This window comes from Mustela putorius, unplaced genomic scaffold (assembly GCF_011764305.1).
Source record: "Mustela putorius furo isolate JIRA1106 unplaced genomic scaffold, ASM1176430v1.1 tig00003853_pilon_pilon_pilon, whole genome shotgun sequence".
In the NCBI taxonomy this organism is placed as follows: Eukaryota; Metazoa; Chordata; class Mammalia; order Carnivora; family Mustelidae; genus Mustela; species Mustela putorius.
In genome coordinates, this window is record NW_025422005.1 from 82123417 (window position 1) to 83276849 (window position 1153433).

Genomic DNA, 1153433 nt, shown 5'->3' on the forward strand with positions numbered 1-1153433 from the left:
CATAAATTGAGTTGAAATGTTCTTATCTTCCGCCCAGGTTCTTATGCCTCCATGAAAAATATGCAGATGCAAACTTTTCAGTAAGTGTGTGTGTGTGTGTGTGTGTGTGTGAGAGAGAGAGTGTGTGTGTGTGTCTGGCATTTTCTCTTGCTCAAATACCTACATTCATGCAGACAGATACCATAGAAGGCCAGAAAGATTAATAAACCCACACTATTCATAGACAGGTAGATCTTATTTTCAATGGAAACACATAAAAAAAGATATTGGTAAGCAAAGAGGTCTTGAGCCACATGCTGACTAATACAAATCTTCAAAACCTGCCAGCAGTCTATAAACTTGAATTTATCGATAGCAGTTGAATGAAGAAGGCACGGAAGTAGAAAGGCAGGAGTACACAGAAGGCCGTTTGTCCACGCAGAACACAGCATAGGGAAGAGCACCATATACATCCTGTACATAAATAACTGCACAGGTGCATTGCCCCATATGACTCCCCACTATAGACCATTTACCAGTGGCAAAGTGGCTTCTTTATGGCACTGCAGTCTATGCTGCATATTAGGAGAAAAGTAAATATGAACGTAATGATAGCCAGTATCAGTTTATAAATGCACCGGATTGGTTAATGGAAGGCTAACACAAAGGGAGAATCAGCAATGCATGTTTCCAACCCAAATGCAACCTTTCAGTTTAAAGACATCATCTGTAGTTTTAAAAAATTTAAGCAGAAAATCCATGTTAATTAATAAAAGGGGTACCATATTAGTGTTACCACATTAATGAATAAAAGAGAGAGGTAGACTTCACAAACCTCACAGAATCATTAAGGATTTGGTCCAAATTTTCACTCTGCAGGCTGTTTGCTGAATTGTGTGCATCTGTGGTAAGAGGAAAAGTTACAGCTCTGGGTAGATAATAGTGTGTCTAATGGCTTTCCTGTTAATTGAATTAACTTCATAGGACAAAAGTAGATCAGATCCTGCCAGGTAATAAGCTTGTTTCTAAGGGCAGTATCTTAACCCTTTCTTACAGCAGTTACTGCTGGATTTCTTTAGGCCATTTACTGTTACATGAAGATTACCAAAAGTGAATAATTTGGAGAATTTCTCCAAATATCTATATTTTAGAAAATTACAGAATACTTGCTTAGCAGAATGATGTAGAAGAGAGAGCACTGTCTGAAAATCGAGTTAGCTGGGCTTCATTTCTGAATATGATACTAATTAAATATATCAATTTATGTACGTCACTTATCTACTTTTCCTTTAAATTTCCTCTTTAAAAAATATAAAGAAAATACTTCTGCTATATCCAGCTCATAGAATTGAGAAGTAAAATTAGACAGCTATACATATAATGAGATATTTATATATAGATAGAGATAATTTTATTTATATATATGTTAAATTTTATTTCTGGGTCTCTTATTCTTGTTTGAATTGATTATCCTACTTTTTTTTTTTTTTAACCTTGATCTTCCAACTGCATGGAATATCTTTTTCTAGATTGGTACAGATGATGAGAGTTAATTTAGGAAGTCATATCATTGGTCACGACTATGACAGTCTGATTTTGAATCTAGCAAACATTGATTTTTGTTAGTAGACTTTTATTTCTTTAAAGTGTGTTTAAAATTTCTGTGTCCATAAATAATAGCAACAGAAATTATGATTATATCTAATGTACTAAATATTAGGCTATGTCTTCTCCATTTTACAGATAAGGAAATTGAGGTTAATCGCTTATGCTTTTAGTCCACGGTTCCTACAGATTTTAGGCATTGTCTTCTATTACCCTTCCTTGATTTATCTTTCTAGTAGTTTGAATAACTCAGTTTATTTTCAACTCAGGGTCTTTCCACCAGCCTTTTCTACTTCTAGAACACGAACACTCTTCTGTATTCTTTATATGGTTTGCTCCTTCCCATGAATTAGGACTTCCCTGCCCCACTCTTTGAAGAGGTAAGTGTGTGTCCTCCTCATCCCTATCCCAGGCCCTTGCTGTCATTGCCAAAGTACTTACCATAATTTGCAGTTTATTTATTTTTGCTTTTGGTATTCTCTACTAAGATGTAAGCTCAGTAAGGCAGGAATCATATCTGTCTGGTTCATGGTTGAATCGCCATCAACTAGCTTGATATTAGGGAGGTACTTAATGTTTTTGAATGAATGAATAAATGAATGGACAGAATGCTGGTTATGATTCCCTGAGGGATTCTGAGATGATTCAAACCTCTCTCTCTGCCTTATATCCCACATGTTCCTTTCGTTCTGTCTAACCCCAAGCTCTTAGAGCTTTCTGGACAGTCCAGACTTTTCATACCTCTGTGTTTTCCTTGTTTTCCTTTTCCTTCTTGTTTCCTGTTTAGAAAATGCTTTTGTGAGCTAAAAATGTGGCTTAACTTATCTTGTCCAAGGAGTAGCCTGTAGATGTCCCTTCTCTATTGTTTTCCTAGCACTGGCCGCCCATTCTGTAGCATGTGTGACATGCCCACTTCCCTGTGGATTGTAAGTGGGTGGAATTTAGGAAACCTTCATCCTTTGAGTTCACAACCTCAGCCCAACCCGTGCTTGGCACATGGTAGTTGTTTGATAAATATTTGTTAAATGAATGGATGGCTGGATGAACACAAGGAAAAACAGAGGGTTTATTAGATATAACCAACACACTTAGAAACATACCTAATTAGCTGTGTGACCTGTAACACATTACTTGGACCCTTTAAGCACCCATGTCCTCCTTTGCTAAGTAAGAAAAAACAATACAATCTACCTTTGATCATTTTAATAGTAAAATAAGATAATATATGTTATATTCAAAAGGGTTCTTTAGAGAAACAAAGCCAATACAGTGTGTGTGTGTGTGTGTGTGTGTGTGTGTATAAAAAGATTTACTTTAAGGAATTGGCTTGTGTGATTGTGGAGGCTTGATGAGCCAAAATCTGACAGGGGAGTCTGGCCAGCTGATGTTGCAAAGGAGGTCCAAAAAGCCAAATGCTGGATAATTTCCTCTTGCTGAGGAGGTAGGGGGAGTCAGCTTTTTGTTCCATCTGGGTCTTCAACTGAGTATGAGGTCCACCTTCATTATGGAGAGCAATTGCTTAACTCAGAGTTTACTGGTTTAAATGTAAACCTCATCCAAAATCACCTCCCAGAAACATCCAGAATAATTCTTGACCAAGTATCTGGGTATTATAGTCCTGCAAAGTTGACACATAAAATTAACTATCACATATGTATCACATTGAGTATAGTTTCTTAGATATAGGAAACGCTCAAAACCAGACTCCTTGGTCTGATCCTATGTCTTCACTCATGTCTGAAGGTAAGGAACCATGGGAACGTGTGTATTAGGGCCAATGGCTTGTGGTCTCTTTCGGGATGGAATGACATAATTTTCACTCTTCCCCTATTCTAGAGTCTCTCTGCAAGCCACACATTGTAAGATTAAAGTATGTTTCCCATAAACAGCATAGATAAGAAGTGCTTCTTTGTGTTCAGCAGAAAAAGGACACAACAGAAATATGTGTGAGGAACATCCTAGTGTAAAATCACAGATTGCCACAGCCTAACTCAAAAGCCCGGTGACTTGCAGTTCCCCAAAGTAGTTCAAGTAAAGAGCCACAGCACTACGTTCACTCTTTCTGAGAGAAGAATGCAAAAGTCATGAACTATTCTTTTCTTTAGTCTCTGTTAAGGGAATTTCTTCCTGGCAATCAGAGTCTTGAAGAGGACTCAGGCATATATGCGTGGGATGTACTTTAAAAAAACTCCCAGAATGAAAAACCCTCATCAGATTGAGGTGAGGGTAATACATTGTGATGGTATCCACATGGTGCTGGTAAATTTATTTTCTGGACAACTTGACCCCTTCTCTAAGGTGTTATCAAGTGCAAAGGGTAAAATGCCCCCACCATGAAAGGAACAAAAAAGTGAGTCTATTATTTGAGTCCTTAATATTTTACAACTATCTAAGGAATACCTATTAAGTGACATTGATTTTTCTTATAGTGAAGATGGCACTTTAATGGTAGGTTGCCATTTTCTCATTTATCTCTGCCCATGAACCCTTGCAAGAAATCTGGCCTGTGCCCAGTGAAAGACGCATTTTGGCAGAATGGAATTAAATTCAGTAGGACAACCTGGGTAAGAGGGACTAGAAGTGAAACATTAAAATAACTGTACTGTCATTACCCTCATTAGATCTGAACTAGCATCATATATACATTTGGATGGAATGCACTATAGGATTAATCAAAACTTCACCCCGAAATCTAAATCGTTGACATAATGTTGTACTTGCAAGAAAGGCAGCCAAAAACCATGTTGTTTAAAATGCTTTATGAAATTTTATTTGATATCATTCAATCATGAAGATTTTCTGGTAAATGTGCATTTCTAAAAGTGCATAAACAAACATTTTATTTGTCTAGATCTTGCATTTTTCATAGAAATATACCACAGGTTGTTACTTAAAGATTTGCTACTTATGGATTCATATTAAAATATGCCACAAAGAGATAAATGAATTTATGTGATGCTATGTGCTGATTATGAAAAGAGAGAAATATAAAAGTATTATTTGGCAGTAACAGAAAATATATATTTCTTATTATTTGATTACTTTTAAAATTAAACAAAGAAACACTAAAATAAAGAGTAGTCAAGTTAGTTTTGCACACTTAATATATATTACCAATACTATATTTTTCATTCTTGAATAATGAAGCACGTGACCCACTGCCATATAATTTGGTCTTTGTTCAAACATTAATTGCTATAATCACGAAAGCTACTATTAGAAGCAGACAGAGCAGATCTGTGCACAGCAAAAGAGTGGCTTTAACCAGGGCTCCATCCTAATATCTTATTTTGTTAGGAACATAGTTTAAATATTTAAAGAAGAATGTCATGTTGATTCATTGGTAGAGTTTGACTACTCATCTCAGGCATGAGTGGGGACCAGCCGAGTGATACGAATGATTACCAAATACTTCCACTTGAGTATCTAGCCTCCCACAAAGAAGCTATTTTGACAAAGGGGCCTTAAAAAAGTTTTGCAAACCCTCTTTGGCTTTCTTTTCCTGTCACAGTAAATAAGTATTTGACTTTCTTCATTTGTGCTTTATGGAGCTAATTACATTTGCTTAGAAACAGTGTTAAAATTAAATGTAATTTTTAATTATAAAATGTTTCCTAGGAAACATTTTCTTGTAAGTTAAATGGTACTTTGTTCTAAAATACTTAATTTCACTTACAATTAGAAATCAAAGACAGAGCATGGCATAGGGCAATTTGGAAACTATTGCATTAATTGCCACAAAAATGTTAATATTTTTCAGAATGGACAGCTAATGGTGAATATCCAATTAATGGCTACACAGTTATTTAACAACTATCCTCACAAAATAATCATTCCATTTTATGACCATTAATTGAATGGTCACTGGCAGGAGACTTTTTTTTTTTAATTTGGAAATTTATTTAGAAATTTATAGTTTTCATTTAGAAATTTAAAAATTATCTATTTGTTTCAATTTAGCAAAAGCTGAACATAATGGTCACAATTAAAAAGATCGGCACAGGTAGGTGGCCTCAAAGTTCATAGCAACAGTTTCACAAATCACCTTAACACACCAGATTATTCACAGCCAAGGGCAAGCCTCTCTTTGGTTCATAAGGTGTTGTCCTGGAAACCATTTTGATGCAGTCGATAATAGGGCAGACGCTGAGACACAGAGTACAGCCGGTGCAGGAGTCAGTAATGGTGGGCAGGTGGGTGTCGGGATCAAACCGGATAGCCTGCAAACAAAGGGTATTGCTGTCACTGACCAGAAAGGTCAAGGACGCCACCATTTTAGTGGGAACGTTTTCCTCCACTGCAATAGAGAGACACTCCGAGAGGACAGAGGATGCCCAGCCCTGGGGGTCAGCTAGAGCAACAGTTGAGCTGCCAGAGGTGCCAGAGGGGAGGGAAAAAAAAAAAAAAGAAAGAAAGAAAGAAAGGAAAAGAAAACAAACCAGAGAGAAAAAACCATGAGAGACTATGGACTATGAAAAACAATCTGAGGGTTTTGAAGGGGCGTGGGGAGGGAGGTCAGGGGAGCCAGGTGGTGGGTATTATGGAGGGAAACTATTGCATGGAGCACTGGGTGTGGTGCATAAACAATGAATTCTGTTACACTGAAAAGAAATTAAAAAAAAAAAAAAAGAAATACATTGTTTAAAATTCCTTAAAGGTATTTTTCTTGTGTGGTCCGAAGAAAAGATTGCAGAACAGTAACTCTCTCGTTTGCTTTGTTCTGAGCAGAGCAAAGCGCAGGTCCTTCCCCTCCTATCAGGATGGGGTGTCTGCTGCCTGAGGATGCTGGGGTGCTTTCTCTTCAAATGTGCCTCATTCTCAAGGATGAGAACGTGTCACAGTCAGCTGAGGCAATGAATGTATTTGCTTGGATTTCAAATTAGAAGAAAACAGGAGTTAAAAAAAAAAAAAAAGTTGGCTTTAGTGCCAGTTTTGAGGTGTGAGGATTTTCAGTGAAATAAATCCTTGATTCTGACTTTTATCCTCTGTCATATAAAATATGTCATAATCCAATTGAAAATAATTTTTTGGTTAAAAAAGTTGCCCTCTCTCAATTGAAGCTACTTGTAACTATAATTCTTTCCTCTTTTATGCACATAAAAATGAAGATGGTTTTATTAGATTATATTATGTCAGACTGCTTAATATACAAAAAGTCTGATCTTCAAGGAAACAACCATATTCTAACTGAACAAGAACTGTAGATATGACAAACCATAAGAAACTTCATCCACATAAATTGTTGCCATTTTTTAAAAATAAAACAACATCTTGGATGGCTGTTTGAATGAGTAAAAACTATTTCTCTTCCTTATGTACCCTTTTATAAATAGAAATCCAAGAAGCAACTGAAAATAAAATAATGCCTATATCTTAAAAATTTTATGCTTTATAAACTTGCAGACATATAAAATTTTATATTCAGTTGAAGAATTTGGTTTTCTATTTTTTATCTTTTTTTGAGACAGAAGAGTCAAAGGAGGACTTTTTAAATCTTTTAAAATGTATAATTATTGTTATTTTCCTCATTAATATGGGTTTTTATTTGGTTGGTTTGTTTGTTTTGTTTTTCACTGACATTGTACTAAGGCTAGAATTCTAAGGTAGGATTCATAACTTTTAAGATTTGAGCTATTAGAGTCCCGCCGCTATGATTTTAGTGACAGGACTTCTTAACTCATCACAAATTGGTTAATTAGAGGAAAGACGAAAGTGAGTGTGATGGGATTAGCATTTCCAAAATAACTGTTAGAGACACCTTTCAGCTACAAAAAAAAAAAAAAAAAAAAAAAGTGACACACTAGGTAAAAAAAAATCTGGTATGGAACTAATGTCAAAGAGGAAGAGATTTTTTTTTTTTTAAGTTAAAATATGTCTGTTATATTTCTATTAGGTGGTCAGAAGAATACGCAAAATCCCACCACGAGCAACATGGGACCTTCCTTCAGGCTGCATAAGCTAAAGGAACTTCAATTTTTAAAAACGGGCCATTTTATCTACCTTGAAAATTTCATTAATCGTCTCAAAAGGTGTTGCTTTATTCTACTTCTTCATAGCTTGTAAAGTTTAATGAGAATAACATGAGTCTGTAGTTTTGAGACTGAAGACAGCTGAATCCCTGCATCTTCTGTGTGGTCCCCTGGCAGCCTCTCTGCAGAAGTGTGAGGCCCTGGGAAGAACCCACAGCTCACTTCATGTGATAAAGAATACAACGTGCTGGCTTCTCCAGTCACAAAGGAATTCTGGGTCCCAACACTTTCCCTGGTAGGAAGGTGCTTTTTTCTTTCTTACTGTAGTAGAAGCCCAGTCAATAACTGAATGGAAGAGAATTCTCTTGCTGTAGAAAGACTCAAGTCCTTTCAGGGTCATAGCAAGACGTGGTAGTTCTCCTCCCTCCTCTCTGTATTAAAGCCTAATGCTTCCTAACATCCATAATTGGGTGGATTTCTCTTTCTGGTTGGATTTCTCCCTCCAGTGTTCTGGGTGATACAGTGATATTAAAATAACACCATTCACTGGATAGTGGCACAGTTAGGACAAGTTATGGCTCTCCTTCGAAAAAAAATTCCCATGCTTAGAGAATGAGAGAACAGATAAGCCCCTGCTGAGGGGCAATACTGGGCACGTCCGGTCGCCATCGTGCCCTCAGCAACACAAGATTCTTTCTGCTACGAAAGCCAGAAGAAACATGCCTCACAGCATCCCACTTACCGCAGAATCCTTACCTGGTAGCCAGAGTCGTTACAGGTCATGTAGCATTTGCCACAGTTGATACACATTTCTTCATCGATCATGGCCACGACTTGCTCTAGGTTGCTCAGTTCACCGAAGGCTCCAAGGTACTGCAGCGCTTTTCCAATGACATCCTACAAGGTAGGCACTGAATGACTGACAGGGTTTGTTGTAAAACATTGTCATGGTAATAATTAGGATCAGTCTAGATTTCTCTGTTTTGTTTTTTTTTTTTTTAAATATAATGTTGCATTATGTAACTCAGGAAGTTTCCAGGAGTATAGTTCTCATAGATCTACTTTTCATAATTGTAGCTTGAAATTTTGTCTTCTGAAAGATGGGCAAATTGTGTGTGTGTGCGCGCACGTGTGTGTGTCTATTTCCAGCTTAGAAACGCAAGACCTAATTGACTGTATTCCATAGGTTCTCCACTAGATGATCTAAAGCTGTTTCTGTGGATGAAGAAATGAAACCTTTTCAGTGATCGTGGCTTCCTTTTTTTTTTCCCCCCAATTTTGAACTTTGAAGGATGCAAAAGTAATAAAAACTGACAAAGGGTGATACACTTAAACTAGAAAACTTTAGATTGCCAGGAATGAGGGGAATAAAAACACAAATGATATGCATTTTATCACTGCATTTGGATTCTAGATTTTCATTTCAAAAAAGTGCTTTGATAGCATGCCCACCTGTCATGTGTTGAAGAGTATTTTTCATTACTTAAAAATTCTAATTTATGTTAATTAATTAGGTTCACCTAATATCTAGAAGAAGATGCTCTGTTTCTTTTAAAGAACTAGGATTTTCTTCATTCACCCCTGAAGAGTTTTCATGCACTTACACATTGCTTTGTTCTTCATATTAATTGGAAGTGTGTTTAATATGTGAAGCACAGAAGATGTTTCATCAACAATAAGAAATACTTTGTTGCATAAAACAAAAACAGAAGGATGTAACAATGTTTGTCAAATTAGTATGCTGTTAAGATTGTCTGCTTTTGTTTTTAACTTTTAACAAGAGAATTTTTTGTTTGAATTCAAGGTCTGCATTCAAGGAGGTTTGACTCTTGCTTAACGCTATCTTCCTGTATTTTCTTCAGCATTTTATTTTCTTCTCTTCTTTTTATGACCTTCATTACCCCCTTTTTATTTTTTTCTCTATTTAAACTCTAAATGACAGTATGCTGAGACTTGGAGCTTTCAGACTGAAACAAAGTTTATGTTTATTTGTGCATCTCTCAAGGAGTAAGAAGATAGAAACTTTACAAGACTGTCTTCACAATTTTCTTTTCCATGTGTTGGTGATAGAGATTCAACCATACTATAGTCTGTAGGTGGGCACTTGATATCCAAATTAATATCTCTGTTCCAAATCACTCTCATGATCTCAAGATCTACATTTGTCAGCTGCATGAAGAACACTGTCACTAGACATTGGTACCTTGAATTCTCCACTCACTAAACTTATCATCAACATCACAAAACTGGGTCTTCTTTCTGATTTCCTTCTTCTTGTGAACAAGAGTAGGGATTTTCCAATCACTGAAGCTTGACATTTCTGAGCTTGAGTCTACTCCAACTTCTCCCTCCTCCAGCATTTCACCTGTCTATGGTCAAGTCCTGTGAGTTCTGGATCTGCAATATCTTTTGAATCCTCTGTGTCTACTACATGTCTACTACAGTCTGTAACCATGACTAATTAGCTTCCCATTACTTCTAATGCAGTTAAGAGCCCACATGATAAGTCTCATTCTCATATTCTTTCTTTCCCCACTCCAACCTAAGTAATGTTGTCATCCTAATCTAGGCTGTATAGGACAGACTAAATTTCTTGCTACCTTACTCAAAAATCTGTTAAATTACATATTATCTCACATTTAAGGCTCTCTAACAATATATTTTTTTGGTCACTTCCAAATACCATGTGCTTCGGTTAGACTGAACACATGCTCCACAATGAACTACACCTGTCAGCTGAGTCCTCGGATGCCTAAATTTATGTTGAATGCTCTGTCCAGAATACCCTTCCTTCTTATGTCCACTTATGTCCTTCCCATCCTTCAAAGACATCTCACATGCCACTGCTTCATGAAGATGGCCTCAATTCTTCTACCACCTTTCCTAACCAGATTGAAGATGTGATCTCTTTGTCTCTTTATCTTCTTCATTTCTTCAATTTCCCCCCACCTGTTTTTCTCCCCTCCCCATTTTCTCTTCTATTCCCCCAGTGACCTATATAGTATTTTATCTATTATGCGGGAGCAATGATAACAAACAGCTTTAGAGTTCTTACTATGTATTAGACCAATGCCATGATTTTAAAGTGTTGTCTTACTTAAACCTCAACACATGAGGAGGTGAATGAGATTTAAGGTACAAAATTAAGTAAATGATGAAGCAGGGATTCAGTCAGTGCCACCTGATTTCAAATTCTATGGTCATAAGCACTGCTGTGCTGACTCATCTGTTATTTCTCTACTTCAAGTTGTAGATATTTTCTATCTTTAGCTTCCTATATGCAGTTTCCTAGCAGGCTTTATTTATCTTTGTGTCTCCTGTGGCATATCTTGCTCCTGCAGATCACTGAAACATAATGGGTGCTCAAATATTTGTTAAAGTAAACATACATTCATTTATTCATGTACTAAATAGTGTAATATTAGGCACAGAGTTGTATGGGCTAATAGCTACTTGTTGATTTACTGAACAGTTTTATTAATATGAGAATTATAAAAATATTCGAGCCCTTCTTTAAATACAAAATAATCACAGTCAAAGTATCTAGACATGCTTAATATCTCTAATAATATTTTAAGATAAGTCCATGAGGTAGCTATAAAGCTATTTATATGTGATAAAAAATAATTTTTTCAATCCAGGAAATCAATCAGTTAAAGCAGTTGTTTTGTTGAATCAGATCATGGCTTGACTGAAATCACCAGAAAATATTCAGATAATGATTAAACAAGAAACTCCCTAGACAGTCATCAAGGCTTATTCAAAAGACACAATGTATATTTCAAGACATTTTATTGTAAGAGGCAAGTTCACATTCTGTGTATATTAAATATGCCTTCTGCTCTGTATTAGAGATTTTCTGTTGTTATTTATTAAAATATTATTGTTTAATGTAGAAACTAAATAAAACAAGGTGCTCTTAGCCTCTAAAACTTATTAGGACATGGTGTTAAAAAGTTATCGTAGTTCTTAAGATAGTATAGTTTTTTAATCTGGAAAAGGTTAAAAGAATGGTAACCATTTTAAATTATTTTAGGAAAGAGTATCAGAGAAAATGAATTACTATTTTCTGTGCCTAAAAACGTGGACATTTGTTTAAAACCCAAAGCTTCCACTTAGTACTATAGGCTTATGAATACCCCTGAGAAGTCATCTGGAATTTGGAGTTCACTGAAAGACACATATAATCAGTAAAGGACAGATGGCTGGTCTAGTCCTTCTTGGACACATATTTGTGGATATTAGGGAGCCTACATTCTTCCAAGGAGGGTGTGGATATACACCCTGATTATAGCCATCCTTGATTACTGGAAATGTTCATTTGTGCATGTGTATGGAGAAAGTGATGCTAAAGTCTTTAAAGAGACACATCTGATTTAAATATAAATGTTCCTCAAAATTATCATCGCAAAGGACCACAGAATCCAAGAGTTACATATTCGTCAGTTAATTATATCTTTGGGATGATCAAAAATACTTTTTAAAAACTGGATCAGTCAATATTTCTGTTTAATATGAAGTTTAGGACCAAAGAGTGAGGAACTTGGGGGCCCCCAGCCCCATCCCTGTTGTATTATAATTTATTATGCTTAGTATGAATTTATTAGTTTTGGCCTTTTTTTTTTTTAATTGGTGATTGAAGTATTTTCAACTTGTGACTATTGTCTGGCACGTTAACTGTTCTTCCTAGCTTGAAGTCTTCTACACATCTGATCAGTGTACTTTCTCTAAACCGGTCAATAAAAGTGCTAGTCAAAGGCCAGGACCAAGGACAGTGTGCTGTGGGCAATCCCTGTGACTTGTGGGTGAAAGGGATCCAATATTTAAATTATTTGGACATAGCTATTTATCTATTTATCTATTATTTATCCTTATTTGTACCATTACCAATTTGTCACACATTTTATCTTTTGCTCCAAGTTCACTACTTTCCTAATAAACCTATCAAAATAGGAAATGAGATCATTTGCTTAGTTCTCACTAAATTATGCTGATTCTTTTTTTTTTTTTTAAGATTTTATTTATTTGACAGAGATAACAAATGGGCAGAGAGGCAGGCAGAGAGAGAGAGAGAGAGAGAGGAGGAAGCAGGCTCCCTGCCGAGCGGAGAGCCCGATGCGGGCCTCGATCCCAGGGTTCTGGGATCATGACCTGAGCTGAAGGCAGAGGCTTTAACCCACTGAGCCACCCAATTTATGCTGATTCTTAATAACATCTTTCTTCATTAATGCTCTCAAGTCAAAGGTCTTGGGAATTTCACTGGGGTCAGACCTCAGGCTTGCAGCTCTCTTCTACCAAAAAGGTCCTTTTCTAAAGAACCCGAGGCAACATTTATTTTTCAGCAGTGTGATACAGCAATATCATACAAAGATACTTTCAAAAATACAGAATATAATTTATTTTTGATATCCTCTGTGCTAGGAGGCAGGGAGGGGGTCTGTACAGTGAGAAAAGGAAATCTGGAGTTTACATTTAGTAGAACTATGATAACTGAGGACTCAGCATGAATATGCTGAAAGGGAGGGCAGAGACAAAGCACCAGCCTGGAAATAAAGTAGTAGATTGGCAGGGAAGGTGAGAGAAACAAGTAAACCAAAAGATGGGAAGGAAGCAAGAGAAAATCTGGGAACTGAAGTGAGGGAGAGAAGAATGGGAGGGACTCACAAGTGGGAGAGACAGATGAGGTCTGGGTATGACTATGGTTGGCTCAGCACAGTTTTGTGCTCTGATTATTACATTCTCTTAAAGTAGGTAGCTCAGACTTTAAAGGGGCAAGTTCTTGCCAGGCTCTACGGATATAAGAGGAAGCATTTTTTTTTTTTAAGATTTTATTTATTTATTTGACAGACAGATCACAAGTAGGCAGAGAGGCAGGCAGAGAGAGAGAAGAGGAAGCAGGCTCCCCGCTGAGCAGAGAGCCCGATGCGGGGCTCGATCCCAGGACCCCGAGATCATGACCTGAGCTGAAGGCAGAGGCCTTAACCCACTGAGCCACCCAGGTGCCCCGGCAATATGGATTTAAATTCAGTGAAGCTGATGTGATATGTTTCTACTATATCCTTACCTATCTTGGGCTTCAACTCTCAAATATGTTTTCCCTACCCTTTTCAGTTATAAGAGCATTCTCTATGGATGCTAGAAAGATAATAGATATTGAACAGTTCTCACGAATTATAAGTTAACAATATACCATCTGCCCTAAGTAGTCGGTGTATTTCCTTTTCCTTTTTTCTTCTTTTTTTGTTAACTTTTAACAGACAAAATACATTTTCATTTTCCCTAATATTTTTTTCCAAATTCAGATAATTTGAGGCTTTGGAACTTCTCAAACATTCTTAATCCCTGATACCGCTCTTTTCTGATCATCATTGGTAATGTTGTCTTTATTTTCTAATATGACCATTGACTGCTGACCCTTTTCTTACTCCTTGGGAAACGGAGTGATTAGGTTATCAAATTTCTATTTGACAGCTTCTCATTCTTCTTTTCTAAAAGACCTTTTATTTATTTTCGAGAGAGAGAACACAGAGAGAGAGAGTGAGAGGTAGAAGCAGATTCTCCACTGAGCAGAGAGCATGATGTGGGACTTGATCCTAGACCCTGAGATCATGACCTGACCAAAGGCAGACACTCAACTGATTGAGCCTTCCAGGCACCCTGCTTCTCTTTCTTCGTGATCTGTCTTCAGGTCAGAGTCACTGACTATGGGATTGTTTTCTATTGTTTTGTCTGAACTTCCTGAAATGAGATTTACTAAAGGTAGAGGATACTTGTACATCCAAGCTCAGAGTTCCTTTCTGTGACCTCGTGAACTCACAGATGATATGGAATGTTACTTTCCTTTAAGATGCTTTAAGCTGCCACTTTTCCCAAACAGATTTTTATAAGGAGCCAGAAACAAGCCAATGCAGCCAGACCCCTCGTTGCTTCACTCTCTTCTGTGAGACTAAGTTTACAACAAGGCAATTCAATAATTTTTCAGATGTTTTGCCTTTAGTGGAGTGGGATTTTCATCTGCAGTCTGTAAAGGCTTACATCACTCCTCTATCTTGCCTGTCCCTATTAACCATCTGGTTATGAGGTCTGTGACATAGTCCCAGGGTAACATTTCTGTATTTCATTCATTTCACTCTGCTGCAGCTGCTTCCTCCATGCTTCACCTTCAGGTGTGTGATTTCCGTGCATGTGTACATCTTTTTGACATATACTGCTCCTCCCCGAGCCCTTCCATTAGACCTGTTTATTCCAAAGAAGATACACCTTTCCATGGCCGTATTCCAGGCAGGAATCACATCACAACACATCCCCGTAAGATGTAAGAGATGATATTTACCAAATTCTGTTCATTTCTTTTAAAGTTCAGTTTAATATTTTTTTCATCACTGTTTGTTGGTATAGAAGACAACTGAGAATGTTAATGTAGCCCCAGCCCATTTCTCTGGTATCTTCTGAAAATTGCTGGGATAGTCCTCCACTATTTTTCTTTCTGTGCCATCTCTTTTATGCTCTGTAGTATCTAATATGGTCTTACAGTTTTATCTGAGTACTTTTCTCCTTTCTCTCACAATTCAATTGAAATAATAAACCACTCGATCAGGCTGACTGGTCTCCTGCCAACACTGTCTTGCCAGTCTTATGAGATGCAGTCCATCTCTTACTCGAAGCAGCAGGAAGAAGAGATGAAAACATCACTAGTGCCCCTAAACCATTCATTTTCCTACCCAGAAATTCAAAGACGTTAGAGATACATTCCTGGCTTCATAAAGAGAATGAGAATTCATTCTCATATATATCAACAGAAGTGGGAAGCATTCGGGGGACTTTATAAGTCTTGGCAGACTCTCAAATCTCTGTTATATGCTGCCTGGGAATAAAGCACGTTTCTCATTTAGCCGGGCCAAATGTGCACACTGTCACTTCAGTTCTCAGTGAGGAGACAAAACTGTCTCCTATTCAGTTTCTTTTCTCTAGCACAAGTGAACCTGTGGAATGTCAGGGGCGTCTTCAGAAAGTCCTGGTTCATCTTGCAGAAGGAGACCTCTACACCTACTGTAGGAGGACAGCCCTCTTTTTCTTCCTTTATCTCAATCTTCTACCACTATTTCTGATTACTGTTTTCTTCCTCAGAATCCTTTCATTTCTGTTTCTTTCATAAAATTGGCAGCTACATAAAAGGGATATATGTATATACACACACACACATACACACACACACACACACATATACACACACATACATGCATACATATATATGTACACTATGAAATGGAAGTCAAGATGTGGGCTTGCTGAAAAGGAAATCAGCTGGGTGCCAAGTTGACCTGAGGGCCTCAGACCATCCCTGATACAGGACTGAGGGCCTTGAGGCTATTTTTAGCTTCCAAGGGGGCAGGGATAGCATGCAGGACCCTGTAGTCCTAGTTTAACACTGGGAATAACCACTCGATGCTCTAGCTCACATGGCCAACACCTTAATCAGTACTTCCCTTTGCCCTTTTATATCATTAAGACTGATGAAGAAAACTGGATTATCTTCCTCATTATTGCCTCTCAGTTGGGTCCTTTCTATAAGTTCCTACTGAGAAAAGATGGGTTTACCAGTCAGACCCTACTACCTGGTTGATATCCATGGATGGTGTATTAGATTTAAGGTCTCATGGCTGCATTTCTTTCCCAGCATGTATAAAAACTATGCTTTTCAAACATACTGATTTGCTTGAAATACTGTCTTCCTTCTTTTTCATTTTCTTTTGTGAGATATGCAGAAGATAGTGCAGGGCCCAGGTTCTAGAGCCGGACTTTGGAATCAAATCTTAGTTTTGATGTCTTCTTAGCTGTGTGACTTTGGGCAAGTTATTTAACCTGCTTATCAATTCCTTAATCAGTAAAATAGGAAAAATAAGGTACCTGATAGGGTTACTGTGAGAATTAAATGAGTCAATTCACAAGCATGTAGAACCGTGCCTGAAACCTCATAAGTACTCAATAAATATTAGCTTTTATTATTAATTCTCTGCTTAATTAACACTAATTTATTAAACTCCATGTTAAATATCACCATCTCTGTGAAGCTTTCCACAATTACCCAAGGCAGAACTAATCCCTTTCACTCCTCTGTGTTCCCAGAGCATTTTGTACATATTTGATTGAACTGTAAATAATTTTTAACATGTGTCTTTCTCCCTTGCTAGACTATGAGCTCCATAAGGATAGATGTCTTTCTTTTTAAAATTCATGTTGTATTCCTAGTTTCTAGCACAGTTCCTGGATTGCAGTGAGTGCATAGTAAATACATTTTAGTGCTGTATCTCCACCGAGATCGAGAAAATTCCTGTGCCTTTGACGGTTTAGATCTTTGGATCTAAACCCGGTCCTTAGCACGCTCTGGTCACATAGCAAATACTCAATAAATACTTACTGATGGACTGATATTGAAACTGCCTACCTTCGAGGCAACAGACCATTAAATCTTATCTGAGGCATTTGAAGGAAAAAAGAACAAAAGATGAGATCTATTGAGCATAGCTTGCTTAGAAATAATATTGTCACACTCCTAACCAGGGAAGATGGGGTAGATTAGAAACTTGAATGCATGACTGAAAAACTTGTTCAGACAAGAAGGGCTTAGTTAACTTTGTGGGGCACTGGGGCTCTTTCCGTAGCAGATGGGGAATAATATACTACGCTAGCTGAGAGGATAAACAAAGCAGTGGCATGGAGTTTAAACTATCGAACAAAGGAATCTATAAAGAGGCCAGCAGACAGGGGGGAAGAAACAAGCTCAAATAAACAGATGGGTGGACAGAGAAAATATTAAGCATGAAAACAGACAATCCAGGCCCTCCATGAAAAAGGGAAGAAGGAAAAATCGTATGCCGAGAACAGAAGAAACACCATAGGGAAAACATAAAAGCAATGAAAGCAACAGAGGGCAGCACATGGCGTGCCTGGGTATGTGTGGTATGTGTGGTGGGGGAAAACAAAAAGCATGAGAAGCAATGTCTGATTCACACTCACAGAGATGGCCCTTAAAGGGCATGCAGCTATTCATTTCAGTGAGGCCTGAACAACCACACAGCCACGCCATCCAGACGGGGTCTGAAATAATGGGCCAAGGGATGGGGGACTTGTATGAAAATAACAAAACCCATGGCCCCTCACCCTGGAACAGAACTATGCTGTGTACAATACTTTCACACACATCATTTCACTCGAAACAATGGCGTCGAGGCCTTCTGACATTATCTTGTATTTATTCTCCCTTCTCCCAATCTCTTGCCTGGGTTGTTACCACAGCCTTCTAACCAGTCTCTCTGCTTCTGTCCTTGCCTGTGTAGGATCTTATATCAACATTACAGCCAGTAGGATCCTCTGAAAAATTACATCAGATCATGTCTTTCTTCCTTCAATGGTTTCCTGCCAAAAACTTTCCTATTACAGGTTTTCTGCACTTTCTGTTGCTTCTGAATGGGATGCAGTCCCCCAAAGTATCTATCCATATCATTCATTCCCTCTATTCTTTAAAGTGTTTACTCAAATGCCATTTAATCAGGCAGGCCTCTCCTGACCAACCTCCCTAGCAATTCCTATTCTCCTAATCCTGCTATATTTTCTTCCCAGCACTGAGACCATCTGACATGGTATGCATTCACTTGTTTACTTGTTTGTCTCTTTCTCCTTACTAACATGTAAGAGTCAATAGAGCAGGGTTTTTGTTTTGTTCACTACTGAATTCCTACTGACTACATCAGTGTTGGAACATGGTGGGTGTACACTCATGATTGCTGGATGAATGACAAAGTGAACGTAGGGTGAATATGACAATGTTTGCCCACTAGAGGTTGGAATCTCAGTGGTTACATGTGAAAGAGAAAAGGAAACAATACAAGGTGTCGTTGCCAAGATGAGCAGCTTTCAGACCTGTGGACACTTCTACATTAAGACTTCCTTCCTCCACATTATCATTTCCTTCTGGTTATTCTCCTATTTTTCCTCCCTTGGTTCTTCTCACTGCTTCCCCAGAACTTCCTTCTCCCATGTAGGGTATTAGGCTAAGTAAAAATTATAAATAGATGTGAAGCTTCTATCTTAGGTCTAGCATGTAGTAGGTAGTCAAAGTGTCCTTTATATCCTCCAGCATGGGTCCCTAATTTGGTTGAGTTCTTTAATTTCAACATGCTCAAATTTACATTTTCATCCTACATCAAAAAAGGGCATTCAATCTAAAAACACAAAGAGCAAATCCTGGCTCATTATCTTTTCTTTATTTCACTTAGTGGGACCATAGAAAACCTAATTGTTTTTGGTCTCCTTATTCTTAACTCCTTACTGGTCCTTGTCCCTCAATGTCTAATGAGAATCACCAAGTTCTAAAAGGAGAATTAACATGACTCCATCAATTTCATCCCTTCCTCTGTCTCCATAACCATGGCCACCCACCAAATCCAGGACCATATTTTGGATCTCCTGAAACATTCCAGATCATAGGGCTCCCTTAATTCCAGTTCCTCAGAGAAGACCTTCTTTGCTTTTTTGGTTTAAATTAAGGTCTTCCTATGAAAGAGACTGCATACATCCTGTATTTTTCCATATAGTTTGTATCACAAATATGATTTTATATTATTAGTGTAATACTTTGCTTAATATGTTTCTTTCTCGAGTCTGTTTCTACTTCATGAGGACAGAGGCTGTGTCTCCTTTATTTATTATACTATAGATGCCCAATTCTTACCACATTGCTTGTCTCATGGTACGTATGCAAGAAAGATTTCCTGGAAAATATATGGGCTTCTTCAAAACTTCCAACTTGATTGGCCTCCAGAGCTTTATGTACTCTTACTTTCATTCTTGAGTTAATTTTATTGAAGAAAATGGGAATGGAGAGTCACCTTAACCTATTATCTCCTTCAACCTGTCCATTCTTGACATAATAACTAATAGTAGGTAATATTTATTTAGGATATATTTGATGCTGGCTAAAAGCATTTCATACTTGCCTAATTTATAACCCCATGAGGAAGACTTTTATTTTCCCTGTCTCACAGGTAAGTTAACTGAGGAAAGTTCATGCAGCTACAAAATGGTAGTGCCATAATTTGAACCTAGGCAGTGGGACAGAGCAGTTCCATGCTTAATGCAGGAAACTCATCCTCCATATAGGTAATCTGTTAAAATCTTATGAACTTCACTATGTATTTCAGTGAAAGAAAATAGATGAAGGCTTCTTATGGTTGCTTTCTTTAAACATGGCTACTTACTAAAATGATACTAGTAAGCCCAAATTCAGTTTCATTAAATGCATATGGCATGGCACGCAGTAGGTAGAAAATCATAAGAGATGTCCTTTCCCTAATGCCAGATTACTTAATGTATTATCTGAACTCCATCCTCAACCTACTTGCCACAGATATAGGTTCCATAATCACACTCTTTCTGATAGCTTTAGCTATTTTCTCAGAGGAGACAAGCTCATGCAAGCCTTGATTATCCTAACATATAAACAAACCAACCCTTCGCTCTACCTGATTTTTATCTTCCTGTCACTTTCCTTCTGATCAAGTTCAAGTCTAGAAAAGAGTATTCCATTAACCTTGTTCTTATTTTCTCAACCTGCATTAATTCTTCAATTTACCATTCCATTGAAGCTGCTCAGGCCAAGACAAGCTAAAATATGAAGGGTGTGAATGTTAGCTGAGGAGTTTACCTTAAGATGTGGGAATCTTAAGGAAGGGGTTAAAAAAATCAGATTTGCATTTTTGAAAGAATTTTCCATAATTGTTGGAGAATGTATTAGGCAACAATGACAAAAGAAGGTGGGAGTGGTAGAATATTTCAAAATTCCGTGAAAGAATATATAAAGAACTGTATTAAGGTCTCCTTGGAAGGAGAGGACAGAGGAGGAGGGAGACATGAGAGATAAAAATGACAGACATTGGTGAATGTACCCTGATCCCATTCACGAGTGGGATGAGCAATAGAATAGAATCTAGGCTGAATTTCAGGTTTCTGGCTTAGGAAAGAGAGTGGTCCTCAATGTTCACTAAGACGCACAACTCAGGGTGGAGAGCAGTTTGGTTGGAATGATAATCAATTTAGTTTTAAGTATGATGGCCCTTGTGCTCCTTTTTTAGACTGGAGGTATCCAGAAGATAGTGGCCTGCAAACATCTGAAGCATAGAAAAGAGAATGTGATAGAGAATAGTTGAGATGACATGTAAGAAAAGTCTAGATTAATTGTAAAAGGAGATGATATAGAAATTAGGAAACAGAGAGATGAATATCGACATCATTATCGTTTAGCCAGTTATGAGAGTTAAAAAACTTGAATGTAAAGCAAGTCATGCAATTTAAGATACATTTTGTCACTGAGTCACAATTTGAAAGATGAGGGGCCACATGGAAGTGCAGATATTGAGATCTTGGGATGATTGTCTATTTGGGGGGGAAGTCTATAACCATACTTGATACTTTAAAGCAACAAAAAGTTTAGATTAGTCAAATGTAAATACTAAAATTCTAAAAGAATGAGATGGGGTGAATATTTATGATCTTACACTGGAATAAAGCTAAACTAAGTATATAAAGAGAGAAATCACAAGATACACTTTTGCCTGATATAACTACATAAAGTTAAAGCTGCTCTACATATGTATAAAAACACTACAATACAAATTATGAGACAAATGGCAATATATAAAAAGTTTATAAAAAATATGAGCAAAGATAAAGATTCCAACAGAAAACTGGTCTAAAGAATGAGTAGTAAATTCACAAAAGAAGAAATGGTCCAAAAATTTATAAAAACATGCCAATCTCACTACTATTTAAACATTCAAAATTAAAGAAAAGAAATGAAACACTTTTTTGACTATTACATTGGTTAAAATTAAACATAAATTCATTTTTGATGGGTGCCTAAGAAATGGGCCTTCCTGTATTTTTTTTTTTTAAGATTTTATTTATTTATTTGACAGACAGAGATCACAAGTAGGCAGAGACTTCCTGTATTTTTTGGTGGCATGTAAATTTTCACACTCTTCCTGCAGAGAAATTTGGCAATATGTATTAAAAGACCTAAAATTTCACCTCTGATTTCTCTTGAGAAAACAATAAGACCTCTATGCAAAGATTTTGATACAATGATAATTATAATAGCCTTATTTGTATACAATTCTGGAAACAACGTAAAGGTTTAGCAATGGGTTACTTATTTCTTTCTCCATGTTTTTATTTAAATTTCAATTAGTTAACACACAGTATAATGTTAGTTTTAGCTGTAGAATATAGTGATTTAACACGTGCATACAAACCCCAGTACTTCTCATCACAATAACTGCCCTCCTCAATCCTCATCACCGACTTAACCCATACTCCCCGCCCACCTCCCCTCATCAGTTTGTTCTCTATAGTTAAGAAACTGTTTCTTGGTTTTCCTCTCTCTGTTTCCCTCTCACATTCATTTGTTTTGTTTCTTAAATTCCACATATGAGTAAAATCATATGGTATTTGCCTTTCTCTGACTGACTTATGTTGCTTAGCATAATATTCTCTAGGTCCATCCATACCATTGAAAATGGCAAAATTTCCTCCTTTTGTGATGGCTGAGTAATATTTCGTTATATATATATATATATATGCCACTTCTTCTTTATACATTCATCAGTCAGTGGACATTGGGCTATTTCCATAATTTGGCTATTGTTAATGCTGCTATAAATATTGTGGTGTATGTGCCCCTCTGAATCTGTATTTTTGTTTATTTTGCTTTACAGTGAAATGTTCTGAGTATATCTGTTAAGTCCATCTGACCCAATGTGTTATTCAAAGCCACTGTTTCCTTGTTGATTTTCTGCTTAGATAATCTTTCCATTGCTATAAGTGGAGTGTTTAAGTCCCCTACTATTGCTGTATTATTACCAATGAGTTTCTTTATGTTTGTTATTCATTGCTTTATATACTTGGGTGCTCCTATGTTGGGAGCATACATACTTAAAAGACCTTCTTGGATATGCCCTTTTTAAAATGATATACTGCTCTTCTTCATCTCTTGTTAACAGTCTTTGGTTTAAAATCTAGTTTGATATAAGTATGGCTACTCTGGCTTTCTTTTGACATTCATTTGCATAGTAAATATTTCTCCACCTCTCACTTTCAATCTGTAGGTGTTTTTAGGTTTAAAATGAATCTCTTATAGGCAGCATATAGATGGGTCTTATTTTTGTGTTTTTTTTTTTAAATCTATTCTGACACCCTATGTCTTTTGATTAGAGTATTTAGTCCATTTACATCCAGAGTAATTAATTACAGATATGCATTTAGTGCTATTTTATTGTTTGTTTTGTCACTGGTTCTGGAGATTTTGTTTGTTCCTTTCTTGTCTTTGTCACTTTTGGTCTCTCCTTTGCACTCCAAGAATTCCCTTTAATATTTCTTGCAGGGGTGGCTTAGTTGTCATGAACTTCTTTAGGTTTTTGTTTGTCTGGGAAACTTTATCTCTCCTTCTTTTCTAAATAATAGCCTTACTAGATAGAGTATGCATAGCTGCAGATTTCTCCCATTCAGCACATTGAATATGTCATGGCACTTTCTTCTGGTCTGTCAAGTTACTTTGGAGAGATCTGCTGCTAACTTTGTCTTCCCTTGTAAGTTAGGAACTTCTTTTCTTCTGTCTTCCTTCTTTCAAGATTTTTTTTTTTATTGCTATATTTTCAAATTGAATTACAATATGTCTTGGCGTTGGTCTGCTTTTGTTGATCTTGATGGGTGCTCTCTGTGCCTCCTAGATCGAGACATCTGTTTCTTCCCCCTGGTGAGCAAACTTTTCAGCCATCATTTTTTCAAATAAATTTTCTAACCCCTTTTCTCTCTCTCCTTTTTCTGGGACTCCTATTATACAAATCTTATTACAGTCCATGGAGTCACTGAGTTCCCCAAGTTTATTCTCATTTTCCATAATTATTCTTTCTCTCCTCTGTTCAGCTTCATTAGTTTATCTTCTATATCACCTATTCATTTCCCTCTTTCTTCCATCTTTGTGTTCATTGAATTCAGTCTGTTTTAAATCTCAGTTATTGCATTTTTCATTTCTGATTTTTTTTTTTAACTCTTTTACCTCTGCAGTAAGGGTGTCCCTGAAGTCTTTCATTCTTTTCTCAAGCCCAGCAAGTATCTTTGTGATTTTTTGCTTTAAATCTCCACCAGGCATATTATATCTGTTTCAACTAGGTCTCTGGCCATTACCTTCTCTAGGTGTTTCATTTGGGATGAATTCCTCCATCTTGGCATTTTGTCTAAGTTTCTGTCCTTTTCTCTGTGTTGGAAAAGCCCATTATGTTTCCTGCTCCTGAGAGTAATGGCTTTATGAAGAAGAGGTCATATGGTGTCCAGGGCCTGGTGCTCCAGGAAGTGTCTCTGGTGTTGTGCTGTGTGCACTCTGCTGCTGTGTTTTGGGTGCTCTATTCTTTAGGCCAGTCTTCTGCAGAGCCTTCCCTTGCTGCAGTGGGCAGTGTTTGGTCCTTGGCCAGAGTTGGGGAGTTATAACTAGGTGTGCTCTGTTCTGCTTGTTTTTTGTTTTTTTTTTAAAAAGATTTTATTTATTTATTTGACAGACATCACAAGTAGGCAGAAAGGCAGGCAGAGAGAGAGGGAGGAAAGCAGGCTACCTGCTGAGCTGAGAGCCCGATGCAGGGCTCAATCCCAGGACCCTGAGATCATGACCTGAGCCGAAGGCAGAGGCTTTAATCCACTGAGCCATCCAGGTGTCCCTATTCTACTTGTTAAATGAGATCTGATACTACTTCCATTAGAAGTGAAGCCCAGCAGAATTCTCTGTTTGGGTATGGATAGGAATTTCTGCTTGTCTTCTGGGGAAGGGGCCTGCCATGCTGAGACTGAGGCAAACTTGACCAACATGGGCAGTACTGCCAGAGCACAGGGGTATGGGACCTGGTACAAGCAGGGTAGGCAGCCAGCATTGGACCTGTGCTGTTTACTGCAGGTCGTTCTGTGTTCATGCTAAGGGGGTGTGGAAGACCATGGCACCAGCTAGCTCCTTTGTCCTCAGAGAGGGGTCTCTGTGCTTGCTCTCAGGGAAGCACTCTGAGGAAAGCAAATAGTCTCCCCCACTGTGTGTCCCAGGCATTTTTCAGATCACTGTTTCCACACTGTCTGCCTCTGTGTTGTTTGCCTGCCTTCTCTCTGGGAGCAGCACAGTGCCCTCCAGGCTCTAATAAGTTACTTTTAAAAAGTTAATAATAAATTCATATTATAAAATCCTATGAAACCATTATTTTGATATAAAAGTGATATATAAATTATTGTGAAGTTTTTATGTAGCAAATGTAAGAATATTCTAGGTTTATTTTAATATATGATATTTAGATATAAAAATGACTAGAATTTTATAAATCTAAGTTTTTATAGTGGTTGCATAAGATCATGGGTAATTTTTACACTAATCTTTGCACTTTTAACATTAGGAAAAAAACAAATGAAACTATGGAATGTTGGAGAGAAGTATTTAACTTTGCCCAGTAGTCTCATTTTACAGGTTTCTTACTTGATATTTGCCCCAAATCAAGTGATTAGTAGTACAACTGAGACAAAACCCATGTGTTAAAATTCCCTTATTAAATGTTCTTGTATTCCATGTTGATGTCTTCATCTTCCATGGCCTATCTCTAGATGTATTTCATACACTTTCTAGAATGGATCCAAATTTTTATAGCTCCTATTGTGAGTCAATCTTTTGAATCTCTTAAGTCAGCAATTCCCAATTTCATTTCCATCCCTCATTCTACCACTGATGACTATGTGACTAATTAAATTATTTAATCTTCACTTTTACTTAGTTTTCTCATCTGGAAAATGAATATAAAGATAGTACCTATCCCAGGTATTGTGAAGATCACATGAGATAAAACATGGATAGCACTTGGAACAGCAGAGGCACATTAGATGTACTCGTTGCCATGTATTTCCATGCTTCCAGGAGATGAACTTTCTTTCCTACTCTTTCTTTCTTTCCTACTCTGGTAAGAATGTGAATAAATGTGGGTCTATTAGAGAATAACTGATCTAATTAAAAATGCAATCATATGGGGCACCTGGGTGGCTTAGTGGGTTAAAGTCTCTGCCTTTGGCTCAGGTCATGATCTCAGGGTCCTGGGTTCAAGCCCTGCATGGGGCTCTCTGCTCAGCAGGGAGCCTGCTTCTCCCTCTCTCTCTTCCTGCCTCTCTGCCTACTTGTGATCTCTGTCTGTCAAATAAATAAATAAAATCTTTTAACAAATGCAATCATACATGCACACACACACATCATGGATCTAGAAATCAGGAGTCATCTGAAACTGGGGTTCTCTGAGGAGACAGGAAGAGATCTCTATATTTTCTTTCTTCCTCTAAAACATATGCTCCCCCTACCCTATAGAAAGCATTATAGAAAGCAAGATAAAGTGAGCAGTCATTCTTTTAACAAATGTAATTCCTCATTTTCCAAAGACATAGTTGCATTTATAACCATTATTGCACTAATAATTAAAAGTTGTTCTTATAACTATTTATAAGTGAAAATGCTAACCCGAAGAAAACAAATAAGCAGAAAACAGTCAAACAAACAAAAAATTCAACCCACAATTACCAGCTACCATTACGTTTTTTGACAGGGCATACCATCTCCCTAGAAATGACAACAGATAGAATGGGTATGACATCCTGGAGAGAAGCCAAAGGAGTGGAAAATCCACTAGACACTGGGAAAATCTACCATAGAAGTCCTTTAGTATATCAGCACTATTATTGTTTTTGGTGCTGGGAAGATGGTATCTACAATGTCATGAGGCTCATGCAATGTAACACCAGGGATACTTTAATTTGGATAACCTTAAATGAGGAGGCTGAGGAGAGGAATGTAAGTTTGCATTCTTTTAAAAGACTTTCTCTCCTTCCTTTCTTATATTTTCCTTTCTTTCTTTCATTCTTTCTGGGAGAAGGAGAGGGAGAGGGAGAAGCAGACTCCTAGCTAAATGCAGAGCCTGATGCAGGGGTCAGTCCCACAAACCTGAGATCACGATCTAAGCCAAGATCAAGAGTCGGATACTTAACTGACTGAGCCACTCAGGTGTCCCTAATTTGCACTATTTTTTTTTTTTAATAAGACTTATCCATCCTTGATACTTTAAAAAAAATGTTTACTTACTTTCCTTGACTTCACATTTCTTTGGTTTATTTAATTCTGCTGAGTTTGATATTTTACTTGGATTAGTGACTGACCAGCTTGAATTCAACTCTAGTAGGCTTTTTCTTTGTTCTGTTTTTGTCTTGCTTCTAGGTTATCAATATATTCCCTGAAGGAACAGAAGACTAGAAAAGGTCAAATGCTTTTATAATCACCTTGCACTTTTCTTTCAAATATAAATAATAGCTTTCTTTCTATTTTTTACATGTCAGGAAAAGATAAGATCTTACATTTAATTCAAGTTAATTTAGAAGAGGCATGGAAGTGGGACAATGCTCACTTAACCTCAAATCATATAATAATTATAGCCAAACACAGGGCTTGTGAAGAGCTGAAGGATCTGGTCTTCTCTTTATCATCAGTGTCTAGTTCATTCTTCTGGTAACAAATAATGCTGGGAAGATGGTATTCGGGGCTATTATGCTGTTAAAAGTCCCAAGTGTTCACTTTATTTAGAATTATGGTATTGAAATACTGGTAGAATTTGTGTTCAACTACTTCTATATTTCCTTTCAGAAGTCTGAATCACTTAAATTTTGCAACAGCAAGTGTAAACCCCACTGTTTTTGACATAGGACACATCTTTTTTTCTCTCACAGGCAGAGGGAATTTTGAAGGTTCTAGTTCCCAGGTGACCGATAAAGATGAATTTCTGAGGGGTTCCCCTGAGAGGTCTTAAGAGCAAGATTTTCAGCTGATGCTTCAAACAGAAAATGGAAATGCAGGAGTAGATTGTCATTAAATAGGGAAGAGTAAGTTTCGGTAACTGAAACCATATTAAGTGATGGTGATTTCAGGGATAATGGAGTTCTAGAAGTCCTATAACACCTCCCTTTTCTCTCATTAAGACAATTCTATTTTGGGGAAGGTGGGCAGGAAGGAGGTAGGTGTGGTTATGACAGGGCAACCCAAGGATCTTTGTAGTGATGGAAGTCTTGTATCTCAACTGTGGTGGTAGAAAAAAACCTACACGTGTGGTGGGATTGCACAGAAGTAAACACAAATGTATGCGCATATACAGATATGTGCACAAAAATAAAAAAAATTAAAAATCTGAATAAGATCAGTATATTGTATCGGTGTCATTATTCTGGTTGTGATATTTGGAAGAAGTTACACTGGGGAAACTGAGTAAAGGGTTCACAAGACCTTTCTGTATTATTTCTTAACTGTATGTGAATCTGCCACTCTTTCAAAATAAAAAATGCAAGAAAAAAATCAAGAAATATAACACATCCACCATTCCATCTTCATGATAATTCTTGCTATTACCCAGCAAATCAAAGTCTCCTGATTCCCCAATTCATAAGGCTTTCTAGAGACTCAATCATACAGAGTTTGTTCAAATTGATGCTGTTGGATATTAATCATTTAGTTGTATTATATGACTAACATATCTCTTGGATTTAATTGTATATGAATATAACTTTAAAATGACTACGAGAAGACAAAGAATTCACCTTAATATTTCCTGGCCCATTTAATACATACAGAAATTTCCATGAAACACATACTTGACTATATTCTAAAAAGTATAAAATATGCAAATAAAAGAGGCTAATCCTTATCACCATACAGATTTTTTTTAACTTTTATTATATTTTTAAACAAAATAAATTATATACTTACCCAGTAAATAAATAGTTAATCTATATTGAGTTATATTGTATATTTACACAGCAATATAGTATATATATATATTTATATAACTTAATTTTTACCTTGATGGTAGGTATAGGCTTTTTGGGGATAAAATGCTTCCTCTCAAATGGTGGCAAAGCTGCATTTTGTTCTTTCTGTCTAATCTTGTTCTCTGCTATGATTTCCTTGCGCTGCTCCAGATAAGGTCCAAAACTTGGTAGTTTCTAAAAGGTAAATGCACAAATAAGAAAGTGTGTTAGCTCACAGAAGAGAAAAATGTGGGGATATTAATACATAAGTATTATCAACACACAAATGTGTGTTTTGAAATTGTTCTTATATACTGTAACAATGTCTTCATTTATTTGAGACTCATTAGGTATCAGATTCCATTAATTATTAAAAAGAATTAAAGAGTGCAATACTTTGGCCAAATATATACATATTAAATATACAGACATTGGGAGAAGGAGAGAAGTGAGTTGGGGGAAATTGGAGAGGGAGACAAACCATGAGAGACTGTGAACACTGAGAAACAAACAGGGTTTTGGGGGGAGAAGGGGTTGGGTGAATCTGGTGGTGGGTATTAAGGAGGACCTATACTGCATGGAGCACTGGGTGTGGTGCATAAACAATGAATCTTGGAACACTGAAAAAAAATAAAATTTTAAAAAATACACAGATGTTAATTAAATATATTTCTAAATGGAATAAAGTTCACAATGGTAAACTAAATCCATTCACTTAAAATGGTAGCTATTAGACCATTTGTTTGGTTCGTATAGACAGAAGGTAAAACCTATTGATGCTTTTTTTCCTCTTCATCAGGTTTTTAGCACAATATAGACACAGCCATAGTCCCTGACAAATGCTTTTGTCAATAGCAAAGGTACTTTGCCAAAGTTCTAATCTGTATCTCTATTTTATTGTGTTCAAATTCTTACTACATCTCTTTAAAGACTGTAACTAATGTTGATTGCAATTTACTGGAGTAATTGAAAAACAAAATGGTAAAAATATTGATTTCTCCGTACAGAAAATAAATTTTATTTTGCATGAAGGAGGCAAAAATAGAAATGAAAAGCAGAGGAAATATCACAGGGCTTAAACAAACTCCATCAGTATTCAAAATCACATCATGGAGCTTTAAATCTCAAGGTTATTCAACTGTACTTTACAAAGTTCATTTAGAAAGATACCTGGGTGTAATGGAAAAATGCTAAGTGGTTTCAAGTTAACACGAATATGCCCTCATACTATTCATTATCCCACAATTATTCCCTCTTCACTTTTGTCCTTCTCCTCTTCTAGAACCTTTGATCTTCACTTTTACTGACACATGAAGCTGGTGATAAACACCACTAAATTCCAAATGTTCTGTGTCCGCCTATAACCTGGAATTGCTGGGTCTCTTTTCTAAGACTGCAGAAACACCCTTTCTTCTCTCTCTCTCTCTCTCTCCTACAAAATAAAGCCCATTTATCTAGCTGATAGAGGCTTGGAAAACTACAGCACTCCAAGGTCATCCTGATCTCTGACCTAGCAAATACTTCGGTGAAAAATCACACTTGTTTTGAAACATTGGCCTCCACCTGCCAGGTTGCATAACGTCCCAGGAAAATGAGTTCTCTAGTTCTTTAGAGATGTTAGCAGGGTACGTAAGTGAAACTTAACCCACACTCCAATTCAGCCAAACTGTCCCTGAAAATTTATATTAGCAGAACATATTTATGTGGAAATATCTAAGATTGTTACTTCCATTCTCAATTTACTATAATTATGTCAGGAAGTTGAGCAAATGGAAGCAATGTTATGAATGCCAAATTATTTATATACAATTAAACTATAACTCTATACTTCATTCCTATACCTCAATGCTTTCCTAAATTACAATATGTAATGATTTCAGTAATATGAAATAATATGATGAAGGGACAGAATATATTGTATCTATTTTACCATAAAATAGATGATGCTATCTTGTTAGAAAACATCAAATCAATGAGTATAAAACAGATCCTCAACATTTATCACATAGGCAAGCCCTTTTAATGTAGAATAGATAATGCTTGTTTGAAATATCCTCTTATTAAATAACCTTTTCTTGGGGCAGATGAGGGTGTTAGGGATTATATGTGATGTCAAAGTTCAGATAATATGGGGTTCAGAGAACATCTCATAAGGTGGTAAACGCATGTCCACATGACATCACTCTTGTCAGAGTATCACTGTTTCCACACTTCGCTTCTATACCAAGGGCACTAAATCCTAAACTTATATTATTGAAGGTTATAAAAAGTCATTAAATGTTGAAACAATTGACCTCTGGCTCTAGTAGATTCCTCATGGTGGCAAGCTCAATGAAATGCCGAACCACTATCCAGATTCCCTGAGTCTTACCAACTGAGCACTCTGATTCCATCCAAGAGTTCTATAAATGTTATTCAAAAGAAATCATTCCTGGAACTTTTTGATCTATCTTCTTTTAAATATAAACCAGAGGAGACTTTTTTTCCCCATTTAGAATATTCTTTATCCAAAGGGAAATAAAATAATTAAGTTTAAATTGTGATATTTTCAAATAGTTCCAGTGATTATAATAATAATAATAGCAATAATAATTATAGTATTTGAAAACCCCTTGGTGCTGAACAGAACACAGCCTGGGTAAACATCTAGCATCCTGATATTTTCTGTAGTTTTTTTTGGGCAGTGATTGACCACATTTGCCTTATTTAAATTATATTGCCTTTCTATGGCTAACAGAGCTATGAGTATAATGTGATAATCTTTTCTAATTAGTCCTAAGGAGGAGTTCTCAATTTAACATAAAGATTCCTACAGGATTTTCTTTGTGTGTTAGTTAGAGCAGTCAATGGAAAAGAAGGAAATCTCTTGCCAATATTTTTTCTTTAAATCGAAAGCAACTCACACATGATACCAGTGACTGCCCTCTCTAAGCTTCTACCATTCATTCATGTCCAAGTCAAATAGGCTCATTTGTGTGTAGTTTCTCACTGGTATATGGAGGTCCCAGAGACCAGGTGTAGTGCCAACTTCCAAAACATCAAGGCTGCCATAGATTTTGCTTTCTGCAAATTAGTATAAGAAAGTTTAGTGCTTTTTAAGAAATTTTACTTTGTTACAGAGGAGCCTGGGTGGCAAAGCTGGTTAAGCAACAGTCTTGATTTTGGCTCAGGTCAAGATTTCAGGGTCGGGGTCTGGAGATCGAGTCCCATGCATCTGATTCTCTAGTCAGTGCAGTTTGTCTGAGATTCTCTCTCTCCCTCTCCCTCTTTCTTCTTTCCCTGCTCATGCTGTCTCTGTCTCTCTCTAAAGTAAATAAATAAAATCTCTTTAAAAATTCCTTTATTATGTATTAAGAGGGCTCTACCATATCTGAGTTCTGAATATTTTAAAAGTTAAGTTTTCTGAAAATACAAAAGATCAATTCTCTCTTGCACCAGACGACCACCTTTACACACACTACACTTGGCCTCACGTTTGTGTTCAGACCTTGCCAAAAAAAAAAAAAAAAAAAAAAAAAGAAAGAAAGAAACAAACAAAAAGCAAAATAAAACTGAGAATGAGTGAAGACAAATGCATAGTTGGCTGGTGTGTATGTGTGCAATCAGTGATGATTAATAAAGCATTTAGTTCAAATCTCTGCCTGAACATATAGTTAATTGATTTCCTATTGCAGAAGGAGAAGCAGCAGAGCCTGACAGAGCCAGCAGCAGGAGCTTTTCCTCTTCATTCATTATTTTCTTACAGAAAAAGTTGTAGCCCGCGGTAACTCAAAGCAAGGGGTTTTGAGCGTCATGCTATATTTCTTAAACAAAGAAAAAAGTTCTTTACGACTATCAAAAGCTGCTTTGTAACTGATGAACTCAACAAAGCTCTGAAATGGTATGATTTTTGTTTCAATACTTTCTCCAGGGATTCATCATTGATGAATTTGTTCTCACCAGAAAAGCTAAATCCTACTCATTTAAAGATAACAGTATCTCACACTAAAACTGTCTCTATCCAGATATAAAAAGCATTACATTGCCGATAGAAAAGTGACAACATAATGAATCAACAATGATATCTTAAGCCAGCAAAGCTTTAAGGTAAAGCAGTCCATTTGGATTATAATTTATTCATGGATCAATCTAAAGGTAATTGAGCATATTATGAAGTAGAAAAGCATTCTTGTTTCTAATAGAAGCAGGTACTGGTATCTTCCAGTTTAAATTGCATAATTTTTATGAGAATGGCAGCAAGTTGGCTAATAGCAATGGTGTACAGTGCTATAATGGATCAACTCTATTTTCCTAATCATACTGCCTTATCTGATTGGAAACAATAACAACAAGAAAAGTAATTACTTGACAGTCAAATGGTAATAAGTTAAAAGAGGATTTCAGGTTTATACTGAGTGTAATCTACCTACATAGGTATACACACGCATATATAAAACCACACATATACACTAAGTACAATACATATTTATATATATATATATAATACTCAATATAAACCTGAAATCCAAATATATATATATATATATAATTGTGTGTGCATGTGTGTGTATAATATACTTGTGCATGTGTATATGTATAAATATATACACTGACAAAGAAATAAGTTCAAGGATATATGTCTCACAGCTATCCAAGAATTGCTTTTTTTTAATACAAATCCAAGAATTGCCTTTTTTTTTACAAAAGTCCACATATGACTTAGTTATACTATTTGTATTCTGCCATTTATTCAACAAATACAGTATCAAACACTAGCTCTGGATCAGAAACTGTCCTGTACTACATTAAAGGTTAAATAAATTCTGTATAATATGTGTACATTTAACAATGTTACACATTTTCTATGTATCCCTTGCCATACATTAAGGGTACTGTCAGCTTGAATTATATATTAAATATTTCTGGTTATTGCAGTTGTCTAAAGGAATGATAAACCAAACTTCTTGGAAAACTGTTTGATCTCAATTAAATGACCATTAATTGGAGATTAAAAAATGAAGAAAATAAAAGAGTTACTCTTTAAAAATAAAACAACTCAGGAAGGCAAAGGAATACTTTTTAGATACTCAAAATATACAGTTTGGACCCCAATGGCTGGGAACATGGGTTCTCTGAGTGTGTTTCTAGCATACCTTAATTTCAACCACTGTGTGCTCAGCATGACATACGTAAGGGAAACAGAGGTGAGAAGTCTCAATTCTGCTCTATCCAAATTCAGTTACTTTTCTTCTTCCTTTCTCTGAATTATTAGAGTAGTGAACTGCTTACATTTGATCCTGATTTTTATTTCAAAATCCATTTTAGCATGGCTTAGATTCAGAAACTCAGATTTTTCCTGTAACTGACATGTAATGCTTAATCACTGACATAACAATAAGCAGTTTTTCATGATATTATCAAATTTGGACAGTGGAAAACAGTAAAAGACAAAGAGGAAAGGACCATCTACATATTTCATAATACTACATGGTGCCCAGTGGATAAATGGGGACAAAGAAGTCGGACATGCAAAATACCTGAAATTAATGAAATACAACTGTTAGTTGAATCTGGCAAATTGAAGAGGACAACTTTTGATAAACTATCTGATGTCTGAGTCAGTCAAAAGCGATGACAGTTCGTGCTTCTCAGTGACAGTAGAAAGCCAACATTTGCATAGCGGTTAGGGTACTGATTTAGAAGTAAAATTTGCATTAAAATCACAGTTTTACACTCATTAGCTGTGTGACTATGAGCCAATTACTTAACCATTCTGCTACTAATTTTCCTTATCAATGAAATGAGAATGACAGTATCTAACACACGATGTTGATATAAGCATTAAATGGAATAATATTTGTAAAGTGCATGCCTGCCAATTTATTCCCATAAGCCTTAACTGCTTATATTGCATTGTGTACCATGCTCCATATTTCCATGTTGGCTATTACATCCCCTTTGCTAGGCAAGCCCCTGCCAGTCTTTTTCATCTGGTACATGCCCATTTGGCATTGTAGTCTCAGCTTGGTTTTCATAGCATCTAAGTAATCTTAACTGGCTCCCCTCCCCACAGTGTTAGGGTCCCTCACGGTGCTCCAGAGCACACCTTAACCCCTGTACTCCCCACACTGCCTTACCCTGGTAGTCTATGCCTCCACGGTCCCTGCTTGAGGTCCTAGAGAGTTACTTTTGATCGAGCAGATACTAGGTATACAAGATTTTTTTGAAGCTTAACAAATGAATGAATGAATATCTTGAATGTATTTTAAAAACCCAGCTGGTTTTTCGAAATGTCAGATAACCTGAAACATGACTTTCAGAAAAAAATGAATTTAAACGAATACGTCCATTTAACATTAAAATCAAATGCAGTAAAAAAAAAAAAAAAAAAAAAAAAAACCCACCATATTTATACATACATAAGAGCTGTGATTCATAAACTCAAAAACATTTACAAAGTGCCAGACACTTGAGATGTATTTATAAAAGACAATCTGCGACCTTATAGAGAACCTATAGTTAATCTATAGAACCTATGTGTTAATCACAACTGCAGTCCTCCGGGACAAAGGCTGGGGCATAGGTGACACAGAGTGCTAGATAAGCAATGACAATGCAAACCTAACCCAGGCTGAGGGGTCAGAGTGTTTTTTTAGAAGAGCTGACATCTGAGCTAAATTCTGAAGGATAGGTTGGCAAATGGTGAAGATGGAGGTGTGAGGGCCAGGAAAGGGGAAGAAAATCCTCCCAGTGGAAGAAACACCAGAGGGAGAAGGGGTGCACTTTGGAAGAGGTGCTGGAGAGCCAGCGGACTGCTAACCCAGTGCTCTCTGTTTAATAAGATAGAAGAGGGCGAGCAGTTTCCTCTGTGAAGGGAACCACACAGAACATACGTAAGGAAGAATGTCAATCAAGAGAAGAAAATCTAACATGGATAGAATGCTAAAAGAGGATGACAGAGGGAAGACCTGCTTTTGGTCAAGCACTGGGGAGGTGGTGGAGCCACAGAAACTAGAAGGAGGAGGTTCTTTTTAAAAGCAGCACATGGCTTTGGGAGGAAGACTGACTCATATTGTTTGAAACTGAGTTGAGAAAATTATTATTTATACTAAAATATTATTTAAATGATGCCTATCAGGTTCCTCTAAAGAAACAAATTTATGAGATACCACCTCATAGCAGTCAGATGGGCTAAAATTAACAGGCCTGGAAACAACAGATGTTGGTGAGGATGTGGAGAAAGGGGAACCCTCTTACACTGTTGGTGGGAATGCAAGCTGGTGCAGCCACTCTGGGAAACAGCATGGAGTTTCCTCAAGACGTTAAGAATAGAGCTACCCTTAATGACTCAGCAATTGTGCTCCTGGGTATTGACCCCAATGATACAGATGTAGTGAAAAGAAGGGGCACCCTCATTACAGGGTTCATATCAGCAATGTCCACAGTAGCCAAATGTGGAAAGAACTCAGATGTCCATTGACAGACGAATGGATAAGGAAGATGTGGGGTGTGTGTGTGCGTATGTGGGTGTGCATATATACATACAATGGAATATTACTCAGCCATCAGAAAGGATGGATACTTATCATTTACATCGACATGGATGGAACTGGAGGGTATTATGCTGAGCAAAATAAGTCAATTAGAGAAAGACAATTATCATATGGTTTCACTCATATGTGGAATATAAGAAACAGTGCAGAGGACCATAGGGGAAGGGAGGGAAAACAGAATGGGAAGTTATCAGAGAGGGAGAAAAAACACGAGAGACTCTTAACTATAGGAAACAATCTGAGAGTTCTTGGAGGGGAGGTGGATTGGGAGATGGGTAACTGGATGATGGGCATTTAGGAGGGCACGTGATGGGATGAGCACTGGGGGTTTTACACAACTGACGAACTGTTGAACACTACATCTTAAACTACGTTGGCTAACTGAATTTAAATTAAAAAAGATAAAAATATAAATAAATTCCCACCTGAACCCTCTCCCCAAAACAATACCTTTAGCTTGGAGTTTGGGAGGTGAAGCCTTGTGCATGATTTAGGAGGAACAAAAGCAATGAGATGGCCAAACCACTGTGCCTGAGGAAGGCAAAATTCTGAAACAGGGGGAGAAGAGAGAAGAGAGAGAGAGAGAAAAAGAAAGAGCAAAAAGCGAAGGAAGAGAGAAGGGATAGACGGGAGCAGAGCCTGGTAGTATGCGGGCTGGGGGACTTTAAAAAAGAGGAAGGGCTCATATTCAATTTGAAGCTGTTTGCGTTGCTGCGATTGAAATCCTCTTCTCTGACCCTTAAAACTTAAATAAGTCTCCTACGTACTTATATGCCTTAGAGAGAAATTTGGAAGAAAATCAGCAAAAATAGGCTTGAGTTTCATGGTTGGGTGGGCATATAGCTCAAAGAATAGGAACCAACAAGAAGTAAGATTGAGGGAGATGCAGAACTCGGCAAGAAGGAGAATTTATAGCCGGAAGTGACCTAGAGAACATAATCTCCAGGGATTTTACAGCAATTTCCAGAAGGATGGACTGGCTGATTTCAGCTGACATTGGTTCCATAGGCAGTTTTCAGGAAGAATAGGATAAGTAGAGGAAGAGATGCACAAACAGTTTGATGTAACTCTGACCCAAATGAGCACTTAATTCCAACTAAGAGATTAAGGGAGATGTCTAGTGAAAGGGGAATTTAAAGTGTGACAAAGGGTTATAAAAGGGAGAAATAGTATGTGGTGCTGAAAAGAGATGAGACAGATAAAGGAATGATGAGGAGAGGAATGAGAAAAAAAAAAAACAGGATAAACTCATTCTTACAGAGCTAAAATATAGTACAATATAGTACATGACTGGGGAATAACAGCGGTAAAAGCTGGGAAATTTAGGGAGGGCTCTGAATTCCGGGCAAAGCAGCTTGGATATTTGTTCTTCAGGGTATAGGGAAACAACAGTTATTTGAAAATATGCGATTGGATGCCTTTGGTGGCCGAAAGAAGGGTGGGTTGAGGGAGTGAGGATGTTTGTGGCAGAAAGAAGATAATGATCCAGCATGGCGGAGATGAGATTTTGGTAGAAGCATAAAAGTGACATAGACGGCCTACGAGATTTTTTTGTTTGTTTCTTTCAAAAGTCTATGGTACTCTGGAAAATAGAGAACATATATTGACTAACCACCTCAACTCCAACAGCCTCCCATTGATCTTCACCCCCACACTGCCCACGGACTGCTTCACCCCTAGTCTCAGTGATTTCTGCCTGACACCACCCAGTTTTCACTCTCTGTGACACAGAATCCTTCTCATCATGATGGACCTCTCTCTTTGCTGCATCTTTCTGCAAATGACCCCTCCTCTCTCACCATCCCCTGCTCAGTCAGAATCTCAAATGCTATCAAAATCACACAAGAGCTTGTGGTTAACCGGTGGCCGCAGAGGTTACAATTTGCAGAAGAGTTCCTTCTCAGTCAAAAAGAACGGGAATTCACGCTGTGGGGAAGCTGGGATTAGTTTTTCTTTCCTGGCACTCTGGAGGACCCTTGCTTATATTCTGTAGTAATGATGAGGTGGGGAGAAGACTCAGGAACATCAGCCTCCTCGACAACAGCTGGGGTGGGAGGTGATTATAAGTTCGACGAGGGAAGGAAATGCATTGTCAGCACCATCTTCATCAAAATCAGCACATTAACTGAGCTTTGCTGTACACCGGGCCCTCTGCAAAGCACGGGAGGACATTATCCGTTCTTTCTTGCAACCCTATGAAGTGGGTATTATCCTCGACCCTGCTGCAGACCAGATCACAGTTTCCGAAAGGCTAAGCAACCTGCTCCAGCTCTCGGTGTTAACAAATGGCAGAGCTAGGATTCACATCCCAGTCCGCCAGATGCCAGACCCTGTGCTATGCTGTCGCTCACGTTTCTTTATAGTGTTTACAAAGCTCTGTATTAGATAAGTGTACAATATATTTTTGATTGATATAAAGACACATACTACACATATAATCCATTCTTTGAAATCTACCCTTCCCATTTTTACTCATTCCACAAACTAAGGGGGGAAAAGTGTTTCATACAGTATAGTGTTTAAAAAAAAAAGCTGAACACATACCATGCAAAATATCTGTATTATTTCAGTCCTGTTTATTATTGGCCTCAAGTTTAATGAGCTCAAGTTAATACAGGTGAAAGGCCAGAGTGTTACATGCAGCAGTTAATGAAATACCATAGAGCTGCTGAGAAAATGATTAGCAGCCAAATGTGAATTTAATATACTTCATTCTCAAGAAGCAATGCCCGCATGGGAGGCTTCTTTCCGTGGGAGGTAATATTGGAAAGAGCACTTGAGCGTTAGAAGATGGGGTTGTGTTCTTAGCCTCGATATCCCCTCATCTTGTGACCCATGGGAGCCAGTGACTCCTTTGGGTCTCAGTTTTCTCATCTGTAAAATGAGTGGGTCAGAGCAGATAATTTATGTAACTTCCAGCAATGTTTTGTTTTGGTTTTCAAATTCACAGTTAGAAATCCTCAGGGTTTACAGGACGCCTGGGTGGCTTGGTCAGTTAGGCGTCCAACTCGATTGCAGTTCAGGTCATAATCTTGGGGTTGTGGAATCAAGCTCTGCATTGGACTCTGCACTCAGTGGGGAGTCCGCTTAAGATTCTCTCTTTCTCTCTCCCTCTCTCTCTCCCCCACTGCTCTCTCTCTAAAATAAATAGATAAATCTTAAAAAAAAAAAAAAAAAAGGAAAGAAAGAAATCCTCAGAGTTTATGACCAGGTGGTATCGCATACATAGTCTTAACCACATCACATCCACAGTTTGTGGATGAAGTATTTGACTGAGTCACAAATTATAACTCTTTTCCTTCTATTTACAGAACATTTCAAGTCTTTTGAAACTGGAAGTATGAATAATATGGACAATGTTTATCAAACTCCCAAGGTTGGATGAGTTCATAAACTGTTCTAGGCTTTAATGGTGGAAGGTACAACCAAAGATATCTTCTCTATTTTCTAATTATGAAATAATAAAACCTGTATAAATAATTAAGATAAATAAAAGTTTTTAAAATGAAGGCTAATATAACCTGTATACATTGAGAAATTCATTTACCACCAACGCTGCACCATAATTATCTTTATACAGTTTGGTTTATAGTTACAACTCACCTGGATACGTTCTATACAAATGAAGCACATGAATATTAGAAGTGGATATAAGTGATACCAGACATGAAATTGCCAAGTCAGTAAGAATAAAACATACACACACATGTGGTTGCATTTGATATGCAGTTACAGGATGTTACAGGATGGGAGAAAATGGAAACTTTTACTGAAGCAGTGCAATACAGAGCGATCACTGGATTTTGGGATCAGAGACCAAGATACTTGGTCTCTAAGACAAGTCACTTGCCCTATGTGGACCTTGGTTTTCACCTGCATAAAATGGAGATAGCAATGACCATTCTGCCTACTTGCTCTTCAAAACGACTGTTTGAAATAGGAAGGCACTAATAGATTATTAAAATACAGCTGTTACCATTTTGAAAACTATAAAGCAGTACAGAAGCAAAGTGTTATTTTATTACAGTGAATGTGATTTGTATTTGTGTACAATTTTTTTAACATCTTTACAATGTAAAGATGAAGTGAGTATTCTGCATTATAAAAGTGTCACAAAATATTAGCCTCACATAAAGAAAGACTTCCTAAGCTATAGTCCTTCCAGTGCCTTTGGAGAACTTTGGATGAAATAATTTGCTTTGGAAATCCACCTTCAAAATGCTACTGCTTTCATGGCTAAATGTTGCATAGAATGTCAAGGGCAAAAACCAATGAGGGAAAATGGAATAAAAATTACCCCATACAATGGGATAGAAGCAAAGAAAAGCAGAAAAATGGGGTGATGAGGAAAATGGGACTGCTATAAATATGAAAAGAGCATTCCAGGGTCAGGCTATGTTTGGAGCAAGAGTGGAAGATTAATCAATCTTTTCCATATTTATTCAATATGATACTTAATATTTTCACTACACAGAAACACCGGGATGACTGCGTTAAGCTTTTTTTACCTGAAAGTGTGGCATAGGGCATAAAATATCACATTTTGATCCAATCAAAAACCCTATTTGGAGTTACAGTTCAGGACATATTGGAAAAAATGATCATCACTTTGATGAAAGTCCATTTTTAGGGCTTCTATGTTAAGCAGGAGATTTATATTGGAGAGAAAATAAAAGGAAGTCCAAGTTTTTAGTTGAAAGGAAAGAAATTTAGTAGGATGTGTTTAACACGGGACAGAACCTTTTGTATGTGTGGCAAAATTCTCCATAAACCACAGCTTTTGCATGCAGACATGGAGATAGTAGCAAGCATCCATAAGATAAAATTCATCTCTGTACCTGGGTCATTACTGAAGGCAATCATTGCCCCACAGATTTTGGATTTTCCTCTCTTTTTCTTTTTCATTACTATCTAAATGATACTATGATTATTTATGCATCTCTATTTTTCTGAGTAGATCATAAACATTTTGAGGACAGGATACTTTTTGAAAATATTTTATCTTCACCTTAGTTCTTCGTACGTAGTTGTCCTTAATTAACTGTTTGATGAATGAATGAGGGATTAACACCAACAAAAAGCTATACTGACAAGAAATTTCAACAACCTCAATGTGTGTGTAGTCACAGCTTAATGCTGATAACTGAACACTTTTCATATAAAACATCTAGACAGGTTATCTCTATACACAAGGCTTGGCAAGAATGAGAATCATCTAATGCTTAATGACCAAACAACTAATTTTTGGCCTCATCCAAAATATTACTTAAACCAATCCCCGATAATAACATTTGCTTTAAATTGTAAAACATCCTCTACAGCCTGACAGATTTGGAGTGATAAGGTATTGTAAGGTATAGTTCCAAGAAATTAATTTATATTCAACGGTAGAGCACAACACAAATAATTTCTTTGTATTTTCCTAATTCTTTGCTTAAAGTATTCTATCAAGAAAATAATAACGACCAATTATTTCACTCTCCTGTTCATAAAAATCAAACAACCAAGTCAAATAGAAACAACAAAAAAAATTAAACAACAAAAGAATTTGTAAGCCAGAGTTCTTAAAAACCCATTATTTTATTGAAAATATACTTTGAACAGTTGTGAATCTAGGCAACCATTGCATTAAACATTAAGCTTCTAGAAACAATAATTCACTTGACATCTGTGTGTTTCGTGTAGGCCCTATGGCCACGTAGGCCACACTGCTCGTCTTTAGACCTTCCTGTTCTTGAGTCTATTATAAAGATGAACCTCATGTTTGGCAAAGCTAATACCACAAAATGAAAACAGTTGTCAGAGAGACCCGCCATTAGGCTTGGAGAAGAATGATCTGTACATAATTTTCTGAGCTTCATCAGATATCAGCCAGTGGATGAACATCACATGTCCCTAGAGTCATTAGGACCAAATTCTAAAACTGAATAACACAGTGACAGTACTTCCAGCTATAGAAATTATTTGTGTATATTATCCATTTAATTTTTACAATAACGGAATTATCATAATATTGATGAAACCTAAGGGCCACCAATGTGGCAAGCACACAAAGCCCAGTGCCACATAACAGTAATGGTAGGGCACAACCAAACCTAGGTCTCTCACCTCCAAGCCATGAATCTTCTTTAAATTGAGTGCCAGTGTCCTTTCTCAGCTGTTTGGCTGCCGTGTCTCCTAAAATTACTGTATGGCCTATGTTTTAGGAGAAGATACCAAGGGTAAGAGCTAATCAGAAGACATAATAGGGGGGTGCCTGGGTGGCTCAGGGGGTTAAGCCTCTGATTTCGGCTCAGGTCATGATCCCAGAGTCCTGGGATCGAGCCCCGCATTGGGCTCTCTGTTCAGTAGAGAGCTTGCTTCCTCCTCTCTCTCTCTGTGCCTGCCTCTCTGCCTACTTGTGATCTCTCCCTCTCTGTCAAATAAATAAATAAAATCTTAAAAAAAAAAAAAAGAAGAAGAAGAAGAAGACATAATAGGTGCCAAAACAGAGATGATGTCTATCCTCAGGGAGTTTATGGTAGTTTGTAATGGAATGGAATTAAACATAAATAATCCTTAAAACATATACAATGTGTGCCACAGTTTTCAATGATACACATTTATCTGATCATTTAAGGTCAAGTCCTATCAGACAACAACCTCTAACCCTTTCTTGTATCCACCAGGCAAAATCTTTGCCCATATTATCTCAATCATCCCATCGTTTCGTTATTTACAGTTGAAAACCGAAGATGGCTACAGAGTATGACTGCTCCCCCCACAACCTCGTGACTATAATCACAAGTGAGCACGCAGTAGGGCCTCACTGTGTTACTACCGATTGCTCTTCAGCTTCCTCTCTCTACCACGTGACATTTTTTTGCATCCTCTTCTTGCTTCTAAAGCTTGAACTGCCACTCCTTTTCCTTCTCAATTGAGGACCTGCCCTCACATTATCAAGTAAAAATACCGAAGTAGTATTTCTATTCTGCATTTTGTAAATCCCCCTTATCTGTACTATCAACCTTCATCTTTTCTTCTGTTATGATGGGAGGTACCCTTGCTTTTACAGGATCCACCGAGGGTTCTGTCCTGCATACGTTTGATCACCGGAAGAAATCGAAATCGGCTTCTTTAATTTTTATCTCTGACCATCCCATGATTCACTCTCATTTTCTTATTATTTCTGTTAACATACAAATGTGCTTTAATCCCTCCCCTCCTCAAAACAAATACACAAAACGAATAAAAGAACTCTGTCTCTGCAGCCACTTCCAGGCTTCCTCATTTGCCTAGTTCCCTTCAAACCTGCCTGCAGCCCTGGTAATTGCAGTGTCTGATCTCCCAGACTCAAAACCCATTCAACTCCTCAGTTACTTGGTCCTGGAGCTGGTCCTCCATCCCCAGACACAGAAATGCTGTGGTGATGGGGCCAAAGACAACCTTTATTTTGCAGATTGGATGGCCACACTTTCGTGCTCATTTTACTTTCTGCCTCAGCAGCATTCAATCAGGATGACCCCCTCTCTCCTTCCTAAAATACTGTACTACTTTTTTTTTTCTACCTCACTTCTGTTTCTCTGTAATTTTTTTTTTCTTTTCTTTTTCTCTGAAACTCGTAGGTTGGAACATCCAAGTCTCAGTCCTAGATGCTCTTTTTTCCCCTCTGCCAGTGACCCTTTCCAAGTGATCTGATCCTATGGCTTTAAATATCGTTTAAGCTATGGCTTTCAGATTTAGAGTTCCAGTTCTGTTCTTTATACTGAGCTCCAGACTCTTATATCCAATGACTTAATTAACATTTAATTAGATGTAGAGTGATCTCAAACTTAACGTGTCTTAAGCAGATCCTTTGTTATTTCACTCCGAACATTCTTTCCTCAATCTTCTCTATTTCAGTTAATGAAATGACTGCTGACCCATTTGCTCAAGTCAAAAACCTAGGGCTATTCTGGATTTATTTTTCCCTGTATCCTCCCCTCTAGAACAACTCCTTCAGCAAAACTACACTCAAAACAACCTAATTCTCTCCACTTCCCACCATCTCCATTGATATGGGTCTAGTCCAAGGCTCCAATATCCCTCACCAAGAACACTGCAGTCAGTAGCTTCCTAACTGATCTGTCTACTTTCTCTTTTGACTTGCTATAATGTATTCTCCAGATAGTAGCCAGAGCAATTGTCTTAAATAGAAACGAGAACATGTCACTCCTCTGCTTAAAACTCTCCAGTGATTTCCCAAAATACTTAAAATAAAATCTAAAAGCTTTGCACTGACTGAAGGCTTATCTGGCTCCTACCTTCCCCTTCAATTTTATTTTTTTTTAATTTTATTTTTTTAAAAGATTTTATTTATTTATTTGGCAGAGAGAGATCATAAGTAAGCAGAGAGGCAGGCAGAGAGAGAGAGAGGAGGAAGCAGTCTCCCTACAGAGCAGAGAGCCTGATGCGGGGCTCGATCCCAGGACCCTGAGATCATGACCTGAGCCGAAGGCAGAGGCTTAACCCCCTGAGCCACCCAGGCGCCCCCAATTTTATTTTTTAACCACTCTCCTCTTAATTTGCTACCTTGCAACCACACTCGTGTACTTTTTGCTGTTCTTAAAAAGTCTTAGGGCCTTTATGTTGGAGAGGAGGTCCTCTAAATTATACTCTGTATATCTTCCTTTTGATAATGATCATATTTTTTATTCCTTTACTTTATATCTCCATCCTTTGTAGAAGATACAAGCTACCAAATAGGATGTTCATAAATTTTGTTTAGTGATGTTCCCCTAGAATTTTGAACAATACCTGGCCCAGTATACATTCTCAAATGAATAAATGTATGGTTAGTAGTATATATAGGATAAACAGTACAGTACTTCATGTTGGCTTTCAATCTTGGTTCCATTATGTACTATTTAACCTGGTCAAATTTTGTTTTATCTTTATAAGATTTCAGGTGCCTCATTCATAAAATGGGAATAACATTTCATAAGGTTGTAGTAGGGATTATATAACTTACATAAAATGTATACAATGAAGCCAGAGCTTGGTAAACAGTAGGCACTTATTCCAAGTTAGTCTTTATCATCCACATCATATTATTATAGAAATCCTCGCAACACATTCTAGTTTTCTTTCTAGTATTAACTTTGCTTTAGCACATTTTTCTATGTGCTTAATATGCTAAAGTAAACATTCCCTCTCCCTCGTGTAAATCCCCTTTTCCAGCTTTTATAAGGTAAATCAATGGCTTAAGCATGTTTTACACGATGGAGAATTGCTTATATCACATTTAGACTGCATACACTCTATAAAGTAAGGATTACTCACATAGTTATATAATTTTATGCTCCACATGTTGAAATAAGTAAAATTAAGAAAATGAAGATTTGATAGTTGCAAAGTAAATATAAACATGAGTTCTTAAAGAATGAAAGCAAGACCATTCCGTAGCCTAAAGTAAATGCTGTCATCTGTGGGGGCTGGGGAAAGATGCTACGATCTGAGCCCATTACCGTGCTACTTCAGGAACATCTGGCAGTCTGTCACTTCACAGGCAACAACATCTTCTCTAAACAGAATAGACTCGAATTCATCAGGGATTCCCATAGTACAGTATATGCTTAACTTAAGTACCTGCTTTCCGTGATTTCCATAGATTATCATATTCATGACACTGTGGAGTGAAAGCATTCTTCTCACTCTCTAACCAGAACATGAAAAAGAAATTAAAACATTGGCAGGCACTTTGTCTCCAGTTTGTTGGACAAGTAAGAAACGGATTTTCCACCCATTTATGTAAATGAAATTCTGTCAACTTAGAGCATTTTAACAAAGATGACAGCCGCCTGTCTATTAATAAATACTTGACAGGATAACAATTACAATTGTAGTTGACTGTTTTTCTTTCAATAAATGTAGGTCAGTGGGTATTTTAAAAGAATTTATTTAAAATAAATTTGCAAACCCCAATAACTTTTCCCCTCATCTCTATTAACCCAGAAAGAAATGTTAACATGTGCATTCTTGCCTTCTTGATAGTGGTTTTAGAACATTATGGCCAAAGCCTTTTAAATACACATGACTATGTAATTAAATATATGCGTGCTTACTCTGTGTACACACACACACACACACACACACACACATATAAATACATGTAAGGCATCTATCCTTGGGTCCAATATTTTGAATTCTATAGAAAGACTTAAAGCCTAGTAGGCTCTCTGCTGTCCAGAAGTGGTTATTCAGATTAGGGATTATCTTTGTGCTGCTTCTTCTCTCTGACTTTGGATTTTATTCATTGTTGACTATCAGAAAGGAAGAGTAAGGATATGTAACAAATTAATTAATCTGGTTACCGATCAAGCTTTGGGAATACATTTAGTAGAGAAAGAACTGAATTCAATGAATAAATTGAGTTTTGAGGGATTATCTATGGAATTCATTAATCCACTCTGGCCCAATGCCCCATTAGTTAGATTTCAGAAAGCGACTTTCTGAACAGAATGAGGATGAAATTTTGAATTTTTTTTGTGAAATAACTTTCCAAGACAATTTGTTTTTCTCTATCTAGTGGAGTTTGGGAGAAAGTCTATGTTGATGAATTAGAATGTCAGTTACAAGTACTCCCCAAACAGTGAATAATTTTATCTTTATCTACTACAAATTGAAAACACAATATTGTATTTCATCACATTTAAGATGTTATCATACATTGCTTTTATTCATATAGTAAGAAGAAAATCATAAGCAAAATAAATTTTTCAAAATATTACTAAAACTTCTAAACATTCAGTCTGTTAGTTTAAAGAGAAGTTAATTGTAAGACACTCCGAAAAAAGTTCATGTCTTAGAATGGATGAAATGCATTATGTTCCTCAAATACTGACTGGTTCATTTTTAAGTTTCTTTCTCATCACTGTCAGTAGCTATAATGTGCTATCTCATTATTCTGAGAGCAATGTTATGTGAAAATTACATCAACATTCCTAAAATCCTATTTGTAAATAAAAGTCCAAATTTTAGAAGTATAAAACAACAACAACAAAATTATTGTCAGACAAAAGCAGGAATAAACAATGTTCTACTTCCAGCTTTATCCCAGAAAACAATGTGAATATTTGAAGGAAAAAGGCAGGGAGGGGTAGTTACTAGATATTTCTGATTTGGATTGAGTCTAGATTTAAATGCTTCTGAGATAGATGTCTGTTGTTTTTTGAATTCCATTCTTCCCATATGTTCTCTATAATAGATAATGCCAATTTTTTTAAACTGAAGATTATATAAAATATGTCTTTGTATTTATGTCTTCAAAGGTGATTTCTAGGAGAAAATATCACAAATAACACTTTTCCTTCAAAGAAAACCATAATGTTTGACTATTTTATTTTGTATATTTTTTAAGAGCACAATTTACCTCTTGGATTCCTGTATGATGGTCTCTCCATGAACTAAATACCTGAGCAGTTGACAGACTTAGTTATTTCTAGGAAAAATTTCTGTTGATCACTGTCCAGGGGTTAATCCAAGCACTGCTCCTTAGGGATACTTTTTCTAGGACAGAATGAACCACAGAGAGAAAGATGTACAGACAACGTCAAAAGATACAGAATCATTATGCCATTTAATGGTTGCTGTGGGTTACATCAGCCAAGTCCTAGGAAAGTATGTTTTCCCTAAATAAGAATGATTCAAAGAGGTAATGTCATATTTTATTAGAAACTATAAAATCATAAGCAAATACCATATATTCTTGTTAGTCATCCAATGATGGGATTATGTATAGGATGGCACTAATAGATTACTTAAATATAAATTACTGCCAAAATTGTCCCCCACTTCAGAGACATTATAATTAATCCATCTCTTATGTCGGATGAACTGGGAAACTTATCCTTCTGATCACATAGGATTTACTGATTTTCTTCATCTCTCTCACTCAGTAATCCTTTTACTTCTCCTTTCTAAGTTTATAATTTAAATGCAATTTATTCATTATTGAAAAAAAGACCCTAGAATAAAGAGGATGTCTTTGAGTTATGGCTAAAGAAGCCATTACTGGTTATACAATGGTCTGAATTCTATTACACATATGATAATCTGGGGAGCCTCACTCCCTACTTGCCTTCATCAATGTTTTGTGTCAACACACAGAATTAAGGCAGTGTACTGGATTTGGGGTCCTCCCCTGCTCAGACTTCTTTCATATAGTCTGGCATTTCCTGTTTGAGAGAAAAATTCTTGAGGACCAGAACTGGCTGCAGTTAAGTTCTCTGGTTTTTCATCAAAATGGATTTTGATTTTATTATTTAAAAATTTCAAAATAGCAGATTGGATAAATTGACATTAATTTCTCAAAATCCTACATGGCCACTAAAAAGAAAATCATATTTCAGGGTTTTATAAGAAATATATAAAACTCTTACATATATATTTTTTGGACAGAGAAGTAATTAGAGCAGTATACGCAGTATTATTAATTATTGTTTTTTATGTATACATATACATATATATGTATATGTATGTATGTGTATATATATGCGTATATGTATACATATACATATATAATCGTGCATACACAATTGGGATCGGTTCATAGTGAGATTAGAGATGATCTTTTTTTTAAAGATTTTATTTATTTGAGAGAAAGAGAAAGAACAAGTGGGGAGGTGGGGTGCAGAGGGAGAGGGAGAAGCCAACTCCCAGCTTAGTAGGAAGCCTGACCTGGGGTTCCATCCCAGGACCCCAGTATCATGGCCTGAGCCGAGGGCAGATGCTTAACAACTGAACCACCCACGTGTCTCTAGAGATGATGTTTTTTACACTTTTGTATTTTGCTAATTTTCTTCAGTAAGCACATTTATTGTATAATCAGAAAACTGTTATTAAAACAGATTTTCTTTGGAAAAATATTTATTTATTTATTTAGTTGAGAGAGAGAGAGGGAGAAAAATGGTCGGGGGGCAGGCAAGGGGAGAGAACCTTTCAAGCAGACTCTCCACTGAGTATGGAACCTGACATGAGGTTCCATCCCAGGATCCATGGGATCACAAACTGAGCCAAAATCAAGAGTCAGATACTTAACCGCCTAAGCTACCCAGGCATCCCTAAAATAAATATTGTCTTAAAGGCACACTAATGGGAAATATTATAAAAATCTCATGGGAATAAAATCATAATTACTATTATGGCCCAAATCATTATCCTGTTGTTATTTTATAATATCTTTTAAAATTTTTATATATTTTAAAGAGAAAGAGAGAGAGAGCACATACGCTCATGGGCAAGGGTAGGGCAGAGGGACTCTCAAGCAGAACTCAAGACCGTGAGACCACCACCGGAACAGAATGAGTCGGATGCTTAACTGACTGAGCCCCCCAGGCACCCTTATTGTTGTTTTTTAATAAGATCTTCCAATTATAATTTAGAACGGTAGCTACCAAATGAATCTAAGCTGTGGGAGAGTACACATGTAATGGCTACACAGACAGAAATACTTTAAGCAGACCTTCTGTCTAATTCTAAAATATGGTTCAGTATATATTAAATCAGAAATGTTCAGTCACTTTACCATTCTATATGTTTACATTACAGATTTTTATTTCTGAAGATATGACTAAATTTCCATCCTATATGGAGTGGTGGTAAATTAATGTACCTCAAATAATTAAACTGTAATGTGAACTTTCCAAGAATTAAAACTCTAATGCTAGTTTTTATAAGAGTGAGTTATTTCTCATTTATATTTCTCAAAGAAGATATACATTTAGATAGATATATACATGAAAATATTCATATGCAAATACACAGAATAAAACTTTGCCCCTCCAAAGCTGATCTACCCAAACAACTGTAGATTTCTGAATATGCCTGAGCCTAAAAATACTGCATCTCTAGAAAGATATTTGGTGGCAAGTATCATCTGCACTTCCAGACAGAATGAACAGAGCTGAGAAGGGCTATAGTCCTAAGTGTTACCCTCACACCGAGTTCCGACTGGTCCATTTGTGGATTAAATAAGAACATTTTTGATGGGCTGGTGAGATCTTTTGTAGGCCAGTCCTTTTAAGCAGAAGTCAGTGAGTATGGGAGAAACTTCACTAGAATAATGAAACCAGATTGTAAAAATATGAAACAAAGACTATATATAGATTAGAGATGGTAGCGGCAAATAAGCTGACGTTGGAAAAATAAGTTGTCAGTAAGGGAGTTAGAAGATCTGTAAACAACAGTTGGTGAGAGAGAATGAAAGCTGTGATTTTATAAGCTTTTAAGACCCATAAAGGTAATATCTACTTTACAAGCATTTAAAAATGGGCACCGATGTGAGTGATTTGCATTATCCAACCTCCTCCTCCCGACAGTCTTTCAAGGCCAGACTCATCAGCCCCTGTTTAGCAGGGAGAAAACCAGGGCTGGGGAGTTGTATTCAGAAGACAGAAGAGTTTAATGACACAGATCACTAAATGTCTTTGGAGTCCACATTATGAACCCATTCTGGAGCATGTCTAGCTCTGTATGCAAATGATCTGATGGTGAAGAAAAGACATTCACAGGTGATATGATAATTCGTCCTCCATGTGCTCCCCCAAAGACTCAGCTGCCTTCTAGTCCCCCAAATGCACTGCTCATAACTAAGCTGAGATCTCCTGCTCCAGCAATACAGTCAGCACGTGGCACACATGCTTCGTACGAACCTTCTCCCTGGAATACACTTTTCTTGACAGAATTTACCTTGCTTGTGAAGCAGAAGTTACCCGGTCTCTATACGGAGTCACCTTATTGCTCTGCATTAATGTGGTTTGGAGTCCTATTCAGACAGCATGGACTTCATCAAGATGACGTATTTAAGTTTACATCCCCGATAACTACCCAGATGGTGAATGTCCATGCTGGGTGCTTGATATGCCCATCTTTCACCTGCTAGTTGATCCCACCTCACACCAGCTGGATGTAAAGAGAACATCTGCAAACTGGAAGCGGAACCATAATCCTATCTGGCAGGTGTGAATGTATGCAAGGTCAGTCTCCTGCAAGATTGATACACAGGCCCCCTGAACCCAGAGGCTGCAGGACCATATGAAAAAGATGTTCAGCTTTTTCAAAGGAGAGTGGTAGGCACCACTTCTTTGTTTGACCAATCTAAAATATAAGACCCCTATGCAACTAGCCTTTCTCCATGGAACCTTTCTGTGTATGATGAAGCCAGAGAGAAGATGCTGAGTCAGAAGAAGCCTGGAAAGCAGCATGATAGAATTTCATGTTGCTGGCCTGTCATGGGTAAAGCCTGGTTCGGTACAACATTTCATTAAAGAAGAGAAAACAGTAAGCAACTTAAAGCGCTGGCAAATCTCGTGCCCTGTGTGCTTTCCTACAGAGTGGGTACTGGTTGAAGCTGACCAATGATAAAGGACTGCCTGAAGAGTAAAACTGTGTGAATGAGAACTGGTATCGTGTTGTCTGTGGATGCTTAGGCTCTAACAGACAGTTCTGGAAGCCTCTCTTTAGGTAAAGCATTACTTCTGTCAGCATGTCTTTAGGGTGGTTATCGAATTCTGTACTCTACATTACTGGGGGTCTTGAGGCTTAAAAATTATGTATGTATGTATGTATGTATGTATGTATGTATGTATTTGAGAGGGAGGGGGAGGGGCAGAGGAAGAAGGAGATAGAGAATGATAAGGTACATTCATTTAAGCTAATAGAGTAGACAGCACTATCTAATGATTTTTAAATCAGTGGCTTAAGTTGTACATATGTTTGTATATGGAGAGGAGAAATAAAGTGATTTGGAAGCCTGGATAATCTTCTGTCTGAGTGATTCAATTAAGTTAAAACAATCTTTACTGAGCACCAACAAGTTTTTAGGCATTGATCTCTCTCACTGACTCACTATTCAGGGAGGAGACTCAAACTCAGCGCATCTGGGATACCTTCTAAAGGGTGGCTATGGTATGTCTTACCAAGACACCATTTTAGGATTTTAAGATATCTATATCTTATCTATCTATCTAGTCAGTGTAAAATGAGAGAAATGGGTAGCTTTTATTATAGATTTCATTTCAGTATACAGTCTCTTTCCTGCAATGTTTTGTAGTGAAGATGAACTACTGATTTTGGTTAGTGTCTTCTAATATCTACCCTAGCAGACGCTTGAATAAGAACCTCAAGTCCCCCCAAGATAAAAAGCATAATGACAGGTTGAATGTGCTAACACTACAGGTTTCCCAAATAAAACCTTTATTGATTGAATGCCTAATCATCGTCAAGAGTTACTCATTTATTTGATGCTTTCAAGTACTGTGTATATGAATGTATGGATGAACAAAGCCTATTTTCCTGAACAATCTTCCCTAAAAGATTACTTCAGAATCATAGGTGAAAGCTTTATTATTGCTGTATAATTGCAGAGGACACCTAGAGGAAGCTAGGTCAAGCACTGTTATCATCTTTCTCATATGCTGATTCAACCTACTACATCCTGGGGTTTATCCACATTCTATCAAGTTAATAAAGAGAAGATCAGAAGACAGACTTAATCCATTATCTGAACCTACAGAGTGGAGCTTTTAGTTTCATTATAACATCAAAGATTTAATTTTTAATATTGCTTGGTTTACAATTTTGCATCTTTATTCGTAAGTAGAAAATGATCTCTATTTTTTTACTCTAGTATTACCTGGTTTTGGGTAGTAAAGTTGATTAAGGCTCATAAGTTTATTAGGGAATTTTCTATATCTTCTTATCTATTTATTTATTACGTTATGTTAGTCACCATACAGTACATCATTAGTTTTTGATGTGGAGGGCATGTGTTCTTTATCTTTTTAAAAGCTGGAATTATTTAAATAGCATAGAAACTCTGACAAAACTATCAGCCATTCAGTGGCAGAACTACTTGCTCCTAAGATCTTCTGAATGGTAAACTTAAAAATTTGCTTTCTAATTCTATGGATGATTATTGGTTATATAGTATTTTTCCCACCTAAAGACTGATTGATTGATTTGAACGAGAGAGAGACCACAAGTGGTGGGGAGAGGCAGAGGGGGAGGGAGATCAACCCAGAGCTGGATCCCAGGACACTCAGATCATGACCTTGAGCGGAAGGCAGACTAAGTGACTGAGCCACCCAGGCACCCCTGATTGTACCTGAGGTTACAGTTCTTTTTTCGTTCTTCTACAGAATATATTCTTACTGCTCCTTTTTTGAGCTCCAATGATAGTTTTATCCATTCATTGGTCTTTTCAAATTTCACTTTTTAAAGTTTTATTCTTCCTTTTCTATTATCTTTGTGGTTATTCCTAAACAGATCTTGCTGACAACCAGGAAAAGGAGATGCTGCTGGGGGATCTGCTGCATCTCCTCCCAGTCCAGGCTGACCTTCCTTTCTCTCGGCATCCTGAGCTTTCTTTATAATCTTCAGGTTCTATTGTGAAAACGCCTTCTTTCTTTTCCCTTCTATTCCCCCCTGCCCTTAACCTTCTGCCTGGGTGATTTTTCCATTTCTTTTTCTTTTTAACATTTTTTTTTTTCAAGCCAGAGACTTTGGCTTCCTAGCGTATAGACCTCTTAAATATACATGTGTAGGAAATGATAGATGATTATACAATACAATCTGCATTTCTTGGCTTCTGTAAAGGGGCAGAGATGGGGGGAATACATTAAAAATTAGGTCCAGCAATAATGAGCTATATTATTGAATTTCTCTGTTTGCTTGAGTACCAGGAAATAGTGATGTCCATTGAAAAGAGTCCCAGAAAAGAAAGAAAAGAAAAGGAAAGAGTAAAGAAAAGAAAAGGGTACCAAGTCTGGAAACAGAAGATCAGGAGATGAAGGTTCTAGGTCTTTATTTACATCATTTTTTTTTTTCCTGCCAGATTCAAAAATTGGGTCTTTTCCAAGGGAATATTTCACTAAATATCCCTTTTGTTATTTACTCAAAAGATGAGAGAAATACGTAGAGCCAAACTGAAAAAAAATCAAATTTTAAGTTCTATAGTTACTTAAATTTGTTTCAAAACTTTTAAAAAGCATGTTTGTTTGTTTGTTTTTAATGATTTACATTTCAGTGGTTTAGACCAGGTCACTTGAAGATGGAAATTTAGTGAGAAAATGACTGGGCTAGGTGCAAATGGAAAAGGAGTTTCTAAATTGAGGTGCACGGCTTTGGGATCCCAGACCCGAGGATGACCCCCAGATCTGCATGTTCACCTGAGCAAGGAGCACAGCTCCCATAACGGACATCTCAGAACAGAAGACAGACTCTATCATCATATAAAACATTTTCAACAGGAGGATGAGTAACAGAATATTTTTTAGTGATGAAGGCAAAAAAAACCCCTCATTGTTTTTCACAGGCCTTGGAGACAACTGGTTGTCGCCTTCAGATACGGGCAGTTTTGAACAAAGAGCCTTCAGTAGGAAGCACACTAGGTGCATTATTTTTGGCTATTTCAGGTGACATAAGAGATGCCAGAGAGAACAGTATTTGAGAAGAAAGCCTTGCCCGTGCCCTCTATAACTCTGGCTCACAAACACTAAGTAGTGCATTTTGTGCCACCGACAACACACCTCAGTCCTTCAGCGTCCGAGTCCCCAAAAGTCAAGTAAGAGTTCCGTGTCACACCTCTGCGCCAGAACACCATTCAGGGCAATGACATGGAAATCAGCCCACGGGGTGTCCTGCGCGGCTGCCGAGTCCCTCGACTTCCCTGATCTGACAGGAAGATGATATCAAAGGCGGCAGAAAGGTGTTAAGGGAGAGCTCGAATGCTCGTGCGTGTGCTGGAGCAGGTGAGCAGTTAGGATCGCGTGTCACGGGCTGACAGGAGAGGGAGTGTCAGGCTACCCTGTGAGTGAAGCGTTGGACACGGGCCCTATCATAGAAAATATGCTTTTTGTTCAAACTCTCAATATCTAGAGGGAGGGGCAACCTTTCTGGCATGAATGCTCCACCGCTGTGAGGACGCAGTAAAAGGTCGTCTCAGGGTTTGTTTAAAAAGGTCAGCTCAGGAACTACTGACCCCCACGACTCCATCCTGACAGTTTCAGCCCTCTCTCAGAATCCCTCTTGTCACTTCTAGCCTCCTGTGCTTTTCTGAAAACAAAACCCTCTACCACCTGCCGTCCATTATTCCGTCAGGGAGCAACATGCGCTCTCTGGAGCTGATATTTCAATTTATTTGTGGTTAGATGTGCAATAATCCTCTGACTGAAGCCGAGGGAACAGTTTAAAGATTTAAAACAAAACAAAGCCAGTGCTTCAAACGTCTCTTCATGCAAAGCTTACCAGACACAAAAATGTGGCTAATTCTCAGCCGCACAAAAGCAAAACTAAGACACGCAGATGGTCAGTGCCTGCCCTCTGCAGAGGGAGAAGCAGGGTTGGCTCCAAGTAACAAATAATTATCCAGGTCCTTTGTAAATCAAGTTGTACCACTTCTCCTGTGAGCATCCACAAAGGCGGCTGCATATATTTGCTATTAGCTTCTCCTTTGTCTGGGGATTTTGTTAATGCCCTTTCTTCATATAAGTTTGTGTCGCCTTGTTCTCACATTTGACACCAACTGAAATAGCCTTGCAGAACCTTTGTTTCTATTTTCTTCGAAATGTGTATTCCTCAATGAGGTTTCATCTTAATCTCTTCTTTTCAAAAGGATATGAATTGAACATGCAGAGAATCAGCCTAACAGGACCGATTATCAATTTCCATTTCCTTTCAGTGCCTCTGCCACCCGTGGGCCTCCTAGACAGCTTTCCTTGGAGACAAAGGGTGTCTGAAATGGACAACTTTATTTTATACACTGGTCTCTCTTAGTGAACGACAGAGACTCATCGCCCATAATAAATCCTTCCTCTGACCCTTTTATATAATGCACAGCTGAGCTAAAAAGGAAATCAATGTTGCAATTTTAATTTAGCACTTTCATTCTGTTAATTTATCTAAAAAATCCTATGCCATGACTTTCCCTTGTCAAAACAGCCAATTCCTGTCAATGTGGAAATGTGAAAATGCTTTGAGTTTCTTCCCTTTTTTTAATAGTGTGGCTGTAAAAACCATGGGTCACACGCTAAGCCCTCTGTGTTTTTCTTGTGAGTGCAAAGCTCCTTTTGAAATCAATGTGAACACAGCAAGTTGGAGAAATGTGTAGCGTCTCTAGGGAGAAAGAAATCTGGGCCTCCATTGTTAGCTTTGCTAAAGATGCTTGTGAAACACCACAAAAATGGGATGCCAAGTGTGTGGCGTGTGTATCTGGTGGTGAAACCTGGTCATTTTTAGTAAACCGGGGCTATTTAATCATGCTTAATCCCTGAGGAGAGTTCTAAGTAATGAACATCAGGGTGTTTTCTGTCAGTGCACCAAAAAATGACTCTCTGGTTTCACTCTTTTCTCTCTGTATTTCAGAACTTGAGAATAACCTGCAGACAGAGCCTTACCCTGCTTTGGGCACTGTGCTTTCACAGGAGTGGGAGGCCAGATCAATACCATCCAGCAAACAGTGCCACGGTGGGAAGGGTACGGAAGATTCCCACAAGGGAGGTGAATCTGCTGCCTTTTCAGCAGGAAGCTCCTGTCAAAGGAATTGTTTCTGAAAGTCTTCATTCAAATATCGCCTTGCCTACCCATCCTGTTTAAACGGAAAATTCTTTCCTGCCTCCTGCCATGTCCCTCCTGTCCCTGCACTCCTTCCACGCCTTCATTTTTCCTGTTTAGCACTTCTGATTTTCACCCTTACTTTATAATGTATTTATTTTGTTTATTGTCCATCTCCATCCCCAGTAAAATGGAAATGACAATTTGTTCACTAAATTATCCTCGTGGCACAGTGTTTGACACAGGGTAGGTGCTCAATAAATATGCTTCCCCAAGAAATGTAATGAGGTCACACATCTTGTGTGCGGAAACGGCAGGATTGCACCCCAGAACTACGGCTTCATGTAGAGGGGTTCTGATCAGAGAGGCCAATCTACATAATGACTGCGTTTGGGAAGAAAACCACCGTTAGCTCAAAGGGGCGCCTTGTGGCTTAGTCAGTTAATTGTCTGACTCTTGATTTCGGCTCAGGTCATGATCTCAGGGTGGTGAGATCTGGCGCTGCTGTTGGGCTCTGTGCTCAGCATGGAGTCCGCTTGTCTTCTTCTGCTCCTCTTCCTCTCTCCTATCTCTTTCTCTCTCTAGAATAAGTAAATAAAATCTTTAACAAGAGAAAGGAAAAGAAAACTACCTATTACTCTGAGAACCCTTGAGTTTGGTGTTAAGAGAGGAAGCTCAACTCCAAACCCAGGACAAGAAATTAGCCGAAGTGTGGGCTTGTAAATAGAGCTGTGGACTTGGGTGTTGCAGAGACACATCTAGCTGGTTTGAGTTTGACGCAAGCCTTCAGCTACCAGTTCAGCCTACGTCAGGTAGAGTAATTGAGCGAGGGCCATGATGGCATGGGTACCTAGCCAGGCACCCCAGGGGAGACAGCACCCTGGCCTATGCCTTCGGGTAGATTATGATCTAGGGAGGTTAGTTTATATGTTTTCAGTCCAAAGCAGGACATAGCATATACTATCTTGAATCTTGAAAGACAATGCTTTCAGCAGCAGAGATGAGATAAATGGAGTTAAAAGCATGGGGAGTGGTGTCAAGAGAAGCAGGACGCACGGGAGAAAAAGCAATCAGCCTCATGTAGTCCACTTACCTTATAGACATGCTTTCTAGAAGGAAGGTTAAAAGTGACATAATTCTAAAATCATAGGTGGCTAATCATATTGGAGATTGGGCTTAACAGGTCATATTATTTTATGTGGGAAACACCTATAGCTAGTAAGGAGAGGACAGATTCCTTCAGAAGTCTACGCTTTAGGAAATATGTTTTATTTTATTTTGTTTCTGTGGGAGTAACTGGTGTTGGTGAATATAAATAGTCAAGTAAATAAATATTTATAAGTACTGGACTATAAAACTTAATAACTATGGAATTCATCTGATTTCCAATTATTAAGAGATAAAAGTTGAAAATTCCAGAATAGGGTCATGTACTTGCTTTTCAAAAGACCTCCCGGACAGAGATTTTGCAACTTGGCTCATCAATCTTTCGAGTATTCTGACTGATTAAGGAATTCTTCCTTCTTTCCAAAGCAAGCTTTTTAACCTTCATTAGAATCAACTTTATTTGATATTATCCTCTGTGGGCACAGAGAATGATCATATGGCATTACCAAAAGTCAGCTTGACGAGAGTAAGCAAGGAAATTTTGCTGAAATACTATTCTCTAGAAATCCCACTGCTTTCATCTTTCCTTATTTAACTCATTCAGTCCTTCAGTTTTAAAAAAGTAGCTCTTAGCTATCTTTGCTCTCTTTATATTTCTGAAAACTGACAATAAAATCCAGTGACTAGTGGATCATCATTTTGTGACTCTTTTATGCCATTGATTGACTTTTGATTTTAAAGATTTTTTTAGAATTTATTTGACGAAGAGACAGTGTGAGAGAGTACAAGTATGGGGAGCAGCAGAGGGAGAGGAAGGAGCAGGCTCCTCACTGAGCAAGGAATCTGATGCGAGGCTCGGTCCCAGGACCCTGAGCCGAGGGCAGCTGCTTAACTGACTGAGTCACCCAGGTGCCTCTGATGGACTTTTTAGTCCTTGGTTGTAACTGCTCTGATTAGTCAAATTAAATACAAGGTGGCCTTTTCCCTCAGATATTTTTCTTCTATATTTGGATCTAATTAGCCCAGCCTCTGTTATCTTGAAAGTCGAAGTTAACTACCATGTGGCCAGGATTTAGTGAAACATGGTCCTGACACATTTATTTAAGTTTTAAAGCTATAACTTCAGTTTTCAGTTGATGAACTAGAGACTGAAAATTTTAATGCTAACAATAACATTATAAGTCCTCACTTGAATTCTGAAAATTGGGTATTTTTATATATTAGAAACTGATGCTTTACATACCAGCCAGTACAAAGATATACACACAAAGCGTTTACCACACTTCCTGTAGTTAAAATTTATTTTTCTAATAAATTCTGCTTCTAATATTGAGGCTGGGGTTTGACCAGTTCATCGAGACTTGGTCCTTTATTATCCTCTGAAATTGGTACTTTCCAATGAGTTTAGGAAAACCAGTAAAAATTCAATTGAATAGGGTTTGAAATATAGTACCTTCAATAGCCCAGAGGACTCTCTTATTTTCTAAATCCGATCAGCAAAGTAAATATATGAAGAAAAATGCATATACTCCTTGACATCACATTTATATACTAGCTTACTTATGAAATTTTTCTTTATTGGCCCTTTGAATGTAAGAGAATCAACAATTTAGATGCTTTAAGAATGGATGGATGAGAGCATTTATTGGCCAAGAAAACATACATGAATGCATAGCAACATTTACTTTTGTGTTTTTATTCCTTCATTCATCTTTCCTTAATTTTTGTCTTTTCTATCTAATCTTTAACAGATTTTTTGAAAGCTTTATTACAATACCCTAAGCATCCTCTTTTCTCTTTCGCCACTTTAGCTGTGTTTGGACAGACACCTTTCCCGAGTTGTCAGGATGGTGCAGGTTCGAGCCCCACAGCATAGAGAGGTAGCCTAGGTGATTTGGGGCAATGTGCAAGAACAGATCTGGGTCCCTGCCAAGTTTGGTCTGCCACTTGTGAAGTTCCAGCCCGCATTATAAATCATGATGGAGTTGCTTGGATTTTGCTTTTGCTCTGATTTTGTTTCATTAAAAACTTTGGAAGAAGCATCATGCATTCTTGATTTCTGTATGAAATCAACTGGTGGATTTATGGTTTGGAATGACAAAGCCTGATGTATAGAAACCAGAGGAAATCTTCATAATGAACTTCTTCTTTATCACTTTGCAAAGCAAATGGCTCCCCTGCTTTGCTCCAAATAACATAGATTTCTGGAATTTTAATGTATCAATAGATTGACTAGCTTTTAGTCCCTAATAAAATAATACTCCTAATCTTTAGTTTATTTATTTCTCTTAATACTTTGTTATGAGAAAAGGCAAAAAGTCATGTTAACTGGGTCACAATGCTTTAACAAGGCAATTTTGGTAACTTTTCTGAGTAATTTTAAAAACACAGAAAGGCACAATTTCCCAAGGGGACAGTGCTGGGAAACCAAAGAACTAGATTTATTCCAAGCACAGATTCAAGAGGTCAGTGTCCACCTAAGATTTTGTGGTTTGCATTTTATATTATTTCCTTCAACATGCTTCATTGTCTACCAAGGATGAAAAAATATGGCTGCCATGGTCCATTTGGAGTTTATCCCTCCAGATACAGGGATAAAATATTTGACTTCAATGAATATAAGTTCACCAAGAGAAGTTAGATGCTACTAAAATTTGCCTGCATCTTTGAACACCCTGGGTGATCTGTTCCCACTCTCCTGCTTCAAATATTTGTGCATCCGCACAGATAATTGTTTTTCTGATAATCTCTTAGTGATTAGTGAGGTGGCCTTTGCCTTGTGAATTTAGGAAAGCCACTTACTCCTTTAATCTTCTGACTATGGGACCATACATGCTCTCTAAAAACCTGTGGGGCCTCACATAGGAAGGGAGAGAGTATTTAACTTTTCTACAGTGCATGAAAGAGAAACTCTAACCTCACCTGAATAACATTTGGAGGAAATGAATTAGTAATGTAAAACCACAACTTGAATATAATTTTGTTTTAACCTTAATTTTGGAATATTTTACAAAGGATTATTTGTAACAATAACAATGAACTACCTAGTGAGAAAGAAATAAACCAGTTTTTTGTTTGTTTGTTTGCCTGTGTAAGGTGAATGGAAACTGACTACATATGACTATGTCTCCTATTGTGTTGATGAATACCTTTTTCAAAAAACTATCTTAGTTACATGACAAAATTTTGTTTTAACAAACAAACAAACCAAAAATGTATCACATCTTAGGCATTCTGATTCTCTAATCACTCAGACAAAGCACCTTACTTGTTATAGAAAATTAAGCAGATTTAAAAAAAAAAACTCAGACTACCTACCCAGTTGTCAAAGAAAAATTCTAGTTTTATAACGTTCGAGTAGATAGAATTGTTAGAACTATGCTAAATATTTGCATAGGCCTGGGGTTTAAGAGACTCAGTTTACTGAACAGGACAGAATAAACTATGATAAGCAATAACTTATTTTTATATAAATGGATGCCTTTAATATGCTTGGTTTAGTTAATTCAGTTTCGTAAGTAAATAATATATATCATTCTTTTGGGGGGACTATTAAAGGCTTATCAATCCCTTTGAGGACATAATAGTTCAATGATTAACTTTAGTTTTGCTCTTGTCCAACTTGTCATAGATTCTCAATATTCAGGATAAAAATGAGTGAAACTTACTGTATCGATGAGACAAAAGAACTGTTCTTTGGCTGTAATCTGAACAGATATGGTATTAAATGATAAACAGCTGGAAAAATTGAGGGGCAATGGTCATTTCTTCACTTTCAGCACAAAGTTCCCAATTGCTTTAGCTTGGGATATCGTGTCTTTAGATTGTAACTTCTAAATATGAGTATCAGATAAATACCCTTCAGTAGAACTTGGACAATCTTGATTCCATCCTAATAATTTTTATCATCTATAGATTTTAAGACATTTCCATTTAAATGTCTTTTTGAAAGCTCTCAAGTACTTGCTTTGGCTTGCCTCCCTGGCCGCTTCTTCCACTTGCCCACACTTCATCTCCAACCAAACTAAACTCCTTGCAGTCCCTAAGTGCTCCATAACATTTCATGCTTCATAGTCTATGCACATGCTGTTCTCTGGGTCTTATCTACCTTCCCTCTATTTTTTTTTTTTTTTTTCCCAGATTTTATTTATTTGAGAGACAGAGTGAGCACACAAGTGAGCATAAGGGCAGAAGGAGAGGGAGAAACTGACTCCCTGCCAAGCAGGAGGCCTGACAACTCAGGGCTTGATCCCAAGACTTTGCAATCATAAATGCTTAACCATCTGAGCCACCAAGGCAACCCCCTTCCCTCTGGTCTTAATATGGCATATTCCTACTACTTCTCCAGGTCTCAACTTTGAGATTGTCGTCTCTGGGAAGCACTCCCTGCTAACGTGTACTTCCTTCCGTAACACATGGGGTTAACCCATTCCTAGCATTTATTCCATTATGTCAGGAACTGAATTCCCCTCTGGGCTATTCCTGAAAGGAATGCCTCTCATATAGAGGTGCTAAATGCATTTGTTGAGTAAATAAATGAATGAATGGGTAGTAAAAACTGTATTTTTTTTATGTGCTTTCTGCACATGATTTTCCCATTTCAGTTCTTTTTAAATCCCTGAAAAATAGTACCTTGGAATAGTACCTTCAAATCCTATGTTTTCTTTGGGACTTTTCTGCCTTGCTCTGCCTGGACAGTCACTGACTCATTTGACCAATATTTCTGGGTTTTGTTTATGTACAAGGCACTCTGCAAGACTGTGGAAAGAACTCCTAGAAAGGTCATACCTGAGTGTTGCTGTCAAGGGGTTTACAGTCTAACAGAAAAGGGACAACAGACTTAAAGAACATGATCATCAAAGTAGAAAATGGTGTCATGGTAGGGAAATAATATATGCGATTGGAGAGACAAGACAGGTCTTCTTAAATAGGAAAAAGGCCTTAATGCATGTGTAGAGTCTGGACAGCATGGCATGAAGAGAAAAGACATTCTAAGCCACAAGATAAGGTGTAAAAAGAAGAAAGGAAAACAGAAAATATAGAACCCATAGAGTAAAGCTTGACTGGAGCTCAGGGTTTGTGATAAATTGTAGAATTGTTGATGGTTTACTGAAAAGGAGCCTGGGTCTCAGCAGTGGAGAGCCTTGAATACCAGGCTGCAGGATTAGATTTTTGGTAGACACAGGATACTACTGATGATTATGAGCAGAGCTATGAATCTCTCATTGCCATGTCTGAGCCGTGCTTCATCTTCCTACACAATATTTCTGCATGTAACTCTTTTTTTCTACAAAGCTATAGAAACACCTCTCATCCCTTACTAGTTTTCTTTTTTAAAAAAATTATTTTATGACATACTAAATGATTCTTCTAAAAAGCTCAACTTGAAGGCTGCTAAAAAGGTCATTGTCCCACCATTTTCCCCATCCTCATTAAGCTTTATTACTCACATCAGGTTCAAAATCCCAATAATTGGCCTCTACTGTACTTTCCTACTGGCATCCTTCCAATTTCAATTTACCTGCTACACATTTTTCTAGTCCTTTTGAGACCCCAACCTCCAATTTTCCATTTTTAGAGTCATTTCCTTATCTTGCACGCCTCTCTGTTGTCTTTCTTTTTCTAAACCAACTCACGACCGAACTCCTTTAGATATCCTCTTGGATTATAGAAAAAGTGTATCAAACAGAAGCCAACCCCACACATGCCGTTAGAACCTGCAATACTAAGCCTTGTAAGTATTGCTGATCTTGCACGAACCACACACACAGTACTATGTACTTAGTGATGCTTAATGAATAAAGGAATGAATGAATAAATGAAGGTTGGTATATGTTGGAATACATGTTCCTCGGTAATAAAAATTATCTTTTGTATTCTACATCCTCAACCACTCTCACTGGCACAGACACTCCATAAATGCTAATCAAATAAATGTAGTTAATCCCTTCAGAAAAAGGGACGCCTGTAGAAAAATCCCAAAGGAGTAAAAAAAATTTTTTTTCTCATCTCAAAAAACACAGAGCCTCATATATGGTATTTGAGATAATAAGCTCTCATTTACTGATGACTGGCCTATAAGCTTTCAATAAAGTACAGCCACTGCTGATTTCCTTTTTAAAGCCCAACTCAAAGGCTTCAAATCTTTGAACTAAACAAGAGTTCTGGGTTTTATGATTTGCACAAACAAACAGAAGCTGAATGTGCTTAGAGTTATCCGTGCCTAATATTTTAATTCCATTGTTCAATAATTCCCATTCCTTTGCATTATTTTTGCTTTATTATACTCTTATAATACTCTCAAATATATCTATAAAACTTTACAACCCCTTTCCAATGGCATATGGTGTGTGTTCTGAAGAGAAACATGTTTATGAGCTGAAAGATGGGAAGAAATTGTGAAGTGCTCTTACGGGACCTGGGGAGGGATTGCTGTCTGCCTGTGTGGCAGAACACTGCAGTATATCAGGCTCTCGCGACCTCCCTCAGAGCCCTTCTGCTTCAGCAAGAGATACAAGTCTGGGAACGTACTATGCCAACTTTGATGCTTTTAGGTGTGTGTGTGTGTGTGTGTGTGTGTGTGTGTGTGTGTTTTTCCCCTTGCTGAAGACTAAAGTCAATAGTTCCTAAAACAATATTAATTCTGTCTGCTGTAGAGTAATATCTGTTAGGAAAGAGAAAATTTAGGTGGGATGCCAAATACAATGGTAATGTTCTCTCCCCTTGGAGCCCACCAGACTTTGCCCAGGACAGAGTTACCAACCGTGCTCCTTGGGGGAACTTGTCCTTCCACAAGCATTCTTAAAAGTCTATAGATCCTGGTTCTGCAAGATCCTGCTATGTTCTTAAAATGCTTCAGTTCTTCAGCTCTATTCAGATTTCCAGCTGCCTCCCATATATACCTCTTATTTGTCTTCCTTGTCACAATCACGGACCTAATCACACAGACAAAGACTGAAAACCTTAGCATGATCTCTACCCCCCCCCCTTTTTTTTTTGCCCCCTAGTTGGTGATCAAGTGTAGCGCAGGCATTTCTCCTCTGTTCTCTTCCACCCGCATCCGCCTTTCCTCTTCGTTCCTCTTCCCTAGCTTCAGCCTTGACCTTTTCTTGCATGGCCTTTTCCCATAATTTCTTAATCCGTATATTCTGACTGTAGCCTTTCTCACTCAAATTACCCTCCAACATGCCATCCACAAGATCATGATGCCTTTTAAGAAAGACTTAAATAGTCATTAAATAAATAACCCCTTTCTGTCCTGTCTACTAAGTCCCATATTGTTTGCTTATAGCTAACATCCCTTCAACATCTCAACCTAGTTCACCTCTGCAGCTTGTCCCCCTCCACACTGCTCCACACACCCTTTGCGTCAGCTTCTTTGGATGAACTAATGGTCTTCTGTACAGTCTGCTTACCCTCGAATCCTCTAGAACTTCTTCACCCTCTGAAATACGGGTCTCCTGTCAAATTGTGGCTCATTGGCTCTTGTATGTATTCCTGGATTTCTCCATTTGGAAACAACCCCCCTTCCCTGCCCTGAGACACTACTGTGACTGCATCCCCACTGTAGCATTTTTACTCCACTTTTTATTATAGTTTGCAATTTCAGCTTCTGTAGTACCCAGTGACTGTAAGTTGCATCTTTAAGTCTTCGTCAGCATCTCCATTACTCATTTGATAGCAAGTTTTAAGTGAACCCAGAATTATCTTTGCACAAAATACTGGCTCTACTCCTGAGCATTCTTCTGGTAAATATCCTCACATTTCTAAATGTATAGCCTTTCCTGTAGATATTCTATTAAAAGAAAAAATAAAAAGGCGTGAATCTGCCATGCTTGGCAACACGGGGATACTTCACTAGAAGTCAGATAGGGTACTGCCATGCTGGCTGCCACTCAGCGATGATCAAACTCAGACTTGAAAATAAAGTATGTAAGAAGGGTCTGAAGACTTCATTTTTCTGGATTCTCTACATTTTATTTCTAGGTGCTCTAAATTTAAGCTTCAGAGATCTACATAACTGGATGGCCATTTGTAAAATTCTTGTCACCATCAACAATGAAGTACCAAGTAGTGTGCTATGAAACCCACTATTACATTTGTATCAGAGTTACAGCTTTAGAATACATCTTCTCTGTAAGTAGATATTAGACATTTCTTGAGGGATTCTTACCAGGAAAAGATGTGCTTCTCTTCCACTGGTGAATTGCATATAGGACTACTCCACTTTTTATATTAGTTATTAGGCAGCTCAGTCTTATTTTCAACCTTCTTATATTAGAGTATATAGAACTATTGATATATACCACTAACTCCATTCCCTCTCTATTTTATTCTTCTTGTCTTAATGTCTACCCTCTGATTTCTTTTTCTATCTATCTATCATCTACTTAGCCAGTTATTATATTTTTACTGAAAACTGTTGAAGTTTTAAACATGAAAAAGTTTGGGGTATAAATATTCTAGTAATTTCTATTTCATATAAAGTACATAAAATAGTGCTTTGTACATAGAAGCTACTCAGGGTCTCCTGTTTAAATCCAAAGAATTTCAAAGTACTGAAAGGTCCCAGTTTAAAACGGCTATAGGTCAGATGTAAACAGTCACTTGAAGGAACCCACATAGGCTTTTGGTCAAACTTGAACACAATAATGGTATTCATCATTATTGGTTTTCACTGATCCTTTTTGATTTTTTTAAAGATTTTATTTATTTATTTGACAGAGAGAGAAAGTGAGAGAGGAAACACAAGCAGGAGGAGTGGGTGAGGGAGAAGCAGGCTTCTCCCTGAGCTGAGCAGGAAGCCTGATGCAGGGCTCAATCCCAGCACCCTGGGATCATGACCTGAGCTGAAGGAAGTTGCTCAATGACTGAGCCACCCAGGCGCCCACTCACTGATTGTTCTTAGTGGGCTCATACTTCATAACCTCAGGTAGAGACTGAGGCAACATGTGCAGTATTTTCCCCTACTATAGTTCTCATACGGAGGATTTGAAAGAGAATGGTACTTTTTATGCATGTAATAATATCCAGACACCACTTTATAAACTAACTCTGTTAGACAGCAGTCACAAAAAAGAACATCAATATCTCTCTTAGCTCCACCTGAGAAAGGTTAGTGTTATGGGATGTGCACAAGAAGAAGGGCAAGGAGCATAGATTGCTGGTCCCTGCTATATGTCAGAGCAAGACAAGTGAAATACACTGAGAAGGTCAAGTGCAGTGGAAGCTGAAGAGACAACTATTTGTGTGTGTGTGAATGTTCATAGGATCTGAAGAAACCTGAGTATAAATGTCAGTCTTCATGACCTGATCACAGATGACTCAATACCGAGGTGAAATCAAGATGCCCCTACTGAGAAGGTAAAAGTACACAGTCCTGACGAATGAGACCGCAGCAAGCCAAGAGATCCAGGCCTAACACGAAGGAAAGCCATGAACAACCTTTTCATGTTATGCTCGGATTGACTAGCAATGAGGAAAGATCATTTAAGACTGAATAATTTTAGTTTCTAAAGTTATCATACTTTTTTACATAAGGACAATTTTTTGGTCACTTAGCTTCCTTTGCCTAAATGCCTTTTAAATGAATATATATGGTTGCTAAGGTGCCTACAATATAAAACACGTTTGAAAATATTTCCGTGACCTTCATGGTTACTGTGCTATTAAAAGTGAACACAACAAAATTGGGAGGGACACGTAGAAAGAAGCTGAGGAAAAGTGTTTTGTAAAAAAAAAAAAGATATTTAAAGACACAAAAACGTAATCGCTTCATTATCCTCATTGGACTTTTTTACAGCTCAGCATTCTTTAGGTCAGTTAGTCAAATTGCTGCTAAATGCTTCCATCAACAGGAACTTCTTGACTGAGGTTACTTTCAATGCAAAAACTGTTATTAATAATAAAAATTTATAATGTTAAGAATTTTTTCCCTTAAGTGATAAAGAAATGCCCTTATAGATATATAAAATGCTCTATCATTCCTCTAATCTATTCCACATTCATGTATTTGGCTGTAGGAGAGTTTACTAGGATAGGAAATGAATAAGATGGAGGAAATTTTCACAGCTTCATATTTCTTATTTCATATATTCCATATGGAATTTTGTCTCTATATTTTTCAATTATAAAGGTAAAATAGTAATATAGAAAAATTTGACACATGAAGAAAAGTAAAAGAAGTCACACATAAACCCAGCATGCTCAAAATTCTTATCATTCTTATGGGTCCCCCTTCCATCTTTTTCATGTGCAAGTCATCATGATGTAAAACGACTCTTAAAATATGTTTGCTCATTTTGCATTTTATCATGTGGAGTGTGCCAGATAGCTGCCTAGAAATTGAAATATTCTATCCAATAATGTACCATAATTTAATCAACTTTTCTCTATACTGCTTCCAAGTTTTTACAGTTAGTACTGTTTGATTATTAAATAATGATGAAGTGAACTTTTGTGTGCGCCTTGAAAAATATAGTTTGGAATATTTCCTTAGAATTAATTTAAAGGCTTTAGATTATAGGATTTCTTTTCCAAAGAGTTAAAGCCATTTCCACACTCATCAATATGTATGAGATCACCAGTTCCAAACCAATACTTGATATTCTTAATATACATAATTGTATTTTTTTGTTTATTATGTGATCTCAAAACGAGACCTTATTTTTCCTTTAAAATAAAGTATTTAAAAAACGAGTGGGCTTGCAGTTTTTTCTGTTCTTTATTAGTTGTGTTTCTTGTTTTTGAACTGACTATAGAGATGTCAAGATATTTTTAAAATTTTTTAATTTAATCTCTTATTAAATAAAAACATTAACTCTGTCACATTTATTAAACTTTCCCTAAATGTGTTGCTGGCCTTTTCAAATTTGGGCTATATATTATGTACACCGGTTTTAAAATTTAGGCAGCTAAGTATATAATTTATAATTTATATTTACATAAATAAATAGATTTCATAATTCTCAGCCTTTATTTTATTTTTATATTACTTTTTGTTAGTGATAACCTATAGTGATATTATAGTTTTAATTCCTTATAGATTTCTTTAAGGTTTATATCTAACATGCAGAGAGATCTATTTCTTGGTATCATTTTCCTTTCTGTTGCTTTTAAAAAAATTGATTATCTACTGAAGTTTGATAAACATTTAGTTTAATTTCTTCTACCTCTTCTTTAGTTTGTTTTTATACTTAACTATTTCACCCTTTTGAAATTTGTTTTGGTGTGTGGTATGAGGTTAATTTTTCTCTGTAATTGCTATGCATTATCATATACTACATTTTAATTTAAAAAGTCCTCTCAGGGGTAATATCACCAAGATGATGATATATGTTGCTCCTGACATTGCTGCCACTCACAAGAAGAACAAATAACAACTGACTATTCAAGAATAAGACACCACTGCAAGAATCCAAGGGCATGGGGGTAAGGCTAGAACACCTCTCTGTACAACAAAGACCAAAACAGATGGTATTAGAAGGGTTAGAGGAGCAGGTACACATTGACCACATTGTCCCTTCCCCAGGCCAGCACAGTACATGTGGAGAGGTGCCCCTTGAGACTCTAGCTCCTCCAGTGGGAAAAAGAATCCAGAAAGGACAATCAGCATTTCTCCCAGCATTACAGCTTGCTTTGTGGGAGTCTCTACTCTGATCTCACCCAGGGTTGCAGGGAATCTGTGGGGCTCAACACTGGAAATCTGACCATGACGGAGAAAGGAGAGGCATCCAACAACCAGTGTATGGATCTTGGCAAACAAAACTCATACCTGCAGTGCCCAAGTAGTAATTGCAGTCAGCAGTTTTGCTCATCTGCAGAACTAAGTCAGTGATGCTCTCTGACCAGGGAAGTTGGCAGGGTGCAGATCTGCTTGATTCAAATCCTCAAACAAGGAGTTATGCCAGCCCTCAAGCCTGGTTTGCCCCCAGCCAGGCAAGGAGCTGAATCATAGCTCCACCTGCTATGAAGACCATTTCCTGGCCACATCTGACCAGAGGAAAGAGTGGGAAGCCCTGGAAGCTGCATAGCCCAGCAATACTTGAGCTGAGAGCTGGGCAAACAGAGCTGAGTGTCACAAGAGCAAAGCCAGTTCAGGACATGGACACACAGACGGGGATTAATTTATAGCCAAGGCTCAGGGTACCTCCTAGCCCCTCCAAACCAAAGAGCCTGTCTGGGAAATTGAAAGTTGTGAGCAGTCCCACTCCTTTCCTCCCAGGCAAGAAAGCCAGACAAAGATCTGCCTACCCACTGTGGTTCCTGGTCCTATCTCACCAGAAGGGCTGGCTGTAAGCTATGTGGTCCAGTGTAGAGTCAAGAGAAGGGCAGGAAGAGCCCATGATTGTCAGAGCAAGCCAGTGTTAAGACAACAAAGAGCTTTACCAGCCTTAGAGCTATTTCTCTCACTGCACCTGGCAGGAAAACTAATTCTTAGTCCTGCTCATTAATAAACACATAATGATGATACAAGGTCTGAACCAGAACACCCAACATTGGAGCTCCTGAGTATATAAACCAAAAACTAATAGAGCTAAAAGGAGGAATAAACCACAACACAGTAAGAGTTAAGGAATTTATTACTCCTTCTCAACAATGGACAGATTGTCCAGATAGAGAATCATTAAGGAAATGGCACATCTGAGCAAAACTATAGACCAACAGACATATACAGAATATTCTATCCAACCAGCAGAATAGAATACTCATTCTTTTCAAGTGGAACATGGAACAAGTGTATGTGGAACACTGAACAAGTGTACATGGAACATTTTCTAGGATAACCCTTAGGTTAGGTTACAAAACAAGTTTTAGCAAATTTAAAAGATTGAAATCTCTTCTCCGATCACAATGGCCTTAAAAGAGAAATCAAGAGCAAGAAGGATTCACTAATACATAAAAATTAAACAGCACTCTACTCAACAAACAATAGATCAAATTAGTAAGTAAATCAAGGGAAGTAAAAAAGTATATTGAAACATATGAAAATGGAAACACAAAACAGCAGAATTTATGAAATGCAGCAAAAGCAGTTCTAAGAGGGAAGTTATTAACAGCAGTAAATACCTTCATTAAGAAAAAAGAAATATTTCAAAAAGGCAGCCTAACCCTATGCCTTAAGGATCTAGGAAAGAAAGAAAAAAACTGAGTCCAGAATTGGCGTTAGGAAATTAACAATAAAGATTAGAGGAAAAATAAATGAAACAGAAAACAGGAAAACAGCTGAAAAGATTAACTAAACTAAAAATTGTTTCTTTGAAAAGATAAATAAAATTGATAAATCTTTATTTCTTTTTATTTTTTAATTTGAATTCAATTACTTAACACAATGTATTATTAGTTTCAGATGTAGAGTTCAGTGGTTCATCAGTCGTATATAATACCCAGTGCTCATTATATCATGTGCTAAAATTCATAAACATTTAGATATACAAACCAAGGAAAAAGAAGACCCAAGTCAACAAAATGATAAAAAAGGAGACATTACAATGAATACCAGAGAAATGCAAAGGATTATAAGAGGCTACTAGGAACAACAAACTGCATGATCTAGAAAAAAATGGAAAAATTCTTAGAAAAATACAAACCATGAAAACTGAATCATGAAAAAAATAGAAAATCTGAGTAGATAAATTGCTAATAAGGAGACTGAATTAGTAATCAAAACTTTTTCAAAGAAGTAAAGCCCAGGACATGTTGGCTTCACTAATGAATTTTATCAAACATTTAAAGAATTAATGTCAATCCTTCTCAAACTCTTCTAAAAGTTTAAAGAGAAAGGAATGCTTCCAGAGTTATTTCATAAAGCCAGCACTGCTGATACCAAAGCCAGAAACGGATTATAATAAACAAACACCACAGGCCAATATCCCAGATGAAGATCTATGTAAAACTTCTCAATAAAATACAAGCAGGTCAAATTCAGAAGCACATTAAAAGGATCATTTACCATGATTAAGTGGGATTTATCCTTGGAATGCAAAGATGGTTCAATATAACCAAATCAATTACCGTTATATACGACATCAGTGGAATGAAGGAAAAAACCCACACATCACTTCACTAGATGCAGAAAAAGCATTTGATAAAATTCAATATTTGTTCCTGATGAAAACTCAATAAATTAAGTATAGAAGAAATGTACCTTAGCATAATAAAGGCTATATATGATAGGCCTACAGATAACATACAAGGGAAAATGGTTGAACATTTTTCCTCTAAGATGAGTAACATGACAAGGGTGCCCACTCTCACCACTCCTTTTCAACATAGTACTGGAGGTCTTAGCCAGAGCAGTCAGGCAAGAAAAATAAATAAAAGGCTTCAGAATTGGAAAGGAAGACTACAGTTATCTCTACTGGCAGATGACAAGATTTTATAAATAGATAATCCTAAGGACTCCTGTTAGAATCCAGGAGAATGTAAATAATCTAAAACAAAAACAAAACAAAACCCTGTTAGATCAAATGAAAAAACCCAGTCAAGTTGTAGGAAGCAAAATTAGCATACAAAAATCAGTAGCATTTCTATCCACTAATAATGAATTACCTAAAAAAGGAAATAAAGAAAACGGTCCCATTTACAATAACATCAAAAACAATAAAACACTTAACAATACATTAAACCAAGCTGGTAAAAGATCTCTGCTCTGAAATTTACAAGATGCTGATGAAAAAAACTGAAGACTCAAATAAATGGAAAGATGTCCCATGGTCATAGGTTGGAAGAATCAATATTGTTTAAAGGTCAATACTTCTAAAAGCCATCCATGGATTCAATGCAATCTCTATCAACATTCCAACTGCAATATTTACAGAAGTAGGAAAGGTGATCTTTCTTCAGGATAGCCAAAGCAATCCTGAGAATGAATAAAGCTGAGGGCATCACAATTCCTGATTTCAAACTATTCTCTAAAGCTAGAGTAGCAAAACAATGTGGTATCCACATAAAAATAGGCACATGAACCAGTAGAACAGAATGAACAGCTCAGAAATAAACCCAATATTTTACGGTCACCTAATATTTGAAAATGGAGCCAAGAACATTCAATGGAAAAAAAGACATTCTCTTCAACAAATGGTGGTGGGAAAATTGGATACCTTTATGTAAAAGACCTTTATCTTACTCTGCTCACAAAAATTACCTTAAAAATCAAAGACAGACTTAAATTTAAGACTAGGAACACAAAAATTCTAGAAGAAAACATAGGAATAAATCTCCTTGGCATGGACTTTAGTAATAGATTTTTTGGATATGACACCTAAAACACAAGCAACAACAACAACAAAAATAAACCAATAGGACTACCTCAAGCTAAAAGAAACCTTCTGTACAGTAAAAGAAACCATCAACAAAATGAGAAGACAACCTACGGAGTAGGAGAAATATCCATGAACTATCTATTGGATAAGGGGTTAATATCTAAAATGCAGGAAGAACTCATACAGCTCAATAACAAAACCATAAACACCCAAATTAAAAAAAAAAATGGGCAAAGGACCTGAATAGACATTTTTTCCCAAGAAGATACACAAAAGGGCAAAAGGTACATGAAAAGTTGTTCAACAATTATAGTCACTAGAGAAATGCAAATCAAAACTAAAATGAGATATCACCTCACTCCTGTTAGAATGGCCATCGCCAAAAAGGCAAGAGATAACAATAGCTGGACTGGATTTGGACAAGAGGGAATCCTTAATGCACTGCTGGTGGGATTGTAAACTGGTACAATTTACTATGTTTACTATGGAAAACAGTATGAAGTTTCCTCAAAAACAAAAACAAAAACAAAACAAAACAAAACAAAAACAAAAGAACCATCACACGATGCAGCAATTCCACTTATGGAAATGTGTCCAAAAAAAGCGAAAACACTACCTTGCAGAGATAACTGCACCTTGTCCTCATAACAGCATTATTGATGAAAGCCAAGACAGGGAACCAATCTAAGTGTCTTATAAATAGATGAATGGGTAAAGAAGTTTGGTATACATAGATTCGGTGGAGTATTATTCAGCTATAAAAAAAATGAGGAAATCCTACCATTTACAACAACATGAATGGACCCTGAAAGCATTATGCTAAGTGAAATAAGTCAGACAGAGAAACACAAACACTGTCTGATCTTACTTATATGTGGGATCTAATAAAAAGGCAAAAAAAAAAAATCACAAAACCAAACTCCTAGAAAAAGAGATCAGGTCAGACATGTGGTTACCAGAGGCAGAGGGTTAGGGGAGGAGGAATTAGAGGATGGTGGTTGAGAGGTACAAACTTCTAGTTAGAAGATAGATAAGTTCTAGGGATATGATGTACGACATGATGACTATAGCTAACACTGCTGTTCGATATACAGGGAAGTTGTTAGAGCTTAAATCGTAAAAGTTCTTGTTACAAGGAGAAAATGTTTTTTTCTTTTCTTCTTTCTTTTTAAAAAATGGTGTATCTGGGGCGCCTGGGTGGCTCAACTGTTAAGCGACAGCCTTTGGCTCAGGTCATGATCCCAGGGTCCTGGGAAAGAGCCCCTCCTTGGGCTCCCTACTCCACGGGGAGCCTCTTTCTCTCTCTCCCACTTCCCCTGCTTGTGTTCCCTCTCTCTCTCTCTCTGTCTCTCTCTCCATCAAATAAATAAATAAAATCTTAAAAAAATATTGTATCTATACGAGATGATGGATGTTAGTTGAACATTTTGCAAAAACCATTTCACAAGGCATGTATAAACCAAACCATTATGTTGTATACCTTAAGCTTGTATACTGATGTATATCAATTATTTCTCAACAAAACAGGAAAAAGAATCCTTTCCCCACTGTTTTGTATGAAATCTTCTATGATATATATTGAATTATTATGCACATTAGATACTATTTTTATTTAAAATTATATTCTAATTACATTAATGGAGAAGATGGGAAATAACACTTCACTGATAATAATTTATCTTCTAGGTAATGACTTCTGACCAAGCTGGGACTTTATGGAACTGGCTCTGAGCTGATCCTAAATTTTCAAGAAATGGGAAGAATATCACATTCAATTGTTGGAGCTATTATTCTATCTCTAAAATGAAAATGACCGTTTTCATTAAGTCTGAGTGTACATGTTTTTTTTTCCTTTGGTAAGCATCCAGTTTAAAATAAGACTGAGTTTCATATCATCACAAAGTATTTGTGAGGCTGAATTCCAAAGCCAGACTGCCTGAGTGCAATTCTCTCGTCTGCTACCGACAGATTGGAGAGTTTGGCTATCCTAGGCTGGACAGGGCAAATTTCTTAACCTCCTCATGCACTACTTTCCTCATATGCAAAATGGCAAGAATAAGTCATTGTCTCCTGATGTTGTTACAGGGGTTAAATGAATATTTGTATTATTCTACCTAATTTTGGAGGAAGACCGTAAAGTGTGTCAACTTTTTAGAGAAGTTTACCATTGGGCTAAATTATACAGCTTAAGTAGATGTTCGCTATTTGGATTTCCCAGTTTGACATGAGTTTCTGAAGTTAGTGATTGGCTATTTAGCAGAGAAATTTTACTGCATACTTTCAGAAGGCTCTACCCACCTCTGTTAGGGCATGTAGGACCTTGTTTTTTCCAAGTAGCCCTAGAACTAATGGTGAAGTATGTCAGTATTGCTTTTGTCACTTACCTACTCTTGAGGAAGTAGGATGCTGCTAACAGTATCCCAGTGTTGGGAATAAAATGGTAAAGGATCTTGTAAAACAATTTACTCAAAGGTGAACAGTATCTACTGGGTTATTCCTTCTAGGCAGGATCTTACCTTTTTTTTTTTTTTTTTTTTTTTTTTTTAATTTAAAAAGTGTCTCCGAGGGGCACCTGGGTGGCTCAGTGGGTTAAGCCTCTGCCTTCGGCTAAGATCATGGTCCCAGGGTCCTGGGATAGAGCCCCGCATCGGGCTCTCTGCTCAGCGGGGAGCCTGCTTCCTCCTCTCTCTCTCTGCCTGTCTCTCTGCCTGCTTGTGATCTGTCAAATAAATAAATAAAATCTTAAAAAAAAAATAAAAAGTGTCTGAGATGACTGATATTTTTAAAAAGTCAGACTAAAGGGTAACCATTCCATCATTGATTTGGTTTCTCTAAGCATTAAATTTGGTTACCCAGAAGAAAAATTCCTGGAAATTATTTACTTGGCTTTGCTCAGACATACTTCTATTGAGTTGATTTAGCTGATCCTCGGGTTCCACTAAGAACTGACATGGTATAGTTATCTGAAGGATCTTTTTTCGTATCTTTTGCAAAGCAATAACTATAGACATTGCACAATCTATTAATAAAGTCTTCTTGAATATAGATCCATGCAATAACATTTTCCTAGTATTTGGTGCCAAGAAAAAATGTTATTATTTTTTAAAGATTTTATTTATTTATTTGATAGAGAAAGAGAGAGAGAGAGAGAGCAGAGAACACAAGCAGGGGAAATAGCAGGCAGAGGGACAGGGAGAAATAGGCTTCCAATTGAGTGGGGAGCCCAATGCTGGGCTCCATCCCAGGACCCTGGGATCATGACCTGAGCCTACTGAGCCAACCAGGCACCTCCAAATGTTGTCTCTTAAGACAAACCTAGACAGCAGTCTTTTCTCAGACCACAAAGGTTGTAAAGCCCATGGGGTTCTTTAGTTTCTTCACTACCAATAAGTTTAGAGCTAAATTTGATGTCTTGTTTTCACAGCATAGTTTATCTTTGGTTTCTGATACAAGTTTTTCTTACTTCTTAAGTGATTCCCCATTTCTTTTAAATTTAGAAAACTGTATTGTCCTAAATGCCTTAAATCTGTAAGCTGTTTTAAAAGGCATATATGTACAAAAAAAGGCATATATGGGCATGAATGAAATAGTTATTGTCTGTGTTCCTCCTCTGACTCTTACTAAATGTTGATTTAAAAAAAAATAGTGGTAACTTCTTTTCTTCCAAGTGAATTTCAAGGTCTCATCACAAGAGAGGATTTCTTGTTTTGTACCATCTTTACCCCTCACTTAGAGGTACCCAATGAAAAACTTGACTCATTGATGGATGTCTTTTAAAGGTGACCAGAGAGGATTTTAGTGATAGATTTTAATTTAAAATGATGCTTATAGCAGGAAATTGAGCTAAGAGAGGCTTTCTGTTATTTTCAAATTACCACGCAATGGAGTGTGGCTACTTTCTATACGGGAAGGGAGAGGATATTCAGGATCACCATTCTTCACTTAGAAGGGACTTTGATAGAGCCTAGTTCCCTCATTTCTGAGATTTGGAAAACAAGGTCCAGAGAGTTAATATCATTTGCAAAGGTAACATGTTAAATCATTAAAAAGTCGAGACTGGAACTAAGGCTTCCCATTATCCAGCCGTGGCACCGAAGGTCAATCCATTTACTCAGTTTCTGTATGCATCCACACAATAAGAATGACCTGAATAATTTCCAAGGCTGGAAATCCAACATGACCCTAATCAGAATCTCTATTCATAAACCCCTGTTTTAAAAGTGCTAGGAATTATGAGAGAAATAACAAAATCCTAAGCACTCTCTGTTTCAGGCTCCGTGCTAAGCATGTTTCATTATTTCATATAATCTTTACAATAACCTGTTGAGGCAAGTATTATTATTTTCCCAGCTTTACAGGCAGGAAAATGAACAGCAGGTTAGCACCAGGATTCAGTTGAGCTCTCATTCACTGTGTGTACTGCCTTACAGATCCATTAGTGTACAAACACTGACATGCTTTCCTTCTTCGATACACAAGGTAATTTCTTCTCCCAAGCCAGACTGATTTACCCTAATAATTCTCTAACAGAAATCTTAATTCCTACCCCCTTAGATCTTTTTCCTAGAAACGTCCTGCCATCAAAACTGGAATTCATACTCCGTGCTTCAGGGCTGAAAAGTCACAAATAGGGCTAGAACACAGGAGAACACCATGTATGTGGATAAATCGGGGAAGAATAGTCTGCACCTTCCCAAAGGAATGTCAGTGAAAATAAGGTGCCACAAAGACTTTCTTGGAAAAAATGTAGGAATGCAAATTTATGATAAGAAGAAGGTAAATATGTACCAAAAGCAACTGGATTCATCCATTCTTCCTTCCTTCTTTCCTTTCTTTCTTTTCCTTCCTTCCTTCCTTTCTTTTTCTTTTATGCCACAAAACTGGTTAAGAACAGCATGTTAGATGATATTGGATTAGAAAGGATAGCTAAAATGGACAACCAACAGGATCATTTCTCAAAGTGACATAAATCGGAGAAAAAGTCTCAGCCAACAAATCCCCTCTTTCCATAACCGTGGTATTTGCTACAGGTAACAACCTGTCATTTTTTCTGATGAAGACTAAGGAATGATATGGCAAACGCCAACTAAATAGTTCAATTCGAATCAGATTCACTGTTCGGTGTGGGTACCACAGTACTGTGTCTTGCTTGTGAGTCTTGTGTAGCTGGAGACTAGCTGTGGGCCAGATTCTTCTGAAAATGCTGAGTCTAGTGGCTCCCCAGAGCTGATTATACTGGGATGCCAGCCTCACTGATGCATGTCCCAGTGAACACCATGCCACACAGCCCCAGAACTCTTGCAGCATGTTCAGTCATCTGCTTTGGAGAGACTGAAAATATTACTATTGATTCTGCTTGGTGTTTAATGTGGTTGTTAAATTTTAAATCACTGTACAATGACCGATACTTTGGGTAGTAATGTAATTCTTCCAGATTTATCATTTCTCTTGAAGCTTGACTATTTAGTACATTGTGTAGCATAAAATTCCAGATGGGGGAGCAGGTTTTAATAACACAAACACTTAACAGAACAACTTTTCTGTAAGCTTTCTCGTATGGTATTAACAGGAAAAGACGATTTCTCTCATTGTGCTTCTTTGCAGACATTTCATCGGCTCTATATCTCTATCAGTTTTTCCATAATGTGTTCTTGGCACCCTTACTTTAGGATGGCTGGTTTGAGAGCACTTTTTCATTCTTGTCGCCAAATGTGATACTTTGAGAACTCAAGATATGCCGCAAGCACAGGTACACTGATTTGTGTTGAGACTACAATGCCGGAACACATAGGATCATCTCCCTCTTCAAAATGAGCCTTTAGGAAATGACTTCATCTTGGGCATATGTTTGGCTATTCTGTATATTTTTTAAAGAGCTAGTATTTAATGTACTGGGTAACCCTTCTTTCATATTTACCGCGTACAAGTGGAGTAATCTTGACCGCTACACACCTTCACCAAAGTGGGTAACACCTACATCTTGCCTTTGCCAAAAAGAGAGACTAATGATTCCACTGTGTATACATCCCTGCTCCAAACTGTTGGTGGAACACATTTCTTATTGGCAGTGGGTCTCTCAAACATTTTTTTTTTCAGCATCCACCAACCACTCTCCAGTCTGGATGAAGGATGTTAGCTAGGTTGGGGACTAAGCACAGTTGCAGTCTGGATATGCATGCTGACCCTACTGGTAGATGTTGGCTGCACACTGAATGTGGCCCGGCGGAAACCTGTTCCTATGTGAGTGTGGCATGTGGAAACTGAGACAGATGGCAGGGTCAGTAATAAGGAACTTGTTTGTTGTCACTGATTGGAGGCCATTTCTCCTGCCAGCATGACTCCGCAGATTTATCCTGGCATTGGTGACCAAGGGGACTCAAACAACATTGTTCAACAAGCATTCTGAAAGATAGCATATGGCCAGAAATAAATCTCTGGAGAATACCAGGATGTGTTGTGTTGTGCTACACTGTGGCAGTATTGCTCCTAAGCAGTAGGGGGCATGGTGAGTTCATCCGGTTAGAAGTATAAATAGAAGTAACTGAAAACAGCAGGAAATAGAATCTGGTGAGCTCGTGAGCCGGTGAGCGGTTGGGTTGTATGTTGCTTCTACTCACTTAATAAACTGCATTATTTTCATTCTTTCACATTTTACTCCCAGGAAATATTCACATAGGTTTGGTTTTGGGTGACAAAGTGTTGAGAATTTTTGTTGAAAAAAATTATATATGTGTGTGTATATATGTGTATATATAAAGTGTATGTATATATACATATATATAAACTAATAATAGGGAAGTATTAATGACATTATTCTAGAAGCTTAGTTAATTGGGAGTCTCTGGGGGAGTCACTCAAGTTGGTGTCTGCTAATTAAGGAAATTCATTTTCCAGGGATTTAGAGAGCCAAGAGTTCGTCTGGCTTTATGATCGGTTGTAGGTTATTATGTGGCAGCAGAGACCAGCTTTCACGGATTCTAGTCACACGGCTGACTTGTTGTACATGGCACATTCGACTCTCATAACAAAGAACTGTGAGCAGAAATATCACATTAGTTGTTGAATAAAACACCAAGGTGATTCCCTTTAACTTTTTTTTCAGGAACTTGTCAATCTTTTACTTCAGTGGTCCTTCTGAAGAATAAGAAATCTGCTACCATTATATATTTCTCTTTAAGCTTGGTGGATTCATGGGTATTATTCAAAATGTAGATTAATTTCCTGGGATTTCCAAATTGGAAATCTTGGAATTCTGTTGGTCCTGTTCTGATCCATGCCTGTCCTGGTTACTTAGATGCTTCCCCTTCATTTCTGATGCTACAGTAGGATCTTCCCAAATTACAAATGGATCAAGTAAATGGAATTGTTAGAAAACTGTATATTACTTGTCATTCTTTTGAGATACAAGTCATGAAAATAAAAATATTTATTCCCAATGTGGTTTCACAGATGAATCTTTTAAAGAAAAATCAAAACATTATGAAAAACCTAAAAATACAACTTCCAGATACGCAATAGAACAATGAAACAGTGCCAAACCCAAAGACTTGGTTCTATTCATGGATTTAAAAAATCTTGGACTTCTAGTACTTAAAACTTCTTATAATTTGGGTTTAACCAACTGACGCATCACTATATCCTTAGTTGAAAGTTACTACCATACTACCTGATATTTTTAGCCTGGAAAGATTTTTTTTATGTTTATAAACAACAGATTAAAAGCAAAAGCAGAGATTGAAAACAAACTTAATAGCACTACTGTATTAGGATGTTATGAGACGTTTCTTAGTCTTAGACGAGGCCCCAAAGATGAATGAAATATTGGCAAATTTCCTTCTTTCGAAAGAGGATTGGGCAGGACGTGGTAAGATATGACTGAAACTTCTTCTGTAGGTCTGGGATCTTCCCCCATCACCTAAACCTAGCCTACCTCTAATGAGACTGAGAGAAGAAACTGTAGAAAAGATATTTTATTATACACCTAGAAAAGTGCTATACTTTTCTTTCCCCTCTCTTATAGAATCTGTGTGATGTCAAGCCAAGTGACAGGGCCTCTAGAAAATAACTCAAGAATGGGGTGCTTGTCCAAAGAAGCAACTGACATTTTTGACTATGGGGCTATACATTTGCTACTCACAAAAATCTGCTTTCATGAGATAGCTACTGATTATTAAAAGTGATTTTGGCAAATAGGACCTGGACATGCCCCTAGGTTTTGGGATAGACAGCTGTAGGATGGTGAAAATAAGAAGACTGATTACTGACTATTGCCTAGAAAGATCTATATATTAGCATTTGACTCTTTGGGTTCCCCGCTAGTGGGGGATCTGCATTAGTAGTAAGTAAACATTAGTAAGCTCTGCTACCTCAGTGGTCAGGGACTCTGTGCTCTGTGCTCACTGTGGGGACACTGAGGAAGGCTGCTGTGATAGAATTATCTTGAAAGTCTTGCCAAGGAGAAGTGATCTCAGTAGAGAGTGACTGTGGGCTGAAAATGTTGACACACAGGAAGAGGTTATCACCAGGGCTACAGACTGCAAAGGGAATCATTCTTTGAAGATCCCTCAAAGGTATTCCTGCCCTGCCAGGTTGGCATCAATACCAAACCCATGTCTTTTAGCCTGGTATGTTCCTCTGATCCCAGCACACTGGAGGAGTCAGAGTTGATACTAAGAAGAGGAGAGCGGGTGTACAAGACGGAGGTGAGAACATCACAGAAGACCTAAGCATGTCTAACCTCTTCCCTACTGCTGGTAGAGGATTCAAGGGTGAAGTGCAGGTTGAAGCAGAGATATGTAAATAGAAGGAGAGCTAGAAGTTTCCTGGCTGGACTCTTCACTACCCAAGAGTGTTCACCATCTGAAAGTGACAAGAAAAGCCCTGCGTGAGATGGGCCCACGGTTTTAACCAAAGGCAAGAAGAGGAACCTAGTGGGTTTGAGAGAGAGTAAGGATGGTTCTGGCTTATTCTGAAGATACAGCTCAGTCAATAATCTGCAGTATGTATTTTTTCCCAATAATCAAGTAATTCCATTTGGGGTTATACCACAAAGCTGAATGTAAGTACGAGCTGAGAATGGACTTTATGTCTTACAAGTTTGCAGACATCGCAAGGGTAGGGAAAGTTCTCTTCTGAGTACACACTGTACTTTCACATATTTTTGTTATAATCCAAAATAAGGTAGAATGGGAAGTACTCGTACGGTGATTTGGCTTCTTACAAGGTCACGGTTGCATTTTTCTAGCAGTTTCTGGCACATAAGGAAAGACTGTTAAATGCATGTAAGACTGAACTGGGAATCTTGGGAGAAAACTGGACGGAGGTGCACAGGAAACGGCCAACAACTTCTTGAGTTAGAAGGGAGCCACATTAGGGTGTGAGGATGGACACCCTTGCTTCACCTGGCATTACCTCCCTGCCTTCATTACCATTACTCTCACTTCCCTTACCCATTCTACTCCCACACACTGGTCCTTGTTGTTCCTTAGAGCTTTTGCACCCACTGTTCCTTCTACCAAAAAATCTCTTCTCACAGACATCTGCGTGACTTACTCCTCGTTCCTTTTATATCTGTCCCTACATGTCGCCTTCTCAATTGAGTCTGCACTCACCGCCCCCCCCAACACTTACATGACAACCTGTTTCCTAGCTCCCATACTTTTGACTCCTTTGCTTGCTTCACTTTTCCATCTTACATAGCCCTGTCACCTAACATACTGTCATCCCTTGTCATTATTATTCATTTTTAAGTTTCCTTACTCGATATAAGTTCTGCAAGAGTGGGATTTTTTTTTTTTTCATTGATGTATCCTAAGTGTCTAGAACAGTTTCTGGCTGAGAGTAGGGATTTAATAGTTATCTTAGTTGAATGAAAAATGACTATACATGATCAGAGGTTTCTGTGCTATGTAAACTGAATTCCCTTTGAGGAACATATGCTGGGGCAAGTGACAGTCATTGACTCCTTTGCCAAATAATTGCAGTATATATCCAGTAGTTCCTACCAAAACTCCTACTCTAAACATATATTCAAGACCTACTCGGGACCACTCGAACAGATCCATGTACATCCATGTTCATTGCTACATTATTCACAGTAGCAAAATACAGAAACAACCTAAGAGCCTGTCAACAGATGAATGGACCAAGAATGAATGAATGAATGAATCAATTAATCAATCAATATGTATATATATGATATTTATATATACATTATATATATGATGGAATATCATTCAGATTTAAAAAGGAAGGAAATCCTGTCACTTGTGATAAACCCAGAAAGCATTATGCTAAGTGAAATAAGCCAGACAGAGAAAGACAAATATTGCATGGTATCACTTATTTGTGACATTAAAACAAAACAAAACAAAACAAAAAACAGAAAAGAAGTATAAAAGAAAAAGGAAAAGTTGAACTTATAGAAAAACAACAGAAAATTGACTCTGAGGTGCTGGGGGCTGGGAAATAAAGGTTGATAAAAGGGCACAAACTTTCAATTATAAGATAAGCAAGGTGTGAGGATCTAAAATATAACATGGTGACTCAGGCTGATAAAACTATTGTATAATTGAAATTTGCTAAGAGACTAGAACTTAAAAATGTTTTCACAAAAACAAAAAAGGTAAATATGTAGGTGATGCATGTGTTAATTAACTCTTAGGGAACCATTTATAATGTCTACATATAACAAATTATCATATTGTATATTTTAAATACCTTCCAATTTTGTCAACTGTACTTCATTAAAGCTGGAAAAAATGACTCAGGGACTCTTGAGTCAAATGGCAGGTCAGAGAGCTCCCTTTGATTCCTTTCTGGCTGTTCGGAAGCAGAAAAATTATATTTGGAAACCCTAAAATTTTATATCTTGAGAACTATCCCTATGTAATGCAGAGGAGATAGGAACTTAGATATTGATGGAAATTAAAATAAATTGGAATGCAATCAGTTTAGATTAACTAGTTCTTCAAATCAACTTGCACTCAAAGAACACTGGACTGTGGCAAAAAATAGACATAGTTCACATTGAGGATAAATAAATCTATCTTCAGTAGGACTTTACCGTTTATCAGGTTTAACTTCTTTACGTTCAGTTATTTCTCATCCTCGGTAGTGGACTTAGGAAACTTATTTCCTTTCAAAGTTTTAGGTAATACCATTCTTACAAATGCAACTAGCAAAAAAAAAAGCAACTAGCATTTTTTTTTCTCAGCCTTTCATTGTTAGTTAATTTTAATTTATTCCACAAACTAAATCATGCTAGTTCCTTATGCACTTCTTGGCTTTACTTTTTGACACTTGAATAGTCTTGATTATTTTAAATTTGGCTCTTCTGGGGCTATTTTGATGAAATATTTGATCAATATTCTTTAGAGACTCATACAAAACTTTTGAAAGTTACTTTCATTTTTAGTCTTTCTCACAATACAAAAATATATGTTCATTACAAGAAATTGAGGAAATACAGAGAAAAAGAAGGAAACCCAAAGCACCCAGAATGTCTGCTCGGAAATGCTTGTTAATATCTGGATGTCATTATAGGTTTTTTTTTTTTTGGTCCACATACACATATTTTTTTTTAACAAAACTGGAATTATATTTATATATAATTTGGTTTCTTGCATTTTTTCTGACTTAATAATATGAGTATTTTCTAGGGCCAGTATATATTATTTTCTAAGTGTGAGATTTATTTAAGAAATTACTTTCTTTCTTTCTACCAGGGATGTTTGCAACAGGTATATTTTTAAAAATTTTTATTTATTTATTTGACAGAGAGAAATCACAAGTAGATGGAGAGGCAGGCAGAGAGAGAGAGAGGGAAGCAGGCTCCCTGCTGAGCAGAGAGCCCGATGCGGGACTCGATCCCAGGACCCCGAGATCATGACCTGAGCCAAAGGCAGCGGCCTAACCCACTGAGCCACCCAGGCGTCCCAACAACAGGTATATTTTTGAAATCCTCTTGGTAGAACAGTTATGTAAGAATTGGAATATTTCAGCATCTGCTTTAAATACACTGGAATGTCTAATGGCCAGAGTATTTGGGACTGAGCACTCTTGACCAGTTAGCATAAATTCTTTGAACGACAAAGTGAATAAACCTAGAAATGTGATTTGATAGCCACTAACTACTACTGATTGAGAAGTCTGAACCCCTTGTTCTTGGGTGGAAATAAACCTCAGGGATGAATGGTGACTCCCCCCTCCCTTTTTAAGATTTTATTTATTTAGGAGAGAAAAGGAGAGAGAGAGAGAGAGAGAATGAAAGAGAGAGAGAAAGCACAAGCAGGGTGAGGGTCAGAGGGAGAAGTGGACTCCCTGCTAAGCAGTCTGATTCAAGACTCAGCTCCAGGACTCCAGGACCATGACCTGAGCCAAAGGCAGATGCTTAATTTACTGAACCACCCAGGTGCCCCGAATGAAGACTCTTGAGTAAGGAATTTTAGTATTTTCCAGTGACTAAGCCAATTAGATAGACACTTCCATCTAATGACTCATTGTCAACATCTATAAAATAGTAAATACAATCTTTATCTATATTCCACAAGGGCTTTCTTAGAATTTAAGCTTGGCAAGAATTTAGAGATAAAAGTACAGTTCTTTTTAATCATAGGAAACTCTTAACCATTCCATATTACCAGGCTACGCAGCTATTCATTACCTCACCATTTTAGTTTCTGAGATAAGTAAAATTTTAAATCAAAAGGCATGAATTTCACAACCCATTTTTGTAAGGCTATTTCTTATATGTTCTCTTGTAAATTTCACCCTACCAGACTTTGGGCAAAGAGAATTATTTTTAATAAACACATAGTGGCTGCTTTTCTGTGTTATCAAGAAGAGTTATCCACCAGGACATGCTGAGGGATTCCTCTGGTGTAGGCTTTTCCCCAGTTCCAGACATTCTTTACATGGTAATTATTACCCTGCTAGGCTTCTCTGGTCATAGACCCCAATATGTATTGCCATGAAACAAATGTCCAATAAAAGATTGTCTCAGGATGATCCCAGAGCTGAATATTGACTCTCAGACCATGAAAAAATATTCTCTGACTTTGAGGCTTTTGCTAATTCATGTGACTTCAAAGCAAAAGAAAAAGAAATAGGTGTGTTTCCTTAATTCAGATACATGGGCAAATGCTTTTTTTTCCTGCTTTACACAAGGATAGAAGAAGAATTTTTACATTGTGGGTAACCAACTAGAACTCTATTAACTGGTAGATGAGGTAAACTAAACTATATGTTCCACATGTAACAGGGAACAATTACACTCAATCAGGGAAAAGTAAAGTCACAGCCCCCAAACAGAAAGAACTAAAAGTTATCAGGTCATTCTCATGAAAAGTCCATTTCGACATTTCTGTTGTATTAACAATCTGTTCTTGCTCTGGTGGCCTTGAAAAATGAACAGCAATATTCATAATCTTTCCTTTTGTCCTTGTTATTTTCTTGAAGACCATTGGATATTTATTACCCTACAACTTGCACTTTTTATAGTGCAAGATATAAGTGTTCTCATTTCTGTAACAAATAAATTAAAATCATTGGAGAGAAGTCCCAAAGAGTAACAGGATTATTGGAAGATTGTTGTGATTACTTCTTGACAAACAGGTCATCTGAGTCACAGTAAGACAACTATTCAGAGTCTGCGTTGTGCCTTTGGTAGATCAGAAAGACAGAGAACTTGTGTCCATCACTCTAATCTGATGCAGCAAGGATGGGTGACAACTGATATATTCTTAAATGAGTTATCACCTTCTTACAAATCACATTCTTCTTCATTCCACGGAGGCACCAAAATAGCGTTAGTTCTCTCACTACATTCAACCAATAAAAGAGGATAACTTTCAATGTGATAGCTAAGATTGGGTGATACTAAGGAGAGGATGATATGTAGAGAGATGTTAGCATGGCACAGTAGAGAGATGTTAGCATGGCACAGGGTGTCAGTGGTGGTGGGGGGCAAGTGTGCACCATTAATAGGAGAAGATGTCAAAAAAATGAAGCATAATAATAGTGCAACTTATCCTTGCTAAACGTACTGCAGTGTGCTATAATTAAATATGAAAACCTAAATTTATCTCTATGTTCGGTTGTCATTAATTTAACAGGGAGTGCACATGTTCTAATCTAATGGCTGATTTTTTTTTTCTCCATGTGCAGCATATTAAAATGTATATTAGCCTCAAGGTGCATAAACACAAAATAATAGACCAAAGGTTTTGGCCTGTGGAGAAAAAAATCCATGCTCAAAGGCCGTCAAGTAGCTGTGATGCAGGAGAGACACTCACTTAGCCTCATTAAGCCAAAGCTCTCTTTTGCTTGTCTTTTGTTCTGCATGACAGCAGCCTCTTTGTTGTATAATAATTCATTCCAAGTTCGTTCCAAGCTACCGAAACTGGTGAACTGTGGCCATTTTAATGAGAAGTATTGGTGGTATGCATAATCTGGAAGCCACGTGGGCCAGACAATCACAGAGCACTGCAGCCAGCAAAATGAGATATTGTCGAAATCACAAATTTGTCAAGTTGTTTTTGGACAGGGTATTATAATAAGCACTAAAATATGCATCCTATTACTCTGCATCTGCCAGTCAAAGATCACTGTAATGAATGCGTGCTGCGGGGTAAAACCAGGCCGTTTTCCTAAGCAAAACAAACCACAGAGTACAGAAAAAAATGATGTGGGGTTTTGTTGTTGTTGTTGTTGTTGTTGTTTGTTTTGTTTTTGGCATTGCTTGATTTTTTTTTTTTTTTTTAAATCCTTTTGCACCAGGAGTCAGGTTCTCCTGGCATGATGTCCACTGCTAGCGGTGAATACACAGAGCCTGCTGGTGCCAGGGAGTTAATGTGAATACATTGCTTTTTAATAGGTGTGCTTACCAACTGAGAATACAAAACCTCAAACTCAAGGCTTAAATTGAGTCTAATGAAGAATTCCTTGGAGACAAAAGAAATAAAGGAGGATAAGAAAATCTCTCCCAATGATACTGAGCCGTATGTTTTATCCTTTCCTACTTCAAATGGCTTAGCGTGGGGGCTTTGTTGTTGTTGTTGTTCTGTATTGTTCTGTTTTCTCTTTTCTCGCTTTTTTATCTGTCAGTTGGTTTGCTTTTTAGACTGACCTGAAGCTTTGAGAAGAAATAGATGGGATGGTAACCCATCTTACTTCTATTATTACCTTGTTTAAGAAAACTAATACAATAATGGTATGTAAGGTGAGTCATCTCACCTGTCAACGAAAATAGTCTTTAGGGAGAGTGACCTTATAATTTACCATTTAAACCAGAACTCTTCTGAGAATGAAAGGGAGAGGGGTATCAAAAATTACAGGCATGAACACCAGGTCTGATACGGGCAAACGGGCCTATGTGATTATCCCAATCATTGGTTCTTGGATTGGCAAATACAAAAGAAGCTTATCATGACCTAAGGCAGTAGAATGTACTCTATTATTTTAGGCACTCCGTATCAAAGATTTGGGGTGGGTTTTGTTTTGTTTTGTGGTCTTTTTGTCTTATTTTGTTTTTGATTTTTTGGCTTTGCCTTAACTCAATGGGCTTTCCATAAGGTCTGACTAGAATTATAATGATTGTGGAGGACAATTTCAGAATAGGGAGAAGAATCCACTCTTCTACTCTTTTCTAGCCACCCATTATTAAACCTTTGTTTTATGATCAGTATGCACTACGAGGAAAAGAGAGATATAAAAGTGTGGTCCTTGAGGTGTTTATAACCAGGGATGGGGTCAGAAAGATGGTTAAAGACAGGTATCAAGATGGTATATAACATAGTATATGTTAAAATAGGTGTGAACTAGATGATCTCTTAGTTCAGAGGAGAGAAATATCCTACCTGATGGTGGAAAATAAACAAAACTCCCTTGGAGTAGGTAGTGACTAATTCCTTCAACAATCAGTAGAATTCCACTGGACCGGGAGGATAGAGTCAGAAGAATTATTTGAATGTCAGAAGCCAAGATGTTGAGCTCATAAGAAAAAGGAGCGGGGCACATTTAGGGACCACTTGACCCTGAGGTAATGTAAGTGCAGAGGAATAACAAAAATAAGATTGGTAAAATAGGCTCCAGTGACATTACAATGAGCCTCAAATGTCAGCTGAAAGATGTCCTTACGTTTGTTGATCAAGTAGTGTCATTGAAGGCTCTGAACAGGAAAATGAGTTTTGGAAAGTAAATTGGCTGTGACACAGAGGAGGGCTGGAGAGGGAGAAGGTAGAAGGAGAAGGCCTATAAAGAGTAAGAGAGAGGTCCTGAAAGCTGACATGGGATACTGATATTTCAGTGGCTAGATGGGGCTGCTCAAGTGCTCCTATCCTTTCTTACTAGAAATAGTCCTACTAGAACACTTACACCTATGTCCCAGGTTATATCACATCTTCTCAGTGTCTTCCATGTCTTCGACCCACCAGTTCATCTTCTTTTCCTGTCTTCTGTGTTCTTCGGTGTAATGTCTCAGGCTCAATGAGTGAAGAGCAGGTGATAAATTTAGGGCTCTACTTTGAGAATGTCCAGGGCCAAGACGATGAGTCCACTGACATGCCTTGGTATGGCCTAAGCTAGTAGCCATTTTCTTTTGCCTTAATGTTTAAAAGTGAGCACTTGGAGGACATAACTACTTTATCCTACAGGTGCAGGTTTGAAAAAGAAGGTAAGTGCAGGGCAAACCAGAGCCTTGAGTTTATCTCAGGAGATACAAGGTAGAGGTTATACCCACGGTCGAATCATGGAAGTCTGAAAGTGTAACAAATGTCCTGGGATGTAATGTCTGGGCTCTTAAGGCTGTGATGCATGACAAGGGAAACTCTTTAGAGCCAGAGACTGCCCCAGTCTCTGGGGCACTGATACATCCTTCCACTGCCCAAGAGTCTTCTGTTTGGGGGGTACATGTGTGTGTGTTCTCCTCTGGAACATTCTCTTTGAATGCTGGTCAACAAACTCGGCTTTTCTCTGGTGAGAGCTCCATACTGTACAGAAAATACCCACATTTGCCTGCAGTTTGTGTAGCTTGTTAAACTTAAGACAAATCTGGCTGTACAGTAACCAGAATGCCTTCATTTATCTCTTAATTCTATTAGCTTTCTATCTCTTGGTCAAAATTCTGGGTTTATTTTTCAACTCTAATGATGACTACTAAGAATTATTTTACTTAGAGTTCTACTCTATTTCATATGGAATACAGAGAGGTGTTTTGAATTTTTTTCCCCTAGAGACCTCAATAATATTTGACTTTTATATATATATTTTTTTAATTTATTAATTAATTAATTAATTTATTTAGAGAACAGGAGGAGGAGCAGTGGGAGAGGGACAAGCAGACTCCCCACTGAATGCAGAGCCCGCTGGGGGATTACATCCCAGGACCTGGAGATCATGACTTGAGCCAAAATCAAGCTTCAGTTTTTTAACCTACTGAGCCATCCAGGTGCCCCAATAATATTTATCTTTTACATGGAATCCTCAATAAGATCAGGATATCTTATTTGCTTACTACTTTTTGGAAGATATCTCCTATGAAATCTCTGAAATTACCTGGTTTTAATTAAAATTAAATGTCACAATAATGTCATTCCACATTCTGATGTCATGACAAAAAGCACTGAACTCCTGTTAAATAAGCAGAGCACTGGAAACAACTTCTAATGATCCTTCTGAACAGATGCACTCCCTTACAGTACATTGCTTTTGCCTCCTCTGTGTTATTCCTGTATACTCCTCCTTGTGCTATAGCTATTGAGTCTCACCTTTCAACTAAATTACAAATTCTTTATTTTATTTTTTTTTATTCTATTGTGTTCAGTTAGCCAACATTTTATTTTTTTTAATTTTTTTTATTAATTTTTATTTTTTATAAACATATATTTTTATCCCCAGGGGTACAGGTCTGTGAATCACCAGGTTTACACACTTCACAGCACTCACCAAAGCACATACCCTCCCCAATGTCCATAATCCCACCCCCTTCTCCCAAACCCCCTCCCCCCAGCAACCCTCAGTTTGTTTTGTGAGATTAAGAGTCACTTATGGTTTGTCTCCCTCCCAATCCCATCTTGTTTCATTGATTCTTCTTCTACCCACTTAAGCCCCCATGTTGCATCACTACTTCCTCATATCAGGGAGATCATATGATAGTTGTCTTTCTCTGCTTGACTTATTTCGCTAAGCATGATACGCTCTAGTTCCATCCATGTTGTCGCAAATGGCAAGATTTCATTTCTTTTGATGGCTGCATAGTATTCCATTGTGTATATATACCACATCTTCTTGATCCATTCATCTGTTGATGGACATCTAGGTTCTTTCCATAGTTTGGCTATTGTGGACATTGCTGCTATAAACATTCGGGTGCATGTGGGTGGCTCAGTGTGTTAAAGCCTCTGCCTTCAGCTCAGGTCATGATCCCAGAATCCTGGGATCAAGCCCTGCATTAGGCTCTCTGCTCAGCGGGGAGCCTGCTTCCTCCTTTCTCTCTGCCTGCCTCTCTGCCTACTTGTGATCTCTGTCTGTTAAATAAATAAAATCTTTAAAAAAATAACAAATAAATCAAAAATAAAAAGATTTTATTTATTTATTTATTTATGAGAGAGAGCACAAGCCAGGGGAGGGGCAGAGGTAGAGAAAGAAACAGACTCTCTACTAAGCGTGGAGCCTGGCATGGGGCTTGATCCCAGGACCCTGAGATCTGGACCCCAGGACCTGAGCCAAAGTCAGATAACTAACTGAGTTACCCAGGTGCCCCTAAATTCCAAATTCTTAATTGATAACAATGCATCACTCTTGTTCACAGCACAGTCTTTCATGTGCTTTGGAGCTTTGGACTCAACAGGTATTAGTGAAACGGAAAGATAAATCTAAATGTTTGACACTCTTTAGAGTTCACTCTATCATAGATACATGATATGCAGATGTACTAACATAAGGATGACAAAAATAGTTATCTTTTGAAAACTAGTGTTTATTAAATGGATGGGACATGTATTGATTCTGTAAGTTAAGGCTGCACAAACAATTAGAATGTTCTACACGGCCCAAGCCTAAAGTTCATATTGATGGCAATCTGATACTGGATTCTAATTGTATTTCATCTGCAAAACAGAGATCACCTTTCTCCACTCCCAGCACCATCATCCTAGTGTACAGCAACATCATCTTGCAACTAGATTTCTGTAACAGTCAGCACCCACTTACATAATTTAGGAGTCCCAGGCAAAATTAAAAGGTAAGGCCCCTTGTTTACAAATTATTAAGAACTTCAAGATGGAGTCAGCAGAGCATTAAACAAAGAGCAGAACCCTTTTGGAAAAGGGAGTCTTGTGAGACTTGATAGGTCATGCACCCATGAAGCTGGGCGGGATAAGAATCTCCTAATTATCTCTTTGGTTTTGATTTTGCACATTTCCCTATCTATTTTCACATAGCAGCATAAAGATGTATTTAAAATGAAATCTGGATAATATCATTGTTTCTGTGCAAAACCATTTTGACAGCTTCCCTTTGCATGCTTAATTTAATCTAAATTCTTCATCACGGCAAATAGGCTCTACATGGGGGCGCCTGGGTGGCTCAGTGGGTTAAGCCGCTGCCTTCGGCTCAGGTCATGATCTCAGGGTCCTGGGATCGAGTCCCGCATCGGGCTCTCTGCTCAGCAGGGAGCCTGCTTCCTCCTCTCTCTCTCTGCCTGCCTCTCTGCCTACTTGTAATCTCTGTCTGTCAAATAAAATAAATAAAATCTTTAAAAAAAATAATAAAAAATTAAAAAAAAATAGGCTCTACATGATGTAGCCACTGTCAACTTTTCTAATCTTTACCCTTTTCCTCTAACTTTGACCATACAGGCCTTCTTTCAGTTTATTGTACACATTCACAAATGCTATTCCCTCCCAGTGGAATGCTGTTCCCTGGTTCCTTCTCAGGCCTCAGATCTCATTTCAAATGTCACTCCCTCAAAGAGCCCTTTCCCAAAACTAAAGTGGCTACACATTCCACATTATTTTCGGAAGCATGTCTTTTTCTCTTTCATGCTAGTTATCAGAAACTGTAATTTACAAAAAAAAAAAATTGAAACAGTTCTCTCCATTACCTCACTGTAACCTCTGAGAACCCAGTTTAGCATACTGCCTAGCTTATAATTGGTGCTTAATGATAGATATTTGTTGATGACTGGATTTGTCAACTGAATGAGTGAATGAATGAATGAGCCACTCCAGTGCTCAAAGACATTTTTCTTATTATTATTCTTTTCATGAAATTAAGATATAATTTGCTTGGGCAACCAGAAATAAAACATCCTCACTCAGACATTTTTGAGGGGAGACTAGGTTCTGTTCTATACCCATGAAAAAGCTATTTTCTTAGGATAATGAGTATTTATTAATATTTATTTCTCTTATACAAAACAGAACCGGAGAACTAAGTACATTCCCACATCATCTGCTTTCATGGCTTCTGTATGAGCTGAAATGTAATACTTCTTTCTAGGGCCTTCTCTTTTATATTTTCTATTCTATTTAAGAAGAATGAGCTATTAGGTATTTTTCACTAGCCACCTTGTTCTTTGGCTTCAAACAGAACTAAGGCTGCTCATAAGAAACTACAGACAAAAGAAGTTTATTGCATCTTCCTGGGATTCTAATTCATTATTATGACAAATGTTTTTCATAACAATATTCATTGCATTATGTTCAACTGTTTTTGTTGTTCGTGTGGAAAAACTAGAAGTATAATTACTAACTTCAATAAAGTAATAAAGTCTATGGAAAAAACTATGTTCCGATTAAGGCTTCTTGTTATAAGATAAACAGCAAAGCTAAATCAGTATGAATACGGAAAATGAATATTGATATCAAATCCAGCTATCTTATGCTCAAAATGAAAAATCAATATATTTTTATAATATTCTTCTGTGAAATGTATTCCTTTTATAACTTGAACACTATTGAAAATATTAAAATACTTATATAGCTCCTTACTGCATTTAGGAGGTTTTTATTATATATATATATATATATATATATATATATATATATAACATATATACACATATATCAAAATGTACTATATATACATATGTATATACATACCTGTGTGCATATTATACATATATATATATAATATATTTTGATTCTTTATAACAGTTCTGTGAAATCAGCAGGGTAAGATTTAATTACCTACACTCTCTGGATGAGAAAACTAAGCTTAGAAACATTATCTGTGACCATGCAATCAACTAACAGTAGAGTCAGAATTCAGATCTTCAGGTTCCTGTTCTTCCTATTTTACAGTTCTGTGTTTAACAAATATTAGAGACATAAAATGCATTTTAAATTAAAAAAATAAAAGATTCTCTTTAATTTTGCAAGAAAGAGAGAGAGAAGAGAAAGAGATAGAGACATTGAGAGAGCACAAGCACGAGTCGGGGGAGGGGTCGAGGAAGAAACAGACTCCCTGCTGAGCAGGAAGCCTGATGCTAGACTCCATCCCTGGACCCTGGGATCATGACCTGAGCAGAAGGCAGCCCCTGCCCAACTGAGCCACCCAGGGGCTCTAAAATGCATTTTAGATTAAAAACAATCTAACATATTCTACTATGCCATGAAAGAACTTAATAGAAAAACTTAATTAATGAAAAAGTTTTATAATAGTACATTATCTGAATCTGTCCAGTATTATTTACTAAGTCCTCTTCAGCCTTTCACTATCAAAAGGTGATTATATTAATACTACAGTTACTTAAAAATGTTTTCTAGACCAATTTTATGGATAAAGTAATTTTATGGATAAAGTATTAATTATCATGACTTCTTAGTTTCCTATTAAAATGCAATTGAGAATATTTATATTGGTATTTTCAAGAAATTCCTTCTACTAACTTTGTAAAGCACTTATTATACATCTAGGAAACATTTTAAATACTTCTGGTGGAAAAATATACTATGCAGTTTCGGCCAAAGTTTCCAGGGATGTGGCTGATTTATTTCCTGCCCTACACCATCTCTAAATGAGATTTAAGAGTTTAAAAGCTGGGAGTGAATGTACAGTTGGGTTACATTTTAATCAGAAGAATGAGATTTTCAAGGTCAATGTCAGTGTTAAATTTAGGTGTAAAATGTAAAGGTAGGAAGTTTAAATGATGCTTCCACTTTGTTAGGTGTTGACTGATTCACATATACACCTACTTGCACATATTCAGATGAACATTTAATATCTATCAATATATCTATTAAATTATGGTATGATATCACATGTACATACACAGATACCCATATTTAATAGATATCTATCTATATGTTGTATGTTATAATGGATATTTATATATTGCACTTACATAATATATACACATAGGCATACATATGAGACATTGATATATATATAATATATAATGTATTTATATATAACTATCTGTATGGTATTAATAGTATCCTTTTTTGGTCAAAGTTGTTACTCTCTCAGGTATAGCATGAGAAATGGATACCGTTTCTCAAGTTTATATTGAAATGATTTTTATTGTTATTTTCCCACTGATAAAACAGAATTTTAAATATAACTTGTCTTATATTTAACTGCCCTCAATTTGAGTGCTTCCTAGTTCATTAAATTTAGAAATCCCTTCTCATTGCCCCTCTGCCATGTACTTAATGATCTGTAAAACACTTAAAAACACTAGAGGAGTTCATTTTTAAAAGGAACCCTACGGAGAAGCCTTCTGAAATGTGAGAAAATCTTTTGTGATAAGCAATTTATTTATTTGTGCTCTAACCACTGATTTTCATAGAGTAGAGGTACTCTTTTGCAGGATGAACCTGAAGCATGTTCTGTAGCTTAATCTGGTGATAGCTTAGAAAAACCCCAATTTTTTCATTTTCTGGGTTTTTTGCATTTCTGCTGTTATAAGACTAGTCCAGAGCCTAATGAGAAGAACTGTCATCCAAAACAGGATTTCCATCCAGATGTGGGAAAAGAAGGTAACAGCCATACTACACCCATACTCCTCTCCCATCACTACTGTACCTACAGACAATGTGGTGACAGAGGATGACAGGTGAGTTTAGGCCAGGCTGTATGGCACAGGACATGGTGAGGACAGTATTATGAATATGTACTTAGATAATTTACACAGTAGGTAGCCTCATCCTGGTTAAGTTAGCATTTTGCTTGTGTCACACGTAGAAGTGGAGCAAGACAGAGTATTAGGCTGAGCTTTTCTCAAGACCGGCGAAAGGAGGGGGGCATTAGCAGCAACTGGTTATCTTGTCTCGGGGAGATGCTCGTCTAGCCTGAGTAGCTGAGCATGTAGACTGGGACCGGGTACTCTTAAATATGTGGGATGTGTATTAATATTTGGGACTTATTTTTATGCTTGACTTCACTACTATGCTTCAGGTTTCAAGCTTCCTAAAAACAAAGGCTTTCACAATTCCTATTTCCACAAGTTGCCAGATGTCTTACCTTGGAATCATCGTTTAAACTACTCAGACTTCTTTGTAGCTCTCAAATTTTATAACCTGTTGTTCTCTGGATCCTGTATGAAGCCTGTGCTTTTCTGCTTTTGTGTCTCTTTGAATTTTCACCTGAGTCATTAAAAAAGAAACATTATCTGCCTCTTCCATGATTCGTCTCTGGGTAGGAGGCCCCAAATTGCATTAGTTGTTTTTATTATCCTAATACACTGAAAGCCTGATTTGACTATAATTTGTTCTTCACTTTCATCCCAGCTCCAGGTCTCTTGATAATACTGCTTTCTAAATTGTGTCTATTAAGTGTCTTATTTGGCATTATTATTTCACGGATTCATATCTTACATTTGCCCAGGTTTCATTTCATTTCTTCTTTCTTCTTTGTAACCTCTTTAGAGTCTTTTGTGTGAGTTATCTTTTTCTGAGAAGTAAAAGGACCTCCCAAGTTATAACCATCTACACATTTCCTGAATGTTCTTTTGACCTCACTTTCCAATGACGTCACTAAATAAGACAAAAGAGGTGCTTCTGGTATTGAGATTTTACTGTAGTATGTATCCCAGGAGTGCTTAAACTATAATATACATATCAGTGACCCAGGGATCTTGCTGAAATGCAGATAGATCTCAACAGATCTGGGGTTGGACCTGAGACTGTACGATTCAAACAATCTCTAGGTGATGCTGACGTTGCTGATTTGGACACCATGCTCCCAGCAGCACTCATCTAGACAATTCCAGTTCATACAAACAACATAAATAACCTAATTGGGTTCAGATGAAGTTTTAAGGAAAATGTTCATGTTTTTATATATGGAATTTTCTTGAAGCGGTGGCTATTTGAAATGAATGAATTTCTTTGACTTCGGCTTAGGGAAAGGATCTCACTTCTAAATATGAACTAAGAGAGGAATATAACTTGGCTTTCCCTTCTTCAGACTACGGTTCTGTTCTTGGATAAGAAAATGCTTAATGGTTCTTTTCTTTTCTTTTCTTTTTTATTTGACAGACAGAGATCACAAGTAGGCAGAGAGGCAGGCGGAGAGAGAGAGGAGGAAGCAGGAGCCCGATGCGGGCCTCGATCCCAGGACCCTGAGATCATGACCTGAGCCGAAGGCAGCGGCTTAACCCACTGAGCCACCCAGGCGCCCTTAATGGTTCTTTTCAAATCCTTCTTGATACTAATCTATATTACCTTGTATTTGCTTATATCCAAACACATTTCAACTTTTCTGTCCATTCATACAACTTTCGAGACCCCTTTTCAGTGTATTACCATCATTTCGCCTTTTGCTGATTGTGAAGACTTACCTACTTATGTGGAATTTTATTCCTCAGATGAGATAAGGTTTATTACTGACCCCAAAGTAACACAAGTCCTGGTTATCCCCATCCGTGGTTTCCTATTAAGTCAGTTCTCTATAGAGGACAGCAAAGTCCTCTCATTTCCATGGTGACTGATTTGAAGGAGCAATGATTATAGTCAGCTAAAGCATATGAGACAGAAAAAAAGGAGGCTTGGAATCTCTCCAGACTCAGGAAATATGTATTCTATGGCACAGGTTGGAGTAACACTTCTGAAATATTTCACTTTCTGTGAAAACTGCCCACACCTCTTGATGGATATATTTTCAAGTTGTACAAGCATTCCCATACCTGTAATATGTGTACAAGCTCTCCTTTACTTTTGACACTTTTATTCACCCTTAATGGTACACGGAGCTAAAAGTGATATATTTTCTAGACATGGCTTGATTTCAGGTGATGTATATCTGCAACTAGAGAATAAGATTCTTTACAATGAGCAGTGTTGAATAGGTGCTTCTGTAATCATCAGACATCACGTATTTGGACCTGACTGCTCAGGGTAACCATATATATTCTTATTGAAGTCCTGGGTGCTTAAAAATGTTTTACTTCATTCTGCAGTTAACAAAAATGACCCTGAAAAGTACACTGATAGCAAGCAGTATTGCACCAATTATACCCTTCACTGCATTTGATTGTAGGGTTTTCTCTTTATTAGCTTAAAAGTGAGCAATACCAAGTCCAATTCCCCAGGGCCTTTTGTGCTTCTACAAATCATGTCAAGTTGCTCAGAACCACTGAATTCATTGCTCTGATTTAGAGATGCCAGTACATGGGATGAGAATTTAAAAACAACAGCAGCAGAAAACATTTAAGTCTTCAAATTGTACAAATTTGCAATTTCAGAGAGTTTAATGCGTCAGTGAATGTTTTTTCTTTGAGGAGTCTTCATGTTCCTTATTTATGACAGATGATTTGTACAGAGCTCCCCCTCTTGTAATGGCAGGGGACCTTGTGTTGGACTTCTCCTGCAGATAGAGTCACCAGGCACACAGATAGAAGCCATCCAAAGGCACTGAAGAACCGGAGGCGAGTTGACACTCAGAAGAAGGGAAAGACACCATTCTTCTGCCCGAGGACAGGCCCGGGGGTACCAAGCAGGGAGGTAAAAATTCAAAGAGAAATGCAGTCTTACGCCATCAAAGCAAACTTGGGGGTGGGGGTCGGCCCATCTAGGAAGGGGGAAAGCTACAGAGGGAGCATACTGGATTTAGCATATGTACCCTATGCAACCAAATCTCTGGCTGACTACTGCGCTAGAGCTACGTTCCTGCTTGGCAGACTGCAAGCAGCCCAGCTGAGGCTGAAGTAACTGAAAAGATATTTCAGTTGCTTCTAAGCACAGAGGGAACAGAGTCTGGGGTTTGCACTGAGAAGTTAACTGTTTGCTAAAACAACAGAAATCAGTACTAGGTAGCAAATAATAGGGTCCAGGGTCTTGCTACAATGTGTTACTGACACAGTTCGGATACAATAAAAAATCACCAGCCATATGAAAAAGCAGGAAGTTGTGACAATTCTCAAGAGAAAGAGCAACCAATGGCGATCAGTCTTGAGATGATCCAGGTGTTAGGACCAGAGGTCGTGGATTTTAAGGCAGCTATGCTCAGGATAGAAGGAGAAATACGCCTGATAATGAATGATAAGAAACCTGGCAAAAAAGGAAAGCTTTGAAAGTGAATCAGAAAAACATTCATTCTAAAGCTGTAAAATGTGGTATCTGAAGTAAAAAATTCATTGAGTAGGTTTATAATGGCATAATGGAGATGGTAAAAGAAGAAAACTTTGTAAACTTGGAGAGCAATAGAAATTATCCAGTCTGAAAAATAGACAATTGGGGAAAAAAGCTCTTTTGCTTAGAGACCTGTGGAACAATATCAAAAAGTCTAATGGACATTTAACTGGGGTCCAAGGAAAGAGAAAAGAAGAACAGACCACAATTATTTAAAGAAATAATAACTGGGGAGCCTGGGCGGCTCAGACAGTTAACCAGTGACTCTTGGTTTTAGCTCAGGTCCTGATCTCAGGGTCCTGGGATCCAGCCCCCATGCAGAGCCAGCTTGGGGTCGGTCCATCTGCCCCTCCCCCACCCCCACTGTGTGGGCTCTTGCACTGACATAAATAAATAAATCTTAAAAAGAAAAAGAAATAATAACAATATTTTCCACATTTGGTAAGGCACATGCATTTATAATACTCAAAAGATCCTGAGAAGCTTAAGCTGAATAAAAACTATAGATGTGGGGCGCCTGGGTGGCTCAGTGGGTTAAGCCTCTGCCTTCGGCTCAGGTCATGATCTCAGGGTCCTGGGATGGAGTCCTGCATCGGGCTCTGTGCTCAGCAGGGAGCCTGCTTCTCTCTCTCTCTCTCTCTCTCTCTCTCTCTGCCTGCCTCTCTGCCTACTTGTGATCTCTCCCTCTCTGTCAAATAAAAAAAAAAAAAAAAAAACACAAAACGAAACCACACACACACACACACACAAAACTATAGATGAATTTCAAAGGTTTATAACATTTTAATATCATGCAGAGGGCAAGAAGGTAAAAAGATTTGGGACTCTGCATTTGTGATACGTTTAGAGAAAGCTGTAGCAAGGAGGATGTGGAAAAGGGAAATATTACAAAAAGGAAGTTGAGATGCATTCTGTTCCTTTTAAATCTACTGCTAGAATGTTAAATAGAAGTATAGACGGAACCTATCCAGGAGGTAATTAAACAAAAATAATATTATTCAGTTGCTCTGTCACTTATATCACTAAGATTTCCTTTCATTTTCTTCCTCTCCCCTCCCTTTCTTCTAGTCTTTTATCCTGGAGACAGGCCAAGGATACTATTTCTAACTGATACCATTAGTTGGAGAAGAAGTGACATTTTATGACTTTGGTCAAGAGTTATTGTGATAACCAATATTTTAATATTTATAATGTTGCATATTTAACCCATTTCTCCACAATTACTATACGGTAGGGTGCTGGACTTTCCAAGATGATTTAGTAGAATTTCTATTTAAAAGATATGAAATTAAAACAGAAAATTATTTTACAAAAATGGGCAAAAAAGAAAAAACAACAACAAAGACAGTTATTCTCCTTTATCCATTCAGAATACTAGAATAGGGTGACTGGGAAGTCACACTGGAAATGCGAGATAGAAGGTTCTCTTTAAGCTACTCATAATAGAATGTTAGTCATACATCCTCAACTGAACTAACACTCTGTATCTTCTCTATAATATTGGTAAGAGAGTTAAAAATGATGCCTCTTTATTATACCACCTGACACATGTGTGATTGGAGAGTCTGGCAGAACTATGAAGGCCAAGTAGCGGGGTGTATGATTCTGAGAGATAAGCTAACTCCTTAACTAGAATAGAAAGATTGTGTGAGATTTACCCCCTCCTGTAAAGCCCCCTCTAGTTCCCAAGGATTAAACTCAATTATAATTTCATTGGTACTTGAATTTTCCCTTATTGTCACCTACAGAGTATCTGACTTTCAGAAAGAATACGTCAGCCTTACACATAGAATCAATAAGAGCTGGAAAGCTACCACCCAAATTGTTTAATGTATCCACAAGAGACCACAGTATTACTGGGATTCGGTAATGTGATATCTGAATAAAAGCCTTACTTTAATTACTGCTTTCATTTTTTTTTTTTCAAAGCCCAGTTCATACCAAATTTTGAAAACAGAAATTTGGACTTGGTCACTGTTTGTTTTCCAGTTAATTCTTCAAATAGCTTCAGGATAGCTTTCGTTAATTTGGCAAAATGCCCTCAGAAGTAAATTAGCATGTTTAACAACTTGGCCAGTCTCCCCCTCACCCCCACCCCAAGCAAAGCCTGCTTAATTTCAAGCAGACATTTTAACATATAGTTGGTCTAAATTCCGTCCTGTGTTCATCTCTTGAATTGGCTGCTTTGGAGGCAGGCAGACTTCCTTCTGTACCTCATGCAATTTAGAAACAACAGCAGATTAGTGATTAAATTGGCTGAACAACTTCTGGCTCATATCAATTAATTTCTCCAAGGATTTTTCCTTAAATAAAGCATCTTTTCTACACAGCTGCAGGGAACGTCTCAAATAGCCAGACTATATAATACAGCACTATCTTTGAATTCTTTCATTTTTAATGTTAGAGGCTCAGTCACAGAAAACAGCCTGGAAACTCTGTGGGGGCAGCCCACCGTTATTCTGCCACACTGACATAAGCCTACGAAATACGAGTACTCCGATAAATTAAGACTATAAAGAAGAACTCTCGCCATCCGAAAGCAACTGCAGTCATGAAGGATTTGAGGGTATTCCTAAGCCAGCCAATAGCCAGCAATGTATTTGGAAGCTATAGAGGTGTCCTCCTCCATTTTTCATTCCACATGAAGTCTACACCATGTGAAAAATGATTTTCCAAATGGAAAGACAACAGCCAAACAGACGCATCATATACGGAGTCTGGTGAACAAGAGCAGAAGAAGGTGGGATGACCCCAAACAAGCGGGGAAGGGACAAGCTGACAATACTCACTTCCTTCTGATCCAGAGAGTTCGCGTCTTAAGAAAGAGCGGCAGATTACAAAGGTAAAACTGACGTCTCATGCAAATGGGAAAAAGTTCCCTTTCCTTTGAGGGTTTCCTTAAGATGATTGGTGGTTTACTTGTACGCTCGGCTCTTGGCAGCTGACCAACCCAGGAACCTGCTCCTTCCAAACTTCCCTCTTCTCTCAGTTCATAGGGAGCAGAAACTACCTGCCAGAATTTACAGTTTGAGTTGAGAACTCTCCAGACATAAGAAAGAAAATCCAGAGATTTGCCGTATGGACCAAAACTTGTGTTTTAAAAAGTTTAAAAACTCAGAATTTAATGCAGGTACAGGAATATTATTTAGGCATTGTATTATTTGAATGTTTTGGAAAGTTTCCTTATATTTTATTTTTATTACCACAATGTTTTCAATCACTTTGTAGGGTATATTTGTGTGAAATTAGGAAATGGAAAGATTTCTGATAGCAAAAGTTTGAATTTATAAAAATATAGAATTATGCTTCAGATGAGGCTGTTTATGAACAGATTTATACATTAAGGCTTTATACTGGAAAATCTTTTATTTTTTTAATTTCACAAGATGTCCAATGGAAAGTCTATTTTTATCAAAAGTTTTAGAACAGATTAAAAGTTAAAAATCATTTGGTCACAGGAAGAGCACAATATATACTTCTGTGGAATATCAACTTGATATTTATATACTCCCTGGGTTTATTTAGTGTCCTAGTATTAGATTTAAAAAAATTAAAGCGCCATTTCCTGTAAGTCACCATGTTTTGACACTGTACAATTCTTGGACATAATTACTTCAAGCCTCTAGAGTAAGATCAGCAAGCAACTAATGAAAGATTTCTGGTAGCAGATAGAATGAGACAATGACTATATAACAGAGATCAAATTATATCCACAGTGAATATGGTGCTTTCTCTATTCTGTGAAAGTCTACAGTTAATTTGGATGAATTATGTGAAGGGTTCTTTTGACTCAGTGAATAGTCTGATTTATAGATTATTAGGAAAGAAACCCATTTTCAGGTACATCCACTGGAAGGAATTGCTACCAAATGCTCATTTAAAATAGCACATTCATTGTTGGTTTTATATGAATTTTGATAGCATACTCGAAAGCTGTTAATTATCTTAAGTAGGTTAAACAGTTTCTTGAAATATGTTTCTACTAACGATTTGTTTAGCAAAGCAAGCCTTTTCATATTATAATATAAAGGTATATTACAGTTTCTAATGACTAAACATGCTGCACTTTATTTTTTTAAGATTTTATGTATTTATTTGACAGAGAGAGAGAGAACACATGTGTACAAGCAGGCAGAGCAGCAGGCAGAGGGAGAAGCAGACTTCCCATGGAGCAGAGAGCCTGACGTGGAGCTGACTGAGCCATCCAGGCACCCCAACATCCCGCATTTTAACTTAGCTAAACCTAAAGTGTTCAAGTTTATAGCTTTTCATATTACTAGTCTCTGGAAAAATTCTAGGCCTTTTTTTTTTCAGAGGGGCTGTGCTCTCATTGACTATTCATAAATATATTATTTTAATTAATTATCATATCCTGATGGAGTAATGTTTTCAAGTTTGGGTGACAGATTTCTACAGTGGATATCACATATCCACAGATTCTAATTGTAAATCTGAGGGACTGAGAACATGAACTCTTTTTCTAAGTGTGGTATGTCCCAAACAGCGAGTTGAGCTTTTCATAGGGAAATGAGAATATTATGAGGCCTAATACCTATCTAGCTCTGTGACTGCCTTCCTCACAGCATCCAACAGGCTAGTGCAGTCATCTGTCAGACATCCTCTGGAAATCAAGGTACACTGTATCAGCCACAGCTTCTTGTGCTTTTCAGAAGGATGTGGAACGGTCTGGGGTTCGGGTTCTGATTTACTCTTTGGTCCAAATTCCAGCTCAGTGATGTGCTAGCCTTGCTCCGTTTTTCTCATCTGAAGAGTAGGTATATCCGTAAGACTTAATATCACAGGTTGCTCTAAGGGTTCAATGAGGAAACTTAAGCCCAGCACATGGTATTTAGTAAAAGCCAAGAGAAAGTTAGCAATTGTTATCTATTGCCTAGAAATGCATCAAAAGGAAATTGGGTTCATTTGGCATGAATTGTTTAGATTGGGTTTTCATTCCCCTCTCCACCTGCCCATGTGCATTGTTTTAGACAAATCCTACTGCCAAAGGAACAGGGTTTCCTTTACCTTTTTTATAATTATATGTTTTTAAAACAATGAGTTTAATATTTTCTAGGTCTCCTACCTAGATTCCCCTACCACATTCAACTTCAACATTCAGAAATTTTCAGAAGTCACACTTTTTCCCTTCATTTTCAAGATTTTGGCATTTCTCCTGTGTGTGATGGTTTCACAGGGATAACCAGTAGCTGGGTTTTGACATTTGTGTGGGGCTGGAGACTTGAATCTGAAGTGGCTAAGTATTATCTGACTAAATTAATGCACAGAGAGCTAGGGCTTCAGTTCTGATGTAGTGATTTGTGTTCTTCTCTTTCCAGATTGAGATTATTCATTTTAGTGGGGGGAAAAAAAAATGGAAAGAAAATAGGAGTTGAACAGTTCTGCCAACTTTGTTGTCACCAGTAAACATTTTAAAATTCAAAATTAACTCTTCTAAGGAATGGTCTAATCACCACAATTTTCATTTGGTAGCTCTAAAGAGTCAATATTTGCTGATGGGAACAGTATCATCCATAATTTACTGTTCTTTCCAACTCAAAATGTGTACATATTGGCATCTGTACTACAATTCTGTCTCGGATGAAGCATCCACTTCTTTTGAAGGCAAAACATTTGGGGGAAATACCATTAATATAAAGATGTGCTTACAGATGTCTGTGGTAATGATCAGATATATGCTTTTTTTTTTAATGAATTGGGTTAAATCTTGAAGCACTGCCACTTTCCTCTTGTAATACACTCTTCTCACCTTATAGCAAGTAATCATCACTCAGAGATTATACTGTTTTAACCTACATTCTGTATCTATTTGGTATCACAAATGAAAACTTCAAAAATACATTCTGATGTTGACTGGGGGTATAACCCTTTGCACAACTGTGCTCTGGCTTGGACTGTCGTTTGACTTTATATACTCACTACACCAACATCTCCTCTAAGTCAACCTTGGAGCTCTCCACTCCACACCCAACTGCTGCCACTTCCTCACCTCACCCCATCACAGCTCTGGCATGTTGTACCTTATGACACTCAATAAAAACTAAACAGTGGAAAAAATTTAAATAACTGTTCTGGGAATTTTTCTGTGGCCCAAGAATGTGAGGCTAGGTATGCTCTAGAAACTTCCAGAGGGGAACATAGAGGGGTACATACAGGAAATATACAAGCATTTTAAGTCAGGAGAGAGTACCCATATCCAGAGCTAGAATACTTTCAGATACCACTTACAGGTTTGCTTTTAGTTCTCTACAGACCTGCATACACCACGATGTTTATATTACAAGTACTGTATGAATGGAAGCTTTGCCTGGATAGCAACAAAAAGCTCTAACATCCTTGGCAGGTGTACCTAGGCATTTGCTTGCCATTAAGTATAAACCACCGCCTGGTACCCTGGGCAGTAAAGGCCACTAGACGCCCACAGGAGGCTACTTAACACAGAAGAATCTAAAGTCCATTTGAATACCTAGCTTCTGCCTACATGGCTGATTTTATATGAAACTGAGGTGACTTAAGAGAAGAACAAGGCATCAAAACTTTGGCTGGGCATACAGCCAGACATCTAAACATATCTAGATAGACCCTGCAGCTGCTAAAGGGGAGGCCCAATGCGGGGGAGGACGAAGCAGTCGGGGGGAGCACAACGCAGACCTTGGGATCCAGGCTTCTCCTCATGCTCTTCTCCATTACTCTCTGGCTCTCTTTATCTCACTTTCAAAGACATAAATCAGCAGACCAGAAGGGCTAGGCTCATTAAGGTAACTGGTGGGGGAAATTTATGCATATAAATAAATACATGAATTCATAACCCAAACTGGATTTGTTGTATAGGAGCTAAAACTCAAGTAAACCAGAATAAAGGGACGGAACAGAAGGAAGAAGAGACGAGCCCACGACCTTCGCCAAGAAACAGAGTGTGAGCAGTGTGTGGGGAGGATCAGCCCAGCTAGCGGGATGGCAATGCATCTAATGCTCTTGATGTCAGTGGCTAAGGGCCTGAGGAAAGGGGGTGACATGCCTGCAAAAACACTGATTCATCCTGAGTCCCCCGAATGCAAGTGAGCAAGCAGGTTTCGTGTAATTCCAAGTACAATCGACTGCCACAGGTCACTGCAAGAGAGGTGGAAAGTTCAACATTCTTGCCCAAAGATTAATAGAATCTTAATCTGCTATCTGTCAACCAAGAATCAAATCTAAAGCCTCAGAACCAATGATCCTCTGCACAGGATAATAAGTGGAGGCAGTGAAGTGTAGGAGGCAAGCGTGCAGGCTTTGTGAACACGTAGACCTGGGATAGAATGTTGTCTCTGCTCCTACCAGCAAGGGAACTTGAACAACTTTCCTAACCTTCCCAAGTTTGTCTTCTCTCAACAGGAAAAAGAGAATAGTGATTCAAACCTGATATGAATTGTTGCAAGGATTCAAGTAGGTGACATAAAAAGCCCTCGAAAGAGTATAACATCACAGCCCTTTGAATGTACCTTGTTTTTATTATCATATCTTAGTGATCAATTCTACATTTCTTCGGGCACCTAACCTTGAAGTCAAGAACTGAATCTGACAGCTCTGTCTGTTTCACAAGAGGGACACTTGCATCACTGAATGGTAGAAGCAAAACATCCTGGCTCTGCATTCAATGGGTGCACCCATGGCCCCCTGCAATCCACGAACAATCCCAATGCCAAGACATGGAAAGATGAGATCCTGTGAGCTAAAGTTCACTGGAAAAAAGGAATTCTTGAAATGGCAATATATACACAAGTTTTTAAATTAAAGAATCATTTTTACAACTATGGCACAGAGTTAAAGAATGAGGGGAAAGTAGATTTGTGCCCCATAGAATCTGAAGCACCCTCATTGTCACGATCCCACATGGACGGTGTTGTTACTTTCCTTGGTAGCCCTTAGAGTCTAGCAGGGGCATGAGAAGGGGATACATGTTTTATAAACCTCAGAGGACCTTTATTAATGAGTAAAAAGTGTTTCTTAGTCTGGTTAACAGTTTTTTGGTTTTTTTTTTACATTCTCCAAGTAAAAAAATATTTGAAACTTATTGTATTAAGTTCTGATGAACCTAGAAATGCTAAGAAGAAGAGGGAAAGAAATGATTTGATACAGAGTTATAGATCTGACTTCTGTGTAAGGAAAGTCATATATATTTGTTCTTTTTGCACTGGTTCTGATAACCTGCCATAAAACTTTTGTTAATGCTAAGAGGAAAGACATAGCTAACGCTATAAATTCACTTAGATATCTCTGCCTTACATATTTTGGTAGCAAATTAAATTTATCACTTCATTATCCCTTCCTGGCAGTTGGAAGTTGTAGACTTTAATGGAAGGTGCCAGGGTTGTTAATAGAATCTTCCCGTCACAGATGAAGGAAATGTAAAGGCAAAACTCACAAAGATTTGATGGGATGTATGCTAAAAGACAACAGCTCCCAAAAGCACAAACTAAGAACGAAACCTGTGCCCTATCAGGGAATGGGATTAATTACTTAACAGATTTTATAACTCTTTTACCACCGTAAATAAAAATGTAGCAATTTTTACAAGTGATCACTTGGTCACAGCCATTTGCTTATAGATTGGAATTAATGAGGACATTTACATAAAACTTATACTGTTTCATCCCTCAAGACACAGCTCATTTGTCCCTTTATACTTGCTCCTGATGCCCCAGGTTGAGAAGAACACTTGTTCCTTTTAGCTTCCATAAATCTGATATCATAATAGCAGTTATGTTGAGATGAACAGTAGTTAAGTAGTTAACGGTACAGTTTTTGCAATAAACAGAATGGGGTTTGTATCCTGTTTCCACTGCAATAATGAAACCTCTTTAAGCCTGTTTCTACCTTTGTAAAATGGGGAAATACACACACACAAACACACATGCAGGCACCCACGTAAATGTATGTATACATGTATAAGCATACATAATTGTGTAAAGCATGATTTTTTTAGTAACACGATTTTTTGCAGTTGACTGTCCCTCAGTGATAAAGGGTTTATCTTTATTCATCACTCAATCTCAATTATCTATCAAAATGCCTGGCATGTAACATATACTCGATGTTTGTTGAATGACTAGATTATATATTTAAAGTACTACCATCCAAACTCAAAGTTTTACGCTAGGCAGAGATATGTAAAATAAATTCAATTAGTACCAAAAATCAAATCTTTCACAAAAATTATGTGAGTTCAAAAAAGATATGTGATATTTGTTTCCAGCCATAATTTTGTAGGAGATGCATCTTAGGTAATAGAAAGTAAAAAGCAGAAACTTGAAGGAAAAAAAATACCAGAATCAAAATATAGTTTTGGAGTTTTTACAACTTTGCAATAGTAGTGCCTCAGAAAATGAACAAAATGTACCTGAGTGAATGGAAACTCAGCCTAAAGAGTTTGTCTTTATTTCCATAGTTGTAATGTTATTACCAAATAATAAGAGAGCTATTGCAAGAGAAGATGTCAGTGCATATGTTAAAGCATTAGAAATGTATATGACTTAAGGCTTCCAGACAAATGCCCCACTGGGTTTGTTTGCATGAGGGTAGGTAGACCAGTAGGGTGAAAACACCTAGACCTACAATGCAACACCCTATCAGCAATCAACTTAGGCTTCCGTTCTGGGAGCTGTGGCCTCAGGCAAGGCTAGCTTTTGTTAACAGAGGCTGCAGGCACCGGCTGATCCTACAAAGCAAAGCAAGCTGAAAGCCTACCAAAGGACCTAATCAAATTTTCCATCTTTAAGAAGCAGCTTCTCATTTGCATTGTGATGCCACCTCCCTTACCTTTGTCATTTCTCAAGAAGCCAGATGTTCCCCTTCTTGATTTCTAAGTCCCAGCCAGTCTCCCTGATGCGCAAGGCCTAAACTACTTCAATTCCACATCCAGCTGCCCGCAAGTTGGCAGAGGAAAATACATTTGTTTATGCCCCCAGCCATCCATTTTCTTTAAGCTGGTTTCCAGCCAAGATTTTTATCAAGGTACCAGTTATTCTCTTCCAGTGGTTAAATTCACAAGATTTTTAGTTCCCAAAGGCTACCTGATTAAAAGTAATTTGGACATAAAAAAATGTCTTTAGTATTTCCTATATGACATGTCTCACTTTGTCCCTAAAAGTATGCTGAATGCTTGTCCTCTAATTTCTGTCAGAGTTTGATGTATGCTTTAAAAAATAAAATTAATTTAATTGATATATTTATACATACACACACAGTACAGCTACACAGACTGCAAGCACACAGTTGGAGGAATTTGGACAAATAGATCTATCCATGAAACTGTCACCCCAACCAAGGTATAGGACATATCTACCACTCTGGAAAATTCCCTTGTATTTTATCCCGGTTAAGCTCTACTTAGCACTGTTGTAATTTCTTTTCTTTTTAAAATTTTTTAAATTAAATTTAATTTTTGTGTGTGTGTCCCAGAATTCATTGTTTATGTACCACACCCAGTGCTCCATGCAATATGTGCTCTCCATAATATCCACCACCAGGCTCACCCAACCCCCCACCCCTCTCCCCTCCAAAACCCTCAGTTTATTTCTCAGAGTCCACAGTCTCTCACGGTTCACCCGCCGTTCCAAACTCCCCCAAATTACTTCTCTCCATCTCCCAATGCCCTCTGTATTATTCCTTATGCTCCACAAGTAAGTGAGACCATATGATAACTGACTTTGTCTGCTTGACTTATTTCACTCAGTATAATCTATCTCCTCCAGTCCCATCCATGTTGATACAAAAGTTGGGTTTTCGTCCTTTCTGATGAAGGCATAATACTCTGTAGTATATATGGACCATATCTTCTTTATCCATGCGTCCAGTTGAAGGGAATCTTGGTTCTTTCTACAGTTTGGTGACTGTGGCCATTGCTGCTATGAACATTGAGATACAGACGGCCCTTCTTATCACTACATCAGTATATTTGGGGTAAATACCCAGTAGTGCAATTGCAGGGTCATAGCTCTAGCTCTACTTTTAATTTCTTAAGGAATCTCCACACTGTTTTCCAAAGTGGCTGCACCAATTTGCATTCCCACCAACAGTGTAAGAGTGTTCCCCTTTCTCCACATCCTCTCCAACACTTGTTTACTGTCTTATTGATTTGGGCCATTCTAACTAGTATAAGGTGGTATCTCAATGTGGTTTTGATTTGAGTCTCTCTGATAGCTAATGATGATGAATATTTTTTCATGTGTCTGTTAGCCATTTGTATGTCTTCTTTGGAGAAGAGTCTGTTCATGTCTTCTGCCTATTTTCTGACATGATTATCTGGTTTGTGTGTGTTGAGCTTTAGGAGTTCTTCATAGATCTTGGATATCAGCCCTTTGTCTGTAGTGTCACTTGCGGATATTTTTTCCCATTCCGAGGGTTGCCTCTTTGCTTTGTTGACTGTTTCCTTTGTTGCGCAGAAGTTTTCGATCTTGATGAAGTCCCAAAAGTTCATTTTTGCTTTTGTTTCCTTTGCCTTTGGGGACATGTCTTGAAAGAAGTTGCTGTGGCTGATGTCGAAGAGGTTACTGCCTATGTTCTCCTCTATGATTCCGATAGATTCCTGCCTCATGTTGAGGTCTTTTATCCATTTCAAGTTTATCTTTGTTTATGGTGTAGGAGAATGGTTGAGTTTCATTCTTCTGTACATAGCTGTCCAATTTTCCCAGCACCATTATTGAAGAGACTGTCTTTTTTCCACTGTATATTTTTTCCTGCTTTGTTGAAGATTATTTGACCATAGAGTTGAGGGTCCATATCTGGGCTCTCCACTCTGTTAGATATGGACCACTGTTGTAATTTCTAATGATATAATTTTTTTCTTCCTACCCTTAAACTTCACATAAATGGTATGAGTTGGTAAGTATTCTTTTGTGTCTGGCTTCCTTCTCTTAACATACTGTTTTTAAAATTCATCTATTTCAGATGTTATGGAAATGTGTTCTTGTTTCTCTTGGATAAATACCTGAGAATGGAACTGTTGGGCTTTTTTATAAGAAAATGTTGAGTTTTGCCAAGTCATGGTAGCATTTTATATTCCCACTGGCAAAGTACAAGAGTTCTAGTTGCTCCGTATTCTTGCCAACATTTGATATTGTCAATCCTTTTAAATTTTGGCCATTATACAGGTTGTGGGGTGGTATCTCATGGTGCTGTCTTACTGCACTTTCTAATGTCACTTAACCATTTTCTGTTTTTTCTTAATGGGTTTATTGGTTCTTACCTTGTGCTACCCTTCACTTAGGACAGTATCGCCCCTAATCATAGGCCAGACTATCCAAACTATGGTGAAATGCAAGACCGCCTGTGTGATGAATATAAGCTGGTGACAACAAAAAGATGCATCTGTCAGAATACTTCCTTGACCTACTCCTGCTAAGCTTCCTTTAGGTTGCCCAGGAGGAAGAGAATGAACCACTGTCAACACAGTGGTAAACACAGGTTTATCAGGATATTGGTGAATTAAACAGAGGTTTGCTCAATTTGGGTGCCAAGGGGATAAAGGAGGAATAAAGGCAAGAAAGTGGGGCTATGGAATGTCTGTCCTTAGACTCTAATTTGTTTCCCTTATTCCACTGCCCCCCCTTCTAGGTTTTGACTCCTCCCTAACCAGTTAATACATTCCTGTTAGCACAAGAATATTATCCTTGAAGCTCATTAGGATCAAGAGCATCTCTTATTAATTGATTCAAAGTGAAAAAAAAAGCCACCAGATTTCATATAATTTAGTCTAAATAAAACTTTAAAACAGTGCAAATCAATTGAACTGTCCTTTCATGTTGCATCCTTCAATTGCTGAATATTCTATATGGCATTTCACAGAAATATGATTTGATTTGAGAACATCTGCAGCAGTCTGGAACACATTTTCCCCTGTACTTGACTTTTAGCTCATTATAGCTCTCAGATGTTCTCTCAGCAATCCTGTGACATATTGGAGTGTTGCTGAACAAACATCAGTGAAGCCGATGTCTTGAGTAGTGTCAATCTCAGTTGAAAATGTTTCAGCTTTCTTAGCATCAACACTAGAAGAATTTAATTAACCCACTGAAACTTTCAAAATGATAGTTAATGCATGTAAGAAATAAGAAATCAGAAAAGTGGGGGAGAGTGGATAAGCGCTTAACCTCCCACAAGCTGATGCCTGCCATCTTCAGCCTGCACTGAGGCAGCTCACGAGAAGCCTGGTTGCTCCGTGCAGCCCCCCACGTTTTGCCACGAAACCTCTGGATTGCTCTATTGCCCCTACGGAGATGGAGAAGGTGGAGGTGGCAACTGCTGCTGTCATACTCCCCTGGTCCCCAGACAAGGTCAGCTTCCAGCCTCTAATCAGCTCCCATCCAGCTGCTCTCATGTTTTTAGTAGGTGGGGCTGGGAGACCAAGGTCAGAAAAGCGCTGTTGGCAGTGACACGGTTTTTTGCCCACTGCTGCTATTACATTAAGGAAGCAGCTGGTGAGATAATGTATGCCAAAGTGCTTTGTAAATTATAAAGTGCTTATATAATTGTCATGGATAATCACTACTGTTGTTTTATTCCTAGGTTGCAGGAAGAGCACTGAGCAGGGCTATTGCATGGCAAAGTCCACCAGAAAGCTGAAGAGATGGGTGTGTAGGGTCCAGAGGGAGGTCTTTGGTGAGAGCACGACTGTGGATGATGACAACAAGGAGAGTAAAATTGGCTTCATGGGTCTGAGAAGCACATATAGTAACATGAGAGCCATGAATAGGGGAAATATTAGTATTTAAGGGCCAAAAAAAAAAAGAGAGGAGGGGTCCTAAAGATCAAGTCCAAGATGGTTGTCTCCACACAGAAATGTTATTTATGTCCAGGACTTTGCCATGCTTTCTGCCTTAGCCTGAGGTATTCTTCCTACACTTACAGATCTTAAGTTTCACACTGGTCTGGAAAATGTTCTCAAACACCCCACCACCCCTACTATCCTGTGCATATCTATCACTGTAATTATCACTATGTTATAAATAACTCTTAAGTTGTCTAATTCCACGGTAGTCTGTGATCCTTTTAAGGGAGGGCAGTTACATTATTATTAATATTTGCCTCCACGATGCCTGGCACATGCTAGGTGCTAACAACTGTCTGCTTGAAAAAAGTAAAGGAGGAACCAGGAATAAAAGAGTATTTAAAAATCAAAGAAGAAATTTCAAATATGAAGGAGTGGTCAACTGTAGAATATAACAAGACCTAGTAAAGACTTGGAAACTACTGGTGAGAACTAAATCACTGACAACTTCAGCAAGAGCAGTTCTAGTGATTTGGGGAGTGGGGATAGGTAGAGATCTAATTTTGATGGGTTGAAGATAGAAAAACCAGTAAGGAATGAGAGACAGTGAGTGGAGATGACGTTTTCCAGAACCCAACTTTTCTTTCAGAAGAAATTTAGACTTGTTTTTCTCAACAATCCTATGAGATATATATTATTATCCCAAGTTTTTGGATGAGAAAATGGTGGCTAAGAGAAAGCACATAAGGTGCTCACGTCCTTATTACTAACAAGAAAGATGTTATGTAAGGTACATGCTATGCTCTGTTTCCTCAATTGGATTAGCCTGGCTGTTGGATGTCAGAATAAATGTTTTCACTGTATGGTTTAGAAAGAAAGGCTCTCTGCTATCATGAGAGAAATTGGACACCGGTTGGAGTGACATAATGGAAAACTGCATTATGGAATTGGTTTCCAGCATGTGGAACCACACGCAGAAAGGAAGGTGAAGATCACTAAAGATGAGCGTTTCCATTTTATAATTTTTCAAAGGGTTGCTTCTGTAGCCATCAGTGCCTCTGGTGGCAGGTACAAGTTATATGGAACTCTGTGTAATACTTACCAACTGATAGTATTGTGGTAACAATCAACTCCCAAATCTCTGTGACTTAACAGAGTTAAAGTTGGTTTCTCAGTCACAAAAAGTCTGCTATCTCAGATGTCCTAGAAGTGGTGCCTCAGAAATTAGGTCATCCATTTTATGTTGCCACCTTCTCAACATGAGACTGTGGTGTTCACTGAGGCAAGGGAAGCAAATATGGAGAATCGAGTGCCAGCTTCCATGTTTCCACTCAGAATCACATACCATCACATTTCATTAACTAAAGAAAGTCACCCAGTCACATGCAATAGCCAAGAGGCAAGGAGTTTGCTTCTCCTACAGAAACAGAAAATGTTAGTGGACACCACCAATGCCTACCACCATCACCAAACATGTGAACAGAGTAAGAGAATATTTAAAGCAGGCTTCTTCTGTATCTCAATAAAGACTGTATAGAGTAGTACTGAATTATCTTCCTAGGAGGCCTGGATTACCACAAATGCTATGTTTACTGTCATAAGTTTCACTCAGGATCTATTTTAAATGGAAACAAAGACTTGGCTATATTTAGGTTCTGAAAGATCACTAGCTTGATGGGTGACACTGTACAGCTCAGATGGCCTGGGTGCATGCTGAAATGAACTGCCAGAAGAGGATCTAGAGAAGGTTCTATAGTTTGAGATGACATGGGATGAAACTGAGAAGCAGGGAAGACAAGCAAAATGCTTTAAAGATGTATACTAACAAATCTTCAAAAGGCATAATCTTGACGGTGTTTGCCATGAACAATCTATAGCACATCGGCCAGCAGGCATGAGGGACTGGGAGTGAGGTCTTCAAGGCATTTCCATCAGTGAGACAACTTTACAAAGGTGCCTGAAGCTGCAAACCAAAGGATTCTCTGAGCAGCATTTGCACATTTTTCTGTGTAGGCTGTAGTCGTATCTCAAACACATTTCTAGGCGTCACCTGTGACCACAAAGCACACACTATTATAGGGTATGGATCTGAGTCATGTAATAAAATCACTTCTAGTAGCTATACAACACAAAATATATTGAGATTGAGATATTAGGTGGTTAACTAGATTGATTATGGGCAACCTAACAGAGTGATCATGTTTCTAAGGAGAAGAGGAAAGGGATGGATATTTCATCTGGATATATGAACTGATTTGGCTAACTACAAGACTGATAATCATTCAGTGCAATTAAAGATATCTTGGCCTATCCTTCCTAAGCTTCTAAGGTTTTGGTAAATCTCTTCAATAGCAGTTATGATCCGTATAATTTGAAAGCTAAAACAAACAACAACACTAACTAACTTATTATGTTTTTAAAATTTATTTATTTATTTATTTTGGGGGGTAAATCAGATCCCCCTTTTAATTTCGAAATGTAGACACTTAATTTTTCCTCCCTCAAATCTTAGAACAAATTGGCATAAAGCTGACTTAATTAGAATTTCTGTTGACTCTTTACATTACCAAAGTGACTCTTTGACCCCTTTAATTAGCAGAAAATTATATCTTTTATCTAATGCTCCCTTTATTCAAGTGGGCAGATGAGCTTAAACAGAGATAAAACAAATATATATTTTTTCTCAGGGAGAATCTCAAGGTCATAGCTCAGCATTACACCAGAGATATTTTGCCTTACTCCATAAAATCAGGATTAGGAAGAAAGCTAACTGGTTTGCAATAAATGTGCACTGATTTTGTAGAGTTCTTAGGAGGAAGTGTAGGGGATGGGTTCGAGGGTAGTATTTGAATTCAAATTTCATCTTACATGCTGATAGTAATGCTTTCTTTATAAATCCTCAATCTCCACCCAGAACAAGAAAAATCCTAAGTTTTCTTTTTTCCTGGTGTAAAAGTAACATCAAAATTAATGTGGCTAAGTATGTTGAAGATGGAAAGTACTTTTACACAAGTTCTATGTGTATAATTAATATCAATAAGGTGCATTCTGATTAAAGTAGTATATTTGATGGAATATGAGGAATTACACTTAACTGTATATTTTCATGAAAGTGACAAAAGAATAATCACATTTGTGTTTGGCAATTAGATACCTGTTTATGAATGAGGAGAAATAAGAAATCATGATTTTTAAAAGCATGATGGATGAAGCAAAGCATGGTGGGATGATGCAGAACAGTAAAAATGTTTGGTTTACACTTTATTTCAGACATACAGTGGAGCATTGCAAAGAAGCAGCTGCAGTGGTTATGGAGACTGCAAAGCTCAGTGCTGTGCAATTCCTAGATTGGCCAGTGGGCAAGTGGTCAGTGCGCCACACTCAGGGAAGTGAGAAGCTATATCCTGTCAGGTCTTGTCTTGTGTCCATGCGGATGGGGGCATTGCCACCTGATCACACAACTCTGCTGGACTTGGCTTTGGATCATAGTCTTCTTCTATATATTGTTGCCAGCCACCACTACCAACTGATCGTGGAGTTGCCCTGTGAAATAGACCCACTTACCCCAGAGATGGGAGAGAGACCATTATGAGAAGGCTGATAGCGGCACAAACTATTTTGGCTATAAGAAATGCAAAACTACCTCATTCTACAACATGAGAGACTCCTACCAGCATATCCCCTAATGGTTCACTTTAAATTCTGGTATTGCTACTGGGATTTGGCAACAGTAATAGACTCGGCCCTTCTACCTATTTTAGGAGAAGGAAGGACCACTCATGCTATATTACTGCCCAAACTCCAAATTAACAAATTTTACCTGGAAAGTGAACACTTCTGAATTTTTAGAAGCTTTTTTTTTTTTTTTCAAAAGGGAGTGTTTCAAAGGACAAAGATGCAAGCTTTTGACCAGATCAAACCAAAGTAAGCTAGCAAAATCATGTTATCAGTAAACAGTCAAAAGAAACTATACAAATAACGTGTAAGTATCACATATACAAATTACCCCAATATTTCTCTATGTCTATTTGTGTTCTATTTATGTATCTATGTGGCTCTGTAGCTACCTCTCCATCATCTATTTTAGAATGAACAATAACAATAATAGGCATGTGCTGAATGTCTGCTTGCTATGTGTTATGCACTTCATATATGTGATTTCTAATCCTCACAAAGTACTAGTGAAACTGATATCATTATCTCAATTTGCCAGTACAGGAATAGAGGATTGTGTGATTCATTAAGCTGGCCCAGGTTCACCCAGAAGTAAGCCATTAAGCCTGAATTCTAGACCTACTAGACTCTAACACTGTGCTCTTTTCACTACAGCACACGGACTTCTTTGTGATTAGAAACTCAGAACTACAAGAAGGGACTATCAAATCTTATTCAACATTTTTTTTTCCTTCTAAGTGGGACTAATCACCATTTACAAACAGGTGTCTACCCTATTGTTAAAGGATACTTGGCATTTCAGCATTCTACCTAAGATACTACTCAAACCATCTAATGATATTTAGAGATGTAATTAAGTCCCCATAATATCTATGCAGTAGACTCTGATTTGGTAATTCTTGAATCTGAACCCCCAGGAACTGGTGCTTTTGTTTTTTTTGTTTGTTTGTTTGCTTTGTTTTTGTTTTTTGACATGTCTTATGAAGTGAGCTCCATCAATAAAAATATTTATCCCCACACAACCTGGCTAGTCAAAGAAAAAGATCTTAATAATACTGCTTCCTGTTTCAATCAGTACCCAAGTAACTGATAGAAATGTAAAATGTCATCTGGAAGTTTTCTAATAATATAAAGTACACAACTGAAAGCCTCAAAAAGAAGAACTACAGTGATTCAAAGCTGCACTGGGAAAAAATAACATGGACGAGAATCACAGGCCTATAAGATAAACCTGAAGGAAAGTGGCTTTCATCTCCCTCACTTCCTCTTTTCTGGGCTAGCTCTGCAAGTTGTATCAGAGAAAAGAGAAAAAAAAATGTTATCATAGATGGATGAGGGTTAGTTGCAAGAGCCTACAGGTGTGTCCCTCATCATGGACTTTTTATTTTAAGATTTCCAGATACTTCTGATGAAATTAAATTATTTCATATTATTCCAGTTTACATGTTTTAAGTATTATATATACATTTACTGTGTTCACAAGTTCTTCGTGAGATGTGAATACTATGAATATTTTCTCTCATTCTGTGACTTGAATTTTTATTTATTTAACTGTATCTTTTGATGGCCAGAAGTTAATCTTGATGAAATGTTATCAATTTTTTTTTCCTGTTGGTTAGTGCTTTTGGCATCCTATCTAAGAAATTTTTCCTTATCCTAAGATAATGAAGCTATTTACTTACGTTTTCTTTAAAATTTTTATACTTTTATGTCTATGATATATTTAAAACTACTCTTATGTCCTGTGTGAGGAAAATATGAGGTTCCATTAATTTTAGCACCGTTTATTGAAAGGACTTTCCTTTTTCCACTGAATTGCTTTGGCACCTTTGTGAAAAATCAATTGAGTATATGTGTGTGGGTCTATTTCTGGATTTTCTATCTGTTCCATTGATCTATTTGTCTATCCTGACACTAAAACATGCTTATTTGATGACTGTAGGTTTATAGAAAAACTTAAAGGCAGATAGTTCAAATCCTCTTTGTTCTTTTTCTAGACCATATTGGTTATTCTAGCTCTTTTAAATACCAATGAAAATTTTAGAATCAGCTTGTCAGCTTCTACAAAAACATGTGTTGGGATTTTGAGTGGGATTGTGCTATATATCTACAGATTAATTTGGAGAGAACGTTATCTCTCCATTGATTTTTTTTCTCATTATTTTTTCTCAGCAATCCCTTATAGTTTTCAGTGTGTGGATATTGCATACATTTTAATTTGTTGCTAAGTATTTCATGGTTTTTAAATGCTATTGTAAATGAAATTTTAAAATTTAATTTTCTGGTTGTTCATTGTTTCTATTGTTCATCTAGAAATACGACTGACTTTGTATATTGTCTTCATATCATGAAACTTTCCAAAGTTCACTTACTGATTTTCAATGGTGTTTTTACAGTTTTTTGAGGATTTTTGATGTATTCAATATTACCATCTGCAAATGACAGTTTTAGTAGGTTTCCAATCTGGATGCCATTTATTTCAGGTCTTCACTACACTAGTTAGGACCTCCAGTACAATACTGGATAGAAGGGATGAAGGTGGACATGCCAGCCTAGTTCTGGGTCTTAGAAAAGTAAGTTTATTTATTCACCATTTAAATATGATTTGTGTTGTATAGTTTTTTATACATATCCTTTATCAGACTGAGCATGTTACCTTCTATAACTGGGTTTTTAGTATGAATGGATGTTGAATTTTTGTTAAATGCTTTTTCTGCATCTAAAGACTTGAACCTGGAATACGTAAAGAAAATTCAGTAAAAAAATAAACCCAATTTTTAGCAGGCAAAAGATTTGAATAAGTACTTAACAGAAAAGGTATATGGATGGCCAATAAAAAAATAAGGAAGTGTTTAATATCATTAGTTTTCAAGAAAATGGAAATTCAAATCACAATGAAATACCAATGGACATGTACTATAATGGTTCAAATGGAGAAGGCAGAGAATGCCAAATGTTGGCTGGAGTGTGAAAGAACTGAAACACCCACCCACGCAGTTGGCAGGAGTATAAAATGGTACAACCACTATGAAATCTGTTGGCAAATTTCTTCTAAAGCTCTTACATCCCGTTAGGACCGAGACACTACACTCCTAAGTCTTAGTCAAGAGAAATGAAAATAGGTATTCACAAAAACAGTTATGCCTGAATGCTTATTTTGAACATACTCCTAATACTGGAAAAGTGAAAACAGCTCAAATGGCATTTTGAATGAATAGCCAAACTGTGATATATTTATTCAATGGAATATTATTCACCCACAAAAAGAAATGAGTTACTTGACATCCACAACAACAGGGATGAATCTCCAAACCACTGTGCTGAGTGAAACTAACCACACACACAAAAACATACATCTTCTAGAATTCTAATTATATGACGCTACAGAAGATGAACAAACTAATCTATGACGATATAAACTAAATTATCTTTACTTCTGCTGGTGGAGAGGTGGGAGAGATAATGACTGGGAAGGGGCAGAAGGAAGTCTTCCGAGATGTTGGTAATGTTTGCTATCTTGACAGAAGTGAGGACTGCATGGATGTATGCTTTTGTCAAAACTCATCAAATGGTTCATTTAAGACCTGTGCATTTTTCTTCTTGCAAATTGTATCACAATTTGGAAAAAGGAAAAGCATGAAAAAATAAATAGCATGGAAGACAGAAAACTTTTAAAGTTGTGAAGAGGAGGTACTACTGCTCTTTTGCCTCTAAGACTGGGATTATTAGGCCTCTAGTAAAGGTCATGCTCATGACGTCATATGGTCCTTTTGGACAGTTCTTTGTTCTCTGTGTTGGATAACATGTCAGAAACAAATAAATAGATGGTTATACATTTACATATAAAATAGCACAATCAGGGGGCACTTGGGTGGTTCAGTCAACTAAGTGTTTGCCTTGGGCTCAGGTCATGGTCCCAAGGTCCTGGGATCAAGCCCCACGTCAGGCTCTCTGCTCTATGGGGAGCCTGCTTCCCCTCTCCTTCTGCCTGCTGCTCCCCCTCCTTGTGCCCATTCTCTCTCTCTCTCTCTGTCAAGTAAAGAAATAAAATATCAAAAAAATAAAATATTACAATCAGAGAGCAATAGTTTTATAAAATCACATCACTTGTGGCTTTAAAATGACATGAGAATGATGTATCTGGTCAAATGGATGTACATATTTTTGTTTCTGTCATCAAAATAAAGCCTTATTTCAAGGGGTGCTATACAAACACAATGACAGTTTTCCTGATTTTATCCTAATGAAAGCCTTTTAATGAGCACAGACTATATTCACTGGTTAAAGCACTGATGTATATTTCACCATGTTTTAATACCTACTGAAAGTAATCTGGCATATTTGTTGTTTCTTTCTACAATCTCTGCTGTTCTTAAAAGGGACTGGCTGGAATTTTAGTAATAAATTGCCTTTCTTTTTTCCTTCCAAATAAGGACACTGCAGATAGTTTGTGCAGTTTAATCCTATAACCATGCAGCATTGTACTAGGTGCTTGAAAAGCTCAAGTATAAATACGACATCGTCTCTGTTTTCAAGATGCTCATAATAACTCCGGTGATGAACAAGAAGACATATAACCAGAAGGTAATATAATAACTGCAATACTAGTTGAGAAATGAGGGACTCAATTTTCCCAGACAGAGAAGAGGGTCGTAGATGACTTCACCAAGGAAGTGACATTTACAGTACACCTTACAATAAATAAGCGATGGATCAATATATTTATTCAGCAACTCAGCTACCATGCCACTGCTCCTAGTGGTACATGTCGTGTCAGACCCGGGCACACAGTGTGTGGTCTGAGTCCTCAAGAAGCTTAGACTCGAGGTATTTTGCTAAGTTACGAAGGAATAAATGTTGTTGACCTGCCCACCTCACTCCACTCTGACTTCTTTCCAACTCCTTTTACAAAACTAGGCTCACACATGAACTAGGACTTTAAGCTCAAAGTTATTTTTTCCTTCTTACACTCATTTCATTTCTGCTGCGATGGGGGAAGCAATGGCTTGGCAAGTCAAATGACTACTGGCTTTTAATGCTACCACTTCGCTGTTTTCTTACAGAGTTCATTCATTGACAAAAGCGGCGTTTACTGAGTCCTTACTGTGTATCAGTAGGTGTCGAAGGAATTGGGAAGTGGGCTTGCTGTCTGGTAGAGGAAAAAGACATTTAAAAATCCAAATGCTGTGTGATACTTGTTACAACTAAGGCTGAAGAAAAGGAGAAATTAATTCTGGTGTAGAGCTCAAAGAATAACTCAAAGAAAAGGGGGTTCTTGCGAATTTCTCTTCAGTGAGCAGGAAAGACATTCCAGATATAGGAAACAGAAAGTGAAAATGCATGCAGATCCCAACCAATCAGTAGTTTTGGCCTGTACTGTTTCCCTTTCGAGGGCTCTTGTTTAGGAATCCTACTCTCCTCTTAAGCACCAAAAAAAAAAAAAAAAAAAAAAAGGTGAAATCATTTCCTTCCATGTTTTTTGATTGCAAAATTTCTGTTCTAATTTTGGAGCATCCAATTTCTTTCATATTTCCCAAGCAAATAATCTCAACATACTGTGATTTGCCACATCTAAAAATTCCAAATACTAATATCTCATTTTCTGATATCACTAAAATAGATATTTTGCCTCCAACTCTAAAGAAGAATTTGTGGATAAAGTTATAGTTGCAGTGATAGTCTCAATTAAATATTCTTCACAACCCCTTAACCAAAACCCTTGGGGCCAAAAACAGCTCGGAATTCAGAATTTTCAGGGGGTGCTTTAGAAAAGTAAAATGGTGAGTGCGCCACATTTTACTCAATACCCCAGCAAGATGTGGGTTAGCAACCTGGAATCAAACACATTAGTCTCTCTGCAGTAAACACGTAAATGTTCACTCTAAAAAGAATTAAACAAAAATTAGTAATAGTCTCATATCAGTTCAGGTCATCTTTGCTGGCAAATGAAACACCTGGTTTCAGGACTTTTTGATTTGAGAATTATTAATGAGGGACTCTGGACTTAGATTGTGATTATCTTCCTTTGATAGTTTTAGAAAGAGATTTGGAGAGATTAATTAACTTGTCCAACTTGCTCACCTAGTTAAGTAACAAAACATCATGCAAACCCACCAGTCTGACTTTGGTCTCTGCTAGGAACCTCTGTCCAGTGTGTGGCAAATGACCACTTCACTTTCACTGAGCTGCCTAGATTGTTACGAGGGGTAAGGAGGCCTTGAGATTACCGAGTACAAACCAAGTGGGCACTCTGCTTCAGAGACCCCTCCTTTCCGAAGATCCTGGGAATAGCCTCTGCTTCCTTATCCTCCCAGATTTCCTTACTGCTGACTGTTTGCATGGACTGAGGATGTTCCATCTTTGATGGCAAAGCATCTCTGTCCTCATGATTCTTTTTGCCTTGGACCTAACTGCTGCACTAATTCCCTGCCCCAGTTTCCTCATCAGGTAATTTCAGAGCACTGGCCATTCAGATCTTAGTTCACTGCTTCTCTGGACTTCCTTGCCTGATTTTCTATTTCACTTCTTCTCTAGCTCAACATCATTTAGTGCCGGCTTCCTCCACTAAGAAAAGCTTGTGTTGTGCTCACAGCTCACTTCTCAGTCTCTAACGCTATTCTGTTGCTATTCTCTTCTTTGTTACTTTTGGCAATGTGGGTCCTTGGATCTGTCCATCAGAACAAGATGGGTTCTGGGACCCACCTCTGATCCACTGAGTCAGCATCTCTGGGAGTGGGGCCAGAGAATCTGCATTTTTCACAAGTGTGCCACATGGTTTTTAAGCACCAGCAGTTTGAGACCCACTGCTCTGTGGTGTGCAAAGCTCTTCGTATGGGGTCTGCTCTCATGTTTGCAGGTACAGATTTATACACCTTGCACCATAAGAGCAGAGCAAACTATAAATGCCTGACTTCTTGCCTTTTCAAAGCCACCTAAAGAAACATCGCTTGGGAAGTTTCAAGAATTAATAAGTGAGGGTATGCAAAGGGAGAGTATATTAAAGATACTAATTACTTAAAAGATAACACAACTAATTTGGCCAAATCCTTGTTTCCATAGCTAACATCTCATTTCTCTCCATCTTCAAACACTGTACTGTAATTGGTTTCTTCTAAATTTCTACTCTAATTTATTCTAGCCTGACCTCTGAGTGAAAGATTAAGTAGAGTCGCAATTGTACTTGCCGAACAAATCTTTTCCTGCCTAAAGAAGCCAGCTACTTCTAGCAGGTCCTTCTGAAAAGGGTCTACACTATCTTGTTTTCCCTGTAACATGAAAACACTGCAAAGAACGGAATCCTATTCTTCAGCTAATGAGAGAACAATCCCAGCTGTTTTCGAAGATAGGCGCCCCACACCGGCAGCACCATGAAGGAACAGTTAAGAAGCACCCCCCCCCCCCGACCCTGGATCCAGTGTGCTTTGATTCACTGTTAGGGACATTAAGCTCAAGGGGACCATCCTCTGTTGTTTTGATCACATCAGCCCACACTGGGGTATCCAGGAGCATATCTCTACAACCAGACCAACTGCTATTTCCTCAACTTGGGGTTGAGCACTGAATCGCCAATATAATCACACAGGCAAAATCTATGTGAAAAAAAAAAAACCTTTTTAAAATGATAATGCTGAAAATGACACGATTTTGATGAAGTCTGGGCTCACCAAAAAAAAAAAAAAAAAGAAAGTCAGAATCTAGATTCCATCTATCAGAAAATCAATTTCCACTTATGTCATTGACACAAGTGTCTCCACCATTATTCATCTTTTATTTGAATATGTAAGTTTTGAGATGAGCATGGAAGTCTTTTAAAGACAAAACAGCACAGTACAATGTGCCTACTTAACATTTCAGCTTACACGGTGACCGCTCGAATTTGAGACGATGCTTTTATGGAATGGTCATAAACCATCAAAACTACTGTGTCAGAACCAATTTACTTGGGATATTTACACTGAATGAGTGTAAAGTTATTTGTGAGAAAAAAAATTTTTTTTTTTTTTACACTGTGAACAACCTCCAGATATGGATGGTCATTGATAAAGGCAAGAGCACTCACTGTCTAAATACTGCAGACTCAGTTTATGATAATATGATTAGTTACATTAATAATGCTGCTTAGGCGCAGTCTTGCTAATTACAATATTATAAATATTAATGCCACCCACTCTCTTTTCTGTTTGATTGCCACTCATGGAGTCATTCATCACGATATTTTCTAGGAATTCTCTCACTGTAAGATTTTCTTTCTTTCTCCCTTTTGTTTCTCATTCCTGGACTTGCAATCACGTACATTATTTTTCAAGAAGCCTTTGTTTTTGGCTATCTGGGAGGGGAGTCATAGTTTGCATTAGAAGTAGCCAAATCCAAGTCAGTTATATGATGTTTCCCTCATTCTTTCAGAGTCTCTACTCCTGCCATCCAAAGCAGGGTAGCCAGGGTTTTTGTTTTCCATTCTTTTTCATGTGACCTGTTTCAAGTTAAGATTCATTTGAATTATTAAATGCTTCCTTAAAGAATCTTTTTATACTTGCCTTTCTTTTTTTTTAATGTTAATTATTGATGTAGTGACAGGCTGAAAAGACTCAGAATTATAATTTTTTCCTCCCCTCATTCAGGACTCAAGAAACGTCTTCTGACAATGGTTGTCTATTTAGAATAACACAAAGGAAATACAAAGGCAAAATGCTGAATGTTGTTTTAGAAAAGATTTGCTAAAATCACTATATTATACAAAATGTAAATGTAGTATATATTTCTCTGAAAATAGCAGTTAGTGAGAAAGTTGGGACATAACCTTTTGAGCCCAGGTTTAACCACATAGCGGAAGCAGTTACAAAAGATACTGATTAGATTTTAATTTTAAAAACTTCATCATATTATTCAGGGCTCCAGTGATTTGATTGTCTTGAAAATAAAAGGTAATGTTATAATTTCCAGAGCTTGTTAAAGAATAAAGAAATCCCCAGCCTCCCACTGGAGAGAATGCCAGTCATCACCACAGTAAGCAAGAATCTGGAGGCACTTCACACTACAAACTTCAATCTTTTTTCCTTTACATGACCTTGTGTTATATTGGTTTTATAAAAATGTAACTCAAAGACCTATCATATAGCTGTAATCAAGCCTCCTTCAGAACGATTCCACTACAGAAATAACATCCAAAAGGCACTGTGTTTCCTCTGTTAATGAGATAGTGGGAAGGAAAACAAGACCTGATGTAGAAAGCACCCGAGGTAGAGTTCTTAAGGACAAGAGGAGAAGTGAGCCCATACCTTTCCCATGAGTTCCGCAATACGGGGAACTGGTTTCCCTTTCTGGTGACTCACGGTAGCTGGACTCTGCCCATCCCAGTCTTCTAGTTCTTCAATGCTTTTCAGATACAGCAGGGCTCTGAGGCCAGTGCAGTAGTCTTGGATGACAGTGAAATCCTGATTCTGAACAGCACTGCATACCTAGAAAAGATGGAGCAATCAACCAAATGTCAATCTAAGAGCTAATTCTCCAAATGGACTCACTTTGCATCTATTCAAGGAAAGCGATTTACGTTCCAGGCACTGTTCCAAGCACGGCATACCCATCATTTTGTGGAGATGGGAGTGGTGGGGAGGGAGGGGTTATAAAGAGGCACAAGGAAACTTCTAGGGACAGCGACTACTTCCATAAACTCGATGTGGTGATGGCCTCACAGGTATACATGTATTTCAAAAATGGCCAGATTGGACACGTTAGATATGTGCAGTTCACTGTACATCAGGCAAACCTTAGTACAGCTGTAAAAAATCAGATCCAGTCAGTTGGATTTACAAAGAATCCAATGTAGCATAGCATAAGAAACAACCTTTTAACTCTCTCGTTTTCTGTCCTTTGGGATGTACTGCCGGGAGGTAGTTCTCACGCCCAGAGGTGGTCATGCCAAGGCTGGAATGCTGTTCATCACTAACTCGAACACCACTGACCCGTCTCCCTTTTCATCTTTGTCTACTGGTGTTCTCCTTTTTGTTCACTATGCTCCAGTCACCAGGTCTTTGCTCTCTTCTTCACATCTGCCATGTTCGTTCTTTGCCTTAAGACTTTTTCATAAAATCTTGCTGTCTAGAAAATTTTTCCCTTCTACCCATGGTTGACTACTGGCCCTTTCCCTTATCATGGTAAATATAACTTCTTTGAGGAGGCCTCAGAGAGCCCAGAATAGGTTAAGGCCTTCAATTACTACTACATTTTTTTCCTTATATCCTATCGCATTTGATGTACAGCTCACTCCCCAACAGGCTGAAGCTTCAGGAGGGAAGAACCTGTTACTTATCTTGGTCACCATATTATCCCCAGTGTCGAGTACAGTGTTTGTCACTTATTCTGCTCTTAATAAATCTATGTGGAGTGCCTGGATAATTTAGAAGAGGTATTTTGATTTGAGTGACCATATGTTAGAAAATAAAGAATTAAAAAAATTCCAGAGTAAAGGAAGGCTGAATCTGAAAAATTAGGATACTTCCAATAAAAATAAACTTGAAAGTCTGTGTTGGGCTTTGAGTTAGAGCTTGAATTTAATGGATTTAGAAAAACACTTCTAGGTTAATTATTACCAAAGACACCTCCAAAAGCAGGCACAAAAAATCCTTCATTTCGTATTCTGAAGTGCTGTATGTTACTACAATGTAGAGAAGAGAACTGAATAAATACTGAGAAGAATATTTTCTAGGAAGCACATTATATTACATTAAAAAAATTGTTTCTTAGGAAGAACAATTTGAGTATTAATTAGGCCTCTTAAAACTTACTGAGAGTTGTTTTTTTTAGAACAATGATGAAAAACATTATTATAATTTCCTCCACAGGATTTTTTTAAACTGTAAGTCAACTGATGCCTTACTTTACCTTCTTCGTTCACAAGGAGATTCCAATTTTTTGTAGTACATGCTTATGGTATAATTTACTCTAGTCTTAAAATAGTTCCCCATATGACCATAAGACATCAAATTTTGAAAACACACCATATCATGTTCTTTATGGGATGTTCATGATTGTTGTAAAAACTTGCTTGCTAAAAGGTATCTAATTTGTAACATACGAATGGTAATGTTAAATCTCATTTATCCTGAGTTGTCCAATGAGAAGACACAAAAGCCTCTAATTCTCTTAATCCACAAACATGGCACAATTTGTATATGGTAGACTAAGCTCCATGGTGCTGGAGTGGTCAAGAGCAGATTCGATGTATTTCATTTTATATTTCATTTCATTTCATTATTTTTTAACTGAAGTAAGTTAACATAGACTTGGTGTATTTTTAACTATGGAAGAACATGGTGGGCCTCAAGACTGGGAAGACTACCTTTTTCCTACCCTCTCCCACGTTTCCATCCTAAAGTGTTACTGTGTCACATATTAGGGAGCTATTCTGAGTAGGTGAAGGGAAATAAAACCTCAAGAGGGAGAAGAGACTACAACATGGCAACTGAACATGGCTGGGATGGTGTGCTATGCTGGAAACACTGGAAGCCGCCATCAGACATAGGTGTTTAAAGGGATCACTTCAGGTACGTTTCATCATAAGGCAAATGCCAGACTATTTGTATACCTTCCTAAAATGAGTAATTTAATTTCTACTTTCTGATAAGATTAAACTTGTTAATTTTCCTGACAGAACGCCTGATCGTAGGAGCTCTGCATGCTGATATCTTCTTTTAAACTTTCAATACACATATAAATTATCTGAGGATCTTATTGAAATGCAGATTCTGTTGCCACAGGTTTGGAATGAGACCCAAGATCCTGTATTTGTGACAAGCTCCCAAGTGGTACTCATGCTGCTGGGCCACCCTCGGAATAGCAAGATCTGAAGCACCAGTAGGGATGAATCTTATCTTAACCTGAAATGTTGTCTGCAAAGTGAATTTCTTACAACTAACAATTTCTTGATTTTTACCATTACACTGTAGCAACATATTCATGGCCTTTAAAGAAGCACTACTTCTTAATAATAATAAGTCCCATTTGAGAGACGAGTAATTTTCTGATGAAATAGTAATAAGACCCAAAATAAATCTTAGGATGCAAACACAGCTTTGGGAACAGAGCTCCGGCCATGGGATCTGATGCTCAGAGAATGGATTTGCTCAGAAAGGTATCTTGTTCTTGCCTAACCTTTACACTCCACTGAGGCCTTTATCTCTATCTTCAAGGTAAATGGCGCCTTTTAAAACTCCAAACATGTAGCTGCTATTCCTAAATGGGTATATTTTATATGACATCTCTTTGTTTGTTTAACAGCTCTGATTAGGACTCTTAATAGGTGTTAACATGTTTGCTCAGTATAATTTGTAAGTTCTTTATGGTGAAGGCTGGTTTATCTTTCTTCCCAGCAGGATATCAGGTGCCGTTATAAGGATCATTGCCACCATTAATTATTTCCATAACCGTGAATATCCCTATAGTGAGCTGTTTTAAATAGGGGCCCCTGGATTCTCAGCAGGATGAGCCCCGTGCAGGGCCTGAGTAGGTGGTGGCCCCCTGTGCAGCAGGAGTTGAGGAGTGTCATGAAGTTCCTATTGCCACTGAAGAGCCTCCTCCAGAGGTCTGACACAGTGCCCTGAATTCTTAGTTTAGGCAGGCACATTTAGTAAAAGCCTGCCTATGCAAAGTGAGTGTGCAAACACCTGCAAGGTGACAGAGGGTTGTGGGGTGTTATTCCTTTCTCATTATTTCTCATTAAGTGAGATTAAGCACATTAACAGTAAATTACCTATTTATGGTGGATTTACATCTTTAAAAAATCTCCTTTACCTACATCATTTCTTTCAGTACTCAGAACAAACCTGCAAGTTAAGCAGGAGAGAGGATAATGCTTTTCCTTTCAAAATGTAAGAGCTTGGGCGCCTGGGTGGCTCAGTGGGTTAAGCCTCTGCCTTTGGCTCAGGTCATGATCTCAGGGTCCTGGGATGGAGTCCTGCATCAGGCTCTCTGCTTGGCAGGGAGCCTGCTTCTCCCTCTCTCTCTGCCTGCCTCTCTGCCTACTTGTGATCTCTCTCTCTGTCAAATAAATAAATAAAATCTTTTTTTAAAAAATGGTAAGAGCTTGAATTTGAAAAACTATTTCTTCAAGTCCAATCTAGTGGTTTTTTAATGCCATATCAAGTCCTATAGCCCAGAGGCAAAGAGCATGCACACAGAAGTCAAGCAGAATCAGGTTTAAACTACATCATAGTTGCATAAGTATGAGCAACTTTCTTTACTTAAAAATGGGAATAGTGCATAGGAAACTAAAAGGAAACATGCTTGAACCTTAAAATAGTAGCTAGTACTTAGTAAGCTAGATTGGCACAAAAATAAATTTTGTAACATGAATAAATCATTAGAGCATGAATTAGGCACGATATAATTTTTTAAGCCTAATACTTTTTTGGTCTAATGCAGTAAAAGAAGGTTGTGGACATTGTGTTTATTTGTGGTAAGCAGAGATCTCAAAAAAAGTTCTGGTCTGGTTGCCAGAAACCACGTCTGAGACTCGGCTCTGTCATTCAACCGTTGTGACTGGGGTTAATCAGGCTTGAGTCTCCCTCTCCCACCTCCAAATCTGAAAAAAAAGTGTATGATAATAAATACCTAATTTCTTGTTGTGGGGATCAAACTGTACTATGTAGGTGGCAGTGCTGTGGAAATTACAAAGCTCAGAAAGGACAGGAATTGTACTAAACCACATAGTTATTACTGGGTAATTTAAAGCTGAAGGTGTCTTTGAGCCCAAAATGGAAAGAAAAGGCCAACTTTGCCTAGAAAGAAAAAAAACAACTTCCTTGAAATGTAAAAGACAATTTACTAGGAAGATAGCAAATTGAATCCAAATTGGATTACCAATATTAATCCCAGGTAAATAATTTGGCAAGGAAGAGTTCTACAGAATCAGAACACTGTAGACTGGCCCATGTCTTTGTGTAATAGAGCAGCAATCTCTCATCTGATATTTCAAAATGTAACAAGGTTCTTAAATAGGAATGTTAAACTACCAGACGCAATACAGAAGAATTCATGATCATTAACTACCGCTTTTCATTTCTTATCACATAGGTGGAAAAACTACACTCCAGGTGTTAGAAATATGTGCCACCAGGCTATATGCAAGTAAAATATGTTTCTGATTTAATCCAAAGTAGCCTTTAAGTTGCTATAAGTTTATTAGTAAAAGGAGCATTGGAGGGTACCTGGATTTAAGTAAAAAAGGAAATTTTTCTGCAGTGTTTATCACATTACAAACTATACTAGTAACAGAGTCTCGTGTAGCTGGAAGAAGTTCAAGAAGGGCCATATGCACCCCAATGTTCATAACAGTAATGTTCACAATAGCCAAACTGTGGAAAGAGCCGAGATGCCCTTCAACAGATGAATGGATAAAGAAGATATGGTCCATATATATGATGGAATATTACTCAGCCATCAGACATGATGAATACCAACTTTTGCCATCAACATGGATGGGACTGGAAGAGATTATGCTGAGTGAAATAAGTCAAGCAGAGAAAGTCAATTATCATATGGTTTCACTTACTTCTGGAACATAAGGAATAGCACAGAAGACATTAGGAGAAGGAAGGGAAAAATGAAGGGCGGGAAATCAGACGGAGAGACAAACCATTAAAGACTGGATTCTGAGAAACAAAGTGAGGGTTTTAGAGGGGAGAGGGACAGGGTGACGGGTTAGCCTGGCGATGGGTATTAAGGATGGCGTGTATTGCATGGAGCATTATGTACGGTACATAAACAATGAATCTTGGAACACTATATCAAAAACTAATGAGTGACTGTATGGTGACTAACATAACAAAATAAAAAAATTTTTAAAAAAGTTCACGAGTATTTCTGTGAACACAGTCTGTAGATAAAAGATTGAATAAGAAGGATTATCCATCCAATTCCTAAAGAGTTCCCAGAAAAAGAAAAAAAAAAATCCAATGCACTCCCCTTACTAATTTATTTTGATAAAGCGTTAAACTGTTTCAACAATGCAAAACACCTGCAATATTTTATCTGGTGCTTTATAGTTTTCAAAGAATGCTATCAAAAATTCAGAAATACTTACATAGTGATTTATAGTTTTCAAAGCATGCCAACAAATAAGGCACAAGGGAATCTAGAATGTTTTCAGACCAACCTACTTATTTCACAGAGTAGGAGTCCAGAAAGGCTAAATGATCGATCTGTGGTCACACAGCTAGTTAGAGGCGATGCTGGTCTCCCCATCTGGCCTGACGCTCTCTTCAGTATAGCACTGCCTCCCCAGTATCATCTTCCTTGGTCAGAGAAGGTGCCAGTAAGTGTTTAGTAAGTGAGGAAATCAAAACCAAATATTGAATGCTTTGCCCCAACTCAAAAGATTAGTAGGTGGTAGAGCCAACAGTGTAATGAAGATCTTTAGAAGTCAGAAGATCCTTAAGAGCTTCTCCCTTCTGTAAGTTTCACAATCTTAAATTTGATGTCTCACAGAATTAAAGAAGCACATATTTATAATTTCCATAAGAAGAAGCACATTACTAAAAATGATTTCAAGTTTATTATTAATGAATTATGGCAGAAATCCACAGATTTTTTAAATGCCAGGATTTTAATAATGGGGCGATCACTTGAAGGTTTATGACGAAAACTGGAAAACAGACCTCTGCTGTTGTTGGATGGAAACGCAGTTTCTAATTTCATCTGTCCACACCCACTGAGCAAAAACATCAGATGTTCTAAAGGCACCGAATCAGTCATCCCTCACTGAGTTGATTTCTGTCCAGTACTTCTAAGCAGACATACGAAACCATATTATAATTTTGAAACTGCTGTACAATACATATTGTTAAGATAATATCAGAATAACAATATCTCCCTATGAGTTTTTGGTGCTACATAAACATGGCACTTACTAGAATTCATGAATAAAACACCAAAATTATAATTTTATAAAGCTATAGGTGAAAAGACAGCCCCTGGAGATACATAGTGCATAAGGAACCAGACGGGTATATATTTGTATATCCACATAAAACCACCAATCTTAGTTGTTCTATCATATTAGTTTCCATTTGTTGAAGGTGTACAACATCAAAGTCGCGATGTCCCTATATATTGTATTTAGCAGTAATGTAACAGACTCCGTGAAGAAATCAAAGTGAGAGTTTCTAAGTAGTTTCCTGGCAATTGAGACAGCAGGTTCTTTCATCTGCTCTGTAACTGTGGCAGCGCATTGATTTAAACTCCTTCTGAGATCTCAAATGCTTTTATACTCTTAGGTCTCTCAAGCAGCTCTTTTTTTTTTTTTTCCCCCAAAGTGATAAAATTCTAGCATCCAGCAAAATACCATCTTGTTTCCCCCAAAAGGAGAGAGCTTATTTCAGCTTTGCTACTAACCTGTACAGGATCACTAAGTAAAATAGCTGTCCAAATACCATGCTATCAAGAAACCTGGCTTTCAGTTTTCTATGTTCTGACTGTACCAAATTGGGCTGGGGTAAAAAAAAGAACAACAGAATAGTCCCACAGATGTTGTTTTTTTTAAGGGTTCAGGTTAAAAAAAAAAAAAAAACGAATAAGCACTTCTGCTTATTAATTACATTTTAATGTTGTCCTTTAATTGCTACTCACTGATAAATGCTAAAGGTAGAGAAGTCACTTAGTTTGTTTTGTATATCCTATATTTCATTGTCAATCACATTACTTATCCTCTTATCTGGTCTTTTAAATTATATATTCTCTGACAAATTCTATGTATATGTATAACCCCTTGGTCCCCCAGTCAAGAAGGAATTTTATGGTGTTTGAAAGGTTATTTTTAAATGTCCCATCTGTGGTCATTCTGTATCTGATTAATTTCTTAACCCAAATTCAGCTGAAGATGGGCTAGAGAGAATAAAATGTTTCCAACAGATTTGGTACTGGGATCCAAACCAATTCTGCCAACTGGAATATGGAGTCTAAGTGTCAGTTCTCTAAGTATTTTCTCCAATGTGGCATAGATGACGGGCCACCCACCTGACTGTTATTCAGAACATGGTGGGGCTGATCTTCTCTGCTGTCTTTGTTCATGATACAACTTGACTGGGGACAGCCTAGGCTGAGGAGTCAAAGGGATATGCTGTGCCCTGCAGGCGAGATCGCCTCTGTCCCCTTCCTTGTGGCTGCCCTTTGCAAAGTCAGCTTCAACCGGATTCAGATCTCAGGGATGACCTGAACCAAGAAATCATAATGAAAAAGAACCACACAGAGACACAGCCCCTCTCTCTGCCTTTTATGAAGGGACAGAGATAAAATGGGTGAGTCAGGCACAACCCAGAGGGCCAAAGAGTGGGGACTGCTGTCCTGCGTCTTCAAAGATGTCGCTGTTGACGGCCCTGCTTCCCCACAGACACAAATGGAAGTATAAAAAGACTCGGGCGAGATCTGGAGCCCTCCGCACTCCGACTGGGACCGCGCTCCCCTATGCAGCCCAGTCTTTGGGGAGGGGCTGCGGTTACAGTCTGGGGAAGCTCGGCCACTCTGCCTCGGGAGAAGGGGCATTTTTCTTCTACGATGGAGTCTCTTTATCTGAGGCTACTGCTGTGGGGCCGCATCAGTTAGCACCGTAATTTTCAATTATTCTGTAGTAACACAGGTGGTGGTGTCAGGGTTCGCGTGTGGCATCGTGCAAGCTCAGCACCTCCCATGATAAAAGTGGGGCAAGAAGAGGAAACTGAATATCCAAACAATGGCTGTCAGAGGACTAAAATCCATAATTTTAGGCAATCTCTCTTTTTCAGCAGTGTCAACACAGCTGGCAAAATCTGACTTACAATATCATTTACTAAAATAACCACGTGGGGTTGGGGTGATAGGAGAATAAGTCGTAATGCCTAGAGAGGAAAAGTCTACTGAGCAAATTCACCCATGGGAATTATTTTCTGGACTCTGAAGACAGATAAAGCCACTTGGTTACTCAACAACATAAGCAGACACTCAACATTCCAAGAAATGGGGATTATCCGTCAGAAATGAGAATGTTAACATGGAAAGAGGACCTCAAATCACACTGTCTGCCTCTTAAAGCACTCACAGTTCAGAAGTTGATTTTATGGTTAATCTATCATTGATAAAAACACAAATTTGTGAGCATAGTGTGTGGCTATTATCAGTGAGTCCATGATCTTGATTGAGTTGCCAATACAGAAAAAAAATACACAAAAATTAGACAAAGTTCAGATGACTGAGAGTGAATCATCTATTTATGAGTTAAGGGCTACAGAAAACAACAAAAACAAAACTTACTTTCAATTCATATACTGAAAGCACAGTGCTTTGGAGAGCTGGAGAAGCAAAGCCAAAGGTTTGAATTTTTTAAAAGGAGATTTAAAAAAAAAATTAAAAACGTGCTCATAATTTCTTTACTACACAAGTGGAAAATATGAGGCTTATAAAGTTTGTGATTACGTGGAAAAAACAGAGAAATAAATTGTATGCTAAGTTCTGTCTGATTTTTTACTTTTTGTTTTTTGTTTGTTTTAGTTTTGCTTTTAATAAGCAAAGACCAAGAACCTAAAAATAAAATGCCTGTTATTGTATTATCTTTTTATGAGTTGCTTTATGAAAAATATTGGGGACACTGCTATCTTACATACTACTGATGTTGTCACTGGCACTAGTTGAAGAATTGTACAATGTTAGCATAAATTGCTATCACATTTTGAAACTGACCAAATGCAGTCTATTCTAGTTAAAAAATTATCTGTACATGTAATGACACATTTCCGATATAAATAATTAACCTGCAGTGAATAAATAAAATGTTATTGAAATAATTAAAAAATGCCTGCCTTTCAGCCTCCAGAGCTGGGTTGGTGCAATATGGTTAGATATGAATGAGTGTAATGACCATATGAACACTTTTATCTGCGCATTTCTCACTAGAAGGGCACATATGTTATGATTTGTGAGTGTGACGATTAACCTGAAGAAAGATGACAAAGACTAGCAATCTAGGCTGAGGGTTTTAGAATGATGCTTAGAGGTGACTGCATAATTTACCATCCAGACACTTGAGAGTAAGAGGGAAACTGTTAATGAAAATACCAGGACAGTGAGCACACACTAAAACTGTCCTGAACAAACCTGCATCCCTGAGTCCCTTACTTATTAAAGGGGTTTTTCCCCTCTCTAGATTGGAGGGAGATTTTGACTTACCCTCATGGAACACATTCTAGAATGCTCGGTCACTTCTTGTTTGGTTTAACATTCACTCCTTCAGGTAGTTTACGCAGGCCTCAGCTCATTGGGTTGGAGTCACAGGGCTTTTATTGTTTACCTGTGGATTTGGGATCTCAGAGACCTAACCTGATCCAGAGGATCCTAGGGCTCTCCCCTCTTGACCTCCAAGTATCTTTTGGCATATGAAAAACTCAAGAAGGATAAGAAGGGTAAAGGACTGCCCAAACTGAATCCTGTAAGCTAAACAGAAACACCCTAAGGGTAGAAGATTTTTATGTACTTTACATTCTTCTCAGTCTGTTCTTTCGTAACTGTCATTTCTTTATGCTTTACTCAAATTCCTCTGACTGAAATTCACTTGGTGTTATTACTTTCCAGGCACTGTGCTAAATATGTTCAATGTAGCATCACACTTAAACCTCACAATAACACCACAGAGTAGTAGTATTATTTTCTTCAGTTTAGCAGATGGGTAAACAGAGGGTCAGAGATTAAGGGCCCTAACACCAAATGGCTAATAAACAGCAGAACAAGGGTTCAAGTCCTGGATCAATCTGTCCCTAGGATCCATTCTCATAGCAGCTAATCTTGATTTTTTTTTTTTTTTAAACCACTACAAAGGCACCTGGCTCTCCTGTGAAAACAGAAATAAATATACATACATACATACATACATATATATAATTTATATATACACACATATGTCTTCCTATCTTATTTATCTTTTTATCTATCTATGTATCTATCTTTCTATCTATCCAAAGTAGAATTCTTGAGGGGAATATATTAAATAAAAAGATATATAAGTACCTAGAACATACCTAAAATACATGTAAGGATTACAATATAGATCTCATTCTCCAGCTTTCAAAGACACAGTAAAAGGGTACAGACTATATCTGTTTTGTTCATCATGGCACTCTCACTGTGTTTAGCACATAAAGATCTGTGCCTGGTAAATGATTTGTTCAAATTAATAAATGAATGAATGAATTAATGATATATTAATACCATCCAAGGACAAGCAAAACTCTTTAATTTCCTGTCAATGATATATTTTCATCTCCCTCTACTTATACAAATTTATCATAATTCAGAATTCACACCAACCCACAATAAAATATTTTTATCTCAACTTCTACTGCTTTTAAAGTCTATGCCCCTATTGCACCATTAAACATGAATACCTTTGCATTATTACTTAACTATTTTGGGGATTTACCAGTGTCCTTTCCAGGATAGAGAGAAGTAGATCTACTTCAGCATTCTTCTTGATACTCAGAGTACTATTTGTTACAGCCAAACTTGACAGAGTTTATATATGGCTTATTGCTTATCTCATATTTCCAGTTTGGATACCTGAATCTTTTTTTTTTTTTTAAGATTTTATTTATTTGTTTGACAGAGAGAGACACAGCAAGAGAGGGTATGCAAGCGGGGGTGGGGGTGGGTGGGCAAGGGAGAAGCAGTCTTCCGGCTGAGCAGGGAGACTGATGCAGTGCTCAAACCCAGGACCCTGGGACCATGACTGCGCTGAAGGCAAACACTTAATGACTGAGCCACCCAGGTACCCCTGGATACCTGAATCTTGACAGCAGCCACCATTTGATTCTCTCCTGGGAGTCCCCTTTAAAGGTTTTTTTTTTTTTAATTTATTTATTTGACAGACAGAAATCACAAGTAGGCAGAGAAGCAGGCAGAGAGAGAGGGAGGCAGGCTCCCCACTGAGCAGAGAGCCCGATGCGGGACTCGATCCCAGGACCCTGAGATCATGACCTGAGCTGAAGGCAGAGGCTTTAATCCACTGAGCCACCCAGGCGCCCCTGGAAGTCCCCTTTAAAAAGAACTGAAGAACTATGTAATTCAGAACTCTATGAAGACATTTGTTTAACAAAGATTGAACTCATGTCCAGTGTATATGATGTTCTAAACAACTCCTTTTCACATGTCTGTACATATATTGAAGTTTTCATATACAACAATCTAGATTCTAGCTACACTGAAGGAAGATAAAACAGAGCCAGGAAAAGTTTAAGGGAAAGGTCTCTATTCTTGTTGTGTGTCTGGATTCTCTTATTTAATGTTTTAATTTCTGCATCATATGCCCAGGTAAATCTAGTGTCTCCTTGGATCTGAAATGACATTTTCATTTTAAAGAATTCTTTCTCTATCTTTAATTATTTCAAGTTCATATTTTAAATTTGAAGTTCAGAAATTCATCAACTTACACTAAGAAGATCAAGGTAAATAATCAAATTTACTACAGAACAGATTTGTGCAAACACTGGCATTTAAAATAATTTGCTCTACTCTAATATATGTCCTGTAAAATTGCCTCATCTTCCCGGGAAAGGCCTTCTCTATTTGCTGGAGATATATAGCCAGAAGTATTTAATAGATTGTTCTGGATTTTATCATAAGAGAGCAATTTTAAGACATCATTTCTTCAAAAAGTCTTTCTCTATTAGTCAAAAATTACCCACTCATTCATTTATTCTTTCATTCTGCAGATACTAATTTATAACCCAGTCCTCTGGTTCTTTTCAAATTCTATTATCAAACAAAACTTCTGACTGCAAAAGCCTGGGGTTATACTGTTCGTTTTAGATTTGTCAGAATAAACCTTCCTTGAAAAGCTGTTGTGAGGACCAAATGAGATAAGAATTATGAAGTGCTATTTACCAGGAAGTCTCTCTCAGGGGATGTGTGACACAATGGGTCTCATTCAGAGGGGAAAGAAATAACTGTTCAAGTTCTTAATTATACGTCTTCATGTGAAACTAGTGCCTTTTGAGTTCTCTCCCCATATTAACTAGTTTCTCAGGTAAGTTACTAGCTGAGCCCCTGGACTAAAATGATCACTTGTATGTTGTAAACAACTGGCCTATGACACACAGATGAACATACAAGATAGACTGTTACAAACAAAAAATGACAGAATGTCACTTGTCATATTTCAAGAGCATAAACTAAATTCTGATTACTGTCCCCCTCCCCACAAATCAATATACTATAGGCTCTAAATGAATTATTGAGTATGAGTTAGAATATGAATATGAATGAAAGAACAGATAAATAAGGTAAATGCAGGTAAGTGAACTTTATCTGTTTTACCCTTCAGTCTTGTCTATAACATGTCACATTGTAAATTAAACTGTTGCTTATATTCTGAGGTTGTTAAAAGGAACATTAGCTAATTATATAATCCCTTAAAATGCCACAGAACTGATTTTTTAAAAAGTCTCTATATTACTCATATTTATTTTGTGTGTTTTAGAGACATCAGGCACTATGAATATGTAACATTATTCTTAATTTAGTTCTGTAAGACTAGGCATGTGCAGTGCACGCTGTATTTGGCCGTATTGAATTTCCCAGTGATTAAGCTGAGTTTTAGTTTGCATCACTGTTTTTGGGCCCAATGATGAGTCATAGAACTTGTCTCTCACCTCATATACATTACTGCATCTGGTGTCATTAGGACAGAGTTAATATCCAGGATGTAGTGATTGATTTAGGGAGATGATAATGAGATTATGGCTCATGCCCTTAAAGCATGACAACTGAAATCCTATCATTTTCCACATGAGGAAATATGCTAAATATTATAATATCTGACGTGTCTATCACTGTGGGATTAAGCCAGCTCTCTGAAACAGAAGTTTGATATTTAGATCCTTGGGTATATTAGTTTCTTTTGTCTTACAAACACAGCATAATTGATTTGAGGATAATGAAGGTTTATATTTGCATGCCCAAATTTTTAATTCCAGAAGTCCTTAGGTCCTCTTGGTTCAGATCTGTCCACTTATATAAAAGAAGCCAACAGCAATCATTGTCTTTCTCTCTTCAGATTTTGTGGGGTGTGATCAGTGAACAGAGTAAGGAGGTGTTTAACTAGAAATATGTATATTTCAACGAGGAGAATCTGGTTTGAGTTTTCAGAGATTCATCAGTCATAAAAACATTGAACGTGTGAGAAATCTGACCACAGCAGAAAAGCAGTATTTCCTGGATATTTGAAGAAAATGGGTTAGGGAAAAGGACAAAAGTGTTTTTAAAGATTAATAAATTTAGGTTTTTATTCCTTTGAAGGGAAATATTTTCTAGACTTTTTATTTACTTTATTTGAACATCTGCACTTGATGGGAATTATACTTCTTGTAATCTTTTCCTTTAACACTCATGATCCTCTTAAGCTCAGCTTCAGGAATATGTATCTGAGAATGATACGAGATAAATGAAATTGGCCTCTGAAATATTCAATACCCAGATGCCTACTGTCTCTTTCTAAATGTTCATGGATCTAGACATCCACCCAGTCATCTCTCAGCATCTACTCACGAGCACGTATCCATGTATCTACTTTGTGCTGGGTTCTTCTAGTCACTGTGAGGCATTCATAAGAAGCGGGAAGGAATGGGGGAAGACATGGGTTCATTTAACAGCATTAGGTGATAGGTGCCTCTGAAGCCTTGGTACATCTCTGGATAATAGGATAGGAAAAAAGGAGGGCAAGTGCCCACCTGACATCCCCAGTGGTGTCTCCTGGGCATCCTGACTGTGGCCAGAAGAGCATTCCTAATTTCCCCACTTCCTGCGAGCTACTTCTCCAATAGTCCACAAGCTAAAAATCATTCCTCATTCCTTAATTTTTCTGGCTCAGAAAACTATAATCTCTCAGTTGCCTCGTTGTACTACTTCGAATCTCCATTGAGAATCTATCCATTCTCTCCACATCCACTGCTTTTTGTTATTCAAATCCTGGACTATTGCCACAGTTTCCATTTTTACTATCAGCCATCCCTGGATTCGTTAAGCATACGACAGCTAGAATGATTATTTTAAAATATAAATTAGATATCTCACCACTGCTTAAAACCAATAATGTCTTACCTTGCTTTGAAAGAAAGTAGGAACACCTGGTATAAAGCACTGCATGATCTGGTCCCTGCTTACCTCTCTTACTCACCCCCACTCTGCTGTAGCCACAATGGCCTTTTCTGAGCATGTCCCCCCTCCCTCAAAGACATGGCTTTTATTTTATCATTCATGCCTTCGTTTTTTCGGTCAGGGTTTTTCCCTGTCTGCCTGTAATGCTCTTTTCCCTATTTTCACTTGGCTGGGTGAATCTTATACAGTTCCCTGCTTAAATATCACCTCTCCAAAGAACTTCTCCAGCCAGCCAGTCACTAACACATTTGCTAATTTACATTCTCTGCATAGCACTTATCACTATTTGACATTTTTCTTACATGTTTGTTTCTCACTATTGTGCCTGTATCTATTAGACACTCAATAACCATTAATGCAATAGTAAATGGACATTATGACCATTACATAATATGGCTTGATAATATTGAACCTCATGAATGAAGTTCTCAACAGATGTTAGTTGTTGATACCATCAAAGCCAATCTCCCTCTGGTCTATTTAATTCTTCCTAAATGATATGTAATTTTAAAAATTAAAATACTTATATCAGATATAAGCATGTATACCAAGTATGATCAATGTTTATTTGTAAGAAAATAGTCTAATTTTAATACTTAAATGCATAAAACACATTTGAAATCCAGGAAGGCCTCTACCAAGGATGCCTTAATCAGGCAGACTTATTTGAATGTGCTTACTTTTAAATTAGGCAGGGTTCATAAACATTTATTTAATTTGATACATTTGAGATACTAATAATACTATAAATATTAATGGATCCTTATAAAAGGTATTATGTCATTTTCAAGTAAGATTGAAGAGACAGATTAAAAAAAAAAAAAAAAAGAAACAACTGTTAAGCACCATTACCCTTCAGGTTTTTCACTATGAATCCCTCAACCCAAATTTCAAACTTTCATATTAAATAATTTTGTTACATGCAGTACATAAGCTATCTCTAATTATGTGGGTTTTTTTAAAAGCAGCATTATTAAGACATAATTTAATACCATAAAATTTATCTATTATAAGTATGCAAGTCAATGATTTTTAGTAAATATATAGAGTTGTGAAATGATCACCACAACCCTGTTTAAAATATTTCCATTGGGGCACCTGGGTGGCTCAGTTGGTTAAGCATCTACCTTCAGCTCAGGTCAAGATCCCAGGGTCCTGGGATTGAGCCCCACATCAGGCTCCCTGCTCAGCAGGGAGTCTGCTTCTTTTCCTTCTTCCTGCTTATGCTCTCTCTCACTATCTCTGCCCTCTCACATAAATAAAATATTAAAAAAAAAATAAAATATCACTATCACCTCAAAGTTGCCTGTGCCTTTTACGGCCACTCTTTCAGTCTCCCAAGTTGCAGGCAACTATTGGTCTGTCTTCTGTCTTTCTAGATTTGCCACTTCTCATCACTTCATATAAATGGAATTATACAATACAAATATTAGTATTTTGTATCTGCTTGTTTTCACTTAGCATCATGTTTTTTACACATGCTAAGGCAATCTATTTTATTATGGTAACAGTCCATTTTATTGCCGAATACTGTCACATTGTATGTATGAACTACGTGTGCCATATTTTGTTTATCCACTCATCAGCTGATGGGGATCTGTATTGTCTTCAGTTTGGGGTAGTAGGAACAATGTTGCATGACTGTGTTCAAGACTTTTTGTGGACATGTTTTTACTTATCTGGGTAGATACCCAGGGATGAAGTTTCTGGATTGTATGGTAAATTTATGCTTAACTTCTTAAGGAACTGCCAAACTGTTTTCCAAAGTAGTTATATCACTTTGCAATTCCACAAGCAATACAAAAGGATTCCAGTCTCTCCCCATCCTCACCAGCACTTATCACTGTCTGTTGATAATAGTCATTCTAGTGGGCAAAATGTCAGTATAGTGGTTAAAATCAGATGCTAGGCCAAACTGTCTGAGTTTAGATCACAGCCTTGCCATTTATCATCTTATAATTTAACATTCTTGGCTACAGAAGGGGGTAATACTAATATCTTTCTTATAGGATTAATGGAGGATAAATAAACACATATAATTATTAGCTTACACAGTACCTGGCCTGTAGTAAAGTCTATGTAAGCATTAGCCATTATAACAGTTTTGGCATTATGATTTGCAAAGTTATAATGTACTTGTAACCTGGATCTGGATTACATTTTAGCTTTGAGAAAAAGTATATTTTCTTAATTATCAGTTCCTTATATGTGTTGGACTAAGCTAGGCATCACTTGGTGTCCAGACACTAGGCGTCCAGGCACTAGAATGCCAGATGCTATAAAAATCTACAAAATCTATAAAAATCTATTATAAAAAACTACAGATCCCACAAATAATTAGAATGGGCAATATTCCAACTGGCCAGAATGACCTACAAGGCAACTTCAGTTAAAATGGGAATTAGACTGATTTAAATAGTGATTTCAGGGGCACCTGGGTGGCTCAGTGGGTTAAAGCCTCTGCCTTCAGCTCAGGTCATGATCTCAGGGTCCCAGGAGCGAGCCCCACGTTGCGCTCTCTGCTCGGCAGGGATCCTGCTTCCTCCTCTCTCTCTCTGCCTGCCTCTCTGCCTACTTGTGATCTCTATCTGTCAAATAAATAAATAAAATCTTTAAAAAAATAAATAAATAGTAATTTCATTTATTAATAAAATGTATCTGTCCATGAAAAAACTGAAAGCTGCTATAAACAAGTCGTTTTCCCTTATAAAGTTTCATTCTGTTCTCAATTACTTGACAAGTAAGGACCTTCTTTCTCCCTTTTTCTTCACTTCGTTTATTTGTTTCTTAGTCTCTTTTTCCTTTTACTTATTTGGATGATTAATGGATCACTGCTGCTTCTGACCAAGGAATGAATGGAGAGGCAGCCAAAGGATAGCATACCCCCTTCTCAAATCACCACAATGACCACTTTAGATACTTCTCTAGAGAGGCACAAGTCCCATCTGCTTATCAGATATACTTCTGATTAATAACTTTAAAAGATGTTTTGCCTACATGCTATTCAGTATTTAAAGAACATTATGAAAGCTTCTCAGAGCACTTCTCCTGAATTTTCAGATACACACAGGGCACCCTTCTATATGTTGAGGTCATTGTTGTCCTAATTTCTCCAGGTTTCAGGAAGTACTGGGATACCCATTTAATTCTCTATCACAAGCCAATTTTTGAAATCACTCATCTTCTTAGACTTCTGTCTCATTCTGGGAATGAAGCAACTTAGGTTGTAGCATACTAAGAATAATATTATTATAAAATTATTATAAAATTGCTGGTATTTTCACTTACCTGGTTACTACGACTAGTCATAAACACAGATAATAAGGATAATATAAATATAATATTTAACTGTCTCTGCACTAACAAGGTTTTATTCATTTCTGAAATTCTATGCTTTTATAAAAATAACATGGATATATTCTTCTCTCTAGCTTTAAAAAGAAGTAGGAACAATGGATAAAACATATCTGGAGGTAGGTTTTTCACAGTATGAGACAGAATTTACCTATAATTTTAACTAGATAACTTATAAGATAATAAGTTATCTGTCATTATGAGTCTAAAGGCTAGATAACCAGACACATAGAAAAGATCTGGATCCTGTATGAAGCGCCAGAATGAGCCACACAGCAGGTTGTGGGAGCAGGCTTTTACAGGATAATCAGATCCAGAAGGATGAACTCAAACCAATGGGAGAAGGAAGGCTGAAAGTAATGGTGGATAAATTTTCTTTCCCTTTTCCTGTACTGCATCATCCTGAGGCACTATTTTCTATCTAGTCTCGCCGGAGATGTACCATGTGGCCAACTAACTGGCTCTCTTGCAGCTTGTGAAGCAGTGGACTACCCAGTAATGCATGACCTTGTATTCAAATCCCATCTTTGTCTGTCTCTTCTATTTCCTCTTATTCTAGCTATGGCAGACTTTACTGATTTTACCTTCCAACAAGACATTACCACTCAGCCCTTTCCTTGGGTTCTGGTTTCAGTCAGCCTGAGCCAAGACACATGCCAGTCCAAAGCTAGAATAGGGGGGTGTAAATTTTGTTTGAAAATTCTATGTCAGTGAATAAAAATCCTAGCGGATGATGATGATGATGATGATGATGATGATAATTAATATCTAACATCTCTGGGCACTGTGTTACAGGTACTGTTTGAAATGCTTTACAGATGATAACATTTAATCCTCACAACTATCTTATGAAACCCTAATTTTCAGAAAAGAAACCTGAAGTATACAAAGGTCACATATCTCATAAAGCCGAGGTCACAGATCTAAAGAGCAGCACTGCCCCTCCAAGCAACTTGATGCATTTTCATTTGTGTTGAAGCATGTATCAGTAAGATGCAGTCCTGTCAGGCTTCCTGTACCTAGCTGGCAATTCCCTGCTTGTGTAGCAGACTCTGGACAGGGCCATGGGGGTTCCTGCCACATTGTTTATGATTGGAATACGGTCTCTAGAGAGCCAAGGTCTGCTTTCTTTCAAGAATGTGTCATTGTTGGGGCATCAGACTCTCCACCTCCAAGGCGACCCAGCTTGCTTCGAAACAAAGCATTACAAAACACCTATTTCATTGAACCAACTTCTCTCAATCTTCCCTTATTTGTAGAGGTTTATCAAAGGTCTACTTTATTTTATACTTAATTCAGGGCATTTGTAGCTTTGCCTTGAATCATATTTACCCACCACCATACAGTGCATGTTATATCCCTCCTGTATGCAAACAGACATATCTGTGCTCAAGCTCATTATACTCTGTAACGTGACTATTCAGGGCTACACTACAAAGGTTTCCATTTTGTGTAATGTAAGACACTTACACCTGAAAGTGACCTATACTTTCCTTTTGCTTTTCTGTTGCTCTATTTAAAATAATGACTGCAGAATCTCTTTCAACAAAAGGTCATTTGTGTCAATGGACAGAACACAGAGGATCAGATCACCTGTGGTAATTGCAAATTAATGCTCTCCTGGTAATGCATTAAATACAGACTATTGATCTACAATTGAATCATAGAAGCTACTGAGAAGGGATTTTACTTTCCTATTTTTTTGTGCTTTTATTGCTTTTTCCATAATGCATTTTTCTTTCAACTGGAATTTTCCCTAATTATCTCCATTTTTAATTTCCCACAGTGAGATGACTTCTAACTTGTAATTAGAATCTGTAAAAATTCATGTCTCTGTCTCAAAAGCCTTTTAGAAATATACTGAACTATAACTTTGATGCCATAAAATACATACATGATGCACAGATATGTATTTCTAGAGAGCCAAGTTCTTGAATGATTTTTTTTCCACTTAGATAAGACAGAGAACCATTTGGTCCTCTATCTGAAATAGTAATTTGTTGAGTAGTCTGCAACAAAACATTCAAAATTTCCCCTAAAAGCATTTTCTTCAGGAGCAATGATGGTAAGATTTTCTTTCCTAGAACAAACTTTTCACATATAAATAAACAGCTTGTTTCAGAGATGATTTTTTTAAAGATTTTATTCATTATTTGAGAGAGAGAAAGAGCAGTACACATGCACATAGGCACACACCAGGCGGGGGGAGAGGCAGCGAGGGAGAAGCAGACTCCCCACTGAGCAGGGAGCACAACCCAGGGCTTGATTCCAGGACCCTGAGATCATGACCTGAGCCTAAGGCAGACACTTAATGAACTGTGCCACCCAGGTGCCCCTAACGATTTTTTTAAAGAGTGTAAGTGTGAAAGGAAGATGCAACAATCCAGTAAAGATTTATCCGCACAGAATATTTCTGACAAAGTTTATCTTTCCTCATGTTGTGTCAAACTCTTAAGTGATATTAATTCTATCTGCGGGAACTAATCATAAGCTTGTTTTTCAATGTTAAACTTGATTATACTCCTAGGCTAGACAGGTCATCTGGCCTAAGGCTGGTTTCTGAATTTGGGAGTTAGGAGTCATTGAACTAAAGAGATTTCCTGACAGTAACTGCCTTTACAACTTCTCATAAACCTTAAAAAATTTATCACTGATTTTCGAAACTAAACAGAGACAGAGTTGTGATTTCTAACGAAAGTCTTCCTAAAATGTTTTTAGGCCTGTAAGGACTTTGATATTTTACTATAATTTCTTTCACAATCATTATTTGCATCAAGACTCACAATTAATACTGCAAACATAAATGTGCACTCAAATTGTTTGCTTATTCTTTATTTTTCAGTAAATCATTATCATCTGCACCAAAGAAGCCCTTAATAAATGTCAATTGTCTGACTGAAATTACATAATCCTATTATTCTTTTTTTCTAGGAGTTTATAATTAGAGACAGAGACAATCACCGTTGATACTCATTTCACAGTGAACCTTAAGAGCTGAACCAGGGTGCTGACGTCTCCCTGATGTGTTAGGCATTGATGGACGGCGAGAAAGCAGCTGAGCCAGGGAGGCTGGAGCAAGGAGACACTCCAGTACTGGGACTCTCACTTGTGGTATTCCCTTTAACATATTAAATATCACTTCCTCCTTGTAACCACCTAATGAGATAGCTATCATAACTTCCATTTTATAGATGAATACACAAAAATTTACAGAAATCAAATAATTAGTTCAAACTTATCGAGCCATTAAATGGCAATACAACCACATCTGGATATATAAGAATGGCACACAATACTGTTGAGAATATTCAAAACTAGAAAGAACCAACAATAGGGTTTATTAAAGAAAAGTGTAAGAACAAGGAAGTTGAGAACCTCAGGTTGCAAGATCAGCAAAACCAAAGCTGTGAATTAGGCTATGATATGGCAGACTAGTGAGCTTCCATTGTACCTTAGTAAGAAGAGATACCACTAGCCTTTCTCAAGTCCTTCTCAAGAGATCAGTTACCGGTGTGGTTCAGAGCCCCAGGCATTCTGTGGTGCAGCTATTTCTAGCAGGGTCTCCCTCCCTTCTCGGTTCTACTCTCTCACAGCCTTAGACACATCCCACATCAAGATCAGAAAGCGAACAAATTAACCTTCACAGTTTCTAATCTTTGAAGATGGTTAGAAATCAGAACAAAATCTCTCCACTAGAAATGAGCTAGCAAGAAAATCAAGAGTATCTAAACAGGAAGAAAAAGAGGAAAACTGGAGTAAAATCAGAATGCACTACAACTAAAATGATGTCTGGATCTTTCCAGAAGAAAGTAACTCCAGGGAACCTAGTTTGCTGTGAATATATTGTGGGGATTATGACCAAGCATGAGGCTTACTATAAGATTTACATGAACCTTGGACACACATGTATGTAGGTGTCAGAAGGATAAAAGTTTTTAAGGTTTGGTTTGTTATGATTATAAAAAAACAAACAAAACCGCTGGGATCCCAAACATAAAAATGTATTCAAAATTCAAAGGAACCAGTCTTAAAATAGCTTGGAAAAATATCTAAATCTGTTTTGTTCCCATTAAAATAAGGATAGTAAGTATAAGGCAGACAGAGTCATTTAAAAAGAAGAGTGGCCATAACTCAGGAACATCATTATTATAATAAGCTAATAATTCAGTGTCATTTCAAAAATGAAACTAAGAAAAGTGATAAGGAAGTGGGACAGTACCTATAAAACAAAATAGTGGGGCACAAAATTGAAAGTCATAATTAGAAACTCGTAGGAAGGTAGGTATTTATGAGGAATCAACTGTGAAATGTCTTTTCGTGGCCTGGATTTTTATTCTTTTCTTGCAAGAGAAAACTCAGAATGGCACAGAAAATCTATTCTAATCTGAATCCTTGTGGAAAAAATTCATACATATGAAGTATATGACAGAACTGAACATTTCTAGAAATGGATTTGTGTTGGTCTGATTTTTAGATTAATATTTAATAGTCTTTTTGTGTAGAAAGTTGATGATGATGTTCTACCATTAACAAAACAGGAACTCTGAGATAAGTTTCCTCTAGAAGCGAGTGGTTTGTATTAATAAAGTCACATTTTGGGGACCACTGTCCTTGGGAATAATCAAAAAAACTATCTACGGGCAACTAACCAAGGATGAAAGAGGCTGCCAGTATTCTTAGAAGAAGAGGGAACTAAAATCTTGGGAAGATAAAAACCATTCCTTAGGAAGTGAACAAAATACCATGGAAGTACAATGTGGAAAGGGCCCATTGGGCATTTATTTGCTCCTGGATCTGAGGAGATAGAGGGAAAAGGGGTGTGGTGTCAGCCTGTGGGATCATAAAGACTGTCACTCTTCAATAGTTTTCCATTAAACATAAAAAATCATCTAAATATCATGGCCTACAATGCCCTATGAGATTCTCCACAGCCTATGCACCTTTATCTTCTACCATCCTTAAATCTGCTGTGCCCCTTGCCAGTCCTGAAACAGGGCATAACTGCTCTCACCCTAACATCATACGAACTTTGTATGTATGTTCTTGCTCTTCCTTTTGCCAGAAGGACACTGTTCCCCAGACTTTTGATTATCTTTTTTTTTTTAAATATTTTATTTATTTATTTGGCAGACAGAGATCACAAACAGGCAGAGGCAGACAGAGAGAAAAAGGGAAGCAGGCTCCCTGCTGAGCAGAGAGCCCGATGCGGGGCTCAATCCCAGGACCCTGGGATTATGACCTGAGCCAAAGGCAGAGGCTTTAACCCACTGAGCCACCCAGGAGCCCCTGGACTTGATTATCTTATCACCCTTGGAAGAAGGTTACAGCATGTGAGGTTGATGAGAGCATTCTCCGTTGTCTGAGAACATCCTTGATTTTTTCATGGCTAAAACCATGCCTGGCAAATTGTGGGTACCCATCATGTGATGAATGAAGATGTCATCTGAAGAGAGTTCGATGGGGACATCATTTACCTTTTTCTAGTCTAGATATCCTATTTCAGATGCAACCAAGTTCATATAAGCTTTTGGGGGGAAGCTATATCACTGTGCTGTTTGTATTGACCTTATTGTTAAGTAAACCCCTCTATAATTTTTCCACAAAATTTTCTCTCTTCCATGGTCATCCCCATTTTAAGTGTATAATTATGTTTCTACACCCTAGGATTACTCTTATATTTGTCATTAATCAACTTTGCCATCTCATATTGCATACAGTCATGCATATATCATTTGCTTGTGCTGAATCTACTTTGTAAGCTACTCTGCCTCCATATTTCATGTTACTTAAGAATGTGGATTTTTAGATTGTCCCAAAACAGAACGCAGAAACTCCTGGGTTCCCAGTCTTTAGAAAACTGAGAATGTCCTTTGCTCAGCATGTGGAAATTTATCAGAATTCAAAGGATTCTGAAGGATTCAGAGATAAATTATTTAGCAAAGAGTAAATGTGGGACCTGCAACTATAAAAATCCTTAAGCAGAACACTGGCAGTAATTTCTCTGACATTGGTCATAGCAACATTTTTCTAACTATGTCTCCTGAGGCAAGGGAAATGCAAGCAAAAATAAACTATTGGGATTACATCAAAATAAAAAGTTTCCACACAGTGAAGAAAACAATCAATAAAACTAAAAGACAACCTACTGAAGGGAAAAGACACTTGCAAATGACATATCCATTAGTATTCAAAATATATAAAGAATTGATACAACTCAAAATCCAAAAAAACAAATAACCCAGTAAAAAACGTGAAGACATGAAATCTATTTCTCCAAAGAAGACATAGAGATGGAGAACAGACCATGAAAAGATGTTCAACATCACTCATCATCAGGGAAATGCAAATTAAAACTACAAAAAGAATATGGAATTTCTGAATCACCATACTGTATTCTGAAACTAATATAAGAGTTTATGTTAACTATCTGGAATTAAAATAAAAAACAAACTACAATGAGATGTCACCTCACAACTGTCAGAATTGCTAAAATCAAAAATGTAAGAAACAAATGTTGGTAACGATGTGGAGAAAAAAGAAGCCTCTTGCAGTGTTGGTGGGAATGCAAACTGGGCAGCCACTGTGGAAAACAGTACGGACATTCCTCAAAAAATTAAAAATGGAGCTACTCTATGATCCAGTAATTACACTACTGGGTATTTACCCCAAAATACAAAAAAACACTAATTCAAACGGATACATGCATCCCTTTGTTTATTGCAGCATTTTTTATAATAACCCAACCAGGGAAGCAGCCCAAGTGTCCAACAATAGATGAATGGATTAAGAAGAGGTATATACATACAATGGGATATTATTCAGCCATAAAAAGATGAAATCTGGCCATCTGCAACCCATGGGTAGAACTAGAAAGTATAATGTTAAGCAAAATGTCAGTCAGAGAAAGACAAATGCCATATGATTTCACTCTTATATGGAATTTAAGAAACAAAACAAGTGAGCAAAGGAAAAAGAGAGAAAGACAAACCAAAAAACAGACTTTTAACTACAGAGAACAAACTTATGGTTATCGGGGTGGGGGGAGTGGGGGGAATGAGTGAAATGGGTGATGGGGATTAAAGACTACACTTATCATGATGAAAACAATTATTTAACAAAGAACAAGGAGTTCGCCTGTAAAATGTAAGATTGGGGTAAACTCTGCACAGGAGTAGTATAAGGATTGAGAATGAATCATCTGTTAATAAGTCAAGGACAGAGTGAGCATTCACATGTTTATGATGAATTTCTCTTTTACTCTGCTAGCATGTTTCTTAAGCACAGTAACATGGATGGTAGGGGATGCAGAGACAAATGATGGAGCAGAAATCAGGAAACATGGCTTCTAATCCTACTGAGTTAGCTAAATGATGAAATAAACTCAAGGAAATTGCCAACTTGCAAATGTGTAAAATGGGGTTTAAAATGCTTACTGATAGGCCTACAGCTTTGTAAGAGTCAAATGAATTAATAACTGGAAGAGACTTTTTCAAAAACAGAAGGTAATATTCATTAGATCATTAATATTCTTTACCATAAACTTGCTATAGCATAGATCTTTCTAGATCTTTATACAGTCTGAATTCTGAACCCTAACTTAGTAGAGAGTCTATACAATATTGAAGTAGATTTTTTAACAAATATACAATAATACATATCCAATTGAGTGTGGCTTTTTCAAAATAATCACCTTGGTAGATGTTGGCATTGCTCAGAATTTTGTAACACCTCTCTTTGAACTGTTTATTAATTGCCAGAAAAAGAGACCCATGACTTTGTATCTCTCAATTCAAAAGCCAACTTTGTTCACTCAACTTGGCTGTCTTTAGTTTTGTCTACAGGAAATCAAATCCACTCTCAAAGTATGAAGAGTTGTTACCAATGGTATTCAAAATACATTACCTCCCAAAATGACTATTTCTAGTAGTCATCTGGATGGACAAGCTATGGGATGGTTATTAAAAAATCAGTTACATCCAATCACAACTCATTTCAAATGATACTGATAAATTTGAAAGGTTGAAAGAAAAGCAACAAAGAAAACACAATGTTTGGAAAATAATATGTAACATAAGAATATCTATACAACTGGGATTTTTTTTTTTAAACTCACAAAAGGATAAATAGCAGTTTAAAACTTTGGTCAGGAATATGAAGGTTTTTTTGATGAAGAAATGTAACTAGTAGTTTACTATATCTTTGCATACAGTGCATAAGGGCGCAGACAACATGAAGGATCGAGTCAGTCAGGAAAAAAACTTTAGCCAAAGAAGTTTACACAAGATTAGAAATTTCATATGGCTATATCTGCAAACATCTTGGTTAACACATGGTTATTTTCTCACAAAAAACAGTTACTGTGTGTTACTGTTACTTTTTCTTATGGTAAAACTGTCTTTCAAAAAAACTAGACTTAATTTCAATTAATTTTCATTGAATTTAGATATTAATCTTTCTATCCAGTGGAGAGTGTATAATCATTCAAAGGCCTAACAGGTTTCCATTTAATTTCCTTTACTTGCTTATAAACAACATTGTTGCACTGAAATCAGGATGCTTTTCAAAAATTAAAACCTCTTCCATTAAAAGTAACCATCCATTAAAGTAATTTAAATTAATGTAATAATTGACACGGTAATTGGAATTTCACTGAAGGGATACTAAGAGCATATTTTTTCTTATATATTACTCTGAGGATACAGAGTTCCTAATTTTTTTTAATGTCCACTTGCATATTGTTCTTAAAATTGCACATGCAATACTCATTAAAGCTAGGAAACAAGAAATTGCATAGTGGAAAGAAAAATATGTCTATTTTTCTAATATGTGAAACAGTTCCAATGCCATTTAAAATAACTTTGAATGGCATCAACTATTCTTCCTTCACATATCACACCCTGACTTTAAAGTGCATGAAGGTGGAAGAAAAAAATAGGAAATCATTGAATAACTCTTGCCCACCTACCCAATAAAATTTAGGAGTATAGTGTGCTAAATTTTTATCACCTCAAGAACCCCCCATCAATAGAGCTGAAGCACCAAAGTCTTCCTGGGTTTTATGACCACAAGAAAATGGCGGTAATGCATCTGCTCTCGTGAGGAAACAGTGTCATTATCTGCTTCAATTACTTCTTTTTCCCTAGTTTTAGTAAAATTATACATTACGTGGTCACATTAAAAATTCCACATTAAAAAAAATTTATCTTGGACTACTTCCATTAAAGCAGCTTGATTATTGTTAAGGATTGATTTGGTCATCCATGTTTAGTGAGTGTCTATCACATGACTGTGACTCTTCACAGTAAATGCCCACTGAGCTCCCTCTTCCTGTTGTATTTCAGGATTTTCTATTAAGTTCAGTGACATACCCCAACAAAAGAAATGGGATTAAGAATACCCACCTGTACAATCTCAGTGAAGGCACAGGTCATAATTGTACATGAATGAACGGATGGCTTTCTATAATTTGTGATGTCCTGAATCAAAGTCCTTGACAGATTAAATTGTAATGGCAATATCACTAAATTAAACTACAGACACCCAAAGTCATTCAGTGAAAAAAAAAAAAAGGGTAGTGTCATTCTTATATTCTCTATCTATATCCAACAGAGGAGATTGAACATTTTGTGATGAAACCTTTCCCTAAAAGCAACTGACTCAGTCTGGGGTTTGTTTGCAACAGAAAATCTCTATGTAGTTTTTTTCATTAACAGAAACTTCAATCTAGTACTTAAATCAGAGGAAAGAGATTTGGGCTCACCAGGAAGGTAGGTCTGGGACTCAAAAAACTAAAATTAACTGTAAAAAAAATAACAACAACAAAAAAAACCAACCCAGTTTTAATTTATTAAAGTCTTCTCTTCAAACTATGTCAAAGGGCAATTATACAAGTTATTTATTTGCTATCCTCTTCATGAATAAACAATTGGCAGCCGGAAGTCGACTTCTTTTCCTCAGAGTAACCCCCAAAAGATTTTTAAGACCTTAAGAGTCCACAAAACATAATTTACCAAGGAGGTATTTATAAATTTCAGTAGTTGAAATTTACTAATAATTTTCATCTGTCCTTTTTAGAGCTCTAAATTTCATATTCTAACTAATGAAAGCCTATCAAGTAAGAACAAAAATCATATTTCAAATACACTGGAGTTTGCATAAATAAATTAGAAGTCAGTTTAGTTGACTGACAAAGTTATAAGAGCAGTTACACAAGAACACAAACCTATAATTGGTTTTGAACCTTATTTCTTGGCCACAGAACTATATCTGGTTCTGTTTTAATAGTCATTTTCACTCCAAAAATGTACTAGGGAAATGATCTGGAACCAAAATTACTCTCTAATTCCTTAGTTTTTCTTTTCAACATCCACTGAAGCATTTTGAAGGGAGAGTTATTGGATGTTTCAGCCTGAAATGTTAACATCCTTGTCAAAGCAAGTTACAGAGTAAGATAATAGAAATAAACAGTGCCACAGAGAAATGGTACATTCCTAGAAATGGCAAGAAGACTTCAAAAATTACCCGTTAAATGCAACCTGAAACCATAAAAGGCATTTCTATCTATAAACTGCAAGGTGACCTCCAATATTTTGTAATTTTTATATTTCAGATAGCTCTCAATTAAATATTTAAGCAAGTGGGACGCCTGGGTGGCTCAGTTGGTTGGACGACTGCCTTCGGCTCAGGTCATGATCCCGGAGTTCCGGGATCGAGTCCCACATCGGTCTCCCAGCTCCACGGGGAGTCTGCTTCTCTCTCTGACCTTCTCCTCACTCATGTTCTCTCTCACTGTCTCTCTCTCAAATAAATAAATAAATAAAATCTTTAAAAAAAAAAAATTTAAGCAAGTGATGCTACGATGTATTTTCCTTCCCTGATTCACCATCCCCAATTATTCATATAAGTGCTACCTTTTCAATAAGGCCTCTTTTTCTTTCATAGCACTTACCATCTTACATACCAAATATACTTACAGTTCATATTTATTATATACTATGTTTCTTCCCATACTAAAATGTAAGCCCCAGAGGTAATGAATGGACTTTTGCCTGTTCTATTCCCAAAAGAATTCCAAATTCCTAAAACAATACCAGGCATGTAGTAGGTCCTCAATAAATACTTTTTGAATGAAAAAATGTATGTATGATTCTCTGTGATGCATTATGATTAACAAAAAAGGCATGTTCTATCGCACTTACCCAACTATGAAAATATTTTAGCTTTCCATTTTGAAATGTCAGTACTTTCTCTAAAGTCACATAGAAGGTCTGACTCATTTAAAATGGCATTTGAAACTACTGACTAAATCCTTATTCCAAGAGTGAACTCACCTATTTACGCAGTCTATGTATGTGTATCAAGAAGATCAGGATCAAAATATTTATGTCACTATTTCTGTACCCACTACTTCTCTTTCTACACCCCAATGTATCAGCGCCACCCTGATATTTAAATACATTTCATTTGTCTGATCATATCTTGCAAAAATGCATTTTGTCAGTATGTACTTTACTTCTGATTGGAAATAATTGGAAAGATAGATTTGACAGTACTCCACCCAAAGATATATAAGTGGATGAGCTCTTCAAGAGAAATATTATAGAACCAGAGAAGGGTATAGAATTGGTGATAAGAGCCAGAAAACAAATGGTATCAGAGAAACAGAGGGTGATGATGGAGGGTAATCTACCTTGAGGTATATGAAAAAAATATGAACTAACTACTGGGGAGAATCTGATGTGGATTTTTTTTTTTATAAAGATAAATAAAAACAGATGCTGACTAGCACCCAAGGCCCAGCTGACATTAAACACTGTGAATTTGCAGTAAATCCAATTGGCAGAGTTACCTGAATTTCTCTAATAATATTCAGCAGCCCAGAAGCATAGAAAATGAAAGGCTAGATTAACCCAGGACTAGAAAGGCCAAGGGAACAGAATGGGGTGAAATTCGGTTACTATGGAAGAGACACAGAAATACTGCACATTCTCCACCTCATTTAAATGGGAAGCCAGAATTCTAAATTCAAGGGTTTTCCCCTCTCATAATCATCCCAAGTGTATCTTAATACTGATTTTAGTTCAGTTCAGACTTCAGTTAAAATTGGTCTAAAAATATGTTCCGGCTAAATAAAACTCTGACTCAAGCTAATGGTGTGGAATTGATACATAATCTGTAATCTTCTACCAGTAGAAGCCTATGTGTGGAACTTCACATTTTTAACCATATCATTTGGGAACCAGTATCTTACATAGCTGGAAAGTCTCCCTGCAGTTCCTAGCTGGAACAGAAGGGCAAGTCCTTTGGCAACCACCACCTAGACCATGTTAACCCTTTCATCTCCTCTTCACAATCAGGTTTTAACAAACAAACAAACAAACAAACAAAAGCTCAACTCCAACACATTCATTTAACAAATTCATTCAACAAATACTTAGTGTGTTTCTGCTATCTACCAAGCAGTCAATACACTGGATGACTAGTGTTTTAAAATGGGGCCTGGCATGAAAAGATAATTGAACAAAACAAATTTCCTCTTTTGAAATCTGAGCTAAGAGATACTAAGCCTATGAAGCATTTCACTTGGAAGTTGGAGCTGAAAACCACCATGTAGAGGGGGCCCAGGTGTCATGTGGCAGAAGTTGAGAGGAGGCAGAAGAAGGAGGAAGCTATGAAGAGAGAAGGAGTGAATGGAACTCTAGATTCCTCTGAGGGAGAAATCCCATGGACCATAAAAGAGAGATGGAGGAGATTTCTCCTGAGAACTGCCCCACCGGTTTTTAAAGTTCTTGTTCCAGGGTCCCCTGATTCAGAGAATACAACTGACTACATTTTCTTAAGGAACTTTGAGTGATTCTCTACTTCTTGATCCAAAATGGGGCTAAGCAGAAACCATAACATGAATGATTATTTTAACCACACATACACATTTCTATAAGGACACATGGTATTCTACATATATTCACATACTATGGTCCACACACTAAGTACACCTCTTCTTGGAATGCATGTTGACTTATTTTTTATGTTTTCACATTTCTTCTCTTCTTTGCACCCTTTCTGTAAGGAAGAAGCTGTAGCCTGAATATGTAAGCCTTGAGTAGGTAGGGAAGATCTACCTATTGCTGATATTCTCACCTTAGAGGTTCTAGGAGGGGACAGGCAACATAAGCCATTGGAAGAGCACTGGCTTCACAGTTGTGAAACCTGCTGCTTTTTGAGCTCCAGCTCCAGCACTAGTCATGTGACTGGCTACATTCCTTTCATCCTCCAAGCCTCACAAAATGTCGATCAAAGCACAGGCAAACTTCAAAGATATTGTGGATTCGATTCCAGACCACCACGATAAAGCAAATAATGCATTAAAGTAAGTCAAATGAATGTTTTTGGTTTCTCAGTGCATATAAAAGTTGTGTTTATACTATGCTGTATTAAGTGTGCAATAGCATTATGTCTTAAAAAGTACATACTTTAATTTATAGAGATTATTACTAATAAATGCTAATAAGAACCTAAGCTTTTAGTAAGTCATAATTACTGATCCTAGATCATCATAACAGATATAATACTTTTTAAAATATGAAATACTGTGAGAATTACCAAAAATGTGCCACAAAGACACAAAGTGAGCAAATGTTTTTGGAAAAATGGTGACAGTGGACTGAGGCAGTGTTGCCACAAACCTTCAATTCATTGTTGTTGTTGTTGTTGTTTTTTAAAGATTTTATTTATTTATCTGAGAGAGAGTAGGAGAGAGAGAAAAAATGCACAAGCAGGAGAAGGAGCAGAGGGAGAAGCAGATTTTCCACTGAGCAAGGAGCCCAACGTGGGGCTCAATCCTAGGACCTTGGTATTATGACCTGAGCTGAAGTCAGACGCTTAACCAATGAGCCACCCAAGCACCCTCAAAAACCTTCAATTTGTAAAAAATGCAATATCTATAAAGTACAATAAAGTGAAGCATGATAAAACTATTTCACTCTCAGGTAGGTGTATAAAGACTATCTGTAGTAGAGCTAAAAGCAACACTTGTTAGTCTTAACAGTCTTCACCCCCATCTATGACCTGCCAAAAATCACATGTTGGGAAATGAGCAAGCATCTTTTCTGGGACCTACTCACAACCCACTCATATCTTCCAGTCCCTACATTTCTCCTTGTTCATGAATGTAAATTCAGGTGATATTCAAGCCTAGATTTATCCTCAGATTTTTCTTGACGTTGTTGTTCCCTGTTCTTTATTCCTTCCTTCCTGATGTCTCCAGATACTTTCTTTAATATTTCCTTTCTAAGGAACTTCCTTTAGCCATTCTTTTAGTTCTGGTCTCCTGGCAACAAATTCTTCTAGCTTTTCTTCAGTCAAGAATGTGTTGCTTTCTCCTTCATTCCTGAAGGATACAAGGTTCTGGGTTGATAGTTCTTTTCCATCAACAATTGAAAAATATTGTCCCACTTCCTGGACTTTTACACTTTCTGGTGAGAAATCTATTTCCATTAAAACTATTTGCTCCTTCCAGGTAAAATGTGTGTGTGTGTGTGTGTGTGTGTGTGTGTGTGTGTGTGTGTTTTCCTTGCTTCCAAGGTCCTTTTTTAATCTTTAGTTTTCAGAAGTTTGACTATGATGTGCTTTGGTATGGATTTCTTTTTTTTTTTTTTTTAAGACTTTATTTATTTGATGGAGAGAAAGAAAGTAAGAGAGAGAGAGCACAAGCAGGGTGAGTGGCAGGCAGAAGGAAAGGGAGAAGCAGTCTCCCCGCTGAGCAGGGAGCCCCAAGTGGGGCTCAATCTCAGGCCCCTAGTATTATGACCTGAGCTGAAGGCAGAAGCTTAACCTACTAAGTCAACTGGGTGCCCCAGTATGGATTTGTTTAGATATATCATATTTGAGGTTCATTCAACTTCTTAAATCTATAGGATTTTTCTCTTTTGCGAAAAGGCTGGGGAAGTTTTCAAACATTATTTCTTTGTCATCTTTTCCTTCTGTGACCTCTCCTCTGAATGTTTGATCTTTTGTTATAGTCTCACAGATCTCTGAAGCTCTGCTTATTTTTTCAGTCTTTTTCCTCTGTGTTGTTCAGATTGGTTAATTCCTATTGTTCTGTCTTCTACTTCACTGATTCTTTCTTCTGCTTTCTCCATTCTGCTCTTGAGCCCATTAACTGAGTTTTAAATTTCAGTTATAATTTTCATTGAAATATTTCATTTGGAAGTAATAGTCTAGTCATCATATGAAAAAGTTTATCCCTGGGTCAAGCCAGACCATCCAAATCTGCATATCTGGCCTCAGAGAAATGTTTATGCTATAATGTGGCAAGGCAATGTACTGGGCCTTTGTTGAGAAACATAATAAGAAGCAAGTATATAAGTAATAAGTAAAGATTATCGGTAGGAATGCTATTAAGAGTATAATGTACTACATCTCAAAGTATCCCTTTATGACAGTATTGGAAGAATATCTCTCAGCTCTGTATCACAAGAAGTTGAATAATCAATTTATATCTATATTTCAAAAGCTATGAAACCAATAATTTCCTTGCTTTGACTGCCAGGAAGTTCAGTCAAATTTGGTAATCCCCCCAGTACATTATGGCATAGGTTTTGTGTATTGGCTTTACCCATGACTTCATTTTATTTCTCAAAGAAAATTTTACTTTTACCCAGATGTCTTCATGTATTTATTCTTCTTCCCAGTTCTAGAGTATGCATTTTGTTATCTAATTTCATTTCTTTTGGAAACAGGGAGGTAAGCAAATATATTTTTACAAGATAGAGGGCTTGTAAGCCCTAACTAGGACAGAAAATAAACCTCAAGTATGTTCTCAACTCATAATAGGAACTTAATGAGAGCTGCCATTTTAATCCCACACTGTCTCTTTCTCAGGAGATCCTACAAGAATATATTTGTTGTCACATAATTTACACTAGATGTATTAGATGGAGCTTTTTGAAGGGGAGAATACAGGTACTACCTGGAGGACCGAGGCTCCACTGTGGAGAAACTGAAGACCACTCTCAGCTGAGTCAATTCCACCAGTGGCCAAAATGGGAAATCCAGGCAAGGCACGAGCAATAGAGGTCACAGCTCTCAAAGCAATGGGTCTGATTGCTGTGCCTACAGAAAATGAGAATAATCAATGGTTAGCATATTGACCATTTAAACATACTGCCTTATAATCATTATATGCAATGGTGTGCTATACTAGACAAAAGTCAATTTTCTTTATTGTTACTTAAGATATGCGTGTGTGTATGTGTGATACATATACATTGCCATGTTTTAAAGTATGTTAATTTGTAAATGGATGTGTATTTAAAGAATTTTGATGCTATTATTGCAAGCAAACGTGTTATGCAAGTGGATATAGCAACTTCAGAACTCCTGCATAAAATACATACATAATACAATTTGATATACAGTAATGTGTAAAAGATTATATGGAACGCTCAAGCATCTGTTTTAAAAAGAACAAGGAACAGCAGATTTTGAAAAAGAAAAACAATCACATACAGTGCATAAATAGACATACAGCTCTGTTATGTTTCCACTAAGTATAAAGCAGCTGGTGTGAATAGAGATACTGTGAAAACAAGCAAGGTGCTGATGAACTTACAGATTCCATATTGCTTTTTACATGCATTACTTGCAATTTGATGAAATATAGTGAGCCTAATCGAATTTTTCATACATTAGGTTTCCACCAAAGTAAGGACAATTTACTCGAATTCAGTAATTAAAGAGTATGTGCTTAATTTTTATACTTCACTCAACCAGGCATTACAAATATATTATTCCCTAATCATAATGAAAACTTCGTAGATGGACAGAACATTTGACGGTCATTTTTTAAATGATTATATTGGATTAAAGATGCTTTCAACTCTCAAGGTTAACATATGCAAAGTAAATTAATGCTTTTATCACACTGGACTATAATTTGGTATTTCTGGTGCAGATTCATAAGTCATTGTTCTTTAAAGGTATTTTCTGAACTAAAAATAGTTCTAGTTGACATTGCCTCAAAAACACAAATAAGCAACTGGTAAAATCAGCCTCATGTGGTGAGTACTTTAATCATTACCTCTACCACCACAAGCATCTTCAAGACCAATATGTATTTATGGGAGGACTCACCCTCAGGAAGCACAAAGAATTTTCCTTAAAAATTAGTGGATTTCTTTTTATCTTGTTCATATCCATTTCTGATGATATTAAATTTATGTGTAACTCATGCTTTGCATTTAACACCAAAAATGTTTGTTGGAAATATCTGTTCCTATTGCTCCCACACCTTAAAATCCTCCTCTAGATATTAATGTTTCTTAGTCAAGAATGTTCAAGGCTGACACTTCAGAATTCCATAATGGACACTGAAATACAAGGCAGTAAGTTAGGGTGAATTAGAAACTGAATATCAAGATCCTATTTCTACTTCAAAGTGTTTATCTGTGACTTCTTCATCTGTCTGATAAGGTAGAGAAGGTAAAAGACAGAAGAATGCATAACAAGAATGTACACCAACACCTACACCAACACCCACATACACATTTAAATGTACAAATCTTTAGCTGTACTAAAAAGAAATCTGAGTAAGAATAAAAGTTAAAGAAAAGCATTTTAAAGGACATCTGTAATTTAAATAAATCTTTTGGATTGACATATATCTATTTGCATAATATAACAGATATGTTCAATACATACTAAGCTGATGGCTTCTTTATATACATGTTACTTTGAAGTAGTAACACTGGGATTCCTTTTTTTTTTTTTTTTTTTCTTATTTAGTTCACCCTAGAGAGTTAAGGAAATTTGAGCTAAGCAGATAAATAATTTATTTCTAACTGCACTGTTAGAAGACTATCATTAATACTAAGGAATAAAATTTCAAAGTGGTACACAGGGATTTGGCCACATATTCCAATTGATATTAATGGACATCAAATGGCAAAATCCCAGAACACAGCTTTGAAAATTTAACCAGTTACATTTAAAGGGCAACATTATTACACAGGTGTTAAAAAACACCAGCAAATCCTCAGTGGCATTTGAAAATGTTCAATTAGGTCAATAAGACATTTTCTATTTCATGTTTTTCTTTCTTTCCTAAAACTTTCTAATCTACTTAATGAACATGAAAACCTTTCAAACTAATAAAGGTATCTTCTTAAAAATTAAGAGTAATTATGTTCTCTCAGGAAATGTGATCCAAAAATGAAGAAATGGATCCTTCTGTTACTGGGTTATAGTAAATTCAGTTTTTATTTCCATTATGAATTCCATTTGATTAGTTTTCTTTGTGACTCAACTGGTTTAATATGAAATATAATCTATCTGTTCTCGGAGAGCATTTTTATGGGGAATAGGTTTTAAAAATGACTTTTATCTACCATGAAAGGTTTCTAGAAGGAAATCTTTTGAAAGTATATAAAAGGATCTTTCTAAATTGTTATATAGAAATTTCTTTTTAGTTTTAAAATTACAGGGATGAAGAAATAATAGGTTCAAGATAAAAATAAAAGTTTCAGTATAAGTAAAACACATATATCTATACTATACAGAGTTGTACACGTGTCAATTAAAACACATACATATTTCCAGGATCACAGCAGGTATCAGATAAGGACTTTTTACGATTTTGTCTCTTGTGTAGTAATTAACGATTTTAGACCAAAGACCAGGGAGGAAGAAGCCAGTTTGAGAGGCTTAAGGCATTGAATATGGACTCCATCTATAAGAAAATGACAAGGTTCAAAAATCAAGAAGTTGAAATCCTATAAGCTTAAGTGAACTCATAGGCAACATGCAATTTAAATTAAGCCCTCATCCACATGGGATGGCCAGATGAGCCTGATGCCTAATGGGAAATTCAGTTATATCAAGCCATTCTGTTCCAGCTGTGTGGAATGCTCCAATCAAGGTCAAGCCATTCTGAATTCCCCAATTTCAAAACAAGCTGAAGGTTTGAACAACCAACCAAACAACCAAACAAACAAAAAATGAAGTGCAGCCCCAACACTGCTACCAAGAGTCTGACTGGTTCGAAAGCAGCCTACTAGAAAAGCTGGTAGACTAGACTGAAATGTAACTTTTGACATCTAATCAGTCTAGGCCTTCCTTAGGGTCAAAACTTAAAATGCCAATTAATATGCTGAAGTCATAGATCTTCTCTGAAGAAACTTCACAGAACATTTTTGGATTCATTCCTATTCTAGAAGAAAAAATTTTATAAGTCAGAGATTTTTTAATTAAAATTTAATCAATCTGATTTGGATGAGGTTTTTTCCTAAGAAGATGATAGCATCACTTGCCAATATCACTTCAACAATTTTTAAATGCTACCATTAACAATAGTGTTATGTACTGATATGTAAATATTAAGGTATTATGACTTAATCAGTTTCCTTATGCAGGCCTCATTTGTCCACTCATCTGTCCATCTGTCTATCTGAGAAATGTCTATTAAGCACCTATACCTTTAAAAAAAAATTGTACTAAAGCTGAAAATCTTTCAAGAGCGATCCCATTTAATCAATTTGTGTCCCACCTTGTCACCAATGCAGATACCCAAAATACTAATCCCTGTGATTTTAGAAAGTGGTTTTAAGGCAAATAATATGAATCCAATTATTTATTCTGTATAGATGTTCCATTAGAAAAAATTCATAGTCATTTAAACATATACATTTTATAAATACTATTAATATGAATTTTAGAAAGAAAGCAATTGGACAGCATCAGAGACACAACAGGGCCAACAGCTTAGGCTAAAATTCTAGCTCCACCACCAGCAAGCTGTGTGACTTTGTGAAAACTTCTTCATTTCATGTACCTCCATTTTTTTCAACATTAAAATAATAAAATTACAATCACAACTTCACAGGGTTTTTTTTTTTTTTTTTTTGAGGATTAAGTGATTTAATATATATAAAGGGCTAGCATAGGATAAAAACTATACAGGTGTTTGCTATTCTGATCTGCACTATCCACAAGGACAATTGATTTCAGGGGGAGCATTTATTCAGTTTACTTTGACAGTGCCTGTTGTGGTTCTGCTGTATATTTAGTAATGCTATTAAACCATTTTTTTTTAATAGAGAAAAAAAAGCATGATGCCTCTGATGGTAGAACTCGATATCCCCTGAAACCTTACAAGGACCACACATCCACAGTCCTTTCCCCTCTCCTAACAGCTCTCATTCAGCAGTGTCATAACGTTGTTGGTAAGATTACTTTCACTGATTCCAAAGGCAAAAGTCTCAGAGGCAAAAATCAATATATTTTAAAAAAATTCTTTTTTTTTTTTTTAAGAATCCAAAGGTCCAAGCACTAAACCAATATACAGGATTTTAATGACAGCTTCAGAACTCAAGTTTATTGGTGAAAAGGAGGTAGAGCTTTACTCTGCAAGACTAAATCCTTGAAGAGAAAGGAATTTTTAATGGGCAAGACAGTGTGGAACATATGCTAATTTTGGATAACTGGAATTTTGAATAATTGAGTTTAATTCTGTTTGTTTTTTCCCTAATCATTTGACTCCTAGGACAGCTACTGTTGCACAATTAATTGTTAGAGCTAAGTCCACAATAAACTCCCTGATAATAGCCCTAGCTGGCAATAAAACAGAAAGTGGGTTATAATACTCACTCATGCTCACTGTGTATACAAAAAGAAAATGTACTTTTAATTTGCTTACATTAATTAAAATATAAGGAATTAAGTAGATAATAAATTCATTAGAAATTGAACTTTGCCTACCTAATTGTTAATAATTTTAACATCATCGAGAAGAAAGAAAATATTAACAAATCAAGAATTTCAAGGATTTAGGAGTTGAGAAACTGATTTTAAAAAATACTAAAATACACCTAAGTCAAGCACCAAAAAATTTATGCTTTACTAAAACAAGCTTAATATGTTAATGAACCTAATATACTAATAAATATGTGAAACATAGCTAGTTAAAAATACAGCTTTACACATGGATTAAAGCCCTCTGAGAAAATTAGCATAATTCAACCAGAAATTGAAGTACTAAAAGGATCCAGGGTTATATGTAGAGATATGAAATTTAAAGAGGAGAAATGGGGGAAAGAAAATCAATTGTTTTATGTTGTTGTTATTTTACTTTTATTGGAAAAAATGAAAATTACCTTGGGAAAATGTTTTAATTTCAGTTGACTATTTCAAGAATTTTTTCCTAAGTCTTTATATCTTTGTGGCTATATTTATTTTCTTCATAACATATTCAGTATGTTAATAGTCAATTCACATTCAGTCGCTTGGTACCTAGCATGTGCCAAGCATTTTATCTTAAAACAAAAGAATTAAGACAATTCATCAAAGAAGGGGCCATTTTCCTTTCTGAAAGTATCAGCTGCTGGTAGTGGAAGGATTAGGAGCACCCGTTCACGGGGTAACTTCCACGCGCCAGACCTGAGGTTGAGGACTCAAACAGATTGTGCAATGTAACCCTCACGATGCTGTGAAGGTAGATGCTGTCATCTCTATTTCGTATATGAAGAAAGGGAAGCTCAAACTGAATAAATAAACTGTTTGATGTCACACAGTTTAAAAGGGATAGACTGAAATCAAACACCAAGTCTCTATGACATGAAAGGCTGTACTCTTCAGCTGTTACTGAGAAATGACAGTGCAGCATTTATGAAGAAGATCACCTTCATATTGTCTTTGCCCAAGAAAACCAGTATCAGTATGGCCAATGGCCTAGTGCTAAGAGCATAGGTTCTAATGTCCAACCAATGAGGTGTAAGTCTCAGCTTGCTTACTTCATGTAAGTATGACTTTGAGCAAACTCCTTAACTTCCTAAAGCATCCGTCTTCCCTATCTGTGAAACAGGGTCATTAATAACAATATCAGAGCAAACTGAGGAGAATTAAATGATAGAATTCACCGAAAACATTTGGCATACTGCCTGGTTTCTAGTATACATAGGCTAATATTACTGTCAAAGCTAGAGTAAACTAAGCAGAAAAATAAACATTCAGCTACAAACATGTGGGGATAAACACTTAATACTTAAGGGGTATTTAATTAACCTCTTAGATCTCAAATTTGGAGATTTGCTTGTAATTCATATGTCATTTAATTTGTAAAAAAATACTTTGAGTCTATGATTATAAATGCACGTATTTGTGTAAACGTATCTTTATTAGATTTATAAGGCAATGGCAATATCTAAATGTATATGTCTTTTCATCCAGAAACTCCAGTTTGAGGAATCCATTCCATTAGTACATAGACACAAAGTTACATGTACAAAGATCTTCCTTGAAGTATTTCTTTTCATAGCAAAATAGTGAAAACAACATAAATGATCACCAATAGTTTATGCTATTAAATATAGTTCATCTACATACAATATCCTAGAAATTTTTACAAAAGATTTTATTTCTTTCAAAGCACAAGCAAGGGGGAGGGGCCGAGGTAGAGGGAAAAGCAGAGGAACCTGCTCTCCATCCCAGGACCCTGGGATCATGACCGGAGCAGAAGGTAGATGCTTAACTGACTGAGCCACCCAGGCATCCAATATCCTAGAACATTTTTAAAACTAACATGGATAGGGCACCTGGATTGCTCAGTCGGTTTATTGTCCAACTCTTGGTTTCAGTTCAGGTCATGATCTCATGGGATCGTGGGATCAAAGCACTCTCTCACACATGCATCAAGCTCTACACTGAGAGGGAAGTCTACCTGATTCTCTCCCTATGCCTATCTTCTCCCATTCTCTCTCATAAATTAAATCTTTTTTTAAAAAAACAAATAAATAGAAAAAAGGAAAACTAACATGGAAGTATCTCTAGTACAAATGCTGAAATGTTAATAACAAGTAGCAAAATAATATATATGATGTGGTTCCATTTTGGGTTAAAAAAAAAGTATGATTACATTTAGTACATGGCATGTAAATGCATAGAATGTTGAGTTTTAAACTATTAACAGTTAACTCTGGGGATGGTGCTGAAGAAGTCTCAGGTTGATATCTAAACTTCCATACTTGATTCCTTTAGATAAAAAGTGTTTATAATTTACTTCTGCAATAAAAAGTGACTAGTTTTTACAATGCTCCAAAAAGTTACAATAGAGAAATACGCACTATCAGATTTTCTGTTGTGCAACTTTTATAGAGAGGATGTGCAAGGATTGTATATTTTGCATATTTAAGAGAGTACACTTAGTCCTTTATCCAACATTTTAAGCAAAATATTAACAAATTCAGAATATATCCTGAACATAATGATCTCTCCCTCCCTACACATACACACACAAACACACACACACCATAGTGTATGAAATGGCTGTAAGGAATCCCAATAGTTGTCTTCAAATATTGAAGGTAACCATAGAGGAAAGGTTTCATCTATGCTTTTCTTAAAAGATAACTAGAACTAATGGTTAAGCACACATTAATTTTTTTTTAATTTTATCTATTTATTTGACAGAGAGAGAGACACAGTGAGAGAGGAGACACAAGCAGGGGGAGTGGGAGAGGGAGAAGCAGGCTTCCCACTGAGCAGGGAGCCCCAGGTGGGGCTCGATCCCAGGATCCTGGGATCATGATCTGAGCTGAAGGTAGACATTTAATGACTGAGCCACCCAGGAGCCCCAAATAGTTTTATTATTACCATGATTTCATCACTTTTTTGCAAATCCAGCAGCACAAGTAGTTACACTGGGACATCCTTATTCCTTGAACCTAGATGGATACTTGGCAGGTAGAATACAATAAAATGACCTCTCTACTATAGCAAATATTAGATTAGACGATATCTTCGAATTCAAAATTCAAGGACACTATGAACTTTCCCATGGTAGTTTAGGAGAAATTTTACATGCTCTGTGCTTTCTAATAGATACCTGTGATGAAGCTAACTTAGAAAGAACCAGATACAAGTTAAAATAAAATTTTAACATTAAATACAATCACACTCAATATAGAGACTCTTCTTTTGAGTGCTTTTTAATTGCCAGGGATTTTCTTAAGTGTTTTTTGTATACATTGTGTCAATGACATTACCATAGATTTTTTTGGTCTCCATTTTTATAGATGCATAAACAAGACTCAGCAGAAATAAATATCTCACCCTCAAGAGATCACTCAGTAGAAAGCATGGGTTCAGTATTTGAATGGAGGTCAACCTGATTGCCAATATCATGCTCTTAGCCATAATGTTATACTTATTCTTTATATTATTTTATTTTATTAAAGATTTTACTTATTTATTTGAGACAGAGAGAGAGAGCACAAGCAGTGGGGAGGACAGAGGGAGAGGGAGAAGCAGGCTTCCCACTGAGCCGGGAGCCGGATGCAGGGCTCAATCCCAAGACCCTGGGATCATGATCTGAGCCCCAGGCAGATGCTTAACCAACTGAGCCACGCAGGCATCCCTTCTTCCTTATTTTAAATGTTTGGATCTGAATTAAGTTACAGAAAGAGTAGTCACTGATTTTGTAGCTCATAAAGATATATTGTCCAAGTATGAGAAAACCAAAAATATTAGCATTATATTAAAGGTTGGCTAGGAATTAGAGTCCCAGTTTATTATACCTGTATTTATTTGTAATTACCTGATGTAATTATAAGTAGCATCTTCTTTCAGTCTAAAAGTATCTCAGTTTGGATGATTATATTATATGCATGAATTACAGCACAAAGATAATTATGAAAGCAAAGTGAAATTGATTTAGACTAAAACCATAACCTATGAAGAACTCAGAAACTGACTAAAAGAATGGCATGAAGAGATAAATGTCTTTAAATCTGATACTCGAGGGAGAAATATATGGCATTCATATGTGATAGCTAGGCATAATTAGTCTATAAGTTCTTTCTATTTTCAACCTGTAGGTGGCCACCACAAGCTACACTTACTAAACAACTCATTAGTAGCATTTTCAATACTGTCATCTTCAGATAATTAGCAATTTATTTAAATAACCAATTTCTGTAGAAATAATTGCCATGAAATGCCCTGAACCTACTTTTTTATAAACTATAATAAAAGTGTTAAGATAATCCCTGACATTTGCAAATGCCATTAGTTCACCTTTCCTTTTGATAGTCCTATGGCATTATGTTTAAACAATTACCCGATAACACAGCAGTTTAATGAAACAGTACAGTAAGCACATTCTTCAATATGGCCAGTGAGGACATTCAGATTTAGAAACAAATCCAGTGTGCAGACATGTTTACACAAAGAAGAGACACACAGCCAGAAGAAAAAACGTTAATGAAATAAGTACATTATTGGTATTTCCAACTTGGTTTAGTTTTCACAGTAGATGCTGCAACATATGCACTCTCTTCGGAAATAAGAATGGAGAGTTCTGTAAATTGATTCGTGTAATGGGTGTGTGTAAATTAAAATCATATGAATCTATGAGTAAAATACACTCATCATATTATTTGTTCAGTAACCTCCACACGGGAGAAAACAAGCAGGGAATTTTTCTTACTTTCATTTTAAAATGTTTAAGTATGTTTTTGCTTACAAAATGGTGCAAATTTTCAAAGCTGACATATCATGAAAAACTGCAAATGGTTTTTTAGATCTCAGCTGGTATTTAACATTTAAAATGGGCCAGAGTTCTTCCTTGCAATTCAGCTCTCTATTCCACTAAGAGGGGGCAGACAATGTTTCTGAGTTGCCAGTGACAAAACTCTTTGAGGCTTTCATAATTTTTAAGCTGTTGCCTTTCATATGATAAAAGGGAATTAGAATTCAAAGCCAATGGTGATATCATTTTATGGCTAAAACGAAATAATCTGAGAGTCTAATGAGTACTAGTTGCTATATTATTCATACATTATGTATATCCTCACAGTAAGCCACAGAGGCATTATCCCCATTGTACAGATGAGGAAATTCAGGCTCCAAGAGGCTAAATTGTATGAGGCAGGGGTGTGTGGTAAAATAATGTATTACAACAATAAAACAATCAGGATGTAATAGGACAGTAAAATTCAATGCTACATTTGAATTTGAGGGCTTTTCTTTATTTCCAAATTACCGTATGCCTCAGTCCTTCCCAAATAAGTACTTCTGGCTGTGCTTTTAGCATATAAATATAATGAGTTTACCTACAAATACAAATATATGGACTACTTTTAGAAATACACATATTTCCTTAGCCAAGAAATTCAGAACCATGATAGATTTGGTGAACATAAACATTTCTCATGGAATTCTGCCTATGGGATGTGCAGGGCAAATGTTATCAGACCAGATAAAAATCTCCCCGGTCAATGTCTACTCAAAATGGTTATCTGAGGGGGAGGAAAAGGAAGAGAAATATTATAATGAAGATGCTAACGCTGATGACCAGAACTACATTTTATCCATGGAGAATCCAGAATCATTCCGAAGTGAGCATTTTTCCGAAGACATTAAAAAAAAAAAAAAAAAGTTTCTGCATCCACTAGGATCATATTATTTCTTTCTTTGGAAATCCATGAATTCTTTTCTCTCTGAAATTCTGTACTCTTTTCACTCTGTGGGTGGTTCCCTGGCCAGGGTGTCCATGGTAGCACTTGCCTTACTGTAAAACCTTTGCTTTCATTCTTGGGAATACATTCTCTTTTCGCTTGACAATGAATTACATGTGTAAATCTCTGTGCCCTGTGATCAGGCTGCATTCCTCAGAGTCTGCTGAAACCCAGGCTGTACAGCAGGCAATAAGGTTTTGTTCTCTTCAAAGGTAGTAATGTGGACAAAGACATCTCCAGCTGGACCCCATCTGAACCCTGAGAACCAATGCTTTCTATGGACTGCCTGGGCACTTTGCAAAGGAGGGGCTCTGCCCATTCATATTTGCTCTACTGATTAGTAATTGCTCCCTTAATTACTCAACAATAAAATTTCTTCGTAAATTTCAATAGGACAAAAAATGAGAAATCACTTTCAGTCAAAATTATTTATCATAACCAGTTGCAAAAAAGCAGCAAGAGAAGTGCCTCCTCTCAGTGAGCTTATGAGGCTGAGCAGAGGAGATAAAAACATGATTGATGGATATCCTCGGCCTGATTGTGGGGCGGCAGAAGAGTCATAGGACAGGATGAGTGAAAGACTAACTAAAGAGGTCCAGGAAGGCTTTATGGCACATGCAGGACTCCAACTGGGCTCCTGAAAGATGGTCTGGGTGGGTCTGGGGTTGAGAACTAGGCTATTTCAAACCTGGCAGGAGTTGGGGACAAGGTGAGCAAAGTTGCAGATATACTCCTGAACAAATCAGGTTCATGAAACACATTAATAGCAAAACTGAAGTGGCCTTGCAGTTTGGGAAATGGTATACAAAGCATTTAGATAGGGAGAAGGGTTGCCTGGTGAACAGAGGGAACAGCCCTTCCCTGACCCCCTAGCTATAACCACGATACTTTCTTTTAAAAAGGCTTTTTAAAATACTGATATGGCATAAGAAAAAAAAAGGGGGGGGGTTGAATTTCAACAGTGTCTTGAATAAAAGATATTATAGTATGAAGTAAGTCTAGATTTATTTTATTGTTAATAAAAAAAATTATTAGGGAAAACTAAGAAGAATATAAGCTCTATGTACATGTCCCTGGCTATAGCCTTCCTATAGATTATAAGGACCTTTCTAGTTTGATTAAAAAAGTAATAGGATTTTTATCTGTCAGAGGAGACAAGGGTTAGGACTAAAATAGTAAGATTTCTTTTTCACGGTGTAGAGGACTCATGTAATGAAAAAGAATACAAGTTCTACTCCATTTTACATTCAACAAGTGCTGCCAGTCCTGTAATTTGTATTATCATAGATGCATTTATACTTTTAATAAACATCACAGATATTGTAGGAATCTGTAGCATGTATAAAATAGACTGCATGATCAAGCACTAAGGAAAGGGAAAAGATTTTTTTTTTTTTTTAAAGATTTTATTTATTTGACAGAGAGAGATCACAAGTAGGCAGAGAGGCAGGCAGAGAGAGAGGAGGAAGCAGGCACCCTGCTGAGCAGAGAGCCCGATGCGGGACTCGATCCCAGGACCCTGAGATCATGACCTGAGCCGAAGGCAGCGGCTTAACCCACTGAGCCACCCAGGCGCCCCAAGGGAAAAGATTTTAATACTACATTACTTCAGAAAGGATCTCCCAAAGTATTCCCTAAAGGAGCTCTCCTGTGCCCCTACATCATGAGGATATGCCTCAGTCTGGAAACCTCTCCTAGCATGTCATACAGCTGCTCATTCCTTCTCAAGCTGTGCATATCAGTGAGGCCCCCAGGACCCTTGATATTTTGGGGCTTTGAATGGTAAATTAGGACACTCCTCAGGCAAATGAGTGGTTAGAAATCAGTCTCTATGTGGGTAACTATGGAGTAAGAAAGCACTTTTAATGGACCTAAATAAAACCAGGTAAAATCAATCATCTGTATAAAGCAGGTAACACATTGACAAGAACATACCAAGTGCTTAATACAGATTCTAAAAACAATAAAAATATAATGAGAACAACAAGAACAACTTTATGAAATAAATCCAGTAACTGAAATGAAATGGACAAATTCCATGCAAAACACAACTAACCAAACTGACAACAAAACCCAGAAAATCAAAATAAAAAATAGCCCCATAACTCTTACAGAAATTGAATTCATAATAAAAAGGCATTTTTATCAAGCAAACTGCAGGCCTAGATGGCTTCACTGGTATATTCTATCAAATTCAAAGAAGAAATAATACTAGTCTATATACTTGCGGAAGATAGAAGAAACAGATCCCAACTCATTTTATGAGGCTAGCATGATCCTGATACCAAACCCTGACAAATATACTAAAAGAAAATAACATTATTGGCCAATATCCTTCACTAACATAGAACCAAATATCTTTAATAAAATTTAAGAAAAATGAGTATAGCAATATATAAAAGGAGCAAAGCATTGTGATCAACGGAGCTTATCCCAGGAATGGGAGGATGGCTTAACATTTGGAAATCAATTAATGTAATTTGCCATATTAACATTAAATAAAAGAAAAAAATGCGAAGAAACATGTTAGCATTTCAAAAGACTGCAGAAAGTGCACTTAAGAAAATTCAAAATCTATCCATAATGAATACTCTCAGCAAACATGAATAAAAGAGATCAATCTCTGACAAAGGGTATCTAACCAAAAGTGTAGAGCTAATATCATGCTTGTTGGTTGAACATTATCTTTCTCTGTATACTTTACATACTCCCTATGTACTATGTACTCTTATCTTTTTCTGTACACTAGCATGAGCAGTCAGAAAATTAAAATTTAACTTTACAATGGCACAAAAAAGTAACAAATAAGAATAAAGCTGTGAAAGATATGTAACATCTCTGCACCAAAAACTATAAAATATTTCTGAAAAAAATCAAAGATGTTTAAGATAAAGAAGAGATACATTCATAGGCTGGAAGGTTCAATGCTGTTAAGATGTAAAATTTCTCCAAATTTATCTACAGAGTCAACAAAACCCAAATCACATTTCCAGTAAGCTTTATATGAAGAAACTAAGCTGACTATAAAATTTATATGGAAATACAAACATCCTAGAATAAACCAAAACAATCATGAAAAAAAAACCAGAATTCAAGGACACTTTTACACATCAGGACTTACTATAAATCTACAGTATTGAGACAATAGTTTAAGAATATAGAACAGGGGGCACCTGGGTGGCTCAGTGGGTTAAAGCCTCTGCTTTTGGCTCAGGTCATGGTCCCAGGGTCCTGGGATCGAGCCCCGCATCGGGCTCTCTGCTCAGCAGGGAGCCTGCTTCCTTTCCTCTCTCTGCCTGCCTCTCTGCCTACTTGTGATCTGTCAAATAAATAAATAAAATCTTAAAAAAAAAAAAAAAGAATATAGAACAGGATGAAGTTCAGAAATAGTCCACACATATATAAAGGTCATTTGATTTTTGACCAAGTTACCAAGTCAGTTGAGTGGGGGAAAGAAAAGTCATTTTAACAAATGGTGCTAGGATAGATATTAGTAAGAAGAAAAAAAAATCTTGACTGCCACGTCACTTCATACAAAAAAATTTTCTTTTTAAGATTCAAGCTGGATTGAAAATCTAAACGTGAAACCCCAAACTATAAAGTTCCTAAGGAAATAAAAAATAGGACACTATCTTTGTAAACTTGAGTTAGGCAATGATTTCTTAGAAAGGAAATTAAAAGCACTAACTAAAATTTTTAAAAAATTGATAAACTGGGCTTTATCAAAAATCAGTAAAGAAGCCAAAGCCTAGGAAAAATACTATATTTATACACATTTATTTGAGAAAGAACTCATATCTAAAATGTATAAAGAACTCCTATAAAATAATAATTACAAGATGAATAACTCAATTCAAATGGGCAAAACTTGAGCAGAAATTTCAAAAAAGACAAGATACAAAGGGGCAATGAATACATGAAAAGTCACACCATCCCACAGCCATTAGAAAAATCAAGAAAACTGGAGCACCTGGAGGCTCTGTAAGTTGAGCATCTGCCTTTGGCTCAGGTCATGATCCCAGGGATTGGTTTTTGTGACCAGTCTTGGGATGAGCCCAGGTAGGAAAACCTGCTCAGTGGGGAGTCTACTTCTCCCTCTGCTCCTCTCCCACACACATTTGTGTTCTCTCTCTCCTTCTCTCTCTCTCCTTCTCTCTCTTTCAAATAAATAAATATAATCTTTAAAAGAAATCAAGAAGACTGATAAAACCAAACACTGACAAGGATGTGGGAAAAGTGGAACTTTCATACATTGTCGATAAGAGCATAAATTATAAAAACACTGTGGATAATTGTTGGAAAATTTCTTTAAAAATTCAGTATACATCTAGCCTATGATTCAGCAAATTCATTCCTAGATTTTCACTCAGGAAGGATGAAAACAAGGCTAAAAAATTGTATGCACAAAAATGTTCACAGCACCTTTACTTTATAGCAGCCTCAAACTAGAAACCATCCAAAGGTTCATCAATAGAGAGTGGAAATACAGCTTTTGGTCAGTTAATTTAATGAAAACTACCAGCAATATAAAAGACTCACTAACTGGTACCTACAACAATACAGATGGATTAAAACAAAACAAAACAAAACAAAACAAAACAAAACAAAAACAAACAACTATGTTGAACAAATGAAGCCAAATGCATGCGTATGTGTGCACCCACGTATTCAAGATCCTGTTTCAGATTGTAGTTACTACAGATGTATAAAATTTTCAGAGCTACTTTAGACAAACACTTAATACCTATGCATTGTATTATATGTAAAATATACTTCATTCGAGAAATTTAAAAATATGTAAATACATGTAAGAAGTAGCAAAAAAAAGTCCATGACAAAAGTGAGCATTTCCTATTTGGATCCACTTCTAAGAAATCTCTGAATGATCAGATCATTCAAAGGTTCAGATTATAAAATATGAGACCACTTTCCCATTTGCAGATATAAGCTAAACCTGTGAGAAAGTGAATCTTGTATTTTAAAGGGAAATAGGACTAAAGATCATCATCTGCAATACCTCATAAAAGTCATTTATGGTGGTGTTGGCCTTTCCAATGTTTGTAATTTCCATGAAATTTTCTAGAGAGCAATGCTTTAAAAGAAGCCACATGTATCACATGCAAGGATGTACACACACACACACACACACACACACACACATACACACACACAGTCAGGGATAAATCACTAATTGTTAAGAATAGGACACATGGAGTAATAAAAAAAAAAATGATGCAAATATAAAGACAGGTATCATGGCTAGACCACAGATCTAAATCACAACTCCTGAATTAGGCAGGCACATTAAGCACCACTCTGTAGAAAGGCACAGATCCAGGAAGCCACAAAGGCAGTTTGGCCCTTTGCTGACTGTTGTACTAAGTAAGACCCCAGAGCCAAATTTCAAAAATGTCATCGACTGATCACAAATATTATTAACACATAATGGGAGTTTCTGTTTCTGCACTTTATGCCCAAATTGCTATTTGAGTATATCTTTACCTCTCCAAAACAAGAAAGCAAGCACTCGAGGGTGTTATTCCTATTAAAACCTTGTAATCATAAACTTATCTTCCCAGCTGAATCTTTAAAAAGTATTTGGCTTATAGTTTACGTCAAGTCTGTGATGGGTTTGCAATGAAATATCCTCTCTCTATTTGTTACTTTTCCAATCTTTTATCTTTTCTGATGAAATTTCAAGCTCTTGTCAAATCAAGGTCGTTACTTTGTCAATTGGCATGGATATTTAGGCTGAATTGGCAAGAGTGCAACCCCGGATGACTCAACTCCTTGCCAAATGGCATTTAGCTAACTTCTGCATGCATGAAAAGGAGACAGCCTATTATCAGGACCAACTTGGTGGAAAAAGGATATACAGTCAGTATGTAATGCACATATCTAAGCAGAAATGTGATGCATATGTTTTTCCTCATTCATAGACGCTCATTCAATTTATATTGTTGCCATAAGTGTTTCATCATCCAAATGCTTAAATTGTGCATAATGATTCCAAATAGCATTGGGCCATTCAGAATTGAGCACTGGGGCTTCGCAGATGTGCTAAATTCAGTTACAGAGGCATGACTAGAACATGGTTTCCATGCCTCAAGGGGATAGATTTTTTTAGTAACCTTTGCCAGAACTGCTATATACTGTTTTCTCAACAGAGCTCAGAGACTCTTTGTAATTGTGTAGAAGCTGACAGAAATCATATTAGACTATACCAGTCTTTCAAATCTTTTCAAGTATATCTGCAACGGGTGTAAATAGGGCCAGCAGTCACAATGTATATCTTTTTTCTAACACTAATATTTGTTTTACCCTAGGCAATAAGAATGAAGGTGTGAGAAATGGCATGCTCACAGGCAGTAAGTGGCTTTAAAAAAAGGTCTCCTGTTTACATTCTAGAAGATAATTTATTTATAAACTCCAGAATACAAATCATAAGACTCCCAGAGTTCTTATGTGCTAGACGCGGAATTGTTATAGGGCAGCTCTTGAAATTTGAAATTTAAAAATGGCAAGGTATTAAAAAATTTCAGGAAAAATGAAATATGCCCCATATCTAGCACAAACTGAACTAGAGAAACATATTTGTGATTGCCAAAAAGGGCTAGCACTCTAAAGACTGTAGGCAAACAAAATGCTAACAAGTTTAATTATTCACAATGGCACATTTATGGAGAGTATAATGTTGCAATCAATAATTACAAGTCCACACAAACAGCATTGTAATAATTCTACAAGGCATGTTCAGAAGTGAAATAATTTGGAATTTGAAATCAATAGCATTTATAGACATTGGAAAATGTCAAATGGAAAATGGAAAATGAATGCCAGTATTTGTATTCTTTCTAGAGCATTCTTACTACCAGGATTTTAATTATTCCTTAAAAGATTTGCTAGTACCTGAAAGCAAAAGCTAACATTTGCCCTCTCATGTCTCAATTAACTCTTTCAACAGATTTAGGTTTGTCAGAGATATGCTTTATTTTTATTTCCAGTTTCAAGTTTTTATTTAAATTCCAGTTAGTTAATATACAATACAATGTAAGTTTCAGGAGTAGAATTTGGTGATTCATCACTTCCATACAACACCCAGGAGGGAGCTGCTTTATATACAGGAAATGACAAGTCTTCCTGTGAACTAATGTTTTTCTAAACTCTGCCCTTTAGTCAATGTGCCTTCCTCTGGCTTCTTCCCTCTATGTACTTCTTGGTCTCCTACCCTCTCGTTAGTTCCCTCCACTTCCTGTCAGTCTTCATTAGCCTTCAAACTAAAGGTTTTGGCATAAATACTTCCTACCACATGATACTACTTTGTAACTTCTTAAATTAAAATACTTCTCATAATTAAAAATAGGAGAAATTGGGTGAGGGGTATGTGGAAACTCTATGTACTATGCTTTTGACTTTTTTATAAATCTAAAATCATTCCAAAACAAAAAGTTTATTTAAAAAAAATTACTCTTTATACAACACTTGGATTCTTCCTGTTTTTATGAGAATATCCATTTGTCTATATTATTTAAAAATATTATATTAAAAAATATTATATAAACACAGTAACAAACTTGTGAATATTAATACTTTTTCAACATAGCATTTAGAGTTATTTTTATTTTTTTATTTTTTTAAAGATTTTATTTATTTATTTGACAGATGGAGATCACAAGTAGGCAGAGAGAGGGGGAAGCAGGCTCCCTGCTGAGCAGAGAGCCCAATGTGGGGCTCGATACCAGGACCCTGAGATCATGACCTGAGCCAAAGGCAGTGGCTTAACCCACTGAGACACCCAGGCGGCCCTATAGTTATTTTTATTAATTGTCATTTCTTATTAAGAAATAATAGCAAATATAATAGCTATATTTTATTGAACTGCCTAACATGTGCACAGAGATCTATTAAGGTTTTTACTTATTTCATTTAAATCTCATAAAAATCCCCAAAGCTATTACTTTTCAATGTCAAAAATGGCAAAATATCTTGCCTTTGTATTAGTAACTGGAAGACTTTAGATGAGTTCACTCAATGAGTGCTGCTTTTCACACTACCTTGCTTCAAAAAGTTAGTATGTATTTCTGTTCATACGAATACAGTTCCAGGCACTGTACTAAGTTATAGATTTGTAAGAGTGCTCAAAAACAGCCTTGTAAACAAGATGTTATGAGTCCTAAAAAGTAAAGAAAAGATCCTGCTACTTTCTAGTGAAAGTTGTTCTAGTTATGAAAGCATTTATTTCACTGTCAGCTCTAGTCTTTGCTGACATTTCTTCAGGTTTTGGGGAGAAAAAGATGTATTTAACTATTTCTCTATTAATAGAGTGATGTCCACTCACCTTATGTTTTGTCAAATCACCTATCAACTGAAAAAGAAAGAGTAGAAAATTTAATTTCGGGTTACTCCAGAAACTATGGCAACCTGGCTGTTTTGGCAGTCAAAGGGTTTAAAATCTAGATTAGATAGATGGATATATTTACATATTCACTTTTACATTAAACAGAGTAGATGACACCCCTGTATAAAACCTATTATTTAAACACTTCAAGTGCAAAGTGTTAAAATAAATGGCTCATGACTTATGAAGTGTTAAAATAAACGTTTATTTCAACGCCATACATGTCATAACCCATTTATTTCAACACTTTCTACTTCAGAAAGCTCACTCAGACAAAAAGGAAGGATTCCATTTGCTAAGATTCTGTCAAGAGACCAAGACACAGAGGGTAAAATAGAAGTTGTGATGCTAGAGTACTTGGTTTAGGGAGGCTGGATCAGAAAGTATTACGGGGAGGTTGAGGCTTCACACCTGGTGAAAGCTCTGTAGCTGTGGTAAGCTCCTCGTCCACACCACCTACCATGGCTCCGTTTAGATGTCACCATTATCTTAACCAACTGTGAGGCGTCAGGGCATACCTGAGCATCAAACTGCAAATGAAATGTACTGGTTGGGGTATTTCTACAAAGAAAACATGCATTTTATCTTATGTCTCCGTTTATGTGAAGAGCCTGATGTAACCCAAACTCATTAGGAAACAAAAGCTTCTAAGAATAAAGTCCAAGTTTCATAAGCACAATGAGTGCATGTGCTTACACAGCACTTCTTACACACACAGCTCTGTTCTAAGTGCTGTACAAATATTAACGAATTAAATCCCCCAAACAACTGAGAGAGGTAGGTACTCTTATTTCTGCCATTTTTTTCCAGATGAGAAAACTGATGTATAGGATGCCCGAGTAACTTGTGTAAGGGGAACTGGTAAGTAGTGGCACCAGGATTTTAACCCAAGCAGTTAGCCCCAGAGTCTCCACAGTTCCTCCCTGTGCTAGGCTGCAGTCTTTTAGAAATAGAATAGCAGACTATTTTGTCATGGACTCTAGAAGTTATGTCAAGTTGAGAAGTTGTGAAATGCCTCACTTCATTTTCCAGGCAGGATCAGCCCATATGGGTGAAAATTTCTTTCCTTTGTAAACAAAATCACCAAATAAAAAGTGTTAGTGATGTTTCTACATGAAATTAGTATTGACCGATTGTAAATGACAGTTGATTATGCATTCTTTCACTTTTGCCTATTTTAAGATTTTATTTTCCTAAAAAGGTTGAATGTTCACAATTAAAATGAGAATGTTTAATAGGGACTAAATTCCCTCCAGGGTGTCCCTGTGGCCTTCTGACAAAAATTCTGGTAAATGTTTCCATTTTCAAGAAAACCCAGTAGCAGTCTACTTGATTATCCAAAGCTCTTTCGGGGGTCTCTTTTATGAGATCACTATTTCCATCCACCATGGCTCTACCTTCATGACCTAATTACTTACCCAAGGCCCCACCTACACATACCGCTGGGTGTTGGGATCTCTATATACAAATTTTGGGAGGACACAAACATTCAATCCAATAACAGCAACCAACCCCTTTGGTAATCTCAAGGCCAAAAACTGGTAAAAAGTAGGAGATTGAGGCCACTTTGACATATGAAGAACATACTTTTAACATATTATAACGAAAAGGAAAACTCTGAGATAATTAATTATAGGGCTATTTGGCATTTCAAAAGAGGAAACTGAAGTGTGGCAAAATTGTTAAATGTACTAAACAAAAAAGAGGCACAGAATTTTTTTCAAGTAATTGGTTGGATAATATTAAAATATGTACTCATAGAATTGTAAAATTTCTGTATCTGATATTTTGTTATTAGAATACAAATTACTTCAAACAATATAATTTAGATAATTATCATATATCACCTATATTAAATAAATGAGATCTTTTATCTTCTAATAAATGAGGCCTGAGATTTAAGGATTATTATTAAGAGTGAAGTTTCATATATATATATATATATATATATATATATGTTTATATATATTATGAGTATGAATATTTTTCTAGCTTCTTTTCAATTTAAGGGAAGTTCTATACAATCAATTGGAAAATAAAATCTGAATTAATGAATTTAATCTTTACATTTAAAGTATTCAAGTATTTTCATCTATTAAATCAATAGGCATTTGTTGAATGCTAACTATAAAGCAGCTACTATGTTTAGAGGTAGTGATATAATTTATTTTAATACCTGCTAATGGCTTCAATAAAACCTAGGCAAGTGACCATCACAGCTCAGAGGAAGGTGCAATTTACTTTTTGGTTGGGTCACCTTTAACAGAAGATGATGAGCTAAGTCTTAAAGGATAAACAGCATTTTATTGAGTATTTTCGCATCTGTGTTCATCAAGGATATTGGTCTATAGCTCTCTTTTTTGGTGGGATCCTTGCCTGGTTTTGGGATCAACGTGATGCTGGCCTCATAAAATGAGTTTGGAAGTTTTCCTTCCATTTCTATTTTTTGGAACAGTTTTAGGAGAATAGGAATTAGTTCTTCTTTAAATGTTTGGTAGAATTTTAGAAGGCAGGGATAGGAATCACAGAACTGTATGAGCAAAAGAAAAAAGATTGGGAAATAACTGGAAAATCAGGTGTGTAACAAGGCCTAAAAGTAAAGGACAAATTAGGAAAGACAAGAAGGGGACAATTCTGGGTAGATAATACGGCGGTAACTTTGTGACCCACATCTCATTCTACTTTTGCCCCAGAACATCTGCTGGCACAGCAAGGACCTACTAGGCCTAGGCAAGTATAAGGTCTCGGACGAAGTCAAGACTGCAGAGATAAGAAATGAGGTTAAAAGGTTCAGGCACATTCAGAGCTAGATTCATCAGAAACTTGTCATTAATTAGATGTGCAGAGTAAGAGGGTGGGAGGTATCAGGAAGGCTCAGAGGTTAATGTCATTAACTATAATGATTCGTAAGGTTTGTAGAGGATAATACATTTGACTTTGGGCAAGCACCTGAGGTTATCTAGGTGGAAAATATCTGAGCTACTTAAGAAGATAGAATATAGCCCATTATTTACACTTAGCTTTGCCGAACATAGTGTCCTGTATAACTGGTATTCTGTAAATGTCTTATTTATGTACAATAGCCTAGATCTGAAAAGGTTGAGACAGTGTTGACTACTGGAAAGTGTCTGCTAAAATGCTGTCCAACTGAAAAAACCACGTAGGGCCTTCAAGAGTCAAAAAACCTTGGTATAAATTCTGCTTTCCTCTTTTATTTTTTTTTTTTTTTAAAGATTTTATTTATTTATTCGACAGAGAGAGATCACAAGTAGGCAGAGAGGCAGGCAGAGAGAGAGGAGGAAGCAGGCTCCCTGCTGAGCCGGGAGCCCGATGCGGGACTTGATCCCAGGACCCTGAGATCATGACCTGAGCCGAAGGCAGCAGCTTAACCCACTGAGCCACCCAGGCGCCCTCTGCTTTCCTCTTTTAATAGCAACTGTGAACTGGATTTTACTCAATCTAAAAACAAAGCTAACAACACCTATCTCATAAGGTTGTTGTAAGAATCAAATAAAATTCTGAAAATGCTTTGATATAGTATAGGAGTTACACAAATAGTAGTTACCACATCTGAAAAATAGTTTTGGAAATTGATGGAAATATAGCAGCATGGATTATGAAGTTTCTGATGATGAGGATGACGGAAATGATGAAAGTTAACATTCATGACCTTACTATGTGCTAGGTAGATCTTTAAATATTTCTGCAATTATCTCTTAATGATGATGGCAGAAGCTGAGTGATAGAAAGACCAGTGAACCAAAGCAGTCAATCAAGGTAGGGTAGTGACTTAAGGTCAGTAGATGAGGATCAGGTGGCATGACTGAGGCAAAGCCAGTGTACAAAGCCAAGGTGGTAAAATGAAGGCAAGAACTTCAAAGAACAGTGATGGACGACTATGAAACAGTAATTTGGAAGAAGTCGTGAAATAGTAAAACCATTATATTAACAGCATTCATTTTTGCTCACATTAAAAGTCAACAAGAATTTTAATTCTTATTTTCTCTCCTCCTCTTTCCCTCATCTCTGTTCAAGATAGGCTAGCCAGACCAAAATAGGTAAATGATACCCAACCCGGCATGTACAGATGGGTATGTACACATATTTCTAATACATATAAAGTTACCTTTCACCACTATCATTCTTGGCAAATCAAACACTATAATCATTTTGTAAGTTGAATGGTATATAATGCAAGGAAAGGTCTTCACGGGGAAAAAAGTATTATGTTCTCACCCTTTTACTTGCTTTAGCAGAGATTAGTTCCAGAAATACAAGGTATCATCACTTCTCAAAAAATGCTGTAGGTTATAAGATTGCTCCTCTGCAGTTGGCAACATGTAATAAATGTACTTTATTCCTAAACATCAATCAGTTTCAAGAACGGCAGCTACTTGTAGAATGGTAATAACAGAAATAGCTAATAAGTACTATAGGCATTAAAACACCGGATGACAGATGTGAAGACTTCTTGTTATAAAAGAACATTCTCTTATATAATTATGGTTTTATAACTAGTTACATCAATTTCTAAATATTTGGTTTTTAAGATTTCTGTATCTCTTTTGTGAGCACACTTATACGGCAGTGTTCTTTACTGACATAAGAAATAAGATATAGAAATATATTAAAAACTATATGAAAGTATTTATGATAGGTGTGGTGGCACTAGATCATATAATGTAAAGATACCCCCATTTAAAGAATTATGAAAAGTTTGGTTTGAGAGCATTTTAATTGCATTAATTTAATTAGCAAAATTAAGAACTCAGCATAAAGATATTTGTGACACAAATTACTCTGAAGTTAAAATGTTTAAGCAACTTATGAAATAGCTATGTGAATATATATATGTATATATGTACACACACACACACACAGACATATATATATATAAAATACAAAAACACTTTATTGTGTGTGCAGTTTGGTAAAAACAAAAAAAAAGAAAAAGCAATGATGCTTTTCATTTTCAAAAGCAAAACTTCATTTTGCGTCAGATACATAGAGAAATTAGGTCCCTAACCCAAATGGAATTATATTTTGCTGGAGAGAAGGTCTGTAGACTATATAACTATATCATGTAACATATATAAAAGTCTGAGAAACATAGTGGACAGTTCCAGAGGAATTCAGGGAGTGGGTGAGTTTCAGGCATACTTGAAGAAGGTGATCATCAAAAGAACAAAATCAGATAAGTGGACCTCAGGCGTTCCCAACTTCAGAATGTTTTGAAAGAAGGCTTATAACTGAGAATACATATACTGCTTTTAAGGAACAAGGAGAAAAGTCTTCACCGTGAGTAGACAACCTGTAAAACAGTTACTGAAATGCAGGATGCATTATAAGTAGATGGTTGTTGTTGCTAGATCGTGGAGAGTTAGTCTAGAATGACTGTGAAGTTTAGCAGGCCCTTTACAAAATGCACAGTGTTTTCTTCCTGTATAGCCCTCAATGGATTTTGAAGGGGGTATTAATATAAAGGTGAAGGGAGAGAAAGGGAAGGGGTACTCATAGGGTGCTTCTCCATGTTGGGCACTGTGATGGACTATTTTGACTTTATGTATGTCATCCTTATGATTAAACTTTATTATTAACATATGTATTTGAAATCACAGTTCAAAATTATTTTAGAAAACCAACTGCACAAATATGGGAAGATTTAGCACCAAATGGCACTTACTAGTGGGGATCAAGTTATGACAACCCTCTCTGAGAAAGAGATAAAAGAAGAACATACATAACAACAAAGAGCCAGCTTGTATCTCTCACCTATCTTGCCACAGGAAGGAGAGAAATTAGAAGGGAAATTGTGCCAAATGGCTATTTTATTTAAATAAATTAGTTTCATAAGGTAGCTCCAGAGTCGCTTTTTTTTTTTTTTTTAGGTTTTATTCATTTCTTTATTTGAGAGAGAGAGAGAGAGAGAGAGAGAAGATGAGAGGGGGAAGGGTGAGAGGGAGAACCAGACTCCCCACTGAGCCAGGAGCCCAATGTGGGACTAAATCCTGGGACTCCAAATCATGACCTGAGCTGAAAGTAGCCGCTTAACCAACTGAGCCAACCAGGTGCGCCAGCGTTACTTCTGAAGGTTACAATGGGTATAAATTTACTGGAGAAAATAAAATGGTATTCTTAGAATTGAGAAGCAGACCAGACAGGGCAACTGGCTTGCATTTTTCTCCTTGATCCTCATAATAGCTCTGGGAGGCCTGATTTGGGGTATTATCTTCAGTTCACAGTGAAGATACAGATGCCATCTGCTGGTAAGTATAGTTTTGACCTTTAAATTCAGTAAATTCTTTGCATCATTCATGAGGCCTCCATCCAGTAACCCCCGAAACACTGAACTAATGGCAGTTTCTTGAGATCACATGTATTCACACCTGTGTCATCGTTCTTCCTATTCTCAAGGCCTTAAATGTTCTTCATCTTCTTCTCCTATTCATCCTTGAAGGCCCATACAAAATACTGCAACCTCTGGGGACCCTTCCAGATCATCTGCAACACCACATTCCCCCTTTTTTGCTCCCTCTAATACTAGGAGAAAATCACCTTTAATGATAAAAATACATGTATGCCTCTTCTTCCATAGTTTGGGTTCTTTAAGGGTGGAGGAAATATCTAGTGACTACCTCAATTGTGGGTAGAGCCACAGGAAAGAAAGTAAGAGCAAGTTTTAGGAAACATTGAGCATGGGCAGACACATTCCTAAACCTTTCTTGAGTCTGTTTCTTTATATGTTAAACTGGGACAATGAAAGTACCTACCTCGCAGAATGAAATAAGAAACTGCATGAAAATGCTCCACACAGAGGCTGTGAGACCTCAATGAATGCTACTTCTTACCACCTCTACAAGCCTCGTCCTTATAGAATTCATTCCTCAACTTCCTGATAGACTGAAAAGGGTTATATTTTGCTCTAAACCTAAACCCAATTAATTTTAATTTTTAAAAATACTATTGTCATGGGAAGATTGCCATGTGAGATTCAGGAGTCATGATGAAAAATAATCTTTTTTTTATGATTTATATTTGGCTTAACTTTTTATCAAAGCCTCTAAAGAACTAGCAATGTGGGGATACATTTCCTTTTACCTGGAAAATACATAAAGGACAATAACATTCTTGTTTCTTTTTGCCTTTTAGGAGGTAGAAATTATAAGACATTTTCTGGTAGAAAAGATAATATCAGCCTTAGGTATATAGTCAGTTTTATTCTAGATCCATGCTGAGAAAGAAAACAATGGATGTTACACTTCATTTATAATTTCCACTGTGAACATGATAAGAAGTAGTATATTCTGAAATCAAATTAATCCACAGTTGCAGCATTTAAGATACAGTGAAAATCCCTAATTCAAGTGTACAGTATCACCTATAAAGCCAAAATAAATGGGGTAAGATAAGAGTTCTCAATCTTGGGTTATAGTGTCAATGCAAGACTTGAGCTGTGTTAATTCAACAAGCTTGATCTTGATTGCCAAAGCATGCTTGTCAATATTTAGCTCCCAGGGGGCATGTCAGGGGCCTTTATAGAAACTAGCTTAAATACAAAATACCATAGCAGGATTTGTGATCCTTTTCCTAACACTCAGATTAAACTGCTGATTTTTTTTTCTTTTAGCTTTTTAAAGCAGGAACGTGTTTTCCATACTTCTATAGTAACAAGAAGAGGAGAAATTGCATAGAAGAATTGTAAATGCTGTTATTAGGATTTCTTGAAACTCAGATAAAATTCTGTCATATGAAATCACTGTAAGGTTTTTATCAGAGGTTTGAAATAACCATTTCTCTACCATGATTATAATATTGAAAAAAATTTTGGAAAAAATGTTAATCTGTATTCAGAAACAAATGTAATACAGAAGAGATGATGGGTAACAATTCCCATAAACTTAAAAACAAATAGTCTGCAAGTTTCATAACTCTACACTTAGAATCTTTTGCTACAATGATGCTCTGAGGTTTTGTTAAAAGTTTCTGTAACCACTTTTCTGTACAAGTAAGAAAATGCAGTGAGGACCAATCTTATGATGAAGAAAACCTATACACTCAATGCTGATTAAGAATAAAATGATATGAAAAATAATATTTTTGTCTAAATACATTTCTCATTGCCTTCTGGCTTTTCTGGCTTAATAGAGATGGATTAGAAATGTACGTCTACCTTTTTATTGAGCCTGACAAAGCACTCTATGAGACTGGGTATGACGAAGATGACAAAAATAAAAACAAAAACAAAATGTTAAACATGTATCTCATAATTGAAAAATTATCCCTTTCACTTGGTGATCAAAATTTTCATACATCTGAAGACCTTATAACATAACTGAACATGCCCTTGATTTTACCAACCTTAGTTTTTTATCCAAAATAAAGGCTAAAGATGAAATTGGACTGACAATGAGTCAATGAGACTGGGCTGAAACCACCAGAAGAACCAGAACCACGATCCAGCTATTTTTGGTTAGCTACAGATAGCTGTGACTGGTAATTCTGATTTTTTAATACATCAATGGCAAATTTCTCTTCTCAGTCTATACATTTCTGAATTGGAAATGTCAGTGATTCATTGAAACGGTACCAGTTTTGATTTATCATACTGGTTTTACTAAGGTAAGACAAATGTACAAGGTATGTTCTTAAATTCTATTTAAACTTCTATGTAGTGAGAAAATTTCTCATCATTGTTCCTAACTTAAACTTCCTAAATGTCAACTGGCCTTCACAATATGATAATAATCATAATTTTACATATAAGAAACAAGGCTCCGATGGATCAAGTGAGCACAATGCAACACCACAAAGCTAACATATATTCAAATCAGGACTTGAACCTGGGTCTACTGAAAACAACCGGGGTGCTCTATCAACATATCGGAGATTTCCTGATCAAGGCAAAGCCTAGATACAAAATGCTGACACTTCTGGACCTATAAAAATGTTTCTATTTTTAGAGAATTGTTACCTTCTAGCATATGTCAACAATTAGTAATGGAAAAGACAAAGCCATAGTTTTCAGTTATATTTTGCCTTGTCTATTCTTAGAAAACCACTTCAATTTCCCCACCATGGATAATAAGGGACAACCGGTTTTTACTCATTATCTCTTCCACCCTTGGACCCTGCCTTATCAGATGCTGGGAGTCCTAATTATAAGTACATTATCCTAATCTTGCCATTGTTCATCACACTCTGGCCTCATTAGAATGTAAAGTTTCTGGGGCACCTGGGTGGCTCAGTGGGTTAAAGCCTCTGCCTTCAGCTCAGGCCTTTATCTCAGGGTGCTGGGATGGAGCCCTGCTTCCGGCTCTCTGCTCGGCTTTCCTTCCTCTCTCTCTGCCTGCCTCTCTGCCTACTTGTGATCTCTGTCTGTCAAATAAATAAATAAAATCTTTAAAGAAAAAAAAAGAATGTAAAGTTTCTAAAATTCCCACATCATGGTAGTAGATCCTTTGCATACCCTTTCCCACTGTCTGGCACTCTAAGTACTGATATTATTGCATGACTGGCATATTTTTATCGTACAAGTCTCGGCTCAAATGTTATTTCTCCAAAACACTTATCTGAGCTCCAGTCTAAAGTTCCACTCCTTTCTTCCTCTATCACAATGATATCAGCTAGTTTTGCTATTTTCACAACCATTAGAAGTATCTGAGATTATTCCTATTTATCTCCCTGCCCTCACCTCCAATCCTGCTCATTGCTCTATGCTCAGAAGTCTAGAACAGTACCTGGCATATGGTAGACTCTCTTATAAGTATGTTTTTAATGGATATATAATTGAATCATTCTCTTTAACATCCAGATATAATATATCCTACAAAAATTGTTTTAAGAATAACATTTGTCTTTCTCAAGCTTATCTCTGGGGATCTGAATGTAACAGAATTTGTGTCACTATGATGTATAAACAACCTCATATCTATTTTCTGTTATGTAGCGTAGGTTGTTTATATTAATACTATTATGAGATAAACACAATATTTAACCTTCTCATTAAACTTTTAAACGTAATTTTTCTTTAATTATTCTAGGTCTCCTACTGACTTGCTCAGTTTCAAACATGGAACCTATCTACTCAGAAGTCAGAACATTTTGTTAATCTCCCCTTAAATGATCAATTTTCTAAGAAAACCCCATTTCTTTATTGTAGTATAAATTTGATTCCTCTATCCAGAATTTTATAAATTAAACATTCCATATCAAATGTATTCTGTAACATTTTTATTGAGGAAAAGTTATATATTGTGCCTTGAGTAAAAGTAAAAATTACTTCTAAGTCCTGTGAATTTAGACAAATAGTACTATTGAATAAAGTTATTACCAATTATCAGATTTTTTAGATAAAAGATGGAGATATCCAGAAATAAAGAAGTTAATCTAAGTTTTCCAAGTATTAGCTCATAATAATTTTAATAGAATATGAATTTCAGAGAAATACTGTGCTATAAAATCTGTATGAGCCATTCCTCTGAGTTCAGAAGGGTATTAATAAATGTCCCTAGGCAGCAACATCCACTTGGCTTAGCATGTCAAGGGAAAATACCAGCCAGGGAATGAAAAATAGTGCAATTCTGCTTAGAATGCTCAGCTGTTAGGAGAAGAACGCTTTGCATCAAAGAGAGAGTGCTTAGGGAACATGAAGGCAGAATCTAGGAGGGCTACCCAATACCCAAATAAATATTACTGTGGCCTGCAGTTCAGGGTAACTGGATCTTTGGTCTTCCCATGGAATTCAGTTCAATACTCCATCACCAAGTGACCTCTGGTGGGTTTGTAATTTTCTTCATATCTTATGTGAATATTTCAAATGAATGCTACATCATCTAGTTCTGTCCCTCCCTTTCGCAGACTAGTGAGAAACAAGAATCTTATTTAGGTCAGAGTAATTTATCTGACCCACAGCAGAAAGTTCCTGAAGAGCTCAGCATCTTAGCCCAAATGCTGATTTAAAAAGAGAGTACGGGAGTTGGGAACACAATTTTTTCTCTTTGATCTGGGATAAGCCTTCAAGGCAGCCTGAAGTTGTAGGTTGCTGAGGATTATATTCCAGCTCATTCTTCAATTTTGGTGAGGATAAGAAGGCTTAAGATCTGATTTCGTGTCTGTCAGTTTTGAGGAAGTGTAGAGTTAGAATCCAACTTCACAAAACTCCATAGCTAGTCTGAAAGATCAGGTGGTATATTCTTTTTTCAGCTGTGTGCTTTCTGCTAAGCTACTGAGGAGAAGCTCTATTGTTAGTGGGAGAGTATTGTACTTAAATCACATGAGAGTTCTTTTATTCTGACCCTCATTAAGTGAGTGTACGTGGACAATCATCTCTCTTCTCTGAATCTTGGTTCTCTTATCTTGAAATGTTCACCATGATTCTTCAGAGAATTAAATGAGAGAAGCAACATGAAAGCAAGAAAGCTCTGAGTACCACATGGGGGCACATCATTTGGCTTTTCTGGCAGTGTAGTTAGCAGAGCACAGGATCCCTACTAGCTGTTGGGGTAGCTCAAAATTTATGCCTAGGGCAATGATGACACCAAGCAGAGACCTGACTCAGCAGTCAGCTTTCCTTGGGAATAGCCGCCTTTAGCCCCTCAAGAAGAATATACTTGTCAACAGATCCAGCTGCCCCCAAAGGCTAGATCTCTCAGAGGCTAATGATAACTTTGAATTTGTGTGCTTTTTAAAGATATTCTAGGAAACCTAGGCATATTATGCAACTATTATAATTAACAATCACGAAGAATTTCTAATGGCATGACAAAATACTTATGATGGTATAATTTTAAGTGAAAAAGAATGAGAATAAAAATGAATATTCAGTGTTTTTCCATGATGATAAAATATAAATTTTTTGTGTATGCACGCACACACATATACTAAAGGTGAATAGGGATTAGACCCAGATGACAGAGTTAATTGGTGATTTTTATCTTCTTTTTTATGTTCCTCTATTATCCAGGTAAAAATTTTCAATAGTAATTTGTTTAGATAACAATTTAGATGTGTCAACTCCATGGAGTTTGAGATTATTATAATGTGGGAAGATGTGGTATGAGTGCTATTTATTATACTACTGGTGGCCTTGTCACTCACTGTCTAAATCTCTTCCCTTTTCCCAGCCTTGAACAGGACCAATGTGTGAATGTAATTTCTGCCATCCAAGGGTACTATACCTATGCAGAGAAAGGAGGAACATTTTATGTCTTTCCACTGATGCTTGCTTTTTACCATGAATACCTGCCTGCTGTGATACTATTTATTTATTGTATTAAACAGCTTGGGCTGCCATAACAAAATGCCACTGGGGGTAAAAAATGCCATGGGCTGGGTGACCTCAATAGGCCTAAACAATAGGAATTTATTTTTCATAGCTCTGGAGACTGAGAAATTCAAGATCAAGGTGCCAGGTGATTCAGTTCCTTGGAAGGGCTCTCTTTAGATATCAGTTAGAAGTCTTCTATGTCCTAACACAGAGAGAGAGCTCCCCTATCTCTTCTTAGAAGGGCACCACCTTTATGATCTCATTTGACTTTTATTACCTCTTCATAGGCCCTATCTCTAAAAGCATTAGGGGTTAGAACTTCATCATGTGAATTTTGGGGCAGACGTAATTCAGTCTGTAGCTGAATAATTCACTCAAAATGAGCTATAAATACTCAAACTTAAGATGAACTGTAACTCCTAAAAATTATCCCTCTGAAAGGAGAGTCACCATATAGTCAAGATCTTAAAGTCTTTCAATTATAGTATTCTCCCAACAAATTTATATTTTAAATAAAACTACTTCATATGATATTTTGGGTACTTAGGTAATTATCTGATAGAATTCTTTCAAATAATTAGGTAAATAAATCTAAAACTGGTTTAAAAATTATTCCTGTATAATGGGAAATGACCTCACAACTGAAAAGGCTGGTTATTAGAATAAAAATCCATTTAAAATTTAAAAGTTGTCAAAATCATGAATATATTCTTCTTTGATTAATAAGGAAAAAAAGTCCAAAATTGAGGTGAATTGGCATTTGTAGCTTGATATAAAATTTTCACTGACAGAATCATATATGATTTCACAAGCTGTATTATCTCAAATAAAATTAACAACTCAGGAAACAATAGATGTTGGCGAGGATGCAGAGAAAGGGAAGTTCTCTCACACGGTTGGTTGGAATGCAAACTGGTATAAGCATTCTGAAAAACAGTATGGAGTTTCCTCAAAAAATTAAAAAAAGAACTACCCTCTGATCCAACAATTGCACTACTAAGTATTTACCCCAATGATACAAATGTAGTGATCTGAAGAGGCACATGTGCCCCACTGTTTATAGTAGCAATGTCCACAATAGCCAAACTATGGAAAAACCCCAGATGTCCCTTGACAGATGAATAGATAAAGAAGATGTAGCCATCAAAAAGAATGAAATCTTGCGGGCGCCTGGGTGGCTCAGTGGGTTAAGCCGCTGCCTTCGGCTCAGGTCATGATCTCAGGATCCTGGGATCAAGTCCCGCATTGGGCTCTCTGCTCAGCAGGGAGCCTGCTTCCTCCTCTCTCTCTCTGCCTGCCTCTCTGCCTACTTGTGATCTCTCTCTGTCAAATAAGTAAATAAAATCTTTAAAAAAAAAAAAAGAATGAAATCTTGCCATTTTCAATGACATGGATAGAACTAGAGGGTATCATGCTAAGTGAAATATGTCAGTCAGAGAAAGACAAATATATGATTCACTCATGTAGACTTTAAGAAACAAAACAGATGAACAGAGGGGAAGAGAAAGAAAAATAAGATGAAAACAGAGAGGGAAACAAACCATAAGCAATTCTTAACTATAGGAAACAAACTGAGGGTTGCTAGAGGAAAGGTTAATGGAGGGATGGGGTAACAGGGTGATGGACATTAAGGAGGGCATATGATGTAATGAACATGGGCATTATATAAGACTGATGAATCACAGGCCTGTACCTCTGAAATCAATAATACATTTCATGTTAATTAATTGAATTTAATTAAAAAATGTTTTTTCAAAAAAAAAGATAAAAACAGAGACAGGTGAACCATAGAGACTCTTAAACCCAGGAAACAAACTGAGGGTTGCTGGAGGGGAGGTGGGTAGGGGATGGGGTAACTGGGTCTCAGGCCTTAAGGAGGGCACATGATGTAATGAGCACTGGGTGTTGTATGCAACTGATGAATCACTAAGTTCTACCTCTGAAACTAATAATACAGTACATGTTAATTAAATTTAATTTAAATAAAAATAAATTAATAACAATAAATAAAAGAAATTAAGATATTAAATATTAGTAGGTGTTTAAAAACTGCCTTCACATTCATAACATTTATTCATTCAAATTGGCTGAAAACTGTTTTTTCTCAATCTTCCCACTGGAAAATGGAGGGCTGTCTTATAATCAAAGGCACCTTGTATTTGGACATGAACTGCCATTATCGGACACTCAATCCACAAAAAGTGTAGTATATAAAGTATCTACAAACTAGTGTTTACTTGGAAGCTAAAGACCATCCTGCTCAATAATGGGTCAACCAGGAAATCAAAGAAGAATCTAAAGAATTCATGAAAACCAATGAGAACGAAGACACATTGGCCAAAACCTATGGTATATGGCAAAGGTGGTTCTAAGGGGGAAATATATAGCCATCCAAGCCTCAATCAAAAAAATAGAAGAATCCTGAATACACAAACTGTTTTTACACCTTAAAGATCTGGAGAATCAACAACAAATTAAACCTAACCCACGCACAAGAAGGGAAATAATTAAGATTAGAGCAGAGATCAATGAATTAGAAACCAGAAATACAGTAGAACACATCAATGAAACTAGAAGCTGGTTCTTTGAAAGAATTAATAAGATTGATAAATCACTGGCCAGACTTATCCAAAAGAAAAGAGAAAGGACCCAAATTAATAAAATTATGAATGACAGAGGAGAGATCATGACAAACACCAAGGAAATAAAAACAATTATCAGACATTATTATCAACAGCTATATGCAAATAAATTAAGCAACATGGAGGAAATGGTTTCATTCCTGGACACCTATAAACTACCAAGACTGAAACAGGAAGAAACTGACAATCTGAATATACCAATAACCAGTAATGAGACTGAGGCAGTGATCAAACACCTCCCAGAAAATAAGAGCCCACGACCTGATGAATTCCCTGGGGAATTTCACCAATTTCACATTCAAAGAAGAAATAATACTTATTCTCCTGAAGTTGTTTCAAAAAATAGAAATGGAAAGAAAACTTCCAAACTATTTTTTTTTTAAGATTTTATTTATTCATTCGACAGAGAGAGATCACAGTTAGATGGAAAGGCAGGCAGAGAGAGAGGAAGGGAGGCAGGCTCCCAACTGAGCAGAGAGCCCCATGCGGGGCTGGATCCCAGGACCCTGGGATCATGACCTGAGCCGAAGGCAGAGGCTTTAACCCACTGAGTCACCCAGGCACCCCCCCCCCAACCCCGCAAACTATTTTTTATGAGGCCTGCATTACCTTGATCCCAAAACTAGACAAAAACCCAACCAAAAAGGAGAATTACAGACCAGTATCCCTGATGAATATGGATGCCAAAATTCTCAACAAGATTCTAGCTTATAGGATTAAACAGTACATTAAAAGGATTATCCACCATGACCAGGTGGAATTTATCCCTGGAATCCAAGGGTGGTTCAACATTCACAAATCAATCAATGTGATAGAACACATAAATAGAGAAGAGACCAGAACCACATGGTCCGGGTGCCTGGGTGGCTGTCTTTGAGCAGCTGCCTTCAGCTCAGGTCATGATCTAAGGCTCCCAGGATTGAGCCCCACATTGGGCTCTCTGCTCAGCAAAAAGCCTGCTTCTCCCTTCCCTTCTCCCACTGCTCGTGCTTGTGTTCCCTCTCTTACTATGTTTCTCTCTGTCAAATAAATAAAATCCTTAAAAACAAACAAACAAAAAAAGAACCACATGGTCCTCTTATGCAGAAAAAGCATTTGATGAAATACAGCATCCTTTCCTGACTAAAATTCTTTAGAGTATAGGGAGAGAGGAAACATTCCTCAATTTCATAAAATCCATCTATGAAAATTCCTCAGTGAATATAATTCTCAATGGGGAAAAGCTGAGACCCTTTTTCTTAAGATCAGGAACATGACAGGGATACCCATTCTTGACACCATTGTTTAACATAGTACTAGAAGTCCTAGCAACAGCAATCACAATAAAAAGAAATAAAAGGTATTCAAATTGGCAAAGAAGAAGTCAAACTCTCTCTTCACAGAAGACATGATACTTTATGTGGAAACCCCAAAAGACAACACCCTCAAATTATTACAACTCATAAAGCAATTCAGCAATGTGGCAGGATACAAAATCAATGCACAGAAATCAGTTCCTTTCTTACATACTAACAATGTAACTGTATAAAGCGAAATTGAAGAATCGATTCCATTTACAATACACCAAAAACCACAAGATACCTTGGAATAAACCTAACCAAAAAGGTAAAGGATCTACATGATAGGAACTATAGAACACTTATGAAGAAAACTGAACAAGACCAAAAAAAAAAAAAAAAAAAAAAAAAAAAAAAAAAAAAAAACATTCCATGCTCATGGATCAAAACAATAAACATTGTTAAAATGTCTATGCTGCCTAGAGCAATCTATATGTTCAATGCCATCCCGATCAATACCAAGGGTATTTTTCAGAGTGCTGGAACAAACAATCCGAAAACTTTTATGGAACCAGAAATGACCCCAAATTGCCAAGGAAATGTCAAAAAAGAAAAATAAAGCTGGGGGCATTATGTTGCCTGATTTCAAGCTATATTGCAAAGCTGTGATCACCAAGACAGCATGATACTGGCACATAACCAGACACATAGGCCAGTGGAATAGAATAGAGAGCCCAAATATGGACCCTCAACTCTATGGTCAAATAACCTTTGGCAAAGCAGGAAAAAATATACAGTGGAAAAAAGATAGTCTCTTCAATAGATGGTGCTGGGAAAATTGGACAGCTATGTATAAAAGAATGAAACTCAACCATTCCCTTATCCTATACACAAAGGTAAACTCATAATCGATGAAAGACTTCAAAGTGAGGCAGGAATCTATCAAAATCCTAGAGGAGAACATAGGCAGTAACCTCTTCCACATCAGCCACAGCAACTTCTTTCAAGATACATCTCCAAAGACAAGGGAAACAAAAGCAAAAATGAACTTTTTGGACTTCATCAAAATAAAAAGCTTCTGCACAGCAAAGGAAACAGTCAACAAAACAAAAAGGCAACCCACGGTATAGGAGAAGATATTTGCAAATGACACTACAGACAAAGGGCTAATATCCAAGATCTGCAAAGAACTTGTCAAACTCAAGACCCAAAAAACAAATAATCAAGTCAAAAAATGGGCAGAAGACATGAACAGACATGTCTCAAAAGAAGACATACAAATGGCTAACAGACACACAGAAAAATGTTTATCATCATTAGCCATCACAGTGATTCAAATCAAAACTACACTGAGATACGACCTTATACCTGTTAGAATGGCAAAAATTGACAAGGCAAGAAACAACAAATGTTGGAGAGGTTGTGGAGAAAGGGGAACCCTCTTACACCATTGGTGGGAAGGCAAATTGGTGTAGCCTCTTTGGAAAACAGTGTGAAGCTTCCTCAAAAGGTTAAAGAAAGAGCTACCATATGACCCGGCAATTGCACTACTGGGTATTTACCCCAAAGATAAAGATGTAGTGAAAAGAAGGGCCACTTGCACCCCAATATTCATAGCAGCAATGTTCTCAATAGCCAAACTGTGGAAAGAGCTGAGATGCCCTCTGACAGATGAATGGGTAAAGAAGATGTGGTCCATATACACAATGGAATATTACACAGCCATCAGAAAGGATGAATACCCAACTTTTGCGTCAACAGGGATGGGACTGGAGAAGATTATACTAAGTGAAATGAGGCAAGCAGAGAAAGTCAATTATCATATGGCTTCACTTATTTGTGGAACATAAGGAATAGCATGGAGGACATTAGGAGGAGGAAGGAAAAAATGAAGCGGGGACATCGGAGGTGAAGATGAACCATGAGAGACTATGGACTCCCAAGAAACAAACGGAGGGTTTTAGAGGAGGTGGTGGGGGGGAATGGGTGAGCCCGGTGATGGGTATTAAGCAGGGCATATATTGCATGGAAGACTGGATGTTATACGCAAACAATGAATCATGGAACACTACATCAAAAACTAATGATGTACTCCATGGTGACTAACATAACATAATAATAGAAAAAAAATAAAATAAACTGGTCAATAACACTAACTCTGTGGATATTGCACTGAAATACTGGAGATATATGTTCATCTAATTGGTAGTTCTCTTCATACCACTTAGCACAGTTGCTATTATCTACTATGTTTAAGAGTTATTCCTTTACTAGGTTATAAGCACCTCAAGGTCCAGGGCCATATATGTTTCTTCATCACTTCACTCCAACAGACTGTCTGGCATACATAGACACTCAGTATTTGTAAAGGAAAGAAGCAAGGAGAAAAGTAGGCAGGGAGACAACAGAAATCACTGAACAACCTAACAATCTCCCGTTAGGAGTCTGAATTCATAAACAATGGGAGAAAGGGTTTAGCTTTCCTGAAGAAAGGATCTGTTCCACTACGGTGTTAAAAGGCATCAGGTAAACATATCAAAAAATGGGCAGAAGATATGAACAGACACTTCTCCAATCAAGACATACCAATGGCTATCAGACACATAAAAAAATGTTCATCATCACTAGCCCTCAGGGAGATTAAAATTAAAACCACATTGAGATATCACCTTACACCAGTTAGAATGGCCAAAATTAGCAAGACAGGAAACAACATGTGTTGGAGAGGATGTGGAGAAAGGGGGGCCCTCTTACACTGTTGGTGGGAATGCAAGTTGGTGCAGCCACTTTGGAGAACAGTGTGGAGATTCCTTAAGAAATTAAAAATAGAGCTTCCCTCTGACCCTGCCATTGCACTCCTGGGTATTTACCCCAAAGATACAGATGTCGTGAAAAGAAGGGCCATCTGTACCCCAATGTTTATAGCAGCAATGGCCACGGTCGCCAAACTATGGAAAGAACCCAGATGCCCTTCAATGGACGAATGGATAAGGAAGATGTGGTCCATATACACTATGGAGTATTATGCCTCCATCAGAAAGGACGAATACCCAACTTTTGTAGCAACATGGTCGGGACTTGAAGAGATTATGCTGAGTGAAATAATTCAAGCAGAGAGAGTCAATTATCATATGGTCTCACTTATTTGTGGAGCATAACAAATAACATGGAGGACGGGGTGTTAGAGAGGAGAAGGGGGTTGGGGGAAATTGGAAGGGGAGGTGAATCACGAGAGACTATGGACTCTGAAAAACAATCTGAGGGGTTTGAAGTGGCGGGGGGGTGGGAGGGTGGGGTACCAGGTGGTGGGTATTATAGAGGGCACGGATTGCATGGAGCACTGGGTGTGGTGAAAAAATAATGAATACTGTTTTTCTGAAAATAAATTAATTTATTAAACAAACAAACAAACAAACAAACAAAAGGCATCGTACTGCAGGATACTGTCTGTAAACCCTGTACTCCTTGACCCTTCTCCTTCCCCAAATCTGCCTCCTTGCATATCTGAACCAAGTGCTAACATTCCTCATATTCTAACTACTCCTATGGGTTACATCATAGATCTCCAGAAGAATCTAATTAAAAAATATATACATTATCTGTGGGAGTTAATTAGCTATGCCATTTACACCATTTCTTGTTCACATGGACTTGGACTATGAAGGTTGTGAGGAGACAAAACAGAACAGTTAAATTCTGCTGCGAGTGTGAGGCCAAAAATAGAATACAAGCAATCACTACCTTAGCGTGGGCTTGGGCAATAAATGTTTGTTTCAACTACGGAAAGGCAGGGACTCTTGGAATCTGTCCTCTAAGAGGAAGTAAAAGTGCAAGGGACAAAGAAAGATAAATTTTGTCTAGTTCAGTTCTTCAAGAGCCAGCCCTGCCTATGCTGAATATTTTTGAAGCAAGTTAGTTACCAAAATTCTGTCATAAACTCCTTTATACATTTTGAGCAACTTTAGTCAGGAAGATTTCTGTTCTTCCTCCTGTGTTGGTTCCCCAAGTATTTTTTTTTTTTAAAGGTTTTTTTTATTTATTTATTTGACAGAGAGAAATCACAAGCAGGCAGAGAGGTAGGCAGAGAGAGAGGAGGAAGCAGGCTCCCAGCTGAGCAGAGAGCCTGATGCGGGGCTCGATCCCAGGACCCTGGGATCATGACCTGAGCCGAAGGCAGCGGCTTAACCCACTGAGCCACCCAGGCGCCCCTCCCCAAGTATTTATTAAGCACCTAGTACTATATCCCAGGGACTTTGCTAATGGTTTTGTTTTTGTTTTTTTTTTTTTTAAATGACTTACAGAGCATTTCTGGGCTGAAAGAACCTCCAGACTCATAAGAGGCAGAGATGTAAACAAATAATAACCACACAAATGGCAAGTGCTTTGACAGAAGGACCCTGAAAGTGTGTGGAAGCCCTTGAAGGGAACATCTAATTTTTCCAGAGTGTTCACAGAGAAGATGTGCTTGCATATGGAAGGAAAACTGGGATCTCCCCAGACACCGGGAAAGCTAGAGAGAAGAAACCTGGTGCACAGCAGAGGAGAGTGGTTCCCTGAGCCTAGAGTCTAGCTGGGTCTGCGAAGGGGAGCAGACAGGGTAAACAGCTGGAGAGGTGGTTGGGGTGAATTTGTGCACATAGGAATTTGAAATTTAGAGAAAATTGGGTATAGCGTAGAGAATAGACAGGAGATGAGAGAGAAATGAAGTAAAAAAAAACAGGTAGGAGTTTATTTCAATGTTCCCAGTCAAATAAAATGGGGGTGGGGGTGAGGAGGGTCAGAAGAAAAAGACCAGCTAAGAGAAGCATCAGGCAAGCAGGGTTTTTTTAGGCTTTTGAGATCAGTAAGATCTGGTAATACTTATCATAGCCTCCCCTTAAGATCTTAGAAGAGGTAATGTATGTTGAAGGTTAAATTGTAATACAAATCAAAGAGACTGTCATTTTAAATTCAATGTTTTTCAAGAAATCTGCATATTATCCACACTCTGCTGATACCATATTTTGAAAGCCCTACAAAAGCATCAATTATATTAGCTCAGATTAAAACAATGTGCAGAACTAGCTACTAGGGCATAAATACACAGACTGTTTTCAATTTATTGTCTGTTCACCACATCCCCCAAATATCTGTATTCTCCATTCTCCCACTGGGTAAACCATTTGAATGGAAAGACTTCTACACCTTGAATAATTGATCTCGAGCATGCTCCCTTATGATTTAACATTCACTGTGTTCTTCTCTCTGAAGTATATTTATATCAATAACCTTAGCTTCCTTTGCCCTTCTATCACAGTGCTCCTTTTCAAGAGCAAACTAACACCCTGAGATAATTGTGAGCATTTTTCCAAAACAAAACAAAACAAAACCCCAAAACCAAAACAACAAACTTTTTTTCCTGCAATTTGAACTTAGGGCAACAGATTTTGTCAAAGGCAAACAAACATATTTTTCTCTTTTAAAAAACCCAGGTTTTGAACACCTGTGAAAGGTTTCCATTCGATTTGACACAGCCAATTTCTAGGAAATCACGACTCACAGTCATGTTTACTTTTTTCTCTACTTTTTCTCCAACTTTCACTACATTTTAAAATTATTTCTTGGTTAAACTAGTAAAAACAAACAAAAACAGGGCTACAAGCACAGGCAAAGACGCTTATTTTTTTTAAAGGGCTACATTTAGCTAGAAGCTCTTCTGTTGCTTCTAGCTGGAATCTTTATTTACACAACAATTAATCAGCTACGGTATGTCTTTTATCTGAGTAAATGATCAACAACCCTTTCTAAATATGTTAAGGAGTTCATTTCCATCTGAATTCTCCTGACAAATACTAAAATAGATAACCTTAATAAGGCACTAATGAGATCATTATAACTAGTTTTGTCTGTATTTAAAGCACAGATTTAAGATCTTCATTAATGATTAATTACTGGAAAACTTTGTTCAATCCCTTGAGTTATTTTTAAATCTTCATATACTATAATTACATATATTCAATCATAAAACTTTCCATGGTGCTGAACACAAGTGAGATTTGAATAAGAGCAAGCATGTTACAAATCTTGGCTGTTTAAAAGGTTAATCTTTAAGTAGATTAATGATATAGTGATCTTTACCCATTTCAACCTTTTTTTTTTTCTACCTTTTTTTTTTTTTTTGACTGAGGAGAAGATACTACAAGCTATCTCTCTGACCAGACTTATGGGGATAGTTTCTCTAAAATATTTAACAACCAGCACCTTGAACTTTCTGATTATAAAGTGTCTCTGAGATCTAGTAAGTAGCATGTGGCTTATCACTAGTTTTTATTTTCCGTTGTATTATTATGGAGGGCACGTATTGCATGGAGCACTGGGTGTGGTGCATAAACAATGAATTTTGGAACACTGAAAAAAAATTAAATTAAATAAAATTTAAAGGAATAAACAAATTGCACTTTCCTCATGGGCTTTAGAGGAGAATGCCAATTAATTGAAAAGTTATATTTGAGCTGAAATCAATGTGCAAAACTCTCAACCCTAAAGTTACTTGGGAGAATAGGAAATAAAGGGTACTTTACATGTGATATCCACAAAATCAAAAAGACAGAAACATGGACATATTTCCTTTCAATAAACACGAAATAGTTATTTCAAGAAACAGCCCGTAGGTGACTATATTTTCATTTCCTGATGTACAATTTTCAGAATTAAATTCAGTTTTAAGGCAAATTAGCTAACAGTCTATAGCAAAGAGATAAATCTTAGAAATGGAATTTTCTAACCTGTCCAAGGCTTTCAAAATATAGTTTGCATGGGCCCAACAAGGCCAAAGGGAAAACTGTATCTTGGAACCACTGAAATCCTCCCCCCACCAAAAAAGGAATGCAAAAATTTATAAACTATGCTAAAAGGAAACACTAATATTCATCTATACTCTAACTGAATTACCCCCTCCTAAGTTATCACTTTCAATATGGTATAATTACCTCCACGGTGACTGCAAATTGGCAGTTAAACCTTTAAGTAGTAAATCTTGGTTTTTGTATGTTTACCAGCCAAGGCTTTTGAAGTGCTGGAGAGGTCTGGAGAAGGTGGTAAACTATTTATAAATTGGAAGGTCTTTTGCATTTATCTAGGAATATAGATATTGTTGGTATGTGATTAAATTACTGCACCAGTTTTCCTGGAGGATTTCTGTGTTTATTGCTTTTTTGTAAGACATTTATCCAGCTCTCTCAATCCCATTCTCTTTCTTGCATGAATTCACACATTTTAAAATGCAGGTGTCTTGCTTGTCTGATAGATGTCATTTGCATTATTCGAGAGCCTGCAGCCCCAAAATTTCTCAATGTCTGTAAAATTCAGGAGCAAAATTATTTAGTAATAATATTCTGGGAATAAGATAATGTTTAATGAAACATATATACAATAACAAGTTCACAAGCCACCTTTTCAATTTTCCCGTTGAATTTTAGGGGTAAAGTGGAAGAACATATCTATCTAAAGGAAGCACAAGACTCTAAATTATTATCATCATAGCCTGTGAATTATTATTTGATGCCCATTTTGCCCAAAGGATACTTTATACACCATAAAGTTAAAGTAATCTTTACTTTAGAAGCTTAGACTTTGAAGAATAAAGAATAAACTTTAAATAAACCAAATATTAGCTCAAATACATACATCGAAGGACAAGGAATTTAGAACAGTATGAACCAAAGTATATATACTCATTAAAATCGAAACCATTAATAATGAAAAGATTCACTGAGCATTTACTAAGTGCTGCTACACTAGAAAAGTCCAGGGGGTGAGGAATAACCTGATGACCACTATATCCTAGCATGTGGGAATAGCACAGATTAAATGGCAGGAAAGTTCCTTCTCTCCTGAAGTTCACAGTCTAAGGAAGAGAGGCAAGAAGTTAATAGAATACCATACAGGCATGACAAAGAAAGGTACAGGCTGCGTGCACTCGGGGGGGGGGGCAGGTTTCCAAGTGGTTTGAGGAATGTTAAGGAAAATACTGATCCTCATCTTGAAGAGAATATGGAGGGCCACCTGGGTGGCTCAGCCAACCCCATTGAGTTACTTACAAAACACACTCTGAACACAACATTCACACCCCTCCACTGCCTCCATGCTACAACACTGACAAAGCCAACATCATTTCTTGCCTGGATTCCCACATTAGCCTTCAGAATGATCACCCTGTCTCCATTCTCATGCCTTATAATCTGTCTGCCACACACATTTGACCTTTCATTTAAAAACAGAAGTCAGATCCTACAACTATTTTAAAAATTAGGATAAAATCCAAAATCCATACAGGATTTACGTGACCTCTGGTTACCCTTCTAAGCTCATAACCAACCACTCTCTTTTCTGTTCATCTTACTTCATATGACCTCATCATTGCTAGTCCTGAGCATTCTGCCATCACAGAGCCTGTGCATAGCTTCCTTCTGCAGGGATAGGTATGACTCATGCCCACACTTTATTCAGGATTTTCTTGACCGTATTTACTAAACCAGTGATCACATTCCTCCCTTGTTCCTTACCCAACCTTTCCTTTATAGGACTTATTACTATTTTTATTAGGTATATTTAGTTATTTAGTTCCTATCTCCTCCATTAGAACATTTCCCTCCATAAATGGCTGAGTGTTTATCTACCTTGTTCAGTCGTACTGAATATAGCAAAGACTTACTGGATATTCAGTTGATAAATATACACTTTTTAAAGATCTATTTATTTATTTAGAGAGGGAGAGTCTGTGTTTGAACCAGGGGAAGGGCAGAGGGAGAGGAAGAGAGAATCTCAAGCAGACTCCCCACTGAGAATGGGGTCTGATGCGGGGCTCACTCCCATGACCTGAGCCAAAATCATAACCCAGCTGCTTTGAGGGGTGAGCCACCCAAGTATCCCTCAATTGATAAATTTTTAATGAAATACTAAATTAAATATATTTGAATAACTGATTTTAAGTAATGGATCTGTTTAGCATTCAGATGTATCTTAATCAAGATCATGGTCAGTTTGTCTCCAATCCACTAATCTTTTCTCCGTAATTTAACTGAACATTCATGGGTAATAGTTTGCCGTCACATTTTCCACCGTAAGGCACTATCTTTAACCTGTTTTCTTTGGTGGTGCTGATTTACATATTTTGTTTGTGGTCGCCTTGCTCACCTTTATATAACTAACTCTAATGGGCCATGTAAGTGCTCATGGTCATTCGTCTCGTGATTCAGCCCGTTCCAGGAATGCCAAGATCAAAATTAAAACAACAACAACAACAAATTATTAATTTCTCTTCAGTTGCATCTTCACATTTTTCGTATTCAGAGGTGTTCCCTCTTTTGTCTTCAACAGCACCTAATGAGCAGTAATGTCAACAAAAGTTTACCTACTTGGGGACTTCATCTCTGATAAGAAAGCACCAGAAAAGCCAAAAGTAATGTGTCAGTCTATGACAGAGAAGTGCTCTTGGGAGCTCCAAATTTTAAAAGTTATATATATTACCTGACTGCCCTTTATCACACTACAATTTAGAGCAGGACTGTCAGAAACTCAAGAATGTGAGTGAAGAAGGAAAGAGATGTGCAATTGTTGATAATATGCTAGCCTATGACTAAGCTCTACTAGTTAAACGTTCCTCAGTGTTCTTAACTCAATGCCTAGATTTAGAAAGTCACAGACCAATGCTCCAATTATGCTGAATTACCTGGTGGTATTACAAACCCCCAAGCAGACTTCCTGCTGCTGCTCCCTTCAAAAAGTTTCAAAAGTGTATAGAGGAAAATGAGGACAACCAAATGAGGTTAATTTGATGTGTGTAATTGGAAAGAAGGCATCATTTAAGACAGAAGCAATGTTTCCTGTCATGTGGCAATGATGCAAAGGGCTAGAGAAATCTCAAATCCTGAATTCTGATAGTGCAGGAAATATTGTCCTTGCATAAGGAGATGTACTATTAGCTTATCATTTTTAATTGTGTGTACATGTGTACACACAGACACACAAACACACACCTATACATGCATTTATATTACACCCTAAGGCAATGGTATTTCATAAAAAATACTTTTTCCATAGCTCTTCATGGACACTGAACTTGAATTTATGAATGGCAAGAACTTACTTTTAAAATAATATATAACATGTTGAATCTCTAAAATATCAAGGCTCTTATATTGAAATGTGTCAAAGTATTGTTTTTCATTTATACTCAATGTAACACATACTTTGGTTACATATTGCAGATTTATCACACCTATACACTCCTTGATGAAAACTCCACTTGGATGACAGACAGTAAGTAAATATTAAAAGAAAATAAGCAAAAGTGTCTGAAGACAAAGGGGGTGAGGAAGGCATCAACAGCGGATGAGAAACTTGAAAGTGAAAGTGGACTGTGGATTGGAGGATGGAAAATGGACTGAGAAGGAGTAACTGACTTAGCAGAGACCCATGAATATTCCCCATGCAGAACTCCCAAAAAGGTAAAGGGACCTTGGAACACAGCAGGGTGGTGGGAGTCAGGGATCACAAGGGACTGAAAATGGGAACATTGTTTGAAGATTGATATGTGGAGGCGACTGGACCAGGAGGTCCCCTCTCTCACTCTGCAGTCAGGTTTTTAGTGGTTCACTAAAGACCAAAGATTTATTTTCATGGAAGAAATGTAGCAGAGATACACTGGATACAAAAACTAGTGGAAGGCTGTGTTTGAGATGATGATGAAAAGTATGGTCATAAAATGAAAGTCTGCATATTAACACTGACACCACCACTCACCCTCCATCCCTTTTACATAGGAAGACAGGTGCTCACATGATAGAAGACATGATGATTCTTCTTCTGAGAAAATACTTACTCCCAGAGAAAAGATTTCAAGATACTCAAATTTGTGAGCCTGGGAAAAAGTACAGCTTATCATTTAACCACCCTACGTTTAAAATATTTAGCAGATAAACTGCACTCACATACTCTGAGCTTTCAATCAGCTTCTTAGTGTCTCACATTTGAAACTGAGCAGAGAAGAAGAGCCCCAAATCCCCAGACCTTTTGGAAGGCCTCCTGCATGAAGCAGAGAACCCAAACTAAATCATCAAAATAAATAAGTCAGAGGAAACAGAGAATAAATAAAAAAGAAGGAAAACTGAAAGATGAGAACTAAAATAGGTAATAGCTTTAGAAAGTGTAAGACAATGAATTGCATTTAAAAGATCATGAAGTAGGCTCCATAGCTCAGGGGTTAGAGCACTGGTCTTGTAAAAGATCATGAAGCCATCATAAAGAAACTATTGGAAAACAAGACAGAATTGTAAGAAAATGTAACAACCAGGGCACCTGGGTGGCTCAGTTGGTTAGGTGTCCAACTCTTGATTTTAGCTCAGGTCAAGATCTCATGAGTCGTAAGAGTGGGGAGTCTGCCTGACAGTCTGTCACTCTGCCCCTCCCTGCCACACGCTCTCTCTTCTCTAAAGTGAACAATTCTTTAAAAAAAAAAAAAGAAAGAAAGAAAATACAACAACCAATAAAAAGTTAGATGGCTGAACATGATATCAGAAAAACTCTCAAAAGAAACAATAATAAATCTCCCAAAAGACAGAACAATAAGATTGAAACCAAAAAAAAAATTAGAGCAAAGAATAACTTTTAAAAAGAATGGGAAAAAAATGAAGAAGCAAACAAAATAACATCAGAAAATTTGTTAAAGGTATACATTTCCAGATGGAAAAGGGCTGAGAACTCAATAATCAATTAAGGGAAATCCTTGTTTTGAAAACCAGATCACCAAGAACAACAGTAGATACTACTAAAAGGATCTAAAGGGGGAAAATATGTATAAATATAACTCTTTAGCAAATACCAGTTAGGAGGAAATCTCTCAACAACTGATAGAATAAATTAGAAAATGATCTAAAATGTTTTTTAAAAACAGTTTTTAAAAAAGATTTTATTTATTTATTTAACAGATAGAGATCACAAGTAGGCAGAGAAGCAGGTAGAGAGAGAGGGAGGAGGAAGCAGGCTTCCTGCTGACCAGAGACCCCAGGACCCTGGGACCATGGCCTGAGCCGAAGGCAGAGGCTTTAACCCACTGAGCCACCCAGGCACCCCTAAAAACAATTTTAATGTAGAGTTTTATACATAAATTATTACACATAAAGATAGAATAAAGATATTTTCAAATTGTATGAACTGATAATTTTACTGCTACTTCTCGGAATGCTTAGAATATCCCAAGATACTCTTAAGCTTGAATCAGAAAGCTATACCAAGAATAAGGAATACATGGGATCCAGAAATAGAGACTCCAACATAAGCAGTAAGTCAAGGGATATCCCTGACAACAGACATAGAGGGCATATTTTTGTTGTTGTTGTCTAAGGTAGATCAAATTATAATTCTTTCAATAAGGAGTATAAAAGTCTACTTCATCACCATCTTTTGGATTAAATATTACTTTTAAAACATTTTATCAATTTGATACTCAAAACAAAGCTTACCCCTGTTTTATTTTACATGTCTCTGCAAACAGTTTTAAGAGTGTTTTCCTTGTAGTTACTGTTGATTTTCCACCCTTTGCTCAAAGAGCTTTAAAAATCTACCTGTATTATAAGCCAGATCAGCAAAAAGATGCTTTTATTGACCTAACCCTTAATATTGTGCTATTAACTGAGGGATGTCATAAGAAAGCCAACTCAATTGTGTTAGTATATTGATTGCGAATCTTTTGTTTAGGATATAAGTAGTATATTATATGGTATTCTCCTAATGAGATAACTTGTACCTTGGTTCTGATGCAACTTCATTATTATCTTATGAAAACAGTTTTACATTCATCTTTTAACTTTGCTCATTTTTTTATATAGAGTAATTTAAAAGTTACATGCAGCTACACTGAACATCTTAACTGTGATATTTTCTCTTTCCAACTTTAGAAAGCTTATCTTTTCCATTTTCTTTTTCTTTTTTTTTTTTTAAAGATTTTATTTATTTGTTTGACAGACAGAGATCACAAATAGGCAGAGAGGCAGGCAGGGAGAGAGAGAGGAAGGGAAGCAAGCTCCCTGCTGAGCAGAGAGCCCCATTTGGGCCTTGATCCCAGGGCCCTGGGATCATGACCTGAGCCAAAGGCAGTGGCTTTAACCCACTGAGCCACCCAGGCTCCCTTCTTTTCCATTTTCAAATAGCATGAATATCCATCTTTCTTTTTTATTTAATAGTTTAGTACAGTAGTTCTTTAAGTTTTTAATATATAATTTATTTTGTTATATATTATGGGGAAAGGGTACACTTAGATCTTTTTTTCCCTGAACAGTTAATATATTGATTCATTCACAAAACATCTTTTCCCAATTCACCAGAGAGCCTTCTTTTATAATATGTTCTTTGGAATACAGAGTTTATTTCAGGGTTCTCTATTCTCTTCCTTGGTTTGTCTGTTGATCTGTGCACCAGCAAACATCTTTTAATTAGCATAATTTGAAATTACTTTGAATTGTTGGCTGTATATATCTTTTCCACCTTTCTTCTGGTTGAAAAAAACTACTTAATTTTTTTGCCTGTTTATTCTTTCTTCTAAACTTAAAAGTGGTTTGTATATCCTGGGGAAAAAACCCTACTGTAATTTTATAATCGTATTAAAATACAACTTAGTTTAAAATAAATGTCATATTTATAATAATGAGTCTTTTACTATAAGAACATACTATATGTTTTGTCATTTATTCAAAGCTGTTTTTCTATGCTACATTAGGTTGTTTCTTTCAGTCCCATATATTGTTTGTTAAGGATGGATATTTGTGCTTTTCATTGTTGCTTGTGTGAGTACACAATTGTGTACTCAATTGTGTGAGTACAGGAAAGCAACTTAAGTTTGTATGTTTGCTGTATAGTTCATGCGCTGCTGTCTGAGGAATTTAATACAATTTTCCTAAATGATTCTTGTAAAGATTAGCTTAGTGTCAGGTACTCAGGGGCCCTTTGATAGGAAGTCACTGTTATGAGACCTTAGTGCCACCACTGTCATTGCACTATCCTAGACTTACTTTCATTCTGAGCTTCAATGTTTTGTTTTATATTTCTCAGGTCTATAAGCAGAACATATCCAGGTAACTAAGTATATTTTCCAAAAACTTGGGCCTTTTCTTTCATGTTACATGTGACTTCCAGAATGATATTAAATAACAATGCTGATGATATTACATAAATAATATTCGTAATATTAAGTCATCCTCACACTCCTGGAGTACCCTTCTTTGGTCAACTTGGACAATGATTTTCATATATTATTGAATTTAATTTCTTAGCAATTACTATATATTCAGATTCATAACTTTCATTTCATGCTTTTTAAAAAAATCAACTTTCAGTGGGCTAACTTCATAATGACTTTTCCATTATAGAAATATTCTGGGACTATTTTTGTAATATGGGCATAGAGGAAGCACTACATAACTATTACCCAGATTTCCTACGTCATCTCTCATTTTGCATAAGCATTGCAAAAGCTCTCTTTAGTAGGTATTACTCATATTCCTGTTATACAGATGAGAAAACTCAGGCAGACAAATGTTAAGTTTTCCAGTTTCAAAATGCATTAATTCACAGGTCTATGCCTGCAACCACTATCCTGCTTACCACAACTTTCAAAAAGACTATGTCCACATTGTATTACGAGATGACCATTCTTTATGTCAGGCCCCAATTTTGAAAATTCATTCATTCAGCAATGTTTATTCAGCACCTATTATGTGCCAGCTACTATTCTAGCAACAGAGGATGTAACAGTGAGTGAAAAAGCAAGGCAACTCTGTTCTTGGGAAGTTTACATTTGAATGAATAGTAGCAGGTCACAAACATAATAATTGATTTGTAGGTTATGCTTAAAACAATACTTGGATGGAAATTTACAGCTTTATGCATATATATTAAGAAAGAACACAACTTTTTATGGCCCTTCAAATTATCTTTTCCTCAAGGAGGAATGAGGAGAAAGACCACCCATTTTGTTGAAGTTGGAGATGTTAACAACAGGGAAGACCAGATCAATAGATTTATTAGAAGAATGAACAAGGTATCTACCATGATTATTTTTGAAATCGAGTTAATTACTAAATGACTCTTTCAAATTGAAAAAGAGGAAAGAAAACAGAAAAGGCCTAAGTCAATAATCTATATGTCTACTTTTCATTCTAAGAATCTGGGAAGAGGAGCAAATTAAATATAAAACAAGTGGAAAAAAAGAAACAATAGAGGTAAGAAATGAAAAAAGAAAATGAACAAAAGCCAGAGAAAATCAGACAGCCAAAGGTGGTTCTTTGAAAATATCAATAAAATCAGTAACTTCTAATGAGACCAAAGAAAAAAGTAAGAAAGAAAGAATGCACCAATTACCAGCATCAGAAATGAAAGCGTGTCATAATTATAACACTCCTATGACCATAAAAAGACCGAGAATTATAAAAAAGTATATAGTATAAATCCTTTTATAATTTTTAGTCTTTAAATAATACTTATTCTTAAGTTCCTCAAAAGGCTGTTTCAACATATTTTTGAAAATTATCTAAGTCAAGAGTGAAACTTAAAAAAAAATCTCCTATTTAGGATAAGAAATTTTGCACACCTGAATCCCCTACTCACTGACTTTTGGTGTTTCTTATAAATTGCTCCTTATTAAAAGAATCTAGGATTTAAATCTAAATGATTCCATTTTAAAATTTTGTTAATATTTGTGACTTCTTTTTCAGGGATTAATTTTCAACATAGACATTCAGTTTTAAAACTCAATTTCTAATAATTCTGGCATAAATATAAAGTTAATTCGTTTTAAAAAAGCTTAACATTTATGGAATGCCTTCTAATTCTTGAATCCATTAATTTAATACAGTGGTTCTCATACTTTTGCATGCATCAGAATCACCTGGAGGGCTTGTTAAAACAGACTGCTGGGCTACACATTATATAGTTTCTGATTTAGTAAGTCTGGGGTTGGCCCTGAAAAATTTGTGCTTCTAATAAGTTCCCAGGTGATGCTTGCTGCTGGTCCAGAGACCATAATTTGAAAACCACTGCTGTAATTTATTACTCAGTTATTTAGTACATATATCTTCAATAATATTTTTAAAAAATATGTTGTATTTTCTGAGCCCCTGTATATCTGAGAATTTTCATCCTGAAATGACACACTAATTATCAACTTGGATGTGTGATTACCCTTCCTCCTAAAAATATGTACCACTCTGTTTCCTTTTGGAATTTAGTGTTGCTGAGACTATATCTGTGGCTAGCTAATTTTATCTATATCATCTTATAATTCAAAATATTTTGTAGAATGTACTAGGTAAAGTTCTCTCTGTTGTTCTTGTGATCAGTCGCTACTTTCTAATTGAATTTCATTTCAATTCAGTAAAGTTAAAAATGTTTTAAAACCTATGTCTTTCATTATTAATTAACATAAGGAAAATGCCTATTAAAGCAGTTAAGTTATAGGAAGTGAGCTAAAATAGGGACTGCTAACATGGTAAGTGTTCAGTAATGCTAGGTGTTACTATTTTTTCTTTTATTATGTGCTGCCCCACTCCTATCCTGCTACCTTCATCATGAATTCCTTTTTGGGTTGTCTACATATGTCCATCACTTTCCCTTTCATGATATTAATTGCTCTGTCCTTTTTCTGTATATTTTTGGAGAGATTCTTAAGGCTATCTTTCGCAACACTGATTCAAGTTTCCACGGTTTCAGTTTTGCTCTGTCACAACAGCAATGTGGATTTTATTTGTGCTACTGTATTTTTGCTTCTTCACTGCTTTTCTTTTTCTCTTTTTTCTTTCTTTTCTTTTTCTTTCCTTTTTTTCCCCCCACCATTTCCCTATCCATTCTGTATCTTCTCATCTCAGTCCAGTGTGAATTGCCCCTTACTTTTAATGTCTGCTTGGTTAGGCAAATCCCCTCTTCAGGCCTGAAGGTAGACATAATGTTCATGTTCAAATTTCAAAGCCAAATTGGCAGAATCTAGCAGACCATGGGACTTTGTGAGATTAAAGTGGGAAAAATTTATCCTTTTCTCCTTGCTTTGATCTGACACTCGGTACAGATAGAATACATGTAAAACTACATAATTCCCAGGGAACAGGTACTAGGAATCTTGGAGTCTCTAATTTTACTTGAAGATCTTAGCTTATGAGGATTAGAGCTCTTAAACATTAGGCATTGCCTCTAGCTACCCCTTGCTAACCCTCACAGAGAAAGAAAGATATAAAGTCTTCATTCATTCTAGAGTCCATCCTGTGGCAATGGAACAATAGCAATTCTGCTTGCCTTAAAACAGGTATAAAAGTGTTTAAGTGCTTCTTGGCTCTGTTTTTATCTACTCCTGGTGTAGGAAAAAGAAACTGGACCACTTATCAAAAAATATCTTATAATAACAGCTCTTTTGATATATTCAGTTATATACACATTCTCAAAAATACCTGGTCAGGAACTAGGAGTTGCAACGAAAAGCTATTTTTTTTTAACATTATTTATTTGGGATAGAGAGGAAGGGCAGAGAGAGAGGAAGAGAGAGAGAGAGAGAGAGAGAGAATCCTCAGCAGACTTACCCCACTGAGCATGGAGCCTGAGGTGGGGCTGATCCCGCAACCCTAAGATCATGACTTGCGCCAAAATCTAGACTCTAGTATGCAACAGATTGGGCCTTCCAGGAGCCCCACGAAGAGCTTTTAATGATATATCCCATCACCCAAAGTTTAATGCCCATCAATAAAGAGCATGAAATAGAAAGTTAGTGAAAATTGCTTGATAAGTCATGACAACTGACTAAACATGAAGTAAGCATTTTGCGGTTTCTTTGAATTGGTGGCACTCCTTATATCTTCATATATTTTAGTGAGGATTTTAGAGAATCCACCTGAGGTTCTACACATTTAAAATCTAAGTTATTACATTTCAACTACTAAAACGAGAATGATCACTGAATACATTTACCTATAAAAGATAAATTGGTTCATTTCATTCTCAAAAAACAAACATCTCAGATTTTTATTATATAAACTGTATTTTGTAATGGTGGCATTCCCCATATTAGAATTTTCTCTTCCACCTTAAGATGGGAACTGAAGATTAAAGATCAATGGGTATCAGAATCCTCTGAGATTCTTAAAACAAAAAACATTATATATAATCCTGGTCTCATCTCTGATCTACCAAATTAGATACTCTCTGAGCCCAGGATCAGCTATCTCAATAATCTCCTTAGGTGACTATTATCACACTAAAGACCTTGGTGATCCCTACTACATCACAAACCTATAAAAATGGTAAAACTAAAGAAAAGCCTTTGGGAATGATTTAGAATAATTTATAAGGAACAAATATAAATACACACACACACAATTTCAACAAAGAAGTCACCATATTCTCATTTACTATAAACTTGCTATTAAAACAAGGCTTTAGGGAGCTAGACAGGCTAAGGCAAAAGATATTTCACTCAAACTATTATTGTTAGCCCAAGTCACTTCTATTAGTACATACATTTCTTTGTGCTATTTCTTAGTATATTAATATGAGAAATGCATGAAATCCAGAGGTTAATAGGAATATCGAGAGGTTTACTAGACCACTTACAGTGTAATTGTGACCTGTTGTGATTTTTTCAATTTTTTTTTATTAACGTATAATATATTACTTATTTTGGGGGTACAGGTCTGTGATTCATCAGTCTTACACAATTCACAGCACTCTGCTGTGAATTTTTTTTAAACAATGATTAATCTTAGTGCTATATTCATAGATTATTTTTAGTCTATTATTTTTGTTTAAGAAATACAAAAGTGGGTCTCTAGATATTTTCATCCCACAATATGCTGAGGATATTACAAGAGCATAATAGAGTAAATTAATACAAAATGAACAGGGGTGGGAAAGTAACTGTACCATAGTGGTTAAGTTCATAATATTAAAAGCCAGATAGCAAGAATCCCAATACATCTGGATATAAGCTGTGTGACATTATAGAATTACTTGACTTCTCTGTACATACGTCAGTTTCTTTTTCAGTAAAATTGGAAAATAATTGTAACCACAGGTTGTTGTAATGATTAAATAAAATAAAGCATTAAAAACTCTTAGCATCTAGTACCTAGTAAGATGGCCTATATTCTTTTTTATTAAATACTTAGTTTCAATTCCAGTAGAGTAAACATACAGTATTGTTTCTATTAGTTCTAGTGATTCAACAATTCTACACATTACTCCATCACAACAAATGTACTCTTAATCCCCTTCATCTATTTCACCCATCTTCCCACCCACCTGCCCTCTGGTAACCACCTATTTGTTCTCTGTAGTAAGTCTGTTTTTTGGTGTTTATCTATTTCTCTTTCTTCCCCTTCGTTCATTTGTTTTGTTTCTTAAATTCCACATGTGAGTGAAATCATATGGCATTTGTCTTTCTGAATGACTTATTTTGCTTAGCATAATACTCTCTAGCTCCATCCATGTTGGTGCAAATGGCAAGATTTCATTCTTTTTATGGCTAAATATTCCCCCCACACATACACACATCCCACATCTTCTGTATCCTTTCATCTATTGATGGACACCTGGGCTGCTTCCATAGTTTGGCTATTGTAAATAATGCTGCAATAAACATAGGGGTGCATGTATCCCTTTGAATTTGTGTTTTTGTATTTATTGGGTAATACCCAGTAGTGTGATTACTGGATCATAGGGTAATTCTATTTTTAATTTTTTGAGACATCTCTATACTCTTTTCCACAGTGGCTGCACCTGTTTGTATTCCCACTAACAGTGCAGGAGGGTTCTTTTTACTCCACATCCTTGCCAACACTTGTTTCCTGTGTTTTTGATTATAGCCATTCTGACAGGTGTGAAGTGATATCTCATTGTAGTTTTTATTTCCATTTCCCCAATTATGAGTGATGTTGAGCATCTTTTCATGTGTCTGTTGGCCATCTGCATGTCTTTTTTTTTTTTTTTTGAAAAACCTCTGTTCATGTCTTCTGCCCATTTTTAAATTGGATTAGTTGGTTTGGTGGTATTGAGTTGTATCAGTTCTTTATATATTTTTAATACTAAACCTCTATCAGATATGTCATTTGCAACTCTCTTCTTCCATTCAGTAGGTTGCCTTATAATTTCCTTGAAAGTTTTCTTTGCTGTACAGAAAATTTTTATTTTGATCTAGTCCCAACAGTTTATTTTTGCTTTTGTTTCCCTAGCCTAAGGAGACAAACCTAGAAAAATATCGCTACAGCCAATGTAAGTACTGCCTGTGCTCTCTTCTAGAATTTTAAGGTTTCACATCTCACATTTAGGTTTTTAATCCACTTTGAATTTATTTTTATGTATGGTGTTAGAAAGTGGTCTAATTTTATTCTTTTGCATGTAGCAGTATAGTTTTCCCAACACCACTTGTTGAAGAGACTGTCTTTTTCACATGGTTTGCTCTTTCCTCCTTTGTCAAAGATTAATGAGGGTTTATTTCTGGGTTTTCTATTGTGTTCCATTGCTTTATGTGTCTCTGTGCCAGTACCATACTGTTTTGATTATTACAGCTTTGGAGTAAAACTTGAAATCTGGAGTGTGATTGATTTGTAATACAAATCAAGCTTTGCTTTTTCATTTTCAAGACTATTTTGACTATTCCATATACATTTTAGGACTGTCTGTTCTAGTTCTGTGAAAAATGCTGTTGGTATTCTAATAAGGACTTCATTAGATCTGAAGATTGCTTTGGGTAGTATGGGCATTTTAACAATTTTTGTTCTTCCAATCCATGAGCATCAATATTTCTGTTTGTAAGCATTGTCTTCAATTTCTTTCATTGATATTTCATAGTTTTCAGAGTACATCTCTTTGGTTAGGTTTATTCCTAAGTAGTTTATCATTTTTGGTGTAATTATAAATGGGATTGCTTTCCTAACTTCTCTTTCTATTGCTTCATTATTAGTGTATAGAAATGCAATGGATCTCTGTATCTTAATTTTGTATCCTGCAACCTTACCAAATTCATTTATCAGTTCTAGTAGGTTTTTGGTGGAATCTATAGGGTTTTCTATATATAGTATCATGTCATCTGTGAATAGTGAAAGTTTTATGTTTTCCTTGTCAATATAGATGGCTTTTATTCCTTTTTCTTCTCTGATTGCTGTGGCTAGAACTTCCAGTGCTGCACTGAATATATAAGTGGTGAGAGTGGATGTCCTTGTCTTGTTCATGACTTTAGGGGGAAAGCTCTCAGTTTTTCCCCATTGAGGGTGATATTAGCTGTGGGCTTATCACCTATGGCTTTTATTATGTTGATTTTTGTTCCCTGTCAACCTACTTTTTGATGGTTTTCATCATAAATGGATGTTGCACTTTTTCAAATGCTTTTACTGTGTCTACTGAAATGATTATATAGCTTTTATCTTTTCTCTTATTGATGTGCTGTATCATTTGATTGATTTGTGCACATTTGTATCCTGGGAATATATCTCACTTGACTATGGTGAATGATCTTTTTAATGTATTACTAGATTTGGTTTGCTAATACTTTGTTGAGGATTTTTGCATCTATGTTCATAAGCTTACTGGCCTGTAGTTCTCTTTTTTTGTAGTGTCTTTATGTGGTTTTGGTATCAGGATAATGCCAGCCTTACAGAATGAATTTGGGTTTTCCTTCCTCTATTTTTTGTTATACTTTGAGAAGAATAGGTATTAACTCTTCCTTGAATGTTTGTAGAATTTACCTATGAAGCTAACTGGTCATGAACTGTTTGTTGGAAGTTTTTTGATGACTGCTTCAATTCTATTGTTAGTAATTGGTCTGTTCAGATTTTCTTTCTTCCTGACTTGGTTTTGGGAGGTTATATGCTTCTAGGAATTATCCATTTCTTCTAGGTTGTTCACTATGTTTACATATAATGTTTCATAATATTCTCTTATAATTGTTTGTATTTCTGCAGTGCTAGTTATTATTTCTCCTCTTTCATTTCTAATTTTGTTTGAGTTATCTCTCTCTCCCTCTCTCTTTTTGAAAGTCTAGCTAAAGGTTTATCAATTTTTTTTATCTTTTTAAAGAACAACCTCCTGGTTTCATTGATGGCTCTATTGTTTTTGTTTTAGTTTCTATTTCATTTTTTTCTGGCCTAATCTTTACTAATTTCTTCCTTCTATTGGTTTTAGGTTTTGTTTGTTCTTTTTTTTAGCTCCTTTAGGTGTAAGGTTAGGTTGTTAATTTGAAATTTTTCCTGCTTCTTGAAGTAGGCCTGTATTGATATGAGCTTACCTCTTCAAACTACTTTTGCTGCATCATAAAGATTTTGGACTGTTGTGCTTTCATCTTCATTTGTCTCCATGTACTTTTTGATTTCCTCCTTGACTTCCTGGTTGACCCATTCATTTTTTAGTAGCATGCTACTGAAACCATTTCCATATTTTTTCTTTGTAGTTGATTTCTAGTTTCACAGCACTGCAGTCAGAAAAGCTGCATGATATGACTTCGATCTTTTTGAATTTGTTGGGACTTATTTTGTGGTGTAATATGTGATCTGTTCTAGAGAATGTTTGATGTACATCTGAAAAGAATGTTTATTCTGCTGTTTTTGGATGGAATGTTCTGAATCTATCTGTTAAATCTATCTGTTCTAGTGTGTCATTCAAAGCCACTATTTCCTTGTAGATTTTGTTTGGATGCTCTATCAATGTGAGTGGGTATTAAATTCCCTACTATTATTATATACTATTGATTACTTCCTTTATGTTTATTATTAACTGTTCTAAGTACTTGGTCTCTCCTATGCTCGGTGCATAAATATTTACAATTGTTATCTTTTTTTTTTTTTTGGACTATCCCCTTAATGATATAGTGTCCTTCTTTGTTTCTTATTACAGTCTTTGTTTAAAGTCTATTATGTCTAATATAAGTGTTGCTACCTTGGCTTTCTTTTCACATTCATTTGAATGATAAATGCTTTTCCATCCATTCACTTTCAATCTTCTGGCATCTTTAGGTTTGAAATGAGTCTCTTGTAGGTAGCATAGAGAGAGGTCTTGTTTTTTTACCCATTCTGTCATCCTATGTTTTTGATTGGAGCACTTAGTCCATTTACATTCAAAGTAATTACTGATAGATATATATTTACTGCCACTTTGTTATTTGTTTTAAGGTTGTTTTTATAGTTTTTCTCCATTTCTTTCTTCTTTTGCTCTCTTCTGTCATGCTTAGTTGGCTTTTTTTTTTTTTTAGTGATCTATCTGGATTCCTTTCTCTTTATTTTTTTGCATATCTATTATTGGTTTTTGATTCGTGGCTACTATTCAGTTTTATATAACATCTGCTGTATATAGCAGTCTATATTAAGTTGATGGTTGCTTAAGTTTAAACCCATTCTTTACTCCCCTCCTCCTGACATTTTAGGCATATGGTGTCATACTTTACACTGCTTTATTTTGTGAGTCCCTTGACTGATTTTTACAGATATACTTATTTTTACTGCTTCTGTGCTTCCAACTTTCACTACCTCTTGCTTATGGTCTTTCCTTTTCACTGAGAGTCCCCTTTAACATGGCTTGTAGGGCTGGCTAAGTGGTCATAAATTCCTTTAACTTTTGTTTGTCTGGGAAACTCTTTCTCCTTCTATTTTGAATGATAGCCTTGCAGAATAGAGTATTCTTGGCTGCAAATTTTTTTTTCCTTTCAGATCTTTGAATATATCGTAAGATGGCCTATATTCTGTTAGTTAAAACTTCTTACTCAGTTACTAAAAGCTCATCAGCAAGTCAAGATGGATGTCAGAAATTAAGAGGCAGTCATTTCCCCAAAGCCTCTCAGTTACACATAGAAGAATATTAAGGATCAAATGGTGTGTCTTTTTTAAGTCTACAATGTGCCTATGCCTTTCTTGGGCCTTGGAGGAAATCATAAAGAAGCAGGAATGGCTCCTGCTTTTAAGAAGTTTATAATCCAAACAGGTCTGTTATTAACCACATGTGTTAAATGAACTGACGGCAATTTAGAAGCATTCCTTTAACTCTTTGACTTCTGATCTATATACTTTTCAAATTTATTTATACAGATTAAATTCTTCATATCATATCATGCCAGATGTGTACTAAAAGAGTTTCATCTTCTTATTTTATTTTATTTATATTCTATCTTGTTTTGTTTTAAATGAGGGAAAGTGAGAAATGGTGCAGTTCCTTTTTTTTTTTCCCCCTTTCAGAAGGGGCTTCACAAGTTTTTTGGTCCAATTTCTTTCTCACTTCACCACCTTCAAAATGTCCTTCTCTCTCCCCACCTAATGAAAAAGTAGCATCTGTGAATCACTTAGTGGTGCTTTTTGCAAGCTCAGTTGAAATTATAAAGGAGATGATACTGCTGCTGGGGAAAAAGATGGATCTGTCCAAAAAGAAGGTGAGACAGTTGCAGGAACACATGGTCATTTGTAACTGACTGAAGATTAGAAAGAAGAAATTAAAAAGGACACCCAAAGTTTTTTCTCAGTATCACAGTTGGACCAAGCGCTCACACAGTTTATCTAAGTCACTAAGAAATAAGGTTATTTATTGCTATATTGATGACAGCTTCACTTCAAGCAAACGTTGCATGTTTACACTTTAAGAAAAATGCCTGAATGCTTCCTGTCATTTTTTGTTTTGTTTTGTTTTTTGGAAGGAATTAAAGACTTTTTCTCTAATTCACCTACTTGCTCAATTTTCCAATATGGTGATGGAGTGATACAGATAATAAGGCCATGATTTTGACAATGGCCACAGAAGAGGACATTCATAGATTTTCAAATCCAGATAGTATAAATGTTGCATTAGGAAATGACATTTGTAGCCTCTTAGAATTTAATGAGTGTATTACATGTAGAAAGAGACTTATCATGGAAGATACTGGATTAAGACATTCATGAAAATGCCTAGCAATTCATCTTTGGAGACAGATCTGAGTTTGAATCCAAACTATGACATGTCCTGGCTATGTAAACTTTGGCAAGTTGCTTAACCATCTGGAGTTTGAGTTTCTAAAGCTATAAAATGGGGCCAGTGATGTCTGCATCATAGAGTTATTTATATAAGAATGCATATAAAGTGTTCATTATGGTGCTGGGCAAATAAAGATCATATTATTCAAACGCCTTGATATTCCCATGATGTTGCTACCTATCTCTGAATAGCCAGCACTGAGGAGTGTAGAAATGCTGATTGATTTTGCCAATAACACAAAAGCCTGCCAATATAAAATTTCAAATGCTACCACTAGCACATATTAAATTATATACTGAGATTTATTACCCCACTCATGAAAATGTTCTTAATTTTACTGGTGCAGTTTTAAGAAATATGGTCAAATTGATATAAAAAGGAAAACCAAGGTATTGCTTTGTTAGCATAAAGTTGTGTGAAGATTAGATGAAATAAGCTAGTGGTTTCTCAAAGAAGGATGTAAACATAGTGTTGCCCTTCCTATGGAGTGAACTAATCATAGGGAATCATTTTCTAGATCCTTGATTTCCATAGGTATTATATCTTAAATTTTATATGCCTGAGAAAGAGTACAGTCAAAATATCATGCTAGTTCTCCTATTCCCAACTCCTATGTCTTAACAGTCCTTTCTACCTTGGAAAAAAGCTTACCTCTCAATGACCTCAAATTTTATTTATTTTTTAAAAGATTTTATTTATTTATTTGACAGACAGAGATCACCAGTAGGCAGAGAGGCAGGCAGAGAGAGAGAGAGAGAGAGATAGAGAGGAGGAAGCAGGCTCCCTGCTGAGCAGAGAGCCTGATGTGGGGCTTGATCCCAGATTCCTGGGATCATGACCCGAGCTGAAAGCAGAGGCTTTAACCCACTGAGCCACCCAAGTGCCCCAGATCTCAAATTTTATAATGACATATTGCTCAACAATAAAAACACTGAAGTATCAAACAAAATGATGATTCAAACTATTGGTATTCATTTTAAAGAACTGATACATGATTGGGTAACAAATATTTTTTAAAGTCAGGTGACTTCCAAGTTACTTCTTCAACAAAACTGAAAGAGGAGCTCATCAGATTGCCTAATTATGCTTAACTTGTAATGCAGAAGATGTTCAAAGATTTGGGTTAAGTGACTATAATAAAACTCTTTGTAGTCCCCTTTAATTATTTAGATGAAAAAGGATTTTTAATATTCATATCTAGAAAATAATAATAGAATAGAATAATGCCAACTCTGATATTTTTAGGAAAAATGTGGATGAATAGTAAATATATGATCTAATTGTTTTAATAAGCCATATTTTCCTCTTTAAGAAGTGTAGTTCTGGGAGCGCCTGGGTGGCTCAGTGGGTTAAGCCACTGCCTTCGGCTCAGGTTATGATCTTAGGGTCCTGGGATCGAGCCCCACGTCGGGCTCTCTGCTCAGCGGGGAGCCTCTTCCCTCTCTCTCTGCCTGCCTCTCTGCCTACTTGTGATCTCTGTCTGTCAAATAAATAAATAAAATCTTTAAAAAAAAATAAAAGAAGTGTAGTTCCAATAAAATTTACTTTTATGTTGAATAATTATCACTATTTATAACATATTTATATTATTATGACAAAGTATAAATTGTCACTTAGAACAATACAGAAGAAAAATTATCATTAAAGCCTTAGCCCAGGAATTTTAAAAATGTAAATGTCATATTGTTAGGCATATATTTTGTTAAAGAGAAATTCTATAGGGCAATCCATAAGAAATGTTCAAACTTAAAAATAGATGAACACAGCAAAAAATCTGGTGAGGAAGTTGACTGGAAATACTAGTTCAAAGGAAAACATTATTCAAAGTCTGTTTATGTATTTTTAAATGAGTTATGTTGAGTATAAAATCACTGTTTATTGAGACTCTATTAGGTGTATTTAAAAAAATGGTGTAGCCGTTTCATCTTAAGAATTAATATCTGCAGAATGTGGGAGATTATGTCTTTTATTATCACTTAGACTTACAGCTAAATTTGTAAGGGTGACTTAAAATGGGTGAGGAGTACATAGTTTCTATATATACGTTTTTTAAAGATTTTATTTATTGATTGATTTGACAGAGACACAGCATGAAAGGAAAACAAGTAGAGGGAGTGGGAGAGGGAGAAGCAGGCCTCTGGCCAAGCAGGGAGCCGGGGAGAGACTCGATCCCAGGACCCTGGGATCATGACCTGAGCTGAAAGCAGATGCTTAATGACTGAGCCACGCAGGAGCCCCAGTTTATATAATTTTTGAATGTGGGCCATTTGTGGGCATACAAATTTGAAGAAAACTAGAATAATGAGTGTAGAATCCTTACACACATTGAGTCAAAGTATTAGATTCTACGAAAGCCTGGTGAGTGAAGTTAAGCTGCCCTGACCAGATTCCTTTACCTTCTCTTACGATCCTTCTTTTATAATCCGTCCTCTATCATCTGGACAGTCTGTACCTTTGAGCATCAGATACTGTGAGGGTCTCTTGAGGATGCACTATGCCCCACACTTATAGACCTTTTAAAATTTGGGGTATAATATGCTCTCAGGGATTCAGATGGTACTAGATTGTTGGAGCTGTACACCAGGACCCTCCTTCAACTGGGAAAACCGCTGGAAGCTTCCAGGATTGACAAACAGTATCACCAACAGTCTATAGACACGACTTTGGAAGACTCTCAGTGCATAGTATAACTGTGTTGACGGGAGGGATACTGCATTCAAACAGCTTCTCCTTACGACCTTGGTTATCCCTTCCCTTCTACTGATAAAAAGGATGCAACTGTATGGTGATAACAGGCAAAACGTAAAGGAAGAGAGAAAAGCAAGAGGCTATCAATACTTTTCCTCCTACAGTTTAAGTCTGAGGAAATAACTACATTTATTGATATGTGGGTGCTTTTTCAGGGAGAGAACTGTTACTATTCAATATGTTAGTATCTACACAAAATAAAAAAGAAAAACATGGTATTTCACAATCTTGAGCTTAATTTTACCCTTGCCTGCCTCTGATACCTGTTTCCTTTGCAAAGGACTACTAACTGGCACTTAGAATGGATTATCTTTGCATAACAATGGTTTGTATTCAACAATTAATCCTTAATTTTTTTTATTATTGAAGTATAGTTGCTATACGATGTTATATTAGTTTCAGAGGTACAACAGTGATTTGACAACTCTATATATTACTCAATGCTCACCACCATAAGTATACTCACCATCTGTCACTATATAATGTTATTACGATATTACTGAATATATTCCCTATGCTGTACTTTTCATCTCCATGACTTACTTATTTTATAACTGGAAACATTTCATTTCAAATGGAGTGACATATTCTTTCTATCCTAACCCCTCAAATTCTCTTCTTACTTCTCTCTCTCTCTTTTAAAGATTTTGTTTATTTATTTGTTAGAGAGAGAGAGAGAGGACAATAGGGGACAAGCAGGGGGAGAAGCAGAGGGAGGAGAAGCAGACTCTCTGCTGAGCAGGGAGCTCTGATGTGGGGCTCAATGCCAGGACGCTGGGATCATGACCTGAGCCGAAGGCAGACCCTTAAGTGTGTGAGCCACCAAGGAACCTCTTCTAGTACTTTTCTTAAGAATGAATTCTGATCCTGTTTACTATTACTTGTTTCAGATACTTAGCCGTGGGCAGATTCTAAATTTATGTATGAAATACCAAGATTCTTGAGTTTTACCACTGATTTAAACCTTTGACACTATTTTGGAGATAAGATCTCAATTCAAAATGTTCAACAACACTAACCTTCCTTCATCTACTGTTCAGTGAGGATTCTGAGGCCCTCAGAAGGAGGGAGCCCAGCCATCTGTATTATAATGAGTCCTCCAGGGTCTGGAGCACACCGAAGTTTGAGAACCACTGATCTACTGGAATCTCAGCTCACTATGGGGCTTCCGTAAGTCAAAACTGTCTCCAAATTAGAAGTTAAATAAGAATATTTTCCTTGCTAACATACATAAATCCTTATGCATAAAATAATATACATATAAATCTTAAGTCCAAAAATTCAGGGTTAATCTAATTTTGATTATGTAATCAGGCATTTGCTTCCAGCAGGTTTTAAGATCTTCAGCTACAGAGAGCCAATGACATTTTGATACTTCTCTCGATGTTAGGGATAAGCGTGTTGGCTTTATAGTCTGAGCAATGCTGGAGAGTTTGGTCGAATGCTTGGGGATTTAAGCCAACGAATGGATAAGGATGGTGAGGAATCTCATTCTAGTCATGCCTCCTTTCCTAATTTCCCTTTTCACTGTTTGGTCTTCTTCCCTTTTTCCTTAGGGAGCTGAGTGATTGATAGCCTAATCCAATGACTGTATTACAGCTGCCTCAACTAGGACTCTTTTCCTTATCATTAGCAGTTAGCCTATGGTTAAATTCACAGCTCACTGCTTGGTACAGCCCCTGAGATTTAAGGGTCTGGCCTTTAGAAAATATTTAACATAAAACTGAAATCTTGACATACTGAGAACTCAGTTCTCTGCAAGGCTTCTTTAATTAATCCAACGTACTGTACCATTGTTCTGTATGAGACTGTGACATGGTGAACTGTTTCTGAAGCTTACAGAGATGTGTAGTTCTAAATTAAACAGTCACTGACGTGTACCTACACTGATTTTTTAGTACAGTAGATATGCATGAATCTGTGAATATTTAAATTCAAGCTCAAACAGTGACACAATACTCCTTAGTTTTACTTTCATAATAGAACATTTTTTGATTAATTTCAAGCTTCAAGTCATTCTTTATGGAAAACACACACACACACACACACACACAGAGGAAAGAAATTTAATAATTCATTACCACTGCTGCAAAGGTAAGTTTTCTTAATATGCTTGTCAGAGTCCTTTGGTTTACAAAGTCTATCGAATATTCTCTTAGGAGGTGATACAGACATTATTTTCCTAATTTTGAATAAAAGAAAACATATATAATATCCACGTGGCCATGAATGTGTTGGTTCTTATATACGTTCTGATTTTACCATCTATCTGCAGGACAATAGTTATTTTAAAATAACTAAGGAAAGGATGTAGACCTTGATCTATGCTTTAAACCTTCGCCCTTGCTCTAGTCCGTCGATGAGCTGTAAGGGTCTATGAATATGGCAGCTGAGTCCCAGATGAAAAATTATGCATCTCATAAACTGCTATTCTGCTGAAATGTCAAGCCAAGGCAAGGCTGTACCTCAAACTCAGCACTTGGCATTTTCCTTCTGTCTGCTTTGTTGCCATGAAGCAAACATGAACAGTGAGGATTTGTGTAGGGCAGGTAGCAGGCGAGCTCACCGTCAAAAATCTATTATTAGGGCTCTGATCTCCTGCACAGACCAACGACAGCCAAACAGTGTGAAATTCAGGCTCCAGGAAAGGCAATATAATGCAAAGGGGGATTCTTTGTCAATGTGTACATGAATATATTCAAATGAGCATGATTTAAATGAGAATAGTTCTAATGGGGAGCTTCCCTCAACCAAACTGATAATTTATAATGAAAATTGTAATTCAGCATCTTTATTTGATATGCCTACTTTGACTGTTCTGCAAATACCGTACATATATTTATATAACAAGGTCTTTAATAATTTGATCAGTTAAACTTGTGATGGCCTCAGAATATTTATGTAGATAATAGACTATATTCTTTTTGCATTATTTTGTACACACACACACAAAAGAAAATAGATGAGTGAGTATAAAGTGAAAGGTTCTTTTAATTATTCTTTTTGGCATAATTTATCAGTGTTTTTATTCATTTAAATGTTACCTTTATTTTTCAGGTTATTTTAGACATTTCAGGATTAAAATCTAAGCTCCTATTGATAAAGGTGGTTACAATAGATAGTTGAAATTTTATGACAGTGAGTTGGCGTGTTTTTCTAAAAGGATTTTATGCATCAGTAATTATGTGATTGGCAATAAAAAAAAGTCCAACCCATTAACAACTACTCCCTATAAAAAAATATCAATACTGCATTTTATGATATAATTGAAATGGATGGTGTAAGAACTTAAAGCCATCTTGCCCAGATCTTCAGTTGCTTGCATGTGTGTAACAGCTATTCAAAGCAAATTATAACTTTTGGGTTTTCAATCTACTATGCGTTTTGTCATCTTCCTCATTTTACAAAAATAAACTAATAAATACATCAAAATAGGTTTAAGTTCATGACTGGAATGGATTACATTGCATTTGCATTCATGTGATGCCCAGTACCTGAGCTCAATGCTGCTAAGTCACTGTACGGTCCTGATAATCTTGCCTCTTAAAAATATGAACATGAAATATGTAGTATAGAGTTAAGATTATGTTAAGCCATTATGTTGGTTCATGTTTGTGCAAGTTTTCTGAGCTATACAACTTTGAACCCACTTCTAACCCATACACTGGCATAGAGTTACAAATTATTAGCAAATTTCTAACTTATACCTTCTTCTTTCTTTCTTTTTTTTTTATTTACTTCTTTTTTTTTTTTTAATTTTTTATTTTTTATAAACATATATTTTTATCCCCAGGGGTACAGGTCTGTGAATCACCAGGTTTACACACTTCACAGCACTCATACCTTCTTTTATTGCTGTTTCCCTGGTTGGTTTCACAATAAAACACCTTTAGGAGGTTTGTAACTATAAGAACCCAGAGTTCAGTGCCAAAGAGTCCAAGTAGCTGGATTTCAAATCATCCATTATTTATTTGAGAATGTAAGGGCATTTATGGAGTATGCCATTGTCATTTGTTAAGAAATACACAACCATCTCTTAAAACTGTAATATCCTATATGTAACTAATTAGTAAGTTTGGGTTCCTGAAACAGAGATCAAATCTTGAAGGCCAACTTTGATAAATTATTCAGAAATCAGTTTTAGAATTTATAGGTATTAATTTCAAATAAAATGTGTTCTATTGTTTTAACTAAGCAGATTGGTACAGACAATAATTTCAAAAAGCCATCCAAAATTGAAATTGAGAACAAGAATTTCCTTTTTGGGTAGACAGAACAAATGTAGTAAATAAAATAATGTAAAACAATGACTTAATTTTCCAAGCTTGTAGGAAGTGGATTAATGAAGCCTAAAGCATCCCCCATTGTTTCAAAGTGACTTCTGCAGAGAAATTTCGTATCTTTTCCCTATGTGTGGGTATGTGTGTGTGTCCTTTTGTAACAACAAACAAAATATATACAGAATAATGGAATTACGTAACAAACCTAAAAAATATGCCCATCCCCCATCAATAGAAAGAAGCACTTAAAACACAACAAGGAATAATTCCTTCAAGTGACTTCACCTCACTGAAAAATACTTGATTATTGTTTCTCCTAAAGCAGCTACAAAATAATAAATACCATCCTCACGAAGTCATTTGCAGGAAAGATGTATCTTTGGTTATATCATGCAGGACTCATTCTTAACCATGTCTTAAAGAACCTTATCCACAGGGAAGACTGTGAAAATGTCACACCACAGCTGGGTGACACCATTTACCTAGGTGATAGTAATCACGGACTTAAGGGCTATCTTAACATTCCTTCATTATTTGTGGATAAGGCCAGGAAAAATGTCAAAATTTGAAACTAAAACAAGAAAAAAAAAAGAAGTGAACTGAAACTAGGAAAAATCATCAGCAATTCACTCAAGGATGGGATCGTAAATAATGTTACTGATGAGACCAGTGGTTCTTCTGGTGAAATAAATGAAGGCACAGAACGCCCACTGCCAGAAACAAAACAAAACAAAACAAAACAAAACAATACCCTGCTCAACTGTTTGGTGACATATGAACTAACTGTTGTTTGATATTAAAAAACAAAAGTTTTCTTTTAGATTTTAGAAAAAAGGAAAGTGAGGTGGTAACAACTTGCAGTATAAAGTCTCTATGGCCCAAAGAAAAGTAGGGAATCCAGAGTCAGTAATTTAGACAGATGTATTTGTATGGTGGAGAGCTCAATTAACCATCTCCGTTTCACGAAAGTTTTCCTTATGCACACTGACTAAACTTTCTTTTGATACTGTTCTCACTATGAAATCACTTTTAATTTTATAATTCAACCTCTAATGGACTCAGAGAGCATGAGTCTTGCAAGGTATTTCTGGAATTGAAATTCAGGTTTATAAATCATTCCATTATGAATTTGCTTCATAGGTTTTGTTCCCTCCAACCCCTGCTCCCAGATTCTAATCACCTATAGGCGGTCGGAAAAAGGCAGTTTCTAAAATAACAAAGCTGAGGATGAGACCTTGGAATCAGACTCTTGCTCCTGATAAAAGATTTTAAACTGCAACAAATAGAAGTAACCTTGTTTAATGACTTCTAGAGGCTTAGTGACTTCTTTTATTAAATAAAGAGACCTCCCTCTAATCAGTAGCTTTCCAAATTTTTGAAGTTAACCATAATAAAAACTCATTTTACATCATGACCCAGGACAGAAAGACACACACGTAGTGTGTGTATTATCTGTAAAACTGATAAAAAAAAAAAAAAGTTTGACCAATGTTTATCCCATCTGTGTGCAAAGTATTCAGACTTTTGTTTCTGTTCTATTTGATTTTTTAAACTGTTGACTATAGTTCTTTAACTTGGCTCCATAGTACATTCATGAGTTGGGAAACAAAGTTTGAAAAACATTGCTTTAAAGTACTCTAGAATCCAGACTAATCATGTTTGAAATAATCCAACCGACATTCCTTGGGTGAGGTTCTGTCTTCACTACGCTAGTCACTGCTCCTTATTAGCTAATGTGTTTTAGACAGACATTACAGAATGTGACCATTTTTCTATAGCATGTGTAGTACCCCAAGTATCTCATTATTTCCCTATTTACACAAAACAAAACCTTCATGTCAAACAGCAACAATCTTACTCTGAGAAAAAAAATAATAAAGACTGAATAGAGAGCTGGAGAATATTAAAGAAAAACACTCCTGCCTGGCAATGGAAGAAAGTATGTGGTGTATTTCAGGTGGCTATCCAAAACTGAAGACTTTTCAGCTTTCCCTTAAAAAAAAAGAAAGAAAAAAAAAATCTGCAATTCAAGCTGCTCTTCTTTTTTTTTTTTTTTAAGGTTTTATTTATTTATTTGACAGACAGAGATCACAATAGGCAGAGGAGCAGGCAGAAGGAAAGGGGGAAACAGGTTCCCTGCTGAGCAGAAAGCCCAATGCAGGGCTCCATCCCAAGTCCCTGAGATCATGACCTGAGCCAGAGGCAGAGGCTTAACCCACTGAGCCACTCAGGCACCCCTCAAGTTGCTCTTCTAAAAGCAGACATTCCAGTGCTCTGAGAGAATACTTGGGAAAATATTAGCACTGCATTATGGTAATTGTTTTAATCTTGTGAAAATAAGAGGCATATTTTGTATGATATTCTACACTGAAGCAGCATTTGAAGTCTTGACAGCCATGTTTGATAAAGGTAGGAATGGGATTTAGCCATTTTGATATTTCCACCACTCTTAAAATTTGCAGCCATTATTATTTAACACAGTAGGCTAGGTTTTGTTATAACTCACTCTGAAGGTACTTTGTTATAGAACTTGCTTCTGTCCTCAAATATATTATTATTGCCTGTTTAAACTGCTTTTCAGATTCTATTACCTTTAAATTAAAGCCAACACTGCTTTAAAGGAGAAAAATTCTATCAATTTTGTCAATATGGAGAGAGGCTGTTTTCAAAACAGACTGTTTAATGTGAAGGGACTTAATATAGAACCTATTAGAAATGAGGTACAAGCCCTTAAAAATGTTAGGGACTTTTTGTGGTTTAAAATGAAAGTTCCACCCAGGCTTAGCTGAGCTTATAGCCCAAGTGAATATTTATATATGAATTTATAAATCTTAGAAATAGAGTTTCACGGAAATGTTAACAGGCCCTGAGGTATAGCTGAACTTGTTTTCAGGTAGCACTATAATTTCCAGTGTGTGTATGCTTAAAGACTACAACACAAAAGACTTTTTCTAATGCTGTAATTTTGTAGTTTTATTAGACTGAGTTATAGTATGGGAGAATATTCAGAAATTGCAGCTTAAATGAGAAAACGTGAATGGTGTTACTTATATAAAATACTACTGCAATAGTTCTTTTATTAATTTTTAATGTTCAGCACCCTCTGTGACCTCCTTTATTCTCTTGCTGTCAACATGGCAGGCTGGAAAAATTGAAATGGGCTGACAGAAAACATAGTGCATGTTACAGCCCAACTCTGGAGTCTCTTACTCTCTTTCTGCGGCACATGCTAACGCAGTCCACGTTATTCTGCATTACAATAATATTTAAGGCTCTGTTTGATAGCTCCTGATAAAAGAGACTTGTGTCTGGACCCTGTGCAGGTGCTTCTCGTCAGCTTTCCTCTTTCTGACATTGCGGGGATGGGAATGGCATTCAATTATCAGCAGAATATAATTTTTAAAAAAATCATGGCTTATAGACACACTTCATGCTCTCAAAATATAATACCTCAGCATGGATAGTGTTTTATTTGTGTCTACCCGGCCTCTTCCAAAAGCATATTTTGGTCTGATTCAGCAATGCTTTTCTCGAACAGTGGGACACTGCTATATTATGTATATTTACCACTGTCTCTATCACCAAGGAGACTAATCCCCATACCAGTACAGTCAAGAACCTTACAGCATTGTCTTTGCAAGACCAAGTTCATGTTGTCACAGCAACAGAGTGCACAGGGCAAAGATACTGAACCGACACACTGGGATTAAAACTTCTGTTTCTGTTTTATATGCAAGTGTTTGATGATGATGAGAAAAGATATGCAAAGGTGTGAGGTCTGAAATGTCTTCTCAGCTGATGCCACAAATGCAGTTTTAAGAATTCATCTGGGACAGTAATGAAAGCAAGGTTTTTTGAAGAAGGTACATTTTAAAATTCTAGGAAAAGTGAAACAAATTCAGACTCTGAAAAAGATATCATCAGGGTGCTTGTGTTTTTCTCTGCGATGGCGCTGGTATTAGCTCTTGCTAGTAAGTGACAAGACATTCGTGACAATGAGAAATTCTGAAGAGAGCGCAGACCATGAGAGAATCAAATTTACACACAACCCTATCTTGGTATTCTCTCATCTTTGGCCATCAGTCACTTGAGCCTTCACACTCAGCATGTTCCATCTGTCATAACTATTAGGAATTTTGACTAGCAATTAGTTATCAGAATTAGGGATCAAAAAGACATGATATACTTGCTTGCAACATGACTTCTGATTTTTTAGCAACCTCCAAGAAAGCAAATCGCAAAGAGAGCGCAACACCTACCAGACACTCCTCCGTAGGTAGTTCGCTTCCCAAAGCCCACTGCTGGCCAAGGCGTGCCATCGGCTCTTAATCCCATTAGACCTGAGACAGTGTTGGTGGCTGTAACGCCATCTGCGCCACCTATGAGAAACACTTCATCATTTACCTGAGGTTTTTTAAAAGGGACGATGGTCAAAAGCCATTCAAGCCCACACGACCCAGGAACACACTCTTTCCCTTGAGAACATTTCCTTCCCTCAAGTGACTTTACTAATTTTACTCCTACCATTTTGCTTAAAATGCTAGACATAAACATTTTTAATTCCCATAAATTCATTTTTCCATTTATTATACAGATTTATAGATGCCAAATATTTTGTAATTGGTGTTACTTCCGAGGTAGTTTTCAATACCTTTGCAAATCAAGATGCAATTTCCATTGGATAGGGCATGGCATGTATGATTTATAAAAGCATTCACTGCTTGCATGATTTATGTGTTTAATAGATATTTATTGGGCATATGTTTAAGGCAGTATACTATCAAATACAAAGGGAACTCACAAGAAATTTCATATTGTGGAAGCTGGTATCTTTTTGTTTTGTGCTTCATTAAAGGTTCAAATGCTACTATTGGATTGTTACATCACGAGGTCATTTATTCTGCAGTGGGTCACTGTGATCACGGTTTTGTTTCATAATCTTTTGTGCGCAAAGCAAATGTTTATCAAGAAAGATTATAAATGTCCTTGTTTAGACTCCATTTACTAGCTCGGGTCCAGGTGTGAACCTACTGCATTTGTGAGATCAAGTGCTTTAGTACTTTTCCTAAACTCTAAGCAAAGATATACACATATATGTGTGGATAAAGATATACTTTGGAATGGCACATACTTCAGGCAAATAGTTCAGTGACTAGAAAACCGACACAAGTTTAGTTCTTACCTTCCTTTGCAGCTCTTGCGATGCTTGCGATATCAGTGACATTTGGGGTCAACTTGGCAAAGAAAGGAATCTGAACAGCTTGCCTCACCCAGCGACAGATGTTCCGTACCAGCTCTGGATCCTGTTCAAATAGGTCAGTTAAATATAGAACATAATTAAAGAATTGTGATCAAAATGTGTACTGGAACAACAGCAAAGCTGGATATGTGCAAGACAAATCCAACCTGACAATGAGCTACATGATATATTTCTCAATTCCGCCTCAGTATTACACCTAGACTCATTAGGGAACTAAGGTTAACACACTTCCAGTGAACTGCAAATTCATCACATAAAGGTTAAATTCCTCAAGGGAGCCTTTGGAAAATAAAATTACGAAGAACCAAATGGAAGAAACTGTTTTCTACTACCAGTTAAATAATACTGGGAGTAAAGCATAAACTTCTGGTGGCATTTTTGGTAAATATTACAGAATTTCCAGCAACCTCATTGGCTTAACCCTAATAAAAAATACTTAAGCTGCTGATTCCTGGGTGGATTATATTCTATCTGAAGCCTGTTGTTTCCATTATTAGAAGACTTAGTCTTGATGAAGTGTGTTCAAAAGAAAATCCATGACTTCCTAATCAATCTAATTATGATATATAGTGTATGCTAATACGGAATAATTCAGCCTTGGATTATACATGAGCTGATCAGTAACTTAGTTTACTTTTGTAAATGTTATTAAGATCTGTGAAGCACTTTTCAACATTCATCTACTTGAAAGGATTGATCAAAATGACAAAAATGAAATAAAATATCAAATGCTCATCTTTAAAAGCAAGGAATAGACATTTTCCTGTGCCTGTTTCCTGTGATTTTTCAGGCTTCTATTTTCTCATGGGACAAGTATCATTTAGAGGGCAATCACCTATCCTTTCCATTGAAAATAACTTAGCTGTAGCAATGTTCTTTGATTTCAACACATACAATAGTCCTTTTTTTTTATTACTTTTAGTACAAAATTTATTCTGACAGGTACTGATAATGCACTTTGATAAATTACCTTAAAATATGCAATAGCAATTCATTATTGAACTTGGTAATATTATCTTAGCAAGTTAAAATGTTTTTTGAATAAAAGAAAAACCCAGAAAAATACAGACATATATTTAAACTATGAAACAGCAGGCAAGTATATCATTTGTAATTAATATTTTTATATGTAAGGAAGTTGCTCTTTGCATTTTAACCTTTCAAATTCTTTTAAGATGAGATTTCTAATGTTATAACCTTTAGAAAGAACCTTTTCACTTACGTTTAATGTGTCTTGATCTGTCATCTTGTATTACTCTAAAAGTTGTGCATTTATGTGCTAAGATACAGCAATGAGGTAATTTCTGTTGATTGTTACCATCTCTATTCAGCAAGCTCATAATTTTAACAAAAAAATCTTTGATTTGGTTTGTTCTCTTTTCAGAACAGTAATTTCTTCATTAAACATAAATATTAAAAAAGCACTATATGGAATGCTCTACAGGGCATACTGTGCATTATGAATAGTAAAATCTGGAGACTTAGCTGTACAAATTCTAACTCATGAAAATGGAGATCTGCCCCTGCCCATGCAATGTTCATGAAATATTTATAACCACTGCATTGGCATTATGAAGGCAGTTGCATCTTTGTGACTTTCATTTTTAAGTTATGAATTTCCATGGGACTTAGCCTAGAAATGACAGTAACTCTAGATGATATGAATTGCATGTCCTTTGTGAAAGCTCTCTTTAAGATAGAATTTGACAATAATTTAAAGATCACTTGAATTGCATAATACGTGGAAGGAAGCCTGATAAGAATTACTGAAACACATACAAAATAGGATTTGGTTCCGATAGAGTAAACACTAATAATCTGATATAGGCTTCTAAGTTGGCTTTCGATACTATTGACGACCATGTCTTAATAATTTACTTTGAACATTTATCACACTTTTTTTTTCTGTTCACTCTCACTAGTTGACTACTTTAAGTGAATGTCCTTTACATGTTGTTTAACAATTTGGAATTTGCTCAAAGGTTTTAAGTCTAAAAAAAAAAAAAAAAAAAAAAAAATTAAATAAATAAATAAATATATACACACACACACACACACACACATATATATATATGTATATATATATGTATATATATAATATTTACTTGAATCATCTGTCTTTATTTTGAGATGCCATGATTTGACCACCCTATACTTCTGTAAGCTTCCTGGTGTTCAGATAATATTTTTTTCTCATCTTCATACTCAGCCAAGCCACTTGCTAACTAATCTTTATACCCAGCTGAAACAGAATTTGATTACCTGGGAATTAAAAAAAAAAACAACAAACTTCTGACTAATATTATTGTAAAATTAATGACTATTCTTTAAATTGTAAAGTTTTGCTTGACAGACATAATAGGGAATATTCTAACACAACCAGAAATGTGGTAAGGCTAGTAACATGATAAAATGGATCTGTATACTTTGGGAAATCAAAGGACACTCTGAATCTATTCACACTTTCCTGGTTTCCTCACACTTTTGATATTAATGTTTGAGATCTAAAAGCAATTAATAGTGTTTCTGCAACTTGACCTTAAGAATTTCCTAGTGATAGCATCAGATGGTGTTACCCATGAAAGCCAATTTTTAAAATCTTATGGAAACAAATAAATTTTTGACAATTCCTAATGCCTCCCCCTTCCAAATCTTCAAGATGGGAAATACACGGGGCGCCTGGGTGGCTCAGTGGGTTGAAGCCTCTGCCTTTGGCTCTGGTCATGATCCCAGGGTCCTGGGATTGAGCCCCATATTGGGCTCTCTGCTCAGTGGGGAGCCTGCTTCCTCCTCTCTCTCTGCCTGCCTCTCTGCCTACTTGTGATCTCTGTCTGTCAAATAAATAAATAAAATCTTAAAAAAAAAAAAAGATGGGAAATACACAAAGGTATTATTATTTCTGACAAATTGACACTTGAACATTAACCACACCAACAAAAAGTAAATAAAACCAAACAATTCTGGACTGCTTTTCTATTTTTAGGCACAAAGCATTATAAACACTCAAAAAGTAGTTGTGTCGGGGCGCCTGGGTGGCTCAGTGGGTTAAAGCCTCTGCCTTCGGCTCAGGTCGTGAAGCCAGGGTTCTGGGATTGAGCCCCGCATGGGGCTCTCTGCTCAGCAGGGAGCCTGCTTCCCCTCCTTTCTCTCTCTCTGCCTGCCTCTCTGCCTACTTGTGATCTTTGTCAAATAAATAAATAAAATCTTTAAAAAAAAAAAAGTAGTTGTGTCAAAGAAAGAAGAATAAATAAGAACTCAGTATTTTCCATTGATTTCTTTACAGATTCATCAAAATACAGACGATGCGTACGTTTAAGAAAAACCTGAGTATACTTTTTTTATTTTTAAAAAGGTTTTATTTATTTATTGGAGAGAGAGAGGGAGATATCATGAGCAGAGGGGAGCGACAGAGGGAGAAGCAGACTCCTCACTGTGCAGGGATCCAGGCTCAAGGCCCCATTCCAGCACCCTGAGATTATGACCTGTGCTGAAGGCAGAGATAACTGACTGAGCCACCTAAGGTGTCGCAACCCTGAGTAAATTTTATGACAAAGAATATCTAAAATCATGAAATCCAAGACTTCCTTACAAATCTGGGATAATTCTGGGAAAAAAAAAAAAAGAGTGGGTAATGATGGGGAAAAAACCCAAACAGCTTAACAAGACTCTTAAAGTGTGTGACTCACAAAGTCTACCTAGATCTTAAAGTCTTTAGTGGCTCTTCCTACAGGTATTAATAATGCCTATCTCTGACCATGATTTGTGATCTCTCCCATAGCAACTGTGTGTGTGTAGGTGTGTATACTTCTTTGTAAAGCAACATGTTAAACACCTGTTAACCTTTTTGTTATTCATGTGATCACCAAAGAAAACTCTGAGACAACTGAATGAGTTTTTCTGCCCTGTGTGATAAGATAAGCAAGAAATTGCTGAAGCACTTAAAGGTGTGAGTGATGGGGCTGGGGAACCACATGGTGGTCTTGAGAGTACTGCATTGAGGGGAAGCTACCAGACCAGACCTGCGAGGTGCTGACAAGAAGATGAAAGTGAGCCAGACACAATTTTGTTCTCTCTGACAACTGTAATGGGCAGACTCTCTGTGTCTGCCTGCAATTAATACACTTGGAATCGATCTCTATGAAAACCAAACAATAACAACAAAAACTAGAAAATGTAGCTCTTAATGATTGCTGGCTACAGTAGTTTCGACTGTCCAAAACTGTTTGTAAAGCCATATTTTGGGGGCCCCTGGCAGGCTCAGTCATTAAGCATCTGCCTTTGGCTCAGGTCATGACCTGGGATGGAGCCCCACATAGGGCTCCCTGCTCAGTGGGGAGCCCGCTTCTCCTTCTCCTGCTGCCCCTGCTTGTGTTCCCTCTCTCACTGTGTCTCTCTCTATCAAATAAATAAGTAAAATCTTCAAAACATAAAAATAAATAAATAAATAAAGCTTTATTTTCTATCTGGGCCATAAGATAACAATTTCTAACTCTTAGTACACTTAAAACTTAAAATTTTTTTTAAAACATACTTTTCTGCCTGGACTGTAAAATAATAATACATTAATCTAGTAACTAGTATGTCTCTAGTTACATATTAAAGGGGTTTTGAAAATGATATACCCTGCTGCGTCTGAGACCCTAAGATGACCTCTCCATTGTAGGACAGGCATTTCCACCAATTTCCTAGGGCATCAAATCTCATTGGTTTCATGCCCTGTACAAAAGAACAAGCATTAGAGAATGAGACTGTGAGAATTTCTTGATAAGCTAAATTACAAGTGAAATTTTTGACTTTAAGAAACATTTCTCTCCAATTTACCTGGTAATTTTCACTTCGTACAGTTCTTTTCAAAATGGCTTTCTTAGAAGGTGGCATTTCAATGAATCCACTGAAAAATTTTACCAGCAATAAATGTTTTTCCACTAAGGAACTCCTAAGTCTTAATTCACATAAATGCCAGGAAGTAGCTAGCATTTTTTATTATGTCCACTTCTCTGACAGAGAGAACCAGGGCCCAGAAGATCAATCTGAGTACCTATTTCACCTTCTTAATTTTCTTTCCCATTATCATGTCCTAAACCACCATCTTCTTTAGCAAAATTGCTCCCTAAAGTGAAATTCAGCCATCAATTGTAAACCAGAACTACAAAGTCTTCATTTATAGTTGTAAGACTAAATGCAGCTTCAGAATAATAGGCAAATGTGATGTATTTATCCTTCCATGTCAATAAAATAGAACAGAAAGAGTTAACTACTTCAGGTAGAATCGTTAGTAAACGCAAAGATTGGGAATGTTCTAAATTAACTTATGGTTTAGCATGTGTTCTTTTGAAATTGGTTTTCCTGATTTAAGAATGCTAACGATGATACAGTCACCTTGGAAAATCACCTGGTAGTTTCCTAAAAAGGTAAACATGCACTTACCAATCCACCCACCAATCTCCCTTTTATTAATATATCTAAGAGACATGAAAACATGTATCTACACAAAGACTTGTACATGAACATTCAGAGCAACTCTTTCAAAAAAAAAAAATCCAAATTGGAAATGACCCAAATATTCACTAATATATGAATGAATAAACAAACAATAACTTATCTGGAATATTATTCAGTGATAAAGAGAAAAGCATCTACTGGATCTTGCAACAATTTGGGATCAATTAAAAAATTTAGCTAAAGAAGTTTAGCTAAAGAAGTACACAAGAGTTTAAATGCTGTATGTTTATTTCTATGAAATCACAAACACATACACACACACACACACACACGATGCTAACGAAAGCAGAGGAGTGGTTGCTGAGGTTAGCTGGGGTAACGGAGTGATTAAGTGGGAAGAGGCATAAGAGAATTTTTGAGTGTAATGGAAACACTGTGTAACTGGATTGTAGTAATGTTTACATAGATGTAGACATCTGCCGAAATACATCAAACCCTACACCTAAATGTGTTCTTTTTATTAAAGGTAAATCATACAGCCACATATTTCTTATAAAATATACAAAGAGAAACAATTCAAAGGGTATTTAAATATAAATTAAAAATGAATGCTGGTGGTATTCTAGGCAATGTGGGTTCTATTTTTTCAACAAATATTCCTTGACCACAAGGCATTGAACTTGTCTGTGCTGGAGACTCAGAGGAGTGGAACAAGGAAGGCACAGCCTATTAGAAAATAGAACATCAGACACATACATGAACTTCATGTGGGAGGTTTAGTATAAAAAAGGAGATTTTAATAATGCTCTCTCATTTCAGATTATTTCAGAGCACATAGCAAAGGGTTGGCACACAGTAGGCTCCAAAAAATACCGTTGAATTGATAGAGCTCACACTGCATAAATTAACATGGGCTTTCTTATTTCAATTTTCTCAGAAGAAAATGCACTGTAAAATTACTGGGTCCCAGATAACCTAATAAACAACTGTTTTAGGCATTATGCCTTCTGTTAGACAATGGTGATTTTAAAGTGTAGAATACACTATCCTATTCTTCAAAACAAATCAAACTTTATGATCCAAGGGGGTAATGCATATAACAAACATCAAATGTGAAAAACACAATGTTGTAAGTATATACACCTGAAATGTATGAAATATTTTATGTTATATATATATTCTTTCTTCTCTACTTCCTCTGTGCCTTAATTTGAAGATGACATGGAACTGCTTTTGTGTTCTCTCCTTCCCAGGCACTACAACCTTCTCCATTCTGTTTCTCACCTCAGCCTCTCTTTCTCCCTGTCTCCTCATCCAGAGTGTCCTTATCCTTTTGTCCCTTGGATGAACACTTTCAGGGGAGTTGTCCATGACCAACCCTCCATCCTACGTCAGAGGAGTGGAATGAGTAAAGGACTGTTAAATACTTCCATAATATTTCCTTATTCCTTCCTTTATTACAGTATTTAATCATCACCCATTTATGTTTTTTTTTCTTTTTAATATTTTATTTATTTATTTGACAGAGAGAAATCACAAGTAAGCAGAGAGGCAGGCAGAGAGAGAGAGGGAAGCAGGCTCCCTGCTGAGCAGAGAGCCCGATGCTGGACTCAATCCCAGGACCCTGAGATCATGACCTGAGCCAAAGGCAATGGCTTAACCCACTGAGCCACCCAGGCGCCCCTTATGGTTTGTTTTGATTTTTTTTTCCTCTCAGCTAGACTATTAGTCTTTTAGGGGATGTATCCTACACTTGTATCCTGGTCCCCTAACACAGTGTCTGAGAGACTAAAGATAATAAATACTGTGCTGAATTTTAAAAAATGAAGAATTCCTAGATGTATGCCAGCTTTCCACATTGACCAAGAAACATTTGCTTCTTCTCTTCCACCGAGCCACAATAAGCTGGAGATATAAGTTCTTGCCCCACCAGCCGGTGAGTGTTTGGAAAGTCTTCTGATGCTTTCTCTCATGGGTTAAAGTGCTTTAGAGGTCAGCTGTCCCCTCCTGTGGCCTGGCAGTTCATGAAGACTTCCTGAGGTCCCAGGCCCTTTCTGCCTGAATCCTGAGGGTACTGAGGCTTCTCTAGAATTTGTGCCCCTAACCCTACCTCAGCTCCCAGTCCTTGGTCCTTGGGGCCTGGTGGCGGAATCAGCTCATATTTTTGCCAGCTAAAGGGAACTTGCATTCCTTTTTTATTCCTTTAAATAACATTTCCTGTTACATAGTTTATATAGTGGTTTCCTCCTTGCAGACGGCGTTTCCTTGGTATACCATTAAAAATGTCAGAGTTCCTATTACCATACACTTAGTCTCAGAAACAAATGGACAAGAATTGTCATGCACTGTTTAGACAATACTTGATGGCCAGATACTCTTGGAGTCATTCTTTTTATCCTCTCTGAAGTCCCTCTGATTCTCTGGCTACCTCTCCATGAGTTCACTTCTTTACTCTCAATTGGCAATGCTGATGATGGAGGTCAGTTCCTGAAACTTTTCAAATTTCAAACCTCCCTCCTCCACTCACAATTTTCCCCACAGAATTAGATTCAGATGTCCTCAAATTATCTTCATCTTATCAGCTAATCCAAACTAGAATCCACTGTCTTACCTGACATGGTAATGAAGTTGGATAAAATATACATGCCCCCCAAAACGGGTCTGTGAACATTTCCTGCCCAGCTCCATGTACTAGTCTAGTAGTGCCTGTCATAGGAAGACTTCCTCATAGCACTATTGCTGTCTTATGAGATAAATGTCTCGTGTCTCTCTTTCAGAAATCCCATATTATACCAAGGAAAGAAGAAGGAAGAAGAGGAGTTGAAGGAAGGGGAGGGGGAGTAGGATGAGAGGAAGAAGAAGCTGAACTCAGGTTAAGTTAAAGAGTGAAGGTTTTGAGAATCAAAGTGTTTTTATCCAATACACGAAGAAACACAAAGTCACAGACATGCACCACTCAGATCCTCCAGCTTGAGAAGACTCAAGCCCCACCACAACAGTGTGGTAAGCTGACATCCTCAAATTGCTTATACCTTCAGGTCAGCCTTAGCTGAGGTCAGGTTCCTCTTGAGGAGTCCCTACCCTGTGACAGCAAAGCTGTGGTACAAGGGTTTAGCCATTTCTATCCAATGCACGATTCCTCTAACAGCGATCTTTGCCCTTGAGCCCTCATTGGGCTGGCAAAGTTTTTTCTCGTATCTCCATCAGAGTCTGTCTGTTCCCCTTGTCCAGTCCTATTTCCTCCCCTTTCCTTAGGCATTCCTCAATAAGCCTTTTACACCTTCCCAATGACATCTATGTCTCTGATCCCTGGAGGCCTCAACTAATACAGCAAAGACCTACTTGGGTTTGGAAGTCTCCATGTGATAGGATTAGGCTATATTCTGAGAAAGTGAAGGAAGAAAAATAAATTTGTCTAAATACCCCATGGTATCACATTGAGAGAAACTCAAGAAAGTTAACCTGAATCCAAGAAAATCTCTTAATTCCAATTTTCCTTGAAAGAGTCAAGACTAGTACAGCCAACATTGGCCAAGATGCAGGTCTAATTTTTTCTCCTGGACAATGATGAGTGTCTTTTGTCTAGAGATAGTTCAGAATATTCTTTTATTTTTAAAGATTTTATTTATTTATTTGACAGAGAGAAATCATAAGTAGACAGAGAGGCAGGCACACAGAGAGAGCGGGAAGCAGGCTCCCTGCTGAGCAGAGAGCCTGATGCGGGACTCGATCCCAGGACCCTGAGATCATGACCTGAGCCGAAGGCAGCGGCTTAACCCACTGAGCCACCCAGGCGCCCCAGTTCAGAATATTCTTAAAGAGTTTAAGCATCTACTTTCAGAACCTGCTGAAAGAGTCACCGCTGTGAATACGGGTCATTGAAAATGATTGTGCAGAAGTCCACGGATAAAGAAGTTCCTATCTTTGTGTCTGAAAACTGGTCTACTCAGCAAGGGAGTATGGCCAGTGAAGTCAGTGTATATCCTGATACTTACCCTAGTCTCATGTCTCTTGTTGATAAAGCCAATTAATGACAACCTCCTTAATAACAACATGAAGAAGTCATCTGGAAATTTCTTCTAGGTGTGTTGGGTCTCTAATACTATATTCTAAATGCTTTTGCTTTCATAATCCAACCTGTTTGCCTGCATTCTTTATTTCTGTATTTTATCCCTTGCCCATTTCCCTCTGGATTAGGCCTCTTTGAGTCTTGACCCCTGCCTGAACTGACCAGCAGTTCAGATGGATGTTTACATCCATCCTTGAACCAGGACTTGCTGATCACATTGAGGCTTCACAGTGATTTTCCTTTGTTTCTGCTGGACATTTCATCTCCATTTCCCTTGTCTTAGTTTTTATTATGCTCTTTTTCCACCAAATCGAGATTGACACAGACTCCACAGGCCTATCTTCACAGGCAAACAAATACTTTTTGAGAACCATACATAGGCCATAGTATAAAGAAATTAAGATACTTTAAAATCCTTTTTATTAAAGATTATTTACTAAAAATCCTTAAAATATTTTTGAGAATAGCTTATTCTTTTTAGAATTATTTATACTAAGCTCCCGCCAGAAGACCTTCATCTTCCCTCATATGTGAGTTGCTATTTATCTGTGAATTCAAAGACTAGTATCACACAAAAAGTGTTGTTCCCAGTTTGTTTATTAATGCGGTTATACAGTGCAACCTGGAAAATCTTAATATATGGAGAAATGGGCTATGCACATCCTTTGCGGATACCACCAGTAGGAGTTCAAAATTGTGGACCAGCTGAACCAAACCGAAACTCTGCTGGCCTCCCAATCACTGCTCAGAGCACACTAAAAAGACTTCCGCAGGGAATGAAGTGCAGGCAGTCGCTTGGACTACTGTGTATGGATTCATTTTAGATAAGGGCAAGTGAGTATTTAAGTGTATGACAAGGAGCTTTTATTCTTTGCAGACTTCAGGCAGCTTGTCATTTGTTTTCGTAATGCAAAGCATTAGTGTAAACAGTGTAACAATTGATATTTTATACATCTGTTGGTCTACTCACTTAGCCCATGTTTTCCAATGCTGGAGTTGGAAAACAACCACAAGCACAAAACCTCACTATCTTTATAATCCCATATTGGTGTGAATGATTAACTTCGCAGGAAGGAGGCTAGTGTAAACAGCCTTCTGCCCTGAAGCACCCACAATGCTGATACATTTAGGATGAAGAGAGTCTAGGGAAGTTCTGTTTCTGTCCTGGGAACTTTATGAAATCTAAGCAAGAAGGAATTACTGCTGAGGCAATTTTAAATAATGTAGTAGAGAAAACCTCAATCCCTTGGCAATGAATGGTTTCAGCTAAGGGGAACTCATCCATAACAAGTTGGTACAGCTCCTTGAGGGATTTCTTCCTACTGCTGCTGTAAGAGCTAGAAAGAAATATCTAGGCCTTTGTTTGTTTTGCCAGCTCTGTGGACTGATTTCCCTCTTTGAGCTGGAAAGGATTTGGAGATACTAAAAGGGGGGTGACTTTACTGAAAAGTCTCTGTGCGAAAATATGGGATGGGGAAGATACTAAACATGACCTTGGCAAGTGTGGTATTTATAAACTCTTGATATAAACTAGATTTACCCAAAATTTTGAGCAATCTGAACCTAACTTAATCATTACCAATATATTTATTTATAAGAGTACATGGTTTATAAGAATATATACCTTAAGATGTGTGTGTGTGTGTGTGTGTGTGTGTGTGTTTAAGCGGGTTCTCAATTTTAAAAGTTTTTCTGATGTTGAGAAAAGGAACCATGAGAAGGTAACCCCCCATTGCCAGGGTGTTATAACAAATGTACATGGAGATGTCAGAAAGTAAGTGAAGTATTTTGGGTAAAGGAAAAGCCAGGCTTCTAGGGTTTGGGATTCCTTTCGTTATCTTAAAGCATACAAGGCAGCTCTGGTGACTCATCAGGGAAGCCAGTGACTAAGAGCAGCTCTTACTTTCTTATTGTTTAAGAGTTGCTTTAAGGATTAGAAACTTTGGTAGTAATAAATCTGCTTTTATTTCTCAGCATGTTTCCATTTCTACTTTTCTTTCTTTCTTTCTTTCTTTCTTTTTAAGATTTATTTATTTGAGAGAGAGAGAATGTTCATCCCTATGCAGCGAATGAGAGGGGAGGAGGGCATTGGGAAAGAGGCTCAAATAGACTCCCCACCAGTGAGAGGAGGGGAGGGTTGGATCCCATGTCAGGCTTCCATCCCATGACCCAAAATCATGATCTGAGCTGAAATCAAGAGTGGGATGATTAACCGACTGAGTCACCCAGGTGGCCCTCCATTTCTATCTTAATCACTTCATATATATATATATATATATATATATATATATATACACGCACACATACATATGCACACATGTATATATACAACATATATGTGTGTGTGTGCATAAATATATATATTGCTTTTTGGTTCTCCAATTCTTCTTCTTCTTCTTCTTCTTCTTCTTCTTTTAAAGATTTTACTTATTTATTTAACAGAGAGACAATGAGAGAGGAACACAAGCAGGGGGTATGCTGGGGGACTAGAGAGGGAAAAGCAGGCTCTCCGCTGAGCAGGGAGCTGGATCCCAAGATGCTGGGATCATGACCTGAGTGGAAGGCAGACACTTAATCACTAAGCCACCCAGGTGATCCTAATTCAATTCTTCTAACATGTACTATAGAAGCTATATGTTTCAAAATCAAGCCCACAGACGAGAAGAGGCAATACAAACAGAATAATTCTATTTTTTTTTTTTTTTGGCTGTCCTTCCTATTTCATACACTTCTTATTTTGTGGGAAATTCATATTTTTGTATGAAGTATTGGCGGGACACAGAAGCTATCCTCACTATGTAATCATTGAGGAGACAGTTTTTCTCTCTCTACTCTCTGGCAACCAAAAAACAAGTACATGATTTAGGTGTGGCCAACTGAAGTTCCCACCAAAAATTTTAAAATCTGACAATCAGAAAAGGAGTTAAAGTTGACTTGTGGTGGTATATGGCACTGTGTCTCCTGATAGTATCCAACAACGGCAGTAGTGGGAGATATCAGCACTGGTAGAGGCTGCATTTAAACTGGACAATTCTAGTTCACCATTGTCTACACCTCTTTGATTTAAGTCCCTTTTCAAAGCCTATTGTTCCTGCCTTCCCTGATTATCTAAGACATCTTATATCCCACTGATAAATCATTTTTTCACTTCTGGTAGCCAGTATGTTTCTGTTGATTGCAATTAAGAGTGCTAAATTGTACAGTCAGCCACTATCCACTACAGAGTGACCTTATTGCCCAACTTACAGCACCACACTTCCTGATGGCTGCTGACCTCTTTGTACTGAGTCTCTTTTTTTTTTTATTTTTTTGTCCTGCTCAGGTTATATCTGGTCCAGTGAATTGTGGTACAGGTAGCTAGGATACATGCTTTTATGGAAATTTGCATACGATATGCTGTCTCTAACCACTTTCCTTTAGAAAGGTATGATAGGCCCTTAACATGTGCAGTAAGAAAATGCCAATTTTTATTTAGCACCTAATCATTAAACTGAAACTTTCCATGAAACATGGGAATTACAGAAGAGTAAGGCATCAACTTTGTCCTCAACGAACTTACAATCAAGTTATAACCACTTAGGGCATGAAAATTTGTCAGATTCAATAGAATATATAAGTGGCCTTGGGATTAAAATATGTCTGTATTCCTCTATAAATCATTTAGCATTTGAATCTGACACAATGAACGAGTTTTCATAATTCAAGAGACCCTTTGCAGAACGAAGTGATAAATATATATATATATATATCACCCAGAACTAGGAAAGCTTGATTTGAAATGTATTAAGAGTAGCTATGATTTCCTAAAAGTTGGATATGTAAACAGAGAATGGTAACATAGCCCATAAGAAAAAATATCTTGAGGCACTGAAATTAAATTAAAATATGATCTCCCCTTTCTCTCTGAATACCTGCATGATTACCAATTCGACAAGGATCTTTCATTTATCCCAACTCAACTTTACAAAACTGCCTGAAGCCTACACTGTTGATAAAACAGCTGATGAAGCTTGCATGGGGGAAAAAATCTTCAAACTGCTTGATATACAGAATCATATTAGTACTATAAACAGATGGGTGTTTACTTTTACAATATTCAACAAATGTAAAGTACCCAAAGGACTGCTAAATTTAGAGAGTTTAAAATTTTGCCATTTTTCTCCCCCATTTAGAAACAAGCATACTAGGGTGAATTTTATTGGGTTCTGTAATTAACAACTAGATGCAGCAGCACCTAATCAGGTCTTCAGATGTTGGGCAAAGGCAGCATCCAGCATTACAAAGATGACTTTATACATACCCTTTCAGTTACTAAAGTACCCAGATTTTAACATGCAAGAGCTGATATCACAAACATGACATACATATTCCTTATTACTTTACCCTTTCTCTGATAAGTAAGGGATTTGTAGGATGACCAAAAGCTATTGAATCTGGACTGATGCCTTTAACTGAACATTTGCAATCACCCTGCAACTAACCATGAAGGCTGTATGAATAGTTTCATTCTGGTATAAGAAACAGACATAACGATAACCTCGAACAATTTGCTTTACTTGAATACAAAGTGAATGGAAACTTAATGGTGGCATGATTACTTTTATTTGCTTCTAATGTGTGTATGCTTGTGTATATGTAGGAAGGGGGAGATAATAGTGAAGGTGATTACAGTCTGAAATCCTAAAAGATTCTCAAATGACACTGGCTAGAGGAGGGTCCGTGAAACAATATGTGAATGAGGAATACATAGGAAAACACTAAAAAATGGGAATGCATGGCATGATGGAAAATAGAAAAAAAATTACTACCTATGAAAGGAGCAGGCAGGAGACACAGTTAAATGGTTCAGTTAGAGTTTTGGGTCAGCTTCCTAAAGATTCTGTGCCTTTTCCTTTAGGCAGGAGAAAACATGGAAGGCCATATGTTTAGATCCATGTTTTAGAAACATAATTTCATATATGTCTATGGGGTAAGTAGGATAAGGCTATGCAAGCAAGAAGACCCACGTGAAAGAGAAGGAACTAAAGAAAAGGAGTACAAGTATAAATCAAGAACTTCAAGGAGACTGGAATATCATTTTAAGGAAGAATATTAAAAATTTTCAAGACTAAAAGAAACTGGAGTTGGGGAATGAAAATCAAGAATAATTCTGTGCTTTGACATTGTTGGGGGATAGCAATTTCATCAACCGAGTGAGGAAATACAAGAGAAGCTGGGTTTTGGAGAAATGACGAATGAGCTTCAGATGTATTGAGTTTGAGGTGCTTTAGGACATCTAGCTGAAAGAATCTGGTTGAGAGCTAACAGGAATCTGGATCTTAAGGCAGATTTTAGAAGTATATATTTTAGGAGTTGTTCACATGCAGATAGACGGTGGTTGGAGTCTTGTGAATGGATGAGAGGATACAAAGCAAAGGACTTACCCCTTGAGATCATTAGTACTAAGTGTAGAAATCTCTGAAATGGTCAAAGAAAAAAAGAGACCAATCAGGAAAAATACAAGGGAAAAGAGAAACTTAGATAAAAGAGATGTAGATATAGATCTTGATACAAAATACCACAAAGAAATCTAACAGGAAGAGAACTAAAATGTAGGCAATAGATTATACTACTTAGAGTCACTGGCAATATAGGAGTACATATAGCCAGACATAATAGGAATGGAAGGAAGATTGTAATGGATTAAGAAGTTAATATTTACAGACACATAAAGCCAAAGAAAATAAACAATAAAATTAACTGGAACTACCAGAACTGAGAACTCTGCTTGATACAACAAGGTGTAGGCAACAAATATATGTTAAGTAATTACCATTTTATAGTTACCACAATTATAGCTAATTGACAGTAAAACAGATTATTTGCTATTTTATGAGGTAATGCTTATATGTGACAGTGAAGAGACTGAAATTTTTAAAGGAATTGGTTGTAGCTTAAACAATATTTCTGAATTCTTACAATGGAGAGTCAATAACAGTCGGAGACTTAAAGAATGAACTTTGTTAAATAAATCTGCAACTGAACCTATAAGCACAGCAGGACCCAAAGAAGTTATTTAGGTCATATAAACATACTCAGTGATTTACCAAGTGCTCTCACAATACTAACTTAATTGTGCTTACATTATTCTAGTTTTTTATTTTATGTCAGTTTGTCCTTAGTGAAGAAGGGGAACCTCCTACACTGTTGGTAGGAATGCAAGCTGGTGCAGCCTCTCCAGAAAACAGTATGAAGTTTCCTCCAAAATTAGAGCTACCCACAATCCAGCATTTGCACTACTAAGTATTTACCCCAGTGATACAAATGTAATGATCTGAAGAGGCTCCTGCACCCTAATGTTTATAGCAGCAATGTCCACAATAACCAAACTACGGAAAGAACCCAGATGTCCACCAAAAGATGAATGGATAAAGAAGCTGTGGGGTGTTTGTGTGTGTATAAAATGTAATATTAATCAGCCATCAAAAAAAAAAATGAAATCTTGCCATTTGCAATGACATGGATGAAACTAGAGGATATTGTGCTAAGTTGAGTAAGTCAATCAGAGAAAGACAATTATCATATGATCTCACTTAATTGTGGAATTTAAGAAACAAAACCGAGGATCATAAGGGAGGAGACAAAAAAATAAAACAAGGTGAAACCAGAGAGGGAGACAAACCATAAGAGACTCTTAATCATAGGAAACAAACTGAGGGTTGCTGGAGGGGAGCCAGTGTGGAGGGATGGGGCAGTTGGGTGATGGACATAAAGGAGGCCATGTGATTAAATGAGCATTGGGTATTATATAAGACTGATGAATCACAGACCTCTACCTCTGAAATCAATAATATGGCATATGTTAATTAATTGAACTTAGTTTTAAAAAAGAAAGAAAAAGAAAAAACAAATCATCCCTATTGAAGAATACAATAGACCTTGCTTCTCACAGTATTTGAAATCAACAGATTCACACAAATCTCTTTCCCATCCTGGTACAGATTAAAATCGATATTTTTGTTTTACCTTGGAAGAGAAAAAGAACACCATGTTATATAATTTATATAATATCCTTATAATAAATCTTTCTTCAAATGTTATTTTTAAGAATTATTTTCCCAATTATAAAAATATATCATAATTATTATGGAATACTTTTCAATAAATATTTTGCAAAATTACTGAATAAAGAAGAAAAATTAAAATTACTCATAATAAAACAACCAAACAGCATTATTAAAAAGGATTATTTCCTTCTATTTTCTTTGCGTAAGCATATACTTCCTTCAATATTTGCTTCTTTTTTTTCAGTTTTATATCCTTCATTTGTACATTATATCATGTGCATTCCCAATGTCATTAGACTTCTTTAAAAATTCCATTTTAATATTTATAAAGTATTTCATTATATATTTCCTAATTTTTTCACTTTGAAATTATTTCCAGGTTTAATTATAAATAACATTGGGTTAAATCTCTTCTGGCAATTGGTGCTCATAATGCTCTTGCTATTATTCCTAGGTGCTGTTTTTATGGGTAAAATGTAATTTTTTTTTTAAAGCAAACCAACAAAAAAAGGCATTAAGAAGATACAGCTACCTTGGTAGTCAAGAGCCCTGGGCCTGGCACTAGTGGAAACTTATGCTGCTGTATGTTATTATGGGGGCAAGAGACAGGATTGAGTCTGTCATGGACACAAAATAGACCAGAGACCATTTCCAGTTCAACAATCAGCCTTTAACGTCCCCTCCGCTCTCTCCAAAGCATAGAGCTCCCACAGGTAAGATCCTGAGCCTCACTCATAGATAAGATCTTCCTCAGATAGCACATGTATAACTGATCCCCCCAGGAGGTTTAACTTAAGCCAATATTATTCATAATGGGATTTTCCTGAACCTTCTACACTATAGAGATCCTTAATAAGGAATAAAATGATAATGTTATTACACTGTAGCCATACTTGTTTCTAAATAATCAAGAAGTAGACAATAACCTATATTATACATATAAACTGTGACATGCAGTCAAAATCAGTCACTATGGAATATTAGAACAGTCATACTAGCCCACTTATGTGTAACTGTTTTACCAGAATTTATTATATTATTCCCTTCATCCACAATATCCTTCCCCACTCAAATCATACACATTTGCTCCAGCCCTTAAGAGAAATGATTTGTTCATTTAAATTTACTTAAGATTTCATATATATTTCTGTTTTCACTGTTCCATGGAACCTTACTAAATAAATGAACAAATGGATATTATTTATTATATAACTGAATCACATGATACAAATTTTTTGAAAAATATCAGTATAGTTATACCTTTCCAGAGACACATTACTTAGAAAAGATAACAGAACCTATATACTACTAAGTAGAAAAAAAAATGGCCAGATTACATAAAATACATATTTGTTTTTGTAAAGCATCCATAATGTAATTTCTTGGTAATCATATGAAAATTATATATTTATTAAATTCATTTAAAGTTTGCTGAAATTTTACTGTGATTATGTCACAATCATTGCAGGAAAAAGTTATCATTTGTGAATTTCAAGCTATTTTTATTGTATCTGTTCTTCATATAGGGTTGTTTAGTTTATGTGTTTGTTTTGTTTCATATTTAGCTAAAGTTGGCAATTTGTTTTAAAGTGTGATAAATTAAAGAAAATGTTTCCTAAAGTGAATAAAACACAACTTCTAAATGTTACTTCCTAGATTTGGGGGCAATTTGGTAGGCTGAACTTAAGAGCCTAAAAACAGCTATTAAAGAAGAAGGGAAAAGAAGTATAGTTGTAAATGTGAATTTTGTTAAGACTGCATGAATAGGAATGAGCATTAACCAGAATATATTTTAGGATATGGAATTGCTACCAATTTGAATCCTGCATAAGTTCATTTTTATGATTATGTCAGTAACTTGAATTATCCATTTTAGTCATTTATATTATAAGCACATTCAAAATAAAATGTATGTCTCTTTGGATGTAATCAGGGTTACAAATATACACTTTTAACCTTGTTTATTTCCAGTATTTATCCTGGCTTAAAGTGATGCTTGATGAGCATTCTGCTGGCTACTAAAGGGTAAAGGTATAAAATATTTTTGAGTCACCATGCATAAATGGCACACTAGATAAATATCTTATTCTACATTTAAAACACAAATAGCACAAAAAAAGAATGACTACCATAATGTCTTATGCCGCATTTGTAAGTTTTGATATTTTTATTTCTATGATACTTCCATAACTTCTATAATACCAAAACCAATACATTGTATTTAGACTTTTTGAAAATTGGAAATCCAAACTTCAGTATGATTTTTATTATTTATGCTTATAAAATCTTAATATACAAGGAACATTTTATTTATGTTTCTTCTTAATTAGGGAATAGACAACTGTTTGAAATTAAACACTAATTCATCTTGATGTAATATAAAACAAAGCCATAAAGAGATGCTGATTTTCTTGGCAATAAAAGAAATCAGGGTGAATTCCATGGCAATGAGTTAGAAGTAGCTCTGAAGAAACTGTAAAAATGATCAGTCTATTTTCTTTTATATCATTTTATTCTTGTGTTCATTGTCATAGTTGTTGCTTACAAAAGATCTGAATTTGTATAATAATTTAAATCTGTGCCATGGTAAGTAATAGGGCATCATCAGCCATATTCATCTTATTTTCATAATAGCAGGCCACATGTTGCACAACCTGTCCTCAATGATCTTTTCCTTATTTGATGATACTCACTCACTCATTCATTCATTCAACAAATGTTTATTCAACTACTCCCTTAGCTGCTGGATTTTTAACAGTAAATAAGAAAAAGTTACTATTCTCATGGAATAAGAAAAAGTTACTATTCTCATGGAGTTCTCATTCAAGTAGAAAATACAATAAGGAAAAATGAATAAATATGTAATACAGTTTCAAGTAGGTAATAAAAATATACAGCAGGGTAAGAGGAGAAAGAAAGAAAGAAAGAAAGAAAAACAGTCTGACTGAGGGGTGGGTATACACTAGAGATGGGTTGTTTAAGTGAATCTGAGGAAGGAAGGAAGGAAGGCAGGCAGGCAGGCTAAAGAAGACTGGACTAAAGAAATTGAATTTACTCCTCCAAATCACTATGGCATTTGGTTTTTGTTACAAATTAAATAATAGTGCCATCTGTTTAGAGTGGCTTAAGAATAATGGGTAGTTTTTCTTTTTCAGACAGAGATATAGGATAATATAAGATTAATTGAATGTCTGCGCTTTCATTAAGAAAATAACTTTGATTAAATTTCTACTTAAAGCTATAAAATGCTTATGCTAGAGCAAGAATTCAGGGAAATACAACTCCACAGTACTAATGGACTATTCTTGTTACTATCTATCTATTATCTAGGAACTTTTACATTAGTAGAAAGAATGCTTTATTTCTCTCATCTTCAAGTTTTGTATTTCCAGGTCCCTTTTTTGCATCTGAGATGCTTCTGAGATAAGCACTGTTAATTATCTTCTTATTGTGTACCTAGGAACACTGAGAACGCACTTGGTGTTTCTGGGCCTCCATCAACTGTCCAGAGACATATGCCCCTCTTATCTAGCTCTGCTATCTGGAGCTCTGCGGTCTGAGCTGCCTCTTTAAAATGATGGCACATCCTGTCTGTACCTGAGGTCTTTGAGGCAGTTCTCCTGTTTCCATTTTATAATTGATTTCCTCTAAAGGGCCAGAAGGCTCCAAAAAAAATTTTAAACAGCTAAATAGAAATTAACATATACAAAATAAAATTACTTGGAATTTCTCATGCATGCAGTTTTTACTGAAGATATACACATATGTGTGTATGTGTGTGCATATATATGTCTATACACACAGGTATGTAAAAATATACATACATACACTCATAGTTAATATACTAACACATTAGTGGTACCACTAATACCAAAGTAAGACTGAAAAATAGCACCACTATAGGTACATTTTGAACTAGGAATTCTGTCTTTGACAGTCTGACCATTTTGCTTGGTTCTCTTTCTTAAAGGCAGCCTCATTTGCTCCAACCCAAATGTCTTCATGCTTGAGCATGAACACAATTCAGAATAGCTATCAACAGATGATGGTGGCGCTGCATCACGTGACAGAGACTAAATATTTACCATTTACTGGGTTCCTTGCATTGTACAGGTAATAACACAAATTATACACTCTGGGAAAATAAATTGTAAATGAACAGTGGATGATTAAATTCTTTATTACTGATGGATATACTAAAAAACAAAAGAAGAAATAAAGAAGACAACTATGTAATACAGTAAATATTTGCAGTTTCAACAATTTGTGAATGATTCCATAGTACATGTATTAATACATAATTTTATAAGAAATGTGGATCATAGAGTAAGGGTGGTGTGAGTGAGTCACTTGGCTAAGAATGAGCTGAGCCTTCAAGAGCTTTTCTAGCAAACACCTACCTACCTTGCAGTGAAGCCTTTTCCTTCTTCTTCTTTTATTCTTATCTAAGAAGTACAAAATAATTTTTTGAACTTTGATCAAAAAACTTCTGTGTAAAGTGACCCCTGTAGAAAGCTAATGGCTAACTCTCATTATGGAAATTAAGAAAAAGTGAAAAACCTTTTAAAAATTGATGAATCTTAGGAAATAGAAGTTCTGGATAAATTCGGTGGTGACTCAGACAAAAACGAGCACACCATATGCTCTATATGGGAAACAAGAAAAAGTGATGTTTGAAAATGTTTCAGCCAGTGCTCAATTCAGAATTTATGTTAATAGCATTATAAATGACTGTAGTTCCATTTCTATAGAATCATTAGGGGTCTACAGGGATCATTTAAATATTTCAGTTATACTTTACTGCCTTTTATGAGGAAAATTATATATTATAGTGATACTTAGGGATTTGAGAAGGTCTTGGGACATATCCCTCATTAATATCTAAGTCTCAGCGCTTGTAGATTTACTTTTCCCCTACAATTTCTTGTTAATTCTTCAGTAATCACTAAAATTGGCTTATTCAGCTTATTAGGGAACTCTTCCCCCCCACCCCCCCACCTTTTTTTTTTTTTTTTTTTTTTTTTTTGGAAGATGAAGAGTTTTCCTGCTAGGTATTGCTAAATTTGACTGTTTAATGACTAGACACTTAGAACTTACGATGCTTTAAGAACTGGAACTTCTCCAGATGTCTGAGTGCTAGCATGTGCCAAGGTTAAAGTTATGCCCCCAGCTGCTGCTAATTCCTGCTGCTTGGTCATTGTTTGACTCATTTTTAAAAACTATGGCAGACATTATGGAATTGCTAATGTGCACATGATATGGTCTGTGGCCATAACTAGCTTATAGTCTAGGAGGGAAGCAAAGGCCCAAGTAATCATAGTTCAGGGTGGTATGGGGTAGGAGAGGCAGCATGCATAGCATGATGAAAAGAGTATGGGATTGGGATCAGCATAAGGAAAACTTATGTTTTCCTGGCTCTGTCACTTACAAGCTATATGACAGGTACATAGCACATAGAGAAGGGAAAGGTCACTTTGGGCCCCAGTGATCAATAGAGAGATTTGAACCCATCTTTGGAGAACAAATAGGCTTGACTGGGCAGATGTTGGAAGGAAATCTGAGCCATGAACAAAAGCACTACAGGGAAGAAGAAAGCCTGGTGTATAGTGGGGAAAGCAAGAATATGTAAATGTTGTAACATGAAGGTTCTGCGCAGGGGTGGGAAGAAATCAGAGCCAACTGTAGGTTTTTAAAGAAAGGCAGGTTGCCTGTTTCTGTTGATAAGCTTCTAGAGAGGGCAGCTCCTTTGTTTTTCATCATGTTTTCCTTTGCAGCAGGTATAGGAAGCTTTGCTGTCAGCTTTTGTAGAGGCTGCTTCCTCAATTTAATTAGAAGTTGCTTCCTAACAAGTAAGCAGAGCCTCCCCTCTTCTTTCCATGGTTGCAGTTTATCTAATCAAGCTCAGCTTATCATATTTCCAGCTTAGTTCTTCTCAACACTGGCTGTGCATTAGAATCACTTGTGGAATTAAACACACACACACACGTACACAAAAAGGCATGCACACATGCACGCAAATGCCTAGGGCCCCAAATTCCTGAAGAATCTCAGGGAAAAGGAATCCATGTATCACTTTAAAAGACCTCCACAGGTGATTCAAACCTTCAGAAATTATTGAGGGAGAAGTTTTATCAATTATTTTTTAGGAATTATTTAAAATATGGGTTGAAGATAGTTACCTGTTTAGATATGATAGCACATTTGTTTCTCCTTGGGATAAGTGTACATTTCTCCTTAAATTAAGGGAATATGTCACCATATTAATTGTATTAATTGTAGAGAGGTCACTACCGAAGAACCTGTTCCATTTACTACAGCTCTCCCTGACTCCACTGGGTCTCCACAATCCTCTGCATTACCTCCTAGACAGGCCAAGTCAACAGGTAGGACCAAGGATTACTCTAAATTTCTTACATTTAATATAACAGCAGAGAATACAAGAGTACAAAATTGTTGCAATCCTAAAAGTAACCCACATGCCCTTTGAGACAAGACACAACTCAACTTACTCTTTCTAACTTTATTCTTCCATTTCTCTACCTTCATCACCAGGATCCATCACCAGACCTCTTTTAACTCCCACAGGCTATTTTCTTTTCTCGGTGCCATATGTACTGTCCTAGATCTCACTGACTCCATTTTCAAGGAAACTGGTTTCATAATTTATTAGGTTACAAACAGCTTAATGATTTTTTATTACAAAGACCATTCCCATTTTTAAAAAGAACTCCAGGAAAAAAAATGTAACAATGTCTCCACCTAATGTAACAATGTCTCTACCTCAGAGAATGACTCAATAATGGGGGATAATTCAGATATTGTGGCACATAGTAGAAAAGGCAGATTTGAGCAATTAAGCCTTTACATAGAGCTTCTTAAATCACATCTTGTAAACTATTCAAAGCTTGTCAGTGAACAGGTGGAAGCAGTATCAATCAGTTCAAATCAAATTTTAAAAATTTTGCAGCAGTGTTTTAAAAATAATCACACAAATTATTTAAGAAACCAAGTATACTAAAACCACCAGTAATTAAACCTGATGGTGTCTATACCTAGTGGGCTCAATAAGTATTTGCAGAATGAACGAGTGTGGCAATATATTTAGATACTGTCAAGCAAAGAGAATTTAACCAGGAGCCAGGAAACCTGAGTTCTAGTCCCAACTCAGGACAAGATGAAAATGGACCAGAAAAAAGGGGGAAACAAGTGCTCAGAGAACTGGGAAATGAAGAAGAAGAGTACAATTTTTAAAGAGATGGGAAATAATTTCAAGGAGAGATTGTAATTAAGGTCAAATTCTGGGCAGGAGATGAGAGGACAGAAGACCGTGAAAATGTTACTGGTGACATTTCTGACAAGGCTGGGAAAAACAAGAGACACAGGAAATTTGACAGTATGAATGGTGAAGAAGTGAAGACAGTTTCTACATGAATAGAAGTGAAGGGATGATGAAACATGGACAGGTGTACAGAGAAGGCAGTAGGATTTGAGCCAGGTGTATCACAGGACATTTGTCATGCATGTAGAAGAACAGTTAGGGATCTAAAAAAGAGAGAAATGAAAAATATGAATGGTGGAAAAGAGAGTAAGACATTGAAGAAGGATACAGGACTGGGGTTAAGAGCGTTAGCAGAAGAGGCTGTCTTGGGAAGGAGGATCGCTCTTCTGATGTTGAGGTTAAAAGAGACTGCCCACTAGAAGGAGGTTTTTTCCAGGAGAGTTGGAGCAATGAGGAAGCAGAATTCCTAAGGCTCTATCAATACCCCTTTTGTACTCACTGCCCAAAGTAAAATACTAATTACCCCCTTCCCAATCACCACACACAAACCCAACTCTGTAGTACAATGTATCCATTCATTTAGGTCTCCCAGGACAGAGTTGTACTGTCTCTCACTGTTCTAAGACAAAGATCTTCAAAAGACATCTTAGATGATGGGCCAAACTCCTAGGCTTTTTGCTAAGAGACAAAAAAGGGCAGGTTTAAATGGAAGACTCATGACTCACACATGTTTTGTAATTGGTTTCTAGCTACAAGAGTACCCAAATGAAATTAGCAAGAAGCTCAGTAGGATTTTAAAGAAGCTCTATTGCCCAAGACCTCTAAGTCTGGCAGGATGGCATGGGATTGTTTAATATCTAAACATTGCTTAACTATGTTAATAGGCTTGACTTGTGTCAACACTGGGCAAAAGCTAGGCCCCCAGCAGCAAAAGCTGACCCTTTGGCAGCCAGATTGGTTAAATCAAAAATTTGGTTTACTTCATGGGAAGTGAGTTAGCACGAAGCCTGCAAGCAGCATATGGTCTATATGGTACCACCAGCAGCTATATCTTGATTCTCTCTTTTTCCTTTTCTAAATGGGCAGTTCCTTCCTTATTGCTTATTAAGTATGTCTATCATTATGCAGTCCATATGTTATAGAATTTTGGAAATGAAGTAGCAGGAGACTATAATCTCATTGCTTTGACCTGCCATTTTAACCCCAAAGATAGTTGAGTGAGACAATGGGGAAAATTAGATTTGATAGAAATAACCCAAACAAAATAAAGGTGAAAATGAAAAACAGTGTAAGATTAAATCTTTACACTTGATGGCAACATTTAAAATAATGTAAATGGATTCTGGGAAGATAGGAAGTTGCCAGAATAACTCCATAACTACATAAGCCAACTAGTACCTCCAAAGCTTTGGGTTCTGAGAGGAGAGAACAAGCATGAGGCTTCATTCACTTTAGGGCAGTGAGAAGAGCAGGGGTCCCAGCAGGTCTGAAGTTAATGCAGCAGACTCCTTGGCCACTGGCGAAGGCTCAGCCAACATAAGCCAACAGAGCTCCAATCATGCAAAAAGAGCATATCTGCCAATGTTTCACAGGACCCGCTGGGAGGCTACCTAATCCTGCTAAGGCAAGCAGACTGGAAGGGTTGGAGGGTGGTGAAAGAATGAGATAAATTGTTCCAAGTATGCAGATTTGGGGAGGAATGGACTTTCTCCCACTTGCACCAATTGAGTCTTAGCAGTGGGTCTCACACCCTTTCCAGTGAAGTGATTTGTTTATGTTGTGTGTCATCACTAGCTTCCTAGATGAAACCACTGTATCATCCACAATGGTCCATTGTACTACTGCTGAGGAGAACCTCAAATCCTGACCTGTTCTTGTGTGACAAAACCTGCATTACGTGGAAGTTAAAGAAAAATTACTACCTATTTCAAGGACTCTGTAGGTTGTGGGAAGGAGGTCAGGCTGACCAGGTGCCTACTATTAAGAAAGAGCTAATGAATGAGATAGAAAAGAGTGTTAATTTAAATGTAATGAGTATTCTCAAGGAGATGTAATTAGAAAATAAAAATAATAATTACTTGAATGGACAACAGTGATTTTCAGAGTTCTAAAATCAAATAGAAGAATGGAAAAATAGAGTAGCCACTGCTGAGAACTGAATTAGTTGTCTGGATATTCAAATGAAAAGGAGGAGGAGGAAAAGAAAATTAGCAATAAAATAAGATATTTAGAAGAAGATTTAGGTGACATGATATGCAAAAATGAGGAGTTCCAGATGGGGAAAAATTGATCATGGAATTGAAGCGACAGTCAAGGAAATAATAGAATAAAAATTCTCTGAGTCAAAGACTTGTGCCTTCTAACTGAATGCGCTCACTAAGACTCAGACAGGATTAATTTTAGAAAAAAGCCACACACCTAGACATAATCAGAGGAAATGTCTGACCTCCAATGCTAATGAAAAAATTCTTTCTTCTACCCAGAACAAAACATAGTTTTCTTACAAAAGAAAGATTATCTGACTATACTATTAAAAGAAAAGGACTATGATCCAAGAATCTTTATACCAGCTAATATAATACTCAAATGTTAAGGGAAAGCACAATGGTTTTCAACATTCAAGGATTCAGAAAATATGCCACCCATGTACTGATATCTTATCTGAAGAAAATACTCAAGGAAGTACTCCCAACCTCATGAAAATTCAATCAGAAGCAAATCTCTCGTTTCTGAGAAGAGGGAAGAAGAACAGTAAGATATACAATATTAAGCAACTTGTTTTAATTTATAGGATGATGGTTCTATAACTAAAACTTAAAATATAAATTCCAATACAAGGTCTTAAAATTAAATATATATTATACACATTATCTATCTATCTATCTATCTATATATCTATAAAAACCTACAACTACATTTTTTCACCTACTCAGTAAAACCCAGAAATTGTGGAGGGAAGAAAGTAGAGAGAGGATGGCAGGAATTTGTCAAGAGTCTCTAAAAGAATTAGAGGAAAGAGGTGTTCAGGAGTTAGGAGTTAATAGGCTGTCTTATTAGGGACTTATCATTACTGAACTTGAAATACTAATTGAGTCATATTGTTTATATATTATTGTGAACAGAAGAATAAAATTCCATACTGTGGTAAAAAGAAAAACAAAAACAAAGACAAGAAATAAAGGGGGAAGAAACCAACAAAGAAAATAAATAGTAAACACAAAGTAATATAAAATAATGAATCAAGCAGATCAGTTACCACTGTATGTGTGCATATGCTGAATTGCCTATCAAAATTTTAAAAAATATAACTTGGTTTAAAAAAATCAAATAGCTAAAATAGGAAAAAAAATATTGGATGGATGGCAATTTACTGTTGAGTGTGCAAATCCAGACCCAAAGTATTATGAAGGTAAATCACGATATTATATGATGATAACATGTATGGTTCCCCAAACTAAATGCATATACTATATACCAAGCAAGATAAGGCATATAATGTAACTTTAAGGTTTAGTCTAAGGCTTATAACTCTACGACACAAATGGGAAAATATATAAAAACAATGATAATTGGATATTTTAATAGGTCTGTTTTAGATTCTGACCAATTGACCAGACTGAAAAATAAGAGAGGATATAGATAATTTGAATGACACAATTAACAAACTTGATTTAATAGAACTACATAGCACACACAGGACATGTATTTTTCTCATATACCCATGTAAATACTCTGGACATATGATTGGCCACAAGAACAGCTCAGCAGTTTTCCCCACATAGTGGTTTTATTCAGTGGGTTCTTTGACTAGAATCTGATAAATCTATGCATTAACACCAATAGATGACTGTCATATTCCTTTGTCCACTGCTGATATTTGCAGGACAGTGACAATAAAGGTGAGTTACAGAGAAAACTGGCTCAGTACATAGAAAAGGTGCTGAGGCATCCAGATATCTTCACCCTTCCTGAATCAGCTGTACTACCATTCCCGTAGTTTGGCTCAAGTCAAAAATTTGCTTCAATTGGCATAAGCTAGTTGGTCTTCCAGAATAAAAAAAAAAAAAAATAGCCAACTAATTCAACATTCTCTTTCTGTTTTTGTGTCCACATAGTTATGCAGCCATGTATATTGGATTTATACAGACACCTTCAATTATCTCATGTTAAGTTGCAAAGACCACAAATTGGTTTTCAACATATATTCTGAGATTTGTGTATCTATGCAACAAGCCTTGACAAGTTAGATTTTTCTCATTAGCCCTTCTTTTTTTCCAGAATAGCAAAATGTAAGAAAAAAAGATCTGTTGAGTATAGGATATACCAAGGAAACCAGAGGATTTTCAAATTCCCAGATCTTTTCACTGAACATAGACAACTCTATTAAAGATGAACATTTTGACTCTCTGCCTTAGCATTTAAAAAGGTGAAATTTACCTTAAAAATGTTTCAATTTTACCTACAAAATTAATGGTTCTCATTTCCTTTATTTCAAAGCAGGTAAGCATGATGATCTAATATGAACAGCTGGTATTTCGGTCAGCCAGTATCACTTCATATTTCTCTCCTTCATGAAGACTGACATGCCATTTTTCTGCCCTTAGGATTCTAGCAGTGCTAAGAGGGGCCCTAGAAGTTAAATTTCCACAGGTGAAGCCTAACCATTCTAGTGGTAGGCTGGAGACAGCTCTACATTTAGTAACATCAGGTTGTAGCTTGAAACTGCGTATGATAAAGAATTTATACCACAGAAACCAGCAGTTGTTACATACAAATCAAAGGTTGGTTTTCCCATAGACCCAGTTTACCCACCACACTATTGATTTTTTGTCCCTGGGGGGGTTGATTAAACAAATTTGGAATCTCATAGTCTCATAGAGGAAAGAATGTAGAGAAAAGGCATATTTCCTCTTAAATAAATAAATTTATTTCTGAGAAGTCAAATTTTTTTAAGTCATGCATGGATCCTTAAACTAATAATTTTGGTGAATGTTAAGTCTAAAAAAATCATTTTATAAAATTATAAGCAGAGAAAAAAAATAGTACTTTTGCCCAGGCAAGTTAAAAACATGATCTACTTTTTTCTTTTTAATCTCTTATACTCTTGTAGTATCAAATCTTTCTAGTTTCTACTTCCAAGAACAACTAATTTAATTCTTCAAAGGATGGTTGGAATGGCATTTCAGTGAATAAGAATTTTTCATAGTATGCCTTAATAAAATTTGGAGACCTGTTATTATTATATGGGAAAAAATTACTAAAGCTTTTTCTTTCTGATAAAGCCCTGAAACATTCTTATTACTCCATACAACTTAACAATGCTAAGCAGAAGTAGACTTATGTTCTTAATAGAATTAATCAATGTGCAGGTGATTATAACCAGGTTTGGGTTCAGAGCTGGCAAATACGCTTATCAAAGTCTTGTGTGGGAGCATGAGCTGAAATCTCTTAATTTGCATCCACAAAATGTCCAGAAAAATAAGAAAGGTAAAGACAAGGTCAAAGCTGAGCACTGAAAGTTTAACACTGATGAATGTGCAGAAGTCTAAAAGATGGGTTTATGGTGGGAGTTGAAGTCATGATAAGAGGGTTGTCAGAAGCAGGCAGAACTCTGGCTCTAAGGGTTTTGAGCTGTTTTTATTTGGAGGCCTTTGTAATTTCTGCTCATGAAGGGGCTTATCATCAGTTCCACCGCCCCCCCCCCCACGCCACCACCACCACTATCACCACCACGCCAAGTGAGACAATTCAATTTATTTTTATGACAGAAACCAGTTTTTGAGGTCTAGATGAAGTCTGCTAACTGTCCTATGTTTGACTTACAGTTTCAGGTATTTTTAAAAACACCATTAAAACAAACAAGCAAGAAAGAAAAGAAAAGATAACAATAAAACCCCACAAAAACCTTGCACAAATCCCAAGAATCAGTACATTTCCTCAATGTTTTAAAGGTCTTCTGAGATTCCTGCGTGTGTTTGTGTGTTTAATTGTTTCAGCTATCTTCTATGAACTGAGAAAGGCCTTCTTTTGTTTGAATGTGACAGATCAGTTAGAACTGTGGCAACTACCATTTACAGCTATTGATTTCAATGTGACATTAAAGGCCCTAAATTCAACCATTATTCTCTTCAATTGTCACAAACAAAGGTTAATAATAGTTGAGTTTGGACTGAAGGAATCAAGTAAAGATTGCCAACTGAAATTAGCACATTGTTTCTCTCTGAGTCACAAGTCAGTATGAGGGTCTGCGTTCCCCAGATTACATGTATATTATCATCACTGTGAAAATGTGCCCTTTTCCCAGAAGTAATATTTGAAATATAGAAGAGGGAAATGTAGTTTCATAAGAAATCATGTCATTTAAAATAATAAATAATTTAAAAATATATTTCTCCTTGCACGGAGTAAAAACATTTTGTTTTGTTGCTTCCACTGCAGCAAAATAATGTTTCTCATAACTGTAAAAAGTGGTATGTAGCATGATTAAACAATATTTCAACCCTTTAGTTCATGCAGAGGTTACCAGCTAGAGGGGAGAAAGGTTTGATTAGGTTTATGTCTTCCATGAGAAATTTTAAAAGAAAGCATACAACTTCTTTAATATATGAGTGCTGAAGCTACAAATGGCTTTCTCTCTTGGGCAGGTGTGAAAGAACAAAATCCCTTTACTATAATAAATAGGCAGATAATAGCTGGTAAGATATTATAAATCTTCACAAAAGCAATGGCAAATTTAAAAAGTCTACAAGTCTTTAGAATTTCAAGTTGGTTATATTTGTATCATGATTCACTACCTATTTGTCCTTTTAGTAAATGTTCAATGCAATTTCATGTTCTGTGGCCATTATTAATATTTTTTAACAAGCATCTTATTTTTAAAAATTACTTCAATAATTTTAATTATTGATTAAATATTTATAGAGCACTATAAAATTATACTTCTCTTTGGATGGAAACTAGACATTTTTGTATTGTTTCATAGGAAGGAATCCTAGATTGAGTAAATGAGTTTAGGACAATTTATTTTTGGTCATTATTTCTTTAAAAAAAAAAACCCAAAACAAAACAAAAACCAACACTCTTCCCAAAGTTAACCTGTACTTGTTAATTACTATTCTAAAGAATTTTGGAAATGGGGCAATATAATTTCATATATACCTGGTTTATTCTTTGGGTGGACAGACTAGCATTTGGGCCTCAGTTAATGCCACATAATAGCATTCCCTAGCATAATTACAATAATGGTGGTGAAATTATTTTAACTACAGAGTCACATCCTGTGTACTCAAACATAAAACTGTCCTTTTAAAACCTGACTTATTGAGATAGTTATATTTCAAAACACAAGAATTAACAATTGTTCCTATTTAGACAATTGTACAAAATAAGGAATAAAAGTCCCCCTTCCTAATCTTAGAGTTTTTATCCACTAGGAGCATTAATGTGCACACTTTTCATTCTCTACCCATGTTTATGTAGGCATAACTATACATATTTATATATTATTACTGAACGAAAATTCAACTGCTTCTATATATGTATATATATATACACAATACACATTGATACATGTGAAACTTGTTTTTCATTTATTTCCCTGGTTAAGACTTATAGACCTACCTGTTTATGTAATGATCTACATTAATTTATTGGGGGGGGTTGTTTATATCAACCTTGCTTTATTGAAGTAAGCCCACATGGTCATGCCGTGTTCACCTTTTCTACACATTGCTGGACTCAACATGTTAACATTTTTTGGTGTTTCATATCAATATGTAGGAGTGAGAGTGGCCCATAATTTCCTTTCTAAAACTGACAGTTCAGTCCAAAGGTTATGTCTGCCTTATAATAAGAGTCAAGAGAGTATTCTTTTTTTTTTTGCTACAGTTTCTAATAGTTTAAAATCTTTGCTCCAAGCACTTTTCGTTTTTTAAGGCACTTCTGGAAGGTTTGCTTTTTCCTGTGTACTAATGACCCATCAGACCAGAATGCTGGTCAGCCATCCTAGAGTTAAAATGGAAATTAGGAATCTTTTTGACTAATTAGGTTTCAAACAGCTTTTGCAGTACAGTATATTCATGGATGTTAAGAAGGCATTGTCACAATTAAGATTTTTGAAAAAAATCCTTTCCAAGAGGATGTTTTCCATCAACAAACAGAAGCAAAATTAAATGCCCGATTAACAAACATAATGTCCTCTTTAATAATTCTCAGCACTCTGGTAATTCTGCTCATATTACTGTGCTATGTACAATTCTTTCCTTTTGTTTCATGTTTTGAATAATTCAATTAAAAGTCTGACAAAGCAATAACAAGGGATTAAATGTTGTCAAATTGTAATTCAAAATAAAAACATAAGCTCTTTCGGAGTATTTATTGAAAATTCTACAAAACCTTTTCAAGTATATGTGATTGTTGGGTTCTACCAAATAAACAGTTAACTGCTTAGCCAAGTCACTCTGCTTCCTCGTGCGTACTCTATTCCAGTGAATGAGGAAAATAAAAATGTGTAAAACTGAAGAAAGTTCTTGCAAAACAGACCACTTGGGAAAGGCTTTAACATGTCTCTACTCAACCTACACCAAAGAAGGGTATGCTTTGTCTTTTTTTCTCCTATAATATGAGGGAAAACACAGAACAGGAGCACTGAACAGCAGAAGCACCTGAGGATGGTCATCTGCCAGGGTTTATAATTGTGGCCCTTTATCTGGACCAAAATGTTAACAGCATAGGATTCCATCTCCTCCACTCCTCCTACTCCGCACTATAGCTATGGCTGATCTCCTTAGAATTAATGATGAAGAAAGATACAGTAGGGAAATCACCGATTCTTACATCAAGATTAAAAGCAAATTAACGGGGGCGCCTGGGTGGCTCAGTGGGTTAAAGCCTCTGCCTTCCGCTCAGGTCATGATCCCAGGGTCCTGGGATCGAGCCCCACATCGGGCTCTCTGCTCAGTGGGGAACCTGCTTCCTCCTCTCTCTCTCTGCCTGCCTCTCTGCCTACTTGTGACCTCTGTCTGTCAAAAAAAATAAATGAAATCTTAAAAAAAAAATAAAAAATAAAGCAAAATAACGTAGCCTGGCATCACTTTACAAGAGGAGCTATAAAGTAATGGTAAAGGGTGCAAGCTTGCAGTCAGATACTCTGACCCTGAATACTGGCTTGGCCATTTCCTGCCTGTAGGATTTTGAACAAGTTACTTAACCTTTCTATGCTTTGGTTTCTTTATCTGCAAAAATAGGGATAATGTTAGTAGTAGCTCAGAGGGTTGGTTGACAATTAAATAATATAATCTACCTAACAAGTATAATAAACTCTCAAAAAATGAAAGCTATTTATTGTTAGGAATGTAAACCAATCCTGCAAATTCTTATCAGAAACAGTAGTGATGATTCTAAAAGAATCAGAAACCATAAGGCAGATTCAAACAAGAAAAATTCCAGGTAAGAAAACGAGAAGAAAAATATCATTGAAGAAAAGATAAAGTTAAATATGGGAAGAAAATTAAAACGAGTACCACCCGTTATTGAGGGCTGGGAGAGAGAGAGGTGAGAAGGACTGGGGAGGGTGACCAAATAAAAAGAAAGTCACAAGGATACTGAAACCTTTTTAACTAAGCAAAATGAAACTCTATTATGATACTGGCTAGGCTACTGGGGGTGAGAAGGAAGGAATTAAATACTCAAGTCATTAGATTTAGTCCAAAATGCCAGACTCAAAAGCTTCTTAAATTGAAGATTAGTACTATATTCAGCCACATGTGTGTGTGTGTGTAATGTTGTATTTAATTATATATATATATATATATATATATATATATATATATATTTAATAATCTAGCCCTCCAAATTGATCTACTTTCTTCCTTTTTATGTTCACAATTTATACTGGAGTGTGGGTTGCCCGTAATATTTTTATATTTGGTCATCTATATACAAAACTGGGCTACTTTAGTAGGCAGCTATCCCTTTTGACAAATCCAAGGTTATCTAAAAAAATTTTGAGTAGAGGGGTCAGAAAAATAAATTAACTGATAAATTAATAGCTTATTTTTAGAGGAGCTGTTTTTAAAGATGACAAGTTTTGTTTTAAATTGGCACTAGTGGGAGGGTATGTGCTATGGTGCATGCTGTGAAGTGTGTAAACCTGGCAATTCACAGACCTGTACCCCTGGGGCTAATAATGCATTATATGTTTATTAAACAATTTAAAAAATCATTAAAAATAAACAAAAATAAAATTGGCACTAGTCAAGGCACAGGAAGAACTGAGCTTCTCTTATTAACATGACTAGAGGTCACAAAATCAGAATAAAAATAAAAAGGTATGACAAGATTATTTTATATACTGATTTCAAAATATTATCACTGAAGTGTTCAAGTCATAAGTGGAATCTGGCTAATAAAAAATGCAATAGCTGATTCAAAAGAGACTAATACTGTTAATTTTAACAATTAGAGCATGATATCAAAGGCATACAAACTAGCAATATCACCTTGTAAAGGCAAAGCCATTTAGTAATGACATGGATGAAATTCTGCAGGGTGAACTGGATGCACTTCATGCAAAAGCCAGGGATGTTTGGTGGAATTAGCTGTAACAGGCCTGGCCCATTGGAATGAACCTGTGAGAGGTTCCTGATCTTCTCATCTTGTATCCTGCCGCCAAAAGTATTTTCCCCACAACATCCTTTAGGGATGCAAGTGTCCTAAATATCAAATTCACTTATTTACTTTCAGTCTTTTGTCTCCCTTTTCCTCTTATTATTTCATAGCTCTTCATAAGTATTTCATTAATACTGTATAACTATTTCATAGCTCTTCCTATCTGTCCCCCCTTCTACTTTCTCCCAACTATGAAGAAAATAATTAAAAACTGGAAGTGTGAATTACATGAGACTCTAATATGAGCATTTCACTGCATCTGGAAGCTAACAGGACAACTGACTTGTTGTGGGTGCATAGAATGGACTATATTACATATTCGGGATTACTCTGAAATGCCAATTAATAAAAAACAAAATCAGAGAAGTCATCCCCATGCATTTGCAGAGTGATGTTAAAGGGACTAGTGTTTCTTAAAAAGGGTGGAGGGGAAACTGATACAGAAAAAGTTAAGGGATAGAATTCAAAGTGGCAAGAAAGAGAAAAAGAAAGTATAGAATAAAGAAAATCTGAAAACACTTAGCTGAAAATTTGGAGACATGAGGAAGGGTAAAGAGATTACTATAAAGGAAACCAGTACAGAGATAGAAGAAATCATTTCAGCTATAGAAAACAATAAGCTAACTTTTTTGAACTATCATAGCAATTCGTATTTAAAATAACAACTACAGGGGCACCTGGGGGGCTCAGTGGGTTAAGCATCTGATTCTTGATTTCAGCTCAGGTCATGATCTCAAGTTCGTGAGATGGAGCCTATGTCATACTCCACAGTGGGAGTGGAGCCTGTTTAAGATTGTCTCTCTTCCAGTCCCTCTGCTCCTCATTCTTTCTCTAAAAAAATCAATCAATCAAATAACAACTACAGCAGAAGTTAATCATAACCCTGGAATAAAACACAGTAAAAAAAAAAAAGAGAGAGAGAGAGAGAGAGAGAGAGAGATGAAATCTAAAAACACAACAGAGGTAGACCAAACTGAATATCGGTGGTGATTCAGAAGAAACGGGTTAGAAGATAGTAAATTTACAAAATGACAAGTAAGCATGTAAAAGCAAATAGAGAGAAAAACGTTTAAAAGGAAAAAGGAACTAGGTACTGTGAAACGAAGAACTTAATTGTAGTTGTTTATTTAATTCACTGATACTTAATAAGTACATATACTGGCATAATTAAATTCAGCTACTGCCAATATTATAAAAATCTATAGCCGCATCAGAGGTCAGGTTACCATTTCTGTTTATTTATTTATTTTTTAACTGCAACACAAAAATGGGTTTGAAGAATCTGGCACATTCTCAGGTGTTCACTGCCAAGAAGATTTGGGCTTTCTAATCCAATCATTTCTAAATCCACTGAATTTAGGTAGAAAAATCATAAGTTCTTTGAAAATAAATCTACATATAAGAAATGTTAGTTCCAAAGGAGTCAATGAAGAGAAAGTGGAGAAGGCAGGATGACAAATGACAGTATGTGACGTGTCCACAGAAAGAAGTTAGGGATAAGGGACATGAGCAAATAAAGAATGTAAAAAGAACAAAATTGATGGTGTTCAATGTCCACAGCACCTGCACCATCCCTGACACAGTATAGCTGCTCAATTAATGACTGATGGATTAACTGAATCAGTGGGTGTTCCAACTACCAGAATTAGCTTTTCAGACTGTGTTCATCAACAGAAAAACAATTACAGAAATAGCGAGTAGGTAGATTTGCAAGAAAGAGTGTCAAAACAATTGCCATGTTGGACTAAATCTACTCGGAGAAGGAGAAAGAGATTGAATAATCTAAAATTAGGAACAAAACTTACAGATTCTGTGACTTGATCTACAGGGAAGAAATAGGTCTGCGCTGTTCCCAGAGAACTATTCTCCTGGTTGCTTTGATTGTGTTTTATTGCCATCAGCCTTGGCACTCCTCTGGACATGTGTTTTGGATTCTTGGAACCCAAATGAATAGTACATACAGTAAAGTGCATCTATCCTGAAGGGAAAATGACAACCACATAACACCATGTAAAAGAATGCCGACAAAAAGAGAATTTGTTTTTCTGCATTATATGAGACAATAAGGCAGAAAGAGAAAGAAAAGTAAAGCAAATGACTGCATGACAGAAAAGGAGAATGAGGCTCACAACACACAAGACCAAGGGAGGGGGGGTGGGAGAGCCCACGAAGGCAGAAACAAGGTAACAAAAAGGACAAAACCAGCAGCAGAAAAGAACTGTCAGACACAAAACCCTCAAAACAATAGATAGGAAAAAAAGGAACAAGATGACAGGAAAAGAACAGCATGGAATCTAGTAAGAAAAAGAAACAAAAATTTCAAATAATGGATTTTCTAACACCCCCGCTGTTCCGGCAGTGCATTGTGTCACAGTCTCACAGAGCAGTGCATAATTTATTATGGTCACTCACTGCCAGGCTGTTATAAAGGGCAACAGCTATACGAAAATACTCCCCACCGCTGGATGGCTTAATGATCTACCCTTTGTAAAGAGGCAGGGCTGTGGAATGGCAGGCGAGGGCAGAACCACGCATGGGGCTGGACGGCGTTCTGCCTACTTAGTGCTCTCCACCCTTTGAAGAAGGGGTGAATTCCCTCTTGGGCACTTCTGTGGGGGTTCTTTACCCCTCTTCAGCTGCTCCCGAATAATCACCAACTAGCGGGAGTAGTTTCTTAATGCCTGATACCACAGACAGTCTCCTTTATGGGAGGGGTGGTGTCAAATTTAAACAGCAAAAAAAAAGATTTTTAAAAATAAAAACAGACGTTGACAATTAACATTCATGACTGTGAAACCACTAGGTTTTAATCATGCCCGGAAATTGAAAAAAAAAAAAAAAGAAAAAAGAAACATTAGGGTTTCCCTTTAAAACTGAATTTAGACACAGAAAAAATTAGTAACACATAAAAATAAAGGTAGTTAAAAAAAAATTTTTTTTTTACCGATTATTTTGAGGAAACTAGTCTTTTCAGTAGTATTTATCCAGAGGAGCTTCCATTACTCCCACAAACAGCACTATTTTCAAAGAGAGATGTATCATTAAGATATGCATCAATAATTTGTGTGCTTAGTAAAGCCAGGAATTTTCTTTCTGGAGAGGAAGTGGTGCCCAAGGTTAGGAACACAGGCTCTTGAGCTAGAGTCCAGGATTTGAATACTGAGGTGGTCATTTGCTTGCTGTGCGACCTGTCACACTACTTATTCCTTTTGTCTTTAGGTTCTCCCATCTATAAAATGGGTGTAATAATAGTAAATAAATCATAGAGTTGTGAGGATTATAGGAGTTAGACCTTGTATCAGAGCCTGGCAAGTAGCACAGCAGGATCATATCTGCTCTCAAATAATGTATGAGGCAACATTCAGGGAGCATTTGTAATTCAGAACTGGGAATGGAAACAGGTGAAAATAAAGTTCTTAATTTCCTAGAGGCCAGGCTAAGGAAGTTTATTTTCTTTCTCTCCTTTCAACCTCAGATAGTGGCCTTGTTTATATAGGATAGATAGCAAGTTTGAAAAAGGAACAGAGTAAGTCATTTTGATGTCTTTCATCCTCCAAACTCCTCCAATAACGTGTAAAAAATGTTCATTCTTAACAACGATAACAACAACAAAAAACAAAAGATTACTAAGTTCCAAAGACAGAGTATTTGAAAAGGAGACAGACTCCTGTCCAGGGCACAGGGAACTGTAAATAATATGTATAAGTGAGTAGTATGTACCTCTGGATAAACATATTTAGAATGGATCTGAGACACAAACTGGAGAAATCAGACACATGACACCTAACACGATTGAGGCGGAAAGATGACCAAAAACCAGAGCAATGTATTGACACTGGTTTTAGAGAAAAGTAAAATGACTTGAAATATAAGTCTTAACTTAAAAAAAAACAAGAACTGCTATACTGAGTCATATTCATAAACCACTCTGCTCAGGATCTTCTCATTGCCAATGGCACACACACACACACACACCACATTTTGTATGAAGACTTAATTCAATTATTCATTCATTCAAACCTTCATTAATCTTTCCAAAAATTATTTATGGAACCTACCAGGTACCATAATAACATTAATTCTTGGGGATTCAATGTGGAGCAAGTCACTCCACCTCAGGTCCTCTGTCTGTAAATATGGAAAATGTTTTATCTTCCCCCTCAAAGTTGACTAAGGAGTGGGTATGATCCCATGGGTGGAAACAGCTAGCACAAGGCTTGGAATACAAGGCATACTAAGTGAACAAATTCAATTTTTATAATCTTCTATGAATTTATTCTCTTGGGATATATCTATATCATAGTAACTATACTTGTATTGTTGCCATCTCAAAAATATAATTCCTTATTTATTATATACCAGGAAAATTGTGTTTCACTTTATCCTACTTTATTCACTTTATCCATCATCTCTATGAGAGAGTGATATGTTTAATAGTCAAGATGTTTTATGGGTAAGCTTTTACTTGTTTAAAATAAGGATGGATTCATTTAAAAGAAAGTTTTTGCTAAGGGCTTAATAGTGGAGATTGGAGAGAGTATACAGAAAATACCAGAATCACAGATATCAGAAAATGCTCTCGGAGTGGAAAGGTGAAGAACCCCTGGGAACTGGAATGAGGAACCATAGATTTATCTGAGACTAGGTCATTAGATGGTTTAAAAATGCTTATCTGTCATGGGGGAGAATGAGTCATTCACTAAACCATGGAGCAAAGAAGAGAAAGTAAGAGAGAGTAAGAATGCTAAGGACATCTGCTTTCCTGGATCCAGACAATCATGAAGTCAACTTCAACCTCACACCATCAGTTATATCAGTTAATACATCGGTCTTAGTTCATAATACCAGAACTCCTCCATCTGCATACAACAGAAAGCTAAGAACTATCTTGCTACTTGTTTTTCCTTCAAAATTCATATCCAACCCATCCTCAAATGCTGTTGGATAGACTCCTTATCTCTGGCATATCCATTTCTCCTTCTCTACAATCACTTTCTAAGCTAAGCTGTAAACCTCCATTATATTTTACATGAACAACTGCCTGGTTATTCCAGACCGCCTTTGTAGGTCCATTCTCATGCTCCTCTAATTCTCTTCTTAAAATGAAAACACAATCGTATCACCCCACATTGTCACCATCTCACCCACCAAACACATGCACAGGCTTATACACACACACACACACACACACACACACACACACATCCACACCCACACCAAACCTTTTTATAACCTCCTACTGCTGTCTGTTGGGATAGGATCAAAAGGCTTAACAAGGCAGGACTTAGGGGCTTCTATATAGTCTGGCCTCTATTTTCCCTTTTCCAGCATCATCTTGTGCCCACAGGTGTGTGCTTTAAGCACCCTATTCTTCTTTTGCCCTTCAACATGCCTTGTTTCAACCACAGGGCTTTGCTCATGCTGTTCCCATGGCCTGGAATGCTCTAACCCACCCCAATCATTCCACTTAGTTAAAAATTCTCTAATACTTCAGTTATCAGATGTAACATCATTTTCTTATAAAGCCGTTCCTTACCCTTCCAAGTAGTCCAGAAATTTCACATTATAAGTTTTTCACGTATCAAGGACCACTACTTCATGGTACTATGCCAGTTGTACTTTATTGTTTGTGGGGTTATTTGTGCAATATATGTCTCCTCTACTAAATGGGAAGATCCCTGATAACAGAAAACATATCTGGTTTTGCTCATTATTATACTCTCAGCTTTTCATACAATTCTTGGTACATAGCAGAAATCCTAAATACTTGCTGAATGAATAAAAGTAGAGACGTATTTGATGATTTGGGGAGCACAGTGAATACTCTGGGGTCTGTATAGCCTTTATCTCCTAAATAGAAAGTCTGTTTTCCGAAAGTCTGAGACTGAGGTGACAGAATGTAGAAAAATAATCAAGACTGAACATGGGATAGAGGAATAGAGAACAAGACAGGAGAAGTGAAGGGATTCAATTGTTCCTTCATGTACTAAGTTCTCCACATTTGGAAAACATGGTTATAGGAGAAACAGGAATGACATGCCTACTATGTTGCCATATGATCTCAGGTATTGTCAAGGAAAAAAAACATTGATGAACAAAAACTGGCAATAGAGTCTCCATTCATTTGAAAAACAGCTGAAAGTTTCGCAAATAAGAGAAAAAAATCTGTATGCTACTCTCTGATGAGTCATTAACATACATTAAGTAGAACTGATTTTGTCACTTGATCTATGAGGACTTTTACAACTGAGTACACTCAGTAACAGCAGATAGGGAGAGAAAACACTCCAACTAGAAAACATAAACAACAGATAACATGAGGAAAGAAAGACATTCAGAACATCTCAAAGTATCTAAAATTGATTCTCATGCTTTACATTATTATCTCCTTAAACAAAGCTTTTTTTGTAGAGCCTATATTTATTAATCATAATGCAACTTAATGAAGTGATTTTTTTGGTGAAGGAACAAAAACAAAGTTAGCTATAAAACATGACTGTCATTAAGATTTCTTCAATGTAATCAACAAGACAGACTTCATATTTGTATAAAATCTATTATTATCAGTAAGTGCCACTCTTGTGTATCTGGCGGGGGAGTAATAGTTCTCCGGGAATGGGGCTGCTAAATGATAGTTAACAAAAGCCCTAGAGTCTTCCATCTTGAACCAAGACTCCTGGATTGTAAAAATGTCATGATTTTAATAAATCTACTTCCCTTGACTTACTTTTTCTTTGGGGGGGGGGGCACTAGTTCCTTCAGTAGTCAGGCAAACCCACATGCTTTCTTCCTGACATTGCTCACATTCTCCCAGCTCACAGCTTTAAAGTGATTGTACTCTAAAAGGCTGCTTCAATCCCAGTGGGAAATGTATAAAAACTTTATAGCTGAGGCACAAGTTGCCTTAATTTTAAGGTCTTCTTGAAAGTGGTGGCTCTTATGCCTTTCGTTGATTTGTCTTACTCATTATCCTTTCTCTTGCCTTATTGTAAACTCGGCTGCCTCTGAATCTCTCAGCTTCCAAGTGCTTCCTAGGTTTTGGTCCAATCTTGGTTTTTTAGCCTAATATGCAGTGTCCTTTACTCCTGAGTCTGTTGTGCCTTTTAATAAATGACTCAGTCGTATTTTCCAGTTTTTCCAAATATTCTAGACTAGTTGGTTCCATGACTAGACCCTTCATTTCACTGCCAGCAGTTCTGGTTTCCAATGTTGTTTCTACTCTGCACTGCTAATGCCTGTTATTCTGTGTGACATTATGCTATGCAAACTCTCCATGGTACCATTGATAAGATCATAGCCTCTCCCTACCCTACTCCTGTGTCTCTCTCTTTGGGTCAAAGACATTTCTGGTTTATCTTTATGCTATAAGTCAGCAGGCTTATAAAAAACTCTGCTATGCTTCTCAAAGTCACTATGATGTGATCGTTTGAGGGTGATTTTAAAAAAAAACACTTTAAAATACTACTGCTGCTATATTTTGGGAATATAACAAGTGATGAGTACAATAAAAGCCACATTAAGTTAAAAAAAAGATACACACATTTAAAATGTTTTTCCTGTAACCACTCACCAGTGATCCACTTATTTGTACTACATGTAATTTTTTTAAACTGCCACATGATTGTTGTCCTAGACATTTATGTGATCGCTCCCCCCACCTACAACTGGTATTTCAGTAAGATTTAAATGGCACTGCTTTCTGCTGAAAATTTAAAATTTTTGAGAGGAAGCAATCATTTTATATCACTAACCAACATTAATAACTTAAACTGAAAACTCATAGAGAATCAGCTTAAGGCAAAATATTGGCAGTTACAGAAATGCCTCTTACAGATCTCCTGTAGTTATCTACTTATTTAAGCACCCATGTCTATGCAAATGGTTGAGAATCAAGCTCAAATAAAAGTTGGGCAACAGAATACAGCATAAAGCAAATATTTCTGTTTGATCAGAGATACTTTTTCTCACAAACAAGTTGATAATTTATTTTAAAGCACTTCTAAAATTATAATGCTGCAAAGAAAATAAGAGAATAGGATATTTTGAATGTATATGGAGAATGTCAGATTTCAGTCACTTTTGCAGTCATTTGTCATAGCTCTCCATGAAATGATGTTACTTTGTGACATAATGATTTCCAAACCTGTGAATGTGATGTTTCGGGGACTCAATCCACTGAAGCCAACCTAGGCTATCCCATATTTATCCATTCAACTTACAGACCTTAGTTCCAACTCCCGAACCTTAAGTTATATTCACCCAGGCTAAGTAGAGCAAGAATAACATCACTTTCAGGATGATGTAGCACTTTGTCATACATGTATTTTATAGGGGCTGGAGTTAAAAGGAGTCTGAGGAAATCAAGAACTTGAAACAGAGGACATCTCATGGGCATGTACCAGACCAGTATCACAAAAAATCTAACTCAGCAGTGATCCCTCCCCTTGAGGTCCTCAAAAAGAGTCCAGGGAGGTCACTGTCACTTCAGCTGTATTATACTACTGATAGGGCTTCCATATTCTTTTCTCTAGCCTTTGGGGTATCTTATCCTCCTGAGTTCCTGAATTTCATTCCTCTGGGAAATATAGGTAGTACTATGAATTTTCAGTTGTGTTGGCTTTAAAACCCATATCTTTTATACTGTCTCATGCACAAACATCTTATGGGGACCTGATCCAGGCAGATTGTGGTCATTGTTCATGGACCCTGTATTACATATGAGATGGGGGTCTGTTAACCCAGCTGCTGGAAGAAGATTTTATTTCCCAAGGGAGATGCTAACACATCTGGGGCAATGTGGTCTTCACACTTAGTTTTGGATTCTCTTTCTGCTGACAGACGTCTGCTCCCTGGCAAGGGTAAGAGTAATAATCTGTGGTTAATGTTTTATGAAAAATGTTGGCATGTTGTAATAAAAACAAAGCCCTTCTCTCTCTCTTTTTTAATAGGCATACAGAGTTTGTGTAAATTAAATTGGACATAGAACAGATCCTGAGGGAAATACCGAAGTGTTGTTTGGGTGATCTTAATTTAAGTCAATAATTATTTAAGATCAGTAAACATTTTAAGATTTACCACTTTATATCTGTTTGCTCTTACTTAGTTGGATCACCATGAAAGCAGGACTGCATATGTATTTCCTGATGATGAAATTAATGTTAAGACTGAGTTAAGCATCTCAGTGTTTAGAAATTCTATGTGGAGGATGTGCGTAAATCAATGAGGGGGCTGTGAGAGAGCAAGACTTACCAGGTAATAACCGTGGCACTGCCATCTTTCTTTAGGACATTGTTTTAAGTGAGAAGCTAGAGTAGTCTTCCCTCTGATTACACTATCATTTTGGAATTTTCCATCTAAAAGCATCCTTACTGAAATAGGTGTACGTTCTATGGCAATCACACCTACAAGGAAGGCATCCAAACTACCAAAAAATGGGAATCCTATAAGGGCCAGGGAAATAAGATCTTTGTAGTGTCTTAAAATTGTTAGGCAAAGAAATTCAAATTCATTGACAGTGATTCAATCTCTAGGTCTCCAGAGATTCTAACAAGAGTGTACTTCTAGTTTCCACCTTTAAACTTGTTCATGTACAATATATTCTTTTTTCTTTCTCATGGAAAGTTTGGTTGACTGATAAGATATACTCAGTTAATAGATTAGATGTCATTTAAAATAGAATTAGACAGGTGATTTCTATTTGGATAATTTCAGTTGAAAAGTTGTGAATTCTAGGCAGAAAGCTATGGAGTCAGGAGTTCCCAGGGCACTATACTGGCTTATTCAGCTTAACTAGAGATTTGGATACACCGAAATGACCTGGAGGGAAATACTGAATAGAGCGCCAGATGCGGGTCAGTGACAAGGGCATCAGAGGTTATGGACCTTACTGGTTGGTTTCTTCAGGAGAAGACAACTTAAGTATCTTCCCAGTCCCTGATTCCTTTCCTGTGAATAAGGGGGTCAAACTGGAGAATCCTTCAGGTTCCTCTCAGTTCTAGAAATCGGTACTTCACTATGTCACATCATTGACACAAGGCAAAAAAGTAAACAACTTGTGTGAAAGATAAGAAAAAGCTTTAAAACTTCTGGTTTTTTGATAACAGAAAAAAAAAATCATTTCAAGAGGGCTTACAACTAGTACTGCAACATCCTGAGGAGCACACTGCCTCTTGCTCTTCCTTTTTGCCTTGTGGATGATAAAACAGGAAGGTGGGAAGACAAGGCATCTTAGCCCATACCTTCCATCCACAACCTCCATCAACTCCTTTTTCTTTTCGTAGCTGATGGAGGGTCTAAGAATTAAAGGCACTGCTGGCTAAAGAATGCAGCTTAGAGACTCTTCAATGTCAGGAACCTAGAAAGTAGGCAAAAATTCTGGGAAGGGTTGGTTTGGATATTTAAGGGTGGAATTGGAGAGGCATGTATGGATCAAATCCATGTTTGGGAACAAGCATTTACCCTCGGTGAAACATTTGCTGCTATTTGCATGAACCACATAGAGTGTTAAAGGAGAGCACTTAAGCTCTAGCTCCTCATTGCTGCATGGTAATGCAGGCCACCATAGCCGTATCTTCCATAATTCAAGAGAGTAAGAAATAGGATCTTCCTTTCAAATCCACCGATTTTTCAAATATTGTTAATAATTTCAGAAACAAGATAAACACAACAACAACAACAACAACAGAAAGCTATTCGAGTTTCCTCAACTCTTGCCTGAATTCACATTAGAACTTCTGCAGGATGAAATTAAAAATAGTCAATTATTCAAGGACAAAAGAGGGGTATTCACCCAATGCCGTCAGAATACTTTGTATTTAGGAAAAGGAGAAGACCTCCAAGAGCTGACATTTTATCTGAACTTTATAGAATTGACTATAGTTTAATTATATTTATAAAGTAATATGCCAGCACAGGAATTTGGCTCACACAGACTGCATGAAGACAGTTTTTTGTTGTTGTTGTTGTTGTTTTAAGATTTTACTTATTTGATGGGGGCGGGGGTGGGGTGCACCAGTAGGCAAAGTGGCAGGCAGAGGGAGAGGAAGAAGGCTCTCCGCTGAGCAGGGAGCCCAATGTGGGGCTCAATCCCAGGACCCTGGGATCATGACCTGAGCTGAAGGCAGCTGCTTAACCGACTGAGCCACCCAGGTGCCCCACAAGGACAACTTTAAATCTGAATGTTAAGACATTGGGGAGGCTCCGTTATTCAGAGAGATGCAACATCTACTTAGTAGATGTGTGTGTGTGTGTTTAAGGATTTTATTTTTATTTTTTTGACAGAGAGATAAAGAGAGAGAGAGCACAAGCAGGGGGAGTGGAAGAGGGAAAGGAGGCTCCCTACTGAACAGGGAGCCCGATGTAGGGCTAGATCCCATCATGATGTGAGCCAAAGGCAGACTCCCAACCAACTGAGCCATCCAGGCACCCCTTGCTTGTGTTTTCATATATTCAGAGAAATGTAAATTTAGAACTACAAGAGACTTTAGAGATAACTTAGTCCTGTACTGCACTTTCAGTTAATAATAATAATATTTAATGCTTATGCTAGAATACCAATTTATTAAGAACTATTCTCGGTGACTTATCTACTTATCTATATTCAGGCTTCCATGCTAATGAAAGCTCAGGCCTTGGCAACTGCTGACCAGACTTGTGACATGGGAAGCATGGAGGCTTCAGTTTTTGTCGCTGTTTTGTTTGTTTTTATTTTATTGTTGTTCTTGTACAGTAGGATAAAAACTCAACCTATTCAGAGGGTTATTGTGAGGACAAGAAAACTAATTTTTTTTTCCACGTTGTAATATACCTCCGACTCTTCAGAGTATACACAACTAAAGCTAGAGAATATTTTCACTTTCGCTTGATCATCAAAGTTATCAGGGATTTTCCATTTCACTTCGTAGGAAATATACAATTCAAATTCCCAAGGTCAGTTTGAGATTTTCTTTATTTCTATAAATTCCATAAATATATGATTTCTATATATTGTGGAGTAGAGGTTATAGCCTTCTCTGTTCAAAAATTTCACAATATTTGGTCACTTACAGGTACATTCATAGAGAGTTTAAATATCTAAATATATATTTAAATATATACATATGTAGTTAATATAGAATGACTTAGATACAAAGGCAGTATTTTTCCCTTATGAAATATTGGTGAGAAAATATATGACATAATGGCAGAAAAAACATGTTTAGAAAGGAAACTGTACCATACTGTGATACTCTGCCTCTTCTTAAGGAGCTAAAATTATGATGATTTCTAGAAACACCAGTGGAAAAAGTACAAGAGAGTTTTTCCAATAGATAAATGCTCTAGGCATAGAACTAATGTCAGTTTGTTTCATTCATGAAGCAAACACTTATCAGGCTCTGGCGATGCTCATAGATCTGTGCTCTGCACACACGGATTTTCCAAGAGATGGAACATGGGATCCCACTGCAATGGGGAAGAGGAACTGGAATGGCTTCTCAGTTCCCCACACTGAGTACAAATTTCCCATCCCAGCAGCTTACAAGTATTCAAGACTATGAAGCTCAAAGAGAAAGGAAGAGGCAATGGAAACAGGAGGTAGAGAAATTGAAAAAAAAAAAAATAGGAAGTAAAGGGAAAGATGAATAAGACCCAGATATATCTGTGTCTACTCTAAAGAGTCAGATTTACAGTAAAGTTTTTTTTTTAATGAACTAATATTCTTCCTGCCCTCCTTTTAAAATATTGAACATTCCTGTGTCCTGAGGCAGAGTAATCTTTTAAAATATGTTGGAGCAAACACGACTACATTTGTTTTATTTTTCAACTGTATGACTTAAACGAGAATATAATTCAAAAGAAAAATTCTAAATGTGGCTGATAAGACTGGTTTCAGTTTTAGAAATTATAACAAGTAAAGCAGCAATGTTCTCAAGTTTCCTTCAGCCTAAGGTATCATGGTTTTTGGAACATATGTTCTCCAAGAGTTTTAGAAATCTTAATACTAACTCTACTGCAAAATTTTACTGCTTGGTATCCTCATTCAGCCAAAGGCTATGCAAAAATTTATGTAGCTAAATAACTCTCTGGAGAGGATATACCTAAGACACTTAACAGCTGGGTAAGTTCAGATGTGTTCACAGAGTCAAAGCTTACTCTAAAAAAATAAGCTCAAGGTTGGGCAACATTTTCAGAATAATTGTCATTTCTGTGGCAAGAAATACTTATTAAAATGTATCCTTCTTTAAAACATTAGTCAACAGATCTAAATGTTTCCATAGCTGTTTTTATCCACTTAACTAAAAAAATATCTTGGGTCTAAGTTTCAGACACTGTGCAAGGGTTATAAAGAGAGAACCTTGACTACCTCAGGCCCTGTTCCAGCTGTGATTTTAGAAGCCTTCCTATTTTCAGTCAAGGTACACATGTTGACATACTGTCAACCAAGGCTTGGTCTGTCATCACACTGACTGATTCTCTGTGTAACCTGTTGTGAGTGGAACAGAGGATATACTTGAAAAACATTTGACTAGGCCTTCTCCCACTGCTACATGAGAATGGTTTCTTCCTAAGTCACAAATCTATTTTGAATGTTAATTAAATATTTACAAAGTACTTTAAAATCCTCCCTGAATGCTAATATGAAAATAGAAACCTAGGTTCATTTGAATAAGCAGAAATTTTTGCCCTTCCAAATGAAGGGTCTCTGGCCTCTGAGTTTAATTCAAATAATCCAAGGATTTGGAAAAAAGAAAAAAAAAAAAAAAGAATTGAACACCTACTATGTACAAGACCCCGTGCCAGATGTCAAGACAAAAGTAAACTTTCCAAGACTAGAAAATTTGTCATAAATGACAACATTTCATATTATTTAATTCACACCATTTCCCTCTGGGCTTAAAAGCCAAATTAGATGCAAAACACTCACCTTTTTAGCATGAAGCTTTTACATTGCTCCTTAACACATAACACTGTATCCTAGTTACATAAAGATGCAGTATTTTCTACATATTAACATATATTTCCACATTTTATTCATTAGGTTTTTGAAAGTATTTTAGCATGAAGGTTCCATTTATTGTATCCCAAAATAAAAATAGCATCAAAGTCTTTTTGCAACTCCCAAAACACAGTTAGGGAATAATGATCGTATGCTAAAAAATGTAAAATGCAATTTATGCTGTGCCCCATTTACTACAAAATCACTACGAACAATGCATTTTGTACAGTATATTGCTCCAGGGAAACTGGATCAGCATCAGGAATGAATAAAGAACATTGCATTTGAAATCAGCTAATTCTGCTTCAGTGCTTTTAAAAACTATTTGTTATGATATTACTTCCTGTCAAGCACATAATGTGATATTTTCCTCAATAAAACTAAACAGTTGCTGTAATTTCAGTTTCCCTCATTTTCCACTTTTTAAGCACTAAATATTTAAACAATGCAGACCTGGAAGTTTCAAGCCAGTTATCTGATCCACACATCTTGTGGCCTAAGGTACAGTTCCTATCCATACGGGGATATGTTCTTGTCCCCCAGAAATACACAATGGCAGCTGTTGAGGTCCTTACCTGCCCGCACGCCAGGCCCATTCCTCTTTCTCCCATGCCATGTGGACATGATAAATTTAACTCCAGCGCATCTGCTCCAGAAGCCTTGAGGACGTGGAAGGAAAATGCAAGAAAAGGCAAAGCTTTATTTGTGTCCCGATACACTTTTGCCATTAGTAACTGAACATAGGTCACATTTGTTAAATTTAACCTTATAGCTATCTTGTGAGGTGAGTTATGACTCTCAAGTGAGACTGTCTGTAACAATAACAATGATAACAACAGCAAATATTCCTTCGGTGCTGCTAAGTGCTCTATGTGCTTTATACTTATTATCTCTGATTCTCATAGTCCTTGGATTAGCAGGACACAAATTTTGCAGACAAGGAAACCGAAGCATATAGTTCATGACAAACCTGGTATATTAAGAACACAGCAGAGATTTCAACCCAGATCTGTTTGACATCACACTTAGTCTTCCCTACACAGCTTCTATTTTTATAAAAACAAATCTTACCGATTCTGGACAATTGGTATGGAAGTCGTAGTGCAACGCAAAATGGAGTAGGTTACGTGGAATGCATACAAGTAAAATTTTAAATGTTTTTAACTGAGAATCAATTGTAATGCATTAGAAATAAGTTCATGGTAAGAAACATGAAGTGCAGACAATTTTGTCTTTAATAATTAAATAGGATTCATTCTAATTTAGCTCATTAATTCATTAATATACAAATAAATCCTGCAAAATTGAACACAACAGTTCATTCGAAGTATTCTTAGATTACATGAAGAATCATAGAATTTGTGACCAGTCTTTGTGAAAAACTCTCAAAAACAAGCAAAATGCTTTTTTTAATAGTTTAATATGGTAACTGGAGGGATGCAGGATAAACTATAAATGAGTCACATTTGTATATTATTTTACCTAACTTCTAGAATTTCTCCAATGCCACAATTTCTTATTAAGTAAGGTCAACTAGAAGCTTGAGTCTGTTTCTGTAACATTAAACAAGTCTGTCGCTTTGCTTACTTTGTAAGTGTACCACAAATCCTACTTTAGGCCAACAGCTGTTTCTTCAAGGGCTTGCTTTTTTCCCTGATTGTTCAAGATTTTAGCCCATTTTTTCCTGTTTTATAAATTTTAAGTAGGATCTCAAAATTGAAGAATTCTAGTTAGCTATTCTTCAGTTGACAATCTTCCCAATCCTATTCATTAGTGAGTCTGCTCTTTCTTTTGCATATTTGTGAGAATTCATTTGATTATTGAGCCTATTTTCTAATATGGTTTCATTATGGATTTTGATTCCCTAATTCAGTTTTTAATGCTCCACATTATCTGAATATTACCATGAATCATGCCACTTTTTTTCCCCTGCTGATTTAGTGGTAGGCATGAACAAAGCACAGCCTGGGTTCTAATCCCAGATCTGCTAAGGAATAGGGGATGCTTTAGGAAGTTAGTTAATCTTCTTTGTTTCCAACCACTCAAGTATAAACTGTATATAATAGAACCTATCTAAAAACCATGTCATGTGGGAATTAGCAGTTCAATCAAAAGATTGTACACTGCGATTATATACAGTATTTCCCATTTTCTTACTCTTAGTTATTTCAAATATTTCATTTAGATCTCTTTCTTTAGCCGGAATTCAATAATTAACAGAAATCAGTTCAATAACATTTTGGATTAGATAAACTTTAAGTGGCATCTGTAAACATATATACATTATACATCTTTCTTAAAATGTAAGTTGAAGCTTACAATTAGCCATGATAGTAGATGATAATAACTAACATTTATTGAGTACTTACGATATGCCAGATACTTTACTAGGCTCTTTGTAGTGGGATATAAATTTATTCCCATTTTATAAATGACAAAATAGAGGTTACAAAGAGTTCAAGGGACGTGGTTAATATTTCACATCTTGTAAATGAGAATGGGGTCTTGAAACCAAGCATTCTGAGTCCAGAGCCTGTATTCTTACTATCAAAACTTATTAGAAATCACTAATTACAAGGCTGGAGTTGGTACAGTGTGTTAAGACATAACATTTGACATCCTTAAAGCTTCTAAACTTAAAGTAAAATTAAAATCTTGTAAAACCACTTATCCCCCTTAAAGGCTCTTCAGTGACTAATTAATAAATATTTCCCCAGCATTATATACATCTACAAACATTGACCGACCAAACACATCTGAAAAGGCCTTTGATTATCTCAAAACTGAGATAATCCTGCTCAAGGTGACACCAAGAGACAGAGAATATTCATTTGGCCTCTGCTTGAATATTCTCCTCACAGGATGTACACCACCTTAAAAGGCAGTTAATTCCATTTTCAAGCAACTATATGCATTCAAAAAGCCTTAATTGCTGAATTAGCATGAAATGTTAAATTAACTGAAACTGGGCATGCATTCTGACTCCTGTTAGTCACAGCTTTTTAGTTTACTCACTTAGCCCAGAGTTTATTCTACCTCACCTAAATGATTACACAATAAAGTAATCTAGAGAAGGCCATGACATAGAAAATCTGCTGTTTCTAATCTCATACATTATCTACTTATCACCCATTTATTTATATGAAGGAGAATGTCTCTGTTAATAGCCAGAACTCTGGAGGCAGATTTCATGGGTTTGAATCCCACTTTTACTACATACTACCTGTGTGGTGTTGGGCATATTATTTGACTTTCCTTCGCTTCATCTTCCTTGTCTCCGAAAAGTGGAAAACCATCGAAGTAACTCGTACGTTGTTTAGTAAGCTATAAATCAGCTTAATAAAAGTGAATGACTTAGAACAGTGCCAATGGACTCTAGTAAATATTATGCAAGTATAAGCTATTACTGTCTAACTAGGGTTTCTCTGTCTGTCTTTCCATCCATCCATCCATCTACCAATCATACAGCCATCCAATGACAATCTCCAGCCTGCCTTTCCCCAGTCTTCATCTGTAAAAGGATTTAAAGTAATTATTTATACTTCAGTGGGGGAGGGAGAAAGAAAAGGGGGAAAAAAAACAATACTGAGTAATTATCAGAATAGTGATAGCAGTGTAGTTTCTAAAATTCTCTGAGTCACTTAATAAAAACTCTCAGAAAAACTAAGGTAGTAAAATCACAAACCTTTGTACGATATATACAACAAAATCAGATACAAAGTTCTTCCTCTTCTCCCTTTCTTACTCCTCCCTTCCTCCCTGATCATGTAGTTTTTAAAGTCATTGGGTAGGACACACAAAGGTAGCTGACCAAGAGGATATAGAAGGAGCTATGAGAGCCCGGCATGGGGTATCAGAGCCCAAGAACAATAGGATGGATGTCCACATAGAGGGCGGCTTGCTGTAGTACATCAGGGCCCAGGTAGGAAGGAAGGTGTCCATGGGTGGTGGGGACTGGCAAAAAGCATCAGAGCCCCAAAGGGTCAGGAGGGTGTTCCCTTGGTGGGACACAAAAGGTACACTTCTTGAATGTTCTTTTAATTTCATCTGTTAATAGAATATAAAATGTGTAATGTTGACTTTCTACATAGCAACACTGTCATCTAGTCTCAACTACCCAAAACTAGAGACACAAGTTTGTGATCTTAAACCACTCTGAATTGGATTTGGCATAGATTAACCCTGAACGGGCCTAGGCTCCATGGATTCTAAGTCAGTGACTATCTGTTGTATGCAAGGAGGGGTCCACCTTTCTTGATTCCATCCTGTCCTGCTAACTGTCACTCTGCAGGGACTTATATCCACCTGCTGCAACACATTTCTGTAATGTACCTGTCTACTTTCTACTTCAGCCTACTTGAGATCTCCTAACTCTAACATCAATTCAATTTCACAACACACTGCTAGCCCAAATTCAGGTTAAAAAATGGTAAGAACCTGGCTTTTAAGTGGTTTGTTTGGTCCCTCTGCTAGGAATGGTGTGGTCACCTGGTTTTGATACCTGTCTTTCCCCTGAACCTTCCTTGTGTCATCCTACCAATCGCGGTCAGACCTTTGGCAATCCTTCCTCAGATCCCTGACTGAAAATCTTCTACTTTGTATCTTAATCACCTCAAGCTCATGGGTACCAAATGAAGTACCCTGCTTCTCATTTATCCTGTAATTGCTTCCTTTTCCTTGGTCACATGTCAGGACACCAACTCCGTACCCTTATTTCACTTCAACAAATATTTGACAGGTACCCACTGGTAAGCAAAGCCCTGTGCTTGGATCGGACATTAAGCAGTAAACCAGTCAGGAGTCTCCGCCCCCAAGGAGCTTGCTTTGTAATAAGCAGGACAGACATTAAAGAGCTAATGACACCATTGCTTATTACTTCATTAAATGTCACAAAGGAAAAGAAAAGGCAGAGGGACACCGAGATTCTGGGGAACCTGAAACTTAAACAAACTGGGAAAACTTCCTTAAGAAAAAAATTAATTAAAAGTACAAACACAGGGTGCCTGGGTGGCTCAGTGGGTTAAAGCCTCTGCCTTCGGCTCAGGTCATGATCTCAGGGTCCTGGGATTGAGCCCCGCATCAGGCTCTCTGCTCAGCGGGGAGACTGTGTCCTCCTCTCTCTCTCTCTGCCTACCTCTCTGCCTGCTTGTGATCTCTCTCTCTCTCTGTCAAAAAAAATAGGTAAAAACTTTTTTAAAAAATTACAAATACAAAATTTAGGTACAGGGCCTTGGAAGTGACTTGGGCAAGTAAGGGCCCTGAAGCTTATGTTTCACTAGTTTTAATGGTAAATTGGCTTCTGAGGACAGGAGCTCAGAAGGAGCAAGACAGAGGATTTAACCCACTAGTCAGGGCACTCAGAGTTGAGAAAGAGAGAACATACTGTGAGCAAGAGAGAAAATTCCAGGCCAAGGAAACACCAAAGGCTCTCAGTTGGGAGCATGTCAGAGGAGTAACAAAAGACCAGTGGGTGTCAACCCGTCCGTGGACAGCAAACTGAGGATGGCATTGGGGAGGCAGGCAGGGGCCAGACTATGTAGTAATTCCAGGTCAAGTTAAGTATTTCACCTCTTAGGAGAAATAGTGGGAAGATTTTGAAGGGACTGAGAACAAGGAGATAAGTAGCACTGTCTCAGTTCAACTGGGATTAGGGTGGCAGTGATACCTATGGAGACACATTCAATGTATACGCTGCTTCAAATTTGAAGCACAAACTTGACACACAAACTTTGGTCACTAGCTTAAAAAGGGACGTCAGTCCCTGTGACTGTCCTGGCAACTCCTATATTGCCAGCTCTCACAGCTCCCTCAGCATGAAAGCTGCGCTTTGCCACAGCCGCCAGCATACTAGTCCCCGTGACAGCTCCAGGAATGCCAATGGCCAGCCAGCCCTGACTAGGGGGCTCAGACTTTTCCCCTCCATTCTGGGTTTAGATCTCACAACATCTCACAAGAAACAGCACACAGGAAACACTTCACAACACGGTGTGGCATTTCACTTTCTTAGCAGCGGCCCCCAAAGGGGCAGGATACATAACCCTCCAGATGGGTGGAGGAAAGGACAGCTCTGGGGTGTGAAATTTGACCAGTCCAAGTAAGTAGACAGAAAGGAAGCAGTAGGTGCATCTCTCACCCTTCTTCTCCTCTCAACTGTTGAGAGGCAGGATGATTTCACAGGGCACTCTCTGTCCCATGTGACTGAACCATCAGCTCCATTTCCTTGGGAAGTGGGAGCCAGCTCTGTCATGTACCACAAAGGCTCTGCTTTCCCTTCTTCCTATCCCATTTCCCTTTTCTTCCCACTCATACTGATCTGGGGTTATAGCCTTCAATCAAGCATCTTCACGTGAACTTTGACATGGGCTATGTCTTCTAAGCTAATGTACATTAAGCAAGAAATGGCTCTGAGATCTATTAAAATGAGCTCAAATCTATGCAAGACCTGATATTGTGAGTGTTCAGTATGGTTCAGTTTGGTGTCTTTCTGATCTTTTTAAATGGTATTGTTTGATACAGCAGAGGCTATATCTTATTCACCTTTGTTTTTTGGCAAGAAACCATGCATGCAGTAGGTGCTTCATAGATCTTCCTTTGCGTGGAATTGGAATAGGTTATCTATGACCCAGAAAAGGAAGAAATCCTGTGATCAGATACTGAAAATTGAGCAGACCCTATAATGCTACTGATTTGACACTAAACTGTAAAAACTTTTCCAGAGGCCACTTCTTTTTCCTGGTGTTTATAAAACAACAAATTCAAACCAGGTTGAAAAATGTGTAAAAGATGACATTAAAAGTGTGGTCATTTGGGGCACCTGGGTGGCTCCTCAGGTTAAGCCTCTGTCTTCGGCTCAAGTCATGATCTCAGGGTCCTGGGATCGAGTCCCACATGGGGCTCTCTGCTCAGCGGGGAGCCTGCTTCCCCCCCCCCCGCCGCCCTTTGCTTGTCTCTCTGCCTACTTGTGATCTCTCTCTGTCAAATAAATAAATAAAATCTTTAAAAAAAAAAAAAAGTGTGGTCATTCCTGGGTTAGAGTGAAAAGGAAGGGTTGGTTCAGTATGGTTCTATTTCTAGAAGAAAACAAAACTTTCTAAAAAATATGCACATGATGAAGATACACTGGATAGACATTTAAAAAAACGGCATTCAGTTGAATTTACCATATTTTAAGAATGTACCTAGCTTCTATTTTTTTTTAACCTCACTCACATGGTCTTAAATGTTTATTCAGAATAATAAAATACAGTGGTAGCCATTTGCAAAATAAACAAATAATAATGATTGTTCTTAGGCAAATTTTCATTCTGACACAGTTTCTCTGTCTTTACTTTTTCGTGTCCTGGTAGGGATCTGGATCTGTCCTGCTGGTACATGTGTCATTTCTGTTTTCAGATATAATAGTAAAGAGCTCATAACAGATTTCCTCAGTTCCCTATCACGTAATTCAAAAATCAATCTACGATAAGGAGAGGAACTTCATGAATTTAAAGTCTATTCATCATCACATTAAGTCATTTGCTGAACTTAAAATGGGTGCTAGAACAGCTGGTGTGATATCTCTGATTTCTTACCACCCATTATCACAACCCCCAAAGAAATGTACATTGTAAGCGGTACAGTAACTTTGGCTTGAATACTTTTGTTTTTCTTGGTTTCTTTTAATATGGGCTCTTTCTTTCTTTCTTTCTTTCTTTCTCTTTTTATTTTTCTGTTTAAGATTTTATTTATTTATTTGACAGACAGAGATCACAAGTAGGCAGAGAGGCAGGCAGAGAGAGACAGAGAAAGGAGGAAGCAGGGTCCCTGCTGAGCAGAGAGCCCGATATGGGGCTCCATCCCAAGACCCTGAGATCACGACCTGAGCCAAAGGCAGAGGCTTTAACCCACTGAGCTCCCCCCGCCCCCCACCCCGGCGCCCCTAATGTGGACTCTTTCATTGTAAAAATGTTCTGAAGCATGCATTCAGAAAGACAAAACCAGCTACTGACTCTACAAAGTGCTACTGCGTACCTAGTACCTACCACAGGAGCTAAGATGAATCCTGCTACCTACTGTTGCCCTCCAGTGGAACATGGAGGCCTGGGGAGAGCTCCTTCAGGTGATACGCCCTGGGACAGCCCATATTTTTAAGATTATAGTGAAGATTTTTTTAAATTGACATTATCTATAGATTGACCTTCTTGATATGTAGATTGCTTTCCTGGGAAAAGATTCTACAGACTGGTTAAAAGTATAACTTTTTCTTTTTAAAGAAAAAAAAATTAAAAAAAATTTTTTTAATAAAAAAGAATGATTTTCCCCCGGGATGCCTGGGTAGCTAAGTCCTTAAGCCTCTGCCTTGGGTTCAGGTCATTCTCTGTGGGAAGCCTGCTTCTCTCCCACTGACCCTGCTTGTGTTCCCTCTTTCATTGTGTCTCTCTCTGTGAAATAAAATCTTTAAAAAAATAAATAAAATTTTAGAATTTCCCTTCTTTTCTCCTTTTTTCTTTCCTTTCATTTTTGTTGTCCTTTTTCATTCTTTTTTGGTTTTGCTACCCGTACTTAGAAAATGATATTAAATAAAACTGAAATTCAAGAAATAGATAGATACAAAATGTGAGAAATGTGAAAAGTATCCTTAAGTGGGTTAGTATGTTACTCATTAAAGTTTTTAAAAGCAAAATGCGGTTATTTAAAAGTTGATGCTCATTTCTGAAGAAAATATTTATTTAAAGTATTTTATTCTACAGAAAGGCAGAAAGGCAAGCAGCGTGATAAAGCCATTCATCATCGTCAGCTTAAAATCGGCAAAGCTCATGCCAAGCACAGGTTCTGTGGAAGATTTCATGGCCAATTAGGTAAATACACTTGTAAAGTGACCTCGGCACCAAAGATCATGAAGCCAATTACTGACCATGTTTAATTTTACCCCCTTAAGAGCCAGAAGTCATTTTTTTTCCCTTGCAGTTTTAAGATAGTCAAATAAAATGTATAATTTTTGAACACCAGAGAAGGCTTTATAATATTTTATAATGAAGAGTCATTAGTATATAAGTATTGTTAGATATAGTCTTCTACATCTCTGAAAGGTTTTTAAGAAAACTCAGCTAAAGCTGTCTAGAAGATTTTTCATGACAGTGTGATGGACATAAGTGTACAAATTTAAGTATGTATTTTTCTATTTGAAATACAAATTTGAGGCACATGGTTAGTTGTTTGCATTTATGCAAGATTCAATTTATATTATGGAAAACCTGCTGACTAGTGTTCCATTCCGGAGCATTCTGTCCTACCATTTTATGCATGTCTGTATTCAAACTAGAATAGTATTAAATGAACATTTTATATTTTAAATATTCAAGAGTTTTATATTCAAAATTTCTTCTTGCTGTCAAACTAGTTTGCCTAAAGGCAAGGTAAGATCCTGTTACACTCTCAAAGGTAGAATTAAATTTTATCATGGCATCCATCATAATATACAGTTTGCTTAATATGCAAATAAAGAGTATATGGATTCCAGGAGTAAAGGACTTTTAGGTAGTGTGTGAAATCCAAGGGACCACTTTTATAGAATAGATTCCTTTTAAATTTACATTTCCATCATTTTAATGAAAACACAGGGTAAACAAATTATAATAGAAATGCTTTAAGTTACCATTTTCCATTCAATTTTACTTCTACGGGGCTATTTTTCATGGCAGGTCTTTATTTAAAACTAATAAAAATGGAAGAGAAGAAATAAAACAAATATATACTAAAGAAATCATTACCTCAGCCATTTTGGAGAGTTCCATCCAGTCGTTCTTGCTGTAACTGCACATGATGCTAGCAATCACAATCTTCAAGAAGAAAAAAAGGAAAGAATGTCAGTTCCAATAGTTGTACGTAAGGGTGCTTTTGCACAATAAGGGTATATTCATATTTACACACATATGATTATAATGGCAAACTGTATCATAAAAATTAGTTTTTGATTTGTTGAAAGACAAATTATTTAAAAACAGCAGTATATTACGGTGAGGCAAAGGGTAAGATTCAAGGCTTCAGACTTATGTTAAAGACTTTCTCATTTATTATCTTTGAATTTTTTTAAATTTTTGAATGTTTTATTGAACAAATTTGACACATAATACATTGTTTAAATTTAATGTGTATACTTGAGTTACTTTGATACTTTTATATACTGTAATATGATTACTATTATAGTGATATTTATCACATTACAAAACTGTGATGTAGTATCATTGTTTATATTAAAGACCCATTATTCTTCATAAATAATGGAATCTCTATTCAAAGTCCAAATTTTACTGAAAATCGTTTTAGTTTGGCATCACAATCATAATACATTAAAATACACTGATTAATATCACTCTATTCTATCATGAGTTGTATACCGACTTTTAATTGTGTAAATACTATCACTTATTTTTTATGTGTTCTTTTTTTAAATTAAATTAAAATAAATTTTATTGTCAGTGTTCCAAAATTCATTGTTTATGCACTTTATTACCTTTGAATTCTTATGTAAGTTACTTTTCTGATCCCCAGCATTCTCATTTTAAAATGGAGATAATGATACTGACTTTGCCAACCTCAGCAAGTGATAGTGGGAATTAAATAAATTTGTGTATGTGAAAGGGTTGTCTGAATTATACAATGACATGGAAATCTTCATTAATATAATTACTGGTATAGCTAAAAGTTTCAGGATATGGAAAAGAAATAAATTAGTGTCTTCTTCAATCATATCTTATTACAGCACAGATAATAATACCTTACATATTCATAGTGCATTATATTTTTAAACTTGGTTAAATGTTGATTATTTAACTATAGTATTACAGTAAGTCTGTAATAGAGGCTATACAGAGTAGTAGTTACCTGCTCTGAAGCTGGAATGTCCAGATTAGAACTCTGACTCTATCACTCACTGTGTGGCCCCAGGCAAATTATTCAATTTCTTCATTGGTTAAATATGGATAATTGTACTACTCGTTCAGAAAAATAATAACAGAAATTACTAAAAACCTATATAGCTCTTATAATGAGCTAGGTACTGTTTTAACGGTTTTTACTTCACTTACTTAATCATTCCCGATATTAGTCCTCCCATTTCACAGATGAAGGTGCTGAGGCACTGTGATGAAAAAGTCACATAACTACTAAGAAGCAGAGCCAAGACTCAGACCCAGGCAATTTGACTGAGAGTCTGTGCTTTTAGCCACTAGATTTTGCTGGCCCAAAATAAATAATTAATACACATCAGCAATTTTTTTAATTATTAATATTTAAAGACTGAGATTGAGACAGGAAGAGTTTGTGCCAAGCCTAAAGTCACAGATTCTAGTGGAAGAGTCCAGCATAAGAGTCCTTATGCTCTCACCACATGCAGCTTTTTTTACTTATGTGTAGAAAACAAAACAAAACAAAGGTATGTTGGAAAAGTCGGATGAATGCATTTGATTAAGAGAAACAGAAAATACGTTGTGATCATCTTGGAGAGAGTTCTGAAGACCAAAAAGACAACGAGCTTGTCTGTAACACTGAGTTAATTTTTTCTCTCCTGAGAGACTATCATCTCCTTGGGAGCTGGAACTGCCCTGCGTCATTCATCATCTTATCTACAGTAACCAGCACAGTGTTTGGCACACAATAAGACTGAGTGAATAAAGGAAGGAGGTTGCCAAAGGTTTAGGGAGTTGTTTTATCAGCTCACCTTTTAAAAGGAAGCAAAAATGAATATCATGAGTCAGAGAAGGGAAAAATAAACAGCTAATGAAAACTGTTGGCAAACAATTACTATGAGTCAGATTGAACAGTGAGCAAGGCTAATGCGGGTGTTGGTCTTGGTGATGGGAAAAAGGGTCAGATGTTAAAATACACAGGACTTGTATTCTAGAAGGAGCAACCGAAAGAGAGGAACCAAAAGATCTGAGTCTGAATCTGAGGGATAGAGAGAAATCTCAGAACATGAGTCAGATAAAGGTGGGGCAATGATGAGAAATAAAAAGCCAGGATCAGATAGATTCCTCTTTGGAGAGGAGGAAAAAAGGGAAGAAAGTAAATGATGAACAAAGGAGGAAAATGGAGAATGCCTAATTATTTGGGGATGAGTTCAGGATTCAACTTGTGTCTAATGGGAATGCAGCTTCTAAGAATTTGTAGAAAAATGTAATAATGATCCATGGCCTTTTCTCTAGTGACTAAAAGAAAGGGCGTGGGGGAGTCAAATTCCACGCTTGTCCATTTGCAAACTAAAAAAGGGTCACCAGCATAAATTAACCTTCAGTTAAGACATGATCTTTCTGCCCTTTCCACATGATCTGTAATCTCAGGGATACTCTGCCCCATGGCCCAGTCTGAAACAGACCAGCGAGAAATACCACAGGGTACACCAGATCTTCCATGACCAAACTAATACCTCCTGGTGAATATCCCTTGCATGAAATAATAAGGAACTCCATTTGAGAGGAAAATCTCCTGGGGGCAGGTGGGACAGATTCCTATTGTCTTCAGTGGCTTCAAGGTCAAAGAAAAACAAAACAAATTTTAAAAACAAAACAGTTAAAACAGGTGCCTGGATGGCTCACTTAGTTAAGCATCTGTCTTCAGCTCAGTTCATGATCCCAGAGTCCTGGGATTGAGCCCCACATCTAGGCTCCCTGCTTAGTGGGAAGCCTGTTTCTCCCTCTCCCTCTGCCTGCCACTCCCCTGCTTATGCTTTCTCTCTGTCAAATAAATAAAAATCTTGAAAAAAAATTAATACAAAGACGTAGGAAATGGGTGGAGTCCCCAAGCTTGATGCTAAAACATTAAAGGCAGGGGTAGATCCAAAGATAGAAAATAAAAAAAAGATTTTAGCCTTAGATACCAGTTCTTCTATGGTTAAAGTGACAAACAACAGACCACAGTTTTTAGGGAGTTTTAGTACTTAAATCAAGATAAGACAAAAAAAAAAAAAAAACCGCCTCCAGTGATGACAAAGTAATCCCCAAGTTCACATTCCCATGCAAATAAGAAGTGGGTGTGAAATCAGCACAATGTCCTCCACTCCAGTGCCACTCTTGGGCAGCCATGGGGGACAACAGGGGAGATGGTTCTAATGGGCAGGACCCAACTAGGCAGACAGGCTGATCAAAGAAATCCACAGCCAGGGAACTAATGTTTACTAGCACTGAGAACAAGATATACTATATGCTCTCAACTAGTGTCTACCTGTTGCCACTTTACTAAATAGCCATTGGCATTGGTTAAACTCATCATTTGCCCTATAAGTCCTAAAAATCATGAGAAGCCACATTGGGCTTGAGAAATAAATATTGCCTAGAGAATTCTCCTGAACATCAAGAGTATTGGTGCCACCAAATGCCTGGGAATGCAATCACTGAGTATGATTGTGGGTGGCCTGTCACTGAATAGGGGTGACCACATGTGGGAAAGAAACATGATGTGAAGCAGAGGTTGGTTTTATTTGTGTGCTCTGAGCAGCCAAGCTCAGCCTGAAAGCCAGCCTGCTCTTCTTTCCTCATCGAAACAGACTCTACATTCTTGTCCCCCAGACTGATGAAGTACCTCCAATAGGGCTAATCATAGTGAACAGCTTCTCTGCTCTCACCAAAGTCCTGTCCAGGAGCTGGGAAGGAAAATGACTCTTTCCCTCTTTGGTTCCTAAACTAGAATGAAGTGTGTTCAGAGCAACTGGTGACCACTGACTGACTCCTCACTTCACCCACCCTGCCACCTCCACCCAAAGCTAGTTGCACTAGGGGAAAATAAAGCAGAGACAGGAACGTAGAGAATGCGCGATGGGAAGAGACCCACTATTAAGCCAGGTGTACCACTAACGTGTCTGTATATGTAAATTAATACCACTTTTGACTTAAGAAAATTCACGTTCTGTTTTGGTTTCTTTCACATAGCATCTTGACAACTATTACATGCAAAACTTAAATTGGCACTTTTGAAATAACTTCCTAAGACTTTTTTTTTTTAAGATTTTATTTATTTGTTTGACAAAGAGAGAGAGAGATCACAGGTAGGCAGAGAGGGAGGGGGAAGCAGGCTCCCCACTGAGCAGAGAGCCCAATGCGGGGCTCGATCCCAGGACTCTGAGATCATGACCTGAGCCGAAGGCAGAGGCTTTAACCCACTGAGCTACCCAGGCACCCCACTAAGCCTTTTTTTTATTTTTTTGATAGTCAAATATATTTAAGGGAAAAAATAACTTTATACATTATTTTTAAAATGCTAAATTGTCTTCGTAGTTTAAATATCCTTAATCTAAAAACAAGGGATGTTTGGGGAAAATATATGATGACATTCTATTTCACTGGAATAAAGATGACCCCCAAATCACTTGATTCTTTATTAAAAGACATTAAGCTTTTTAGAAGAGTCAGGAAATTAGATATTAACACTAAAAGGATACTGAGCATGATTTAATCTTTCTTTGATAATTAAAAAGTCCTTCAGTGTTCTATTGTGCTTGGTTTTTAGTCAAGAACTGGGTTTCTTTTCCTATAAAAAAAGAGGATTGACAGATTTTGTACTGTGAAACATCATGCAATATTACTAGAAATAAATATCCAGAGAAATTTCTTTTTAAATTGAGTAACTTTTGCCTATATTTAACATAAATTATACCATTTTAGTGCTCCATTTTTTAAAGATTTACTGGCTTATTTTAGAGAAAGGTGGGGAGCACAAGTCGGAGGGGCAAAGGGAGAGGTAGAGAGTATCTCAAGCAGACTCTGCACTGAACACGGAGCCCAACACGGGGCTCAATCTCATGACCCTGAGGTCATGACCTGAGCTGAAACCAAGAGGTGGATATTCAAATAACTGCACCATGCAGGTGCTCCGGTGCTCCATTTTTTATAACTCATATTTTTAAAACATTATTGGAAGAGTTCATATGTAAAAGCCAAATGCTATGTAGTTTTGAACAATATCCTACATTTTATGATATACAGTCCAGTTGGAGATTCAAACAATGTCATTTAGTCAATTAATAAGCATACTGAGCATGTACTATGAGGTAGATAGCAAATGACCTACATAGGAATTTAAGACATGGACTTAGAGTCTTTTCTATTGAACATTCAACAAGTGTTTCTTGTACTATATACCTGAAACTGTTCTATCTCAAAAGTGATAAACAAACAAACAAACAAAAACCCCCCAAACCCCTACTTTCCTGAAGCTTACATTTTAGGGAGGGAAAATAATCATAACAAGTTAAAAAAAACCACACAATTATTGGGACTCTTTTCAAGTCAAGATTATTGTTAGGAAGGCATAATAGGGGCACCTGGGTGGCTCAGTGGGTTAAAGCCTCTGCCTTTGGCTCAGGTCATGGTCCCAGGGTTCTGGGATAGAGCCCCGCATCAGGCTCTCTGCTCAGCAGGGAGCCTGCTTCCTCCCCTCTCTCTGCCTGCCTTTCTGCCTACTTGTGATCTCTGTCTGTCAAATAAATAAATAAATAAAGTCTTAAAAAAAAAAAAAGGAAGGCATAATAGAAGACATCATGAGGGTGCATAGTGCCATATCAGACAACAGTCAGTAAAGGGCTCTGTAAGTTGAGTCATGAATGATAAGAAGGTACCTTATGCAGAAGAATGGTATGGAGAATTGGGTGACAACTGGCATTCTAAGTAGAGGAAAGTACCTGAGCAAAGACACTGAGGTGGAAATGAACATAGCATATTTAAGAAAAATCGAAGGCCATGTGAATGGAGTTTCATGCTAGGGCAAGAAGAATGTAAGAGAAAGTGAGAAAAGCAGGCAGAAGTCATATCTCTGGGAGCTGAACCCTGTGGGAGTTTAGGTTTTATTACAGGTGCAACAGAGGCCAGTGAAAGATTTAAAGGAGAGTGATAAAATAATCTCATCTACATTTGCAAAAGATGCTTTTCACTAACTTAGAGGGAATGGAGTGAAGGTGTTTTAGAATGAAAGCCGAGACAAGTTAGGTTGCAATAATGCTCCTTGCATCATATCCATGGAGACGCAGAGAAGTGGATGGTCCTGAGCTGGAACCAATCAATCAGACTGGTCACTGGTCAGATTCAGGAGAGGAGAGAAAAGGAAAGATGAAGGATGACTCTTGGTTACTGAGATGGAAGAAGGCCTATGAAAATAACTAGTGGGGGAGTATTAAGAAGTTTTATTTTAATATAAGAACATAAAATGTGGGGCGCCTGGGTGGCTCAGTGGGTTAAGCCGCTGCCTTCGGCTCGGGTCATGATCTCGGAGTCCTGGGATCGAGTCCCGCATCAGGTTCTCTGCTTAGCAGGGAGCCTGCTTCCCTCTCTCTCTCTCTGCCTGCCTCTCTGCCTCCTTGTGATCTCTGCCTGTCAAATAAATAAATAAATATTTTAAAAAAAGAACATAAAATGTCTAGTAAGCATCATTAGTGAGGACGTAACTTGTATCACTGTATACATGAATCTAGAATTCCCCAAAGAGTACCCTCTTTAGGGTGTACTGTTCAGAAACTTCGACATATAATGGTATTTAAAGCTACCTGGTTAGGTAACTTCTGAGGGAAGATATGCCACCTGAGAATTTGATGTCACAAGGCCAAGAGGGGGAAGTGTTCCAAAAATTATAAAAGCAATCCATTCTGGTGATACTTCTGAGAGTCTGCATAAGAGAACAGAGAATTGACCGTGTGATTTGGCAATACAGAAACCACTGGTAACTTTTACAAGATGGGCTTCAGTGAAGCAGGGGGACAGCAGTCAGACTGGAATCGTCTGCGTGAAAAGAATATGAAGTGGAGAGAAGTGATAATACATAACCCTCCCAAGAGTTGGGTGGATAGCTAAAAGATAAATGGTGCAGCGGATGAAGAGTTATGGGAGGTCTAGTGAGAGATGGTTTTTTTAATAGGCCATATGTGAATATGCTTTTATGCTTGTGGGAATGATCTGGAAAAGAGGAAGAACCTGTTGAGAAGGCAAAAGGTGATGATGAATCCGTCACGTAAATAGAGGAAGTGACCGTTGACAGGCGTAGATGCACTGTTTCCAGTTTAATGGAGAGGAAAAGATGAGTAGGAATAAAAAATAGGTATGGATACACCTCAGTTTATGGATTTGGTGTAGAAACGGTGAAATTATCTTTCCTGGTGTTTGACATTTTCTTAAATAGTAGATGAGGTCTCTTGACAGGAAGGAGAATGGGGGAGAGAGGTTTAGAAATCTGGGGGAGAGGTGGCAGTACTGAAGTTGCCATCCAAGAAAATGGGAAAGCAAATTTACCAAAAGCTCATGGTAAGATTCCTAGTCCATGAAAACACATGTCATTAATCAAGATTAGCAATATTTTTGGAAAGGGAGATTAGTAATTAGTAATTAGTAAAAGCAAAAGGATACTATGATTTAGAACACTGCAACACAGATCAGAGCCCCTGTTTTACAGAATGTTTTGTAATTGAGACCCATCTTATCAAGACTGGTTTTTGGTGCTTTGGTCATTAAAATGTGATGTGTTCCCATGAAAGGGCATTCTTATATGTAATTCTGCTTTACACAGAACATTTTTAAATTGCATTTTTAATTAGCTTGACTTTAATTTTGATTCCTGATTACTGAAAATAAAATGTGTACTCTTTGTGTAGACATCTAATTGCTATGAGACATTAATGTTCTAAAGCATATGAAATACCAACTATAATAATTTATGAATCAAATTTTGCAGTTTCTCTTAGAAAAATGCCTCAAGAGTAAAAAACAGGACACTTATTCTGGAAAAAAAAAAAAAAGGTGAAACAAAAAACAGTATTAAATGGCTTCTATTGTCTTCCTTCCTAACTTTTAAATTAAAGGACCATCATTCATTATTAAATTATTCTTTAAAATTACTCTTATGGAAAAAATGAAATGATTTTATTAAGCATTTTTTTCAAGCTGAATTATAATAAAGTGTGCACATCAGAAATTAAGGTGAAGAACAACATAAAACTTCAAATTGGTTACAAGCTGGCTATCTCCCCAAACTCCCATTTACTTAAAGTGTATGCTGAAAACACATACGTTGGACGGGGCGCCTGGTGGCTCAGGCAGTTAAGCGCCTGCCTTCGGATTGGGTCACGATCCCAGCGTCCTGGGATTGAGCCCTATGCCAAGCTCCCTGTTTGGCAGGGAGCCTTGTTCTCCCTCTGCCCCCTGCTCATGCGTTCTCTCTCTCGCGCGCGCGCGCTCTCTCTCTCAAATAAATAAATAAAATCTTAAAAAAAAAAAAAAACCCACATACGTTGGCAACACTGTTTTGGTATTCTGTAACTATACTATGAACTACATTGGAAATCCAGTCAACAATTCAGCTTCAAGACAACTTAAATTTTTTAGTAGGGAAAAACTGTGAAGTGACAAAGGTGAACAACTGTAAATTACAAGTAGCTGAGTTAGGTTTTGTCAAACAATCAAACAGTTTTATCCCTTAACACTACTGGGAAAAACAGCATGGGATGTGTGATTTTCAAAGACATTTAAGCTATGAAAATGTTTATTAAATATTAATTAACTGTACAACATTCAAATTTTAACTGTTCCTTATACTGTAGTATAAATAAAGCAAAAGTGAGATTGGCACAATTTTCCTAAAATGTACACATTGAGAATAGGACATTAAAAGTGAAATTCATAAGTTCTTTAAATTTTATGTGGGTACTACTTATTTAATGTTGGCAGAAAGAAGAATATTCTTAAAGTTTTCTTTTTATATTATTTAAAAATTCATCATTTTCTTTGTTTATTTTGGGACTAAGAAATGTGTTGTTGATAACAACTATTCCTAACACAGAAAAATCAGATTTCAGTTAAACAAATATGCACATAGTTTCCGTAGAAAATCAAATGTTTCCACTAGAATAGGAAAAGCAAAACAAAACACTGGACTACTCAGGAACTACAATAATGGCTGCTTATTGCTCTCCCTTTGATCACTTCTTTATATATTTTATCTAGTTTCTGTCCCTATTGTTTCTAGGAACTCATCCCCCCAAGGTCACCAGTGACCTTGGCAAATATATTAGATACTTTCCACCCAAATCTTTACTAGAACTCTCTCAGCACTTAGATAGTGAACCACTCCAGCTTGCTGAATCCCTCCTCCATGTGAGCTTTGGAGATACCTACTTCCCTTGTATTTTTGTTGTACCTTCTCAGGCTCTTCTACCTCTGGCCACCTTTTACATGATGATGCCCCCAGGTTCTACTCATATTCCTTTTTTAGTATCACTTTATACACCTTCTCAAACATCACAATCACCATGATTTCAGATAACATCTATATGTAGAAAATTTATAAAGCGTACACCTCCAACGTCTAATCTTTCTCCTAAGTTCAAGGATAGCATATCCAACTACCTTCTAACCCCTACATAGATTCAGTTTGCCCAAAAGCAACTATACTTCTCTGCCCTGAATTTGCTTATTTCTTCATGTTAAATATACTCCACCCCCACCAAGTTAGAAAACTAGATTTATTTTCTCTCTTCCTTTCTCATTGCCTACACCAAGTACTCTAGTCCACTGGTTCTCAAACTTAGCTAAACTGTGAAATCCCCTGGAGAATAATAACAATAATAATTATAATAACAATAATAACATTAATAATAACAGTAATAATCCTAAGGATTCTCAGGTCATTTGTATGTAGTTAGGCCCAGTATCAAGGCCTTTAAAAGATCTCCAGGTAATTCTAATGCACAAGGAAGTTTGAGAAGCACTGCTCTAGTTCACCTCCCAATGATCTAAGTATTTCTGACTCTTCATCATGACTTGTCTTAGTTAAGATCTTCACCACTGTTCCCCTGGATTATTAAAGTAGCTTCCTTATTACTCTCCCTATCTTTCTTTTCAGCCTATGCCATCTGGCAGATCCTTCTAAAGACACAAACCTGATCATATCACTCTCCTTTTTCAACTCCAAATTCAGGATAAAGTCCAATTCTATGATAGGTTATACAAGACCACAATGCTACTTTTACTCCAACCACACTGAATTACTGTTCTTTCTGAATGTAACATGTCTTCTGCATTCTCCTGACCATATGTCTATTCCTTTTGTCTGAATGAATAAGGAATGGTCCCTGTGCTCTAGCAGCATATGGTATAATAAAGTAGACATATGTAAATTGATACAAAAATAATTATAGTGTATGAACCAGGATATAATGAGAGCAGAAAGGAATGGTGATTATTTATACCTGTGTAAATCAGGAAAGATATCCTAGAAAAGCAACTCTTAACTAGATTCAGAAATCATCCATGGGTGTTTATTGGAAATTGACTAGAAATAAAAGAGGCAAGAATACTCTAAGTGGAGTGAGCAACAGAAGCAAAGGCTTGGGATGCCATGTTTAAGGAATACAGTCTAAGAAATCTCAAGTGGTTCAATTTAGTGTTGGGGGAGATGAATGGATATACTTCATGGGGAATGGAGCTGATGCATAGGTATGAATGAATCATACCTATCCAGGCAAGTGTCTAAAACAATGGTATCCAACCAGCTGGGCATTTGGATCTGAATTTCAGATTATTCTATCCAGTACATTCGTTCTTCTCATTTGAACATTACCTTCTCTAGGAAGCCATTCCTGTGTAACCTTCCCACCTGAATATGTCCCTCTTCTGAGATCCCACAGCATCCTTTGCATTTCTGTCATATTGCATTAAATTGTTATTTGTGTATTTTTCAAAAGATGACTGAAGTTTTGGGGGACAGGGCATTTTTCATCTTCTATATTTCTAGCAGCTAAGATTATACCTTGTACATAGAAGGATTCGATAAATATTTGCTTCAAAGGAATACTGGCAAAGGTAGCTGAGAAATGGAATTCTAAGTAATGCACATTTTTATTACCAATCCCAGTATCTAAATGTAAATAAATTTCTACATTCTACAGAGATAATGAAAAGAATAGATAGGTGGTATAAGGTAAGAGCTTTGGAAATCTCTTATAAAGTATATTTTATATCAAAGAATAGTAATCCATTATATATACTTATATATGTACACTTAATGCACATTTACCCACACATTATCTCATTTATTCCATGCAATAATTTTGAATTTAGAAAACTTTATGCTGAGAATAATGAGTACAGATCATTTATTTTACCAGGGTCAAGTTAATCAATAACAGAAGCAAGGATTAAGTTCAGGTCTTTTGCCTCCAACTTCCTCTCTACTACATTAAGACTGTATCATATTGATTTCCTATCCTTTCAATTTACACTAGAGATTACAGTTGATTTTGCATCCAAAACCCTCTTGTGGTAGAGTATTTGGGGGAAAAAAAAAAGTGTCCCTCTCCCTGTATTCATGTTCCTTTGCAATGTCACTATGCAGCTAGCCATCAAGTGGGGATTTATTTACCCACCCCTGGAATTTGGATTGGCTTCATGACTTGTTTTGATCAACAGAACATGGCAGAACTAATGTTGTGCAAGTGCCATGCCAAGGCTTGAAGAGGTCTTGTCCTCTTCTGCTTACTCTGCTGAAATCCTGCGTAGCTATGGGATCAAGCTGGCACTGCCTGCTATAGGACCAGAGCACATGGAACAGGGATGAGCCATCCAGCTGAGGCCACCTAAGACCAGCCCGCCCACAGACCACCTGGAAGATGACTACAGATAATGTGACATGAGCCGAGACAAGAAGAACCATCCAGCTTCACCCAGTCCAAACTGTTAACACACAGAATTCTGAACTAAATTAATGGTAGCTCTATCCACTAAATTTGGGGTGAAGCACAAGCTATGTATTTGTAGGTACCAAGCCTGATGACAATATAGAAATTATCAGTCCCACTTTACAGATAAGAGAAAAACAATTTTGAGAGGTTAAATAAATACTCATGCTTGTTCAGCTAATAAGAGTAAATTCAAGTCTTGAATTGTCTGGCTATAATATTTTTTCTCTGAATAATTTTTCTATGTTCCTTAATCATACATTTATAGAAAACCTGTGGGTTTATTTTTACACATGGTGGATTTCATTCAATCCATGACAGTGTTTATTACTTTCATTCTCAGAGGATGACCTTATTTTGATGTTCTTGGCCAATGCATGATTTCAGTGTAACTATATGAATACCATCTAAGCTTGATAGGCAGATGGAATTGCCTAGGAAATCATAACGTCAGAGGGAAGACCAAGCGAGCAAGACCTAATGAGTGATTCACTGTTTCCTAAGAACTTAAACGTGTTAAGGAATGAAGAGAGGGTACCGTAGGCCCTTTATAACCTTGCCCCAAATCCACTGCTGTCGTGTATCCTGACACACCAAACTGAGCCTCCTGTTTACACTGCTCACCAGATGTCCTTCTGGGGCATCCCTCATGCTAATCTTTCTTCTTAAGAGTCTCACCCTATTCTTCTGACAGTATATCTCCTATTCATTCTTCAAAGTCTAAGTCAGAGCTAATTTCTATCATACCATCTCAATGATCTCAGAGATAGATCATCAGGTGTTTTTTATTGGGTATTTGCAATGCACCTACCTCTACTCTAGTTTCTGCCATGGTGCATCACAGAGGTGTGTTTATTTATACCAGTGTCTTCTCTTACACCATTCAGTGGAAGAACATGCTAATTTTTATTCACCTTTGCTATCCTATCATTTGGTTCAGCATTACATTACACCTAATGTACTTTATATGAAATAGCTATCTATAAAAGGAGGGATGGCCTCTTGTTATTTTAACATTAGTTTTAAAATTTTTTCTGGTTCACCCCTATCAAGATTATTCTATTTGCTGCAATCATGGATAATAAACACATATATGAAACTGCTATGACTACCACATATTTTGATATCTGTAAGCCATTTACTGACTTGATACCATGACTTTGTCACTGATTTTAATCTAAGATGATTAACTGGATTTGAGTTGTTCTATCACTGTTGACCCTTCACTGAGGTTGCAGTAAGTCAACTGAAACCATGAGATTTGAATTCACTGTACACACACAAAAAAGGTGTGTTTCCTACATAAAACTGTGTATGAGATTTCATTTTGCTTCTACTTAAAAGGTCATGAAACACTGCCTGTTTTAAAGTGGTTCATTCAGGAATACAGACTTTCAAAGGCACCTAAAAGGGCTGATTTGAAAAATGTTCTGAAGTATCTATATTCCAATTTAAAACTTTTTCTATTTAGAGGCTATAACAAATCAGCATTTAATGAACTGCTTTTATAAATTAATAAGGCTAATAATTAATACAGTGCTAACATGTAATATAGGGAATTTGAAAAAAAAAGGTTAAAAAGAAAGTAATGAAGACTCTCGATAATTACATGGAATGATGCGCTGCATTAAATAGTTTGGGCATTTCATCTAAGACCATACATATAGCACATGGGTGTTGTAAAGATTATTGAAACATTCTCTGTAAAGATTTTAAATTCCCAAATGAAAATTTTATGTAAATACTAAGTGTTATTGTAATTATTTTTGAGTTGTAGCTCTTTTGCTCTCATTAACTATGATTGCATGTTTAATGCACATTCAATTAGATAATTCTGTTGTGTGAGTTAGTGGTATTGTGACTTAAGTACTGGATGGTAAGCTTCTGGAGGACAGAGGCTGGGTCTTCTATCTCAGCATATATCTCTCTTGTGGGCTGGGACTGCCTGTTCTGTGTACCAAAGTACTTGACACCTTTTAGGGACTTGCAAAATATTTGTTGAATGAAGAAATAAATAACATACTCGATGTGCAATATATGTTTGTTAAATGCAATGCTTTTAAGAAGTCAAGGACTTCTAAAAACACATAATTTGCTCTTTTCCAAATATATGTTACTATTTTCCAGAAATTCTGCAGGATGGCTTAAATTCAATTCACTGTGGAACGTGCTGTAGTGCATTGGAAGACTGTGCCCTGGCTGTTTCCTCAATACCACATATTCCTTCCCACACTTGCTTCTAGTCTCTGCTCAAATGGCATTGCCTCAGTGACACTCTTAGTTAAGATTGCAAACCATCCCTTCCTAGCCCTATTTTCTTTGCCACTGCACTTTCTATCATTTTCTTATTTACTATATTTAATGTCTTTCTCCCCCTCAGCTGGAATGTAAACTCCACTAGAGTAAGGACTGTTGTTTTGGATACAAAACAGTACCAGCATGTTGTAGATATCCCCTACTTGTGAAATGAATAATTGAATACTAACATATTATTTGTCTTTCTGCATCAGCTACCTGATCTATAAAATGGGGGTGATTTGGTCTGCCACACTTATTTCATAGTGATTATTCTGAGAATAACATGGTATTATATATTATTTGACATTAAATATTTTCAGTGAAATCTGATGATAATTTATATGACTAAGAATAATGTCATATTCAGATTTGCCATTTTCTACAATTTAGAGTGCAAACAATGACATTTTGAAGTAGTGTAATACTTTGGTTTTAAAAACCACAGATAAGACTTTTAAAAATATGTCCTTGGAAAGGGTAGAAAGCATCTTTATATGCTCCTTTGATCTTTCCATAGTGTCACATTGTAGGCATTTTATATTTGTAAATTAACATATTTTTAAAAAAGGAATGGATCCATTGAATGAAATTTTATAGACAGATTCACATTTTACGGATATGTAAGAATTTCTTACATTTCACTAAAATGCTAGGAAATTCACTAATATCTAGGATACCTTTTTATTAAATTATGTTTCTTGGCTCACACGGCTTTATCAGAACTGAGATTAAACTTATTTACCCAGAAAAAATCTAGGAAGTGTGATCCCCAAACATGGATATAGATATATCCCTGATTTGACAGATCAAAGAGGGCCACTATTCTAAAGAGATACCATGTTAAGAATAGAAAGCATACTGGGATCAGCTGCTCAATGTTGGGGGAGGAAGGGTTGGGGAGTGGGGCAGGAGTTAAGAATCATGCCCTTTACCTGAGAGGTCTAAAGGGCGTGCATTCTAAACCACCAAGCTGTAAGCCTTTCTTACATACTTACATACATACATATTCTTACATACTTACATACATACATACATACAATACTTAGAGACCTAAGTGTTTCCATTGCACCTGTGGTTTGGCTAGGTTTGGCTAGGCACTTCTGTAAATATTCACTCATCACCTTTCCTCCCCCTGAGGCCACCTTCTTCAGCAGAGAAGGAGGGAAAGCTGGCTGAATAAATAAACTAATGATGCGGTGTACTCTTCCTACACAAATGATCCCATTTTCACTTTTTTTCTTCTCTCCTTCTCCCTGTTCAACGTGTCCCATCCCCCCACTCCCCACCCGATTCCCTCACCTTCATCTGGCTTTTCCGTACAGGGAGCTATGTATGGATTCATATGATTCCACCTCCTCCATTTTAAGCAGCCACATCTGCCAACATTGGGCACCTCAGTGAACAGCAACAGAAGCAAAACCTCTAACATGTTTTGCTTTTCAGGATAATGATTAATAATACTCCATTAATAAAACATTCATTGTATTACTGAATATTGATAAATGATTCCCTTGCCTTAATATGCTGTTGACACTTAAGAATCAACCAAAGATAATTCACACACTTTGTAAACATCTTAGGATTTCCTCTACACTCCATATTTCAGTTCAAAATGTTCCTTCTCAGAAGCCTGGCATACTGATTTACAATAGAAATGATGACAGGACCTTTTTCAAAGTGATTGGAACCTTTCTGGTATAAACTTTATACAGAATAATGAATGTGTTGGCATTTGGTCCTTATTTGCATACTATAAAAATAAAACAGAGTGTACAACAAAGTCCCTGTTAAATTCACATTACCTGTTAAATGAAGATACTCAAAAGGCAATGTAACCTAATTAAAATCAAGAAATGGTATTCAAGCCTACGTATATACTTCTAAGATAATACCTACGCACTAATATTTGCAAGGCACGCAAAGTGTATACACCTCATTAATCACATTGGGAAAAAAATCCCCAAATTTCTTTGCTCTAGTTAGTCATTTCATAAATTTTTTTAATTCCAGTATTAGCTATTTCAAATGCTGGGTGAATGTCACTTTTGTCTCTAATCAATGCATTAGCAATTCTAATGCAAAGCAAACTCTGAAGGATCTTTGCAGAGTTTAAAATTTGATGTTTTTCACAATATATTGCAAGTTTAAAAATAAGAAAGTTTTTTTTTTTCTCTTAAATCTTCCTTTTTCTCATTGTTCATCCTTTCTGGCTTGCTTGTGAATGCACAGATGTGGATATCAGTACTGTTTTTAAGGAACAACAATGAGATGTTTGTTTTGTAATCTCTTCCTCCTGTCTCCCACATATAATTTACATGATCTTGGAAACTTTCAAAATACATAGGAGAAAAGTAGCCTTTTAAAACCAAGTAATTGTATGGCTGGGGTTTGTAGTCCTCCAAATTAAGGGTAGATTATACATTTTTCCTACTATCTGTAAGATTTGCCAAATTGAACGTTTCTTTAAAAAATAAATTTATAAGCATACACTTGTCTTAGGAATTATTGCATACAGATAAACACAAGAGTTGAGGAAAAGGTATAAGCCTGCAATTTTGGGTCATCAAATACTTTCTTTTTAAATGTTTTCTATGTATTTTCAAGACATATTATAAAAACTATAGCACTGATTGTTTTAATTACTTACAATTAAGGCAAAGAACAGCCTCTAGAATAATTCAATTTAAAAGACAAAGTCTGGTTCAGAACCTTTTGAATAATTCACAACCACCGCCAATTGTCCTATCATTTAACGAAGGAAAAGAGAAGAATCCTTCCCTCCCCCACCATCAAGTCATCATAGTAAAACCCTATAAAAGCTTGTGATGAGGATTTTAGTCTCAGATGCAGCCCATGTCCCCACATGTCTCATAAATTCTTCTAATGCATTTTCACATGCATGATCGTGAATGCCTATTCAGTGAAAAGGTTTACCATATGCTACATTTTTCAACTACCAAGAACAAAGGGCAAATGGTTCCTGGCCTTGTGTTTGGAACAAAAAGTATAAAAGCAAAAGAAAGACCTCTTACATTTTTACTAAATAAAAGAATGAATACAGATTGTAAAGGCCCAGGGGAAGCTTCTTTTGGCACCATGCTGTTCCTTCTTGAGACAAAAGTATTCAATGAGGGACAGACATGAAGAGAGATACAAATGTAGGAGTCCTCCTGCTCACCTAATCCATCTTCTTAGTAAAAAACTTTCTGTGCTCTAGTATAGCATAAAGTGTTTCCTTTGGAATACTTTCAGAGTGATATGGATTTCTGCTCTTTCTTTAGGAAGAATTCATAATACAGTAGGTGGTTACTGTCAAGAGTTCTTTTTTCTTTTCTTTTCTTTTCTTTTCTTTCCTTTCCCCTCTCAAGGTACTCTTAGGTATGCCTCCTGAATCAGGCTAAGCAATCCCTTTTTAAATATATTTAAATAACTTGGAGTATTAGTTCTCAGTAAAAATTATTCAGCCAAGCCAGAGAGATTTACACATCTGCTAAAAGTATAATATGTTCCTCCAAATTATTTATGTGAATAATATATACATATGTATACACAGAAAACATATTTGGATTATATACACACATACACATAATACATTTTCTCCTCAATTAACTACCCCGTAACTCTACAATGAAACAGCCACCTATAAGCCCAAATTACTCAGCCAAAACACAGAGATACAGACACAGACACACACAAGGACCACCACACAGACACAGACACACACACACATTAGGAATCCTATAAATTGGAAGAAAAAAATTTTAGTATACAAATTTTACCTTAAATTTTTGTCCTTACTAGGCAAAGTCCTTCTTTTCAAATTGTAACGCACTACAATTAATCTTTCTATCAGTTGGTTACCAGCCTTGGTTGAGTGCACAAGTAATTTCTGGTAAAGGACTCACTATATCAAAATTCCATAGCAAATATGCTATAGGTGCTATGAAGCTCATTATATGGGATGCTCTCTCTATCTTATACTTAGTCTCTAAGAAATGCCAGGAAAAATTCATTCAAAGCAAATTAGTGACCACATTTCATGTGTTAAAGGACATGTAGAGTTTCGGCATGGTGTCAGTTTCATAGCACCATTTTTCTGATGTACATCAGAAGGGGCCCATAGTGGAAAATGAACTTGACTTTCTAACTAGCAGCACAAGATGTTCACCTAAAACTACTTGTACCTTAATAGTGTTTTTCTTCACATATAAAATTACTCTACCCTACTCCATTTCTTACTCTCCAATACGTTGTAACTATAAAATTTCTAAGAGTCAAGTCATTCTATGTGTGAAGGATTTTAGTCCACAACCTATATCTTACTAAGTTTGCTAACAGAAAGCTGTACTGAATCATTTCTATTGTCCGCCTTGACTTTTGGTCTGGTTTGAAGGGTTAGCTTCTTCAAATGGTCAATTCATCTTAAATAATTTTGTCAATGAATCTTTTTTTAGGCCAGTCTAAAGAATCATTTTTTTTTAAAGGAACATTTCCTTTCCTAGGAAGAAGGAAAACATTCTTTAAGGAGAAAAAACAAACTCCAGGAGATTTTTGAGGCAAAAAGATGGGAAAACTATTAATCTACATATTTTTCTGGGACTTCCTTACTGAAGCAAGTGTCAAAGCAGTGATTGATTGATTCTAATTTAATCAGTTGAGTTTTCCATACACTCCACCCTGGAAATAAGAGTTCATTTAAAATCATAAAAACTACTAAGCATCCTGAGTTTTCCACATTTAAATGAGATACTTATCAATAATATGGAGTCATGCATATCTTAACACTGATGATGTTTATCCTGACATCCCTGTACCCCTTCTCTGTGATATATTAACAAGCACATGTACATATGTATGTGTATGTGTGTTTACTCCTGTGACATGTACAGCATGTAAAGATATGGATTTTATGATTTTTTTTTTTTTAAGAGAGAGAGAGAGAAAGGAGGAAGCAGGCTCCCTGCTGAGCAGATAGCCCAATGCGATGCTCGACCCCAGGACCCTGGCTGGCATCATGACCTGAACCGAAAACAGAGGCTTTAACCCACTGAGCCATCCAGGCGCCCCTGAAGTAATGTATTTTTTAGTTAATTGTTATTTTATCTGTTTGTCTATCTGCCCAGCAGATTCATACTCCTTTGATGGTGGGGAGTCTTTCTTACCTACCTTATTTTCCCATGTATAGTGTCTTACGTATATTAGCTACACTCCTGATTAGCAGGTATGACAGCTATTTGATACCATCTTATTATAAAAAAGATGAAGAAAATGATTAGTATAGCAACAGCAATCCAGTAATCCTGATGCTTAAGGAACATTGACTTTTTCAGTTCTCAATTTGCCAGATTTTGGTATTAAATCCGTTTTTGTTGAGAACCTGAAAAACATGTCACAGCATAGGATGCTTAACAAAGAGGGTAATCTAGTTCCTTACGGCTTTGAAAGGATTTCAAACTGTGTCATTCCATTTACCTACAAGGACTAAATTCACATGAATTACTCTCTCACTCATGTAATGTGGTACAGAAACTTATTGTCTTGTCAATGGCTCATGTAGAGCTACAGATTGGAATAGGAGAAGGAAGTGTATCCAGTGACAGTGGTAGATAGTGACAGTGCTAGATCCTTCCAGAATCACTGACTGAGTAAAGCTTTGTTGTCTGATTTATCTTATCCATAAGTTTGATCCATGATCATTCTTAACTTTGAAAATACTATTTTGTTTTAGCTCCTAGGATCCATTTAAGATGGATCCCAGAATACTCTGAAGCCACTGGCATAGCACTTTTCTTGAAGAACTTCTTGTGATAGTTAGCAGTTGTCAAAATATCATATTATTATTGGTAAAACAGAAAAAAAAAAACAACCCAAGAACAAAAAGCAAAAACAACCAAACTTCTACCTAGAAATTATTAGGGACTTATGTCCTATAAAGCTATCTGCTAACACAAAATAATTTAAACAAATATGAAAGTGTTCCATTCATATTGGGATGATAGAATTAATCTAAATCTTCTCAGATATCCCTAACTTAGAGGTGCTCATCAAATACCTCTTTAATTAGGCCCTGAGTTCATCTCCAGCCTAAAGGATTTCTTATTGACCCATATTTTCATACCACTGGCTCTCAGTATTAATCCTGAAATATAATATAGCCACACCAATATTAATCAATAATGTTGAATTTTCTAAGCAATGTATGGAAGGATCTGGACTACTTACTAACTCTCCTGCTTGCTAGCTATTTGGCTACTGACGAGAAACATAGTTCCCCAAACTCTACGAGGGAGGTCAAATGGTAGAGTGAAAGGACTATGGGCTTCCACACTTACTGGCTGTGGACCATAGGTAAGTTTCATAATCTCTTGAATAAATTTTTAGTGTCTGTGAGCCTCAGTCTCCTTATCTGTAATACTGGGTTAATCATGCTGCCTTAGTGAACTGTTGAGTTATTTTTTTTTTTAAGCATTTCTATTTATCTGTAAAGAAACAGATTGCTGTCTCAATCTCTGTTGCTATTTCTAACCCTATCTCCATCTCTACTTCTGTATCTGTATTTCTAAGAAATAAACATAAATCACTCAACAAGTATTAGCTAGTTCCTCTGCCTTTGTAATGATCTAAAATTAGCATATATTTCTTACATACAAATACTGAACCAAATATGTAAATTTCAATTTCAACAAATAACATTATACATTATACAATAACATTATACAATACATTGTATTACATTGTATAATGTAAAATACATTATACAATAACAAATAACATTACAACACATGTCTCCGAACAGCACAATTGTGTAAGATGAATGATTGAGGGAAGTAGAAGAAATACATTTCTTTTAAATACAGCTATATATAGAGAAGAGAATATTCTTTGAATAGATATATTCTGTTGTCTGGTCCATCTGATTTTGATTTTATTTTACTATGTTGTTTTCACTTCAAATTTTTTCATTATTGAAATACAAATATGCTTCTTATTAAAAACTACCTAGAACATCAAATCCCATGCAATAAGAGTGTTAACCATTGTAAACCCTGTCATGTCTCTGAGAAGCAGAGGAATTATCTTGTTATCAATTTAATAATGGAACATTGAAGTAAATGATGCCATCCACTGACACCAGTAACACAGTCTCTCTGGGGAAATTCATGTCTGTGGGAACTGTCAATCTAGATGGATATGGACATATTAAACATACTCCCCTCAATCCATAAATCTACCCTTTCTGGGATGCCTTAATAAAAAGATTCCTTATTTTGATAAAGACAAGCTATGTTGGATATCTTGACATTACTACCTATAATCTCTTTGTTTAAAAAAATTTTTTTGGAAGAGGTTAGTAAATAATTTAATATTTTCTCCTCCTTTCTTTTTTTTTCTTTAGCATAACCCATATGTAAATATGTTTCTGAGGTTTTAGATGAATAAAGTATTAATAATTACAAAGAGATGTAGAAGTAGATTAAAGGTATTGTTTCAGCTATTTGCTCTGGCAAGCTTCCTACAAAATACAGTTTACTTTTGCTGTTTTGCATTGAAATTGCCTCTAGTTCTAATTCAGATAGATATAAGACAATTCCTTATATTAAAAATGTCATACATTTTCCCATGAGAAAATATGACAAGAAAAGTAAAAATTACAAATATAAATATATCAATCAAATATATAGTAGTAGAAAAGAATGAAAATATTCTCAGTATAAAATACACTGTAACAAGTCAAAAGCAACAAATCAGTTCAGTTGCATTATTAAATTACCAAGATGCTTTGGTATCTAAGACTGCTGGTGCAGGTTAAATTGCATTAGTGGACACAAACTTTAGCTGAAGCCAAGAAGCAGGGACATCTTCAACTCCTAAGACTGAAAAAGGAAGAGCAGGTATTGAAAAAAAGAGAAGAATTTCAAGGTGGAAGTAGGGATTCTAGAAAAGCTCTTGAAACTGCCAACTACTCTGGAACTCTTACTCCCCTCTCCCCAACCCCAGATGATTCTATTCTAGTGTGAAGAGAGGGCCAATTTGTCATGAGTTCATTCGATTTGCTCTGGTCCAAATAAATGCCTTCTGGGCAACCCAACCAGATACTGCCATACACCAGAAATCTATTTATCTAAAACCAAACCCATAAACTCCCTCCCTAGATCTTTCTCCTACTGCATTCTGTTCACTGAATGAGGCCACTGCACACACAGTTGCTTGAGTAAGAACTGAGAACCATTCAATAGGACTTTGCTACCCTTGCTCCTTGAATAGTCAGTCACCATCTCTGGAAATTCTAATTCCTATACCATTTGAAAACTCATCACCTCTTCTGTGTCCACTACCTTTGTTCAGGCTTTTCTGATTTATCCACTGCTTCACATCCCACTACACCCCTGGTATAAAGAGCTACTTAATATATACTATGACTTTAATTATCAAAATATTTTTATAAGACAGGCATCAATCTTCCCATTTTAAAGATTTTTTTAAATTAAAAATAACCTTTATTAAAGGTTAGAGAATTAAAAGTTTAGAAAATGCAATATGGAGAATAAAAACCTATTTCCAACTCTATCATTTGACTTTAGGCAGTTTTCACAAATATAGCCACTATTAATGTAGTTTGTCTATATAAAATATATTTTTATACCAAATAGGTCATATTATGCACAACTGTTCTACAACTTAATTCCAAAACTTATCGTGGGTATTCATTAAACCAGCCTCTGTGGATATATTTTTCCTAATTTTTTAAACCATTAAATGATATCATAATAAACATTTTTCTGCACATATGTTAGAATAAATTCTTAATCAGAGATTTCTGTGTCAAAAGGCACATGCATTCAAAAATTTTGTTGCTATGCTCAAATTATTCTGTAGAAAGGGTAGAGATAATCCCACTAACAGTGTATGAAAATGCCTATTTTCCCATATTCTATTATATTAATCAGAGTCCTGGCAAGAAACAGATGGTATACCCAATTTGGGTAATTTGAGTAAGATTAATGAAGGGGCTATTTGCAAAAGTGTAGGCTTGTGTAGGAAAAACACAAAAGACAATGCAGGTTATGAGAGGAGTCAAGAAGGAACCCTTATCACCCCAAGACCTGAAGGTAGATGAAGAGGGCCACAGGGGCTGAGACTTCAGTAACACGCAAAATGAGTCTGCAGGGAAAGGTCCCCTTCTGCTTCCGTCTCTCTGGTCTCCCCTGACTGAGCCCAGCTGAAAGTAAGAGAACAAGGTGGCCTGTTGTTGTAGGTCAGCCTTCTAGGTAAAGACACTGCACGGAAGGGAGGAGAGTAGATATGAGCAGCAAATTGAAAAGGTCAACCCTACCTTCTAATTTTCCATAGTTGGAAATTAAAAAGTCTGTGTAAAAAAAAAAAAAAAGAGTCTGTGCATAATGCTAAAGCATGTAGATATTTTTATTCTGTCATCTTGGTTTCTGAACTATTATATCCTCCTTTGCTAACTGGTTTTGCTATCTCTATTCTTGCTCTGCTTCCATCAAGTTTCTAGAGAACCACTCAGGGATCTTTCCAAAATGCAAGGAGGGTCCTATCATTTCTCTGCATATAAAATCTCAGTAGCTCTTCAGATTTCCAGGCTAAAGTTGAAATTCCTGAGCAAGAATAAATGACCCTTCATAATTGGGCTCCTATGGTCTCGGAGCATCTCACCAACTATCTCACATGCTACCCATGCCTGCTACCCCAAATTGCCTATTTGTATTCAGCATTCAAGCAGTCCTAACCCATTCACAGTTCCCAGCTATAAAACATTTTCTTACACTTGTATGTGACTGCATTAGTCTGCCAGCAGTGCCCGCTCCTCCTCTGCAGACATGTTGACCTCCTAATCATTTTTCAAGATACTACTCAAGAGTCCCCTTCTCTGGAAGGCTTGTCCTAACCAACTCTTTTCCTGCAGAGGTAGGCACTTGGTACTCTCAATCTGTATGTGACATGGTGCATTTCTCACCTGAACACAATTTTTTGAACCTGTTTACTTGCTTATCTCCTGCTTTAGGTTGTGAACAACTTGAGTTTGTTGCTTGCTCACATTCATCTTTCTGTTCAGTATCCAGCACAGACTCTGATGTCTGATGACACAGGTGTGAGTCTGGGAGCCTTCGGAGCCTGGAGGCATGTATTCACAGCCTAATTTGCTGTGAATACATGGCAAAGTCTCTGAATTTCTCCACATTTCTTAGTTATAAATGGATATAATCACAGTGTCTTCCTCCTAGGGTTGTTGTGAGAGTCAGAAGAGTTCTAACTTTACCAGCTCTTGGCACTATGTCTAGCATAGGAGCTCTCAGTAAAGGTTAAGTCATTAATTTTGTTAGCTCAAGAATGTTTATGTATCATCTGAAGCCACCAAGGATCCTATTTCCAAGAGACTCAGAGTGACTATTTGTATGAAAACCCACTACATTTCCCTGGAGACATGTGAAAAGGTTTTGGGCTTGACACTAAAACTCTAGAGGATATCAGGTTAAAGATTTCTGACCAAAGAAAAGAAACTAATGGCTGCCCAAATCTCTGGGTAACTGAGAGACGTGAGGATAGATACTGTCATTGTCCAGGTATTGTTCATGGCATCATCCAGAACACGTGAGAGTGTCTAGCACAGAAACAAGTGGCAATAAATATTTGATGGAAAAATATATATGCCATAGATTGGGGGACACACTGCTTATCAGTATGGACCACTTGCTGTGGCCTGAGGTGACAAACAAGCCCTTCTTTTCACAATGCCAAGGGAAATAATTGCAACTCCTCATGGGAAAGGAAACACATCATTCAAAGAGCATGGTGACAATCTGATGGTCTCAAAACTGTTACCTCTGGTGGGAGAATCTCCCTCAGCTTTGAAGAACGCATGGCAGCAGCAATAGAAAGAATGCTTTTAAGAGCAGAGGCAGGAAGAATTTCTATATGAAATGAGGTTCTGAAATAGTAAGAATGAAATAGTAAGACCTGTGAAGTACTAGCCTCTGAGGACGGGAGCAAGGAGATTCAGAACAGGAGAAACAGGGATTAGAAGTCTGGATTAATACTGAGTACTGCTGCTTAGTCAAATACTCCTGAAATTGTGATTCATTCCTACTCCTGGTTGCCCCCCCCCCCGCTGGGAAAAGCAAATGTAGAATTATTCTCACTATTAATTATAAGTGGTATCACAAATAAATGTTTAAAAAGCAAAAATCTAAATTTTACATTATTATATTAACAAGTATCAATATTTGGATATGGAACTGTTTGTGGAGTTTAGAAAATGCACATTTCAAACAAATAATACATTCATTAGGATGAAGTGTACAATTAAAGAGAGAGACTTTACAATTTGATTGTTTAGTCCTTACCAAGGGTCTTTGAAAATGACTGGTAGGGCCTCTAAGGGCAAATAACTTTGAGTGAGGAGGTTAATGTCACATTGGGAGACTTCCTCTGATAATATGTCCACTGCTGACCAGAGATTGTGTTAGGATGGCCTGGGAGAAGACTATGAAGGCAGCAGATTGATGGGGAGATAATATACAGTAAACTTTATTTTAATTTAGATCTAGGGGCACGCAGATGGCTCGGTCAGTGAAGCATCCAACTCTTGGTTTTGGTTCAGGTCATGATCTCTGGGTGGTGAGACTGAGCTCCATGCCGGGCTCTGTGTTGCGCATGGAATCTACTTTGGAATCTCTCTCTCCTTCTCTCTGCCCCTCCCTGCTCATGCTCTAAACAAACAAACAGATAAATAAATAAAGTATAAACCCTTTATTTTTTTAAAAAAAATTAGATCTGGGTCTGAGATTTCTCATTTCCAATTCCATGGTGTTACTGGGTGTGTGGCATTTCCCTCAGATCCTGCAAGTCAGAATAGAGACCTTGAGCATATGACAGGGAGGTGGGGCTCTGGTGCTTTATTCACTAAATATCTGCTATGTGCCAGGAACTGTGCTAAGTTCTAGGTGTACAATAGGGAAGAAAATAGATGTGATGCTAGCATATGTATCTCAAGATTATGGTCTGGTGGGGAACAGAAACATTCAAAGAACCTAACAAAATGGTGTAGGACTGTGAACAGTTATTAGTGCTGCAAATAGTATGCTATGCTAAATAAAGAAGCTTATAAATAAATAAAGGGGATTTAAAATAGATCATCCTTTCTGGTAATACTTCCTCACAGAAGTGACCTGCAAGTGGGAATCTGACAGATGGGTTGGAATTTGTTGCATCATGAATGGCCAAGTTCAAGTAACAGGGATATCATGTACCAAGGCCCAGAGGCAGTATGAAATAGTCATGTATAAATACATAAAAGAAGACTAGTTTTGCTGGATGGTAGTAACTAAGGGAGGAAATGAAATGAGATGCTGTCAGAGAAGCAGACAGTAGTCACAGTAAAATGTTGATCCTAGCAAGAGAAACCATATTGAGATGATTTCAGTGGGGATGACTAAAAAACTCTCTAGCTCTCCTATGCTGGCTGTATGTCCATTTTATTTGACTCGAGGACGGAGTTAAACAGAACTGAATTCTTGATTTTATTCAAGTGGGTAGGTAACCACACATCCATCCTCTAAGGTCATTTTCTGTCTGGTTTGTAGTCTGGCCAAGTGGGAGGAGGGGTGTGATTATGGCTAAGCAGAGTGGGTGGAAGGAAAGCAGCAACTTCTTTTGTTCCTTTCCTTTCAGACCTGATATTATCCTAAAGAAGAGAGTACAAAATGACATTGCATCCCTCCTGCTGGGAAGAGTGCAGAATTGGTCATGGGCAATTGTGAGCGCTGAGCTGACATAGTACCCTGGTGACCTGAACGAGTTAATGCATTGTCCAGAAGCTCTAATTTACAACCAGGAAGAATCTGGAGCATTGAGAGGCAGATTGAATAGGTCCATTTTTACCCATTGTGATTTCAGTGACAGGTCCGGTTTGCTCTAGTCTAAACTGACTCACCAAATCATGCATTCAGACAATTAAATCACTGACCCTTTGACATATTGTAGAATCTCTGCAATGTAACACAGCACTGTCACTTCAGGCTCCGGCTTAATGTGCCCTTTACTTTCCAGTCCTCTTCTCTTTTCAGGCATTTTGCACATAAAGTCTTTGACACTCATTTTAAAATAAGATATTAATATTGTTTCTTATCTATTAGCCTATGAATGCAACACCTAGCCTATAAGCTTGCGATGAAAACAGATACACAACCAGAAATTCAGTTAATCCTTTTGATTCTAAGATTTGTACCTCTTTAACACACCAGTACTATGTCAAATCTGTTTGTCTTCTTTGTGTATAACTTTCTTAATGTATAATAATTGTAATTGTAGCAATTATTACATTTTTTTACCTACTGATGATAAAACACAACTCCAATCAAATATAGTCAAAAACAATTAGAAGAAAATGATTCTAGAGAAGCTCATAAAACTAATGAAAATTACATCTAGAAAAACTTGGTACTCTTTTAATAGAAGGACATGTGAAAAAGTAGTCCTTGTAATAAAAGGTATTCAGGGGTTACATGGGAAAGCTCCAGAACTTCTGCGAGGGTGGTTCATGCAGAAACAGCCATGACAGTGCTGGATGGAAGCAAGATGGAAATGTGTCTACAGGAGTAGAGGTGACAACTGAGAAGTTAGAATACCCTTGGCAAAAAAAAAAAAAAAAAAAAAAAACAAAGACAAGCTACAGATAAGAAAGAGAAACCTAGTTAGGAAACAAGAGCTGCCAGACTCTGAGAGAAGAATTCTTTGGCCCCACAGATTAAACTGTTCACCAGAATCATAGTACAGAGAAAATGGAAATTGGTTATAGTACTATATATACCTTTTATTATTTTTCATGCAAATATTTACAATGAAATTCTCTATAACACTCATTACAGAGTTTGGGCTCATAATTCTGACAGGATCTTTCTACCACCTTCATTAAGATCAATTCTAAAAAGCCTTCCTCCCCTTCTCCAGACACTAATGTTAATATATGATCTAGTGGGCCTGTGTTCTAGATTTTAATGCCCACAGTGAACAAAGCCCTTTTCCAAATGCTGTTTCATTGAAGGATAAATCTTTCTTAGAGATTTCTATAACATACAAGCCTGAACAATTAAGAGTTCCAGGCTGGCCATTGGAACTTCCCATAAGATCTTCATTCTAATGTGTTCCAAATGCGTTGACTAACCAATTTGGTTTTTCAGATTTGAAGTATTTTTGTGTTTAAAAATATATAAGGCTGTGACAATAGAATCACATTTATTGAATATAAATTACATAGAAAATGAGTCTGCCTTGGAGTTTTAGGGTATGTGATAACTATGCTTATGGTAGTATATTATAAAAAATTGACAAAATTTTTTGGAGAGTGTTTTCATTAATTAAAAATCCCCAGACAATAAATATGTGTTCATTTGGCATACATAATTAATTTTGTTTTATTAAGTATAGATTAAAACCAGCAGGATAACTAGATGTTACCCAAATATTTCAACTTAAGAAAAACAAATGCAAAATAACTGGTCTCCTCCTTACAACAATACAATACAATAGATTACTAAGCTGATTTCTTTATTAAACTGATGATTTGCCTATTTAGAACCTTTTGGTAGAACACAATTAGGCAAATCAAGATATTCCACTGTAACATGAGAATTCTATAAAAGCAACAGTTATCAAAGTAGACAGCAGAATTATTGTATTGTCTTATTAATTAAATATTAGCCAGGAATATTTATTATCAAAACTATAAAGATATCAGAAGAAAAGAAAAAATTAGAAATTTCTACTCTCCTTTTATGACCACAACTTTTTGAAGACTGTAATCTCCTGAAATGATCCAACTCTCTGTTACTCCAGAGGAAAATTTAGAAAAGACATTTTATAGAAACAGATGTCTATGATTAGTAATTTCATATGTGGTTGTACTTCTACATTACAGATAAACTTCTGTGTAGATAAAAGTGTATATGGCATTTTACAAAACAGACGTCATCCAAGCGTGCAATGGCTTCATTCCAATCCCCTCACTCTGGTCAAATCCTTCTGCATAAGATCCTAAAAACATTGAACATTTGACAGAATTCTTTTAATTATTCCCTTTTTCACAAGTTTCTTTCCTTGATTGCACTTTAAATGCACAGTTTCATACATACACATACTGGTTGTAATTCACTAAAAAATAAATCTACATCTTCTGAATTCTTTTCAAAGAACCTAGTAAAGCAAACATAAAAAATTATAACATGTTACCTATGAGTAGTGCACATAGATGTTTGTTATGATTTTTTTTTAATTTTCACTATTTTTTTCAAAATTAAAAGCATTAATTGTAATTAGTGTTTATTGAATATGGGCTATAAAACAAGGTTTGTAGAACCAGGAGTGGGCTGAGAGTTGGAGAGAACAGAGAGGAATTAAGAGGCAAGAGCTCATGGAAAGTCAAAAAGCACATGCGGTGGGGAGACAGAAAGCAGGGGCTTTAGTCAGGTAACAGGATCTCAGCTTCAAGATGGTAGAGGTGGGATTTCTACTTGGGAAAATAAGGCCGGAAGCTATCTATGGAAGAAAACTAGTGAGACATGATGGCAAAAGTAACCAGGGGATAAAAAGTCAAGACGTGGTAACAAAAAACATAAGGGTTGATGTTAAAGTTGCCTAGGATGATTGTAGATAAAGATCAAAAGTCATATGATAAAGTTCTCATGGATATGTGGAGGTGAGAAATAAGAAGAGAAGGCAATGCAGAGCAAAGACCTACATGTGGCTGTAGGACAGGCAGAGTGCGGCTAAATTTCATGGCATATGGCTCAATGGTAGGGCATAATTTACTACATATCTAGAAGTGGAAATGGGAATCCAAAAGGGTGCTGGATGCAACTACTGGCTTAAGAACAGATACATGGATATGTACGGGTGGGGAGGGGAAGGGGAGGCAGGCAGAATGGGAAAAAAATGACTTCAGTTTGAGAGAGGTTTGAAGAATGTTCCCTTTTTTCAGAGGGAATAGGTATTTTATGGAGGTAGATACTAAGAATCCAGGAAAGTATTAAGGTTATCAGGAAATGTCAAAAGGATACAGGTTTCAGAGGGAAGAGTAAATAGAAGGCATCTCCTCTAGGAAAGAGCAAATTTAAGTCCTAGCAGGTGATAACTGATTAGAGGGAATTAATCTGCAGCAATGGTGTAGGACTCTTAGGACAACATAAGGGGTGCAAATAAATGAGTACCTGTCCATATTCAGGCCATTTAAGACTATTTAGGCTTTTGTTTTATAAATGTTCCTGCAAATGCCTATGACATGGGCAATTTCAGATTCACACTTGGCAGTAGGACTTTATCATTAATGTAGCATAGAATATGCAAATTAAGTTTTTTTGATCCTGCATTATTTCATATTTAATCTTCAAACATGTTCTTTGGGAAAATTCTTATTAACAACCACTGACTTTGGACACTATGGCACAAAAGGAGAGGCAGAGAGCCAAGGATTTGCTCTGTATTTGCTTGTTTTTGAAATTAATTATCTAATTGTCAGTATATCCATCTGAAAGAAAAGCTTTCTGATATTGCAAGCATTGAGAATTAGACAAAAATGACCTTACCCCCGCCCCTCATTATTACCTCAAGACCTAACATAAAACAATTCCTATTTCTGCTTGGCCAAATGACTGACATTTCTGTGTGCCCAAAGAGCTATACCTTCATCACGGACAAGCTATAATACAAAACTCCTGTTTGTCTATTCTAGGAAATTACTAAGAAAACATAACCCCAATCCTTCACTCTACACTAGGTACCAAAATAATTTCACAGCTGATTTAAAACTCTTACCCTCATCTTCATGCCCCAAGTACAATGTGACCTGTCTAGCCAGGAAGCTAACAAACCATTCTCTCTCTTCCTCTTTCTGCAGTGTGTTCCCCAGCTCCCAGCAGTGGTCTGTTCCCATAGTTAACCTCACAGACAAGATAAAGCTTTCTTGCCCAATGAAGCAAGAAGAAAAAAAATCTCTCTCTGAAAATGTACCTCTGTCTCAAATTTTTTTTCCAGAAATAGATATTAATCCTGCCCCTTTGCCCACTCAGCCAATAGTCAAAGAACCTCAGAATATAAAAATTCTCAGTAATTTTCTATGTTGCTCCCATCAAACCATTTCATTACATATGACTAAAATGGAGTAGGGAATAGAAAATAGTATGTATTCACCTCTGGAATGATCTCATATATTTCCTGAGCCAGAGATCCCACTGGCTTCTCTTATGTGCAATTCAAAGATGCCTAAAGAAATGACTAAGTATTTATGGTTCAGTTAAAATGTGAAAGCTTTTTCTTCTACTATTCAATACCTACTGCAAGAATACTACTGCAATGTAAGTTACATATTACAAAAGTGATATCTCAGCCATGGGGAGAGATCCATTTAATCAAATCATTGTCAGAAATGTAGCATTTTCAGAGCCACAGCCTGATAAAATGGCCCAGCCTCTTTGTTTAGGATGGGCTTACCCAAGTCCATATAGGATGGACTTGCCCAAGTCCATTTAGTTGGCAACAGAACTGTGAAAGGCTGTAGGTTTCCCAGACCCTGGTCCAGCTTTTATTCATTTATTCCCTTATCTCCATGATGTTCCCCCATATCCATCCTTCCCTTCCCCCAGCCAACCATGGGCTTCCTAATCCATGATCTAGTTGCTTGAAATTCTTTTGGAGAGAAAGCCAGTTCTTTGAATTCTGAACATGAAAAATGAACAAAAAAACACTCCAAAAGTTAATAGTCACAAAATAATTATTTATGTGATTATAATGTACCAGGCACTGTATAACAAAATTAATAAGATGGAAGCAGTGGAGGTAGGATGGCAGATTTGGTTCAAGAGAGGTTTCAGAGTTTGAGCTCATTACTTATAAGTAACCAGCGGATTATGTGCTAATACGTAGCTTAGACTGAAAAGTCCAATCGACCAACCAAGAAACAACAACTAAAAGCAAAACAACAAACTCTATCTGAGGTCTTCAAAAGAGTAACTTAATAACATCTCTTACACAAATAAATAATTCATGTAATTTGAAAATAAACATGTTCAAAGTCTAATGAGCCCTTAATTTTTTTTTCAGGGTGTGTAGGTGTTTTTAAATTAACATGTGAGTACCAATAAGGAAAATCTCTTTTCAAAATGTGCATATGGTTATGATAAAACTGCTGTATTAATTTGAATTGAGAAAATGGCTTGCTTTGTTAATATTGGGTAAGGAAGGTATTACAATTTTTAAAGCATTTAGAAAATTTTACAAGGATACAAATGACAATAAAATATCATCTCAGGAAAATTTAAAAGCGTAAGTGGTAACAGAGTGCATTTTTAGAACTGGATATGAGACATAAATTTGGATTTTGATAGAATTAATACAAATTATCATGAAGCTTTTATAACTATGCAGTGAAATGTTAAATGTTTAGCTCAAAGTATTAATCGTGTAACATGATATACATTTTAGCAAATTTGAATTAATGAAGACAATAAAATTGTACTGTGAGTATGACTGGAAAGATGAATATGCTTTATAACATTTTATTTCACATAATTTCATTTTCTATTTTATGTAATGAACTTGTATCCTCAAATTTTTAGTAAAGCAGTAACACATTGTTAAAATATCTTTATATAAAAAATAAAGTTAGCATAAATTTTTCTGCCTTAATCCTAAATAGAAAGAAATAGTTATCATAGGTTGCAATTTATTCCTTTTTTCCTTCCTCTTTCTTCTTCATTTTTTTGCTTTTTGCTTTTTTGGGTCAGAAGGTATGATTACATAGATACTGTCACAGGTGACTGTTTTCTACTGGAGAGACTAAAAACTTTGGAGTTTGATTCCTGGCTTTGCCCGTTCACATGTTTTTATCTTGGGTAAGTTACTTTTTAGTTTTCAGGATTAGTTTTCCACATTTGTAAAGTGAGGAAAATAATACCTTCCATTTAAAATTGTGATGAGTCTTAGCGATCAAGTGTGTCTGTTACTCAGCATCGCAACTGGCACATGAAGGATAGTTATTACTCATTAATTTAGTCATCATTAATTATTATACCCTGATTAATAGATATCTGCAACATATAATTCTAAAGGATGTGCACCTGAGCTTTAATGCTATTCTCTTTGGTGTGTTTTATTTGATGGCGGGAGAAGGAAAAGGGAGGATAGCAATAACCAAAAATGTAGATCTACAAAAAGAGGCATGGAGACCTTAATAAATGTGGACAAACTGAGTGTTAATTTGCATAACTTTGGGACAAATATCTCTAACCTTCATTTTTTTCCTTAATAAACAAACAGATTGAACCAGATGATGCTGATATTAAAAAAAATTAATGATTCAAAGATACTCTGGCATTCAAGGACTCTGATTAACAATACTGTTATGTTTATTGAGAATGCTAAAGAATGGCAACTCCAGTTTTTTCTACCAATATCAGATTTTCCTCTAAGATTAGAAGGCTGTTCTAGTGATAATTGGGAGTAAATTTTAATATAAATCAGAAAATCAGGAGTTGCATAGAAGTTCGTCGGTTAGAATTATTCACATCAAATACTGCCCTTGGGGAATTCTAATGTGTGATTTGATATATTCTATGTAATCAATTACTGATAGACTTTGACAGATTTGGTCGTCTCTTTCCTAGACTCAGCCAGCATGGCCTAGTGGACATGGATTTTAAATAAGAATAATAATTTAGGGGCGCCTGGGTGGCTCAGTGGGTTAAGCCTCTGCCTTTGGCTCAGGTCATGGTCCCAGGGGCCTGGGATTGAGTCCCGCATGGGGCTCTCTGCTCAGCAGGGAGCCTGCTTCTCCTCATCTCTCTCTCTGTCTGTCTCTCTGCCTCTTTGTGATCTCTCTCTCTGTCAAATAAATAAATAAATAAATCTTTAAAAAAAAATAATTTAAACAAAGTATTCTGACAGTTGCCTTAAAAAAAAACACAATCTTTTATGACAAGTGTCCTTTATGTTGCTGATTTTTATAGATTATTGAAAATTTTAAGAAATGTCCACTTTTATATAAAATTTAATAAATGTTATAATGTATATGAAAGAGAAGCCATTGAACTGGGCTGGGCATAGGGCATAGTCATATGAACACCAAGACCACTGTCTTCAGGGAACAGAGACCTACATGATAGAATGACAAGACAGTGATAATACACATTGATAGAAGTATGATTGTCCTTCCCCACATCTGGTTCCCCTTATCAAAGTTTTAGTTTACATCTATCTACCATCTACCTACCTTTTTATATCTGTAAAAATTGCCTATAGGTGAATCAAGCCTTTTCAGAATGTAGAAAAAGTGGAGCCTGAGAGTCTAAGAGAAAAAATACATAGCAGACAAGGCTTAGGAGTTTTTGCTAGATAATCCTGGGAAAGACAATGTAAAATGGAATGTAAGAACTAGAACTGATCCCTAGAAAAACTCAATCATTCATTTATCCTAAGAAATATTAATTGAAAAAAAAAGATCTACTAATTGAGCTTCTACTATGCATTAGCTACCATTCTAGGAGGTTGAGATTTGGGAACAAAAGAGAAAAAATTAAAAAGATATCTAATATGATGAAACTTATACTCTAGAGAAGGAATAAGTTTCATAAGAAAGGAGACCCTGTTTTTCTAGTTCAGTACTCTGTTCTAAAATAGTGTCTAATACTTAGTACATATTAAAAAAATATTGGTAATATAAACAAAGTCAAGATGGCAGAAGAGTAGCAGACTAAGATGACACCAGGTTGCAGGAGCTTAGTTAGATAGTTATCAAACCATTCCAAACACCTACAAATCCAACAAGAGATCAAAGAGAAGAGCAGCAACTCTAGAAACAGAAAATTGACCACTTTCTGAAAGGTAGGATGTGTGGAGAAGTGAATCTGAAGCAATGGGAAGATAGACTGCGGAGGGAGGAGCTAGCTCCCAGCAAGCAGTGGAGCAACGGAGCACATAATCAGAACTTTTAAAAGTCTGCTCCACTGAAGGACATCGTTCTAGAGGCTAAGCAGGGATGGAGCCCTCATGAGGACAATGTGGTTTCAGGTCCTGTGGGGTCACAGAAGGATTGGGGGTGTCTGAGTGTAGCAGAGCTCGTAGGTATTAGAGCAGGGAAGCAGGCTATAGAGACAGATCCAAGGAGTGAGCTCTCAACTTGGGGTTACCTTAAACTGTGATCTATGGCACTCAGACCACTGCTCTTTGAGCAGGGACTCCACAAGTGGCAGATCTGGGGAGACCCATCAGAAGAGCAGAGTGACAGGAATCTGCTGGGTTTGGAGACTACAAATGGGACTGTGTGCCAGTGACAGAAATGCTCGGCGCAGCCTGGGTGAGCTCAGAGCATGGCCAGACATCAGGGAGATGGGAGTGATTGAGTGCTTTTCTTCGAGGGTGCACTGAGGAGTGGGGCCCCAAGCTCTCAACTCCTCTGGGCCAGAGACTGGGAGGGTGCCATTTTCATTCCCATCCTCCAGAGCTCTATGGAAAGCATTCAGGGAACAAAAGCTCCCAAGAGCGAACATGAGCAGATTACTTAGGCTGGCCCCTGGCAAGGGCAGTGCAATTCCACCTTGGGCAAAGACACTTGAGAATCACTACAACAGACCCCTCCCCCAGAAGATCAGCAAGAACATCCAGCCAAGACCAAGCTCACTGATCAAGGAGAACAGCGGAATTCCAGAGGAGAGGAAAGCAAAGTATGGAACTCATGACTTTCTCCCCATGATTCTTTAGTCTTGCAAAGTTAATTAAATTAAAAATTTTTTTTTTCTTGGGCGCCTGGGTGGCTCAGTGGGTTAAGCTGCTGCGTTCGGCTCAGGTCATGATCCCAGGGTCCTGGGATCGAGTCCCACATCGGGCTCTCTGCTCAGCAGGGAGCCTGCTTCCTCCTCTCTCTCTCTCTCTCTCTCTCTCTGCCTGCCTCTCTGTCTACTTGTGATCTCTCTCTCTGTCAAATAAATAAATAAAAAATCTTTAAAAAAAATTTTTTTTTTCTCAAAAATCTCCTAACAAACAAGAGCCCAGGGCCAGATGGCTTCCCAGAGGAATTCTACGAAGCATTTAAAGAAGAATTAATTCCTATTCTCCTGAAACTGTTCCAAAAAATAGAAATGAAAGGAAAACTTCCAAACTCATTGTATGAGGCCAGCATTGCCTTGATCCCAAAACCAGACAAAGACCCCATCAAAAAAGAGAATTACAGACCAATATCTTTGATGAACACAGATGCAAAAATTCTCACTAAAATACTAAAATACTCAGTCACAGCAACTTCTTCCTAGAATATTGCCAAAGGCAAGGGAAGCAAGGGCAAAGTGAACTGTTGGGATTTCATCAAGATCAAAACCTTTAACACAGGAAAGGAAACAGTCAATAAAACCAAAAGACAACTAATGGAATGGGAGAAGATATATGCAAACAACATATCAGATAAAAGGCTAGTATCCAAAATCTATAAAGAACTAATCAAGGGCGCCTGGGTGGCTCAGTGGGTTAAGCCACTGCCTTCGGCTCAGGTCATGATCTCAGGGTCCTGGGATCGAGTCCCGCATCGGGCTCTCTGCTCAGCAGGGAGCCTGCTTCCATCTCTCTCTCTCTCTGCCTGCCTCTCCATCTACTTGCGATCTCTCTCTATCAAATAAATAAATAAAATCTTAAAAAAATAAAAAGAACTAATCAAACTTAACACCCAAAGAACAAATAATCCAATCAAAAAATGAGCAGAGGACATGAACAGACTTTTCTGCAAAGAATATATCCAGATGGCCAACAGATAAATGAAAAAGTGCTCCACATCACTCAGCATCAAGGAAATACAAATCAAAACCACAATGAGATACCACTCACACCAGTCAGAATGGCTAAAATTTAAAAGTCAGGAAATGACAGATGTTGGAGAGGATGTGGAGAAAGGGGAACCCTCTTACACTGTTGGTGTGAATGCAAGCTGGTACAACCTCTCTGGAAAACAGCATGGAGGTTCCCCAAAAAATTGAAAACAGAGCTACCCTACGACCCAGCAATCACACTACTGGGTATTTACCCTAAACATACAAATGTATTCAAAGGAGCATGTGCACCCAAATGTTCATACTGCTGAAACTTTTCATAGCCAAACTATGGAAAGAACCAAGATATTCATCAACAGATGAATGGATAAAGAAGAGGTGGTATATATGTATAATGGGATACTATGCATCCATCAAAAGAAATGAAATCTTGCCATTTGCAATGACGTGGATAGAATTAGAGGGTATTACGCTGAGTGAAATAAGTCAATCAGAGAAAGACAATTATCATATGATCTCCCTGGTATGAGGAGTTTGAGAAGCAACGTGGAGGGGTTGGGGGTTAGCGAAAGAAAAAATGAAACAAGATGGGATCAGGAGGGAGACAAACCATAAGAGACTCTTAATCTCACAAAACAAACTGAGGGTTGCCAGGGGGAGGGGCGTAGGGAGACGGTGGTTGGGTTTGGACATTGGGTATGTGCAATGGTGAGTGCTGTGAAGTGTGTAAGCCTGATGATTCACGGACCTGTACCCCTGGGGCCAAAATACATTATATTTTAATAAAAATAAAAAATTAATGAAAAATATTGGTAGAATAAAATAAAAATAGATACTTTCAAAAGTAAAGAGTATTATTGGGGTCTGGGATAGGAGACTGCCTTCCACGTGATGGTCAAGGAAAGCCACTGTAAGATGGTACCATTTGATTTAATAATTAATGTCCAAATCTCTTTATTTTTTATAAGATTGAATTACGTCACTGCTAGAGCATTTGATATTGTCCCACAGATCGTAAACACTATGACATGTATTTCTTTGATTCTTCAGTTTGCACAACATCTATTATTCTTTCAACTTCACTGATTCTTCCCTCTGCCATATCCAGGCTCCCATAAAGCCTATCCCATTCATTTTTCATTTCTGACACAGTATTCTTCATTTATTTCCATTTGGATCTTTCTAATACTTTACAACTCTGATAAAATTCTGTATCTTTTCATGAATGCTCGCTCTTCCATTGGATTTTCTTTTTGCTTTTATCATGGTAATTTTAAAGTCTCTATCTGATCATTTCAATTCTATCTCTGGATCTGCTCAACCTACAAGAAAACCTAATCTTGATGCTGGGTCACATTGTCTTTTTCTTTTTTTTTTTTTTTCATGTCTTATAGTTTTTTATTATATGCCAGATAGCTTGTACAAAAGAACAATAGAAGAATGCTGGGTAATTCAGTCAGTTAAGTGTCTGCCTCTTGATTTTGGTTCACGACATGATCTCAGGGTTGTGAGATAGAGCCCCACTTTGGGCTCCAGGCTGGGCATGGAGCCTGCTTAAGATTCTCTCTCCCTCTGGTCCTCCCCGTACCAAAAAAGAACAGTAGAAACTTACCTAAACAATAATTCTCCCCAGAAAAGAGTGCATCACTTCTATTATCAGGTTGCTAATGTAAGAGACTGAGTTGATGAAATCTGTTGTTGAGTCTGGGTTTTGTTGTGGTTTTACTTAGATTCAGCTTTCCACTGGCTTCAAACGTTTTGATGGCTGAATCAGAACTCTTCTTTTCAGTAGGACTTGGGAATTGAGCCCCAGAAAGCCTCCAGGGCCTCTTTATTATGATTAGGCCAGCCACCAACTTTCCAAACCATCGGAAATATCTTTTGCTGCTTACAGACCAGCTGTCAGTTTTTTGTGTTGCTAAGGCATTCTCTTGGCTCTGCAGTCCACACAGGCTTTCTGTGCTTCAGAGTATCTTTCTGCTGAGCCTTCCTTCCTTAAACCTTCAAAAGAGCCACTGCAGCGCATGGGTGAAGGCCTAAAATGTCTTGCAACCCAAGCCTTCAGCAGGGTTCTGATCTCTGTAATTGGAGAAGACTGTACCTACCTTAGAGCGGCTCTCTCTCACTTAGGCTGCCTTAGCCCACAACTGATAGGCTACTCAATGAAGTAACATGAGAAAGAATTGGTTGCCAAAGACTGACAAGGTCTGTGTCTGGGCTCCTTATATTTTCACACATCAGACCACTTATGTGTCTTGAGCAAACACATGAGCAAAGCAGTTATGTGTTTCTTCTCTCCAAAAAAGAACTTACCATTCTCTGGAATCCAGCTCATGTAGGTTAATTTGCATTCTCAGATCTTTGCTAGTTTTTCTTTTTTTTCTTCTTTTTAAGGTTTTATTTATTTAGTTGAGAGAGAGAAAGAGTGTACAAGTAAGGGGGAGGGGCAGAGGGACAAGCAGAGCCCCCACTGAGCAAAGAACCTGCTGACAAGGGGCTTGATCCCAGGACCCTGAGATCATGACCTCAGCTGAAAGTCTGACGTATTATTGACTGAGCCACACAGGCACCCCCCCTGCGAGGTTTTTAAAAACTTCGTTTTGCAGTTTATCTGACTTGTTCTGCTTGTTAGGGTGAGAGTGGCAGGTTCTGGTTTTCTACGTTTGAAGGAGAAGCAGAAGTCCTGCCTGAATTTCAAAGTCACAATCTAACCATACTGCATTTATTCTGGCTGTTTGAGTTTGAGCTGAGAAGTTCGCAAAAGGTGTTAAGCAGAGACAAAGGCAACAACTCTGTATCAAGACATGACACAAGGGGCGCCTGGGTGGCTCAGTGAGTTAAGCCTCTGCCTTGGGCTCAGGTCATGATCTCAGGGTCCTGGGATGGAGCCCCGGGTTCTCTGCTCAGCAGGGAGCCTGCTTCCCCCAATCTCTCTCCGCCTCTCTGCCTACTTGTGATTGCTCTCTGTCAAGTAAATAAATAAAATCTTAAAAAAGAAAAGAAAAGACATGACATAAAATCCTGGAGTTAAGTAGTGGGTATGAAAGTATATGAAATGTAAAGTATTTGAGGTGCAATCACAGTGTAGGTAATACTAAGAATTACTGGTATGTAGTGCTATATGTCATTGTTTGTTTGATTTCTATGCTGTCTCCAACAACTCATTAAAAATCTGATTGTACACATAGCTTTTCCAGTCTTTAAATGTGTTCACTTCCTATATTAAGGCACCTTCCCCGGTACCTTGTAACCCCAGAGCCGTAACTAAATTTACAATTTAAACTAAATTAACCACAAATAGTCACTGATCATTTTAATATTGGGGATTTTAAAGGACACATTATGAAGAAATTAAAATGCAAAAAGCAGCACAAAGTTAAATTAAATTATTTATTATGGAAAGATTAGTCAATCTAGTTACTTCCCTAAATTTTGCATGAATAAAATATTATACAAAATTTCCTTTTGGGTGATCAGTATATAGATCAGAAACTCCCCAAAGAAGCTATATTAATAAAGTTAACTCATTCCTTATTAATGCTCCAGGCATTTTAACAACATGCGAAGTGAAATATCTACCTCAAAAATGACTTTAATGGTAAGTTATTTCTTTGCTTCATGTACACAATGGATAATTAGTTCAGGAAAAAATCTCAAAGGGAGAAAAAATAGCTAACTGTGAAATTCACACATACTTTTCTTGGATTGGGTACAAATGCTATTCAGGCCAATACCAGGGATGCATAAATTCTTTCTATCCTATTTACAATCCAGTCCTGATTAGTTAGGAGCTCATTTTCCAGTTTGTGAATTATCTAGGTCTTTGATTCTTCTCTTCCCTCTGGCTGATTACCTTTACCATTTCTCTGCTCATTAGCACCTCCACCAGAAGGGGAAGAAAATCCAGGTGAAAAGAAAAACATGAACATTTTTGAGTACTCTAAAGCTTGACTTTTAAGAAATATTAATTTTCTATTGTGTGTACATATCAGATGTTTTGTTATCTGAACATAACAGATAACATAACATCTGAACATAACAGAAATTCTACCACTTACAACCTGAGTAAAATCCTTAAGAAATTACTACCTTCATCCAGCTATGTTGGATGTGTTCTACAAATGGCTATACAAAATTAGTGACTTATTATGCCTTGATTTCCTAAAGTCCCTTTTTCACTTCTTGCTTCTTATACTTCCCTTAAGATTTGGGGTTTGCCTTGGGAAAAGATTGCCAAAAGATTTTTTTTTCTTTTTCTTCTGTTCTTCTCTTTTCTTTTTAAAATCATTGCTTTTATCTCTAACACAATTATGAAATGCACTGTTGATATAAAACTAGAAGATACTGGTAAAAATAACATATCCTCATTGCTGAATTTCTTCCCTATCTGTTACTGAAATGGATAATTGCAAGTTGCCTATAAATGTGTATTATTCCTACTAAAATGGCCCTCTTTCTAATGTATATTTTCATAACTTTGGTTCTTAAAATGAAGACAAATCCCACAGAATACAATTTTCAATCATTTGGAGGGTTCATTGTACACGTTTGTTTTATCGAAGTTTACTTCACTTGTAGGAATGATTGGTTTGCCTGGTGATTAAATTAGTTGTCCAAGGCCTCTGTGACTATTCTCCTTTTAGCTGGTTTTAATTAATTAGATCTTATTTGTGGGTCTCAGATACAGCCTCAAATTCTGCTTAAATGAATCAACTATCCAACCATAAATAATGGCTAAAAATGAAAAACAGTCATTATATCAGTGTACAAACCTTTAAAACAGCACTGCTAAGTTTCTGTTTGTTTAACTATCTTAAAGAATAAAGAGAATACTTTCAAGTAAATGTCTTAAAAGACCTAAGAGGAAAATATGAAAATAGTTCCTTCTGAAAAATAAATCTCTGGAATATCCCTGTAGGGTGCAATGTAAAAGAATAAAATACCTAGTGGCAAAAAAGAACCTGGGGGAAAAATGTTGTCTACCAGCAAGCTCCCATCCCCCACTCCCAAAAGTAAAATAGGATAAGTAGTTTTGACAAAGTAAATCCAACACATAGAATTGCAGTATCTTATGTTAAATAAAAACCTTTATACTACCTCCTACTTTTAAGCCTCTCATAAAACAGTGGTGCTTTTTTTCTAAGATGTTTTTAAATAGGCCTTTTATTTATTTATTTATTATATTTTTAAAGGTTATTTATTTATTTATTTGACAGAGAGAGACAGAGACAGAGAGAGAAAGCACAAGCAAGGGGAACAGGAAGAGGGAGAAGCAGGCTCCTTAAGGAGCAGGCAGTCCGATGTGGGGCTCAATTCCAGGACCCCAGGATTATGACTTGAGCCAAAGTCAGTTGCTTAACTAACTGAGCCACCCAGATGCCCCTAAACGGAATCTTTAAATAAAAAAAATATATTTTAGGGATTTGCAGGAGCAAGGGGAGGAGAGTAGAAGGTTTTACTTTATCCTTTCTCTCTCTCCTGGTTTCCCAAATATTTTAGAAGAATACATTTGAGTTCAGTTCTCCACAAAAACATTAGAAAGGATGAGAGATTACCAAATTGGTATTAACTAAGTGAGCCCACTGAATGAAACTCCAGCTGTTTTGAATATGGACTTGGTTTCATTTTAAGACATGGTCCGGTTACAGTTACGTAGCAAACATGTGTAACTTATAAATTGTTTCCATTGACTCTTTCATGAGCTAGTTTATGCCAAAAAAAAGAGTTTAAACTCAATTCATCATCACCATCCCTGGGGTCTCTTTCTGCATGGTTCAGTGTGTTCCATGCCATACTTTCGTATGGAGGAGACAACAGTGTTACCCAAAAGGCAGCCTGACAAATTACAAAGTAAAGGGGAGTATGAGAAAAAGTATGTTGTAGTCAGTTAATGCTTGTAAAATGTGACTATGTAAAAAAAAGCTTTGATAAATTTCCTTCTGATTTTTCCCTTACTGAAAGACATGAATGGCTAGCATTTTAATTTTTGAGCAGAAGCTCAAAAATTGACCCAACATTTTTTTTTTTCTTAAAACAGCATAAGGTCATTTTAACCTGTTAATTCTCATGAGTCAACATCAAAGTGAATGTTACCAGAAAACTATGCCAGAAAGCCACAATTTTGTGGAGGATAATAATTGCCTGGTGGCTCAGACAATGGGGTAGGGATTGAGGAGCTCAGTGATAGGAGTTTACCCATCCAACTAAACTCAGAATTAATTACCAGGAAACAATCCATGAAAAGTGGCATTATAATTTTAAATTTAACCTATTTTTAAACAGATTTATTGGCATATAACTTTACATATGATATACATATTCTATGTATGTTATATGTAGTATGTTATATAAACTATATATAATTCCATATGTTATGTATACATAAATTGCTTATGTTATATATGTACAATTCTTTATATGTTATAACGTATAACAAAATAAATTGTACATATTTAAAGCAGGTGTATTTACTTTGAAACCATCACAATCAAGATGATTAACGTGTTTATCATGCCCCACGTATAGGAGTCTTGTAGCTGCATATATCCTAGCTAACATTAAATTTTAGACATTCTGGGGTGCCTGGGTGGCTCAGTGGGCTAAAGCCTCTGCCTTCAGCTCAGGTCTTGATCCCAGGGTCCTGGGATCGAGCCCCACATCGGGCTCTCTGCTCAGCAGGGAGCCTGCTTCCCCCCTCTCACTCTGCTTGCCTCTCTACCTACTTGTGATCTCTCTCTGTCAAATTAAAAAAAAAAAAATTAGACATTCTAATAGGTGTATATTTCACTGTGGTTTTAATTTGCTTTTTTATAATGACTAATGATGCTGAACACATTTTTATTTGCGTATTTATCATTCCTAATCTGCCTTGGTGAAGTATCTGCTCAAATATTTTTGCTCAAAGTGAGGAGGATTATTTCCTTTCTTACTATGGGTTTTGAAAGTTCTTTAAATATTCTGGACTAAAAAATATTCTGGATATAAGTCCTTCATCAAATATATGATGTATCTTCTTCTATTCTGGTTTATATTTTCACTTTCTTAACAATAGGTTTAGAAGAGCAAAACATTCTAATCATGTCTCTTTTTTTTTTTCTTTGAAGCACTGTGCTTTTGGTACATATCTAAGAAATGTTTGCCTAACCTAAGGTGACAAGAACTTTCTCTGATTTTTTTTTTTTTAAAGATTTTATTTATTTATTTGACAGACAGAGATCACAAGTAGGCCGAGAGGCAGGCAGAGAGAGCGGGAAGCAGGCTTCCTGCGGAGCAGGGAGCCCGATGCAGGGCTCGATCCCAGGACCCTGAGATCATGACCCGAGCCGAAGGCAGCAGCCCAAACCACTGAGCCACCCAGGCGCCCCTCTCTGATATTTTCTTTATGAAGTTTTATAGTGTTAGGTTTATTGTTTAGGTCTATGAGTACTTTGAATTAATTTTTATACATCATGCCAGATATGAGTCAACATATACTTTTTTTGAATACGGATACCCAATTTTACAAGCATCATTTGTTGAAAAGACTGTAATTTGTACACTGGATTTCCTTTTTGCAGCATAGCCAAAAATCAGTTACTCATACAACTAATGTGTGAGTTGTTCTGGGGCTTCTTATTCTCTATTAGTCTATTTGTATATTTATTTTTATGCCAGTATCACCCTATCTTGATTCCTGTAGTTTTAAAATAAGTCTTGAGAAGAGAGATTTTTAGACTTCCAAATTGGTTCTTTTTAAATGGTTTTGGCTATTATAAATTCCATAGGAATTTCAAAATCAGCTTGTGAAATCCCACCAAAAAAATCAAGCTAACATTTTTTTTTTTAAGATTTTTACTTATGTATTTGACAGACAGAGAGTACAAGTAGGCAGAGAGGCAGGCAGAGAGAGAGGATGAAGCAGGCTCCCCGCTGAGCAGAGAGCCAGATATGGGGCTCAATCCCAGGACCCTGGGATCATGACCAGAGCCAAAGGCAGAAACTTTAACCCACTGAGCCACCCAGGCGCCCCTCAAGCTAACATTTTGATTAGGATTGCATTTTATCTTTACATCAGTATGGGGATACTTGACATCTTAACAATACGAACTCTTCCAATCATTGAACACAGTATAGCCTCCCATTTATTCAGGTCATCTTTGATTTCTATCAGCAATATTTTGTAGTTTTCAGAGTTCATGTCTTTCACATCTTTGTCAGATTTATCCGTATTTCATGGGGATATTGATATATTAATATTAGTATATTTATTTTATATATTGATATATTAATATATTTATCTTATTTATTGATATATTAATGTTGATATATTAATATATTTATTTTAGTTTCCAATTGTCTATTGCTATCATATAAAAAGTTTGATTGGGGGTGTCTGGGTGGCTCAGTGGGTTAAAGCCTCTGCCTTCAGCTCAGGTCATGATCCCAGGGTCCTGGGATTGAGCCTCACATGGGGCTCTCTGCTCAGCAGAGAGCCTGCTTCCCCCCTCTCTCTGCTGGCCTCTCTGCCTACTTGTGATCTCTATCTGATAAATTAAAAAAAACTTTAAAAAAAGGTTTGATTGATTTTTATAAATTGATCATAGATCTTGTAACTTTGCCAATAAACTCATTTATTATTTAAAGTAGTATTTTAACAGGCCATGTCTAGGATGAGGTGAGTTAGGCATTCTCCTAGGGTAAAAATTTAAGAGAGTACAAAAAAATTTGTTAATGAAGATAAACACGATTTTAATGCAATATTTTTTAAAAAATCAAATCTGAGGGCACATGAGTAGCTCAGTCAGTTAGGCGTCTGCCTTTGGCTCAAGTCATGATTCCACGGTCTTGGGACTGAACCCCATGTTGGGCTCTCTGCTTATCAGGGAGTCTGCTTCTCCCTCTGCCTGCCACACCCCCTGCTTGTTCTCTCCCTCTCTCTCTGTCAAATAGATAAATAAAATCTTTCTTTTAAAAAAATCAAATCCAAAAACAACAGCCTGTAAGCTAGTTGCCTGCTTTTGTAAATAAAGTGGTTTTACTGGTACATTTAATCACATTTTCTACATAAACAATCATGTCATCTGTGAATGAAAAACAGTTTTACTTCTTCCTTTGAAATCTGCATGTCTTTTTTTGTTATTATTGTCATTCTCTTATTTAACAGAACAGAAACTTTAGCACAATGCAGAATAGTAGCGGTGAGAGCGGATACCCTTATCTTATTTCTCTTAGAAAGAAATGTTCAGTCTTTCACCATCAGCTGTGATATTACCTTTGGTTTTTTTATTTGTTTTTAATGCTTTCCACTAAGTTAAGGAATTTCCCTTCTATTCCTAGTTTGGTGAAACTTCTTTTAAATTAGAAACAGATTTTTAGATTTCTTAAATTTTTTTTTGTTTGGTTTATGAAGATAATTATAAAATTTATATTGTTGTTGTCATTGTTGCTTTTATTTAGTTTGTCATTTCTGTGAATTACAATAGTCTGAAATGTTAAACCTACTTGGAATTCTTGGGACAGACGTCATTTGGTCATAATATATTAATAATCTTTATATATTAATTGGATTATATTTGTTAAAATGTGTTTAGAACTTTTTCATCTATGTTCAAGAAGGATAATAGTCTATACTTTTCCTGTCCTGTCTTTGTCAAGTTATGATACTAGGGTGTTGGTACCAAAGATTTAGTTGGGAAGTATTTCCTCTGTTTTACTTTTCTGAATGAGTTGTAGAATTGGCATTATTTTTTCATAAATTGTTGGTAGAATCTACCCATGAAGCCATCTGGGCCTGCAGTTTTCTTCCTAGAAATGTTTGGAACTATAAATTCAATTTCTTTAATATTATCTATTGTTTCTTGACTAAGCTTTAATAATTTCTGTCTTTCATGAACCAGTTTATTTGCATAAAATTATTGATAATATTCTATAGTTTTTCTTCTAATATGCATAGAACCTGCAGCGGTGCTACTTCTCTCATTTCTTATACTGATAATTTGTGTTTCTTCTCTCCTTTTACCTTCATCAATCTGGCTGTTTTATCAATTACAGTTATTCTTGCAATGACTTTTGCAAAGCTTTACTCTCCTTGATATTCTCTATTGTTTTTCTTGCTACTTATCAATTTCCTCCACTGATCTTCATTATATCCTTATTTTATTTACTTTGAGTTTAGTTTGTTCTTCTTTTTCTAGTATGTAGAGATGGAAGTTGCAATAATTAATTTGAGAACTTTCTTCACTTCTGATTATATGTGTTTGATGTAATAAATTTCCCTACTTGTAATGTTTTTATGACATACCAAAAATTTTAATATTCAATACTTTAATTTTTATTCAATTCAAAATAATTTCAATCTCTCTTAAGCTTTTTCCCTTTATTCAAAGGTAATTTAGATGTATTATTTATTTTTTAAATATTCTGGGGATTTTCCAAATACATCCCTGTTGTGGTCAGAATACATACCTTAGATGAACTGAACTTTTTAAAATTATTAACACTTCTTTTATTGCACAGAATATAGCTTATTTTAGTAAATGGTATGGATGTATTTGCAAAAACTGTGTATGCTGTTGCTATGGGTGACATGTCCAATAAATGTCAATTAGATAAGTCGACATCATTTTTCAAATTCTGAATAACCTCACTCCATTGTTTTATTAATTATTTACTGGTAGGTATTAGGATCAACAGTTATTTTGAGTTTTTCTATTGTTCCTTCCTGTTCTAGCAGTTTTTGCTTCATGTATCATAAAATCTTGTTACTAAGTGCATAAACCTTAGGACTGTTATCATTTCTGGATGGACTGACCATTTCATCATTATAAAATGATTCTTTTTGTCCCTGGTAATAATCTTTGCTTTGATATCTATTTTGTCTGTCATTAATTTTACAAGATTTTTTTATTAGAGTTATAATGATATATCTTTCCATTGATTCAATTTTCTATTTGTGTCTTCATATTTAAATTTTATTTTATTTTATTTTATTGGTAAGCAGTACATATAGTTGAGTCATGCTTTTCCATCCAATCTGAAAATCTCTGCCTTTTAATGAGGGATGTTTAGACCACTTACATTTAATGTGATTATTGATATAGTTAGGTTTAACTCTATCACCTTACTATAGGTTTTCTATCTGCATTGTCTCTTTTTTATAGGCCTTCTCTCTTATTCTGCCTTCTTTTGGTACTCTATATGATTCTATTTTATATCTCTAACGTTGTTTTTAGCCTTTTAGCTATTGTTAGCTTTTTAACATAATTCTCCTGCATTACTTTATTGGTTATTTAGAGTTCAGAGAATACATCTTGAAGTCAACAGTCTATCTCCAAGTGATAAAAAAAAATTTACATAAGGAGTTAGAAGCTTACAGTAGTATACTTTCATTTCTTCCTCACAACTTTTGTACGATTATCATATATTTTACCTTAATATATTTTATAAACCACAGACTGTTTTATATTTTCATTTAAGCAACCAATTCTCTTCTAACATGAATTAAATTGTTTATAGTTACAAATTCTGGCAGTCTTTATTCCTTTGTGTAGGTCCACATTTCAACCTAGCATCATTTTACTTTCTACCTAAAACATTTAAAAAAATATTTCCTGTGGTGTCAATCCCTCAGTGATGAATTCTTTTAGTCTTCTTGTGGTTGAAAAAGAATGCATTTCATCTGTATTTTTTTTAAGATTATTTATTTATTTGAGAGAGAGAGAGAGAGAGAAGAGCAAGAGAGTGCATGAGAGGGAAGAAGGTCAGAGGGAGAAGCAGACTCCTCTTGGAGCTGGGAGCCCGATGTGGGACTCAGTCCTGGGACTCTGGGATTATGACCTGAGCCAAAGGCAGCCACTCAACCAACTGAGCCACCCAGGCTCCCTTCATCTGATTTTTGAAAGATATGTTGTTGAATTTTGAAATCTAGATGAACAGTTGTCATTTTTTTCTTTCAGCACTTGAAAGTTGTCTTCTAGCTTGTGTTGTTTCTGACAACAAATCAAAACAATAACCTTTATATTTATTCTTCCATATGGAACATGCTTTCTGTCTTCACTTTTAAAATTTTCTCTTTGTCACTGATTTGATTAATTTGATTATGATATTCTCCTTGGTGTAATTTTCTTCATGCTCCTTATACCTGGAACTCAAGTTTCTTGTTTGTTTGTTTGTCAAATGGGAAGGCTTGTAGCTTTATGTAAAACTGGGAAAACTGGGGCCATTATTTTCTTCAAACTTTGAAAATTCCAGTACATATGAGGCCACTTGAAGTTGTCCCTAGCTCACTAACACTATGTTTACTCCCCACTCCCCAACACCCCCCCACCCCTGCATGCATTCTACTTTAGTTTTTATTGCTACATTTTCAAGTTGACTAATCATTTTTTCTGCAGTGCCTAACATGCTGTTAATAGCTACCAGTGTATTTTTCATCTTATTCATTGTAGTTTTCATTTTAGAAGTCTGGTTTAGTGGGGGTTTGTTTGTTTTTTATCTATGTTCCTTCTCTTAACTTAGTTTTTGAACACATGGAATATAGTTGTAATGATACTTTAATACATTTGCATGCTAATTTTAACATCCCATCAGTTCTGGCACATTTTTCATTGATTTTCTTCTTATTTGGGGTTGTATTTTCCTACTTTCTTACATGATTGGTAATTTTTTAAAATTTAAATTCAATTAACCAACACATAGTACATCATTAGTTTCAGATGTAGTATTCAACAATTCATCAGTCGTGTATAACACCCAGTGCTCATCACGTAATGTGCCCTTCTTAATGCCCATCATCTCATTACCCCATCCCCCAACTTACCTTCACTCGAGCAACCCTCAGTTTGTTTCCCACAGTTAAGAGTCTTTCATGGTTTGTCTCCCTCTCTGATAGGTAATTTTTAAAAAAGATTTTATTTATTTATTTGACAGACAGAGATCACAAGTAGGCAGAGAGGCGGGCAGAAAGAGAGGAGGAAGCAGGCTCCCTGCTGTGCAGAGAGGCCCATGGGGGGCTCAATCCCAGGACCCTGAGATCATGACCTGAGCCAAAGGCAGAGGCTTAACCCACTGAGCCACCCAGGTGCCCCATTGATAGGTAATTTTTAATTGAATACCAAACATTGTGAAATTTATCTTATTTTGTCCTAGATATTTTGTATTCCTATATCCTTTAATTTTATTCTGAGCTTCAGTCAAGTTACTTGGAGATATTTTGATCCTTTCAGGTCTTGCTTTAAAGTTTGTGGGGCATGACTAAAGCAGTGCTCCTCAGCCTATGGCTAATTTTGAATCACAGGGTTTTCTAGTCTGGCTAGCAGGAAGAGTCATTATTCCCAGATGCATTTGAGAACTGACTATTTGTCCCTCTAATCCATTCAGAAAGTTCTTTCTATAGTCCCCCCTAATTCACTCACTTGCATGAGCTAATCTGCATTCTGCTGAATACTCAAAAGAGACATTCTGTAGGGCTCTGAAGAGTTCTCTGTATGTAGCTCTCTGCTTTCTGGTGTTCTCTCTTGTGAATCCTAACCACCTTGGTCTTTCTGGAGATTTCTGTCTCAACTCAGAGAGATACCTGGGTTCTGCTCCTTGCAATGTGGCCTGGAAACCTTCTTGAGCAAAGGTAGAGCTCAGTTCCTTAGTTTTCTATCTCTCAGTGACTACTATCTTTATTGACTGATATTCCAGATCTTAAAAACTGTTGTTTCATATATTTTATAAGTTTTCTTTTATGTTGCTATCTCAGTTGGGATGGTAAATCTAGTGCCTACTACTCCATCTAAACTGTAGCTAATGTTTTCTTTTAAGGAACTAGGAATATTTTATCTCAAAAACAAACACAAAACAAACAAACAAAAAAACAACTTGGCTACATGGAGCCAGAAATGAATCAGAGATCTATGAGCTACATTATGTATTCTGGTTTATTTTGGCTACTCTTGCTTTGTAGAACTAAACACATTTTAAATTTTCTTTGTTTCTATGCTGATGCTAAGAAAATAACTCCTTATTTAAGTCTTGTTTTAATTGGTAACTAAGTCAAAAGAATGAATGATATTAAAGCACAGAAGTATAATGAATACAACACTGAGCAAAGAATCATACTTTATATTCTATATGACATATAATAAACTCAAGTTCAGAAGAGTCATTAAAAAGCATATTTAGTGAGCGAGTTTTAAATTTTTTAGTTGGTAGTTATTTCTATAATAGTGACTTTTATATGAATTGTTGAAAAATCCTTTGAAAACAACTGCCAATATACTTCAAGAACTATAAATATGCAGTTACCTTTGACCTACCAAATCCCTCTTTCAGAATATTTTATGAAACCAATTATTATATTAAGTAGGAATAAAAGCTAAATGCATAAAGGTATCCTATGCAAAGTAATTTATAGTGGTGAATAACTGCAATGTGCCAAACATATTATAAATAATATCTCATTTAATTTGTACAACCTCTAAGAATAGTTATTGTTATTGCACAAATGAGGAAGTTGAGGTTGAGAGTGCCAATAAATAGCAAGTCAGAAGACAAGCTGAAATTCAAATCCATTCTGACTTAAAACTTATGCTTTTAGCTTTTGACTCTTTCATCTAGGAAAATGAAAATAGGTATGTCTTAGGGTAACTGGATATGGATTAGTTTACCTCCATCCACCCTAACTTAAAATTTCCATTACTATTATGATTCATTTTTATTTTTCTTGTTGACTAGATATATCTTTTTAAAAAAAATCATTAAAGTAACATCATCAGATAACTGTTCTGGATTTTAGCAAAGAAGGGAAGTTGGGAAGTATCTATGTCCTCTAGAATTCATGGTGGAAAGAAGGAAGGAGTTTCCTAGGGATACACTAACCTTCCCTTCAATAGCTGCTCTAGCGGTTTCCTAATTTATTTAAAATAAATCAACATGGGAATGTGTAGAAATTGACAGAAATAGAGACTTGAGAAGCTTAAAAATTCCAGAGGGAGCAAAGAAGGAATTGCTCCAGTGCAGGGATGCTTACATTTCTGTTGGTGAATATCCTCTTCAGGATATGAGGGGGAAAGGGCCAAGGTCATTTTTATGGTTTATAAGGTCTGTGATAAGAAAGCAATGGTTTAATTAAAAAAAAGAAAAGAAAGCAAAAATAACAACTCTGTACGGGTCATTGTTGGCCTGACAACATATATATTATAGTGTTATCTGTTACTAAATTTTATTTTTCTAAATAGATTGAGAGGGGGGTAACAAAATCCCCTTCTTTTTTTTTTTTAAGATTTTATTCATTTTATTGACAGAGAGAGACACAGTGAGAGAGGGAACATAAGCAGGGGGAGTGGGAGAGGGAGAAGCAGGCTCCCCGTGGAGCAGGGAGTCTGATGCGGGGCTTGATCCCAGGGCCCTGGGATCATGACCTGATCTGAAGGCAGCCGCTTAATGACTGAGCCACCCAGGTGCCCCCAAATCCCCTTATTTCTAATGAGTAAGACTTAATTATGAATAATCCAAAGAAAAGAAAGCCTGCTTCTGCTGAGTCAGGCTTCATGGTGCCATAGGAAGACTGCAGGAGTTACGGGGTGATGAACATCAATTGAATAAGCAGTGAGCATCTTCCTTGCTTAGGGGATCCATAGATCCAACTGAATCTCTTGACTCCCTATTTTCAAATACAGAACTTAAGGTGGGACCAGGTAACAGTTCAAACCAAGGTCCACATTGAGTCACTGACCTTGTTTTCTAAAGTCAGCTACATCCCTGCAAAGCAGTATATATTGAGCTATAAAATGTCCCGTGCTGGGACTAATGACAAAATAATGGTTGGCTGATGACAGACTTCTTTCTTTGTCCAATAAAAAAGATTTTATTTTCTCTTTGAAAGTCTGTGGTTAAGAGAGCTCAATATAATTGACCCATCTGAGTGGGTGGGCAAGGGAACTGAAATAACATTACTCCTAATTCTGCAGGTTCCTTAGAGCCAAGTTAAATACCTCTTTAAGGTGTAAGGGGAAGATTTTCAGTTCCAGTGAGTTCACTTACTAGCTGTGTGACACAGTGCCCTGTGCAATGCCATGTTTTGAAAAGTCAGTTTCCTCATCGAGAAACTGAGGAAAAACTCTGCTTCACAGATATATGAAGCCCACGGTTCCTAGCACCTATAAACGGCTCTCACTGATACAGGACTTTAATAAATATTTAATGATATATGTCAAGGGTTATGAATGATGCTAGTTTTATACACAGTAAAATTAATTGACGAACTTTGTACAAAATATACACACGTGGGCACCTAGGTGGCTCAGTGGGTTAGGCCGCTGCCTTCGGCTCGGGTCATGATCTCAGGGTCCTGGGATCGAGTCCCACATCTGGCTCTCTGCTCAGCAGGGAGCCTGCTTCCCTCTCTCTCTCTCTCTCTCTGCCTGCCTCTCTGTCTACTTATGATCTATGTCTGTCAAATAAACAAATAAAATCTTAAAAAAAATATACACATGCACCACCTACACACACATACCAAGCATGCACACACATACACAGAGTTATACTCATTGTATCCATGCCAGAATTTCTGAAATGACTGAACTAGAACAGGGTCTAACCATAAATACCTTTTCTGAAGCTTCCCAATATGCACCCAGAACTGAGAACCACTGGATAATGTTCTTTATCTGAGGTACATAGAATTCTTGATAGAATGCAGGAAATTCATGAATTTGGATGGGAAAAACTTAGACCTTTATTTTCACTAACTTCTGCTGAAATTTAGCATTTCCTCCTGTATACAACAAACCGCAGTAGCGCTATCAATACCTCTAACTTTGCACTGATAGAAGCCATGGAAAATCACACAATTGTCACAGATATCTCACCATGTCACTGACAGTCACCATTATATGTCAAAATTACAGTACCCTAATAACTATTAGTAATCTAATAATTATTAGATCTGCCACCAGGCTGAATTTCTAGTGACTTATTAAAGAGGAACATGCATTACTATAAGGTATTCTTTAAAATGAGTTGAGCATTCTATTTTATGACAATGGGAATCCTTTGCAAACTACCAAATTGAGTTTTACACATTCAAAAACATTCTGAAGAAAAGCCTTTAGGTTTCACAAGGGTGTATACGGAGCCCATGGCACACACGCACACATGAAGAGTTAAGAACTCTGTATTTAGAGGCTATTGGTCAAGAAAGTGCTTTCAGAAATGCTGATGAAGAACAACTTCTTTGGAATAATTTTGAACTTAATGTGCATAATGCTGATTTCCCAGTAATGAACTGAGAAAGGGTTTCAGCAGAATGAGGTGTATTGTAATAGAAGTATATTTACATATCAATTGTTCTTCCTTTATTAATTTCTCTAACAAAGCCATCACTCCCTTTTCTATCTTCACCAGCTAATTTACTGCTGAATCCCTATCTTTTGCCTAACTCTTACTTTAGCTGCCACAAATGATAGAAAATGTCAGTCTTTGTTTGCTAATTCAGTGCATTCAGACAAAATGCAGCATGGTTTTTTTTTTTTTTTGGTAAAAATTTTTTTCAAAGTCTAAAATATATGGTTTCTAAGGCTTTTGCAGTGAGAATGAAAGGATTCACTTAAAATTGATTTCTGTAAGCCCTAATTATACAGTACATTTCATAATAAGCATTGCAAAATCTCAGCTTAGGAACAAAAAAAAAAAAAAAACCTCTTAGTAATAATTGTCACTACAATGATCAGTGTGCCAAATTTAATTCACAGATAAATAAAAGGAAACCTTGAAAGCTGGGCAGAAGTCTAATATAAGTGTAGGCTTTGGTGGAACTCTGTGATAGTTAAGAAACAAGCCCTTACAATATATTTCAGGATCTCTTTATATTCAAGATGTTCTTCCAGCTGTCTCCTCAAGTTCATGGTCAACTGGTGCCTGTTCTCTCTGGAAAGAGAGATACTAGCTGCTGATATCAGCTGACCTACATCCCTTCTCCACAACCTCCAGAATAATTTCTTTTTCAAAAGTTAGCCCTTGCTTAGAAGCTGCCACAGTGGGTTGAATTATCTGATCCCTGTCATTAAAGGTGGCAGCCACGCACTTGAGAATGATGTGGGAAAACTCCAGTGAGAGTGATAATTAAACTTGGAAAATGAAGGGTCACCTTCTTTCATTCAGCTCATTGGGTTTGGCATCAGAGTAATTCCAAAACAGTGGGGGATATTCTACTCTCAGCATGGCAATATCTAGGTGCAACACATTATTTCCATGGGTTCAAATGGGAATGCCATTTTAATTGTATTTAAAATGTTATCTTTGATATGGGGAATAAAATGTTAGAAATTAGTTCTAAGAATATAGAAAAAGAATAATGAATACAATCTAAATGGTGAAAGAATTAGAAACAAGAAATGCAAGCATTGTTTCCTCTGAAGAAAAAGCATTATAGGAGAAGAAAATTGTTTCCGGGGAAATTGAAAAGAACATTTAAATGTGCCTCTTCTTCCTGGCTGTGGAATTACAAAGTGAAGGTTTCATCTCAGCTTTCTTGTCTACTTACTGTCATTTCTTGGAGGCCATTGTTTAACATCTCACTCCTGCCCAGAACAGGGTAGACAGAACTTAAGCCATTGGTGGGAGTTCTCTTCCAGGAAAAACGTAATTTTTTTTTTCAGATACACTATAGGAGCAATATTTGGGGGAAATTATATTTCATACTATTCTTATGCTGCATTAAAAAGTCATATTGAAATTTTAAAGGCCTGAAATGACACTATAGTAGGTACATTAGAGAATACTATCGTTAGAAAGGAGCACAGATGCTAAAAGCAAGTTTCAAGTTCAAATTCTGGTTTCACTGTATATAATAATCCTAATCTGATCCATGGGGAATATGTTCAAAGAGCTCCAGTGGCTACTTGAAACCATGGGTAGCACTAAACCCTCTAAAAATAATCTGTGCTTTTTCCTATACGTACATACGGACGATAAAGATTTAATTTATAAATTAGGCACTACAAGAGATTAACAATAATAACTAATGATAAAATAGAACAATTATAACGGCATACTCTAGTAAAAGTTGTGAGAATGTGATCTTTCTCTCTCTCTCAAAATACTGTATTGTACTGTCTTCACTCTTTGTGATGATGTGAGAGGACAGTGTCTATGTGAGGAGATGAAGTGAGGTGAATGACATAAGCACTGTGACAGAGCTTTAAGCAGCTACTCACTTTCCAAACAATACATCAGAAGGAAGATCACCTGCTTTCAGACCATGGCTTGACTGCTGGTAACTAAAACCACAGAAACTGTAACTGTGGATGAGTGGGGAACATTGTATTAGCTGTGTAACTCTGGGCATGCTACTTAACTTCTCTGTTTCCTCTTGGTTTCCTCTCTGTGAAATAGGGAAAGTAATAGTAAGTAATAAGTAAGTAATAATAATAAGATTGTTTAAAGAGGGGCGCCTGGGAGGCTCAGTGGGTTGGGGCCTCTGCCTTTAGCTCGGGTCATGATCCCAAGGTCCTGGGATCGAGCCCTACATCGGGCTCTCTGTTCGGTGGGGAGCCTGCTTCCTCCTGTCTCTGATTGCCTCTCTGCCTACTTGTGATCTCTGTCTGTCAAGTGAATAAATAAAATGTTAAAAAAAAAAAAAGATTGTTTAAAGAATGAGTGTTAAAATATATAAGGCAGTTATAACAGTACCAAGTACAATTTAATCTTATAAGAACTCAAGCTTATTGTGATTGGTATTATGTCACTGCATGTTCAGTACCTGGTATAATACTCAAACTTGCAGACCATCTTTAAAAATTTATTTATAGGAATGCCTAGGTGGCTCAGTTGGTTAAGCATTTGCCTTCAGCTCAGGTCATGATTCCAGGGCCCTGGATCAATCCCCACATTGGGCTCCTTGCTCAGCTGGGAGTCTGCTTCTCCCTCTCAATCCTCTCCTTGCCAGTCCCCCTACTTGTGCACTCTCTCTCTCTGACAAATAAATAAATAAAATCTTTTTAAAAGTATGTATAGATATATAGATAATAAAATAAAATATATATATACATATGTGTATAATGTAATGCATGTATATATAATAATATACACAATAATAATTGTGTGTATATATAATAAATATATATATACGTGTGTGTGTGTGTGTATGATTCTTCTTATGGTTGACGATTTTTTGTACTAGTCGTTCTGAGAAAAACTTCCCACGAAATTTGGGTCCTTTAAAAAACAAACAGCTCAACCTAACTGTTATTAGAGTTGATTGTATTATGTGAACACAGAGATGATTTGCAACATCATTTTCAGAAAGTGAAAAATTCCTAATGAACAAAAGCTATAGGTTTCATATGGGTCTTCATAGTTCCCTTCATATCCGAAGGTTTGACTTAAGGAAGATTAATTATATTCTTAGTGTCTAAATTTTGTTTCAATATAGGAAAACCTTGAAACAATTAGGACTTTCTAAAACAGAAAAAAGAAGAACAAAACTTGATGGGTTAGACAACAGTATGATAGCAAAAGTCCCTTGGTAAGATTTTCTAATTTACCAGTTTGTGGGAAAACAATTTTCATTAGACTTTCATCAGATTTTAAAACATTTATCATTAGGATACTTAAACCATTCCAATTTGTCTTTGAATCTTTTCTACAAATAAAGACACACATGGCTCAAACCTCAACCTCCATTCATCACCAGCTCTGAGACAGAAAATACAATGGAGAGAGGGAATGTGTGTATGTGTGTGTGTGTGTGCACATGCACGTGTGTGCATATGTGCACTGAAGTGAGGGGAGGGGAGAAAAAAAATGAATGAATGACATCAAGAACAATTGTAACCATCTATTGAAGAGAAAATACCATCTATAGGTTAAAAAACTACTGACAACATATAAAAATCCATAAAGAAATGAAATATATGTAATCTTTATATACAGTACTTTTAAAGAAAGGGTTTTATAAAAAAAATAGTGACTCATTTAGTATAAAAGTATTAAAATTATTTGAATTATTTCCCACTGGAAAAACATAAATACACTATATACGAAGATATTCTGCTTCTGCCTCAGGTTTATATTTAAAATGATTTATAGTCTGCAATTTCTTCCTAAGGTCATCACCTTCATAAATACTAGCCACATCCAGTGAAAATCAACTCAATAAAATGAGTATTTCATTTCTCTTCCTCCTGCTTATGTAGATACTTCTTCCATCTGCATGGCACCCATTTATAACAAAGCCTCACATTGTGCAGATTTTTATGAGTTCTTGAGCTTTTCTTTCTTTTTTATCTTTCTATGCATCAGCAAAGCAACTGGCAGATTCTTTAATAAAATATATTATACACATTAATATTTATAAGCCTATGAATTGGATGTTTAAATAAACATTCACCAACTTATGCCAATTCTTTTGTTTTAGACGTTAAATCACACTTACATTGTCTGGAAAGTCAGCTTTTAGTTCAGTGACACTTTGACACCAATATGCAGCCGTTTTTTCACTGATGAGCTCAATATTCAGGAAGGAGCTTTGTCCAGGGCCATACAGAGGGCCAGAGGTAGTCCCCCGAATAATTCTAGGTGAAACATTTGTCACGATGTCCTGATAAAAGAGTAAAGATATTGGGTCTCCTTTTGACAAAGAAAAACTACAATCCTTATTCTTTGCTCTTTTCCATATGACAATATTTTACTAAGTCCTTTCTCACATTTTTACAGAAGGACTTAAAAAATGTATTTTAAATTACATGTGAACATAAACTACTTCCAGATGAAAGAGTAAAATATTTGTTAGTTTTATTTAAATTACTTCCTGTACTTGCAAGGTTAGTATAGTAAAAAAAAAAAATAAGTAAAATATGTAAATTAATTTACACTGGTTTGGGGCATACATATTTTAATTTGTTTGCAATTAAATAATAAATAAAAACCTGGTAAGTAAAATGTAAGAATATCATTTCAGTCTATTTAATGCAAATACCTTCAATGAGATTTTTAACTCCAATAAAAGCTAATGTTTTGTAAAGAAAAAATATTTTTTTAAAAAGCAATTGCAATGTAAATCAGCCAAGGACTACACATTAATACTACCAGCTCATCAAACTTCAACACATACTCTAACAAACTAACTGGGTTGGCCAACTTACCTATAGGATTCTAACTATAAATACACATTCAATGAGAATTCACTTCTCCCCAGACTGAAATGAGGATATCAATAACTTCCTGATAACTATAAACAGTAAACAGTCAAATTAACTTGCTTGTTAAGTGTAATTAACAATGCACAACTGCTTCTAAAGCTGTATTAACAAAGAAGAGTAACATTCTTACATTACTAAAAACTAGAAAGAAACAAAGAAGAAAAATGTTTCTTTAGCCAACTTCCAATTAAAATTAATTTTGAGTAAAGGTCATTTAGTTAAGGATTTATCAGAATTAGTCATTTAAGTACCCCTCCTCACCATCTTGTCACTTTTAGTGAGATAACATGAACCCCCATTAGTATATAGCAATTAAGGTCAATTTACATATTTTAATTAAGAACCACCCCATATAAAACAATTAGCGTAATAGGCATACTAACTGGATTTCATAACATTTGGACGTTTTTCCAACTAGATAGACAGGAAACCTTAATTAGCATTAATTAGTGCTGATCTGCATATGTTTGATAAGGCATACCCTTGCCACAAAAGATTATTTATTCCTGAATCTGCCAAATGCTACAGTTGCAGAGGATGAAAGGACTTTTCTTCACATTGCATGTTAATTTCTGGTAATTTACATTCACTTTTACATTCGAATTAGTATATTATAAAATAAATGGTATAAATGTTACAATAAGCCTCCTTAAATATGTACATTTTTACTTATAGGAATCCTGCCAGTTAATGTTTTACTAATTAAGCCATTCCACTTCTATTGTAATTGTGGGCAACACCACCAGCCTTACTTTGATTTGCTATTGTGAAACAGTGTTCCACAATCTTATAATGGGTAAAATGACAAGTAGAGTCGCTGCAGGAAGCTCAAGCCTGGTGGGTCAAATTTCTGTCTTGGCAAATACTTCAATATGTGCCCTGCAACCCAGCAGGTGGCTTCTGTGCAGCTCCCCCAGGTCGGTACTCTCTCGCAATCATGGGCAGAGGAGACCATTCTAGCAACAAGTAAAGCTGGTTTTCCTCTATACTCCAATTTTCAAGAGCCACACCTTTTAAGCCTTGAGGTCCTCATTCCCTCTGCTTTACCCCCTACCCTAAAAGCCCTTCACGTAGATAAATCAATTCTAGGCCACAGGTTGTGCTCTGCATAGGAAAACTTGGCCAAGGAAAGAGGACACAGTCCTCTTTCAGTTCACCAACTCAGGAGTCTTGGCACTGAGTAGCTCCGCAAAGGAAGGGGCACCTATTTTAAATTACCATTATATAATTTAGTGACACCTCCAGTTTACTGAATGAAATGGATTAATGTTGGCAGCATCCCTGTTCTCGCCCATTCTTCAGGTCTTGGCTTCAACTTCAGTCCCTTGAGAAACATGCTGATCTCTCCAACATCATCAAGTCTTAATAAGTTGCTCTGACTTATGCTATCATAGCAATATATACCATCCCCAATTGGCATTCTTAACATCCTGCATTGTTACTGTCTATATTCTGGTCTGAACCTTCCATGAGAATGTAAGGTATGGAAGAAGAGACATTATCTTTGCTATTACATGCCCAGCTTCTAGCCTGGCCTTTTGTAGGTGCTCAAACAATGTTTTTTAAAGAAGCCTAGAGCAAAATTCTAGGCACTAGAATGGGTCTTGTCCTGAGGGATGGGAACTATACAGGATTTATGCTGGCTTTATTCTGTTGCTGAACAGACATGTGGGATTGGAATTGTATTCAAATTTCAGGAATTGGTTCTTTGCTTAGATCCTTTCCTACTAGTCTGTTACTCTGGAACTGGGGATTTTCCTTGGTTCCCCTGATAGCTCAGGGACCTCTTCTCTGAATAGCTCCCTACTACCAAATACAGCTACATCCTGGAAGTAGTGTGCTTCACACCGATTGTCCATTACTCCACCTCTCCCCATCTCAGCCATCTCAGCCTACTGCAGAGCCTCAATGACAGGAAGCATGCTTGAACTTCATCACCCTGGAACTTCTAAGATCTCCCTGATTGCTGACCCTAACTTTCTGGGTTATCCAACCTCTAGGATCTAAATATCATTGCCTCATCAAACATAATCCGCTCTAGGGCTTTTCTAGATCAGGTGGATGTGAGTTCTTAACCTGGTCCATGACTACTTAGGGGATTTATTAGCCAATGAATCCATTAGGATCTTAACCAACTGTATTTGCTTCTTGTGTCCACACCCTACTAGGCTGGGCTCACATCTTCCCACAGTATGCTTAGGATTTTTTAAATATCATAAAATAAAGAAGACAGAGTGGAAGAACTGCACCTATACTGAGTAAGGAAAATCTCAATGGTCCAGTAATTCTAAGCCATATGCTTTTTCACAGTAACTCTCCTCATAACAATTAGGTCAACAACTCACAACAGCCAAAGGGTCAATAAATTGACAAGATTTAACTGGAGTACAGTCAAGCAAATGCTTCTTTCTTAAAATGCCCCACTTTAGTGGTAACTTAAAACCTAAAATTTTGCCATTAGAGATTTTCCCTTTGTTTACTGTGACTTAGGAGTAATTTTATTGTTAGGTTTGTTTTATTTTTCTCTTCCATAATCTGGTATTAAACTCTAAATATACCAAAGTAGAATTTTCAATGATCTCTTTTTTTTTTTTTTAAGGCAAAAAAAATTTTTTAAAATTAATTCCCAAAAAGCCTTCAATCAATGATCTCTTTAACAAAGATTAAACAGGAAGTGCAAGGCAAAACAAGGTGAAATTTCATCTACTTTATAATAGGGCTTGCTTATTCCTTTATGTTAATTCATGACAGGCAGTGTTTCTCTGAACAGGTCAGTTTTCTCTTTCCTCAACTCAAGCAAAGAAAAAAGATTCTGAACAACTGCCCAAACTACATATGCCTACTGTGTAGAGCTTGTCAACTATCAGTGAGTCAATTGTTGCCATCCTAGCAATTTAAAAATTCAACATATCCCAAATTCAACAAAAGTGCACAGATTCCAAGACTGTCACCCAGTGATGAATCAGTAATAGAAATTTTATTCTAGGGTTTCTTTCCCAAATTCATTCATATTTTCTACTTTGTCAAAAAAACCTTCTCCACTGACTTAAGACTTCTTAGAATTGTTAAATTAAGTGGAAGATGAATGAAAATGGATACAACCAATTATCCTGGGTTATATGATTATAGAGTTAGAGCTTCAATAATTGGGCAATAACTCACTAAAGCTTTTGACCTGGGAATACTAGAATTTGAGCATGATTTTATAAGATAATATTTTGCTTTAATATTTAATAGCTAAATTATATTAGCATTGCTTAAGGGAGTTAATATAACAAAATAAACATATTTGGAATATTTAGAACAAGTGAGTTCATTCTCTATAACAAAGAAGATGAATTACCATAGTTCTAATCTTCAGTGAGTTAACAATATATTTTTTTAAATTGATGTTTATAGACAGGGAAATGTTAGGTGATACCTCTGCTTTATGTGATATTGTTAAGTACCATTATAAAATCGAGCGTCAGTGACCTCTTAACATTTGAAGTGATGCTAGTGATTTTTCAGCATTAGTAAAGAGATTTAAATGGTAAACAGGCTGATTATATTTGCTTGTTTAAGTTCAGTTACTTGACCTCTCTTATACTAAAAAAATCCCTATCGTGTTTCCATGGTTACCACTGGATCAAGATAGTCACAATGGCCCCAGTGAACAGAAAAAGAAACTTTGCAGAGATGTCTTGGTAAGAGGCTAGGAAAAGAACTGGGTCCCCCAAAAGTTCAATGAAAATGAAAAAATAAAATTTTCAGAGTGAGCCACAGCTCCTATACCACAACAGATTAACTTAGAATTTGTTGAGTGAAAAGAGCAAGATATGGAAAAATAAATAGAATATGATACCTAAAACAAAACAACACAGCACACTGTTTAGTGAAAAGTACTTATGTGACCAAATAAAAGTAAGAGAATAATTAAAAATAATTCAGGAGAGTGGATGCTAGAGGAGACCTGGGGGTGGTGGAGCAAGGATCATTCTAAAAATATTAATAATTACTTGTAATAATTATATAAATATGAATTCTAAAAACTCAATAGAATAAATATGATTCTAAAATTATATGTAATTTTAAAGAAGTTTTACTCCTGAACTGCAAAAACACATTGGTAAAATGAGAAATCTGCTTAATGAATTTTGTGGTATCATAGTGCATATTGTTAAGAGCTACGGAGAAAATTATATTGGTTTACCTGAAAACCTGTCATTTAAATCTTAGGGTAACTTTTCCTTTTTCTAATTTCCAAAATTCTGCTGTCAACTGGTTGATTTTGGCAAACAAATCTTTTAATTAATTAGTTTTGTAAGCCAGAATTTCAAAAATTAAATGTATTGCATGACAAACCGTCTTCTAAAATATACCACTTTCTGTATAACTGGGATTTATCTATACATTATTCCAGGGTAGAGGAGAATCATTTTGCAAATAAATCTAACCACAAATATCCTGTTATATAATATAGTTCTATCATTATAAATCTGGCATACAGCTACCCTGGGAATAGCAAAAAGTAAAATAAAATTCAACAGTGGCCCAGTTACCAGTGCAACTCCACTATTATGAAAGAACTCTCTAACATTTTATTTTCTTCATGAACTAAGTATATTAATATTTGATTACTCCCCAAAATACATGTTATAATGGTCAGAATAATCTCTACTTGATTGTTTTGGGGTGGGGTGTGGAATGGGTAGGATGAGAATTTGTTCTTAATACATCAATTTTTCCATCCCAGTGTCTTCCATAAAGATAGCACTCAAAAACCTGAAATTGTGACAAAATTTACCCCTTTGTCATAAGGAACTTTAAAATCTGTCTACCCATATGGAAAACATAGCAAACAAGAGTATGAGTGTTATTTAGAAATATAAGATAAATTATCAGAGAAGTAGTGGCATTGAGATTATATAAAAAGTAACAATTTAGATTTTTATAGTACAGATCTTTCACATACATCATTTTATTTGATCTTCATGATTCTGTCATCACAGTGCTAATACTAAAACTGGGACTTAGAGATATTAAAAGGACTTGTCCACTTGTGCCCAGCGCTAGTGAGCATTAGAGATGAGACTAGAATTCAGGTGCATTTATGTGATATGAATAATATTAGTGACCGCTTAACATTTGATGCAGGTGATACCAATTAGCACTAATTTTCATTGCAAGAAAAACAAGTCAACTTAAACAAGTTTTTTTTTTTCTTTCCAAACGTGGAATGTGGTATTTAGTTTAAGGAAAAGGAATAATTCCCATAACAGGAAGGAAATCCATTTCAAAATGTTTCTCTGTCTCTTTTCTCAGCTTCTATTTGCATTGCTCTTCATTCTTCCCTCTCTCTATAGAGGGCTTCCTCTGTTAGAGTTCAAGTTCATATGATAGAACCATAGGCCCCTGGCAGGTTCCAGGCTAGAAGGTATAGGTATAGTCACATTCAAATCTTATAATCTCTCAGGCCCAATTTTTCCCCAGTGGCACAGACTCTAATGGGCTTAATTTTGGTTTGATATTCACCCCTTGTCTAATTAACTATATCTAGCAGGGTAGAATAAATTAAGATTCTTATATATGTTCATAAAAACAAAGATGGAGTAATTGAGAGCTAAGCAAATAGTTGTAAAGGAGTCTTAAAGAATCCACACCAGGACTAGTTTTTGCACCATTCACCTTAGAAAACTTAGAAGAAAATATCATATGGACACTGAGAAAGTATAATTAACTAGGAAAGTGGATGCAAAATGGACAAAATTATTATCATGTAATGAAATGAAACTCTGACAACCCATTTCCTATTCCTGTGGCCCGAAACCTTTCAAGATCAAAATTGTAAGAACTCTTTATAAATCCTTTCACATTTTAGGTTACGTTGGGAATTTAGTGATTCCAGTACATTGGTGTGCTGAAGACTGTCCACACAGACAGCCTGCCGTACACTCATCAGTCTCAGTCTCGTACTGGACTGAACTGACAGGATGGATACCCTGTGTGTGAAGAGTAAGAGAGCAGAAGTAAAAGGAAAAAACAAACAACACAGTCTGTTCTAGAATGACTGCAAAAACTATTTATAACCTGAGTAGGCTTAAAGAATGGAACAATGAATAGAAGCTGAATATAGTGACTATCTCCTGTATGTCAGAGAAGGACTTCTACTCACACACTCTCTAGTGCTCACTTTGGATCAAACGTCCCCCACCTCTTAGTGTCAAACATAGTCTAGAAGATTTGGTATTTCACACCGCTCAAGCATGGAGATGAACTTTTAAAATTTTAGTTATGTCATATGAGCAAAATATTCAGTCACACCTTGTGTAGTCTTTTGTCTTTCCTCGAGCCCTTTTTCAAAGAGCTTATAACTTTGTAAACAGGACACCAGAAAGTAATTTGTTTCGCTCTTTGACTTTCTCATCTGTCAAAGCGGCTTCACTATACGACAGAGAGGTTGTAGGATGGTACGTGAAACAGTACACATCTGACACGGGTATTTGATAAATACATATTTATTCATGCTTCAGGAGGAGTTCAGCACCTGGCCTTAACCAGTACGTGGGCTGAAGCTGAGAAAGCAACAGGAAACGAGGATGGAAAGGTTGTAGAGTTGGGTCAGATTAGAGAGTCCTGAATGACTGTTTTAAGGAGTTCAAACTTTTTTCTGCAGGCTTGGGGAATCCATTGTGTTCTGTCTCCTATTCAAGTTATTAATACCAATAGCTCACAGCAGCTGTGCATTCACAGAGATAAGTTTTACAAGGAACAGATGAAGAGCTTTTTCAGAGCTGATATCAGATGGATTAGAACGTGATTAATCAACAGACAGACTGATTAAATTATTGGGTTCACTGTTCAGATAAGAGGTTTTGGATACACTCTGCCAAACTGTAATTAACTTAGAAATTTCTGCTGGCCTGCTTATAAGATGATCATGTGATATGCTTTGAAGAAATCTTTTAAGGCCTAGAACAGCAGCTGTGAAGGTGTAAGCATGAGTCAGTTTTGATAATTATTAATCACCTTCAAGTATTAAAGCAGAATTTTTTTTTCATTGAAAATGATAAATATTTTTAAAACTTTACTTTTTATCAAACTTGTATAAATTCTCTAGTTTTACTCTAGAAGCCACTGTAAATGAAATGGCTATTATTTAAGGAAGGAAGCATCTAAAAGCATCAGACATGAGTTTTTCATTTCTGCAGTATGGTTAACAAGATATTGACAAAAAAAAACTCTCACAGTATAGTACATTTAAACATATGGGACTGGGATATGAAAAAAAACAAAAGAGGAACAACTGAACTGGTGTCAAAATAAGGAAATCACTTCAGGATAAAAAATAACAAAACAGATTTTCATAAGGAGAAACTAACCTGTAAGGTGGTTTCTGCTCTCAATGTTTCTGCTGGTGTCCCTGGTGGCCAAGAGCCTGGTATCTTTATCTCTCTCTCTTTTTTAAGATTTTATTTATTTATTTGACAGGCAGAGATCACAAGTAGTAGAGAGGCGGTGGGGGGTGGGGGGGGACGCAGGCTCCCCACTGAGCAGAGAGCCCGATGTGGGGCTTGATCCCAGGACCCTGGGATCATAACCTGAGCCGAAGGCAGAGGCTTTAACCCACTGAGCCACACAGGTGCCCCAAGAGCCTGATTTCTAATGGATTATACACACCTGAGAGAGCAGAAAAAGTCAGGGCCTAACCATAAGGTAGGATAAACAAAAAGCAAAGTTCTTAATTTGTGAGCCAGGAAACAACCAGAGGGCAATGGTGGGGTAAATGTCCATTTTAGCCTTAATTATGGATGAAAAAGAAAAGAAGTCTCCCTTATGATTTCAAACTTGTGTGGGCTGCAAAACTTCAAGTTGAAAATTTGGTTTAGAGGTGGCTCCTGGTTGTGGTATCCACAGATAACTAGGAGAAATAATCTCAAACTGTCTCTGGAGGGATTTTTACCCCAGGTATCAAGAGATTCTCATAAATAAATTTCCATGGAAAGGGGACTCATAACAGAAGAGTTCTGCTAAACAAATGAGAAAAAAAATATCATAAGTAAGAGCCAGTAGGAAGAAAAAGGTACAAAATCAGATCCACAGAAGAATACAGATGCTGACATTATAAGATCTAGAATATGAATGTTAATATGTTTGAAAAATAAAAGAGGGACTTGAATGTATAATCAAAGAATAAGAAACTCAAAACAACATGAAAATTTAAAATAGAAGCAAAAGGAATTTCTAGAAATTAAAAAATACATATAGTACAAATTGGGAAAACAGAACTTTAATAGTTTGGGGTAAACAAGAGATTGGACTTAGCTGAAGGGAATTAGTCCACTTGATATGTGTGGGAAGATTAAATGGGATGCAAAACATGATACGGAGGTTGAGAGGCATGGAAAATAGAGTGAGAATGGAAGGAGAAATCTAACTGGGGCTCCCAACAAAGATAATGGGGAGTCTTGAGAGAGGCAATAGTTCAAGAGATATTGTTAGAGATTTAGTAGAATTAATGAGACACCCAATCTTCAAATTCAGGGAAAAGGACAAACTCAAGGAAAAAAATTTTTTTAATTGCAAATAAAATACCAAAAACAGACAGCAAACTTAAGTAGCCAGATAAAGAAAAGATTACCTACAAAGGAAAAGCAGATTGATAGTGAATTTCCTGACAGTGCCAATGGAAGTCAGAAGAGAGTAAAATATTTTCTCTAAAGAAGGAATGCTCAAATAAAAAAATAAAAAAATAATAATTAAAAAATGAAAAAAAGGGAAGGAGTGTTAACTGAGAACTGCATAACTTCATAATCATAATTCAAGAATGAGGATAAAATAATTACATTTTTTAAACAAAAGGAAAGATGAGCAAATAGTAGACAGCAGAGAAAAATGAATGAGTTAATGCTGATTCAACTAGGATGTATGTGAAAAACAAAATATTGGAAGAATAATAAGAATAAATCAAGCTGCATAAAAATGTAAGCTGTATGATTACATTAAATGAAATATAAGAACAGGCAAAACTGAACAGCATACTATTTAGAGATATATATGTGGTAATGTTGTGGTAAAAATAAAAATCAGACTGGAGAGAGACCAAGTGACACTCAAAGAAATGGGAGAACTCAGATTTGTTTTACGCGTGCTGGCAGACCCAGAAGGGCTCCCACTCAAAGTTCTGGGCCTGGGGTCTCAGGGTTATGGGGTTTTATAGGGGACTGCAGGCAGTCAGGTTCCAAGGGCTAGGCTGTCTGCTGGTAGGTAGGTTTAAACGGGGAGGGGGGTGCACTTAAGGCAGGGGGCGCGGGGGTGCGTGGGGCTGCCTTAGGCAGGAGCAGTATGCAGGGAGCCTGTGGCAGGAAGCCCGTTAATAGAAGCAGAAGCAGCTGGTTATCTCTTGCTCCCAGTAGGACTTCTGGTTATCTCTAGCTTATTGTTAGTAACCTTCCATCTTCTGGCCCTGCTCTGGATAATTTTCTTCTTCCTTAAAACACATACAAACGCAAGAAAACAATGATGACAAAATCTAAGTCATTGATGAGGGAGCAGAAGCCTAGCTGAAAACAAAGCATTGAACTGACACTCTGCAACTTCTATCCTATCCCCTCTCCTGGGTAGGATTTGTGTGACAGAAATTCCAGAAATCTCCCAACTGCCTTAATGATAATACCTTGCTAGAGGGGAAAATACCCTTAACCTGACAATGACAAGGCACCTGATATCTTGTAGATCAGTCCTCTTTAGCATAGGAAAGTTGAAAACCTCCCCCTTTCCTTACCGCCCCCAATCCCATAGTATATAATCAGTCACCACTCACACCTCAGTGCAGCAGCCTTTCTGCCCACTGGTCATGTCACTGTGCTTAATAAAACCACCATTTTGCACCAAAGACATCTCAAGAATTCTATCTTGGTCATCGGCTCTGGACCTCACCCTAATGAACCTTACCTATATTCCAAAACCACACCATCATGACCTCTAGAGGCAAGAGAAAGGGCTCTATTTGAGTAGGGGTACACTGCGTCAGAGGTATGGGAATACCTTAGGTTTCTCTTTTTGTGTGAAATGTGAAAAAAGGTGTTCATTTTATTTCTTAAGATGTACATCTAAACTATTCTTTCCTCTTACACCACTTTTAGCTGACACTCATTAGGATAACAAAAGTAATTTATCTATAAGACCTACAAATCGAAACACCTCAGATTGGAAGCCTTAGGACCTGAAATCTTTTTGGCCCATGACCAAATTTATGATTTAGGGGTAATTTCAAATTCATCAAAATTACTTCAGGTAACATATAGCTGGCTGTCTTAGGTAATCTTCCCCACCAATACCCTAATGACCAAAATGGGAAAATGCAGTATGAGGGAGGAAAAAAAAAAAAGAGTTTATTTCTGCCAAGATCTGCAAAACCATTCAGTTAACAAAAAATCATTCATTTGAGCAAATATACAGTGTCATACTCCCCTAAATGTAAGTTAAGCAGCCATGAGATTTAATAATTGAAATAATGAAGTTTAAAGTCTGCATTCTTATAATTCTAACACCTTTACCCAATAGCATTCTTTCATATATTAGGCCATAAAGATGCTTGTATTATAATTACAAAACTCCATTTAAAGAATGTATTATGTCCTACAGCACTTAGCCTTGACAAACAATTACTGGATATCACATTCAACTGAATAAAAAAGCAATCTTTATCACAGGTTAAAATTAGCCTTGGAACAATAAATTCTTCCAAAGCTATTGTAAACTCCAAAATGACTTGCAACAGTCTCTTTTGAGGAAATGCAAACAAGTAAACTGAAGGACATTTGAAAAACTTCCTGTCTGTGTCCTCTAAAGTTTTTTCAATTTTTATTTTATTTGACTTAATTTTTTTTTTAGTTTGATGGGTATAATCATGTTACATTTAAAGGTGATCAGTATGACTACATAGGGAAAGATTTTACAAATTAGAATAAAAGAAAAAACAAAAATAACCAAGCAAACAACAAAACTCAGCATTCTGGACTTCAGAATGTGTTATTTGTAATAGGACTCTATTTTAATTATCAGAACCACTTTTTAGGCTTTACTGTAGAAAGGAAAATTAAACGGCAAAGTCTATGCATTGGGTGGGATTCAGGCTATGCTATCCCCCAAATTAGCATCTTGGCATATTAAAGATCTTAAACTGAAGGAATTTTTAAAAGTGGTAGAGACAGGAAAGTTACTCTGAGCTTACACTCTGGCCCTACGTCTCTGACACAGGTCTTAAAATGCCCCTGTGAAAAATACTCTTCCTGTAGCAGAAGGAGGGAAGACATTCTTATCACTAGAGATGGGGAGTTTAGGGCCAAGAAATCTGTGGAGACAAACCTTGTTAAACTCATCCTTATCTTCTTAGTTACTTCTTTACCATTTACTCTCCTTAACCTAAACCCCTCTGTCTTGTCACTTCTTCCCAAATGTATTGTTTCTTTGTCTAAAAGGTGTAACAGGTTCCTGCTCTGGTCATCTCAGGTCTTCCTTCTCTCGTGAAGCCTCCCATGTACATGTAAAAATTCAATAAAATGTGTATGCTTTTCTCCTGTGAATCTGTCTTTGTCAGTTTAATTTTCAGACCCAGCCAGGGACCCTAAGAGGGTTAAGAAAAACTGTAAGTAGAACTGTCAATTCGTTCAGACCCAGTCCTCTGAGATAATATACATTCTTATCTATTCATCCTTCAAAAGACATTATGAAATGTAGAATTTTACCATTTAAATTACTTAATTAATTACTTTAATCATGATAGCTATTAATTCTGAAAATAGTATAATTAAAATTGTTGGGTCCATGGTCAAAGGAGCAAGACTGATAACAAAGAGAAGGTCAAGCAAAAGCTTTATTTCACGCCAAGCATCGAGAATCAAACTGACAGTCCAGGGCCGTCTCTGCCTTACAGACTAGCTTTTAAGGGCAAAGGCCATGTGAGTGGGCCTGGCCACACAGAGGTGGCCAATCAGATTGTAACACAGAGAAAGCTGCACAGTCCTGCTAGGTCACACATAAGTGACCAATTGAATTACAACTTACCCTATAGTAGATATTTGAACTAGCCTATCACCTTGGTCAGAATTGGCACCCAAAGGGTGGGGCCCACACTTCTTGGTAGCTAGGGAGACAGTATGTGCCCCCACCGACTGGATACCTCCACCTGGCCTGACCCATTGTATTTGGGCTTTGTTACTTGGGACTGGTTTCCAGGACTTGCTTTTTAAGTTTCAAGTAAGTTCCCGGGGCTGGGGGGCAGGGTAAGGATGGAGCTGCTCTGGCTAAATAGGACCTTATAAAAATCATAACAAAAATGATGTGGGCATATGGAAATGCTGGATATAACCATAAAATAAACATTCTTATGGTTAACCTGAAAATAAACTGGTTCCTGATAGAGATGTTACAATCAAAATCTTCTGATCATTGGCTTAAAATACTGATTTGAGACTCTACCACTAACTTACTACAGTAGCCTTGGAGATCTTTAGATGGTAAGAAGAAACAATGCCATGGTCAATTTTCCTTTGGGTTGGAATCACATTTTCACTTTAAATGTATTCAAAATTAATTAATTAATTAGGAATAACACAGTAATAAATACCTGTAAGTGGCAATTAATTTAGTCACTTAAATGCTTGTCTGGGTGTCAAGATTGATAAAAGTATCTCTAATGACAGCTTACATTTATATAGTGCTTTATAATTATCATCTGTGATTCCACATATACAATGAAAGTTAACATTCTTCAACAGCCTATGAAATAAGAGAACATTTCCAGTGGTATTTGCTGAGCTATTTGGGCATGAATAGGGAGTTCTGTGACCAGACCATTTGGGGAAATCATCGAGGAGACAGCTTCTCTTGGTGACTCACAACATCCTAAAGGCCTTGAGGGATCCAGTACTAGACTGAGATGTCTATAACCCAGTTTCTCACAAACCTGTTGAATTCTAAAACTTTTTTCACGTACTACCAATTAATATCCTGCAGGACACTTACATTTTATAGAAAACAGATTATGACATATATGTCTCCAAAATTTTTTGATAATTTATCCATCGGTAAAAGCAACATTGGACCATGCATCTTCAAGTAAAACATTTACAAAAAAAGAAATCATAAAAAAGAGATAAACATAATATTAATAGATATTTTTATACATTCTTACCTAGTGCTTTAGAGACCTCTGAACCCACCCATAGTGGACAGGAGGGTATTGAAAAAGATATGTCTGGAGTGCAAAAAGTAGTATCTGTCCAGAGAGAAAATTTTGCCTTACATAGATTAGGAATTTGTCTAGGGCAGTGGTCAGTAAAATTAAACTTCTATTGCAAAGTGTCAGACAGTGAATATTTCATGGTTTGCAGGTAATATGATATCTATCACTCAACTACTGAACTCTGTCACTGTTGTAAGAAAGCAGTCATAGACAAAATGTAACAAATAAGAATGTCTGTGTTCCAATGAAAATTTACTTATGGAAAATAAAATTTGAATTTTATAGGTTATGTATTGAACAGCTGTTTATATTTTTACTGCTACTTATATGAATTTCACATAATGTTCACAAGTCACATGTATTATTCTTCTTTTGATTTTTTCCCCCAACTATTAAAAAAATGTAAAAAGCAATGTTAGCTCATAGACTGTACAAAAAATGGGCTGGAGGCCAGATTAGGCCAGTGGTCCAAATTCACAGAACCTTTATCCCAAACGTGATGGAGGAAATTAAAGAGGAAAGCCAAGGATGACTACAGAGGAGGAGGTAAAGTACCATACTGATTTTCCTACTAAACTTTAAGGGTAAAATAGGAAGTCAAAAGTGATTCTTTTTTTCTTAAAGTTTAGTAGAGCTTAAAACACTTAAGCTATCTGACAAAAAGTAGCAATAAAAAAAAACTGGCCAATATGCAACAACTGATTATAAAACAAAATTTATATAGAAAGAGAGTTCAAAATATTTTTTTAAAAGGATGATGTTTCTTGACGAGCTTTCAGAAATCTCCAAAATCAATTGGAGCTGGCTCCATGGTCCTTTTGGCCCTTTGTGGATAGTCAGTACTAATGTTTATCACCAGGAATTGTTTTTACAAAAATGGTATAAGTGAATTGCCTTTTAATATGTCAACCTCATTAGGAACAAAATGCAGTGGTAATATCTGTAATGTTTCATAGCACTATATAAAATTATTTTCAAGTTTAGGTGAGGGTTATACAAACATCATAGATCTCCAGAAGCCTTTTATGTGATAAATTTAAATGTAATAAAACCTCATGGTTCTCTGACTACCAAAGGCTAAAGAATGAGTAATTTACACACTGCAGGTCTACAGAAGTACAACTTCTCTGCTAAAATAGCTCTAGGGGAAGATAAAATTGAAAAGACAAAGAACAGATAAATAAAATGCCACTATTTTCTCACAAATCTTTTTGGTCCTGGTTGAGGGTTTTTGTTTGTTTGTTTGTTTGTTTGTAATGGTATTATGACTGATTTTATAGTAGCAAAAATAAAATGATAGTTATAAACACCACTGTTCAATACTAGTTATAGAGAAGAAAATTTTGAAATTCATTCATCAGTATATGGATAACTTTGTATAGCAAAATTAAATTCTACTAAGGGTTAACGACTTAGACTGGAGATACTAATCACAATACCATATTAAGATCTTATAATTGGATTAAAATTTCTTGGATCAGTTTTGTAATTGGATGAATTTCAAAACCTTATTTTTAAAAAGTGGTTACAAACTTAATATGCAGAGAAATCTGGAAGATCCCAGGTACCTAGGATCTTAGCAAGGTAAGGTAACCATAGCAAGCAAGGGATCTGATTGCTTCCTTAGATAGGATGGAGAATATAAATCAGAACTGGTGCTTAACTAACTGCTTATTCACATGGAAAACGCTTTCTAATATCATACAAAAGGGCTCTACCCCCAGGCAGGTCATGTGCATTATTTTTACAAATAAATGATGGAAACATATATATATATATATATATATGGACATGAACATAGACACAGAAAGGTCGTATTTATTGAATGTGCTGATAGTATGGAGAGGAATAAAGAAAGTACTTTAAAGGACTAAGAGACCAGATTAAGGGACATAGGTTAACACTGATTACCCCAAACCTACTTCACCCATTTCACCTGCATTTTTGGAGACTTTTTTTGATATAAAGATGCAACAAGTTTATTAGTTAAAAAAGAATAGGGATGCTGGGCTGGTTTAGTCAGAAGAGCATGCTACTATTGATCTCAGGGTTGTGAGTTTGAGCCCCACACTGGGTGTAGAGTTTACATACCTACATAAAAACATACATACATAACAAACTTAAAAAAAATAAAGTCAAACAACTTGATTTCAGATCAGATTATTTCATCATATTATTTGGGCCACCTAGACAAATAAGTTCTTTCTATTTCACTTTCCTTATTGATAAAATGAGATAGAGATAACATCTCAAAAAGTTATCTTGGATAAGCTAAAATGAGGCACATGTAAAGTGTTTAGAACAGTGTGTGACACAATATAAATAATTCAAATAATACAAATAATGCAAACAATAATTATTATAATTCCATGGTCTTCTATGCATTAACTTTACTTCACCCTGCTATAGTTCTAACACATAGAATATAATATGGATGTCTACCTTACTATTGGTGAGTTGATACTGGTTCTTGGAGATGACATGCTGGACTCTGAATAATAATGTATCTGCACCCAGATATTGGGGGAACTCTGGTCTTGGGGGTGGGGCTTCTGAGTGCTAACTTGATGCAGCTGCAATGTTAGTGATACAGTTAGTGATGTTAGTGATATAACTGGACCCACAATAGATTATAAGATTTCTGAATTAGTTCTCCTGATAACATGCCACACTGCTTGTTCTGGAAAAGGGAAAGGATTTGAAGTGGAGATTGTGCCACAATGTGGAAAAGATCCAAGTCATATATTAACATTTTAAATACATTTGAATATGCCTGAAATGCTTATGTCACTGATGCAAGTCTATATAATGAGATCAATAAAGTCACCTCTCAAAAATTACAAATTGCACAATCTCTATCTTCAATATGTTTTACAGGGAGATCATAAAAACCAAAGTGGGGATCTCAGGACAGGGAGGATAAATGTTAGAGTTAAAGAGGGAGACCAATATGTAGGATACAGAATCAAATTCCAAAGAGATATTAATGGGCCAGAGTGATAGATTTTATTTAATAACAGGTAATAAGTAATTATATTTTGGGTCTAACACTCCAAGTACATATGCACAACATAGCGAAGGCATAGCTCATCAGCTGAAAAGCTTAAGAAAATACTAGGTAGCTTTTATTTTAATACGGCTCAAAAAAGCAAAGGAGGCTACACAAAAATTTAGTGCATACATTAATAGTAAAGTAGTATTAGGAAAAGAAATGTGATTCCCACCCTTTTCAGAGTTATAGAGATGACTACCTCCAGTTTTGGGCAAATGAGAACACTTTCATTGGAAAAAAACAGAACAGAAAAGGTTAAGAAACTTCAAGCTACATCATATAAGGAACAGTTAAAAGAAATAAGCATATTTAGCTTGATAAACTAAAACAAGTGATACATAAAAGCTTTTATCACTTATCTGAAGGACAGTCATACAGAGGAAGTTTAGGCATTTTCTGAATCACCTTAAGATGGGGTAACCTGCACAATAATTAAAAACTATTCAAAAGTATTCCAGTACTTTCTAACATCCAAAGCTATTTAAAGAGGCAATCATTTGTCTCTAGAGTTCTTCTTAACTAAAATATTTGAGAATAGTGTAGTAGACACCTATTGGATAATCAATGCAGCACTTCTTTCCCAATAACCCCCTCTTCTCTCTTTCATCTATTTGGTTACAAAAGCTACACACAAAACTTTAGATTGATTCAGCGGCAATAATTTCAAAGAGTCCAGATATGGTTTCAATTTTTTATTATATTTTCTTCCTTAAACAACTGCCTTCATGTCTTTGGGATCTGTGGGACATCCCCTTATATTTTTCACTTCAACTTAAGTTGTTGCAATCCAAATGAGACTGACATACCTACTGTAAGAGTATTAATTAATAGTGATGGAATTAAGCCTATAAACCCATATTCAGCTGATATTATGTATTTGTGTGATACCCTATTTTTAATAAACATCACTTTTAAAAAAGAGAAGGGTTTAGAAATTTTATCACAAACCCCAACCTTTATCCAAATAGCCTTAGAAAAAGAAGAAAATAAAATATTCTCCAATTCACTGATACTGAATTTTTGAAAAGCAATTCCCTATGAGTTTGACTATCTTAGATACTTTATGTAAGTGGAATTATGCAGGATATGTCCTCCTGTGATTGGCTTATTTCACTCAGCATAATGTTCCCTAGGTTCATCCATGTTGTCACAAATGGCAGGACTTCCTTCACTTTTTATAGCTGAATAATATTTCATTACATAGATATGTAACACAATTTCCTTATCCATTCATCTGTCAATGGACATACGGGTCATCTCCATATCTTGGCTATTGCAAATAATCCTGCAATGAACACAAAGGTACAGATAGCCTCGTTTAAAACTTTGAGATTCTCATTTCAATTCTTTTGGATATATGTTCAGAAGTGGAATTACTGGATCACATAGCAGCTCTATTTAAATTTTTGAGAAACCTCCATAATATCTCTCACAGTAGTTATACCATGCTATATTCCCACCAATACAATATAAGGATTCCAGTTTCTCCACAACCTTACCAACACTTATGACTAGAGTGTGTGTGTGTTTGTTTTATAACAGTCCAGGTATGAGGTGATATTTAATGGTGATTTTGATCCACATTTCCTTGTTTATTAGTGATGGCTCTAAGGTTTCTGTTCTGTAAGATGGGTATGTTTTAGAGATCTGTACAAAATTTCACCTATAATTAAAGCAATATGGTATTACGCACTTCAAAATCTGTTAAGTGGATAGTTCTCATGTTAAGTGTTCTTACCAAAAACAAAACAAAACAAAATCCACAAAAAAACACAAGGAAATCTTGGGTGATAAAGAAAATGTTAGTATCCTTGTTGTGGTGATAGAATGAGTGTATACATATGTCCAGACTCATCAAGATGTATATATTAAATGTATGCAAATTTTTGTAAACCAACAGATATTAAATATTGATCATCAGTCACTCACATGACAAATTCCAAGTTATATTGAAATCTTCTTCTAATGATGAACAATGCAATTTAGGGGAAAAGAATGGAAACGTAATCATTTCATTTTCTGAGCAAATATGAACATTAACATAGTGAAGTGCAAATGCTAATATAGCCAACTTCTACACATTCTCAACGGTAGGCTAAATATATGAAAACATACCAAAGATATATTTAAAATTAGATAAAGATCAGGAGTACTGGCAGACATATTTCACATTTTAAATTTCTGGGGACTATGTCTAGTAACTTCTGGAATTTGATATTCTTTGATTAGTGTGTAGGTATGAAGTCAGCTATCCTTAAAACAATGTAAAGATTAATATTACTCCTACTTATTGTATATTAGATATTTTTATTATACTTATTCATTCACTTAGCAACAATTTAGAGGGCAATTACTCTGTATCAGTTCTTATCCATTAAAATTAATAAATGACATCAAAATAAATGACAGAGATGAGGCATGTGTTTGTTATTCATATTTATGTACAAAGTGTCATGCTGGTATATAATGTAGAAAATGCATACAGACATGTAATTTTATCATTATGAATATATTCCCTAATTTTTTGCTTAATCTGAATGAGTCATATATAATATTATTATAATAGGTCTTTGGTATTTTTCTTATATAGAATTCCATAAAGTATGAATAAAATCAAATTCTGTTTTTGCTCTTACTAACAGAATCCTGACATTATTTACGGAACAATGTACCCAATTTAAGACTTGCCTCTTTAAAATCCTTTCCACCCAGGGGAGGCCATCATCTGGCCAGTGAAAAACAATCTGAGAATTTCTGAAAAAGCTTTGCTTCCCTGATATACATACTGCAACTTCTTGCTTTTCTTCTATTTCTTTCTGCCTGAAAAACATTTCTAAATAGCACCATTTAAACACTAGAAAGCAAGAAATAATGCCTTCAAATTTTTGAAGAGAAATTATTTTTAAGCTACAAAATTTATATCTGCAAAAATTCTAAAAATACACTGACTATCTTCTCCCATTCTGTCAGTTGTCTTTTGATTTTGTTAACTGTTTCCTTTGCTGTGCAAAAGCTTTTGATCTTGATGAAATCCCAATAGTTCATTTTTGCCCTTGCTTCCCTTGCCTTTTGCGTTGTTCCTAGGAAGATGTTGCTGCGGCAGAGGTCGAAGAGGTTGCTGCCCGTGTTCTCCTCAAGGATTTTGATGGATTCCTTTCGTACATTGAGGTCCTTCATCCATTTTGAGTCTATTTTTGTGTGTGGTGTAAGGAAATGGTCCAATTTCATTTTTCTGCATGTGGCTGTCCAATTTTCCCAGCACCATTTATTGAAAAGGCTGTCTTTTTTCCATTGGACATTCTTTCCTGCTTTGTCGAAGATTAGTTGACCATAGATTTGAGGGTCTATTTCTGGGCTCTCTATTCTGTTCCATTGATCTATGTGTCTGTTTTTGTGCCAGTACCATGCTGTCTTGATGATGACAGCTTTGTAATAGAGCCTGAAGTCCGGAATTGTGATGCCACCAACGTTGGCTTTCTTTTTCAATATCCCTTTGGCTATTCGAGGTCTTTTCTGGTTCCATATAAATTTTAGAATTATTTGTTCCATTTCTTTGAAAAAGATGGATGGTACTTTGATAGGAATTGCATTAAATGTGTAGATTGCTTTAGGTAGCATAGACATTTTCACAATATTTATTCTTCCAATCCAGGAGCATGGAACATTTTTCCATTTCTTTGTGTCTTCCTCAATTTCTTTCATGAGTACTTTATAGTTTTCTGAGTATAGATTCTGTGTCTCTTTGGTCAGGTTTATTCCTAGGTATCTTATGGTTTTGGATGCAATTGTAAATGGGATTGACTCCTTAATATCTCTTTCTTCTGTCTTGCTGTTGGTGTAGAGAAATGCAACTGATTTCTGTGCATTGATTTTATATCCTGACACTTTACTGAATTCCTGTATAAGTTCTAGCAGTTTTGGAGTGCAGTCTTTTGGGTTTTCCACATATAGTATCATATCATCTGCGAAGAGTGATAATTTGACTTCTTCTTTGCCGATTTGGATGCCTTTAATTTCCTTTTGTTGTCTGATTGCTGAGGCTAGGACCTCTAGTACGATGTTGAATAGCAGTGGTGATAATGGACATCCCTGCCGTGTTCCTGACCTTAGCGGAAAAGCTTTCAGTTTTTCTCCATTGAGAATGATATTTGCGGTGGGTTTTTCATAGATGGCTTTGATGATATCAGATAAAGGACTAGTGTCCAGAATCTATAAAGAACTTAGCAAACTCAACACCCAAAGAACAAATAATCCAATCAAGAAATGGGCAGAAGACATGAACAGACATTTCTGCAAAGAAGACATCCAGATGGCCAACAGACACATGAAAAAGTGCTCCATATCACTCGGCATCAGGGAAATACAAATCAAAACCACAATGAGATATCACCTCACACCAGTCAGATGGGCTAAAATCAACAAGTCAGGAAATGACAGATGCTGGCGAGGATGCGGAGAAAGGGGAACCCTCCTACACTGTTGGTGGGAATGCAAGCTGGTGCAGCCACTCTGGAAAACAGCATGGAGGTTCCTCAAAATGTTGAAAATAGAACTGCCCTATGACCCAGCAATTGCACTATTGGGTATTTACCCTAAAGATACAAATGTAGTGATCCAAAGGGACACATGCACCCGAATGTTTATAGCAGCAATGTCCACAATAGCCAAACTATGGAAAGAACCTAGATGTCCATCAACAGATGAATGGATCAAGAAGATGTGGTATATATACACAATGGAATACTATGCAGCCATCAAAAGAAATGAAATCTTGCCATTTGCAACAACATGGATGGAACTAGAGCGTATCATGCTTAGCGAAATAAGTCAAGCAGAGAAAGACAACTATCATATGATCTCCCTGATATGAGGAAGTGGTGATGCAACATGGAGGCTTAAGTGGGTAGAAGAATAAATGAAACAAGATGGGATTGGGAGGGAGACAAACCATAAGTGACTCTTAATCTCACAACAAACTGAGGGTTGCCGGGGGGAGGGGGTTTGGGAGAAGGGGGTGGGATTATGGACATTGGGGAGGGTATGTGATTTGGTGAGTGCTGTGAAGTGTGTAAACCTGGTGATTCACAGACCTGTACCCCTGGGGATAAAAATATATGTTTATAAAAAATAAAAAATTAAAAAAAAAAAAAATACACTGACTATACACTCTTTCTGATTAAAGTTTCTGGAGGCTCAGTTTTAGGAAAATAAGAGCTCAAACCAAGAAAGGAAGAAACAGGATTCAGGAAACATGGAGAGTAGCATACAGTAATCTGAAGACTCAGATATATGAGTCTAGATTAGAACAAGAGAAGTTGATCTGCAGAAGACAGAATAAAACTGACTGAGCTTTTGAAACTCTGTGGGGAAAAGCATATATATATATATATACAGATATATATATATATATGTAAAAAATCAGGTAAAATATACTTAAAAATTAATGATAGTTTTATTAAAAAAAAGTTTCTAAGATGCAATTATAAAGTCCATGTAAAATGAATATTTGTTGCTGTGAAGTGTGTAAACTGGGCAATTCACAGGCTTGTACCCCTGGGGATAAAAATATATGTTTTTAAAAAATAAAAAATAAAAAAAAATTTTTTTAAATGAATATTTGTAAGACAAAGGAAATATAACCATTGTACTTGCCTCAGGTCAACAATGAATAATATTCACATAGATAGTAAGATAAACATTAATCGAGAACTAAAACCTTAGGAACTATAACAGGACGTCAATGGGAGATATCTAGCTTTAAAAAAATCGCAACGTAAATACCTTATTTAGAAGGATGGATTTAAAAAACCCAAAATGTGGTAAGAACTGAAAGTAGTTGCTTTGCAAGAACAAAACCAGAAAGTGTGAAAAGGTGGGATAGGGGACAAATGAATTTCATGAAAGTACTTTTAGTACTATTTGATGTTTAACCTAGTGTACATATTACTTTGATAAAGGCAAACTTTGCTTTTAAAAACGTTATAAAAAGTAGGCTAAAAGAAAATATGATATGAAAATCAGTATGTTAAAGATTACTATCCTTTATATGCAGAAATGTTCCTCAAATGTTAAAGGCAATTGACCCAAATGAAAAACAGTCAATATTTGTCAATTCTTCTCCAGTAAGGTTGGTGGGGGAGAAAAATAGTCAAAGGATGGGCAGTCATTTCATAGAAGAAAAGGAAATAACAACGTGAAGAAGTGTGCAACTTTACTAGCAGTCAGGAAAATGCACATGAGAACCAAGGGATACCTTTTTTCGCTCATCGGATTTTACAAGATGGAAACAGTTTAAAAGAGGAATAATAAACAGTGTTGGAGGTGGTAGTGAGGATGGATGCTTTTACGTTACTGAATGTGTGAACTACCAGTACATTTTTGGAAACTAATCTTCAGTGTTTTTCAAATTAAATAATATATATACAGTTGACCCTTGAACAGCATGGATTAGAACAGTGCAGGTCCACTTATACACGGATGTTTTCAGTAGATCCACATACAGTACTCTAACTGTACTTTTCTTCCTTATGATCTTCTTAATAACATCTTTTCTCTAGCTTATTTTATTATAAGAATACAGTATACAACACATATAACATTTGAAATATGTCTTAATCTATTTTTCTGTTATCAGTGAGACTTCTTCCATCAATAGCAGTCTATTAGTAGTTAAATTTTAGGGGAGTCAAAAGTCATACATGGATCTTTACTGTGTGGGTTGGCGTCCCCCCAGTCCCTTGAATTATGCAAGGGTCAACTACACTTCTGAACTACCATTCCCTTTTTAAGCATCTAGTATAGGAAGAAGTAATAGTACAAGGACCAGTAGGCACATTTTATAGTAACAAAAATTCCCAAAATCCAAATGTGCGTCAAGAAAGAAAGAGTTAGATAAACAGTGACATATCTAATCCATAGTATAAGAACTATGCAGCTATTTTCTAAAAAATGAGTGAATAATATCAATGATATACTTGCCTTCACGGAACTTACATTCTACTATAAGAGATAGACAATAAATAGATCAATAAAATCACATGTTCCAATATAACTATTTTATTGGAACCTTAAAACCTTGATGAAGTTAAAACTATCTCTTAAAGAAAAAGCCATGGTTCCTTTTATTGTTTCATTTCATGGATACCTGCATTGACGCTGATTTTTATCTAACAAATATTTTAAATTACCAGTGGCTCTTATAAAACTCTATGAGTTCTACTTTCTCCCTCTCTTTGAATGTATTTTCATTCACACACAGAGATATGTTTAGATACACAGTCACACATATTCCTAGAGAATGATATAGAGAACTGAGGGTGGATTATAAATCATTACTGCACTGAAAGTACTTTTCCCCACATTGCATTTACTAAAGCAGAAGCATTCGTTTTCCCCATGGGGAGCAGGAGGAATAAAAGGTCTATCACATTAAAAGTTATAAAAGGTATATTACATGTCAACTTGACAACAACTGAAGAAACACAGTACCATTGTTGAGAAAGGGGTTCAGGGGAATATATATTCCAGATACAAAGATTTACTGTCAATCAGTGAACTATACAGTTATTTAATATGTGGATGTATCCAGTTCTTCCCATTGCATTAAACTGTCTTATTCCTCCTTTAAAGTGGTGTTATCCACCTGAACACATATTCAATTACATTTTCCACTAAGGATGAACTGCTAAAATCAATGCACACATCACAGACACCTATATTTTTCTTTCTCCATTAGAGTTTAAGATTGCTACAATTCTATAAGTATTGACTGACATCATTAGATTATTTAGGGTGAAGAACTTGAGGCAAAGATACTGTTTCCATGTGAGTACTCTAATAGAAAATACACATTTCAATTCCATTGTGTGTGTTTTTTGTTGGTGGTGGCTTTTTGTTTTTGTTTGGTTTTGTTTTTAGTAAGGGTTGAGCCAGATTAGGCACACATGGCTAAAAAACTGGTTTGGATAAATAAAGGATCTTTGCAGACCAGTTTCATTAGTGATGACGGAAGAATTTTACTGTTAATATTGAGGAATCAGAGATAGTAAATTCAGTTCTCGTAACATGAGTAGCAACTGAAGGAAAAAGTCTGCATTTCTGTGTTGATTGGTACCAGAGAGAAAATCCCCTGCTAACCATTGACGTCACCTCTTCCAATTACGGAAGTTAAGGTTTTAGTCCTTTGTAGAACCTCTCCCACACATTTACTCTCCACCAACCTCCCAACACATCTGAAGACATTTTCAGTTAAATCTACAATCAACAATTTTATGTTTGTAACTATGTAAACATTGGTTCCTTGCAGTAACAGTGGTCTACAAGCTTTCCCTTTCTTTTCTTGTACTATTCTCTCCTCCCACTCCCACCCAGGTTAAATGTTCTTTCTTCATTTACTTGGCTTTTCCTGAATCACAGTCTGAGAGTCTCCACATGCCATAGTAACTCCATGAAAGGGCTCATGATCTGATTTCTTACAAAGTCAAATTTATCAGATAACTGAGCAGTTTCATTTCTTTCCTGAGAAATTCTTCCCAGAAATTCACCTCTCATCTTGGAATTTTCCTTTGCAGTCCTACCAGAAATTCCTTCTGACTAAGACCAGCATTGGCTCCCTTCATTTATTTCCTTGTTTGGTGCAGCATATTCTTCAGTAGCTTCCTGAGAAAGGGCTAATGGGAAGCAAATGCGCCACTCTTCCCTTCATTTCTGATTGATACTTTGGTTAGCGCAGAATTCAGAATTAAAAACAATATTCCTTAGATCTTTTTTAAAGATAATGTCTTCTAATTCCCAAGGTTGCTTTTTAAGATTCTCCATTTTTATTTTGTTTATTTATTTTTTAAGATTCTCCCTTTTTAAATAGTCCCCCCTTATCCACGTTTTTGCTTCCTATAGTTTCAGTTACCCCATGGTCAGCTGCAGTAAAGAAGATGATCCTTCTTCCAAAATAACGATGGGGGTTAATAGTAGCCTTACACTGTATCACATTGCTTATATCATTCACTTCATTTCTTCTCATCATGGAGGTGTTTTATCATCTCACATCATCACAAGAAGAAGAATACAGCACAATGAGATATTTTGAGAGAGACAGATAAACCACATTCACATAACTTTTCTCTAGTATAATTGTCATAATTGCTCTATTCCATTATTAGTTATTGCTATTAATTTCTTACTGTGCTTATTTCATAAATTAAACTTTATGATACCTATATATGTATAGGAAAAAGCATAGTATATTTGGGGTTTTGTACTATCTGTGGTTTCAGGCATCCACTGGGGGTCTTGGAATATAAGGAAGGGGACCACTGTACGTGGATTGCTTTTTTATCTCTAAAATATCTTAGGATTGGGGCACCTGTGTGGCTAAGCTGGTTAAGCATCAGACTCTTGATTTCAGCTTAGGTCATGATCTCAGGGTCATGAGATTTAACCCTGGGTTGGGCTCTGCACTCAGCCAGGAGTCTGCTTCTCTCCCTCTATTTCTGTCCCTGTCACCTTCTCACATGCCAACGCTCTCTCTAAAATAAATAAATAAATATTTATAAAGCTATAGATGCTATAGATGTTGATTCCTCTGATGGGTCTTGGCAAAGTAAATTGAAAACTTGGAAAGGATTCACCATTCTAGAAGCCATTAAGAGCACTCAAGACTCAAGGGAGGAGGTCAAAATATCTTCATTAACAGTAATCTGGAAGAAGTTGATTCCAGTGTTACCCTGAAGCTTGCCCCACCCAACCTGCTCCCGGTGGCACATCCCCTCCAAAGCAGCTCTCACACCACTGCATCTGGTGGGCAACCACAACCAGGACTGGTGCTCCTCAAAAGATGACTTCTGCCCTAAGGAGGGGGTATCAATCCCTGCCCAACTGTGTGCCTGCAGTATGCATAATGGTTTACTGGAGACAGCCAGGCTGAGGGCCAGCCCCACATGCCATCAAGCATGTAGTGAGGTCTTTAGGTCAGTAGTGTGTGGAACAAGCACTGCCCACCAGCACATCCACAACAGCTGCAACTGAGCCTCACAGCCAGCCACACAGGGGGCAAGTCCAGCCCACCAATGTACCCTCAGCAGTCACAGCTCTGCCACAACAAGAGGGAACATGCAACCCATACAGGTGATAGTCGTGGAGTTCCTGGTTCTTATGACCAACAAGTATTGTGGTACAAAGCACCACTGGATCCCTTCTACACAAGGCTACTACTTTCAAGACTAGAAGATGTAGCTGGTCTATGTAATACACAAAAACAAACTCAGTGAATTAGACAAATGAGAAGACAAGAAGATGACCCGAGAAGATGACAAGTGAAAGAAAAAGACAAAACAACAGAAAAAGAATAAAATGAAACAGAGATAAGCAATATGCTTGATAAAGTGTTCAAGGTAATAGTCACAAAGACACTCATGGGACTTAAGGAAAGAGTGAAGGAACTCAGAACTTCACAAACAGATGGAAAAAATAAAAGAGATTCAGTCAGAGCTGAAGAATACAATGACTGAAATGAATACACTAGATGAAATAAACAGCAGTTAAACAGATGTGGAAGATGGATCAGCAATCTGGATGGTGGAGTAACAGAAAGCCACCAAGCTGAAGAGCAAAAAGAGAAAAGAATAATAAAAACTGAGATTTGGTTAAGGGACCTCTGAGCCATCATCAGGTATAAAAACATTAACATTTTAGGGATCTCAGAAGAAAGGGAAAATGATGAAAACTTATTTAAAGAAATAATAGCTGAAAGCTTCCCTAACCTGAGGAAGAAAATATGTATCCTGATCCAAGAGTCATAGAGAATCTCAAATAAGATGAACCCAAGGAGGTCTACACCAAGACACATAATAATTAAGATGGCAAAAATCAAAGGTAAAGGGAATATTTTAAAAGTAACAAGAGAAGGGGTGCCTGGGTGGCTCAGTGGTTAAAGCCTCTGCCTTTGGCTCAGGTCATAATCCCAGGGTCCTGGGATCAAGCCCCACATCAGGCTCTTTGCTCAGCAGGGAGCCTGCTTCCCCTCCCGCCCCACCTGCCTCTCTGCCATCTCTCGATGTCAAAAAAATAAATAAAATCTTTAAAAAAAGAAAAAAGTAACAAGAGAAAAGCAGTTAAGTAAGGGAAACCCCATATGGTCATCAGTTGATTTTTCAGCAGAAAATTTAAAGTCTGAAGGGAGTGGCATAATATATTTAAAAAGCTGAAAGGAAAGGAAAAAAAAAATCTGCACTCAATATACTTAATAGCCCATTAAGGTTATCATTCATAACTGAAAGAGATATAAAGAGTTTCCTAAAGAAACAAAAGTTAAAGGAGTTCTTTACTGCTAAATCAGGCTTATAAGAAATATTAAAGGGAATTATTTAAGTGGAAAGAAAAGGCTTCAACTAGAAATAAGAAAATTATAAAAAAGGAAAAAAATTCACAGGTAAAAGCAAATATATAGTAAAGGTTGTAAATCAATCATGTGAGATAAAAACACGAAGGTAGTAAAATCAGTATATATACAGATACTAGTCAAAGAATATAAAAAATAAAAAGGTGTAAAATATGACATCATACCTTGGGTGATGTATGGAAGTGCTGAATCACTATATTGTACACCTGAAACTAATATTCCACTGTTAGCTAACTGAAATTTAAATAAAAATTTTAAAAAATATGACATCACATACATAAAACATAAAGAAGAAAGTAACATTTAGTACTTATATAGTGTGCTTGAAATTAAGAGACCACCAAGTCAACATAGACTGGTATACAATATAGTGTGTCATATATGGATTCAATGGTAATCATTAACCAAAAACCTATAATAGATATATAAACATAAAGAGAAAGGAATCTAACCACAACACTAAAGAAAGTCATCAAACTACATGGAAAAAGAGCAAGAGAAGAAGAAAGGAACAGAGAGTAACTACAAAACAACCTAAAAATAATTAACAAAATAGCAAGAAGTATATACCTGTCAAAAATGGTTTTATTTATAAATGGTCTAAATGTTCCAATCAAAAGACATAAGGTGACTGAATGGATTTAAAAAAAAAAAAAAAAAACAGGATCCATTTATAATGCAGCCTATAAGAGACTCACCGCAGACATAAGGACATACAAATTAAAATTAAAGGGTTGGAAAAAACATACCATCCAAAAGGAGGCAAAAAAAAAAAAAAAAGCTGAAGTAGCAATACTCATGTCACATAGTGTAGACTTTAATAAGAGACAAAAAAGGATTAAAAAGATGTTTATATAATGATGAAAGGATTAGTCCAGCAAGAGGATATAACAATTGTAATATCTATGCACCCAACAAGGGAACACCTAAATATATAAAGCAGTATTAAAAGACATAAAGGGAGAAATTGGCAATAATACAAAAATATTCGGGGACTTTAATTCCTTACTTACATCTATGAATAAATCATTCAGACAGACAGAAAACCAATAAGGAAACAATAGCTTGGAACAACACATTACATCAGAGAGACTTAACAGATATATAGAGATCACTGCATCGCAAAACAGCAGAATACACTTTTTTCAAGTGCACATTAAACATTCTCCAGGATGCATCATATTAAGCCACAAAATAAGTCTCAATAAATTTAAGAAGACTGAAATAATATCAAGTATCTTTTCTGACTACAATGGTATGAAACTGGAAATCAATTACAAGAAAAGAAAAACTAGAAGAAACTAGAAGAAAAGGAGGCTAAATAACATGTTACTAAACAACTAATGGGTCAAAGAAGCAATCAAAAAGGAAATTAAAAAAATACTTGGAGAAATAAAAAGAGAAACACTATAGGGGTGCCTGTCTGGGTGGCTCAGTTGGTTAATGTCTGCCGTCAGCTCAGGTCCTGGGATTGAGCCCCATGTCAGGCTCCCTGCTTAGTGGGGAGTCTGTTTCTCCCTCTGCCTCCCTTCCCCCCTAGCTTGTGCTCTCTCTTTAGCTCACTCTCTCTTAAATAAATAGAATCTTAAAAAGAAAAAGAAAGAAACACTACAGTTCAAAATCTTTGAGACATAGCAAAAGTACTTCTAAAAGGGAAGGTTTTTGTTTTTATTTTGTTTTTATTTTTTTTTAAGATTTTACTTATTTATTTCACAGATCACAAGTAGGGATAGAGACAGGCAGAAAGTGGGAAGCAGGGTCCATGCCAAGCAGAGAGCCAGATGCAGGACTTGATCCCAGGACCCTGAGATCACAACCTGAGCCGAGGGAAGAGGCTTAATCCACTGAGCCACCCAGGTGCCCCAAGAGGGAAGTTTATAGCAATACAGTCATAGCTCATCAAACAGAAAAATATCTCAAATAAAAAATCTAGCTTCACACCCAAATGAACTAAAAAAAGAAGAAACCCCCAAACCAATAGAAGTAAGAAAATAATAAAGATCAGAGTGGAAATAAAATGAAGACTAAAAAGTAATGGAAAAGATCAATGAGACAATGATTCTTTAAAAAGAAAAACAAAATTGATATATCATTAGCTAGACTAATCAAGAAAAAAAAGTGGTAGCTAAAATAACTAAAATCAGAAATGAAAGCAAAGTTACAACTGATAGTACAGAAATGCAAAAAAAAACCCCATAAAACTATGCCATTACTACAAAAAATTATATACTAATAAATTGGATTAAAAAATGGATAAGCTCCTAGAAATATATAATTTTCAAAAACTGAATCAGGAAGAAATAGAAAATTTGAACAGACCAATTACTAGCAATGAAATTGAATCAGTTAGAAATTCCGAACAGACAAAAGTCCAGGACCAGATGGCTTCACAGGTGAATGCTACCAAACATTTATTTATTTATTTATTTATTTTATGAAGACTTTTTAAAAATTTATTTATTTTAAAGAGAGACAGAACACAAAGCAGGGGGAGTGGCAGAGGGAGAGGGTAAAGCAGGCTCTCTGCAGGAAGCCGGATGTGGGACTCAATCTCAGGACCCTAGGATTGTGACCTGAGCTGAAGATAATCACTTAACTGACTGGGAGACCCAGGTGCCCTGCTACTAAATATTTAAAGAAGAGTTAATACCTATCTTTCTCAAACTATTCTAAGAAAGAGAAGAGGAAGGAAAGCTTCCATATTCGTTGTATAAGGCCAGCTTTACCCTGATACAAAACCAAAGACACTACAAAAAATGAAAATTACAGAGCAATATCCCTGATGAACATAGATAAAAAATCCTCAACAAAATTTTAGCAAGCTAAACTCAAAAATACATTAGAAGGATCATTCACCACAATTAAGTGGGATTTACTTAGGGATGTAGAATGGTTAAATACACATAAATCTATCAACATGATACCCCCCCCACTAACAAAATGAAGGATAAACATCATGTGATCATCTCAAATAGATGTAGAAAAACACGTGACAAAATGCAACATCCTTCATGGTAAAAATTCTCAACAAAGTGTGTATAGAGGAAACATGCTTTAACATAATAATACATCTACAAATAATTCCCCTAAGATCAGGAACAAGACAAGGATGTCCACTCTCACCACTCCCATTCAACATGGTACTGGATATCCTAGCCATCAGACAAGAAAAAAGAAGTAAAATGAATCCAAATTTCTAAGGAAGCAAAGCTGTCATTATTTGCTATGATCCTACATACTATAACCGCAGTCTCCACCGAAACACTGTAAGAACTAATAAATGAATTTAGCAAAACTATGGGATCAAAATCAATCTATAGAAATCTGTTGTGTTTCTATACACTAATAATTAAATAGCAGAATGGGGAATTAAGAAAACAACCTCATTTATAATCAAATATAAAATGCCTAGGAATAAATTTAATCAAAGAAGTGAAAGAACTATATGCTGAAAACTATATGACATTGATGAAGGAAATTATAGATGACATAAATAAATGGAAACAGAACATGTCATTGGAGTGGGGGAATTACTATCATTAAAATGTCCATATTCACAAATCAATCTGCATATTCAATGTCTCAGACAAAACGCCAATAGTATATTTCACAGAACTAATATATGCATGGATAAACAAAAGACCCTAATAAACACAGTCTTCAGAGAATTAAAAAGCTGGAGGGTCACCTGGGTGGCTCAGATGATTAACTGTCCACCTTCGACTCAGGTCATAATCTCTAGATCCAGGGATCAAGCCCCATGTCAGGCTCCCAGCTCAGTGGGGAGTCTGCTCTCCCTCTTCTCCTCCTCCCTCTGCCTCTCCCCCTGCTTGTATGCACTCTCTCTCTCTCTCTTTCTAATGAATAAATAAAATCTTAAAAAAAAAAAAAGTTGGAGGGGCACCTGGGTGTCTCAGTGGGTTAAGCCTCTGCTCAGGTCATGATCTCAGGGTCCTGGGATCAAGCCCTGCATTGGGCTCTCTGCTCTGCAGGGAGCCTGCTTCCTCCTCTCTCTCTGCCTGCCTCTCTGCCTACTTGCGATCTCTCTCTGTCAAATAAATAAATAAATTCTTAAAAAAAAAAAGTTGGAGGTATCACAATCCTTGATTTCAAATTATACTACAAGTATATAGTAATCAAAACAGCATGGTACTGGCACCAAAATAGAAACATAGATCAATGGAACAGAGTTAAGAGCCCAGATGTGGGCGCCTGGGTGGCTCAGTGGGTTAAGCCGCTGCCTTCAGCTCAGGTCATGATCTCAGGGTCCTGGGATCGAGTCCCACATCGGGCTCTCTGATCAGCAGGGAGCCTGCTTCCCTTCCTCTCTCTCTGCCTGCTTCTCTGTCTACTTGTGATCTCTGTCAAAAAAAAAAAAAAAAAAAAAATCTTAAAAATAAATAAATAAATAAAAATTAAAAAAAAAAAAAAAAAGAGCCCAGATGTAAACCCACACTTACATGGTCAATGAATCTATGATCTAAGAAGCACAAATATACTATGGGAAAAAGAAAATCTCCTCAATAGTGTTGGGAAAAGTGGACAGGTAATGCAAAGAATGAAACTAGATTACTTTCTTACACCATACATAAAAATAAACTCAGAATGGATTAAAGATATAAATTTAAGAGCTGACACTATAAAACTCTTAAAAAGGTATACAGCAGTCTCTTGGACATCAACCTTAGCAATATTTTTGTAGATACGTGTTGCCAGGGAAGTGAAACAAAATAAAAAAAATAAAGAATTAAAATTACATCAAATTAAAAAGCTTAATGGACTAAAGACCTGAATGCGAGACATGAAACCATAAAAATCTTAGAACATACTGAGTAATTTTTATAATATTGGCTTGAGCAACATTTTTCTAGATCTGATTCCAAAAGCAAGGGAAACAAAAGCAAAAATAAAATACTGTGACTATACCAAATAGAAAAAGCTTTTGCACAGTGAAGGAAACAAAAACAAAACAAAACAAAAGAAAACTAAAAACCAAAAAGGCAACCTATTGAATAGGAAAATATATTTGCAAATCATCTGATGAGGTAATATCCAAAATGTACAAAGAATTTATACAACTCAGTATCAAAAAAACTTCCAAAAATAATCCAATTGATTAGACATTTTTCTAAAAAAGTAATACAGATAGTCAACAGACACATGAAAAAATGCTCAGTATCACTCATTATCAGGGAAATACAAATCAAGACCACAATGAGAGATTGCCTCACGCCATTCAGAATGACTAGAATCAGGAAGACAAGAAATAACAAGTGTTAGTGAGGATACAGAGAAAAGGGTACCCTTGCGAACTGTTTGTGGGAATATACATTGGTTCAGTCATTCTGGAAAACATGATGTAGGTTCCTCAAAAAGCTAATCCTCTCCTAATATAATGATAATGAAAAAATACATTAATAATGTTAGCCTTTGGTGAGTAATTACTATGTCCTAAATGCTTGTTTAGATTTTACTCGTATCACATGCTTTAAAAGTACTTGACATATGGGCAAACTCAGTAAATTGCAGTTATAAATATTCCATTACAACAATTTTACAAAGAGACTAAAACTTAGAATTGAAATAACTTACACAAAATCCCCTACCAAACTGGAGAACTAGGCTTTAATCATTAGTTCATTGTTCAACAAATAAGTGATTCTTCCTCTAAGCCTGCACTTTAATAACTTGCTAAATACCAAGACATATATCTATTACTTTATCATTATGCAAAACTGACTGCCATGTGATATTGGTTGGACAAGTCACTTACCCTTCTGTCACTCAATTTCCTTCCCATAAAGTATTGATAATTTATGTATCTTCCCTACTTCACTGAATATTCACAACAATTCCTTAGATAGATATCTCACCTGCTTTACCACTTACTAATGGTTTCATTAGAGCAACCTTTCTATGTCTCATGTCCTCCTCTATTTAATGAGACTAATATTAATATATACTGCATAAAATTTTTGTGGAGATTTAGTGAGTTAATTCACATACAGCACCTGAGACCTAAACACATAGGTATTGTTTTCAATCAGGTAAGCACCTAATGGATGGGGGAAGAGACCAGACGTAAGTCTGGAATTAAATATCACAAATACTGTGTAACTATGAGGGCTCACAACTCTTCTGTATCTTTATTTTCTTTTTTAACTGCTACTGATGTTATTTTTAAAGACTAAAAGGATGGGGCACCTGAGTGGCTCAGTGGGTTAAAGACGAAAGGGAGGCATGTTGTATAGTAGAAAACCATTGCTTCTGGAGTTATATAAACCTGAGCAAGAACTCTGGCTTCACTATTTAATAGCTGTGTGACCCTGAGTAATTTACTTACTTTGCTGGGACTCTTGTTTTCTTAATTGCTAGATTATTAAGCAATATGAAAAATGTAAAATTTTTAGTTCTAAGTTCTGGCATGAAGATTAAATCAGATAGTTTATGTCATAATAATATATAAATTGTTTTGGTCATATTTTCAACTGCACAGTTTTTAGAGGAAGGAAGCTCTACAAAAATATTTGATCTTCGGGTTTTACACCCTCAGATTAAGCATTTTCCCCCCAAAAGTAGCACCGTCAGCAGATTCTCCAACCTGCTTTCATGGTAGTACTGCATTGGGAAGGCATTTTTTAAGCTGGTTAGAACATTCACAGCTACGGATACATCTGATGTATTTAATAGCAGACTTCCCTTTATATCTCAATGCCTCAAAAAGATCTCTTCTAATACAGTGTTTTTAATTCATTTACACTCGTCAAAGAGAGAATATCAGGTTTTATTTTAAATGTGTGCCATCCCATTGCTGTGCGATACTTGACATCACAAGATATGATGCAATTCTCCACATATTAAGCTCGATACAGTCCTAAATTTGCACTCCAAGCCCTCATTGACTTCAACAGGTCTTCGACTACTAGAATGATTGCAGATCAAGTCATTTTGATATAATGTAATTTTTTAAGTAGCCTTTTTCCATAAGTAGAAACATGCTGGGAATAGCAAACTACCTGCACAGCATCACACAGCAGTCAGTAATCCTGCTCCTTGTCAAAACATTTTCTGTTCATATGTGAGTGTTGACTGTGGTGAGAGACTTAAAAAGATTTTAAGGAAAATCACTGAAGCCACACTCTACTCCCTATTAGCATAATAAAATTTGAGTAGCTTCATTAAAATCTCTTCTTTTAGAACCACACCTTGCATGCTTTTTTACAACAAATTAGCTACCAATTGGACTACTGACCTTCTATGCATGTAAATCATAGCATGTTTTCCTTCCCTTTAAAATCAGCTTTTGTTTCCAAATGAAGATTTATTTTGCCAGTTGATCACAGTCTGAACATACACCATAAATCATGAAGAGCACAGTCTGCAGATATATGTTTCAAGTTCAAGCAGCAATGATCTGCTACTTATAATCCCGAAGACAATAAACATTTTTATCCAATCAACCAGATTCTAAAGAAATTCAAAGAATGGAAAGTCTTTGAAATATACAGGTTTTGGATATCAAATTACCTTTGAAACCCCCCACCCAGAAGTATCTCTAACAAAATCCATTTGAAATACTGCTTCAATATTCTAAAAAATCAATAATTTAAACCACAGGTTGAACATTTTTACTGCTTCCACGGCAGACTGTCATTTTTCGAAATGAAAATGCTAATGATACCGAAGGGGAAAGCACTAAGCAGAAGAGATGCATGAATGAAGCCTTGGATTGGCTAGACCTGCTGGTTTGATCTCTTTCTCCCTCACTCATCTGTGACAAAATGTCTTTTAAAATCAACAACTTTCATTTCAGTGTTTCTAAAAAATGCACTTCTCTGTTGTACATTATATCCTTCTCTATAGGAAGTTAAGGAATGTGCTGGAGCAAGACATTTTATAGTAAATATGAATACAGAATGTAATATCAAGTAGGCTGTATTATTTCAGCATAGTCTATAATGTCGGGACACCTTTAAAATATTGCACAGAACACTGGGGAGAAGATAATCCCCTACTACCAAGGATTTTCATATTCATATCACTGTACTAAAACACAAGTAGTGAAGGAAGCCATGGAAATCCAGGGCCCAGAGGAGTTCAGTTCAGAAGAAACTTTCATTGCCTGTCAAATTATCTATAGTGTTTAAATTTTTAAAAGATAAAGGGGTGAGTTCAGGGTCATGTCCTTCTCTCTGGGGGTTCTGGATTTGAATCTGCTTTACCTGACATACAATCTTGCTAGTAAAGTGGGTGAATTCCGGAGCAAAATCATATTCGTCCCAAATCAGGTGTCACTCATGAGATGTGAAACGTTCTTCCCAGAAGGTAGGCCAGGGAAATAAAACCAACAAAACAATCATTATCAGTGAATAGTGAAACATGATCCCAAGAGCTGTGGACTTATGAGGGAGAAAGCTTGTCCCAGAAAATAGGGTCCTGAAGAGGGCCCATAGTCCATCTTGTAACAGGTTTCTCATTTCTTTCCTGAAAGCCTGCAGCAACTTAAATTCAACCTGTAGCCAAATGATGGCAAAAGAACACTTCTGATCAATTTTTATCATATGATAAATCATACCATATTTTCATCTGGAAGGAAAAAAATCCCAATATGAAATAGAAGAGTTCTCTCTTCTATTTCATATTGGGATTTTTTTAAACTCAGTATTTGCTGAGTGTCTGCTGTCTTTGTGGCACTGAACTATGACTGTAGGGGACACAAAGAAAACCAAGGGAATTCGGAAATCGTTAAGCCTCAGTTTGTCCATGCAGTAGGGATTGTGACATCTCACACAGTGAGTTACTGGGAGTAAAAGAGGAAGGGTACATTATGTGGGTTTCAGAAGGCCTGAAATGTACTATTTAAACAATAAATACCCAGTGCTAATATTTTTTAGAGGGAGATGGATCTGGTACTCAAGTGATTCTAAAGAAAAATTAAAATGTTCTAATGAAGCATGTAGCATGGCAGAACAGAAGGGAGCTAATAGTTGGTTCGCCCACTCCATTTTACAAGGCTACATATATGGTGTGTTAGGGACACAGCTGCAATTTTTGTCTCCCTCCTATTAAAGCAGGAAGTTCTAGAACTTCAAAGGTATATGGGAACACAGTTTAAAGGGAAGAGAAATTCTTCAAAGAGGGTCACATCTATAATGATTCACGATAGCAAGAGAAGTGCCAGATAGGTCAGACGTGGGGAAAGGCTCTTCAGATGGGAGCATCCTGCATAAATACGTGCTGGTGGGAGGCAGAACATAGACAGCATCTGCCATGAACATGCAGACTCCCCTTATGCAGGTTTTTCTTGAGCAGCCAGAATTCCACGTGTCCAAGGATGGTCTAGAGACCATATAACAACAAGAACATGTGGGGTCCGAGAAACAGCATAAGGCTACTGAGGGGATACTTAATTTAAAAAATCTTAGCCCTCTGTTACTAAGTCTTTTTGTGAAAAGGCATAGATGAAATGAAGGTTAAGAAAATATTGTGTTGTGATGACAGAGTGCCTTGTGTGACACACTAAGGCGTGTGAACTTTGTCCTACAGGTAGACCGTGAAGAGACATGTCCAAATATACTTTAGGGAGATAAATTTGGTTGCAAATAAGTACATTGATTTCTGTCAGTAGATGCACGGAAATCAGGCCTTTTAAGAGGTTCATGCAGTGTTCTAAGTGAGGATAAATGAGGTCTTGAGTAATGAAAGTCAGCGTGAGGATGTAAGATACATATTTATGTACTGTTCTGGATTGGGCAACTTATTCTATGGAAATGATCAATACCCTTCTTGAGAAAGAAGGGGAGGGAAAGAGAGAAAGAAAGAGGATGGTGTGGGGGGACAGAAGGAGGAGAGGGAGTGGGGGAAGAGTGAGGGGGAGAGACAGAGTTCACATGTGAACTCAAAGTTTTAATAAATTTGCCTTTTGAAGCTTGCATCAAAATTATTTGTTCCATTGTTGAATTTATTATTATTGATTATGTTATTATTACATTAGCATTTGAGTCTGTGAAGTGCTGTAAGACAGTTTGTTAACAATTTGTCATGACACCTCTGCCAAGTGGGAGGATGACACACATCATTATCATTATTATTAAGATTTTCTTTTACAGCTGGTATCATGATAAATGATTTACAGATAAACATAGCAATACTCAAGTTATTTATATCAAGTTAATTAATCATATTGATTTAACATCCTGTTCTGTTAACTTTTCCCCTTTAGATGTTAGTTTTAGATCTAATTTTAGAATAATTAAATTGAGTTCAAACTTTGGAACTCTACATTAGTGCTTATATCTCATCTGAGAAATTATTAACATTTTCAGTTCAATTTTAATAACTGCAGTTCCTCTATTAGGGTGACCTTTTCTTTCCAAATATTTGAAGTAATTATAGTTGGAGAATAAAAGTACCCATTGACAGTTTTCTTTTGATATTGAAAAGTTCTGCTTCAGCGAATGGCACAGAACAGCAGAACCATGTTTTTCACCTCCTATATTCACTTTCTTTGTGAATGGAACAACCATAAGCAGCTGCCAAGCTGGAGATCCTGGAGTCATGCCTTCTCCCTTCCCATCTCTATCTTCATGAAATGAAACATCAAAGCTGGTACTTGAGTCTCCTTTATACGTTTCAAACAGGTTCACCTTACTCCGGCCCCAACCTAGAGACAATAGTGTTTCTTCCTTAGTGTAATTTTATCTACTGTATGAACCACAACATTGCCATTTATCCACGCTAACCTCAGTGCCTGAGCATAGTGTCTGGAAATAGAGTAGTTTGTTATGAAACACTTGTAGAATGAATACTTGGACCCTCTCCCACTCTTATGTGGTTATTTGCTAAATACTGTATACCCTGCCATCAGAGAAACCTTTCTCAAAAGTACATCCAAGCCTGTCTTATCATTCTTAGCATAATGTCCGTTTGTTATCCTTTAAGATGAAGTCTAAACTCTTCTCAATGAACGAACAAGGCCCTTTATTATCTGGTTCTAGCCTAATTTTTCCTCTTCTCATTTCATTACATCATCCTTCTAGTTAAGCTAAACACCCACTTCCACTGGGCTTTCCCTCTCTGCTTAACTTTGTACATGCTACTCCGTCACACCATGTCCCTCTTCTTCCTAGAGGCATGGTTCAGGATTCCTCTTAGACTCAATCTATTTTCCAGTATTATATTACTTGGCATAATATTGGCATAATAATAATACAGGTCACATATTGTATGACTGCATTTTTACAAAATGTCCAAAATAGGCAAATCCATGGAGACAGAATGTACATTAGTGGTCTCCAGGGGCTAGGGGATGTGGAGAATGGGGAGTGACAGCTAATAGATATGGGTTTCTTTTCAGGAGTGATGGAAACACTCTGAAATTAACTAGATAATAATGGCAAAAGTTACACATATTTTAAAAGAGTAAACTTTATGGTATCTAAATTATAAAAGAAAACAAAAGAGTTTTAGAATCAGGTTTTGGCTAAGGTTACTAATTATTGTTATTTCTTTACTTTGCATGTTTTAAATTATAGGTATAAAATTTTCTAAGGAATTGAAAAAAAATAAACTGATTACATAACACATATATACATATGTTAGGTACATGTGTATATGTAAATATAAATAAACACATATATGCTAATTTAGAGTATTATAAGAAATTCTTAACAGAGGATTATATGATCTCATGACATGTAGAACATATTCTTTTGATAGCTGTATATTAATGGAAATCATTTAGATTTTAATAGAAAAAAACATCGAAATTTATATGTAAACATAAAGGAGGAATTTTTCTTTAAGGTTGTGTCTTATAAAAATTCTTCCCTAAAACTTTAATTACAATGATAGATCTACTTGATTTCTATTTATGCAAGCTTTCATCACTTATAATAAATATACTTTTCATATTATCTCCCTGAGGAATAAAATGAAAAACTGAGTAGATCAAAATATAGAATGGTTGAAGTTGCAACACTGACCTCCATCTGATTTTCCCCCTCAAGAGATATATCTTTAAATAAGCAATTTCAATGTTTAGCCTTGTATTCCCTTTGCTTCTATCTTGCATAATTTCTTTATAAAGACTTCATAACCTAAGACTCCACATAGAATGAATGTGATTTTTTCTTTATTCTTGAAATAAAGAGTACTTTTATTTTACATCATTTTTATATCTGTGATTTAATATTTTAAAATATTGCTTTAAAACAGGTTGAAAAACACCTTTTCTTCTCAAATAGTAAATATTTTCATTTACCATGCATTTATCTCCAAAGTTAATGCTAATTCAAAGACATTTTAGAGAGCACATAGTATGTATTTCTTTCTTTCTATTTCAAAACATAGTAGATACAGAACTTCAAATTCTCCATGGAAAACAGTGAGAAAAAATATATACATATCCACCCAATCATAAGCAGACATATATGTTATTCGCTAAGAAAGCAGAAAAAAATCTGATATCATAATTTCATTTAAGGCCTTCTTATCTTTTAGATATCTAGCTTTGAAATGTTCAGAATTTTCTCTTGCTTTCTTAACACAAAAGTACAAATCCAAGATTTATTGTGCACCTGTAACCTTTCATTTCAACTACAACCTATAATCCACAAAAATGCTGAAATCTGGGTGGTAAGTGGTAATAGAAGTGATCATTTGTATCAGGTCCCTCACAAAGAGGAGACATGTATGTGTACCTAAATTCAGTCGTAAGGGGCCTGTAGTCTTCAATGGATTAGTTTACTTACAGAGAGAATCTGCATGTATTTCCAATCATAGATAACTTCTGAAATAGAAGTTAAACTTCCTCAGCTATAAAGAATAATAATAGCAGGAAAACTAACCCCTGGAACTTCTAGTTTTAAAGGCACTCAAATTTGCAGGTAATTCATACCCACTCAGAAGTGAAAAACATTTAATACGATATTGAAATATTCTATTTTTTATATTTTACTAAATTATAAGCAAAAGCTAGTTGCATGATAAAATCATATAAATGGCAAAATTGAGATTTTCTCACTAAAAATAAAATGTTTTGGGGTGCCTGGGTGGCTCAGTTGGTTAAGCATCTGACTGTAGATTTCAGTTTAGGTCATGGTCTCAGGGTTGTGAGACAGATCCCTGCATTAGCCTCAGCACTGGGCATGGAGCCCGTTTCAGATTCTCTCTCTGCCCTTCCCCTCTGCCCCTCCCCATGTGGCGCGTTCTCTCGTGCTTTAAAAAAATTAATTAATTAATTAATTGATTAATTGTTTTATTTCTTTAAAGTATTATCCAAACATATCTGTCTTATGTCCAATATTTTATGGTTCTTAGTAATGCATAAATTAAAAAATAATGAGCCCAAAGTTCTTATTTCAGTTGTCTATTACAGTTGTATTTGTCATCTTTTCATTTTTTTCATAAAAGAGACAATTTTTCCCTTAGATGCAGGGGATTTTTGTAATTCTTTTGCACATGAACAGCAAATAACATATGTTAAAAAGAGGAACTGCGAAAACGCAATGTGTATAGTAATATAATGTGATATAGTGTATCAGAGCTGATACGGGGCAAGGAAGCAGCATATTTTACATGTTGAAGCACATTTTAAGCCTTCCTTTACTCACGTAATTTAGGCTTCAGATGTATTTGTCAATTGCTCACTGCAGAATAGCTGCAGAACTGAAACAAAACCTTCAGTATAAAAATGACAACCCTTTTGTTTCCACTAAATCCTTATTCTGTCATCCACTGGCAGTGAGCTTTCCAGTCATGTTCTCTGCCAGTCCTTACCAGTTTGCCAATTACACAAGCTGCTTCCCAGACATCAGACACAAATTCCACAAGACTGCTGTGCAAGCGTACCCTAATTAACCATCAGCTTAATTAGACAATTTACTGTGTAATTAGCAGGCAATTAGTCAACACCTCTCAGATCTTATTGACTGCTGTGACAGCCTTTCTGTCTCTCCACATTCCAATACACAACAGCGACCATGTTTCTAGCACTCTTCAACCCGGTACGACATGGCTCTGGATGGAGAAGTGGGTAGTATTATATAACTAAAGAAAAAAATCAATATGTAGCCTGTCCAATTATTGAGCTCTTTATAAACTTGCCTTTTATTTAATACAGGAAGTCCAATATTAAAGATATTTTAAGTACCCACTCCAAAAATGGTTATAAAGTCAACTTCTTAGTAAGTTTTATTTCATGTTTTTATATAAAACACTTTTCATTGTGTGTACTATGAATTACGTTCCATGACTGGCTATGCCTATAATATTTGAGTGACTTTTCTGATATGTGTGTATCAGCCCTATTTGATTAAATCCCATTAATGTTAATAGCAGGTACAGACACAAATCCCACCTACACTGAGGTATTCTAGGATAGAGCAGCATTTTCTCATTTTCTCTCAGTGAAATATGAAGATGGCCAGACACCGGGAATCACAACTTGGGTGTTTTAACATTTACATTAACACTTATTAATTTTTCATGAAAAAGCATTTTTAAAAACTTCGCTCTCTGAGTCCATGTGTATGTCGCATAACATCCGTTGCTCTTTGCAGTGAAATTTCTGACCCCTATAAGCTACTTCCCATTTTCTGAAGATTTTATGATTGGTAACTAATGAGATCCCAACAGCTAGAAGGAAGAACAATTCTGCACCTTTTTTCTTTCTAGAAATACTAAAGAAGATAAATTTTACTGAATGATTTAAAAGTCATAAAATCTCCTATTAGTGGAAAGGAAGAGAAAGGAAGAATACATGACCATCCCTTCATAGTTTAATTGGTTAGTTGGCATCTACATTTCCCGATATCTGGCCAACTGCTATAAAAATAAACTACTTGTTACAAATTCCTATGTTATTTACACGTTTCCATTAGCAGTAATTTTCTTTCTTTCTTTTTTTTTTTTTTCATTTTGAATATAAGGGTCTGAAAATTCTGGGCAAGGAGAACAGCTAGCGAAGCTGAGAATGAGGTTGACTTATTGGAGCAACCCAGAAAAGGCCATTATGGCTCTAGCTTAATTGGTACAAGGTGAAGTAGAATGAGATGAGGTCTGAGAGATAGGCAAGAGCCAGATGATAAAGTGATTATACAGGATTTTGGATCTTATTTGAAAGGCTATGGGAAGCTTCTGGAATATTTTAAGCAAAGGAGGGACACGATATGATTTATGTTGTAAAAGAACATCCAGGCCATGGTCTGGAGGCTGCAACGTAGGACCAGACCAGAGTGCAAGCAGGGAGGCTCTTGCAGGAGACTGGAAAAGTATTTAGTGAGAAATGATGGGGACTTGGATGTGGGTGTACCGCTGAGAAAGAATCCTTAAATGAGAGGGGCAAAATTTGATGATTTTATGTGCTTTAATAAATGATTACATAACTATTTGTGTTTAAATTTTGTATGCAGATTATGGTAACAATATTTTTATTGATACAGTGTTTTACATGTTACAAATCATTTTTTTTTAAGATTTTGTTTATTTATTTATTTGACAGACAGAGATCACAAGTAGGCAGAGAGGCAGGCAGAGAGAGAGGAGGAAGCAGGCTCTCTGCCGAGCAGAGAGCCCAATGTGGGGCCCGATCCTAGGACTCTGGGATCATGACCTGAGCCGAAGGCAGAGGCTCATGTTACAAATCATTTTTACATCTTGTATTTTTAAAAAATTCCAACTGAGTTATTGCTAAAATACTGTAAGAAAGGGAAGGCAGGTATTGTTTTAAATTATTAGTGAGCATGCTGAGGTTTAGAGAAGTAATTTATTGACAGTCAGATTACTTAGGAAAGAGATGACCCTCAACACTTTCTTCCAAATAAAGAGAAACGGCTGTAATACTTGAATAATAACTAATGAGATTTGCTGTGAAAACCACAACTGAGATTTTAGGGTTAAAATAACCCCTCCAGGGGCACCTGGGTGGCTCAGTGGGTTAAAGCCTCTGCCTTTGGCTCAGGTCATGATCCCAGGGTCCTGGGATCAAGTCCCACATCGGCTCTCTGCTCAGGGAGAGCCTGCTTCCCTCTCTCTCTGCCTGCCTCTCTGCCTATCTCTGTCTGTGAAATAAAAAATAAAAATCTTAAAAAAAAAAAACCCCAAAAAACCAAAAAACCCTCCAGCCTTCTGCATGCAATCTCATTTTTCTCTTTTAATACCTCCTTTTCTTTGTGTAAATTCATTTTAACTTTGGTGCCATAACATTTCTTGTATTCATCAAGAGAAGATTTCAAAATACAATGCAATGTTTGTTTATTCACCTTCTGAAAAACCATACACTGAGTGTATGGTTACCTTATGCTGCTTACCTTACGATGGCTGTGACAGAAAATCCAAGTATCCTTTTGGCAACTTCACAGAACTCCAACTACAAGGAATATAACTGAGCAAGGGCCCAGCTCTTCTGCTGTGAGATCCATTCCTGCATTGTACTGCACCATGACTCAGCCAATAACTGAACAGGACAGAGAGACTAAAGCAGGCTCGTTCCTGAGATCTGAGGACTTCTCAAAGACTTCACTGAAACTTCCTTAGATGTAAGCCACTCTAGGATGCTTCCCTTCCACCTCCCTTCCTCCCTCCTTCACCTGCAGCCAGACTTATATTACTGCCTTATGACTCTCCCAGGTTTCTCTACCTTCCTCCATATTTGTTTTCATGCATATTTCACCTAACAAAATTCTTGCACATTTAATCCCATCTTGGCAACTGGTTAGTGGGAAACCTAGACTAAAACAATTCTGATGTTAGGTTAAATGGAACCTCAGTGATCAATTAAATGCTACCCACAAAATCCAGAAAAAAAAATCTGAGTATGAGAGAAATTTTGTAAAATTTAAGAAATTTTTATAATGGCCCATAATGCAATTAATGTCAATAATTAAAGTGTGACAGATGTTAGTAATATAACAGTATCAAAATGTGGATTTTGGCTGAGATCTTAAGAGGAACTGAAATAAATTACAAAAATAAATGTTCCCCTTGAAGAAATATTCAAGTATATGACAAAAATCTGCTTAGAGAGCTCTTATACACTTCTCCTTCAATAAGGATACAAAAGTTGGGGATACTGGAGATTTTAAGATGATTTCTTTGGATCATACTAATTCTGTGTTTTTAGCCTCTTTGGTAATCCCAAGCCCCAAGAGAGGGGTTAAAAGAGAGACCCTGAGAATACTCAATATGTATTCCCTGCAATTTATTTTTCCTTTTGGAAGGGGAGAGTGTAGTGTACAGTACTCTTTGATACATCTAAAGGGTAAAGCATAGGCTATCTGCTGCTGAAAAACGAGTTAAAAGAGATGCAAATATATCTTGACCAGCCTGCATTCCTAGGATTTTTCATGGCAAAGCAAATGTAAAATTTTCCTGTGGACCAGTTAAGGGACCCATATAAAATAAGTTAATGTGAGGTCACTCTAAGGTCTTTTCAGTAGGGACCCTGAAAAAGCAAAGAGGTCTCAGCAGGGGGGATAAAAAATAAGGTAAATAACTCAAGGGCTCCTAGGAATTGTGTAGGAAGTAAGTTATAACCAGAGATTCAAAAGAGCCATAGGGGAGAGCCAAAGGGTGGGAGAAATTTTTGAAGAACCTATGGCAACACCCAAGAAAAAAGAGCCTAAAAATATGTCTCCTAAAGAAGAATATTATAGCTGTACAAAATTATATTTATCCCCAAAAGTGAATTGTTCATCATGAAATAGTGATATTTGCCAATTTAATATTCACAGTATTGCTAAACAATGCACTACATTCCAAGACACATCTGTGTTACTGATTAGACTAGGGAAAGAGTCAATTACCATGTATTTTCCAGTTCCTTCATTTGCAAAGCCTGAAGGTCACAGGACCTGCCTTCCAGGGGTTTATATTCAAGAAGGAGAAAAATAAACAAATACATAAAGAATTCATTCTATCTTTTATCAACTGAACAAAATTTTATAAAAGCTAAGAGACTGAGAAAAAGATAACCATTGGTCAACAACCACTGGATCATCAATGACTTTTTAACATTTGAGTAGGAGAAGAAATTATCTTAGGAGGAAAAATGCAAAATTAAGGTATAGAGGACACAAACATAATAAGCCTAGTGATTAGACTGGTTTAATCAGAAAAGAGAGACTGTGTGAGAAAACGTAAAAGATATTACTAAAAATGGTGAACAGGAGTTACATTATGATTAACAGCAAATTCCAAATTGAATTAAGTAATTACTTTGCTTAAAACCTCTTCAGGTTCCCTGTTGTCTATACAAACACATTTGAATTCCTAGCCTAACAGACCTTTCCCATAGTCTCTCCAGCTACTTATACTACCTTGTGATACATATGCTGAATCTTACCTAAGATTTAGCTGCTGAATCTTAAATATGCACGGCACTCTCATGACCATGAATGGCCATGTGCTATCCATTCTGCCTAGAATAAAGATGAAGCTCAAACATGAAGTCATTTTTCTTTATAACAATTGGAGGAAACACAAGGAACAGGACAGACTGGACCAAAGACATAATTTTATGATTCTGATGAACTGTCTAAAACCATGCAAGGATCACCTTATTAGTAATGATAATTTGATTTTTCTTCTTTTCCAAATAGTCCTTGTAACTTTTATCAGATATATCATATTGTCTGCCCTCTACATTTTTCCAATTCATCTTGTAGTTATAATCTAAGTATGGAATTATATACTGAGGTGGCTTCCACCCTCACTGTGCATATCCAATACAGAGTTTTAATTAAAAAAAAAACCTCTTAGAGATAAAAAAAAAAAAGGAGGAAAATACTGCTTATTAAGTAACATTTTTAGTCTAAGAATCTCTGTTGCCTTATGTCAATATTCAGTCTTTTGGTGTATGCTCCGAAATAGAGTTCAAGTTTTCTAGAGCAAAGACCATTTATATTAACACACACACACACACTATATGAATGATCAGCACCTAACAAATATGTGTCGAGTGAATGAGATAAAAAAGAGGGTATAGAAAGGACATTAGCAACAGCTCTCAGAATACATCTAGTCTAGACCATATACTTAAAAGTGACACTTGATGATACTTTTAGATAAATTTTAACTTTGAGGGTGAACTGGCAGAAGAAGAATGATACATTGTTCTAAACATGTGGGATACCAGGAAAGAAACTTACAAATGAGTAAACAGAGTAGGATAAAAAGAGCAATGGACTTAGCTGAAGTTTACTTAAGAAGCAAATGGAGAAGTTCAGCAACTAAAGGTAACTGGAATATGAAAAGGAAGCTTGCCTGAATATTTCTTTAAAAAAGCAGTCACTTCCTTAAGCATCTAATAGCACTTCATTTTAGAAACAGTGCTGATTGAATATGAAGCCAACTGGGAGTCATGTAAGAGGAAGGAGTATGGAGAGAATTGCAGTTTAAAACTGAGTAAGTCTTAAAACAAAATGGACAATGTAGGTATGTCTTTAATAAAAACTTGACAGTGAGGTAATCACTGGTTTTATATTTCAAGTATTTTAGTGAAGGATAAAGAATATCCTTATGTAGTAATAGCTAGAATCTTTTTAAAAATCAATGAAGAAAATACAGAGGCAAGGAGTATATTATGGAATTCAAGCCATTTAATTTCAACCAAGACTAAATCATCCAAACAAAGCCAGAATATGGATATTGTTGACTTAGTTAAATTAAAAACTTGCAAAAGAATTATGTGAGACAGGAAAAGAGTAAAATCACTCTCTCAATTAGCAGGACTGTATTTTATGAAAATTTCTGTTAGCCATAATTACAAGGATTTTCCATCAACCTGATATGATTTACTTTAAAACAAAACAAAACAAAGCAAAAACAAATAAAAGTCCCAAAGCTGAAAAGTATTTTCCAATACAGGTTTGGTTCCTCTACATGCTAACCCAAATCAAAACTGTGCACATCAATTTATATTATTAAAAAGTCTATTTGAGTCTCACGTTGTCCACTCTACAAAATGATTAACTAATTAACAAGTGTGAAATCACAGCCTGAAATGGAAAAGAAGTGAAGACGTAATTATATTGGAAAATTGACTGCTCTGCTTCCTAGTCAACTAGCCCAGTTATGAAGTAAAAGGTAAAAAAGATTGGGAGCAATTTAAATAACTTTAATAATGTACCTGGTTAAAAACATTACTTTGGCTACAATTAAAGTATTTATAGTTAATATTAGAAGTACATGCATTAGCCTGTGTCTGGAAACATCATAATCTATATTTTCTATTGAACAAACTAGGTCTGGCATACATGGCATGGATGAAAACAATGATTAGCTTAGAACCTTGGGGAAAGATGTGGAATATTTTTAATTAGATTCTAACTTGCAAGATTTAGTTTCAGTATTGCAAGTGTAGAAACAAATGAGCATGCAAGGATACACATGTTCTTTTGCTGTTGGTGAGATCACAGTTTCTTCATAGAAAAGCCTGCTAAATAGTCTTGAAGTGAGCATTTGGAGGAAATCTCCCATAGGACTATTACATGTGAACTGTAGCCTTTTAATAAACCCATTCTTTATAATTTGAGGATGAGTCAATTTTAATAATTTCAATACAATAAAACTAAATAACAATTAAAGAACCTAACCAGGTGAGAATCAAACTATTAGTACATAGGAATCATTTATGGTTTTAAAATGTTAAAAGTCTCCCAGATGAGAAGTTTACATTGAATTTGTTTAAATAATTATAACTCCTTAGTTAATGCATAAGTATATACCATGAGAAAAATACTGCACGATAAATAGAAATTAATTATGCACCAAATTTGAAGCTAGGACTATAACAGAGAAAATAATGCACTGGACAGTTGTTTATTTATTGTTTCATAGACTTTCATAATAATGTAATACAGAAACTCAATAACAATAAAATAAATCAGTTTGACTTAATGTTTAAAAAGATTCAGATCTTTATTTCTAATAAGGCCTTTTAGAATGAGTTACAAGAGTAAATTATAGTCTTTCGTATTGTAATCCAAAGAGAATTGACTGAGCTCTAAAATATTATTACGTAACATTTTTGTGAAATTTTTCTTAACAGCTCCAGATATTATTTTTAGCATTTATAGTCCTGACAACGTTATTCCTGAATTCTTGTCTGGTTGATAGGTGCTATAGCAATTTGTGCAAATGTAGGCAACTTCCTCTCAATTAAGATAATGTGGATCGAAACAAGTTTCCTGAAATCCACATGGGAGAACAGACAACCTACATGGTAAAAAGTCTGCAAACCTTATTATAGAAAGGAAAACAGGACTATTTAGAAAAGAAAAAGAAAAGGCTTGTTGATAGGACATGAGAGCTGTCTCGAAGTAACTGAAGAGCTGTCATGTGGAATTGTGGTTCAAATTAGAATCCTATAATTATTCATTCATCTAACAAGTATGTATTGCATCCTTCCTATCTACCAGACATAGTTCTTGGCACTGGGCATACAGTAGTGAGCAAGAAAGACAACATCCCTCTTATGTAAACCTTACTTTGAATGGTCAAAACAGAAAAATAAACAAGTAAAGAAATACGTGATCGAGAAAATGATAATTTCATACGGTGGTAAGTGCAGTGAAGAAAAAATACAAAATCAACCAGGGAAACATGACACAGGAAGACTGAGTTTTGGACAGTCAGCACAGACTTCTCTGATGAGGTAAGTTTTGATTTGAGAACTGAATGAGAAGCAAGAGCTCTAGGTTTAAAGATCTGAGGGCATAGCACTCCAAAGTGAGCAGACACTAGCAAAAAGGCCTAAGAGAAGGAGGACACTGCCATGTTGGAGGAGTACAAAGAGGGCCAGTGTGCCTAAAGAAAATTGGCACAGAAGGAGATTGGCTTTGGACAATGGATAGACAGTGGATTTCTAGAAGGATTTTATTATTATTCTTTTCTTTTTCAAGTGTTTATTAAATTTAGTTAGTTAACATACAGTACAGTATTCATTTCAGGTGTAGTATTTATTGATTCATCACTCCCAGAAGATTATAAATCAAAAGTCTCTCTCCATGACACTATACATAAAACCAAAAAGAAATAAAATCATGGGTGCTGCTCTGCTTGAGAGGTAGGAGATAGAAAACCCTCAGTACACTTGCTCAGTTGAACTCTACGTCTCTGCCAAACATTGATGGAGTCAAACTGCCTTCAATTCAGACATAAAATAAGAAGATTTGGAGAGGATAAATTAGAAAATATGATATACAGGAAAACATCTGGATTTGTATCAAATAGACCTTGGTTCAATCCTGCTGCCGAGGATGTCAGCTTTTGGATCGGAGGAACAATTTCCATGTTCCCAAATCCTGGTCTGGACTAGTGACTTGCTCTAACCAACAGAAGGAGGGTGGTAATTATATTGTGCAAATTCAGAGTCTCAGACTCATCATTTCCACTCTTGCATTTTTAGAATACGGCCACTTTGTGAACAAGCTCCATGCAGTCTCTTTGAAGATGAGACCATATGGAGAACTAGGCCCAGTTATGCCAGCTGAGGTCCTAAACACATGAATAAAGCCATCAAGCACCACCAGCCACCAAGTCTGTCAACTCACTGCAAATGCATGAGTAAGAACAACTAATGTCACATGGGTCAAAGTCAAGCCCACACAGCTGCACCCTGACCAGACTGCCAACCTATAGAACCAAGAGCAGATTACTTATTGTTTAAAACTACTAAATTGTGCTTTGATATACAGCAAGAGACAAGTAATACAGAAATTGGTTATGTTTGCTAACATAACAGAATCTAAAACATGTGGCATTGGCTTTCGAAATGAGAGGGGGGCAGAGACCTCTCTTGGAGAATCAAGAGTCAGCTGTTAGTAAAGGCTGGAAAAATGGTGAACAAACTGTTAGTAGAGGCTTGAAATGCAGTGTGAAAATTGTTATTGGAGACTGGGAAAGGGTGGCCTGTATTATGTAGTGACAGAACAATTGGCAAGAATATCTCTGGTGATAATTCAGAAGATGGAAAATGTACATAATGTATGTGTGGATCTGACTAAAGAAATATCTAGACAAAACACTGCAAGTGTCAGTTGAATGTTTCTACTCAAGAATAGTAAGGTACTGTAAGAGAGAAATTAGCTAAAAAAGGATATATTTAATTTGCTAAGCAAACTTAGCAAAGCGAAAGGGCCCAGGACTTGCTGTGTTAGAAAGTAAAATTATTCTTAGTATTTTTTCTACCCTGAAAGAAAGAGGTTTTCAAAGTAAGAAATGACCTTCAGGTAAAGATCACATTAAGAGTGTTGCTTTGTGATCCTTTGTTAAGATTTTAGAAAGATTTAAAGCAGGTTCTAGTTGATTTTCTCAGGTAGACAATATTGATTCTAAGAATCTCAAAAACATTGAGTCGCAGCAGGAAGACATATCCAAAATGGATAAAAATCTGTCTCAAAAAGAATTATGAATGTGGCTTTAGGGTATGTAGTCAGCCCTTAATAGATTCAAAGAGTTTTTAAGAAAGTTTTCTGATGACATGATTAAGAACTAGGACTACAGGGGGCAATTGAAATAAAGATAATAGGGATTCTTAACTTTCCACGGCAGCTAATAGGTTGAAAAAGATACTCAACTGCCAGGAATGGCCAACACTGGCCATTTCTTAACTAAAACAGAACAAAAACTCAGAGGATAGAATAAGAGCCCTGAGAACCGAGCCAACAGTGGATAGGAAAAATGAATTGTGGAACCATTACCAGGGAGCAGGATGGGGTCCTACTCAAGGAACACTGTCTTACCCCCAACAAGGCAAGAGAGATAATAAAGTGATGGAGAGAGAGACTCAGCAATCTGAGCAATTACAGTAACTCCAGTTGAGGGTCCATATGTATGAATGAGGCCATCTTGCCAGTACCCGGGCATCCCTCCAACTAACTGAGAATGCATGAATGAGTCCAAGTGACACCTTGTGAAGCAGAAGAACTGCCCATGTGAACTCAGTATGTGACTGTGAGCAAATAAATAATTGTTGTTCTAAGTCCTGGGCAATTGGTTTAACTTTCTCACTCTTTTATTTCATATGAAAAAAAATTTTTTAAATACTATCTTACCACTTCCAAAAAACATTTGGCAATGTCTATACTTTTTATGCACTTAACAAATGGTAGTTAATTATGTGTATAGTAATGATCATTCTAACAACAACAATGTACATTACTAAATAACTTGTGCAAGGTAGAGCCTTAGAAACAGCTTTGGACAGAGACTGGATTCTCCCAGGCAAAAGTTGTTTTCACTAGACGTCACTGCCTCTCCACACTTGTCAGCCCTTCTCTTGGGTGTATATTCACTTAGAAAAACAAAACAAAAAAACCTACCATATTTAAAAATCAACAATTCATTTATGTTAATAAGCTAGACTAACTTATTCCATGGTGTCTCTGAGGGCAGAACTATAAAACATGGATGGAACATTCAAGAAAGGCCAATTTGGGGTCAATAAAAAAAGATATTCCTAAAATAGGGTTATCCATAGCTATAAGAAGCTGCATTGCCTTAAAGATCTAGCATATTTCTTGTTATTAAAGGCACTCCAAAACAAGTTACATTTACCCTGTCATAGCTATTGACACATAAGCTTAGATAGTTGGCCAAATGATTTTTATTTCCCTTCCTAAAATTGTGCAATACATATTCTGTTTTCTCAAAAATTCTCTATATTTTAAAGACTCTCAAGTCTTAAAACACTACCCATTCATTTAAAAACTCCACTGACATTTTCATTTTCAGACATGTATAGATGCACCACAGAAAGCAACATGGGATATGAAAATTTTAAATTGGCCTTTTCTCCCTTGATTGAGATCAATACTCAGAACAGTCAATTTTTTATGTGTTAACTGTCTGTTCATATGACTGAAAAAAAAGGAACTCAATATGCTTTTGCCAAAAATCTATTTATTCATTTATTGACTCATTTATCCAACGAATATTTATGAAACATTTATCAAACTCTTCCTGTACACTAAGCATTATGTTATGTGGTATAAGGTTGTATTTTATGGAAAAAGCCACTATCAATATTTGATTCCAAAGAAATAATGAAGAACCTTAAATATTTCTCAGTTTTCAGTTTTTGGCATTTTATGTTGAGAGAATCTGTATATGTGCACCTCTTTGTCTAGTTATCTGATACTTATTAAAACAAAATATATGCAATCAAGATATTTTCTCACTAAAAATCAATCACAAGTTTATTCTAATATCTATACCATATATCTTATAAATGAAGTGAATTTTTGCTTACGTTTGAATCTGATTTGGAATAATAGCAAACACTTCTGAGTTTACCTATGTAGTGACAAAGATATATGCAACTTGCAGTCACAGATTACACATTTGCAGTATATAATATGTAGATGCCTGAGAGAACAAAATTTATGATATAATTTCCAAAAATAAAATCTTTTTATCTATTTCTTCTCAGTGGACATTGGCCAGGAGGTTCTTTAATGTGCAGTCTAAATAATTTTTAATATTGCCAATTAAACATAGCATCTCTCTGGTTTGTCATGATAGTTTAGTTTTAATTAAGCTTGACACTGATTTCTCTCCAACTTTTTAAAATTTAAACATGAATGCACTATATATTTATATGTAAAAATAATTTTAATTATATTTTCATTTCATTTTATGATGGTATTTTAAATATCATCTTTATAATACATAAAGAGAATCTCGAGAAAGGCAATCTATGTATTTTGGGACATTCCAGGGAAGACTGATTTTGGGAAGGAAGAATATAGTTAATAAAAGCCCTCTTTGATGTTATTTAATACAAAAGCAAACACAGATCTTTTTATACTTGACATTAAAAATCTGATCATTTGCCTCCCTAAAGAAACCACATACAGCTTTTATACAGACTGCACAGTAAGGAATAATAATATTTCTGTTTACTGAGATATCAACTGGCATTTCAGTGTAAGTCAATGGTCTATCGTTGCTACAGCATATTAGACCTCAATCTGGCATCTACAAATGTCAAGAGTATAAAAAAAAGTATAGGATGAAAATCAAAAGTATGTTCCGAACTCCCAAAAAAATAAAAAAAAAGGGAAACAAAGTTCACCTAAACATATTTGCTGCAGAAATCAGTGCAATATTCAGCTGTCAATCTAGAAAAACAACAAGGGAGCCACCCTGTCAGTAGGACAGGATAATAAAATTTCCAGCAGATGTTCAGGCAGGGCTCTAATTTTTACTGAACTCCCTTGGTAAGCATTTAATTTCTTTATCATATGCAGTCTCGGAAAATTGTACTTCATCAAAACTGTACTGTGAAATATTAATATTTCATATGATAACAAAACTCCATAGAATAACCTTTGTCATATTAAGAGCATCCAAATTTCAAATGTCAAGATTCTGAATTTTAATACATTTTAAGTAGATTCTTGAATTGGCATAATAAATTATAATAAGACTAATCTAAATTAATATACTATAATGTCACACAAATGTATAGTACATATAATATTGTAATAGATGTCTGTAGTAGGAGGCTGTGGGAAAACGTGTTTCTACCTACTGAGTTGTACGTTACAACATTTCATCAGACGCTCATAAGACAATTTCACATTCACAACAGGTTTAATCACTAATTAGGGACAACATAAGAAAACAAAACAAAACAAAACCCTAGATCTCTATGAAGCAAACTGACTATTTTGCAAAAACATGTATGGGAAACAATTGTTTTTGAAAATGACATTATATAAGCCTAAGGTGGCATCGTTATTTATGTCATTATAATCTGCAAAAATACATTTAAAATAGTCTTTGTACAAATATTGTGTTCTACTCACCATCAAAGCAAGTAACAGAGCTTCCTAAAGCCCCCAACATAATGTTTTATATGCCAAATTTAATTTGCATTTGCTCCTTACTCTCTCTTTGAACCAGCATCACAGACTTGTGAATTGATAGATTAAATTCAAATTGGAGGTTTAGAAGGAAGTTAGCTTCCACATTTAATTTTGCTGCTGATCCTAATAAAGGCAACTGCTCCTAGGTTACTGAAAGAGACAGCATCACAAATCAATGCATGTCACTAACAGAGTAAAGACAAATGTCTCTGATTAATCAGAATTCAATTTTTTGCAAGCAAACAGCAAATTCAAAGCAAACACCTTTTTTTCCTACAGTTCTTTACTTGTACCTGATTAGCTACCTATTTCTGTTTACACATAAAATTTTTAAAACAGAGTAACTATAATGTAGTCATTAGATGGTATTGGAGACTCAGTTTTTCTCAATGGATTAAACATTTGATTACAGCTTCCAAGTTATTCTTAAAGGATGAATTGAAACAAAGACAAATGTACTATCAATATTCTACAAAGCTGTAAACAATTGATTAATGATATTCTAAAGCTGCATCCAGTAAGTTCTGTTTATCTTTACACTTTATTTAACCAAAGTATTTGAAAAAGAACCTCTCTTTAGTTATTTAAACATAAAAACATTTATGAAATTTTTTATGCCCCGGTTTTTCTAACTTTTGAGGATTCTCTAGATTTTCTTCATCACAGTTACACATAGCATCTTGTAAAGCTGTCAGAATAAGACAGCCGTAATGTTTTAGCCATACTAATGCTAGCTATTGATCCTAGTAAGAGGAGAAAGAAGGAGAGAATGTGCTTAATGGGGCATATTTGTTTTCTATTATTTTCTTTGCCTACGGATAAGGCTGATTTAAATAATGATACAGTTTTCTCAGTCACTAGATTCACACATTCTTATACATTAATTATTACTAACTACCAGTTAGTTAGTACTAAATACATTGATAGATTTAGCATTTAAAATTTTATCAATAAAGGATCTAAGAATGTTAAATTCTGCTCTGCTTTTCTAATTCAAAACCATATAAGGATGCAACCTTCTACTGTATATTTCGTACTACTTTAAAAACATGAATTTATATGTTTTGTCTACCTTTAAGAATCAATCTCAACCATAATACGTACTTTATTTTCTACTGAGTATGTCCACTTACAGTGTGAGTACAAAGTCATCGTGCCAAATTAAACTCAGGTATATGTACTTTGAAAATCTTTCTATATTTAAAAATTCAAGAAGAACCTTATTACCAGCACAAATGAGGTACACAGAGTGATTCTTTTTGACCTGACCTGGGTCCCAGGAATATGTACAAACCAAACTTATAGTCTCTCCAACCTTCAGTTCGGACAGATGTCCTCATCCACACACATCCAGAAATCACAAAATAATTAATGCCAAAATAAAAAATCATGAGTTTGTGATTATCACATTAAATAGCCATTTTTGTAATATATATATTTTTTGATGCTTCCTAGATAAAACAAAATGGGAAATTCATGGCCTTCCATGGGACAGAAAGATGGGTAAGAGAAAAAAATTAGCCTGGACTAATAGGTCTTGTCCTGTAGTTGAGTAACTATTATTTCTTGGTCAGAAAAATTGTGACATCATAATATCTCTGCTCTAATTAAAATGCATGATAGACATTTAAACATGACCTCATAAATATTTTCTTACCTTATCAAGAGAGAAAGTTTTGGTCAGGGCAAAGCCCCATCCAGCTTCAAAAGCTCTTCGGATCATTGATGTACTGGTGGCTGGAGTTGCACTAGCAAGACCAAAAGGATTTATAAACTTCAGTCCAGCCATTTCCACACTGATGTCCACCAGATCAATAGGAGTGTAAAAGAGGGGCAGTTCAGGTTTGGCAGAAACCGAAGCTCCATATTGCGACTGTAAAAAACAAACAGTCAGTAACTGTTCTTGCATCAGATCTGATTTTTCCATAGACTCTTTGACAAAAATCACTTCAACACACCATTCGAAATAATATAGATTACATCGGTGTGTTTACAATGATGAAAACTGGCCAAAAAAAAATCAGTTAGCAGTCACCCAGATTCATATAATACCACCTTTTTCTAATTTAAAAGGCAGTATGGAGAGTATTAACAGAAATAAAATCAATTAAATAAGCAAACAAAGAACTCTATTTAAAACATACGGAGATTCAAACACAAAAGGGAAAAATTTCAGAATTTATCTCCCTGGTCCCATAAACCAGCCCTTTTGTACTTAATTTTTGGAAGATGTCTTTAGTGCTCAGAAATATGGGCAACAGCAAGTCAGGAGGCCCAAATTCAATTTCTAGTAGTCTCACTTCTGTTTATGAGATTTTAGGAAAGCCACCTAATATGTCCATGTCTTTTTCTCCTCAACCATTTTCAGTACAGCAGCAGGAATGCTGGGTGCCTAATTTCCAACCTCCTAGGAGTACTGGAAAAGGTAGGAGATCATAAGCCACAGGAAGACATCTAATTTGGAAAGTGGGGAATGTACTCATGTGCAGGAGGAGAGTTTCTTTTTTAGAACCCAAACCGGTACCAAAACAGTTAATGTCTTCACCTCTCAAAACTGGGAAATTACCTTTGTTAAAGGAACACTGTATAATGTTACCTTGCATTACGAAAACACGTATGCAAAGTGCATGGCACACTGAAGAGGGTAGGTACTTGCTAAATGTCTCTTCCTGACTGGGAGGGTTATTAACGATCTCATCAGGACTTTAGTTTATAAAGTGTCTCTGTCTCTTTCCTTTTCCCTCCTTCTCTTTCTCTCTGTTTATCTCTGAAAGACAAATAATACTGGCAAATATAAAAAAGGATGAATTTTCCAAGCCAAACTGAATGGATAGGGCTAGTTAATTCCAAAGTAAGAACTCCTTTCCCTTGTGAACCATCACTCAAAGGAAAAGTTGTTTGAGCATAACTTTAATTTTACAGGAGTGTGTCTTATGCAGATAAAAATTGCCATGACTTGCATACAAATTATTTCCGGACTTCCAGCATTTATAATGCAAAGTAAAGTTCACTTAATATGTAAAAAGGCATCAAACTTGTCAATTGAAAGACTAACATGTTTCTTGCACCTACAAAGAGATGCTTGATCACATCAAAGCTACAACTACAGCAGGCATCTTCTGCCAGGAATGTTCTGGGTTTCCAGGCACATTTCTGAATATCGGTCAGTCCGGTTGTGAATACAACTTCTCCTTTCCTCATGTGGAATTGTAATACTATTAAAATGATTAGCAAAGACAAAAGGTATAATGTATAATATAGGGAATACGTTAATTTGATCTGTGTGTGTGTGTGTGTGTGTGTGTGTGTGTGTGTGTGTGACTTTGTACAGAGGTACATGAGGGGAAATACACCTTTGATGTGATTTTTCTCAGCGTGTAATCATGGTTTAAATTAATCAGGCAAATTTAGGTTAGACTAAGGAAGACTTTCCAGACAGTACGGACTTGTCAATACTGGGAAAAAATCAAGATGTACTTTTCGTATCTGAGGAATCTTAGATATTTCAGGCAAGTTTGTGCCTCATGCTAATAGCAGATATTCACATGATTCCATATTCTTATTTAGGTGAGATGAATGACACTGATAGTTTTCTTCTCTTTCAAAGGATTTGTACTGAAATATCTAATCTCTCAATCTTACAGATGAATTTGTTATAATCTTAGCCGTAGGGCATCAGGCAACAGCCCAAGGAGGCAGATAGAGATGTACAGTTCAACATGCATTTCTTAACTTACATAAAATAAATAAGGCACTGCCCTGAAATTCTTAAGAAGGTTGCTGCCTTAATACTAAAAAGGGAATGACGTGGACAAACTTCGCAAGATTTTCCTTAAGCGTCAAAACAAAAATATAAAACAAATAAGCCAAAGCAAATAACTAACAAAAAGTAAAGATACATATAAAACTCTTTTAAATGAGAAGTACAGCTTCTTATAAAATATGTATTTCTTTTATTGACAAAAATACTATTGATGTGTATGCATATATGATATAATCTAAAATATTTACTTGTGATAGGCAGCTGTTCTTACTAGTGCCCAGACAAGGCTTTTGTTTTGTTTTGTCTTTGAGACTTTTTACCACAGTGTGGTGCTACAACAACCCAGTCTGTCCAACCTGGTAATTGACTCTTGCTCAGTGTATGCTTCCTTTTCTGAAGTTTAAAAGCCTGTTCCCCTCTGTACCCTTGCTCAGACAACTTCAGCATTTCAAATTTCAGCTCTCACCATGAGACTAATTCCTCCCAAATCCCATTCATAACCTTCAAACTCAGATTTCCAAGAGACTTCAAGACCTTTGGATATGGATGCTTTGCTGTTAATTCAAACTCAACTGCTTCAAATTGTATCTCATATTCTCTTCTAAAGAATATGTCATCCAGATTTTCAATTTCAGACAATACTATTTTTCCAATCATCCACTAGTGTTAGTAAATAACAGTTGTCAGAAACAGCCTAGATTATGTTAACTATACTGGTATTAAAATAAAAAAACTTAATTAAAAAAAAAAAGAAAGAAGGAAACAACCTAGATGTTGAACAATGAAAATTAGTTCCCCAATAATACCATTGTAAAAAGGAATGCTATACTGACATCAGACTAATACAGAAACTGAACAAGAAAAAAAAAAATAAACTGACATGAAAGAGTGTTTATCCTGTACTAAGTGAAAAAATAGTGGGTTAACATTATTTATAAGTCCAAAAGTTTTCAGTAAAAAATAAGGAAGCAGATAAATATTTAATATATATGTTTATTACAATAGTATACGTTATTACGTCTATTGCTATACGTCTCTCTGTTTACTATCTGTCATAAAGAGTAAATATCAATATGTAACTAGTCTTATCTGAACTAGGTGGGACTGGGATGGCCTTTAATTTCTAGATTTTTGCTCATTTTACCTTTTATACTTTCAATAGTGAACATAAATTAATTTATATGAGACAAATAGAATCAAAGGTATACTAAAATAGTTTTATAAAAGAATCAATGAAAAACCAGTAAGTGAAGATCGAGATAAATAGACGCTCTTTAGCTTCCTTCACAGATTGTCTGCCCCAAACCAATCCTCTCAGCTATATTTAATATTACACGTAAACTTAAAAACATTTAGAACTAGAATAATCAAAGAGATAATCAACCTTAAAAGCTTTACTTTATGAAGAAAAAACCAAGGGTAAAGGAGGTTAAGTGAGTACCTGTAAGTTACTCAGCTGGTGGCAGAGCCAGAAGAAAGAGTGTACTTTTTCTATTTTCTTGGTCAGTTTTCCTCCCACCACCTTAAGCCATCTCTCAGAAATCAAATGTTTCAGTCCTTCTTCCTCAAAAATACTCTGTGCCACCCTGCCTCTGTACCTTTCCCCATCTCATCTCTCTTCACCTACGATAAAATTTCCCCATCTGAAGCACTCCCTGGCCACTATAGATAAATAATTTTATATTGACTACTCCTAGGGCATAAAAAATAAGATTATTTCAATTCACTGATTACACTGAAAATATCTGGTTATATGCTTAATTACTAATATGCTAAAACTTACCCACATCTTCAGGAAGCCAAATTCAAATTTCTTTTCACGGCATATACTGGCTGCTGGCATAATGTGGGGCCCATGAACTCAGACACAATTCTTAACATTCATATAAAACTATTTTTGTTCACATATTTATTGAGAACTTGAGGTTACAGAGATGAACAAAACAGACCGGTCTCTGGAGCTCACAAACAGAAGAATGCAAATAAAGCTACCAACCAACCAACAACACACAGAATTAAAAGTAAGGCTAGTTCATCACACTGCTACATGTCTCCATGAATTATTTTATGTATTTCCACTGGCCTAACATATAACCCAAGTCTTTCTTCACCCATCAAATGACTCTTCATCTTTCCAAACTCAGTTCATTTACTCAAGTATATGCTTCCTGGGGCATTTCCTTAATGCATTCCATTCCCTTGTCTAACAAATCTTACTGTCATCTCTGCTACGTTGCAATTTAAAATATGCCTGTACCTCGGTAGTCATCAAACTGGGCTGTGCATGTTGATTTTCTCTTCAAAAAAACATAAGCTTCTTGAGGGCAGTGATCATACCTTATTAAAATCAGTAAGTGAGGGGCGCCTGGGTGGCTCAGTGGGTTAAAGCATCTGCCTTCGGCTCAGGTCATGATCCCAGGGTCCTGGGATCAAGCCCCGCATTAGGCTCTCTGCTCAGCAGGGAGCCTGCTTCCCCCTCCCTCTCTCTCTGCCTGCCTCTCTGCCTACTTGTGATCTCTGTCTGTCAAATAAATAAATAAAATCTTAAAAAAAAAAAAAATTTAAGGGGCACTTGGGTGGCTCAGTTGTTAAGCCTCTGCTTTCGGCTCAGGTCATGATCCCGGGACCCTGGGATCAAGCCCCACATCGGGCTCCCTGCTTTGCGAGAAGCCTGCTTCTACCTTTCCCTCTCTTACTCCCCTGCTTGTGTTCCCTCTCTCACTGTCTCTCTCTCTCTGTCAAATAAATAAACAAAATCTTAAAAAAAAAACTTTTTTAATTTAAAAAAGTGAAAAAAATCAGCATCTCCATTAGAATTAGAAATATATGTAATATATGTATGTATTATGTACCATATATACACATATACATGTATATAAAATACCCTTAAAGGCAACTCCACCCTCTTAGAGACAAAGGTAAATAAAATCACTTTTCCACATGTCATCTTCAGATATGTTTTAAATAACTATTATATTCTTTCCAAATCTCCCTTTCCCCCAGGCTTTTTGACACTTTAATTGTCCTTTGTTGAATATCTCATTTGCCTTTTATGTTCTGAAATTGAGAACTGTCCTAACATAGTTGAAAGGGTTAAATGCAAGCACTCGAATTTATGTGATTTCCTTCATCCTTTCCCTTTCTAAAACAGGGACTATCTTATAATCTGGACATTACCACGGTTTCTTTGGTTTTTCAAAATATACTTAATGGAAATGCCAAAGGAAAAAAACCTATAGAATTAAAAGAGGGTAAAGTGATAAAGAATTGAGAGGAAGACAGAGAGAGGGAGGTAAAAATAGAGATTAAGGAAAAGTGAGATGTTGAGCAGATTTTTACAGTGTAAGGGTAAAAAGTGACATTCCTTCTACAGAAGTCATTGTCAGACATTAAGAGACATTGTAAAAGAGAGAGATGTCTAAAGATGACTTTTTAGTAAGTTTGCTTTTTCCCTCTCGGAATTTTTTAAGGGGAGATTTGAGTGAAGATTTTAGTCATTTAAAATTCCACATAAAAAATTATCTCATGGCATGCATAAACCATGAGAGGTCCCAAATTTATATGGGTTACACTTAAATTTTCTCATTTCATTTCCACCTACAAAATCCTTCAAGGTTCTTCACTACCTGCAGAATGTAGTACCAGCTCCTTAGCATTCATTATATAACTCCAGCTGTGCTCTGGGCTCTTCCCACTCCGCACACTTTCTAGTCTCCTCTTTTAGCCTTTCTTATCTCATCTACTTCCACTCCATCACAACATTTTATGCTTCCATTTATTAAACTACTTATAATTTCTCAAACAAAAGAGTATCATTAATGTACCTATGCATTTTGACTTTTTTTTTTAACCCCTTCTAAAATGTCCTTTCCTGCCTGGCTTTTCTGCTTTGAAAGCTGCAACCAATCTTCAAGAGTCAGTCCTGTTGTCATCTTCACTATGAAACTTGCCTGGCTATCCACAAACAAAGTTGTTCTCTTATCATACTCTGTACTCATTTGTTTCCACATATGTATCTCCTCCTAATTTAATTTAAGCACCTAGCATAAGACACGGCAGAAAGATGCTCAAAATATTAGTTGAATACATTAGACTAGTGACCTTTACTTAGTCTCTTTTTTACATTAGTCCCCCAGTAAGATGATAATCAACTTACATGAAATTATCATCAAATGCTTTCCAGATATATATTCCATTATTCTATGATTCTAGAGTAACTTTCAACTCTTACCATTGGAAGACTGTTGAGTTTAGCAAAGGCACTAAAAAGAATTATTTAATGCAATGGTAAATAACTACACCAGGCAATTAAGTTAATAATATAAATGTATACATTCTATATCAGGCACGTAAAGTGACATAAACATTTACTGACCTCACAATTTTGCCAAGATCCTGTTGAAAATGAAACATTTTTCTGCCCCACATGATTCTTAACTTCCAGCTTAGATTGGATTTGATTGCAAGCAATAGAGACTAGTCTCAGGCAGCTGTTAAGAGCAAGGGTACAGAAGCATCTCCTGAAACTCAGGGATGCAGCTAACCCTCATGGAAAGCCATATAATCTGCCTCTCCCTCTCTGTACTCTTCTACATGCTTCTAGTTTAGTCTTCGATCTCTGCCAACTGGCTTCCTCTGATTCTTTATGCAGAATGGTTGCTATTCTATAGGTCTAGCCCAGTCACTTCTAACTCTACATATTAAAAACATTAGAAGAGTTTTAAAAATTCTGATGTCTTGGTTAGATAGACTCCAACTAATTACATCAGAATTGCTTAGAGTATGGCTCAAGGAATAGTAGTTTTTGAACTCACTTCAAGGAATTGAACTGTGAATCCAAGGCTGAGAACTGTTTCTTTAGCCATGCCAAAGCTCCCTTTAATTCCCAATTCTCAAGTGAGAAATTCAGGTTTGGTCATGATTGCACTACATGTCTACTTTATTAAAATAAATGGCTACCAAGGGTCTGTTCAAGAGAATAAAGTATTATTATAAGGTGGGCAGATACTCTACAAAGTGCCCATATGGGGACTTTTATTTGCTTATAAAGTCACGATTCTGACAGCCATCATTATATTGTCCAAATATTGAGGCCTACTGTAAAAACAGGACACTTAGTTTATTCTCAGAATCAATAAGATGCTTGTCTACTTGTAAAGAATACTTATGTCAGACCCAGTGAGAAGTGTTTTGTACTTACTCTCTCCTTATAATCACAACTCTTCAAATTAGGCATTATTCTCTTACTGAAATTGAGGGAAGTGACATTCAAAGAAAATAACCAACTTCTTCAAGGATATGAAGCCAATAAGTAATAGAGTGAAACCTGAATTCAAAGCTTACACAGCCTACATTATATCAAATTCCTCTTATTTACATAAACAATATTCTTCTGAAGCACTAATGTTCTCCAAATTGGAAACTGATCTGAAAATTATTCACAATTGTTTGATTGAACAAATGCAACACATGTACTCACACAAGGAAAAATCTATTGTCATAAATAAAAAGTATATTCCGTTCAGATATTGATAAGATAATCAAGTATGCTGCCTTTCATTTCAGAATGGAAATAAAAACAAATACAATCTTAAAGTATAATGGACTATTATTTTATTATTACATTATTACTCTTCATCACTGGTAGTCTCCTACTATACCTGGCTGGGTCATGGAATTATACACAGAGAAATTTGCATGTATAATGGTTATGTTGTTGAGGAAAAGAAAATCACATCGTAATTATGTATCCCAATTGCATTTTTCCTTAATTTGTTTTACCAGAATTAAAATTAAAAAACAAAACAAAAAAAAGCTTTGCTAAAAGCAAGACTATTGGTAGTGTTATATTTGATTGAAGAAGAGAAAATAACTACCACTATGTTCCATCCAATTTAATCATCAAACAGCTTTCACTTACTCATTTTATTTATATTTCATTGTGATATAACTACAATGTTCCCTATCTTAAGGTACAGCTGCTCTAGAATCATCTATTCTGAGATTATTTTAAGGCAAAGAATAAATAACATTATATAGCTACTTAGGACTAGATTAATTCATAGGCTGGTTTTATGCATTAATTAACTCCAGGTCAGTTACTTTGCCCTTTGAAGAAATATCTATTGAGGAGGAAAACTTGCAAAGCAGAAATTAATTTGGATTAGCTGCTTCCATGGTGGAAAGGCCTAGGTAGAGTGATTACAATTATGACATAAAATCAGATTTCATTTCTCCATTTTGAGAAATTACTATTTGTAATGAAAATTTTAGAAAAGATATGAGGCTACAGAAAAGTTTCTAAAAATAATAATCCCATTTTGTTCATTTCTTTAAAGGATTATAGTCATATTGCTCTTAATAAGATATCTGTAACCTGAGTGCAGAATTAGGCTACAAAATTAAACATTAACTCAAATCCATGTGATCTTTTTCTTCATCTAAACTTTATCTCCATCTCCAACTACCAGCTCTTAAGCAACCTAAGGTAGTATCATACAAAAATTCCTCCTCTTCAGCAAAAAAAACTATTCCTCCCCCAGTTTTCTCCACTTACTTTATGACACTACCATTCATTCATCTTAAGCCAAAAATCTGTGTATTATTCTTGATACTTCTTTTCTTTCATTCCCCATTTTTCTTCCACCAGCAAATCTAATGACTCTTATCTTCAAAATATATGAGTCCATATACTTCTATCTATACTCATTCCCATCATTATCTCATTGGGATTATTTCTTACTGTTTTTTTCCATTTTCCTTGCCTCCTGCTAGAATCTACTCTTTACTTTGCACCAGAGCCTTTTAAAAACACAAATTTGATTTTTAAAAACTTTTCATTCATTTCTCATTGCATTTTGTTAATATCCAAACTATTTTTTTTTAAAGATCTTATTTATTTATTTGACAGACAGAGATCACAAGTAGGCAGAGAGGCAGGCAGAGAGAGGGGAAGAGTAAGCCTGCTGAGCAGAGAGCCCAATGCCGGGCTGGATCTAGCACCCTGGGATCATGACCTGAGCTGAAGGCAGAGGCTTTAACCCCTGAGCCACCCAGGCACCCCATTAGTATTCAAACTATTATAGCCTACAAGATCATTCAGGAAGTGGTCCTGTTCCCCTATCCAAATTGACCTTATGCCATTATCAATGTTAATGCACCTATCAGTCACATATGACATCCACTAAACTCTGTCTTTCCATGGGTGTTTGCAGTTGCTATTTTCTCTTCCTGGCATGCCCCTTTTTTATTCTTCTAATTCCATTTATTTGGTTGTCATTTTATTTGGTCATTATTTTGTCATTTTATTTGGTTGTCATCCTGTTTCTAACTCCTAAAACCCTCAGAATTTCCCCAGTGATGAGAGCAATGAAGGGTTTGGTTTTTTTTTTTTTTTAATGTTAATAGATGAAAGCACCTAAGAATGGGGGCCAGTTGTCAGGAAATCCACCACATGGTTCTAGGCTTGGAACTTTCTGTCCCATCCCTTTGACCCCCTGACCTCTAGGGATTTGATAGGGTCTGGAGGTTCAATCAAAATGTAATCAATTGTGACTATGTAATAAAGCCTCTGTAAAACAAAAACAAAAACAAACAAAGGAACAACAACAAAGGACAGGGTTCAGAGCACTTCCAGGTTGGTATACAGGTGTAGATAGGGGAGAAAGGTGCACCTGGAGAGGGCATGGAAGCTCTGCACCCTTTCTCCATACTTGTCCTATGCATCTCTTCCACCCAGCTGCTCCTGAATTATATTCTTTTATAATAAACCAGTGAGCTAGTTAAGTACAATGTTTCTCCAAGTTCTGTGAGCCTTTCTAGCAAAAACTGAATCCAAGGAGGCAGTCATAGGAACCTCTGATCTATAGCCAGCTGGTCAGAAGTACAGGTAACAACCTGGATTTAGGATTGGCATCCTGTGTGGAAGGGGTCATTGGAATCTTCAGTCTACAGCTTGTTGGTTAAATACAGCTTGTTGGGCTTGTGAATGGCATGTGAAGTGGCAAGGGAAGGCAGAAGGTAGGACAATCTACCAAATGGTGGTTACCTGTGGGATCCTATTTCAAGGTACATAGTGTTGGAATTGAGTTAAATTGTAGAATACCCAACTGGTGTCCCAAGTATTGCTTTGTGGCATGGGGAACTCATGTCACATATATTGCAATTGGATCCAGGAACCCAAAATAGTGTGTTTTCAAGTGGCTTCTCCTCAGAAACAGAATGCAGACTATATGTGGGTTGGGCAGTAGTGTGGCTAGAGGGACACAAGTTTCCATTTGTGCCCAAGGAGGCTTCTTTAATAAAATAAGATCTGAGCAGATGTGAGAAGGATGTGAGCAGAGTCATGCATATAGCAACTTTGGTATACACTCTGACTTTAAAATGAATGGTTTAATTTATCAACTGAGCTACTGCAATAACATTGGTTTCTTTTACCTTCTACTAATTATATTATCATTCATTAAGAAAATATCACATAGACTATTACACAGAGGCCCCATGTCATAAAACCCAAAGGGTTTGGTTAAAGGATAAACTAGTGAATTAACTTTAAGAAGTGGTTTGTAAGTTAGCGAAGCCCCCCACCCCGCCAATCATGAATAACATGTTGACAAATTTTCAAAAGTGTCAATCAATAAGGTAACAATTGCCATATTCACAGGCCTGGGGCCAAAGGTGGTGACACTGCTGACAAGATGTCAATGACTACTGTAAGAAAAGCCTGGTGACCAGCACAGGGTGGTGCTGACAGCAAATCCATGTAGCACAAAGAAGTCGGCATGATCAAGGTGAGAGTGATGAAGGTAAATAAAAGAAGCTGACATTTAAGAAAGGTGACAACAGCAATGTTAAATATTAAGACTTGGAATAAAAAGCTCAAAATTGTAAGTCAACAACCTACCAGGCAATACTGCTTTTGTGTTAACCTATTAACCCTTGTATTTCTGGGAGGGAAAGTCGCTAAAATAGGCTAAGGTAAGGATGGGACACCGGGAAAAACTAATACAGTCACTCAGATGTTATTTTTGAACCTGAAGCAGGTCAGTTAGGCCACTTTGAAACTCTTTTGTCTCACCGTTAAAACACCTATTGTAAAGGATGGCAGTGAGGATCACAGGAGAAAAATTATAATGCGCGGGTATGCTCATTTTTATCCACTCTTTCCACGATAACTGTACCCCACCACCTGTTTGAGCCACGTGAATTTGTATGGTCTGCTTCATGTGCCCCATAATTTAAAACATTTCTTCAGTACATTCAATTTTTCAGTCATAGTATCAAGTGCCTGTCACACGGTAGGCATTTTATTGGTCAACCACCTATTATCAGGTAGGCATTGTTCTAGGCACAGAAACACTAGAAAACAAAACTGACAAAGAATTACTTTGAAGATTACATTCCCATGGGATGTGTCTGGCATATAGTGACCATGTAATGCCTGCGAAGGGATCCGAAAATGAAGTAAGATCATTCTGAGGGCTAGCTGTATGGACTAAAAAAGTTTAGTGTCATTGTTCTCATCCTGACTCTGGCACAGAGTTCTCTGCTGATTGGGAGGGACTTACCTATGTGTTCTGCCTTCCCTATGCTCAACTGAAGCTTAACCACAGGACATGGTGAGGAAGGGGCAGGATGACTACTGACAACAGTAGGGCTAAGAATGGAAAAACCTGGGTTCTAGCCCTAGCAGGCCATACCATCAACACTTTAACAAAGGCATTACATCTCTCCTGTTCTTTTCTATGGATGCTATTGCTGTCTTTATCTCTTTGGGGGTCTTTAACATATTTATTTTAAATCCCTTTCAGAGAATTCTATTACGGTTCTCTTCTCCTGAGTGAATTTTTCTGTGAGTTGAATTGACTCTTTTAAAATCTGTTCCTCAGCTTTCTTTCTTTTCTTCTTCTTCTTTTTTTTTTTAAATCATTTTATCAACCCTTTATCGATAAGTATGGACACTAAGGCCCTGGGAGCTTAAACAATTTATTATTATTACTATATTTATTATAGCTTAAACAATTTTCTATTTTCACTATTTTTTAATTTATTTTTTATTATGTTACGTTAGTCACCATATAGTACATCATTAGTTTCTGACGTAGTGTTGCGTGATTCATTATTCGAACATAAGGAATAGCATGGAGGACATTAGAGGAAGGAAGGGAAAACCGAAGGGGAGGAAATCGGAAGGGGAGAAGAACCATGAGAGACTATGGACTCTGGGAAACAGTCTGAGGGTTCAGAGGGGAGGAGGTGGGGAGATGGCTTAGCCCAGTGATAGGCACGTGTTGGGATATTCCTCAGCTTGCTGACCCATATTTAAGTGGTTGAGTCAAATATTTCCAAGGCCATAGCCCTCTCAACAAAATTTAGCATATGTTTTCTAATTTGTAAACCGGGGGAAAAATATTTACTCTGGCAGGCATAATTTTGAGTACATTGTGAATGTTAAACCTCTAAAAAAGATAATCAGCATATCATAGGTATTTGATAAATTAAATTCTTTATTTTTAACATACATAATTAGGGTTTCAGAAGCATAAAAAACTAATTTTGTCTTTTTTATGGATAAAGATAGTGAGGCTCAAGATAATGCATTTGAGATTTTAAACATTTTTAGTCCTTGAGCTGAAAATTCCACCTCTGTGACTACACTGTGCCGTAAGTGAGATAACCAAAAGGCAATGTGACATTCCCAAAGGTCCAAAGGCAGAATTAATGAATAATTAAGTCAGGCTTTGAACCTAGATCTCCTGACCTTTAGGCTTTCATTATACCACCTGTATCTAGATATTTTCAATTGAGTCCTTTATCACTTATATAAGACTCAACTTTACTAAATCATTGAATGTAGAAGAACAAAGTTCTGATGAAAATTTTTGTATTTAAATCTCCACCAGCAAGCTAAAGATTTTCAGTGCTTTGTTCTACTGTGATATTTTCAGGATCTCCACGCAGCCCCAGGTATCAAGGTTGGAGATTTGGCATGGAATTTGTAACACCAATAGACCGTTTAGACCAAGTGACTTAAGAGTGGCTAATTTCTTTCATACTCCCTTAGCACCCACTGAGGTCAGGTTCAGTACGACATGGATCAGATTTTTCAGTTATTTTTTCTAATCATTCTAATCTGGCACTATCTGCCTGAAGTAGCAATCTACTACTGTATTGGTAAGGATATATTCTGCCTTTATGGAGACAATTTCATTTTAAATTACTTTTCAGGTCAAACGCTGCCATTTAATAAAGGTTTGGAACCCTATATAAAGTAAATAAAAGGCATTAAAATCCCTTATTAGTCATGGTATTTTCTTTCCCTATCACCAACTAGATAGTTTTGTTTTCATAGCTCCATTGGATATAGGCTCATTCCTCATTTTTACCCCTGATTTCCTTTTATAACATATAGACGTTACAAATAGTAAATCCCCCTTCATACACAAAAAGCTATGCCATTTTACAAACAGAAACTTCAATAGAAAAAAAAGTCAAGCTTCTGATCCTTAATAATTATTTTGAAATATTTAGCTAGGGAATTCGTCAAAAATTAACATGACTCTACCATCAAAGAGGCAAACTCTACAGATAGTCTATGGGGTTTATCGTATGCTTATTTATAAACACTTGAAACAAACTTCACTTTTCAATGACTATAAGCAATTTAACTTCACTACTTCTCACTGGAAGGGATAAAAATGAGATCACATGCACTTCTGATTCTAGTTCAGTCTAAAGGCATAGTTTACCAAAGAGAAATTGGGCTGAAGTCATTTCAATGCAGTGATCCTGACCAAGTGGAAAAACTTAGCATGGAAACAGCATTTACCCATGACATACTTCAATATTATTTTTTGGAGTCTATCACTATCTCAAACTGAATCCATTATGATTTAAAAGTGTCTTTTTATTGATATTCATTGTTTTTCAACCTGACAGTGGCCAATGATTCATATCAATCTTCTTTTAACATAGGAATTAAAGAGTTTGCCATATATCTTAAACTGAAGGACACTTTTTCAATAGGTCTCAGGATTTTAATACAGTTGTCATTTGAAAAGCCTTACCTCCTCTCAGTTGGAGAGGGGTTTAGGAAAGAAGAAGCCAGCTCCGTCGATAAGATTGTTTTTATCTGAAGCAGTGAAGGATTCAAAAATTAGTATGACATATCGATGATGCCTCTTTTTTTTTTTTTTTAAAGGCATTTTTATTCTCTAAGTGCAGGAACACTGCAGTTGGCTGTCAATCATTAAACCACAAAATGGAGTCCTTTGCCTGGCAAAGAGATCTGCAACTATACCAATACTGGTAAACTAACCACCAAATTATAGCCTTTTCTCTTGCCTCACCCAGATTTCACAGGGGCTGCACACCCAAATAAATGCCTCTTGGCTACCCATTCATCTAACAGCTGGAAAGATGACACTTGACATTTGGAAACTTTCCTGTGAAGATTGCTGCAAGGCTTTCCCATTAGCTTCCTGGTGAGACTGTAAGGTCGAATAAGCTGCCTCAAAACCTGCAAAGGGTAACGGAAATACTCTAATATTAAGCCTGGGCAATTTAAATTTCTAATTCTCAAATCATAGTTCTTCAGATATTGTAGAAACCACTGGAATATTTCAGGGCAAAAGAATGCCTTTGAAGATGTGAAATTAAAATGGTATTTTAAGCAATGATAATGATAACAAGTGTCTTCAAAGTTGGCACTGAAGTTCTTCTAAGCAATGGAGACTTGGGCATAGATAAGTTCCTCTAAGTTTATTTTCTAAAATCCCAGACTGTCACATTTTCGGCAAATGCTCATCTTTGTACCGAGCAATAATCTTTAATATGAGACACAGAGGCTATCATTGTTTAGATTTGATTTTCGCATATAAAAAATTATCAGAGATAGCTTTAAAATCCTTACAATCCAACAACGTGGGCTCTTTTTGAAAATCAGTGAACCTGCTATAAAATAAAAATGTAAATATTCTATTATGAAGACAATGCTGTGATCTTAAAAATCTTTCAAGTATAAACATATGCCTTTGTCCTCTTTAGAAAGGTAATTCCTTTAAAAGAGATCCCCATATCAAAAAGTTTTAATAACCTGACTGTTCATGAAAGATATTAGAAAGACAAAATCCCTCACATAATCTTCAACCCTAAAAGTGGCAGAAGGTGAAAGATTTCATTTATTGATATGAACGCACATAATTCAATTAGCTTTATAGCAATGATCCTTTCACACGGAGCTCAGTTTTTAATTCCCCATCTTCAAAGTGTCCTTACAATTTTCTATTCTTGTTTGTTAACTCAGTATTTCTCATGTGAAAGATTGACAAGAATGAATAGGCCTCTCTAAATGTTCAGTCGTATGTCCAAATGTAGATAAAATTAATAATGTGATTAAAAGGGAAAAATGAAACATTTAAAAAGTATATGCAGAAGGGCACTAAAGAAACAGGAGACATGAATGATGTCACTTTCAGTCTTGAATTAATCAGCATCTGGGATGGAAATAACTTTTTAGAAGTCAGTTTAGTGATGCCAAATTGTACCTTATCAGCAACAATGATAGACAGGGATTCCTACAGATGTGCACCTCATGGCCTCAGATTACAAACCAATACAAGGGCAAGCCTTGCTTCCCTATGCCATTCCATCAACAAATCCACCAAAAAAAGTCTTAGCTCCAAAAAATGGAATACTTAGCTATGACTGGACTCCTTTCTCTTCAGACTAAAATCACAACCACTCAATGGTGAGACTATGGCATGAATCTCTCTCCACTGGTACTGAAATCACAAATTCATTTCACATAGCCTATTGAACTGCCATCAGATGATAATGACTTTCTGTCACTCTTGACCTGGGGCAGATTTGAACTAGTGACCAAGAGGTTAAAGGCTCTGTATCTTATTACCAATCCCCTGAGATACCTAGTCCCCTCAACAACTACTGATTCTTTTGAGCCTCAATCGAACCAAAAGAAAACACACAAAAACCTCAAGTAAGAGAAAAATAGGCCATCAATGCAAGGAATTTTTAATAGTTTTGAAGAACTTTGCAAACTCCTATTTCAAAATGTACCCATACACTATATACAACTCAGTAGAACCACATTAACTATTAGAGAACTTCACTATGACCTTCATTAAAATATCATATAAGCTTTACTGTAGAGCTAGAAAACACTGTAGAAAGCTAAAACTTAAAAGACACTTGCGCTCCGTGATCTTACAGGGTTAAGAAAGACATTTTAGACCCAGTAAAATGGCAGAATATTTATATGTATATGTTCTAAGATAATTCTGCCACAAGAATTTGTTTTGAGGGGGATGACAAGTTGGAAAGAATAACACAGATTCATAACTAAAATAATCCATACAGTATCAAAATAATCAAACCCTTAACATGGATACTTATTATAGGAATATATCATGTTTAATAAAGGATAAATTTTGAGGAAGACACAAAAAGAATATCATTTGGGAAGATGCAGGTAGGCAAACTCATGTATGTAGTAGAACCACTGAAATGAAACAAAATGAAAAAAAAAAGTAACTTTATGTTGTTGCTGAAAGCTGACCTCAAATGGTGGCAGTGAATAAACAGTACTGTGTAACCATTCAACCTCAGTTCAGTGACTCCTAAACTCACTTGTAAACCTAGCAACCAAAACTTTTTTTTTTAATATGTTTAATGTTCCAATGCCTCCTTTCCTATCCTCTGCAGTTTCTCATCGTGTTTGAATTTCACAGAAGGAATTCTACTTGAAAGAAAGGAGGTCTTCTTTTCCTTTTCATTTCCTGTCTATATTTGAAGACTCCTTGTATAATTCCTTTCCTTTATTTGAATTTCTATCCCTACCTATCCTTTCCATATTTATCCTTCCACTAATAACTCTTGTCTTTTGCCCCTCAATATTTATCTTTATAACACTGCAAGTGCTTCTCTTGCAGAAACATGTAAGTTTACTTGATCCCTTCCACTACTAGTAATAAATACTGTGGTGTTTCAGTGTTGCATCTAAAAGATAGTAAATTTAAAATAGAATTCTGAATCACAGAATAATGACATGGAGGATACTCTAATGATGTAATCAAATCCACAGGTTTAAAGATGATAATTTTCATATACTTGGACCAATTTTATTTGACAAAATGTCTCATGTTGGTAAGATCATCTTCTCAGAAATAACATGATGACTTCAAAAAAAAAAGGAGTTTCTTATCTCGGATCAGAACTTAGAAGCATTTAGCCTATATTCCATTCACAAGTTTTCTCTTAATGGAGGACATAGCACAGTGAGATAACACATAGTCTATTTTCCTCTACTTTTTTGTGACGAAATGTGTTTCTACGTTAATACTAAAACAAAGTGCTCAATTTTCTAAACAATTGTATTTTGGTACATTACTGACATTTTTGTCAATATACCATTTTATAAATATATTTTGTATTAAGACTTGTCTTTGGTACAGAAGGACATTGGGCATCATATGGTTTCCCTTAACAACCTGGTTGCACCTAACAGACTCACTAGACTAATAATATCTTCCCTCCTGTTCCTCTGTGAGGTACAAAGGAAGGACAAGCAGTGCTGAGTCTCTGTTATGAGGAGGGTACCTGTGTGTCTATGAACATTCTACCCTTCCCCTTGAGTTCTGTGCTTATGGAATCAGTTGTATGGTCCTCACCCCATTTGTGTTGGTTATAAATGTAAATCAAAATTGTGTAAATTGAAGAGCTCTATGAATGTGAAAAGAAAGGGGGTTGAGTCTGTGAAAACTAAATTGAATATTTTCAAAAGCTATGATAAAGGTGAGTTGCTAAAAAAGAAGTTGCTATGAAATTAGATGTGGGTTAAACAAATGAAATGACTGACAGGCAATCCTACAAAAATCCAGGACATTTATCTTTGTTTGTTGAAAGTATGGCTCCACTTTAGAAAACAAAACCAGAAGTTGTAGGCAGCATGTTATAAACAGGTTTACACAAGAAACAAGATAGAACTCTAACCATAAGATTAAAAAGAACTTGGCTCTGCTTTTTTTTCTTTTTAAGAAAAATGAAGAGGAGAATATACCTATGGTTTTTAAAATGAAATGACATGCTTAATATACACGTATATCCTTTTTGTAACTCCCCATTTTAACTTTTTCAGATTAATCAACTAATTATTGATTTTTGTTTCCTAGACTAAGAGCACTTTTTTATATTCCTCTGTTTTTTAAATGAATGTTCTGGATTTAACCAACTTATTGTTAATGAATGTCTGGATTTACCTATGTAATTAAAGTGCCTCTTCTTTATCCTCAATTAACAATTAAATTTAGGTCTTTAATTATATTAATTGAGCTAATTATCCCTCTATTTTATTTCCCTGGAAGTTAGGAGATGTGGAATAATCTTAGAACTTTTCTAGTCACTTAATCATTCTGGTTAAAGTGTATTTTTAACCAGAACTAAGTTATACATAAGCCACAGTCTCCAATCACAATCTTCTGATTTCAATTTCAACTACAGAGGGACTCTCAGGCAGAGTTCTAATGCATTATTTTATTTTTAAATTTTAACACATACTGTGGGGGAAGATGTCTAGGCCTGAAGATGATTAGCAAGAACAAGAAACCAGAGTTGAAAAATATTAGGAAAGTAGTTCAATCCAGGGGAAAATAACAAATAGACATATGTATGTTCAAATCCTGGCTTTGATACTAAGAGGATACTTAACCTAGAACAGTTTACTTTAACAATTGAGACTTTATTTTTAAGAGCTATGAGATAAAGATAAGGATACCCATGGGGGTATCTGGGTGGCTCAGTCAGTTAAGCTTCCAACTCTTGATTTTGGCCCAGGTCATTATGACAGGGTGGAGATCCAGCCCCACTGTTGGGCTCTAAGCTCAGGGTGGAGTCTGCTTGAGATTCTCTCTCTCTCTCCCTCTGCCCCTCCCTCTCCTGGCTCTCCCTCTCTCTCTCACTCTCTCTGTGAAATAAATAAACTAAATCTTTAAGGAAATAAAGATATAAAGATAATGATACCCACTGTAAACAAAACCTACACAATATATAACAGAAGCTAAACAAATAGTAGCTGTTATTATAATGACAGTAAATATAACAGGTATGTCCAAGGAGGGTAAAAATCAGGGAGCACTTTTTTTTCATGAGTCTTTTCCAATAATTCTAGTCAACACTGATCTCTGCTCTTGGACTACTTCAGAATTTATTGGTTGTAGTAAAATTAGCTTTCGATTTTATTATATGTCTGTTCTCTATGTCACATGGGTAATCTTTGCATTTACACATTGCTAAAAAGCAACTTTTGAAGAAAGGTTGATGGGTTCATGTAGTTAATTTCTTTTCTTCCTAGTACAGAACTTTTTGTCTGTCCACATACACTCCCCCATGCATACAGACATGCACACAAAGACAAAGACATGCACATCAGCTAAATAAATAAATAAATCCACTGGAAAGATGCAAGTGAAAGTGCAAAAAATTTTAAATTCAATAGAATTCAACATTCTTTCAGTTACATACTCTTTCTTTGGGTACACTCAAAATCATTTTAGATACTCAGTAATTCTTATTCAAGCAGAAGAAAATAATTCAAATATGCCTCAACTCCTACTAACATCACAGTAATATAAACAACAATGGTGAAGTCATATTGGATCATTTAAAAGCACAACTAAATAAAGATTTTTAAAGATGCCTCAGTGGCTCAGTCTGTTAAGCAGCTGCCTTCAGCTCAGGTCATGATCTTAGGGTCCTGGGATCAAGCCCAGGCCTACATCCATCTGGATTCCTGCTCAGTGGGGAACCTGCGTCTCCCTCTTCCCTGCCCCCATCCACTCATGCTCTCTTTCACTCTCTCTCTCTCTCTCTCTCTCTCAAATAAAATCTTTTAAAAATAATAAAATAAAATAAAGAATTTTAAGGAGAGAAATGTTGACAAATTGGAAAATGTTTCTCTCTATATTAATACAAGATATGACCCTATCACTTCTTATGCAAACAACTCCTATCACATTTCTGCTTCATTATACACCCCAAATTAAAATCCTAAACCAGGTATTCTTATCATATCCTAACCCCAGTATAATCACAGATCTTTTCTCCCATTTTTCCTACATATTCTCTATGTTCAGGGCCTGCACAAACTCAGAATGCCTTTTGGTGAAATTGAAAGAAGCCACTGCACAGGTTTAAGTCTTATAGCACAAGCAGAAAGCACCTTTGTGACAATACAAGAAGGCACTCCCTCCTCTGAATTGAAGCAGCACAACAAAAGATACCACCATTCAGGGAGCAGAGCTTGGTCAGGATTTCAGCCAGCTAGTACCCTTATCTGGGTGCCCCTGGGCAGTAAGCAAGCTCTACAATCTTAGCCAGGAGGCCCCTTTAAGTTCCACCAATTCAAATCACTGTTTTTCTTATCCTCCCTCTTTGTGTCTGGATTTTGTGAAGCCTTTGCTGACTCCACATCCTGATTGATGCCCATATCCAGATAAAATCAATCATTATCTCTTTCATGCTACCCTGTGCCTTTACATTTTTTATTACCAAGTTTATAATATTGTATTAGATGTATGTTTATACCACTGTCTTTTCTACCAGACTGTGAGATTATTAATGGCAAGTTTTATGTTTTAATTCACATTTGTAAACCTACAGATTAGTACTATCTAAAGATGAAAGCAATATTTTTTAAAAAATTATTTACTGAATGAATGAATGAATGAATCCATGCATGAATGACTCCATGGATAGCCAGGCGATGTATATGAATGAAGTAACAAATGACTAAATAAAATGTTTTCATAATTACCAGCAATAGCCTCTTTGAATCTTTGTTAAAATCCGACACTATGCTTTCCCTTCGAAATGTCCTATTTTGTAAATGTTCTCTAATACCATTTTAGTATCTCTAATTATTATTGCTCATTTATTAATAAATAGTTTATTTACCCTTGAAAAGCCCATGTCCTGAAGTGACAAAGTAAGCCCTCAAGTCACATAGTTTGAAATCAGGTCTGTTTAATTCAGAGGCCAAATTTCTAACTGCTGTGTTTTACCTCTCCTCATTTATTTACTTCAGTACTTTCCCAAAGTCAAGTATCTTGGGCTCAACAGCTGGTACTCAATAAATGGTAACTGATCAAGTTAACTAATGAAATCTAAGTGAAGCTCTCTTCAGACAACTATGGGAATTACTAAAATCCCAACAGGGGTATCTTGAAATAATCACATGAGTCTGAAAAAGCGTATTACAAATAAATTCAAAATATCCAATTGCAGTGATTGCATGCATGAATTAATACTATAATGTGTGTATTAAATCATTTTTAAAGTACACTATCTAGTGTCCCATTTCCCCCAAAACTAATGTAAAAACACAAGACAAGCAGTGATAAACCTTCACTCATGAATACACTTTAGGCATTATGAAATTTTTCTTAATGGATGTTGCATTTGAAGGAAACGTTATTTATTTACAGTTAATGAACTTATATAACAAACTCATTCATTTTCTTAACTCCTCTTTAAATTCCTTTACAATGAATTATCTCATTCTACATATTTTTCCTATTTAATAAATATAGATGAATACACTATTTTGAGGGCATAACAATACACAAGCATGGCAACTGGCTTTGCAGAGACAGATCAGTAAGCAGGCTTCCGTCAGGGAAACAGGGTGCCACAGAGCACACAGGAGGAACATGTTCTTGGAAGGGGAGGAGGAAGAAAGACCTGAAGGACAAGTAGGATAGAAACAAAAGAAATGAGGGGAGTAGGGAAAAGTCCCAGATTCAGAGGTCTTGGTGTGCTAGGGGAAATGCAAGTTAGCATCACAAGCCCAGGAGATCAGGTCTTATCTTGAGTGCAAAGAGGAGCCTTTGAAAGATTTTACATGAAAAAATGAGGATCAGACTTTTACTCCTGAAGGATGACTCTGGCTGCAGTATAGGTTCCTTGGATTTGACAAACGGAAGAGTGGAGGCAATTTTAAGAGGCGAAAGAGGCCAGAGCTAAGTTAATGACAGTGTGGAGAGAGAAAAATTTCACTTTGTCTATATGTTCCTTTTCAGTCCTATCACTGCTTAGCACTTTGCAACCAACAGGCAGGAAGGTGGAAGTGTTGATTTTACTTGACAGAGATTTTACCTGCTTTCCATTTCTACTCCATCTTTAAAATGCAATTCAATACTTTGTTTGACAAGTCCAAAGCTTTCAGCCAAAACCAAAACTCTTACTGGTCAGGAATTTTTTTAATTTTATATTTCAAACACTATCATTCCTAGCAATATGTATTTTAAAGCATGCACACTTTTCTTTTTCATCATACCTAAAATTCTGTTTCTTTCCTTTTATGAGTAAGTGGAAGCTAAATAAAATGATTTCTCTTTTTTTTTTTTTCAGTACACATTTATTAGACTCAGGGATGTAGAAGATAAAAGTAAAGTCAAAAGAAAAACACCCTTAGGAATCCTCTTGAATGATAACTGTGAAGTAGGACAAAATCACAATCATCACAAATATAGTAAATATTCTCTAAGTACTTTAATCTAAAAGCTATAAATGGATTTAAATCTTTAGAAAAAGCATTAACACATGCCATTTTCCACTGTCCCTCATTCAATTTTACTTTTCAGATCTGTTCAGTATCTCTGACTTCCCACCATTTTTATTCTTGTAGACTAAATTCATGCATTCACTAGGTATCATCTGGCCTCGCACAAGGGCCTTTTCTCCTATCTCCTGATTCTAGTCTCATTTCTTCAAGAAATTAACAGAATGGTAAGTGAGATGTATGGTCAACCAAAAATTGTATTCAGCACAAAAAAGCAAGCAAATTAAAGTAAGTATATGAAAGAGTATACATGAGAGAGAGAGAGAGAGAGAGAGAGAGAAGAGAATAAAATTTAAATAAATGGTTCATAAGTAAAGATGTGTACAACAGTATTATCTTATAATGAGAAAAATATGTATGCATAAACACACTAGTATAAATTTTTCATCTATATTTTAAGAAGTAGCTTATTCTGAGATTGTATTGTTTTCTACTTTTCTCATCAAACTTTATTATTTCTTGTATATATAATAGAGTATTTGTTATAATTTCATGTATTCAAGTGCTTGCTTTAATGCCATTACACAGTAAAACAAAAAACTGTGAGGCCTATTTTGGTTTCAAAATGGAATTTGAAAACTGTATTAGTCTTAAGTAATCTAGAAGTCAGTAATTAGATGTATAATGAACACTGATTTAGAGGCTTTGAAGCTGGGTATCAGAAATGTTAAATATTGGAGGTGGAACAGATTTGGGAGAGTATGTTTAGTTTAATAGCAATGAAGTAGAAATGTAGGTAACCAAGTGATGTCCAGTAAATCTGAAATATAATGAGACACACAAGTGAAGATTATCAGCAGACAGCTGGATCACAGAAGAACAGAGATGGAAATACAGATGAGGGAGTTATACAGAGGTACAACTTGGACTATTGAGAGTGCTGTGACAAGAAGAGTAAAATGAGGAGAAATACAGGGTGAGGGGCACCTGGGTGTCTCAGTGGGTTAAAGCCTCTGCTATCGGGATCAAGCCCCCTATCAGGCTCTCTGCTCGGGGAGAGTTGGGGGAGACTGCTCCCCCCACCCCAGCCCCTCCGCCTGCCTCTCTGCCTACTTGTGATCTCCTTCTGTCAAATAAATAAATAAAATCTTAAAAAATAATAATAAAGAAAACAGGGTGATAATTTTTGCAACAGAATGAGCAAGAGGAGCCAAATCAGGAGTCCATCTTGGGCAGCTGAACCTCTCCACTGTGTATCTCGGAGGCTATGGAGACTCTCCAAAATATAGGTGACAAAGACTGGAGCAGAAGCTACTACCAGCTTTTGCTCTCTTGGGTTCCCAGGTTTCTGCCTGTTAAAACTGCATTCCTTTTCCCTTTTTCCCCTAAGTCTCATCCCTTTGGACTTAGGACTGATTTGGACAGCATTCTTAATTTTAGATTTGTCATCTCCACACAATGTTGTTTCCTAAATCACATTTTTATCTCTATGCATGACCTGTAAGCTGGTTACACCCATTTTTAGAGACCTTAGAAACCAGCTACAACCCGGACCACAACAACCCAAGCCCCACTCCTCAGAGATGCTGGGCTGAGGTGGGATTAGGTCAGGGAATTGAACATAAAAAATATGATACAATCAGTACCAAGTCCAGGCTGTACCTGGTAGTAAGAAGTCCTGCATAGGTTACAGAAAAAAGATAGGAGGACAACCGTAAAGACTAAATGGTCATGGCAAAGAGGAAGAGAAATATTCAGGGAGACATTAAAGGCAAAGTGAATTTTGTCAGTGTGTGGGAAACAAACAAAAGAAATTGAAAGAGAGGCAGACAGCATGTTATGAATAGAGTCTTTCCCAAATAGGAAAGAAAGAAGAATTGTATTTATAAGAGTAAACCTTTCCAGAAACATTTTGTATAAAGGAGGTCACTATATCTACATTTAATCCAATTACAGAGCAAGAAGAAACAAAGCATTTTGTCAAAAAGTAGACAACTGAGATGTAGTAATTATGGCTTTTTTCTTCCTCATAACCACCCAGTTACTGTAAGAGTATGTTCAACTTTATATTTTATCATTTTTATATTCTGCATTTGTTTCATAAGATTAAAGAGTGAAAAAATTACAATCAAAATTTATAAAATATTTGTTTTCTTTTCAATTAGGTGCATATAATTGGGGAAATGGATAGGAATCCATCTCATTCAAATGGACAGACAACATAGTTTTCTGGACTGTGTAAGATCATTAGGAATATAGATCTTATCTGCTATCACATTGTTTACCATTCAGATTTGATAAATGTATTATCTATGTCTTTAAGTCATTGATAAATATTTTGAACACAGCAAAACTAATAACTTCATGGGGTTTCCCTATAGAAATGCACACTGAATCTTCAATCAGTTAAGCGGTTGTGTTATCCAGTCCATGTTAAAAAAATTTTGTCCAAGTAAATATATGTATAGGTATATGTCATATACTACGATATACAAATTCTCATATGAATGTATAGCAAAAATAAATGAAGAAGTATATATCCATTGGAAAAAATTGGCTAAAAGTGATGACAAATGCCCACCTGTATATATTTGTGAATGTACCAAGAAGCTTGCTTTCCATCATTCACTGATTCCACTGTAGTATTAGCCACACCAACAATATCACCACCTGCAAACACCCATGGTTCACTGGTTTGCATAGTTTCTGGATCTACTTCTGGGAGATTCCATCTGTTAAATTTTAGAGGGCTCAAGGCTTCTTTTACTGGAAGAAAAAAAAAAAGAAAGATAAGAGGCAATGACTAATCTGTGCATCGCGTAACAATAATTTGAAAATTAAGAAAAATTATGACTTAATTATTGTTCTTGGGATTCAAACAACTGTTATTAATGAACCATAAAAATGGAAAGTTAATGAAATACCTGAGTTAACAATACATCTAAAGCATACTGACTTAATCAATTCAAAGTATACCTTACATGTAGATTTTAAAGATTACAGATTTGGGCAATATGTCAGATCTAGTATTTATTGTCTAGAAAGTACAGATCCAAAAAGAAGGGAAGCACATCCTTTCAAATATTTTAATGTGTATAAAATCCATTTAAATCCCTTTAAATGAACATAAAATGAATTTTCTAAAAATTTCTTTGTCCACACCATTATTCTTATGAATATGATATTACTCATACAATCCTAAACTTGTTACTGTGTGTAACAGGTAAAAGTTATACTGTGAATTTGGGTCAATGGCCAGTCTCTTCCCTTCACAATAAGAAATTTTATAAAAAAAACAAGACAAAATCTTCTACTTTTTTTTAAATTTTTTAAAATTTTTATAAACATATATCTTTATCCCCAAGGGTACAGGTCTGTGAATCGCCAGGTTTACACACTTCACAGCACTCACCATAGCACATACCCTCCCCAATGTCCATAACCCCACCCTCCTTCTCCCAACCCCCTTCCCCCCAGCAACCCTCAGTTTGTTTTGTGAGATTATGAGTCACTTATGGTTTGTCTCCCTCCCAATCCCATCTTGTTTCATTTATTCTTCTCCTATCCACTTAACCCCCATGTTGCATCTCCACTTCCTCATATCAGGGAGATCATATGATAGTTGTCTTTCTCTGCCTGACTTATTTCGCTAAGCATGATACCCTCTAGTTCCATCCACATCGTTGCAAATGGCAAGATTTCATTTCTTTTGATGGCTGCATAGTATTCCATTGTGTATATATACCACATCTTCTTGATCCATTCATCTGTTGATGGACATCTAGGTTCTTTCCATAGTTTGGCTATTATAGACATTGCTGCTATAAAATCTTCTACATTTTAACCAAATTATTTGCACCTAATGGTAAGCAATTCAGTGGACCCAGAATACAGCTACATTAGCTATCAGATTCTATTTTATAAAAATCAACAAATGCACACACTACCATTGGTTCTTTGTGCATATTGCTTTGCAAAAAAAAAATTTAAATTATTTGTTATGTTATAATGAATCTAAATGTGTTATGGGACAAGAAAGATTTTGAGTTCCTTTAAGAAAAATATCTAAAGAAATATCCTTGAGTACACACATAATTCTAATAACTGGAAGAGGTCAAAGATACAAGTTACCAAAAGGGTTCATCAAGAGAAGAAGGACATAAAGATAGTAGCACCATCTATAATGGAGCAAACTGAGCCAGTGTTCCAGATTAAATGCTCTCTCCAGGTATTCATGTCATGAATTTTAAGTACAGCATCTTGGGACAGACTTTCGGTGCTATTCTTTACTTTCATTCAAAAGAGAATATAACAACTTAAATAGATTATAAATTTTTGGAACACAAAAGTTATTTCTTAAATAAATTAATGAGTCAAGTTTAAAATAAAACCACCAAATGTTAAAAAAAAAAAAAATTCTGATACCTAAAACCATTTCTTCTAAACAATAATAGAAAAGCAAGACATAAAAATAAACCTTTATAGTTTTCTATCTGCAGAATATTAGAATTTTAGAAAACTATTTACAGAATTACTGTTGATTATCTGCTCCCCACACGACTGTAGGTTCCATGAGAATAGCAATGTGTCCATGCTGCTGGCCACTGTACCACAAAGCCTACTACAATAGTTGCAGCATAGGAGACACTCAAGTCAATGCATGAGTGCATGGATGAATGAATGAATGAATGAATGAACAGATGGGGTAATGTTATTGTGCTCAGGTTTTTATTTTAAAAATCTGATAGTGTTTATATCTCTGATGTGATTTCACCTTTCATCGAGAGTAAAATTAAATATTCATGTAATTATTTTCAATGTAGAACGGCATTTTGACAAGATCTTTCTAATGTCTTTAAAGGTCACATGAAAAGATACCTTTATCATTTGTTCTCCATCGCATAACAGATCATCACTACCATCTGTTGACAGGTACTTGAGTTGCAACAAAGTCAATAGTGAGCACGGCTTATCAATTCAACCTATTACAATAATAATGGTAACTGGAACACACCACCATTGAATGGTTTATATAATGTGAGATAGAGTGAATAAAAAATAATTCTCCTGTAAGAAATGACCTTATTTGTCCAAGACTTTGATATGCCTTTGTTCTATATAAAGAACTGAAATAAAGATTTTTAAATGAGAAGGAATCCAAAATTATTTCACCAGGAGATCAAAGCCCTTTTATATATGTTCTTCACTTTTTTTTTTTTTTTTAACAGGAATATCCTTGAAGGTTAGCACAGATTTCACTCTAAGCTTGAGCAAGGTAGGGATTATGCCTTAGTTATCTTTGATTTCCCATAGCAGTTATTACAGTCAAAGACATATATACTGTGAAGTTTTTGAAGCTTAAGCTTCAGGGTCTCTCACTTGCATGGTCCTCTTTTAAGGCCCTGTGCCTAAATTTGAATTTGTAATTCTTTTTCTTTTCTTTTCTTTTTTTTTTTTTAATAAAGGAGACCTCAAATTATTAATAAACTTCAGTCCTCACAAAACTTGAATTAACCCTTGAGTACAGTGCATTATACACACCAGGTGCTGACTAAATGCTTGCCGAATGAAAGGGAAGTTAAGTAATATGCGTTATAATTCCTTGTGACTTAAAAATGTATATAGTGTGATTTACTTTAATATTAGAGCTCCATCACTAACTTGGTCAATAAGTAGTCAGGAGATGTTACTGTAAGTTTATTAAGTAAATCTTGCTTTTCTTAAAATATTTGGCACCAACACCGTAAGCCATCCTAGAAGCATTTATTTGTGAATTCAAAAGCACTATTCCATTTATGGGTCTTTCCATGATGTATGCATTGTATGAGTCTATGTCTCAAACATTCATACATACTTATGTTTACTTTTGAAAATATACTCTTTCCTCAATATTTGATTCATTTATCCTTGAAGTCTTGGATGTGAATATTAACTGTTTTAATTATTTTATCATTTGTAATATCCAGCTAACCTCACTAATAATTAAACAACTCTCTAACACTGTGTTCCAAAAAAGAAGAGGATTTTTCTCTTGTATTGAAAATGATCTCAGTCCCCTTTTAAAAACTCTCTACTCAATTTTCTCCCTAATCTTTTTAGAAGACTTCAAGTTTAGCATGTCCATAGTTTCATTTTAAAAATAAGTAGAAAAAACAATGAGGTCAAGCAGTAGGTTATGATGTTATTAATACATTACAGAAAAGCTTACATCACTCAAAATAGAGATCATTTGTTTCCACTTTAATATCCATATGTTGATTGGGGCACCTGAAAGGCTCAGCGGGTTAAGCCTCTGCCTTTGTCTCAGGTCATGATCTCAGGGTCCTTGGGATCCAGCCTTGAATCAGGCTCTCTGCTCAGCGGGGAGCCTGCTTCCCCCTCTCTCTCTGCTTGCTTCTCTGCCTACTATGATCTCCTTCTCTCTCTCTGTCAAATAAATAAATAAAATCTTAAAAAAATATATCCATATGTTGATTTGTCAATATCTACAAGGGATTTTTGGCAAAATAGAATATAGACAACTTATATGACTGTAAAAGAAATGCTACAGTAGGTTAAAAAAAAAAAGCTTTCTATCAGTGGCATTAAGGAGCTAATGCAAGAATGACTGTTCATTACAACTTGAACATCAAATGACTAGGATAATTTCCCTGTTGGCACAGCGGGCTCTGTATTTAAGTATATGAGCTATATGCATCCATCTGTATATTTGTATATACATAAATTCCAAAATTTATAATAAAATAGACATAAAGGAAGGGGGAAATAATCCATTAATTTATTGAAACTTTGGCTCAGATTACGAATCCAAATAACACCTTTCATGATTTCAATGACTCTTGAGATATAGTAATTCCTATTATCTAACCATATTTTGTAAGCTTCAAAGTATTCAATTTAGAACTCAAATCGAGGATACGGTGAAAAAAAATACATATGTATTTTATGCATAATTTGTCAGAAAGAAGTTCATTTATTTAGCTGCTTCTTATGAGGAAGACTTTCATCCTCCTCATCATTGTAACTATACTTCTATGAACTCCTCACAGCTCCCTTACATTTCTGCTGATACATTTAACTTGAAATACAATGAAAATAAATCTCAGAAGCACATCTTCTGTTCTGACTTTATCTAGCTTGGAAGGAGTGAAAGCATAAGTGGATGAAAAATGTATATTTACATTTGCAAACCAAATAACTGCTTGCCATTTCCTATGAAGTGTTAAATGAATATTAATAGAAGGATTGTATTTTTTTCTTCCTTGTTTATAAAATAACGGGAGTGAGGGGAGAGGGATTTTCTGTTATGATATGCGTACTTTTCCCACAGATTTCCATGAGGTTGCATCTTGATGGAGGCTGCAGCATATGTCCCAGTGGCTCCACAGTTGAACAGAAAAAGAACTTGAAAAAGAACCCTAAAACATGCTTATTCACAGTCTATATTATTCTGCAAATGGGAGAGAAATGTGTTAAGTGATATGGTGCTTGGAATTTTATGCAGTCTTTAAAAAGAACGAAAACATCCTTAATTCATACCAAACATTCAGGATTTATGTTAATTTTCTGCTTTAATTACTACTATGTTCAAATGAGCTTATTTAAAAAACAAAGACACTCTGAGGTGGCTTTAAAACAAGAAATGGTTTTGAAATAAGAACTTTTAGTCAATTTAATGTTATGCATGAAATGATTTTTTTATATAGACTTAATTGTATTGTGACACACAAGTTCTTCAATAAGCCACAGCTTAAAATTGCAGAAACCGTCCCTCAGGGACACATCACTAGCAGATGCAGATTGCCAAGGTCAATTAAACTGATGTAGCTGTGCTGTCATATACATAGAAGAGAAACCCACGAGCATATGACAAGTATATTTCTCAGTATTTATAAAAAGATGTCAAGAATGTTATATTTTAGTACATAAATATAAATTAATTCTGCATAAACAATAAAACAATACAACAGAAATCATAATGAAGAAGGATTATTAGTATTCTTTGGAGTGCTTGCAATGCTGTAAAACAATGGGGGGGCTAAAAAATTTCAGCATTTATAATAAAATGATATCTTGAAAACATGGATGAATTCATCTATATGCTTGTTGTTTAATTTTGCATAACCTATTAGCCAATAGGACCAAAGCACAATGAAACAAAAAGGCGAGCTGAGGAGATAATCTCAGTAATTCAGAGCTGAAAGCAAAATCTCACCAAGAGCAAATGAATTCTAATTACAGGGCTAGGATATCAGAGTTCTGCTTCAATAAAATAACCTGGGGTAAGGAAGGGAGAGGCCCAGAGAAAGCCTTCTACTCACAATATCAAGTCTGCGTGCATGAGCTTTTCTTCACGTCTCCCTTCTGCCTAAGTATTGGAATCAGTATGCAGTCCATTCACAGATGCAATGGAACCCACCGTGAAGATTCATCATTGTCCTACTGTAAACCCCTCAAATGTTAACGTTGATTCTGCACCTTCTCACTTCGCCAGGACCTCAAACATCTCTGACTCTCTTTAGAATATTGTATTTCCCATATTCCCGCTCTCCTCTCATCTATTTTGAAAAACTTCAGTTTTGGCATGGTTCTCTTTTCTTATTCTAACCTCCCCCTTTACCTAATTTTAGAGTCATTTCCCCTGACTGTCTACCTTCTTCACCACCCAATTATTCCTTCCAGGCTGTCCCTCTAATGGAAATATGATCTTCAATGGTCCCTAAATTCTGTGACCTCAGTCCTCCTCCCTTCTGCCTTCCGGTAACATCTGATATTTATACCCCATTCATTTTGCTCTCTTTCTTTGATTTGCACAATGCTACTCTATTCAGGCTCTTCTTATCTTTAAACTGTCCATCTTGGGCTTGGGCTCCTCCATATCTCATTCTTCTTCTCTGATTGAGTCATGTGTTTTTATTATCATCTCTACGAAAATGACTTCAGTCACAACTTCAAGCTCTTTTGTCCTGGCTCTTTTAGCTGCCTATTCGAGATTCCAGTGTGGACACTGCACTGTCCCTTCCAATTACTACATCCAAAACTCAGTTTACAAGCTTCTCCATCTGGCTTTCACCATTTCATGACTGATACTAGTAAGCTTGTAAGCTTGCTCTTTCACACATATCTTTTACTCATTGTGAGAGCCATTTATACCTTTTCTCTTCTCCTCAAACTTTTGATCAACCAAGCTCCCTTTCCTTGCCCTCACTGTAGGAGAAGGTCTTCTCTTATATTTCATAAAGAACATTGAACCCATTATATGGGAGCCCATTGTCCAAACTATAAACCTACTGGAACTGTGTCCACTCTTTCTCTCATTTTTTTTTAAGAGAGCCAGGTGTGGGGAAGAGGGGCAGAAGGAGAGGGAGTGGGAGAATCTTAAGCAGGCTCCATGCCCAACACGGATACAGAGCCCCACATGGGGCTCAATGTGAGGCTGGATCTCAAAACCCTATGATCATGACCTGAATGGAAATCAAAAGGTTGATGATTAACTGAGCCACCCAGGTGCCTTTTCTTCCTTCTTATTTATAATAATTACAGAACTCTCCCTCTTATCAAAGGTCAGTTCCTCCACATGAACCCTGGGATCCTCTCCTCTTACTTAGTAGGCATTTTGCTCTCTAGATTACATATTCTATTATTTGCCACTCTCTCTGAATTATTTCTCATAAGCATGTACATACATGTACAGTATTTTTTATTTTTAAACCATTCCATTTGCCTCCCAAAACTTCACTAAAACTCTTTTCACTAAGATGATTAATTAGCTCTAGTTGCCACATCCAGTGACTCTCCTCAGTGACTACCTTGTTTCAGAACCAGGCCAGGATGAGGTGAGAAAGGCACCTGAAGAATAAAACTTAAGAAGGTCCCCAGGCTCAGGACTTCAGGCTCAAGTGCAGGTAGGCACCTCACTTGTCTCACCCTAACGGTGGTACTGCCTTCCTCCATTTCTTAGCAGCATTGAACAGATGATCACTTCCTCCTCTTAAATGTCCCTTCGCTTGGCTTCAAAGACACCACAGTTTCTGATTTTCCACCTAACTCCACGATCACTCTTCACCTTTTTCCTATTCTCCTTTCTCAAAGGACACAGAAATAAATCTTAAAAATCTTGGCATAATCTTTGACTCTTCTCTCCATTGATTTCAACCTCCAGTCAGTTACCATATTCTGACAATTCATGCAAAGTAAACTCTCCTAGTTACCTCTTACATCTCATTTATATCTCTTCACCTAATGAAGAACATTAAGAAAAGCAATGAACATTTATTGATCCCTTGTATGAGGCAGGTATGATGCTGTATATTCCCATAAAATAGTCTCATTTAGAGCACAAAACAATTCTTTAAGGTAGGTATTATCATCTTAAATATAGCCAAGGGGTGGCACGCTCTTTTTTGAATTCAGTTATTTCTGACTCCAAAAACCTCCTTGCAATTGACCTTTGGTATAGGAACAAGAAGCCAGGAATGGGCCAAAAAATAGTCTTCTAAAGTTTCAAAACTAGGAGCCATCAGAGTAATTAAAATGAAGCAGAGTGGGTGTAGAGAGACAGCGAAGAATTCTAATCTTGACCAGCTTTATAATAGCCTTCAGGTCAACTCTTCCTATGGAAACTTTTCTTTTCCTACTTTGTTAAGTTAACCACAACCACTTTCTGTTAACCTAGCCACTATGTGACTTCATTCTAGTTACTTTGCCTCCACCATTCCTTGAGTTTAGGGACCATATCTGCTCCTTCCCCAGCATCTAGCACAAACTGGTAAGAGAGGAACTCGATGAAAAATATAATAGCTGTCCATTCCATTTATTCAGCACTCACATTGTCCTGTCTTGATTATTTTTCTTGTAGATCATATTTCCACAATTACAGATAGCTCACTGTAGAGAGGAAATCCAAATATTTTCCTTTAAAAAAAAAAAAGTTTCTAAAAAAAAACCCCAAAACTTCTTTAGTGACAAACACACTGACTAGGAAACAATAGGCACTTGGTTATTTCTTGTGATTGACTTAACTATTCAATTTCTCTACTGCTATAGTTAAATAATATTCAGTTTATATATGCTTGTAGAATTCAGGCAGTGGGGAAGTACTGATTTAATATTCCTCCCCTCCATGAGTAGACTAAGCTTAGGCTCCCCAAGTTAAAAAAAAAAAAAAAGAAGGATGTCAATAATAGCCTGTAGCAACTCCTTTTGTTTTACTTGTATTCTATAGGGAGTCCTATTCTCATTTCCTAAACTGACCAACTAATCAATTAAGAATTAAAATTGTCCAAGCACTTCACCTTGATTTGCTTATTTCTCTGCAATAATTTCATCTATTTAAAACCCTAAACACCTTGAAGATTTGATTTCATTTTATCTGGGAGAGATCTCCACAAGGAGGTCAGTGTCCTTGAAGGAAATATATGGGGATTGTTTTCAAATTCTCTGTTGGATTCCCAAATGCCGTACTTTGATTTGCTTATTTATATTCAATGATACCATCTACTTAAGATTACAAACTCCTGGAAGGAATAGATCATCCTTTAATCTGATTTGGACCATAATCATCATAATTCTATGCACATTTGGGTGCTTAATACTTCTTGATAATTAGGAGTCAGTGGAAAAAAGTAGAAAGGCTACTGAAATATTTTATATATACTTCCCAGTGAAAGAACCTTTTAAAATGCTGAATGATACCATCAAGTGATATAAATAATTAAAGGAAGGGATTAAGAAAAATGTTTAATATAAAATCCCCATTTGCTGCATTTAAAGCATAAATAAAAACAAACAGAAAGCCGGTAGTAAATTATACTACTGGTGAAAACAATATTATTAAAATATAAGTGAATACTGAAAAATATTTTAATTAACAAAATAAATCAAATGGAAAAGATTCCCTAAATAGAGCTTTAAAAGTAAGTCTATGTGTGTTTGACTGCCATGACTAATTATGTATCCATGTAATGTGTGTTCAATTTGGGCTTATTTAAATAGCAGAAATGCTCATTAGCTGCAGTATATCTGTGAAGCTTCAGTAAACAGTTTAATGGTTTTTATGTTTAACCAATTTCATAAGTTCCTGTAATTTTAGCTTTAGCAGCTCATTAATGTTATTTTTTGATATCCATCTTACGACTTTTTTTCCCTTGTCAATCGGCTGTAGGCATACTTCAATGCAAACTTAAAACATACAGTAGAATATATTTTAAACAATTTTAATACATAACTAAATGCATAATTCAAAAATACGACTTCTCTATATGAACATGAGTGGTATTACCATGCAGTCAAGAAATACCTTTGGTATTGGCGAAGGTTATGCATTCACAATGATAATAATGACAAACATTTATTGAAAATGCCTCCATGAACACATGGCTGGCTCTGACCTAGGCAATATATATGGTTTCTTTGAATCCTCACAGAATAGATGTTATTTCAGTTTTACAGCTGAGGAAACAGAGAGTGAGGTAAGTGACCCAAGTCACAGTATTAGGATTTGAACCTAACTACAAATTAGCTACAGATGTACCAACGAGAAAAGCCCGGAGGTCTTCAGGGACATTTGGAGATAGGTATACACCTAGAACTCAGGAGAGCTCTGTACTTTGGGATTAGATATAGTCACAATGATGGATAAAGTTAATCAAAAACATAAATCCAGGTAAGAGTCAACCAGTTAGTTTTCAAAGTGGCAGCAAGCACAACATGAATTAAAGCCAGAGGGGGAATCGTCAGCATTTTGTGAGACTCAAGGCATTTCTGAGCCACAAAAACCAAGAAGGATAATTTCAAGATGTAAAATACAAGAGAAATGTAAGGTAGGTAACTAAGTTTGGTGATTGGAAGGTCAGTGAGCAGTATAAGACGGAATTTGAGGTAAATGATGAAAACAAAAGGCAGTTAAAGGGGCTAAGGACAGAGGATTTGGCAAAGACAGCAAGGCAGTACACACAGGATATTCTTTCCAGAGTTTAATCACGATTGCATAGGAAAAAATTAAGGTCCTGGCTTGCATTCACCCATTCAATGAGCAACTGTTTTATTGTCTACCATGTACTAAGTCCTGCTGTAGATACTACAGTAAACTGTAATGAGGGATCTGTCCTTGTGGGGTATACATTTCAGTTGGCAGAAGATAGGAGACAGAAAGCGAACAGGTAAGTGAACTGTACGATAGTGAAGACGGTTATGAAGAGGACTAATGGAAGAGGGTGTTATATTGAGGGGAGTAAGAAGGGGGGAGAAGTGCTTTAGATCTAGGGAGATGGAGGGTCATGGAGGGCTCTTTAATGAGATGACATCTGAGCTAAAACAGGAAGGCTAAGAATAGGCCAGCGTGTGAAGATCTCGAGGCAGATCATTGCAGGCAGAGGGAAGCACTGTGGAAGCATTAGGGTGAGGCAAGCAGGAGGAAGGGAGGCCTTATGCAGATGAAAGAAAGGAAGCAAGCAAAGAGGTGAGGGGGGTCTGAGGGAGAAGTAGGGGCTTCCTCAAGGAGGGCTTTATAAGCTCTGAGAAGAACTATATTCTAAATAAAGGAGGAAACCACTGCAGGGTTTGGAATAGGTATAATTTCTGTTTGATATTGGTAGGATTATATAGAAGTGAGGGAAAAAGCAAGATGACCAGTCAGGAGGCTATCTTTTTAATGCAAGTGAGAGTGTCCAGCATCTGATGATTCCCTCAACAGAAGGAAGACTTGCTGACCTTGATATAAATACCACTTTCATATGCTTTTGTCTTTACTGAGGATTTTCTGTAGGGACATTCTGAATAAAAGTCATTTCATTCTATTCTGGTCCTTCCCAACGTGGTCATCCTAATATTCATCCATCTCTTCATTTATTCATCCATTCATCCATTTATTCAGTGAACGCTTGGGACTGTGCTGGGTATTTTGGATTAAAATATGAATAAACTACCCTAAAGTCCTCCTGTCAATATAATTTAGAATATATAAGATATACAGAGAGAAGTAGGAGAAGAGCAGGAGCCAAAACAGACACACGTATGTCTATCTTCCCTCTGTGTATGAGGAAAACATATTTAATCAGCATTCCCCTTTAGACTTCTAGTATCCACCAGCTTCTGAATAAAATTCAGATACCTTAGCCTAACATTAAAAGCAAGTTGTAAGTTAGCAACGATATATTTTTCCACCTTTACAGCAACTCATTATGATCTGGCCGAAGTGACCATTCTGTGTACGTATCTACCTGTTCACTGTGCTGAAATGTGCTTTCCCTATTTCTGCTCTCTTAAGTCCTCCCCAATCCTCATCTCTACAAATGCCATTGCTTCCATAAAACCTTCTTTGATTCTTAGAGCTGATAGTCATCTCTCCACCTTGAGTGTTACACTAACAGGTTATCTATTTCTCCTTGTGTCACTATCTATCTAATGGCATTTTTATTTAGGTATATTTTTCTCTCTCTATTAGACTGAAAGCTCCAGTAGACAGGGACAATGTAGAGGACCTAACACAGAAACGAATATACTTAGCAAATACAGAACGAAAGAATGGGAAATAAGGTCCCACGAGTATGTAGGGGGGGATATTAAAAGGGTATCAAAATTAAATTGAGGTATTTGGTTTCAATCCCACCATGGGCGAAGGGGGCTAATTTTAGATTCTAACGTATGAGAACAATGCCTCCATACTAAGGAGGTGGAAGTTCATATGGTAGCAGTGTACAAATATAGGGGAAAGTAACAGGGACATATTAAATCAAGTGATTTGTCAATACACTTTTCAGAGGACTTAGAAAATCACTGGATATTTGTCAAGCATATAGTGCATAATATGCTTGACACTCATTCATTCATATATAAGAATAAATGGCTAGTAAATAAAGGTCCTTTGGAAACACTTCAGAGAGATTCATAATTACAAAATAGAAGTATGGCTAACATGAAAAAAAAGGTTGGCATTAGTCTCTATAAATGTTGGGTGGGACCTCTGAATGGATATTAATATTAATGCTGGCTTTCTCCTCCAGCAAAGCCAGCACATTTGGGACACCTAATAAATTACACATATATATATTCCATTTGAATTGAGTAGCTTCCATATTTGGAAGATAGATATTAAATATGATCCAATGTAATTTTCTAATTGATACAATTAAAACTTTTGCAGGTCAATGACTTACCTAACCAAAGACTATCTTAAATTAGGTATATTGTTATTTTTATTTTGTGCTGTTAGCCAAAAATACAAATGCAAAGTAACCAATAACAAAACAATCTGCAAAACAAAATACCTATTACTAAGTATATTAGCATAAAATATACATCATTACTTTATAATTTAACTAAATTTTACATCTTGATTTCACATTGTGTAGCAGCTTAGTGTAGTTTAATACTTCACATGAATATTAGGTTTTAGAATAAACTTTAAGTATATAATAGCTAACTAACATTTAAAAGACAAATATAATTGGCCATGGTCAGAAAAGCCCCGGACATCTATTACATTCACTAAATGTTGAATAACATCATCTATGTCTTGTGATTTCTGTTCTCTGAAACAATTATGTTATTTTTCCATTTTCTACCTTCTTTCCCCAGCAAAAGTTGTTTCATGCCACTGCTCTACCTCTTGAATATAATCTTTGATTTGATGGAAAACTACTGATTTATCCACTGTCTCCCTGTAAGAATGCATATGATATCAACCACTAGTGAAACCTGGAAAATAAAGATAAGGGAAGGCTCTGAACAGAGCTATTCACTGGGGAAACAAACCTATTCCTATGCAGTTATTAGAGGGAAGTAAAATAATTACAGAAATATCATGTTGTACTTCAAATGGATGTCTAAGGCGGTTGTAAGTGATGTGATTTTGATTCCAAACCACTTTTAACACTGTTATCAGTCTGACCTCCTTCCCCATCACCTCCACCCTTTTAAAATAATTCCAAAGAAAAACTCTGCAAAGGTTCCATTATTTTGATTGGTTATTCTGCAGAAATGCCAGTACTTGCATAGATTCCACCACCTCATCCTCACTTCCAGCCATTAAAGTATCTGATAATTAGGGCAATTTTAAAGAAAACATGTACAGTTCTACCTTTGGGTTCCTAAGAACGGTTCTTGCCCAAAATATAGTTGAAAGCAAGACTGTATACAGGGAATATTAAAAAGAGTTCATTCTCATGATAGGATCAAATACTACAAAGGAGATATTAATGTCTTATTATTAGGCTTTATAAAATGAAATGGTAGTGTAAAGAACCACACGTATCAGTAAGAGAGCAAAGGTACAGAATCATGGAATAAAAGAGGCTTGACAGCATATCTTCCTTAAGATATTTACCACCTGAAAACCAGCAGTAACAAATTGACTTTTCCCCTTCATAATGTGGTAGGTGAGATATTTCTGGAATTCCAGAAGAAATGCCACATATGCTCTCTTATACTTTTAAGAGGATGTTATCAAACCAAAGGCTATGATAGCTTTCATTCTTCAAGTCAATCGATGAATAGCCCTGTTCTAGGTACTGGGTTGTGACAGCGAAAAAACAAGACAAATGATATATAATAATTCCCAATGTCTATTTTCAATCATTCTCTATTTCCTGAGTTCTAGTCCCTTTTCCAGCTGAACGGGTGAGGAAATCCAAATGCAACAAGTCACCGTTTCACTCAGATCTGTTCCATCTGCTGTGTTCCTGAACGCTATCAGCATTAAGAACATCTCATCAAATTACCATGCTAGATACTCCACATGCAAGCTTTTAAATCAGACAGATGACCAAATCATGATTCTTCTATTTAAGAAATATGTCTTGTCCTGGTGTCTCTGGGTGGCTCAGTGGGTTAAAGCCTCTGCCTTCGGCTCAGGTCATGATCCCAGGATCCTGGGATCAAGCCCCATGTCAGGCTCTCTGCTCCGAGGGGAGCCTGCTTCCTCCTCCTCTTTCTCTCTGCCTGCCTCTCTCCCTACTTGTGATTTCTCTCTCTCTCTGTCAAAATAAATAAAATCTTTTTAAAAAAATTAAAAATTAAAAAAAAAAAAGAAAGAAAGAAATATGTCTTGTCCTGAATGTTCTTCTGGAGGTCCACCTACTTGAACCTTAATCAGAAGCCACTTAAACTAACACCGTCTTTTAATTGGTTTTGTTGATACTATTCTATCTTAATTCCAGGCCATTTTTTTTTTTTTTAACATTACTGCCCCTGTGGTGGAGTAACATACTTCTTCCATACTCCTGATGCCTCTTTCCATGTAGGGAAACAATCATTTTTATAACAGTTGTGGTGTCTCTGTATCTTACCAGTCCTCAAAAAGCTGAAATTAGTAATCATAATTTGTGAATTTGGAAGGAGAAATTAGCCATACATAACTCACTTCTGTCACGCATATAGTTTCCGGAGCTGCCCCTTTGGGCACAGGTTCTCCCCCTTCCCTAGTACCAACAATCCTACTGGGATACCTTCCCATTAGGGGATCTACACTGTGGGATCACACCCATGACTGAGTGAATAGCTGCCTAATTCAGGTGCTCAATACTAGAAAACACATTTGCCTTCTGATATGAACCACCTCAAAGATGATTTCATGGTTTCTAATTCCCAATTATTTGAAGAATACACAAATGGTGCAAGATCCAAGCACTTAACAGTATGATCTCCTTAACAATAAAGATCTCCCCCATATCTAAAACTTCCATTTATCACGGATGTCTAAAGAATACAATTCAAAATCCCTAGTTTAGCATATAAGTCTCTGGAGTCTATATTTGTAGCCAAATTTCCTACCATCCTATCCCTTACCCATGTCCCACCCTTATTTTATCATACATCATCTGCTCCAGCTAAACAGAATTTCTCACCATTGCCTGGTCACATGAAACCATTCGTCAGCTTACATTTTTGTGTATGATATTCCCTCTAACAGGGCAACTCCTACTGAAGTTCTAAAACCCAGTCCAAATGTGATCTCAAAATTAGCACATTGTGTTACAATGTATGCATGTATGCGCCTGTTTCTTCCATTAGCCCATGGATCCCTGAAGTGCAAAGACTCTCTTTTACTCATATTTGTATTCCTAGCACCTGGCCAGTGCATAGCTGGACATTAAGAAATATTTGCTGCATGATGAATCATGAGAGAATGAGTGGTAAAAATCATAAAATAAAAAGCTCAATTTTAGGAATAAAAATGGAAAATTCAGACCTTCATTTATAAAGATGAGAACATGCATGAAATAAGTAGGCTGATGACAACTTTCAAAAAGACATGATTTTTTTTATATATATAGCTTTTTAAGATGACTGTAAAATGACTGTTTAATCTAACAGTGTGCTGTTGAGCAAGTTGCATAATCTCCCTGGGGCTCCCTCCCTTCCCACCCCCATTCCACCTGTAAACTCCCACATACCCCTCAAAGTTTCAGTTATAACTCACTTCCTCTAGGAAGCTTCCCTGAACCCTCAGACTGCATTCTGTGCTTCCCTCTAGCACAGCTTATCTTCATTGTTTCTCTCCCCTGTTAAACTGCATTCCTGGAGACAATGTTTGCATTGGCGTTTTCAGCACTTTATCCCAAGAACCTAAGCTCAGCACCTAGAATAGCAGGCTATCAGTGGTTATTAGTTAAACAAATACGCCTGCGAAATGAAGGGAGTAGAATATAAGATTTTTGAAGTCCCTCCCAGTACGTTTAGAAGTAGAAAGAAAAGTCCCATGCGAGTTACTGTGCTATTACATGTCCAGTAAGTTACACTGGACTGCCAGGTTTAGTTCTCAATTCTATCTCATCCATTCTCAGTTCTGTTATTCAGTAAGCCCCTTACTCTGACATTTGTGCTGTCAACCAAAAAGTTCTCCTGTCTCAAATGAAGTCCAGTACTCCACAGTCTGCTCCCTGGAAATTTGTTGCCAGTATTTCCGTTTATTTAAAAAAAAAAATGCATCCAACAGTGAAAATTTGACCAGTTATGGCATAGTCTCAACCTGGTACCCATTCCTCTCCCCTCCTCTTTATCTTTGGTAAGGGAGAAGAGGAATTTTGTAAGCTGGAGGCCACAAAGAGTAGACAATTGTTCAAAGAAAATTTGCTCAATCTCTAAGTGCAACCAGTAGCTTCTGCAAGAGATATTTCCTTGTTTGAAAAGTGGAAGACACTAGTTTAAAAGGGAGGGGGAGTTATTAAAATGGCACAGTGTTTCCAACTCTCTCAGTGAATTACCATAATAAGGAATAAAACAAGCAAAGCATATTGATGCTATGTCTTAAAGCACAGATAATCATTATTACCAGGCTCACCCAGTGCTCACTTAAAAAACTTTTTCCTAGGTTTTCTTTAACACATAAGTAACTGAGGACAAATGGACACATTTGAAAAATTCCTGAAAGTCTTCACTGTCAGGGTCTCGTGCACACCATTTCTTGCCTAACTGGCAATTTCTAGCTCTGACTTAGGCCAGAATAAGGCACATTAACCCATGGCCTGCACTTCTTTTCAGTACAGAGGCAAGTGAATCAAAGCTACACTAGAAGCTGGTATTGGCAGAACCTTTGATTTACTCCCATGAGGTTGTGTTTTTTTTAAGATTTATTTATTTATTTATTTGACAGTCTGAGATCACAAGTAGGCAGAGAGGCAGGCAGAGAGAGAGGAGGAAGCAGGCTCCCTGCTGAGTAGAGAGCCCCATGCGGTGCTCCATCCCAGGACCCTGGGACCATGACCCTAGCCTAAGGCAGAGGCTTTAACCCACTGAGCCGCCCAGCACCCGCCCCCATGAGGTTTTAAAAAACTTTTATTAGAGTTTTCCAATAAAAAGAACTGGTAAGTGATTTTAAAATCCTTTTCCCCCCAAAACATTCCCTTTATGAAACTAACTTCAATTAATGATATCAAGGCAATTGGTTTCTGAGGGTTTCACTGAAAATTCAGAAAGAACTAAAGAAGGCTTAGTGTTTTCTTGTTATTTCTAGCAAGCTGAACAGAAAGAAAATGTAGGCACTCAGAGAAGTAGATAAACTCCTTTCCTAGAAGAAGGGCCACACATTCCTTGCTATACCAGGAGAGTTCCCTTTGTCATTTGCTCGCCAGAGCAGTGCCATGTAGCACTATTCGGAGTCAGCTTTATTGCCACCATTCATCCCATGTCTCCCTTCCAAAAACACAGATTTTTAATCTTAATTATATCATTCCATAATTTTCAAGCACTTAAAACTCAAACTTAGTATCCTCAAAAGTGCTTTTCCCTCTCCTTAAAAGTAACAGAGATCCATCAAAAATTTAAACAAATGAAAACCTGGCCCAATTTCACCCTTTTTAAGAGGAAAAGAAGTTATTAAAAATCCTTTTCTCTTTATATACCTGATTTGGGGGCACCTGGGTAGTACGGTCAGTTAAGTGTCTGACCCTTCGTTTTGGCTCAGGTCAGGATCAGGTCAGGATCCTGAGGGAGATAGGGCTCCAGGTTGGGCTCTGCACTCAGCCCAGAGTCTGCTTGAGATCCTTTCTCCCGCTCCCAGCCCCTCCTGCTTGTGCTTTCTCTCTCTTTAAAATTAATAAATAAATCTTCAAAAAAAATGATTTGCAGAAACTCAAAATGGAGATTTCTGACTACTACTAAAAATTAACTGAAAGATTTCATTCCCTTTGATGATAGTTTGAAAAACATCAGAATTGATAATAAAACATTTTAAAATGTATGATACAGTTACAGTCTGTATAATCTTTTTCTGCAAAAAACTAACCAAATATACGAAACTTTTTCATATTTAAAAAATCATAAATGTAAAAGCACATTCTTTACTTATTTACAAAGACATATCCACAGAACCTCTAAGTTCCCAGATGAAGTCTTGATTTTTATTCCTAAACAACATTCATACTATCACAAGGATATAATATAATGCAATTTAATTATTAAAATATGCTTTGTTATGTAAGGATAGTAACATCTAGGAGATGCTTACCATATGCCAGATAGATATTTAAGTGCTTTACATATATCATTCATTTGTTCTTAAAATAACTTGAGAAGGTAGATACTATAATCAACCCTCCTTAAAAGATCGGGACCATGAAGTACAAAGAGACTAAGGGAGCCAGGTTCCCAGCTGCGCAGCCTGGCTCCAGAACCCATGCTACACCAGACAGCCTCTAATTAGGTATAGTATATATTGGATTATAAAGAATGCAAAAATTTATGCCAAAACAGAAAAAAAAATCAATAACAATAAGAAAACAGAACTGTATCTAACTTTTCTATTTTCTAAAAAAATAAATAAACCAAACTGGCCACATAGTGGGAAGAAATGACAAATAGGTGTAAAAAATTAGTAACTTAACATGGATCAAGTCCATTACACAACTATATATTATCCATCTACTATAGGCACACTAATATGTTGGCTACTCTTGGGACTCCAACTTACTATAAAGGTACAGTCTTTATGTATTGGGGGTTTACAATCTAACTGGAAGATAAATTGCAATAAGTTCTAGAAGATCAAAGCATACAGCTCTTTTTAAAGTCAACATTTCAAAAAATGAGAGGATGGTTGGATGCAGTGTATAGAAGGGGCACAGGGGTCATGGCAAGGGCTAGAGTGCCTTTCTTCAGTTGTCTGGAAGCATATTCAGAGGCACATAAAATTACGTCATCTAGATCTGCTGGAAGGTGAGGACAAGGCCAACTGTTATTATTAACTCCACTGGAAAAATGAAGCTGTGAGATTAATGAAAATGCTAACAATTATCCTCATCAGCTCGAAACTAACAGAAAAGATATGCACACTTCCACAAATGGCCATTTGGTTCCAAGCAGAAAGAGAAGGTAAGATAAACTTAGAATAAGCAAGGAGTCTCTTAAACCTGAGACTGTCCAAACAAACAAAATAAGAGAACATTCAATTCAATAAACTTTGACGTTGGTGTTTAGCAGAAGAGGAGACTTCGTGTATCACAAAATACCTACTGTTGAAATATATAAAGGTTTTTAAATTTCCACTGAAGGGCAATGTTTGTGGACTAGAAATGCCAGTAGAGGTAGCTTGTGCTTAATTTGCTGACAGACTTTAAAATCAGTCTTGAACAATAAAATCCCAATTTAATGTGATTTGGAATCTTACATACTTAGAGCGAATGGATGAGAATTTTTAAAAGGTAGAACCACTCTTAGTTTTTCACAGGAAAGATATCAAATAAGGCTGAGACTTTATTATCGCAATCAAATTAGAAATCAAACACCACACTGCCTTTAGAATTTGGGACAGTAGTTAATGAAGGATTCAATTAAATTGTGTTCCTAATAAGCACATATATATTCCATGCAGAGGGATGTGGAATAGAGTCTTTTGTTCCTATTTACCACTCACTGCTACAACCCAAAAAATGAAATAGAAATAAAATAGAATTAGATAAAATAATGATGATCACTCATATATGTTATTAGCCTCATTAGCAATGAAATAAACAATATCCAAGGATATTATCCATATTTGTTTTATAAATTTGATATACTTTTCTATAAGCTTTGAGGCTTTCACCATTTTTACAACAGGAAGGATTTATTACAGATATATTGGGTGCTTAATACTAAGTAAAGTTATTTTATATTCTTTGTGAGACTCACAAATTAAGAACTTGCAAAAGTAACGTGGTATGTACAAGGGGAAAAAAAACACTGAGATTAAAAATTTAATTTCCTTGAAATTTCCCAATTTAGGTTACTTTTATAAATATGTGTTATTGATATAACTGAGATGCTACAAGTATTTTCATTTAAAATACTATAATCAGAGAATGCTGAGAAAATGTTATCATCATACTTTCTCTGTCAAGTTTATTTCATGCTTTGAATTCTTCAGCATATATTTATATTTATATAATGCATTCAGCGAGGACTTTCTGAATAACCAGTATGGAATCCACCTGTGTGAAGATATTGGGAGGAATCCTACAGGGAAGAATGGGAAATAAAGCTGGGTTCATAGTATATATAGAGCCACTTGCTGAAGTTCTCAAGTGCAAAGAGCTTCATCCTACAGTATGCAGGCTGTACAGTAACACTGGCGAATGTAATGAAAAGAAAACTGGAATTAGATATTTGAATCTGGGAAAACATCTTGAACATTAGCGATAGGAGAACTACAGTACCATTTAAATAACAGCAAAGCTGAGGTGCAATCTGCCTTAGGGAAACCTCATGAGGTGATCCTTCCTTACTTGGTACATGTCTCTAAATATATTATTTCTCACTTGGTAAAACAATTATTTGTTTAAAAGTCTGACCCATGCCCCAGTCTGTGAGGTTTTTAAGTAGAAGGAATAGCTCATTCATCTTAGTACTCTCCAGAATACAACTTAGTATTGGGTATCCATGAGATGCTGAGTAAATGTTTGTTACACACAGGTCATACAAGAAAGGATGAAATGTCTTCTGAGACATAGAGTGGAGAGAGAGATTTTGAAGCCAGTTACACAGAAGTGAAATAGTGTCTACTGGAAGTCTAGCCTCAACCTGGCACACAGAAGTTGTTTATTAAGTCTTTCTTATAGGAATGAATGTGTGTATGAATAATAAATGAATTGATGAGGTGGTTGGTACACTGAAGGATTAAATATATTAAGAGATAATAGGTGAAGTCTGAACTTGGGAAAGCACTAAAAAGTAATAAGCTAGAGGGAGAAAACTATTCAGTGATAGGCTCAAAAGAGGAATAGTTAAAAGAAGAAAAAAAAACAAGAAAACAGAGTGTCATAAACAATAATAATGTGTTACATTTCCAAAGCACTTTCACGTTACTTCATTTTAATTCTGACAACAGTCCTGAAAGGTAAGGGGAGAAGGTTTTATTATGCTTGTTTTTTTATAGAGGAAGAAGCTAAGGCTCAGAAAGGTTAAGTGACTTAGAGAGAGCATTTCAAATAGAAAGAAATATTTAACATTGTCAAATGCAGAAAATAGAATGAGGACTGAGAAAATGTTATATAGTTAGGCATGCAGTTCATAGAAGCCTGTGCATAGTGAGGCTGGGAAGGAGGGAAGAGGGGTGGAGAGGCAGGTCAACAGTTTAAGAAAGGTGTTAGAGATAAAATCTATTAAATCACATAGTATCACATGTGTGATGCTCACAGTAGTGTCACACATAAATCTCATCACACAGGTATCAAGAAGGAATAAGACTTAAGGTAGAAAAGGGAGACATGAACAGTTTCTCTTCTTACCTGAATGGACAACTTGCTTCCTATAAACTGATTTTCACTATAGCTAATATGTGTGTCCATATGGAAACTTGCTGACTTTGAAATTTAAACAAAAATTTTAAATGCCATTTGGGTAAGATCTTCTTGGTAAAATTCTAACAATTATTGATTCCCTTCCTCTCTTTAATGTTTTCCACTCAAAAAACAGTACTGAAAACTTCTAGAGGGAAAGAGAGGCATGAATGCTAGTTCACCTTCCAGCTTTTCCAGCACCCCTCTTGCTTGGAAAGTAGCTTCTTATTAAATGCAAACATTGAAAGGCCCTGGAAAAGCAAATAATTCTATTTAACGATAATTTTTTCAAGCATCTGTTATTTCAAGACAAGAGGAGAAGGGAAAAAGAGGAAAGTGCAGGCCGTTTTTCCTTTACTTGTCTAGATGTATACGAGTAGTACATGTGAAACCCTGGAAGAAACATGCACAAGTAGAATACATAAATACATTCTGGAATGACTTTGTCAAATAAACATGACTAGATCAACCTTTCCTGAATTTCATATTTTAAATACTAAGTTAAATCTTTCACTTTTCATGTAAATGAGCCCAAGTTTTGCGAAAGCTGTTTTATATGATCTGAGTCACATCTACTTAGGTTTATTTGGGAAAAAATACATTTTTCTTAATATTAGAGATGTCAGTTGTGAAACATAAATTTCGATGGGTAAGCTAAATTAGTCCTTGATAAGTGAATCATCAACAGGTGATTTAATTGCTAGTTAAATATGATTCAACTTTTTACTCAGCTTCAGGTGATGTGCTGAGTAATAAGAACAGTATGATTTTTTAGATGATAGAATGTAATTTACGTATGTTTCTTTTTTTTTTCTTCCTGAACCCAGTTAATGAATAAACAAACCAAACTGTGACTGTGTCTACATATCACATAAACATCTAGATGAAAAGTGACAAATTCAGGCCATCATCCAGCTATTTGAAAACATTTATCTTGATGACATTAAACATCTGGATGTTTCCAAATATCAAGATGTTTGATGTCCTGCAGATAAAATATCCTGATGACTGGCTGAATTTTTTACTTATGCACATTTGCATTTTTCAGTCACAGATTATAATTTTATTTTAGACACAAAATGTAATTTTAGCACAGATATAGTAGGGAGTCACAGAAATTGTCAGGTCTCGATTTTTTGTTATTACTATTCACAGTGAATCTCTGACTTGGAGAAATGCCTTTTATTTTCCTTTCAGTAAATAAAAGAGTTAATTATCATTTCAACAATGTGTATTAAAAGGTAAAGAATTTGCAAAATGAAGATGCATAAATACCTAAGCTTTCATCTACAGTGACCCACAAAAACACTGAGTGTGGTGAAAATACACTACACCCTCCTTAATTGACTGACTTATTACTCAGTTGGAATACTACATAAGACATTTCCCTTTCTTATTATACTTTTTTTTAAAGCATTTTGTTCTTCCATAGCATGTCCATTTATGCCATCCAGATGAAATGAGAGGAGTTCAAACTTTCTAATTTGATTATTTTGATTTTTCTAGTGATGGTCTGGCATGAAGATAGCAGTACACCTGAATTCTATTTTTGCCTATTCATTTGGTCTTAATTTGTCTGAATCATTGATGATTGGTTGTTATAACTTCTCTGTCACATTTTCTTTTCTTTTTTTTTTTTTTTAAGATTTTATTTATTTGACAGAGAACACAAGTAGGCAGAGAGGCAAGCAGAGAGAGAGAGAGAGAGAGAGGAGGAAGCAGGCTCCCTGCTGAGCAGAGAGCCTGATATGGGATTCCATCCCAGGACCCTGAGATCATGACCTGAGACAAAGGCAGAGGCTTTAACCCACTGAGCCACCCAGGTACCTTCTCTGTCACACTTTCTTACTCAATGTCTAATTGAAGAAAAAGCCACTCTTAGAGGAAACAGGCAAACGTTACCGCAAAATAGAATATATATTTTGATTATCAGTTTACGAGAAAGATTAATGTTATTTTCAATTCCCACCACTGTAAAAATAATTCTGTATAAGCATTCAATGCCATTTCTAAGCCTTTTAAATCAAAATTGCTTGGATTTTATACTAGAAGAAGAAAATGAATGTTAAAGTGAAAAACAATTCCCTGAAAACTGGAAACTATTATGGCACTAAAATAACAGACAATTGCCTAACACATTTCAGCTCCTGATACTCTACCTGTAGGATCGCTAAGAACTGAACCAAAGGCACTGATGACCACATCGGCTTTCAGAGTGACTATCTCATCTTCATGTTCATGCCAGTTTCCCGCTTCATCTTGCTCTGTTCGAACAAACTGCATGGCGACAATTCTCCCTTCTTTCAATATAACCTTCCGTGGAGACAGAAAAGGCAAGAATTCACACCTTTTTTCCTTAGCAAGTTCCACCTAAAACAAAACAGAACAGAGAAAAACTTCTGTATTGAATGTTGATTTTTAATTCAATTATGTACTCTACAGCTTATGACGGTTAAACCAACATGAAGCCTTTTCTTTCATCAAAGCTGAGGTTCAGTTATCAGCTATTTACATTTTGCAAATCACTGATTCAGGGGAGTCTTCCATCAGTTGGAGTTGTCACATGGAAGTTTAAAGTGCATGGCATCACAACGTATTTCTCAAGTTCTCAGGACTGCTGCTCTATGGTTGGTGGCATGTAAGGCTTTGGCTCTAGCAGCCCGGTTTTCCATATGCTTTCACTTCTGTAGTATAAGTTCTCTTTTAAATCATGCTACGTATGAAAATAGATATTTCTGATTATTAATGGGTTGCATTAGCTAAACTGGAAATAAGTTAATAAAGTGGGTGAGCCAATCTTGGCAAGTACATGATTAAAATGGTAGGTAGAAAAAAGAATACTGAGAAACTGTGGAATCAAGAAATAAATAACATTTTAATCTTACTTTTATAAAAAGGCAAATGAGAAATTTAAGAAAGAGAAATGAGCATGTTCTTGACAAATTCCCAGTTCTTCCACATCTATTACCTCATATGTGGAACACCCTCATTTTCGTTTTTATTCTCATAATGGGATGTCTATCAAGACAGAATGTTAATACTTACATATCTATTCATTTTTCCATTTACTATTTTTTGGGGAATCCAGGCCTTTGTCAATATAACCCTACGTAGTATGTTGAGTTGGTTTTTTGTTTTTGTTTTTGTTTTTTTAAAAAAATGTACTATTGGAGAGGCTGAGGTGGGTATCAAGTCTCATTCTTTCCCTCCCTCATGGAAGATAGGTGGGTTCTTAGTAGGACCCTGACAAGTGAGGTTGAGAAAGTCATATGTGTAAGCTCCAAACCAGGAGTTGTCTGGGCAACATCAAGATGAAAAAAGTGAGTCATAAATTGACCTGCTCAATCTTGTGATCATGCCATAAACCCACCTCTCAACACTCTGTCCATAATTAGTGGTTGCAAACTTTGGCATGCATCAGAATCACCTAGAGGGCTTGTTAAAACAGACTGCATGGACCCACCCTCAGAATTTCTAGTTCTATAGGATTGGATAAGGCATGAGGATCTGCATTTCTAACAAATTCCTATGTGATGGCATGCTTTGGTTTAGAAATGACAGTTTGTGAACCACTGTCTTACCAGACTATAGCTGACTAGCTCTGAACTTAGTTGGTTGGTCTACACCAGGCATGCATCTACATCATACATTCTCAATGAGAGTAATATCACCCATAAGGGAGCAAAAACGGATTCTTAAGGAAGGAAAGAATCTTTGATGTCATAATAATTTGTGGCACCCTGCCCCATAAGAGCAGTAGTACATAAACAGATACACATGATATCAGGAGTATTAAAATTATAGTGTGTTTGTGTGTGTGGGGGGCGGTTAACTAGGAAAAAAAGTTTTAAAAGGCTCCTAGAGGGATAATTTAAAAAACAAAAACAAAAACATGGGGCACCTGGGTGGCTCAGTTGGTTAAGAGTCTGTCTTCGGCTCAGGTCATGATCCCAGGGTTCTGGGATTGAACCCCAAGTCAGACTCCCTGTTAGGCAGGGGAGTCTGCTTCTCCTTCTGACCCCTTGTGCTCTCTCTGTCTCAAATAAATAAAATCTTTAAAAAAACCTGAGGAACACTGGTCATTACTATATATTGGCATGAAACTATTGAGTCTATGTCTTATTCAAGGTATGTTTTGAATATTGGCCTTAAAGCTTTAAAATTTGGAAAACTAAGAAATTACTGATATAAAAAATACTAGATATTGGTATGTCATGGGTAGCAAATATACAAAACAATAGATCTCAAAATTGTTTACACAGGTAAGTGGAATTGAATCAGGTTTGAAACCAGCTTCCACTGCTTACTTGAGATAGTCTCTAAAAAAATCTCTCTGATCTTGAGGATCCTTATATGTAAAATGGGGATAATACCTAATTACCTGGTATATGGTGTTACTTAAAGCAATTTAGAAATGTAAAGCACCTAAAGCAGAACTAAAGCAGAACTTAACATATGGAAGGTGCAAGTAAGTAAATATTATTTATTTGTAGTTGCAATTTTCTGAATTAATTTCTCCTCTCAATCATGCTTCAAACTATTCAATACCACTTAGCACTGGGCTTATGCTTCTAATAGAAAGGTGGCCCAAAAACAACGTTAAGAAAAAGAGAAGGCCAAAGAACTTCAGATGCCTTTTTAATTTTCCACAAAATAAAATGTATGATTTGTAGAAGGCAAACTAGTCCTTGAACAGTTCTAATTACAAACTAAATATGGCTCCTACATAAGATATGTTTCTGTATCACTTCTGTCACATTTGCGTTACCTTATCTAGCGCCTTGTAACTCATCAATATAAACCAGTGTATTGTGTTTCAAAAATGTCAAGTGATGCTAAATTTTAATGATAATGCCAAACTTGATTGAATAACAATGACAAATGTTTATGGTTTGAATAAATCAATACATGATGCATATTTATAATAGTACTCTTTCCTGTGAAGGGCAGAAATAAAATCCTGAGCTATGCTGTACATATTGGGAGAATGTCTCAGACTGATTTAGGGTCTACTTTGTCCCGTTTTACTTTTTGCTCTATTAATACTTAGATAGTATCTACTACTCTGTGTAGGTCATCTCATATACGTTTTTGGCAAATGTGGCATTGAATTAAAACCAAATTGGGCATTGCAAGCAAATCAAAACTTTTAAAGTAATGATTATCAATGATTTATTGCTTGAACATGCTTTAGTTGTATTCTTACTTTTGAGAGCCTAAAAACTACATGCCATTATGAACATGAAGAAACCGAATTTTAGTATTTCCTCAGTTCACATCATAATTTTCCATATGCACCAGGTAGCTTGTATTTGTGCCAACTATCTGATAGTGCACAGAAGCTGAGAGGGTGAACAGTGGCTCCCACAAAGATTACTCTGAAATTCTACTTTTGAAACTCGATATGTTCTATACTACCTAAAACATGTTAGACTAGGCGATTGGGCAGCAGACATAAATCATACCACTTCTTGCTATTTTGCTATTAAGTAGCTATTTTTCATTTTATGCAAGAGATGGAAAAACTTTTAAGGGAAAGATAGGAAGATATCACTTTAACATATGTATTTACTTGGAAAGTATTTGTATTATATTGGGAAAAGGAGAGCTGAGATGATAATGATTTTTTTTTTTTTTTGAGAGGATAAGATTTATCTCAGTCAACAAGGAAATATTAGGAAAATGAGAATTCAAAATAAGTAAAGTCATGTGTCAAATGAAATATCCTTTGAGTTATTTGTGGACAACAGAGGAGTTTACTTTCACTATTTAAGAAATCTAACAAGACAAAAATAACAATAATGGATATTTACATAGCAGGCATTTTTTTTCTTTCTTTCTTTTTTTTTTTTTTTGAGAGAGAGATAAGTCAGGGGAGGGGCAAAGGGAGAGAGAGAGAGAAAATCTAAAGCAGGCTCCATGCCTAGCACGGAGCCCGACAGGGGGTTAATCTCAGGACTCTGAGATCATGACATGAGCCACAAATTGAGAGTCGAAGCTTAATGGAACAAGCCACCCAGGAGCCACGATAGCATATTCTTTTAACTGCTTTACATATGGCTCATTTTAACTTTCAGACAGAATACATATTATGATACTTATATATTAGTTATTTTTTTTAATATTAAGATTTAAACTAACATTTTTTCCTTATTGTGGGTCAAAAACCTAGTAACATGCTGAGTATTATGACTTACAGCTTTGGCACCCAACCTCAGGCACTCTGCTGCCTGCTGTCCTCACAACTAATCCCATGTGGGACAAAGCACTATTTCCTTGCTTAGAAGAGAAACTGATGTTCAGAGAAACCAAAGATATATTAAGAGATGACAAAGCTTAGCTAAAATCCTGATATGGCTAAACAAAAATCCTGGGTGATATTCATTAATGTCCAAAGAGAGCAACTCTATATATTTGAAAGAATAAGACTTCGTCTGGTACTGGTTAGGGAATCTCAAAACAAGGTTAATTAGACTAGGAAAGGATGTAGTCTAAGGCAAATTAAAGGTCAAGGGGTTGGCCTGATAAAGGCTGCCCTCAGGGCACCAGGGGTGCTCAGTGGGTTAAGCCTCTGCCTTCAGCTCAGGTCCTGGTTTCAGGGCCTGGCACTGGGCTCTCTGCTCAGCAGGGAGCCTGCTTCCCCCCCCTCATCTGCCTGCCTCTCTGCCTACTTGTGCTCACTCTCTCTGTCAAATAAATAAATAAAATCTTTGAAAAAAAAAAAAAAGGCTGCCCTCAGTGGGAAGAAGAGATTCAAGCTTCCTATTCTAAGTTCAGAAGTACAGTAAAATCATGAAATACAGGAACCAAGTGATAGACTTCTGAACTCATAGTTTTTAAAGTGGATAATTGAGAAAAAGAATCAAAAGTGAAAAATAAAAATAGAATTTAAATAAATTTACTTCTTAGACAGTAAATTCCTTCACAAAACTCTTTAAATACAGAAAGAATATCTTATTTAATTTGCTATCCCCAGGGTTGAGGAGTGATACTCAAATATTTAACAAATGATGAATATAAGCCAATGAATGGTCAAAAAGATGCCTGGCACATCAGCATATACTCTAGCCAATATGCCACATGGAAGGACATAAAGTGAATTTTAGCCCTATCAAAATGATGAGCACGCAGTAGACTCTGAATAACATTTTGTTTACTAAGATGAATGACTAATATGAAAGCCCAGAGGGCATTCAAGTTAATGAAAGGACAATCAACTAGTAGTATATGGAGTCAATGACTACTAAATACACATCGCAAAGCACGTTAACACTGGGTACGCAAATGACATGCTACCTGACCACAGCATCCAATGTTGTGAGGTTGAAATACGAAGTAAGCGATGTTCTTTCTCAGCTGTCAGTTACACTGCCATGACAAATTGATGGGCCAGACTGACCAGTGGTCTAACCTCACGCAGTGAGTCTTAATATTTTACTGTTTAATGAGCCTTCTGTTCATAGATGTCAGTGTTAGTGCTTTTTAATATCTAATGTTTCTAATGATCACTAATAATCAGCAACTCTGTAGTTTTGGTACATAACATTTCTGTTCATGGCACACATATTTGTTTGTTTGATGGTACGTGTTCTCATGAGGGACAAGTGGTACATGAAGCAAACATACAAACCTCTCGTCCATATCTTCACCAATAATAACCCAAGGGAATGAAGGAGAAACATCTATAAGGTTCTATTTTGGAGGCTCAATAAACCAAGTTGTTACTTTCTTTTCATACCATATAAGGAAAGTTAAGAAGAACCTTCTTAGCTTTGATTTTATCTCCATATTCAGGGAAGATACGTGGTTGATGCTGAGTGAAATAAAAATAGAGTGCTATTGCATGCGGTAATGATGATCATTTTAATGATTAACTTTATGTAATGTGATGATTTGGTCTGATTAATATTACAGGCATCATACTGTGGAAATTATGAAACAACTTAATTTACTATAATTAAAAGCATGATGTCAACTCATTTTTAGATTGCATATAGGCAAAGTAAGCATAGGTTATAAACTATAATGAGAACTCAAACCCAGCATACATTAAATTCTAATATACAAAGTTTGAGAAATAATATGAAGAAACAATATTCTTTGTAAAGATTGCCCTTAAATAGCTAGGTATTTAACAACTTGTCAATTCTATATGAACATGAGAACCTAAGAGATAGGATTTCAAATTAAAGTTATTTGGTAGTCTGTTTTGGTCAGTGATAATCCTGAAAAATATTAGCTTTTACTTCATCCCTGTTAAATTATTGCATATCCCACAAACATTCATAACCACACAATAAGAGTTCCACTCATCTATAAATTTACCAAAGATTTATTAAGACCTTTGTGTAAAAAAAAAAAAAAAAATGGTGCTAGGTGCTATAGCTAATAAAACATTACCTGCTTTCAAAACTTTCACAGAGGCAGGCAAATCAGCAATCAAATTCAGTGTGGTAACACATATAAACACAGTGTGCACCAATGGCATATAAAAAGGCATTCTGTCCAGCAGCAGTGCAGGTCAAGAAAGGGAAGCCTAGAAAACGTACTGTTTGAACTAACCTTGAAGGATGAGTAGGAAGTAATTACTGGAAAGGAATTAGCTACTGGGAAATTATAGTATACAATAGATTATTTCCCTTAGGTGAGGAAAGATGTAGGAAGGTAAAGGAGTTTATTTCAACAAAGAAAGAAGGAAAGACACCTGGTTAAATCCCCTTGTGAACATGCTATTGGAAAACTATCAATCAGCATTCAAAAGTAGGAGAACCCTTATCTGTGGCATGCTTTTAGCAAGATATACCTGCTAGTCTAGGATAGCTATGGTAAAAAACAAAACAAAACAAAACAAGAAAACCTGGGAACTGGACTTATTGGGTAAGGATCTTAAACTATGCAACTGAGTATATACTGGAGATATTTTATAGTTGAATTAGCTTCCTTTTGTGTAAGTGATGAGACTACTGATGTTACTTAGAAACCCCAAATTAATCTGGGTTAAAGTACATCTTGATACACCAAGGTGGGACCTGAGAAACCATGTTGGTGGTCCTGCACCTCTCCTTATTTACCCTATACTTCATGTTTATTTATATTTTATATAAAATATTTTATATATTTTATAAAATATATTTTAATATATTTATATATTTTATAAAAATATTTTTATATTTGTATTTTATTTGTTAAGAAAGCTTGATGCAGGTTCTCTTTCTCAGTATGAGTCTGATCTCACGATCCAATCTTCTGGTGAATCTGGTTACCAAGGAGATGAAGAAAACTCAAGAAAGAGGCAGTGAATTCTGCCTGCCCACTCTAGAGCTCATCTTCCTTAATTTACTAAATAGTTCTTAACCTCTTTTGTACTTTTTAGTTTGTATAGACTCACAGACAGCGGGAAAAGCAGAACAATTCTAATATGTTTACTAATTTCTAGACTATTTAAGCTAATTCTGCAGTTATTCTTTTCTTTAGCAAAAAAAGTTTGCTGAGACCACAAGTTGAGGTTCCTTTTAGTATGTACTATGATATTATAGGCTTTGGGGTTGTTTTTTCCACCTTAAGCTCGTTATTTTGTATGTATGCATGTATGTATGCATGTAGTCATTATTTTTCACTGTTCCAAGATTCATTGTTTATGAACCACACCCAGTGCTCTACGCAATACGTGCCTTCCTTAATATTCACCATCAGGCTCACCCATCCCCCCACCACCTGCCCTTCAAAACCCTCAGTTTGTTTCTCAGAGTCCACAGTCTCTCATGCTTCATTTCCCTCTCCAATTTACTCCAATTCATTTTTCTTTCCTTCTCCTAATATCCTCCAAGTTATTCCTTATGCTTCAAAAGTAAGTGAAGCCATATCATAAATGACTTTCTCTGCTTGACTTATTTCACTCAGCATAATCTCCTTCAGTCCCATCTATGTGGATACAAAAGTTGGGTATTCATCCTTTCTGATGGTGGTGTAATATTTCATTACATATATAGACCATATCTTCTTTATCCATTTGTCTATCAAAGAGCATTTTGGATTTTTCCACAGTTTGGCGATTGTGGACATTGTTGCTATGAATATTGGGTTACAGATGGCCCCTCTTTTCACTACATCTGTATCTTTGGGGGTAAATACGCAATTACAGGGTCACAGAGAAGCTCTATTTTTAATTTTTTAAGGAGCCTCCACACTATTTTCCAAAGTGGCTGCACCAATTTGCATTCTCACCAACAGTGTATGAGGGTTCCCCTTTCTCCACATCCTCTCCAACACTTGTTGTTTCCTCTCCTATTAATTTTGGCCATTCTAACTGATATAAGGTGTTATCTCAATGTGGTTTTGATTTGAATGTCCCCGATGGCTAATGACAGTGAACACTTTTTCATGTGTCTGTTAGCCCTTTGTCTGTCTTCTTTGGAGAATTGTCTGTTCATGTCTTCTGCCCATTTTCGGACATGATTATCTGTTTTTTGGGTGTTGAGCTTAAGGAGTTCTTTATAGATCCTGAATATCAGCGCTTTGTCTGTAGTATTGTTTGCGAATATCTTCTTCCATTCCGTGGGCTGCCTCTTTATTTTATTAACTGTTTCCTTTGCTGTGCAGAAGCTTTTGATCTTGATGAAGTCCCAAAGTTCATTTCTGCTTTTGTTTCATTTGCTTTTGGAGACATATCTTGAAAGAAGTTCCTGTGGCCAATGTCGAAAAAGTTACTATGTTTTCCTTTAGGGTTGTGATAGATTCCTGCCTCATACTGATGTCTTTTATTCATTTTGAATTTATCTTTGTGGATGGTGTAAGAGAATAGTTGAATTTCATTCTTCTATACATAGTTGTCCAAGTTTCCCAGCACCATTTATTGAAGAGACTGTCTTTTTTTCACTGGATATTTTTTCCTGCTTTGTTGAAGATTATTTGACCATAAAGTTGAGGGTCCACATCTGGGTTCTCTATTCTGTTCCACTGGTCTATGTGCTGTTTTTGTGCCAGTACCATGCTGTCTTGGTGATCCCGGCTTTGTAGTAAAGCTTGAAATCAGGCAACGTGATGCCCCCAGTTCTGTTTCTCTTTTTCAGCATCTCCTTAGCAATGCGGGGTCTCTTCTGGTTCCATACAAATTTTAAGATTGTTTGCTTCAGCTCTTTGAAAAATGCTGGTGGAATTTTGATCGGAATGACACTGAAAGTATAGATTGCTCTAGACAGTACAGACATTGTAACAATGTTTATTCTTCTGATCCATGAGCATGGAATGGTCTTCCATCTTTTTGTGTCTTCTTCAATTTTATTCATGAGTGTTCTGTAGTTCTTCGAGTACAGATCCTTTACCTCTTTGGTTAGGTTTATTCCAGGTATCTTACAGTTCTTGGTGCTACAGTAAATGGAATCGATTCTCTAATTTCCCTTTCTGTTAGTTACTAACAATTTTCATTGTTAGTGTATAAGAAAGCAAGATTTCTGTGCATTGATTTTGTATCCTGCCACATTATTGAATTGCTGTATGAGTTCTAGTAGTTTAGGGGTTGAAGTCTTTTGGGTTTTCCATATAAAGTATCATGTCATCTGCAAAGAGAGAGAGTTTGACTTCTTTTTTGCCAATTTGAATACCTTTTATTTCTTTTTGTTGTCTGATTGTTGTTGCTAGGACTTCTGATACTATGTTGAACAAGAGTGGTGAGAGTGGCAATCCTTGTCATGTTCCTGATCTCAAAGGGAAGGCTGTCAGCTTTTCCCCATTGAGGATGAGATTTGCTGTGGGTTTTTCATAGATAGATTTTATGAAATTGAGGAATATTCCCTCTATCCCTGTACTTTGAAGAGTTTTAATCAGGAACGGATGCTGTATCTTGCCAAATGCTTTTTCTGCATCAATTGAGAGGAGCATGTGGTTCTTCTCTCTTCTCTTATTGATTTGTTCTATCACATTGATTGATTTGTGAATGTTGAACCACCCTTGCATCCCGTGGATAAATCCCACCTGGTCATGATAGATAATCGTCTTGATGTGCTGTTGGATCCTATTAGATAAGATCTTGTAGAGAATCTTTGCATCCATATTCATCAGGAATATGGGTCTGAAATTCTCCTTTTAGGTGGGATCTTTGCCTGGTTTGGGGATCAAGGTAATGTTGGCTTCACAGAAAGAGTCTGGAAGTTTTCCTTCTGCTTCAATTTTTTGAAACAGCTCAGGATAATAGGTATCATTTCTTCTTTGAATGTTTGGTAGAATTTCTCAGGGAATCTGTCAGGTCCTGGGCTCTTGTTTTTTGGGAGGTTTTTGATCACTGCTTCAATCTCGTTACTAGATATTGGTCTCTTTAGGTTGTCAATTTCAGTCTTGGAAGCTTATAGGTTTCCAGGAATGCAACCATTTCTTCGAGGTTGCTTAACTTATTGGCATATAAATGTTGATAATAATTTCTGATGATTGTTTATATTTCCTTGGTGTTAGTCATGATTTCTCCCATTTCATTCATCATTTCATTAATTTGGGTTCTTTTTCTTTTCTTTTGGATTAGTTTGAACAGTGGCTTATCAATCTTATTGATTATTTCAAAGAACCAGCTTCTAGAAATAAGGACATCACTGACAACATGATGTCAATAAAAACTTGTTTTTTAATAATCACTCTCAATGTGAATGGCCCAAATACTCCCATAAAATAGCCCAGGGTTGCAGACTGGATACAACGACAGGACTCAATTATATGCTGTGTACAAGAGACACATTTTGAATTTACAGATACATCCAGACTGAAAGTGAAGGGATGGAGAACCATCTTTCATGCTAGTGGGTCTCAAAGGAAAGCTGGTATATCAATTCTCATATCAAATAGATTAGATTTTAAGCTAAAGACTGTAGATGGAGATACAGAAGGACACTACACCATTCTTAAAGGGTCTATCCACCAAGGAGGTCTAACAATTGTAAATATTTATGTCCCCAATTGGCAGCAGCCAACTACATAAGCCAAAAAAAAAATAAGTTAAAAAAAATAAAGAGTCATATTGATATGAATACATTTATTGTAGGGGATCTTAACACATCACCCTCAGTAATAGATCAGCAAAGCAGAAGATCAACAAAGAAACAAGAGCTTTGAATGACACATTGGGCCACATGGACCTCATAGATATATACAGAACATTCCACCCTAAAACAACAGAATACTGGTTCTTCTCAAGGGTACATGGAACCTTCTCCTGAATAGACCACATACTGGGTCACAAAACAGGGCTCAACTGATACCAAAAGACTGAGACTATTCCCTGCATATTCTCAGACCTCAATGCTTTGAAACTGGAACTCAGTTTGGAAGGAATTCAAACATTTGGAAGCTAAACACCATCCTGCTCAAGAATGTTTGGATCAGCCAGGAAATCAAAGAAGAACTTAAGCAATTCATGGAAACCAATGAGAATGAAAACACATCGGTCCAAAATATATGTGATATAGCAAAGGCGGTCCTAAGGGGGAAATACATAGCCATTCAAGCCTATAAAACTATAAAACTAAAAAACTATACACTAAATCTTTTTACACCTTAAAAAACTGGAAAATCAACAACAAATTAAGCCAACCCCATGCACAAGAAGGAAAATAATTAAGATTAGAGCAGAGATCAATGAGTTAGAAACTAGAGATACAGTAGAACACTTAAGCTTTTTAAATTGAAGAATCCTGAGCTGAAAGAAATATTTTTCCATGTAAGAGTTGTACAATGCAGGGGATACAGCTGCCCCTTAACTATTTTATTGTGATACTGCTGAGCTTCAAAAACCAGAAACACAATTCATGGGATAATTTAGGGGGTTAAATGCTTTTGCACAAGCATCACAAAATACATTTTTTTCTAACAAGGAGAATGCATTTTTGTTTTATTTTTTAAAAATTTTATTTGTTAGAGAGAAGGGGAGAGAGAGAGAGAGAATATGAGAAAGCATGAGGGGGCAGTGGGGCAGAAGGAGAAGTTGATTTCCTGCTGAGCAGGGAGCCTGACTCAGGGCTGGATCCCAGGACCCCAAGATTATGACCTGAGCCCAAGGCAGATGTTTAACTGACTGAGCCACCCAGGTGCCCCAAGAAGAGTCTATTTTTAAATATTACTCATAATTGACAAAATTTTCTTAAATCTGACTCTTACATTTCTCATCTTGGACCTTCCTGCAGTCAAGCATTCCTGGGTGCTATCAGAGTATCTCACAAAATTTTCTTCTGCATAACTTTTCAGGATCTTTCTTCAATCTTGAAATCCCTTTTTATATAAATCTGTTCAAACAAGGATGCTCTCTTATTTCTAATCCTGAGTTTATTTATATCTATAAATGTTTATTAATTTTTTACCTTTTATATTATTGGTTATAGTTTTTTTCTTTCTTTTCTAAAAATTCTGTAGCTATCTTTTAAAACACTGAAGACCAGGAATGATGATTTTTATTCAATCTACTTTTAATGTTAGGTTAATATTGTATCATGGTATATTTTAAAACTTGGAAAATAATTACTTATTTAAAAGTTAACAGTAGTAATTTTGAGGTGTATGTATATATGTATAAATTATAAATTTTGAGTTTTTCATTTTCATGTAAAGTCTTCCTATAGGCTTTCAATGCCCAGAAAATACTATTCCACACAATTCACTGATTTGATGCTTTGGATCAAACATCATTCTATACTTTGAATCAGATATAAGTTGAATGAACCAATCCATCTGAAGGAGTTGCATTCTAATATGTGAGGTGAGTATAAAGTAATAACTTTCCTATGTGACAAGTGCTACTATACAGGAAGCATAAAGAGCTATAAGATCTCACAGGAGGGAGACTAAGGAAGCTGTCGAAGAAAAAAATGACATTTGGAGCAGGCCTTGAAGGATGAGTTCACCTTTTTAAAAGAAAAAGATATGATTAAATGATTTAAATGATTTAAAAATAGTATTTATTTGTTTTTATATTAATTCATGTATGTTTTCTTTTTATCTCTTGGATTTTGTGCCTGACCAACATGCATATTTTTAAAGTTATGCATTTTATAACTATTTTATAGTTACTTTTTAATATTTTCAATGTATAAGACAAGAAAAGAAGACATTGAAAAACTGAGGACTATTACTAATGGAAGAAGGCCCTCTAGCTTTCACATAAACGTTAATAAAGTAATAACACATTGCCATGTAATAAAGCCTGATAGTGACTTAATAACAACATAAATGTTCACTGATAATGAATTTATGTTTACATATGTATCTGCACACATCTAGATGCATTTAAATACATACATATATACATATGGATCATAAATGATTATTAAACCTTTTTAAAAGAGATGTAGTTTTCAGCTCTATAGCTATTCCTTGTCAACATAATGTAGTTACCAAATTTTGTGTAAATTTTATTTATTCATTTGACAGAGAGAGAGAGAGAGAGCGTGCACACGCACGCACAAGCAGGGGAGGGGCACAGGGAAAAGCAGATGTCCCCCTGAGTAGGGAGCCTGACACGGGACTCCATTCTAGGGCCCTGAGACCATGACCTCAGCTGAAGACAGATGCTTAACCATCTGAGCCACCCAGGCACCTCCCTCCTCTAGGAATTACTGAAAACAGTTAAGCCTTTAAAGTGTATAATCTTGGATGAGCATGGGCTTTTGTTGGCTCCTGCACTATTTATAGGTTTGTTTGTTTGTTTGTTTTGGGTCCTACTCACCACCTGAATTACTGCATTCAGGGTAGAATTCTGACAACTTCAGCTGTCAGTTTCTTTGATATCATGTCTTGAATGCAGCAGATTTTACCTACCAATAGACTAGGGATACATTAACTGCAACTTGCTTCAAGAGTAGTATTTCTAGATAGGGTCAAGTTTTTCGGTACAGAGTTGCTGTTATTCTCTGAGGAGACATAGACCTCCTGTCCAGATTCCACATAATTCACATATCTTTCTCTCAGTGTTCAAAATATAGAATTTGGGGCATATAAAAAGCTTTCAGAACCATAAAATTACAGCAGTAATTTTATAGATGGGCATTCTCAGATTAGGGTTTATAACTTAGAACCAACTTCTCAAACAATGTTTAGTTAAAAGCTTTTCAACTGTTCCATTTTACTTTCTCATATGACACTGAATTTTCATACTTTTCAAAAATGGAAACACGCTTAGATCCATGGAACATCATTCCCATGCCATCATTAAAGTATTCACTATATATTTAATATCTTAGTACCAGGGGAGCCCCTAGCTGCCACCAATTTACTGTAGGCTGAGGGCAATTGTGTGTGTTTATTTATTTGTTTATGTGCAGGTATCTTCATATTGCCAATCATGCTAACAGATTCTGATTACTTTCTGTGAAGAATACCAACTTAAATGATGTGCAGGTGCCAAATTGTTGAAGAGCTCCTATAAGCATCAACCTTAGTAAGTAAAATTAAATGTGTCAGCATATAGAGGTTATTTTCTAAAAACAGTCCCAGGTTCATATTTCTTATAATTAAATAAAAACTAGAAAGTATTACTTACTGGTAAGAAAATCAATGTTTAGACAGCAAGATGTAGGTAATGAAAGTATCAATGAATGTAGTAGCTCAAAGATCATTTGTTTGCTTGTTTTTCAGATTTTATTTATTTGAGAGAGAGAAAGCGAGAGAGAGAGAGAGAGCACATGAGCAGGGAGGGCAGAGGGAGAGGGAGAAGCCGACTCTCCACTGAGCAGGGAGCCCAACCAGGGCCTCGATCCCAGGACCCTGGCATCATGACCTGAGCTGAAGGCAGACGCTTAACCGGGTGCCACCCAGGCACCCCCTTAAAAAATCATTTGATATAAATGTCTGAGAGGAGGCCTACAGATTGACCACACAGAGATCTATTATGGGGTATGCTATACGGTATCAGAAGGAGTCAACAAAAAGGCACATTCTTTCACATGAAAATCTATTATTTCAAAGAAAGAAAAGAAGATGTATTATTTCAGCATTGCAGGAACAAAGAAATTTTCGACTAACCGAACTAGGCAATCTGATGCTGTTATTTTTATTATTAAAATAGTAAAGTAGCATCAAAACAGCTGACCCTCTGTATAGCTCAAATATGGGGAAACAGACACATCAAAGGTAAATCAATTAATATTTTGGCAAATGAATAGGGGGAAGCCAAAGGGCACTGGAGAGTGCTCTAGAGAGCCCATTTAAACCACGGCAGAATTAAAGATCGATCATATTTTTGCTAATATTGGGAAATTAAATACATGAACAACAGATTCTTAAAGTTTGTGGATGAGATGGTACTGTTAAAATAATTTTGTACCATATTCTTCTCAGTAATAAATAATAGGAACTACAAAGTCCTTCCCCAACCTTATCTTTTAAATTTATCTACTCAAGCAGGTCTGCTGAGTCCTGACCTTCACGCCTCCTTTTAGGGATTCCCGACTGCCTAAAGCATTCTTGCAGTTCTATCTGATCTGTCAACAGCTTTTAATACCAGCATTTTGGGGGATTCTGTTATCCTGTGAAATTTAATCTCACCTATTTAAGCTTGCAGAAAGTACTGGAGGGAATTATTAACAGATTTCCCCTCATCTTCTTAGAGGCTAGTGCTGAGTGATTGGCTGGTTTCCCTGAGGACCCGCAGCTGAGAAGCACTAGTTTGTCAGTAGCATCCTATTTAGCATGTGTGTGAGGCCACCAGGGAGACTGAAAAGACATTTGGAATCAGAATTACATCAATATGCTGATGATGCCTCAATATCTTCGTTTCATCAAACCTGTATCCCGTAGCATTAATGCTTTCTTAACTAAGATGGAAAGTGCCCCCAAACAGCACACTGCTTACAGCTCTAATTAGACAGCTGGAAACGACACTGATGATATGTAAGAGCAGTGGATCAGCAGTCTTGGCATCACCAGGAAACCTGTTAAAAATGCAAATTCTCGGGCCCCTCCCAGACCTACTGAGTCAGAAACTCTGGGACCAAGGCCCAGCAAGCTGTGTTTAACAAGCCCTCCAGGTGATTCTGATGCATACAAAAGTTTGAGAACATCTGCATTGGAAGAATGGGATGTGGGTGTCACTGCTGAATCTATTGGGCGCTGCCTCCAAGTTAAGCAGATTAAAGCACTTCCATATCCAATCACACTGTGCTTGGTTACTAACCACATGATGTTAAATGTAACTGGCTTTTATAATAATTCATATTTGCCACAAAAAGATGAGAGAACTTTATACCATTCTGCATTCCCCATCCTCTAAAACCATCTGAGAATTAGACCGAAGCTTTGCATATAGGCACACTGACATGCTTAACAGTGAGGACCTTAACCAACAAAGAAAAATCACATTATTCCCAAATTCCATCCAAGAGCCTAAACCCATTAAACAACACACATATGTGAGAAAAACCCTAAACATACATTTTTGTCATTCTTCATTGACTTTAAAGAAACCAACCGTAGTTATAGTATGAGTGTATTGGGAGCAGAAAGCATGGGAGGAATAGGAGAAAGACAAAGAAACTGGGCACAACGTTAAATTTTTCATGTTGGTTATAATTTTTTTCTATAGTATATTCTCCCCAAATCCTGTCTTGAAGTATTGAACTTCCTCCTGACAGGTTCATAACTTAGCATTGCCATGTCATGGGCCCTCTTCTGATGTACCAAAACCAAGTAACAGACATGAGGCATTAATACCAGAACCTCTGGTAATTCTGAAAGCTCTGAATTCTAAAAAGAGCACAGGCACTGGTCAAAAACCCAGCTCTAAAATCTATGCATATTCTGATAATGCATTACATATTATTTCTTCTCTCATGCTGAGGAATTTTGCCTAAAATAACCAAATGAACTTTCAAAAGCCTATTATTCTAATACTGGTCTAACCTGGAAAGTATTAGTTGTTTTTGTTTTTGTTTTTGTTTTAAGATTTTATTAGGGACTCCTGGGTGGCTCAGTTAGTTAAGTTGCTGCTTTCTGCTCAGGTCATGACCCCAGGGTCCTGGGATCGAGTCCTACATCAGGCTCCTTGCTCAATAGGGAGCCTGCTTCTCTCTCCACCTTGGCCTGCCACCCTGCCTGCTTGTGTGCTCTCTCTCACACACAAATAAATAAATAAAAATCTTAAAAAAAAAAAAAAAAGATTTTATCAGTTTATTCTGGGGGGAGGAGGAGAGGTAAGGAGAAAGGGGAAGAGGTGAAAAGAGAATCTCAAGCAGACTCCCTGCTGAGTGCAGAGCCCCTTACTGGGCTCTATTTCACAACCCTGATCCTGACCTGAGCCAAAATAAAGAGCCCGGCCCTCAACCAACTGAGTCACTCAGGCACCCCAAAAGTATTAGCTCTCTTAATGTCAGAGGCCCTGATGCCAATTCCCTCCAAAAAACATTCATTTCACAATTCTTTGCTAAACACTTTATATGTGGCCCCACTGTGCTAGGCTGGGGGAAGAAACAAAGGAACCAAGAGAGCTGACCATGGCCCCTGTTCTTATGGACCTCACAGTCAAGTAGTTTGAAGATCATATAAAAAATTTGGTTCCCTGTAAGCCAATTATAAACATCCATTTGTTTTCATGGTTTTAATTAGGCCCCAGATCCACCTTAGTTCTACTAAGCTGTACTGCAATTGGGTGACCTGTTGTTCCACAGACCCATTGTTTTCCAACAATTTGCAAACCATGGCTCAGTCCAGTGAACTCTGGCCTTAGGGCCAGCCGTGACGGGACTCTGACTCTGATCTTTGCATTTTGTAAGCCAGTCCACTGACTAATGGCCTACTCTTCCAGTTAGCCCCAGACAGCCTCCCTTCTTCTGACCAAAACCTCGTTAGTCAGCTTTCAACAGAGCAGTCCTTTTAAAAATTAATTCAGATCTTGGTGCTTCTCTGCTCATAACAGTCCAGTGGCATCCTCTCTCACACAAAAAAGCTAAATGCCTACAAGACCTCACCTAGTGTGCCACAAACTGTCCTCTCTTACACTGTTCCAGTCATACTGACTTATGTTTTTTATATTCCCAGACATTTAACAGCCTTCTTTAATCGCCTTGCCTGGAATGTTTGGCCCCGATCTCTACATTTCCTCACTTCTTCATTTGTTTGCCCCAAAGTCACCTTATTAGAGAGGCCTTCCTGGGCTATCTCATTTACAAGGGCAAATCCTTACTACTTCTTCTACCATACCCTCATCCCAAATACACATGCCTTATACTTCTACCTTCATTAACTTTTCTCCATAGCACTAATAACCTTTCAATACACTATTTATGTGATAGTTAGTTTGACCAACAAGTGTCTTCCCTCAGTAAGTACAAGCTGTATTAAAATTGTATTAAAATTGCCAAGACAATGGCTGATACATAATGTATGCTCAATATGTATAGGTTGATTAAATCAATAAATAAGTAACAAACGTCTACCTCTACCCTCACAAGTAATTACCTGGTCTCATTTTGTGTCTGTGTTCTACTGAGGGTGGAAGAAACAGTCATCACTCATTTCCAGTTACCACTGTTAATGGAAGATGACTATAAGATAAAGTATAAAGTAACTTGCCATTTCCATCTGGGGACATCTTCCCTTCCAACTCTCAAGGTGCAGCTTTTATAATGAAAACTTTTTGATTTTGGAATCAGAAGAACAAGATTTAAAATATTTAGTTCAAAACAAATGTGCCAACTTTCTATTCTTTGCTGAGGCTCTGTGATATGCATGGAGATATACAGGTGAATAAAATTAGCTATTGTCCTCCTTTTATCTTAGGAAAGTCATTTAATTCCAGGATGGATGTTTTCTTTTTATTTGCAACATAATGAAATTATACTAACTGATACTATAGATTTCACTCTAGAAAAAAACCTCCCCAGATGGTATGACCACGCCCACCTTGGATTTTGGGAAAAAAAGTCTGAATGGGTATAATAGATAAAAGAAAACCCAGAGAATAAAGTTGACATCTGAAACGCAGCCATGAACCAGTGGTGACTCTAATATTTTAGTGAGATTAATCTGTAATGTGGTTAATCTACATGTGACAAATTACCTACTGACTATAGTTCTAATTCTTACCTGGTATCAAGACTCCAAATATATTAAGGCATTCTAAAGCAAATCATATTCATAATACTGATTTGGATAAAATTAGTAATTTGCCTTTCTATAAATATGTTTTGTTCTTGTTCTTAGAACTAATATCCTTCATAAGACATTATCTTCCTCTAATAGCATTAAAATTTGAGAAGTCCATGGTACAAGTATCCAGTGGATGCCTCACCAAAGATTCATCACCAGTCACTTGAAAGAATGAAATCATTTTAAATCTGTCATTTTTAGTAAGTTAACTCATTATTAATTCTAAATAATGCTTACATGAGGCTCTTAAAAAAATAATAAATGGCAATCTCTTTGTTCTATTGGTTTCACCACAGAATGAACTGACTTAAAGTATAACCCAGGCATATAACTTTGAATGTAGCTTGTAAACATGACTTATAGAGATTCCAGTTGTCTCTAATTACCACATTCTCCCAATATCCTACATTTTGTGATGAATACCTATTGTTCAGAAATGATGACTTAGCACATTCCACTGTTACTAGTTAAATACAATACATTTCAAAGATACTAACGCTAAGAAAAAGAAGCACTTAATATTGACAAAGATAAATTTCTCATTTTATCCAATAAAGTATTATAAAATAACGTTTTTACTTTGAATGTCTGAGTTGGGGGGGGGGAAACCATGGGTCGCCCAGAAATTTTTTAAATTTGCATTTCATAATTTCAAGAACATTTTGATGACTGAGCTAGGAGACTGCACATCAACAGTTTCATGTCCTAAAATCTGTTGCATTACAACTCCCTATTTTCTGATGATTCCATTTTACCTCCTCGGGGACAGCTCTTATATTAACAAAGCCTTTTCTGAAGACGATGGACACGCGGCGGGCTCCACAACATAAAGCGGATGTCGCACAGTCGAAAGCAGTGTCTCCAGCTCCGAGTACAATCACGACTCCCCGTATCGATGGCAATGGAGAGTGACAGGCGCACATTCCTGAATGATGAAAGGAAAACCCCATTTTCAAGTAGAGAAACCATTTCTGCATGACAGCTCAAAAGATACTTGTACTCAAAGCAGTGTAAAATTGCATCTTGCGGTTGCTGAGGATGGAGTGTCACTATCAAATTATTCTGCTTCATTGAAAGACAGTTTTATTCCCATTTTAAAAATATGCTCATATATGTAATTTCATAGTACCTTTAACTTCTTTTTTCTTTTAGAAGGATCGCTACAACACATTTTGAAGAGCTTAGGTACTAACAAACTGCAATCAATCAATTAAAACATGCTTTGTCAAAGTCATGTTATGTATTTTTAACTTAGTGTCATTAAATTTCTGTTTGTTAGAATGAAAAAATGATCTTTATCATCTGGGTTAACATAACTGACAGCATTTCATGAAAATATTTTACTTAGATATTATTTTCTAGGATTTCTAATGTATAGCCTTGCTATATACTGTATTTAGGAAATTTTGAAAATTTACACACTGAATAAGTGCTTTCTATGTAACTGAAGAATTTTTAACAAGTATTTTCTTGAAATAGTTAAAATGAACTTTCTTTCCTTTACAGTTTTTCCCCGGTTTTGTTTGTAAAATAGAGCTATAAAAGAAACAGGACTTTCTACATGTCCATTTCTCAAGGACGTATATATGAAGACTTGATATCCATATGAAGATTCTCGTAAAAAAGTAAGATGCAGGTTTCTGTATGTGTCAGGTATTGCTGTGTTATCTGATTCAGTAAAACTACTGAGAAGATAAATTACTATAAATGAAATGGCACCATGGGCAGCATAGGCCTATAATCTCAATAAGTGTAATCATCCTGCTCCGAAGAGTACATTTGGGATTATGTAATTGGCCTTTTGTAATTCTCAAAAAGACATGTACTATGACCTTCTTTAGAAAGGGCTGCAGGTACAGAAGCATCCCCTTCTCCTGGGAGGAGGAAGGTGGACATGGTCTACATGTGCTTAGCTGTAAACTTCTGCAGAATGACCTAATAAAGTTTCTTATCTTTTTAAATTGTAGGATAAAAATGGAGGCTTTTATCTTTTCACATGCAATTAGATGTTAGAATAGCTGAACTTTAAGACTTTAAAAATATATGTCTAAAGGATTTAGATGATCTGGTGTAGAGAATATATTATAGTTTCTTTATTACTAAGACTGACCCTCATCCAACCAAAGCACAGGACTGGTTTAAGCTTCTGGTTGTTCCTCAGGCTGCATGTAGTGATATTACATAGAGACCACATACTAGGGTGTCTATCAGTGTTTTCCTTTAGCTTCATATATCTGCTGTTCAGCAAGAAACTCTTTCTGCCTGCTTAGACACAAATGCTGAAAGATATGTGAAAATGTGTCCTACTTTAAAATTAATATATACATATATATGTATATTTGTGTATATATATTTATATTGTATATATACATATATACATATATATTTACATTATATATACATATAAAATATAAAATAGTTCCTAAACTGAAGTTCCTGCCATTTCTTTTAAGAACATCTCCCAGGTGGGGCGCCTGCATGGCTCAGTTGATTGACCATCTGTCTTGGGTTCAGGTTATGATCCCAGGGTCCTTGATGGAGCCCCATGTCTTCAGGCTCCCTGCTCCACAGGGAGTCTGCTTCTCCCTCTCCCTCTGCCTGCTGCTCTCCTGCTTGTACTCTCCCTCTCTGACAAATAAATAAAATCTTAAAAAAAAAAAAAAAGAACATCTTCCAATATTTGTTTAAGACTCTTCCTTTGAAGAAACTTTACATCATGAAGTGTAGACCTCTATATGACAGAATGGAAAAAATCCTTAAGATGATATTTGATTGGAAGATTAAAACAAATGGATGATCCTGAAAAATGATTACATCATATTTGCTTTAAACTTTATACTGCTGTAGCAAAAATGATTTGAGATTTGAACAGTGTCCCCCTGAGCCTAGATTTAACATAAATTTATAATAAATAAACAACATAGGCAACAGTAGGAATACAAAACAATGTTTTACCTGCTTTACTGCTTTTGGCCACAAGTGGCAAAAAGTCTTTGGATGTGTAAAATCCGTGGTTCTGGGTCAGGTCTTTGAAGATATGATTTTTATTGGGGTCTGGCAAACCTAAGTAATAAAAATTTATAAAATCTCGTTAGCAGAAGAAGGCGGTTTTTCCTACTCTATATTTTTAAAAAGTAGAAAGCTGAGATCATGAAAATAATGTGGTTCTGAGAGGAAAAAAAAATCTGTAAGCAAACCAACATAAAAATGTATATAATACATTGTAACAGACCTCAGTGTATACCTTTACTATATAACTAAGCACACACCATAAATCATACATTCAAGTACACATATGGGTATATACAGAAACATGGATACACACAATACACGTACATTTAGTGTTTAAGGGAAAATCAGGTTATATTATTTCCTCATGTCATAAATAAAAAAAATTTCTAGTGTATTAGAGTACTAAATATAAAAAAAAATTACAAATTAAAAACTAAACACAATATGGATATATATGTATCTAGTCCTGAATATGACAGATCATTCGAAGAAAAAAAAAACTTGGAAGAAAAGATGTATTTTAACACAAAAAATCAGCTATTTGATTATTTGGAGCATTATTTTAACAATAAAAGAATGGATAATGAAATAGGGATAATGAAAAATACAAACAGCTTCTAAGCACCAAAACTTTAAATACATTAGTAATTTAGGAACTATAATTTAAAACAATGAAATATTATTTCCTGCCTATTAAAATGTAAAGTAAAAAAATTTAAGAAAATTATACTATATGGCAAGGGTGAAAATGGGACTTCTCATACTCTTTGGTGCAAATACATATTGGTGCTCGATTTCTAGAAAATAGTTCTGAATCTGTACTAAGGGAACACTAAAACATGCAAATAAAGACCTAATGTGCTTAAATAGTCAATGCAAAGAGAGAGAGAGAGAGAGAGAGAGAGAGAATGAAGGAAAACCAGAATGCCAATAAAATGAGTGAGCTTACTTTGAAAAAGAAAAAGGCAACAGAACACAAGGCAAAAAAAAAAAAAAAAAAAAAAAAAACACAAGGCAGCCACTAAAATGAATATTTGAAAAATATCGGAATTGAACTGTAGTCAAAATATAGTCTGAAATGAACTAGCAGGATACAAAACTATATAGTTTGACACAAGTTTCATAAAATTTGAATGGTGATCATTTCTGGTGGTAGGACTGTGGATAATGTATTTTTTCATTATTTCTTTATTTTCCAAATTTTCTACAATAAGCATTCATCAACCATATAATTAGGAACTAACTGCCAAAATTTTGAAAAGAAAATGAATAGCAGACTATTTTTTTTTCAAAGTATAAACAAAGCAAATCTGACAGCAACCACCCTACCATAGAAAAGTATAGAATTAACTCATCTCAGATCCATAAACACAGGGGAATATTTATAGTTTAACTTTATTTACTTCCCCAAGCTCTGGGTTATTCTAGAGAGGTAGGATTTCATTTTATTGTAAATGAAAAGCAATGAGTATGTTGGTGGACACCTAGAGTAATAAGGATGGCCTAAGAATGACTTTCTTAAGTATGATAAGGTAGGTACCCTATCTCATCTGAAAGCTGAAGGGGTCTGTGGATTGAGTGAGTGTATAACCAGCAACAGACTGCTTTGATCCTTCAACTTAATTCAAACATTTTTCTTCCCTGTCCAGCATTGCTTCCTCCCAAGGATTTGCCCTTTGCTCATAGATTATTAGTTTAAGATCACTTGTCATTAAAATTATTTTATTTATCTAGGAAGGTAGGCAAGTCATTTGATTTACTTTGCTTTGGTGGCTTTTTTTTTTTTTTAAAGCTTTTCTTAAATTCCAGTTAGTTAACATACCATGCTTTGGCTTCTTTGTAAATGAAATAAGACTGTTTCCTCATTTTCTGACACAAAGGATTACTCCTTGGGTATATTTATAACATGGAAACTATTACATAAATGTGTGGTTATTTATATAATTCTTTTAGAAAGACTAGGATAGGGAATGGTTACGGTTACATAAAAATAGTGGAGTATGTACTTGAAGACTCTAATAACAAAACAATTTTTCTTGAAAGCTTTAAAAGATGACTATAGTTTTAGGCACATCTGATTAGTCTAACCAATACACACACACACACACCATTTTGAAATTTAAATAAGGACCCTGTCTCCCCTCTTACATATGTTACTATATTATAGAGATAGCATATGTTCTATAGCACTTCATTTTCCTGTAAACACACACACACACACACACACACACACACACACACACAAGAAAAACAACATGGAGTGCTGTGCAATTTCAAGGAGATATGGCAAACAAAAATCTTTAAAAAAGATCAAAAACAAAGCACAGAGAATGTATGTGTCAGATAAAAGTTCTGCATTTACTGTCAATAGAGTCTAATATCCTCCCTTTACTAACTAACTCTTAGTCTGAGCTTTTTTCAATACTTGCCATGATTAAGACACAGAGAGAAATTTACATCGTGATTATTTTCTATAGACCTATTGCTAAAACAACATTTCTAAAGAAATGCAAGGCATTCTTATTGAATATACCACTGGATCCACAGGGAAGACTTTTCCTATCCTGCAAGGATTATTTCACAAGAAAAAAGGTTTGGTAAAATTTAAATTCACTTTTTCACTTGGATCAAGAGACTGACAAGGACAACTGAATTTCCTGCACTTTTACCCCATTCTGCATTTATCACTCTAATGAATTTAACATTTACTGGATCAGATTCTTTCTGTAAATGTTCAGGAGGGCACCAGTTAGATGTTCTGACTTATGGATAATGGCTTAATGAGAGAAACAATGAGCCAGAAATGGGGCAGGATCCATGTGTTATTCATTCTTGCAGCCTCTTTAGCCACACCCCAGGGCACAAATCCTTTTAAGGTCCCAAGGTCCAGGGAAGTCTTCTCCCTAACCTGGGTGGCAGGTCATCCCTTATGACCTAGGGCAATGCATCTGAAGCCCTCCTCACAGAATGTTTGGTAGTCTGGCCCAGCTGCAAAAGTGCCCTAGAGTCTACTAACCATGATGCTGTGGGGTGATTCAGAGCAGGACCTTTATCATTAGCCAGACTCTGGGGTGAGGTCTTCCTCTCTCATTTACCATCTCTGTGATCTTTTGGGAGTGCCAGTAATTGCATGTACTTAGCTAGACTATCAGATGTTCTGGTCAAGGACTAATCTACATATTGCTATGAAGGCATTTTATAAATATGGTTAACATCTATAATCAGTTGACTTTAAGTAAAGGAGACTGTCTTGATCATGTGGGTAGGCCTCATCCAACCAGTGGAAAGGCCTTAAGAATAAAACTGAAGTTTCCCAGAGGAAGAAGAAATATTGCCTGCTGGCCCAGCCCACAGATTTCAAATTTGTCAATTTCCACAATTACATAAGCCAACTCCTTGAAATAAATTCTATAATATGATATATCTGTATCTATAGATCTCCTAATAATTCCGCTAAGGACAACAATTACACACCTCTCACTAATGTGAGATTTAAAGGAATTTATCTACGTATTTATCCATCCATCTATCCATCCAACCAACCATCTATATTAAGCATTGAGACTTAAAACATAATGAATGCTCATTAAACATTAACTATTAATATTAAGATAGATTTATTTATTCTGTAGTTTATCAATTCTCCCAAATTTCACATCTTATGGCAAGGAAAGAATAGAGTTTAAAGTATTAAACCTTAGCAAATTTAAACAAAGTGCTACAAAAAAAGAAAAATGAAGCAATCTTAAGTGAAATATGAGAGATAATGAAACTTGCAAATACCCATCTATCAAAGGAAGATTTCCGTGAGAGTAGGTGGCATATTAATAAATAAGGTATGTGTCTCTATCAGAATGATTTCAAAATGACACTGAAATGACTTTTTAATTCACCTTTCAGTGGGAAGAAGGAGGTTTATGAATAAAGAAGAATTGACAAAGATTTGACAAACAAAACAGCTCAGCTTAGTAGAGGTACACTGTTCTCTTGTCTTTCAAGAAGGCCAGAGAGTTTCTTTGTTCCTCTAGAATAGTTATTGAAGTTTTCGATGTTTTAGCATATATTTATTAAAAGGAACACCACCTTAAGAACTATTGCGAAATGAAAAATTTCAGCTTCTACTAAAATAAATAAATAAAATTCTGCTTATATCACAGAAAGTATAATTTACCATATATTATTTTTTTTAGATTTAGATTATTTACATTTAGATTTTAGATTTAGATTATTTAGATTATAGTCACTGTTCTAGATGCCTGGCATATAGATGGTTTTTACATATTAACTCATTTAATTCTCAAAACAATCCTGTGAAACAAAGAACATTATTTTCTGCATTTTAGATATGAAGAAACTGAGACACATAGAGCTTAAGTAACTTTGCAAACAGTCAGAGAACAAGTAAGTAGCAGTACCAATTTCTAATCTGGACATTTTGGTTATAGAGTCTATGCATTAACTTCAAAATGCTGCCTTTTTTAATATACAATGTCATCATTGAGCCCTGTTATAATGTGATGTTACTTAACAAGTGATACCTAAATCACTTAACAGATATGCATTAAATGCTTCACTGTAAGGCCAAAGGTACGCACACAACAGAGAATGTGTCTGTGGCCAGGTTCCAATCCAGTGATAGAGAAAAGACAGGTTGCTTCTCTAGGCTGTATCTTTGTTTTGTGATTATTTTCTCTAGTACAATTCGTTTTTGAATTGTTTTCCTTCTTAACTGTATTCCTCTTGGGTATCTGCTAGTTATTTTTCAATATTTGATAGTCTTTGAAATATGTATCTCTGCTGTGTTTCCAAAGCACCTCTCTCTGGAACAACTACAGAATACATAACAGCAGTGTAATAATAAATTTTTGTGTTCATATTAAGTTCTGCACAACTTCAGTTAACATTAATAGGATATTAAATACTCTGTTTCATGTTATCATCTAGTAAGTAATAGAAGAGAACTAAGCTTTTAAGGCTGGGTTCTCACAGGTATGGCAGGACATGTTTAAGAATTCCCCAGATTTTATAATATCCGCCTGTGTTACTTCACTGACTCGCTTATTTGGTGTTAATTGAAGGGAGCAAGCATTCATGTGATGCCTCCTATTCTTGATGACATCCATTTGAATGACAGCTAAGCTGTCGTGGGAAAGACAGTGACCAGATGCCTCATGAATCCCACAGACATAGAAGACAGAACACTGAGAGACTGCCCCAAGTTCCTGGCAAAGGAATGTGGCTTACAGAAACAGGATTATAGAAATGGGTCGAGAGCATACCAAATTCTCTACAGGTTTGTCAATTCTTGTTATTCCATACTAGTGCTCTGTCGGTAAGAAGATGTTAGCAGACAAAATACCACTGATTATGTCACTATTCACCAGTGGCTGAAAATAGCAAAATGTGTCTGATGGCAAATATCCTAAGTTTTTCGCTTTTCCAAAGTGCTTTTGTATCTGAGATTTCACTTTCTTCTCACAGAAGGAAACATGTTGTGTGCTCGCAGTCCTCATTTCCTAAGCCTCCTCTGGGGAATGGCGCTGCATGAGGAAGAACACTAAAATGTGCAGATTACACATGGATTCATTAAAAAAAAACTCTCACTGAGGGACACCAAGCTATCCACCACAGCAATCCATCCATGTCTTTGTAAGAGAAATGTCCCTCTGTAAGCACTGCTTTTCTTTATTTCTGTTTATTAAACCTTTAAAAAAAATCTTAATGCCAATTGACTTATTTCTATCATTACTGGTATAGAGAGTATGTGAATAAGAGCAAAACCTCTAAAGTCAGACTTCCTGCATTAAAATTCCAGTTTTAGCACTTACTAGCTACTATGACCTTGGGCCAGTAAATTACTCTTTCTGGGCAGCAGCAGCCTCATCATAGTATTGTTAGGAGAATAAAATGAATACAAATGTGAAGCTCTTTGCAGAGATGTGAAATGGTTCCTTTTATTTGCATCTTCTCCCTAAAAAAAGCTTTTGTTTTTAATATAATAAAGTGATACACTTGTACAGACATAAATTAAAGGTTCACCTAATCCATGATATGCACAATTAATATTACTATGCATTTAAGTGGTCGGTGTTAGGCAGATTGGTATCAGAGTCCATAAAACTTAGCAACCTTGGCTAGAATAAAAGACAGTAGCCAAACCAGGGTATTCTGACCTCATTCATTGTATAGACTACAATGGACCAGGAAATTAGCAAGATTAAGACCCTCTCATGTTTAATTTGGCATTCAAATGGGAGCAGTTAGAGTAACATCAAGCCTCCAAGAGCACTGCCATAGGAGTCTGAAGAATTGGGTTCTAGTTTCATTACTTCCCCTTTCTAGCTATATTTGGATATAATTACTTAATATGATGGCTCTCAAATTCCTTGATTTTAGAATGAAAATGACCCTACTGATGTATAGATTTCTTCTCAAAATTAGGTAGAAAAATGTACATAAAAGCACTCTGGTAAATCTAAAACACCATTGAAATCTTAGTCATTCTTACTGTCTGAGGCAAAGTATAAAAACCATGGAAAATAAAGACTCATGGGGTAAAAAGATTCACAGTAAATACTTCCAAAAATAGAAGCTATTGCAATTAATCACAAAAAAGACACTTAAATGGCTACATGTAAGACATGTGAATGTGGGAATAAAATGATAAGTACATGTATTTATGGATATACATTTGTATCTGGATGAGTCTATACTTATTAGAAAAGGTAAACTAGACTTATATCAAGCCCAAAATGCTGGGATTATACCATGGAAGTCAAACATTCCTTTCAAGGACCCAAGTAATCCAGAATTCCACAATGGATTATAAAGTTTTTCATCTGCACTTAAAGATCACTTACATGACTCGAAGGATTTCTATATTTCCCAGAGACAACAGTGCCATATGGGTTATCACTCTAGGATCTATATATTGACTAGAAAGAGAACAGATCAATGATGGCCCATTGTGCTTCCTTCCTCAATAAAACTCCCCATCTTTTCCCCAATGCCCCACTGTAAATACATTTAGTTCAGACTGAATTCAGAAAGAATGGAGTGATTCAATATAACACATATGAAATCAGATCACCATGCATCACAATAGTGTTCATTTCATTGATTTTTCAAATCCCCATTAAACATCTGTTTCATGTAACTGCTGTCTAGTTTCTTTCTCAATGTGACCACATGCCTTAATCATGTGTATCACACAATTGGTTAGCACTTAACAAGGTGAAGACTTTAAAAAAAATGCTATGAATGAAGTCACCATCTCAAATCATATTTTTTCCCATTATATAAGTTATTTTTCTATACAGACACATGTAACAGACAATGAAATCCAGAATCAAGAGAATTACTGAGCACTCATACAATTTTGAAAATCTGACGCTGGATTATGGTCTTTTTTGTATTTACGTTCAAAACAGTAAATTTCAAAAAGCACTGGAGAAGAGAATGAAAGAACCAAAGATGATACTTCCTACTATGCTATTGTGGACATACTTCAGTTGGTTTTTATGATTTCAAGTGGAAGACATGTACAAGTTCTATCACACCAATGAGATCAATAAATACAACTTTGTGTTAGAACTGAATATTAGGCTCCAACTCAGAGTAGTATTTATGGGTGAAAAACAACATAAATATATTAAGAAAGCAATGTGTTCACAAGTGCAAAACATATGAAATAAGCCAATTTTAAGTAGTTAAAATTTTTCTACAGAACTTTTTAACCTGTCATAAAATGTTCAGCAATTTCATATAACAAAATGTGATTATGGTTCACTGTGCATTTTGGTCTCATATTTTTTGTTCTCTTTATATATTTGGAATAAAATAGAGAAGAGAGACTATTTTAATTGATAAAATAATGCCGAAGAATTCAAAAATGGACAAAATATCCTTCAATGTGTTTTACTTTCCTGACAAATATAATTCCCTATACTCAGCATCCATCTTAACTACTGTTCTTTTTATATAAAGGGACCTATGAAACAACCAAACCAATAAAATATTGGACCAAAAAAAAAAAAAAAACCAAGATTAAGTATTTTTCTTTATACTTCTGTGATATCCCAGTTGTCTTATAATTAGTAGAAATTATTTTAGTAATTAAAATTTAATTTTAATACAAACAAGATCTCCCTAAAAACTCTCTTCTACTTCCCTATGACACTGCCATTGCACTACTGGGTATTTATCCCAAAGATACAGATGTAGTGAAAAGAAGGGCCATCTGGACCCCAATGTTTATAGCAGCAATGGCCATGGTAACCAAACTGTGGAAAGTACCCAGATGCCCCTCAACGGACGAATGGATAAGGAAGATGTGGTCCATATACACTATGGAGTATTATGCCTCCATCAGAAAGGACGAATACCCAACTTTTGTAGCAACATGGACAGGACTGGAAGAGATTATGCTGAGTGAAATAAGTCAAGCAGAGAGAGAGTCAATTATCATATGGTTTCACTTATTTGTGGAGCATAACAAATAGCATGGAGGACATGGGGAGATAGAGAGGAGAAGGGAGTTGGGGTAAATTGGAATGGGAGGTGAACCATGAGAGACTATGGACTCTGAAAAACAATCTGAGGGTTTTGAAGGAGGTGGGGGTTGGGAGACTGGGGGAACCAGGCGGTGGGTATTAGAGAAGGCACGGATTGCATGGAGCACTGGGTGTGGTGCAAAAACAATGAATACTGTTACGCTGAAAAGAAATAAAAACCTCTCTTCTAGAGAAGATATATTAATGTAATTTCCTATTTCTGTCACAAAATTCTACCTATCACTTTGATTTCTGGTATTATTTATTAAAGTGTGCTTTATCTCTTGGGCCTCTCTTTATTTCCTTCCCTTCTCTTTTCTCCATTTCTCACTCTCATTTGGCTCTTGCTATAAAACAATTTCCTTAAATTTTAATCTTCACATCATGAAGTAAGAGTAAGCAAAAAACCAACCAAACAAACAAACAAAAAAAAAAAACAAAACTCAAACAATATGCCTCAGGCAAAGGTTTTTTCCTTAATGATTGGAATTCTTAGATGTGTTAAGAAATTACTATTTAGGACTATGTAAGTATACTATATTCCAAAGCAAAGAAATCATTAATAATAAAATACTAAAAAGGAACAGTTATATTACAAAATAAATCTACCAGGCTTACAAAGAAAACAAATTTGCAACAGCCACCTGCTGTGGAGATGAGGCAGTAATCTCAACAGCAGGAAATAAAAGGGAAGAGAGGAGAAAAATACAAAAGCACAGACATTAAAAAAGTAATTAAAACACTTATCTCCATCGACATACATAACGAAAAAAACCCTCAACCAACCACCTAAAAACATACTCTATTGAACTGCACAGCAGGAAATAGCATTAAAGCTGCCACCATAAACACACATTCTGTAGAAGGGAGAAGACCCTTTAAAAATGTAATCTCAAAAGTATTACTAATGTGTTAATCACCAGTAAAGGTACAAAACATTCATTGTATTCTGTTAGTTACTTTCTCAAAGGTCTTTATAAAATTGCACTTCTACATTTTTTTTATTCAAATAAATTCTTAAGTACAGGCACCAGTAGCCTCTTTATTTGTAATTGTTCTAGTGAATTTACAACTATATTGTGAGGCCAAGGTATTCTCTATCGAAAACTTTAATAATTTTTAACATAACATGCATTTAGATGATGCAGTTAAACTGTTTCCTTTAAAGCCAAACAAATCGTTGCTATATTACCAGAATAAAATGAAGTGAAACATAATGTAAGAGCCAGGGTCATGGATTAAAACTGAAATGAAAGCTAAGAATCATTTTGAGTCACCCAAGTATGCTCTGGCCTTCATAGCTCCGCAAAGTGGAACAATGCAAGCCTGAGGAAGCAAATGGCAGGCTTTAAAATAAAGACCACACACTAAATGTGCTTGGTGACTCAGCTGCTGGAACTAGGTTTTTGGGTCTCTGAGATTCTCCCCAGGCAGGTCTGTGAAACAATGGAAAGCTGTGTGGGTCCAAAGTAGAAGACCTTGAATGGACTCCTAATCCTATAAGTTACCAGCTATTAGGTCAAAGTTCATGCCCAAGATGTTAAACCACAGTTTTTTCACCTCTAAAATGAAAAGCCTTACAAAAATATATTTCTTTATAGAACTTTTATGTGGATAAGTAAGGATAGTATAGCTCTATCTTGCTGAAGCAACTTAATTTTACAAGTAGAAAATGCAATTCACAATCACACCTACTGATTCTATTACTATATAATTCTTTTATCTTGCAATGATACTCACACCTCAAAGTCATTTCACTTTAATTATGTATTTTCCTTTTAAATACAAGTAATACGTTTCTGTGCAAATTCATTTATCTTACTCTGAATCACTACTGTAATTCTGTAAATTTCACAAGAAAATACTTATCTCAATACATCTTTTTCAAGAAATGTGTTTGATGTAAGAAAAGTATAAATTATTTCCATCCTTAAATATGCTTTTACTGTATTTTGTGTTTCCAACATGTTGCTGAGTAAGAGTCTCAAAATTAGAATACTTTTCTAGGAATTCAGGAAATTCCATAAAGTAATTACTCTCCAAAAGACATTCTTGGTGGATAGAAATAGTCAATCAGTTCAGAAACATGTGGTTAACCTTAAACTTCAGTTTGTTCATCCACAAAATATGGAGATAACCTAGAAATGGAGTTCTGAACATTGCCTGAGTTTCTCAAGAAAACCAATACATTCAAAAAAGTACATTTTTGTGTATGTATTATAGGGGAGGAAGAATTTTTCCTTTGCCTTTCTAGTTCTAGCTGACCTAATTCATTAAATTAACATAAAATGGATTAAAAGGAGAAAAACAATCTTAATCACATACATATTAGAAACCCCTCCCAGAAGAATATGAAACCCACAGGAAGTCAAGCAGTTGAGGCTTATATGCCATCCTGAGCTAACTGTGAAGGGTACAGGGGACTGAAACTGCAATGGAAAGAAAGATAATTTTATAGGATGATGGGAAGAGCAAATGTTTAGTAAACAAATGTTTGCTATGTCCTATTCTACAGAGACAATGGGACATAGAGAAGATTTTGATCTCCAAGTCCTGCCAAGTTTCCCCCAAGAGCTAGCGTATGTTCTTTGTAGTTATTTCTGGTGATAGTTCTCTTTTTGACTAGGTCCTCTAATTTCTTTTAGGTAGTTAATAGGAAATAAAAGCTCTTCCTGAGTTTTTTGGGCTTTGACTGACTTCAGCCCAAAGTAATCCACATCCCAAAATGACATTTTTGGGGAGGCCCATTCTGAACCCCTTCAATATCATTTTACTGTGTATGTGTGCAGAGGGTCTATACTTTCATTACATTCTCTAAGTGACTCAAAGTGGTTAAAGAATCACATTCACCAAGGGCGCCTGGGTGGCTCAGTGGGTTAAGCCGCTGCCTTCGGCTCAGGTCATGATCTCAGGGTCCTGGGATCGAGTCCCGCATCGGGCTCTCTGCTCAGCAGGGAGCCTGCTTCCCTCTCTCTCTCTCTGCCTGCCTCTCCGACTACTTGTGATCTCTCTCTGTCAAATAAATAAATAAAATCTTTAAAAAAAAAAAAAAAAAAAAAAAAAGAATCACATTCACCAAGATTAAGTCAGTTACACTGTACTATTTATCCAAATGCCATTCCAAATGCCCAGAGTGTGACTGTAAATGCCAGAATACAATGTAATTATCCATATTTGACAATCATTAAACACAATGAATGAATACCACTGTATACAAGAATCTAGAAGTATGTTGGGCCTGGTGTAAGAGAAAGTAATGGTTTTAACATCAAAGATAACTATGTTCATATCATTACTCCTTTATGCATTAGCCAAGTAACCTTGCATAATCACAGTTATTTTAAGTCTCAATTTCTTTATCTATAAAACCTGCCTTATAGGGAGATTAATTGAGGTAACGTATCTCAATAATATGGTAATTGCTTAGCACAGTGACTGACATATGGCAAAGGCTAATAAATAAAATGGATTTCACGTATTTCAAACTTTAAAATCCCATTATTTTCATACTTGTACCTTCCTTGATACTTAACATAATTTTAATATACAACACCATTACAACAACCATAACAGCAACAAAACTATATATAACGTTTGAAACTTAGTGCCAACTGACATTTCTTAAATATTGGTAACCCATGATGTAAAATTTGGCAGGTTCAATGTATTCTTTTTTGAATATCGAGTTCTGAAATTTTTGTTACATAAAAAATCCAAACAAACCCATGGTCTCTTACAAACAATTTTTAGATTTGGATACCAGCTGTGATTTTTTTTTTCTAAGATTTTATTTATTTATTTGTCAGAGAGAGAGAGAGAGTGAGCACAGGCAGAGAGAGTGGCAGAGAGAGTGGTAGGCAGAGGCAGAGGGAGAAGCAGGCTCTTTGCTGAGCCTTGCTGAGCAAGGAGCCTGATGTGGGACTCGATCCCCGGACACTGGGATTATGACCTGAGCCGAAGGCAGCCACTTACCCAACTGAGCCACCCAGGCATCCCACCAGCTGTGATTTTTAATTGTGATTGAGATATAGAAATAGAAATCTTTGATGTTTCATTTAACTACTCATTCATTAATATTTATTGAATGCCTACTATGTGCTAGCTTACATATTAGGTGCTAGGGATACATAGATGAACAGTTTCCAATCAAATGGGAGAAGAACATGCAATCAAAAACTTAGAATAAAGCAAGGTACACACTATGATAGAGGAATACATAGGTAAGTGCACAGAAGCACATATAAAGCACATTTCACCTGAAAGGAGACAAGGATGCTCAATCTGAGTCTTGAAAGATGAACATTTCCAGTGGTTAAAAAAAGGTGGGGGAGGGTAATAATGAGTGACATATACAAAGGCATAAAAGGGTAAGATGTCCATCTGACTAGACTAGGGATCAGGGGAGCAGATAGGAGGGGACAGGGAATGGCAAAATTTAAAATCTGACAGACAGACGGACACTAGACCATTAAGAACCATGCAAGTCACACCAAGGAATCTGGATTTGACATTGAGAAGATATCGCAGGGAAATTATATAATCAGCTTTGTATATCAAGGAGGACACATTGGTAGTAGCATGTGGAATTGATTAAAATGTAGTGAGAATGATGGGAGTAGACCATGTAGGGGATGCTGCATAAATCTAGATAGGAAAGGAACACTTGTTCTGCTCAACCTGGATTGCTAGTCATCTCCATTAGCATAGCATTGCAGGGAGGGTCCAAAACTTGAGTATAAACACAGTTTACCCTTCCAGAGCAAGAATTACACTCAAAGATAACCAATTTAAATTATGGTGTTTGTACTAGTACAAATGTGGAGATACTGAGGAATGAAATGCAGATTTTGAATGAAATTCTATACTTCAAAGAAAATCTGTATATGGCATTTGAAAATGTGACTCTGGATTTCCTAGAGGTATGTTTTTACTCTCTTCTATTACACTAACTTTAATGGGAGAAGAAGAGGACTCACACTGAAATACTGACAGTGGGGATACAGGAGAATAAAAACACACCCCAGAGATATTTAGGAGTTAATTTCTTAGACTTTGGTCCCTAGTAGTTTAGGATTTAGAGGGAAAGATGGGGGTAAAGTAAGTCTTACTTTTCTGTTTTGGTGGGTACCTCAAGAGTGGTGTGCTTGACTAACTCAGGAGACTAGAGGAGGAACAGGTCTTAAGGGAATAATGTTGTTCCATTTGGATATAATGTAATGGAATGTGGGACATCCAAGAGAGTTGTCCTTTAAGTAATAAACAGGTAAAACTTCATGCCTGCAGCTCATGGGAGAAATCTGGTCTGGACAAACAGATTTGAAAATTATGAGCAAAATAATTGCACTAGAAGTCATGAATGCTAATAAGCTAATCCTAGAGTGAAGTGTATACAGTAAACAGAAGAGAAAGCTAAGAACAGAGCCCTAGATAACATAACCAACACTTAGAGAAGGAAAGAGGAAGAAGAACCCAAACAGATTGAGGGTATATCAGTTAATAAGTGATCCAGGAGAAAGTCATATGCTGGAAGCCAGGAGAAGAGAGGTATGAGTTCAAACTTTCTTGTCTACAGAATACATACAATTTTTAAAAATTATCTAGTATATAAAAATATATACTACAAAGCACAGAGAAGCAGATGTTCGAAAGAGTATTTTTTTTTTTTAAGGACTCATCCTTGAATTTCAAGTACAATGCAATGCTACTGACCTACAATTAATTTTAGAATTAATATAACTAAAGTAGATTTATTGAGAGGGAATGTAAAATAGAACAAAAATAACAAAATAGGGGCACCTGGGTGGCTCAGTGGGTTAAGCCTCTGCCTTCAGTTTGGGTCATGATCTCAGGGTCCTGGGATCGAGCCCTGTATTGGGCTCTCTGCTCAGCAGGGATCCTGCCCTCCCCCACCTGCCTCTGCCTACTTGTGATCTCTCTCTGTCAAATAAATAAAATCTTTAAAAAAAAATAACAAAATAAAAATAAATACATTGCAACTATGAGAATCAATTTAATTAAACTAGGCAAATCAGGAGAGGCAACAGGATAAATCCTATGCTGATACCCACACTGCAAATTTCCTAGTGGTAATGCAACCGAAGTATAGGACGAGAGATTTTGCTAGAGGAGGAATACACCACATGTCCTCCTAGGAATCAGTATTAATGGAGAATATATTCACAACAGAATATTTCAAAAAGAAAGAATTAGTCAATAATGACAACTCCACATTAAGTTGTGCGTGGATAATACAAAATGGATCTAACTTAGCTTATATAATATTTGATTAAACAATTTTTAGAAGGATTTCTCTGAAAACTGAAGCTTTGGATTGGGGAAGTACTGTTCTGCCTCCACTGGGTCTGGAAATTCTGCAAAAATGCACATTCATGTGGGTTTACCCTGCAACAAATTTTTTGACCTCTGAGGCAAAACCAAATACTCCCAGGCAGGTGAAATGCATGACCAACCAAGAAAGGAATACTTAGGTTTGCTCTCAATTTCCTCACCTACTAGCTGTGTGATCCACAGCAAATCAGCCTACCTCTCTATGCCTTAGTTTCCTCCTCTGTAAAATTAAGCTTGTAGCACCACCTCTTTTGAGCTGTTTGAAGGACTCTTGAATCATGAAGTATTATATAGACATGAGAAATTTAATTAATAATAATTAAAATTATTTTCATCATAATTGGAGCCCATTATATAGGCAAATGGTCTCATCTCTTTTCCTATTATTAGATGAAGAAACTAGAGTAGTAGCAGATGGTAGCTTAATCAGGGAGATCAAATGGAGACTCTTGTTGCTCTTTGGAAATTACTTAAATTCCCTATGAACTATACACTATATACAAATTCAAAAATTAAATTATATTCAAAAACACCTATAGCACTCTAACCATAGTGGATAGAGCATATATATTGACAATATCAATAAAAATCTCACACTTTAAAAAAAAAATCAACAAAAATTTAAAAATTAAAAAAAAAATGGAGGTGTGGGGCGCCTGGGTGGCTCAGTGGGTTAAGCCGCTGCCTTCGGCTCAGGTCATGATCTCAGGGTCCTGGAATCGAGCCCCGCATCGGGCTCTCTGCTCAGCAGGAAGCCTGCTTCCTCCTCTCTCTCTGCCTGTCTCTCTGCCTGCTTGTCATCTCTATCTGTCAAATAAATTAATAAAATCTTAAAAAAAAAAATGGAGTTGAAGTGTCCGTGTGCTCAGTTAGATAAGTGTCTGACTCTTGGTCTCAGCTTGGGTCTCAATCTCAAGGTCCTGAGTTTGAGCCCCACATTGGGCTCCATGCTGGGCATGGAGCCTACTTAAGGAAAAAAAAAAAATCAATGAATTCTATCCCAAACACCTTTGGTTTAATGACAGTAGTCAATGCTTTGGTGTGTGTACATGTATACACACCCACTACACACACACACACACACACACACACACACAAACACACATACCATACATATATAAAAAAATATATAGATATGATACATATGATGATATATATATATAAAATCACATATATTATATATATTTCAGTTTCTGAACACATGATTTCTATTCCAATATATGGTTTTAGAGCCATTTCTTATAATTATTTTCATATTTTTTAAAACAGTATCCTGATGCTAAGCTGTTTGAATTCTGCTTCTTAGAGCACAATGCATATAAACTATCAGTATCAGTATCAGTAATTTAATCTAGTCCAATAAGTTTCACATTGTAGTCCGAATGGACTCTTTAACCTTAACTTGCTATCGTGCCATTGTGTTCTATAGATTATAAGGAAAAAGACAGAAAATGTATTTCAGAAGATCTTTCCACCGCCAACTGTTTTAAGTGCAGGCTCAGTAATAATAAATATTTTAAGAGTTTACATTTGTAGAGTGCTTTATTACTTAAAAACATTTCTTTTATATTTGAGCCTCATGACAACTCTATCAGCTAGACACCTTTATGACCATTTAAAGATGAGCAAATGGAGGTTGAAGGCAGTAAAATAAGTTTTCTAAAATCTCATAATTAGTAAGTGCTTAAGCCAAATTTAATATAATAAAAAGTTTGAAATAAAGTGTTTCTTCTACCATTACATAAAATATATATTCAGGGTAGTATATAATCTTTATTATTAGAGAAAAATAAGAGAAGCTTGAACCTAGCCCTTGAAAATTTAGCATACAATGATCTGTGGCACCTTTAATTTTCTGAATGTTATTACAGTAGTTTTATTCACCAGAAAGGAAAAAAAATGCTTTAAAGATTAGTAGGTAATGACTCACATATCATCCCACCTACACTACAGTTTCAAATGATTTTAGGTAAACTATGCCTACTTAAATTTAAGCACTATTCATTTGTTTAAAGCACAGATCTACAATGACAAACCTATCATCAATTCATTTGGGTGAAAGGGTAATAATTAAAGCATTATTTTCCTTCTTTCATTGTAAGTCATTTGACCTATGTTAAATCAACTCTCAAATTTTCATTCATTATTTCTACATGAAGGACTTTGCCAGCTCAAAAAGTATAAATCTTCATTTGTCAAATTTAAACTATACTTGTCCCAGTTGCTTTCAGGACTCATAGCTCTTATCCCCTAAAAACAGCAAAATATTGTCAAGTCACACAACTTCCCCACAGCCTCGGATGACCCCTGAAATCAATAATATTTTTGACTTGTAAGTGCACAGTTAAGGAGAACAGAAGGCAAGCGCTGTCCTCGTTAACCACATTGAGCTGTGATACTACAGCTGACTCCCTTGTGTGGCCTGTGATCAATTTTAATCTCCTGACCAAGAATAAAAGAATGCAGACTCCTGATTCTGGATTCATCTTGAAAGGAGATTATAGATTTGTATGTCTGCAGTGGGAATGAAAGATTTAATTCAACTGGCATTCCAGGAAAGGATATATCTAAACTATCATTCCTCTTCATTACCCCCACTGCTTTCAGGGTCCTCTACTGACAGAATGAAATACTGAAAAATGTGCACACAATGGGTTAAAAAGCAAAGCTATCTTTGAGGGCATACGGTCACCTGACTACACGAGAGAGACTCCAGATTGGTTTGTTTTATTGCTATGTGATTTAAGGTGAGGTTACCTTGTCTGCCTCAAATTTCTTTGTAAAGATTGTAACTTTGTGCCCAGCATCTTCATGTGAAAACCTTCATTTTTAAGCACTTAAAAGAATGCATCGCTTATTAAAATCATGATTAGTTGTTTCCAAACCATAAATCCAGGTACACTGGCACTTTGGGGGGTTTTTAAAAATGCAAAATGACTTTGATGGAAGAAAGAGAAGACACCCAGTTTAAGCATTAGTTTTGTATCTCTACTATACCCATTTTCCTCCCCTCTCCCTCCCTCCTTTTCCCTCTCTTTCTGTATATATATGATGTGTGTGTGTGTATGATAATCACTTACATATAAAGCAGGTATACTCTTATTTTTCTATAAAGATAAAAAAGGATATTTTATTGTTAAAAGCAAATGAGTATGACGTGGTTCTAGGGATTTAAGGAGAATCCATGTAACTGTAATTTGAAATTTTTGTAATTATTACAAAATAGCTTTCTCAGAACATCAGACAAAATTTCCCACTCTGCATCATCATTACCATCATTGTAGCAAACAGTTTGGAGCATTCACAATGCATCAAGTACAGTGATAAACTGGTGGCAGAGCCATAGACTCCAGAGCCACTGCCGAAATACCTGACTCTGCTATTTTCCAGCTATATGATCTTGAGCACACTAACCACCTTTTCCACAGATCCCTCATCTATAAAACAGATGAAGGTAATTAATAGCGTGGAGCTTACTGGGGCTTTTGTAGTAAGGAAATGAAAGAATATACAGAAAGCACAGATATGTTTATAGCACTTAATATGCACTAAATAAGTGTTAGCTGTAGTAAAATGTATTCTACTTCACTTATTCATTCAATTATAAGCATTAAGTGCTCTCTCTGTTGCAAGGTCTACGCTAGGAAACAAAGATGAGCAGGAAACTCTTAACAATATGGTGTTGACAAGTTGTTTAACTTTTGGGCATTAGCCTTCTTAATTGCAAAATTAAAATACTAGGGTTTGTCTTGGAAGACTGCTGTGAGGATCAAATGAAATTACATAGAGTGCCAATCATAAAGGCAGCTACATCTAAGCAATGGTCAGTTAAATGTTTACTAAAGGAAGGAACAAAGAACTGGATAGATGTATAGTGGATGGATAAATGCTGTGCTTCAGGTCAGAGAAAAAATAAGAGTGGATCAATCAGGCATCAGCTCAGAGCACACATTTATAAGTAAAATGCATACTAGACTAAAAAAATTGAAATGAAACAAGTAACTTGAGGTTTTATATGAACTCCTGGCAAAAAGTACATTTGTCTTGTTTGCTCCAACACAGATATCAATGTCCAGTGAAAATGTAAAACATATATATATATTCCTTTCACAAGGGCTGTCTTATCTCTGTTTATTAATTATGTAATAGATTCATAATTCGAAAAGCCCAAGTTTGGTAGTGGTAGTCAACTGATACCCTAAATCCAACAGAGCAGAGGATGGTGATTTTAACCAGGCAGGGGTGATTTATTCTATCATTAGATTTTTAAATATTTAATGTAGGCTGGGAAAATTTGATTGGTTTAAAAGTTTCTGAAAAGAAAGCAAGAAAACAGAGAGATGGGAATCACTTTGACATTTTTATTTTAAGAACAATGACTGCTTCTGCCAACAGAAGTAAATTAAAAATGGAATCTGTTTCTCTATGAATTTTGGTAATGGAAATTTATATTAGTCTGTCTCAAAATTAATATTAATCAAATAGTCAAAACACATATATTGTTTTGAAAACATAGTAAGATTTAAACCTATCCAGTGTGCCAATCCAGTCCAATCCTATTCTATATACACTCAAAGTTGATCAGTTTTAATGAGCTGTTCTATAAGGGTAATACCAGCAGCCATTCATTTTTTCCCATAGGTAATGCCATGCTAAATTTAGAGGTATGATGAGAAAGGAACCGAGATTGTGCCAACATCTTAAATGGTAAAGAAATGGGTGAATATCAGACCTAGTCAAGTGGTGAGAAGGATAAATCTAATTACCATGTTCAAGAAAAAGACACCCAGAGCCAAGTGGAAGAACATGAGATTCAGAGTCCAGAGCTGGTACAGATCAACAAGGGGGCAGGAAGAGGGAGAGAGATGGGAATTCAGAGCAAAATAAAACTCTTTTTCTTGATGATTTGATGACGTTTTCCCTGGCTCAGGGAAACTTTTATAGAACTAAAAACAGTTGTTTTTAGATATCTTAAAAATACTATACTATAAAAAAAAATTATAAATTTACGATTGTAAATGCCCATTTGTAAAACTTTGGGAGACCCAACTCATGTGTTAACTGAGGACAAACTTTGCATATGTGTGTACGTGTGTGTATATTTTATATATATATATATATATTTATATAATATTTATATGTTATATATAGATTACAATGTATAATATAGATAATATATTCATAAAATATATGTACATACATGTTCACCAACTTAACTACAGGTACGTAGGTAAGATCTATATGTAACCATATATCTGTATATGTATGTGTAAGTGTATATTTTATTTCTTAATAATAAACTTTATGAAAAAGTAAGCAACTGACGTACATGGGTGCCTTTAACAGCTCAAAACCACTCATAAGAATCAGCGGATACAATTGCCTTAGGTACAATGGTCTCTCCCCTTTTCAACCTTTATCTCCCATTCTCTCTTAACTTTCTTTTAGGATAGAAATCACTAAGAATCCATTGACTGCCATTATCCAAGGTGGTTAAGATATCCAGATAAATTAGGATAAGCCAAACACCATGCCAGGCTAAGTTTTAGCCACACAATCAAGTCATTTACCACCAAGTCATTTATAGCTGATGTACCTCCTGATTGGTCTGTGCCTAATGCTCTGCTAGTTAGCCAATATTTGAATGCCAACCTGGGATCCAGACAAATTAAAGTGAAAATGAGGATAAGAGGCCAGGAAATATTTTCTAAGCTAACATGGCAACCAAGATAGGGTTGGGTGGGAATAACAGAGAAATGAAAAGACACAGAAATATTACTCTTTCCCCTTCAAAATATATAATGAAGTCTCAGAATGCATATATTATTCACTGCAACCCTATTCACCTCTTCTAATAAAGACAAGTAAATATTTCCAGAGCTTTTTATTTTATTTTATTTTATTTATTTATTTGACAAAGAGAGGGAGAGAGCACAAGCAGGGGGGACACCAGAGGGAGAGAGGAAGAAGCAGGCTCCCTCCGAAGCAGGGAGCCCAATCCGGGGCTTGATCCCAGGACCCCAGGATCATGACCTGAGCTGAAGGCAGACACTTAACCATCTGAGCCACCACCCCAGAGCTTTGTTGTTAATATGACTTTCTGACTTGAAAAAGCATAAATGGCTTACCTATTATTTGGGTCATCATGCTGAATATTTAGGATATATACCATCTCTACAGATCTGACCCTAAAATCTGCATTTATAGTAAGTGGTAATACAAGCAGAAAGGGTAACACAGACCAATTTAATCCAGTGTTGTGTTGTTTAAGTTCAGCATATTAAGGCAATATGATATTGTCTCCACAGAGTTTCATTTCACATGATAAAAGAAACAAGCAGCATATGATCAATAAACAGAAAATCAAGTTATATGTTCCCGCTAGGTTTCTCTAACAAGGATTAATCTCAGAAATGTTGGTGCATGCCTAATGCTGTGGCTTTTAATCCTCTCACACCAGTGGGTCTAAAATACTTGCTATTAGCACTAATGTAAAAAGAATTAATACTTTACATATGGCTATCCACTCTACTCAAATGAAGGGGTTAATGGTAAAATAAGCCTTTAAGGATGTAAATGATGCTTCCCATGTGGCTGGAAAATAGCTCAAGTGTTTTTCATTTAAAATTATTAACATATAGAAACATTATTATCTCTGCAGTTAATATGCACCTCACTGAAAAATCTCATGGTCTACAAAAATTAAGGGAAGTAACAACCTTAATGAAGTTATAAAATGTATATCATTTATTAAGCAGCAAATTATATCTTTAATTTTGGCTTTAATATATCTTTAATTTTAGCTTACTGATTATATGAAAAATATCTTCCAAAACCCCAGGACAAATCGTGCCATGGCAATAGGGTTATTTTCTCTACCCACTACCATCCACCCACCCTCGGTGCTCAACAAGGTTGTAATTAACCTCACGCTTCCTTTCTATAAGCATGTACTTCTCTGAAATATGGAGACAATCAAGGGCAAGACAACACCATATGAATGTTTTTCCATTTAGAGTCTTGTATCTAATTTTGACACATTTTTATCGATTAACGTAGAGTATTGAACAATCTAGTGAATGTTATGAATCAGATCTCCACTGCTACTTGAAAATGTGAAATGTTAAAATCAAAAGATTGAAGCCAAGTTAGGCAGACATTCTTCCTCCCTCTCTCCCTCTTCCCCTCCTTTTTTTCTCCCCTTTCTTTGATTCCTCCCTCCTTTCAACAAATATTTATTAAGTAGCTGGATACGATAGGCATTGTTCTCTTATGGGAAAATTTTTCTAAATTTGTTTAAATCATATATTAATTAAACGTAAAGTTTATTTGCACAAAGTATAATTTCAGTTGTCAGTAGTTTAAGTCTGAAAACTCTCTTTCCTAAGAAAAAAATATTTTATGTCTTGGTAATTCAAGGGGACAAGCTCCTCATTCAGTGTGCTCAGAGAAATCAATCATACCTCTCTGAAAATGATTAGGAAAGAGTAGGCATGTCACTAAAATCTTGAATAAATTTTTTATGATTATTCATGTTAACACAATGCTCATCATCTGTTTTACATAAACAATTAGATGGCTTCAACCACATAATGGTAGATAACATTTAGATGCTGTACCTAGAAATTTGGATTAGAAGCCACTTCTCTTTAAATAGTCTAAGGCAAATATGATCAATGTTTCTTACTATGTTGCAGGTTAAGGTAAGGGATGAGTCAGCTAGAGGAGAGATCCCATGATGTCGGAGGTAGGTGGGAAATGAGAAAAGAAGAGAGGAGAAGAAATGATGATATGTGCTGGTGAGACTGCCCAAAACGTCTGATTCCACTGTCTAATTGCCGTATATGTCTAAATTTGTCCACTTATCTAATATATATATTCACTAATTAAAATTACAACTGGAAAGAGTCAGGATATAAATATAAACATATACAATGAGTGAATTTTATGCACAAAAGACCTGATACGTAAGTGTCCACCTTTGGCTCAGGTCATGATCCTGAGGTCCTGGGATGGAGTCCAGCACGGGGCTCCCTGCTCAGCAGGGAGTCTGCTTCTCCCTCTCCTTCTGCCCCTTCCCCCTGCTCATGCTCTCTCTCATGCTCTCTCTTTAAAAAAAAAAGACATGATACAGAAATATGATAAATAACATTGTTAACAATGTCAACAAACACCACTACTGAGTAAAGGAAAAAAGTATAGAAAAGAGAAAGAACCTAAATTCCTTGAAATACAGAGAATATCACAGAGCCAGGAACTACCAGCACCATGAAAGTTTAGCTACACTATATTATCTGTATTTGCATACAACATTATTGTATTTTGAATTTTAGTTACTAGATCATTCTTTTGAATTTTAGTTACTAGATCATCCTTCTATCTGTCTCATGAAGAGCCAGAGAGGGTTAGACCTTAGTAGTAAACCCAGAGGTATCTCTCATGGGGTTGATATTCAAATAATAGATAAATGGAAATTTTATACATCACCCACATAGTTTGACTCATGGTACTGAAATAAGTGATATAAAACTTAAGTGTTTTTAAATGAGCCAAATCTTTAAGGTTGATTTAAATTTTTTTTAAAAAGTTTTTTAACAGGATGCATTGAACAAGAAACATATTTCACACTTAAATTGGGATAACTCCAGGAGATTTCATTTAAAAAAAAAAAAGATGGGTAGGTGCTAGGGAATTATAAGGAATACATAATTGGTGCTAGAAGAATTAATCTAAGATCAGTGTGTCTGCCTGATAATCTAAGTATGTCTACTCTGTTTTCAGTAGCTCAAGAGTCACTATAATAGATATTGTAGTAAATTACATTTGAACACAGTAAGGTCATCCCCTGTAATTTTCAGAGAGTAAAATCAATCACAGAAACTTCCCCTTGTAATTTCCTATGGTAAGAGAACTAGGAGCATCTTTTGTTCTAATCTGGCTCTGGTTCCTAAAACCCTTGTAATTTCCTCAGTGATAGAAGTACCTTTTGTTCTAATGAGATAACTTTGGGTGAGCTCCTGGAGGGGGGCTGGTCACAAGAAAGACCAGGGCATGATTAGAAGCCTGGAATTTCCAGCCTTCCTTCTCTTGAGAAGGTAGAAAGGCTAAAAATGGAGTTAATGATCCATGATGCGTGCATGTTGAAGTCTCCATTAAAATCTCAAAGGTACAGGGTTCAGAGAGCTTCCAGGTGCATGAGCACATCCACGTACCAGGATGGTAATACACCTCAACTCCATGGGAACAGAAGCTCCTACACTTGGGACCCTCTCAGCCATTGTCCTATGTATCTCTTTACCTGATTGTTCATCTCTATCCTTTACCATATCCTTTAATAGACTGGTAAATGCAAGTAAGTGTTCCCCTAAATGCTGTGAGCGACTCTAGCAAATTAATCAAACCTGAGAAGATGGTGGTGGGAAACTCTGATCTGTAGATAAGTCCTACAGAAGTTAGGGTAACAACCTGGGGACCTACTACTTGAAACTGGCATCTTTAGTAGGGTGGGATCAGTCTTATGGGACTGAGTCCTTAACCTGTGAGATCGGATGCTATCTCTAGGTAGGTAACTCATCACTGAGTTAAATCATAGGACACCTGGCTGATGTTGTAGAGAATTTCTTGGTGTGGGGAAAACAAAACAAAAAAACAAACCCACATATTTGGTACCAGAAGTGTTGTGCTTGTGTGAGTAGTAAAGGAGATACACAGGAAGAACACAAGAAGTGGAAAACTAGGTTTTTCCATACAAAGGAGGAAGGACTGAAGGCTTTTCTAATGCAGAGGCCTAGAAAAAAGCTATTTTTAGCTAGTAAAATCTAGTTAGGCAAAACTAATACCTGGAGATCTTCTAATTCAAACACCCATGCCCTTTCCATAATCAGAGCCACCTTATTTCTGTCTTATTTCTTCTTTTATTAGATTCCCAGAACTCATTCATCTTATCACTGAAGGTTTGTACTCTTTGATCAACATCTCTCCATTTCCTTCACCCCTGATTCCCTTGTAACCACCATTCTACCCTCTGGTTGTATGAGTTCAGTTTTTTTGGATACCACATACAGATGACACCTGACTTAGAACCATTCGTTTGACTTACGGTTTTTCCACTTTATGACAGTCCAGAGTAATATGGCTTCAGTAGAAACTGCACTTCAGATTTTGAATTTTGATTTTTTTCCCAGGCTAGCAATATGCTATATGATATCTTCTCATAATGCTGGGCAGTGGCAATGGGCCACAGATCCCACTCAGCCACAAGATCACAAAGGTAAACAACTGACATACTTAGAATCATTCTATATCCACATAGCCATTCTGTCTTTTCACTTCCAGTAAAGTATTTGATAAATCACATGAGACACCCAACACTTTACTATAAAATAAGCTTTGTGTTAGATGATTTTGCCCAGTTGCAGGCTATGATGTTCAGTAGGTTAGATGCACATTTTACTTAACAGTATTTTCAACTTCTGATGTGTTTATTTATATATAACCCCATCATAAGTCTAGGAAGAACTGTATAAGTAAAATCATATAGTATTTGTTTTTCTGGCTTATTTGACTTAACATAATGTCCCTTAGGTTCATCCATGTTGTTGCAAATGTCAAAATTTCCTTCTTTTTACGGCTCAATAATATTCCATTATATATAATATATATATATATATTTACATATATATATATATATATATATATATATATATATCATTTTCTTTAGTAATCCTTCTATGCTACTAATGAGAATATAAATTTATATAGTCATTATGGAAAACTGCATGAAGTTTCCTCAAAAAAAAAATGAACTACTATATGATTCAGGAATCCCATTTCTGGGTATATATCCAAAAGAAATAATATCAGTATCATGAAGACATACGTTCACTCCTATGTTCACTATGGCATTGTTCATAATAGATAAGATATGGAAAGAACCCAAGGTTTCATTAATGAATAAATGGTTAAGATTTCTGGTTTCTAAAAATATAAAGCCATTTCTAATTTTTAATATATGCTTAAATTAGCTAGTTTAGACTGATAAAGTCTGAAATATTATTTGAATATTGCTGCTTACTATGATTCAAGTTAACGCACATTTAGAGATTTATATTACTGCTTTGGCGGGTTAAAAAAAAAGATGACTAAGCCATGATTCCTGTTATTTTTTTTTTTAAATAAATCCATATATCCAAACATCTAAGTACTTACTGAGCATTTCCCACCAGTTAGAAACACATCAGATTCAACATGTCCAAAATGTTATCCATTGTTTTCCTTCCCAAATGTACTCTTAAAATGACATTCACTTTTTATGAACAGTAAGATTATCATTCATTCAAAATATATTTATAGAGCTTCTACTATGAGACACGATGCTGAGTGCTGAGATTCTATAGTAACCAATGTTGCATTGAATCCAGGCCTCATGTGCAGAAAAAAATATATATGTAGTGTGACATAAACACCAACTATTCAGCTTACCAGATATGTAGAAAACTAGGAATCATCCTCCTACGCATCTCCCTCTTCATCCTCATTTCTATTAAATCACAAAGTTCTCTTCTTTTCACTTAATTTCTGAGGTCAACATTCTCAATCCCAGTTCAAGCCCTGATCATTTCTATCCTAGCTAACAAGAATAACCTCCCCAATGGACCTTCCTGTTTCTAGAATACCTGGAATCATTCCCCCACCAAACTAGCAGAGAAATTTTTCTGAAATAGAAAATTCACCATTATCACTGATTAGGGATGCTCCAGTGTTTAACTCCTTAGCATTGAACATAAGATTCTTTGTTATCTGAACTCGTCTTGACTCTCCCATACCTTTCACACTTACACTTCACTTCTGATAGACCAATTTGAATCTCATTGTGTAGTGCCCTAAATACTGCATTCCCTCTCATGACTCCATGCCTTACTGATTCCCTGGGATTAGAATAGTCCTCCTTCCTCCTTTCCCTTCGTCCTTTCCCTGGCTATCTCTGACCTTGTCTTTAAGAAGCAAATGATAAATCAACTACTCTCAGAAGATTTACAGACCAATGCCCCCAACCTGAAACTGAAATATCAGATTCCTACTCTGTATTTCCCCTTTATTACTCTTATAACCAGTGTTTCAGTCTATTGGTCTTTACACTGTATTCCTTCTGCATAATACATGTTATTCAATCAATATTATCCCAAGGAAGAAATAGTAAATTTAGCTGTTCACCCATTTTCCAGTTTTTCTCAGCATCATAAAAGAAAGATTCCTACATATGTGAATGAATCACCTTTTTTTGCTTAATATCTAAGGATCAAAATGTAATTTTAGGATAATGAGACTGAAAATTAAACTAAGAAGAAAATTCTTATTCAAAATATTATCTTTTGAGACAAGATAGGATTACCTCGGACAATACAAAAATGACGGATACTTACATAATATTCACTTATTTATTCATACAAATAACTTGAATGTGGTCCTAAAATCAAAATTTCCAAGCATGGCAATATTATAAATCTATGAATCACAAATATTAATAATTATATCTATGCATATATCAGCTCAAATTACTTGACTGCTTACTGAAGAGGAGACACTCTTCAGTAAGTAGATAACTAATTCATATAAAAAAAGAAAAAACATATATCCTAGATGAATGATCTGTACTATACTAAACAATAATTATAATTTTCATTTCAATATTTAATGCTATGGACAAAAAGAAAGCCCAGAGAATGAATATTCTACTGCTGCATTGAAATTCCTGAGTTTATTAAAGCAGAGATTTATTTTAAAGTTAAGGCTATGAAAATATTTTTTCTTCTTTCTCTCTTTCTTCCTCTCTATTCTTTCCTTCCTTCTTTCCCTCCCTCTCTCTGTCCTTTCTTTCTTTCTCCCCCCTGACTTTCCTTTCTTTCTTTTTCCACCTTTCTTTCTCTCATAAATGATCCAAAGACCCAATTCCTACATACTAAGATGAGATTTAAGTATGAGGAAAAAAACACACAGTGTACATGTTTATAACCCCATGTTTTCTTCACCAGAAACACAAGACCAAGACTCCAAAGAAGTCAGTTTGGAAACTACTATATAAAACACTAAACCAATCCATGCTAAAACAAAATTAATTGGCAATGGGCTAGTGATTTCAGGCAAATGTATTTTTGCAGGGTGATAGATCACTAAGATAATGGTGACTGTATCAGACCTGTCAACTTGTTACATTTGTAAGTTAGCATTAAAGAAAAAAAAAACAACTTAACTGTAAACAAAGTTAGGTTTACAGTAGAGGTCGTAAACCCTTAGCTTTGCTAGATCTTTGGCTTTGGGTGGTTCTCCATGACCACTGAAAAATACCAGTATCGATGAAGAGGCCAGGCTGAGGAAAAAATGTGTCCTATGATCTAGGGAAAACTACAGAATATTTGCAGGGAGATTTTTTTCTCTGAGTGGTTTCGCTGCCAGGTACTAGTTGAGAGGATGTAGCTGAGAAATAAGATTTGTAAAATCCTCACTTCTCTGCAGCATCTACATCATGCAGGAGATTTTGAGAAATGCAAAACCTCAGACCCCAACACCAGACCCACTGAGTTAGATCTGGAAGCAGATTGATCTCCAGGGAATTCATATGTACATTAAAGTTGAGAAGCACTAGTAAACCAAAAATTTTCACCTTGAGGTAAGGATAAACTTTATGAAAAAAAGGAGTAAGTCTAAAGAAGCCTTCTCTTGAAAACATCTCTTAGTTTTTGTCCCTTGGTCCACCTGAAACATAAGTCACACAAGTGTAGTAAGACTTTTAGGTCATGGTGCTTGGGTGGCTCAGTTGGCTAAGTGACCAACTCTTGATTTTGGCTTAGGTAATGATCTCAGGGCTGCGATCAAGTCCCCCACTGAACCCTGCCTGGAGCCCCGTGTAGGGCTCTGCAGTGGGCATGGAGCCTGCTTAAGATTCTTCCTCTCCCTACTCCCCCACCCCGCTTCCTGCCGGAGTGTGTGCATTCTCGCTCTCTCTCAAAAATAATAATAACAATAAAAATTTTAAAAAAAATCTAGTTTCCAAGTAGTTTCCCAGTTTCTTTCTCCCCAGCCACATCGATTCCATTACAAAACAAAAACAAAAACAAACAAAAAAACCATAAGATTTACTTTAGGCCTGACAGCTACATAAAACAGGCAAATGGGCAAGTATATAGAAAAAGAATTTCTGAAATGGTACATGTGACTCTTTTGAATGCTGTCACTTGATTAGTATAAAGTCATTACCCTGCTCTACTTTATATCCCATTTTACTGATGAGCAAATTAAAGCATATCAATGCTTCCCAAACTCTCTGTGGTGAGAGAAAAGTCCTTTTTTTTAAAAAAAGATTTATTTATTTATCTGAGAGAGAGAGAGAAAGAATGAGGAGGAGCGTACAGGAAGAGGGAGAGAATTCTCAAGCAGAATCCTGAAGCAGAGTTCCTGCTGAGCACAGAGCCTGATGCAGGGCACTGGGCTCCACCCCATGACCCTGAGATGATACCTGAGCTGAAACCAAGAGTTAGCTGCTTAACCCACTGAGCCACCCAGACACTCTAGGACTAGTCTTCTTTAATTCTAATCCATTTAAAAAATTATTTGTATAAAACAATACAACGTTAATTATTAAAGCCATGAATTGAAAAAACAAGCAAGCATACAAATGCATGCCCTGGTTATTTTATTATTTGATTCATCAGACATGAAATTACTCTAATAAGTTACTATAAAGGTTTTTAACACACACTCTCAGAGTGTGGGCTATGTCCTTACAGAATAGGGACAACGAGTACAGGAACCGTAAACAATATATGGCTATACTACCAACAGCACTGCTATAGATCACACAAAATTTGAACCCAGGTTAGCCTTTTGCTTCAGAAGTAAAGAGAGGATTTGAATCTAGATAGCTTTAGAACCATTGCTTTCAACCACAGCGCCATCACTGTCCTCCTGAGGAGCACAGTTCAGCCTAAAGCACAGAATTCCTTGCTTATCAACCTACACTTAGCTTCTGTCAATAGACCAGATCATATCACAAGGCAGTGCAAAATAGAAGAAATAATAGTGAACTGGAAACATCAAAAGATGTAGTTCTGTGCCTCAGTTCTGCAATACTAGTAAATAACCTCTATGAGGATATTTTTATATTCATTATTTTTACTTCATTTATATTTGGTGTATGATATACTTTAGACTGTAACTGGGGATAATACATCACACATCACTGGGTTATTATAAGTATTATATACTTTGACAAAGTTTTATTATTTCAAGAAGATTGGTAATTTATAAAATCTAATGTTCTATTGAAATGTAACAATTGTTTGATTTCAAATCAAGTGTAGTCAACATATTTTCCTTTCTTTTAGAATTGCTAGAGATGCCCCCCAAATTATTCATATTTTAGACAATTTGCATTAAATTATATTTAGGCATCTTATATCAAACTTACAACTACTTTACGATCAAAACGGATATGCTGGTTGACAAGATAAAATACAATGTTCTGTGTGATTCAGTTGCCATTAGCATTTGGTAGTATATAACAAGTTTACTACCTTCCATGAAATTGGAATAAAGCATAATTTTGTACTTAATTGTTTAGACTGTCAAGAATCCTAAAAGAATAATTCATTTTTTTAAAATGTATTGCATATATTCAATCTCTATCCATGTTTTAATCAATGCAATAGAAGCTAACTAATGTGAATGTTAGAACCATCAATTCTATTTTTACAACATGATTATCATCAACAATTCAGCAGTACGTTTCTTATCTCTTTGAAAAGTTTTGGTGTTCTTCCTTAGTCTTTGTATTATGTATATCTTTACAATATATACAAACTTTCTAATTTCACTTGGTTTCCAGGAAATCTGGAGGTAACTTTTTAAAATAAGTATTTTTCATATGGCAACATTATTTTATGGGCTTAACATCTTCTTAAATATTGCCAGTGGCATTTGTGCCTATACTGTTTGACAACTTTTTCTCATGTTGAAAAATAGATTTGAGGAAGTTAAATTCAAACATCTGTGATTGTCATGACTGATTCTAAATACAAAAAAGACTGAATGTTATGAAATCTGTTTTTAGTCATGTGCTTTTACTTAATTTTACAGTTTGACAAAATCCCCTACTGTAAGTGGAGAAAAACATAAGAACTCTAGAATCACTACTTTGGATGTCAGATTCCAGGGAGAGTTGGCTACTTCACTATCTCAAGGCATACATCAGATAGAATCTTCAAGTTCTGCTATGTATTGGTGTGTCTACACCCATTCTGATTTAGATTTCTTACTAACAATATCTCATGGTTTATTGACAGCCATCTATATATCACTCTCTTAAGATTAATTAAACTTAGAGATAAAGAAAGACACTACATCATTCTTAAAGGGTCTATCCACCAAGAAGATCTAACAATTGTAAATATTTATGCCTCCAATACGGGAGCAGCCACCTACATAAGACAACTGTTAATCAAGATAAAGAGTCATATTAATATGAATACATTAACAGTAGGGGATCTTAAAACGCTTCCACTTTCAGTAACAGACAGATCATCCAAGCAAAAAAAATCAATAAAGAGACAAGAGCATTGAATGACACATGGGTCCAGATGGACCTCATAGATATAAACAGAACATTCCACCCTAAAACAACAGAATACTCATTCTTCTCGAGTGCACATGGAACATTCTGCAGAATAGACCACATACTCAGTCATAAATCAGGACTCAACTGATAACAAAAGATTGAGATTATGCCCTGCATATTCTCAGACCACAATGCTTTAGGGAAATTGGAACTCAAGCACAAGAAAAAGTTTGTAAGGAATTCAAACACCTGGAAGCTAAAGATGACTTTGCTTAAGAATGTTGGATCAACCAGGAAATCAAAGAAGAACTTAAACAATGCATGGAACCAATGAGAATGAAGACACTTTGGTCCCAAACCTGTGGGATACAGCAAAGATGGTCCTAAGGGGGAAATACATAGCCATCCAAACCTCCCTCAAAAAAAATGGAAAAATACAGAATATACCAGCACTCTTTACACCAAAAAGAACTGGAGAATCAACAGCAAATTAAGCCAACCTTACACACAAGAAAGGAAATAAGCTAGATTAGAGCAGAGATCAATGACATAGAAAGTAAGGATGTAGAAGAATGCATCAACGAAACTAGAAGCTGGTTTTTTGAAAGAATCAGTAAGATCAATAAGCCATTGGCCAAACTAATGCAAAAGAAAAAAGAGAGGACCCAAATTAATAAAATTATGAATGAAAAGGGAGAGATCACAACTAACACCAAGGAAATATAAACAATCATCAGAAATTATGATTATTTTTAAAAAATATTTTATTCATTTATTTGACAGAGAGAGATCACAAGTAGGCAGAAAAGCAGGCAGAGAGAGAGAGAGAGCGGGGGAAGCAGGCTCCCTGCCGAGCAGAGAAGTCAATGAGGGACTCGATCCCAGGACCCTGGAATCATGACCTGAGCCGAAGGCAGAGGCTTAACTCACTGAGCCACCCAGGCGTCCCAACAATCATCAGAAATTATTACCAACATTTATATGCCAATAAGTTAAGCAACCTCGAAGAAATGGTTGCATTCCTGGAACCTATAAACATCCAAGACTGAAATTGACAACCTGAAGAGACCAATATCTAGTAACGAGATTGAAGCAGTGATCAAAAACCTCCCAAAAAACAAGAGCCCAGGACCTGACAGATTCCCTGGGAAATTCTACCAAACATTCAAAGAAGAAATGATACCTAGTCTCCTGAGCTGTTTCAAAAAATTGAAGCAGAAGGAAAACGTCCAGACTCTTTCTGTGAAGCCAACATTACCTTGATCCCCAAACCAGGCAAAGATCCCACCAAAAAGGAGCATTTCAGAACAATATCACTGATGAATATGGATGCAAAGATTCTCAACAAGAACTTAGCTAATAGCATCCAATAGCACATCAAGAAGATTATCCACCATGACCAAGTGGGATTTATCCACGGGATACAAGCGTGGTTCAACATTCATGTGATAGAACAAATCAATAAGAGAAGAGAGAAGAACCACATGGTCCTCTCAATTGATGCAGAAAAAGCATTTGGCAAGATACAGCATCCATTCCTGATTAAAACTCTTCAAAGTATAGGGATAGAGAGAATATTCCTCAATTTCATAAAATCTATCTATGAAAAACCCACAGCAAATCTCATCCTCAATGGGGAAAAGCTGACAGCCTTCCCTTTGAGATCAGGAACACGACAAGGATGCCCACTCTCACCACTCTTGTTCAACATAGTATCAGAAGTCCTAGCAACAACAATCAGACCACCAAAAGAAATAAAACATATTCAAATTGGCAAAGAAGAAGTCAAACTCTCTCTCTTTGCAGATGACATGATACTTTATATGGAAAACCCAAAAGACTCCAACCCCCAAACTACTAGAACTCATACAGCATTTCAGTAATGTGGCAGGATACAAAATCAATGCACAGAAATCTTGCTTTCTTACACACAAACAGTGAAAATACAGAAAGGGAAATTAGAGAATCGATTCCATTTACTGTAGCACCAAGAACTGTAAGATACCTGGAATAAACCTAACCAAAGAGGTAAAGGATCTGTACTCGAAGAACTACAGAACACTCATGAATAAAATTGAAGAAGACACAAAAAGATGGAAGACCATTCCATGCTCATGGATCAGAAGAATAAACATTGTTACAATGTCTATACTGTCTAGAGCAATCTATACTTTCAGTGTCATTCCGATCAAAATTCCACCAGCATTTTTCAAAGAGCTGAAGCAAACAATCTTAAAATTTGTATGGAACCAGAAGAGACCCCGCATTGCTAAGGAGATGCTGAAAAAGAGAAACAGAACTGGGGGCATCACATTGCCTGATTTCAAGCTTTACTACAAAGCCGGGATCACCAAGACAGCATGGTACTGGCACAAAAACAGACACATAGACCAGTGGAACAGAATAGAGAACCCAGATATGGACCCTCAACTTTATGGTCAAATAATCTTCAATAAAGCTGGAAAAAATATCCAGTGGAAAAAAGACAGTCTCTTCAATAAATGGTACTGGAAAAACTGGACAGCTATGTGTAGAAGAATGAAACTCGACCATTCTCTTACACCATACACAAGATAAACTCAAACTCAATAAAAGACCTCATTATGAGATATGAGGCAGGAATCTATCAGAATCCTAGAGGAGAATATAGGCAGTAACCTCTTCAACACTGGCCACAGCAACTTCTTAAAAGCTATGTCTCCAAAAGCAAAGGAAACAAAAGCAAAAATGAACTTTTGGGACTTCTTCAAGATCAAAACCTTCTGCACAGCAAAGGAAACAGTCAACAAAACAAGGAGGCAGCCCACAGAATGGGAGAAGATATTCGTAAATGACACTACAGACAAAGGGTTGATATCTAAGATCTATAATGTACTCCTAAAACTAAACACACACAAAACAGATAATCATGTCAGAAAACAGGCAGAAGACATGAACAGACACTTCTCCAAAGAATGCATACAAATGGCTAACAGACACATGGAAAAATGTTCATCATCACTAGCCATCAGGGAGATTCAAAATAAAACCATATTGAGATACCACCTAACACCAGTTAGAATGGCCAAAATTAACGAAACAGTAAAAAACAAGTGTTGGAGAGGAAGTGAAGAAAGGGGAACCCTCTTACACGGTTGGTGGGAATGCAAGTTGGTGCAGCCACTCTGAAAAATGGTGTGGAGGTTCCTTAAGAAATTAAAAATAGAGCTTCCCTATGACCCTGCAATTGCACTACTAGGTATTTACCCCAAAGACACAGAAGTAGTGAAGAGAAAGGCCTTCTATACCTCAATGTTCATAGCAGCAATGGCCATAGTCGCCAAACTGTGGAAAGAACCAAAATGCCCTTCAACGTATGAATGGATAAAGAATACATGGTCCATATATATTCTGGAGTATTATGCCTCCATCAGAAAGGATGAATACCCAACTTTTGAAACAACATGAACGGGACTGGAAGAGATTATGCTGAGTGAAATAAGTCAAATAGTGAGAGTCAATTATCATATGGTTTCACTTATTGGTGGAGCATAAGGATAACATGGAGGACATGGGAAGATGGAGAGAAGTGAGTTGGGGGAAACTGGAGGGGGAGATGAACCATGAGAGACTGTGGACTCTGAGAAACAAACAGAGGGTTTTGGAGAGGGTGGGAGGTTGGGTGAGCTTGGTGCTGGGTATTATGGAGGGCATGTATTGCATGGAGCACTGGGTGTGGTGCATAAACAATGAATTCTGAAACACTGAAAAGAAAAAAAAAATAAAAATAAAGATTAATTAAACTTAATTGGCTAAAACTTATTTATAGTGAAAAAACATGGTGTAACACCACTTTAGCAAAGTAGACTAATGAAAGCTGTTAAAGATGGTCTATTACAGAAAGTGAAAAGAATATCAATGTAGAGTAGAGATGATTCACTGCAGAATAATCAGAGATAAATTTGGAAACAGAGTGTTCAGTTGTTACCAAGACATCATAAATTCAGCCATGGGCAACACAGGCATTTTGATGAGGTGGTTTTGATCAGGGCTGTAATACAATGAAAAAAAAGCCAAACAAACAAAACTGTTAAGGAAGACAATTCTAGTTGGAAGGATTAAAAGAAAGAAGAAATTCTGATATAGTGTGACTGTCTATAAGAGCTAATACTGCCATTTATTAAGCATCTGGATTAGAATAATAGCTGACATGATAGAAGAAAAGGAGGATATAAAAATCTTGACAGACTAACTGTACATGATATACAGAATGGTAATTTTAATGGGCTAAGGTATGTCTCCTCAAGTTCATATGTTGAAATCTTAACCCCAGTACCTCAGAAGGTGACTGTATTTGGAGAGAGGTCATGAGTTAAGGTCATTGGTTTGGGCCCTAACCCATGAAGACTGGCATCCTTGTAAGAAGAGAAAATTAAGACACAAAGGCATACAGAGGAAAGACCATGTGAAGACACAAGAAGAAAGCCATCTACAAGCTATGGAGAGAGGCCTCAGAAGGAACCAATCCTGTTAACACCTTAATCTCAGACTTCTAGCCACCAAAATTATGAGATAATGAACTTCTGTTGTTTAAGCCACTACTCTGTGGTACTTTGTTGTGGCAACCTTGGCTACCTAATACAGGGACAAAACAATAATACTAAATTTCAAAGTTTTGCAATCTAGTTTGTAGATGTGACATCCCTAAAAAATGAAGAATGGAGTTTATGTGGGCTATAGAAGATGATTAATCCCTTAACACAAATAAACCACTGTCCTCTTGGGGTCCTTGAAAAAATGATAAGAAAGTTTGGCCTCTTAACTCCTGCCCTATTAGCTTATGTACAAAGTCAATCTGAGACAATTTCTTATTCATCACTTTATCTGTGATCCTGCAACATGCAGAAAATACATAAATATTTGTTAAATAAATGAATTCATATTTCCCAAAGTGCCAAGCCCAGAGTCTCTTGCTTTTGTCAGTGTTTCATTAATGTTTGTTGAAAAAGATCAAAGGAAAAAAAAACATTTTAAGCTCTACTCAAAGTTGTAATTATTTTTAAATGTCAATGACACCAACATAACTTAAATGAGAAAACAATTATTAAAGTAATGGAAAAACTCAAGCAAATACCCAGCTACGTAAAGTACTTCAGTTTAAGAAGATTTTAATCTCAATTTAATTTGGAAATGAATACTTCCAATGCCTACAATTAGTTACTCCAAAAGGAAATAAAAGAAATCATCAAAGACTTACAAACTCCTACAAAACCCTCTGCCTAACCGAAAACGGGTTCATATTTTCTCTCACATTTCTACTTCAGTGTACAGTTTCTAAATGTGAAGTACAGATTTCCCAACATAAACAACAGTCTTCTAAAGCAATGTTAACCTGATATCACTTGTTAGTATTTGCCTAATTATACAGATAAAAAGGGTCAAGTCTTAGTATATTCTTCTGTATTACCTCGACAACTGTCAAAATCAAAGGACAGAAAGGGAAGAGAATGGAAGGAAACTATAATTCTTGAGATGCATCTTATGTGCCAGGAATTTTCTAGATGACCTAATATTCAATTCCCACAGCATCCTGGTGAAATATATTATTAATTTAGGGTTATTTAAGAGAAAAACTGGACCTTAAATGGGTTGAAACACTTTTCCAAGGTAAAACATTTTACTAAGTGGCAGATCCAAGATTTGGATTCAAAGACTACATACTTTAATTTACAGCACAATCCTTTCAGGATCAATGACACACTTATATGTAAATATTAACAATAATAATTTGATAAATATCATCACTTTCAGAAACATAAAGTGTTCAATTATCTCTTCCAAGTTAGTTAATTGCTGTTACCTGCCAAATTACCCCTTGATCTAATGTAAACTGAGAAGATGAGGATCCAGCTTGTGGTAACTCCCATTGTTTCAGTTATTTTCTCCAGATCACCCTCCTACTCTTCAATTTTTTGATTCTACGTATCAAAGAATTTACGACCCTTTTGCCTTCCTAGTTATAACACTACATTTGGGTGCCAATTATGCTCCAGGGCCAGCAACCCTCCAAGTTCCTCCAAAGCTCACCTTTCCTTTGATAGAAAACCCTTCTCTAAAGAACACTCATACTCATTCCCTACACTCCTTGGAACATTTCCCCATCTTAGATGACCCTAGGGGGACTGAACATTAGCAACAGATTATCGTCTGACATTTCATTGTTAATAACATTTTATTATATAAGTATATTTTATGTGTATACATAGTGTAAATAATATATGCACATAAAATAATTATAATACTATTAGATTCAAAAAGGCAAGATAATAAAGACCGTTTTGAGCCATGCTAAACTTTTGAATGCTATCCTGAGAAATCTTTTTGCAAGTGGAGTTGTAACTATCTAGCATCTAAGAGACAAATGCCTTGACCAAAGAATGAAAAGAAAGAGACCCATTTTAGAGGCATTTAGAAGTAAATCCTTCTGCCTACAGATGTGAAAACTGCCTGGATACAGAAGAAAAAGGAAAGGGAGAGTCTTGAAACCTTGGTTACTTTTATGGACCAAATACCCAATGAGCTCTTATTTCCTGGGTTTACCCATCCTACTAACCCAGCGATCTAATATCCTACATCTACCTTCTTGGTCCAGATGGGTTTTTGCTTTAAGAACCCATTTCCACATTCTACTTTAGCTAGCTCTCTATGTGTATTCATCACTCCTCCCTATATGTCAATTTTAAAGCAACTAAAACCTTGAGTAATACACATTCCATCCCTAGATATCAGCCAGTATGCACAGTGATTCTTATTGTGTATTCCAAAGAGAAAATATTCTCAGAAATTAATAAATTGTCATTTGAAAATCAGCAAGTAATAAGAGAAAAATGCCTTTGGCATCATATATGTTTTGCCTGCTGTTTTAGGTCCTGTAATCAAGCACATAGCAATATTCTCAAACAATTGTATTAAATAACAGTTAATTATAGGAAATGCAGTACCACTTAGAAATCTTGCCAATAATAACAATAATGATAATAATAATACTTCTTCATAATTTTTATGAGATGAGAAAGGCCATGATTTGTGAAATGATAGCCAAATCCTACTTAGACTTACAAAATGCTTTATGTGGGTGGGCGGGGGGGGGGAGGTGGGGGGTGGAGAAGCTTAGAAGAAGACAAATTCAGAACTATCATTTCATTATGCAAATAGGCCTAGTAAATCCTAATGCACAGCTGTGCTGTTTTATGGCTCAGGTACTGTCTATGCAAAAGAGCACAGTGGTTATGTGCTCAGACTTAGAAACTAGATACCTGGGTTCAAATCCCAGCCTCTACATGCTAACTGAAGAGCCTGGAATGAATTTTCAGCTGGGAATCACAATGATGTGGATCTAGGCATAACTAATTGGACTTAGTATGTAAATAGGATTAGAAGAGTGACTGGCAATTAATAAACTCTCACACACATTAGATATTATTGCTGTTCCTTTTAAGTTAATGGTTATCTTTAAAAAAATATAAATCATTGATATATTTGCTGTTCTGTTTTCCTCCCACCCCATAACTAATCAAGCAATAAATGCTATCAGCTCCACCTCTGAATTATACACTGGATCCGACAAGTTCTTACCACTTACATTGCTATCACCATCTTAGTTTGGGCAGAGCCTGAGACACCCCCCCCCCCGCAAAAAAAGGCAACAGTCTATTTGGGAGAAGATTCCAGGAAACATAGGTTTTGAAATGAGGAGGTGAGACAGAGAAGGGAAGAAAGCAGCCAAAGAGTGTTTAGAAGCAAGTTAACACCATGGGTAATGAGGTCAGTCCTGCTAGGGATTCTGGGAGTCAATGCAGGACACATGCCTCAGAGCTATTTGACCCACGGGTCAGGAAACTAGGGCACTTAGAGGGCATCATTCATAGTTTGGCGGCTGCTCAAAGCAGCACTACTTCTCTGGGTACATCCTACCTTTCCATTGTCATTTCACATACTGGCCCTATACTTCAGTTTGATACAGCGATATTTTATGAAATGCAATAAAGCCAGCATGACTGACACCCTCACATAATTCAATTACTCAAATGACTTTCCTCAAAGAGGCCATTTCTGATAATCCTTTTTAAAATATTGCTGTATTCCCCTTAAGAGACAAAAATGTATTTAAAATGTTAGCAATCCTTGTCCTAGACCAATATATTCAGCAAATTCTATGAATGGTTTTAGAAATTAGGATCTAGACAACACGACGACTTATACGAATCTTTTAATTTTTATTCACATGTAAAATGGGGATAATAAAATCTATACCCCAGGCCTGTGAAAATTGAATAAGACAAATATGCTATCAATGTAAAACAAATGTAATGTTCTTAAACTTACTTAACATTTAAAGAAAATATTTTTTGTTCTCAGATTCTCCAAGTTTGTTTTATTCCATTTCCCATTTTCCCTTTTAACCATTTACTTTTGTTGTTTTGTTGCTTACTTCTCAAGCTCCTTCAAATACTCTATATGCTTCACCATCTCTTATGTTCTAATTTAGTGTTGCTCTATTTCTTCATGACTTCTCAGTCATTCTATTTCTAGCTCCCCTCACATCCTCCTCTTGCGGGGCTCATTCCTTCCTCTGAGCATTCTGCCAGTATTGTCTCTCCTGTAGCTTGAAGCTAACAAGACCCTGAACCGCTGCTTCTCTAGGACCTTGGAGCTTAGTGTTTTGTCAGCTTCAAGCTGTTTTGGAGAAAGTGTTGGCTTATTTCTCAGCTGCAGCATTGACTTAGCAACTCTTTCTTCTAAACTTGTAAATAATTCATTTCAGTTCAAGTTTTTGCTACCAGAAACTTTCCCCAGTAAATAACAAGTTTCTTTATCTCCAGTAAGAAAGTATGGTTTGGTGATAATAGTGGTAAGCAACTTATTAATAAAAGATAAATTCTATAATAGGAAGGCATGAGCCTTTCACTTTGGTACAACACTGATTTTGCTACATTTTTTTTTTTTTTAAATGGCAGCAAAGTAAAGAACTACAGTGGTAATACAACTTCCTGCCCTTTACAAAGCCGGAAAACAAGTTTCAAGAGATAAGCCCAACCTCAATGGGACACCAGTACTCTTGTGGTTTCAATGTGTTTCTTTCCAGGTTCTCTAATAACTGAAATAATTGAAAAAATAGAGGTAGTTAAACCAGTACCAAAAAATTAAGTAAGTAACGGGCCTCTGAGAGCAGCTGACCAATTCTCATGTGGTTGATACAACACCTACTGGAGGTTACGGTGATCCCAGGAGAATTTCCCAATTGCTTCAAACTATCACTGTCTGAGCCACTGCAATGATGGGATTGGGATCAGGGAGTTTGGGATATTCTTCTGGTCTCCCCAAGCCCGGAGGAATAATGGCTGCAAGGCACAAGAGGGCACAAATCCTCTTCTGACCAGTGAAACTGAAAGCCCAGCCAGCCATGATCAAACCAGCTTAAAGCATAGTTTATTTTCTCTTGTCAATCTCAGCAAATCCTATTTGTTGCTGGCATTTCAACAAGCAAGATTTATTAAGGGTGAAATGTCAGTCTTGGGCCTTGCTCCACCTTGTCCCAGGTCAGTAGGCAACCAAAGTGGTCATTTTAGCAAGTGGCATTTTGTAATCATAAGCGCTTATGTGAAACCAATCTGAGACATGATTTATGTTGACAAAGAGTAAGAGAGCAAATGCATAAAGCAATAAAAAGATGGCCCCCCACCCCCCAAAAAAAAGTGCTTCTGAGGCGCATTCTATTCAGAACTAAGCCAAAAGAGTTTCATGAACAAAAGTAGACACAAATTAATAATTTTTCTATGTTTATTCAAGAAAAAAGATACATATATAGACAAAAGGTAAAAGATTTGAAAACAGGATTTTCTTGAAATACATTTTGCAATTTTGGACAAATATCTGCTATTTAAAGTTATGAGAGGAAAAAGAGAAATTTATAAAGAGATCTTTATAACACAATAAGGATAAAAGAGTCAGGAAAACCATAACATTAAAAAGATGCAAAATAAGAGTATTAGAGCATTTTAAAGATAACACAAGAGTTTTTAAAAATGATTTTTAAAGACCCCTTTGAAAGTGATATTTGAATTATACATAAATATAGCCACAGGACTGGACTTCTAAAATTCCATACTGCCACTCAATTGTAACCTAAAAGTAACGCCAAGAGTGTGCAAGCACAAGCCCATGTAACTTCTTCCACAGTAAAAATAACTGATATAACAGGGAGGGAATGAAAAGAGCTGGCAATGCATTTCCCCCCCAGCATATCAAGCAGGTTTTCATAAGGAAGCTGTGGTCATCAATCACTACCTCATTACCAGCCCGTCATCTGGGCTTAGGCTAAATGTATTCTGGCTGGCTGCCATACTAAATGTTCAATGAAACATCCTTAAGGCTCTCTACAAGTTCAGCTGAAGTCACACATGCTATACATCAAAGAGGAACATTAGCGTTATCATAGCTTAATAAATAGTGCCATTCTGGCAAAGTAATCCTGTGTTCTAGAGCTATCTACCATCCCTAGTATTACACTGCTTAAGTAAACAATCTTGCTGTCTCCTGTGAGGTTTATTTAATGATAAATATATGTAGAGATAATTAGTCATACTACTCTAGATACACAGATATATAACCAAACCTGCTCAAAAGCAGGACATGAATGAGATTAACAAAATATTTTAAGACACACAATATGTGAAAAAAAAAATCTCTTGGAATAATAATCACATCTAACCATTGCGATTTATCATTCACGTTTGACTCTCACTGAAAAACTTTTAAACAAAATAAAGGCCCCAATCCTACCTAAGAGTTTCACAAGTTCAACTCGTAAAAAATGTTGGGTGGTGTGGTCTTTACTGAAACAACTGCTCACTATCCTTAGTCAGAACAATAGTCTCAGAATTTTTAATATACACATAGGTATTTTTATCTATATGAACTATATAACTAGGTTTGAGGATGGGCTATTTTTTTTTAAGGTAAAATATTCAAAACTGTTTCAGAAAAGTCAACATTTTTGCAATGGATGGTTAATTTTAGTTTGGTCTTTAAAGCCTAAGGATATAGGTAATGTGCACATTGCTAAGAAAAATGTCCCTGACTTCCTTCCAAGTTTCAAAAATACAGGTAATTCTAACATAAAATGGCAGATATGCTTTTTTAACACTATCAAATTTGTTCAAACCACACAGCTTCTTTTGGTTTCCTTGCTAATTACATGCTTTTGAACTAGAGCCTCCACAAAATAAATAAATAAAAATTTAATAATAATAATAATAATAATAGTTGAGAGATCTGAAAGATAATTCTAAAATGTGAAGTAAAACATGTTTATAAGAATTTTGGGTCAGGATGGGATTATATCAATAATAAGTTACATTAAAAAAGAAAAAAAAAAGAAAAGACTTGGTATCAACTATAAGATAAAGATTATCTTGGATCAGAAAATGAGACAGAAATGCCAAATAGCAGCAAAATGAAACCCTCTATGAGAGGACTAAAAGTGAGATGAGATAACCAAGTTTCCCCTGAAAGCCTGAGTCTGGAGTAGGGCTAACCCACCAGGGAAAAGAGGCCAGATCTGTTGCCAGCTGTCTGACTAGAACTATGACAGCTTACAATGTGGGCCTAGAGGAGAAAGCTGAGCATAGACAAGCTTCTTCACTATTGATCAGACCAAAACATCAGCCACATCAGGCATTAGATCACTATGGGACGAAGCCCTCAAACACATTAAGATGTAAGGAGGAAAAGCTTTTCTTCTATGCTCTTAAGTTCAGTAACTAGGGGACTGTGAATTAAACTAACAGAATATAAATCAACAAGGAAAAAAAGCCATAAAATTCTTATTAACATTTACAAGCACAGGAGTTCACAGAAAAGAAGTGAAACTCAAGGAAGTAGTTAGACTTGGGGGCTTATGCACTGTTTTGACAAAAGAAAAGGGGTTTAGTCTTCAAGGAAGGATAAATTATGGTAAAGTGACTAGGAAATATATGGGGAAAATAAAGGAAGATAAGGTGATTTTAGTAGGGTCTATTTATGTGTTGAATCCCTTCTCTGGTGTTAAGTGTTATACATCCTTGTTGGGAGTGGGGGATGGGAGAGGCACATTCACAAGGGGAAATTTAAGCTCTGTTATTTGCCAGATAAAGGGAGAGAAGAGAACTCTTGCTAAAACTATGATTCTCAGTTGCTTTCAATTCAAAATGATTTTTATGCCAACATGTCATATTTTTGAGTGACATATTCTGATCCCATTCAAAGATTTGATTCAAGACTGGATAAGAGTCCTAGAGGAACAGGTGAGGAAACTGCAAAACTAGATACAGATGAGGATAAAGGGGGAAGTAAAACCAAGATAAATTTTTTGAATCCTATTTAAAATAAACCTGAAAAAAATTAAATTATGTAAAGGATTCTAATGCTATGAAGAAAACCAATTAAATCAATACACCAGCCATGAATTTAAAATTTTTTAAAAATTTTAATGAAAACATTATACTGAGCATGTCCATGATGCTCAACATGGAAAATGATATATAGGCATTTCTTAAACCACTGATTTATGACACAAAAAGAGGGAAATTAGATATATAACCACGGACTTGAGGGGAAATTATATAAAATAATGGAAATACAATATAATCAATAAAATAAAAAACAAGTAAAAAGAGAACTCTGGCTGTGAAGATGCCAAAGAGATAACTGGCTATGATACTGAAGAACTCATCCATCAGGCAGAAGAGAAAAAGGAAAAAAACCAAACAGGAGCAAGCAGGTAGAAGATAGGAAAGATACCAAGCATAAAATGGAAAGAGAGTCAGAGAAGCACGATTTGAAAAAAACAGTAAGCATTTTACAGTATTGAATACTGGTGGCCAAAGAGGACACACGTGTTTCCACAAAGCTTATAGAATAGTTTCAGAACAAAGCCTATTCATGTCTGGTTGTAGTACAACTGACAATAGGAGGATTTTTAGGGACAAAGAGAAGCCCCTCAGGACCAAATCTAATCTCCTCCATCTCTTTGCAATTGCCTGCAATTCCTTTAACTGGAGACAAAGCCTTTCAATCTATAGCTAGAGATAAAGGGCTTAAAATGCAAATAACCAGAGAGAAAGAATGTGTTCAGTCCATGCTCTGTTTACTTAGATGGAGTGTTCAAAAACGTGAAGAGGCACAAAGCCCCAGAAGAGATACTGTTGAGGAAAACAATGCTTTGAAGAAAGAGGCTAGAATGCATAGAATGCCTTTAGGCCCAGACTACCTGGGCCCCTTGCTCTAGTCTTCAAAAGGCATGGACTTCAGAAGACACTGCTGAGGCAATTCTTTGGCTCTATTCCACAGGGAGAGGAGTTCCCTGGAGGTTAGGTATGGACCTACCAGGAACCCACATCTTCTCTCCCATTTAGAAGCCTGAAATTCCTTTCCCTGAAGGCCTGAGAATGCTTCCCAGGTCTGCAACATCTTCCTTGATTAATGTTCTATTTCTAGAATGACAATTCTGCCCAAGTGCTAGGAATGGCCTGAGCGCAGATGATGGTGTTGGAGGTACATTGCTTACTTCTTCAGCTCTGCCTCTACGGGATTATATGTGAACCACATAATCTGCAACCTCAGGTTAAGACCACCAGTGTAGTTCCCGCCCAAGGAATGGATTTGCCTACAAACTGCCTTGAAGTTATCTCTAGCTATTAAATACATGGATGCGTTTTGTTATGCCCCAATAATGGGTCCGTGATTAAAGGAGCGAGACTGATACAAAGCGAAGGTCAAGCAAAGCTTTATTTCGTGCCAAGCATCAAGAATCTAACCGAACATTCAGGGCCGCACCTCTTACAAGAGAGGGAGACCCTTCTCTGTTTCACAGACTAGCTTTTAAGGGCAAAGGCCATGCAGTCAGGCCTGGCCACGCACAGGTGGCCAATGAGATTGTAACACACACAGGCAACTCCACAGTGATGCTAGGTGACCAACTGAGTTACAATTTACCCTAGTAGACATTTGGACCAGTCTATTATACCTTGATTGGGATTGGTGCCCAAAAGGCAGGGCCCATACTCCTTGGTAACCAGGGAGACAGTATGCTTCCCCACCACTGATCGGATTGAAGGAGCAGGAGGCTGGCTGAGGACAAAGCAAAAGCTGGCACCTTGCACCCCCCCCTTCACCGGCTCAGCCCCACCCGAAACTTGTTTGTATCTGTCTATAAAAATCCTGCACCGACCCAGCTCTGGACCTCTCGGTGTTATCGGCAACGAGCGCCGCAGAGGTCCAGGTTCGAACCTGCAATAAACGACCCTTGCTGATTGGCTTTGACTCATGTCTCTGGTGGTCTTTTAAGGTGGGGGTAATATTCAATTGGCATTTCAGGATGTCTCCACCTGGCCTAATCCACCTTTGTATCTGGGCTTTGTTACCTGAAGCTGGTTTCCTGGACTTGTCTCCAAGTATATCCCCTGGGGGAAGGGGAGCAGGGACAGTTTCTAAATAGGTCCTTACATGTTTCTTAATCAACTAGACTGGAATTCCTCAAGGACAAGAAATATGCATCCTCGGGGTATATATTGTATAAATAAAAAATATTTAAAAATAAATGCCAAAGGTGGGGGCACCTGGGTGGCTCAGTCAGTTGAGCATCCAGCTCTTGACTTTCGCTCAGGTCATGATCTCAGGGTCATAAAATCAAGACCCATGTTCGGCTCTGCGCTGAGGGAGAAGCCTGCTTAGGATTCTCTCTCTCTCTCTCTCTCTCTCCCTCTACCCCTCCCCTGCTCATGCAGGTGTGCACACCTGCTGTCTCTCTCTCTCTCTCAAAAGTAAGTAAGTAAATAAATAAATAGTCAAAGAATTTAAAAGAAAAGATACTGATACCATTAACTCAATTCAACATGTCTAATGTTGAAATTGTCACCTTTCCCATAAACTAGATTCTCCTCTGATTCCCTCAATTTCTATCAAAATAAATAGTAAGCCAAGTTCCTTTAGCATCATTCATATATTTAGTCCCACTTCCTTACTCCAAGCATTAGGTATTTGGTAAGTCAATCATCAAAGTTATAATATCAGTATATTATATGTAATACTAATAGTACTAATAATACGTATTATGTAATACTACTAATATACAAGTAATAAGTATTACTATCAACCAATCAAGTCATAATATTGATCTCTTTCATCCTCTCCATTTGCCTTTCCATGCCTATGAGCCCTAGGCTTTTTCAGGTCTCTGTCCCTCTCTCATGGATTATAGTCAAGCATACATGGCGGAATCTTGCTTCTAGCACTTACAGCTGTGTGACATTAGGTAAGTCTCCTGACCTTTCTAATTTCATGTTCTCTCTCTCTATAAAATACAGGTTAAAAAAATAACACTACTCCAAATAAAACTGACAATTTAGGAGTAACATTTAAAGTTCTTGGTGTCTGACAATAATACTTTTGGGATTACTTATAGTAATTACTTTTATATGCAAGGGGACATGGGCAAGTGAAGACATATAAATTATCATTTTTATCATCATCATAATCAACAACAAAGTTCTGCTTCTCCTAATCCAACTTTTCCTTTCCTCTTAAGATAAATAACCATTGCTTTCCAAATGTTATTTTTTTACTCAAAGGACTTCAATGACTCCCTTGTAGAATTTGAATTCTTTGATTTCTGTAACAAGTGGAATTTTCAGATTCTCATTATCTTTATACCAGGCATGAGAACTCCTCTTGGGTGAGGGCATTATCTGTCCTGTGAAATATCTTGACACACCTACTCAAGGTCAGTAAAAATCCCCATATGTATGGAGGGACAGCCCACCACACTGCAAAATGCCAATGAGTACCATTCACATTGTGAGGACCCTCTTGGAGCTCCAAAGGTGGTATAAAGATTATTTTAAGCCAAAAAAATTTTAGATTCAGCAGATAAAGAAAGATGTCCTCTGGCAGTTTTCCCTATCTGACTAAAAGCAGAAACTTCTGGGAAATCAGACAGCCATAAATTCTGTGTTTGGGGTGGCTTCTACAGCCAGGGAAAAATAGAGAGCAAAACTACTGTAAATTCACCTCATGGCCATAAATAAATCAGAAAGACCCCACTACATACAAAAACAAACATAATTACAAACTTATCTGTGGTTTATCCTCTTAAAACCTTATTGCTTTCTTAAAGAAATCTACTTATTTTTCCCATAGATGCCTTTTCTCTTCCCTTCCTTTCCCCGCATTAAGTTAGCTTCTAACTACAGCCATTTATTGAGATAGCTGCTTCTTTTGCTGGCTCCCATGTGTTTACAAATAAACTTCTTTTCTCCCATAAATCTGTCTTCTGTCAATTTAATTTATAGGCCACAGTCACAAACCTAAGAAGGTAAAGGAAATGTTCTTCCTTTCTAACAACACAAAGGGTCCTAAAGTTGGCAAGAACACAGAAAATAAGACAAAGGGCTAAAGGGATGTGCCTAAGACCAGGTGAGGATTTGCTTTTTGTTTAAAGACCAAAAAAAAAGAAATAAAAGAATAAAAGAAAGGAAGAAAGAAGAGGATGAGACGGAGGGGGAGAGGAGGGAGATGGAGAAGGATGAGGAGGTGGAGGGGGAGGAGGAAGAGGAGTAGAAAAGGAAAGGAAAAAGAAAAGAACAGAAGAAAAGAAAAAAAATGAAAAGAGAGAATAGAAAAGTAGGCTTCTGTCTGAAACCAATGAAAGAAATAAAAAAAAAAAAAAAATGAAACCAATGAAAGAGTGGCTAACACTTGATTCCAGGAAGGGTGCTGGCCAGATAGCCAACAGAAACTTTAAGGAAGATGATGTCCACTATGTTTTCCATTAATTTTTTCAGGGTTTTGGTACATATCTCTTTCCCATATTCTATCCAAGTATCTCAATGAAATACTAACCTCAATCATGAAGTTTGTGAAATTCTACTATTAAAAACTGACTTGAAAGCATGTATAGCACAGAAAAAGCAAGCAGCTTTGTTAACAGTGTCCCCTATACTTGGAATGTATTCTATTTAAACAGAACAATTTTTTAGTGCCTGGCGTCATCTCTCTGAACTTGCCTCATGAGCCCTTAGTGTTCACTCAAAGCACAGATATCTCACATAACACTAAATACTAACAGTATTCCAGAAAAAGCTTTCTTCCTTGGTCTAAACATCTAGAACAAGATGTGGTTTTCATGCAGAAGGCAGAGTTATAGATAAGAATTAGATGGATAACTTCTTCCCAAAATGCACACACTTTCTCCTGACCCCCTGACTAGTGAATCAGGATTTGGGGAAGAGAAGAACACAGATGTGGTAGGTCCTTACACCTTTAAATTATACTCCCACTTTCCTTCCATTGAGAACTATGTCCTAAGAAGCTATGTGTGACACAGTAAAACGGGCATGTTTTTGCATGTGTGGGTATTTGCTGCAGATTGCTAAATCACCTAAGAGAAGCTAGTTTCTAATAGAAGACCAGCCACATGCTTACCAAATCTTTATTATTGATGATATGGGCTAAGCAGCTGAGAAAATTAAAGAATTAAGTATAAAGCTCTTGATACTGTATGAAGGATAACTTTGATATTGGGAGACGGTATCATAACGGATTCAATATATACTTTTGAAGCGTTAAGCACATATTTTTCTCCAGAGAATAGCTCTTGGATTATGCTATTCAATTGCCAACGTAGTAAGGCAAATCTTATCTGCAGGCAGTGGATGGGGCTGAAAGAATATGGATACCGATTGCTATGGACCAGCTCTCACCATTTAATTGTGTGGCTCAAAGAAAGTTTTAAAATAATTTAATTTTCTCCCCATTTATAACACAATGATAAGACTGTCTATTCTTGGATTGCTATAATGATTTCAAAAGACATCTTATATTATATATATATATATATATATATATAAACATTTAATAAATGCTCATGACTCACCCCTTATTGACAATACCATTATCATAAAATAAATGTACGTGTATTAAATTAAAAATACTACTCTACTACCTTCTGTTGTCTATAGCCCCATGAGTCAGACACTAAGCAAAATTACTGTGTTGTACTCAATAGTAGCCATTATTTTATGCATGTATATTTGGCTGCTTCTTCCTATAATGTCTTTTCTTACCTATTATATAAATTCTGGAAAAAAAGAAATCGTAAGCACTGTGCATTTTAAAAAAAGTATAAATAAGAAAGCTGAATTTTCTGAAAGTTAAAAAAAATCTTTTTAAAGATCATTGAAGTGGTGTGCTATATCACATAGTCAATGGTCTTATTAAAAACAAGACAGCAGTCTTACAAACCATTTGTGAAGCTGGATTCTTGAGTTTCAGTGGTGTATGTGTGTGTATTTAATTTTATATAATTGGTAAGTAAACAAAGAAATAAGATTTTCAGCTATGACATTGATTCCAATTATCTCATTGTTAACTTAAGAAGCCCACTGGAGACTTAAGATCCATTAAAAAAAGAATGACCAAATTAGATCCTTAAGCTCATATATGCATCACTAGTCAATGCTTCAAATTCTTATGCAAGTCAGCATGATTTCTGAGTGACACTGATAAGGTCAACGGTCATGTGAAAGCTGGTTCTTTTGCTACTCAACCTAATTGAAACATAGGGATGGAAACTATAGTTTTATAACACAAATAAGGAGTTAACTATCAAAGCAAAAGTAACTCAGGGCTATAAGTTGTCAATATATATATATCCCTTTATCTAGTCTGCATATTTAGCTGACAACTCATCAAAATATTTGAATATATATAAATAAAGTCCAGTTACATAGTGACTTGCAGAATTTAAAGAGTACAAATTCTCCGACTTGTTTTTAAGGAAAAAAAAATCCTAAGCAGGATTTTTTCTAAGTCCCCTTGTCACATTTAAATTTTTAGTATTACCTTCAGCCCCTTGCAGAGGCATTTTTATTTACATCTTGCTTTTCTGTTAGAAGTTGATCTGAGGTTCTAATTGCACTAGCTGTATCACAGGGCCTAACCAGTGCAAGAGGTTCCCTGACCCACAGGAAGAGTAGGACAAAGCATACACTTGCAACACTTGCCTCTGCTTTGTGGCTCCTGCCCTTCCACATGAAGCCATGAATCATGAAAATTTTCCCCTGGTGAATAAAATGGTCACTTTTACAGAAAAGTCACAGAGGCCAATACAGTGAGAGCAGAGAAGCAGGACTCAAGACTTGATTCTGTCACTCTAGCTGTAAGGTCTGAAAGTTAGTTTAAATATATTGTTTATTATTGCCTGCTTTGACTTTAAGGGGTCAATCCCCTTCAAGCCATAGATCCCAGCAGCAGGCCATCTAACAAAAAGTGCTTATTATGAAGCCCATGCTTCACTTCTCCTTTTATACGTGAAAAGTGAATTTTAGCTTCCCTGTCTTTCTTGGATAAAGGGTATGACTGCCTGGTTGACACCAGATGGCAGGTAAAAGGCACAAGGCACTGCTTAGTCTGTCCCTTCTTATACTGGCGACAAAACAAATGATCCTTCCTTTGGACACAACTGATTGGATAGGGGATGAATGCCTAATCAGACTTAAACCACTGACCAACCCACCAAGATCCTATCTGCAGTCAGCAATGAGGGAAGGGGGGTGAAACTTGCATTGCAGAGGGTTAAAGACTCCTTTTGGAGACATGTGCAATAATTACATGCAAAAGTGCAGGGAATGGCCAGGGATGGAGACAGCAGGACCAAAAAAGTGAAAGTTCAAATATAAAAGCAGTTTGGCCACCAAGGAATAAAGAACTTCACTTCTATTCCTGAAGCTTCTCAGTTCCCATAAAATCTGGCACCATTTCATTTCCTGTATTCTCCACGAATCACCGTTTACTTGAGTTAACTGTGGTGGCTTTCTGCAAAGAACACTACCACTGAGAATAGCAGCCAACATATTTATTAATTATTTATTGGTCCTCTATACCTGTAAAAAAGGGAGAATTTTAACTAGAACATCCCAAGCGTCTCCATTCCTAAGATGTAACAAAAAACAAAGTAATTTTCTGTAACTATGAAAAGGTCATGTTAAAAATTCTTCTCATTGCCTTCTACCCTCAGTTATCAGAGCTCTATGTGTTGCCAATATTTTTGTATTTACATCAGATGGTAACGCACTCCAAAGTAAAACCACATGTTTTTAAAGGAAAATATTTTTTTAAGCAATTAAAAAAAAAAGATTTTACTTATTTATTTGAGAGACAGGAAAAGAGAGCATGAACAGGAAGAGAGACAGAGGGAGACGAGGAAGCAAACCCCCCATTGAGCAGGGAGCCCAACTTGGGACTCTATCCCAGGACCCCAGCATCATGACCTGAGTCGAAGGCAGACGCTTCAGTGACTGAATCACCAAGGCATCCAATAAAAGAAAATATTTCTAAATTACATTTTGGAATATGCAATACATTCATATATTCAAAGATAAGATATAGAAAGACATATTGTGACAAATCTCCCTTCGTTGTTGTCTTTCCTCTTTTGAGTTTTTTGGCTAACATTGTATGTATGACTTTTTTAATGCATACACAAATAATTATTCATATTGCCCCCTTTTTTGTACAAATGACAGCATGTTCTGTTTTATACTAACTTTTCTTCTTCCATCTCAGAGATTTTTCTCATCAGGATACAAAGATCTTCTTCAATATTTTTCAGTTATTAGTTAGTCTCTCTTGCTGGACATTTAGGTTGTTTCCATTACTTTGCTACTACAAACAATGGTGCAGTTAATAAGCTAGAAGACTCATCACTTCATGTGTGTAAAATAATTTCCCGAAGTGGAAATTAAGGTTTTACATAAGCTTTGTATGAGAGTGTCTATTTTCTTACAGCTTTATCAACAATCTGCCAGTCTGATAAATAAAATGGTGACTCAGTGGAGTGTTTGCATTTCTTTTATTATGAGTGAAGTTTAGCATTTTCTAACTGTTCAAGGGCCCTTTTTATTTCTTTATCTGTGAAACGTGCTATTCTACCCTACCCAGTTCCAACATTGGCAAGGGGTGGTGGAGGTCCCCTCAACAACATTAAATAATGCTCAAGCACCCACCTTAATCCTGACACTATGTGCCCAGAGATAACATCAGATTTGTTAAGGCTTCAGTCCTAAACTCTGCCCTCCCTGCCCCACTTTGGCTGTTATCTTTGCTTCTGACTGGCCAACTATAGATTGGAGGTTCCAAGGACTCCCTTCTTTGGTTTCAGATACGAGTCACAAGTCCAAATTATCACTTATACTTCTGACTAACTGACTATAAATCAGAGGTTTCCAGGACCTCCTCGGAGGATGAGTCTATAGAACTCAGAGACAACACTTGTTTCATCACCAATTTATTATAAAAAGACATAATGCCAGAACAGCCAGCTGAAGATGCAAAGGGTAAGGGTATGTGGGAAGGGTACAGGGCTTGCATGCCTTCTCCATGTGGCCATTTTCCCTGCATCTCCACATGTTCACCAATCCTAAGGCTCTCTGAACTCAATTTACCTGGTGTAACATTACCATCCTTTTATTTCAGCCTTTCCAAATCATTTTGTTTGAGATATACCTGTTGAATATACCAAAGAATTGGGTCTTGATTTAAGATGTAATCTCAAGGATTTGTTTTTGTTTTGTGCTTTTAATGATATGGCCAATATATTTGGCCAGGTCAGAAATACTATTTCATGCTCTTTTATCTAGTTTTTTCACATTTTCCCACTTGGTCTGCTGCTTTTTAAAAACCTTAAGTGCATATTTCTTTTTATAGTTTTACACACATAATCTAATACCCCCAATTTGCTAATTCTTTAGATAGAATATACAGTCCCTAATTAAAAAAAAAATGATAAGATTTCTCCCTCTAACATCCATTTTCTACCACTGGCTTTTAGTCAATATTATTTCTGTTCTTATGTTGTTGTTGTTTTTTCCATTACACTAATCCAAGTGCTTTTACTTCTGAAGATAAAGCTCCACATTTGTTTCACTTCCTCAATTCTGTTATTATTATCATTTTGGGATTATCAGAGCATGCAGCATTCACATTATAGTCTGTCACCATAATCACCACATTTGCTTTAGACTTAATTGTTCAGTTATAAACATGCAGTGTGAACACTTCTGGCAGAGTTTCTAGCATCTTCTCTAATTGACAGAAGTTTGTTCTCTAATAGTTTCATCAAGAATGGTCTTCTGGAAACAATCTTTCTTGAATTTGTGAATGTAAAATATTGTCTCTGGCCTTATACCTGAGAGACAGTTTAGCTGAATATAAAAAATTAGTTCCTACTTTCTTTCCTTGATTATCTTCTAAGTGTTGCTTCAGTGTTTTCTGTTGATGCTGTTGAGAAGAAGTATGAAGCCAATCTAATATCTTCTGTCTTAAATGTGGCCTGATATTTGCTCCTATATATTCAAAGAAATATTTATTCTTAAAAATCTAGTAATTTTCCTAGGATATTTCATATTCTAACGCATTCCAGAGCAATTTTTCCTGGCAGGACTTTCAAATCTTTTTTTTTTTTTTCCAACTTCCAATCTTTTATTTCATGAGTAGATTTTGTATTAAAATATTGCTTCAAATATTTCTTCTGTTCCATTAGAGGGAGAGACGCCTTCCAAGGGACTCCAATTATATGCATGCTAGATCTCTTTTGACCGTTCCCAATAGTTATCATTTTATCTTTCTATTCTTTCCCTTTAAAAATTTTTTTCACTTTTCCAATTTCCATATTAGATGTCCATTGCAGTGTTTTGTTTTGTTTTTAATCTTTATTCATTTTCAGGCTTTCCATTTCGTCTTTATTTTGGTAAATGTATTGGTTTTTGTATACATCTTTCTTATATCTTGCCAACTCATTTTCCAGCTCCTATTTGACTGCCTCATTTCTGGCATTTAGGCTTTATGGCTTTTAGTTATACAGACAATACTGCATTAAGTTTTCTTGTTTTAAATAAATAGCAAAGTATTTATTCATCATTTTAAAATTCTGATTGCAATATATTTTTCTCCCCTGGGGAGTGTAATTCATCTGTTGCTAAACTTAGTTGCTTTTGTCCACAGTTTTTCTTACAGTATTCTTGTTTTAATGCCACAATACTATCTTATTACTAATCAGAGTTGAATTTGTTTAGATTGGTTATTTACAGGATGTTCCTGGAGACAGTTTGTTATAATGAGTGGCACAAAGAGGGCAGCTTTCCAAGATCGATGACCCAAAGTTTCTCTATTTTGCCAACACATAGATTGACTACTTCCTACAAATATGGTTTATTTGTGTTGGACCCTTGAGTAGTTTCATCTGCTCTGTTTTTCTGAATAAAGTACTGGAAAGTTTTTTGTTTGTTTCCCTTTTCTACTTGTTCATCCCAGCTTTCACACTTATTCATGCCAAGCAGGGCAAAGTAGTATGCTGAGATTACCACCTAGGGGCTTCCTAAGACTCTATAATATTTGTTTCTACTTTCTCCCCTATAGTTTTTATCTGATTTAAGCAGCTTTTAGCAGTCTCAAATTTACTTTGGAGTATACCAGCTTTGTTTCTACCTTTTTTAAAAAATTTATTTTCTGATTTTTTTGTAAGAAATAATTTTGAATGATTTTGCTACTTCTGTTGTTGTCTTTAAGGAGAGATAAGAAGTAACTTACTAGAAAATCCAAATTCAAACATTTTGGTGACCATTTTACAAAGAACGAAAATTAATCTTAAATTTTAGCATGATTTTAAATGTTTTATTTTAAGTAAATCTTATATTTGGTAGCCCAAAATGATGGGGTATAAGTAAAGAGCCCAAATATTTATCTGATTAGAAATGGAAGACAATTTCCTTGGAGAGATACCATGTAGAGGACCATGAAGAAAACAACAAAACAATATAATATACAGCTCTTATTCTAATATAATATATACCAATATAGCATGGGTACTTTACTAAAGGCAGATAACTTTAAGTCTAATATTACATATTTTCAAAGATAAAAATTTTAGGTATTACAATATAAAATAGAATACTGAGCAGAACTGCATTCAATGCTACATCTTTATAATTTCTCTGAATGAGCCAAAGAAAGATTATTTCAAACTACTTGTTATCAGGTCATATTATATCTGTATAGTATCTTTGTATAATAATAAAAATTCTGAGAATAAAGACATAGATTAATTCTATATTTGAAGTTTCTCCTAATAAAATATTAAAATCATTATAGTATCATGTACTACATCATAACCAAAATTTGTGCAATAAGGAATTACCAAAACAAAAACCTCCTCAAAATCTCCTCTATTTTTCTTCCTACTTAAGCATTTGATTTTTGATTACTGATGATTCAACTCTGTCCTTTCTTTTCCATTCGTCTTCGCATCTTCATTTCTGCTGCAACTACCAAATCAAATTTTCTTTATCTCTCACCTTGAGTATGGCTTCATAGAAATGTAGAAAGTAACTGTTAAAAGAAACCTTGCAATCATAACCAGACCACTGAATATCAGCTTTGGATTTAAGTACAAGTATAATTAGGTGATAGTTTGAGGCTATCAGGATATTTTTGGTCTTGCAGTAATAGAGGTAAAAAATCTAGGTGAAGGGACTCATTATGGATTCAATCAAGTTCCAGCCATCATTCAAAAATCCAGTCTTAGATAGGCTGGAGATAGGAAATTGGTCTGCAGTTTAGAGTGAATGTCTGAGGCTCTCTAGGCAAACTGATCTAAAACTAACTAAGGTAAAATTGGGCCAGAACTATGTTAACATAATAAAAAGGGAAATTAGGGAGCTGGGATTTAAAAGCAATTTGGTGTCTGTGGATCATCTCAATAGTTAAGTCTTGCATTTAACAGGAACCCAGATACTTGGGGAAGAAACTTTTATTTTCTGTTCTATGATTATGGGTAAGTTTAGTGTTTTGAGAATGAAGTTTAGAACATAATTACTGTACATAAGAAAGTACTCATATAAAGAGAGAGCAGGTAGAAGCAGAATTAGAACTAGAGATTACATTGATTTATACCACAAGGACACATAGTTTTATTCACTATTAAAGACCAGGAATACGATATAATAATAGCTAACACACATTAAGGATTTCTTTTATGCCAAGTACTGGTATTCTAAGCATTTTATCAGTATCAAATCATTTAATCCTCTCTATGATCTTATGAGATGATTACATTATTTTTCAGACTTGAAGTTAGGAAGACTGAAACAGTCATAGAGCAGCTTGCTCAATAACAAATCTGGGTTTTAAACGCAGGCACAATGGCTCTGAAATCTTCAATCATAATCATTTGGAATACAAGAGTGTTTGAAACTATGTATAAGCATATAACTCCTGTAGGAGTGCTGATGACTAATTCCATCTTTGGCCCAGCATCTTGTTCATGTACACTAAATGACTCCCCTGGGAACTAGGCATTGCAAGCCCCTCTGAGGTGGATGTATGCCCTGAACAGAATGCAGGAAGGCTTCTTCTGATCCTCCCTAAAGTTGTTTGTATAACTAGCAGAGATAAGGGTCTCTTCCCCACACTCCCCTCTGGCACACAGACATTGCCAGGAGGTCGCCCCCCCCTCCTCTCTGGCACACAGATGGTGCCAAAAAGTCTTTTAAATGTTTAACTCTTGACCTCACCACAATGCACAACTTCTCACTCTACAATATCTGTGGATTAAGGCCCAGACTTTGCAGAGAATAGCTGTGAGATGCCCGGATTGTTGTCCGCCTGATACTCTCTGTTGCATAAGTTGCCCTAAATAAAACTCTGTGTAAATGGTATGGAGTGGCTTGCTTCGCTTTAAGGGTTTAAAATGTCTTCTCAGTTTAGAGAATACTTAACTTTCCTTCCTCTATCTTCTAATACTTCTGCTATCTCTTTTTATCAGATGAAAATTTTTAAAGAACAATTTTCTTTTAAGAAAATTTCCATGTAGGGAAATTGTGGGTTTTTTGTTTTGTTTTGTTTTGTGTTAAAGATTTATTTATTTATTTGGCAGACAGAGATCACAGTAGGCAGAGAGGCAAGCAGAGAGAGGAAGGGAAGCAGGCTCCCTGCTGAGCAGAGAGCCTGATGCTGCTTGATCCCAGGACCCTGAGATCATGACCTGAGCCAAAGGCAGAGCCTTTAATCCACTGAGCCACACAGGCGCCCAGGGAAAATTGTTTTTAAAGGGACACCATCCAAAAAAATCTACTTTTCCTTGATAAAATGCACTATTTTTGTAAAGTGTTTACATAGAAGGTCATAAGAATCTGTCCCATCCTTGTATGTATTTCCTTTTGCAGATGGACTTTCCCATTTCTCTCAAGATTTGAGGAGTCTCTATTACTCTGCTTCCCTTGAATCTGGTATTATTTGGTGAATTGCCTTGACCAACATAATGGGGTGACTAGGCCTTTGTTTGAAGAGGACTTGAAACATATACATTCCTTCTTTTGGTACAAGGCTAACTGTGAACAAGCATAGGTTAGCCTCCTTAAGGATGACATAGATACATGTTAAAAGAGATACCAGAAGTAGACAAAAAGATCCAGTTTTCCCAACTGAAGCCTGATATCCTGGGACTCCAGCCCATAAGTAACCCCCAACTGATTCCAATGCATGTAAGAACATCCAACACCATGGGGTAGCAGAGCTTCCAGTTTAGCCCAGAACAAATTGCCAACCCTTAGAACCATGAGAAAATAATGTAATATTTACTTCCCAGAATCTAAACTGTGTCCTTCAAAAGCATACAGATATCCTTTTGCATGCATTAATTTCTCTCATACATTTATTATAAAATAACCTAAATTGTGTGTCTTTCCTTTCTTATCCCGAGATGCTTTCCTAGGATAGGAATCCTACTAAAAGTGTAAACTTGGGGTGCCTGGGTGGCTCAGTCATTAAGCATCTGCCTTTGACTCAGGTCATGGTCCCACGGTCCTGGGATAGAGCCCTGCTTGAGGCTCCCTGCTCAGCAGGAAGCCTGCTTCTCCCTCTCCCACTCCCTCTACTTCTGTTCCCTTTCTCAGTGTCTCTCTCTCTGTACATCAAATAGATAAATAAATAAATAAAATCTTTTAAAAAATAATAAAAAAAGAAGTGTAAACTGTTAAATTTCCATCCACTATCAATAACTCTCAATACTGACAATTAGTTTCTAACTGTATAAATCACCATGTACTACCTTCTGTCCCCACAGCTAGCCTACAAAATGCCCCCAATGCTAAATTGAAAGTACGAAACTTAGGGGAAAAGTAATCTTTAGAAGTCATTGGTTGATGTTCAAATTTTCTTTTCTTTTAAAGATTTTATTTATTTATTTGAGAGAGAAAGAGAGAGTAAGAGAGAGCAGAGCAAGGTGAAGGGCAGAGGGAGAAGCAGGCTCTCCTCTGAGCAGAGAGTCTGATGCAGGGCTAGACCCAGGGACTCTGGATCGTGACCTGATCCCAGGAAGATGCTTAACTGACTAGTCACCCAGGTGCCCTGGTGTTCAAATTGTCTTGTGAAAAATTAAGTAAGGACATGGAGTTTACCTTTAACCATGGTCCTGAAGCTGCGTTCAGTTTTATGGGAGATGAAAACTGAGAATCAATCTCAGCTCCAACAATTTAATATTTATAAGGGTTATAGCCTGATATAATTATTAAAGTTCTTACATGTGCCATTTCTTTTCATCCTCATATCAACAAGCTTGTGTTTGGAACCTGGGAAGAATACTATGAGTGAAGGCTTGTAGATTCAGTTTAAAGACAGAGATAACCAGAAACCAGTGTCCTATATTTTTTCTGAATTCTTATTAGATTCCAACTAAGTATGCCCTGGATCTTAATTTTGTTTTACATATGTTATATCTACATAATTAGGAAGAAGAACATATCTCTAAATGTTCTTTGATGTTAAGGAGGTTAGGCTATATTAATATTTGACATCTTAGCAAGGAGTTCTAAGAAAACTCCTAAATCTAGAAGGTTTGTATTTTCATATGTTTGCCTACATATTTCAGTTTAATTGAGGAAGCAATTTTTAGTCTTTAATTAATTGGAACTGTAATTATTCAGCCTGGAGAAGTCAATTTAATGAAGATTTTCAGCTACATAAGGAGCTCTCAAGATGATCATGCCTATTTCCACTTAAAAACTGACTTATAAGATAGCATAAGAGATAAGGAAAATATTCCTGACAGTGAAGGTTAGTAAATTTTAGAAATTAGAAAGATTATAGAAATTCTTTCAATGAATGTTATTAAATCTTCATCATATTTCTTATTCTACTTATAATCTTGTCTGTACATGAATATTACTTAAAATATAATGTTTATTTTCCTATTTGAAAGATTCTGTCATTGGAAATAAAGCATTTAAATCTGATCACATTATTAATCACATATATCATCTGGCAGTAAAACAATGGCATCAAAATTTTTTGACATTTCAGTGGAGTCAAATTTTAAAAATAAACTCAAAATATAAGAACATCTCTTGGTACTGTCTTATTGCCTGACAAATACCATTGTGTTTAAGTGGTAGTTAAGATTTAATAAATAATTATGAGTAAGATATAAAAGGGGGAATAGGGAGTATCAAAAAGGAGTGACAAAAGACCCCTTACTTTTAGGTCATGACCACTCTCAGGGAACAGAAAAAAATAAGACAGGTGCGGGAGGGGGGGCAGGTAGAGATATCATAATAGGCAAAGATTTGTATTCTTGGGAAGAGCAGAATCAATGTCACCATTTTCTGTTCTTATTACTAAAGTCTCTTAAGTGACTTTCTCACATTCTCACTTTCTTCAGACATTTGACAAAGTGATTCCTTTAAAATGCAAATCTGATCCTTTTCCTTCCCAGCCCAATTTTCTAGCATCCCCTGTCCTCACCTCCTTTCTTTATTCTCTTCAACCTCAGCGAGCATGATTTCTCCCTTTTTTTTTCCCCACTCAGGGGAGAACCCCTTGGAAGGCAGCCTCCAAGACCCTTGTATTTCTGTATCACTTTTCAAAATGTTTCATTATGTGTTATGTGATAGATTTAATACTAGTTTCCCATAGCCTAGGAGCTCCTTGAGAGCCAGGACTATGCCTGTTCTCTCCAACATTGTATTTCCAGACCCAACACCCTGCCTGGCAGAAAGCAGGCTCCTGAGTACTGTTAAATGGCTGAGTAAAGTTGCTGCGAGTAATATTTCCTTTACCAGTCCCTTCATCTATTCAATCATTCAACAAAACATTTAATAAGGATTTAATTTATGCTCAGTCCTAAGGCTATCATGGTTGAAAGAGATGCTGAAACCTTGACCCAATTCAGTTTCTATTTTATTAAAAATTATATATGCAATTATAAAATTCCATAATGTTCTCAAAAAAAACAAACAAATGTGTTTTTCTTCAGAGAACTTAGTTTGCTCATGATGGTAACTTTTGTTCATCCTATTGATCTGAAGCATAGGTTCTTCATAGTTACAACACCCAAATTTGCAAAAGTGCCTTTTAGGTGTAAGTTAAACAAGTGGATACACCTCATAAACCACAAAAGAAGGAATTAGTAGTCTTGATGGCATGACTCTCCTACAGACTGTTCCAGTTTCATTTTCACATTGTTTTCTGTTAGGTATAACCCATTAGTACCTTGAAAGAATTTGAAATCTTATTTTCTATAAATACTTCTCCAGTATATATGAAATACAATGTAACTACATTTAGAGAAAGGGTATGATTTTCAACTAAGCAACAGGAATGATTCAAGGTATGCGTATACATGCATGCACACACATACACACACACTAATTACAGCTCCGACAGCAGTACCTAAAATAGCACCAATTCCTTCATTGCACTCTATTATTTATCATATAACATGTCACCTAACTAAAAATTGTTCAATCATAAAATGATAGATTATCCAAATGTCTAGCCATAATAGTTGCATGAAAATCCTCAACTCTGAGTATCTGATGAGCATTCAATTAAGACCCTGAAGACTTTAAACCTTATTTCTGTTTGGGGACCATTGTTTTAAGTACCCACGATTTATTCATCTTTATACATAAAACATATGTGCAATTTTAATAGTTGTATATGATGCAAAATTTGAACATTTAGGGGATGTTACACCACATTAAGTTTAACCCTCATTTATGTCTTGGATGATAGATGCAAGAATTCCAACTGAGGCGATTTTATGAACCAGTTAAATGATTTGTATTCAGAACAGCATTAAAAGTCCCCATGACAAAGTGTACTTGAACAAAAATACCCTGCTTGTGACACATCCTTTACAAGTAATGTGTTTTCATTTTTCACATGTTGCATCTCATTTATTTTATTCAGGCACACATACTTAAATCTGCAAGATACCACAAGCTCCCAATACCTTTGAAATAATAAATCACTTTTTGCAGATGTTTTCACCCGCTGCAAGGCTGCCGTTCATTAATCAAACATTATCAGTTTCTATCAGTGCCCAATGTTAAACAGAAAAGGCACTTCATTTTGAGTTCTGACTTTCATTCACTGGTTAGTCCCTGACCCCATAGTACTTACTGCTTGCATTTTAGAAATGTGAAACCTCCTACAGTGTAATAGATTTTATAGTGAAAATCCTAAATGGTATTATATTTTTTAAAATTCTACATTCCTTAATCCTGAGCTAAATCAAACTGTATGTCTAAAATGGCAAATAAATGCAGTCATAATATCCATTTAAAATTAGATCCACAAAAATAATAAATCCATAATGTAAGTTGTGTTTCTATGAATATATCTAACACATCAAATTTCTAGAACACAGGTGAAGTGATATCCTATTTTAAAATTTAGCTTAAGCGATTTAAATCATTTCAGAAGACAATGAAAGACAATCTGTCTATCCACATTAATTTTGAAGCCCACAAAATGAAACTGGAACAAAATTTGAGACAACTGTAAAATCTTTCATAATTTTTTCCTCTCTAAGGAAATACAGAAAATGAATCAGCTTATAATACAAGATTTCACAGATGACTAAAGACACCCTAGAACATCCTATGAACTAAAGAAAAACAACTGATGTAAACTGCATTTCTTCACTGCCCTAAAAATAGCCCAATAATATAGATACTACAAAAAAGTATTTCAGCACTTTCATTTTCTCTCCAAAAACAGTTTCAGTAATGATGAACACAGTAGTGATGGCCATGCATATCTACAAATATACTAAAACTCACTGCTATACATTCTTAATGAATGAATCGTGCAGTATATCAATTATAACTCAATAAAGCTGTTTAAACTTAAAAAACAAACAGTTTCATGTTACTCATCCTCTTTGACTAACAAATCCTGAACAATGATAACTCAAAGCCAACAATGACTTCAAAACTGATCTTATAATGAATTAATGAACTGGAGATTACCATGCAATTAAATAAAAAGGAAATGCTTTATAAATATTTCATTTCATCATTATGAATTTATATCATTAGTGATTATTCATAAATCTTTTCCCATTAAGGTATGGCGGTGAAAGCTGTAAATGTTGATATGGCCCCCTTGTCAGTGCATTTATAATACAAATTATGTGATTTTTTGCAAGTTCATTTTCCAGATCAACATCTGAGGGATTCAAAGTTGATAAGAAAAGCTATGTGAAAAGTATTTCAGTCAGGTCTCAACTAACCCTAAAGAATATTGGTTTGAGGGCAGAGGAAGTTCCATTGCAGTTTTGTATGGTGACATTCCTGAGCCTGGGTGCCAAAGCAATACATTGATGACATCAATCCAGAAATTCAGATGCCCACTCACTGCCTCTGGGATATATCCAAATTCCATAAATGTCTTAAGTTCATGTGTATGACCCATAACAATTTATTCATGCCCTACCCTCATGCCCTAACTGCTGTCAGTTACTTTCTCATCTGTCAGCATGCATTTTAGGAAGAGGCCATGCCATATTTGTCAGTTTTCAAATTCACTCTGTTCTCTCAAACCTCTGTGTTATGGTGGGCACATTTTATCTGCCACTAATGGACTAGCTTCAACTCTTCAACTCTTTTGTCTAACAAACTCCCAACATACCAGGTTAAAGTCTCAGCCCTCAAGATGGTCATTAGGCATCTTTTCTGTTTTTCCCTTTTTACTTTAGTATGGTAATTATTTTTCCCTTAAAAATTGATGAGCTTGGGCGCCTGAGTGGCTCAGTGGGTTAAGCCGCTGCCTTCAGCTCAGGTCATGATCTCAGGGTCCTGGGATCGAGTCCTGCATCGGGCTCTCTGTTCAGCAGGGAGCCTGCTTCCCTCTCTCTCTCTCTCTGCCTGCCTCTCTGTCTACTTGTGATTTCTCTCTGTCAAATAAATAAATAAAATCTTTAAAAAAAAATTGATGATGGGGCGCCTGGGTGGCTCAGTGGGTTAAGCCGCTGCCTTCAGCTCGGGTCATGATCTCAGGGTCCTGGGATGGAGCCCCACATCGGGCTCTCTGCTCAGCGGGGAGCCTGCTTCCTCCTCTCTCTCTGCCTGCCTCTCTGCCTGCTTGTCATCTCTCTCTCTGTCAAATAAAAAAAAAAAAAATTGATGAGCTTCTCTGGTAAGAGAATATACTTAAGTTAACCACTGAATAATCCCCAGTGACTAGTATAGTGCCAAGACCAGTAATAATTGTTAAAAGTACAACAGGGGTGTCTCAGTGGCTTAGGCAGTTAAGTGTCTGACTTCAGGTCAGGTCATGATCTTAGGGTCCTGGGATTGAGACCCACCACATCAGGGCTCCCTGTCAGTGGAAAGTCTGCTTCTCCCTCTGCCTTGGCCCCTCTCCCCACTCATGCTCTCTCTCTCTTGCTCTCAAATAAAACTTTAAAAAATATGACATAATTGAATAAAATAATGGAAATAAATAAGACTTCAGTGGTCAGAATTTCATTTTCTTATTTGTACCTTGATATGTTGTCCTTATAGTTTCATGAGATCATTCCCCATGCCCCTTTATAGGAAAGGATTTGAAATAGTTTTGTATCATTTCCAAATAAGTGATAATGCTAGAATTTTATTCTTTCCACACACATGAATTTAACTAAGGATAAGTATAATGAGTTGTTTTTATGTTAAATAACAAGCTTATAGCTGTGAAATTGGAAATGAAAGAGCTTAAAGAGCCTGAGGGAGAAAAATCAGAATAAGACTTCAATTTATGTCTGAACTTAATGTCTAGAAATAATCAATATTGTGTGTAGGCTCTAGATGATTATTACAATAACTTACTATGGTGTCATCTATAGTTCAAAACCTCCATCTTCCTTCAACTAAGCCAACACCTAAAGAATTAATGGGATAAGTAAACATGCCATTCACAAATTTGTGCATGTCCCTATAATATATAACTCTTCTGTTTTTATAAGGTATTTGAGGTAATCTAATAGTTGAATAATTACAATTATTGAACACCAAAATTAACTCTGAGTTTCCAAGTAATGGAGTTAAAATAAAATTACTATAAATTATATAACTATCAATATCTGATGAAATAAACAATACCAATTTATCAGGAGAGACAAACTATTTTTGTGACACAAAAGTCTTTTAAGGAATTTCATAATGCCAATCAATACATAAAATTTACTGACCAATATAATAAATAATGTGTAATAGTTATTTTATAAAAGACATATTTCTTTATGTGGCCTTATAATATTCATAAAAAGTTTAGGGAATTATAATCAAATAACTATATTTCCATATAATTTTCAACACTACATGAGATAACTTACTGGTTATAACTTTTTTACACAGAATCTCTAATAAGTATTATTTGACCTAAGCAGCAAATATATATTTTTAGAATAATAATCTGATGAGTAACTTGTCCTATTTATCAAAAATATCTTTTAGAAAAAGAAATGAAAACATACCATTAAATGACAATTTTAAGAAAGCTTAAAGAATAATCAAAATCAAATAGGGAATATCATAAAAGGGATATGTTTCTATATGTTATTACCTACTTGAATATATACAAATATACTTGAACCTGTGTATTTCCTTAAAAAATCTTGGCAATTAGTATTGTAATGAGACATTTTGAAAATAAAATTCTATGTGAATCCACAATGAAGTGTCATGGATTTCATTTTTAAAATAACTGCACAATTTTTTCACACACACACAAAAAGTATGTGTCTCTTTTTCCTTTCAGGCTAAGATATGGTCTCTCTGAAGCTTATCTCCACTACTTTGTTAAGCCTCAAACAGAGCGAGAAGATTTGTGACTGCTGTTCTAGCTCTCAGAAGATGCTTTTTTGTGAGTTACTCTGAGTGTTGCCTGCTAAAACTCATCCAACCATCCCAGCTCCAAAGTAAGAGAGATTATCTCATGGACTTTCTCAGTTTTGTTTTGTTTTTGCTTAACCAAGTTGATATCCAAAATTCAGCTTGGTCACGGAAAAGAAAACATTTGGAACTTAATTACTTAAAACCAGTCTTTGTGGAGAAGAAATCAAATGACTGTAACACACACATGAATACACAAAGTACTGGAATCTTCCCCTACCTGAGGAAACAAAAACTCTAAAGATTGTACATATTCAATACAAATTTGAATGAACTTGTGTCATCCTGTATAGTGAGCCAATTAATATAAATACTGGCTTTTAAAGTATTTCTTTTGAGTCATTTAACTTTCATCATTTGGGGGGAAATATAGCTAAAAGGGGGATTTGCATGCCTAGGAAACTCAAAGCAAGGACACAGTTTTCTCTTTTATTTTTAATGAAAAATAATTGCTTAAGAATATCATTATTTTTTTCTGAAAGAACGACGGCTTAGAAGATTGTAGGGACTTTTCAAAATTGCAACATCTCTTGGGCTCTGGCTTTTTCATATTTCCATTTTTCTTATTCTGAATGTACCACTTTACATTAGTTATTGATCTCCTTGTGAGTCATAACAACTCATATTATGCAGCAAACAGCCATGCCCAACTGTCATATTGTACCTGCAAAGCGGCGGCTCTACAAGCCAGGTGAGACAAGGGAGAATAATTTTCTCAGCTTGTAGCATGCAAGAATTCACTGAATCCCCTTTTTCTCACCAGGGTATCCTTCTGCCTTGTGTCCTCCAGTCCAGGCACTGGGTAACTCTCTCTGCTGAACAAAGAGGGTTCTTGAGCTATTCAACGTGGACAAGGGATTGAAGGGATATAGCTGCTTCTTACCAGAAATTTGACAGATCCTCACCTTCACTCCTACTCCCACAGCTACCTGGTATTACTAGTCCTGAAACGTGAAGTAGACTCAGTAGTGCAAATCATGGTACGTCTTGGGTCCAGTTCAGAATTCAGATTCTTGGGGCTGCTTAGTCCCAATCTCATAGAGCCATCTGCTTTTCAGCTTCCGACATTTTATTGTTTTCTGTCTTATTCTTTTTCCTTTTAAGCTTACGGCATTTGAAAAATCCTGCTTCTTTCATTTTAGTGGCAATTCAGGACAGGATAGAAGGATATACTTGTATTCAGCCTGACATTTTCAAATTGAAGTCTCACTGAACTAATTATAATTATAAAAAAATAAGAATACCCATATCTTATTTTGTGCTAATACTTAGGAACTTTTCTATTTTCTTTTCAAAAGACTGAATAGAACCAGAAAATTTATTTGTAGGTGTGACTTTTCTTTCTTTGGTCTACATTCCCGAAATGAACTTGAGCTTGATTTCAAGTTCAACTGCAATTTCTTAAGTCCTGTTGCATAAATATATTCTTTAGCAGCCTCACTATTCAGTTAGCACACCAGTAAGCAAGATACAGGGTAAACAAAACCGGCTGTGGCTTCCTGTAGATATTTATTTACTAAAAATTCTTGAGACTATTAAAATTTGCATTTTTAAATTTCTAAATTCTAACATGTAGCCTTTGTGCATGGGTTGCCTCACTCTTATGACTTACACTTGTCAGTCTTTTATATAGACAAATGTAATATAAAACCAAATTATTTTTTGACAGTGTTAGGGGCTCCTGTCAATAAAAGATATCACACCCTATCACCATTACTAACTAAGAACCTGGTTTCATTTTTAATATATCACATATAAATCAACAACTACTCATCTTTTTGTGGTCACAGATACATCAGCTAAAAGATGGTTCTCTAATAAAGGAACAACAGGTATCCAGAAAAACTGGTTCATACCACATTTTACTCCCATGAGAGGTAACAGAAAACTGGTAAGTTAACATCAATAATATATTCCAATTACAAATATATTAGTTATACAACTAATGGAGAATATTGAAGACTAGTTGCTTCCTAAATTCTTCTGAGACCATCTTTATCTAACTATAAAAATTGGTTAATTAGACTTGTTCCTGAATAATTGTTAAAACAGACAAAGTTTATGCCTCTGAATTTCACATGAAAATTAAAAAAAAAATTAAGGCCAATTAATTGTTGAAATATTCCTATAAGACCACACTTAAAAGTTATTCAATTGCTTTTTCTAGTCATAAGATTCTGTTACTTTTATTCTGCAACCCATGCCTGCAGTTTGCATCAAATAAACCACAAGAACAAATCACGAAAACATTTTGTTTGGTTATACCAGAAGTTAATTCTTGTTAATGCTCTATTAAGCATTTCAATTAGTTGTTATGTTTACTTTTAGTTTTATAAATTAATCTTCTCTACATATCTAAATATACATTTCCTAATGAGTTTAATATTCAAGGAGATAAATATGAGAAAATGCTTTGAAACTAATTATAGAAATAATCTTATGTAATCTGCAAATGCTGATCAAAGTATATTATTTTAGTAATGCCAACACTGGGACAATATAGCTTTATTTGGTTGAAAATAATGATTTTGACTTTATGATAATGTTAGGTTTTATCCTATGTACACAAAGATTAATACAACATTAAAATCCTAAGCTACAGGAATTTAGGGGTGAAATACTGTATATTTCCAATAGCTACTTATTAAGTGGTCATTTATTTTCCAATTTTTGATTAAGATTGCTGATTTTAAATCATAAGGAAAAAGACCTAAGCACTTAGACTTAAGTACTACTTATTTAATTCATTCCCTGTGGAAGTTCAAGCTCTAATCGTCTCTTATCTGCATTCTATAACAGCTCTCCAGCTGTCTCAACATGTCCAGTCTTGTTATTCTTATGTTCATACCCTATCTAGCGAGATATCACTGCTTGAAACCTTTCAGTCAGTTTTCATGTTCAACAGAGTAGCAGCCCAAGGTCTTTAGCATCCTAGGTAGGACTTCCACAATCTGATTAACTCTCCAGCTCAGAGACTCAACTCATCAGAGACTCATGCACTACAGAAATACTAAACTACTCAGGAGTGATCATGCTAGTTCACTGAAAAATTGTTCTCTTGAGCCCTCCACCAGTAATAACCCTATCCCTCCAACTTCTCTTTTCCTGATAACTCTTAATGATCCTTCAACTCTGTAAAGGTGCCACTCCCTCTAGTAAGTTTCCATGACCTCTTCCCCTACCCTAATAAACATTCTTACACTTAAATTCATCAGGGTCATGGTTAGCATTCGGCATCTGGATTGTGCATTCACAAAGCTCTGGGGATCTCTCCATCACTACATACATTACCACACTGTGTTGTAATTATGTTACTTTGCACCTAGAGAGCCTTGGGTCTTCATGAAGTCAAGGAAAATGTTTTGTTTTCCCTGTCACTAAATGCTTAACAAGCAGTACCTATGACTTCATTTGTTCAACACAATGTCTGTGAAGACTGAACCATGTTGTTTCATGTTTCAGTAGTTCATTCCCTTTTGTTGCTGAGTAGTATTCTATTCAGTGAATAGTGAATATGCCAAAATGTGTTTAAACCATTTATCTGCTGATTGACTTTTTTTTTTTTTAATAGCCAAACTATGGAAAGAACCTAGATGTCCATCAACAGATGAATGGATCAAGCTGATTGACTTTTTGTTTGTCTTTTTTTGTTTTGGGCTAATAGGAACATTGACATAGGACTCATTACAGTTAACATTTTTATTTCTTTTGGTTAAATATCTAACAGTGGTATTAACTGCAGTGTAGCTGTATGTTTAACTATACAAAAAAGTACTAAACTGTTTCCAACGTACATTTTACACTTGGACCAGCAATGTGTGAAAGTTCCAGTTGCTTCATACCCTTGCCAACCTTTGGTATTATTAGTCTTTTTAATTTTGGTTATTCTAGTGGGTGTGAAGTGGTTTCACTTTGTTGTTTTGATTTGCATTTCTCTAATGACTAATGATGCTGAGCATCTTTTCAAGTACTTATTAATTATGCCTCCATATTCATCTGCCTGTTTCAATCTTCTGCCCCATTTTGAAAATTGGACTGTCTTATATATTATTTAAAAAAAAAAACAAAACCCTTGGGGCGCCTGGGTGGCTCAGTGGGTTAAAGCCTCTGCCTTGGGCTCAGGTCATGATCCCAGGGTCCTGGGATCGAGCCCCGCATCAGGCTCTCTGCTCAGCAGGAAGCCTGCTTCCTCCATTCTCTCTCTCTGCCTGTATCTCTGCCTACTTGTGATCTCTGTCAAGTAAATAAATAAAATCTTAAAAAAAAAAACCCTTGCATGTTTTGAAAATACATAACTAGTTTTGTCAAGTGTGTATGTGTATTTTTCCCCCATTGTATGACTTGCCATTTCATTTAAAGATCAGATGTTTCTAATTTTGGTGAAGTACAATTTATTTCTCAAATATTAATTTTTTGTTGTTTTCTTATATAAAAGTTTTTCTTTAAACCATTTAATAAACACAAAGATTTCTTCTAAGGGAAATCCACAATTTCAATGAGAATGACACTAATAACCACTAAGCCTTTGGCACCAAGCACTGTGATAATCATCATAGTGAACCCCACTTTTAATTACCATCTCTACCTAAAAAATAAGGAAACCTAAACAAGAGTTGAAATAACTTACTCAAGGGCACAGGTGTAGTAAGGGACAGAAATGGGATTAAGTTTAAGTCTAACCTGGAACTCCCTGCTCCTATTCTTCACTGCCTTTATAATTTTAAACCCAGGTGGTGATTAGACTGGGGATTTTATTTTTTTATCTTTTTAAAGATTTTATTTATTTATCAGAGAGAGAGAGAGAGAGGTAGAGAACGAGCGCACAAGCAGGCAGAGGTGGGGAGAGAGGCAGGCTCTCTGCTGAGCAAGGAGCCTGACTCGGGACTCAATAACAGGACCCTGGGATCATGACCTGAGCCAAAGGCAGCAGCTTTACCGACTAAGCCACCCAGGCACCCCAAGACTGGGGATTTTATTATTTTTTTTTATTTTTTAAAGACTCTATTTATTTATTTGACAGAGAGAGAGAGAGATCACAAGTAGGCAGAGAGGAAGGGAAGCCGGCTCCCTGAGAGCAGAGAGCACCATGTGGGGCTTGATCCCAGGACCCTGAGCCAAAGGCAGAGGCTTTAACCCACTGAGCCACCCAGGTGCCCCAAGACTGGGGATTTTAAAGATCACTGGGAGTTTTAAAGATCTAGAAGGCTTTTACTCCTAGCACAGATCATGGTAAATATTTGCAGAATGAATATATAATTTTGATATAATTAGATATGTCCCAAGAGGCTGCTTGTAAATTGGCACTCTGGAAATTTAAGGAAAAGAATCCAATGATCACTTTTATATTACAAAATATAATTTGTACATGGGTATGTGGGTGGTATCTGCTTCACATATCCAGTGATGTTAATTCTTTGGTTGTCTGTGTTGCTCTGAATAGTTGGAATAGTTACAGTTTAAAAAGATCAATCCATAATGAGAAGTATTTTCCACACTATATATATTGAACTATTGTTCTTTAACATATGGCTAATTAAGTCTGGCAGAAATCAGAACCCACATTTTTCCTTTGACTAAAATTTTGGCCTAAAGACAGCTCAAAATGAATTACCTCATTCTTCAAATCAGTAAATAAGACTTCTCAACTTGCTGCTTTTTTTTCAATCTTATCTCATTGACCTAGAATATTTAAAACTTAAATATATGCACATATTATAAGAACTCAAGTTTTGAATGAATGCTAAATTAGGTTGCCCTTCACTGAATTTTATATGTATTTATTTTCCTCTCTTGTGTCTTTCTTCTCATTCACCTTCATTTCTTCCATTCCCACATCACCATATATGGTATTTATATCCAACTTATAAAATGCCCTATATTTTCTTAATAATAATATTCTCTAATGGCATAGTGGCTGATTCCATCACTACACTTAAGCAAAACATAAGTTGTTGCTAAGGACTAATAATTTGTGAAAATGCTACTGCTCCAATATTTTTGCAAATAATGTTTGTCATAATAATTTACTAATGAGGTTATTTAATGACCTGATAAAATTAACTCCTTTTTAAAGCAATTAATTGTAACCTGTGTATAATTTATAGTTGAGCAAACTGACTCAAGCCCGCTTTGTGTGTTAGTTTTATTTTCATATCCTTAAAGGGATAATAATGTTGGAAGTCACCTAGAATATCCATTAAATAAATAATCACTAATTTAGAAGTTCAAGAACTATTTACTTTGTTTTAATTATAAATAATAAAACCAATGTTCAATAAAGATATCACCCCTATTTGTTCCTCCATTATAATAAAATGCTTTATTTTATTCTTTTCTTCCTTCCACCCCATAAAAGTAAACTGGTAATAAGACCTAATATAAATGTAAAATTAGTTACGTAACAATTTAATGTTCTTTGTCTGTATTGTCCTACTTTGTTTTGCAGTTTCTTCTCCGCACTTAGCCTTTGCTATTGTGTGTATTACTGGAGAGGAGCTGTTATTCTCCCTTTAACTCTCTCTCTCCTCTTCTCTGAGAAGCAAAGTGAAACTCACTTGGCTAACATGTTCCACCTTGGAATTCTTTCCATCTTCACCAAATTATTTCTCTATCAATGAGGGGAAAAGTATCCTAACAACTGTCAAAAAACTAACACATCTACCTCTTTTCTTCTTTTCCAGTCTCCTGGTGTCCTTCCCCTTTTGCCCCCTTAAATACAATTTCAGACTTCTGTTTTCCATTTTCTTCTTTACCTTGCCATAAAATGTCTCCGTATTTCTCTATAAAAACAATACAACTTTCTCACCTCTCCTCATCCCTTAAACCATTATACCACTCCTTATTTCCCCATGACTATTGTATTGGGTGCTTTGGAATGGTGGAAAACTACAAGGTTTGGATTTCTTGAGAACTTTGGTGACTTTAGGCAAGCCACTTACCCACACCTGGTACTGCTTCTCCAGCAAAAAATGGGGGCAATTAATACATATTCTCTGGGATTACAGTGTAGTTTGAACGAGATTCAATGAGATCAAGTATGCAAAGTTCCTAACACATAGTATGTTTGCAAAAAATATTGGCAAAACTCTCAGGCATTGATGGCTAAATGACAAATTTGATATTTACAATGTGACAGATGTTCTAGTAAGTGTGATTTATTTGCATTACAATAAGAAAAACTCTAAGAAGGGACGCCTGGGTGGCTCAGTTGGTTAAGCGGTTGCCTTCAGGTCATGATCCCAGCGTCCTGGGATCGAGTCCCACATTGGGCTCCTTGCTCAGCAGGGAGCCTGCTTCTCCCTCAGCCTCTGCCTGTCTCTCTGTCTGCCTGTGCTCGCTTGCTCTCTCTCTCTCTATCCCTGACAAATAAATAAATAAAATCTTTAAAGAAAGAAAGAAAGAAAAACTCTAAGAAGCACAGAGTATACTTGCTAGAATAATTGTTTCTTCTTATTTTTCTCAAGCTTATCAAGGTGCTGATAAAGCTTTTAATGCTCTTTCAAAAGGCTCAACAAAGGTACCTCCCACAACTTAAATTCAGGACCCTGAAATAAAGCTGCATTTCAAAATAATCCTCATAAAGTAATCATGAAACATTCACTAGCCTGATTAATAGATATTTACAATGTCCTGAATGACTTGGCTTGAGACTTTTGTTCATTTCCATTGTAACCATGTGAGGAAAGCTCACATCTATGATAAAAGCCCATGTTTAACTGTTCAGTGTCATGCCACTCATGGTGGGTAGAATGACTAGGAGCACAATAAGAATTCCAAAGGATCCCAGAGTCCCTTTAGTATCCCATCATAAATAAAAAGGAACTCTCCACAAAAGCCAATTCAATAAGAAAAGGGTATATCACTTCTCAGTTAAAAGGTAAGTGGTTGTAATAGCAGGTTGGAGCATTGTTAGAGAATTAGTTTTTCTTTAATAGAAATAAAAATCAGTGTAATTTTAAAAATTGAGCACATTTAATGAATGCCATTGGTTAATAACATTATATATTATTACAGAATTGTAAAAAGTTACAATGGTCGGGGGTGGAGAATTTAGCATAACAATTGCCAATGTTTGAAAAGTTCTGTTTATTTAATCTAACATATATTGTACATGTAGTAATAAGTATTAAGTGGAATTTAATGCAACTCACTATTACAAAGTCATTTGTTACAAGGAGAAACATAAACCCTAAAACCAAAGACTTGCCTAAAAATTTCCACCCTCCCCTTTTTATTTTTTGTACCAATCAATAGTTACTGCAGATCATATGTTCAATTATTCAGCAGTATAGAAACATAGAATCTGTGAGGACTGATTTTATGTTTCCCTAATGCATAACACACATTTTCTTATCAGACAACAGGGGAATAAAATATTTAACTATGATGGTGGCAAAAAAGTTAATTTCTGAGTCCTATTTAATAGTTGTAAAATTAAGGGAATTTTTAAATGTGTTATGGCATATACTTATGGTGATAAAATATACAGAAAGCCTGGAACAATGCTTTAAGGAACACACAAACTTAGAAAGAAAGAAATTGTGGCAAAACTGATTATCATTATTATTATTTGCAGAAGAAAGTCATTGGTTACTGAGGAAAAGGGATAAATTTACATCTCACTTTATATGATTAACATATCTCTATGGGAAAAAATCCTGTCACTTTTGTAAACTATATATTATATTAATTCTTATTAAGGAAATTTGCCTTTTTAAGAGTCCCAAGATAATATTTTTTAAAGCGAAGATTTTCTTCCCCAAGTATCCCTTCTAAATATATATTTATTATACCAAATTTTCTTTTGAAAGGTTTACTTTCGTGTACTTATTTAGTATTCCAAACTTATTTAACACAAATATCTAGTATTTCGAAGTCCACACCTTAGTAAATAATTACCAGGTTCAATGGTTTTCAAAAATATTGGCTTTGCACACCAAGAGTTCATAGTAAAACATTTAAAGAAGTTCAGCCCCTCATATGGGCTACTTTACTTTTTCTCTGTTTCTACAAAAGAGTTCTCTAAACCCAAAGAGTGATACACATATACTATGTTAAAATAAAGGATGTGATAATAACATTATACAATATGAGTAAGTCATGTTGAAATAATATCTATAGACAGATTTAGAACATATTCATTCCAGTATGTCTGAATATCACACTCAGTGAACATGACAAGTGACAGAATTTCACTGGGATTTAGTTTTCTCATGTTACCGAGTGTAGATATGAAGAATGACTACATGATCTCACCAATGCTATGACTTCATGTAATACCTATAACCTGGGGCGCCTGGGTTGCTCAGTGGGTTAAAGCCTCTGCCTTCAGCTCAGGTCATGATCCCAGAGTCCTGGGATCAAGCCCCACATCGGGATCTCTGCTCAGCAGGGAGCCTGCTTCCCTTCCTCTCTCCCTGCCTGCCTCTCTGCCTGTTATCTCTGTCAAATAAATAAATAAAATCTTTTAAAAAGTGTTTAAAAAATACTAAGCTGATAATATTAATGACTGCCATTTAAAAAAATCTCACCATATGCCAATTCAGTGAAAATTTATTTTATATTATTTCTACTACTCCCAATAACCATAAATGAGATACTGACTGAATTTGACTGACTTCAAGGCTCATAATTTTTCTACTAGAGCATACAGCAACTAATACCAAATCTACATCTCCTACCCACAAACTTCTGGGCTGATTTCCATACCTATCCCAGTATACCTGAGGGTTTACTGGATTTTTCCACTAGGATATCACAAAAAATTCCAAACAAAAAAGGTAAAATCAGAAGCCATAATCTTCCACTCATTTTTCTATTGGTAAATTGTCATCACCATCCATCTAATTGGTCAAAAGGAGTGCTGAAGACATTCCTTAAATTCTCAACCTGCTTTGTTGCTTCTTATTTCTAATCTTCACCAACTATATTTAATCAGATGCTCAGACCTACTCATTGTATTTCTTGTTCTCAGCCCTATTCCAGATTCTCAACTTTCTTTAATCTGAATTATTGTAATAGCCACACATAAAATCTCCCAAGACCTGGTCTTGTCCTTCTCCAACCTATTTTCATAGCACCACTGAACGAACCTCCCTAATCTCTGACATCTCATGTCGAAATCCTTCATTCTCCATAGTAAATAGGAAACATACTAATTAACTAAATTCATGTGTATACCATGCAACATCTGTGGAATCTATTTCTGTTGTATTTGTTGGGTCCTACTGACTAGCACACATCCCTGGCAGTAAAAGCTTCTGCAACTCTATGGAGCTGTCACATACGATAGTCCCCATACCTCAGTGTATGCTTCATCTTCTGCCCCCTTCATTTGTCTTTTTCCTACAGAGGCTGAGAGTGTTGGATGAGTTAGCAGAAGTGCATATAAATATGTGAATAAAAAGTTCAGATGCTATGCTGCTGTGTTACATACTGTGGGAAATAGTTAACCAGGTGACAAGTAGGAAATATTTGTGTGTCTATCTTCCCTCAAAATTGTAAGCTTCTTGATAGCAAGGACATATTAGTCACTTACCGGGAACTTGGTATTTACTGAATGAGTGAGTATATAAACAATAATGGGTAAAAGCATTAGCATTGTAAAAAATTATGAGAATGAAAGTCATTTATGTTTGTTAATACCTTCAGCATATGTCTGTTAATATTTTGTCAGTGATGCCAGACTTGGATTGTAAAGACAACTCACAAATATTAGATTTTTCCAATACCATTTTAAGGTTGTATGGGCACAATTTAAAAATATACAGCTATGTGTGCTAAACTATTAAAAATGAATATAATGCTTAATTAATTGTTCAATATATATGACATATATTATATATAATGTTTAATATAATGTTGAGTCAAATTTTTTTTAAATCTCTACCTTATTTTGTGTATTGTTCTGAGCTGTATTAGGAAACTTTAAAATCTATAAACGAGCTTTCTTACTCTCCTTCTATAGGAAAGAAAAAAAAAAAGAGCCATGGGATGAAAATGTTGCCTTAACAATTTTAACTCTTTTCTCACTTTATTCTCCTCAAGTTTCCTTTTCTCAGAAAGATGACTGTAATTAGCAAAAGGCCAGAAGATCAGAAAACAAAACTAACAAAACCCCCCAAACTCCAAGAACCAAGAGGGATGGGTTCATAACATATATATAAGCATAATATGCGTACACCCCTACACACAAACACACAAATATGAGGGAGGAAAGAACACATTTAAATATAATGGAAAACCAGGTGGGGTTTTTTGTTTTTGTTTTTAGGTTTTATTTATTTATTTGAGAAAGAGAGAGATAGCAAGAGAAAGCAGGAGCTGGGAGGAGTGGACTAAGCAGGCTCTCTGTCAAGCAGGGAGCCAGATGCAGGGCTTCATTCCAGGACCCAGGATCATGACTTGAGCCGAAAGCAGATGCTTAACCGACTGAGCCACTCAGGTGCACCGGAAAAACAGTCTGAGAGGAACATAAGATCATTTTAGGGCCAAACCTGTTACAATATGTACCATTTTAATAGGAAAGCTCACTGTTGGACCAATCGTTGGAGATTTAGTCACTCTTCTCTAATTCATAGGATGCCATAAAATAGCCCAGAATATTCCCACCAGAAATTCGGGTCAATAGCTACCAAAAATGCTTCAGAAGGGGAAAAAAGACACATAAAATCGATCCAACTTTCCCTGGAGTATTCTATTAATCAATATGTCTAAAGTCAGTAGCAGAGGAACATATACATACATACATATTAAAAATTCAAATAATTTATTTGATTATGTTAGGGTGATGTTCTTTACAAAATAACTTCAGTTTGCATACTTAAAATATTGTTTTAGTACAGTTGGCCCATGAACAACATGGGTTTGAAGGGCATGAGTCCACTTAAACATGGATTTTTTTTTTCAATAAATACAGTACAGGACTATAAACATATTTTCTTTTCCTTATGGTTTTATTTAATAACATTTTCTTTTTTCTAACTTACTTTGTTTATAAGAATACAGTACCTGTATAAAAGTATGTGTTAACAGACTGCTTATGTTATTGGTTAGGCTTCTGGTCAAAAACAGGCTCTTAGTACTTAAGTTTTAGAGGAGTCAAAGTTATACAGGGATTTTTGACAGCATGAGGGGCAGCACCTTAGCTTCCATAAAGCTCAATTATCAACTGTAATTAGTATAATAACTAGTTATACTTTCAAAAAAATGATAATATTATTTTTCATTATTAATCTTGGTTAACACCCTGGTTTTTATTGTTTTTCTTAACATTTTTCAAAGTAGCATAAAGGCAAGCTTGAATCCAGTTTAAGTCAGAAAGAACAATATTGAACTGATCATTCCTGAATTCAATATATTTTTACAGTGTGTCAAACAGATACTAAACTGAAACATGTTTTGCTCTATCACTTGGTACAGAAAATTGCACTTCTACCTGATCTATCCTTAAAATTAAGAAAATCACAAATTCTACTCAATATCCACATTTTTTTCTACTTAGTATTTAATTGAATGTATCAAATCATTTATCAATAATACTTTTTCTATGGTCTTTAATAAACTTTGCTACGTAACAAACATTTATCTTTTACACTGAAATGATGGATACACTTGCAGACAAATTTAAGGATATACCAAAATAATGACCAGTTTACTTCCCTGAGCACATGGAATAAGAGGAACTATGGTCTGAATGGCTCTTTGTTACTTCCTGGCTGAGTTGGTAGGTGCTACTTGTTAGAATTTATAATAAAAAACTTGAGAGAGAGAAATAAATAAAGTAGAAGGGAAAGGTACAAAGATTTCAGATCAAGTCCTATCCTAGAAGCAGATTTTTATTGTTATGTATGTGTATGTTTCCTTTATTCTTAACTTATCAAAAACTGATGAGAAAACACAAAACTAGCATTAATTGCAATTTCTAAGATTATACCTTTAGAACTGTCAATCACTTCATAGAAAACTAATTTCAGTACTTAATTCCATCTATGATTTTAATTTGGATATGTTCTTGTTTTTTCTCTGTGAAATTAAGTATGTACTTATTTCCTGAAATTACTTTAAAAGGATAAAACGTTGCAACCAAGAACTAAACAAAAACAGCAAGTTTACTTGTTAGTAATGCTTTAAAAAAACAATATAAGCAGGGGCACCTGGGTTGCTCAGTCAGTTAAATGTCAGGCTCAGGTTATGATCTCCTGGGTCAGGGGATAAAGCCCTGCACCAAGCCTCAAACTGGGCTCCTGCTCAATGGGCAGACTGCTTAAAGATTCTCTTTCTCTGCCCCTCCTCCTACTCATGGTGCACATGCTCTCTTTCTCTTTCTAAAATAAATAAATATTTTTTAAAAATAATATAGGCATAATATCAGGAAGAAAACTCCTTTTTTCCTAATGAAAGAGGATTTTATTTATTTGTTTCAAGTTTTTACTTAAATTCTAGTTCATTAAATATAGTGTAATATTGGTTTCAGGGGTAGAATTCAGTGATTCATCACTTATATATAAAACCTGATACTCACCACCACAAGTGCCCTCCTTAATACCCATCACCCATTTGGCCCATTCCCTGCCAACCTTCCATCCAGCAACCTTCAGTTTCTTTTCTATAGTTAATAGTCTCTTTTTTTTTCCTTTTTTAAAGATTTTATTTATTTATTTAGCCAAAAGATAGAAAGAGAGCTCAAGAAGGCAGAACAGCAGGAGAAACAGGCTCTCCACTGAGCAGGAAGCCGCATGCAGGGCTGGATCCCAGGACCCTGGGATCACGACCTGAGCCGAAGGCAGCGGCTTAACCAAATGAGCCATCCAGGCACACCTAGTTAATAGTCTCTTATGGTTTGTCTCATTCTCTTTTTTCCTTAATTTCCCTATGTTCATCTGTTTTGTTTCTTAAATTCCACATATAAATAAAATAATATGGCATTTGTCTTTCTCTGACAGACTTATTTTGCTTAGCATAATACACTCTAACTCCATCCATAGCATTGCAAAAGGCAAGATTTCATTCTTTATTTATGGTTGAATAATATTCTATTACATGTGTGTGTGTGAGACAGATATCATATATCTTCACTACTTTATCCATTCATCAGTCGATTGGACATTTGGGCTTTTTCCATAATTTAGCTATTGTTGATAAAGGTGGTATAAACCTCAGGGTGCTTATGTGTCTCTGCATCACCATTTTGGTATCCTTCGGGTAAATACCTAGTAGCGCAATTGCTGGATCATAAGGTAGTTCTATTTTTAACTTTTTCAGGAACCTCCATACTATCTTCCGGAGTGGCTGCACCATTTTGCATTCCCACAAAAGGTGTAAGAGGGTTCCCCGTTCTTATCCATGCCAATATTTCTTGATTCCTGTGTTGTTAATTTTAGCCATTCTGACTGGTGTGTGGGCATCTTATCACAGTTTTGACTTGTATTTCCCTGATGGTGAGGGATAGTGAGCATTTTCTCATGTGTCTGTTAGCCATCTGTATGTCTTCCATGGAAAAATGTCTCTTTATGTCTTCTGCCCACTTCTATCTTGATTATTTTATTTATGGATGTTGGGTTTGGTAACTTCATTATAGACTTTGGATACTAACCCTTTATCAGATATGTCATTTGCAAATATCTTCTCCCATTTAGTTTTGTTGATTGTTTCTTCTGTTATGCTTTTTACATTGATGAAGTCCCAATGGTTCATCTTTGCTTTTGTTTCCCTTGCCTTCAGAGCCACGTCTAGTAAGAAGTTGCTGCAGCTGAGGTCGAAGAGGTTACTGCCTGTGTTCTCCTCTAGGATTCTGATGGAATCACACTGTTCTATGTGTCTGTTTTTCTGTCAGTCCCTTACTGTCTTGATGATTACAGCTTTGTAATACAGCTTGAAATCTGGAATTGTGATGCTTCAGGTTTTGCTTTCTTTATCAGGACTGCTTTGGTTTTTAGGGGTCTTTGGTGGTTCCATACAAATTTTAAGATTGTTCTTTTTCACTCTGTGAAAAATTCTGGTGGCATTTTGATAGAGATTGCATTAAATGTGGATTTCTTTTGGTACTATAGTTAACTTAACAATATTTGTTCTGCCAATCTATGAGCATGGAATGTTTATCCATTTATTTGTGTCATCTTCAATTTCTTCATCAAGTGTTCTATAGTTTTTGGAATTACAGGTCTTTTACAAACTCTTTGGTTAGGTTTACTCCAGGTTTCTTTATGGCTTTTGGTGCAATTGGGTATAAATTGGGATGAATTCCTTGATTTCATTTTCTGCTGTTTCATTATTGGTATATGGAAACGCAACAGATTTCTGTACATTGATTTTTGTATCCCATGACTTTACTGAATTTCTGTATCAGTTTTCACAGTTTTTTGGTAGAGTCTTTTGGGTTTTCTACATAGAGTATCATGCCGTCTGCAAATAGTGAAAGTTTGACTTCTTCCTAACCAATCTGGATGCCTTTTATTTCTTTTTGTCGTCCGATTGCTGAGGGTAGGACTCCTTATACTATGTTAAATAATAGTGGTGAGAGTGGACATCCTTGTCTTGTTCCAGACTGTAGAGGAAAATCTCTCAGTTTTTCCACATTGAGGATGATATTAGCTGTGGGTCTGTCATAAATGGCCTTTATGATGTTGAGATACATTCCATTTATCCCTACTTTGTTCAGGGCTTTTTTTTTTTTTTAAATCAAGAATGGATGCTGCACTTTGTCAATTTCTTTTTCTTTCTTTCTTTTGCATCTACTGAGAGGATCCTATAGTTCTTATCCTTTCTTTTATTTATGTGGTGTATCATGTTGATTGATTTGCAAATATTAAACCACCCCTGCAGTCCAGGAATAAATCCCACTTGACTGTGGTGAATAATTCTTTTAACATACTGTTGGATTAGATTTGCTGGTATCTCATTGAGAATTTTTGCATCCATGTTCATCAGAGATATTGGTCTATAATTCTTCAGTGTAGTGGGGCCTTTGTTTTGTTTTGGGATCAAGGTAATGCTGGTTTTGTAGAATGAGTTTGGAAGTTTAATTTCCGTTTCTATTTTTTTGAGCTGTTTGAGAAGAATATGTATTAACTCTTCTTTAAACGTTTGGTAGAATTGCCTTGAGAAACTGGCCCTGGACTTTTGCTTTTTTGGAGATTTTTGATTGCTGACTCAATTTCTTTTCTGGTTATGGGTCTTCATACTTTCTATTTCTTCTTGTTTCAGTTTTTATAGCTTATATGTTTCTAAGAATGTATCTATTTCTTCAGATTGCCCAATTTATTGGCATATAATTTTTCATAATATTCTCTTATCATTGTTTGCATTTCTGTGGTGTTAGTTGTGATATCTCCTCTCACTCATGATTTTATTTATTTGGGTCTCTTCTCCTTTATTTATTTAAATTTGGGGGAGATAAATCTGGCTGGGGATTTATCAATTCTATTAATTAAACATGAATGTACTTAATGCCCTAAGTGTACACTTAAAAAATGGTTAAGATAGTAACTTTATGTGTATTTTACCACAATTTAAAAAAGTGAATTTTAAAAAGGAAATATATAAATTAAGAAAAAATAATTATTTATAAGTAACACCAGTTTACAGGACTGGATAAGAGTATCATTTTAGTTTCAGATGTACCTCAATTTATCCAGGTTGTACTCTGAGCCTATTACTTAACATCTCTTGACACAATTTATACATACAGGAAATGGAGATATCACCAATATCAATCTGATATTACATTTTGAGAATTAATTTATGCAAAAAAATTTAGCCAATACTCTAAGAAATTAAGTAACTGTATTTATTATATTTTCATATACAAAATTTGTGTTTATTAGTTGCATAAAAGTATTTCATTGTTTTTCTAAATAAATAATAGCCTTTTAAATTTATTTTGCAAACTATTATCCCTAAACACAGCCAGAGACATATATATGGTAGAAGTATAACAATATATGTTAAAATATGATCACTCAGTGGTTAAATTAAAAGAAACATTCTATTCTAGCACTGACAGATTTATCAGTGAAATGGAGATACTAAGGCTCAACAAACACAAATATTGTATACACAAGAAAACAAAGTGTAGAAACACAAAATAGGAACTTAGAGATCCAAGAAAGCTATTTTCCAATTAAGTATGACTTTCTTCCACTAAACTGGACATATTCACATAATCTTTGATTCATCCAGGTACCAATATCTTCTTCTCCAATTTAATTTATGAATTAAGAGTTTTATGTGCAATTTATCTCCATAACACTAGCAAAGTGAACATCTGTTAACTTTCTGCCATCTAAGTTTATGTTTGGGAGGGTGGGTGTGAACAGAGCCTCTGATGTGTAATATTCTTTCCATCTGCACACCAGGTGGCACTGCATGGTTAATCAGAAGATGAAAACACATCAAGATTTCTTATGTATTTGGAGATAAGAAAATAAATAAATCAAAATTTTTAAAAAATTTTTTCTAAAATGTCAATAGTAACTACAGATAATGATTTACTTTAAAGGATTATGTTATTTGAGTTAATAATGTAAATTCATTATGATTATAGTATTCTTTCCCCATATATTAATTCTTCTATAATTTAAATAATATTGCCAAGAAATATGAGTTTAACAATTGAGAAAGGATAACCAAACTAGGTTCTATCCCATTGATTTCTATTTATTCATTTAGGTAAATCTGTGTCACACAATACAGCCTTGGGAATTTAGGACAATATGATTTCACTAGACGCCCCTTAAAAAATTCAAAGGCAGGGTTGGTGAAAACCTGATTTGATATGAATTTTAGTTGAATTTCTTCTAAAACAGATTTATTACTTAAAATGTCTTAATGAAGTCTCCTCTTAAAAGCAATCATCTTCCTTTAAAACATACTGTTTTTAAGTATCTCATGTCAAAGAAAGTGTTATTTAAATGTCAATGAAAATAATATTATTGAATTTGATCTAATGCTACTTAGCCAAAGATGGTATAGCCCAACCTATATAAATATGAAATAAGTGATAAATAAGATGCACAAATTAGCCTGCAAATTTTCTCATTCCTATTCTTTGGAAAGATTACTGGTAGATGGAAATCTGAAGCATATGTAGAAATATACCTAATTTCTTCTAATTTGCATCAACTTCTGCCATTTCCATACCATTTTTCATGCTTCTCTTATTAATCCCTCTTTCCTTGTGTGTAATGGGGGCCCTAATTTTACCAGATTTTGCATATAGTGATTTGTAAAAGTGTAAGATAAGCTGGGTTGTACAGTTTATAGTGTGAACAAAGGTATCTAGTGGTATGCCTCCTAGCTCTAATTAGAAACCACAAACATAGCATACATATGTATTGAATGTCATGAATTCCAGATTCAACTTCATTGAACTGGGGACTTATGGGGAAGAGTTTGTATATTTGATGTTCCTTGATTCTTGTATGACAAAACCCACTATCTCAGTGACTTCTAATTTTGTTAAGTATCTCAAAGTTTATTCTTCAACATCAACATTTTACTTCCAGAGGACAACTTAAGATCTACATGATGATTACTACATTTGTGGGGGGAAAAAAAAAAAAGAATCCAACACAATGCCCACAGTGTATGTTCAACAATATCCCCTTCCAAGTTCAAATAATATTTTTTACCCATGAAGGGGGAAAAAAAAAAAGGTAACCAGGAGCCATAAGCAGCAGTTGAAAGAAAACGTTTTGGTTAGTTCAATAATTTTGCAACTCTTTTTTTGATTTTTTTTTTTTTAAGATTTTATTTGAGAGAGAGAGAGAGAGAGAAAGAAAGGAGCCAGATGCAGGAATGGATCTCAGGACCCCAGGATCATGACCTAAGCTGAAAGCAGATGCTTAACCAATTGAGCCACCCAGGCGTCCCTTTTCAATTGTTTGCTCTTCAAGAGTTGATCAAGTTATTGGGAACTATTTGGGGAAAAAAAAAAGGGTAGTGCTTGAACAATGAAAATGAAAAAAAAAAAAAAACGTTTTCCCCTCCTTCTTTAAATAACTAATATAAGTGAAATATATTTTCATGCCATGAAAAATATATATATATATACACATACATATACAGGTTACATATATATACATATATATGTAATAATAATCCCTCCATGTCTCCATCAAAAGAAACCCAGAGGCACCTGGGTGGCTCATTCATTAAGCATCTGCCTTAGGCTCAAGTCATGATCCCAGGGCCCTAGGATGGAGGCATGAATCAGGCTCCCTGCTCAGTGGGAAACCTACTTCTCTCTCTCCCACTCCCCCTGCTTGTATTTCCTCTCTCTCAGTCTCTCTCTCTCTGTCAAATAAATAAATAAATAAAAGTCTTAAAAAAAAAAAAGAAATTCAGAGGATAAAAATGTTCAATAATTTAAAATAAAATTTACATTCATACAAATGTTTAATTTAAAATATGGCATATAGAATATTTTAAAATAATCCTCTTGGCTAAATGAATTATATCCTTTTTTACTGTTAAATGGGAGAAATAGAATATTTCAGTTAATTAAATCAATAATACAATTGATATTTAGGAAAATCTACAATATTCCAGGAATTCTACCAGCAGGGGGTAAATAAAAGGATTTTCTTATACCACCATTTTTATCATACAATGCTTATTAAATACCCTAGAGCAAATAACAGTACCTTTACCAAAATGCTCAAAGACAATACCTAATATTCAGCACAGAAGTATAATATTTAATACAATGATAAGATATAAGTGTAAGAACGACATGAACTGTAATATTTAGAATTTAATTCATTGTCTTTGAGTAAGTAATCAAAACCATGAATATGTCTTTTGTATTTTGTTAAAAAAAAAAAAAAAGGAGAGAGAGAGAGTGCAAGAAAGCTATAAGAAGATACCTGGAGGGGCACCTGGGTTGCTTAGTGGGTTAAAGCCTCTGCCTTTGGCCTGGTCATGATCCCAGGGTCCTGGGATGGAGCCTTGAATCAGGCTCTTTGCTCAGCAAGGAGCCTGCTGCATCCCCTCACCCCCCAATTCCCCTGCCTGTCTCTCTTCCTACTTGTGATCTCTGTCAAATAAATAAACGAAATCTTAAAAAAAGAAAGTATCTAAGTATCAAGTATCTAAGTATCCAAGTATCTAAGAAAGATACTTGGAAGGATAGATGACTTTAAAAAAAAGAGCTAAATGATCAAATAGTTTGAAACTTCCCAAGAAATTATTACATTGTTTTTCACTTCTTCCTTTGTTGTTTTTTTCTTTTTGAATAAAAAGAAAATTCCAATTTTCCAATTATTTTACTTCAAAAAATGTTACTGATGTAATACTATATTCATGTTACAAAATGGGCTAACCTGTAAAATACAACAATTTTAAAAAACTAATCCCTGCACTCAAAGGCTTTTGATATACTGTGCTTGTGTGTGGGGCAAGGGAGTGAGTATATGCACACAACCAAAAATAATAAAAGGAAAACTATATTCAGTTCTATAAATGACGTAGAAAACATTTTGCTATATATGAACACAGAATAAACATTTATCTTTGCAGGATGAGTATGAGTGTCTTATGTAAGAAGTGGCATTTGAGATGAATATTGTAAGTATTGACTTTACCATATGGAGACAGACTAAAAAATTTTCTCAGTAAAGTCAAAACTATGAGCCAAGATATAATGATAGAAGAGTACAGGTTACTTTTGAGGGATATCCAGATATTTGGTGGCAAGAAAGATCTATAAAGTAGTAGATTTAAGGATAAAGGGGTAGATTTGGACAGCTATTATAGCTTGTTGAAAGTCATACAAAGAAAATTGGACTTATTCTGAAAGCAGTGACAGCCACTAAAAATATTTGAGACAGTTACAACTTGTTTTTAAGAAGTCCTACCTGGTTTGGAAAGTTCGTCATGTTAGAGTACCATATTCCTAAGAGAAGCAAAATGATTTTGAGCAACAGAGATAACCACCATGGGGACCAGGATTTCTCTGACTGACATGATTAGCATTGTCTCCTAATATAATCAAACTGTTCCAGAATTAGTGCCAACTTAGTGAACTTGGAATCAGAACAAGGACATTTTAAAGCAAAGCAACTTATCTGTTTATCTTCATGATATGGGCTCCAAGAACTCCAGGTCCATTTATTCAGGTGTGTTTAAAGAGATACCACCAATAGTTCCTCAGATTTTTTTTTTCCTTTCTATACTTGCAAAATTGACCAGTCCTTATTACCTGCTTCTGCAGAACAAGATGCAGTTTCTATAGATATGTTAATATGATCAAAGAATAATTACCCTACATCTATTTTATCTCCTTCTGGGGGCTTTGCTTGAACTCATTAAATGATGATTTAATGGACTCTCAATTGGAATTCCATTTCCCTCATTTTTGAATTCTTGGGAGCCATCTCACAATTATACCTGAGTACTTATAAGTGACACTAGATTAGACAATATTACAAATTTTTTTAAAAAGTGGACTGTCAAAATCATGCCCTTTTTTTTGGCTTAAAAATTAAATTAGTTTTATTACTTTAAAATAATCTACTATAATTGTGCACAATCCCTAAACAACTTCAGTTTTTAATCTGTGGACAGAAGACTGTGGACTAAAAACCTTATTCCATTTTCTGCTAAATAAATAGAAAGTATACATGATTGTGTACAATTTAGAAACTCCTGATTAAGAAGCTAATTAAGAATAACTTTTACAGAGAAGAATTCTGGCTCTAAGAAGGCACAAGAGATTTAACTAAAGGCCACAATGTAGCAAATTTAATACCACAGTTTCTCAATGGACTTTCTTAATTATAATTATCTCTTCTTCAGCTGTTAAAATATTTGAGACTCATCATATTTAAAAAATATTTTCTTAAGGTAACTGGGGAAAAAAGCCAACTGGTAGTAACAGTAAGAAAAGTGAGGCTAAATATAAAGAAGAATTCTTCAAGAGTATGCAGTCCCCATGTTCATGATCCTTCAATTGGACAACTCAACATAGGCAGGTGTCATCGGATAACTTGCTGGCCTTCAATCATTGTGTCTGTAACAGCTTTTGCTGTTCAAATATGGATGCTTGCATTTGTTACATTTTCCCTTTTTGTTACATTATACCTTCTCTATAAAACCCATTTTCCATGTTTTAGTTGCATTTCCTAGTTTCCTTAAAGCTTTCTTAATCTTTATTTTCTTATCCACTTAAGGGCCATTTTAAGAGTTAATGGCATAGATTATATTAAAAGCTGAAAGAAAAAAAAAAGAATTGGGCATGCAGTATTTTAGCTATTACTACTACTACTACCAATATCACTACCATCAGTGTTACTAATCCTACTTAGTTCATTTATAGTACAATATCAGTTTTATAATAATGTAATATCTACTTTTTCCTAGGTTTGGCCAAATATTGTAGTACCCCCCCAAATTGCCAACATGTTTCAATATCCTATCAATTTATTTTGGCAAATAGTTAAAAGAGTTGCATTAAAAATCAATAATGAAAAAATACTTATAGAGTTTCTAGTATGTGGCAGACTTTTTTGTAGGCACTGCAGATCTAATGACAAACCAGAAAGAATATTCAGCCTGCAAGAATTTGACTTCTAATGACTAAAACAAACATGTAACTAGTCACAGGGAAGTGCTATAATAAAGTATATAGTTTAGTCTGGACATTCAGATAGGGAAAAAAAAACACAGTGGTGTGAGAATTAGGGTAAGGAAGTAGCTTCATTTATCCAAACTAAAGAGTGAGGGTAGGGTTAGATCATTAGAAGAGTACTATTTGAAGTAGAAAAAAAGAACATGTAGGCTAACAATTGAAATAAGAAAATGACAGGTGTAGGCCCAGGCAACACCATGTCCAAATATTGAGAAAAATTTTTTTAGATGAGGTAAAACTGAAAACAGTTCAAGATGGCTGAAACACACAATTTAACACTTAAAGTGACTGGAGACATAAGCTCAATGTTGACCAAATCATGAGGAGCCTTGAAAGTCTTATTTTAAGGAGGTTTTCCTCTATCCCAAAGGAAATAGGAAGCTATGGCAAAGGAGAGAGGGTTTAATGAGGGAATGGAATCACAAGCTCTCATTTCAGAAAGATCACTATTTCTGTTGTAAGGATAATGATGTCTGGGGAAACTAGTTAGCAGGCTACAGCAGTTGTCCACTATCAGTAAGGGTGGGGAATGGTATAGTGAAAAGTGAGTTCAAGAGAAATCTTTGGAATAGATACAGATTTAAGCATTTGGTGGTGAGACAGTGATTATCTCTATAAGATCTTCCTGAGGTTCCTGCTCCCTTTGTGTCTATTGTGACTGCAATAATGGATTTTACTGCTATTTCCTCTGTAATCCTCTCTCTCTCCCAAGTATTAAAATCAAAAATTCAGGAAAAAAAATATAAAAGAAAACAAAAATCAAAAAACCTCATCAGAAGAATATACAAAGTTTCCCCATTTATCTGAGGGTGTATTAGTGGATGATCCTTCCCTTATATGTTTGTTTAATCTTTTCACCACTGCCATGTTTTCTGATAATACCAGAGGTCAATTATAGGAAAAGGGAAAGAACATGGGCTTCTCTGAAGCAAAGGCTAAAGAGTCAACTCTTCAGTCATCTAGAACAGATATTCTAAAACCTGACTCTAGAAAAAATCACCCAAAGAACTTTAAAAAAGAAAAAAGAAAAAATTATACTTATGTCCAGCCCGCTCTGACTACATCACACCCCTCAAATTATATACTATTGTTCTGTTTGAATCTCTTATAATTTTCATGATTGAATTAAAATTAAGCTAAAAACTGAATTTGATTTCTCTGTATTTTTACCACAGTGCCTAGAATACTGCAGTTATTAAAAACTTACATATATCACTCATCAATTACTTATTGATAAGTGTTGGGCATGGTATGGGAAAAAGGCAATTAGTATTTCAGGATCTTTACAACATAAATCAGTGGTTTTCAAACACTAACTATTAACACTACATTTTAAAAAATACATTTTTTTGTAATATGCAGGGTAGATGTGCAAGCACACACACCCAAAACAAATACACACCAAACTGAAAACATTTTTCACAAATTAACACTTACCCTAACGATGAGCAACACACTTAGATATTTTCTATTTTTTGTGTTTATTTTTGTAAAATTACAAAAGGAACAACGTTTGGAATCCATTATATAGATTTCAATACCAACCAAAGAGAATGACCAAATACTTTGAAAAAGCCTTGCACAGTAGATGTTCTAACTTATTTCTGAACATTTATAGTAAAACACTCTGCAAGTGCTTTTATTTAAAAAAAAAAATTAGTCTTTTAAGAAATCCCAATTGTCTCAAAACAACTCATTCCGGTTAGAAAAAGATACAGAGCTTTATATCACTTATCTTTGTTTCACTTAGAAGAAACTAAAGCTGTTATGGGTAAAGTGATGTAAGTTTCACAATGGTATATATTCAATGTGATGATTTCTTTAATGGACTCTGTTAGCATTAGTTAGGGAAAAACCTGAAAGTGAGCAACTTTCACCAGCAATATCATACGTATTGTTAAAAATCTGGAAACATGATGGGGCATCTGGGTGGCTCAGTGGGTTAAAGCCTCTGCCTTTGGCTTGGGTCATGATCCCAGGGTCCAGGGATCTAGCCCTGTATCTGGTTCTCTGCTCAGCGGGAGCCTGCTTCCCTTCCTCTCTCTCTGCCTGCCGCTCTGCCTACTTGTGATCTCTGTCTGTCAAATAAATAAATAAAATCTTAAAAAAAAAATCAGGAAACATGAAAATATATTTTTGTTAATGCAATTAATTTATCAAGCTGTCCTTCATAAGTCTTATTTAACACAAAAAAGGCTTTTTTTCTTTCAGACAAACTAACATAGAATGGACAATATTTATGAATATAGATGATCTATAAATAGTATTTCCAACTACAGAAAGAGAAAATTCTTCATTTTTATTAAGTGACCTAAGCAAACAATATGTAAGCATTAAGTTCTAAGAATGGATTCCTTATTCAGGGAATAAGTGTCAAATACCAATGATGATGCACACATTTGGCATAGAGACATTTATTTCTTTTCAATCTCTACTTTGATCACACATTCCCTTCCCTATAGTAATAGAAGTTTAATGAAGGCATATGTCCACCCAAATAGAGACTATATTTCCCAGCATCCTCTGCTGCTAGGCATGTTTATGTGACCAGGCTGTGGACTGTGAGATAAAAACAAAACTGATATGTGCAACTTCTGGGTCATAAACTTAAAAGGAAAAGAGCTCTCTTCCTTACTTCCCATTTTTGTTAGGAATGTGGGCAGAGTGGCTTATCTATTGACCAAAGATGGAAGTCAAGCATTGAGGATGGTTCACGCTGTTAGATGAGAGAGACTAAACATATATATTGTTTGAACCACATTTTCCTTTCTAAAAGTGACCAAATCCACATACTAAATAATGTAGAAGTCCTATTCCAAAATTGACTTCTCCAAACTGAGTGGAAAAAGGTAGATGAAGTGAGTGAAGTTTAATTACAATATAGAAGCATGGTTAATGAACAAAAGCATGTAAGGATGTGAGGCTGTCCAAGTAATAGGCAGTTATATGGTAATAGAAAGGTCATAAATTCCCAACTCGGCAATCGAGAGTGTCAAATAAACAATTCCTGGAGGTAACGCTACTTGTCTTCTATAGACAGGAGCTTTTTTATTTTCTTTGACAAGATGAAACTTTCTCGTATATATTTCATATAAAATACTGAAATAGAACATAACTGCATTCTACACATCACTACACCAAAATGTCAAAAGATTCACTTCCCAGCGTGAAAATGCACAGCAACATAAATATGAAAGGACTCCACATTTTAAATGCAGGATTCACACCTCAGTGCAGAGTGAAATGGAGTATTGTGAACGGATGTGGCATTATCAAATAACATATGTAAGGAGATTTAATGGAATGAAATTTTAAAAAAATTAAAATATTATTGATTCTAACAGATGGAAGATATTTTTACAGCTAAAACCACTCAGACCGGTAAACCACTTAATTGTTTCAAATTTTTATTATAATCTGATTATGCAATAATTTGGAGATATTTCAATGTATTTACTTGGCACTTATCTCTCCAATACAGAGATTCTTTGTAGACAACATTTGTAGAGATCACAAAACTGCATTAACATATACTATTCCATCAATGGAAAACCTATCTTTTCTATACAACTGCTGTAGAAAACCAGAATGGTGAATTATAAATAGCTATTTTGAAAACATCACCAAAATTTCATACCTATTGCCTCACTAAATTTTCCATTCATTATTCACAAAGTGTCTTTGAACCTGTACTTATTGAAAGTAACAGCAACTTACTGATCGAAAATTGCTGGTATTAGAATATACTTCAGAGGTGCCTGACTTATTTCTTTATGTTACTTCTTGTATCTTAATTCACCATACAAAAACGTACGTTGAAAGTAAAACCAAAGTTGGCATAGTGCCTTTAAAAATGAAACCTATGAAAATGTCAGACCTTTCATCCCTATTCTTGATCTACACAGTGATTATTGTATTTGAATGAAGATAATATAGAGAAATAGTGATGACTCAGGTTCCCAAAGGGAAGGAGGTTCGTTACAGACATTTAGAAGCTAGAAGCTACAGTAAAAATTTATTTTCCTCTCCATAACTTTTCATCTATATAAACAGAGGGACAGAGATCGTCTTAGACTTGGTAGCAATTACCTAGTAAGAGAATACATGGCATCTTGTTAAAAAAAATTTAGTGGACTAAGAAGCATTCCTGATAATTTCACTCTAGATATGATCTGAGTAAGGACAGTCCCAAAACAAATGTTATCCAGTGTGAGATCACTCAAAGAAGTGGAACAATTTTCATTGCATGTAGCTTTATTATTTAGCTATTCACATTTAAGGAAAGTGAACTGAAGCAAAGACAAGCTGGAAGACAAGAGGACAGACTTGTTCAGTTTGTATGCCATAATGGTCCCCGGTATGGGGACAGGAAAGAATAAATACAAAGTTCATGAGACAAAGACTAAGTTAAATCAACTCTTTGCTCTCTCTGGTCTTTCCGTGAAACAATAAGTGAATGGAGAAAGAGGGAGACCACTCAAGCTCTGTGTAACATGCAGACAAAACAGGCAGCCATGGTACACGTGAAGTGTCTTCGAAGCTCTACATTGTCCGTGTGACTTTCCGAAGTATAATTGAGCATCTTTAAAATTCATCTAAATATGAAAATTCTTTAGGAAATTTTGGGAAAAGATGAGTAGGACAAACAAAACCCAAGCCAATTCTGTCTTTTATTATCTATTTGGCCAATTGGTTTTATCATAAAGAGAAAGCCACAGCATCTAGACATCATGAAGCCCAAATTCTGAGCTTCCATGGCAAGACTGAAGAACATCTTGTGTTTTAGAGATGTTCACTGGTAATGATGGCATAGGGAGAGAAGGGGAAGTTAAAAATGGTCTTGGCACTGTCTACCCATAGTGAAGGTGAGACAACACAGTTATAAATAGAAAACTTTCTTTAGCCACTCATTCCTGTCTGCTCTCCAAACAGATGTAACTTTTATTGTGGAAATGTCTGCAGGCAGTTATTCTGGACACAGTCAAGAAATTTTTTAAAAATTACAAAGAAAAAATATTTAAAAGCAAGCTACTCACCTATTCCAATGAAAGCAGCTTTATATCCTTCTTCTTTCAAAGTGCTAAGAGTTATATCATTTGCTGAAAGGCTTTTGCCACAAATTATCTATAAGAAAAAACGTTTGAATAATGATGTTTTGGCATTTGATTAATTAAAACTCTAACATCAAAAAGAACAGAAACTTGATATATAAAAAATTCCATATACATGTAGACATATTTTTGTCTTCAAGTATATAGGCTTACATATACAAAACGGTATATAAGTAGAACACTAACATATCTTGCTTAAGGACTAAATGCAGTTTTGCCTTTTAATGAAGTAGCAGAAGAAAAGCTAGTGTATTTAAAATCAAGTCAGTAAACTTTCATAGCTTGATTAGTGTGTTCAAGGTACTATGTGGGACACTTTAAACAATAAAGTGATAAATGAGTCACAGTTTCTGCCTCAATGTATAATGAAGATCTGTGCAAAAGATGTACATAAATAAATATAATATAAAACAAAGTGTGATCAGCACATGTCTGCAGGAATTCAAGAGGACAGAGAGATTCGTTATGGCTGAGTTCACATGATGAGAATAAATAGAGGTACAAGGATTTTAATAGGGCTTTTTAAAATAATAGAATTTTGACAGAGGACACTGTCTAGGGAAGATGAATAGAGTTGGGAGGCAGAGGATAGACACCACTATTAAAAGTCATGATTCTTTGTTCAGTTCCCAGACAAGAGCCGATTTTCAGATCTGGAACCTACTAACTGCAGAGGGTGGCCAAGTCCCCAGGAAGAAGGACCCTGCAACAACCTGTCATATTAATACTGTAATGATTCCCTTAGTCCCTCTCCAAAGGGAACTATGACCATTTACCCAGGTGACTGTAAGCTGGAGAAAGGACAAATAATCACATGCTTCAAGGACATGGGACACGGATTCTTCACTGACATATATACCTAGAGATGCAAGAGCGGGGAACTACAAGGAAAAGGTAAAAAATGGACCCTAGTAAAATTCTGGCTCCCTGTGGGACCACTGAGATCATAGCCCTAGGGAGTGATCTTTCCCCCAGTATTCAACTGCATAAGCAAAACTGCTATACTTGTCAGTTGAAGTAATCCCCACATTGGGTCGCTTGCTGGTCTGTGCAGTAAGAGCTATAACAGCTACAATAATTGGGAAGGCCAGAGAACTTCTGAAATCCCAGTCGAGAGAGTAAATCAAACACACCACCATATCCTGGGGTGGGTAGGATGAGGAGAGATGGTGGTGGCCCATGTTATATTTCTCTGTAATTCACCAGGCTGGCTCCTACTGAGACCAGATGATTCCTGAAGAATAACTGTAAACTACTGCAGGCGCAACCAAAGAGCACCCCTGATTGCAGTTTCTGTGACGGATGTGGTATTATTGCTAAAGCAGATTAATAAGGCCACAGGTACACTGCATGGGGTATCCTTTTCCATCCTGCTTCTGCGAAAAAGGAATCAGAAAGAGTTCCCATTCACAGGGGAAAGATAAGAATATTCATTTATAGTTTTGCCTCAGGAATATGTCGACTCTCTGCTGTAATAATATATGTAATCTGAAACTATCTGTCCATCCCACAGAACATCACAGTGATCCATTACACTGAGAACACCGGGCGTATCGGACAGCATGAGCAAGAGGTGGCTAGCATGTTGGAGACTTTGTTAAGACACATGCACTGAGAGGGCAGACAATGACTCCTAAGAAGATCAAGGACCAGTCACTGGATTAAAGTTGAGATATCTACTTGTCAGGTGTGTGACAGTATAGGCTTCCTAAAGTAAAATATTTGGTTGCAATTTTATTCTCACTTACCACGATAGAGAAGGAGGCATAACACCTGGTAGGCTTCTCTGGGTTCTGAAGATAGCATGTTCTTAAAAACAAAAGCCTCTAAACTGAATCACAGAGTAAGAACAAACTTTACCCATGAAACAATAATCTAAAATACCTGGTACAGAGTACTTAACTAAGTGCAAGGCTTTCTTCTAAATACCTCATATATAGACTCATTTAATCCTTACAATTAGCCTTGTGAAGTAGTATTGGTATCCTCATTTTACATATGATGATACTAAGAAGCAAGAGGGCTTAGGCAACATTTATCAAGATTGCATCTATAGTCTAACTACAGAGCCAGCATGAGTAACAACTGTGATCTTACGTTTCTGAGGTAAAAAGAGAATGAAAGAAGTGGCACCATCTTCAAAGGCATAGAAAAACAGATTGCATGTTTAGACCTACTGGAAATGTAGTGTTTCTGGAATATAAAGGGCAAAGCAAAGAATAGAAAGAGAAAGTAGGAGAAGAAGATCTCTGGGATTGTGTCATACAGGGCCATGTTGTTCTCCTAAAATACTAATCTACTTTTATATTGGGAGATAGAATAAATGTCTGGAAGTTTATAAGGAGAGGACAAATTGAGATTAATAACTAACATTCAGAACTCTGGAACATATAAAATATTACAGAACAAATTAAAACATCAAGTAAGCACATACTATTAAAGGTGCTTTATAGCATCTAATAGTGTGTATTTATATTAGAACTAAACACTAACTGCAGAGGGTGTTAATATTAGTGTTTAATATTAGAATTAAACACTACTAAATGTACCTAATACCAAAGTTTCTGAATTACAATTTATTCTAAATTTTTAAAGAAGATTTTTCTTTTGGGGCGCCTGGGTGGCTCAGTGGGTTAAGCCGCTGCCTTCAGCTCAGGTCGTGATCCCAGGGTCTTGGGATCGAGTCCCGCATGGGGCTCTCAGCAGAGAGCCTGCTTTCCTCTCTCTCTCTCTCTCTCTGCCTGCCTCTCTGCCTACTTGTGATTTCTCTCTGTCAAATAAATAGATAAAATATTTAAAAAAAAAAAGAAGATTTTTCTTTTATTAAACTACTTCTCATTGTAGAGATAGAAAGTTTTACTGTTTATTTTATTAAATAAATAACCTTAAAACCAATATATAATTAAGGCAAGACATAAAAGAAACCTCTAGGTCCAAACATTCTAAATAAAGTTTTAGCAAAAAGAGTAAAACCGCCATCTCCAAAGTTGAGCTGTGGAATGCCCTGCTGATGGCTTAATTCATGGAAGTGATCCTCAGAATCCCTGACTTTAGGTTTAGTTTATCTACTGCTTCAGCAGAAAAATTCACTAAAGACCCCTATCCTCCCCGATGTGGTGTGTGTGTGTGCAGTTTAGTTTAGTATTGGCACCACGTGACTTATCAAACATAAACAGAGACATCCCAATCCTTCCACTCTAGTAAAGTGAACATGTCTGAGTTCATAATGTACAGGAAAGAAATTCAGATATTTCATATTTCTGCAGCCCATTTCCACCTTAGGCAATACTATGCAACTGGGAAGAACAAAAACAGTTGAATTATACTTCAGTGTACTGAAAACTGGAAAGATAAGTCACTTGACTCTTGGTGTTAATATATTGGAACTGGGACCAGGAAGACTTCACTATACTGTGGACGGACACTGTGAGAAAGACGGATAATAGCCATTGGGTAGCAGCTCCATGATGGAAATGAGACAGCAATAATAACAATATTCAGTGAAATGACAGGCACCAGTACTCTTCTCTGCCTGTGCTGGGAATCTAGTCAAATTTCCCTTTTCTAAAAGCCTCAGACTCCTAGTCATCTAATCTGCCTGTGCTGGGGAATCTAGTCAAATTTCCCTTTTCTAAAAGCCTTGGACTCCTAGTCATCTAATCAATAACTAAATCTCAGTCAGAAAGAACAAGGAAAAAGACTCTTTGACAAAAAAGGTTAAAATTCTGTTTACCTTATGCCTTGGGAAACTGAGATGAAATGTGTAACATGTAACTAAAGCTATTATTACAAGACAACTACAACTACCGAAAACATTCCTGTAGCTGATAGACTATGAAATCGTAATATTATTTGTTAAATAGATATGATATTAGAAAAATGCCACATGCTGAGCATTTTGTTTCTGTTTTTGTTCCTTTTAGTCCTATGTTCTTCTTTATATGTAATAGTTCATCTTGATTTTTCTTAAACATGGATTACAACATATAATGTACCTTTCTCTAGTGGCTTTAGTAATAAGGGGCTGAGTACTCAAGCTTTGTAGCTAAATTCAGAATAAATTCACTCTACTTCAAGCTCAGGATAAGAATTATTACTATTCAAATTTAAGGGCTAAATATAGTAAGCCCTGAGCCAAATTTCCATCTAAGATCCTCTTTGGGACTTCATGGAACTTCCTTTACATATCCATAATATGCCTTCATATATATAATAATAATAATATTTGTAATGGAGATAAAGGTTTACAACTTTGTTTTGGAATATAATTCTTTCTTCAAAGAAAATGTGTGATACCCATTATTAAAAATACAGATAAATGCTCCCATAAAATGGCACAAGTTTGCAGAGTGGATGAAACGACAGGACCCATCTATATGTGTGTAAGAGACACATTTGGAACCTAAAGATACATCCAGACTGGAAGTGAAGCGATGGAGAACGATCTTTCATGCCAACAGATCTCAAATGAAAGCTGGGGTAGCAATTCTCATACCAGAAAAATTAGATTTTAAGCTGAAGACTGTAGTCAGAGATACAGAAGGACACTATATCATTCATAAAGGGTCTATTCACCAAGAAGACCTAACAATTGTAAATATTTATGCCCCCAATATGGGAGCAGCCAGCTACATAAGCCAACTGTTAATCAAAATAAAGGGTCATATTGCTATCAATACATTAATTGTAGGGGATCTTAATATGCCACTCTCAGTAACAGATTGTCCAAGCAGGAAATCAATAAAGAAACAAGAGTTTTGAATGACACACTGGACCAGGTGAACCTCATAGATATATACAGAACATTCCACCCTAAAACAACAGAATACTCATTCTTCTCCAGTGCACATGGAGCCTTCTCCAGAATAGAGCACATACTGGGTCACAAATTAGGGCTCAATCTCAAAACTGAGATTATTCCCTGCATATTCTCAGACCACCAATGCTTTGAAACTGGAACTCAACCACAAAAGAAAGTTTGGAAGGAATGCAAACACTTGGAAGCTAAAGACGTTCCTGCTGAAGAGTGTTTGGATGAACCAGGACATCAAAAAAGAACTTAAACAATTTCTGGAAACCAATGACAAAGAAAATGAAGACATATCTGTTCAAAACTTAGGACTTGGGCAGTCCTAAGGGGGAACTACATAGCCATCCAAGCCTCACTCAAAAAACCTGAAAAATCCCAAAACACCAACTCTCTTTATACCTCAAAGAACTGGAAAATCAACAACAAATTAAGCCGACCCCACGCAAAAGAAGGGAAATAATCAAGATTAGAGCAGAAATCAATGAGTTAGAAAGTAGGGATACAGTAGAACATACCAACGAAACTAGAAGATGGATCTTTGAAAAAATCAATAAGATCGATGAACCAGTGGCAAAACTAATCCAAAAAAAAAGAAGAGGGCCCAAATTAATAAAATTATGAATGAAAGGGGAGAGATCATGATAATACCAAGAACATAGAAACAATTATTATTGTTAATAATTGTTGTTATTATTATTGTTAAACAATTATTATCAGAAATTATTATCAACAGTTATATGCCAATAAGTTAACCAACCTAGAAAAAGTGGATGCATTCTTGGAAATCTATAAACTTCCAAGACTGAAACAGGAAGAACCTGACAACCTGAATAGACCAACATCTAGTAATGAGATTGAAGCAGTGATCAAAACCTCCCAAAAAAGAAGAGCCCAGGACCTGACAGATTTCCTGGGAAATTCTACCAAACATTCAAAGAAGAAATAATACCTATTCCCCCGAAGCTGTTTCAAAAAATTGAAGCAGAAGGAAAACTTCCAGACTCTTTTTATGACAAGCACTACCCTGATCCACAAATCAGGCAACGACCCCATCAAAAAGGAGAATTTCAGACCAATATCACTGATGAATATGGATGCCAAGATGATTCTCAGTAAGATCCTAGCTAATAGGATCCAACAGTATATTAAAAAGATTATCCACCATGACCAGGTGGGATTTATCCATGGGATGAAAGGATGGTTCAACATTCACAAATCAATCAATGTGATAGAACAAATCAGTAAGAGAAGAAAGAAGAACAACATGATCCTCTCAATTGATGCAGAAAAAGCATTTGACAAGATACAGCATCAGTTCCTGATTAAAACTCTTCGAAGTATAGGGATAAAGGGAATATTCCTCAACTTCATAAAATCTGTCTATAAAAAACCCATAGCGAATATCATTCTCAAAGGGGAAAAACTGACAGCCTTCCCATTCAAATCAGGAAAACGACAAGGATGCCCACTCTCACCACTATTGTTCAGCATCGTACTAGAAGTCCTGGCAAGAGCAATCAGACAACAAAAAGAATAAAAGGTATTCGAATTGGCAAAGAAGTAGTCAAACTCTCTCTCTCTTTGCAGATGACATGATATTTTATATGGAAAACCCAAAAGACTCCACCCCCAAACTACTAGAACTCATACAGCAATTCAGTAATGTGCCAGGATACAAAATCAATGCACAGAAATCACTTGCTTTCATATACAGTATCAAAGAAAATATAGAAAAGGAAATTAGAGAATTGATTCCATTTACTGTAGCACCAAGAACCACAAGATACCTGGGATAAACCTAACCAAAGAGGAAAGGATCTGTACTTGAGGAACTACAGAACACTCATGAATAAAATTGAAGAAGACATAAAAAGATGGAAAAGCATTCCATGCTCATGAATGAGAAGAATAAACATTGTTAAAATGTTTATAATGCCCAGAGCAATCCATACTTTCAATGCTATCCTAATCAAAATTACACTGGCATTTTTCAAAGTGCTGGAGCAAAGAATCCTAAAATTTGTATGGAACCAGAAGAGACCCCGCATTGCTAAGGAAATGTTGAAAAAGAAAAACAAAACTGGGGGCATCACGTTGCCTGATTCAAGTTTTATTACATAGCTGTGATCACCAAGACAGCATGGTGGCACAAAAACAGACACATAGAACCGTGGCACAGAGTAGAGAGCCCAGATATGGACCTGCAACTTTATGGTCAAATAATCTTCAACAAAGCAGGAAAAAATATACAGTGGAAAAGAGACAGTCTCTTCAGTATTTGGTGCTGGGAAAATTGGACACCAACGTGTAGAAGAATGAAACTTGACCATTCTTTTATACCATACACAAAGACAAACTCTCGAAATGGATAAAAGACCTCACTGTGAGGCAGGAATCCATCAAAATCCTAGAGAAGAACATAGGCAGTAATCTCTTTGACATCGGCCACAGCAACTTCTTTCAAGACATATCTCCAAAGGCAAAGGAAACAAAAGCAAAAATGAACTTTTGGGACTTCATCAAGATCAAAACCTTCTCCACAGCAAAGGAAAGAGTAAACAAAACAAAAAGGCAACCCATGGAGAGGCGCCTGGGTGGCTCAGTGGGTTAAGCCGCTGCCTTCAGCTCAGGTCATGAGCTGTAGTCCTGGGATCGAGTCCTGCATCGGGCTCTCTGCTCGGCAGGGAGCCTGCTTCCCTTCTTCTCTCCTGCCTCTCTGCCTACTTGTGATCTCTCTCTGTCAAATAAATAAAATCTTTTAAAAAAAAAAAAAGGCAACCCATGGAATGGAGAAGATATTCACAAATGACCCTACAAAGGGTAATATCGAAGATCTATAAAGAACTCCTCAAAGTCAACACTCAAAACACAGATATTCATGTCGAAAAATGGGCAGAAGACATGAACAGACACTTCTCCAAAGAAGACATACAAATGGCTAACAGACACATGAAAAAATGTTCATCATCATTAGCCATCAGGGAGATTCAAATCAAAACCACATTGAGATACTACCTTACATCAGTTAGAGTGGCCAAAATTAACAGGATAGTAAACAACATGTGCTGGAGAAGATGTGGAGAAAGGGGAACCTTCCTGCACTGTTGTTGGGAATGCAAATCGGTACAGCCACTTTGGAAAACAGTGTGGAAATTCCTTAAGAAATTAAAAATAGGGCTTCCCTATGACCCTGCAATTGCACTACTGGGTATTTACCCCAAAGATACAGATGTAGTGAAAAGAAGGGCCATATATACCCCAATATTCACAGCAGCAATGTCCATAATTGCCAAATTGTGGAAAGAGTCAAGATGCCCTTCAGCAGATGAATGGATCAAGAAGATATGGTCCATATATACAATGGAATATTACGCCTCCATCAGAAAGGATGAATGCCCAACTTCTGTATCAAAATGGACGGGACTGGAGGAGATTATGCTGAGTGAAATAAGCAGAGAAAGTAAGTTATCAGATGGTTTCACTTACTTGCTTTAGGAATAACAGAGGGCATTAGGAGAAGGAAAGGAAAAGTAATTGTGGGAAATCAGAGCGGGGGAGATGAATCAGGACCAACTGTGGACTCTGAGAAACAAACTGAGGGTTCTGGAGGGGATGCAGGTCAGGAGTTGGGTGAGCCTGGTGGTGGGTATTAAGGAGGGCACGTATTGCATGGAGCACTGGGCGTGGTTCATAAACAATAATCTTGGAACACTAAAAAAATAAAATAAAATTTAAAAAGTAATAAAGTAAAATAAAAATACAGATAACAATTTATATGATCTTCACATTGTGATAGACTATTTGGCTAAAGAGATAAAATATTTCCAGAATCCCTAAGATAGGAGATCAAATGGAAAAATTTTAAAAATATTTCCCTTCTTTAGACACAAAAATTATTTTGTAGGTATTGATACATTTCTCTCCTTCCAGTAGAGTTATGATATGATTTTATATTATTTTCCAATAACATTCTATAATAATAGAAATGCTTCAAATAACTACAATAAGAAAGAAGATGCTGTAGAGAGGTTATCACAAACAAGATCTCAGTTAGATATTTTTACTCAAATTATGAAGCAGAAGACATGCCTAGTAATTACAAATTAACTTTAATTAAATTCTATCAAAATATTTTGAGAAATGTCAAATATAAAAATATCTAGAAAAAATAAAAAATATTAAAGCGGATTTACAGTTTTTAGCTTTTAATAATGAAGTAATTAGAAATAGTGTAAAGATTGAAACAAAAGTATTTATATCCACATATTTTCTGAATTGCAAAACATATAAAAAAACAGTATCTAATCTAAAAGTTAGTGACACTGACATGAATATCATAAGAGGCTTTGTAAAACTCTACTAGGGTTAAAAATAATATAAATGTTTATATAAAATAAAGAGGTTTTATAAAAATACAGCTAAGATGCTATTTCATCTAAAGAATAAACAATTATATTATACTAGATCCTTTGAAGCAAAATAAGCTGAGTATATTTGAGAAATTAAAAGTTGTGTATTCTGCTGCTAAGTAAAATAAAAAACAAAAATTTGAATTCTATCACAAGAATATATGAACAGATAAAAATATTACCCTAAGCAATTCTGTGCAAAAGGAAAAAAACAAAATTACAATTATTCAAGAAAAATAACAATAATAATATTAATGAAAATATAGAGATACTGAGAAGGGTTTATTAATAAAGAAATTAATAATTAAAAATAATTTCATTATTCAACCCAGAAAAAAGAAAAGTAAGTATACAACTCAAAACATTAAAACAGAAAAATAAATGTAAGGATAGCAGGAAGAAAGAATTAATAAAGTCAGCAATTAGAGAATAAGAAAACATAAAACTGAAAGGTGGTTCTTTTTTTTTTTTAAGATTTTATTTATTTATTTGACAGAGAGAGAGATCACAAGAAGTCAGAGCAGCAGGCAAAGAGAAAGGGGGGTGGGAAGCAGGTACCCCACTGAGCAGAAAGCCCGACACGAGACTCGATCCCAGGACCCTGAGATCATGACCTGAACAAAGGCAGAGGCTTAACCCACTGAGCCACCCAGGCGCCCAAGAGGTGGTTCTTTTAAAGCATATATGAACTACAGAAACTACTACCTACTCTTATCAAGAAAAAACTTAAGAAAATATAATGTAGAAGTTTAGAAATCAGAGACACAGATGGGATACAGAGGAGATTATCAGAGACATAGATGAGATATTCTTATTGCATAGAGGATAATGTATTTAAATCTGTGCTAATTATTCCAAAAGTCTCAGTGAAACAATTTTTTTTCTAGGAAAATACATATTGGCCAAATTGATATGAAAATGAAATACATGAAAAGACTAATAACCATTAAAAATAAAAAGTCAGGGGCACCTGGCTAGACCAGTCGGTGGAGCACGGAGCTCTTGATCTCAGGGTTGTGAGTTTGAGCCCCACGCTTGGTATATAAATTAGTTAAATTAGTAAAATTTAAAACATTTTTTTTAAAAGGTAAAAGTTCCATCTCTCATAAAAAGGCTTTGAGGTCAGAGTGACAAAATTTTCAAAGTTAGTAAAATAGTTAAGTTTCATCTCAAAACAATATTCTTTTTTTTTTAATTTTTTTATTTTTTATAAACATATATTTTTATCCCCAGGGGTACAGGTCTGTGAATCACCAGGTTTACACACTTCACAGCACTCACCAAAGCACATACCCTCCCCAATGTCCATAATCCCATCTCCCCTTCTCTTCTTTGTTTTGTGAGATTAAGAGTCACTTATGGTTTGTCTCCCTCCCAATCCCATCTTGTTTCATGGATTCTTCTCCTACCCACTTAAGCCCCCATGTTGCATCACCACTTCCTCATATCAGGGAGGTCATATGATAGTTGTCTTTCTCTGCTTGACTTATTTCGCTAAGCATGATACCCTCTAGTTCCATCCATGTTGTCGCAAATGGCAAGATTTCATTTCTTTTGATGGCTGCATAGTATTCCATTGTGTATATATACCACATCTTCTTGATCCATTCATCTGTTGATGGGCATCTAGGTTCTTTCCATAGTTTGGCTATTGTGGACATTGCTGCTATAAACATTCGGGTGCACGTGCCCCTTTGGATCACTACGTTTGTATCTTTAGGGTAAATACCCAATAGTGCAATTGCTGGGTCATAGGGCAGTTCTATTTTCAACATTTTGAGGAACCTCCATGCTGTTTTCCAGAGTGGCTGCACCAGCTTGCATTCCCACCAACAGTGTAGGAGGGTTCCCCTTTCTCCGCATCCTCGCCAGCATCTGTCATTTCCTGACTTGTTGATTTTAGCCATTCTGACTGGTGTGAGGTGATATCTCATTGTGGTTTTGATTTGTATTTCCCTGATGCCGGGTGATATGGAGCACTTTTTCATGTGTCTGTTGGCCATCTGGATGTCTTCTTTGCAGAAATGTCTGTTCATGTCCTCTGCCCATTTCTTGATTGGATTATTTGTTCTTTGGGCGTTGAGTTTGCTAAGTTCTTTATAGATTCTGGACACTAGTCGTTTATCTGATATGTCGTTTGCAAATATCTTCTCCCATTCTGTCAGTTGTCTTTTGATTTTGTTAACTGTTTCCTTTGCTGTGCAAAAGCTTTTGATCTTGATGAAATCCCAATAGTTCATTTTTGCCCTTGCTTCCCTTGCCTTTTGCATTGTTCCTAGGAAGATGTTGCTGAGGCTGAGGTTGAAGAGGTTGCTGCCTGTGTTCTCCTCAAGGATTTTGATGGATTCCTTTCGCACATTGAGGTCCTTCATCCATTTTGAGTCTATTTTTGAGTGTGGTGTAAGGAAATGGTCCAATTTCATTTTTCTGCATGTGGCTGTCCAATTTTCCCAGCACCATTTATTGAAGAGGCTGTCTTTTTTCCATTGGACATTCTTTCCTGCTTTGTCGAAGATTAGTTGACCATAGAGTTGAGTCTATTTCTGGGCTCTCTATTCTGTTCCATTGATCTATGGGTCTGTTTTTGTGCCAGTACCATGCTGTCTTGATGATGACAGCTTTGTAATAGAGCTTGAAGTCCGGGATTGTGATGCCACCAACATTGGCTTTCTTTTTCAATATCCCTTTAGCTATTCGAGGTCTTTTCTGGTTCCATATAAATTTTAGAATTATTTGTTCCATTTCTTTGAAAAAGATGGATGGTACTTTGATAGGAATTGCACTAAATGTGTAGATTGCTTTAGGTAGCATAGACATTTTCACAATATTTATTCTTCCAATCCAGGAGCATGGAACATTTTTCCATTTCTTTGTGTCTTCCTCAATTTCTTTCATGAGTACTTTATAGTTTCTGAGTATAGATTCTGTGTCTCTTTGGTTAGGTTTATTCCTAGGTATCTTATGGTTTTGGATGCAATTGTAAATGGGATTGACTCCTTAATTTCCCTTTCTTCTGTCTTGCTGTTGGTGTAGAGAAATGCAACTGATTTCTGTGCATTGATTTTATATCCTGACACTTTACTGAATTCCTGTATAAGTTCTAGCAGTTTTGGAGTGGAGTCTTTTGGGTTTTCCACATATAGTATCATATCATCTGCGAAGAGTGATAATATGACTTCTTCTTTGCCAATTTGGATGCCTTTAATTTCCTTTTGTTGTCTGATTGCTGAGGCTAGGACCTCTAATACTATGTTGAATAGCAGTGGTGATAATGGACATCCCTGCCGTGTTCCTGACCTTAGCGGAAAAGCTTTCAGTTTTTCTTCATTGAGAATGATATTTGAGGTGGGTTTTTCATAGATGGCTTTGATGATATTGAGGTATGTGCCCTCTATCCCTACACTTTGAAGAGTTTTGATCAGGAAGGGATGCTGTACTTTGTCAAATGCTTTTTCAGCATCTATTGAGAGTATCATATGGTTCTTGTTCTTACTTTATTGATGTGTTGTATCACCTTGACTGATTTGCGGATGTTGAACCAACTTTGCAGCCCTGGAATAAATCCCACTTGGTCGTGGTGAATAATCTTTTTAATGTACTGTTGAATCCTATTGACTAGTATTTTGTTGAGTATTTTCGCATCTGTGTTCATCAAGGATATTTTTTAAAGATTTTATTTATTTATTTGACAGAGATCACAAGTAGGCAGAGAGGCAGGCAGAGAGAGGGGGGGAAGCAGGCTCCCTCCTAAGCAGAGAGCCCAATGTGGGGCTTGATCCCAGGACCCTGGGATCATAACCTGAACCAAAGGCAGAGGGTTTAACCAACTGAGCCACCCAGGCAACCCTTGACTCTTGGTGTTGGCTCAGGCCATGATCTCAGGGTTGAGGCACTGAGCCTTACTCACATCAGGCTCTAAGCTCAGTTGGGATTCTGCTTGGGATTTTCGCCCTGTCCCTTGCCCCAACTGCCCATTCATGCTCTCTCATTCTCTTTTTCCCTAAGATAAATAAATCTTTAAAAAAAAAAAAGAATATAGAACTGGAGTTTGAATGGATGGTTTTAGAATAGTAATCATACCACTTCACAAAAGTAAATTCTCAGCTATTATCTCTTGAATAAATTCAGCAAACCTATTAGAAAGAAAAACTGAACACCAAGATAATGTTAGACCTTGAAAGCCAGAAACACACGTATACATACATCTATACAGACAGACAGACACATACACTCATATACACACATACATGAGGATATGTCATATGCTGTGCAGGAATCAAACAGTATGGACTCAGAGCAAAATTCACTTCATTGCCAGGAAATTATTGTTGACTCAAAAATATAAAATGTTAGTTGAGAAGCAGAAACAGAAGGAATGTTAAGAAGAATCTGGTGAGGAGGAAAAGGAGGTAATAAGTTTAGACTTTTTAAAAAAATACGTATCTTCTTATGGCTGAAATTTATAAGTCATAAAAGCTGCAAGTGTCCTATCTTGCAAGTCCTCAAAGCAGAAAAGGAATCTCATTGCTGTCTCTCCTCGTAATTATACATATAATTCAATTTTTACAAAGCAAGTTTTAACATCTCTCTTTCTCATCTTAAAACAACCTGAAAGGTGGACAAGATAATATTAACCTCCTCTTTAATTTAGGTTCTAATTTTTATTGACAATATGATAAATTCACAAGGTTTAAAAACCAATTGTTCAAAATGGTTGTAAGTTCTTCCCACACCTTCCCAAAAGCAAATTTATGCTCTCAGATTCTTCTCTTTCTAGAAATATTCTCTGCATATATAAGCAGATAAGTTTCTATTTTACACAAATGGTAGTACACACTGTTACCTTTGAACAGATATGGACGAAATCTAGGGATACTAATTGACTTTGTCATAGTTATCTGACTATAAAATTAGAAAGTTGCATGACTAAAGCTAAAATGTGTATTTTTCTGGCACTTAGTATATTCACTACTACTATGTTCTTGATGGGTTTCCTAATGAGAGTAATGGGTATGCCCTAACTTATGCAATATATCTGGTACTGCAAAAATTGAATGTGATTTTGCAATTACTTATAAGATAAATTTAGAAGTGCTTTAAATTAATTTCTGATTCATCTTCAATTGGTACTAACACCCAGTATATTAGTTTACACTTAATATATTAGTTTGAGTCCCAATAAATACTTTCCTTATTTAATGAGATTTAGGTAGGCACTTGTATTCAGAATGAAAGACATTTAAAGAACTTCCCAGAATATATTTTTAAAAAGCAAATAATCATCCTTAAATGATCTATTTTGAACACTATTTTTGAATGCCAAGCTTTCATAAACTTATGCACAGTTGTTCTGTGTACTTACTTGTTATAAGGTTTTTTGTTTAGTGATTATGTGTAAATGCTTTATCCCAGCCACTGCCAAACAAAATGTAATTAAAAGTGCAAAAGCACAAAATTTGTTTTGAGTGTTTAAACCCTTTTGATTATTTTAGTTTTTATTTCTAAATGCAAGAGCCACAAGTTTGTTAATCACTTTTTAAAATATCTTTTGCATGCACTTACAGAATGTATTATGTAAACCACAGTACTTTATTAATGTACTGTGTATATCTATGGTATATAATTAACATTTTTGAAACCAAAATAGCAATATGTTCAAGTGAAGAGTCAGAGTTTAATATTCCTAATTCATAGAAAAGAATAGGAATATCTACAGACAAATTCTGAAAGTATAAATGTTAACTTCTGGCCACCTTTAAAAGAATAACATTTATTTCACAAAACAATGAAAAACACAAAGCTGTTGCTTTCTACCACACTGATTTGCTGCTTATGTTAAGAAAGGACTATCACATTAACAGTATTGACATGATGCATATAATTAATAAAATAAACCTCTCTAAGAAATTATGGTCCAAATTGTGAAATACAAATATTTCAGAGTGCATACAACTTGCATGAAAAAAATGTGATTAAAGAAACGAAATCCTTCTATTAGCTGCATTGAACCCCTAAAGCAATTTAGGAATTTGTTTCTTACAGACAATTAATCACATGCAGGCGTGCCAGATGAGAACTATTGATTGCCCTTTTCCAGGCTAGTGGCATTCAGACAGTAGACAGACAAATGCCCTAAGCAAGGAGAAGCATCTTTCTGATTCTGCCTGGTGTAGCTTTTAATTGTTCTCTCCTAAAATGTGTGACATTTTGCTGTTAATCTTTAGTGTAGAGCTTATTCCTTTCTCTTTGAGCAATATACATGTGTTATATTTTTCATTTACCTTTACACCAAGGTCCTTCATAAGCTCAATCTCAAAATTCACTGCATCATATGATAGCCGGAACTGAGGGATTTCGGAAATACTGGGGGAAAAAAAGAAAAGTAAAAGAAGCATTTGTGGAAAAAATCACTAATCTTTAAAAAATGCAACATGTTTATACTGATCAGTATTAAAGGAATAAACACTTTTTCTAAGAGTATGTTCATATCACATAAGTGTGAGAACATCCAAATTTTACACACATGACACAATATTATATGAACAACAGTAGATATAGTAGCAAATGATATGTAAATAAATATAAACAATGGAAAACAAATTGGTCAAAACAATTGGTCAAAAGCAATTCCAACACTTCAAAATTTACTATTTAGTTGAATTCTCTACCAATAATCCTATGAATTCCTAAAAAAACAAAAGCTTAAAAACACAAAAATTAGGGGCGCCTGCCTGGTTCAGTGGGTTAAGCCACTGCCTTCGGCTCTGGTCATGATCTCAGGGTCCTGGGATCGAGCCCCACATCAGGCTCTCTTCTCAGCGGGGAACCTACTTCCCCCTATCTCTCTGCCTGCCTCTCTGCCTACTTGTGATCTCTCTGTCAAATAAATAAATAAAATATTTTTAAAAACAACAAAAATTAGCTGAAATTTATTTTTAGTGTTTAATATATGTATATACACATACCTATATACATATATATTTCACAAATACACCACAAGCTTGTTCAAATTCAAATCTAAACTTTGTGTTACCATGCTGTTTCGATATTATGGGATTGGTTCCTTGTGATCCATAGAACACTTTTTATAGTAAACCAATCTTCTTCTATTAAAGCAGTAGGTGTCCCAAAGGATACAGTCATTAAAACGTAATCCTATGTAATAGTAGTGCTTGCTGTTTGCACTTAAAAAAAATGAGTCCTAAAATATAACCATTTCAATAGTATAATAGTTTATAGAGTATCAGAGTTAAGGGCAAATAACTCTTCATGTTTTGTAGCAATTATGTAGCAATTTATGTTCATGAACCTATAGTAATTCATTTATTCAGTTATCTACTTATTCAATAAGCATTTACAAAGAGCCAGACACAGGCATTAGCTACAGGGACTTGATGGTAAATTTTACCAAATTCCCACATTTGATATACTCTCCTGGGATAAAGTTACATAAACAGATAATTACAATAGAATGTAGTACATGCAATGAAGGGGATATATCCAGGGATTATGGAGTTAAATTTGTAAAATAAATAAATAATTGTTGAAGATGAACCTGACGGATCATTCAGTTCTAAGTCTTCTAAAGTGCTTGCAGATTTTTCATTCTTTGGTGACTTAAGAACTTAACTGTTCAATTACTTTTCATACATAAAACAATTAGCAAGATACCGTGCTCAGTGCTATAGAAAATGCAACATATTAAACAGTATAAAAATCAAAGCCCTACGCTAAAGGAGCTTTCCATCTAATTAGGACATAAGATTATAATTAAGAGTAAATTTGGACCTAGGTCAAAGATAAAAATCTCTTAAGCTGACTTGTAGACCCTAGCCATACTACGTCAAAGTCATCATAATGCTCTGGGCACCAAAGAGGGGCCTTTGTAGGGTCTTACAGGGGAATATGGGCAGTTGTAATTGTGACACATTTTATTCACCAATGGATGAGGTCAGCAGAGAGAAGGGGATTATACACATACACAGAACTATTTGACAAATGTAAAATATCAATGTGAACAACAGGGTTTCAAAGGAGGGGAGGCTTATTATGGGATGAGATAATCCGGTAGGTGAAATGTGATAAATGATCAGCTTTCAGCTAAGTGGAAAAGAAGGAAGGCATCCGAGGACAAAGAAAACGACAAGGAGGAGGAACAGAAAGGGGAGGACAAGAGCGCGCATACTGTGTTCAGGGAATGGCAAATGAAGCAGACGAGTGTCAGGAGGCTCTAGCAGTAACACCACAGCCCTGCAGTCAGATTCTCCGATTACTAGATGAGTTCCTCTTTGTCTCAGAGCTTTAAATGTCATCTACATGTAATAAATTTCACATTTTTATCCTTTAAATTCTAGACCTTCAGGTTCACTTGCATGTCTAATAGTTCTCTCAGATTTATCATGCCCCAAACTAAACTTTGGGTCCTCCATCCTAACACTGGTCCTCAGACATTTCCATTTTATGGGTTGCTCAAGCCCCAAATCCCATCATCTCTATTCCCTTACCAGCATAATTCCAAACCCAGGTGCATGCCTTAAGTGGGTGTGCTGATTTAGACAATTTAAAACAGTTATAAGACTGATTAAAATACACCCTGTATTTTCACCATGAGCTGCTCTCAACAATGTCACTGACAGTCTAAAGTCAGTCTACCAAAAATCTTTAGTAGATCTAAATTCTAAATAATCACTGTGGTTGCTGTAGAGTTCTAGTAACATGTGTATATGCTTTAAATTGTTCCATTTTTATTATCCATCCTTCAATAAACATTGAGATCTATAGGGAAGTTAATGTGGGAAATTCCAACTAAATAGTGGCCACTGGCACAGGCTGGTTCAGTTATAAGCATTCCTTATTCCAACTGCCTATAAGTGGCCTGTGTCTCCACCCCTCACTATTACATTCTAATGTTTAAACAGTTGATTTGGAATTGATAAAATGATAGACATGACACAATATGAATTACTTTAACTCTTTAGTCTTGGCCAACTATGAGGAGTTTTTGTTTCAAATTAAAATTAAAATAGTGAAACCATGTGAACTATATCTTTAATATTGAAATTATTTCAATTGTTAATGTCTTTTTTATAAGAATGAATCAAAATAATTTTTATTACTGATTATTACATGATTATTTCTGAAAATAACTTTACTGCATAGACTAGGCAATAAACATATTTTTTAAAAAATCTATTCCAGGCGTCAAATGTGCTAGACACACATCAATAAAATGAAAGAAAAGGAAAAAAAAAACACTAATGCATTTATTTAAAAGAAAAAAGGAAAACTAATACATTTATCCTCACCTGACATATTCTATGTTTAAAAGAAAATAAAAAACCTAATGCATTATCATCACCTGACATATTCTATATTTGGTTTACTGTTTGTTATTGTCTGCCTCCTATCACTAGAGTGTAAGCCCTATGAGAACAAGAACTTTATTTTGTCTACTTTTGAGCTCTAGTGCCTGAGATAATTACCACCACATAGAAGATCAATAAATATGGAAGGGGGGACGGAAGGAAGGAAGGACAGGAGGGAGGGAAAAGGTATGAAGAAATATCAGGTCATGGCTTTCTGTGCCAAACTAGATGCACTGTCTCCTAGATTATGAGGAGCTACTGAGAGATTTCAAATTGAAGACTGATATAATCAGATTTGAAAAATTACAAGAAAAATGAATTTGAAAAAGACAAATCAGGAAGCAAAGAGAACCATTTGGAATCTATACTGTAGTGGTGAAATGTTAGGGGCATAGAGGTGGAAGGGGTAAAGGGCATTTTAAAAAGTAGTCACAACTCATAAATTGCCAGGATACTGAAGAGTAGTGCAAATAATTCCCATATGTCTTGATGATGCCATCCACTGAGAGAATGAACTCGGGAAGAGGAGCAATATTGGTATGATGAAGTTTATGAAGAGATGTCCAGGATGTGAATGTATGGCCAGGACAGAGAGAGGCGTTAGGACAAATACAGATTTTTAAATAGTTTGCATGTAAGTGATAACTGAAACAAGGAGAGTAAATGAGATCACTGGCAAGACTACATGGTAAGAAAAAGGATATAAAAGAATGGAATACAGAATTTCATTGGAAGGATTACTCCCCAAGTTTGTTGTGCTTATGAAAACAAACTTTTTATATTCCTCTATCTGTGCTCTTCTAACAATCAAAAGTGTTGAAGAAACTATTCTTGTGGCAACCAAAAATCCTTTAGTACTGTCAGTGGAGTGTCAGAAACACTGAAACACTAAAACAACCACTGCCCAAATGAAACAAAACAAAAACTTTATTCCATGTTCATGTTTCTTTCAAGTGAGTGGGATTAACCTGTAACAACTCCCACTCTTTTCAACTCACAATTCTTATACTTTAATAGAGCTTTGCTTCTGTGTCTTATGGTACAGATACCACACTTTAAATTTGTGTTACATCACATATTTTCTTAAAATATTTCCTATTGTTATAACTATTTCACCTAAATCCCATTTTTCGTTATTGTGAACTAATGTGATATGCAACAGACATTGTGAAAATGTTTGAAATAACTAAAGCAAAGGAAACCATTGCTCTGACATTACAAAAATGTCATAGTTCATGTATATTAATTTTTATAAGGAAAATACAAAATCAAAAGTATATATTTATGCATGCACACTTACGGTCTGTTAATACCGTCTTTATTTCTCTTTGTTACCATAATATCAAGGGCTTTAACCTTTTTAAACTCATGTCCTAAAAAAAAAAAAGCCACAGTGGGAGGAAAGCAAAACTACTGATTAATTTAATATTGTTGCCATGTCAAAAAAATCAATCATGTTCAATGCAATAGGGATTAAGTCCTTGCTATCTTTCACCAACTTTAGTGATTTTTTTTTTTTTTAAAGTGGTTGTGATACTAATTCACCAGGGATAAAAGAATCTGTTTGGATGCAAAGGAGAAAGAAAGATAAAACTTGACATCACCTCTTTAAGCAATTGATTTCAAATACAAAGCTAATTTAATCTTTTTTAGCCACTTTGAAGATTCAAGAGAATGAGAGGCATCTGTAAGTGAGAAAATAAATTAACAGAAAAAGGTTGTAGTTGCAATGCTGGCTAAATTCCAGTGTCAGTTTTTATAATCCTGTAACAGTGGCACATAATGCGTCTTCCAAGGGACAGTCCAAATGAGACTGATTCAACGTTTCATACTGTCCCTAGACACTGGGAACGTTCAAAGGCAAAGGAAAGAAAATAAATCAAAAAAGAATTTTTAAAAATGTTTGGTCATTAATCCAGGAGAATCTGTCCCACTAGAAAATGTTCAACAAATATATAAAAATACATAAGTTTAGTGTTAGTTTTTACGATTTAGAAATGCCTATTCTGCATTTGAGGTACAGGGAGATGGAGATGCTAGCAACCATAATAATATACCAAAATTGTCCACACAGAATAATTCACAAACAGGGCCTGTTCCATTTTAGGCTTCCTGTGGAAATGCAATTAAGGGGCAAAAAGATTTTTCCCTAGACTACTAGGGTATACAACAATTAAGTTCATATTTTTTAAATTAGCTCACATATTCATTGATGTGTATAATTGAAAAAAAATGTACAATGCTTATACATATGTTGCTAATAGATTATGCTTTTCCTAATTAATAAAGCTATGGTAAAACACTATTAAAAAGATAGTCTAAATCATCCCAGCAAAATAATATATTAGGTATTTACATTCCAGGAATAAATAAAAAAAATTTTATAAGACACGCATAATCCCTTAATAGTCATAGTGGTGAAACGTCAGAAAAAATAATTATTTCTTGACAATCAGGTCATTTTTTTTCCTTCAGTTTATGCTTCAGAACCTCTTTACCAGGTTTCCCTATTATATATACCTTGGCTTGATAATTCAGTCAAATAGTTTTATATTAATGCAAAGCTTATCTTGGGTTTAGCATATAATCATCTAAACAATATTGAAATTTTATCAGTATTGACACAAATTTGTAGTTTTGTAAAATATAAAAAACATAAGCACATTTGGTCATAATTTGATTAAATGTCTTCCTTATGAAGTTTAAATATGATACACTTACTTTGAGAATAGTTCAGTAGCCATTACATTTAAATGCTAAGTACAACAGATATGCCAAATGATAGTATTTTAGTATTCATAATTTTCTGATGCAAGATGACATATTTATGAAAAATAACAATAAATTAAGTAATATTATTAACTTCCCACCAAAATCCTTTCTCATTTTTACATCAAATGTTTTAAGCTATATCCATTACCTACTTATTATAAATTTTATTTCATTCTAATCACAAAAATAATATATGTTCACTATGGAGTTCTATTTACTTTACATAAAGTAAACTTCTCCACCCATTCCTTTTTTAAAAAATGTATTTATTTATTTTAGAGAGAAAGTACAGGGGAGAGAGGGAGAGAAAGAGAAAGAATCTCAAGCAGAGTCCCTGCTGAGTGTAGAGCGCAAGGTGGGGCTTGATCTCAGGATCCTGAGATCATAACCTGAGCCAAATCAAGTCAAACGATTAACCAACTGAGCCACCCAGGCACCTCCTCTCCATCCAATTGCTAAATGTGGTTTGAATATCTGAAAGTCACTAATACAAAATAAATATTTTTCATTTCAATGAATGAATTTTCATGGGACTAAAGACTATGACTGATTACTGATTTACAACAATGATGCTGATTAAATATAGAATATTCGTAAGGAAAACTGTATAAATGTACATTAAAATGGAACAATTTTAGTAGACTGATATAATTTTTTTTAAGATTTTATTTATTTATTTGACAGACAGAGATCACAAGTAGGCAGAGAGAGAGAAAGAGAGAGAGGAGGAAGCAGGCTCCCCACTGAGCAGGGAGTCCGATGCAAGGCTCGATCCCAGGACCCTGAGATCATGACCTGAGCCGAAGGAAGAGGCTTTAACCCTCTGAGGCATCGAGGCGCCCCATCTCTAATTCCTATAACTTTCAGATGTATCTCCATTAAAGGACAGATTCACAGAGATGAAATGCATTTTTCTATGACTGATTCCTCCATCCATAAAATACTTTGCTGAGATTTATTTTAAATTCACAGAACTAGATAGGGAAATTTTTAAAATAAACGTTGCTTAACACCAACTGTAAATTTAATGTGAATCATGAAATAAAAATTGAGCATTTGGAAAAAGAACATTTAAAATACCATCTGTGAGCTTGAAGCTCCTATATGATCATAAACTAACAATATTCATAATTATTTTGTGCCATCACTTTTGATACTATAAACATGAAAAACATGTAGGCATTACCTTAAACCGCCAACATATTCTTGCTTTTCAAAGATAGTGATGTCAGAGTAGCCTAATCGAGCCAAAAAGGAAGCACAACTTATACTTGCAGGCCCCGCACCAAAAAGAGCGATCTTTGCAGAATAGGCTTCAGGCATTTCTTCTGGAGGAGGGAGAGAAGGATTCCGAATTTGTGTGATATTCATTGCTTTGAACACCTTGAAGAAATCAATTGCCATGGTTAAAAACTGTAAACCAACTTTTATATCCTCAAACACATTTTAATGTTTCAAATGCATTAATGCTTTAAATAGAAATAGGGAGTACATTTTCAGTATTAGTATGTTATAATTAGAAGCTCTATTGGGTCAAGTAGAGCACATCCTACACTTGACAGTTTCTCAATCTTTGGAATTCCTTTCCAGGGTCGCACCTCCTCCGGGAAGGGAAGCATTTTTGGCTCATTTTACTTACACCTCTCTGCAGGCCAATTTAAGTGCTCCTTCTCTGAGATTCTACAGTGTATGTTATGTGCCTCCAACATAACCACTTACCAATGTTTCCATGTTTGTCAGCAGAACAGTTGTTCGTTGACTCAGAGAATATATCATTTATAAACATACAAACACACACACATACACACACACACACACACACACAACTTAAAATGCTTTAGGTAGTTTTACATCATGTTACCATTGTACTATCAGCAGTTAGCACTAACCTGGCACATAGAAAACATTCAGTAAATTACTTGTTGACATATGCTTTTGATTATGATAGGTTAGCTTTTAAAGGACAAGTTTTAAGAATGTTTTGGAAGCACTGGGGAGCTACCTGAAGTAATGGGACTCTTGTACAGGACAACAGCTCAGAAGAGACAGAAAGAGATTTTCGCAATCTCCTAGAGCTATAGAGACACAGGGTTTGGGGAATGTAAGAGACCAGAAATCAGAAACAGAAGAAAGTGCAGAAAAGTGAGCTTAATTCTTTAACTGCATGAGTAAAAGGTTAGGAATCTAAATAGAAAATCTCTGTAAAGAAGAGAGGAACTTCCTGTACTCTGATGATCGGGGGTGGGGGGGGGTGGTAAAAAACAAGTATAATAATAGCTAAAGAAGGGAGAAACCTGGCAAACAGTCAGCTGAAACTCTTGGAAAGCTACTCTCTACAAGTGGGGCAAACCAGAGGTAGAAAAGCAGCCTGAATCATTTCAGTCCTGTGAATGAAAGTGATTAGTGATTAGTCCACACTGCATTTATTTACGAAATGTTAAGATGGACCTTCTGTGAAGGATAATAAGTTAACCATAGTCTTTACAAATTTTCATAGACAAGGCCTAATTTTGGGTTAAAAAAAAAAAAAAGCCTTGGCTTACCAACAACTAAGAATTAAAAACTGCTTAGGAATAAAAAGAAAAAAAGAGAAAGAGATAGAGATGCATATAAAATCCAGTAACTTTAGTTACCAAACTCAGATTTTAAAATAGCAAGGATTAATATGTTCAAAAACTACATACTAAGAATGTGAACTTTAGGGACGCCAGCGTGGCTCAGTTGGTTGAGCAGCTGCCTCTGGCTTAGGACATGATCCCAGGGTCCTGGGATCGAGCCCCACATCAGGCTCCCTGCTCAGTGGAGAGCCTACTTCTCCCTCTCCCTCTGCCTGCTGCTCTGCCTACTTGTGTTCTTTCCATCTCTCAAATAAATTAATAAAACCTTTAAAAAAGAGAGAGAGACAGAATGTGAACTTTACCAGGAAACTGGAATTTGTTAATAAATAAATAAATAAAAGAAATTGAAGAAGAAAAAAAAAGTGAAAATTAAAAGGGGGTAAAAACCCACCTAAACACATGTATTTAACAACAGATGGGACAGGGGAATAGAAAAGGGCAGGCAAACTAAAAATGGGTCAGTAATAACTATCCAGACCAAAGAATGAAAAGCAAACCAGAAGGAAAATATAGAAAGAAAATAACAAAATATAACAGCAAATAAACATGAGAAAAAAAGACAACATATACAGAGCTAATATATACCTAATTGGGATCATTAAAACAGAGGAGAGAAAATGAGACAATAGCTAGCGATACTTAAAGAGAAACAAAGAACTTCTCCAAACTAATAAAAGACATAAAAGCAAGAAGTTCTAAAACCTTTGAAAAGGTAGATATAAAGAAACTCATGAAGATCTCAGTAAAATTGTTATGAAACAAAGAAAAGGAAAGCATTGAAAACAATTCCCCTCACTGCCAAAAAGACACAATACTGTCAACAAGCAACAAAAAAAGGGCTAAAATCTTTCCTCTCAAAAGAACTGATGAAAGACAGAAGACAATGAAATGGTATTTTCTTGAGCAGTGAAAGAAAATATCTTCTCCCTGAAATTCTATCTAGAAGGGAAATATCTGGGTGCCTAGGTGGTTCAGTGGGTTAAGCCTCTGCCTTCAGCTCAGGTCATGGTCTCAGGGTCCTGGGATTGAGCCCTGCATGGGGCTCTCTGCTCAGCAGGGAGCCTGCTCCCCGCCCCCTTCCCCCACCTCTCTTCCTGCTGTGATCTCTTGTCAAATAATTAAATAAAATCTTTAAAAAAAAAAAAAAGGAGAATACCCCTTCAAACGCAAAGGCAAATAAAGACATTTGCAAGGATTATCTGTTGGCAACAATAAAAGACACACTGAAGAGCATTAGAGGAAGATCTTCAGGAAGAAAGCATATCACAGATAGAAACACAGAAATACAGGAAGACATAAAGGGCACTGAGAATGATAAATATGTGGGTAAATATAAAGGAAAGTATATAGAATATATATAGACTATAGAAGTAATAATGTCAGATGGAGTTATAAATGAAAACTGAAATACATGATAAAAAGTATCAGAGGTTAAATTGAGTCAAAGTGCACTGGATCATAGCATTGCCTATGAAGTGGTAAAAATACTAATATTGATTAGGCTGTAATCAATTTAGGATGCATGTTTTATGTCTACAGTAACTACTAAAGGAATAGTGAAAGAATCTTTAATAGCTAAGTTCTTGAGGGGAAAGCAGAATTTTAAAAATTATTAATACAAAAGAAAGAAAAAAAAAGACAGAAAATGCAATAATTGGGTGGAGGGGTAGAGTAGAAGAGTAGAAAACAAGTAGTAAGATAATGAATATAAATACACACATGTGAATAGTTACATTAATGTAAGTGGATTAAAACTGCAAATAAAGATTAAGATTATAAAAGTTATAAACCTTGAGCATAAGGACACAAAAAGGTATAAGGGATGAAAGAAGTTATTCTATGCAAATACTAACCAAAAGAAAGCTGGTATAGGTATACCACCAGTATCTGACAAATTAGACTTTCAGGAAAAAATGCATTACTAAAGTTAAATTATAATAAAAATGTCAATCTGTCAGCAAGATTTTCCAATTTTAAAGTTACAGGCACCTAATAACAATTTCAAAATCTATAAAGAGAAACTGAACTAAATATTTCCTCACTATTTTCTTCTCATCGAAACTTGACTGTCAGTAGAAGTGGCCTATGAATAAATATACATATTAAAGGTTAATTATGTAAAATTTAATAGATTACCTCACAAGGTTATTTGCATTTAATAGGCAACTCAAGCAAAGGTAGTTTTCCTTGGGAGTAAGGAATCAGGGAGATAGGACTTAATGTTTTTCTTGAAATTCTACCCTATACATCACCAACTACTCAAAATGAAGTAAAGGCATTCAAAATATTTAGGAGCATCCAAATTATCTCACTTAAAAATTAGAGATGAGGTGTTTGGGTAGTGCTGTCATTTAAGTGTCCAACTCTTGGTTTTGGCTCAGGTCATGATCTCAGGGTGGTGAGATCAAGTTCCCAGTTAGGCTGCATGCTCAGTGTTAGGCTCCATGCTCAGCATGGAGTCTGCCCAAGATTCTTTCTCCCTTTCCTTCTGCCCCTTAACCCCACCTTTCTTTCCCACTCTCTCAAATAAATAAATAAATATCTTTAAAAAATTAAAGAGATTATTATCAACAAGTACTACATGACCTAATAATATAGTCTAAGCTAAATGGCCCTCACAAATGTCCCCACACCATTCTGTCCTTTTTGTCTTAATACTTTGTCATATTTTACTGGTTCACTTATCAGGTACTTTCCTAAAACCATAAGAGCTTTAAAAGCAGACATCATATTTTATTTCATCTTCCTTTTTTTTTTTTTTTTAAGATTTTATTTATTTATTTGTCAGGGATAGAGGGAGAGAGAGCGAGTGAGCACAGGCAGACAGAGAGGGAGGCAGAGGCAGAGGGAGAAGCAGGCTCCCTGCAGAGCAAGGAGCCCGATGTGGGACTCGATCCCAGGACGCTGGGATCATGACCTGAGCCAAAGGCAGCCGCTTAACCAACTGAGCCACCCAGGCATCCCTTTATTTCATCTTCTAATTTCTAGTGTATTTATATAGAAGGGGGTGTACATATTAATGAGTTTAAATTAAATTAGTAATATTTCTAATTTCTAATTATTAATTATTCTAATTATTATAAATATTTCTAATTTCCAGAAAAACTTAGGGTTTTACAAATTACAGATATTGTTTCTCCTTCCTTTACTATCCAAATAGCAAAGATTTTTCTCTCATATTATTTTTGAATCAGCACATCTTTTTACCTATCATTTCTTTTTAACAAGCTGAAAAAGAATGAAATTCTAATTCAAAATTAATAAACTATTTTAATGAATCATTAATAGAAATGTATGGTCTATTATATTTTCACAAAGTAAGATTTCATATACTTTTCACAAATCAATATATAAAACAAAACTTTAACATGACCAGGGAGAGCTATAGCTATTTCATAAGGGAATTGAATAAATGCTAATCTTTCTTTTTTAGTTCAGTATTCACAGCTTTGTGAAGAGTTAAGAACTTTCCTATGTTAAAATTTATTACCATTTACTAGCATTAAATGAACTAAATGGTCCAATCAAAAGACATAAGGTGAAAGAATGGATTAAAAAAAAAAAAACAAACCACACACACAGTATACTATAGTGCCTTGTAGACACTATATGCTCTCTACAAGAGACTCATTTTAGACCTAAAACCACTGGCAGATTGAAAGTGAGGGGATGGAGAAATATCTATTATCCAATGGATGTCAAAAGAAACCCAAAGTAGGAATACTCATTTTAAACAAAATAAACTTTAAAACAAAGACTGTAATAAGAGACAAAGAAGAATACTATATAACAATAAAGGGGGCAATCCAACAAGAACACCCTACTCAACATTAATGGACAGATCATATAAGTAGAAAATTAGCAAGGAAAAACAGCTTCCAATGACATGCTGGAACAGATGGATTTAACATAATATTCAGAGCATTCCACCTGAATACAGCGGAATACACATTCCTTTCAAATGCAAATGGAACATTCTCCAGAAGAGATCACATATTAGGCCACAGAAAAAGTCTCAAAAAATTCAAGAAAACTGAAGCCATCCCATGCATCTTTTTTAACCACAATGCTATGAAACGAAGTCAGCCACAAGAAAAAACCTGGAAAGACCACAAATACATGGAAGTTAAATACATGCCACTAAATAAAGAATGGGCCAACCAGGAAATAAAAGAAGAAATTAAAAATACACATGGAAACAAATGAAAATAAAAACACAATGGTTCAAAATCTCCAGGATGAAGCAAAAGCTTTTATATGAGGGAAGTTTATAGCAATACAGGCCTACCTCAAGAAGCAAGAAAAATCTCAAACAACCTAACCTTGCACCTAAAGGAGCTAAAAAAGATAAGAAACAAAACCACAAACCAGCAGAAGGAAGGAAATAATAAAGTATAGAGCAGAGACAAATGTTATAGAAACTAAAAACAAACTAGAACAGATCAATGAAACCAGGACCTGGCTCTTAGAAAAAAAAATCTAATCTTCGACAAAGCAGGAAAGAATGTCCAATGGAAAAAAGACAGCCTCTTCAATAAATGGTGCTGGGAAAATTGGACAGCCACATGCAGAAAAATGAAATTGGACCATTTCCTTACACCACATTCAAAAATAGACTCAAAATGGATGAAGGACCTCAATGTGCGAAAGGAATCCATCAAAATCCTTGAGGAGAACACAGGCAGCAACCTCTTCGACCTCTGCCGCAGCAACATCTTCCTAGGAACAACGCAAAAGGCAAGGGAAGCAAGGGCAAAAATGAACTATTGGGATTTCATCAAGATCAAAAGCTTTTGCACAGCAAAGGAAACAGTTAACAAAATCAAAAGACAACTGACAGAATGGGAGAAGATATTTGCAAACGACATATCAGATAAACGACTAGTGTCCAGAATCTATAAAGAACTTAGCAAACTCAACACCCAAAGAACAAATAATCCAATCAAGAAATGGGCAGAGGACATGAACAGACATTTCTGCAAAGAAGACATCCAGATGGCCAACAGACACATGAAAAAGTGCTCCATATCACCCGGCATCAGGGAAATACAAATCAAAACCACAATGAGATATCACCTCACACCAGTCAGAATGGCTAAAATCAACAAGTCAGGAAATGACAGATGCTGGCGAGGATGCGGAGAAAGGGGAACCCTCCTACACTGTTGGTGGGAATGCAAGCTGGTGCAGCCAATCTGGAAAACAGCATGGAGGTTCCTCAAAATGTTGAAAATAGAACTGCCCTATGACCCAGCAATTGCACTATTGGGTATTTACCCTAAAGATACAAACGTAGTGATCCAAAGGGGCACGTACACCCGAATGTTTATAGCAGCAATGTCCACAATAGCCAAACTATGGAAAGAACCTAGATGCCCATCAACAGATGAATGGATCAAGAAGATGTGGTATATATACACAATGGAATACTATGCAGCCATCAAAAGAAATGAAATCTTGCCATTTGCGACAACATGGATGGAACTAGAGGGTATCATGCTTAGCGAAAAAGTCAAGCAGAGAAAAACAACTATCATATGATCTCCCTGATATGAGGAAGTGGTGATGCAACATGGGGGCTTAAGTGGGTAGGAGAAGAATAAATGAAACAAGATGGTGTTGGGAGGGAGACAAACCATAAGTGACTCTTAATCTCACAAAACAAACTGAGGGTTGCTGGGGGGAGGGGGTTTGGGAGAAGGCGGTGGGATTATGGACATTGGGGAGGGTATGTGCTTGGGTGAGTGCTGTGAAGTGTGTAAACCTGGTGATTCACAGACCTGTACCCCTGGGGATAAAAATATATGTTTATAAAAAATAAAAAATAAAAAAAAAATCAATAAAATTGGTAAACTTCTAGCAAGACTTATCAAGAAAAGAGAAAGGGTGCTCAAGTAAATAAAATAAAAAACGAGAGAGGAAAAATAACAACCAAAACCACAGAAATACAAATAATCATTAGAAAATATTTTGAAAAACTATATGACAACAAATTGGACAATCCAGAAGAAATGGATTCGGCTCTGGTCATGATCCTAGTGTCCTGGGATCGAGTCCCACATTGGACTCCTTGGTCGGCAGAACACCTGCTTCTCCCTCTGCCTCTGCCTCTGCCTGCCACTCTCCCTGCCTGTGCGCACTCTCTCTCTCTCTCTCCCTCTGACAAATACACAAAAATAAAATCTTAAACGAAAAACAAAGTTAAAAACACAACTACCTTATGATCAAGCAATCACACTACTGGGTATTTACCCAATGAATACAAGAAAATTAATTCAAAGGATTACATGTACCTCAATATTTATAGCAGTATTATTTACAGTAGCCAAGATATCCAACCAGCCCATGTATCCATCAATTGATGAATGGATAAAGATGTGGTATGTATGTGTAAATGTATATGTATGTGTGTGTGTGTACACATACATACATATATGTATATATATTAATTCAGCCATAAAAAAAGACTGAACTCTTGCTCTTTGCAATGATGCAGATGGAGCTTAAGACAAATGATGATTAGTAAATTAAGTCAGAGAAAGACAAATGCCATATGATTTCACTCTTGTGGAATTTAAGAAACAAGACAAACAGTCAAAAGAAAATAAGAGAAAGACAAACCAAGAAACAGACTCTTAATTATAGAGAACAAACTGATGGTTACCAGATGGGTAGTGGGTAGGGGATGGTTTAAATAGGTGATGGGGATTAAGGAGTGCACTCGTTTGATGAGAACTGGCTGATGTATGGAAGTGTATGCCAGCTGAAATTAAAATTTAAAAATAATAACAAAAAATATACTAGCATTTATAAATTAATATTTCATTTTAACAAATTTTAGAAGTAGAAAACATAAGTTTTCTTAAAAGAATCATTTACTGCTGATACCTTACATAACAAAAGAGAGTTTAATGTGATTACTTAGGACTTTAAAGGCCAAAAAGTTTATTTTAAATCTGAAAGTAAGCTGTGACAATCAAATAGAATAGGATTTTTGAAATGTCTTTCCTGTCTCACTCACCCAGAAGCAAGAGATAGCTTAGTTTTAAGACACTGAACATACCTGACAAATTCTATCCAATGGTATGCAAATAAAGTAGTAATTATTCAATAATACAGAATACATACAAATACTCCTAAGGACATTTTAATTATTTTTCAATGAAGCTTTAAGTGTTCTTTTAAAAAGCTGTCAAATATACGGGGCACCTGGGTGGCTCAATCGGTTGGGCATCGGCCTTCAGCTTAGGTCATGATCCCAGGGTCCTGGGATAGAGCCCAGCATCAGGCTCCCTGCTCAGCAGGGAGTCTGCTTCTCCCTCTCCCTCTGCCCTCTGCCTGCTTGTGAGCGATCTCTCTCTCAAATAAATAAATAAAATCTTTAAAAAATAAAAGAGAAAAAAGAAAACTGTCAAATATTGAACCAAATAGATATATCTAGTGAAACTCTGCTACTGTCAACACAGAGTTGTAAGTTTTCAGGGGTTGGAGGGAATGAGAGCAAGCATACTTCTCAACTCCTATAACACCAAAGACATGTACTATGATCAGCTTCTGAAATGGGCAACCCCACACTCATGAGCTCGTGAGCTGGTTAATAAATACACCATACCCTACCTTTCTCAATACACTAATCTATGAACGAATTATTCTTTTTCCTGTTATGTTTCATTCTTTTAAGTACCTTTTTATTGCACTGGATTTTCTCCCTTGGCTTTGTAAAAGGCTGTTATCAACCTTGATAGTTTCTAATGAAACAAGTGTTTGAACAAAATTTTGTGAATTTTATCACAAAGAACAATAGTTTGTTTTTTAGATGTCTGACTTTAAAATGACACTGCTTGGAGTCGAGTCTTGATGTCCATCTTTCTCATGGTGCATGGTATTGAAAGTGGGGTTAGTATTATCTATCTCATAGGTTACTACAAGGATTAAACCAGTTAACTCATGTAAAGCACTTAGAAAAGTTCTTCGTCACATAGCAAAAGTTACTTCCTAATTCACCTCATGTTCAAACTCCATGAGGCAGAACACTTACTGTCCAACATGGTAGCCACTAGTCACATGTGACTAATCAAATTTATATTTAAATTCATTATAATTAAATAAAAATAAAAATTTAGTTCTTAATAATAGTCATTTTTCAAGTACTCAATAACTGTATGTGGCTAGTGATTAATGTATTATAGAACATTTCCAACATTTCTAACATATAATAGACATGACCTCAAGAGCACAATGAAGATAAAAATGAAATAATTATGAAGCAATGAGTTTTAGTATTTGTTACATTTCTTTTTAATATGATATATATGATTATAATGTTACATCATTTAATTTTTAATTTTTCATGATGGTTGTATTTAACAACCAGCTCACCCTCTCAAGAGCTGGTCCTAACTGCCTTCATCACATTATTGAACTCAAAAATATGTGTGCATTCACATAATTCTTTTTTAAACCGCTGGCAAAGTTGTATCATCAAGCACAAACTTTGAGATATATTAGCTATACTTGCCAACTTCCTCAAGACCAGAATGACTAAGTGGCCTTCTGTGCTTTTAAAACAGTGGTGTTCTAGGTGCCTTGGTGGCTCAGCCAGTTCACATCTGACTCTTGATCTTGGCTCAGGTCATGTCTCAGTCTTGGATTGAGCCCTGTGTGGGGCTCTGCACTCAGTGGGGATCTGCTTGAGATTCTCTCTCCATCTACATCCCCCTACTCATCGCTCACTTTCAATCTTTCTCTCTCTCTCTCAAATAAATAAACCAGTCTTTAAAAATAAAACAGCAGTGTTCTGGGGCGCCTGGGTGGCTCAGTGGTTTGGGCTGCTACCTTCGGCTCGGGTCATGATCTCAGGGTCCTGGGATCGAGCCCCGCATCGGGCTCTCTGCTCCGCAGGAAGCCTGCTTCCCTCTCTCTCTCTCTCTCTCTCTGCCTGCCTCTCTGCCTACTTGTGATCTCTGTCTGTCAAATAAATAAATAAAATCTTTAAAAAAAAAAAAAACAGCAGTGTTCAACTCATTTTCAACTGAAATACACAAAATGAACAATTTCATATGTACATAATACACTCTCATGAATATTGCTTGATTATTGCAGAATGTTTTTTAAAAATTGCTAGGAAGTCAAGTAAATAGCTACATAAACATTTGGGGGGCTGTTGATATATACCTAAGTACTTTATAAACCTAAGAGATGTGAATCAATTATTCATACATCTAAAATTGTTTTTTAAAAGTAATTAATATATCTAATAAAGTTAATGATGAACTATGTTTAAAATAACAAATCTTGTGACTTTTTTTCTTAAGACTATCTATCCATAGATAGTACTAGTGGAAGAAATAATTTAGACTATTGACTAAAGAGCATGAATAAATTTTGTCCTGAAATTCAGTCAATTAAAACAAATCTCTAAAATTTAAGTAATAAAGCATATTTTTCATTTCCTTTTTTAAACCAGATCAGTTTTCAAATAAATGTAACTCAAAATTACAAATAATTCATATATAAATACTATATTGAGTCTACTTGTTACAATATCAAAAGAACATTTCCTAATAGATTTTCTTAGAGTATAATTCCTATTGTTTTATAATACAACAAAAACTTAATTCAAGACAAACTCTTAAAGTGAGAAAGATCCCATTCTTTAAAACAAACTTTAGCTGTCATTCCACTGTTAAACTCTCTAAGAGAATTTTTTCTAAGCAGAAGATTCAAGTGCCAAAACAAGTTAATAATGGAAACAAATAGGTTAATCAGTATCACAAGGGAGTAATTCAAGTATCTAAAGATGCATGGAAAGTATGCTCAATATGTATTTCCCCACAATAATAAGGCCGGTATGCACTGAGCACATACCCTGTGTCAGGCTTTATACTAAAACACTATATATGTGATCTCATTTAGTCTTCAACAATTCTGTTACGATGGTACAATTATTATTTCCAGTTCTCAGATGTGGAAGCCACTTTCACAGGTAAGGATTTTATGCCAAGACCATTCTACTCCAGAGCCTGAACTCTTACTGTTATGGTCAAATTTTTATAGGGATTTTCAATAAGATATCATTATGCACATATAGTTTTTCAACAGGAAATGCGTAACTGAAAAAAAAACCATTACATGAATTTATCTTTTGTAAGTCTAACATACTTAATATAGTCAATTAACAAAAGGTGGTTATACTTAATAAATTAAACTTACAAACCAACAGCTGTTAAGGAAGCCTTTGAAAAACACTGCACTACACCATTTGGTTTCCCTGTATGCTTTTCTGCAACTTGAGAAATTGAGGTGTTAGCTGCAGCAAGAGAAACATGATCTTATACTCAACCAAAATAATTTATATTTCTATCCTTTTAAAAGTGTTCCTTTTCCTACTAATGCAGTTAGAGTATTTTAAGGTTATTTTGCTTCTCCTCCTCCTCCCCCTCCCCCTCCTCCTCCTCTTCTTCTTCTTCTTCTTCTTCTTTTTTAAAGATGTTTCATTTATTTAGTTGAGAGAGAGAGAGCTTGAGAGGGGACAGGTCAGATGGAGAAACAGACCCCCCCCCCCCACGAGCAAGGAGTCCTATGTGGGACTCAATCCCAGGACTCCAGGATCATGACCTGAGCCAATAGCAGTTGCTTAACCAACTGAGCCACCCTGGCGTCTGTGGATTATTTTACTTTCCATCAGTAGCATATAACAAACATTTATAGAACCCTAAAATGAAACAACCACTGTGTTATATAAAAACAATGAAAAAGGCTTTCAACTAGCCCTAAAGGAGCTAGTTAGGGGCTGATTACTAGGTGTACTGCTATTGAAATTATGTTTAGATACCAGTAATGGATCACTGCCCATCTTCTACATACTTTGTAGGGATTTCTTTTTTTTTTTTTTTCACTTAGCATAGTTTGCAATCTGACTTTCCCTATATGCTATGCAGTAATCAGAGTTGGTTTTTTTTTTTTTTTTTTCCCTCCCATCTGTAATCCCAGGGCATAGGAAAATTCCACCACAGAGCAGGCATCCAATAAGATTTGGATGGATTTCAAAATTGCTGAACTCATATGACAGTTCTCAACAAATGAGTAACAGTAACCAAGGGAATATAGTTCTTGTTCATTGATATAGAAGGACAGTTATTTGTGTTTGTTCTTCTTGAGGAACTTTTTAAAAGAGGATTTCCTTGCATAAATCATCTGTGATTTCTGACTTTTCACTCCCCTGAAAAGTGTATTTCTTTCCTAACTCCAAACTGACTTGACTTTACTAGCATTTCGTCCATAATTTTCACATTGTTTTGAAGCAATGGAGAGATTATCTTGACTATAACAATGAGAAGTTTCAGACACAGAGACCATGAGATGTACCCCTAAGCCTCCTCCCATACTAGAGAAAGAAAAATAATAATTTTCTAATTATGTAGTGCTCTCTCAGAGAAAAAGGACATAACATGGCAAATGCAAGAATATTTACTAATTCTGATTGGAGGGTAACTCTTCCTCATTTTAATTCTTCTAACTTTGTAAAATGGTACAAAATGAAAATAAAAATAAATGTTTCGTTGCTATAATTTTTCCTCAATTACTCCATATATTCTTCTTAACCAAGCAACAGCAAAATTAAACTATGGCAAAATGAAAACAGATAAAATATTCTTGGAAATTTGGGGATACTTCCATAATTGAAGGATGAATTGTGACAGTAGTTGTATTCTGTGCCCTCTTAAAAAGTTTATATTTTTGTGAGCATTTAACTTGCTTTTATTATGAAATAAAACAAAACTTCGGGTAATTTCTAAGAAATACTATTTCATCAGTGAAGGTCTAAGGAAAAACTTAATAAAAGTTAAAGATTTTTATCTTGTTGGTTTCAGTTTCCTTGAATTATTTATTAGCAATATGTCAGTCCGGTTAACTTTTGAATGTTTTAAATAAATAGATTGCTATTTGTGCATCCAAAGTAAGTTACTTCAAATTACATGCTTTCCAAGAGAGGCTTCTATGTAATTTTCTTTGTAATCTGCTTCCTTTTGTAAAAGAAGTGAACGGAAATACTGAGTACATACTATTTACTGCAGCCATCCTTTGAGAAGAAAAATTCTTAGTCTATTCACATTAAACAAGGGACACCAAAAGTAGAAACTTTGTTTCAAATGTATGGGAAAAAAGAAAAACTCTATGTCATGTCAACTTTTCAGTTATCAAAATTATTAATATATTAGTAATTCCTAAAGATCTTATTTCATGTTCTCTTATTAAAATAAATCTTACTGTGAAACATTTCTGGCATGGTCAAAATACTTCCTACTTTAAGATCAGATTACTCTGTTTCATTCAATTTCCACCTTAATTCAGTAAGTATCTTTACATGCCCTCTAGGCACTGGAAACCAGTATAAATAAAACAAAGATCCACTAGTAAATAGCTCTCTAGGTAACAGAGTATTCACATGTCTTAAATACAGAAAAATTATTACAATCAACCTTTCCCATGCAGGCTTCATTTTTACATATGGTACTCTGGGAGCCTGTGAGAAAGAAAACTTACTTAGAAAGAAGGAAAGATAATGCCTAAGACAAATCTTTAAACCAAAAAAAAAAAGAAAGAAAAAGTTACATGTTATCTTGGAGATGACTTCATCTCTCTAAATGTCAGCTCTAAAATTAAGAAAGTACTAATTATTTCAGCAGTTTATTGTGAAGACCAAATGAATCAATGATGAAAAACTCCTGAAATTAATGCCTTCTCTTTATAAGGCACTCTCTTAGGTATTTAACATTTATATCTCCAGTTCTAACAGTCTTCAAAGTTAGGTAAGATTGCTCATTTTATAGACAATGGAACTGACACCTAAGTTATTATTCTTATATTATAGTTCTTATTTTTATTATAAATATACTGTATGTTATATTTGGGATTGGAGGCTGCCATTGAATTAAATGGTTGAAGTTGACCAAATACAATTTGAAAACATATGTATGTAGTTCAGCTATGAGCAACTTTACTGATCCAAAACCATATGCAGGTTCATATTAACCAGCACATGAACTCTTTTGCCTTCAGGATTTGTTCATGCTATTCTCCATGCCTGGAATACACTCCTATTCTTAATTTTGCTGCATTTGATGAACACCTTTCAGGACCTGGTTTAAATTTCACTTTCTCAGCTCAACTTTCAGTCCTTGTTAGGCTATCTACTAGGTCTCCTAGGTACTTGCTCCCATGGTGCAGTCTCTTCATTGTAATTCGCTTGCTTAACTGTCTGTTTTTCTTACCAGGAAGTAAGTTCTCCAAGGGCTAGTCTCATTCCTATCTTGTTCATTACTCTATCCTTCACACCCAGACCCTGCTTAGTACCTAGTCAGTCACTCAGATGTGTGTTCAAAGTTCCAGTTGGAATAAAGCTGCCAGGGACCAAGCAAACCACATTTCTGCTTGTTGGAGACAAGAGGCTAGCAGAGAGGCTAAGGGAAGTGGTGGTGACATGGTAGACTTAAGAGACCCTCCCCAGTCCTATCTGCTTCAGTTGAATATTCGGTATTTAGGAGATTTAGGGGAAACAACCATAATGATTAACTATGGTGCCAAAGCTACTTGTAAGCAGATTAAGAAAGTAATAAAAGAACAGTAATTAGAAGGCAGTTGTAACTAAAATGCATTGGTTGTTATATGATATGCCATACAAGCATTTACTAAACTATTTTCAAAGAGCCAGCTTTCTGTTTTGTAGATCATCTTTATTTTTGCTTTTATGTTGTTTCATTATTTTTCTATAATTTTCACTTCTTTTCTTCTTTTTTGAAATTTACCACCACCACACCCATCCCTACTCCATTTGCTCTCTTACTAGTTCCTTAAGATAGACATTGCTTTATTTCCTGTTACACACACTTAACACAATAAATTTTCACATAAAAATGACTTTGGCTGCACTTCAGATGTTGCCAACAGAAATTTTCCTTCAGGTCTAAATATTGTGTAATTCTTATTATGATAACCTCTTTAACCCATCAATCATTTATAAATGTGTTTTTTTTTAATTCCCACACAAAAATTTGTTATCGTTACTTTTTCATTTTTATAATATTTTTATTTTTTATTTCTAATTTAGTTATGTAATAGAAAAAGCACAGTCATATATATTCACTGGAAATTATATATAATTGTTCTGACCTAGTACATGGTCAATTTTGATAAACGTTAAACAAGTGTATGAAAAGGTCATATTCACTTTATATTAGAGGAATCAGGAAACTCTTGATGTATTAAATCAATCTAATGAACCTTATTCAAATAAAAACCTTACTAATTTTGGGTAAAGCTGTGTTGCAACACATAAACAGTTTATGAATGTTACATCCTTTAAGACATTTTTTCATTTTTTGATTATTTTTCTCTTTAGTTTTAGTAATATTCCCCCCCCAAATTCTACTTATGTTAGTATTAATATCACTGCATTAACTTTCCTTATAGTTAGTGTTTGCATAGCTTATCTTTTTTCAACCAACTTTCTGCTAAGGTTGTTCTTTTCTAGACATCATACAGCTGTTTACAGTATTTATTTTATATCGATACTAGTCACATATGTTTCCATAAACAAATTTAATAAATGCAAATTATTGTGGTTAATTATATATTTGGATGTGTTTCTACTATCTCTTTTATGTTTCCTATTTACTCTGCTTTTTCTTTGCTTCTCTCTCATCTGGGTTTTAGTTTTGTTTCCCTGGAGACTGGATTGTTTTCTCCATACCCACCTCTGTTTCTACGATTGCGTGAAAGTTACAGATTGTATTTCCATGTTTCTGTGATTAGTTTTAAATTTTTAACATCAATATTTCAATGTTTTTAAAAACATACTCTCAATTTATTGAGTACTCCCTTATCCTCCCAACACTAAAGACACTTAGGACACTTACTATACTCCCCACCTCCACCTCAAATGCCTTCCTTGTCAGTATTATATAAAATTTATTTCTGTTTTTATTTTTGGCACTCCAAAGTGAGTTTTTAATAATTACTTTACACTCACTAATTATATTTACCACCATATTTTGCTGGTTTCTTTGCTCATTGTTTGTTGACTCTCTTCCAGGTTCCTTTCATTCATACTAAAAAATAACTCATTTTTAGTAGTTCTCTATAAATAACAAGGTAAATAATAAGCCACCTTAGATTTAAAATGCATGAGAAGTATTTCTATTAATGTCCTATCTTAGACCTTTAAAAATATTGTGTCCATTGTTTCTCACATCTATTAATGCTGATGAGAAGTGTGGGGTCCATCCAATTGTCATTTGGTTTTAAAGTGATCTTTTTAATAATTTTCTGGAAGCTTTGATTCTTTTGTGATCTCCAGTATTTCACATTATTGCAACCATGGGTGTAGGTGATGAACTTAAATTTTTCCTTTTTTTTTTTTATATATATATATTTATTTATTTGACAGAGAGAGGGATCACAATTAGGCAGAGAGGCAGGCACAGAGAGGGCAAAAGCAGGCTCCCCGCTGGGTAGGGAGCTCGATGTGGGGCTCGATCCCAGGACCCTGAGATCATGACCTTAGCTTAAGGCACAGGCTTAACCCACTGAGCCACCCAGGTGCCCCCAATTTTTCCTTTCTTTTTAGAAAATTCTAACATAACTGCTTTAAGACTGCTTTGCCAATCTCTATTTCAGGAACTCTTAATATGTATACTGGAGCCTCTAAGCTTCTTAACTTCTCCGTTATACTTTTCCTTTCTTTATATCTTTTTACTACACCCTGGCAAATTTCTCGGATTTTTTTTTTAAGTTCACCAAATTTTATCTGTGTCTATAACTACTTTAAAAATTTTTTACTGATATTTTAATTTCACTGAATATTTCTTTTTTTTTTTTTTAAGATTTTATTTATCCATTTGACAGAGAGAGATCACAAGTAGGCAAAGAGGCAGGCAGAGAGAGGGGGGAGGAAGCAGGCTCCCTACTGAGCAGAGAGCCCGATGCGGGACTCGATCCCAGGACCCTGAGATCATGACCTGAGCCGAAGGAAGTGGCTTAATCCGCCGAGCCACCCAGGCACCCCCACTGAATATTTCTAATCAACTATTTTTCATACAAAACTCATTGGTTTTTTTATACATAATTTTATCTTATTTTCAGGGCTGTTGTTTTATGCTTATTTATTTAAAATCCTGATTATGGTAGTATTTGTGGTTCATTAGGATGCAGTCATCATCTCTCGTTTGAGTCTTGATTATCACTGGGAGCATTCACTCTTCTAATGTACTTTTGAACTTTCTGACTTAATCTAAGTGGAATTTTTGTGTTGTGGCATTTGCTCTCTTTTTCCTTATATCAAGTATGTAGTGACATCTACCCAGCAACACCCTTCGTTCTCCCCTTTCTCTCCCCTCTCCCCAACTACCCAACCAGGTTTCTTACTGGAAGCCCAGAGTTCCAGTCCCCAGGCAATACTTAGACATATCACAGAAATAAGTTACTGTGCCATTAAGCAAGCACATGCTTAAACCACTGGGGCACAGCTGTCAATGCTTCTCTCTGAAGCTTCATATAAGGCCCCGCCCTGCAAAGTATTGCACCTACTTTTTTAACTTTCTACCAGGGGTAGGTGAGTCTTGTTTTCTATCCCTCATAATGTTTGGGTACTTAGCACCCTACACCACTAAAATTCCCCAGCAGCTCCTGACTGCTTATGCATAGCCTAGCAGTGAGAGGCCGAAGTCCCTTGTTCACTGTTGAAAGTTTCTACACTTCTGGCCCTGAAAGGTATTTATATTCCTTTTTTTTTTTTTAATTTCAGCTCTTAACTTTTATTATGTGCTTATTGTATTTCATTTATCATTATACTTTGGAGTAAAATGGCTGGTTTAAATCTTAACTCACACCTCTTACAAGTGATCTATATTGGTACAATATCACTTGTTGCTATACTTTATACTTTAATTTGTCAAGTATATTTGTGAAAATACATATTTTTAAGTGTTAAAACTCAAACCAATAAAACTACACCATTCTAAACTATAAACAGCCTGGATAAGTATATATATTGAACTTAGAAAAAACAAATTTAGGGGAAAAAAGTTGTAGCAAATAATCTTAACAAGTATACAATTTTGGCAAATTTCAGTTATTACCCCCAAAACATATTTTTATGTCTTAAAGCTTTAGATGGTAACAAATAGTTTTAAAATAAATTAATATTGTAATGAAAATCATCTAGCAATTTATCCAATCCTACATTTTTATTATCAAGCATTGTGCCAGCACTGAGTATTTTTAATAGATTTCTAAAGCTTTTTGAGGAAGAATGTCAGATATTCAGTGAAATCTAGCAAGACATTATTATTTTATATTAACTACTGCATTAAGACCAAAAGGAGAGACACAAATCAAGCCTTAACAGATACTACTTGTATTTGCATCCCTGAGAGCAACATTTCACCAGAGTACAAACTACTGATTTATTAATGTGTAATGTATTTTATTCATGTACATCTTATTTCTCCTACAAATATTTTTTTTTGTACAAACAGTATTCACAAACTACTAGTAATACTGGAAATAAAAAGGAGAAGGATAGAGAAATTTTATTCAAAGACAATTCGAGTTTGGGACAAAGAGGCAAGTGTGAGGTATCATTAATCTAATTACTATTCTCTAATCCATATTCTATTTATAAATGACCTGCAAAAGGGATTAACTGTAAATATTGATTATTCATTATCATGGTAGTTTATCTTCATTTTAGATTAGCTATAATAACTATAGATTTTATTGACCACTTTACCAAATTGTATCATAAATGTGCTAGACTCTTTCCTAAACTTACTTATAGGCCAGCTACCATCAAATCAGCCTTAGGCTCTCCAAATTAAAATAAAACTTTAGATATAATCTTGAGCTTCAGGGCCCTTCATAGAATAGGACCCTTTCAAAGCTCTATATTTAAATTTTATAGTAGTGCTTTTTATAATTTTTCATAGAAGGAACCCAAAGTTTATCATCTTAGGCTCCACAAATCCTGGGTCCTGGATCTATAATAATCCTTCACTAGCCAGAAAAATGAAATAATAAGAAAATAAAAGGTTTTTAGTAATATACATAAACAAATAAAACAGGCACTCATCTCAACAACCTATTTTAAGGGGAACCTGGTTGGCTCAGTTAGTTAAGCATCTGCCTTCAGCTTGGGGCGTGATCCCAGGGTCCTGAGATAGAATCCAACATGAAGCCCCACATGGAGCCCCACATCAGGCTCCCCACTCAGCAGAGAGTCTGCTACTCCTTCTCCCTCTGTTCACTCCCACCACCACTCACTAATCTCTTGCTCACTCTTTCTCTCAAGTAAATAAATAAATAAGATCTTTTAAAAAATTTAAAAAAACACCTATTTTAATATAGTTGCTTCATATCACACAAAAAACTCAGTTTGTGAGTTGTGAGGTACAGTGACTAAGGTAAACATAAACCAACAAAGTGCAATGTTGTGAACGTGCAGCCAGAAAACCTGGGTTTAGAGTGAGTTTGCATTGATGACTTACCACAATATCTGGGGCAAGTGAGAATTTGTTAAATGCTGGAAATTAAAGCACTAGCTTTGTATTCTAGATTTGCTGTTATTAGATGTGAACTTGAGGAATTTAATTCCATGTAGCTCCTTGCTGCAAAGAATGGACATGATCACATTTACCTGAAGGGTTATTTTCAAGGTTAGCAAGTGCTAAGTGAAGTACCTAATACAGCCCAGTGCAACAGAAGTTTGTTTGATGTTAACTATTTTTTAATCACTTTGATCCTTAGTTTCCTCATGTCTGAAATGGGAAAAACATTACCTAGTTTACATGTCTCAAGGGTGGTTTATCAACATTTTAAAGTGAGATATCACAAAAATGCACTGAAGTGCTATGAAAGTATGGTGTGTTTTTGTAACTCTATATTTTCCCTTGCCTGATCCTTTCCATCATACAAAGGTCTAATCACCTCCAAAACCAAGTGACAAAAATTAATGAAGACTGAATTATCAGTCCAGGGATGCTAAAGCAAATACAATATGTATTATCAAGTTTGCTACAAAATTTTAGTTGTGGCTTGTATTATTTCTTGAGAGGTGCTATAGCTTCTTAAGGCCTATAGTTCAGAAACAGCCTAAAACAAAACTTAATTCTAATCAATTTTCAATCAATGTTTGTTTGATTAACTGAATCCTTACCCAGTAGGAACTTATTACACTGGATGTTCATACAAGTCAGTCTGCCTGCGATAATCCTGGTTTGTGCCTGCTACACTGAATTAATTATTAATAATGTCCTTACTTACTCTTCGAAGTATCGCAGTCATTCTATGTTACTTATAAAACAACCAACATAACACACAGAGTATATCTAATATTACAGTTTATGTACATTTCTTCGACAATGGCTTTAATTTGAGAATTACACTTACTCTTTTTTTGTCTCTACTTTTCTATTTGATAGATAAAATGTACCACAAAAATACATTACCTGAGAGAGAACATGCAATACTCTATTATATATTAGTATACATATTTCTATATTCTCCTCACTTACGCTTGTAGAAGGCAAAAGTTTAAGGCTTTTGGTGACCTCCATGTTCAAAATGAAGATATGGCAAAAATAATATTTGTCCTATTAAATCACAATTAACTCGAGTAATTGTGTTCCTCCTCCATTCACAATTCTCCAAAATATTTATTGTATTCAAGCAAAATATAAATCTTGATGTTATTTAAATGAGTGTAAGGTATCTCTTAAAGTAGGCTATTGGAATTGCATTACTGTATTTGTTATTGTATTACTGGCACTCATCAATTTGATTCGAATTGTGTCTAACCAGTAAAATATAGAAATAAAAACAAATAGTATATGATGGTATATAAATAATGCATGACAGTGAGACAAGAACTGGGTTATAGCAAAAGAAAAGTGAAATAAGAAATGTGCTGAGAGATACAGTAAAAAAAAAAGAAAAAAATCTAAAGAGTAATTCTGTCCTCAGTGAGTCACCTGAGTTAATCTAGGATTCCATTTATCAGTTCCATTCTTAACTAAAAGTATAAAAACAAAACTGAAAGTGCAGTGTTAAGAAGTATATACCTCATAAAACAGTACATTTAATAAGTATTAAGATAATCTCATAGAATGTTGATTGTGAAAACCAAATAATGTTTTTAGATAACAATTTCATAATCTAATGTATTTCTAAAAGTTCATGACTGAGGCAGCAATTTTAAGTAGTGATCTTACGGCCCTCATTCATCTTAACATTTAAAGTCAAACTTCAGAACCCTGAACTTTTAATTTTGGTTTCGTTAAATTGCCTGCATAACTAGTTAACATTAGCAGAAGGGAATTGATTTAACACACAGCTAAGTATGTAGTTACAGTTTATTTTTCAAACTTTAGAAGATAGTAGGAAGATGTGTTCTCCTTTCATTTTCCTTTTATAACAATTCCTTAAATTTGAGAAATGATGTAAGTCTTCTTGGTCTATACATGGATAAAGGTAATGATTTCTTAAAAATTCAATTACATACACAAACACATTTCAAAATAAAATTTCCAAGGGCCATATTTGTGTAGAAAAATTTTAAAATCCTCGTGAGACTGAAAAGAGAATCCATACCAAACTATTATTTTCAAGTTATTTTATTGAGGCAATATTATTATATCTAACTGAACTAGGAAAAACTGCCTCCTAGAGTCAGAATCACCCCATAGCCTACCTGTTTTCATAGGCACACAAAAATGTCTGCAGCAAGGTCACTGCAGATGGGGGGATAGTAAAGGATTGAATAATAACGACAAGATAGAACAACAACAACAAAAAAGCAGCTGGTCTCCTGATTCTACTGCAGGCTATTCCTTGTGTGATTTATTTGTTTTCTACTACAATCTCTATGTTCCATATGCCCATGTTCAAATAGAAAAGTAAAAGGTATGGATTTAACCAATAATGGCAAACTACAAAGTTGATATTTAAAAAATCATTTATAAATTACAGGAAAAGCAATTTTGAAAAATATCACGCTATTTTACTCTGCTTTCCTAACCTTTCCTTAATTTGGTTGAAAAATAGATTTGTATTTCTTTAAAGGTCAAAAATCAATCATTGTTTTATCAAACAACCAAAATAAATAAAATTATTTGCATCATATTCTGCTTCAATTTAAGTATCAATAGTTTAGTAGTTTGAAATAATAATGGTATTCTGCACATTGTGCTTTCTTTTTTCACTTGCAGTCAATTAATATGTTGTCTTTTGCTTATCTTTGTAACAACACTGACAGTTGAGAAAGTTTAAGTAAACCATCCACTGACTTTTGAATAACAAAACTTTTTAAAGTATCTTGCCCTAAAAGGTCTTCTTAAAAAAAAGGAGAGCTTTTCCTCATGGTTTCATTACAAGACTTATTTATAATTTGAGTTATATTTGAAGTCACTGTTTTATAAAGTATAACTGAAATATAAAAGATACACTTGTATTTTAAATTCCACAATTCACTTACAATGCATTTAATGCCATCCTAAACTATGCTCTGCCTTAAATTAAAAAACAAAATCAAAGCACGCAAGCACACACACACACACATGCACGCAGCAAAACAAAACAAACAAACAAAAAACTGCTTTGGAAAGAGGTGGAAACAGTTCATTAAAACCAAGTGAGAGTTGGAAAGGGGGACTTTTGCAAGATGGTAGAATAGAAAGATCGTGAACTCACCTCTTCCCAGGGACACACCACATCTAAATTTAAAAAAAAATTTTTAAAGATTTTATTTATTTATTTATTTGACAGAGAGAAAGAGAGAGAGATCACAAGTAGGCAGAGAGGCAGGCAGAGAGAGAAGGGGAAGCAGGCTCCCCACTAAGCAGAGAGTCTGATGCGGGGCTCGATTCCAGGACCCCAAGATCATGACCTGAGCTGAAGGCAGAGGCCTAGCCCACTGAGCCACCCAGGCGCCCCACACCAAATCTAAATTTAAATATGAATTATTTTCCTCTGGAAAAAAACAAAGTACTACATGAACTAACTCTTCACAACAAAGGGTAAAAAGACCATATTGAGAAAGGTAGAAGAGGTAGATATGGTCAAAATAAAAAACCTACTGCTGGGTCAGTAACACACGGTAGGGAGGGATCTCACCAGTGTAGCGCTTTCCCCTGGAAGAGTGAAGAGTTTGTTTCCTAAATCAAGTATCCTAACCCCTGGGATCTGCACCAAATAGATGAAACCCCAAAACATCTAAATTAGAAAACCAGAGGGGCTAAAATCCAAGGACCTAAAATCATATAGAAAATTGAGATTTCTCTTTTAAAGGACTGACTTGCAGTCTGACCCTGAAACCCAATGAAAAAACAGCAGTTTGAAAAGCATGTCTACCATAGGTGAAGATATTTATTTCCTAATCTAAAAACACCTGCTAGAAAGACAGGGAACAATGGAAACTCTCCCTAGAGATGAAGGCATTGGCAGAAAAAGAAAAGAGAAAGAAAGGAGCAGATAATTTATTTGAAGAAATAATAGCTGAAACATTCCCTAAAAGACATTTAGGCCCAAGAAGCCCAGAGATTTCTAGTTCAGGTAAACTCAAAGAGAGCCATGCCAAGAAACAGTATAATTAAAATATGGAAAGTTAAAAGAAAAATAGAAAAACTTAAAAATAGCAAGAGAAAAAAAAAATCAAATTGCAACATACAAAGAAAATCCCATAAGGCTATTTCTCAGCAAAAACTTTGCAGGCCAAAAAGAAGTGATATGAAATTCAAAGTCATAAAAAGAAAAACATCTAACCAAGAATACTTTACCCAGCGAGGTTATCATTCAGAATTGACACAGAGAGAGAGAGAGAGAGATAAATAGTTTTCTATACAAACAAAAGCAAAAAAAAAAAAAAAAAACCCTCAATATTATTAAACTAGCCTTATAAGACATGTTAAAGGAACTTCTTCAAGCTGAAAAAAAAATGACACTAACAAATAATAGAAAAACATACAAAAGTAAAAATCTTATTGGAAAAAGTACATATATTAAAGGTAGCAGAGTGATCACTTATATATCTACTATGATTAAAACATGAAAGAAGCAAAATTTTAAAAGTACAATAATTAATTAATACACAAAATAAAAAATGTAAAATGTGACAATAAAAATATAAATGTACTGGGGAGAGTAAAACTGTAGAGTTTTGGAATGTGTTCAAACTTACTTTGCTATCAACTTTAAAAAATTGTAATATACATAAGATGATATATGTGAACATTAAAATAACCGCAAATCAAAAATGTAGAGTAAAACAAACAAAAGAAGGTGAGGAAGTAATCTAAACATAACATTAAAGGAAATCAACAAACCACAAAGGAGAGAGAGTAGAAAATAGATACAGAGAGGAAATATGTAAGCAATCTTAAAAAAACAATTAACAAAATAAACAGCTATAGTACACACCTATTAAAAACACTTTCAATGTAAGTGGATTAAATTCTCCAATCAAAAGACATAAAGTGAATGATTGGGTAAAAAACAAGACACCTTTTTATACTGCCTACGTCACTTCAAAAGGAAGGACACATGGACTAAAAGTGAAAGTATAAAAAAAGATATTCCACATAAATAAAAAGAAAGCTGCTATAGCTATAGTCATATAAAAAAAAAGAGATGTTAAAACAAAGATTGTAATAAAAGACAAAGATGGGTACTACACAATAAGAAAGGTCTTAAGCCAGCAAAAAGACATAACATTTATAGATATATATGTTTCCAACACAGAAGCACAAAAATATATAAAACAAGCATTAACAGTCCTAAAAAAAGAAATCTATAGCAATAAAATAAATAATAGGGTACTTTAACACTCCACTTATAACAACAGATAGATCATCTAAACAGAAAAACAATAGGGAAACATTAGTCTTAAATGATATATTAGACCAGATGGACTTAATAGGTAGATATCTATAAAACACTACATCCAAAAGCAGCAAAATACACAATTTTCTCAAATGCACATGGGACATTCTTCAGGATTCATCACACTAGGCTAAAAAATAAGTCTCAATAGATTAAGAAGACTGAAATTACATTACACATCTTTTTGAACCACATTGGTATGAAACTTGAAATCAATTATAAGAAGAAAACTGGAAAAAATACAAATACATGGGAATTAAACAACATGATACCAAAAAACTACTGGGTCATAGAAAAAACAGAAAGAAATTTAAAAAAATACCTAGAGCAAATGAAAACAGAAACACAACATACCAAAATTTATGAGATGCCTCAAAAGTGGTTTAAGAAGGAAGTTCATGAGAATACAGAACTACCTCAGAAAGAAGAAAAATCTCTGACAATTTAATTTTATGTTTAAAGAAACTACAAAAGTCAGAACAAACAAAACCCACAGTTATTGAAAGGAGGGAAATAATAAAGATCAGAGTAAAATTAAATGAAATAGAAACTTTAAAAAGGCAATAGAAAAGATCAATGAAACTAGATCTGATTTTTTGAAAAGACAGACAAAACTGACAAGCCTTTATCTAGACTCACGCAAAGATAGAGTATAAATAAATAAAATCAGAAATGAAAGAGAAGTTTCAACATCCTGAGAGACTACTTTGAACAACTATATGCCAATAAAACAGACAAATTAGGATAAAGTCATAGAAACTTAACAATCTTTTAAGACTGAATCATGAAGAAACAGAAAATCTGAATAGACTAATTACTAGGCAGGAGATTGAGTCAGAAATCAGAAATCAGAAACCTTGGCACAATAAAATCTAGGACTGGATAGCTTAACTGGTTAATTCTACAAAACATTCAAAGCTTTAATACATATTTTCCCTAATCTCTTCCCAGAAAATTAAAGAGAAGAAAACGCTTCCAAACTCATTTTAGGAGATGGCCATTACCCTGATACCCAAACTAGACAAGGATATACACAAAGAAAACATTACAGGGTGTTTCCATAATGAGCTTAGATGTAAATATCCTTAACAAAATACTGGCAAACTGAATTCAACTATACATTAAAAGGATCATGCATCATGATCTAGTGGGATTTATTCCAGAAATGCAAGGGTGGTTCAATATCCACAAATCAATCAATGAAATACATCACATTTACAAACTGAAAGATAAAAGTCATATGATTATCTCAATAAATTCAAACAAATTATTTGATAAAACCCTGTATTCATTTATGGCAAAAACTCTCAACAAAGTCAGTATAGAAGGAATGCACCTCAACATAATAAAGATCTTATATGACAAGCCTATAGATAACATCATACTTAATGTTGTAAACCTGAAAGCTTTTTCTCTAAGATCAGGAACAAAGCAAGAATGCTCACTCTCCCCACTTTTATCAAACTTAATATTGGAAATCCTATTCAAAAATAAGGCAATAAAGATAAATAAAAAGCATCCAAACTGGAAAGAAAGAACTACAACTGTTACTATTTGTAGAATATGTGATACTATGTATAAAAAACCCTAAAGATTCCAACAAAAAACTGTTAGAACTAACAAGTGAATTCAATGAAATTCTAAGATACAAAATTAATATAGAAAAAATCTGTTGTTTATATAAACCAACAACAAATTATCAGAAAAAGAAATGAAGAAAACAATCCTATTCACAATCCCACCCAAAAGAATAAAATACCTAAAAATAAATTTAACCAAGGAGATGAAACACCTGTACATTGAAAATAGTCGGGGCGCCTGGGTGGCTCAGTGGGTTAAAGCCTCTGCCTTCAGCTCAGGTCATGATCCTAGGGTCCTGGGATCGAGCCCCACATCGGGCTCTCTGCTCTTCAGGGAAGCTGCTTCCTCCTCTCTCTCTCTCTCTGTCTGCCTCTCTGCCTACTTGTAATCTCTGTCGGTCAAATAAATAAATAAAATCTTTAAAAAAAAAAAAGAAAATAGTAAGACATCAATGAAAGAAATTGAAGACACAAACAAAAAGATATTCCTTGTTCATGAATTGGAAAAATTAATATTGTTAAATATTCTCCATATTATCCAAAGCAATCTAGAGCCTCAGTGCAATCTCTATTAAAACTCCAATGGTATTTTTCACAAAACTTGAACAAATAATTCTAAAATTAATACAAAACCACAAAAGACCTCAAATAGCAAAATAATCTTAAGAAATAAGCTGAAAGCCAGAAGTATCACACTCCTTGACTTCAAACTATACTATAAAGCTATAGTAATCAAAACAAAATGGTATTGGTATGAATCCAGACACATATATCAACAATATTCTGTTGACACATGTATCAACAGAACATAATACAGAGCCCCAAAATAAACCACATACAAAGTCAATTAATTTATGATAAAGGAGGCAAGAATATACAATGGGGAAGAGACAGTCTCTTCAATAAAACGTGCTGGAAAAACTGGACATCTACATGCAAAAGAATGAAACTGGACCATTTTCTTATGCCGTACACAAAACATAAACTCAACATGGATTAAATGCTTGAATGTAAGACCGAAAACCATAAAACTGCTAGTTGGCAGGCTATTTGACATTAATATTCACAATGTTTTTTTTAGATTTGACTCGAAAGACAAAGGAAACAAAAGAAAAAAGAAAAATAAATATATGGGCAAATGGAACTACACTAGACTAAAAAGCTGCACAGAAAAAAAAATCAATGAAATGAAAAAGCAACCTATTATGTGGGAGAAAAATATTTGTAAATCATATATCCAAAGGGGGACTAATATCAAAATTACATAAAGAACACAACATATAAAGAATATACACTGAGTACTATAACTCAGTAACAACAACAAAAACTCAAATAATCCAGTTAAAAAATTAAGCAGAGGATCTGAATAGACCTTTTTCTCCAAAGAAGACATACAGATGGCCAATAAACATGAAAAGATGTTCAGTATCACTAATCAAGAATAAAATGAAAATCAGCCACAATTAGATATCACCTTACACCTGCTAGAATTGCCTTTATCAAAAAAAAAAAGTATCAGCAAGGAGATATAGAAAAGGTAATTCTTGTGCACTGTTAGTGGAAATATAAATTGGTGCACTATAAAAACATTATGGAGGTTCCTTAAAAAACTAAAAAAATAAGGCTGCCATATGATCAAGCAATTCAACTACTGGGTATTTTTCCAAATAAAATTAAAATACTAACTCTAAAAGAAATGCACACATATTCATTTCAGCATTATTTATAACAGCCAACATATGGAAGCTACCTATGTATCCATCAACAGGTTAGTGGATAAAGAAACTGTAACATGTATACACAATGGAACACTACTTAGGAATACAAAAGAATGAAATCTTGTTATTTGCTACAAGGATGGACCTTGAGAGTATGGTGCCAACTTAAATAAGTGAGATGAAAAAAGACATATACCAAATGATTTCACTTACACGTGGAATTTAAAAAACAGAACAAACATAGTGAAACAAAACCCAGACTTATAGATACAGAGAAGACATTGGTGATTGCCAGAGCAAAGGGGTGCTGAGCAGGGGATAGGTGAAGGGTTCAAGAAGTAAAAACTTTGGTGAGTGCTGTGAAGTGTGTAAACCTGGTGATTCACAGACCTGTACCCCTGGGGATAAAAATATATGTTTATAAAAAATAAAAAATTAAGATTAAAAAAAAAAAAGAAGTAAAAACTTCTAGTTATAAAATAAATAAGTCACTGAGATGTGATGTACAGCTTGAGAAATAAAGTCAATAATATTGCTTTAACTTTGTATGGTGACAGGTTGTAACTAGACTTATAACTACCATTTCACAATGTATAGAAATGCTGAATTACTGTTTTACAACTGAAACCATTATAATAGTGTTTGTCAATTGTACCTCAATTTAAATCAACAAGTGAGAGTTCTCAGAGGAATGGCGTCTGTCATCCAGGACACCAACAAAGTAATAATATTATTTTAAGTCATTTTGTTTTAAAATGCAGTGTTAGTTCATACACATATTGTATGCCCTTTCACTTACTTCATCTGTGCAAACTTGCCCTGCTATAATAAAGAAACAGTGAGTCCCTAAAAAAAGATACAGAAGAGTTCAAGTTAGTCTCCATCAACTAAGGATTTTCCCAGGGTATAAAGCTCATACCTTGCAATGTTCAGGTAAGCCTAATGCAACTTTGAATTTGGTAAGAAAACAAATTAATTCCTATAATTGATTGTGACAATGTACAACATCAAATTGTTTCTATTTTCTCATTACTAGGAGGCCTTGCTTAGAATTAACTTGTCAGAGAGCAGAGAAGAATAACCTTGATTTACTACTAACAGCAAAGTGAGACTTAATCTTGAGGGATATTATGGGAAGGGTCTTAAAAGGAAAGAATACATTGTGTTTCAGTTGACAAAATCAGACAGGGAAGTCATTAAGTAAAAACCTAGTGTTGACAGGCGTTTAATTTGGCCTTCTAGCCAACTGGACCACAAGGATTATACAATCTACTGTAACCTTGATATAAGTTGATCATTTAAATGATACACAGAAAATAACTTGGTAGTTCATTCCAAAGAGGGCACACCAGAGAGCATAAGATGTCCCGGAGTATCAGTTACTGACGAAGGATTCATAAAAGAGAAAGCTATGAATCAAAATGGTGAGATTAAAAGCTTTTGTTTTATTATAATTTGTATCCAAATAACACACATGCTCCTAATCTAAAAGTTTATAAAATGTAATTTTAAAGAATATTATTCAGTTAGGGGTTTTGAAAATTCTCTAACGTCTATTAATAAAAAAAAAAACCCACAAAATAATGCTGACATATTATTTCAAGCTGTAAAAGTTAAAAGAGAATTTCAGGAAAAAGAATCAGGCATGATAGCCTTTTTAAAATGGGGTCCTCTTGTCACTCTCCAATGTATAGTTAATGAATACATTTTTCTTTAGACCCTCTAATTTACATAACTTTCACTCAGAATATTTTAATGACTTTCTGGAACTGCAATTAATTTGACATAGGGTTTTTGAAGTTTAATTTTTATAACCCTTGTTGAATAAAAATATTATTTATGGCATAAAACACATGTTAGCTGTGTATTACATTAAAAATGCTAGATATCAAAAGAGCACTAAGAATTAAAGTCATTCTAAGATTTTTGTGCTTTAGGGGTGGACAAAAAAAGAGCAATATGTACACTTACATACCTCAGTAGCAAACTGCTGCAATCCACCAATATTAATTGGTCCCTCTTCAGTGGCATACAAATTGCATCCACCTACACAAAGATCAGAAGTTGGACATACCATTCCACAGGTCAGACCAAGTGGGTTGTCAGAAAAAATCATCTTAGCAGCTCCATAATAGTTCTACAAAAATAAAATAAAATAAAATTTTATTATGTAACAATGCACCTTAAACATTCAAAATATGATCCAATTTTCTATCAGGTAACAGACTGAGTTCTCTATTAAGTAATCTATTAGGTCATAGATTAAGTTGAAGATTAAGTCATGTATAAAATATAGAGGTTTCAATAATGTTTACCATCAGTAAACATCAAATAATAACTAGGAGAGAACCTGACATGCAGAAATATTCAATATATGGTATATTAATAAATAAACAATTAATCAATTTTGGAAAATCAAAATTTAAAGTACAAATGTTCTGTAAATAGCTTTCTTTCACAAAGCATCTAACTATACCCTGACAAGAATTATCCTTTTCATTTTTAACTAGGTAAGTTAGGTAGACTGAACAAATTTAAATCTTAAAATGTTAAAAAAAAAAAACGGTTAAACTCAAGTTATCTTTCATTTAACTAAATTAAAAGCATCTAGGATCCTCTTTCCCTTTTTCTCATCTGGCTTGTCCAGAGAGACTAAATATGACACTTCGTGTTGATTATCTAATTCTTCAATCACATACTATTAAGCAAATAAGCAGATGAAACTAACCACTACTCTTGGATGAGACCTTGTCAAGCTCATCTCTCATTACTTCCTTTCATACATTTGATTTATATAGAATAACTTAAAATACTACTCATTTTATCAAGAGTTTTTAGAACCAAACCTGTTCAAACATTGTACAATCCTGTCATTATTGACTAAGAATGAATAACTTGAATATTTGGGGAGTATTGTTTTCTCTAGTCAAAAGTAAGAAGTGTACTTGACCAGTACTCCTCAAAACTGTCAAGTAAAAAATACGGATAGTTTTGAGAATATATAACACTCAAGAAAACCCTAAGGAAATATGACAACTAAATGTCCTATGCTATTCTGGACAGGAGCCTAGATAAGGAAAAAAGGTACTAGGTAAAAACTAAGGAAATCTGAAGAAATCACAGACTTTAGTTAGTAATAAAACAGAGATAATGTTTCATTAATTGTAATAAATGTGCTATAGTAATGTCAGATATTAATAGTAGAGAAAATAATGTACAGGTCTATATAGGGATTCTTTGTACTATCTTCACAGCTTTTCTGTAAATACAAAACTGCTATAAAAATATGTTTTAAAGAAGAGATGGTAGAATATAGTTAGTGGTATGAAACTAAAGTATTAATTTCTCCTTTAGTTTTTGTTTACAATACTTTTGAAGATCTTTGACAACACATACATTGCTTCCATGACTAACTTTGATCATAAATACAAATTCCTAGACATTATAGAATACTGATGATAATAAACAACAGAAATAACCTTAACTGTTTCTCGACTTGTTGATACATTATCAGAAGTTTGCTAGGCTTTTATTTAATCTTTATCGTCAATCATCTTATATAAAATGTCCAGCACCCAATCAAAAACTTCTAAGCATAAGATGAGACAGATTAAATGCCTGATAGTCAGTGAAAAAAAATGAATCAATAAAGCAGACCCATAGGTCTGATACAGAAATTGGAGATAGCAGAAAAAGATTTAAAAAAACTTCATGAAGATTTAGAAAAATATAGACAAAATAGATGAACTATTTCAATATACAACCATAATACTGTGATCTATTTAAAAATAATCAAACTGGCATTCCATAACTGAATAAAACATTTAAAAATAGATCTTAATGCATGGTTTTTGTATAGTATTCATGTATAGTATTATTTTGTATAGTATTCATGGTGCTTTAACAGCATTTATCTTATTCAATGGGTCTTCTTAGCAACCAACAATAATGTCTAACATGTAAGAATGGTTCTTCACTACATATTTCTGAATACATAATAGGAATGTGTTATTAAATTCAACTTATAAATAAGGAAACTGGGGTAGGAAGGATATATAATTTGCCAAAGGATCATAGAGCATATAAAGTGGCAGAGCCAGGATTCAGAGCCATATATATGACCACAAACTCATAAGGACCAAGACATACTCTAATACTAAAGAATACTGTTAAGTACTAAATAGGTTATAAAATCTAGTTACAACATTATTTTTCATATATAATATGTATCTTGATGTAAAACACACAACGCTCTTTTCAGTATAAATTGGACATCATGTAACTAGCTCATTAATTACACTTTATATCTTAATAGATTTTTTCCCCAAGATTTTATTTACTTGTCAGAGAAAGAAAAAGCACAGGCAGGGGGAGCAGCATGCAGAGGGAGAAGGAGAAGCAGGCTCCCTGTTGAGCAGGGAGTCCAATATGGGACTTGACTTCAGGACCTGAGCAGGAAGCAGATGCTTTATCAACTGAGCCACACAGCCATCCCTATTAGATGAATTTTTTGTATATTTCCGTTAGTTTTTTTTTAAATTTTTTTTAAAGATTTTATTTTATTCATTTGACAGAGATCACAAGTGAGCAGAGAGGCAGGCAGAGAGAAAAGGGGAAGCAGGTTCCCTGCTGAGCAGAGAGCCCAATGCAGAGCTCGATCCCAGGACTCTGGGATCATGACCTGAGCCAAAGGCAGAGGCTTTAACCCACTGAGCCACCCAGGCACCCCCTTCCCTTAATTTTAATCTTTCCATCAAGTCAATGAAAAGTTATTATAATGCAAAGTCTTTTTTATCTTAACTAAAGATTAATCTGGTTTTTTTTTTCCTCAAATTTGGTCATAGTTATCATTGTCTTTGGGATAGTCTTTGTTAATGTCACTGATAAGGGACAAGAGTAAAGCACCATGCTGTCAAAGTACACTTTCCCAAAAGATAAGACAGGATTCCCTTATATATAGAGAAGGAGCATGTATCCAAGATTTTACTTGACTTATTAATGTATAGGGAATCATAAAATAAGGAATCATTAAGATAGTAAAGGTGATTCAAGGAAGATTTGAGGCTGAAATGGCTTAAATGCTGAATTCTACAAAGTATTTAACAATCAATACCAATTCTTCACAAATACTTCTAAAATATACATATGGAATTTATCTCAGGAATGCAGGGTTGGTTTAATATCCCCTAAATGAATTAATATAATACACTGCATCAATAGAATAAAGGACAAAAATTTACACAATAATCTCAAAAAAATGCAGAAAAACATCTGACAAAATTCAATACCTCTCATGATAAAAACTCACAACAGGCCACAAAGAGCCACTAATTCATTTAAGAGGTTAATAAAGAATATTTATTTAAAAACCACAGCTGACATCTTACTTTACACTGAAAACTGAATCCTTCCAACCTTAGCATCAGGAAAATATAAGGATGCACATCTATCCAGAACAATACTGGCAGTTTTATCCAAATAATGTGGCAAACAAAAGAAACAAAATCTATTCAAATTGCAAAATAAGAAGTAAAACTATTTCTACTTATAGAAGAAGTGATCTTGTATATAAAAAATCCTAAAATCCAGTAAAAAACTATTAGCAAAATAATGCTTAATTTTATGTGTCAACTTGACTGTGCCATGGGATGTCCACATTAAACATTATTTTGGGGTGGGTATAAGAAGGTATTTCCATATTAGATTGGTTTTTAAATTGGTGGACTCACCAAAGTAGACTGCCTTCCCCAATTATCACTCAACTGGGTGGACTAACATCCAACCACTGAGGAACTGAATAGCACATGATAAGGTGACAGGAAGAAAATGTGGAACCTGCCTGGTTGAGTTTGGACATCAGTATATATATACATATAGTTTATATTATATATGTTTATATATATTAATCTGTAAAATATATAAATATATATAATATATTAATATTATATACCTGTTATACATTATATTTTATATATATACAGTTTTTATGAAGAACCCTGACTAATACATTACTAATAATCACTGTAGCCAGCATGCTGAACATGAGATCAATCAATATACAACAATCAACTTTATATCTACACACAATGTATGAAACAATGAACAAAACAAAAATGAAATAAAAAATAATTCTAAGAGGATTAAATACAAATTATTTAAACTATATTTACCAAAAATGTGTCAAACATAGGTTCTGAAAACAGACCACTGCTGAGTGAAACTAAAGAAAACCTAGATAAATGGAAAGACAGTCCATGATTATGAATTAGAAGGCTTATTATTAGGATGTTACTCCCCAAATTTATCTACAGCTTCAGCACAATCCCTATCAAAATCATAGCAGATTTCTTTACAAAAATTGGCATATTGACTCCAAAATTCATATGAAAAACCAAAATACCCAGAACCAGAATAGGCAAAACAGCTGTGAAAAATAAGATCAAAGTTGGAGGAGTCCCATTTCCTGATGTCAGAACTTATTATGAAGCAACAGTAATCATGATGGTGTGGTACTGGCATAATAACACAGATACAGACCAATAGAACATAACTGACAGTCTAGATAGAAACCTTATCTTTATGTTCAATTGATTTTCTGACAAGGATTCCAAGACAATTCTATAAAGAAAGAATATTCTTAAGAAATGATGTGATAACTGAATATCCATAAGCAAAAGAATGGAGTTGATCTTTATTTCACAGCACACATAAAGATTAACAATAAATTATAGATATAAATGTTAGAGATAAATCTATAAAACTCTTAGAAGATGATATAGGAATAAATCTTTAAGACCTTGGATTAGGCAATGGTTTTTAGCCATAAAAACAAAAGCACAAGCAATGACACACACACACACACACAAAAGAGATGAACTGGATTTCATAAGAATTAAAAACTTCTGTGCTACAAGGAACACCACCAAGAAAGTTAAAAGGCAACCAACAGAACAGGAAAAAAGTAACATATGGTAAGAAATTTTTTTTTAAAGATTTTATTTATTTATTTGACAGACAGAGACCACAAGTAGGCAGAGAGGCTGGCAGAGAGAGAGAGAAGAAGAAGCAGGCTCCCTGTTGAGCAGAGGGCCCAATGCGGGGCTTGATCCCAGGACCCTAGGATCATGACCTGAGCCGAAGGCAGAGGCTTTAACCCACTGATTCACCCAGGTGCCCCTGATAAGAAATTTTCATCTAAAATATATGAAGACTTATAACTCACTAATAAGATAATCAAAAAATGAACAATGGATTGGTATGAACATTTCTCCAAAAATATACAAATGGCCAATATGCATAAGAAGTATGGCTAAACGTTATTAGCTACCAGAGAAATGCTAGTCAAAATGAGATACCACTTCTTAACCTATTTGGGTGGCTACAGTGAAAAAGACATAACAATATATACAATGAAATATTATTTAGACGTCAAAAAGAATGAAATCTTCTCATTTGCAATGATGTGGATGGATCCAGGGTGTATTACACTGAGTGAAATAAGTCAGTCAGTAAAAGGCAGATACCATATGATTTCAGTCATATGTGGAATTAAAGAAATAGAACAGATTTTAAAGAAAGAAATAAAACAGATAAAGGGAAAAGAGGAAAAAGAAAGAAAGAGAACAAACCGTAAGAAACTCTTGATTATAGAAAACAAACTGAGGGTTGAAGGAGGGGTAGGGGCCAGAAGAGAGGCTAAATGAGTGATGGGTATTGCGGAGGGTACTTATTGAGATGAGCACTGGATCTTAAATGTAAGATCTTTTATGATTCTTATATGAATCACTAAGATTCTATTCCTGAAACCAATATTATACTGTATATTAACCAACTAGAATTTAAATAAAAGCTTTAAAAAAAAGAAAAATGTGAAGAAAAAAATTTTTTAATGTTTTAAATAAATAATTTTTATGTAAAAAAAAGACATACAATAAAAAATGTTGACAAGGATGTGGAAAAACTGGAACAATTATATGTTGCTTATGGGATTGAAAAATGGTGTACTTTGAAAAATAGTTTGGCAGTTGCTCACAAGGATAAAAACAGAGTTACCATATGATTCAGCAATTCCACTCTTTAGTATACACCCAAGAAAATTTACAACATATGTCCATGTATAACCTCATACATTAATGTTCAAAGCAGTGTACCCCTAGCAGCTAAAATGTAAAAATACCCTAAATGCCCATCTCTGATGAACTGCTAAAAAAGTGGAATATCCATATAATCAATTATTATTTATAAATAAAAATAAGTAATGATATGTGCTATAACGTAGTTAAACTTTGAAAACATTATGCTAAGTGAAAGAAGCCATTCACAAAAGACCACAGATTTTGTTTTCATTTAATGAAAATATCCAGAACAGGCAAAAGTAAAGAAGCAGAAAGTAGACTGGTAGTTGCCTATGCCTGGGAGTCTGAGAAAAACTGGAAATTGGCTGCTAAGGGGGTTAACAATATCTTTTTGGGAGTATAAGCATATGCTCAATTTGATTGTGGTTATGGTTGCACTTCTGAACATATACTCACCACCAATGAAAAGTACATTTTCCACTGGCCAACTGTATGGAATATGAATTTTATCTCAATAAAGGTGTTATATTTTTAAAAGTACACCTACAGGATGGGAAACTATATGGGGAATTTAATAAATAAATATTTCAATAACTCTGGATTAAGATTGCTTCCCTTGCCTCAGGAGAAAAAGCTGCAGTAATCAAAACAGTATGGTAGTGGCAAAAAAATAAACACAAAGAAGAATGGAACAAGAAAAAAAAAGAAAGAGATAAACCCACAATTACATGGTCAATGAATCTTCAACAAAGGTGGCAAGAACATATGAGAAAAAGACAGGCTCTTCAACAAATGGGGTTAGGAAAACTGGACAACCATGTGCAAAGGAATGAAACAGGACCATTTTCTTACACGGTACACAAAAATAAGCTCAAAGGGATTAAGGACCTAAATGTGAGACCTGAAAACCATAAAAATCATAGAAATGAACACAGGAAATAATTTCTATGACATCAGCCCTAATAAGATCTTTTTAGATATGTCCCCTGAAGCAAGGGAAGAAACAGCAAAAATAAACTAATGGACCTACCTCTAATTTAAAGTTTTTGCACAGCAAAGGAAACAACAAAATAAAAGAAAACCTACTGAATGGAAGAAAATATCTGCAACAGATGTATTTGATAAGGACTTAGTATTCAAAATATACAAAGAAGTTACATGTCCAAGAAGATCTAAAAATTATAAATATTTATGCCCCCAGATGGGAGCACCCAACTATATAAAACAATTAATAACAAACATAAAAGAACTCATTGTTAATAATACAATAACAGGACTTTAACACCTCACTTATATCAATGCACAGAGCACCTGAGCAGAAAATCAACCAGGAAACAATGGCTTTGAATGACAAACTAGACCAGATGGATTTAAAAGATCTATTCAGAACATTTTATCCTAAAGCAAGAGAACACATATTCTCTTCAAGTGCATATGGAACATTTTCCAAAATAGATCACACAATAGGTCACAAATAAGACCTTACGAAATACAAAGATACAAAGATCATACAATGAATCTTTTCTTTTCTTTTCTTTCTTTCTTTCTTTTTGAAAAAGATGTGAGAGGGGAATAAAGGGATTGGGTGAGCAGAGACGGGGAGAGAGAGAGGAAGGGGAAAAAAGAGAATCTTAAGCAGATTCCATGTGCAGCACAGAACCTAATGTGGGGCTCAATTTCATGACACTGAGATCATGACCTAGGCCAAAATCAAAAGTCAAAGGCCTAACTGAATGAGCCACCCAGGGGCACCCCCATGCAAATTTTCTGATCACAACACAAAGAAACATGAAGTCAACTACAAGAAAAAATTTGGAAAGACCACCACATGCTTAAGCGAGGTTAAAAAATATGCTACTGAACAATGAACAACTTAACCAGAAAATCAAAGAAAAAATTTAAAAAAAAATACATGGAAATAAGACACAATGGTCCAAAACCTTTGGGATAGCAATTCTAAGAGTTAAGTTAGAGCAATACAAACCTACCTCAAGAAGCAAGAAAAATCTCAATAAACAAATTAACCTTGCATTCAAAAGAGCTGGAAAAAGGCAACAAATGAAGCTCAAAGCCAGCAGAAGGGAAATATTGAAGTTCAGGGCATAAATAAATGATACAAAAACTAAAAAACAAACAAACAAAAGACAACAACAAAAATAATAGAGAATAGATCAATGAGACCAAGAGCTGGTTTAAAATAAATAAATAAATAAACAAATAAGATTGATAACCCCCCTAGCCAGATTTATCAAGAAGAGAAAGGTCCTAATTAAATAAAATCTAAAATGAGAGAGGAGAAATGACAACCAACATCACAGAAATACAAACAATTATAAGGAATATTACAAATATCTCTATGTCCAACCAATTGGACATACCTAGAAGAAATGGACAAAACATATAAACTACAAAAACTGAAATAGGATGGAATAGAAAACTTGAACATATTAATAACCAGCAAAGAAACTGATTCAGTAATCAAAAAATCTTCCAACAAACAACAGTCCAGGGCCGGATAGCTTCACAGGGGAGTTCAGCCACGCACTTAAAGAAGAGTTAATACCTATTCTTCTTAAACTATTTCAAAAAATAAAAATGGAACAAAAACTGCCAAATTCATTCTATGAGGCTAGCACTACCCGAATTCCAAAACCAGACAAAGACTCTACTAAAAAAGAGAATTATAGGCCAATAGCCCTAATGGACACATACACAAAAATTCTCAATAAAACAACTAGTAAATCAAATCTGACAGTACATTAAGAGAACCATTCACCACAATCAAGTGCAATTTATTCCTGGGGTGCAAGGATGTTCAATATTTGCAAATAAATTCACATAATACTCTACGTTAATAAAAAAAAAAAAGCACAAGAACCATATGTTCTTTTCTATAGATTCAGAAAAAGGATTTGACAAGATAAAACATTCATTCATGATTAAAACCATCAACAAAGTAGAGTTAGAGGGAATATCTCAACATAATAAAGGCCTTATATGAAAAAAAAATCATCCTGGACTGGGAAAAACTGAGAGTTTTTCTCATAGATGGTCAGGAACAAGACAGGTATGTCCACTCCCACCACCATCATTTAACACAGTACTGAATTCCTAGCCTCAGCAATCAAGACAACAAAAAGAAATAAAAGGCATCCAACTTGGCAAGGAAGAAGTCAAACTTTCACAGTTTGTAATGACATGATACTCATAAAGAAAACCCAAAAGACTCCACCAAAAAATTGTTAGAACTGATACAGAATTCAGTAATGTTGCAAGATACAAAAATCAATGTACAGAAATCTGTTGCTTTTCTACACACCAGTAATGAAGCAACACAAAGAGAAACCAAGGAATCAATCCCATTTACAATTGCACCAAAAACCTTAAGATATCTAGAGATAAACCTAACCAAAGAGGTAAAAGATCTGTACTCTGAAAATTAAAAAAACACAATGAAAAAAACTGAAGATGACACAAAAAAATGGAAAAACATTCCATGCTCATGGATTGGAATAATATTGTTAAAATGTCTATACTACCAAAAGTAGTATACACATTTAATGCAATCCCTATCAAAATACCACCAACATTTTTCACAGGGCAAGGAAAAATAGTCTTAAAATTTGTATGAAATCTTGGAGACATGTTTTGAAAGAAGATGTTGTGGCCAATGTGCGAAAATGAATTTTTGGGACTTCATCAAGATAAAAAGCTTCTCCACAGCAAAGAAAACAGTCAACAAAACAAAGAGGCAACCACAGAATGGGAGAAGATATTTGCAAATGACACTACAGACAAAGGACAGATACCCAAGATCTATAAAGAACTTCTCAAACTCAACACCCAAAAAACAGACAATCAAGTCAAAAAATGGGCAGAAGACATGAATAGATGCTTCTCCAATGAAGACATACAAATTGTTAACAGACACATGAAAGAATGTTCATTATCCTTAGCCATCAGGGAGATTCAAATCAAAACCACATTGAGATACCACCTTATACCAGTTAGAATGGCAACAATTAACAAGGCAAGAAACAACAAATGTTGAAGAGGATGCGGAGAAAGGGGAATCCTCTCACACTGTTGGTGGAAATGCAAGTTGGGGCAGCCACTTTGGAAAACAGTGTGGAGGTTCCTCAAGAAATTAAAAAAAGAAAACTACCCTATACCCTGCAATTGCACCACTGGGTATTTACCCCAAAGATACAGATGTAGTGAAAAGAAGGACCATATGCACCCCAATGTTCATAGGAGCAATGTCAACAATAGCCAAACTGTGGAAAGAGCCAAGATGCCCTTCAATAGACAAATGGATAAAGAAGATGTGGTCTATAAAACAATGGAATATTACTCAGCCATTAGAAATGATGGATACCCAACTTTTGCATCACCATGGATGGGACTGGCTGAGATTATGCCATGTGAAATAAATCAAGCAGAGAGAGTCAATTATCATATGGTTTCACTTACTTGTGGAACATAAGAAATAGCATGTAGGACATTAGGAGAAGGAAGAGAAAAATGAAGTCGGGGGGAATGGAGGGGGAGACAAACCATGAGAGACTGCAGAATCTGAGAAACAAACTGCGGATTTTAGTTGGGGGAGGAGATGGTTTTGCCTGGTGACAGGTACTAAGGAGGGCATGTATTGCATGGGGCAATGGATGTCATACATAAACAATAAGTCTTGGAACACTACATCAAAAATTAATGATGTACTATATGGTGACTAACATAACATTAAAAAAAAAAATTTTGTATGGGACCACAAAAGAACCTGAAGAGCCAAAGCAATCTTGAAAAAGGAAAGCAAAGCTACAGTCATCACAATTCTGGACATCAAACTATAACAGAAAGCTGTAGTGATCAAGACAATATGGTACTGGCACACAAAAAAAAAAAAAAAAAAAAAAAAGACACACAGATCAACAGAACAGTATAGAAAACCCCGTAATAAACCCACAGTTACATGGTCAATTAATCTTTGATAAAACAGGAAAGAATATCCAATGGGGGGGGTCTCTTCAACAAATGGTGTTGGGAAAACTGGGCAGCAACATGCAAAAGAATGAAACTGGACCAGAGGTGCCTGGGTGGCTCAGTTGGTTAAGCATCTGCCTTCAGCTCACATCACAATCCGGGGTTTCAGGATGGACCCCTGTGTGAGGCTCTCTGCTCAGTGGGGAGCCTACTTCTCCCTCTCCCTCTGCTCCTCCCCCTGCTTGCACTCTCTCTTTCTCTCTGTCAAATAAATAAAATCTTTAAAAAGAAAGAAAGAAAGAAAGAAAGAAAGAAAGAAAGAAAGAAACTGGACCACTTTTTACAGCATATACAAAAATAAATTCAAAGCAGAGGAAAGATCTAAAAACGAGACCTGAAACCATTAAAATCTTAGAGGAGTATACAGCAGTAACCTCTTTAACATCAGCCATACCAAGTTCTTACTAGATAGGTCTCATGAGTCAAGGAAAACAAAATAAAAAATAAACTATCAGGACTTTAGCAAAATAAAAGCTTCTGCACAGAAGGAAATAATCAACAAAACTAAAAGGCAACCTACATAATGAGAGAAGATATTTGCAAATGGCATTATCTGATAAAGGGTTAGTATCCAAAATCTGTAAAGAATTTATAAATCTCAACACCCCCCCAAAAATGAATAATCCAATTAAAAAATGTGCAAAAGACATGAAGAGAAATTTTTTCCAAATATATCTAGATGGCCAACAAACACATGAAATGATGCTCACCGTCACTCATGTGGCTAGAGAGTATTATGTTAAGTGAACTAAGTCAGTTGGAGAGATACAAATACATATGATTTCACTCACATGTGGAATTTAAGAAACACACTAGCAAAGAAATAAGAGAGAGAGAGAGAGCAGCAAACCAAGAAACAGACTCTTAATTATAAAGAATAAACTGATGGTTACCAGAGGGGAGTTGGTGGGGACATGGGTTAAATTGGTGATGGGGATTAAAGAGTACACTTGTGATGAGCACCAGGTGTTGTATGGAAGTGCTGAATCACTAAATTGTACACCTGAAACTAATATTACATTGTACATTAGTAAACTGGAATTTTAATAAAAACTTTACATTTAAAAAATACATCTTTGTAACAAAACTTACAATAGTGAAATGTGATACCTCCAGCTTTGTTCTTTCTCAAGACTGCTTTGGTTATTTGGGGTCTTTGGGATCCCACACAAATTTTAGATTGTTTGTTCTAGTTCTATGAAAAATGCTGTTAGTATTTTAATAGGGATTACATTAAATCTGTATATTGCTTTGGGTAGTAAAGGCATTTTAACAACATTTCTTCTTCCAATCCAAGAGCGTATAATGTCTTTCCATTTGTTTGTGTCATCCAGTTTCTTTCACCAATGTTTTATAGCTTTCAGATTATAGGTTTTTCACCCCCTTGATTTGATTAAGTTTATGCCTGTTTAGAGCTTTCTATATATACTATCATGTCATCTGCAAATAGTGAAAGTTTGACTTCTTACCAATGTGATACCTTTATTCCTTTTTCTTGTCTGATTTCTGTGGCTATGACTTCCAGTACTATGTTGAATGAAAGTGGTAAGAGTGGACTCCTTGCCTTGTTCCTGACCTTGAAGGAGAAGTTTTCAGTTTTTCTCCGTTGAGTATGATGCCAGCTGTGGGTTTTTCACACAAGGTCTTTAATATGTTGAGGTATGTTCCCTCTAAATATACTTGTTGACGGTTTTACCATGAATGGATGTTGTACTCACAATCTAAACTTTTATTTAATACTGAATAGATAGTCAACCAATGGTTCTTTTTCCTTCAAAATTAAATAATGCTTAAGTGTCACCATGCATTTATTTTAAAAATGCTCATTTAGTATGATAAGAGTAAACAGATACAGCCTTATCTCCTTGGCCTTATTTTCTGTTTTTGAATAATTGAATAACATTCTGTTTTGAATAATATGAATAACATTCATAATGAACAATTACTAACTAAATTACTAGTCTATTCCTTAGGAAACATCCTTTGTTCCTGCTTAAGCCCATTGATCCCCTTGCTCAGTACCTGCAACTAAGCATTTAACAGTTGCTAGAGAAAATCTCAAAGTCACTGTCACTATTCTTTCCTCCTCTTACTTGATATCATAGTAACATCTGACATGACTGATTAACAAATATTTAATGACTGACACACTGCCTAAATGACCTAATTATATAATTAGAAGACTTATTGTAACATAAAAACACCATCATGAGGAAAAAAATGTCAACTGTAGATTACTTTTCAGGATATTTGGGGGAGGGAAGTAGCATAGAAATATAATCTAATTAAACAATTAAGGATCTTTCCACAAGAATACTGATTATGTTATGACCCACAAATTGAGTTTCAAAATTGTATCTACAAAGATGACATAAGAAATAAATACGCTTAAAAAAATTAAAAAAAAACATTTAGAATTACACTTATGGTTCATGATTTCCTATAGTTGTCAAACTACAAGGTCTGATCTACCACAATATATCACTGACAATAAAACTCTCTAGTTTTATTCAATAATCTCATGATTCCAAGTATAACTCTTACACCAAAATAAAATTGTAGGAGACTATAACTTTTTTTAAAAAAAAGTACTTCAAAAAATTAGCTAAAATTACTGAATGTTTCTTAAATAAAAGCTCGATGGACCTAAAAAAAAAAGGAAGAGAAGGGTAAGGGAGGGGAAGAGAAATGAAGGGAAGGGAAAGGAAGGGAGGGGAGGAAACCTCCCTGACATCAAGACATTTTGGTATCAGAGTGAAAAGTCACTTCAGAATGAGGTTCAGAATCTGCTTCAAATGTGTGGTAATCAAAGTGTTTCTGAAGTGACAGGACTAAGAGATGAGAAGAAATGGCATCTGAGTTATCCTGGATTGACACGAGTAAAAAATCAAGAAACTTCAGAATATGTCTTGGCATAATGACTTGGCCAACTGGCTAGAGATGTTCACTGATTCACTTAGGAAATGATGACTAGAAGATATATTTTTAATGTGCTTGGAACAAATTATGGAGAAATTTGACTTCCAAACTAAGGGTTTAGTATCTAACTGAAGCTTTTTCATAGAAAGGTGCTAGTATTAAAGGACTAATTGTGAAGATTACTGTATAAATGCTGTGGAAACTCTCAGAAATAGAGTGGAAAAACAGGAAAAGTGAAGAAGACACAATGATACATTAAAAAAAGGAATACATCAGCATGTATCACAGAATACACAAAAATGGTTTTGAAAATGGTCTGAGCCAACATCAAACAATGATTCAGAAATCACCTTTGCTCTCTACCTCTCACAAATAACTCTGAAGAAATGATAGATTACTGTGTAGGAAGCTGGGTACTCAGAGTCAAAGACATTCAGAAACCTATTAGAAAGGGAACACCTCCTCAACTGTTCTCATCAAGACTGTCAAGATCAATATCAATTTTTTTTCTCTCATAGTAAGTGGAGAGATTTCTTGAGTTCTCCTTCTAAACAAGAGGTTTGACTCCTATTCTGTGAGCTTTTAAACCTTTCTAAAAGCAAAGGCTATAGAATTTAAATTTAGAAGGGTACTTTAAAGACACCCCAGTAGTCTCCTTCTAGAAAATACACAATCACTTCACTTGGTTTCTTCAGGTTATTCAATCATTCACAAGTATTTTAGTCTTCAATTGTGTGAAGAAAAATGTACCAAGTCATGTTAGGAGGCATAAAAATTAAATATCTGATTTTTGTGCATATATTTGTTTTATGAGGACTTTTACTCCTTCTTTAAGCAAAAATCTAAAACACAAATGGTTTGATATATTTGTTTTTTTTATATCAACACAAAAGAACATGCATTGAATGTTCCCTAGTCCATTAACTTACCCGTATTTTGCAGGTGTTGAATTTTCTATTACTCAATGGGATTTTTAAAAGCTTGTTCGAAGCTACAATATGTGCCATTTCCATGTGGGTTAATTCTAAGACAACTTTAACTTTTATTCTTTGCTTTTTATTTTTAAAGTTGTAACTTGAAATTGCATTAGTGTCATCTCTATACAATTTAATGGTTTTAAAGTCATTATCAAGAAACATGAAAATCTCGCAAGCCAGCTAACATCTCATATGTTATAACAAATTTAACCAATAGTCCAATCATATTCAGGCCTTCATATCACCACAACATTATCAAAACAGCTGGTGGATTTATTTTAAAGTGTTCTTGCTTTTTCCAATGAGAGTTTTCACAGATGGAAGCACCCTTCCAAGATAAACTTCAATCTGCTACATTTAAAAAAATACTTGGGAAAGTTCAATAAGTTTGCAAGTGTGAGAAGGGTGAATTAACACCACTTATACTTCTAGACTGAGCTGTATAATGGTGAGTGTCTAATGGTGAGTGTGCATTAAATTAATGCACATTAATTTAATATAAAATGTCCCTAATAGCACATATAGAAAATAAAGGCATAGGGAACACCATCAAGCTATCACCATATCTCAGTAAAAAACCCACTGGTCTTCAGACATTTGGCAAAGGAGAGTGGGAACCTATCATTCACAGGACACACAAAAACTCCTGCCCTCACAGTACTCACTCTTCTGGGGACAAATGGATACAGAATATGTTTGCCTGGTTTTACTCAGAAAACCCTCCCTTCAAAACTCAGAAACACTAAATTTTAGAAAAGTTTTGCACAATATGATTAGACTTTTAGAACTATGAATGCGTAAGAAAAAAATTATTTTTGTAGAAAACAATTTTTTTTTAATATGACCTTGAGATGCTGAACTAGGAAACTTGACACAGACAGCATGCCTAGTACATTATACAGCATAGAACAGATTTAACAAATTTAAGTCAGCATCACATTCCCCCTAGGCTTTTTCTAGCTAAAAATTTTTTTCTTGGGGCACCTGGGTGGCTCAGTGGTTAAGCCTCTGCATTTGGCTCAGGTCATGATCACAGGGTCCTGGGATAGAGCCCTGCATCTGGCTCTCTGCTCAGCGGGGAGCCTGCTTCCTGCTCTCTCTCTGCCTGCCTCTCTGACTACTTGTGATCTCTGCAAAATAAATAAATAAAATCTTTAAAAAAATTTTTCTTATAATATTAATCCTGAGAGTTTAAGATTTTAAAGTTTATTAAAGAAAATTCATATTAGGAAGCACAATAAGAAAGAAAGCAAGAAAGAAGCAAAAACTGTATGAAGAAAAATAACTGAATAACCTTATTGCAAATAAGATTTAAAACAACAAATCCACTGACTGCTGCAAAAAGTTGTATGTATAAGACAATTAGTAATAAAGACAAAATTTCATTATTTATGTTATTAGAACTAGACTATAACACTTCTATTTTCTTCTTTTCAAACAAAATAACATCAGGTTATTTTGTGAGAATTTGTTCTTTACTGACAAGAATGTGAGATTTCTTAATTGACAGGGTGCTGCAGTGTCTACCATACTGTATTATTATATTGTAGCTCATAAAACCAGCTGCCAGTCACTATTTGTACAATGGGTACTTACCAGAAAACTCTCCATTCCGAGTACATTAATTTAAACCCATTATTACTTTTAAAAGCAAAACTAGTTTTGATAATAATTTACCTAAATTTTTCACTTTGCCAATTTTTAGAAAAGTAAACCCAAATTTCCTTAAGATGAAGTTTACTGTTGCTGGGGGAAAGGAAGTTGGAAGGATACGATAATCAGGTGAAGGGCATCAAGGGGGGACATTTTACATAAAGAGCATTGGGTGTTATACGCAATTGATGAACCACTAAATTCTACCCCTGAAAATAATAATACAGTATATGTTAACAAATGAATTTAAATAAAAAATTTTAAGAACTTAAAAAATTTTAAATAAAAAAGTCTTACATTTAAAAAAAATTAAATAAAAATATAAAAAATTTCTTAAAAATACTGTTATAAATTTTACCCACCATTTAAATATTGACAGCACTTACAAAATTGTCATGATAGAAAATATGTTGCTTGGGACACTTGGGTGGCTCAGTGGGTTAAAGCCTCTGCCTTCAGCTCAGGTCATGAGTTGGCTCTCTGCTCAGCAGGGGGCCTGCTTCCCCCCCCCACCAGTACCTGCCTACTTCTCTGCCTACTTGTGATCTCTGTCAAATACATAAATAAAATCTTTTAAAAAAAGAAAATATGTTGTTTATATGTATATATAAATACAATATCCTCTATATTTTATGACTTATATTTTCTTTTTTACATATATATTTTACATTTATATTATATATACTTTATAGTTTAATAAATTATTCATCTAGATTGTGTAGTGTTATGTGGACAATAGCACACCAGAAAAAAATCAAGAAATTTATTTATTCTATCAAGTAGTTATGGGATCTGGGATAAACTACTTAGCCTTGATGGGTTTCAAATTACCTTTCTAACCAACAAGATAGCTAGATAGATGAAAATGCCATTCATCCAAATTGTTACATTTATTTTTACCTGTTAATATTAAAAAATATTCTAGGGGGTACCTGGGTGGCTCAGTGGGTTGGAGCCTCTGCCTTTGGCTCCAATCCTGATCCCTGGGTCCTGGGATCTAGCCCTGCTTTGGCTCTCTGCTCAGCAGGGAGCCTGCTTCCCTTCCTCTCTCTCTGCCTGCCTCTCTGCCTACTTGTGATCTCTGTCTGTCAAATAAATAAATAAAATATTTAACAACAACAACAACAAAATATTCTAAACAGTATCCTATGTGTCTATACAGATTTTCCTTTGTCTTGATTATACTGAAGTAAAAAATTATTATTTCAGTTTAATTTTCATATACATACATAAAACTAGATTCTTTTTTTCTAAATAATTTAAGTTCTAAAAAATATTAACAAAGGCATATGTTTAAATATGTCCATACATAACATACAACTACAAACAATGTGGTATTACTTGTTTCTTATAAAATTGGCTTAAGTTGTGTAATGAAAATCTTCTATCAGTTAGTTAAACTGACATTATTTTTAGGTTTTATATCATTTAGATTTTGTAATAAATTGACTAACAGTGCTTTGAGTTACAGAAGGTTTTCCAGAACTAAATGTTCAACTTTTGAAACAAATATGAAGAAAAGCAGTTATTATTACACATTCTATTAGCTGTGATTAAAAGTAAAAATGTAACCTTTAAAGGCCTGAAGATATATATTACAAAACAGAAACAAGATAGATTTTTGCATAAGCATTAATGATTCAATAGACAATGTAACATCTATTTATCTTTTTCAGCAGAATACATTAAAGAAGATGGGACATTTTGAAAATAATATTCCAGTGTTTTAAAACTAGTAAATTTAGTACCCTATCATTTGCCAGATTCAACACTAGGAAGTTATATATTAAAATTAACGACTGAATTTTGGTTTATGCAGTTAATGTTATATCAACTGATAAATGAATGAGGTGAAACGGACATACATTTTCATTTTCATTAATAATTTTAAATTGTTATTTTATTATACTCTGAACACAGTGTTCAATAGTTATTTTGTAGAGCTTTTTTTTTATATAAGCAGACAAAAGTTAGGATATTCTGAAAATAAATATAATATCAGGGAAATGGCTTTAGTCGATGATAAAGTATACTACACAGTATAGTATTTAAAACACCTTGGTCCTGTCAAAGATATATAGATTGGTAGGACAAATAGAGCATTTGAAAATATACCTAAATAAATATAGGATTAAATATATGATAAATGTGACATTTTAGGACAGTGGAAAAATATATTATTTAGCAGATTTGAAATTATTAGTCATTTAGAGAAAAAAAGAGAAAGTCTGGATCTTTCAATCTTTACACCAAAGGGAAAAAAAAAAAAGAAAACCAACTTAGAATATGGTCTGTCACATGCTACTCTGTAACCTCTCTGCTTTATTATATCATGCTACTAGTGACTTTAACTTAATTATGTTTACTTAAAAATATACATACTCATTGTAGAAGTACATGCTCATTTTTCTAAGAAAAATGTTAACTTCTCGTCACCCCTCCATCACCTCAACCAAATGAGGAAACTAAAGTTAAATTATATCCTTCTATGCCATATTTCCTCATATATAAATCAGATTTTTTATAAAGATAATATGTTATACATTTTATTTTTTTTTAAGATTTTATTTATTTGTTTGACAGAGAGAGATCACAAGTAGGCAGAGAGGCAGGCAGAGAGAGAGGAAGGGAAGCAGGCTCCCTGCTGAGCAGAGAGCCTGATGTGGGGCTTGATCCCAGGACCCTGAGATCATGACCTGACCTGAAGGCAGCGGCTTAACCCACTGAGCCAACCAGGCGCCCTGTTATTCATTTTAATATGCAACTTACATTTTTCATTTAATAGCAATTCCCCTCTAGGTCAATAAATAATAATATATTTTTAAGAATAACCTCATAACATTCCATAATATAAGTATTAAAATATAATAAGTAATAAAAATATAAGTAATAAGTAATATACAACATATAATAAATAATATAAATAGACTTAGCAGTTTTCATAATGATGGGCACTATAGTTGTTTCAGGTATCTGCCACTTCAAATGATGCTACAACTGCTACAATAAAATATAGTGTACATATAGCATTACATGGTAGCATTTTTATTTTTCTAGGAAGAGCATATAATAAAGCACAATTGGCACAATGGTATATATATTTGTAATTTACAAATAAATTTCTACTATGTGACACTTATTGTTTCCTTCCAGCTGAAGAGCATAAGAGGTTATTAAACTTCTTAACTTCAACAATCTGATGAGAGGAAAGTGGTGTCCCATCTTTTGATATATATATATCTCTGGCTAATACTGAACTAAGACATCTCTAATATGGTAATTAGTCATTTGCATTACCTCTTGTGTAATGTTTATGACCTTTGCCTATGTGTATACTGGATTAGTTATTATTTAAATACCCAGGAACACTTTGATAATAGATAAGTTAATATATGGTTTAAAAAAAAATCATTTCAAGTTGCATTAGCTTTCATTTAAAAATGTGTGCATTAAAATTTGTTCTCACATAATTTATAGCTTCCAAATTATTTTAAAAGACTTTATTTATTTATTTGAGAGACAGAGATCACAAGTAGGCAGAGAAGCAAGTGGGGTTGGGGGGGGAGCAAGCTCCCTGCCAAGCAGAGAGCCTGATGTGTCACTGGATCCCAGGACCCTGAGATCATGACCTGAGCCGAAGGCAGAGGCTTAACCCACTGAACCACCCAGGAGCCCCTAATGAGGGGTTATAAAAGCAAATTCAAAATTACACCTGAACGATTTTTCAAAGAACCCATCATTTTCCACTAAATTGAAATGAACTCTTCATTACATATTATGTTCTCTTACATACTTCATCCTCTTTACAGACTTTCATCTGCTCCAGAAAACGTGTATTCTTGTACCAACAGTACATGTTGATTATAGAAGCTTTACAGTGAGTTTAAGATCTGATGTGGCAAATCTTTTTGTCTTATTCTTCAGAAGTTTCTTTCTTCCATATAGCTTCCCAATTACTATTTCAGTATTTGTCAATGTGGGTTTCAATCAATCTAGACTACCTATTAAATCTTTAGTAATTATTACACTTTTTTTTATAATTTTTTATTTTTTATAAACATATATTTTTATCCCCAGGGGTACAGGTCTGTGAATCACCAGGTTTACACACTTCACAGCACTCACCAAAGCACATACCCTCCCCAATGTCCATAATCCCATCTCCCCTTCTCTTCTTTGTTTTGTGAGATTAAGAGTCACTTATGGTTTGTCTCCCTCCCAATCCCATCTTGTTTCATGGATTCTTCTCCTACCCACTTAAGCCCCCATGTTGCATCACCACTTCCTCATATCAGGGAGGTCATATGATAGTTGTCTTTCTCTGCTTGACTTATTTCGCTAAGCATGATACCCTCTAGTTCCATCCATGTTGTCGCAAATGGCAAGATTTCATTTCTTTTGATGGCTGCATAGTATTCCATTGTGTATATATACCACATCTTCTTGATCCATTCATCTGTTGATGGGCATCTAGGTTCTTTCCATAGTTTGGCTATTGTGGACATTGCTGCTATAAACATTCGGGTGCACGTGCCCCTTTGGATCACTACGTTTGTATCTTTAGGGTAAATACCCAATAGTGCAATTGCTGCGTCATAGGGCAGTTCTATTTTCAACATTTTGAGGAACCTCCATGCTGTTTTCCAGAGTGGCTGCACCAGCTTGCATTCCCACCAACAGTGTAGGAGGGTTCCCCTTTCTCCGCATCCTCGCCAGCATCTGTCATTTCCTGACTTGTTGATTTTAGCCATTCTGACTGGTGTGAGGTGATATCTCATTGTGGTTTTGATTTGTATTTCCCTGATGCCGAGTGATATGGAGCACTTTTTCATGTGTCTGTTGGCCATCTGGATGACTTCTTTGCAGAAATGTCTGTTCATGTCCTCTGCCCATTTCTTGATTGGATTATTTGTTCTTTGGGTGTTGAGTTTGCTAAGTTCTTTATAGATTCTGGACACTAGTCGTTTATCTGATATGTCGTTTGCAAATATCTTCTCCCATTCTGTCAGTTGTCTTTTGATTTTGTTAACTGTTTCCTTTGCTGTGCAAAAGCTTTTGATCTTGATAAAATCCCAATAGTTCATTTTTGCCCTTGCTTCCCTTGCCTTTTGCGTTGTTCCTAGGAAGATGTTGCTGTGGCAGAGGTCGAAGAGGTTGCTGCCTGTGTTCTCCTCAAGGATTTTGATGGATTCCTTTCGCACATTGAGGTCCTTCATCCATTTTGAGTCTATTTTTGAGTGTGGTGTAAGGAAATGGTCCAATTTCATTTTTCTGCATGTGGCTGTCCAATTTTCCCAGCACCATTTATTGAAGAGGCTGTCTTTTTTCCATTGGACATTCTTTCCTGCTTTGTCGAAGATTAGTTGACTGTAGAGTTGAGGGTCTATTTCTGGGCTCTCTATTCTGTTCCATTGATCTATGTGTCTGTTATAAGAACATATTATGAGCAACTCTACGCCAACAAATTTGACAATCTGGAAGAAATGGATGCATTCCTAGAAACATATAAACTACCACAACTGAACCAGGAAGAAGTAGAAAGCCTGAACAGACCCAGAACCAGTAAGGAGATTGAAACAGTCATTAAAAATCTCCAAACAAAAGCCCCAGGCCAGACAGCTTCCCGGGGGAATTCTACCAAACATTTAAAGAAGAACTAATTCCTATTCTCCTGAAACTGTTCCAAAAAATACAAATGGAAGGAAAACTTCCAAACTCATTTTATGAGGCCAGCATCACCTTGATCCCAAAACCAGACAAGGATCCCATCAAAAAAGAGAGCTATAGACCAATATCCTTGATGAACACAGATGCGAAAATACTCAACAAAATACTAGCCAATAGGATTCAACAGTACATTAAAAGGATTATTCACCACGACCAAGTGGGATTTATTCCAGGGCTGCAAGGTTGGTTCAACATCCGCAAATCAGTCAATGTGATACAACACATCAATAAAAGAAAGAACAAGAACCATATGATACTCTCAATAGATGCTGAAAAAGCATTTGACAAAGTACAGCATCCCTTCCTGATCAAAACTCTTCAAAGTGTAGGGATAGAGGGCACATACCTCAATATCATCAAAGCTATCTATGAAAAACCCACTGCAAATATCATTCTCAATGGAGAAAAACTGAAAGCTTTTCCGCTAAGGTCAGGAACACGGCAGGGATGTCCATTATCACCACTGCTATTCAACATAGTATTAGAGGTCCTAGCCTCAGCAATCAGACAACAAAAGGAAATTAAAGGCATCCAAATCGGCAAAGAAGAAGTCAAATTATCACTCTTCGCAGATGATATGATACTATATGTGGAAAACCCAAAAGACTCCACTCCAAAACTGCTAGAACTTATACAGGAATTCAGTAAAGTGTCAGGATATAAAATCAATGCACAGAAATCAGTTGCATTTCTCTACACCAACAGCAAGACAGAAGAAAGAGAAATTAAGGAGTCAATCCCATTTACAATTGCACCCAAAACCATAAGATACCTAGGAATAAACCTAACCAAAGAGGCACAGAATCTATACTCAGAAAACTATAAAGTACTCATGAAAGAAATTGAGGAAGACGCAAAGAAATGGAAAAATGTTCCATGCTCCTGGATTGGAAGAATAAATATTGTGAAAATGTCTATGCTACCTAAAGCAATCTACACATTTAATGCAATTCCTATCAAAGTACCATCCATCTTTTTCAAAGAAATGGAACAAATAATTCTAAAATTTATATGGAACCAGAAAAGACCTCGAATAGCCAAAGGGATATTAAAAAAGAAAGCCAACGTTGGTGGCATCACAATTCCGGACTTCAAGCTCTATTACAAGCTGTCATCATCAAGACAGCATGGCACTGGCACAATTATTACACTTTTATACATGTATTAAGAAATAATTATCTGCTGTTAGATTAGATTTTAAAAGGTAAAATTATAGCTAAAACATTTTTAAAAAGTCATCTGAATGTATTTTTGAGCTGCCATGTCCAAGTCTGAAAATGACAAGGCAGTAAGAGAGAAAAATAAGTGTAATCACCTAAAGGCATTTGGTAAGTAAACCAGGAGAATATTGTCCTCCAAGAATATAACAGATACAAAACCCTTGTAAAGAAAAATGTATTAATTGCATTCTCCCCCAAATTTCTACAAACTTTAAAGAAAAGCAGAGGAAAGAAAGAAAAAAAGAAAGGAAGAAAGGAAGGAAGGAAGGAAGGAAGGAAGGAAGGAAGGAAGAGAAAAGGAAAGGAACCATAAGATAAGTTAAGTTATGGAGAATAAAGTAAAAAGGTTTAACATATGTCTAATTAAGAGTTCCATAAGGAGATGATAGAGAGTGAATGAGAAATTCTCCCAAATGATGAAAGTCATCAGTGCACAGATTCAACAACTATAGTGAAAAGTAAGCAGAATAAACAAGAAGAAATCCAAACGTAGATTTGAGTGTCTCAGTCAGTTAAGCGTCTGTCTTCGGCTTACCTCATGATCCCGGAGTCCTGGGATCAAGCCCATGTTGGGCTCCCTGCTCAGCAGGAGACTGTTTCTCCCTCTCTTCCCTCTCCCCCTGCTCATGTACTCTCTCAGTCACTTTCTTAAATAAATAAATAAAATCTTAAAAAAAAAAAAAAGAAAGAAATCGAAACACAGATAAATCACTGTTTAGTGGAACACTAAAGATAAAAAGTTCTTTAAAACAACCCCCTCCTGGGGCACCTGGGTGGCTCAGTAGGTTAAGCCTTTGCCTTCGTCTCTGGTCATGGTCTCAGGTTCCTGGGATCAAGCCCCGCATCTAGCCCCGCATCGAGCCCCACATCGGGCTTCCCCCTCTCCCTCTGCATGCCCCTCTGCCTACTTGTGATCTCTCTCTCTGTCAAAAAGATAAATAAATAAATAAATAAATAAAATCTTAAAAAAAAAGCCCCCCTCCAAAGACATGTAACACTCAAATAAGCATTAATTAGGTTTTTGTTAATTTTCCAATAGTATCAGTATAAGCAAAACTAAACCACTTTCCCATGGCAATTCCAAAATGAAAAAAAAAAGGAAAAAAAATGAAGAAAATTGGCAAAATGTGAATAAAGCTAACCCAATATAGACTAATATTGGAAGAAATACAGACTAATATTGGATTAGCTTTATTCACATAGACTAATAAAGCATAACAATAATATCTTACAAGTTTTAAAAGGATAAGATTAATATACATAAAACAGTATTTTCTGACTTAGGGATAAGCTAATTGGATATATAGTACTTTACTCCCTACCAGAAGACCCACTCAAATTAACATCCTAAATGACACAGACCATACCAAAAATGAGTTGTAAAAATTTGAATTCACTGAGTCCTAGAAAAATACATTTTCACTTACTCAAATACTGGCATCTCAACTGTAAATGAAATTAACACATGAATTCAGAACTATTTACTTAAGCCAAATGGCACATTCACTCTAATTGTTTGCCCTCTAAAAGCATAACAGAGTTTTTAAAACTCTGTGTTTTAAAACTGTGTTCTCTTGAGCATCATTATATGGCAGCGTGTAAGTTTCTAACAGACCTCTTAGGACAAAGGTGCTCATAGTTCTTGTTTAACAAAACAAGTGAGGAAACTAGCCTTGCACACTTAAAGAAACCTTATCACTACCTTTTTATTTTACATATTTAAAATATTCATATTTTCAAATACTAATGGGAGGTAATTTGTGGGCCTCCTAATTTTTTTTTTTTCATCTCCTTATTTCTCTGTCATGATAGTGGGGAAAAGCTCAATAGGCTTACTTAATAGGCTATGTATTTGGACACTGATTTCTAGGCACTGGGAAGCCACTGACATTTTTTGAACAAAGCAGTGATATAATTAGAGCTATGTTTTCAGGAAATTATTCTGGAAATTATCAACATTTTACTTGATAAAGGTATTAAACCACTTAGCCATTATAACTGAAAAGCAAACCCCAAAGGAGGATGAAGTGAAACTATTGATTAAGCTTCTGCTTTTTAACACTTGTGTCAGAAATATGCCTGTGTGTGTGCATGTGTACACACACATATACACATGCACATATATTGAGATGATTTCTTTTAAATAAAAATATTGTTGCCCATAGTTATCAAATGAATTCTGCTGGCGACATCTGTTCCTTCCCTGACTAGTACTTTCCATGGGGATCTATCATAAAGAAGAGTTTTGTTCTGTTTTTTTCCATTGCATCATTTAGTCAGCTTTCCTCTAATATGTATTATTAAGTTTATTTATCTAGGTATAAAAGCCACGCAAATCTGGGCACACAGATTCTATACAATATACAAATCAGTGGAAAAATCAATTCTTTACAATTTGACAGAAACATTTGAAAAGAGAAAGCAACTCCATTGTTCAAAATCAAGTATCATGAAACGAAGGAACATTTTAAAAAAGTCATTCTTTTTCGCTACATTTATAGATTGGTCTCACTCATTCTTATATACTGTATTTTTTTCCCCCAAAGGAAAGCTATCAGGAAATAGAACCCAGTATTCACAGTTTGATGACTCTGAAACGTGTACTTCCGATTGAGAGATACAATTGCAAACAACAGCCTGCATGAACGAAACAGAGAAAAACTGACTGAGGGGGTACAATAGAATTGAGTGTACCTTTGAAAACTAGAGCTGTAATCCAGTTTGTAAGAAAATAAAGAATGGAACTATTGGCCTAAACTCCCTGAATCACAGAAACCTAACACAATACAATACAAGTGACATCCTTTTCTCAAAGAGGCACAAGGCTCATTGAGTCTGGCGATTCAATTACCCTCTCAACCTGGAAAGAATCCCCCTCCTGAGTTGAGGTCCACTGGCAGAGCAATGTGGGACAGCCTACATTGTACACAGCTGGTAAATATCTAAAAAGCTGCAGGCTTTAAAGAACAAGAATCTCTGACCTTTTATGATTACTTCAGTGTTCTTCAACAAAACACTATTTAATGATAGAGTTCCCTAAATGCCTGGCAAAAGATCACATTTTCAATTAAAGGTCTCCAAATATCTTCTCTTCAAATAAAAATCTGTTTAAATAAAAATAGCTAAGCAAATCACTTCATTAGGCAGTAAGGAATACAGACAAATTAATGAAACAGAAGTTTTCCTAAAATAGAGGTGATTCTGATCTTGCTTAGACATTTTATAAACTTCTCAAAGAATACCATTATTCTCTTCAGGTCTTTTATTTTTTCCTATAAATTTGTATAGACCTTGAATGAATGGGGTATATACTAATTAGAATCCTACTATCACTAGTGGACTTTGGAATATCTAGGGAACATTTAGCTAAGATGGATTATAACTGTAATATCTCCTCATGCATGAAGTCAAGTATGGAAATAATTTTAGTCAAAACACTGCAGACTTCAAACTTTGGACATTTGGTTTCATCCCATTCCTAAGAAGCCATTAGTAAATAAATAAGATTTCACATAATGAATTATTTTCACATATAAGACAAAGGTCTTGTGATGATAGATGTTTGGGATTACCATAAAGTTAATAAATGAGATCCCTTCCTAGAATTCAACTTCTTAATTATAAAACAAATATAAAGAAATTGGTGATCTTCTATGGATGGGATTAAGTCTCAAATATTGAGAATAGAATGACAATATTTTCACAACTGAATCCCAGTCTAATGGCTTTGTCTCTTTTCCATCACTCTGTTTTCTGTAATCTAGGCCCTACCCTAGCCACACTGGAGTTACTACATTTGCCCAAATTTGTCATGTACATTCACATGGCTGCCTTTGCCCATGCGGAATACTCTTCCTGGATGCATAGATTGCAGCATCAGCCACATTCAATATAGTTAGGGTGTCTTTTTTTTTTTTTTTTTCTTAATGTATCCATTTCTGCTCACAAATTATGAACTTCTACAAGGCAGGGCCGTAACAGGAACCCAATACATGTCACTGTGTTTGGTACATAGCAGCTACTCAATAAATAATACCAGCTACAAAAATAGTAATCCCTTGTATAATATGCACCATACTGAATGTAGAGGGAAATTAATAATTCCACATCCACAAAATATTTGTTAAATAATCACTATGTTAGGGATGGTCACACGCAAGTATCATTTCATTTATACCACAATCTTGTAAGACAGATGCTGTCTTTCTTTCATAAATAATTTTCCCTGGGTTCCCAATAAGTGGTTAATCTAAAAATTTAACCTAGACTTAAATAAAATAAATATATTTATAAATAACAATATATTAAATATAATTAATATATCCATTTAGATTAATACCATAACATATACCTAAGTAATAACATTAATTCTTTTGAAATCCTAAAACTATATAAATGTACCATTTTCCCCTGAAATATTTTTTTGAATAACTGACATTGAGAAATGATCTTTTAAAAAAAAGGTAGCTGGTTGGTGAAGGAGTACTTATTGGATTTGTATAGCATTTTAGAACATAAATGTCAAACACTGAAAAGAAGGATTCTCTACATCCTTTAGGAAAGACTTCCTTCAGCTTTTGTCCATTTGCTAAAGCATCAAACACTTGGCTATGAGCTCACAATACTCATTTCACAACTGAAAGATACTATTAATTAATTATTCAATCAATCAAACATTCACTTAGTGAATGAAAAAATAGGCTTAGTTTCACACTGGTTTAAAAAAAAAAAGAAGATTAAAATTCTTTCTGTTCTACTCATGCTCATAAAAGTCTGTTTTGTATGTTTTAGTCTTGGGGGTTTTTTGGTTATAACTCTATTGAGTCTTTATGATTTATTCCATATCTTAAACAAATTAACTGAATTTTAGCAACAGGGAAAGTCCATTTCCTCGATGTGTCTCAGTCTGCCAGACTTAATACCAAAACACATTTTGAAACAAAAATATTTCACAAATTTGAAAAGCATTTTGCTAATCAATGACAGTTCCTATCTATAAGCATTTAGCAAGCTTAAGCTACAGTCAATCTATTCAGGGAGTGTCTTGGATTTAAAAATCATTAATTTTAACAAAAACTAATTTTTAAATCAATAAACAATGAATATGCATTTTTGTAATAATTATATCACAACTTGGAAGAGATTAATTAACAAAATGTACCGCATTTTTACATGCCTCTAGAAATCATATCTTTAGTAGCCTAACCCAATTTACTAAGACAAGCTTTATGCTTTAATCACAAGTCATAGATACCAAGATCAGTGCTGTTATTTTCATTTGCAGAGCTAAATCTGAATTTACCTTGTTTGCAATACTTGTGATGAATGATTTGATATCTAGATTGGTGGGACAGCTCTTCTGACAGGGGGCATCTGCACATTTCAGGCACCTAAGGAAAAAAATGACCAGATTAAAGAAACTCTAAGGTAACTGAGGTAATACTCTATATATTCTTTATCTGATACCCATTCAGAGTTAGCGTCTAGTAAGGACAAATAAAATAGTGCTATTTTTTAGGTACAGAATATTTTTTTTAAGCAAGAAACAAAGAATATCTGTGTTTCATTTTTTGTACACCTTCTGAGATGTATAAAATACCACCACTCGGGCTAACTGCCCATCCTTTCTGTGTTTCTCCTAGAGATTAAGAGAACCATACTTATTTAAGATACATCATTTATTCTTTTAATAACCCAGTCTTATTTTGATCTCTTCTAAACTGAGCAGAACTTAGAGAATACAGTCTTTTATGATAAAAGTTGTGTATGCCTTTATGCCACAATTATTATAAAAATACAAAGCAAACAAGCAAAGTGTCTCTCATTTTACCACTTGTAACTTCCTTTTTTCCTCCCATCATCTCTCCCACTTTGTCTCCCACCTTTACTCTCTCCCTCTTTCTTTACCTCCCAACAGCTCTCCCTCCCTCCAACTTTCTTGTGATTTTTAACCTACAGACTATTCACATGGTCATTGGTCTTTGTAGTACATGCTTCATGCATAGTTCAAATCCACCCCATTCCAGAATGAAGCATTTATTCCCCTGCTGCTGTAGCTTCAGCCAAAAAGAACAGGCTCAACCAAGGTCGTGTCCCCTTTCCAATGGCTGCCTGCTTCCAATTGCAGGTCAATGAAGAGGTAAGAGGCCCAGTACCCTTACCCAGACTTGGGGAACAAGTCTGCAAAGATCCACTGCAGCCTTTTTTTTTTTCTTTTTTCAGTGTTCCAAAATTCATTGTTTATGCACCACACCCAGTGCTCCATGCTATACATGCCCTCCTTAATACCCACCACCAGGCTCACCCAACACCCCATCCTCATCCCCTCCAAACCCTCAGTTTATTTCTCAGAGTCCATAGTCTCTCATGGTTTTTCTCCCCCTCCAATTTCGCTCAACTCATGTCTTCTCTCCATCTCCCAATGTCCCCTGTGCTATTCCTTATGCTCCACAAGTGAAACCATATGATAATTGACTCTCCTCTTGACTTATTTCACTCAACATAATTTCTTCCAGTCCCGTCCATGTTGATATAAAAGTTGAATATTCATCCTTTCTAATGGAGGCAAAATACTCCATAGTATATATGGACCACATCTTCCTTATCCATTAGTCTGTTGAAGGGAATCTTGGTTCTTTCCACAATTTGGCAACTGTGGTCATTGCTGCCATGAACATTAGGGTACAGACGGCCCTTCTTTTCACTACATCTGTATCTTTGGGGTAAATACCCAGTAGTGCAATTGCAGGGTCATAGGGAAGCTCTATTTTTAATTTCTTAAGGAATTTCCACACTGTTTTCTAGAGTGGCTGCACCAACATTCATTCCCACCAATAGTGTAAGAGGGTTCCCCTTTCTCCACATCCTCCCCACCACTGCAGCCTTTATTGTGGCTGGCTTTCCAATCCTGATTCCTTCACTTATGTAAAAAATATTGACCTTCTAATAAACTTCCTGCATACTAATCTCATTTCAAAATGTGCTTCCTGGGGAACCAACCAGAGATATGATCAAACTTTAGTGTGCCTAAGAATCAGCTTGATAAATATCACAGTTTCCACAGGGAAACCCCTCCTGAGTCCGAGTTATTGGCCTGAGAATCTGTATTGAGGGGGGGGAATCTTTGAGGTGATTCTGATATATATGGTTGGATCTACACAGCAAGAATCACAATTCTATAATTACTACATCAGGACTGAAACCGCAGGCTAGAATGGTCCTTAATTTTCATATCAATGTGTGTTATTTATTTATTTATTCATTTAATAAATATCTAATGAGCCCCTACTACATGGCGGAACCTGAGATATGAGGATATAAAATTGATAAACAAGACACAAGTCCTGCTCTCATGTACTTTGCAGTTTGGAGGAAGCTGACATGTATAAAAGGCAACTGTCATTGTCAATGTGAATTTGAGTGAAAATATTAACAGAAGGGAGCATTTCAGAGGAATGGTAGTGCTGGAGGGAGAGAGGCAGGCAAAGCTCTTTGGGAAGAGTACTACTCAAACAGAACACTGAAGTATGAATGGGCCTTAGGGAAGTGCAAAGGGTGGGATTTGGAGTGCAAGGTCACTCAAGATAATGATCCAATATGTGCCCAGGCCTGGAGAACATGACAAGGTACGTAAACTAATCCAGGTTGGTCAGACACACAGTGAGAAAAGGAGTAGAGAAGAATTAGGCTGGAGATCTAAAACTTAAAGTATACCATTGTCACATTTGTCAGAAGACCAGAATTCTCCAAGAATTTCATTAAGAATGAATCCTACACTGCTCAGTGACAAAGGTGACTAGCTAGCTCATTTTCTATCTACCTCCATGTGTAAAGACCTTGCTTCATTTCCTTTGAGAAAACAATACCAGTCTCCTTGTCATTCTTTTGTGAGTAGGAGAGTCCTCTTCATTGTCTGAACCAATTTCTCAGCACCTAATTAATATCTTGTTTTTAAATCTGATCTCTTTTCTCTGGTTTGTGCCCTTAGCCTTCTCTCTAAATTAAATTTTACACAATGAGTACCGAAGGCTTTTCATAATCAATTGTCCTCCCTGAAATGTAGTCATTAAACCTCTCCCCTATCATTCCTCTAAATGCCATTGTTAGATTCACATCTATCATTTAGCTGAATTCCTATCTTCTCATACTCACGATTTTTTTCTCCTAACACACTGTCACTGAGTTCAAAAAGAACTTCTTGAAAGTACAGTTAGCAGCATACACTGCACAACAGTGCAACGGAATATAATGCATGGTTAATTTGGTCTATGATGTTGAAATGAGGTGATATTATATGTGTTATCTCCACATGGATAAATATGTTGTACATTATTAGTGATCTGAAATGATTTCCTCTGAGGTGATAAAATAAAATAGCAAAAAAATTAGCAAATAATATGCCATCTTAAATAACTTCTAATTTATTAAAAATGTCACTTCAACAGTTTTAAAAATATTTGGAAATTCCCAGTAATAAAGCAACAAATGTACTTATTCGTTTCATATGTGTATGTGTGTGTATATATTTATGTCTATATATACATATGTGTGTATGTATATCTGTATATGTGTATATATATACACCATATAGATATATAGATTCTGCTCATCCTTAATGAAGTCACAAGTTTTCTGCTTTTCTTTTTTCTAACACCCAGCTTGAATAATAAGGCAATTAAAAAATAAAGTCATATTGTCAGCAGATATGAATGAGCCAAATTAATGCATAGTGTATTTCCCTGTTCTTCTAGAGAAATCTTAAATTCAACATAAACAGATTCACTTAACAGCACTGACAATGTAAGGATTTTTAGTTGTGGTTATTAAGCCTCTTTACCAAATAAGTCCCTTTTTATTATTGAGCTAGTTCACAAATAACAGCTGTTGGAAATGTCAGATGTTAATGAGGCAGGGCAATGCAAACCTGAATTGTAGCATTCATTTTTTTTTTCCTTTGGTGCCATGAATATGCCAGAATGGGCAGACTCTGATAATAATACCATCTTGCAATTCTCTAAGCGCTCTGCAGACTAAAGTGCATCAGGCTGCCATTAATCCCACTTATCACTCTGACAGCTCAGTAATTACACTACTGCTATAGCCAGGTAGTCCTAATAAAATATCAACCACTGCACTGGAATGCATACTGGTGAGATGTTTTATTAAACTTGGGGGGGGAGAGGGTTGATCATCAAGTGACATTAGTGTTGACCTATTTTTCTATTTGACAATAAATTATCCTTTGACCATGACATAATAGATATTACAGAGTGCATTTACTGTACCAAATCAGAAAGGTACTGCATTACAATGATGTAGGCAAATGGTGTAAATAAAATAGCAGAAATGCATGTCAGAATGTTATTACCTAAATTGCTTTAAATGATTGATACCATGAAAAATCACAGACACAGTACTTAGGGGAATATGTCAACAATTATTGTAAACCACAGTTCTACATAAATTTTTCCTTAGAAGTAACATTTAAATTATGCTTGTTTTTATCTTCATTTGTTTAATTCCCCTTTTATGTTTCAAAGTTACTCTGTTATAATGCGGTTTATTTTTAAATGCATTGTAAGAGCCAAAAGTTAATTCAGATAAACAATTATGTAATATTTTAATCCTGAAATAATTATATTTATACTAAAAGCAGAATATTAGATTATTTTTTAAGCAATGAAACATCTTAGATTTTTTACTAGTGATAAACTTTTTTCATTTCCACGTTTAATAGAGGGCATAACAATGGATTTCATTAAAAGCAAATATAGAATCCTTAATAATGTTAATCCTTCATGATTCAGCATGACCATAAAAAATGTATGAAAATTTTAGTACTGCTATTTAAGGGACAAAATCTATTAGAGATATACAGATCTTTCTCCAGGGAAAGAGAGCCATGATTTCTCTTTCCAAATATTAGTGAGGCTGGACAGTTTTACTCTATCACATAACACCTGAAAAAACTATAGTAAGTCATGAAATGAACAGCATTTCATTCTTCACACATCTGAAAACAGATACTGCTTTTATTGTTAAGCATCCAGAGCAGTTCGAATTGTAACCTATGCTTGTTAAAGAATTTTCCAATCCATAGGTTTAAATAACAATTTCTTCCTCAGTTAAAAAAAAATCACACAAAATCTATATGAAAACATTAAAACATCATACTGCATTGTTTTTGGTCTTTTGTTAGACTTTTGTTCAATCAAGTTAGCAGTGTTTGATCAGGCTATGTATAATCTGTATTAGTCTAGATGTAATCAAATTGGGCAAGTTAGAATTTACATGGAAACAAAACAAGATATTTTCCTAATATTGATGTTGTATTGCTTCAGAACTTTCATGTTTAGTACCTTCCTCTGGAAGGTCTAATTAACTGAAATGTAGCAGAGGGGTAATAGGATCTAACTCCCCTACCCTATAATCACCAGTGTAAGTAAATACACAGACTAATATTCTCCCCCAATTTGGCAGTATTTCTACTGAAACAGCACAGAATTGAATGGAAGGTACGTAAATCAAGAAATGGGGGCCTAGGGGCTCTTGGGTGACTCAGTTGGTTAAGCATCTGCCTTCATCTTAGGTCATGGTCCCAGGGTGCTGGGACTGAGCCCTGCATCGGGCTCCTTGCTCAGCTGGGAGCCTGCTTCTCCCTCTCCTCCCCGCTCATGCTCTATCGCTGTCTCTCTCTCTCTCAAATAAATAAAATCTTTAAAACAAATGTGCTATGGTGAGTGCTGTGAATTATATAAGACTGATGATTCATAGACCTGCACCCTTGAAGCAAATAATATATGTTAATTTTTTTAAAAGGAAGAAGGAAATGGGGTGTTAGAAGTGTGTAACGCAAGTCTGAGTTCCACAGCTTGCAATCCTTGTACCAGACCCCATCATAACAGAAATACCCAAGAAAGATGGTTGGTATCTTTAAAACATGATGAGACTCATAAAATGTTCTGATACATTAAACAGTCAAGAGCAATTCCCAGATGCTAATAATTCTCTCCACGTCTCTCAATATTCAATTAATAGCCTTTCCTATATTCTTTCTGATTGCGCTTCTCTGATTACACAACAGATTCTTACTAGCTCTAGGGTATTTGGCACTAATTTTGAAGATTCCTAATATGCATCTTGGCCCAGCTTCTATTTTGCTGGGCTGGGAAAGTATGGCAACATTGTGAAAAGCAACTGAATTTTTTATGCTGTGCACCATTCTGCCTTGGTGATGGTGAACCAATGATGTTCATGTTTTAAAACTTTTAATGCCAAAACAGAATTTTTAAATAGAGCTATTTATCTACTAGAAATTTCCATTCATATGTGGGTGCTTCAAAATAATTCAAAACAAACAAGATTTAAAACAGGACACAATTTATATAACTGATACTCAAAATATCTTGTTGGACGATCATGGTCATGAGTCTGGAAATAAAACATAGTTAAAAACATTTCTACAATCGTTTTGTACTCTATACCAGAGAATTACTGGTTTTCTCAGAAACAAATGGCTAAAAAAGTATGTTTTACATTTTTTGCCTGCTTTGAATTGAATGGAAGGTCTTATATTACATTTTGATACTCATTTTTTATTTTCATCTATAACTGGTTCTTAAAAATTAGTAAGAAGGCTTTTATCTCCACTTCACACATGGAGAATACTGAGGGTCCAGAAATTTCCCAGAAGCATAATAAGACCAGTGACCAGGGCAGCTGAGGAAACTACTAGAACACATTTACCATCTTACACCCAGGACTATCCCATTCACATATGAAGACAGGTTAGAGTTTTAAAAGGTGATGTTCTACTGACCTTATCTCTTCGCAACATCACTGCCTCCTTGCCAGAGTAATTTGAAGACTGAGAAAAAAGCAGTTTAGAAGTCACAGCTAGAAAAAGGCTACAGTATCCTCTCTCCTGGAGTCCAATTTTAGTTTAAGAAAAGAGAGTAAAAAGTCTCCTCAAGGAGAAGTTTCTCGAGTCAAGACGAAAAAATTGTCACAAGATTTCAAAGGCTTATATAACCTCAGAAGTCACTGAGGCACTAATTCCTAAAATTAGGAGGCTGATTTTATTCCATTTTAAATAAACTTGGAATAGCCAGTTGTATTAGATGGTTTTTAAACATATTTTTATTTAAAAAAATAAGTATGCTCTAAAAACCTCAACAGCATAAGAAGCCACAAACTCATGTACATCTTGTCCTTCAAGCAAATAAAATATTTCCATAAAAACTTCGGGCATGTCACCTTCTGAAAAATTCTAAACATACTGTCCTATTTTACTACACAAAGAGAGTAAATTGTGGTATCTGAGGATGCTGCTCACAAACTTAGATTCTTCTCTTACTTTCAAGAGAAGATGCCACAACAATATACTGCAACAACACACTGCAAAGTTTGAGGCGCCTGGGTGGCTCACTTGGTTAAGTGCCTGCCTTTGGATCAGGTAATGATCTCAAGGTCTTGGGATCTCCCGAGTCTGCTCTCTCTCTCCAGCTCCCCCTGCTTGCAATTTTTCTCTGCCAATAAATAAATATAATCTTAAATATATATATATTTATATATTTATTATATATTTATATTATATATAATATATAATTATATATATATACTGCGAAATTTGCAAATGGCTATATCCTTACTAAAGGTATAACTTACGGTTGTGCAAATAACTAAGGAATGCAAATTATTAAATATGAGAATCTATGTGATATAAAAGATGATTTCCTTCATTCCTGCTTCATACATTACCTCCTAGTACCAGTGCCTGTTAGGCATATTTCTCAGTTCCTCTTTTCTTTTTCTTTCTTTCTTTCCTTTTTTTTTTTTTTTTTTTTTTTTTTTTTTTTTTTTTTTCTTTTTGGAGGGGGTGTTGTCAAATGAACCTTTATTGAAAAATTTTCCTTTGTGGTTTGTAAATAGCTGGGTGTTCCACCGTGCCACTACTGCTGTCATTTATGATGTCATGGAAAACAGCAGCCATCAACACTGCAGCCCATAGGATCTCTTTAATGGTTCCAGAGGGTTCTCTGGCTAAAGACTGGTGCCACATCTGTCAGGCAACATTGATGGTATCATCAAAAGTGATTATTTCCACTATTATTAAATATTTTTCTGCTTCTTTCTGTCTCTTGTTGTTTCCTTAAGGGCTTTGATAATCAGAGTTGAAGCAGAAAGTACCACTTAAAATCTGGGTGATGTAATGAACACTGGGTGTTATATGCAACTGATGACCACTGAACACTGTATCTAAAACTAATGATGTACTATATGTTGGCTAGTTGAACTTAAATTAAAAAAAAAAAAAAAATCCAGGCCTGTCTTTTTGGAATGGGCAGTTTCACTATAATCCCCGGACTCTTCCAATCACCGGTTCCCTTGGCAATGTCATCACCAGTTTTTTGGAGACAGACTAAGGGGCCGATCTTCAAGACCAGCACAGACCTGGCACTGACTTCCCCATTGGTGTACCTACGGTTCACTGGGGTAGAATTTGGGCAGCATGGTGGAGGCAGGAGGTGTTGAATGAACCTGGATTTGGGGCTACCAAAGACAGTTGCACCTTTCCCTCCTCTAAGCCAAGCTGAAATCCAAAAGCTCTTCTTTCTTCTTTTCAGCTGCTGCCATTTGGTGAGGTGGTAACAAATAATTTCTTATCCTCCAGGGTAGGGCAGCACTTTCCCCTTGCAATATGATCTTTCCTTAAGTAGCAATTTATAATTAATAAACTACCTGATTTATATGTCATTTTAATTTGAGTAAGTTTATATACATGTGACTACATATATCCATGATACAGTTACACTTTAGTTAGCATGTAGCCATTTTCAAAAACCCAAGTCTCCCAACACATTTTATAGTCCAACATACCATTTTTAATTTAACTACAACAAGCTGTAGGTATTTTTTTAAAAGCAGCATATTGTTGCTCACCACAACTGTGGTTCCCCTCCCATTCCAAACAACTGTTAGATGATTCTCAATATACCTTTGATCTTTTACAGACCTTAAAGGGAACTGGGTGACAGTACTGACAGTTTTTATTATAGCTTTCCTGCTACTCAATAATCTTATTTCACCTGGACCATTTCCCCACTAATGTCATGAACTCTTTCATTTATATTGAGGATCTTCTAAGGCTTCTTAGAAAAAACACATTATTCTTTATAACATATCCAGATGCTGTGCAAATTACCTTCTCAAATTTTAAAACACTTCTTGTATGTTTAAATGAATATCAGTGAGGCCCCTATATAAACATAGCCAAAAAGGTAATATATATTAGTCATAGATGCTCTAAAAGTAACCCTTTCAGTAAATTCCAAAAGGGAAAAATACCATATATTTTACGACTTATTTGAAGGCAATTTCAGAATAATATAACAATAATAACAATACTGACACAATTCTGTCTGAATTCTAATAAAGATATAAAAGAGAAACAAAGTCCAGTGGTTTCATCAATGCATAAAATAGGCTATTTATTATATGATTTCTAGATTTATGTGATATGTTGATTATGAAAAAATATCTGTGTAAATATGTAAACCTACTTAAGCATAGTAGGCTAATATCTGAGATAGATTTAACTTTATACAATGTTATACTGCATTAATTTTTTTTTTTTGCAATGGGCAAGGATAACATGTAATAGAAAAATTAACATACTTTGATGTTGACTGACAACTAAAATTACAATATCCTGTGTAATTTTAATTTTTTTTTTTACTTTGGTCATTTGAATCAAATCAGGCAAAAACAAACCCATGATGTTCCCATATTCTCTTTCCTGTCCCTGAAAACTCCATAAGTCTTATGAAAAAGATCCAGGTAAAAGTTTTAATAAGAGTTTTAACAATGGGATACACTTCTGAGTATCTGGCGGTTCAGAAAAGTGAAAAGAACAAAAGGTCAAGTTTTGTCAAATAAATAATGGGTGAGGGACAGCACAGAGCTGAAGGGATCCATTATGTCATTAAAACAACTGTGGAAGAAAATATTTGGCCTTAAAATTATACTATATCATTCACTAATGATAGAATTTAGAAACAAATTTATCCAAATCTTAGCTAGCTAGATATCAGAGCATAGTAGGGATAATTCAACTCTAAGTTACTTACTAAAAAGCCATTCTAAGTTTGTGCTGGTGAAAGGAAGAGTTTACTGAAGCTTACTGGAAGATGGTGACTTAAAAAGTATACTGGACTTACTTCATGCAAAAGAGATTTGTCTAGACTTCTTTTTTCTTCTTTAGAAGTACAACAGTGACTAATATTTCAGGTGCTGGAAGAACAGATTTGGAAAGCAACAGCCAGATCAGGATTTTCTTCCTGTTGGAACTATTCAGTTTCATGTGTGGATCCGACACAAATTTATCTAAATGTTTTCCTCCATAAAAAAGATGCCACTTCCCCTTTACAAAAAGTGAAAAGTAAACACACCCTTGCACACATTTAAATTTACAGGGGTGCCTGGGTGGCTCAGTGGGTTAAAGCCTCTGCCTTCGGCTCGGGTCATGATCCCAGGGTCCTGGGATCGAGCCCCACATCGGGCTGTCCACTCCGTGGAGAGCCTGCTACCTCCTCTCTCTCTCTCTGTGTACTTCTGATCTCTATCTGTCAAATAAATAAAATCTTAAAAAAAAAAAAATCTTTAAATAAAAAAAAAATTAAATTTACATATTCATTCCTAATCAAAATCTATGCTGATTACCCTAAGTAAAAGAAAAATGCATTTTCCACAAGGTGTTTTGTTTTTTGTTTTGTTTTGTTTAAAGATCATGACATCTTCCTGCCTGAAGGGAAAGTTTCTCACAAAATGATCTGTAAGCACTGGCACCTGCCTGCTTTATTCCTACTGTTTCAGCTGCAACATTTGCCCCACTCTAGAACTCTGTTGTTCTGTGAGCACGAGTCATTTTTCAACCTCTATGCATTCTAGTATGTTCTTTCCCTGCCTCAAAAACTACACTTTAAGCTTACTTCAGAATTCAGTTCAGGTGTCTCTCATGGAGCTCCCTGGTTCTTGCCATTCTGACCTCCCAGAACAACCTGTGGTTCCTTTATCAAAACAATTATCACATTGAAATGCAATGCTGATTCACTTTCCTGGTGTCTCTTAGATTTCCTCTTCCAGTGAGAAAATGGTTAGGTTCCTTGTTCTTTGCTGTTGGTCTGCTTAGAAACAGATTAATTTGAAATTGGATGAAAAAGACAGCCAAAATTTTGGTAATACTCCAGTTACTGCCGTTAATGTTCAGAAAAAATGTATTTTTAAATAACTGTTCTTCAAACTTATGTAAATAATATACACCTTTAGTGAAAAAATATTTGTATTTGGTTTAATTTATTGAGTAAATACTTATGTAAGAGTAACTATATGCTAGCTTTATTTTATACATTTTTTAAAATTAACTCATTTCATTTCCACAATCACTCAATAAGGTAGATATAAATATTAAATCACTATATCTTTCTAAAAACCCCATGGAGTAGGTACTGTTGTTATTCTCATTTTAAAGATAAAAATACTAAGGCACAAAATTTCCTTCTCTGTTTCAGATTTGAAATCTTTTTTTCCTATTTTTTGTAATCCTGGTGATCATTAAGAAGTTAATAAAAATCTTCTAAGGGTGATTGCCAGTTTTCTCTTCTACTTCATTCTAAAATCTTAATAGTGTATGATAATGGTCAGGGCTTGCCTCCCAGTTTGTGAAATCCAGAGTCAGGACTCTTACACCGGTCTGACTTTCCCCAAAGCCCAACCTATGGGTATCATCATTTCATTTCTGCAGTAGTTCTCATAATGGTAGTGAGTAGCCCCAGAGAACCTGAGAAAGAGTTTCCGATGTAAAGAGTTTCTGATAAAAGCCATGCATGTTATAGTCATTATTATGCAATTTAATCCATAAACAGCTGTCTTAAAACACAATCTAACAAAATTCCTCATTTACTTTACAAAGTGCCTAGCAATAATACTTGCAGATAATGTTATTCTTTTTTTTTTTAAGATTTATTAATTTGACAGAGAAGAATAGTGAGAACAGGAACACAAGCAGGAGGAGTGGGAGAGGGAGATGCAGGCTTTCCGCTGAGCAAGGAGCCTGATGCAGGGGTCCATCCCAGGACCCCAGGTTCATGACTTGAGCCAAAGGGAGACACCTAATGACTGAGCCACCCAGGTGCTCTGATCATGTTTTTCTTTCTTTCTTTTCTTTTTTTTTAAGATTTTATTTATGTATTTGACACAGAGAGAGAGAGATCACAAGTAGGCAGAGAGGCAGGCAGAGGGGGGCGGGGAAGCAGGCTCCCCGCTGAGCAGAGAGCCTGATGTGGGGCTTGATCCCAGAACCCTGAGATCATGAACTGAGCTGAAGAGGCTTAACCCATTGAGCCACTCAGGGTACCCATGATCATGTTACTCTTTACCAAGCATTTTCTTATAGGTAAATCACCTATCAAAAAATCAGTGTTTCTAATAGAAACACCAGAAACTTCTAATAGAAATACCAGAAAGACAAAATAAAAGCAATTAGAAACATTCTGGAGAAATATCACACATACGTAATACATAAAATAAAAACATATTTGACATTTAAAAACATATTTGACATCTACAATCATGACCAAGCCCAAAATAATTATGTCACTCTATAACACTTGGAACATTATATATTGTGGCAAAAAGTAAAACTGTTTTGCAGACCACTGTTACTTCTTACTAGGCTCTGTATAAAGTGATTCAAACATTATTTCAGTCCTTAGGAGTTTATGCCTAAAATGCAATGCTGACCATTGCGCATGAATAGTATGCAAAAATTTCAGGAAGTTAATGAATATGGGAGAAAAACAGATAAGGATATAAATGTTTAATCTTCTCAATTTAATTCATATCTTAAGGTGGACCAAAGTTTCAGGCAATGGAATGGCATGGGAAATGAACTAATGTGACAATGGCCTGATAATTATCAGAATATTTTTATAAAATTTAGTCTAAAAAAACTTAGCCTAAAGGCCAAAAGACACAATGTTCAGAAATATTATCTTGAACATAGTCATCAAAATTAGCTGCCTACAGCTTAACATGATTTAAAGTGTAAAAACAGGAAAACAGAAAAGCTAGGGGCAAATAATATATATTTCTATAAAAATGGGAAAATTCCATTGACTGTGCTTCTCATTATAACAATGACAGTGTTGTCATGGTATTTTGTTACATATGCCATTAAATTTAGGAAAGCTCAATGAAGAATTTCAGTGAAGGTAGAATTTAAACGTGTTCATGGACTGTGGAATTTTATTCTTTTTTTGTTGTTGTTCTTTCCTCCCTTTCCTCCTTCCTCACTCAACAAATATCTACAGAGCACTTCTTATTTGCTGGGTATTTCACTAGATGGTATAGATACCAAAATGAGGAAGATATGGGTTGTGCCTTGGAGAGTCTCACAGTGAATAAGTCAGACACATGAACGTACATTCTTGTGATGTGAAGATGGGGTAATGGAGAGATTAAGAGATGTTCATATTTGCCCTAAGTTCAGAGGCACCATCTCTTCATTCTCTATCTTCAACGCCAATATAATATAAAAACATAATAAATGGATTTGTTTCTTCAGGCTGTGTGTGTGTCTGTGTGCTGGTGTGTATATGTGTCTCTTAAGGGAAGGCCCAGTAATACAGGGTTTGAGGAAGATACGTGAGAAACTGGAAGTATCTATTACTATCTACTGAAAGTGGCAGAGACTCTCTGCCCAGCTACTAGATTTGCCTTGACCACAAACAGATCATCTCTTCTTTAACTGATCTCTTTTCTTTCACTCATACACCTTCCACTAGGTACCTATCACAAAATAATACTGTAAGAGATAATGTAGTGTGATGGCTTCTGGAATTAAAGGCAGCTCTATCATTTATTAGCTTTGTTATTTTAGGAAAGTTAATTAAATTCTTTGTGTCCCCAGTCCTCCCATAAGTTGCTAATTACAGGCTAGACACCATACCATTATAAGGAATGTTAAATAAATTAACATAAAACACTTAGCGCCTGCCATATAGTAAATGCTCAATAATGTAAATCACTGTATATTGTATGTATTATTATCTAAGAACAATGGAGAATACAATGGAATAAATGAGCACTGTTTTTCAGTAGTTACTGGGAAGAACAGTTTTATGGTGAAATTATAAAATAATAATTACTGAGATAATTATGAAGAATACCAATGATGCATGCTCATAGTAGCTTCTCAATAAATGAAAAGCATAGGAAACATTCTGAAAAATATCTTCCAAGCCAATTCAAGAGACCTTGTAGAATATGGAAGTGAAGTGGTTTCATTTTGGGGGCAAAAAAAAGTGTAACCAGGAGAGGACATGAGGAATAAAATATGTAAGATATAAGTGCTACTGCATCCATAATGAAGTGAGCAGTCACACCATAAAGCCAAGCATAAAGTGATCTCCACGGATACATCACTAGCATGATGAGTTACACTTAGCAGTAACTTTGCAATTGTTACCTCATTTCTCCAAGTGATGCCTTCTTTAGTTAGTATTAATAGTTTTGATGAGACTGTTTCAGTAACGAATTTCACATTTGGGTAGTTAGTGTAGGCAAACTTACATGTCAACAATGAAAAGAGGTATTAGAACCCAGGGTGATGAGAGCAGCAAGGAGGCAAATGAATCTCCCTTTGTCAAGGGAAGGTCTCTGACAGAGGTTTAATTTTTTGCCTCCTTTATTTTCCACATCTAAAATGAATATTCTTCCAGTACATGAATGCATTTCATGTTTTCAACTTTAAGTATACAGAAGGAGAAAGAAAAGAAACTTGTTTAAAAAAATAATTTTGGAGAATAAATTTTTCTTTATGTACTACATTTTCATTCAAGCTGTGAATTGTCCCACCTGTTCCCTTCTTGATATTTTTTTAAGGTGAACTTTTCAGAACAATCCCACTGAGAGGAAATTGCTTTGCAAGCTAGGAAGATATTAATCTGTTCTCCCAGTATAGTGGGTGCATAAATCCTTTTTTATTGAAGAGGTGTTGTTAAAGTTCTATATATAAGACGACAGTACAGTATTGATTTTGGTAATACTAATACATAAGCAGTATTTTCAGTTAAACATGTTATATTCTTCCCGTTTTCCTGCCTTTGCTCGTGCTTCTCCTTCAATACAAAATGCATAACTCTTCACTCATACTTCCCATCTAACAAATTCCTGGGTATCCTTCAGGCTCTCACACAGGTATCATTTCCTCTTGAGGAGTCTTCCAATTACCTCCTCTCACTTCTTAAAGATTATTAATTTACTTCTTCATATCCCCACATTTTTCACATTTTACTATAATTATTTTTTAAATAAACTGTATCCACAAATAGCTGATGGGTCTCACGAGGACATTCATTCATTCAACAAATATCCATTGAGTGCCTGTTAGGTGCAAGGCCAAGAGAAAATAATGGCTAGTAAGACAGACCACAGATACTTCCTCAGTAGGCTTAGGGTTGAACAAACTGACAAACATTTTACTGCAAACAAAGATGAATTATGATAGTACAGAGCAATGGGATCAAGGGATCTGGGAAATTCTTCCCGCCATCTCAAGGATGAGTAGGAATCACCTAGAGTGAGAAGAGAAAGGAGGAGGCAGAGGAAACAGATGTGCCAATGCCCTGACACGGCAGAAGGCTCAGCAGGTTGGAGGCTTTGAAGGAAGGTCCTGGTGCCCGGAGCAGGAGAGTAATGGGGAGGGTGGTTGACAAGCTCAGGGATACTGCTGATTTAGTCCTGGTACTTCCAGCAGCTAGCTAGATCAGGTGCTCAACAAATGCCAGTTGAATAAGTAAATGAGTAATAATAATAATTAGAGGAGGACTACGCACTAGCTTGAATTTTGAACACTGTATTATTCCTATCTTGGGAAAATTAAAATCTTTACAAGGTAATTTGCTTCCCTTTACTACAAAGAGAAATATTTTTGCCTTGTTAAGACTTTCCCCTTTTTATATACTTAAAAGTAATTTAGAGAGCTATAATTCAGCACTAAATACAGTATATAAAGTATTTATGATCAGCTAACTTGAAAAACATGCATCTTACATACATCTGCTTCCAAAGGAAGTATTTACAATGTTTACAAAGTTTCACTGTGGATTCCAAAGGAATATGAATTGTATAATCTCTTTAGGAAGAAAAAATGATTGTCTTCCACACAGCCTTACCAAATGAATATCCAAAGAAGAAGCTTGTTCCTAAACTTTTTTTTTTTTTTTTTTTTTTTTTGGTCTGCACTACTAAAGTCCCATAATACACACTGCCCAAGTACAAGAGAACACCTGCCCTGATTATCTCATTTAAAGACATCTCCCATCACACAAGAGATTCAGTCATGTGACAAGAATACCTAAAACTAAAGTAAAAATAAAGATACATTCAAGAATCTAATACATAACCAATCCTCTACACTGAAAAAGCACTGAGAAAAGAGTGCTTTCTGGCTCCTACTCTGTTATTGACAAATTATACAACCTTGAACAAATCATTAACCTGATTAGGCCTCACTTTTCTTATTGTTTGGTAGTTTTTATAGTGCCTTCTAACACAAAAAAAAAACATGGTCTGATGTCTTCTTCACATGTTTCTGAAATGTTATGAGATTATGAGAATAAAAACCTTATAAAAAACAGTAAGAACCACGTTCAGTTTTCAGTTTCAGGGAAAGTCAATATTAAGAATCGCCAAAACTTTAAACTCTGAATATTTTCTTTGAATGAGAAAAACTTTCAATAAATAGAACATAGTTTGAGCCTTAGAGTGAGACCTCTCTTAAAATTTCATTAGCAGTATGGATATTTTTATTTTATTTTATTTTATTTATTTGTTTATTTTTAAAGATTTTATTTATTTGACACAGAGAGAGAGACAGTGAGAGAGGGAACACAAGCAGGGGGGTGGGAGAGGGAGAAGCAGACTTCCTGCTGAGCGGAGAGCCCGATGTGGGACTTGATCCCAGGACCTTGGGATCATGATCTGAGCCGAAGGCAGATGCTTAAGAACTGAGCCACCCAGGTGCCCTGGATATTTTTATTTTAAAAAGAAACAAAGAACTTGAAAAAAATCCACCCACAGCAATAAAAATTGTAAAATATTTGGCAACTGTGTTCAGGTCCAAAATGTTCAGCTACATTAAATGATGAGGATATAGAATGTTCCAATTTTTCCACTCTGTATTTCTTGGCAGTCTGACTTAATTTTGGATTAAAGTTCTTAAGAAAGCATTTAACTCCATTTTTAAATGTTAGGAACTGACCTCCTGTACCTACACTACAGTAAGAAATTTCCATTTATTTCTATCTACATCATGCCATTTTACCATCCAGCAAAGGAAACATCAAGCTCCTTTCTAGAAAGTGTACCACAAAATAATCAAAAGAACACTGGGTGGAGTCAGAAAACACGGGTTTATATCTTGTCATCGCCACTAGGAGGTTGTAGGGATTGAAAGAAGCCATCTAATCTTTCTATGTCTCACTTTCTCCAGCTGGGGAATGAGATAATACTTTAGAATCATGAGACATACAGGAAGTGCTGAAACACAACCAGCTATTCAGAATGCACTTATTTATTCACCTGTACATTCCGTCTGATAGTGTTTATACGTACCCCACCCGCAACACCTTATCTATAGTACGTCTCTCTGGAGCTAAGACTTTTGGTTTATGTTATGCTTATTTACTGTCCTACCCATAACCCAGCATTACTAAATCCCAAAGACGCAAACCTTTGCTGGACTGGTATTCAGAAATATTGCACTAACATTTCCTAAGGCCCTAAAACTCTAGGGTATATGCTGACTACTCATTAGGTCAGGTTTTTTTATTCATGCTGTCCTGGCTCTCCTTGTTTCTAGTCTATGCTTTTGAAAATTGCTATAGTTCAGATTTTGAATCTTCAATGACCTCTTCAATGCCTTCTAATGTTATGTCTATTTGCTCTTAATCTAACAAATTTATCCATATGGCTTCTTCTTAACCACATAACTGTCTGGAATTTTCCTTCCCTCTAGCCATCAAATCATATAACAGTGGAAACTTGCATTTATCCAAACTAACATTGGTATACTAAAAGACAGGTAATGAACTATATTTTTATTTATTATTATGTAGAAAGGACCACATACTTATAAAGATGTTGTTTTAGATGAATATTTGTAAGATACACAAATTTTATATTGTCTTGCCACCTTCTACTATATATATATAGATAGATAGATATCTGTGTGTGTGTGTGTGTGTATATGGGGGGGGTATTAAGCTCACAATCCTTAACTGAGATGATATTAAGAAAAGAGATGACTAACCCATTTGATTTAGTGGTAAGTATGTATTTATTTATCAGGCATTTTCTATATACCTGTTATGTGACAAACACCATATTAAACACCAAGGTTTCACGATGAATACAAGAGAATGTGACCTATAACTTCATACAATAACCATAATGTTGGGCACCAGGTATTTAAACACTCAACCATGGGTGTATATGATATGATACCTTCTATTAATTATAGAACACAAAAAATGCTTCATCGGCAAAAAAGATGGAATGACAACTTCATAGGGAGAAGAATCAAGGGAAGTAAGTGTCTCATGAAAAGTGCCTTTTGATTTGGGTCTTAAAAAATAATGACTTTGACAGAACAGAATAAAAGGGTGTATTCAGGTGGAAGAAGCAGAATGAGAAAGGCATGGGATAAAAGTACATGATGTACTCAGATGTATTTGACGAGTATCTCACGTCATCAGAAGAATTAGGATAATAGGTACCTGACAAAGAATAGCTGGGGAACAAGGGATGAGGCACAGAATTCTAATCAGAATTAAAACTAAACTTTAGTAGTTCTCCAAGAATTTTGGATAAAATTGTAAAATTTTGATTTGAAATTATCTTAATTTCAAAACCTACAGACACACATACACACATGCACACACACACACAAAATACCTCAATAGACCAGAAAAGAAATGAAGACACAGTAGCAAGCAGAACTGAAGCAACAGGCCTGATGGCCTCCAGATTCTGAAGTAAGCATACACAGCCTACAACTGACTATTTTGGTATAATTGAGACCAAAAGTGCCCAACCTGAAGCAGAAGATTGGAATAAGACTCTCTGCTTAAAATCATGGGTTGGATGAATGGTACTACCTTTGCACATGTAAGGGGCTAGGACAACACTGATGTGCTAACTTACATAAAGACTTTACATAAAGCTCTATGCTACAGAGAGACAGGAGGGAGACAACACAGACTTGAATCTCAGACATGGGTCAAGCCATCCCTCCAGTGGTTTTCACAGATACATCAACACAATATTACAGGGGATTACACCCAGAGCTACTAATAATAAGACATGATTCTAGATCAAGACACTAAGATCCATATTGAGGTGACCATGGAATTAATTGCTATATGGGACAGGGAGACAACAAGAGTAAAGTAAATGTGCACAACAATCACTCATGTTCAAAAATACACAAAATTTCTAAAAAACAAACAAGAAAACCTTCACATTAAGAGAGCTCTAGTAATCAGGAACTCAAATTATTACAAAGTGAAAATAATAATCTGAAAATTTCCTTAAAGTTACTATGTTTATAACCCTCATAATAAAATAAAATAAAGGAGTGGCTACTGTCCTTTAAAAACAAAACAAATATGTATGTATCAAAAATAAGCAAAATGAAAGAAAAATGATAGGATAATAAAAGAACCAAATAGATATTTGGGAAGTAGAAAATTTTGTCACTAAAAAAGAAAATATCATAGCATACATTCTAGACAGGACATACTCAGAGAGAAATTTAGTGAATTATAATATGGCACTGGGAATTCATACAAAATATAGCACAAAGTGACAGAGATTAACATTTATATGCTGGGAAGAGGGAGTTTACACATCATTGTATAATGGATAATGGGAGTCATCAAAAGGTTACTATTCAGGGAGTCATAAAAAGGTATACTCTTCAGTGTCCTCAGACACTCAATGCTAGTGGCAATACATAGAATGAACAACAGGCTACTGTCACATTCCTGCCAAAGGATGACAAGGTAATGAACAAATAGGTAACAGAAAGAATGGAGAAACCCATTTTCCCCCAGCTATTCTCTGAGTTCACTAAGTTAGTTTCCATATTTTAAAATATTATAGGGAAAAAAGAAACCAAAAAACTTTAGTTTTCTCTCTGTCATTCCTCCCTAGCCTCAGATTCTTTATCTATATTTATTCCTATCTACATTCTTTCCTTCCAATCTACCTAACACAGAGCCTTGTTACTATTTACTGTCCAGGGTATTACCCCTTTTTGAAATGAGTGGATGTCCCCCATTTGCCTTTTTTTTTTTAAGATTTTATTTATTTATTTGACAGACAGAGATCACAAATAGGCAGAGAGGCAGGCAGAGAGAGAGGAAGGGAGAAGCAGGCTCCCTGCAGAGCAGAGAGCCCAATGCTGGACTCAATCCCAGGACCCTGGGATCATGACCTGAACTGAAGGCAGAAGCTTTCACCCACTGAGCCACCCAGGCGCCCCATCCCCTATTTGTTTTAAGCATGTCTGTCATACTCTTTTTCAGTAACTGTCAAATCAAGCACAGACTCCTGAAATATGGTAACAACAACACTACCTTAAAGTCAAATGGATCTGGGTTCAAATCCTGTCTTTCCTATTGATTATGTAACAAGTGACAACTACTATGAGCCTCACTTTCTTAACCTGTATAAGTAGAAAAACCCCTACTGCACAGAATTATATAAGAAGCAAGGACATTAGATATCCACAGAGTCTAGCAGAGTGTCTCGTAATACAGTAAGTGCTCAATAAATGTTATTTCATTATCCCCATTAACAAAACTCAGCAAAAAATTCATTCTCTAACTTTCCTAAAAAAGAAAATACAATTCTTTCATTGTGTCTTACCTTTGTCTGTTTCTATATTTGGTTAAATTACTTTATTTGCACAACTATCTCCTTGACTAGTTTGTAAAATACTTTCAGAGCAGTGCTTGCTTTTCCTCTTCTCTGTATAAATGTATATCTAGCACAGTACCCAATTAACAGCAAAACCTTAATAAATGCTAGGTAAAAAAATTAGTGTAGCTACAGTCTAATTTATCTTCCACACACTGCCCCTAAATGCAACTATTTCTTCTTCACACTGCACAATATGCACTCTCAAAATTATCTGTATACTTCTCTTCCTCTTTTGTTGTTCTATCATTCCCTCTAGCTTTCTTCTTTCTGGCAAAAATATATCCAATATACCTCTTCCACCAGTATTACTTACTACATTCCTTAGACCTATCCTACTCTGAACTCAATCAAAAAAGGAAAGAAAAAGGATCTATCATATCCAATAACATATTCCTTTCCCTAACATAGTTTCTCACGCATAGTAGGAGTTCAAATTTGTTGAACTGACTTGAATAATCTTGCTTTTAACTAAAAGGTTTTTGCATAGGAGCAGAATATATCACATAAAAGGTAATGCATATTTTAAGTTATTATGATTTATTAATTTGGCTACTTTGATCTCAAGGAACTTGGAATGAGAACTTTCAAATCTAAATAGGATGTTAAGGTCCTCAATATCTATCCAAATATCTATTATGAATCTTATTTTCTCTAAAAGTAAAGATTAATACCAGTCTAATTAGCATGTATTTATCATGTGCAAAAACATCTTCAAGGATTTGACATTTTCCTAGTCAGTTCATAATTGTTTGTATGAGTATCTATTACATATTTCATCAATTTAAAATGAACATAAAATAAGATATAATCATTAAGTTAAAAAATAAAAGGACAACACTGCTGACAACCTTTTCAGGTTAGATAGAAAGCATGAGAAAGGGGGAGAGGAAGAAGAATGGGAAACTGAAAAGAAGAGGTCATAAAACAGAAGGAAAAAAGGAAAAAAGAATAGAGTAAGAAAAAAGGGGGGGAATAATAAAATAAAAAGTAACAGTGAATCAAGAAAGAAGAGTACAGAAATAAAGAAAAGAAAAGAATGACAAAATTAGAGACTAGAGAAAGGAAAAAAAACTTACAAAGATATATCTTACACTTAAATGTACAAGATTCTAGCATGACATGATTCCAAGAACTGATTATTTTGAAAAGATAAATAAAATTGATCAACTCTTAGCCAGAGTCATCAAGAAAATCTTTTTAATGAATAAAATAAATAAAATCAGAAACAAAAGAGAAGTAACAACTGATACCACAGAAATATAAAGGATCATAAGAGAATACTATTAAAAATATATAACAAATTGGACAACCTAAAGAAATGGATACATTTCTAGAACAGCAATCTTCTAAAACTGAATCAGGAAGAAATACAAAATCTGAACAGACTGACTATGAGTAACAAAACTGAATCAATTAAAAAAAAAAAAAACCTAAAAATAAAAATGGAGGATCAGATGGACTTACAGGTGAATTCTACAAAGTTTTAGAGAAGAGTTAATGCCTATTCTCCTCATACTACTGCAAAAAATAGAAGAGGGAGGAACGATTCCAAAAACATTTACTAGGCCAGCATTACTCTGATACCAAAACAAGATAAAGACACCCCAAAAAAGAGAACTATAGGCCAACATCCCTATGAACATAGAGGCAAAAATCCTCAACAAATATTAGCAAACCACATTTAACAATGCAGTACAAGGAACATTCACCTAGATCAAGTAGGGTTTATTCCAGGGATGCAAGTTTGGTTTAATATTTGCAAATCAACATGATAAAAATGGAGGGTAAAAATCCTATGGTCATCTCAACAGATGCAAAAAAGCATCTGACAAAATTCTATGTTTTTTTCATGATAAAAACTCTCAACAAACTGGGTTTGGAAGGATATACCTCACATAATAAGAGTCATATATGAAAAATATGAAAAACCCAGAGCTAATATTATACTTGATGAAAAACAGAGCTTTTCTGTTAGGATTAGGAACAAGACAGCGATGTCCACTCTCACCACTTTCATTCAGCATAAGACTGGAAATCCTAGCCATAATAACCATACAAAAAAAGAAATAAGAAGAATCCATATTGGAAAACAAGAAGATAATTGGTCACTATTTGCAGACAACATGACACTGTACATGGAAAATCCTAAAGAGTACAAAAATCAAACAACAACAAACAAAACAAAACAAAACCCTGCTAGAAGTATTAAATTAATTCAGTGAAGTTGTAGGATACAAAATTAATACACAGAAACCAGTAGTTTTTCCATACACTAATGATGAAGTAGCAGAAAGAGAAATTAAGAAAACAATCCCATTTACAAGTGCACGAAAAAGGATTAAAAACCTAGGAATAAATTCAATCTAGAGAGTGAAAGATTTCTGCTCTGAAAACTATAAAACACTGATAAAACTGACTGAAAACAACACAAACAAATGGAAAGCTATTCCATGATAATGAGTTAGAAGAATTAATATTGTTAAAATGACCATACTACTACCCAAAGCGATCTACAAAGTCAATGCAAACTTTACCCATTTACCAATAGAATTTTTCACAAAACTAGAACAAATAATCCTAAAATTTGTATGGAACAAAAAAAAGATTTCCAACAGCTAAGACAGTCTTAGAAAGAAAAAAAAAAAAAGCAGGAGGTATCACAATTCTCGATTTCAAGATATACTACAAAGCTATAGTAATTAGGTGGCACAAAAACAGAAAAATAGATCAATGGAAGAGAAACAAATAGTCCAGAAAACAAACAAACAAGCAAACAAAAACAAAAAACAAAACCCCTCATGCTTATATGGTCAATTAATCTATGAAAAAGGAGGTGAGAATATACAATGGGAAAAAGACAGTCTTTTCAATAAATGAGTCTGGGAAAACTGGACAGCTACATGCAAAGGAAGGAAACTGGACCACTTTCTTATACCAAAGTGAAAATAAACTCAAAATGGATTAAAGACCTAAATGTGAGACCTGAAACCATAAAAATACTAGAAGAGAGCACAAGCAGTGCTCTGAAACTAGTCATAGCATCTGAAACTAGTCATAGCAACTGAAAGTGCTATGAAACTAGCCATAGCAACATTTTTCTAGATTGGACTTCAAAAGCAAAGGAAACAAAAGTAAAAACAAAATCTTGGGACTACATCAAAATAAAAAAGCTTTTGCATAGAAAAAACAAAACAAAACAAACAAAAAAAACTATAAAACAACAACAACAAAAAACCCATCAACAAACCAGAAAGGCAACCTAATAAATGGGAGAAGATATTTGCAAACGATATACCTGGTAAGGAGTTAATATCCAAAATATATAAAGTACTTAATACAACTCAACAACAAAGAGCCCCCAAAACCCAATTAAATCTTGAGCAGAGAACAAGAACAGATATTTTTGCAAAGAAGAAATACAGATAGCCCACAGACACATGACAAGCTGCTCAACATCACTGACCATTAGGGAAATAAAAATCAAAACCACAATGAAATATCACTTCATGCCAGTTAAAATGGCTAAAATAAAAAAGACAAGAAATAAAAGTGCTGGTAAGAATGCAGAGAAAAAGGAAACTTTTTGTGGTTGTAATGTAAATTTGTAATGTAAATTTGGTTGGTTGGGAATGTAAATTGGTACCGTCACCATGGAAAACAGGATGGAGTTTTCTCTAAACAAAAATAGAATTACCATTTTGATCCATGGGATGCTTGGTAGCTCGGTCGTGGCTCAGACCTGGGGAAGGGTCTGATTCTTGATTTCAGCTCAGGTCATGATCATAGGGTTGTGAGATCAAGTCCTGCATTCTCAATCAATCTCAATCTCTCTCTCTCTCTCATTCTCTCCCTCCTTCTGCCCCTTCTTGCCTCCCCACTCCTAAGAAAATACAAATACCGTATGATCCAATAAGTCCACTACTGAGTATTTACCCAGGGAAAACAAAAATACTAACTTGAAAAGATACATATATATGCTCCCCTATGTTTATTGTAGCATTATTTATAATAACCAAGATAGGGAGGCAACCTATTAATAGACAAATGGATTTTAAAAATGAAGTGCACACATACACATACACACACAAATATTATGCAGCCATAAAAAAGGATAAGCTCATGCCATTTGAGACAACATGGGTGGACCCAGACGATATTATGCCAAGTGAAATAAGACAAAGAAAGACAAATATCATAGGATTTCAACTCTTAAGTGGAATGTTAAAAAATGAATAAACAAATAAAAAGCAGAACCAGAATTATACATATGGAGAACAAACTGATGGTTATCAAAGGGGAGAGAAGTGGGGTGTGGGCAAAATGGGTGAAGGGCAGGGGAGATACAAGTCTCTAGTCATGGAATGAGCAACCCATGGGAATAAAAAGCAAAGCATAAGGAATACAGTCAACGATACTATAACAGTGATGTAAAGGGACAGATGGTAGTTATACTTGTGGTGAACATGGTACAATATTTTAAACTTTTAAATCACTAAGTTGTATGCCTGAAACTGATATAACATTGTTTGTTAACAATTCTCAAATAGAGGAAGAGAGAGAGAGAGAGAGAGAGAAAGGAAAAAAGGAAGAAAGAGAAAAAGAAAGGAGAGAGATTATTTTTCGTAAGAATAACTAATTTTATTTTGACTTACAATGCTGGCTTATGAATATCTTATCTTTTATGTGTAAGATTTATTTTATAAGTTTATTATACAGTGCCCTCTATTCTTACAGACTGAAAAATTTTTGAAAACAATATAAATTCTAATTCATTATAGTCACATTCTTTGTACAGGGCCCAACAGTTTACACATTCAACAAATGCTGGTTGAACGAATGAATGATTGGATGGATGAATGAACGAAAAATCAATGAGATGTTATGCTTACACATACTTTGCCTAATTTGTGTGTAACACATTTGTGTCTGCTTCTTCAGCTTAGCTTACCAACGAAGCCAATCTTCCTTACATATTCATTTTATAATGATATTCCCCTGTCCAGAAACATTAAAAAGAATCATCCTTGGGGCACCTGAGTGGCTCATTCAATTAAACATCAGACTTCTGACTTCAGCTCAGGTCATCATCTCCAGGTCATGAGATGGATGGAGCCTGTGTCAGGCTCCCTGCTCAGTGGGGAGTCTGCTTGGAACTCTCTTACTCCCTCTGTTCCTCCGCACCCCTGAACGCACACATACTCTCGCTCTCTCTCTCTAAAATAAATAAATCTTAAAAAAAAAAAAAAAGAATCATCCTTTCTAAAGTTTAACAGTTTAAAAGCTTTGTTTCTTACCATTCACAAATTTAAATGTTCTCTAATACATAATTTTCACTCTGATGAGATTCTTCGCTTTTGGTTTCAAGTACTGTATCTGTCATTAAACTTGGTATGGGTGATCTTTATAGAGTTTGCAAGAAGAAAATGCTTTTTCAGTTTATATTTCACTGCTTGAGTATTTAACATATGTCAGCAAAGTGTTTTCAGAAATTTGTGCTTAATACATTTCTATGGGCTTTGGCTACAGATAGGCCATTAGGCCACTATAATCACAGCCCATTACACTAAGGCAGAATATCTAAGTGATGCAAGGTGCAAGCTTAGAGGGCACACAACCAACTGTGGAGGAAAAACAGCTCTAGCAGTCAATATCATGTATTTACCTGAAGAATTCTATCTCTACTCAACAGCTCACACCTCTCATGTGGGCTGTGGCATGGTCAACCTTATTCTTAGGGAGGTACTGACACCTGGTGAGAAAAATGGATGTGATTAATCAATATATTATTCTAAACCAATGAGCTAAAAGGGATTTGGTATGTGATGGCAGCTCTTTGATAGAAAAACTGTGCCTAGAAATATAGTGCTATCATAACAAATATCTAAAATTATGTGTCACTGGCTCTATATATAATAAGGTGTTGGGCAGAAGTTGGTAATTGATGCAAAAGCTAGAAAAATAGCAAGTAAATTATTAGTAAAGTCTGGGAAAAGTCATGGGATTACTATGGAAAAATCATTAGTAGTTAGTCCTGGAAAAAATGGTGACCTGTGTTATGTAGAAGCAAATGTAAAACTGTTTCTTATGGTAAATTTAAAACAAAATGATAAACCTAATGAATCTATGGACTTTGGTAAGATGATTTTTGGGGTGATATATTCAGAATGTCAGTTGATTTTACTGCATATGATCAGGTATGTTGATAAAGAGTCAAGAAAAGCATTATCTATTTGGCAAGTTTAGAGGGTAAATAGAGAAGGCAAGGAAAATAAAATTGGTAAAATTGGAAAATAAAATTGTTTCTTGTCACTAGTTTGCCCGGCTGGTGAAAGATTTTCAAAGCAAAATGATGTCCAGGGACTCAGACCAAGGCTGCAGCTGTAAGACCCTTTGCTAAGAGTTCTAAAAGAATGGTGTCCAGTGGGAGCAGAAAAAAGAAGGATAGGAAGATCTGGAAATCTTTAAGGTGTGGTCTCAAGGATGTCAAATACAAAACAGCAACAAGTTAAGTGCAGAAAGAGAAGCATTTCTCAAAAACGATTGTGATTTAGCTTTCACAGCAGACAGAGAAAGCCCACAACATTTTATAGTAAGTTACATAGATAAAAGCCACCAACTTATAATAAAAGTGACTTAAATTGTTCAGACTGAAAAACATTCTGTGGGCAGAATGACTTTTTATGGGCAGGAATAAGTTTAAGAAAACTACATATATGCCATAATGGACCATTTCTTCAGAAGTAGTCAAGAAGAGCAACTGACTAGCAAAGGCATCACAGAAACCAGAGGGGGCCATGGGAAGCAATGGGTTAGAAAGTTACTCCAGGGAGAAGAACCAAAAGCTAATCAAAGAACATTCCCTATTTTTGGAATTGATGGACTTGGTAATACTTTTCCAGCATAATTTTAGAATTACTATAAACCAGTGACTGCTTGGAGCCTCTCATTTTCCACCTTTTGGAGCTTCATCTGAGGAGTCACATAAGAATTTTATTCGTTTCTGAAATCCTGGAATTAACCTAATGCTAGCATGGGATGAAACCTCTGGCAGCACTGGGATAGGAGTTACCATAATTTTGCTTTTGAGAGATATATGTTACTGAGGCCATAAGTGAGCTCTAATAGACTGGTGACAAAAATGGGCCCATCTTTACCCCTCCCTGTGTCTACACCTTTTACAATGTGACTTTGAAGTCCTCTAATTAAAAAAATTAATTTAATTTTTAAATTAAGGAAAAAAAAAAGTAGAGTCTATTTCCCTACTCTTTTAAGTTGTTGTGAACTGATGTGGCCAAGAGAATGTGGCAAAAGATGTGCCAGTTGTGAACCTAGGCCTCAAGAGACCTTGCATGCATAATTATGCTCCCTCTCTTAGAAACCTGCCACTCCTATTTGAACAACTCCTAACTAGCCCAATGGAGCTAGTATAACAGTAACCACAGGGAGGAGAGCCAGTGGTAAAAGTCCCAGGCCACCCTTAAGGCAGCCAACCTTAAGCATGTAAAAAGAGTTTAGTCAAGATCATCTTGACTGCACAACTTAGCCCTAAGAGGATGCGTAGGTATGTTCATGAAAAAGAATAAATGCTATTGTTTTAACCAGTGTTTAGCCACTGGCTTTTCATGCAGTAATAGTTAACTGATACAACAATAAATCTCTACAAATGTCAATGGCAAACTAAATGACAACCAAATCTTCAACAATTCTAGCATTAATATCAATAGTCTTCTCTTTAAGTAGGGCCAGAACCAGATGATCATTTTAGATTCTTTCTCATTGGGTCTTTGCTTTTCCTGCCAATGCACCAAGGAGAGGATGAGATTTGACAGTTAAGAGAAAACCCACTATTTACAACAGAAAACTCTCTGATTTTTACTTAAATGTTCCATTAATAAGTTCATAATGGCTTGATTCAAAAAGGAGACAACCCAGAGAACGAGTGATCAGTTCCTTGTAAATTTTGGGAATGTGAAAAGTACTCTCTCAAATATGTACATAATCTCTAACAATGGAACTTCTTGAGCAAACAGCCTTTCGTGTTAAAAAAAAAAATCTAGATCTTTAATGCAAGGAGACATATAATCTATGGTTTTCTAAAATCTGCTATATACCTACATGTGTATTCAACATAATAATAATAAAAAATTACTATAATGAAGCTATGAGCCTGGGAATCAGAAAACATGTACTTTTGTCTTGAATGTGCTCTTATCAGCATTTATCTCAATGTTAACTGATTCTAAATGTTCTTTTTGTGTAAGCATTGCCAAACATCTTTCTATAGGCAAGAATTTCACGCAAATAGAGACTGACAGTAAAAGAAATTCATTCATCCTTTTTATTCGCATTTTAAAAGACATTAAGATCTGTGATGATAATATAAAAATTTCAAGTATCCTTTCATATTAAAAACTTAGTGACCTTAAGTGACCTTAGTGACCTTAAACTTAGTCACTTTCTTTGTAGTTCAAAAGTTGAGCAGTTATTGTCATATAAAAATTGGAATAATTCAATTATAAGCTAAACTCCTACTACAAGAGGAATAATGCCCAATATTTTTTGCTGTAAATAAAACTACTTTTTATGCATGCAGGACCATCAATATCACAAATATTTATTTTAAAATGCATCTTTTTGGGATGCCTGGATGGCATAATTGGGTAGGTGTCCTACTCTTGATTTCGGCTCAGGTTGTGATCTCAGGGTCCTGAAAGCTGGCCCTGTGTCAGGCTCCTCACTCAGCACAGTATCTGCTTGGGATTCTCTCTCTCCTTCTCTCTCTGCCCACACCCCTGTGCTTGCTATCTCTCTCAAATAAATAAATAAATCTTTTTTAAAAATAAAAATAAAATAAAATAAAAATACTTTAAAAAAATGTATCTTTCCTCATGAGAAAACTCCCTATCAGTCTACCACTTAAGAGAAAGTTAAATGAGAGCTCATTCAAATATAGCCAAATAAATTTTGTGAATGTAACTTTAAGATACAATCAATATTTGTCATATTATAGCAATAAAAGAGATGCAAAATAAAATTATACTTATAATATTAACCCTAACATATCACAGAATCCTTCCAAATAAAAAATAGAAAGCAATACTTTTTAAAAATGAAAACTCTATTCAGTTTTCATATGAAATTACAAAAAAGAATTTACTAAGGTATACCTTAGAGAGGGCTTTCTATAGCTGTTCATCTCTCTATTGAAAGAATGTCCCAGATTCTTACAAATGATCTAGAAATTACTGGTCTTGCCATGATTTCCATTTACTAGTACAATTCTGCAGGAACAGAAAATTTTTTTTGGAAGGAATGAAGTTTTCTCTGATATAACAATTTTCATGCTCAAAGAATACAAGAGCTCCATAAAATTATACACATTTTTCTAAAGCAATGGAACGGCAATTTTCAACTAAGTTGTAATAGGTTTCTTTACCTTAAAAAAACTCAACTTTCTGAACATTCTTCATGCATTGAATAATCTCCATAATATATCTGAGTTATAAAAGAACACTCAACATACCATATGTAAAACATTTGTCATTAAGTATTGATGTGTTAATTTTAAACAATTATGGGACAATTATGAATGCTAAATCATTCCATTTTTTTAGATTAGAAAAAAATTGTTTTTTTTAATGTTTCTTAAAAACATTTTTCAAAGTGTGGGATAAGATCTCAAAATTAACTCACAATATATTCTGTGGAAAATATTTTGAAGTCAAATGTGCACTTAGTTCAGAAATGTTTCTTAGCCATAAAAATATAAATACATGTATTCTCAAATTTCTGCAACAGATTAACTGCATATTCCAAATGGGACAGTGCTTAAAAGATGTGCAAGCCTGATTTTTCTCCACAGTGTCTAGGGAAATAAAACAGAAAATAGGAGACATTAGGAAGAACTTTGGAGCTTCCATTTGGGGTGGAAGTAGAGGCTGGGAAGGACATAATATATCAGTAAACAAGTTAATGATCACTATGATTTTAGCTTCTGATAACTGCTTTAAAATAAACAAACAAAAAACAGGGATTGATTAATAGGAGCAGGTATCATTTAGATTACATAACTGGGACTTCCCTCAGGAGTTCAACATTTGAATGAAGCCTGAATGATATTAAAAAGCCAGGCACCAGAAGATCTGGTGGGGGCAGAGATTTTGGAAGGCAGCTATGCTCACCACTATACCACCAACGCGGGGCAGAGTATTTTGGCAGGAGGAAATGCACATGCAGAGGGTCACTGCTCATGAACACATCATGCTGTACTTCTATAACTAAACGGCAAGCTGCCCGAGTTCAGAGATCATACGCCCTAGTTATTTTTACATGAACATTATTATCAGTATGACTCTACATTCCCAACAGTTGATTAATAAAAGTCTATTAGTTACTGAAAAAACACATTTGTTTTATAGGACTAAAATATATGAGTATGTATATTGACTTTAGCTATTAGGAAAAGATAAAATGTTATGATTCGAGTTATATAAACAAGTAAATTAGTAAAATAATTCAGTAACAAAACCCAGTCTTAAAAAAATAAAACTTTTGCATGTATTTTTTTCTATAAGTATGAACATTTTCCAAGTTGGAATATAAAATTATATGCATTTGCATAATTAATATTGTACATGTCAACAAAAAGACACTGACTGGAATTTGAAGGTAACTGTAGTGGCTAACACCTTATATAAGAAAATACTGTTTTGAGTAACTAAGACAGATATTATATTTGTCTGAGAGCTTTCTGACAGAGGCCCAAATTATAGTATAGTTTTGAAAAGAAATATTTTATGTGACATCATATTCCCTTATATCTGACGAAAACAGATAAATGGTGTTAGTCTCCATTAAAACTAGTTATAGGTACTACATTTGGAGATTAACAATGCCTCCAATTTCCCTTCCCAAAACGATAAATAAGCAGTACATTACCTCTAATATTTTCTAAATACCAAGAATGCTCATGTGTATTGAATAAGAGAAGGAAAATGATAGCTTATGTGCTTGATGACATAGTCTCACCATTTTAAACAGTATACTTTCATTTTATCCCACAAAATGCTTTCCAATATTATGCAGTATTAACTGCCACATAATCCTTTCTTATCCTCAATTTCTTTCTATTTATTAATAAGAAAAAAGCTGGGGCACCTGAGTGGCTCAGTGGGTTAAGCCGCTACCTTCGGCTCAGGTCATGATCTCAGAGTCCTGGGACTGAGACCTGCATTGGGCTCTCTGCTCAGCAGGGAGCCTGCTTCCTCCTCTCTCTCTGTCAGTCTCTCTGCCTGCTTGTGATCTCTCTCTGTCAAATAAATAAATAAAATCTTTAAAAAAGAAAAAAGCTTACAAAGTCAAATATAAAAATAAGTAAAAGGTAAATAGTTTTTATATATTCCTTTTGTATTCTTCATACTACTTTGCAAAAAAATAAATAATAAATACTTATTAACTAATGCTCTCTAGTCTTTCTACCCAATGACGTTCTTTCAAATTATTTCACCTCTCTCTACACCACTCACTGTCACACTTTCTAATTCTCATCAGTGGATATAAAAAAATGGGGGGAAAAGAGAAGACTTTCTCAAGAGCCCTCTATATGCAATAAATACAACAAATTGACATGTCTACACAACCTTCTCAGATGCTGTATAAAGTCCTGGGGTTACAGCAATGGACAAGATGAATCCACATCTGACCTTACACAAACCAGAAATTGTACCTCCTGCCTCTTAATAGAAGATAAATTAATTATACAGCTTGCTCACAGTTAATAACAGCATTCTACCTCTTGTCTGCATAAAACCAAAAAGTTAAGAAGTATTTGATAAAGAATTAGATACAGAGTTTCCACATGCAGATTTGTTCAAAAGAGTCTGCCTTGTGAAAGAAAGATCAGACAGTAACTAGGGAGGACAGCAATGTCAAGCTAAAGCATTTCCCTTAAGTATATAACACAATTTTGGATGGAGGAGAACTGGCAAGCAGTGGAGAAAGGGGAATTGATGATAAGAATTTAAAAAAAAAAAAAAAAAGGCATCTGTATGAGGACAAAGATCCTGGGGGCAGGGGGCTGCTAAAACTATAAATGCAGGGTGAAATAAGTAAACTCAAAATAGAAGTGTTTATTCTACTACAGGTATAAGAAAGGATGAGAAGACAGGTTTTCTGAAGAGCATGGAAGCTCTCTGAATAGGGGAGCTCTGTAAGGATGATCTTTCAGAACCTGGGAAGGAGACTCACTTAGAGAATAAACTTACTTCTCCTAATAGAACAGAAAATCAATAATCTAGGGGCACCTGGGTGCCTCGGTCAGTTAAGCATTCAACTCTTGATTTTGGCTCAGGTCAAGATCTTGGGCTGGTGACACGGAGGCCCGGGTCAGGTTTCAAGCTGGGCACTAAGCCTGCTTAAGATTCTCTCTCCCTCTCTCCCTCTGCCCCTCCCTGCCCTCTTTGAAACAAACAAACAAAACAGTAACCTAATTAACCAGCTAAGAAATTTAAAGACTTTCTTTTTTTTTTTTTTAATTCATTAGAGACAGGGAGAGAGAGGCAGAGGCAGAGGGAGCAGAAGGCTCCCCGCCGAGCAGAGAGCCCAATGCAGAACTCGATCCCAGGACCCTGGGATCATGACCTGAGCCGAAGGCAGTGCTTAATCATCTGAGCCACCCAGGTGCCCCAAGAGCCAAAAAGTTTAAATCAGTTTTTTTATTAACTTTTAATTTCCAAAGCAATAAAATGAAAGGTTTTATTCTACCTCAAACAATCCTTGTAGAACATATATTTGAGTTTTTACCACAGGCCAAACACCCTGCTAGGTTCTTTAATACAGCAACTTTTGTGTTCCTACACCTAGCCTGGGAGCCTGATACAATTATTAACTCATTTAACACATGGGGCAACTAAGCCAGCAAGTGGTAGAATCTAAACTGGAATTCAGATCTTAATGATGAATATATAATTATAATTACAGCTATTATGTATTAGTATAGTATGATAATTATATTATTAATTGAACTAAATTAATTAAGCAGATTGTAATTATGAATATATAATTTCTTTTGAACTTATTTTCATAATACATATTAAGAAATAAATAAATAACATAGAGGACTTGAAACTTTAAACCTTAGTGTTTTTGTCCTAAAAGTAATACGGTTTTTATAGGCAATTTTATTTTTTATTATTTATTTATGTATTTTTTTAAAGATTTTATTTCTCTCTTTGACAGAATGAGACACAGGGCGAGAGAGAACACAAGCAGGAGGAGTGGGAGAAGAAGCAGGCTTCCTGCCTAGCAGGGAGCCTGACACTGGGGCTTGATTCCAGGATCCCAGGATCATGATCTGAGCCCGAGGCAGGAGCTTAATGACTGAGCCACCCAGGAGCCCCTATAGGCAATTTTCTTTTCATTTTCCCCCTTTTTTTTTTTTAATTTTTGTATCTTTTTTTCCCCTTCCTAACTCTCCACACTCTAATTCACTGACTTGATATAATTCATGCACATTTTCTAATTTGTTTATATTTTCCTAAAATACTCAGATTTCAAAATATAGGAGACTAGAGTTCTATAAAGTTATAATAATTTTTCTGAATCTATGGATACATTCCATAATATCCTTACTCTTACTATTCTGAATTTATATTTTATATCATTTAGTTTTATCCATTTATCCATTTGGTTTGTTCTAGGTAAATAATTGACTTGTCTTTTCAAAAAATCAGCTCCTAGATGGAATGATCATTGAAAAAAAATTTTTGATAACTAATTTTTACTGACTTGCCTACTTCTATCATACTGCCCCCTACGATTGGATTTCTATCAAGATACCATTCCAGGGGCGCCTGGGTGGCTCAGTGGGTTAAGCCGCTGCCTTCAGCTCAGGTCATGATCTCAGGGTCCTGGGATCAAGTCCCGCATCGGGCTCTCTGCTCAGCGGGGAGCCTGCTTCCCTCTCTCTCTCTCTCTGCCTGCCTCTCCATCTACTTGTGATTTCTCTCTGTCAAATAAATAAATAAAATCTTTAAAAAAAAAAAAGATACCATTCCAATTCTAATAGCTTTCTCATTATAAATATCACTGCAATATTCATTGGTATATAACATGTTTCTTTAATTTTTTTTTGTCTCCACAGTGTTTTACAGGGCACATATTCTGCTTTTAATTTTTTAGTTGTTTTCTTGGTAACCATGAATCAACAAATTTTTCTCATGGTCAGAGTATTTGACTTTGATGCAAGAAATTTAGTACGTATTTACTTGCCTTCATTTCTCTACTCCATAATTATTCATTCTTCATTGCTATAGTCTGGGGTTTTATATGTAGATTATCATCATTATACTGACATGCTTACATTATAGTCTATTCTTTAAAGAACATTTGAAAAAAAAGGGTATATGTCTTTTACATTGTTTCATACAAAGGATATTTTAAATATCACTCTGGATATCTCAATTTTTTTCATTCCATTGAAAAATATTTCCCAATTTTTTTCCTAATAGATTAGACAGATGGTCTGTTTTCTGAACACTTAAGTGTCCATGAAAATCTTTCTATCTTCCCCATACATAAACATCTTGGCTGTATATAAAACTACTGGATCACAATACACCTTTCCTTTAAAATTCCACATAGAGAATTTCTCCATTGTCCTCTGATATACGGAACTGAAAACATGTATGAAGCTAACTGACTTAAAATCAGTTCATTTCTTTAGCCTGGATATTGGCAGAAATTTTCTTAATTATTGTAACACAATAATTTGACAATAGTAAAACAGAAAAAGACATTGTTTCAAGCTATATATTTAAGTAAAGAAAATATTGTTCTATTATGTCTTTCATTATTGTTTCAGTCCACTTATTTTGTTTTCTTTGGGGGGCAAATCTATTTGTTTCCCTACTCTCTACTCCCTTAATTCTTTGTTTTTACTCAAAGAGGTTATCATCCTATTACATATTTTATATTCCTATGTTCCCATCCTTATAACCTCCATCCATAGGCTGTCAGCTCTCTGAAAGCAGGTACAATTTTTGCTTTGTTCATTGCTGTGTCCCTAGAGAAGTGAATTAAATCTAGTAGAGACAGCATATAAATATTTTCTGAATAAATCTCTGAAAACATATAATGGGTCATCATTTTGTTCTTAATATTGATTTTATCTCACACTATTTTACACTTTATCATTTTCATCTGCAGTGTTAAAAGCTGATCAGTTTTCTTCTTCTTATCACTTATTTTCTTTAGCCCTAATTTTACCTATTATTGCCTTCAAAGTTGGGTTTATTTGTGTTTAGATTCTTAGCAATTCTGTCTTACCTCTTTCCCTTGCCTTACTTCAACCTGTATTTTGCTTTTTTTCCCCTCCAAAGAAGTCATGCCTTCCTGACTGTATTGAGGTCCCAAACTTCTGCTAAGGTAAGTGCATGTCTATGTACTTATTGTAAAGATTTTTTTTTTAATATATTCCAGGATATCAGAAGATAATGCGTAACTGTTACAAGCACTGCTACCAGGGTTCATCTGCTTCACATGACCAAACCTTTACCTTGGGCCTACCTTTCAAAGGAAGGTCCTAAGATTTGATTAATTTTCCCAGATTTCCAGTCTGATTTCTCAAGGATTTTCAAGACTTGCCTGTATGTAGAAAGAGGAAGGAGGAATGGTAGGGATAGGAACAACAGTGGATTGTGTTTCATGTGGTTATAGAAAGGTACAAAAGAACATACTCCTTAATTCAGGTGTGAGGTTAACAATAAATGTGTATGAGCAGCAAAGTAATTTCTTCCCTCAGTCCCGGGAAGTCTTTATGATATAAATGCGAGGCACAGCAAAAAGAAAAAACCTGATGAAAGTTTTCTTAGGAGAATTCCTTTTGATGTACATTTAGTACATATTTCTTCAAGACTACTAGATCATCCATCAGACTTAGTAGTCACTGTTTTTGGAAGATAGGACATTTTTGGTGTATCTCCTTAAGAATACACAAAGGCTAGAAAAACCTGCATGTATGAATTTGAAATAAGGCAATATTCAAGCTTTTTGACAGATATTATATACTTTTAAGAAAATTATCTAAAATGCCATGTAAAGGATATTATTTACCATGATTAAGTCACTAATAACTACAATTAATAATTACTTATTTGTATATCTTTCTTTCCTGATACTCATTATTTGCCACCTAACAGCTGGTCATGAATATCCAAAAATGATTCATTTACTCAGATTATTTAAAACATTAATCATATTTTAAAAATAAAATATGTAAGGCTTTTTTAATCTTATTTTTATGCTTTTTACTTATGAGATAGAAAAACTGATTTGGTCATGAAAATGTCTTTCCTTTTGCTTACGAGCAACTCTAAGTATGTTCTTTGAAAACAGTGCCAAAGATATTCCAAATAACCAAGCCCATACTAATCTGTCCTCTCTTTGAACATCTACTACATGTTCACTCACTAGCATGCAATTTATTGCCTAATTATTTGCAAATTCATAGTATGAAATGTTCTCAGGATAGAAGTGCCAGAAGGGACCTTACAGATTATCAAGTTCAATTTACCAGTAAGAAAACAGAACTGTAGAGACTTATTCAAGACTGCAAAGCTAGTTAATGGCAGAGCTGAGGCTAAAACACAGGTCTTCCAATTTCTTTTCTAGTTTTATTTTACTTGCCAAATGGGATGGTATTTAAGGACAGAGATCATGTCCTGTATGTCCTAGTAACCTCCCTCATGCTCATAACAATGGTAGGGAGTGACAAATGCTTAAGCACTGATAGCTAATTGCTGATCAGAGAGACTTGTTTTTGTGTTTCTATTGTTCTAGCTTGGCTGCATGGTTAAGTAGTAATTATGTACCATATCATAATAATGTGACAAATAAATGTGACAAACCTCAAATTCTTATCACAAAGTAAGGTCACATCAGAAAATATTTAGAAATAAATAGGATTAGTTTCAGTGGTTCTAATAGTAATTAACAAGATATCCCAAAGTTTAGTAGTAAGCCCACCAACAACATCATCTAATTTAAATTTTCAGTGGCATTATTTGGGAAGCATTATTACTATCTCCAAATTACTAATAAGAAGAAAAATCTCAGAGGCAAAGTAACAGGCTCAATGTCTCAAAGCTAATGAGTGGGAAGGCAGGAAATTAAACTTAGTCCAATTCATTAAAAAGCTTAAATTCTTTCTATCACTTCTCTACAGACAAATGCCATTTATTAAATCACGTCCTAAAAATCCTGTATTCAACATCACTGAAATGAAAATTATAATTATACTTAACATACAAAATGACTATACCCTAAAATTTATATTTTTAAAAACATGTTAACTTAGTTATCACTTCTCACTAAAACATGTCAATGATTACAGCAGAAAGCATTCATTTTCACTGCTGTGCAACGGCGTATTGGCATAAATGCAATGAAGGAGAAGTTGCCCTTTATATAGCACTGAATAATTACTAAATCTATTCCCTAACAATCTTTGGACTTAGTAATTGTAAAATTCAAGAGCAGTATCTTTGATAATTTTCCATATATTTTCTAAGAAATAGCTGCTCAATTTTCCTCAAAAAAAAAAAAAAAAGAAAGAAAGAAAAAAACCACACACACTTAGGTACAGTGAATTTTTATGTACAGCTCAACATTGGCTAAGGAGCCACTTGGTGTAACAAGCATTCTTTCTATACTGATGGTTATCATTGAAACATACTGCCACCTTATGACAATTCTTTTTATATCTTAATGTTCAGAAAAACATGTTTTAAAAATAAACTCCCACCAGGAATATGACATGAAGTACAGAAATTATCTGACTTAAAAATAAATAAACAAAACTATGAGCTCTACTGAAAGCAGTCTGAAAGAAATGTAATTCATTTAAGAGAATATTTTTTTTAGATTTTTGAATAACACAATGATTTCTATGACATGATATAAGCATTTTTAAAACCCAAGAGGCCGGGATACAACTGATAATATGCTGCCTATAAAACAAAAATTTTGAATCTATTTTCCAGTTATAGTTCTAGAGATTGTATCAAAAGTATTTGCCCCTTATTGGATCTATAATAATGCATACATATACTCAAAAGATATAAAAAATGCAATGGTTCAGAATGCAAGAAAGTATAGGGAAAAGAGACATTAAAGAAAAGATTGTATACCTGAATAGATTCATTATTATGCGAAATTCACAATAAACTCAATTAAATACCACTTAAAAATATTACTACTTACTAGTACTACAAAATAAAGTACGTATTTATATAGAACCCTCTTTCTGAGTGTCCACAGTAGAAATTTTTATTGTACCAGAAAACATGAAACTTTTACCCCAGTAGCTGGTTTATTTTGCTCGATAGATTCAGTGATTCATGCTTGTAATAGGTTCTGTTTCCCTTTTCGTATTAGCTGTTAAGGTACTTATAGAGGAATTTATAGTTCATATCTATCAAGTATATAGGAAGTTATTGTATGTATTTTGTATTCTGCTATCACTCTTGGCTACATCTTATTTTTCTGCATTATTTCCACTTTGACCTGATCGTACCATTTACTTTCATATTTATGTATATATTTGGTATTGTAGAAATCATATGGATTTTAGAAGCTCAGCAACCAAACCCAGCTCTAACTTTAACTAGCTATAGAGCCCTGACTAATTGCAGATTAACCATTTGCAAATTCAGGCTGAAGATACCTTCCTTGCATAATTAGTCTAATGATTAGAGATAATGATTAGAGATATCTCATACTTATTATTTCACATATATATGCTACTTATATTTCTACATTTTTACTTCAATAAAGTTTCTGAAATCAAGTTCTATTTTATAATTACATTTAGTGCAGTAGCATTCTCCTGAAAAAGCAGCTTTTAAATCAGAGATGTCTTAGAAGCAAAGAAAATCAGTATTAACTTATTGTGCTGTACTTTTATAATCACCCTCATGCTCTTTTTGAACAAAAGAGAATTATTAACAGAAATATTTCAATGAAATGCTCAGTTGAAGTTAAATCATGAAAATTAGAAACTAAGGAACTAAAATAAACATAGAACATAAACATTTTGGCACTGTAGTTTTAAAAAAAAGTTGGCAATTCACTAAAGTCTTCCATTTTTGTTCAAACTTTATAAACAAATAAAAATAAAAAAGGAATCCATGCACAATAACATGTTGTTTAGTTTAATTACTGATTTGCTGTTTGCCCAAAGTTTTAATCAATAGAGTTCTTACATGTGGATGACAATGAAGACATCTGTAAAAGTTAGTGCCACGTTTAACTCCTCTAGGCACTGCAGCACCTGGTAACGCCACAGGGAAGAAATCATGGATACTTCTTGAACATACTGCAACAGCTGTCAACTCAGAAGGAGGTATATTCTAAGTTCTACCAAGCAAGTAGTACTCCACAAAATCCCATTCTGTCCCTTCTCTTAACTGAAAAGAAGCCAGATGGAAACATGCAACTTGTCAAATTGCAAATGAAGAATTACTATAAATCGTATTGCATAGATCTCTGTTATGTTCAGCTTTAAGTACTTGGATGCTCAATTTTCAGAATAATTTCACTGGCATTTTAAGAAAACTAAAGATGCTTGATGCTATTTCAGGTAAAGACAATAACACATCTTTAAGAGGATACAACAAAGGTAAAGACAATGGGTATATGATTACATTTTTAACATAATATCAGAGTGAAGAAACAAAAGGAATCATTTTAGAAGCTTAATAATGTCCAAAATGACTATGACTACAGCATGACTAGCCATCTCTCACAACAGTTAACTGCACCCTGCCTGGAGTACACAGCCACAGAAAACCAGGACACAAGCTGTATCATTTATGATATAACAGTCCTGGCTGTGCTGGTATGGCTAAACATCTACCTGTTAACTTCTATTATAGACTTCTATTTCTATCCATTATATGAATTCACCATAATTTTTAAATGTGAATATACACAAGGATCAGAAGCTAGTGATTTTGTTTTATATTTTTGGTACCGAATAGTACTTACAATTTTGAAACCACAAAGGGCTCTTCAGAAAACTGGACATATATAATTATTTTATATTCAGAGTTCAAGCTTTACTATTTCTGAGGTGCCACTAGGAACTGTTAATTTGTTCATCCATTTTTTTTTTAAGATTTTATTTATTTATTTGACAGAGAGAAATCACAAGTAGACAGAGAGGCAGGCAGAGAGAGAGACAGGGAAGCAGGCTCCCTGCTGAACAAAGAGCCCGATGCGGGACTCAATCCCAGGACCCTGAGATCATGACCTGAGCCGAAGGCAGCGGCTTAACCCACTGAGCCACCCAGGCGCCCCATTGTTCATCCATTTTTGTGTACCTATATAAAAACATTTGTTGAGTACTCACAATATATACCATGCATTTTTATTTATATGGAGCCATCCTTTCTACATCATTAAGTATTTATTTTATAGCTGGAATCTTGTTTAAAGCAGGGCAGGAAAAATACCCTATGAATTCTGAAAGAGAATGATTTATATCAAGAACCTGAACCATGTCATAAATAGTCTCCTTAGAGTATGATGGTGTGGTAGAGATCACGGAGTTCCTGTGAGCATCTGTAACATTGTTACCACAACTCTGGTATAGACCACTAATAGGTTCATAATGGCAAAACTGTTTCCTTCTAAAGAAAGCCTAAGAGTCATATAAATTATTTTAACAAGTCAACCTCATTTTTATACCATAATAACACATCAATTGTGGTTAATAAATGCTAAATATTTTATCAATAATATTGTCTGGTTTTCAAATGCTTATAATTGTATAACATTATTTTAATTCAATATCCACGAAAAATAGGTATCTTCTATACCCACACTACAGATAACTAAGCCTCATAAAGGTTGAGCGAGCTGCCTAAGATCATATGGAGAGTGAGAGGACTAATTCATGTTTTGGTCTAACCCATGTCACCTTAGTCTCTATTCCCTAATAAAGCTTTTAGGCAGAAAAGTTAAATACTGAAAGATGGTCTTTTGTATGTGGTGTAAGGGAATCATGAAAGGACAGAAAGGTTGAATTCAAGTTGTCGAGGTTGGAGACTCAGCCACTACTTTCTCTTTTCTCTCTTCCTAATCCTCTCACACTAACACATGTACCACTAAGCCACTGCAGATAAAGAAGGTTCATGTAGAAGGCACTCACTGTTCATACTACCTGGTAACTACGAGTTACGTAATTCACTGTGGGAGATAAACTTGCAACTCTGCTACTTCTGTAATCTCTGCTTTTTAACGGGTGGCTTGACCACCATCCCATTCCCTTCTGTGGCACCAGATGGTTGTTGTGGCTGACAATACAATTGGGGCGCCTGGGTGGCTCAGCTGGTTAAGCAACTGCTTTTGGCTCAGGGCATGATCCTGGAGTTCCTGGATCGAATCCCACATCAGGCCCCCTGCTCAGCGGGGTGTCTGCTTCTCCCTCTGACCCTCCCCCTTCTCATGCTCTCTCTCTCATTCTCTCTCTCTCTCAAATAAATAAATAAAATCTTAAAAAAAAACTAAAACCTTCTAAAAAAATACAATAACAATGACCACTGTACCTTTCTTTGGCACTTGCCCAATGGAAGGTCCTCATCTCTAGCGGTCTCCTCATTCCTGGAGAATGGAAGCCTACCACACAGAGGTCTTTTGATTATCTATAGGTGGAATACCTGCATTGGGAACTACCCATTTGCTGAGAATATTGCCAGAGACACTACTTTTCTTTCCACCCTACTAAGCTGCACTCTAATTTTATTCAATTCTGATTTACATTTTGAACTGCCAACTAAAGCACAGAAAGTGGAAATTCTGCAAAGGCAAGACCAGTAGGGGAAAAGAGACCACTCAGAAATAGGTCACAGGGGATGCCTGGCTGGCTCAGTGGGTGGGGCCTCTGCCTTAAGCTTGGGTCATGATCTTGGGGTCCTAGGATGGAACCCCATATCGGGCTCTCTGCTCAGCGGGGAGCCCGCTTCCCCCTCTCTCTCTGCCTGCCTCTTTGCCTACTTTTGATCTCTCTCTGTGTGTCAAGTGAATAAAATCTTAAAAAAAAAAAAAAGAAAAGAAATAGGTCACAGAATCATAGCTACTACTGTACATACATCCAATCAGTCATTAACAAAATTAACTGCCTTCAGTCATTTATAAAGAGTAAACTATTTTTTCTTTGCTACATTTGTAAAACAACAAATGCTCAAAACTCCTTTTCTGCATTTATCCGTATGAAGCAAGGCTGAGAAAATATTTCCTGAACTGGCAGTACCATCAGGGGTGTTGCTATGGTTCTTTATAACTTAAAAGTATAAAATGTGAGACAACATAATGAAGGCACAATCCTAGAGAAATGTGCAACAATGTGGCAGGCACTGGAGAACTCTAAGAATATGGGGGAGGGTTAGGTTAGAGAAGAAGCACAAAATGCTAATTTTTACAGTTCTTGTGTTATCCATCTCTCAAATATTCCCTTCTTAGTTCTTACAGAATCAAGGCTTTTGAACATAAAATATAATACAAAATATTAATTTTGATGAAATAATTTTTGGATAGTCATAACTATAAATGACTAGCCTCTTCTACAATATAAGGAACTCCATGGCCCAATTTTGTATGGATATGTTTCGATCATCCTATTTAAAAATAACATTTTCATACAAACTGACTAAGACCATTGAAAATCAGATGTTCCTTCTTTATTGGGTTGGGAGTGAGAGGAAGGGGCTGTTACTCTAGAAATGATCTTTATAAATGAGGGAAGAATCTACACTATTTTACTTTAGGGCAAGAATAAGAAGACATCATTTATTGGGAGTCACAAAGCTGGGGAAAGAGAAAAGAACAGATTCAAACCACAACTTACACAGTGGAAAGCTCTCAAGATCAGCACTTGTATCCTCAATCCCAAGCCTGACCCTGTATTATAGAAATACGAAGCATCAGCTTCATCACACAATCCCTCATACTTCTAATAAAATTATGTTTCCCATGGCAACAGATGGTATCTCAAGAGAAGCAAGTTCAGAGTAAACAATACACATATTGTGGCTTAAGCAGCAGAAATGATACAACAATGACATTATTAGCCTTTTACATTTTTGTTATTGTTAGTAATAGTAAAAAGAATACGCAAGAGACAAGAGTCACATTATGGTATAACCAATCTGATATGCAATACTTGATCTCATTTGAATTTCTATTCTCAAGAGATTTAAATGTTTAATATAAGAGGGATAATAAATAAAAGCAAAACTACAGACATCTCAATTCCCAGTGATCATTATTTCTCCAAGCAGTAGTTTTTCCTTAGGTATAAGTTACATTTTTCTTTTTTTTTAATTAATCTTACAATGTAAATAAAACCAATTTTTCAGCTTTTAATGCCAAATGTTGAAAGATATCTACTTAGTAATGAAGATTCCCTGACAAAGAGATCCAGAGCATATATGAAGTAGCCCTTTACAGGAGAAGGGCATACAGAACAAAAGCATATACTTGTCTCCAAGTATTTTATTAACAAAATGTAAATATAGACAATTTTGCAAGGTTAAACCGCTGTCCTCAAGAAAGGGAGTAGAAAAATAAAAAAGAAAGAAATGGAGTACAAAATGTATTTTGGGTGGTTCTCATGTAATACAATAGGGCTATTCACTTGCTAAGGAAGAACAAAGCACATTATATTTCCTATTACTGATAAGGGCAATAGTGAAGTGCTCTCTCTCATAGATGGTCTACATTCAAATACTGCTCCTCCCTCTGCTTACCTTTTAGAATGTCCTTTCTAACTATTTCTCTGAAAAAAAAAATGAGGGATTCATATTGCCACCTGACTAGACTGACATAGGCTATCCCCAGTGGCAGTTTTATGAGATATTCATGGTTTTCTCAACTTCTTAATGTCCCCATTTTTTGTAGTGTTAAACACACACAAACAAAGGCAGCCAATACATAAAAAACAAAAAACAAAACAACAACACATGTGCTCAAAGGAATTTTAATAACAAATAGAAACTGGGAAAATAATCCTTGTCTTGGTAACTTTTATGTCAGGAACTATTGTACAACCATGCTTAAAAGTAAGAAAGGCAAGAAGCTATTTGTAAAAGATATATTATAATTTCGTGGTGTTCTGATTTTAGTAAATATAAATGTATTTGTTAAATTTTCATTGTTTAATGAGAATGAGATTTTCATTAAATGAGACTATATCTAATTCAGACTTTAATTTGTAGAAAGAAGGAAAAAAAAATGTACTTGCCTTTCCAGCAAGCTTCAAACACAATGAAGTCCATTAACCATTTAATTTACTGAATATATACATATTTCATTGGTCGTTTTGATAACATTTAGCATACTTTAAAAGGATTTTACTGAATTTGAGAAAGGTCAAAATTTATCTTTTTGACTACATACCAGATAGAACACACATTTCCTCTACTAGTACTAGTACAGCATGAAGTAATGTGGGCCATTGTTTTATGCGATGCATATTACTGAATTTGAATACATATTTAGAATAGTATTTTACAAATGGAAGAAAAGTATTTTACACACTTGTGATTCATAGCTTTCATTCAGGCAATGGCACCCATCTATCAACAGCTTTCATGCCATATGCTTTTATAGCAATTCTCTAAACATGAAGAGAACCTAAATATGCAATAACCTGCAAGCACATCAGATATCTCTGTGTTTATTAATAGGTCTTTATGCTAATTGAAAGAGAAAGATAACCTTTCTTTATAGGTCACTGCTGCCTTACTAATGTGAGCCCAATTTGGCCTTTAAATCTTAGGTCAACAATATGCCTCAACCAAATTTAAAACAAAACAAAACAAAACAAAAACCTCAGGATTTCTTCCAAAATGCTCAATTTAAGACAATCACAGAAAATGGCATTTACTTTTTTTTACTCTAAAAAGAACAAAGACAATCATTTAAAAAAAGCATTCCCTTTTCTTTTTAAAACATGCTAATTAGTAACTATTACTTTACTAATCTTATGAAACATGGTGGTTGGTACTTAAAAAACATTCAGTGATATTTCTAAAGAAATACATGACTTCTTTTAACATGCAGGTGAAAAACAAAGGGTGATATATGAAAATGTGTACATTTATGAATTATAATTAGCATTAATTTCTACACAAAAGACATCACCCTTGTAAATGATTTTTTTTTATAAGGCATAAAGATAAAAGTGCCCAGTCCACTCTGAATTATTGTAGTGCGCTCATTTAAAACCACCATCTGTCAGAGATTATCTTATTTTATACCAAGGGAACATCCATTAAATATTCATCCTCCTCATCCTAGAAATATGCTCACATAGGATCAGGGCCCTACCTGAGAAGATGTTAGCATTAGTCATTTTATTAGCTCTTCTCTGAATGAAACTTAGAATAGACACCTGAAGTTTACACCTAAAGAGTAGCACTCTTTTTAGGCTGAAGAGTGTGATTTCGGAGGGCTGCTATTAATTTACACATCCTGAGGACAATGAGTTAATTTACACTATCTTGGCAACAAGCAGTTATCACTTATTTTGCTTGCTTTAAAAATAGCAAAAACTTGCGTAGGTAAATTTTGCCAAAATATAGCATATACCTGCAAGAACTGAGGTGGAAATAAAAGCTAATGCTACCCTAACTGCTTGTTATGTGTGTAAATTGTATAAATTGTTCTCTTTTTGCACAGAAGGTCCTAACTTCGAGACTACTTAATCACAGCTTCATATTTTATGCTTTATTTCCCTGGCTTTGGGGGATAAAATACACAGGTCACTGTGAACCAAGAACAGTCCTTAAAATATTCATGCTGCCTTCTAGTCTCCATACAATAGTAATGAGAAAATTGAACATTGGGTTCAATTACAGAAAAGACTACCAAAAAATTTCACGTTATGTATGCACACAAATAATACCTAAATTCAGGAAGAAAATCAAGCCTGTCCTCTCATTTCACAGACCTCCCAGTGGGATACTTCATATGGGCAGTGAAAATATTTGAAAGCATAACTTAATAAGTCATAACTGTACCTTTATCTAAAGTAAATTAAAGTTAGGTTTTTATCCTAAATAGTGAAATAGATCATAATGACAATATCTAAGAAGAAAGAAGTTTCAAGATGCTATACCATAACTGCTAACTTAAATTGTCAACCTGCATTTCTAGTCTTCATTTAGAATAGTTGGCAGTATCCCATGGCAAGGTTCCCCTGCTAGTCTGTAATACATGAAGAAGAAGAAACAACTCTATTTACAATATTCAACTTACCCTTAGGCAGAGAACTAGCAAACACTTTAAAGAACAACTCTTGGCAAAGAGTACAAGTCTAAGATACAAAATCCAAAATAATGATCCTTCTGAAATTTTTACAATGCCTTCCATTTAAAAAAAAAAAAAAAACTAAGTTTAGAAGAAAATCTGAACTGGATTCTGTTAAGTAAAGCTATAGTAAAATATAGTTAATAATTCTCAAAAATGTTCTTTTCTGAAAATAAACAATATTTATATGTTGGGGTCTCTGGGTGGCTTAGTTGGTTAAGCATCTGTCTTCAGCCCAAGTTACAATACAGGGTCCTAGGACTAAAATTCTCCTTGGATTTCCTGCTCAGCAGGAAGCCTGCTTCTCCCACTCTCTCTGCCCTTCTCTACCCCTGATCATGCTCTCTCTCTCTCCCTCTGAAATAAATAAAATCGTTTTAAAAAGAGAGATTTATATGCAAGTGTTAAACTGTAAATGCATATATATTAATACTGATATTACCATTATCAACAGTGTCTGCACAGAATCCGCTCTGCCATTGACCACTACTGGTCAACTGTGGACACACCTAAGAGACAAATAATAAATCTTCCTCTAGGAAAATTACACTGTAAGCAGGAAACACACAATTACTAGGTTGAAATAATAATTGCAATACAATGTAAGAATCACTATCTTGGTGATACGTGATAAGTTTTATTCAGGGGGTATCAACAATTCCTCTCATCTCCACGTGTGCATGCCGCTTTTCCTACTAAGAGATGGAATCTGCTTCCACTTAATACGGACTACTTGTGTGACTTCTGCTAAGAAACAAAATGGTGGCAGAAGTGATACTGAGCCCAGGCGTTAAAAGGCCTAATGGCTCTCACTTCTGCTCTTTCAGAATCCAAGTGTTAAACTATGAGATACTAGTGTAGCCTACCAGAAGATGAGAGGTGTTTCGGAGGACAACAAAGGCACCTCAGCCAACAGCTAGCAGCAATTGCCAGCCATACGAGTAAGATCATGTTGGTCACTCTAACACTAGCTGAGCTCCAAGATGACTGCCACCACATGAGTGAGCCCAAGCAATACCAGCAGAAGAACGATCCACGGAGTCCAGTCAGATTAAACACAAAAAACAGTAAACTGATGTTTTAGGCTGCTAAGTTTTAGAGTGGTTATTTATTATTATTTTTTTTTTTTAATGCAGCACTGGATAACTGTTAAAAAGAAAAAAAGGGATCATGAAGCACATAGGCATACAGAATGCCACCTGATTTTTCCAAGAATAATCAGCTAATGAAGGACAAAAAGCCAACACCAACTTCCTTGAATTCTCATCTAGGACTGAAGCAGTGCGCAAAAGCAAAAACATAAGCTCCATTCTCAAGCTGAACATAAAATCCTGCAGCTGAGTATGACTCACCATAATTATTACAAGAGATGGCCTGCACTGGTGGTACACATAGGTACTCTCATTCAGTAATAAATTCACAGTGATCCAGAATGTGCAAAGGTTCATATAAAAGCCCCAACTTGAAATATTACAATTAATCTGCTCTTTTTTAGTATTAAATTTTAATATACTATCTGCATGTTACAATTCAGAAACCAATGTAACTGAGCAATATAAGCTGAACCTCCCTCAGAATTGCTTTACCTGAAATATAGTTTAACAATATGGCTTCTGACTATACTGGGGGCATCAGTCATTGAACAGTATTTCTTTCTTTTGTAAAACTTAATGATAAGTTATTATTCACATGCTTACAATTAGCCACTAAAATATACAAATGTACACGGTAAATTCTAGTAGTTTAACTTCTGGGAAAATAGTTTATGAATATGAATTTTAGGCTTTTCTTCCCAGAAAAATAAATCATATTTTTTTAATTATAGATGTTAAGCAAAATTTTAAATAGTCCCATTTCTTTTTCTCCGCTTTTCTCTCACCTCCCACACTTCTTTCTCAGCCCATGGGATCTCATGCTGGCCTGAGTTCCTTGTGCTACTTCACAATTTTCTCAATTCCCCAGAAAAGCAATATTTGAATAACAAAATGAGGAATAACACAAATATGTCTTCTCAGATACATCCCAAAGGACTCCATGTCCCCGAATCACTCAACTCCTTTTCCCAAACCAACAAGCTCAGTCTCTTGAGTACAGCTGATCTCAGCTAGTTATAAGGAAGAAAGCTTCAACATAAAATTATTAATGTATATACCTCTTTAAATCTCTCATAGACACAGAGAGGGATGGTTTCAAAAAATAAAGGAGGAAGGCCTTCCAGATTACAAGAGAGAGAATCAGGCAAAGATCAGAAAAGAACCACATTGGCAACACATGAGGGTGTGTGTGGGAGAAGGGGGCAGTTTCAGAGAAGGGACAAGGCTACTCAGGATTTACATTAACAGGAAGTTGGCACCTATGCTGTAAATCTTTCATCCACCTCTCTCAGGAAACCTTCAGTAATTTCTGTACTACTAACTAATATTTCTAACAGTGACTTTTTCTGATGATGGAAAAAGTGATAAATCTGTCTCAAAGTTGATTGAAGCTCAAAATAGACACTACTCCTAGACTCAGCCAACTTCACAATTATACTTATTACACAGGAAAGTTGCTGCTTAGAGGAGGGTCACCCTTCTTGAATAAGAAGGAAAGCAATGATACTAACATTTTTGTCTCTAAAAGTTCTTTCTTAAACATATTGAAAGGGATGGTACAATGCCCAGAGGGATTCTGCATCAGGGTACCCTGAAGAGAATGGATTTTCCACAGAATCTATGCATTTCAAACAACAACAACAAAAATACAATGTTTCCATGGAGGGCATAGAATATTCTGCAATAATGTGATTTATATGGCTCTCTTACTTTTTTGACACTTGTTTCAGAGAAATTGCCTGGATACATTCTATTTTTCTGTAAAACGTGGATAACATATGTTGGAAAAATGAAAAACAGTGTGATTATTTTCTGTGTTCTCCTATCATTTGATACTACTTATTAGTATCTTTACATCGTCTCTTTACTCTTCTTTAGAATTCTTCAAAAGACTAGGCTCATGTAAATTGGAAAAAGCAGAATTACTACAGAGGACAGTCTATTGAGTTCAAAATATTCAATTAGAAAAAGAAAATCAACAGATAAATTTAATGCCATCTACAAAATTATCACATCTTTATTTTCATAAAAGCTGCTATCAAAAAATAGCTTTTTACCTATTAAATTATTGTAATGTATTTTATAAATATATTTTAGCTTATTAGCTTTTATACATTCTGTCAGGAAATAGGCAGTTGGTTCATCCACAGTATGTCTAAATAAAAGTTTAATATATAATATAAATATTCAATACAATAGATCAGTTATACCCACAGTTTCCCAAGAGGCAACATTCACATTTTATAAGGAACAGCTCTTCCTTTTTGTGGGATATCTGATATCTCTGATCCCCTCCTATTAAATGTCAAAGCACAAACCCATTATTGTGACAACAAAAAACGCTTCCTCACACTTCCCACATGTCCCCTGAGGAATAATAACACCCACTCCCCCAGTTAAGAACTGCTAGATTCACTTTATGATTCAGGAGGGAAAACATTTTTTATAAAACTAAAGCCACTGAAACCTCTACTTAACTTGGAAACCATAATAATCTGCTTTCACTACTTTAGCTTTAGCAATACTGTAACAAGGTTTATGGTCTAGCATGTATTTATAGGATAGCTGTGCTAAACATTTTTGAAGTAGTGAGAAATTTGCATTTGCGATAATGCAGAAACCTTACGGAAAAACCATGCTTAAGTCTAGTACCTACATCATGGTCTGTACATGAGTCATTTGGCTCCAGGTAGAGTTCTTTTTGCTACTTTAAAATCCCCTTTCTTTTGAGAAAAAAGAATGTTTAAATGATAGTGAATAGACTAAGCTAATTCATCTCAATCGTATACCACATTTGTGGACAAGAAGAAAATAGTATTTTTATAGACTTGTCTAAAGCTATTCTGATTGCTGAAATTTGTGCACTTGAACACTTAGCTACACCAATATTTTCTTAGTTCTTTGTTAAATTGTGAGGAAAGACAAGGAAATAGGAATACAGAGAAGTCAATAATGGGAAAAGATTAAAAAAAAAAAAGAACCTTCTCAATTCTGTTATTTGAGAAAGCACAGTGTTCATAATCTCTTTTTTTTTTAAAGATTTTATTTATTTATTTATTTATCACAGTAAGAGAGAGAGAGCGCGCACGAGTGCATAAGCAGGGGGTGCAGCAGGCAGAGGGAAAATTGGCAGAGGGAGAAGCAGGCTCCCTGCTGAACAGAAGCTGATGCAGGGCTCCATTCCAGGGCCCTGGTATCATGATCCGAGCCAAAGGCAGACACTCAACTGACTGAGCCACCCAGGTGTCCCCCATAACCTCTCTTATGCAGAGTCATAATGCAGAATAAAGTGAAGATACTTCAATTAACAACTTTTTATTGTATGCCCAATAGACAGCCAGTAGGACTGTACTGTAAGAAGACCTTAATCATAGGTACTTCCCTGACACCAATTTAGTCCTATGACTGTCTATCTTCTGGAGAGAAAAAAGAGAAAAATACAGCTCCTGAACTTCATAGACTGCATTACACCTCCATTGTGCCAAATACTTTACATATATAGCATTTCCTAACCTAGTTCTCAGAGTGCCTTAGCAGCATCTCCATTTTACCAATAATAAAACCAGGCATCCATAATGTCACTCTATCCATAAGTGTCATTAAAACAGTATAAAATAATGATTAATGAGATAAGCAGAAAGCTTAGTTAAACTCAACTTCTTTATGTAAGTTATCAGTGTTGGGTAACTTCAAAATGGTTACCAGAAAAATATAGGGGAGAAAAAATTTTGTATTTGTAATTTTCTATCTTTTCTAAAAAGGTATTAAGCATCTAGAGGCAGCTTACTACTTACTCATCATTATTCATTCATTCATTCAAAAAATGGATCTACCTACAACAAATTTCATCAAATTATTTTATTCTATCATGCATCAATTTTCAAAATGCTAGAAGTATGTAATTTACAGTGTTGGAATAATAAATATATAACCAACTATGAAACATTTAATGAAAAATGTTAATTCCAAGTTGTATGTGTATCCTACTAATATAATATATAAAATAGATTCAAAAGGGAATTAAGTAGAATAAAAAATGAAGGCCATTTTGTAAATTACAGTAAATCAGAAGAGATTTTCCTACATAAATTTGAATTTCATTTCTCTACTTCTATCTTTATCAGTGACTTAACTTTTGACACAATAAACAATTATAATTTCATATACACTCATCATTGTTATTTTAATAATAAGCATATTATATACACTTCTTTGTCATTATTTTGTTTCAATGCTTAACTTTTATTTAACACATACATGATGCTCAATATGGTATAAAAGTTCTGAAGAATTATTAAAAATTATTGTTACATGTAATGATTATATGTCTCATTTTCTTTTACTTTAGACATAATGAAATAGCACATCTTATTCTAATAAAACATAATGAAAACTGATCCTTCCCAGTGTTATTATTCTTATTTCAAAGTCTCCCTAGAAACTTCTCCTAACTAACAAGAACAGTATTTCATCAACAGATGCTCCCATTAAAGATATGGCAATGATGGTAACATCTTAAAATTTTATTGTACTGTATGGATTAAAATTTACTCTCACCCATATCTCTTTTTATCAATTCTGTTAGGTAGATATTATCAACCCCATTTTATAGATGGAAGTATTGAGGCTTAAGGAAGTTTCTGGCTTATGTCAAATCACATAGCTAATTAAGGAAGTCAGACAACATTCGTTTTTCTTCAGTGCTTTCAATCACATTAAATGGATCCGTCTATTCAACACATGGGTCTAATTCTCTATGAAAATAAGATTCTAATTTCTCATTCCACACTCATTACAAATTGAATATATCCTTTCAAAATACCAGGAAAATCTATATTTTAGTCCTTATATATTTTTAATGTAAGTAAACATCCTAATTATGAACACGTCTTACATAAATGGTAAGTCCTCACCCCAGGCCACTGAAATCCTTTCTTAATGCCAATATAAAATATTACTCTATATCATAACTTGTGAAAAAGGTGTCAGAGAAATTCTGAATCAACAAAAGAGGGCAACACTGGAAGGAAAAGGACAAGACAAAGGGTGAGACAGAGAAACAGAAGAGAAAACAAACATCCAACAGTAGTAATATGAATTATTTGCTTAGTTACTATGAAAGTAATAATTACACTGTAACTCCATGGGAACAATGGTAATTTCACAGTAGCCCACGTTAGTGTTATCACCCTATATCCTGATAACTGTGAAATTAATTTGTGGCACTACTGTAAGTGTCGGCCATAAGCTGTTCCCTTGGTAACAGTATTATGCTATCACAGAGAAGGAATGTTTGGCAGTAAAATGGGCAGCAGCAAGCTGATTATACAGGGAAAAGCTTCCATCTAAATACACATAGCATAGCAATCACCCTTGGAAAAACTACATGGCTTACCGAAAGAGTTCTTTCTGTTCACTGTCCATTATCTGTTGACGGTAGTAGTTCAAATGAATAGCAAATAATGACCAAATTACCAGCTTATATTTAGCAATAGGGCCTTCCTATATTTAAAGAAAAATTCAAGGAGAAAGTACAAAAATGTAATATATTTCTTCCGCTCTCTTTTTTCCTTCGCCTGAAATTATTACTATGCCATTAGAAGTCACACACACACACACATACACATACACGCTTCAATGAAAACCATGCATGTAGTTGACAGGCAAACTTCAGCTATAAACAAAGATGCCAGGTATATTTTAAAAACAACTTTGTTTACGGAAATTCATTTGAGAGGGAAAATCTGTTATATCTGCAGTCTACTACCTTCAAAGTCACAGAAAGAAAAGTTGAACATTTGGCCAAAAGGATAATAATTTAGGTTTCTACTTTTTTCTTTTTAAACATGAAATATTCAAGAGAGCATACACTAAGATGGAAGAGCATAATTATATGACATCATAAGAAATCCTGAAATATAAGAGTGCATTTAAGAAGCCATGTATCCCAGGCTTTCTCTGGTTAAACAGCATAGAGGTAGAGGTGAGCTTCTCCTCACCTCTTCTTTCATGATACTAGCCAGACTGCACATCATTCCAGGATGATAATGAATTGGCTGGACATACTGCTTAATTAGCTAATATTTATGTGTCTATGCTAAACCAAGCATCATAATACTGACACTATTTTGTCATTTTTCAGACAGAAAATTCAGACATGAACTCTTCAGAATTCAGTAAGTCTTTTTACAAATATTTTTGCTTTTGAAATGATCAAACCATACCTAGAGTAATGACTGCCTCTTAAGATTTATGATAAGCTTTTGATGAGTAATATTTCCCTTATACATGTAATGCAAGGTTAATAGTTACTAGAAGGTTTTGGGTTTTTTTAAGATTTTATTTATTTGTTACAGAGAGAGCAAGCACAAGTTAGGAAAGCTGCAGGCAGAGAGAGAAACAGCCTCCCCAATGACCAAGGAGCCCAACCTGGGACTTGATCCCAGGAATCTGGGATCATGACCTGAGCCAAAGATAGCTACTTTACTAAGTGAGCTACCCAAGCATCCCTAGAAGCTGTTTTATTTGTCATATCATAGATTCCTGTCAACTAAAACAACTAACCTTGGGGATTATTAGGTTCTGACAAGTTTAGAAGAAGAGTTAAATCACAGCCAGGTAGCTACTGATCTTAGTTAGCTCTTATCCACTAATCCTTTTTATCCTCCAAGAACCTGGCACATAGTAGGCTTTAAATCGTTGATGAATAACAGAAAAAGTATTTTCAAAATTCTTATTTGAGCATATTCCCAATAAGGACATAGTTCTAACTTTATATTTAGAGTCCTCTGCTCTGTCATCTACTTCTCCAGGATTATTTTCTTAATTTAGATTTCTGGATATTCTCTCTGCAATTTTCTTGGAAAAGATCACTGAAAATGTGAATTACAAGATATTATTTTATTTTACTTTAATTACTAAACTACAAACTAGGCCAATAAATCCTGACTTAACAGAATTCTCTGTGATAATAAAATGCATAAATATTTCTGCTATTATGAATTTATAACTTACTTGGTATATGACCACAGACAAGTTTCTTAGCCCATTTGTATTTCAGTTTCTTGATACATAAAATGGGTATAATAATAATACGTCAAAAACTAATGAAGTACTGTATGGTGACTAACAATAAAAAATAATAATAGTACCTACCTCATGGGATTGTTGTTAAAAAGAAACAAGATAATCCATGCAAAGTATTTGCATAGTATTGAAAAAAAGAGATCACAATAAACATTTATGTTACTATTTATTAAATAAACAGTTTCAAGGTGCTTATGAGATATATTTCAGTGATTAAATTTTTTATCTGCCATTTAATGTAGCTCATACATATTCAAAAACCTTTGCTAAGTTGTTTACTATATACCAGGAACTAGAGGAAATATTTTTTAAAAAAATACTTAACTGTCAGAGAAAAGTGTGTTTCAGCTTTGTCATTTAAGAGAGCTCCCATCTATAAAATATGAAAATTTTTGAATCATAATTTTCTATCTATAAAAAAAGGATAGAGATTGTAAGTTTCTACTTGCTTCTTATTGCTGTTAAAATGAAATTCATACTCCATACTCCTTTCCATAGCCAATAGACCCTATCTTGCCTCAGAATTCATCTTTCTCCATGAAGCTACATTCACATTTCCTTTTTCAGAGTCCTCAAACATGCCAAGCTTGTTCCCCTGTCAAGATAGGCCAGGAACTCCATGTATGTTACCACACTGGTACCTTCCCTTCACCCATGGAAAGCAACATGGAAACACAGAGGATTTATACAATGATTAGTCACATTTCATCACAAAGAATAACATGAAGTTTGTGTGTCTGAATAACTTGAGTACTTTTTAAAAAAATTTTATTTATTTATTTGAGATAGAGAGAAGGAGCAGGGAGGAGGGGTAGGAGAGAAGCAGGCTCCCCAGGGAGTAGGGAACCCGGTGCAGGGCTCCATCCCAGAATCATGGGATCATGCCTTGAGCCAAAGGCAGATGCTTAACCCATTGAGCCACCCAGGTGCCCCGAACTTGAGTACTTCTTAGGAAACTCTACTGATTACCTTGCCTTGCAATATAACATGGCCCTGATCTGTGTAATCACTCAGCAAATTTTCAAGGAAGTTACTGATTATATGACAGTAATTTCCAGAGGCAAATTTCTAAGTGCATGAATAAGATCTCATCCTAAACAAAGAAAAAAAAAATCACTTTCTGAAAGTCCATGCTAGTTATCTGAAATACAGAGGTGAAACACAAACTGTGTGATCCAACAGAACGTGAAATAAACATGTGTTGCTACTCTATGATTTTGGTCTTTATCCCAGTCTGACCCATTTCTTCAGATTGTTACCTCAGGATGCTCTCCCATGGAGTTTACACTGAGTATACTTTAATCCAGTTTCTTAAAAATCTATAACAAATCACTAGGGTCCCAGTGACTTATCAAAACTCCTATGTTTCAAAAATGATACATAAGAAATATAATATTCAGTAAGTGTGAATAAAGTAATTTATACCTGCAGGGTGGAATCATTCTATTGGAGGAGAGCAAGAAAAAAAAAATACAAGTTCACATGCCAAGACTAGAACCTTGTTGTCAGTCTAAAGGGTATTCTTTTTAAATTTACTAACTCAAACATCCCATGCTTCCAATGTGGATCTCTTAGCCTCCCACTTTGCTCATGCAATTTCCCGATTAGTACTAGTCTTCATGCTCTTTAAGACTTCTGCTATATTCTGTGTTCCAAAGTGGTTAAATTGAAGGCATCAGAACTTATACTATCTAATAGTTCAAAGTGCTGATCTGTTATTTATTACCTGTATAATCTTAGGTACGGTTCTCTTAACTGCAAAATTAATGTAAGATTAACATCTTAAGGGGTGCCTGGGTGGCTCAGTGGGTTAAGCCTCTGCCTTCGGCCAAGGTCATGATCCCAGGATTCTGGGATCGAGTCCCGCATTGGGCTCTCTGCTCAGCAGATAGCCTGCTTCCCCCTCTCTCTCTGCCTGCCTCTCTGCCTACTTGTGATCTCTCTATCTCTGTCAAATAAAACAAACAAACAAATAAATAAATAAATAATAACATCTTACATTTAAGTAATAATAATACCTACATCACAGGATTGTCATAAGAATTAAATGCATAAACAAATGTTCAGTATTTAGATGAGTTTTTGGCATGGTAAGTAATTAATAATAATAATGATGATGATGATGATTGTTGCTATTATTATTATCGATTCTTCCAATTTTTCTTTATCCATTTAGTTTGTCCCAATTTTTACTTGACTTAAGCTCTATTTCTAATCATTTCAAATATCTTTTTGTAAAAATGTGAAACCCCTTGTTACTTAGCTTTTCCATCCTGCCTTTTTTAGAAAATTCATATTCTAGATGACAACACCCATATTCACAAAGAAAGCTATACATACATACAAGAAAAATAGCATCATGATATAGCCAGGGTCACTGATTAACTGAGCTCTCATGACTCCCCATCAAGGAAACACATTTCTTTAGTCAATCTCCCACTATTCCATTCTTCAGAGCAACTATTTAAAACTTTCATCTTTCCTTCTGATTTCCAAGCCATTCCTATTCCATTCCTTCATCTTCGGCAGATTGCCTTCCTTTCTATTTTTATGACAAAATAAAAGCCTTTAGGTGGTGTTCCCTAACAGTGCTGCTACCACTTCTCTAAATCTGTTTCTAAAGATGGGACACTGTCTTTTCTCCTGCCTCGTAACAAAATGGTGTTTCTGGTCCTCTTCCTGTCAAAGTGGAATCCCCACAGATGGAGCTGGAATCTACCTTCTACCTTCTCTAAAGTCACATGCTTTCAATTTTTACCTCTTCTTTTACTTCCTAGAACTTACCTTATTAGCATCTAATTATTTCTGGTCACTCCAATCCGGTAACATGGCTCCCCAAATCATACATCTCCTTCCTCCTATGCATAGCCAGAAAGTCAAAAGAGTTTGTTGTCTGTACTGACTGTCCCCATTTCCTTCCTGTCCATTAATTTATTCATACAATGCATCATCTATTCCAATCAAGTTTCAGATCCTGTTTTCCCATGGATATGGCTTATGTCACTAATTATGTCCATGCCATTTATTCTACAGAATATTTATTCAGATCTCCTCTTACCTGATCCTTCTGAAGCATTCAATAAAGTCAGCTACTCCGCATCTGAAAAAATTCTTTCACTTTCAGGGTGCCTGGGTTGCTCAATGGGTTAAAGCCTCTGCCTTTGGGTCCTGGGGTCAAACCACACATCGGGCTCTCTGCTCAGGGAAAGCCTGCTTCCCCCACCCCCCCGCCCCCACCAACCCCGGCCTGCCTCTCTGCCTACTTGTGATCTCTGTCAAATAAATAAATAAAATCTTTTAAAAAAATTCTTTCACCTTAAAAAATTCTATTTTTAAATAGAATGGCAGATAAAAGGGATGGATGAAATAGATAAAGGGGATTAAGAGTACTGTTATGGTGATGAGCACTGAGAAATGTATAGAATTGTTCAATTATTATATTATAATGTGTACCTAAAACTACTGTAACTCTGTATGTAATTATACTTGAATTAAAAAAAAAATCCATTTTCTTGTTGCCTTTTTGGCCATTCTCCAGAGTTTTCCCATTCTTTTCCTAAATGACTGGTTTTGGTTTCTTTCCTTGTTCTTGGTTTTTTGGGTTTTGTTTCTTAATATTTTACTTATTTGACAGAGAGAAGACAGCACACAAGCAGGGGGAGCAGCATGCAGAGAAAGATAAGAAGCAGGCTTCCTGCTGAGCAGGGAGCCCCTTGCATGATGTGGGCTCCATCTCAGGACTCTGGGATCATGACTTCAGCTGAAGGCAGACGCTTAACCAACTGAGCCACCCAGGCACCATAAACTATTGTTAAATATTGGAGTTCTTTAAGATTCTACTCTGCTCTTTTCTTTGTTTCATTTCACATTTAGTTCCATGCCTTGAACTACATCTCCAGACCTATATAATTTGTCCAGCATTTTCAGATTCCCATACCACAGCCCATCTCTGTCCTTATCTTTGGGCTGTGTGTCAAATATAATTATTAAATCTATTCATCCATTCACTCACTCATTCAACAAATGCTTACTAAGCACTTGCCATGTTCCAGGAGCCGTTCTCCATGCTTGAGATACAGAGTGAACAAACACACACAACCTTCTGCCCTCACGGAGCTTCATTCTACTGAGAAAGATACATTAAGGATTACAAACAAGAAACATATATAGTAAATTAGTTATGAGTTCTCAGGAAAAAAAATAGGAAAGATGGACAAGAAATGATGATTATATAAGTTGGATTACTTTTAGATAGTAGCCAAGGAAGACCTTCTTCTAGGAAGGTAACGTTTGCAAGCAATGAAGACTGAGACGAAGTTAGTCATGTCAATATATACAGGCAAAGGGAAGAGCAAATGCAAAGGACACTTTGTCTCTTTTATTTCTTTTTTTCTTATGTTCTGTGAAACTTTTCTTACGGTTTGCCTCCAGTCTCTCTTATTGAATTTTCAGTCATGTACAATAACTATCCACTGCCTACCAGGTTTTTTTATATTTTCCTACTCCTTTTCTTAATTGTTTACTTTGCAATAAGTGATAAATATGATGTTATTTTTTGACTAGTAGTATCTTACCTTCACACAAGCAGATCCCCTTTTAATTCCTTTTAGAAGCAGGATATAAATGATAGATAACAAAATAAATCATATGAAAATACATCAGTAAGTCAACTGAGCTTTTACTTTGTGAAGGGCACTATGCCTAATAGAAAAAGAGATGCAAAGAAGCCAGATTGTGGTGGGCTGAGGTATGACTGGGAGGTAAAGGCATAGAGTCACACTGTTCAGACTACACATTCCAAAAGCTTGGCAGTGAAACATGTTCCACATAAATTTGTAGTTGGATACAGCACAATTCTGTCAGTTGGCTCTTAGTGAGTTCTTTCAGGCTTTTAAAACTATTTAATTATGAACATATGAGTATAAGCCTTAATTAAGACAAATCCTTCTTCTGCCTGAATAAAAACCACCAAGATGTCAGAGGGCAAGACTAAAAGTTTCTGTCTAAACATTTTAGCCTCCCCATTTACAGACTGTACACTGTGCCATGCTATCAGGAACTGTCAAGTATGTTCTCACACAGGCAGAGGGCTATTACTGCTGCAGTAAGAACCCCTAGCTTGTAGAAAAAATAAAAAATAAATAGATAAATAAATAAAGACAAGGCACCCTGAGTGAGAAGCAATTTCTACTACTTGAAGTACATTTGTCCTTTGGACGTCCCACATACGTTCCCTCAGAAATTTCTGGTATCAAAAATACCAGGTAGGGGCGCCTGGGTGGCTCAGTGGGTTAAAGCCTCTGCTTTCAGCTCAGGTCATGATCCCAGGGTCCTGGGATGGAACCCCACTTCGGGCTCTCTGCTCAGCAGGGAGCCTGCTTCCTCCTCTCTCTCTGCCTGCCTCTCTGCCTACTTGTGATCTCTGTCTGTCAAATAAATAAATAAATCTTTAAAAAAAAATACCAGGTATATTGTTTCAGGTATATATATTCAGGGTTTGAACACTTTCTGATACCCTGACTTCTGGAATTTTATTCTCTTCTGCATTTGTCTCAGCTCTCCTACTTATCCTTCTTGCCTTGGCTGGCATTTCCGAAAACTAGACCTCTTAGCATTAAAAATATGTATGTTTTAAATTTCTACAAACCTATATAGTGGACATGTTTTTCCTCTTATGCTATAGTCCCAAGTCTGACCCTAAAATGATTTCAGGCTATTTTCAAAAATTCTACTGGATCATATATCAATTTTTGGCATACTCATTTTTGTTGTTTAATTTATACCACCAGTAGCATTTTTTCCTCAAACTGAACTGAACTGGCTCAAGAAGACAGTCAATTAAATAGACATATGCAAAAAAAAAAAAAAAAAAGAAAAGAAAAGAAAAAGAAAAACTGATATGGGCAAAAGCAGCATTTAAATGATTCAAAGTTTTGTTCTTACATATCTTCAACATACAAGTTTATTAATCATTTCAAATAAACACATTATTTTCTCAAACCAAAGGTATAAAATTATTTTAATAAAAGCAATTACATATATTAAATGCTATATAATTATCTCATTTATATGGCTAAGGTTATTAGTTTATATATGATGTCTTTAAAATAATTCCCATTTGCAGTTACATTTCAAACCGCAGATTTGACACACCAGCCAGGAGGAATGCCACAGTTCCTGCTGTGCTAAACTTACTGAAACAAATAGAAAATATAGTTTATTGTGTTTTGTTCCTGTTTTACTATTTTGTAATTGGACTACCCTACAAGAAATACTCTTCTTTATATCACTGAGTTACTATAATAATCTTCTTTCGTGTTCTTCCTTTATAGACATCATAAGAATTTCTGAATTATCATTTTATATTCAGGCTAAAAATAGTATGACTAAAAACCCTTAAAAGACATTAATTTTTTTTAAAGATTTTATTTATTTATTTGACAGAGAGAAATTACAAGTACACTGAGAGGCAGGCAGAGAGAGAGAGAGAGAGAAGGAAGCAGGCTCCCTGCTGAGCAGAGAGCCCGACACGGGACTCGATCCCAGGACCCTGAGATCATGACCTGAGCCGAAGGCAGCGGCTTAACCCACTGAGCCACCCAGGCGCCCAAAAGACATTAATCTTTTATAGGTGTTTTATAATTACTTATAATGAGGGCAACTGCTCCTAATAACAGGAATGAATATATATTTTTGACAATGAAAATATGGGCGCACATATTTATATATAAAGATCTATAAATAAAACTACCCAAAAACAGAGAGATGGAAAGCAATTCTAGAAAAACAAAACAAAACTGTTCCTTCTTTGAATTTTTTAAATGATAGCAGCACATATCTTACTATTTAAAGATTACCAAGTTGTTATTTTTTACCTTTTGATTATTAAATAGAGCATATCCTAAAAATATAGTCTTCTATACAAAGTAGCTTTGTAATTTATATGTGGAGACTGTCATTTAGAGTTATATATAACACTGCTTATATATTATCATGTATTCCATGGTTAATCTTGTCAAGATTTTAAAAAACACTTTTATGAAGGTGTTAATATCTTCATTGAAAAATTTGAAGTAATCTTTAGAAAATACTTGAAAACTCCACCTCATTTCCCCCTGGATGCCACATGTGAAGACCATCTTTAAAGTGAAAATAACTTTTAATGAAGTTATTTTGTCACTGAAGTAATAAAATTCATTCAAATGTTTTTTAAGCTGGGATAGTTTTATGAACAATTGTGCTAAGTAGCAATAAAATTTCTAGTGGCAATAAAAAGTCTTATCACATCTTACTTAGAAAAAGAAAATTTGTTAATATTAAATGTCATTTTTCATATTAATTCTCCTTTAATGCAGACATTTTTGAGGGGGGAGTATATATAATGGGATATAATATCCAATTTGGAGTTTCATATAAATAACACCTATTCCTTAAGTATTATCAGGATTAACTGAGGATCAGCTTGTAAAGATACCAAAAGATTTTATTTCACATAGAAACACATATGATTTCTTTAGGAATCACACCATTGTGAATATTATGATAACAAAAAATGGAAAGAAATTAAACATAATTTTGCAAATTATATCCTATTGTATCATGTCCTAAAACTCTGCCCTGAAACTATTTGTGAGGTTTTAACATGCTATACAAATTCATTAGGGAAAATAAATCAATGCATTTATTTCATAAAACTTTAATTAGACACCTCCTAAATGTATCTTTGACATTATCTATCCCTACAGAATCTCACTGATATTTATTTTTCTACACTGAAGTCTAAGTCATTTGATTGGGTTCACCCAGGTATAGCATACTTAATGATACAGAACTCTCTCCTGAGAAAATAAGACGGAATTAAAGAAATTAGAAGACAACAGGTTGCATATTTCAGTTGTAAAAACAGATACTTCAGGAAAAGTAAGTGCTTAAATGGTCATATAAAAGACTCCATTGAAACTAATTTAGCTTTGTCTCTTAGGATTTTTAAACCTATACTTCTGAGCATTGAATTGAGTTGACAGGAACAAGTTATCCTTAAACATTCCTTGTTTAACTTGACCAATAAATTCTTTTCAAACTATGAATTACTTCACTTGCATGTGAGGTTGTAACCTGAACATATAATATTTTTGTTTTGAAAAAAAAGGTAAATACTAATTAGACCCTTAATAAAATGTCTTAAAATAAGCAATAACCTTGCTCTATTTTGATTCATTTAAATGAAATATAAATTGAAAAGTGTTTTGAAAACCAGCATTCATAGAGGTTAAGGAGATTACTAAAAATTACAGACAGTCCTAGTAACAGAGCCAAAATTAGAACCCTGGGACGGTAGGAGCCAGTTGAAAAGTAAAGCAAACAAATTTTGGTTTTGAGCAGTTGAGTTTGAGGTTCTTCATGAACATTCAAAAGATCAAATAAGCCTTAGAACCATGGCTCTGGGGTTCAACAGAATAATGTGGTAGGTGATACAGATTTAGAGACCTTAATATACAGACTGTGGATAAAGGCAAAAGAAGTAGATTATCTCATTAAAGGCATGGAAGCTGTGAGAAGAGGACCAGGGATGAAAACTTCCTATGTGCCTATATTTTAGGAAAAACGATGGCAGGGAGGGGGACAGTGAATTAAATATTCTGCTTGAAATGAACAAAAACAAACAAACAAATAAATAAATAATAAAAGAAGAGATCTGCTTTTCCTTAAAATTATAATGACATGTAATTGCTTATATTTACTCAGGACATAACTCATCACCAAAACAATGTGTTAAGGAAGACAAACAGAAATGTCAACTTCTAGGCAGCATGTAGTAGGTCACAGAATGCCAATCAATGCTCCCACTGCCAAAAACCAGGAAAAGCTAGACAAACCACAAACATCGTGTTTTTAGAGACATCGGAGAGCTGAGAAAGCAAAGAAAACTACACAAACTAAAGTTTCTGAGAGGGGAGAACATTCTCAAAATGAGCTGAGGAGAAACCAGCAGAACTTTTAGTGATTATTGGGATGAAGAAAGAGGTATTATAATTGGAAACTTAAGAAGACATGCACACGTCTGTTTCCATACTGGACATACATAGGAAGCTTAAAGAGGGGGACTGAATGATTCTAAAAGCAGACAGAAGAGGGGCAGGGGAGGGGTAGAGGAGAATGAAATGAGACATGTTAGAACCGAAAGGAGAAAATGGACAAATCCCAAATCATTGTTGAAGGCTTTAATAACCTCCTCTCAGAAAAAATAAATACTAAAGTAAACAAAAATCAGCACAGATACTAAAGATCTAAATAGCATTATCAACAACCTTTCATTGATATTTATAGGACACTACATCCAACAACTGTAGAATAAATATTCCTACCAAGTCTAAATGAAACATTCACCAAAAATAAACTATATGCTGGATAAAAGTCAGCCTTTAAAAGTTTAACACATGTTATCAACCAAAGTCCACAGTTTACATAAGTTTACAATAAAAATTTTGTGAATTCTGACAAATATAAAAGACATGTATCTACCACTATAGTATCATACAGAACAGTTTCTCTGCCTTAAAATCCCCTGTGCTCCAAAAATTCACCCCCCTTCCCAAACTCTTGACAACTCCTGATCTTCTGTCTCAATAGTTTTGCCTTTTCAAGAATGTCACGTAATTAGAATCTAATAGTTTATAGCCTTAAGATGGGCTTCTTTCATTTAATGATGTACATTTAAGTTACCTCTGTTTTTGCATGGTGTAATAACTCACTTCTCTTTAGTGCTGAACAAGATGCCATTGTCTGTAGGTACCACAGTTTATTTGTCCATCCAGCCACTGAAGAAGAACTTGGTTCCTTCCAACTTTTGCAATTATGAATAAAGTTACAATAAATATCCATGCACAGGTCTTCATGAGGAAGTTTCAATTCATTTGGGTAGATATTTAGCGCAATTGCTGGATCATATAGTAAGACTATGTTTGGTTTCCTATAAAACTGTCAGACTACCTCCCAAGTGGCTGTACTATTTTGCAGTCTCATCAGCAGAGAATGAGAGATCCTTCTATTCCACCTCTTTGTCAGCATTTGCTGACAAAGTGTTTTCACTTTCTGAAACCCATGAATTCTAACAGGTATAATGGTACCTCACTGTATTAATTCGACACTCCCAAGTTACGTGTGATATTGATCATCTTTCCACATGCTTATTTTCCATCTGTGTATCTTCTTAAAGATACACAGTGTGGCTTTAAGTTGTATATTCAGATCTTTTGCCCATTTTTCAATCAGGTTGTTTTCTTATGATCTTTAAGTTGTATATTCAGATCTTTTGCCCATTTTTCAATGAGGTTGTTTTCTTATCATCAAATTTTAATAGTTCAGTGTATATTTTGAGTAACTGTCCTTTATCAATATATCTTTTTGAAAATTCTTCTTTTCCTAATATGTGGCTTATCTTCTCATTCTATTGACAGTGTCTTTCAGAAAGCGTTAGTTTTTTTTTTTTTATTTTAATAAGGTGCAGATTATCAATCTTTCTTTCATGAACCATGCTTTGCTATTGTATCTAAAAGGCACTGCTAACTCAAGATCATGCAGGTTTTCTCTTATATTGTCTTCTGGGAATTTTCTAGTTTTTCAATTTACATTTAAGTCTATGATCCATTTTGAGTTAATTTTGTGCATGGTATAAGGTCTATTTAGATTTTTTTTTTGCATGTATCATTTTTCTAGCCCTATTTCCAGAAAGATTATCCCCTCTCTGTTGTATTGTCTTTGCTCCTGTATCAGAGATCAGTTGACTACATTTGCATGGGTCCATATGTGAAAAATCTGTTCTGTTCCATTGAGTTGTCTATTCTTTAGCCAATATACCATCTTGATTATTGTAGCTTTATAGAATGTCTTAAAGTAGAGTAGTGCCAGTCCTCTGATTTTATACTTCTCCTTCAATATGGTATTTCCTATTCTGAGTCTTGTTACCTGTCCACATTAATTATAGAATCAGTTTGCCCATAACCAAAAATATCTTGTTAGGATTTTTAAATTCTTTATTTTTTTCAAGATTTCATTTATTGATTTAACAGAAAGAGAAAGAGAGAGAGACACAGCACAAGCAGGTGGAATGGCAGGCAGAGGGAGAAGGAGAAGCAAGCTGCCTGCCAAGCAGGGATCCCATTGGGGGCTAGATCCCAGGACCCTGGGATCATGACCTGAGCTGAAGGCAGAGGCTTAACTGACTGAGCCACCCAGGTGCCCCTCTTGCTGGGATTTTGATTCAGATTATGTTGAATATGAAGACACAGTTGGAAGGAACTGACACCTGAACAACAGAGTCTTCCTATCTAGGAGCATGGGATACCTATCTATCTATCTACCTTCCTGCATTCCCTCCGCCCTCCTTCCCTTCCTTGTGCTCCCTCCCTCCGCCCCTTCCTTCTTCCTTCCTACTTCATTCATTAGAGTTTCTTCCATAGGTTTTCTTCCTATGGACCTTGTACATATTTTGCTAGACTTATGTCTACATATTTTATTTTGTTGGTTGCTAATGTAAATGCTATTTTTTTTCTTTCAAAGTCCAACTATTCATTACTGATATTAGAAAAACTGACTTTAGTATATTAACCTTTTCTCTTTACAACCTTGATATAATTCCTTGTAAATTCCAATGGGGTTTTTTTTCAACATTTTTTCAGATTTTCTAAATAAACAATCATGTCATCTGTAAACAAATATAGTTCTATTTTTCCCTTCCCAACTAGTAAACCTTTTATTTCCTTTCATTATCTTATTGCATTAGCTAGGATTCTAACAAGGTATTAAAACAAAATGTTAACAGTGTACTGTTTCATCTTACTCCTTATCCTATTAGGTAAAACATTTTTTTATATTTGGGTTTTTAAATCTTTTTATTATTTAAAATAATGATTTATAGATCCATAATTTTAATTACAGTAAAAATGGTAAGGACAGTTAGTCTTACAATCAGCTGTAAAACTACTGTCAAAAGTGACTGTAAACTTTCCTCTAAATTATGTTTTAATTGCATCTGTAAAATTTTGATTTATTATTTTCACTATTACTCAGCTCCAAATATATATATTTTTAATATCCCTGTGGTTTCTTCTCTGTTTCATGGTTGTTTTGAAATGTATTGTTTAATTTCTAAGTATTTAGGCTACTGTGGCTAAATGTAAGTAAGTGAGACATTGAGTCTTAAAATATAAGGTCAAGGAGACAGAGAAGATCCAGATTACATAGGGTGTTGTTGGAATTTTTCCTCTTACTTCAAGTGAGATAGGAAGTCACTGAGGGGTTCTGAATGAAGAAGAAACATGATCTGATAAATACACAAGATTTTTCTTACTGCTGTGAGCAGAACAGCCTTCATGGAGACCAAATGGAAGTGTAGTCCTCAAACTTGGCTGCATTTTGAAATTACCTGGGATGCTTTAAAAATACTAGCTCTAAGCCCCCTACACACACACACACACACAATTTCACTTAATTAGGAGTTTGGCTTAGGTACTGGGGATGGTATAAATCCTTAAGTTATACTGCTTTCTTAAGGTATATTACCATACCTACTTATACATACTTTAAAAAGTCCCTTCTTCCCCAAGATGATTCCAGTGTGCATTCAAGGTTCGATGTATCATCACATTTAAACTGCATTTGTGGTTATATATAATCAGACAAAATGATAAAATAATAAAAATCATAATAAATAATAAGAGGTATTTAATAATTTAAATATATCTAGAAAGATCCTAGTTTGCTCATAGTTATAGGTTACAAATAGCATTTATTAGAATTGATATAGATATCTTTCTGAAATAAGTGTCTCATCTATAGAAAAATCATGTGATGAATATATTTGTTATAGCCCTTAAAATCATGCAGATATTTGGTAGAAGAACTTAAAGAACATCAATTCTCTAAGATTTCAGATGAGTAGAATAATCTTGAATAAATATGAATTGCAGTATAAGACTTCTACTAATACCAAGTAATAGTAGATCTTCATTTTGATGGAATGATCCAACTCAAAGAATGATTCTCAGATTTTTTTTTAAGATTTTATTTATTTATTTGACAGAGAGAAATCATAAGTAGACGGAGAGGCAGGCAGAGAGAGAGAGGGAAGCAGGCTCCCTGCTGAGCAGAGAGCCCGATGCAGGACTCGATCCCAGGACCTTGAGATCATGACCCGAACTGAAGGCAGCGGCTCAACCCACCGAGCCACCCAGGCGCCCCTGCTTCTCAGATTTTAATTAATGGTAGTGGCTGGTTCAAACTGGCATCTAATGCTTTTTAAACTATTTGTGGTTTGTCTCTTTTTTTCAAGCCATGTGACAAACCATAAAACAGACTCAACTATAAAGAATAAACTGAGGATTGTTGGAGGACGGTTGGGTTGTCAATAGGATAAATTGATGGGTATTAAGAGGCACACTTATGAAGAGCACTGGATATTTTACATAAGTGATGAATCACTAAATTCTACACCTGCAATTAATACTACACTGTATTTAAATAACTGGAATTTAAATAAAAACTGAAAAAGAAAAAGTGAATTGTTAATATATTTTATTCATATTTAGTCATTTAATTGTAATTATGTGTTAAAACCAGAAGGTCTTTTCTTTTCATTGAAAGAAAATCTTATACTTGTTTTGGTCTTTTAAAAGGAAAAAATCTGAACTCCAAAACAGCTTTTTCATCCAAACTGTTTAAATTTCAACACAATTCTTACCCCTGGGTGAGAAATGTCTCAAGCAATATTCTCTCACAGAATATGAAATTATAAATAACTTCTAAGAGGATGAAGGAAAAATGAAATATGGGGGGGAAATATGACAATGACAAATATAACACCAGTAAGTAATTTAACCTTATTGTAAATCGTTTTTCTTTCCCATCTTAAAAAAATAATAAAAATAAAAATGAAAAAAGTTTTTCTAAAGTCTCCTGAAAGATAGAGGAAGATCCTGGCAAGATAATTGGTCTGTAAGCAGCAATGATATCCATTAAAAGTATTACTTCTGTAGTTCAGTGACAAACACCTATTTGTACTAAAACTTGATGAAAGCTGATATTATGGAAGATTTCAAAATAAAATGGCTATTTCTTCTATTTGCATTCCAAAATAATGGCCCTTAAAATGGGAGAGAACTATAGAGCTGTAAGTTAGTGGGAGAGAACTATAGGGCTAAAAGTTAGAAAATGTACTAAATTAAATTAATTTTCTTCAGATGCTCTTTGGAAAACATTAAGATGACTGAAATTTAAACATCAAGAGCACTTTTTATTTATTTATTTATTTAAAGATTTTTATTTATTTGACAGACAGATCACAAGTAGGCAGAGAGGCAGGCAGAGAGAGAAGGAGGCAGGCTCCCTGCTGAGCAGAGAGCCTGATTCGAGGCTCGATCCTAGGACCCTAGGGATCATGACCTGAGCTGAAGGCAGAGGCTTTAACCACTGAGCCACCCAGGCGCCCCTCAAGAGCACTTTTTAAAAAGAGCTCAGAGTATCCCATATGACATCTCATTTAATACAAAAAAAATTCTTTGTGGACTAGAAGAAAAATCACTATTTATAATTTACAGATTTATTAAATATAGATTGGTTAAACTTTTGAAATGAAGGCAGTTCCTTATCTAGTTCCATGGGTATAAAACATTATAAAGGAGTTAAAATAATGACTTATGGAACACATCACAATATTTCCAATAAATATAAGATATTATATATGTAACTTAGTAGACAGCCTTGATTCTCCACATATTTATGAATGATTAGCAAACTAAGATATCACAATGTTGTATTTTTATAGGTACCACACTGTGGCAAATTAGGGCCAAATTGAAGAGTAACATTATACTCTTTCATAATGTAGACAGTTCTTCAGTGGTTAGTCTACATTTTAACTCTAAACCATGAACATAACAAATTAATGCTAATTGATTCAGTGGCATTGATACTAAGACCTCATATTGGTTGTGTATTGGTGATTTTACAATGGCAATGGGTGATTTATCTGTGAATTATGCTTATATACTTGAATGAGTAATCTAGGAAGAGCAACTTACTCAATTTCAAGGAATGACTCAGAAATTGGGAAATAATGACACTCATTAATGTTCTGTAGTCATCTTTGTTAATAAAATTGGAAGAGCTTTGTACTATTTCTCAGTATTAATCTATCAGAGACAATCACAGATTCATAATATATTTACCAAATTATTTTTTTAAATTTATTTTATTAAGATTTTATTTATTTATTTGAGAGAGACACAGAGAGAGAGCATGAACAGAGAGAGGAGAAGCAGACTCCCTGGTGGGCAGGGCTCCATCCCAAGACCCCGAGATCATGAACCAAGCCAAAGGCAGACACTTAACTGACTGAGCCACCCTGGCACCCCTGATATTTATTTTAATTGATTTATGTCAAATCTGCTCTTAACCAGAGGTCAATAAGTGATGACCCATGGGATAAATCCACCTGGCTGCCTGTTTCTGTAACATTTTATTAGAACACAGCCATACCAATGCAACCAGCAATGCACCAATGTACCGCACCAATGCAGTAATATTAGTTCACATATTGTCTATGTGGCTGGTTTTGCACTACATCAGCATAGCTGAATAACTACAACAGAGACTGTATGAACCAGAAAGAGGGAAGAATTTACTTCATGGACTTTTATATAGAAGTTTGTTTCTTCCTTCTAAAAAAAAATATTTTGTTTATTTGAGAGAAGGAAAGGAAGAGCAGGGGGTAGGGGTAGAGAAAGAGAGAGAGAGAATTCTCAAGTAGACTCCCAGCTGAGCACAGAGCCTGCCTTGGGGGGCTCCATCCCAGGTCCCTGAGATCATGAGGTAAAATGAAACCAAGAGTCAGGCTTAGGCACCCAGGGTCCCAGAAGTGTGTTTATTTCTGTTTTAGACTACCAAATTGCCATGCTTTGTATTTGTCAACTGAAGCAAGAAATTCAGAAAAAAATGTATCTAACTTACTATCTATCTTCACCAATTATTAGCATTGGACACATTTTTCCTTCCCCAAAGACAAATAAACACAAACACCCCCAATGGATGTGATTCAATGTATATCATAATAACCTATACAGATACAAGACAAGAAAAGGTATTAATTTTCTGTTAAAAGCAATGTGCTAATATATGAGAAATGAGAAATAGCATAACTAAACTACAATGTCTATCTTCCAGAAGAGAAGACTATACAGAAAAAGAAACAGAATCAGTTATTATTTTATAGTACATGTGGAATAAACCCAAGCTAATTAGAATGGGCAATAACAAAATATGCCAATGTGTTATGAACAATAATGTATTATCTATAAACCTATTCTATTATTCTTCTTAAGTTGTGGAAAATGCCAAGCATAATTACAAAATATGTATTCAAAACATGTAAACCACTAATTTTCCACTTGTAAAAGCCTGATTCAAAAAGCAATTTACTTTATGGTTTACTTAAGCTTTGCAACTACATTAAAATATGATAGTATATACACAACAGCTTGTTAACAAGATTATCATAACATTAAAATCATAATGTGGCACTTCAATTATGGATACTTAAAATTAAAGCTAATCCTCACAGTACCAATTTTTATCTCCTAAATAATTTTAGCTATTAGCTGCTCATTCAAAGTCTGTATCTAAAATGATAAGCATTCTAGAGTAAGACTTAGCTCTGCACTTTTCTTTGGTAGCAAAACAAAAGCTGTATCCCTTCCTTTCTAGTCTTTAATATACAATCTTAAGCTACTAAGGCGGAAATGAAATTTTCTTGTTAGCATGGCTAAATTCTATTTATGTATACTGCTGCTAATTTGTTGTTTTAAAGATAAACATCCAATTTACCAATGACTTATATTTTCTTTTCTGGTCTATCATTTAAAGCTACTGAGTTGTCATAAAATGGTAGTTATCATTTTAATTTGATTTTCTTCTACAAATACTCCTTTTTAATGGTGTCTAATACATAGCAGGCACCAGGTTAAATGAGTGAATGAATATTTAGCTTAATAAACATGATAATGCATTTTATAAGCATATAATTAAATTAACGTATGCCTGATTTCATTTGTCTATTGTTTTAAAAAATTATCATTGATAATTTATTATATTATATTAATATATTATATTATATTAATTATATATATATTATATTAATATATTATCAATATTTCTCAAATTCAAGTTCTAATTAAAATTCAAAGTAGAGAAAAAGATTTGTAAATCAACATAGTTCCAAATTCATATATATCAATCACCACCAAATCCATAAATAATTCAGAGGTATTAATGCTAAGCATATATTTAATTTTACTAATAAACATGACTGAGAATTAATATAGGACTTTTCTCCTATTTCCCATGAATAGTGAAAAAATTAAAATATCTTTGGTCCATCAAAAATTAAATGACAAATCTTGCTTTCATTCGCCTCTGAAGTGAGTGAAAGGAACATTCATAATTTATGCTATAAATAGATGATACCAAATGTATGTTTGTTTGTACCCATATGTATTTGTGTGTCAAATGTGTCTATGTATATATATACATATACTCATATTACACAAATTGCATAAACTTAGTTACACAGAATATATAACCAAATTCAATTAATTTCATATTTTTTTAAGTAATTAATCATTTCCCTAATGCCTAACCAACATTTTCTAAGCTGTATTCCAGTACTATATTTATTAGAGTAGTCATATCATCATTATCTAGAAAAAGTGATAGCATACTTTTGTGTTTAGATTTCACGAAATCTTAAGATATTCACAGCTTGGTTGCCACTTGCATATGTTAGATGACCAAATGTAGGAACTTACTTTGGGCATGGTGGAGTACGTGCCTCTTTGTGTAAGAAATGATAAAGACAAGATAGTCTCCTCTGCATAGAAGAATAAGAAGATACTCTTATCATTTGCTGACCTGGTTGAGGAGGGTTACCTTCAAGAGAGATACTTGCTGAACCTGTTAGTGAAATAGGACTTGGAGAAATGTAATTATGAAGGATCAAGAAATCTGATTGAAATAGAAAACTAAACATTGCTTCTGAATCTAATCTCACAGGTCAAACTTTTCATAGAGTTAAAAAACAAACACAAATATGCAAATATACATGATATTTGTGATTATAATGTTTATTTTTAAAAACTTTGAAAGCCAAAAAAATGTTTCAGATGTTGTCATCTATAATCATTGATAACATTATATAATGCATCCAGAATTTGAAAAAATTGTATTTACTGTCCATACTACTTAAAAACCTGATGATGTTGCTATAAGTATTTTGTTAATACTTTCTCACCTTATATTTTACTTCAATGACATTTCAAATTTTTTCATGCCCTACATTCATTTTTAAAATTATCCAACTCACTATTCATAAATATTTAGGTTGTCTTCTCCTCCCTTTTCCTTCTTTACTGTCATAAAAGAATTTCATTGAACCCCCTTGTACATAAGTCTTTGTAATCCTAAGAGATATGTCTAAAAAGCACAGGAATCTCCAAATTCAAAATACTGCAAGATTTCCTTGACTGGGAAGGGAAGATTTAAACAGAGAGATAGAAAGTACACATTTACATATACAAACATACCCATTTACACATATATAATATAGGCATACATACAAATTTATCTATAAAAATATGATTAAGTAGGATAATGTTAATATTCTTATCTTCAAATCTTATTCAGATAGACAAAACTACTCATAGAAACAGTTTTTACGCAGTTCATGTAGAGGTACTACTTAAAGAAGTATCAGTGTAGCTTAACCATTATGTTTAGTAAGGGATGCAATCTTAATATAACTAAAACATTAATGTAACAATAGGCAGCTAGGTACCAGGAGTAACACAACCCTTAGTTCAGTTGGTAAACAGTCCCATTACCACTGGATATTAACAGAGAAGTGAAATTAAAGATGTACCTTTTAGACTAACACGTATAGAAGAGAAAAACTGGAAAATACTTCTTTTTAAATGTCACTGGATCTCTCCTTAAGACCTGAGTCTTTAATGAAAAGTTTAGATTGTTATTTGTGTATCTCTCACCTCCCAAAGTCTAATGAGTCTGAAGTAAAGAAACAAGCACATTAAAGCAATGTTAACTTTGTGACTTAAATAATATTTAGAATGTGGTTGTATGTCTTAAAACTATTTTCCAAGCTTATATAGTTATACTTTGTTTAACTCTGTATAAACGGCTGTGTTTATGGCCCACCTACAATTATTATTACACACACCAGAAAAAAAGCCAGAAACATAAACTGTGCAACTCAACATCACCATCTAGTGACAGAATTCCTAACACGTGACGAAGCCAAGCAAAAAGGAAGAATAAATTTCATATATGTCCTGGAAGTTCATCTCTAATAATAAAAATCTAAATGTAAATGGTGTCACTGAATAGGTTTGGCTCTGCAATTAAAATACTGACCCCTTATTAGCAATGCTCATATTCCAAAAAATGTAATTTATATTCTTGCCATAGAGGTGTAACCATAAATCTGACTAATCTCTATTTTTATGTATTAAGTCTTTATCTAAAAACTTCATACCATATTTTTACTTTTTCTTCTTAATAAACTATATGTACCATTCCTTTTTCAGAATTTGACACTCCCTCTTCTCAAGTTATTCAACTGAATTACCTTCCAATTTCACATATGTACTAAACATGTCCCACTATTGCCTCTGAAACTGGAAGGGGGACAGAGAGACACAATGTTAAAAAGGTTCCACGTTTCACCCTTGATGTTTAGAATTTATTACAGGGTCTAAGAAAGGGGCAAAATATGATAATATAGAAGTCAAATCACTTTGGCATGATAAGAAGGTTGAACTGGCAGTAATAAGGAAAAAAATATGATGAAAAGAAGTGAATTTTACCTCTAAATTCCCTAGTATCATACAAAAGACAGAGATTTAACCCAGAGATGCAGTTTTTCCTGTCTTTAAAATGTTTTTCCTTATGTCATCATTTTTAGCAATCCAGTACAATATTTCTACACAGCTATGGAACTATAGTAAACTCTGCATAAGTTAGACAAGAAATATTCCCTCTGGTATTCTACATTCTAAGGCTACACTGAAGTTTTCCAGGCAATTCCATTATGTATGACATATGTAAATTCTTAGAAATAATCAGTATAACACCATTAAATGCAAATAATGTATACAAAGATAATACTTTATACCTTCATTTTATTAATATTTCATAAATTACAAAGCATCCTCTCCTACATTATTGTTGTTTTTCATATCAATCCTATTAAGTTTTTAATCCTACTTTATAAAAAAGTAAGACTAAAAAAGATTAATTTACCTAAAATCACAGTTGGAGTCTAAAATCTGATTTTTACCACTTATCCTAGTATTCATATTTTATTCTTTCCATTTCTCCATATCTTACTTCATTATTTTTCAAATCATTCAATAATATGCTTCCATTATAGAAAATTTAGAACAGAAAATTATAAGCCTGAAAAAAGTATCTGTTTGCCCATCACCTAAATATAATAGCTATTTTACTACATTTTAATCTCATCTTCCTCTGCATTCTTTATATTCAGTGGAGATAATGTTCTACATGCAATTTTGTTTCCTGGCATTTTACAGTGAACATTTTAACATGAGGATTCCTGTGTTACTAAAAACACTGTGGTAAAGATCATTTTAATATCCAGATAGAATTAAATATGCCACAATTTACCACTGTGTGTATATAACATATGTTAAATATATATTTTATAAATATATTAACATGTTAAATATAAAACATGTTAAATCTATATTATAAGTATATTTAACTTTAAATATCTAAATGTAAATATAAAATCATATGCAGGTGTATAAAAATATGTCATATGTATTACATATATAATACTCATTTCCTTGTCTCCTTAAGAGTATATTACTAGGTTCTGTTCAATTTGTTTGCTGTTATGGTATAATAATTTGAGAAACAGATTCAGATTGTCCATAATTTCTAAGCTTTCTGTATAATCTATTTCAGGAAGTTAAATTAATGTGGAAAGGGTATGTTTGTTTAAAGGCTTTCGTACTTATTGGCGCAATCCTTTCCTTAAATGCAGCAATCATTTCCACTCTTCTTGAGCTCTGAGAATGAGAAATGGCTGTCTTGCTATTCCAGTGCTAGGACTCAAAAATCTCCCCCCTGAACTGCAGTAATGTCAGTAATCAAGAAATTAGTACATTTTTTACATAACTTATATTTTGTTGGCTGTTACAGTTGAATATTTTCAAAGATTTCTTAATCATACTTTGCCAATTATCCACTGAGCTCCTAATCTTTCTGAATCTTTTAAACACACAGCAATATACTACACTGATGTTGTCTTTTAATTTCATGATTTCTTTCTACATACAGAAGCTTTTTTAATGCAGGCAAAGCTTAGTGATTTCTTCAACTACTTCTTGGCTTATCATCTCTTTCCCCATCCAAACCTCAAAAAAAGAAAAAAAAAATTCTCTTCCATGTCTAGTAGACTTTGGCTGTTTCATTTATTTTATTTAGCTCTTTAATATACATGAAACATCCTTTAGCATCTGTGAGGTGAACATGTAAAATGATTTCTTTTTTCCAAATAACAAAACAACCACCTCTTATACCACCTATTCAGTGATTCAGCATGTCCTGAATGATTCAGGGTACCTTATAAATATAATAAAATCACAGGATCATGCATTGCAACCACTAACTGGTTATGGGTAATACATAGAAAACCTCATAAATTTCCATCTTTATCTTAAATCTGACCACATTACTAAATTATTTTATTAATTTCTAGAGTGTTCTTGTTGTTAATACTCTTAAAGAATAATAGTCACTTACCTCCTCCATATCAAGTCATTGTTGTTAATTTTGGTTTTACAACCATTACCATGTAATGAATCTATCCTGTACCCTTCATTTTTTGAGAGAGCCAGTGTGTGATGTATATGTGTGATGTGTGTGAACATGGTTTTGGCCTTACCCTAGCCACTCACTCCACTGATGAGAATCCCACTAGTGAGAGATGGACGAACATCAGGTTAGCAACTCAAACATATCCCTGCAGGGTGCTGTCCAAACCACAGCCTCTAACTGCATACAACTATTTACATTAAGATCAATAAAAGTGAAATAAAATTAAATATTTAGTTCTTTAGTGACAATAGCCATAATTCAGGTGCCTAGGAGCCATGGGTGGCCAGGGGCAATCATGCTAAAAAAAACACAGACATAGAACATTTCTACTAAAGACCATTCTACTCCAGTTCACAGAAAGTTCTACTGTGCAGCACTGCTCTAGATATCTCCAGGAGCCACAGAAGACTGGCCAGAAATGACGCCCACCCTTTTTTCTTAGGCACACCATTTTACAGTTCCAACTTACTCTGATGGAGAAAGTTATTTATAATTTTTAAATCTTAAAATATGTCTCTTTGTGACACACATTTTCCTAAGCCCAATAATTTCTAAGGCATCTGGTTAGACTCTCCTCCTGTCTGATTTGATGTCCTATTCTTGGAAATCATATCCTTTCCTATGGCTACAAGAATCAAGATACTTAACAAGTCCCAAATGTGCACATCAACCACCAGTATTTTTCTTGAGTTGTAGAATTATATTTTTCCTCTGCTTATCGCAGATTTACACGAGTTTGCCATAGCTATCCCAAATTCATCTGAAAACCAAGATACTCTTCTTTAATCCTCTTTTCTCTATATATATTAATGTATATCCAAATATTCAAAATAAAAACATATGACTTGCCCTTAGTGATTCTCCTTATATTTATCTTTATCAAGAATTCAACAAATAATTATTGAGCACTATTATACGCTAATACTATGATGAGCCTAAAAAACAAACAAGGGCAAAATAGCAATCTTCCTACTCTCATGGAATTTACTTTCAAGTTGGGCACACAAATAAGCTATAATTTATTCAAAAAGGGTAAGGATACTTTAAAAGGTTTTAAATAGAGTAGCACAGATTAAGTCAGAATTATGATTTATTGAAGCTAAGCCAAAGTCTCATCAGATCTACATTCTAAATATTTCTATATTTCTCAAAAATACGTCCCTGCTCTGTTGATCTCTACACCTTCCACCTTTATCTTAGTGAGGTCACTGATTTCTCTAGCTCTCTTATCCCCTCCACTGCGCCCTCTATTCTGCTGCAAACACAAACTTTTAAATTATTTTTCTTCCCATTTTAGGGTTAGCTAAAACCTGATCAGGTATCTGGCTATTTTTAGCCAGTACATCCCAGAGTAGGTTGTAGCATCTTGTGTTTTAAGATTCTGGCTCCAGGTCCTCGTATCTGGAATCAGAGGGAAGCATGGGAGGGGCCTAAAATGATTCATGAGCTGGGATACTGAGAAAAGAACACTTTCAAGACTTCAGGGCAAAGACTGGCTATGAAGAGAGATTAGATGAGATGACAGAGAACCAAGCAAGAACAGAATCCTCTTTCCTGTTCTATGTTCATAAAACATGGTAGAACTTTAATAAATAGGAAGGGATATCTAACTTGGTGACAGTGCCCAAATATAGCACTCAAAAAATACCAATCTTCAGATTCTGTCCTCTTCTGTTCTAGCTTCTCCAGGCTAGACACACTCAAGACAAGAACATCACTGCAGGTGTCCAGAGCCACCCACGGGCTGCTGCAGAGGCTAAGCTTCCAAGAGAAGAGAATGTTCTCATAGCTGAGCTAGGCCATGTCATGGACCAAGACCAAAGCTACCATGAAATATGGAGAACTAAAGAAAGGACTCAAGACTGGGACTTTGAGTCTTTACATCAAGTATTTGATTTTTATACCTGTCTCCTCCACTCAACTATTAGCTACTTGAGGGCAGGAATTGTCTCTTGCTCATTTCTATATTCTTGTCACCTGGTATATTACAAAAACCCAATAAACATTTATTAAATAAATGAAAGACTGTTACCTATCCCTGCATTGTAACTTCTTCTCCATTAGAATTCTACAAAATTCTAATTTTATATTTCTTTCTGTCACCCCCTTCCATAAAAACATGACTTCTTGACATAATTTATATTCTTTATCACAGCAAGCTAGATTCTAGGTAACTGGCCTCCAGAATATAGTAACAAACACGTTTCCAGCCAGCCTTCTAAGGGCAGCCCCAATGCTGAGGATTTCAGCAAATTATTCATAGCAGTCTTCCACTGCCCCTTCTTGCACACTGAGCTTCTGAATTGCTCCTATCACCTTTGCCAACTTCACACTGCTTCATTTCCACCCAAGGATTCTTGACCTATAAGGAGACATGTTACCAATTCAAACATTCTGCCTATGTGACTTTTGTAGGGAAACGTATGTTTAAAAGAGCTTGAAAAATTTTGCTTTACATCTGCTACTAACTGTTCCCGATGTACACCTTGCACCGGCAGGCCTCCATGACTGCTCAACTCTATCCCTTCTACCTGTAAAACTGGCTGGCTTGGAAGGCCTACATCAAATTTCTCACCCTCTCCATAGTTTTCTATGATCCAGACACCCTTCATATAAGGCAAAAACTGATCACAGATGAGAGAACAACTAATTTTTGCCCTTTTATGCATTCTCCTCTTATTCTTAGTCACAGAGCATCACGACTTTTTCCCCTACGATTCTATAATCTTACATATAAAAGAATGAGCTCCTGCTACATTTCCTAAAGGCAAAAAACAGAAGCAAAAACAAAAGTGGCATGCCCACAGTATAGTAAATTGTTGAATACTTTGGTTACTGAATTATTCGTGTTTAGTGAATCTAAACACTATGAATATGTTTGTATGTGTAAAAAATACAGCTTATGTAAACAAAGTACATTGTACAACCATATAATTAAAAGCTAATTTAAATTATCTAGAACACTGCTTTATCTGATAGCATGAGTGACTGAAAGCTTACTCCAACAAGGTAATACTTGTTTTTCTTATTAGTTCATTTCCACTTTTTAAAAAGCAGATTATCCTGGCATTTTCTAAAATGTAAGTATTACCAAATTTGGCAGAATAATCTCTTTGTACACAGTACTCCCATAACTCAGTTTGGTTTCCCCTGCTAACCAATTTTCTATACTAATTACATGTCCCTTCCTTGTTCATTATATTTCCCTCAGTCACATCCATTTCATTCACATTGCCCCTCTATAATTCCTTCTATATTTTAGGGCTTCACTTCTTTTATTCAGAGCTTCAGAGCTGGCATTCTCTTTGTCTTCTTGTGTGCATATATGTTTACTTCAAACTGCATACATATAAAAAGATGCAGAGAGTAAATGTAGTTTCCTAGATAAATATTGTGGTGGACACTTAATATATTCAAAATCATTGTAACAAGCATGTACAAAAACAATGTCTTCAACTTATAACTGTGGTAGTTTTAGATACAGGATAAAGACTGTTGAAAAACAGGAGTTCATTCATAATTTCTACACTGGCTTTTTTTTTACAATCTATTTTATACCTTATTTTTAATTTATTACTATTTTTCAAAACTTCTGTGAATGTCTGATTTCATTTTATAGGTGCAAATTCTCTATTGGATACTCAGTTCTATTTTTCCCTCTTTTTTTTTATTAGTAAAGACATTAACAATAAAATAGGCTCACTTGCTCCAGCTGGTAATTTCTCAGTACTAGTAATATATTATTCCTCTTTTTGTGACATCATAATCATCTATACAGAAGTACCATGTATCTTTGTGTAGAAGCTACTGTTTCCATTAAATTTAATTACCTCCCCCTGTGGTTTTAAATAGAAGTGGCTTCAAAATGAGGGCAGCTTCTATTAAATTTAATTACTTTCCCCTGCTGCTTGCACGGTAAAAGGAAGGTTACTAAATGAGAGCAGCTTCTAAACTAAAGTATATGGTAACTGTGTCCTAGCAATAACAAAATTGTACCCAAGCTACCCTTCTAGGATGCCTCATAGGTTTATACTTTCTCTTATTTTTAAATTATTTTTAACTTTAAGATCCTAAAAAAAAAAAATTATAGGAGGAGATATATTTTAAAAATCAATTATAGTTTCTCAGACTAAATAGAAGTAAATACACTATTTCTATACAAATATAACAGAAATTATCCCACTGAAATGTTTAGCTCAGAACTTTTAAGATTAATCTCATTTGTTGTTTTCTAGCTCTGAGGATGATGAGTTTTATTCCTCACACATATTTCATGTCGAGTAAAAGATGGATTTAAAGATAGCTTCCTAAAAGTTCTTTAAAAGGTATCAAGTTTGGGAAGATTTCAGAGAAATATTTAGAATATAATGTTAAAAAGTGGAAAAAAAAAACAAGCTTACTATATTTGAAAAAAGTTAATCCATATGCTTTATAAAAGTGTGAAAATGTAAATCAGTTTAAAAACACTATGATATAATCCTATAAAATCTAATAGAATATGAAATTTTAAGTACCTCTTTTTAAATTAAATATTAATTAGGAGAAAATACTACTCAGTTTAACCACCATTGTACTGTTTATTTTTTTATATTCAGGCAGAATTTAGATGAACAATATTTCCATTCAATCACACAGTTTAGTATAAATATAAAACAAGACACCCCTTAAGCATTTTAAGTAACAAATTAAACATTTACATTTTTTACTGTGCACTGAGGCTTAACATTTATGCAGCTTCAAAACCAAAGTAAGCCTCAAGGGAAGTCTCTCCACTGACAAATTAATACCTTAGAGAACAGAGCTGAATGGTGGCAATGAACTCATTTGTTCCCCCAATAATGAAGAATGACTTTTTCTTTACCACATCTGTGACTGTTGCTATGGTGACCCAGACTTACCTCATTGCTTCTCGGAGAGCTCCTCGCTCACCAAGAGTCGTGTGCTTGATGTCATCAAAATTATTCTCCAGCTTCTCGCATTTCTGCAACATATTAAAAAAACACATTAATCCTCCAACATCCTGAGATAAAATTATATCTATGCAATTATGTAAAAATATACTTGATTATATTGATTATGGACTCATGAAAAATATGCACACCACTTTAATTGGGTGGGATTCATTAAAATTGACAGTGTGAATTCAACAGTAACAAAATAAAAATGTCTTATGATACAGCTATCACAGAAGTCTTTTTGTCAATTTTTCAAAATGGGGTAAATAGAATAAATTAATTTTATATAAAATCAGTACAACTTCTAAAGCTTTGAGGTTTAAAAATTAGTTTTCTGAAATGATCTCAAGCATATCAAAACCAGTTTGAATTCAAAAGAGAAAGTCAATAAAAGTAAGTTTGAAATCATGACAAACTATCTAGTATAAATAACTAGTTCTAAAAAAATTAGCAGTTACTGACATGGAAAGATACAGCCCAGGTATAATTATAAAAGTTCCAACATTTGCAACCAAAATTTTAGAGTGAGATCTTTAAATAACAATTTTATGTATGATATTTATAAATACATGTATAAAGATATGTTTAAAAATAAATATATATTTTATACATAGGTATGTTTAAAAATAAAGTTCAATTTTTTAAAATTAAGTGACATTATATCAGGTTGTCAGCATTACTGGACTGAATTTTCTAACAATTTTTATTTTTTATTACAATCTTAACTACATTTTTATATATAAAACTAAACGTTACATGACCCAAATAAGTTCTGAGAACATAACATAGTATACAATTAAGTTTTAAACTAAAAATGTATCCATGAATCTTTTGGCATATTAGATTTTATATAGAATTTAGGGGCATTTAGGTAATAAAATAATTAGATTCAGCTTTTAGCTAATTTAACAAGCTAAAATTTTAAATATTAATGTATTCCTTCCATTTTAAATTTTAACTAAAAACACTGTTTTTAGAAAATTACAAAATTTAGATTAATAATTTCCAATTTATAAGAATTAACTTATTTGAAATCTACTGAAATATATAGACCACTATTTTTAATCTTGCTTTTTTTTAAGCAGTCGAATTAGAGCAAAGATTTTTAACACATTAGCATGTTTTTTACAGTGAAAATTACCAAAATATCTAAAATAATTTGAATTCTGAATAACAGTCCTATTTTGGATATATAAATTGCAAATATCTCCTTCTGCTACATGTCTTATCTTTTCAATTTTTTAGTAGCATCTTTTCACAAAGAAAATTTATTTTTAATGAGGTCAAATTTATTATTACTTAAATTTGTGGTTAATAGTTATTGCCTTTTAAAGAAATACTTGACTGCTTCAAGGTTATGAATATTTTCCTATTTTTTTTATAAAACTTTATTGTTTTGCATTTCACATGACTGATATCTGTATATGATGTGAGATAGGAAATCACACCATGTAGGTAATTAAATCAATAATAATTATTTCCCCACTATAATTAATCTTTTCCATAAAGTAAGTCACAGTATATATATGTTCTATTTCTGGATTCCATTATGAACCAGTACTCAATTTTCTATACTTAGGCCAGTTTAACACTATTTTAAATACTTATACCTATAATAAATAAAGAATTCCTACAAATAAATATAAAAAAGACAAATATTTCAATAAAAAATAGGGCAAAAGACTTATATAAACACTATATACAAAAGAATATCCAAAATTACTAATTAAAAACAAACAAATATGTTCAACATCAATGGAATTATCACTACACACTGTGAAAATGACTAAAATACAGATTATACAAATTGCTTTTTTAGTATAGAAAGCAAGTGAAGCACTGCCACTGGAACTGTAAAATGTTACAATCATTTTGTAAAGCTCTTTGAAGTACTTTAAGCTGAACTCATGCCTAGGAATATACCCAGAAGAGATTTATAAAATGTTCACCTAAATTCATGTACAAAAATGTTACTAGTAACATTATTCAAGATAACCAAAACCTGAAACAAGTCAAATGTACATCAAGATGGAATATATAAATAGATCATTATATAGTAATACAATGGTAAACTATATAGCAATAAGAATGAGCACACTACAACTACATGGAGTGCATGGATACATTTCACATACATAATATTGAGCAAAAGATGTGACACACAAAAGAGAAAGAACACATAACAAAATTATTCCACTTATATAAAGTTACAAAGATAAAGTTACAAAGATAAACCGAAAAATGAAAAAAAACCTCCATTTATATGAGAATAAAAAAGAATAAATGTTTCTGAATAAATTAAACAAAGAAGCATATGACTTGTGCACTGAAAAGCACAACACATCAAGAAAAAAGTTAAAGAAGACAAAAATAAATGGAAAGACATCCCATGTTCATGGATTATAAGGTTAAAATGGTGCTATACCCTAAAGTTATCTAAAGATTCAGTGCAATTCCTGTCAAAATCCCAGCTGACATTTTGTTGCAGATTTTGACAGGCTGATCTTAAGATTCATACAAAAACACAAGGGACCAGAATAGTCAAAAAATTCTTAAAAACAGAAGTGCAAAGTTGAAAGACTCATAAAGGAATTCCTGACTTCAAAACTGACACTAAAACTAAAGTAATCCAGACATTGTGGTATTGGTATAAGAATGGAAATGAAAGGCAACATATATCCACATATACATATTTGTATACAAAGGTCCATAGCGTCATTATTTATAACAGAAAAAAAATAGGGGAAAAATCCAAAACTCAAAAAGTTGATAACATGATAAATGCAGTATAATGATGTAACAGAATATTATTGTGCAATATAAAGTTCTGCCATATACTACAACATAGATGAGACTTAAAAATATGCCAAGTGAAAAAGCCAGATACAAAAGGCCACACTGTATAATTCCATTTCTTTTTTTTTTCCTTTTTTAAAGATTTTATCTATTTATTTAACAGAGATCACAAGTAGGCGGAGAGGTAGGCAGAGAGAGAGAGGAGGAAGCAGGCTCTCTGCTGAGCAGAGAGCCCGACGCGTGGCTCGATCCCAAGATCCAGAGATCATGACCTGAGCAGAAGGCAGAGGCTTAACCCACTGAGACACCCAGATGCCCCTGTATAATTCCATTTCTATAAAACATCAAGTACAGGCACATACACAGAGATAGCAAGGAGATCAGTGGTTGCCAAAGACTGAAGAAAGTGGGGGAATGAGTGCTAATGGTAATGAGGTTTCTTTTGGGGGAGATAAAAGTGTTCTGGAATTAGTGGTGATAGATGCACAACTCTGTGTATATACTAAAAATATGTGAATATGAGCATATGAAAATATGTGAATAAAATATGTGAATATACATAAAAGTGAACTCTATGGTATGTAAATACATCTCGTGAAGTTATTGTAAAAATATGCAAAGCTAATCAAAATAGTGACTACAGGAGACATAAGAGGGTCTTCTACAGCACTGTTTAATTCATTTTATGAAAATTCATGGAACTGAGTACTAACATTCGATTTTTCCATGTGTAATTATAATGCAATAAAAATTTTTTAGGAGAGAGTTTGAATTCTGGTTAGGAAATCATAATGCTATCACATATCACTACAATTTGAATGTAAAAGTGCATATAAAGAAGTTCAAAGTATCCAACACAGTAAATATTAGCTATCAACTAGTAACCATAGAATAACATTTTATTGTTTATTAAAATTCTGTATGAAACAACCAATTCCTATAACAAAGTCTAACTCACTCTTATTTGAAATGAAATGAGTAATTCAGATTACCAGAGAATGTTGAATAAACAAGGGCACTTCTCTAAAATTACAATTACCAATGTTTTTCAAAGTTTCAGTTGTGGCTTTATATTTCTTTTGATTTCAAAATAATTCAGAAACAAATAAAATTTTTAAAGATTTGGAATATCTGTACATTTTATGTTGACTATGCCACTTTCTTAATACATTACAATAAAATAAATGCTAACAATAAAAGAAGTTTAATGTAAAACAGGATCGTTTCAGTATTTCTTAACATTTCTATTAAATATGTAATTTATTAAGATTTTTCCTCCTCTAATTGTTTGCCAGTGGGTTCATGAAAGTTTTCATTTATTTCAAATTGTCTAGGAAATTTCTAATCACCAGTTTTCTTTACTTTTACAATGTACACAAAGTAAAAAAAAAAAAAATCATGTAATAAATTCAGTTACATCCATTTGCTACATGCAACCTACAACATAGCTTACTGTTAACAACTGCTATTCACCCAATAATGCCTTTTGGAGTAAATGAATACCTAAAAAGACCCAAGCACAACTACTAGTTATCTGGTATTTGGAATGCACTATTTTTAACCTTCATATAATTAAACTTAATATATGAATAGTATCTATCGATAATTCTAAACACATCTCACAATGCAATTTTTAAAGTTGCATAATATTCCAGTGCCTCTATGTGGTGTTATTTATTTAGCCAATTTCTTTTTTATTTGGTTTGCTAATGATATTTTATTTTTTTCTTCTTTTTAAGATTTTATTTATTTGACAGAGGGAGAGATCACAAGTAGGCAAAGAGGCAGGCAGAGAGAGAGAGAGGGAAGCAGGCTCCCCGCCAAGCAGAGAGCCCGATGTGGTGCTCGATCCCAGGACCCCAAGATCATGACCTGAGCTGAAGGCAGAGGCTTTAACCCACTGAGCCACACAGGCACCCCTGCTCATGATATTTTAAACACAGGACAGGAATATATGGTTGAAATTTTATTAAAAGCTTAAAAACATTTCAAAAAGAAAAACAAATGCTCATTGACTGAGATTATTCCCATGTAATTCAAATTGTTTTCACTTAAAATGCACTCCAAGTATTTGACTATTGTATTCTATGGTAAAGTTGGTACTCAAATTCAAGATTTCTGATTCTAATTTCCTTCACCCCTCCAGTTCAACCATTAATAGAAAACAATGCATATTTTCTCTTTCATCATATAATTTTACTTTCCTCTGCAAGTAGGTTTGCCGACTCTAACAATTTAGATGAATTATTGCTAAGAGACATGTGTTTAAATCTTAAAGCAGAAGGTTTCATAACCCTTCTTTTTTTCAAAATTTACTACTTGATTTTAGATATGAAAAACAGTACCTACATTTACTTGATGCCTCTCACAGATGGTTTCTAAATCAGATGTGAGAATAGATATTTCTATTTAATTGCTATGGGCATATTGGTAATAAATCGCTAATTTTAAATATATAGACACAAGCACGTGCACACGCGCACATACACACACACACACGCACGTTTTTGCTAAATGGAGTCATTTCATAAATAAATCTGTCCCCTGACAGGATATATTTGTTTTGTACGGCTCAAAATCTTCTACACTTTGCATTTACCAACAGGGATTAACAAAATCAAACACTGTATCTGAATCTCTTTATTTAAAAACAAGTGTATTGAATTAGGGTACTGTCTCTTAGACCCACAATGCTATAGGAAATGTGAGATTTAATTGTTAAAACTGATGGAAGGGCCTGCTAATTGCACTACTGTAATTAAGAGAGAATTTTAAGATCTCAGTTTAGCCATTTAATGTTACTCCCTAGACTAGAGCAATAATGCTCATGGCAAAAGAAAGTCACAGATAACAAATAGTTAAGGCAGCCCGCTACAACAGTGTAACAGTAGCTTAGAATCAAAAGCAAACACAGATGAAGTCCACGAAAGCCTCTTGTCATCCCAATATACATGTCAGAAGTCCCCTAGGAAAAGATGTGTAATAAATACAATAAATAAAAATAAAAAATAAGCTTTTATTATTTCTTACAATTTATAGATCCTTCCAAAAAATGAATGTTAATTTAATCAATGTTTGGAAAAGTTCATATTACAGTAAAATCCAAGTGTAAATAATCTTTTAAAAAACGTGATTCTTAAGGAAATTTTTTTTTCAGATTCATATTTTCAAAAATACATGTTTTTGGAATCTCATATAGATGTAGATGCTATTAAAACAAATGCATTTGCCTCCTTTTCTATGCAGTGAATTGAGAACATAAAGAAAAAATAAATTGCTTGTTTTGTCTTTTGACCCTGATATCCTTCATGACTTCCCTCCTCTTCATAATTTTAAACTTTATCTTAGCCTCCACAGTTGCAGTAGAATAAGCTAATGAAAGACATTAAAAAATGAAAAATTATTGGATTTTGAGTTCTTAAAGGCTCATCCTGAGCATAAACCATAGAGGTGAAAGACTATTTGACTATCTAGCTTTTCTGGCCACAGGGATAGGAAATGAGAACATTCTCCTGAGGCAGAAGAAAGAGGAAAATTGAACAGGGAGCCCTGAAGTGGACCCAGCAAACTCACTGTGGCTCCAGAAATTAAGGGTAAGTTCTCAGAACAAAGAGTATTCCTGAGCATTTATAAGTATTTCTTCATTTCAATGACAAAAACGCTTAACTTCAGCAGTGGTTTTTTTTTTTTTTTTTTAAGATTTTGTTTATTTATTTGACAGGAGAGAGATCACAAGTGGGCAAAGAGGCAGGCAGAGAGAGATGAGGAAGTAGGCTCCCTGCTGAGCAGAGAGCCTGATAAGGGGCTTGATCCCAGGACCCTGGGATCATGTCCTGAGCCAAAGGCAGAGGCTTTAACCCACTGAGCCACCCAGGTGCCCCTAGAGCAGAAATTTTATCTGGAAGTGTTTAAAATTACATGTTTTGCTATGAGGTAGAGTGAGAACCCAAAATGAGTATCATGCTGACTAAAAGAAAAGGAAAGAAGGCTCCATGTTTCACACTCCCTGAGCCTGCACGAAGCTTATTGTACCCAACAGAATGAAAAAGGAGGAAAGAAGGAAGGAAGGAAGGTTGGAAGGCAGGCAGGCAAGCCAGCCAACCCTGTAAGCATTTAATGGTATGTTAGCTTCCCCCCAAATATTTCAATGTCCTGAAATGGAAATCAAATCCATTTTTTTTTTTCTTCAGGAACAATGTTTGAGAGAAGAGATGTATGAGTTAACTCTAATTCAAACAAATGCTATTCTTTTACCATAATGAGAGAAACATCTCAAGCAGCTAACACCTTTATCTCTTCATCCTACCCATAAATAAAACTAAACATCAGATCCATTGGATGAGAGGAAAACAGACTTAGTGTTCTATTCACTAATAACATTTCCCTAATGTTAGGGACAACTATAAGTTAAGTAGAGCCAATGTCCAGTCAAAATCTATTCTTGGCCTAGTTCACATGAGTATGAATCTGAGAAAAATTATAAATTTATTTTTATGCAACAGATACTTAATATGTTATTCATTCTAGGGGATTCTATATTGTACTAAAGGACTATCCCAGAAGACAATTTTAGGCATAAGAAAGACATAGGGGACTTAATTTCCAGGATACAAAAACTTCCCAGCTATTCTAAAAAAAATAATCTTGGCCATGGTGATGACTTGCCTTTCCTACTTTTCAAATGCTTAATAATTTTCTTTGCTCAAGGTAATTGCAACCATCACAGCAGACACATTGTACTTTATAGGAAAGAAAGACGGGAAAGGCAGAGAGTAAGTAAAAGGGAAAAGGGAACACACAAAATGAATAAACAAACTACTCCTCAGATTAGCAAGCACAAGAACAAGAAAAATAAGTGATTAGTAATAAAAGACTGGAACAAGAAGCAGACTACTAGCCTACGGCTATGGAACAAGCAAGTGGGAACACAGTAAAAAGGGAAGGACATGAGAGGTACTAGATTTAGTGCTGACCAGGCATGCTGTTTGTGACAGCAGGCAAAGGTTATCCCTACTTAATTAGTAGGAAACTGGAAATTCATATAAACAACTATACTAAACTTCATAGTTTTTTGGCATATAAAGTTGAATTATGGTAACTAGCAAACATTGAGGGCTTTCTCTATGTTTGACAGTTTTCTAGGAACTTTGCTCATATAATCTTCACAACAACATAGTGATTCATATTTTATAAATGAGGAAACAGGTGCAGGGAGACTAAGATAACTTGCCCAAGATCATATAACTAGTAAGGGATACAGGGATTTTAACCCAACTGGTCTATCCTCAGAGCCAGACTTAAATCCCTTAGAAACTGCTTCAAAATAGTATACTGAATAAAACGAATATAAAAAAGTTCTGAATAGGTCCTCCCCTAGGTGTTGCTTGTTAAATTTAGATACTGGACTGGATGGATAATAATAATTTATTAATAAAGCGGGGCCCAAATTCTTAAAGAATTCTGTTTTATTTCTGACATGCTATACTTTACAATGTTAAAAAAAAAAAGGAATCCAATATACACATGTTTAGGCCACATTAATACCCATAAATATTTTTCATGCAACAGTCTTTATTTGGGTCTGTGACACCACTGTGACAAATATAATGAGCAATTAAATCCCCAAGTGCTCAGATTTTGGCAGCAATTAAAGCAGAAACTAGAAACTAAGCATCAAAAAGAACTGGTTTTGGTGGCCTTCTGCCAAATGAATTCCCATGGGTTGAAGGAAGGTCTAGAGTTTCAACTGTGATAGATTTTATAGTGTTTTATATTTCATCTGTTTTAAGGGTTATATAAAAGTATAATAAAACAAATAGAATATCAATAGCAACATGGTAGTAAAATAATATACAAGGAGATTTCTGAATGTTAAAAAATTTAAATAAGATTACTGAGTTATCTTCGCTTAAATTATACCAAACAACAACAAATTCAACCAAATATCTACTGATTCATATGCTAGATGGAGCTGGAAATAAGCATAAAGTTAGCAAATTACATTATTCAATTTAAAAAGAATTATGTTATCATGTGACTTAACTTTTATAGGACTGCATTTCCTTTATGAAATAGTCACAATAACTAACACTAAATAGGTTGGATCTAAAATTTACATATTAACCTAAATTTTAAAAATTAGAACACTAAGTGTAATAAATGAAGAAACTTCTGTATTATTAAGGTCATAGAGAGTTGATGGCATAGCTACTAAAATAAAGTCTTAGAATTACTAAATCATAAAAGTTCATTAGTCAATTAAATTTCAATTTAGAATAAATTATTGAAAATTCTACTGTATATTAGGCATCATGCTAAGCACCAGGGATATAATGGTCAGTAAGTCCCCCAATTTGATCACAGTATAGTGAGAATATAGAACAGACAGAGAAATTAATTCTCCTTGGAGGGAGAAAGAGGCTGAAATAGTAGAACTGGCTCATCCTTCAGTGTCACCGCCTGCCTACTAGCTACTTTCCTCCAACAGGACACTTAACTCAGTTTATACTAAGTGAACTATACTTACTTACCTTCTAGGGCTGGAGGGACATCTCTATGCCCCTATTCAGCCGAAAAAAGTTAGAGAAGATGAGACCTTCCACTCCCAGCAACCTTAAAGATTTAAGGATCAAAGTTGTTCAGGGGGGAAAAGGAACAAAGGGCAGACTTTGCTGCATCTCACAGTCTCCAGGCAAGATTCCTGAGACATATAGATTGTATCACTACATAGAGCAACCTCAAGGACCTCCTTTAATGTTTTACCACTACAGCTTTGCTCTAGTTAGTGTTACTCTGCTCTGATAACCACAAACATCTCTTCTCCCCAACACCCCAATGATATATGTTAGCAATCATCCCTCAAACACATGGCCCACTGATAGACATCTGAAGGGTTCCATGACTAATGTTTTACTAGACAACAATAATGACCTTTCCTTAACAGTAGCTAGTCTCTCAAGGTCCTAGAAGTATTGCTTCCAAATTCCTTGAGATTGTCCCTAACCCCCACTAACTAAAAAATAAGTGATCAGTCACTCTTCACAATCCCAGTGGAGTTCTTTCTGCCCATGGATCCTATTCCAACACTATAATAAAAGAACAAAAAAATGAGATATGTAAATCACTTAATACATTGAATAGAAGCTTTTAAATAAATGATGGAAGAAGAGGAAAAAACTAAAGAGGAGGAATATCACCCAACATAATTCCAAGGGATCACATTTATAAAGTGAGATAGAAAAATGTGCATTCTTCATGTTTTCCACCTAATTCTTCTGAATAATAAAATAAAATAAATACAAACCTATGAAAAGAAAAAAATTTTAACTTTTTGGTCATAAGATACTTATGAGAATATAATAAAAATCACAATCCTTTCATCTTACAAAATTAAACACACACACACACACCCCATTTTAGTATACCATTTTAGTGAGTCACTGAATCCCCTAAAAACCATCTATGGCCCTATGTCTCTGTTCACCAAATTTTAATATCAAGAAATACATTTTTGCAATGAACCCAGATGACATAAAAATGAAAGTTACATAATAATTACTTGTCCAAGTATCCTGAGAAGCAATCAGTACAATAGTTGGCAAATTTCTATTAGAGTTTGATAGTGACGTTTAAGTGCAAGCTTTTAAACAACTATTAAGAATATGATGCAGGGTGCCTAGGTGGCTCGTTCATTAAGCATCTGCCTTCAGTTCAGGTCATAATCACAGGGTCCTGGGTTAGAGCGCCTCGTTGTATTCCCTGCTCAGCAGGAAGCTTGCTTCTCCTTCTCCCACTCCCCCTGCTGTGTCCCCTCTCTGTCAAATAAATAAAATCTTAAAAAAAAAAAGAATATAATGCAAAAGCCAATTCTGTTACCAAGGTAGAGATGAAAGCCAGCCATCACTTATTCATTCATTCAGTTACTTACTTAGAATCTAATATGCCACATACTATGCTAGTCACTGGGAATACCAAAGTTAAAAACAAACAAACAAAGAAACAATCCTCATTTTTTTTAAAAAATGGAATTTCAATTCAATAGGTTATCTTTTATCAGGCATGTATGTTCCATGTCAAGTGGGGGAATCATTGCACATATTAATCATGCATTAATGATCAGGTGGCTGAAGGTCTGCAGCATTTTATATTTTGAAGGACCAACAGGGAATTTTCACCAGGGTGGGCACAAGTTTTATGGAAGCAATAATAGACACATTTTCAAATCTGAAGAATTTAAATAGCATACTCTAAGCTACTACTACAACTCTATGGTGATTTGACATTGATCAATTTAATAGTTTTCTTTAGACAGTAAGGTAAACCAGTACGTATGTTTCTTACATAGTTAGAAATTCCTAACGTCTAAGTTCATGTAAAGAATAAGTAAATTAGGTGAACTCATTCTTCCAGTAAAATACTGTATTTTAATTTTGGCATTCCACAAAACTAGCCCCACTGAAATTGTTTATAAGAAATGATTATATGCAGATCTTTAAAAATTCTAGATGAACATTCTAATACCAATATATAATTTCCAGTTCTAATCAAGAGATTCATATTTCAATAGATAATTACTTTTCCCTTTGGTATGTCTTAACTAGTTTAATCCTTTCAGGGAACATTAAGACATAATCATATTTAGCTAATGTCATTTCACTAATGGTGGCCAGTTACAATCAGGCCCTTCTAGGAGAATCTTGAGTCACAGTGAAATGGAATATAATATAGTAGGAGAGGTAGGGGCTATAGAGACAGGAAATCTGTTTTTAAGTTCTAGGTTTGCAATTAAATTGCTATGTGTTCTTAGGAAAATGCTTAACATCTCAATCTGGAAATACTCCCTCATGGAATAAAGTTATCAATGAAAGTGATAAAAGCAGTAATACCCACTTAAAGGACTACTATGAGGATAAATTAAAAGAGATCACGTATGTGAAAATATATTCTAAACAAGAAATACATTTTTTTAAAGACATTATTTATTTATTTGACAGAGAGAGATCACAAGTAGGCAGAGAGGCAGGCAGAGAGAGAGGGGGAAGCAGGCTCCCCGATGAGCAGAGAGCCCAATGCAGGGCTCAATCCTAGGATCCTGGGATCATGACCTGAGCCGAAGGCAGGGGCTTTACCAACTGAGTCACCCAGGTGCCCTGCTAAAGAAGAAATACATTTTTAAAGGGATAGAATAAATCCCATTTCTAGATTCAAAGTCTTCCAGGTTCAAAGTCTAAATCAAAATGTATATTAGTTACATTTACTTTGAAATATGTTAATATTTTAATTTTCATTCATGGTAAGATTTAAGTGATCTTTTAGTACTTTCCCAAGTAAGCCAAAATAGAAAGAATTGTGCTGCAGAATCCTATCTGTTGATCATTAATTCTTTGTATCTAAGGAAGGATGACAAATTTGAGATTAAGGATTTTGTTTTAATTACCACACAGTTCTTTACATAATGCATGGTTATGTTTTGATTCAGTCTCACATGGTTTATAGGAAAATCAAATGAAACACAGTATCATTCCTTCAACAAATATTGTGGAGTAACTGTGTGCCAAATACTGCTAATCTCAAATCACACAAATCACCTTAGTATTTGCTTCTTGGAAGATGTCATTATTTTCTTATACAATTAATCTTGACAAGAGGAAGGATTTCTTTTTTTTTTTTTTTTTAAGATTTTATTTATTTATTTGACAGAGATTACAAGTAGGCAGAGAGGCAGGTGGGGGGGGCAGGCACCCTGCCGAGCAGAGAGCCCAATAGGGGGCTTGATAGAGGGCTCGATCCCAGGACCCTGGGATCATGACCTGAGCTGAAGGCAGAGGCATTAACCCACTGAGCCACCCAGGCGCCCCAAGAGAAAGGCTTTCAAAGAGGAACTTAAATAATGAAAATCTACTATTTCAATAAGGAAGTTTGTTCACCTTCATGTTTTTTATGATCTGACCAATCTCATTTGCTACCAGGCTTCCTATGCTCAATTTCCCTTAGTCACAGTGCTGCTTCTTTCACACAAAACCACCCTTTCTCCTCCATGCCTTTACATTTGCTGTCCCCAGTGCCTGAAATGGTCTTCCCCCACAAAATTCATTCACATGGCTTACTCTCTCATCTCATTCAGATCTCTGTTTAAATGTCACTTCCTTAGAAACATTCTCCCTAACCATTTTCTAAAAATGAACCCACACTCACTCACTCTCTGCTCCTTTGTCCTACTTTTTAATTATTCTTCATAACATCTTTTATACTTAACATATTATATTATGGTATGTTTTAAATACTGACTGTAAGCTCCATGAAAGAAAGAGCTATTTGTGTTTTATTTTACTACTGTACTTCCACATAGTAGTTAACTATTAAAGGTTTGTTGGGTGGATGTTCTAGAAACTTCTACATGCATTTAGTCATACATGAATCAGATGCTTACTTCAATTAGAAGTAAAAAGTTAAGTCAGTGAAAGTAGCTATCTTTCTTCTCAACCATATTCCACTGTAGCCTTATCTTGATGACAACATCATGGTCCAACTTTGGTTCTTCAGTCATACAAACTAACAAATAATTTTGTCAGTCCCTGACAATGAGTCTGCCTTTCCTGTTCTGTCCCACACTAACTAAGTTAGTAGAAACAGATGTAAAAACTAGAGTGGAAATGCATTCAGTTATTACATGAAACTGTTAGAAGGAGCAGGCTATTATGATAACATGATCAGTGAAATTTAACTTTTAGGAAATCCACTATGGAATGACAAATAAAAATCAAGTGTTGCTTAGTGAGCATAAATTCTAATAAAAAGTAATCAGAAACCTTTAAAAAGTTTTACTTCAGAAAGACTGCATAGAATATTCTTGCATTCCACACAGATGGGTCCATACCAGTAATAACACTTGGCTTAAATAGACACTGTCCTTGTAAGATTTACTTATTTATTTATTTATTGCCCTTGTTAAGATTTATAACTCATCTTTTCCTATCATTCTAGAGTTATGCCTTCCTCATAAAAATTTTGGTGGAGTTAACCGGATACAAATCTTGATCTGCCATTGAACCTCTGAAACTCTTTAAGATAATGTTAGCTATATATACTTATGTTATACTCAAATGTTCTTTCTAGTGAAAAATAAATCAAAAAAATTATTTGCAAATCGAATATACTGAGAAAACAAGGACTTCCAAATAAGTATTTTACAAATTGTTACTATAGAAAGAAAAAAGCGATCAAATAAACAAAAAAAGCACCCTGAAAATGCCAGAAACTGCTGGTGTTTATAAAATGTGCTAAAAATAAGAAGAGTGGGGGAGAAAGTTGTATTGTAAATCATAATCTATATTTGTATCATTTTCTCCAGAGTTAGCTTCAATTTCTAGTCATTTCCAGCCCTCTTTTTCTAGTTCAGCTTTATGATACCTACAAAAATAGTATGTTTGTATATGTATTTTTGATGAATGGCAAAAACCTATTAGCCAAACTCAACTTGCTACATTCAGTGAAACAGTGGAAGACTGACAGAAAGCTACAGAAGGAATGGAAGTTTTGATCATCTTATCTGTCTCCTAAGCTTATCTGTGTGCACTCACATTTAGACACTTCTTTAGCACTGGGGTGGGTACAAACCAGCGTTAGCAGCACAAGTTAGCTCCCTGCTGGCAGTTCCTTGTTACGATCTTCAAATGAATGAGAGGACTTCATGTACCTTCAAATGTCCTTCTGGTGGATATTTTGTGCCCTGCTATATTAAGTGAGGCTACTATGAAAATACTAATTGCAAGAAAATCAAAGCTTTTGAAAAGGTAAGTCTTCAAAGATGATATGTTTATGAATTTGTTTCTGTAAAAAGTCCTTGTACCAAAACAGAAAATTAAATTCATTTTTTTAATACTAACAAATTCACAGTACCAAACACTTCATATAGTGGCTGATTTATTATCATACAGAAGAACAGATGCCATCACTGAGCAATCCATATTGAAATGGTCATTAACTACCATGACCCAACAACTATTGGACATATGGACACTTTAAAAAATATATATTTACTAATGCCTTCACTAACATCAGTATTAATTATATCACTGAATTATTACCACTAGAAAACCATAGGTTTTTCTACTTTGATAGGATCCTAAACCTATTCTAGATTAAAAATTTGATGTAATCTGAAGGCTTTAAATTTAAAACAATCCCTTGTCCTTGAGGGATCTGAGAAAGTGGGCAGATTCTAGCATAGGTGCCTTCTAAACAGACGAGGAAAACTTTGGAGTCAGGGGTGAAGGAGTACAGAGTAAAAATAATTTCAATATTACCTCACTGGGCAACAGCAGTATTTTCCCTATATCTCAAAGACAATTTCAACTAGAAGTTTTTCATATAAAGGAATACTGTTAGGAATATTACACAAAAATGTCACACAAATATCTCATTTACTGAACCCAAGGTGTTCATGCATTTATTACGTAGGAAACACATTATTCTCTGTGTTTAACAATTAATTTTCAGTATGTTTAATTTAGCCAAAATATACAAAATGTCCACTTAGACTATATAGCTTTGCAATGCAATGCAGGACGTATTGCAACAATATTGTGCAGGCTCTGTACAATGTAAAGCTAGACATGACAGACATGACCATAGTCTTTTCTCTAGGACTGAGAAGGACCACTTATTTTAATATTCTGTTTAAAAATAAAAATAATTAGAAGCTTTCTATGTATCATTTTAAGTTATTTTAGTTCTCTTATTTGAAACAAAACCCCTTTGAGTTCAAAGCAAGTGAGTCAATTCAAACAGGGAGAAGGAATTCAGTAGATTAAGATACTGATATTTAACTATCTTTAGTGTACCACAAATTTTAAATGTACATTACAGAGAAAAATAGGCAAGTCAATTCAATATAAACCTCTATTAACCATACCTGAATTGATGAACTGGTTTTTGTTAAAAAAGGAAAAATATGTCTAGTACATAATTCCCTATATGCAGTTATGGAATGCTTGCTATTAGATACCAAACAAACAACAAAACCTAAAATAGTACTTTTAATCATTTATCTTTTAAATCACAGGTATATTTAACATTGTGAGAAAAGAATACTAGAATTATTTAAGTTCTTGAGTAAACTTAAAATTCAGGAATGCCATAATTGTTAAGTTGTAAAACATAAAGCCTTGTAATATCCATTTGGTTTGGGGAGGAAAAAGGCTTTTACTTGACAGTTACTTACATAAATTTGTATGAAAAAGAGAAGTTGGCAGAGACTTCTAAATTCATAACAATTGTCTATTAGTCTGTTTTTAATAATTTTTCTTTGGCATGTAATCCTCTTTAATTAGATTCCACTCTCTGTTGTTTCAAGATTCCATAAACTGGTGTCTTATATACCAGCTGCTAAAGCAGGAGTTACTGTCTAAATGATATTCACAATGAGTATTTAGAAGGTTTACAATTATACCCTTGCTAATAAATTGTGCTATTTTCCCCAACAATTTTAAGTGCTAATCTTCAGAAGGCATTTTAAAATTAGCAAAAATTCTGTCAAGAGATTTACAAAAATTGTTAGCATGAAGATAATTATGTCACAGTCCTTGGACTCCATCTCTGATTGTGTGCATAAATCAGAAAATGTCAGCTGTGTTTTCCCTTAATGATTATCCTTACAGCAATATATTATAGTCTAAACTCCTATTATAATTTTTGTTTCTGGCTTCTGAAACACCAGTTATTTCAAAAGTTTGGAACTGATTAAATAATTCATATTCTCCAGAATAAATGATTTCAGTTCTAAAATTTTAAGTATCAGTAATAAGTAGATCAATATGGAAGGTATAAATTCAGTGTTCATGAACTCTCCATTCTAAGAAACTAAACACTTGAATGTGATGTGACAATTTTTTAAAAAATATTGATTAGGTAAAAATCTGACATGGCAGATAGTAGTCATACAGAAGTATAGATTTGAATAGAAATTTTAAGATATGATTACTATGCATTTCACTGCCAGAGGCACATGAAATAATATCTGTGTTTCTGAAATACGTATCAAGTTATTTAACATCTGCCAAGATACAATTTTTTTTCTAATAAAAATATGACTTTTATTTCAAAAGGTATGAAATTAAAAATAAATTATCTCCTTTTCTTGATAATCATAAATTATAAGTGTGTTTTGATTTTCTCTAACTAAATAGGTGAGACCAAAAGATGAAATTCTGATATAAGTTCAGTAATCAGAATAAAATCCAAAGCCTTAGACAGTGGTCTTTATATTTAGTTAGCTGTACCCAGAAGCATTTTATTTGGAATGTTTCTCTCTGTATCAAGGATTTTAGAATTAGCAAAGATAATTCCAGTTCTCTGAATACTTTCATGCTGTAACTGATCAGAATCGTTGGATGTAATAGTTTTTAAAAATGTATAAGCACATTCAAAAACAAAGAAAAGAACTGAAGAAACAAATGGAAAAGGGGTGTCCTTCCCTGGAACACCAGTTTCATGAAAAAGATTTTAGGGACAAAACGTTTTGAAATATCACCTGTCAACTACAGTTAATAGAGACACATTTTCATGTTACTCAGAATGGAAATCTCAGAATGGGAAAAAGAAAAAAAAAAGCCCAGATATTTATATAAATTTTTGTGTCCATGTGAATTAAGCTAATTGATAAATAATGGAAACTGAGTATTATTACTAAATTTAACATTATAAACCTTGAAGTCACACAAGTTAACAGAAGCATTGCTAGCCCCCCCAAAAAGAGTATAGGAGCTAGAATCAGTGACTTCATCAGATCCTTGTACACCAATTTTCTGAGAAATAAGTTCATAGCCTTAGAAATCAGACTTCTCTCCTTTCTGGTTAAATCAATTAACAGACAAAACTCTCTCTTACAAAATACATCAGCATTTTCCACAACTTCCTTAAAAATGTTTTAGTAATATACTCATCAAGTTTCACTTCTCTTACAGTACACTCCTAATAAAAATTATATGCTGAAAATACTGCATATTATGAACAAACTAGCATTTTTAAAATGTTTATTTATTTATTTTAAGTAAGTTCTATGCACAATGTAAGGCCTGAACTCATGACCCCAAGAGTCCTGTACTCTATCAACTGAGCCAGCTAGGTACCCCTGAATAAGCATTTTAAGTTTAGTTTTTCTTTAATTTCAAATTTTATTTAATAGATGGTCAATTACAAAATACATGGTCAATTACAAAATACATGTCCTTCCAAAATTAGGAAAAAATACAATTATATAAAAATTCATCATCTCATTCCCCAGTTTCTAATTTCACTTCTCTGTGCTAACCATTTTAAGCACAATTACTATCTTTCTACAGAGATTTCCATGCTCACATAAACACAAGCTTTATGTTATGCTGTGTGTGTGTAACTTTTTCTGAGAGATGACCTTTTTAAAAAAGCCAGCACATTTTTTTCCTCATAACATAAATACATGGATATCTCACCAATCAATATGTCTAAAACCCCCCAAAACAGTTCAAATTCCATATTTTAAGAATTTAATGATAAAAATGTACTTTTTAAATTATTTTTTATTTTTTAAATATTTTTATTTATTTATTTGAGAGAGTGAGAGAGATCAGAGAGGGAGAGGAAGAAGCAGACCTGCTGCTGAGCAGGAGCCCAAAGTAGGTCTGGATCCCAGAACCCTGACTTCATGACCTGAGCTGAAGACAGATGCTTAACCAACTGAGCCATCCAGGCACTCCTAAAGATGTACTTTTAGCATAACATTTTGTTATGAATAATGCTATAATATATACCATTGTCCATGGGTGGTGGTTTTTCTTATTGTGAGAAAAATTCTTCATAGTGGAAATATTTTTTTTTTCATTGTAGCATACAAACTAGCTAATTCACCAAAAGTTTGTACCAATTCAAAACACACTAGCAAAGTATTAAAGTGCATAGTGACCTGAAGCTTTGTTAGTGTTGGATATTATTAATCTCCTACACATTTGCCAATTTGAGACTGAAAAACATTCTAGAATTCTCTGGCTACTAATGAGATTGATCATATTTGAGGTTTATTGGCTGTTTATAGCTTTTTAGATATTTCCTATTCATACTTTTAATCATTTACATCATAAATATATTCTCACACAATTGTTTCTTTTTTGTTGTTTTTGTTTCAAGTATTTATTTATATTCTAATTAACATACAGTGCACTATAGGTTTCAGGAGTAAAGTTAGTGATTCATCAACTACATAAAACACCCAGTGCTCATCACAACAAATGCCTTCTTAATACCTTTCACCCATTTAGCCCATTCCCTGTACCTCCCCTCCAACAACCCTCAGTCTGTTCTCTATAGTTAAGAGTCACTTATGTTTTGCCTCCCTTTATGTCCATTTATTTTGTTTCTTACATTCTACATTATGAGTGAAATAATATGATATTTGTCTCTCTCTGACTTATTTTGCTTTGCATAATACACACTTGCTCCAGCCACACTATTGCAAGTGTCAAGATTTCATTCTTTCAATGGTTGAGTAATATTCCATTGTGTGTGTGTGTTTGTATACATATATATATATATATAGAGAGAGAGAGAGAGATGTATGTGTGTGTGTGTGTCTTTTTTATCTGCTCATCAGCCGGTGGACACTTGGGCTCTTTCTACAGTGTATCTATTGTTGATAATGCTGCTATAATATTAGGGTGCATGTAACCCTTCAAATTTGCATTTTTGTGTCCTTTGGGAAGTAACTAGTAGTACCATTGCTGGATAGTAGGGTAGTTATAATTTTAACTTTTTAAGGAACCTCCATACTGTTTTCCAGAGGGCTTGTACCAGTTTGTGGCCCCACCAACAGTATCAGAGGGTTCCTCTTTTCTACATCCTCACCAACATCTCTTGTTAATTTTAGCCATCCTGACTAGTGTGAGGAGATAGTTCATTGTAGCTTTGATTTGCATTTCCCTGATGAATCAGTGATGTCGAGCATCTTTTCATGTCTGTTCGCCAACTGTTATGTTTTCTTCGGAAAAACGTCTTTTCATGTCTTCTGCCCATTTCTTACTGGGTTACTTGTTTTTTGGGTGTTGAATTTAACAAGTTCTTTATAGATTTTGGATACTAACCCTTCATCAGATATGTCATTTGCAAATATCTTCTCCAACTGTTTCTATTTGACTTGTTAGTGTACATTTTGCCACAAAATCTTCCCTTGTTAGTTTGTTTTTAACGTATGCCAAGAACAATAGCCAAAAAATGACATAAAAATCTGTGAGATGGAGGTAAAATGGATTTTAGACAAAAATTTATAGAATTAAGTAACTTTTGAAAGAAATAATAATGTTTTAAAAATTATAAAGTGAGTGGTTAAAACAATTTAGAACAAATAAAATAAAAACAGAATCCCTCTCTACTTGTCTAATGAAGTAAGACTAAATTTTTGAAGCCCAGTCTTGTAGTATTCGGGATGAATCACGTTTGGATCAAAAAGAAGCACCCCAGTAGAATATGGGTTATTTATTTATATGTCTAAACCATAAAATTTAATACATTCAAATGACATCTGAATAACTGGTTGAAATGAGAGGGTAACCAGATATTGTATTTTTCTTGTAGGAAAGCATGAACATCACTAATTTTTCCTATTTTTGCCATTTTTACTCTTCTTATTCTACTATTTGTCATGTGTTCATTTCCTAAATAATTGAAGTTCAAATAATCAATAAAGAGGGACACCTGTGTAGTTTAGTCATTTAAGTGTCCAACTCTTTTTTTTTTTTAAAAGATTTCATTTATTTATTTGACAGACAGAGATCACAAGTAAGCAGAGTGGCAGGCAGAGAGGGAGGCGGAAACAGACTCCCTGCAGAGCAGAGAGCCCGATGAAGGGCTCAATCCCAGGACCCTGAAACCAGGACCCGAGCCAAAGGCAGAGGCTTTAACCCACTGAGCCACCCAGGTACCCCTAAGCGTCCAACTTTTGATCTCAGTTCAGGTTTCAGTCTGTGGGTCATGAATTAAAGCCCCACATTGGGCTCCATGTTGCGTGAGGAACACACTTTAAAAAAAAAAAAAATTGAAGATTTCAGTAAGCATTTTAAGTTTTTTCCCTTTTATTTCCTTTTCATTATTAAATAAAATTGTACTAACTAAAAAAAAAAAAAAAGAATGAACTCTTGTGCACAGTGATGTCAAATTCATGAAAGGCAGAATTATAAAAGGATTCACCTGCATCTAGGTCATATCACCTTCTGAATACTCAAGGAGCTATAGTCCCATTCTCAAATTATATCTTGTCTCCAAAAATTTGACCTTTTTTCTTGGTAGGTGTTAGTAGCAAAACAGTCACTTTTTTTTTTTTAAGTCTGAAGTATCAATAACTGTATTTTTAGTAAATGTTTAATGAAACAGACAGGAATGCGCATAAAGTTCTCTGCTGCACTTCATTGGAGGAAGTGTTTGTCCAAGAGGTTTTCCTCATGAAGGAAAAATGATGCTCTGTCAGAGATTAAAAACTGAAATAAGGTAAATCAACTTAAATATATTGCTCCCCCTAATGTAGAAATTTGCAAATCTGACCTACTTAAATATTCTTACAAGTTTGGACATGACTCAAACAAAATTATAAGGAAAATGGTATATTTATGTGACCAAAATGCTGCAACAAAAATGCATTTTGAAAACTGAATGGAGAGAGTTGATTATGTAGATTGCAAGGCTGAGATAATTTACACGTGATGGAAATTACAGTATCAGTTTTTAAATTAATGGCATTATCAGTCATCATTATTCTCTGAACTGGTCCTTTTATGAGATTATCACAGAGACAAGAGAAGATTGACCAAAAGATTAGTGACCCTTTCATCCCATCATAAACCACAAGTGGCTTGTCATCAAAAAAATATACTTATCAAAATTTCCATCAACACATCCTGGAAATATTGCACTGCACTGCCTCCGTGACTTGATTCTGGATATCTCTTATTAGTGATTATCTGGATGTACTTAGTAAGCAGTGTAAAAGGCATCTCTCCCCACAGGACTGTGTGCCAAGTCCAATGGTAAAGGCTAAAGAAAGAACAATAATCACTGCATCCCTGAAATGAATATGTGACATAAGTACTTCTTAATTTAAATCAGTTTCCGGTGATTGGATAGGTTTCAATAATCCGCTGATAGGATCATTGAAACAGTATCCTACTGGCTACTGAAAAGGAGTAGCTGGGGGTGAGGGGATGATTGTTTGTTCTTCAGCATAAGCAATTCAGATATTTTAATCAAACGAATAGATCTTAAACCAATTTGTACATCATATATTTTACTTATTTTGTCATAATTTTATCAGGCTAGAATGCAATCTCCACAAGAGAAGGAATTTTCCTCTATTTTGTCATGGTTGTGACCCCAGGGTATTAAACAGTGACTGACCCATACTAGGTGTTCAATGAATGAATAAAAACCATATGATATGTAGAATACAAAATTTTCATTAATATTAAAATTAAACAAAGGAAAAACTTCATAGACATTTTCCCTTGTGGACTAAAGTCTCAGATGTTCTCTGGTAGTCAGTAGCTCCTTTGGTAAGCACTGCCTTATTGATTGTTCTTAACTGACCTGCTTCACAGGGGAAGATAAGTGTATCTTAATTTTACTTTTTAATGATCATTAGTAGTATATAAAGAAATATTTCTATTAAACATATTAAATGTTTCAGCTTGATAAACTGGGTAGCTTTCTTGCTATCCTTGTTAGAATAATTAAACATTGGCTGCAATCATTAATAGAAAAACAAGTGTAAGAAAATTAAATTGTCAATGAATGCTTTAAAATTACAAAGAAGAAAAAAGTCTTATAGAGCTTAATTTTCAAATGGACATTTTTTTTAAAGATTTTTATTTATTTATTTGACAGACAATGATCACAAGCAGGCAGAGAGGCAGGCAGACAGAGAGAGGAAGTGAAGCAGGCTTCCTGGTGAGCAGAGAGGCTGATGCGGAACTCGATCCCAGGACCCTAGGATTATGACCTAAGCCGAAAGCAGAGGCTTTAACCCACTGAGCCACCCAGGAGCCCTCAAATGGACAATTTTAAGGAAAATCCCACTACACTGCAATTCAAGATGATTTCTTCTCTCACTAATATTTATTCCTATGAGAAAACATCTATATAATGTATTGAATAATCCAAATATCTTACTGTACCAATTAAGCATTAAAAACACATGACATATACATATATTACAAACATTTATATATGCCCTAAAATTCATACAGGTACTTAACTTTCTCTACTAAGTGCTGATATTAATACCCTTTGCTTCCATTCTTTTAATTAAATTATTATAATCATAATTAACATAATTATAAATATTATTATCTTATATAGCTTACATTTTGGCTAGTTCTGCAAAGATCTGCTCAGAATTCCATTCATTGACAGATTACTAAGATCACTGAACTGGAAGGGGCTTTAAGAATGCAATAAATGTTTGTTGAATTGACACTACTGCCTATTGGCAGAGTTATGAAGTGAAAATCTATATTGTTTAAGAGACTTCCAAAAAAACAAAATTCACAACCTCTCAAGGAATTAAAACCTTCACTCTTAGGATATTCTTCAGTTCTAATCTAAAGCCCTTATGCTTCTCATCCTCTTGTTCTGCACTCAATGGAGATGTTCAATAAATATTTGTTAAATCCCATCCTCTTGTTCTATACTCACTAGAGATGAAAAACAGCTAGTCATCTTTCTTTTGTAAGAACCCTTCATCCTTAAAGACTGTTATTAACTCCCCACTCTTCTAGTCTCGAGCCTGAACAATCCAATCCTTTGCGTCATCATTCTGATTTGTTTTTAACTCTCAATTTATACATGTGCTTATCTCAGGAATCCACTTCAGATTCTCAACTTCCTTTTTTTATTAATGGAGCTCAAAACTGGACAACTTGTCCTATGCATTTAACCAATTTTGTACATAATCAACCAAATACTGCTTTACACCTTCTCAGTATAGAAGTAAGTCCCTCCTCAACCCCCAGTCTAGATATTCTTTGGAATCAGAATGACACTCTAAATCACTAGAACATATACACTGAGTGGAAGAAGCTATTTTCCTCATATCAAATTATATGTTTCTCTTCAGTATATTCATCAGGATTTTATCATAATTTTCCTCAGCATAATTTGATTACATGTAAATGGAATATAATTTTAAGACAAAATAAAACAGAGTAAAAAATACCCATATACCATTATATTGTGGCTTAGACTTACTTCATTGTCTGGCCATATCCTCTGTCTATGGAGGTTTCTCACAATCCCCAATGAACAATATGATATTGGCTACAAGAGAACTTTTATTTCCCCCGGCGAAGTTGAAAATGTAAACTTGATTTTTTTTAAACACTTGTTACATCATATAATCAGGCTGATCTTGTTTCATAATAACCTAGTAATAACTAGATTAAATAATAACCACATTTCTTTCCTTCAGAAGTCAAATATTTATTAACTAGGAAGCAATACTTTGAAATAGACACTCCATAATATATGTATACATAAATCACTTCTCTGAATTTGATTTGTATAGATTTACTAGATATAAATTAAAAAGACTTATAGAGTTTATTCTAAGTGTTAAAGTTCTCTGTCTTCTTTTGAGAAAAGGATGCCTTCTTATGAAGGGGAAAGTTAATACAAATATCTACTTAAAATATTTATCTGAGATATGATAAACATACACATTTCAAATGTCAATATTTAAAATTGATAGCTTCAGACAGTTAAATACTTTAAGGAAAGAAAGGAGGATAATGTGATAGTGAGGGAGATGGAGGTCTAGTACAAAAACAGAATGGTCAGGGAAGGCCCTTCTAAGGTCACAGTAGAGAGAAAAGAAATTGCAAAGACCCTGAGATGGCTTTGAACTTGGCTAATCCTAAGAAAAGTAAGAAGGTCAGTGTGCCTAAAGCATGATAAAGTATATAAAAGTAGAAAATAAAATGGGAGAGGTGGACAAGGTCCAGATCTTATAGAATCTTAAACAAAATCATGATAAAATTTTGTAATTTATTCAAATCACAACATGAAACCTTTATGGGGGCAATAGTTATTGCATCATTGTCTTAAAAGCATAGAAAAAAACATCGCACTATACTCTCTATTCTCTTATTCATGCGTGTTAATATTAAACTTCTTAAACAAACAGTATGAGATACACTGCTTTTTGGTTTGTAGAACTAAATAAGAAGAATAAAGGAGATTTTTGGGAAAATAATCCCCTTAGCTATCATTTCTAGTTCTTCACTGTAAAACCTAACTTGCCCTGCTGATCACTCACTTAAAGTCAGTCTTCTATTTAACTGACTGCTAGAATTTGGAACTATGCTATGTCACACAATGTGTTTGACACTGAACTGTATATTTTTTCTTCAAAATAAATTATATTACTCCCAGGAACAACAAAATTCTTGGGGGATACAGTGATTGTTGAAAACTAAGAATTAAATTTTTATAAAAAAACTGAAATAATTATTCAGAAAGAAATCTTTCCATTTGTTTTAATTCTTAAGTAGAGAGAAGATGTAGTATAAAAAAGGTAAATGAGGGCACCTGGGTGGCTCAGTGGGTTAAGCAGCTGCCTTCGGCTCAGGTCATGATCTCAGGGTGCTGGGATCGAGTCCCACATCAGGCTCTCTGCTCAGCAGGGAGCCTGCTTCCTCCTCTCTCTATGCCTGCCTCTCTGCCTACTTGTGATCTCTCTCTGTCAAATAAATGAATAAAATCTTTAAAAAAAAAAAAAGGTAAATGAATAAAGTTATTAAAAAACTTAGAAATCTGAAGTATTACAATTATTTTTAACATACATAAGAAGCCTAGTGAAAATATTTAAAATTTTTCTTTTTTTTTTTTAAGGTTTTATTTATTTATTTATTTGACAGAGAGAGAGAGACAGCAAGAGAGGGAATATAAGCAGGGGAAGTGGGAGAGAGAAGCTGGCTTCCTGCTGAGCAGGGAGCCTGATGCTTGAGTAGATCCAAGGACTCTGGGATCATGACCTGAGCCGAATGCAGAGGCTTAAGGACTGAGTCACCCAGGTGCCCTAAAATTATTCTTAAAAGAGAAGTTTCAAAGCAACCTAAAAAGTAAAAAGACCTTAAACAAGCTTATCCTTACAGAAGGGATTATTAGGCAGGAAATGAAAGCATGCTAAATTTATCAGATTAAATGAAGGGACTCCAAACAGCCTGACTCCATTTATTGACTCTAATATTTATCGACTACGATAGAGAAGTCAATTAATTCAAATATGTTAAAAATTTAATATTGTACAGTTATAGAATCAAACAGAGTATGACTTATTAATCAAGAGACAAAAATGAAAATTTCAGCAAAAAGTAAACTTGATGAGGGTGGGTGGGGTAGGGACTGAGATAGCATACAAATGCAAATGTCAAGCGGTTAGACTTCTATATTTAGAGCCAAAGAGTCTCAGAATCAAATAACAATAATAATAATAATACATCTCTATACCAAATGATTTTAAAAAATAAATGGATGGGCCAGGAAAATGCAAAGCACAAGATTATTTATACTGATAAATGGTAAAAATCTACAGAAAAGATACAATAGGAAACTGAGATGAAAACAGCTTTTAAAATATTTTTTAAATAGTCCTATCAATGGAAAATTTGTTTAACAATGAGAAAATATAATTTCTACTTAAGAACTTTTAGAGATTATAAGTAACTATTCTCCTGAAATGTCATATTCAATAAATAAAATAAATCCAAAACAATTCATCCTTTAAGATGATGTAAAAAGTATCACCATAGAGGATATGGGAGGTTGGGCTGTAATAATAAAATGCAATTACATTTTGTTATTAGGGCATCAGATACACGAAAAGTTTTCTTTTACATGCATATACCATGTATATATCAGAGTCCATTACTATATGAACATTCAAAATATACATGCATATAATATAGATTTAAATTACCTATTTTAAGAATACTAATGTCAATCTATAATATATAAAGTGACTATATAATTCTGCTTAATTAGATACGATTTAGTGTTATTTTATAAAAGAAAAATGTGTTGTATAATTAATAGCAACTAGTATCTTACCATTGGTCAGCATCTTGAGGGCTAAGTTTGTTCTGGAGATGCTCCCATAAACATCAAGAGTTTTCAGAGGAAAACAACAAAGAAAGATAAAGGACTTTTTCTGTGTATTATGCAGGTATGAGTCATATGTTTCCAAACATCTAAAATGGGATCAATTTTGGTTTTCTTTGAAGTATAACTAAGAACTGAAGGTTAAAATGAAAAATAAATGTTTTACATGTCTTAAGAAAATAACCTTAAAAATTTAAATATGTAAAATGATGGCCATTATAGCAATATCACAATGGAGACATTGCTGACCATAGCTAAATCAATCAATCAATTAATCAATCGATTAATCCTGTATGAAAACATCATGTTCAGTTCTAAAGTACTGGATATATAATTATCATATTGCTGTGATACTAAAGGCATTTAAATAGTGTATAGTATGATATATGATTACTCAGGAAATGTACATACTATTTTAAGTGAACTACATGAGGTTACAAACTAAGATGTATGCTATAATCTCATTTCTCATAAAAATATAGAGGCACAGACTAAGACTGAAACAACACACTTCAAAATGTCAGTGACTTATTTCTCAGTGGTAAGATTTCAAATGATTTCATGATTCTCTGTTCTATCTATACTTCCTAAAATACTCTACACTATCAAAAATCCTTTGATAGCTAACACTAACAGAATTCTTGCTCTATACCAGGAATTGTTCTACGAGCTTCTTATGTCATAACTCTTATAAACCTTACAACAGCCCTATAAGAGAACCATTACTATATTCATATTTTTTTTCAGATGAGTAAACAGAAGCAGAGAGGTTAAATAATTTGCCTATAGTTTCCTCAGTAGAAACTGACAATCTAGATTTGAACCTTATTAAGTTTAGTTCAAGGACCTGCCCCACACTCTAAGTGTTCCATAAATAAGAACCGAGTTATCTTTCATAATTTCTAAAGCACTGTAATAATTAAGAAACAAACTTGATGAATTTAAGGATTGCTATGCCTGGAATTTATCACCAAGATCACTGTATTTCCTGTTACACATATTTATAGGAAAAAACACAGGTAAACATTCTGAAGCAATGTTTGAATAAAGCTCTTCCTAAAGGCATGAGTCTCTTCCAAACTTTTTATTTTGTGACTTTCCTTTAACAAAAACAAAATATCACATGTTTTGTTGTCCTCAGGAGCACTGAGAAATTTCCTGCCTGAGAAGTAAATGACTGAGGAGGAAAAATTATAGAACATTATGGCATGCTAATAATCCAAATTAGATAAACAAACACAAGCAATGGAAAGGAAGAAAGAGCAAAACGCATTCAGCAGAGAATGGTGATAAAGAGTAATGGACAGCTCATTCTCCACAGCTAAAATTGCACAAGCCGAGCTGTCTAAGGGAAATGAGTCATCTGGTTCTCAAGTTATAAGAGAATCTTACAGAATACTTTCAGTTTGAATAGCTAACACTGCAGGCAATTGAAATAGGTCTCCAAATATCTGATTAAAGTCATGCACGATTACAACTGGTATAGAATATTTTGCACCTCTTTTACAAATAGTAAAATACAGGTTAAATTTCCACCTTTATCTTACTTAACTTCCAAAGTAGGTATTAATTAAGGAAATAAATTAAGATATGCTTAACTAAATTCTTAGTTATGAAAATGAAGTCTCAAATTATTTATTAGGACATTATTCACTTCCACAATACATCTTAATGAACTGTTTTGTGCTTTGATTCAATAGTCCTTTTATTTCATGTGAATTCTTTAACATAAATGGATTTTCACACCAGAATCTGGTTTTAAATCTCTAAAAAATTAGCCTCAGAATACTGGAGTGACTGAAAGGGAAGGAAAATAAAAAGAGAAATAATGTGAGGGTGCTGTGCAATCATGAGAGATAAGAAATACATAAGATCAGAGGGAAAATAAAACTACCAATAATGTCATCTATAGAATTAAGTCTCCTAATTTTTTTAACTTAATTTGATCATGCAAATTGCCTACTAAAACCATCAGGCTAGGTGATTTTTTATTTCATTGCTTATAAATATAACTCTACCATCTGTTCTTCTATAAATGATATATTAAAAATCAAATCAATGATGATTTTTTCAATACATGTTCTTTTGTACAATGTTATCTCCCATGATTCTATACCAATTTGCTAATGAAAGAGAAAATATACTGTCTTTTTTTTTCAATTGTTCATGGAATAAAACAAAACAATTCATTTTATGGAAATCACAGAGTGCAAGAGAACTTTATCTAACATCTTTCCTAAGTTTTTATCACTGTTTTATCAGTTGACAAAGCAATGATGCTAAAGAAGACAATATTTGACAATGGAAGTAGCCATTTCTATAGTAACATAAAAAATAGAAGATTTTAATTTAGATATAAAATTATAATAAATCTCCAGCAAATTATACTTTTGAAACACAAATTATTTGTCTAATCCCCATACGTGTATATATGTGTATATATGTGTGTGTGTGTGTGTGTGTGTGTATGATTTATGTTGCCCTTTATTTGATATTCTTAACCAAAAAACGTACAGGCATATCCCGTTTTATTATTTTTTACTGTACTTCACAGATATTGCATTAGAAGTTATAACAAAGTGAAAGTCTGTGGCAACCCTGTATTGAGCAACTCTATTGGTGCCATTTTTCCAAATGTTTTTGCTCACTTTGTGTCTCTGTGTCACATTTTGAAAATTCTTGCAACATTTCAAAGTTTTTCATTGTTACTACATTTGTTATGGTAATCTGTCATCAGTGATCTCTGATGTTACTATTGACAATTATTTTGGGGGAGCATGAACTACACCCATATAAGAGAGAGAGCTTAATCCATAAATGTTGTGTATGTTCTGACCACTCCATCTGACCAACCATTCTTCCCGTTTCTCTCATCCTCAGGCCTCTCTAATCCCTCAGACAAAACAATACTGAAATTGGGTCAATTGGCCAAGAAGCCAATAGCCTATAAGTGTTCAAGTGGAAGGAACACTTACATGTCTCTCCTTTAAATAAAAAACTAGAAATGATTAAGCTTAGTGAGGAAAGTATGTCAAAAGCCAAGATAGGCTGAAAGCTAGGCATCTTTTGTCTTTTCTCTACATCCTTTCCAGCATTTTTTATCTTTTATCTTTTTAATAATAAATGCCCTTACAAATAAATGTGAGCTGATATCTTATTGATATCAAATACAAATTGATTTGTATTTCCCTGATGATTAGTGGTATTAATCACTTTTCATGTATATGTTGGCCACTTTTATACCTTTAGAAAAATTTCAAAATTCTTTACCTATTTTAAATTAGGTTATTTTGGGTGCTTTTTTTTTTTAATTAATTTTTTATTTTTTATAAACATATATTTTTATCCCCAGGGGTACAGGTGTGTGAATCACCAGGTTTACACACTTCACAGCACTCACCAAAGCACATACCCTCCCTAATGTCCATAATCCCACCCCCTTCTCCCAAATCCCCTACCCCACCAACCCTCAGTTTGTTTTGTGAGATTAAGAGTCACTTATGGTTTGTCTCCCTCCCAATCCCATCTTGTTTCATTTATTCTTCTCCTACCCACTTAAGCCCCCATGTTGCATCACCACTTCCTCATATCAGGGAGATCATATGATAGTTGTCTTTCTCTGCTTCACTTATTTCGCTAAGCATGATACGCTCTAGTTCCATCCATGTTGTCACAAATGGCAAGATTTCATTTCTTTTGATGGCTGCATAGTATTCCATTGTGTATATATACTACATCTTCTTGATCCATTCATCTGTTGATGGGCATCTAGGTTCTTTCCATAGTTTGGCTATTGTGGACATTGCTGCTATAAACATTCGGGTGCACGTGCCCCTTTGGATCACTACGTTTGTATCTTTAGGGTAAATACCCAGTAGTGCAATTGCTGGGTCATAGGGCAGTTCTATTTTCAACATTTTGAGGAACCTCCATGCTGTTTTCCAGAGTGGCTGCACCAGCTTGCATTCCCACCAACAGTGTAGGAGGGTTCCCCTTTCTCCGCATCCTCGCCAGCATCTGTCATTTCCTGACTTGTTGATTTTAGCCATTCTGACTGGTGTGAGGTGATATCTCATTGTGGTTTTGATTTGTATTTCCCTGATGCCCAGTGATATGGAGCACTTTTTCATGTGTCTGTTGGCCATCTGGATGACTTCTTTGCAGAAATGTCTGTTCATGTCCTCTGCCCATTTCTTGATTGGATTATTTATTCTTTGGGTGTTGAGTTTGCTAAGTTCTTTATAGATTCTGGACACTAGTCGTTTATCTGATATGTCGTTTGCAAATATCTTCTCCCATTCTGTCAGTTGTCTTTTGATTTTGTTAACTGTTTCCTTTGCTGTGCAAAAGCTTTTGATCTTGATGAAATCCCAATAGTTCATTTTTGCCCTTGCTTCCCTTGCCTTTGGAGTTGTTCCTAGGAAGATGTTGCTGCGGCTGAGGTCGAAGAGGTTACTGCCTGTGTTCTCCTCAAGGATTTTGATGGATTCCTTTCGCACATTGAGGTCCTTCATCCATTTTGAGTCTATTTTTGAGTGTGGTGTAAGGAAATGGTCCAATTTCATTTTTCTGCATGTGGCTGTCCAATTTTCCCAGCACCATTTATTGAAGAGGCTGTCTTTTTTCCATTGGACATTCATTCCTGCTTTGTCGAAGATTAGTTGACCATAGAGTTGAGGGTCTATTTCTGGGCTCTCTATTCTGTTCCATTGATCTATGTGTCTGTTTTTGTGCCAGTACCATGCTGTCTTGATGATGACAGCTTTGTAATAGAGCTTGAAGTCCGGAATTGTGATGCCACCAACATTGGCTTTCTTTTTCAATATCCCTTTGGCTATTCGAGGTCTTTTCTGGTTCCATATACATTTTAGCATTATTTGTTCCATTTCTTTGAAAAAGATGGATGGTACTTTGATAGGAATTGCATTAAATGTGTAGATTGCTTTAGGTAGCATAGACATTTTCACAATCCAGGAGCATGGAACATTTTTCCATTTCTTTGTGTCTTCCTCAATTTCTTTCATGAGTACTTTATAGTTTTCTGAGTATAGATTCTGTGTCTCTTTGGTTAGGTTTATTCCTAGGTATCTTATGGTTTTGGGTGCAATTATAAATGGGATTGACTCCTTAATATCTCTTTCTTCTGTCTTGCTGTTGGTGTAGAGAAATGCAACTGATTTCTGTGCATTGATTTTATATCCTGACACTTTACTGAATTCCTGTATAAGTTCTAGCAGTTTTGGAGTGGAGTCTTTTGGGTTTTCCACATATAGTATCATATCATCTGCGAAGAGTGATAATTTGACTTCTTCTTTGCCGATTTGGATGCCTTTAATTTCCTTTTGTTGTCTGATTGCTGAGGCTAGGACCTCTAGCACTATGTTGAATAGCAGTGGTGATAATGGACATCCCTGCCGTGTTCCTGACCTTAGTGGAAAAGCTTTCAGTTTTTCTCCATTGAGAATGATATTTGCAGTGGGTTTTTCATAGATAGCTTTGATGATATTGAGGTATGTGCCCTCTATCCCTACACTTTGAAGAGTTTTGATCAGGAAGGGATGCTGTACTTTGTCAAATGCTTTTTCAGCATCTATTGAGAGTATCATATGGTTCTTGTTCTTTCTTTTATTGATGTGTTGTATCACATTGACTGATTTGCGGATGTTGAACCAACCTTGTAGCCCTGGAATAAATCCCACTTGGTCATGGTGAATAATGTTTTTAATGTACTGTTGAATCCTATTGGCTAGTATTTTGTTGAGTATTTTCACATCTGTGTTCATCAAGGATATTGGTCTATAGCTCTCTTTTTTGATGGGATCCTTGTCTGGTTTTGGGATCAAGGTGATGCTGGCTTCATAAAATGAGTTTGGAAGTTTTCCTTCCATTTCTATTTTTCCCTAAGCCCAGCAGGAGAAGAGAAATCATAAAGATCAGAGCAGTAATCAATGAAATAGAAACCAAAAAAACAATAGAACAAATCAACGAAACTAGGAGCTGGTTCTTTGAAAGAATTAATAAAATTGATAAACCCCTGGCCCGACTTATCAAAAAGAAAAGAGAAAGGACCCAAATAAATAAAATCATGAATGAAAGAGGAGAGATCACAACTAACACCAAAGAAATACAAACTATTATAAGAACATACTATGAGCAACTCTACGCCAATAAATTTGACAATCTGGAAGAAATGGATGCATTCCTAGAAACATATAAACTACCACAACTGAACCAGGAAGAAATAGAAAGCCTGAACAGACCCATAACCAGTAAGGAGATTGAAACAGTCATTAAAAATCTCCAAACAAACAAAAGCCCAGGGCCAGACGGCTTCCCAGGGGAATTCTACCAAACATTTAAAGAAGAACTAATTCCTATTCTCCGGAAACTGTTCCAAAAAATATTTTGGGTGCTTTTTGCTAAGAGTTTGGTGTATTTTGCATATTAACCCCTTACTGGATAGGTGGTTTGCAAGTATTTTCTACCATTCCATAGGTTGAACCCTTTCATTCTGTTGATGATTTCCTTTGCTGTGCAAAGGCCTCCCTATGACTGGGTTTCCCTTGAGATTTTTACTTTCAGACCTGTCCACACTAAGCCTCCAGCAATTTGTCAATTACACATCAGGTTTCCCTCTCTGGCACTAGTTTCTATGCAGTTTCCTCTCATGAGTCTTCACTCCAGTAAGCTGTGATTCACTGTATGCTCCTGTTTTTCTCTCCAATACTGAAGAAAGGGATTTGCTCTAGGTCCCTTTCTCTCATACTGATCCAAGAAGAGTTGTTGATTTTTCAGCCTGGTCATGCAGGGTGGCAACCTCCAAGCTCTTTACATGTGAAACAACAAACCAGAAGTCCAGGCTTCTTGATTTTTCAAAAACAAATTCCAAAGCTTCCTGTATCATGGCATTTGCACAGTCTTTTCTTTCTGTCTGGAATATTCTTCTCCCAGATATCTGGCAAAGCATATTCTCTTACTCTACTCCTATGCTATATAACTGGCAAGATCTTTCTTGACTCCCAAAGTCATATAATATCACCCAGCATTCCTCATTATCCTTAACTACACTTATGTTTTTTTTTCCTTTATAGCATTTATCATCTCTATATTTGCTCACTTAAATTTTTTTATTGCCTTTGTCCCTTTCTAGAATGCAAGTTTCTTGAGGGCAGTAGCTCTGTTGCTCTTCTTCATTATATTCTCAGGGCTGAGACAAACACTTGGCAGGAACAAGCAAATTAATGAAACAAAGATTCCAGAGGCCAGACCATGCCACTCTCACACATCTACTGGAAAAAAAAAAAAAAGTAAATATAGTCATATATGCATACATGTATCAGAATTGAAGTTCACAGGGTGCCTGGGTGGCTCGGTGGGTTGGGTCTCTGTCTTTGGCTCAGGTCATGATCTCAGAGTTCTGAGATAGTCCTGCTTCGGGCTCTCGACTCGGCAGGGAGCCTGCTTCCTCCTCTCTCTCTCTCTCTACTCTTTCTCTCTCTGTGCCTACTTGTGATCTCTCTGTCAAATAAATAAATAAATAAAATCTTAAAAAAAAAAAAGGAAGTTCACATTTAAAGTTTGTTTGTTTTTTAATTCACTTACTTCTTAGAACACTGTTTATTTCAGGTTGTATCAATATTGAGGTAGACTGAAATTAAAAGTGTTTAGCCCCCCAAGGGATTCAACAGAAAAGACTGCAATAGAATGCCTGATTTTCTGTTTTAGGATACCATCTAAAGTATCTTTTAGTGAGGAAAATGACCTCAAGTTCTATAAGTAAATATTATAATATAGCTGCCATATAAAATGTAAAATAAATAAATATATATATATATGTGTGTGTGTGTGTGTGTGTGTGTGTGTGTGTGTGTGTATATATATATATATAGCTTCCATCAAAGCTTTTGACTGAAAAGACTGTTTTAGGTCATAAGAAGAAAAATATACAGATAGTCCTTCTGTATAAAAGACTTGTACGGAGAATACTGTGCTTTTTTACGGTGCCCAAATGAAATCAGTAATAATGTTTCTTACTTAGATATACTTAAAATGTGGACATTTTATAAAATTGTGAGATTCACAACGTATTTTTAGGTAAAATTTTATAAATGGGAAAATCTTGCTAATGAGAGCACTGCTGGTGTTACTGAAAAGATATGCCTGTTTTCTCATCATTACAAATTGAGAAATTATTTAGTATAGTACTTCTTGACCTTTTTCTTTTCTTTCTTTTGTTTTAGAATACCATGGCACAGATAATGATAATATTTGCATGTCACACTGAAGTACCAAGGAGGATTTTGCAGTATATATATATATATATATATATATATATATATATACTGTACATATATATATATGGCTTGGTGAATGAATTAGTTAATTTCTGTATATCATATAAGTAAATTTATGTAAATAAAAATATTTACATATAAATAAACATAATATAAATATGTCATTATATATAAACACATAAAGACAAAACCTGGAGTACCAGGCAAACATATTTTGGCCATGGTTCAACCAGAATAGCTCCAAAGGTGGCTTGTTAGCTTCCCCATATATAGTTCTCCCAATTACATATTCCCAACTATTGGCATTTAAGTGTAAAACAAGCTTAAAAAGTAGTGTGCCAATTACCACATTATAAAATTGTCAGATAGTTTATAATTTTGAAGGTAACTTTAAAAGTAAAAGCAATGTCCTTATATTTATGTGGTATAGGTGGATGCTTCTCAGTTACTTTCATAATAAATTTAAATATAACAAAATAAATACATTATTGATTCTTATGCTCATTTGAAATCTCTTAATGCTATAATATATAAAAATTCATTATTAACTCTCAACAAATATTTACTGAGAATATATTTTGATATATATATAGATAATGAAAGAATATAGATAATCAGACAGTGAAGGAGGATTTGTTAGAATTGAAACACAAAAAGAATAAGAAAATGGGAGTGATGGAAATTCTATGGTAATTTTCCATTATATAAATGAATGAGTACCCAATAATCAATAAATCATGAATTTTAGGTTTCAATGTTTCATGTTCTTTGAAATAAATGATTTTTAAATATCCTCAAAAATAGTTCCCTATTTTCACAGTGTCCTAAAACAGCCAAAAGTACAAAGCATACACAAGATTGTACACCTGTGGTGAGAAAAATTAAATGCATTTGATGTGGCTCAGTGAACAAGACTATTCTGCTTGTTTAAGCTGTTTATTTTTCTTTTCCTTTCAAATCCAAATAATAGGCAGGCAAATCTTTCTCATTGCCAAATAGTGTCAGTAAGTAATCTTATACTGTTGGATTCTCAGAGCTCCTAGTGAAAATATCTAAAAGCTTATGGAAGAAGTTTATGTAAAATGGACTATATATTTTTCCTCTATTTCTACAGTAATATTTCCTCTTCCACATGCAAACACATAATGTAGGTTTGTTCCTTAAAAAAAAAAAATCAGTTGAAGTATGTATGTATGACAACTAGAGACATTCATAGAAATAACCAGTTACATCTCCAGCACTCACCCAGAATCAGATCTCAAAAACACTGCCCATACTCTGGAAATTCCAAGTGCTCATTTCTATTTGTTCCTAAACCCACCACAAACTAGTTTCCATTCCCTTTGCTTCAATGAAATTGTTCTCATCAGGGTCACAAATAGCCTCTGCATTGCAAAACCCACTGAACATATTTCTGATCATTTTTTTACTAGAAATTATATATAGTTATGTCTATCTATCTATCTATCTACTGGACATCTTCACCTTGTATAGCCCACAGGAAAATTAATTGCAAAATAAAAAATATTTTCATAGAAATCATTTCTACTTCCCTTTCAGCCATCTCCCATTTGACCTAGGAACAGAAACATCCTCACACAATCCAAATACACTCACTAAATCCAACCCTGTCCTTCAGGTCTCAGCCAAGGCTTCATAGCTTCTGGAAAACATTTGATTACTCCCAAAGTCCCTTCACCCCAAATCTACCTCTAATGTAGCCCATCTTCCCTCCTTTCTACCTTCCCTTCTTCTCCCTCCCTTTCTTCATTTAATCAACTAATCTGTATTGAGAACTTATTAATTCCCAGTCACTGCTACAAGCATTTGGAATAATACTAAATGGGCAAAAATCTTTTCTCCATGGAACTTCCATTTTAGTCAAGGGAGAGACAAAAATCCACAAATAAGTAAATTCTATTACACTATAATAGCCGCATTGTATTGATATTATTTATTTATTTGGCTCTCTCCCCAAACAATACCATAAGTCCCTTCATTTACCATGTTTCTAGCATTTTATTAGGTACTTAAAAACATTAAATGAATCTAGAATCTGCCTTTCCCACTAACTACAGATTAGTCTATTCCCATACTCCAGAGCTTTACACAAATTCACTTTAGACTAATGACACCTTAATGTTTTACTAGGACCCTAAAGAGAAGTTCTTTCTGAACAGATCTAGATTATTGTGTTCCATGCCTTAATTATTTTCCTTTTATTCCACTTTGGGAGTTTACTTTGTTTATTGATTGCTCTCCAGAAACTTAGTATTATAAATAATTATCTGTAACACTGTAACTTGATGTCATATTGGATTGCTCATAGTTATAGACTTTTAGAACTGTCTACTGTTAGTTGTTACATATAAAACAGAATCTAACTGGTTCCTGGGCAGCACATATTGATCTACTTCAACTTTAATGGCTGTATGATATTCCATTTATACATAAGTAATTATGTATTTAATCATTTTTAAGGACTTTTAGTACTTTTCAGTTCACTATCATTACAAACAATGCTGTAGTGACACTCCTTGAATCTACCTTCTTCCGTGCTTATCTGAATGATTCTATAGGTTAGCTTCCTAGAAGTTGAATTGCTAGTTCAAACAATGAATGCTGACAAATTTCCTCCAGGGAGGGTCTGCCAATTCATAACCTCCAAAATAATGTAACTGCTGTTTCCCTTCCTTCTTTACAGATCCTGTGTAGATGCAAATGTGTTTATTTAATTTTCTCATATTCTGATGACCATATAATAATTCCTTATGAAAGGGAAATTGTCCCTGAATGTGTAGCCTAGCTCATATCTCTCTACTACATGTCCTCACAGTATACCACATCACATTTTATCCTAATGACTAACATCATAATGATGTTATGTTATGTCATTCACTTTTTTTACTATCATTCTTGCTTTTCAAAATCATTACCTCTTGAGTAATACAACAAGATGAAAAAAAGTAATTATAACTTGGATGGGTCTTTAAGCATGAAGCGTTCTTATTTTACTTATTTTTAAAAGTTTCTTTTTGTTATACTTTGCCTAATAAATGTTCAAGGGAACAACAAGTATTTTTATCCAAATAATATTTTTCCTGTACTTATACTTGCTATACTTGTTAACCATTTTCTCATAGGACACATGGTAGTGAAAAAGCCTACAGAATAATTGCTTTTTTGAATTGACAGTAAAATATTATTTCTTAATTGGTGTCTGGTAAGTTGTTTCCTTTTAAAGTCCTAAGAACAACTCAAAGTAAAGTATGTCCCCAAATCGTGGAATATCATGTTGGTATATATTAAATTTAAACCTTTTACTTACATTGTTTAAATACTATTATCAGATCTCTCTTTAAACAGGATGGACCACATGGTGATTCTAGTTAGGAAAGATGAACAATAAAAAAGTTTTAATTTTCGGTACTGTAAATAAGCTATGCTGAATATAAAGTAGAAGGTAAGTGAGAGGAGGTAACTGGACAAGGAAGTTACATCAGATGGACTCTGAAGAGGCAGCTTTTTTTTTTTTAAAGATTTTATTTATTTATTTGACAGACAGAGATCACAAGTAGGCAGAGAGGCAGGCAGAGCAAGAGGAGGAAGCAGGCTCCCCGCTGAGCAGAGAGCCCGATGTGGGGCTTGATCTCAGAACCCTGAGATCATGACCTGAGCCGAAGGCAGAGGCTTAACCCCCTGAGCCACCCAGGTGCCCCTCGTGATACATTCTTAATTTGCCTTTTCCCTAGTTATTTCTGAGGGAAGAATCTAATGAATTTGACTATCATTTCATGTATAAGGCCATGCATGTTTCCTCATCTGTCCATGCCTCTTCACATCTTTTGTCAATTGTTCTGTTGGACTGTCTTTTTCTTATAATATTAAAGAGTCTTTTGTAAATCATCAATGAAATAATTTGTTAGTTATATGTATTATAGATACCTTCTTTCAATCTGTGGCTTATGTTTTCATCCTTTTTATGTTTTATTGAACAGATGTTCTTAATTTTAATTACTTTGAATTTATCACACTTTTATTTTACAGTTATTGAATTCATTTATTTAAAATTTTATGAAATTATGGCTATGAAATTTTCCCACTAATTTTGCATAAAAAATCGTATCTTTTCAATTATAGGAAATGCTTTTTTTCCCCCAGCTGAGGAGCACCCTCTTTGGCTATACTCTCTTACTGTTTCTGCCTTATTTGTTTCACTCTCCCTAGATCTCCATCTGCACAGATTGGATTCCCCTTACTAGAATACAGAAAATAATGTATATTAATTTCTCTTAGTTTATTTTACATTTATTTCTTCGTGGTATACTTTGAGAAATAATATCAAATTGATCTTTGATATTAGCAAATTTGTTTTTCTATCTGTAGTGTCAATCCTGTTGTCTGAGGCATTCAAAGGAGATTTTTATTTCTATTACTGCATTTTACTTTTCTGTAAGTAACTTCCCCATTATTCTTTTCCTCACCCCACCCTCGCCTTATTTAGCTCCATTTTATCTCAAAAAACATATCAGCTTTTAAAAATATATATACTACCCTTATCTCCTTGTGAAGTCCTTTTTTACAATGTAGGTTTTCTTGTCTGAAAAGACCCAACATTTTCTTTTCTATCACTAAATATTTTTAGAGTAGTCTTTTCTTTCCAAAGATCCACCTTGTGTGATCCTCGGGGGTAGGAGCTATAATTTTATTATCTGTTTGTTGGTCATGTCTTAGATTAAATAGTCTTCTTTAAAAAATGGTCTACTCATACCCAATTTTGTTAACTGACTTTGTTTGCTGTTTCAGTTGCGAAATTCAGTTCCTAGTTAGCCATTTGCAATACTGTTGCGCACTGAGGATGTCAGTGGTTATAAAATAATATGTTCCACATTTACTAGAATTTACATAAACAATTTTATTTATTTAGTGTATAACTCTCTTTGTGTATTGGTTTGTCTTATAGATATCTGTTTTATTTTATTGTTTGATAAAAGTTCCTTATGTCTTGTCCTATATTAAGTTTAATTTTTTTGTTTGTTCTTTTCTTTCATACTTTTGACATAACATGCTTTTACATCTCCTTATAATTGTTTTTAGAAGTAAATAAGATGTTTTAAAATGTGATCTCAGGGGAGCCTGGGTGGCTCAGTGGGTTAAGCCTCTGCCTTCGGCTCAGGTCATGATCCCAGGGTTCTGGGATCGAGCCCCACATCGGGCTCTCTGCTCAGCAGGGAGCCTGTTTCCCCCACTCTCTCTGCCTGCCTCTCTGCCTATTTGTGAACTCTCTCTGTGTGTCAAATAAATAAATCTTTAAAAAAATAAAATAAAACATGATCTCATAAAATACTTAGAATTTCTACTATCACCATAATGATGAAAATCTAGGATGCATCTCATTTAATCTACCAGACAAAAATTGGGGAGGAGGTTAAATTGTCACAAGGATGGTATCAATGGTGGAACATATTTTTGTTATTTATATCTTTGCTAGTATTTACCAATGAACAGAAACACAAGAAGGAAAGGTGTATAAAAGACACAGAAAGGGAGGAAATCCTTATTAGTGTCCTATGTTAAAAAGAGTAGACAGTACAACAGTATCATAAAGAGTATTTTCTTTTAACTTACTTATTTTTTGGTTTACAAAGTACTACCTACTGTCATGTGGGTAATAGTAAACAGATATAAAGCTGAAGAATAAAACAGTGATAAAAATTTTTCTTGATATCTTCAAAAACAAAGAAATATATGAATCAATAAGGGGGGGGGAGATTAAAAATTACCAGTAAAAAAAATGAATGTATTTGGAAAAAAAATCAGGTAAAAATTAGAAAAACAAAATCAAACATTAGAGGTAGACCACTGCAAATTCACAGAACTATAATATGGCACGTTATGTTGAATCAAAGTTAAGAATGATTGCTATATAATATTTGTCAAATATATTCTGCATTTGGGATTAAAGATTTCATGTATATATTCATTAAGTATATATTATGACTAGTATCAAAACTGTTTTGACAGTAGTGCAGATTTGATCATTTAAACTAGACAGTGATGTCTACTTTTCTTTCCCTAAGGCCTACCTATAAGATTCACACTACTTACAAGATTTGCATTTATTTGTTTGTTTGTTTGTTTGTTTTATTTACAAGGGGAGAAAGAGAGAAAGAATTTTAAGCAGGCTCCATGTCCGGTATGGAGCCTGACATAGGGCTCAATCTCATAACCCCAAGATCATGACCTGAGCTGAAACCAAGAGTCTGACGCTTAATCAACTGAGCCACTCAGGCACCCTATAAAATTCACATTTAAATAATATACAGGCATGAAACATCTTCCTATAGACTATAATCCTATGAAACTTTCATTTGAGCCACTGTATAATAAATTGACAGTAAAAGGAAAAAATGAAAAAGGGGAAAAATCATATCCATTTAGTAGCGAGAGAGAGAAAAGCATCTTGCTATGGTTCTGGATCTTCAAAAGCTGACTCACTGGAAAGTGGGATCAACTAGGAAATTGGCTTACTTCTGTTTTCAGGCTGCATGATCCGAACAAAATCCAGTACTTAGTATTGCAACTTTCAGGCAGAATGCACTGGGCGAGGGAAGTCCTTCAGGGGAGTGAATTCTTTAGGAGGTTCATCTTTACTTTACAGAACTGGGGGGAAGTCAAGAGTTTCTCTGCTCAGTACCTTTATCTGGGGACTCCTCTGACTGAAGGATAGGATAGACTCAGACCACCAGAGTTTAGACCAACAAATCAACATTAGGTAGGAGAGTTGAGCCCCCCGAAAGTCAAATATCTCCTTGAATAAGGAGCACTAGGAAAAGCTCAGTTCTGCTCTTGTGGAAGACACACTATGTGAGGAGAGAGTTGGCCTGCTGGAAGAACACTATTCCTGTAGCTCTAACCCTGGGCTGGGGGAAGGTGGCATCTGGTCCATACTGGACAAAGCATGGCATCTGTACAGCATCAGACCTTGATGTTCCTCCCTCCCCGAGATCTGTTCATCCAAAGCATTCCAGGCAGTCTCCTGGGTCTCAGCTAAATGACCTCCTTGGATCACCAATGATGTTAGAAACCTTTCCAGGATATTTAAATCCTTAATAGTTGGTCTAATGTGTAGGGACTTGGGATTTTTATGTTACTAGTGTTTCTCTCAGCCAACAAAGCTCTCAATCAATTATGAGTTTTTCCTCTCATGGGAAATAAAATGACTTTGATAATAGGCAATGATTTTTTTTCAAATAACATTTCTGAAAAACTTCTGGCTATAATTTTATGTGCCCATCTCTTCACATACATGACTGATCTTTTCAGGTATGTTGGAAAGATCTTCCTCTATTTTTCTGGAATAAATTCACTTTCAACTGCATAATTTGTGAAAATGCATTTCTTTTCTTTTCTTTTTTTTGGTTCCATTCTAGAAGGAGTTTAACTTTCCACTGGGTCTTTTCCCTCTCCCTTTTTGTATGTATGTCTTTTCTAACTGCAATGAAATTTTATCAGTCCAAAGATTTTTGATATGAGCTTAAAGTATATCAATCCTTTCACCTTCAGTTAGTATACATGTCTTTTTTTCAGTACGAGTTTTTAAATGAGTAACTCAATTTCTTCAAAATGACTTTTGTTTCATCTTCTAAGAAGTCTTCATTTTTCCAAAGCATTCATTATTCACAATTAGAAATTCCCACTATCCATCTTCGTCAAGAGCAATAACCCAGTCTCATTGTTTGCTTGTGTTCAACTAGAAGTTTCATCTTTTACTTTTAATATTTGTTTCATACACACATTAGCATTTTCTAACATTTCATCCTGTTTAACAAATTTGCTCCCTTTCCCTTTTCCATTCTCTGACTTCTTCTGAAAGTAACTTTTCCCTCTCTAAAGATCAGAATTCATCCAAAGGATCTTTTTAGATTGGGGGGGTGGGGATAAGATAGATTTGTCCCCATGTGGACTGGTTTATTACCCTGGGCTTTTTGGTGTTTTGTGGTGGGTTTTTTTTTTTTTTTTTTTGGTTTTTGGTTTTTTTGGTAAAGAGTTTCAGAAAGCAAAAGAATACTGGAAAATGGAAAAACACTCTAATTATGCTAATTATTCAATGTTAGACAAGTCCCTTGACTACTGTACATTATCTGATAATCTCATTATCTGATGATATCCTTCATACCTTCTAATAAAATTATATCATGAAAATAACTCAAGACGTGTAAAACATTTTTGAAAGAAAAATGTTAAATTATGGCTGCTGACACAGGTTAGGACATTTACTAAATACTTTTATTCAAATAATATTCTAATCTCAACCCTAGGCCATGTGTAGTGTAATACATATCAAAATTGGATAAGATAAAAATGAGCCTTCAGGTAGTACTCACCAACTTCACGGAGGTTGCTGCTCATCATATATGCCCGCATTTGGCAGTAAATATTAATTATTCTTTTCAGTGACTCCCCTTGTTCAGAAACTTAAGTATGACAATGCCCAAGGAGTTCACTGAATCAAGATTTTTTAAAACTGTACATAACTAACAGCATGAAAGTTTCTGAAGAGTTGATTTAAGTATAACTCATTAACTAAATCAATAAATGGAGAGGGACCACCTACTATATATCAAGCTCTGGGTTATACACCAATAATTTATGGTGTATAAGAGGAATGTTTAGTCTGGTGAGGGAGCCCTCTCAATGGAGGATTATGATACAAGAGAAATAATCTGCAAACCAACACCGGAGTGCTAGGGAACACTACTATGGAATCATTAAACTCAGAATGAGATTAATGAGATTTAGGGAGACTTGTTCCTAAAAGTGATGCCAAGATACAAAGACTACTGGCATACCTGGGTGGCTCAGTCTGTTAAGCATCTTTTGGCTCAGGTCCTGATCCTGAAGTCCTAGAATCAAGCCCCACATCCAGGCTCCTGGGGGCTCCCTGCTCAGTGGGGAGTCTGCTTCTCTATCTCTGCCCCTGTTCCTCTTTTGCACATACTCTAATAATAAATAAATAAAATCTTAAAAAAAAAAAAAGATACAAAGACTGCACTGTGGGATTTGGGTATTGATAGCCAGTTGGTTCTCACTAATAAGTTGGTGAAGTATTTCTGAAACATATAGATCTGATTGGCTCTTGCTAAAATAGGTTTCAATGTGCCACTTTACTACTTTATAATGAGGAAGTAACTCTTCCATGTACCAAAATACTTTAATTTCTATGAACATCATTTTCTGTTCTATAAACACAAGCTAGAATTGCTATCTCAATGTTACATTTATGACATTTTCAAATGATTTCTTCACATACATGTTCTGTCTTAGTCCTAGCCTGATGCCGCCGTGTGTTAACAGACAGAATAGCAAAGTTAGAGGGCCGGTGAAACTCAAATACAACACAAGTCTTAGTAGGAAAAACATTTTCTTTCATCAACATTACCATTTTCAGCATTTCAGCACTCTGTAATACTATTGAACTTTACTGATTTTTTTACATGTAACTTTCTAGAGGCTGATTCCCATTATTAAAATATCTTCGTTTCTATTTTTAATTAAATTTTAAATATTTTTATTTTTCAAATTATTGCCCTTGGGACGATACAATAACATTATTAGGTTGAAACAATTTTCTGTCAGACACATCAAGCTGCTAATGTATTCAGATGGCTGTGCTAAAAGTTTAAGTTTCTTTGGAAACACTTGATTTGAATTTTAGGAAAACCCAGATGATACCTTGGTAATGAAAATGTCAACTAAAAAAAAAAAAAGTAATGCAGCACTCTTCTTGCTTTATTGCAGTTTAGTACAAAAAATATTCCAAATGTTTAATTTCCTCTTGAAAAAAATAAAAATATAAATATATTTTCACAAATTCTTAAGTGTGCTAGGACTTGCAGATGCCCAATTTCAACCACAGATGTTAATATTTTATTTACTAGCTATATGACTTGAACAAGGAATTAAATAACTCTGATCCTCTGTACCTATATCTTTAAAATAAGGATAACTTTGGTACTTCCATCACTGAATTATTGTAAAAATTAAATTAGTGCTATTTGATTTCTTCTGTCAAAGGGTACATAGCAGCATATATTTAAAGGTCTTCATAAGCTGGTCTTATGAAGACCATAAGTTGGTCTTTATTATCCTGTCTATTCTATTAACATGACACTATACACAGTTTGTTGAATATATGACACTGTTTTATAAATCTGTGAGGCTGTTCATGTTCAACTGCCTGTTGATACCTCCTTTTTGGCTTCTCTTTACCACACTGTTAAAGTTCTGTTGCACCTTCAAAATTCGAATTTCTGCTCCTCTTCTCCAGGAACCCATTCATCCTCACTTGGCAAAGGTGACTGTTCTGTAATTATCCAGTTATTTGTTTAACAACTATTTATAGGATGTCCACCATTGTCCGTTGTTTTAGAATTCATCTTTTTAAAATTTATCTTTAGAATCTTATGATTATGTTTTGCTCTTCTTTGTTCTTCATCTCTTTATCATCAGGTCCATGCTCAGTTTGCTGAATAAATGAAAGGAAGACTGAAAGGCCACCATTCCCACACTCCCATTCAGTTCTCTCTTTAGGGGATTAAATATTTGTTCAGCTGATTCATAATATTTATCATTCAAATGATTAAAACCAGGGTACCTATAATAGCATTCATTAACAAGGAAAACAACGTTTCAGTGCTGGAGAATGTGTACTATGAACTATTTTCTAAGAAAATAAGATGGGGGTGTCTAGGTTGAGGAGTCGGTTAAGTGTCTGATTTTTCATTTTGGCTCAGGTCATTATCTCAGAGTCATGAGATGTGCCTCATGTCAGGCTCCACATTCAGTGCAGAGTCTGCTTGGAATTCTCTCTCCTTCTCCCTCTGGCCCCCACTCTTGCTCATACTCATGCTCTGTTTCTCTCCCTCAAATAAATAAATAAATTAAAAAAAAAAAAAGGGAAGATATAAGATGAATGTATCCAGAAGAAATAATGTTGCTTTATGGATGATAAGAAATAATGTTGCTTTATGGATGCTTTATGGATCAAAAGAACACTTGCAGTGAAAAACCTGTGAGAAAGGATAAGATATTTAATGTAAAACAAACAAACAAACAAAAATTTAGCACATCTGATAAAGCCTAAACCTATCAAGCAGATAACCTGTCCAATATATCCAAAAGTCTGAGGCCTGGTAAATTCTTTCAGCTTGTTTCTAGATAGAGGTGAAGTGACCTTCTCTTCTGCCTGCTTCCTTTTTAATATTAACCTAGAGGTAATTCTGATGCAGCTAAAACCACAGAAGGTATAAGATTGTCAACAACTGAACCAAAAAATTCTCTATCATTAGATGTCTAAATAAGAACAATAATAACAACAAAAATAGCAACAATAATAATAAAATCTACCAAGAACAAAAATAACAGCTATATCTTTGAGTGTTTACTATGTGCCAGAAACTATGCCAGCTGGGAGAACAATAGGCCAAGGGAGCACCACAGCTGTATTTTCTAGACTTTTCCTAAATAATTTTCACTAGGTCTGAAGAATCCTTAATCCACTCTCTCTTTTCCCAGATATTTCACCTTTGCCAATGCTCCTAACAAACCAGTTGGTTCCAAATTAATATTTTAAAGATTATTCATTAAATCTAAAATACGACTTTTATGATGATAAAATCCTAGTCAAAATCACAAGTTTATTGCCCTAAGAAAAAGATTCCAAATCCTCAAGTGTATTTAACTTTTTCACAATCTGAAACTATTTTCTCTTCTAGACATTTTCATCTATACCATTCCTTCCAAAACCCTTTTTCTATTGCTCTCAAACATGCATCCCTCCTTAAACCTGAATTATCTATTCATTCTTTGCCTCCTCCAAATACCACGCATATTCCACACTCAAACCTGTTTTCCTTGCTGGACCCGCAGGCCCTATTTCTTTTAATCCCTTTTTATAAATCCTCCCTTATTAAACCAGAATATACCAATAGTCTAAAAAGTTTATTCTATTTATGTGCAAGAAAAATAGCCACACTGTCAAACTTTCCTAAGTAGTGCTGTGGAGGAAATGATTTGCAACTTTCCCCAAAGTTGCAAAACTTTCCCCATAAAAAGCCATGTGTAACCCAGGCAAGTGTTTGTTGATTTGTAGTTTATAATACTTCTAGCTTTAAAGCCAGAAAGTATCACTGAAAAGTCATGTAGATGTATGAGCTAGAGATAAAAATAAAGACATGGAGATAGGTAAAAATTATGAGAATTTCAATTCTCAAAAACATGAGAGATTATTTAAAAGAAAACATAATAAACCTAAAAACAAAGTGATTAAAAACAGATAAACCAATAGACAGTAAGGGCAAAAACTTACCATAAATACTACCTGCATTCTTATTGGAGCCAAAGAGGAAAAAAAAAAAATTGAAGGAATCCAAAGTAACCAACTACAGTTATTTCATGACATGAAAATAAGCTAAAAATACTATATTTGTAGTTTTTTTTAAAGATTTTTAATTTATTTATTTGACAGACAGAGATCACAAGTAGGCAAAGAAGCAGGCAGAAAGAGAAAGAGAGAGGGAAGCAGGCTCCCTGCCGAGCAGATAACCTGATGCAGGGTTCCATCCCAGGACCCTGAGACCAGGACCGGAGCTGAAGGCAGAGGCTTTAACCCACTGAGCCACTCAGACACCCGTGTAGTTTTGTTTCTTATAGAATAAAAAAAGACTAAGTGGCCCTATGATAAAGAGTCTTATTTAATCATGAAATTCACATAACTATAAGAAGTTGGATTTGTATTCCAAAATACTAAAAACATTATCACATTTGAAAAAAAAAAAAAATCACACTTAGAATAAATAAATGTAGTATTACTTTACTTAACTTTTAATACTCAAAAATTATTACTAAGTGATGTAAAATTCTTCAAAGAAATCTTAGACAAATGCTTTTCCATCTGAACCATGAGACATTTCCCATATTCAAGAAAAAATAAAATAATTCCATTTAGTGAGCATTTACTATGTGCCAAGCCTTGTATTATGACTTCTCTAAAATCATTACCTCATTTAATCCCCAAAATAATTTAATTAGGTCATTATAATTATTTTTAGTTCCATTTTTTATTAAAGGAAACTGAAGCTAGCTGACAGAGGTAAAGAACTGTACCCAAGGTCAAGTTAGTAAATGCAGAGACATGATTTGCACCCATGCATTCTGTCTCGAGCACAGGCTGATTATATTACATTCTACTATCTCACACAATATAAAATTTAACTATTCTTATTCCTCACTTGATTTTTCTTTTCCTACTTAATTATAATTTTACCATATTCCCTAAAAATAAAACACTTTTTTTCCCCCTAAATCATTAGAATTTGAAATATGCCACTATTCTTCTTGGGATTTTTTTTTGGTTGTCTATATCTAAAACCAGCTTTAGATCGTAAAGCCAAAAAAAAAGGAGACCATATCTGGATATAAGAATATCTCACAAAACACAAAGTTGCAAAACTTTCCCCATAAAAAGCCATGTGTAACCCAGGTAGATTTTTTTGTCTACATCTGCCTCTACTCTTTCTTCAGACTAACATTTTAAAATACATATGGAGGTGGAAAATGTCCACCATGCAACACCCAGGCTTCAATGTTTTGTTTCCTGCTTAAACAGTTCAGAATGAAATAAAATCTCTAACCCCCCCATACCCCCCCTTTTCAGGGACACTCTGCTTCTCCTGGCTTTGGTCAGTTTCTCAATCAGATTCAGGCCACCAGATTTGAGGGCTGAGTTAGGTGGTACAAACATAGCTCCAACCCATACCTACACATCTGTCAATTTGAGGGGGCAGACAATTTCTAATTGATATTAAAAATTCTGAAAGAAAAAAAGAGAAAAATTCCATTCTGTCTTATTAAAAACTACTGAATCCAAAGCATGACCAATGCAGAGAGGGTATAACACATTTTTCTTTTTTTTTGGTTGTTAATGCAATTCAAGAGACAGAACACTAAAAATATTCTGCTTTAAAGAAAATAAGAAATGCAGTGCAGTTAGGATGTGCTGATTCTTGATTGGGTTATATGAAAATCCAAATATTTTTAAATTCATAAACTTCCATAATTGAGGACTATGACAGCAGAGTTCCATATTTCCATTCATATTCAATTTTGAGTGTGTGACTACAAGAGAATCTTTTTCGTGCGATTTTTCAATGGTCCCTGATACTCAGAGTAATGTATGAAACATTAATGTTCTGAGTTTTGTAAGTATACAGCATACACCAAATCCCTACTGAAAGAAAAGCTCCTCAATTCCTAATCATTTCAATAGGCTCTAATGTAATATTTCCTACATTGCAAATCACAGCACTTTATTTAAGGAAATCAGTCTGGCCAAGTGAGCTCTGTGGAGTGCAGCCTGCACAGACATCAGTTCAAAGGATCAGATGTCAAAGTGCTCCCTCTAATGTCCCTTAATCATCACTCCTATTAGTGCTTGAATAGAACTGTGATTAAAAACGCTGCTGCCATTGTCTACCTATTCAGTCGTCTAGCATTCTACGTAGGTTCCACCGATTAGTGTTTGAATAGGGGAACGATTAGAAAGACAGCTGCCATTGTATGCCCATTCGGAAAACAGCAAAACCCGCATATTTATTTGCTATGAGCACCAAATAAATGTTTTGCAAAGGTAAAATATACTATTAGGCTCTAAAGACAATTTAGCTGATTTCTTTTGTTCAGAGCATTCTATTTTCCCATATGCAAAGATACTTCTTATTTGCAAATACAGTAATATGCTTCATTAATATCTTTTAAAATATACATATTCTGTTTTTATAGACATAGTCTTAACACACATCTGCTTTATTATATAGTACTTATTGACCTACAATACATCATACAATTCCAGTTTAATATTATGACTATCCAAAGAATTTCTGTATAAACAAATCAGTTTGGTTCCAGATCTTTTGAATCCCTTCTCAATAGCCATAGACTAATATGCAATCCATATGCATGACATCTCCAAAGTGAAACTTCCTTGTCAAATATTGAGAGAAAATATCTCATTCTCAAGTCATTCTAAGATAGGGGCACATCTTAGGTTAGTGACTCACCTAGGAAGAATCAGCTAGGGTTAGAGTTCCCATGTTAACACAGACCCATATAGACTGATGAAACTGGGCAAGCCCAAGGCATCGTGCTGAAGGATTTTTGGAGAAAGGAAAATGTGGTTTAAAAAAATTTTTTTTCACAGAAAAGTAAGTCATTCCTACTTTATGCATTTATTAGGTTCAAAAAAGCGACGTCTTTTTCTGTTTCTCCCTCTTTCTGTCTGTCTCTTACACACACTCCTCCAACACACACACAATTTGCAGCCAGGATATTTCTGGGCAATATAGGAAATGTTCTGTTTTTCTTTATCATTCTTAATATCTTCCTGTTCCTTACCTCTCCATGTTCTTTCCACATTTAGTTATGCTGTTCTGTGTCTACTGTCATAATGGACCTACATCTGTAGTAACAGAAGCAGACCAGGGAGCATCAATGTTTCAGTGCTAATAATTAGATTCAATAACACTTGTTGAGGAGTATATATAACAGGCACAGTTCTAAGGATACTATGCAAATTGAGACATTTAATTTCAATAGCAAGTGTATCAGGTAGATTCTATTAGTATCCTCATTTTCCAGAAGAGGAAATGGAGGCAGGAAGATCAAGGAATTTACCCCGGATCTTACAGCTAGTAAATGGTAGAACCAATCATTGAAACCAATTATTTTGTTTCAGGAGCTCACTCTTAACCAATCATTCTGCTGATAGGTCATTCTTTTTGGTTCCACTGTCCTTTAAAAAAAAAAAAAAAAAAAAAAAAAAAAACCTCAAAGGTAAGGTAGCTCACTTTAAAGGGAACGTTTTCTTTCTTTTGCTAACAAAGCTGAAGAAACACACCTTACACTTAGCCCGAAGTTTTTTCCAGTTCCACTTAAACCCTGACTAGGTAACTACACTCCATCCTAATCAACAATAAAGTTAGTTTAAGCAAAAAGAAAAAGAAGGAGCACTTGGATGGCTCAGTGGGTTAAAGAAAAAAGAAAAAGAAAAAGAACCATCACTTAACCATTATAAAATTTCAAACAAAGAAGAGCAAAATAAAAGTAACAGAGCTGATGGCTGACAATTACAAACGAGTTTAATTTGTGTGTCACATGGATATGGAGAAAGTTGTGATCAGTGTGAAATAAATAATTAAAGCAAAGCTCTCTCGTAACAGCCTCAGGAAATCAAGAGTTAACACTTTTCTTCTTTTTAGTCAATTAACATTTTATTACATATTTCTGCCTGCAGAATAAAGCTCTGACAATACTAGCATAGAATGAAGCACCAAGAAAACACATACACACACAGAGAGAACCTAATATGTGACAAAACTAAATTACAGCATGCCGCAAAGACTCTGCTTTCCTAACCTGATGACATGCACTTCTTATAATGAAATCACCAGACTACAGAACTTCTCAATAAATATAATTATTAATATAATCTCCATCGTTATCAGTGTTATTGTTACATGTACTAGTCTTTGCTGATCTCTTCTCACTACTTGGTACATATCTTCACATTACACTTCAGCCATGCAGTACTGAAGCTGCTTCAGGACCTGGGTTCAGTATGCTCTCTCATCTCAATCTTTCCAGTATATGTTTTCCATTCTAGTGGGATCCCCCTTCTTCTTGTCTTCCTCCTCCATCTGTATTTTCATATTAAATTCTGGTTTCTCAGGGAGGCCAGCCTTGAATACTGAGACCAGATTCCACAGCTGTAATTCCCATCATTAACTACACCTGCAAGGCCTGATTGTGAATGACTTTAATGCCTGTGAAAAAGACTGTAAGTTGTCAGGGCAAGAAAAGTGTTTGTCCCTTTCCCCACCACTTTTCACAATGGCAGGCATATAGTAAGTAGGTCTGCCATTAATTTTGTAATTAATGGAACTTTACAAGGCCGGTTCTATGCAAATATTTATATTATGTAATTCTTAAAATTAGGCAGAAAACTGCTCTGTAGTAGTATTGGAATATAGAAAAATGTGACACTTTAATTCTTTAAGAGGGCTCACTGCTATGAAAAGAAACTTATTTCCAGCCATCGGATTCATGTCCAAAAATATTCAGAAAATGCTTTTAAGAGTTCATATCTCATATACAGACAACAAAAATTAATCAATATTTCATATTTTAACTACTGATTCAGGGTATACTTCATATTCTTAAAGAAATGGAAATGGCTCAAAATTCCCCTTTTGAATTCATAACTAGACTTTAAGACTTCCCATGAGTAATATATTTTATTATTTTAAAATAAATACTGGTTATGTGTCAAAAGATCCCACCCTAATTCCAAAATTACAAAGTCTACATATGTCTAAATGACCACCAGCCAAGATTTTAGGCTCAGAATTCCTCTTCTACTTAAATGTTTATACTCTTTGACAGAGGATTTTTAGTTAATCACATGTCACTGTATATTTTTCCCTCTGCTAAACTTTAAATTTGTATTTTCTTTAAAGAATCAAATAGTTTCTTCAAATTAATGTCTATTCTAACACACATAAAATTAATTACTAAATTTATATCATGATAACTTATAACCTCTCTTAGAAGTATGGAAAAGATTGCCCAATAAAGATCACTTAAAATATACTTATCTAAAAATAAACTTATATTTTTTTTCTAATTCATTACAATGCTCTCAATGCATGTAGCAGGATAACTGTTCTTATAAGTGGTAAACTGGTACCTATCAGATTAATGGTTCCAAAAAATCCAGTAATACATAACGTGTGGTAGCTTTACTCTGAAGTTAAGGTAATGACCGGACAAGCCCACTCAGTTAGCCAGCCTGGAATTCTGGGGCTACCTGTGCCATCCAAAGCCATCTGAGTCTCTATTGCTGGTTGCCAGTTGCGACCCAAGTTTAAGCATTCATGGGAACATCCCTAGGTCCTGCTGGTACCTCCAGAGCAATACAAGTCCTTTGATTTGCAGCTGTTTTCTGGGTCAGTATTACAGTGAGGAAAGTGAGGCATCAATGGCACAAAATTTAAGGAGGTACTCACTTTCAGAGTCTTGCAAATACCATCTAAGTTTCCCAACATGGGATTTTAAATGGCCTTACCTGTCTTTTTTTTTTTTTTTTTTTTTTTTTTTTTTAATTTTAGAGAGAGTCTCAAGCAGACTCCCCACTAAGTCTAACATGGGCTTGATTTTGAGACCATGAGATCATGACCTGAGCTGAAAACAAGAGTCCAATGCTCCAACAACCAAGCCACCCAAGTGCCCCATGTGCCTGTTTTAACCCTTCTTTCTTACTTTCTCTGACCCAAAATAGAAACTTACTCCACCCTCTCTCCCCACCCTGGACTGACCTCATTTGAGAACCTGCTGGATGGAGAATGGGAGATAACCATCAATTCTGTTAAATCCAAATTCAAAATCAGACTTCATGGGATAGGAAAGTTTTACCATAATTTCTCTTCCTCCTAAAATGTGCACATTAGGCAGTGAGGCCAACGGTTTTCATTTCTTGAAGAAAAAGATAAGACTACTGAAATCAATGGGATAAAGAGAGTTTTTCTGAGACTTAAGATGTTGGAAGTCAGCTTTTCAAGGACTCTGAAAGAATCTGAATGGTTGACAATGGATTTAGAAGGAAATGTGTGATGAGTTAAAAGTAAATTTTTATCTCCACTCTTACCTTTTCATATAAACTATATAAATATTTTAAGAATGGAAAGGCAAGATCGAAAAGGGGAGGGCCCAGAAATTTTGGTAGATCCCAGGAAAAAAAGGATCATTGCTTAGCAACTCAGGTTAGACATAGGGGGATGGTAAAGGTACTTGGAGATCATGAGCTAGAGAAGCTATGATGAAGCCCTGGGAGGAGGTGACTAGACTGTGAAGTTTCCTGAGCCCCAGTATTGAGTGGAATATTAGAAGTAACTGTCATGCATTCAAGAGTGACTTAAAAGTAGCACAGAGGTGGGGAACAGAAACAGATCTGGTGAGAATGAAGGATGACTCCACATCCGCCATGACTGGCTATTAATGGAAATACATAATGAAGAATCAGCTGGGCTCACCTCATCTACCACACTTGTCACCAAATTCCATGGAAGTCAGATGTTAGCCCAGAGTACTAAGGAGGGGCAAGGAGACCAGCGGGGACAAAAATCCTGAAAGTGACAATGACTAAATTTCAACTCTGAAAAAGCTCAAAACAAAAACTCAGTTTGGTTACAGAAAAAGAAAGGAGGTTATATTTCCTATATGCCTGAGTTTCTAGTCTGATACTTGTATTCTCTATACAAACAATGCATTTTTTTACCTATTGAAGAAGGCATTAAATGGCAAAGAAACTTGGTTTTGGTTGTTTTATTTTATTTTATTTCAGAAACTCCTTCAGGCACTGGGTCTATTTTTGGAAGACTGCTATTGTCAGCAATCAGGCATGCAAGCTCAAGCTTAAGAAGTTGTTTCAAAATATGGTATAAGAAGAGGTGAGGGTAGAACAGGGATGGCTTTCTTACTGTGCATCTGGTCAAAAATTCGTTTAACTTTGGAGTTTAAAAAAAAAATTCATATTGTGAATTTGCTATGTATCAACACTGGGACCTGCAGTTTATGTCAAGTTTAACAGAGCCAGGTAGCTGGTTATCGAAGCAAGAATGATTCCACTTTTCTTTCTAAATGAGGTTAAGTGATGACTATATTAACTATGTGTGTTTTTGTCCCTTAATAGTCATGCAAGCTTGAGAAAAAAAAAAAATGGACCCTGGCACACAAAGTAAACCATAAGGATAATTTCCAAAATATAAAAAACAACTACATTTGGAAATCATGTATTAGAGGGAAAACACATTGACCTGTCCTTCTTTGTAGGAACTCTCTCACGATTCTTTCATGGCTCTCGAATCTCATCCCACATGGTGCTACTTAACTAAATTCTCATCTCCACTGCTCTTGTCATCATGTTTTTCAGGGTCATGCTAAGCCACACCAGAGCCTGAGGCAAAAGGAAAGAGGTACGCTCCTATATACATGTTTTATATGTTTTGGTATTATTTGTCTTGCTTACAAAGTCTTTTGATGCCCCTTATATTTTGTACCTCAAGTCAGTGCCTCACTTGTTTCTCTCTAACCACACCCAAAGTCTCAAAGATCTAAGATTCAAACTCTTCCCACTCTCCACACTCTACCTGGATAACTCTATATGCAGGCCTTTATACCCATATATACTCTGATGACTGAAAATTCTTCATCTCCTTTCCTGAATCATTTTACTGAGCTACCACAAGGGATATTACAAGAAACAAAAGATCACAAACTGAACTCGTGATTTCTGTCTCAATTTATCTTATAAACAACTAAATGCACATATAAAGTAAACTCACAAGTCATATTTATTTTACCTCCTGTTATAAACTGAAGGTTTGTGTTCCCCCCCACTCAGAATTCATATATTGAAGTTCTAACCCCCAAGTGTGATGATATGAAGAGATGAGGCATATTAGAGGTGATTAGGTCATAAAGGTGAAGACCACATGAATGGGATTAGTGCCCTTATAAAAGGGACCCCAAAAAGCTCTCTCATCCCATTTGCTATATGAGTCATCTATCAACCTGGAAGCAGGCCCTCACCAGACACCAAATCTGCCAGTGCTCTGACAGGTTAGACCTCCCAGCATACAGAAGTGTGGGAATTAAATGTCTGTTGTTTAAGCCACCAGTCTGATGTTTTTGCTATTGTAGCCCAAGCAGACTGAGACATGTCCTAAATATATTCAAGTTTATCCACTCTCCTACTCACCCACTGTGCTGTCTTCTTTTGTCCACTAGCCTTCTACAATAATCTGAATCTTGCCTCCCATCTTCCTTGTTAAATCCATCTTCTATTATGAAAGTTAGACAAATTCAGCCAAAGGCAAATTTGACCGAATCACAGTGATAATTAAAACTCCTTCGTGATTCTTCCTTTGAAAGAGTACTATTGTTATTTATTGACATTTCAAAAAGAATGTGAGAACTTCTTGGCAAGGTCTATGTCAAATCCATCTTCATTCCACTGTGAAAAGTGACACAATGTTGGCCCATTATCAAAAAACATATATAAAACAAACAAAAATAGTGACAAGATTGTGAACCTTACACAGGAAAACAGTAACAATTTATGAAAACCTATATATTACTGTGGTCATTTCTTAGAATGAAAAAAAAAGTCAGTGATTAATTTTTACATAGTTTTACTTAAAAAGTTCTGGTGCCAGACTACATGAGTGCAACCTCTGATTCTACCATTCAATAGTGGAATCCTGGATAGGATGTCTAATAATTGGCTGTCTTTAACTGCCTTCCCTTTTTATTCTCACCGAGTTTTCTGATTCGTAACATTTTCGGATCTTCAAAAATTGCTAATGGAAAATGAGTGCAAAATATTTATGCAATTAGGACAGTTCAACATTTTTTAAAATGGCAAAAATAAACAGCAGTTATAGAACACCTGCTTAAAAAATACTGGAAATAACTGCTTCGTGCTTCATTAACCAGTATAAACACATTTGCCAGTTTAAATCCCCTACTGAATTCAGAATTTCCAATTAGTTCTAGAATGATATCAAACTGCCAAGGGAAGAAATTCCTGGGTTAAAAAAAAAAAATTCAGAATTTCCATTCGCAGTGCTCTTTTACAGGTCAAACAGATGCCTGTCTTCTAAGAACCCTATAAATTTGTTTATTGGGGCACCTGGGTGGCTCAATGGGTTAAAGCCTCTGCCTTCAGCTCAGGTCATGATCCCAGGGTCCTGGAATCAAGCCCCACATCAAGCTCTCTGCTCAGCAGGGAGCCTGCTTCCTCCTCTCTCTCTCTCTGCCTGCCTCTCTGTCTACTTGTGATCTCTGGCTGTCAAATAAATAAGTAAAATCTTTAAAAAAAATAAAATAATTTTTTTAAAAAAATTGTTTACCAAAACTAAACCTACATCTATTTTAATAGACAATTTTAGACTATAATTTGTAATTTATTCATCTCTAAGTGCCATTCAGTACAGGGCCTGAAATATGGTTGTTTTTAGGACCAAATGTACTTCTTTAAAAGAAAGGCGTATAGGGACAGAAAACTATGCAATCTCAAGAAAAACTTCTTCCCTGGGAATTTAAAGAAACACAACCCACAACCCTGATGCACATATGCAAAGAGTGATAAGTCAGTGATCATCTGAACTAAATCAAAACAAAATTGTAAAGCCAAAGCAAAATCGTTAGAAAATGAAACAAAATAAGCATAGATAAATAACACCTTTGTATTTGGTGGTCAGCAATTAAGCTGAAAATGATCTCTTTGGCTATCTTCAGAAATGATATAAGATTATTGGTTAAAAAAAAAATTGGACAACCACTACAACCCATATTTTTCTTACTTTGATGATTCTATTCCAATATCCTTACTTGTCTTTCCTAAAGAAGCTAGGTGATATCCTGAAGAAGATGCATTAGATCCAGATGACCTGAATTCTAGATCTGGCTGCAACACTAAGTGATTTCAAAAAGCTTAAGTAAATCATTTAGCATTTTCAGCCTCATCCATAAAACAAGGAGACAAATTTGAGTTGTCCATTCACATCGTGGTAAAAACCAAATGTAATATGCAAAGGTACTCTCGAAACTGTACAGCACTATACAAGAAAAATGTAATTCTTATGTCTAATATATAAGGAATACATAAAAGAATGGTCATATTCATTCATGCATTCTTTCAACAGATATTTAGTGAGCACCAGGTGTTCTAGAAACTGGGAACACAGATTATGAAACAGAACACACGATGAACAAAACACAAAAATCACTGCCCTCTTGGACTTTATATTCCAGTGGAAAAAGACAAAAAATAAATTAGTGAATGAAAAACAGAGTATATCAGTAATAAGCGCTAGAAGAAAAATTAGGTAGATAAGTCTAAAGAGAGCTCAGAATGGGGCAGTCTTAAAGTTCTAAATAAAGTGGCTGGAGAAGGTCTTGCTGAGGTGACAACTGTACAAAGGAAATGGTGCAAACTCCATGTGAGCTGAAAAACCACTGAAAGATTCTGAGCACAGGAATTTTAAAAGGATTTCTCATGTGTATTAAGACAAGATTCTACCAGGAAAGGCGTAAGCACAGAAACTGTTTCAAGGCTATTGAAACAAACCAGATGAGAGATAATGGTACGGGCTTAGAAACGTTGGTAGTGGTGAAGGTGGTGAGAGGTGATAAGAGTCTGGATATAGACAGCATTTAAAGTGAAGAGAAAAAATGAGATCACCAACATAATGAGCCTCGGAAAGAGAGAGAATGATCTAAGCCTTGGGCACTCTAATATTCAGGGGTGAGAAGATGAACAAAGAAGCCAAGGAAATGCTTAATAAAGGAGTCTGATGTCCTGCAATCGAAGAGAAAGAAAATATTTTAGGAAGGAGAAGGAGACTTTTTGTATCAAGCGCTGCTCATTAATACCCCAAGATTTGACTGTTTGTCTAGCAATTTAAATTGATTTTCCCTAAAAGCATAATTTGAGACAGGGATTTGCGTACAGGTGATTTACGGTAAGTCCTACTGAGGAAAAGTATAAGAGGGGTAAAGCAGGGTGGGAAGGAGGGAAACTTGCAGAGCAAGGATGCAGTCAATGATACTGTCTAGTCATAGCCAGAGCAACTGGGCAAGGCTCAGGAACATAATAGCCCACAAGAGTTCTTGTCCCTGCCTTGAAGCGAGTAGGCTGACCTCCTTCAGGATATTGTCTTTGTCTTTAGTTTTCGGGAGCTGAATTATGACATATCTTGCTATAGATTTCTTTGGGTTTCACTTGGGTTTTTGAATCTATAGGTTTAAATTTCCTGCCAAATTGGGAAGTTTTTACCCTTTATTTCCTTTCTAGCATTTTTGAGCCCTTCCCTCTTTCTTCTCTTCCTCTGGATAGGAGCAGAAGTCCAGTGGTCTCTCCACTGACATCACACAGGTGAGTGGAGATATGGACCCACTCGGTTACTAGCTAGCTAATGGGGATCAAAGTACTGGCTCCCTAATCTTTCCACCCAGGCCAGGTATTTGCTTCACAGTTTTTCTTGCTGTGTTTGGCTAGAGTAGAGAAATTACTATCTGAAGGGTTTTGGTCTTGCTAGACTGTTCCTTCCCTGTTATTTTAGTTAGAGAGAGCAGTTTTGTTCGGACTTGTGTGTGTGTGTGTTTGGGGGGCATAGGGGTAGGTGGGTGGGTGTGTGCATCCATGCACACACAGTTATCACTGCCGGTTCTCCAATTTCTTTAGCTCCAAGACTGGGATATTTTTTCATTTTATTTATCTATTTTACTATTTCCATTTTTTTCCCAAAACAGATGTTTGATTTATTTTTACTTTTAAATTTAATTAATTAATTAATTTAAGTAAGCTCTACACCCAATGTGGGGCTTCAATGAATGATCCCAAGATCAAGAGTCAGATGCTCTACTGACTGACCCAGCTGAGCACTCCTTACCAAGACTGGGATAAATGCAGAAAAAAGGAACCCAGGGAACTCACTACTATTTCATTCTTTAGGTTGCATTTCTCTAGGTAGGTGACTTTCTCTCTACCTTTCAAAATCTTATGTTTGCTTTATATACACATAAGGTTTTTTAATTTTGATGAGTGATAATAACACATAAGTATGAAAATTTACATATTAAAATATAAATCATATCTTTTGGTTATACTTTTAATCAATTCTTCATGCAAACACAAAGAGCATACTAATGAAAAGGAAAGGAATTACATTCTTTAACTTCACTGAGGATAACTTTCAAACCTAGCTCTATCGTTCCACTTTGGGTATGAATTTCACTGCTCTTTTTTAATACAAGTGTGTCAAATAGAATTTTCAAAATGGTATAAACTCAGACCAATAAAACTGATCTTACAAATTGAGATGATTAGATGATTTTCCACTAATACTTGCTTATCATAGAAAACTTGAAGCAAACAGAAGTACTAACAAAACAAAGCTAATCACTATTAACATTCCATTATATTTTCTTTTTCTATGTGTCTTGGTGTGGGTGTATGTGTGTGTGTGTGTGTGTGTGTGTGTAACTGCACACAACCATTCTTAAATATAATGTTCATGACTTTTCCTTGTAATATAGATTGTATTTTTCCAGATTATTATTTTAAAAAAATTTCCACAATTGCACAATTTTCCACTGAATGGATCTGCCCTAATTTATTTAACCACAACTCATTGGATGCAATTCAGTGGGTTTTCTCCCACATTTTTCTCTACCAAATAAGTAACATAGGGATAAGTTTCTTTCCACTTATTTCTTTACCTACATACCTAGTTCTTTGTTTAGAATAGTTTACTAGAAGATGAATTATTGGGTTGTAAGTGATAATTTAAAGATACTGTTATGGACGTAATTATGTCCCCCACAAATTCATACGTTGGAGTCCTAACCTCCAGTACCTCACAGTGTAAGTGTATTTGGAGATAGTCTTTTCAGAGGTAACTGAATAAAAACGAGTTCATTAGGCAGGACCCTAATCTAACATGATTAGTGTCATTATTAGAGAAAATTTGGACATTGGGACATACAGAGAAAAAGACCACATGAATACACAAGGAAAAAGCAGCAGAAAAGCCTCAGAAGAAAACCACCCTCTCAGATTTCTAGCCTCCAGAACATTGATAATTTCTGTTCTTTAGGCCACCAATTAATGGTACTTTGTTACGGCAGCCCTAGCAAACTAAACACAGGTGTTAATGAATATTGTCAAAGATACTGTCAAACTGCTTTTCTCAGAATTTGTGCCAATATATACTGAATGGAGAAAACCCATCTCACTGCATCTTTGCCAATAATTTATATACATATATATATATAAAAGTTTATATTTATATATATATAAATAACATAAAATAAAATATAAAAATGAAATACTTTTCTATTTTTATATATTTTTGTTTTTTATATTTATAAAAATAAAAAATAACATATATTTATATGTAATATTATATATTATTTGTATGTACACACATATGGTAAAATGAAACAGTTTACAGCTTAATATTTTAGAACAAAATGCTAATTTTCATAAAATAAAAGTAATAAAAATGATAACAAAGAAAGCCTCTCTTTCTCAGTAAAACCTTATTCTTTCTCAATAAAGGTTTCTCAGTACATACATACATGTATTGTATGTATGTATGTATACATGTATACATATGTATAAACATATGTTTACCATACATAGCTTAATAATATATAAATGCGACCTTGGAAAAGAAGTCATATAATTTTTCTGGATCAGAGTTCTCATACCTTTAAAATGATTTAGACTTAATAATCTTTGAGGGTTTTCTAAATTTAAAATTTACATGACTTCTTTAGTCACATCATAATAAAAGATCATGCCTTAGAGGGGTGCCTGGGTGGCTCAGTGGGTTAACCATCTGCCTTCGGCTCAGGTCATGATCCCAGAATCTTGGGATCAAGCCCCACATCGGGCTCTCTGCTCAGCAGGGAACCTGCTTCCCTTCCTCTCTCTCTGCCTGCCTATCTGCCTACTTGTGATCTCTGTCTGTCCTTACATATAAATAAATCTTATATTTATATAAGAATAAACCTTATATTTATATAAGAATAAACCTTATAAACCTTACAAATAAATAAAATCTTAAAAAAAAAATGATCATGCCGTAGAGTCACTCTCTTACTTGATCTAATGATCTAATTTGGATCACACTAGTCTCCTTTCAGAGACCACATGGTGGAAAGCAAAACTCACCCAAATGGTACAAAAAAAAAGTGAACTCCAAATTCAGGTTTGCTACTAAGTGGCTGTGTTATCACCTCAAGTCGCATTGTCTCTTTGTATTTCTATTTCCTTTTTTCATTTAAAAACCTTTGCTGAGTGCTCAGTGACAAAAAAAAAATTTAAAAATCACATGAATACATACATACACATCTGTACACATAGTTCAATTTCCATCATCAAAGAGTTAATATGTAAGGAAGAAAGAAGTACATAAAAAATAAACTAGAATCATTACATTAGACAGTATAAGCAAAGCACTAAAAAGGCCAATGCAAATAAACTTGTGCTATTAATTGTTTCACTAACTGACCTGAGAAAATTAATTTTGGGGAAATTAATTTTGAGAAATTGGGTAAAAAGGAAATCGCTTTCCTAATTTACAAATGTATACCCCCTAAAATGGTATTTTAAACACTGCCTTCAAGGTTGTACTTAATCCCCATGTATGGCTTCCAAGTGCCAGACTAATGTAACCTCATAGGATCAGCTAAATAACATTTCAGCCACCAGTAATCTCAGACATTTTTGCTCCTGTACCTCACTTTGAAATATTCAATGTTCACAGTGTCCCCCAAATACTGTTCATATATTCCCCAAAGGCATTATCCTACAACAGTCTGTATATACCAATGTATTCTTCTTCAGTTGAACTATATCTGTAATATGGAAACACTACTGTGTCCTTGTGTTATTATACAAAACAATTTTTAAAGGTTTTAATTAAGCTTTTTTCATTATGATAAATATACTCTTTAATCTGCATCACCTATTTTACCTCCTCCCCACCCATCAATCTCCCATCTGGGAACCATGAGTTTGTTTTCAAAAGTTAAGAGTCTGGTTTTTGGTTTGCCCTTTTTTCCTTTGTTTGTTTTGTTTCTTAAATTCCATATATGAGTGAGATCACATGGCATTTGTCTTTTTCCAACTGACTTATGTTGCTTAGCACTATACTCTCTAGCTCTCACCATGTCATTGCAAATGGCAAGATTTCATTCTTTTTTAGGGTTGAATAATAAATATTCCATTGTTTATATACACCACATTCCCTTTATCCATTCATCTATCAACAGACACTTGGGCTTTCTCCATAGTTTGACTATTGTAAATAATGTTGCAATAAACATAGGGGTGTATGTATCTTTTCAAATTAGTGTTTTCATATTCTTTGGGTAAATACACAGTAGTGGAGTTACTGGATCTATAATAATTCCATTATTCTTTGTTTCAGAAACCTCCATACTCTTCACAGTGCCTGTACTAGTCTGCACTTCTACCAACAGTGCAAGAGGGTTCCTTTTCCTCTACATTCTTGCCAACACATTGTTTCTTGTGTTTTTGATTTTACAAAACAATTTAAAAAGAAATCTTATAGAGTTTTAAGAAAATAAATTTTGGCACCACACTAAATCCATATAATTTTTTAGATGTTTCAATAGATTTTTAAGGAATAAAAGACATTTTTGAAATTTTTAAAATATAAAGTATTTAAAATATGAAAAAATTATAGCTGTACTTTACACATTTTTAATTGTATTTCAAAGTATATGTAGAATCGTGTCCTATAATATATGAGATCTTTTTCAGTGTGAAATCATCTATCAGTTGTACTTACAGTGCAGTTTTTATCAGGATTTCTTTTCCAATGTTTCTTGTCTACTTTCTTGGCTGAAGTGGAACGCAGCGTTGCATGAGTTTGCGTTCGAGGATTTAAAGCCAGGATACTCTGAAGACAGCAAAAACAATGTATAATCATATATATTGGCAACATTTAAAAAAATGAAAATTTAAGGGGGCGCCTGGGTGGCTCAGTGGGTTAAATAAAGCCTCTGCCTTCGGCTCAGGTCATGATCCCGGGGTCCTGGGATCGAGCCCTGCATCAGGCTCTCAGTGGGGAGCCTGCTTCCTCCTCTCTCTCTCTCTCTCTCTGACTACCTGTGATCTCTGTTTGTCAGAGAAATAAATAAAATCTTTAAAAAAAAAAAATTTTAAGGATTTCCCCACACACCCCAAAGACATACTAAAAATGTTTTCTCCTTCTGCTATTATAATTCCACAATAAGCTTATCTAAAGTAATCATTTACTAGGCAATATACTTGTTGATTTTATAAGAATATTGATCATAATATGAAAAATTTAAAAATCACACAAACTATACTAAAGACTTCTTAAGATAAATTTTATTCATAGAATTTACATGAGAATGAGATCAGAAAAGATGGAGATTTCATTTAAACTTGTAATAACAGTAATCTCCATTTTAAGTTTTTAGAATTTACAAATTGCTTTCACATGCAGTACCCAATTTAACCTAATAATAGTTATTATTTCAAAATTTTGGATGAGCAAATAGATTCATGGTGTTTAGGTTACCCACTTGAGATCTCATAATTAATATGCAGAAGGAACTGACTTAGAACATAAGTTCTTCTCATTATTAAGCTTATATTCAAATTCATCCAAAAATAAAGTCTATATTTTACTGTGACTTTGTGAAGCATAAAAGTAGAAGACAAAACCTTTTTAACCACATGTGCAAATACATTAAATGGCACCTGAATAACTCAATAAAGAATGAATTTCAAAGTCCTGTCTTTTTTTTTTTTAAGATTTTATTTATTTATTTGACAGACAGAGATCACAAGTAGTCAGAGAGGCAGGCAGAAGAGAGGGGGGAAGCAGGCTCCCTTCTAAGCAGGGAGCCCAATGTGGGGCTCAATCCCAGGACCCTGGGATCATACCTGAGCTGAAGGCAGAGGCTTTAATTCACTGAGCCACCCAGATGCCCCTCAAAGTCCTGTCTTAAGCAAGCATTTAAAAGAAAACCACTAGAGGGACGCCTGGATGGCTCAGTGGGTTAAGCTGCTGCCTTCGGCTCGGGTCATGATCTCAGGGTCCTGGGATCGAGTCCCACATCCGGCTCTCTGCTCAGCAGGGAGCCTGCTTCCCTCTCTCTCTCTCTCTCTGTCTGCCTCTCTACTTGTGATCTCTCTCTGTCAAATAAATAAAAATTTTTTTAAAATCTTTAAAAATAAATAAATAAAAGAAAATAAAAGAAAACCACTAGAGATCTTCTAGAATGGGGTGGTATGAAAACCTCTGCAGATCAATTCCCCAGCAAAACAAACATACTGATAAAAATTAGCAAAAATAAGAGCCCTTTAAGATCTCCAGAAGTCGTGCTAAAGTCAAATAGCAATTGAAGAAACAGTTATTTCAAGAAAAACCTACTAAAACTTGGTAATAGTGAAGGTATATTGGAGGGATGACCTGTCCACCCCACCCCTCTTGCTCCCCTCTCAGCATGACAGAAATTCCACCTCAAGAGAGTGCAGCCAAGAACACAAGGGTCCATCTGCCCCAGCTTCCAATTGTGGTATGTCTCAGAGAAGGGCAGACTATTAGTATTTCTCACCCCCAACTCCTCCCACTCACACCCTTCTCCCCATTCATTATACAGCTACTAAACTCCACAAAGTGCAGCTGAGATGTCAGGAGCTACCTTGGTTCACCCTGTTCCCATTCATAGAACAGAGGCTCTACCTGAGGAACAGCATACCAATAACGCAGGGGTCCTGATCACCCTCATCTCAACTTGCTCACTATTTGGAATTAATATACCAGGAGAAGCAAACTGAGATCAGAAGCTACTGCCCATACTCATACTCTACACATACAGCAAGAGTGTCAATCTGAAAGAAATAGGCCACTAAAACCACCCCTAGCTCTGTAGCTGTGGCTTAGAGACTTTTCACAGCACAAGAAGCATGCCATAAGAAATTGACTTTATTAGAATCAGTAGGTAGGAAAGTTCAAGCCTATGGTTACTCCCAAAACAATAAATAGTTTCATGGCAAACAAGAGGAGGGTGACAGCTTCATGAGAGCAATCAACTAAATCATAAAGCAGATAGTTTACCACAGAGAACCACAAAAAGAAATGGTTAAGAACAGCTCCCCTAAGGTCACAGGAAACCTCAAAGACTCACTTCAAAAACTATCCCTGCAAGGGGCCCAAATTTAATTGACTTACACTGTGGAACAATCTATATCCCAGAGCACTGTCAAAAATAATAGAACAATCAGCCAACAATCAATGAAAACCAAGAGCTGGGTGTAATACCAATAGAGGTGAGCAGTTGAACAACAAAAACAAAACAACAACAAAAGGAGACAAGGCATATAGAGCCCTGATAAAACCACTAGTATCCCAGAGTAATTGTACACAAGCTCAAGACTTCATCCTATGCAAGTACAATCAGAAGTTCACACCTCAGGGGAAAGAGACTTCCCAAAAATAGTCCATCAAGTCACTAAACAAATAGGCAAACACCAATAAGGCCCATCTTTGAGAGGAGGTGGTTAATATCCAGAATATAGTGTTTTATCTAAAATGTTTACTTTTCGATAAAAAAAAAATTATAAGACATTCAAAGAAACAGGATTATGTGATCCACACAAGAAAAAAAGCAAACAACAGAAACCCCCTCCAGAGGGAGCAGGTGTGAAATTCAACACACACAAAAAAAACTTTATCTATATAGTACATTCTACCCAACAACAGCAGAATGCACATTTTTCTCAGGTATACACAAAACATTCTCTAGGATGGACCATAACCTAAGCCATAAAACAAGCCTCAATAAATTTTTAAAACCATACAAAGTAGTTCTCCAACCATAATAGAATGGAATCAAATATCAATAATGAAAGAAATTTGGGAAATTCACAGACAACATAGATGAACATAGTTAACATTAAGCTGAGAGAGCCCAGTTATAAAACAGCACATATTGTATGACTTCATTTATATAAAATGTCCAGAGTAGGTAAATATACAGAAACAGATAACAGACTGTGCTTGCCAGGGAAGGGGGAACTAGGGGGAAATGAAGAAACTGACAAAGGGTACTTGGTTTCCTTTTGGGGTGATGAAACTGAGGGTGGGGGTGGCAACACAACTCTATGAATAGACGAATAGCTTTTGAATTCTATACTTTGTGTGAGTGAATTGTACAGTATGTGAATTATACCTCAATAAAGCTGTTATCAAATAAATAGTCACTAAATTCTACGTTCAGCAGATTTCACTGTGTACTATATTCACCCTAATAAACATCACTGGAACTTAATTTATTAGCCCAATATAAATGATGATTATTTTTAGCAATTCCTATATATGACAGACATGAAATTTCTTCAGAATCTACCAATTTAGATGTCTAGGTTTTCTGGACAACAAACATCAAGTAGAGCTATTAGTTTTATGGTTTTAAATGACTCATTCCTTATGATGAAATAATGATAAAACAACATATTAGTAAGAGCCAATACTAGAAAATATAACATCATTTTTATACAAAAAAGTTAAAAATACTTTCTTATTATAAAATAAATGTTTTTTTGTCATTATTTAACCTCGAGCCATTACTAATCTCATACATTAATTCAAGCTGATGAATACAAAGATGCATTTTTTACAGGTAGATATTGTGACAAACATGTAAAGGAAAAAAAATCCTGGGTAACAGGCAAGATGGTTCCATTTATTTTAGCTTTTACTTCACAATCCATATTGTGATAAATGATTGTGTTTATCTATGTCAGCATAGTAATGTAATTTTTGAGAATAAACATTCTGAATGCAATTTATTGGCTGCTTATCACAGTAACTTTTCTTTTACATAGCATAAGTAGAAAGTATAACATAACATGAAATATTGGGTTAACCTTTTACGAAAAGGCAGTGAGTTGAATTCAATGGATCTTGGGTAAAAATAAATTGGATTGTGGAGAATAGTTACCAAGAATTTGACTTAATATCCCAAATGAAAAGTGATATAACATAAAAATTCAAGATATAAGTGGATGAGGGCTGTTAAAAACAATTTCCAAAGCAAGACATTTTAAAATTAAAAGTCAATATCATCAATAACTAAATAGCTGGCAGAATAATATAGGAGAGTTCTGAATTGCATTCTTCCTAAGAAATGACCAAAGCCAGATCCTACCAGGGTTGCAGAGTCCACTCTCCCAATAAATTCAGCACTTTGAAAGACCTGTTAACCCTTTCAGATATAAGGCTTATACTGATAGAGGGGATTTTCTCCCCTACAAAGAATTTGGCCTTTGGCTTTCCCAATCATCTTCAGTAAAACAATAAAAATGTACCGGTGATTCTAGAAGCAAAACAAACAAACAGAAAACAAAAACCAGAATCTGAGAAATTTTCCCTATGCCATTTAGTTTAAGAAATGATAGAATATGATCCAGACACAGATTTATATGTGAGAGCAAATCAGGTTTATGTGTTGTCACTGTGTTGTCTATCAACACTATTCTGGGAAGTGCTGTGAAGAATGCCACAACATACAAGCTAAAATTCTGCATTTGAGGAGACTCTATTTACTCGCATAAAGGGCACAAAGAGGAGGCCTCACTTCACAAATAAAAGCATTAAGAATTAGAATAAAAATACTGGAACTGCAGTATTATTTGAGAGCTTGAATTCCAATCACAGGAAGCCAGTTGGCCAAAATGTCCTCTTTCTAAAAATATGGCTTTGTTTTATATCACAATATCAGTTATCTAAACATAATGCATCATTAAGCTTTCCTCATCCTCTGCATTTTAAATTATAAACAAATGTTTCCTCTTCATTCCTGGCCACCACTGTAATCCTGAGCCATTAACATGTTACACACATACTGACATTTTAAATTTAGAGGCTGAACTTGGTAAATCAGATTTTAGCTTATTTAGATTATGCTTAAATTTTGCCTTTGATGGCTTCTTCTGGGTCTTCCATAAATTGTCTCCTTCTTCCCATTTCATCAGATCAAAATTTTTAAAAAAAAAGAATAAAAACCATGTTTTTCTCATTTTTTTCATAACTGGACATAAGTATCTTCATTTCAATAAAACATTTTATTGTGCTATCATTTTTTTCTCGATAAATATTCTTAACTAAAAGGAAAATGGAATTATCTATTGACTGATACTTTTGTTCAGTATCTGTTCCTTCATCCAGGCAACAATCTAACGAATGTTGATCAATGAAGATCTGAACTTTACATTACTTACTCGCTTTACAGCCTCTTGCTTACAAGCCCTGATCTCAACCAATTATACCACCCTTTCCCATGTCCATCATTAGTCAAAGTGTAGTATGAGTTTAAGTATCTTTAGGAATTCACAAAGGCACCTTTGGTTCTTGAATAAGCTCAGACCTAATAATGATTCACTCTCCTACTGGGTTGCAAGCAGAAGTAGAGAGAACGCAGCTTCATTTTGCATCCTATACCAACACTCAAGATATAAATTAGTCTGAAGTCTGAAAACCTTGGAAATCCATGCTAATCATTCCTGGTCAGGGACTCTCAGATTTTCTTAATTACTATTATTATCATTTAATGCACTTCTATTCTTTGGCCAACCTCTAGACTTCTTTTCCCTTAGGTTGAAGTACCTTTTGAAGTAAATTTCTTTGATCCTTTTCTTTTTTTTCATTTACCAGCTCTACACAAAGGCCAATTTTCCCTTTATGCAAATGTTTAAGTCACTGTAGTAAATAAATAATCAATGAAGGAGTTTATGATAGTTCTGAATCTTAAAACTTTCATTTTATTAAGTATTCACCAAGCAATATACATAACATCTGAACTTAAATTTGGGTTTAGGTTTTAGCTCTACTATTTTTCCTGGGTATTTAAACTCTCAATCCCTGTACTTCTTCAACAATAAAATGGTGATTAGGAATGTACCTTCCTTTTCATAGGGTTCTTTTGAGGATTAAATAAAATGATACACAGGGGGATGGGGTAACTGGGTAATGGGCACTAAAGAGGGCATGTGATCTGATGAGCACTGGGTGTTACATGCAACTAGTGAATAATTGAACACTACACCAAAATCTAATGATGTACTATGTGCTGGCTAATCGAATTTAAATTAAAAAATAAATAAATAAAAATAAATAAGATGATACATGAAAATGTCTAGAACGTGTATGCTATGAATGCTTAATTCCTGTTGTCAGTTAGTATGCGACAGAACTAGATTTTAGGTTCCATTCACCCAAAGTATATTCATATTCTTATACTGCCAATTTTGAATATATACAAGGGAATCATTTTCTTTAAGTACAGGAGTATAGAAAAAGATAAAGGAAACAGGTGAAAAGTTAACTATAAATGAGATAGTAAGAAAAAAATAGAGTTGTATCCAGGTGAAACCAAATCATTGGTCCTGAACTTATCTGTGCCCTAAGCCTACAATTTCAAAGGGAGACTGCCTGAAAATGCAATAAGCTCTTCACAAATGAAAATGGCAGTGGGGAAGGGTCATGAAATTCAAATATAGATTTTTAAAATCCACTACACATAAATAGAAATGCAGATATCATTTTATAATACATACAACAGTATATAACCCATGGACCTTTGTTCTAAACATGTTTAGGTGAATTCACATTACAATTCCTTCCAGAGAAAGGTCAGACCAAAAGTGATGAATTTATAAAACATCAAAAAACTCATCAACTGGAAATGAATGAGCCCCTTCAGAATGCTAGTCCTTTTGCCTAGGGAATCTGATTCATTTCTACTGAACAAATAGTTAACACAAATAAAATAGTTTAAGCATCTTAAAACATCCCATTCATCATGTCCTTCTTTAACTAAATGAGGGAAGGTCAGCTACATGAAGTTGTTGCCTGCATTTCAAGGCCCAGTATGTGACTCTCCTTTGCTTATAAAATACACACCATACACCATGCACCTCAGTGTTCTTTACGTATAATAAGTGCCTTTTTATTGTCTTTCATAAATAACTGAGAACTCAAAAACAGGAACAATTACTTACACATCTGATATTAATATGACAATTCCCAATACAAAACAGAGCATGCAAGAGTGGTGACTAATTCTGACTTAGACGCTGTATTAGTCAGCTTGGGCTGCTATAAAAGAATGTCACAGGGGTGCCTGGGTGGCTCAGTGGGTTGAAGCCTCTGCCTTCGGCTCAGGTCATGATCCAAGGGTCCTGGAATTGAGCCCTGCATCAAGCTCTCTGCTCAGTGGGGAGCCTGCTTCCTCCTCTCTCTCTTTCTTTCTCCCTGCCTCTCTGCCTACTTGTAGATCTCTGCCTGTCAAATAAATGGATAGAGTCTTTAAAAAAAAAAAAAAAAAAGAATGTCACAGAGGGGCACCTGGGTGGCTCAGAGGCTCAGATAGTTAAGTGTAAGACTCTTGATTTTGGCTCAGATCCTGATCTGTGTCATGAGATGGAGCTCTGCACTGGACATGGAACCTGCTTAAGATTCTCTATCTCTCTCTCCCTCTCCCGCTGCCCCTTGTTCCAATTCCACCCCCACCCTGCTGGTATGTGCACTCTCTCTCTTAAAAGAAAAAAAAAGGGGGGAGGGGTCTCTAGACTGAGTAAGTTGAACAAAAGACATTTCTTTTTCACAATTCTGGAGGCTGGGAGTTCCAAGCAGGTGCTGACCTATTCTGTTACTAGTAAGAGACCACTTCTCCCTGGTTTGCAGAAAGTCACCTACTCTCTTTGTCCACACAGGGCACAGAAAGACAGAGAGCTCTCTTGAGTCTTTCCTTATAAAGGCACTAATCCCAATGTGAGGGCCCACCCTCAGGGCCCCATCTAACCTAATTACCTCCCAAAGGCCCAATCTCCAAATAATATGGATTGAATGTTAAGGCTTCAACACACAAAATTTTTATTTTAAGATTTTATTTATATATTTGGCAGAGAGAGAGAGAGAGTACAAGCAGGGGGAGCAGCAGAGGAAAAGGGAGAAGCAGGCACCCCACTGAACAGGTAGCCCTATTCACGGCCCAATCCCAAGAGCCTGGGATCACCTGAGCCAAAGGCAGATGCTTAATGGACTGAGCCAGGTACACCAATACAAAATTTGAGCCACCCAGGTGCACCAACACGGATACTTAGTCCATAATCATTATGGAAAATTTTCTACTTTCTGTAGATCCGTGCAAATCTGTAAATACTGGGAATTAACTTATAAGATAGACTTATCTTAAGATTATAAACAGTAACACATTGAATTTATACCTTTATTTTATGAAGAAGAGACTTTGGTGGGGCACGGGAAGGACAGGCAAAATGGACGAAGGAGAGCGGAAGACACAAGCTCTCAGTTATGAACAATTTAAGTCACAGGGATGAAACGGTACAGCATAGGGAATACAGTCAATGGTATTATAATAGTGCTGATGGGAGCTACACTTGTGGTGAGCACAGCATAACATATTGACTCAGAGAATCATATGCTGTAGACCTGAAACTAATGTAACAGTAGATGTCAACTATACTTCAATAAGAAAAAAGAAGAAACTTCAAAAAACAAAAGCAGTATGATATGGCATTACATAAATTTTAAAAATAAAATAAAAACAAAGAAAAAATAAAAATAATAAAATAAGAAAGAAAATAAAAAGAAAAAAGAAATTAACAATAGTCATTATGTATCCTCTTTTACTCTTTAAGTCATAAGAGTAGCAAAACATTAATAACTTAGATACTAATTTATATACTCTTCATATATTTTCATTACAAAATTGAAAACCAAGTATCATATCCAAACACCAAATGATATAAAAAAATAGAAAAAAAGATAAAAACCTGTTAATACAGCCATTTTCTTTAAAAATTTCACTTCTGTAATCATAAACTATTTAATATAATGTTATAAAATATCCATGCATTATATATCTAAATGAAAACCAATATTTGGAAAAGGCATAACTATGAAAATCCATGCTAAAATAGCATCTTATGTTGGCAAGAACTGAATATACACACACACACACACACATATCTGTATATATATGTGTATATATATATGGATATATATGAATCAATATACAGAAATCCAAGATAATATTATGAAGGGAGAAAATTGATAAGGATTATTATATTATCATAAAAAATGCAAAAGTTCACTCGGTAAATGTGACAGTTCATATTCTGGAATTCATGCTTTTTTTATTCAAGAATAATTATTTTATTCTAAAACTTGCTTTACAGAAATTGTCTCAAAGTAAAATCCGTCTTAGAGAGTCTTTTTAAATAATATAAAAAACTACCATGATTTACCTTTAATCCATTAACTTCTGTGGATAATAAACACTGGTTTTCAAAAGATCTGTGTTTACAAGACCAAGGGTCATTTTAGTTCAAGAGAGGTTTAAGTATAGACCAGCATGCCAAAAGTGACCAGCAAATTGAAAAGCTGGAAAAACAAAACTTAAGAAGAAATAAGGAAGTAGGATCTTGCCCAATTGAGTTTTTTTTTTTTAAGATTTTATTTATTTATTTGACAGACAGAGATCACAAGCAGGCAGAGAGGCAGGCAGAGAGAGAGGGGGAAGCAGGCTCCCCGCTGAGCAGAAAGCCTGATGCGATGCGGGACTCGATCCCAGGACCCTGGGATCATGACCTGAGCTGAAGGCAGAGGCTTTAACCCTCTGAGCCACCCAGGCGCCCCAGCCCAATTGAGTTTTAATTTAAAAAAAAATTAAACTGAGCAGGTACCATGATTTTCATTTTTTATGATAATATAATAATCCTTATTTACACAAAAATGTAGTAAATCAAGGATTGACTAGTTGCCCTTTATGGGTAAAAGCAAAAAGAAAACATATATGCACTATCAAGTGATTTATATCAGAAACAAGAACTAAAATGATTTTTTAATGATCTATGAAATTTTTTAACTCATTAGTATGAGGGATTATCATAAGATACTTTCTCTTTTAAGAAAGATAAGGTAGAACAAAGAATGTATGGTGAGTTAGGAAGTTGGACTATAATCAGGAAAATAAAACATGTGAAACATGTGAAAACACTTGTATTATTTAAGTTTTAGTTTAATTCTCAACTCTCCATGACTTCTGCACAGCATTCAATATTGTTAATTCACTCCTCTAACCAGAAACTCATCTGCTTTGGTCCTGACCTCATAGTATTAAGATCACTCTTTCTAGTCACTATTTTTATTTTTGTAATTTCTACATCCCCTCTTGATCATAATGAAAGGATCTTGGACCTCTACTACATGCCTTCTACTAAAGAATACCTTTCTACATCTGAGCTTTATATCTATATTCTAAACCCTGAGATCTCTGCCTAGATCTACAGCCATCCACTTCACTGGATACCGAATAACCCACTTACATGTTCTATCATTATCTCGATTTCTTAATACCCCCTCAACTTTTTAACTCCATTTGACTCCTGTCAATACCATCACTTCTCTAGTAAAATGGCCTTTATACTGTGTCAATCTATACTACTTCTTTTGTTCCATAAAGCTACATAAGGCCAGTCAATGTGGGTTACATTTAGCCTGTCTTTAATACTTTCTGTTTCTCCAACCTACTACAGATCCTTACACAGAATGCTTGGACTATAATATAATAGTACTATCCTAGATAAACCATTCACCTCAAGTCTGTGCTTTCACGTCTTTCTTATATGACAGTCCATACACACATACACACACACAAAGCTTAAATGGCTCCCCATTACATATATAACTCCAATAAAAACTATCACCTTACTATTCAGTCTCATATCCACCTACCACTCTAACACAACTCCACCTCACCTATGTGTATGCTTTTTATTGTTGTTGTATTTTAAGTAAGCTCCATACCCAGCGAGGAGCCCAACACAAGGCTCGAACTCACAATTCTGATATCAAGACCTGAGCTGAGATCAAGAGTGTGGTGCTTAACATACAGAGCCACCCAGGCGCCCCTCACCTATGTGTAGTTTATTGAGTCTATGTATACTCCTATGTCCATATCTCTGCTCACATCACTCTGTATCTAGGTCTAGAATACACCTACTTTATGTTAATTTAGATGTTAACTTTTCTTAAGTACTAAGAACTATTTTCTCTAAAATTTAAGAAGCACTGTCCTTTCCCCTATTGAGATTGTATCCATAAACTTCTATAGACTCTAATGCCACTGTCATTCATGGTATATAAGGATATGATATTAAGTAAATATTAATACATATGACCTCTCCCACCAAAATAGTCACTAAAACCCTCAAAAGTGAGGATATATTTAATATAGCCTCCTGTAAACCAAGGAAAGTTCACTAGTAAAAATTTGCAAAAAAAAAAAATTGTTAATGGAATATTTTTCTTAGCAAAACAATAATACCAAAAAGCAGCGAGAAACTTCCACTGGAGAATAGAAGGATTTTAATGCTTCCAAGTCAAATAGAATTCTGTTTTCTTCTTTGTGTTCAATATATTGCAGAGGACAAAGAGAACACCATTCAGTACTTGTCAGCAGTTACACAAATTTTAAGCCATATAATCATTAACTTCTCCAAAATGGGAAGTCAGTGTTTTCCTCCCTTTCACTGAAAGGTTTAATCATGCACCTCACTTGCTGAAACAGCAGTGAAACACTTTGAACTGAACCTTGAAATCTGTGGTAATATAAAGTCAGCAACAAGTTCTGACAAGAAAACAAATGAATAACTTGTTATCTGCTCTTCACATGTTCTCAGGACAAAATTTTGGATTTTATTATGCAACATAGATACCACCAACATGAAACAGGCATGGTCCCTACAACAAAGAAGCTGCAGACCACTGGAGGCAGCAGACAGGATCAAGTAAAAATAAAGTGGTTTCAGTAGATTCACAGAATACCACAAGGTGCTGTGAACTCAGAAGGTGAATCTAGGAAAGGCTAAATTTAAAGGATTTATTTATTTTCTTTTTTATTTATTTATTTGACAGACAGAGATCACAAGCAGGCAGAGAGGCAGGCAGAGAGAGAAGGAGGGGAAGCAGGCTCCCTGCCGAATAGAGAGCCTGATGTGGGGCTGGATCCCAGGACCCTGGGATCATGACCTGAGCTGAAGGCAGAGGCTTCAACCCAAGTGCTCCTATTTATTTTCTTAAAGGTGTATATGCAATAACATATTAAAATAAAAGGAGATTCTTTAAGAAATCTCCACTAAGAGAAACTATGATGTTATTTGCAACATTAAAAAGCTGGAAAATACCTAGCAGAAAGAGAAATGTTAAATTATAGTCTGTCTATAGTAGAGTATACCTATACCTACAGAGTCTGCATAGAGCTTAATATATATACCTACTAAAAATCATGTTTGAAAATTTTTAATGATATGTACAAATACTGTTGGTATAATGAAAAATTTTTAAAAAGAGTAGAAATAAAATCTATATCTGAAATAAAATCAATTCTATTAGACACAACTTTGTATACTAAATAATATTTTAAAATAATATAAAATCCATGTATGTAATTACTATTAAAGCCACTTATGTTCTCTTAATTAGTAAGTGATGTCTTGTATCCTTAATTAATGCCCTTTGAGTGCCTACTGAGAATAGTCTCCATTTAAAAATTAGTAGTATTATGTTGGAGAGGATGTGGAGAAAGGGGAACTCTCTTACACTGTTGGTGGGAATGCAAGTTGGTACAGCCACTTTGGAAAATAGTGTGGAGATTCCTTAAAAAATTAAAAATAGAGCTTCCCTATGACCCTGCAATTGCACTACTGGGTACTCACCCCAAAGATACAGATGTAGTGAAAAGAAGGGTCATTTGTATCCCAATGTTCATAACAGCAATGACCACAGTTGCCAAACTATGGAAAGAGCCAAGATGCCCTTCAACAGATGAATGGATAATAATGATATATATGGTCCATATATACAATGGAGTATTGGGCCTCCATCAGAAAGGATGAATACCCAACTTTTTTATCAACATGGATGGGACTGGAGGAGATTATGCTGAGTGAAATAAGTCAAGCAGTGAGAGTCAATTATAATATGGTTTCACTTACTTGTGGAGCATAAGGAATAACACGGAGGACACTCGGAGAAGTGAGTTGGGGGAAACTGGAGGGGGAGACAAACCATGAGAGACTGTGAACTCTGATAAACAAACTGAGGGTTCTGGAGGGGAGAGGGGTGAGGGGGTGAGCCTGGTGGTGGGTATTAAGGAGGGCATATATTGCATGGAGCACTGGGTATGGTGCATAAAAAATGAAATTTTGAAACACCAAAAAAAATAAAATGTTAAAAAAATTAGTATTAGGTAGTGGAAAATATTCAGTATGAAATCAGCTCAAGATACTTTAACTCTTTAACAAACATGAACTAGCAATTCCAACTTAGGGGTATCAATATCTCATTTTAAATAATTTAAATTTAAACCTAAAGCAAGATATAAAGAAATGATGCCCCTTCTCCTAATCTGCATTTATAATTAAATACTACCTGACCTAAACTGGTTTCCTTCCAAGGATGAATCAAAATTAGCTCTTTTCATCTACTTTGGGTCTTCTGGACTTAATATATTTGAATTGGAATGGACTTTAAATATTAACATTTGATTGCCCATCGTAATTCAGAAATCCTATTCCAAACAGTCACCAAACTAAATATATCAATCAAATCTGTCAAAGAAAAATGACAAAGTTTTTGTCCCTTTTATATAAGGCTTACATAAATTAATAAGAAAACAAAAAAGTGCTAATAAATAGGAAAATGGCATTAACATTCAAAGGACACATGTGTATTTCCAATCTAAGAGGGACAAAAAGAGAAATATTTAGCTACCCATTGGATCTTCATTGCAAGTAAGTCTCTGCTTCTATCACTATTGTTAATGCTCTTGCCAAGTCTTTGATGATGACCACACTGCTCAATACTTCCCTTTGTGCTTATGTTATTATACATTTTACTTTTTTTTCATATTTGTTGCCTTTTTTTTTTTAATTTTTTAAGTACAGGTAGAGAGAGGGACAGAGAGACAGAGGGAGAGAGAATCCCAAGCAGGATCCCCACCCAGAATAGAGCCCAAAGTGGGGCTCAATGACCTGAGCCACAATCAAGAGTTGGAAGCTTAACTGACTGAGTAACCCAGGCGCCCCTCAAGTGATTTTTTTTTTAAGATTTTATTCATTTATTTGACAGACAGAGATCACAAGAAGGCAGAGAGGCAGGCAGAGAGAGAGGAGGAAGCAGGTTTCCTGCTGAGTATAGAGCCCGATGCGGGGCTCGATCCCAGGACGCTGAGATCATGACCTGAGCCGAAGGCAGAGGCTTTAACCCACTGAGCTACCCAGATGCCCCTCAAGTGATTTTTATAATAGCTTTAATTGAGATATAATTCACCACATAATTTACACATTTAAAGTGTATAATTCAATGGCTTTTAGTATATTTTATTTGTGCCATTAGCATCATAATACATTTTAGGGCATTTAATCAATGACCCCCCAAATTCACACCCATTAGCAGTCATTTCCCACTCTCCCAAACTCCCAGCTTCAGGCAACCATTAATCTACTTATGACTCTACACATTTGTTGGTTCTCTTTTCCCAGATTTATTGAGGTATAATTAATAAATTATTATATTTATATAATAATTATTATAAATTTTATAAATTTATATATTTTATATAAATAAAATAAAAATTATATTTATTTCAAGTATAAAATATAGTATTACTAACTATAGCCACCATACTGTACATAGTCATACTGTATAATTGAAACTTTATACTCTTTGACCATCATCTCTCCATTTCCTTCACCTCCAACCCCTATAAACCACCAGCTTACTCTCAGCTTCAATGAGTTCAACTTGAGTGAATTCTATGTGTAAGTGATATCATGCAGTTCTTTGTCTTTCTTTGCCTAGCTTATTTCTCTTAGAAGAATGTCCTCCAGATTCATCCGCGTTGTCTCAGATGGTAGCATTTCCTTCTTTTTCCAGCTAAATAATATTCTTCCGTGTGTGTGTGTGTGTGTGAATGTCTGTGCCTTTCTTTAACCATTCATCCATTGATAGACTCTTGAGTCATACCTGTATCTTGGCTATTAAAAATAGTGCTGCAGTGAACATGGGTGTACAGTTATGTTTTCAGATACTGATTTCTATCCTTTAGAAATATACCTAGGAACTGGGATTTCTGGGTCAACCGGTAGTTCCACTTTTAACTTTTTAGTTAAAAAAAGTTAACTTTTAGTTAAAAAAAGTTAACTTTTCTCCACATGTTCACCAACATTTGTTATCTTGTATTTTTGATAATAGCTATCCTAAGAAATATGAAGTAATATCTCATTGTAGTTTAACTTGCATCTCACTGATTAGAGATGTTGAGCACATTTTCCTATACCTCCTGGCCATCTGTATGTCTTCTTTTGAGAAATGTCTACTTGGGTACTTTTCCCATTATTTAATTGGGTTGTTTTCCTGCTATGAATATGCTTATTCCAGACATGCTTATTCATATAAACAGAATCACACAGAATGTGGTCTTTCATACTCATTTTTTTTAATTTAGCATAATGTTTCAAGGTTTATCCATGTTGCATTTTACTTTTATATGTTATAGACATGCTAAATGTATTCATTATTTGAATAGTAAATTGCCTTCTGGTGAGATTTAAATAATAAGTAAAAATCATACAGTTACCCATGTAGTTACCATTTTTGCAGTTTTGTATTCTTGGTGTAAATCCGTATTTCCACCTGGTATCATCCCCTTCTGTCTAAAAGACATGACTTCCTCTAACATTTCTTCGAATGCAGGTCTGCTGTTGATAACTTCTTTCAAATTCTGAAAGTCTTTCATCACCTTTGTTTTTTTGTTTTGTTTTGTTTTGTTTTGAGAAAGTGTGCGTGAGCCCCGTGGGGAGGGGCAGAGGGAAATGTAGAAAATCTTAAGCAGATTGTGTGTGGAGCAGTAATCCCCACAAAGAGCTTGATCTCAGCACCCTGAGATCATGACCTGAGTGGAAATCAAGAGTCAGGCAGTTAACCGACTGAGCCACCCACATACCCCATCTTGGTTTTTGAATGCTAATTTCACTAGTATAGAATTCTAGGTGGAGAGTTTTTGTGTTTTGGTTTTTTTCTTCCTAGTACTTTAAATATGTTACTCTGTTATCTTTTCACTTGCATTATTTCCAAAAAGAAATTTGTTTTTGCCTTATTTTTGTTCATACCTAGTGTGCTTCCCACCCCCCCTTCTTGTTGTTTTGAAAATTTTCACTTTACCACTGGCTTTGAGCTGTTTGACTATGACGTTCCTTGGTGTTTTCTTTATGTTTCCTCTGCTTGAACTTCCTTGGTCTTCTTGAATCTAAAATGGATATTTTTCAAATGTGTTTTCTGTCTTCCCACCCCTCTACCTCTACTCTCCTTGGGAAATTCCATTTACATGGATATTAAGCCACTTGAAGTTGTCCCACAGCTCACTGATACTCTTATTTTTCTCTCTGTGTTTGTTTCATTTTGGATAACTACTATTGCTACATCTTCATGTTCACTATCTTTTCTTCTATAATATCTAATCTGTTTTTTTAATCTTATCCAGTGGATTCTTAAGACATTGTAGTTGCCATTTCTAAAAGTTCAATTTGGCTCCTCTTTCTTCTACATCTCCATTTAATTTTTTGAACATATAGAATAGAGTCATAATTGTTAATGTACTCTGCTAATTCTAATATATGTGTCAATTTTGTCAGTTTTAATTTGGTTCAGTGTGTTGATTTTTATCCAGATTATTTTTATTTCTTTTCAAAGATGGCTGGTAACCTTTAACTGGATGCCATGTATTATAGATTTTGCCTTCATGGGTGGGAAACGTTGTTGTATTCCTATAAATACTTTTGAGTTTTGTCTAATACATGGTTGAGTTATACAGAGACAGTTTGATCTTTTCAGGTTTTGCTTTAAGACTTGTGAGGAGATACTTGGGCAGCATTTGATCTAGGGCTAATTATTGTCCACTGCTGAGTCAAGAAATTTCTGAGAACCCAGTGTCCCGGGAATCATGAAGATTTCCAGTCTGGTGGGAGCAGATACTATTCCCAGACCAGTGTGAATGTCAGGTACTCTTCCTTTGAGTTATCTCGGATTTTTCTCTACCTAACTTTGGGTCATTTTTCTCACATGCATGGACTGACCATTACTCTGGAAAAAGTCATGAGGAAACTTGTGCAGATCTCTAGGTCTCTCTCTGAGCAGCTCTCTTCTATTATTATGTTCCACAAACTCTAGCTGCCTTGTTCTCCCCAGATTCTCAACTCTGTCCTCTGAACTGAAGAAGTCCACCAGGCTCCGTATGAGTTCCATTTCCCAAGATGAAGCCTATAAACTCAAGATAGTGTTCTGGGGACATACTAGGGCACTCCTCATTTGTTTTGCATCTCATAGGGATCAGTATATTTTGGTCATCTGATAGCTAATGTCTTCAAAACTACTGTTTTCTATATTCATTTCTTTTTCATTGTTTCAGGCAGAAATGTATGCAGAAAATGGTTAATTCAATAGGCCTGAGTTGCTCAAGTCCTGCACATTCCTATTTCAGAAGTGGCCTTTGATCCACTCCTGGGAACATTCTGTCTGACAAATGTGTTTTTATGTGCCTGAGGCCTTGGACCATGCTCTACCAGCTGACTAGAAAGTTTAATCACATAAACATCTGATTTTTCACTGGTAGTCTACAGCTCAAATAACTGACGTCAATCATGTAGCACTATACACCTATATAACTAATGCCCAGTAAAAACCCTGGATACTAATGCTTAGGTGAGTCTTCCAGGCTGGAATACTCCATTCATGCTGTCATACATTGTTGCTGAAGGAATTAAGTATGTCCCATATAATACCATAAGAGAGAATACACATAAGCTTGGTTGGGGCTGTTTCTTCTAGATTTTGATCTGTGCTTTTCTCTTTGTTGACCCTAATTTATCCTTTCTTTGCAATAAACTATAAAATGAATATAAAAAATTGTGAGTTCTTTTAGTACTTCTAGTGATTAAGACCCTGAGAGTGGCCCGGGGGACCCCAGAAAAAAAATGTAAATCCCTGCCCTATTACTCTGTCTCGAGTAGAAGTGGAAGTAGAGACATGAGTACCATATTTTAATGGCCACTTCTTCCCATAGAACTTAACTTTGTAAAGCACCTAGACAAAAATATAGAAAAGTTCTCAAAATGGCAATAAAGTGATATCTCTACTCAGTTTTATATTCAACTAAGTGCCAGCCAGTAAGATATATTCGTAAGTCTGGATCCTATGGGAAGTCTCATTAAAAGGAGGAATGCACATTTCTTTTCTGCTTACTTCTTTCTTTTGGAGCTCTGGCTTCCAACTTGAACAATGGGATGGACTTGAGGATATCAGGATAAAAAGAGAGATACCTATTTGACAAGAAAAAGGTGCCACATGCCCTATACCACATATCTCTAGACTTCTTCACATCAGAAGAAATAAATTACTGCCTTCTTTAAGCCAATTTCCTTTTTTTTCTCTTAAATGCCTCACAATCTGGTTCTTATAGTGCCCAATAGCCGACTGGGTGTGGGGAGCACTGATAGTCCAATCAACAAGGGAGAACATTCAGAGCCAGAGTGTATATAAATGTCAAAATGAAAGCATTTGGCTTATGTACTTAAAAGACAAATGAGAACTCACATCAGCATAAGTTAGTATTTTTCTTGAAATCCATCAAAATGTCAAAAATCCTAAACCAAAAATTACTCATTTCAAAAAATGATCAATGGAAATTTTGTTGTGCCAGCATTAAAAAAAAAAGTGATTCATTTTTGACTGCTAATAGCTTTCTGCACTTTAACTGACATGAATTTTTTACAATGTGGCACAATGATGTGAATAAAAATTTACCCCATGTTCCTTTATAAACTATTTTCTAGAAACTTTCCATAACTACCCTCTGTACACAACTCCCTTCCTTCAATCCACACTACCAAAAAACTGTGTATAGCCCCTTCTACTGGGCTGTCCTAGATAACACACTTCTGTGCTCTCAAGATATACCCATCTCTATCAATATTCTTGGACTTAATTTCAGGATTTGTTCTCAGCCTTATACATATTCCAAACAAGAAGACAGTTTAACTTCTTTTTCTCAAAACTGTATAATATCTCTCATTCAAAAAAAAATACAAAAATATTTAGACATTTTTTCTAATGTTCTTTTACTGGATGCCTGTTTATAATAGCTGATGTTGAATAAGGGCTTCCAGTATGCAAAACACTCTTCTCGGTGTTTTTCAGGTTGACCATCACAATAACCCTATGATGTCATTAGTATTATTACTGCCAGTATACAGACAAAACAAAATCATGAGAAGATTGAAGAAGGGACAGATTCTAATGCACATTTGTTGGCTTCAGGTTTTATACTGTTAGTCACTACTCTATTCTTCTTCCATGGGCAGCAATAATAATAGCTTCATATTTATTTTAATGTATATGACTCAAGGACTGCTGTATATTCATTGTAAATACTGAAATCAGTTTTGCATTTGGGAGATACAGTGTAAACAAGACCTGAACTGAGTCAGCCTTAAAGACAAATCTATCATCTATTAGCCATAGCATCTAACAATCTGTCTGATACACATTGGTTATGTGTTGCTGATTTAAATGAAGAAAAATAAGCAAATCTTAGAAATATTGTCAAGGAAGCTCTAAGGACTTGATGACAATAAATATAGGTTGTAAAGATACAGAAAAATAAATGGACCTCCCTTGTCAACAATTTGGTGATTACAAGAAACACTGATGACTATAATTGGTAATCACAGAAAATAAAAAGTTGGGATTGAGAACTAGCTTAGGAAAAAAATGTTCAATTCTTTTTGGCATATCACTTAAATACTGATGTCATTTGCAAATGATATATACACTAAAAAAAAATTGACAGTGAAATATACCCTGTTTCAATTGTTGGATTTGAATTAAGTCCAGACATGTTATCTGAAAAGCTAAGATTTTCCCCTAATTATGAAGAAATCACAGATGCTCTGGTACAAAAAAACACAGTTTACAACTCAGAAATGCCAAATAACACTACTTCCATTTTAATAGAAATTACATGCCTGACACTTAAAATGTACAAAATGTTTTTACATACATTATTAGATCATGTATTGCAAATGAAATCTACACAGTCTAAAATTTTCTCTTTATGTTCCTGACTGTCCCACTAGACTTTGAGCTCATTGAGTATAATGACGGGCTATGACTCATCGCAGTATCTTCAGTAGCTTGTATGAGGCATAATATAAAGGACGCTTGCAATGAATTGAACTGCACCTCCTTAGGACAGTAGAACCTTTTATGGATGGACCTCATACAGTGAAAGGACAACATAAATAAAAGACAGTAAAGATCGGGACAAAGTCTCCTGACTCCATTACCTTACCGCTCTCATACAAAATACTACTATAAAAGTTCTCCCAAATATTTTGAATTGTCCACTATTTTACATCACTTCTGACCCTACTTCGTATTGGAAACCATATCTAAAAATAGAAATGGAGCAAGAACCAGGAGATGTATAAATACCAAGACCAGAGAGGGAGGCATAATAGGTCAGAAGTTCAGTGTTTTAGATTTACTGGATAAAGCTAGATTTCTCTCGTTTCCACAGGAAAGATTATATGATCCCTATATTTAAAATAATTCTTTAAGCATTAAAAGTTTTCCATTGCACTGAAAAACTCATCTCAAGATGAGTAAATTATCACTATAACTTTCGATACAAAGCTTCTTATTCTTCAGCTGTCATTTTACAGATTCATACTGAAAATAAATTTTAAGGGTACCAGAGTGGCTCAGTGGGTTAAGCCTCTGCCTTCAGCTCAGGTCATGATCTCAGGATCCTGGGATCAAGCCCCACATGGTGGGGGATGGGGCGGTCTCTGCTCAGGAGGGAGTCTGCTTCCCCCCTCTCTCTGTCTACTTGTTATCTCTCTCTGTCAAATGAATAAATAAAATCTTTTAAAAAAAGAAAGAAAATAAATTTTAAGCAGAGTTACATTGCTGTGCAATGAGTAATAATTTCATCAAATTAGTAGCATTTAGCTCCTAGAGAGATTTATTATTTTATTCACAGAATATTTTGTAAAAGGAGCATAATAAATAGAACAATTTACCTTTCAAGACTTTTCCTTAAATAGGGCACACCACTAGGAAATAATTAGCTATTATTCCCTATTTCTATCTAAATAACTGTAATAACTTCCAGGTGTTTGATAAAAAGCACTTCCCATCACTATATAGGTCCATACTTTGTATAAGCCTTGTGGGCACTTAAACTTCTTCAGGGGTACAAACATTTTTCTCAAGGATGATAGATATTAGGTGGTAATTAAGGTTATTGTGTTGGCATAGAAGATAATTTGACTTAATGGAAGACTTTCTGTGATGGAAATTAACAAGTTTGCCACATAATTACTTAACAGGATTGATTTTGAGCAACATATGTGCCATTTACACACTTACAACATTTAAGGAAGCAAAGGCTACATGATTAACAATTCTCCTGCAGTATTTACTATGAAGTGAAATAACTCAAAGAACTAGCTACAGTTTGTTTAACAACATCAAAAAAAAGTAGTATTTTAGATTTATTTTACCTTAAAATTTGTTACAATGAACATAACATTTTTATTGGAAAGAGTAAAAAAAGAGTGTGTAAACCTGGTGATTCACAGACCTGTACCCCTGGGGATAAAAATATATGTTTATAAAAAATAAAAAATTATATTAAAAAAAAAAGAGTTTTAATTAAAGTGAAATTTAACCATCCTAAAAATACGCCTTATGGAACTACAGGAAGCATCTGATAACCTTGAAAAGGAATCTAAATGGTGTTTCTTACACCATTCTTCTGTTACAACCAGAATCTTGAAACAGGCAAAATATATTAATGTAGCAAAACAATAACATAGGCAAGGCTGTGGAAATATCTTGTGTTTATTAATCCTTTTATTAACGTAGCAATATGTTTAAGATCAATAACATTTTCTAAAATTATTCCTCGGAAAACTTTTTTTGGTATTATTTTATAATTCATTGTTTTTCATTTTTAAGCCCATTTGTTATTTGGTCATTTAAATTATAGTAGAGGAACGCAGATATCCAAATATCTAGTGTTTTAAATCTTAAACTTCAAGTGGCCTTTTAAAAAAATGTACTTTTTCCAAAACTGCTAGGCAAATGGCCAAACACAAAAAGGAAAATATCCAAAAATCTGATAAATACAAATTGGAATCATACTTGCAGGGGAATTCAAAACAGAAACAGCTAAAAGTGTTGCCTCTAAAAAGAGAGCTGGGAGAAGATGGGAAGGGGTACAGAAAAGTCAATGGTGTGCTAGACCCAGCTCCAATGGCATCTAGAAAACTTATAGTTAACCTCTTCCAAACTCCACATTTTTAGGGCTTAAAATCTGCCACAGGGAGCACCTGGGTGGTTCAGTGGGTTAGGCCTCTGCCTTCTGCTCAGGTCATAATCTCAGGGTCCTGGGATCGAACCCTACATCAGAGTCCTGGGATCGAGCCCTACATCTCTGCTAAGCAGGAGCCTGCTTCTCCCTCTTTCTCTGCCTGCCTCTCTGCCTACTTGTGATCTCTCCCTCTGTCAAATAAATAAATAAAACCTTTTAAACAAACAAACAAATAAATAAATAAATAAATAAAATCTGCCACAGAAGAGGTATTTACCCCATGATAATCAACAAATACTACAAATCAAGGCTTCCTCTTCACTCCCTTTTCCCCCACCCCTAATTGTTGCTTACCAGTATGTCACTGGTAAGAATAGTAAAAGGTACCTTGCTTTTCTTTAAAAGTTCTTCTTAATTTATTTTTTTAAGTTTTGTGTGTGTGTATTCATTATCCTGATAAAAGTTAAATAACACTTAAAGATGTCATTACTAAAACAATGGGATAATTCAGAGATTATCCACAAGATTCACTGGGCAGTAAGTAAATCATAATGTTGCACCAATACCACCTTAATAATGGAAGGAACTCAAAACTCCATATCAATCTAAAGTAGTTTCCATGGATATTAAAAGGCACTGGTGAGCCTGAGTAATAGCATAAGAACTCTCATGACCAGTTAATGTAGTTAAATTTCCCCAGAAAAATGGACTCAAAAAAACGAGTTATCAAACATCAAACACTATATTTTTAAGCCACAGTTATTATGCAGGTATACTATTTTTAAACTATCAAATTAAATAATTATATAAATTCTCTTATTTAATTTTCAGATAGAGAACTAAACTGCTTTATGTTGAACATAGTACTGCAAATTATGATTACACAATGTGTACCTCTAAATACTCACCGTATACCATAATTAATTCAAAATTGCACAGTACTAAAGATCCAAAAGAGGCAAAGGTTAAGCTAATATAAATTAGCCATAGATACAACTTTTAATTACATTTTTTAATCCTCAAATATAAACTGGTTGTCTTTACAGTGACATTATTATTGTTATAAAGTAGAATTCAAAAAAAAAAAAAAAGTCTTTCAGTCTAGGATTCCAGTGAACCAAAGTTTTATCACACATACCCAAATATAGAGGAACTATAGAAGAAGAAAATATATATATATATATTTTTTTTCTTTTTCTCCAAACCAACTCCAGCCTTCTAGTCCACTGTGCCTATTTCTTTTTCCTAATTTCCCCAACAAATAATCTGTCCTGTCAGAGGTCAAAGTAACCTGGAAAAGGGCAAAACTGGTCAGTCAACATCATATTGAGAAGTGATTGATGATATTTCATCAGCTCCCTCCCCTACAACCATCTGGTTTGTGGATTAGAAGTCATTCACACCTTGCTTCATTTATACAAGTGAAGGACTCCTTGAAGAACCCATTATAAAATAACTTATTGAGAAATTTTCTGAATACCTACTAGGGGGAGTACAGAAATGAAATAACATTTGAAGGACTTCCCATTCCTATACTTCTTTGATTCTTCATTTTCTTGTCATGTATTTTAATGTGTGAATAAACAGCAATGTAAAATTGAGCTTATATTCATGGGTTTTAGTTTCCAATTCACTACTGACTTTAATCAAACCATTTAACCTTTCTACGCTCTTGGTTTCAATATTTCTGAAAATAATGCATCTTTGTAAGACTGGAAACATGTTCATAAGTAAAGCAACAAGGAAAAAAAAATGTAAGTGCACAGACCCATATTCATCCCTTTTTAATCTAACTCTGCCAGCTCCTATATTTACACCTGTCTTACACTTGACCTGTATCAGTCAGGGCAGCCCTTTACGCCCTGTCTCTGAAAATAGACACCTAACTCTTTGTTTTGGTCCTTGAATTACTGGAGATCAGAGTGAAGATGGGAGGAGATTGCAACAAAAGTTACACAAATTTCTTTATTATCATTTATTAAACAACATCAGAGAATGTAAAAATAAATGATTAAGTTGTATGAATGTGAATTTATAACATGCAGACTTTAATTCTAACACCATAACTCTGGACCATCACCCCAAAGCACTTTTTACTTTCTATCTTGATTTATAGTTATTTGTGAATTTGCCTCATCTTCCATTCTGGTATCATAAGCTCATTTAGGAGAGACACATTTATCTTTCTAGCCAGTCCCCACAAGTACTTAATGTAGGGCAGAAGATATAGCAGGTACTTAATAATTACTTACAAAATTGAATGAAGGTATACTTTGTTGGTAACTTAAGATTTGGTGAAAAAATATTTATTTATTTAATGGGATTTTAAAAGTTATGTATGTGGTTCGTTGCCATATTTGATAAATAAACATCTTTTCCTCTCATACATGAATTGTGCATGTCTATAAGTCAAACAACATTATGATTAATAGCAGCCTGCACTTGCATTTATTCTTAATTCATTTGTTATAAACAAAACACTACAAGGTAGTTAGGAAAAGTCAAGATCTCCATTTGATAGATAGGGAAATTAGCTTTAGTCCACAAAGGTAAAAAGTGGCACAATTAGGACTCTAACAGCATATTTAGAACTCTTTATAATACGACATTTAACCTTAATTGCTTTCTTAAATTATGAATTTGAATGCAATAAAGATCTTTTCCCTTACAAATATCACCAGCCTCACTACCCTTACATCTAAAGTATCTTCCCTCCATCCCTTTCTTTCTTCCATAAATATCCCAGCTTCTTGGCAATTCATATGAAAACTGTATTTATTTGCAGGGGTGCCTGTGGCTGAGTTGGTTAAGCATCTGACTCTTGGTTTCAGTTCAGGTCATGACTTTGAGGTCCTGGTATTAAGCCTCATGGGCCCCCCTGCTCAGCCAGGAGTCTGATTCTCTCCACCCCTCTCTCTGTCCCACTCTTCCCCTTCATGGTCTCTTTCTCTCTAAAAGAAATAAACCTTTAAAACAAAATTTGTATTTATCTGCATGTTAGGGCAACCATAAAAACAAACAAACAAAAAAACAAAAACCAAAAAAACACAAATTAAGTGCCCTTTAAAACAACAAGAATTTATTATCTTCCAGTTTTGGAAGATACAAGTATGAAATCAAGGTGTCAACTTAGCCATATGCCCCCTGAAACCTACAGGGTAGACCCCTTCATTGTCACTTCAAGGTTCCATTGTCTTCTGGCAATCCGTCATTCCTTGGCTTGCAGATACATTACTCCAAGCTCTGCCTCTCACCACATGGCTGTCTTTCCTCAGGTATCTTCACATCATCTTTCCTCTGTGTTCTACTCCTTATATCTGTTCTTCTGTCATCTACCAACTCCTTGTTCACCCCAGCACCCTGTCCAAATGCAGTGAGAATTTAAATCAAGTTCTCTTTCACACCCCACCACTCTTATAGCAGTCTTAGTTTCAACAGTCACTTGAATCATCCAGCATCTGCCCCTTACTCTAAGATCTCACCACCAATTGATTTTTCCTTGCATATCACCAAAGGCACATTCCCCCTTGGTTATGTTCTTGACCTTTTTATCACTAATTATCACACCATCTCCAAAAGCTTTATTTCAAACACACCATTCTAATCTCTACTTCCACTTTCATACTCTTATACCTTCCAACAATTCTTATTAAGACCACCATCCCATTGAGCACATCACCTCTGGTATTCTCACGATTCATTTTTCCCTACTATTGTGAATTCCATCACATTAGATTCCATGATTCACCACTATGAATTCTTCCTGACACCCTTAATTTTCTTCCCCTCTCTCACACCGACATAATTATCCGGGCAAATCTTAACTAAATTAATTACTCTTTGTCTGAACCCAAGCAATTAAAAATGGCTGGAAGAACTCACAATCAAATTCATGCTAAATTCTTAACAAATTTCAAATGGAAAATACACAATGCCTAATAATCTTACTATAGTTCCTTATTATTTTATACTTCCACTTTCCAGAAAGTTTATTCATACTTTCATCTATTTTTCAAATTTACATGTTGTTTTCCTCTTACCCTTAGTTAATGATTTTGCCTCACACTCTTTTTTTTTTTTTTAAAGATTTTATTTATTTATTTGACAGAGAGAAATCACAAGTAGTCAGAGAGGCAGGCAGAGAGAGAGAGAGGGAAGCAGGCTCCCTGCTGAGCAGAGAGCCCGATGCGGGACTCGATCCCAGGACCCTGAGATCATGACCTGAGCCGAAGGCAGTCATCCAACCAACTGAGCCACCCAGGCGCCCCTTGCCTCACACTCTTATTGAGAAACTAAAAACCATCAGATGGGAACACCCACTTTGGCACCTCTCTGCCATTCATCTGACTCTTAATGCTTAAATTTATCAATCCTATTCCATCTCACCAAAAGAATCCCTTTATACAAATACCAAAAGAATCCCTTTATACAAATAATTACCACTTCTGTGTCTTTTAACAATGGTGTCTCCTTCTATTGGATCTCTTTCATTAGCATATGTGCATGCTCTATTCTCCCACTCCAGCTACGTCCCACTTTCTGTGTTCCACTGTGGAGCTGAACTAGTTTTCTAGTATCACTATTTCACTTTTTTACCTCCTGTTCCCTTCTCAATCTGTTCCAACTGGACTTCTTTTTCCAATAGCTATTATTAAATTCACAATTTCTCCATACCACCAAATTACAAGAGAACTTTCACGCCCTCCTCTTCCCTCTCAACAGCAATAAAGAATTGACAATACCACCATCTTCCTCCTCCTTTGTATTCTGTAATACCACAGACTCCTAGCTACTTTTTCTTCTTCTAAATGCCTAAATCACCAACTTTTTGTCTAGCTACACTGTCTCTAAGTGATTTTACTCAGTCCCAGGATTTTAAGCACCATTTTTGTATCAATAATCCCCCACTCTCCATCTCTAAATAGGATTTCTTTACTAACCTTCAGATACTCATTTCCAGTGGCCTATTTAATTTCTTTACTTTGGTATCTATTAGGGATTTTCATTAAATACAACACCTTTATCTCATACACCTGTTATTTCTTTTTGACCCTCAGATTAAGTCTAGTCCAGTCTCTTTAATTTTCTTTCTTTGTTCCTCAAAAGCCACGGCAGACTCCTTCTCCTAAGTTTAAGGTTTAAGTTGAAGTGTCACCTCCACAAGGAGGCCTTCTCTGACTATCCCAAATAAAAGAGGCCCCACCAGTCATTCTGCATGATATTATTGTGATTTACTTTTACAAAATTTCATGATACTATCTGTAATTATGATACACTTTGAAATTTTTACTGTCCTTTATTTTCATACTGCATTGCAATTTTACTGAGAACAGAAATCTTTTCTATCTTGATTGCAGGTATGCTTCCAAAACTCTGGACTAGTTTCTAGCACATAGTAAGAAATTAATAATATTTCTTAATACATAAAAGAAAAAAATAAATTTTTGTATTTAAAAGATTAAAACCTCATTATCAAAGTCATAGGTCACTGGAGTCAAAAAGACAATCGGTAGCCATTATCAGTATTAGAGGCAGTTAGTTAGACTCTAACATGATGCCTGGAGGCCCACAAAAAGTCATGGCCAGCTATTGGGAAAGTCAGAGGCCTATCCTGGCAGCACTCCAAAACAAAGTCACAAGAAACTGGATCAAAGTGGACAGGCCCAAGATGGCTGACAAAGCAGGACAGAAAGCCAAGCAAAATAAGGAAGGAAAGGCTAAACCCTGCTTCCAGGAAATCCCCACCCCAAAAAATGAATATTCCACACCCTTGTTAACAACCATCAATAAAAAATGAAACCCAAACCTCTGGGCCCACAGCTCTCTCTCACTCCACTGCATGTTCTCACATCTTGATAGCATACTTCTCGCTTAATGCTTTCCCCACATGTGTCTCTCATTCAGTGTTATGTCTGTCCTTGAATTCTCATGAGGAGATAGCATTCAGGGACATCTTTGGGATAGACTAGATCAAGGCCTCAGGGCTAGGGGTCTCCCCAGTTCACCCAGCATCAGTATTTTAATATTTAATGTTAACTGTGTATTTGCTATATGTTGACACTATTAAAAATGATGAATATGTAGTATTTCCTTCAACCATACAACTATCCCATGATAGAGGTACTATCACTGTCTCCACTGGACAGATGAGGAAATTAAAACACGGAAAGTTAAGTTACTTGCCAATGTCAAAAACGAAAATGTGGCACAACTAGGATACAATGAACATTAACACTTTAATTCCAGAATCTACATTCTTAACCAATCTGTGCTACAAGTCCATTTTAAATACAATAAATAGTAATGCTCCATTACATATTATATTATAATAAATACTGTAATAGAACAAGCCTACTAGTCCATTGCTAATTTTGAATTTACCTGAAGTTAATTTTAGTGGTTTATATGTTTCCAAAGGAGTATTGATTTTGTTGTGATTTTATAATTAATTAGCATCTAATTTTCTTAAAATCTGTTTTATTTCTACTTTTCTTTTGTACATATGTGTACTTCATTTATTATTGAAGTTTAACTGACTTACAGTACCATGAGTTTCAGATGTACAGCATAGTGATTCAACAGTTATGTACATTATGAAATTCTCACCATAAGTGTATTTACCATTTGTCATCATACAAGTTTATTACAATATTAGTGACTATATTCCCTAGTCTGTACTTTTTTCCTCCTTATGACTAATTGATTTTATAATTGGAAGTTTGTACCTCTTAATCTCCTTCACCTATTATGCCTATCCCCTATTCTCTGGGCCCCTGCAGCCACTAGTTTGCTCTATTTATGGGTCTATTTCTGGTTTTTGTTCATTTGTCTTGTCTTCTTGAATCCACATATAAGTGAAGTCAAATGGTATTTGTATTTTTCAGTCTGACTTATTCACTTAGCATAATGCCCACTAAGTCTATCCATGAAGTTGCAAATGGCAAGATTTAATTATTTTGTACAACTAAGTAGTATTCTATTGTATGTATATATACCACTTCTTGATCCATTCAACTGTTGATAGACACTTAGACTGCTTCTATGTTTTGGCTATTATAATTAATGCTGCAGTGAACATAGGGATGCATATATACTTTCATGTTAGTGTTTTCATTTTCTTTGGATAAATTCTCAAAGTGGACTTACTGAACCACACAAGATTTCTATTTTTAATTTTTTGAGGCTGTACCAATTTACCACCAACAGCACACATGGGTTCCCTTTTCTCCACATTCTCACCAACACTTATTTTTTGTCTTTTTGACACTAGATACTCTGACTGACGTGAGTTATTCAAGTTTTTCTGATAGCTCAATGTAGCTTTGACTTGCATTTTCCTGATGATTAGTAATACTGAGTATCTTTTCATCTAACTGTTGGCCATCTGTATGTCTTCTCTGGGGAAATGAATATTTAGGTCCTCTGCCCATTTTTATTTTTATTGAAGATTTATCTACCTTAGAGAGAGAAAGACACACACACATGCGTACATGTGTAAGCAGAAGGAGGAGCAGAGGGAATCTTCAAACAGACTCCCTACTAAGCACAGACTCTGACCTGAGGCTCAATCCCAGGACCCCAAGATCATGACCTGAGCTAAAATCAAGAGTTGGATGCTCAACTCACTAAGCTATCCAGTTGCATCTGCCCATTTTTAAATTGATTATTTGTATTTTTGGTCTTCAGTTATATGAGTTCTTTATATATTCTGGATATTAACCTCCTATTGAATATATCATTTGCAAATATCTTCTTCTATCAGTAGCTTGTTTTCTCATCTTGTTAATGGTTTCCTTTGCTGTGCAAAAGCTTTTTTTTTTTTTTTTAGTTTAATGTAGTCCCCAATTGCTTATTTTTACTTTTATTTCCCTTTATCGAAGAGACAGATCCACAAAAATATTGCTAAGGCCAATGCCCAAGTGATTACTGCCTATGTTTTCTTTTAAGAATTTTATGGTTTTAAGGATTGCCTGGGTGGCTCAGTCGGTTAGGCATCTGCCTTCCAGGTCATGATCCCAAGGTCCTGGGATCAAGATCCTGTGTCAAGCTCCCTGTTCAGCAGAAAGGTTGCTTCTGCCTCTCTCTCTCTGCCCTTATCCTGACTCGAGCTCACTCATTCTCTCTCTTTCACTCTCTCTCATGTTCTCTCAAATACATAAAATCTTTACAAAAAAAAAAAGAATTTTAGGGTTTCAGTTCCTGTATTTAGATCTATAATCCATTTTGAGTTTATTATTCTGTATGGTGATGGAAAGTGGTCCAGTTTCATTCTTCTACATATTGAGTCCAGTTTTATCATCACGATTTATTGGAGACACTATCTTATCCCCATTTTGTATTCTTGCCTCTTTTTGTCATAGATTAGTTGAACATATAAATGGGGTTTATTTCTGGGCTCCCTATTCTCTTTGTTTGATCTATGTGTCTATTTTTATGTCAAACTGTTTTGATTATTATAGCTATGTAGTAGAGCTTGAAACCTAGAATTGTGATACCTCCAGCTTTATTTTTCCTTTTTCTCAAAATTGCTTCAGGACATTTTGTGGTTCCATACAAATTTTATGATTATTTGTTCAAGTTCTGTGAAAAATATTACTGGTATCTTGATAGAGATTATACTGAATCTGTAGATTGCTTTGGGTAATATAAACATCTTAACAATATTAATTCTTCCAAACCATGAGCATGGTCTACTTATTTGTGCCATCTTCAATTTCTTTCATCAGTGTCTTACAGCTTTCAGAATGTAGATCATTCATCTCTTTCGTTAAATTTAATTCTAGGCATTTTATTCTTTTTTATGGGATTGTTTTCTTAATTTCTCCTTCTGCTACTTCATTATTAGTATATTGAAACATAACAGATTTCAGTGTATTAATTATGTATCCTGCACCTTCACTAGATGAATTTATTCTAAGAGTTTTCTGGGCTTTCTATATTTAGTATCATGTCATCTGCATATAATAACAGTTTTACTTCTTACTTACCAATTTGGTACCTTTTCTTTTTTTCCATCTGGTTGCTGCAGGTAGGACTTCCAGTACTATGTTAAATAAAAGTGGTAAGAGGGAGTCATCTTTGACGTGTTCCTCATTTTAAAGGAAAGCTTTCAATTCTTCACCACTGACTGTGATGCTAACTGAGGGTTTTTCATACATGGCTTTTATTAGTTGAAGTGTGTTCCGTCTAAAGTCACTTTGTTCAGAGATGGTTATATTTTTCTTATTTGTACTTATTTTTATTTTTCTTTAATTTTATTCTTACACTAAAATCCTATTAAAGTAAATTTTTTTAAAAAGAAAACCCAAATTATTTTAAAATGTGGAAAACATGTTCAAATTAACCAAACAAATCCAAATTAAGCCAGTCAACATTTTCTTTCTCTTCTTGAGTACATAAAGAAAAGAAAAAGAAAAAGAAATCGTGCATGGACACACACACACACACACACACACCCCACATTATATGTCTAATACAAAGGCCTAGGGTAAAAGAATCCTTCGAAAATCTGGTCTGCTAGAGAGGCTTAAGGAGAGGGAGGTGGCAGGTACAATATAAAGCTTCTATTTTGTTCACACACTGGAACATTTGCAGTTGTTATATTTATTCACTGAAGATAAAAACCTGAGATTTATCCACTTAAAATAACAACCTGAAACCCAGCTTTACTCTTCCTGTTCTCCTCGGAAGAAAAAAATACGGAAAAGTCAGGCAGTCAAGCCATAATCTAGAATGAAGCATCAAATAAGCACTGAGTCCAAATGAAGTCACTCACACCCACATCAAAGGAAAGTGTATTTAGAAGCCTGTGTGTTCTGTAACCTTGAAAGTGATGGGGGGATGCAGCAAATGAGTTATTGGTTCCAAATGCATTTTGTCCTGTCTTTGCACCCAATAATAGACCCTTTTGTCCTTTTAAAAACACTTTTTTTAAAAACACTTAATTCATTTGCATCATGTAGGTAGATGGAAAAGGCAAACTGAAATGCACTATGCACTATATATCAATGAAGCTAACCCTTTCCAATGTATCTTAAGCAAAATGTCTTAAGAAATACTGAAGCATTATTATAAACAACTAAAACAAAGTAAATTTCTGATCATAAAGGAGAGTTCTGAATAAGTTTTGGTATCTTCATGCCATGGAATCTCACAGTGCTATTTAAAACTATTTTAAAAGTAGTATGAATCAGGGGAAATAGTTCTGATTGGAGAAGGAAGCAAATATAAAACTCAATCTGATAAAAACTGTTTAGGAAAAATAGTTCTTTAGTTTAGGGAAAATAGGAAAAAACTATTCCTTATGCATAGGAAAGAAAAACACTAAATTATTTAGCAAGGCTGTTTTGGGTGGTGTGACTATGTACATTTGGGGTCTACTTTTCACTTTTGGCATTTTTTTTTTCCTGTAATGATCATGAAAAACAACTTTAAAAATTAAATCAGAAGAATGAAAAAAAAATGTATAAAAGTTAACCTTCCCCCCCAAAAGCATCTTGTTATGAAAGCTGCCATGGTTTATTTAACCCTAGGGATCTGTGAGAAGAACTGAATAGCTTTCTTTGAAGCATGAGAATTTTAAGCATTCTACTCCAGCACTCCCCAATATTTGTCATGTAGGAATATCTGAAAGTCCCCAAAGCTTTGAGGTCACTGTGATACAAGGAGTCAGAGAAAGGTAACCTGAATCCCCTATGGGCTCGAATCCCAAGGATTTAATATTCTGGCTTTCACTGACAGTTATCAATCTACAAACACACTAGAGAAGCACTAAAAGATTCCCAACTCCTTTTTAGAATCTCTGATCATAATTTCTAGTTAAAGACAAAATCATCCAAGAGATACAAAATATGAATTTATGAATTCCAGATCACCTCACAGAACTCCCTTGTATATAAAAGGATTGGACTTTTTCTGTGTGCCCAGAAGAGATCTAAATTAAAAAAAATAAATAAATAAAAATCATTCGTTTGATTGGAAAAGAAAAAGAAGGCAAGCAGGAAGAAAGTTTAAAAATCAGGTAAGTATACCAATTCCATATAATAGGACAGATGGTATACTTAATCCCACCTAACATGTAAAATAGAGTAGCTATGACAACACCATGTCTGCATTCCCTTAATAGGATCACTCAGCAGGTCACATTTCAAACAATTTCACCATTGCCATATTTTATTACAAACCATCCTTAAAAGACAGATCAATTGCAAACTCATTGAGAAGTCAGCAAACTTCACAGTGGTTGAAGATTTCCACGTCAGAGAGCAAGGGATCCAACACGTAGAGCAAACATATTTCCAGGCCTGTCCCCTATCCTATCCTAGAATACTTGCATTAATTAACATACAGTGAATACAGATTCTGTTCTATTGCTTTGCTGAAGATTTTCAAACGGCATTTACATTAGACATACTAACATTTTAAATTTTTAACAAGCTGCTATAGTCGATTTTCAGTATCATTCAAAGGATTTCACAAAGATTAAATAAAAGATCTACTTAGGCAAGTCAGTTGTGGGTGGGCAAAACAAGTTGAAAATTAGGGAATGAAGTTTGGAGAGAGAAGTGTAAGGGGTGGGGGGAGTGGGGAGGATCAGCAGAGTGGTGGGTAATATGATATGGGAGGAGGGGAAGTGCAGTCAGGGCTCTATCCATGAGCACCATCTGTATAAATCAGGCCTGGAGTTGACATGTAATTTTGTGTGGGTCCCCTGAGAAGTGGCCCTCAGGGCTTCATTATTGATGAAGAGATTTTTCTTCAAAGTGGCCCAGTCAGCAATGCCTCAAGGGGACATTCATAAGCACTCATAATATCAATTTCCAAGCACCTGGGAGGTAGGAACACAGATTGTCTCTTTAATTATTATGATAGAGGTAGAGGATAGTAAGAACGCTATTATACAACCAAGCTGAAATTCTCAAAGAAATAAAATTACCATAACCTAGTATAAAAAAGTTTAATACTTGAGTCATCTTTCAGAAAAAGCACACTTTACATTTCATGGTGCACAATAGGTTGATCTCCAACTGTTTACTTCCTAGGCGGTGAAAAAGTTTTCACGAACGTACAGTATGTGCAAGGATGCTGAGAAGTTGGGGAGGGGGAACGTCTTTCAAGCAAGTATACTTAGATAAATTATAAGCTTAATCCAGTTTGTACGAAGAGATATCTGAGTTGTTTTATTTTGTTTTGTTTTGTTTTAAATAATTGTGCAGAAATACTTTTTCAGCAAAGGGTAATACTAAACCCTTCTAAATATAGTTGAGAATACCAAGAAATACTTTCATCAATGGACTGGTCCTGACATGGTCTCAAAAACAACCCAGAAAAACACTAAAAAACGAATCCATATGTATACTGCAGTAAAATAGTAAGGATCAGGGGGGTCAGCCCTGGATTTGAATCTTATTCCCTAGTGTATTAGATGTAGATAATCCCAAGTATAAACAAAACCTATGCCACATACTTCCTTTGAATCTTCCTCCATTTACATTAGAAGGTTAGCAATACAGAGGGCATTAAAGATATTTTTTAAATAGAAATAGAAAATGAAGTGGGTCTTTTTAATTAATCTGAATTTCAGAAACTCCCCCTCCTCATTGGTAATACTGACAAATAAAATTGAGGAACCTTCTTATAAAACATATCTGTAGCATTCCTGAATCTGTAATGAGCTCTCATCATAATTCTTTTTATCTTCATTAGCGCCCTCCCTTACATGTTTTAACAGACTTTGATACCACTACTTAATTTCTGGAGTTGAATAAAATTCCAGCCAAATGATGCTTACACAATACACATGATACATGCAGTAGTGATATTTAAAAGAAGTACTGCCATTTAAAAAACATACACTTTATGTGACACATGCTGTCTGAGGCACTGGTTGTATAGGGGACACTAATTAATCATTATAGCTATTGCATGACATAATTAAGCTTAAATCTAATTGACAGAGGAAGAAATGATAGTCCAGGAAAGAACTTGACCACAATCACAAAAACAAACAAACAAAAACCAAGAAGCCAGGATTAGAACCTGGGGCTGTTTTAATATGATGCTTTCTTTTTAAACCATGAACTACATGGTTCTTTTGTATTTTGAAATACAAAAGAAATAACTTTATACAAAATTACTGACTTCCTAATATCAATAAATAGATATCTGTGGTGAACATTCTAAAATAAAAGTACATTGAGTTCACCTCAACCAGCATAACATTTTAATGTCAAGCAATGGAAGAAGTAATAATTATAAACCACAGGAAATATATAATCCTATTAAGAGTTATCTCAATAGTATAATTGGTTCCAGGATATCAGTGAACATCCACACTATTGATGTTTGAGGCCAAAAAATACCTTCTGTTTTGATATAGAGGATTAAGAGCAAATGAAACTCAGAAGGTAAACATGTCACATTTGAAAATCAAAATTTTGACTATAGATAAATTTGTAATCTTAGAATGCCTTACTAATTATTTTTGAATTAAGGCTAGGTATAAATGACATAGAATTTTTCTTACAGTTTTAAGGACTGAAGGTTTCTACCACATATTTGTCATTATAGACCTACATCTAAGAAAGAAAAAAAAAAACACAAAAAATGACCAATTCTATTTTTCAATATCCACTATCACCACGCTGAAGTCTGGATTATAACAAGTATCAGATTTTCTTTGTCAGATTATTTTATAACTTTTTCAGTCTTGTTATCTTTAATTTTAGTGTTTTTAATTTTATAACTTAAGTGTATGCTTATTAAAAATTCTCCCACAGTGGCCAGATAAGTTTACCTTACTGGAAAGTCTATCTTTTAGTTCTTGAGTTGTTCCCTGTTTGGTAAAATGCTGTATTCAAATAGTTAATGGAAGACACTGCTCAAAGATTATCCAATTATCTCAATATTTGGGCCCTAGATGTCTTTCACATACTTATCAATTCCTTACTGCAAATGTTCAGCCTTCCAAAACTGAATTTTTCTTCCAGAATGTCAAAAAGGTTACCAAATTCCAGCACATTTTTACAATTAAGCAATCGGACAAGAGTATCCGCTATGATTAAGATTAAGCAGATCCAATGTAAAAATTTCCCTAGTGAAAGATTCATCATTAGTCATTAATCTCAGTTTTTAATTAAACTTCTAAAATTGGTCACTGAATCAGTGTGCAGGTGGGTAGATTTTTTTTTTTAATGTACTAAAATATACATATGGCCATGCTTACATAGGTAAATGTACCTTAAAACTGCAAAGAGCTATCATTTGGAATGAAGTAACTTCCCTAATCACATAATGAGACACATTTTTACTGCCAAGATAAATTCCTTAGAAAGAGAAATACTTTAAATATGGTCCACAGAAAAGAGGACAAGCAATTTTTAACAACTCAAACTCATAAAACAGGCTTAAAAGTTAAATTTAAAAAAATTTTAAAGCCTTAGCAAGTCAAGATAGCATTCCCATAGATCAGTGGTGCCCAATCAATAAAAGAAAGGAGACAAGAAAAAAACTGTCACTTATACACTGAATAAAAAACATTAAAAATTTTAAATAAGTAACTGTAACTTCTGCAAAGTTGAATCTTTATTCTCTCCTTTGGATCCACCACCCTCCCTACCCCCCTGATACAAAAGCATTTATGACAAAGGGTACTCTGAAATACCTTGCTCCATCTCTACCAATTAATTCATAACCCATACCTTCCCTTTTCTCAAAATGCTCCTTAAAATGAACTTTCTCCAAGTTGTTTCCTTTATTTTCCCATTTTACAAATCCACCATTTTATGAGTTTATTTTCTTAATAAACAAAAACTTCTTAATTATCTTCTCAAAAGGAAGCCAGAGTATAAGTAATTCAGAAACTATTTCTATTTGACTTGAAATGCACTGTGATTCTGTAGACAACAGACTGAAATCCTTTTTTGATTGAGGGTAAATGTGAAATGAGTTTATACCCTTTAATACTCGCTAACTGATAATTCAAGGAATGGACCTTGACTTGTGATTGGGAAAGCATTAGGGTGGTAGGTAGCAATTTAGTTTGGCTGTAAATATTTACCAAAATTACTGTTATTTAAAAAATTAAAAGCCTCCTGTGGCTATATACATTTTTCTTTAACTATTCTTTCATAGTCTATTCTCAATGATCCACATCGGTGGAGAGGAACAAGACGTTGAACACAGTCCATTCTTCCAGAATCATTCTTACTTGATTTTAAATGGGGAGATATTGATATTATACTGGTTATCAATTCAAACTAAATGAAATACGATGAAGCTAATGATGAAGTCAAGAAAAGTGATCAACATTGGGTATCAATATTCTTTGAAACCTTCCAAGGAGAACTGTTATTCAAATCACCTAGACAAAATTCAGCTTTATCCAAAAACTAATTCCATAAAGTACAATGACATTTAAAGTATATAGCTACTATTAATGAACTTTAGAATGCTAATTATTCATGGTCAGTGATTTTCCCAAGGTATTTTTTCATATTCTTATTTGTTTAACATTTGTCCTTTTTCCTAACAAGATATCAATTTGTGACATTCAATGTCTTTTCTATTGTTATTTTATTTAACAGATTATGCAAATGTGACTCAGAGAAGCTAAGTAACTTGCCTAGAATCACACAGCTTAAAAGGAGTTAAATTAGACCTCAACCCCAGACACTTCACTCCAGATCCTGTGGTTTGAATCACATTAATATGTCAGGGGAAAAAAATGAACAGAAAAAACAAACCAACAAACAAACAAAAAAGCAAGTACAAAAGCAAAAACCTTAATTTTTTGTTTTAAGATTTTTTATCTATTCATTTGAGAGAGAAAAAAACAGGCATGTGCACAGGAGAGCAGGACAAGGGGCAGGATCAGAGGGAGTGTGAGAAGCAGACTCCCAGCTGAGCAGGGAGCCCTGCTGGAGCCTGGATGCAGGACTAGATCCCAGGACCCCAGGATCATGACCTGCGCCAAAGGCAGATGCTTAACGGACTGAGTCACCCAAGCAACCCCCAAACCTTCGCTTCTCATACAGCTTCTACAATTACTACAATGACAATTTTTGAGTACATGAGTGAGGTTTTATTGTCTAATATATTACTTACTTACTAATGCATCATTGTTACGCCTATCTTCCAGCCTGAAATATTCCAGTTTTGGGATTTGGTGACGTTCTGATTTTTTTCATGTTCCCAATCCTTCAAGCCCTGATGTAATATGTAATTGAGGCTAGAAATTATGGTGTGAACACACAAAGCAACTTTGTATATCTCAGTAACTTTTTTCCTCAGAAACAAAGATATTTCTTGGCTGCTTCACTGAAACCTGAGATTTTAAATGTAGGTAGTTTATGGGGAAAATTAAATCACTATTATGGAAGCTTGTCAATATCACCTTCTGTTCCTTTCACATTTATCAAGTGAATATGTACTTTGTTTCATACTGTTTTTTTTTTTTTTAAGATTACTCTATGTACTTGAGACTAGAGCAATGGTCACAGATCAATCTCTAGACAATGGTATTAATGAATTCATTCAAGGAAGGCAAATCCAATGTATGCATTCAAATTTAATAGAAAACTGAGCTTTCATAATTCATTCTGATTCTTCAAACAAAAATGAACTTTGGTGAATCAATAGGATCAACTGAGACCTCTATGCTTGATTGTGTTCCTTTAGGCTTAAAGCATTTTTCCTCACTGCATTATATTTTAATGATTAATTTCACGCTCTCTCATGGTACTCTAGCTCATGAATCACGGGTATTACTTTGAGAGAAAAGGAAGGTACTATGTATAACGAAAGATACTACTGATTAAAATGTGTTGCATATATGAACTACATAAAAGCTGAAAAACTTTAAATACCACCATTCTAGATTATAAGTAATATCATACAGATTAATCTTCTAGATTAAGATTAGATTAAGATTGAGGTGAATGAGAGGGTTTGGATTTTTCAAACAGTCTTGGTTCAAACACATACAAAACCAAGCCACTCATTTAATGTTTTACTGGCATCTTTTCCTTACAGTTATCTGGTTAAGAACTGATTTCAAAGACAAGTGCAGGAGAAATACAGAGAAAGGAATCAGTTAAGCAAATTACACACCATTCTAAAAGCCAAAAGCCACCTGCCCTCTGACACTCTATTCCCTAAAATCAGTACTGTCTGAATGCTGTCAAGTTTGTTATTTAGCTAGTTTAAAAAAAAAGAAAAAGAAAGAAAAGAAAAGAGAAAGGAAAGGAAAGGATTTGGTTAAGTCAAAGTAAGGACCAAAAAGGACCATGACATAAATCAAGTATATTTTACCTTAAACACACTAAATAAATGTTGGGTCAAATATATCTTATCCATCAATATTTTCGAAATAGTAAACTATCCGCCAAAGAAACCACAAATAAATTAAACAAACAGATCACTACAATGTAATTTGACTCTTTTTATTAAAATGGATTTTTCCCAAACCAATGAATGGAGTGGGGAGAAAACACTACTACTCACTATCTCCCAAAGAGAACACAAAGTTACTTCAATCAATGACAGAGGGAAAATGTGGCAAAAGCAGCTATTCTGCAAACAGGTGGTTTTAAACTTTTACTTAAGCCACTGAAAAGAACTGACTAGAGAAAAATTGTGTCATTTAGAAAAACAGAGAAAATATACACATATACACATACACACATTTTATCAGCAAGGGGAGAGACCAAAAAAAAGGCTTATAACACAACAAAAAAATAAGAAGCAGTTTATCTTAGCTCACAAATGCTGAGCTGGATTAGTAGGTCTAAAATCACTGTTTATAATTAAATCCTTCTCATTTCATACATAAAGATCTTAGGGAGAATTTAAAGGAAATGGTCATGTCACTCCAGGTAGGACCTTATTCCCAGGAAGAAAGATGACATACAGAAACAGTGCAAGAGGGAATCAAAAAACGTTGAAAAGAGAGAAAAATACAGCTCGTTTCTGTTTTTCTGACAGCACTGCATTTTTCATGTTCTCAATACTTTGTTCCATTCCTGTGTTAAATAATTTCATAAGCAACACTGGCCAGCGGGGACTGCCAGAATAGCTGACACACAGATCTCCTTTATTTCTACGCTCCACCTTTGCCATTATTCAGGATTCATCTGTTGAGGTGGGGGCAGCAGACAGGTGCCAGGAACCGCAAACGGGGGTGGGGGGGTGGGAGGCGGGAAAAGGTAAGTGTCGGGGTAGACTCGAAGGGAAATGGGAGCTCCTATCCTCCAGACTCCGCCTCACTGAACTCTTGTGCCTCTAAGTCATGCCATTCCGGGCAGGACACGACAGGTTTCCTTAATCCCCTCCAAAGTAAACCCAGGTCCCAACCCAAACGGTACCCCCTCCAGTCGCGGGACCCCTCCACTTCTCTCCCCCGCTGCCCACGCAGGGCTCTGGCTCCCTGCCCGTCCACCCGCCCCCCCAGACCTCCCGCGAAGGCAAAGTTTCCCGCGTCTCCTCCTCTTTCCCGAGCGACCCCGGCGCCCTCCCCCGCCCCCGCCCGCTGGGCCCCCCTCCCGCCCCACGAGACCCCGCGCGCAGTGGGTACCTCGATGTCCGCCGCGTCCTTGCTAAGCACGGGGGCCATGGCAGTGTTCACAGCCTCAAATCTCCTAGTGACAGACCCTCCTAGCGTCCTCCGGCTCTAGTCGGAGAGCGAAGTGACCGCCAGCCGTAGCGACAGAGTAAATAGGAAGCGGAGGGTCGGCGGCGAGGGGGCGGGGCGGGCGTCGGGAGGCCCCACCCCCGGGGCGGGGCTGCGGGCTCGGCCCCGCGCCTCTCGGCGCTCCGCACTGCCCCGCGGAGCCGAGGGGAAGGGAGCCCGGCCCATCCCCCAAGCTGGAGGCTTGTTTTTCTTCCACCCGCGGCTGGAAGGGAAAGAGGGAGCGCGTGCTCCGGGGACTGACCTATGCTCTCTAAACTGTTAAAGCCTGAGCTTGATAGGCGGGGGCCAGATGGGAGAGACCCACAGGACGTAAGGTAAAAGCAGTTGGTGCTCTCAGTAACAAATCGCTCCTTTTCTTTCCTTCCGCACGAACCCCGCGAGGTGCAGAAACATTGGCTTATGGGCCGCTGTATCTTCTGGAACTCATCAGGGATGAGGTAGTAAACAAACGTTCCTCCATTCATCCAGCAAATAGGCGGGAGAAGGCAAGGGCGCGGGTCTAATGAGAGTAGCCAAAGCCCGGGTGTGAGAGCCGGGGCAGGGTTACAGTGGGGCTGAGGGAGGGAGGAGAGCAAAATTTCTACAGCCAGAAGTGGCAAGTAGTAAGCGATGTAGGTGGTACAGAATCAAGGTTGTATTTTTGCAGGACAATCCTTTCTAAGGGCTATTTACAAATTATATATGATTGTAAAATGTGAGGCTCTTTTGAAGAGTACTTTATGTTTTGTTGCAGAGCTTGCTGTGGAGAGGGGAGTGATTCTCGTTTAGGGATGGTCTCAATCCAAAAAAAATACTCATCTTTGAGTATATGTTTTCAGACTTCCTTCAGTTCTCCTGGTGAGATAGATAAATCATACCCTCTTCTCCCAAACACTACCTACTTACTTCTAGTGAGGCTTTTATCAGACTTCTTAATCCTCTTGGCTAATTGCAAGAACCTTGGATTTAGGTATTTCCTTCATATCGTATTCTTTCATTAGTTCGTTCATCATTTCATTCAACAAATATTTATTGAATATTTTCAGTGTACCCAATACCGCCTTAGATACTCTGGATATAATCTGTCTTCAGGAAATACATCACTCTCATGTATATTATACTCGGAGTAAACAAGTAAGCAAAATAGTAAGAAACAGTGTTGCCTGCTTAGAAGATAAAAGAGGAAAGGGACAGAATAACTAGGGTGTGGGTGCTCACCACCTTGAGTGGTTTGGGAAGACATATTTAAATGAACCATTAGATTACCTTGCAGAACCTGGAATTTACTAGATAGAGAATGGATGCATTTTCTTAAATCAAATAGTATTACTAAAAAAAAAAAAAAAAAAAAAAAAAAAAAAAAAAAAAAAAACTATAGAAACCTTAGAATCATGTTTTCTCCCACATTTTATCCAACCCCAAGCTCTTAAGATTCAGCCTCCTAAGGAGTATTTGTTCATCTCTCCATCTTCAACACATCCACCAAGGCCCAAGCTATTGGTATTCCAGCTTCTAGTCTTTTCCTTCTCCACTAAAGACTGAGTTTTTCAAAGTATTTATTGACTTGTATTATGCACGCACACACACACACACACACACACGGACTGTAAAATCTTTCAGTGGTTTGCACTACAGTCAGAAGAAAACACAGACTCTTAAGTGACCTCTTAATAACCTCCCTACCCTTCTCCAGCCTTGCCTCCAGCCATTCTTTCCATGACTCCGCAAGTTCCACCACAAAGTAACCTTCCCTTCTTCCAACCATTTCTCTTCCCTTTGCACATGTCCTCCACTTGGAGGATTCTTTCCATTCGACTCATCCTTTAGGTCTCAAAGAAGGCTTCCCTGACCCATCCAGTCAACAAGATTAGACTCACCCTGTCTCCGTTGTTCTCTTTTTTTAACACCTGTGGGGTTTTTGGTTATAGTCCTATCAAATAGTATTTGCATATTTATTTCAGTGTGACTTGTTTAATAACTCTCTTCCACGTAGAATGTAAGCTCCAGGAAGAGAGGCTCATGTCTGACTTGGTTGTCTACCAGATAATCAGCTCCCAGCCCAGGACTACAGCATAAGAGACCAAGAACACTTGCTGATTGAATGAACACAATAGATCCTGAAAGTGGTTTATGCATTAAGCAGTTCATTTCAGAAGCTTTAGTTTCACCTTACCATGTATTTTTCTCAACATCCCACTTATTCCTGAAAAGTAAATCACAATATCTATCAAAGAATTTATAGTTAAAATGTGTCAGACTAACTACTTTCCTTTCCATGAAGTAATGTTCCAAATTAAAATGTTCCTGCCTCTTCCTTCAGCTATACCTTACCTACCTCCAAAGCCATCTATATCCTATATATGTATTATATATGAGCTATTATATTATATATTATATAATATATATAATACATATATAGCTCATATTATATATACTTTGTACATTTATACATTATATATACTTTAAAGTATTATTAAACATATATAATACATATATAGTTCATTATATATGATAATATATGATATATTATCATATATATCATATCATATATGTTATGTATGAGCTGTATATGTATTATATATGTTTAATAATACTTTAAAGTGGTATATAATAGTACTTATCATATACACACATGTATATATGTGCATACATACACATATATGGAGGAGAGAAAAAGGGTATATGCACATATACCTATATGACATATATATGTGAATGATGTATTTAATTATAATGTATATGGTTCCTTCTCCAATTTAACCAGAGAGCTTCAATAGTCAAATTTCTAACCACCAGGGATAGAGACTTAGATGTTCTTTTAGACTGCACTCTACTACAAATCTTATCAGTTAGCAATCCATATTTTAGTTTTATATGGATACAAGTGTCCACATTATCCCTAAGAGTTAGATACTGTATTTCCATATTCGCCTTTTGTGATTATTATTCTCCTAAACCACCATAGGATAAGTTCAAAATATGCTGTATTTCTAGAGTAAGAGCTTCTTCAGTGCACTCAATAATCAAATATAAAATTCAAATGCTATTTTACAATCCCCCCTGACCTCACCAAAGAGATGTACATGGTACTAAGATATGTAATTAAAGGATTTAATCACGTTGCTCACATGCCACACCTATATTCTGTGATCAGTGATTGAATCTAATAATACTTTAAATCCATTGAAATTCCACATTAAACAGTTGTACCTGTAAGTAATCCAAGCTGTTTAAAGCTTACTGCAAATGCATTCACACCACACTTTTTTAAAAGTTGTAAATTATGATGGCATTTGTCAAGCTGTCCCTCCATCTGGAAGCACAGTCAAATATCAGGTGTTACACATTAATTTTTTTGTAGACTTTGGAGAGACAGCTCATCTAATAGTGTACAAATTCACCAAAATGCATTTCAGCCTAATATTTTACATTACACCAATGAATATTATTATGATGATTATTATTACCGTAATCAGAATGAAAGTTATGAATCATCTTTCATATCGGAAAAGTTATACAATACCACAAATTTAGAAACACAATAAAAATGCAGATTTCCATATGTTTTATTTTTTCCCCTGTAGTCTAGCATTAAGCATTTTTTTTTTCCCAGACACTCCACAGAGGGTGTTTTCCCCCCCAAAAAGTGAAACTTTAATCGTGAGACTTATCTTACCTATCTGATTTTTTTAAGGCCAGATTAACTCCTATCCAAATTGACCAAGATAATGATTAAAAATCAGCTGGGTCAAAAATCTCTAGTGTTCCTACTCAAAGAGACCATAATGTATATGTTAGTTCATATCATATGGAATAAACTTGGTATAATTTATTCAACTAGATATACCGTGTATCCTTTATAACCATACACACATAATACACATGGGTGCTACATATATGCATATCTATCAAAATGCCATAAAAAAACACAGCTAACACAGAAACTACAAATCTCTGTCAGAAGTTTATTCAATGATTGTTTATTGAGTGCTATTTCAGGCACTGTGATAGGCATGAGTGATACCTCACTATATATTACAGACATTGCCCTTGTTATCACAAAATTTAAGCCACTAGTTCAAAACACACACTGTCATATAGTGATTTTTGAGTAAGTGGTCTAACCAAATGGATTATTATAAGAATTAAATGTTAAATTTATGTGATTGTATTTTGTAAAATGCCATGTAATGTTAGTTAAATATTAAAAATTTAAAGATATATTCTCATATTCTAGAAAAGCATCATTGGCTCATGATTCACCATGAATGACTTTGGGTAAAATGCAGTGTGAATAGGAGGTTGATAGAGTTATCTGACTTAAAGTAGGGAAAAAATATCCTCTAGAATGAATATTACCTTATTACCTTGAAGACTTTTCTTTGGGCTTTTCTCTCAACATCAAAAGTTACCATAATTCTAGCAACTGTCATTTAAAGATGTCAGTTTGTTTTCTTGCTGGAATTTTTTTTAAAGATTTTTATTTATTTTATTTATTTGACAGACAGAGATCACAAGTAGGCAGAGAGGTAGGCAGAGAGAGAGGGGAGGAAGCAGGCTCCCTGCTGAGCAGAGAGCCCGAAGCGGGGCTCGATCCCAGGACCCTGAGATCATGACCTGAGCCGAAGGCAGAGGCTTTAACCCACTGAGCCACCCAGGCACCCCATCTTGCTGGAATTTTATTCTTTTGTAATTTCGAGCACATCTGTATTTGGGATTGAGATAGAACCTTGATATAAATTGTTCACAGTTATTCCTTTTGGTCATCTATATTGGATGCCAGTGCTGTGCCTCACATATCTCCATCCTTCTGCCCAATCCACTCAGAGCTGAGATACAAATTCCCACAACTGCTGGGGGTGTTGGTGGTTGATAACTCTCTGTTAGGTCCCTCTTTGGAAAATGCCTCTGGCTAAAGAGACATTCACCTAAGGATCATATCTCTGCCCAGGGTAGCAGGTATCCAATGATACCAGTGGATTATCCAATAATCCACTGATGCAGGGCTATAAATGCCTGGCACTTGCCTCTATTCAAGACATCTTTGAGGGGCCCTCTCAACTTTAGAGGTCCCTTGAGGGATCATCTGAGACTTTTGTCGAGATTGCAATAGAGTTCAGCTTCTCCTTCTATCCATCCTGCTTCATTTCCCACCACCAGAAGTCCTCCTTGAGACAGCCCTTCCCAAGAAACTTCCTGCATGCGCATTTCTTTCTCATAGTCCACTACTTAAGGGACCTAAGCTGCATTTTCACCACTGTATGTTGTTTAACTGATAGAATATATCTCAGGTAAAATGCACTTAATTATCCATGTCTGAACATAGAAAAATTGACTCCCATAATAAAGTCTTATTTATTTCAGTGTGCTGACATATTTCTGTATTTGTTCATCCATTTATTAGTATCACAAACAACTGTGTGCCCAATATGCACTAGTTACAATAACAAAAACTAAAGATATCATGGTGAGCAAAATATAAGTGAACTCTGTGCTCATGCAGCTTGCAGATGATTTAGATGAGGTGAACATTTGTCAAGTAATCACACAGTAATATAATATTTACTGTGAATAACAGTATCAACGTAAAATAGAGGACTGTCATAGCAGAGGGACCTGGGAAATCAGTGAAGGACTTCCTAAGTAATTGCCCTTGCTGCTAAGATCCGAGAGACAAAGTTAAGACAAAAAGGAAGAGATCAAAAGCATTCCAGGCAAGAAAGTCACCTGTGCAAAGGCTCCAAGGCTGAGGTGTCCTGGTAGAAGGAAAAAGAGGTTCTGATAGGTGGAGTGGAGACAGCTATGGGGAGAATGACCCAGAGTGTTGCCATGTGGTGTTTTAGACTTAGTTCAGGATTTTGAACTTTATCCTAGAAGAAGTGGGAAACCATGGATTTTTTTTTTTTTAAGCCGAGGAATGACATGATCAAATACGTATTTTTGAAATATCACTCTGATTGTAACGTTTGTGTAATGCATATTCATATATTCACTTGGGTGAGTGTTTTAAAATCAACCAAGCAAGTGATTTCTGGGGATAGGATCAGTTACTTCTTCCATATGCCAACCAGGGTGGTAATCATTGTCACTGGAAACCAAAATAGTGAATTTTCTACCATATATTAATGCCATTGTTATTTAGTATTTTGTTACACTTATGAAGCAGAGCCCTGTGTTTTTAATCAGTCTGGAAAGAAAAACCCCAGAAGGATTTCTGTCTTGATCAGCGTCTCTATTTCTGTTTTCCAACATAAAACTATGATGATCCATTTTTAATCATTTGAATAATGAATGGCATGCTGTTCTTGTTCTGTAGTTTGTTTCTATGATTGCCACCTTCCCTAGACTGTAAGGCTCTTGGTGGTTTGAGTATGCCTTACCCTTTTATCCTACATGCTAGAATGGATTCCCTTTTAGAATACAAGTGGTTGATTAAAAAAAAAAAACAAACAATTTAATGACATGATTTCTCACCTATTAGGCTGGCAAAAAAATATTTTAAGGAGTGATTAAGTTGTAAGAAAATTAATGGGTACATAAGATTCTATAATGAGCAAAAACTTGTTACAATATATAGGTAGAGCAATTTAGCAATATATATATCCAAACATTTAAACATGTGCATTTTCTTTGACCCAACAACTTTATTTCTGATATTGTCATTTTAAAAGAGAACGATTATGCTATATGCAAAATTAACCTAAAAGTATGGCTCAATCCAAAGTTCTTTATGCAAAAATAAAAAATGTAACAACATAAATGTCCTATAAAAGATAACTGATTAATAACTATTGAATACATATAATTCAATTATATCAATTGAGGGGGAATATTAACATCAGGGGATGATACTGATAGTATATACAACAGCATATGAGATTATAGGATCTAATTATATATGGACAAGTCACAATCATGTTTCAGTTAATTATAGGAAAACGTAAAAATTACTTTTAAAATTCCATTGCACTATAAGCAAATACAGAAACACATTTACCTTTTATAAATTTAAATGTGTATATATGCATGTAAGACCTTTATTATTTGTACTATGGTGCTTGGCCCATGTCAGGCACTCTGTAGTTTACATATGAAGTATTTTATATGAAAATATACCAAAATTATCTATAATGTTCTATAGTCCATTAAAGGAAAATAATTACTAATGTCATCGCATTCCTGGCTTAAAAGTCTTTAAGCATTATTGAAACTGGTAAATAGAAATATTAATATCCTCATAGTCCTAGGTAAAATTTTTTAAGGTACAGAAGCAGGCAAATAGTGAGAACTACTTAAGCTTTATCTCACTAGACAAAATAATCTGAGTGTTTGAAAAATGTCTCTCACAAAATAATCATTTGAATGTATTGATTTATTTACCCTGTAAAACAATAAGCCTGTCTGTCTTTTGCTCCAAACTTACCAAGGCTTCCCATTTCACTCAATAAAAAAAATTCTACATAGTGGCCTACAGGCATCAATAATGTAGCTGCTTGTTTTCTCTCCTTCTAATTCGTGGTGTCTCTGTTTTCTCCAACTCCATCCACACAGGCTTTTCCACTTGTTCCCTCTGCCTGCGATATTCTACAGATATTTTGATGGCTAGCTTCTCATTAGGTCAAGCACTGACATAAAGTTTACCTCTTTGGTAAGTTCTGTGACCTTGAAAACTGTCACGTGCATTTCTCACATTGACTATTTCCACCTTCCTGCTTTATTTTTCTTTACAGCACTTAATATAAACCAACATTCTATTTGTTTTAATTATGTACTTGTTCATTGCCTACATTTTCCTATGGAAATCTATTTTTTAAAATGTTAATTGTATTAGGTTGTTTTATTCCCTGCTGGATTCCCAGTCGGGACCAGTGCTTGGCACACTGTATATGCTCAACAAGTATTTTGGATGAATGCGTGGAACAGCTAGTAGGTTATAGTACCCTTACCATTTTTTCATACTTCTATATTAGCATTTAATATTGAATATTATACATTTATGTGTCTTTCTCCCCATCAGAAAGAATTGTTCAAGGGCAAAGACGATGTCTTATTAATCTTTGAACCCTTCAGCTTATATAATGTCTGGAAATAAGTAAGTGTGCTCTAATATATGTTGATCGAATGAACAAGTGAACTAAAAATCAGTCTGCTTGTGTACTTACCCAGTGGTACTTGCTCTAGTGCATCTTTTGATGTTTAAAAATTGAAATTTATCATGTATGCCAATCAGAGAAACTCTAAGCTAGAGGCTTACTCTGAAGCATATTTTCTGTTCTTATTCTTGTCTTGGCAGCTCACTTGGCAATATATGATAAGTATAATCATCCATCTAAAGTAATTAGAATATTTTCAATAAATTTGAAAATATTTTACATTTCCTTATTTCATGTCTTAAACATAGAGTTTCATTAATTTTATTTTTTCAAGAATTGTGAGCATTATCTTCTCCATCTATTGAAAATGTTATCATATCTTTATAAAAAAAGATTTTATGTATTTAATTTGAGAGAGAGAGAGAAAGAGAGGAAACCTGCATGAACATAATCTGGGGGAGGGGCAGTAGGAGAGGGAGGGGCAAAGTAAGAGAGAGAAGCAGACTCCCTACTGAGCAGGGTGCCCAATGTGGGGCTGGCTCCCAGGAACTTAGAGTCATGACCTGAGCCCCAGGCAGACACTTATCCACCTGGAGCCACCGAAGTGCCCTTATCATGTCTTTTTTTAAATATTTGCATCCGATTTATAGAGTGCAAGAGAATACATTTTTGGTAGTTTGTATCTTAGGCAGAAGAACCATTTAACATTCTTTTAGAAGGATTAATACGTTACATGTCTGTGCCATTGGATGTGATGTGTGTCTGTGTATATGTATATCCATCTATTACCACCCAGTATACTTTTTCAATAAGTTACTCAATTTATTGTCATCACTGAACTCATAAATTTCAAGAATCTTGTTTTAGGCTTCAGTTGAAAGAACTGCCATTAGTTTTTTTCTTCTTTTCCTTTTTTTGGAAGGTGGGGTAGGGTGCAGGAAGGGGGGATGCTGATTAGTATGACTCTTCCAAGTAGCACAAATAACATTTCACAATGTGATCTTTGATAAATGTCCAAATGGATTTTAAAACTAAATTGAACTGCTTTTTATTGAGCCCCATAATTTATTCCAGCCATCTGTGTCACACACACAAAAGTTTGTTTCTTAAGGGCTTTATGATATTTTTTGTCCCCATCAGCACCACCTTTAGGATATAACAACATTAGCATATTTCAGGATTGATTTTGGTCCCCTAAAGAATATAATACATCTTTCAGTCAATAAACATTTTTCAACACAACTATTTGCAATTTGTAGATTAAAAAATATGGAACCAAAAGCATTCTTTTGGCATCATACTTTCTATTTAAAGGCCACCAAATGTTTCTTTCTGAGAGATTGTATTGAGCAGTTAGGATCTTGGCATCCACTATTGTTTTAGGGAAAGATTTTCCTGGCCCACACTTGTTGTTGCTGGATAATGAATGACTAGAGTATATGGACAGAGCCACCTTCCCATCTGTACTAGCCTTAACTACCATTGATTGCTGTATTACGTACTCTGTTGAACCATGCATGCTTAATCATTAATTTTACTTAGAGCTAATAAAATACCTCTCTTTATTGATCATCAATTGTATGCCTAGGACATCACACCTATTTCTGATTTAATCATCATCATAACCTGAATTTAAACGTAGAGAAACTAGTGCTTATGAATTTGCTGGAATTTGTGATAACTGATTTTTTGAAGGAATTATTAAAACAATACTAGAAATTAGTGGACTTTGTTTGTTTTAAATGCATTGTTGTTTAAAGTGCAATTTTAGTTTTCTTCATAGAGAATGATAGTTTTTTTTTTTAAGATTTTATTTATTTGACAGAGAGAGAGTGCACAAGCAGGCAGAGAAGCAGGCAGTGGGAGGAGGAGAAGCAGGCTCTCAGCCGAGCAGAAAGCCCGACAAGGGACTCCATCCCAGAACCTTGGGATCATGACCTGAGTCAAAGGCAGATGCTCAACCAACTGAGCCACCCAGGCACCCCTATACTAACTTTTAAAGTTCCTATAGGCGTAGTAAGATTAACTGTATATTTTCATAACGTTTCTAGGTAGCTGATCCTGATCAGGACTCTTTCACTCAGTATACCTTCCATCTTACTATTCTGCCTTGAATTGGAGTAATAGTGCCTATGTTCCCCTGCAGAGTCTTTCTGTCTGTCTGCCTTTGCTTTTCTCTCTCTCCCTATCATATTCTATTCTATTCTGTTCTATTTTATTCTGTCTGTGACCCATAATAATCCTGATGTTTGGGAAATCATATCATCTATATCGTGGCTTTTCTGTGCTACAGTATGAAACATTTCATATCTATGAGTACATATAAGTAACATATATGACTATATCAACTACATATATATATATATATATTTATGGTTGATACATATAGTAAATCCATGCCTAGGTTATGAGCTGTATTAAAGACTTTCATGCAAATATAATGATTAAATACTATTCCATCTTTCTCCCATCATTTGAACTAAGCTAAATTGCTAAACATATAACATGAATTTCTAAACAACTCATGATGCATTGATAGAAGTAGTAGTTCATACTTTAAAATAGGTTGTTCTCAAAATAAGAAAAATGTGCCTAAAGTGATAAAAATAGAGAAAGATGAGAGAATTTGATATCATTTAAAATGGAGAAGATAAAGCTAGTTTGAATAATTTTTCATGTTTAAATAAGTTTTTAAATAGAAATAGTAAGCAGTTGTTTTCTATTTTGGCATCAGATCAGGAAATGGGCTTAATAAATCATGAGATAGTTTAATTAGATAAAAGAAAACAACCTCTATGTCAAAGTAATAAAATATTAGCATGGACTACTAAGGGAAATATTAAGTATTTATATCTGGAAATCTACAAAAAGAACATAAACAACCCTGTATCCCTGCCTAAGAAAGGCAAGCTGCTGGACAATATGATCTCAATAGTCTTTTCTAATTTTTTTATTTTATAGATATAACTCTTTCTTTACTTTTCTTCCAGCTTCTCTGCTATTTACAACAATACATTAAACAGTAACAATTCCTGGCCTTTTTTTTTTTTTAGGATTTTATTTATTAACTTGACAGAGATTTTATTTATTAATTTGACCTGCTTACACATGTAGGCAGAGAGGCAGGCAGAGAGAGGGGAAGGAAAGCAGGCTCCCCGCCCCCATGGAGTGGAGAGCCCGTGGGGCTCTTGAGATGCGGGGCTCGATCCCAGGACCCTGGGATCATGACCTGAACTGAAGGCAGAAGCTTTAACCCACTGAGCCACCCAGGTGCCCCTGGCTTTTCTTTTTAAACATCTCTGTTTATAAGATCATTAACTGTAGTTTCTCTTTTACATTCTGTTGTCAAGAAGTGGAAACAGTGATACATCAGCCAGTTTTCAGGAAGAATGCAGATTCCAAGGTAGATCACACTTATAATGTATCCCTTAACAGACAGATAGCAAGTAGATGGCTGGTTAAAACCATCTTTAAATCATAATATTCTGAACGTCACTATGTCTTCAATTTCATCTCCTCCCTTTCTTCTCCATTTCATGTCACTTTAGCCACTCAGGTCTTAACCATTTGTCCAATATACCAAATTCTCAGCTCTTTCTACTCTTTGTCCTTGGGTTAACACCAGCATGATACAGACCAGGTGACCATTCAACAATGTTGGATCAGGAAATTCTGCACATAGGGAACAGCAAATGGAAAGCTCTAAATTCTCTTGTTCCATCATTTTCTCATGAACATGCATAGACACACGTACATGTCATCTTCTTTCTCTTTCTCCTAAATATTTTCCTCTGCTGCATACACACTGGCATTATATCTGTATTTGTATATTTGTTTATTGTCTCCTTCCAGATCATAAGTACTGTGATCAAGGACTGTTTACTTTTTTATTCTCTACTGTATTGCCTGTACCTAGAATAGTGTCTGGCACCTGATAGACATTTAATAAATCAACCTTTCACTTCACTTTCAATTTAAAATCCACGTTATTTCTGCAATGCCAAAATCTGATGAAAAAAACATATTGTTTATAGCTGTGACTATAGCCAAAGTCAGTGTATTTGTGACTGAATATTATGCTTTCCGTCCATATAGTTTGTCATCATGGAAAGAGTATTGTAGTCTGAAGGTGAAGTGGAAAGTACAATTTGCAGAAATCATATCATTTATTCTTTCTAAAATGAATCAAGGCTTATTGTCTTTGGATAAAAATATATTATAAAAAAAACTTAGAGTGAACCTCTTTTCTTCATATAAGAAAACACTTGCTGTTTAAAAAATGTGATTCTCTCTCTGATGTGAGAAGAATTTATTCCATTCCCTATCTGAGAATTTCATTGCCATTTGCATGTTGCCTGGAATACAAATTGTACTTAGTAATCAATCAGTGTTTAATTGCCGCTCAAGTAAACCCTTGTAATCAGACTTGCTGTAAAAATGTTAAGGTGTGCAAAAAGCATAAGGTGGCATTTTCCCCTCCTTCTTATTATGCCTGTGTAACTTCCATTAATACTAATAGGAGGCACAGCTGGTCGTCAACAGGAGATTACAGGTTGCTGCTTAAATCGTATTTTATTTTTATACCTTGGCAAGATTTATGTATTGAAATCAGGTGGCCAGATTTTTGCTGTTGTTAAGAAAGCTTTTACTCTGAAAGAATGAGATTGGGGGAGGGAAAATGAGTTTCAAATTTTTTATTTTAGGAATATAAAGACTCGAAATCCAAGCAGCAGCTTGTCCTTATACAGCAAGTCTGTCTTATTCTTTAGCACCAGCTGGAGTCCCATTTCTAATTTGCTGTGAAGAATTAAGTGATTTGAGACCCATACCCTGGAGTATTTGACCTCCGATGTCAACCAGCTAGCTTGCAATTCCCTTGGCTGAAAAGTTTCCGCAGAATTGATTTGAACTAACATCAGTTAAAATACTCTGCAATTTAGTAGTAAATATCACTGCAAATCTGAGTACAAGTTTATAGCCATGAAAATAAACACACTGTAGAATATTAAGGAAAAGAGTTTAGGAAACCTGAAAAGCCTTGGTGATCAGAAATGTGGTAATAGAACCTTTCACCCCAAGGTCATTAGTTTGAGTCTGGCACAGTTGGGTGGCTTACCGGCTGAAGACGGTTGTTTGTAGCATGTGCGTGCTATGCCAGTGCTCTCAAACTCATTTCTTTGTGGTCAGGTCCATTTGTCATAAAATAGCTATTCCTGTCTTTCTCAAATGCCATGGTATTGACAACCCTAAAGGAGAACAGAAGGACTAATAGGGACAGGGTTAGGGCAAAATCCTCATTACCCCAAAAGCAAATCAGTCTGCTTTTACCTCAATCTTCCTTTTCTCATGCTGTGGCTCCCATATGGATTGTTGCCCATTTTTCTCTATGCCAAATCTAGTCTTTCAAGTCATTCGACTCATTCCTTCTCCCTCTCCATGATACTTCTCTCAGTAATCCCTGTGATTAGTACCTTTTTCTCATCTCTGACCTTGCTTGGTATCCAGTTACCTGATAGTAAATGGATTACCAATGTGAATAACACTATTCTAGATAGGAGAATAAATGTCCCCATTCCCCTAACTCTTGTTAAACTCCTCTATCCCCAGTCTCTCTTCATTTTCTCATTCCCCAGTTTCCACTATAGTTAATTAACCATATCCCATGGAGTCATATTCTGCTTCTTACTCCAAAATCTCACCTGGCTTCTTACCCTAAAATCTCACCTGGCTTCTTACCCTAAAAACACTTCCCTTGACAACTTTTTTTTTTTTTTTTTTTTTTTTTTTTTTTTTTTTTTGCTGTCCTTAATTTGCCACTGCCTACCATGATTTGCTGTACTATTTACCCTAAACCATGAAGGGTACAACAAAGCCTAAAACCAGAGAAATCGACATTCATTTGATATGATAAAGTAGATCAAAGAGGAAGTGGATAAAAAGTGTGAAAAAGAAGGTAAGATCAAAAGGTACATTCTGAGAATTCCTGGTTGGAAAACTAGATAGCGATTGATTACCTTTCATAGTCCTTTTCCCCATATTTATTAGTTCCATGTGTTTGCTGGGGTACTTAGTACATTTAATACTGTTTATCAAGTATATTATGAATTAATTTAGCCTTATGACTTTGCTCAGTTCCCCAAATCTTGAATATGTATGTTTTTTTCCATGAGTAACACTACAGGGTGGGACTGAGTAATAAAGAGCTACCGTTTATTGAGAGATTACTTTATGCCAGGCACTGCATTTACTATATGTGTGTATATATATATATCCACATATAGTAGAATGATTTCTTTTTTTATCTTTAAAAACATATAACATATTACTGACCACTGAATAAATACTCAACAAGTACTTGAAGCTTCAGATTGATATTTTAAAAATGAAAAGTTGAAGAAATTCAGAGATTTGTGCCCCAGCAAATCTCAGTTTCAATTTGAAAGAAAAAAAATATATGTCCTACTTCCTATTATAGTAGCCAATACTATATATATTACATATCTCAGTTTTCTTAGGTTTTGAGGGATATATGATCATTTTTTACTCACATTTTATTTTTTTCTGAATCTGTGATAAGAAAATTGTAGAACAAAAGGTAAAGGAGAAAATATAAAATACTCATAATTCTGCCATCAGTGCTTTAATCTATGTCAATTCACACAATTGATATTATTTTAATAACCTGAATTTGTACTCTGGCTTTATTTTACATAATACAAAATGTGATATTTAATAGATTCATGTTATTCTAAATGTGGGGTATTCAATAATATATTGGTAAGTATAGGTTAGGCTCTGCTACAATACAAAGTACTCCAGAAATTTCAGAGACATAAATCTTTACTCATACTACATTCCCTATTTGGGTTGACAGGGAGCCTCTGCTCCATATAGTAACTAGGACCTAGATTCCAGAAATTCCACTTTCTTTTGATAGTACCTTCTGGAGCATGTGACCTCCTCAGTTACTTCATCAAATTTGAAAGGTACAGGGAGTTTTCATCTGAGCAGTTAACCACTTAAACCAGAAATGACACATATCATTTTCACTCATAGCCCAATGACCAGAAAAAGTTACATCACCCTGCCTAATTGCAAAGGAGATAAGGACTATAAGGAAACACATGGAATATTTTATATAACTAGTCTTTCTCAATTTCTTCCTTTAATATAACTCTTCTCACTTTATATTTACAGTGACTTCTCAAAGTTATGGTTATTAAAAAAGGCATCCTTTCGGGACGCCTGGGTGGCTCAGTTGGTTGGACGACTGCCTTCAGCTCAGGTCATGATCCCGGAGTCCTGGGATCGAGTCCCTCATGGGGCTTCCAGCTCCATGGGGAGTCTGCTTCTCCCTCTGACCTTCTCCTCGCTCATGCTCTTTCTCACTGTCTCTCTCTCTCAAATAAATAAATAAAATCTTTAAAAAAAAGAAAAGAAAAGAAAGAAAGGCATCCTTTCCTTTTCTCAAGTGTTGATAAAAATGTAGTAGTTACTAACCTTAGACTTTAGACTCAGTTACATTCACCAGAAATATCACTTAATTCTCTAATTAGAACTTAAATTTTTATTTTGAATCCTTAACTGACCAAACAGAAAAATAAAAATATCAGCCAGTGTAAAGCTCCTTTTCCCTCTCTCCCAGAGTTGCTTCTAAAGTCTAGGGAGTTGATAAAGTGCCAAAGTCTCAGTCCAAAGGTGTAGAAACCTGCTCTTCAGTCATTTTCACTTTTCTGTGTGAAGAACAATGACATGGCCATCATCTGTTTTTTTCTTGGTCCACACATGTAAGTACAGATTGCTTCTCTTTCCTGAAGACAAGCCTTCCAGAGCATCCTGCTCTCTCTTCCCTGGGGCACAAGGAACACATTATTCTGCAACTCTGGCCACACTAGAAATTTGTCAGAGCTGGGATGAGGGTTAGGAGTTATGAAACATGTAGGGATCAGGTTCTTTTCCCAGAAACCTGGCAGTGACTAATTTTTATCCTTGATAGGAAGATGAGCAATATAGAAATTGATGGATCACATTTTATCCCAAATCTTAAGATATAGCATAACCTTGTTCTTGGATATCAGCTTTTGAAATGAAAAGCTAAAATTTAACTCTTTTTACTCATGTTCTGTTTTGTAACCCTTATCTGAGGCTATAATCACACCAAATGAATAGAGGGAAGGCAAAAAAAAAAAAAAAAGGAGAGAGAAGAGGAGAAGAAAAATCCCTACCAATTTATCAAAATATTATTCTATATCCTTCTATATCCTGCTGGCTAAGTCCTCATGGCTGGTTACTTCTGTGTAAGGTAGTCACATTCAGCACCATGCAACTATGTTATCTTATAATACCTGACTGCCCAGTGTTTAGTTGGGATCATGGAGCCAAAATTCTCCTGTAATAATATGTGATCCAATCATATTCTCAACCTTAGAATTTTACTTAGAGGCTCCGATGTTCCAAATAAAATTTAACTGTGTATTTTTAGAAATGGTGGTGGTGGGACAAGGGGTTGTTGATACTTGTTCATTTGTCAGTTGGTTATAGCTTTTATCTGTCACTGGGGAAAGGTGACTTATTAGCCGTAAATATCATTTCCTCCTTCCCTTCATCTGGTTCCTGGAAGCCCCATCAGTGTGTCTCTAAAGAGCTATTTTCCAGGCTTCCTATATCTTTACATGGTGGAGAGACAAAGAGACTGAGAGACTATGAGAGAGAAAGGTTGGGATAGAGAGGGAGGGAGCACTCGTAAGCTCCTCTCTCTTCCTTATAAGACACAAATCCCATCATGGGGACCCCACCATCATCTGAACCTAATCATCTCTCAAAGTCTCTATCTACAGATGTTATCACATTGAGGATTTAGGGATTCAATATATGAATTTTGGGGGACACAGCCTTCAGTTCATAACAGTGTGTATGTATATGTTTAGCATGTTCTTACTTTCTGGCACTACAAGATGTTCAAGACGCATATATTCCGTGCACCAATTCTGGAAGCAGTCGTTGCTCCAAGGATCCCTCCCTTTTATTGGAGAATAGTATTAGAGACCAAGATTGGTATACCAGGTGGGCTTATTGCTAGTGGAGTATCATTGTTTCTAGGTTTTCTCAGCAACTAGAGCAAAAAAAAAATGTGTGTCTATTAACCCTTGTGTATGTAAATCTCCATGAATATTTTTTTATGTATCCATCTGTGCCTAGATCAAGCTAAATATGAGTTCCTACTCCTGTTTCTATCTCTAATCCATTACCAACTCAATCATTCTAACCCTCTACACTTGATTTTCTCTGTAACATCCTATTCCCAAAGTAAGAAACCTGTCATCATCTTTACTTACTTATTCAGTGTCAGTATGTATATCTGTATGTCTGTATGTATGTATGACAGTACCAGAATTGTTACCCAAAACCCTATGGGAAGCAACTTTACCAAATATACTGCAATGTTTATGTATAGTTACTTTTGCCTTTTGCTTTACAGACTACTAATTTCCAATTTTGCTTTTGCTAGCACCTGTTTCCTTACTCCCTTTGGTGTGCTTATTTCTTGTATTTATAATACAGTTAGATTCTTTTGTCATAGTTTGCATTCCCTCCTGATATCCCTTGATTTCCTAAATGATGTCTTTTTAACTTACATATATTAAATTTTACTATTTTTGCTATAAAGTCCTACGGGTTTTGACAAATGCATTATGTACTCACTATTAGGATACAGAATAGTTTAATTGACCTAAAATCCCTCCTGTATTTTGTCTATTGAAACGTTTCCTCTTCTGGAACCCTTGGTAACTGTTGACCTTTTTACCAACTGTATTGTTTTGCCTTTTTCAGAATATCATATAAATGGAATCATACAGTATGTAGCCTTTTCAGGCTGGCATTTTCCACTTAGTAATATGCATGTAAGATTCATACATATTTTTGCATGGCTCGTAGCTCACTTGTTTCTATCACCGAATAGTATTCTGTTACATACATATACCACAGCTTGTTTAACCTTTCATCTACGAAAAGACATCTTGATTGCTTCCAGCTTTGGTGATTATGAAGTCTGTATAAACAGTCATGTGCAAAATTGATTTTTGGCTTTATCTTAAAAAATCTTATTTAGGTATAATTCACATACCATAAAATATATCATTTAAAAATACATATTTTTTTTCTTTTTAAGTATTTTTAAGTACAATCGCAATGTTGGGCAACCAACACCACTAATTCCAGAATAATTTCAGCATCCCAAAATGAAATGCTATACCCATTGACATGTATTCCCTATTCTCTCTTGCTCTCAGCCACTGGCAACCACTAATCTATGTTCTGTCTTTATGTCTTTGTCTATCTGGACATTTCGTATAAATGGAATCAGACATTTTATCCTTTTTTTTAAAGATTTTATTTATTTATTTGACAGAGATCACAAGTAGGCAGAGAGGCAGGCAGAGAGAGAGGAGGAAGCAGGCTCCCAAGTGAGCAGAGAGCCCAATGTGGGATGCGATCCCAGGACCCTGGGATCATGACCTGAACCGAAGGCAGAGGCTTTAACCCACTGAGCCACCCAGGCACCCCAGACATTTTATCTTTTGTGTATGACTTCTTTAACTTATAATTTTTTCAAAATACATCCATGTTGTAGCATGTATGAATACTAATTCCTCTTTATATTTGAATAATATTCTATTATATGGGTATATCATGCTTTGTTTATGTCTTTGTCACTTAATGGACATTTGGGTTTTTTCCGCTTTTTGGCTATTAAGAATATTATTGCTATAAACATCTATGTGCATTTTTTGTATGAATAAATGTTTCCATTTATCTTGGGTATATATACCTAGGAGTGGAGTTTCTGGATCCTATGGTAGCTCTATCTTTGACTCTTTGAGGAACACTTGTGCCATTTTAGATTCCTGCCAGGAATATGTGAAAGTTGTGATTTCTCTGCATCCTCACCAGTACTTTTAATTGTCCATTTTTTAAATTACAGTCATCTAATGGCTATAAAATGGTTATCTTATCAGGGTTTTGATTGGCATTTCTTTAATATATAATGACTTCAATCATCTTTTTTGTATCTTCTATGTATAGACTTTTTTTTTTAAAGATTTTATTTATTTATCAGAGAGAGAGAGTGGGAGAGAGCGAGCACAGGCAGACAGAATGGCAGGCAGAGGCAGAAGGAGAAGTAGGCTCCCTGCTGAGCAAGGAGCCCGATGTGGGACTCTATCCCAGGACGCTGGGATCATGACCTGAGCCAAAGGCAGCTGCTTAACCAACTGAGCCACCCAGGCGTCCCTATGTGTAGATTTTTATATGAGCATAGTTTTCAAGTCATTTTGGTAAATACTTAGAAGCACTGTTGTTAGATTATGTGTTAAAGCTTTAGTTTCTTTATTTTTATTTAATCAAAGACATGTGATATGAATAGCAATTGACATTTGTGGAACAAGGCCTACCTGTTCCATATTATGAAAGCTAGCCATTTGTTAACCAGAGAGGAGGCAGAAAGCTCAAATTGCCCTATGTAGTTAGTTGTTCCTTGAGTGTGGGGAGGAGAGATATCACTTTCTAGGGGAGTTTGCCAAAGTAATGGGGTGCTTTGGTTGTCACAATAACCAGTGTGTGCTATAGGCATTTAGGGTCTGTGGCCCAAGCAATATTGTGCAATGTGTGAAGGAGTCCTTGCACAATTAAAAAATGCCTGATCTCAAATATCACTGAACATCTTGGGTGAAAATAATTGCCAGACGTATAAGTCAGCAGAAACCAAGAGATAGAAAAAGTAAAGAGTAAGGTTCAAAATTTGCAGGTGATAAAAGCCAACATGGAAGGGAAATACTGGCTAACTTGACAACTTTCTGGGACTGAAAAGTGGTAACATCTCCTTTCTAGAATTGTCTTCCATCTTAAATCATCTTTGTACCTCTACATAACGAGTTCTGAGTTCCTTGAGATTCTTATTTTCCATCTTTGTATTTTGTGTCTTCATATTGACTAACAAATATTATTTAGATTACCTAAATGAATGTCTGATTTTTACAATCAGAAGATGCTAACTAGCATACTTTTCCTGCATAAAGATGTGGAGAGGGTGATGTTTAAAACAGGGAGTTCAAGTTCCCACTTTACTCTGAAAATTTTTATTATAAATTGTTAGTACTAATATTTGCATTGTGGTTAAAACATTACAAATAATTGTAGCATCTTTAAATATTAACGTGGCAGGCTCATTATTTGGGATACTTTAGTAAGTTGTTTTTTTCCTATGTGATGCTAACAAATTAGTTTCTCAAGACACTCCAAATTATGAAATTGAAGCCAACTTTATTTCATTTTATTTTATTTTTGGAGAGAGAGGGTGTGCAGGTGGGGTAGGGGGAGGGACAAAAGGAGGAGGAGAGGGAATCTTAAGCAGGCTCCATGCTGGGCTCGATCTCAGAACCCTGAAATTCCTACTTGAGCCGAAATCAAGAGTCAGAACTCAACAGACTGAACCACCCATGTGCTCCCAAAATTGAAGCCAACTTTATTTTTTTAATTTGAATTCAATTAGACAACATATAGTACATCATTAGTTCAGATGTAGTGTTAAGTAATTCATCAGTTGCATATAGCACCCAGTGCTCATCGCATCATGTGCCTTCCTTAATGTCCATCACCCACTTACCCCATCCCCCTACTCAATTCCAACTTTAAATTGAATTCATGGGTAGAGGAAAAAAGCCAGTACTTTGCAAGTTTATTCACACTATGTGAAACATTAGTCTTAGAGGTCTTAATATTTTGCTAATGTATTCAACATTATAAACCAGGAATAGAACTTTTTAACTTATGTCCCATTGATAGGAATGACAGCTTAAGTTGTAGAGAAGTAGAACTTTGTTAAAAGAACAACCAGGTCATGTTCTGTATGTACTAAAGCGTTTAATTCAGATATACTTGAATTTTTCCTGTTAGTAGAGTATTAAGTTCATTTTATCCTAGTGAGTAGAGATGAAAATATCATGTTCTCTATCAGTAGCAGCCAACTCAATAAGTAGTGATTAAGCCATGTAGTGGTCTGTTCCATTCGTGGTTCCTGATGAGTCAGTCACTCTTGTGCAATCCTCTTTCCTTGAATCCGGAATGGAGCAATGATGTGTTTAACCAAAAGAATATGCCTGATATGACACTGTGCCAGTTCCAGACCTCAGCCTTAAAATGTCTGGCAGCTTCCACTTTTGCACTCATAGGAATCTTCAGCCTCCAGACAGGAAATTCAATCATGCCTCTAGAAAGACCATATGAAGAAGTACAAAGGAGAGTGAGAAGCCCTGAGACTATGTGGAGAGAGATGCCTAGCCCTCTCCACTTCCTTACTACCTGAGTAGTGAGCTGAATTTACCTGTAGGAGTGACAGGCAGTATGTAGAGCAGAAGAATCAGAAGCTGAGCCCAGTCAGACTGCAAACTTGCAAGGAAATAAAATAGTTGTTTCAAGTCAAATTACTGACTATTTTGGGGTATTTATTTTTGAAGCAATGAATAACCAGGAAAAAAAATATGTACTGAGTCTCTGGGGCTGCAGTTTTTCAGGGAGGTACAAAGAATAGATTGATTTCTATTTTTTTCTGTTTTTTTTTTTTTAATATATATTACTGTGGTAAGAACACTTAACCTGAAATCTAGTTTCTCAAAAAATTGTTAAATTTTAATGATACAGTACAGTCTGGTTGACCAGAGGGGTACAACGTCATATAACAGATCCCTAGAACTTATTAATCTTGATTAACTAAAACTTTATGCCTATTGATTATTAATTCCCCATTTCCTCCTCCCCCACTTCTTGGCAACTTCAATTCTCTGAATTTGGCTTTTTCAAATACCTCATAATAATGACTTCTAGTTTTTGAGCTGGATTATGGTATACATCTTTTCACAGGAATTTTTGAGAGTTATATTTTTATCAGTAGTATATTTCAGCTACATTTCTAATGATCTAAAATATAGCATGGAATATATTAATTATATATTTTGTGGGCAAGTAATTTTTTACTTCTGCTGTCAATTATACTTCAATAATTTTTTTGATTTTCAACTTCTTTTTTTTTTTAAAGATTTTATTTATTTATTTGACAGACAGAGATCACTAGTAGGCAGAGAGGCAGGCAGAGAGAGAAGGGGGAGGAGGCAGGCTCCCTGCTGAGCAGAGAGCCCAATGTGGGGCTCGATCCCAGGACCCTGGGATCATGACCTGAGCCGAAGGCAGAGGCTTTAACCCACTGAGCCACCCAGGCGCCCCTGATTTTCAACTTCTATTAAGTAACTTTAAAATGAATATTTGAAACACACTAATTTACTGGGTGTTACCTGTATCATCACATTCAGTCCTTCAAGGTATAATTTCCAATTATTGCAGTAATTCAGGCAAGGGAGAAATTTGGACCTGCCTGAATGATTCAAGAAAGATGCAAACCACTTTAGTATCAGGAACTGATTGGAAAGAAAGACTTGGAATGAGCCAAGCATAGAAGAACAAGACAGACATCTAAATGAGGTGTGACATGCTCAGAAGTACAGCAGGGGAGAAGCTGCCATGTTAGAAGGGCACATAAGGATTTGGTTTTTAATCACACTGAATGGGTGAGGAGGGTTTTTTAAAAATAACCCAAAGGTAACTTAGAAAAGAAATTACTTGATTAGGCTATGTTTTAGACTTATAAATTTAGCAGTAGTTCCCAGGACAGAGTAGAATAGGAAAAGATTTGACAAAATCATGAAAAAATTTTTACTGGCATCCAATATTTTCAGCAGCTTTCTCTAGTACTCAAAAGAGGGTTTTGTTTGTTTGTTTCTTTTTTTTTTTTGCTTTTTTAAAAATAGAAATACAAAATATTTATAAAAGATGTCAATAAGTACTCTCCTTTTGCAGTTTTGTCAAATACTTTCATGTAATGCCATAATAAAAATAATTAGACTATCATATCTTCTTTTTAAAAAGATTTTATTTCTTTTATTTTAGAAAGAGAGAGTGTGTAAGTGAGGAGAGGCTCAAAGGGAGGTGGAGAGTCTCAAGCAGACTGTGCTGAGTACAGAGCCTGATGTAGGGCTCCATCTCTCCATCTTGAGATCATGATCTGAGCTGAAACCAATATTTGGTCACTTAACCAACTGAGCCACCCAGGAGCCCCATAGGCTATCATATCTTCTTGATCAAAAAGGCAGTTCTTGATCATACATCTTTGGTGATCATCCTGGGCTGTTTTATCATAGCTTAAATATCATGGAACAGTTTTGTTTATAGCAACTTCCCTTATTCCCTCTACTGTGCATGTATATGTATATATGTGTTTTTCCCTTTTTTGTCTCTTATTCTGGACAAGATTCTTCGTATTTTGACTGGTATTAAACAGCAGAGCATTTTCATACATATTTAAATGTCACTAAAATAAATGTGAATTTATCTTTTTAAGATGAGAAAAGATGTTCAAGGAAAAAAAAATAATGAGCTAGGCACTAAAGAATAATGGAGTCAGGATGAAAAATGAAATGAAAAATATCCTCTTTAGTTCTCAGTCTAGTCCAAAATACTTCAGGATATCTTACACCAATACATACCTATTCGTATTATTCATACCTTCATATTATTTGCAGCTATATAGAAAATATCACAGGAACTGAGAGACCAATATCTTCTTCTGAAATTTATTGCTTTTGTAAACTTTTTATAACCAAAGAATTTGTTTGTATGCAAGTACTATTCAATGGGTAGGCCTCATGCTTAGTATCCAGTTATGACTAGACTTAATACCAATTTATATTCCTAGGAGGATGGGCTGGGTTAGTATTTTTTCTCACACACAACCTGGAGATTTATTATATTATTATATTGCATTATATCATGTACAACTTTGTAGAAATTGGTGAAAGCTTTTCGAAATTAGGTACAGCTTTCTAGAAGGCTTTGTAATTAGCAGAATTTCCTGGATTGGTCTCAATTAGTTTAGGTTTTTTAGTGACCTGTAAAAACAACATGAGGCATTCACTCACACAACTGATGTGACATGTGTTTCTGTGTTTTAGAATATTACGTTGTATCACTGGATTACAGATAATCTGTATCCCATTGAAATACATAGCCACAAATTTTAACTGAATAAAAGATTGAATTGGTTAAGAAGCGTGGTTAAAAATTTCTAAAATACAAAGTCTGCGTATATTTTTAGGTTTATCTCTTTTAGAATCTATGCTATAAAATATGGAATTTCTTAAAAATCTCACAACGCTGCATATTTTTGGAAAGCATAACTCTAAATGGATCTAATTTAAGTTTTAAGTATTGTTTGTGATAAAATATTAAAGGTAGTTTTTTATTTGAAATATTTAAATTAGAGATGCCTGTAGATTAATTTCAAAAATTAAAACTCATAATTAGTTGTTAATTCTAATTCTTTTTGCTATCATGTAAGTGTAAAAATATATTTTTATCTCTAAGGTAACATAATGAGCCATGAATCTAAGATTTGAAAAACTGTATACTAATGAACTTTTAATTCCCTTATGCATATGTTGGGAGGTTTTTTTTTTTGTTTTTTTTTTTTTCAAAGCATATCTGAAAGTATAAAGAATCTCTTTTCAGTGTTTGATTAGCAGCAAAATTAGTGAGCTAGAAACATTATTCATAATACAATAGAAGTGTAGGGAAGTTGGAAACTCTCCAATTGGGTATTTGGAAACAGAGACAACTTAATTTTTCTGAGGTTGGGAGACAAATTATTGATTACATTTTTTTCACTAAAGTATTCTCTTTAAAATGTATCTGAAATGTTGGTATCTTTTGCTAAGAGAACACTCATCCTCTGCTACATAATGCTTGGCATATAGTAGAAGCTCAATAAATACTTTTTAAAAAATAATACTAGATACAAATATGCACCCTAATTATAAATCTTCTGAGCTGTTCCTTATTTAAAATTAATGAAAATTGTGGTTTATTTTTCAGTCTTATGGATTATCCACAGCAAGGAGATATGAACATTAATGCCATGTTTGGTGATCTTGTGAAACAAGTTTGTGATTTATAACATTTCGACTCACTATTTCCATTTCTAATGTACAGATATCTGATTCCTAGAAAGTATTAGGGACTATTTTTGTGTATGCATCAAATGCTTTGATCTTAGTGCCTTTTTTTTTTTTAAGATTTTATATATTTATTTGTCAGACAGAGATCACAACTAGGCAGAGAGGCAGGCAGAGAGAGAGGAAGGGAAGCAGTGCCAGAAGCGGGACTTGGTCCCAGAACCCTGGGATCATGACCTGAGCCAAAGGCAGAGGCTTTAACCCACTGAGATACCCAGGTGCCCCAATCTTAATGCTTTTTAAACTTACCTTTAAAAATATTAACCTGATCAGAGCACCTGGGTGTCTCACTCAGTTAAGCATCTGACTCTTGATCTTGGCTCAGGTCATGATCTCAGGGTTGAGAGATCAAGCCACAGGTCAGGCTCCAAGCTCAATGGGGAGTCCACTTGAGATTCTCTCTCTCCTTCTGACCCTGCCCCCCATGCTCGCTCTCTCTCTTATTCAAATAAATGAGTAAATCTTTAAAATTTTAAAAATATATATGTTTATATATATATATGAACTTGAACAATAAAAAAACTAAAAGTGTCTAGATTTTTTAAGTTTTTAAAATGTCTAGATTTTAAATGAAATATGTAGAAGAGTATTTCTTAAGCTGTACCCATTCAAATTGAAAGCAGCATAAGAAACTATGCTAAAATGAGTTTTCTCTGTGTTAAAGAGTAGGGTATATATTTGGGTTAGTATTGTGCGTTGCATCATGCAATAAATGGAAAAATAAATGGCACTTCTTGTGGCTGAGTAGAAGTATCAGTTCCCAAGTTGTGTATATATTAAATGAGAAATGTTCTTAAATATTCAAATATTGAAAAATATTCATAATCAGCATTTATCAAGTTCTACACATTAAGGAAGTTCTTCCACTGTATAAGAGAGGCAATGTTTACAGTAAAGTTTGAGTAGGATGAGAAGAAAGAGAATCAAAGATGAATAGGAATGTACGTAAGGATAGCCATGAACTAACCAAAAGTGTGAAAATATACTTTTATTATTCACTGGACAAGAAAATTACAGAACCAAAGATGCAGAAAATCCACACATTTTGACATGTGTGACTTAATTTCAGTTTAAAAGATGCTGCTAAATAGAAGCAGAGAAACAAGCTCAGATATTTCCAAATGAGGCTGGCATCTGGAAGAAGGGACAGGCATTTCAGGCTTTATTTTAATCTACCACTAAATCTATCCGATACCATTATCAAGTATTTACTGATAACCTCACATGTATGTATATTCAATACGATGTTCAAGGATGAGAAAACAGAGAATTAGCAGACAAGTTTCATACATTTTACAGTCTTATTAGAAAGCCAGGAAACACCCATGGAATGAAAAGAATATCCCATCATCACCTGCTATGTTCCAAATATGTATAACAAAAAATAAGTACTATACGTATGTAAGGTGGGATGTGGTATGGTAAGTGTTAAAAACAAGTAGCATAGGGAGTGCCTGGGTGGCTCAGTTGGTTAAGCAGCTGCCTTTGGCTCAGGTCAAGATTTGAGGCTCCTGGCATCCAGCCCCACATTGAGCCGCTCATCGGACCCCTTGCTCAGCAGGGAGCCTGATTCTCCCCTACCAGCTGTTCCCACTGCTTGTGCTTGCTTTCTCCCCCACCCTCTCTCTCTCTTTTTCTGTCTGTTAAGTAAATAAAATCTTCATTAAAAACAAAACAAAACAAAAAAACAAGTAGCGTGGGAACATAAATGGTGGAGAGATCAAAATTGGAAAAAAAGAAGATTTTAATTAGGCTAAGATTTTATGTGAAAGGAACAGTGTAAGTGTAGTAAAGGTATTAGCTTTGGTAAAATAGAGCAGGATTATAGAGTTGCCCTGAGTAAGCATACAATGTGTATAATGGTATAAAAGTCTAAAAATGATTGACCATAGTAATGGAGAATTTCAAATGTTGGGACAAGAGGTACTTAATCATATTACATAAACCTGTGAAACTATTAAACATCTTTCAACACTCAAATCCTGGGGTTACATTGTGAGATACTGGATTTAGAAAGAAAACCCTGGTGGAGAGCAGTGAAAATGAAGTGAAGGTGGAGGGACAAGTTGGAAAGTTACTATCGTAATCCAGGTGATAGGCATTAAGAATCTCAACTAGGGCAGTAACAGAAAGAATGGAAAACAGGAGGCAGATGATATTGCAGAGATTGAAATAAATATACAATGCAATCAAATGAATATTAAGATAGATAAAAAAAGTAAAGATGTTAGTGATTATGATTTGTTACAGATCTTACATCTATATTTATGAGGACTATTACCTAAAATTTTATCTTCTTTTCAAATATCTGAATTTATTTTATTTTATTCTATTTGTGTATGTGTGTATGAATAGAGATTTATTTAAAGAATTTGGCACACAAGATTGTAGAAGCTGGCAAGTTCAAAATCTACAGGGCAAGCCAGCAGGATGGAGACCTGTAAAGCATTTATTTTGCAACTTGAGTTAGAATTTTTCCCCTTTGGGGAACCTCAGTCTTTTTCTTTTAAGGCCTTCAACTGATTGGGTGCAGCCCACCTACATTAAGAAGGATAATTTGCTTACTCAGAGTCTACTAATTGATTGATTGCTTTTGAGTACAGTTGTCACACAATGTTACATTAGTTTCAGGTGAACAACTTACTTATTTGACAAGTTTATACATTATGCTGTGCTCATCACAAGTATAGCTACAGTGTGTCTCATTAAATCACTATTACAGTATCACTGACTGCACCCCTTACACTATACCTTTTATCCCTTTGACTTATTCATTTCATATCTAGAAGTCTGTGTCTCCTTCCCTTCACTTATTTTGCTGAACCCCCATCATCCTCTCCTGTGGCAACCATCAGTTTATTCTCTATATTTATACCTCTGCTTCTACCTTTTATTTGTTTTGTTGTTGTTATTGTTGTTATTTAGATTCTACTTATGAGGGGTGCATGAGTGGCTTAGTCAGTCAGGCATCTGCCTTCAGTTTAGATCGTGATCCTGTAGTCCTGGGATCGAGCCCTGCATCGGGCCCTCTGCTCAGCAGAGTTTGCTTTTCCCTCTGCTCCTCCTCACTGCTCATGTTCTCTCTCTCTCTCTCTTTCTCAAATGAATACATTAATTTTTTTTTAAATTCCACATATGAATGCAATCATATGTTATTTGTCTTTCTCACTCTGACTTCTTTCATTTAGTATAATATCCTCTAGCTCCATCCATGTTGTCTGAAATGGCACAATCTCGTGTTTTTACATGGCTATGTACTATTCGTGTATGTGCATGTGTGCACGTGTACAGTGGCTTTTCTTTATCCATCTGTTTACTGATGGACACTTAAGTTACTTCCATAATTTGACTATTGTAAATAATGCTACAGTAAACATAGGGGTAGTATATTATAGTGGAATTATTGGATCATATGGTGATTTTATTTTTACGTTTTTGAGGAACCTCTTCCCTGTTTTCCACAGGAGCTATACCAATTTTCATTCCCACCAACAGTACATAAGGTTTCCTTTTCCTCTACATCCTCACCAACACTTGTTATTCCTTGTCATTTTTATTTTAGCCATTCTAACTGGTGTAAGATAATATCTCACTGTGGTTTTGATTTACATTTGTCTGATGATTAGTGATGTTAATCATCTTGTTATGTATCTATTAGCCATTTATATGTCTTTGGAAAAATGTCTATTCAGGCCCTCTTTCCATTTTTTAAATCAGATTGTGTTTTTTATTTGTTTGGTATTGAGTTTTATAAGTTTTTCCTATATTTTACATATTAACCACTGATGAAAGAAATTAAAGATGACACAGACAAATGGAAATATATTCAATGATAATGGATTAGAGATATTTTTATTGTTAAAATGTCCATAGTACCCAAAGCAATCTGCAGATTCAATTTAATCCCTATCAAAATACCAATAACACCTTTCACAGGAATAGAACAAAAATACTAAAATTTGTATGGAATCATAGAAGACCCTGGATCGCCAAAGCAATTCTGAGAAAGAACAAAATGGGAGGTATCAACAATCCTAGATTTAAAGATACACTACAAAGCTGTAATAATCAAAAAAGTATGGTAGTGGCACAAAAATAGACACATAGATCAATGAAACAAAATATAAATCCCAGAAATAAACCCATGATTATATGGTAATTAATCTGTGATAAAGGAGGCAAGCAGATATAATGGGAAAAAGAGAGTCTCTTCAATAAATGGTGCCAGAAAAACTGGACAGCAACATGCAAAAGAATGAAGCTAGACCACTTTCTAATACCGTACACAAAAATATTCAAAATGGAATCAAGACTGAAACCGTAAATATCCTATAAGGGAGGACAGGCAGTAATGTCTCTGACATTGGCTGTAGCAACATTTTTCTAGATAGGTCTCCTAAGGCAAGGGAAACAAAAGCAAATACAAACTGTTGGAATTACTTCAAAATACAAAAGTTTTTGCACAGCAAAGAAAACCATTAACAAAACAACATAACCCACTGAATGGGAGAGGATACTTGCAAATGATATATCCAATAAACTTTTTTTTCTTAAAGTTTTTATTTATTTATTTGACAGACAGAGATCACAAGTAGGCAGAGAGGCAGGCAGAGATAGAGGAGGAAGCAGGCTCCCTGCGGAGCAGAGAGCCTGATGTGGGTCTTGATCCCAGGACTCTGGGATCATGACCTGAGCCGAAGGCAGAGGCTTTAACCCACTGAGCCACCCAGGCGCCCCAATAAACTTTTATTCTTTTAATGCCATTGTCCAGTATGTGTCTCAGAGTAATGCCAACCTAGTACACTGAGTTGTTTTGATTATATTTTATACAAAGATATTTGCATTAGTGTGAAGTATTAGAGTATCAGTTGTGGGTATAAAAGGATTTTCTCTAAAATAAGGATTAGTAGGCAAAATCTGCTAAAAATTAAGAAATGTGTGAAAAATACATATCCTCTCCATCAGCTTTATATCTGAAAAAGTTATTCAAAAGCACTGTTGGGAAACATGCTGGAACAAGAAATTTTATTCACCATTTAAACTGACTCATCTGAAGTGGGGTTAGGTATTATCTTGTTTAAGAATGAGAAAAACAGGAGTGCCTGGGTGGTTCAGTTGCCTAAGAGTCTGCCTTCGGCTCAGGTCATGATCCCAGAGTCCTGGGATCCAGACCCTTGTCCAGCCTCTCATCAGGCTTTCTGCTCTCCCTCCTCTCCTGCTCACCCAGCGCATGCTCTCTCTCACTCTCTCTCTCTCTCTCGAATAAATAAAATCTTTACCAAAAAAAAAAAAAAAAAAGAAAGAAAAGAATAAATAACGACCAAACCTGAATGTATGATAAGTTCAAAAAACTGGAAAGGAAACAGCATCTGGATACCCTGGTATAAAGACTTTGTTTCTGGGGCACCTGGGTAGCTCATTCAGTTCAGTGTCCCAGCTCTTGATCTCAGCTCAAGTCTTGTTCTCTGGGTTGTGAATTCAAGCCCTGCACAGGACTCCATGCTTGGCATGGAGCCTACATTTAAAAAAAAAAAAAGTTGTTTTTTTTTTCTTTTTCCTGACGATGATTTGCTGTGGGATCCAAAAAGAAATATTAGGAAACAATTAGCATTCAATACAATTATGCAAGAATCATTGCTTTTTATAAATCAGAAGGAGAAAGTCATTTAGAGAGACAATGTTCAGATGAAATGGTAAAGAAATGAGTTAAAATAAGAAAATTTAAAGACATTAAAAAAGAAATGAGTTAAAATAAGAAAATTTAAAGGCATTAAAAATTGTATTAAAAGAAAAAAAATCTATTGATACTCCAAAAAGCTTAATGATGAAGTGATGAATACTAAATTCTACTCCTGAAACTAACAGTACACTATATGTTAATATTCAGATGTTCGAATTTAAGTAAAAATTTGGGGGGAAAAAAAGAATACCTGGTTCAACATGTTTGCAAACTGCTAAGCCACCAGTGTTTTCATATTCTGAATAAGAGAAAAAAATAAAACATCTAACTTCTCATAAGGTAAAACAAAAACAACAAAAAATAATAAAATAAATTACATAAGTCACAGGGAAGTAAAGTACAGCATAGGGAATATAGCCAATAATATTGTAATAACTTTATGTGGTGACAAATGGTAACTAGACATAGTGGTGGTGATTTTATAATATGTATAACTGTCAAATTACTATGTTGTACACCTGAAACTAATATAATATTGTATGTCAACTGTGCTTCAACAAAAAATAATTTTTAAACGTGTTCTACAAAATAAATGATAAAAAATATAAAAAAAAACACAAAAGACAAGAGCTTAACGATAACATAGAAAATAAACCTAAAACAGTCAGCAAGAAAGAGAAGTACAATAAAACAGTAGAAAGTTACTTGTACTATTTTTAATTGATGTTTTGGTTAAGTATAAAATGCAGACGGAGAATTTGAGAATAAGATTAACTCTGTAGATCTTTTCCATAGAAATATATGTATATATGCATTTATACCAAAAGCCCATATCAGTTTTGAGAGTTTCACAGACCTTTCAAACTGCTTTCATGTACCCCATGGTAAGCTGAAGAAATCGCCATATTCAGTAGATCTGAATAATCTAGTTCAATATTTCAAAACCAGTATTCCATGAAAGACATTTTCTTCCCCTGGCTGTAACCAAAGTATTCCACAGTCTAGTTTGCAAAGTGCTAGAATAATCAATATTAAGCAGAGTCCATTACTTTGCTACTTCTCTGAGCCTTTTATATGCAATGTATCAAATACATAGCTCTTTTTAAAAATGCTTGCTCTCTGTTAGGCACTGTTGAAGGTGTTCAATACATATTCATCTTATAATCCTTATAACACTCCTATGAGATAAGTGCTATTATTTTCCTATTTCACTAGCATGTAAACTGAAGAAAAGTGAGATTAAATAAATTGCCCAAATTCACACAGCCTGCCTATAAACTGGGGGATCTAGGATTCAAATAACTTGGTCCCAGAGTCTGTGTTATTAACCTCTACAATGAAGACAGGAAGCAGGGAATATAGGGACCATTAAGCTTTTTATTTTGAGGTGAACCTATTAAAAGGTAGTATTTATAGAGCATAATATGGGAAGTGGTAACATGATTACTGAGACAGATTGAATAATATACAAATATAAATATATGCAAAACTTATACATACATACATAATCATATATCTTTGAATACTAACAAAATACAAGAATATTTACAAAACTAACAATACAGGATTTACAAAACTTGATACTTAGTAGGTACCTAAAAATATCTCAATACATTCCAGTCAGAAATCGTGCATTCTTTAAACTTTGATAATGATCCAAAGATACTAAAAATTATTAACTGCATTATTTATAATTATCCTCATTGATGCAGAGTCTCAAAATAACAGTTCTTGAATGAGATAGAAGTTGGGGTGTTTTCTGTTGGTTTTTGTCTCTGTCTCACAAACAATTCTTTCATAAGCCATCAGGGTAGCTCCTCGATGTCCAGGACCCAGCCATCTTCTATTTGTTTATTCTACACACCCCAACCTGTGGCTTCTACACTGTACCATCTTCTATTTGTTTATTCTACACACCCCAACCTGTGGCTTCTACACTGTACCAGATCCTCTCTCCTTTGTGTTTGTATTCCAGACATTGAGAAGAAAACATACTCATTTTCAGAGTAAAAATTGGCATCACTTCACCATTCCATCACAATTCCTGGTTGAACTAAGTCACACAGCAACACCTAGCCTCAGGAGTGACTAAGAAATAGTAGTCTTCAGATTGGTGACCATGTGCTCAACTAAATATATTACTTCATAAGAAGGAAATAACAAATTTGGGGGTCCTGGGGTAGCTGCCAGCTTTGGCCTATTTAAGAGGAAAAATTCTCTTTACTCAGATAAAAGATGAAATCATAGCTATAATTACAGAAGGTTTAAAACTGGTGGGATGCTGCCAAATCTATACTCAGAAGAAAATTTAATGCTTAAATGTAGTGATTTTATATTAAACAAGAAAGAATGAAAATATATGAATTAATCATTCAAGAGGAGAAGCTAGAAATAACTCTTTCAAATGAGTGTAAGAAAAGCATAGAAGAATTAATAAAATGGTAGATTAATAATTTATAAATGAGAAAAAACATAGAATGATAAATAAATGTAAATGCTGGCTCTTCCAAAGATCATTAAAAGAGATAAGCTACAGAAAATGCAAGCCAACACAAAAAGATGCAAGTCCTTTACATTATGTATGAAAAGAGAGACTGTAATCACAGATATAAAGGGAGATTAGTAATCATAAGCATATACTGGAGCATCCGGCTAGCTCAGTTTGTAGAGCATGCAACTCTTGATCTCAGGGTTGTGAGTTTGAGTCCCACATTGGGTGTTTATTTTAAGAAAAATAAAATCTTTAAAAAAAGAAAAAGCATGTATCATCATCTCATCACTCAGTACAATGCCTAGCAGCACACCTGACACAATACCAGGATCTTAATTTTAATTAGTCAATAGGCCCTTCCCCCCCCACACACACCCAAAGAGCCTTTGTCTATAAAGTATTTAATATATAAATCTGTTATAATAACAAAATCAATTTAAGATGTTAGAAATGTGAATCACCAAAAGCAGAGAAGCAGGAAGGAAATCATTATTTTTGTAGGACATTCCATGTACCAGGTGTTTTACATACTTTTTCTCATTTTATTTAAGCTTTATAATCCTTTAAGGAAGGATTACTACATTTCAAAGCTAAGGAAACTGAGATTCAAAGAGGTTAGTGGTTTGCTCAGTCTCATGATATAAATGATTTAGCAGGTGTCTCTCCTAGTCGGCTTCTCTTCGAAGGTGATGTCTTTCCTTTTTGTTCTTCCTGGCTTCTCTTTGCTGAGGAAATTATTTATATATATATATATATCTGAGCAGGTCCATTTAATCTAGTTTATTGTTTTAAATATTGGGACTTTGTATAGACCTCTTTTGAAAAAGCAGTTTGCTGGTCAAAATATTTTTTTTTAAATATTTCATATTGATGGGAGGGAACTTACCTAAGGCAGAGTTTTCTCTCAGGTCTCAGGACAAACCATATTGCTCCTAGTCAACTTTTTTTGTTTTGTTTGATTGTTTGTTTTAGTCATTCAGACACTTGGATCATAATCAACTCTCCTCTTTGCCTGGTAGGAAGCTCAAAGAGCAGAGACTAGTTTTTCTCCAGAATCCTATAAAACCCTTGAATGTTCATAACTAATCGTATGTCTGATTGTATTTTCTCTAAACATTTGAAGTTTTCTTTGTTTTTTTTTCTTTGTATTTATTTTACCAATGATGTTCCAAATATTTTTTGTAAGCCGTTTAAAATAGTACGTGCACTAAACTGTTGATCGTATAAAAATAGAGCAATTGATAATTTCCCTAAGGATTTTCTTATTTTTGAACATTTAGTTGCTTTCATTATATTTTTCTGCTTTTCTAACATAGCTTACTAGTTTGCTCTGGCACTAATAATGTTTAAAATTGCCAATTTTACCACTATCATACAAATGGTGGATATCATTATAGTCCATATATGCTTTAATATTAGGAATAATAGGACTTTGGCATGGAAAGGGAAGACAGTCAGGAATGGGAAGGGGAAGCTTAAGGGGATTCTTCTGATAATAGCTTAAATATTGAGGAGGGTGGTGAGCAAACCAAATCATAGTTGAACAGGATTTGACAGATACAGGCTTGATTTGGTCTGAGTTAATAATTTCTAAGTGTAAACTGGTGGGCTGGAGCAAAGCAGCAGGAATTTTAGGATGGTGTTAATTTTTGTGGTAAGGCCAGTGGTAGTGCCAGGATTTGATGACATCATTTTTCAGGTTTTTTTGTTTTTCTGGTTTTTTAGTGGGGGAGGGGGAGTACAGGGGAGGATCAAAGGGAAGGGAAGAAAGAGAATCTTAAGCAGGCTCCACATCCAGCACAGAACCCGAAGCAGGCCTCAATCTCACAACACTGAGATCCTGACCTGAGCCAAAATCAAGAGTCGGGCCCTTAACCAACTGAGCCACCCAGGAGCCCCCATCATTTTTCAGTTTAAAGGAAAATCCAGCTAACAGCTAGCGTTAAGGATTAGGGTCTAATACCTAGGAAGTCATACCTAGAAGTAATTTGAACTGATTTAATGGGCAAAAAAATACTAATTTTCATTTGTGTTTTTTTATAAATAGTTTAGCAAATTCTTAAGTGTTAACCAACTAAAGCTGCCTTCACATTAAAACTTTCATGAAGTTTGTCCATCTATTTATTGAGGTATTTTTCTAATATCATCCTCTATGAGCTCTTGGTATAATGAACTCTTTTTTTATATATTTGCTGAAAATATTTCTCCTATCTTTTTATTTAAATACATAATTATTTACAACTTAGAGACTTATATGTAGATATCAAGTTAATGTTTCTTTATTAGTGTATTGATCCTTTCAAGAAATACCACTTAAAAGAGGTATATCCACTTGTTGGTATGATTGAGTATCTTGCAGTAGACCTGTTGAGAACAATAAAAGGAGATTAAAATATACATATGACCTCTGCACATTCCCTGCGTAATTTTTCTGTAAACCTAAAATTGCTCTAAAAAAAAAGTCTGTTAATTTTTTTTTTAATGCAAATGTCTAAATGCACTGGGGAACTGTAGAAACAGGACTAGGGGGACACAAAATTTTGGACAGAGGGCAAGTTAAAAGCAGTAAGCTCATAGACTGATTATTTATATATAATCAGTCTATGAGATATATATATATATGTATATATATATATATATATTTCCCCCCTGAGTGTATTGGCCAGTGCTGGGATCAGGAAAGGATATTAAAATCCAGACTTTCCTTGTGCAGAATGAAATTAGGAACAATAAAAATAGAAGAGCCTTTGGCAGGCTTCCAGTATAATAAAGGTGAAATTTATACCTGTGGGGTGAAGATCCTAGTGGGAGGGGACGGGCTGAAAACTGACATTTGTACATGGCAAATTTTCCCCACAGGCTATTTGCCAATTGCTGAAGGTGCACAGATGATGATATCATATGGTGGCATTCAATTATAAATTACTAGGCATGCAAAAAGACAAAACTACTTGAATTAAAAAAAAAAAAACAGGGTTAAAACTGAGGAAAAAAGGAAAGAATAACATGATAAATATATGAGAAATTATAGACAAGAACTTTAAAGTAAATATGGTTAATGTATTAAAATAAGTAGAGGAAAAGGTGAGGAAAATACTGAGAATTTCACCAACAAATTATATTATGTAAAATAAATGTGAATTTTAGAACTGAAAAATAAAATAGCAAATTGAGAACTTTAAACTTTAAAGAGGGTTAAATAGCAGATTTGGCATAGCAGCATTGAGGATAACAAACTGCAAAATCAGTTAATGAAATTATGCACCTGAAGCACAGAAAAAATGGAAATCCAGAAAGCCTAAGAGAAATGTATGACATAGTGAAAAGATCTAATGTAAATGTATTTGGATCTCATAAAAAGAGCAGAGTGAACAAGGAAGCAAAATTATTTGAATACATAGTGACCAAAATTTTCAGAGAAGTGAGGAGGAGATCCACTATCCAGTTCAGAAGTTCTTCCAAACTTGAGTAGGCTATATACAAACCAATCCACACCTCACACCCAGACACACCATAGTAAAACTGACTAAATTTAAAAACAAAAATAAAACTATAAAAACAGTCAAGGTAATAGAAACGTTGCCTTGAATGAGCAACAAGATTAATAGTGCATTCTTAAAAGAAACAATAAAAGAACAATAAAACCAGAAGGCAATGAAATGATATCCCAAGTGCTGGAAAGGAATTCTATCTCCTAAGAAAATATCCTCCAAAAACTAAGATGAATACAAGTTTTCAGATAAATATGGACAGAGAGAATTGTTGCTAGCATAGTTAAACCAAAACTGACACATATCAAAATCTAAACAGAGGTCTTCAGACAGAAGGAAAATAATCAAAAGGAAAAAAATAATTAAGAAAGGAAAAGTTAAATATATGAGTAAATATAAATGAATATTGGTATTACATAATAATACTAACGTCTGAGGTCTGTATAATGTATATATAATTAAATGCATAATAATAACAGAATAATAAACTCAAGATAATTCTTTTACAGTATATAGGTCTATAAAATCATAGTGTTACACACTTTAAGTATCTTACAGTTTTGTCAATTATACTTCAGTAGAGCTGAGCACAAATAATAGCACAAAAAGAGAGAGTGGAATAAATTGAGACAAACCATTTCAAGATCCCTGCATGTCTCAGCAGTGAAAAAACAATAATTTATGGTCAAGGATGTATATTTTAATAATTATGGCAATCATAAAAAAAGAAATAGTGGGGAATATAATAGTGGAGAAGTAAAATAATAAGAAATAATTGATCCTAAAAAAGGTAAAAAAGGACATAAAATTATAAAACAAATGGGTTATTTAGACAAGTAATGGTATGATAATACCTATCAATATCAATAATTATACTAAATATAAAAGGATTAAATATTCTAACTAAAAGTTCAAAAAATAAGACAACTATATTGCTCATTAGAAGTACACCTTACAGGGGTGCCTGGGTGGCTCAGTATGTTAAGCCACTGCCTTCGGCTCAGGTCATGATCCCAGGGTCCTGGGGTCGAGCCCCACATCAGTCTCTCTGCTCAGCGGGGAGCCTGCTTCCTCCCCTCTCTCTCTCTGCCTGCCTCTCTGTCTGCTTGTGATCTGTCTGTCAAATAAAGAATTACACCTTACGTATAAGAACACAAACAATAAAAGGATATGAAAAGATGTATCATAAAAACATTATTCAAAAGGAAGGTAGGCCTTATATTAAAATAAGACAAACTAGATTTGAAGGCTAGAAGAATTCCTACAAATTTTATAGGATATTGATAGTTGGGTGGATAGATGGATGGATGAATGGATGGAAGAAAGGAAAGAAGGAAGGAAAGAAAGGAGGGAAGGAGGAAGAAATGAAAATGAGCAAAAAAACAAGCTAAGCAAAGATTGACAAGTAAAAAGAAGTAAACAAAACATGTGAGAGTTTAATTCATTAATATGCATAGCTGATAGAATAGACAAAAATAAATTATAAGACTACAGAAATGGACAACACTATAATTTATTGGCACAAATTATGATAGAAAATACATTATCTTTAAATATGTATTGAATAATCTTCCCAAGCTCATCTTAATAAGTTCCAGAGTAATATAAAATATTCATAAAAATAAAAATTTCAAATAATTCAATAATACAGAGTATAGGCTCAAAGCCACTGCTGAACTATAAAATGATAACATAGATTACTAGGAGATCTCCAACTTTTGGAAAATAAACAATGTACTTTTCAATAATGCATGGTTGAATGACAAAAATCACAATGGAAATTAGAAAGTTTTATGAACTAAATAACAGTACAGCCTATGAAAACTTTTGAAATAGAGCTAAAGGAAGGTTCCCTAAAGACGATTTATAGCTTTAAAATCTTATATTAAAAAAGAAAAAGAAGGGTGAAAATCAGTATCTAACTTTCCATCTCAAGAAACTAGAAAAGTAACAGCACATTTAATGCAAAATGCAAAATGTAGATTGAACCAAATGATAAAAATAAAAGTAGACATAAATGAAATAGAAAGCAAACACGGAGCAGTGAAATTAAACAAAGTGTGGAGTTATTTGTTTGTTTGTTTGTTTTTTGAATTATAAAATCGATAATCCCCCTTAGGCCTGATCAATTTAAGAAAAAGAGAACATCAACTTACCAATATCAGGAACAGAGATGGAGACATCACTTTAGGACCTACTGATATTTAAAACTATTAATAATGGATATTTTTAATGACCTTAAACAAATGTGTTTGACAATTTAGATAAAAGGGATGAATACCTTGAAAAACAAAATTGTCAAAGTTGTCAGGAGAATAAATAGAATATTGAATAATTAAATATTTTAAAAATTTAACCCATTATTTAAAATTTTACACAAAGAAGCATCATATCAAGTTGATTTCACAAGTGAATCTTCCAAGTATTTATGAAGAAAATAACACAAATTCTACACACAGACTTCTAGAAGGTTAAAACAACAAAAACAAAAGAACCACAGGTTACATTTCCTATGCATTTTATGAAATCTGCTTTCCCTTGTTACCAAAATCTGAATATAATCTTACAAAAATCAAAATCATATAAAATCTCTTTAGTGAGACAGATGAAAAAAAATCCTGCACCAAAAAGTGCAATTTATCGAAATGGGACCATTTTATTCCATGAACTATAATGGTGTTTTAGCAATCAAAAATGAATCAATATATTGATGGACACTTGTGTTGCTTCCATATCTTGGCTTTTGAAAATAATGCTGCAATAAACGTAGGGGTGCATATATCTCTTTGAATTAGTGTTTTTGTTTGCTTTAGGTAAATAACTAATAGTGGAATTATTGGATCATATGGTATTTCTGTGTTTAATTATTTGAGGACCTTCCATACTGTTTTCTACAGTGGCTCCACGAATTTGCATTCCTTCCAAAGTGCATGAGCTTTTTTTGTCCACATCCCTTCCAACACTTTTCATTCCAAGCCTTTTTTATTTGAGCCATTCTAACAAGTATAAGGTGAAATATCATTATGGTTTTGATTTGAATTTTCTTTTCTTTTTTTAGCAAGAGGAAAGGCAGAGGGAGAGGAAGAGAGAAAAAAAAAACACTTTTTTAAAAAATAAAGATTTGATTTATTTATTTGCCAGAGAGTGTGCACATGCACAAGCTGGGGAAACAGGAGAGGGAGAAAGTAGGCTTCCCAGCAGGGGACCCAACGCGGGACTCAATCCCAGGATCATGACATGAGCCAAAAGCAGGCACTTAATAGACTAAGCTGCCCTGGTGCCTCATAAAGTTTCTCTTTTTACCACCAATGAAAATGTAAATTGGAATAAGTTTTCTGGAGGCCAATTTGTCAACAGGTATCAAAAGTTTCAGTAATCAGTATGCTCTCTCACAAAGCATGCTAGGAAATGAATAAGACATACATAACAATTTAGCTCCAGGTTTTTTCTTCAGAATATAGAATATTGAAATATAGAACGAAACAATTCAAAGAGCCATGTTAAGTGAACTAAGTCAAGCAGAGAGAGACAATTATTATATGGTTTCACTCATAAGTGGAACATAAGCAATAGCACGGAGGAACATGGGGAAGGGAGGGAAATCCAAAGGGGGAGAAATCAGAGAGGGAGATGAATCACAAGAGACTATAGACGCTAAGAAACAATGCAAGGGTTTCAGAAGGAAGGAAGGTGGGAAGAGGGGGTTACAGAGTGATGGGTATTGAGGAGAGCACGGCTGTGATGAGCACTGGATGTTATACTTAACTAATAAATCACTGAATACTACATCAAAAACTAATTATGTGCTATACAGTGACTAACAACATAATTTTAAAAAAAGAATGCATCTAGGTTCTTTCCGTAGTTTGGCTATTGTGGACATTGCTGCTATAAACATTCGGGTGCACATGCCCCTTCAGATCACTACATTTGTATCTTCAAGGTAAATACCCAATAGTGTAATTGCTGGGTCATAGGGTAGCTCTATTTTCAACTTTTTGAGGAACCTCCATGCTGTTTTCCAGAGTGGTTACATCAGCCTGCATTCCCACCAATACTGTAGGAGGGTTCCCCTTTCTCTGCATCCTCACCAGCCTCTGTCATTTCCTGACTTGTTAATTTTAGCCATTCTGACTGGTGTCAGGTGGTATCTCTTTCTGGTTTTGATTTGTATTGCCCTGATGCCAAGTTATGTGGAGCACTTTTTCATGTGTCTATTGGCCATCTGAATGTCTTCTTTGCAGAAATGTCTGTTCATGTCATCTGCCCATTTCTTGATTGGAATATTTGTTCTTTGGGTGTTGAGTTTGAGAAGTTCTTTATAAATTTTGGATACTAGCCCTTTATCTGATATGTCGTTTGTGAATATCTTCTCCCATTCTGTCAGTTGTTTTTTGGTTTTGTTGACTGTTTCCGTTGCTGTGCAAAAGCTTTTGATCTTGATGAAGTCCCAATAGTTCATTTTTGCCCTTCCTTCCTTGCCTTTGTCAACGACCTCAGCTGCAGCTGAGGTCGAAGAGCTTGCTGCCAAAATCCTCAAGGATTTTGATGGATTCCTTTCTCACATTGAGGTTCTTCGTTCATTTTGAGTCTTTTTTTGTGCGTGGTATAAGGAAATGGTCCAGTTTCATTTTCTGCATGTGGCTGTCCAATTTTGCCTACACCATTTGTTGAGGAGACTTTTTTCCATTGGACGTTCTTTCCTGCTTTGTCGAAGATTAGTTGACCATAGAGTTAAGGGTCTATTTCTGGGCTCTCTATTCTCTTCCACTGATCTATGTGTCTGCTTTTGTGCCAGTACCACACTGTCTTGATGATGACAGCTTTGTAATAGAGCTTGAAGTCTGGAATTGTGGTGCCATCAACTTTGGCTTTCTTTTTCAAATATTCCTCTGGCTATTCGAGGTCTTTTCTGGTTCCATATAAATTTTAGGATCATTTGTTCCATTTCTTTGAAAAAAATGGATGGGATTTTGATAGGGATTGCATTAAATGTGTAGATTGCTTTAGGTAGCATAGACAATTCCACAATATTTGTTCTTCTAATCCATGAGCATGGAACATATATCCATTTCTTTGTGTCTTTATAGTACTTTATAGTTTTCTGAGTATAGATTCTTTGCCTCTTTGGTTAGATTTATTCCTAGGTATCTTATGGTTTGGGGTGCAATTGTAAATGGGATTTACTCCTTAATTTCTCTTTCTTCTGTCTTGTTGTTGATGTAAAGAAATGCAACTGATTTCTGTGCCTTGATTTATATCCTGACACTCTACTGAATTCCTGTACAAGTTCTAGCAGATTTGGAGTGGAGTCTTTTGGGTTTTTGACATATAGTATCCTAGATGTCCATCAACAGATGAATGGATAAAGAAAAGAAGATGTGGTATATATATACAATGGAATACTCTGCAACCATCAATAAAATGAAATCTTGCCATTTGCAACGATGTGGATGTAACTAGAGGGTATTGTGCTTAGTGAAATAAGTCAATCAGAGAAAGACAATTATCATATGATCTCCCTGATACGAGGAAGTTGAGAGGCAACGTGGGGGGCTTAGGGGATAGGAAAAGAATAAATGAAACAAGATGGGATGGGGAGGAAGACAAACCATAAGAGACTTGTAATCTTACAAAACAAACTGAGGGTTGCTGAGGGGAAAAGGATAGAGAGAGGGTGGTAGGGTTATGGACATTGGGAAAGGTATGTGCTATGGTGAGTGTTGTGACGTGTGTAAACCTGGTGATTCACAGACCTGTACCCCAAGGCTAATAATACATTATATGTTAAAAAACAATTAAAAAAATTTTTTAAAAGAATACAAAATCATTTTTAAAAGTTGAAAAAATTAACACAAAAGAAAAAAATTTAAAAGTACAATATGACTTAAACTTTATTATTTGTATTTTCCTGGTCTGTATTAATATAAACACATATTTACACAAAAAGATTACCTGGCATTAAGCATTTTTTCAATTATTATATCATGAACTTCTTATGGTCATTTCATCCTCAACAGAATTTTGATGATTGAAAAGCATTCTATTATATGGATATACTATAATTTATATTATTCACTTCCTTTGGTTGGTCACATAGGAGAGAGAGAATCTTAATCAGGCCCCACACCCAGTGCGGACCCTGACATGGGGCTCAATCTCATGACCCTGAGATTATGACCTGAGCCAAAATCAAGAGTTGCATGTTTAACAGACAGCCACCATGGCACCTCTGAAATTTGAATTTCTCTAATCTAATGATTAGTGGATACAAAATTTGGAAGAGATCCTGCCATTTGTGACAAGATACATGAACCTAGAGGTTATTATGCTAAGTTAAATATATAGAGAAAGAAAATAACACATTATTTCAGTTATATATGGAATATAAAGAAATTAATAAAGGAATCAGACCTATAAATACAGAGAACAAACATGATTATCAAAAAAAAAAAAAAAGGGCATTGGGGGGATGGGTAAAATGGGTGAAGGGGATGGGATATACAGGCTTCCAGTTATGGAATGAATAAGTCATGGCAAAAAATATTCAGCATAGGATATAGTCAATGGAATTATAATAGCTATGTGATAATAGATGGTGGCTACACTTGTGGTGAACATAGCATAATGCATAGAGTTGTGGAATCCCTATGTTGTACATCTGAAACTAATGTAACATTGGGTGCCAACTATGCTCCAATTAAATTTTTAAAAAATCAGTATAATTGACATTAATGGAAAAAATACATAATCATATAAACATATAAAGAAAAATTAAATACCATTAATGGAAAAAAGTTTTAGTAAGCAAGAAATGGATGCGTAATTCTGGTACAGTATATACAAATATCATAGTTAATGGTGAATTGTTTAAAGCTTCCCTCAAAGATTGGGGATAAGACAGGGTGGCTGGATTTCCCAGTCAGTACAGAAAGACATGAAGAAATAAAGGAAAGTATAAGGATATTATAGGAAGAAATAAGACCATCATTATTTATAAGCAATATAATTATATATATAGTAAATCCAAGAGAATTTGTAGGCAAATTGTTAAATGCATGAGTCAATCTATCAGGATCACTACATGCAAGGTCAATATACCAAAGATCTGTTGTACACCTGTATACCAGCTCAAGAAAACATGAAATAAAAATTTTAAAGGTAACTTTTATAATAGCATAAAACAAAAGATCCAGAAATAAATCTAACAAAATATGGGTAGATTCTGTATCTTGCAAACTGCAAAACTTTGTTGAGAGAAACTAAACACCTTAATAAATGAAAGTTAATATGTGTAGGAAGTGGAAGAAATAATAGTGTGTAAGATGGCCATTCTCCCCAAACTGATCTGCAGATTAAATGCATTCCCAGTCATAATCCCAGAAGAAGGTGTTTTTTGTTTTTTTGTTTTTATTTTTGTTTCTTTTTTTTTTTAGGTATTTTGTTTGTTTGTTTGTTTTCTGCTGGAAATTTATTAGCTGATTCTAAAATCTATATAGATATACAAAGATCCAGGAAAAATCAAGGTAATATTGTAGAAGAATAAAATGGAAAAACTTCCTATATCAGTTAGCATGTATTATTGTAAAGCGTTAGAAACTGAAGACAGAATGGCAAAATAATAGACAAATAGACCAAAGGAACAGAGGAGAATCCAGGAACAGACCCACACTAAATTGGCTGATTTACATATGGCAAAGATGACTCCAGGGCAGTGGCGGATAAGGGATACTGGTTCCATTGAATATCCACATGGAAAAGTGATTTCCTTCTGTCTTGTGGCTGAATAATATCTCATTGTGTGTGTATGTGTGTTATATATTCCATTGTGTGTGTATATAATAATATCTGGGGGGGGTGTATGTGTATGTGTGTGCTCCACCTCTTTTTTATCAATCCATCTATCTACAGACACTTAGATTGTTTCCATATCTTGACTTCTGTAAATAATGCTGTGATGACAGGAGAGTACAGATATCTCTTCAAGACTGTTTTCACTTCCTTTGGCTATATACCCAGAAGTAGAATTGCTGAATCACATGATAGTTTTTGTTTTTGTTTTTAATTTTTTGAGGAACATCCGTACTGTTGTCCATAATGGCTCTACTAGTTTACATTCCCACTAACAGTGCACAAGGTTTCAATTTTCCACATCCTTGACAACCCTTATCTCTTGTCTTTTTGATGATACCCATTCTAACAGATGTGAGGTGATCCCTCATTGTTTTTAATGACATGTATACATATGTTCTAATGATCACAGCTCTCTATTCACTTTAGACAAAAGTTGGACACAATTCAAATATTCATCAGTAGTAGATTGAGTAGGGGCACCTACTCATTAAGCATCTGCCTTTGACTCAGGTCATGATCCCAGGGTCCTGGGATCGAGCCCTGCATCAGGCTTTCTGCTCAGTTGGAAGCCTGCTTCTCCCTTTCCCACCTCTCACCCCCTCTTGTGTTCCCTCTCTTGCTGTGTCGCTCTCTATCTCTGTCAAATAAATAAAAATTTGAAAAAAAAATAGTAGCATGAGTAAATCAGTTGTAGTATATTCATATAATTCATACAATTTAGGATTACCCATGCTATTTAAATGATTCTTTACCCTCAGTTATCCTACAGAGAGGAAATGATAAATCATCATGGCAGAATTTGATACAATCATGTTGGTATTACAGAAGGACAACACTCATACAGATACTGAATTAGAGGGAAGAAAGACTAGGTATGGAGACAATTTTAATATTAAAGACAAAATATAGCTAGGAATTGAGATAAGCCTGAATGCTGGAATGGTGGTAAAAGATCTGAGAGATATTCATGAAGTATAATTGGTGGTCAACTAAATATAGGGACCATGAAAGTAAGAAAATAGTGAAGAATAATTACACTTTGGAATATTTGGTAGATGGTGGTATTAAAAGCTTCTGATTTTAAACAAGAAGATGAAAAAGTTTGGGCTCTAAGATATTAGAGAGTTTACCTTTAAATTACTTTTAAGGTACCTAAATGGAAATAAGGAAATTGATGTTAGTTCAGAAGAGATGATGAGGCTACGGGCAAAGATTGGAGAGGTGTCAGGATGCATAGATTAGAAAAATCATTGAAATGACTTTTTTTTTTCTTTTATCATTAAGAGAAGTGGAAAATAATAAAATCCCTTTAAAAATAATTTAAGGATTCAATGATGTTTGGAGGGCTGCTACCCTGCAGGGCTAAGATAAATTCTCCCAGTTCGGTGATTTTAGGAATGCTCTCATTAGCCTCACAAGCTAGGGCACAGGTTCCTTCTCTGTAACCTTGGCCCCAGTTTCAGCATCTCAACCCATCTTCCTCCAATAGAGGTATTAATAGAATGTTTTGGTTAATCCCAGACTTACCCTTTGTTCTTGACTTTCTAATCTTTCTCTTCTCTGTATTCTACAAGCTGTGATGACTTTCACCTTACCCCTGTGACCTATTTCAGAGAACTCCAACCTAGGCATAGCCCTCAGAGCCCCTCTTTAGCCAGAAAGGGGATCTATAAGGTGTCATAGAAGCAGGCAGAAAACTAACAAACAGAAAAGAACAACACTGATTGCATGAACACTATATATCTAATTGCCCTAACACTTTTTTTTTTTTTACCACCAATAGTTTTTCCACATTGATGAAAATTAATTGTAACTCTTATTTCTTTCCTGCTATCCTCCTGGGCATATATTTATTACCAACATAATTAGTATGTTTTCAGATACTCTATCTTGGGAGAAGGTTCACAGAGTTGAAATCCCTCTTCATAGAATACTGTGCCTTGCCCTTACGATAGCTTTACAATGTTTATCAAAGTATCCCAGAAACTACAAAATTTTCCAATGGCTTTGCTTCTTTTATTCCCTTCTTTTATTTCCTTATTCTCTCTGTTCCTTCAGAAGTTTTATTTCCACATGTAGTCTACATTTCCATGTAGACTTTCTCCTTGTCATAAAATGCTATTCCCATCCCCCTTCCACTAAGCCTATTTGAAAATATGTTTGTCCTTTTCTCTCTTACAATATTGAGCTATATCCCAAAAACCTGTTCATTGACATTTCAGAGGAATTTTTGTATTAAGTATATACTTCATATAGAGCCTAGAACAATTAGCTTTCTGTTTGGTTTTTTCACTTATTATATTGGCTTAACTTATAGCCCCCTCAGAGTTTCAAGTACATACGTGAAAAACTTCATTTTCTAATTGACATTTTGCTTCATGACAGACCACTCATAAGAGGAATCAATTTTAGAAATTACACAACAAATCTATTCTCACTACATTTAGGAGAGGCTTAAAAATATGTTTTATCAGGTGCCTGGGTGGTTCAGTCGTGTTAAGTGTCTTCCTTCAGCTCAGGTCATGATCCCAGGGTTCTGGGACTGAGTCCCATATCAGGCTCTCTGCTCAGCAGGGAGCCTGCTTCTCCCTCTCCCTCTGCTGCTCCCCCTGCTTGTTCTCTCTTTCTCTCTCTGTCAAATAAATAAATAAAATCTTAAAATACATATATATGAATACATATTCATATATATATTCATTCTAAAAGTATTTATTGGGGGCAAATGTTTAAGAAGTTTAATTCCATAATATGTGAAAAATGTTTGACATCTGATTAGTGGGAGGGGGATGAAAATAAGAAAAAAAAAAACTAGAGCTTATACAACTTCTGGATTCTTAAAAGTTTTAAGTATTCTAAACCTAGCATAATGCCATTTTCTCTTCTGTCTGAACTTCTATTATTTTTTCACTGAACTTTTTATTCCTTAAATCCTTTAATTACAATACTGGACCAGCTGAAGCAGTGAGGGCTGTAACTATGATCTGCTAAAACTCTGTACTACAGTCTTTTAGTTTCCTACAATCCGCCACCTCCTAAACAGACTGGACTTGCACTTCAGCTTTGAGAGAAAATGTATGGGCACTTACACTCACATGCGATTGACTGCAAGCAGATCCATATATTGCAGAGATGGACTGTACTGGGCTCAATTTATGCACTACTTGAGTTCTGCATAAAACCACCTATGTCTGCCTGAAACCACCTATGCCTCAGCCACTTGCCTCTCTAGTGATGGAGTGGAAGGAGAGCAGCTCTAGCAAATACTCGCACCTTCCACAGTCGTGACGTCCTGGATACCTCCATCTCCATCACCACATTTAGGTGCTTCCACACTTTGCACCAACTGACATCAAAACACTCCATCAACCTATTGGCTTCTGGATGCCCAGAGGCTCTGGCTTCATCAGCATCTACCAGGAAGGGCCAGCTAACACAACCCAGAAATTTGGGTTGTTAATACTATATAGAGCAGGCTATATCACCAACAAAAAATAGTAATCAGAAGGAGCCAGCAAATAAATTGTTTGCCTTTCCTTCCCCAGTAGACTATTTCAAGTTGAAACAGTTTCATATAGTCCCTCTGGAGATTCCCTACAACAAGGAACAGTCAACTATGATGTAGAGCTATGACCAGCTCAGGATATAGGTCTTATGAGCCTCAGTTTTCCCTTCACTCCTGCTTCTCTGGGATTGCATTCCTAAGAAAGCTGTAACACATGAGCTTTCGCCCCAAAGTCTGTTTTCTAAACAAGTATATTTAAGACATGGACTAAACATCAGCAAAGAAGACATTTTTAGATCCCCTCCACTAAGGGACCACCAGTAAATATAAGGTAAGGGAAAATTGAAAAAAGTATAAAAACATATATAGCAGGCAAACATTAATTTAAAAACCTGTTAAAAACTGAGAAGATAAACTTTAATGAATAAAATAGTACAATTAGGAATATAATGACTAAATATGTAATGATAAAAACACATTCAGGGGCGCCTGGGTGGCTCAGTGGGTTAAGCCACTGCCTTCGGCTCAGGTCATGATCTCGGAGTCCTGGGATCGAGTCCCGCATCAGGCTCTCTGCTCAGCGGGGAGCCTGCTTCCCTCTCTCTCTCTCTCTGCCTGACTCTCCATCTACTTGTGATTTCTCTCTGTCAAATAAATAAATAAAATCTTAAAAAAAAAAACACATTCAGAAATATTTCATAATTCTTAAGTTGTGTGCACCTAATAAAACATTCTCAAAATATATACAGCAAAAATGGCTGAAACAAAGTGACAAAACCACAATCATAGTGAGAGACTTCCATTCACCTCTTTAAATTGATGATACATTAAGTAGAAAGAAATTTTAAAAATAGAATTTGAATATACAAGTAATATATTACTAATAGTAATTTTTTTAAAAAACTGGAAAAGAACAATATTTTTTGGAAGTGACTGAATTAGAACATTATTGTATAGGAACCCAGTGAAATATTATGTAGTCATGAAAATGAACAGATTGAAGCAATATCATGCAAAATCATGAATCTAAGAAACATAGCCTTGAGTGAGAAAACCAAGTTACAGACCACATGTGGACATTATAAAACTCCTATTATGTGAGCTCAAAATTATAAAGTTTAAGTTCTAGAGATACATTTATAGTAGAAACTATTTGAAAAAGCAAAGTAACAGTGAAACCACCATTCAGGATATTGGTTACCTTTGGGGATTGGCAAGGGGGTAGGGGTTGGAGAAAAACATAGGTACTGCCTCAGTGATATGCATAATATTCTGTGTATTGTGCTGCCCAAAATGTTCATGACTATTTACTATTTTATTTTGATTGATTTGATATGATTTTTATTATCAAATATTGTTATTGATATATATCAAATTTTATATATCAATTTTGCATATCAAATACTCCATAACAAAATAATGCATAAAATTATAAAGTTAGTTTTAAATATCATGTCTATTAAGTAGACCATAATTATTGATAAAATTTAGGTAAAGAAGTTTTAATAATTTCATTACCTAATTGTATTCACTCTAGATCTTGAGTTTTGGTCTATTCAAAAAATATCAAAATATGTCATACTTTACTATTCTGAGTCTCCTATATTCTCAAAATCAAGATGATAGTAATTTTTAAAATAATAAACTTTGACTAATGGTTTACTTTTTAATTCACCTTTTTTTTTTTTTTAAATAGAAAGGATGTATAGTATGTCCAGGGAAATATGGCATGTTTTATCTAATTGTCTTAAGTGATGTCTATAACTTTGAAACCACCAGTGAACATGTAAAATTTTCTCAGTGTAGAAGAACATCAGTCTTGCTAGATGTCATTTTAATGTTCTTCTTTAATTGCAAGTGCTATATATACAGTGCTATGTATCTTCCTTATACCTGCAGATGTTAGTGTAGTTCATTCACAGAGCTCTAAGTGACAAGTTAAGAGAAAACCAAGATGATGTGCTAGTCTGTTCATTTTATTCCTACATGCCGTCAAGGGTCCTTATATAGACTGTATCTGAAATACACACAAGCATTAAGAGATAGCCTAATAGTCACTGGCTCATTCCAGTCATTCCTTGAGTTGATTCATTTATGAGATGTAGGATCTTGGCAGGTTACTTAGAATCCCTTTGCTACCTTTTCTGCATTTTTAACAGTAGGGATAATGCTATTCCCCAATTTAGAGATTTGTTGTGAAGATTAATGTATGTGAAGGTTGTAGCACATTGTCCTTTTTTATTCAATGAAAGTGCTCAATAATTGTAAGCTGTTGCTCTTATTATTATATAATTAGTGTGGTGCTTATTATATAATTATTATATAATTGGAGTAGGCTTACACCTGTGACCTGTTTCTTTCTCAAAGGAAACTGTGCTGTTGTGTTATTTTACGCTTATCTAAGATTTCAGACTGGGTAGGCTCTGTAAGAACATGGTGTCTATGTACATGGAGATGGGAAATAAACATGAGTGTATCAATTTCAGCTGCAAGAAACAGAAGACCCAACTAAAAGTGGTTTAAACAATAAGGAAAATTTATTATGTCACATATCAAGAACTTTAAATAAAAGTAGGGTGGTACAGGGTTGGTTCCGAGACTGTCTTCTCTGTCTTCCTTAGAATGTCTGATATTCTCTCCAGCCTTACAAGATGGCTACAGCAGCTTCAAACAGCTTCTCGTAAGACTGTTCAAAGGTTGGATGAAAGACATCTCTTCCTTTTGTCTGAAGAGTGGAAAAAATCTAGAAGATGTTGGCTTGTGTCTCATTGGCCACAATTACATCACATGCCCCTAGAAGAAGTGGGGATGGAAGGCTGTTAAGGTACATGACACTGTCACATTGAGGATGGGAAGGAGGTATTGGAAGCAGCATTGAAAAGATTAATCAATCAGGAAATATTTACTGTATAACATCTAGTACAGAGAACTATTCTATGAATATTTAGGAAGTATTCACAGAAAATACAAAAAAGACAGCATTAAGAAGAAAATAAATGGTAATTTTTTATTGAAAAAAAGAAAAATACTAGCAAGGACATAAAATTAAAATAAGAAAAATATGTAAAGCTATAAAATAGTATTAGCACATTATTTATCTAAAAACAAATGTACCTACCTACCGTCAATCTATCTGTTTATTTTGCCTCCTCTTTATCCTTAATAACATTTCCCTCAAGGGAAATAATTCATTTTATTTTCAGTGTTAGCATATCACATGGTTTGAAGAAGTTCCTTTTTTGGTTGTTACCTGGATACCAACATTTTAAAAATAAATGGGGGAACCCTAGAGAAGTTATGCCATTTGCAATTCAAGAGGGAAATTAGAATGACAAACTAAGCTCTTAGCATGTATATATAATATTGTACTTAAATTCTTAGGCTTACTGACAAATGATAAGCATAAAAACATTTGCACAAACAAGAAGATATATTATACTTTAGTTCAAAGCCATCACAGAAGCTGAAAAATTCCTTCATGTATGCTTTTGAATTTTGAAAATATTGATGATTTATACATGCCGTGTATTGAATCAGAATGGTCATCAAGAGAGTAAGTAGTGAATATTTAATGGATTTGTGAACATTAGGCCTATTATTTTTAACTTGTTTCCATTATAGGTAAAAGGGAATATTGAAAAAAAATTTTGCGTGGTATTTTTTGCTGAAGACACCATGTTTTTAAAGGCTCTGAACTCATAAAACTTTTAAAGCTAATAGCAACCTTATAAATTATTTCATCTTGCCTCCTAATTTTACTAATGAGATCCGGGTAGAGGAGAGGTTAAATGACTTCAGCCTGCATTTGTACCTTTTTCACAAGCTTCTGCTGTTTTCTCCTCTAATGTATTAATGCCTTTCATTTCTTTCTCTTTTACTTTTAGAATACACGGTACTTTAAAACCTGAGTTTTGAGCAGACAAATAATATATTTTAGTTAAATATTAAACAATTGTGTCAGAAACAGAATCTGGAGAGATGGTTTATTTTTTAAGTCAGTTATATTCCCCACCCCAGCTTTATTAAGGTATAATTTGACAAATAAAAATGATATATGGTTTAAGATATATAATGTGATGATTATACATATACATTGTGAAATGATTACTGCAATTAAACTAACATATCATCTCACATAGTTATAGTTTATGTTGTTATTGTTTGTAGTGAGAACACTTAAGACCTCCTCCATTAGCAAATTTCAAGTATACAATATGGTATTATTCACTGTAGTTACCATGCTGTAAATTAGATCCCTAGAACTTACTGAACTTGTAACTTAAATTTTGTGCCTTTTGACCAACCTCCCCATTTCCTCCACCATCCCACCTTGCACAACCATCATTCTAACTCTGTATTTCTATAGTCTGACTTTTTTAGATTCTACATTTCAGTTGTGCTTCTAATTGTTCAAGTTTGGATCCTACTATCTAGGACATCACTTATCGGATAGCTGGATAATCGAAACAGCAGCCCCATTTCTCACAAGCACATTATCCTCAATGTTATCCAAAAGAATATTTAATAAAATAGAAGAATGACGGAACAGAAAATCAAAATGGTTCAAAGTCCCTTCCCCAAAGCTATATATAGTCCTTGCAGGGAGACTGGTCTGAATAAGGGCTTTTTATCTCTGATCCTCAGCTCTGCACTAAAATCTACTCCTTTTTCCAAACTAGAATGCCCTCAAGGGGACATGACCCAACACTACCTCCTGAACCTACCTCTGTTGGATCTATATTGCTTAAGTCATTATATATTTGACACATTTTTTAGGCTATTTTCATCTGGTCTCCTTGCTGTTCATGTCCATTTCCTCTGTTCGTAAAACCAACTAGCTATTTTTCCATTCAGAGATTTATTCCTTCCATAAGTATTAGATAAGTCTTTTGCATATTCTTGGCATCCTAATAAGCTATGGATATGCTGGTGAGCACAAAAGAAACAATTTTTTTTTTTCCTTACAGAACATGTAATCTAGTAGAGGAGACATACAATCGGATATCTAAACTTAATGTGCTCTGATCCAGATACTCTGATCCAGAAATTATAGAGTATGATGAAAGCACCTCATATAACTTCCAAAGGAAGTTTAAACTCTTAAACTGGACACTGAACACTGAATAAGAAGTTCACAGGGAAAATGGGCCAATTTCATTTTCACTGGTGTGTTTGGTAGTTCTTCCTTATTAGTTTTTCAACAAAATCATTCATAAAATACTTCTTTGGGAAATTTTGATATAACTCTTCTTTTCTAGAATTTATTTGCCACATCGAGTTCCAATTCCTGGAACTGAGTCTTAATATTGGAATTTAATTTCTGCTGTGACTCTGGTTTCTCAAAGAGCCACTCACCTCCTATCTTAGACTCACTCAGGGTACTATATAAATATGGAGATATCCACTACTAGACCTATGATTTAGGGAGTATGAGGAGGATACTTTCATAATCTCTAGGAGGATATATCAATAATCTCTGGAAGTAAGAGGAGAGGAAGAGAGCTAATCGAAATCTACATGCCTAACAAGTTCCTCTCGTATACACTAAAACCTGAGCCTTACTGTCTGCCATCATTGAGTATATATTCAAGATGTAACTAAAATCGTCCCCAATTTTCTTCTATTTTTTTCTTCTAATTTTCTTCTAATTCTTCTAATCTCAAAATGAAATTATGCGTCTTTTCAAGGGAGAACCATGCATAGCTCTCCAAGTGCCAAAAACTCACCTTGACTATTTCCCATGATATTTCCAAAGGCACTATGTTGGTATGTAAACATTTCTTGGGACTAAAATGACACATGCCTAGGGCAATCACCAGTTATTGTGGCCCTCTTCCATGGTAGAAGTAGAAATTAGAAAGGCCAGTTTCCAAAATTCCTGCTTAGCCTATCTAGAGTTGTATGTTTTTATCTGGGGAAACAATATCACAGTTACTGTAAGTGACTAGTCTCTGGCCAGTTCAGAAAATTGGGGCAAAGTCTTTCAAAGTGTCCTTGAGTTTTTGACCCAAGATCCAGTGTTTACCAACTAAATCATTTTGGTGCCAAGTATATTATGTAAGAGTATTGTATTAGTTAGAATAAGAGTAACCTGCCGCCAAAACAAAACAAAACAAAAACCTAAGAATTATTCAGTGGCTTATGGAATTTTCAAGTTCATTTCTCTCTCGTGTTAATAGTCTAAGATGAATGGGCCAAGTTGGAAGGTGGCTTTACTCCACATGGTTTTTAAGTGACTAAAGTTCTCTTGATTGTGTACTCCTCCATTCTCTAGGACATGCTACCTGTCTCCATGATAAATCAGTTTGCTGTAAGTTCCAGTTAGTGGGAAGGAGAATGGGAGCATAAAGAAAGTCCACAAAATGGTAGTCCACATCACTTCTATTAGTAGTCTGCAGGAGGAAACGTTGGCCTGTGGTCGTACACATAACTGAGACTAGAACTCATAAGTATAATCTCTGAGTGGCTACATTCCCAGCTCAATGTATTACTCTGGAAAAGGAGAATATCAGATATTGGTGTACAACTAAAATCTTCATAACAGTACTTTAGAAACGCAAACTGGAAGTATTGCTTTTTTCCATAAAAGAAATAATTAACCCTCCCCAAAATGTATTTTTTTATGAGCGTAGGACTTTATTAGTTTAATAAGAACTGAGGCATATCCCTTTTTTGAAAATACATCTGTGCTCTTTCTACTGTTACTTAACAAACCACCCAAAACTTAGTGCCTTAAAAAACAGGATCAGCAAACTTTTTCTATAAAGGGGAAGATAGATAGGAAATATTTTAGGCTTTGTAGGCCATACAGTTTCTGTTGCAGCTACTCAACTCTTTCATTATAGTGTGAAAGAGGAGACAGTACATAAGCAAATGAGTTTGGCCATGTCCCAGTAAAATTTGATTTTCAAAAATATGTGATGTTCTGAATTTGGCCCTTAGTCTGTAGATTGGCAGACCCCTGACTTAAAACAACAACTATTCCATTTTTGCTTATAATTTTGTGGGATAATAAGTTGGTTGTCCAGTTAGCAGATAGGTCATCCAAGGCTGAAACATCTAGAATGGGCTTGTTCATGTGTCTGGTGTTTGGCAGCTTGGTTGGTCTAGTTGTCCTTAGCTAGTAGAGCTTATTCTACCCCATGTGGTCTCATTCTCCAGAAAGCTAGTTCAAGCTGTTCATAGTGGTCTCAGGGCAGCAAAAACAGCAAACCCTAATGTGCAAATGCTTTTCAAACCTCTGCTTTCATCATCTTTGCTTTGACCAAAGCAAGCCACTTGGCACAGCCTACACTGAAAGAGTAGAAAAACTGTAGCTCACCTATGGTGAGAGGAAAAGCAAAGTCATACTGCAAAGGTATATATATATACAGAGATAGGACAAATTATTTTAGTCATCTTTGCAAAAAAAAAAAAAAAAAACTACCATGTCTTTGGAATAAGAGAGGATATTAGAATTCAGTTCAATTTAAGTTGTTTTTTTCCTACTACAAAATAGTTAAAATGAATTTTAAAATACCTTAAAGACATGCTTTGTGAAGTATAGTAGAAAATGTATATGTATAACTTGTTTTAAAATTTTATAGGAGTGCCTGACTAGCTTAGTCAGTGGAACATGCAACTCTTGTTCTCAAATCATGAATTCAAGACCTATGCTGGGCATGGAGCCAGCTCAAAAATATGTAAATAAATAAATAATAAAAATTAAAATTGTCTAAAGAATTATATTCCAAGGACAGAGAAATGAAACAACAATCGTAAGAATAAATAATCCACATCAAAGAATATCTAGATGAGAGAACTATTAACAAAGGCAACTAAGCAGGGTTATCTCTAGACTGGTTCATCCTTTCTTAGATTCCTTATTTCCTGCAGTGCCTGCCTTTAAAGTTTCAAGGCATACATACTGCCTGTCATCTTGATAGATACAGTGGCCTCTGGCTCAGAATTTTGTTTGAGCTTTCTAAACAGTGGGGTGTATAGCCAGAATCAGTCTTTGTATTAACTTATCAAGAAGGTTGAATAACTGAAGCCATGCATTTAATCTAATTCAGAGAACAGTGGGTTAAAACCCCAAAAGATGCCCTTCAGCTTTTATATATGAGTTACTATAGGAAATAGAAGTTTTCTAAACTCACCATATAGAAGAAATTACTATGCAAGTATTAGTAATTGTTTATCTTCTTTACAAAAATCTTATGTAAGGGAAACCATTTCATCTGTAAAGTCAGTAAAATAATTTCTACAAATCCTTCTCTCCTAGAATTTTAATGAACTCATTGAAATGCTTTCTAGTGTGTTGAAAAGGCAGAATTGTTCAATGTTCTGTATGATAAGCTGAATTAAATAACTAGAGTGCTACTGTTATTGATGCTTACTAGGTATCAAGCACCATATGAAATATATCATCCATTGAAAGGTCTGCAGAATTCTAAGAAGACCTGTCATATCTATTTTTTTTTTCTTTTTGGATGAAAAAAACCCTAAAGTTCAAGAAGGTTAGGAAATTCACTCAAGGTCCAGTGCTGTACTGGTATACCAGCACATGAGGAATAAGGACTATATCTATAGTGTTTGCCAGTTTGGGGGATATAAGTAATTTCAGTTTGACTGATTTTAAACTACCAGTTTGTGATGTCATTGAACATGATACTGGGAAGAGATGGAAAAGATACATATAATCAGGAGCCTGTAGGAGGTGCCTCTAGCATGCCACTGCCAAGAACAAAATCCTAATAAGCTGGAGAGCCAGAATCTCTGTTCCTGGTTGCCTACAAAAGTCCATTCTCTAAGCCATCAGATAATGGCTAATCGCCTGACAAATCACAAAAATCATAGATGTCAGTAACGTCTATAATGCCACAAACATAGATTCATCTCTGTTCCCTTTGAGAACCGAATGCAGGGACTATTCTCTCAGAATTTTTCAATAAGCATATTTGAGAGGACAAGAAAAGCTATGCTTCATCCCTCACCATTTACATTGGTCTTCCATTTCTATCCTAACCTTTCAGAATTTTTGCCAGTGTTGGATTTTATTCATATTCTGCTACTACTTTTTATCTTAAAATCTTTATTCTTGGCCCCCAACAAACTCCTTTGCTACTTCAGATGGCTTCTTCTTACTTTATTTTATTTTTATTTTCATAGTTCTTTTCTTCTTATCTTATGGCATAATTTTCACACTTCTGCTCTTTATTTCTTCAACATTCTGGCATTCCTTGTTTGAGGAAGTAACTAGATGGATAGAAGTCAAATTACCAAAATAAAGTGGGTTCATATTGTACAAATTATTTAAACTCTCTGTACCAGAGTATCATTATCTGTATATGAGCAGAATCATAACACTTACCTTGTTTTGCATGAGTGGTTAATCTATTTTTTAAAAAATAACTGTAGGAGAAACAAACATAGAGAGCCTGAGATGGGGATAGGAATGATGTCTTGAGAATGGGTGAGACCCAATATTATTTTATGTGATGAAAAACAATTTTCTGTCTGAAGGAAACACATCTTAAAAATTTGGAAACAATAGGGTGTGCTTGGGTAGCTCATTTGGCTAAGTGTCTAACTCTAGATTTCAGCTCAGGTCATGATCTCAAGGTCATGACATCAAGCCCTGCATCCAGCTCCACACTAGGTATGGAGCCAGCTTAAGAATCTCTCTCCCTCTCCTCTCCCCTCATGCTTGTGCTCTCTCTCTCTCTCTCAAAAAAAAAAAAAAAAAAGTTGGGAATGATAGAACTTTTGAAAGTAATAGTTTTTTCAGAGTATGAAATGAAATTGTATTGGGGTATTTTATTCACATAACAGATTTTATACTAATACCAAAGATTGAAAAAATAACAAATGAGAAAATTTATTTTCCCAAGTAATCTTATATGTATTGAGCTTTCAAAGAGTAAAAAAAAAAAAAAAAAAAAAAAAAAAAAAAAAAAAAAACAATTTTGCAAATTGGTATAAATTTATATCTGATTGAGAAGAGGAAATTTATGAAAGCATACCTGTGGTGATAGATCAATGCATATTTGTACTATGAGTTTTAAAACTCATCAGAATTTTCATTATTTCTCCAAATGGTTGAATTGAAGTAAATATATACCCAGCAAAATTGTTCTCATATACTTCTGTAGAAAAATAAAAGTAAAAATTAAGTTTATTTTTCTTTTCATAAATATGAACCCCAATGTATATTTTCTTCCTATATATGCTTTGAAAGAAATAACTTAAAATAAATAATTCTCACTGTCAAGAAGTAAAACAAAAATCTTACCTTCTGTTTGATGTATTATTCTTGTGTCTCTCTGGCAAAATTCAGTGACATCTTGACTTTCTGTTGAAGTTATTATTTTTATTATGTAGCATATCCTAGGATCTTGAAGAGTTGTATAGAATGGCAAATAAGGAATTATATATATATTATTTTTTTGGGCCTGATACATTTTCTTCAAGGGCATTCAATCAAATGAAAGTAAATAGATAAGAAACAGAGCTAACTTAGATGACTGAGGTTCAAATGAAGTAAAATTGGCAGTAGGAAAAACATTGAATTCAATCAGGAAATAAAGCCATGAATTAATTTGACTTTAAGTAACAGTTAATTATAATTAAATTTCAAACGTAATTTGTAAATCATATATCAGACCATTAAATGGAACATGCAACAAAGTTTAAAGTTTGTATCTTTTTTTAATTTAGATTTCCTTCCTCAACTCCTACTCTAACATTGCTGTTATACCATGGGAAGCCAAGTTTGATAGTAAAAATAGCAGATAGTTTAAGACTCTAATGATATCAGAGCTAGAAGGGAATTCTGGGGAGAAGAATCAATGACTTAAAGTTTAACCAGTATCTTTCCAATAAATGGAACATACTGATGGCATATACATTGCTTCAACAATAAGAAAATAAGTCTATTGAACATAATACCTCTGTTCTTTCCAAAGCCAAATGATTCTCTTTACTATTCCAGTGGCTTTGCTTGTTTAATTTCATCACTTAGCAGACAGGATGTGCAACTTGCAATAACATAGTCATATTGGCATTTCTCCCCCTACCTACAATGAAGGAACTTGAATTTTCCCTCCGTATAACATTTTACAGTATAGACTTACATGTTGTTTCTCTTCAAATTTTGGTATTACCATAAGGTGTGAGTTTCACTTACTAAAACATAATTGAGAGCTTTAACTTTATTCAGGGAAAAATATGGGGGGAGGTCAGTTTATCCATAAAATTTTAGTAAGTCTGATTTTACTCATATTCTGGGTTAGATTTTTACTGACCAGTGAAATAAAGTAACATTTTAAAAGCTTATGATTATGATTTAAAAGTTATAATGTATTTTATCTGTAAAAAAACATCTCACTGATGAATGTTAAATATAAACATAATCTAGTTTAAACAGATTGGAAAGCAGAAGTAGTGAGAAAGCTAAATAAATAATAAATAAAGAGGAGTCGGGATTAGTCACAAAGTGCAAATGAAAGCTCTAATAATGACAAAGTTGTGAACAAAACATTTAAAGAAAATGTAAGACATATATTAGATTTCTAAATTTCTATTCCCTCATAATTTTTCTGGGCTTCGTTGCATTATTCGATTATGTAATCTAGACTAATGAGTATAAAGCATCCTGAACTTATAAGGAATGCTACCAAAATTATCCTGCAAAATAAACATTGATTTTGTAGATCCTTAATATCACCACTCTATTGTTAAAATTTTATATTTAATGGATTTAATCCTTCAATGCAGACTACTAGAATTCTTCAAACCTTTACTTATTTATAGAAACAAACCATTTCATTATTATACCTTACTTTTTGTCTTGAACATTTTATTTTTATATTCTAATTTCTAGCGAACAGTGGAAGGTATTTAAATTGACCACTTTTATGGAATACATGGTTTTTCATGAGCAATGCAAATAAATACATTAATTGCTTATCATACTTATATCTGACAGATGGGTCCCCAGGCACAGAGCCTAACCTTTTATTTTGACACCTGCCACATTTTGCCAGCCCTGACCCTTTTTCTTTGCCAGAGTGTTGTGCTGTTCACCATGGTTGCACTAATCTCCAGCTTTTAAAAGGCATAATATTGGAACCCTTCTGAGAATCACTGTTATCAATCAGCTGATACTACAACATGAAATATTTCAGAGATCCATCCAACATACCTTCTCTCCTGTGATTCAAACACATTTTCTCTTATTTTTGTGACCTACTGGCTCAATACGATTACACAGGGCTTGTTTAATCTAAGACCCCATATTGTTAACCTCTGACATAAACCATTCAATTTAAAATCTGAAATATACTGGAGAATAATAAAAGAAGTTATGCTTCCATTTTTATACTAAAAGATACTTCTTTACTACAAACCAGGTATGTTATAATATAACTAAAGAGATAAAAATAATCTGAACATGTTCATTAAAAAAAGCATCAGGGCAGTAAAACACGTTTTGAGAATCACTGTGCACTCAATCTCAAACCTGCACCTTTATTTCTGGGAGGATTCCAGAAACCACTAACACATAATATGTATCTGGATTCAAACAGACTGAAAGCACATGTCTGGTCCATTAGATCAGCGGTCCTGGTTCTAAAAAGCTCTGCAAATTGAAGTCCATACAAAGAGCAGGTGAGCTAATGAAGTTTCTCCATGACTGAAGTAATTTGATAGAAGTTTGAAGGAATTCCCTCCATATAATTAACTATGGAAAATATTGTAATTAATATATTTCAGGATTATGTTGGAAACAATGAAACTGAGAAGTAGTTATGTAGGTAGGAAGGAGATGGATATTTGGTACCAGAGTTCCACCAGATCAGCCCAGTTTTGCTTACAAGTCTCACTGCAGACTGAAAATCAGTTAGAGATGTACGCACTACCAACTTGTCTTTCAAATGTGACATCTGTTGTTCCTGGCATAAGCTTATTAGGTATAATGGAAAAAGCTTTGGACTCCGTCTTCAATAAACTAAGTTTCGTGAATAATTCAGAGACCCATTTATGCCAGTTAGGATATATATGTACATTGCAAGAAGTATGGGATGTGTATCTTGGGACATTGAAAGAAAATGCTACTTAAAGCCTAGGACTATGGGATATTGGAGTTGAAAGGTAATTCCGGAGTTATGGCAGCTTTCTGTGCCTCAGCATCAGCAGTTTTTGAATCTTTCGTGAGCTGCTATTAATATGACTCAGCTATAGTTCCTATCTTCCCCTTTCTTTAGTGCCCCAATCCACCTTACAAAGCTTACTCAGAGTTTCTGCTAGCTTGTATTTTAAGCATGTACAAAACTTTGGACTGTCACAGAAAATCCTTTCTTTACTTATTAGACCTAAATACAGAGACAAAAAAAAAAAAAAAAAAAAAAAAAACTCCTGGGTCCAGCTCATCTTTTCAAGCCTGGCCAGAGTTCATAGCTTTCTAGCCAAGCATTTTTTTGGTCTCAGTCCAATCAGCTGTAAATGGTGGATGGCAGAGATCACTTCTGAGTCAACAGGGCCACTTAGGTGGCAGATGTTCTGGATGAGGATAATTCTCCTAGAAGGGGTATGTCATGATTGACAGAGACAATACTCAAAGTGTGGTCCAGAGACTGGAGATGGTCCGTGTGTTATTTGTTCTCCATCCAAAATGATAAGCACATTGAAGATAACCATTTCAAAACTTAAAGTTATTTGTTGAAGTCATTTGATGGCTGTTAAATCGAGTAGTTTTTTAAATGGATTTGTGTTTTGTATATTTTTTCAGAGAATTCATTTATACTATATTATTAAAAAATAATAGTTGGTGACAGAATGGGAGTGAGTGTCAAACTGATCTTTCACTAAACATAGTTTGAGTGGCACTGGATTAGAAGTCTCCTAGATCCTAGTTGTGGTGCCCCCCTGATTAATTCTAAGTAATAATGATCAAATCTTTACAGTTGAGTTATAATTCTCTGAATACCAGTTTTCTCCTAAACAAAACAAGGAGTATAATGTCTGTCACTAACCTTCCCAAGTTATTAAAAGTCATGAGATAATACAGGAGAGTGAATTTTGGGAAGTTCTCACAGGCTAATCAGAATTAAGTTACTATATTTTACTGTTGTTAAAGTATCTATATACAAGTATACACAATTATATACATACATATGTATACATTCACATATGATATATATACATACTTTCCCATATGAAATATAAGATACAATCATGTAGATTTTATTGTTTGTTTATGTTGTATATGTTATTTATGTCGTATTTGCTGGATTTTGCAAAAGACAATTAGACATCAAATCGATAAAGATTTACTCAGGAAGCACTCTGTTCTTAATAATTTTTCAATTTAGGAACCCCTGCTACTCGGTAGAGCATACAACACTTGATCTCGGAGTTTTAAGTTCAAGGCCCTTGTAAGGTGTAGGGATTTATTTAAAAATAAAGTAGTTTTAAAAATAATAATTTTACAATTTATTTTATTGGGTATAAAACATAAATGAAAATATTTAAGCAGTGAAACATTCTAAGAACTATGAGGAAGAAGGACATGTTTAATAAACAAATAATACAAATGTTAAAGACAAGATATTCAAAGGAAGGACAGAGGAATTCATGCTATGATGATCAGAAAATTTATAGAGCAGGTAGGATTTGTTCAGTATCTTGAAGAATGGATGAGATTTGAAAAGATGGAAAGGACAGACTCAGTTATCCTAGACAGAACAAAATGTTTAAGCAGAAGTATGGAGTCAAAACATCAATGTATATGTGTGTGAATATGTGTGGTAGTTTTCAGAAAATAAATGAAATTAGAGACAAAATAAAAGCCTTGAAAATTAAAACGTGTAATATACAATCTTATTTTTTTATAGTTTTCCCCCTCTAACACATGATATTAAATTATTAAAAGGGGACTCTTGAAGGGTTCCTGGGTAGCTCAATCAGTTAAACCTCTTGATTTCACTCAGGTCATGATATCCGTGTTGTGAGATCTAGCCCTGCATCAATTTCCATGCTAGGCATGGGACTTGCTTAAGATTCTCTCTCCCTCTACCCCTGTCCCTCCCCAACCTCACTCTCTCAACATTACTTAATCATTAATTAATTAATTAATTAATTAAAAAGAAAAAGGGGACTCGAATTAGAATTGCTTTTACATTAATATCATTTACTGTTAATGTTAAATGCAAATGTTATAAATGCAAAATAACAAAGAATTTTCTTCAAATAAAACACAATAAATTAAATGATAATTTATTTTAAATTTCATAAATAGTTCAAGTAATAAAAACACAATTATTAAAATATTATATACTTTCCTATGGACATTTGGCATCACAGTCTGATGTTAAGAACAAAACAAAACAAAAACTAAGTGGCAAGAAATCACTTCCTCTAAAGAGCACCTGTATAACCTAAGGAATTTTATTACTTTATGGTAGGCTCATAATAATTAAATTACAGAATATTACAGAGCATTGCATTAATCTGAATTATTTTACACATAGTGCCTCACTTAGAAAAGTCTACCTCATTGAATGCCGTTTTTTTAAGACATAACAACTATGATACTGTTAGAAATGTAATTTAGTGAGTTTATTGTGTTTCAGAATTCAGCTGAATGATCCTAATTTAAAGTATCAAGGTATTAGTAATTTTGTTTGTGAAACATTGTTTTATTTTTTATTCTGAGATTTTTACACTGGAAGAATAAAACCAATAATTTAATTGTTTAAGTTATACAAAAAGGATTAACCAAGAAAATGGTCTGCAATTTTCAAATGGTCATTGCCTATCATAATAACCTAATACATCATGGTGCTTCAAATTCATACTGCAGAAATAGTCCTACTCTGATGTCTTCTACATGAGACAGTATCAAAAGTGAAAGAGGTGACTGTATAAAAACCTGTAAGTACAGGGGTGCCTGGGTGGCTCAGTTGGTTAAGCATCACCTTTGACTAGGGTCATGATCCCAGGGTCCTAGGGTCAAGCCCCCTGTGTCAGGCTCCCTGCTCAGTGGGGAGTGTCTGCTTCTCCGTATCTCCTCCCTTCCCCTGCTCATGTTCTCTCTCTCTCTCTCTCTCTCTCTCAAGTAAGTAAATAAAATCTTTGTAAAAAGTCTTCAAGTACATAAAATAAAAGATGTTAAGATAAACTGGAATAGTTTTAAAAAGACTAATAGAAACTATACCTCATTTAATTTTAAAAACTACAATTCCTGAAAACAAAAAGGTAATAAAGGTTCTCAAATTACCAAACAAGAACTAGAATTATTTGAATATGAAAAAATCGGAGGAAAAATGTGTAGAAATAGCTTATAACTTCCCCTGCGCTTTTCCCCGACCAGGTAGATAAGGAAAGAGTTTATTGGTCAATTAGAAAAATTACAATAAAATGGATTGAATGAAGCTTTGTCTTTTAATATTAAAAATTTATAAAACCAAATAATATTATAATATTATTTTGCTTTCAGTTTGCCTTAAAAAATAAATTTTCTTCATTTTTTCTAGTATGGTGTTTATTTTAATAATATTTTACTTTTATTAATTGGATTTATAAATAATTTGTTAAAATGATGTTTAATATTTACATTAGGGGTTTTTTGCATTTCGCTTTGTAATGTGCTCGTAAATGTTAGTATTCAAAATGTACAGAATATTTAATTTTGACTTTTTTCATTATTTTTTAACAATGTGCAACCCATAGCAGCAGTCTTACATTTTATCTTACTATTAGTTGTCTGTCCAATTGAAGTTCAATATTAATTAAGCTATACTAGTTGATCTGATTCAAGGCCTCTATTAAGGAAAATGTGGCAAGAAGATCATGGTTCTCAAGTGAATTTTTTTAGTCAGCTATCTAGCTTCTCTGCTACTTTTATTCTTTTCACTTATAATCTCTCCCTTCCATAAATTCCTCTGCAAAGAAGCAATTAAACTTATTCCTACAATTAAAAAAAAAACCCTTATATAATATGAAGAAAAAGTTGTATTTTTCCTTTAAAGATTTGATTTTATCAAAGAATAGTCAGTATTCCTTGCTTTGCTGTTCATCACACATGTACTTCTAAATAACTTTCAGCTTGGTTTCCTGTGTCCAAATTTTTTGTGAGCAAGACTGGTTATTGAACTTAAGGCCTTGTCTCAGAATTAATTCTGAATCACCTTTTTTATATTAATCACTCTTACCTTAAAAATTATTTCTCTTGGGTTCCTTGATTCTCTTAACTCAGTTTTCTGACTCCTTATTTATTTATTTATTTATTTATGTCCTGGCATTCAGGGATTCCCTAAGGAGCAGCTTGCTTTCTTTCCTTTCCCAGCATTCTGTCAAATGTAGCTCTTACCTCCCCCTATGTCAATCTCTATGAGGCTTTCTCCCAAACCATTATCTCTTATTCCATGTGCCTGCTGGACATCAGCTTGACACCCCACCAGCACTTCAGATCCAACATGTCCAAAAGCATCTGTCTTGCCCCTCACACACCTTTCCATTTCTCGGGTAGCTGGACCATAATTCCAGAAAACCAGGCTTGAATATTGGACTTGGGTGTGATTACCCACGCCACCCTCCTCACCACATGTCTTGAGCTTACAAATTGTGTGGATTTTGCCTCCGTAACATTCCTAACATGTGTTCTTCCTGCTGGATTCTCATTTTTGCCATGAATCTCTCATTTAACTTTGATCTAAAATATCAAAATAATTATATAACTCAGCTCTCCATATCTGCTTCCTTCTTGCAAAACATAACTGATAATGTTCAGTCTCCAATGATTTTTTAATGAGAATTCTTTTTTTAATTTTTATGTATTTATTTGAGAGAGAGAGAGAGAGGATAAGCAGGGGGGAATAGCAGACTCCCCACTGAGCAGGGTATCTGAAGACAACACAAGGGGCTCCCTCCCAGGACCTTGGGATCATGACCTGAGCCAAAGGCAGACACTTAACCAACTGAGCCACCCAGGTACCCCCTTTTTAATTTTTCTTTTAGTAACCACCACTATTTGGCAAACCATCCTTGTCTAGCCTTATTTTTTATTCTGTATCTTTTCAGATACACCCCGTTCCCATCTTTTCACCCTTATAGTGGACTATAAGTTGCTTGAGAAACAGTGCTTTGTGTTATTTGTATTTGGGTCACCTAGACCTTCACACAATACTTTATTCTAAGATCAATATATGTTTTCATGGTGAATGAATAAATAAATGAAGTAGCTGTTTCCCACCATTTCCTAATCCCAGAAAGTCTGTCATTTCAGACAACCAATACAATTCTCTTAAGATCAAAGCTAATAAAAAAGACTAGAGTGATGGTTCTCTGCCTTGGATGCATGCTGGAATCACTGAGAAGATTTTTGAGAAACACTAATGCTCTACCTCCAGAGATTCTGATTTAAATTTCCTGGGCAGGATTGACTAAATGGTATTTTTAAACATTCCCCAGGCAATTTGAAGTACACCCTAAGTTAAAAACTTTTGAGCTAGAGAGTAAGTGTAGGCTGGGAAACTTGAATTTTGAATATAGTTTAAGATTAATTTTCACATACCATATTTACCCCAACAATCAAATCCACCCAAATGAATCCTTTCATTGTCTCTAGCATCAGAATTTGATACTTAACAGCTAATGGAAAATACACATTAAAAAGCTCATTTTAATAGAAAATTAGACTTTTAAAATCTATATATAAGTTATCTGAGATTAGAGTGTTCAAAAAGAGTATCAGATTAGAAAGCAAACCATGTTGTAAGACCAGAAAGCCAACGATCATAATTTCTGCGGGGCTTTTTATTCTGTTCATGCAGTCATCTATTCATGCAGCCAACTTTAATATTCAGTTATTTGGGGTTGTTTATAGTTGCAATTTTAATTCATACAGAAGTGATTTCTTATCAGGCTATTTTAAATTCCAGAACTGATGGATCTTCAATGTATCTTATGTGATCATTAAGAGTATCAATTATCTTTGGAGTCATTGGGCCTCTGGTAAGAAATTCAAGCTTATTCTGGAGTCTTGAATCCTTTACCCTTTAAAGAGGGAAAGGATATAAATGACTTTATGACTTTTGAGTTTTTTAATGTTCTTATTATTTTGTCTTGCTCTCTCTTTAAATACAGATACAACATATGTTTGGAAATACTTTTTATGTCTTACATATCACCAAACAGCCAATCAGTATAGTTTAACTAGCCTTTTTTGTTTTAGAAAGTAATTGAATGTTTTTTAATACCACCATTGATGACTCAGTAATTCATTAACTAGTTTTGAGGTACTAACTAATTTTTTTTCTTTTTTCTTTTTTTTAAGATTTTATTTATTTATTTGACAGAGATCACAAGTAGACAGAGAGGCAGGTAGGGGGGTGCGGGGAGAAGCAGGCTCTCCGCCAAGCAGAGAACCCGATGCGGGGCTCGATCCCAGGACCTTGGGATCATGACCCGAGCCGAAGGCAGAGGCTGTAACCCACTGAGCCACCCAGGCGCCCCACCAAATTTTTTTGTTGTTGTTAACAAATTCCTCCTTTGCCACTTTCCTCCCTTCTCTACCCTAACTTTGCTCCAAAACTGTCAATATTTCAGGATAATATAGAGGTAAAAGCAGAAAAAATATTTACTTTGTTTTTTCTTTTTCTTTCTTTTTTTTATTTTTTCTTTCTGTAACTGGTTACAAAAAAGCCTGAAGCCCTCAGGGAAATAGAGAGGATTCTATTCTTGGGAAAAAAAATTTTTTTTCTTTAAAACCCAAAAACGCACAACTCCCTTTCCTGCATCCAGACTTTTGGGCATGAAAGAAGAGGAGCAGAAATCACATAAAGAGGTTATTTTTCTTCAGATACATAGAAGGGATGTAATAAAGTGAGCCGCTTGAAAGAATAAGCAGATGGGAATAAGGAGAATGCCTTTGTGCAACTCTTGATCTTGGGGTGGCGAGCTCAAGCCCCACACTGGGCGTAGAGCTTACTTAAAAAAAGAAAGAAAGAAAGAAAGAAAGAAAGAAAGAAAGAAAGAAAGAAAGAAAGAAACCAACCAGATGGAAATAAGGAATATGTAACAGATGGTTACAAGCATGGACTTAAGCCAGACTGCCTGGGTTCAAAAGCCAGCTCTGGCATTCACACTAGCTATGTGACCCTAGGCAAGGTATTGGCAATTATTGTTGACTAATTTTTCTAAACTATAAAAAATAATGTGGATAAGTGAAGTACGTCTCTCATAAAACTGTTACAGGGATTAACTGATGATGCTACAAAGAACCCAAACTTCCCAATTCCCCATAAAGACCACATCATCTTTCTCCTCCCTTAACTCTGTGACTATGCTTCATCCTCATTCCTTCCTACTCTTTTGGCTATTGTCTCCAAACTCAGCTCATGAAAGACCACTGTCTTTAAGAGCTATCTTCTGGCCAACCATCCAGGTCATAGGCATCCTAGAAAGCCCAACAACCTGCTTTAGAAACTTCTCCAAGTTTTGCCCACTAACCATTTAAATTGAATCTTTTCATTTTTCTTGGCTCAGTCTCTCTACATGGACCTTATATTTGGATGGGATACCAGCCTTTTTGTTTGGCTTCTCTCCCATTTTGTCCTCTTAGAACCAAGCAGTGCTTTCTGTGATGGAGTGGAACACACACTGATACCCACACCCACCCTGCACTGGACTAGGCTTCCAGATTCTGTTCTGGACCCCACCAACCCTTAAAAGATCAATGATATTTCTGTTTTCTCAAACCTCACATTCACACAGGCAATCACCTTTTCCACCATTGTTTCAACATTCATTGATAGGCTAGTAAAAATAATGACTTAACATCAATTGAATGCTACTATATACTAAGCACTCCCTGGAGACAGGTAGTATTATTATCTCTCATTATGAAAATAAGGAAACTGAGGCAGAGGATGGGTAGGTAACATGACTTAAGTCACACAGCTCATAGATGGGAAAGGAAAGGTTGGAAGTCTGGGTGCCCATAATGGTTTATACTGAGTATGGTGTTTAGAAGTCGACTGTCAGGGTTTGAATCCTGTTTAGCTGGGAGCCGTGTGACCATAGGTAAAGCATTTAACAGATCTATACCTCAGTTTCTAATTTATAAAATGGGAGTTATTATGCCTGTCTTGCAGGGTTTATGTGGGTGTTAACTGGGATAACATACGTAGGACACTTAGAACAATACCAGCATTTTGAAAGTACTTTAATAGTTGTTGCTGATGTTGATGATGATGATGTTGATTACTCTGTATTGCCTCTCATGATGGTTAAATCTCTTTCTTTCTTCCCAATTTGTTGAGCTCTGGACCTATATATCCAACTCTACTAGACACCCAAATGTTCCATAGATGGCTCAACTCATTATTATGTCCTCAACCTATTATTCTTGAATAGCTTGCTTTGGTGAATGCTATCATCACACCAAACAGAGTCACTCTGAACTCCTTTTTTTCTTTAATACCAACAATTAATGACCCCTCACTTTATATGTTGCTCCATCTGCCTTCTCTCACTCCTATTTATAAGGCTTATTTCTAGTATATTGAAATACCTAATGCTAGTTCATTATAAAAAAACAAACTAACCAGGAACTCCACCATGTGCCTGTTAACGATGACCCAGATTTAATCTCTGAACTCCTCTGTGAAAGCAAATGTAATTTATTTTTAAAACTTGATTATCTGCATTGTAATCTTTCTCCCAACCTATTATTAAGTGAGACATCTAGTTATGTGGGAGTTTGCCACCATAAAAACCTCAATTTCCTTATAATAATCAACCATATCATCAAATGCTCTGCCCAGGTAATAGCAAATTAAACTTGGTGACTTCAGAAATTTACCATGATGGAAAATTAAAGTTAAGGATGAAGTTTACATTTAACCAAGATGTTCATTAATACAAATAGTAAAGATGGGTATAAAAATATCTTCAAATAATAAATTTCTTTATTATTAAAGTAGACATATTCCACTTAAGACTTGTTTATATTCAGGCTAATGAAAATAATCACTTAACATTGATTGAATGCTACAGCTAGCAAACATTTTTTGGAAATAGGTAGTATTTTTATATTTACTTGTGCAAATGAGGAATAGTTGTAATATTATACATAAATAGTAAAGTCTAGTTATTATTGTTGTTAAATCCCCTATTACTGGGATTATCTTCATTGAACATGAGATTTTCCCCAGGGTTTTCTATGTTCCAGTCACTAGACAATCAGACCTGAAAGGGCATTTTTGTGCAATATGAAGAAGGAGCCCTTCCTCAAGACACTTCATGTCCACCTGTAGGTAATTTGTCATAATGAACTAATTGTATTGGAACATAATACTAAACTGCCTGCAGAAAATTGTTATAATACTTAAATCTGAAAAGTCTACAATGTGAACAGCTCCTCTAGAATTGTGCAGTGAGCAACCTACACAACCATTTACTGTGGTCCAGTTTAGTCTATCCTTAAAGAGATAAGAAAAATGAGTGTTTCAATAATACACTAAATCAGAAATTTGAGGTGTATATAAGGAAGCACTTTACTACAAAATTATTACAAAGACAGACCATGTTAGTAAGTAATGGGTATCTGTGTGGTTTCAATTTGACAAAATGCTGTGCTGACTATAAGACCTAGAAATCAAGCTGTAAAGATTTTTTTGTGTGATTTTGTGCTTTTATGATTTTGACTACATCATTGTTTAGAAAATCTGCTATTCAGTAAAAGTATCTGAGAATCTGTCAGATACAGAATTATTAGCTTCAAATTGACCTGAATAAGTCTCCAGAAAGGACCATCCTTAAATCACCTAAAATAAATGAGTATTTATCTCTGTAAAATAAAGATGAACAATTTAAGTAAGAAAACTTCCTTATCATTACATCTAGTGCCTAAAATTTAATCTCTTTTCTCTTATTCTCTCAATATAAGAGTAAGTAACACAACAAATATAAAGTGCTTAGGTATAGAAGGCAATCTATAAGTGGTAAAGTTTTTAAATCCATGCAGTTTTTTTCTTATTAATGCATTTAGAATACTTTCCAGGCTTCATGTATCATGCCAAGTTACACTATTAACTTCTTTCAAACAAATATGAGTGAATAATCAACCAGTTGATTGTAGTATCTGAATTTTTTTAAAAAATGAATATGGTAGTACATGGACCCTGAAGTTCATATTGGAGCATATGCTGCACAAGTACACAATTTAACAAGGAAATAAATGGTAAGCAACATTGCAAATCTGAAGAAAATGACTTTTTGAGATTTATAGCAATCATTAATTTGTAAAAAACTATGAATGCCTAGGTTTGGTGAATTGAGACAAGGCAAAAATAGATAGATAGACAGACAGATAGATAGATAGAATTGAACCGTGCCTTTTTATTACCATGGCTCCCTTTTGCCCATTCTCTATTTCTTCATGTTCTCTTTCTTCCAACATTTATCAATTCTTTTCCCATTTGGCTTTTTACTTCCGCATAAAACTATAACACATTAAAGTTTCCCGCAATTTATTTTTTTCTTTCTTTAGATTCTTTTCTTTATCATAGATCATCTTAGATGTATTAGAGTACTTAATGTATTTGGAGTACTGCAAGAATGATTCCATATGGCCCCAATGTCTCTATTGACCTATTTTCTTCAGTTTTATCTATTAAAAGGAGATTTTTTTTTGTTTCTGAATTTGAATATTTTTGTGTAGAATGTTTGTATTTTCATAGTTTTCTTTTCATTAAGTTGGCACTTTTGGTGTATTTCTAGCCTCTTAACTGTGCAGGGAAAAAAAAAAAAACCTTCAAATGTAGCAGCGGGAGAGATAAAAGGGACATTTCTATCTTCATGTTTCATAATCACACCCTGCACTGGAGAATGGAAGTCATGGTCACATCACCAGAGAGTTGCTTATCACGCATATAAGATTAGGGAGTCTAGGAGAAGAATGTACCCATTAATTGTAGAGAAAAATAAGAGATCATTTTCTTCATTATTTGGAAATGTAGTAAGAAAAAAAATCTAGGAAAAAAAACAGACTAAAAATTGTATTTCTGTACCAGTTAGCAGAACAAAGAAAACTTGAATCAAGCAGCAGTTTATTTTCACATCTCCTACACAAAAAGAGTTGAAAGAATATTACCCACACCAAAATGATTCGATTAATTATTTTGTCAGTGAATTGAATAACTATTTCTTTTTTCCCTAAGTGAACTGATCAAGTGCTTGATAACTCCTCATGTATGTTGACAATGTATGATGTCAGCATTTCTAACAATTTTCTTTTTAATTAAATACTGAACTGAGAGCATCCTTCAAGTTTCTCATTAAATATGTAAGTTCATATTTATTTCCAGGGTGTCCTCTTAAAGAGACTTCCCCCTCCACCTCTATTGTGGGTGAGAAGTATGTATGTATGTATGTATATATGTATTTGAATTTAGATATTTACTTTTTATTATTATGTTTAATTAGCCAGCATATAGTACATCACTAGTTTTTGATGCAGTGTTCAACGATTCATTAGTTGCATATAACACCCAGTGCTCATCACCACACCTGCCCTCCTTAATTTAACACCCATCACCCAGTTACCCCGACCCCCCACCCCTCTCCCTTCTGTAACCCTCAATTTGGTTTCCGGAGTCCAGAGTCTCTCGTGGTTTATCTCTCTCTCTGATTTCTTCCGATTCAGTTTTCCCTCCCTTCCCCTGTGGTCTTCCGTGCTATTCCTTATGTTCCACATTTGAGTGAAACCATATGATAATTGTCTTTCTTTGCTTGACTTACTTCACTTAGGCTAATCTCCTCCAGTTACATGCATGTTGATGCAAACAGTGCCTATGCATCCTTTGTGATGCCTCAGTAATATTCTGTTGTATATATGAACAACATCTTCTTTATCCATTCATCTATTAAAGGGCATCTCGGCTCCTTCCATAGTTTGGCTGTTGTGACATTGCTGCTATGAACATTGGGGTAATGTGCCTTTTCTTTTCAGTTTGTCTGTATCTTTGGGGTAAATATCCAGTAGTGCAATTGTTGGATCATAGGGTAGCTCTATTTTTAGCAGAGCCAAACATCTCTTAGAGAGGAAAAACATAATTTACTTCTTTGACTTTACTGAAAACTTTTACTCAAAATTTTTTATCATTGTTACTATTTTCAATTTAGGGGAAAACTCTATACTAAGGGAAAAAATTGAAATGATACATATAAATGTTTAATATATATGTATATATTTATGTATAGCCACAGTATAAATGAGAGCACACCAATCTGGCTCCATAAGAAATCCCCTAAATTATATAATAAACAAGTTGCTCTTTATCTGCCACAATGGCCACTTCACTGTCAAAACAAATACACCTCAGAGATATTGCTGGTTTGGTTCCAGACCACCTCAATAACATGAATATCACAATAGGGCAAGTCAAATGAACGCTTTGGTTTCCCAACCCATACAAAAGTGATGTTTTTAGGAAAAAAGTTATGTTTACACTGTATTGTGATCTATTAAGTGTGCAATAGCATTATATCTTTGCAAAAAATGCACATTCCGTAATTAAAAATATTTTCTTGCTAAAAAATGTTAACCATCATCTGAGCTTTTGGTGAGTCATAATCTTTTTGCTGGCAGAGGGTTTTGCCTCAGTGTGGATGGCTGCTGACTGACCAGGGTGGTGGCTGCTGGAGACTGGGGTGGCTGAGACAATTTCTTAAATTAAGCAATGAAGTTTGATGCACGAATTTACTCTTCTTTTCACAAATAATTTCTCTGTAGCATGCAATGCTGCTTGATAGCATTTTACCCACAGCAGTACTTCTTTTAAAATTGAAGTTCATCCTGTCAAACCCTGCCACTGCTTTATCAACTAAGTGTGTGTCATATTCTAAATCTTCTGTTGTCATTTCAACCATCTTCACAGCATCTTCACCAGGAGTAGAGTCCAGCTCAGGAAACCACTGTCTTTGCTCATCCATAAGAAGCAGCCCCACAGCTGTGAAAGTTTGATCTGGAGATCACAGCCATCCAGTCACATGTTCAGGCTCCCCTGCAGCGTCTAGTCCTCTTGCTGTTTCCACCACATCTGCTCTTCCTGCCTCCACTGGAGTCCTGAGCCCTCCAAGTTACCCATGAGGGCTGGGATCAACTGCTTCCAGACTCCTGTTCATGTTGATACTGTGACCTCTTCCCATGGATCATGAACATTCTTAATGGCATGTAGAATGGTAGATCTCTTCCAGAAGGTTTTCAATTGACTTTGCCTAGGGCCATCAGAGGAATCAATATCTGTGGCAGCTATAGCCTTGCAAAATATGTTTCTTAAATAGGAAGACTTGAAAGTTGAAATTATTCCTTGATCCATGGGCTGCAGAATAAATGTTGTGTTAGCCGGCATAAAAATGATATTAATTCTATTGTACATCTCCATCAGAGTTCTTGATGACTAGTCGCAAAATATGAATATTTTGAAAGGAATATTTTTTTTTTCTCCTGACCAGGAGGTCTCAACAATGGGCTTAAAATATTCAGTAAGCCATGTTGTAAACAGAACATGCTGTCATCCAGGCTTTGTTATTCCATTTATGAGCACAGCCAGAGTGGATTTAGCATAATTCTTGAGGGTCCTGGGATTTTTGGAGTGGTTAGTAAGCATTGGCTTCAGCTTAGATTTTATTTATTTATTTGACAGAGAGAGATCACAGTAGACAGAGAGGCAGGCAGAGAGAGAGAGAGGGAAGCAGGCTCCCCGCTGAGCAGAGAGCCTGATGCGGGACTCGATCCCAGGACCCTGAGATCATGACCTGAGCCGAAAGCAGCGGCTTAACCCACTGAGCCACCCAGGTGCCCGCATTGGCTTCAGCTTAAAGTTACCAGCTGCACTAGCCCCAAACAAGAGAGTCAACCAGTCCTTTGAAGCGTTGAAGCCAGGCATTGACTTCTCTCTAGCTATAAAAATCCTACATAGCATTTTATTCCATTAGAAGACTGGTTAATCTACATTGAAAATCTGTTGTTGAGTGTAGCCAACCTCACTAATGATCTGAGCTATATCTCTGGGATAACTTGCATGCAGCTTCTCCATCAGCACCTGCTGCTTCCCCTTGCACTTTTATTTTATGAAGATGGCTTCTTTCCTTAAATCTCACAAACCAACCTCTTGCTACTAGCTTCCAGCTTTTCTCCTGCAGCTTCCTCACCTCTCTCAGCCTTCACAGAAGTGAAGAGAGTTAGGGCCTGGCTCTGGATTAGGTTTTGGCTTAAGGGAATGTTGTGGCTGGTTTGATCTTCTATCCATATCACTACAACTTTCTCCATCACAGCGATAGATTGTTTTGCTATCTTATCATTTGAATGTTCACCAAAGTAATGCTTTTGATTTCCTTCTAGCACTTTTCTTTCACATTCACAACTCCGCTAACAGGCCTAAGAGGCCTGGTTTTTGGTCTGTCTCGGCTTTTGATATGTCTTCCTCCCTACGCTTAATCATTGCTAGCTTTTGATTTGAGATACACACAATTCTTCCTTTGATTTGAATGTTAGAGGCATTCACTGTAAGGTTATCATTTCACCTAATTTCAATATTGTGTGTCTCAGGGAACAGGGAGGCCCAAGCTAACAAAGATGGGGGACCAGTGCATCAGGTGGAACAGTCAAGAGTACATACAATGTTTATTGATTAAGTTCTGCATCTTCTATGGGCACAGATCATGGTGCCCCCAAACAATTACAATGATAACATCAAAAACCACTGACCAAAGAGCCTCATAATAAATATTTTTTAAAAAGTTTGAAATATTGCAGGAATTACTAAAATTTGACCTAGAAATGCCAAGTGAGCTAATGCTTTTGGAAAAATGGTGCCAAGAGACTTGCTCAACACAAGGTTGCCACAGACCTTCAAACTGTAAGAACTGTGATATCTGCAAAACACAATAAAGCAAGGTATGCCTATAGTACTGTAACAATAGCTGATGGGTACAACGTTAAAAAAGTAGACTCTCAAAAAAAGAAAAAAGAAAAAAGTAGACTCTCTCTGATAAGTATTTTTATTTTGTAAACAGGGCCTTCATTGTTTTTAAAGAGTTAATCATTCTACAGTTGCATAATTGACATATTTCACGTGTTCAAAACTACCATAACAAAATTGACTGTTGCTTTAAACAAAACAATATTTTTAGGGGAAATTGGTAAAAGAAAAATCTGTTTTAAAATCTAGAGTTTAAGTTGCTATTAAATTAATGATATAAAGGAAAATAAACTGATTTTGATTACACATTTAATGTTAATTCAAGTGCCTCTTGATATCTCCTCAAATTAATTTAAGCTATAAAATTGCCTGTTGACAATCCGTTTTTATAAATCTCTTGTCAAGAGAGATTTGCATTATCCATAATTTAGTTCTAGTTTTTTATCTAAACAATAAAAAATTGTGTTTCTAATATGATTGTCATTTCTAGTTAGATTTAGCAATATATCTTAGCAACTTATTGCACAATGTTTCTTCCTGAATCATATTCCTTCTTTATGGATTCATTTATTTCTTAATGAAGTATGTCCTTCAATTCAGTATTTCTTCCAAGTGAGGGTCAGAAACTATGTGTCATTGTGTGTCCTTAAGCTTTTTATTATCCTCTCTCTCTTAAATGATTAACTTTACTTTGAATGTTATTTTTTCAACACTTTGAGGTTTTACCCTAGTGTCTTCTAGTCTCTCCTAAAGCTGATAAAGTCAGTGTGACTCTTCCTTTGTGTATGAAGAGTATTTCTCTTTTAGCTCTAGTCCCCTGGTGTTCTGCAATCCTTCTGTAAAATAACTAGGTATAATTTATTTCATTTTTATCTAACTTTTTGATATGAGGACTCATCACTTTTTTCAGTACAAGAAATTTTTCAGCCATCATTTCAAATATTTCCTTGACCCTATGAACACCATTCTTTGTTACTGGAATTCTTATTCAACATATGTCAGAGCTTCTCGATTTTGCTTTCTCCACGTCTCTTAAATTCTCTTTTATATCTTTATTTTCTTTCTCTTTCTGTGCTACATTTTGCACACTTCAATCTTCCTAGTCACTCATTTTTTTCTTCATCTATGCATAATCTACTTTATATACTATTACTGTTTTATTTCAATGACTATCTTGCTTTATTTGAAAGCTCTTTTTTTGACTTATACTTGTGGAATCAGGGAACTCAGGGTTCTATACTAAGTTTGGAAGAAATAATACTATAATATTGAGATTGTATTTCCAGAAAGGAAAATCCTGTGATTATGCTACAAGATGAATGAGAAAAAAGATGGGTCATTATTTTAGTAGCCCTCGTACCTAGCAAACAGCCAGACGAATTATATATCTCCAGTAAATGTTTTCAGTAATGAATTCAATGCAAACCAACTGAGTATTAAACCTAACAGTAGCATACCCCCTAGCATCTTTACTGCTTATCAGTAGTTCAGGTACAATGATTCACAAACCAGAGATATGTATAAATACCTTGGGCGAACATTAAAATGCAGATTCACAAACCTACCCCATGGAGTTTCTGATCCAGTAGGCCCTGGAAAAGATCTAGAAATCTTATTTCCATAACTTGCATGATTTTTATCCTGGAAGCTCAGGAAGCACCTTGAGAGAAGCATTCCTGAGTGCAATCAGCTTTAGGAGTGGTAGGGATAGATAAACCAAACATTCCTTTATGTGAGTTAGTCAGCAGAGGGGGCAGTGGAGACTGAGAGGAAAGAGTCACCTTGGAGTGAAGAAGCAAAAGCTGAATAATAGGAGAAAAGTGTGAGAAAAGCTGATCCTGGTTTCATCAAGTATCATACCAAAGCTAGAGCATTTAAGAAATATGCAGATAATGAATGCTTTGTTGTTTGCTCTAGGAAAAAGCATTTTACAGCATACCTGTGTTTTGTTTTAATTCTTCATACAGTTTCCTTTATTAATTAAAACCATTTTGAAATGGGTAGAAGAAGTTAATATTGGGCCTGTTTTATTGTGGATTTATTTCTTAAAGGCTTTGCATTGAATTTTGTAACGTGATAGAATGATAATGTAATGTAATTTAGCTTAATATCTATTTTGTGTTAGATGACAGTTTTATTAAGCAGAACCAATAATCACCATTATTCAGAGTCATAACGACCCATTATAAATGGTCTCATTTTTTTAACTTTAATTTTACCTCTTAGACTATGCCTTTATAGAATTGCTAAAATGGTTACACTTGGTTTCTTTTATAAATATAATTTTAACAATCACTATGGAAACATAAGTCATCTAGTAGTTAAGTACCACTATTCTATATATTTGATACAAAACTATTTTAGTGTCTTGGTTTCTGTTAATTAAACTTTCAGATGAGCAAATTCCAGGAAATTAAATTACCATCCTTCATGTGTTGGAGCCTTACAATTGAGATGAATAGCCTTTTCTTTCTGGGATGCCACCTTTTCTAACCCCTGTGTTTATTAGAGTAGGAATTAGCAGTCAAATTAGACAGAAAAGGACTCATCCCAGCAGCCTCCGGAATAACTGGATTTACCATACCTTGTCTAAAAATACTAACAAATTAAGGTGGTTTCGTGTTTATTGGGCACTTTAGCTTAAAGTGAATAAATGTAGGCAACAATCAGATTTTCAGTCCCAACCATTGCACTGAGAGATAGGAATTTGGAGAGAAGAGAGAATGAAGTTATTCAGGTCATGGATACTTCAGAGCAAAGAGGACGTTAGAAGTCCTTCAATTTTAAGGATGTTTGCTATAACATCAAATATCTATTTAATGTTTCATAGTTTGCAGAGCATTCTCACTTGCATTCTTTCACAGGGGCCTAAACCCTTCCTCTCCAAGGAAGATTATTATGATTCTAAATGTACACTGTGGGTACTATGTGCCAGAGAAATGAACTTACACCCAAGCCAGTTGCCTAGTTCTCGTAGAGGCAAAGCTGATGCTTTTTTCCACAACATCAGAGTCTTGACAGTCAGAGCACATCCCAAAGGCTCTGGATGTATGGGAACAGAGGCAAAAGGTCAAAGAAGTTCAAAAAATGAAGGGTGAAGGTCATCTTAAATACAAACTTTACCAGCTTTATATTATTGTCCAGGGACCAGCATGCAACAATTGCTTAGAATTCAAGGAAAGTCAACCCCTTTCAGCTTCTGTCACAGGCACTATAGGTGGCTCCTGTTGCTTTTGAGTAATAATTCTATTTCATCTATACATGATTAAGCACAACTTTCTTCTATAAAATTTGTGCCTGGATGAAGTGAAGTATTTTCAAGCATTCGAGGATGCGTAGGAAGAAACCAGATCCATTCACAGATGCAAACATGGATTATAACCAATGATGCCATTATGTAATTTCATATTTCACTTTAAATTACTCATTTACTCATTCAATAAGTAATCAGTGAATGCCAGAACTACGTTCATACACTGGGTCATAGAGAAAGACAGGCTCTGACCTTACAAAGCTCATACTCTAGTTGCAGAAAAAGGCATTTACAATACAACATGGTAAGTGTTACAATAGAATTCATTGGAGATCATGACAGTACCAAGGAAAAAACTTTAAGCCAACCTCCCAATAACTTTTTGAAATGATTGTTTCACTGTGATTCATTTGCACACAATTCTTATCAAAGATTGAAAGTTTGCATGTACATATATAGGTATGTAATATGTAGCTTTACGTTTGCTGAGTTGCCACTGAACTTGAAAATAAAATAATATTTCCACGTTTGTTCAGACACAAGAACCTCACAGAGAATGTTAGAATTGCTTTGATTGGACTTGGAGCATATGGTTTAATATGAGAGATACTGGGTTGTCTATATTAATCAGGGTCTTGGTAAACCACTTTGATAATAGCATTTTAGAAAGCCTTGGATAAATTAATCAAAGAAATGCTTTCATTTCTACCATCAAAGATGTTTAGTTTCTGTGTTATAATCATCTCTTAAAACATTGGAATCACTGGAATCCTGTGACTACCCAGGAATTCTGCCAGTCTAGCAAAGTCTTTAAGATTGAACTAAATAAATAAGTAAGTAAGTAATAAATAATAGAGCATCTCTGTCAGTATGTCCCATGTCTATAAAGCTCTCGGTCACAGATTATTGTCATCTGAAATCCATGTTCTCCACTTGGGTTTTTAGGTCAGTTAATTATATCCACTGGAAAATATAAATAATACAACTTATATGAATCTTATTAAGTTGGTTGGTTATATTTATATCATCTCCATGTAAAAACAGTCATGGAGTTTGGAGTAACTCTTTGATTCATCTTCTGAAGCCTTCATGATTTTTGACCCTGGATAAGTTTTTTACCCCAAGATTTAGTTTCTTATCTAGAAAATGAGGATAATACCTACCATGTAATTCTTTTGTTAGAATCAAACATATTATAAAAGGAACTGGGATAGCATGTGGCACTGGGTAGTTTTTGAATATCAGTGACAGTTCCTCTTCATGTTTGGCTATAAGACCTGTGCTGGATTATGTTTTTATCATTTAAAGATACCTTCTTCCACCAGAGGCATTCAGTCAAAAAATTTCCTTTTTTTAATTTGTGGGAACATCAAACTCACCAGCCAGTAATTGGGCTGGCCCGTAGGAGTCAACCACTCAAAATATTACTTGGGTTGTGTTTTCCCATCAAAAAAGGTTGAGACATACTAAGCATTTTCCTCTTATTTTCTCATAGTTCTACTGTTAAGTGATGCCTGGTGCTCTATTATAATACACATGCTGAAGTATGTACAGTGAGGAAGAATTGGGGATGCTTTTTGAAATTCATCAAGGTATCACAATACCATTTTTTAAACACTGGATTAAGTATAGATGCCTTTTTTGACACCATATGGATAGTTAAGCTTAGTTGGTCAGAACTTGGGGCTAATATGTCAGGTTAGGGTATTCAATCTCCCCTATGCACTAATTACAATCTGATTGATTTTTCACTCACTGGACTTTTGTTTTGTTTTGTTTTGTTCTGGGCTCACTGACTGCAGCTGTAACTTCAACTTGCCAATGTACACCATTGCTCACAAGAGGACCAGATGAGAGTGTGTGGATGAATTTATTGCCAACCCTTTCCTACTCTAAAAACAAAGCAGTTTTGTAGTTTTGTTGCTGATGGGTCATAGCACCATCTTCATATACAAATAACAGCATTTCATATGGTACTGTTTTCACTGTAAATGATAATAGAGATCATGGGGAGGCAGTACAAATTATCTTGAGCCATTGTCTTATTTATAGATTAAAGTACAATTATGTCTTCACTGATTTATATTCTGACATCTTAGTTATGTTATTTGCTTCTTTTATGCTCATTCTCCCCTTAGATCTGATTTGACTATTCTTTTCTTTAGCATTCATTCCTTTGTTAGATTGTTTATTTTCTCTGAGTGGCAGAATACCTTTTTTTAATTATTATTATTATTAAGAGAATGCTAAGTATTTACCTAATTACCCTTTAGAGAACATTGGAAGACAATGCAGTTGAACAAATGGATGAATACTGGAAAGGGATTACTGAATAATTGTATTATTTCTGGAAGTCTCAGTGACTGTTATTTTTCTTACCTTCACATATTTTTCTTCTAGGTTACTATTTCTTTTCTTTAGTATTTTTTTTCATGAAAGTTTTTTTTTTCATGATAGTTCTCAAGCTTATACCTGGTAACTTTTTTATTCCTGTTTGAAAAAAAATATCCTGAGAGTGTGAAAGTGCTCAGATAAATATTATCTTTAAAAAAATCAATATTGTGAGAATATATCTGTTCATTTATTTAGAATGGAAAAGCATCTAATTCAGTATTTATTACATTATGGATTTCAGTTCATATTAAAGTTTAAAGAATTTCAAATCAAATCTTTCATCAACCCCCAAATTGAAAAACTAATGTAAATGAAAGCGCATAGGCCCAACACAAACAATCAAACGGAAAAGAATCTCACTGATTCATTTAGGAAATCAACTAGCCATCCATTATACAATTATTGAGAGCCTAAATTTTGTGCCAAATATTTCTGTAGATAAAAGATGAAACTACATAGCAAATCCCAACCAAAAACACATACTTTTATCAGAAAGGTAAATGATATGATACTTTTATCAGAAAGGGAAATGATATGAATGTGTAAATAAATTAGCACCAATACAATGTAGCAGATCTATCACACCGATATATAGAGTCACTGAGAGGTCACGTAGCCCACTGGATAATCCAATCTCGCAGACAATTCAACTTGAATGCATTCTGATTGTTGACAAGCAATTATTATTATTATTATTTACTTTTGTATTGGACTGATAATCTTTAAATTGGTTTCATTCCTTATGTACACATTATCCAGGAGTAGGATGAGTAATAGAATGATAGAATCAAGGGTCATGTGGGATTAAACATTTGTAAAAAAATAATTCGAAAAGTGGAATCCATTCCTAAATTGGAGAAGTGACTGCAAAATTAGGAACATGTTTGCAGAAACTCAATAGCATAAGCCGGGCATTGACAATCTGATTCACGGCTCTCTTAACTATCTATTCACATTATTCCTTTAGGGGAAGTTTGACAATGATGTCTCGCAAACGTGTTGCCACTTTCAAAGCTTCTTGCTAGCATTTTAGCAAAGTGGAAAGCAGTTCTGGCATTTTGGATAAATGTTCCCCAAATCTTCCCTGCCAGACATTTCATTAAGTAGAAAGCCTCAATAGAGTAATATGGAAAAGCAATTTTAAATTGAAGTTTGATTCACAACATACTGATTTTTGTAAATAATATTCTGGGAAGTCTTCTGTGCTTTTTTGGATTTAATTTTACTGTTGGAGTTGTATGCCTCTTCTCATCTATTGTGACCAGTATTATTGACCCAGCCACCCATCACTTCCTTTTCAAAGAGAGTGGACTATAGATAAATGTTTAAAATGATTCCTTAATTAACAGAAGACTATGCAAGAAATGACTATTTTTGAAAGGAATATTTACTTATTTTGTTCTCACATATATATTCTCTAAAACATTAAATGTATCTCCTCCTTCCTAATGGGATGATACTTTCTAATAATATCATTATAGCCCTTCTTTTAAATATTGTGTTATTATAATTGTTTCTATATAATTGTGATTCTCTTGCTGAAAGTTGATGCCTGAGAATAGGGATTTTTATTATACCTCCAACCTGGCCACAAACTTTTTAAGCACTCAATTTTTGATGAATGGCATGATTTATCAATGTTTGATGCTTGTTAATATCCACTTATTTTTTAATAAATATGACTTTCAATGTGTTTTCTTGTCTTTGTCTACTATTTCTGTTTGCTAAAATTGGTTGAAACAATCCTATGCCATCCTTGTCTCTGTCTGGATTGCCTTTGTCCTGGTGCATATTCTTTTTTTTTTTTTAACATATAATGTATTATTTGCTTCAGGGGTACGGGTCTGTGAATCATCAGTCTTACACATTCACAGCACTCACCAGCGCACATACCCTCCCCAACATCCATAACCCAGCCACACTATCCCTCCCCTCCAACCCCCCAGAACCCCTCAGTTTGTTTTCTGAAATTGAGTCTCTTATGGTTTGTCTTCATCCTGATCCCATCTTGTTTCATTTTTTTCCCTCACTGCCCCCCACGACTCCCCACCTTGCCTCTCAGGTTCCTCATATCAGAGAGATCACATGATAAGTGTCTTTCTCTGATTGACTTATTTTGCTCAGCATAATACCTGGTGCATATTCTCATCCTCTCTTGGTTGGCTGTAGGAATAGCCTTCTTACTACTTACTTGACATAATCAAATATTACCACTCCACTCTATGTCTAACTACTCCCAGAGTGATATTTTCAACACTTAAATCTGATTATGTCACACTCATGCTTCCGAACCCTTCAGTGACTGCCCATCACTCCACAGTGAATCTAGATTCTGATGTTATCTTACCAGGAGTCCCAGGAATATGTGTGAAGCCCCTTCTTTTCATTTCCCCCAGGTGCCTCACATATGGTGCTCATTAAATATCATTGAATAAGCGCTGCATGACTGAATAAATGAAGATGGCTACTGTAGATCATTTGTGCCAAAATTTGGACAGGTTAGTTCGTTCATAGAAGTTTCTAATGGAGCTGTCTGAAAATGGGGATGGATGTTTTAGGAAAGCTTTTCACACACTTGCCTGTTCATAAAAATGATCTGAAGTTTGTTTTTAAAATAAAGATTTCTGGAGTCTGAATTTCCAAAGGAAACTTGAGAACCTTTGTTTTTATAAAAATAATTACACTAAATGATTCTCATGTTTAGACAGGTTTGGGAAAAATCTTAGAGCAACAGTTAATATCTAGATACACGATGCCTACTCAATGTGGGAAGCTGGGCGTTTATGACCCTAAATTCATTCACTTCCATGATGTTTAGGGTACTTGATTCTGGTGGAGATCACAGTTTTTACATGTGTAGATTTCAGGTAATTGACTTGAGATTTACCTGAATGCAGATAGGAGTTTGGGGACAAATGATTGTATCCAAGTATTGCCGGATATAGAGAGTTTTGACCAGTATGTGCTAGTCAATGTACTAGTTATGCATGTACTAATATGACTTGTTTTGACTCATCTGTACTAGTTACCTAATACCCAATATGTATGAGGTATAATTGCAGGTGTTGGCAATATAGGGATAATAACACACATGGTCTCAATGTTCTTTCTGCAAATGTGTCCCAACTTGTATGCTTGTCTCCAGAACTCTCCAGTTAAGCATTATTTTCATAGTGACTTGGCTCTTAGGCAAATTGAAAATGATCATCCACAAAGAGCCATCAGTATCCTTGTCAAAAATGAGTGTTCAGGTGTTTTTAGTCTGACTGGAAACTTCAGATGGGTTCCTATGTCCTCTGAAGGTACAATGGTTGAGTTCAGATAATCAGACACTATTTCTCACCTTTTGGAACCTATTTATATCCTGATGAAAAATTCATTCTAGGCCAACCCCTGAGTCTCTGACCACTAAGCGTCCTATCATTTTAAGTGGAAATGCATTGTATTTTTTATTTTTACCTTTTCCCCCCATTTTAATAGTTTATTGTCTCAACCAATACAGGAATTAAGTGTACAGACTAGTACACAGACATTTACATTTTATGTATGTTACAGGAAGCACAAAAAATTATTTTATCTAAGACTTCTATATTTTGCTAGAAAATGGTTGGTAAAAGGTTAAACCAAATACTTTTCGACCTCTGGAGCTCTCCTAGAATGGTAAGAACTATTGGGATTGTGTGGAAAATCATGCATCCATTTAAAATGTATTTTACAAACACTGATTATAGCAATCATGCTAGATCTATTTCCATAACCACAATCTACATGTCAGGTATAGGGTACAGTTACATGGAATAATTATGAATCCTTTACTTAAAACCCTGTCCTTCACCATGGGTATTCATCACTCTGGATTTTAAACCTTGACATTTACATCTACTGTATTAATGTCTGTGGTGATAGAGCTGGACACTTGGGACCTCAATCATTAAGATTTTACCTTTCCTCTGAGAGAAATCTTTTAAGAAAGTTGAATTTTATGAACATTCTCTGGAAAGAGCATTGACTCTGGTCTGTTTAGATTTCACCCACTTGCTGAAATACTCATTTTAACTAGGGATATAACACAAGAAATAGAACTGAACCTAGCCCTCTTCTGTAGGAAATACTACTACTGTTACTTAATTATTAAGAATAGAATTTAATGTACCTACTCTATTATAGTCTTTGGGGCAATGGATTATTTCATTGTCTCTTAACTCATTTTAAAGATATTTTTATCTTTTGAACTGGCATTTTTCTCCTCACTTTGATAATCCTATGCATATTTCAAGCTGTACAAGGTAGGAGAGTAAAGTAAGGAGAATAGATCCTATTTCACAAGCTGTGAAATTAAATGACATATAAAATACAATAATATAGTGACTGGCACTTAAAATCTATACATTAAAATTTCTGTATAATTTATCTGCAGTTTATGGGATGTTAAGAAACAGAGGTTTGAAATGCCTATGACTTGTAAATTTATACTTGTGGTAATGGAAATGTTTTCAGACATCATCAGCTTCTTCATACACCTAATGTTTATATGAAATGTGGTGAGTTAAATGATGGCCCTGAGGCAGGTGATGTTTTCTAATCTACATTTTTGTTTTTAATCCTATGTGGTAGTCAAGGCTTAGATTTCTTGGTATTTCATTTCTCTATAGTATTACTCCCATATTTTTTTAAAAAAAGATTATGGCACATGCATACAATAAAATTGCTACATTTCACAAGGAAATTCTTTCAAAAGCAAAGTCTCACAAGAAAAGCAAAGTCTACTAAATCAAATCTAAGGACAATAAAAGACCATACTGAAATAAGTTCAATTTAAGAGTAGAACTCTGCACATACAAAAACTGAAAACAAAATAATAAACAGTTTTGTTTGTTTGTTTTGTTTGAGCAAAACAGTTGTGTAGTTGAAGATGCTTTGGAAAATGAAAGAATTTTCAACAAGAGCCAGGAATGTTTTGGTGATTTTTGTGGATGTATTTCCAAAGTTCAGAAAAAAATATACGTCACTACATGGGAATTAAGAAACATAAACTCTTACATACACATTAGAGCCCTGGTAAAGCAAATGAACTAGCTTAACTTGGAGACTTCTTAAAATTTCATGTATAGTTTTAAAAATAAGACAGGGAGAAAATGGGCTTTCTCAGAACTGGTCTATATGTCCATGGAGTGGTACAATTAAAGAAAACTAGGATATCAAAATAAATATCCTTTTTTGTTGTACTTATCAGAATGAGGGAGATTTTTACTAATCACCATGTTGTAATAGAGTTAAAGCTTTTAATAAATTCCTTCACTGTTCACGTTTCCCTGGGATCTTTTGAAGAGGACTGCATCACATAAAAATGTATTTATTAATTTGGTAAATTAAAAAAAATATATATCTCTCTTCTTTTCATGGATTTTTTTATAAGCTTACATTTATGTATTTATCATTGTAAATAGAATAATTCCCAATACTACCACTGACACCGCCATCTACCATGTATATTATACAGCAGGGTTTCTCAAATTTTTCCACATTATAACACTCATTGAAAATAGCATTTGTATCGCACACTGGGTGAAAAAAAAAAAAATAGAAGGCTTCTTCCAGCAGAGATTGAAAGCTAGGGAAGGTCTGGGCCCCAGGCCCAAACCCAGAAGCCCTGAGGTTTGTAGGCATCACTATCTTGGCACACACACAGTCCATTTGCACACATCGGGGTGTATCGACATACCAATTGGGAAGCTCTGGATTTGATACGAAAGAAGTGGTAACATTAAAAAACAAAACTAAAACTACATTCTCCTTTGTTTGTTTGTTTGCTTGAGCCCAAATTTTAGCAAGAGATACTTCTGTATTTTGTATCTCACCTTTCTATTGAGATTGTTTTCAATGTCCCTAGTGATGAAGAGGATGAGAACTACATATTGGAGCTTTATGTCTCCAGTAAATGCAGTTAGCAAATGTGAATCTTTTCATGGTGACTTGGGTTCTTCTTTTTTTCCTGAAATTTCTCAACAAAAAATTGAGAGTTCTAAGTCACAAACTGAATTTCTAAGCAATTGTTCCTGAGGTAATTATTGATGGTTTGAGGAGAAAGACTAAGGGGGCAGACTAGGTAACTTGATTCATTTTAAACTTTTATTTTATAATCTAAAATATAATGTTTTCATCTAACTAAATCTCTTGTAAAAAGGGATCAAGCTTGCCAAGCAGTTTAACTTTAGAGAGAAATGTCTTTAAGATGATTAATGAGGTAAGAAGGAGAGAAGAGAGGAAAAGAGAGGAGGTGAGAGAGGCAGAGACTGACTTATCAATTTCTCTTACTGTGTTCAAAATTTAACAATTCTTTCTGTCTAGAAATTGTTATATGTAGCTTTAATCTCTTCTACTACAATGCAACTTCATTTTCTCTTTTTATGTCTTGGAGGGCAGAGGTTCCCAAGAGTGTAAGAGAAGTTAAAGAATAACCAGCTCTATAACCATGATTGGGTAATGTTGACACAACTATAAAATAAAAGCTATTCCACTTTTTCTACAGCCCTTAAACTTTGGAAAAGTGTCCAATAGTGGAAAATTTAAAAAAAAAAAAAAAGTCTTCCTTGCTTTGCAGAGGAAAAGGATCATGAGTCTGTCTATCCATGATAGATTGGGTCAATTGTATTTCTTTCCAAAGCTTTTAAAAACATAACTGAAGGCTGAAAGAAGTTGTATGTCATCATTATGATGTTGGTAACCTGTGACACTTAAGTAATTGATTCTTATGTTCATTGTGCTTTATTAATAATCCTTTGTATATTTCCTGACACATTATCCTGCTCCTACTTCCATAACAATCTCTTCAATTTTAAAGATAGTCTCATTGCAACATGTACTCATGAGGGCTGCTCTCATCCGATGAAGAATGAGATCATATATCAGGAATACCCTCTGAGCTTTTGTGACCTTAAAACCAGTGTGAAATTGGATCACAATTACAGAAAAATACCCAGTCTGTAACTATTTGTCTCAGACCTCTTAATGGCAGCTCTTGTACTTGAAATGACTTAAGACTGTTCAACATCAAATTCTTTCTGAGGAACTTACTGAAGTACATCTGAAGTTTGTCATACTCCTGGGAAGTTTTGGAGAAACTGTTGGTTTCAACATATGTTTTGAAACAATGGGGTTCTTCTCATCTTTATTGGATAGGACAGATCCATTTTTTCATTTTGAAATGCACAACACGTGAAACTATACCAGCTATTTATAAAATAAGATTTCTGATGATCCTCAACACATATAATGTATTAAATTTACCCAATATATTCACTGTTTATTAGAGCTTTATTGCAAACATTGAATTGATAAAAACATGGTACAAATGTCTAGAAATTATTAAACACTGCACACTATCATTATTCTATAGCATTTAGAGAAACAAGGTGAGGTCATGCTATGTCACTTATTATCTAGAAAGTCCTTCCTCTCAAGATTTTTCCAAAATGATAATTAATGTTCTTTTTAGAGATATTTTTATTTATTTATTTTAGAGAAAGAGAATAAGTGCACATGTGAGAGTGAGGGAGAACAAGGAGAAGGAAGAGAGAAAAAAAACCTGAAGTTGACTCCATACCCAGCACAGAGCTGATGAGAGGTTCAGTCTCACAACCCCAAGTTCATGATCTGAGCTCATGGACCAAGAGTCCAGTTCTCAACCAACTGAGCCACCCAGATGTCCCTCCAGACTGATAATTAAATAAATCCTGAGCACTAGTATATTTTGAGGAGAACCTTTATTTTCCTTCTCCTTTCTTTTTTTTTTTAAAGATTCATTTATTTATTAGAGAGAGAGAGAGATCACAAGCCAGAGGGGCAGAGAGGGAGAGAGTCTAAAGTGGACTCCCTGCCAAGCTTGGAGCCAGACCGGGGGCTCAGTCTCATGACCTGAGATGATGACTGAGCTGAAACCAAGAGTCAGAAGCTTAACCATCTATGCCATCCAGATATTATTTGGGTGAGAATGATATTTTCTCCATTTTTAACCTCTAAAGTTCTATTTAGAGAAAAGATTTCCATATGCCCACACAAGAAAACTTTCACTTGTAAATAAATTTCCATGATAGTTAAATTTATTTCTAGAACACTCTCAACTAATGTTTCTTATTAAGCCATTTTACCATTTTGAGTTGATATGTTCACTTCTGAGTTATGATCCTTACAAAGTGAACATATTTTCTATCAAATAAACATTACTATTTTTCTGTTTCTTATAGATTCTTGATTGAAATTTCAGTTAATTACAATACTACCTTTTCTATGAATTTGGCAGGTCTAAAGTTTTCTTTATAATTCAGTAACCAGTTTGAGTGAATTCCTTTTGACATCATATGGAATTAGTTTAAATGATGTTTTTAAGGTAAGTTTGGATTAAATAACAAAATTTTATTTCATAAGTGTAGCTCTGTTAACCCATTTAGTTGATTCTGATTGCCCCAAATATGGACAAATATAATTAGTGAACTGCATTCATTAGAAAGTGGAAAAGTTAATATAATTTCCTAATTTGGTTCTTAGTGATACTGTTAGATGTTCTTTTTTTTTTTTTTTTTTTTTTTTTTTTTTTTTTTTTTTTTTTTTTTTTTTTTAAAACTGTGTTTTTTTTTTTTTTTTAAGATTTTATTTATTTATTTGACAGAGAGAGATCACAAGTAGGCAGAGAGATAGAGAGAGGAGGAAGCAGGCTCCCCGCTGAGCAGAGAGCCCGATACGGGACTCGATCCCAGGACCCTGAGATCATGACCTGAGCCGAAGGCAGCGGCTTAACCCACTGAGCCACCCAGGCGCCCCACTGTTAGATGTTCTTGCCAGTTTCTGTATATAAAGCTACATAAAACAAAGTAAAGTTATAGATGAAGTGCTGTTTTTAGACAATCGCATGAAATTCCTTCTAAATCATTCAATAGCTACGCAGAAAACTTCTATTTTTATTGAACACTGTTTTGCAGAGTAACTAACTCTATTGCATTTAAATGCTTTGCTGTTGTATTAATGGATAGATTCTGTCTCTGGTTGCATGCTGAAGAATTTTCTCCATTTATGGATTTATGAGGACATTTTAACATGAAATCCATATTTTAAAAGTATGAAGAAAGGGGGTGCCTGCGTGGCTCTATCGGTTGGGCATTTGATTCTTGACTTTGGCTCAGGTCAAGAACTCAGGGTCCTGGGAAGGAGCCTAGCATAGAGCTCCATGCTCCGTACATAGTCTGCCTGTACCTGTTTCTCCTCCTCTGCCCCTCCCCTTGTTCTTTCTCTAAAAATGAATAAATACAATATATTTTTAAATAAATAAAAATATGAAGACAAACTGGGTGCTATCCTGATCTATGGGTTTGGGAAATTCTTTTCTTTCTGCCCCAGGAGAGGTTATTTGTTTGGAAGTCAAGTTCAAAAACTACCCAGTGTAAAATTCCCATAGTTGTCTGGCCCCGAGCTTCACTTGGAAGACCAATTACATACCTTTGTTAGTGAGAAATTCTAGCCAGAGCAGATCACCTGCAGGACCCCACCATCTGCTGTGAGCCCATATTTTTAATGCAGTCTGGCTTATTCTTTAGCTAATGGTTGATACACATCTAAACAACATATGATACCACTTCCCAATTGCCAAATTAGCAACACTTTACTGAAATTAGAAAACACAAATGATATAAATACAGTGGGATCAACACTCTAAAACAGGGACAGTGGAAATGAATTGATAGTCCCTTTAAAAATCAATTTTATAAAATGCATCAAGAACTTTTAAATATTTGTATCATTTGAAGCAATGAATTCTATTTCTGGAGATCTATCATAAGGAAAAACTAGAATACTGATCAAAAGTTGTATTGAGAGGTGTTTATGACAATGTTGTTTGTAATATTAAAATAAATATTTCATTGAAATTAAACATCCAATAAAATGGAACTGGGTAAACATATTATAATACACTATATGGGGAAGAGAGATTACTAATAATTAAATTATCTGTAAGATTATTTACAATATGGGAAATGTGTTGAAACAATGAAAACTGACAATTGAAAAAAAACTGTTAAAAAAGAAACACATTTGTGAATCATTATATCTGCATGGGTGTGCATATCTGTATTTGCACCTATTTCTGCAGCTTTTGATCTAACTATATTTAAAGTGGGTAACAACCTTCAAAGAGATGATGAAATAACTTGTCTGTTCTTTCAAATTTCTTTATACTTTTCTTCATTCTCAAAATTGCATAAAATTAGATGAAAGTATTTTTATAATCACAAAAATCTTATTTTAAAAATGGACTCAGCTCTTGGTAGTGGAGAAGAAGAATACCCTCCATCTGCTGGTGTGGCCCTGTGTGGCCACAAAAAACACTATCGGATCATCCCCATATATTGAAAAGTTCTATTACTTATCATGGGTGACCAGATGGGATACATTTGATAACTTGGTTTATAAAATTATTATCAATAATTGGCTTATTGCATAATAAAATTCCCAATACTTCCCTTTTGTCAAGTGTTAGAACAATAATAGTAGTTGAGAATTTTTCTAAAATCACAAAGAAGGTGTGAAAATAGTAACTAAGAAACAATTATAAAATCATACGGAACAAGACTTTTATAACTTGCCAAAATACTATAAAATTATTTTTTTTCCTGTGAAGATGATTTCAATGTATACCTCAAGTGCCTTTTTTTTACAAACAATGTTGACTTTGGAGAACTTGAATCTGTAATGTTTAGCAACTAACTAGAGTTTCTTAATTTCACTTAGCATATATCAAAGCCAAATCTTAGAGTTATTAAAGGATCTTTGTCTTTGTCCAATAATTACTGTGTTTTGTCATATTGCTCCTAAACTGGTAACTAAAGGAACAGAAAAATGGTCTTAGGAAAAGAATAACTTGGAATTATGCATAACTTTTCAATTCTGTCCCAGTAACAGAAGTCTATGGAACACAGTGGTGCTATCAGATGGTTTTTGTTCATGTGGAACACCGCAGCTAACCTTTATTTTAGCACGTTTTTATTGAATAAATATAGGTATGGAAAATGTTTGTGAATGAATTGAATTGAATTAATGTGTATGAAGTTTGATGGGCTCCAGGCACACCGTAGCACAGTGTTCCGTGCATAATAAGAACAAGTTGAAAAGCATGCTGAATGAATGAATAAATGATAGGCATTTAATGAACCCTGACTCCCTCCCCCTTCATCCCGGTTTCTTCCCTAACTGATAGCTATGTCAAAAATTCAAGTCTGCAGTAGGTCCTGAAAGATTTCACATTTAAAACAATACAAAACAGGGGCGCCTCTGTGGCGTCATCTATTTAACGTCTGCCTTTGGCTCAGGTCATGATCTCAGGGTGCTGGGATTGAGCCTGGCATGGGGCTCTCTGCTCAGCAGTGAGTCGGCTTCTACCTCTGCCCCTCCCAACCCCAACCCCCCACCCTTCATGTGTGTGCCTGCTCTCTCAAATATTTTATTTGTCAGTGTACAACCCAACCAACTAAAATTAAATTTATCTTGATTAGCATAATTTTTAAATTTCCAGAGTAAAGTAAGTTCAAGTAGTAGGCAGAATGCTGTGGTTTTTAGTTAAATTCAAGCCTCAGAAAACTGGAAACTTTTACATGTACCTAAAAAATAACCCCATAATATATGTTTTCATGATTACAATAAAATTAGTGATATGCCTCTGTAGTTGTGTTACTGTATTGAGAGATACAATCAGGATGAATTTGCATGAAGAATGCAAATTTTGTTTTTGTCGTAGTGATATGACTTTTATCACATGAGGCTACTACATTTTTAATGGATGCTTAGCAACTGAATCTATAGCTTTTGTTTGATAATGTCTATTTTAGGAGAAAACTCACATTCAACAGCAGTTAGAAAAAAATTGGATTTTATATTGATTGATGTTCATTAATTATTTACCAAGATATTTAAAGATTCCCCAAACTCATCTTCTGAACAGGTCATTTGCACAATCATAGGGAAATAAAGCATAATTAATGGGACTAGCATTCAACAAATGCCTTGTAACTTGAATTTTATATGTACTTTATATACGTGGTTTTATGGATAGCAGGAACCAAGTGATATATTCATTTCTGGTAGAATTTTCAACAGTGAGCTAAGAACTTTCATATCTTTGTTTTAGCTAATTTGAAGATTTGTGTTTGTTCGAAATTAATTTTAAAATTGAACTACCCAGTACTGAGTTTTATTAAAAACTACAAATGCAAAGCAACTGAAATACTGATCTTTTTTTTTTTAAAGGGGGGAGGGAGGGAAAAGGATGGAAATGAGAAATTGTTTTATTTTTCAGTCAAAATGCCATTGCTGATTAAAGAAAAATATGAGACTTCATCGTATGCTACAAAGGAGGATCTCATCAAAGTGTCCTCTTGGTAGCCAGCTAGCTATATAAACCACAAAAAGAGAGTTGCATTAAAAATACAATATATTGAAACAGTAATTTTTCAATGCTATGTAAATACTATGGACATTTTATATTCAAAGATAAGCAGAATCAGCAGATAGTGACAGTTTTAAATTTGCTAAAAATCAATCGAAGAGCAGTAAAATGCAATTTTCCTAAGCCGGGCTGTAACTTCTAGTGAGCTGAACCATTCTTGATTCAACTGAGAGATTTTTTAATAGGACTTAAGAAAGTGAATTTAACATTGTTTCATTTTATTCTGAGTCGAGGAATACAAATGTGATAGGCTTTGAAGTAACCTACATTCTATTTTTATTAGCTTTAGAGCTTCTATATACATATTTTATGTTCTTTCAGAAGCTTAAATAATATTACATTCTAATTATTATTTGCAGATGGTATTTGTTTTTCTCATAATGACCAGTCAGAAATCAGTGCTCTGAGTTCCATGAAAAAGAATCATTTCATGTTGAGTAGCAGTTACTCAGTATGCATTCTAGCTCTTGCTCTCTCAGAGGGAAAGATTTAAATAATATATGGCGGGTTCCTTTGTAATGAGGCGTTCTTTTTTTATGTTTTGTTTGTGATTTTGTCACTTTAGAGGAAATGTCGTTAGTTAAAGGGTCACAAATCATATCAAGGATTTCATCAATGCCATATAATTGATCTATATATCTTTTAATGGGGGGGTGAATGTCATTCAAGGCTCTTGGGTATTTAATTCAAATGCTAAATTTAAGAACCATGAGCATATTGACGTGTTAGAAAAAGATACAGAATTGTGTGCATAAAACAAGACCTGGGTGATTTTTTTTTTCCCTTTCTTTCTCATTAAAGATTGATCTAAAGATTTTTTTGAAGGAGAGTTATTTGATAGCCATAGTCACTTTTTTGTTTCCCAGAGTGGTAATAAAAAAATCGTTCAATAAAACACAATTTCCCTTTTCTCTTGTGTCCGGTACTCCCTTCCCCTTCAAATGCAGCTGTTTTCTTAAAGCATCTTTCAAAAGTGAAGACCATGGGAGAAAAGGAAAAAAAAAAAAAAAGAATTTCTAAAGAGCCTAGAAGCTTTTTAAACATCTGATTGAAGTCTTGCTTCTAAGTGTGGCTTCTAAAATATGCTATCTTGAAATAATAAAAATAACAAATCTCTGTAAATTTTAACAGAAGAGTACGCTTCCTAAAGGTATCCTTCATTATTCTGTCGTCTCTTTTCTTAAATATTTCCTGTATGTGAAGGTACTTGTATCCTCTAGCACACCTTACATGTTCAGGTATTGATACTTATCTTGTGCCTTTGTTTTTATTGCCTACACACCTTGCTATTATGTCATGTCAGGCCCTTTGTCAACTGACAGTATGTGTAGTCTGTTTTTGGGATACATATCTAGGAGGTATATAAGTAGCAGCAACATATAGAACCCAAATCAGCAACCTCATGTGCCAGAGAAAATTATTTCTTTCACCAAAGTTCTGTAATATTCTCTTAAAACACTAACATGTTAATTTTACCTGTTTTCCAAAGAGCATGTCATTATTATTGACATGCTGCTGGCTTTATGGTCCCAGGATGCATGAATTATTAGTGTTGCTTGACATTTTTAAATCCCTAACTCTATAGCCTATAGCTATACTTCCCGTTAGCTATTACGGGCTTTAAGAGGCTGTGCTAGTTCTTGATCAATGATTGCTCAGTAACTCAGAGGTGTCAGATTCTCTTGTGGGCTTTAAAAAAAAAAAAAAAAAAGAATCATGGTTATTTCTGGACTTTAAAAGTTATTATCTAAATAAAATTGTTAAATATTGTTATGTATCCAAACCCTAGAGGACATCTATCCTGATTTTTGTGAAGAGGGCTACACTTGCTTTTCCTTTTTAACATTATTTTTTTAAAAATAAAACAGTATTATTCAATGTAATTATTATTCAGTTTTAGTGTCGTTAGTCTCTAAATGCTTTAGTCTCAAAGTATTCAATGAAATATTATAACAGCATATCATACATAATTGAGTATGTCTGAATATTTATTATCCAAAAAGTCCACCTGATTAGGAAGAATAATGAAAATATTTGAGTTACAAAAATGCATAACATATTTATGAGTCTTTAATTTTCCAGGGACAACATACTGATTCTTACTAGACTGAGTTTTTAAGTGGTTATTTGCTTGTCATGGAAAGATATAAATCCTGAAAGCATGAAACATAAAAGCAGTAATATCAAGACATCTGCTTTTTTTCCCAAGAATTGTCTCTCCTTTTATTTATCTGTATTTGCATTCTCAGTGTGTTTTTTAGTGTGAGAAGATGTTAACTGACTCCCAAATTTTTAAGTAGTTAAGCAAATCAATGTATTCTTGGGGGATCCTAATTGTTAAAGAATCACAATAGAGATATATTTTATTTCATTTTTTTTTTCCGTTTAATACACACTTAGCCTCCCCTATCAGCAGGAAGCACTTTAAATTGGGACACCTGTAATGAAACCCAGTACAGTTAATTGCTTGTTAGTCTTTTACACTAGATCTGTATTACAAGTTTTATTGCTCAATTGTGGGTTTGGAAACGTGCCTTATCCCGATTGACTCCCACCTCATGAAAGGATGTATTCCAAAATCCCAATGATTAGTTCCAGTGATAAGTTTAGAATACGAAACGCATTTTCCAGTGTTCTCCTATTCTGAAACCCAATGGCCTATTTTAAGTCCCGTCTGATGCATTTCAAGCCCTGTGATGCATCTCTCTGTTTTGAAATACCCTTCTCCTTTGGCTTTCATTCTTCTCTTTTCATCCCATCACCAGTCTTTCTCAACTTCCTTTCTGGGCCCCTTTCTTTAGATTCTATTTTTTGATGCCCTTTTCATTTATTTACTCAAAGAAACTTTATGAACTATTTACTATGTGTACTGTAGTGTAAAAATATCTGAAGGATTCAAAAGTGCAGGCAACAAAGACACTGTCCTGATGACCTTGATCTTTAATTAGTGAGGAAAGCATGAAACATGTCATTCCAAATGGATATCAGTGCCTCTCTTCTCCCCACCTTTTACCTGAGTGATCTCCCTGATCCTCGGGAATTCGACCATAGTATGAACTGGCCAGCCCTGACAATTCTCATCCACAGCTCTATATTCAATTCCATATGGATCTCTCTTTGGATGTCCTTGAGGCACTTAAAACCCATTGTGCCATACTCTAAATTTTCTCTGTGCCAATGCTCCTTTATACAAAAAAATAAATAAATAAAAAATTATTGTTCCTCTACTAGATTCTTAGTCGTGAATGTTTCCACTTGTGTTAATACTTTCCCATCTTATAACCTCTAAATGATCTTTTACTAGTGCATTCTGTTTTGTCTTTTTATATTGAATCTGATTTTTGTTTTGTTTTTTTATATCTCATTCTTCTCAGAAATACCTTCTGAATATCAATCCTCATTGCCACTTTCTTACTTCAGGCCTATATCACCTCTCATCTGGACGAATGGCAATAGATTTCATATCCTATGTCCCAACCACACAGACCAGTGGAAATTAAAAAAGGGGGATTGTAATCTTTCAAATTGATTAAAAGCACAGCTGCACCACTGGCTAGTTAGTGCTCCTGGACAGTGAACCGCTTGAAGCTTCAGTTTTGCCACATGAAGTAATAATCTGAACATTTTAGGTTCACTGAGAAAATCATTGTGTAAAACAATCCCTAGCATATATCAAATGCATACAAATATAGGTTAACTTTTTTAACTTTAATTTATCTTGGACAACACCATAAGAATTATCCTCCTTTAAAAATCTGATCGTGGGGCGCCTAGGTGGCTCAGTGGGTTAACCCTCTGCCTTCGGCTCAGGTCATGATCTTGGGGTCCTGGGATGGAGCTCCACATGGTGCTCTCTGCTCAGCGAGGAGCCTGCTTCCCTCTTCTCTCTGCCTGCCTCTCTGCTTACTTGTGATCTCTCTCTCTGTCAAATACATAAATAAAATCTTTTTAAAAATTTGATCGTATTGCCCTATTAAAGATATTCATTGACTTCATAATGCTTACAAATCATACTCCCCAGGATATTTTAACCCCAGGTTACTTCTCCAGTCTCATTTCCTGCCTCTTCTCTCCCGGCCCTTATTGAGTAAGTCACGCAACCTTGTCAACTCTCACTGAGCTTTCCAATCCCTGTAAATATTTGATGTCTTACCTACACCGTTTCTGGCCCCCAGTTTGGAAAGTTTTTTGCCCACCTTGTCTCTTGGCCAGACTCTTACTCATCTTTAAGGCCTAGATCAAATGGCACATCTTCCGGAAGTCTACACTGACTCATCCAAGAAAAAATAGTTCTTCCCCCTATGGGTCTGCATCACCGTGTTTACAAATAGAATATTAATTTCTTGTAGTTTTCCCTATGTGTTTCAGTTTGTTAAACAACAATAACAAGGACAGCGACAGAAATAATTTATGGAGTGCATAGTATATGGAAGGCGTTGTGCTGTGCCCCTTCTATTTGCTTGTCTCCAATTAGATTTCACTACAACACAATGAGATAGATGCTGTTTTACCCCTGTTTTACAGATGAACAAACTGAGGCTTAAGAAGTTTGCAATTAGTTCCAAATGAATCATTTATGTAGCTCTAACTTCAAATCCATCTTAAACATTACTCATTTATTCTAAATAGCCTATGTTGGCCCACCAGATCCTTGGAGAATATTATAAAAGTAATAAAAATGCCATTTGCAGATTCTTTCCATGTTGGGTAGCTCATGGATCCTCTGAAACACTTCTGTGGACAGCAAAGAATCCACAGGTCTGAAGATAAGGCCCCTTTCCTTACAGATCAAATTTTAAATTTTATAATCTGATGAACAAATATTCTCAAACTTTTTGTTTTCAAGCAATATCCACATTTCAAATGACAGCCTGCAGTTAATCTGTATAATGTGGCTTCTCAGGAACTCCAAACCCTTTAGGTTCCATGGAACAAAGCTTGAAAAACACTGAGTTGAGATAATGACACGTTCAATTCCTTAGAAAATGTTGATTTCTCTTCATGTTGGAGAGCAAGCTTGTTAGGAACTGTACCTGACTTATCACTGCATTCATCATCGGCTTCTTAAGGGGTTATTTACACAATCAAGATTTTATATGAATATTTCAATGAGTTAGGATTTAAAAGAAAAGTAAAACATGTCTCCACAAACCAAGGTAAGTAGGGCAAATTGCTTTTTATCACGGAAACTGAGCAGCATCGGCAAATAGCTGACAAAAATGGAAATGTGTTGATCCAGATTATTGAGACCACCCCTAGACACATTTGGATCAATGCTCAAACACGTGAATTATAAATTAATCAGTGGATAAAAAGAACAAAGTTGTGATTATAGATGGGTGGCAGCGATGGTAAGCTGACTGCCAGTGGACTGATTTTGGCCCACAAATGTTGTTTGTCTTGTAATTTTTTTAAAAAATTAAGCCAGTATTTAAACACCAGGGTATTTGTTTTTTTTTACATGAGTCTCTGGGTTTTCCGCTTCTCTTGAAAATTTGGAAGCTCTGACAACACTGGGCTCAGATTCTCACATGGTGACGATTGGCTAGAAGTGAACAGCAGCTGTTCCCTCGACACAGGACCTGTACGTTGCAGTGCATCACGGCCCCCGGCAGACCCATTTAACACATTTACCGTACCTGCCTATCCCCTGTTGACAGTTGTAACCCTAGAAGACTGGCCTGGAAATCTGAAGAGTTAACAATAAAACTGTTATTTTTAATAATGCATCATATGTTGCAATGAGGAAAAAGTCACTTCTTCTTAAGTGCATATGTTAAAGATACAAACTCCTAGTCACAGGGCCTGCTAAGACTCCCAAGAAATGATGTAAATAGAAAATTCCCACATTTCGTGTGAATTCATACCGGATTGACTCTGGAGAAAAAAAAGACTTGAATTATATCCTACCGGTTAAAGGCAAATCAGTTCTGCAGGTAGTAAGCGGCATGGAATTCAGGCAGTCCACGATGAGTATGAAATCCAATCCAGAAGCCAGATATTATTTCAATGGCTATGTGGATACCATTTAATGGTATCCACAACTAAATGCAATTTTTAATGCCCATTGTCTATAAGAAAGACAGGGAGTGGGAGCGGGGGAAGGCGGGATCCATTTTCTTTTTATTCTCTAGATACTGGTTTTAAATCTGTAGATCACCTTGAAATTAAAAACAATAATGTAAACAAAATGTAAATGAGCAAACATTTTAGTTCATCACATTTTATAATTCTTTGTTTTCTAGTGTTTCTATGGAGTCATGATGCTGATCGTATTAGTAAAATGGTCTAGTAGGTGATAGTACTTCCAGCTATTCTAAGTCCAGCTATTCTAAGTCCTTCAGTTCTGTAGGGCCTTGAAGGAAGTTTCCTCTTGAGAAAAGAATAAAATAAATAACTATGTCAAGATCTAATTATTTGTGTTGGCTAATAAATATAACACTAAATTTCTATTCCTGGGGCTTCACCGAAGCTTAGACCAGGGTATATATATTAAAGAACTGATTTGATTTAGGAGGACTTTGAGTCCCGTACGTTATCATGGAAAAAACAGCTCAAATCTCTTTGATGTGTCACTCATCATTCGGCAGACCTGCTAATATTAGAGCACTTCATTTTTTTTCCAAAGCACTTTCACATACTGCAAGCTTGCCTTTAGGTATTGCAATTAAGTCAATTTTAGGATATTTACCCTGATGAAAGTATAGACAAGGGTAGCTCAAAAAGGAGCACAACTGACTGATTCAAGAGTTTTCTTCCTGCTGCAGCAGTCCTTATGACTGAGAGACTTAATAATTCTGCCTAGTAGGTAACAGAAACAATACCTAGGAAGACTCTGGAAATGTAAGCCTTGGCACCTATATAGAACCTTACCATTTATTTACCATTTGAGATTGGACCATCCACAAACTAGCCCAAAAGTTTATGACATTTAAGAACTGTGATCATTTTTTGAAGCTGAACACTTGAATTATTTTCTTTTCAACTCTGGTAATTTGGAGAGAATCATTTAGCTAGAATGTGAGTTGAGCCACTCAGTGGGTATCACTGCGGTCTGTTCTCCAACCATCTCTGTATACAAAGCATTTCTCTTGGTATGGTTAAAACACACACACGCAGACACATGCAACTTGTGAGTGTCTGCGTATGTATGTGTGTGTGTGGAAATAAAATTTGGTCCTCAAAGAAAAGAGGCACTCAGAGAGACAAAAATAAAAGGATTAACTTCTGGGGAAAGGCCGTCTCAGCTGAAATAGGCCAACTCTATCAGTGTTTCTATGTTTGCAAATGTAGAAACTTAAGATTTCAAAAATTAAAAATCTCAGGGGTCCCCTGACCTTTTGGTATGTTTTTTAATAGCAATTCTCTTTAACAATGCACAGCCTTGAGTTTGCCAGTCTAATCTTCAGTCAAATCAGAAAATATTCATTGAAAGCCTATTTACTCAGATTATGGGAAAACAAAACACTGTATCAAATAAGTTTCCTTCCAGAAGTACTCTTTCCCCTCAAGATTTAAAGGCTTCTCTTTCTGGTCATATGTTCCTCTAATTATTCACATTCCTTTTCACTCTGCTGTATTTTTGCACATGTCTTTTTTTCTCCTTTAGATAATCTCTATGCCTAAAAGCTATTTTCACTCCAGATTCAGATCAGGTGGTAATTTCTCCAGGAAACTTTGCCAAGGAGAGTTGAGCATCTTTTCCTGAGTCTACCCAGCACTCAGTCAGATGTTTTCTCTTGTAGAAGATTATCCATTTGTGTGCTTGTCTCCACTCTGGTATCACCTGCCATCCCTCAGTCTTTAGCTGAATGAGGGGTTAAGCCATGTTTGTTTGTTTGTTTGTTTGTTTTTCATTAGTGGGTATCTGCAGTGCATTTCAAAGTGCCAGAAACATAAAGATTCATATAATTTCTGATAAAGTTTGATGGAGGAAACTGCCCATCAAGGAGAATGATATGAAGAGGTGAAGTAGACACTGTCCTGGATGTTTTTAAGAAAAGCTAGAGGCAGCAGTATTCAGCATACAGTATAAATGTGCAGTTAATTGGGAGCTGACAGGACACTGCCTAATGAGGAAAGAGCAACTACACTGGAGAATAAACTTGCAACAAATCTAAGAAATATGGTGGCCATTTGATTGGGTTTGAGCCTGGGCCTATCAGGCAGTACTTTGTCAAAATGATCCTACCAGATGTGTTTTAAATCCAGAGGAAATAAAACATTTAGGATAACCCAAAAATGTTTCAAACTTCTTAAAAATGCAAATGAAATATTTTTAAGAAATGCATAAATTACAAAATTCAACCATATATGTTATCCTAGTAATGTCTGTGCTGTCAAAAGAGAAATTATAACCTGTGCTGCTGACTTAACTTTGTAATGATTATAGTGTTCTTACATGTTTGCTTATTATAATATTAAATAATAGAAATAACAGTTCCAGACAAATTATTTCCTAGTTTGATAATTGCTCTAACTATGAAAATCTGATGAAGCAAGGATTCAACCTGGAATGGCTCAAGTCTTTTGATTCTCCTTTAAAAATTTATATTTATGCTTCCCTAGGTTTGAGAAAAAAATGCATATATATGTTTATGCCATTTAGTGTAATTTGCAGTCTATTGATATAAAACAGTCTTTAACACATTGTTTTATTTACAAAGGATTACTTAATTTTATGTGGGCTCTTTTCAGGATTTTTTAAGAATAATTTTCCCAGGGCACCTGGGTGGCTCAGTGGGTTAAGCCACTGCCTTCGGCTCAGGTCATGATCTCAGGGTCCTGGGATGGAGTCCCATATCGGGCTCTCTGCTCAGCAGGGGGTCTGCTTCCCTTCCTCTCTCTTTGCCTGCCTCTGCCTACTTGTAATCTCTGTATGTCAAATAAATAAATAAGATCTTAAAAAAAAAAAAGAAGAAGAATTTTCCCAGAAAAGTGCTGATTTTTAAGATTGGGAATCTTCCGTAATGACAGCATCTCCAAAAAATGAGCCTAATAATTTGTTTTTTGCCTGAGGATGTGATTTAAACCAAGATTTTCCAATTGTAATCTGAGGAAAGAAAAATAGATTATATAACATTATTTTATAACCACCAATTTTCATCTTTCATCATTGAGTGCGGTGACATCCTGAACAGAGTCCTAGACCCTAGGACAACCAAAATTCATTAAAGAAAACTTGCTTTTGAGGCACTCATAGTCAAGTAGGCAAGATAAACACAAGAACAGAAAAAGGCAAGATTTGAAAAATTATTAGCTAGAGGTTTGTGTAAGTGCTAGGAGAGCAGAGAAAGACAGCATTTGGGCCAGTATGAAGGCCTAATGAATGTGTGGTAGAGATGACGCTGTGTTTTAATATTGGATAATATAGGAGGCTGAGAAAGGAAGAGAATTCTAGGCAACGGAAAAAGCAAGTACCAAGACATGGGGTTGAAAAATATGGTATCTGATGAATCAAATCCTTGAACACACCAAACATGTTTATATCCAAGAGCCTTTGCACTTGCTCTTTTTCCTTCTGGAATGCTTCTCCCCAGAACATTACACAGTGAATTCTTTTATTTCAGTCAGTTCTCTGAACAAATGTCCTGCAGTACTCCTTAATCTGTAATTTCTATCTCCTTATTCTGCTTTATTTCTTTACCAGAGGAGTTATTACTATATGTTTATTACTTATTATCTACATTAAAGCCTGCATGATGGCATGAACTTTGTATGTAGTTGGATCCAGAGTTCCTAGACCAGGGAATGGTTCTCAGTAAGAACTTGCTGAATGAATGAAAGAATGCACGTGTAAGTGTTGGTAGCAAGCGAGCATACCTGTGATTCATATGTGCTTCCGTGACTATTTCAATGCATAAATTACTTAGAGTGTTAAACATGTTAAACAATCCTGAACTTGAGGATAGACGCATAGGCTGGAGAGATCAATAATGCTCTCCATATCCATTCCTGGTCCTGAAACTGTCCCATCAGTTTCTTAAAGTTTTTCTGAGTAAACCTCATATACCTCATAAAGCCTTATATACTTATAGGATTAAGAATTAATCATGCATGTTAAAAGTTAACTTTCAACCCCAATTGAGTGAGATTACAGAATCTAGATAAAAATATTTTTGAGGGAGGTTATGTCATAAATTATTCTTGCAATATAGTCATGACTATAATCTCCTTAGCAAGATTTTCTGGACTAGAAGCCCTATTCTTATAAAACTTTACCTTTTTCCAGGACTTCTCCATTATGAAATAAATGAAAATACAAACTCATAACAAAACAAGACATTCATACTTATTTCCAATTTGGTGCAGTTCCACCTGAAATCCCCAAGAAATGTGCATTTCTTTTCCAATGGAATGATATTGTATAATTTATATTTGTACATGTCTAAATGTTCTAGAAATGCTTAACTCAGATTGTGGGAAAATATTTGAATCATATTAATAGGAAAAGTGATCTGGTTGTTATAACTAGGCTACTAATTATTAATATCACATACTATATATTTGTAGTTAATTACTCCAACTTAATTAAAAAGGTAGCTGTTTTATTTGATTATACAGTAAGTGAAAAAGATCTATTTTCCCAATTCTAGCAATGTAAGTCATGTACTTCTAAAATATTTAAGAATATAATTTGATTTTATATTATTTTATATGCTTGCCAAACTTCAGGCATGAATATAGTACTGATGCTCCATAACTCTAGGTTAAATTATATTGTTTATAGAACATATATATTGAGAATGTACACTAACAATATATAGATACATATATATATGAAGAATATACACATACAGTTTTATGTAGTCCCACTTGTCTTTTTTTTTCCTTTTGTTGCCTGTGCTTTTGGTGTCCAATCCATGAAATCATTTCCAAGAACAATGTCATGAAGCTTTTCCTCTGTGTTTTTCTAGGAGTTTTACAGTTAGGTGTATTACATTTAAGTGTTTAGTCCATTTTGAGTTGTGTGTTTTTTTTTTTTTTATGGTATAAGGTAAGGATCCAGTTTCCTTCTTGTGGATATGGATAACCATTCTTTTCTAGCACAATTATTAAAAATTGTCTTTTTTTCCATTATGTGTTCTCAGTACCCTTGTCAAAGATTAGTTCATTGGATATGTATGGATTTATTTCTGAGCTCTTTTCTGTATCTTTGGTCTGTATGTCCATCTTTATGCCAGTACCATACTGTAGCTTTTTAAAGTATTTTGAAATCAGGAAGTGTGATGCCTTTGGCTTTTTTAATCGTTCCCCAGATTGTTTTGGCTATTTGGGTCCTTTATGATTCCCTAGGATTTATAATTGTTTTCTCTATTTCTGTAAAAACAAACTAACTAACTAACTAACATTGGGATTTTGATAGGGATTGCACTGAGATAGCTTTGGGTCGTGTGAACATTTTAACAATATTAAGTCTTCCAGCTCATGGACATGGGATACTTTTCTATTTGTTCATGTTTAATTTCTTTCATCATCAATGTTTGTAGTTTTCAGTCTACATGTCTTTCATCTCTTTAGTTAAGTTTTTTTTTTTTAGTTAAGTTTATTCTTAAGTATATTATTATAATGTTTTCATAAAGGGACTGCTTTCCTAATAGCATTTACAGGTAGTTCTTTACGAGAGTATAGAAACACAACTGATTTTCATATGTTGATTTTGTATCCTGCAACTTTAGTAAATTCGTTTAATAGTGCTAATGTTTTTTGGTTTTGGTTTGTGTGTGTGTGTGTGTGTGTGTGTGTATTGTGTTGTGTGTGTAGTCTAGAGAACAACAGTCAACAGAATGAACAAGCAACCTATGGGAAAACATATTTGCAAGCCATACATCTGATAAGAGATTAATTTCCAAAGTATGTAGGAAATGACCTCAATTCCATAGCAAAAAACAAAAAAATCTAATAACTCAATTTTTTAAAAAAGAGTTGGGGACTTAAACAATTCTCTGAGAAAGACTTATAGATGGCCAATATGTATATGAAAAGATGTTCAACCTCAGTGATCATCAGGGAAATATAAATCAAAGCCACCACTCACCTATTAGGATGACTATTCTCAAGAAAACAAAAACAAAGCAAAGCAAAAACAAAATAAACAAAAGATGAGTGTTGGTGACAATATGGAGAAACTGAAATCCTTGTGCACTGTGAGTGGGAATGCAAAATCATGCAGCTATCATGGAAAACAGTATGGAGGTTCCTCAAAAAATTAAAAACAGAACTGCCAACAGGACCAATAGACTTCCTACAGGACCCAGCAATTCCATTTTTGAGTACTTATACCAAAGAACTGAAATCAGGATGACCAAAAGCTACTAATATGTTCATGCCCATGGCAACACTATACACAATAACTAACATGTGGAGCAACCTAAATGTCCTAAATGGATGAATAGGTAAGGAAAATGTGGAATATACCTACAGTGGAATATTGCTTACTCTTCCCAAAGAAGGAAATCTTACAATTTGCAACAAACATGGATGAACCTCAATATTATGCTAGCCACAGTGGCACAGGTACTGCATGATTCCACTTGCATGAATCATCTAAAATAGTGAGACTCACAGAAGTAGGGAATAGAATGGTGGTTTCCAGGAACTGGGGATAGGGAGAAATAAGAAATATTTATTCAGTGGGTATAAAGTTTCAGTTGTGCAAGATAAATAGGTTCTAGCAATCTGCTTGACAACACTGGGCATATAATTGCCAATATTGTATTTCACACTCATGAATATGTTAGCATAGGTCTCATGTTAACTGTTGTTATCACATTTTTTTAAAAAGTATATGTACATATACATAATTTTAAAATCTCTAAGTTGCTTAAAAATACTGAAATGTTGTCTTCTCTTTGTTTTGAAAAAATAAGTTCCATTATGAGAAGTCAATGGTCATTTATTTAAAATCCACATCACAACAGAATGAGGGACATTTTTTTAACTAGATATCTGAAATAGTCATTGAATTTGAATTACTGAAACTGAGAAATGTGCAATTATGAAAATTTAAGAATCCTTCCAAATATGAGTATATGTTTCAGATTTTTTCAAAGCATATCTCCCTGAAGCCAGCAGATGTTGGCTGTATGTATTCATATTCTTTATAAGTAGTATAAATAGCAAGTGTTTAGTATTTATATACCACCTGACAGAGCAATCAAACACCACAAAGATATTTATTTGTTAGTCATAAAGAAAATAGATGTTAAGAATATTTTAGAGCATGTTATTTATGTTACCAACAGGTTAATTTTATAGAACTTGTAATAGAGGAGTAGAAATAAAAATCTTGCTCAGGGAAGCAGTCTTTTGGTCTTCATAGGTTAGGGAAATTGGACTGTTACTTATAATAAACACAGAACATGTTAAGAATTTTCACCCCTATGTTATCTTGAAAAATAGTTGTCCATGCATAGTGAAAGCTCAAGACACACAGAGAGGGAAAGAGAGGGTGTAGAGAGAGAATGGGAGAGGGAGGGAGGAAGAAGAGAAAGAGGGAGAGAGAGTGGGGGAAATAAGGAGAGAGCTATCACATAAACATCCATTACATAACTTTACTTGCAGCAAATGAATTGGCTGTAAGATTATGAAGCAGGAATAGTGTCTAACACCTGTGCCTTAATTGCTTTCATGAATGACAACTGCAGATATACACACAGTCACAAGGAGAGACGTGGAGTGAATGCATCAGTCTTATGACATCTCAATAAAAAAATACTTAGGTATGACATAAGACTGGTTTCCTCTTTTTCAAATGTTCAACTTAAAATAGATACCATAAATGAAAAAAAAAAGTATACTCCTTGATGGTATAGTTTCTAAGTTGATTTTTTAGTTCATCCGTGTAATAATATCTCACTAGCAAAAAATATCAATTTTATCAAAGCCAATCTATATATCCCTTTTTCATTCATAGCTGAGATTTAGCTCTTCAGGTGAAAGGGAAGTGTTACTATTTGAATAAGTGATGTTGCCCATTTAAACATAGAACATAGAGTGTTATTTTTTTTACATATTCATGACTGCCAATATTTTGATTAATTCTCATGACATCCACTGGCTCAGATGCTTGAAGTAAGATTTCAAGATCTTATGAGTTATTCATTTAGACCTAGGCATTATCAATATTTTCCCTACAAAGAAAGACTATATGCGAAGGGTAAAATACCTTAGGAGTGTATCGATCAGTAAAAATAACAGTAAAGTTAACTTTTCATTGAATTGGCAAAATGATTTACATATATCAAGAATTCTTAGCGTATTAATTTTTGCCAAGCCTTAGGGGAAAAAATCAGTTGTATCAAATATCATCAAAAAGCAAATAAATCTTAATGCCTCTTATGAAATAAGACAAAATTCCTTTTAGATATTGTAAATTTTCTTCATTTCTAAATAATAAATTTATAACAATATGGATGAATCTTGAGGGTATGATGCTAAGTGAAATAAGTCAGATAGAGAAAGATAAATACCATAGTATTTCACTACAAATTAAAACAAATGAACACACAAAACAGTAACAAATTCATAAAGACAGAGAACAAACTGATGGTTGCCAGGAGGAAGGGGCATGAGAAGATGAACAAAATAGGGAAAGGGGATTAAAAGTTACAAACTTCCAGTTATAAAATTTAAAAAGAGACAGGGGGTACAATGTACAGCATAGAGAATATAGTTAATAATATGTAACAACTTTGTATGGTGACAGATGGTGTAGTTAGATTTATCCTGGTGATCACTTTGCAATGTATGTAAATGCTGAATGATATACCTGAAACTTATATAATATTGTATGTTAAATATACTTCAATTTAAAAAATGAATGAATGAATGAATGAATATTAAAAATATATGAGCACCAGAATGTTTTGGGTAGATTATTCCAAGGCAAGAAGGATAGCATGATGATAAAGTCCAGAAAGGACTTTTCAGTCGTAATGCTTTTTTTAAAGCCTGCTCTCACATTTCTAATGTTTTCTCTTGGGCAAATTCCTTAACCTATCTGTGCCAGTTTTCTACCCATAAAATGGAAGGAAAAAGTGTCTATCTCACAGGTGCTTGTGAGAATTAAATAAGACAATTCATTCAAACTAAGCACTGTGCCGGCACATAGAAAATGTTCCAATTTCCATATGATAATAATTAATAATAATGCCATTAAAATCTAAGTAGACTCAGTTTACTATTTTAAAGATTTTATTTATATACGTGAGAGAATGAGAGAGAGAGAGAGAGAGAGAGAGAGCATGAGAGGGGAGAAGGTCAGAGGGAGAAGCAGACTCCCTGCTGAGCAGGGAGCCCAATGGGCGACTTGATCCTGGGCCTTCTGGATCATGACCTGAGTTGAAGGCAGTCGCTTAACCAACTGAACAACCCAGGCATCCAGAAGTAAACTCAGTTTAAAAATAAATTAGTAGGGCGCCTGGGTGGCTCAGTGGGTTAAGCCGCTGCCTTCGGCTCAGGTCATGATCTCAGGGTGCTGGGATCGAGTCCCGCATCGGGCTCTCTGCGCGGCGGGGAGCCTGTTTCTTCCTCTCTCTCTCTCTCTCTCTCTGCCTGCCTCTCTGCCTACTTGTGATCTCTCTCTGTCAAATAAATAAATAAATCTTTAAAAAAAAAATAAATTAGTAAATTTTAGGACTGTGGCACTTGAAATGTTTACTTATAATCAGTTTGAGAGTGCTGGTTTTAAGAATGTTGACAATTATGTTTGTAGGAGAACGTATTTCTGACTTCTCTCTTCCCTGCAAACTTAGATGTGGAACTTCAGTTATTTGCATAGCATCTGAACTACCATTTATATATGTTTCTAAGATACTATCTCTAAAATTACCTTTAGAAGCCTTCTATCTGTTTCCTTGGCTTGTATTCTACCCCAATGTAGATGAGATAAGTATAGCATTGCCTGCTAAAATATTCTGCAAAAGTCAGCATAGGTTTAAACAGTCTCATTGGTTCAGTTATCATGCATCATTTATAGTAAACATTCCAAGTAGCTTCATAATAAAATTCTTAGCGGGAAAAGTAACTAACATAAAGTAAAATCAAAACATATCTCTTTACACGTATATTTATTTTGTACATCAGGGGGTCTGTTTTTGGGCCGAGCTTTCTGATTTTTATTCTGATATTGTGCTGGGTGCACAATTAGTGAACTTGGCATTGACACATATTTCAGAGGTCAAAACCATGCAAGAGTATAATCCCTTGCTTTGTCAGAGATTGCCCCAGACTTCCTGTGATAAATAGCAAGTATACCACCCGCTATATTTTTTGTAAAAGAAGAGAAAAAAGCTTCACTATAGGTTTTTATTAGATTAAATTTTCTTCTCAATGACAGGATTATGTGTAATCTAAGATTACAAACTAAATAAATTCTAAATATTAGGCCTTTCGATATTTTTTTGTTTGTTTGTTTTAGGTTACTTTGTTCCATTGAAATTTTAACCAGAAACTGTGACCTCAAATATTATCAATTATGGGCTTTATACCTATTATAAAGAAATAACATGTAACACCTGAGATTTAGTCTTTGCATTTTTATTAACTTTGATCTGAAAAAAATAAAAATTCATTTAAAATTAACTCAATGCATTTCAACATATTCTCTAAACTATTTTTATCCTATTATTTCATAAAGGATACTTTTTTGATGTTCTAGGACATTGTTATGATTATCATAACCCAAAGTAAATTATTTTAGATAACACAGAATTTAACAGAATTTAAATCAGCAACTTCCTGTCAGTTAACACAGTAGTAGCTTTTAGTACCCTCATTTATCCTCTTTTTCCTCTTAAGAAATAGGTGTCCCTCAAATATCTACATCTATCTTTCTTGTCCATATGGTTTTGAACAAGTGGTGCAAGTATTCACTATTTGCTGTGTACCCACACTTGTATAGTTCAGCTGGAGTACCATCTGGTGTGGTACTCTTCCCATTTCCCCCATTTTGATTGCTTTCTCAATCTGGAAAATGGTAGCTTGATTGTCCATCAGGTCTCCATATGGCTGCTGGATCATTCTATAAGGTATCCATCAGCAATATTTGACGGGTTGTTTAAGGTTCATCCAGGGTGTTCACAAGTTAATAATCTAGTCATAAAATACCAGAAAATTTGTTTGGAGAAATATGATAATCTTTGATTTTTAGGAATGAAATCTTTTGGAGTTGTTAAAGATAAGAAACAAGAAAACACATCCATATCTTTCTGAGAAGCAGATGGCTACATTTATAGTGTTGGTTATCTAAAATTGTTTCTATTTTTACCCTTCTATACTGTCTAAGATGACATTTCAGTGGAAACAGCATCCTTACATACAGATCATCTTGGTTGCTTGAAGGACAACTATTAAAATAAGACAGCATATGAGATTAAATTTCCGCAGAACAATGAGGCAGCCTAACAGAGCTATAAGAATCAATCAATGAAAAATGGAATCAGATCTTAATGATAGATACCAGAAGATATGATAGAAAGCCATACTGTAAAGATGTGAGGAAAATAAGTTGAATATCTTCGTGTAAATATAAACTTGCCTGAAGGAGATTATAGTTTAGCAAACTCCCTTTGTGCTTTCCTATCAAAATAAGCCAAATCCTTGGTAAATTTTGGAACACTAAAAATGTATAGTTTCATAAATTATCATTTAACATCCTCCATTTCTCCATGGTTTTCTAAGTAGGATGGAGTAAAAAAGGTGGTTTTCTCCTCTGTTTCTCACTTGATGCTTCATGCTGGTTTTAATTTTATCCCTTTCCCCATTCTCTCTTCTCATTCATTTATCCTTTCCTTTCACAGTTATTGAGTACCTACCAGAGATTCAGGAAAGATAACAGGTAATTTGGTGAGGGACCACTGTGTACTCAGGGAGCTCTTAGGAGAAGGAAGGCATGTGAACCAATAATTACAGTAAAATGTGATTGGAACCAGAAGGGATTCATAAGGAAATAGGACACTACAAAAAGCCCCTAACTCTGCCAAGTGGATTCTAGATTAATACATCTTCATGTTTTCCTGAATCACTATCTGCACATAAATATTTGCTTTATTTTATCTTTCACACAAAATTTATTGAAGTATGTTCAATGACATCATTTGTTTTGCAAGTGGAAATATTTCTAGCTGGCTAAAAACCTCAAAATGCAAACCCTAACTGAAATTGCAACATAATTTTCAATTTACCTCATCTATGTAATACATGTATAAAATGTCTCTGAATTATTTATTCTCTCTGTCTTAAAATTATTCCTTCTTATGTAAAAATGGAAAAGATGTTCATGATTCTTACCTGGTATCTATTCATTCCTTGTATAAGGTTTAATTTTATAACACTTAACATGAGACCAGAATGTAGCTTTCCTTTTAGATAAAGCTTTAGCCTTTATATTGCATTACTGCATGTTTTATTTTATGACCTTACTAACAAATTCTTGATATCTCCAAGTTTTGCAAAATGCTTGTTCTAGGATCTACCTTCTTCAAAAAAGATTTGGATTCTGTTACTTTTATCTCAGAAGAGATGTGTTAGCTACCTATTAAACTCTTAAGTTTATTTCAAAATTGATTGAAAAATGACATTTAACTGATGTCTGTGTTTTAGAGTTGTACTTAAATGAGAATTAGAATTGTCAGAAATAATTAGAAGACTGAATGATGCCTACTCCAAGTACTGAACTAGGCGAAAGCTTTATAAAACATTCTAGTTTTACTTAAAATCAAACTAAAAGTTTAAAATTTCTATTCAAAATCTGGCAGCATTATCATATGACTTTAAAAATGTACAGTTAGTGAGTGTACTCATTCAATTTTGTGTTCAATTTTTGTCACTTTATATTAGTTGGTTAAGAACATTTGGACCTAAAAAAATTTCAAAGTAGCCATTAAAAAGGCAGATCCTTACATTTTGTACAAAAAAACAATTTAATAGATTTTTCCTTTACTGTTCATTAATTTGTTGTGGTGTTATATAGATATGTCATCATTATCATGAGTTTGTATGTAAAATTTATTAAAATTAATTTTCATTAAAGCATCCATAATAGTTTTATGATATTATTTAATTCATTTGTTTGTGGTATAATGTAAATATTTCAAAACAAAATAAAAAACTCTTTAACTAGCACCTATGTATAATATAGTAAGATGAATCCTTATCAAATAATTTTTGAAATTGGCCATGTATTTTTTCTCAAAATGATGAATTCATGTGAAATATTTATAGATGTTTTTGACAGGGAATTTTTAGTTTTTCTGTCTTCCCCAAATATGGTGTGTATTTTGGGAATCAAATGCATTCATACATAAGAAACAGTTATTACTCTAAGGACAAAAATTTATCAAGTTATATTCAATAAACACACATTTATCATTCTCACAGATTATTATAAATAGAAGATCCAAGCACAGATCATTGCTCTGAGATACTAATTTCTTAAAAACATAATATCTACTAAAGAATAACATTTTAAGTGTTAAGTATTTCACCCATTCCCACTCTTAAAGTTGTTTCTTAGGAGTAATTTATTTATTTTTCCAAATTACTACAACTTTTCAAAAAAGCCTATCTCTTCAGCAAATCTTTGTGCAGAGAGCAGAGATCTTCCTGAGACTCATACTAATTAGTGAAACTGAAGGACAAACTGGAGAGTATATTGCTAAAATATTTTGATATGTATCAATGTCTATGCACTTAACAATGCCTTTGCTTAGAGCACTTCATCAAAGATTGTTTCATTTTTGTCTATCAGGATCTCAGTAATAGCCCCATTTCACCTTATCCAAATTGGCCTCCCTCAGTTAATCTCCGTCTCAACACGTTAATTTTTTCTGTGGAAGTTTTCATAATTTGTGATTTTTTTTTCTTTATTGATTTAATTGCTTATTGGTCTCTCAGATCATGCGGGAAGCTTCGCATAGGCATTAAACTTTGTATTTCTTAGCAATATAGCTTCAGCAACTTGCATAGTACCTGGTACACAGTAGGAGTTCAGTAAATACACACTGAATACATTAATGAGTGAAATCAAATTTAACATCTTTTTTGGGCAAAATTCCTACTAGCTCAAAATCACCTTAAGTGATTTTCACACACTATAACATGTGTGTGAAAATCATTTATTCCAAGAGGTGTCCTAGAGACTCACAGATTATGTGAAGCAATTATTTATTATTATTTTTAATACAAAAATTGTGGAATTATGACAATATTTATGCAATAGCTATAGGAAAACACACAGTAATAACTGCTGAAAGAAATGATAATTCTTTTCACTTTGCCATCATTTACATTTTTGTCAACTTTAGAAAAGGAGAAAATGGTGAGAAAAATCTGTAAAGAGTTTACACACAAAAGAATATTTCAACGAAGGAAAATATGTCAGCTTACTATACCATATTTTGTTCTTTCAAAATATTACAAAATTGACATAGGACATAATGTTTGATGTTCTAAGAAAAATACAATATGTTTAGGAAACTGTATATGTGATATGGATGCATCACTATGAGAACTACATAAGGAACGGCTAACATTTCAAAAGCACAGATTTCAAAATGGTATGTATATGTGTCTAAAATTGCTGGTGTACTATAATTAATTTTTATTCTATTTTAAAGGGTCATTCACTTATCTTTTATAGACAATTTTCACAGCTTATCATGAATCCCTAGAGCTGCTTTGGTTAGGCCAATATATTTACATGAATAGTATGTAAATGCATTTAAGTACTTAAGTATAGTGTTCTTGATATAGCCTAAGGTGTTTCTTATGAATATATCCAACATTTTGCTTTTTGAGGGAGATAAATGTATTTTTATGCTTCATCACACATACTATAAATATCCTTTATATTTGTACTGTATTCCCACCTTACTTCACATCATTCATTTAATTTTTTTATATATGCAGCATAATAAATGCATGATGCTAAATTCAAATTTTGTAAGAGTCTGACCCACGATAAGTCAATTTCATATCTTTCTCCATGCTTCACTGATCTGGTCAGAATGTGGCCTTCTTTGTATATCAACAAGGATTCTGTTCTGTGATTGAAGCCATGAATCAGATGAGAACCTGGGAAATACTAGAGAAATATTGTTCAATGGTATTATTACTGTGAATAATTTTTTTTTCAATTTTCTTTCTAAAAAAAGGAAAAGGGAAAAGAAAACTTCTCCGAGTTTACCTAAAATCACAGAAGGCTTAAGCTAGTTATATCACCTAATTTGACAGATGAAGAAAATGACACACAAGTACTCATATAAGATCGCATGACAGCTGGTGGCAGAAGCAGAAAGAGAGCCCAGTTCTACCAGTGCCCAAACTGATCTTCTTCTCAGGTGTTACACTCATTTTTGCTGGTCGTTTCAGGAAGACACAGACATGGCAGTGTGGTGGGAAGAAGTGAGCAAGGGGTTTAATATAAAGTAGACTTGGGCTCCTGTACTTATCAGCTGTGTGACTTTGGGCATGGGATAATCCTTGTGAAACTCAGTTTTCTTATTTATAAAATGTCAATAATAATGACACGTAAGATCGTTTTCAGAAATGAATGAAAAGAGATAATAGGTACTGTATACACTGCTACCTGGTAGGCATTCAAATGAAATGTATATATTACTATTATGATTATTTGTGATTGGCATTATTTTTGTAGTTAAATCATTACTACAAGCATGAGTAATCTTACTAGCATCCTACAATAGGAAATCATCACTTGGTGGGTAGAGCTCGCCTGATGTTGGAAGAATCCAGCATTGGTTTGGCAGACCGTGGCTGCACCCAGTTTAGAAGTAATTAGTACTACTCAACCAAGGTAATCTGGAAATTGGCTCTCAGACCACATTTGCAATTTTATGTGGAGAGAATGATTCAATATTCAGTAATGGTTAGGTACTCTCAATGTTCAACCCTGAGGTCCTTGTGTAAATAGGATTGTTGTTGAAATGGAATAGAAGTTTTGTGTGCAAAATGACAGCAGGAGCAGCCCGATAATCAGATTTACATGGAAAAGGAGGAGATTGTGCCATCATGTGAATGTCAATGAGAAGATTCACTGAATGTGAAGATCAGTTATGTTTAATGGTAAAATAAATATTAGCAGCAACAACTGAACATAGAATTGCCCTTCCTGCCTGTATGTTTCATAATGCAGAAAAGAATCTAATGTTTGTGGGTCATGTTATGTTTGATACTTTTACTTCAAAAAAGTCATTGAAATAATCTATAAATTAAATGTTTCATAAGACTATTCAGTGACTGAGTACAGAATGGGAAAATTAGGGATAAGCTATATATGTGAGGAAGAAGTATTTTTGAATAATGGTCACTTTTGGAATAATAAAGGTGATGATAATGAAAAATACTTGAGAGGCCAAACCACGTGTGTGTTGATCTGGAGGTGATCCATGACTTTGCAAAATTTTATTATTACTATCAGCAGGACTTTCACTGAAGAAAATACTGTCTTATTAAGAGTATAAGTTGTAAGATCTCTAAAGCTGAGTTTCTCACATTTAAAATAAGAGGAATTGTACCAAAGGACCATTTAAGTCTCTTCCAGCACTAAACTCTGCAAACAATTCTATCATTGATACAAAGACTCTCTCTTCCTATACCTGGACCCGGAATCCATCAGGACCGGGACCAGGACTGTGGGGAAACATTTCACGCTGTGAGGTTCAGTTACAAATCCGATCATACCCGGGAGTGTTGGAGGATGTCAAGAGTGAGCCCAGAGATACTGTTTCCATCATCACTGCCTATTTTGGTCCTGACCCTTCTGGATAGCATAAACCTAGTTTTGACTTCAAGAGGAAATCCCGAATTCAGGGCCAGAATCAGATCTGCATTGTCTTCCAGAACTGAGAAGTTAGTTGCATTGCGTTAGCCCACTTTTGGTGGCTGGGATACAAGTGAAATCACAAAATCAGCTTCTTCTTCTTCTTCTTTTTTTTAATGCTCACATATCTTGATATTTATAGCTAATTACATCACAAATGGTCCTCCATCCGTGTATTGTCTGGAATATGACTGAAAATATTCAATAGTCCTCAAGCCCCAGGATTTCAAAATCGCAAAATTTTAAAGAGAATCCATTCCAAATTTCCTTTGTTTAACCTATTCTAGAAATCGAAGTGCCTTTAGGTGTAAGTGACAGGATAATAGAATTCTAAGTCTTCTCTGCAGTGAATATTATACTTTCATTTTGCACAGTGGAGCTTAAAATGCCTCACTTTATGCTGATGGTGGGCACTTTTCAAGTTTTTCATCCTCTTACAGTTAAAACATATGACGAGTGGCCACTTGCAAAAAGAGATGAAGAGGATAAGTGAGCATGAAATTCACAGAAACTGAGACCATATTAAACACTAAGTAGGTGAACTTCCATCTATCTCTATTTGTAGATAAAATTTTTAATTTGCTATACCAAGAAATTCACCTGGACAGATTAATTTTTTGGTCAGAAACCTTGGGGGAACTATAATAATCATAGTAAAGACAGGTTGGAAACACAATAATCCTCATAAATAAAGTGTAAATTAAATACATAGATACATATAACATAGATATGTACAACATTTAAGGATACATAAATAATTTTGAAAAAAAAAAAAACTACTAGAGGAACTTACATCTTAACGTTTAATGCACTTTTATAAAAGAATTAATTTCTATTCCCATATGGGTCTGGCCACAGTAAGCAAAATATGTGTAATGCAAAATTAAAAAAAAAAAAAAATGTCTTTTCTGAATATAAACTTTATTACTTAAATCAGTGTAATTTTGTATTATAATAAGTGTGAAAAACAAAATTCATATAAATATCCTTCCTACTAAAACATGGAAAGAATTCAAAATGAAGCTAATTCTTTTAAAACAAATTTCTGTAAACAGATTTTTACCATAAGTGTTCTTTCTGCTGATAAACAACATGTAACGTTAAAGAGAAGAACATAAAAGCAGTAATCACCATGTACCAAATATCATTTTGAGAAATCATTTTAGAATCTTCTAAGTCAAACTGGATTTTTATCTCTTGATTAAAAATAACTAGTGCCTTTCTTGACACAATAGGCCTAGTTTTCAAATAAACCAATATAATTAACATGTGAATATTATTTAAAATGTTATTTTACATTTTTAAATGTTTCTAAATAAATTCAACTAATGTATATGAAAGGATTATAAGGTATGTGGGATTCCTTTGTATAGACTAAGAAAAAGATAAACTAGGATAAAAGTTAATGAATGAGAACAGAATTTCAAATTTCAAATTTCATCTACAGTTTCTTTGAAGAAAAATAGATCATAATTTAAAAAGGATGTAAATGATAAGTTCTTATATTTTATAATTGTTTATACTGTAGGCCGAGACACTGAGTCCCCCTGAAGAGTGGACATCCTGTAAGTGATTATGTTTTCCTAAGAGATGTAAAATTACCATGTGATGGTGTTTTATCGTGGTCTAGCTTTGATTTGTAACAACTAGTCCCCATTAATTTAGCCGTAAAAGATATTTTCAATTATATTTGTTGATTTTTTAAAGCATTTCAAATAGCACAGTAGTAGGAAAGGATTCAATACCTTGCTTTATCATTATGTAGAAGTACTTTGCAATTAGTTTTCCTGTTTTATCAGCATTTTATGGAAATCTTTGAGCTAAAATGTCAACCCTTGGTTTCGTGAATCATTATAAAAACATCGGGGAGTATCATTTATTATGTACAACAATCTATTTTGATCCAAGAAAATAGACCTACTTGCAGTATGGCATTTTTGGATTCTATTTTCATGTAATTTGAAGTAAGTGCTAAAATTATAATCTTGCCAGATACTTAGTGGTGTGGTAGTCATAGCATTAAAAAAAAAAAGTTCATATAAATCAAAAAGAAATGACAGAAAAGAAGGGTAATCGAAATACTTTGATTTAACAAACATTACACCTAATATTTCCCATTTTAGTATGCTAACTTTAATACCTAGACTTAATACCTGACTAAAGTGTGCTTTCACTTTTGTTACCTTAATAACCTTTTCCAATTATCTTTTTCTACATGACCAAACATTTCAAGTTTTCTTTTTTAAAATAAAATGTACGATATATAAATACTATTTGAAAGTTTTAGTAGGAAAAAAATTCAGGATTTAGGAAGACTATGAACTCTATGCCAGTAACCAGTATATAAAAATTAAAATTATTTTAAAGATAGTCTTAACAATACTTTATATAAAGTATAGTTACCTTATCATTATAATTACAACAGATCCCTATTATAAATAAATACCCTAGTAATAGTTCCTAATATAATCCACTATTTATTTTTGAACAGTAATTTGTAACAAATAGATTAAATACTTAGTTTTTTAATAAATGTGAAATTTCATTTACTATAAACTTTAAAACTTGCATTATTTAAAATTAGAGTTCAGAAACTATAAAATAAAACATTTTTAGTTGAATAGTTGTTTACAATTTCCCACATAGATCTGCTTTTATAAGCATATTGAAAAACTCTGTAAGTAGTATAAAGTATCAGTCTGCAAATAAAATGGTCAAGAGATGTAATTATACCAGTTTTGCAGAATACTTCAAAACCATTCTAGAAGAGAGATGTTAAGCAACTAATATTTTGTTGCTGATAATTAATAAGCTCACATCTGGTAATTTTTCCAGCTATCAACAAACTAATTTATATTAAGTTAATGATAAGATCATCAGCAATATAGGCCCCCAATAAGCCAAAGGAGATAAGAGTAAACAATAAATCTATATACTCATTTGTAAAAGATTATAATGATTTAACACAATTTTCTCAAACTGACTTTTCCTTTATAAAATGTTTAAAGGGCACCTGGGTGGTTCAATCGGTTAAGCATCTGCCCTCAGTTCAGTTATGTTCTTTGGGTCCTGGGATGGAATCCCACATCTGGATCCCTGCTCAGTGGGGAGCCTGCTTCTCTCTCTCCCTCTGCTCCTCCCGGCACTCAGGGTTTCTCTCTTTCTCTCTTCTTTCAAATAAATAAATAAAATCTTTTTAAAAAAATTTAACATCTGTTACATAAAAAAAGAACATGTGGGGGTGCCTGGCTGGCTCAGTCAGTAGAGCATGCAACTCATGGTTTGGGGTCTTGAGTTCACCCCACGTTGGGCAGATAGATTACATTTAAAAAAAAAAAAAGGACATGAAACATCAGCAATATAATTACTGAATACATCGGAATCCACTGTACATTGTAAGAACTAGAACCAATAATAAAATGAAACATTTAATAAAAATATGAGGAAAAATAAGCTATTTTGATATTTATGAATTTTAAGTATCTTCTCTGCCAAAATATAAACCACTTGGTACTTATTTTGCATCCTTTTTGCAGTCAGAACTCCATTTGAAGTTTGAAGTACTAAGCATTAAATTAGTGTCTACTTAATTTAATGACTAAATCCATCAAACTACAGTCCTACTAAAATGATTTCATTTTCTTTTCTGGTTAATCTGAAGTCCTTAATCTTAAAATGTTAACTGTCAAAATAATGGACTTTTTTTTTTCCTCCACAAGAAATAACTTGGATTTCTTGCATGTCTCTTGTCAATCATTCTATCAAAACAGGGTGTGCATAAATTGTTCCACCACCGAGACTCTCTTAATGTTCGCATTTAAGTCTGGACAGTGTTGTTGCTCATCCCTATTGTGGAAAAATAAAAGTCATATTCTAAAATGGACTTACAGTTCTATGCTTATATTCAGAATATATTTTTAGAGAGGGAAGTCCTATTATTCTGTCAAGTAATGGAACAGCTCTAAAAAGATAATATTAGAGAAAATAGAATCTTACAAAATACATTAATGCATTAAAGTTATAAAGTAAAATACTACCTAATTTATTATTTAACGTTACACACATTCTCCATCAAGAAATTTTTTGAACATCAGGCCATCACCTTCTCTCTTTACATATTGTTGTATTTTTACTAAGAAATATTATTATTACTATTAATACTTCCTTATATATTCTGACATCCTATAATGTATGTGATTAATTTATGTTTTAACATAAGCAAGCATGTATAATCAAGACTGAGAAAAATCCTGGTTATATTGTCAGTGAGTTACTTTAACACTAAATCGAAGGTGGTTAAGATTATTTTCTGCATTAAATACAAAAGTCAGCTTTTATGTATCGGAGGACCATTCTAGCCCTTACAATCCGGAGTGATATGGTTTAAAAGTCACCTTTTTAAAATTTGAAATTAAAAGCATAAACAAGAAACAATTTGCTGCCCTTTGGAGCTGCATTTTATACATTTCAGCTTTTGAATGTCTAACGTTTCCGTGAAAGCTTGAATAGAAAGCTGTGGTCTGACAAACTAAGAACATATTACAACTCTGTGAAACAGTCTTCAGCTGGCATAATGACAACTGATATAATCTAATTATTTAACCAATAACATTCATTTTTACCATCCTATGGTAATCTAAGTTGCGAGCAGATTTTTATTAAATATGTTCTAATACACACCTTTAGGAAATTTATACTACGGTATTACTGGACCATTTTGTAAATGCTCAAAGAATTTGGTCAGGGCATTCCCTTACGTGAGAATTTAAGAATTCCTTGTGGCATAGATGAATGAGAACATTCTAACGATGATCCTTGGGACAGTCACATCACACACACACACACACACACACACACACAAGATCCAAAGTTCTGGTTTTATGCCTTCTGTACAATGAAACTGTTGGTCCTTGCTTCTAAACTGGGTCATAATTTAATACCAGAGTAAAATTTGGTCAGCTATTGGAATAATAATAATAATATTACACCTAATAATAATAATACCAACTCAACAATAATAACTTAAACCAAAAGAAAAGTTTAAGTCATATATACTCAATATATATGATCATAAGTATAAAGCTATTAGCAATAAGAGTACTAGTAAGAGTATTATATAATAGTAATAAGAGTACTACCTAAGTTCTATATAAATAAAACTCCAAGTAAAGTAGAATATTTGGTACTTTAAAATGGTTCCCAAATGTTATAGAATTTGCCAGTAGGCAAAGTCCTGATTTTTAATTTAAAATATCTGCTAAAATTAACAATTAATAAAAACTTGTTACTTTAAATCTACAACAGAACCTAAGTGATTTGGATCAGTGTTAAAGTCAGAACCTCTTTATTGTGATTTTTTATGAGACTGACGCACTACCTACTGCGCTAACGAGGCACCTTAATTGTGATTTTTTAAAAATCAGTAGAAAGCAGTGATTCTCAAACTCCAGCAGGCATCAGAATGAGGCTTGTTAAAACACAGGTTAGGAGCCCCAGCTCCAGGGTTTTTGAGTTGGTGGACCTGTGATGCCATCTGAGAATCTGCATTTCTCACAAGTTCCCAGGGAAGGCTGAGGCTACTGATCAGGGACCGCATTTTGAAATCCATAGCATAGCACTTTTAGCACGTTCTTTGATAAAGCGATCATCAAGTTCTCAAAAGACATTTACTGAATCTGGAACCTATTATTATTAATGGATTTGGGAATCAGATGCATTCACTATCATCTTACAGTTACTAAAATAAATTTTATGATAACCATAGATACACTAGCAATTTTTGCTAGGATAATATAGTTTTGTGTAATTATAAATGCATTACAATGACTTAGGGATATTAACAGAGTAACTTGCTTTGAGATGAAAATATGAAATATGTGTATTTTATTCTTTTCCTATCAGGTGTTTCCTTGATCTATTAAGTTGTTAAAGATTGTCTATACTCAGGAGGGAAAATACGAGTAAATCCCTTTCTATAGAGAACTTTATTATTATCTGTGATCTGTAAGGGTCTTTTTGTGAACAGAGATAACAGAGATGGCTTGTAGCAACATTTGCTTTTACACTATTTCATATTTGCTCTATTAACCACAAACTAGTAAGTTACTTGGAAGGAGGATATTGCTTTACATTCTTTTGAGTTCCCCAGAGAGCTCATAAGAACCTGGATTGTGGCCTTTCCTATAGGGCGCGAACGCTTTCAGGGCAATATAACTCCAACATTGAGAAGAATTCCCGGTACACATTAGGTGCTTAATAAATGTTGGGAGACCTGAATACCACATGAGTAGTACATGCATAATGTAAATTTATTGATTTATTCTGAAAGACATCCGAGCTCTTGAATATATAAGCTGCTTGATCTCAGCATGTTCATCAGATGTTATAAAATGAAAGCCGGAATGGTCTCAATACCCTTGGATTGGGGTAGGTAACTTGGTTAGTGTCAAATTGACTTTGGGTTACTAATTTTGCCCATGTCTCTGCTACAGGCATTAAAATAAGAACATGTTTCTACATTTTAAAAAGTTTTGTTTTTAATAATATAGATATGACTTTGTACACATAAAATATATAGTTAAACTGTGCACATTGTTGTTACTTGTAGTATAAGCTACAGGTTTAATGAGACTAGAATGGTAGGAGGCAGATTTTGTTCTGTTTATGACTGTGAAAAGTCGCTTTATAACCTCATACTAGGACTTCTGAGATTTAAATAGACCTGTGTATTGCCCCTAAAATGTTAATCTAATTTCTGCCCCTAAAGTATATTAACCCAGATATTATCTGCAGTTTTTCATCAGTTCTGAGAATTATACCCCAAAATATACAGGGGTAATTAGCTGCATACCTTGAAGGACAATTGCATCAATATAATGCCAGGATGAGCGTGAAACCCAATGACAAAAAAGTTACGGAGTCCTCTCCTTCTCTCACTGATTGGTAACCCCAAAGGCCAAGAAAAACATTACAGTATATAGGAAGAGTGGTAGGGGAGAAATTGCAGAAGGACCTGATAAACCCAAATGTCCTGATAGAGCTGAACTAATTTGTTTCTAACACAATATGAAAAACCACTAAAGACAAAACACTTTAATAACAGAAGTCATTTAAGGCCTTAAGAAAAAAGGAAAGGAAAAGAAAAAGAAAAGTATTGCTCTGCATCTGTTTTTAATTGACACCCACTCTGCCAGTCCCTGAGACTGTACGGAGGCCTGCTGCCTGTGTCTCCCCCCAGCCCCATCTGATTCTGTAAAGAGGCGCAGCCCACACTAACAAGCCAGCAGCGTCGCTTCTGGAAAATATCCTTTACTAATGTCAAAGAAAGAACAGGGTGGAACAGAACTGCAGTGGTGCTCAACACGAAAGACTGCCTTTCTACTTCCTTCTCCCTTTTCTCATAAACTGAATGAACTGTTGTTATAAGACAACATACTGCTGAGTTAATGTAACTGAAAAATTTACAGCAGGTTGTATGCCTGGAGGCACATTATGAGGCCACCTGTAGGCATCTAATTCCACTGAAAATAATAAATAATTGTGGAGAATTCCTCCGAGTCTAGAGGAGAGTGGATAAGAATCGTGTTGCTGGTTCACTCCAACAAGGATTCTGTTGTGGAGGAGGATTAGAGAACGGCACTCTCTCCAACAAATATGAGTAATCCTTCTCCCCACAAAAGAGTCCGCTAAATGCGACACCAGACACCTGGGTGCCAAATCTACGCAGCCATTTCTTGGGTACTTTTGATAATCCACTGGCAGAAATGGCCACATATGGCAATTGCTTAATATAGCAGGTTGATCCATTTAAGAACGCTTTTTTTTTTTTTTTTTACAGTAAAGAAGGCTATTTTGTTTGCTTCTACATCCTGTTTATCTCTTTGAAACCTCCTCCTCATATTTTGGCAAATGTAGAAAGTGACAGTAAGAATATCCCTGATATGATTCCAGGCTTTTTTATTTGGGAGAAATTAATATGTGTATTTTAGCAATGCTCAGCAACCTTGACCTTTTTCAAGTGGAAGGTAAAAGTAATTTACTGCAGAGCTGCTTTAAAGAAAAAGTAAAAGCGTTTGTTATTATGCTTTTGTCACAAGGTAGGTGGATTTGGTACTTATCCTGTAACTACTCAGAATATATATGTAATTTATTTCAGGTCATGTTCTGCTAGAAGATCAGTGAAATTTTATACACACACACACACACACACACACAGACGAACTTTTATCAAGTAGATTCCAAAAGCTAGCCTAATTTTTGTTCAGTTGGGTTATAAATTACCCAACCCAAATCTATGACAAACTTTCTCCACAAGGATCCCGTGGCTTTGCATTAGGAAACTACATTTAAATGATCACTTAAGTACTGAAGATTGGATTCTTGGTGGTACTAAGGTTGACATTTCCTTTCTATTTGTACTATATGAAGGGTTAATAAGGTTTGCATAACCTTATTCTCTTGATGTCGTTTCAGCAGAGTATTTCAGGATCGCTGCCAAAACAGATTTTAACCCTTTTAATCATGCTGTTAATAACCACATTGTGCAGATAGAGCACACACGGCCCGTAAGGCTATATAGCTCTGAACACAGTTTGATCTGATATCCAATCAAGGAAAGGTTCTTTGAGACGCTTGCCATTTTGGTTGCTATGGTGAGTTTCATATTTTGTGGAAACCACTGCTAGATGTCTTAAAATAGACCTTTGCCAAGAAAAACACTGGTCCAGTGGCATATGCTGGCAGAGCATTGCAAGGTTGCTCAGATTCCCTTCCTTTGTTTTTCCCTCTCCCCCCTGGGGCAAATGCTCCAAGCATCAGCCCACTAGTCTGGCAAGCTGAGAATCCAGAAACTTGCTGCTAATTACAATGTTGACAATTCCCAACCTGTTTACTGGCGCCGGCAATCAAACTGCATCCTCTCGAGTGAACCGAAAAGCACTTGCTGGCTTTAGCTTCCTGAGGGTCCAAGCTGGCTATATTAATTACTGTTAACTTAAACTGTATGCTGTACAGAAGAAGCTTAATTAGCTGGTTTGAGGATTAAGATCTATTCTTCACAAATTTTAAAGCCTTCTGTTCTTGACCAAATTATATGAATCCTTAAAACATCTTTCCTTGGACTAAATGTTGATTATTTTAAGTATTGCTTCTCAGAGTCAGTTTTGCCATGATATTACCTTCAATTCAGCAACAAAGTAGAACAGAAGATCCCGCCCCCCTCTCTTTCCCACCCCTTCCTCTCCTCTTATTTCTGTCCACCTTACAGTTATATCTACATTTTGCTCTTAAAAATTGAGAAAAATAGTGGATGTAACTACTTTATGGTTATAGTTTATAGTTAATAAAAAAAGGAAATCTCTTGATGGGGATAAGAGATAACTTTCTATCTTGGTGAATTTTAAAATGATGAAAGTTACTTACACCATCTTATGCCATGATAGGGTCTGATTTGGGAGCAGTAGCCCTTCATGTATAAGAGGTATGTTTCTTTGATTGATAGGTTAGGTGACCACTGCAAAAAATCACTCTCTCAGCCTCCTAAATGGTTAACACTATACTTAACCCAGATGTGGCCATGGAGGACCACCATGCTATTTGCATAATTAGCACACCAGCAGTGGACTAGGGTTTAGTGAAATTGAGAATCTTTTTTTGATTTTTCTCTGAGCCAACAGTCAATCTGTCTTTCTTTATTCAATAAGACAGTTTTTGAATATTTGAAAATGGAATAAAAGAGTAAATATAATTTATTTGTATATTAATATGTGATTTATGTTCTTTGATGTGAGAACATCACTGGGTCAGCATTTGCTAACCTTATTTTTAATTTTCCATCGAATATACTACATGAAAAATACTTGTCATGCCATTCTCAGTGCCAGTACTTTCATTTGGAAGCTTACTAAATTGAGTTGGTTTAATTGAGATAAAAATTTCCTTTGTTTTACAAAAATATTTGCAACTTGGGTAAAATATCAACTTATTCCTGTAATTATGACTGCTATTTGTTTCTACACTAATATTAATTTGGCCTGTAAAATCTTCCTAGATTTTGAAAAAAAAATGAATAAGCACACTATACACCTTTGGAATCTATTGGCATGTTCACATCTGTATATATAATATTTAAGCTTGAAAAAGGTTAAATCAGATGAATCACTGACTAGTAAGAGGAATAAGAGAATTATTGCCAGATACCAGGAAGAGTAGAGTTGCAAAAAAACCTCAATATTGAAGTCTTAGTGTGATGTATTAGAAAGAAAACTTCCAAAGCGGACTCAGAAAATGGGTTCCAAATATTTGGGTATCCATAGGGAAGTTACTTAGCTTCTCTATATTGTGAAAATACCATGTATAAAACATGGATGTAGGACCATACACCAAATAACTGAGTCTGAGATAGAAAATTAACATAACAACTAAATATCATCTGAATTTAGTATGGGCTTATCTAAGACTCATGAAATTTTGTATTCTATGTGAATGGTAGACTGGAAAATAATTCTATCAAAAGAAAACAAATGAAAAGAAAAGAAAAGAAAAAAGAAATGATCAAGTGCTGTGCCTTTGGAGACACAGGCCAATCCAGAGATGAACAGGCATGTCTATCTCTTCTGTATCTTTACCACAACTAATTAACAAACAGCCCTCATCCCTAAAATCTTGATCAATTGCAGTGAGTAGGAAAAACTGAACTCTGTATTTTATAGTCAGAGAAATAGTGCTAATACATTCTTAAATAAATTCCCTGAGGTTACTTTATTTCTAAAGCACAGTCTCAAATATAACACGTATCTTTTTTCCATAGAAAAATGGATCAAAAGGCTCTCTCTTTTAAGCTATGTGTCCCTTAGGCTTAATTTTCCATAAGTTTGTCTTTTCAAGACTGATGATCTTTTCTTTGACATGAAACATCCAGATTCCATGCCTTTATCAATGTTCTACCTATAAATTAGGCCTATTTTACACGGACACTATTTCTATTTTGATTGATTCATAGCTCTATACCAGAGCATGACTTTTGATATATTAAAAAAAAAAAAAAAAAGAAAAGAAAGAAAAAGAAAAAAAACCAAGGACTTTTGAATACTATGAAAGAATTCCTACTATAGAAATACACTACATAAAGTCAATAATTGTCAACTTCCTATCACAAGCTACTAGATCTGCCAGTAAAATAGCCACCAATAATTTCATTATTGTTTCTTTAACACATCACCAAAACTGCACAATCCTCTCCACAGCCCACATCCTTAATATTGTTACTTGCTATCATTGTCCCTTGTCTCTTGTCAAAGTCAATTGTTATCTGCACAAATTGTCAGATCTAAATGTGAAACTGTCTCAGAAATTTAGCATCAACCCTGATTTTTAATATAGCAGCCAAAACTAACAAAAACCTCTTTTCTTCAGGGTAAAGAATCCTCCTATTTTGACCTGTCCTAATAGCTAGGATTAAACACTCCCAAAGTTGTTTTGGACAACCACATCCAGCAACAGAAAGGAATAGGAGACATTTTAATAAAAATATAAGTAAATGGTTTCCAAACTTCACATTCCCACCACCAGAAATCTATTTCAAATCAAATGCTTTTGAAAACTTTATAGAATTTGTACTGAACCTATTCTCAAAGTCCTAAATGGTCATAATGTGTCATATTCATCTTAAACTGTGCATGAAGCATTATGTAAATTATCTGAATAAAGTTATAGCTGACAGACCATGTTATTTTAATTTTTAGAGAACGGGAATATTATTTTGTGGTTAAAAGGTCAACTTGTATATACTATACTTGGAACAGGACAGTCAAACCTTTCAAATAAAACTATAATTTAATTTTGCTTGTAACTTAAATTTGCTTTGCTAATAACTATTGGAAAAAATATTGTACAGTCCTTATCATTGAAAATATATCAATCATTATAATTATACTGATAAAGTGAATTTCAATTATTTGTTTAAAAATTTGTGAATTATATATACTTATACATATAATTTATATGTATTTATACATATAATAGTAAATAAAATTTATCAGGTAACATATTTACATCAGAATTCACATGGAATAAAACAATTCCAGATTAAACAGTTACTTACAGTTCCAAAAAAAAATACTACTAAAATGTTCTCACAGGTTCTTCAACTATTTAGGAGTTATATCTGAAAGTCAGAGAAAGTAAGTTTTCTATATGAACAAAGAATAACTGCACTATCCATACACAAATTTGAGAATTATAATTTATATTAATATTAAATTAAACTTCAAATGTATGCATTTCAGCCATTTTATGTAATAGCTACTTTTAAAAGTACATTAACCAAGGTTGGGGTGGGAGGATGTAAAATTCTGTATAAAGATGTCCTGAAAGAATACAATTGCTTTTACTAAATTAATAAATATTTTTGAACACCTCTGCTGTGCCAGATACTGGATCAGGTATTTTAAAAGGCTATACCACTACTATGCTGTTTCTGAATTAAATATCCTAGACAGAAACCAGTCCTTTTTTTTTCAGAAAAATGAAAAAAATAGTAATTTTCCACTTCTTTAACAATTGTAATTAAATTTACAAGCATGAACATTTGCACACAGATGAAAATATTTTAAAAGTCCCAGTATTTATTCTTCACCAACTACAATTATATACTTTGACTTGGAAAGAGTTATTTGTGATTTGGTCTCTTTAGGCTGAAAAGTTTCTGAGGTTGATCCCTAGTTTGGGGAGCCTCAGATGTCTTACACATATGGAGACATACATATATTCCCACGATAACACACTAGGATGAATCTATAACTCATTCTTTGGGGGTTTTCCTTCCTACTAAAACTTCAAATGAAAACCGAATGATGAAGAAGTGGCAAAAATATTTCCATGTATTTCATGTGTTGAAAAGTTAAGTAAAAATCTTAAAGACCAATTTCCTGTTTGATAGCAAGACAAATATGTTGGTGAATGCATTTGAGAGATTTTGTCTTTTTTAAAGCTGCTTGCTTAGTTGTGGTATTGATTTGCACATCATCTGTATATAAAATAAAGAGAAGAATTCAGCCCCTTCCCACCCTCAGAACGGCTTCTTTTGAAATGGAGTCCATAGGAGGTGGAAGGGCTTTGAGAGAATATAAACCTAGCCCTCCTTGCTGTGATGAGACACTGAGGGCCAGGCAAGCTCTATGATTAGTCTGTTGTCATAGTTCACAACTGAACCTGTACTCAAAATCAGATTTTCTAGCTTTTATCCCAAAGTCCTTTTTACCTTAAGTATCTTATAATTGAGGGAAAAATGAGATTTGAGGTTTTTCCATAACTGCCTCAATTCTCTAATTTGCTTTGTCTTTATAAACACTTCCATAGCCTGTTTAAAAAAAAAACCAAAGTTATGAAAACAAATTGTGCATGAAACTGGACCCATAAAGTAACCATTCTTAAATTTAATTCCCCTATGGTTATGCATAAAACAATCCAGAATGCTTGTCTTACCCTAATACATTGCTGTTATAAAGGAAAAAATTTTTGCATGCGTGCTTCTGATAGGACATCAGTTACAACATTCATTTATTCATTCATTCATTCTTCTTAGAGTCCAAAAACAAATGTAACGTTTGGTAAATATACAGAAACTATCTTGAAATCTGAAATAAGTAACTTTAGTTTATCTTGGGACCTGTTTGAACCAATCCATGAAATTGGCCACATTTTGTTCACAAAGATAAAAACAGACCTCAAGGGGCGCCTGGCTGGCTCAGTGGGTTAAAGCCTCTGCCTTCGGCTCAGGTCATGATCCCAAGGTCCTGGGATCGAGCCCTGCCTGCATCAGGCTCTCTGCTCAGCAAGGAGCCTGCTTCCCTCTCTCTCTCTGCCTGCCTCTCCGCCTGCTTGTGATCTCTGTCTGTCAAATAAATAAATAAAATCTTAAAAAAAAAAAAAAACAGACCTCAAACAATTATTTTTATGTATTAAACAAAAATTTTTAAAAATTGCATGAATATCAATTTACCCATTAAATTGTATTATTGTTACAAAAATAGTTTTTTAGAAACTGTGTCTCTTAGAGCATATATTTTATTCAAGTTTTAAAATAGACACTATTTTCAAGTTCGGCAATCATGCCACTATTGTAATATAATTTGTCAACAAAAAAGTGTATTAAGATATAAACTGTATTTTAGGCAAGAACATAGTATTAGTATATAGATTACAGCAATATGTGTGTTTACAGTTTGAAATTTAATTGAGATTTGGTATTGATTTGAAGCTAATAAATATAGTAAGCCTTATTTAAAATCATTATTTGAAAGTTTTAAAATTTATAGTTATCCCGTGTTGTTTTGCTTTATTTTAACTTTTGGTTCTAGTTTAGGTGGCATGTATGTAAATTTGCAGATAGTGTGGCATATCACTGAGCCTCAAAGGGTATTTCCACAAACACAGAAAGTGAAAATTATTGTCTTCGTACTTACAGAGCTAATAAAATACTTTCTGTTGATTTTGAAGATCAGATTGTCTTACTTAGCTCTCATTATTAACTAGAATATAATAGAATTTAGCCCTCAAAAGATTTAAGTAGTCACATAGTTGTAATCTGGACAACAATACAAATATTAGAGATACAATGTTCTGTTCTTAAGTTGCACTCACCAAACTCAGCTAATCACTAGGTACTAAACATGTTTCAAGAAACTTAGAACTCACAATATATTTTTTAGCTGGTAGCTTTTTGGATGAGTTGCAATGTCTTCTCAGTTAAAAAGCTTAGACATTCACACAGAGTATTTTGTAGATTGAAATTTAAGAACTGTAAGTCATTTAAATATTGGTGTCAAGGGAAAAAAATATCTTTTAGAAAAATTACACTATAAAACTTTTTGTTTAAAACCTATTTAGCATTTACTTTATAGATACATAACTACTGATAATGTAACAGCTAACTGCAATAATAAAAGTTTTGAAGTATTCTGACATTAATGTTTTTTAATTAAAAATGTTTATTGCCAAAATAGATTTACTTTCAAATAGTCAGTCAAATATGTAGATAACTCTACTCTCTAACATTGTAAGATCATCATTCTGTCATTCCTATGGTATCATGATAGCTAAAACTGTACAGTATTAAAAAGTTGATGAAAAACTGTGATGGCCTTACACTGTCTTCTGTTTTCTTAGGCCTTCTCCTATGTCCTACATAAAACCACAAAATATTCCTCAATATATTCAGCACCTCCGCCTACACACATACAAAAGTCTATTTTTATATTTGAAAATTTACCATTACTGATGTGCAATATAAGAAGAAAAAATGATTATATGGGTTATGGAATTTTCTGTCCATCGAAATGCTATTTCATCATTGCTCTCCTTTACCTGGACATTCATTGACAGGTCTGTGCTGGTTCTAGATTGGCCCTGTTGTGACAACAGGAACCACATCATCCTAAAACAAGCAGTGGACTTGGGGGAAAAATCCTGGCTCCAGAACATGATTATCTCTTTGAAAATTACCTTGGTCAGAATCATCTGTCTACTACATATATAGTTTTTATATTTACATAGAGGCTGTCATGATCCTCAGCGGATCTCTAATCATGAATATCACCACTCCCTGGAGTTCTATTCAAGCAAAAATACAAGAACACAATTCACAGACACAAAGAATAAAATCAGTAAAATCTTTGTAAAACGCAGTTTCCATCAAACTCCTTACCTGAGAGTCAGTAGTAAACCATCAACCAAGATGATGTTTCTTACACCTACTAATGAATATCACAGTATAAATGTGAGTGTTCATAGACATACAAATCTCAATGGGAAACCTAAAATCTTCCATCTATAAGTCATTAAACAGTGTTCATAAAATGTGAGTACTTATGTAGACTTAACTAAGGTAAAAATAGTAGTAACAAAGGGAATTTTCATAAGTTTTCTACCCCCCCCAAGGAGCCCTAAGTGTTACTGTCAAACAATAGTCTAAGCTGTATCTATATCCTTTTCTCAGGTAGAAATTCTGTCCCTTTTGTAAAGCAAACCAAATTTTAGAAAAAGGTTGCATAGCCGTCTTGTATTTGGACATTAAATGAAAAAATGCAATAATTTTAATTCCTTAAAATCACCTGGATCTAGTATGAAAAACACTCAATCATTTCGTACTTCTTTAATCCTGTCTATGAATACTGACAGGGCAAAAACAATGACCGGCTAGTAGTGATATAATTTAAAATTCTATTTTCTGAGGAAAACAGGTTGTCTATAATAAAACAACTACAGCAATTTCAATTGAATAAAGTTTTGGGTTCTCTCTACCGCCTTGTCTAAAAAGGCCCAATCTAGTTAAATACAAAACAAAAAACACCACACACACACACACACACACACACAGAGCTGTTGTTGTCTTTTTTTTTTTTTCTTTTTCAATTTAAATAGGAACCAGCTCAGTCAGACTGACACCTAATGGAAACTTTTATACGAAAATAATTCTGCAAAGGAAAGAAAGCAATGAGATAAATATTTAAACCACCTGAACCAAGAAAATCAAATACTTTTTGTTGACCATTTAGATTTCATCACTCGGATTTACAATTATTCCACTCTAACAATTATTATTCATTTATGAAGCAATTGCAATCATAAATTAAAGTGCCAGTGTCCAAGAACTGAATAAAATCGTTTATTTTAAAAAATTCTTCCTCAAATCTCTCAACGAATGCCAGAGTATTACTTTTCCTTTCTGGCAAACTCGGCCCCCAGCTCCCTTTCTTCCTTTCAAACCTTACACACTTATTTAGTCAACCAGCAGCATGAGGCCAACTTTCCAAAGATCACCTAGTTACTAGATTATGTAGCTCTCTCTACTTTCCTACTTTCCCAATAAAACAATGCCACCAGCAGACATATTGAATTTTGTTAAATACATAACAAGCCCTTAATGACCAACTGGTGGATCCCTAGAGAAAGAGGGTAATTCAAGGAACAATGAAGGAAAGAACCATAGTTACATATTCTCTTGCTAGTTGTAGAATGTCGAGTGCAGAGGTATCATTTGTGCTTTTCTCTTCTACTTCAACTCATTCTTAAAAGGGACTTGCCCTGGGAGCTTCTCGGAAGGTCCCCACGCATTTTCCTTGCAAACAACCCTCCCTGAGCGCAAAAGCTGTGAGTGTAGACACCCTGAGAGTAAATGAGGGATCAGACCCGGTGTAGTGGAAATAGGGACAGGAGAGGAGTGGCGTAGTGCACCCCTCACTAGGAATCCAAAGTACTGGAAGAAAAGCAAAGCTCTAGATGGGAAAGCATGAGAGCGCGCCTGCCTCCTTCGAGGCACCTCGCTCTCCAGGGTTCAGAGCTGCCCCTGTGGAGCAAGATCTCAGTGCGGGTAGTACAAGTACTTCGCTCCCGGGAAAGGCGTCCTCCAAAGAGAAGAGGTGTCTGGGGCATAGCTCAGCTTAGAGCTGGTCTGGGAACGCCGCGAGGGAGATTGTCGCAGGCTTCCCATTTTGTTGTTTTTGTGTGTTTGTTTTCTCCCGCAGCTTCCACTTCTCAGGAATTCAGTCTTCGCAGCCTGCGCACAACCGAGGCACCACGCAGGGAGGAAACCTGGTTTTAGAGTCCCAGCAGGTTCTTGCTGACCCTACTGGAACCTTCTGGTCGTCTGTGCATTCTTGTCCCCAGCATTTTCTCCTCCCACCTTTGGAAGCGCCACTACCGGGCGGGCCCTGGCGCCTTGCAAGAGGAAAAGGAGAGTTGCAGAGCTGCGTGGTCCGCCGCCGGCAAGAGCTGAGCGCTCCAGCCTTCTTGACCTTCCTCCTCTTTTATGGTGGATCATCTCTCCAAGCTCCATCTTGGACATATCAACTCCTGCTACATCCGGCTGTCCACAGGAGTGTCTGGGTGTGCTCGAGGGGATCGTGGGTGGTTGCTTGTTCTTCACTAGGAGGGGACAAATCCGTATGGTTTTATAGTCCATTAATATTTGAAACAAACAAACAAAACTGCAAGTAGAAAAAGGGAAAGGCTTGCTCTTCCTCTCGTCCCTTCGCAGCAGATCTGAGAAGGGGAACATGCCTTGGGTTTGTTGGTGTTTGAGACTCGTCCTAAAAGCAGAGGCAGGGAAGACAGCGCTGAAGAGGTGTCCTAAAGAAACTGGACGACTGAACAGTCACTGCCTGCCCCAACCACTTTCAGGAAGGTTCCAGTTCTGTGCCACACCGCAACCAATCCGGTTTCCATTCTGTTTCTCCACCCCTTCGCGGAGAATCCGAAAAGAAAGTATGGGTCCCTGAGGAGACCCGCCACACACTACCAATCTAGAAGTTCCGCGGGGACCCAGGCCCCTGTCCCCCGCCCCCTTCCCAGCCCCGGCCGCCACGTCTAGCTGCGCAGTGGCACCGCCGGGGGGTGGGGCTCCGGCACCGCCCCGGGCCGGGATTCGCGAAGTCACGAGCTTCCGCAGCTTGCGGGGGCACCTTCGCCCACGGACACGCCCTTTCTGCGGAGGCAGCCCCTAGCGACCCTCTGCCGAGCTCCTGCTCCTCACTCGCGACGCTGCCAAACTGCTCAAGGCCTTTCAGTCATTCTCAACTTTAGAGACTCGCTCAGTCCCCGTCTCTCCCCCAAGCCACACCCCGGCGAAGAGAGGAAGCGAGCAGGCCGGGGACGCCGAAACTCCGCGCAGGCTCCGCTGAGCAGACCCCCATCCTTTCCCCGCCCCTCCCCTCCTCCTCGACCCCCGCGCCCCGGCGCGGACCCATTCTACAGCCCCAGTCACCAGAGGCAGGGCGCGCAGAGCCTTTCTGGTGGGGTGTGCCTTCTAATCAAAGAACACGCGACCCAGAGCGAAAACAACGAGGAAAGGAAAAGATCAAAAAAGTGCTACCTTGGCAACCACAGGCGTTTAGAGGCCAGCTGGTGGGCTGGAAGGGGCGGCCGCTGCCCGCCTGCCGCTGGTACTCTCCTCGACTACGCGTATTCTTAAGCAATAACAACGTAATCCGTATTATCCACCCAAGAATACCCGTCACCGAAGAGAGTCAGAGGACCAAGCTGCTGCTGCCGCTGCTACTGCTGCCGCTGCTTCTGCCGCCGCCGCCACCAGAACTCTTGCTGCTGAGCCCGCCCCTGGCTGGGGCTGGGCTGAGCTTGACCGGGACCATAAATCCATAACTCGATTTCCCTAAAGAAGGATCCAAAGCTGTGCTCTGCTGCTTCCTGCCCAAATCCAAATGGCTGCTTTATTTCCAGTTCTGAAAGACAAATCACAAAACCAAGCACTTAACACAGAAGGAGAAGAGTGCTCTCTTCCCAGTGAGGAAGGAGGATGTGGGAAGGCTCTTTGGGCATAGGGTGGGCGTGACAAGTAACCTTTAGTTTACCTGGTGCTCTCTCAGTGCCTTCCTCTGTACTTGTTCTGCTTGGTACTCTCTCTGGTCTCGGCCAGCCCACTCTAGGTGCTTTGATTGAGTGTCATGGCAGCAAGAGAGCCCTGTAAGAGACATGCATAGTTAAGCACACAAATATTACAAATGTATTTGCCTAGACGGCTTTAAGAAGAAGTGAGGCTCAAATAAAGATAGGGTCATGCATGGGTGAAATTTTCAGCAGTGTGTTTTGGAAATGCATTTTCTCAAGCCCAAGATCACAGAAAATAAACACTCATTCAATTTACTACTTGAAATCAAATACTTATAGATCTACAAAAATAGGCATCTCTCCCTTGAAGGCCTTACAGCTATACAACATAATGATTTTTAAAGTAAAAAAAAAAAAAAAAAAAAGCTTCAAAGCACAAAATAATTAAACTCATTTTCCATAGTATCAGAACTCACTGAGTTGACAAGCTGGTAGAGTTTATATGATTTAGGTAGGCATCGTTTTGTAGTACCACAATGTGTAATTCCATAGCCCACCTTTTTAATATACAATATAAATGCATTGCTGTGCAGTTGTTGTGAACACCTCTATAGGAAAGCCTTTGAAGCTCTGTCTTCATAAAAATTGTTTAAGGGGAAAAAAAAACAAAAAAATAAAAACTCATTTGTAAAGTGACTGTAATTTTGGCTTTCAGAGAGAGATTCTTTGATGATCAATATGGCTCTTACTGGAAAAGCTTTGCCTTAAGATCCTGCAGTGAATATTCTGATAATAAGGGTTTATTGTTCACTAAATAAAATGAACAAGTGCAACGTCACTACCCAAGACATGTTGTAGCTCCATTAGAAAGTTCTCTATTTGCTTTTCCCTTTACTCTCAAATATATGGGAGAACATCCATGTGAGTGAAATAGGGAGGGGATATGGAAACATGGCAATAGACATTATGATTCCTTAAATTATGTAAGTGCAAATAGCTCTTCATCAAGGAGTAATTATATAACAGAATCTCTCCCACTACCACAACTCATATCTAACTGACCTGGTTGCAATTTAAGGCACTTAGTTCGTGCTTGCTCTTATAATTCTTTTCTTTAAATATATTACTTCTCCAGACACACCAACTCATCATTTTCCTAACACATTACAAATAGAAAAATCAACATGAATTCTAGGTTTTATGATCAGTTGTTTTATATATAATACCTGATGCTTAAAATAACTCAAAAAAGCAGTATTGCCCAGTTAATAGCCTATTTTATGGTATTTTCAGATGACTCTTAAGTACACCTTTCACAAAAAGACAGATGCCAATTAAACAAATAAATAAGCACTATTTTCTGTCATTATCTAACATAGCTATAAAGTGGAGCTTTTCTCTGGGGGTGCTACAACCAAACACACACACACACACACACACACAGAGAGAGAGAGAGAGAGAGAGAGAGAGAGAGAGAAAGCTGACAGGTTCTCTTCAGCTTGAACTCCTAGAAACAAAAGCCCTTAGGGAAAGTAATGCAATAGTCTATGAGCAAAGTATACATTTGCTCCTGAACTCTTCCATTTAAATCTCAACTAACGTTAAAAGGAAAACATATTATCCAGATAGATTTTGATTTACTAAATGGAGCATTCCTTTTGAATTAAAAAGGATTACTAAAACATATATACACCACACACACACACACACACAGGCACACACAGTACATACATACACAGCAATACATGGCATATCATAATCACAGCATAAATACCCAAACAGATTTTCAGTGCTTCCTGAGTAATCTCCTTTAGTTTTGCTTCCTTACAATTGAAATAAAATACATGCACACACTGACCCACAGATTCACATGCTTTAAGAAACTAGAACAACGTAGTTGATACGTTTTCTTTTTATCCAAGTAACCACTGCCAGCCCTTTCTCTACCTACCCAAGTGTTTCACCAGCTTCAGCACCTGGACGAGTGGACAGCTCAGCCCGGGCCGACTGCCGGCAGCACTCGCAGCAGAACTGACGCTCTGAGCTCTAACCAAAGCTCTCTCGTGCTTCAGCGGGGCAGCCTGACTTACGAGAACACCATTTCCTACGAGACCACTGCCGCTGGGTGCATATTCAATTCAAACCTCCTTAAGCTGTCGGATTTCCCCCACCCATCCACCCTCCTCCCTTCTCCACCCTCCACACAAAAACAGAAAAGGGAAAAAGCCCAATACCATCAGGGCGTTTGTTGATCAACTTACACTTTGCTTTTGAATATTTAGATACCGCTAGCGGAGCAATAGCAACGGGGGCTTAGGTCCGCATTAAGTACCTTTGTTCATCGACTCCTGCAAGCCATGTTTATTAGAATCTACATTTCTCTAGCTCCCCAATAACCAGAGGTGTGTTTTGCGGGCAGGGGTTTTTAGCACCTTTTGATCTCCCAAGGCCACCGCGACTGACTGCCAGTCCCCACTACTTTCCCACCCTGTCCCCCACACTCCAACACCCATCCCAGTTAAACGCTTGGTAATTTGCAACCAAATATACATAAAGAAACGCGACAAAGCAATCGGTTTGAGGAAATAAGCCAATTAAGCCAAAGCAGAAATGCTTCTCTCTCTCTCCCCCTCCCCCTTGCCTCCCTCCCTCTTCCTCTCTCCTTCCCTCTCAAGTAGAAAGGGGGAAACACCAAGGAGAGGGAAAAAATCGGGAGGAGGATGGTAGTCGACTCTTACAATCAATGGAAAAACACTATACACATCCTTACTGAATAATACTCTCCTTCTCAGACAAAAAGAAACACATTTATCGATGTAAACATAGTCTCCCTCTTTCACACATCCTACATCCTTTACGTTTGCTGAGATTTGTCTTGCGGTATAGCAAAGTAACTGTCACAAATCCATCTCGATTGAAGTGCTTACCCTCTAAATCCAGGTTTCAAGCGGGACTCCAACCGTGTGTAGAAGCCAGAGTCATCTGATGAGCGGTGAGGTAGGCTCTGGGCAGTGGGAGCTGCTTCCCTCCGAGTGCCGGGTTACAGTGTTAACAAGCCCTGGGAAGGGACCTCGGTGCCTCGCGCTGGCTGTGCCCCAGTGCCTTCGCGTGGTGGCGGCTTGCTCACGCTTCCAAGGAGTCCCAGGCGATAGCCTTCAGCTGATGCGAGCTTCCAGAAAGGAGTGGGGAAAGGGAAAAAAAAATCATCTAATGCAATCAAATCGATCTGATCTACACCATCTGTCGCCTGCCACTATACACAAACGTTAAAATAGGAAAACGGAAAACACTGACAGCCCGAGAGGGTTGGTCTGCAAAGAGTTCATTTTTAGCAGAGCATAATTGGGTATGGTCGGCATACAGTTACAAAAGCTGCTGTTAACCATCCAGTAGTGGATCCCAAACATGCTAATGGTGGATTAATTGAGGAAGATCTGACGTGCAAGCTTCATAGTCTCTTATTCATGACTTCCCAATGGGAAAGGACCAATGCCTTGTGGGACTATGGTAACATACAGTCAAAAAGCTGCTAAGAAAATGGCTGTGTGTTCACAGCACCTCTCTCTGATAACAAACATATGTCGACTAAAACGGTTTAGTAGAATGGGAGGGGGGGTGTTAGAGAATAAAATTTTCTTTCTTGGTATAAGCAATTCCCATCTTCTTTCTTTAAAGAAAAGCAAAAATAGATACCATATCTTTACCATAGTGGAGGGAAAAGGATGGTTTAAAAGGTTTTTATCAAGATTAAACTCTACTATATAAAAGAAACGGAACATTCCTGTGCAGCAATTCTTAAAAAAAAAAAAAAAACTATTATCATTTTTTTCCTTACTGTGATCAAAGTAGATCCATAGCATGTGCAGTTTATAGAAACTCAGCCCAGTTAATCCCACCAGGATTGACTCAAGGCTGTTTAATGCCAGGTACCCTTTTGACTTCTTGAAATCAGGATGCCTCTTGGGCAAGACATTTTGCATTATTGAAAACTGACATAATGAATGTTAAGTGTGATTGCAGTGAGGAGAGTTTTCTTTTTTAATTCTACAATCATTCTCTCCAGCCAAACCCCTTTTTTGGTCTGTTTCCAGTCTCCTGATCAGCTGATGGGGGAGGTATAAGGATTGGGGAAGGAGTGGAGATATGGGACAGGGGAGGGAGATTGTACGTTATCAATAGCCAATAAATTCAAGTCTATCTGTAATGAAAATTATGGAAATTAAAAAATCACTTATTAGCTGCCCATCATGATATTTAAATATAAACCAGTTTTCAAAATTGATGTTTTATATGTAGACAGAAAATATACTGCAAGCAATAGTGTGATGTCACCCACCCTGTTGTAATTTTAAGACTAAAACAAGAGCATATTGAGTTTATTATCTACATGTGACATTCTTTCATTATATATATATATCTAAATATTCCATATTTCCTCTAATTTTGTCACCTATCTGAACATTGAAAACTGTGTTCATTTTGATTTTGCTCCCTTTTTTTGGAACATAAATTATGTATTTCATAGTAAACAATTAGTGTTTAGGATAATTCTTGAGATAGCTGAATTTGGCTAGTGAAACTTCAATAATCTCTTTAAGAAAAAAACCCCAGCAGTTATGAATTAGATTAATTTAAAAATATAGCTGGAAGACAAATCAAACAATTTACCTGATCTTTTGTTTCAATATACATTAATTAAGCACTCTTTCCAACCTACACAACATTCCAGGGTCATAGTCAGAAATCCAAGACTAATAGCTCAGCCTCCTTTGTTGTCATTCGTGTCAAGCTATTGCCCCCTGCAGGTTAGGCTGAAAGTGCAGGCAGAATTTGGCCAAGTCCTCTGGAAATATATGGTAGTCATGTTTGTCCTCTCCCAATATTTAAGTAGGGTCAACTTTTTTTTTTAAACTTTAAGTTGTTTGCATTATGAACTATTGATTTAGAAACATCAAGTAAGTTTACAAAAAAATAATATTTAAAGATAGGCAATTTTAATTTTCCTTCTGAGACATTTGCTGAGTGGAACAGACCTGTGGATACTTTATTGTCACACAGGTAATACCTTGATGCACTTAATATAGTTTCTTCGTCTTCTCTGATCTTTTTTACACAAGGTCCAGGACAATTAAAAAATGAATGTAACAGAACTGGAATTTTGACTTCTTAGTAATAAAGAAATAATCTGGGACAGTTTATTACTTGATGTCAGTGTGCTCTTTGTAGACTCAATGATGAACATTCAAATCAAACTCATTTGGATTCTTCCTACTGCTAATAAGATAGGGACGATTACACTGTTTTTCTGGATTATAAAATGAAACATTATTTAAACCTTCATCTTCCTGCCATCCCATGCTCCTTTTCTCCAATCAACCTTTCCAAACAAGGAAACTTGCCAAGATGATATAAATTTATTGTTGACAAAATAGAAATTAAATTACATCAACTCTTCCACAGTATTAGAAAGTGGAGCAGGCTTATGGGAATGATTTCAGAAGGTTTGTGGGAAGACTCCTTTATATTTTCTAAGTCATGATATGATTATTCACACTGAGTTATAAAGAACCCTGCAATGTTATATACCTATTATTTAAATATATATCTCATTGAACAATAGGATATCGTTATGCAAAATAGCATCAATTCTAATGCCAAATAAACATTCAATAAGAATTTTACCCAAATGTTAGAAGTATTATTTCCACATTGTGCTGAAGTAGTTAGAAACGTAAAATGCCTTCTGTTATCTCGGAGCTACCTGAAATGCTCACAAAAGACTTAAATAAACTATAGTGGCAAGACTCAGGGCTTTCTTGGGGGATTCCCCACCCCAGAACTACTGATGCTTTTCCCAGATCTTCCAGAATAGAAACATGGGATAGAAATTGGGGATGACTATATCACATTTTAAACAAACCTAAAAACAAAACCAACTAACCAAACAACCAATGAAAACCTGATTGCCTATCATTGTTTTATTACATTTTAAAAGCTTGTTGTTAAATTTCAAAAAAAGACTTTACATCTCTAAATTAAGATCTTTGCAGTTCATTAACACTCTTGCTCTAAGCAAAGAGAAGCTTTGGACTAGGCTGTTGGACTATTAATTGCACAACTTATTGTAGCCAGAGTAGTGACTGGTTGCTTGCAGCTGACATTTCTAGTTGTCTTCGAGTGTACATTTTTAAAGGAAATAAAATTCACCTCTGAAAATTATATATATTATATATATATGGTATGATTACATATGACTATAGAGAAAAACACATTGCTATTGAGTCAGAACATTTCAACTATTTTGATTCAAATACCTATCAAATGCTTATCTACAGAGTTGCTTTTAATTAGTGTCCAGAAAAGAGAGATGGTGTTATTTGACCTGTAGGTCTGAATCAAGGAAAAGTTTTGTTTTTGTTTTTGTTTTTTGTTTTTTGTTTAGTTCTCCCCAAGTACTAAACAGCAGATTGCCTGCAGGTGCCCTGAAAAGCACACTCTCGTTCCTCTTACTATCGCCACTATTGTTCTAATTGCTTCTAAAAGATCCCGAATAGGCTTCTAGGTACCTTGTAATGTTCTGTTATTGCCGGCATCCTGAGTTATTAGACATTTTTGTCCTCAGAAGCGAAAGACCAGGCAATCTTATTCATATGCATCCTATGACTCAACTCAGTTTCCACTTGGCGGGCACGCGCTTGCTTGCGTGCTTGCGCGCGCGCGCGCGCGCGCGCGTGTGTGTGTGTGTGTGTAGGTTCATCCCGAAAGAGCTTGTTTCCAGTGGTTTTCAAATGCAAATGCACTGGGAGTGGTGGGGGCGGTGGTGGAGTGCGGTATATGGTTATGGGGGGATTTGGGGGAGAGATGGTAACTTTATACAAATTGAAGGCCATCACTACTACTGCAGATGAAAACAACTTAGATCTGAGGGACCCTTTAGAAAGATACAGTATCTTCCTGATCTAGAGGCAGGTCCCAGCGCTCGCGTTATTTTGAGAGAGGGTCCCGAAGCCCGCCAGAGGCCAGTTCTCGCGGGCGGGCCTCGGGGCTAAACTCTCGTTCGGTGAGGGGAAGCGCGCCAGTCGCCAGGCCCGGTGCGCCATCGCGGAGCAAGGCCAGCCGCCCCGGGCCCGGGCTCGGCTCACTTTCCTCGGACGCCCCGAAGCAGAGCCAGGGCTCCGTTTAGCCACATCGACTCTAGTTTCAGCAGCCGCCTCCCGCCAGCAGCGGCTCGGACCGGGCCTCCTCAGGGCGAGCGAGGGAGCGAAAGCCGCCTCCAGCCCGGACCGCAGATGGAAGGTGTGGTTCAGGACCACCGTAGAGGAAGCGTTGCCTCCCTTGGCCAAGCCGGCCCGCGCTCTGCAGCCCCAGAAGCGCTAGACGCGGTCTGCGCGGGGGAGAGGGCGTGGAGAGTCGCCGCCCTTCTCGCACCCCCCGCCAGCGACCTCGGCTCGCCCCCTAACACTCTCGCGAGGAAGGCTGCCCCGGGCCAGAGGCAACCCGGGCCGAGGCCGGAGCCAGACGGCGCCGCGGGACTCGGGAGCCGGAGCAAGGCGGTGCCTCGGACCCCGTTCCTGAAAACCGTCGACTTCTCCAGGATTTGTCAAGTCCTAAGCAGCTCCAAGAAGGCTCCGCGAGCTTTCGGGGAAACCCACTATGTGGCTCACCCCTGTTGGTCTTGCTCGAGCCCTCGCCTTCCTCCCCTCTCCAGATGCACCACCCACCTCAGATCTCGGGCCCTGCGGGCTGAGCCCGCCAAGCCGGCAGAAGCGCGGTTTTAGGCAGAGCGAAGGAGCCCCCTGCTGGCCAGACGCGGCAGGCACGGCGACCCCGCTCCAGGTTTCCTCCGCCCGGCGGCCGCGGCCCCGCCCTGACCCACCTCGACCGTCCGGCGCCCCCAGCGCTGGGGCGTGTCCAAAGAAACAGAAAACCAAATCAAACAAAGCGCCAAAAGCCACTCTCACCTGTGGACTGCTCCGAGGTAAGTGTGAGTCCAGCCTTTCCCACGCCCCTCTCTGACCCTCCTCTGGTCCTCTGGGCTGAGGTTTGGGGGAGACAAAGGGGCCACCCCCCAAAAATGAAATCATGGCTGCTTCTGAAAGCACGTTTTGCAAGCATGAGGATCAAACATACATATACTCTCTCTTACAAACACACTCACACACACACACACCACTGAAGCAAACTCACACTTACCAGTCCGGAAGAGGGCTACTGATGTGCATATTTCTGGAAGCATTTCATTAGCCGTTGGAGCAAATGTTTACTAATACTTAAGGTTGTAGACTACAGCAATAACTGGATTGCAAAGGGGAGAGAAGAGGAAGGAAGATACCCCTCAGTTTAGTCATCTCTCGCATACCTGGACATGAGTCCTACTTTCAGTCTCAAGTCCTAGCATGGCCAGAAAAGTTTTCATCGCCCTACTGAGAGGGAAGAGAGAGGTACAGCCATTTCTGGTGGGTTTCCTGTGTCCTGCGCCCGTTCTTCACCAGACAACGGGAGAAGAGATTGTTTTATTTATCTAGACAATTTATGAGTTAGTTCTGTATGGCTTTCTGAAATTAGTTTAACCTTGAAATAGGCTATGTGCTTGAGTGGCAGGTTTTTCTGTGCTTAGGTAAAGGTTATTAGAAATCACAATGTTTCATTCTATTCAGGCAACCTTGAGTTAGAGATGGGCATAATATCTTATTATTGTGACTTTCAGTAATGTCTGTTGCCTCTGGATGTTTACTGTCTTTGGAGAAGGAGCATAGCTAAAAAAAAATTATTTTATAAGTTCAAGCGTATAATAACTATAGGTCCAGTAAAGGGTCAGTGCCATTTGCTTCTGTTTTCTTCACACACTCATTCTGGAGAAACAAACTAAAGGATTTGGACTGCCCCTGAGATTAGTTTATAGTAGGTAAAATTTAGGAGAGTTTTTAAAAATGATGTCTGTTTTCTTATTCAGTATATTCAGATGGATGGCAATATTTGACCTCCTAATTTGTGAAAGGAAGGGAATGAGGCTGTTAGGGAGTGAGAGCTGATCTCTCTCTCCTATATCCACCAGTCCAGGAGATCTGAGCTGGTCATAGAATTAGAACTCTTCCAAAGATAACAACAGCAGCTCTAATAACAAAACTCGTAGGTACTGCAGCCTTCACCTTCATTATCTCAATGAGTTCTCCCTGTAGTCCTATGGATAATGTAATATAAGCTTCTCTTTTTACAGAACAGGGAAGTAAGGCTTAGAAGTTTTATTTACTTGACCAAAGTGACAACAGGTGGCAACCAGAAGAGCAAGGATCTGAACTCAGGCACTAGAAGAGTTATCTTGAGAGATCATGCTCATTGTATTAAATTCAGGCTGGTAATAAAGTAATATTTTTGGTCTGAGTTTTAGCCTTTCATAGCAAAAAACAAAGGTAATCTTTTCTGGAGAGAGAACATTTGGTGTATTTGTTCTGAAAAATGCCTTCCCTCTCCCCATTTCACAGATGAGAGAACCGAGACAATGAATTGACTGAGCTACCATAGCGGGACGTGCATAGCCAGGTCTTACAACCAGATTTTTTTGAATCTAACTCCTGTATTCATTCTGCTTAACTACACTGCCCAAACACAGAAAGATTCTTGTTTTTTTTGTTTTGTTTGTTTTTATCTGAAACACTAAACAGTAAATCATCAATAGCTCAGAGCTCGCATTTCTCAGTGAGAAATTTCTTTCACGTTAATTGTGAATACCTTTTTATACTGAAAGGATGCAAATGTTGAAATAATGCTATTCTCAGTGGTGAATTAAATGACATAAAAATGGCAAAAGACTAAAATAACTACATCAGCTTTACTTGAAAAGCAGTTAAAGCCGTTAAAAAGATATCTGAAAGGCCTGTCTCAGTGCAATTTTAGTGTTCTCCACCCCCAAGACCTATCCTACCCTGCCTTAGGAAAGTCATTCCATATTACATTTCTGCTAGCTTTTGTTCATGGAAGACTTTAACACTCACAAGGTTTTGGTGCTTTTCATCTCCATTCATATGTTTCTTTTTTGCTCTGTGAATGGTTACAGTAAAAATGTCAAAACAACTCTCTGGAGTGACCACTTTAACAGGCAAAAAAGTTATATGATATTAATTGGCAAGAGATTTTTGACCGGCATTCACATTTTAACACGTACTGACAATGCCCTGAAGTATACTGTGTAGAACTGATTTACTCTGTGTTGTAAAGTTAGCTCAGGTACAGAATGTGCTTCATAAAATGGTCTTAAGGTTCCTCCATTTTCAGTTTGGCTCAAAGCACCAGCCAAAGCCAGATGAACTGCCGTAAGTCACTGATTGGACCGCGGCCCGTCTGCCTCAGCTTTCTCAGTCATTCGTGTGCAGATTATTTGGCCACATGGCCTCCTGTCATGTTGGGGATCTGTGATTTTTCCAAAGGTTTAATTTAGTTGAATATGATTGTTAATGTCAAGTTCGAATTTTCTTCCTCCCACCTCTCATTAAAACTCTTAATATCAATACCAGTTTGGAACTATTATGTTATATAATGAAGCTTGCTTGTCTGTGTGAATTTGTATTTTCACAGATTTTTAGACTTGAAGGGCTTTTTGAAATTTCCTAATCTAATCCTTTCATTTTACTGGTGGATAAATTGTTGTCTTAAGAGGTGATACAGAATTTTCAAGGTCACTCATCCAGTTAGGGGGAGAATGAGAACCCAGAACCCAGACTTTTTGTATTTAAAGTCTAAGACCATGTTCCTTCTTTATTTAATTGTCAGAGATTCAGGCACTCATTTGACAAACTAGTTATTGCCATGAACTTGGCAACTGTCCAGGCATTAGGACTTCAATAAAGGTAAAAGAAAAACAATCCAGGAAAAGGCCTTAATTTTTTGAATTTATAATCTAGTGGCGAACAAAATCAAATGCTGGTCTTAAAATAGTTATAAGGACATTTTATAAAGATATTTTCTTAAAAACTACCCTTAATGTATTATATTGTACAAAGCAGACAAAAGCAGGCTAGTGTTCTTCTACATCTTCTGTTAAAGGAATTTGGGGGAACCCTTAATGCTAAATAGTGAAATCATTGGTGGTAAATTAGTATATGAATAAAGCAGACCTTCACCAGGTAAGCAGGATCCCCTTGGATGATCCATTCATGGGTCACGGATAACTCTGTCCCAGAGTCTTTTCATGATTGGGGGTTCTGTTCCTGTGAGAAGAAATAGACTCAAGCAGGAGCAGGAATAAAGAAATAATAAAGAGATTAAAGAGGAAATTATTCAACAAGATGTTTTTTAAAATGACGTATTTTCATATGTGTATTCGATTGTCCTGGCAGACGAACCAAAAGGCCAGGAGAGCACTAGCCCAAGAATTTAAGGCAGAAGCCTCAGGGTCTATTATAATTGGTTTATGTGATTAACTCAACTTTCCGCTTTTAGAATATTCTTATAGTAGTCCCCTCCTCCCGACTCTGGAATAACTGGGAAGGGAAAGATACAAAAAGTTCAATTCTCTAGAATCCTGGGTTTAACTCTTGTGAGATTCATCAACAACAATTTTTTTCCAGAAAACAGAACTGGACATTACAAACAAAACACACACTGGACATTGAAAAGAAAAACTTACCAAATGATTAGGGTATACCAGCTTCCTAAAATCCCTCCCTTGCTGTCTTTCTGATCTGAATTTTAGCTTGTCAAAGTTTGAACAATGAGGACCAAAGGCCAGGTGTCTTATATTCACATATATGTCTAGTGAGGGGCATTTTTTTTTTTTTAAACAAGGTTATATTTTTAAACAAGAAATGAAATGAAGTTCCTTTTTGGTAGATATTCAGAAGGACATTTTTAGCTAATTAAGGGGTAGGGAACAGGGCAGGGAGAGGAGTGTTTTGTCTGATAATGAAAGTGGGGAAAGTACATTTACCCACTGAAGTTTCTTTTGCACTCTTTTCTGTCAATTTAGTTTCTATTTTGTTCTGAGATCCAATAAGGCAATAATATATCAGTTACAATATGGTTAATAATATAGTATAATGGTATAGTATATTAATAACGTAATATAAGAGTTGGCTGTTTCACATTTTGGTCTTCACATGATAGGCCAGCCTGGCTGACGTGAACTAGTGGATGGCAGTTCCATAACTGGGGTCTCCCAAATCCAGTTCACTGGATTGTGAACTGTTGAGGAACTCTTGCAGAATCTCTCTTTCACGTTGCTTGGATGTCATGCTTGGTAATGTTAAAGAAGAGAGAGCAGATCCACAATGGAGTCTCTTGTACTAAGCCCCGAGTCAGCAAACCAAGACTTATTGCCTATCCTAATTGCAATTTCATCCCCTCCCAAGAATGTTACTTTAACCACACAGTCTGGAATTACCTGGTCAGAGCCAGTGAGGTGATCTCTCTGACAGATCCCTTCTCTCCACCACAAGGTTACCTCACCTGAAGCAATCCACTCATTGCTAGATTTTTTTTTCCTTTCCTTTCCTTTTTTTCCCCTTTTCTTTTCTTTTCTTCCCCCTTCTATCTGTAAAGCCTTCCATTTTTTATAGCCCCCTTTCTACTTGCTAGATGGGATTCAGTCTGGTCCAGGAATTATTGCATGAAGCCAAGTAGATCTTTAAATTTACTTTGTTTTTTAACAGTATCAACCAAGGATATGATTAAGTCGGATCCTCGGGAGAGTCACTGATCTATTTCCTGCCTCCAGGTATAACTGAAACCAAAGTACAACCACAGCAAGTATTGTGTTGTAGACAAATGGTTAAAAAATACTACCTATACTACCTGTAGTACTGAGATTAGAAGTTAAAAGGAAAGAAATCTGAATCTCCTCCCAGTTTCTTTCTGACTGCAGGCCAGGTGAAGAAGCAGCAGCGTAGTCCCTTCCATGATCACTGAAAAAAATAGCAATCTTAAATAAAGGAGAACATGAGACCTGAAATCTTTTCGATCTGCTTTAAGATCCAAGTGAGCTTATGGAACAATTATGTTGGAGCTCCCGAATGACTTGATTAAGGTTGTCTTTCTGGAAGGGTGGAAGGGTCTTTGAGAACCATACAGCTTTTAGAGCCTGTTCTCTGCAGAAGGAAAACCAGCAAGACCAAAAAGAGGAAGGAAGGGAAGTGTAGGGAAGGAAGAGAGGAAGGGAAAAAAAATCTCTTTTGAAGTGGAGGTTGAATGACAAGAGGAACTTTTAGCCCTCGGGTTTATTTTCTCTGCACTAGGTATATAATGTTATAGTTCTCAAAATCCATACTTAGCTAGGCATTAAACTCTAGGAATAATCTGTTTATAGAAAATAAAGCCATTTCTATTTGAAAACAAATGGAAAAAATAATTATTTTTCCCCAAATGTGTACCCTTTTAATTGATCAAATGCATCCAAGAAATTCTGTCGGCAATTTGAACACTCTGTAGGTGTTGTTGCTGCTCTAAATTTGTCTGCAAGAGGAATTGTAAATGGTATTTACCTTTTAATTAAACAAAGCATCTTGCAAATTAAACACATGTTCTTGCACATCAAAATTTAGTTAACATCCTTTTCATTGTTCATCCTGCTGACACTCTGACAGCATCATGAGTCCACACACAATATAGAATCACACTCCTCCCCCTCCCCTGCACTTTGCATTCCTCAGAGTAGATGATATCACATGCTAGAGTACACTCTGTAACTGACTTCTAATAACTGAGCAGCTTTTCCCATTTAATATACTTAATATTGTGTAAAATATGGGGCTGCATTGGTGTGTCCAGAACCTGGAAAGCTTTGGACACTGATCTGACATATGTCTTATAATCTTATACTGGAAATTTGACAGTGAATGACAGAACACCTTAGAGGAATATAAGAAGATGATAAAGGCAGAAGCACCGCACATGAATGCAGAGTCTGGTTTCTAATAGCTACATACTTTTTTACATGCATACCAGTAATTTGACATTTATAATTCACCGTGGAGCTGAATTTCTGTCATTTTCTTACTGTCAAGTTCTCCACATTTTGAAATAAATGTCCCTTCTAATTATTATATGAATTTGAACTCCAACATTCAATTTTTTCCCCTGTCCCTTATAATGGAGTACTACATTTGGCTGAAGTCTGATTTGCAAGACCATTTAGGAAATGCGATCATTCCACATGTATTCCCACAAACTATACAGGGGAACCCCTTGATTGTATTCTGCCTTACTGTGAAAGTACGATTTAAAACTCATCCATCAGTACTATTTCCAAGAAAATAAGGTTATTAATGGCAGAATGAAACTGAGATAATTAGGATATAGTCTTAATGGAACAAAAGTCAAAGAGAAGGTTTTCAATAAAGGAAAATTGTAGTTAACAACTGTCACTCACATGTACCAATGCTCATTCATCTCTTTTATTTCTGTTTATTTATGTTTTATATAATTGAAATAAAGTCATTTGCTTAGAATATTGCCAAAGAATATTAGAAATGCATCCCGCTTTGAAAAGAGGCATGTCAAAATAAAGTTAAATAAATTCCAAGGTGAGATGAGATATATCCCCTTAGCATTATGGCACCTCCAAGATTTTCCTTTTTTAAAGTTGAGGGATTATTTTTACTGTCAGTATTTAGTTTTAAGGTTCAGGTAAATAGTATGTTGAAGAGATGCTACTTGTGTAAGAAATTGCTTTGAGGCACAGAAAAGATTGGTGTGGATGTGCATGGAGGAGAGAGGGAGTGGCTTCCTAGTATCATCATAATAAGCTTCAGCTCCAAGGAATACCCTAGCATCTTGCTTTGTCTTAACCAAGCTTTAAAATGCAGAAGTAAATAATGAGAACAATGTGCAAAAACAGAATTCATGTTTTAAATAGTGCTTGTAATAAAGTAACGGTGATACAATGCTTGTTTGTTGATTAATAAGTCTTCACACACACATATACGTAAAATGTTCGTTTTTGATTTCAAGGAAATGAATAGAATGTAAATGCTGAATACACTCAGATAGGACTTAAAAGAACCAAATTCATTTCCCTAGGTTCAGATAAGACCCAAAATTAAGGACTTTGTCGGGGGCGCCTGGATGGCTCCGTCGGTTGAGCTTCCGGCTTTTGGTTTCGGCTCAGATCTTGATCTCGGCTCAGGTCTTGATCTCAGGCTTGTGAGGACAATCCTCTATGGCAGGCTCCTAACTCAGCACCCTGTCTGCTTGAAATTCTCTCTCCCCCTCTCCCTCCACTTCCACCCCTTCCCCCCAACTCGCATGCACGCACAAGTGTGTATGTGCGTGTGTGTGAATGTAATCGCTCTAAAATAAATAAATAAATAAAATCTTTAAAAAGATTAAGGACTTTGGCTAATGACAAAGTTTTAAAATATTATCTACTTTTACACCAGCTCTTCTGTCCCATTGTTTAAACATTTCACAATTTAACTGGATACAATTTTCCAACTACAAAGAAAATCTATGCCAGCCAACAAGTTTCAGAAATATTGATTGGAGCTTTCACTGATGTGTAAAATGTGCTTGACTATAGACGTAGATTTTCTGTCTGAAAAAAAATTTTTTTTTAAGTTTCATATTGATTCTTGTGCCATTTGGTTTTCACTAGGCTTATGAAAGATAAAACATTGATTTAACTCTTCATAGAGCCATTCAATGTGTAATAATTTTTACAAGTGATATGTAAGTCTTCTTTCTTTTAGACTAATTTTTATACTGTTTTCAATAATGTGCTTCCATTTTATCAATTTCCAAAAAGATAAATGAGTATTTTTAAAAAAATGAGCAGTGCCTTCATGAATGCTGACAACATGGCCAGTGTTTCTTCAGTTCTTGCTAAGTGCCGGGTGTTGTGCTGGATACCTGACACATCTTGTTGCCTTTTGTAGCAACCCCACGTGGAGCAACTCTGAGGGTATGGAGACTTATCTGATTTATCTGAGGGGATGGAGGCTGAATGCCTTGGTTGGAGCCCACCCATCTAGTAAAAAGTTGAACCCGGTCTCAAACCCAATTCTGAATTACAAGGCAAGGGCCTTCATGTGTTGCTATGTGGCTACCACTGAGCACTTACCATGCACTAGGCACTGTACTTCATAATTCACAGGCTGTAAAGTGTGTCTTCTTTAGCACCAAATCTATGTCATAGATCTTAGTGTGATTAAAAAGTTACTTCTGGGGGTGTCTGAGTGGCTCATAGGTTAAAACCTCTGCCCTCGGCTCAGGTCATGATCTCAGGGTCCTGGGATCAAGCCCTGCATTGGGCTCTCTGCTCTGCAGGGAGCCTGCTTCCTCCTCTCTCTCTGCCTGCCTCTCTGCTGACTTGTGATCTGTCTGTCAAATAAATAAATAAAATACTAAAAAAAAAAAAAGGGTACTGCTGGGTTTAGGCTGAGTGTGAAAGTGATAGGGTGGGGTACAGCCTAAACCAAACCTGCACAGTGAGGTATCTTTGGTGCCTTTTCCTTTTCACTTTTACACTTTCTCCAAGTTTGCTTTTCATTCCTATAGAAAAAACCTTCAGAGTAGGTTTGCCAAAATTTGAATTTGACGAAGGGCATCTAGAAAACGGAAGAAATTGATTTATTTGTGCATTTACTCACTTATTCATTCATTTTAAAGTATGAAAGTGTTTTGAGGACTAGAGAATGTCCTAGAAATCATATAGTTTAAGGGTAGGAAACTGGAGACCCTCCAAATAGGGTCCTCCACAATGTGATTTCTCTCCAATATAATTTATTTTGAAAAATGAAAAATGGAACCTTTTAGGTGGGGTGTAGATTGTCCATACAGCGTGTCCCCTCACCATCATTACCATAGCTCATCCTTGTTCCACACATTCTCTTACTTGGTTCCTCAGATCATTTTAATTTATGACTGCAGATAGACATAGGTGTGTGTGTGTGTGTGTGTGTGTGTGTGAAGGACGAATCCAAGTAAGTTTTATTCTTTTCCCAAGGTCAGTGTCATTTTTTTTCTTTTCAGCATAGGACAGTACTTGTTGCCACATAGGAAGCTTAATATTTATTGAATGAATGAGTGACTGCATGAATGAATGTGATAGAATTGAGACTATAACCCAGGTGTCCACAGTCTTGACCCATTGTCGCACCTTAGCACTTAATTCTCGGGAGGAATAGTGTAACAACTCTACTTTTGGGTGCAGGAAATTTGGCTCTTTTAGTACATGATTTTTCTTTTTCTGCCTAAATCAAATGAGGCCTACACTAAAAGCAATTCAACCAAAGGATATTCATTCAAAGGTTGGTTTCACATTGAAATCATGTAAACACAGCAACTGAATGTACGATACTTTCCAGAAGACCCAGAAAATCACATTTACTTCCAATAAAGTCATGATTATTGATGTAGTACACTGTCTTCATCCCTGTGAGTCAAAGGGGCAAAGAAGTATAAGACTAAGTAAGTGCCTTTGCCAGGCTTATCAAGAATGTTTGGAAGCCTGGAGAAACCTTTGAATTGAACTGATTCTACATCCAAACATGCAGAAGAAAAGAAAAATGAATAACCGAGTCATTTATATATCTCTGTGATGGATAATCTGTACTATACCAACACCTGGCTATTTAGGAAACTATTCATCATTCATTTGTATATTTAGTGTGAGAGCTTTGGGCTGATTGTTCTATCATTTTTACAGTGTGGCAGCCATCTGACTGCTCTGAAAAAACTTGGGTGTCCAAAAGGATAATTGTCTTAAGAAAAAGAAAAGTTACAACTTTCTTTTTAAAGATTTTGTTCATTTATTTGACACACACAGAGAGAGAGAGAGAGAGAGAAGCAGGCTCCTGGCTAAGCAGGAAACTTTATATGGGGCTTGATCCCACAACCCCAGGAGCATGACCCGAACTGAAGGCAGACGCTTAACCGACTGAGCCACCCAGGTGCCCAAAAGTTACAACTTTGAATCAGGAATGAGTTTTTAAAGCAGTAACCATGTGGCCACAAGTGTGAGAGATACACTGGTTAGGGGTATCAAGTGTATGAAATGAAGGCAGGATATGACATCTGATGTTGAACTGAGACCAGGTCTTTACCTTCCGCGTAACCACCTGTGTGACCATCATGTTGCCATTACATGCAGCTTCAAAGCCTTCAGTGCTCTGTGTCTCCTAAGGACAAATTTTTAAATATGAGCATGTCAGTCAAGGTTCATCATCATGGATGCTCAGCCAATATTTTTTATGATGAGGTCCTGGATATTTGCTGTCGTACATGGTGTCCTGCACTCACCCACAAATTCTCAAAGGCCTAGGAGACTTTATTTATTTATTTATTTATTTATTTATTTATTTACTGACTGTAGAACTTTTCTCAAATACTCCAGGAAAGCCCTTCTCGCACTTCAGACATGCCCACAGGCTCACCTCATCTATGAAACCATTCCTATCACTGTTCCCAAGCATTCTCTGCAGTGTTTGGGGCAGCCACTATCTTCTCTGTATTATGTTGCACAGCACTTTCTCTGCTGCTGTTTTGTCATATGTCAGACTTTACCTAGTTAATAGCTATTATACACATGTCTGCATTAACTATATTACAGAACCTTAGGTGCATGACTATGACACCTATGTTATAGCTTATAGGTATATATTTGTTCCTTAAAAATATATGTTGTAAAAATATTCTGTAATCACTGATTTCTGTGGTAGATTTTCGTAAGTGTTGTGTCAGTCAGTCGACTACCCACACTGACCTACTTGTGTAGGAAAAAGAGAGAAAGAAAGAAAGAAAGAAAAAAGAAGCTGAGAGGAAGTGGTGGTATCTTTGCAGATATGTCCATAGTTGTACCTTTTTTTTTTTGCTTTTTTGGGCATGACTATAAAGTAGTATGTTTTCTCTTTTTCCTAACTTTTTTTCTTTTTCTTATTTATTCTTTTAAACAAACTGAAATTTATATAGCAAATATCATTTCCTCTTTCAAGAACATCATATTCAGTTTATTCATGTTGGTATTGTGAAAACGGTTTTTTAGGTTATCTTCTCTGGAAAAATTTTTTTTAAGATTTTATTTATTTATTTGACAGAGAAAGAGAGAGCTCAAGCAGGGGGAGTGGCAGACAGAGGGAGAGGGAGAAGTAGTCTCTGGCTGAGCAAGGAGCCCCATTGTGGCGCTCGATTCCAGGACCCTGGAATTATGACCCAAGCAGAAAGCAAATATTTAACCGACTGAGCCACCCAGATGCTCCTTTTCTGGAATTGTTTTAAAAGTCAGTCTCAGTACTTTCTTTTTTAAAAAATTATTAGAGACTGTGTGGCATGCACAGTGAAGGGAAAGGCACAGGGAGATGGAGGAGAATCCCAGGTAGGTTCTGCTACCAGCACAGAGCCCAACACAGAGCTCAACCCCTTGACCCCAAGACCATGATCTGAGCTGAAATCAAGAGTCAGATGCTTAACAGACTAAGCCACTGAGGTGCCCCAGGCTCACTACTTTTTTTTTTGCCAGCAATTGGTTAAAAAAGCAACGTAACAATCCTTAGAAGAATTCTGTACAACCATTAAAATAATGATATTATGTAGGAAATTAATAAATTATTTATGTAAAAAATGTTTTCATTACATTTTCCTTTTTTGTTACTAGTGATTTTTCTCTTTTTTATTTTTTAAAAAATTAGTCCCACAGAGAATTTGAAAGAACATCAGTGGACATCCCTATATCCTTCTCCTTGGTTCATCGATTATTAACATTTTATAAACACTCACCTTCATCTGCTTATCTATTTTTCTATAGAGAAAGTTATATAGGTGTGTGTGTATTTATATATAGATGTGTGTATGTGTATCCTAGGCTTAGAGTATTTTTCTTTACCTTTAAAATGTAAAGGCTAAAATGTACTAGTTTTATTAGAATTTGTTTTCATTTGTTTTCCCAGGTACAGAGTAAGCCCTTTTAATATGGGAGTCAAGTCTTTTTTTTCCCCCAGGTGTTTTTCTTTGATTATAATGTTATATATTACATTCCATTCCCATCCCCCCAGGGGATCAAACTATTTCTGTTAGATGCCTATATCTATTTTATATATTAATGATGTTTTCTCTGATTATGTTCTGCTTTATTTTGTTTTTATTGACATAGTTCTATGCTTGCATTTTTCCAATATCCTTTATAATCTATTTTTTGTTGTTGAATCTGTTCTCCCTTGAGCATCTTTAATTAGTCTTTATTTCTAAGACGATGATTTTTATCTTTTCAGAAATACATTTCTTTCAGTTTGTCAATTCTCACTTATTCTTTATAATATTTTGTCTGTTTCTGATTTGAAGTTTATAAAATATGACTTAAGTTTTAATAAAATATGTAATAAATATGTAAATTCGTGTTTAAGGATATTTAATTCGGTTTCCTTCTGTTTTATTGTAGTTTCGTTAAGGAGAACATAAACCAAAATATTTTCATGTGCATTTTCTATTTTCCTTGTATAGTAGTCATGTGTGAATGTTGTTGTTTGACATTACCTTTTTTAAAATTTTAAATGTGTTTGATTTTCTTTTTTTTTTTTTAATATTTTATTTATTTATTTGACAGAGATCACATGTAGGCAGAGAGTCAGAGAGAGAGGAGAAAGCAGGCTCCTCGCGGAGCAGAGAGCCCGATGTGGGGCTCAATCCCAGGACCCTGAGATCATGACCCGAGCCGAAGGCAGAGGCCCAACCCACTGAGCTACCCAGGCGCCCCAAATGTGTTTGATTTTCTTAGACCAGAAATAAATTTTATTGCATACAGAGAACATACATTTGGGTGGCTTTTGGGGTTTCTTAGTTCAAGAGTACTTCCTTCTTTTGATATGGTGATACTAATTTTCTTTAATCTTGTTTTTTTTTTTTCCCTCTTGGGGAAGTAGATGATCATGTTTTTTTGATTTTGTGACTCTTTTGTTTGTTAGGCTATTAACTTATATTTCTTGCTTCCTTATTTTCTCTCACCTCCATCCTCCAACCATTTTCTTGCCAGAAATGGTGCTTTCCCAAGGGTACTACTTCTAGTATTAGGCACTTTACATCTTTCCTTTTGGTTTCCCAGTGGGTGGTACTCTGATGCAGCAGATCTCAGATTTGTTTTTATAGTTCCTCATTTCCAGGTTAGACATTCTCTTTCTGGGGTTGTTTTGTCTGTATTCTACTTCTAAAAGCTCATGCATCTTTCTTTTTTGTTTTCTATGCGGCCTGTGCTTGAGGTAGGCTCAGAAGCTACCTCTGCTAGATTTGGGTATTTATTTCTGTACCAACACAGAATTTAAAATGTGTCATATTCCTAATTATTCTATAGGCCTGAGTTTCGAATGGTTTAACTTATTCTATTTGTTGGCATATATGGGCATTTGGACATAGTGTGAAAAATTGAAGATTTACATGGCTGCATTATCATATAGGAATCAGAATTCTTCTTGTGCTCTTGTGATAAATTTGGCTTTTTTTTTTTTTTTGGAATGCATCAGGAATTATTACTGGAAGCTTTCTTAAAGAGGAGATAAAGAGCAACTTGTCACAGATTGCTTGACTGATCTCAATCCCCTGAATTACACATGTGATATGTTTTTTAAATTATAAAAGAAAGCAACAGAACAGTATGCATAGTAAGGTACTATCTTTATTAAATATATATATATATATATATATATATATAGACAATTATCTAGAAGCTTGGATACATTAATTTACTTACTGTGGTTGTAACTGGGTGGTAGGATCTTATGTTTTCTATAACAAACAATAGTTTACTTAATCACGTGCAAAAATAGAAAAAGGCATTTCTATTTTAGGAAAAACAAAAGTTGTCACAAGTCAATTAAATTCAACAAAAGTTTTTTGAAAAACGCATTTCCATCATAGCAAAAAAATTAGATATTATATTCTATTTTAAATTCATGTAGACTACGTTAACTAAATGAATTATAATTGCATGGATTATATAGGCATACATATACACACATATTTGTATATACATTAAAGAATGTTTGAGTAAAAGGTAGTCACATCACAGTTGATAAGATAGGGAAACAATAGTGATGGGCACAGGAAATGAGTCCTAGGCAAGGGACCTGGACTGAGAGCCACTATAGGACTTCATCTCCCGGCAGAGCTGGCAGCCAGATCAGTCCCGACTGAACCATAAAGGGTATACTTCACAAACATTCCCAAAGGATCAGTGACCCTCTTCTCTTCCTGAGCAGTTCTGATCAAAGCAAAGGAATGGAATATTGAAGGAAGAGAATAAAACTCTGTTGAAGGTAGATAGTTACACATTGCAAAATATTTGTGCAATGTTAACAAAATGTTTAAAATATTTGGGTAATTACTACAAACTAGTGACAAGGAGTATGACCTTGTCTTCCCTCAAAAGAGCATAGTGGAAGTAGACTGAAAGTCATTAAGGAAGACAGTATATTATCCAGGTGATAACAGCCTTTATTCGCTGGTGCTTTAGATCAGAAGTTACATAGTTCAAGAAGAAAGAGTTAAGAAGAAAATCAGCTAATTCACAATGAAATTAAAATATCATCCATTAGAGATTTGTGTTTATTCATCCCATTTCAAAGCTACGTATTTCTCCTTAAATGGAAAAACCTAATGTTTCATTTTGAACTGAGTGTTTGTTTTATTTTGAGCTTTCTCATGACAATATCATAATCATTGTCTCCCCTGCCCTTTTTCTCTCCCATCCCTCCTCTTTCCCTCTGCCATTATTCAGACTTAATCAGGGCTGTTCAATATACATTTCCTATTCTCCTTCAGGGCACATGGAGTTAGTCCTGACTGTGTTGTCTTTGTTGATTCCAGCTCAGGTCATGATCTCGGGGTTGTGAGATTGAGCCTCATGTTGAGTTCTGAGCTCAGCACAGAGTCTGCTTGAGATTCATGAGATTCTCTCTCTCCCTTTCTCCCTGCCCTGGCTCACACACACACAATCTCTAAATAAATAAATAAATGAATGAATGAATGAATGAATGAACGAATGAATAAAATCTTGAAAACCTAAGGAAGGAAGGAGGAAAGGAAGAAAATGGGAGCAGAAGTGTTGTGTCCTCCATGGAAGTTTTAAGAGCAGTGTACCACAGAGCGCAATGCACCACACTTTTTGCCTGGGAAGCTTCTCTGTTCCACTTGGGTCCTGCAGCGAGGTAGAATAGTAAGGCCCTCAGCTTTCCCCACTACCACCACTCCCCTATAGACAGACAATATGTAAAAATTCATGAGAAATTAATGAGATCTTACGTTTGTTTTGTTTTTAACTCCATGATTATCTCACCTATCAAAATAAATGCATGGACAAAGGAAAAGTAAAATTACATTCTCCATGCAAGTTTCGCATTTTGGAGTGGGGAGAAATTTTACCTCATGGTCAATTGTATTATGACTTAATATTTCATACTGTATGTATATATAATTATATATACATAATAATTTGTTATGCTCTAACTTAATTTAGTTTAATAACATTTTATTTCTTTAAACACTTCAAATTAACTCATTCTTACTTGAGGATCTTCACAAGACCAATTCCTTTCATGGGGTTTCCTTGCATATTTGTATGGTTGGCTCCTGTGCATCCCCCAGAATACTGCTAGTCTGATAAGTCCCCCTGGAGCCCTTCCTGGCCATCCTGTCTAAGTAGATTTGGGCCTGTTACCTTTTATCACAGCACCTTGTCTACATTTTCTGAGCTTGCAAGTAGATATTTATCTGTTATCTTTTTATTGTTTGGCTCACCCTCTAGCCTGCCAGCTCCATGAGTCTGTGTCTGTCTCTGCACCACTGCATAACCTGCAAAGGTTATGAGTAGACAATTCATATGCATTGATTACACAAATGACAGGATTACTGTAATAGGTGTATATGGGATAAAAGTAACTTTAGTTAAATAATATTTTATATAGTCATGAATTATGTAACTTTTTTCCCTATACATCAGTTCTTTTAAGCCCATCGTAGAAAGTTTGGAAGTAGAGGCCGTTGAGAGGTTTTGTGTTTTATTTAAAAGGAATTGATCATTATCATCATCAATATTATTATTACTGTTTACTTTTTTGAGGGTCTATCAATTTCCAATTATTAAAGTTAAGAAGTATGTATGATGGTACTAGGAAAGCCAATACATTGTCTCATCTTTTTTTTTAAGATTTATTTATTTATTTGAGAGAGAGAGTGTGTACATGCATGTGCATGAGCCGGGCCCAGGGTGGGGGACGGAACAGCGGGAGAGGGAGAATCCCAAGCAGACTCCCTGCTGACCATGGAGGCTGAAGCTGGGCTCAGTCCCATGACCCTGAGATTCTGACCTGAGCCAAAATCAAGAGCTGGTCACATAACCGACTGAGCCCCCCAGGCACCCCAACCATAAATGATGTAAGCATTAAAAATGTCTGTCTAATACTAATATGTTTTGGTACAGAAATCCTATACACATATAGTATCTAAATATATGGTTTGAACAGTTTCTGGAATATTTTGTTTTTAGAAAAACATGAGATTTTTTAAAAATTAAAATTGTTATTTTAGAACATTCAATCAATATGACTCTACTGGACCAACACCAACCCTGATCTTTGGAGTTTACAATTTATATTAATGCTTTTTGTTAAGAATCATAAAAACATCCAAGTCACATGTTTTTGGAGCATAGCTAATGTGAATATAAATACTTTATGTAACAGCCTTTTCAGAGAAGTTAACATTTCAGTGATTCCATATTATCAAAATCATAAGATTAAAATATGGCTAAACAAAAATCTCAGGAGCAACTAGGATATTAAATCTGAAGTTAAAATATTTGGGGAGAATCAGTTTTTTGCATATAATCAAAATAATAATAATTGCAAGGATCTATGAATCAGACTCAGAAATTGTTTTAAGAAACCTTTAAGGATTCAGAAATACCAATGTACACACACACACATATACACACACACGCACCATTTTATATAGTTTTAAGCACAAACTACTTTACTATATAAAATAGGTAGATCACAATTTTTGGAGGGTTGTAAAAATAGTCTCAAGTCTAAGCTTTCAGAAATGACATAATACCACAGCAGAACCAAGAGGACTGTTCTGTCTGCCATCATCAGGAAACTGCAGATTAGAAAGCTTTCCTCATGACTGCTAGTTGTGGCATCTTTGGCTACTACCCTGATCAACACCCACAACCTGAATGGGTGCCTCCTACCGTGCCTCTCTCTTGCTTTCTGTATAACTCCATCAAATCAAAGAGGAATCCACATCACGTGTGAGGCCCCAGCTACAAGTGGGTCTAGAACAGGTCGTTTTTAGATTTTGAACCTCTGCTGTGGAAGCAAGTAGGTGTTGAGAGAGCCTCTACAACCCTTATAACATCAAACAAAATTAGAATTATATTATAGAGACAGTTTCATATCTTTCATATTCCAATTTAAATTACATCACTTATTTCTCGGTTAAATACGTTATAAAATCACATTTTTTTGGAGGGTATGGTTTATTGAATTTATATTGAAATTTATTGAAATATTTAAATTATTTTGGTTAATTAATGAACTAAATTACATAAATTGTTAGAACCATAGAGTACCTAGCCCATCTGAAGCATTCAGTACATATTTGTTGAAGGAATAAATATATTTAGAGGACCCAGGTTAATAGTAATACCATCTTAAATGCTTGATACTTGAAATCATCATCATTCCTACCCATGGGATGGAGGGAAGAACCCAGAGGTGTGTTTTGGAGAGTTTTATGGGCCAGGCTTGGAAGTGGTATAACTTACACAGAGCAATAACTTTTGCTCACATTCTGTCAGAGAGGAAAAGTCATGAAGCTCCATCTAAAGGCAAGGAAGAAGAGAGGGTAGGAAATGAGTATAGCTGGACCTACCTATGATACTACTGGGGTGGAAATTGTGGCAACAGTCTTCACCACAGCATGAGAAGGAATTAAAGCCAATTTTTCTACCTGTCTGTAAAACCCTTTGTGCTTTGATTATTCATTGGTTAACATTATCTTTGCAACTGCTAATTGTTCACAATGTATACTGTTATTTTCTAATTTACCCCTAACAAGATATTTTCTCTAGAAGGAATGAATAAACATTAAGTGGAGACATGATGCATTTCAAATATTTTTATTAGAGGAGTTGACTGTACAGCATAACTAAACAGAATCTTTTTCAAACATCATGATGCATAGTTTCTAGCCAATGTACAAATCTGTTGAGACAACTGAAATAGTTCTGCAAGCTTCCAGATCTTCCTCATTGTCTGTAGTATATAAAATGAGAGTGAAATTTTCTTTTTTCTTTTTTTAAAGATTTTATTTATTTATTTGAGAGAGAGAGTGCATAAGTGGGTAAGAGGAGCAAAAGGAGAGGGAGAAGCAGGCTCCTCACTGAGCAAGGAGCCTGCTCCTCACTGAGCAAGGAGCCTGATGCAGAGCTTGATCCCAGAACCCTGAGATCATGACCTGAGCCCAAAGGCAGAGATGCTTAACTAACTGAGCCACCCAGGCACCCCTAAAATTTTTCTTTCTAAATTTCCCATAAGGAGTCTGCTAAGATACAACCAAATGGTTTATCTAATCTGGATTTTGTCACCAACTGTTAGGGATGTGCCCTACCACATAATCGCTTTTCCAGTTCTTCATAAGATATAGGGAGTGCTCCTTCCTCTTTCTGTCACAGTCTGTACCTTCCTTCTGTCATTAGGAAGATTGTTAGGTCCTGTTTAGTTCATCCCTAACTACATTATTGCTCAGCAAATTACTACTGTTTCTATGCCTCTGAAATATAACCAGAACATAAGACAAGGTAGGTCAGCTTGACAAATGCTGACTTTGACTAGAGTGAATTTATGTCTACTGCATTGGTGAGAAAGATTATTACTTATACTTACCATCATCATTAATTTTCTTCCTAAATTTCTAAATGATAACAAATCAGTTAAAATGTGCAGCTACTCTCAAGTGGCAACTCAGCCTTGGGGTTATTATACAGCAGAAGAGATAGACTTCTCAAATTATTTTTGTGAATAACGACATGTCTTAAAGAGATAAAAATGTGTATGAAATCCACAGGTTAATATGAGACTCATTTTAGCAAATTATCATCCAGTTTAGATATTTGTTATAATTTTTATTTAACAACTAAATTCATTTAACTGAATAATCTAATGGATTAATTTGTGGCCAGTATGCCATAGAGTATAGTTTTTTTGAAGATGAGAGTAGTATTTATGTAGTATTATGTATTTATGTAGTAGTATTTATGTTTATTATTATTATTATTTTTTTTTTTAGGTAATTGATCTTTTAGGTTCTTTTTCCTAAAAAGGATGGAGGCATATCTTCCTTATTCCCATTATCAGTAGCTTTAGGAAGATCCTGATTTTATACAATTTGAGAAAAAAATGAATAGAAAGAAAAAGCATAGCAGTTATAACAAGTAATCTTTATTCTATGTCTACTTTGTGCCAAATACGATGCCAAATCTTTATTCATTGAACAGATATTTTCTCAGTGTCCAACAGGCATTGAAGACACAGCAGTCTAGAATTTATATCTTAGCTGGTAGAGACAGATAATATCTAAGAATGATAAATAAGTAGGTTATGTAGCATGTTCCGATGTGGTAAGTACTATGAAGGAAGTTAGAAGAGAGGAAGGTGTGCTAGAATGGGGCTGCACTTTTTTAATTGACTAGTTAGTGTAGTGTTGACCATATAGGTAAATGAAGAACATCACGGATTTGCAGGCTCACTCTCCCTTTCCTGGCTTCTCCATTCCCTGGCCAGCCCGGGTTCCATATCACTGGCCTGCTTGCCTTTTGAGTTTGTCTTCACTGTCTTCCTTCTAGTTAGACTCAGCCCCTTTGCAGGATGAGTAAAGTCTTTCCATCTGGACCACAGTGTACCTTTCCTGCTCAGACTAAAGCCACTCTTAATCAGTTAAGTCCTAGTTCAACCAGAGTTTGTTAGTGAAATTCCTTTACAGTTTTTTTTTTTCCTTCTCTTTTCAAACATATAGCTGAGAGGCCAAATTGAACCTCTTAGCTTTTCTAAAATTATGTTTACTTCTTCAGGTCAATGCTATTTAAAACGAAGTGGGGTTGTTGACTATTATTATGTCATAGAGTATGATGCCTGCTTTATATAACATTTATACACGTAAAAAATCCAAAGAAATAGATAGTTTTATTCCCATTCACAGTTGAGAGAAAAAAGGCTTAGTGAGAAACCGATTTATGTCTCAAACCCACACCAGAATTATTTTATTTTATTTATTTGAGAAAGAGATAGAGACAGGTGTGGGAAGGGGCAAAGGGAGAGAGAGAAGCAAAGTCCTCGCAGAGCAGAGAACCCAATGCTGGGCGCGATACCAAAACCCTGAGATCATGACCTGAGCCAAAGCAGAGGTTTAGCCCACTCAGCCACCCAGGCACCGCCCCCAAGCCCCCATAGAGAGTTGCTTCCTTTATCGAATCTTCTTACCCCAATTCCTCAAACATCCATTTTACTTCTGCCACTTTTTGAGAAAATACAGAAATCAGATATTTGTAGGGTTTGTATTATTTGAAACTGTTAAGTTCAGCATTAGATCTGATTTTCAGAATAAAATACACTTGAATGTAGAATTACAATTTTAAAAGAAGTAGGAAAGTATGTGCACTACACTGGCATTTTCTGATTTTACCTTCTCAATAATCCTGTAGTGTTGATATTATTATTATCTCTCTTTTACAGGGAAGCAAAGTGAGGTTTGGGAAGGTTACATAAAATGCCCAGGGTGATGTGTCTATAAGTGATGGCACTTAAGATGATAAGAACAAGTAATAGTTCAACTAATTTCTTTTAACAAAAGCATTAACCAAAACACCTCCCCAAACTGACTGTGAAGAAAAATGTTACTACTTAGATTTTGATAAAACATAATGACTAAGACTGAATAAAAAATCTAAATAAAAATCAAGTGGGAAATCTGTATATGACTTACATTTAAAAAAAAATGGAAAATGAATAAGCTTTTAGTGCTTCAAATGAAATGGAATTTTAAAAGTAGCAATCCTTAAAAATGAAAAAAAAGAAGATAACAGTCCTACAAACATAGGTATTAACATGCCCCTAATATCTCATGTTTTTTCCTTTACACTTAAATATTATTTTTGGCAAACACACACATAGATATCATACAACAAAAAAGAAACTGATTTTAATTTAAAACTGAAAATATAAAATGTGCCCTTACATAATGAAAGATGAAATGTTCTAAAAACTCTTCTTTTAATATTTTGAAAATGTAGAGTCTGAGCATGAATGTTGCTTTAAGAAAGGTACTCATATTACAAAAATAGAACTTGTGCCCGTGATGTTGCAGTTGCCATGGTTACTACAAATTTGTTACTTAATAGCAGAGCAAATAGATTCATAAACATGCTAATTATATCTGATACATTTTTCAGACTGTTTTATATGAATATGCATATAGTTTGCATGAAAATGAATGCCCCTATCCAATAATTTTGCAAGTTCGGGAAGGTTTTTCTGTGTAAGTTTGGGAAGATTTCTCTATGATGTAGTATATGAGCATCTTGACATAGGTAAAAAGAGAAAATTTTTCAGGCAAATGATTTTGATTCATGGGGTAGGCAACTATTATTTTTAAGGTAAATGATATAACAATTTCCAAATGCTAAATATTTTACTATCCAGTCAGGCCTTAGAATGGTTAGTTTTGGATTTATAATAAAACACTTTTTTAAAATTCTGTCTTTCTGTTTAAAAAAAAATTATTAAGAAAGAAGCAGGTATGACAAAGGAATCAATATAGTCTTGAGTTTTTTACATGGATCAGTGGTCTATAAAATTTACATATGAAGATAAACAAAGATTTTACAACTACAGTGTTTTCCTTTCTATAGCTTAAGTATTTGCTAACATTGAGTGCACACTGAACATTACAAAAAACTCAAGGGCCCTGCTCTATCTTTCTCTAAAAGGCAAAACCATCAACATAATGAGAAGGGAGGAAAAGTCTTCTGCAGTTACAAAATCACAAGAAAGGGGAAAATTTGGCCCAGATTAGCCATTGAACAAGCACTGTTATAACTCAAAATAGATGTAGGAGAGAGGCTGTGACCCTTCCTGAGAAAGAGGATTTGCTTGGGAGATTTGTGACTTTATTCAGAGCCTAGTATAGCTCTTTGATGAAAGAGTGGGAATATATGTGTCTCCAGAGAGTTACATCAGGAGGGGGTCTTTGCCCTAATCTTGTGATCGAAGATGTTACCATTCTTATAGCCCCATTTAAAACAATGCCCCACTTTCTCTTTTATTGACACTGATTTTTCTTTATTGATGAGGTTCTAGGTCAGAGTACTAGCTAGGTGCTCAGAAACCAAGTGTTATTTAGCAGCATGTTTTGTATTAACAATCAGCCCCTTATTTGTTTATGCTACCTTTTTACTTTCACAACCAAAGCACAAATAAGTTGGTTGCTGTATTTCAGATGTTTGAGCTTGTCAGGGATATTGACTGAAAAATCTGCTCTGCAGCTCACTGTCACCTAGTGATTGATATCAGCTGTAACAAGATAAAATGTTATGGCATCATAATTCTGTTTGATGCAAGGTAATCTTTGATCTTTTACTATCAACAGAAGATTATAATATATACTTAGTGTGATAAATATTACCCTTTCACTATGTCAGAGAAAGAGCAAGTTAAATTGGTAATGGTTCCAATAGCTAACATCTTATTTGCAATTTTTATTTGAGATGCCTTATAAACAGAAAGACTAGACTCCTAAAATGTATTGTTATATTATTATAACTTATAGTTGTTAATAATTAATAATTTTCTCTTTTTCATTAAACTGAAAGGTGCAGTTTAAAAATTGCTAAATGCATAGCCTTGAGGTAAATTTTTATTCGAGGGCATCATGGTATCAAGGTGCCAACAGTGGCATTAATTTAGCAAAAGATATGTAAATTTAAAAAAATAAGAATTGAGGATTTGGTATGGGAAATACTCTAAATAGTAGGAAAAATTGTTTTCCCTTTCCTTTGAAATATAAAGTCTAAATTCCATAGCACATAACAAATGCTTGGTAGATGTTAGCTCTTAAAATTGTAATTTTTATCACCATTAATTACAGTTCTTAGCATATACTGGGATCTTACAGTTTACCTCTAATGTCCCTTGTCTACCTTGAAAAATTCTTCTCATCTTTCAAGATACAGCTCATATCCTGCTCACTTTGAGGGACTGTTCCAGTGTGTTTCTCTGCCCCTGGAAAATATAGTAGTTATTCCTCTCTGCTCCTTTAGCATCTTGGCCATATTTTCATTATTCCTGTATGTCATTGCCTTGAGATGACTTACTGGTCGTGTGCATTCCATTTGAATGTGAGCTCCTTGAGCTGGGAATCAGATCTTGACCATCTCTGCCTTCCTTGTGTGCTAGGTGTTCAGTAAATGTTCATTTCTCAACACATGAGTAAGGTGAATTACTCAACACATGAATAAGAAGGCCACATGGTATAAGAAGCAAAAGGGCAGAGAAATGAAAATGAGAAAAAAAATCAATTAACAAACAAAAATGGTCATAAAAATGAAAACACAAAATCTACTTCTGGTATTACTCATTTCTATCCCAAACCTTATAGCTTTATACAGCAGATTTTCAGGCATTGCCTTGGTTTGAGAACTGTCTAGGCCCCTTACTTTTCCTTTCCTTTGGATATTAACAATAGACCATTTGTAAAAACCTTTCCACTAAATCCTCTGATTTGATCTTTACAATATCCTTGTGAAGTAGTCAGGTCAGGTATCATCATTGCTTTTTTATAGAACAGGAAACTGCAGCTCAGAGAGGTTAATTGTTTGTCCAGTGTCACACAGCTAAGAGAGAGATTTGAGACTCAACTCTGGATATGTGACTCCAGATAAAGGGCACTTTCCCTGATGCCATGGCCTTTTCTGAAACTGATTACAAATGTTTTGTCTGAGAAATATTTACATTAAAAAACGTGACTAACAGTTAGCCACCTATTAAACAAGTAGATTCAATGATGTCTACAGTTGAACTGAATTTTGGATAAGATACAAAGTGTCATTTTGAATTCTTGCTACCTAAAATAATATGAGAACATAAGGAAATGGGAACTATGAAAACTTGCTATGGTATTTTCAGTCTAATATTTCTGTATTTCTGTAGATTCCTTTACTAAACAATTTATTGCCATGGCTAAGGATTGTTTAAAATAATTTTGCTTTGAAATAGGGAGAAGTTTAAAAGGTTCTGTACATTCATGTTTAAGTTTTGTACACACAGGCCAGTGCTAGTCACCTGGTCATATTGCATTTATTCAGTTTGTAAAGGAAAACTATCTCAACGACTTTTGGCAGAATCATTGTTCTCAGAGAGAGAACAGATGCCATCTTCCTTTAGCAGATGAGAACCTGAGCTTTCTAGATAGTTGTGAGCAAAAATCCGAAACCAAAGCTTCGGTTAATTTGGATCTACAACTGCTGTCAGCTACAGTAACTTAGAAGCATCAGCTTGAAAGCTGAGGTGACTTAAAAGATTGTCCAATGCAATCTCTGTTTGCGCAGGGGGAAATTGTGGTCTGAAGAGGTGAAAAGGTTCATCCAATTTCCCATGGCTAATCTATGGTGCAACCAGGACTTAAACCCAGATTACCTTCTTTCTTTTCAATATTATTTGCTGTACAATATGCTGACTCCTTCTTCATGGGTATATTAGCTATCTAATGCTGTATAACAAATTATTTCATATGGTGGTGGCTTGGGGAAGAAGCCATGGCTACTGCTGTAGAGCTATGCTAGTGATATTGTCACAATGATAAATTTGATACCACCAAGAAACAGCCTCTTAACATCATGTATAAAGACTAAGTCACCAAGTGATTGAGATCTATATCTATGTCTTTATCTATATATTTATACAACAGTGATATAAGTAAAATTTATGGTCATTCAGTTTCAATTTCTGTTTCTCCAAGGCAATGATTGAACACCAGTTAGCTGGAACTACGTGTTTATTCAAGCATAAAATACCCCAAATCCCAAGAAGAAAACCAATTTTAGAGACAAGGACCATGGATTTTCCCACACTACCTGTGGTATTTTACTTCCTCCTGACAAAGCAGATATTGAGGATTAAAGGAGCCAAAGGTCTATCTTCTTTAGCTCCTATTTCATGGCTTTCACAAATGAAAGTGAAGATGTAGGCTGGAACTTAATGAAGCCAGATATTTATGCATGAGTTTTGGATTTTTTGCATCTTGTTTCTGAAGAAACATCTCCAGGAGAATTAGGTTCAGGAAGCAAAACCAAACATGAAATTATGGCAACAATAAGAAATTGTTAGAGATTAGAATATGGTCAGCTCTGTGAGAAGGAGAAGTGACGATCTCTGGAGGACCCGAGTAGGCTGCTGTATAGCTGACATGCCAAGGTTCTTTACTAGCTGCCCTGGTACAAAATTACTCTGAGAAATGGAATTCAAAACATGCTCAGCAGAAGTAGAAGATGTAGAACAAGTTATAGATAATAAATCAGAACAATAGAAGCCAACAGATTTTGGTATTTATAGTCTGGTTTTCTGTGGGCCCCAAGGTCTCAATTTTTAATAATATATGTACTGTTTAATGCCGCTTCCAGTCAGCGAGGAGAGAAGAATTAGGCACAAACAAGTCAGCTGCAAAAGACTGGGAGCAGGGGACAACAGTCCAAAAGGACTGCAGCCACGAGCAACGCCACAGTCTCACTTTTATTGGATAGAAAACAATAGCCAACAGAAGGTCTGACGAAGGTCAAACGTTAATCAGACAAGCAAGAAGGAGAATAAAGTTTGTAGTTAACCGAGCACATTCAAAGGACTCATCTAACTAACAAGGAGCACTTCTGGGAAGAGAAAGGAGTGATAACGAAAAAGGGAAGCAGGCGGTTTTCGTTCCGCCCTGGGCGGGCCAGGCGTTCCCGGCTTTGGTGAAGAGGCGGCCTTCCGCCTTGAGCGAACCGGGCATCCCCAGCTGCCCAGCTTCACAGTCGTATATCGTCCTTCTCCCCAAAGACCTGTCGTCACTATCAGTATTTTTTAAGGCCATATCTAAATGTGCTTGGCAACTAGTAAAATCCTCCAGGGGTTACAGTTTAAGTAGCAAATTGTTCCGAGGGGCAGCAGCAGTTTAATATATTACATACTAATCTTCTGAAGAACTTTTTTGAGAGTTAATAAAATGTGTCTCGTTTTTCCTCCCGAAAAACAAAACCGGACCAAAAACCTTAGTAGCTTAAAATAATAATTTTATTTGCTCTTATTTCTCTTGATCAGAAATTTTAGTTGGAATCAGCTGGGTGACTTTTCAGGGGAGTGGGGGGGTCTCATTTGAAGTTACTCATGTGAATACAATAAGATGGAGGCTTAATGGTCTAAGTGAACCAAGATGTTCTCCTTCACACCTGCTGTGGCTGACAAGGCTCTTCTCTCTTTGTCGTCTGTAATTTTCAAGAAGGCTAGCTCAGGCTTCTTCAGTAAACATGGTGTCATTTGGTTTCCAAGGAGGTGACAATGGAAGCTTCAAGTTCTCTTGAAACATAGACTTGGAACTTCCCTAGCATAATGCCCACCACATTTTATTGGTCAGGGTGAGTCACAAGGCCCATCCATATATAACCAGGCAGAGAAATCGACTGTACCTTTTGCTTAAAGGAACAGCAAAGAGGCACCCACCCAAAGATGACAAGCATTGATCCCTACCCACCACTGTGCTTTTTTGTGACCTTTGCTAGCATATATGCCCAAAGTTCTTACCATTCTCTTGCATCTGTATTTAATATGAAATGATACTTTAAGGTGTAGAGTGTTGGGCTGGCAGGAAGGGCTACTAAAGATGGCGAAAGTTCCCGCCACAAGACCTGAGCTCCGACAGGAGAACAAAGGCCCAACCAGGAATCTGAGACCCCCGCCCCGGGCTTCCGTGGACCAATGGGATCCTGATGAGCAGGCGGGATATCCAAATAAGTGAAACTTGCCCAAAGACCCCTGAGCTTTCCCCAAGACCCCTTAAAAGCCCCCTCCTCCCTGCCTTGGGCACGACTTCCGCCACTCTGCTTTCCAGAGTGGCGGAACCTCGCCCGAGGGTGCCCACCTCCTCCCGGTGCAACTTTCCTGGCTCCCCTTCTCCTGAGCCCTGAAACTTCACCGGAGAGCGTTTTTAATAAATCTTGCCTTGCACCCACTTTGCCTGGTGTTGTGTTTATCTCGCCGGAAAAAACTTTACATAGAGAATTTAGTTTGTGTAACTCCTATGGTCACATACCATAAGACAGCCCTTTTCTGACTAAAAATGATAGTGATATTAATATTTCAAAGTGCTTTTTTCCCCTTACTACAAGTCAGTGGGGTAGGTTGACAATTTTATAAATATGTATTTCTCAGTTCTTTCAGGAAGAGGTTGAGGGCAAAACTGGTTCTCTAGTGAGTGTCTGTATTTTGGTTTCTGTTAAATGATGATCTATAATTGATTCGTGTGCCAACTACAACTGCCTCAGACTGTTTTCAGCTATTTTGCTCTCAGTTCAATATGTGGCATTATTCACAAAGAACATTACCGGCCTTCTCCCAGATAATCAATCATAAACTAAAGAGAAAAAGACTGTTTTTAATGGAATATTTAGAAAAGAGGAAGTGACTAAATAATGTGTGTGTTGAGGGGGGTGGTGGAGAATAATCTCAGTAACTGGAGGGTTGTTTTTTAATAGATCCAAACTCTTCTAAATTTTCCCTTGTTATTTAATCTTATGCTGTTAGAGATGCCAGGGCAGAAAACAATGTAGGTGGTTAGGGAAAAATATTTAAGCCTAATGTGTTTATGTGCTTAATAGACAAAAATGTTATTTAATCCTACAACAGTTCTTTTAAATAGTACTATATGCCCATTTTACATATCACAAAACTGAGGATTAAGGTTAGTAATTTATCTAAATTCATGCAGACAGAAAATAACAGAGGTGGGGTAAGAATACAGAAAAGCTTGACTTCAGATTGTTATCCTTTTTTTTTCTTTTATATACGGTCTTTTGATTTGGGGATATTAACATTATTATTCCTAATTTTGTAGTGTCATAAATAAAGGATCATAAGTAAATGAGCACAATAAGCTGTAATTGTTAAATATAAAGAAAACAGGACACATTGTAATTGGTAATTGTGCTACTGGAAACATTTATCAGTGAGTATTGTCTGAAGAGGCCATGAAATATCTTGTCCCTCCTTTTAGGGTGAATACATTTTGACCGATTTATTTTACTGTTTTGGAGTAATTTCTGAGACGGATGTGGTAATGAACATTAACAGATTATAGTTTTGTTATAGTAAATTTTTAATTTGGTCTAAAAAATATTAATTTGGAAGGCCTACGTTCCGTGGTGAAGAAACCACCTAAACGCAGTAAGAAGCAAATCTAAGATGTGCATTTTTTTATATTAAAGCTCTGAAATCAGAATTGGTCTCAAAGCCAGTAAGAAAGCATTCTGTCATATTTAATTATTTGACAGTCCTCGGTGCACAATAATAAAGATTATAACAAACTTCATCAGGGCTATCCCTGTCTTCTCTCTGTTCTGGATGGAGTGACTGAAGCACAAAAACTGCAATAGCTTTTCCAGTGCCTCATAGGTACACAGTGGTAGAACGAGGATTTGGATCAAGGAAGTTGAGCAGCAAAAAAGGCTGAGACAGCGAAACTAAGCCTGACTTTGGAGTATAAAATATAAAAAGCATAGAAACTTGAAGAATGGGGAATTCATTCTAGATGATGTGTCATTGAAGAAAATTTTCCATACCCTATTCATTATCCTGACTTTTATTTATTTTTTTTTTGCCTCATTCACTCAGTGACATCATCGGCCCTCTCCTTTCTTCTTCATCACTTCCTCTGATTTCCACTGTCCACTCCCACCATTGAAGCTTATTTTTCCTGATCCCAGGCTTCAACCAGGCTCTAATCAAATCCTATACTCCCTTTCCCTGTTATAGTCCTTTTTCTTTGACTAGCAAGTCCGACAATGAATGAGCTCATCTATGTACTCAAACACAGAAAACCACACAACTGGGCAGATTCATGGTCACCAGTCTGAACTGAGAGAGGTACACCCTTTTCCTTTTTCAGCGTTCTTTCCCCTTGTTTGCACCAACTCTTTCACATGTCTTCTGCCTGCTTCTGGTCTTCCTCCTCATTATTTCTATCCTTAAAATTTACTCTAAAATTTCTAATTTCTATCTCAAGTTATAAGTCATCCAAAATGCTAAACCATCATTATAATAACATTGTTGAAATGTATAACATTCATTTGTTTTAATGGAATCCAGAATAAAAATTAGAGGCAGTGGAGCAAGCTAATTGCAAGAGTCGGGCTTAGAACAGTTTCCTGACTGCCAAAAATGATCTCCATTTTATTGTTATCTCAAAAGGGATTGTATGTACACATACACACATGCGCACACACACACATAACTACAGGTACATTTGGCATTTTTTAATCTTTTTGTGAGCAGGTAATATATTCACAAAGAAATAAAAATCACTACTACTTCTTCATCCGCCCCTTTCCCTCCTACCCACTCTAGGTGGGCACACTTTGAGTGTTTCTCTATGCAAATATACATGAATAAAAACATATATTTTAATCCATCTTTTCTTTACAGAAGGTAACATTATGTATGTATATATACATATATGTTTGTGCATATGTATATGTATATAGACATTACGTGTAATATTTTTGGAAAGAAAGAGGGCTCTCTTGGGAAATACATATACATGTATGTATACGTGTGTGCCTGTTCTGCACACTGAGTTTTTTATTTAAGTTATGTTTTGGAATTCTTACCATGCCTCTATACAGGGACGTTCAACCTTTCTGTTCATTTGCTTTTAGTAGCTGCATAGTGTGCTATTGTATATATGTACCATAGTTTGTTTAGCTGTTCTCTGTTGAACAACTCTTAGTTCGTATCCGACTTTTGGCTATTACAAGCAATGCTGCAATAACATCCTAGTATATTTGTCATTTTGTTCATATGAAAGGATATCTGAATCTATTTCCAAGTGAGTTAAAGAGTACAAAGCATTAGTGATTTTGGTGGATATTGCCAGAATACCCTCCAGAGGGCACGTACTACTTTATATTCTCACTGGCAGTTTATGGGAGTACTTATTTTTCCGTAGCTTTGACAACAGAGTGTATTATTACACTTTTGCATTTTTGTTAGTATGATAGGTAAGAAATGACAGGCAAGAAATTTTCATATATTTAAGGATTTGCTTTCCGATTATTGAAAACTATCTATTCAAATCCTTTGCCCAATTTCTTGCCCGATCGCTGATCCTTCTCTGTATCTTGAAGGTATTTATTTATTAAGGGGATTAGTCCTTTGTTTCTGACACCAGGTGACATTTCTCTCTCGACTTTATCCTTTGTGTTTAAAATTATTTCTGGAGCATTTTTTAATATAATTTATTAATTTTAATTCTTGGTTAGTGGATTTTTGAGTCGAGATTAGAACTTACTCCTCCAAGCTTATAAAGAAATTTGTCTATATTTTCTTCTAATACTTCTGTGATGTTACTTTTACATTTGTATCTTTGATCCATTTGGAATTTATCTGGTAAGGATCAACATTTGTGTTTTGATGCTTATCCACTTGCTATAGTATCATTTAAAATATTTCATCTTTAATCACTGATTTGAGATACCATCTTATAATATAGTAATTTGGCATTTCTATTTGGATTTTTTTTGGTACCTTGTTGTTGTTATTGTTGTCGGTTCATTCATCTGTATGTTTATTCATGTGCCTGTACTTTACTGTTTTAGTTTTGTTAGAAGTGTGCTATCCAGTTGGGTATACTGAACACATGCGGCTATTGAACACTTGAAATGTGGCTAGTGTGAAATGACACATGCTATAATTGAAAAATAGACACTGGATTTTAAAGAGTTAGTTTACATATTTTGAAATATTCCTTTAGTAATTTTTTATTAATTACAAATTAAAAATATAATGTTTGGATATATTTACTTAAATATTTTTAAAAATTATTTTTTCCTGCTTCTTTTAGCTCTTTAAAATTATGGATACTAAATGTTTTAACATTACCTGCATGGCTTTCATTATATATTAGATAGCACTGCTTTTGAGTGTGTTTAGGTATATTGAGTTTAATGTTGCAAAAAGGCACTTAAGTGGAGTCTTAGGAAATACTGAAAATGTTTAAGTTTGTGTAAGAAATCTGCTTTGCTCATAGAGATGTAGAAATTTTCCTGTCATGCTCTCATTCCCTTTGTATCTTCTGCATGTTGCTTTCTGGAATGCCCTTATGTACATATTATATATTATATGTCACACAATCATATACTATATGTTACATACTATATGTGTGTATGTATATGTGTGTTTAAACGCTGATTATCTCCTATTCAGTTATGACTCAGATATCCCCTTAAATCCTCTTCTGGGATCATTGCTCTAGCTATAACTCAATAACTGTTTATGTTTTTATTTTTGTTTTTTTCTTTTCCCCAATTCAGTTCTAATTTCCTTGAGGACAAGAACAGTGCCTTAGTCATACATGTGAACCCATTGCATAGGACAACCCATGCAAAACAGTAAACACTCTCTGAAGTTTGTAGAGTGAATCTGTAATAAGAAACTGAGATTGGATGAGTTCTCCAAAAGAGGAAATGCTAAGGAGAAATTAATGGATTTTCGGAGGCATCTTTATGTAGATGAAGCTATAGAAAGATGGGCAATGAAAGTAACCTTCAGTGAGAACTCCAAAGGGCAGGAAGATAGCAATAGTGTTGTAAAAGAAAGTAAAGTGTAGTTGAAGAGATAAGGAATGAGCAAGAGATCAAGAGATCTTTAGAGTTAATGGAAGCTCAGTGATGAGAAACCATGAGAATGGTGTGTTCTCCAAAGAAGCAAGTAAAGGGAAGAGGTGTGGTAGGCTTACTGTACCACATTAATGGACATGACAATTCTACTGCCTTGCTCAGTGTTGTATATAATAATGAATAAATGGACTGCTGCATAATCTTACTAGCTATTTCTTCATTAAAGCAATTCCTGTGAAAATTTGTGAGAGGGAATAGATTAATAGGTTAAAAGAGTTAGAAAAGTCAAGTGAAATTATTTTTGCTTTCTAAATGAGGAAGACTCATGCATATTTGGAGACACATGAGAAGGAGCCCATGGAGAAGAAGAGATTGAAGATATAAGAGAAAGAGGGGATGAATGTATTCTCACGATCCCTCAGCAAGTGAGAAGGGAGAGAATATTGTGAAACCAGATGGAAAGGAAGACATTGGAGATGTGGAAAAACATGGTTTTCTCTGGAACCTCATCTATTTTGGATGTTTCGTGGAGCAATGGTGCTCAGGCAGTCTTTACCATAGTCATTAATTAAGCATTTTCTACATTTTGATCCTTACTACTATTTTCCACTATTATTTGAGACACAGAATAAGGAAGATAGTCAGGTTTGGCAGTATTTGGCCATAATCAATTTTTGTCTCGGTTATTTGTGTTTGTTGAATATATGTGTCTTTCAAAAACTAAGTTCTGGGAAAGTAGCACTATACTCAGTTTTTTTTTTTTTTTTTTGGATTCATTTCGGAAGATATAAGCATACTGATTTCAAACTGGGTTAAATATTTGAATATTTTGATTCTCTACCAAAGATTAATAACTCTAAAAAAACATTTGCTGATTGGATTAAAAGTCTCTGTAGTTTATCCCTCTTTTTCATAGAGTACAGAGCGAGATAGCACATTTGTCTGACAAATATATATTTATGTCAGATAATATCAGTTTTGTTATCACCATCTGTACTCTGCTATATTTTAACAACAATATGAACAGAGATATACATAGAAAATTGTGGATTTACAGCAGATATCATCATTAATTTCCACATAACTAGATTTTTTTGTTGTTGTTAGTTTAGAAAAGTTTAGAGTATTAAGGTAAAAGCAACTGAAGCTCTATTTTATATTTTTGGAAATATTACATTTTATAGAAGATTCTATTAAAGGATGATGAAAACGATGCCAAATTAAAGATAGTTTAAATGATAACACGAAGGCAAAAAAAATCTGTTTTTGACATGAAAGGAAATTATTACATAATATTATGGTTGGTGAAGATTTTTATACTGTGTGATCTACAATTTAAGGTTGTTAATTGTCAAGTAACCCCAAGCCAATATCTTTAACACATTTTCTATATCAGTGTGTGCAATGAAATGGTATGGTGATGTTTACATTATGATTTCAACATATTTTTTTTTAAAAATAAAGGTTAACATAAGATATTGTTATTCAGAAGAATATGTTTTCAGAAGAATGTTTTCCTAGTACAAGTGTATTTATACGAGACTTTTTTTTTTAAAAGATTTTATTTATTTATTTGACAGAGATCACAAGTAGGCAGAGAGGCAGGCAGAGAGAGAGGAAGGGAAACAGGCTCTCTGCTGAGCAGAGAGCCTGATGCAGGGCTCGATCCCAGGGCCCTGGGATCATGACCTGAGCTGAAGGCAGAGGCTTAACCCACTGAGCCACCCAGGCGCCCCGAGACTTTTTTTTTTTTTTTTTAATAGACAGAGCATGAGTGGGGGTGTCAGGGCAGCAGAGGGAGAGAGAATTTTTTAAAAGATTTTATTTATTCATTTGAGAGAGAGAGAGAGAGAGAGTCCAAGCAGGGGGAGAGGCAGAGGGGGAGGGAGAAGCAGATACCCTGCTGAGCTGTGAGCTCAATATGGGGCTTGATCCCAGAACCTGGAGATCATGACCTAAGCTGAAGGCAGACCCTTAACCATCTGAGCCACCCAGGTATCCCAGGGAGAGAGAATTTTAACCATGTCCAGCCAGACACAGGGCTTGATCTATAACCCTGAGATCATGACCTAGGCCAGGTCAAGAGTTGGTCACTTAACCAACTGAGTCACCCAGGTATCCCTTTTATCAGACTTAAAACAAAGATTTTGCTATTCTCTTTTAATGCATGTCTAGAACTTGTACGAAAAAATGTATAATCACTAAAACCAAATAAAAAGGAGAAATTCACTCATAGTCCTTCTAGACTAAAATGTAATTATTTTAATTTCTTAGTCATTTTAAATCATAGTGTAGATGCAAATTTTACCAATTTATCAGAATTTCCCATGTTGCTACATAGTCTTTATGCTCTCATTTTAATTGATCCATAAAATTCAATTGAGTTAGTACTTAATTTATTTATTTAAACACTCTCTAAGACAAATTGTTAACAGTTGTCTCCACCATAGGTATGGTAGAAATATACTTTTTTAAAAGGATTTTATTTGATTATTTGATTATTTGAGAGAGCATGAGTAGAGGCAGGGGCAGAGGGAGAAGCTGAGCAGGGACCAATGCAGGACTCTATCCCAGGACCCTGGGATAATGACCTGAGCCAAAGACAGATGCTTAACCCACTGAGCCACCCAGGTGTCTCTACACTCCTTTTTAATAATCATTTTTTTCTTTCTTTTCGTTTTGGATTCACCAGGCCTAGGTTTAAACTTAATTATTTTTAGTTACCAACAGTGATTTTCACCCCATTATTTAGCTTTGCTAAGTATCAGTGTCCACATCTATAGAAAGTGGTCAATGCTTATTACCTTGCGAGTTTCTGTGGGAATTGGATTCCGAAGTATTGCATTCATTTCACATGTATTCAATGGACATATATTCTGTGGCAGGTACTGTTCCAAATTCTATGTATACTACATTAGAGAAAACAAAATCTGCTATGCTATCATGTTGCTTACATATGGGAAACATATCTTATTATATGTAAAGATGATATATACTAAGGAGAAATGAGAAATAGTACAAAGGAGATAGAGAGTGCCAGGGTGGGATAAGTATTTCTATAGAGTGGTCTCAGTCTCAGATAATATTTGAGCAGAGAATGACAAAGTGATAGAGCAAGTCATCTGACATCATAGTGGGTAAAGTAAGGGTAAAGGAGAATATTGAAGCAGAAGAAGACTGAAAGTATAAAGGTCCTAAGGTTATATTTGTTAAGCAGAAAAAAAAGGCTGATGAGGCAGAAGCAGGTAAGTTAGAAGGAATAAGAGATACGGTTGGAGATAAATGAAGATGGGGGGGGGTTTCTGATGGTTTAGAGCCTTTGTAGGCCATTAAAAGGATTGGATTCTTCTCTGAGTGAGATGGTACTTACTGTAGAGATGTGAGCAAAGAGGAGCCACAACTTGATTAAGTTTTAAAGATTCATTTTCTGCTGCTGTGTTGAGAATATATTCTAGGCTTGTAGTAGTGGAGCAGGGAGATCATTTGAAAGACTAAAGTAAAAATCAGGCCAGAAATGGTAGTAGCTTAAAGTAAAATCATGCAAAGAAGGAAATAGAAGAAGTGACCTGAGCCTCCACTCTATATTTATTTAAAAAAAAAAAAATGACCAACAGGTTTGATGACAGTTTGCAGGATATTTGACAGAGAGAGGAGTTGCAGATGATCTCACTAGTTTTCCCTAAGCAACTGAAAGAATGGCATTGGCACTTGGTAATATGTGAAGAGTTGGGTGTGGAAGGAAAATCAATAATTGGTTCCAGACACCTTATATTTGAAATATGTATTAGATACTGTTCTGAGGTATTCAGTAGACTGTTGGATACTGGTGTCCATAAGCCAGTGCTCAGCTGGGGACCGATGAGGTGAGGGAGGAAAGTAAATCTGAAGCTGAGCCATGGGCATGCCAACATTTAGAGGTTGGGCCATAGGAAAAAGTTAGCAAAGGAGAAAGAGAATCATTAGCCAGTGACTGAGGAGGAAAACAGAGAGAATTGACTTCTGGAAGGCTAGAGAAGAAAGTTTTTCAATAAAGACTTATGATAAGAGCAATGCAAAATGTAACTACTATATCTCATCTGCTGTATTGGATGGCAACCCGGTAATAATCAACAAAAATTACAAATGTATTTGTCCTTCAACCTAGTACTCCCATTTCTAGGAACTTCTATATTATTTAACACAATAATATGGAATCACATATGAATAACTAATATGGAATTTTATATGAATAATGAATATTCAATCAAGCATTTTAATGTAATAACAAAAGATTCATCTATAGGAGGCTGGTTATGTAAACTACAGTGCACGCACATGAAGGGATATTGAAGAGAATGAGGAAGTTTTCTATATAGCCAATAGGAAAAGATTCCATGTTATATTATTGAGTGAAAATATACATCATATGCTACCTTCTCTATAATGAAGAGGTAATAATATAATCCATAGCTGTTGTATATGAATAAAGAAACACTGGGAATATATATAAGAAAACAGCCAAAGCGTTTACTATATGGGGGATGGATATGGAGCGAAATGGATAGGAATAGGAATGGGAGTGTGTATTTCAAATATATACTTAAAAATCATTTTGATATTTGAATCACCTTTTTTTTTTAAGTGCACAAGAGAGAGAGATCAGTTGTTTCAAATGCTGGGTATAAATTGCTCAGATGACCTCTGAAATTGATCATCAGATTTGGTAAAGAATAGGTGCCTGGATGGCTCAATCTGTTAAGCGTCTGCCTTCGGCTCAGGTCATAATCTCAGGGACTGGGATCAAGTCCCCTGTCAGGCTCCTTTCTCAGCAGAGCGTCTGCTTCTCCCTCTGCCTGCCATTTCCCCTGCTTATGCACACACGCACTCTCTCTGTCAAATAAATAACTAAAATTTTTTTAAAAAATTGGTAAAGGAGACATTTCAAAAAAGATAATACCTTCTAGAAGTTGTGTTGAAAAGGAGGAGGAGAGATAAGGAATGCAGGGATTGGTAGCAAAAAGGGGATGTAAGGAAAGAATGTCACTAGGTTTGTATACTGATGAGAATAATGGGTTAAAAGGGGAAATATTAATGATGCAGAGAGAGACAGAATTGCTGGGTTGTTGGTGTGGGAAAAAGACCTGGCAGTGATTGGATTCCATTTGAATTCCCATTTTCAAGCTTAAGACTAATGTCAAGCTACACTCAACAGAAATGTTTAACACCTTCCTTTATTCCCTTCTATTTTCTGTCCCTTTAAACTTTTTTTTTTTTTCCATTTTGTAACTGACGAAGAACAAAAAGATTAGATCAGAATTTTGGAGATCTATACCAGTTGTCTTATGTGGGTATCTGATTAAATCCTCAAAACCATCCTGTGAACTTTGTACTATTTGTACATTTCACAGATAAGGAGACTGATCTTTAAGTTAACTTGCCCATGATTTTACAACGTATAATAAATAGCACATTCTAGATTTAAGCATCAGCTCTTTCTGAATCTAGAACATTTATTTTTTGTTTTTCCATGTTGTGATGACTTATATGGGTATTGTGAAAAGTCATCAAAGAACTAGCAGGTTACTTCAAGAAATAGTAAATATTCTTCTCTATTCATTAATATTTAGTGAGTGCCCATCTTGGATTAGGCACTGACCTAAGCATGGAAATAAAGGCATGAATGAGATGGATATGACTTCTGGCCTTATCATGCCTATAATGTATTTTTTAAATTTTTTATTTTTTTTTAAGATTTTATGTATTTATTTGACAGAGAGAAATCACAAGTAGATGGAGAGGCAGGCAGAGAGAGAGAGAGAGGGAAGCAGGCTCCCTGCTGAGCAGAGAGCCCAACGCGGAACTTGATCCCAGGACCCTGAGATCATGACCTGAGCCGAAGGCAGCGGCTTAACCCACTGAGCCACCCAGGTGCCCTAAATTTTTTATTTTAGTATAATTGACACACAATGTTACATTAGTTTCAGGCTCAACATAGTGACTTGACAACTTTGTACATTATGCTGTGGTCACAAGTGTAGCTAGCTACCATCTGTCACCATCACCATACAACACTATTACAGTGTCATTAACTATATTCCTTATGCTGTGCCTTTTATCCCTATGACTTATTCATTCCATAACCGGAAGCCTGTATTTCCCACTCCTCTTTACCCATTTTGCCCATTCCCTTACTCCCACTCCTTCTGGCAACCATCAATTTGTTCTCTATATTTATAGGTCTGATTCTGCTTTTTTGTTTTTATGTTTATTCATTTGCTTTGTTTTTTACATTCCACATATGAGTGAAATAATATGGTATTTGTCTTTCTCAGTCTGACTTATTTCACTTAGCATTATACCCTCTAGGTCCATTCATGTTGTGGCAAATGGTAAGATTTCATTCGTTTTTATGGGTGTGAAATATTCCAGTGTCTGTGTGTGTCTACCACATCGTCCTTCCTGTAGTTTTTTGAAGGAGAGAGATTCAGCAAATCATTACACTCACAAGAAGTATTACAGTGGGCAAAGTGCTGTCCACAAGTAAAACAAAGTTCTCTACTGAGGGGATGAGCTCTGAACTATAAATAAAGTAGAATAAACTATTTTGGTTTTTTTTTTGGGGGGGGATTTATTTACTTATTTTAGAGAAAGAAAGAACACAAACAGGGGGAGGGGAAGGGGTAGGGAGGGAGAGAGAGAACTTCCAGCAGACTTCCACTTAGCACAGAGCCTGATACAGGCCTCATTCTATGACACTGAGATCATGACATGAGCCAAAATTAAGAGTCTATGCTTAAGGGACTGAGTCACCCAGGCACACCTAAACTATTCTGTTATTATCCACATAAATTTTTTGGTCAAAATAATTATAAATAATAATAAATTCTTACTGAAAAGAGTCTGTCAAAGATCACTGAATAAAATGCCCTTTTAGTATTTTATATATTAGAGCTAAAGATATAAATATTTCATCATACTAAGTGTGTAATAAAATCATAGTTTGCCTTTCTCTTAATTTAACTCTTTCTGTCTTTTTGTGGGGGTGGGGACAAAGGGAGAGGAAGAGAGAATGTTAAGCAGGCTCTGTACTCAGCGTCAGCCCAGTGTGAGGCTTGATCTCATGACCATAAGACCATGACCTGAACCAAAATCAAGAGTTGGACGCTTAACTGACTGAGCCACCTTGGCACCCTTTAATTTAACTTCTTATATTCTTAAATTCAATCACAGTTTTAGAAAACTTGAAAATAAAATCAAACATCTTAGTTTTCCCCTAGAAATCTCTTCAGAATTTCATGAAAGAATAATAAATGTTCACTTTAATCTTTAAAACCATGTGTTTGGGCCTCTAAAAGGTAACGGCATGGGAATAAGTAGTAAATTTGTAAACTCAAGATAGAATGTAGTTTTGACTTTATTGATAAGAATTGTCAAAAATAAAATAGCAAAATACAAATAATACTGAATGCAGGAGGTATGGGGCGAGGCACAAGACTAAAGGAAACACCAGAAAAAGGAAGAGTACATGCCATGACTGCCTCAGATACTTAAAACAGATTGTCATCACATGCAGAAAGTTGTCAGCATTTTTATATTTCTGATTCTGTACTTTTTTTCAGGGTCATGAGAGCTATAAACAGTAACATATTGTTTACCTCTTAAGAATTTGTCCTTCTAAAGATATGATGCGCAAAACCCCAATTTTCTTCTGGTATATTTTAGTCAGAAACTGGAATAATACTCTTTGAGGTAGACTTCAGGTGGGTGCTACTGTGCAGTTTCACTGGAATGTCCACATGTTTTGATATCATGTACATGTCTGTTAGTTCATGAAGAGCAGGACAAAGACTGAATGTTGTCCGTGTATGTAGTCATAACTTCTTTTGTTCACTTTTTCCCTCCATCTGTCTGACATCCAGTAACTTGAAAATTCTCCAGTGGTTCCCTTTTATTTATTGGTTAGAGGATCCACCCAAGAACATGTACAACACAGGTCATCTCATCTGATCCCTGCCATCTAGACTTGGCTCCTGTCATTACTTTCTGAATTCTCCCTCACTCCCAGAAAATCCATACTGTTTCTTACTGGCCCCATTCACACAATGCCCAAAATTCCATCCTGCCTGCTTTTTGGCTATTGAACATTTTACTCACCTGTCGAGACTGATATCCAATTGTGACCCTTTATGGGATGATCTCCCTGATTTTCCCAAGTGGAGTTAATCACCTCTTCTTTGCTCCCATTGTGTCTGTTCTTTCTTTCTTTCTTTTTTCCTTTCTTTCTTTCTTTCTTCCTTTTTAAAGATTTTATTTATTTATTTGACAGATAGAGATCACAAGTAGGCAGAGAGGCAGGTGGAGAGAGGGGGGGATGCAGGCTCCTTTCTGAGCAGAGAGCCCAATGTGGGGCTCGATCCCAGGACCCTGGGATCATAACCTGACTGAAGGCAGAGGCTTTAACCCACTGAGCCATCCAGGCACCCCTCCCATTGTGTATTTCGTTGGTCTCTGTTAGTGATTTGCTTTTTTTTTTTTTTTTTAATTCATCAGAGAGAGAGAGAGAGGGAGCATAAGCAGGGGGAATAGAAGGCAGACAGAGAGGCAGGCTCCCTGCTGAACAAGAAGCCCAATGAGGGTTTTGATCCCAGGACCCTGGGATCATGACCTGAGCTGAAAGGCAGCTGCCTAACTGACTGAGCCACCCAGGTGTCCCAGTGATTTACTTTTAAAGTATATAACTCCAGGGGATGCCCCAGAGTCCTGGGACTGAGCCATGTAAGGCTCCTTGCTCTGAGAGGAGCCTGCTTCTCCCTCTCGCTTTGCCTGCCACTCCTCCTGCTTGTGCTCACTCTCTGTCAAATAAATAAATAAAACTCTTAAAAAAAAAAAAAGTAGCCAACTCTAAGGGCATCTGAGTGGCTCAGTTGAGTAAGTATCCAAATCTTGATTTCGGCTCAGGTCATGATCTCAGAGTCTTGAGATGGAACATCACGTTGACCTCATTGCTCCGGGGGTAGTCTGCTTGAGATTCCTTCCCTCTGTCCTTCCCTCTGCATGGTCACGCTCTCTCTCTCTCAAAAATAAATAAATAAATATTTTTAAAAAATAAAAAAAGATAAAATATCTAATTCCATTCAAAAATTGGTAGTCCTGGGAAAGCAGATTTCAGTTATCTTTGTATCACTGCCAGACCCTAGTCTACCCTTGTTTAAAAAGTACATGTTTAATAAGTCTTTTGGGGTGCAGTGTGATGGAGGTGAACATCAGAGATTAAAAAGTAGACTCCTAGGGTTGTTACTTTGAACCTGTCTCATGGTGGCTATTGGTGAAGGCAGAGAAGAGGCAGATAATGCAAATGAGCTGGGAGGAAAAGGGCAAGCAAAGTTGGACAAATTTTGAAAGGATTGCATTTTATATATTTCCAGCATTCATTTCGAATGGGCATTGCTTCAAGAGCATTTCATCGGAGTGTGGTTTTAATAAAGTCTAGAGCCATTTGCTGTCCTCAAGATGTTCCTTGTAACTCTAAGGCTATATCTAAATTAAAGCTAATGACTAAACAGAGATTTTTTTTCCCCCCTCTGTTAATGTCTAGCAGGAAAGAACCATTAGCAAATTTATGAATTAGAGTCTGTTTGTAAGTTATTGAGAAGAATCATCATGTATTCCCTTAAGCAATTCCCTCTGTCTTAAAAAGTAAGAATAACTGATAAGTTCAATGAGCAAGACTCCTGGGATGTCATCAAAAGCAAGTTTATTTTGTCTCCCACTACTCTGCTAAAATTTATTCAGTGGGGAGAAGTTCCTCTTCTGACCCTGAATAAAAACTCCTGCAGTCCAAAGATTTTTTTATTCACTCATAGTAACAAAAAGCCTTGCAGTCAGTTTAAGTCACAAACACAGTCTCCACTGAATAATCAGAAATGGCTAGGGCCTCATGTAATAATCAAAACTTCTATTTTCATTCACAGTTAGAGGTACTCCTCGTCCTCACAAGGGCTGGTTGCAGAAGAGCATTTTGAATTCTCCTCTCTTTCTTACCTCCTCCTGTTTTGCTAGTTGCTATATTTGATTCTGTCAGAGTCAGAGTTCTGGAAGGGAGGGCAGGGAAGAGGCCAAAGAGGTCTTATTTGGCTGATACTGCAGTAAGGTGGCATTGGGGGTTTAAATCTGGTTCTTCCTGTCACGGACTGTTTGTTAGTTTCTTCATAGAACTCCACTGGTGGCTTCTTATCTTGCTTCCTAAGGTGTGGGTAATTTTGCTCTTCCGTGATTCATTCTTCTCTGCCTGGCTGTTTCCTCATCAGCCCCTCATAAGTGTGCCCCAGTTGGGGTTACCTTGCACCCCACCGCCAGACAGTCCTCTTCAGCCATATTTTCATGGATTTCAGGCCAGGCTGACTTTTACTTACCTGACCCACACTGATGAATCCGTGCCCTTGTAAACAGTAGAACAGAGCTGCAGTATGGAGCCCATATGATCTATCACTGCTGACCACCTCTGATTGATAGCTGAGCCTCTTTGCTTAGGTTACTCTAGCACTGTGTCTCCCAAACTCCAGGTGACACCTATCAGAGCACACACTTTAGCCCCTCTCTTCAGGCTTGAGCTGAGGGATATATAACTCCTTCCCTATCCACTCACAGTGCACCAATGACCCTTCTCACAAATCCTCTCTCAGTCTTCAAAAACCTGACCATTTTATATCCTTAATGAGGGTGAGGATTTTCAAGGGTCCTATAACCACTTTCCACCCATTCCTTTCTAAATTTTGCTCCTGGCCTGGCAGCCTATTTGGAATGCATCCTTTATACTATCTGTGGTATCTAAGGTGAAACCTCGAAATTAAAATTGTATTACTCAAGTAATATTCACGAACAGTAGTAAGTAGAAATTTGAATGTATTGTCCTTCACTGATAATCATTATTGTCTCTTACATGGCAATTTAGGTTAACAATCTGTAAAGAACCCCTAAGTAACAAATACATTAATTGTTCTGGGTGCCCTTCATGTACATCTTGTCTTGATATCCTCACAAGCCTAGTGTCTAAGAGGTGAACAAGCGAATCTTAATTTTTCTTCCAAAATTGTCTAGCTCTAGGGAATGGGTTGGATTCCAAAATATAACATATGTGTTTATTTGGACTGGGAAGGTGTTTTCTCATAGAAAGAACATGGTAAGTAGTTCACATTAAATGTCTGATGAGTGAATTTAAGAATAATCAGGTATCCAGGCTAGCCCTAGTAGAAATAAGTAATGTCCCCAGAAGTACTAACCTATGATCCAAATGCTAAGATTAGAGGGACATTATGATGGGGGTAGGTTTCTCTTTCTTTCTTACACCGAGTTGGACAAAGTATTTAAACAGCCAGTTTGTCTTTGGTATTCTTTTGCCTCTTCTTTTTTCTACCTTTCTCCCACCTCATCTATTTCTCCATGCTCATTTATTCACCCTGAATTCTAGTTTTCTCTAAGTCCCAAGCTAAGTTTTCCTTTCAGAGTTTCCTGTGTTCCTAATTCACCTCCCCTTTTTCGTAATCACAGTTGACATCAGTACCACTCACTGATTGAAGCTGAAGTTAGCAGAAAGTGTTCTGATTGAGTTAATTCACACCAGTGTTTAAGTGGGGGAGACTAGTTTTATCTGTGTCAAGTATCTGGTATTTGCATCTTAAAAAAAAAAAAAGAGGCTTATTATTCCAAATGAATGTAACCTATGAAAAAATAAGAGAACTTTGCATAGGGCTTGGTATATGTTAAGCTTTTAATATTATTTGTTGAATGAATGAATGGATGGATAGAAGGATGGACTCTAGGCTCTTCGGCAGTATAAAAAAATGAATGTTGTACAATTCAGGAAAAAAATGTTTAGACAAGAGTGACATATTACACATACCAACTCTACAGTCAGGGTCAGCTCCTTAGAGTGTTTTGTTTTTTCAGATTTCTGAAGATGAAACCCACAGAGCTTTAAAAATAGAAACATTTCTGCAACTTATACCTAGAAGTAGAAAAGTAGGCAGTGGGAGACGGAGGAGTTGAGATTAGGTTAGGAAATGTAATGCCCAAGGCACTTAGTCAAGATTTGTAAATTAAGGGGCTCTGAACTGAAATACAATATGGATAGAGTTAATTGGTTTTATCTCACTTTTAGATTTTTGGTGTAAATTATCTGGATTCTTCTATCAATACCATATAATACAAGCTCCTTCATTTCTTTCACTGCTATGTTGCTTCTTTAAACAAACCAGACTGCGCCAAAGGCTGGGCCCAATGAGAGAAAGGGGTAAAAAAGGAACTTGAGTTGTGTCTACCGAAGTCACAGTCCATGTCTGAAAAGGAGGCTGGTGAACTTGCTTGAGCTACACTACAGATTGTGACTCAGGGCTGGTGCCTTTGAGCTGCTTCCCCAGCTCAGACAATAGGTAATTCAGTCTGCAAAACAATGAGAAAGGCAGTTTTGAATAATGCATACTAATGAAGTACCTGAAATTACTATATATTCAATGGTAGGTAAAACAACCCTTCACTACCATTAGGAGCAAGTGGGTATAGTGCAACTGGAGCCTTTAACAAATAAATACTAATGGGAAACATTGGGAGGAAAAATGGCCTGACAAACTCAATATATGTTTCACAGTAGTAGAATAAGGCTATGGGACTAAAAGGGGTGGTGAGGGGGACACTGATATGCAAATAATCAGAGGCTAATTGGACTTCCCACAGGAGTAGAGTTGGGAGCCTGCTGGTTGTTTAAGAGTGGTGAATTCTGGGCCCTTGTAACTGCACATTGAAGATCCTCCACACACTTAAAGAGGTCATGGTGCCTTTTAATGCAACTGCAAGAATACTGCTAAAAACACTGCACAGATAGGAATCTGCAAGGCTCAGATAGGAGCCAGAGTCAGTTTTGCAATGCTGCCTGCACAAAGAAAGATCTCATTTGTGAAAATAACCACTCTGTTTTCATATTGCCAGACATCTGCTCTTGGCTAAGAACAACATGAAAGGGAGTTTGTTTTCTGGTAGGGTTCTGTCCTTCTGCAAAGGAAAATCTTCTTTTGAAATAATCGACCATCTTGACTGAATGGCCTACATTTAGATCTGTAAATTAATCTAATTAGGGCCTACTCCTTGGGTTGAAATTACCACTTAACTCTTATGGACACCTAATAGCATTCTTGTCCTTTGACTTCATATCAGGGTCCACAACTACAAATACAGAGCACAAAGTATTTATGGCTACAGAAATACAATATCATGTAAGGAAGTAGGGAAATTCACATTCAGTGGGCACCTGTGGTTTGCATATATCATGCAGGGCACTCTCCTACAGGTACCTTTGCAACAGTTTTTTTTTTGTTGTTGTTGTTGTTGTTTTTTTTTTTTTAATATGAGGAATCTGGGCACAGAGAAGTTAGATAATTTGCCCGATATTTTAGCCCGTATGGTGGAAAATCCAGGATTTAACCCTAGAACTTTCAAATCGAAAATGCAGGATCTTTTCTCGGAATCATATTGGTTCCTTTAAGGGACTTCCAGGCTGCAAGAAAGGCAAGACTTATTAACAAAAAGTACCTTGAAATACTGAGCATCTATGTTGAGGGGTGGGGGAGTGGCCAGGGGCAAAGCAGCCAGAATTCTAGACTGTTCATCAAACGGATCCTCCCTTGAGCACATCTGCCGAGGACACTTTGTGTTTCAATGTTTTCTCCTCAGTGACACTGCAATTTCTTTCAGGCCAGGACTTTTAACCTTAATCTTGTTTCCCCATATAGTGCCTAGCAAAGTATCAGTAACAAAGGGAAGGGTTGTGTTAACATGTGCAGTCTCATTTTGAACAAAACAAAGAGATCCGAATAGAATTCTGTTTGTCATGAACATGAGCCACTTAACTCTATTTCACAGGGACTGTATTTTGGTGTTTTAAAAATCACAAGCTTATCATGTTCTATGTTTGACTATGAATTGTAGATATTCTGATAAACCAGATATTTATCTAAGAGGCCACCTCCTATATTTAATTAGTCGGGGGCCAAAAACCTATTTTCTTTGGAATTATTTTCTATGTTCTGGTCAATGTCAAGATTCTGTGGCTGCCTAATAAATAGCAGGTCATACTAATCAGTCCCCCCAAGGTCCATTGTGATTTCACAGCACACCCCACACATCAACAACCTGAGTGATGTTGACACTCTGGCTCTGAAAAAGGTAAATACAATTAACGCTGGGCTGTGAAATAAGTCTAAGTATTCATTTGGGGATACTAATCAGATTTGGAGACTGACCTTAAAGTATTCTCAGCATTGTGTTTTTCTTTTAAAAAATCTATAGAATTTTATTAAAAGCAAGAAAAACTGAAACTCCCAAATAAACATGAGAAGGATATTAAGCGGCCTGTCTTCTGATATTAAGTGTAGAATTTATTGCAGGGGAATAAAAAAAAAGTTAGTACAAAATCAGCATTGTGTCTGGTTCCTCTTTGACAAACAGCAAACAACTGACTTATTAGGAATAGCTTAGAACTAAGTCGGGACTGACTGACTTATTTATTTATTTGTTTATTTATTCATTTTTGAAGATTTTATTCATTCATCTGACAGAGACACAGCGAGAGAGGAAACACAAGCAGGGGCGGGGGAAGAGGGAGAAGCAGGCTTCCTGAGGAGCTGAGAGCCTGATGAGGGCCTTGATCGCAGGACTCTGGGATCATGACCTGAGCCAAAGGCAGACACTTAACGACTGAGCCACCAGGCACCCCTAAGTCAGGATTTAAATGGAGACACCAAACCTACCGGCACAAACTTGATGAAAATGCCCATCAAGTAACAGCCTCAGACCTGGTTATAATCATAGTCTAGGTGATCTCAAGGATCACTTAGCCTTTTGTTTATTTCAATGATCTCATCTGAAAATAGGGGAAATAATAATACTTCCCTCTGCATATGTGGTAATGTTACAAATATCCAGCAAGACAACCCATGTGTACTCGCAGTGAGGAGCCTACTTTACCCTATAAGATATATACTGTTATTATTATCCAGAGGTAAAGCTGTTAAAATAAAGATCTAATTTGATGTATCTAGAAGAGCTAAGCAATAAAATAACTTCTCAGTCAGATCAAGGCAATGGCTTTTACGAATGACAGCAAAATATACAAGCTTAAATTGGCTTAACTACTAACTGTTCTCTACTGTTTCTCAAGGAACATTCCCTTTCACCCCTTCTTCTCTTCCCCCCCAACAAAAATTAAGCTGTGGAAACCTGTCATTGTGACATTTAACCATCAGACACTTATTTTACCATTTCACTATTTTCCTTTTTATGTTCCCTGGTGGCAAATTCACTAGAAATGGAAGTACTGATAACATGCAGGTTGGACCTTTGGGTATCCAGCAGCAGTAATTGCCTAACTGCTTGAATGTCAGTGGTTGGCGTTTGAAAGGACTCCACTAACTGAGATTTATAAGTTGCCCCCTTTGATAGTCCATTAAGAATATTGCAGAGGGAAAGTATGCTTTGAAAAATTGTTAGGGCAGACTGTGGGTTAGGTTTCCAGAGTTCTAGCACGTACAACTCTAGGCTCAACAAGAAACGTAGGTGCAGGAAGTGGATGGGAGCTCTGATAATGAAGACCCGTGTTAAGAACATAGCTCCTCCACTTACTGAAATGACTTCCATTTTAAGCAAACTGTTGCATTATTGAGGAGAGCCTCAGTTTCCTCACCTGTATAAAAAGCATGATGGTACATTTATTTAATTACTGTGCAGTGAACTGTGCCCTTGCTATGTGACAGCTACGTGCTAGGTTCTGAGGCGCTGGTCACGATCAAGACATGGCCGTGTGGAGGTTAGGGAGGAAGACGGAGAATGAAAAGATAAACAAGATGATAAGCCCCTCCTCACAAAATTTAATGAGGACTCAAAGTGGAAGGACTATGACACTATAATGTAATTATGAGATTAAAATAATAAAATGGAAATACACAAAAAAGAGAGTTGAAGGCATATGTTTAGATACCTGATGACAATGATAGCCACTACTGCATTCAGCAACAATAATAGCTATCATTATTGAACGATTACTATGTGCTGCATCCCCTGAAAGTAATTTACATATATTACAGACATTTTATCCACTTTACACACCCATGAGGCAATTATCATTGGCTCTTTTTACAGAGGAGAAAATGGAAGCTCCAAGAGGTTAAGTGACTTTCTCAAGTCCTACAGCTAGTGAGTGACAGAGTTAGGAATCTGACCCTAGTTTGTTTTTTTTTTTTAAATCCTGAACATTCATGGTCTTAACTGTTATGCTATCCCTCTATAACAACAGAAAATACAAATTTGGGGGAAATATCGCCTACCTATCCATTCTGTTTCCTGTTCACTGATAGCGCAGAGATAGAGAGGCTTCTACGATTCAGGAATTGAGACCCGTGAAGACACTCCTACTGTCGTTTAAATGTCTGGTCCTCTTTTGAGGTTTCCAACTCTCCACAGCAGAAAGTTCCTAACTAATATATTTCTTTGACAAATAAAATAAAGCAAGTGTGTTGTTCTACCTGGAAATCTTTAAATTATCTCTTTAGACTTTCAGCACACAATTTACAAGTGACAGGCAACATATTTCATTATCTTTATGTTTGAAATAACTTTCAAAGAGAGTGGAGAGGGGCGTTTGACATTATTGTAATCAATTCTGTCAGAAATATTATTGGATTTACTTGATTTTGTGAACACAATCATTTTTCATTGTTATTCTGGATTTTCTCAGATGTTTTACAGGAGGCTAACATAAATAGTAAAATGTGCTTCAGTAAGACATCTGTTGAAAAAATAATGAGGAGGTGTTCTTCTGAACAGAGGCACTGTATAAGCTGTGATAGTCTCTTTTTGCAGAAAAAGGCAAATTCCTAAGTGTCCTCAGGGTAACAAAAATTCCAGTCTCCTCAGTCAGAAAGGCAACATGCCTTCCCACAGCCTGAACAGCAGCTGGATTTGCGTGGGTTTGGTAGGAAAACATAGCCCAGAGAGGCACTAAAAAGATTTCACCTGTGTAGCCTGTGAGGCGGCCCAAGCCCTGACAAGTTTATGAATCAGTCTGCTGGCAATGATCCAAACAGACTCGCCGCAATTAAGTGCTTTATGGGGCTGAAAACCTTTGTGTGAAGGTTCACTTTTCTGCCTGGTTACTACCATTTATATAGTAGGTCTTTTACTTGGAGAGTTAGGGTTGAGGAGAGCACAGGGCAGGCATCAACAGGGCAGTCCTGGATGACTTCTAACAATACTTTGGAAAAGTCAACCTGTGTCTCCTTTTATGTAGGTAAGGGGAAACTGCTCTTATCCCTGGGCAAGATTTAAGACTGGAATAGAAGTATGCTTTTTAAGTGAAAGACCTAAGATTTAAAAATTATCATTGTGTGTCCATCAGTCTTAACTGCTTATCACTCTTGTTACTTATTATTGTGTTACTGAGTTTCCTAAATAAGAGGTCCATTGGTCTTATATGTGGAGTCTAGGAGAGTATCTGGCAGTGGCCTTTGACACAAATCAAAGAAGGCATTGATATCCTTATTTTAAATATGAGGGCTCCATATATCTGGGAACCTAATGAAATTATCTAATAATTCCTAGCTATTATGTGGAAGCACTTAGAATCTAGATCCTTAGAATCTAGGTACCTTTTCTGCAGTAACAAAGTCCTACATTTGATAATATTTTGCCACAGATCTATAGTAGAGGTGAGATCCTTGATTTTGATTATTCTGGCTCTTCTGCCCCCCATGAGCTCACTTCTAAGTCTTTTGGCTTGTAGTACTATGTGCACTTTGTGTGGATGTCAGATGTAATTGTGTATTTGTATTAAGTGGGAAATATTCCCCACAAATCTTAGGGGAGATCTTAAATGAATTATTTTTATTATTTACTTATTTTTTTTTGCTAAACATGTAGAAAAGGGTGATTTATTTCTACCCCTCATCTAAATTTTTTAGGTATTAAAGTAATATGTTGACATTGTCAAGCATACTTTTTGAGGGTATGAGAATAGGGCAGCAAAAAAGTAGGGTAATGTCATTCCTATTTTTGTATGCCAAGGATCTAGTGAAGCAACAATAAAAGATTACTGAATGTTTAAAAGTTTGAATCTTAGAATTCTTCTGAAGAAGAGCAGTTTGATTCTTTTCAAATATACCCAGCTACCCAAATTTAGCTCCCATAAGCTTAAATTACCTGGGAAAGTTTCTGAAAAGATCTATTTTGATGAGTAGTTGAGCATCTTTTAGAGTTAGCATATCAGGTATCGGAATGTAAATGAGGACTTCCAAAGCACTTGAAAAGCATTTGTTCTTATGACTTGTACCCTAAGAGTAGCCACAAAATCGTTAGAGAATTTTATACTGTTCCATGTTAGGAATGTTGTGAGAACAAAGCAGTCAGATCCTGCCCTCCATGGGTCTGTAGGCTGTCTGGGGAAGGTAGGATGTAAGTTATCTGAATGGTCTGGAGGATGTGCCAGTAAAGAGTAAGAGTATTCAGGGACCAATAAAGCTTCAGGCAATCAAGGTCTAATATAAAAGTAACTCAAGAATGCAGGAAAAGAATAATGGGAAGGTGGAGTAGGGAAGACTTCCTAGAGGAGGTGGAATTTGAGCTACCCCTTACAAGATTTGGATTAGCAAGGACAAGGAAGGTTAGATCCACACTGCATTGAGCACTAGGAGAAAGGAACCAAATGTGCCCAAGCACGAGAACTTGGAGATAACAAGGACTGGTTGAGGGACCCATGTGATTGAAAAGTAGTGTGCCCACCAAAGATAAGTCAGCCTTGGTTTTGCTGATTGATCTCCCGTTAATTTGCATCCAAATTGATGAAGTTATAATGTATGTAGTCTCTAGCTTGTTGTAAATTTCCATCTCTGTGTTTATCAGGCATCCTTCGCTTGTGAACTCCCTTAGAAATCAAGGGAAATAATGCACCGTGCAGAGGAAAGAGAATCTGGTCCCTGTGCATCCCTGCTGTGGTGCAGCATGGTCTAATGACCATGGGCACAGGATCCTATTTCTAGGATTAGTCAGAAAGGATTGAGCACATGTCTGTAGACTTTTGCCTCAATATTATATTTTAGATGGTTCAGTCGGAGCTGTTACATTTGGCAGCATTCCTTGTTAGCATTTGATAAACAATTATTGCCAAATGTTAGCAAGGAAACCTGCCAAATGTTACAGCTCAGATTTAACTGCTGAAAAAAATGCAGTTCAAAAAAGCCTTTTGCTACAGAGCCATCGCCTGGTGTGCCAGTTCTGAAGCTGCAGGGGACCCCAGTTGGGACAAATTGTGATTCTAAAGGTATAGGGCCTTTTGCCAGCAGTTCTGGGTTCCCCTCTGAAGTTATGAATTACTTGACACCTGTTGGTTTTCAAAGGAGTAAGTTTGGGGAAAATTATTTCTGGTGAGCATGTTGCTCCAGGGATTCTAGTCACACTTATTATTTGACACATCCTCTTTCATGTCACTTTATGCCAATAGGTAAAGTGGTAGATCATCAGATCAGGTAGTCTCTTTTTGCTTATATGTTGGTGGATTGTCCATTTTTTTTTTCAGGGTTCAGTGTTCTTTAATAGCTACTATGGGATTATTCCTATGTTCTATTTCCCCTAGGAAGCATTTTCCTATCTTTTCTTTCTTTTTTTTTTTTTCCATCCTTGTTTTACTGAAAAGAAAAAAAAAGTCATGTTAAAATTATCTAACCCCCCTTCCGTTTTTGGATAGTACTACTATTCCAGTAAATCAAGAGAACATTGCCAACATGGTGTGCCTGAGTTTTAGTTGTTGGCAACTATATCTAGGAGAGTTCTAGATACTTGTTTAAGAATAAGAGAATGGGGATAGCTGGGTAATAACTTAGTTAGGCATCTTTATAGCCCATTCAGCCACTCTCTCAGTGGGATTGATTAAGATTAAGTTCAAGCTTGAGGATTTTCATCTTTATTTAGCAGAACTTTATTCTTGTTCTTGCTCTGTACAATTTTGCTAGAGGCTTGTGTTAGGGCAGGTGATTTTATTTAATAACTAAATTGTTGGATAACTCAAATTTTAGAATATATTCAAGGTGTATAAAGATAAAAATGTTAAAATTGGGACTAAAAGATGGACAAATTTACTTAACAGGGATGGATAGAAAAATTTGCCTTTATGTTCAAAAATCTATAGTGCAAGTACAAATCACATTTTTATTTTCGCTCCAGGATCTGATCTCTCTTCCAGTGTTGAGTAGTTGTCCTCCAACCAGAAGCTCTAAATGCCAAACACTTGCCTTCCTGCAGTAGTGTTCCCAGGCAGCTCAAAAGCTGGTATATGACCTCGTTTTTGCCAATCAGCTGTGCTAGTCCAGGTCTTTGAATCTGAAGTCAGTGACTCAGAAGGAAAGATAGGGAAGGATTCATCCTGTAGGAGGAGGTGGCAGTATCTGGGACAAAAAATATCAGTGGTTTCAGTAGGTCCCATAAGTTCTGTTGGCAGTAACAGAATGTGCTTCTTGTAATGTATAGTAATATTACTCACAATGCTGAGTTTATTTCCTAATTAGTTATTGAAACTTTTCAACCTCCCCATCACTATGGCTATTTGCTAGTTTGTAACTTGATACTCTCCCTGAACTAGTACAAAGGTCTCTTAATTGTCACCTTATATCCTCAGATTTATTCTTTACATAACCTATAACTTATTAAGTGATCCATAGAAAACGAGAATAAAAATCACCAGAATTTCTCAGTCCAGAGGAAAGAGATGTTAGAGTAAGAAGGTGTTAATTAGTGTTATAAGATACAAAATGACATGGGAGAGGATTCAGAGCATAATCTAGAGTAAAAGCCTTGGTCAAATGTAAAAAAGATAAAGATGAAGATGCATGTAAATAATTTTAGAGGTTGAAGAAAGAAAATGAGGACTACTAAATGCCCTCATATTTGCCTATGAAATACAAGGCAACAATCACCTGCTAGGCAGATACTGAATTTACTCTTGAAGAGATAGACGGTTTAGAATATCTACTGAGGGAAGTATTGGTTGGCTAAAGAAAATTAACTACCATGATGAGACCTCAGCTAAGACTGACAACCTCAAAAAATCCAGTAGCATCAACTGATAGGTTATGAAAAGAAAACTCTTTTTTAAAAAATCTTTTTGACAATAAATATGCAGGAGTATAAAAGTGAAATTTAGAATTAACTTAGGTTTGAGAATTTGTCATGTGGACTTGGTTGAAAGACCATTTCACCAAAAAGTTAAAGATGGGGATGGGGATTCTGTTCTGAAAATGAGGAATTTGGGGTAAGAAAGTTGGGTAAGAAAGAGAGCCAGTCAGAATATATAGACAAACATTGAAGATGTAAAGGAACTTACTTTGAAATGAAAGAACCGATTATGGTCAGACATTAATATATGTATTGTTATTCCTTCAAGGTTGAAGTAATGATGGGAGATGACAAAATTGAATGCAGCTGGTTATTAAAATGGAATGAAAATAAAAGTCGCTGAAGTCAGATTTTATCTGAAACTCTTGAATGGAAGTCTGTTTTGTTCAGAGTCCTAAAGAAAACTTTGCTTAAAGGAGAAAAGACTGGTAGGTTTCCCTGGCTACTGTTATTGACCCAAACCTTTAGAGACAGAGCCATAGGATGCACATAGTGGTTTTTCACTGGAAAGCTGGTTGCTTAAGAACATAAATAAGTTGGCAACAAAAATAATGCAGAGAAATAGTTGAAACCTTGTAATTTGTAGTAAACTTAAAGTTCATATAACCAGAATTCTTACCCAGTTAATTCAAATTATAATTTCCCTGACCAGCTTGAATATAGCAAGTGGCAGAGAACTCAGTTCTCTGGTAAGACAGTCCCTTCTATTGTGGAGTCAATCCCATCATTAGGAATTTCTTCCTTGAACTGTGTAAACATATAGGCAAAAAGTTGGCCTATTTGTATTTTCAAAAGACAGCTCTTCAACTGTGTGGAGAGATTTCTGTGTCCATTATACCTTTTTCCCAGGATAAAAACAAACCCATTTTCTTCACTTGATTGCCCATAAAATACGGTATCTGGACTTTTTGTTATCCAGATTGTGAAGGGTTATGGATTGAGTTAATAGTCTGGTCTTTCTTGTTCAAACACCACATTTCATCTCTCTTCTCATCTGCGGGTACCTCTCTTTCCTTGACCCTACACCCTAGACCCTCTCTCAGCTCTACGTTTTCTGAATGCCATCCACTCTGCCTGGTGGTTGCCTTTTCATCCTTCTCTTGATGAGATCCTTTTTTTTTTTTTTAAGATTTTATTTATTTATTTGACAGACAGAGATCACAAGCAGGCAGAGAAGCAGGCAGAGAGAGAGGAGGAAGCAGGCTCCCCGCTGAGCAGAGAGCCCTATGTGGGGCTCGACCCCAGGACCCTGAGATCATGACCTGAGCCGAAGGCAGAGGCTTTACCCCACTGAGCCACCCAGGCATCCCTCTTGATGAAATCATATTCACCATTCTTGCTCCTCAAGGCGGCTTTGGCTACCCCTCATTGGTGCCACCAGCGCTTCTTTTATATTATAGCACTGACGTTTCTCTTTCCCACTAGAGAAACTTCTAAAGGTCAGTGATCTTATTCATCTTTGTAATCCCAGTCTCTACTATAATTCTTCCTGTAGAATCCAGTAACATTTTTTTAATGCATCTGTCTTCTTTTCTTTTCTTTCTTTCTTTTTTTTTTTTTTTTTAAGTGTGATGCCCCACATTGCATACCACACTCCAGCTGCAGAGGAAGGTGGCAGGTCACTTGGTCTGAGCACTGTATTTCTACTGAGGTGCTTATTTGTTTGTTTGTGTGGCACTCCAGTTTACTCCTGTTGCACTCCTACATAACTGTGTTCCATGTTCTTTTTCACCAGACTTTGCTTTTAAGCCAGATTTCTCCATTCTCAGTTCCTAGCAACAAGAACTGACTCTGGCTAATTTAGTCAGAAAATAAAAGTAGTTGTTGAGAGGTGTTGTGTAGCTCACAGATGCAACTGGAAATCTGGAATTTAGAAAATAGACAGGAGCAGGCAGAGGCCAGGCAGCTAGAAGCACAGCCAAATCCCTGGGGAACATCGACATTTAAATGGCAGATGGAAGAAAGGAGCCCAGGAAGGGAAACTGAGAAGACGCCATCAGAGGGGCATGAGGAGAACCACAGCAATTTTAAAGTCGTAGACGCTAAGGACATAGAGAATTCTAAGAAGTGGATGCTGAATCGTGGCAGATGCAACAGACATTTAATAAGACAGTGATTGCAAAATGACCATTGCCTTTTGAAACTAGGCAGCCATTCGTGAACTTGAACTTGGTAAGAGTGTTTTCAGTAAAGTAATGATAGAAGTTAAGTTTCATTGAAGAGATAAGAAAGTTGGCTGGGTAGGCTAAACTTTTGAGTATTTTGGGTGGAAATCAGTGAAGAAAAGAATATGTGACACTGAGAGAGAGCTCTTTTATTCAAGGAGAATCTCACGCATTTTAATAAGCTATGGGAGAATGCTGGGAAAGAGGCTGGAGTAGAGAAGACAGAAGAGGTAATTGGTTTAAATGTATTTCTGAGGAGGCAGGAGGGGCTTAGAGCAGAAGCCAGAACTGGGGTCATCATAGTGGGAGGGATGCCTCATCCTCTGAGATGGGGGGAAGGTAGATAAGGGTCTGTAAATCTAGCTAAGATTTTCTTCGTGTGTGGTTGACAAGTCGATGGTCTCGATTTTCTCCATGAAGTAGAAGGGAAAGTGATCCACTGAACATGGAGGAGGGCTCTTGAGGAGTTCCTTTTTTCAGGTTTTGTTGTTGGCTCTTCTTCCATTATCCATTATCTTAATCTGTGGTATGTGCCAGGGTTCACACGTTCCCTAAATAACCCAGTGCTATTTGCAGTTGTTTACACTGTAGCACATATCATATCGTACTATTTGTTTATAGAGGCATCCACTTCCACCAATAGAGGGAAAACTAAGAAAATATCCTTGTCTTATTTCATCCTTGCTCCAGAGATGATCTTGAATCAGTGTTTGCTGAATGAACAAAGGGTTTTTAAAATTTAGTCTACTCTGGTTTACATTAAGGGGTTTTTATAATTGGTATATATAGAACACAAGGCAGAGTATAGGGGGAAAATCACGGTATTATACGTCATTCTGGATTTTTTACATGAACTCAATATTATGTCCTTTTAGTTCCCAGGACTTCATTGACAGGGCTTCATGCTCTGGTGTAGACATCTTGTGCCGCATATGCTGATGTGTCCATTCAGTAATGTGGGTGACTATAGAATGGATGAAATCTATTGTGAGAAAGACCTACAGCTGAACTCTTCTCCCAGTGGTCAGCAACTAGGCTCGTAGGACTCTGCCCAGGCAAGAAACCCAACAGCCCCACACCTCCTCAGCTTGGTGGAGGAGGACCCAGTTCTCTAAATGACCACTCTATTCCTATGAGTCATCAAAGCAGAGAGAGTAGGACACTGCTCTTGCTTTTGCTCAAGCAGGGTTGATGACCCCTAGCTCCCGGCTCTATCATTTCTACTCTCATTTATCAAAGGAGTGTGTGGTCGGCAGGCCTGTGTGGGCCGGCAACAGTGACTCAGCGGTTCTGGGATAGAACTGGACATAATTTATAGGCACATAGGCCTGGAGAGCATAGATGCTTGCTTGGCTGTGTGGCTGTGTCAGGCAATTAGCACACCCTGTGGGGGAAGGAAAGGGACCATAGGACAGAATGTTTTCTGTATCCTTAGTGTACATATTTTAGGTCCTCACAAAAAGGAATTGCACATCTGCTTAGAAAGGAGTGTAAGAATAGGGAGTAGCAGACAACTCTCTCAACTCTTAATTGACTCTGATACATGGGTTTTGTATTTCCTTTCCTGCTTTGTCTTCTACCTTAATTTGGAAGGCCATTGGAGTTCATCCCTAAGGGGAGGGTCACTATTCAGCAGGGATGTTCCAGGAGGGCTGCCCCACAGTTGGTACCTGATCTGATTTCTTGGTATCTTTACAGTACCTGAATGCTATAAATTAAAAATATCAGTTTGGGACCAGAAGAATCTGTAGGAGAGGGCTGCTTCACCTTACTCTCCTTAACATATTAATAATGGCTGTCATTTAAAGAGTAGCCTAATAAGGTGCCGGGCACTGTGCTTGGCATTTATACACATGTGATTTTAGTAATGACTGGGAAATTGGTGTTATTATCCATATGTAGCCAATTCATACTGAACCTCAGAATGTTTCAGTGATTAACGTCATAATATTCATAAGTAACAGTCATTTAAATCAGGTTTGTCGTTCTAAAGTTCACTTCTTTTCCAGATGAAAAGTAGCACTAATAGGCACTAGGGAACCTGAGGATTAGGTAGTTGATGAAAAGTTGCTGTTTTCACGCTATCCTTCCCAGTAGTTGCAATGGTGAATATTTGGAGCAGGGTGGAAAGGAAGGGGGAACTGCAAGCTGATGTGCAGGTGAATTTCTCAGGACCTCATTGAACATACTGGGGAGGAGGAAGTCTCTCATTTACTTACTCCTCACTTATTCTCCGTTCCAATGTGGGGGATCTCTAAAACTTTGAATGAGGATATTTTTAAAGTTTCTGAGCCTTTGAAATTGTTCTACCAAAAATTTAAAGTCATACAGCATGAGTATAGAAAAGGAATAAGAGAGGCAGTGGAAAAAACTGAAGCAGGAAAGGAACAAAAGGCATCTCACCCCAGCCAATTTTTTTTTTTTTTTTTTTATGGAATTGTCCATTAACTGCCAAGTATCTTCCAAATGTAACAGCTGTGTTCTTCTTGAATATATGCAAAGAAATTTAGGAAGCCGATTCCATTTAAACTGAATGAGTTGCTTACAAAAGTGCTGATGTGGTGAAGGGTCTGGGGTTTTATTTAAGTTAATATGCTTGTTAGAAACCCAGGCTAATGAGGATCAGGAGATCTGGTTTTTATTACAAAACTGCATGTATCGTGGCTGTTGTTGCTATCACTCTTGTTAATTAGGGAGTTGGGCACGTGACTAAGGCACTGGGGCAATAAAGCCATGGTAAGGAACCAGACTGCCAGGGTTCAGTTTCTACATCTATGTCTCACCATTTATGGGATCTTGGGCAAGTTCCTGGAACTCATTGTAGCTTGTTATCTGAAAAATGTTCATAAATTAATATTTTAAGTGAGCTGGTATATACAATGTATATAGAACAATGTTTGGGATGTAAATAGGCCTATGTGAAGATTATTATTTCTATTATGCAAAATGGAATGATACTATACAGAAATATACTTCATGTAAGCATAATAAAACAGACTCCTCTCTCCCTACCTAACACCTGAGAAAGTTGTAGAAGGAGAATCTCTTGATGGGAAGGAGTTGTGTGGTCCATGGATCTAATAATGTACTTTGAGATTCACCTTCTCTGAAGGGTTTCTTCTTGACTGAATATCAGCATCATCCCACTGGCCTCAGGGAACACTGCTTTCTTGCTAGGAACCAGAACCAGTGAATTGTGGTGGGTAAGGATGCTGTTACCTTACGACCAAGGCCAAGATGAGGCTACCACCATAACTAAATTGTACGAGAGGCTACTGGCAAAAAGAGGAGGTAAGCAACCACGTTTATCTATTTCTGTGCTGTCCAATATGGTAGCAACTAGCCACATGAAACTACTGAACATTTGAAATGTGACTAGTCTGGAGTAAAGATGTGATGTAATTTCAAAGAAACAGTATACAAAAAGAATATAAAATACTGCATTAATAACTTTCATACATTAAATACATTTCATACATTAACTTTCATACAATAAATTTCATACATTTCACATGTAGAAATGATACTGTCTTGGATTTGGGGGCTAAATAAAATGTGTTATTGAAATGTTTAATCTGTTTTTTTAATGTGGCTACTAAAAATTTTAAAATTACATATGTGGCTCATGTTTATGACTCCTGTTCTATTTCTCTTGGACAGTACTGATATGGGTAATCTGGTTTAGAAAAATAGAGCTTGCTATTCCAAGTTTGCTGGCATCTTTCTTCTTCTTTTCTCCTAAGTTTGTCATCTCCTTCTGTGTGATGACCAGCGGAAAACTCACTGTCCAGACTGGTGTTACTTGACAGCTAGCTGGCTCAAGGTCAAGAGAATGTCAGAATCCACTTCTTGCCCATAGGAAATAAGCACCAAAACAAACTTCATGCTAAGGTTATAGTTTTTTCATTGTCCATAAGACTGCATCCTTACTCTTGGAATCCTCCCTAAAATTTCTACATCATAATATTGCAGAAATCACTCTGATTTGGTGGGGGGGGGGACAAAAAAAGATCACAAAAGGCACTCCTGTTGATAAACATCTCTCCATTAGTATGATGAAATGAATTGCATGTTTTAGCATGCTAGACATACACTGTTACTTTGTAAGCTTATCCTATATGATATTATTTTTTCTAATTTAAATTCAGTTAGCTGATATATAGTACATCATTAGTTTCAGATGTAGAGTTCAGTAATTCATCAGTTGCTTACAAACATTATGAAGTAGATAATGTTCCGATATGAGGAAACTGAGATTTGGAATTATTCACTAATGTTCCTAAAGCCATATAACTAGTGTTGAAGCTGGTTTAAATTAAGGTGTATCTTAAAGCCCATTGTGTGTTTGGATGAAGCCTTGTATACCTTAATCTTACTGAATAATTCAGAAATTCCAGCACAGATCTTGGGCTTTGCCACCTGAATGTTGCTTCTCTACTCCAAATCTTTCCCATTTTCCAGATGAGAGTACCCATCTTTCCCCTCAGACACCTCTAGAAAGATGCTTGAGGGAGTTTTCAGTGTTGTGATATCAGGGGATAGCTTCTCCAAAGAACCAAGAATGTTGGGAACTTGGAACAAAGTAAAATTGTCATAATGATAGGAATTTTTCTTCCATTCAAATATGGGTGGGGATGCTTATAAGTAGAAATATAAAAGTGCTTAGCAGCCTTATCCTGGTTCAAATCCTTACCTTGGAAAAAGGGGAAGAAATGCTATCCCCATGGATTTTCTGGATTGTTGTGTGCCATAATTTCAGACACCAGTCTGACTTAGAAAACCGGACTGATGCTTATAAGCACTGGGATCCTGGTCAGGCTATATGACCATGGCAAGCAGTAGTTTCTTCCTCTAGCAAATGGTGTTAATAAGAGTGTCTATGCGTAGAGTTGTAGGAGTAAGCCTGATGAAGCATATATAGCACTTGGCTCAGTATGGGACATACTATATTGTCAATAAATGTTAGCTTTTATTTCCATCATTTTCCATATGTAATAAGCACAGGTTGTGACCACACTAAAAAAAGTGCTTTGCTATTATTTCTCAATCCTTGCTAATAATGTGTTCTATGATTTATTTTTCAAAGCAGTAAAACTGTCTCAGATTTTCATGGGAAAAGTATTAAAGTGTATGTGGCCCTCAGAAGGGAATGAAGACACACTGTGCCAAGCCCTTCTGCCTTGCATCATTGCAAGCATGCAGAGACCCAGCACACTCCTGGGTGTTCTCTCTAAGCAACACAGAAAATTGTAAGTTCCGGTAGCCATTTAGATTGCTAACTTGGGGAAATAAGTTAGCAAGTCTTATCCCATTTGGGTGAAGTACATTCTTTTTCCCTTCTTCCTGACATTCCTGACTCTTTGATGGACAGAAATGGGAAGAGATTTGAATCTCCAAAGGGATGTGCGGTAATTCTCTTTATAAGGCTGTGGTTGATTATTTCATTGCACATTTTCACTTTGTGTTCATTTAGTTTACCTGGCTGATATAAATGCATATTGTGGTGTATAATGTATCCCCAATGTATATAAAGTCAGAGCTATTATTCCATTTTGGATTCTGGTGTTAATAAACAAGCTATTCAAGCTCTGCTGAGGTAGTTTATAGCATTGCTGGAATGCCTTGATGGAATTACAGCATTATCCATATACAGTTGGGGGCATATGATTCCTTTTTATGTAATATAATACCCTATAATATAATGAGTATCATTAATAAAGTGACAAACTAAAACTTGAATTACCACTTCAGGATGGGCTTTATTCAACCAGTAGTATGCTTTCTGGTCCTTTGTAGTTTCTCTCTTTTGAATTCATAGCTTACTGCATTCAAACTGTGATATTAACACACAAACCAAGCATACCCTGTTGTGTCATAAAGCCATGGTACGAGGTGTCAAAGGGGGGAAAAAACAAACATTATTCTAAAACAGAAACTGGGGAATGTTACTGTGATGCTTTAAAAGACGCTGTGGCTGTCGTGAATAAGCAAATTTATTTACTAGCCAAAAGCAACATTTCTATTTTTTATTTTTGGGAAGGCAAATGTTCTTTACTCAGGAAACATTTTTATATGAATCCTATATTTCAAAAATAGAGCTAAATTATATAATCATAAATTAGTATTAGCCAAGTTTAGATCCTAAAGGACTGCACAGATTTCTCTGAGAATACAGAACAGTGCAGTAAGCATTTAAAAACAAAAACAAACAACAGACAACAAAACAACTCTTTGATTCTCTTTTTCTTTGGTTCTACTTGATTCTACTAGTTGATTAGTCCAGGCTAATTCTTGTAAAGACAGCATCTGGGATTTTCTCTGGATAGCTCAGTCATTTACAAAGCATAAAGGATTTAGACATTTGATTATGGTGTCAAAAATATCTGTTACACAGAGAGATTTTCCTGCAGGTACAGTTAGCTGAGCACAGATTTCCACAAAGCACAGTGACATATTCAGAAGATGCTCAGAATCTTAGAAATCGGTTTCTAATTCTAGATAGCAGGAAGCCTATATATTCATATGAGGTAGGTGTTGAAAAGATTTGAGATTCCTTGATATCCAGCAGCAGGAAGACTTACATAAGTAACAGTATAAGAATTACTAGATTTAAGAAGCTCCCTGCAGAAAGACCAGAAATAAATAAAAAATCTGGAAATTTATAGGAGCCTTGTAATCCTAATGTCCAGATTGCATTCTCCTGACCTTTATGGTTGATTCATCAAATGCAAAAATGTGGCCTCAGTCTTTCCTACTACCTCTGGTATTCTTTGAAAGCCCAGGACAGAATAGCTTATGAAAGCTGTATGAGTAAGCATGGCTCAGAGCAAAAACATGAATGAGATAACTGAAGGGGGTGAAGAAATAAATGAATTATCACAATTTATCTGAGAAACTAAGATGAACATAGGGTCAACAAATAATGACAGTTTCTGCTTTCCAAACCTCCCAGCATTAACTTTGCATGATTAGAGAGATTTTTATCTAAAATTTTGTCAAACTTAACTGTGAATATTCAAGAAACACGCAAAGGTGATAACGGAGACAAGCTATAAACCATGATTTATTTCATCTTTGGGATTCTGATATTCATTGGGAAAACGATCTGGTGTGAATTTGGTTGTATCACTATCAGTCTCAGGACTTGGAATTCAAGAAGTAAAAATCTTCAAGTACTTAAATCCGCATGTAATATCATTCCAATATCTGCAGTCCAAAATAATCAATACACTTTTAGAGAAAACAAAAGAAGACATTGTCAGTTGGAAGTTGGTCTGTAGAATGGCTGACTTCCATCCTCTTCTCCATGGAGCTAACACAGTTCTCTCACCTGAATTCCTTTGTGCTCACATATCTTTAAACAGACTGACTGGGACTGTCATGCAGCTGTAGGATACACCTTTTGTTTGAATTACATCAACTGGCCCAAATGAGAAATCAAACCTACATATTTGTTCTCACTAACATCATATGCCAGCTATCCCAAAATTGATCTTGTGTTTACTGCTATGTAATTCACATGCTAGCACGCCTGGGAGGTCCCAGCACTAAATTACATTGTATTTTTTATTGTTACACTAGTGCATGCTGTGAATATTTGCTCAATATTTCTCCCTTTAAAAATATTTGTATAATTAAAGTTATGAGACTCTTATCATTGAGCACAGTCCCATGAGTTTAAGAATATATAACAGATAATATGTGAGTGAATGTACACAGTGCAAATCTCTCTTACATTGAGCATCAAGTTCTGACTCATATTTTCCAGTTGATCAACCTTTGCCTGTGCACTGAGCCTTACTTATGCTTAGTTTTCTCATCAGCAAAATGGTTTTGAAACTGTACCACTAGCACACTGGATGGTTATTATCACCAAATAGAAATATTAGGACTGTTTATGCAAGACAAAGGAATATTTATACAAGACAAGGAGAATCAGACAAAAGTTGCCATTATCATTTCTACTGAGCAGAAAAGAAAGAAGATGATGTATCCTATTCAGGAAACATGAGCTTTTTCTCCTGCTGTAACCTATCACTCATCCTATGAGGAAACTCATAGGTTATAAAATAGTTCATCAGTTCTCATGAAAGCACAAAGATGATACGAAGTTGCCACAGTTGATCTGTGCCGTGTGGCATGCCTAAATGAAAAGGCCCACATTTAGTTAAATCAAGCTATATCCTGACTTCAGGTGGAGACAAAACTTTGAAAAATATTAGACAGCATCCCCATGCTTCTTAAAAATAATCTCCCCTTTGGCTAGAGAACAGTTGTTAGTTCAAGGTTTTCCTGCCGAGGACACAAATTCGGAAGTGCGTTCTAACCGAAGCTGGTCCCGAAAACCGGCTCACGCTTTCCCAGGTCTCCTGGAATTCTCAAGCTTTTGTGGAACTAGGGAGTGCTCTGGGAGACATTGGCAGTTTGGAGGATACTTTGCAGTTTCAACTTGTTCTGATTTAGGGTAGACTGGGTAACTCTGAAGAGGATAAACAGAGTGGGCAGAAAAATTAAGATAGTCTTCCTCATTTAATACTATATCCCAAAGCCTGCAGTAGATTCTCAACTTCCTCAGCACTCCTTTTTTTTTCAACTGCAGTAAATGGACGGTTGAATGTCCAAAGAGTTGATTAATAAAATACAAATAAATTGTAATTAATCTTTTTCTCTAAAATGAAGAGAATCACTTTTTTTTAAAATAGGAATGAATGCACACTTAGTTATTGTTAAGACTGAAATAGCATATCTTGTTAAGTTAACCAAAAGGAACTTTTATTGTAACAATATTCATATAGCATAGAATTATAAGGAAGCTTTTTTTTTTTAATTTTATTTATTTATTTGACAGAGCGATCACAAGCAGGCAGAGAGGCAGGCAGAGAGAGAGGAGGAAGCAGGCTCCCTGCTGAGCAGAGAGCCCGATGCGGGGCTAAATCCCAGGACCCTGAGATCATGACCTGAGCCGAAGGCAGTGGCTTAACCCACTGAGCCACCCAGGCACCCCAGGAAGCTTTTTTTTTTTTTTTTTTTTGTTTAGAAAGCTTATGTCCAGTGACTTCATTTTTTCTGGCACATCCAAATATATAGCAATAAGGGATATATATGATTGAAGCTGTATGTTTAGAGAATCATTTGTATCTGGTATTTGTTACTTAAATATATAAAGTGTTGTCTCTAAAATAGAAAAAAAGGATAGCTCCTAGCCTGTCTTTTGTTGCTGAATTTTGCACAAGATTTGTGGACCTTGCATAAGATTACTGAAATCGCTTATTTCTTGCAATTTCAGGCTCTGTCATGAATATAATCTGCACCATCACCACTAGGACCAACGGGCAAGCTGAAGTAGTTTCTCATATGCTCCTGAAAGAATGGGGTAGGTTTTTCTAAATCTGATTATATAATATGTAGTTTAAACAAATTGGTTCAAATGTTTTTACTTTGTAATTAAGTGCTCAATGCTGTTTGTTCTGAAATGCTCCTTTGCAAAGACCTTGTAAAGTGAATGTAAAGGAATTATTTAATTATTTCAATTAGAAATTCCATTTCTCTGTGAAGAACAGAAGTGTCAATTAAAGATATATGTTTTTTGGTGCTACCTTTATACTCTTCTGGAACTATAGTCAATGTCTTTCTTTTAGACTATCATGTAAAATATGGAGATGCAAGTAAGATAGTATACAAATGTCCAGATGATTGAAAATCTTGCTTTTCAGAATATCTTTAAAATTAACATGCACTAACAGTTGGTTTTGTCTCTCTTGGGACTACTGAGTTGCCATCTATAGTAGTACTAATGGACTACAAACTGCTAAGTGTTCAGCCTGGAGAACCACATTGGCGGGGGTGGGGTAGGGTGTGGGGGGCGGGGGTGGGCAGAGGTTGTGCAGGGTAGATGGGGTCAGCAACTGGTGACTGTCCATGGTTCTGAACCATTTGCCTGCTTTAGGGCAATTTTTGTTTTTGTTTTTGTTTTTTTCCTCCTGAGTTTTGAGACCCTGGTGACACCTATAGCAACGACAATATGGAAGATATATTAACCTAATATAAAGAATATATCTAATCATATGGGAATCCAAAAAGGCAGCACCTCTTGGACTAGCCATCCATAAGCAGTGACTCAAAGGCTTGTCATTAATCCTATGCTAAAGGAATCTGGCATAATTCACATCTCTACAATCTATAATGAAATATCATCTTGGTCATACTCTATAACCTTTATGGGCTTCAGCTTTCCTATTTCTAAATGAGAAGCTTGATGATATTAATGGTACCAAGGTATAATGGTACAATTCAAATTCCAGGTTCCTATACTTTGTTGTCTAGGCAGGTGAGTTACTGTAAATACCATTCCCTATTCCAACTTTGACACCACCCTTTGTACTATACTGGATTTCTCATAAGTATTATGTATCTAAAGGTATAAGCCATAACTGCATTTTGTTCTGTATGGTGAACCATACAAGAAACATCACTTCATTTGTTCATAGGGCAAGATGTCAAATTCTCATAAACCACTGTGTATGTGTAATATGTGTGTAAATGTAAAAGAGGGAGACACAAAAAGAAGCAGAAATTTTTTAGTGATATGTTTGATCTGGTTTTAGGGGAAAATTGGTTTAGTGGAAAATAAGCAAGAGAGGGATGATGTAAGAAGGAAACATGAGCTGAATATGAGGAATTTTTTAAAAAATATTTTGTTTATTTATTTGAGAGAGAGGGAGAGAGCATGAAAGGAAGCATAGAGGGATAGGAAGAAGCAGACTCCCTGCTGAGCAGGGAGCACAAAACAGGGCTTGATCCCAAGACCCTGAGATCATGACCTGAGTCTGAAGCATATGCTTAACCGACTAAACCACCAGATACCCTTGAGGAACTGTCTTTATGATGTTTCATGATGTACCAAATTCCAGCCCATTCCTTCCCAAGTCCATAGGTAGAATTTCTCTCTAAAAAATTATGAACATGAGAATTTTGCTTTATCTGTAGAATGAGTAATTTGCAATGATATTTTGGAGCGACAGTATTAGAATCTTCATTTTACTTTTTGTCTTTATGCTTGTGCTTATAACATAATTGTTACATTGCTATTAGTAATGCAGGCATTTATAATCCTTTTTAAAAATTCTAGAATTCCTTATGCAACTTGAAAGAAACTATTTTTTTTGTTGTTGTTAGAGAATATAATGTTGGCTAAGAAACTAAGTCAATTTTTGTTTTGTAATATGTTGTTATGGTAATGTAAGTGTACTTGTAACACAAGGACAGATCCAGAAAATTAAAGAATGGGAGAAATTGTCATGCTCTGCAGTGGGAAGTTAGATTTCATGAAAAAATTAAGCCAGTAAAATCTAAAGAGCTTTGTAAAATCATGATTGCAAAGTCAGCCATGGTTAGTTGGCTCTATGGGATTAGCTTCATACTGGGCATATGTAGATAGTTGATCTCTGCATTTTATGGGCACCTGAATATGTAAGTGGGATGAGATTACTGTGAGTACCCTTGCAGTTCTGCCTCTTTTAAGATCATGTATGTCTGTTATTCACATTTGCATAATGGGTTAAATGCCTCCAGGAGAGAGGTAAATTAGGTGTTTGTGTTTCTCTTTTTTCCAACACCGTTTGTCATCTATTTGAGTCTAAGTGCCATTGAAACTCCGTATGTCTCTTCATCCTCCATTCCTGTGAGAACCCATCTCCTTTGGAATACATGTCTCTATAAAAAGAGGTAGAATTTAGGACACCAGTTGGGGCATCTATAGGGCACACAAGCAAAAATGATTGAATTTTCCCCAAGAGGTTGATCATGGGGAGAAATCAGCACAAATGCTTGCTTTGATACATATTTTTTAAAAGATTTGTTTATTTATTTATTTGAGAGAGAAAGAGGGAGAGAGAGAGCGTGAATTAGGGGGCAGAAGGGGGAGGAGAGGCAGAGGGAGAGAGAATCCTGAGGCAGGCTCCCCACTGAGCATGGAACCCTGTGGGAGGGAGTGGAGGTGATCCCCAGGACCCCGAGATCATCGCCTTGAGCTGAAACTAAGAGTCAGCCACTTACTTGACTGAGCCACATAGACACCCCTTGCTTTGATATTTTATATCAATATTTCCTTTGAAATTTCTCAACAGACTTCCACGTATGGGGCAAAATCATTTGTTGTTGTTATTGTTCTAATGTATGATATGATGGAAGGCCTAACATAGCTCAAAAGTGATTATTTATGGAGCATAAGAAATAACAAGGAGGACACTGGGAGATGGAGAGGAGAAGTGAGTTGGGGGAAATTGGAGGGGGAGATAAACCAGGAGAGACTGTGGACTCTGAGAAACAAATTCAAGGTTTTAGAGAGGAGGGGTTGGAGGGTTAGATGAGCCTGGTGGTGGGTATTAAGGAGGGCATGTATTGCATGGAGCACTGGGTGTGGTGCATAAACAATGAATCTTGGAACACTGAAAAAATAAAATTAAAAATAAAGTGACTAATCATTTGTTAAAGACCTATTAAGTGCATATGGTTATTATGATAAATCACAACATGTGATGGGAAGTACTCTTGGTAGTAATAATATAGACAGAGATCCGTGGCTATTACAAGAAACCTGAACTGTTGGTGCTTAAGAGTTAGTGACATTTTCCAGGGGAGGTAACCTTGGAACTACACTTTAAAGAAAGAAAAAGATTGTACCACTTTGGTAGTGTTGGCTTTTTGTAATATAGATATGTATGTAATAGTGCTTGGCACAGGGTCGACAATCACTAGTTCATTGGTGACTGAATGAGTGAATAAACAAACACATTAGTGAGATTTATGAGTGTTGATTTCATGTACTAATTATTTTCAATAATTGAACTTAAAGTTTTTTTTTATGACTTTTCTTTTCTTTTTTCCCGTACCCCCCCCCTACTGAGCCTTCAAAGCTAGAATTCTTTGTGTGATGTGATCAAATTTGAAATTTCAAGAGAGTGTTTTACTAGTACAAATAACATGTTGGGGTGGATATTTTCTCCTCTCTTGGACCATATAATCCACTATTGAGAGCACTGTAAAAACAAACAAAAAACAAAATGAGACAAAACCTAAAAAAGCAACAGCACCTAGCACATGAAAGCTATGCATGCATTTACAGCCTCAGCTTTGGTTTCTTTAGACTTTAGCATGTCTGTCATAATCTCTGTCTCACTGTTGCACAGTGAATGGTTGGAAATTTAAAACCTAGTCTTAAATATGCACATGTAAAATATACAAATTATGTGCTCATTCATTTCCTAAATGGAAAACTAAATTTTACTGAATTTTTTTTTAAATGTTGCTCCCCCTGCTTATGCTTCTCAGTCCCAAGTAAATCCCACATTTCTCCAAGACACTAAGACATAATTCTGCTTCCATCCTCATGATCTATGGACTTCTCCTAGAATTTTAGTAACTTTGTTCCTTTGTAAGGAGTCAAGATATATAGATCTTCTGTTAAATCCATTCTGTTATAAATTTAGCAGAATTCATTGCATATGCAGGTGGACTCTATTAACATTTAAATTTTTTTTTTGGTTGCTTCTTATTTGTTTTGTGATGATGATAGAATCATAGGTAGAGGTGTGAATCAGGCCATATTTGTTTTTCCCTTCTTGTAAGCTGTTATCCTATCTTATCTTATGACCTTATTCACAGCTGGCATAATCTTTAAGGAGTTTCTTCTTTCTCAAAAACTTTCATTTCAGTAAAGTACTCTTGAAAATGAGAATCCTTCAAAATAAAAAAAATGAATTTTTTAATGATGAATTTCAGGTAACACAACTGACTCATGGCGAGTGTGTGGAATAAGCTGAAAATTAATCATGGGGAAGACAATAGGAAATGAAATCGGCAGATTAATTAAAGAGAAACTGGCTGAAAAGTAGTGTAGAACTCATTGCATGATTGTTGGTAAAGAGACAGAATGGATGGCACCACCAAAAAGGAGAAGAAAAAAAGGCAGTTCCACGTACAGAAAAATAAATCCGTTGACTGAGGTGGCCAGTGGTTAATACAACTAAGTAGAGATTCTTGAAGTTGACAGGTATATATGAAAAATATTGTTAAATAGGTCAGGTTTGCATCTTGTCATCATATCTTTAAACTGTATTTCTTTGTGCATATATATATTCATATGCATACCATATATATTTATCTATATGAAGTAAATGGTTCAACTGTGAGACTTTTTAATTATCTGCCATCAGGGTTGATGAGCCATGAAACCACACAAACATTATCAGAGAGTCCCTACTTTTCTCCCATGTAAAAATCATTTTTTGGTTTAGACCCTAATCAGGAACAGAACACATGAGAGAATCAGATAATACATGTTGCTAACCATAGTGGCATAGTGGCCAGTAGCCACAGTCACGGAGTATTCAAGTTGGAGAGCTTCAGCCTGAGAAAAACACAGTAAGTCATCTGAGGATAAGTAAACAGAAAATAATTATAGAATATAGGACACATTGGGGGAGTCAGACTCCCAATTAAGTGTGGTTGAAGAAAGAAGGATGTTTATCCTGGTAAAGATAAACATCTACTGGGGGCTTCATTACATACCTAAAGAATCATGAAGTGGAAAATAAATTCTTTTAATTTTGCTATATTTTTTAAAATTTAAATTCAATTTAATTAACATATACTTTATTATTAGTTTCAGAGATAGAATTCAGTGATTTATCAGTTGAATACAACACCCAATGCTCATCACTGCAAATGCCCTTCTTATGTTCATCACCCAGTTACCCCATCCCCCAATTTTGCTATATTTTTAATGAAGGTATGGGATTCAGTGAGGAAGCTGGGCTGGGGTTTCTGGGATTTTCATTTACAATACATAAAACTTGGTCATTACCTAATAGACTAGAACTAGAATTAATGGGAAGAAGCAAGAGCTTTCTGCTCAATAAATCAGGAAACTTTCCAAAAGTTCCTGCTTCCCAAAGATGGCATGTGTTAGTTCCAGAACTTAGGAGTCTCTTATCTGGAGAAGGGTTCAGCTTTAAGTTCAATAATCATAGCTGGGAGATGTTGTCAAGTAATGCAAACTTTGATTTTGATTTACTTAACTTTTTGATATCTCATCTGCAAAATGGGATAGTACTAGCAGTAAACACAGTCACACTATTAGTGAAAAGTGGAGTGGGGATTTAAATCAAGGCTATCTCATACCTGAGCAGTTTTTAGCTATTATATAAATTATTAGAAAGATGTCTTAGAAAAGTCCCGGGCACATACAAAGTGCTAAAAGATTTAGCTATTATTATTATTATTATTATTATTATCATATACTTTAACATATTTAGAATGTACTGAATACAGTCAGTTTTATTGACTTAAAGTGAAGGGGCTAGACTCAAGCTTTCAAATCTTGGCTCTGTATTTACAAACTATGGGTCTATAACTTCAGTGCCCCAGTATCTTCCTCTGTAGAATGGGGTTAATAATAGTGCTTACCTCAGAAGGTGGTTTTAATTATTAAATGAACTATAACATAAAGTCCTCAGAATAATATTTGGCACACAATAAGTACTCAATAAACGTCACTGCATTATGATTACTAGCTATGTACTAACGACCGTATTAAGTTGAGGCAGGGTAGAAACAAAGTATCAGAGATGAATATGACAGAGAAAGGTCCTCAAGGATGCTTGCAATTTCTTGAGGATGATTAACATGTACAAATAATGTAGGTCATTAATCTATGTATTTCTGTGTTTGAAGGTGATTCTTAGAGTAGATGTTGAGGACATGCTACATGTGAGAATGTCCATCTTAAGTTTCCAAACTGGAATGTTGGTGTTAAGATGAGGAAAAAGCTGTATCTATGACCCCATGTGTCTTAGGAAGCATGAAGAGAGGAGAGCAAGCCAGATGGAAAGAGTGTCTCTGAAATCTCCCATCAACATGATTGATGGTCAGACCTTCTGGATATAAGACATTTTATTTTTGTCTTCGCTTTAGGTTCTCATCTGTGAATATACATACTCCTTGCTGCAAAAAACCAATTCAATAATATCAATAGTCTCTTACCACACATTTTCATTATGGGAGACTCAAATACAGAAATTTCACAAGACACTAACCTCAAAGACTGAGAGGTGATCAATATGTTAAACAATTAATATCCAATATTCAGCAAAAGATGCATAATTTCACCAGTGGAAAATGTTAGATATAAATAGTCAGTAGACTGTTGCCAGAAAAATGCTCCTTGGCATGTGAAATAATCAAGTAAAATTCTTGAAAGATGAATTACTTTCCTGATTTGCATAACTTGGATTCAATACATTTACACAATATTTGCATTGGAAACATATCTAAAGCCAACCAATGGAAAGAATACACGATTTTACCAACATGCTTATACATTAATAACATTACTTGGCAATCTGATGTTTCAAGACCCAGGGTGAATTACTTATTAAAAACCCATATACAGCTATCTGTCTTTATCTTTCTTTCTGTATGAGCCATAATGGCTCTGATTGTTTTCAAAATTATATTTGGACAGGATATGACTGTTACATGAGACCTCTCAAACCAATATCATTTCCCTCACTCATAAAATACATTATACTGCTGTGTGCATTGAGCCAAATCATTAATGAAGGAAACATAACCTAACCTTTATGCCACTGATTTGACCAGCAGTTACACTGTAGCAAGCTAACATCTTGGAAATTGTTTAAAAAGTGAACCTAACATGATTATGAATATTTATGGTAGATTCACTTATTTCTTGAAAATTCATCCTGCCATCTGAACCATTTCATTATTCTTAACTATTTTCTAAGAGGCTTAACTTTGAAACAGAAAAACAGTATCTGAATCTTACATTATTTGTGAAATCAAATAACCATTCCTGGAGTACATCCTTTCTCTGTATTTATTTAAACATGCAGTAGCTATAATAACTAGTTAAAATCTGTGAAATGTGCAAATTAGGAAGTACATTAACACAGTCCTCACCCTTTTCAGCTTTTAAAAAATGTTTGACTTGCTATTACTACTGTAAAGGGTTGCTGAAATTTCAATTTAGCAGCTGTAACCCATACTTACTAGCAAACTGCTTTATCTGTACTATTCACATTTCTGGACAAGGTAAATCTAGAAATCTGAATTTATCGATGGCTTAAACTTTTGCACAGACACATAATGAAGAAGTTCATTTTCTGAGATTAAAAGAGTAAATGATGCTGAGCTATAGATTAACTATAAATATTTTATTTGATCACTATTTTTACCATTTTTCCTAAACACATTCTTACAGAAATAGAAAGTAATGGAAATTTAGCTCACAGGTATGAATGAATGAATGAATTAATGAATGTAATTTGTCTCTTAGGTAGTGTCTCTGGCTCAGAAAAAGGAAATATGAATGAATTTCATTTAGAAAGTTGCAAATAGGTATAGTGGGGTTTGACACAGGACCACTGAGTGCCATGTGGGATAGCACACAGGAAGCTAGCAGCAGCCCTAAGATGCATCCACCAAATAGAGCTTATTTGGGCCCATACAGTCTTTTTGTTGTCTCCTTCTCCTTCCTTTTTTCTTTTCTTTTCATTTCTGTTCATTCTTTTCATTTTTCCTCTCTTCCTTTCTTCTCCCCCCCCCACCCCCCTTCCACCTTTTTTTTTTTTTTAAAGATTTTATTTATTTATTTGACAGACAGAGATCACAAGCAGGCAGAGAGAGAGGAAGGGAAGCAGGCTCCCTGCTGAGCAGAGAGCCCGGTGTGGGGCTCGATCCCAGGACCCGGGATCATGACCTGAGCCGAAGGCAGAGGCTTTAACCCACTGAGCCACCCAGGTGCCCTCACCTTTTCTTTTTTAATGCATCCTGAAAGGGCTGGAGTGGACAGGACTCCATCTCAGGTTCACTAGAGTGTCTTCCTCTCCTTATGATTTCCACTCATTTATGGCACCTGTCTGGTTGCCATTTGACTTGGCTATCCTTTATTTAAATAGGGATCAGAAAACAAAGGAATCTGCCTTGAAGAAAGCTAGTTTCATAGCATTCTAAGAGGGATGATTGTTGATCCTCTGTTCTGAAAACAAGGGCATCAGTGCCACAGATACTCTGACGGTGAGAAAATTACCATCCTTTACTAAGGTATATTTCATAGAAATCTCTACAACCCTGCTCTAGAAAATTCACTATTTCAGGTATCTGATATAATCCTGAGTGATTTAAACCTTCGTGTTTGTCATTTTGCCAGTTTTCACTTTATCCTACATATGCCATCCCTTGTAATTGAGATTGCTTTAAAGTATACAAATGTGTGGTTAGTAACATAATAGTCATTTGTAGGTTCCTTACCAGTGTTTCCAATGGAACCTGATTTTCAGGGCCCACTCACAAAACACTCAAGCATCCATCATGCAAAATTATGGAATTTAGACTCTACCGAAGGTGATTCACTCATGGGCAAATAACATATGAGTGCAGGCCTCTCTTCTGTTGGATGAATTTCTGCAATTCTAAGGCTAGGATTCATTAGGAATAAAGAAGCAGACCTGCACTAAACAGTGATTAAGTCACAGGAGATGTCTGTGTAATGGTTCCAGCTGCAACCCTTATCTTCAGAGCAGACACAAGACCTTAACTATTTTTGGAAGGAAGCTGCTTCCTCCTGGCTGGGAAGGAAAAACAGGTCGACTGATGTCCCTTTCACCATCTCCCCCAGCATTCCTTTTTGTTAAAGAGTACTTTCCATTCTTTAAGCAGGATTGCCTGACAAAACATAAAATGAAATTGTGTCTAAAGGATCCTCCGGGCTGCTGTCACCCACTTAGATTCATTGATATGCATGGGGTCAATAAATGTTTAAAAAGTTGTTCTTGTGTAGAAGCTTTTGCAGGGGGTGGGGTCAGAGTCTGGAGAGATGTACAAGATGGAGTGGTTTTCTCCCCTTTCTGAACCCAGAGTGTGGAGCAGAGCTTTTGGCTGTCAGTCAAATGTGAGAGATCGGTTGGCACCTTGAATGAGGAATGAAAATAAGTCAGTGTTGTTTAGTGCCATTAGTTTTTGTTTTGTTTTGTTTTGTTTGTTTTTTAAAGTGTTGGGAAACACTTGGTAAAAATATTACAGAAAAGTGATTTCTCCATCAATGAGAGGGTGACTACTTACGGCTTGAGTCCATGAATAAGGAACATCAAGGGGTGCCTGGGTGGCTGTTTAGCAGCTGACTCTTGATTTCAGCTTAGGTTGTGATTTCAGGGTGGTGAGATCGAGCCCCGCAGTGGGCTCCACACTTAGTGCAAAGTCTGCTTGAGATTCTCCCTTTTTCCCTTTGCCCCTTCCCAGCTCTTTCTCTAAATAAATAAATCAATAAAATCTTAAAAAAAAAAGCAATATCAAGAGAATTGATGCCTAGCATTCATGAACTATCCCAGCCCCAGAGAAATAGTTATGGTAGCTAAAGTTGGGATTGTAAACCAACCCATTTGGCACCCACCATAGGAAGGTGAAGTTCCAGAACTTTTGAGTTAATGTTTGTGGCCAGTAATAATGCGAAAAATTCCATTATTCACTTTATTTGGCTGTGACATGAAATCACATGGCATTGCATAATGATAAAGTAAACTGCAAAAAGTGCATTCAAGTGATGCTGAGAGTCTGCCTTAAATTGCAAAAATGTTGAGTGGAAAGCTGAAAACCTGCCAATGCTCATCTATGGTTTATAGTAGAGAAGCCATTAGTCTTGGCTAGGTATATCACTCCGTACATTATCGTGCATGCAGAATGTGAACTCCCAAGACCTGTGGGGCGTTTAGCATCCAGTAGGGACATGTCTTTAAGAAAAGCCTGGATAAATTCACTGTCTCAGAAACAGATACGGTTTTGGGAGGCAACTAATCATTTAAGAAACAATGGATTGGAGGCATAGAACCTTATTGTATTGGTTAATTAAGAAACAATTAGCGCTCTCCCCTATATAAATCAGCAAATAGCCTTACAACTAGAGTACTAAATTCTTTTACAAATTATTGTGTTTCTAAAAGGTTGGGATGGAGAATTCTAAGAGGATCATATCACACAAAGATAGCCACTGACATGGAACCTGACATGGAAAACTAGCTTCTACGTAAAATTGGAAAATGGGCTAACTATATTGATTATTTCAGGGAAAATAGAGAACAAAAAGCTTTAAATCAAATCAAGGAAAGCCTGTCTTATGTCAAGATTAAACCAGAAACTGAAAACTCTGATATAAGTTAAACCAATGTTCTATGATCCCTTAGGAAAAGAAAACACTAAGATCTAGCTTGAGGTTTTAAAGAACAATTCTGCTAAACCACTTACCTTTTTTGGTAAAGGATTATTAAAATAATAAATTTGTACATCACCTACATTGACTTCAGTGAAACATAGGGTAAATTTTCTTTTGATATCATTGCAGATAAGATGTGGAGCTTAGATACGTACAGTTTTATGAATTTGTAATTGGTCAGGGTCCCCAAAGACTGTGAATCAAACAACAAGGTTAATGTGGAGGGAGATCTTAGTGATGTGTCATCAGGCTCTCTTCCCAAGATACCAATAGGGCACTGTCTAAGGAGTACACCGGTTGCCATGGTGATAAGAGAATTTACTGCTCACACTTCATCATGGCTCATTGACCAGCTTAGCTCACTGATTGTCTGGTTTACAGGGGCAGGAGGAAGCAACTCTGTGTATTAATCCACAAGCAATGGGAATAGTATTGCCTGAAGAAAAGGACTCAAATGGTAGCCAACATACTCAACATAGATATTCTTAAAACAAAAAACAAAAAGCAAACAAAAAAAACCCCAAGCATACAAACAATAAAACAAAAATTAAAAAAAAATCATTAGAGGGAAATGATGAATCAATTTCAGATAGCCAGTTAGACTTTTGAAATTCTAAAATAGAGAAAGACACCCACAACCTGAGGTATTTTAGAAAGAGGGACATCCAATTCTAAATCTAAAATTCTAAATCTAAAAATCCATTTAGTAATTGAAAATAACTTGAGGGAGTCCATCAGGACAAATATTTTTCCTAGAAATCTTTCAGGAATTTAAAAATGTTTTAGCTGAAGATAGCTGATCTGGAAAAGCTAAAGGTAGCTCTAATAATTTTGTCTGTTGAGAACTAAGTGAAGGAATGGAACTTTGGACCAAGAAACTTCAAAGATGGACACTAAAGACCAGATGTGAGTCCTATAAGGACTTGAAAATTCTAAGTGCTTGGATAGAAATTTTTTTCTTTTTTTCAATTTCTCAGGGAGGCAACACTGTTTTAGTTATCAATTATCAAAAGGAGATACACTCAAATAATGGGAGTTTGTCCAATCAGGTTCATTTTAAGTTATCGGGTTACAAAAGCTAGCCAGGTTTTATTTGTGATTGCATAAGGCAGGGGTTGGGTTGATATCTTTTTCCAAATAGGTTTAAGGCTTCTATCCCTTCTAGGGAAGAGCTGCTGTAGGAGCACAGCCTTAGCAAGTGGCTAACAGTCAGTAGGGATATTGGTCCAAGTCCAAGAAAGACTGGAAGCACCCCAGAGAAGCAGGTCAGGGCCACAAGAGCTTTAGCTTAGGAAAGGTATACAGCTAGAGAGAAACTAGGCAGTGGTGGCATTGTCTTCTTCTCCCTGTCCCCCCTCCTCCTCATCCTCCTCATCCTCCTTCTTCTAATGAAAGTAGAAGTTGATTGACTATCTTGTTCCCTAGTGCATTTCCCCTCACCTAGTACAATGCCTGGCAAGTAAGTAGGCATTCAGTAAATGCCAGTTTTTAACAAATTAAATAAATATCAAATTTCACTGAAAGGGAGAGAGATAGAGAAAGACACACAGAGAGAGAATTTGATCTGATGGAAAGAAATGCAGAGAATGGTAACTAGCATTCTTTTGCACCTATATTTACCACTACACTATCCCATTTGTTTTGCACACTTTTTTCTTTTTTCTTTTTTTTTTTTTAAATCAACGTGGCAAACCTCAGACTCTTATTCCTACTTTACAGAGGAAAGCTCAGGGGTATTACAAATTAACCCAAGGTTACGTTGCTAGTAAGTAGTAGTGTTACCATTTTTAAACCATTTCTTTTGGGTTCCAAAGGTACATCTTCTTGCCACTCCACCAAGTTGTCAGAAGAGATGAGCGATTTCAAAATAGATCAGATTTCCTCACAAAGCAGTTAGCTCTCGTCTCTAGAAATCATAATATCTTTAGTGTTGGAACGGATACTTAGAAATGGAATTCTCTACCTCTTTCATGCTATGGATGAGGAGCTAAAGCCAAGAGAAGTAAGGACACATGCCCAAATGCATAGCAAGAATGGGGCAACTTAAAGCTGACCTTCTTTTGTGTAAACTCCAAAACTTCTGACGGTTTACCAAATATCTGTCTTCCACACCAAGTAATAAATTCTATCCATGAAGTCAGGGGTCTTCATGGTCTTACTTTTTTCATATTCCATTATATTTCATAATTGAATATTTCATATTCAATTATATGTAAAAATTATATTTTTACATATAATCCATAATAGGATTTAATAAACATTGAATGAAAGAATGAACAAATGAATGAATGGAACCAGAACTTGAATTTTTGTGTTTTTTTTTTTGTTTTTTGTTTGTTTGTTTTTCAGCTGAAGTATTTAAACAGAGAGTTTGTGACAATTTACCAGTGGTGTTCTGTGTTAGAAATGAATTGTACCAGTTAGTCACTGTAGTCCTTTCCAGTACCAGCATCTATAAAACCGAATCAGCTTAGGAATTCCCGGTCTCGCTGTCTGCTACATCCTATCTAGATTTCTATTTTAACATTTACCACAGTGCACTGAAAAAGCCATTTACATCTCCATCTTTCCTACTAGATGAAAATGATGTGTGAGTTGTGGCTGACTGTGTCCTTACAATAGTTTCCACCACTTAACTTGGTTACTCATCAAATCTTCATTGACCTGAATTGCAATAAATTCAACTAGGATCCTTAGAATTACTTAGGTATCTATCACATTGCTTTGTGTGTTAAGTACTTCTGGTTGAAGATTTCTCTGTGGGAAGGTGTTTATTGAATTGATTGGCTTTCTAACTTGGTTTTTCTTTGAACAGAGGTAGGTAGAAAGTGATATCAGGCATTAATAAGAAATCTGTGAGCCCCTTGGCCTACCTGACACAGGGCCTTTCACAGACCCAGGTATGCTTTTGAATTCAGTGTGAATTCTACATTTATAGAAAGATCTAGTGCTCAGAATTAGCTTCATTAGGCAGTTGGACTTTAAGAGAGCGGCAGGAGATCAAGAAAAACTCTTTTAGGAAGGGGCTCAGAAAGACACAGTGTGCATAGATGGATTCTCCTTTAAATAAAAACTGAGTCAGATTTTAGAATGAAATTCTGTAGTGCTGTCAAACTGTTTGAAACTAGAGTTGGCAGTTGTCCTTTCAAACTGTTATTTCAGAGCACGTGTCCCAGAAGGGACAGCTAAGAATGTTTGTCATATTTGAACTCTTTCCAGAGCCATTCAGCAGGATACTGGCAGTCCACTTTCCGTGTTAATTATTTCTGCCCTGATTGCCTGGCAACACATAACATGGGAAGTATTATACTTTGCTATTTGTGAATGCTTCCAGCTGAATGAAGGAAGAAAATGGAATACAAAGTCAGCTGGAGATGCAACTTAATAAGTTAGGTGTTTTTTGATTGAAAATTTGTTATGGATGAAGTGGTTTGTAATCCCATGATTGTATGTGTTAACCACAGATTCAGAGAGTTTTGAGAGTATCACAGTGGGTCTTGGTAGAAGGAAAACAATGATTGATCTTAATAGCCACCAGACTAAAATCTATGAACATGAATGGTCTCCATCATAGAAAGAGTGGGCTTACTCTAAGCCTGCATTATTTTATCGCTCACAAATGTTCTTGTTTGTTTTTGTTTTACATTGTTGGGATCTAGAAATTTCAGTTCAGATACAGGAAGCTAAGAATCAAGTGGGATGGACAAAGATGACATTGCTACACCAGTGGAGATTGATGTAAACTGGGAAAGCACATAAGGGTTTGGATCAGTGATTTGGGCACCGTAGGAGCTCCTCACCACACCACTAGGAGAAAGCTCTGTGGTTATGGTTCTATTAAAACCTGCTCTACAGACCTGAAAACAATATATTTACTCATAACGTTGGAAAACAATGACACATTTCAGCATTGTTTCCATGACTTCAATAATCATTTTAAAATGATTCTCTGAAACTTTTCTTCTGGCTGTGTTCATGAATGCCACCCACAAGTGATAGCTTCAAAGATGGCAGTGTTGCATTCTTTGTTGCTAGGTAATGCAAGATGATGATCCAATGGGAATCAGTTCCAAAAATGGATTGCAAAGTGCAATTATTAATGTGTTTAGAAATACTGTTTTATTGATGAGGTAAATACTGAGTTGTAAGGGCTCAGTAACCAACCCATACTGTAATAGTTTTTATACAGAGATAAAGATCAATCTTGAAAGTAGGTTTTTTCCATAATAATTAGGACTTCAAGCATTCGTTCAGATTATTAGATTGTTACTTCCTCAATTAAACTAGGTTTAAAAAAAAAGATAAAATCCCAAGCATATACTCGGAGCAGATACACTTAGTTCCATATATAAAAATCCCTGCAAAAACAATACCAAAGGGCGCTGGGGTGACTCAGTAGGTTAAGCCTCTGCCTTCCGCTCAGGTCATGATCTCAGGGTCCTGGGATCAAGCCCCACATCAGGCTCTCTGCTAAATGGGGAGCCTGCTTCCTGCCCTGCCCCCATCTGCCTCTCTGCCTACTTGTGATCGCTGTCAAATAAATAAATAAATAAAATCTTAAAAAAAAAAAAAAAACTGTACCAAAAAATGGACCAAAAACGTGGGACAGGATATGTTCCCTTTAGACTACTGCCATTTCCTTTAGGTCTGCTATCTATGAGAGTTACATTTGGGCCAAAAAGAGGAATAAGAATGTAGTCCTCCTTTGAGTATTATAAAGATTAAATTAAATGAGAAATCCCAAATTTCCTTAGGCAACCTTGAGTTAAAAATGGGATTATTTTGATAATAGCCATAGTTTTTCTGCTTCTTTTTTTCTTTTAGTGCCCTAATTGCCAATACCTAGTGCCTCCCCCTTTCCTCACCTTATACTCTATTTTGGGAGTCCTCATATTTTTCTATGCCAGCACAGTAATTTCCATCATTTATGACTCTCCTTCATTTATGGCTGTAAGCAAGATCTTCCCTTTTGTTCTTTGTTGCCTGTTCTGCCACTTCCTCTTTGTTCTGAACCCTACCCACTGTAGGCTGCTGTTTTTGTTGGGCCAAAACAATGCCAGAACTATTCTAGGGTCCTTAAGTGCCAAAGTATAGTGGTATTTGATGGAGGTAGAGGTGAATGTTGACCTTACCTTTTTGTGTACCACTCAGACGGCAGAACAGTATTGCTTCTACTGTAATGTCTAAAAGAGTTCCTTGATGCAAAAAAAAAAAAAAAAAAAAAAAAAAAAAGCTCTCTAAACATCTAAACTTAAACTCTTTCTAAGAATTCAAACCCAAGTTCATGGAGGCTAACCTATGAAGCAAAGCTATGTGAACAAATATCAGCAGATACGTTGAAGTCCATTCCCCCTCTACCCTTAGACTAAGCTTGTCTGTCCAACTCCTATTTTTTTTTTAAACCTTTGGGAGAAATTCCTTCTTTTTTTTTTTTAAATTTTTAATTTTTTTATAAACATATAATGTATTTTTATCCCCAGAGGTACAGGTCTGTGAATTGCCAGGTTTATACACTCACCATAGCACATACCCTCTCCAATGTCCATTACCCCACCACCCTCTCCTGACCCCCCTCCCCCCAGCAACCCTCAGTTTGTTTTGTGAGATTAAGAGTCTCTTATGGTTTGTCTCTCTCCCAATCTCATCTTGTTTCATTTATTCCTTTCCTTGCCCCCCAAACCCCCCACGTTGCCTCTCCACTTCCTCATATCAGGGAGATCATATGATAATTGTCTGGAGAAATTCCTTCTGATAAGTCTTCTCAATACCTCACACAAGTAAACTTATGGAAGGATAGCCTCATTTCATCAGACAGATGAAATTTAAAAATGTCTTAATCCTAACAGTAGATAAAACATAGAAAAGACATAATAATTGTGGTCTGGGGCACAAATTCGTCCTGATTCTTTTGATTGTATGGCCTGCCACCTAATTGTGTTTTATGTTATTAAATGGTTGGGCAAAAAAATCAAAAGGAGAATATTTTGTGCTGTGAAAAATTTAATTTCCCTATCTGTCAATACAATTTTGTTAGAAAACAGCCATACCCATCTTTCATAAATTGTCTGTGGTTGCTTTCACACCACAATGGCAGAATGGGGTAGTCAGGCCACCATAAACCAAAATATTTAGCATCTGGTCCTCTAGGGGAAAAGTTTACCTACTTCTGACATAGAGTAAAGATGGAACCAACAGTTTAGGTGAAGGTCTGTATTGCAGAGTTTGGCTTTTTTTTAGCAAGTGCTCAATAAATACTACATTCAAGTATCCCTTATCTAACATGTTACAGTGCAGTGATTCAGTCTTTTTCTCCTCCCTCCCTTTCCTTCCTGCCTCCTCACCTCCCTGCCCCTCTCCTTCCCCACTGTTTCTTTCTTTCTTTTTCTTTCATCTGCAGTAACTTTTAGCATTCCTTATGACAGTTTCCTTCATTCCCTAATTTTCTCAGTGCATAACAAGAAATGACTTTAAAATATTTTATGTCAGGGGGCGCCTGGATGGCTCAGTGGGTTAAAGCCTCTGCCTTCAGCTCAGGTCACGATCTCGGCATCCTGGGATCGAGCCCCACATTGGGCTCTCTGTGCAGCAGGGAGCCTGCTTCCCTCCTCTCTCTCTGCCTGCTTCTCTGCCTACTTGTGATCTCTCTCTCTGTCAAATAAATAAATAAAAACTTTAAAAAAATATATAATGTCAGATCAGTGTCTTTTAGAGATTCCATTATAAAGTGCATTTCAATATACTCTAATAATAGTCAAAACATTAGACATTTTGATTTTTTTTTTCAATTAAATGTCAAACATGGTTGTTCCATTTACTTCAGATAAGTTTTGTTAGGAAAAGCATGACTCATGGACAAATACACTTTAAAATATCTGTTGAGAATCAAAAGTATATTAAAAGGCATATGAGAATTTAACTGTATTTATAATATTAAATATAGGCAGTGATTGCTTTTGTGAGCTGATGTTTGATGTTCTTACACTTTGTGTTTAAAAATGTGTTTCACAATTTCATTGTTTTATATAACTAAGTTTGAATGTTGTAATATAAACTCAAGTATCTATTATTAAGTATTATATGATGTGCTTTTTTGTTATTTAATGTTTGTTTCCTGACTAATGAAATAAGAAATGTCTCAGGCTTCTATTTGCAAGCACCTTAACAAAAATAGCACAGTATGTATGAGTATAATTTTTCTTACAAAGGAAAAGGCAAAATGAATGATCATTATTTTTTTAACATTTTATCTTGGTTTTAAGGTAATAGACATATTTTGATATTATAAAATGATTTTATTTAGATGAATAAACTTTATTGACCATGAATATTTTAAAGGTAAGGATGTATCGTCTTCATTTTCACATTTTAAGGATTAGCAAAATGAGTACATTTTGGGTGAGTTGATTATGCAATGGATAAATAATTATATGTAACTTTCTGTGCTACTGGCATAATCACCTAGCACAAACATCTTCACCATCTCAGCTGTGAGATGTCTTATCTTTCTCCATCTCCACTTAACCCATAGTTGCTAGGCCCACTGAATGGTCTTACTTTTCCTGGATAAGTATTGCTTTCTCTGTACTGAAATCACAGTACTCTTTCCTGAAGTAAGGAAAAGAGATCCCATTCATTTGTTTGAAAGATCAGCATGAGGGGTGCCTCAGTCAGTTGAGTGTCCAACTCTTGGTTTTAGTTAGGTCATGATCTCAGGGTTGGGGGATCAAGCCCCAGGTCAGGCTCTGTGCTCAGAATGGAGTCTGCTGGAGATTTTCTCCCTATCCTCTCCGTTCCTCCCCCTGTTCATACACATTCTCTCTAAAATAAATACATGAAATCTTAAAAAAAGGAAAGATCAGCATGAGGCAGAAAAGTTTGTGCTGTTTGTTTTCTATAGCAATGGTCTTCAAACATTTTGGGTGTGTACCTCATTTATACATTAAGTATAATACTCCTTCATCGATAGGTAGATAGATGCATCATAGATAGATACATAGATAGGGTAGGTTAATGAAAATAGAGTAATGAGGATAGATGGATGTGAATAAATTAATTCAGGTAAGTATATAAATAACCTTTAATTTTGATAATTCTTTTAAATACATTGACTCAAGATATCTAGTGTACATAAATGTAGTAGATAACATTTTTATGTATAGTTTCCATCCTATTTCAAGTAATTGTGAGCATCCATTATAGAAGACAGTGTAACTCATAAATCACTTTAAAATGTAGTGAATCACAGTGTGCTGAAAGTTAACAAATGTTGGACAAGTTGGCATATTGTGTGTGATACAAGGCTGATGACATATGTCCCTGGTGCAGGTATTGGTATCTAGATGTGCAATAAAAATTCCTAAAAATATAGTTTTTTGGGGGGGCACCTGGGTGGTGCAGATGGTTAAGCATCCAACTCTTGGTTTTGGCTCAGGTTTTTATCCCAGGGATTGATCCCAGGGATTTGATCCCAGAGATTGAACCCCACATTGGGCTCTGCACTCAGTGTAGAGTCTCCTCAAGATTCTCTCTCCTTCTCCCTTGGCCTCTCATGCTTTCTCTCTCTCTGTTTTTCTAAAATAAATAAATCTTTTAAAAAAAATCATTTTTCTTACTTTTATTTAAAAAATATAAATAGAAATTCTAACATATTATCTTACATTCCAGTGGATTGTCTTGCACATCCCTTGAGCAAGAGAAAGTCATTTTTGGCAATTATTATATTGTTGTACTTCTAGATGTGTGCCTTTTTCAGTTTGTTGCTTTCTTTCTTCTTCCAATGTAATAATTCTTAAAGATTTGTTCCAGAAGACAAAAATGAATGAACTTTGGTGTGCTCTCTTTAAAATTTTCCATCTGTTCTATCATCGAGCCCTAATCCTGGATACTCTGACCCTCCCTCCAGACTAATGTCCTTCCTGAGTGAGACCATAGCCTAGGAGGCTAGAGAATCGCAGTAATTCCTTAATAAATGAGCAGGTCTAGGTGTGAGTTTCAGGAGGTGTATTCTCTAGGTCTCTTTGGAGGTAACAGACCCTCCTGCAATTAGACATATTTAATCCTGCTCTGTCAACCTATTCATGCATTCCTGGTGTTCTCATTAGTTTTGTGGATTGGAGCTCATTTTAGGACCCCAGATAACCTAGTAATCTTGCTGGAGTCTCATTCTTGGAGGGCTGACACCAATTAACATGTAGGGAATAAGGAGGAAATGTATGTAAGTTTTGTCCCAAACTCTAGTTTCAGCTATTTTGTGAATATTTGTCATGTATGTGCAATGAGGAAAGAGTTGGGAAACAGGATGTCAAACTTTTGAAGGGGTGTTTTGATTCCAAGATTGATAGTAAATTCTATATTCAGACATTACCATATATCGAGATGAGAAGAGCAACTAGTAAAAGTCTTATTAATAGGCAAAAAATACTTAAAATGTCCACCATTAGAATCATTTTCTTGAGCTAAGATATTTATTACACAGAGTTAGGATAGAAAGATTAATCTTAGAAGAAAAGGTTCATTCATTCATTATTCATTCATTTATTCACATATGCAAAAATAAATTTCTTTGGTACTTACTTACCCACTGTTGGACTCACTGCTTGGCCCTGGATATAGAGAGAGGGCAATGTCAAAAACAAAAACAAAAACAAAATAAAACAAACAAAACCAAATTCCAGAACTTCTCAGTTCACAAATTAAATATTAAGCATCCACTATATATTTAGAATTGTGCTTAGGTGTTGTGTAGAAACAAAAGTTATGAAAGATCTTAAGACCTATTCTATTTAGTTGAGAAGGTCTGATAGAAAATACTTTCTTACTGAAATCTTGCTGTCCTTTTTATACTTTGAGGTATCCATGTGAAAATTTGGAATAATAGTTTCATTACAGGTGTTAAAATTTTGTTCATTCATGATGATAAGATCTCTAAGTCAGAAGCTTCCTTGGGTAAGGGGATTATTTAAGTGTCCTAAGTAGAGAATATAATTGCATTCATGTTCATATAGTGAATAAATTCTACCTAGTAAACATGGAGTGAGTCTCATTAAGACAAAGTAATAAGATTCTCTGCTAACAAATACCATTTTCTCAAGTATGTATTCGCTTCTACAAGATCAAAATCCTCTTTCTGAGAAGAGTTGCCAGTGACATGTTTAAAAGACCCATTTTAACAGGAAAAGTTACAAAGCCAAGTAAGTTTAATTGCATGTCACCTCTTGGTTTTGACAAAATATAATGGCACAAGTTGCTAGTAAACTTAATTATGTAGATTTATTTTAGCTTAACAAAATATATGCTATATAGAGTAAGTAGTTAGCTATGAGCCAAGTTTTAACTTGATATTCTTTTTTTATTACAGTGAAAATGCTCATGAAAGAATGATATAAATTAATGAACTTTACCAGTGTTAATTGTTGTCAAAATGAGTTTTATACTGGAAAAATACCTCTTCTCGTAGTTTAAGGAAGTATATAAGGACCTCTTTTCAATGTGTATGCAGAAATTTGCTAAAGATATTATGACTCCTTGTTTGGCCTTCTGCCTTTGTCAAGACTCCTCAGAATTTCCATAATTACTCCCTAACGATGGCATTCAACTTTTTATAAGCCACTTCTTAGAATGGTATATCATATGGGGACAGAGATTGTTAACTCTACAAAGATTCATGGTCTTTTGATAACATTCCATCCTACTCCTGCCTCCCCATGCTAATTTTTTCCCCATTTCTTCCATTATATTACCTTTCTTTTTTGTACACTTAAAACAAAACAAAAACTTGGAGGCATATTTGGCTCTTCCTTCACTTTCAGCACCTGCCACTCTCTTCAGTATTTTCTGATGTCAGTGTTTCCTATTCATTCTCATTTCTATCACTCTAGTCCCAGAGAGAACAATTGCCTTCTCATTTATGCCCTGGTCTTCGACCTCTTTAACCAACCAAATATGTAGGATTAATATTACCAAGATAGAAATATTATCACTGCCTTGCTAAATGTTTCTGTATAGCCTAGGAAAAAGTTCAAACCCTTCTCATGGCCTTTAATATCTTCCGTAATACAACTTTTGTCTATCAATCCTCATGGATTTTCATTCTAACCCATCTAATCACCATATCTGGACCATGGCATTTTCAGCTTTAGTTGCATTTTTGTTCCATGTTCCCATTTCTAGTTATTCCTTGTCCCTCAACGGATTTTCTCAACTTTCATGACTCAGCTGAAATCCTAAATTCTTTACAGAGCTTCTCCAAGTCTCCCAGCACCAATGGATCAATTTGTCAAACTAAAACGAATCTCAGAAACTATGTAAATGCACCCCTGTATTGTACACAAGAAAAAATTGTTAGTCCCAGTTAGAGGCAGTCCTGCTTAGAAGCAATCCCGTGATTTGAGCCCCTTCACTTTCCTTCCTGTTTTATCTTATTGCCTTTCTACTCTGCTTGAAACAGTGATGGTATTTAAAATTTATATACTCTCTGGCTGGTGATTATGGATATATTGCCTTGCATTATTGCTGAACTATTTTATCTGTATGTGTTTGTTTTTGCTCTCTATTCTGTAAACTCTGAGAAATAAGGGATTGTGTTTCACATGCCATTCAGTGCTAAGCATATTCAAGCAATTGTAAATACTTAGTGCTTGAAAGGCTTGAATGTACCCTTTAAAATTAGATCTAAAATTCTAATGAGGTCCCTGTTTTTTTGCTAATGTTTTCCAGTTGAACATTAAATCATATTTTTTTCTTAAAGAATAACAAACTGTTTAGATATTCAACATTTACCAAAGTTACAAAGCAAAGGGAGTAGAGATTAAATAGTATTAGAAGGTAGAATTCAGATATTTAGGTTAAGAAATAAATCCAAATACCTTACCACAGTTTGCTTATTAAAAGATATTTCCTGAAATAAAATTAAGATGACATGTTTTGCCAAATTATTGGATTTTCCTCAAAATCATTTTTTATATATTTGATTAATATTATTGTATTAAGGGGAAATACTAGAATATGAATAGTTATGTCATTATTCCTTTGGTAAATACAAGACTTTTTTTTTTTTCTATAAGTCTTGTTCGTGGTCTGTAACACTTGGGGACTCACCAATATTTAATTAACAAGGCAAGCTTTTGAACTATAGAGAGACACACATGAAATCTAGCTTCTCCTGAAATGAAAGAAATTGTTCATGACCTATGAGATGCTGACTCCTCATATTGTCTCCTCATTAGGGGCAAGCTAAAGATTATCTGTAACACTAGCAAAATCCAAATATAACAACACAGTAAACAGTTTAAATTTGGGACCAAAAAATATGTTTTCTCTCATTAGTTCCCACCTTGCTGATAAGCAACAGTGATGATCTATAAGAGTTAATGCAAAGTCAATGGAACAAAAGTTAATTTTTTAAAATGTCATTTACCATCCTGAGAAAGTCTACATGCAACATTACATTTCTCACTTTCTGTAAGTCTTGGAAAGACATGATATTTTCCTGGTTTCGTCAACAGTGAAAATGCCTTCACGCGGGCCTGTAGCTGATGACATTGTAGTGAAAGCTCTCCAAACACTAATTGGAAATTAAAAAAAAAATCTTGACAACACCTCACTACATCATAGTTATGTTTCATCACCTTAGACATTCATTATCACTCACCACATACACATATGTTAATGGGAAAAATTATTTAGAATTGCCTGTATTGCAGAGTCAAGATATTTCTTTCTTTTTAAATCTTGTTAAATTATTTTTGGATGACTAACAACTTGTGATATTGAATTGTAATTTTATACATATCTTATTGTGCAGAGCAATATAGAAGCCCCCAATTTTTAAAGAAATTCTGAGACTGTTCTTCCAAAGAAAAAAAATGAAATCATAGGTTTCCTCACAGCATTGAGAGAAAAACATTCTGCACTCTCTTCAGATTTATGTATTTATTAGAAGGTCATCACTATCTACATGACTTTAGCTTTCTTATTATTTGAAAAATTGAAATCTCAATGGACATTTTATTAGTTATATGATGATTAATGAAAATTTTTGAAAGAGATACATAAAATACCTTTAAATATTTGAGTGCATCGAATAGCAACAGGAAAAATAGTGCTTGGTTTGTACAGGGGCTTTAAGGAATTTAGAATATGATAAAGATTTAGTAAACTCCCCTCTGCTTCTTTTTCCCCTTTGTAACCAATAAAGAATTATACCAAGTATTCTTGCTAAACTGTAACAAAAAAGAAAAGCAAGCCTCAATTTGTGTGTGATTTTTAGGATGAAGTTTACAGTAAATGTTAAATACTAAGTACATAAAATAATTAACTATTCAGTATTTACAATATCTTGTACATATTAACACAGCTGATACCTTTGCCACACTGTTTCCTGTAGCTTTAGCTTGGGTTCAGACCTCAGAATCCTTTCCTTTGGGTAAGTCTATGGTGACTACATTCTATATGGAGACTATCCAAAGGAAATCACCTCTTTGTTCTTCTTATAGTTAATACAAAGAATATCACATAGATGTGTGATAGGACATGTTTTAATCCATAATCATTTTTAGCCAGGCCAGTGTTTCATCTCTTTCTTACCCATTCTTTTGTATTGCCATGTGCTTCTGCATGAAACAGTGGCTGTATCAATGTATAGGACTCATGTACTTTCTAGAAAGACAGAAGAGGCTCTATAAGTCATGCTTCTAAACTCTTCACACTACCTATGCAATTACAAATTCATGACCTGGAAGGGAAAATGTGCTAAAGATGCATTATCCACATCTGTTGATTATTAACCAAATTATGTTAGAATCCCCCACATAATGGAAACTCAGGTTTATTGAGTGCTTACTATGTGTATGGCATCTAAGTTAAAAACAAATAATTCCTCAAGCTTATAGGGGGGAAAAAAAAACACGGTAATTTAACCAGGGTAACAAGTATACCACAACTGGTTTTAAACTTATTTAACCAATAAATGATCATTTATTTAATTTAACATGCTTCTGAAAGCCAGCAAACTACTGATACCATCATTCCTTCAAAGTTAGTCAGTGGGGGGCTTATTCCAGTGAATAAAAGCCAACATGGACATTAATTTCACTTTTACAACACAAACCACATTTCCAAGGCTGATGTTAGTAACTCTTGCCTTTTTAACTAAGACATCCTCAAATCAAGCACTTTTCTACTATCCTTAAATAGTTAGGCTTATTTGGTTTGCTTTATTCAGTGAGTCTACTCCTGACCAAGATAGACCTTCTGCACTTCAGGATAAAATATATTACTAATCATTTCTATTTCTGTTATTGAATGGTGTTCTCTCCCTAGGACAAAGTGTTTACTAATTTTCTTTTCATATTAGCTCTGTGAAGTAGATACCATTATCTCCATCTTAGAGAGCAGGGAACTGAGATACAGGAAGTTAAGGAATTTTCTCAAGGCTATAATACTCAAGTGTCATATAGCTGGGAAGAGTCCAAGCAATCTGCCTCAAAGCCTAGACTCCTAACAACTTTGCTATACTGCCTCTTACACCTTGTAAAAGAGGACTAGAAAAGTTCCCACAGTCTCTCACAGACTAGAAAAAAGAAGCAAAGTTTCAGAAAAACGACTGCTGTGTTTTTCCCCTTTACTTTTATCAGTTTGAAGCAAGAGTGATTTATGAGGATGTGGATAAAAAGTGAAGCACTTTAAAGCATTTTTGGGGGGATTGTAAAATATGAAATCATCAAAATATGGATTATGTGTGCCTGAAGAGCTACTTGGTGAATAACCTTCTACTCCATTTGTGAACCTTTTTCTTTCTTGATTTTTTTTTTCTTATTAAAAAAAAAAAATTTCTCCTGCCAGACACAACCCATAATTCTCTCTGCTTTTCTTTTGGGGCAGTTTGGCTGGATTTATGCAGTATCCAAGTACCAGTTCAGCCAAAGTTATATAGGCTAAGCAGTATTTCCTCAGTGGAGAAGTGATAAATTATTTAAAGAGGCCAGGGAGTTTGGTGCTTCATGATTAGGTGATTAGCAATGAAATTATTATTAGTATGTATGAAAGTACTACTAAAAGGTTCTTAGTGGTAGGTGCATCATATTAAGCAGTTAATACTGCAAAAAACCAACATATAATTAAAGAATGGATGGCTATGATTAATGCGAGTTTCTTCAGTAATAACCAAAATATTATTAAAATTAAGATAACAATTATTACAAAGAATTCTTAAAATTAGATAGTAAAAAGCAAAGCAAAGCAAAGCAAAACAAAACAAAACAAAAAAGCAACCCAACTAAAAAATGGGCAAATATCTAAACAGAAACATTACCAGAGAAGACACAGAGATGACAAAAAATTCATATGAAGATATGCTCAATATAATTTGTCATTAGGGAATTTAAAAAACTACACAGTGTCTTGCATTCAAGAAAGATCTGATTGGTTTAGTTGCTTCAGGTGTTTCTAAATGATATCTTCCCTTACCCACCTCCTCTCCATTTTATATTCCTCTAGTGATAAGATGATTACATCTTTTTTGGAGATATAAATGCATTTACAGAGTACGCCACACATCATAGGTGTGTGATAAATGTTGGTTTAAAGTATATCTCTCATAAAAAGTATAGAGTAACTTTTAATTCATCCTGAGAATCTCTGACTTTAATTGAATCGTTTAGTTCATTTACATTTAATGTAATTAGTAATAATTATGGGTTTAAGTCAGTCTTTGCTGGCTGTGCCCTCTATTTTATCTTTTCCTGCTCTTTGTGTAAATTGATTTTTTTTTTTTTTGCAGTCTGTTTCCTTTTTTAAAACTTTTTAGCCAGTGGCTACTCTAAGCATTACAATATATATTCTTAACTTGCTCCAGTGTATTTATGTATGTATGTATGTATGTATGTATTTGTTTTTAAAGATTTTATTTATTTATTTGACAGAGATCACAAGTAGGCAGAAAGGCAGGCAAAGAGAGGAGAGAGGAGGAAGCATGATGCGGGGCTTGATCCCAGGACCCTGGGATCATGACTGAGCTGAAGGCAGAGGCTTTAACCCACTGAGCCACCCAGGCACCCTGCTCCAGTGTATTCAGAATAAATATTATACTAGTTATTAAAAACATAAATACCTAACAAAAATATATTCTGTATACTCTCTATCCATTATATTACAGTAGTCATCTGTTTTATTTCTGCATATATTCTAAACCACACACTATAATGTTCTTTTGTTTAAATAGTAACTTGTTCTTTAAAAAAAAGAAATAAAAAGTTTTAAAAATATTTACTTACATATTTATCATTGCATGTGTTATTTGTTCTTTTCATAAGTATAGATTTCCATATTGTATCCTTTTTTCCTTTCTCCAGTGTTTCTTGTAGCATAGCTTTCCTAGATACTAATACTATAAGCTTTTGTTTATCTAAAAATATCTTTATTTCTTCTGCATATTTGAAGAATATTTTCACTGGATATAGAAATCTGGTTTGCTTGCAGTAACTTAAAGGTAACACTTAATTATCTTTTAGGCTTCATTGTTTTTGATAAAAAGTTACCTATTAGATTTATAATTATTCTTGTACATAGTATGTCTTTCTTCTCTAGCCACTTTTATGATTGTTCTTCATCTCTGTTTTTTATCATTTGACAATGATGCACCTAGCTGTGGTTTTCCTTGAACTTATATGATTTGGGTTCATTGTTTAGTATTATTTCACAGGTTACTGAAACTGTTTATTTTGTTTATCATCTTTCTCCAACATGATAACTTCTTTTAATCTGCTTAAAAGTCAGTAATAATTTATAGGCTCTTAAGCTTGTCCATTGATTTTGTTTTTCATTTCAGATATGATACTTTCAATTCTAAAATTTCTAAAATTTCTTTGCTTACATTACTGACCTGTATACTCATATAGCTGTCTTTTCTTTTAAGACCTTGTTCATATTCATAAAAGTAGGTTTTTTTTTTTTAAAGATTTTATTTATTTATTTGACAGCAAGAGATCACAAGTAGGCAGAGAGGCAGGCAGAGAGAGAGGGGGAAGCAGGCTGTCTTCTGAGCAGAGAGCCCAATACGGGGCTCAATCACAGAACGCTGAGATCATGACCTGAGCTGAAGGCAGAAGCGTAACCCACTAAGCCACCCAGGTTCCCCCATAAAAGTAGTTTTAAAGTCTTGGTGAATTTTAACATTTGAGTCATCTTCTGGGTTTATTTTTATTGACTGTGCTTTTCCCCTTAATTTAGGGCCATTTTCCTTCTTTTTCACACATCCAGCAAATTTTAAATGTATGTTGGTCATTATTAATGATATATTGGAGAGAGATTGAATTGTGCTATTTTCCTTTAAATGCTGTTAAATTTTGTCCTGGCACAGGGTACTCTTGATCTTGTCAGGCTTAGTTTTATACTGTGTTAGGTTCAGTCTATTTTTTTTCTTAATCCTAGAGCATGGCTCTCCCTCCAGGGTACAGCTTTTGATCCTAAGGCATAGTTTTTTGATGTCTCAGCTGAATGCCCTAAGTGTCCAGTGAGACTTAATCACTGCCTGGTTGGTCCTAAACTATACATTTTTCCCATCCCTTCATAATTCCCATATCTCCATTTAGTTTTTTGTGTCAGAGCATCCACTCTAATACTTTGTATAGCCTTGTTTTAGGTCTCAGCTAAGAACACACCCAGTCCTCAGCCAATGACGTGAAAAACCCTCAGTCAAACTTTTGAGGTTCTCCTTTACACAGTGGCTGACTCTGATGGCCTGCCCTGCAAGTTTCAGTCATTTTAGCAGCCCTGAAGTTCTGCCTGCTCAGCTCAATAAGACTACTCTCTTGCATGGGCATCATGTTCTTGCACTATGGATTGAAAAGTAGAAGATAGAAGGTCTGACCATGCATATGGGTGTGCAAATGGTGAGGTTGCATTTTAAATGAGACTATACCTAAAATAAGTATGTAAGTAAATAAAGAAATTAAATAAGACTATATGTTAATGGTGAAAGTCCAATGATATACAAACCTTTGATAAAAATGCCACCATCAGTCATGTTTGATGATCTCTCCCTTGTGAAATGGGGTAAGTTTTATGTTTGATACATTACTTTTGTTCTCTTGGTGTTGGCATGGGATTATAAATTACAGCTAGATAAAATTTAACACAGGTAATTAAGTCCTTTGTGTTTGGTAAGTTAAACTTGATAGAGTAATTTTTAAAAAGTTAAATTGATGCCAGAAAATACAGACCCAAGAAATTGTAAAATAGTTAGAGATAGAAGAGAAAATAATCCTTGCATATAATTCCCTACTGTTGTGGAAGAACACTTCCTCAGCCCCTCAGCATCCTTCTAGCTGGACTTAGAATCAAATTGACATTAGACAGATTAACAGGAGAAAATAAAATTTAATAGTGTATGTATAGAAATCCATACACACATGGAAATTCAAAAGACAGTCAAGCAACATGATGTTTATTAGGAGCTAAAGAGAGGAGTAGGGGTCTGAGGATACAAAGGAGAGAAAGACCATTAGCTGGAAGGTAAAAGGAGATGTTTGGAAAACAAAGGTGCCCTCTTCAGGTAACTTTTCTTGGTAGAGAGGAATCTCTGGTAATAGCTCTTTTCTGGTAAAGCAGGTGATTGAGGGGAAGGTAAAGATCTTTTTCTGAATCTACTGGGTTTGGACTGTGTTTAACTCAAAATAACGTTCATGTCAAAGTGGTCCAAATTGGAGTGGCCTGCCCTTGGCCTCTACACTATCTAACTATTCACCTCAGCTCCTGATGATCTGAGACCTTCCTCTTACCTAAGTGAAAGTTAATTGAAAACTAAAATATACTAATATTTAATTTTTAAAAGTCCTTTTATTATCTTACAGTGATCAGAAAAGCCAGGGGGATTTCTGTGGGTTTAACAGAGGTAGGAAAAGGACTAGTTCAAAGAATGAGCGTGAAATGGAAATATGGGGAGACAAAAATTTTATTTGTAACTGTACCCCAAGATTACTGCTTTCTCAATATAAATGTTATATCAGAAATCAACAGATGGTTGCTATAATGTAATTCTAATAGAGCTAGTAGTAGTGGTGTTGGTACTAGTAGCAGTAGCAGTAGTAATAGTAGTAGCAGTAATAGTAGTAATAGTAATAGTATTCCATGAGCCTTAGTTGATATTTTTAAGGAAGAGTTGATATTTTTAAAGAAGAGATTAAAGGATGAACTTCAGATTCTAAAAACAATAAAATTGGTCTTTTTCATAATACCTCAATGGTGTCTTCACCAATTTTTATGTTTTATAACATATTACAGATTTACCCCTTGCTTCCCTTTGATATGGTTTGAAGCTGACATAGAATGGACTGTTCTGTTTCATCTTTTTGGGGTGACTGTGTTTGCCTACATTTTCTAAGTCCCCCAACTTTAACAATTGTATGTAAATGTATTTTACATACATATGTAGTTTCTGCTTCTGAGATTTCTCCAAGCCCATTATGAAATCTGTTATTGACTGTGATACTTTTTCTAATGGAAACCAGTGACCATTCATAACTGATAAGTGTTAATGCTCAACATGGAACCCTTTTCTGTGTAAATGCCAAATGACCATTGTAGTTTGTATGTTAATTAACCAGTTTGCCAACAAACAAGAAAACACATACTTTCAAAGTCCTTTGCTTTAACATAATTGCAAATTCATGGATTAAGGAAGTTCTATTCCATAGAACCAAGGTCTGCCAACTTTTATAGTTTTTCATCAGGAAAATAGGGCCAAAGATGTTATGAGGAAATGATACATATAATTTTCATGTTATATTGAAATGTCAATTGAGGTAAATAATCAAGAAATCTCAAGTAAGCTATATTGTCATGAATGGTTAAAAGCAGAGAAAAATCCCTTTATTGTCTTTTTCTTTTAAATAATGGAACACATTACATCTACGGGGTGAACATTCATTAGGGTTGAAAAATAGAGGAACCTGTATACATTAGTGCCTTATTTTTTTCCCTTCTTCCTTCTGGATATTCTTTAGTTGTTAGTTTGTGCAAAGTAAAGAAAAAACCAAAAAACTTAGTAGGAACATATAGGTATTCATTAGATATCTGGAGGAGTAAATACAAAGAAATAAGTTTTCAATAAATGCAAATTAGGAAGTGTTACTGTTGCTTTCTTTATTTCACTGTAAGGAACCCACACTACTGAGCAAATTTTAAATGTTATTTATCTTCATGTATCAGCCTCAAACCAAAAATTAAAGAAAAAAAAAGAACAATCTGACTGATAGGTATGATCAGTAATAACAGGTTTACTTTGATTTTAACTTCACGTTAAAAAGTACATCCTTCACTTGATGCCTTCTGGTACTTAGTACTCCATGTTAAAACAAGAACAATGCAAGCAATTTTAAGATTTCAGAAGTATGCTGTGCTTTTTATTATATTTGGTATGGTTTCTGTATTTGTAACTGAAGCCCTTGTTAGTATTTCCACCCATATCATCTAAAGTGCTCAGTTTTCCGCCTGTTCCCTTTCTCATATTCTGTTGCATTTTCTAGTTATTTCAGAAAAACAAACATCAACTTTGCCTTTGCCTGGGAAGGTTAAGTGCACAACTCTTGAAGTCAAATCCTTGATTTACTATGTGCCCTTAGTTTATTCATGTTACATCTTTGAATCTCAGTTTTCATATCTATAAAATGGTGAATGATAATTATTATCTCCAGGGATCGTGTAAAGATGCAAGTGATAATGGATACTTACATAAAACATTCAATGTAGCATATAGTGAGATCATAAGAAATGGTAGCTACTTTCTCATAAACATCTAAAAGGTTGTTGAACCTCTTCACCACTGCACGTGTTCTGCGTCCATAATAATATTGAGAAATAGGATGCTTACATGAAATATTGCTTACACGAAAGCATCTCTTAAAATTACCCCATTCTACTTCTCATATAATATGAACTTATGTGGTCATCAACATAAAGGAAGGCATCTTTTCAAGTTTGTGAAAGAAATGGGATTTAAATTTCCAACTTATGATTTAATAATTTAATATTTTAAGATGTCCATTTACATAGCAAAATCACCATTTATTGTATAACATTTAATAACACTATTTTGGGTAAGACACCCAGGATATTTAGATCTTTACAAGCCCAAAAAGCCAAACATTAACTATCAAATGGAATTTTTTTCTGTCATTGATTTATATGGTTATAAAGCCAGCAAGAAAAAACTACCAAAATTATGACTGTGTAGTGATAGAAAAGTTTTCCCTTCTTTTCTTCTAGGTTCTTTGGATGGTCTAATAATTAAATTGATGTAAGAGAGATGAACAGGAGGAAACAAAAGTTTAATAACATGTGAGACACCTAGAAGATGGACTTGGCATAAGTCACGCCATTTTGTAAAAAGCGGTCATTTTTGTAACACAGCCATGTTATTGCATCCATGTTGTCCTAACCTTAACAGAAAAACTGCAAAAGACTCCACCCAAAACGATTCCAGGAAAAGTACCCTACCCTAGGTATCTGCTTAACCCAGCTTTTTTTTTTTTTTTTTTGGCTTCTGTACTGAGCTTGACAAAACTCTTAGAAACTGTCAACAGGATGTGGTTTATTCCTTTATAAGCCTACCCTTGAGCTCATTCGGGGCTGCATGCGAGTTAGGAGAGGGCTAGCCCCCTTGCATCAGCTGGCTTTTTAATAAAGACTCCTTTAATCTGGCCCCCTGACTGTGGCGTCCGTCTGTAATGCTGGCTGCTCTGGATATAGCACATGTGTACCTCCTGTATGCACAGGGGAGAACCATCAAGGAAAACAGTAACTCCAGAGCAGTGGCCAAAGCCTGTATCATAAATACCACCTTCAGCTGAAGACAAAAGATATTGGGGGTGGAGAATTAGTTATGAGCAGTTACCAAGAAGAGAACAGTTAACCAGGACAGGGCTGTCAACCATGCAGATTTAAGTCCTTGCCTTCTTCATTCATAAGAGTTTCTAGAGACTGGGTTGTCCAGCTCTTCCTGGTATGGCTGAGGAGACACCCTTACAAATGGTTATTCCCCTTAGTAATGTAAATCTGTTACAAAAGGGTAATTCCTAGTAAGTTTTCAGAGGTTTACTTTGTATTCAGTTTCTTAAATGTAACCAGTTTAAAATAATTAGTATGCCAAAAAGGCATAATTTGGGGTGGTAAAAGTTGCTCCCCTTCATCTGCAAATATCTTCAGGAATAATTTTTAGCTGTATGGTATACTTGAATTTCATTTTTTATATCATAAATATAGATAATGCCAATAATAGATCTGCTAGTTTCAGTTATACTATTCCACTTTAAATATCATAGCAAATTTCCTTCTATTTTGTTTTCTATTTAATACATTTAATTTTTTTAACTTAGTGATACTATTTATAAGCTTTTCAACAAATCACTCTTCTAAGTGTTATTGCAGGTATACAGATGAATATGATGTGGTTCCAACACCAAAGAAGCATGAAAATCAATAGGGAAGATAGATGTACACAACAGCGCATAGAAATAAAAAATGAGACGAGGAAGCAAGTGGACTTCTGTCTCCTAGACTGTACCAAACAGATAACTCCCTGGATTGCGGAGATACTCTGTAAACTATAAAGCATTTTGCTGCTTTGGTCTTTGTTTTTTCTCCTGCCCCAGTTTTAATGAACACTCTGTTATTTCAAAATAACTAATCTGTTGAAAACATGAGTAGTAGAATCTATATACTTAACTATACTGAGTGCATGGATGTAATTTCTCTCAGGTACAATACATTTTGACTTTTTTGCTGCCTTTGCTTTCTTTTCTGGCACTTAAAATGCATATTTTAGATAAAATAAATTCATTTTTTTCCTCCAGAAAGAGCTCATATTTAAAAATAAGCTTAAACAAAGCATAATGACCTAACTCTAAAACTTTATATTTCTCTGCCAGTAGAAATTTCTCTTCCAATGATCAAATCCAAAACAGCATGTGATAATACCATGAAATTCAGCAAAAGGGACCCAGAGGAACTCAAGTTTTAAAAAAAGAATATTGTTTGTCTTATTATGTATATGACATTTGAGAAAAAATACATGTATGCTTGGGGTGCCTGGCTGGATTTATAGCACACAACTTTAGATTTTGGGTTTTAACTTTGAGCCCCACATTGGGTATAGAAATTACTTAAAAATAAAGTCTTTACATACACACACACACACACACACACACACACACATATATGTATGTATGTATGTATGTATGTATGCTTGATGGTGAGGGCAAGATTCTTTTCCCTCAAAGACCATGAAGTTATGTAGTCACATTCTGTCTCTGTGCAGATAGCTCTTTACTTGTTTGATTAGGGCATTGTTACCCATAAATTCTATAACTTTATTCCACAGCTTTAAGAACATATGCTGATAAATTTAAATTGAGCCTTCCATATTTCTCCCCAAAAGTGCTTTAATTTAGCTGGAAGACTTAGGATTTTCTTTATTAGATAGGAGTCTTCAACTTCTTTTGTACATAAAAATATATGTATTTTTAAAAAATTTTTTATTTTTTATAAACATATATTTTTAATCCCCAGGGGTACAGGTCTGTGAATCACCAGGTTTATATTTTTTTAAATGTATAATTACAGCAAAACTCCTTAACTTATGTCTTATTCAAGACAAGAAAATATTCATTTTTAACATGGATGCAAAAATGATCCATTTTGTACATGTCAGAATAGGAAGAAGTATTCAAGAATAACTGCTTTTAGTCCAGATCTTCTTAGGTCACAGGGTAAAGTACTTATTAGAGAGGACTTTGCTTTATATCTAGATAATGTGTGTGTGTATATATATATATATATATATATATATATATGTACATATATATAAAAATGAATTTATATTTATATATATAAATGTATTTACATGCATATATGTATTTTTTATCTCTCAGGGTTATTTTTTTTTTTTTAAGATTTTACTTACTTATTGAGAGAGACAGGCACGCATAGGGGAGGGGCAATGGGAAAGGGAAGGAAAGAGAATGTCAAGCAGACTCTGTGCTAACAGTCAGACAAGGGCTTGACCCCACAACACTGATACCATAACCCGAACCGAAACCAAGAGTCAGATGCATAACAAACTGAGCCCCCCAGGTATTCCTCTCAGGATCAATTTTAATGTATGATTATTTTCAGACTTTGAATCAGATACCAGATATGAAGCAATGAAGTTTACCAGTATTATATTTTTAAAAATAATAATACAATTTGTAATTATAATCTGGGCTGCATTTATTCAATATTTCCCCTCCAAATTGCTGCTTTAGGTAGAAGTAGCCAGAGGTATTCATAGGTCAAAAATTTAGGGATTCTGGATGCTGGTTGGGTATCTTTTTAACTCATCATGACCAACAGTCTGAAAGAAATTTTTAAAAATCATGTGTTGTTTACCGTGATCTCTTCAGCATTTAGCAAAGTAGTCTGTCTAGTAAGGCATTTATAAATGCTTTAAAACCTCACCTGATTAAGAGTTTCATAATGCTTGGTATAATAAACACATCTCTAGTTCTCTGAATTCCCATGTGGTGATAATTAGAGGACCATAAGCATAGATCTAATCCTCTTCAGAGGTTCTACGGTGAAAACTCTAAAGTGCAGCAGTGGGTTACCCCACAGAGCATGCTGAACCCTAAGAATATCAAGGTCATGAACCATATGATTCGAGGTATGCTGATTTGAGGATTCAGAGAAAGATTTTTGTCCCTAAAATCTTCATTCTTAATTCCCAATAAACATAATTGTGATTTGGGATCTAAAAGGTGTTTTTCCCAGGCATGCCCAAGAGTTCTAGAAGTAATAAGCTGCAAAATGCAATCTGGCATTTTGAACCCCTTTCTGCAGGAATTTTAGATTTCTGGAGAATTGTCACATTGTATGGACATCCTTAGGGATATGGACTATGCTTGGGGAGGGAGAGTGCTCATACTTTTTCACACCTGTTGAACGTGCTGGGGGAGCACGGAGCAGTGTAAGGCCTTTAAGATCTGGTCAGCTGAGGTTTGTGTTCTTTCTTGCTCTGTCTCTAGTAACTTGGTACTTTGTATTCCTACCTGTAAAGTGGGACAAGGATATGTGTCTCAAAAAACTGTTGTGAAGGTCAACAGAGATAAGTTTGTTACCAGTGAGAGTTTGTGTTGTGTGAGTCTTGGTGCTTGGATTTCCCATGAGAAGATTTACATGGGGATTCACATTGGAATAAAGACAACTAGAAGAAAAGTGGCAAGCATAAAGCAGTTTATTAAAGAGAAAGTACACGCTCAAGGTGGGAGAGCAGGCAGGTTCTGTTTGGTGGGACCAGTCCTAAATTGTTTAGGGACTGGGTATTTATTGCACCTCTCTGGGCTGGGAGGAGCTGGGAGGTACTGTGGGGTTATCTCTAATGGAGGCTGTTTCTAATCATTTGGGGAAACTCCTCCAGCAGGTTGGAAGGAGGGGGGTTTGATCCTATAAGGTTTGTTCTAGAACCATCATGGGAGCCTTTCTCCTTTGTGGGGTGGGGGTGGGAGTGGTACCTGCAATGCAAATGCTTTATAATGAGGCTAGGGGTTACCCTGGGGCAGAGGGTAGAAGAGAGTACTAGTGGCTCTTGGTTTGTCAGCCTCAAGGTCTTGGAAGCCATAGGTCAGGATGTGTCCCTGGGCTTTCAGTGTGTAGCTTATTTATCACCTTCCTTGCCTCTAGCTCATATCTATATTATTCCCCTTCAGGGGCTTGGAACTCTGCCTTGGGGCATTCCTTCCTCTGCTTCTGTCTAGCTTCTACCCAACAAATTCACAATGGGATACAGTTTAAGAGGGAATAAAGATAATGCAATTATAACTTCTGACCATGGGGTATATTCGAAAAGAACATGCACAGAAGAAGAAGTCCCACTCATTTTTTTTTCCCCCATGATGGGGGAAAAAAGAAAAGAAAACCTATGCCTTTGTCTGGAAATCATCTTAAAAGTTATATCTTTTTCTCTTGCTGTCAGTGGAAGTGGAAAATAGGTGGCCTAATGTGACATTCTGTCATTGAAATCATATAGAACATATACAGCTTGCTCTACTGCAGAAATCTAAGGAAATTAAGTTGCCACATTTCTTACTTGTGATACTTGTTTATGAGAGTATTGTTCTAGAGCAGTTGCTTTCCAACTATGGTTCTTTGAAACCTGCCTCACAATTATCTGGGGTGCTTGTTGAAAATGTAGATTCAGAATCTAACTCCAAATTGACTAAATGGAACCACAGAGGTGTTTCAATGGGGAGCTCCTGGAGGGAACTGAATGTTTAACAAGCCTGCCCATCAAGTGGTACATTTGTACCCTGGAGCTGAAGAATTACCACCTAGAGCAGCAGTTTCCAAATATTTGACCAGCAATCCACTTGGTAAACTTGTTACGTCATCCCACACATGTTGTATGTGTTCTCTTCACTATCGATGATGGACATTGTCAAACATACTCAAAATTTGAAAAATATACTAAGGTTAGAAATATGAATATAATTGGAAGTTAAATATTTTCTTTCTTTTTTATACTGGCCTTATAAGCTCTCTGGAATGCAAGAATTATATTTTGTACCTCTGACAGAAAGGTTAGATTGACTTGATATGTGGACGATAACAAGACTAGAGATAGGACACACAAATCCAGCTCTGAGGGTTATTTCTTTCTTTAAGAAATATCTATCCGAAAGCCTATTATAACCCCTGTCTCTCATCTAACTTTAATGAATCTTAGCATTTTGCCAAATTTACTTCAGAATTTCTTAAATAATGAAAAAACTACAGAAGCATTTCAAATCCTTGTTCTTTGTCCCTTCCTTTTAACTGCAGAGTAGCTGTTATTCTGAAATGGAAGCCAGTGACTCTCATTTATGATTTCACACTGTATCTGCATAGATATTTATCTACAAACAATTCTCTTTTTCCCTCCCTCCCTCTCTCCAAGAGAATTGTCATATGCGATTTCATCCTTAGGTGTTTGCTTACTTAGCTCAGCATCGTGGTCTTAAGATTTATACATATTGATGCATTTAAAACTAGTTTATTTTAACTACTGGAATATTTCATTAGATGAATACGTGTATCATTGTACATATGAGAGAAGGTTTTTCTTAAACACAAAACTGGAATTTCTAGCTTGTACATTTATTTGACCAACAATTTCTTATTTTCAGATATCTTAAGTATGGTTAGTTATTAAGATATAAAAAATGTGTTTTAGGGGGCACCTGGGTGGCTCAGTTGGTTGAGCATTTGCCCCCAGCTCAGGTTATGGTCTCAGGGTCCTGGGATTGAGCCCCACATCATACTCCCTGCTCAGAGGGGAGTCTGCTTCTCCCTTTCCCTCTGCCCTGCCCCCCCCCTGCTTGCTCGCTCTCTCTCTCTCTCAAAGAATTTAATAAAATCTTTTAAAAAAAGGTGTCTTGCTTTAAATTGTATTTAACTCATAATTAGACGGATAGCTGTAGTTTTATGTTTATGAACTTTTGTTTTCATTTTCATTGAATTGCCTACTCATTTCTTTTGTTCATTTTTTCCTCCCTGTTGGCTGTTCTTTATTGATTTGCAGGTATTTTTTTAATAATATTTTGGATTTTAACCTATTATTTGTTTATAGATACTGCAAATGCCTTTCTTCAGTGAGTCACTTGCCTTTTAATTTTTTCTTTTGTGCAGAAAGTTCTAAATTTTTATGTAATTAAATTTTAGGTTAGAATCATTGAATCATCAGAATCATAACATCATAAAAATATTCTCCTGTTTCTTTTTCTTCTGGAAGTTTAGCATCAATTTTACTATCTAGGTCTTTGTTTCATCTACAGTTTTTGTTAAATGTATTTTTTAATTTACATGAAGTAAAATTATTTCTGAACAGTTTTTGTGAGCTTTGACAGCTCACAAAAATGTATGTTACAGTATGTTACATTGTTCATTATCTCATTATGTGAGATATAGTATCTTACAGTAGTTACTTGTGTAACTACCACCCCAATCAGACTACAGAACAGTTCCATAACCTCAAGAATCTCCTCATGTTACCCCTGTGTACTCATTCTCCTTCTATTCCTGGCAACCACTGATGTGTTCTTTATTCCTACAGTTTTTCCTTTTCTGGGAAGTCATAGAATGGAAACATTTGATATGTTACCTTTGAGTCTGATTTCTTTCACTTGGCATAATGTATTTGAGATTCAGCCATGTAGTTGCATGTGTCAATAATTTGTTCTTTTTATCACCACACAATAGTCCCTTGTATGGATGTACCACAATTTATCCATTAAACCAGTGAAAGACATTTAGGTTGTTTCCAGTTTGGGGTGATTACAGATATGCTGCTATAAACATTCTTAAACAGGTTTTTGTGTGAAACATATGTTTTCATTTCTCTAGGGAAAATACCAACGATAAGCATTTGTTTTACTTTATAAGAATTTGCCAGAGTGTTTCCAGAGTGGCTGTTTTCGTTCTACAAAATGTGGAAATTCCAGTCATTCTGCATCCTTGTCAGGACTGGGTCTTTCTCCCTTGCTCCCTCCTTCCCTCACTTCCTTCCTTTTTTTCTTTATTTCTAATTTTAGCCATTCCAATTGGACTGCAATAGTATCTCATTCTGGTTTAATTTGTATTTTCTCAACGGTTAGGAATTTTGAACTTTTTAAAAATGGGCTTGTTTATCATCCATATATTTTCTTTGGGAAAATGTATATTCAACCATTTGCCTATTTGGTGGCAGGGTGGGGAGGTGTTTGTTTTCTTATTGTTCAGTTTTAAAAGTTATTTGTGTATTCTGTGTATGAGTTGTTAGATGCATGATTTATAAATATTTTCTCCCAGGAATAAGCTATAAGCTTATTTCTTCTATGTGAATTTATCCATGGATAAATCTATTTATCCATTTAATATCTCCTCCTTTTTTCAGGGTACAGTTTATTTTGATTATGTATATGTATAAATGTAAGAGTTCCAAATTGGTGTTCCTCAATACACTGGGTGGTATGGATCTCCTCAGTCTTCAAGCCCTATCTGAGGACCACGTGTTCCCAGCCGAATGTAGCCTTGGTTTTTTTGTTTGTTTGTTTGTTTTGTTTTTTGTTTTTAACCCCCATATGGTGTATACTTATTAAGATGTTTTAAATGGGCCATTATGTAAAAAAGTTTGGGAACTGCCACTTCAACAGCTTTTCAGTGTGCATCTATAGTTTAAACTCCTGTCTTTGAATGTCTGAGAAGTTTTTCATAACCCAGCTTCAAAATGTGAAGTAGACAGTTATTTTTCTTTATCACTTTAACAATATTACTTTATTATTTATTACTGCTGATGAGACATATTATGTCAGATTAATCTTCATTCTTTTGTTCATAATCTGTCTTTACCCTTGGATAGCTATTGAGATTATTTCTTTATCCTTGATGTTTCTACATTTCACACTGATGCATTTAGGTATGGGATTATTTTCATTTATCTTGTGAAGAACACTTTAAATTTGAGGACTAATGTTTCATTTCTGTTTTCCATTTGGAAAGATGCCCATCTATTTTAAAACTTCACATTTTGTATCTCTATCACTTTTTTAAAAAACACAGAACTCTCGTGTTGGAATTCTTCTATTTTCTATGTCTCCTAACCACTCTTTCATGTGCTGTTATTTTAATCACTTTCTGAATCTGTGCTGCATTTTGGATGAAAACTTCAGCACTGTCGTCCACTTCACCTGTTTTCTCCTCATCTGTCTACTCCTGTGTCTAGGCCAAATATTAGACCATCTTTTTAAAATTTTTTTATCTCCTCACCATTGCTATATTTTTATATTCAAAATTTCTAATTATCTATTTTTATATTGTGATAGAATTCTAAGATATCCCTTAATGACTAAGTCCTTTTCTTCTTTTTTTTTTTTTTTAAGATTTTCTTTATTGATAGAGAAATCACATGTAGGCAGAGAAGCAAGTAGAGAGAGAGGGGGAAGCAGGCTCCCTGCTGAGCAGTGAGTCTGATCCAGAGCTTGATCCTAGGACCTTGAGATCATGACCTGAGCTGAAGGCAGAGGCTTAGCCCACTGAACCACCCAGGAGCCCCACTATGTCCTTTTCTAATAAGCTCCTTCTGTGTATAGGTGGGAACTAATCAATAAAATATGGCAAAGGTGATGGAATATTATTCCCATTATTTTGTTTACTTGCATGGCAAAGTTGAAGAGATTCTGCAGATGTAGTCAAATTCTGAAGTCCATTGACAGTAGGGTAATCAAAAAGGAATTTATAATAAGTGGGCCTGTTCTAAACAGTCGAGGCATTAAAAGAGAATTTAGAGGTCAGAAATGGGAACAGCAGAAACAATCCTTCACATGGCCTTGAAGAAGCTACAACCACATGGAAAGGAATTTTAACAACAACTTCATGAACTTAGAAGAGGCCCCAAAACCTCAGATGAGATCATAGCCTAGATGACACTTTGATTCCAACCTGGGAGAACCTCAGCAGAGGACCCGAGATAAACTGTGCCTAGCTTCTGACCACCAAGAACTGTGAGAAAATAAATCTGTATTGTCTTTAGCCATAAATTTGTGGTAACCTGTTTTTCAGAAATAGAAAGCTAATACATATATTTATCAATTTTTAGGTCCTCATTTTCTTTTACTAATTTCAGAATTCCTTGTTTCTTTTGCAGATGTACGCCTACATTTATTTATTTAATTTTAAGAACTATAACTCTGTTCTATTATTTTTATTTCCTCTTGCCTGCATTAATTTTGTTGACTGTCTAAGAATTACATTTTTTTGTTTATATAATGTGGTGTTTTAGGCTTATTTATTTATTTATTTTTATTTTTTAAAAATCTTATTTATTTGACAGAGAGAGATAAAGCAGGAGAGGGAACACAAGCAGGGGGAGTGGGAGAGGGAGAAGCAGGCTTTCCCCTGAGCAGGGAGCCTGATGCAGGGCTCCATCCCAGGCCAGAGTTGAAGGCAGAAGCTTAAGGCCTGAGCCACCCAGGCACTAGGCTCATTTAAATAGGCAATTCCTTCTCTTTTTCTTTACTCCTCACTACTTTCTCTGTATCTCTTTCCAGTACCCATTCCTTTGACCTACCTCCTGAGGGCCACTGGTTAAGAAGGAGATCTTGTATCATTAATTCATATTTTTTTTTGCCTGTGATGGAAAAATCTCCATGGATTCTTCCATGGAGATATTTCTGGTTGCCCTCCAACTTCTCTATGCCGCATATTCATGGACTATCTAACCCAGAAAGCAAGATTTCTTTCTAGAATAGGAGAGGTCTATCCTAGTGACTGGTTTTAAGCAGTTAGCCTGGTCATTCTCTTAATGTCAGGCACTTTTGGTACTCATTGCCCTTCAGAAACTTCTAGTCTCAGGTCTGTTTCTGAATCAGAACTTGATCTGGCCTATAGCTTCAGCTCTGCTCATCCCTCTATCCCATTTTAGAATCCAGGTGTATTTACTTTTTTTTGGAGCTCAGCTTTTTCTCTTTAACTATAAGTATTTATAATTATTTGTTATTGCCATTTATTTATGAGGGAAGGAGCCATAAAGTAGAAACTTATAATTAAAAATTACAGAAAGGCTTATAACCATAGTCGTTTATCAGATATATCCCTTCTGTTCCAGGGATACAATATTCACACCAATATTTACATATTAGTATCTACTCACACACCTTTTCTTAATTGTTTTTTATTTTTTTATAAACATACAATGTATTATTAGCCCCAGGGGTACAGGTCTATGAATCGTCAGGTTTACACACTTCACAGCACTCACCATAGCACACACCCTCCCCAATGTCCATAACCCCACCCCCCTCTCCCAACCCCCCTCCCCCCAGCAACACTCAGTTTGTTTTGGCTCACACACCTTTTGAAGATACTTATTCCATTTTTTTGGTTTGTCATTTTCTATGTACTATCTCTTCTTTCTACATGAAAATAGTCATGGGTCCCTGGCCCTTTTTTTTTTTTTTCTTTTTTAAGATTCATTGATTAATTGATTTTGAGAGAAAAAGAGAACAGGAGAAGGGACAGAGGAAGAGGAAGAGAATCCTTCTATCCCAGGACCCTGAAATCATGATCTGAGCCAAAGCCAACAGCCAAACACTTAACTGACACAGGCACACACACATACCCCTGACCTCCCGGCCCCCAGCCTCTGTTCTATACAGTGAATCCTTGATGGCCAGAGTTGCTTGGATTGGTGGCTGGTATATAGGTAACCTAGGTAAATAAGATGCTTCCCTGAGAATTTGAAATTGAGAGGGAGGTAGGATGACAGAGAAAGATTTGTTGGTTTCTATGTGGCTTACCTATATGAGGCAAACTTGGGCCAAGCTTGCCACAACATAAAGGAAAAAGTACTTCTTTTGCAGAAAGACTGGAGATACACGGAGAGAAACAGATTAGAGGTCAGAGGGCTTTCTAGTTCCTGTTTTCCAGCCTTTCTACATTTCACTTTTATGATCTACCAACCTACCCTTTATAATAAATGTATTTGTTTGGGGATACTTTATTTTTAGTTATGTACAAGTAAAAATAAGTTCTAACTAACTGTGAGATAAAATTTGATTGTCCACTTAGCTAAATTGGGCCTATTCTTCACAGAATCCCCTTCATTTATGGTTGTGGGTTAGAGATGGCTAAAAGTGGTACTTGCATTGAGATTTCGTGGTAGACAGATAACAGTGTCCAGTGCTGTCTGAAGGTTGTGATGGTTAGTTGTGGTGGTGACAGACTAAGTGAGGACAGGTGGTAAGTTCCAGATCCAGCTCTCTTGCCAGCTGCTGGCTTTACGGACCAGTAGGGATCTCAGGCTCATCCCCAAATATTTGTTAGAAACTTCTCTATCAGCTTTCCCTATTGAGTTCCACTTACATGTCTGGACATGCTTGGGTTTCTCAGACTAACTGGTTTGCAGCTTGTCTGATTGCTTATTTCTCCCTTTTAGGCATTAATTTTCCTACTCCTTCCACAATTATGGGAGGTATAATTTCTATAATAAATCTCTTGTCCCATAGTTCATAGTCATTTTGTTTCTCTGATTGAACTCTGACTGATAAACTGATACAAATTGTGTCAAAATATTGCCTCGGAAGTGTGATTTCTCGCCAATTTTGCTCAACACTATTGCTCACTAAAGGACTATTTCCCATGCCTTCTATAATGCTCCTTTAGGTAGTTTTCTGCACTAATAAAGAAATTTTCATTATAAATATTATTAAATACAGTGTAACATATTTAAAATAAAAAAAAACATATTTTATATAGTGTCTGTTGAACACTTACTGTGTGCTAGGCAAAGCTCAAGTACTGGGGATGCAATATTAATCAAGATAAAAATAGCCATGGAGCACCTAGTGGCCCAGTCGTTTAAGTGTATGACTCTTGATCTTGGCTCAGGTCATGATCTCAGAGCCGTGAGATCAACCCCTGCCTCAGGCTCCAGGCTGGGTGTAGAGTGGGCTTAATATTCTCTCTCTCTCCCTCTCCCTCTGCCCCCATGCCCCCCAAAGATGAAAATATCCCTGATTTTATATATTTTTGCATTCTGGTCAGAGGTGAAGAGATAACAAAAGACAAATAAATGAGTAAGATTTCTCAAATAGTTGTTGTACTGTGGAGGAAGATCGGAGATTGACTAACTGGTTGTAGCAGTTTTTTAAAGACTGAGCGGTCAAAGGAAACCACTCTGAGAAGTCTTTCAGAGACCAAATGACATGGAAGACTAGCTCTGTGGAGATTTTTGGAGCATTCCAGGTAGATGGAGACACCATAGGCCAAGGCCTAACTGGAAAAAGAGCTTAGCAAATTCTTAGAAAGGAGGAGAGGAGAAAGTTATGTAGGGTGAAATAATGTGGGACCGTACAGGCCACAGAAAAGAGTTTGAACTTTATTCTAAGTGCAGTGAAATGCCAATGCCAGAATTAAGTTTCTTGCGGTGTGTTTTCAGTTCTAAATCTCATTCTTATAACTGGGTGGAGGATGGATGGTAGCGGGGCAGGACTGGAAGCAGAGACTTGGAAGAAACAGGACTCAAGGTATGTAATCACATAGCACCTTTCTTATTTTCTTTCTTCGTCTGTGATTTTTGTGTCCTGGAAAGCAAGTTGGAGGGAAGAAGATAAGGGGATCTAAGGCAGGAAAGTTCTGACTTGCCTGGCACTTTCATTCTCTCTGTGTCTGTCTAATGTTTAGAGCTTATGCTTGCTCTCCTCAATATTTCTGTGGATTAATCAGAGCGCTCACCTCCATCCCCAATTCTGTGAACCATTCACTTGTAACCTCATTGATGAATGATGTTCTCTGCCTCTTCATTCAACGACTTTTGGAGTCCCTTTGGGTGATCCTGTGGGGTTTGATGTAGGTCAGCCTGACCTCAGCTCTCTTGGATCATGTGGACATCATTTGATATACAAGAAACATTTAGGCATAATGTCCTTGAAAAGCTCCAGGAGAATATTCTGACCAATTTAGCCACCTCTCCTTCCTTCCTTTACTCCCTTCTCTTCTCTTTTGAATTTCAGGCAGAAATCAAACACCAGTTGATTGTTTGCTCTTCACTGACACAAACCAGTCTTCTTCCCATCGTGCTAAATATACCCAGTTTTATATCTCATATCATCAAATATTCCACCTGCTACCACCCTTTTACAGTCTAACACAACACATGAGTCATTCCTCACTTGTTCTGTGAAGCTAGAGCAGAGTGGTTAAGAATATAATTAGGGATCTAGACAGCTTGGGATCAAATATGAGTTCAACTTATTAGCTGTGTGACTTTCAGTGAATTGCTTAAGTTGTTTGCACCCCAATTTCTTAGTTTGAAAAATAATAATAATAGTAGTAGCTCACAGAGTTATGTAAGGCTAAAAGAGTCACTTTTTTAAAAATTTTTATTTTTAAAACAATTTAATTTAATTTTTTGTGTGTGTTCCAAAATTCATTGTTTATGCACTGCACCCAGTGCTCCATGCAATACGTGACCTGCTTAATACCCACCATCAGGCTCATCCAACCCTCCACCTTCATTCCCTCCAAAACTCTCAGTTTGTTTCTCAGAGTCCACAGTCTCTCATGGTTTGTCTCCCCCTCCGATTTCCCTCAAGTCAGTATTTTTATAGATGTAAGCACTCAATAACTGTTTCCTGTTATTCTCTGAAGATTTCAGTTCCTAGATCACTCTTTCTACCTCTCTCTCTACAACACTGCTGAGCTTTTAATTCTTGATCTAAGAGAATTTAAATATATTACATGAGTATATTATTCTAATGCCTTGACTTCTCTCTTCCTAAATTGTGTCTTCTTCAATGCAATTGTCTTCTACCTTACCTCAGGAGTTTTCTTCCTGTATCCCAGACTTTTGATTAAACTTTTGATTAAAATAGGTGTAACCTTCCCATAATCTTAATTTTAGTTATCTCACTCTCTGATTACAACCTTCCATGTTCCCTCTGGTATCTTAGCTGCATTAATCCTTCAACCCATCCAGAACCCATAATCCATTGCTCTTACCATATTTGCATTGTCTTTCAATCCTCATCTTATGTATTGCAGACCTAATGTTTTCCTTACATATTCTGATTTTCAAAATGGATGGTTAGACTCAATTTTTTTTCCATTATCTTTATCTTTCATGATCCTCCTGCTTTATTGTATACTCTTGACAATACCCAGTTATGGTTAAATTAATCTTTTTCACTATTCAGCTTCTGCATATCTAGCTGATTGCTGCTAGACAAAATCCTATCATGCTGACTATTCTCACATCAAATGCATGACCACTGACTTCAAATGGGCCCTAAATGGTGTCCATCAAATTCTGTCACTTGCTCTCCCATTCTCTGGAGGACAATTTTGTACCTTCACAACTGTTCTCACACTTCTTCCTTTGCCTATATCTCAGCTGATGATTTTCAGTAAGAAAATGGAAGCAATGAGAAGAATTGGGGGCAAGCTATCTTGACTACATTTACCTATCTACTAGAGTATAAATATACTCTTTCTTTCCTCTGTGATTATGCAGGACTAAGCCCCCATGTGCATTATCCCATTTTCTCTCAGTGACTCAATTCTCTCTCATTCTTATTTCTGGTTTCCCCAACTATTGAATTATGTTCATCAGCATAAAATATGCCCTACCTCCCAATTAATTGAAAAAAAAATTGCTTGACTCTAAATTTACCTCCATCTAATGCTTCCTTTGTAGCAGAACTCCTTGACAGATTTTTATAATTGCTGTCTCCAATCATTCTTCTCCATAACAACTAGCTGTTGCCTCTTAATATCATTTGGATTTACGGCTTTAAATTCTATCTATATATTAGCAACTCCCCAAATTAAATTTCCAGTATGTCCTTTTAGCTATTGACCAGATCATAAAATTAGCATTTCCCAGCTTCTACACCCCATCACCCAATTCCTCACCACTATTATCTTCACTCTTTCCCAGTTGACTAACACCATCCTTCCATTTACTGAGGCAGATAACCTTGGATCATGACTGACTTCTTTCTTTCTAACATACTGTCTATCCAGGGTCAAGAATGGCTTCTTTCTAAAATACTGCCTATCCAGTTAGTGAAACCCATCAGCTCTATCTTTTAAATATATCTCAAACTCAGGTACATCTGACCACCTCCATTGCTTTCATCCTAGTCCATGTCATCATCATCTCTGATCCAGCATTTTGCAGTAACTTCCTATTTCAATCCTGACTCCTTCTCCCCAGATGTCCTAAAGTCAGTTCTCAATGCAGTGGTGGGAGCAAATCCCAATAAATTCTATGCCATGATGACTAACTCAGGAGGAATTTAAAAACAAAATAGATCTAAAATACTAGACATTGATAACATGATATAGAAGAGAAATGATAGGAATTAAAGCATCCTAAGTTCCTTCTGTAACAGCTAATTAAATCCATGTATTACTATGGGGGGAGGAGTTCTCTTTGCCATGAAGCAGTGTTCGTTGAAACATTTTCTAGTATACATTTTCAATAAACCTGATGAAAGTGCTATATGCTAATTAGTCTTAAAATGGAAGGAGAATTTTTAAACTTAATTAACACTATGTTGTTTTCTGTGGCCTGTTGACAGAGACCAAGTTGTGTGGGAAACTTCCTTTAAGAATAGTACACTTACTATATATGTTAAGTGTGGTCTTTCACATTATGAACCCATATTTTCCACTGGGGAGGGCCTATTGGGAATAGGATTTTCTTTTAATAAGAAAATATTGTTAGTGAGGAAAGAAGCAAAGTTAAATTTAGATTGGCCAGGCACAATGGGAAAAAAGTAGGCATTCTTTTAAGTATATAAGAATCCTTTTGCAAAGTTACAGTTGTCTGTCTTATTGGTCACATGGTAAATACTAAATGATATCCACTCTAGCAATGTTGGAGATGCAGAATTACATAAAATATGTAAAAGCAACCTGAAAAGTGTTTAACCATGATGTTTATTACTTAGAGGAACATTTCAGTCTTGTCATTGGGGGAGCTATTGGCATCTCCTGCATACTTCATCACACCTTCATATTTTACAGCTCAACAGTCCTGTTAATCCTATTTCCACTTTGTGTATTTGAGCTTTAGGAAGGAGGCAGAGAGGGTGTGAAGCTAATGTAGCCACCAGTCACACTATTCAAAAGAAGAGACTCAGTTGATTTCTCTTTCTACTGAGTCTTCTTAGTTTCTCTAACATTGCCCTGAAGCCCAGCTTCGGTAACTTAGGTTAAGCCTCACATATGAAGCAATTTTAAATGGAAAGGCCAACAGTCTTGACTTCCTTTAACTGTAATATCTTTAAATTTTCAGTCGAGTTTCTTAGTGTTTAATCACTTCATCATTCATGTGAAGCTTTTGTTTGGCTAATCATTCCTTAGCGTATTAATGCTTGCATAGAGCTATAGTTATTTGTTTGTTTGTTTGTTTGTTTTTGTTTAACCATGTTTCTATAAGGAAATAAGAATGTGTCCATAAGTTATATGCTCACAGGAATCATATCCTTCTATGGCATACCTTAATTGGAACTTTGTATTAATGGAATGCTGACAATCCAGAATCCTCTACTAAGAAAGAAGCTTCATTTTCTATATTCCCCCAACCAATTTTCAGTTACAAAATGTTATAATAGTAAATCCCTCCACACCCCAAAAAAACTTTCAGTTTGGTCTAAATGCTTGATCTTGCTAATTTTTGACAGGTTGCAAATTGTTTAATTCAGATTCTTCATTTTCTTGTTACTTGGATTGACAGAAGAGTGGGACCTGGATTCTCTTCTCTTTGCTGACATGGTTTCATAGATGATAGGGGTTAATATACACTCTGTTCCTTAAATTCCAGTAATAATTCATTAGTCTAAAAATTTTGCAGGCTGACCAGCTCAATATTTCTTTCGTTTACTAGTGCACTAACAACACAAAGGAGTAAATTGAATAAAAGTATTGGCACTTTTAGAAGCAAACACTATCTCAAAAATATTTATTGGAATGTACACAGACTCTGGAAGAAATGAGAGATTGTGCCAACCTGCTAATATTAACTCACGCCATCATATTTTTACTGAGTATATGTAATTGCACCTTGAATCCTTAAGAAAGTGCAGAGGTTGGGAAATGGCATTCATTCAACTTTCCTTTGGACACTTTTTAGTAAACAGGTATGCAAATATTTTGTTTTCTTGAGGAATGACAGAAAATTTCCAGTTCACATAATCTCAATTCCTTTGTTATCTACACACTAAAATATCTATATTTTTGCATGATTTGCTACATAGATTAAAGTGAAACCACTAGAAGAAGCACAGTATATATTGTAATAGAATGAACAAATATAGCCGTGAACACTGGGCAAAGACTCTTGGCAGCACTTCCCTGAAAGCTGTGGAGGACCTGCTGTGAGGAGCCCTAAGGCATTCTGACAGTGAAAAAGCACACTGATAAATAATGTTTTAAAACATTTAATTAATAACTAAGGCCACAGTGTGTATCCCGTCTAGCTCAGACAAGAGAGTTTGTTGTTGTTGTTGTTGTTTTACTCTGCAATATTAGCAACTTTCCCAAGAGGTAACATACAAAAGTTGTTGGGAAATGCCAGTGTCTTCTTCATTTGTATTTTTGAATAGAAATATTTCATAAACTTTCCAAAGTGAATTGTAGTGAGATAAAATGGTGACTCACCTAGTAACGATGATAAAAATTATAGTAGCAATATGATATTACTGCATTGGAGACTAAAGAGTATTTCAAAGCTCAGACTAATAGAGATCTGGGGCCAAATATAACTTTGCCAATGATTGACCTTGAAAAAGTTATATAACCCTTCCATGTTTCTCATAAAACAAAGATGGTAATAGGATCTATGTACAGTGTTATTAGGGCTAAAATGGATAAGATATATAAAGTACTTAGTGCCTGGCATATATTAAACACTCAGCATATCCTATTAATTATGACTATTGTTGTTCTAGTTAATTCTGAAAGAGTGGCAGTGTGTGCTGTGCACTAGTGCAAGGAATGTTTCAGGTTCTGAGCTGTTAGATCTCTTTGGGGCAGAAAAAATAGAGAACTCTGTAGATCTGGTGTCCATAGAAGAACTTACAGGAAATTCATGCTGCTCATATTCCTTCTTAGTTTCCTCACTAATCCCTTTGGGATTGTTAAGATTTAGCGAGAGGGAGAAGGAGGGGGAAGGGAGACAGACACTCTTTGCAAATCCCACACAAAGTAGAAAACCAAATGTTCTTAAGTCTTGCTTATACCGTAAACATGCCTATGTGCCCATGAATTCCACACTAGGGGCCATCTTCCTAGTTCCTTTAGATGGCGATTTCTTTTCACCTGTTCACCTATTTTTTCCAGGATGGGTTAGTGCGGACATTTCTTTTTTTTAAAGTGGGTTCTACACCCAACATGGGGCTTGGACTCGTGACCCCAAGATCAAGTCATATGCTTATCTACTGACCCAACCAGGTGTCCCTAGTGTGGACTCTTAAATCCAGTCACTCTCCTCAAGAAAGCTTTTCTGACCACCAAAGTCCAGGCATAGTGTCTGTCTCATGTGCTCCTGGAGCACCTTGTACTTACTTCTGTCCTGGTACCACACTCTATGGCAATTGCTCTGTTTTCTTGTCTTGCTTCCCCTGCCAATCTGTAAGTCTGAAAAGATAGGCAACATGGTTTGCCCAGTGCCTAGCGCAATGCTTGGTACAGAATGGCCACTCAATAATTTCATGTGGGTGTTGTTAATGATTGAGGGAGCAGGCTAGTTGTGCAAGTAGCTATATTTCAGTGCTTGGGTTCTGAAGAACATATGTTCTCCTCTGGTAGAAATATAGGCTTAAGGAATATGAAGTGAAAGGTTACACATATGGTAATGATAGTAAAGTAAATAAAATGGATGGGGTACAGACCTTATCCACTGCTACCCCTCTTTCATTTGCACAAAGTCAAAAAGTATTTCCATTTTTTCAAGAAACACAAGAAGATATGAAAATAAGAGTCTTGTCCACACACCCTCTTTAACTTAAAATTTGTTTGTTGTACACTTGGAAATGATTAAGTTATCCTTTAACATAAGGTAATAAAAAGATTATAATATTTATTGTTCATATAGTAAAGTAACTGGAAGAAAAATCTGTACATGGTTTAATATTTTACAGAGTAGTTTCATATCAATTGTTCTACAATAACTGAAGTCTTAATATTTATTTGTTATGAATTTTCCCTTGGGTTGTCAATTCCTTAGCCTAATGAATTCTGATGAATGACTTCAAGATTCAGAGCTCTGTGTAACCTGCCCTTATGACCTTGGCTCTAAGGACATAACCAAAATTCTTTTGTTTGTAACCAAAGAGCAAATCAAAACTATTTTGATATTTTCTACACATTTGATCCCACCTATTTTCCAACAGTGGCAACAAGTTTTGTTTTGTTTTGTTTTGTTTTTAAAATTCAAGGTCCAGTCACATATCTGAGCATACTCTCACATCTTTCTGTCTTACTAATTATCAGTCTTCAAATGATTTTCTTTTCCTCTTTAATCTTCTACTAATTTGGCAAGAAGTGCCTGATACATCTAGGTTTTTCACCCTATTTCAATATCCTTGCATTGTGATTGGAAGGCTAATTTGTTCAGGACTTGTACAATGATGAGCTTTTCTCAAAACAGAAGCAGCAAGCTGCTTCACACCAACGTATACTTGGCCCCTCTCCTGTCAATCCATATGTAGCAGATGCAGATAGAATCTGTTGGTTGGCACAAGAAGCTCTGTGCACATGGCTCCTATTTTTAAGCCTCTGTTGGTATCCATGTGCAGAGAATGTGGCTTGTTACTGACGGACTCTGAATCACTCCAAAGGGAACCAGACTCAGAAATCCATGCAAGCAACCTTAAAATGAAGAACTTCCTAATGTGTGTGTGCCTGTGTGTGTGTGTGTGTGTGTGTGTATACTGACCAGGAAAGCATGAATAATTCAACCCTCTCATACCCAGCCACTGAGATCATAGTACTCTAAATAGAATTGCAATGATTCCATATAAATCATATCAGCCTGGAAAGGTTCAATGATTTTATTGACAGATTTTCTCTCACTCTCCACCTTTTAAAATAGTACTGTTACAGATGCACAGATATATGAATTAATGGCTTTTTAATTTTAAATAATTGATGCAAAAGGCCATAAGGGCGGCTTGCTATAATATGTCATTGTACAGACAATAAAGACCCCAAAGATAATTTCAAAAACACGTTGTGTCCTGTCATTAATGATAAAAGGGCATTAATTGATTTGGCTATCATCAGGACTAGAGATAAGTTAGATAGGAGATTTTCAAACTGATTCCTAGGAGGTGGGAAAGTGATAGTTGATTTTTATTTTGGCCAGTGATTATCATAATTCCTTATTATAAATTAGCTTTTTTAAAATCGTGAGATAACTTTCAAAACACACTAAAATGCCTAACAAGAATTTTTAGTGGAAAAAAGATGTTATTCAAAAAATGTTCCATTTCTTTAAAAAAATTTTCCCTTCCCATATCTGAATCGACACTTGGACCTTTCATCTTTATCCCATTCTTATCCATTCAAACAGTAACCACCCTTCACATTTTACACTCCCTACTGTCCTCTAATACCTGGGCTACATTAAAGAGGACCCAATGTATTTCAGAACTAGTGAGGGATACGAAACATATTTTGGGAATAAGAGACTCAAGAAAGGCAAGAGAGAGGCAAACATGATAGAGGGTCTTCAAACTCTTTCTGTTCCCTTTCTATTTCACAAAAGATACATCCTGGAGGGGCCCAGCACCCGTTGTGTTATCCTTAATCTCAGTTACACTCTCTTGTCTCAGACTTTGATTTACAGTTTATACCTCAGTTTGGGAAGGTACCATCCAATAACCTTGACTTCAGCATCCATCTGTCAACCACCAGTCCTTCCCTAAAACCAGTGATGCCCAGATGGAATTTATCATCTGGGTTGTAAAGCAATATATTCCAAATTATGAGAGGCTCATAATATCAAATTAAGAATCTTGACCAGTATTTTTTAATAAAATAGAAAGCATCAGTTTGTATATACAAAATAAGGAAGAGTATCAGTTTTGTGAAACATTTGGCTTTAGTATGTGTGTGCATACACGTGTGTGTGTTTTGGGGTGTGTTTGTTGTTTACTGGGTCATGATTCAAATATAGTTACTACTATGGGTAATTGTCAAACAAGTTTAAAAGACACTGTAACGGCCTCTTTTATTCATAAAGTTGACGTGGCTAGTCCTTCCATCAAGCTACTTAGGAAATGGCAAATAGCAACCAACCTAATCTCCCATCCAGAACCTTGCTCCTTCCCAGACTTTCCAGTACTAGAAGTACCCTGAGCAAGGGTGCAGGATCTATGGCTATTTAAGTGGAGTCTTTTGACATCACCTCCATTGTGCCAGGGGGTGTTTAAAAAAAAAAAAAAAAAAAGATGTTCCAGATGTTCCTACCTCAGGATGTCTGAGAGGATGAGAAATGATGACAGCATGCTTTCCTCTCAGTCTGTGCATAGCCCTCATGTTAAGGGAAACAAGAGCGTGCCTCCTACCAGAACCTCCTACCCAGAACCACCTGTTGAAGGTAACTTATCATAAATCCTGTCTCTGCATAAATCTACTCTCACCACTTTCACGTGCAGTTGAGGATAAGAGTTTGGGCACAACCACATGTATTCTAAATCAGGAACAATAGAATATGCTACAGTGTTTGGCTAAGTGACCATGAAAAAAACCTGGCTCTGTGTCACTCTGGAGAAGGGGGTTTCTCCAAATCCACCTTATGTATCCATACCACAGAGGATGAGGGATATATAAAAACCCATTATCTCCCCTGACTCAGTTTTTTTCAGTTCATCTTTAGTTCACCTTTACCGAATTATTATTACTCCTTTCTGTGTATTATTACTCCTTTCTGTCTCAGGCTGTGTGACTGACCTTAGCGCTGCTCTTTGGCTGCTAGTTCTTATGTCAGATCCTGTCATTAAGCATCTTATTTGGACATGTTTTTCTGACCTGACCCTTAGTCCTCCCTTTAGGACAGAACTTTGTATTTAATGCCTGTCTCCCTGTGCTTTCTTCCTTCACCCTGCATCACCTAGGTCAGTTAGATTATCCACTACAGCTGTTCTGGAAGGGGAACGGGAATTAGAATAACTCTTTTCTGCCACTAAATTACCACCGCGTATCCTAACACTCTTACCCTCTGCCTCTCTCTACCTGTGCACTGGTGAAAGTTTTGCAAGGAAAAAGAAATCAACTATACAAAATAGGAATAAAAGACAGAGTTAATGGACTGATGACTCTGTAATCTTCACTTTTCCCAAGCTGGAATATATATTATCTTCTCTCCTCCTCTCCTTCTTGTCATTTTTCTCTCAAGATAATTTCTAAATAAGCCTGTCTGAGATCACGTTCTTCTAGCAGGTGATCCTGAGCCAAGGCTTGAGGTGCAAGTCATTTTATTTCTCTAGAGAAACCATTAAGGAAATAGGGGCAGCAGGAGAGAAAAGGAAAGAAGCCAAACCAGGTGCAGGTTTTTTTCCAGCCCAGTCCTGGAGTATAAAGTATGCCTCAGAGTTTGAGAGTATGTCCCCTACAAGGCAAAGGAGCAAGACTTTTGTACTTTTACACCAGTTGGTCTGTTGAGAAGTACATGGCACAGGGAAGAGCCTGGAAGCGGGGAATACTAACCTCTAGGCATCATGCTCCTCCTCTGTGCCTGGGCAGTCCTCTGAAGTAAAGGTGGTGTTGGGCGAGGGGCTGAGGGAACTTGTGAAAGGGATCCTAGGGCAGCTAGGCAAGGAACCATGAGTGTGTAGTACAAAGGCATTTGCTTGTTCCTTTAGTCTGAAAAGTTGAAGCCATTTCTAAAATCACATAAGAATTTTGACCAGAGCTTTCCTTCCAACCAAAAGGAATCATGCTTTTCAACTGGTGATGTCAGGATTAGAGAGAATAGTGTTGCATAGGCGCTGATCAACTCAGCCAGCCATAGACTCTGAAGTGACTTTAAATTATTTAATACTCCTGGGTGCTTATTCTGCCCTATGCACCATTTTGAGTCTGTAATATATATTATTTCTTTTTAATGCATTTAATTGTCTCATCAGCCCAATACAATACATATTAGTATGTGGTTGAGCCAGGCAATCTGACACTGGGGCATGGGTTTCCCTTCAAAAAGAAGCTAATGTGGATTCTGCAAAATTAGAAAGAAGAAACTCATGACTCCTAAGCCCAATTTCTGCAAATAACACCCCCCCACCCCCACCCCCTAAATTAAAAGAAGGGAAAGAAAAGAATTGCAAGTTAATGGAATGAGCGAGCTCCAAGCCTGACCTCATTAAACTGGATTCTTCCTAATGTGTATAATCCATGGCAATGCACACAGTGTTGCACTGGGGTTGTCAAAGTCAGAGAGTGATCCCCAGTATTCTGGGATGCTTTTGTCCCCTAAGGGAAAAATCTTATATTCCATGGGGCTTAAGAGCCAAGGTATAGACCGATGAAGGTCCCGAGGCTTAGTAAAGCTATGACATATTTTCAGTGTGCAATTCACAATAGAAACAATACCAAACTATAAATAAATATAATAAAGCCCAACAATTCTTGGCATTTTTCCATCATGATTACTTCTTTCCTTATTTGAAAGATATCCAATTCGTTCAGAAGTTTATTTTCTCTCCCCTTTATTGGATGGTGGTGATGGGTGAAAGCCCCAGCTTTTTCGGTATTTCTGTTGAGTAATCAACTCTGTCTTTCTTCTCTCCACCCCACCCCACACTTTAGTATGTGCACACACACACACATGCACACACACACCCAACCAACTTCTACCCACCTGTCAGGCACACCAACTTCACAAAAGTTAGTCAACTTTTTCAGAATGTAGTTCATGGCATTCACTAATTGCACATTGTAAGAAAAAATATTTCCTCTTAGACATAACAGAACTTAGCTCTTAGGAATAGGATTTAAAGCACATAGATTTTTCTCTCACCCAGCTGTCATTCTTTACAAACGGTAGGAAGCATGCCCTCTCTCCCCTTAACTGTGCAGTTGTTCTTTCTGTGTATGAGGCTCTTTGGTATTGCTACAATTCCTACTACAAACGAAAATTTCCCCCTGTTACTGCTGGTTTATATTGTTCTCCCCTGCAGAGTTCCTTACCTGGTTTACTTCCATCCAACAGCAGTTTGTGAGTCTCAGATGCTTTGCTGTTTATATTAAACTGAGTTTGTGTCAAAGAAGCTGTGAATTCACTACCAGAAGGCTATGATTCTGTCCTGAAATTTTGTCTTAGTTACCTAGTTTGTCCTCCATTATTAGTCAGCTAATTTTCTTTTGGAATTTTATTATATTAACTGTTTTATTGAGCTGTTATCTTAAGTGTCATTTTAGAAAAGAACATAATGTAATTTTTTAAGAAAAAAATACATGTGCAGTTGTAACTCTTTATCATTTTATTTCAAAAACTGTTTTCCAAATGAAGAATACATATTTTCTCCAGGTCTGCATGTCTCTGAATTAATGAATTCCCAAGGTTTTAGATAACTATTGGTAATATTTTTATATCTGCTCTCTTTACTAACATAACAAATTAATTTTGTTCAGTGCCATCTAGTAATATTATAATGGAAATTGAGATAGCACTTTATCTCTGGCATTGACATTTTGCTACATGATGGGCAAATCTATTTAAGTCACACTATCTTTGTCTTTCTAAACCTTAGTTTCCCCAGGTGCTCAGTGAGAAATAACATAAAAGGCCCCCTTAGTACTATGTAGACTAATGACAAAAATTACTGGATTAATGTTTGCAAAGTGTTTCAGAATTCTCTCAAGAAAGCTATTATGTAAGTGGCAAATAATATTATTATTTTGCTATTTCAGCTTCCTTATTTTTCATCTCTCAAAGTCATTTGGGTCATTTACTATGGAATTTTCTGATTCCTTGACAATTTTTAATGGCTCTTTGGAGAGCCTTTTGAGGGCTGTTTAATCCCCTTGTTGATGATCCATCTGCTTATGGAGTTCATGCTTTTTTCACAACACATTAATATTCAGGTTTAAAAAAATAGTTGTAGCTATTTTGTACCTAGATGAAAATCGCTTATCTTTTGGAAGAGAAATTTATGATCTTGCTTTTCAAATTGGATATTTTTTTTTTTTTTTGTGGGGAGGTAGAAATGGAACTCAGCAATGCCAATTATTAATGGCACCATTTGGAAGAAATATAATTGAGGCATGGTCCCCAAATTATTCTCTGAAACCTCTCAAATGCTTTCTTTCTGTAGTATGGCAATCTTTATGCTTTCTAGATTAGAGTCGCAAATTAACAATGCCAATTCTTTAAGTATGGAGCACATGCTATGAATTCCTATACATATATTATAAAATTTACATTTTCTCACAATTCCTACAATGGGAGAAAAGAAAAGGCCAGCATATTTTCTGGCTTTCATATCCTCTAAGCTCATGTGAACAGGAGGTGGGACCAGAGGCTGATTTCTTTCATGGAATCATATCATTGTTAAAGTTCTAGAGTGGGAGAGAATGATAAAACTGGTGATTAGGAATGTACTGCTGGTTAGTGACAAAATCATATGAGATGCCTTAAAATTTTATTCAGAGTTAATTTCCACATGTAATTCCACTAAATCTGGTTCAGAGCAAGTTTAACAGACATAAATTTTACCTGTAGGGGTGTTAAATACAGAAAGGGAAAACAGTCAAGCTCAAGTTTCCTGTTCACATAGTGTTTGTTCTGAGGGAACAATATGTGTGTGTGTGTGTGTGTGTGTATAAATGTATACACACACACACACACATATTTTTTTCTGAATGAACAATGTTAAGTGATTCTCTTTTTTAAAGTGATTCTCTTTTTAAAAAATAAGTAGTACTAAGTTCTTATTCTGATAATTTGTGGTTGAAAATTAAGCGCTACTCTACTTTTACCCTACTAACTATATTTTTGGGTAAGCAGATAGCTCCAGCTGATGATAATTATTTTTTTCTTACTCCAGAAGAATGCCAGTGAATAAATGGAAGAATTAGAAAATCATAAAACTTGGAACCCCCAATGAAATAATTCTTTGGGACAGTAGTCTCCAGTGGAATAGACAATTAAGTGAAAGGTTGTTGGGGAGCTTTGACAGTGAGAGTTCAGCTATTAACACCTGAATGTTTGAATGACACTTGAATGTCACCTGTATGGAAGGACAAGTCAGTGTGTATCTCCTGAGGAATAGCACCACTGAGGGACTGTTTTACCACAGAATAAGTTCACTCTGCATTTAATCAAACTTCCAGAACTAACTTCCATTTACAAGAAAAATAGAAAATAAAAATAAAAACATAAATAACATGACAAAAATGTATAGATAAATCCCAAATGTGAGCCATTCTACAGGGTAAATAACCAAGTTTCTGTAATAAAGCAATAAAGGGGTTGGATAATTATGAGAGACCAGGGACTGCTTTATTTTAAAGCAAAGAAAGGTAACTGGTACATCTTGTTTGAATCTTGATTCAGTTAACCAATGGCTAGGACATTTTTTTGAAACACTCAGGGAAATTTAATTATGAAGTGTACATTGAATGATGACATTTTCATTAGTGATGAACTGATGAATTTTTCAGGTGTGATTATGGCATCATAATTGTTAAAGAAATGTCATATTTTTAAAGAGTTTTACACTGAAGTACATAGGTGAAATGAAAGGAGGTCTAGAATTTAGAATACTTAGCAAAAATTAAAAAAAAACAGCTGCATCCAATGGAGCAAAATTTTGAGGCTTACAAATGGAGAATTATTATACTTCCTTCTTTTCTATATGTTTGAAAAGTTTCAGGGTAAAATAATTTCTAGATGAATAAAAGTCATGTGCTTGAGAAATTATTTTTCCTATTGTTTCCTTTCCTTCAATGTTATTGAATTCTTATGCATTGTCATTGCTGATTGGTTTCAGGAAAAGCTGAGGGATTGGGATAATCTTTTTTTTTACCCCCTTGGGACCATCAAAGCCACAGAATAGGGTTCTGTCTATCTATCTATCTGTCTGTCTCTATCTATCTTAATTTTAGTTTTATATTTATTTTTACTGCAAAGTCACATGAAAACTTTTAATAATTATAAAGCAGGAAGCACTCAGTAGTTGAACTAAAATGATAAGTGCCCCCTTCACACTGTCAAAGGTTTGGTCCTCTGCCTGTTTTCCCATCGTTCTGAATTCCAGTCTTCCTTACCTGTTCTGGAATTGGCCAGGCAGCCTCTTCCTTCTGTACTTTGGTACATGTTAGTCCCTTTGGCTAAAATGCAGTCTCACTTCTCAGCGACTAAGCAAATTTCTGCTAATACTTAAAAGCCTCAGTACAGCTACTGTATCATCTATGAATGTCCACTTGACTCCTTCAATTTCCTCAGTCTTCCATGTTCCTTGCAACATTGCCTTTTGTTACTTTTTATGTGTAACAGTTTCCCTGTTGAAGGATAAGATCCTTGAAAACAGAACAGATTCCCTATCTTTTTATCTTCATGTCTTCACCTAGCATAGGGATTCACATGTATTAGAAATTGTCAGTGTTTGTTGAAAGAGTAAGTTAAAGGACAGTTTGTTCATGTAAACCAGCTTCATATGTAGGAAGTCATACCATTAAGATGTCCTTATTGTGAGAAATGTTTTTCAATTTCTCTCCTTGCAGTCCCCAGGCTCTATACCTGTGGCATCTTGGGCAAAATACACTAGAACTTGGCCAGCTCAGATGTCTGGGGACTGGCTTTGGATGCTTTTAAAATTGTGGCTCTTCTTCTTTTAAAACCTGACAACTTTGACTTAGGAAGGGAGACATATTCCCATTGTTTCCATTTCATTGCAGTCACCTTCTTTTCCTGCTAGTTTTTACAGCCAACCAGAGCATCTCTTCCTGACAACCTTCCTTCCCTGTGGACTTTCCAAAACTCATTTCTGTTTATTGCTTATTGTTGCATTATGTTAGTCTGGAATGGAAGGTGAACTTCATATTATTTCTCTCACCATGCCATGTTATGCACATATCAAAGGCAACTTTCCCTGAAGCTGTGTCTGGCATCTGGGGACCATGCTTTGTAGAATCTTTCTTTGCAGAGTCAGAGATCTGAGCCCAATGCCTATTCAGACTATTTCCATTGCTGCTGAATTCCTATAGGGAAAACAGTAGAGATATTGAAACCTATTGGCAATTTCTTAAGGCTGTCAGTTTCCCAACCCTCTTGGCTTGTTTCTGTTTACCCAAAATGTGCTATATATCCTTCTGAAATGCAAGCAGGAGGCTCAATCTCCCTTAGGGGAGGAGCGTAAACTTTTGCGACTTTTTTCTCCCTTTAGATTAACAGATGACCTCTGCTTACCTGAGAAACTCAATTCATTCACATGGGTTAACTTAAAACTCATAAAATTCACAAACTTTGAGCAGTCTGAGAATAGTTCCTTACTGCAAATGAGAGTCAGATAATTCTATGACTTTGAGCTGTTCCTTTCCCTTTATAGGTCAAGAAGAGCAGCATAAAGGTCTTATAGAGGCAGAGGATTTGACTGAAAAGCCATAGAAATTATTTAAGGAGCCACCGAGCAGTGGTTTATGCCTCATGATCAATTCAATCCCATTCTCATTCTTCTTACAAAACAATTTAGGATTATATTCAATGAGAAACTAAGAGGAATTTGTCTTCAGGATGAGGTAGAAATGATGAGAAGGTGTAATAAATTAAAATGGGCTCCAAACAGCATGAGAGTAAATAGAGGTTGTGAGACGGGAGAAAGAATTGTGTCCAGTGTCCTCTATGTTAGGGAGGCCAACATAGCCTCACCCATTTGTCCCCAGTACAAATGCTGGGAAGTGAGCTCAGTAGGTTAAACACTTGTTACTTGGCTTTTGGAAGTGTTGCCAGCACCCTTTCAAACTAAAACCTGGATCCCTGCAGATGACCATGGAAACATTTAGAACAATAGAAGATTATTTTCTGAAAGCATCTTAGTCTTATAATTCACAAGAACAAAGAAATAATCTCAAAAGCAAAAAGCAACAGTCACAGCATGAAGGCAAAGGAAAGAACAAACATGAAGGACACACCCCCAGCACTCCCATGGTGATTAACAGGGTTTTCTTTGTTTGTTTTGTTTTGCATCATCTAACCACTTTTGGAACCACACAGCCATATTTTCTACTAGAAAAGTGGAGTAGAAGAGTAATATTCTAAATAGTCTGACTTCCCGTTGTATGTAAAATATCAAGTTCATCCTGGAGAGAAAGAAGAAATATCTCAAGTTGTTCCAGAAACAGCAGTCAGTAAAGGTGAAAAGATGCTGCCCAGGATGTTGCCCACTGGGTTTCTTCTTAATACACATGCTAAGAACAGTTCACCAAGGAATGTCTCCATGGTTATACTTACAGTGATATACTGGAGAGTTTTCTTCAACTACTTTTTCCCGTAGTAATCTGACTATTGGAGATCTCACTAATCACTTTGTCAGTGCTTTGGGAGATCCTTACTTCTAGCGAGACATGGAGAATTTAATGTTCTTGTAAGCAATAGAGAGTAGGAAGGAGTATAAAAATAAAATATATTCTAAAAAAGAAATGTAAATTATGGAAAGATTTTTGGCAAAGGCCATAAAGGCGCCTGGGGACTTTTGTTTTGTTTTGTTTTAAGATCTTATTTATTTGAGAGAGAGAGAGAGAGAGAGAGAGAGAATCTGAGGCAGACTCTGCACCAAGCACAGAGCATGGCAGGGACATGACCATGAGATCATGACCTGAGCTGAAACCAAGGTCTGAGTGCTCAACTGACTGAGGCACCCACTCATTCCAGGGCACCTGGGAATTTTGGATTGGTTTAATGATAAGTGACTTTTGAGATAGATGACTCTTTTTTTTTTTTTAAGATTTTATTTATTTTTTTGTCAGAGAGAGAGAGATCACAAGTAGGCAGAGTGGCAGGCAGAGGCAGAGAGAGAAGCTGGCTCCCCACTGAGCAGGAGTCAAGTGTGGCACCCAGTCCCAGGACTGTGGAATCAAGACCTGAGCTGAAGGCAGCCACTTAACTGACTAAGCTACCCAGGCATCCTGAGGTAGATGATTCTTAATAAGAATAGAGTAGTAGTTATGACTGTGCTTGAATTAAAGTTTTGGTGGTACTGCTTACTAGCTCTGTGATGTTGAGCACATCATCTAACCTTCTATATATCGATTTCCATATATGTAAAATGGGAGTAATGGTACCTTTCTCCCAGGGTAGTATGAGAATTACATGAATTAATATTTGAAAGCTTTAGAATGGTGCTCAGCACATAGTATGATGTTTGGGTTTCTTAATCAAATAACACCTAAAATTAAGTAAAAGTAGTCTCTGTTCATGAATATGTAGAGAAAATAATAAATTTTAATTTATACAAAATTTTATTTCATCCTTTTTAAACTCCCTATTTTGTATTTAAATGTGCTTTTTAAGATGACAACTAATCTGTGTATGTAATGTATAAATTTTAGAGGGGGGCTGTGCAATTAGTTTTTGTGCTGGATCACAAACAGTTTGACAACTGTTGTTCCAGATTAAGACTCTCTGTAAAACTGAATCAGATATTGTACAGGAATAAATTACGTACAGAAGGACATCACTGTTCTTTCAACATGATTAGTATTCTGGAGGTATTAGTGTGTCTTGTCCGTTTTTAAGAGTGTGTTGTGGAGAATCTGAACTTCACAGATTCTCTCTAAGGGAAAACCCGGATGTACCGTGTGATTGCTGTCAGTTACCTCTACTGGATAATAAAAGCATTAACAACTTGACCAGCAAGAAGTCAAATTCTTCTCTTTCATGAGATGGAGAACTCAGAGGTAGACACTTTTATCAGTCGTAGGTTAGATCCTTAGCTGAAGGGTGATAGAACATTAGGACCAGTGTCAGTATCACAGGTATATAAAATCACATGCAAGTTAAAGTTGGGAAGGAACAAATTTTAAATATTAGGGTTTTTTTTTCACTATGACAAACCTTTTTAATGATCTTCCCACGTTAATTTTATGGTCTCTATTCCTTGAATATTCCTAATATTCCCAATATTTCCAGGTTAGACTATTTACTATGGATTGGATGTTAGAAAGGAAAAAATATTAATAGAAACAAATAAGACTAGGGATTAATAAAGGAGCAGCTGTGTTATTGAGGAGTGGGAAAACCACAGAAGACAAGCTGTCATGTTTTGTGTTTATATGAATTAGAATTATATATTGTTGTAACATATTTATTGTCACTTTGTGTTATAATTAGATATCTCCAAGTCTTTTCTTCAAAATTAATGATTGGGATATAATCTTTTCCATTATTTTTAGATGATATCAAGAGACCCATAAAATTCCATAACCATTTTTAAGAAGCTATTCTGTACTAAGTGGAATTTTCAAAATTCACATGTATTCTACTCAAATACAAAGAGAGATGATTTATAGGGCTTCAGGAAGATTTCCACAAAATTGGGCAGATGCTCTCATATATTTGTGTGCACTTTTAAATGAATGCACCTTGTTGTACTCCATCTGTTTAGTACTTTAAACTCTTTCTAGAAATGACATCCCAAAGACTCAAGGAGCCTAGCATGCATACATACACAGTAATACTTCAGCCTTGTTTCACACTGAAATAAAAGCATAGTTGCTCAGTCAGTACAGCTTAAAATGTTTCTTTTATTAAGATTAAAACATTTTATAGAATAACCCTATAATGTATTTAGGATCATATTTCTTGTTTACATGTGTTGTTCTGTCTTTCTCAATGTCTTTGGTTATAAAAATGTCCTATTATGTTTTAAATATTGCAGACCATCAGAGGGGGAAATGGCAATGATTTGTGCTTATTACTGCACAAAGTCCAGTAAAGGTTAATGAACTTCTGCTACTAAAGGAATTAAATATTCAATTTAAACACAGGCCAGGTGAAGAATATAGTGATTCTTTTAAAATCTGCTATAATTGTATCTAGGCATCTCAACTTCAGTCTTCTCTTTTTTCTTTCTTTTTTTCATTCTTTCTTTTTTTTTTCCTGCCCAAATAGAATATGCCAGACAAACAAGATGGTCTTGTTTGAACTACAGTCATTTAGTATCCATCCAGTAAATTTCATCCATCATCACTTTCAGAGAGTGAACAGGTTAGGATTTTGTGCACCATAAAGAAGAGCAAATAGCTTTTTGATGTTTAGCTGTTTGATGGAGACTATAGGATCACTAAAAATAAAATGATTTTCAGTTATGAAACTGAAATGTAGAGTAAAGGATTTGACTTCTGTAGTATATAGTATACTAGATTTTAAGCCACAGGACTAAGAGTTTGAAAAATAACACTGTCTCGTGAAAATTACACTTTCCTTTACTAAATCATGCAACACAAAACTCAGTTTGTAAGAAATTCTTTATATAAAACCATAACAATTTACCTACTTAAAAGATGGGCATATATTGGGTTAGCATTTTAAATGAGATTCTAAATTAAGATGTCTCAGTTAAATTCCTCTAGATTAGAATAAGATTGACAGCCTTATTTTGTGTAAAAACTGCCAGTTTTGAGTTTCCTAGGAAAAATCTCCCATATTGAATTTTCTCCATAGAAAGCACGGACATCTGGAGAGGAAAGGATGCTCCCTGGGGAAAAAATTCACAGATCATTCTTCATGATTCTATTTTAAATAGAGTAGACATCAAACCAGTACATGTATTCATTGATTTATTCACTTAATAAATATTTATTGGCTAAACATCTCCTATGTGTCAGACACTTCAAGAATCTTGTCGTACAGTTGTGAGTAAAATAGATCAAGTGCTTGCCCTCCTAGAACTTATATTCTCATAGAAATAAGTAGAGACTGAATTTGTAATCTTGGCATAGTTATGAATAGAGCCCCTTTCAGTCTCAGTGTCCCAGTGGAGGTGGTAACTTATAGGGTCTTCCTTTGTAAACATCAGGTGATGATAAGTACTGTTGAAAATAATGAACAGGAGGCACCTGGGTGGCTCAGTGGGTTGAAGCCTCCGCCTTCGGCTCAGGTCATTATCTCAGGGCCTGGGATCGAGTCCCACATCGGCTCTCTGCTCAGCAGGGAGCCTGCTCCCCCCCCCCCCCGCCTGCCTCTCTGCCTACTTGTGATCTCTCTCTGTCAAATAAATAAATAAAATCTTAAAAAAAGAAAATAAAAGAATGAAACAGGATAAAGAAAAAGTGTGGTGGAAGGAAGACTGTTACTTTTAATACAGAATGTCAGGGAAGGGCTGTTATTTATTTATCTCTTCCTTTATTTTTAAAGATTTATTTAGAGAGAGTGAGAGTGTGTGTGGTTGGGGGTGGTGCAGAGAGAGTGAGCTTCAAGCCAAGTCCCATGCTAACTGTGGAGCCCAGTGAGGGGCTTGATCCCACACATGGTGCTGAGATCACTACTAGAGCCGGAACCAAGAGTCAGACACTCAACTGACTGTGCCATCCAGGTGCCTGAGGGAAAGATCTTTAATGAGAAATGGGGTTAGCAAGGACTATAGGTACCCCACGGAAATGCAAATAGCGAGGACTATAGGTACCCCAGGCAAATGCAATAGCAAGTGCAAAGGTTTTCAGGCAGAAGTACGTTTGGACCATTCAAAGAGTAGCAATGAAGCCATTGTGGGTTAAGTAGAGAGGTGGGGGTCAGAGGAGTAGAAGATAGATGGAACTTTCAAAGACTTGGGCTATTACTTTGAAAATAGAATTCACTACAGAAAGTTGAAAAGAGAATTAATACTATTTGACTTATGCTGTCAATGGATTACTTATGTAATAAGCTGAATGAGGACAGGGATGTAAGTCAGGAGACAGCTAGAGGGCTCCTTGGTTAGTCTAAGCAGAGAGGAGAGGGTGCTAAGAAGAGGTTCGTAGTGGTATTATGTGGAAAGAAGTGGTTCAATTTTGAACATATAGGCACTTCCTATACAAAATCTCTCTAATAAATATTTTCCTACTAGAACATCTTCTGATTTTTTAATACCCACATTTCATACTCTACACATATCTCCTAATACATTTCTAAGACTCTGCTAACATAGGAAAAATTAATATTTATGTCCACCAAACTCAATAAAACATTTTTCTTAGAAACATAATATGCATTAAAAATCTCAACTTGAAACTCAAAAACAGTTGCTAGAGCATCAAAATCATGTGTAATGTATTAGAATAACAACCAAATATCAAAAAGAGGATGTTCATCTCTGATGTTGCTGATACTAAGAGGCATTATAGAATCATATTTAGAAGGAATGATAAACATTATCCTTAACCATGAGGATAATAGGATGAGAAGCTTTACTTCTTTGAAGTGGTCCATCCTTTATAGCTTTATTCAAAAAACATTGGAAATGTAAGTAATACTCCCATCTTACATTTTTTTTATCCAAACACATCAAAAAATTTTAAAGACTCAACTCTTGAAAAGTCTCTGCAAATACCCTAATGATGGAGAATCTGTATCCATCACTCTTAGTTTCATAACTTGCTTAAAATTGCCCATTCATCACCCAAAGTGTTAATACCATCCATCACCTTACACACCAAGTGATAAAGATAGCTTTAACCTCTTTCCCTTCCTCCTTCTCAACCTTTAACAAGTTTCAAGTGTCTACTTTACTTGGTAAATAAAGGTATAATAGGGAATTGTCTGATTTTTACTATGAATTTTTGCCTGCATTTTTTGACCAATGTTATTTACTGTGAAATATTCTAAAGCATTTTACAACCTAATAACTTTTACTGTGACATAGATACATTTTTAATTTAGTTGGGGTCTTTTGGTTTTGTATAATTCATTATAGCTTTTTTTTCCCCCCACTGAAATAATATGAAATAGACTCCTGGTTAGGTTTTTGTTCGTTTGTTTGTTTCGGGGCAGAACACCTGATGCTCAGAAACACTGAAGTTAAGTGGAAAATACCTGTCTTTTGAAGGTAGGGTCTATAGGAAGGGATAGGTCAAGGATGATTACAAGGTTTTTAGCCTGAGCTAACTGAAGCAGATTTATAGTTATTATAGTGTGTATCATTGCAGGAGGATTGGGTCATGGAGGAAAATCAGATATTCTGTTCTAGACATTTTGAGTTTGAGATGCCTGTTAAATATCTTAGTTGAAATGTGAAGTAGGTAATTGAATATATGTATCTCTTGTACAGGAGAGAGAGCTAGACTAGAGGTATTATGTTGAGAGTTACCAGTATGAAGTTTTACAGTCCTGAGACTGGGGATGATAATGTAAGAAGTGAGTGTAGATAGAGAATAGGTTTAAAAAGAAAGAGAGAAAGAAAGAAAGAAAGGAAGGAAGGAAGGAAGGAAGAAAGAAAGACAGACAAAAAAAGAGCCCTGGGAACTTTAATTATTTTAGACCAGAAAGATTTAAAAAAACAAAAAACAAAAAACAAAAACAAAACAAAACAAAAAAAAAAAAAAACAGAGAAAGAGGTGAATACTAGAAGCCAGTGAGAAAGAAGAGATCCAAAGTAAAGGGGTTTGAGAAGCTGTGCATACAAAATTCCCTCCCCTTTCTTTCCTTCTAGAAAGAGAAGGTAATTAACTTTATCAAATGCTGCCCATTGATGAGGGCCAAGAATTGATCATTGATTGAATTCAGCAACCTGGAGGTCACGGGTGATTTGGTAAAGGCTATTTCAGAAGATTTTTTTTTAAAGATTTTATTTATTTATTTGACAAATACAGGCCACAGGTAGGCAGAGAGGAAGGCAGAGAGAGGGAGAGGAGGAAGCAGGCTCTCTGCTGAGCAGAGAGCATGATGCGGGATGCGGGGCTCCATCCCAGGACCGTGGAATCATAACCCGAGCCGAAGGCAGAGGGTTTTTAACTCATTGAGCCACCCAGGCGCCCCTGTTTCAGAAGATTGAAGGGGGCAAAAAGCTGGAGCCAAGGCAGAATGCGAGGAGAAGAATCAGCAACAATGAGTATAGACAACTCTTGAAGAGTTTCACTACAAAGAGAAACAAAGAAATTAAATTGTAGCTAAAAAGTCATAAGGGGACAAAAAAGGTTTTTGTTTTATAAAATGGTAGATTCAGTACCATGTCTGCAAAGCTAGGAGAAATAGAAAAATGGTTGATATGGGAAAATATTGGTGATATCCTTGAGTGGGTGAAGGATAGGATCGTGTGTGTGTGTGTGTGTGTGTGTGTGTGTGTGTTGTGTGTTGGGAAGGGGGGGAACTGGCTTTAATAAGAACATTAACAATTCATTTGTAGTAAAGAGAAGGAAAGTCAGAGCATCTGGGTACAGAAGTAGGTAAGTAGGTGGATGTAGTAGTGAGAGCTTATTGAAAGCCTTTTCCAATTGCTTTTATTTTTCTTAGTGCACAAAGGAAGTTCCTTAGTGCACAAAGGAAGTGAGTGCTGAAATAGTGGAATGGGTTTGAGGTTATAAAGAAAATGTGTTATCTGTAGGCTGGGAACTATTGGTGATGCCAAGATGGAGGTGATGTGAAAACAGAAGTCTTTGAGAACAAGGAGGTAAGATAAGTATGAGGTGAAGGTGTTGCAAAAGATGTTAAAATAGAAACTGGTGTTTTTACAGAGACTTCCCGTAGTAAGCAGAAGAGTACTTTTTTAACCAGGATGCCATGGAGAAACCTTCCAAAGTGTGCTACCAAATGGTTATCAGTGTATATAATGTTTTTATATCAAATAAAATGGTAAAATTGGACTCTCTCTCTCTCTCTCTATTTTAGGAGGTCCTAAAGACTGAGAAAGGTACGAAAGGTACCAGGTTACCCTCTGTCCTAATCAAAAAAGAGTTAGTCCACCAAATTAAGATACGATAAAAGGTTGTGAGGCTAGTTTAGACAACCTTAATCTGCCACCTCTAGTCTCTATAAATAGAAAAGGTTGGAGGGGTGCCTGGGTGGCTCAGTGGGTTAAATCTCTGCCTTTGGCTCAGGTCCTGGTCTCAGGGTCCTGGGATGGAGCCCTGTGTCGGGCTCTCTGCTCAGCGGGGAGCCTGCTTCCCCCTTTCTCTCTGTGCCTGCCTCTCTGTCTACTTGTGATCTCTCTCTCTCTCTGTCAAATAAATAAATAAATGAATAATCTAAAATTTAAAAAAATAAATAGGAGGGGTTGGAGAGGAATGGGAATGTTGTAGAAAATTTTTATAGTGCTGTAGAGTTTCACTTCCTCCTTCAAGTGAAATAAGCTTCAAGGGGCCCTCCTCAGGGGGCTGAAACGTGTTCTGCAGAGTTTTGGCCCAAGATGGAAGGGCACAGAAAAAGAAGACTGCTCCAGGAGCAAACTGCACTTCCATCCCAGCAGCACAAGAGTGCATTAGCTTCCCATGGGTTAAATGATCCTTGGGAGAAGGTTGACCCAGTGTAATTTTAAAAGGGACCCCTGGGGGCACCTGGGTGGTTCAGTGGGTTAAGTCTCTGCCTTTCGCTCAGGTCGTGATCTCAGGGTCCTGGGATCAAACCCTGCATTGGGCTCTTTGTTCAGAGGGAAGCCTGCTCCCCACCCCTACCCCCTGCAAACTTGTGATCTCTGTCTGTCAAATAAATGAATGAAATCTTTAAAAAAATAAAAATAAAAAAAATAAAAGGGACTCCTGAATTCTTCCAGCCTAGAGCAAGATAGCCCGAAGAGAAAAAAACGAATAAACAGAAAGCTACAGGTGAATTGGAGGATATGGCAACTCCTAAAGGCAGGAGCGGGTGGCACAATGGTTAGTGTGTAGTGAAAGGAAAGGCATTACCTATAGTTTGCCGGAGGTCTGGACAGAGGTTTCCAAGAGGAGATTCTCAGAAAGAACATACAAGAACCTGCTTAGGGGAAAAAAAAGAGTTGCATCCAGAGAGCCCTAACACCCCTACATCAAGTGAGACTGTATAATCCTTTCCCCCCGCCCCGGGCAGAGCCAAAAACGGTCTGCCATTCTTAAAACTAGAGTAAGCCAGGAAACAGGAAAGAGACTGCCATATTCTATATTATCATCTCTCTGATTATCACCAAACCACTCTACATATTTATGGTGATAGTTCCTACTTCATAATTGTAATTTATATATTTAATTATAATATGTAATAATGATATATATTATATATACACAGCATGTATTTTTATATATAATGTCTAATGACTTTAGATAATAATCATTATTTTCTATAATAGTATTACATATTATATAATTCTAATTGTAATGAAGATTAAATGAGGTAATGGGTACAAAGATCTAGGTCTAAGGTAGGTCTCTTCCCTACCTTAAGAGCGGGAACTTTTTCATGTTTCCTATCCCAGGATATCACAGAGTAGCTCTCAAGAAATAACATGTTGTCTATTCTCACTTCACATTCATAACCACTAACCTCAAGAAGACAGTCCTAAGAATTTATTCCTTTAGTCTCACTGGAGCCATTTTTACCCTTTCCTAACTCCTTAAGGATCTAACAATTTCTCCTCCTGCTTCTCTGTGAATGTTCCTACAACTTCGGCACTCCTCCTTCCTCATTATGAGGAAAATTTGCCTATGAATTCATTCCTACCTCAGGCACCAAGCTTTTGTTCTTCGGAGAGGTTTTTGGCAACAGAGCCCTGTGGGTTTTTACCTAATGAAATCTTACATGGAACACCAAAGGAGAGGTGTTCTAGGTCAGACATAGGGTAGAGTTGGAATATGTTCATGTCTCAGAGCTCTGAACGCATAGCCATACCCTCCTTGTCACCCTCTGCCCCCCATCCCAATGGCTGCCAAACCAGGAGATATTTCTAAGAAGAGTCAGAGAGAGTTCTCACTTCTTGATATTCTGTTTCCCGTGCTTTCCAAACCAATCCATTATCCATTTGTTGATACATGTAAAAGAGATAGACTCATGTCTAGAATATAGTACAGGCTTGAGAAGTGTTAAACATCATTATCTTGTAGCTCCTTCCTTCTTTGTCCTAGCATAGGCTTTCCATAAGGTTTTTGATCTCAGGCCCTTTATTAATTTATTTCACACTCCTGCCCCAGTGAGCCTGACCTCCTGTATTAGTGCCACCTACACTTCTTCACAGATGAGTCCTGCCTCTGCACCTTTAGTCTCCTCTCTCAGATCATCGATTGACCTCTTCTCCCAGGAACTTGTTGCCACATACTCTAACCCATCTTTCTCCTCTTGCGTAGTTCCTCTTTCCCTGTTTCTATTCATGGTCATATCCTCTTTTCTCCAGACATAAAACATGATGGTTATTTTTGAGTTCTTCATCTTCCTTCACCATCTTCCTTCCTGCCAATCACTTGTCATATCATTAGACTCTGCCTCCCCTTCTTTCCATTTACAGCACCACTGCCCCGGTTTATTTCCTCATTTCATCTTGTTTGAGTGAGTGCAGTAAACACTGAGCCAGTTCTACTATCTCCAGCCTTCCTGGCACAAATCCATCACACTGTTGCCAGATGGACCCTCCCAAAGCACTGCTCTACTTAGTACCCTATTCCAAATCCCTTTACTATTGAATTAAAGACATACTCTTCTACCTAAGAGTTCTGGTCCTCTGCAGTGTGTCCCTAACCTACTTTTTTTTTTTTTTAAAGGTTTTATCCTATTTAAGGCTCAAATTAGGAAATCTGCTTTCTCCAAAAATACCTTGAACTAGGAATGTATTCTTTCTACATCTAGAAATCATGCCTGTTCTATTATATTTCTAGATGTTCTTCAAGGCAGTGTAATGCAGCAACTTAGAGCATGGACTTTGGAGTCAGAGAGTCTTGGGTTCTAGTGCTAACATTTAAAGGCTCTATGATTTTGGGTTAGGGGCTTAACCTCTCTAGACCTAAACTCTACATTTGTAAAGTGGGAATGAAAGCATTTTATACATCATATTGTTACAAGGAATAATATTTTCTTAGTGTTTAAACCTATTAAGCAGTAGGACAACGTAGTAAATACTGTTGTTTTCTCTAACACATCAGGCAGAGTTCTGTTGCAGGCCTTCTTCACCTGCTGTCCCTTTGCCTGGAATGCTCTTCTCCTAGATGTATGCCTGACTTATTCCCTTAAACTCCTACAAAATATCACTTCTTCAAAGAAGTCTTCCCTAACCATCCCAAGAGTACTCAAAATCTCTACTGTTCTCTATCCTTTACCCTACATCGTTTTCCTTGATGAAACTGATTTTATATTGTGTAGTTGTTTGTTTGTATACTGCCCACTGCATGATTATATAGCCGCATGAAAATAAAGGCTTAGTCTATTCTTTTTATTGCCAAATTCAAGGCACCTCAAATAGTGCATGGTATATGGGAGGCTATTAATGGATATTTATTGAATGAACAAATAACCAAGTGAAATTAATAAATCTTAGCTTTAATAAAAGACAGTTCTAGGTGCTACTGTTATAATAATTTTTTTAATGATCAGTTCTACTGAATTAGCTATCTCCTTCTATGAAACTTGTATATACTATTCTAGTGAAATATGTATTCTGACTTAGATATTTATGTACATTTAATACAGTGTGCCAGATCAAAAACTCCTCTAAGATAAGAATACTGTAACTTAGAGGTTGTCAAACATTTTCTGTAAGGGCTATATAATAAATGCTTTAGGTTTTTGGCCATATAGTCTGTCATAATGACTCAGCAACTATAGACAGTAAATAAAGAGTAGCTGTGACCATGTTCTAATAAAATTGTATTTACAAAAAGAAATGTCAGGCCAGTTTTGGCCTGCCAAACCTAGTTTGCCAAAAATGCTCTAATATATCAGTAGCTTCTAGTACTATAGTTTTTACACAGATGTCACTCAATAATATGAAGTTATTATTCAACAATTACGTTATGTCATGTGTATTATGTCACTTATGGCATATTAAGTCATAATTATGGCATGTTATGTCATATACATCAAATGAGATAGATAGTAGAGACACAAAGATAGTAAAGAAATTATAATAATATAATGGAAACAGCCATAATTTGCTGAACACCTAGTGATACTTAAAGTTATCTCACTCAATTTTGATAATAGTCCTAAGAAATGGGTGTGTGAAGCTTCTAGGAAGTTAAGTGGCTTCTCTAGTTCATCAAAAGAGAGTAACAGCCATAACAATAATTGTAGCCAGCAGTTTTTGAACATGTATTAGGTTTTGGGCTATAAACTTTCTATGTGTCAAAAATTCTGGTAACCAATTCCGGTGTGTGCACCTGTGCAAGTGTGTGTGTATGTGTGTGTGTGTGTGTGTATGTGTGTGTGTGTGTGTGTATATGTGTGTGCGCACATGCGCATGTGTGCACGCATGCACATGCGTGCAGGGGATGGTTTCCACACATATCCAGGCAGTTCTTAGACACCAGCTGGGTGTCCAGGAATTCAGCTCAATTCTGACACTATCTGTGTGGAGATAATATCAGATCATATCAGTTAAGGGTTTAGTCCTGTAAGACTGTCCTTATCTCTCATTTCAGATAACAGTGGAATGCTCAGGTTATCACCTGTGCTTCTGAACAAATTAGCTATGGATCCAAGTTTCCAAAAACCTCCTTGGGTTTGATTAATTTGTTAGAACAACTCATAGAACTTGAACAAATGTTTTACTTACTAGATCACTGGTTTGTTACAAAATGTTATACCTCAGGAATAACCAGATGGAAGAGCTTCATAGGGGAAGGTATAGGGAAAGGACACTAAACTTTCATGCTCTACTTGAGCACAAACTCTCTCCAAATCTCCACATGTTCACCAGTTTGGAAGCTCTCCAAACCCCCTCCTTTTGGGGTCTTTATGGAGCCCTCATTATAGAGGCATGGTTGATTAAATTATTGACCATGGATGATTGATTCCATCTCCAGCTCCTTTCCCCTCCCCAGAAATCAGAGAGTGCTTCAGAAAGTCCCAAACCTCTATTTAAGATTGGTTCCTAGGCAACCTTACCGGGGGCATTCCAAAAGCCACCTAATTAAGATAACAAAAGACACCTTTACTAGGTGTCTTTTAGGTGATTGCAATGATTTTAGGAGCTTTTTGCCAGAAACAGACCAAACATGTATTTTTTGTTGTAAGTCACAGTATCATGTCATCATATAATTTGATCTTTATAACACCCTTTAAACTAGGTAATACAATCCCCATTTTGTACATAAATGAGGTTCAGCAAGTTTAAGTAATTTGCCTAATATTATATAAGTTATAAAGTAAAAAATAGAGCAAAGTCTGCCGGACTCCAAACCCTAGCAGAGTGATTGCTCTATTGTACTCTGAAGTATTTATAAGAGTTACCTCCAATGATAGTCTCATGGTGAAAGGATGGAATATTTATGCTAGGAGGTTGGGATTATTTGGTTTATTGAATAACATTTAAAATAAGTCAATATTAGACATCCTTTATATTCTGGCCTCCAAGATCAACCTATCTGCTATTGTTCCCATCAGACATCCCAGATTCCCCAAGCTGGATAGGAACTCATGACCTTCTGAGCAGGTTGTATGTATTTTTTTTTTTTTTTTACTTTGCTTTTACTTCTTCACACATTTCTGACCCCCTCCAAACTCTCAGAATCCTCTAACCTTCTTTAACACTTATTCAGTGCTTGATCTGCTCAGATATCACCATGCTCATGAATTCTTGTTTTCATTGATTGGCTCACAATGAAATCTACATTCTATACTGATAAAAGTTCAGAAATAACAGAAGTAAAACCAATGAATCACTGAAGTAGTAATTAGTAAGAGTTTATTGTACACACAGCAAAAGACAGTTTGCCAGTTGGAGCACTGAAACGGAAACACTGAATGAGGCTCAGGGTTATATTGTTAAACAGCTAGCTTACAGAGTGAGAAAGCAGTGACTGTTCTTCATAGTGATTCGTTATAACATTAGAATTTCCTTAAATGATAGGGAACTGGTTAGTGGTTACCTCGTATCAACTTGGGCAATAGTTTGTTTTGCTTATGGTTTTCAGAGGCATGAGCAAGAAATGACCCAGATTAAGTTAGCCTTGGAAAATAAGCTTAATTAAGCTTTGTTTGTATGACCAAATTGGTTTTGTCTGCACTGGGAATATTCAGGGCTGGTCTGTGTTTGTGTTTGGTTGTAACAACTTCCCCCCTTTTGGTCATTCTCTCAGCAGATTGAAAGTATGACTAAGGAGTATAGTGTTATTCTTGGTTACCATTGTTGATTTGGTCAGGCTAAAGAATCACATATTCATTGTTTCCACAAGTTGAGTTGTCAGACTCAACTGTCTTCACTATTTCTGTGGTTATAGTTGATTTCACCTGGTTGTCTGATTCTGATGGATACCATTTGGTCTGAGAGTAGCTGCCAACAGGGTTTTAAAAACCTTGAGAGTAGGAGTGGGAGAGCTAAAATGTCAGCATAGTAGGAGGACCCTAGGTTTGCCTTGTCTCTCGAACACAGCTAGATAACTATCAAATCATTCTGAATACCCAAGACATAAACCTGAGGACTGACAGAACAAACTGCACAACTAGAGGGAGAGAAGAAGACACATTGAGGAAGGTAGGAGGTGTGGAGACACGGTTTGGGAAAAAATGGATCACGGGAGCTGCAGAGGGGAAAGAGCTCTGGTCATGGAGAAAAGAGAGAGAGTAGAGCACAGGGGGTATACACAAGAGTAAAAAAGCCATTGGCTGGGAAAATGAGAGGGGATGATTTTCCCAAGTTTTTACAATCAAAGGGGCTCAAACACTAGAGTTTTGGAGGTTGGATGGGCTCGACTGGGATAGAAACCTGAGGGTGCTGCCCTACTCCTGGAAAGAATGTGGGCAAGCAACCTCAGGGAAGATGGCATTGTCTGAGGATTGCCTAAGGTGCACAGGGAGAGACTGTTCACTCTTCGAGCATCTATGACAGGTGATGTTTACAGAGACACCTTTCCAGGGATGAAGGAGCAAGTGGGTGCCATTTTCCTCTCCCACCCAACACAGGTGCCAAGACACCTGTTGAAGTCAGTTAACCTGGACACTGGGCACTTTAGTCTGCTTGCTCCAAATCCAATGTCCCTGTACTCCAGCACAACCCCCTCTCTAAGTCAAACATGTAATTGCCCCAGAGAGGCAAGACCCTCCCCAAGAAGACCAGTGCATACACTCTGGTCACAGCATATCTCTAAAGTGTAGTGTTTTAAAAATCAGCTGGCTTGGCTGGGCTGACTTTTAGAGACAGAAACCAAAGGGTACTGTGTTACTCCAGGCAGGTAAGCAATCTGGAGACAGACTGTGATCTGAAAAATGCCTAGAATGCATGAGGGGAATTATCATTCTTCAGGTGCTTCCCTGAAAGCAACAAGCACAGAGACTCCTCTCTGGGCACAGTGGACCTGGCTGGTGCCATTTCCCTCTCTCACCCTGCAGCATAATTCAACTTCAATAAACAGCATGGTGCCAACACTAGCTGCCTCCCCTGCTTATACCAAGTTGCACTTATCTGTGCTCTGCTTGTTCTGTTTGCTCAGACAGGTGTGCCTAACGACCAGTGCAGCAGGTCCCTTCCCCAGAAGACTAGAAGAAACCCCTGCCCACACCACGTCTCCTGACAAGAGAGTTCTGCAAGTCTTAATTTCTATTGGAATAGCTTCAGGTCCCATTTAACAAGCAGACCAGAGCACACCTAGCTAAAACTTGCCACACTCTGACCAAGATCCAAACACTGCCCACTGCAGGAAAGGAGAAGTTCTGCAGATAACTGACTTGAGGCATAGAGCAGCCAAAATACCATAACAGAATACACACAGCGCACACCAGAGATATTCCCTGAAGTGTTAGGCCCTGGATACTATATGACCTCTTCTTCATAAAGTCCTTACTCTTAGGATTAAAAGAATATAGAGACCTAGACAAAAATGCCAATATGGAGGAATTCATCCCAAAAGAAAGAACAAGAAAAGGTTATGGCCAAAGATTTAATCAAAAGAGGTATTCAGAATTTAAAGCAACAATCATAAGGTTACTTACTGGGCTTGAGAAAAGCATGGAAGACATCAGGGAGGCCCTTCCTCTGGAGATAAAAGAGTTAAAAAAAATCAGGCAGAAATGAAAAATGCCATAATTGAAATTCAAAACAGATTGGATGTAATGACCACAAAGTTGGAAGAAGTAGAGAAATGAATGAGTGATATAGAAGATAGAATAATAGAAAATATTGAAGCTGAACAAAAGGCAGAAAGCATTAGGGATCATGAGAATAGACTTATGGAACTCACTGACTCCACCAGACATAATAACATCCCTTTCATAGGATTGCAGAAGAAGAAGAGAGAGAAAAGTAAGCAGAAGGTTTATTTGAGGAAATTATAGCCGAAAACTTTGCTAATCTGGGGAAGAAAACAGACATCCAAATTCAGGAGACCCAGAGAATTCCCAACAAAATCAACAAAAGCAGCCCAATACAAAGACATATTATAGCTAAATTTGCAAATTATAGTGATAAAGAAAAAATCCTAAAAGCAACAAGACAAAAGAAATCCCTAACTTAAAGGGAAGATCCGTAAGACTATCTCTCAGGTGAAACTTGGCAAGCCAGAAAAGAGTGGCATGAAATACTCAGTGTGCTGAATGGGAAAAACCCACAGCCAAGAGTGCTCTATCCAGCAAGAATAGAAGGGGAGATAAAATTTCCCAAACAAAATCTAAAGGAGTTTGTGACCACTAAACCAGCCCTATAAGAAATATTAGAAATAAACAACCTGACCTTACATCTAAAGGAGCTAGAAAAAGAACAACAAATGAAGCCTAAAGCCAGCAGAAAAAGGGAAATAATAAAGATTAGAACAGAAAAATAATATGATACAGAAACTAAAAAACCAGTAGGACAGATCAATGAAATAGGAATTGGTTCTTTGAACAAATTAATAAAATTGATAACCCCCTAGCCAGACTTATCAAAAAGAAAAGAGAAAGGACTCAAATAAATAAATTCATAAGAGAGAAGAGATAACACCAACACCATAGAACACCATATAAGAGAATATTATGAACACTGCGTGCCAACAAATTGGACAAGCTGGAAGAAATGGGTAAATTCCTAGAAACATATAAACTGCCCAAACTGAAACAGGAAAAAACAGAAATTTTAAATAGACCAATAACCTGCAAAGAAGTTGAAGTAGTGATCAAAAATCTCCGAACAAACAAAAGTCCAGGGCCAGACTTCTTCAGAAGGGAATTCTACCAAACACTTAAAGAAGAGTTAATACCTGTTCTTCTCAAACTATTCCAAAAAATAAAAATGGAAGGAAAACTTTCAAACTCATTCTTTGAGGACAGCATTACTCCTGATTCTGAAATCAGACAAAACTCCACTAAGAAAGAGAATTACAGGCCAATATTCCTGATGAATATGGATGCAAAAAATCTCAACAAAATAACTAGCATATCAAATCCAATGGTACATTAAAAGAATCATTCATCACGATCAAGTGAGATTTATTTAGGGGTTGCAAGGGTGGTACAATATTTGCAAATAAATCAAAGTGATACACCACATTAATAAAAGACAGGATAAGAACCATCTGATCCTCTCAATAGATGCAGAAGCAGGATTCGGAAAAGTACAATCTCTGGTTGTGATAAAAACTTACGTCAACAAAGTAGGGATAGGAGAACATACCTCGACATTTGTTGGTGGGAATTCAGACTAGTACAGGCATTATGGAAAACAGTATGGAGGTTCCTCAAAAAGTTAAAAATAGAACTACCCTATGACTCAGTAATTGCACTACTAGGCATTTACACAAAGGATACAAAAATACTGACTTGAAGGGATACATGCACCCCAATGTTTATAACAGCATTATGAATAATTGTCTAATTATGGAAACAGCCTAAGTGTCCATTGACTGAGGAATGGATAAGGAAGATGTGGTATATGTATATACAATGGAATATTACTCAGCCATTAAGAAGAATGAAATCTTGCCACTTGCAACGATGTGGTTGGAACTGGAGTGTATTATGCTGAGTGAAATAAGTCAGTCAGAGAAAGACAAATACTCTATGATTGCACTCATATGTGGAATTTAAGAAATGAAACAGATGAACATAGGGGGGAAAAGAGAAGAGAGGCAAACCATACAACAGACTCTTAATTCTAGAGAATAAAGTAAGGGTTGTTGGAGGGAAAGTGGGCAGAGAGATGGGTAAAATGGTGATGAGTGTTAAGGAGGGCACTTGTGATAAGCACTGGGTATTCTATATAAGTGGCAAATCACTAAATTCTACACCTAAAACTAATATTATACTGTATGTTAACTAACTGGATTTTAAATAAAAACTTGAAGATAAATAAATAAATAAATAAAGCAGACCCTCAAGAGTATATATTGCAGTAGAGGCTTGAACATGAGGACTACAAGGAGAAAAATAGCCAAGGTCTGAAAAACTCTGCAGAGAAGATTCTCTGGAGCCCAAGATTTAACCACTTAAATAACTCAACTGCATTATAATCAGATTCAGTCTTCACCTTTCATCAACCAAGAAAAGAAGGCAGAACTGAAAGATCAAAGACCTTTATTGGGTTCCAAAATTGCAATTCAGGGAGGTCAGATTCTGGCAGCAACCAGAAAAGTGTCCTGCTTGTCAGGTGAAAGCAAAGGGTTTTTATGCGAAAGAAGAGGAACAATTACAGAACTTGGATAAAAGAGGAAAACAAATTGTATATTGGTACTAACAGGTTACAGGTTGATAAACTATTCCATCGATGTTAACAAAGGACATTATTCCTGGCACGCATTAGTTAACTTCTGTCTTCAGAAGGTCCAATCAACCGTCTTATAGTCTGGATAGCAGCTGGCCTGTTGATTTTAAAACCAACAGCTTATAAAATCATTGCCTCCTTTGGCCTAGTCCAAGGATCTTTTTGTGCAGTCTGTGAGATCATTAGCCATTTGATTTAGAGAGGAAAATGGTGCTTTTCTCAAAATGGAGTCTACAATTTTTTTTTTTGATAATGTATAACTGGGTTTTAATTTTTTTTCTGACTTATTTACATAGGCACAATATAGTGTATTAGCAAGCACAATCCTTATGATTACTTGGACAGGTTGAATATGAGGATGTTTTATTTCAGAAGGCAGTGTTGCTGGTAAGCCTCCACCCACATAAGGCTTCTATATATGATGTGAGTAGTCAGGTAACTTACTAAGGGGCATTTCTGTAGAAATGAAAGAAAAAGGTTAATAGTTCCAGCAAATTTTAAATTCAATTTCTGAGTTTGGAGAGCAGCCAGAGAGAATTTCTAGGTGTCAGGTTCTAAGCTTCTTTAGACAGAGTGAGGGCAGGCAGTGGAAATTGGACAGATGTTCCTGGTTTGAGTGCGAATGTCTCTGGTGGTTTTTCTGAGTGGTCACATGGCAACAGGCATGCAGATGGCCACATGTGAGCTGTACTGATTTCTGAAAAGTTTATATTAAGTCGTCCAGCTTTACCTTGCATGGCTTGGGGAAAAGGGCACTTTTAGTTTCATAGTGACTCCAATCAGATTAGTGAGACAAAATTTGAAATGTTAGTTTAGAGAGCGTTCTAGCCAAATGTAGGAGGAAATGAAAAGAATTCAGGATCCAGTCCAGTTTATAGGTAGTAAAGAGATCCTAAAAGACAATTAATAGCTCTAGATTTTGATGTCCAAAAAGGTATATCCTGAAACATAATTTTTCTCTCTGTTATCCCCATTTCTGTCAGAGATAACCAATGAGACTAATTTGTTTGCAAGTTAAGTCTAGTGCCAATAAATTTGACCTGATTATTTACATAATTATAGCAAGAATAGTCATTGATGATACAGGGTCTTTTAAATCTGCTCTACTGGAACTTCTCTTAAGGAATCTCAGGCTGGACTTTCAAAAGTATCTTCAAGGCAAAGAAACCAACCGAAGAACTTGTTCAGTTGTGTCTTGTTACAATAATGGATTTTTATGAAGTTATTATGCAAATACGTATATTATCATGAAAAATAAGATTAGTAAGAGTTTCTGAATTCTGGAGGGATCAAGTAGGGAGAAAGAGATGTGTGTTTCAAACTTGGTTGTAAAGACACATTTTACTAAATCGCTCTAAGTTATAGATAGCTTTAAAGAGAGGAGGGGGGCGCCTGGGTGGCTCAGTGGGTTAAAGCCTCTTCCTTCAGCTCAGGTCATGACCCAGGGTCCTGGGATCAAGCCTGTGTCCTGCTCTGTGTTCAGCGGGAGCCTGTTTGCCCTACTCTCTCTCTGTTTGCCTCTCTACCTACTTGTGATCTCTGTCTGTCAAATAAATAAAATCTTTAAAAAAAAGTAAAAAATAAAAAAAGAAAGAGAGAGAGGAGGGAAAAGGGCCCTTTAAATCCGGAAAACAAAACATTAAAAAACCAGCAATGTTTTAAATGAAGTATTAAAATTATAATCATGTCCATTAGTTCACCCAGCATAATGTAATTAGTTCTTGTTTAACTTAAGTTAGCAGCTTTATGACTCGATCAGTTTTCTGCTAGAGGTTTTTTTTTTTTTACTATAATTCTTTTTTTATTATGTTCAGTTAGCCAACATATAGTACATCATTAGTTCAATAAGAGTTTTGTTAATTCTTACCTGATTCAGTGTTATGATCTTAAAGTTATCAGAAACCTTCATTTTAGGTGCTTGTACAGGTCTTTTTCATAAATGTATTTGAAGATAAAACTTTGTAGGAACATTTTTTTTTTAAAGATTTTATTTATTTATCAGAGAGAGAGAGGGGGAGAGAGTGAGCATAGGCAGACAGAATGGCAGGCAGAGGCAGAGGGAGAAGCAGGCTCCCTGCCGAGCAAGGAGCCTGATGTGGGACTCAATCCCAGGACGCTGGGATCACGACCTGAGCCGAAGGCAGCTGCCCAACCAACTGAGCCACCCAGGCGTCCCTGTAGGAACATTTTTGTAAAAGCATCAGAAATAAAACAATAACTGCAAAAGACAAAAGATTTTAAAATGGTCATGAATAAAGATATGATAAGAGTTCATTATAATGCAGTTGACATGGAAATTTAGTTATTTTTGTGATATACGATTTAAAATTATGACTGATACCATTATGCCAGGACATCCTATATCCTGAGTTTTAGGAATTTTGTACAAATAAACTCTATGGAAAGCTTAGCATCATTTCTTATTTGATAATGCTGTCCATGAAATTTAACGTATACAAAAAGTAACATAGTTGTAAGATTTTTAGTTCTAAAACAGGAAAGATTTCCTGATTTTCTGAAACAGGAAAGATTTCAATTTTCTTAAATAATCAAAACCTGACAGAGAAAAAACATAGACTCTTTGTTATCCAGACAGATTACATTAAAGAAAAACCTTCATTTACAATGTCCTGTTAAGAGCAGACCAATAATCTAAGAAATCTGTTTGTTTAATGTAGAGCAAACCAAATTCTAATTCTGCACTAGTTAACTTTTGATATTAAAATTCTCTTTTTTTAAGTTAAATAAATTCATTCCATTCTTAACTTGGCAGTTATAAAATTCCTTTCTCAAGATTTCTTTTCCACAAACCTTCTACAACTTTCTGTGTCCATTCAGCTTATGCTCTTTTTCTTTTTTTTGTCGCCTTATTTTGGAACAGTCATTTTACTTTAGGACAGTTATGATTTAGTCAGTGAATATCCATTATATAGTTTAACTTAATATAAACTTTTATTTAAATATATTTAAATTACTTGCTTTTAACAGTGTTGCTTGGATTAGACATCAAACAGCCATTTATCATCCTAAATTATTTTTTCTTCTTGACAAATTTTTTTTTAAAGATACCCCTGCTTTTATTAAACCAACAAACTTGAACTAGCTTTTATTTATCAAAGATTATCCCAGATTATGTGAATTTGAAAAACATTTCAGTTAGTTTATATGTTTCTGAGACTAAACTGATTTTTATAAATGCTTGGTTTTCTTTAAACCAATTAAATGCAGCTCTTTATAAATTAATTTTGGCAGTACCACCAGGAGGTAGAAAAATGTTACATTCATAATATACAGACATAAACATACAGACACAGAGATCTGATAACAATTCTTTAAAAAATTTTAGCCATGTCTCAGGTATAAAACTGAAAAGAATAGCTACATCTAAATTGTGTTTCTGGCAGACATAATAAGTTAAGATTACCTGCTCAGATGGCCAAAGAGTTTTACTAAAGACTTTTTTTTTCTGTCTGCCATAAAGATCCTTTTAGAACTATTTTTGGAGTCATTTTGTCCTTTTGAAGCTTCTGCTTAACAATCAAAGAGTGCATTCCATTGTCTCTGAGAGGTTTGGAATCCTCTTTTTTAAGGATGCCCTTTAAGGTAGATTTATTTAAGTTAAAACTTCTCCAGAATGACTATCACACTTCTAAAAGTTCATCCATTTTCTAAAAAGGCACAGGATCTTAGTCAATAGTGGTATATGTATAGGAAGCCAGAGTTTTTAAGAGGAGTGGAGAGAGTTTTAGACCAGGTGCAATCCATCCTTGCCTTTAGATCCCCTAAGGTGTTTTAAGTATAAGGGGCTCTGTTTTTCAGCAGGTATTCCACAACACAGGGAATTACATGTTACCTTGTGCTCTTTTGCACTGAAGAGTGACTTACCAGGAAGCTTTAGCAGACAAATACAAGTATGCACAATACAGTCAGAGAATTCAGGAAGTAAAGAGCAGAGCTGGGGTCCAAGAGAGGCTCACCCTCAAACTCCAGGTTCAATGAGGAAGCAGTGAGCTCAGTGGGTGCTGTGGGTATCAGCACGCAGGGATCTTCTTTGGCTCCACATCTGATGCCATGGACCGTTAGAAGTTCAGAAATAGCAGAAGTCAAACCAATTAATCACGGAAGTAGTAATTAGTACAAGCTTCTTGTGCACATGCCAAAAGACAGTTTGCAAACCAGGAGCGCTAAAAACATGGCGTGGTTTTGTCTTCTTGGGGAATTTTCAGGTCTGGTCCCTGTTTGTTTTTGATTTTAATAATATAATCCTGGTTGAAGAGTCATTCTAGTGCTTTTTAAAATTGTTTGCATAGCACTTGATAATGATCTTTTAACTTTACTTTGAGTTTTTACAGGTCTTGTTTTCTCCTCACTGAAATTTTAAGAAACCAAATCCTGGCACGTTTTCTGTTTCTCCATCATAGTAACAAAATAATGACACATAGTAGGTTCTAAAACACATGTCTATTTAATTCAGTTGAAGATAGTAATAAAAATAATGTTTAAAAATACGCAGTTACTTAAAAAAAAGACAAACAGTGCTTTGTAAATTAATGTATTTCTGTGATCTCCCAAAGGCATGAATTTAATGAGATGGAAAAGTCCAAGAAAGTATAGTGGAACCAGGAATGCTTTATAGAGGGTCAACTAAGTATTACAAAACAAAACAAAACAAAATTCTGGGTCAGATTCGTTTTCTGCTTTTTGTATGTTAAATGACAAAGCTCAGTACTAAAATAAGTAATTGAGTTATATTACTGCTTTAGAGATCCAAACAGTGATGTATAAAGCATGCCTTCGTTGTTCACTCATAAAACTGTTATTTAGCCCTCATCCCAGCCAGAACTGAACATCAATTAATATAAAGATCTCATTGTGCATATGGCACTGTGCTAGGCATTTAGAAGGAGGTTGGGGGAACTTGTTTTTATTTAATCTCTGCTCTTACAACGCTTACGGTTAAGGTAAATGCCTTGTAAGGGGCCTACAAATCCATACATGTATTAATGAGAGGTCTAAATGATAGGATACAGAACATGGGGGAGGAGAAGTGCAGAACGTTTGAAAGGGTTTCCTTGGTATTCTGTGTTTTGGTTCCACTCTGAACAGATTTGCAGAGAAGAGAGAAGATGAGTGGGGCTGGAAATGCTGGAAAGAGGAGGATAAAATGTCAATGTCCTTAGTGGGAGGGCTCAGAGCTTGAACTACTTTTGTATTTTCTTGCATTACTAGCATGTAACTGGAGGCATCCATAGGTGCTTTGGAATACCCTTAATTTTCCTTACAATAAACCCACTGCTCACCAAAGGCTGTTCATCCTATTTCACTGTTCCTGTCACCTCTTCAGACTCGCTGTGCTTTCACTTTTTTCTCCCTCTTCTGGAGAGACTTCATCTTCTGCAAATCTTCTCATTTCTCTTTCTAGGAACACCCCGATGACCTCACTAAACTGTTGAGATTTCATGCTGTTCCTTAGTCTTTTTGGCCCCTGAAAGCCCAGTTGGATTTTCTCAACCTATAAAGAGGCACATAAAAACCAGCCAAGAGTCAACAAGCCAAGATTCCCAATCTGTCTTCCCGGCTAACCTAGCCTGACTTCCTCAGAATGCTAGGGCCCTGCTCATGATCTATGGGACTTGGCACAGGCATCGATTTCCAAACCAACGCAAAGGAAAATCAATTCTGTTGGGAATTCTGCACTGAGGACTTATTTCTTCAACTTAGAAAACACTGCTGCCTTTGTTTAAACTTGGAAGCAAGAAGGCTAATCAAAAGCCACAGAATTGGTGATTGAATCTAAATCGTTATTGTTAAGATGTGGAGAATGTGGTGAAGCCACCTTAGAGATTCTACCAAGAGGTGAGAAGCCAAAGTTCAAGGACTAGCTACACAATTGCCTGTTTTCACTATCCATCTGTGCTGTCAGTTAAATCCTCTTTCTCATTCTTTATATGAGATGAATAACAAAATCTGTTACTTTAATCTCAGAAATAACTATAAAGTCTCTTTTTCATCCTTGCTGACTTGGCTTACTTTAATTGTTCACTTAAGAAATGCTCATTCAAACTGACTTTACCAGCACTCATAACTTCATTTAAGTCTATGCTGCACATCCCTACTGGAGTTCCTGTTACAGACTTACTTTTTTTCTGTTGTTTCCCCCTACCCACCCAATTCATCTGTAGAAACCCTGACTCCCCATGAGATGTATTTGGAGATGGGGCCTTTGGAAGGTGATTAAATTTAGATTTAGATAAGTCATGAGGGTAGGGCTTTTTATGATGGGATTATCACTTTAGAGACATCAGAGACCACATCTCTCTCTCTTTCTTTCCTGAGAGGACACAGCAAGAAGGTGACCTTTGCAAGCTAGGAAGAGAGCTATCATCAGACCCAACCAAGCTGGCACCATGATCTGGGACTTCTAGACTCCAGACCTGGAAGGAAATAAATTTCTGTTGTTTAAGCTACCCAGTGGATGGCATTTTGTTTTGGCAGGCTGAGCGGACTAAGAGTTACTTTACTAAAAAATGAATTTTATTATGTTGCTTACTTGATTATAAACCTTTCTTTGGTTAAGGTATGGTTCATATGGCTAGACACTGAGTACAAAGCTCATAACAATTCAATCTCATTGTACTTTATGGGTATCTGTGCCTTTGGGTTTATTTGCTCAATGCTCCATTCACGTTGAACATTTTACCACCCCTCAGATAGTACTTGTTCTGTTACTACTCGAAGTAGCATGGACTATACTGATAGCTCTGCCTTACCCCATGTCTTAGCTAAACAAAACTCCTTACAGATCAGATTTCATCATCTTAATGACATATATGATCATTGTGTTCCCACAGAGATTTTTTAAAAAAATTTTATTTCTTTTCAGTGTTCGAGAATTCATTGTTTATGCACCACACCCAGTGCTCCATGTAATACGTGCCCTCCATGATACCCACCACCAGGCTCACCCAATCCCCCACCCCCCTCCCCTCCAAAACCCTCAGTTTCTCAGTCCACAGTCTCTCATAGGTTTGTCTCCCCTCCAATTTCCCCTAACTCACTTCTCCTCTCCAACTCCCAAGTGTCCTCCTTGTTATTTCCTATCTCCAGAAGTAAGTGAAACCATATGATAATTGACTCTCTCTGCTTGACTTATTTCACTCAGCATAATCTCGTCCAGTCCCGTCCATGTTGATACAAAAGCTGGGCATTCATCCTTTCTGATGGAGGCATAATACTCCATAGTGTATATGGACCACATCTTCTTTATCCATTCGTCTGCTGAAGGTGACTGTGGCCATTGCTGCTATGAACATTGGAGTACAGATGACCCTTCTTTTCACTACATCAGTATCTTTGGGGTACATCAGTACCCCATTCACTACATCAGTAGTCATTTGCAGGATCATAGGGAATCTCTATTTTTAATTTCTTAAGGACATGTGTTGGAAAGGATGTGGAGAAAGGGGAACCCTCTTATACTATTGGTGGGGATGCAAGTTAGTGCAGCATCTTTGGAAAACGGTGTGGCGATCCCACAGTGTGTTTTCTTCACACCTCAATTGTAGCAGTTGTTAGACTTCTGAAGCTGCATCATTGCTGTCCATGGTTAGAACTGTTTGGTCTGCTGGACTAAGAGAACTGAAAAGCCGAGTGCACTTTCTTACTCATCTTCAGTTTTACAATGCCCAGGGAAATTCCTGGTGCATATTAGGGTACTCAATAAATAGGTAGCTGGAAGGAAGGAAGGAAGAAGGAAGAAAAGAAGGAAGGAGCAAAGGAAAGGATTTGGAATGGGCAGGTCAAGTCAGTAAGCTTTGTTAATAGATTTTTCTTCTCTCTCCTAGAAGACCCCAGACAGTATTTCTTTCTAAATCAAAAGAAGAAAATACTTTATTACCTTGGTGGATAATTAAGATATAGGTCTCCAAACCATTGTTTTCCTCAGTCCCACCCTCCTCTTTGCATAATCTTGGATGCTGTTGACAAAATGATTTTTTCACTCCTACTGTTTTCTACACATTGAGAAAGTAGGAAATATGGAGGAACATAGGGAAAACATAGGAAAAAAATGTTTTTTTTTAGCTGGAAACAAGTCCAGTGAACAATTATTAGAGGAAAGAGGTACTAATACATAGTAATCATTCACTCACCTTGGCCTTTTGGGGCTCTTTAGTCAAAATAGAACTTGGATATTGTTATGCACAAAAGATCCAAGTCCATGTGTTGGGAAAAGATGAAGGAAGGATAAAATGGCATTTTTCTTCTAATACATTTTGACAAACTTCTTCCCACATCATGTATAATAAGGTTGTCTATAAGATTTTTCTATTTGGAGATGCAATGAAAGAGGAAGGAAAAGTGATATTTAAAACTCAACCACCTCTATCTAGGTCTACCCTCTAATAGATATGGTGTAACTTGTACCAGCGGGGAGATAGAACGATTTCTCTCCTTAGCAGAAACTGATGAAGGAAGTAAGTGGTGTGAGATCCTTACTCCAAGACTCATTAAAGTTTACCAGAGAATTTGGTCTTAACGTGAAGAAGCCCCAGGGCTCAGGAGAGGGGCTAAAGAAAGCAGAACTCTTTGGCACAGAAAAGAAAGAGGCTTCCTTTCTTATATCTTTTCTTTCCTTTCCGTTCCTTTTCCTTTCCCCTTTCCCTTTTTATTTCGCTTTCCTGTCTCTCTTTTCCCCCCTCTCCCTCCCTTCCTTCTTTTTTCTTTTCTCTTTTACACCCTTGTCCTCCTCCTCCTCCTCCTCCTCCTCCTCCTTCTCCTTCTTCTTCCCCCTTCTCTCTCTCTCTCTCTCTCTCTCTCTCTTTTGGTGATAATCAGTGAAGAGAAAAAGAAGCTAGGTAAGTGTCTAGGTGGGGGAGGCTGAGGCCCAGGGGTACAAATCTCTAACAGAACATTTTAAGAACAGAAGATTGGCTCTGAAATGACAACTTGAACATGCGGGTCTACCACTCTTTCTCCCTCACGTTTCGATAGAATGAAAGGAAATATGCATATGCATGTGATTGATACCATACTACTGCTGGAAAAAGAGAACACTAGCAGTACTTGAGGCTTTCAAGGCGATCTTTGAAGACTGAAAGGAGACTGATGAAGAAAAGTGAGAAGAGTGATCCACTGGCCCAGAACAGCAGAATAAGATCAGTCTTATGAGCAGGACCCCCAGAGAATCTTAGAGTCAAATCAGAAAGAGCCTGAGTAGGCAGGGGGTGGGTAGCACTCAGAAAGGCTGGGCCCAGGTGACACCATCATCTCCATCCTGGACATTGACAATCATGATAATTTTTTCCTGCAGAAAGTTTCACCAGGTGGAGAGTATTCTGTGTAGTGTAGGAAAGGAAGAAGTCAAATAAAGATGGAAGTAATGCTATATCCCTAAGTAAATGTTGAGTGAATTATGAACGAAAGGCAGTTCTCCCTAGCACTGAAATATATTAAAATTCTTCACTGCCAGAGAACCTTGAGCCTTCCTATCAACTTTGTACTCACATACCTGAAAGCCTACCTAGTTTTCCATCTGCTTTTTCATTTAAGAAAGCATCTTGTTGGGATAAAAGACCTGAAACAACTACAGAAGGAAAACTGAATAAAAGAAGTAAAATAAAATAAAATAAAAATAAAATAGGATTAGCAGCTACATAATCTACAATCATCAGCTAATGACCAAGCATTCTCAGTATGGAATAAAACCAGTAATAGGAAAGAGAAGATAGTAATAAAAAATGGAATAACTGACACCCAAAGAAACAGGTAATTGAAAACAAACAAAAAAAGGTTTCTGTGGAAACCAGCAGAAATGTATTGGGAGGACACTGGGGAGGAGGTTTGTCAATGTGATTAGGGCATCTGTGTTTGCTAATTGGTGCTTATGGAAGTTAGGTTCCTACCCTTACACAGAGACTGGGAGATAAGGCACTATTTCCTTTGGTGATTACATTTCAAAAGGGTAGGACCCAGGTCTTTGAGAAAGGCATCTTTGTGTTAGAAAACTGATAAGAGGCTGGGAGAAGATTTACTTGTCCAAGAGGCAGAGAAAGTGTTTACCGTGGCAAATTCTGTGAAGTAAATGCTTTTAAAAACTGGGTCATCATGAAGAAACCTGTCTAAAGCAGCTGAATGGAACATTAAAGCCATTTTGGTCCCCACTATGTATAGAAAGTGGGCACTGGGTAAGGGTTTCTTGACAGAATGTAAGATGCTTCTTTTTAAATTGCTATGAAATATCTGTACAAATTTATCTTAGAGTTCTGAAGATCACTGGTGAGATGTTAGCAGCGCTGAATCTTTCTGAAGGCTCTTGTAGATAATCATTTCTTTGCCTTTTCCAGATTCTAGAGGCAACATACATTCCTTGGCTTGTGATTCCTTCTTCCATTTTTGAAGCTAGCAATATAGTGTCTTCTCTCCAATCTCTTTCCGTGGTCACGTCTCCTTCTGTGACCTGACCCTTGTACCTCCTTTTAGGGAACTATTTATTGGGCCTGCCTAGACAATCCAGGATAATCTCTCCATCTTAATTATATTTGCAAAGTCCTTTTCTACCATTTAAGGAAACATATTCACAGGTTTTAGGGGTTAGGATATGGACATCTTTAGGTTGTCATTGTTCTGCTTCTCACTACTTTGTAGCATGCTGCTTGCTTGCTGGTGTCCATTCAGGACGATTGATCTAATAGTCTGCACCTGTTTCTACCCTATCTATAGGCTAGGAAAAAGGCCTGGGAAAAAGGATCTACATACATACATGTATATGAGCACATGCTGCAAAATCCCTAACACAGCCCCTTTCACCCGTACTGACTCTACTCTTATACTGTGTCCTGGGTCCATGTCTACAGTCCCAGGAAACACAACTTCCGCTCAGGCTGGGGATGTCATGGCCTCTCTTCTCCTCCATAGATGAAGTGTTATCTAATAGTCTTACCTATCCAGATGTGTTCCTGATGATGATGCTGGTTTCACTTGCAAATTCCCATGTAATGCTGAGCCCTCTGGTTTGGGATTTTAATTTCACTGGATAATGATCATGGTGATTTTAAACATTTCCTGTTGCTTGTTAAACTGCCTGCCCGATTCAGCTCCAAATAACAGCTTTAAGTACACAAGTGAAAATTTAGCTCCTAGTATTTAACAACTACTATAATTTTAAAATCTACTTTCAATTAAGTAACCTTGTAATTCTAAAAAGTGGCTGTGTTCCACATAAGTGCTGAAATGCCAACTGAATACAAGTCCACTTTATGCCTGGCAGAAACTGCAGAGTTGTCATGTGGGCTAGCATTGAAAAGCTCATTCGGTAGTGGTACTAACATGACTAGTAAAGTGTGGCATGTACTGTTTGTCTTTACACATCTCCCCGTGATGTCAGAATAATCTCCAGTAGTCAAAAGAAAGGAAAAAAGCTAGAATAAAGTATTTGCTGAATCTAAATACACAGAATTGACCTTTTCAAGGAAATGTACAGAAGAAAGGCATTGGGGCGCCTGGGTGGCTCAGTTGGTTAAGCAACTGCCTTCGGCGCATGTCATGCTCCCAGAGTCCCAGGATTGAGTCCCATATCAGGCACCCAGCTTCATGGGAGTCTGCTTCTCCCTCTGACCTTCTCCCCTCTCATGCTCTCTCTCTTTCTCAAATAAATAAATAAAATCTTTAAAGAAAAAAAGAAAGGAAGGAAGATATTGATTTGGGAGATGAGGATCATTTAGGATTCTGGAAGCAGGGTAGCTTTTGGGAATATGACAGTGATCAATTATGTTACCAAAACTCTATATGGATTTTGTCAAATGCTTTTTCTGCATCAATTGAGAGGACCATGCGGTTCTTCTCTCTTCTCATATTAATTTGTTGTATCACATTGATTGATTTGCGAATGTTGACCCATCCTTGTAGCCCAGGGATGAATCCCACCTGGTCATGGTGGATAATCTTTTTAATGTGCTGTTGGATCCTGTTTGCTAGGATCTTGTTGAGAATCTTAGCATCCATATTCATCAGTGATATTGGTCTGAAATTCTCCTTTTTGGTAGGGTCTTTGCCTGGTTTGGGGATCAGGATAATGCTGGCTTCATAGAAAGAGTCTGGAAGTTTTCCTTCTGCTTCAATTTTTTGAAACAGCTTCAGGAGAATAGGTGTTATTTCTTCTTTGAAAGTTTGGTAGAATTTCCCAGGGAATCTGTCAGGTCCTGGGCTCTTGTTTTTTGGGAGGTTTTTGATCACTGCTTCAATCTCGTTACTAGATATTGGTCTATTCAGGTTGTTGATTTCTTCCTGGTTCAATTTTGGGAGTTTATAGTTTTCCAGGAATGCATCCATTTCATCAATGTTGCTAAGCTTATTGGCATATAACTGTTGATTATAACTTCTGATGATTGTTTCTACTTCCTTGGTGTTAGTTGTGATTCTCCCTTTTCATTCATAATTTTATGAATTTGGGCTTTCTCTCTTTTCTTTTGGATTAGTGTGGCCAGTGGCTTATCGATCTTACTGATTCTTTTAAAAAACCAACTTCTAGTTTCATTGATACGTTCTACTGTATCTTTGGTTTCTACCTCATTGATCTCAGCTCTAATCTTGATGATTTCCCTTCTTATGTGTGGAGTTGGTTTGATTTGTTGTTGATTCTCCAGTTCTTTAAGGTGTAGAGAAAGCTGCTGTGTTCTGGATTTTTCAATTTTTTTCAGGGAGGCTTGGATGGCTATGTATTCCCCTCTTAGGACCGCCTTTGCTGTATCCCATAGGTTTTGGACCGACGTGTCTTCATTCTCATTGGTTTCCGTGAATTATTTCAGTTCTTCTTTGATCTCCTGGTTGATCCAAGCATTCTTAAGCAGGGTGGTCTTTAGCTTCCAGGTGTTTGAGTTCCTTCTGAACTTTTCCTTGTGATTAAGCTCCAGTTTCAAAGCATTGTGATCTGAGAATATGCAGGGAACAATCTCAGTCTTTTGGTATCGGTTGAGTCCTGATTTGTGACCCAGTATGAGGTCTGTTCTTGAGAAGGTTCCATGTGCACTTGAGAAGAATGAGTGTTCTGTTGTTTTAGGGTGGAATGTCCTGTATATATCTATGAGGTCCATCTGTTCCAATGTGTCATTCAATGCTCTTGTTTCTTTATTGATTTTCTGCTTCGATGATCTATTTCTGAGAGAGGCGTGTTAAGATCTCCTACGATTAGTGTATTCATATCAATATGACTCTTTATCTTGATTAACAGTTTTCTTATGTAATTGGCTACTCCTGTATTGGGGGCATAGATATTTACAATTGTAAGATCATCTTGGTGGATAGTCCCTTTAAGGATTATGTAGTGTCCTTCTGTATCTCTGACTACAGTCTTTAGTTTAAAATCTAATTTATCTGATATGAGAATCGCTACCTCAGCCTTCTTTTGAGGCCCATTGGCATGAAAAATGCTTCTCCATCCCTTCACTTTCAGTCTGGGTGTATCTTTAGGTTCAAAATGGGTCTCTTGTAGACAACATATGGATGGGTCCTGTCATTTTATCCAATCTGCAACCCTGTGCCATTTTATGGGCACATTTAGGCCATTCATTGAGAGTGATTGAGAGTGATTCATTGAGAGTGATCTCAATCACATTGAGAGTGATTATTGATAGATACGTTTTTATTAACATCGAGTTACCTTTGAAGTCTTTCTTTCTGTAGATTGTCTCTCTCTATATATATTGTTTCTATATTTCTTAGGATTTTCCTCTTTTATAGAACCCCCCTTAATATTTCCTGCAGTGTCGGCTTGGTGGTTGAATAGTCTTTTAAGCCTTGCTGGTATTGGAATGGCCAAAATTAACAAGACAGGGAACAACACGTGTTGGAGGGGATGTGGAGAAAGGGGAACCCTCTTACACTGTTGGTGGGAATGCAGGTTGGTGCAGCCTCTTTGGAGAACAGTGTGGAGATTCCTCAAGAAATTAAAAATAGAACTTCCGTATGACCCTGCAATTGCACTCCTGGGTATTTACCCCAAAGATACAGATGTAGTGAAAAGAAGGGCCATCTGTACCCCAATGTTTATGGCAGCAATGGCCACGGTCGCCAAACTATGGAAAGAACCAAGATGCCCTTCAGCGGACGAATGGATAAGGAAAATGTGGTCTATATACACTATGGAGTATTATGCCTCCATCAGAAAGGACGAATACCCAACTTTTGTAGCAACATGGACGGGACTGGTAGAGATTATGCTGAGTGAAATCAGTCAAGCAGAGAGAGTCAATTATCATATGGTTTCACTTATTTGTGGAGCATAACAAATAGCATGGAGGACATGGGGAGTTAGAGAGGAGAAGGGAGTTGGGGGAAATTGGAAGGGGAGGTGAATCATGAGAGACTATGGACTCTGAAAAACAATCTGAGGGGTTTGAAGTCGCGGGGGGATGGGAGGTTGGGGTACCAGGTGATGGGTATTATAGAGGGCACGGATTGCATGGAGCCCTGGGTGTGGTGAAAAAAATAATGAATATTGTTATGCTGAAAATAAATACATTTAATAAAAAAAACTTTATATGGATGGACTCCAGTTTTCAAAGAGAAGGATACTCTTTTATTTTTTTTAAGAACTTATTTATTATATAGACAGAGATTACAAATAGGCAGAAGGACAGGCAGAGAGAGGGGAAGGGAAGCAGGCTCCTGGCCAAGCAGAGAGCCTGACGTGGGGCTCAATCCCAGGACCCTGGGATCATGACCTGAGCTGAAGACAGAGGCTTTAACCCACTGAGCCACCCAGGCGCCCCGAGAAGGATAATCTTTAAGGCAGTATCCCTTTTAGAGTGTTAACCTAATAGGACTTGGTCACTAAAGAAGTCAAGTCCAAGTTTCATATCAAATTTCCTTCATATTTAAAAAATTAAAGTTAAAATTAGTACAGGTAGTTGATCTTAGAAATGAGGTAGAGTTTGTAGAGTACTTGGAGATCCTCTTTGCTTCTAAATATGCTTGAAATCCATCAGCTGAGCACTTACTTCCTGGACTCAGGATGTGTACAGATGTAAGAAAAAGCAGAATTTCTGTAAAAAGAATAGAATCTGTCACAGTATAATATATAAAGATAAGACTGTATCAATGTTTTAAAATGAAATAAAGAGCAGTTTATCATGAATGCTGTAGCTTTTGTTCCTCTGGAAATTTTTATCCCATAATATCCCATAATCCCAAATGTCTTTCTTTCTTTTCTTTTTTCTCTTTTTTTTTAAAGTAAACATCACTGAAAACATTTTATCAGAATTTCATATTTTTTGTTTATTTTTAAGACATTATATTTCAACAGACACAGGTCAAAAACGTGTAAGTTTAGGGTTTTTTTTTTTTCCTCTTTGTTATTTTATCTTAGCTTTTTTTCAGACCATCGTTCAGCCTTGGAGAATTGTTTTGATTAGAGAGAGGTCTTTGAGAGGGTTTGCCGTGCTTCATGGCTTGTGCAGGCAGGCAGGCAGTTTCCTTTTTGTCTTTTTATCTGGCCAAGGACATCTACATATTATGTCAATTGTAGACTGGGGTTGAGCACAAATTTCTTTCTCTCCATAGACACAGAACTAAAAATATCGAATTAAACACATTTATATGTGAGAGGGCCCAGGATTCGTCCTTCGTGTGCATTGGTGTATATTCTCCTTTTCAGTATGCACTTTTTTAAATGTCAGTAGAAATTTGAACAATGGTAAAGCATAAATGAATTGATGATATGTGTTGATTTTACTTCAATCCCTCAAGTTCTGCAATGGACAGAACTGTGGTTTACATCTAGCCCATGAGGCCTGATTTATGGCCACTAACCCTCCTGCTGGATGCCTGGTAATTTTATTTTTCATCAGTGTTATGGCTCTATTGCCCCCAGTGAAAGATACATGCTTAATTCAAATATTTGAAGAGGCTGGGAAAACATATGTTTAAATATGTTTATCACATATCACACAGAACTTTTGAGGTAGTCCAAAAAGGGTTTCAAGTGAAAGCAAAAAGCCTATTTTTTTCATTGTTTATAGTGATGCTCGATGGCATTGTTTTGATTGATATAGAATAGTGTGATAAAGGATGTTAGCTGACTAGATGGGATCTATCAATTTGAATTTATATGTGGAATAATTAACTTGATTCTAAGCAAGAGCAATCCTCCAGATTCTAATGTCAAGTTGTAACACCAAGACTGGTAGGGGGGAGTTCAATCAAACTCATTGTAGCAAATAGGTTTCTGAGTGTGGCTTCTCCTTTCATGCAGAGAATGGACTCTTTATTTTCCCAAACAATAAACATTTTGGGGGGTTTTTGAAACTGATTACTCTGTTGTCTCCATTACTCATGGATCAGCTGGCTATATTCGGCAACAAAAGTAGGAGCTAAACTCATCTTAGTTGTTGCCCACAATTTATGAAGAGATAATCCAGTTCATAGGAAATGAGGTACTTCAAGTATTCGACAAATAGAAAGTATTTCTCTGTCAGCATGGATTCGGGTTCAAATATGTCTCACACTGATCTCTAGACTATTGCTCTATGCCACGTTGATCCATGCAGGAATAATTGTAAAGAGTTTCCAGGATTTCTTTTACTATCAGAAAAAACACCCTAGAATCACTTTGCCCATGGTTTATAGTGAAAAACATGAGTCTGAGCATTTTGAGCTTACAACCGTGGATAAGGTATATGATTTGTTTGGTGCCGAGTTCTGTGACACGAAAAGTAAATTACTGTTGGGAGGGATATGGCAGGGGAGATCCAATTATTAAAAAAAAAAAAAAAGAAAAAAAAACGGTTTTTATTTTGTTTTTATTTTTGTTTTTGTTTTGTTTTTAGTAACAAGGGTTTTTAAGGTTCAAATTTTTATTTTTAAATTTCCTGGCTTGAATTTTCTGGTCAGCCTCATTGCCATCCCATAAAAATGTACAGTTTTTAAACTGATCGAACAAGTGAACCCAGTTATGCCTTTTTCCTCTATCAGTATTATAAAAATATCCTGGTGTGCTAGAATTGCCAACAAATTAAAATGAATATGATGTCATAATTTTTAGTCAAATTGAATAACAAATATTTATAAAACATATAAATATACATAAATGCATATAAATGCATATAAAACATATATATGTGTGTATATATATGTATATATATACATATATATATATACACACACACATTTCTTTGACCCAGAGAAGTTAAGAATGGAAAAATAATCATGTGTGAGCCAACATTTTGCCATATAACTATAGCAGATTTAAATAGGTAAAATTAGGGAAAACAACTTGACTGTCTAGTTATGGTCTGAATAAACATATTGAGGTATGTAAGGGTGCCTGGGTGGCTCAAGCATCCAACTCTTGATCTCAGCTCAGGGTCTTGAACTCAGGGTCATGGGTTTTTAAAAAACAAAAAACCAACATATTGAAGTATATGTAATCTAACAAAGATTTAAGTAAGGTAGACTCATACTTTACAGCAATGATAAACTGTTATATTCAGTAAAAATAGCACCTACTCTATGTCAGCCATAACTCTAGATAGTGAGTAAAAAGCAATAAAGAAGATAAATAGGGTTGTGATCTTACTGAATTTCCATTATACATAGAAGGATTGACAGTGATAGAAAAGCGTGTTTAACGTATATTTTGAGGGGGAAAATGAGGTGTGTTAAGTTGGGTTCCCTGGAAGCAGATCCAACAGCATATGATTTATGTGCTATTATTTTGCTAGGGAGTGTAATCCCAGGAAGCAGAAGTGATGGACAGAGAGAGTGAGGCAGGGAAGAAGAGTCAGCAGTTGGAGAAGTCATTATTGATAAGCTCACTGCTAGGTGAAACCAATGATGAGACCAGTGAGACTGAGCCCTTCTCAAGAAGCCATATAAAGTATGTATCTGGACTCTAAGATGGGGGTTAAGAATAAAAAGGGGGAGGAATCTATCTACTGGCATCAGTCAGTCACTTATCCCCTATAGGAAGTTCACATTCCCATACTTTCTGGTTACTCGTTAATGAGGGTAGGCACTGAGTGGGTTCATCTGTGAGCATCGCAAAGCATGTCAGTTGTGCCTATGTGAAGCAGGTCAGAGCCTACCCAGGAGAAGCCTGAACATTCTATGCATGTAGAACATTGACTGAATAGGTTACAGAGTAGTATGAATATTATGATACTATTTTTGGTATAGAAATTCTTACAGCATTAATAATGATTATAGGGTTTGGGGAATATGGTTGGTATTTATTTTATCTGTTTTTATATTTTTTTCTGTAGTGATTATGATTATGATTATTTTTTTAAAAAATATTTTTATTTCTTTCTTTCTTAGAGAAAGAGAGAGAGCACAAGCAGAGGGAGTGGCAGGCAGAGGGAGAAGCAGACTCCCCACTGAGCAGGGAGCCTCACGTGGGACTCAATCCCAGGACCCTGGGATCATGACCTGAGCCGAAGGCAGAGGCTTTAACCCACTGAGCCACCCAGGTGCCCCATGGGTGCAATTTTAGACAAGGTAGTCAAGAATGTCTCACTGTGAGGTTGACATCGGAGAAGGAGGTAAGGGAAGTGAGGAAGTGATCCTAGAGGTCATTTAGGATTAGAATAACATTCCCAGAGAGGAAACTGTGCAAACCTTTGAGATGGAAGTGTGCCTGGCATGTTCAAGGAACAGCAAGAAGGCTGGAGTGGAGAAGTTGGGTGAGAAGAAAAATAGAACTACAGTGCTTTATATAGCAGGTGCTCAATAAACATTAGCTGAATTGCAGTAAATCTAGTTTTGAAATTGTGAGATCCACAGCCTATATATTATATATAGTTGTAAGTCTTAGTATAACGTTTGGCAGAGAGTAGATTTGCAGAATTAATTAATTCTCTTATCCTTGCATTCTCCAAGATGCTAATTTATATTTTAGAAATATGTTATAATTTCACAGTTTTATGTATTGGTGTTTGCTGTGCTTTATTTGACTTCCTATTGGATGATAAGTTTTATAAGGGCAGGACTATATGTATTGTATTCACTGGTGTAGTTCCAGCCTGGCACGCTTAGAAAAAAAATAATTTGCCACCCTTCCAGTGAGAATTTCAGGGACAAGTAAGTTCAAGGTATAAATGAGGTAGTTAGCTACACTTAAATTCACTTAAAAAAATTAATCCAATCTTGCCCTTCTAAGCAGAAATATTCGGAGATGTATTGTGGAGGGGTTAGGGACAACCATGTCAAAACTGGCAAAATGGCAGCGTGAGTCTCTCCAGATCAGATTCACTGAGCTGGCAACAGTGGTCAGTTTACAAGAAAGTGGACCATGTTCTTTCTTCATAGCTTCCTTCACTCTGGTGTATTTTCCTCAAATATGTAGACTGAAAATAAACACATTTTTAAAGGAACACAGAGTGCCAGGCTGATCTTCTTCCGTATTCATCCTTGGTGCCTCAAAGCTTTCAAGGAGAATTGTTCTTTGTCCTCTGAATGTTTTTCTCATCCCCTCTCCTTTTGTCAGCTAGCTTCCTCAGTTTCCAGGTTTCAGGACAAATGCCATTTCCTCTGAGAAGCCTTGCTTGTCTCCAAGACTAATTCAGATCTGCCTTTTTACATGCTCTCTTAGCACAATGATTTCTTCAGGATACCTTTCAACTGTCCTGTAATTAAATAGCCTCTAGGAAATTCAGCTTTGTCATCCCCATGGAAGTATGTAAGGTCTGTAGGACAAGGGCCATGTCTCTCTTGGTCATCTCCCTGTCTCTGATGCTTGGCTAGTCTTTGAAACATAGAATGTATGACACTTAAGAGAGGTAGAAAATTATTGTTCAGATAAGCATTATTTTAACTAAGATCATAGGAAAGATCCAGTCCCAGCTGCTTTTCTAAAGAGTCTTAATTCTGAGTAACAAACTGAGGGTTTTGGAGGGGAGGGTCATGGGGCCTTGGGTGAGCCTGGTGGTGGGTATTATGGAGGGCACGTATTGCATGGAGCACTGGGTGTGGTGCATAAACAATGAATGTTGGAATACTGAAAAGAAATAAAATTTTAAAAAATATATAAATAGAATCAGGTAATACAGAAATAAAGTACCTATAAATGGGAAGAAAACAAGTTAAAGCTCTGGCTTCTGATGGGACTTCTAGTTACACTAAAAATAACACCTAGTATCTTATTAATACCCTGTCATGCAGATATGATCAAGTTAACTTACCTCACAGAAATAATGAAAATCTGTCATATATCAGCTTCTGCTTCAAGTTATACTCTGATGCCAACTATGTGTCTCTTTTTAAAGATTGTAATACTTTATTTTTGATATTGGTTCAGCATGAAGTTATAGCAAACTACAGAATTCTGCTACAATTACCAAACACTGCATAATTTCTGTCTAATTATACAGAACTAATGTGCAACCTCTTTGTATTAATAATAAAGCAATTAACCTAAAATACCAAATTGGTGTGAGTTCCTTGACTATTTTCTCATTACCACAGTCTGTTCCTAGTTTTGAACAATTGTACATTGTACTTTATAAATGTTAGCTCCAGATAAAGTTTATTTTTACATCTATCACAATAGCCTTAACACTCATCACCTCCAATTTTCTCACCTTTCCCTTTCCCCAAATTTGTAAGTATGAAAAAGGTGATGTCTGCAATAGGAGTTCATTATAAATCAAATGCATTTATGGACAATTAGAAATGTTAAGAGACATAATATTATATTATCATAACCTTCTGCATTTATTTTTCTCCTTTTTTTTTAATACCAATAGATCTTGTAGGACACATTTCCATTGTGTCTGACACTTCTGATGTTATGGTGTCAATGTAAGTATGTGTGAAAACCATTACCTTGTCAATTCTGTGATGTCAATGGCAACTTGATGTCAATGAAAATGTATAAGGTTCTTCCATTATCATTGTAACAGCTTCTGTAGTCTTTTCAATATATCAAAAGACACTAGCTTGTAAGAAAGACTAACTACCCAAAATTGCTCCCTGCATTTCTTAAAATTAAAGCTGGGGCATTGCATTATGATTTCTCTTTACACCCAGCAGTAGAAAAAATATTTAGAATCAGAAATAAATAAAATAATAAGCAGTTATTTTTGTTTTGTGTTTAGGAACATAAAATGACTTACTGTTTTGAATTTTTAGAATTCAAGTGGCTGGCACATATAACAGGGAAAATTCTTATTTATAAGTGGAAATAATGAAGAGAACTTCAGCTGTAGACAATGATATGTTGAAAATACACTAGGAAACACTCAAAAAAGTAGGAAGGTCACTGGAAGCAATTACCTTACCTAAAATTATGCCCATCAAAGGCAGCAATGTCCCTGTTGTGATATTGAACTGTTCCATGTAGTGATTTCTTAGGCAGAGAGTAATCATGGCATATCACTAATCTTAGGTAAATAACAGTTAGGTCCTTGTGTAATAAAATAAGTATGGATTGCATTATGCTTTCACACCATTTATGTTTTCTTTTCCCCATATGTGTGGTGTGGTTTAGCAAGGCTCACTCACTTTTTAAATGACTTTTTAAGCATAAATTTTGCCCTAATTTGCTTTGGCAGATGTTGAGTACTTCTAAAAGTACTTGAGTGGGGTACTTTTGCCATGCAAAATGTACACACACGTGTAAATAGTGGCATTGTTTGCTCTAGGTTCTAATCACTGGAGATGATAGGATTTGTGAACTTATAAAACATTAGGAATTTAACTATTTTTAACAGTTTGCCTGTTGGTTTGGCACATAAAGTTCTTAGAATAAGAAGACACTTTAAAAAATTTGGGAATATATACCCTGTGCATGTGTGGTCCTACCTTCACAAACCTGACATTGTGAAGGGGCACAGAAATAAGTGTACAGGTAGGTTACAATTCCAAGACAGACTTTTTTTTTTTTAAGTACTCCATCCTGAAGTCTTGAGAGACTTTGCAAAAGACACCTATGTCATTTGAACTGTCTTAATGTAAATATAAGGTTTTCTAGGTAAATTGTGTGTCAAATGTGATTATTAACAGAGAAGTGAGTTGATACATAATAAAAATTCTGTCATAATCATGTAAATGATGTGTATTTGTATATGTATGTACATAATCATGTAGCCATGTTATAATTTGATACATAGCCATAAAAAGTACTTTTTTGGCAGTTTTATTCTTTTATTTGGTCATCAGCAGTTAGTTCTTATCTATGTTAATTGTAGGTTTTTTTTTAAAGTAGTGACAGGTATATAGGTAACTGCCAGGTAGAGCTTCATGCTTCTTAAGTTTTCTGGACAACCATACATGGATATGGTATGGAACATTTCTTATTCCTTTGGTGGAGACAGCTTTGTTGAGCTTGGTGGCAATGTGTCCAGCCAGAGTTCCCATCTCCTTCATGGCAAATTTCTGGATTTCTCTGAGTGCCCAGTGGGCACACTTCTTGAAACCCACTTCATGGATGAGCTTGCAAATGTTGATGGTATATTCTCTGGTCACTAGCTCGTTGATGGCAGAACAGTTCTTCTTCTCACCACCCTTCTTTGTAGGCACCATTCTGCTGGGTCTTAGTTTAAAAAGCACATCTTGTTTTTAATTTGGGATTCAAAATATGTCCTTTCTGTATTATCTGGGTCTAAATTTAGCATTTCTCCCTAATCCTTTACTGATTATTTTAGGGGAGGGGGCACTCAACATTTGCAAAAAGAGTTTGAAATGATTAAAGCTTTTGGACTTCAAATGAATTCACTACTTGCTATTTTGAGCAATTTGATGAAAATTTGAGAGGAAATTTAGTGATTGAATTAGAAAGACTTTATTTATTTTAAAGATTTTATTTATTTATCTGAGAGTGAGATAGAGACAGAGCCCATGTACAAGCCAGGGAAGGAACAAAGGGAAAGGGAGAAGCAGACTTCTCACTGAGCAGGGAGCCTGATATGGGGCTTGATCCCAGGATCCTGGGATCGTGAACTGAGCTGAAAGCAGATGCTTAACTGACTTGATAAGACTTTTAAAAATTATTTATGGATTTCAATGAATGTATTGAAATATATAATGTGTATATTCCATGATTTCCCATTTGCAAAATAATCAAGAGTTGGCCACATGTTATTTTTTTAAGATTTATTTCTTTTTTTTTTTTTAGGGAGAGAAAGGGGCGAGGGGCACAGGAAAAGGGGAGAGAGCATCTCAGGCAGGCTCCCCACTTAGCACAGAGCCCAATGTGGGGCTGAATCTGACAACCCTGAGACCATGATCTGAGCCAAATCAAGAGTCAGACACTCAACTGACTAAGCCACCAAGGCACCCCAAGAGCTGACTACATTTTAAAACAGATTCGTGTGTGTGTGTGTGTGTGTGTGTGTGGTGTTGCAGATTATGGAAATTTTCCTGAAAATGCCATTTTCTATCTTATGGTATGAACTAAAAGAATATACCATTAAAAATGAAACCATTAATAGTCCCTTTCTTTCTTTTTTATTTTTTTTAAAGATTTTATTTATATATCAGACAGACAGAGATCACAAGTAGGCAGAGAAGTGGGGGGGAGCAGGCTCCCCACTGAGCAGAGAACCCAATGCAGGGCTTGATCCCAGGACCC

The 1153433-nt window shown here is 35.7% G+C and overlaps 2 protein-coding genes and 1 long non-coding RNA gene across 6 annotated transcripts; 1 reads left to right on the forward strand and 2 right to left on the reverse strand.

The window, feature by feature from the left end:
• Positions 1-4328: 4328 nt before the first annotated feature.
• DPYD (dihydropyrimidine dehydrogenase) lies at positions 4329-840621 on the reverse strand. Of its 3 annotated transcripts, XM_045064888.1 has the most exons (23): positions 840444-840616; positions 799165-799275; positions 735345-735427; positions 653187-653274; positions 624246-624407; positions 593610-593806; positions 586568-586649; positions 570993-571080; positions 477478-477585; positions 475278-475447; positions 455571-455781; positions 431742-431926; positions 406483-406698; positions 349512-349676; positions 291058-291126; positions 281884-281967; positions 232752-232872; positions 231829-231948; positions 160427-160569; positions 126216-126395; positions 28509-28652; positions 8310-8450; positions 4329-5804 (listed from the first exon to the last, which is right to left on the reverse strand). In XM_045064888.1, exons 1-23 carry the CDS (start codon positions 840480-840482, stop codon positions 5631-5633), a joined length of 3081 nt encoding a protein of 1026 aa, XP_044920823.1. In that variant the 5' UTR covers positions 840483-840616; the 3' UTR covers positions 4329-5630. The 3 variants fall into 3 exon arrangements, with proteins under 3 accessions (XP_044920823.1, XP_044920825.1, XP_044920826.1); XM_045064890.1 differs by lacking the exons at positions 4329-5804; positions 8310-8450; positions 28509-28652; ... (5 more) ...; positions 291058-291126; positions 349512-349676 and adding an exon at positions 404802-404975 and having other exon boundaries at positions 840444-840618; XM_045064891.1 differs by lacking the exons at positions 4329-5804; positions 8310-8450; positions 28509-28652; ... (10 more) ...; positions 475278-475447; positions 477478-477585 and adding an exon at positions 554587-554790 and having other exon boundaries at positions 840444-840621.
• Positions 840622-891285: 50664 nt separating this feature from the next.
• LOC101693742 lies at positions 891286-902969 on the reverse strand. 2 transcript variants are annotated; one of them, XR_199409.3, is made up of 3 exons: positions 899041-902968; positions 898772-898894; positions 891286-891560 (listed from the first exon to the last, which is right to left on the reverse strand). It is a non-coding gene; the product is annotated as an uncharacterized LOC101693742 (long non-coding RNA). The 2 variants fall into 2 exon arrangements; XR_006601831.1 differs by having other exon boundaries at positions 898772-902969.
• Positions 902970-983893: 80924 nt separating this feature from the next.
• Positions 983894-1049659, forward strand: LOC123387279. The gene is made up of 3 exons (XM_045063438.1): positions 983894-984005; positions 984125-985037; positions 1049577-1049659. The coding sequence occupies exons 1-2, from the start codon at positions 983894-983896 to the stop codon at positions 984835-984837; spliced, it is 825 nt and encodes a 274-aa protein (XP_044919373.1). The 3' UTR covers positions 984838-985037; positions 1049577-1049659.
• Positions 1049660-1153433: the final 103774 nt, after the last annotated feature.

Coding starts and splice junctions, on each gene's coding strand:
- DPYD (XM_045064888.1), bottom strand. CDS start 840,482: ATGGCCCCCGTGCTTAGCAAGGACGCGGCGGACATCGAG. Junction 406,699..431,741: donor ACATTCACAAATATATACAG/GTGGGCATTTGT, acceptor TGTTTTTTACAG/TCGCAATATGGAGCTTCGGT. Junction 281,968..291,057: donor AACTCTCCAAAATGGCTGAG/GTAATGATTTCT, acceptor CACGTCCTCAAG/GCTTCTGGAGCAGATGCGCT.
- LOC123387279 (XM_045063438.1), top strand. CDS start 983,894: ATGGTTATGGGGGGATTTGGGGGAGAGATGGTAACTTTATACAAATTG. Junction 984,006..984,124: donor GGACCCTTTAGAAAGATACA/GTATCTTCCTGA, acceptor TCGTTCGGTGAG/GGGAAGCGCGCCAGTCGCCA.